The 1,153,433-nt window shown below is 38.6% G+C and overlaps 3 protein-coding genes across 8 annotated transcripts in view; 1 reads left to right on the top strand and 2 right to left on the bottom strand.

Moving 5' to 3' along the window:
- ARHGAP15 (Rho GTPase activating protein 15) overlaps positions 1-12,991 on the bottom strand; it is a 341,933-nt gene extending 328,942 nt beyond the window's left edge. For 2 of the 3 annotated variants that reach the window (XM_076343118.1, XM_076343121.1), the window contains exons 1-2: positions 12,908-12,991; positions 12,686-12,746 (exon numbers count right to left, since the gene is read on the bottom strand). The gene's annotated coding sequence lies outside the window, so the exon portion shown is untranslated. Of the gene's footprint in view, positions 1-12,685; positions 12,849-12,907 lie in introns of those variants that run through there. The other variant, XM_076343120.1, reaches the window with a different exon arrangement.
- A 14,763-nt stretch (positions 12,992-27,754) lies between these two features.
- On the bottom strand, positions 27,755-87,160 carry KYNU (kynureninase). Of its 2 annotated transcripts, none has more exons than XM_076340807.1 (14): positions 87,143-87,160; positions 82,090-82,279; positions 76,505-76,625; positions 69,595-69,677; positions 63,785-63,846; positions 62,601-62,672; positions 61,123-61,197; positions 59,635-59,781; positions 53,460-53,558; positions 52,603-52,676; positions 34,836-34,888; positions 33,243-33,328; positions 29,629-29,859; positions 27,755-28,092 (listed from the first exon to the last, which is right to left on the bottom strand). In XM_076340807.1, exons 1-14 carry the CDS (start codon positions 87,149-87,151, stop codon positions 27,940-27,942), a joined length of 1,455 nt encoding a protein of 484 aa, XP_076196922.1. In that variant the 5' UTR covers positions 87,152-87,160; the 3' UTR covers positions 27,755-27,939. The 2 variants fall into 2 exon arrangements, with proteins under 2 accessions (XP_076196922.1, XP_076196921.1); XM_076340806.1 differs by lacking the exon at positions 87,143-87,160 and adding an exon at positions 86,975-87,084.
- A 254,443-nt stretch (positions 87,161-341,603) lies between these two features.
- Positions 341,604-1,121,736, top strand: LRP1B (LDL receptor related protein 1B). Of its 3 annotated transcripts, none has more exons than XM_076343117.1 (90): positions 341,604-341,648; positions 635,964-636,101; positions 730,262-730,381; positions 731,752-731,880; positions 744,288-744,545; positions 765,932-766,094; positions 808,365-808,587; positions 811,535-811,706; positions 813,688-813,831; positions 815,261-815,497; positions 822,277-822,457; positions 825,343-825,562; positions 828,267-828,456; positions 835,978-836,100; positions 837,732-837,872; positions 842,058-842,183; positions 844,076-844,192; positions 849,087-849,167; positions 850,486-850,653; positions 852,534-852,716; positions 860,257-860,457; positions 862,842-863,087; positions 871,560-871,757; positions 873,401-873,605; positions 877,259-877,423; positions 878,568-878,812; positions 889,100-889,231; positions 890,460-890,687; positions 894,111-894,285; positions 894,594-894,688; positions 902,293-902,442; positions 915,156-915,296; positions 917,459-917,584; positions 918,964-919,095; positions 925,111-925,245; positions 925,654-925,783; positions 930,817-930,943; positions 931,098-931,249; positions 931,541-931,665; positions 934,732-935,103; positions 951,217-951,406; positions 952,826-953,030; positions 965,103-965,295; positions 965,766-965,891; positions 973,176-973,304; positions 976,024-976,143; positions 977,191-977,304; positions 977,506-977,655; positions 981,568-981,690; positions 983,464-983,583; positions 985,896-986,024; positions 987,013-987,135; positions 992,141-992,281; positions 993,425-993,612; positions 995,061-995,244; positions 997,287-997,372; positions 1,000,934-1,001,056; positions 1,004,780-1,004,961; positions 1,008,335-1,008,534; positions 1,020,255-1,020,443; positions 1,021,259-1,021,407; positions 1,024,560-1,024,653; positions 1,026,286-1,026,402; positions 1,026,569-1,026,688; positions 1,029,563-1,029,682; positions 1,037,506-1,037,622; positions 1,044,969-1,045,075; positions 1,045,734-1,045,863; positions 1,046,904-1,047,010; positions 1,048,332-1,048,464; positions 1,051,770-1,051,892; positions 1,052,440-1,052,562; positions 1,052,822-1,052,959; positions 1,053,458-1,053,592; positions 1,054,628-1,054,747; positions 1,056,988-1,057,229; positions 1,063,207-1,063,430; positions 1,063,698-1,063,804; positions 1,067,112-1,067,228; positions 1,069,626-1,069,799; positions 1,070,355-1,070,480; positions 1,079,058-1,079,222; positions 1,089,425-1,089,586; positions 1,094,002-1,094,176; positions 1,094,780-1,094,884; positions 1,110,442-1,110,518; positions 1,112,677-1,112,767; positions 1,116,776-1,116,920; positions 1,117,943-1,118,041; positions 1,120,902-1,121,736. In XM_076343117.1, exons 3-90 carry the CDS (start codon positions 730,285-730,287, stop codon positions 1,121,040-1,121,042), a joined length of 13,431 nt encoding a protein of 4,476 aa, XP_076199232.1. In that variant the 5' UTR covers positions 341,604-341,648; positions 635,964-636,101; positions 730,262-730,284; the 3' UTR covers positions 1,121,043-1,121,736. The 3 variants fall into 3 exon arrangements, with proteins under 3 accessions (XP_076199232.1, XP_076199231.1, XP_076199230.1); XM_076343116.1 differs by lacking the exon at positions 341,604-341,648 and adding an exon at positions 521,893-521,978; XM_076343115.1 differs by lacking the exon at positions 341,604-341,648 and adding an exon at positions 1,120,421-1,120,470 and having other exon boundaries at positions 636,059-636,101; positions 1,120,902-1,120,957.
- The last annotated feature ends 31,697 nt before the right edge of the window (positions 1,121,737-1,153,433 follow it).

The raw sequence follows: 1,153,433 nt of genomic DNA, 5'->3' as shown, positions 1-1,153,433 counted from the left end.
AGTGAGTATTACAGAGGTGAAAAACAGAAAGGTTATTGCGGATGCAAATCCGTACACAGAGGAAAGCCATCCCGTTTCTGAGAATCGGGCCCAGGTTAAAAAAGCAACACAGCAAATTGCAGAGATCAGATCTCGGGCTTCCTCACAAAGTGCTGGGTCTTGGTAAAACTATTTTCAATAACATTTTTTGTAACATTTCTTTTAAAAACAATGTTTTCACAAAATCTTGATGTTTGATAACAGTGGAAATATTTAAATTAGTTCTAATTTCCCTTTGACGGGAAAAAATACTTTTCTGCCCTTTCTCTTCAAAAAGAGAAAGGCGATGATAAAGGAAACAAAGTAACATTGTTAATTTCCCAATGAAAAACAAAACAAAGCAAAAACCCCCTTCCTTTTGCTATTTATAATTTCCGTGAAAAAAGGAAAAATATACTTTTTAGCTTTTTGCAAAAATTAAGGAGGTGAATTGTTCATCTCACTGCCATTCTTATGTCTTTGGTAGCTGAATTATGGTTTCTGTCTCACAATGACAGCCAGTAAGTATTCCCCTCCTACAGCAGCTCATGGGGCTAGAGGAAGTTTCATATTGCATTAATCAGGTTTTTAATCCATTTTGACACGTTGCTTTGTCCAGAAATTGATCATATAATGAGCAGACTGACCGATATTACCCAAGAACTTTATTTCATAATTTTTGGTACAGTATCGGTAAAGTTAATATAGAGGTTTTCTACAAAGCAAAGCAAAGTGTTAGTTCTTCAAGAAACAAGAGGATAGCGGTATTTCTAGATTTTGGCTTGATCTATGCTTATGTTTCCCACAGCTACGTCCAGTGACAGAATGCAAATGTTAATTCATTAGCAACTGGTACCAAGTAGTAGTTGTAGCAAGTACTTTTGTCCAAGAAAGGAAAAAAAATATATCTGTGATTAATATAATTTGTTGCATTTGTTTTTCAAGATTATGAGATTAAAAACGTTGTATATAATTTTCAGTATTTATCAAAATAAGCTTTTAATTTCCAGCTTCGCTCCTTATGATATATCTACCACTATCAAGTCAGAAGTATAATGAACATGAAAGTGCTCAACATAGTAATGTGAAAACACTGCAAAATCAAAGTGCATCTTGTTACATTCACTAACTCTATTCTTCTTCTGAAGAGCATACTGTACATGAAGAGCATCCATTGAAACCTAATGCAACAATATTACAAAAGAGCAAAAATCAGCACGAGGTTCACCATTACACTAGACCTGTGAGCCTGAAAAACAGTAAAAATGGAAGAGGAAGTAAGAGTTGACAAATGAAAAAAGCTAATGCCACACACGTGGTGAGTCAGAGCATTCTTGTAAAGGAGAAAACATATTGCTATGTCTGTGAAAGAAGTGTTTAAAATCAACACACCTACGTGAATATTTCTGCTGTTGGATTTTGCTCTTAGCCTTTGCTACACCGTTTGTTATCTCTGCTGAAGTACAGCTCAGGGGCAGTAAATGCTTAAGCACACAACTGATGGAAATAAAGGGGGACAGGTGAAAAAACTATAGGTAAAGAGAGGGCATAACAAGTAAACTGCCACATAGCTTTTTTCAATTATTCTTATCTGCGCTGTACTCTTTCTTTATTTTTTTTCAACCACCCCCACCACACCGCTCTCACAGCTAACACGTCGCACATCTGCGCTCAGGGCACGGACACAAACAGCAAAGGCTGCTGAGGGATACGGTGTCCTGGGCTGGTGCCCAGAAGAGTCCTAAAGCCAGTTTATCTGAGTACTAGAAAAACAGAAAAATCCATTGTAATGAAAATACAAAGCAGATGTAACATTCCTATGCCTTTTCCTTTGCAGAAAGGTTTCATCCAGCCTGGAATAATTTGTACATAGGAAGTAGCATTAATTTCAACCATCAGTCATATCTCTAGTCAAAGTAGGAGATCAGAACTGACACTACATCACCATTGCCTGGGTCTTTACTCCAGTTTTATTCTTTTATATCAGATAGACAATAAAACAGAATTTTGTGCCGAGTTCAGTCTGCTGTAAAATGTTAAATGTCCTAAACTCAACAGCACGTTTTCCCTTATCAACCAAACTTGCAATCTAATCAGAAAACATCAGTGAGTTTGTTGATACGTCATAAGACCTACAAAAGCCATGCTCATCAGCATTGATCATCATACCCTCTTTTAATTTTTTTACCTGTTGCAGCCATATTAGACTTTCGGTGGTGTCTCTCAGAACAGACAACACACTGAGCAAGGATCATGGAGGTCATTTTACCTCATGGGTCTAAAGGCTGGCTTTGCAGTCACTCTTTTCTAGTCCAGTACTTGAGGACTTTCTGCAGATAAAAGCAGAAATGGCCCACAGAGTTCTTCAGGCAACTCTAATTTATAGGTACAGTTACCCATGCCTCTCCTGTGGTCAAAGAGAAGAGTAAAACATCTTTTCTGGTTTGTTTGTAGCAATATCTCACTGCCCAGCATTTATTTGTTACCACATGTGGAATACACTGTCCAGCGCATTACTCACAATTTTATTTATGCTCTGAGGTATATACCTCATATATATATGAGGTATATACCCATCCAGTCTCTATGAAGGATGCACCTAAAGGCAAATTTCTTGACACAACTTGGCCCAAATCATAGCAGACTTCCTGGGCAGTAGTGTAATACAAGAAGTAAAGAATTTTCAAGCATCATTGTTAAACAGCTCTTCGGCTACAAAATCTTTTATCCTTGAGATTTTAACTTGATCCTTGATATGATGACCATTTCAACCTTTTGGGTTTATTCTCTTATATCAAGATAGGGTTATATTTTACAATAACTCTTGGTTAATAACTACATAATTCTTGTGATTGAAATCTCATAGCTCAATATCCAGTAGGAACAAAGTATGTTATCATTTAAAATAATTTCTTCCTAGCTTGTGCAATACAGGACATCCAGTTCCAGACAGGTCTAAAAGGCCTGATCCTGATCTTAGGTTTGCAGTGAACCCACTGAAGTTAATGGAGTTACAGCAATGCAAAAGTAACATTAAGCACACTCGAGGAGGAAAGCCAAAGCATTGTTTGCATTACGGAGCCAGGTATGGAAATATACTTTATAACAGATTGCAAAAGGGAGGGACACAGACTTGCACCATTATACAGCAGTAACTATGTTGTTTAATTTTGGGACTAAAAACATACTCTAAGGTTGTTTTGATGACTGAGTTCCTAAGAATTAAAGTGTTAAAATGCAGTACTTCATTTCTCATTCCCGATAGTTACCACACATATTAAGAATATGTGATTCTCCACTTACAGTACCTCACAGACCTGCATGGGTGTGGAGTCTACACCCTACAATAACTTACAGACTGTTACAGTCTGATGCTTCAGTGATTTCCTGCCCATTGACTGCAGCATTAAAAATATGAGTGGCTTATTGCTATAAAGATTGACTGTTGCTTTTTTCTATTTTTTCAACTAGTGATAGCACCTTACACAATAAAAACTTAAAAGGATAAAATAAAATTATAGAAGGCTGATATTGAGTCCCACTTTCTAGTAGATGGCAGCAAAATATCTTAACCAAATGTACAGTTTCAGTGGAAATATTGTTAATCTTTACAAATCGTTGCTTAATTTGTCTCAAGGATTGGATGAAGAGAGATGTGAAGACCGAAAATTCAAATAGCTGTGCTAGACTGGCAGTGGCTATCAATGAGGATTTAAGCAGGGAGCTAAGGTCCTCCTTTGTGTCATTCTGAAATTTTGTAGAAGATGATAGCTGAAAGCCCCAGGGTCTGCTTCCCGCTCTACGTAGACCCTTAAAAATAGCAGGATCAGATGTCGAAGAAAAACAGGGATCTGGAAAAGCTACTGGTACCCTATAGGGCAGAGATGTGTTATCTCCGGAAATGTTTTCCTAGCTGGATAGAAATGGCTTGAGAATTAGAAAGAGAAGAGAATGGGAGGCAGTTACTATTTCAAAGTCGTGCGGATACAATGACAAACTCTTCGCATCCATATTTGATGGATTTACAGATTCCTCTCTAAACCTGTAAGCCTTCATGACTTGCTATCTACAGGACTTCCCTGCACAAATGAAAGCTTGCTAGGAAATACCGCTAGGATATTATTGGAAACAACAAAAACACATGCAATAGGGTAAAAGAGTTTCTTCAAGTCAGCAAGTGACTGCATATGGTCATGTCTCTTCTTGCATCACTTAGTTTCTTAATTATATTACATGTGAAGGTCTCAGGAAAGGTAACAGTTGTTTCAAAAGTTCGTCTGTCCCAATATATCATATGGGATAGCATAATGGAGTCTATTTTCACCACTCTTATGTCAATTTAATATCTCAGTTTCAAGTGGAACTTTGTGTACAGTTTGGCCTGCATATGTTCTGGGAACAGTCGTCCATAGTAGAATTTCAGTTGAATATGTAAAAGAACATGCCTGGGAAAAATTGCTACTTCTAGGTCTTCCTGCTGGCAGCGTGTTTCATTTCTTTCTGGAGTGCATCTGATCTGCGACACCTGCCTCCGTTTTCCATGCTGTGCAAGCTAGACTACAATCCTTCAAATGATGAATATTGGTCATATATACACAGTGTTAGAAAACCAAACTATGAGTATCGTCCGATATGTAACACTTCTAACGCATCCTACAACACTGAAGAGCAGAATGAGTATGGTTTAGTCATTAGACCAATGACAGCAAGTAGTTCCCAGCATCATAAAAGTTCATAACAATTTAATTGATTTAACACCAAATAAGACCTGAGAAGTGCTAGAGAAGGTCAGACCTCTAAACTCATTTTACATCTGCAGATGATAGTTGTCGTACAGTAACTTTTTAGTTTAAAGCTGTCTAATTCTGAATAAAAAGAATCCAATGTTTTCTCTAGGAAGATCACATAAGAATCACAAATTTTCTCCGGTGCTTGAAAGAAATCTGTTCCTATAGCCTAAATGTTCAGAAAAGTGTTGTTACTTTTAATGTTGCCAGATCTGAAGTGATGAGATACTATGGGAAAGGTTATTCTTGCAGTATTTACAGATACAAGCAGAAGCAGAAGTGACAGAAATTTCAAAGTAAGGCTGTTTGAAATACTTCCAGCTCAATTTTGCAGAACTTCTCCTCACAGAGATTCAGATATTCATCCAAACTTTCCATGCTTACCTGAACTAGACATGTGGTGATGGTAATTTTGGAACAACCCAAACTCTATAGAGAAGTGGAAGAGTTAGTACCGCAAGACGAACTGATGTATTAGAAAAATATTTTCTAAATGCCTGAAGGCTTGCTGCAAATAGCCAAAGAAACAAACATCCTATAAGTTCTAAATTTCACAGCTTTGCCAACAGAAATTTCGGTTTCAATTTGACAGCGGCTGTATAAACAAGCTATCACAAGGCCAGCTCGGGTAAGACGTTACAGCACATTTGTGACCTGCACCACATTCATGTACGTGCACGTGCTCCACTGGTTGATCCACAGTGGAGGAAGCACCTGATGTTCATCACTGAGTAAGACAATATACAAGTTTTATCCCACTCTACCTCTAAATCAGTTATGCACTACTGAACACTTGGAGCAGTTGTAAGTCATGCCTCAGTTTGCCTCCTGGTCCTCAGTTCCTGCAGCAGCAGCAGCCCCTTCACTAGAAAAAAATGCCTTCTTGAGCTCTGTTAAGCCTTTGGTGAAGCAGTGGCAGTTGTTTTCACCTCTTAGAGTCCCTCAACTTAGTAGTTTAAATGCACATTTACCATGTCTTAATCCATTTTGCAGTTCCATATACCCATCATCCTACAGAAGACATGTCTGTCAAACTGAGGTACTGAGATAGTTGAATAGGAAAGGCTTTAAAGCTTCTCAGACTTCAAAAACAAATTAAAAAATAAACTCATAATAAAACTTTTTCTTTCTGACACTACCTGCCTCAAGAGTGTCTACAACAAGAGGCTTGTCCCTTATTCGGACAGCAAGACCCCCTCCCTCCCACTCCCCGGGATAATGTTCGATTCCCTGTGCTGTGCACATGAAACTGTCCCTCCTACCCTCTCTCAATCTTCCTCCATACATATCTGCAGCAGTTTTTGTGCTGTGATCCTGCAGCTGCTCCCTTACTTCTTCTCACTGCTCCCACTTCCCATCTGAGGGGGGAAAAAAAAAAAGCTCCAGACACTTTTAATCTGTTCCCACACTCCATCTCCATTTTCCTTTGCAGAGCTCCCGGTGCTGCTCTTGTAAGAGACGCTGCTGTGAAACACAGCAGAGCCGGCACCTACAATTTTAGGAGAAAACTTTTAAGCTACAGCAGGAACTCAAAGGGGAAATTCTTTGCGGCTTGCATCGAGCAAGCCCCTCTTCTGCATTTCGTGGGGCCCCCTGTTTGCTTTCTTCACCAGCTGCCTCTGCCGTGGCCCAGAGCGGAGCAGAAGGCGGCAGGCGTGCCTGCCCCACCGCGCTGCTCTTCAGCACCACGTGGCAAAGCAGGGAGAAGACAAAAGCATTTGTTTTATGTGATAGTGTCTGATATCATATTGTGTAGCTAAGATGTCTACTTTCAGCAAAGTGGAAATACCAAGGGTGTTGTGTCAAAAATAAAATTTCTTTAATTATGCAAGAAGTTTGAGCATAAGCTCTGTTAATTATATCTACAATTTTTACTGCAAATGTACATTGTTTTGTGAGGGACCAATGAAAACTTTATTTCACTAAGGTGGTTCAAGATGACTCCAGAAACCTTGTATGCATGCTTTCCGCAGGCCAGGGGACCAGAGCCCACCTGCACCACTAGTCCCACCACAGATGTGCTGCAGTTCGCAGAAGCAGTCAGAGTCAGCAGCAACGACAGCAGGAGTGCGACGGTGCCAGATCCGCGTGCGAACACCAACAGTCATAGTGTGAGAAGACTGGCCGCCATTCATCTGCCCCCAACGTTGTTAAGAGCAAAAATACTAAACAAGTATTACATCTGCTGTCAGCTGTGGCTTTATTAGGCAGCGTGGTAACATGCGGAGCTGATAGACTCCTCAAATCCCTTGTCAGCTGAAATTGCTGTACTCAGCTCAAGTGAGCCCTTGCAGTCCTACGCACCTGAGTTAAAATGTCCTTACAGTGCATCAACATTATTCCCTAAACATCTGCACCCTTATGCATGATACAAGTCTGGTAAGAAATTTCTGGATTTAACTTCTTTCATTCTTTTCTTTTATACAATTTTTGCTCCGTATCTTAATAGATTCCCTCTCTTCACTCACTCACACTCCAGGAAAGATTTTATAAAGAGCCTCAAACTTTAGATGAAAATTAAAACTAGAAAACAAATTTTCCAATTAAAATCTCTGCAGCAATTCTGAACATCTCAGACCTATACAACTCCATATTACTGAATCCAGAGCCAGTGCTAGACTGTCCAAAGGAAATCCAAGAATGGTTTGAAGAGACGAGATTCTCTAAGCATCTGCTAAAACTGGGGGCATGCGTTGCCTTTACCAGGGCCTAGGGATTAATGAATGAGGAGGAACTGAGATGCTTTTACTTGCTCTGTTTCCTCTTCCTTTGCTACTCCAAGAAGAGTGGATGGATTAGTGCCATCTCCTAGTTCAAAAATCATCACAAGAATTTGATTACTCATTACTACTGGTTACTATATTTTGCTTTTTTCGCTAATAAAGTAACCAAGCATGCAATGTACTGACGATAATAGAAACATTAATCTTTCTAGATCAAGCCTCAGCACTACTCAGCGCGAAGTACAAAAGGCAGCATGTGTCAGAGCAGCTTGGCCAGTTGGAAAGTCTGATGTAACATCTTCCTACTGGAAGATGTTGACTCATTTGTGGCAAAACCATTAGCGAGAAATGCATTTTGCCTGAGGAAGCCCAGGGAGGCTTCTGTTGGGTCCATTCCCCCACCGTGGACTGCTCAGTTCTTCCAACTCCACTGTCCCAAGCAGACATCTGGCTGGCCCAGCAGCAGGTGTCTCCTGAACCACAGCTGCAGCAGAAACACCAGAAAAGCTGAGAGCATCCTGACACCCAACAGATTGGTGATGAACCCACCGGCCATGGAAGTGACTCTCGTGGAGGCAGAACTCCAGAGCTTCAACTGTCTTCACAAAATATCTGTGTCATTTCCCTCCTCACCCACAAAGAAAGAGAGTTTAGTAACATCCTGAGCAGCAGAGAAGAAAAGTACAGGTGCTATGCCCTATGCCTTGCCTAGGAGGAGCTTCGGTATCTGGTTCAGATAGGTGCTTCGGTATCTGATTCAGCACCAAATACAGTGGTGGCTTTGCTCAGGGTGTGGCAGGAAAAGAAATAAGAAACAAAGAGCAAGCACATACTTAAAGCACGTCTCTTCAGCTCTAAGCCACATTCACTTCTGGTTTTTCTTCATTCTTTTCTTCCTCTCCCTTATCATGTTGCAGTTGTGCTGAAAACTGATGGATGTCTTGGAGAAGGAATCAGAAGTAATTTTAAGTTCATTTGTTCGAGGACTGCACCTGTTTAGTGCACCAGGCACAGACTTTGGAAGAAATATTCATGAAAAACCACAGTACAAACCCACAATACCCGGCTTAACTACAAGTGAATGATTTAATGTCTGTCAATCTCAAATGGCAGGAAGTGTAGCATTGTGTCTTAAACAACCTTAAACCACTAACCATAGCAATATCAAATTTGCTTAGTTAATTTATTGAAGAAATGCTTCAGTGGGTATCTGTGCACTGTCCGAGTTAGTATTTTACTACGTAACTTGCACATACCTCCAGAAGTTTAGAAGCTAATTTGGAGAATACCAATATCAGTTAAATAACCCTCTGATATCTTTCCTACTTAATTCCCAGAACAGTTCTTTCTCATGCTAAGGCGAATGCAAATACAGAGAAATGAAGCAAAAAAGGCCAAAATTTCAAGCATGTATGAATTTGGGGTTCTTAGTTTCTGGCAAACAGGACTCACTTTTACACATGCCAGACCTCAACACTTCCAGGTGACTTCAGCATGAGCCAATAATGCACTGAAAATCTGCTCCAGCATGACCTGGCTGCGTCCACAGACTGAGCTCTAACATGACTTAGATTTGCCTCATGGTCAGTTTGCAACACCTAAATATCCGTGCCCAGAAAACTAATGCCTGCTTTTCTCATCCAGACAGCTACCTTAAAAAAAATCGAATAACATTTTCTTTTGCTCCTATTTCAGCCAGCCTGGAAGTTTGCACCCCAAGATGCTTCAAGTTGTAATAAAGATGATGGGAGTCCACAGGCTCGGATCAGAGGTCTGTCAGCCCACACAGATAGGAGGTCTCACTCTTAAAATGAAAACAGATCTGCATTGAGGAAGTCCCTGTGCATGAGGAGCTAGCAGGGTTTGTTTTGTAGTGAGTCTCCAAAACAACCTTTTTATAGTATTTCTCAAAGCAGGGAAGACTGACAGAGGCATGTCGAGTGCATGAAGGCACAGTCGTACCATCCAGCACAGCAAAAGAACAACCACCTCTGTCCTTCAGTTGTCGATGAAGAGAGTTGTCAGGGAAATTAAGATTCATTGAGACCTCTGGTTGAAGCAGACCAATCTTCTGAGAAGGTTTCAGAAGCAGGTAACACCAATGCTTCCTGACCTAGACCAAGCTCACGGGTTCCCAAATGCACACCCAACAGGGTGGTGTGCCATTGTGAGCAAGCTGAAGGCAGCAGGGCCTTCAGCCTACTCTGAGACTAAGAGGACATTACAGCAGTAAGTTTGATGGTGACAAAAGCTGTTGGAAGCCACCACAGGATGGAAAAAGGGGCAGTTTTGTGAAGGTTGTGTAGCCAGGTAAAGAAATCTGCTGTTGTGCTCTGAATGGCACTTGAATTATCATGGAAGATACATGGTCAACAGCTGGGCCAAAATTTTATCCCATCTGTTTCCTTCAGGACTAATGTTATCAACAAATGAAACCAGGAAAACAATCAAAACATCTTCATATAGATGGTATCCACCAGTACCAGGTCCTGTCTTTGTAGCACTGAGAAATAGGTTTGATGCATCCAGGTAGGAGTCTTACTTAGAAGAAAAGTGAAACGTAGAGACTTTAGCTAGAGCTCAAGTGATGCTTTGTTTTGTCTTTAAAAGAGATCAGCCCAAACAACACCTACATATACAGGATTAGGATACATTCGGTACAACTGCCATGCTTCAGGTTTCTAATTAAGAACACACCTAAACACTAAACAGAGTTCTCCAACATCAAGAGAAAGTTTTTAGCAGCATGCAGGCTTTAACAACCCTAAATGGTTAGCAGCTCGCACTGATTGAGCTGACACAGCACAGCAGCATCTAAAAAAAAGTCAAGAAAAACAGGCAAGTATCAGAATTACACACTGTGAGCCTCAAAAAATTCAGAAGACGCTGCCTATAACCCACTAAGTTCCATGTGACTCAATAGAAACAGGCCATAATACAGCAGTTCCGACTGCTAAAAGTCTGCAAGACGGCTTAGCAGAGAACCAAGCTGAAGTCTCTAAGCAGCACAGCAAAAGCCGTCCTCCCTACAGCACTAGTGATCACAATGGGTGCTCCATCCCACTTGCATGGGATACTATTTTTTAGAGCCTGGCCTGAAGTTCATCACTGCAAAGAAGTAATAACTGCTGGGACCAGAAATAGATAGAGAAATCCAAACCAGAGCTGTGTACAGCTATTTCAATCAAGCTAGCACCACACCAGAGGCTGTGGTGTTGTGCCACCCAAACATCAGGATTAGAACTGAAATGTGTCTCTGTCACCATCTTAATTTCTGGTTCCTGCCTCACTCCAGCTGGGGAGGAACATGCCCGAGACCGTGGTCTGATACAGATCTCTCCTCTGCTGCCCTGGCAATCCCAGCCCCGGTGAGAGGGACTACCGAGGGGGGCCACACACTCATGCTTGGTCGGAAGAAGATGGAGTATCTCTTCCAAGCTAGGGTATCTCTTGTATCAAAGCAAAAGGAAGTTTCTACAATAAATGCTGCCAAAAAGGCAAAATTTTTTTGTAATTCAATAATAGTGTACAGCAGGAGCTTTAAAATACAGAGAGTGCTTCAGCTGTTCACTCTATTTGGAAAAGAAAATGAACAAATGTGTATTACAGATGTAATTGGATTGAGGGGTAAAGTGAACAAGAGATGCTGCTTTTAAATGAATTTCCTTTGGACACAAAGAGGTAAGTTGCAGGGAAGGGAGAAAATAAAGAAAAATAACTCTGAGAATTCAAACTACCAAATCTCACAGCTCTGCGGAAAATGCATTTCAAATGACTCTAAGACATTACAGCAGTAACATAAAAACCACTACAAACACAACCCAGGAAGAGAACATGTTCTTTTTATACAATTTCCCTGTCTGTGCTGATTTGTGTATGCAGGCAGGACAGCTTTTTTTCTCCAAAAAGTACAGAAAATTTGAAATGTAATCTTACAACACTACGCTAAAATCTGTCTCCAATTAGTATGCACAATTTCAAAATGAGCTTCAAGCCACATGTGATATCTTTCAACTCTGACCCATATTTCCAAAAGAAAAACAAGTTGCTTCTTAAGGTAAGGTTATCAGTTACAAACATGAGTACATGTCACAAAGTTTACAGCAAACTACACGTTACCAGGAAAACAAATCTTCACCATAGAACAAATCTTGCTAATTCTGGCTCTCCTTTCTGTGGCCCATAATCAAAGCATTATATTGTGTGATTTGAACATCTTCCTAAATTACTATTTCCCTGCAAGTCTCTGAAGGCCAGAAAGCAGTATTTGCCCACTGACGGCAATGCAAAGCAATCTTTTCTGATAGAAAGCTTCGAGTGAGATGGGGACTCGGGACACACAACCTTTTTCTGCCCAACACGGAAGCAGAGGAGGAATTAGTCTGGATCTAAACAGCCTCATGCAGGAAACATGCTACCATGACATCTCCATTGAACAGCCCCATGAGGAACAGCATTGAGAGTGCCCATAGACAAACCAAGGATATTTTTTGTACAGTGTCCCCCATGCATCCCCATGTCCTCTTCCTATTAGCACCACTGATGAATAATAGAGTGGTACCAAACTTTTTGATACGGAGCAGGGCAAGAGATCCCTCTATCGATCTTTTCAGTCTGTAGTGATACCGAGTATCAACTAGGTACCTACCCTTACCACTCACTAACTCTTACAGTAGACACTACTACTAATCACCTCCCTCGTGGTCACTAGCAGGGAAGCCAGTTAGTCAAACAGGGCTAAATTGCACCCGGCAAAAGCAAATGCTAGGAAACGGGATCTAATCCCATTTCCCAGCCAGTGCCACCAGCCTTTTCTACCTTTTGGGGACAACTAGCTAGTACCGGCAGGGATAAGAGAAGTGATTAGTGGTTTGGGATACTAGAGAGGGTCAGATATAGTTGCCTCTTGCATAGGATGCAACAGATTTGCTAGATTCTGAATACTAAATTTGCTTTTAAAACATCGTTTTACATCCGTACCCTCTACGTTGCTGTTCATTGCTTTCAAATTCACAAACACCAACAGAAACAAAATAATTGTGTAATTAACATAATCCGTATTGAACACATACAAAATACATGCAGTTATGATTATTTTAAAAAAACTTTAGCAACAGGTTTCCTAAACTGCATTAAGATGAATTTAAGGCTCCTTACCTACAGCCTCACAGACGACGTCGTCTCATCTCAGACTGCCATCAACCAGCAACAGTTTTAACTATTTCAAAAAACGGAAAACATCTAGGTCACATGTCTATAGACAGCATTTGGGTTAATCTCCCACAGCTCATAAAGATAGAAAGAAAGCAGGAAAAAAAGTAAAATAAAACCACTTCCTGCAACAGCAGAAGCGAACCATCTCACCAGTGAGCAACTTACACCCAGGTTTAGTGCAAAACTCTTCTGGACTGGATAAAAAGCAAAATTTTAAAGTATGAAAGCAGCTCCTCTGTTAAAATTGCAACAAACAGGGAGGGTTAGTTTTTGCAGAAAGTAAACATGAGGTTTAAAAGGAAATGCTGAAAGGAATTACGATTCTAAGCCTCAAGACAACTTCCCTTTTCTTACCTTCAGTGAAACCCTTTGAATACTGAAATAAATAGCTTGCAACAAATCTGCTTTGCTATTTTGAAATGTAGCTTTAGTAAACGTGCCACTTACCATACTGTTACTTTAGATTTATAAAATAACAAATTCTAGCCAATCAGAGAGTTTGCTACTAAAAAAAAAAAATGACTTGTACTATTGCTTGGTGAAGGTCACCCAGATAAACACTTCTGTTTCTTTGATTTTCTGGTTTACTACTTCTCCATGAAGCAGCCCTGGAGAAGCACAGGCACACACAGCTGCTGCCCCACTTCATTTCCCGCAGCATCTCACACCATAACGGTCCCCCTCAGGCAGGGGGAACCCAAAGAACCAGCAGATTCAGACGCAGATCTGCATCTTCAGGGGTCTAGAAAAACCCCTTCCTTGCATATGCCTTCACCAACGTCTTCCCCCATAGCCTTTTTTCAGCAAGGAACGATGGTATCTTTCTAGTATTTCTAGCTCGACTTACAAAATGAGGGCTCATCTCCCCGGTACAGTGGGGGTTCCCTTGCAGGGCAGGGTGGTTGTGATGTGTGTACGAGGACCATCACGGTGCTGGTCAGGCTGCAGAGCCCTCTGTTGATGCTTTGGCAGAATAGGGGGATCTTTTTTGATTATCTCCCACAATAAAACAAAGAGCTGCCATATAACCTGAGAAAATCAAGGCCATCCTGAAGTTTAAGGATTTGTCCCAACAGTGAAGTAAAATGAAACCTGTTGACAGGGGGTGCCAGTGGAGTTCCTCAAGAAGATGTGCTCCATCTGTGCAGATGTCCAGCAAGAAATTCACTGGGTGCCCTAAAGGAGGATCCTGCAGAACACCCCATGGAGAAAGGGCAGAGACAGTTAGGAAACAAGGGCTGGGGCTGAGGCTAGAGTGGAGCTTAGGAAGACCTAGAAAGGGATCGTGACAAATTTTACAAGGCTGCAAAGGAAAGACTGATTTGCAGGCAGATCATTTCCTATTGTAGCAAAAAAAAGATGCAAGAAAGTTCCTGTAGAGAACAGCCTTAGTACATCATGCATTTACTGAAGCACATGGGGAAGCAAGACCTTCAGGGACTCAAGGAGAATACCAGAAAGAAAAAGGGGGAACATAGCACCGCTGAAGGAATGGCAGAACTATTAGGCTACAGAGTGACCCTTACATTATTATTATTGATTTTGTAGTAACTTCTACAACCTCCATTTCATGGCCAAAGATCCAATTATGCTAAAGGCCATACAACGCCAGAACCAAGACCGTCCTTGTTCCCAAACGCTTACTACGTATGCCAAGATGTAACACACACGTACAGACAGGAGAAGGAATTGAACAGCACGACAGCTGGTCTTCACCGTTCTAAGCTAAAATATCCTTTTTTTGTAGGCACTGCATTTTAGGGATGTATTTTAAAGGTGGACTTTTGGAACAAAAAAAGTGGACGTTTTGTATGAATGGTGTGAGGAGGTGAGAAAGCAATACTGTGCTTTTCTGCAAACTAACAACTGCTAGTGCTTAAAGAACCTGCAGGAGCACTAATTAATTGCTAGCTCTTTTAAAAACAGTATATGTTTCAACTAATTTTGTCATATGGAATAAATTTTAATTGAAAAATCTATTGTAGCCATGTAGATCTTAATAAAAATAAAAGATAAAAAAATAAAAATCTCAAATAAAATCATCAAAAGCATTTTTACAATTACAACATATTTGTGAACAGTGCGGAAAACAGAACTTCATCACTAAAATGTGAAGAAACCATCAGCGAACCTGTAAAATACCGCAGCAGGACTTGCCTGTGTTACCTTGTCCAAAACCTAGATTACCGGGGACGTGACATTTTCATGAAAATATCTTTCTCTGTACACCTAACATTTCAAGTCAAGTTGCAAATTCCGTCTCATTTCCTTTGCATCCCTTTGACAGTGTATCAGTAGTGACAAAATTCTATAAAAGGATGGCAGCTTTGCATACTGCTTACACTTATGCAGCACGAGCTTCCTGTGTGATCTCTGAAAGGCTGAAAATACTTCAGATGTGCAAAAAAACCAGTTTAGCAAAATCCAAGAGTTCATATAATCTAAGTAAAACTAAACAGGAAAAAGAAACTGCATAGGCATTACCTGGAGCAGATTGCTGCTCGATAGGTTGGTCTTTGCGTGTTTGCTGTGCAAGTTAAAGATGGAGTGTCATTTCTGAAGCTCAGATTTCTTGTCCCTATTTCAGTGACTCATGGCGTCATTGCTTATGAGACATGTCATCAAGTTGGTGAACATCCAGATTTCCACATCTCATAACTGAGAGCTCAGAGCGTTAAGGCTAAACCAGCAGTTTTAAAAATCACTATTGACTGAGGATGCTGAATGCCCAGCAGCTGTTACCAACTCAGTTCTAATAAATTCAAGAAGTATCATAAGTTTCATCAGCTGCTTGAACAGTGATTCCAAGACTTGTTCTGGACCAGCAGTCTCCTGAGGGGGAAAGAAAACTTGACTTTTTTTCTTTTCGCTTCGTTCAGCCTTTACTCTCTGTTGGAGTGACTGACAGGCAGCCCATAGTCTGGCTTGTATAGCAGGCACCCGGTGGCAAATCTAATTCAGCAGGTAAATCAAGCCGTAACAGACAATGCAAACCTGGATACCATGCAGGCACAAGCCTGGAAGAACAACTGGGCATGCAATGGCTGGTTCCAGAAGAAAATAATTTTTTATTAATGAAAATGGATAAAGTTCCAAAACTTTGCTATTCACTGGGAAAAACCCTAGGAAAGTAGTAGACTATGTGATAATGAAGTAATAATGTATTATCCCACATTCTTCACCAGAGGAATGATATTTTTTCATATTGGTAGCAGGTTTTAAAATATTTAAATTAAAAAGGAGAACAAAGAATTATGTCTGTATGGACAGTAATTCATATTCTTGCTCCTAGCAACTGTTTGCTCAGAGAGCTGATGTCCATTCAGTAGCCATTTTTTTTTTTTGCTATAAGGACCTTGAATATTTAATCCCAGTAAAAACATTTCTAGGAGCACATTCTTATGTATCGAGAAGGCCATGCACATGGCCATGTAACAGCTCCAATAGTTTATAGTCCAAGTTAACAGCAGTCTCTAATATTACCTGCTTGGGCAATAAATGTTTATTATGCAGGAGCTTGTATGTAGATGTCAATGTAATTATACAGTAATGGTTAAATTCACACAACCCTCTCAACCATAACATGCATTATAAACATTCTGGTATCATCTTCCAAAACCTTTTACTCTGAGCTGATTTTTCCCCTAAACAATCAATTTTACTTACCGCAGCCTTAAAAACACAAAAGATATTAAAAAAAAAAAGTCACAGGTGGTAGAAAATAGATCTTTAGAGATTCTCCAGCAGTTTAATGTCGGCTATATGGAAGGAACATATGCGCTTGAGGTCTAAAACCCACAATACTCAAATTTTAGGAGACGAATGATCTTGCATTAAAACATCTCTTAATAGCTGAGCGGCTGAAGTTTTGATAACAGATATACTTTACAAAGCAGCAGAGAAGTTTAGGACAGAATTCTCTGGACATTTACTTTCTAATAGAGATTTTTTGCCTTATAATGAGGTTTGGATTTAGAAATATTCATAGCTAAGGAAATAACATATTTCTTTATTTTTACACTCATCATTTTTCAAGCCTACTTAATGTAATTTTTTGCTGTTTAAAAAAAAAATATTAGGACACTGAAGTTAATGAAAACTACTAGGTAAGAAAGTTCTATATAAATCCAAACTGATCCTTTTCTCTTTCTTTCCCAGGTGTTTTAGGGATCTTGACACTTATTTTAAAGGCCAGCCTTGCCTAGGGCTATTTTTAATAACTTAGAAAAGCCACTCCGACCCATTGTATAGCTATACTGTACTAAAAAGAGACAAAAACACAGCATATGTTGATGCATTATGTAAAGACTTTCCTTGACAGCATTTAGTTACATGCAAGCTTTAAATGCAGTGTAAATGCATTTTCTGGAGTGTTAGGCCTCCGAGTGCTAAAAGTGTTACAATACCAAACTGCCAAAAAGGTGGTTTTACATCACACAATAACGGACCTTAAAAAGACAAATGAGTCATGCACTTTGGGTGACAATATCTTAATCTATGCACCCTTGATCAAGTCCGAGTTACAAAGTGGCGCTAGCAAAACCCTCTTCGAAGCCCTTCTCTTCTCCCTCCTGTTCACCACTGGCTTCAGGTGTGACCCAAACTCTCCACGCCAATAGCTTGTTGACTGGAGATGTTCCAAAAACTGTCAATGTTTTCACAGTAAAGGAAGTATGAAGTGGATGTCCTTGATATAAACTCCAGCCAGTGTTGTTTCTACCTCTATTAAAAAAGCTTCAGCTACATGGTGAACAACAGTGGGGAAAGTATCAAGCCCTGTAAAATCCCACGCTGGGGACGAATGCAGAAGAAAGCTGAGATGTTCTGGTACATTCTCTTCTTTTGCTTCAGCCTTTGAGGAAGGAGAGGCTCATTTCTGCAGCATCAAATTCCACATTCACAAAAAGATAAACGTAAGCATACAGCAATGGCAAGGCATTCATAAAAATAACGTGGCCCCCATCAAATCTAGTGGAAATAAGAATTGCTGAAGTCATTGCTTGTCTCTTCCTAATACAGCTTTTATCCGTGTGGTAGGCTCTGCTCTCGCTCTGCTCCCTCCCACGCTGCCATCACTGAGTGAGTCAGAACTGCCCGGGCAGTTGTGCCAGAAGAAAGAAGTCAAAAACAAGAGAAAGTCAGATGCAGGCAGTAAAAGTCCTCTGCAGAGAGATGATTGTCCTTTCTCATGTCCAGAAGCTTTCAGGGGAGACCATGCTGCCTGAAATGGACTGGGAAACAAAAAATTGAATCAGTTTATCAAAGACTTGAAGCAGTTATTCGAATTAAATAATTCAGTATGTCAGTTCCAATCGCTTCCTATGATTGTATTTGCCCATGTAATACAAGGATACTTCTAGTTTTTATACATGGCTGTACTCAGTTGCCCTTTTCCCCAGCTCCCTCCTCCTGACAGGCAATTGCTATTGTACATCTTCATATGATCCGGGAGATGTCAGGAAATCTTACTGGTTATTGGTATCGGGGTATTGGTATACGGGGGTATCCAGGTTTGGGGGGGGAGAGGGGGGGAACGCACCACCAGTGCAACTAATAGCCACCAGGCCGAGTATTAGATATGTTGGCTGTTTGCACTTCTTGGAAGACTTCTTCACAGCAACCATCTACAGAAAATAAGGAGTTCTTTACTCAGACCACTCCAACACATCCACACAAATACATTTAATTTCAGTTTGCTTCAAGCAGGCAAAAATAGAAACCTGATAGCTCTCATTCTATAGCTTTTGAGACTGTTCCAGTTTTTCAGTTCCTTCTAATCTCTATAGTTTGTGGTCTCTGAAGTCATATACTTCCTTTTCCCTTGTTTCTCAGGACCACTCTGTCCTCCCTTTTTCTCTGGTTCATGCTTGTAATCTTGCTTTTATGAGCCCCTTTTTATTCTGTATCTGCCAAACTTAATAAGGACTGTCCTAAAGCACGTACACAGCACTGTGGTATTCTCATGCTGTAGTTACTTATGTAGGTTATCGATACCAGGTGCCTAGTGCCATGTTTTACAGCATCTCCACTCTTGTCTGATGTTGGGGTGGGGGGGTGTTTAGCAAAAATATTACAATGCTGATTTCTTATCAGCCAGAATTACGCTTTCTAAGCAGTGAAAAGCATTCATCCAGATCCATTATTTCTATTAGTCCAGACAAGCTCTGCAATAGGACAAAGTGTACCGTCAGCAGTTCAAAAGGCATGTAGTATTTAGGGTTAGGGAATATTTTTAGGTTTTTAAGAGTATTTTGGATTTAGGAAAGAGGGACTGAGGGAGTTTAAGACGTTAGGTGTGGCACTGCAGGTAGCAGCCCCCACTCCTTGGTCACGCACGTGGACAGGAGTGTCAGTAGAACCGCACCTCTCCTGCAGCCTCTGTGTGTTTATAAAGGCTCAATTAATTATAGTCCACCTCCCCACCCGTGTTATCAGTTCACCTTCATGTCAAGCTTCAGTTGTCATGACCCTTCTAGTTCTTCTGAGAAAAAAAGCATTGAAAGTCAGGCCTGTTGGGAAAAATATTCTCCACGAGACTTTTTAATCCCGGTTTATTCTTCCCTTGGAACAGGGTCTGCAAAACCAACTCGCACTCATTACTCATTTCTTCACAGAGCCAAGAGGGTTTTTTGATAACCTTTAACAGCGACAGTGCGATGGAGGCACCAGCCCTTCTCCCCTTGTGCACAAGCTTGCAAATCTAAAATAGGACCTTAATGAAAAAAATTTAAACATTATAACTCTGCAGTGTATGTCATTATGATATACTGAATGCAAAGCAGCTGTTTCTAACAGACTTGGCATATAACAGGGGTAACGTAATTTTACACAAATCATTATGTTCATTATATTAAATTAATAGATTAATATTAGTCAGCGATATTTTTTAAGACCATCTTACCCACAGATCCCTTTATCCTTATATTCTAAGGGCGGGGTTTTTTTCTCCTTAATATTCTGTGCAGAGAGGACATAAATGCCCAGATCACTAGGAGCATAAGCCCCTAAATTCATGGCTGTCGAGCCTTTTCCAATATAAGCATCTGAAGGAAAGGTACTTAAGGGAAATAGAAAATGACATCATTTTTCTCCTGATCTTTTGAAGAGTGAATTATTTTTTTCCCGTCCTACAGGAATGGATTCTGGACTAATTTTTCCTACTAAAGGCTTTAAAGTCTAAAATTCATCAAACATCTTGTCCTCAGAGACAATGTCATCCAAGTTCAAAGGATCTATAGCCCTGCAAAACTGATGTCTTATTTCAGAGCTAATGCCTTTGGTTTCATTGAATGTTTGATTTCATCAAATTAAACCACTTCTTACACTTTCTATAAATGTGAAAAAAAATAGAAGACAGAACCAAACCTTTTGGTTCTCTGAAGAAGAGCACACATATACACACGTATAGATGTACATATATAACGTATACATTCATTTGGTATGTTTTTCTGTCTAAGATTTTTCCAAGATAGATTTAGTGTAGATTATGGGTTTTTTCAGATGTTTTTTGAAGAGCCTTTGAATTGAAAATAGTAGTCTTTCAAGACATTTGTTTTAATGAACATCATTATAATTAAGAGCATGCTTTTCATAACTAAAAATAAAAAGGATTTTTTTTCAAGTAAAGTCAGGGTCTGATTACTGATGGAGGAACTTCAAGATCTTATTTTTGCTAAGCATTTCAATATTCATTCAGAAAAATGTCAACATAACAGACTTTAGCATGTAATTTTGGTGATTCATACTTTTTCTTGTATTTTATCACTTCAGTTTTAATATCCAGTTAAGGCAAGAAAGCTTGAATAAAGTAAGAATGCTAATGAAAATGAAGCAGTCATATGCTACGTCCATACTTCCACAGAATATAAGATCTTCCAAAAATTGACCCATAGCATTATCCTTCATCCATATCTGATACAGAGCATTAGTCATAGATTTATTAGTTAAATTTGAGAAGTTGAGAGTAATTTCTTTCCAGAATTCAGTGTACTTGGCACTTCTGCTTTCGTCCAGAAGGAGTTTACCTTATTTAACTCAAGTTCATTCAGCAACAGATGAAACTTCGATGCTATAAAGAGGTTTATAAATTCATTAAATTAATCTGCCACTGAACTATGTTCAAACTAGAAGTCATAAACAATGATAACAAATGGAATTTTCACATCAGTTTAAAAGTTCCACTATTTTTTAGTATACCACTATACACATTGTATGTCATTATCTTAATAAACCATTTTTGTACAACTGTACATTAAACAGGATATGATCTAGGAAAGCAGGAAGCATAATCAACCATTAGATTCTAGAAACCAAGCGTGAGGTCGCGAAACGCACTTTAGCACGACTTCATAATCAGTAAAACTGAAATACCTGACACCAGGATGGTGAACCGTAGAAATCAAGTTGTGTCCTGAGGTTTCCTGCTGGGTGGAGGGGAGGTCAGGCACCCCGAAGGCAGGCTGCACTGCCAGCGAAGGGAGCTAGGCTTTCCGCTACCCTTGCACTGAGCAGAGTCACCCTAAATTGGTTGAGTCACCATCCCTGGAGGTATTTAAAAGACGCGTAGATGAGGCGCTTAGGGACATGGTTTGGTGGGTGGTGGTGTTGGGTTGACGGTTGGACTCGATGATCTTAGAGGTCTTTTCCAACCTCAATGATTCTATGATTCTATGATTCTATGATTCTAAATTCAGCAGTGAAAAATGTCTTTAAACTTTTTGCCAGTTCCTGCTGGGCTCAATGGCTCTGGCACGCTTGGCAGCACACCTCTCCAGGCTGAAGCTCGCGTGGCACCTGCCCGTCCTCCCCCACCATAGCTCTACACAATTGCAGCTGTTGGTTAGCATCTATTTATAAAAATGGAAAAAAACATGGAATTCCCTTAGGCTGACGATGGTGTAATATGCAGAGACCATCCTCCCAGGGTTGTGCTCCCACCAGTCAGCTCTTCTTAGTAAGGCTGATGACTCCACCACATACTTTTCTACCAGAATAACTCTCATTGCTCTACTTGCTGCTGGGTTTTATCCAGTTGGGGTGTGCTAGAGAGGTTTTCTTAACACTTGCTTTGACTGGGCTGCTCGGGAAACCAAAGCACTGCTTTGGTCCTAGATCATGAAGAGTGAACCCTTTAATCCCCCATTCTAGCGGGTGAAACCTTTTCTAAGCTGATGTGCCAAAGAACTTTTAAGATAGCCTATTGTAAAGGCTATTAACCATTATATTTACCCCTCACTCTTAGATTCTACATTTTATAGTTGTCACATCAAAACCGTTTTTACAGTCTCAGTGATACAGAAAGTCAGCTGTGGAATCAGGAAAAATAACCCTTTCAGAGGCAATGAGGAGAACTCAGAGGCAGGTGAATCTGGACTTTCACTCACAGACAATTTCTCTAAGGGGAACTTTACCATATTTTTCTCTGTAGGAAGCAGCAGTACAGGAAAGTCTAGGAGCACCCTTAAAAAGAAACATCCACTCATTTGCAAATTACCCAGTTGCAAGGTGTTGTTCTGTCTAAGAAGGTAAGAATTGGCAGAATCTGTTGCCTCTTGACCACGCTGGTTTAAATTCGATAGTGCACACAAGAGCATCTGAGCTCTTTGCATAAAGTTTCACCCAAGACATTAAAAACTGCTTCTATGTCCTATCTAAAGGATGAATATTCCTGAAAATTTCCTTTCACCTCCTAGGTGGAAATTCAAATAAAACACTCGTTAAAAAGAAACACAGTGTCAATGTGCATGAGGTATGTCAGACATACCTCACTGCTAAAATAGAAAATAGATTACAGGCCTGTTTCTGTTGAGATTCATTAATGATATTTTAATAGCTCCCAGTTCTTCATATCTTGTGCTCAAGTATCAGCGTGAACTTTGCAGACATCCTGCAGACAGCCTTGCGACAACCACCTCACATAATTCTCTCTCCCAGACGGTAAACCGAGGCACCAGGAAAATTTGCAAAGTAGCAAAGTTGCAAGTTGGACCCACGAGGCTCGAGTCGTACTCTGTTACTGCAAACACATGGTAACACCTATCCCACTAAAGCCAGTCTCTCCTCTGTGTTGCAATAGGTGAGACCATGAGCTGTGTTGCAATCTATATGGGTATCTACATAATCTATACTCCACCGGGAGGGTGGCATCCCAGAAGGCATAATTCCTTTCAAGCTGCAGTGGTATCTCTAGTGCTCAGATGCTTTTTTTTCATTCAGAATGTGCTTTGTTATGAAGAATTGGAAAAGTTTCTATATATATCTTCATATTTATACCTGGCACTGTGATGATAAGACTGCCATTTGCTTTTATTTCAAATGAAGGGTTTTCCGTGCTGCTTGCCCCCATGCTTATTTCAGAAGCCTGTGTAAATCTTGCCCCACATGGGAGTCATTTTAAACGTATTAAATAATGATTTTTCTATGTCTCTCCCACTTTGATGTAGCCTCCTAGGAGAAAGAGCTATCCTGGATATACGGCTTGGTGATGTTTTAACAATTTGATGATCTCTTCAAAATCCTTCAATAAAAAGTAGGTTTAAAAAAAAAAAAGAACTTCTGCACTTAGCTCAGTTGGTAAGAGGCCCTGTCCCCCACAAATTATAATGTAGCAACTTTTTGAACATATACTTTAAATTCACAATTCGTTTCTTATTTTTAAAGCTATTTTTTTATCATTTGATTAATTGCCTAAAACTGTACACAAAGATAAAGGGAACTTTGAAATTCATACCTTGGAGTATTAACATGTACTCAGGACTAGATGTAAATGTCAGAGAGAAAAAAGATCTAATGAACTCTTTATTGGTGAAATACTGTATTGCAGCTGCCTAGAATTTTAAATGGTTTGTAGCTAGCTCCAAAGCAAAATAACTACAGAAGTTTACTTACAGCATGGACTCTCATTCAGCATTTCTAATGTCTTCTTCCAGGGTAGATGGAAGCCGTTTGTTTTGCTAGAAGTTGCAGCTACTTAATTTTTTTGAAGTTTAGTGGATCCTCTTAACGTTAGCAAAATGTCCAGGAAAAAAAAAAAAAGAAAAAAAAGTGCAACTGCAGAAGTATTTTTCTGTCTAGAAAATTACACGACCATAAGTTTTCTTTTTCCCTGATGTCTTCTCTGCCATAATAATGGCTTCAGGATTTAAATCCTTTGCTGCTATTGTGACTTCAAAGCCTTAAAACTGCAATTGAATGAAGTAGTTCATCTGTCATTATTCAAATATGAAGCAATTATGATGAAATAAAGATAGAATTCCATTGAGAAATACCCCAATCAATTCTCACTTATATTTAACTAGAAACATAAAATGATGCTTGGAAGAGTAAGTTTAGGTAATAAAAACTTGGAATATAAAAAGTATGAATTACTGATCTATAACTTATTCATTTCTGAATAAGCTTTCTAAATATATTTCACAAATATTGACAGAAGTTTAAGCTTGCAATGCAAAACTGTCTCTTAGCTGGTTGTAAAGAATGACTAGCTTTTCAGAAACATACTGTCATCAGTTTGGGTGCCCAGAGGTTCAGATGGGAACCTGCTGAGATTTTTAAGGGTATCTGAGCAGGTCAGCTCCCTCTGAAACACGTTAGATCATGACATGTTAATTGCATCTGGAACGAGTGGGGTTTATAAGTGAGTATATGAAATAACACACCTACCTCGGCCATGTCTTCATTATCTTGTTGTCACTGCCTTGGTGTTTACACATCCTGTAAAGCCTTTCTGTGGATTTAGCCTTAGATGCTTATTTTCACCTTTCTGAACACAACCAAGGCCCGTCCCTATCCCTGGGGCTAGAATTTCATGGGGAATTCCCACCTGTACCCAGTTGTATTTGGGAACATGACCATCACACAATGTAACATAGGTTAAAAAGTTAATTATTTTGTTTTATTATCTTCCATCCTTTCTTTCTCCTTTCATCTTTCTTGCTTAATTTACCCATATATAATACTCTGCTGATGAAACGAAAGCAAGGTGGATTCTGCAGTAGTCAGACCAAGGACTCCCAACATTTTGTATCTTAAGTTCTTCAAATGGGTCATGTCCTTCCCGTTCTCAATCATGCAACAAGCTCAGATGAGAAAATAACTATATGTCATACCTTTTTCTTCACTCATAGTGTACTGGTTTTTTGGAAAACAAAAACATCCTTTTCTGCTTATGAAAGAGGACTTTGCCTCCTCTTTAGTCTTCCCATGGCAAAACAGGGTAAAAAATGCACAAATGAATCCTGTAGTATTTTTCCCTCATGTTTTCAACAGTTGCAGTGAGTTTAAGAGATCTGTACAGTATTAAATTGTTTTGTGCTGAGAAAGATCACATACAACCAGGGATCTACATATTCACGTTTATCTTCCTTCATTTTATAGGCATTTTATCACTCTACCTGGGTATCAATTTTCTGTCATTTACAGACACTGATGTCTTGCAGTTTAATTTGAAAAATGTAATTTCTTCAGACAATCCAAGAACTAAATGTTATCACAGTTAGAAAGCAGTAGTACTTAATACTGAATTTTAAATCAGAGATGTAACAAGCAAGAAGCATTCAGGGTATATACAATTAATTATTTCACACATAATTATTCCTGATATTACTCTAACTGTGATAACTTAGAGCATTTGAAAAAGCAGACTGTAATATTCTTTTTTTGTTGTTGCACAGAAGCTCTTTCACTTGATATTCTCTCGTTAAATAATATGTAAAATACTGACACCTAATGTTAACTTTCAGTATTATTCATTTTGCAAAACTTTTACTACAAGTGGGGAAAGACCATGAGAAGCTGGTGCTTATGCTGTAATTTTGTTTCAGTAAAATGCAATCTAGCCTTCCCTCACTTTTTGGAAATAATTTTCTGAATTTATATATATGCCTATAAAAGCAAGGAGCTTTCATGTTTATCTTCACAGCTCATAGGTAAAAAAGAGAGAGTAATTCAGAAAAGTTGAAATAAGTGAGTTTTGACGCACTGAATTTAATCAAATCCATCAAATAGAACACAAATTCTTATTTATAAAGTCACTATTTGTACCCGTAACCTGAAGTACCTGAACTGTTACTAAAAGACAAAATACTATTAAACATTTATTAATAATCTGTTCTCTTTCAAAACCCGGACTGTATAGATTCAGTAAGTACTTTAGCTACCCTACTTGGTTCACTGTCCTCAATCAGAGACACAGGGAATTGCTTTCACAGTTCATTAATTCAATGCAGATGCCAAACTGCGACCTCAAAATTCACCATTTATCTCCCTGTAACTTCCAAGACAGCTAGTCCAAACCTGACGTCTAGGTGCTATTTCGAAAGAGATTTTGAGGTTCTTTCTGTTCCTGGGTTTGTCACACAACCAAGGTCCAGCTGATATCAAAATAAGGTATATTATACTGTGACCTAGTGTCATATCTGGATTTCTATTAAGCTTGCCCAGCTTTATATGGAAGACATAAGTGACTGTTAGCCAGAGCTGTACAGCAGCACAAGTGCTTCAAAGGCACTGGCAGTGAATTAAACCCCTTTTCAACACTGTGGACCGTCACAGTTTTATATCCAGTGCTTTTTTCATCAACAGTCACTTTCTGGAAAATGGTCCTTTTCTAAGACCATGTCACCTGACAGATGAAAGTAGCTGTGCTGCAGATGCAAGTATGAAAATAAAACCACAGCCACTGAAATACAGATACCTGGTCTGCAATACAATGATACGGTCTCAGCTGAATTAAAGAGCGATGACGTCAATGTAATCAAAACCTCTTGAGCAAGCCAGAGCTTTCCAACTGATTAAGACTCCTGTGCTATTCTTTATAACAATATTCTAGTTTAAGAAGCTGTTCTTACTCTTCACAGGTGCTAAAAATACCAACAAATGCTTTATTTGCAGCTCTTTCAGCTTTCCCCTACACATTACGACCAATCAAATAGGTATTACCGCAGCAGGGATTTAAAACTACCCATTTTAGAGCACGGGTAGACACTGCGAAGTCCCTTGGGTTTCCATGTGCAGCAGGAGATGCTCAAAGAGCATGAAAATTTCAACCAGCAAAAATGCCCTTGAGCCAAAATGGAGTAGTCTTCACTTCTCCCCCCAAGTCCTCTCTCACCCTTGAAGTGGAATAAAAAGGACAACCAAAAGTGATTTTCTAAGTGTTTCATACCAAAAAATCAGACACATTGAGTATCATCAGAGAGAAAGTTTCAGTGGGTTCTTGAAAAAGGGTATGCACTTAATAGCTACAGGCTTAGAAGCTTAGTTGCCATTTATGCCAAGGTGTTATTTATGTCTTAAAACCACTCCCGGTAAAGTGTTGGTTAAATGTAAGCAGTTTTTCTTCATTGCTTTTAGCTGTCTAGTGCAAATCTCTGTAAAAATTTAGGCCACACTGTAAGTTAACAATGAGATATTTTGCTGCTGCTTGAACAGTTCAGAGTTCATTTTGCCTAATCTGAAATAAGCCTTGTTAAAACTGCAGTAAGTGCTCATACAGCCCTTCACACTGGCTTACACGAATTTAAAATTGTTCTCAGCTTTCTCAAGCGTATCATCTCCAAGATGACTACCTAGAAAGAGAAAGAGTAAATGTTTTGTTTTAACCAACTGTGTCACACCAAAGAAGGTATCTGCAATGTAAATTCATTTTTCAATTAAATCATTAATTAAACTAGATTTTCAAAATGTTGGGCCCTTTGAAAAGTCCAGTATGCAGCAGTTAACAGTTTTTAAACAACTAATTGTTCAACTTTTACTTTTCAAGTATACCATGTACTTTAAATAGAATTGATAATTTAAAAATGTAAATTGGACTGTATCTTTTAACTGTTGGTGATTTGTCTATTTTCCACTTTTTATTAAGCATCATTTTTATAATAAAGGAGGGATTTTTTTTTCATTCCTGTTCTAGTTGATAGTAATTCTTCCGTGCTTCTCAAAGCTAATGTAATAAAACTACATAAAATGTTTAAGAAAAGCCCCATTAAAATATACAAAGCATACTAATTCACGAAGTCAAAGTCAAAGCAGAGTGGAAATATGAGCTTTAATAAAACTATGTCTGTTGTAAATAACTATTCAAGCACAGTCATTTTTTTGCAAATTGCATGGGATATAGCTCAGTCTACTCGAAGCAAAGAATCGCTCAGTGGGATAAATGCATCTTAGTCAGAAATAGATTAAAAGATACAGCTGAACCATCAATAAGAACCAGATAGCGCACTATTGTTTGCTGTTTGTTTTGAAGATGTAATTGCAGATCCCAGGATTTCAAGAAATCTGTGCACATCATGGAAAGAATTGTAAAGAGGAACTGGGGCAACGCGAAGAGCATTCGGTTCTCGCATGTCACACTGCAAAAGAGAAAGGGAACGCTTAGTAAATTCAGGTCACTTCATATTTATCTGTCAGACTATATTTTTAAATGTCATCCTTGTCTTCAAGGAATAATGACTGGACTGACAAGGAGACACACATAAAAACTTTGGGACCCCCAAGAAACTACTGTGAGGAGCATTATTGCGACGGACATAGCAAGAAAAGTGGTGTGTTGCGTAAAAAGGATGCAAGGCTCAAGATGGGCAGGACTCTAGCAGTGCCATTGAGGGGCTCCAAACCAGTTGTGTAGCCCCATAATTCACCGTAGTGCCTATAGCCACCCATAGTTGAAGAGGCACACAGGTGACAAAAAAGTTACCACAAAAGAGCAACACGCCAATATGATAGTGTCTTGTACTGCAGGTACAAGTAATGTTGCAGGGGCTTGCAGTATTTTTCTTCCCCCCCCTCGATGAATTTGAACATTTTGCTGAACAGAACAATCTCTCATATTTGACGCATATTACTGCATCGCGAAGACAAGCCAACAGCGTAAGGCCCCGTGCCCTCTTAAAAGCAGCAGTTCCTGGAATTCCCTGGCAGCACCAAAACAGCAGCATATTTAGCCTAGAAGAGTTGCCCTTTGGGGACACAAGTCACCAGCAGAAATAAAACTCATATATCATTTATATGGCATTACACTATCAGCCTCACCTCCCAGCACTGCTAAATCACCAAATGTATAGCCTTAAATTTAGCTTTTATTCATTTTGAGCAGTGCTCACCGGTAACCGCGCCATTACATGGCACTGCCGTTCAGTGGCCTCTTTTTCTGAGTGCTAAAACACATCTCTAAGGGAATGATAGCTTTTTAACTTCTCCGCCTCGATGCCTCGTAAAGAGCAAGGGTTTGGCCATTTGCAGATCAGGAAAGGGATTGCTGGAGGTTCAGAGCTCCTTGTCATCGTTGGGCTGTAGGTGTGCGAGTTGTGGCGTTGAGGATGGTGAGCACCCCTTGGGCTCTGCTGACTGCCAGCACCCTGGGGTGGCACAGACCTCCTCTTTGTGGTCTCTGGCCTCACGCCTGGACCCACGGCAGGGGACCTGGACAAACACACTGAACAGAGGAGACCTGTGCAGGCAGTACATTGCACAGGACAGCTCTCACATACTCTTATCTGTGTTTTTCCAGTGATCTGCTTTTTTTTCTTTTTTTTTCTCCTGTCTTTCCTGTGCAGACCATCAGCTTCAGATCTGTAATGCCTCCCCCATCATAATGCACCCATAAAGCAGCTCTAACCTCAGTCGTGACTCCTGGGTGCTACTCACAGAACTACTGGAAATAAATCAATAAAGGACAATATACAGACTAACAAATAATTTATAAAATAACTCTACTTATTTGATTATTTGCACAACTAAAGTTTGAAGATGCTATGTAAGCAATTTTCATCATTCCCAATCTTTTTTGCCCTTACACAAGATTATATTTGAAAAAAGCAAAATTATTACTTTGGTATGGTATATGTTCACAAAACAATGTGTAAGAGAATGAATTTTGATTTACTCACAGCTACTCCTCTCTTCTCCAGCTCTCTAAACACAGATTTGATTGGAAGGGAAAAAGATAGCGTGAGCTGGCATCCTCTTTCCTCAATCTGAGGTGGCGTGATTATTTTTATAAAGGGCTTCTCTGGATTTGTTTTATCCTCATTGTAGTAATGCTTTATCAGGTATTCCAAGTAACCGGTGAGTAGAACAGATTTCCTTCTCAATGCTTTCATTGTAGTTTGACCAAAAACCTATAATGATTTTAAATCATTAGAATGATAATGCGCTGCTATAGAAAATAAAAAGGAAGTAAAGATGACTAAGGCTATTTCTGAGCTTTTTAATAACTTAAATTGGTTTGGTAATACAGGGACCAAACTCTGTCGTTCTTACTGTGCTAGGTAGCAGATTTCTCTATACATATTATCATTGGAATCAAGTGGTAATAGCAGATAGACATTATAGATAATGTCTTTAGATAATGAAAGACATTTCTGTCTACTGTTAAAGTTTTACACACATCTATATCTGCACAAATGAATTTGCACACAAAAAGAGTTTGCTAAGAGAGCATTCTTTTGCATATCTGAAGAGGATCCGTAAATTCTCTATACATTCAACAGGGCTGCATTAAACTCAAAATCACATACAAGTTTTTACTTGTGTGTACCTCAAGTAACAAAAGCCAAGGGTCAAGACTGAAACATCACGACTGAACTACAAATTCTTGTCTTTGAAAATACAAAATTTGTACTAACATATTGACTTTACCATTTTAAGTCCTGTACAGGCTCTGTCTCTGCTAGTCCGCAAGAAAAAATATTTGCTTGATTCTGACTTAAGAGCTCTATGCTCTTACACAGCTACAAGGACTGGTGAGCTGCAGAAACCCAAAACGTCGTGAGACATGCAAAAGGGATTGCTTAAAAATGGCTGTATTACTTTGCCACGCGAACCAGAACAAACGATGTGGCAGAAGAGTTTGGGAGCAGGCGAAGGTACGACAGCTTCTGCTTGTGCTCTGGAAAGGCTCAGTTGCAAGGAACAATTGAAAATGTGACCCCAGAAACAATTCACCCCTGCCTTTCCCAAAACCCCCCTTTTTTTCCTTCCCATGCAAGTAGCTTCAGGGAAAGATGACAAGATAGAGACATGCAAGTACCCGACAGTCGCTTCAAATCAGATTCTGGCACATAAATGCCATATAGCTGCTTATGGACAATTATGCCTCCGCTGACTGCAGCTGCAAAATCAGAGGCAAAGCGGAGGTCCTGCGTGAAAATCCATGATCTTCACTCTCAAGAAATCACTGCTCCACACTGAAGGAGTAACACTTTTAAGATTACTTATATCATAACCTGGAAGAGTGTATAAAGAGGTAACTGAGAAATCCTACTCCAAATACAAGGTCTGGTTTCCAGCAGCATCTGGAAATCACTCTTTTGTAGAATATCCCAAGTATTACTCCATGATGCTATCACAACCACTAGGTGCTGCACAAAACCAGAAGCCCCTACATGTTTTCTGTGAAACAAAACATGGCTGCTGTAAGAGAGACTTTGCATGAAGACAGTGCAGCCACGGAAATGAATGTGACAGGGACCAGAGCCATCAGCAGTCAGGACTTGCACAGGTCAATAAAACTCTAGAGGTGCTTCCCTCACCACGCAGGCAGGCAGAACGTACACACGACTATTCAGCACATTACTGGAGGTAAAATGGAGACCTGCTTCCTATTCCTCTGGGCTTTGCAGCAGCATGAGGGATGGATCTCCTTAGGCTGCATGCAAAAATTTGTTTGCTCAGGCTTTGCGCAAGGAATATTTGGCCTCCTGGGTGAAATTTTTTGAAAAAGATCTTTTAAATGTGGCTGTAGAGCGCTCCCCTTTTTTCCATAAAAGGGAGCAGCTACTGCCATAACAGTCACTTTAAGCATTATTGAGGAATAACATCCATTAACACTTGCAGTTTTCATTGTTTCCATTGGAAACACTGCCTTCTGCTTAATGTGTCCCAGTGAAGGTGGCATGCAATTTCACTAGCCATCTCTTGCCAGACATGAAAACTATTTTGTTTCCCACTGTATTAGAGCAATTAGCATTGGGAAATCCTGGCTGTGCCAAAAGGTAATGCAGGCACGGAAAGGGGAGGCGATGGAAACTGCTCAGCCCTCATTGTTTGAGGCTCCCTGCAGTGGGCTAAATGACATCAACCCACACAAACTGGAGCACTGACAATCTGGGTCATAGCAGAATAGCTTTCTGCTTATCTCGAAGGTCACATAAAGTTTAAAAAAATATATTGGATGTTTAAGGACTAACAAAATAAATTGTCAGGCAGAACAAGAAGCATCGCTGTGCCCTTTGCAGTCCTTCAACATTGCATGTAAGCTGGAGAGAGCACAACCGGCAATTTTCTGACTTTGCTTAAGATACTGTTTTTTCAATAAATAAAGAAGAGGGACATACAGTGTATGGGCATTGCTCTTTGTTCCAGCATCAGCTTTGCCGTGACGTTAGCATTAATGGAATGCTAGCAGAAAGAAATTTCTCCCATTTATGCTGACGGCAAAACCCTGCTAACCAAGGCAGGCTTGAAAAGTAGCTTAGGAAAAATTTTAATACAGTAGCATGTGTAGCATATAGTAGGGAAATCTATGTAAAACCATCCTTTTTAGCCCCGAAGACCTAGAGTTCTGCCTTTCAGGGGTGAACCATCCTTAAGAGAAATGCTGCTACGTCTCAATATGAAACGTGGCGCCATACAAGGTGTTTGGAGGACAGCTGCATGCCTTCAGACAGGGCTCAGTTGTGCTCTCCAAAGTGGACCAGAGGGCTTTCAGCACACAGGTCACCCTTTCCTGGCCAGGAAGGGATTAGCTCTGTATGGCAGGCCTGCCCTTTCCAGAGCCGCGATCTCAGTGATTCATATAGAGATGGATCAGAGATGGGGCTCTCCTCCTTTGGCCACCAAAGAACTAATGAAAAGATGAAACAAAACCCATTCTGGAGCTATACCACACTCATGAATTCCCCTTTTAGGAAGCATTCACAGACAGCTTCTGTCTTTTCTGTTTGTAATAAAAGGGACTACAGTGGAGGATAAGTTCCTTGAGCCAGCGGTTCAATTTAGATTCCAGGACACCAAGTGGCCACATCCATTTTCTTTCATAAAGGAGCTAAGTCTGTTTTGCCCAGGGAAATATATGTAGAAGCAACTCTGGATGCAACTTTTTAGAGTTACATGATTCCTTCCTGGGGAGATCTCTAACGGCATCCTTTGCACGAGTGGCACTGAGGCAAGCCCTGAATATCTCGGTGGGAAAAGCTGCTGTTTGTACTGAGCCCCTAAAAGCCGGGACAAACACAGTGCTAGTGGTCAGGCTTGGAGGTGCAAACCTCAAGTGTGCTGGGCCCAACAGCAAAGTTTGTGAGAACAGTGAAGGGATGAGTATATTTAATAACGGCCTTGGTCTCTCAGGGTTGTGGGGTTATTTTGTTTGTTTTTTATCCCCCCCCCCTTTGCTTTTTAGCTATTCTGCAAATTTTTTGAGGGAGACAGCAATAATACGCGTAACATTCATTTAACATTTTTATACTCTTAAATTCAGGCTCAAAGTAAAGCAATTACTTACCTCTAAACTAGCTTGCAGAGCACAGACCAGTAAAATTGGAGGATTCGATAACCGAAATCCATTAATTCCTTCACTTAGTTGTAATTCTGGAAAATGAATAACTTATATTAGTGTTTTTGATTTCTTCCTTTTAATGGATTGGACCTTATCTTGAAGTCCGTCCTCACGCAATAAAATATTTCACTAATGTGGCCTGTAGGAATCAGTCATTAAAAGGAAATAGTAATCTATTCACAGCTAACACTTTTAACTTTGAGAGAAGCCCAATTTTATCCCGTGGAAGACTTCATTAGCGGCTTCATGGGAACTAGAGGACTGCAATTAATTTGTTTAAATAGTGTGTGTTAAAACCACCTTTACACTTGAATCTCTTTTAACACTGGCACAAAACAGAGAAATTCCAAGTCAGCAGAGGCACGCTTGTGTGGAGCTGCGGTGCTGTCACGGGCAGGGAATCACTTTCCTTAACTTTATTAAACTGACGAGACGTGGGAGACTGCATATGCAGCTAAGTGTAGCTTCAGGCCACGTAAAGAAGTCGCATAGACTTTAGGCTGTGAAATTTCACAAAATCTATTTAATAAATCTATAAAGCCTCACTGTAAGTTCTGTGCCACTGTTTATATTTCATGCTCCAGAGCAAGAGGATGCTACGGAGGAAATGCTTTTCACGCACAGCAGACTGGTTAATTTTATAACAATCGTTGCCCAACTTCTCCCCTACAAACTGCCCATGGAAATGAATAAACTATGTTTTTCTTCTTCTAACAGTATTTCAAGGCAATTTGTGTCTCCTGCTGGTTTTCCAGAGCGCCACTCTCTTACATTTGGTCAGAAAACAAAGAGCAGACTGAGGCTATTAGAGAGGTGTTCTCCAGCCAAAGTCACATCAACAGGCGCTGCCACAGAAAATTAAAAATATATTAAAAACAAAACCCCCAATCAAACCAAAAAGCTCCTTTCTCCTCCTGATCCCTCAGGATATTCTCTCTGCCGTACTTTAAAATGGAGCTGAACAGTCTAGCTGTCAGATTTGGAAAGGAGTCCTCGTTTCACATTGGGACAATAAATACTTAGCTATTTCAGAGCAGGTTTGGTTTTGTCTTATAACCCATCCTTCGCTAGTGCAAGGAATTTGGAGATGCTGAAACACTAGTGGTATTTCATGACTTATGTCAGATTGCCTTACCTTTATTTATATAATTTCTCATTAATTCTAGTGGAACTAATCCTAAAGTAAGATATTACTCAAATGAACGATAGCAGATCCTCGCTCCTCAGAGACTTATGAGTTTAATTCACTGAGATACTTTGAAAGTTTCATCCATATTCTATATCTGCATTTTGAAGGTATTTCAGCAAAGTCTCTAGAAGCAGACAGTCAGACCCATATGCCCACCGACCAAATTTATTCCCACATTTATTCTGTTAACTCCATTGCATTACATATTTGGGATGAGTTTAGCTTAATACCTTTAACATAAGTGAGGAAATGCAAAGTTCTCTCCCTTCTACTCAAACTACTATAGAAGTGAAGCTGGATATATATAAATACATCAAATATGGTAAAATTAAAAGTGTAAAAGTACATACTGTTTTCCATGAGGAATCGTGTTTTGAAGTCATGACCCCACCAGCCGATTAACCTAAGATTTTGCAAAGAAAGTAAATTAGTAGCAATCTTGGTATAAAACCTTTTAATTTAGATCTGAGAGTTAAGAGATATATAGGTAAGATCAAGAAATATATGCATTTCTAATATTACATTGTATTTCTAACAATGACATAAAAATGCAATAAATTCTATAAATAGCTAGCACTAAAAACGTAATATTATTATTTGGGAATTTCTCTTTAACTACTAATGATAAAATGTACCACATCTTTCAATTAACTATTGACTTCTAACAATATCCATTTTGTCTGAATTCGTTTCACAAAACGAAAAATAGAACAGAAATATTTCCACTGTTTTGTTCCAAGGCATTAAATTCACACAAACCCTTAAACCTAGTTTAATGGATATTGAAAGCTAAAAGGTGTTATAAAATCTGACTTAGTTTCACCAAGAAAAGGAGTTAGTGGTGGACAGCAGACAGACAAGAGGACCTCAGAAGAAGGATTGTGTGGGCATTGCCTTTTGCTTACTGTGAAACAGCAGTGTGAATTCTGAGTAAACTTTTCTTCTCCTGCACTGAACTTATTCAAAAATCTTTCTTTAAAATAAAAACCAAACCAGTTTAACCCAAAAATCATTTTTTTAAGATCATCTCCAGTAAAAAAATAATTAAAGATCAGTTACTTTGAAAAGAATTTATCCAAGCTTGTTCATTAAGATGGCACTACATTATTAACTCATATTTGCTGAAAAATATGCTCAAGGACATAGCTATAAACAGCTTTCCACAGCAGCTGGATGCACTGGATCACCTAGCGCCCAAGGCACTGCAGATAAGGTCAATATCGCAAAACCAAGGGTAGTCTCTCCCCGCCTCCTTTGGGTTCTCTACTTCTTAACTCAGTACGTGGTAATATCGGTGACTAATAATGTCAGTGCTACTTGAAATTTCTCATGTATCAATGCAATTACATTATTAGGAAGTCACCACCACAGGCTCCTCCCTGAGCTTCTAAGGTCTCCAGGACTGGACATATTGGACACCATTTCTTCCAAGGTTTTGCTCAGTTTTCTCTATGCCAGGTAACAAAGTTGTTAGGAGTGAAGCCTGGCAAGTGTTCAAAATTTGTAGCAGTAAAAAAATTTATAAGTAAAACTCATGGTAGATCAGCCTTCCTGGAGGTGAACAAGGAAAAAGAAAGTCATCGCCCCTCTCTAAAGCAGGAGCACTTCTTTGCAGTATGCTTAAAAGAGCTTAGCTCTGCAGAATTAAGACCACATTTGAGTTAAAAACTTGTTATATGAATACTGCATAGTGTAAAATAAAGTACTTCGTATTTCTGTATAACAACATAGGTTTTATGTTTACTTCTATGAAAGGCTCTGAGCTGCATCCAAACATAGTGTATACAGAAAAAGCATGTTTTCTTCTTTATTGCTGTGTGATGTTTTTATTATTCTGACCCATGAAAATCAATAGTGCAATATGCATTCATTTCAAATGAGAAATTACATTGCCAAAATTAATATACCCCAAATAAAGTATAATGCAGCTTCTGCCCAAGTGACTCACTCACTGATGCTTTGATATGAGATATTCCAGGTATTTAATATGAACTTTATAATACATGTATAGAGAACGTTTTACTATAAACCCTGAGTATTATATATCACTACAATGTACTACTAACGTCAATGGCACACACATTCCATGAATTCCAAAAGTTTTAAACAGAAAAAAAAATCCATGGGAAATATAACATTTGGACTATTACTCTGTAGCAAGGAGAAAACAATACAATGTTCTATTTGGATCTCATCCTAAAGTCAAAGACAAAATAAACATCAACCAGAATATTACCCAGATTAGGGCCTGATGAAAAGCACTCTGGTTGCATTTTGAATGCTCAAAACTTGCTAACTCTGAAGCTGGCTTAAAACCAGATCTCTGCTGCAGCACCACATTTGCAACTTGGAAACTGAAATTTCAGAACTTTTCCAAAATGACAGAATGAAGGATTTTTTTAAAGACAGTTTTAGCTGTCTTGCCCTTTCCTACCGTAACTTTGACAATTTGCTTTTTCTTTTTTTTTCTTTTTTTTTCTTTTTTTTTTCTTTTTGGCTGTTCTAGAACTTCAGAGGTGTCACTACAGGATGTGCACTTTGAGGCAGCTCTGGTCCTACACTCTCATTGATCTAATGGTCCATATGGATGTCACATTATTTGACATTTAAGTTGACAGGCTTCAAAGCGTGGAAATTAACAAAATCTTTACAAATCAGCAATTTGCTCTTTGCAATTTTCTGTGAAAATTTTGAAATGAAAGTTGCCACTGCTATGCCAAATTTCAACCTGTTATGATGGGAAATAGCTAAGGTGTTAAACCCCAAACATAAGGCTTTATAAATGCTCGCTAAAAATAATAGGCAATAAAACTGCACATTAAGATACTGCAGTAAAATTTCTTACTAGAGTTGTTACTCTGCATGCAAAATTAGTATTTTGAAATGCAGTCACCATTTTGATTATTCCTGTTTCAAAAACAAAGGCACCAAGATCTAAATTGATTTGGAATTCCAAACCATAATCTTTGCAAAATGCATAATGTGGAGGGCTCTGAAAAGCCTCATGTGATGTGCTTGTGTTTAAAAATGCCTTAAAGTTGTTAGTAACAGGACTCGAGAGTTATATCCTTTTCATTGCCGAAAAAACCCGTTTTGTGAAGCGTGTTAAAAAGCAGCATGTCTGGGGAGAAGAGGGTCTAATTTTGCAAACGTTCCACTATAAACCTTTGAGAATAATGTTTTACTGGTCACTGCCCTTTACATGTAAATGTATCCAAACCCAGCACTTGTCTTGTTTTAACAGAGCACTGATCGAAATGGTTGTCCCAGCGATGGCCAGCTTGCGCTGCGTGCCCAGATGGCATCCTGCTGCCAGCCCCAGGTACCCGCAGCCTCCCGAGGCTGCTCAGCACAGGTGCTCCTGGAGCACCTCCACCGCTAACATCTCTCCATCCAGCAGCAAAAGCGTACGTGAAACCCATTGCAATCGTGCCAAAGAGGAGAGTAAATTAGTGCCGAATCAGCTGCGGGTTTTTCTGTGAGGTGTGCATGTTCTTACAAACCCAACTTCTGTAACAAAATAACTTTTAAAATAGACAACGCATTGTTCTATTTTATGCCTCAAATAAAACCCGTGTCCTCATGGTTTGATAACACTGAGACTTTCCCAGGGAATTCTGCAGCTTTCCACTCTACGCACAGAACTATTTTTTAAATGTGCCACATCAAATTTAAAGCAAACTCTTACTAGCTCAATTTCATGAAACAAGTAGGCATATAATGAAATATTGCTGAAAGGTTTTCAAATTCCTTATTTTTACCCCAAAATGTTCTCTTATTTTACAAATCAATGAACAAAGATTTGCTGGGTTGGAAAACGACTCCAGAAAGAAACAGTATCCTCTCATTTAGTCATACTCTCTTTAAGCGCATTTACACCAGGGAACAATCCCTTCAATAAGTATTTTTATTTAGCCCATTTTCCTCCTTCATATCTTTCTGCGTTAGACTGAAACGCTGGTTGTTCATAACTTGAGCCGTACCGTTTGTAGTTGCATTAATGATGCAAGAGCGTGGGATATAATGATCATGATGTATGTGCAGTGTAAACATCAAAGAAGATCCAGTTAAAGAACACAGAAAAAATACAAAAAAAATTCCTTTGACCTTTGCTTCGAAGTTACAGGATGATCATGCTACTCATTTATAATTTACAGCCTGAAGCAACACGGGGTCTCATTTCCCTTCTCGACAAGAAAAAAAAAAGAAAAAAACCCTCTTGAATAGTGATACAGAAAAGAGAGAAATACTATTAATGTGGCCCAACTTTTACAATCCAGGGCAATACACTGGAAGTATCCTGTCGTTATATTGTGTGAGAAATCATTTTACATCCGTGAGGAAGCATGTTGAAAAGCTACAACAGGAATGCAGTGTGAAATTAGTGATGCTTTATATTACACTTGTCAGCTTCACAGGGCATGGAACAGTTTGTCTTCTCTCCGTTATCAGGTCACAATGCTATCTAGAAATTTCATATTCATTACTTAGATTATATCTATATTAGGAGGATATACCAGAAAAGCACGGTATGTTTATGAAACCATGGATTAAGCTAAATCACAAACAAGCAGTTTTGGGGTGGACTGTGTCCACAAAGCAGCTGATGTAGCTGCTGGCTGCCAGCTGAGCTCTTCATTCACACATTGCTTTATTTTTGCAAAAACTTCCGGGAGTTGGCAAAGATTTGTTTGACTTTTCATGCTACTGTTCCAGCTGTGAGTAAGAATCGACTCTGAGGAGTTAATGAGACATCTCCCTGCTCCCAAAGTTTATTACACAGAACTGAGGCAGATAATACGCTATGTCTGCAAAGGCAACCTCATGCAGGAGAAGGAATGAAAGGGCCAACAATGATCATTAAGTTCAGTTTCTTGCAGTCCTATATGTCTATGACACAACTGGTTGGTTGAAGAGCACATCTATAGCACATCCATTCCCTGTGCTTATGTCCCACGACACCTTTAAGACCTGTAACAGACAACCAAGAGGTACAGTACAGTGTGACGCAGGCTTAGAGAATAGAGGTTAACTCTGTCTCCAATATCACTCCATTAGCAGGAAATATGTTAAATAAGCAACCCATGAGGTCTTAGGAATTAGACTTCAAAAGAATACAGAAAGCCTGGAGGCTGGAGCCAGCCTGAAGCTAGCAACAAACTACATCTGACCTCAGTCATGGTGATTTGACCGTGTTTGATGATCATCCTGCTGCCTAGGAGAATGTGGTGGTACCACATCACTAACGCCGTATCCAGAGTCCAGCTCTGCCCAGCTTTCATGTTTCAAAAGATAGGTTAAAAAAAAAAAACAAACAGATGGTACAGTCAGCTCCCAAAGACCGAAAGTATTCCTTAACATGCCTTACATCCATCTGGGAATCTCCAGCTCAACTGGAAGTTTAGTTCCTGACCTTGAAGTACATTTCTCCAGTGTCCTGGGCTCCATGTAGCACAATACAGATAGAAAAAGTAGCCAGGACTCAGGTCCTGAGCAGGAGCATCTCCTAATGCTGCTGCACTCAGACAAAAGTCAATCCCAGAAGCTAAACTCATATAAACAGTTGTATCACCCCCTCAAAGCCACCTTATTCTCACCCAGATTTACAAACAGCTCTCCACAAACTCTGAGCACAGACATGATCCCCGGGCTCAACAGCTGGGGCACAGTCTCTGCATTCTACTCTGCATTAATTTTATTGCAGTTTTCTAATTACAATTTTTTTATATGTTTTAATTTAATTTTTATTGCATTAATTTTATTGCAAGCCCACGATCACGATTGTGCTTCTTTGGATTCCATGCCAAAATTCAGAATAAAGAGCAAGAATGACACCACCACCACCCCACCCACCCCCAAGAAAACAGAAACAACTGTTCATTGCTTTACATAGCATATTTTTGGCTCACTGATTAGAGCGTGAGAAGGAGTTTCAATTTTCTTTGCTATCACAGAGTTGTCTGATCATGGATGAGTCAATTAGTCTTTCCATGCCTCAAGCCCTCATCTCTAGAAATGTTGCTCAGTACTGCCCTAACTCTCTGGTGAGGGTGAGAATATATTTGTTAAAATGTTTTCTCATACTTAGTAATGAGGCCCATGTAAGAATGGAGAAAAAGATTTCCTTGAAGTATCTTGTAGTGGATTTTTTGAAATACAGATAGGGAAAGGGGATTTGGAGGTAATGGCTGATGCCACTGTTTTCTTTTTTCCCCTCCTCTCAGCCTTTCCCCAAATTATCCTGTCAGGCTCAAAAGTTGTTTCCAGTGTCAGGTTTTTGTTGAGTTCAGAATTTAATATTTTTCTTGATCCGTGTCACCTAACTGGCTCCTACATCAAGAAAAAAAATAAATAAAAAAATCAATATTTCTATTGCTTAAGTCCACACAGTGTTTTACAGCTGTGCTGAAACAAAACTGAAGCCCAAGTGGATGGACAATGTTATTCCACTGCAACTCCGTCCTCTCCGCGCTAGGCACCACAGCAAGCTCCTGCTCTGACCCAGGGCTCCCCTGCTGACAGCTTGCTGGAAGGGAGAAAAATAATTCAAACAATATTTGGTGTGGTGATGAGGGGTCTGTTTAATCAAAACAAAGAATAATTGAAAATTTTCATCACCAAAATGCAGAATTCAAAGATTTAACCCTCCTGTGTAGGTGAAATTCTTCATATACTGTGAAGCTGTCAGTTATGGAGTGTATTTCATAGTGTGTGTATATATATATATATATGGGCTAGGATTTGCATGGGGGATTAAGGGAGTTAACAGCTAACCCCTGTTAGACTCTAGCAATATTTGGAAACCTAACTCTCACTGTCTCCTTCAGAAAACCTTGCCAAGATTGCCAGAAGCTATATTTAAAGCCTTTTTTTTTTTTTCCCCTCCCTTGTATCTATTTAGATATCCTTTATCCCAAATGGTAAGATTGGATTTCTTTCATTATTCTCTTCTGTGCAATGTCTGTTGTTACTTTTAAGTAGGATCTGTTGTGAGAATTTGAAAAGCTTTTGAAGCCCAGGTAATTATTACCCTCAGACTTCTGTAGTTTTGGACTTGCACGTACTCTGATGCTTTCCTTACCCTTTTCAACTCATTACAAATGTTTCCTAATTATTAAGCATATGTGACTTGTGAGCAATGCCATGCATTATTAATGGACCAGTCTCTTAGAACTCAGTGGAAAAAAAAATCAAAACTCCTTATGAAAAGTTGCTACTGTGAAAGTAGTAACTTTTCATATTTAATATCAATGAGGCTTTACTTTGTCAAAAGACCAAAGTAATATGATTGTATTAGAGGCTAATAGCATGACATTTTTCTTCTGTTAAGTAGCTTGCATTTTCAGTACCATCTAAAGGGAGACAATTTTTCTCCTCTATTTTGAGGCTTGTCTTGGTTAAAGAATAGCTACATTCGCTTTCTGCCTAGCAGCAAATTTTAACAGCAAAGACCAGAGTCCTGAAAAAGTTTCGTAGTCTAAACAATGACACTTACTTAACTGTGCAACTGTGATGGGTGAAATTAAGAAATCTCCGGATTTGAGTAACCATCCTTTTTCCAAAAGTAGCTGGGCAGCTCTCGGCTCCCTGAGCTTCGGCCGTTCTCTGAGGTAGGGAATTTAGTGCAACTGTTGCCACAATTAGAGAGACTGTTGGGTGAAAATCTAGGCTGTTTGGTCAATCAAGTGCGAGGTGATTTACAGCTGATAGGTGTTTGAAGACAGAGGGTACACACGCTCTTCTTGAATTGATTTTTTCCTTGTTAGTCTTTTAGACTCAACACAAGTGGGAATACAGCAATTTCAACATGTCCCTCCGTATTACCCCTCCAGGTCAAAACAAAAGGAGATTGAGTTCACTTTTGTAGCAGGAAACAAGTTGCTGTGATCAGGGCATGAGAAAGAGAAATGGCTGCAATGCTGCGAATCCAATCAGGGCCCCTTGGAGCCGCACAGAGCTCTCTGCCAAACCTCTAAGGCGTTTGCGATGAGGGATGATAATTTCATTCGCGATGATCAGGCAAAAGAAAGGTATGATCAAGCGGCAGACAAAATTGGAGCTTAAATTAAATCCCAGGAAAAGATCTCACAAAAAACAACCCCTCTAAGGCTAATGAAGTTGAATTAAAAACTGTTAAATCAGCTTACGAACAACTATTATCACAAAGTGCTCATATATCACTTCCACTAGCCAAATATCAGATATATGAAAACGGGAAATACAGCCAACAGTATGTTAGCACATTTAGTAAAGGGAAATCAAATATTCTACCTAACACCAGAAATTAAAAATCAAGCAGGGAGCCAATTTACTCATAGAGATATTAATAAAGTTCTCAGTGATTTTTATAAAGTATTGAATAGTTCCCAGTTATATTATGGTGATAAAAAAAAGCTTATTACATTCTTTAAGAATTCAGTAATTTTTTCTAGGCTGTTTCAAATAGATTAAATTAAACAAGAAGCAAAAGCAACAGTCCCTCCTAGAGATACTTTTAAATGTGAATTCTGACTTAAAGGAGACTTGGATGAACTATACAGTCTCCTCAATCCCTTGAATGAACTTTTGAGGGGATGATATCTAGATAGATTTCTAAATAATACATGTATCTGACTGAACTATAACATAAAAATTTTAAGATGTGGGAAATTGCACTTCCTCAGGTCTTTGTTGTTTTTGAATACAGAAATCACAATATTAAAGCAAGACCTTTATCATACCAGAATCCTTATTAGCTAAAATGTAAGAGTTATCACCTCTGCTCTTTGCCTGAAACAAGAAGCAATCCACATTAGATGAGTTGTGGGGGTTTTTTTAAAGTCAGTGGCTAGAACTAATTGAATTCAAAGTTTTAAGTGGCAGCTGAGTTGCCACAGAATCCAACAGTTGTGTTACAAAACATTTACTAACACCAAGGGATACCCAAGGAGAAAAGAACTCAAATGGAGTTTATTGAGCTGAAGACATGAAATCATTAAGGGAGAACAGAAATGGGGATCTTTCAGAGTTATTTTAAAAAGTACCTCCTCAAAAAGTTGAAATTTCATCCACCACTACAGAACACGAGAGAAATGTGACTTAGGGACCTTTCTTTACAGGGCTGTAGTTGCCCTAAATTTCAGTAGCATATAAACTACCAGTATTTTGGGCCCTAAAGTATGTTTGACACGACGTCCAGTGTTTGACACGACGTCCAGTGTATGTATGTCAAATGTCTGACACGAGGTCCAACACTGGTTTCAGGAGCCCCACGAGCTCTTCTCACTGCAGAAGCAGGGGAGAAGCCATCGGATAAGGACACTTACATGGGCTCATTCTTGTCTCCCAAACTGACTGCATCTGCAACACTGACCACCAACGCACACTGACCAAATCTCTCTGCACTTGCTTACAGTGGGTTGCTAGAAAGCCAAGTCAGAAAACTGTCAATGAAAACAGAGGGATGCTGAAAAACTAATTAAGTTAGGAAATTATTAGATTTTTGCTCAATAAAGTGTACACAGCTAAAGAAATTAATAAAGAATTCTTCACTTTGAGGCGCTGTTTTTCATGCTGTGGGACAGAAAGAACCTACAAGTTTCTCAAAACAGTTGCACTGGTGTGATTAGGTCCCTGATTTGATGCCATGCCACCTGAGAAACTAGGAGAAGGAAGGGGAAGAGAGAGGGATACAGTGTCACTCCCAGCATCTCACTGGAAACTGCTCTTCAGACACTTGGGTGAGCCCTACATTGCTGTAGCTGCCCTATAGTTTCCACACAGTAGAAGGCAGCAAGAGGCAACTGCCAGCAAGCACTGCCAAAGACTTCAATGACAAATGAGGAGTAGTGACTGTGATAGTAAGAATTTACCATCAGAGACAAGCAGCTGTGAAAATAAATATTTCACAAATGGAAAGTAAGAGGAAAGATAGCTTAAAGCAAGTGGGCAAGAAGAAACAATATATGTCATGAAGGTCTCTAAGAAGCTCCTGACTCAAAGATGGGGGGAGATGGGCAAGAAGTAAAGGACAGCAGGCTGTGGACTTGCCAAGAAAGGAGCTGGCGTGGGGGCAAAAGAAATGATCTAGCTCGCCCACAACAACAGTGAAAATAAAATAGATTTGACTAAGGGAGCCCAAGGAAAAAGAAAAATATGAAGATGTATGCTCTGGTGAGACCATCTTCTCCTGGCTGAGCACTGAAGAGATGAAGGTTCAGCCAGGAGAAAGAGGGGGTATGAGGACCAGAAACCCCATAAACAAGTGGAAACAAATAAGCACAAGTTGTACACCAAACAAAAAAGAAATCCCACACACAATCCCCTGTGTGTGTGCACCAGAATACCAACTTTGCAAGAAATAAAGAGGCTGAATCATTTCCTTAACCTGGGCAACGACCTTCCAATTACCTTTAAAAATGCTTATGGTTTGAATCAGGTGCCAGCTGTGATATGAATCTCAATGTGAGCTGTATACGTGATCCCAGAGCTGCGGCTAAAGCCAGCGAGGTATTCAGCCAGGACAGGGACACCTGCAGTGCAGGAGACCCCATCTGAACCGGTAACTGACAATTACACGAATATACTCCAGGGACCATAAATGGAAAAAAAAAAAGGGATTGTATTAATGGCACAAAAGCATAATGGCTATTGCTGGTACTTTCAGCTTAGAGCAATTTCGAGGCATACCATGATCTCGAAGCACATTCAGTAGGGAAAAATTAGAAACAATTCCCCACTGTGGGCTAATGAACTAATACAAAAGCATGAGCAAATCTCAGTTTTAAAGGACATGTGTAGACTACAGCTTTAATTGAGAATCTTAGGAGGAAAGCTTCATAGAAAGTACCAAAAGTGGGAATCTGAAGTAGAAAAAGTGAAAGATGATCAAATACTGAAAGTGAGTCAACATCTAGTAGGAAATCCCAAATGCAAAATTGCATTAGTTCCAGCACATTTCTGCACAGAGATAAGCGAGCTCTTAGTGGAAACGGCAGATTTACTTGACGGTTTTTGTTGAAAATTAACTTTTTCCTCCCTAAGAGAGAAAGGTTCTGTGAGGTGGATACAGAAACGTACAGACTGAGATAAGCATAGGAGGGGGGATAATGTCTCTGTGACCAGTTAAAAAGACAGGCAAAGAAGGGTTTGTGTCCATCTTGTTAAAGGTGTGTGACACCAGCTTGAGTGTTGCATCTCTGGAAGTTCATTCAGCCTTCTCTTACTGGGAAAAAATCAAGACACAGCAAAGTGCTTTCAAGACTACCTGTCTCAAAGTGGAGAACTGAGGCACAAAGAGCAGGCAGCTAACAACACATGTCTTTTGAAGTGGGGGAAGGAAAAAAAAAAAAGAAAAAAAAAATCACAGCAACCATACACTCTGAGGAGAGCCCCAGGATCTCTTCCTTGCTAGTTAACAGGGATGCAAGAGTTGCCCCCAGGTTACATTCACCTTTCCATCAAGCTAAGCCTGTTGGGTTCCTTTCATGTATTGAAGCAATTGTGTCTAACACCATCTGATGGGAAAAGCTAGAGGCGGCAGATGGGAAACCGCATCTGCAAGGAACGCAGCCACCTCTCTCTCGTTTCCAAGGCTGGGAGTGGGAAAGGGCCATGGCAGAGCAGACTAAGTGGTGTATGTCCCATCAGCACGGTTCAGAAGGAGAGATGCATGAGAAATTTGAATCTGCTTAGATCTAACATGTAAACTTGTTTAGTAGTTTAGTGAGTGATTACTGAAGAATGAATACCGTCAAAGGCCTATTGCAAGAATTTGACCAGCCTCAGCCTTAAAATAAAAATTATTAAAAAAAAAAAGGCTGTGACAAACATCATGCTTTAAATGACATTTCTTCATATTGTTAGTGGAGTTTTGGACAAAAGAAAGAGCAAGTTATAGAATCATAGAATAGTTTGGGTTGGAAGGGACCTCTAAAGGTCATCTAGTCCAACCCCCCTGCCGTGGGCAGGGACATCTTCAACTAGATCAGGTTGCTCAGAGCCCCGTCCAACCTGACCTGGAATGTTTCCAGGGGTGGGGCATCCACCACCTCTCTGGGCAACATATGCCAGTGTTTCACCACCCTCAGCGTAACAAATTTCTTCCTCATATCTAGTCTATATCTACCATATTGGTTGTTGTCAGGCAAAGATTTAAATATACATAAAATCTCCAAATCTGCACCCAAGATATCTGCAGATGTCTGCAGCGAAACACACCTATGGTATAAATACTATTTTGGAGAAGATATGACTCACAGAAGCTAAGTGCTTGTGTTTACTTGTTTATCTCCACTTATCCCAGCATTTTGATGCCTTGATAACAGGCATGAAATGCAGGAATCAGTCCCGCACCATTCTTTTTAAAAACACTACTGTATATATTTGAGAAATTTGACAGGAACCATGTCTCTGATTTTCCACATGCTCCATTTTAAGGTTTGAGTTTTCAAAACAAAGAGTAAGTGTCTAAGTAGCGTGAGAATACACACAGGCAATGAAAAAAACACATTACTTTCACGCTCACTCCAACTATCCTATAGGTGACGTAGACTTGATATACAGCACATTTACTCGTACATAAGTCCCATGAGCTTACAAGGAGGTATACAGCTCCTCTCTCAAACACTTTAAAATCTGACCAGGACACAGATGACAAAACATAGGGGAAGACCTTCAGGGAGGAAAGAATGAGAAGATTATTTATAATGAGAAAAGAAGCAAGATTGCTTGAATATACAGCTTAATTACAAGGGAGGATTTGAAGGAAGATAGAGAGAAAATGCTTGACAGAGAACAAGACGACAGTCGTGGGAGCCACATAAAAGGATGTACAGAGCTGAAGAAATGAGAATGGGAATAGATGATGTGAATGCACATTAATCTCTCTCTTTTTTCCTCCCAGAGACTCACTCCAAAGTTAAAAAATGCTCTTAGTTATTTGCCATTCAGTTGGTGAATCGGAGAACACACCCCTGCAGGCCCATCATAGGTCTAGATTGGCCTAATAAATCACTTGTCCCAAGACAATGCAATTAAGCCTAATTAACCAATACCTTTATTCCTAAACAGGCTTTTCCCAAGGGAGGTTTTAATTTTTGGTTTCTAAATTAGCTCAGGGAACTAAATTGTTCTCATCTCCTTGGCAAAGAAACAGTTCATTTCTGCCTTAGTATGGGATACTTTATGCACTCGGGGGACATATGTTGCGCTCCACGAATAGTTTATCCATACATTAGTCCACAATTTGAGTCCACTAGGACCAGTGACAAACCCTTCTGCAAACAGCAGCGCGTACACTTCCATCTGTGACCACTGACTTTCCACGTTGCTGCGTTCAACACAGCTCCCTGGAAGTCTCTACATTGCTTCTCCAGATCCTCTCCTTGGCGAGGACAGGGCGCTCTGTTATGCTAAAAGTTTCAGTAGTGCTGAGATACTCAGAGCTGATAGACTCCAAGGGTCAGTGAGAGTTGGACCATTTTAGCCTATTATCCCTAGAAGCATTTTAAACAAGAGCAGCTTTAGTTCTTTCCAATACAGTAGATATAAAACACCCTTCCCAATCTTTTTATGGCTGTCCTTTGCTCCCAACTCACATTGTTCCAAAGCTGCGTTATCTTCAGCAGTTTCACAGAAGCTTCAGGTATTTAGTTTGGGGATTATGCGGCTCTAATTCAAAAAGGAACAATGCAGTATCTCCTCATAGATCAAGAAAATATCTAAAGAAAAACTCAGCCAGTAGCTCAGGAGCTACCAACCTGGACGGGGTTGAGTAACCTCTTGCAAAACAAAGTTACTGGGCAGAGAGGGTTTGCACTGGAGCAGTGTGGGGACCCAGAGCACCTGGGAAAATGGGAAGAGGGAGATGTATGAAACTGGAATTGTGTGTTTTTGTTTATCTCGTGCCAGGGTAAAAGTTCACATACCAAAAAGCTGTGCAGGTCTCTAGAATGGAGTAGCAGGAAGCCATTTGTGCTCTGGCATTTTCACTGGAATCAAGAGGCTAAAAAGGAAAGTGATCTAAGAGAAAGGGTTGATATCTCACCTCTGTCTATGAAGAAATTGTCTGAAGATACCTTGCGTTTCTCAAAGCTAGAACGAAAGGGTTACTTTTTTGTTTCTTGTTCTTTGACACTTTTTTTTTTATCCTATAGTAAAAGCCGACACGCTCTTTGGACATCAGCTGCTTTCTGCACATACAGCATTTCTTCACATCACACAAACTTTTTATTTTTAAACTCTACCTGCTGCTAGTCTTTGCTAAAGTTAAGTCTTGATAAATCCATTCATTTTAAACACTAGACTGTGTACAATTTTCATTTAATCCTCTGCCAAGGCTTATTATTATTATTCTGGCTGCTTTACATACATTTATTTCCCTTTCATCTTTTTTAAGTTGTGCCTTACTTTTTCTTACAGGGATTTGACTAGTACTTTTTTTTCTTCTCCTATCTCAGGACTCCGCGAGTTTGTCCCCTCCCGTCCCTTATGCCAGCTGACAGCAGAGCTGAACTTGCTGCACATCTACAGCAGCTACTCTGCTGTGAACCCCTGACTTCTCCTGTACCTTCTTTCCCAGGTGCTCACAAACATTCACATTTCGTTACAGCTAACTTGCTTGGTAGATTTTAGTCATCCTTCTTTTTATAAATGGAGAAATTGAGAAACAGGGGAAGGGGGGGGAGGGAGGGGAATGAAACTTTTCTGGAGTCCAAAAAGCTAGTCAAGCAAAATTTCAGTATTAGTAGGTCACCTTAGTGCTCTCTGTGTCTTGGAAAACTCCCCTACGCAACGTAACTGCATTTATGTGGAAACTTGGTGGCACAGGATCAGCCTGCACTGACCAAACAGTTTCAGTAGCGTTTCATAGCTCTGCTCTGTCCAGGTCTTTTTTTATTTGAAACCTTTCCATAGAGAAATCACTCTAACACAATTAGCTAAGAATATATTGCATTATGATATATAGAGCAGGTATTAAAAAAGCTATTCAAGTATTAAGAGACTCCAAAGGAGGTGAGATCATGAGAGTATAAGGATATATTGGACCCATATATGTCAGACTGATTCAGTTTTACTGTTCTAGGAAGAAAGATAGAGGACTAGCAAAGGACTACCCAACATACTTGGGTCCAGGTATTAATTAGGATGGCTACAACGTGTAACTTTTGGACCCATGGCCCTTGCAGTGAATTAGAGAACTATGCCTAGCTAAGCCAGGGAGTGCAGGATGGTATTTGCAGTGACACAAAACAAAGGGACATATGAGTCTGTATCGTCCATAGCTTCATCTTCCAACCATCAGACCTAAGGATCAAACTTTGTTCTTGGGTATAAAACCTTTTCCAAGTTGGTGAATTACCAAATTTCAAAATTTTTATGGGAAGCTTGCACAACCATAAAGAAGTGGGATTGGTGTTGCCTTTTGTCTGCTGGGATGTGACATCGTATTACTGAATAACACCAGTTTTGGGTTGCGTAGGTTTGCTGTTAGGCTGCCACAACCCCCGTCTTCAGACTCCAAGCAGAAAGCAGTTTCGGCATGGTGCTAGCTGCTGGTGGTAAGGCTACTGAATAAATTCATAACTCTTTCTCAAGTTGCATTTTAAAAGAAAGCACCAGCAAATAAGTGTTTTGTTGTCCAGGGAGCAAGCTTTGGATAGAGCAGCACCCGTGGGGAGCAGCTGGAGGGGAACCCAGTTTCTGAAACTGTGCATAGCTACAATGCAAGCGCCTATTTGCTTACACTGCTCTTGTTAGCAAGACTCTGGGCACAGACAAAAGCATACTAGTGGAATTAAGGGAAGTTAAAACAAAATACCGAATGCCTTTGGCGATGGGCAGTAGCTGGGCTTGGGGGTTTAAAATTCAAATTTTGGATTGAGCTGTTTAATTTTCAGTAAGCACCCAAGTCCTTTTTGCCCCACCCTCAGTCAGTAACAGGCAAAGGCACCTGGCAAGCGTTCTGGGTCTGCCTCTCTGAATTATGGTCAGGGCATACATTTTTATATTAAAATACAATACATTATTTCGATATAAAAATAACTACCTAGTCAATAGCTTGCAGAAAATATGAAGGATGAGACAAATTAAAGAAATCTATATAGGTGGGTAAAGCGACTTGCATAATATTGGCCATGAGTTAAAAACAGTATTTCAGACAATTTAAATGACAAAAGGATATCAGCTGGATTGGAATTTAATTACCCGCTTACACGTGGGCTGAGATGCAAAGAAACAGTGTTTGGTGCTTCTGTTTTTGAATGAAGTTGTCTGGCCACTGGGTGTCATCCTTGATTCAGATGACAGCCAAAGACTTTTTAGATACAGCATAAAACCTGTAACTTCCAGAGCAGTTAAATTCCACTCTATTTGATTGTACAACATACAGCAAATTGCTCTGCATTTAAATCAGCTATAAAATTGAATACTTTGACATAGACAAATTCTCCTTTGTCTCACTGCCTTATTTGGAGACCTGAAATGGCTGGTTAATGTGGAAAAGAAAGAAAAGTAATGCAACTGGGGCATATTAACTACAAACAGTTTGATGAGTGATTATCAAGTCTCAGGAAATATGAAATAACTATGATTAAATAATGCAAAGGGTCTATGCAGGAAGTTTGGAATAACATCCTTAATTGGGTCGCAGGCTGAAAAAAACTATTTCATATAGGCAACTGTATTTAAGATATTCAGTATCCAGATTCAGTACACAAGGTAATGACTATGTATGAGGAAACTGGTTCAGGAAAAACTAATTTAAGCTCTTACCTACAATACCAAGCTAGTACCCTCACAGAAGTTTCAAAATTTCATCAAGGGGGAAAAAAGACTCAAAGTCCTTGAGGTTTTATTCATTCCTCCTATGGCTATTCTGTGATTTCTAGCTGGCCCACATTTTTTTTTTCACTGCTCAGCATCTTCCCAGCTCCCCACAACCAGGGTCCAGAGGTCTCGCCATGAGATCAATACCTGCACCTGGCTAATGGGGAAGCAGAAAGAAAAAAAAAAAACAAACAAAAAACTTTCCAGAAGAAATATCCAGATATTTGGAATATTTTGCCAGCGTTCACATGTGAGGATCAAATCAGCTCACAACAGGTCATATGTCATCCTAATGAGTTTTCTGTTATAGGTGACTAAGAAGAACTTATCAGCGTTATTTTGTTATCTCCTGGGAGTCTAGACAGTCTGAAACCAGCACATAGTGCGGCAAAGCTGTTTATTATAATATTATTTCTCTCTGAAACCTGATTTAGTTTGCCTTCTTCAAGCTAAAATAGAAGTAAGTGCCAGCAATTTCTCCAAGCATTATAGCCAGAAAGAAATGTTTACATTTGTCAGTGCATTAAAAGTATTAATCCTAGTGTTCTTAATATACATATATAGAGTACAGTCATATAACATTTTAAATAAGAGGTTTTTTTTAATGCAGCTAACCTCAGTTGATAGCACAGCTTTTCATGGATTATACAGTCTTTGAGAATACAGATCTCTATGTAATGCTTCCTAGCTTTACCAGTGGATATAATTTTAATGAAAACATGCCAGTATTAAAGAGCTATTAGACACAGAGCTGAAATTGACTTTGATTTTGTTCACCAACCAAAGACTTCAATGATTTAAAAAAATCCATTTTTAAAGGAAGATGTTAAATATTCTCTTTACATTAAACAGTCTCATAGGCATGATTTAGGTTACTTGTTTTTAATATTATAACCATTCTCTTTTATGATTATATTTAGTTTAGAACTGATAGCAGACTTCAAGGAGGAAATGCATTTAAGATGTGAGCATGTACATTAACCATTTCAAAAATTACTAAAATTAACATAAACCAACTCATCTGAAGTAAGAAAGTCAGATAAGCAAATGATCTAAACTTGTACTCCCCTTTTCATTGATCAATAAGTCAGTAACAAATATTAGCCCAATGAGGTTTTTTTGAAGCAGGGAATTTCTTCTGCATCTGTATATATATATATATACACATACATATATACATAGATACACATGTCCATAGTCTATGACTAGGAATCTATACACTTTCTCACTTTCAGATCTCAGCTCAAAGGGAAGATATTCTCCCATTTAAACTTCACAGCACCTTTTATTTTGGTATACAACTATACTTACGCTGGTTTAATACTCTGGGAATGCTTCTCATGAATGTAGGCACCAGCGAGGCCTCCTGCTCCAGAATTTAAATACTGCAAAGAATAAATCAACATGTACACATCGTGCTCATTATCTGTAAATGAGGAATCTGTAATCTGTAAATTCCTTCCCTCACCCCGCTCTATAAAACAGACCAATTTTAACATTTCTAGTGGTTTCTAACTGGAGATCTTAACATTTGTCTCAAAGTGCTGATGTAGGTAAAAGCAGATATTATTTTTTTCAGATTAGTTCTAAAAATATCTTTCTTGGCTTACATATGATATTTGAAGTCTAACAGACAAAAGGCTAGAAAATTGAAGTACGGCTGAAACAGTCCCATGTCATAATACATATAGCAAAGTCATCAAACAATTCATCTGACTATATCTGTTGATTCTTAATCTCAAGAGAAGTCAAAGGAACTAAAGATACCTTGTTCTATGATCTGAAAGTTTAGGCAAGAATATTCTCTTATTTAGGGACCACTTAAGAAAATCCTATAGCGGCAAGACCTTCTCGGTGTAGGAAATAAGAGAAGAGCCTCTGATCCTATGACCGCAGAGCAGAGTGTGCTTCAGAGCAGATGTTTAACCACCACTAGCATCCATCTCACATCCACGTTACCTTGCAGGTCATTGCCACTATTATCTTTTGGAACCTCTCATAACAAAGCCACCGCTACAGTCAGTGTCCATCTCCTCGTTGTGGCTGGTTCAAAGATTCAGCCAAGTCTTGATCAACAGTTCAGGTACAGTTCTTCATCCGACCTGTTTGCTGACCCATCATATAAGTGACATTGTGGAAAATAGTCTCAAACAATGAATCTACTTTACCTTGTAGGAGCACCAGCAGGCAAAATCTACTCCCCAGTCATGCAAATGAAGCTCTACATTCCCAACAGCATGAGCCAGGTCAAATCCAACAAAGCAACCCTGCAGGAAGGAGATAATTAATACACTACTTATCAAGATAATCATCACTATAAAATTTATTTATTTTGAAAAAAACATCTTTAGAGCTTTACTTCCTCTCTATATAGGCATGCTATCAAGCCCCATCTGTTTTGAGTTATTATGAGAAAAATTTTCTATACCATAGATACATGTAGAAATCATGAATTGTTTTGTGGGCTTGTCTTCAAGGATGCTTGGATATGGTTTAGATTCCTAAGTTTTTTTCTTATGCAGTAAAGTGGAAGCACTTGAAATAAGTATTCAGAACGAATGCATAATTTCAAACTGTTGTATGGCATGACAGGCTCTAGGCAGAGACAAAATAGTAATGTACATAATGATGCCAGTCACTCATGAACAGTTACGTTCCACTATATACTTATACTCAAGGTCTCCCTGATATTTAAACCATGAGGATCTTGCTCTTTGGGAATTCAAATGGGTGAGATAGCAGCCTATGTAACACATTGATCTTCAAGGACTTTTGTACTTGTTCTTAAAAAGTTAGAAAAGCATTCTGTCATTTCTCTGTGAAAAGTGTTGTATTTGTCATAACCACAATTTGCAGAGGGCAGTGGGGGGAAAAATAAAAAAGCCTATAAGGACCACAGATGCAGAGATCAAAAAGTAGCAGTTTTACACACAAAATAACCACTGGATGGCAGCATTTTTAAACAAAAAGTTCTTCCAAGCTTTGCTACCTATTTAAGTGCAGAGAAATAAAACTGCCTTTTGTGCCTGGACTACAAATTAAATGCTGTTTTGCATTTTGCTTTTAAAATACAAACAGTCTGCTTGCAAGCAGCATGGTAGGAGTAAAAGCGAGAGCACAGGCTTCAGAAAAACCAACGTCCAATAATAAAACAAAGGAATTTTTTTTTAAGAATCTCTTGCTGTTTCTTGCACGAGGGAGCCTTAGTTAAATTATTTAAATGGTACTTTGGTATATTTAATCTTCTGTATAAACTAGATAACAATTTGAATGAAGCAGCATTTTAAGAAGATGTGACACACTAATTCTAATGGAGGCATTAGTGAAGTTATCAGCTTGAGAAGTCGCTCCCAAAACGATGGGAAGAAAAGTTACTGCTGTAGCATTTGCACGATCTGAACATTTGCTCTTAAACAGAGCAGAAGCTCCAATAAACAGTCTAGCCTTCACACCCTTGGCGGCTTGTCTTCACAGGGACACTCACAGAAGTGAGTTAAGACAAGTCAACTGATGGTGAAGCTAACGCAGAGAAGCTGAAGCACACTGAGTGCCCATGGGTACACTCTCATTCAGAGATAAAATGGCCTTGGTTCAGAGAAATAAGCTACAGCAAACTAAAGCAAATCTGCTATTGAACAAGAAGGTTTTCATAGAGTTTTAAGGCACTAATTTCAAAACTTCAGTTGACTGTATTTAAACATTTACAGGTAATCCTTCGTACATACGTCCCACACAAACTTTTTTGAAGAACTGCTATGAGAGATTCACCGGTTGCAGCGGAAACCGGGACTAACACAATATGCTGAGAGTCTTGCAGAACGTATGTGTCTGGCAGTACATTAACAAAATTAAAACAAACAAACAAAAAAAACAGTAGTTGCTCATAAAAAAAAAGGCCTATAAGAAATTTAATCTTATGGTAAGTCTTGTGTTAAAATCAGTTGTCCTTTCCCTGTCGGTAAGTGATAAACTCTATAAAAAAATATGTTCAAGCACAAGATGACAAATTACAAAGTGACAGTAGATGGGAGGTAGGACAAGACTCCTTAGGACACCAGTAGGTCGGATGCCCTCGCAGTCACGGTGGTATAATGAAGCCCCATAGCCATATCAATACTTGTAACCTCAACATGCACAAACTTCCTTGGCTGCTGACACTGGCTGGAGTAGATCGGCTTGCACCCACACCGTGGGCTTGCAGCCCACGAACAGGACAGCCACTGACATGCCACCTGTGGGTCATCTTCCTGAACTGCTTTAACTGCTCCCCAATGCTTTGAAATTGGTTGGTAAATCCTACTGTGCACTATTTAACTTACTAATGAGGCACAGCCTGGAAATCTGGGTTCCGTGCTGGCAGGTTTCCTGCATCATCTCAGAAAGACCCACTCGTACTATTTTGTTCAAGTCCTCATCTGCAAGATGGGTGGTGCTGGTTTGCTTTCCGGGGGAGGCGTCTGGCACTCGAGTCGCACAAACAGCAAATGTTTAGCCACACAGATTGCATGAGAAAAAGTAAAACAAACTGAAACAGCTCTCCCTGCACAAGCCACGCAGAACAAGGACTGCGTGGGAACGTCGCTTCCCCAGACTAGGGGGAAAACAGAGCTCTCCATCTGCTCTGGGCGAGGAAGAGGACGTGCTCTCCCCTGCCTCTTCCGTTTTATCTAAAAGTCATTTCTGCAAAGTGTCTGAGTAGCTGCTGATAACCAGCAGGTAACAACTCAGCATGGACAATGACATTTGGAGAGAGGGAGAGAAATGACAGCTTCACACCAGCAAAGCTGGGACATTTAGAAAGAGAGACAGGAAAAGAAATGAAGATGAAGGATCTTAAAGCTCTTCCTACTGGGACTCAAGAGATTAAAATACTTTACATATGGTACAGAGTCAGTGGAAAGTACAATATAACTTATGAAATGAAAATTGTATTTGAAAGCTAGAGTCTCCTAAAAGTCAGCCATTTCTTTGCTTGTAGAAGAATAAAACGACTCAACCCCCTCCATCCTCTAGAGCAAGCTCAAAAGTATGAAACAAGGAAAACTGTTACATCCTCTTCAGCCTGCTGATGAGTCTCTTGCACAATACATAGTAATTTTGATTTATCTGAGAGACCTAAGATGGAAAAATAGCCTGAGGTAATTTTTCAAGCTTAATTTAGTTCATTTAATATTTAATGACTTAATGAAGCTGTCTATGTGCAGAGCTTTCACTCTGGGAGAATTCTTAACGTACATAGAGGACTTAGGAAATTGGCTTAAAAAATGTAAAAGGAAATCAGTAACTTAATCCATAAATGATTGACCTCAAGAATCCTAGGACACTTTCCAGACTTCCTGAGCTTGCAGCTCAAATCTCTAGCCAAGCCCTGATAGAGCACAACACTGCAGGATTTTATTTCAATTGTACATTAAAAGAATTATTAAGGCCATCTGTGTAGGACTTTTCTCTCTGCTACACTGGCCGACAAGTGATTTTTTTTTTCCTCCTTCTCTCAAATGACACTTCCACCTTGTATTTTCCCCTTCTGACTTTCTTGCTTGTCAGCTCTCCCCAACCTATTTTCTGTTCAGGAGCATGGGATCATTCACTACCCTTCATCACCAGGAAAGGGAGTCTGGCATTTTTGCTATGAACATGACTTCTCTTTTAATATACATTTTAAAGGACTTCCAGCCTTCCTGTGATAATATGTCATGTATAAGACAATCGTTCTAACCACTGCTGGTTTCACCAGGTCCAGAAGCTCTTGAAGGGGATATGGTCTTTAAGTCCACACACTTACTGTCCTGAAAGCTTGTCAGCCTGCGGACAGGGACTGGTTGGACGCCACCAAACAGAAATTAAGCCCATACACATTACATAGATGCTAATGACTCTGGTTCAGCAGTTGTTTTTTTGTTCTCCTCTAACCCAGTGGCAGGTCCTAATATCAGCTCTGACCTGGGAAAGAGGAGAGGAGCCAATTGCTTTTGAAGGTGCAACATTTTGGGCTTTTTGGTAACCAGAAGCCCCGAGACTAAGAGAAGCAGCAGAATACAGGACTACCTCTTACCAATATTAAGACAGCAAACTCTTCACGAATCACTGATTTCTTAGCTGTTCAGGTAAATATTTGCCATATTCAGATGTTTAAGTGTGGTGTAATAGTATGTTTATACAACACCACTATGTAACATATAAACATCACTTCACCCAGGGGGCAGAATCCATAAGGACATTGAGCTGAGTGTATCTGACAGTAGGGAAATAAAAACAGGTCTGACTCGTGCTTTTCAAGCCTTATGGGTACTCAAGCAGGTCTTCAGGCTGAATTACTTTTTCTTTTTACATACACTAATGACATTTTAGGTCATGAATCTACCTGGATCCCAGTCCTACTCGTTCTAACCACAAAGAGGCTGGTAATTACATTTTTTTTCTCCCCCCTTTTGAAAAATCTCTGGAAGAAGGGATTCACTTCTACATTATGGCATTTCTAACAGACATGCAGGTGGAAATGGACCTTTGACATCTATCTGGGCCTGCTGGAGTACTGAAATGCTGTCAGAAATTGCTCTCCTCTTCAGCAACATGATACAGTCTCTGTATAAAGTGTGCAATGTTTTTGTGTATATCCATGTGGAAGCACACCCCCCCCAAGTTAATATTATTATTTGGACTGCTTTATAGAAATTTTAAGCTCTCTCCACCAAGTCCTGGTTATCTCCTCGGATAATATAAACATCAAATCCATTTTAACTCCATATAATAAACTATCAGCGACTACTTTTCCCCAGAACACAGGTTCTCAGCCACTTTGGGGTAGTTTATAGCTTTCAGTGAAACTGCATCGCTTCCACTCATCCAAGCATGTGTCCCATAGTCCAGAGAGCATCTTTAGAGAGGCGGTAAAGTGATAGGCTTTTCCCAGGTCATTCGTATTTACAGTAGAGAAGAAAGATTTCTCTCTCAGATACCTTTCAGACACATCACACAGCGGATTTCAGGGAAGAAGCACTGTAGGCACGTAGGCATTGGCGGCTGAACGAAAGCTTTGCTGCCACCAGGAGTGAAAGCGAGCAGAGCAGTGGGTGGTATCATCTTATTGATAACCCATCTTCCTTTTCAAACATTTCAGCATAGCCTTTTGATTATTTGTGGTCAGCAAAGTACTGGAAGACCCTCAAGGAAGGCACCATAGCTTTTAGAGCTACATGGAGCTAATATACAGACCCGTTTCCCCCTTCAGCTGACTCCCCCATTTCTTTCTTCCTTGGTTTTCTGCATCCATGTCAAAAGTCGGTCTTGTTTTGTACTGTGTTCGGGACCGATTTTGTCGCCAGGTGCTGCTCTGTGAGAACATTCCCTTTTTATATCCCACGGGCCCTGCACTAGCTCTCACACCTGCTGTGCTCTCCCAGGGGAGACTTTACCATCACTTTCCAGCAGCATAACTTACTCCCTGACCTCCGGAAAGATTTCCACTGCCAAACCTACAGCAACAGAAGATGTATAGCCTGATGTGAGCCAGGAACCTCTCCAGAGAGTTAAAACACCAAATGTGAATAGTTAGCTGGTTTGCCAAAATCCAGTGATACTAAATAAGTTTATCTTTGAGTGGTTTAATCTTATGAGAGATAAGGTACAACCAGTAAAAGACTGCCCCTACGGAAAGTCTGGTGACCTCCTGTTGATAAGAAGACTTAATTAAAAACTATTTTCTCCTGGATTCCTGAGGCAATTGAGATGGTTAAAGAGGTTTTACAGCTACGTCCACAGAGCACACCACCTGCAAGCTCCGAAGGCTGAGTCATCACTAAAATACAGTCCTCTTGTGACACTGATGTGCTCCACGTTGTGCCTGTCTCTGAAAAACTGATCAGCTGAGTTTGAACACTGCTGGCTCCATGGGCAACTTGCCTCTCTGCTCACTGGGAGCAAAAACTCCCACAGCTTGGCTGCGGGAAAGGAGGAAAACCACACAAGTCCGCCAAAAAGCAAAAATCTAATGCAAACTAACTTCTAAAGAGAGATTAGAGCTGTGATTACATCCTCCTCTTTCTCCACTGAACCTCTTGAAATTTTATCCTTCAGGAAAAGCCCTGTAGAAGTTAATAGTCATGAATTACCTCTCCACATAGTTTAAGTCACACCTGCAAGATTGCTCTCGCAGGGCTATTTCTTCATGCAGCACACAACCCCCAAAGGATCTCGGCACAGAGTGCTTTTACTTTTTATCAGAGCCCCACAGGTTTCCACATGTGCTCTGTTTTGTTCCACAAAAAGTAGAAATTTAAAATATTTGACAAGGAAAATGGATCTAAAATCAGTGTTAAAAGGACAGGTCTGGACCAATCCTACCTTTTCTTGGCCAGCCTTTGTTATTCTAGGGATGTCAAACAGCTGTCCTGTGTAGTACTGCACCCCACTGAACAGAATGACAGCAATAGAGTCCCCTTCCTTCTCAATTACAGCAAGGATATCTTCAGTCCTCAAGGTCTCCTCCCCCTAAAACAAAGTTAAAACACACATTTTACATCAACTCTGGCAGTAATGAAACTGTCATTTCTTATTTCATAATCTATATTTTACCATGAGCTGTGCTGCTTGCATAAGGAGATCAAAAGTAAATCCTAAGCATGGTAATGATATACAAAGGTAGTGCTATGAAGTAGCCTATGAGTAAGTTACCTCAAAAAAAAAAAAAATCATTAGCAAACTTATCTTGAAGGTGCCAGTTATAAAAAGTCTATTCACTTCATATTCTAGCATACTTCATACTCTTTAATATTTCAGACAGTTTTAATTTACAGTAAAAAACATCCTGGTGAAAACAGCATATATAATGATTTTTATGTGGCATCTGAAATTTGTGACACCCACAAGACTTGAAAGTTATCTATCAGTTTCACTCTGTACTTTTCTGATAAACTTCATATCCCGCAGGAAGCTATTATAAACCTGCCATATTTATATTTCAAAAACAGTAAGTCTCACATCATCAAAAGTACAAAAATACCCAAACCTTGGGTCATTAAATATAGAGGAATTTCAACCAAAAAAAACCCTCATTCTTGATTCTTTGTAGGAAAATTACTGCCTCATCCTCCTCCCGTCTTCCTAGCAAGGGATCATGTAAAACATACTACCACCTAGGGATCAATTAGACAGTGAAAACCTAGAATTAAATTAGACTTGTTACTGAAAAGAGCTTGGGCAAGATTGTTGAATTGCAAGTAACTGTTATTATCTCAACAATCTTTGCAAATCTATCAAGCGCTCAGGAGTGGGCTCTTTACTCACAAGATGACTCAGATTTCAGAAGCAAAAGGTCACCATCAGTTTATAGTTAGGTGGCAAAGTTCTTAATAGCACAAAAATGAAGCAAGGCAGTCTTTCAAATTAATCTGAATTGCATATTACTCAAAGCAGACCTTTCCCTTTGTGCTGATACACCGACTGCTGCTGTTCATGTTATGGCAATCTTTTACCTTAGGACGTTAAAAGGACATTGGGGTTTCTCAATGAGCTACCATATTTTGCAGTTCTCTCAGGATGCTGTCAGGTTTTGCAAACAGGAAAAATAGGGGAAATAACTTTTTTTGGTTTTTGTTCTATAAGGAAAATGCACTAGTTGAACCAGACAATTATAAAATGGGTTCTAATACCAAAAACTATACACAGAAACAGAATACACGATTGATAAACTTCACCTAAAAGTATTAGTAGAAATCGATTATAACTTCTGCAGGCAGACACTAGAATATTTGAGAATGTATGAAAACTCTCCTATGAAATACACTTCTGCCCTTAGCAATAGCAAGCAGAATTGACATATTTCTCACCAACCTTCCGCGGCTGCATCATGAGCATGCATTTCTCCACATCAAGTCCGTGAAGTCGAAGTTGGGACTCAACAGCATACTGGAAGAGATTTCCATGCAGAACATGTTAGCGTAATTACATGATAAAACAACTAAAAGAAAAACACGTCAGAACTTCAGAAAAGGGATTCAGATGCCTGCCTTTCACTAAAATTAACACTTGAAAGCCTAATTCAACTCCATTGAAAACTTTCTAGATTTCCTTTGGTTTGAAAAAGATCAGAATTTAATTCACATCAGACAGCAAGGATAAAATCAAAGCCTAAATCCTACAGGATAGGGTCACGGAGCAGAATGAGGGTGGAAATGTGGTGGAGGATGTGTTTTACCAGATTCCAGCAAGCAAAGCCTTCATGGATAACAGCCACGGAGAAGACTGAACATCGCCTCTCCAGGGGCCCTGGGTACCCACTTTGCTTGGTAGCACGTGCTAAATCCCAGGCTGTCACATATGCACTGCTGTCAACACAAACGAGGTTTGGCCAGCACATACATGCTGTCCCATGCTATTCTCACATCTTAGATTTGCTGCACAGCTGGGAGGAAATGAGAGCTCTAAACTCTCAGGCTATTTTGAAAATCCTACCCACTGATTTTATCAATAAATAATGGTTCTGGAGATAGCATAAAAGTCATCGAAAAATACTATAAAATTGTTTAAAATTACATGAGGGGAACTGAAGTGACAGCAGTTGCACAGGTTATTACTGAAGTGCTGTAGAAATTTAAGAAGATGGAGTCCAAATGTACAAGTGCGCCTGGAACAAAGGTGGGATTAGTATGAACATTAATTACAATAAAGGCAATTTGAGGTTTATACACATCTGTGCCACCCTCTTCATTACAAATAAACCTGTTAGTAGCTTGAGTCATTTTTATCGGACCTTAGAGATCAAATTTGTTATCAATTTCCATGAGTTTACGGAGCTGATGATAAAGTAGCAGTGGGCCACAAACCCAAAGATTAATTTGCTCTAAGCTGTGATGCATGGGCTATTGTCTTCTATTTTATAGCAGACAAATTATGTTTGAACTAGTAATCTAAAGTGCTAAGAACAAACATTTCCATCTCTGTCTGGGGATATATAAGTGTTAATGTTGTGAGTTTGTATTGATTTGGTTTCATAAAGTAAAACAGCAACAAGAATTAATAAAAAATTTACAACTTCAGTTGATTTAGGCCAGTAGTTTGCTCAATATCTTTAAAAAGACTAATAAATCAATGTACCCATTCAATCTTTTCCTTTTGTAACATTTTTTATTTGAACAAAAGGAATAAAGCTATGATCTGTAAAAAATGCTGAGCTCAAAAGCTTCTGACAGATTTTTTTATTGTAATGTTACTTGGACAAGATGAGCTAATAAATATTCAAATCAAGCTAGTGATATTCTTTGGAAAAATATGATTAATAATACAAATATGGTGAAATATTAATTTCTTACATGGTCAGAGGGAAAGGCTCTGGCTTCTAGAAGAATTTTATAGCGTCTTGGAGTAGGCTTAAAGAAAGATAGCTGTTAAGAACAAAAAAACAAAAAGACATGTTGAAATGTATCTAAGCAGAGATGATAGAGATGCTCCCAGTATATAACTTAATAATGACTGCTTTGCTTTCATGCAGACTACAGAGAATCCCCCAGAAATTACAAATATTTCTTTGTCCATATAACATTTATCAAAGTAGGAAAGCATTATAATACTGTATTTCATATATCCATAACAAAGGCCACAAAAATCCAGCAGTGAAAACTTGCACTTACAGGAATTGATGGCAAAGCTTTGACTGTGGCCAGGGAAGCCGGGATTTCACCCAGCTCCATCTCACAAGCAAAAGCAGCAGCTGAAGAGTAGCAAACAGTGCAAAGGAATTGCATTTCCATTCCTGCCCTAAAACGTTCGTTATTAAATCAACCCCTCCTCTGAAACAAGCCTTCTCCAAAGACCTCATCTCAGCAGCTTTAGGTGAATGGCCTTTCCTTCTCAGCTCCTTGCGTGGAGGCAAGCTGGGCTTGTCACCATGCTGAGAGGACTAGGAAAAGATTTACAAGCCCTCCTGTTCATGCTAGCAGTGGCTACACAGAGCTCAACATGGGCTGCGTACCCGAGCAGTTTGGCATGAGTCTGGCTGCGTCGCACCTAATTGGCTTGTACTTAGCCCCATCCTTCCCCGCTTCAGGTTTCTTAATTTAACAAGGGTCAGAGACATGTTACAGAGGAGCGGATCCAAGTGACAAATCTTTTTGTGTGAACCACACAAATGAAGCTTCGCGTCTTCATTCAGTTGAACCAAATCTTTGGAAATACTAGAGAACCAGAGACAGGCTGTATGCAATAAGGTCTCCTCTCTGAGGACTGACATGCAGCACATGTGAGAACAGCTCAAACTTCCCCTACAAAGTCCTCGAAAATATTTCTCTGTCCAGCTTTTCTGCTTGATATTAAGTGGAGCCAGGTCTTGCACAAGCCAAAGCATCATTCAAGATACAGCTCCCAAGACTTCAGAAAAGTTAGGCTATCATTCAGTGCTGTCTCCGTGAGGTCCTCAGAAAACACTTTGCTTACATTCACAAAGAAAGGGAAAAAATATTTGTTGACACAACATCAAATAAACATCCTAAAGACATACCATTTGGAGATGCAAGTTAACAGTCAGCCCATTCATTAAGGCTACTTCATGTCTTTGGGCCCCTGAAATAATAATAATAATAAAAAAAGCTGGTTAGGGGTTTTCTTTATAATTTCAGAGAAATCTAGTACAGTGCTGAGGAAGCAAAAGTATGTTTTCAGTCAATGTCTCTCTGAAGACTGGAAAGTAAACAAGTGTTTGAGGTGTCACCACAGTGAAGTAAAAAGATTTCTTGTCTGACTCACTACACCACACTGGCAGGAATATATTTATTTTTTCAGGTCAGCCACAGAAAACCAAAAACAATGAAGTATTTCCATTTCCTGGCAAACCACCAGTGGATTTATTATCGTTAATACTTCAGACAAAAATCAGGTCAGAAGACTACATGCAAAGCAAGACTTGCAGGGTTATTTTTGTCATAAGTGTATATGTAAAGCAAGTCAGAAAACTTATTGAGATAATCATCTATTGTAAGTAGTTACTGTAATGTCAAGCTAAATCTCATGCCTAATAAAAAAAACAAACAAAATTGGCCTATTGAATATAACAGACCATTATTAATGTAGCAACTTTGCAAGAAGAAGTCATACCCGCATAGCTCCCCAGAGGCTAATTACAGATGCTTTTTGGCTATAGCTAATCCTGGGCAGAGCTAATGGAGTAACAACTAATTGTTATTACAAAGTACCTAGTAAATTCTCCAACCCTTATCAAAACTGGTGAAAGGTTTTAGGCAGGACAAGGGACTGTGTGTTGGGCAGGGCACCACTGAGATATAGAGAAAATCTATTCCTGCTTCTTTCCATTTTGCCTGATGTCTGTTGTTGAAAAACAGTAATTCACCCTTGACACAAATCAGTGCTTTGAGAGTCATCTTCAGCTGGAAGATAGGCTCATGCGCCTTGCCCTAGTCATCACCCCTGAAGTAGAGTTGGCCAAAGGTGGAAAGAGGTTGCAGACAGGGAGGGATGAAGACAAGTATAAGCAGGCAGGGAGGGCAACAGCCACCCTTGAGATCGATAAAGAAAGGAAAACATGATGTTGGGGTACAGTGGGTAAGGGGAGCCACAAGAAACAGAGAGGCGAATCCTGGCTTTCTCCTGTCCTTGCCTTGGAGGGCACACAAGGTCCCAACCAACATAGGGGAAAGACAGCAAGAGCGCTGAGGCACTCCCACCATATCCCACAGAGTTTAGGTTCATGGAGTTACTTTGCCAGCCGAGGAAAAAGACATAACCATGGGTTGAACTCAATACAAGCAAATATAGCCAAAGAACATGGAAATCTATAATTAGGAAGGGTTTATTCATAAATCATTGCCAAGCAGACCTCAGCTTCTGCCACCACAGGAAAAGCCAAGAACCATTCTGATTGAGGTATTCAAGGGCCTTTCTTTGTATAGCTGAAATCTCCAAGCATTGGACAGAAAGATTTGTCAATAGTTGTCAGTGACTCTGGAGGACCCATCCAGGGGATGAACCAGGAGGAAAAAGAGATGTCATGAATAAGTTCCCTCCTTCAGACACCAGGAACATCATCAAGTTTGTGGGAAGAAATATAAGTAGACCTAGTTCTTCATAGGGAAAAATAAGCTCTTTTCCTCACTTAAACGCCTCTCCTTTGCTTTCTTTTCTTCCCTCTGATAACATTGCATCTGCAGGCTCCATGCTGCTGGAAGAGGTCACCTTGTAGCTGTCCTATTGCAGATACAGAATAGAGCTAGAGAGAGTGATTGCAGCTCAAAACAGTATTATTTGCAGTCTTAATATTTCTATGGAACTCTTGAGGCTGAAAAAAGGGATAGCATCAAGAAATGGTATTGTTCTTATTTCTCCCTCTGCTCCTTCCATGAAATCTGGCTTTCACAGCAAATTCTGCATGAGCAATCCTCTGCCTGCTGTACTGTTTCCGTATAAAACAAATGGTTAATCTGTAGATCACTTTTAGCTGCATGCTAGCATCCCAAATTAAATATGACACTACATTTGTCATGTAAGTCTTGGTCTTCCGTAAATTTTATATTTATTAAAAGCTTTCCATTATTGAATTTCATGCCCACAAAACAAACCTCATCCGAGTCATTGGAAAACTGTTATCCTTTATAACCTGCCCTGCATTTCAGAAAACAACCTTTCTATGATCCAATTAACCTATTACAATATTCAAAGACCCAGCACACAGGAGACAAAATTATGTTTGCTTTCTTTATTTCCTAACTTTATACCATATCTCCAAGACAGGCTAAAACCTGTATGTTCTGCTTGATAAATCTCCTCTTTAATAAAAGGAAGCAGCATTTACAAAGTACAACTTCAGAGACAATTATGATTGCGTTAGGCAGACACTGCCATCCTTCTCCTCTCTGACTGCAGCGGGGAGCCTGATCCTCACCAGAGTAAGTAAAAAACATTTTGTAAAATGATTGAAAAAAGGCTAACGGGCCCCAATTCTGAAAACAGTTTGGTAATTTCAAATAATCCTTATCACTCAAAGTCACTACGAATCTGCTAAGCATTCAGTCTTCCCTCAACAGAGACCTGCCTGAGCACGTTGTACAGCAGCAGACATACAGTTAATCTTGTTCCATCAGAAGGTGATCCTGCCAAGGTTGTAATGTTTTAATAAAGTCTGGTAGGAGAAGCCAAGATTACCGTCACCACGTTATGCCACTCGGCGTGAGCATAGAAAAAAAGCTTTGGCCTCCACTGACCTTGACTCTGCATTTCACAATGTATTTACTACTGTAACTCTCATTGAACAAGAAAATGTGACTGCATTTAATAAGCAAGGTGTTATAGCACCATAAACCATTAAACGGACAAAGATACTTTACAGTCTTTAGTCCATTCCTGAGTAAGTCTCACCAAATAATTTTTACTTACTACTACTACTTAAAGTGAGAAATGGCAATTCCTCCTGCTCCGTAACATATTAAATATTGAATAAAAAACAGGTAAAATTCTGTTTATGTTCTTACATTAAATTCACTAAAAAAGGAAATTCAGAATTCACTCAACGCATACATACTCATTATTACACCTTGCTGGAAAACAGTACTTAATCGTAAATACCACATTGGAAGAGAGCATTTTAACATGAAGTTTTCCCTGTGTTTATTCTCTTAGCCTTTTCACTATTGCCTACAATTTTAAAAATCAGATTTTATTATGATGTATCCATTATTTGGGAAATATTAATTCATCTGCATTCTAAGAATCACTCACCTAGGTCCTGAAAAAAGCTATGAGGATATTGTATAAATAAAATCCTGCTGGCACGTGAATCTGACGGCCAGATTTAAACCCAAAACACATTTTATAATTCAATTAAGCAAAGTCCAAAAAATCCGGAGAACAAAATCCAAACTGATAATGCTGACGTGCCCTTTAGTGCTGAGGAAAACAAGACTATGAAACCCTTCCCAACAAAGAATTTTGAAAACAAAAGTAGGTTAATGGTAAAGGGACCTCAGTCATCATAATTTTTTTATAGAAAACTTTAAAATATACGTTTAAAATGAACAAAGTTGTAATAAGTTCAGTGTAGTCTGGCCATTGCGATAAAAAAAAGCACCAGTGTCATATAGAGTTTGGAAGAGAAAAGAAAAATAGAGAGACTGATAAGAAATTAGATGAAGTTTAAGAAAATCTCTCATTTCCCTCTCCTTACACCCAGAATACTTTTAGTTAAACAAATACTGTAATACACACTGAGCTGACAGCCTCTACAGGACAGATGGTTAAGGGAAAAAAAAGTCCCAGCCTGACTCCCTGCTCTCCGCAGCGACTCTTAACATAAAGCTGAGGCCAAACTGATCCCGGCGCCGGCACTGGCAGGAGGTCAGTGCTCAGCCTGCCCCGACACCCTGCGGGGAGTTCACGGGGGCCCACGTCCTGCAAATGGAGCAGTGGCAAACATTCACAGAAGGTGGTGCAGAGGAGGAGGATAATTCAGGTGCTTCAAGCTGCCCTTTGGGAGACCTTGGCGCTCTCTCCTGGTTATGCGAAGAGCATCAATGGTCTACCTTGTTACTTTACTAATTGAAGTGCCTGAAAGTATGTAGTGTGACTACCCTCCCATTCTCATAAGGTGTAAGATAAATTCTCCACCCTCCAGTTAATTAAGTTCAAGGTTTCCAATTTAAAAGCCCTTACTATGCATCGGGCTAGTTGTGTGACCGGTCACATTTCCCCACCTGCCCACAGCTTCCCAGTTATACCCTACCAGAACGAGAACATCCACTGGCCAGGAAAGATCGGTCCAACTATAGAAATCCCTAAATCAGCTGCGTTCAGCATTTCAACATCCTCCACCCCTTTATATTCTCACATTTTTATGTTCTATGATAGTTAACGGATGAATGTACCGAGCTTGCCCTTGAACGTAATGAAAGCAATAAAAGTAATTTCTTAACCTCCTGAGCAATTCTAGGTACTACGGCAGCAACTTCCAAAACCAGAACAACCAATCTGCATTTTGGTTTTTATTTCATTCTGCAGATGGGATCGCTCCGCACAGCCCAGTGATGCCCGGTCTAGCCATGCTCACCTTTATGTTATCTTCGTGCTTACGTCATGGATAGACCAACTATAACAATATTTTCTTATATTTGCTTTGCTCCAATAATAATGTCCAGTGGTTTAGCTATTTGGAAACTTCATGAAGAAATCAGGAAGTGACTTTATTTATAAATATATAAATAAACCTGCCATGGAACATTCCTTAATGTCTCTGTTTCCAGTTGTTCAGACCCCATTTGCTTCTGTTGAAGGAGAAAAACCATAACTTTCTCATTGAACACTTGTCTATAGTTGGAGGAGAAATTACAAGACAATATCTAGCGTACAGTAGGTCAACTTAACTGTAATATTTTTCCTTAGTGAAGGCACAAATGAACACATGATAATTCAGTTCAGACAGTCAGTATTGACAGTTGCCTTCAACAGCAAAAATTGAAATACCGGCCAAATCTCACTAAAATCTACTAACCTAGCCTTGACAATGGCTGTAAGGGTTGGAGAGAAAAGGGGTCTGTGAGAAACCCTGCCAAGATCATTTCTCTTCCCCCTTCTGACAGCAGCAGCTCTGAAGGAAATCCCAGTGAAAGATTATTTCAGCAACTACACACAGGTTAAAGTAAGAGGTGATAGAGGAAATTTGCATTCAGACTCAGACGACTGCTTTCACGGCTGGCAAACTCACCAGGAGAAGTCTCCAGGGCTCCTCCTCAATCTCTAGAATAACCAGATGCATTTACTGCCAAGGTCCTGCAGCACTGCAGACTCCTCAAGGGGTACAGCAGGGTAATGGGAACTTACAAATAGCATGTCCTGCCCCAATTATCTGCTTCATTGACATAAGCAGTTCTCAAATACGAGGCTGGATTTAGTGGCGGGGAAAGGAGGAAAAGCAGAAAATGTCTGGATAGAAATCATTTTTCAAAGGGGAAAGTTCATTGGTTTACTTCTAGGAGAGAGACTGAGAATCTGTAATGCCAAGTGCCCTTTAAAAGGGCTTCACGTGTTAGACCAAGTGGTTTATGATGCTCCAAGAAACCTTTTGCTACAATTAGTTTCATGATATGCATTATGCTCATATATTATCGCATACATTCATCTCTTAAATCACTTGCAGCCTTAAAATAAAGTGTTAGTCCATGCACAAGGCAGTCAGAAAAAATCTACTTTAAAACAAATGAATTCAAGGAACAAATTCTGGTTACAGAGTTTCGGGACTTTCAGTCTTAAAAGAAACCAAATTTGTTTTCATTTCTAGAGAAAGATTTTTTCCTTGCAGTTCATACCTACCAACCAGCTCAGCCATCAGGTCCAGGATGCACTCATCTGCCAAAGCCCACGGGCGCTGACCATTGAAATGGCCATGAACGCCTCTGAAAAAAGAAAAAAAAAAAAAAAAAAAAAAAGGCAAATGATGAAAACATATGCTGTTCCCTTCAGATCAGTCCTAAGAAACGTACCTGATTTGGAGATCCCACATTTGGAGGAGGAGCAGACTCACCTAAGATGAGCACGGCACTTTTATCATACCATTAAAGCTCGTAGCAAATGCAATTCATTTGTTGGTTTCTTACAGGTTTTCAATTGCTTGAAAACTATTTATTTTGGCCCTCAAAATTCCTCTAGAAATCCCTCAAATTACAGATGATGGCTTTTTCACAAGCCCTCTGGAAGTGGCTGCATGGATGCAAGAAGCCTCCGGGAACAGGCACGCCGGGAAAGGGCATGGCGGTGCCCTGTGCAGGATGGCACCCCGCTAACCCCAGCTCACATAAACTACACAGAGAGCAGAGATCACCCTGCAGAGTTACTCCATCGGCATTTCTAGCTGAACATTGTATGGTGCAGAGGATGGTAGACTTGAATACTGCCTTGCTCCCAGACAGAAATATTTCTTGTCAGAAACAATTTCTATCCTCCTGAATCTCGTGTCTGAACTCACCCTTCTGCATAAACCGGCAGGTACTTAATGTATATGCAGGGAAGCACCTGCCCAAACTGAGCTGCTTGCTGATTTTTATTGCTTCTCTTCTCCCTGCCAAATTGTTCTAGATCTAAGTGTGCATAAAGCTTTTTGGTTTGACAGAGGGCATTTAGAAACTTTATTTTGCAAACTGTTCCTGTCTACAGTGGATCATACAGGCACCTTAAACCTGAATGCATCACTACTCTGAAGTGACAGATATGTACATGCAGTTCTGGATTAAGTGCTCTGAACTAATTTTTGCTTCAAATGTGACAGAGAAGTAAACTTCTAAAGGTAGCCATCGTGCATATATAAATAAAAGGTTGCAAAGTTTCTTAAACACGCACGATGTAGTGTACAGATTTAAATGCAAATGAAGGCAGATTGAGAAAAGTAATAACGGTGCTAATCCAGGGGAACATTGCTCTGGGCTTCCATCTCACACCGGATGATTTTCATATTTGCTGAGCACCACGGGGTACTTGTAGAGTCGGAAATGCCAGGCTGCATGCTGCTGAGGCAAACCAAGTATAAAGCTGTTTCAAAACAGGGACAAAACCAGTAGAAAACTGGGTAGAGAGCAAAAAAAGCCCTAAAAGCTGTGATGAAAGAAAGGGGGGGGGGGGGGGGGGAGAGAACAAGTAATAAAGCTTTTAAAGAGGAACAGGCACACAATGTTCACTCAAAATCATGAGAAGACGTCTGGCAGATTAAGACATGAGAAAGGAGGGCATATGAGACACTACCGGCTAGTCCCCCATGCTTAAGGCTATTTAAAAGATTGGTTTTCCCTATCCACCTCCTACTTTCCCTTCTCGAATAGAATTTTGTTCCGTCTCCCACACAAATTACCTGGATGCTTTACAGTCAGACCCTTTCTGATTGACTTGGGTCTAATTCTCGCCTCCTAAGCATATTTCCAAAAGAACCACAGTCCTAAAGAAGAACTGCTGCAAAAAGCACAGTTTGTATTAACTATTTCATGCCTCTTATCCTTGCAAAATACCGTTTGCTTTTGGACTAGTTTAGGTCAACAGCTGAAGGAGGGCACAGGTACTACTGAACATCTCTTACAGATAAAATAACCTCCCTACATTCAAAAAGTCCAACCCCACACAGACAAGAAGAAGGACCCCGATCCCTAATTCGGGTAAGGTCACAGTACACTAGCTGACCACTTTTCTCCATTTTAGAATTTCTCTCTGATGAGACCTTGATAGCAGAAAGCGGGCAGCGTGAAATAGCACTCATTTACAAGAATGTTTCATAGATGAGGAATAAAGGCAGTAGGTGGGTAGGGGAGAAAATGCAGTAAGGGGCAGGATTAGTGCTAAAAGTTCCTCCCTTCTATCAGACCGTAATGCATCTGCTTTCCCTGAAGACAGCGGTATGTGTTTCACAAACAGCAAGACATTTACTGCTAATTTCCCTTCTTATTCTTAGCTGTAATATAGTGATCAAGGGACTTTGAGGCAATACAGACTGTTAAAATAAAAAAACCCCAAAGATTTTCAGTGGCTCCCAGCCTGAGGGGACCTGTATTTCTGAAAGAGGAGAGCGAACATAATAAGATGGGAAAAAAGAAGCCCTAACTACCTATGGGATTCTCTTTCATTAGCTTTCTCTGATTTTATAGCCATTAGTGTCCTTCTAATGGGAATTTACCGATGAAAGCTCTCTCTACCAGCACACAGGACTAACAAAATTTCAGAATAAATTTCCAAGTTATCATGAAAACAGATATGAGATTTTGGGCGTGAGAATATTTTATTATGAGAAGAAAACATGGAAATTTAAGTATATTGAAAAAGGGAGAGCCAGCATTAATTATTATTCATATTATTATTATTATTAAGGCACAGCTTACAGCTTGCCTCGCTCTTGATGGCCAACATAAATGCCAAGAGACAAAAATTATTGCAGCTAAAATGGTAGTTAAAGGCATATTCTTGGCCCCTTTTTTTATTTTAATCACATGAAACTCTGTAGCCTTTGCTGATGGCACAATACATCCTATTACACTTAGGTTGTAAAATTCTATGCTCTGCCTCAGAGAATTTATACCTCTGTATATTATGCCACGCCTCTCTCAGCTCTGGTAGGCACTGGGGGTAATAATCTTTAAGGACACAACTGCAGTGCTTCTGGCATTCCCCTCAGACACAGATAGCCTATGTCTCATTTTGTTTCCTCTGCACCTTAGGTAGCAAGAGAGAGATTTAAATCAAGGTACCCAGATTAATGGATACAAAACGTGGCCCATCAAATCATAAAGCATCATACAAACAGAATTATTTCTTAAACTACTGTGAGAGTTCCTCATTGTGCAAATTAATTTTTAGTCGGTTACCATTTTATTTTCAATTTGGCAAGAAATCACAATGCCACATTTTATTCGCTGAGGTCTGGTTGATTTAAAGCTCACTAGGGGAGCTAGAAACACATTTCTGATATGATCCCAGGGTTTCAAAGGAGGTAGCAAAAGGGATTTAAATTAATTGCCAGCTTCAGGAATCTTCTGCACTCATCCAAATCTTGTTCAAGTGGAAATTTCCTTCTTGCTTCTTTGCCAAAAATGATGCAAGGTATTTAATGAGCCAATACAGACTTTGAAGTTTGACGATGGTTTCAAGCAAAGAAATAGCCAAAAGAAAGGAAGACATATCCAAAGAAAAAGAACTGTGTGGAGCAGTAGATTGAAGGCAAAACTAAAAAACCCAGGGCATTAAACCAGGCATTTACAGCTCTAACATACAACCTGCTGAAAGGTACAATGCAGAGATGATTCCCGCCGAATGGCAGGAGAAGTGGGTTTGTCAAACAGAACATGACCAAGCCCCGCCAAGCTGCACTCCCGCTTGCTGGGCTGTTCTATCTTGCAGGATTAGTTCAGCACATAGAACCAAAGATACTTTTTGACTCACTGAAAACAGTCCTTTGCTACCGCAGGTGCTATATTATAAAGCCCTCCACAGACTTGGATTTTTTTGTCTACTATACTCATGTCAGAAGCCTGTTGCCAGACTACTTCAATGCTTAGAAGTATATATACATATTTAGTTTATAGCCTAAATTTATTAATTCCTAGTTTATATTTACTGTGCCAGCATGTCATTTCACGTAAGTGGCTCCTTTCTTACCCTGTGTTTGCCCCTTGATACATTCACAGAGAACAATCATTTTTCCTTTCAGTCTTCATTTTCCTCAACTAAACGTCTCTAATCCTCAAGACTTCCTCAGCAGGTTCTCCAGCTCCCCAATCACCCTACCAGCCCTTCACAAGAGCATAACAACTGACTAGAGTAGACTCCCTTCTGTTTTAATAGTTCCACTTTAATGAGTTACTCGGATGTGAGAGACATTGCCCGCTGCAGAGAGTATGTTCGCATGCAATAATGGTTCTATAAAATCCATTAATTGCTTAAACAGTTGTGGGGGGGGGAAGGGAAAACAAGACACTGCAAAGCACCTATTGGCCTTTATCCAACCAAACAAGTCACTTGAACCTTGGTCTTTTAGATTTCAAAAAACTGGATTACTGGCTACTCTAGGCTAAGCACAGAAGAGAAGTCTTCATCCCTTTTTGCCCCTCATTCAATAAATCTTGGATTTAGCCGAAATCAAAACAGAAGGAAAGATGAAGTCTCAAAGGCTCTATTTTAATCCATACTAAGAATGCCGGTGGCTTGAATTTGTAATCTTTATACATTAGCATAAAAAAGAGGACTAAGGAACGTGGAAAGAAAGAATACAAAAACAGAACAGGTACGTGGGAGGCAGAGGTAAGAGAAGAAAGCTATAACCCACCATTTAAAGGTGGGGGGGAGGAGAAAAAAGGGACAGTGACACTATAAGAGGGAACACAACAAGAAAGAAATGCATGAAAAGGCCTCTTTCTCTCCAGGCCTTACTCTAATGAGTTGCCATCACCATGCAGACCCAAAGCTATGAGCTTCCCTGCCCTTGACAACAGCTACCAGGTAATCTTCCTTTTCACTACTGCCATCAGCTGTAAGCAGTGAAAACCATTTAAATAGACAAGCATAGTAGCTATTTGAGATGAGTCCCAAGACACAACAAACAGAAAATGCGATAAACCAATTAATAAGAGAGCCAGAATCTATATCATTGCCAACTTGAAGGATGTACCTAATTTGCATGCCATTTCTTAGATTCTCACTACTTATTTAAGCCACAGACACTAAATTCCACACTGCCAACACACAAGCCATGAACAGGCTTCGGCTGGTAACAGCTACTACCTTAGACTGGATTTTGCTAAGCTATCCTTGGTGACTGGAGTAAAAGCATCTATTTGTGCATTTCCAGCCACCTATTCCTTCACCTTCCAACATACCCAGCACCCAATACCGCCCATCAGCTTCTTTAAGCATAAACTGCTCCGTTCAAATTTAGCTTGACCTCACCCTGACTTTCTCAGTTGCCTTAGGTGCATCTGCAACTAGCAGGATTTTGTTGTGGGGTTTTTGTTGGGTTTAGTTTGTGTTTGGTTTTGTTGGGTTTTTTTGGTTTTTGTTTTTTTAAACTTTCTGATTTATTCTGGGTAAGGTGTTTGGGGCCAAGCTGTGTTTTTGGCAAACAGCCTTCTAGATTTGCTCCCTCTCTCTTCCGATGGCTTGAAATCCTGTTCAGCCATATTTCCCCCCTTAGATACAGCTACTAAAGGTACTTTTGATTTTCTGGAGAAACATGCTGCCTACCCTTTTCTTTCAGATTTTTATAATCATCAAGAAAAAAGTATCCTTCACTGTAGCAAAGACAAACATAAGACTGGAAGTGAACCAATGAAAAGGTACAGCGAAGGAGCTGAAATATGTTTGCACTCCCAGTGCATCACTAACAGATAAGAGTGCTATCTGACTTTTACCTTTTGAAAGAGCTCAGCTGTTTCCCTGATAAAGTGCGATAATCATACAGAAATGGACAGGGTTGCAATTTTTTCAAATGACTGGAGAAACTGCAGTGTTGTGCTGAATGAATAACCAGAAGGAACAAGCACTTTACAAAATTCACATTCATTCCCATTCATTCTCAATCTTCTTCTCACTTATAAGTAAGTAATAAATAAGAAACAGTAAACCATTTTTATTAACCCACAGCATTCATATATTAACAAGTGAAACAGCAGCTACAGAGTTTTCACATTTACATTGTGAAGCCTCCGTCTACAGCGTTTCTACTGAAACAAGGTTGCCCAGTTAGCAGAATTAGCTTTTCCTCTTCTGCCTCCCCATATTTCCTCTACTCTCTCACTACGAAATCACATCTGTTCCACTCATATCCCACACCCTATAAAATTGTCCGTCTCTTTTCCAGCTCACTCACTCATCTGGATGTTATTTTCCTTTCCCACCTTCAGCTCCCTGGTTTTTACTGATCTTTTTCCTTACTCCTCCCTGATCCAGGTGCTCAGGCAGGTGCTGGACATCTCAAAGCACAGACTCTCCATGGAAACAAAGTAGAATATATAAAAAAAAGCTTCCCCCCCCCATATATGTAAAAGTTTCCCATCTGTTACGATGACAATGCCCCTTTTCCTGCAATGCTGAAATGTGTCCCTCTTTTGTCCTCCTGTCCCTCCTACATCAGCTCCGTTCAGCAGAGCTCATTACGATCCACCCTCAGCTCCTCACTGAGATGCTCCTGAGAAGACAGGAATCCTTCTTTCTAAAAAAAATGAACTTGTCAGGCAGAGACCTGGTTTAAAAGAGGAGCCAAAAACCTGCCAGCACTGGCAGCAGCACCACCTGCGCTCAGTGCTATTTCGAGGGGAACTGCCCGCTGCAAGGCCTGCAGGGTGAATCACACGCAGTTAAAAATACTAATTAGAAAATCACAGGGCCTGAAACTGAATCATGTTCACCAGCAAGCAGCAGTAACCAAATGAGTTTGTGTGTCTTGTGTATAAACACACATAGCAATTGGATGGGGATGGTTAAACCTTGCAGGTCCTCCAGATGAGCCAAAGCAGAGCCACTGTGCGCAGCACGGGTTATCACAGCTGGAAATTTCTCCTTGCCTGTTTTACTGCTTATACTTTTAAAGGAGATTTAAATAGTGCTAGGGAAACACTGGACATGTTTTACTCCTGGGCTGTAGTGGTTTTAACACACTACTCTTCTATTCAAGCGTTTTCAAGGCAGATCCCGAAACAAAACGAAGCGTTCATCTGAAGCATGGGTTAGCATCTTGCATACCCTGCCGTGTACTCACGTTCGAGCCCACTTGTCCAGTTCTTCATCCAAGTAAGTTTTAACTTTTCTTGGCTGGAGCCCGAGAGAATTCCCAGCAAAGTATACGCAGCTCTCCTCTCCGTTCACCAGGCTCAGATCAGCTGCGGAGGGAAACCACAGAAACAACACACACGTGGCAGTGAGCACAGGAGGGACAGCACACACACACACACACACACACACACACACACACGTGTGCCACCACCCAGAGCTCTGCCCGTTCTGGAGCTTCCTTGGACACCGTGGTCCCCACGTGCGAATGGAAGTGCCGTATCCTGACCTTCCTCCCAGGACACCACGCAGGTGACCCTGCAAAGGGATCTAAGGAGGAGGACAGCCAGGCAATTTGCAAGCAGTTATTCCCTTCGTCCTCCTGCAATTTTTGGCTGAGTCCATCTATACCTGTTCTGCAGCTAATATGAGTTTCAGGCAGCATTAAATCCCCAGGTCTCTGGGGCTGTGTGGGGAAGCAGCCACTGGCACCAATTTTGTCAGGTCTGTAACCAACGGTGAGTGAAGAGGAAGCATTTTCCTGACCAGGCTATCCACTTTTCTTCCATCGTCAATATATTCCTACTCCGAGTCATGAAGCTACTTGAATTGTGCATTTAATAAAAATTAAGACTAGGTAAATCTGTGTCTTTCATGCAAGTTCTCCGTGCATGATTAAATTACTATTTAGAAAAATGTAGTCATTGCACAGCATATTTTAAAGCAGTCTCAAAAGTTCTTGTCTTGTCAGCATATATTGTGGGCTGCACTTCATGTCATCATCATCTGAGGAGGAGGAAATCTATGTTGACAAATCCTTTCAATGATTAGGAGAAAAGCAAGGCGGTAGAATTTTATAAATAATAGCTCTAGTGAGGTTCTGAACAATCTAATTACCCCGTGTCATCATCTATCAATCCAAACATTGCCTTTTTCTATTATTTCTCATGTTAGAGATTCTTGGAGGGACAAGTGATGGTGACCTTCTAGAAGTAGTAAGTAATTTGCATTCATCTATACAAATACTTACAATACCCCAAAAGCTAACATTACACGTACTCTTGGTGAATACAGTCAATATACCACAGGAAAAAAAAGATCACATGAATGAATATGTTAAGATACATGCTAGAAACGAATGATAAGATTGCATTTCTGTCTGTGAAAATTTTATGTCAGGGCTGTAGAAAGATAGATTAGATGCCTGGAAAAGGTCTCTTACTACCTTTTGCACTACCAATTACCAACTTCATTGAACTTCACCAGAAACACATTTTTCAGAAGTATAGACAACTTGGGTAATTTCTTAATTAAAGCTTTACAAGCTTTTAAAAAGCATAAGTCAGAGAGCAATTTCAGCCTAATCTGTTTTACAGATACTATGTCTGTTTTTCATCTCTATTCTAATATGAATGAAAACAGAGAGGCATAAATATTATCCATGCTCCTAAATTGGTTCTATTAACAGTTCTTTTGCTATCAAGAAACACAATACTACTGTCTCACTGGGAATAGAGAGAAGGCTCTTTGCTCAAGAATTTGGAGCTCAATCTCACTAATACTCTTTATACTCGAATCAAGCATTAAAACAGGTAAGGAATTATAAGCAAGTTAGCTTCTCTTGCACCACAGTCCTTTCTAAATAAAAACGCCTCTTGGGTCACTGTTGGAGAGAGATGGCATTACCACTTTAACAAAGTGTGGTTTTCTACTTTTACGCCTGTTACTTTGCATATTCTTTTTTTTTGGCACGTGATCAACTCTGTATTGGGCTGTACTCTTCTCCTTTTCACAAAAAGCTGTTCACTTTCCCCTCTCTGACATCATTAAGAGACTCATTTTTGACCACTGCTGCTTCCCAAACTAGGCTTGTTTTTTGCAGCATCTTTGTCATTTCACGACTTCTCCTGACCAGCACACCATTGCGCTCCAACGTTTCCCTCGGACACTGTGATATTCTTTACAGTAACACGTTTGTTTTCTTAAGACTAGCACTTGTCTTTCCCCAAATTACTCTACCTTCATTTCTCACAGCACTGGCCCTTTTTTATTTCTGGGGGAGTTGCGGTTGACATGCAATATATATTGAAGTATTCAAATAGGAAATAAGCACAATTTATGAAGTAAAGGCTGGTGCAAAAGAAACAGGAGATAATTATTGAAATGTGTCCTTAGAGTAGCCTGAATAAAAAAAAAATACATGAACAATAATTTACATTAAGATTAATTAGATACAGTATAAATTATTCTCACACCCACTCAGATTCATGCAAACTAGTCAGATGTAATAACTTACACTATTTTGTATACTAAATATATTCATTCATCTACATTAAAGATGTATTTCTATACCTTTTAAACCTCAAAGAAAAAGCAAGTTTATTTTCGGAAATATTCAGTCCAAACAAAAGGGAAAAATACAATGTCTTTATTAACCAGAAAGGAAGGACTAAATCTGTTTATGCATTACCGGAGTCCTATCCCTTTTGAAGGACAAAAGATCACCTCTTTCACACCTTCCTATACCCCCCTTACAAGCCCTCCAAACAAAGAGCCAGATTTGTAAGATTAACCACTACCTTTAACCATCTCTTCAGGGAAATATAGCTCAACGCCTTCACTCTGGGACATCTTTTTATTCCCAAGAAACCCAAATGATGCTCTGTTCCTTTACAAGATGACAGAGCACAAGCCATAGCCTTAATCAGACTGGTGATTTGGCACCCAACTTCCAACTGCAATCCAGTCATTCCTATCTCCCCCCCAGTGCACGAAAAAGCGTTAAAGAGACTTTGTTGTCATCTTGGAGAAAGGCGAGGAGATCCAAACATTTCTCTAAATCTTCTGCTGTCATCTTTTCCTATTTGCTCACCTGAGACTTGTCCCTCATGCTTGCACATAAAAACTCGAAGATTTGCCAGGGAGTTAGTCTGTTAGTGGTTTCCACTTGATCAATATAACAAATAAACAGCTGTGACAGTTTATAAGTTGATAGCTAAACTAAACTATTATGACTTTCTAAGTATTTTTATGTACGTAATCTTATAATTGTCTCCTATGGATGTTCTCATCTGCTTCTTGTAAAGCTTCATTTTAAAATCTCATTGTAATGTTTTATGTAAATATATAAAGCGTATTTGATGGCGAATATCTGTAATGACATTTATCTTCAGAAGCATGTTATCTAGGATCCGCTCCCGTGCTCAGATAAATGTCATGGGAGATCTGCCTCTATCGTATAGACTCACAATGTAAATATATATATATATTTACATCCCTGCTGTTTTTCAGCAGGGAAGCTGTTCCCAATGACAGCTGAAGCACGGAAAAAGAGAGATGGGAAAAAGAGGAGGAAAAAGCTCCTCAATTTGGGAACACAAGAATGATGGATTCTCTGTGCTGTTCAACTGGTACTACTATGTAGGCTGCTTATCTTCGCTAAAACATATACATACACAGTCTCAGGACTAAATATTATAGTAACTGGGGAAAAAAAACCACAGCAGCAGTCTTTGGGTTTAAATATTATGGTAATTGATAAACAAACAATAATGAAGCTTGGAAGGGAAGCAATGAAAACTGTCACAGGGGTATCAAAACTTCTACGTACTTCTCGGAAGAGTCTTTAATCTGAAGCTGCTGAGACACTACACTGAAAAGTTTTCATATTCTTGAAAGACGTTTTACATGCTGCATTCAAAGACACGGCTGCAAGTTCAGGTGCCCTAGTTGAGCTGGATTTCCACAGCGCAGCCAGATTAAGGGCAGCAGTGCAACGGCCACGTGAGCTGCCTTCCAGCATCTTTCCAGCTTCGGAGGGACATTTTGCAGTGGCACGGCGGCAGCTGAAGCATCTTTGAGTACAGAATATCATACCCAAACAAACAGATGGGGTTTAGGAAACCCTCTGAAGCAACCAGAGGGAAAAAGGAAAAAATGACTTTTTGGCAGACAGGCTGAGAACACCTCCTCCGTGCGGAGGAAGCACCTAGTTTAAATATTTATAAAGTGTCCAGTTCTGCTCTGAATAATATAAATAGCAAAACTCAAGGATTTAAATGTGGGGAAAGATAAGCCAATACCACCTGTACATAGAGAACCAAGGTTTATCATCCTCCTGTCCTTAGGACAGGAGCAAACTGCATTCCCAACATTCATCATCTCTAGGCAGAAAGATACTGAAGACAAAGATAGTTTCAAAAGACATCCAGGAATTCAGACAACTGATACCATTTTCTGTCACAGATCTTTACTTGACATAATCTGGTGAATGTATCTGTAATTTCTCATGTACCATCAGTATTGTTCCTTTCAGAAAAAAAAAAAATCTGCAGAAAGTTGTGTCTGCATTTATTAGAAAATGAAAATATTTTGCAAGAAATTTCCATGATATTTTTTCCTTCAATTTTTAATAGATTCTTTCTGCCAAGGCAGAAAAGGAGGAGAATGACTATGCCTATGTATGCTCACCATCTAAGGAAATAATACGCCATTTCTTCAGCTTCCAGCATGCAATGACCAGGGCCCGCAGAGCAGGGACAGCTTTTGCTCCCCATCTATTTGTGAGCTGAAAATAAACCCAGACAGGACTTGGGAAGCAGGAGAAGAGCCCAGGACCATGCTGCCTGCATAGGTGCGTGCTCCCACCAGGTTTCCCTGCATGATTTTGGCCAGACACAGCAGCAGTGGTGCGTACAAAAAACAACTCGTGGAAATGTTTTGTACTTTCGCTAGGCTAGGAGTGCTAACTTGAAGCAAATGTTTCCCTCTCAGCTTGCCAACCCTCCTGCATACCCCTCCTGCCTCCCTGCCTGCACACCAGGTCCTCTCTTAATAAAGCAATCAAAATTACCCCTGCTCCCATGCCCCGGCATGCCACAGGCTCCTTGAAACAACCTACAGACCAGGAATGAAGGAGAAATATTTGGAGAACCATTTTGCACGGCTACATTGAAGCCATATGCAGTTACCTATTTGTAGGCAATTCATGAGGAAAGTAGGAAAGATCTTCAAATAAAAGGTTTCATTATGAATTATTTGCTCAGATCAATTATTTTTTCTAAGGCACAGTCTTCCATTTGGCCTCAGGAAGAAAATCATCTCCACTACTAACAATAAGGCATAAATGTTAATATATGTACCATCTCTTTCATTAACTAAAATAATTGTAACTAGATAGATAATACCAAACTATATTATACCAAGGAAGCAACTACTCCGAACTATTGTAAGCTACATTGCCGTTTGAAACCATTAGACAAAAATGCTTCTGCCTATAATTTTCAATCAGTCACTATATTGTTCAAAGCAGCTGACTGACAGCATAAGCACCATGTAAGTACTGTATCCTCGCATTTTATTCAGGATGGGAATGAGAGCATAAAGCTTTTGGTGCTAGAATAAGTTGATGGATTAATTTAGCAACATCAGGGACATACTGTGCTCAGATATGACTGCAATTGCTCAATTATCTCATAAGTGACAATGATTTCCAAAGATTTGTGATAAACACAGGCAGAAGATGTGAAGCCCCACCCTTTCCCCCTGCTCCCCCACTGTAATTATAATTCTCACTTGGAGGCAGATCCTTGACTTTTGGGATACAGAAACATTCACGAAGATGCTTTAGCTCATCTTCTTCATCTAAGTGAAAAGCAAGTTTCTTGTCTGCAGGACTGCATCCTAGCCGCAAGGCAGTTTGCTCTAAAATGGTTGCTGGTAACACAGGAGAAGATGGATCCATTTTCAGGTCATTCAATTCCACCTTAAAATGAGAAATGCCACAGTTTAGCTTCTGCAGTATGCATATTTACAAGTGGCTGATAAGCAGCCAGTAAAGGTGCATCATTCAAGACCCAAACTTCCTTGATGGAAAGCTTTTTTAAAAAGTGACATATTTGAATAGAATGGTAAAACTGATCAATTCAAGTATTTCCAAGGCAACATATTGCTGTAACCCCAAAGGCTTTTTTTATTCTCTCTATAGATATGACACTCTTCCCTTTTTAAGCTGTATCAGCAGCTTCTAAGTTCTCCCACCAGACCGATAGCAGTTACAAACACTGAAGCGTCATTCACAATTTTGAGATCTCGAAACCAGAGGCAGCATTATTGTTTCTGCAGTCTGTGCTCAGCTGTACTGAAGTTGTTTCCAGGCTGTGCAACGTTCAGCCTCTTTTAGTTTTTCTTCCTTAAAAATAGGAGGGGGCGTTTGTGTACAGCCGTGCTCACGTACAAGGGCAGAGCAGGCAGGATACAGATGGCGGAAAAAGGCATCGTTAGAAACGTAGCTTTCAAGACCAGGACTTTGAATTAATATTTCCTTCTAGCTATGCCAAATATCCTGGTGGTTTAACTCCATTTGTCCTGGGAAAGGAGAGAAGCCCAAGTCAAACTGCAAACATGGCAGACCATAGTTTCTATATCCAAACGTGTGTCTGCAAAATTTACAAGCTCAATGATCCTTATAAGAAGAATAGTTCTGTAACTGTAATGCTCAGAGACACCATTGTGGTCAAGATTGCATCTGTGCACTTGGCTTTACAGATCTATTGGCAAAGAAAATTGATGACACGTACTCTGTACTTTAGGGCAAAACTTCACCAGTATTGCCTGCTGCGTTCTGTTGCAGAAGGCAGTCAAGAGGCTTACTGAGGTACTTAGTGGTTTCCCCGGTTTAGGGAACTGTATAGTTAGACCACACAATATTCACTGCCTTTTTAAACATCCCCAAGAGTTTTGGTGCCACAGAAAAACTCTAGGGGATAGGCAGAAATAGGACAAGATTAGCACACAACAGGACAAGATTAGCACACAACATGCAGCATAGAGCCACCAGACAATATAGCTTTTTCCCCTCTGTGTGAGAAAGAAAACTCTTTAAAGTACATATCTTCCATAAGTACCAGCTCTCTTTTCTTAAAACCAATAGAATATTACAGACAGTTATCTAGAAACAAGCTGTGGAGAGAACAACAGATGATTATATGGGTTGTAGCCAGCTGAGCGTTACATGCATTGTTACTTAACCTAGCTCGGGTTTGTGTGGAAGAGGGGTTCTGAAAGTCAGTGTGATGGTGTGTTCCAAGTTACAGATATTTTTTAAAATTAAATCCCTTATGACACATTTGTCTTTATTCTTTTTGGTACCAATACATAAATGCAGATTAAGGTTTTTTATCAAATTTTTATGCCAATCCCTGAAGACCATCTAGAAGAGCTTCATCAACACATATGGGAAGGACAACAGTTGGTATTTAAATATAAATCCCCAAATAGCACAGCCTCATTAGTGCCAATTAATGTAAACCTGTTTATACTCTAGCCAAATGGCCAGCATGACACTAGTTACCTGGTTTAATTTGCTATCATTTAGTTTATGATGAAAACATTTTCTTTTTCCCCTCCAGACTTGGTATCTTACACAGTAGAATTTTTTCCTCTCCCATCAGCACGTAGAGTTAAAAAAAAAAATATGCCAGTAGAACTTTTTAATACAGCAGTTTTCATTTAGCTAATGTTCACCCTCTCCTGGGAGGTATTGGAGATACCCTATTTTTGTGCTGTCTCCACACAGGTTGTTCACACCTCCTCATTGTCGCCAAATTTATCACTCCCACTCATTCATCTTAATCGCCCCTTAGCTGGTAAAAAGGAAAATAAAATGGCAAAAATGGTTGAAAAAAAAAGATATTTGAACATCTTGGTTCTCAGAGTGCTTTTCAAGGCTTCTAGGAGGTGGAGGGCCACACCTAGACAAGTAGTTGGGTGTGATGCTAAAGTGGCTGAGCTCGCTAGAATCAATACAGCCAACCAGCCACCTCCGGAAGAGTTGCCACCCCGCTGAAAGCCCCAGGAGAGAAGTGACCAGGCTCCCTATTCCCCAGGGAACCACTTCTCAGTTCCTCCTCAGCTGAACAGCAAGTCCAAGACCCTGCCTCTGCCAGCTCCCCTGCTGCAGTATTGCTAACAACATGTGTGCCCTTCTGCAGGTCAGAAGAGTACTGACCTTCTGAACCTCATTTGGCAGTCGTCAGGGAGGATGGTTTAGAGATCTTTATTTCCTCCAGTAGGTGTTGTGAAACACCTAGAAAAGCAAGCTAGGTTCACAGACACTATGGCCGTCACTAATACAGGCACCTCGTTACAACCTAAAGACACTGTAAGGTAACTTAAGTTTCACTTCTGTAAATTGCAAATTTTAAGAACCCATGGGCTTAATCAGTAAATCGGGGTTTATTTTCAAGCAATATTGGGATCAGCACTTGGAAAGTAAAACTACATTTTGTTTCCAAAGGCTTATTTCTTTGATTTACAACACTAGCATGGGTTTCCTGGTCCCATAGGCGTTATCAAAGCATGTCCAGTACATACTCACATAATCAAGATATAATCCTTTATTTCTAATAACGAGTATTTAATGCAGATTATGGAAACAATCCTTGGAGAAGGGGCTGGAAATCAGGTATCCCTGACTGTCTCCTTCCAGATAAAAGGACCACATAGTAGTCTGTGTAGTCTTTTCTACACAGTCAATCTCCTTCCCACTCAAGTTAATGCCTGGATTTTTTTTTGCTCCCCAGTGACATAGCTCCTAAAGTAAGGGAAGGAGCCTTTTAATCTCTCTAAGCAGATGACTCACTTGAGTTAGGGATATTTGTTCAGTGATGCGCAGCTCCCCCGATCCCTAGGAGGGGGACCGTGCAGCATTGGTATTGCTGTCACCTATGTCCTCTCCTGGATACAGCCTATGAAGAAGGTTTGGGAGTCTCCAGCGTTTATCTCCTGGGGCCCACACAGGCAATGCCAGCTAATTCTCTTGCAATTCATGATCAGGAGATAGATGATAAGGGTGTTTGAAAGACAGTTTGGTTTTATACACCAGATGCCTCTCATCTGGTCTGTGGATTCTCTGCTTTACACCATGTGAACGCAGCGCAGCATCCTCCTATTTGTCTTACGAGTCACCATTTTTCAGTAAGGACACACAGTTATTACAGGGGATTAATGGCTATCATATTCCAGGTCATCCGCTGACCTGTCTCGCAAGCATAGATGGGTTTTGTTTCCATTTGAGGCCTGACCCCAAACCCACTGAAGTCAATAGGTGTCTCTATTACAGACGAAGATTTCTGGATCAGGTTTTTGGTTCCCTGTCATTGCTGTAGCTTGCTGCATCTGATCAATGACTTTCGTTTATTATGATTCTTATTTATATTAAATTTTGACAGCAAATATAATATTAAATACAAAGATCGAGAAGCTAAAAATGATTAAGTGCTCAGAGGTATCTGATTTAATACAAACATTATGAAATAAGATAAAACTACTAAAATAAAATCAATCAAAATCCTATTGAGGAATGAAATCCCAGAGATCCAATTCTGAGACCAGAATAAGAAAGTACTTTTGTCCTTCAAATGGAAATTAGGCTTCATAGAGAGGGAATCCCAGAATTGCTTGGGTTTTTTCTTTTTTTTTTCCTCCCCCCCCCCCCCCCCCCGACTGGCATTATTGCATTTATAATTGTTGCAGAATAGAGTTCCATGCAATTATTTTACAATAATTCATGAGTCATTTGTTATTTTCTACATGTAAATACATTTGTATGAGAACAGCACACCTTTATTCCATCCAATTATTTTCATTTAACTGAAAACTATATTCTGTATCCTCTTCAAATTAAAATTCAGACCCATCAGTGCAAAATGTAATTCCCACCTTGATAAATGTGGTTCCTTATCAGGATTTTTTTCATACAACTTCAAGCCAAAATAATCAACATTATAAGAGAAACAACTTGCCTCCACCACCTACTCTGGAAAAAGCATTCTGGTGTTTGGTGTTTTCTTCTCCCTTTCCTTGAAACTTCCTTACACTGTTTGACTTAATAGGTATAGATGACATGAAGTCAGCTTTTTTTTTTTCCCCCGCTCTTTCTTTGCTCTTTTGACTATTCCACAGAATTTGCCTCTACTGCATACTGATTCAATGTAAGGAACTCACCAATGACTGTTGGCAATCTTTCATTTTCAAAAAGAGCATATGCAACTTAAATTAAGAAAACAGTCAGTATTACATATTTTATCAGCACAGATATCAGCCCTGCTACTTCATCTCCCATTTTAAAACTATAAAAGACAATGGATGAGAATTAGTCAGACACAAGTGACGCGGATGTCTGGGTGATTATTTCTGTTTTGTCCTTTATGCATAATTTACTGACTAAATAGAAAAAAATTGTGTGAATATTAGCAAGGCATCTTATCAAACTTACACAGAAAGGTCCATTAGGCTTAATTATAAGAATGATAATTTGTCCTATTCTTACATCCACTTACAATATTTTTATAGATCTACCCTCTGTCTATAATTGTATCTTGATGTCTTTATTAAAAAACTGTGAAGTCCCCTCACCCCCCTTAAACATTTTCTTTAAATATTCCAAGATGTTACTCACAGTCTTTCTACCCAGCACAGTGCTGACAGGCATGCAATGAATCCCTATTTAAAAAGCTGTATCAATATCCTCAGAGAATGAGAGTTTATCATGGAAATAGCATGTCCTGCACTTTCTTCCCTCCAATAGCTGTTTACCAGGTTGCTAAATGCAGATCAGCCCACGGACCTTTGACATTTTCAGGTTAGCATCCAAATGAACTCTTTGGAAGGAAAACTGGGGGTGTACACATGTATAAGTGCACAAGTTTGCAGTATAGGTCCATGCTGTCAAAATACACCCACTGAAAGCACCAATAGCACCGTGAATTGAAGTTGTTTTAAAAACAAACGAAGAAAAACTACAGAAACGCACAATGCGTAAGGGCTGATTCTCCTTCCCATCTTTACACGAAGAAAATTGCTTTTGTGAATACCATTTTGCAGAAGGAAGTTCCTAAAAAAGCACACCCCAAAGCAACGCACATTCTAGATTACTTCAGGTTAAACACACTTCAGTGAATTTGTTTAAATTACGGAACTGCGGAGAAAGAAAAATCTAAATATTCATAACACACCCAACAACAGATACACAGCAGCAAACACAACTGTATAATTAAATAAGTTACACAGCACAGTGTCACAGCTACAGCAAGGGAATGTGACAGAGAGGAATTATAATAAACCCAGTTGCTTAGAGTAATTTAGGCACATATTGACCTTCATGTCAAGAAGTGTTTTGGTGTTAAAAGTAATTTTACGCATAAAACTCATCTTTTCCCCTCCACAGTGAAACCACATTACCCTGCGGTTGGCAGCCGTTCCTGAGAGAGGATGATGAAATTCTTGTGCAAATACTCAGTGCTGCATGAAGAAACAGCCACAGTCACGTGCTTGCTCCTCCAGACTCTGACCTGCACAGCGACCAAGCACATGACCTCCGAGAGTTAACCAAAAAACAAGTGTATTTTTTTTTTCTCCTTTGTCACCGTGGCAAAATTTAAAGCTCTGATTAAATTAAGAAGGTACCTTTCTCCCATACAGGCACAAGAATACACACACACATATATAATGAAAATGGTTTTAAACCAAACTTTTTCGCTTCAGTGAAGGAGCGGATCGATAGCGTAACAGCTAGAAGTCAACAATGTTCGCAGCCACGTGGCAGAGGGAGTGGTGGGAATTTACACAGAACATGGATTTGCCAGGGTAGAAGACAGAAGAAGAATTAGAGGTGAAACTAAAGAATAGAGTTGATATCTTTCTTTACTCTCTATAAACATTATCTCAAACCAGCCACGTGTTAGCCCAATCCCCTCCATTCAAGCTTGAATGACACCCGTTCCTACACATAGCTAGAACGTAGTCATCTGGAGGCAACAAAAATAGCTTCTCTCTATCCAGCCTCTGAAGTTTCGGGGGGGGGGGGGGGAGGACCCACACAAAAAAACCACCAAACAGTGAGGAGAGATATAGAGGCAAAGGGGTCAGAGCTGTGGACTAACAATGTAATTTAGAGCTACAACTCCATCCTGGTGTTCTGCACGCACAGACCCCTGCAGTAATGCTTGTTTACTATCTGGATTTCCATTTTCAGTAAGCACCAATATATTTGACGCTCTTGAACTGTAACATTTCATCTTCTTTGCTAGAAGAACAAAAACCACCACACAAAGCACTTAATATTGACCCAAAATAAAGGTAACCTCCATCCAGCAGTTCTTGTAGTATCCTTACCCTGTTTTGCACTCTCAAATGATTTTTTGGACTTCCCACTAACTTGTCTTGTTTATTCCACCAGCAAGACTGCTGCTCAAGAAACTTTGTACCACCAGGAATTTGGGCGAAGAGAGAGAAGCAGGAGGTTGAGCTGGGATCCAATGTCAAACTCACCCTAAAAGGGTGTTTCTTGTTTGGTTGGCCATTTAGGTCAAAACAAGCTGAAATACACTGCAACTTTTCAGTTTGCCCTTGGAAATAAAACTATAGAAACAGTAGAGTGAAAATTTCCCACTGCATTTTCCTTTAAAAAAGCGTCTTGAGTTTTACCCTTGATTGTCAATGGTTGCAGGAAAACAGCTGTGCTGGCAAAGGCCATATGTTCGTAGACTTTCATGAGAGTAGGAATATTGACCCCTTCTTCCCAGCTGTTCTTCTCAACTCTTCAGATGGAATGAAAAGAAAAACAAAGACAAAAACTTTTGCCCTTAAATTCAAGGCTCAAAAAAATCAGCAAGCGTATCTCCTTGGTACCTTTTTTAGCTGCAGAACTAATCTAATGATCTGTATTTCTTTTTTCTTGTGATGTTGTGAAGTAACCAGAGGGCAGGAAAAGAAGAAGGAGTCACTGCAAGCCACAGTGAGACCAACGTGCAAGGTAGTGAGGCTACACAAGACGGCCAAAGTCCCAGCAGGCACTGGCTGATGTGGCAGAGAGAAGGTAAAAGATGCAACGGAGGGCAGCCCTGCCGTCACCCTCTCAAAGGGGCTGTTAGGAGAGCGATAGGAAGGCAGCGACATTTGACAGACAGTTTAGAGAAGGAAAAAGAAAAAAAAAAAAAGAAAAAAAAAGGATTTGCAGCTTTGTTGGAAGATGAGCTCTGTGTGTCTGTAACTGAGGGTTGTATGGGGTACATGGGGCGGAGAAAGAATTAAGGGGTGGACAGGCAGACACATTTCTCATACCTACAGCTTCCCCGACTCGTTCAGAGGTGCTTAACCACCTTAAGCCATGCGCTGCCAGACACATCCATGAGCATGTTGATACCGCTTCGTCTCATCCTTCGCCCTAACCATTTGTGATACCCGTCTGCCATCCGTCACTGCCAGCCCCAGGTTCACCAGAGCACGTTCAAGCCCTTGTCATGGGAGCCCTGTCCCTTGACTGAAAGCAACTATGTGAGCTTTTCCACAGGAACACCAATAAAACTTGTAATAAATTAATTTGACAAAACATAGGCCTTCTTCTCAAGACATGCGACAACAACAAATGAGCAAGGGTGCCCTGAAGCACACCCACCCCATGCCAGATGGGATGCCAGGACACTTGGTCCATCAGGTCATGAAAGCTTGCCTTGGCACTGCTAGCCCAGGGTGCTCTTGCTGTCAAGAGGGTAAAATGATCCAGCAAACAAAGAAGGATTTTCTTTAACAGAAAAAGGCAGGTCTTACCCGGGATGAGATGGCCCGGAAAACCCTCGGGCAGGAAAACACTGTGGCTTCTACAGTCTGAAAAGGAGCAGCAAGGCAATGATGTGTCCGAGCAGCACACACTGCACCTGCAGCACAGGGCTCTGCTCAGTGCACAGATACTTAGAAAAACTAAGGTTGTCTGTATTTGTAAGGCAAGCCCCACAGCTATTTTTTAAAGCATGCCATCTGCACCTTATAACGGCACGATGCATTTCACCTCAGGCCTAACAGCAGTGAGTTGGTAAACAACAGCATAAAACCTTTGGTCTTCTTTCTGCTGAGCTTGCTACACCAAATTTCTTACCACTTTTGTTTTCTCTCCACCCCATCAACACTGCTGCTCACCTGAAAAGCTCATCTTTTATCTCAGGCCACATTTAAACCCTACTTGATCAGGATGCCCTACACCTGCTCTCACTTTCCTTGTTCTCCTCCCTCCCAGACCCTGGAGAGTTATATTTTGTTTCTGAAGTGATTTGAAGGGAACACGCATATTTGGCGTATTTGCAGCAGTGGATCACTCTGGACATGTGATTCTGACTTTTGGTCAAGACTGAAAAAACCCTCACTCAGTCCATTTAGCTTTACCTTCTAGAGAGTTAACTCTCTATACCTACAATCAAAGGTTGTGGGTTTGGTGTTTTTTTTATTTATGGAGCAGTTATTAGTAGCTCCTGCTAAATTATTGGCTGCCTTTTGGGCGGCCACAGTGAGCTCCTGCAATTTTCTTGCTTGTCTGAAGCATTTTTCCCTATTTTCTTTTCAGTTGGACTGTTAGGCACACCTCCTTAAATATATACGGATTTTACCCTGTTATGTGACCTGCTCCTAATATTGTTTTTCTTCAGGCTCTGCATCAGTTATCGTTTTCATTTCTTTCTGAGTCTTTAAGCATAGTATTTGTCCTTTAAAATCTATTCTTTTTTTTTGTTCCGTAGAGACTCTACCTTAAGAAAGAATAGAAATAAGAAATTATTTACTTTTTTGCAGTAACATTTAGGGAGAAATATTCCACTACTGCACTAATAGTAATACCCCCCATTAAGGGGAGGGTCCATAAAGGAATCAGGGTCAAGTGATTTCTATGTAAAGAAAAACAAGAACAGTAATTCCCCCCCGGCTTTGATAACTCCGTGGTAGCTGCAACAGCAAGAGAACATATTTTGAATAGATGAAACTTCCTTGTATCTCTCCAAGGTAGCTGCTACTAATAAAAGATGACTGTACTTCTGATGCCCTCACCCGCATTTCCAGGCTGAATGCACATACGCATATGTTTTAAAAGCCTCTTGCTAAAAGGAATGGTTTATCACTGTTGTTTATCTTAATGTTTTGCAAAGGATAAGAGCTGCTTTTTTTTTTTTTCCCCCCTCTGGTCAAATATTTGGTCTTAATGTTTGCTTTGGACAGCGAGGACATTTGCAAGCCGTTTTTACCAAAGGCAGGGACAGGAAGGGGGATGTGTCCGTCCCCTCCCGAGGGAGCAGTAGTATGACAGCCAAGGGGGCATTTGAGAGACTGAAAGCAAAGTGGGGGACCTGGCACCCACTTTTCTCATGGCAGCTGCTTGCTATGTTTTACATAACCTTCTTAAAAATAAATGTGAGTGCTTTGGGGATGGATTCACAGCAAATCTCCCAACTACTCTTTCTCCAAGGTCCTCTCAAAGTCAGGTAAAGGTGTTTGTGTAGCAGATATAGCCTCTTTCTATATAGCCACTGTTTCATCTGCAGGTCCTCACCCACCAATCGACCAGCTGCGTGTCCGGACTCTCACAGTACAGGACAATTGCCAACTTCTTCATCTACTTGTAGCACATTTCCTGCCCGCGTTCAAAGAGCTTCTGAGAAAGGGGAAATCGGAAATCAGCTACAGGCCAGAAGCATGGGGTAATAATAACAAGACCTTATTGAGAGGCTCCCCACAACACCAGAGCTTTCTTTTTTTCTTAAATATTTGTACACCGTGTCTTTTATGATGCACTTCATACCATCGCAGGCTGACATAGCTGAGGACATTAACTGAACCGAGGTAGACAAACGATCCCGGTGCATTTTCCCTCCTTCCCCTGCCCCTTGTTTGCAGCTCCATAAAAGTGAATGCACTTCACACTTTCATTTTTATTTTTAAGCTCTTGCAGCAGTTACCATCTGGAGCAAGACTCAGGGAGGGAAGAAGGAAGAAAAGACAGGTCAGAAAATAAGCTGAGCTTGTACTACATGTGTGTTGTATAAAAAAAAAAAAAAAAAAAGAAGAAAAAAAGAGTGCCACACACAGCATAGTACTGATTAATGAGAAGCACCACACACATCCAGACCCTCCAAGAGCTGAAATTGCAAAGACAGGCTATGCCTGATTTAAATAGAGTGCTACTGTTCTGGATGGCCTGCAAGCAGCAGAGGAAGCAATAGTACATAAAGGATCGTGACAGGCAGCAAAGTGGTGTGTGATACCTGGGGGAGGCCACCATAAAAAGCCAGCAGTGGCTTAGGAAGGGGATATATTCATACATGATAAGAAACTCATTCTGCAGCTTTCTATGAGAGGGGGTTTAACAGCACACATTCAAATAGTGGTAGATCATTTCAGCAAAGTTGAAATTCCTGAAAAATACTTTAATGCCAAATAACACAAGAAAACCAACAAGCTCCTGCACTGAGACCACTGGGGCATGGCATCGCTCTTGGAGGGGACAGAGGTGAGGAGGAAACCTTGCCCTTTATTCATAAGCTCAGCAGCTTCTGCAGGAATGACAGATAAGTACCAAACTCTTTCTAGAAGAACAAATACAGGTTCTTGTGCCACTCAGAGCAGCCTTTTGATATCCATACATTCACTCCTTCCCTCCCCGTCCCCAAATTTGGACTCTCAGCCCTCCCTGACCTAAGATTTTATCTTTGATTAACTTATAAACTGATTATGCAGCAAACCGGCCAAGGTCTTAAACGAAGCTTTGCCAATACCCAACTTCCTACCGATATTTATAATCCTCAAATAACCCTTTGCCTGAACCCCTGGTTGCAGGCGGTGACTCAGCAGTCGCAGGGCTCCTATTAGTATTCTCGGAGCATTTCCAGAGCATTTTAAACTGACTGTCTCACTTGTGCTGTGATCAGACCTATCAGTCTGTGGTGAATTGCTCTGAGGAAGGTTACAGGTCTCCATAGGGACTGCACATGATCTTTGAAAAGTGCATTTCCCTCTACCAAGTTATAAATGCTCAGGAGAGTTGCTAAAGATCACTCAAAATATATTATTGAATACTTTGATGCCCTACTCTCATTCTGTGTTATCATATACTTAAAGTATATTAAAAGGTTCCCTAAATACCAAGTGCATTTGCGTAGAATAGATTTGTGTTTTCCAAAGCCAGAAGAAAACAGCTTTGTATTGTTACAGGATATGTAACACTTTTTCTGCAATTCTGCAGAATGGATTATAAGCGTTTGACAGTGCTTCCCCCCCCCCCCCCCTTTTTTTTTCCCCAGCTCCATTGACTGTTGTGATAGACTTTAGTTAACTTCTTTGAACTGTTTTTTTTTCCTTGCTAACAGTCTGCAGTCAAAATGAAAAATAAGAACCTTCTGGATCCTGTCTTGATAAGGTCAGATTGTAGAATTTTTCTTTCCAGCAATTTAGCCAGGCTCTTTCCTTCCAGAATACATTTACTCAGTAATAAACATCTCCAGACAGCTGGGCTGTACAGACTGGAAACAATTAAGCCAAAATTGGGGAAAGCAGCACATGAATAAGTATTCCACTTTAATGAAATTAGACTGAAAAATTCAGGAGCAAAGGAAGTAAAAGCATTTTCAAATTGTATTAATTAGATGTATTTGTAAAAATCTGTGCTTATGCAAGTACTTTATGCATTTTTTAATATCAAACTATGCAGAAAATATGCTGGGTAATCACAAGCCTTTGGTGCTGTAATGCTGCGATCAAGCACCAGGCACACACCAAAATTTTGGGTACATAATTTAATGTCTAGTAAGAAAAACAAAGAAGTTTAATCAATTTTCTTTAAGCTATATAAAAGAAAGCCTGCCAAGCTACAGGTTAAAAGGGTTTGTCTTACTAAAGTAGAATAAGGTTAAAACCCAGCTTATTCCAGAAATGAGTTAACAACTTATGCTATGAAGAAGCCTCATCTCTCAATTAGGTAAGCAATTAAGTAAATATGTTTAGCTGTCCCAGCTTCTTAGAGATCCAAGTAAAATCCCTCTAAAACAACCCAGAGTTTTTCTATCCTCCTGAACATTTCACCAGGTCCTAAATTTTATAGTTTTCTAATTTTTGCATAAATGCATTTACCACTTAGACATCACACACTTAATTGCAAATCCATCACCTGTTTACTTGCAGTAAGAGAACAAGAAGCGCCTGTGCCATTATTTTTAATTAGGTTATCCTCCTACACCTCCTCTGTCCAACATCTTCAAATAGTTTATACATAAATTCTAAAATAATTTAGAATTGAATAATTACACATCATGTTTGTTACATCTCTTGGTGTGCTTTTCTCAAGAGACTCAAAACTAGTACAAAACTAAACTTGGTTTTATAAAGCACTATTTCAATTTGGAAAGTTCACAGCATTTTCAAGAGGAATTAATGAACGTTGCTAATAGCTGGATCCAAGTTATAAGGCATTAGGAGGACACAATAATGAGGAAAGGCAATATATAACCTTTAGATGGGACAATTAGAGATCAATTATTAGAGCCAGAGAAGAGCATTCGAAAGCAGCTTCTTCATTAATCAAAGATTATCTCAAATTAGAATGTTTAATTATTTGCCAAGGTTCTTTGTATATTCTTTTGTAAAAAAAAAAAAAAAAAAAAAAAGCCAGGGGCTTTTGGAAAACTGCTAGCTTTTTGAATATTTCATTTTAACGTGGTTTTAAAGCTAACATACCAAATATTTTAAAGAACACTTAACACAGTGAAAGTAACATAACTCAGAAAATTACATCGAAGATGCCACAGCTGCTGGTTTTTAATATACTAAGTCTGGTGGGTATTGTTAACTATTTGGATGTCTGGCTACATGGAAAAAATATTTTAATAGAAATGGCAAGAAAGGAAAAGGTGTGAATATCTTATGCTCTGTAATGATTTGGGGCAGGATCCTAGGATCTGATGTTAGATTTAGATCAAACTTGTAGGCATCTGAGTTTTAGGTTCCCAAACCAGTGAGCATATCCAAAATCTAGAGTGGGAGGCAGCATCATGAGCAGGCACAGAAAGAGTGATTAGACCAGCTGGTGGGTAGAAAATGCTGGGCACCAGCATCTGCTCCCCTGCCACCGGACAGAGAGCACCATCTCCCGTGTCAGAGGCAGTCCTCCAAATGCAAGCTGCAAAACATGCTGGAGGTTGGTTCAGCATTACCTTTCCTGGGCTAGTAGCCATCACTGACCGAATCACCATGTATGTTTGTATATTCTGACAGTTTAGATGATAGCTGGGAGGATATACACACGGATTGCAGGAAAGGCCTTTTGCAAACAGGAATTTTTGACAAACACAGGGGGAGGAGCGCTTTGCTGAGACCCCTTTGCAGTTTAGGCAGGTGCAAAGTACATGGCTCAGGAGGAACGATAACTCCTACCCATCCTTATAAGAGCTGAAGTGCTTGGGCAAGTCCCCTCTAAAACGACCCTAAAAGCTACTACCTTTAGGGAGCACATCTTCAGCCGTGACAGCATGGACAGGAGCAGGAGCGGCCGAGCTGTCCTTGCGAAGGCATCGTGGTCATCCCAGAGCACAGTCCTCACGCTGTTAGGGAAATGCCATCTGCCGGTTGCTCACGATGTAAAGTCTGTTCAACCTGTGCATGGCACGCTCGCCATCTATCTCCTATGAGGGAGATAAATGCTTGGAGGGCACCACACGAGCTGTCCACAGGGCTGTGGGCACCTGAGTACCTGCTCATGGATCTTCTTGGGAAGTGTGTCCCAGTGCAGTGCCTGGGCAGTTATTCTTCAGTGACAGCCAGACACAGATATAGATGTAGTCTGGGGAACCAAGCTGTTCCCATTATGAGATACCTTTCTTACACAATTACATTTTTTCTCATGGCCAATCTTTTATTCAAGCCACAATGAAACTCTTTGATGTCTTTATTCTTCAGTAAGGTGTATCCTGAAAGTGGATACAGACTTCTTCTCATATGTGACCTTCTCTCCTTGCAAGGCCCCGTACTTTGACGGCTAGGTCGGGATGACCCCAGGCATGTTCAGAGTCATTTGGACTAGACTTTTGCACATCTTACAACCACAAACCTTTCTGGTATAACTCTGCTTTTAACAGAAATGTCTCCTGAGTAATAACAAACCCTGAGATATTCTGATTAAAACCTGTCACTCTGTGAGAAAGTATACTAGCAGCCTGAGACAAGCAAATGGCTCTCAGTCTCTTGTCTTTCACCAAGTCTCTCCCCTACTGTTCAATAGTTTACCTGCTGTTATAATGATTTGTCAAACGTGCACACTTTGATGCAGCGATCTACTTAGTCACCACTAAAGAACATGGCAGCGAGACCTGTGACACATGACAACTCCTGCTGCTGTAGTATACCTTGTGTAGCATACATACTGCAAGGGGTGAATTCAGGGGAGGCAGAAGGGCTTCCTTCCCACAGAGTGCTTAGCATGAGTTCAGAGAGAAGTTCCTCCGCAGATGGCTATAAGAGAAGGCCGTATAGGGGATACCGGGGTGATCCTCACTGATAAAAGGAGGAGATATAAACGCAAAGGAAGATGAAGTCAAGGACGTAGGAAAATCCACACAATCATTTTCAATGGTCTAGAACTTGTCTTTATGGAAACCAGAGCTTAGGGTCCCGCGACATCTGTTGGCAGTGTCACCAGAACAAAGCAAAATGTTTGACCCTTCCCACACCAAATTGTGATGGGTGAGGGGTGCCAAGTGTGCCATCACCCTTTTATTCCATTGTTACCTTTTTTCCCCACTTTGAATTCTTGACATTCTGCTAAATATAAGGCAAAATGATGGATAGCTAGTTATGCTGTGTGCTGTTTGCTGCAATTAAAGTCAATTCTTGAAACTACTTGGTCTGTTTTTTCTTAGACTCCAGGGAAAGAATTATTTTCACACTTCCCACAGTTTTCTTAAATGCTTTAATTCTTACTGGTGTAAGAACGTAACAAAATGAGGTGATATTTAGAATTACTCAAATGTTCAGCTAATAATAGTATGACATAATTACTATATAGACTTTATCAGAGAGACTGTAGCCAAAATAGCTGCCTATGGGAATATCATGCAAACATATGTGAACATTCAACATAATAAGTAGAATATAATACAGTTGTTCCCACATTATTCCTATTTTCTGCGGCAGGAAAAGCATCCAGGTCTGAGGAAACGGGACTGTGGCCATGGAGTGTCTTACACCTTATTGATTCCTGGCTGCTTTCTCTGCCCTTTGAATCAGCCGCTAATTGCCTTGGTGAGAGCAGATTTCAGGATGCTCAAGGTCATTGCCACTCAACCCAACTATGCCAGACTCTACTCCATTTGCTAATTATTAATGCCTCTTCGCAGCATAAGTCACACACACACCATGGTGCCCTGCACTTCACTCGCCGTTCCATAAAGCTTTATAGGCAAGATGCATCTCTCAGGTTGAAGAAAGGAGCTACAAGGTTGCAGTTCCACAATCACTTTAAGTTGGTGCAAGGCTTGGCTACTGCTGACAGGTTTGATCTCTCTCTGTCTAAACTGTCTGTTAATGCTCACCCCCTTTTTTGCTAGCACTAGCATTTCTGTAACCAAATCATGAGCTGCAGCTATATATATTGAATTGCTGGATTAATTTTCAGCCATATATCTGCAGGGGTGCTAGTACTCACGTGGAGAAAATAACAAGAATAAATAGCTGCTCCAAAGTAGGGTCGTCCAGACTTCAGTTGTCTACGGCATTGCAGCCTAAATCAACCAGTACACCGCCTAAGGGGGTGGCTGCTGCGTTATGCATCTCCATTTCTTGAATGCACAGAGTTTAGCATACGCTAAGGCATACGTAAATATCTGGCCCAATAAAGACCAAGTAAATCACAGTAGGATGTCCACATATTTGAAAACTGTTAAAGAAACAGCTTCATTTTTTCAAGGAGTAAATTCATGTGGTTTTAGACTAGGGAAGCAAAAGCCCAGGCTCCTTCACGGGTCGGTTCAGGGCTGTGGCAACTCATTGGGAGGAGTGCCAAGTGATGGGCCAAATTTAAGGCACACACTGTCCTTAGTGTTTTCTACAGGCAAACTCTGTTGTTTCTTTCTCAGCGTGCTGGATCTTACTCAAAAAAAAATTAACTCTCACATATAACGTAGGAAGAACTTAAAATTATTCTAAATACTTACGGATGAAACACTTGGTGGGTTAAATATATCCTCAATGGAAAAAACATTGGTATAAATTGAATTATGCAGCAATCTTTCTGAAACCTGAAACAGTTTCTGATAGTAGATATCACTCAGTTCCCTGCTACAGACTTACTAATTTGTGGCAGAAGAGGCACCTCTTAAAGCTGCCCATTGACTTCAGCCAGAATTTGAGCCAAAACAGTGAGATTCAGTTGCAAGTTTTTTGTTGTTATATCACTGTGGGAGAAATGGCTTGTCCCCCATTTTAGGAAAGCACGTGATTTACTTGTAAATTACAAAAAAAGTACACCAATTCTACCATCTCTTGGCATGAAAATTTCTTGTTGATTCAAAGAAAACACTAGAAATATTTTACATAAAACTACTGTGCTAAAGCTAGAGTTTATAACACTGAGAACTTTTGTGAAGAGTCATTAAAGGGAGGAAATTACTTTTATGATACAAAAGGAAAAATAGGTTTTAAAAATGTTTTGCAAAAAAATTAAATGCAGAGGTTTGGGGTTTTTTTAAATAAAGCTATTTCTCTTTAAGATATACAAGTATAAAAAAATAAATATGTTGTTTCTTCTGGCTCATTTTAATTCATACCAAACCAATGTTATCTGTATAGAAATGCAGGTTGTTTCTTCAGAAAGCAGAATCATTTATAGCAATGTAATAAATCAAATAGAATTATTATAACAAACAATTCAGGGTAAAGCAGAAATGCAAGCATTGTGGCTATGCTGCTCTACCACAGAGGTAGCTCTCAACCTGTTTAATTATTTCCATTCTCTGCACCACAGAAATGTGTGAGAGAGGGCAAGAGAGCCAGGAGAGAGCTGGTACTCGTGTGCCAGCACCGGCTTTCGCTTATCGGCGCTGAATGGAAGTAAGCGCCCTGCTTTGACTTCACAAAGTTATTCTTTAAGGTTATTCACACACTTAAAATAAAACACCCACTTAAGTGTGGCTAGATGAAAGCCAGAGGTCCCCCCAGCAACAACCCTTCCCTGTTCTGCCGGTGGAAAGTTTGTATTTCTGATTCAGCAAAGCACTTAAGCATGCAGGTTGATTCATGTAAGTCCCTGTAAATCCACATAAATATACACACTTTACAGTCAAGTACGTGCACAATTGCTTTGCTGGAACTAGACCTGTATCGACAAGGGAGCTTCTTGCCATTCTGTTAATCCTGGTCTATCGTATGTGAATCCTTCAGTGCTGAAACGGTGTCCAAGACAGAGAGCAGGAAGGGAATTTGCAGACGTTTGGGCTTCTGAGGCCATTTTAATGAAGCAAAGGCATAATGTGCTTCCTACTGGCGTAGGCTGAAGAAGTTTACGCCAGCCAGAGATTTTGAGAGACAGAGCCCATAAAAATTATGTTACCTGACAGTGGCACAGGCTGCATATTTCTGGTAGAAAGCGAGTTTCACTTGACCTTGGAGGAAAAAGTTCCCAATGATTTAGAACCAAGGGCTCATCCGCTTATATGCTTCCACTGGTTTTGTCTGTGAGCTCTCCTCCATCTTTCTCCCATACAACGTTGAAAAAATAAGGCCATGACTTCACAGTCAGTTGCAAAACTAAGTTTAAGATAAACTTTTTGCAGCAGGGTGCATCTTTTCATTATGGATGTTCAGAGCGTGATATAAAAGGATCCCGACACCTCCCTGCGACCGCTATGAGCTTTTGCCCAAAAAAAAAAAAAAAAAAAAGAAAAAAAGATAATGATTGCATTAATACAGGTGCTGGAGCTCTGGTCAACATTTCAAGTTGCCCCCATCTGTTAAACATATTAACCCACCTTTGAAAATAAAGTACCTGCCTGGAGCAATTCTCAATGCATTTCCCATTAAAAAAATCCCAGTTCAGCTACTTGAAAATTGGTTGCATACGTGAGGAGGTATTTCTACAGTATGCCAGGCTTAACCCCAAAATGTCCCCAGTTATTCCTCCACACTCTCTACACTTTCAGGCAATTACAAATGCCTGAAAACAGGATTTATTAGAGAAGTGCTTGATCACAGCTTTACAAAAGACAACACGATAATTTTGATGTCTCAGGAGTTGATTGGAAAAACACCTCACTGAAGGTTATCACAAATTTTTATTAGTCAATACCTAATTTTGTCCTGCATCACACATAAAATATTACTATTTTAAAGCCTCTCAGAGCAGTGCTAAGAGGCAGTACCTGCCAGGTAAGGGCCAGTCCTCCCAGCCAAGCTCTTAGCTTCACTGAAGGGTTTTTTCTACAGTTCCTGTAGTGCAAAAGGTCTATAAATACCACCAATAAAACCTCTCACATGTCTTCCCAGTACAAGTCTTAGGGATTTCACTGCTGGAGTAGTACCCTTCCTCCCCCAGAAGGTTATCTTTATAGAAAGAAAAAAAAAAAGAATACGTACAACTAAAAAACCTCAGTGCCACAGCAAGCACTACTCGTGAGATCAGTCAGAAACTACTGAGAGCTACGGCAATATCATTCGTGATTGTGCTGGGGGTGAAGTGGCTGCTCAGCACACAGCATAGCAGAGGTGCAAAGCCAGGTTTCCTTCTCCTGCAGAAGATATTGCCCTGCGGAGGGGGTGGTTCCCATCAGGAATCAGCAGTGACCCCATGCACAAAGCAATTGCAACACGGGGTCCGTGGGAAAATGAGTCCTGAATAAAAATGTTAGTGATAATTAAGGAAATGTAAGAATTCTGGGAGAATATTTATGGCGGCAACAGCCACACGTATGTGCAGAAAAATGGAAATTTTTATTTCAAAATCAGTGCTTTAACACCAAGTCTCAGTAATAAAGGGTGTTCGGTTTTAAAAGTCTGATATCAGACGCTGGACTAATTAACAGCGTGTTGTGAAAAATCACATTCTCTACTCCACTTTTTGCTCTGACTTTCGAAGGACAAATGTGATTAGCAGAGAACACATCCACCTGCATAAGAACATTTTCTAATTATTCATGTGGCTATAAATGACTGCTGGCAGCTCATAACACGATGAAAACTGAAGATGAACAGTACATGCCATTGGGAACATAGTGCAAAACCTTCCCCATTTCCCTTGAAATGAGAATTTTGGCCTTGCTATGGCAAAGAAATAAAATTGCACACACAGTTTTATAACTGGCTTAAGATCCTCTCTTGTCTTGGCCATATGCTTCTAGCACCTCTCGTGTGCCAACACCAATAATCATGTGGTTGAGAAATTATTTTCTTTCTTATCCATTTTTGGGGGTTTTAAAATCTGTCTTAACATTCAGCCATATCAGCTCCTGATCCAGCTCACTATAAGGTCACTCAAAAGTAGGACTGCTGGCTTATGTGGGAGATGCCTAGATGTTTTGCACAGACAGAAGAGGGGATGAAGGGATGATATATTCAATGCTAACATGTACTTGGACCTGTTCAAACTAGTTGCAAACTTGCAGCCTGATTCATCCTCATCTGAGGTAGCATTGTTGTCCATATTACACGAAGACCTGTGCGATCTTTCATGTTGTGTTTGTGACTATTAACCGCAGTGCAAACACCACACAATATAATAAAACAAATAGGTTCTGTCTGAAAATGGGAGAGGCAAACTTGTTAGATAAGATGAAAGTCTCTGCATTTCACTCAGAAACACGCTTTACAGCTTAGTCATAAATACCTAAAAATCTTGTTTTCTAATAGAAATGTGATACAAGTTAATATATTTCATTTCTGGGTGGCACATATAGCACTAGAAAATCCAATGTGTCCCCATGGCAAACCTACGGCTGGAAGATGCAATGTTAGTTTTTCGATACAGCTTACCTATAGGAACCAAGTTCAATCTAGCCCCAGCTGAGAGCTAACTCAGTCATAGTGAGTCATAGTTTATTGCAGCAGCCCACAAAATAAATTATACCATACTAGTATTGCTGTTAAATTATGGTATATAGTTTTGAGGTAGCAATGCTAAATAAATATTTATGAATTTCTTAGTGTACTGATCTTGAATAGTGGTTATTTCGCAATTTGTTTTGTCCAATAAGCAGATTAATTTGCAGATGGAAATATTAAATGTTTTTTCTATTATTTCTGTTTTCATAGAAGAATATCCTTATTGTCCTATGCTATGTCACAATAATTATGCTATACTAAGATAGCTTTAACAATTCAGTAGCCATTTAGGAAAAAAAAATGCCAAAAATGTATGCAGCTATTAAAGTAACATTAAGTGCTGTAATAATCATTTTTGGTTGGGGCACACACATTATAAATAAATTCAAATGCCATATTAACCTTAAATTAAAAAACAGAAAAATTGCAGTCAGCAAGAAAATTAGATGTCTTACCAAACTTTGTATTGCAACTTTTAAATTCCCTGAGAAGATTTTACTGGAAGTGATACTTAACCTTTACACGTCATGATCTTGGAATGGCAAGGTCTACACTTCTATGGCTAGGCCAATTATCTTCAATTAAGCAGTAAATGTGCAAGGCTTGCTCAGTGCCAGTATAAATTCCCCAGCTTTATACTATACCTTCAGAAATACACTAAGAGTTAAAAAACAGAATCACCTTCCAGCAACATTTTAATGAAACACACACCTTTATGTAACTTCACCATTTAATACCTTTCATTTAGATAAGGTTTTACAGCAGCCTTAAAGAATATAACTGCCTGGCTACCCTAATTTGAAATAGAAAGCGTATTGCCCTAGTGCCTTACAGGGGTGTCTTAACTATCCACCATGTATGTTTCTTCTGGACAATGACCATATAAAAGATTAACATGTTGAGTGTGTTCATTGTAAAACATGAAATTTATTGGAGCAGTTCATTTTTTTTTAAATTTGCTATAAAAGATGACAATCACCTACCCTGCAGGAACAATGGTAATATATCTGCAACATAGCTTACTCACGTGGTTCTTTTGGTTTTGGTATCAAAAAGGTATATGAAATACACCTGAGACACATGCTGAGATTTTTTTTCAAGATGCATCAAAAATATTTATTTTTTCTCAGAAGTAACATATTCTACTGAAATGCTTTTATTAGACAAAAGGCATTCATTACAAAGGTATAAAAGAGTGGCCGTACGGACTGGTCTGGCACTACCAGGGCACAACAGAAAAGATCCAAATGTGTAGAGGCAAAGTGAGATGCAGTGCAGTCCCTGATTTTCACTGAGTGTGTATGGGCCACTTACATCACATTTTGCTTTATAACACAATCCCAGTGTGCACAGAAGTTTTAGGATTCACAGAAAGGTTGTTATGCATTCCTTGACCCAAAAAAATGTAAGAGAATTTTTAGTGTGTAGGGAGAGAAAGCAATACAGGAAAAATAAACCACAAACGATTTTACAAAATGCAGCGTGGCATTTACTACCATCTGATGTGCCTTTTAAGCACACTTACTCACTTATTCCTCCAATATGTGTTTCCCAAAGTGAGTCTTGCAAATAATAGTGAAATAAAAGATCACAGTAACCATGTCCTTTCCTTACTAACTGGTGAGACCAATCACATTTTATATCACTTTTTATGCATAGCCACTTCTTTTTACAAATGCATTTCTTTACAAAATTGCACGACCAGATCGGTCCTGCTATATTAATATCACATTCACCAGGGTTCACCTGGGTGATGCTTTCCAGCCCAAAGACACCAAGCTAAATTACCAAAGTGTTTGAGAGGAGAAGGCTCTGAGGCAGGACAGGGCACAACAGCACAGAGGACACCAAGGACCCTCAGAGAAGCACAAAGAAGCTATTTGCTAGTAAAAGACAAATATCTCCAACAAGGAGGTTGAGGATATCCTTGATGCAAAGAGAGAAAAAGGAGAAGCAAAGCCCTGGGCAGGCCCAGCCTCCAAGAAATATCATCAACTGGTGACAGGAGGCAGAGAAGAAATGCAAAACCATGCTGCAGAGGGCAACCCATGGGTGCAGCTTACCTCTGGGATTCAGTTGGTCACGCTCAGAGAAAAACTCAGCTTTCTAAATTCACATTTCCAATGCAATGGGCGAGTCTCACCAAAAGCGTGCTGAGAACTCTGATCTGCTAAACTTGCAGGAGCCAAGGTTAAAATATGCAAAATATTTAATGCTACTTCTGCATCTAAGTCCTCTGCTGTTGCACGCATTGTTTTCTGCATTTTGCATTGCTATCTGTGTGTGAAATAAGTGCGTGTTGACTGGCACCAAGAAATCTGGGGTTAATCACTCAAAACAGGCAGAAAGGACTCCAAAGCACCAGTCAGCTGGGCAAGGGATAGCACAGATTGCTGGATGGAGCCGCTAGCCACATTTCCCTGTCCTCCAACTTACTGGCACAAGGGAACTCACTGGGCTTAACATTAACAAAAAAAAGAAAACAATAGTACCAGCTGCCAGGCAGCCTCAGAGAAAGTACGTCATTATTTACTGCAGCGAAAAAATATTCAGCTTGTCCTTAACTATTTTCAAAGGTTTTAGGATTCATTCTTTAAAATTTGTTAAATAAAGCTGCTAGGTTGTAAATCTTTGCTGTTCTGTTTAAAATAAAAACCTTTGCTGACATTACATATATTTTGCTAAAGGTTCCAAAGCAAATATGCATATTTTACATCTAGTATATTCGTATAGATGTATTATGATCATCCCACAGAATCAGGTTTTAAAATGACCTTAAAAGAGCCTGTGTTTCTTAATTGGATTTTCCAGATCCCAGAAACTCTTGTTTTTCCTCTGAGTCAGAATTCCGTCAGCAAAGTAATATTCAAAAGATGCTGTCGGACCCCTCACTTTCAGTTGTCTCCTTGGTTTCTACGGGGATAAGTGCTGTAATTCATACGCAAAGATACGCAGGTCATTCATAGCCAGAGAGATGTATATATTATGATGCAGCCTTCCCAGCGGACATTTTTCATGGTGGATAATTGAAAAAGGAAGGGCTAACGTCTATGCAACAGCTTTAATACATGTACGGTAACTCTCCTCCCACCTCCACTTCTCACTGGTTCAGATAGCGCACCTGCGAGACTGGTCTCCTCAGTGGAAACTTTTTGTAGAGTTTCAAAAGCAGCTATTGAACACGTCTAATAACCACACTCCTCTCAGCGTCTTTGAATCCTTCCAACAAATAGCTTTGCCTGGCTCTCAGTAGAGATAAAAAGGATTCAACTAAAAATCTATGATGTCTCACGCCTTCTCTTTCCTGTTACCCTCTCTGTCTGTGGGCTTTAAAAATGAAGTCAGTGCTGTAGCACAGGGGTGATTCTGTGATAGAAACGCGGTCCTTAACTTCTGAATGAAGGAAACGGAGGCGCTTCCTTTAGCATAGTTTAAGATCAATCACAATAGCTAAAAAAGAAACCGTTTCTCAGGTTTGCCCTTGTCTGGCTCTAGCCAAATGAATTTGACAGTAAATTTTCGTTAACTTTATAATGAGACTAAAGAAACAAACATGCAATATCCACATATTTAATCAGAGCCTAATATGTATTCTAACCGATACATCAGTTGGACATAGGGGAGTAACTATACCGTTAATGCAGCCTTTATTTTGTAGATGGTATTTCCTGATGGTGAGTTATTTTGCAATACAGCGCTTTTATTCCCGTGTCACTGCTAATTATGATAACATTTCTTATTAGCTAAATAAACTATCAGAAATATGCCTTTTTGATGTCTTTGTTGAAAGCCCAATCATAATGTCAGCGAGTCCATCAGGACGTGGTTGGAGGCTTCCATACCACCTTTCTCTTTGAAAAATTATCATTTGTAGTGTGGGCATTTCTATACAGTACATGTTACGTAGACCACATTTCCCTTGTACCTGGCCACCACATATAACATAGCCTACAGCTGATTGTCATCTGCAAGTCACAGTGACAGCACTGCTTCACCAGTGTTGTGATAATTTAAAGTGTTGTGAGCTGATATCTTACATGCTTAGGGAAGTGATCATGCCCCTGTACTCGGCCCTGATGAGGCCGCACCTCGAATACTGTGTTCAGTTTTGGGCCCCTCACTACAAGAAGGACGTTGAGGTGCTGGAGCGTGTCCAGAGAAGGGCAACGAGGCTGGTGAGGGGTCTGGAGAACAAGTCTTATGAGGCGCGGCTGAGGGAACTGGGGTTGTTCAGCCTAGAGAAAAGGAGGCTGAGGGGAGACCTCATCGCTCTCTACAACTCCCTGAAAGGAGGTTGTAGCGAGGGGGGTGTTGGTCTCTTCTCCCAAATAACAAGCGATAGGACGAGAGGAAATGGCCTCAAGTTGTGCCAGGGGAGGTTCAGATTGGACATGAGGAAAAATGTCTTTACTGAAAGAGTGGTTAAACATTGGAACAGGCTGCCCAGGGAAGTGGTTGAGTCCCCATCCCTGGAGGTATTTAAAAGACGAGTAGATGAGGCGCTTAGGGACATGGTTTAGGACATGGTGGTGTTGGGTCGACGGTTGGACTCGATGATCTTAGAGGTCTTTTCCAACCTCAATGATTCTATGATTCTATGATTCTGCTCCCTTTCTTAAGCCAGCATTAACGCTCATCTGTTTCCAAGACGAGCTGATGTGAGGAATTATAAAACCAAGCGAGAAGAGCAGCTGGCTCAGCTTGCCGCGGTGCAGCAGCCACAGGCCTGGAGCAAACAAAATGCCTTGAGCCTGCACCCTCTTACATACCTCTAGCACAGACAGCTGCTTTGTTGGGTATACGACTCTTCAAGAAAACGGTGGTAAAAAAGACAAAAACCCTGACAATTTTGTCTAATTTAATGTTCTTCCCAGAGCAGAACCTGAGCATGCACAGAAAAGCCATAGATCTCAACATCACCTTGCTACCTCCCTCCCAAGACTGAGCGTATCCTGAACAGGAGGAATACAAAAGCAGAAAGCTGAAAAATCAGACATAAGAGTACTTCTAAGGAAATAATATCACCACCACTTGAGATGTCGTAATTAAGAAAAATTCTCAGATTTGAAATTTTATCAAGTATTCAGATTAAGAAAGAGAGGCATAAGCTCTGAAACATTAACTGTTTTTCTAATGTAGGTTGCATTTCAAATCAGAAAATAAACTCGTGGCTGTGCTTAGAAGAGTCTTCATAAAAGTGTAAACCCCATTTCTGTAAAGGGTGACAAAAAGGACTGTTGAGAGACCGAGCAGACCCAACATGTTGCTGTGCCCATGACCAGAAGGGGACTGTCACAACCCATGTAAGCACTCTGGCCACTGACCCTACACCCGCAGCAACACCTAGGTGAGCTATTATAGGACAGATATGCAAAAGAACGAAGATAAACTTGCACAGACAGTTACACACTTGGCATTTCTTAATTCTGAAGTGTTTAACTTCACAATTAAAATACTACTTAGCCAATAGAGTTCTTTTGTATGTAATATATGCTTTATGAATATATATGGAGGTGCTGTACTAAAATCAATGCAAACATCTCAAAAATACTTTAATTATTTTTTTTTTAATTAAATGAAGCCAGTGGATCTGCTAATTTCTATGTGTAAATCTATTCATTTCAATTTAATGATCCCTCTTGGTTATTTTTTTCTTTGTCCTGCTTTGGTCAGGCTCATGACTGATTCCAAACTGTGAAGCCAGTCCTTGCAAAGTGCCTATGGTGTGATGTACCGAGCCAATGTGTTTAAGAACTTTAACATTAATAAGCATTTGAAGTCTTTCACATATATCAAAGACAATTAAATTAGGATTATTTTCAGCAACTTGAGAACTAATTTTTATTTCTGTGTATCTATTTCTCTTTCAAGATGAGATTTCTTATAGAATACCTCCAAGTGTAACAGTTTTTTCTAGGAAATTGCCATTGATAATATTTATAAATTTCAAGGACATTTTAGAATCGTCAGCATGAGGCCGCCAGTATTATGTCACTCAAATTGAAGTCCTCTTTGACAACACAGCATTTTCCCCCAATATTACTGACAGATGTCTCAAGAGCAAGTCACCTGTTACATTCAGTGGTCTGTAGCTGACACTTCTCTTATTTTATATGCTGGAACATTACTCCACAATAATTTAAAATCATTTTTCTCTTCAATGGCTTTGAAACAGATAAAGCCATTTGTAACACAAGACAGACAATTTTTACACTGTGGCAGTACATCACATATCCCACATTTTTCTCTTCTGCAAGGGTTTCACTCACAGTGGGAACAAGACACCTATTTAATATCATCCAGGGCAAAACTCACAAATTTTTGTGTTCAATTTACCAAGAAAAGCAATGAGCTTCTAAACATTTAAAGTAAAGGCACCCCACGTGGCTCTGTATCTTGCTGAACAGTTTGCCAATTCAAAGGGATGTCAGGAAGAAGCAACATTTAACTACCTGTGATACACATTGATTTTATGAAAGATTAAGTTTTGCCAAATTGCAAGAAGAAAAAATTAGGCTTCAGAAATTTGCTTGATATAAGGGAATGAATGGTGGAGGCTCATTAATCAAAGTCTATAAGGACTTTATTCATAGCCTTACCTGTTAGTTATAAAGGAAAACAATGATATTTTAAAACATTTAGAACATTTAAGGTACCTGCAGGAATTGCCTTTGTTAGAAACTATGTTCATACTTAAGCTCCGCTAATAAGATGAAAAGTGCTGATATCAGTTTGAGGAAAATATAAAAAGAGTAATTTGGGCAAAGATGTGCTTGCAAGAATGAATAGTTAATGAAAGCATCTGAGAGTAGTTATTTGGAGCTTTTCCTGGGCTAGATCTATTGATACAACAGCATCTCAACATACCAGACCCCATTAAAAAGTTGTGAAAGTGAAAAAAGGCAAAGAGCTGATGTTCATCTTGTTTGCTGTCTTCAATGACTTGACATAGACGACTGTTTGGGTTTGAGTACATGGGGTGCAAACCAATTCTTCAGATTTTGCACAGCAAACCTATTAATTTTGGTAATTAATCAATGAAATGCATGCAGTTAAGTCTCTCTGTCTCAGCTGAACTAATCTTGACAGTGAACCCAACATTTTTGGGAGAATGTCAGGTTTTGTGGTTAAAGATTAATTCTAGTCTAAGTCTTAATGTACCAAAATGTTACTTGGAAAGCATTTGAAAAAGGTCATTCCCAGCTACAAAAGGATTCAGGGAGAAAAAAATTCCAGAAGCGAATACACAACATTGATAATTAGGTTATTGGAGAATTGAATTAACCAAAGTTTCTGTAATGGAAGCTTTATCCTGAACTTTGATGCATACTATCTAAAATTATCTTCACATTAAATAAATAAATACATAAATGAACACAGAGTTTTTATGAATGTTCAACCAAATAGAAAATATACGCTTTTCCAGTTTACATAATCCTTATTTTTCAGCTGCACAGTCCTATTCCTTTTAAATTTTACTTTAAAACTTCCTCTTTCTCTGCAAGATTATTCTGCACTGCATTTGGTGAGGACATCCACAAAGCATATTTTTTTAAAAAATAAATAATATCCTCTATTTCACTGCTTTTGTTCTGGTGAATTTGCATAGGTACCGTTAACAAAATTATGACTTTTTTTGGAAAGACCTTGATGTAGAACCACTGAATTATCTTTACTGTACTGTAACACACCTCTACAACAGTATTCAGTAAAAGCAATCAGGCCATATTTTTCCACCCATGCGTATGTAAATCGAAAATAAATCATTTGAAGCCAGCAGGCGTGACCCACTGAGAACAGGTTCCCGGCTGTTAAGTGTGGGCTTAGTCAGGAACAATTTGTTGGATTCTGCGGTTTACGCTAAATGCAAGTAAAGAGCAGATTTATCTTTGCTCCTGGTTTATAGAACATGCCTGGAATTTGGGGGTTTGTAACACACGTTATCACTTTGTTCTTCCCTGAATGTATACAGTGTTAATTGCTGTAAGCAGAAGGCGTTGTGATCCCACTCAAACTCTGGTTCAGACCCAGATACTCACTGACATCCTACTGTCACCTAAACATCCTTCTCTTTACACTTCTCACACACAATAGAGGCAATTTCCTGACAAACTGCAGAGCCAGGGAGAGAAATAACGTATCCCCTATCTTACCATTCTTTTGGATTCATTTCTTCAGGGTTTAAGCTAAAATTCCCAACACTGAGCGGCTTCAAATACCTGACCCGTTTTTCCACTGCCTTAATCCCACCGCCAGCCTCAGAGCTGCTCTTTGCAGGCTGTCCTGTGAATCGGCAGGGCTCAGAGAAAAGCCACAAGACATCATGCCACAGGGTTGAAGGACAGCATCAAAAAACATTTCTTGACGTCTTATTTATCTGTTAAATATGCTAAGCACAGTCTATCTGATACAACCTGGCTCGCCTTGTGGCTATTCTGAACATAGCATTTTATATGTCTGAGAAGAGACAAGTAAGACTGTCTGGGCTGGGCAAGGGTTGAGTTTATAGAGTTTCCCCACGCAGTGACAGATGAATTCTCGTACAGACCGAGTGCATGCAAACATCAAAATCAAATTTAATTTCTTCTCTATCTAATAAGACAGAGCATACTGTATTCTTCAAGCAATCAGTATTATCTATTCAGGCACTGATATTTCTGATCTCCTAAACTCTGTTAGCTTGGCCTTTGGAAGATCTTTCTCTGTGATGAGACAGTGGATATAATGTGGTCAAATGAACGGTTGTATCAGTTCACATACACAACTGCCGATATCTAAGCATTGATACTAGGAAAACAGATCCCTTCTGGTCTGCATCCCAAAGTCTGGGGAGAAGGTAGCGGTCTGTTAAATAAAGGAACATCAAATTAGAGGGAACAGGCTCTGCTTTCCCAGCTCTAAATTTACTAAAATTTATCTAAAATTACTCAGTACAAAAAAACATGCAATATCAAATCCCACATGTAAAAGGATTCTCCCCAGAACCTGCTGAACCACTGGTTAGTAGAGTTACAGACTGAATTAAACTAAGGCATGATTTTTTTCCTTAGTATGGAACTTTCTGGGGAATAAAACACAACAGTTGTTTCAAAAACATATCTTCCAAAACTAATATTTCCTTTGAATAAAGCAGATGCATTAAAGGACCAAGGCCTTATTCACTCTAAGCATTTAAATTACTTAATGGAATGTAAAACAGAAGCAAAAAGTTAAACTGATGGTTATCGGCAGTCCTGAGCTGCCATGGGCTTAATCGGGTACTTTCTGGACAACATTCATCAGTCAAACCCAACTTCCAGAGCTCCACACCTGAATAGCTGATGGTAAAGTCAATGGCCAGTGTTGTGTTGAGATCTAACAGTCCCTTTTTACCATCTGCCCAGTGTAATTACAACCGATAGAACTCAGTCTGCCTTTGTGCTCCCTGTGCTGGATTCTGGTCTCCGCAGATCACCCTTAAGTGTATGGAACCATTTCACCAGACCTCGTGCAGAGCCAGGGCTTGAGTCTCGCTTCTAGAACCATCAGCCTTTTCTTTTACTAGTCTGGCTTAGTTTAAAAGCCACTTAATTAGGGTCTAGTGTCTGCCTTTATAAACAGATATTAGTATATGTTTGGGTTTTATTATTAAAGAGTTATATCTTCCAGTAAAAAATAATAACTTTAATAGGTTTCTTTATATGATTAATTCTATTTTTAAACAGACATAGCAGCAGCAAGCAATAGTGAGAGTTCAGATCTTCCCGAGTCCTGGAATCAGGAATCATTCAAGCAAGTAAACTCAAAACAGCTGCAGTAATTGGCTGAAATTGCCACTTTTAATGACACAAATTATATCAGAGTGATGTTTAATGAAAGCTACAATTCCCAGCTTCTATACGCAAAATTTAAAACATTCTCCTAAATTGTGTTGACCTCTCTTGTTTAATACCCTGCTAATCTTTGAAAATTGGAAACAAATGCTTCAATTAAGAGACAATTAATTGACAATTAATTCAACAATAAACAGATGGCCAGAAAGAGCATCCTGCTATTAAATGAATCAAATGTGAGAGGGAGCATTTGACCTTTCTTATGTAAAGCTCCCCCCCCCGCCCCTGAAAAAAAAAACTTTTCTTAAAAAAAAAAGAAAGTGTGTGGATTTTTTTATGTCATACTGTGCAGAGCTATAACTTTGAAAAATGAAAATAAAAAGCTTATTTACATCAGTATTTTGGTCTAGGGGATAGGAAATGTGAATTAGGATAGGAATAAAGAGAAATAGCATGTACAAGTGCAAGAGGATTTACAATAGCTCATGCACCCCAAGGCCTAATAGAAGAAAATAAAGCCGCCATTATCATCAAAACTGCAGATGATCTCATAAAGGGCTTCTCTACACAGGGAGGTCAGCGCAGAACAAGCTCTGTTATGAATTTAAAGTGCAGTTGCAACTTTGCCTGGCTCCCCACGCAGGCACGATGGCTGCTTTTCCATGGTTACGACGGACGAGGCGCGTTAAGAGGCTTGGGCTAGAAGTGCCCTCTCTGATCCCTGTGCATTAACCAAAACTGGAGTAAAGCACTGAAAGCTCAAAGCAAAGGTCAAGCATGTACCTTCTGCGGCGTGTAGCCAGGGAGATTATCGATTTGCATCGTGTCATCCCCTTCTCAGCTGTTCTGCAGGTAGGAAAGGGGCAGTTTGGCACTCCGGGAGGGAAAAGACTCTTTACATTCATCTTTCCACTGCTTCCCCAATAACATCCACGTGCAGACTAGCCTAAGGGTTCATTATTATATCTTAGTACATGTCTAATCATTTTGCAGCTGGTGTGAAGAGAATACGACTAAACCCCTGAATTCCTGAAGCCCATGGCACAACTCCCTCAGCCAAGCCAGGACTTCACTCTACATATTTCAAAAGGTCACAGCCAGATTCTTAATGACATTGGGGATATTTTCAGATAACTTCAGAAAATGGTCCTTCTTCAGCTCTTTGCTTCTTTGAGAAGATAAGTAAAATTCTAATTTTTCTCAGAGAAACGTCATATGTGTAAATATAAATTTATGCTGATTTTGTAATGCAGTGCATAGAACAGAGAAGATGCTCATCCCATGCAAAAAGAATTATGCTTATGGGACACTAAGAAATTAATTTTATTATCAAAAAAATTATTTTGTCTCAACTAAATTACAAAAGGTAAATCAATGAAAAAAAGATAGACTTGACCAAGGTGAGAGTTTCTGGCAAAGAACCTGACCTATAGATAAACCAATGTTACTGTTCTCCAAATTTTTATTTAACCTATATGAAAAAATTAACATGATTAATGATTGAGACATATAAATAAAACATTTCAGTCATCCTACACATAGCACTGCAGGAGCTCTTACTGCGTTTCATTTGTTAGTATATTTTATGCAGTCTGGTTATGACTTCATTGGTAATTTATACTGCATAAATGTCCTGGTTTTGGCTGGGATAGAGTTAATTTTCTTCCTAGTAGCTGGTACAGTGTTGTGATTTGGATTTAGCATGAGAATAATGTTGATAACACACTGATGTTTTAGTTGTTGCTGAGCAGTGTTTATACTAAGTCAAGGACTTTTCAGCTTCCCATGCTCTGCCAGCGAGGAGGTGCACAAGAAGCTGGGAGGGGGCACGGCCAGGACAGCTGACCCCAACTGGCCCAAGGGATATTCCATACCGTGGGATGTCATGCTCAGTACATAAACTGGGGGGAGTTGGTCGAGGGGCAGTGACCGCTGCTCGGGAACTGGCTGGGCATCAGTCGGTGAGTAATTGCATTGTGCATCACTTATTTTCCCTTCCTTTTCTGTCCTATTAAACTGTCGTTATCTCAACCCACAAATCTTACTTCCCCCCCCCCCCCCCCGATTCTCTCCCCCATCCCACTGGTGGGGGGCAGTGAGCGAACAGCTCTGTGGTGTTCAGCGGCCCGCCAGGTTAAACCACGACAATAAGCCTTGGCACCTTGTGCAGCAGAAGCCGTAAACCTGGCTTTCTAGGGCTTTGCCAAAGGCAAAGCAAGCAGGTTAATCATTGCTTGTACCTGGAGCTGCCTGAGTTTTGTTAATATTCATCAGATACTCCTGCCCTTTCTTTCAATGTATGTCTCTTAATCCCACCATGAGAACAACCTAATCCAAAAGCCAGAGCAGCAAGACCATTAAGCAAATTCATGAATATTTTCCTCATAATACTCATCTTTCCTCTGTCAACATAATAGTTATGTTTTTTCCTTTAATATTAATAATACATTTGTACTTGAAAAAAAGTTTTCTTAAGTATTCCAGAAGTTAAACAACCAAATGAAATTTACTTTATAAAATCAGATGCACTGTGACTTGTGCTTGGACACAACGTCTTCTCCTGGAAAGTACCTCCTGAACTTGCAAACTTTTATTTAGAGTCTCACATGGTTTAGACAAGAAATATGTAGACAGAAATAATTAAACTGGGTTTCTCCAGGTAGTTCCTGGAAAGTGGAAGACATCAGTAGAGCTGGAAATACACTTGAACAACATCAGGGCAAATATGTTTGTATCTGTCAGAGATCTGGGAACTCCAAGTGCGTAATAACACAAGTACAATTTAGGACAGGTCAGACAAAAGCTTTATTAACTATGATCGTCGTAAGAGAATATTCGGACAGCATCTCCCCCTCTGCTGCCCTGGTCTCTCCCAAGTGAATGCAGAGACCTAGCCTATATACTGTTTCAGGGGAAAAAAAAAGAAAGAGGTGAGAAAAAACTAATCATTTCAATGTTAACAGAGCCAGACTCCTTCAGTAGCTTGCTAACTGCCACAATTCTAAAAAGGAACTTGACAGTAAATAATGTGACAATATGGAGAGATGGCTCTTGGTGGGGTCTACAGGAGTGGCACAGTCAGTATTATCTTAGCTCAGAATTGGGGAGTTGGAAACAATCACAGCTTTTAGTTGAAAGGAATGTTCTTTTAGTTAGGATAAACTTCTTAGCCAGACCTCTCAAATCTTAAATATTAATGATTTTACCACCACACATCTTTGATTTCTGTTCAGTTTCCTCCTGCTCAAACTTAGGACTTGAGACTGGGAAATAATAATCACAAATTGTAAATAAATTTATTATGTTCAGAGCCATAGAGGAATAATTTTTTTCTGTCTTACAAAGACTTTTTTACACTTGAATAGTGAAGATTTGATTACCTAAGTCATTATCTCAGTTGTTTTCATTTTCAAGAAAAGAGGTCTCATTACTGATTACTGAATTATCTTGCCTATTGCCAAATCTATCCATAGGTGTTTCATCAAACTTCCTGTGTTAGTGAACTCTACAAACTGCTTTAAAATTGTAACATTGGTTCCAATTTCATTCTTTAATTAAACTTTAAGAGTCCCCTAACAGTTTTGTGCCTGTCTCTTCACTTGGAATATCTCAATCAATTCCTGGTCGGCATGGTGCACAGTGCTGAGTCTGCACATTCATTAGCAGGTGCTTGGGCAGGGGGGGGGAGCAGGTAGAAAAAAAGATACAGAATATGATTCAGGAAAATGTGCTGAGTTTGTCTTCACAACTCATTAGAATTTTAAAATATTTTTAATTGTTCTCCAATATGAAAGATGTAACAGGAAAAAAATATTTTTTAAAAAGAGTCAATTTGGATTAAGACCTTGACATAATTTATTTTTAAACTTGAAATAAGGGAAAAAGTATAGTTTTACTTTTTTCAATTTTCAGTTTTCTATTTCGAAATGCCTTTTCAAACATTATATTGTAACAAAGGAGTCTAAAAAGTAAAACACAAACAACAAGCAAACAAACAAAAACAAACAACCCCCCAAACATCAAAAGCATGAAAGTAAAAATTTTAGTTTAATATGAAGTAAGTTTTCTTGGAAAATCTGCTATTTTTAATTTTCATACCAATAAGAGATTAGGAAAAAATTATAGATCAGCAAGAAAGAACAACTTCCACTCATAGTCCAGCTGTATAATGTGAATTTTAGGTAAACATTGTTTTTTCAAAAAAAAAAAAAAAATCCCATTTCTGAAGTTCATGAAAAGAACTTTTGTTCTGAGTGCTATTATTTTGTCTAATATTGCTAAGATTAAGATGTCCTTTGATTTTCTGAAAATTATACGTCAATGGTTTCATTCCTGTAGTAATCAAGATACTTAGGAAAAAAAAGGGGGTTTAAAAATTCTGGCATGGAACTAATAAGTGTCTGGCAAAGCAGCTATCATAATCATTAATATAACTTATATTTGTAAGTATTCATTATTATATTAGTATAATATAGTATTAGAATAATCCAGGGATATTCCAAATGACCAGAAGAAATCTGGACAAAAACCATCTTGTCAATATTTTAACAGAGTGCACAAGAGCATCTGTGTAATTATATTCCTTAGCCTTCGGTTCCAGGCTCAATCTATTTGTCTAATGATACCAAAATTGAGGGTTTAACTAATACAATACACCATCACTCTCTAACAACCGTTACGGTGAACAAATTGATGAGTGCTCCTCAACACTACACTGAGATCAAATAGTTAGATACGTTAGACATTTAAACTGGCATATTCAAGTACGGTTGATTTCCTTTGTCAGTGAAGGTATTTGAAATAATAAAATACATAAATAAGGGTGTGTTTACTATTCCATCATTAACAATATCTAAAGGTGACTTATCTTATTTCACTATAGCTATTTGAAGAAGTCGTATGAAGCCGGTACAATCCAGGGATCGGACATGGGACCAGAGATCTAAAGAGACCCATGCTCAGTGATGGGTTGTGTTCAGTTTTGCAAACTAAAAAAAAGAAACAAATTAACACTTTTTCTAGTCTTTTGCCCTCATTTTCCTTTGTTGCTACTGGAACACAGGCTTAACCTTTTTTTTTTGTAGCCCTTCATCAAGTCTTGGCAGCATATTTCCAGCTCCAAGGCAGGATACGGGTTAGCAGAATATTATAGAATCATAGAATAGTTTGGGTTGGAAGGGACTTCTAAAGGTCATCTAGTCCAACCCCCCTGCCCTGGGCAGGGACATCTTCAACTACATCAGGTTGCTCACAGCCCCCTCCAACCTGACCTGGAATGGTTCCAGGGATGGGGCATCCACCACCTCTCTGGGCAACCTGGGCCAGTGCCTCACCACCCTCAGCGTAAAAAATTTCTTCCTTCTATCTAGTCTAAATCTACCCCCCTTTAGTTTCAAGCCATTCCCCCTTGGCCTGTTGCAACAGGCCCTGCTGAAAAGTTTGCCACCATCTTTTTTAGAAGCCCCCTTGCAGTACTGATAGGCTGCAAGAAGGTCTCCCCGAAGCCTTCTCTTCTCCAGGCTGAACAACCCCAACTCTCTCAGCCTTTCTTCACAGCAGAGGTGTCCCATCCCCCTGACCATTTTCGTGGCCCTCCTCTGGATTAGCTGTGTCATCTTCACTTGAGACCAAAAAACCATTCAGTCAGCTAATGAAAGATACAGTAGACCTGGCAGTTTATTATAAATCCTGTGCACTCAAAAGCAAGTACGCTCCTGCAGCTCTCTGATCTGCAGTCAGGCATTTCAGGGATGTGTGGAGGATGATGTTCCCTTTAGATCCAACTCTGTCCTTTGCTAATCTCCTGTCAGCCAAATTCTCCTTGCTCTTCTCCATTTTGCACTGTGTTTCATTTTAGAAATCCTTAATTAGACACCGAGGCAGGTTACAAAGGCATGACATCACTGATGAGTCAGCATTTCAGCTAACAATTGCTAAAGTTTTTTGATTTCTTTTTTTTTTTTTTTTTTTTTTTTTAAGTCCCAAACTCAAGAAGTGTCTGGCTCTGCAGCTCACTTTCTGGGTCTTTGAAATGCAAATAAGTTAAGTCCAGTAGACTGAAACTCAATCTGAATTACTCAGGTATGTCAGAACAAGAAAGGCTTTGCAAGCGCAATGCCCTATTTAACAAACATTTTTAAAAAGATCACGGTGGAAAGTGTGGAGCTTGTCACCTGAAAGTCTTTAAAAACTGGTCTGCCTAATCACAGTTACCAGACCTTTCTGAGCAAGATTTTGAACATACAGGTATAAAAGTGACCTTAGCTAAAGTATGTAGTTTGCATCCAGTTCACCAGAGACCCTCTTACTGGTTTTATATATAGTGTGGTGTAAGTGTGGTGGTGCAAAGGGTGATGAGCTCAACAAGTTAAGGGTCAAATCCTCAAAAACAGCTTTATTCAGCCATGATTTCTGCAATTCACATTATGCGTCAGCGGTGCGCATGAAAAGTGACCTGAGTCCCAGTTAAGTCCCACTTCTACGAGGAGAGGTGAGCAAACGTATGAGAATCCCCTTGACTTGATGCTTCTCTGACAGACTGCTTCCTTCCATGCAATAATTAGTAGGAGTTAATTCAACATAAGAATTTGCTCCTATAAGATTTTTTAGAAGCATGAGCCTTCAAAGCCCACACCAACCAGAAATATCCTACGCAGTCATTAATTGTATGGTTCACCAGATAAAATTTTATACAAAAATATCGACGTGGACACTCATTCCCAGACACCCGGCATCTGATATCCTCCTTTTCCAGAGTTTTAAATACACCAGTGGAATACCTTTATTTGCCATGTTGTTGCCTTGTTCCCTCACAGATATGGGGCCACCTTCCCTTTTCCTGGCTGCTGCTGCTCATTCTCCCTCTCCGACTCTCATACTCAGCGCAATGCCTTAAGCCTTCATGAAAATTGTCAGCTACATCAGTCTACAAATAAAACACGTCACAAGACAGACACCTTTCCTTTGGTGAACAGAATAAAGGAGTAGAAAAGATGCACTGGCAACTGCTTATAATCTACTCGCCTTTTACAAGGCAAATAGCCCAGATTATGCTATGAAGGTTTTTCAGAACAGACATTAAGGTTAATCTCAAGTTGAATGCTTTGTAATATGACTGTAAAACTCTGTTAGTTTTCTAACCCACTGAATACTTCTGGAGAGTCAGGGTGTACAACATGGTGGCTGCTGCCATCAGGGCTCGGAAGCTGCTTGGCAGAGCTCTGGATGACAGCCACCTATCTGCCCTCCTGCTCCTCCTGGGGAATGCTACCTGGGTGAAGAGTCGCTTACCTTTCAAACAGAGCCCTTCTGTATTTCCACGTGGATTCACTCAGGAGCTCTAGTAAGAACTGCCTAAAGGAGAACAGAGGCAATTACAAGCCCTACAGCGGCTCCTTCCAGAGCTGAGTTGGCATTGCCCACCAGGCTCTTCTACCTTGCATCCCACAGATCAGTAGAGGCTGCTGGGTACCACCTAGTTTCCCACCTAATTATACCCACCTGGGTTCTCTAAACACAAGAGTTTTCCTATTAACACAGCCAGGAGCCCATTTTCAGATGACGAGAGCAACTCCTTGCTTTATGCTGAGGTGAACTCTTAGGTCAGCGTTTTGCTGCTACAATACACAGATGAGCTCAGCAAAGGTCTTTGAGAAAACAGACCTTCTTAGACCTAATTTCAACCACCAGTGAGCAGTTTGTGTCATCATTCTTTCTCACCAGTCAATGCCTGTGAGCTCAACCATTTCACCTCACCCAGTAAGCTACTTTAGATCAGTGCTGACAAGAATATAAATAACTTTTTTATTTCACCCCATTGCTGTTCCTCCTCCTCCAACAGATTCAGAGATCGAGCATCTCGCAGGAATAGCAGACAGAAATTCATCCCTTTGTTTGAGTCTGAACACATCTGCACCATCTCACTTGCATGATGATTGCTTCACTCATGATCCCACCACTGCATCTTCAGCGTTATTTGGCAATTTATAAACATAGCTCAGAAACTAATGGATGTATGCTGTATGGCTGCCTGTTTACCCCCAGCTTCTGTTTGGCATCTCCCATATACGTGAAGAAAAAAAAACCACAACAAAACAAATGATAGGAATAATGAAAGACTATACCATGAGATACCTGCTCAGAATAGAGTGATTAATTCAAATTAGCATAGGGACTTTAGTGGGCCACAAGGACATAATGATTAATGTGAAAAATACTTCATGCTAGAATAACAAAGTAGACTTAATCAGTCCCATATATTACTGCAATTAGAGCAAAAAAAACGTAGACTGTGCAATATTTCCATGGATGCTAAGCTAAAGGTACATCTATATCAGTCTTTACTGTGCATGTCTTTAGCCCAAAACCTTACCCCCAGCGCTCCCTAGCTCTTCCCAGCGGGGCCCCTGCCATACCGAACCCCCCATGCCTCATCCCTGCGCCTGCTCCAGCCCTGCAGACACAAGCCAGTGTCCCCTCCCTCCAGCAAGTTTCACTTGGCTCAGTCACGCCTTCTTAAAGGAATGTAAAACAACTGCAGAGAACGTGCAAACAAACAGGACCTGCCACATACGTGTTCTGGAAGAGCTTATTCCTGTGTGGGAAGTGCTAGAGTGCGCAAAAGAACTTTTATATCTGTGTAAGGGTAACACCTTGGGATGATGCCAGCAGTGCCAAAGAAGGAGAATTCCACACCCCTGGTTAATCTGACTATGAAAACTTTGTGCAGGCCAAAATTAAATTTTATTATCGTTGTTCATTGCTTACAGAGCGTGCCTGTGCATAACACTGAAATGGGATGAAGAATGTCCTGCTTCCATTGCTTGGACTGATAAACAACTGAAATAGTAGTCTGCATGTGTGCATTTTCTGCTATACCCTTCAGGTGTTGAGCAGGAGTACCGCGACCTGAGGTCTGAGGCTCCTTGGTGTCCACAAAATGAACAAATACTCCATGAAAACTTCTACCTGCCCTGTATCTGGAAAAACTCTGATTTAAATTACCATGTGCAATCAGGCTTTTTTACCATGCATTTTTAATGAATGGGAAATGTCCTGACTAAAACCTAGAAATTTATATTAATAAGGATCAATCAGTAAATAAAAGCATTCAAATGAAATGTTGTCCCCCATGGCCAAAGACAATACCTTTTATTTACCTTAGCATAGTGGAGTCACTGAACTGATAAATAAATAACAACAGCTAGCACAGAGACTACTGTCGATGTTATGTGCCGAAAGAAACAACACACTACCTTTGCCAGGAACAAATACAAAAACAATACCTTGCATAGTATGGTTTACAAAGTAAAATTTAACTATCCTCTGAAGTAATTAGCAAGTGCATGAAACATGTAAACAGAAAAAGGGACATCTCCTGTTTCTGCATCTCAGACTGTCAGCCACAGATCGGGAGTGTGAACCTGTTTGACAGTGACAAGGCAGCAGCAGAAAGAGTGGCACCGCTCGGTTGGCAGGATTTCATAAAACCACAGCTCTTTCAGAAGGCCAAATTAGCTGTTCTTTTTCTGCTTTCTGCCCCTCCTAAAATAGGCTGTCTGCGTCCAAATAGAGACATAGGGACACAAGACAGCTGGGCTGTCAGGGATCCTGTTAACCTAGATCTGTCAAGGTGAACATGTGAAAGACATCAATTTTCCGTAGACTGGTTGGAGGAGGAAAATGTTGTGCTGTCCGTACTAAGCTGCTGCCATCGGGGAGTAAGTGAGCTTTCGGCAACACTCGATGGTGTTTGAATACATAACATACTCCAAACTTTTATGCATGGTGTGAGGATGCAGCCAGTAGGTGTCCACATGGGGGGGCTGCTGCTAAGACAAGACATGGGAAAAAATCATGGCTTTGTTCATTATCATAGAATCATCAGAGAATAGTTTGGGTTGGAAGGGACCTCTAAAGGTCATCTGGTCCAACCCCCCTGCCCTGGGCAGGGACATCTTCAACTACATCAGGTTGCTCACAGCCCCGTCCAGCCTGACCTGGAATGTTTCCAGGGATGGGGCATCCACCACCTCTCTGGGCAACCTGGGCCAGTGCTTCACCACCCTCAGCGTAAAAAATTTCTTCCTTCTATCTAGTCTAAATCTACCCCCCTTTAGTTTCAAGCCATCCCCCCTTGGCCTGTCGCAACAGGCCCTGCTCAAAAGTTTGCCGCCATCTTTTTTAGAAGCCCCCTTGAAGTACTGATAGGCTGCAAGAAGGTCTCCCCAAAGCCTTCTCTTCTCTAGGCTGAACAACCCCAACTCTCTCAGCCTTTCTTCAGAGCAGAGGTGTTCCATCCCCCTGATCATTTTCATGACCCTCCTCTGGACCCGCTCCAACAGGTCCGTGTCTTCCTTACGCTGAGGGCTCCAGAGCTGGACGCAGTACTCCAGGGGGGGTCTCCCCAGAGCAGAGTAGAGGGGCAGAATCAGCTCCCTCGACCTGGAGGTGATTATGTGGAGGGAAGAGCCAGGGTTGTTTTATACTTCACAGGTTTTCTTTACCTGTGGCCCAGGCAACCACCTTGATAGCATCAGACTTCCTGAACCAAAAAGTTAGCAATCCCAGCAGCATTGACTCATTTTTTAATCGTTCTGCGGCAGAAATTACTTTAAGGCTGTGTACTATAGGTGCTGGTGTCCTTTGGGGTGAAATGTTAAAATGGGGAATCATGTCTGTTCCATCTGGGCATTTAAGAGCTGGCAGCGTTTTGGTTACAGGCTGGAGTTCACCACAGTCTTCCTGGCTTCTCCCAGAGATATTACTTCAAATTCTGACAATATTTTCTAAGGGATATCATTGAAGTTAAAGTTTTGCATGTTTTCCTAAGATTCATGCACAGACAGAAGCACAGCTGTACATGCACCACTGTAGAAAAGATAAGAATTTTACTAAAATAAGAATTAAAGAACATCAAATGAAGAAAAGGCTACACTGGTAAGTGGTACCCTGACAGCATGCTCAGCAGATATCTTTTCCAGATAAACCTAGTCAATACTAGGATGAGTTAAGAGAATACTTAGAGAAAGCAATAGGTGTTTTCAAAATGGATGGGCCATTAACAGCAGATAATTGAATCCTTGTGGTTAAGAAGTGCCATCGAATTCAATAGGAGCTGCACATATGTCTGAAGCCAACACATGCTTTTGACAGACACCAGATAAGGTGATGGGGGAGCAGCACAAATTTGAGCAACAGAAAGAAAAAGCATTAGTTTACAATAAAATTTGAAAATACAAGTTGAGGCTCAAATATTTTTAACACGGCCAAACTTTTCCCAATGTAATGAAAAGCTTGGGTGGAAATACGTGATCACTCCCTTTGGTGTTGCTTCATAAATAGACAAAGTCTTCCTTCCCTCAGGTCTGGTCTGGGGAAAAACAAAGCACTGGGCTGTTTCCCCAGAGGTCTGAGATGAGGGAGTTTTAGTTAGATGGGTCTGCCATAAAATTTCCTTTGCTGTTTACCACTTATGTTGAGGAATATATATATACACACACACACACACTTACAAAGAGTTTGGGTTCAAATTCAGTATCCTTTGGGTCACTTAACTTCGCTCCCATAAAAGGAGCAAGAAAACTGCTCCTACATCAAGATATTCCTGCTTGTTCAAGAGTTTTGACATCCTCCAAACCAATAAATGAGATCTGTCAAGGGTTTTATACAGCTTAATAATCTCCCATAGGGAAATGAGAGAATTCACATGATAACCTGACTAAAGTGGTTGCTGGAACACACACCTCAGGCACACGCTGGCAGATAGATGAAGATCACCTTCCAGCTGTATTCAAATCCAGCCAGTGTTATAGGTCCATTTTTGCTGCCCTGAAATCATCCTATTGCATGTGAGCAAACTCCAGAAAAAGTCTCGATGGTATCTAAAGGCAGTAATTATCTATCTAGCTGTAGTGCACCGGTAAAGTGATGCGTCACATTCAACACAGAGCTTATACCAGCTTCTCATTGATTTATAGGAAAACATTCAATCTGGTGGGTGCATGTTTGTGCCTGTAAGGTCATAACAGTAGATTAAGTCAAAAGCAAGTTTTCATGGACTTCTTTCATGTTGTGAGGCTTGACTTCCCTAATACTGAGGTCCCAGAGCTGACCTGAACTCTTTGACTACTTCTCTTTGACCTTACCCCATCTGTTAGCTCTTTGCTACGTTGCCAAATGTGCATTAACATCTTCTTATCCTGTTTTTTTTTTCCTTTGGCTTCAGCTGCCATATATTTGATTATCTCCCTACCTAAGTAAAAATGACACTCCAAATATTCCTGTTGCCTCTGCTTTTGCTTTGGGATTAATTATGCCGTTTTCATCTTTAATTTGGATTATGGCTGTACATTTGCAAAAATGCTTTGCTGGGAATGCATGCAGTATATATTGCCAGGAACGGTTCTCAAAATATGCCTACTGAAGAAGCTCCCATGCCAGAAAAAAAAAATGCAAAGTTCAAAAGAGTTGCACAGAACTTACAAGACTTTTTCCTAATTAAAACTTTATTATTTGTATTAAGCATTTGAAATAGGAGGTGAATTTACGCAGCCTCAGAATATTATTTTCCTATAAATTTTGTCAATCTGCAAAGGTATTTCTTTGCTATTTCCCAATATTTCTCCAGTATTTCTACATATCTTTATAGGCCTCTTGATTATAGCTGTAAAATACAAATTAGCTCACAATTCTTTTGAAGACAGTGTTAGGACTAAATCTATAATGCACTTCCCAATACATTTGAAAAAGACAGAAGTGAGGATTTCCAAAACATAATGCATACTAATGACTGTGCTATGTGATACTTCACAGACATTTTTCCCGAAATAAAAATGATTAATTTAGTCAAACCTTGGATTTTGAATCTGTAATCACTGATAGGCGGATGTTCCCCTGATATAAAATGACATTGTTCCACTGACATTGATGCAGAACAAACAAAAGGCTTTCTATCTCTTATCTTTGGTTGTGCTCGAACCATTCTGGTTTAAATAACTGCTTTCAAGAGCTAAAATAATCATAGACTGAAGCTGATTTTCAGTAGATTTTTTTGATGAATCAGAAACTTGGTATTTTTTGCCAATTCCACTGGTTACATATACGGGCCAGAAGAGGGGGAGTCTCCGTTGTACAAACTATCCCAGCAACCTTACAACTAAATATTTTGAGGCAATGCAAGAATGATGTATTGGTCTCCCAAAGGTGACTTACAGTCATACTTTTGTTTACAGATTATTCCTCTATAGTCTTTAGATATTGTTTTATCACTGGTACTGTTCTCTAAAATTGAAGATGGTCTATTTTATCACTTGAGAGATGTTGAATATTGAATTGCAACCTGCATGATTCTGCTTTGTGAGCAGCCTACCACCACCAAAAACTCTCTTTAGCTTGATAAATATCTGTGGAAGGCTCCATTTTTATCGGGAATTAAATAGACAATGAGGAACATGACCACTTGAAAATAATTTGTGTCTCCCCCCCAGCTTCCACTTAGTCTTAGTCTTTTCCTAAGAAATATTTAGCTATTGTGAAAAATGCTCGCAGAAATTCTGCACATTTAAAAAAAAAAAAATTCACAGATTTTTATCCTTGCAGCTGACAAGGAAGAAATTACTTTGAGTCATTATGTTTTGGAGAACTGGGGATACCTTGTGCAAGTGTAATGGTGCCAGTGATGCTGCTGATCCTTTTGGGAGCAGTGACCTTTACGAAGAGCAGCAGCATACAGCACCTGCCTTCCCCACCCAAAAGCACTAATCTGCAAAGACAGAAGAGAGCTGCACAGAGTCCATAAGCACCGGGGACTAGTTGCTAAGAAGGTAGCCCATGCATTATGAAAATCCAGTGCACAGAGCGCCGGGCAGCTCTCTGGCAGGCAATGTCACCAAGAGCTATGCCCTTCCAGTACAAAGTATATATATTTTTTTTTTTTTCAGTCCGTCAGAATTTGTGCTTGTGCTCTGAGAATTCATCAGCCAGCTATAAAGGCATAACAATAGCTGGTCAAGGACAGAGCATACAATGCCTTTTCACAAGGGGCAAAGGCAATCAAGAGATTTCACACATATTTGTGCTGCCTGAGAAACATCTTTAATGTGTGGAGACACAGACAAGGGTAAGAGCAAGAAAGATAAATTATCTTGCTCCTAGCTACGGTCAGCCTGTGGATAGAAGCAGATTGACACAGCTGAGTACAAGCACCACGAGCCAGAGACTGTAAATACCTGTTAGAGTGCAAGCTGGGCTGAGCAAGGAAAAATGCCTATCTCCTTCTTCCTAACACTTCTGCTCATCTTTATCTGTCTCTCCTGGTAATTTTATCATCCTTCTCAGAGAGCAGAGAGGGGATGGAAAGGGTAAGTGGCATTTCTAACCATGACCCTGGCTATTAAGGGTGAGGTATTTAAACCTGTAAGATAAATTTAAGAGTCATCAACCCCCGGAGACGAGCTCTTAGATTAGCAGCTCTAAAAACTCTTCAGGAATTACAGCTAAAGCAACTCATACAAAGCCTCCCAGTAATCCCATTTTTGCACATTTGGAAAAATGGATTGATGAGACTGAGAAATATTCAGTCCTTCTGAAACCTCATAGCTTAAGTGGCTACTGCTGCAGACCAGCTAATTACACTACCGGGTGCAGATCCTACAGAAAGATTTAGACCTGAGAAGAAATACGTAAGAAAATATTGAAAATTTCTTTGAAATATTCCTACCTGTCCTCTTCCTAAATCCTTCGGCATTCTGCATATGTTGTAAAACTGCTTCTGCTTTGTGACGGCTGAGACTTTTATAGGGAATACTACATACTGGGACATCATCTCATTTGCTGGATTCAGGTCTGGCACTGCACCCATCATTCCTGAGAAGATTAAGATACCAGGAATTGGCCAGATACAGCCAAGAAGATAAGGGCCAACCTTTAGGTTTCATTGTATCCTTAGCATGCCAGTGTAGCATAAGCCTCTATTTTGGATCTGACCTAGGATGTAGCCCACCATGCTGCTTTCGGAGGATGGTCCCTGCAGATGTCACCCCTTTATAGAGCACAGATAACTTTAGCATTGCCTTGCGGGAACCCAGAACTAACAAAAGGTCACTATCAAGCTGATAGTGCCGCTGTGCCCTGGCATACCTGAGGATCTGTCTTTCCTCATCATTTAAACTACAGAGCAGGACACCTTTTTACTCCCTTCCAAACTGTGTGTGCATGTTTCCCTTCATGGAAACTAGGTCAGGGGAAGGAAAGTTGCCGAGTTCCTGAACCTTCTCCTACCATTTGCAGGACACAACTAGGGCATGGAAACCTGGAAGCATTTCCGCTAATTTTTGTGTAACTAGAGGTAGGTACAGCTATAGCTATACCTAACCTAATTAGGGACTGTGCCTGTGAACATCCCAGAGAATCACTCAGGAAAGAGCCTCAGCTCCACAAGAAGACGTGGGTCCAGAGCTTACTATACATGTGTGTAATGGATAGGAAAAGTGGGAGTCTTGCTGTAAGAGTTGCCGGTCACTTTGTCTTCTTGCATACATGCACTGGAAAAGACACAGGAGAGCTCTTTGTACCAGGAAACTGATATCCTGAAATCCTGACTGTGTCCAAGAACAGCACAGTGATCTTCTGGACACATGACCATATGGCAGGTCGTATGTGGCAGGTGAAGGTCCCAAGAGAGGAGTTTCCACCTTCAGAATATTACTGCTAATCACTTTCCTCCAGATTGCGACAGGCAAAATGCACAGGACCCCATCAGACTCATACAGAGGTCTATAAAAGAACTAACATGTTCTGTACGTAGCAAATTTAGTACAATATTGAAATATGAATAAAAAAAGAATACATTGGAATAATATTATCAATGTATTTTGAAATACAGCAGTAATACTGTTTGATGGTCTCCAATTGAATATTCTTGTTTTGTTTCACTTCAACTTTTGCATTTTGTTTTTTTCCACTTTGATTTGGAAATTATTTCATCTACAAAGAATTTACCACAAAACAGATAAAAAAATGTTGCTCATGAGTCAAAAGCAAACACTTTGCATTTAACATGGAAACACAACTCCTTAGAACAGCATGAATCCCTGATCAAAAGAGAAACTTCATTGTTTTTCAAAATCAAATATTAGTGATTACTGTAAGGAACACTGTAAATATCATCTACATGAGTGCTCAAGGAGCCCATTGAACTCAGGATCTATTCACAAAAGCAACTATGCTAATAACCATAAATTAGACTAGAGTTTACTGAATGTTAAGATTGCTGAATATTAAACAAGAAACTTGTAAATTCCAACACAGCTGATCACCCTCTGGATGAGCCGGTGAATAAAATCATCCCTGAAGTGTTCAAATTCATGTACTCTTGAATCACATTTTTCATCTCTGATTGAAAAGCAGAATGACTCTATGTTATCTTAGTTTTATCTCCATGGAGAGCTAAAGACAGCTACTGTCATCTTGTATGCCAGGTCTGTCCCACTTGGGACATCTTGCATTGGGAGCCTAAGAGTATTGCAGTTTTTAAGTAGTCTTCTCAAAAGCAAGATACAAGCTCTGAAAAATTCTTACCAAAAGAGGAAGTAAGAAAATCATTCCTTAAGTTGCAAGTCAGATAGAAAGGCACACTTCTTTGCCGTTTCATTTCCAGAGAGAAGAAAAACAAAAATGATAGTCACATGCAACAGTTCATGATTAAAAACAAAATTAAACCAAAACATCACAAATAACGTCTGCTTGCTGCAGTTAAAACCTAAGGCACAGAACTGACTGCCTTCTAGGCAGTTCTCATTGTCTGCTAGAATCCATATGCTTGCTTAGATACTGTGTTGATAACTGCTTAAGAAATGCTGATAGACATATACAGTTGAAATATTACTGGCCAACTGTAAAATAACAACAAAAACACTTTACTTATGAAAACAGATAAGATAATGAAAATAATTTTTTAAAATACATATATATAGTATATATAGTTTTCATTATTACAATGAAGTGTGACCTGGAGTCAAGGCCCATAAATGAGATAAAAGAGAAATCGTGTGGTATCTGAAAACCGATCACCCCACCCTTCCTCTTCTTTTGTGTTCTCTGTAAAAAGAAGAGCCCCAACAATCATGTTAAAGTTTTGAGTGAAATATTGCATCAACTTGGGTGTAATTCCCCAATAACCAGAGCCTTCAGGAGTTTCCCCAGTCCCCAGGGACAGAGTTCAGCACAGCTGGAGGAGGGTCATAAGGTGGCTTTTGTTTGCGTGATGCCCCAAAGTGCCTGTGCCTTACCAAGCTAGCATCCTAACACAGAGCAGGCTTCATGGAACTGAATGAGCCCATAAGCAAAAGATTTGACCAGTGAGATCTTCATTTTTATGCTGGAGGAAGTGTCAAAAACAACGCCTTTACTATTAAAAATTAATTGTCTTAAGCGGTATATGACATTAAAATGTAAATTTAAAGCTCAACCTTTTAAGGTGCTGAACTGTATGGCTTTAATCCACGGAGGCGTTAATGCACATACTTTAACTTTGTACATGTGAAGTCTTATTGATGTAAGCACTTCACTAAAAGGGGCCAGATTACAAAGCCTCTTTGAGGATCTAGCCCTCAACAGTGAAAAAAAGTAGTTTAGGCCAAAGACATCAGAGTGGGCTAGAGCCCATATGTGTTATTTGCATTTTGAATGAAAGCATTTTAATAATTTAATCACTTTTGAAAACCATTGTACAGAGACGATCCCCAGTCATTTTGAGGAAATAAGTCCTCTTAAATTCTAATACTTACCCTTCCGCTTATTCACAAAATAGCTTTAAGAAATATCTTGCCATGTCTCAGCCTTTCCATCTCTACAATACTTACCTCAAAGGGCTATTGTGCATGTCATTAAATAATGCTGGTAAAGCACTCTGAAGATCTGCACTGGTATATATATTCTAAGAGAAATCATTATTGTAGTGTTAGTACCATATGAAGTTTGATACAAATCCATGAACTATACCATTGGTTACAATTCTTTAAACACAATCTCCAGCATAAAGACATTAAGTGTAAGGAATAGTTGACTACTTTAGAACATAGTTCTGTAAAACCTTTATTCTTATAGCTATATTATATTCAAATGTCAGAATACATCCAAACCCCTATTTTTATTTTAAGCTTGGCTGATTTATTGATGGCTGTGCTTAATTTTTAAAACGTTTTCTCCTTTAGAAATTAGTCTTCTGTCAACCTTTCTAATGTACAAAGTCTGGAGTCACAGCGTTCATCTTAAGCAGCTTAGCATTAATGTTTAATTCTGCAGTCTTTACCCTGGCTGTGCAGAACAGTTTGATAGTTTATGCGCTTTTGCAATCAGTAGCAAACACATATTCTTGTATTCTCAACTGTACTGATAGTAAGTTACCACTCTCTCCCACTCTATTTTCCTTGGTTTTTTCCCCTGTAATTTCTACCTGGGTTAATACCCATATAATTTGTCATTAACAGGGAATTTCGAAAGCCAGCAATGGAAATGCTGAAGTACACAGGCACAGGCTCTCTGGCCCCTCTTTGGATGCTGGAGTTCACGAGATGCTTTTGAATCAGGTTGTCCAAGCACCTGTGGACATGGTTTTTTATCAGTCCACATGGTGGACTGATATTTCTGTATCAGAACTAGTGTGGCCAGCAGGCGTAGGGAAGTGATCGTGCCCCTGTACTCGGCACTGGTGAGGCCGCACCTCGAATACTGTGTTCAGTTTTGGGCCCCTCACTACAAGAAGGACGTTGAGGTGCTGGAGCGTGTCCAGAGAAGGGCAACGAGGCTGGTGAGGGGTCTGGAGAACAAGTCTGATGAGGAGCGGCTGAGGGAACTGGGGTTGTTTAGCCTGGAGAAAAGGAGGCTGAGGGGAGACCTCATCGCTCTCTACAACTACCTGAAAGGAGGTTGTAGCGAGGTGGGTGTCCGTCTCTTCTCCCAAGTAACCAGCGATAGGACGAGAGGAAATGGCCTCAAGTTGCACCAGGGGAGGTTTAGATTGGATGTAAGGAAAAATGTCTTTACTGAAAGAGTGGTGAAACATTGGAAGAGGCTTCCCAGGGAAGTGGTGGAGTCCCCATCCCTGGACGTATTTAAAAGACGAGTAGATGAGGCACTTAGGGACATGGTTTAGTGGGCATGGTGGTGTTGGGTCAATGGTTGGACTCGATGATCTTAGAGGTCTTTTCCAACCTCAATGATTCTATGATTCTATGGTCTGCTTATTTGCTTCTGTGGGTCATCCCTTTGCCACCAAGGGCTTTAGATACATCCGTTCTTAGTGTTATGAGTAGCTCCTTTCCCACAGAGCAGACCTTCACACAAGTATTATTCTTGTTTTAACAAGCAGAAACAATATCTTAACCCTCTCTCACACTTCATATAGGACAAAATAAAACATGGGGTGCCTCACGCACTGACCCATGATCCCTAGGGGAGTTTAAGTTAGCTTAAATACACTTCTTCCTTTTTCATATCCTCTGTCTACATTTATACATTATACACATAGATTTCTTATACACCCCAAGTTTTTCTCTCTACTAGAGTCCACACAAAAGCAAAACCCTTTTTACTCTAAAAGAGTTTCGAGCCTGCTACTCTGAAGTATATGGAGATTGGGTAGCTCCTGATTCAACAAAGTATATGATTAACATTAGCCCATGCTTATCGTCTATTAAACCTAATAGAACTAGGCATTTGTTTAATGTTAATTATACACATATGTGTTTTATGGATTGGGGCCTGGATTACTTATCTGATTACAATTAGGCCTGTGATTGCACATTCACTGAGCTGAGACTACTCAGCAACGAGCCTGACTGCTTGCCTGCTCCCCACCTACCCTCATTTTGAGTAACAGAAGTTGCTACATCTGCAGTGCTGAGGGGTTTCTATTAGCCTTGTGGTAATGATGGATTCTGTTCTTTTTACACATTCAACTACAAAAATAAAAATACCATTACTCCTTTTCTCAGTGCCTTGGGACCACGTACAGGTCATGGCTCAATGAGAGAATTAGCAAACTATCCCAAAACACAAAGCTTTTACATCTTTAGTACATGAATATACACATACATTACTTTTATCCAGAGAAGCTGTAAACAAGATGCACTCTTCTAACCTCACTCAAAACTGTCCAACTAAAACCAAGAGAATAAATGCTCCAGGGAAAAAGAAGAGGTAGAGCAACCTTTAGCAGAGCAACAAGGAGATCTCACCATTTCCACTGTAAAAGCAGAAACTTCAGGGGAGAAGCTCCTGCGCTGCAAAACACTAACAGGCTTAGAGCTTAGCGTGACTGCAGCAATTTAACAGTTGACCTTGTGGAGTCAAAAATGACTGTCAGCTGGAAACAATATTAATTATAGTGGTACAAGAATGATGCATTTAAAAATAATTTTATAGAGGGTAATGATTATAAAGTTTTTTAAATAGTTCATTTCTTTATGCAAAGTGTCTTCTCTAGACAAACACATTAAGAAAAGCTGATATCCTCATCGGAATCATCTTGTGGTTAAGGTAACAGATTGGGAGTCATTTCCGAGGTTTATGTCCTTTTCGTGTCTTATCTTTGAGAGACAAATTGTGAACCAGTTATTCTCGCTGATGAGTAGTACTCGCACTAGTTGTCCCATACAAAATAATGATACAGCTCGTGCAGACAGTCATCCATCACTGCAAAAAAGACATTCTCAATGTAACCTTTAGATTGCATGAGATGTTCAGGGAAGTTACTATCTCCTCCTGCATTTAGCACAAAGTGTGTCAAAGTATCTGCAATACAGGTAAAGACAGTCTCAACTGTAGCCAAACAATATCTTTCAGAATATGTAAGTAAAGGTTATTACAAGCGAAATATTAAATTCTCAATATTTTCCACTGTAAAATCATTATAGTCCACATCCCTACATCTATTTGAGGCCTCAAGAACAAATTTGAGGCTGAAGCTGTAAAAGAAAAGGAACAGTTAAATACTCATTCATGTATAAAAGCTTGGTTTGTTTTTTTCATAAATGACAATCATTCAAACTATCAATCATCTGGAGAGGAAGAATCAGCAGGCAATCTAATTCAAGGAATTAGATTGTAATGCCTGATGTAGATCTACCAGTTAATTTAAATAATGAGTCACCTGGTAGGCAATCAAATCTAGGTCAGGACATTTAGCAGGCTGAAAATAATGACTCTAACAGCAACAGAGCTAACAGAACAATCCAGATAATAATGACAGCACAGAATGACAGTCCTAACATAATCAGACAGCGTGCACAAACTGTAAATAGACAGAGTAAAGAGAATGAACTTGCGTAGGGAGGCAAAACATACTCTCCAATGAAACTATTATAGAAGAATTATGTTTGGTTAAAAGGAAGCATAGTGACAATCACAGTGAGGACATACAATATTTATGTGCTCTTACTGCAGCTACGATATCTGTGAAAGCATTCTTTTCCAGCTTTTTTTTTTTTTATTTTGTATGTAAAGCAAATATAGTAAAATTTGATCACTGTTGCTTTTAGGAAGTGAGGCAGAAAGGCAAAACTTTTCCTAGTGTCTTTTCCTGACTTTTGCTTGCATTGATTGATGATCTGGATTTTAGAAATTGCTTCTTGGTTCAAGAAAATAGGACTAGCAAGGGAAAAGAAAGTAAACGTTCAAATGCAGCTCCCCTTGCAGTCCTCTTTGCCTCGGTGTGCAAATGGATAGGTATATTAGAAACACAGCTAATATGGGCAGGCACCAGAGCCAGGGAATTTCAAGCCTGCATCCCCTGCAACCCCCCTCACTAAATTGATGCCATGGAGCCTCGCACCCTGTGCTCTCTGAGCGACCCAGGGTCTGTAACCAAACACAGACACTTCTGCTCCTTAAGCGTACAAGCAGACGATTTGTTTAAGTAGAAAACACTAGATGTCAGCAGTCCTCCTCGCTCTCCGAAGTGTGCTCGCCACTCAAGAGCACAGTGCTCAGTTTTAAGCTAACCCAGCTGTTCCTGGCGGGGGGCACAGTTACCATTTTATGGGGGTTTTCTGTCTCCACATAGTCCTACCTGTGTTTGCCTGCCACAAGGTGTTTTCTTCTTGTGTTTGATATCAGTCTTGTTCATTTGCAGAAGCAGAGCACAACTCGTTCCGTTGGTGTGTCAGGATGCTGGGGTCTGAAAATGCTCTTACATATAGTCCACTGGGTAAAGCGCCTCACCTATACTGAGGGGAGGCCAGCGATACCTTCTTTCCTTCCTTCCCCAGTGGTCTTGTCCAGCATTTTGAAATGCTTTTTTATTTTTTTTTTTTATTAAGAACAGCTTTGGCTTACCAACAGCATTACTAAGTTATTTGGATAAAATGTGGAATGGCAACAGATTTACCTATTGAGATGCATTTTATAATCCATTACCCGTATGACGCTCCAGGCAACTGGCGCACTGTTGGCTTGTTACTAATGCTGGTCTGTTGAGTTTATTCAGCTTAAACTAATAGGGAAGCATATAGGAAATGACTACCAAATAAATATTCTTCAACTTTGGCATCTCATTATGCCTTCAACTTTGGCATCTCATTATGTCTTACAATGAATGATGGCACTTCTTTTCATAACCCCAGGTAGCTAGCTGATGTTGAAAGCCCATTTTTTCCTCTGTGAGCTGTCTTTTTAGTTTATAATTACAATTTCAGTTTTAAAAGCATTGCTGAGTTACATCCACAGATTTAAGAAAGGATAGGACTTTGTAGCTCAGCTTCATGTTTTCAAACATGTCAGCAACTTCTCTGCTTCTTCAAGAGAATCTCTGGGAGCTCTGGTGATTCCTCACATCATGCTTTTTTTCTTTGAAAAGTCAAAAGAGAATGATCAGACTTTATTCTTACTTACGTGAGTACGAATTATATTTGTCTATGGACTGGATCTACTGTGGTGATAAAGCAGTATCTGGTACTTCATCAGGTTTCAGTAATACAAAATGGGTGACACAGAGCCCAAACTGGATTTTGTAGACGTAAAAAATTCATCTTCTAAGACAATCTTAATCATTGACTTAAGAGTTAGACATAATATTTCAATTCTGTTTACCTTTTCACTTCATTTTCACACACAAAAAAACAGTGAAAGCTGTTTCTAAAGCATTCAGTATCAAAAGAGCAATAGTTCTGCATTCCTGCAGCAGCACGAGTTGAATCACATCTGGATCATAATATCCATGACCAAGGGGGCCTGACACAGTGCTCAGGGCAATGGATGCTGAATGAAAAGATCCCAGCTATTCCTCCAGTTCTGCTAATGATTTCTGTCTTTCCTTGCTGAAATCATTGTATATTTTTGTGCTAATTCCTCTCTCACCCTCCATTTATATCGCAGATTTCTTTTAGGACTTCTGAGCTCTACTGCAATGCAAGTGCTAATAGGAACAAGAGGTTGCAGAGCCGTATTACTCCATCCTCCCTACTCTGCGCTCAAGTCAGCTATTCACAGTATTACAAACTCAGATGTCTTTGTTGTTGTTGTTATTTATTCTATTTTATGTTAATCAGCTTTATGTGTCCTCAAAGTTAACAAGAACTTCCTAATATATCAGAGAAGTAAAATCCACAACCCACTTCGCAGAGTGGGTTGTGGAGTGTTTTGAGGTCCACTTAAATGAAGGGAGCCTTGTAAATGAGAAATGGTAACCAAAGAGCAGGCTGAACATTTTAGAATACACAAGAAAGCACCAGCCTGTACGGGCAAGATGGAAATCACAACCTTATACCTAGTCTCTGTATTTAATTTATATGATTCTTGTTTCACAAATATTGGAGCCTGTCACAGCTAGAATGTTTTTCACAACTTGGGAGTAGCACATTTAAGTTGTAAGTAGTAAAAACATTTGGCTAGCTGGCCTGCTAAAATGATAATCCTTGAAATAGTAATTTTCCTCTTTTTACTTATATTTTACAGTTTATAGGTGCCTGAAATAATAATGCCATATGTAATTCTCTTTCTAGCCAAGCTTACTTAAAATGCTCGTTCAAAAGTAATAAGCGCAATATTTTTTCTAATCAGGTCCCCTTGGAATGAAATCATGGAAAAAAATGTTCCTGCCAGTTCATGCTGATTACCTGTGTGTCTCATTATTCTAAACCCTATCTGACAGCTGCACAGTCATAACTGCCTTTCAACAAGAACTACCACTGAGTCTTTTAAAAATAATTTTATTTCAATTTCTAGCTGGTTCTAGCTTAAACAGCACATATAATTGCCTAATAAGCAGTTCATAAGAAGAACATAATTTCAAAGTAAAATGTTGGACCTATCCAGTCTTTGACAGTAACAGAAATTAGAGATGCCTTTTAAGTTCTCCAGTGCAAGTTATTCTGCAACAGAGGAATCAGCAACCTGGAAACTAGTTAGAATACTGATTATACTTTCAAAGTATGCACAGAATTTAGAAAAAAAATTAAAAATTATTGTTAATATTAAGCAACTACTGAACTTAAAAGGTAAAATCTATTAACTGTTTCAGAAGTAGTAGTAGGCTCTAAAATAATAAAAATCCCAACAGGTTTGGTATGTGGACAGGGAAAACTTTCCACACCATTGGAAATTGCTGTTATTTTGTTACCACATACAATATCTGTACAAATGTACAATGTACCATATGCAGGGCCTAATTTTGTCTGATCTCCTGGGTAACAAAGGCCACAGCACCTAATCCAGGTATTTTTCCTCTTAGCTCAATTATGTGTGCCTGACGAACTCCCAGTGTCAAAAAGCCGCATTACCTTGAGGAGTCCCAGGAGATGATGGACTGGACAAAGTCGTGTTAAGTCCTTGAGGTTCTTTGGGAAATTTACTAAGGACTCATTGCAGGTTGACTTCCGTCACCAGTGTCAGAATATCTCACCTCCGTTGCTTTGTCCATATGTGTGTCTGAGTCTGTGCATACATAATGGATCCCTCCGGTCACCTGCGAGCCCGGGTCTGGCCAAGGAAAGCCAGGCTGCCGGGGAAGTCAGGCAGGGAGGATGACAGGAGGCCCAGAGTCCTTCAACGTGGAGCTGGGACGTAGCTGTAGAATATTTTGGAGTTAATCATATCCAAACAAGGCATGGTCACAGATCTAAAATCCTAATTCACCATGTTACAGGTGACAGAATAAGTCCCTCGCTCACCTTCTGGACTTTCGTCATGTCTTGATTCCTCAACTCATTAAATGTTAAAGCCCAAAGCCTGAAACAGAGATAATAGCTAAGGAAGCTGTCCCCTACTTTTCCTTTTTTTAATGGCAGAGGTGCTGACTAGTCTAGATAATGTGTTTCCTGCCACTGTGAATCACTCTAAGATGAATAAAAATTTTTGGCAAGTACCAAGAGAATCAAAAGTGGCTGGCAGATCAGGTAAACTACCAACCTGGGCATTTATTTAACATCCGGGAGCATTTTCTGTATCTGGAAGACAGTAAAGCCAGTTACTACAGGAGATATGCTCTAGGAAGGTAGTAGAATCAGTTGAGATTTTTAATGGGAATGCTTTTCTGTTGAAAAAATATTCAGTTCTGGAAATCGATACCTTTTGTCAGAATGTCTTGTCTCTGATGAAATTGTGCAAATAAAAAAGAAAGAAAAGAATTAAAACCCAGTGATTTTCATAAGGTCAAATGCACTGAAATGCCTCCATCCGTTATTTTAAATAACTTTTTCTTTTTTTATTATACTATTACAAATTGGATGACCATGATGTAAAAAATTCTAAGACTTCTATATTCTGCTTTTACCTGAATCAAATGGGAGACTCTTGGCCTCATTTTAAAAGAAAATACTGTGTTATTAAGATGTCGCAACTCTTTCATGAGATTACGTTCAGTAAAAAAAAAATCAAGAAACTGTAGCTGTATAGAACAAATATCATACAAAGTGAAATAAAATTGCAGAATCAAAAGATAGAAGACATTAGTTAATACAGGAAATACTTCTGAAGAAGAAGCAATTTCCTCCTCCCATCAGCTCAAGATAAAGCTGTGTTTTTACTCCCAGAAAATAAGAAAATAATTTTGTCTATGAGCATGAAGATTTAAAACAACCTAATAAACTAAAATTGTAAACTATAAAGTCATAAATCAAATGTAAGCAATATTTCAGATGTGATCAAATAATAATCCATTTTCTGCTATAGATCTGTCTGTAGCTATGCCTGTGAAATACACCTTTTCCCACAATTTTGTGCAAGTATCGTATATTCAGTTCCTCAACAAAATTCTTATTAGTTAAAGCATTAATCACTGGTTAATTGTAATTACTTAGCCTGTGGAAAATTTGGGAATGGAATTAGACTGTGACTACAAGTCAAACAAAGTTTGCTTTTACTATTGATTTAAACATTTTTGAGACAGATGTTCAATATGGTTTGCTTAACATTTTTTTTTTTGGTAATGCTTGGCCAACGTGCTGAGAAATAATTGAACTCCGTCTTTACACAAATCTTTGTATCACATGTAAGTTACCTTGCAATCATCAATGTTCTTAATAATAGAGGACAACACATATATTGCTTTCCCAATATACCTGCACAAAATTACAAACCAAGATATTTTTGAGCTTCTATATATTTTGTTGTTCAATTGCATGTACCTGACAATGTTAAAAATTATTTAAAGCCTGCAGTATACACTTTGACGTCTTCTTTAAACACTTTTAAACTTTTTCAGTGTCACAGTCCAATGCCCTTTTCTTAGTCTCACAAAATTTTAATTATGCTCAGAAGGCCAGATCCTCAACAGGCTTTCAGTGTTGCAAAGCACCGAGGATGGGGATCTGTCTACACCTGACACTGGATTTTGGCTGAGATAGAGTTAATTTTCCTCCTGGTAGCTGTGCTGTGTTTTGGATTTAGCATGAGAATAATGTTGATAACACACTGATGTTTTAGTTGTTGCTAAGCAGTGTTTATACTAAGTCAAAGACTCTTCAGCTTCCCATGCTCTACCGACTGAGAAGGCTGGGGGTGCACAAGAAGCTGGGAGGGGGCACAGCCAGGACAGCTGCCCCCAACTGCCCAAAGGGACATTCCATACCATGGGACGTCGTGCTCAGTGTATAAACTGGGGGAGTTGGCCGGGGAGTTGTTATTATTACAATATTATTTCAAGTATTAAACTGTTCTTATCTCAACCCACGAGTTTTCTTACTTTTGGTCTTCCAATTCTCTCCCCCATCCCACTGGGGCGTTAGGGTGAGCGAGTGACTGTGTTAGGTGCTTAGTGGCCGACTGGGGTTAAACCATAACATTCAGTCATTCAGGGCAAGACTCTGAAAGTTAAGATCAAGGGCTTAATTCATCCATCATTGAAGTCAACGTCTTTCTTTTTTTCTTCTTTTTTTTCATCACCTTTAGTATTGATGACTTCAGCTATGTGAAAATAATATTCAATTTTTCACTGAATTTGTTGGAAACTGGATGAGGTTACTTTCAGAGCTAGTCAAACCCCTTCCCCTCTGTCCTTTCATCTATGCCACAGAGCCCCTCTACAACTTGGGGCTCCCAAAGCTTCCTCTACCTCTGGTAGATAATCTGCAATACAAGAAGTTCATGAGCACCTGAAGAAATGAATTTGTGTCTTGCAAGGCGTTGGCTTTTTAACTGAATTACATCAGTGGTTCACCTCTTTCTGTGTCTGAGTCTGCAGGGGAACGGACATCAGGCTGCCTTACTCACAGACACAAAGGTGCAAGTCACCAGGGAATGCAGGTGGGAAGAAATTTTGACTGAATGGTGGAGATGGTGTCTAATAAGGTGTTTCACTATGTCTTTCTTGCTTATCCACCTGCCTACTTCACAAAACCTGTGGGAAGTACTTATTACCCTCGAGGTTCAATGCCTCTGTTGAAACTGGATGAAATCAGCCCAGTGGTCTAAAAGTCTATCCACTTGGAAAAACAAAGCAGCAAATAAGAACTTCAGAATAACTGTTCCTGTAAACGATATCTCCCCAGTTTGAGAGCTTGAGATTGGTGATGCAGACGTATATTTACTAAATGTATCACAATTAAAGCTGGCAAAAATGATGCACACCTTCCAGGGGAAATTGTAATTCCAAAAATGTTACCTGACTTTTAAACTTAAAAGAAAACTGAAATGTACTACTTTTTAATAGTGAGAAGTTTGAGATATTGATTCTTCCATTTTCTCTTTTGTTCTTTCTTTTTTCTCTTTTTTTCTTTTTTAAAATAGATGTATAAAAGTGGAGGGAAATGAAATTGGGGAAAGGAGACACTGAAAAAGGAGAATTAAATCACTGATAAAAAGACTTCAGCCATAATGGTAAAATTTTGCCAAAAAATATTTTTTTGCAAAACTTTAAAATGGCAGCAAAGAAAACCTTCCCTGTAATATCATAATGTAATGATATATCAATATTTATCTTTACAGCAAATAAGTAATTCACTAGTATTTAAAGGTACTATGGAAATTTTTCATGGGCTTCTGAACCAACCACACATTACCACTTCTAGTGGTAGATTATTTCACTTTCCTAAATTCTATTTTTCTAAACTTAAGTCTGAATAATAGCAGTGTTATTTTCTCTTCCATTCAGATTCCAAATATAAAGTTAATGAACTTTTATTATGACATATTACTTATTCATGCAGTTTGAATCTCTTGTAAAATACTTACTTTAAAAAAAAAATCTGAAAATATTCCCAAATGGGGGGGAAACATATTTATTTGGAATAATTTGTTTTATGTTAAATTCAATACTGAATTGATGCTGCTTCTTCAGTTCCCACCATGACTGACCGTAACGTGACTCATCTAAGATAGCTATTTCTATTATTATGCAGCAAAAAGGTAGGAGGTATTATTTTTCTCAAACACTTTTAGCTAACTTTTTCCTCATTTCCAGTGAAGGCTAAGGTAATAATTTATTGCTTAGCAGAAAATTACAAGACTTCCACAGTGACTCATCTATGTTGGTTGGGTTGTATGTGGAAGCAGACGTATAGCTCATCTTTTCCCCACTCTTTTTAACCTGTTTTATTCTTGGGTTTAAGATTTGGATACTTTTTGAATAACAAGATGGGTAAGAAAATGAAAACATTTTGACACCTTGTGATTCTTAAGCTCTTCAGCTCTAAATTGCTACAGCAAGAGCAGGCACACAAACCAGGCTGATTTCCTGGCTTCACCCTCGACCCCAGCTTCTCCAGAAACCTGTGCCGGCCATCACGCTCAAGCCATATTTTTATGCCTTACACCAAAGAACCAGCATTTACAGCCACACCACAAGGCTGCATGCTTTTCCTTCTCTTTCATCTTTCTTTTTTAACTGAGGTGATACAATAAAACCCATTAATAAGGATGCAAAGTCCTTCTGATACTCACAGAATTCCCCATATTACCCCAATCCACAAGAAGGGGCTTGGATGCAAGTTGTGGGCCAAATTTCATCAAGCCAGGTGGGTCTTTTTATGGGAAGATGCACTCTTGTCATGAATAATGCATCAATAAATAAAAATGTATTGCCTTTCTCAGAACTCTTTCCTACAAAGGAGCGTAGTAGTCATGAGTGTGTTCTTACTTACAGACATTTTTACATACACAAACGAAGACAACGATTCAAAGTAAAAACTTGAAGAGAGGATGAATACAGAGCAGCAGAAGTCAAGAGTTACAGTATAAACTATAATGGACAATATCAGCAAAATATTGCATTGGCCTCTGCATTTGGTCATGATTTAATTAATCCAGTTCAAATCCTTTTGTAAAAGAAATAACTAGGAAGATAATTTTAATGAGTTTTAAATTGCATGTTATACTTCACACTGTCTCTAAATTTAAATATTGGTAATAATGCCTCCACCGAAATATTTTCTTCTATTATGATTTCAATAACTACAGTGTATGTAAGCCAAGATATGCCTCAGTGGAAGAAAAGAAACTTTGGATAATATATCATTAACCTTAGGCCATATTTTAATCTTCATTTCTAAAGGTTTCCCTTTCTGTACAGTTTGTTCATTACACATTGCCCGCTTACAACAAGCAAATTCAGCAAACATTATTTATCAGAGTTCCTTTGTAGGCTAACGGCTGCCTGGGTTTCCTGTTGTGTTGTGGAGGACAAACCAAGGAGGCAGATTCAACCGAAAATAAATGGTCGATGCCCAGGTTTGCACTCTATTTCTTTAAACATAGTGGAAATGTCCTTAAAAGCTGCAAGGAGACATAGTAAAGCGTCCCAAGAGGAGACTAATTCATGCTCTGACCTTTTATACCCGTTTGGTTATAGCACATATTCAGTTACCCAATTAAAAAAAGAGATCTGAAGAAAACAAGTATAATCCACAGCAGTATCATCTTGATGCCTCTGAGTCTTGAACTGAATTATGCCTGCCTTACAGGCTACAATGAGGTCCTCAAAAACTAATAATCCAAGGACAATAATATTTTTTGAGAAAATATTCTAAACAGAATTAAACTTTTTTGATCAGGAGCTCTTTTCGAGAAACTATCAAATTTTTCTGTTATGTAATATCTGAATTTTCTGCCCACTCCTTACTTTCCTGTCTTCATAAACCTGGAAAAAAAAAATATGTCCTCATTTGAAAGAAGGAGGAGAGTCTTTACATCAAAGGGTAAACAATGCATTTCTAGCTTGGTAAATGAGGTCGTTGTGTTATTACTCCATTCTGCGTGTTTCTTTCTTTCCCTGGATACTGAACTCTGAAACTAAATCATCTGCACTTCCTTTTCTGAGGAACTGAAAAGGTAACTCTTGTGCACATCATAATGTTTTTAATAACCACAAGGGTTTAAATTTTGTAGTTTGTAGGTAAATGTAGCACTTTCTTTTAGTTAAAAAATATATTGTTCTTTTTCTAGTATTTCAGTGTGTTATTTAATTGCATTGTACATTCCATTTCTAAGCTGTGTGAAAGTTGCAAAGCCACATGAATCATAATAAAATTTAATGAGTTTTTCATATGATACCCAAGGGAATATTGTCATAAACTTTGGCTACATACTAAGAATAATATTTTCAAAAATATCTACTTATTTTGGTTTATTTGGTCATTGTATGATTACTATAGATGCTGGATCTGTGGAGGACATCCACTGGTCTTATTTAAAATTGTGTTCGTCAATTTTCAGTATCCAAACTCCTATAACAGGCTTTTTTCTTGGCATCGCTGATGTCAACCAGACTTCTATTGATGAGTCAATGGTACCACACTCAAGTCTGTAAATTCATGTGACATTAGGAAAGTTTAAGTTTAATCAATACCATCAATCATCAATACCATGTAAGAACAGAAAGAGTTTTCAAGGAGTTTTTATCCAACAAGATTTTGTTGCAAAAGAGACACAAAATCATCTCCATTGCATCCAAGACTGATGCTAATCCACGTTCAATAAGATACCTTACTTGAGTAAGAATTACTCATGCTACTAAAAGAAGTTGGAAGGAGTGGCAGTAATATTTGTTACAATTGTACAATTACTTTCATAAGTGAGAAATCATTGATCAGTTTTATTTTTAAAAGAAATTATTACATTTTTTCCAAAATTCCATCGTTAGTCTTTTTAAAGAATGGTTGAAGACTGAATAGAATTACAATATTCTTCTGTAGGGAAGAGAAAGATTAGATTACACTTCATATTTTACGTGAAGAAAATTGTGGCTATTTTGGCCATAAATATAGCCTGTAAAGAAAAAAAAAGTACTGAATTTGGATTGCCAGTGCAATGCTATTATGCCAGAGTAATATAACATCCACACGGATATCATAGGTGCTTTCAAAAAAGTACAGATATGTAACACTCTGTAGGTGAAATGTTCTCTCTTAATACATATCCTGCATAACAATTCCACTATAATAAATGGTGGGTGATTTCTTATTATTGATTTTACTATCCCAGACAGTTGGCAGTCAGCATACATTTATACAGGACAAACTACAAATCCCAGTAGTCATAAGTACACTGCCTCCGCTTTTTTTTTCATATAGTTGGTACAACAGTAAACACAGAGAATAATACTCCTTAGTGCTTAGCAATTTATTTTATTGTCCTTCATATTATAGACAATCTTTTGGTGTGAAAGCCCTTAAGAGAAACAAAATCAATAGGATACTATGAAACTGTAATAGGAGTCTACAGAAATCACTCTGAGAACCATCAGATATAATAGAAAGTGATAATGTCTCCATAGGGCTTTTCTTTCTAGGGCAAAGCATCGAATAATTATAAAAAAGGTAAAAAGCTTGTTTGCTTTTTCCTAGTAGGTTGTCTTATATTCTACAAGGGCTGATGGAGAAAAGGTGTCACTGTAGCTCTGAACATATCCTTGAAGTGTAAATGCAGAGGAAAAGCTCAGCCCTCAGAGGAGGAGTTTCTCCCTGAAGGACTCACAGGAGATGACTCTCCCAGAGCATCCACCAAGCTTCAGAAGGGTAAATGATATAAAAAAAGATGGGAAAGACTGGAATGTTGGGGGCTTTATTTCTCCAGGTAGAGATCACTGAGTGCTACACTTCCAAAGCAATTTCTGAGATACTATGCTGCATCAAGCCCTTTTAGAGAATAAACAGATGATACAGCTCCTTCATAGAGCCACCAGTGCTTCTCTATTTATCCCTTGGAAGGAAATCCCAGAGCAAAACAGTTTAGCTTTCTGCACAACTTTCTTTGAAGGGTTGTTTTTTTTTTTTATCAGACTGCCCAGTTCTATCACAGTTTGCGAGCTGTAGCTGTGAAAGGTTCCTTCCCATAATAGCACATCCTCATGAGCTGGTGACTCACAAAATAGATAATAGTAACAACACTAGGAGCACCACAAAGTTATTCTTATTTAATTTCTATGTTTAGTGATACTCTCAAAACCTTTCAAGAAGTTTGAGTGATGACAGCAGCATAGGCCCTGATCCAAACTTACCTACAGTCAGTAAGAACCTAGACTTTGATTTATTTAATCCTGATTTAGCTAGATAATAAAGCCAGTGTTGAATTTTAAGTATACAAATAGTTCTACTAAATCTGATGAGCTTAAAATTATATATACAAATCCTTTTCTAGATGGGCGTATATTTTAATATATAAAACACGGATATAACTTCTCCAATAAGCTTCCTTTTCACAACTAATAAATTCACAATGGGAAGACTCAGAATGAATACTTCAAAATTATATTCAAAGATAAGTAAAAGCTTCAATGATCTGCTGGGTTAGAGACTGGAATATTCCCTGTCAACTGTCATACTTCTGAAACCTGTAACCACAGGCTCTTCTTCATACGGTTTAACTTCTGGTATCTCATGGAGGCAGTTTGAATCACTATCTGCAGATACCTGTCTTTCCTTTATAGCCTATTCAAGATCCTAGCTTTGGACAGCTAAAATACCTAAGTTAAATGCCTAAAGAATCTGAAATATGTGGTGAACATATCCTCAGTCAACAACAAAAGATCGTGTCAAACCCTACAATCTTCCAAGTTCACACAAATTTATTGAACTGAATGGAGTTAAGACCCATTTGCACTGCGTATGTATTTGGTTCTGTATTAATCCTTAAATCATTTGTGTAGCTATACGTAACAGTGGAAATAATTTTTTTCTTAGCAATGTAACCTTCTTTTTGCTAAACACCTAAAACAATCCAGACCGAGGGCTGAACTCATTCATAGCAATGGTAATACTGAGCACATTAGTGTTCTATTTTCCCTCAATATCCCATCCACAGAAACACCACTCAGCCCATATATTCATCAGAGTGTTTTAGTGTACCTTTTAAATTTTCATCATTCTCTTTGCTCCATTAATAGAACTATCTGCATGAAAGAAAGAATGAATTGTCTTCTAACTGGTCTATTACAAGGTACATTAATGAATATAGGGGAACTTTATTAGTACTTTTATGGTGTACCCGTTCACTTCAGATTGTCATTGGTGTTATTGTTATAACGGGTTGCTTCACAGACATCTTAAAGTGCTGCTAGGTACAACAAACAACGTATTAAAAAACAACTTTTACACTTGTATTGTTCTTTTTCCTTGTAAAATAAGTATTTTCTGAGCAACATTTACCACCAGTCATTTGATGGCATCTTAAATGTATTTGCCAAGCTAGGCGCTTCAGGTTCCATATGACTTTGTCCCTGCAAAGTGACTTTTTTTTTTTAAAGCAAAAAACAGTTGTAAAATAAATTTTGAAGAGCAGAGTATTAACTTAATGTTTTATCACATTAACTAAACAACGTCCTGTAAAAAAACTTTACTATAAAATACTGCATTAAAGTTAATGCAAGATTGAGTATTATACATGGGCATATTCACTGCAACTTAGATCCTCATGAGGAGTAAGCTTCCACGGACACATTTGAGAAGTTGGCTGGACTAAACATGGGGAAAATTAAACCTTACATTAAGGAGGAAAATGATCTTCCAACACATGGGTCATACACAACCTTTTTTCATTTTTTTTTTTTTTAAGGCTGGCCATCACCATTGAATACTGGAAATAAAAAGGCAAATTAAAACGCCTTGTTACTTGTTACTGTTGTTATCCACAGATCAGCAAAGGTTACGGGCCACCATGGGATGGGCTGGGTGTAAATGTCATATACACGATATAAAACGTGTTAGTTCCATAGCAATTTCTCACACTGTCCCAAAGCCGCAGCAGCATGGTTACTTTTCTTAAAAATATCTTTAGCCATTTCCTGTTAGGGAGAGTAAATTATTTATGCTTCAGAAAAGTATTACATAGAAGGAAAATGTTACAAAACCACAATACTTACTTTGCAAATATAAAGAGAAATTTATTGTTGCTCACGTGACTGTTCTGTATATTTCAATGCTATAAATACCATATATATCTAAATTATACATACATGTATGTGCTACATACTGGATAAGGTTGCACTCCTTTCATAAACAGTCCAAAATAACGAGAACTGAAGTCAAAACCTTAAAATAAACTGATACTAAAGAGGGATAGTTTAAAGAGAGTTTTATATATATATAAAACAATGTATTATTCACATTTCACATATGTGAAATTTCTATAATTGAAAATGGCACAGTATCACTTTTCAAAGACTTAAGTTACATTTTTCATTGCCAAAGCAAGCTGAATTTTTTTTTTTTTTTAATAAATCACCATCTAAAAGTCTAAATAGTTTGTCCTCCTCTTCATTTCTGGAAGAAATACGGAAAGACTCCTCTATTGAAAAGTAAGATAAAAAGCCTTTTGCAAGATTATGCCTTGCTCTTTATCTGGTTTAAGACAAAGGATTACAAGTGGGGGCAGGAAGATCTGGAGTCACCTTGTTCAGTGGGACCTAACAGTGACAGTGATGGGACTGTGATAAATATTTACAAATGTGCATGGTACAGATATCTTTGACATGATCTAATTTCACGCCATATTCATAATCTGTTCATTCATAATCATTTATCGACTTGTGTTTTTTTTATGAAGTACTATTTGTCAAAAAGGTTTGAAGAAAATTTAATCTGGTGAAAGGGTTTAAACATCTCAAAAGAATGCAATGAGGTTGAAGTTAACATTAATGTTTATATTCATGAAAATCATTATCGTCTGAGCATTTTTATACTGCTTTTTTTCTCCAAGTTGATAACATAGGCTGACGTACCATGATGCATTTTTTATTAAGTGTTTGATTATTCAGTTTGATTTCCTGAAGGCTTTAGTGTCTAATTTACTGAGGAGGGAGAAGATCAGCTTCAACTTTGTGCAGAAAAACGAGAATGACACATTTTATGCAGACCTGTTATGGTGTGGCATGATTATATGAGGCCAATCTTCGGGAGGCTATAGAAATAATCTCAGTTCATGATAAGCGCCAGTGTGGCAGAGCATATTAGGTTACTAGGAATATTTAAAAAGGAATCAAAACTTTACGTAAAATCCTCAAAATTTAAGAAGTAGGAAAGAAGATATACTGCCAGCAGATTTAACTCCCATTTTGGTGTTGATTTTGCAACGTCTACATTGCAAAGACTAAAATGTTGCACAGCTGTAATTATGTAATTTTTCATTCCAGAGCTCAGCACTATTCTACTGACATTTTCCAATCTAGACAGAGAACTATTAACTAGTCCAATTTTACAACAGGTGAAAATGACCCCAACTAACCCTTCGCTGATGCTAAGTTTAAAATTTGAAAAGAAAAAGAAAGCAAGATTTCCCACCATCTCGATGTTTATAAAGACATAATCTAGTTTTAAGTGCTGTGTCTAATATTTTGCACTCTATTGCAATATATAGCATGGTAGGTTGAATATAGTTTACATGTTGCTTAACATCATATTAAAATCTATATGCAAAAAATATTAGGATGGAGGGCATAACTGCCATTGAAAGATTCCTCTAGAAGTTAAGAGAAAAGTTGTACGCAAGGGAACAGCAGTATCAAACCTTTGGGTTCTTTGGCTAAATCTTGACTAATGTTCAGGAATGAGGCTATTCGCTATCAGAAATGCGGAGATATCTTCCACTCAATTTATTTTGTATCGTTCACAGCTTGGGTAAAATCCAGTTTATCCAATTTTGTGTTTGAGGCTGGTAGCACATATATTGGAGGAGATGCAGCTAACTGCAGTGTCATTTCTCATTTACATTTTTTTTTTAATATCGTATACTTGTTTTGATAGATATACTTCTGTTGTCATTAGAGGTGCTTAGAGCATCAAAGTGAAATGTACATTTCAAGAAGTATATGTGTAAAAATAATTAATATGATGTTGCTTAAAGAAAACATATATGTTGCTTAAACAAAAGAAAACATATATGTATTCCAGTGGAAAGGCTTCATGGGGTTTTGAGTTAGACAAACCTATGTGGAAAGTAGCCAGAAATGGAGGTAAATTACATCAACATAGATTTATCCCTGTATTTAGTTCAATGTTTTATAATACTAATACAAATACTCAGACAGGTTATTTTAAAACACAAAGCACAGCAAACACGAACAGTGAGTTAGAAAGACTCAACCAATTTTTTTTCAGTTATTAAGCCTCTGACATTCATAAATCACCAGGAAGGCTGACCAAATATTCTGAAGCCCGTCCAATTTATCATTGCACTGATAGGTTACACTTTCTAAACTTGCTTGTTCATTCTGGTCATTATACTAATTTGAAATGGCAAGATAAATGCTTATATTGATTTCATCAAGACAGTATTTTTTGCCATTAGAAGCACTGTTTAATTTTTTTCCTCCTCAGGTTTAGGCACCAGCTCAGGAAAGCATCTGTGCATAGAGTTAAACATGTACTTACTTTACTGTGAGTTTAAGCATCTACTGAAAGAATGAAAGCATTTAAATAATGCACTTACACATGCCTTCTCCACAGAAACCTCAATATCAGCATTTTTATAGAAAGCTATTGATTGCAGCTGGCCTCGCTGTCACCCGCAGCTCCTGGCTCCCCAGCTCTGGTGGAGCAGCCCACTCCCTGCTCCCAGCCCCAGTCCACCCTCCCCGGAGTCATGTTCCCCCTTGCCTCCTGAAAATACACATAACTGATTAAAAATATATTTCATTAGCTTCAGTGCCTTTATGTTGCGGGCTGAGTCTAAGATGCACTTGTAAAACTGAAGATGTATTTTACAAAACAGAAAAATAATTGGAAAAATCCTAAACCTTATGTCAACGAAATGAACAGAATTGGTTGCTTTTGTGAAATCCACTGGTTTGTTGCATTTCACAAAAACAGCAGACCCCCTCCCCCAGGTTTAATGGATCGCATATGCCTGAAGCTATACATTAGAATAAATGATGCTCCAAATGTTCTTTGTCCTAATTATACAGCTGTTTAAAGAATATATGGCATTCATAGGGATGCAACTTGTCAAAAGTTAGAAATGATGCCTCTTGGCAGGCCAGCACACTTAGATGACATGTCAATGTACAGCATACACCCACCTAAACATTGCCATAAATAGCAGAGGGAAAGGGGAAAACTTTGCTATTTACCAAGGGGTAAAGTTAATTTAAATAATATTCTTGATTCTTGCTGCTGCCTGTGGTTCTTTCCAAGCTCTACAATTTTATTTTTTTTTTCTTTTACGCTGTTCCTCTGGGATTCACAGAGCTAACTGCTCTTAAAAAAATTTCTCAGAGAATTTTCTCATATAAAGTGCTAAGGAAAAGGACTGCTCCAAGAGTTCACCACTGAATTGGTGATAGTCCTCATTTTGATGCATATCTCTCTGCTTTCCCTGACTGAACTCTTGAGTCAACAAAGCCATCACCATAATCATAGGGGATTGAGTGCACCCTCAGTAAGTTTGCAGACGACACCAAGTTGGGCGGGAGTGTTGATCTGCTCGAGGGTAGGAAGGCTCTGCAGAGGGACCTGGACAGGCTGGATCGATGGGCCCAGGCCAACTGGATGAGGTTCAACAAGGCCAAGTGCCGGGTCCTGCACTTCGGCCACAACAACCCCATGCAGCGCTACAGGCTTGGGGAAGAGTGGCTGGAAAGCTGCCTGGTGGAAAAGGACCTGGGGGTGCTGGTTGACAGCCGGCTGAACATGAGCCGGCAGTGTGCCCAGGCGGCCAAGAAGGCCAATGGCATCCTGGCCTGTATCAGAAATAGTGTGGCCAGCAGGCGTAGGGAAGTGATCGTGCCCCTGTACTCGGCACTGGTGAGGCCGCACCTCAAATACTGTGTTCAGTTTTGGGCCCCTCACTACAAGAAGGACGTTGAGGTGCTGGAGCGTGTCCAGAGAAGGGCAACGAGGCTGGTGAGGGGTCTGGAGAACAAGTGTTATGAGGAGCGGCTGAGGGAACTGGGGTTGTTTAGCCTGGAGAAAAGGAGGCTGAGGGGAGACCTCATCGCTCTCTACAACCACCTGAAAGGAGGTTGTAGGGAGGGGGGTGTCGGTCTCTTCTCCCAAGTAACAAGCAATAGGACAAGAGGAAATGGCCTCAAGTTGCTCCAGGGGAGGTTTAGATTGGACGTGAGGAAAAATGTCTTTACTGAAAGAGTGGTTAAACATTGGAACAGGCTGCCCAGGGAAGTGGTGGAGTCCCCATCCCTGGAGGTATTTAAAAGACGTGTAGATGAGGCACTTAGGGACATGGTTTAGTGGGCATGGTGGTGTTGGGTCGATGGTTGGACTCAATGATCTTAGAGGTCTTTTCCAACCTCAATGATTCTATGATTCTATGATTCTATATCTTTGCATTAAAGTCTCTTCACAGTTTTTTGCATAGTTGACTATCACTCCTGTCATTAAAATATTAAGGATGAATGCTCAGCATGCATCCAGTAATGTTTCCAAGAGCCCTATTGCCTTCCATTAGTAACGAGCAGATTGGAGCAAGTCTGTCTCTAAGCCTTTGAAGAAGGAACTATAGGAAATCATGTCATAATAGCGTTTAAAATTGTTTATTTACAACACAGTAGCACCCAGGACTATGAGCCAAGAACCTGATTTCCATTGTGCTAGGCGTTATACTGACACAAAATTAAAGGATAATTTTCCTATACAGAACTTTTAAGGTGGTTGAAATAGATTGGAATGTCTTTAAACACTACTTAAGCTTAAGCATTTTTCTGTCAGCTGATGGCTCGTTAGTCATTCTGCTTTCCTAGGAAAATTCTTAAGCAAAAGCTTAATTTTAACATATTTGACTTGATTGGACTTAAGCTTGTACTTAATTACTTGAATCAGATCCTATTAAATAGCTCTACAAATATTGATAAACTGTGTAATCTTTCTATGCAAGAAGCGTGATCAGGGAAAATACACCAACAAATGAGAGTCAACATTACAGTGAAACAAATACATTGGCTGTCCAGGTATCAGCTCTAAACAGTGGTCCATCTAAAAGAGTCAGTATTTGAAAGACAGCGTCACTTATTAAGTAAAGAGTCAGTCCAAATACGTTAATCTCAAAGGATTACAACCAGTACAAATGGAAACAAACTTTATAGCTCTTTTCTAAATTAAACAATTAACTCTAATATTCACATCCTCAGAGACGTTTCAGTTGAGCTAGCATGTCTAATTTATAATCAACGATTAACAGAAGATGCAACTAATTTGTCTTTGTTATTTGATTTTGCCACAGTCAAATTTACTCAGTAAAATGGATTGAAACAATGTTCTAAAGACTGGTAAGCATTGAATTAGAAATCCGGTATGTGGCTTTTTTGTAGACTAGCATTAAATAGGTGTAATACAGGAAGATATCTCTTGCATTAAGTAGTTTTAACAAATTAATTTTTACCATGAGCTTAATAAAGTCTGTTAAGTAGACCCAACATCTCTGTAAAGTTAAACGGAGACTGAATATTTAATTATTTTAATTCTCTGATAAATTTGAACTTGAGAAAGTAACGGCCCTACAAATCTTAAAATATATTTTCAGCCCTGCGTGTCATTAAGCATTACTCTAGTGATTTTACTACATTCAAGAGGTTACAAAGTCAAGCCCAGCCACCCCTGATTGAATGAGAATTGCACATTAGTTTAAGAAAAATAGTTTTCCAGAGGTTAAAGTACCAGTCCAGGGAAGCCAAGACACATTTGCAGGAATATTTAGAATGGTGATTAGGCAGTAGAACTAACAAAGATGGGCAGCCTTAAGAATGACAAAATACATTGCGCTGAAGTCAGTTGCAGTCGTTCTTATAGTAAAGGACATGAAATTTTAGTAGTTTACGTATGAAGAACTATCACTTTCGTAGTCATCTTCTATGCTAAATATAGAGATGGAAACATTGAAAGAGGAGGTAGCTGCAGCAGAACTACACTGTTAGCCACAGCACGGCTGTGTGTACCCTCTCAGCTCGCCCAATTCCCACCGATACACAGTCTCTGCAGGCAAACAGCAGTCTGCTCCCAGTTCTTTTTTGGGTTTAAGAGCTTTTTTTACACAGACTTACTCTGATGCACATCAGTAAGTCACGCTTTCACAGAAGCCTCTCATGCCTGCAACACCATAGCTTTGCACTCAGTTTAAGCTGGTGCTGCCATTGAAAGACTCTGTCCTTCATCCCCCAGCCTTTGGCACCCGATTTGTGACACCCATCCCCAAGGGGTCTGCTGAGCTGGGTCAGCAAATACCTGTATGGTCACAAAGCAGGAAGGTGCAGGGATTGGAGAAATATCGGGAGGCAGAGGTAAAGATGCAACTAAACCTTCGGATAGCAGTATCTGATTATTCAACTACAGCTCAAGTTTTTGAACAATCTGATTTCTGAGCAGCACCACTGAAGTCAGTAATAATTGAGACTGTGATAGTTCCTAGAAAGAGCTTTGGGAAAAAAAAAAAGGAAAAAAGAAGTCTTAACAAGGATCATGAATGAACAGAAAAGTGACTTTGCTATTGAGAGGAAAAAAAGTATTCCTTTCATGGGAAATAGCCTGTGCAAGGATGTAGTTGTAGAGGGGCAGATGAACAGGACACCAAAGAGAAGAAATGTTGGGATATGTTGGGATACGCATATATACTGCGTACATATACATTTGCATATTTACATGTGGCAGGAGGACAAGGAGGACAATGTTGCTAATAGAGGATTTAATTCACTGCACAGAACTAAAAATTAAATGTCCAATACAATAACTCAAATATTTTTACTGTGGAGCATGCTAATCACAAAGAATTATTTATTCAGTTCATTGGCTCCAGGTATTAGTTCCACCTTCAGACCAGTTGGTACATTGCTTTTCTCATGCAGCTTTCTCACTTTTGTGGAGGAAATATGCCACAACCTGACATTTTCCTGCAAGATTTTTTTCGAAATGATTTGAACTGAAATCATCTATAGTTTATGGGTACAACAGGCCTCTTAGCAAAATCAGTATATATATATCTTTTAATTTTCCATATAATCCAATAAGGACGTAAGATGACTCAACCGCAGTTATTATGTCTAACCTCTTCAAGTAATTATTTTACTAAGGAAAAAACCAAAAATATTTCTGAAAGTGCTCTCTCCAGAGGATGGTTCTGCACTGGACATAGAAGGGCAGATACTAATCAGCGGCAGTAAAATAAAAAGGACAAAAAGCAACTACAGTCAGTACGCTGAGAAGTCATCCCTGTTAAAATCAATACTGTGATTAATGCTGAAACACAGGAGATCAGAATCCATCATGCAATATTTTTCCTGTCTGTACTGTTATTTTTATTGCTTTAACTTTGCCATGCTGATCTGCTTTACTTCTGAATAATTGCTGGAAACCAGCTCCAACCCTTCCGTGAGAAACAAAGGGAGGCTGAGGTTCATGCTTAGCTGAGAAGAAAGAGAATGGGAAGGAAAAACAAAGTGAAAGCAAACCTGTGCTATTTTTTATTTCTCAGATGAACTTTGTAGCATAAACTAAACCATACAACCTGGCAGAAAATTCCTGCTGAAACTGCTGCAAAATCTCTCAAGGTTTTCTGAGAGAAGTTAGTCACTCTCTGCCGCAGACACCATCGCTCTGGTGACCCTGGACCTCCCTGGTGAAGGGCTGGCGGTCGCAGTATTTCTGCCCCTTCCCTTGCGCTGTTCTTTTCTGGATTCATTTTCCAGTGCAAGAAGAACCATGTCCTCAATTTCTGTCTCCTGAAAAGCAAACACTGCAAAGTAACCATGGCACATTGATACACAATGTTAAAAGAGGATCAGGTTCATATAATTAAGAAGTATCTGTTCAGGATATTTCAGTCTTACTTTTTGTTTTTTATTTAAAGTCTTTGATTGTTGCAATAAAGAATGACCTTGATACATAATAATGTGTTGGTAGTTTAACAGATGAGTTGCAATGTGGGGTAGACTGATTTACAGAAAGGGATAAAATTATATCTGCTTGGATTCTTGAAATAAAATAACTAGCCACGTATGCGCAAAATTTGGCTGGTGACATACCAATATTTACTGTGTGGAAACATATGACTGAGCACATTGTGAAATAACACAAATAACTTTTTCTACCAATAAAGCTACAGTTTAGAAAGTAGTCATTAATGCCAGCTATTCCCCACCTACCTACAGTGCCTTAGCATGCCCCGGCATACCTTGACAGAACTGCGCTGGGGAGCAGGCTGGTGAGTACCAGCAACTTCATAAAGAAGGAAAACTAACATTGCAGCTTCTTAGAGAGTATTAACTTCAGAAATCCTGCCCCATACAGATAAACCTGTTACTCTAAAGAGAGTAACAAGGAGTAACGTCCATTATCTATGAAAAAAAAATGCCATAACAGGGTTCTTTTCTACTCAAAAACTATGCACAAGCAATTCCACTAACATCTACAGAATTACACTGATATTAGGTGAATAGAATAAATGAAATAGCATATCATATTTTTAAAAAAAGGAAAAGAACAGAAAAAAACAAGTCATTCCCATGCTTTCTGCTTGGTTGGGCTCTCTGGAAACAGATCTATTTATAAAGAATTAGAAGCAGACCCCAGAAACATGGTAGTGTAATGCATTGTGCCCTTCATATTGTCCCTCTTCCACAACAGTAGCCCATAACATTATTGGTTTCTAAACAATTAAAGTAATTTGCATTTGCCTTACAACTGACATGGGCTGAACGTGTTTTTAAAACCCTTACTGACCTTTTGGTCTCATAACACTAATATATAAAAACTGCAGAAGAGTTGTAATTTTATATTTCACAATTTTGCTAAATTATAACAATAAATGATTTAGCATTAATTATAGTCATATTGCACAGCAAAGGTACATATATTTTATACACCTAGCAGATTTTATTAGACAGCTATATTGGGCTTTGCTTTTCATCATCTTGTGCAAGTTTTTACATCAAAGATTTTAGTTTGACACTTGCTTTTTTTTTTCCATTCTGTTTTATAATATTATTGATGTATAATTTAATGATGGAAGATTTTGAATGTGTTTGTTGATAAATAGACGAGAAGCTTTGTTCTCCATAGGATCATTGCTTTTTATCTTTTCTTCATTGAATTGTCAAGACTGCATACTTAATCACAGCTAGATGTTGGGCCTCATCTTGAACGCCATAAAGTCAACGAGAGTTTTGCAACTGATTTTTATTGGAATGGGACTGAGCACGCTATTGGTAATGTGCAACTTATAAATGCCATTTGCACACATATCAATTTTATTAACTCCCTTAGTATGGAATTTTCAGAATGTAATAGTTTGGCAGGCATTACTTTAGATTTATAGTGCTCCAAGATGACACTATTAAGCCACATTCACACCTCTGAAAATTGCTATAGCAACAGACTAGGACCAGTTCTTCCTCCACACTGGTGGGTGAGAATCATCTCAACTGAAGCTTCTGCTGCCACGTTTCGCAGGGTGTCACTTAGGGAAAAGGTGGCTACATGAGATATATTCACCAGTATATACGCACACAAATAAATACAGATGCAAACAGTACGAGCAGATGGTCACAAACTCTAAGGTAAACCAGAGATAATATGGGAAGGCATGGGATGTGTGGGACTGTCTGATTTCTAACTGAACTGCTATGGTGGAGTTCCCCTCTTTGGGAAGATGCCTTCTGAATCTTTTGTCTTCTACAGACCTGAAAACCTGAGACAAAAACTGGAAAGATGGTTTGAGCATTTCCTAAAATATCAGTAATTCCTACAAAAAGAGAGAAGGTGACTGACCAGCGTGGCTCTCAGTGCTGACTCCAAAACTCTGCACAAACCACAGTTGACCTTGCCAGAGCCCCCTTTCTGCCAAAGCAGGGGAAATATCCACCCTCTACATCCCTGTGAGGTTCCTGAGAGCAAAAGCAGTGAAATCATCAGGTTTCTGGGCACCCTCCAAGTCACTGACCATTGCACAGAGCACGCAGAAGGGCTGAACAGACAAGGAAAGATGAAGTCAGGCTTCAGTGAGGACGCTGCTAGAGAGAGACCTCATGCCTGAAACCCACCGCCCCCCCCCCCGTCACCTTCATGGAAGAAGAGGGGTAATCCAGGTAGAGACAGAGCCAAGTCACCACGCTGATTTCTCTGGGAGAAGAAATGGAGATTCTCCCTTCATCTGAGAGAACAGCTAACCAAAGAAAATCAGGAGGAAAGGCAATCTCCTGTTGCTATTTCCTACACTTTGAGGTTAGCCTTTATCCTGGCTGTGAAACTAGTGTCTTAAAATGTGAAATATTAAGGGACCACTATTTGTTTATAAGGATACTTTTAACCATATCTTCATACTTTTAACTAAATCTTTACATTTCTATTTGCCTGGGGAACAAAACGCGGCTCTGACTCCAATGACATGTTGGGTTATTGTACTTTCAAACAGTATTTCAGAATTAGTGTACGGGTCCATCTCCTCTGTAACTGTAACACATGGTAGAACCTGACTCACTTTTTTTGGCAATGGTGACACTCCTGACTAACGCTGAATCATGCTGGCGATGCTATTTAATAATTTTCTAGCAGAAGAGCTACAAGCAGTACTTTCACAAAACTATGAACTAAGATTAATTTTCTACAAAAAAATTAAACTCATTATATACTTGTGAGTTTGAGATGTTCTCTAAAGAGTTACTTAATTCTGAATTAATGCCTTCTAAAGCATTTCTGAACAATTGCTTTTTGATAAGATTATAGAGATATAGGTAGTTAGCAGATAATCTTTTGAAATAAAGAGATTTAAAAGCCAGAGGAGTAATCTTCTCAGTGCCTGGAGATGGAGTGTAACCATTGCAAAAATCTCTTCACTTTGTTCTTTAAAAGATGATAAAAAGAATAAAACTGAGGATCAAACTGATGCAAGGCAGAGATGCTGGCAGAAAGCAGAATAAGGAGGCTGTGGCTACTTCACAGGCCCAGCATTGGTGGGCAGCAAAGCAGTAGGAGCGTCCCTCTTCCACAAGAGCTGGTTGGAGGGCAAACACCTGATTGCTTCAAACCAGATGCTTGAACACGGGTGGTCTGCATTCCCTCTGTTTTCAAACCACTGGGCAACAGATTCTCTCTTTCTGCAGTAATATTAATTAGAAAATACTCCAGCAGAAGACTCTTGTCCTTCAAGACATACTGAGACAAGAGCTGACAGGGGCATAAATCATATCATCTTAAATCAGCTGTGCTGAATCTGGCCCAAAGCTTTTATCATTCATTGTGCTTAAAGGTTTTTACTAAAATGTCAAACCATTGCCATGGCCACTGCCATCGGCTATGTCACTGTTCTGGCTCCGGTGTATTCTCTGACTAGTCACTGTGTCGTGAGCACAGGATGATACCAGCAGACACTTCTTGAAGAGGACTTGAGAGGAAGAAGAAAAAAGTAAAAAATTATTTAACAATTAGCAAGTGAAACGGTATTGTCCTTGCAAAATACCTACTGCATCAAACCTGAGATGCAGCTGTTTCATCCCTACTTCACCGCATGTCTGTTTATGTCTACGCATAATTTGAGTTCTCCTCTATGCACTCATCCGCTGATATGTGGCTATGAATGAATTTTGAAAAGGGGGCTTAGCTCACCAGCTATGGAATTTATTTTCCTTCTTTTTGTTAAACTGAGCACTTTGTTATAGAGAATGCAGTCACTATGCAACTTAGATATACTTACATCTTCCTGAAAAATACATCACGTATTGATAATATGATATAATTAGTTCTTATTTGTTGACAGGTCACTAGTCATCCTGGAGAAGTAAAAGGCCCCACATTAGGAAAAAAAAGAAAAAAAAATAGTGAAGTTTAAAGACAGGGAAGCTACTTTTGAGGAGTGTTTAAAAGAACTGAAAGAGTCAATGGGCAAAAATAGGAGTCTACCAACATTTTTTCTACGGAAATAATTTTAAAATGCTTGCCATTTGGGGCAATACTCTCCATGCCAGTGGTAAATAATATACACACTTTCAGCTCCTGCCAGCTCGGTTCTGCCTACCCACCTTCAACTTGCTTTGAGTTCCCCATGGATCAAGGTCTGGAGTATTATATGCCAGCTGCATAAACTGCATATTATAATCTGAGAAAATTCTGTCAGTACTTTTTCTCATTTACCATTTTCTTTTCTTCTCAGAGAGGTTGTTCAGATATGCTTTCCCCAAGTTTCCCCACTATTTTAGCTAGTCTCTTAAATCTTCTCTTTCCTCCAGACTGATCTGTGACAAAGCTCTTTCCTCTGACAAAGACATTCCAAGGATTACTAAACTGCAAATCACTATTGAAAAGAAACTGAGGTATTTCACACATAAAATTCGAAGTGAGCCAAACATGATTTGTCTTTAAGAAGCTACAAAACAACAGTCTTAAGATAGACACAGAAAACATTCAGCAAAACGTGCAATCATTCATTTAGAGCAAAGGGAAATCACGATGCAGGTTACAAAGACTGGATATTTGCACTTGTGTTTTCCCAGGCTGTATTGTTTGGTGTTATTCATTTCACGTCTAAACTTAGGTCCCAACTCTTTAATGTGTAGACAGGCTTGTAAAAATAGGTGTTAAATGCTACTGTCTTTATAAAAAGACCTCTACAAAAACAATATAAGTGCAACATTTATTTATATTTTCTGGTTTTCTTCTAATATAGATCAGCTGATTATCTCTCAACAAACAGATTGCTTATTCAAAGGAAGGCTGAATCTATGCTATACTATTTCGCTCTAAAACGAGAACCAGTTTCCCGATTTCTTTTAATCTATCTGTAAACTGTGAAGTCTGCCATCAAGTAGCTACAAATTAGTTGTGGGTGTTATAACCTGTCAGTCATAGAATATTATTTAAATTAGTAGTTTTCTTAGACAGTGATTTTCTCCCAGATATCAAGTTATTTCCTACCTAAAAAGGATACAATAACTTCAGACACCTATATGAAAAAGCCACATGAAGCTCATGGAACTTGTAGATTTGTTCCCATGTATAGTTTTGTGACATTCTTAAATTCCATATAAAGTCTTCTTTATACGAGTTATTAAAACTTCAGGACTACAGTTACAGATTTTCTAGTAGAGAGGGAAAAAAAAATATGTAAAGCACTCTAATCAATTCTCTTCAACATGTGGACTATAATCCTCTGTTACAGGCATAAGAAATTCCCTGCTGGGTGAGACCCTTAGTCCATCTAGTCCAGATGGGAGTGCCTGCATAACTTGCCATGATCCGTGGTCTTCTCCAACATCCACATTTCTTGGATTAGGGATATTACTGCAGACATCTCTGCCTGATCCCTTCCTTCAGTATATTTTCATGGACTTGTTATCCATGGATTTGTCTAATTCCTTTTTGAGTGGGCTGATGCTGTCTGTCTCCACAACCTCCTGAGACAGTCATTTCCAGAACTTCACTTCCACAGTGGAAAAAAAAAAGTACTTTTCTCTTGTATGTTTTGAGCAGATTTCCTTCTAGTTGCAATGAGTTTCAGAACCAAGAAGAGTTTGATATTAAAATGCTCCTGTGGTCTATCCAAAGCCCAGACCTCAGAGAGCACAGGACAACTCACTTCTCTCCTTTCCCATAGGAACGCGACCGTGCCTGCAAAATTCACTGTCCTGTGTTCGCAAGCATAGAGGCTCTTCCAGTCTTTTCAGCACTACCGCATCACAGCTTACTGAATCCACAGATCTCCGCTTTCAGTTAGTCACTCCACTTCATTTACCTTCAGCCATAGGGCAAAAAGTCTCCCTGTTGCATAGTCTACCCTTACTCCTTGCACGGACATCAATGGCAGCGGTGAGCCTGAATGCATGGCAGAAACCCGTGAAGCCACGCGTGGTGCAGATCAGAGGTTGGCACTTTGCCCTTGCTCAGATGCCAGCTGGGAGAATGGGACCCCTTAGCGGGGAAGCGCCACAAAAGCAAAGGAAAACACAATTTCTGCAAATAAACAGTTCCCAGAAAATGCTGATGCCGTGACATGCTGTGTCAATAAGCTTAATTTAACCATTAAAATTAATTTAAGAATGACCATTGCAAATGTAGGAAGTAAAGACATTTCTTTAAGAACACTGATTTAGGTTAAATACCCTTCTCATGTGGTTTATTAACAACACATGGCAAGTCCCATTAACTAGTACACATAAATGTCTATAATGCTGTAAGGAATGAAATGGGCTAAGAGAAAAAAGAAATGGTAGGATTTGTTTAGCTTGTTTTTGCAAACTAATTCCTTAAGCCTGTTTCAACTTTTTCTTTGAAGTGGAATTTAGAAAGATGCCACTTGGAGGCACTCTTATACTATTCTCACTTGAAGTTTCTTATAAGCATTTCATGCAGGGAAACAGTAATTTTTTTTTAATTTCTTTCTTTCTCCTAATAATCATCTAGAAACGGGTAATTAACAATGGTTTGGGTAGTTAAACTTTGACATTACTTGTATTTATTACCTTGTAATTTTGTCCGAGGTAAACAGTCCCCTATACTTTCAATAAAACTGACTTAATTCCCTTGTGTAACGGATGATAAAACATTGTCTGTGATGCAATACTGTTTCAAAGAAGTGGTTAGAAAGGATTGCAAACTGACACAAATTAACTTGAAAACTACGTGGGGTTTTATCACTTCAGATTTGAAATTAAACACCCAGTTTATAATTATATTCTATATATGTTAAATTATATATAATTATCTTTAAGAAGCAGAGAAAAGTATTTCTGTTTTATAGGCACATATAATCTCTCCGTTTTGATTGCATGTTAGATATGGAACTTTGGAATACATTTCATTGTATTTGGAGCAGTATATTTCTTACACAGATGCAAAACTCAAATAATTATTCTCAGCCTAAGCAGCGAAGACATTTTGCAAAGCATTTGTGCACCATAACAGTACTTTTAAATTTTATACACGTGTTTGTTAATTTTCCGTAGTTCACCAAAGAAAATTAATCAGGTTAAAAGAAAGCTTGCCCATCGCTTGGAATGCAGCACATTGCAAACCTGTGAAAGACTATAAAGAAAAAAAAAATAGGACTTGGATCACAGTGTTGTCCTCAGTAAAGGGTACATAAAGGGAACTGGTCTACTAATGGGGTGAAACAAAATCATGACTCAGAAAATCACGACTCGGAAAAATCACAGATTGGGTCCTTTTCACTCTAACCCAGGGCTGTACCACCCATGCTCCCATACCACCTCACACCTCCGCAGTGGGTCAACCGACCAAGGTTTGTAAAGGAATGATGCAGGATCCTGTTTCCCGCTCATCCTGCTGAGGATGTGCCATCAACAGCAGCACAGGACCTGCACTGAGGTGCTGCTGGAAAATCCTTTCCCAAACTGCACAGAGAGGAGAGCTCAGCCTCCTGCACGAGCACAGCTTTATGGCATCTCAGCATCAAGCAAACAGCAATATTACAAGCAAGTTCCTAGCAAGATCTTCGCATTTCAAATTACTGTCTCACAGCTAAATTGTGCCGTTCAAAACACTTTTGAACAACACATGTAATTCAGAGAGATGTACCTCAGTTTCATCTTTCCAAAGAAAACCTTGCATATGCTCTAGATATATATCAGGAATTCCTCAGAGTGGAGGAGATTAGCGCAAACTATATTTGAGCACAGCGTAAGTCTAAATACTGAGTGGTGAGAGATAATACCTGCCTAGGGAGCCATAAGGACAAAAGTGTACTTAAGGAGAATGATGGGTTTCAGCAATGTCATAAAGAAGGCAGCAAGTGGAAGCCACCTCACTAGGAGGAAAGGAAGGAGCTGAAAGCCAGAGAAGTTGTGTGCCACGAGAAGAGCAAAGGGAAATGGATATTAACCCTTTGGAAGTCTTCTAGCTCTGCTTGCACTTTACTTTTTAGAGTCTATAAACTTTCCCTCGCAGCATGCACCGATCATGCTTTTCTGCCAGTGTTGTTTTCTTTTCCTGACACAGGAGCAGCCCTAAAGGGCCAGAGCAACAGTGCCAGACCCCGTGTCCCATCTCCAACAGCAAGCAAAAGCCAAAGCCTGTCCCTGCCCATCCCACCACCAGCGGCTCAGCACCCACCAGATGTGCTTTCCAAATAGTAAGTTACCCACAGGAGATTTTTCTTCAATGAGTGTGTCTAGCTTCTACCTGAACAGAAAGTCTCTTTACTATGCCTTTTTATTTTCTTCTCTCTGCTAAAGACATCTAAGCTGAACACGTACAGCATATGGAAGTAATATTGACTGCGAAAAAGCAATGGAGACAGAGTACAAATTTTCCCAACACCCTGTGGCAGGAGTTTCAGAGCTTACCCCCACACTTCATAGCTTGTTTGTTTTGAACCTGCCACCTCCTACTCATCCCTCTCTTTAACCACTTGAAATACTTTTTTTTTTTGCCCTTTCCCCCTTCCCTTGTTATTTATTTACTGTTTCTTTTTCACTTTATCCCTACTCTTTCCTTCTTGTTCTTCTCCCCGCCTTTATTTTTCCCTCCAGTTTCTACAGTTCTCTCTCATGTCAGGCACGTATTACTGGCATAAAAATATTCTTGCAAAATTAAGCAGGGATTGGAAAGCCACATACCCTAAGAGGCAGGATTTATTATAGGTCATTCTGTTCAGAGAAGTCTTCTGGCACTATTCATAATGCAGAATTGCATTGAGTCAATAACTAAATATGTTTTTTTCAGTGAACTGAAGGAGGTGGTTTGCCACATCTTCACCCTGCCTCTCCACTAAAGACTTTCTACACACACACACAAAAAAAAAGACCTAAACAGAACATCACCTAAGCCAAGCATTTATTACATGAAAGTCAAGTTTCCTGAGAACAAAGTAATGGAGGCAGCACAAAGGATCTGATGTTTGTTAGACTTAACGAACTATGCATACTTCATTATAAGATGTTATTCCACCACTCACATCAGTTCAGTTAAACACGGCTTTCTAAACAGCCCTCCATTAAGGATGGTCTGGAGTCAAAAACTCAGCGGTAGTGGGATCGTGCAGCCATCAGACCCTGGCATTAAGGACTCGCAAACATCCTTTCTTAGCCCTGCCGTTATTTCATGGTAGAGCAGTAGGCGCCTCCATGGCGTCAGCATAAGAGGACACACACCCCACACAAAAGAGGTCAGCTCCAACTGGTCAACCTCTCTGCCTGATGATGTTAGAGCACAGAAAAGGCTTTTCTTCAAGTTAAAAGTTTTTTTTAGCTAATCCTTCATCCACCCTCAGGTCACCAAATGATTTATGCTTCTGATTTTACACCCAAACTTGTCCCTGATGCTAATTTGACAAGCCAACTGGTGAATCCTTAAAACACTTTCCTGTTAAAGTGACTAGACAGAGTTGAAACTGTGCATTAGGGCGTCAATCACAGAAACCATCTGTTCTAACAGGGTTTTTTGTGCTTTCCAAATTCAAGCTTTCTGAATGAGATGCTGACTGTTTTATAAAATACTGACAAGAATCAGTATACAAGAAATTACCTATTCAGCATGTCTTAGAGATGATAATTGACAGTAGTCAGTTAACTAGTAAAGATGTTTTGAATGATTAACATTAGGGAGGATGAGTTATAGAGTGTCTCATTAATTCTGTATTAAATTAACCTTCCTAACACTTACAGTTTCAGACTTGCTTTGCAAAACATCGTATACAAAGCCTTAAGTGCAAGTCATTGTCTCCCATGGCTAGTCACAACTGCCATAAAATAAATCTGGGATCTGGATGAGCTTTGTCGTCTTTCTTCAAGACAATATCTTAAAGTAATTTTATTTTTGGTCATGAATGACTCAACTCTATCACCATCATCTTTTCATTTATCAGACTAATCTTTCAAAATTAAAGAAGACTGATTCAGAGTAGATATGAGGAAAACCTTTTTCCCTAGGAGGGCAGTCAAGCAGGGGAGCAGCTTGCCCAGATATGTTGCACCATCTCCAGCCTCAGAGATTTGCAGGACTGAACGGATCAAGCCCTGAGCAAGTGGGTGAGACCTCAGAGCTGACTCCGCTGGAGCAGGAGGTCTGACCAGAGACCTCCCGGGGCCCCTTCCCACCTAAATTACTCTGCAACCCTTGGATCCCAGAATAGTCCACTTATACCCAATATTGCACCATTAAAATTTACAGACATTAGGCTGACCCTGCCTTGTCTCAGATACCCCAACGCTTCCCAATCCTTGGCAAGTTTAAGGCAGAGTCATTATATGGTTTCAATTCCCACTAAGCTAACTACAGCCTTGATCTCTGCTCTGTCCCCTTCAGCAGAGCTGATGGTGACCTACCACACCAGGCTTTTCTAGAGAGATAAAAGTATTGCTTTCCTAGAATTTCTTCCTTCCATACACTCTACAGATTTTAGTTGATAGAATGCCATGTGGAGAAATACAAATATTTTGGATACAGTTATTTCCAAATTTTGTACCCTTCAGTAGCTATGTGGCATTGCCATCCCAGACCTCTCCCAGGAAACTGTAACCAGTCTCTTTTTGGATATCTGCAGGTGGTTGGGGAGACACTTTCCTATTCTGAGGACACAATTTATATAGAGAGAACAAAATAATACTGAGAATTCAAAAAGGAAAGAACATTGAAACATGAGGCCCCTGTTAATCTACAATAAAATTAGTCTTCAGTTTATTTTGAAAGTAGCAGGTACGAACTTTCTTCACACCGTATTTCCTATAGGTCGTTATCAAGACTTTTAATACATATATATCCTCTCGGATATATTCCTTTTATCCTTCATGATACCAGAACCTCTACAAACAATACAGTGTTCACCTGTTGTGCCTTCTGCAGCTGCATACCAATTCCTGCCCAACACACCGCACAAAAAAATACACGAGGGCCAAAGTGATTCTAAGAGAAAGCAGCAAATAAACTTTAGGGAAGAAATGCCCACACAGAGCGGGAAGAACCTCTCCATTAAGGTCTTGCTTTTATGTGTTGATATACAAAACAAGAAAATGGGGGAGTGAACAAGACACTACAATTTATTTTTCTACATTAAAAAAGACTGAGATATTTTTATATACGTTACAGCACAGCATTCCTTTCTATCAGCAGCCTGTGAAGCTCACGATGCCCTAGGTGTTCTCGGAAGGGCTGCTGAACAGACTGTGGTGATAGAACAGACCTCCGCTCCGTGAAATCCTGCTGACAGCTAGGAGCTGAATGCTGCAGTTTCTTGTACCCTTAAGATAACACAATTGCTTGGATGCAGCAACATCTTATGCAGTTTATGAGGTAGTGATCAATCTCTGATTGACAATTCTAATTAGCAGCTCTCTTATGTGCAACATTATGGCACTTTATAGCAACTTTCTGCTGCCTATTAAATCTCAGCAGCCATCTTATATGAAATAGAGTACTTTATAGATCATTTGATACCCAGCGCTGTCAATTATGTTTGTTTATACTGAAAGGCTTTATTGGTATTGCAACATGGGTTTTTTTGACATAAAAATTCATGTCCATAATACCTAGTGATATCTTCCAAGACCTCAGCATTTCTTCTCTGAAGAGCTGCTGGCATTTGAGGCTGGCCCAGGAGGACTATTGTGTCCTATTATTACTGTTTCCAGAACACAGTGTATTTCAGGTATAAGCTTTTGTACATTTAGACATGAATCCCCCCCCCCCCCCCCCCCCCGGAGGTGATTCATAATGGAATACAGTAATCATAAGAAAATGACATCTGTTTAAAAATATGGTTCTCTGTTACAGTCACGATGACATATCACATTTTGCTTGCTTGAAAACACGCTAGAAAATGGTGTTCATTTGAGATGTGTTATGAAATGTCTAAACAGATTTTTCATGGAATAACATCTTTCCCAAAAAACCCACCACAAACTAGACAATAATTACACAGCAGGGTCATACCTTAGCATCCCCATTAGAATCTGTAACTAGTAGATCAAGGTCCATCAGAAATACAGAAAATAAGCTTGTCTTTTAGTCATAGAGTTTCTCACCTGTATTGAATATGAGTTTGTTTCAGGTTTTTTTTTTTCTCCCTGATATTTCTTTTGGAAAACTAGGCTTTCCATCATATAGAAGGTGATAAATTACTGAGAAAAAACAGTATCTTTTCTTGTCATATGTGTGGATTGTACCAGAGATCTGTTTTCCCTGGTGTTCTTGGAGGAAAAGACAGCATATAAAATAAAGTTTTCCTCCCTCCTCCCCAGAAATCCCAGAACAGCGATTTGAGCTTAAATGTTACCTTAAGCATACTTTAAATTAACCACTGAACACTTCCAAAACTAAATTTAAAGATGAATGATCAGCAAAAATTTTGTAACACCACCAAAAAAGAAAAAATGATTGTAAAGTACAGATAAGGAGGTCGATGATATATGCACTTGAAGTACTAGATATCAGCAGACAGAATGCAAAGCACAGCAGGGCAGTTACAACTCAGTGTGATTCATCTTTTAAACAAGGCTTTTCTAATTTTATGAAGTATTTGTCATATCAAATGCATCCTAGTTCCATGAAAAATTTCTTTGATTTCCATCCCTTAGAATTTTGATGTACAGTACGGCGTTGCCTTCATATAAAGATTAATGCTGGAATTATAACTAAACCGCTCAATATTGAGGACTATTGATGATGTAAGTGGCACCCTGAAAGTTGAATTCCCTCACTTCACAGTAACTTTGCAGTATCAGACAAGACTAGAAGCTGTACAGGGAGGACACCCTCTATTTTATTCAGAAGGGAGAGGGCCTGAGGCTGCATTGATTTCAAACTTATTTTGCAAGTTACCTTTTAAAAAAATATTATAAATCTTCCCTGTAACTCAAGAATTTTTTTTTGTCCTTGGGAAATGAGTCAGGAGGCTATATATATCTCTAATACACAGGCACACATCCATATAAAAATGTTATTGGAGAGGAAAGATTGTATTGCATTGCATTAATAAAAGTAAAGAAAAATTCAAATAGGATCTTCAGCATAACCAGTCTCTCCTAGTCATATTGACTGTGCAGGGGTTAAACCATCCAAGACACCCTTTGGCTTTCCCTGCCTTCCTGCCAGGTCACCCTCCTCCTGCGGCCCGGGCACCTCCTGCTTTCTGGCTCAGGGATTTTTCCTTCAGCTGCCAGCCCTGATCACTATTTGCGCTGCCAGGTACTCTGCATATCCTCTGCTAACAAGGCATTTCTTCTGCTCTGTTGAAAAACTTTGTCTCTTGCTGTTTTGGAGGGCTTCATTCCCTCCCAGCCCTTCCTTTTCACCCTCGTCCCGCTCTTCTCCTGCCAAAACGCACCTTCCTTGAACCACTCTTTCTCCAATTCACTTCCATAACACTGTGGGGTCATATAGGGCAATTCCTGTGCAAGCCATCTAAATAACCCTGGTCCCCAAACGTCAGAGAGGACCTCTCTGGGATGGTATGTTTTAGCTTTAAATTGAGTCTTTGCATGACATGAAACAATTTGTGTTAAACATTTTTACACAACCTATTAAAGAATGAGACACCTTGTTCAAATTTATACAGGACCCTCTCTCCTATGCATTTAAAAAAAAAAACTAGCTAAATTTGCTTGGTGTGTTAAATAGCAATAATCAGAAGTGGCAAAGAACAATAACGCCAAATACCATTTGTACTTGGAGAGAGGGAGGACTCAGCGTCACCCATCGTGAAATCTTTGTTAAATTTGGCGTCACTAACAGTGCCATAGACAAGGATAAATCTTCCCTCTCATCCGCATTCAAGCGCGGTTTGGTTCTGTGCTCTATGTTCTGCACCTCTGCTATTCTCTACTGATTTTTGGTAGAGCGCTGCATAAAATATGCAACACAGACCTGCGGTGCAAACTGGAGAATGTAAGTTTATTCCTGCTTTGATGAAGGGAAAATACACTTCTCTCATCTATTCCCCTTGGACCGCATAGGCAGGAAAACGGAGTTCCATGGTATGCCTCTGGAAAGGAGAGTGCTGTTAGCCCAAATAACTCAATCCTGTAATAAAGTAAAACCATTAAAAAAAAATCACAGTTCTAATAGTTGACTAGAACTGTGCGACATTCCCTATGTAGCAGAAATACCTCTACAATTTATGGTGTTGAACTCGTGGAGTTAGAGTTTACATTTTAGCTGTATAATATAGCTCAGATCTCATCTAAGAATCAAATTTAATAAAAATCTATTGGAAAGTCTTAGGTGTATTTTAAACAACATCCACTGTTTTTTATCCAGTATCTTGAGATCTATATCCAAAACAACTTCAATAATGTAGCATGTAAGCAACACTCATGCTGCGGTCCTTTTACTTTCTTATAACTACCTTTTTTTTGTATGTATATACACACCCCATGAATCAACTTTTGTGGTATATCTTAATATTTTTCAACTTCTGCTTTTCATTTTCTTTCTATTTTGTTTGGGTAGTTACTCAAAATAAAAGCATTTACATATAATGAACTGTTAAATATAAAACAATAATTTTGCATTTTAACATTAATTTTATCTCAGATACTTTTATCTCAGATACTTTATGCCACTTTATAAAAGTTGAAGCTACTAAATTTTAATTTAAAAACTTAATTTATATTGAATTTTAGAGCTAGTCTTATTTAAAATAGACTTTCTGTACAGTAGACTGTCATTTGAAATGACCTATAAAATGTATAGATAAAGCACCTGTGTCCCCTTGTACCAGGTCGATCTACTGACAAGCCCTCAAAAATTGGCTTACAAGGAAATTATTTCAAAATGCTTTTTTATTTTTCTTTATCATTGTATAGATAGGAAATAGGTTAACAAAAATTTAATTTGCCCAAGATTATCTAGATTATTATCTAGGAACGCAGAGGTAAAGACGGGGATCAAATATGCACCTTCCAGCTCTTCTAACACCGATGCCTTCCCAACAGACCATGTTATCTCCTAAATCATACCACTTTAAAAAAATACCCAGAAGATAAATAGCAGACAGGTCAGACTGCAGCCCCGCCTGCTACTTTCCCTAGTTAGAAATGCAAACAAGAATTGACCTGTACCACTTCTCCTGATCTCAAACCAGTTAGCGTGCATCTCCTCCAGAAGCCTGGCCAAGGAAACGCGAGTCAATGACCGTGGATAAAAGCTTTTCCGATAAACTCTCAATTCATTAAATCAAATGGAGACTTTAAGTTGATGAAGATTATAATAAATTATTTCTTAATCCTGCTGTATCAATCTATCATACATGGTAGTACAACCCAACGAACAGTAACACTAAAAGCTTTATGAAAGTCATCTCGTCTTCGTTCAGAGCTCAGTGGTGGCTGGGGGCGGGAAAGAAGTTGCAGTGGAGGATGTAGAGGAGCAATGGGTCACAACTTCTGCACAAGTGGGAAGGAGGACCTCACGTCAGCATTGCGCTGGGAAAAGTGACACTCACAGACCAACATCAGCACTTGCAGTGGCTTGCACGCCTTTAGCGCTTGCCACAAGCTTCCCCCATACTCTTCCCCGCTGCCTGGGCAGGTTTCCAAGCCCTGTGCTTGAAAAGGGCAGCCCAGTGGCAATATCGAAATACGCAGTAGGTAGACTGGCTAGTCCAGTTAGTCTAGGAGTACAACAAAGCCAAGTGAAGAATATCAGATTCACATTGTGGTACAGAGGTTGACAGTGCCATAGATAGGACCAATCCGTTCTGATTGCTTTGAGGAACAGGACATTTCCTCAAATTTAGGGAATATTTACAGTTGTTAGCTTATACTATTATTAGTAACAAGACTGCGAAGCACAGAGCCCCATTAGTCTGCTGCGGACGTGCTAGTTATTTTGAACTCTGCCAGCTTATGATTTCCATATTAATTTTGGAAATTGCAGTACCATTAGTTAACTCTTTTTTGAGCATGCTAACAGATTTTTTTTTAAACAACAAAGTAGCAGCTGTTTTCAAAGCTCTTGGTATTAGTAAAAAGAGGAAGCAGTAACTCTAAAAGAGCCTTTATTTTTAAATAAAAACAACCTGATCAAAGAAACGTACCTTGAAAACATTCAGATATGGGCTGTATTCACTGACTAGCTCAGAACCTGGCTATTTTATTACTGTTATAGATTTCTGCCTGATGTATTTCTCACTGGTATTTCTGGATTCAGGACCTTACCTTAACATCCACTGGTAAAATGCAGTGTTGATTTTGATCCATTAGACTGGATCCTCATTATCTGAGACCGTTTGTGTACTTCACTACCACAAAGGAAAGAGTGGTAATGCCTCCAAGGAAGTGCCTGAAATGGGATGGCAGGAGGGGTTACGTGGATGGCCCTGACCAAGCGCCTCAGGCTGTGCAACCTTCTCCTTTCTTCCTTTGGTTGGAAACGCTAACGTGCTCATCAGGATGGTGGTCCCTCAGGGCCCTTACACCCTATTGACTTTCAGTAACTTATGGGAACTTCCCAATGGTTTGTATTTAAGCACATATGGTTTTACATTAAGACAATGACATCATTACAAACCCCCCTTCCTTTCACACTGAATGTTAGGTGCTTAGAAAGACCAAATGAGTTTTCCTACGATCCTGCAATTCCTGGGGAGTTTGGTCCAATGAGTACTCAGATCTTTATTTTATAGTCTGTGCTTCACAGGTCAGCTGAGGTCTCTACCCATCATATCTGCTCTGAGCAGCAACATGTGAGAGGTCTAAAAAAAAAAAAGAACCAAGACATGTTTGACTAAGTTGCATGTCACCGCAGACATTTTCTATGCACCACAGCACACTCACAAATGGCAAATCTGATGGGAATACCACATGAAAGGGCGTTGTCATAAGTCTGAGTGCAGTATTGAAGACTCAAGACTTCAGATCAAAATCCAAAGTTTTGAAGTTCTCCTTGTGATAGTGTTTTATACTTACACAGCCATACAAGCAACTCAAAACATTTTATATTTCTTAGAGAAATAAATCTTGCAACATCCCTGTGAGTAGAGATGTAGTACAGTCATTTTACAGATGAGAAAACTTAAGCACAGAGGAAGGTACATGACTACCAAATTGACATTTACTTTCAATATCTAAAATGCACTCTTAGGCATCTAAATGATGGCTTAAGTATTCACATTCAGAAACGAGCATCTCACTCCAATTCAAAAACAAGAGTTGTCAAATATAAAATAAATAAATACTAAAAATAAACTAGCCAACACCTTAAGTTAATTAAAAGACTTATAAATAGACAACATCTACCTGGTAAATTTTCAAACAGCAACCCTAGGGGGAAAGCAGAGGTCTAGATATTAATAGCAGTTCTTTTACCACTGGACCTAGTATTACTGTAAACAGAAGGAATCATTTTTGGCTTAAGAGTGTGTGGTTGGAATGTTTATTTATCACCTTGGTAAATGAAAAAATTAAATTCACAAATAGAAGCACAGTAGGACAGTTAGCAACTACTATTGCCAAAAGTTGGTCCATCTCAATAGAAGAAAAAATATGTCTTTTCTAGCTAAACAGTTTTTGTAATTTTCTATAGCAGGACATTCTTCAAGAAATTTTTCTATGTGAGGCAGGTTTGTGTTTTCCCCAAACCGTCAACCCAGGGCATGAATTTCATTTCAATTTTTTGTGCCTTTAGAGTTTGGTCATGCCACCTTCACCCACCTGCCACTTCCCAAATCTCTTTTCTTCTCCGTGTGCACAGGAGATGGCCCAGACAATACAGAAATCATTCAAATCACTTCACATCTCCAGCACCCGCTCTTCTGCACACACGTTGGATCTGCTATGGCTTGCACTGCTTCTATCCCCTGAAATAAATTTTAATCAGATACTTTGTACCCAGTTGTACTCTTGTCTGAAACCATCCAAAGTGCTGTTGTTGCTACGGAAACCACTTCCCGTTATCCTCACACTCGGCTCTGCTGCCTCCTTCCCTCCGTCTCCTCTCCCCTTCCCTCTCCCCATTTTTCCGTAGCTCCAAGGGGCAACTCTGGCACCGCATTATGAGCGCTGAGCCATTTACACACACACACACACACCCCGGAGTGCAAACTCACTTGAAACACCTAAGTTACCGCAACCAGAATTTGTGCTATTTAAAATATGACTGTCCTTGCACAGGCCCATTATGTTTAATTAGTCCCTATGCAGCAAGAGACAAGCCGATCCCAATGGGCTGCAAGAGTGAGGAGGAGCCCTAACCCACTGTGAAAAAAAGGCAAAAACTCAGCTCTAGGCTCTTCTTGCAGGAGCTGGAAGAAGAAATACATGGAAGAGAGCAGAGATGGGCTGGATATGCAAGTGCTTGAGTATGTTTTTTCCTAAGCATTAAAGTTCCAGACCCCTTCACTCTCCTCTGCAGATCATTCCCCTCTATGCCAGCCCCACTGCAGGAAGAGTTGTTTACCTCTTTCAGAGAAATAATGCCCCCCCGAGCCATTTGACTGCAGAACTGATTTCTGACCCTTTGCTGCCTTCCAGTCTCCTAATGTTTAAATTATGCAGCTGACAAGCAGACCACAAAAGCAGCTCACATTTAGGGTTATGTTCTCAAAGCTGTGAGCAGCGCATGCAGAACGCAGCTCCATCACCACAAGCGCATGGAAAAAAGAGTGGGGAATTCAGCTTTCGCCGTGTCCCTCCTGTATGTCCAGACCCAGAAGGCACAAATGTAAAGCCAAGCTGTTAACTGAAAAAGGTGCGGGGGAAGCACAGTAAGGAAAGAAAGTCAACAAAATTAGAGTGCTTTCTTCGATAGGAGTTGATAAGACAGCATTTGAATAAAACCTCAAGTTTTATTTTGTAGATTTTTGAGGGAGAAGGGAATACATTCAACATACACAACTTGCCAATGACAGGGCCCCTTTAACTATCCATTGTGCTTGTCAGTAAGGTAGTTTTGACACATTTCGGCTTTTTCGACACTCATTACTCTTTCCCCCCCTTGCTTTTGCTTTTTATCACATTCACCTTTGTATGGTGGGATGTAGAAGAGACAAAAGGCAGAATTCAGAACTAAAGAGCAAGTAACCTCTAATATTAGAGAGGCTTCTCTGCACTTTTCCTTTTCCAAACTAAGCCTCGGTGCCATTAGTGTTGAGTGTAAGGATCCTGCTGGGTCTGTTGAGGTTGTCCTATTGACTTTCTCTGGATGAATAAGTTCCTGTCAAGAGCACCACTAAATATCCACTTTAGAAAAGCACTTTTAGCCATAAAGAGCACATTTTCCCTTCCTTCCTAGAGTCAGAGCCAGCGCTGCAAAGCAAAATGAAAATGCAGTCTTTGGAGACAGATATAATTATAAGTAAATACTTCATAGGCATTAATTAGCAACATTTTTTCACCTGTGTTTTGTATAGGGAGTCAAACATCCCTCAACAGAATTTGCTGGTGCTCCTATACTTGCTACTACCACTTTACAAGTAATGATTACACCGAACACTTGTACTGCACCAAGATTTAGATGCTTGAATAATATGAATCTAAATTCTTTAGTTGCAGATTTTTTTCTAGTCAAAAGAAGATAAGATACTGATTCAGAATCAACTGCATGGCAGCTTCTTAGTGTTTCTTTGTAGTCAGGAACCCAAGCAGGGATAGACTCATCACACAAAACATCCACAAAGTTCCAGAATGTTTGAGACTTCAGTTAATTACTTGAAAACAATCATTGAGAGAAATGAAGCAATGGCTCATCTGCATTCAGCATCAGTGCCATAAGAGGAAGGTTAGAGAAAAAACCCTACAGAAATAGGACAGCAGAAGAGATGAAAAATAAAGGTCACTATTGGTCTTGACACTTCTAGAAACAGCAGAGCAAATGCTCACTGAGAACACAAGCCACTAGGTCTCCATTTGCCAGCAAAGAGAACAGCCAATTACTTGGGGCTGTTTATGTCCAAGGCTATGCATTTTTTAATCGAAGGCTACTGCTCTCGCTGACATAGACAATGCATTACTGATATTGTACAGTAAAGAGCCTTAAAGAATGTCTTAAATTATTTTTCATATAATAAATTTAAGAATTCTTGACTCACTTGTCAGAGTTCAGCCCTTTTCTTTAGACACAAGCCATGAAAGATGTCTGCTCCCTTGCTTTGCTGAGATGATGTTCAGATTTAGGGCTCCTACACCAATGCAAATCATGCATATATTGCTAAATATTTACAAAGGTTTTATTCTGGTGAATATTATCATCAATAAACCTACATGTTATAGAAAGTTTAGAGGCAGGTGGAAAAGAAACATTGATGTATTCATCTGAAAAATAAAGTTAATGCTAGAAAGACTGGAATTATTTTGCAGAAGTCTTGAAACGCGTGCCACCAGTGTGTCCCTATGGCAGCTATAGGAAGTGCCGGCTGTGAAGGCAGACTAGTGGAAAAACAACACGACTCAGCATCATGGCTATCTTCTGACATACAGTTTATTGCTATCATGTCCTCAAAGGGGTCCTTAACATCAAGTGGCAGAACCTGTATTTTCATTCCTAAATGCCTTCAGGTTTGCTTAGCCTGGGGCTTGTGAATGCCTAGTTCACCTCATCCCTTAGCTGGGCAGAGGGGAACATCCTTATGGCTGTCTTAAGATTTTCATCTGAGATGTAGAGTTCACTGTTTGAACATATGAATATGCAGTTAGAAGTCAGAAGCTGTCAGAAAATCATGCAGCTATTCACTGGAACAAACAAGAGAGGAGAAATGTCTTAATATCAGAGCTGTCTTGACATTTCCCAGCATAACTGGATCTGGCTGTGGTCCGCAAGAAATCAATTCAGAGAAGCCACAAATATCAGCTAATGCCTTGATTCATAAACTTTTATCCATGCCGGTATGAAAGTCCTATTAAAGTAAATAGGACTATCGTGTCTCATACTCAGGTTGCAGGACCAGAGTGGGTGAGAAGTCAAGCTGTTTGAAAGCTCCCTGGGGGCAAGGGCAGGGGTGTCGTTTGGAAACCAGCCCTAAACTTTTTCCTTCATACAGATTCACGTTGTCCTCATTTTACCTACCCTGGACAGTCTGAACTTAATGAGATTGCTTAGTGCCTTAGTTTTGGTAAAGAGTACATAAATATTGATCGCTACTGGAAAGGTTCCAAAAACCTTTTAAAGTGACACTTTTGTTTTGCACTAATTAATTATTATTCACATATTTTGGAAAGAAGAGTTCTTGGTTCCACTTACTTGACAAACGCTTTTATTGAGTATTGTGAATAAAAAGCTTTTATGGGACTAGGGAAGTCATTGAAAGATTTTTGTTTTAAGGACTACAGTTCACTCCTTTAGATCTGTTATTTTTGACAAGAGGGAAGAGAGGTTAGAATAGTGTACAGCATAAATAATTTTCAACTAATTTCAAATAATGACCTAAAACTTCAGGGTCAAGTCTTTATGGGTTTATTAATCTCTTGACTGCAACTGACTTACGGTTTCATTGTGGGGAATTGTTTTTAAAGAAAATGAGGGGGTTTTCTTTTTTGAAAAATGTTGTTGGTTTTAGCTATTTTCTCAGATTTTCACCGATGTGTGTCTTGATTATGATTTTCCTGAATTCATGGTATGCTTCTGAAGAGGGGGTCTCGAGGGCTATTTAGTTGGTGACAGGATGTTAACACTAATTGGGGCTACACTGGGAATTATTGTTACAGGTATTATTACAATGGAAATAGAAATAGCCAAGAGGACAGACACTTATTTAGTGGACAGATACATTAAATGTAACTGTGCTTGCCATAATTAATATTTCAGAAACGTGTGCAAGTAAATTGGCAGTAAAGAGCCAGAATTGCAGTTTGGATTTCCAAGTCTTTGCTCCAAAACTAAGCAAGGTCAGGGATGGGATTAATTTCTTCCATGCAGGTTACAGTCTCAGTGGTTTGTTTTTTTTTTAAAAAAAACTGTATGACCATTAAAAAAATATGACTGGTGCATGAGAAGAAAGTGGAAGAGTATTGTTTATTCCCCCGACTGATAAAAACCAAGACCCATTGGAACTTTCTCCAAGGTTATTGGATGAGGTACGGGGTACTGCATTTCCAGGTACTAGGAACTATTTAAGTGATGGCCCCACGACCCAGAAGTGAGGCATGCAAGTATATAGGTTTCCCATTACACACATGTCATTGCTCAATTAAAAACACAACAGTAAGAGAGCTCTCAAAGTCCTGACCCAAGATGGGAGTAACATCAAATCTAGGGGAGGTTCCCTCAGGAAAACATCATCTTTGGTATCTAATTCCTTCTCTAAAGCACTGCATAGGGTAGTTCAACTTCAGCTCTAAGCTTTTTTTTTTATTTTTCAAACAATTCTTTATCAGCAATCGTACAAGCATGGACTGCAGAACCTTACAGCATTGTGTTAAACATGTAACATCTAATCATGAAGATAGTAGTTCTGTGTACTAATAAAAGATACTACACTTTAAGAGATAAAGCCTATTGAAATATACTTTGTCAGAAAGACATCTGATTTTCTATCAGGTGCCCTAAACTCACCTGTTTAGTAAAGAGCAGCGGTGGCTGAGAACAACAGCAAAGCTCCAATTTAGAGACAGAGCTGAATCCCACAGCCCTTGCAAGAGCAGGAGCCCGTCTGAAAAGGGACTGACCACGCTAAAGCAAAAACTGCTGCTCTGCAAGGAGCGACTCAGCAGGGGAAAAGGCAAAGTCTCCCCCTCTGCTCTGAAGCTAGACCTGAGAAGCTTTGCACACAGAGCTCCAGCTCTTCTAACGTCTCTTCTTATGCTACCAGACTCATGAACACATAAAAGTAATTCCCATTTAGGAGAAAAGCATTAATAACTGCTTTATGTACATAGTGGAGGAATTTTTCTTTTCTTAAATGTGCAGAGAAGTTAAGCCATCTATATTCTGAAGTTATCCTTTACACATTTTTAGAAACACACACTTGTGTGACTGCTGGAGCTACCATGTGGTTGGCTGAACTGGCCTGGATGTCTCCACACCGCTTCTTTCTTGCAATGTGGAAGGAACCGGCTGAACAAAACCCCCTACCTCCTGTAGGCAGACTTTGCAGCTGATTAGTCAGCCACACGCTTAAGTCTATTAATATATAGCTCTATTGCCATGGCAGCAGGTTAAAGTTAGAAGTAACTAGATTTGAATAATTTAAATATGCTAAAAATACCAACTTCTAGGCTTAAGTGGTTCTATTTGTCACTACTTTGTCATCCGTAATGACAATTGCCACCTATGTTAGAAAGTCTCCTTAGAAAACTCAGTCACTGCACGCAGTTCTCCTGTCTATGTATTGTACTCCAAGAATCTATGTCATGGTTCCACTTGCAGACACCGAACCCAATAGTTTTGTTTCTCAAATATAGTGAATACATGCAGTTTGATTTCTATCATAAACCAATAACCAGATATTGGAAGAAGGTTGAATAGGTTTAGTTTGATTCATTATGGCCCAGCCAAGTCGGCCTCCAGACAAATCTGAGTACAATTTCATGTTTCTCTTTTCCTACATGCTTACAACTACACAAAGACCACACAAAAAAAATTCATAAATTTAGATTCTAAAAAGTGATTTTGCAATGCAAACACGATAAGAACCTTCAAAAGATGCAGAGAATGCCAAACTATATTGTCCTATCATCTCAAAATAGTGACCGTGCTTGGAAAAAAGCAACAAATCACACTGGGTTTCAGAAAGGTGGTAGAAAAGGTAGTTCCCCTACATCAGTTTGCCAAAGAGCAAACCCAATGTAAGCTAATTTTTTTTGCTGTTCCCAAGAACTCTTGACTGAGTGCTCCAGAACCTCCAAATTAATCCAGTGCCAATCCTAATCAATATAAACCACTCACCTAAGTAAAATCATTCAGGTGCATTAGTGTTTCCAGGACCGCCTGTTTGACAGCAATGGGAAAGAAACATGGCTCACAGTTAACAAAAAAAGTTCAAAAATAATTTCTATCTGTATGTGTATTTTAGCACAGACCCAGTATTCAAGATCTTCTTGGCTTGACATACCCATTTCTTAATTAAAAAACTAACGGGGAACATTAAACATCTCCCCATTCCCTCTTTCAATATGCAAATTATAGATACAAGCCTACTGGTAGCAGCCTACTGAAAGATGTGGCTGTATGCCATGCAGGTGCAAGAAAAAGATAATTTTAACATCAAGTGATTACAACTACAAATTTACCTATCAGTAACCCAGTTGGGAAGCTAGTCTAATGGACACTGGATTGAGGACTTTGAAAGAAGTAAAGAGAAAGCAATGTACTGCATAATACAGAAGAATATATGGTTAGCTCTATAATTTAATATACCTTGGGAATGGACAATATTTTTCACCTTCTAGGGGATGAAGTAACTGCTTTTTTCTTATTTCTGTGCCAAATCTATAGAGATTGAAACACTTTTATTTGCAATTTACAAGTGATTCCCCCTCCCCATCCATCTGGTCCAACTCTTCCCTGCTGGTCAGACCATAAAGCTATGGATAGACATAACCGCATTTATTTCAGCTGTAAGAACAAATCCAACTCTTGCACAGTGATTTCCTCCCCGTATGCCAGTAGAGTTAGCTATGTGTTACTTGGAGCACGTTCTCTCTCAGTCCATACACATGAAGGTGGCCTTGCAGAGGGATGAGGAAGAGCTTTTGTGCACAAACACACATGGGGAAATTGCTTTCATCTTCAGCACCTTCTCTTCAGAGAGACCCCGAAGGTGGTAACAGCCCAGTATGACCAAAGGGAAAGATGTGACTCAGTCCCCATTTCCATGGCTCCATGGTCACTCCCAAGAAGCAATATGACAAGCCATGCAATGCAGCCTGTGACATGCTGCCTCAAAGGAGGCTCTCCTCCTCCCTACATCTTGTGCAGCTCAGTGCACATGGGGAAGCAAATGTTTTGTTGATTTTGTTTTTCTGGAGGGAGAGAAAGGAATGAGGCAGCATTATGGCTTTGATGGAGCAGAGACACCCTCAGCCAAGGGCCAGTATGGCTGCAGACGTCTCTACACATTTCTCCCAGACTCCCGGGGACAGAGCACCCCTGTTTTGGTGGGGTGACAGAAAGGACTGAATGGTCCATGATGAAATAACTTCTTTGCTTCTGCCACGCTGCCTGCAGTGCCGTCGTCGGTGGGAGACAGCTGAACTGTGGTCCTGGCAGGCCAAGACCCTCCTTGGGCATGACAAAAGCAGGGCAGCTCATTCCCAGAGGTGGAACAAAAAGTACTGAATTTTCCTAAAATAGTGTAGCTGCGCACAACAGGAACAGGAGGCTAATTGGCAAATAAGGCTGCAGCAAGGAGCTTCTGGGAGGGATTTTAAAGAGGAAGAGAAGAGCCAGGTAAGCTTACAGAACAAGTTGATACTGATAGCTGCGTGAAATGCAGATACAGGGAACCAGAAATGTTTTAAATTTGAGCTGTTGTTGCAACTGTGGATTTCCAGCACTGCTTCATTTGCTGCCCCCACTAGATTGCCACTCTAAATTTCTGTTAGATTATGCTGTGCTGGGAGATCCTTCTCCTGGGATCATTAAGCATCTCTCAATTTAGTTTTCCAATAAAAATCTGAAAGTTACAATTTAGTAGGACAGCTGCAGTTATTGAAATAGCTCTGGCTCTGCTGGCTGAGGGCTCCGAGGTGGGGAAGGAAGGGGAGAGGAACAGGCACAGTGCAGAGGAGCTGGTTGGGGGTGGACATAGGAAAGGCATGGGAAGGACAGGGAGGCTTCACATCAGCAGAAACAGCCAGGAGAAGAGAAGGTGATGTATGTCAGCAGAGACTTTATTTCATTGTGTTCCTATTTCATACTTTAATGAATTAAGAAATCTTGTTCAGACCCAGGCCAAGACTGAAAGTTCACCACCCTGTTCCATCTCGCTGTTTGACCTGTTCACGGTCCTCCCCACACACGCTGGGTATTACCCGCATGTAATCAACAGCTTGAGTATCTTATAAAAAGAAGCAAAACCAAGACATCTACTCAAAATTATATAGCATAGCACCACACTGCACAGGCTGCCATGCTTGCTGAACTCATAGGACAGCTTTTCATACTTTGTATATGCTGAGCCATGTTAAGTACCTGTGTCAATTGTGTTTATGCAGCCAGTTTGAACATCTGAAATGATGTGTCTGTATTTATATCAATGGATAGGTATGACTAAACTGCAGATGGACTTGCCCATCAAAATAGTCTTGAATGACACTGTTAGTGCTATCAGCTTCCACACTTTGAATTGGCACCCCTAGGTCTTTTGGCTTCATCTAATCACAGAAGCAAGAAAATGAAGGAATGAGAATAAGAATTGTTGGCTGAAAATCTGAAGGCAGATGTAAACACTCATAAAACAATTATGTTCATAATTTCAAATGAACAGAAAAAGGAAAATGTACATTAAAAAAGAAATATCAGCAAATTTGGAGGAATAGTTAAGATAGTCCCTGGGGTTAAAAAAACCGAAAACATTCTAAAAGTACAGGACAGCTGGTAGGTAAAGGATAGCCTATTAAGGGGACAATATCAAATAATCCTGATACAGGGAAAATGGAAGAAATAGAGACTCAAGACCTCTTTAACAATCCAGATAATCAAGAGGAATTGTATTTAAAGTAGAATTGTGCTGAAAGTGGACATATAATTAAGGACAAGTGTAAAAGAATAGCACAAGTATGTAGGCATAGCACTGAAAAGGCAGAGGCACGAAGCAAGTTATAACCAGCTATTAATGTAAATGAAAACAAAAAAAAAGTTCTATAAGTGTGTCATCCATAACAGAAGATAAAGAACCGTCAAGTTCACTTATATTAGTCAAACAAATAACAGCAAGTGTAGAAAAGCTCAAGTACCCAAAGCCCGCCTTTCTTCAGTTTTCGCTAAGGTTAATTACAGACAGATACTTGAACAATTAATTTTAACTGGGAGATAAAAGCATAGGACAGGAATATGAAATATTCTTCAACCTGTCCTTTTAAGTTAGACGCAGTCAAATTTTAGGGACAAATGAAATACACTCTCAAGTACTCAAGGAATTAACTTAAGCCATCTAAGAACCATTAGCAATTATCTTTGAGAACTCAGAGGACAGGGAAATCCTGGGGGACCGGGGAAGGGCAAACAGAGCACCGACTCTTGAAAAAGAAGACAGAAGGAAGGTCCAAAGATTTAAAAATCAGTCAACCTTGCTTTTATACTTGGAAGTGTATTAGAACAGTGCTTAAAATGATGAGACAAATGCGAACATAGACTATATGAATTTCTTGAGAACAAATTAACCCAGTCACCAAAAAGAGGTGTTCCTGACACTGATGAGCACATGGAAAGTTGCAGGCATGCTCCGGTAAGGGTTTTGATAGCTAGATTAGCTCTCATAAGTTTCAGAAGTAAACTCAGGAAATACGGTCTAAATGAAATTATTCTGAAGTGTATAGACAGTTGGTTAAAAATAGCACTTAAAGCCTTTGATCATCCAATAAAATGGGAAGATGCTTCCAGGGGCCTTTCATGGGAGGCCTTTCCTGGACTTCGTTCTGTTTTGTATTTTGATCTGGGGTGGTGGAATTGACTGCACTTCTTCATAGGTCTGAGAGATCACGCGTTCTTTAGCAAGAGGTGCATGTTTTCAGATACAGTTGTTTGTGTGGTCCCAAAGTACTAAACAAATAATAGAGTAGCATTTTGCTACAGGACTGGGAACAGTTATTTTACATTGAAGACATTTCTGTAAAGGTTGCCTTGCATGAAATGCTGTATGTAGTTACTGTACTCAGCAAGTCTAAGGTTACCTCCTGCTTCTGAAAGAAATGCGGTAGCAGAGCCAAGCACTCAACTGACAGTGCTGAAGACAGATAAGGAGATGAGGATTTATCAGCCGAGATAAGGGGCTTTGGCTTCCTCATTAGTTACAGTCACTGTGGTTGAGCAACTGCATAGCCTCCTTATCCAGACCGGGAGGGGCAAAGCTAGCTACAAATTGCTGTGAGTGCTGTGTTTATCATCAGCTCCAATTCCCTTCCAGTCTAAGTTGTATTTATGCCTCATTCACAGGAAAAAATTAATAGTCATAACAAAGAAACAGCCATTCTGCAGCAGTTTGATCCAAACCCTATTTCAGACTTTGGGAATGCAAGAAGCTTATAGTCCCCACCAGAACTGAACAAGCAGTGCAACACTACACATACAGGAATATCTTTTCTTGAGAATCAGCCAACCGTAAGGACAAGTTAGCCCAGTTGAGAAGCAGGCCATGTCATCTAGGTGGTGTGCTCATCCAGTAAAGCAATATTGCTCCGGGTACTCAAAGCACATACTGCTCAAGACTACAGAAGTCAGAAAATATTTTATGCTTTTTGTTGGATTTCCATTACCATCTCCTGTACAAACAGGTAAGGAACATGCTTTCCCTCATGAAATTAAGGTGCCTCTTCAAAATCTTAAACAAGTTTGAAAGAAAGTCACAAGTAACAGAAGACCAACCAGTCACAGTAACTGTAAAAAGTACAGCAGACAAGCAAACTCTGTGGTATTGGTCTTTCTGTAAAAGGAAATAAAACACTGATTAACTTTGAATGGCTCAGCATTAGATATGATCTACAGAAAATTTTCCCTGCAACTCTGTAGTGTTAAAAACAGACTGTACACCTCTTCCTCCTTCCAAGGGGCTCACAGATACTTTTATGCATAATATGGCTTGACCCAAAAGAATATTAATTCAAGGAATACATGCCTTGACAGCAGAACTGAAAATAAAACTAAGCATGATACAGTAAATTTAAATTGTTGATATGACAGTCGCATATTAATCAAGACGATGTTGCTGAGGTTTTGAATATTGAGCTAAATTAGATTCATAGAGGGACGTGAAGAACAGTGTGAAAGCAGTTCTTCTTCACTTGTTCTCTTCCACATGCTTTGACTCTAAGCCCGAGGACTAGGAGTGAAGCAACAAACAACCAAAAAAAGAAGAATGGATAAGATTAAGGCTATTACTTTTCTACCTGCAGACTTCTCAGCAAGCCAATGGGAATATGAGCACATGATATTTAGAAAGAGAACAGCAAGGGAAAGATTGGGCTTGTGCTTCTTTGCTTCTCTGAAAGTATTTTCTGCAAGTTCTTTTCTTCATGTGGAATTAAGGTTGGTCTTCCCAAGTTTGGCTGAATTATGAGGATATTTTGCATGAATGCTCTTGTCTTTAAAAGATTGGTGGGTCGAGATGTTAAACTTTAACAAGCTGTATTTTCTAGAAACTCACTGGACTTCTGTCTCAACAGAAAAACAATGAAGTTATTTCCCTAAAATGCTCTATTTTTGTCTCATCAGCATTACTCTCTGCACCAGTGATTTGGTCACTACAGGATCTTTCAACCTTAATGAGACCAGACTTCTAATGTAAAACATTAGCAGAGTTCTCCCCCACTTCACAAATATTGCAACTCTAATACTAAGCAGCAAGACAGGTCACCATCCTTTTTTGTCCAAGTAAAGTGTTTCAAAGCCATGTCCCCCAGGCATTGTATACACAGACACACATGCACAGATCCCACCGTGCACTGAGACTTGAAACTACAATACAGCATTAAAAGGTATATTTTTCCTTCAAAGTCCATTTATAACTCCCACCAACACTTACGGGAGCTGTGCAAACCCATTAAGAAAGAGATGAATATACTCTCCTCCTGAGCATAGCCTTGAATTACAAGCAAAGAAGAGGTACAGAGGTCCGACACCTAAAAGAAAACCCTGAAAAATCTGTATTTCTAATGGAGATGCATCTGCTTCTCTCACTCCAGCAGTGCTACGGTACAGTGTGCTATGCTCACCTCCGCTGCCGTCATTATGCAGATATACTCTCTATGGTAAAAGTTAAGAAGTGCTAATGATATTTAAAATCCATTTCCAAATCAGCCCTTTCTGCATATCCCTCCCCATCTGTATCTGTTTACTTGGCTGAAAAAAAAAGTCTGCAGTACTCTGATATTTTTCTGTAGAAAAGTCACGTAGACATTTATTCAAGGACCAGAGATCTTCAGCAGGTTTCCAAGCTACTTTGGTATTTGTCATTTCCAAAGTGTTTTCTTGCTTTCCATTATAAACAATAGTCATAATGAAACATACTTTGGAAAACAGGAAAATAAAAATCAGCTAACAGCTACTTATTCCCCCCATCCACCTGCCCAGGAGGCAGACAGGAGCTCTCACTAGTAGCTTTTCATAGACTCAAAGCTGTTCTTAAAAGCACTTTGTGGTGGCCTTTCTCGCCTCCAAAACTACAGATCTTTCATCAAGGCCAGGTTTTGATCCTCCTCAAACAGACTTTTAAAGTCCAGTGATGTCAAACGCCTTATGAAGCCCTAGTGTGGGCACTCAGTGGGATCGGCGGTTTGTCCTTCACAGGTAATATGGGAAGAAACACTTTGAAGTTACTTTATGCAAAAGGAGCGTATGATTACATTGGAGTTCATATGTGTGAGAAATTAATTTATCAAAACCAGCCCCCCATTTGTCTTTAAGGGTGTAACGAACTAATTCCTACCACTGCCGCCTCCTGCACAATTTCATTGCATAGACTGGAACAAGCATAGATTGAAGCAAACTCAGAATTAATTGTAATTTTTCTACTTAAGGAAAAGTTATTCCCTGGACTAGCTTTAGAGAAATCCCAGTTCTTTTCCACCTGTGTTACTTACCCACTGACCTGTTCATGTTGTTTTGTCTCTGTACCTTATTTCTTTACTTGTAAGATGAGAGTAATAATTTCCAACTTGAGTACTGCCAGATCAATTTGCCTTAAAAACAGCTGTATATGCATAACTGCGTAATAATTTCCAAAATGCTAAAGACAACCTGGTGCCAATCTCCTGTTGCTCATCAGTGAAGCTAACCACTGTACTACTGACAATCTTCCCTTGCCCCCCCTAATCTGGACTAACAACTAGCCCCTAAGAAATTCCTAGCACACAGTGAAGTGTTGAAAATAAAGGAGTTACTGTCATTTACAGGTAACTTCTGAAATTAATCCACTGCACAAGGCATGTTCACTTACAGGTAGAAGGTCATTTAAAACACACCAGGTGGTGATGGTGCTCATGCAGTAACCAGAGATTTGTGCCAGTCAAATGACTCCAGGGAGCTCTTCGTTGTACAGCTGCCGTGAGGATGGCTGGTGGCTGTTTCTGCCCTTGTGAAATATAGATTCTTGAGGTTCATCCGAGATGTCCGGACAGGGGCTGCCCAGAAATCCTTCACTTGTTCTGCACCATACACAAATCAACCCCTCAGCCCATGCTCACTGCCACTGAGGAGTGTCTGACCTACTGCTTGCCTGTTTTAAAATTGATTTTTACATCTTGGCAAGTTTAAAAGCCCCAACAGTACAGGATTTATTACACATTTACACCACAGATGCATTGGACACACTGCACGTGACTCACCACGCATCATCTGTTCAGAAACTCAGAGAAAGAAATGCAACAGCTTCACCTTGCTGCAAATACATCCCAAGTACCCTCCTGTCAGCAGCACTGACCTGCCTGAATTTCTGCAGCCCCTACTAGTCTGATGAGTCTGCCTTGCTCTTGCCACCAACAGATGCAGCAGCTGCAGTGCTGGTTCATGATAGTTTTAGATTTCATTCTAAATTAGCCCACTGTACTCAACTGCTAAAGGAAGAAGTGTTATCAGAAGTGACTAGACACAGCAAGCTGAATATAGACAGGTGTTCTTTTCCACTGAAAAAAGTCTTCAAAAAAAATGCCATGCCTGGGGTCTCAAGCTTTCTCATCAGAATTCAACACAACAGCAACACCTCTAGGTAGAACAAACACTGCACAGGAAAACAAGCCGTGGTGAAGAAACAAGTGAAGCAAGGCATTTTAAACACTCTACTTAATTCACTCTCCCTTTTTCCTCAAGTGTACTTGCCTTTCACCACTGCCCCCCACTCACCCTAGAGTAGCTCCTGCCCTATGGCTCTTCCTGAGCGCGTTAAGCCATGCCTGCGTACAGCCGTGCGTGTCAGGGCACGCAGTTCTCATGTTGTATTTGTTGGCTCGCAACATCACAACAAATAGCTTTTTTAGGGGACGGTGGAAAAAGGTGAAGGGTGCCGGAGCCTCAGGGAATCATTCGCAATTATTGCAAAGGAGAAATGAAGAGTTTACTGAAACAAATCCCAGTAACAACATCAGACTGCAAACTAGCCTGTTTGCAACTCTGCTTGGGCTGATGAGCTAGAAGAGTCTGTACATAACATTAGGAGAGAGCAGGACTCAGCTTTCTAGCCAGCTCTTTTGCTATGTAGTTCAACTTTTTGATTATTCCTGGTGGTTTAAGGATGAACTTTGTTCTAAACTATTAATCTATGGCAATGGGCTAAGCAGGTGATCCTTTGAATGGAAAATTGATTACACAGCAAAGTTTGGTGCAGAACTGAAATCATATGGATATTAAAGGCTCTTAAGCAAGGAAAAATGATTAGTCATTGAAAGTTCTAACGAAGTTCTGATTCAAAATAAAAGGTCAATGTTTTTTAAAAATATAATTTCAGCTTCATTGAAATATTGTTTTGACATGTATTTGAGCATTTGGGGGGTTTTTTAGAGGTTTAAAAAACAGAAAGGGAAAGTTAGAAGTCAAAAGCTTTTTCAAACACATTTTAATTAAAGCACTGAAAATATAGCTTTCCTACCTTTTGTTAAGTTTTGCTTCATAGGAATTACGAAACAACTATATTCAAACATGCAGGCTGTCAAATCTGCACATCGTCAAAGATTCCATGGAGAAACCTCCACACAACTGTTTTTAATCGCTTTATTGGCTTTTACTGTATTTGAAGGTTTTGGGTTTTTTTTAATTGAGCCCTACTCCCCAGCAGCATTCCAGGCCAATGCTGAGGTGTATGTGCCTGTACTCAGGCGGGCCACGCTTCTGCTCTGACCTGTTATCTCAGATAATTCCATTTTTCCAGGCTCACTCAGACACCTCTCCTCTGTTACACCTCAAGTAGTTACCTTAACTAAATCTGGCATTGCTGCCTGTCAGACTCCCCTGACAACAGCCATTAGCACACTTCAGTGAAACACTGCCCTGAATATATGGAGTTTCCCTCCTGATCAGAGGTGCACAAGAAAACTTAATTTTGTATCAGGTGCGAAACCCACTCCACTTAGTGGCTGAACAAAAGGAGCTCAGTTTTCATCCATCCTATGTCTCACCTGGCCACTTCTACCAGTGAAACGCAAAAACCTGCCATCTAAGAAGAGAAACTGTCTGTACCTACTGCGAACTTGCTTTGCTTACATGTAATCATCCAGCAGAGCCAGCTTCGCACACTCAACGTCGTTTAATTCATAAGGCTCTCTGGTGGAGCTCAAAGGCAAAGTAGCGTAACAGAGGAGGTGGGGAGAAAGTGAAAAACAGGGAAGAAAGAGTAAGAACAAATGTTGCTGGATATAATCTGGAAAAAGGACAAGACAGTAAAAGGACTTCTCTCAGATACCCATTCAATAAACATAACTATTCCAACATGCAAACAACACATAATAGCAAATATTTGTGTCTTAATGTTATTTAAGAGAGATTCACATTGTCCAATGCAGAGGGAACAACAGTTAAGCTCATGATGAACAGATTTCAATGCTTTTGCTCAAAATAAGAAAACAATATGTACAAGCACATTCACACTCTGGAAGACGGGAGAAAGTTAACAACACAGTAAGGCAACTTCCTGACCTAAGGGCCAGAAGTTCAATGTGTTTCATTTACTACAGGTAGCAGAGACCAGCAATGTCATCCAAAATACAATCTTACTTCTGATAGGGGTTTGACACACTAAAGGTATTTAATATTTGTCATTAAATTCATTATCTCTGTGGAAGCCAGCTAGGCAACTGTAACCATTAGTAACTTTTGAGAATTACTGCATACCACAGAATAAGTGTATTTTTCATTAGGGAACACAAAGAAAGGGAAACTAAACAAATTCTGCAACCTACCAGCAGCTAAAAAGAAAACAGCCTCCAAAACTCTTCATTAAGAGGGACAGAGGAAGAAAAAAGCAAGAGTGGGATACACCCACTGGTCTTTGCAGGAAAATGAGCAAAATAGGTTCATTTGTGTACAGGCACTGAAGAGTGAGCAACAGCATCTTTTGAAGGAGGCAAACAGAGCTCCCATTTTGTTTGAGAAGGTCTCATATGACCAACAATAATAACAGGTTAAATGGCTGCATCTAAGAACACTTTCCATTTGAATAAATGTACTCTCAGTGTCAACATCTCAGAGGACCAGCAGGTTCAAGTGGTACTGAAATGCATCTCAGATGAACTGAGCATAATGAACTTGGCTAATGGTTTGGTAAGTGTTTGAAATTGTGCTCATTGTTATTGTTAAGCTCGGATGCAAGAAGAGCAATCAAACTGCTTTGTCTGGGAGAATCTGGGAGCAAGTGGCACCAAGGCACTTAATGAATGCTGGTAAAACATCTTTCCCAAGCAGCTCTGAAAATCCACATGTATGCAAGAAGTCCATTTGAGGTTTTTTGCCTTGAAAAGGGAGTCTAGGAGTTAAGGTGTCATGAATTCTATTATTTGTATTAAAAAACCTGAAACAGCATCTAGGTGAATGAGGAGAACATGTCCACCACACAACACAGCTTCCAGACTTGATGCTTAGGGCTTCGGAGAAGCAGAGACCACACACCTTTTTACAGACAAATAGGGCTGCCGAGAAGATTACTTGTTTCTGCAGCTTCAGAGACACCCTGCCTAACAGCTGTCAGTGGAGGTGAAAATGCTTTCTGGGGATGAGAAATCACTTCTGTGCAAGTGCTTTTCCTCCTATTGCTGCCACCCCAACGCAAGACATGTGGCCCCCTGAATGCTGGCTTTGGGAAACACAACCTGAAGAGAACACTTTCCACATTTACTTTTTCACCTGAGCTCACCAAATTGTGACTAATGACTCCAATACAACACTGCAGATCTAAGCCATGAACAAAATGAGAAGACCCTCGCTTTACTTGCCTAGCCAATATATTTCAGACTCCTGCATAATCAGTGCTATACCCAGCTGTTGCCCAGGAGCCCTCTCAGAAAGGCTATACATTTCTGAAGGCTCCTCCACAACCACCAGTTAAAATGGGAAGTTTCAAACCGAGAAATCATCAGTGTGGAATTTATGAATTTTTTTAAAAGCATATTTACCTCCTACCATTAAACAGCTAATATCTTGGTAAAAATAGGCTCAAATTATGGCCAACAGCGTTCTTAAGCTTTCAGGAACCTTGCAAAAGTCAAGGGGAAGAAACACTTAGTAAAAGGAGAAGAAGGTAAGAAGTCACTTTTACATTCTCCCTCACATATGGGGAAAAAATATTATATACCTAAATCACTGGCACACACACCTATATACTTAGTTGCATTTCTTACTCACAGATCTCAAAGCCACAATGGAGCAGGGAGAGTCACTCACACTTTCTAAAAGATAATAGATTCTCCTATATAGCTTGGAATGAGAAATTTTCATATTGTATTGTGTGATTAGTACCATCAGTAAACATTATGCACTGCTTCTTTACTGAGATAATACCTGCCAGATTTTGTTATTGACCTTCCATTGAAGCCTCAGTACTAAGCTGTCAAAAAACTGTTTGTTTTTTGTACCACACAAGTTAAAGGGTCATCATCCGCCAAACAATACTGTGACAAGAAGTGCTTAAAGAAACAAAAGGAATATGAGTTTTGCACTCTAACATGAATCTAATTTTTACCTAGCAATAAATAGGAATCTTACAAGTTAGTCTACTATTGCCTATGATTTCCTGAAAGTAATTTGAGACAAATATACGCTGCAATTCAATCACATACGGAGCCTGGGCGCCTCACATTAGAAGTTCTTTGACAACATTACTTCAGGTCTTGCTCTGGGATGTATGACATTAACACAGCTCACGATGTGAAAAAACTTTTAGCTTTTCATGCCATTTCACACATATGTAGATTGCCGTGTCACGTTATACCTTGTGTATTCTCTCATTCGGAGGTTACGAGACATAAACATTCCCTGTGGCTAAGTTCTTGTAATTAAATACAGTGCTGAAGAAGAAACTAATTAAAAAATGTTGTGATGATAGCTGCATAATACTTAATAACCTTCATAGTGGAACAGCTGTGCAGAAAATACTAGATTTGTTAACATTTTAGGAGTGTTATATTAATACCATGTTTACATGACTGCAGGCACTAAGGACCAGGGGAGACAAGCATTAGCTTGAGTGGCTTTTGGGCTAATCACAGGGGCTAGGTGTCACCTAACCTGCCCCCAGGACCTGGGCACAGGGGAACACTGTTCTGCAGCACTGTCTTCTGTAAGTGCAGATACCACTGCTGAGGCATCATTTTAAATGCACGTATACCCTTATGGTAAACTCAGGCTTGGACACCTTGGTGCAAAAGTTACAGAAAAACAGGTATCCAGGCAAAAATCTGCTTACCATCTCCCAGTGAGGAGCTTCACTTTCACGATAAGAGTGTTTTGGGGCTGCATGTGTACTCGTTCCCCTTTGCTCTATAGGGGACCTCAATACAAAGTTTGGGATTTCTGGGTTCCACTCTGGGGCCAGGAACTGAGGTAGAGGATACAGCATATATAGTGACCATTTTCTTACTCAAACTAGCTCACACGCCCCAGACTTAGATATTTTCTTTTGTACCAAATCATCACCCCCCTACAGTTACTGGGACTCCGCAGCTCACTGAAGTCATGAATGGTCTCATAATAAAAATTACTCTTTTCCATGCCTCAACAGCACAATAAGTTTTCACAAACCACAGAAGTCACAAACAGATCACTGTAAGGGACAGATTGCAACCAAATATTTCAACTTCATATGCACATGGAAAAAAGGAGACAAAGCAAAATCAATAGCAATATGCTTGCTAATATATGTCTTAGCCACAGGCTGCATCATGGAATGCAATATACATAAGGTAAACGTTTTCAGTGCAACACAGTTCAATAAAATGATAGATATTCTAAAAATAAAGTGTCCCCAAAGAAACAGAGAACGTAATATCTGCCCTAAAAAAAGAAAATCTTTGTAGTCTCAGCAATCAGTACACAATGATATATGCCTTCAAGGCTAACTTTGTAACAAAAAGGCCTTTTTGAATACAAGTAAAATTTCTCCTATATTGCAGTCCAGGCACCCCAGAGCCACTCACTAGAAGGTGGCGATCAGTAATGCTTCCATGGAGATGTACTTCTGGAGGGGGGCTGCATTAGCCAGAAAGCTCAGTAACCTCCCATGGCCACAAGCCACAGGGAGGAGAGGGTAGATCTGCACAGAGTCCTACGGGCTCCGGCGTAGTGGCAATGAGTTTTCAAAGTGAAATAACATCTTCCTCATAGCACAATATCTTCCAAGAGTAAACAGTGTGAGTGTAAAGTAAAAATTAACACTTTAAAAAGTGAAATTTCCATTTCCAAGAACTTTGAAAGGTCCTTGTTCCTCCTGCACTTCTCACCTCTCATCACTGTCACCATGGGACTAATTTCATACAACATTGCCAAGGTTTCATCTGATTGCTGTACGGAAAGAAAATGCAAATCAGTCCTCACTGTCTGTTTGGCAATCATCTGATTTTTAAAGCAATCCCCTAGTGCATGTGATTTGTAGGGGAGAATTTGAATTTGACAGCCGTGTCTCACAATATTGCACATAAATTTAAAACATGTCATGGACTTCTCAAAGTCTTTGAAACATTTAGCTGGACTTGTTGCATCAGAAGAGACCAACTCCTTATCAACTATCTTCCTATCCAAAACTGATCATCTTCATTTTTCCAGCCAATTGGCAAGGAAATTGGGAGGATGACAGAGGAAGCACAGCTTTTTTTAATTTTAATTTTATTGTTTATACAGAGGAGCCTCAAAACATTCAATTGTAGTCCAGTTAAATGCAGGTGCTAAGGATTTGGTCTAATTGCTCTCTTTTTCATCTTGCCAGGTTATTTGCTTTAATCCTATCACCACAGTGACTTCCACAAGCTAATTATACCTTGCAGAACCAAGTAAAAAAACTAAAACAGAACATGGCCAAGGTTTCTTGAACACTGTCTTAAGTCATTAATAAAAATGAAAAATCATTTAGGAAAACAATAGTTCTCCAGCAAAAATAGAGAAAGCTGATTCTTCATGTGACTATTTTGCAAGAATAAGTATTTTTGTGACTGCAAGATTTTTGTTGCAAAAGAATGTATTCTTGGATGGCAAAAGTTTCTTGAACCTTGAATGACTGAGTACCATTCTTCATTATGTTAATTTAAGCAGTAAAAGGGTTTCCTGACTGACACTAATTGATGGTTCCTCCTGGGGCTCAGTTGACATGAGTTTGTCTCTATAAGCCTGCACTGTTAATCAGCTCCTTACCCAGTCTGAAAAACGTTTGCAGCTGAAGTGTCAGTGGGGGTTACAGACAGACAACATTGAATCTGAGTGAGGGTACCTTTGAGCACTCTAGTTGTGGTATTTCATTAAACTGATATTTTCCTAATCCCACTCTAAAGTAGAAAGATAGTGTCTGGGATTTATTTACTGCTGGAATTATTTTGTTGTTGTTGTTTTGTAAGCATTTCATTTAGATGTTAAGTGTTTCCTTTTATCTATTGCAAATCAGTAGGCTTAGATAACTAGGTGTTAAATACTGCTTGAAAATATATGGAATTAGCCAAGATATCAAGCCATCCTATTCCTCAAGGAAAGAGTCATCCTTTTGATTGCTACACCCACAGTATTCCTGTAGTGATACCATATTTAGGAAATACAAGGAAAAAATTGTGTTATGTTATAATGATTGGACAAATATCCTTTCTCCCCCTACAGAACCAGCTTTGAATATTTTTTGAAGTTTCTGTCAACTATTAAAGTACACCAGTATTGAATTACCCCAACAACTCTGCCCCTTGGTCTAAGATCTTTGGATTTTGATTTAGAAAGTCCTTTTAAAAAACAATGCTTACTGTCCAAATTGAGCTATAGCCATAGTCCCTTCTCCTATACCAGCTGCCAGTACTATTTCTAACTTCTCTTTTTTAGCACATCTTTTACTTGCATCAGTTTTCTGATCTCTCAAGAAATCCTGTGTACTCACAATATAAGCCATTACCTAGTAATAATAATGGTACAGTTATTATAAACATCCAAGATGGGTGATAAATCTGAAAATCTGAATTCCTATCTGTCATGCATATAAAGAGGTGACTTCATAGCATTGTTTCTCAATAGAAAGTAGGGTAAGTGTCAAGGTACCACTTTGTATTTTATTTACTTTGCTGATTATAGTCTTTGGTCGCTAACAGTATCAGAAAACTGGTTAAAAACAGTTTTAAAGAGTAAAAAGGGTGATTTATGAAGCATAACCAATTATTTTACTGCCCACTGCAGATGGCAGGGATGCTTGCAGAAATAGGAACTGCTGAGCAATGGCTCTGTAGGTGGCTTACACAGAGGCAGAGAGCCCACTCTACATGTTAGAAGGAATCTTTCTTTTCAGAGTTTAATTCTCAAAAGATGTTTGGGAAGATAAAGCAAACCAGCTATAAATAACCTTAAATTTCAGTTATGCAGAGCTAGTCCACAAGATATTTTGGGGATGCAACTTTTCCTCTTGCCTTAAGTCATTGGCCAGGCTCCCAGCTTTTGGGCCTCGGGTACAGTACCGCTCTCCTGCAGCCCCAACAAAAGCAATCCCGCTCTACTGATCTACATTCATAATGCTGATGTAAAGAGCATTTTACTAACCCATCACGCTGACTTCACTGCTCCTCTCTATACATCCCTCTACTCAGTACCCTCCCTAAAAGCATCAAACAAGTTGTTTACTTTCATAGCCCTTAGCAAAATAACGTCTGCTCTAACGTCCCTCCTGCCATATCAAGAACTTGGTCTTTCCCCATTCACTCCAAAACATTGGCTTTCATCGTTCAGGTTTTTTAAACAATCATCTTCGTGCTATCTTTTACTCTTGGGAGGAACACTTTAGAAATACCTGTAAAGGTACTTCATTATTTCCCTTCACAACTCTTCATAATTCATCTGCTGTGAAGCACTTTGGAACAGTAACTAGATTTTGGAGGGGGTTTAGCCCTGTGTTTGTACAGTGCTTGCTATAAGGTCATAGAAGCTACAGACAAGTTGATAATAATGGTAATATTTGGTAGGTTCACAAAAATGCTGAACTACCTCCAATTTTATAATAGCTACCTGAGTGGGAAACACACAGCAGTAAACATGGCTAAATCCATTTTTATAGACATGTATATAAATTATTGGGATAAACTCATCAAAAGCACAGCAGGTTAACTGGTATACCAAGTGAAAAAAATCTGATGCTGTCCTAAAAACAACAATACAAGCGTGGCCTTTAAATTGTTAAATTATTTGGACAGGGAAAATTATGTACATAAAGATAATTATTCAGTACACATCCTATGCTTATTTCAGTTCAAGTTTTTGTTTCCTAAGAAGTCAAAGCCTGTGGGTTGTTTTGAATTTACTAGTCATAATAGGCTGACCCAATTTAAACGAGCTCCAGAAGCATTTTTCACATCATCCATTTAACATCTTTTTCTTTTTGATGGCTGCATTGTTTAGCTGGTCATATGTCAAAAGGTACCAGGACATTTTCTTAAAGTCACACCAAGGAAAAGAAAGAAAAAAAAAGATTTTAAGATGGGCTCATGAAAACTTTCAATCATATACTGTTCCACAATACATAAATCATACAATTGTTCAGATACCAGCACTCAGTGTATGATGGTGTACATCCGTTAGGCAAGCAGCTATCAAAGCCATTTCATATTTCTTCCATTCTGCTATATTTGCCTGCTTGATACTCTGCCCAGTGTTGTTTCTCTCTCCTCTTGCATGAAATGCAATGTATGCAATACATAGATATGGTTCGCTGTTACATCAACTCAATTTTGTGAATGTTGAACAACAAACCACTGAGACATAATAAGTATTAACTGCTCTTAAGTACAAGAACAGTGGTTATAAAGCAAATTCTAGACTGGATGGTGAAAGAGTCCTGTACTTTAGCAAGTTATAGTCATATAGTGAAAGCTGCCATTGTAAGGTTCAGGCCCAAGTTATCTATGCTTCTTACTTACAATCCCCCAACATATTTTACTACTAACATAAACAAGAATTTTTCCCTCCAAAGCATTCTCTGGCATACTCTGCTATCTCCGAGATGCTGAATACCGCAATAACACTAGCCAACACTCACTGTATTTTAGTTATTAAATGCATTGATAGGCTCCAGCATAAACACCTCGAGTAGCTCAGTAGATGACTGGTCCAGCCTTACAGAGTTGCACCGTGGCTTTATAGCAGCTGAAACTGACATATAAAAATCATTTAATCTAAAAATTTTGTAGCAAGCAGAAATGCCTGCAGCAACTGAGAACGTGTTATAGCTGAAAACAAAGCTCTACAGTCAACCCTGACAAATTCCTCAATAAAATGTTTTTTTTATAAGTAGATTACGTAAATTATTTATGGCTCTAGAAGAATGGCTGTGTGGCATGTTTGCCAGCAATTAGCTCAGGAATTGAAGAATGTTTTCTGAAGCCCCTTAGGAAGATCAAAGCTCAAGCATTTTCCCCTACTACCCTGATGCTGTTGAGTGTAAATGGCTATACACCAGTCACTGGCAACTGCTTCTTCCACTCCCATGTTTGCGATACCAGCTCCTGAATCATCCTCACACTGAGGAGGACGTCTTACAAGTCCTACAGCTACACACTGGCCTCAGATGTTTTGTTCCTTGATATCAAAATACTTGAACACTCCAAAATTTACGTGTTTCTACCTTAACGAGGCTTGGATAAAGGAAGACACACTTCTTCAAAGTCCAAACAAAAAAAAGGCTTAGAAGGATGCAGATGGGGAATACAGCAAGTCTAATTTAATACAGTTACTCCAAGGTTAAGCATAAGAGACATTTTCTGTTCTGAATCTTGCAGCCAAGCTTTAGACTCATATTTAATCTAAGTAGGCAGAAGACTAGTTTTAATCCACATCCATATCCCCAGGATTATTTTCACAGGCACAAATTTTTTGTTGGGGGGTATCACCCTCAGCCAGATTTGCTGTTTGCTTGGGAATTCCCTCACACCTCATCTGTACTACCCTTGGACTTGTTCAGAAAGGTATTTTTCCTTCCAAACTTCACTTGTTTGGAAATATAAATTTTACTTTGGCAGCCCATTATTTTTTATATTTAAGTGGCTGGAAAACTGGAAACCCATTGAACCATAAAATGCTCTCTCACCTGTTAAAGCCATGCACAAACCTAAGTGCTGAATGTTTCCAGTCAGCCAGGGACATAGTACATATTTATGTGCAAACAGACAATCATGCTTTAGAAATCTATAAATTTTAATCCTGTTTATATAATTAATAATTCTTGATTAATCACTTTGGGGAAAAAAGGCTGATGCATAGCCCTTGCCTTTGGATATTACCGAAGAATTTAATTGTTGTAAGAAACCTAGCATGTCTAACAAAGTTCATGGCGGTAAGATATCAAGAGTTTTGACTGAAAAGTAGTGTTTGCTAATTTACATGCCATCAGCCACACTAGCAGGCTCTGGGAATCTTTTTATGCTAATAGCATTTGGGGCAGACCAGAATGGGATTCTAGAAAAAAATTGCGTATACAGGCCATAATCTAGTAACTGTCTGTAGTAAACTCATCAAGAATAAAACTACAGAGGTGAAGATCAACAAGAAATCCTTAAGGAAACTCTGGAGTGTTATTAGGATATTTTATACAAACCAAAAAGCCCTGACTTCATGCATTTGCGTATTCATATCAGAGGTATCACTCAGTAGTACAGCCTTCAAGCCTGTATACAAGCTATCCATTCTTGATACAGAGTGGATTTCAGTAGGAAATTGAGCTCATTTCCAAAGACTCATGTTATCAAAACCAGAAAAATTGGTGACTCAGACTTTGAGCAAGCCATTTCACCATGTAGCTCTAACACTAAATGTATGCTTTATTAAGCCTAAGAAAGTGTGTACATTTCCGTTGGCTAATAGCTAGTTACAGATCTACATTGCTTTTCTAGACATACTAGTTTCTGCTAGAAGAGTTAGTTTATCAACTGGCTGGTCTAATTAATTTCCTCTTTCTGCTCAGGTACAGTAGTTGTCACAACTCAGTAATTAGGCATATGCAAGCAGACTTGGTATAAGTCGGCATTTTCTGAATCACAAAGAGTTGGTTTGATTATCAAAACTTTCTCAAGACGAACACTTAACGCTGATATCCAAGTTACTAGTCAAACATCCAGGCTTGGTTCACTGAGCATACTAGTGGCATGTAACTGTAGCCTTGTGGGGGCATTTCAAGCCTATCTTGACATAATCAATAAGCTATTCTCCGCAGAGAACAAGCAGAGTATTGGAAATAAGCATCTGTGTCACCAAGTCAGGTCCATGCTTTCTTTTCCATTTGCGGTGCTGCATACTTTTTTTACAAGGACTTATTGCCCCTGAAGTTATGCTAACAAGAGGCAAATAAACCCTTACCAATCAGCTCATGTTACCAGCGTACTCAGAGAGAACTTTATTCTTCTAAAAAGGTCATGATTGTGTTAGTCAGAGACCGATTAAAAAAGTCAAGGATTGGTTTTCCCTGTGCGGTTTCACAGGTACTCACTCAGGTTGTCCCTGTATCTCTTCTGCAAATTCCCCTCACTGTATTTTCTTACAGTCAAACTAGATAATACCGCTCCTGATAAACTGTTTGACCCTTCAGAGGTAACACCTATCTTCTTGTGGACCTTTCTAGGAAACTAATCTTTTGGGGGTGTCAATTATACTGAGGAGGAACTCTTATCTGTTTTGCACACACACACACACACACACCCCATGGTTTTATCTGCATTTACACACAGGTAAGGGAATGTGCAATACTTCAATAGACATTGCATAGTTTCTGGTTGAAAAGGAATACCTTAAATTTAAAAACCCACAGAGAAAAGAAACTGAGAGCTAACAGTAAGGGCTGCGCACTAAGCTCTCCGTACACAATTACTGTGAAGTGTTGTGGGACAAAAGAGCATCCTTGCTGTCCTGGTTTCAGCTAAACCACAACATTTGCAAAACACTGCTTTCAAACTGTCTCACCACATGACATTATTCTATTGCAGCTTTTAAAATATAAGGAGCAACTCTTAACCCCATGTATTTTTGTCTTTTTCTTACACTTTTGAAAGTGACAGCCGCAACCAATTGTCTTTTCTGATAACATTAGGAGTTGTTCATATAAAATGCTGCCAAGGAAGACTCATTACTTTATGGATTTTTTTTTTTTTTTTTTAAGAGGCCCTTAAGTCTAAGAAATAGGAGGACTACTCCAAATGCACTAATAAAAGAAACAAAACAGATCAAGGAGTTAAATTCTATCTGGGAGGTGAGTCTTTTCAGCAAGAGTAGCTTATGAATCTTTCAAGTTTAGACCAATGTGGATAGTTATTAAGTCTAGGAAAAAAACCAGACACATGGCATAGAAGAACGTATTTCCGATCATGCCAGTTCATGGCTGTGCATGCTAGTCCAACTCTTCCCACCACATGCATTCAGTGCTTTCCTTATTCTGGGTTGCTACATAGTCAGCAAGACTGACAAGATAAATCAGTCAAAAAACAATCCCACAAAAAACAGGTGATATTTCTTTGTATTGGTGACCTAAGCTAGCCTAGAGCAGGTACAAGAGAAGAAAATGGAAAATGGGGGGGGAGTGCAGTGAATTTTTGACCCTTTTGGTAGACGCACTGGCTGAGGTTAACCCCAGCTCCTCAAGAAGCCACATCCTGGTAAAAAACAGTACAATCATTTTGCAAAGTGGACATGAATAAAGAGGCATTTTTTTGTTGTTAGTCAGTTGAAAACGAAGACAGGAAGAATCACCTCTTGCAACCTATAAGTTCACAGGATGGTATTTTGAAACCAGCACTGAATAATACATATTTGGACACTGAGCAAAATTTGGCTTACATCAGCAATCATTCCTGCCATTACACTGGCAGGAATCTCACTTATTAAAACACTACCACTTTTTTGCACTCCTGGAAAACAGATTAACATCTTGGTTAAAAATTCTTGGGGTTACAATTCTTCTATCTAAAAAAGAGCCCGCACAGCCTTTTAATACATGGATTAAAAACAAGCCTAAAGAAACAGAGAAACTGCTTCACAAAACACCAGGCTCACCATTGCCATGGGAGGAGACCTTGGATGCTCTGTTTAAGCCTAGAGTTGATTACTTCTTACAAAAAAGGTGTTTGCACTGGGGAAAACTACTTTGCTTTAATATCAATGTGCTGTTGGTCATCTCTACAATACTGTGCTGTGTCTACAGTGCCTCCAATAAATACAATAAAAAGTAGTAATGCACTGCCATGCTACACCATGACCTCAGAAACGTAACAAGTGGGGGCAAAAGCACCATAATCTTAGAAATGGGGAAAGCAATGCAAGAAGGGGGGGGAGGAACTCTACTTTAAGCATGTCAAGGCAATGAAAGGAAATTATAAAGAGAAAAAAATCAATGTGGATTTAAAAAAATTGCAAGGAGTTACTATTAGGGACACCTAGGCTGGATGAAGAAAGGTAGAATTTAGGTGGCTGGTTTTAGCCCCCCTAAGGTGCTCTATATCTGGAAAGATATTGAAGAGTCAGAGGAGTTGAAATTAATCAATTGACTTTTAGTCACAAGCAGCCACTGCAATGATGCTACAAGAGAGAGACATACGACCTGACTCTCTTAATCAAAGCTGGAGAAGTTACTCCTCATGCTGGGGAAGATTACATACACTCTCCCTCAATCTACCCAGCCTGTTTTCCCACTTATTTAGTTTATGCTGTATTTGCGTGTGTATTTACAGGGTGATATTTTCATGGTGCTAAGCCACAAACATTGTAGGGAAGAGTTTCTGTCTGTTCATAAACAGCATGCCATAACTAAATAGGTGTCAAGGTTGCAATTGGACTGTCAATAGATGACACTGAATTGTGATAATAGAGGCAGAATTGCATAAAGGAAGTTCTCCTCACTCTTAAATTAGATTATTTCACCTTTGTCTTATCCAAGGTTTTCTTCTTTACAAAAAAGGAAAAGAAAGCCTCAGAGTTCTGACTCATCTGACAAGTGATGAGGAAAATATGAATATGTTGGACTGTGGAAAAGACGGCTTGTAACTCTGGCTCTGTCCCAAAAATCTGTACGATCTGGAGCAGCCTCTGTTTCCTTTTGTGCTTTTAGGGAGCTGACTCCCCTCGCACGTGTCCTAGACCAAGCAGCCATTCTCCGGCTCTAAATAAAGTATACAACAAAACTTCAAACTCCAAGTCTGTAAATACAGTGCTTGGCAATGCGAGTTATCCCACATCATTATATTTAAAATGAAAAAATATCAAGAACAACATCCCAGGGAGAGTATGAAAAATAGTGGCACCTATCCTAAAAAGACAAGAAACCTCTCAGAATACCATCCTTGCTGATATTTTTAACTTCACAGCATAAAACTTCTGTACTTTTAACAGATTTTTTTTTCTTAAGTGATCAGAATCAGACATTGGTTCTGCCAGTAACAGCCACAGTAAAATATAACTTTCTGAAAAATAAGGAAAGCTTATAATATTTCTGGGGTTTTTTTAGTGTGCCCTTGGAAAACATCACTCAGAAAATATGAAACAGCACGAGCATAATTACTATGTTGCTCAGCCTCGTTTGAGCCAGGTGTCTACATGAAGGGAACAGATCTTCAAAAACAGTTAATACCTCACAGCTTCACTAGATGAAGGTATTAGTATCTCTGAAAACCTGGTCTCCTCCATCTCCAAATAATCATCCAAATAATAGTTTAACTATTATTGCGTTTAAAAAGAAACTAATACAAATAATGTATGCAGTCACAAGCTACTGTGACTAGTATTAGAAGACCTACTACTGTGACCAGGAACATCCTGGAGATGCTCCATGAAGAGAAACTCTCCATTTCTTCTTCACCACTGCCCCGGGTGGAGTGTCACAGCTTACGAGAACCAGGCAGTGAACTTGGAAGAAATCCCGTGCCAAATGTTCTAAAATGCAGCAGGTCTTTCTAAGTGAGGGACCTGTAACTAAATGAACCAGCAAGAAAGAAAACTAGAAACATTCACATTTCCGTTGGCAAGTTCTTGCCCATACACTAAGAAATAAATTTGGAACTATTTAAAGGATAAAAACACCTTTTTTTTTTTTTTAAGGATTAATCAGGAATTTCAAAGGGCTCTTAAAGGGTTTAAGCATTGTTCCCGCACCACAGGGAAACCAATAATTAGCTTTTCTCAGCCAATATGTACTTTTGAGCACTGGAAAATGATGAAGTATGTTCCATATACCTACCTCCACAGAGGAGGCAAAGTTTATCCTTATCACTGTGAACCAAGTCCAAGTTCAGCTAGCCAGCCTGCAAGTGGCTATAGATTTCCGCTAATGTTAAGAAAGGTATAAACATTCATTTTGGGGGAGTTTACTGTAAGATATAGAGATCAACTAAGCAATTCTTAAACTTGTATACTTTGTGGAACAATTCATTCATTCAAACTGCCCTTATTACATTAATCTAGCTAAGCCAAGTTTTAGAACAAAGAAGCAGCCATAAACTCTTTCTCTGCTAAAAAAAATCATGACAGAGTATGTAGGTGTACATTTTGAAAGCTTGCTTTTTTTTTTTTTAAAGTATCTTTAAAGGTAGCATCAGGCTCAGTGGGAGGTAACACAAAACATCAGTGAAGCAGCATCTGCAGAGGTTTGCTTGGGCAAGTTCATCATTGCTTGGCAAACTAAGCACTTTCCTCAGGAAAATTTTTGACCTTTGGAGTTTTTGATTTAGACATAGTTAGTTGATGCAGCTTCTTCATAAGTCTCTTTTTCTTAAAAGCACCTCTGGCAAAAAGTAGACGGTAAAAGCAGAGCAGAGCCAAGTAACCAAGGATCTACATGCAGCTGATGCCTGCGTGCAACAGCCCACTGAGTCCCAGCTGCACCCCCAGGAGCCAAGGACAGGACAAAGGTGAACACAGCCTTGACTGTAACGTCCTTGGACAGGCACAATTTGGAGGAGGGCCTGCCTTACAGCAAGGGCAAAAACCACCAGGAGAGCTGTACTGCCAGCTTTCCTAAGTTAAAACAAAGTCTGTGCAGCTTTTCCAGGGGAGTCCCACTGTCCCCAACCCAGCCACACGCATGTACCTGCCTCGCTGCCGGCCCCAGGCTTGCTCTCATCCCTCCTCCCAGCAACCTCCTCCATGTGTGCTCCCTTGCTCTTAAATGCTCTTCCTTGCAATTAGACATGTAATTCCTCCCACCTGTACTACGGGGCAGCCTGGCTCACCTTCTGAAGGCCTGTAACATTAATATATGCTACGCTGCAAAAAGGTGGTGTCTATCTCAGGCTGCCACTGCTTGCACACTGAGTACAGGCTGGAAAGACGAGACAGACCAGATGAAAGCCCTAAATATTTTCAATCATGAGTATCAAGCAATGAATAGAGTCTTGGATCGATTCTAAGAATAAAGCTCATGGGAAAAGAAACCAAATACTGGGAATTTCTTAACGGTGTTACATAAGTTGTGTAAATCCATCTAGGTGAAGAAGATGAGCTTTCTAACTTGGACATTTACGGAGCCGGGGTAGGTATGCAGACACCAGCAACCCATTGGTAGAGGAGACCTGGTTACCGGAGAGCAGTAAGTGGATTTATCCCAGCGGCCACGTTGTGGTGTCCATCCAATGCACTGAGAATTCACCCAGACCGCATAGCTCCTGGCTGTTTGCCATGCAACCTCTGAGTCTGTGTAGTTTTGAAAACAGTATCCAGATAGTAGGGGAAACCACAGTGCTGCAAGTAGCGCATTAGAGGAACTCGGGCTCCTAACGGTGAAGGTCCTCAGGGCCATCCCGGCTGCCGTCTGTCACGGCAGCACCTCATGGGGATTTGGAGGAGCAACCTGTCACCTCCATGCTCATCAGGGGCAATTTTGAAGGCAGCTGCAAGTCACCAATGCTATTTACACTGTGAAATCCTGGGATGTCCGCTGTGCTCTTGGAGATGAAATAGGAGTTTGCTTTCTGCCAATGAGAGCATCTTGCAGGTCATAGTCACGGGAAGTCCTCTCTCCTGGCCGCTGCCTCTAGTGACAGAGAGCCCGAACCTCTACTGAGGGACTGGGTACCCCACCGACCGACTCAGAGCCCATCGGGTCCGTTTCTGGACACCTGGCTCTGCAGAGCAGAACTACATAGACTAGGTTGGGCAAAGAGCAGAGGGAAGACCAGAAAGGAAAAGCATTTATGTGGCTTAGCTGAGTGTGAATACCACAGACGTTGAACCTAAATATCAATATAACCTATTTCCTTCCAAGAATGTATTTCTGGGCCACTGACTGATCCGTTAATCCTCTTTTTTATTCTCCTCCCTTCAGTAAAACTCCCAAGTTATTACAGGTGATGTCCAGGGACACAATATTCATGGTTCCACTGTAGTATGTTTTACTGCTCCCAATAAAATTTGTACAAAGTTTACAGACTGAACTTGAATTGTGCCCTTACTGGAAGCAGCTTGAACTCCTTGGTTCTGCATTTTCATCCCGTAAGATTAAGATTATCCTCAGAACTATCTGAATGATAAATGAACCCCTTGCATCATTTCTCTTCCTTCTCCTTTTCATAATTTCCCTCTTATTTTTCTTTCTCTATGTCCCAAGCCTTGCTTTTTATAACTTTCAAAGTTCAGCATATGCATATACCTCAGTATGGGCCTATCTTGAATTGCTAATATCATATGCTATATGTGCTTTCCATCTTGCTGGAGTGAATTAAGTAAAAGAACAGAATGCATTTTTCTGAGATGTCATGTAACATAAGATATGCAAATTGTCTCTGATTGGGAAGAAGAGATTATTTTTCCTGTCAAATACATATGCTTTATGTACACTGCTTGTTAGAACAATGTTCAACAAACATTCGATTTTTAAAGGCTAGAATATTCCGAAAATGAGTTTTGCATGTGAAATTTTTATCTATAAGAAGAAAAATGAAAGTACTAGACACTGTATTCTGTTATCAGGACTAAACACGGGTAACAAGAAGGGTCTGAGCGAAAGCGAGGAATGGAGACTGCCAAGTTTGTCCATACAATGTTGGTTTTGTCCTTTTTTTTTCTTGACCTGCGTGGTGGGGCAGGGGGGGAGGGAAAATGTACAGCAGTGGTGCCAGCCCTGGTGCCAGCGCTAAGAGGAGGGAGGGACGGTTGTCGGGACGTGGTGGCTCTGTGCAAGCTCTGTGATATCCATAGGATTTAGCCAATCTGTTCCTGCAGATGTCAGTTTTACGCATGATTTACCTGGCTTGACGCAGCTCCTGCTCCCGCGCCAGCACTGCCAACTTGCAGGTTGGAAAGACGCAGTGCCCCGCAGCCGCTGTACTCCCAGGGCTGCGCAGAGCATCTATTCAGCCCTCTGCTGCCCCAGAAAAGGGAGGATAAGGCCTCTGTGATTTTGGTCTGCTTTGTTTTAGGGTTTTTCCTGAGCTTTTCTATATAGCTCTGAATATTTGCAGCAGAATTTTTGTCTTTTTTTTTTTCTTTTTCTTTTCTTTTTCCAGATGGGCTTCTACTAAAGATTACAAGTAAACAAAGGAAAACAGACACAAAAATGCTTTTTGAGCCAGACACTGGTACACCACATACACTTGTCATCCCTCCATGAAGTATTGGCTATTAAAGATGTAATATTTCCACTATATCTCAATTGCAGTATAACAAGACTGATTCTGAGTGAGTGTATGCAGCTGACCTTCTGTGAGCATTTTCAATACACTTCAAAATATCATATTATTTACCAGTTGTGGGAAAGTGCTCTTTAGTAAGGAGTACAAAGCAATCACAGTGGCTTTGGAGATTTTAAAGATTTCCTAAGGAGCCACTAGTGTCTGTAAGATGCCCTTGGGGCTTCTGTTTTGCACTGTGATTGTGCAGTGTTTTATTTCTGTCATAAAATGCATACAAAGGGAAAAGAAAAGAAGTAATCTTCTACAGCTGGAAACCAAATTACAGGACTCTCTTATAATAAGGAGAGATTTTCCCTAAAGTGACACAGTGGGACATTAAGGCTTTGAATTTGATCCTACCTAAATGAACAGGGAAAAATTCCATTGACTTTAGTAGTAGAGGATCAAACTCCAAAGGAGCTATTTAAAATGTTATGTAGGTGATTTATGAGTGTGGTTTTATATATGTTCATTAAGGGTCTTTTAATTCCCCCTCCCTTCTGGAAATACTGTGGAAATATCAAAATCTGTGATTACAGCTGCGTGGTGATATGGCAATAGTGTCTCTATAACCAGCATTTCTGTTGAGGTGCTCAGGTGGGCTTTATATTAACATGGGTTCACAAATAAGGATTTGTTATCCTTACTGTTGGCAATTCTCAGTACACAATAAAGTAATTGTCACTACACACATTCATGCAATCAGCAAATAAAATACTACACCTCAGCGCCAACAGTGATCCAAGCATTATCGGGAATTTGAGTTCCAATTTCCTACCTAAGCTACCTTTTAGCAGTACTTCCAGAAAAGAAAGAACAAAAATATTGAGAAAGTAGAGTTTCTGAGAAGGACTCTCTGGCATCTTAAATCCTCTAAGTCTCTTTGGAGAAAAAACTGTATGCATTGGTAAATTTAATGCTACATGCACTATACTATATTGGTGTGACTCGCATTTAGGAAATTCGGCTTCCGTGGCCAATTTTACACAAGTCGGTATTTCCTATTTTGCCACTCCACAGATACTACATGGAACCCCTAGAACTGAGCTCAGATTGAGAGGAAATAGGAATTTTACAATGATTTACAAGTTGAAATTTAGTATAGTTTAGTACTATAGTATAGTATAGAAAATTAGTATAGTTTAGTATAATGCAATGAGAAAGTAGTTGCAATCCACCTAACTTTACCATTTTTGCCTGCGCTAAGCCGTGAAGTTGCTTGCGAGCCAACTGCCTCTGGGTTATACTTAGAAGTATATTGGAGGGAAGGAATTACAGCTCATGAGGTCCAGTATCTTGGTCTCATTCCAGTCAACCTGGTATCCTGAAAGGACTTGGATTTGGCTTCATGCTTCTTTATCAGTAGGATAGTTAATGAATCACCAAAGTAGAGTTCAGCTCCTTGGATTATTTTGGAAAGCCACAACTGTTTCGTTGTAAGGCCTGATCCTGCGACTGCTTGTGTCCGTCATCCCATTCACTACAACAGGCTTTAGAAAATATTTACTAGAGAGTCAGAAAGTGATATGAGAGCAATCATACATTTAGGTGCTAACTGTTGAAAGAAGAAATGAGCTAAAACTGAGCTAATGGCTTGCCTTGAGAGATTCTTATACAATAAGATCATCCTTAAATAAAAAACATCAAGAATAAGTCTTCCCATTTGTGATAGTCGCTCAAGTCAGCAGAGTAGCTTTGCTTTTCGCACAGAAAGTACATTTAGTTTACATACATAGGGTATAAAATTTCAATATGGGATAAACCAGGCAGCTTCAGGACAACCACCAATGAAGCTAACTAAACTTTGAAAGAAAAATAATACATAAGCCTTTTAAAAGTAGTCTCTTGAACATCCAGAGAGGATAATGATTTTGTAATTCACTTTCTTAACAAAATCCTTGCAAATACTTACATTCCTGTAAGCTCAGAAGTGCCGCTTTCATTCAGGCAAGGAATTCCAGACTGCCCAAACCTGAGCTGAGCCCTCCCAAACCATAAGCATTTCAGTAAAACCCAGTAAGATCCCTAACAAAAGTAGCTGCAGTTGCTGTTTGTTTGACTCCTGGCAATTGCTTTATGACTCGCCTTCGCTTTCTGTTGTTGCCTTTACGCAGCTGTGTGCGCATCACTGCCAGTCTGGTGCTGGGCTCTCAGGTTTTTCTCTCTCCTACTTGCCAGTATTTTAGCTCAGTGCTTTGAATCACCATTTATGAGATCCTGTGTTATTTTAAAAAGAAACTAAAGGCTGTGGCTGCACACAGGCTAATGCGTTGTGATGCTTTGCTGCTCCCAGGTGGGAGGTCTTGTCTGCTCTGCCTTTCCCACCCCTGTGGTCCCTCATCTCTCCTGCCAGCTCTGCCCTTTCTGGGCTTGTCTGTGAACCCAGTCATCTGCATCGCCTAGCAGGAACATATCTTTTTGCTGGGTGCATTTTCCACCAGCTTATGTAGTTGAATTATCTCACAGAGGGGTCTGATGGGCAGCAAAGCTGGTGCAAAATACACAGTTGGAGCATGTAACAGGGAGCACGGGATGGGAAGAGTGGGGTCTCCCTTTTCCAGTGGCAATAAGCTTTTACGTCAGCTCACTGCCTCGTGGAAATGCACCCGCAGGCATCTAATTGGTGCTGTAATATCTTTTAGCCTACTCCTCTCTAAAGAAGTGTTTTGTGAGGGTCGAAAACAGCCAGCACAAGAGAGCAGGCTAAAATTGATGCACTTCGGCTAAAGCTGCCAAGAGGGAAAAGCAGCACATCCCAAGCACAGCCACTCAGGGCTGCGTTCAGCAAGAGCCCCCTGTTTGATATCATTAATGTCACAGACTCTTCTGCAGATACCTCAGCTGGATTCCTCGGGGAACGCAGCAAAAGCTCACATTATTATTTTCGTTAAAACCACAGACTGAGGCTAGAATGACACATCTTCCTAAAGAGAGCTGTGGCTACGGCACTTCCCCAAAATGCGGAAGACACATCCCGGTCCTGATGGCGTTCAATCATTTTAATCACCTGCACGGCAGCATGTAGCCTGGCCTCCACTTGGCTGTTACAGCTCCGTGTCCTAGTTTAGTCCTGAACGTGAATCTCTGCTTCAGGGGAATGATTGTACAGTTTCCATGAAACTCTACTGCATAAATAGCTGGTCTTTGAGTCAAGGACTACACTCCAAGGTCCATTGCTCCTTAGCATCCAAACCACAAGCCCACAAAAGCTTCTTTCATGTTTTTTATCCTTCTCCCAGTATACTTTGAAGTACTTTATGCAGAGTGAGGCAGCCTGAGAAAGAGAGACGATAGGTGCCTTCAGCCTGCATAGTCTGTAGGCTGGTAGCTGGTACGCGCTGCCCAAAAAGGCAGGTTCAGGTCTTGCCAAGCAAAGTTGGGAATTCAGCATGCTGCTTTCACCTCAGGCAAGTGCTCTCCGTGATAAGCAACAAATAAGAGGGGATATATAACCACCTACTCTGAAAGAAAACAGAGACTGTAGTCATATTTTATGTGACACTCGGTTTTCCAGGGAGCATTGATGGCAATGCAAGGGCGTGATGGGCACGAGGGAAGTTATGGCTCAGCTGAGATTAAAGAACTTTCTGCAGCCAGTCCTGGTGTAAAAGGAGAAAGGGCAAAGGCTGTAAAGGTCATACATTGCCACATGGTATTCTGGGGCAAACATCTTGCTGAAATGGCTGCAGCAATTTCTGGAAAGCTATTGCGTTCAGGTACTTTATTAACAACTCCAGCTTTGATTGCCTGATATGTTTTCTGTTCAGTAATTTGAAGCTGTAAATCACTGTTTAAGCCCCTAAAAATGAAGTGATCGTTAAGTAATTAAGCGTATAGTACCCTCAGTGATATCTGATCCTTTGAGACATTGGAAGAGTAACTTTCTTACACCACGTAACATCTCTTTAACTACCTCTGTGGAGACTGCAGAGAAGGAGTTGACTTTTTTTTTAAGCAGACCTTAGATTCAGAATTCCAGCAGTGCAAACTGGGAATGCTATGTTCACGAGAAGCATGATGGCCTGAAATCCAAATAGCTTTTACCTAGATTTTTTTTTTTTTAAGAACACAAGCAGTATCAGTGGAAGTTTGCTGAATTGGGTCACTGACTTTAACCAGAAATGCTCAAAAAGCAGTCTTTTGAATACATGTGGCATAGAAGTAGGAAGAGTAATCAATCAGTCAATAAGATTGGCCTGGACTAAGCAATAGGTTAACCTTTCTGAAAAGGCATTATTTCAGTTTGAGATCTGACTTCTCATCAGAGCAGACCAGGGTCTGTTTCCAAACAAGCATTCCGATCTAAGTTAGATACCATTAAGACCTAAATAAAAAAAAAAATTTAGACTCAGAACAGAATTTAAAACTCAAAACAGAATCAAAACTAAGAGTTTAGATATCTAAAGTCCCTAAGAGTAATCTAGAAAACTTTCACATTGTGTGGGGCATTACTAGCTATTAGGAAATGCTAAACACATAACTGTATTGGAAGTCTCAGTCCTCTCTGGAGATTAAATGCCAGGCTGAATCAGGTTGGAAAAAAGGCACTCCCGTTCCCTCCAGGCTCCACAGTCTGCAATACATTCCCAAGGGTTTAAATCAAAAGTTTAAAAAGTTTAACTTTGAAAAGTCTCAACTTCAGTGCAGAAGCCTAGCATAAGTACCATGACTCAATTCCATGCTCCAGGTAAGCAGATAAAACATGTATTTTTCACCTCAGAGAACATTACAGATAGGCAGTACTTGCACAGCTGTGGGGTCACTGTACAGTGAAGGATGCAGGAGTTCAGGAGTCAGAAACAATTAGCAAGATGGGATATAAAACTCAAGCTGAGGCGGATAGTCTGCTCGCCAAGGAGCAGGAAACCTGGGTTCAAGTCCATGCTTAGACAGTAGTTTGCGCATTGTTCTTCATTATGATAATTGGATGCAGAAAGATAATAATGTTGGGGGTTGGAGCACAGGACTCGTCTCTGCGGAGTCTTTCAGCCTCTGAACATCCCTTCAGGTCATGCGTCACCTTGCTAACTATGGAAATCTGGATTTGGAGCAAGAGGGTGCTTTGACCCAGATCAGCCTACAGGTTCATTTCTAGATTGGAGTTTCAGACATAAGGCACGTCTGAGACACAAACTTCATCTTCTGGAATGTCTTCTACAGCTAAGGATGGGGTCATCCCCATCCCCTGGCCAGTGGGTCCCACACTGGATCCGGAAGACAACTGGTGCTCAGTAGGTCACAGCAGGCCCAGCTCAAAGGGGTCTTGGTGGGTGGCTCACCTGGGGTCGGTCACAGAGTAGTGCTATAGCCCCTTTCCTGATAAGCCAAATTTATTCCCTGGCACATGCAAACTTTTTATATTGCATTTCAGTCTACAAGTTAAAAAAAAAGAGGGGTGAGGGATTTTGATCTGGAAATGACATAAATGTATGGGTTTTTTTTTTCTTTTTTTTGTTTTTTACTTTAGGATGCCTTATTTAAATATATGGTGCTTGCTATCTTTTTTGAAAGGGAAGAGTTTCTGAACTCAGCTGTGCAGCTTTGAAGATTTATCAGAAAACTGAAGATTTAGCTGGAAGCTTGTTTTCGGCTGTCCTTCAAAATTTTTAGTAAGGTTCAATTTCATGTATTCATAACAATTTTATTTGTTTCCTATTGAGTGACAGGCTAGAGAGAAAAACATCTTTGAAGAACTGGGGTTTTTATTGGATATGAATGTAGGCTATTTTTTTTCTTTGGCTTCCTTAGGTAGAGCCTAAAATTCAGACCATTTTAAGGCAAATTTCTAATGGTAGCAGGATAAGATTGCGAGAGAATAACTATTCTTGAGGTAATTTCTGTTATCAATGACACAGATTTTTCCAGCAGAAAATGTACCTCTACTGCGTGCTGCAATTCTTGTGACAGATCTTGGAGCTGCACAAGTCAAAGGCACAGTTTTCAATACATTGAACATGGATGGTACAGTACTAGACCCTCATTAGGAAAGAACATTTTAAAAATAATTATCTAATGTTGCAAAAAGTAAAAAATAATGGAAATGTAGTTATGTTTTCCATATCTCGTATTGAATCAATCTCTCGTCTTGTTAGGCAAGGAAAAAAAAAATGCACCTGTCTTTCATAAGGTGAAATACTTCATCAGGAACAATTCTCCTGGCTTTTTGGAATTGGCATGGAAGTTTTTTATGCAATGTGTTGCTTGATTTAATTTCTGGCATGATAATCTCTCTCTCTTGGTGGGTTTTCAGCTGTTTGAGAAGAAGAAAGATGATGGATTTGATCTAAGTGAGAAAATCTTCCTCAATGAAGCAAATTGGCAATTTCATCTAATTCCAACTAGAATGAATGAACACCACAGAGATGATAAGTAAAAACAAACAAACAAACAAAAAAAACCCGTTTCAATGGCATTTAAGTCTTGCATTAACTTTCACTGGGAAATAAAATACTTTACTGAAAAAAAAATTAGGATCACCAGACAGCTTCATGCCCAGACTAGGGAGGAAATACTTAGAAAACTTTCAATTAGACTGAACCTTTAAGCTTATCCCTGCATATAACTGGGCTCTGGACATACAGATGTTCAAGTCCTCCTCATTTATGGCTGAAACAATGAAATAAATTTTCTTAGAGCACAGCTCCACTAACAGCATAGAGGAACTTTAAAATCTACCTGTGAGCCTGTTTTATATTCCTTTTAGTTTCTCCTTGAACCTCTGGCTCCTTCTCCTCCTTTCCACTACAGATTTTATCCATGGTTTTCTCTGCACCTCAAGTCTGCAGGTCTGGGGTAGAAATTTGTATTTCTTACAAGCCTTAGTAGATCTGCAGCCATTAATATGTGTATAAAACTTTTGTAACTTAAGAGATACTTTGCTTTTCATCTTTGTCATTGGCACAGAAGGATAAATAGACAAGCCCAAAAAATACACAGTTGTCTAATTAAATATTAAATCAACCTTTGGGCAAGCTTTGGCTGAAGTGGCTTAACTGACTGAAATGTATGGACATTGAAAATTCTGTACAAAAATTACAAATATGTAAAATAGGGAGGCAGTATAAATGTTGGTTTTGTCTGTTAGGATGTACAGCATAGAATAGCAAGTTTTTCTTTTTACCCCCTTTCATTTAGCAGCAAGATTGCTGCAGCTTATTATGCCTCATTATGTGTTTAGCAAAACCAGCAAACAAGTTCAGCAACTGAATAACTAAAGAGGATCACACACATGTGAAACTGTGCAGGAGGAGTCAGAAGTACCGAATTGCAAGCTAAAAATCTTCGCGGGACAAAGCAGCTCTCAGTAAAGTTCGCCTGTGATCCTTGATCACGCAGACACAGCGACCATCTGAGTGAGAGAACTGCTATTCAGTAGGGTAATGGTTTGAGTAATTATGGTAAGAGTTGCCTAGATCTTATGCACGTTCTGCTAAATAAATTTGTGTCGCGACAGATGTGCCTCTTGTGAAGCTGAGAGGGCTGCTTCAGCACAGGGCTGGGAGAGTGGCACCTTGGTAGCCTCAGTGGTTCTCTTCTGCTTCAATAAACTTCTTGAAGATGCGAAAAAATCTACTGAAAACAAGGAATGAGAGGATAAGAGGAGGACTTCTAAGAGCAGCCATCTCTCCTCCCTTCGTAGTGGAAGTGATCCAAGATCTCTGTTCTGTCTTCCACCGGTGATGCAAGTGCTGCCCATCCACCCGTACTCATATCCTGTGAGTGCCTGTAGGGGATTTTTGTTTTCCTTCAAGCCATCCCTTATACAAAGAACAATTTCTCCCTTTTTACATTTTCAGCGGTTTCATAGATAATTTTAAACTTCAGTGTTTCACTCTTTCAAAGACAATATTTAGACATAATGTCTGTGGAAAATACTTTCCAGACAAATACCAACAAGGACAGGCAAGAAATAATAAGGATCAGTAGGTTGAATTTTGCTCTAAACTGATCTTTGTTCTATGTTGAATAAAACTTTAGCCAAAATCAAATGCCAAATTCATTTCTTCCTTCCTCAGCTCCATTATCTGTACAACTGGAATATCAGTCTGCAACTGATGGTTACAGTCTCTTTTCTAGACTCTTAGGAAATCTTCCAATGTAAATATTAAAAATGTTTGAACAGTACCAATCTATAAAAGTTGATGGAAAGTCTTACTGGCTAAGCTGGCTCTGCTCCTTAATGGCACCCCTAAGTGCTATCCATCATTCAGCAGGATAGGCTGAAATATCAAACATCCCCACACGTCAGAGGCTGAGGTCACTTCTGGAGTGTCCTGTCTCCCCCTGCACTGTACTGAGACAGTATGCGATGCTTCAGGTATCATGCAACGGTTTGATACGTGCTCCTTTAGACCCTTCTAGCCTTTCTGCTGCACAGGACCTTTCTGAACCGTGAAGAGCTTGCGACCTACATCACCCCCGTTCCTCAAAAGATATGACATTAGTGCTCCCTCTATTATGACCCTCAGCATTAAATGAAATCTCAGTGCCCAGACACAACATATCTCTACAGCTTTGGAGGAAGAGACCAGCCAGGGGCCCATGTGGCTTTTCCATGAGGTAAGAATGAAATCCGAAACTGCAGACTGGGGCACTGCTGGGGCAGCCATAGTGCCACAGACACTGGGCAGGATTGTCCCTGGCCTACTGCACCTTGATTTGTCCATTCTGTCAGGTATTTTTCCTTCACATGTACAGCATGATTACTAAGGAGTCCTGCCAGTGAATACCTGCCCAATCCTTCTCCTTGGCATTCCCATCACCAGCAAGAGCACAAGCCACGTGCAGAGCAGTTGCCACTTGAGGAGTCCACGCTGCAGCAGCTCAGGTGGTGCTAATGCATGCATTCAGTATGGTGGCCAGCATCTTCTCTGCCAGAGGAAGCCATCCTAGACCACATCTGCACCAGGCTTTGGTGGATGAGAGCCTACAATCAGCAATGCGCCACGGCAGCTGGTGTGCAGGTGGGCTGTCATGGAGCATCTGGCATGGAGATAACTGCTTAACCCATCCCTTGCCTTGTCAGGTGCAGAGGCCACACTCCTTCCTGAACTCCAGTCTGCTCTGGCTTGCTGGAGATATCCAAGGCTGATGTGTCTGGTGCGGCAGGAGCAGGCCGTGAGCGGTGTTACCCAGGCAGTAGCACAAAAAAGGGAGCAGGCTGTCGGCATTCAACAGCTGGATCTGGCAGCGGTGTTCAGGCACTTGCTGGGGCCTTTTCAGAAGATTTCTTGGGAGCTTGTGTGGCTGGCAAAGATGAATCTGGTAAGCCTTAGATTTCCCATGGTAGTTTCTGGCAGGCTTAAGGCATTTCATATTTTAGGAGAATTCAACATGTACATCTACTGGCATGCCCTCGTGTCGGTTCCAGAGGTGTTCCTTTCCACTGAAAAGTGTGAATAATCTATGCCGACGCCATGGATGACCTCACAAGTCAGATAGGTAGTTCATCTTAATGGTGTTAAAATTCTGTGGTTGTGTAGGAACTGCAGAGGATACTTATTTACCTTAGGAAAACCAGTGTATTAATGCACTTTTAAAATGTAAAGCACAGTTTCCACTAAGAAGCCACAATGAATCTGTAGAGAATCTGTTAAAATTGATTATTGCATTATTGTCCAATTATTGCACTGAAAAAGTGCAGCTGTTCCCTCCAATTTCTATGTGATAAAAGCTCCCCAAGTTTTCAGAAAGTAGGCAGGAATTTCCCTTACTGTATCTTCATTTTCAATGTATCGTGATCCTACAATGTTATGTTGAGTGGAAGGTGGAAGATGCTTTTTCTTTTATCTGTAATACTTTCTAAATTCTCTAGGACTGCTGTGTCTCATCTTGCATAACACAGCAGATGGGAGAGAGAACAGAGTGGAGCAGAATCCAGTAACATCCTTTGGATGGTTGGACGGGCAGATTGCAGGAAACTGTGTTGATGGTACCTGCCAAGTCACCAATCAGTCTGAATCAATTAATTGTCAAACTGGCACACCAATCCTAGCAGGAAGCTCCGTGTCTCATTCTGGTTGGTCTTCTTTGTTTTTCTATTTTTATGAATCCAATGTCACATTTATTCAAAAAAAAGCTTCATTCTTTTGTATGAAGGTTCATCTTTTTGTTTACTGACACTTTGAGTATCCATACTTCTTATAACTCTGTAGACAATGCATCAAAGTCAGCACAGCCTGATTTTGCTACTGTTTAATGTTTTCTGGATAACAAATTGTTTTCAGAAAGTGAAAATATTATTCAAGGGAAGATATGTTTAAGATATCAGAAGTTAAAGCATCAGTGACAATACTGGAAAAGAAAATATGTTTTATTTCTTCATTAGCAACATCCTCTAACCACTACACTTAAAAATTTTATTTTCTATTTTTGCATGTGTCTTTCTCCAGCAGTAATATTACTGTTGGCTTCACATAAATGACCTTGTTTATGTCTTCATATTTATTCATAGCACCAAGCTATGATATCGTATACAAATGTAATATACACATGACTAACAGCATTTAAATTAAATACGGTCTGTAACAGAGGCAGCTCTTTCCTTGGGGATAGTGAGGTCCATCCCCACCAACCTTATTCCTGCTGGTAAAAACTTTCTGAGCCTTATTTCCTCCAGGGCAGAGGACATGCCAGCCCCACGCTGGCACTGAGGCAGTAGGCACACACAGAGCAGGAGATGCCCCGTGCAGCCCTCGTGGGCATCCCCACCACCTAGGAAGCATTACAGCTGCCCTTTATCTATATATTATTTTATTTTGGTTTGTTTTCACACCAGATCTAGCTCTGCCTTATCTCCCTGCCTGCCCAAATGCCTGTAAAGATACGAGGCTCCAACCCCAGCAAGAGCAACGTTTCACAACACAGTGGGAGCACCCCATGTCCTCATACCCGCTGTCACAAAATCTGGGGTAACATTGATTAAAGCTGCTGTGATATGGACAGAAGCTGCCTGCCTGGCTGCACCAGCACTCACAAATCCACCATGTCCCCACTAGTTTTCGGGTAAAATGTAATGCTCTTCATAAGTGGGTTGGGAGCTGCAATGTGATCTCTATGCAAAGAACTGCTCTTCAATGGACTCACTTGGCAAAAAAGTTTATTTCTCACAAGTGTAACTTCCTTTAAGATGTTTTTTTGTCAGTGTGTGGAAGACACGATACGCTTGTAGACATGCGGGCCTGGCCTGTAGGAAGCAGGTGTTCCCTTCCACTCCCGCGTTGCCATCAACGGTGTCAAGACATATGTCATTGTGCATGGAAAGGTAGTCTGAGCTGGAGCAAAACTGCATATGTAACTAGATAAGTTTGTATCAAATGAGAAAGAGTTGCAAATGTTTCAGAAAAGAAATGAATGTTAAATACTGCAGCCTGTGCAGCATCTAGGAGAATCTCATAACCTAAGATGGTCCCACAGGTTCAACACTGGGTGACAAGGTCCAGATACATCCCTCAAGTGATGAAGGACTCTGGGTCCTGCCAGGCATAGACCTTCACTATTAATACCACATCTTTATAGCAGATTTGACCTGGTGTCTCCATTTCTCTCAAAGTAACCGGTGCAGACGACATGGATTTTGTGTCAGTGCTATGACAGTGAAGGAAGACAAATATTGGATGTTCCAGCATCCAACGATAATGATGAGCACGGTGTCTGCTCATACAAAGTTAACCCATCAAAAAATTCCTGAACACATTTGAATCCGCCAAGTGGGTTCAGACCAGGCTAGTGCTCTGTATCATGTGGCCACAGTGGCTCCAACCTGGTAGCAGAAGCCCTGCCAGATGATGACTGAGCGGGGATCTTGGGTAGCCTGTGGTCTGTCATATCCATGGTCTCAGCCTTCTCCTAGACTGCAAACATTACTCCCATTCATGTCAGAATGGAACTGCACTGGGGCAATATTCACCCTGGATCTAGCAAGCCCAAGCACTAGGGAGATCAAATGGCCAAAAAAGCAAGAATAAGAGCTGAGATGATTTTCAGAAATACAGGTCCTCTGAAGACCAAAGGATAAATGCACAAGTGCACATCTGTCATGGGGGTGAAATCCCTGTCTGCACACACAACTGGAGAATCTGAGTGCACAACTTTTCCCAGAGCCAAATACTCACATGCCCAAACATAGAATTGCATATGAAATCTTAGTAATTTTTAATGTGTTTTAATCAAGCCCTTAAGGTTTATTTGGATATTCGCCACTCTTTTCCCACATCAGTGCATTATTCAATAATAAGTTAAACCTATTAAAAAGTTGCTTTGTGTTGGCTGAAGGATAGAGTTTGAATTGCTGTACAAAGGATTTTTCCACTGATGAACCTAGTGTATGGTAACTCTCACTCTACACTTGTCCAATTAATTTTGCTTCTAAACTTGAAAAAAAAAACCTTGTATCAGGATAGTTCCTGTTCTACTTCAATGTGATTTTGATTACATTATACTACAGAAGTAGCACTGGCCTTCCTTCAAGTCTAGGTGAGAAGCTAATTGGTTTCAAACTGTTTTAAATATGCTGAAGTTATAGTTGTCAATTATTTTTCTGGAACAATAATAATTTCTCAGGTTGAACTTTGCTCTGTTAAAGAGCTTTAAAAGCTAAAATAATTAAATAACTGACATTATTTTCCTTGTTTTCTCTGCTTTCACATTTAGAATCCTTTGGTTTCTGACCTCCAGATCCTGTTAATTTTGATCAGCTTTCATTCTGAATTTAAAGTGTGCTGTGTTCTCTTCTTTTAAATTAGTATTGTGTTAATATATTTTACATTGCTTAAAGTTACTTCAGGAACTGGTGCTGCAGGAGACGTGGCAATATCATTTAATAAGCTTGCTGTTCATGCTTACTTTTAATGTCTTTTTACTCATCTAATCAATAATTTTAAAGCAGCATTGCACCATCTTTGTAGCCATCTCTCATCTAACCGATTACGAATTCTTTTTAATAGATATTCAGGGCTAATGTGCTGTTATAAAATTTAACTATAGAAATGCAATAGTGCTGAATGCACACAGAATTGCCTTCAAAATTTCAGTTGAGAGTTACACAAATTATTATCCAGTTTCCAAAAGATAAATGCTTCTACAAACATTGCATTAGATGTGTGTTTGTCGCAACACCACATTCAAAACGCATGTCTGGTTACTCACAGATACAGCATTCTTTTAGTATTCTCTGGGTAATACATTGTTGTCACAGAACATTTATCACTTTTGATACATAATTATCTGTAAAACAGGGATTACGATTTTGTTGGGTAAGGCCCAGCCGTACGTGAAATCAGAACAAGGGTCATTATCTTTAATGCCTTTTTATCTCTTCGGATGTTGGAACAATTACCGTTTGGAAAGAAGGAGGACAGGGAGTGAGAATGGGCATATTCCAAGGTGTTTGAGACATCTGTTTGCCTGGATCAGCATGCAAGAGAAAAAGGAAAATCAAGAGATTCAACCAAAACGTAGCAGCTAATCCTCCTCAAAGGCACATAGCAAAACCCATTGCAAGGAATGGAGCATGTGCTGGAGACGGATAGGATGCTGATGGAGCAGAGTGACTGGATTTCCTGATGGAGGAAGGAGGATTTCCTTGGCTGTGTATGGCCACAGCTATTTTTTCAGTTTTAGCACTGTTTTCAAAAGTGATTTAGGGTTTAACCAATTGAAATGAATAGATTTGGTATTGACGCCTGGGGGAGTTAGCTTTAGTTTTGGAGGGTTTTTACATGAAAAGCCAATATATATTTTATGAGTATTAGGAATATAGGATTCACCTTTCCAGATCACATTAATCTAGTGCAAGATCTGTCTATCAACAGTGGCCAATACTGATGTCTGATACCGCCCAGATAGTTCTTGGGTATGTCTATAGCAACTGCTCACCCTGACCCCGAGCAGCCAGATACCTTCTCTCCTGGTGTGTGGGGTTTTATGACCCTCATATATTTCTATTCTCTCAGTGTAACTGAAGACATTTTATTGGGGTATTTTTGTTTTATTTCAAATATTTTTTCTAATCTTCTTTGTTGAATCTTACTACGCTTCCCTATTAATAGCTGCAAGGCTGAGCTGGTGTCACTGCAGCTCAGTATGTTTACCTAAAAGGATGCGTTAAAAAAGATGCTTCCAAAGCCAGACGTACTCCTCTGAAAAGCTGGAGCACAGACATCTGATCCTGCTCCCATTGACATCGGGGGACTGCTGCTGGTGACGTACGTGGGAAGAAGAGGAGATCCTGCAGGTGTAGATTTTTACTGCTTTATACTAGGTGCCATGAAGTCGTGATCAAAGCCTGAGTAGTCTGAGGTGTGTGTAGCGCTTGCGAGCAAGATCTGAGCGCCTGCTGGAGCCTCTCTGAGACAGCGGGCTGACGCATGGTGGGCACAGATGAGGAGAGGGTTTGCAGCAGCTCCAAATATCCTTTAAAGAACTGTGCTTCTCCTACCCGCTCGCATTTGGTACGGCATGTTCGTCTTCCCACTTACCTGCTAGTTAAAGAGAACTGAAGCAGCAAGGGGACCCCCTCCTCTGCCCCCAGGAGCAGGCTTTCTGGAGCACACGGAGGGAAAACTTCATTTTCTTGTCCTCTGGTGACTTTATCCATGCAAAGAGAGTCCTGCAGAGTGTCATGAAGCCAGGATAAATGTTATGAAAATGGACTAGGTGATCACTGTAGGTCCCTTCCAACTGAAAATATTCTATTCTATTCTATTCTATTCTATTCTATTCTATTCTATTCTATTCTAATTCCCAAACACCCCCAAAAGAACAATCTGACAAAAGGTACCTGTTAACATAAGGTGTGCTGCACTTGGGGGCTGGGGGAAGATTGGTTTGGAATAGCTTTTTTTCTGTTCAGTCGAAAATGTACTTAGTGACTTCAGAGATCAGGCTGCAAGACCCAGAAAACAATTCTTTCTCCAGCCTGAGAGTACGAACCACAGCAGCAGGCTCTGCTTGTTCATTCTGCCAACGTGTCCCTGGCCCGACGAGGAGAGGCCACGTATTGAGAAGTGCAAGTAATTCGCTTTCCACACCAATTCATTTTTTGGCTCCTTCACTAAGATTAATTCTTCTCCTTTGTATTTAATAACACCTTTAACTAGCACAACAAAAACAGCTTTATGAATATCGGCAAACAAATCTCCAGCCAGGTTGCCAGCTACTGTGGTGGGTTTGCAGGAGAGACATCTGTCCGATGGCAACTTGACCAAGACCACCAGCAGAGCAGCAGTCACAGTCCCACATGCCGACTTCAAGCTGGTAACCTCCAAGGACTAAATGAAAAGTTGAGATTTTCTCAGTTCTGTTACCAGTGCTCTGAAATTTCCTGTCTGTTTCTAAAAAATGCTCTTTATTTTGCACTTGGCATAAGAAATGCCCCAGAATGCAGCACAAAGCTTTAAAAGCAAAATAGCCTGCTCTTCTTTCCACGGAGTCTATGCACAGGCTTTTCTCCCAGGACGCATTTTCATTATCCAAAAGATACTCAGACAAATTTCAGCCCCTGTCATAGTCACAGCCTGAGTAAAATTTAAATTTAAATTTATCTGAATAAAATAAAATCCCAGCTAAGTATATCCTGAAACTGGAACCTAGGGCTGAAGTGTTCTGATCCAAGGGATCAGAACACGAACGCACTCCTAAGTCCAAAACCACAATGGACCTATTCCTCAGTTAAGGCATAATTGCATTCACACAAGAAAAGCTATTTTTTTAAAAACTTTGGCTTTTGATGGCAGGAATCTTAGATCTAATTTCTACAATTTGAGGCTGAGCAGCTATGAAACATATGTTGAGACATGCAGAATGGAGTATCTGACCCTCCACTCCAGCACTTCTCAGCCTCCTGCTCCCTAGCATCCTTTTCTGAGCCCTCGGGTCCCAGTTTGTGCACAAAGTGCCAGCTTTTCCCTCCTTTCCGTGCCAGCCCCAAGCTCATGTCTGCTCTAAATACGGTTTTGGCAATGGTTTAAGCGTTTGGTTGAAGCGCGTGTGTGTTTTAACTGGTACGCTTTTTCTGCACAATTCCTTTACAGGAACACGCCAGACTGATTTGAAAGTGCCTGATACAGGAATGGCTTATTTGCCTTTCCACCCAGGAACTGAGATGCTCTTAAAAAGCACAGTTACTCTGGAATAACCGGATCTACGCCAATACAGGTGAAATGGTGCAACCTCCTGGCGCTCGCAATGATTTTCTCCAGTTCGCAGCATCGCTCCTTGCCACGACAACTCAATCTCTGCTTCTGTCACGTTTAGCATCTCTCAGTCCCCATGGCAGGGTCTCAGGGCAGGGTGGACAGAGCCCACCAATCCTCTGTTCTAATCTCCAGGTCTTTTTAAAAGAAAAATGTAATCAATAGTCCGACTTTGAACTTCCAGCATGCCCTGAAGCTGGCTGAGCATATTCTTCCATTTTCAGTTTCTAATACGCCTGTGTTTGTCCTTGTTGTACAAGTAGTTCTTGGCTAGACATAACTGTCAACTTTGCTGGAGACACAGTGTAAATATTTTGCACTTGTACAGCAGTGTACTTACTGAAGGAAATTGTGATGCATATCAGTCTGTGCCGGGTTAACAGAAAAAGCAAGTTTTCTCATCTCTTTGGAGCAGCTCAATCTGTAGTGTGGTGCATGATTTAGCAGCATTTGTGATGTTTCCCTGATTAATTCTTAAACAGGTCTCCTAGCAACAAACGAAGGGAGACCACAAGTACTTTGCCATAGGAGAAACATCTTTGTATTTTCGCGTGGTGTCAAGTATTAGGATTCTTACTTTCGCATTTATGAATGTGCAGAGAGGTCTCTGACATACAGTCACTTCTCCACATATATATTCCTGAGATAAGGCACTGCGTTAGGAAAGCTTCTGTAGGCACAATAGAAATAAGAAAAGTAAGTAATTTCTTAAAATTCTAGTAATGGGGTTTGAATTTCACAGTAATTACTTGGTTAAAACATATCTTAGAGGTTGCCAGGTTCAATTTTAGAGATTTTTAGGATACGTTCTGTACCCTTCTAGGTAATTCGCAGATGAAAAGCGTAAGAACAGTAAGGCGAGAGTCTTTTTTTTTATATTTCCACACACAGAACTACTGTATTTGCAATTAATTTCCACTGTTAAAGAAACTACATGTAAATATACGTTTGAGCTCCTGCCTGATACGATCAGAAAATTTGATATTAGAATGTGACCCTTATATGTTTTTTATATGTGAAACTGAAATAAGATCACAGTAGAATAAACGCACCATTTCCATTATTTCTTTCTACCTTCCAGCCTATAAAAGCACATTACTTTAAAAATTAGGCACAGTGCCTACGAAAGAAAGCGTCATTAGCAAAAAAGCAGCATGTTTCCACTGAAACCCAAAGTATCAGAAGAAGTCATCTGTGATTTGAACTAAAATTGTACCAAAAGGCTGCAGCACTTGTACATCCTTCTGGAAAAATAAAGGTGAAGCCTCAATGGCAGATTTGTCTTTGCACTCAAGGAAACCTCCCATTGGGCATGCTAGGAGGACAAAGCTGGTATTTTCCTAAGGGCAGTAAGACAACTAGTTAACCCAGGGAAAAGACAGTTGGATAATTGTAAGCTGTTAAATCCTTAATTAAAGGACAGTACAAAGGAATCTCAGCAGACACACATGCAAGGTATTTGTCCTCTCCCCAGTTCTAATAAAATTGTTGTTTCGATGGATTTATTAATTGACTTCAGGATTAGATGCTTTCCTTAGATGTGTCTTCATGATCTGGAAGTAAAATTAACGTAACACCAGAATGCAAATTCCAAAGTGAAAAAGGAGTGGAAGTGCTAAAGAATTGAGAAACAAGGAAGAGTGCTTAGTTGAGGGGCTAGACCTCTTTAGGAAGTGACATCTAACAAAACAGATCTGTTTTCCTATAAATGATATCTGGGGAAGCAGGACTTTATGTGAAATTAATCCCAACTTTAAAGTGAATATTCTGTGTATATGGACTATTGCTTGTGTAAAGATTTGCAAGATTGAGCTCTCAGTATACATTCCTGGGTCATTACCTTTAAATCAAGTTTTGAAAGCTAAATATTGAGTTGCTTTCCTTTCTGAAGACCCCATGGTGAGTATTTGCACAAGTAGGAAGGTGGGATGGGCAGATGGGCAGAGAGGCGGGTTTGGGTTCCCCTGTGCCGGGGAGTGGGGACTGCAATCCCCCAGCACACGTGCTGGGCTGCCGCTCCATCCTGCACCCAGAGCTCGGCACTGCTTCCAGCTCAGCTTGTCCTCTGCTTAGCTGTCTCCTAGGGCAGGTGCATTCAAAAGTACGAAGCCTCAGCTCCCCTATATCCAATTCTCAGCTCTCTGCTCCTCTGCACTGCGAGCAAGCAGTTCTCTACGCTGAGAAACAGCTTGACAATTTGAAGAAGTGTATAAGACTATCCATCATTAATATGAAGCCTTAAAAGTATGTTTAATTTTGTTGTCTTCGGGAAACCAGCAGACTAAAATTCCAGCTGCTCAAAATATGTCAGCGTTAACTGCAACTGCAGGGCTTTGAGAGCAAATCGTAGAAGCCATGTTGATTTATACATCTGCCTGCTTCTGCGGTGCAAAGTTGGGTCTCTCTTTGCCTTTTATCATTGGTTCATTATTGGTGCATCCCACCAAGCTTGTTTGATTTTTATTCTCAAGTTTTGGGTAGTTCAAAAGGCAGGGCCAGTGCCTGAAGAAGCTGCTGTCTTCAGAGAGGTTGAACTGTATCAGCACAACCCAGTTACAATTTTCTTTTCTCGTGCTAGTAGGATACCCCTCCAAAGAAACTTCGGAGCAGCTTTTACAGCCAAGCCCGCCTTACAAGATTAACATCCCACTTCTCTCACAGAAAGGTATTTCAGAAGATAAAGGGTAACGTGGTTTCCATATCCTTTCAGCATATGGCATCGATTAATCCATCTTCTAACTCAAAATGTTAATATTTTATAAGAATGAGAGAACATTCACTTATTTTATTCCCCTTCCCACAGTCATACACTTAAAAAATGTTTCCTAACTTATCTTAATTCATATCTCCTATTTCATAATTGCCATTTTACTATACATTCTGTCCCTGTCATAGCTTAGTTGTGTTTTTTGAAATTTAATCAAATAATAATTAAATTCTGAGGGTAACACCTCTGGTTATCTCTTCATAATTAAACTTTACTTTTTTCTTTAGAAATATTTGAAAGGAAAAGGCAATTGCTTGTAAGAATGCATGCCTATCATTTGTGTGTGAGTTTGACAACTGAAGTGACTTTGGCAGGGAATTCAGAGGAGATACACTTAATGCATTCAGATACTGGCTTTTTGGAATTTTTCCTTTTTCATTTGGGATTGGTTAGCTAGTTTCAAGAAGTCCCAAATACATGCCAAACACAAAACCCAAGAGGTTTGTAAGCCATCTATCTCAAACATTGTTTTTGCTGAGCAGGGTAGGCAATACAAATTGTTCTCTTTTTTGCCCTCCCTCACAGGCAGACTAGATTATGCTACTGTTTAACGTAACTCAAAATTCTTTCCTAGATGTGTTCAAGGAGGATCTATCAATATTTGCATAATGGGGCATTGGATTTTCCCTGAAAACCTAGGGCAAAATCCAAATCTCACTTTGCTGAAAAGGAGTGAGATAGAATTAGAGTGCTATTAATACAGTGAGAGCCGTGCCCAGGCTACCATTCTGCTTAGGCAACAATCTTTCTTCGCTCGAGGCAAAGGTTACTTGGCATCTGGGATTCACAAAGGAAAAAAAAAATGCACAGCATAACCCTTTCAATATTTCAGAGTTTACACTGACAAAACTGTTCTTAACATTTTATTGGACTATCTCCTCACTAGACGGCTTGAAGGTGTTTTCCTGAAAATAAATAATGGTCAAGAAGATCTAAAATAATAGCTTTTTATTCTACGGTTATTTACAGCCCCATGATTAAGTCATGAAACTGCAGAATACGCAAGGCGGTGATTATAACATTGTCAGTGTCAAGCAAGGCGTCTGACAAGAGTTAGCTGGGCAAGTACATCCCCAGCTGTGACAGATGTGGCAGCGAGTAGAAAGAACATAGTTTTAGTCTAACAGCAACGGAAAGCGAGATTTGAAAGGTGCTGTCAGAGATGAAGAGGGAAAATGATTATGATGATAGAGAAAGTGATGCAAGTTTCGCCAAAGCTGAACTTACAGCAGGGCAAAGAGAGGGAACAGTAAATAATAATCAGTGCAGATGTTACAGGCAGAATGATGTGTTTGTTCTTGGTTACGTGGAATAATTCTGCAAGTAAAATGGGCTGTTAAGTATTGCACATCAATGTTTCTTACCTTATTAGATTACAAGGTTTTACAGCATTCTCTCAGAACCTGACAACAGTTCAGAGTCCCTCTCCTTACACAAACCTTGACAACTATACAACATTTTAAATTTAATTACTTTAGCTGAAACTGTTCCTTGCACAAAGGTTGTTTTCAAATTAATTAATCTGCTTCCTCCATATGTCACAATTCTCTTTTGTATCCTTCGTGATCTTTCAGACATGAACAAAACTCATCCAAGATCCATATGCCTATATATTTGCTGTTGTTCCGCATTTGTACCTGATTTTTTTTATTTAAACTTTCATTGAAAAGCTACTTTTAAAAATAATAAAAAGCTTTTCAGAATGTCATCTAATCATAATATGCATTTTTTCATTATGTGAGAACCGTTATCCCCGATATGAACACTAATCTCATTCATATAACAACTACCTAAGGAAGCTACTGGGCATTTGGCCTTTTAATGCAATCCAAGAGGCTGGAATAACTTAAGCCCACAGATAACCAGCAGGAACTCTGCAGATCACTGTCTAGTTGTCCACAGAGCATACAGCTAACTGCTAATATTCTAGAGCAGTTAGCACCTAATCTAATTAGTTTCCTTGGGGGGAAAAAAAAAAAATAGAGAACAGTATCTCCCTGGGTTTATAATGTCTAGTTTTTAATCCTATAATTAGCATTGCAGTGGCTTATCCTGGTAGCATGAGATATTCAAAGTTATCGGCTTTGCTACCCAAATTAGAACCCTTAGCCCCTCCCTGTTCAAACTATCTCAAAATAATTATAATAATAGTAATTTTCATAAAAAAGGACAGGAATCTCGCAGCTGTTATGTGTCCTCGTACAGTATGTTTGCTGACAAAAATGAGCACCTCGTTATTTTACAGTGGTTCTCAGAGGCTGGGCTGGCAGAGGACATTCCTCACATTTTTCAGTACAAAATCACAGTAAAAGTGCTCTGGGTCTCGGAAAGCTCTGGGCGTTCCCCAGATCAAGAGATCAGGGAAGGGTTGGTGTGACCCAGGGAATGGGGATTGCTTGAACCACTGCTGCTCCCAGCTGCAATAGTCTCAGCCATTCCCATTCTGGGAAGGTTTGGAGGTCACTGGACCAGCAAAATCTTCACTGATAATAGTCACAAGCATTAGAAAACTATGAATAGTTTCTGCCCAACCCTTTACAATCATGAGTTTTGTTATCAGAAAGCTGAAAGAAAATGGATTATTTTTCTCCACCTTAATTTTGTTACTCCTTAGGATAAAAAACAAAACAAAACAAACATCCATTGCCTAAATATCGACCTCTGATCTAGAGCCTTATGGAAATTTTCCATAGTTTAAACTTTGAAAAATAAAAAAAAGAAAGTCTGGTAACCTCGACAGTTAACTGCGATGGCTATCATCATTGGTCTGCCACAAGCCAAGAAATCTTAAATGTTCTGCTGATCTTGTGCCTTCCGTGCCATCAATTTCCTTTCTTTTTAGATCGACTGCTCTTGACTGCAAAGCTGCATTTTGCTTCACCTAGATTTGTTAATGTAATGGTGAAAGTCTGGGAGTCAGCTCAAGTTCAAAAGACTCTAGTCTTTAGGAGAAGTTGGCGAGGTGGATAGAAGGGAGCTCTTGTTGTGACAACTTTGTTGGGGGTCAATACATGAAGTTTGGATTTTTCTGGATCCTGCTTAATCTTTTTCAGATTTTGCCAGAACAGCGGAGCTCCATCTTCAGGGGATGCACTAGAGTATGGAAGGAGCAGAGTATATATTAACAGTAACATATCAGGTCATGAGTTCTGTTACATTGGTAGGAATCCATTGATAAAAAAATTATTAATTTGATAGATTATAACAACATAGTAAGTGCTATATAAAAAGGAAAAAAATATAGTCAATTTACTTTTACTCCAAGGGTTTTTTTTTTGCTTTTCTTCTTTCTTTTTCCTTCTTTTTTTTTGCCATATTAAAGACAGATAGAGAAAAGTTCATAGTTTTCACTTCAGATTTTACCATGTAATTCTGAGTACACCTTAAACCATGAAGGATGAGGCGTGGAATACCAAGAATTGTCCACGCTGCAGAAAAAAGGAGAAGTTACTAGCATAGTTTTGTCCACAGCTCTTCTTTATAAACAACAGCAAACAGGGAAGAGTTTGGGAAAATGAGAAGACGATGGTTTATTACTGGCAAAAGCTCCAAATCTGGGGAGCCTGGCACAAGACTCAAAATGTGACAATTTAAATATATGAAATATCAGAGGATTAGGAACACTATTCTGAATGTCTTATTGAAACACACTATACAATCATCTGCCACAAAATTGGAGCCATTTAATTTTAAGGCAATTTTAAAATCAAAGTGAACACATCTCTCACTCAAAGTGAATGAGACTTGGCAGGTCCTTTACAGACGAGAAGAGTTAAGTCCTGGTGCAGACTGCAAAGTTCTGGTTCACAGAGGCAGAAACTACAGAAGGGAAAAAAAATCCTTAACAACATCTATGACTGAGGGGAGAAACATGCCCCTGAAAATCAGAAGGGAAATCAGAAGAGTCATTGGTGTGGGACTTTTTATCTCCAGATCGAAGGGTTTGGAGCAATACAGGCTGTTTATGTAAGAAAAACATCTTTAGAGCAGGGAGAAGAAAAAAAGATAACAAGCACATGAGAGTATTTGCTCTAAGAAGTCAATGAAAAATAAGTATTCGTTACTAGAGAAGAAACATTGGCACAGTTCAGAAAACAGCCAATGAGCAACAGAGGAAAAGGCAGGCAGCACAACAAATTTGGAGTGTGATCCCAAGAAATGAGTTTAATAATCTTAAACTCATGTGTGATTGAATGGGTTTGTAACTCAGTTTGGACCACCAGTGTGAATGAGACAAATAACTCGATACACAGAAGAAAAACAGGCTAAACTCTGCAAAAGTGCCTAGCGATCAAATCTATTAAGTTATTCAAGTGACTAAACATGTACAGAAGTATCACAGTGGATTTTTCAAAAGCACCTAGATATTTCCACATACCCTTGGCCCCAACTCAAGTTCTCAAAATGACCCAGGGTCAAATTTGTGAAGTTACTCAACAGCCTAAAATATATACATAAATACTAATGGGACCTACATAATTGCTTAACTAATTCAATTGCCTGACTTCTGTTAAAAATTTCAGTTAATATATTCCACTGGGCTTTGAAAAGAAATTGTAAATGCTGAGAATTTATTCATTAAGCGTTCATCTTCATAATCTGGTGTGTAAGAAGAACAATGTTAAACGCTCTTTGCTGACATCAGAGGTATCTTTTGACCACCAAAATTCAAGCAGTCTGAAGTTATCTTCTCTACTCTAAACTGTTCACTATGACTTCATAAAACATGGCAAGGCAATTTTGCTATTATTTCTCCTAGCATAAAATTTGAGTTTTATCTTCAGATGTATCAATATGATTTTGGCTCCATCTGCACTTGCTAAGTAAAATTAATTGGAATCACATTTACCATGATCAAACTAAAATTAGATAAGATTGTTAAACTGGAGACATTTTTTTTTCTGTTTTAGATAAAGTTAAAACAGAGATTTTTCCTGTTCTTTCCTGTCTGTGGAATTTTTTCTATTCACTCTTAAACCCAAAGAAATAGAAGGAATTCAGCATAATACTCTGCTTTTTCTTTTCTCTATTACCAGTTAAAAACACTATCCATGCAGTCCTTTTCATTTTAAAACCCCAATAGGAGAATTATAGACTCTTCTATTTCTTAAAAAGGCTACCATTTTGAAAATATACAGGGAAAATGATTAATAAAAAAATGGAGCACTGGCACTGATTGAACATGAGTGTATATTCTCAACCACTAAGTCGGTCTGTGTAAGATGTGCTTTATGCTCAGAACATTGTGCACATTCACAATAAGAAAATTAGTTTAAAACTATCCAAGAACTTCTGAACTGCAGACTAAGTTCCATCATCCTCTACAGAAAGGGAGAGCAATTGTCATCCACTTGCTGCCAATACAATCCAGGAAAAGAATGATTTGCCCTCTCTCCTTTATGTACATAGAAATGGCATGCAATTTTAATTTGTTTCTTGGTGAAGATCCTGAGGCTGTTTTCCTATATTACCTCTAACTGTTTGTTTTGTGTCCACTGACAAGACAGGAAGAGGAATAAAAATTGAGTATGAAAACCTTAAAAATATGTCAACATTTAATCTGGAGATCATCTCTGCCCAGAGTGCTGTTACCTAACCCTTGATATCCTACATTAAATTACACTTCTGATGGTTCTCTCTAACCTTGAGTTAAAGGTCCGTCTCCACCCCTCCTCCTTTTAAGCAAATTTTTCAGGCTGAACTCTTAAGATAACAATATTATTTTCCACTTAGATTTTTAGAAGGCATTCACTTTCCAAAATACTTTCAACTAGTAGAACATGGCAAAGGATGTCAAAGGCATCTTTCATTTCTGAAAAGAACACAAGCTTTCATCACTAACTTGTCAATGCAATTAGCCATATTCTTGATCTGACGCATTTCTCTAAAGCACTACCTTTCTGTTTATTGTCAAGGACCACATATCTATGACAAACCTTTCAAAATGAGTGAAAAGGTTAAAAACATCTCCTCTGAGTTTGTGTTCAAATGTTCGGCACATTCTCAAACATCCTCCTCCCCAACTGATTTTCTGAGGTCATGTTTTTCATTCTTACTCTGGTGCTGTGGTTGCTATGCCTTTAGACATTGTGATACCATATGAGAAAACCCTAAATAACAGCGTATTGTGAGTGCTGGCTTAGTAACTAACAAAATGAGGGCTTTGCTGAACCACACAAAAGATCCATGTTTCCTTACATTTAACAAACTGCTGAAAGACCTGTAATTTAGATAGCAGGAACTAAGAAGTTCTGTGCTCTGAGTAGGGAAGAGATAAAGGGCTATAAGGCAGAGGAAGGGAAAAGATAAAGAGCATCACTGCAAGATCCATTTTTGATACTATCAATCCCTTTTAGCCATCTCTTTTAGCCAAAAGGTTTGTTTACACATCCTGGGTTTTTATTCCAAATGTCAGAGACAGGAATGATATGAAAAACATAGATTAGGAAGCAATTGCCCAAATGCAATGTCCTCTGAGGTGGAGAAAAGAGTTGCTTTATGAAGCTTTGGACAGAGATAACATGATAGTCCTTTCATACTCCAGATTGCAAGCCAGCTGACTACAACAATACTGCTAAAACCCAGGATCTCCCTAAGTCCCTACTTGCATTAATCAGCAGTTGCTGCCTATACTACGCCAACCACACTAGTTCCTGGAGTTCCCTTCAATGGAGGAAAGGGAAATTTGTTTCTGTCTGTCTTGGCAGACTGTGTCAAGGAGAGCCTTGACCTTCAGGCCAACGGAGGTGGGTAACTTCACTCCCATGGTTTGCAGAGCCATTGCTGCTTGGAGCAGACTGGCCAGGTCTAAACTGTAGAGCACTTGGTTTGCATTCTCATGTGTTGCATATGTCTCCTGTGGCTAAGAAGGGATCATGGGAAGAAAGTAGGATGCACACAACATGGACTGTCCAGAGAGCACGGCCTTGGAGCAAAGTGGGAAACAAGCCAGTGCAGAGTTGGATCCTTTTTGGAGGAGGGCAAATAAGTATTTGCATAAGCCTTCCATATTGCCAAAACCACCTTTACTCCCTGGGCCAGTGTAAAACTGGGTCTGGTATATGGGATCATTATTTATGCAACGAAATGGGTGCTTGCTTCTTGATGTGCACTATTTTATGCTACTTCAAAGTAAAAAAAAAGCTTTTAAAAATTGGTGGGACTTTTTGGAGAAAGCATTAAAAATGATACTTTGCATAGCTATATGACGTATTTTAAATGCATGCAAACACCAACCAGTTCTTTATAGCATTGTCTCAGTACTAGATTTTGCAGCAACCCTGTCTGCAGAGTCCTACTCATTTGGGAACACCAAACAGTACTGATTGCTTCTCTTTTAGAGGTGCTGCTTGGCAACATTTTGTTATGAATGGCTTTCACCGAGCTTCAAAAAGAGTCCATGTGTTATCGGAGGACTTAGTGTCTATGATCCTTGGTCACTGTGGGGAATGATTAAAGTAACCAAAATGGTTGTATTCGTATGGCAAATTTAGCCAAGGCATGTCCATACAAGCACAGCTACCAGGTTTTATTGTGTCCAAGTCAGTACTTGAGCTCACTGTGTGCATGTCCACACAGTTCAAGAAATAGCCTCAGCTCCAGAAGACATCATAGGAGCAAAGCAGCATGCATGCAGGGTGGGCAATCAAGACCCCAGGGCTTCACAGTGAATTAGGAAGCAAACAACTTCTAAGCGATGGCTTGAATGAAAATTAAGACTTTGGACTGGATTGTCAGGAGGTGGGTAATTCAGCTGCTCTCTATGTTCTTGCATGGAGGGACTAAGGGCAGCTCTGAGAGTTGTCTCAGTTTGGGCTGTGCCCTGAACTCCTAACGTTTCTAGCTGCAATGCAATGATTGACTGTGTAAGTTATATCAGTCCAGCTCAGTGCAAAGGTGAGCTGAGCAGTTTAAACCGTGCTACAGCAGTCATTTAAACTAAACTGGATTGAATTAGAAACAGCTCTTTACGGTCGTACCACCTACAGCTGAGGAGAGCTTTAAAAAGCTGTCCTTGACACCTCTTAGCTTTTAGTTATTCTTATCTCCTTGTTTCTTTATGACTCTGTCATTCAATCCACTGGCCAAGCTGCATCTTGCTCAGAAACAACTCAGGCCAATTCCCTGGTTTTCAAGAAAAAAACATCATAGCTAAAGAACACAGAGTGGCTGAGGGCAGGACCAGGGGACTTGGCAGCAAGGGAGGAGCAGGACCTCGAAAGAGTGGTAGTACGGCTGGACGTAACTGCAGCTGCTCTTCTCCCTCCTGTCCCTCTGTATGGGCAGGTGAGGTCTGAGCCTGCTTCGGGGTTGAAAAATGCCATCTCTTTGGTCAAAGACAGACAGAGTAGCTCCTGGAGAGGGATAGCAGCTGCGAATTGTCTGGTGTTATGGTGAAAATTATTAACAGCTCTCTTGGTAACAATTATAAGAATTAGACTGACACTTTTCCTTCTAACTTTTGGCTGTTCTCTCGCTTTTTTATGAGCTAAGCATCACACAATCATCTTTTCTTTAAGAAACATCGACAACATTGTGGGTCTACCTGAAATAAACTTAATAATGTTCTGCATATATTCTGCCCCAAATTTAGTTTCGGAGTTCTGCCTTAAATCTGTCTATAACCCCATATACCCTTAATTGGATTTTCATGAATCATAAATTCTTTCAAAATATTTCACTGCAAATCACACACAACCCCTTATTATCACTGTGGTGGATTATAGAAGGACTTCATCTGCTGGTCTCCGTAACTGTGCGCTCACAGGAGCCAGGCTACTGTCTGTGGGTCGGGCTGGATGGAGTCTATACTGCTGGTCGCATCCGGTGCACGTATATGCTTCACCACCTTGATGACCTACTCAGATTTACTCTGCAGTAATAATATACAAAAAAAACCCCAACATGTAATTTTGCTTCCACACAGTACCATGTATGTATCAAGTTTGATCTGGTCTTCCCTCATCTTGGGCTAGCTTGGGTTGAAGAGCGCTGTGTTTGGCACAGATATAACAGGGGAGCAGGGCTGGTGTGGTGCCCGTGTTCACGCTGTTCTTGCTCAAGCAACAGCACAGTGCCAGTGCAGCACAGATCAGAGCCAGACTTGATGCTCCCAGCGCACCCTCACACTGAAATGTTCAAGAATCCGGAGTGGGATCAGTGAAAGCAATACTCAGATAACCTTTTTAATCAGGTGTTCCTCTCCAGCTTTCAAAGCCTGAATGGGAGAATATGTAGAAGCAGCACAGGAGACACAACCCAATGTGTGCATATAATTAAAAAAACAGTAGCAGCATAATTAAAATGATAACAGAGGCAGAAAGGTAACCAATCTTCAAAGGTGATTTGAGAAAGCACCAAGGTGAAATGGGATTTTTGCCATTAACTTAACCAGGGCTGGGCTTTCCCTATAAATTTAACACCTTCCTAGGTGTCCGCCTTAATTTTTGTACTTATTAGGAGCTACACAGGTGAAAATCAAGTAGATTATTTTCATTGTGTCATACTTTCAAAAAATTGCAATAGAAAGTTGTCCCCTAGAAAAATAATATGTTAATTTTAGAGCATAAGATTTATTTGATAGCTCAGTGCACTATTTCAGCCTTTCCTTTTACATGAAATAATATGTATGCAGCACGGTGATACAGAATGATATTATAAAAAACATTTCACAAAGTTCAATTGCACATAATGGTTTATATTGCCTATGCATATGTGCATACACAGTGTAAGTTTTATTTCAGGGAAAAAAAAAAGTGGAAATTTGCAGTATTCGTTACACTTATCAGACTAGGACACTGTGAAAAGGTTTCTTTTGAAAGATGTTTCTATGTGACCAAAAGCAGTTAATAGTAGTTTCTTGCTGAAGACCTCAAGCTATCTTTCTATAAAAGACTGGTACAGTAAAGTCCTGTATATCTATTTCTGCTACGGTCTATGAAAATCCAGTTGCACCACTGCAGAAGGAGTTGTACTTGTGCAATCGGTTTTGTTTAGAAGGGCTATGCTATGCGTCTTGTCTGTGTTTTCACAACAATCCGCTACTGCTTAATAACAATCCATAATGTTCTAAAAATAATAAGCTTAGGTGGTCTGGAAAAATAGAAAATGGAAATACTGTCACATTTTATCCAGAGGGAATTGATACATTTTGTTTTGCTCTATTCCCTAAAGGGTAGAGCAGATGTACAGGTGCTAGGCTAGAAATTGTTATAATTACAAAACCTGTATTCGGTTCCTTGGAGAGCTTTAAAATTTTCAACATACAGTAGAAACTCGAGCTTTGAAGACAAAAAAATCCATATGAGCGAAGAACAATAGAGTACAGGATGATTTCCTGAATTATTTACTGCAGCAAGTCGATCATTAAAAAATACAGCACAACAAACAAAACTCAGAAGAAGCACTGTAAATCTAAATGATATCAAAAACCAAATTGCTGGCCCACAAAGGGTTTATATATATATATTTATATATATAGACACACACAACTTTTGTTTTACATTTTCTGCACCTACAGAGTGGTTATACAAGAATCTATACAGACTGACATCACTCTTCTCCTCACGCTATCTCTGTTGTCTGTGAATTGCAGCTATTTGTTTTCTGTGAGGGGAAAAGTCTGTATTATTACTAACATAGGAAAATGAGTTGAATTCTGTATGTCCCTATGCAGCTGCAAAAAAAAAAATGCTTACTCTTTATTTGCAAAAGGTCTATCATTGATGATGGCAATAAAAGAGAAAAGATGTTCAGGTCCTTGCTTAAAATTGTGTTGTGCTGTTGGGTACCACACCGTTCTCTTAAGTCCAAGAATCCTCTGGTTTCTCGGGCAGCTCCAAAACTTACTGACATCAGTATGAGGCTCATAGCCTTTCATCAGTACTGCTGGGACACTCACATGTTCCTTCTAAATCAAGATATATAATTTATGGATATCTTCTGGAGACTAGAACATTTTATGTAGATCTGTCCCAATTATTTGACAATCTGCATTGTTCAAATTTCATCCCTTCCTCATATCATTTGAAATTCATATGGAAATTGAAATGCACTGTAAGATGGTTTCAAATTTCTCCTGGGAGTTTGGCAAAAGTGGAGTTTCCTTGTGTTTAGCATTTTAACCCCCTGTTGTATTTACCTGCAGCCACTTTGCTACAGGGAAAAGCAGCAGCCGTCTCAGGGACGAACGGGAGAAGCTTAACATATTTGGTGCCTAGAGCATTTGGTGACTGGCATAGCACCAAATTATTAATACTGTGATAACAGCTTTAAATCAGGTCCTGTGATGTACATCCTTTTCCTTTTAACCGCTGAGTGTTTTTCTGCTAGTCACTGTCACAGCTCTTATTTAACCTCTTATGTTGAAGAGATTGTGCTTGGGTAGTAAGAGTGAGGCGGGGGAAAGAAGGCGTTAGCAATGTCGAAGGAGGAGGATGAGGGCAGAAGGCTCAAGGCAGTGGCTCAGACCGATTAACTGAGCCCAGGGCAGCCATCATGATGCCCTGTGAGAAGACATGAACCCGTGCACTAGTACCCCCACACAGAATGAAGCAGGAACTGTGACTTTTCTATTTTTTCGTTTTGATTTCTAGTCTGTTTGCAGATCATGCATTATGTGCTACTCCTTACTTAGCATGGTTTACAAATAACAGCCTAATCCCAGTCATTACTAAAATTATTTGATAAATAATCTGTTATACTAGCAAAACTTCAGTCTCATTGAAAACATGAAAGCTATTATACAATGGATTTTCAACAGTCTCACTGGAGCTCACTCTGATAAAATCTATAAGGAAATCACTTCCTGCATTGCTGTTCCCATTACACAGCTTTTTAGACAATAGGCTCACTATTGCTAAATAGAAAAGTTTTACTGCTTTTCCTCTGTATAAGAGTGACTTTATTCTTTGCTGGTTTTCGCACAAAACAAGCCCAAACACCAACAAATAAAGAAGTTATCATTTAGCGATTGCTGTCACTTCTGAGGGACCCTACAGAGTAGGAACTTTCCATTCAGTCTCTGCAACTGAAGAGGAAAAAGTGTTTGCTCTTCTGTTCACCCTAAAGACAGCATCGTGTTCAAATGGACTTCACAAGCTCAGCTCCACTAGCAGACACACAAGGAATGCAATGTCACGGTTATTTTTGTGTGTGTTTTGAGTGGGTATAGGTATTTCTGTTATGGAAATGTACCTTTCAAATCTTCAGGATTTGTATTCTCTAATACAGAATAGCATGAATTTAAGAGTATTGTCTGCTTCCTGAGATGCCCCGACTCGAGAAACAAAGCAGGAACCTATCTTTTAGACTTTTACATACAAAACATACAAAATGGGAAACTGAAAATCTCTGTAAGTAGCATCATTCTGTGAGCTTTATAGGTTTCTTAAGTATGTAGTAAATTGTGTTAGCATGGCTGATAAACAGAAGCATTTAAAAGAAGAGTATTTCAGTTTTTTAAAAAAAAAAACAAACAAACCAAACAACTGAAAAATAACCCTCAGAGAATATGCTGGCACTTACATTTCTCACAATTAAGCTCCAAGCAAGAGATTTTTCTCTACTTTGAAGGAAACTTCTGTAGCAACCTTTCCAAGTTTTGCAAAAACAGAAAAAGCTGTAGTAGAATTGCATCACATTGTGTTTCATCTGGCATAGCTCTTCAATCTCTTCAGTAATTTCTGGAGCCACAAAATGTCTTCATGTAACATAGCAACAGTTTCAGCAACTGTGCAGATTTAGAAACATCAAAAACATTGTAGTTTGGTCTAAATGACATGGATCCCTTCCCTATTCTATATATTGTGTAATGTGTAGATATGGTATTTACAAATAGCTGTCTCCCCTCCCAGAGCAAAAGAGAAGAATAATAGAACAATATGAACGGATACTACATCTGATGACTGAAATCCCTACAAGGCATCTAAGACATCTTGGAAAGGAAAAAGCTCCTGAATTAAGGGGAAGATACCTCATTTCTTTCTGAATACTTAGTAGCAACACATTAATGATCAAAATAACCAGATTGCAATAAATAAAATGGAAAGGTATCCTGGTTTCGGCTGGGATAGAGTTAATTTCCTTCGTAGTAGCTGGTACAGTGCTGTGGTTTGGATTTAGCATGAGAATAATGTTGATAACACACTGATGTTTTAGTTGTTGCTGAGCAGTGCTTACACTAGTCAAGGACTTTTCAGCTTCCCATGCTCTGCCGACTGAGAAGGCTGGAGGTGCACAAGAAGCTGGGAGGGGGCACAGCCAGGACAGCTGACCCAAACTGGCCAAAGGGACATTCCATACCATGGGACGTCATGCTCAGTATATAAACTGGGGGGAGTTGGCCGGGGGAGGGGTGACCGCTGCTCGGGAACTGTCTGGGCATTGGTTGGCAGGTGGTGAGCAATTGCATTGAGCATCACTTACTTTGTGCATTCTTTTATCATTATTTTTATTATTTTCCCTTCCTTTTCCGTCCTATTAAACTGTCTTTATCTCAACCCACGAATCTTACTTTTTTTTTCCCCCGATTGTCTCCCCCATCCCACTGGTGGGGGGCAGTGAGCGAAGGGCTGTGTGGTGTTTAGCTGCCTGCCGGGTTAAACCACAACAGCCCTTTTGGTGCCCAACGTGGGGCACAAAGGGTTGAGATAACGACAGATCTGACCAGAGCGTGTCAAGGCAAATTTGTTATAAGCATTCATCATATTGGTTTAATAGTCGTTGGTCACAATGTTGATTAATTTACTCCAAAGTTGTCGTGTTTGCTCTCAAAGTTGTGTTATGTAACATCTTACTTGCTGTGTATGTTCCCTGTTGTGCTGTTTATCACCTCTGCGAGCTGGATCACGGATATCATTTCGCTGCACTGTGTAACACTGCTCGTTTATGATATTATAAAATTATTGGTCGTGAGACTAATTTTTGTATTTGTATTTTCATATTTGTACTCAACATCTGACGTCATCTCCATACCTCGGGAGCCACCTTTTGGAAACTATTAATAATTACACGTTTTACCTTTTCTCCTCAGGGAACCAATCTATGGGGAAGATGGGGGTGACACTTTCCCCAACTCCTTCACCTTCCCTTTCTCCTTCACGCTAGTTACAACAGCTCTTGAGAATTTTGAATATCCTTGTGATGTTCAAACCAGCATGGTCCTATTGCTATGTCTCCTGAATGTGGTTCAGGTCTTGTTTAAGGTTAAACAATTATTTAAGAATACCACCCAGAGATCAGCCCGGCAACAGGCACTGTGGCTACCCAAACCGCAGCGACAGGCACTGCAGCTACGCAAATCCCAGCAACAGGCACTGCGGCTGAACTGGAGAACCAACCCGTGCCGGTATCAGTTGCCCCTATACACAAGAAGAAATACAAAAGAAAATCAACTCGTTTAGTAAGGGATGAAGATGAACCAGGGCCATCACCAGAACAGGAGGAGAAAAAGGCAGAACCCATAAATGAGATGGTAACCACCTGATCCTTATCCCTGAGTGAGCTGCGAGATATGCAAAAGGATTTCAGTCATTGTCCAGGTGAGCACGTTGTCACCTGGCTGCTCCGATGGTGGGATAATGGGGCCAGTAGCGTGGAATTAGAGGGTAAGGAAGCCAAGCAGCTGGGATCCCTTTCCAGGGAAGAGGGCATTGACAAAGTGATTGGAAAAGGGGCACAAGCCCTCAGCCTCTGGAGGTGAGTCCTGTCAGGCGTGAAGGAAAGGTATCCCTTCAAGGAAGAGGTTATATGTCTCCCAGGCAAGCGGACCACCGTGGAGAGAGGTATCCAGTACCTGAGGGAATTAGCCATACTGGAGGTGATTTATGATGACCTAGACAACAAGCAGCTCTCCAAAGATCCAGATGAAGTCAGGTGCACATGACCTATGTGGCAGAAGTTTGTACGGAGCGCACCACCACCATATGCCAACTCATTGGCAGTAATGACCTGGAAACACGGAGAGGAACAAATGGTGGATGAATTGTCTGGCCAACTCCTGCAATATGAAGAAAGTCTCTCTTCCTCCCTATGGGCCTGCATCTCGTCTGTGGACAAACTGCTGGACGTGTTAGCCAAGAAACTGTCCCAGATTTTACTTCCGATCTTAATGAAGAGACTTCTGACTCTCATTTACAAGAAGTGAGTAACGGATACTATGACCAGGACTAGAGGGGCCCTGCCTCCAGCCAGGGGGAGGAAAGGGACAACCGGGTTTACCGGACTTTATGCTGGGGAAGACAGTCTGGGTTATTCCTGCCTCGGGCAAAGGCAAACCCATCCGTGGGATTGCTTTTGGTCAAGGACCTGGGTGCACTTGGTGGGTGATGTGGGAGGATGGGGAAGTCGGATGTGTACTTCAAGGGGATTTGATTTTGGGTGAGAATAACCAATGAATTAAATTGTATGATGTTAATTGTTATTTAATACTGTATATCATCACTTCTATGGTGGCTATGTGCCATATCAACACTATTACAGTAAAAATCACCTAGATTAATGAAGAATTAACTTTGATGAAACCAAGCAAAGTGCAGCAATGATTGGACCAAAACTGGCTTCAGCATGCAACAATCCAACACCACACACCATCTCTCCTGCCCTGAAGGACTGTTATGACAGATGGAGCCCAAAGTCATGGAGTAAACAAACTCAATGAACATGTTATAGGGATGGCCCATAGACTAAGGGAATGATATCTGTGTGTATATATCAAAAGACAGGAAAAGCGGTGGTGATTAATTGGGATGTATTGGGAAGTGGGGGACCTGGGCATGACGTAGATGGTATAGAATAAGGAGTGGATACTGTCCTGGTTTCAGCTGGGATAGAGTTAATTCCCTTCCTAGAGGCTGGTACAGTGCTGTGGTTTGGATTTAGCATGAGAATAATGTTGATAACACACTGATGTTTTAGCTGTTGCTAAGCAGTGCTTACCCTAGTCAAGGACTTTTCAGCTTCTCATGCCCTGCCAGCGGGAGACTGGGAGGAGGCACAGCCAGGACAGCTGACCCAAACTGGCCAAAGGGACATTCCATACCATGTGACGTCATGCTCAGTGTATAAACTGGGGGGAGTTGGCCGGGGGGCAGTGACCACTGCTTGGGATCTGGCTGGGCATCCGTCAGTGGATGGTGAGAAATTGCATTGAGCATCACTTACTTTGTGTATTCTTTTATCATTATTATTATTATTATTATTATTATTATTTTCCCTTCCTTTCCTGTCCTATTAAACTGTCTTTATCTCAACCCATGAATCTTACTTTTTTTTCCACCAATGGTCTCCCCCATCCCACTGGTGGGGGGAGTGAGCAAAGGGCTGTGTGGTGTTTAGCTACCTGCCAGGTTAAACCACAACAAAATGCTAGAATGAAGAAAGATCTATTGCTTACAGAATGTGTGTTTTCTCATGCAATTCACTAACTTTCAAAATAGCTTTCAAATAGATACTGAGTGTACACCGTTTTGTTACCAACAGGGTATGGACAAACTGATGGAGTTCAGAGAACATTGTGAAAAGTGCCAGAGCCTGGGACGTACTGATTCATGAGCAGTAGCTTACATGTAGAGTGCAGTTTAATCACATTAAATAACCACTTAATAAGGCTTTAAGTATACTTGCAAGGTTACATATTTAAATAAGGAAATGTGTAGGATTAACTTGCTAAGGGGTTGGTTAGTTGTTTTGTTCTTTCTCTTAAGCTATATTACAGTGTAGTTTATTTCCCAAAAAGGAACACTGGAAGTTGTTTAAGATTTTTTTTTAAACTATATTGAATAAAAACCTAGAAATTTATAGTTTCCCAGAAAACCTAGAAAACACAGTTCTTCCACCAGTCAACACGAAATGGCCTCCACGGTCTGGTAGGTCTTTGCCAGTGTATACATGTATTCTTATTATACTGTAGTTTGGTAAAGGATGCTATTGTGAACTATCTATCTTTAATGTGTGGAGCAGTGGCACCTGATGGTCGGTGAGGGGTGCTGAGTGCTGTAGTTGCACTTATGTGTATGTAAACACTTATGTGTGTGTGCATATAAAATATATGGGGGGGAATATAACTTGAACATGCTATACTCTATGCTTGAACATGCTATACAAACTCTACTGTGAAAGGAAACTTCTTTCTCACCATCTCTCTCTGTTGTGCTCCAAAATTATGACTGCAGAGAGTTTGTCTTCCTAGCAGAAACTCCGCAATCAGACCAGGGGAAAGGAGCAGCTACATAGTGGAATGGGCCCCTCAGTGGGATGATGCATTAAACGTCTCTTGATCACACTGAGACAAAATCAAGACTTCTAGAATATGAAGTGAAGACCACGCTGGTCTGAAAACACTGAAGAATGTTATTAAAACACAAAAATGCCTCCTGTGGTTGAGTTTACTGACCTGAAATTTAGAATGAGCATCTTTGCATTCAGGTGTGTCATAGTTTAACCTCAGCCGGCAGCTAAGCCCCACACAGCTGCTCTCTCACTCCCCCCTGGTGGGATGGGGGAGAGAATCAGAAGAGTAAAAGTGAGAAAACTCATGGGTTGAGATACGGACAGCTTAATAAGTAAAGCAAAAGCTGCGCACGCAAGCAAAGCAAAACAAGGAATCCATTCACCCCTTCCCATCGTCAGGCAGGTGTTCAGCCATCTCCAGGAAAGCAGGGCTCCGTCACGCGTAACGGTGACTTGGGAAGACAAACGCCATCGCTCCGAACGTCCCCGCTTCCTCCTTCTTCCCCCAGCTTTATGTGCTGAGCATGACATCATATGGTGTGGAATATCCCTTTGGTCAGTTGGGGTCAGCTGTCCCGCCTGTGTCCCCTCCCAGCTTCTTGTGCTCCCCCAGCCTGCTCGCTGGTGGGGTGGGGTGAGAAGCAGAAAAGGCCTTGACTGTGTGTCAGCACTGCTCAGCAGTAACGAAAACATCCCTGTGTTATCAACACTGTTTCCAGCACAAATCCAAAATATAGCCCCATATTAGCTACTATGAAGAAAATTAACTCTAGCCCAGCCAAAACCAGCACAAGGTGCATTCAACATACAAATAGCCATGCATGTCTAGGTAAGACACTGCACAGAGATGCCCTCAAGCTCTACTCCTGCCCAAGAGATGAGTGCCGTCTTTGCCTGCGTGCTGAGCCGAGACACGCCTCATAACCCTGCACTGTGAATTGAGCTGATGTACACCTGGCCAATGGGGAGCAAAAGCAGAGGGAGCTGGTACACCCCACAAACCAGTCTCTGACAATAAGCATGGAGCACTGCGCTGCTGTTTTTACACAGCCTCCCTCTCTGTCTGGAGCAGAGCTGCAGCTAATATGAAAGGTACAGGTTTCACATTTCAGCAGCTGTTGAGATGTTCAGAACATGAGCTGCTGAATCAAAGATCTCATTTCCCTTCTCATACAGTACATCCTAGCAAATAATTGTGAACTCAAAGATGGATATGAACATTACAAGAGTTACATACTAAAAATTCACTAGTGGTGCCTGACTTCATCTTTAGCAAATAGCACATTGTAAAAGTAGGAGAAAGTGTAATCTAAATAATCTCATTTAAAAACAAATGTATGACATTAGGGGAAATCTTGTCCTTAATGAAGTCTGTTAGGTCTTGCAATTAATCTCATTATAACCAGGATTTCATGCAAATAGTTGCTAGCAATATTAACACTGATAGTAACGTTTGCCACAGCTGGAGGTCATGAGAACTTAAGGGCATTTTCCAGCCCTCTTCTCCGAGCACCACTTGCACAAGGAGTAATTATCCAGAGTGAAAGCTGATGGATTGTTCTGATATCAGTGAAGCCTTCATGTCTTTTCACCAGATGTAAAGTGTAATCAGAATTTTACAGAAGTACTTCTGAATGTCATTTTTACAGTTTTCTTGGCAGCTTTTTAGAATCCATTTCCTGTCATACATGGAGGTACAGAGGCAGAATTGTGAAAATGCTGCATTTCTTCTCCTCCTTTTTCTTAAGCAGGGGAAAGCTAATGACAAGAAATAGAGGATCGAATCAATATCAGATGCGTAACACTGTGGGAACTTCGGTAGCCCTGTAATCTGGCTGTGGTTTTTTCCACAGTCTGATAGTGCCAGGTTGCCTATTATCTCATCTTTTGTTTTGTAATTAAAACATCTTTAGTCAGAAGTATAACTGTATTGCTATGCTTACTAACTGAAAATTTCAGAACATCAGCATCCCTTGCCAAACGCCTCATGCACGCTGCGCCTAGCACCTGGAATGTGTGGTTTACAGCAGTTTCCTATACTGCAAAGAGGAAATATTTGGATTGCAATTTGGGACTCGTAATGGCAAAGCAGAGCTGATACCGGAGTGTGGTGGTGTGCTGCTGTGCCAATGGCAACAGCAGATCAGAGCAGGGGAAGAGCTCAGCAGAAGATTGCCCAATAATTTTTATACAAAATCTAGCTACCTGGCCAAACCACAGAGAAGCCTGTGGCCAGTCACCAACTTACTATCATTACTGGACCCTTAATTAAAGTCTACTACTTCTGATTGCTGATATTGCACAGTTAATTTAGTACTGGTAGATCAACTGTATAGACTGTTGTCATGGACATTTGTGAGTCCACAGTGCCAGGTCATAAAAAGACTGGCAGCATGTAGCAATATTGAGAATCTTACACCTGTAAAGCTGTCAAATGGTAGATAATGTAGAATCGTAGAATCATAGAATAGTTTGGGTTGGAAGGGACCTTTTAAAGGTCATCTAGTCCAACCCCCCTGCCGTGGGCAGGGACATCTTCAACTAGATCAGGTTGCTCACAGCCCCCTCCAACCTGACCTGGAATGTTGCCAGGGATGGGGCATCCACCACCTCTCTGGGCAACCTGGGCCAGTGCTTCACCACCCTCAGCATAAACAATTTCTTCCTTCTATCTAGTCTGAATCTACCCCTCTTTAGTTTCAAGCCATTCCCCCTTGTCCTGTTGCAATAGACCCTGCTCAAAAGCTTGCCGCCATTTTTTTATAAGCCCCCTTGAAGTACTGACAGGCTGCAAGAAGGTCTCCCCAAAGCCTTCTCTTCTCCAGGCTGAACAACCCCAACTCTCTCAGCCTTTCTTCATAGCAGAGGTGTTCCTTCCCCCTGATGATTTTCGTGGCCCTCCTCTGGACTCGTTCCAACAGGTCCGTGTCTTTCTTATGCTGAGGGCTCCAGAGCTGGACGCAGGACTCCAGGTGGGGTCTCCCCAGAGCAGAGAAGAGGGGCAGAATCCCCTCCCTCGACCTGCTGGCCACGCTGCTTCTGATGCAGCCCAGGGTACGATTGGCCTTCTGGGCTGGGAGCGCCCATTGCTGGCTCCTGTCCAGCTTTTCTTCCACCAGTCCCCCCAAGTCCTTCTGGGCAGGGCTGCTCTCAATCCCTTCATCCCCCAGCCTGGATTGATAGCGGGGGTTGCCCCGACCCAGGTGCAGGACCTTGCACTTGGCCTTGTTAAACCTCATGAGGTTCACACGGGCCCACTTCTCCAGCTTGTCCAGGTCCCTCTGGATGGCATCCCGTCCCTCTGGCGTGTCGACCGCACCACTCAGCTTGGTGTCAGCTGCAAACTTGCTGAGGGTGCACTCGATCCCACTGTCTATGTCACTGATGAAGATACTAAACAGTACCGGTCCCAATATGGACCCCTGCGGGACGCCACTCGTCACCAATCTCCATCTAGACATTGAGCCATTGACCACTACACTCTGGATGTGACCATCTAACCAATTCCTCACCCACCGGACAGTCCACCCATCAAATCCATATCTCTCCTTTAGTTTAGAGAGAAGGATGCTGTGGGGGACTGTGTCAAAGGCCTTACAGAGGTCCAGATAGACGACATCTGTAGCCCTTCCCATGTCCACTGATGTAGTCACTCCATCATAGAAGGCCCCTAGGTTAGTCAGGCAGGACTAGCCCTTGGTGAAGCCATGCTGGCTGTCTCGAATGCCCTCCCTGTCCTCCATGTGCCTTAGCATAGCTTCCAGGAGGATCTGTTCCCTGATCTTCCCAGGCACAGAGGTGACACTGACTGGCCTGTAGTTCCCTGGGTCTTCCTTTTTTCCCTTTTTAAAAATGCGGGTTATGTTTCCCCTTTTCCAGTCAGTGGGAACTTCACCGCACTGCCACAACTTCTCAAATACGATGGATAGTGGCTTAGCAACCTCATCCGCCAGCTCCTTCAGGACCCATGGATGGATCTCATGGGGTCCCATGGACTTGTGCACCTTCAGGTGCCTTTGATGGTCTCGAACCTGATCTTCTCCCACAGTGGGCGGCTCGTCATTCTCCCAGTCCCTGCCTTTGCCTTCTGCGGCTTGGGCGGTGAGGCTGGAGCACTTGCCGGTGAAGACCGAGACAAAAAAGTCATTGAGTACCTCCGCCTTCTCTGTATCCCAGGTAACCAGGTCTCCCGTTTTGTTCCGGAGAGGGCCCACATTTTCCCTCGCCTTCCTTTTATCCCTGACGTACCTATAGAATCTTTTCTTGTTGCCCTTGACGTCCCTGGCCAGATTTAATTCTATCAGGGCTTTAGCTTTCCTAACCTGATCCCTGGCTGCTTGGACAATTTCTCTGTATTCCTCCCAGGCTACCTGTCCTTGCTTCCACCCTCTGTAGGCTTCCTTGTTGTGTTTGAGTTTGTCATCCATGCAGGCCTCCTGGCGTTGTTGCCTGACTTCCTCTTTGTTGGGATGCATCGCTCCTGAGCTTGGAGGAGGTGATCCTTGACTATTACCCAGCTTTCTTGGGCCCCTCTTCCCTCCAGGGCTTTGTCCCATGGCACTCTGCCAAGCAGATCCCTGAAGAGGCCAAAGTCTGCTCTCCTGAAGTCCAGGGTAGTGAGCTTGCTGTGCGCCCTCCTCGGTGCCCTAAGGATCTTGAACTCCAGCATTTTGTGGTCACTGCAGCTCAGGCTTCCCTTGAGCTTCACGTTCCCCACCAGCCCCTCCTTGTTGGTGCGAACAAGGTCCAGCATAGCACCTCTCCTTGTTGGCTCCTCTGCCACTTGGAGAAGGAAGTTATCATCGACGCATTCCAGGAACCTCCCAGATTGCTTATGGCCTGCCGTGTTGTCCCTCCAACAGATACATATTCATTGTCTTACAAAACAGATAAAGAGAAAGTTTTATCAATAGGAAAGTGTTGTGCCTGCATGACTGCTCCAAACTGAAAGGAAAATCCATATTGGCAAGCTCTTTATCAATTTAAGGCTTTTTATCTGGAATCAGTAAGGTTATTTTTGCTTCTCAGACTTCCTTCTGAGTCCTGTTCTGGGAGATTCAGCTTAGTCTTTGCTTCTCTTCTCTGTTTTGCTTCTTGGTGAGCATTTGTACGTTGTGAAATAGGCTTTTTTCCTTTAGAATCATAGAATCATAGAATCATTAAGGTTGAGAAAAGACCTCTAAGATCATCGAGTCCAACCATCAACCCAACACCACCATGCCCACTAAACCATGTCCCTAAGTGCTGCATCTACACATCTTTTAAATACTTCCAGGGATGGGGACTCAACCACTTCCCTGGGCAGCCTCTTCCAATGTTTAACCACTCTTTCAGTAAAGACGTTTTTCCTCACGTCCAATCTAAACCTCCCCTGGCACAACTTGAGGCCATTTCCTCTCGTCCTATCGCTGGTTACTTGGGAGAAGAGACCGACACCCACCTCGCTACAACCTCCTTTCAGGGAGTTGTAGAGAGCGATGAGGTCTCCCCTCAGCCTCCTTTTCTCCAGGCTAAACAACCCCAGTTCCCTCAGCCGCTCCTCATAAGACTTGTGCTCCAGACCCCTCACCAGCCTCGTTGCCCTTCTCTGGACACGCTCCAGCACCTCAATGTCCTTCTTGTAGTGAGGGGCCCAAAACTGAACACAGTATTCGAGGTGCGGCCTCACCAGGGCCGAGTACAGGGGCATGATCACTTCCCTACTCCTGCTGGCCACACTATTTCTGATACAGGCCAGGATGCCATTGGCCTTCTTTAGACTGGACACATGTGACAGCTGGGGATTGTTTCAGGAAATCTGAATGCATAGTGAGGGGACAAAACTTTAAAGCTCTTATCATTCTTAGTGTTGTACAAAAAGTTATATTGTAGCCCCCATTTCTGAAAGATCAAGGGAGAAAGTGTTGCCCAAAGAACAAAAAGTGAGGCAGATGATGCAACACGTCATGACCAGCTACTGAAGGTACCTCTGGAAACATTTTGGTGAAATAAGGCCAGGAAAGTTTTATTTGTTTTTTACTTTGATGACATGACTTCAGTAGCCAGGACATATTTGAAACTATGTTTGGTTTTCATCTTGTTAGGACTGAAATCAATGGGATGGTGACTGACTGCAGGAGCTCTCCTCCCATGAGGTCTTTTACACAAGAGCAAAAAAATTGTCATATTATGCATCACATGAGTAAAACCAGGAACAATGCAACTCAGCATATCGACATATTTGTTGGTTAGGAACAGTCCAAACAGTTTGCCTTCGGTGTGGTTAATTAGCCCAGTAAGGGCTTGCAAAGTTAGAGACTAAATGATGCTCTGCAGTTTTTGCTCAATCATCTGCATGATGTGGTTGCACTGGGATATTATGCTTGAGCCTGGAAACAAGTGCAGTCTAAAACAGCTGTCTGCCTGTGCATCCTATACATAATGCAAGCTCCATGAGCTCTTTTACATGACTACTCACTTCTGAGTCTGCTAAATTGCCCTTCCTGTTCCTTCTCTCATCGTTATGGTCCTATTTTAAGACAGATTTGCCATTCCCTGAACCTTTTTATTTACCCTGTTTGGTTTTTCTCTCAAAGGCTTGGCAGCTTTCCACAGATAAGGTTGCTATTGAAGATACAGTATTTCAGTGCCAATGTAGTCAGAAAGAAATTTAACTAATTATTATCCAAATATTAGTATCCATGCCAACAGTGATAATGTTGCTTTTTTGACAAATGAGAATGCGTTTTCTAAATCTGCTTTCAGATTTTCTTCAGGGGGGTGAGATATTTTCCAATACGCTATGCCTGTGTACCAGACTGCTCCACTGGTGGTATGTGGCTGATAGGTAAACAGCGAATGTGAGCATGAACAAGAAAGGTTAATAATTGAGCATAAATTACCGCAAGTTATATTTAACCTGGGAGATGTTATAATCCCTGACGCAAAGGACGTAAGACATAGGGGTCTTGTACCAGCTGACAATCAAGACATGCAGTGCTGTTACCAGCACTATAAGAAGGTTTATTTCTATTCCTGTAATTTCAAGTAGGTCTTAATTAGAATGTAAGTATCTCTTCTGTTTGCTCTCTGCACAGCTGTGAATTTCATCGAGCTCTGATGTAGTTCTTATGCATTTAAAGAAAGAGCTCCTAAAACAGCAAAGTAAGAGCTGGGCTCTCTCCAGAAATACAGCAAAAACAACTTCTCTAGGCATCACGTGTCTCCGACGCTGCTTCTTATGGCTTTGTGTGACACAGAGCACAATAACCTTCTCCCACACACCCAAAAGGAAGGATGTTTTGTTTTAAAGGAAACTTTTAACTTTTCTTTGCCATCCCCAAGATGCCTAAATAACGTAGTCAAGTCATCCAACCTTGAAGCCAACTTATCCACCCTTGATTTTTCCAGACCATACACCAATATGAAAAGAAATACTGTCTCAAAGTCAGTAGGTTTATGTATGCATTCAGGAAGATTTAAGTCTGTGTCAAACACAAGTACGTGCTTTCAGGTTTAGCTGAGTACAATCAAAACGCTTGTCAGATATAAGTTTTCAATTAGATTTATTTTTTTCCATGCTACTTCTACAGTAACATTTATATAACCTATGAGAACTGGTAATATCATTCTCCTTGTGGCACATTTACACTTCAACAAGCTCCTGTGTCCATAAATGCACCCGGAGACAGAGTACACCAGTTGCCACCATTCCACTGCCAAGAGCCAAAACAGAAGAAAAAGGGCAAAGCTGTTAGCATATTTTTTTCAACAAACTAAAGAAAAAGAGTCAGTCAAGAGAGCAAAATGATTGCCACTCTATGGCAATCTCTATGGAGAGATAAGATTGCAGCTGCAGAATGCAAAAGAATTTCATTGACCTGTTGTTGGTTTGAAAAGATAAAAGGCTTTCTCTAGAAGTGCTTTAAAAATGCATATATGCACCCACGCATACACACACACACATGCAAGGTTAATAGAAAGCTAAAAAAGATCAGCTGCAAGCAGTGGGTAGAAGTCATACCACACCATTATCTCTTCATGTGACCGTGGATGCAATATAATTGGTCTCATTGCTTGTCAAGGAGTTTCTGAATGTCTGGAAAAAGAAGAGAAATCCCTGTTAATTAAAGCCGAGAATGGGAGAAATGAATCAGTAAGAAATAAAGGGAGGGAGGTAATCAATGAGGAAGGAGGATCCTGCTGGTAGGATGCAATTAGACTTCAAGGAAAAGGACACAGTGCTATTGATCATATGATAGCTCCCTGGCTATCGTGAAATATTTTGCTCCACTCGCTGTGAGGACACCAAAGTGGTAATTGCGTCAATCTTGCAGTCAAAGTTTTAAAACAAGAGAAAGTTGACACAGATAGTTGTATTGAATGAAAATTTAAAAAAAACCAAACCACCAAGTATTGAGAATCACAGCATCTTTCCATTAGATATTGGGAAAGAGAGAAAAATGGAATAACAAACCTATTGCACTGATGACAATTTGGCCTCAATAATTAACTCTGATACACAGAAATAAAAGCTGAATTGTCTAGGATGAGCTTACATAACAAAGCCTGGCAGAACTGTGGACAAAAGTTTCTCCTTAGCAAGCTTGATTGTAGCAGGAAGTGGTTTTGATTAAAAGTAAAAGAATGAGTAAATATGTAAAATAAAGAAAATCTGATAAGGAGTAGAAAAGCACATGAGATGGAACCACAAGACTCTAGCTGAGGTGGATGTGTCCCTTGGTGGCTGCTGTGGGTGGAGATCCTTTGAAATGGGTGTGCCATGGAGTGAGGGATGGACCACTGTGAACGTCTAGGTGAAATGTTTTCGACCCAAATCTCATCCTATTGTGTGAGTTCACATTTTAATATTGAATTTTATTCTGGCTCTGGCAGGTGGTCAGGACACCGCTGTGGTAATGCCTATCAAATTCATATTAGATGGGGTGGTCTCAAGGGCTCATAACTAATTGTCAGCTTAGTTGTTTATTAACAATTAATCCAAGCCCTATATTTTTTATAGAGAATTGGATTAATCTGGCTTTCAACTTCCATCAGCCCAGTATGCCTTCTGGATTATTCTTCACATAGGCTCTGGATTTTTTTTTTTTTTTTTTTTTTTTAATTTATTTCAAATCCTTCAACACCATATGACAAAAGCCCCCAAAAGACAAACCATCAGGGGCACAGACTGGACTGGGGCAGGATATCACAGGACAAATAGAAAGAAGAAGCTGTAAATTCCGAATATGCTGACTACCTTCCTTACCTTCACCACTGGGGCTCTCAGGATATATTGCTGCCATTGAGGAAGTCACCTCTGAAACCGAAATGGAGAAATGGCAAGTTCTGTGTTCTTCAGGCAAGATGTTTTCTCAGAGGCGTTTATTTGTTTTCCTTTCTAGCAGGGAAGCCACAGCAGTTCATTCTGCTTTCCTTCTTCTTGAAATTAATGTTGTGAGCAAATGAAAAAAGTCACACCTAAAATAATTCCCCATCTGTAAAAATGGGGATAATAACGTCTTCTTCACAGGCGTGTTGTACATCCCAATTAACGGTTTGGCACTCCCTGAGTCATCATCTCTCTCTCTGTGTGGCTTGCTCAGCCCTCGGCTCCCTCCCCGTGCATTTGCACAGGAGCTGAACCTCCGCAACATCTTAGATGCCTTGATTTTCTTTAAAACAAGTGGCCTAAAGCTCATAGCTTCCCCTCCAAATTTCTAGTCTCTAACTTGTAGATCTTGAGTTTTACTCTGATACAGACTTCAGAAGAATGCAGTAAAATATAATACATGTTGGATGATCATTTAAGAGACTTTTTGTAATAATATGCTCTAAAAAATGTACAGCCTTTGGGTTCTGCTAGGTAATATCCCAGGACTGGCGAAGTGGGAGGAGATGCAACCCTCACTCCTGGAGCTGAAGGACCCGCACCCAGCCGATGTCCTACATACTGTGCTGTCTGCAGCATTGCATTTATAACATAGTCACCTTTCATGCAACTTTATGGAAATTATTTGAAACAATTTTTTTTCTTTTCCTTCTACTTCCTCTAAGATTCAAGCTGATGTGAATTTGGATATGGGTTGGGTTTTTTTTTCAGGTTAGGTTCTTCCTTTCCTGCATGAAATGTGACATCTCTTGACAGCTGGGTGATAATTCTTTGACAGGAAGGTTTTTGTTGTGGGGGGTTGGTGGGAATCAAATCTGGCAACCATGAAACATTTAACAAATTTGCTTTGGTCTCTCTGAGGAGCTTGTGCTGAACAAATTTTATAAAAAGCAGCTAGATTTGTGTTGTACTTTGCAACACAAAAATAATATCATAACATCTTAGTGAGCACTACTATTGTGCAATGGAAGTGCATATGGCCAAAAGATACTTAATGAAAAGAAGTTTTAAAGACACTAAATCTAGATTTAAAAAACTTTGTTTCTTACAGCACTCATCTCCTCGAAGAAGAACGCTTTCCTAACAAAATTTTAATGTTAAAATATTCTCCATCATCAAGGGTTAGATGATGAGCTGCAGTTCAGGCTGAAGACAATTGTTTTTCTTTAAAAATTAGTGGGAGAGGGCATTATTTCTCCCTACTTCACATTGCAGCCTTTCCAGGGCCCCCACGCTGCAGGACAGGAGTGCTGCCTTCCCTGTCCGCACTTTCTGCCCACCGCTGGAAATGGCACCTCGTGCAAGAAGGTAGAGATACAGGTTCCCTATTTTATAAACAGCCTTCTTATTGAGGGATACCAGCTCTGCCATCCTTCACTGGTGTAAATCACAACTCAATACGCAGAGATGCTTTGGTGTAAAGCCAGCCTAAGGAAGGGAAGAATTAGGCCCCTGTCTCTGAGGAGTTCCTGGTAACATGCGCTTTTGCCTGTGGTGATGGTTTACTTTTGAGGTCACCTTTCTACAAAATGTTCTTTCAACAACTTTATGCTGCCTTCCAAGTATTTGGAATATATTTGCAGCAGTTCAGGGGAGTCAGGACTCTGAAAAAACAAGTGAGATACCCATACCGTCTCTAAACATCAGTTTAAATAGTCTTTTCTCTGCCCAACTGCATATGTACATGCACTTTAAACAGGATATATTTATCACTAAACCTATACATTGCTCAAAATTAAACATTAGACCCAGTTTCATAATACACAGTGAAAAAGTGAGCAATGTGAGTGGTAGCGGCATAAGGACACTTCACGCCAGCCTGCCTTCCCCTTCCAGAGGGTCCCAGTGCTGTGCGGAGACCCAGCTGCAGCCCTCCTGCGCAGCAGCTGCCCTCCCACCGACCGCCGCTCCCGCCAGCGTTTCCTAATTGCTGCCGCCAGTGCCTCTTTGCTGCGGGGTTTCTCCTCCTAACAAATGTGAGCGCCTCGGTGAATGTCAGCCCAACCCTGTCGGGATGAAAATCCTCAACAAAAAGATGATAATTACAGACTCATTAGGCAAACCTATGGCGAAAGTGCTGTGACCAAATGTTCAGTGCTTACAGTGCCATAAATTTTCCTAAATGGTAAAGCAGTGTTTTAAGCAGGCTCACACTTATTCTGGATCAGGGTCATTAGAAGAAGGATTCTCTCCTGCTTTAACTCACGTGGCAGAAACAGAGGTTGTATATTTTAGGGTTGCTTAATTTTTACTTTTAAGAGATGGTCTCAAGCCAAAAGCCTGGATTTGAACTCAAGCTTTGAACCAAGGTTTGCGCTATCAAAGCATCCCTCTAACAGGCAAGAGCAGTGGAGCATGGGAAATGTTTCTTCTGGATTTGAATGTCAAACTCCCAGCTGAAAGATCTGGATCCTTGATTTTTGGTCCACTAACGACATACAGTATCTGTACACAGAACAACAATTTTGTGTTGCAGCTCTTTTGTATTTGAGGAGCATAGATTGTTTTGTAAAGAAAGAGAAGCCTAGTATATTCACAGCAGCAATTAATATTAAACATACTGTATATATAATTGATGGTGATGATGACTGAGTAAATTAAATCTGGGTTTTATTTTTCATGGAGAGGTTTGTGTGTTTCATACAAAATTGATTAGTTGCTTTGCCTTGACTTTATCGCACCGTATTGAACTCACTGGCACTAAACCCGCTGCACCTGTGTCTTTGTGGGAATGAGTAATGCAACCTCCATGAAGTGTCATATGAAGAAAATAGCAATCTGGACAGAGAAACAGAGTTATTGATGTCTGTCTTGTAGTAAGCTAAAATGATGCCCGCTGCACCCTCCACTGGGTCCTCCAATACTGGAGCTTGTTGGACATCGCTCAGATATTTTCTTGAAGGAACATCCAAATGGAAATATCGGCCTCCTACAAGAAACTGTAGGTAATAAAAAAAGAATTAGTCTTTGGGTACAATTCTACTGATTAATAGTAGAAATAGTGAAAATATTTTTTATAATAGTCCATGGGGTTGCTAAGGCTGACACAAGTGTACCCGAATGTTAAATTTGGTCAATTTTTTCCTGTGTACTGCAGTTTTTTGTCAGCTGTATCAGGAGTTACTGTTTAGCTCTGGTCACCAGAGGGACAGGCAAAACAAGCTGAGCAATAATAGAGACATTTGTGCAATTTCAACCACTCTTGCGTTTGCTTTTTGAGTGACAAGTGGCAGGAAGCCAACTTTTAAGCTAGTGTTTGGAAAGAAGGGATGAGTTCATTGTACTCCTGTTCAAAGCATGCCCACGGGTAACCGAGAGGAACAATTTACCAGTGCTGAAAGGCTGAGAGGGGACATGATCTCCTTTCTGAATACAGCATAGACCTTAACACTGGGAAGGAAGAAGAGCTGCTTAACTTAAAGACAATCTTGGCATAAGAGTAAAACAAAAAGAATAAAATGTTCATTAATAAATGGAACTGGAAATTGGAAGGTTTTTAACCATTACAGGAGTAAAGTTATGGAAACGTCTTTAGATTTAGGTCCACGTATCAGGAGAATCTCATTCCCAGAGATGACCCCGCAGTGTTTATCTGAGTTTTTTCATTCCTCTCTTGAAAAAGAAAATGAAAAAATGACTCATACAAATGCTCTATTGACATGGTGTCAGTCCCACGAGCCTGCTGCATTCTGCAGAGAACTAACTATAGCACTGCATTTATCCACCTGGATTTTACTGTTAAATTTGCACATTTGCTCTCTCTTTTTTTTTTCTTTACTTATATTCCTGTATGCAATATCTTTCAAAGTTTAAATAAATTACTATTCAAAAGGCAACATTACAATTCTATACTCTCAGGTTCTTCACTGAAACTCAGTACCACAATGTAGTTTCTAAAAGTGAAAGCATTTGCCTTTTTGTAAAATATTTTAATATAGAAAGGCTTTTGAAGGAGAAGGAACTTGAAAGACTCTGTAATGTTCTATTATTATCTAGTCCATAAAAAGGGTACCACAGTAGCTTACCTTGCTAATAGTGCATATGACTACATAATTTTTTGGACTTTAGGACATACGGGGGGAATGAATTAAACTATCAGTCATTTCACAAAATGGTTCTAGGGAAAGATTAAGCTTCACCTGTGAATTTCCCTGAAGTACAGTCATTTGTGTGCATACATGAAGCAAAATGCACTTTTACAATAATGGGTCATTATTTAGAACTGTTTTCCCCTAAATAAATACTCAGCAAATGGACATTTTTGCACCTTTGCTGTTTTTTCTGTTTGAAGGATTATCTTAGTTACTCTTCTTCATACCCTCTGAATTATTACTTGACTGAAGGACCTGGGAGCTTGTCTAGGTATGTCAGCTGGGGATGTTAAAAAGGAGTTCAGTGTCTTGCCACTGCATTGCTGTCACTACGAAGCTTTCTGGGTCTGCTTCAGTGAGCACACAAGCCCAGAGCAGGATCTGCCCCCCGCTCCCAGTGGGTGCTGCGGGATTCATTAGAGCTGTACCCCTCTAGCTGCTGGGCATCTCTGGGGGCTAGAGGAATACAAGGGGGATGGACCGCAGAGAGGGGTAGTAGTCTCAGCCCTCCCATATATTGCCACTATATTCCCCTCTACCTCTGTCAACAAACATATCTCTTACATACTTGAATCGCTGGGGATTTTTTCATTAATGAACCACCTTTAAAAAAAAACTAGACTCACACACATACACATATATATACTGATATTAATCAGGCAAGATATTGCATATGCTCCGAGCCATGGAAACTTCTTAGTCTCCAAAGACAGTTACAGAAGTTGTAATCATTATTAAAGAAAAACAAAACAAAACAAAACAAAAAAACCAAGAAGAACCTCAAACTGTCAAACCTTCAGAAAGAAGTTTATGAAGATTTCTGGAGGTCTTTGAAAGGCAATGGGGAGCAGTGCTTCTGCAGCGTGCCCATCAGAGGAAACCCACAGCACGCGATGCTCCAACGGGCAGGTTACTCTGCGGCATGCTCACATGGCAGTGAATGGCACCCAGGAACAATAGCCGGCTACATAAACCATTATTCCACTGAATTTCAACTACCCTTTTGCTTTGAAACAAAGACCATAAATATATGTTTAGAAACCTTTTCTGTTGCCTTTTCTCAGAAGGTTGTAGCACAATCTGGATGGATTCTCTAGTATACAAGACTGAAAGAAGGCAGAGCTTTGCAGAGCTTTGGGCCCCTCACTACAAGAAGGACGTTGAGGTGCTGGAGCGTGTCCAGAGAAGGGCAACGAGGCTGGTGAGGGGTCTGGAGCACAAGTCTTATGAGGAGCAGCTGAGGGAACTGGGGTTGTTTAGCCTGGAGAAAAGGAGGCTGAGGGGAGACCTCATCGCTCTCTACAACTCCCTGAAAGGAGGTTGTAGCGAGGGGGGTGTCGGTCTCTTCTCCCAAGTAACAAGCGATAGGACGAGAGGAAATGGCCTCAAGTTGCGCCAGGGGAGGTTTAGATTGGACGTGAGGAAAAATGTCTTTACTGAAAGAGTGGTGAAACATTGGAAGAGGCTGCCCAGGGAAGTGGTGGAGTCCCCATCCCTGGAGGTATTTAAAAGACAAGTAGATGAGGCACTTAGGGACATGGTTTAGTGGGCATGGTGGTGTTGGGTTGACGGTTGGACTCGATGATCTTAGAGGTCTTTTCCAACCTCAATGATTCTATGATTCTATGATTCTAATGCAGGCAGGTGCGCATAGTGCTTCATCTTGGGGCTCAGTGGGAGGCAGGGGAGTCATAGAACAAATTGGGAAAAAAAATCACCCCTTTTCAATCCTCTTACCATGCCTTAAGTCTATTTTAAGAAAACTGCACACTGCCAGAAATCAAGGCATGAGAAACATGTTTCCTTATTTTTGTAGCACAGTTATCCTATGAGTACTGTCTGATGCACATCCTACACTTATTTTTTCATATTTTGCACCTTTTTAATTGAAAAATATTTCTTCTATCATTGTCTTTTAGAATGCTGTTCACTTTTTCTGCCATTGTAAGGTTATTGAAATTTAGAGGAGGAAAAGCAGTAAGCATGAGATCTTGGGGTGAGTGGGTGAACCATGGAAAGAGCCTGTAACAAGGTATTACAACAGGAATAAGCATCAGACAGGTGTATCATCCCTGAGAAGTCAGTGAAAGCAGAGAAATACCAGGACAAATTAGGTTCTCTAAATTAAAATGTAGAGAAACTCTGACTAAGCATCTTGAATGTCTCATGAAATAAGATTGCTCTTGCTTGTGTCAACAGAAGCCCTTCAAAAACAAGCGCCTGTCTTGTGCTGGTACAATGATATATCTATTCCTCCGTTACTAACTTCTACATTTTTGCATTGTATCTCTGTCAAACATTGAATGCAGCATCTTTACTCATTACCTTATAAATCTACTGTAGCAACCTAGAAGTCATAAAATTGCCAATGTGTATTTATGGAGTAGGTATATTTTATCAGGACTTTTTCTTCCATATCTTTTAGTGGTAGTAGACTGATACCTATTGAAATTCAGAAACATTTTGTATAAATAGATGTTTATTTTGTTGTTATTTAAATATATGAGACTGTACTATATGTGTGGCTCCTGATACTTACATGCAAATTTCTTTTAAAAAGATGACTAAGCCAATTTAAACTGCATGTAAAGAAAACATTTCTTTACCGAGACTTGAATGTCAAATTTCAGCCAGAGAGAATTTTAATACAGAACCCTTAGACTTACAAACCCCTCAAAAACAATATTTATAATGGAAATTTTGACAGCACCTTCAGTACAGCGGTGAAAATAACACCACCATAATGAAAAAGAAATGATGATAAACAGAATGTATTATAAAGTAGGGTCTAACAAATTCATAGCCATTACTTTTGTCAGCAAGCTGGCGACAGGCAGTGAAATACAAAACAAGCCTTAGCTTTTAAATAAGAACAACCTGAACAACAAAAGGGCTTCTGTAAAATAGATTAAGAAAATATAATACCATCCTTACTGCATAAAGTACTATTTTCATTAGAAACCATAATTCACAAATTAACACTAAGAGCACTTAGAACTGAAGAGGTGAAAAATGTGGCTATCTGTCATTTTGGTAACATATTTTCTTCACAAAGACATTCTTATTACATTTCCCAGGCAGGTTTGTTAATGCCTTTTGTTTAAATATTCATATGTGGGCTTTTGAGTCTGATTCCTGTGAAGAGAGACCGAGCCTGGGAGCTCCTGCTGAAGCTGCTCAGAGATGCAACCCATGGCACAATGGGGTGACAGCCACGGGTGGATATACTGCCCTCCTTCCCACAGGTCCCGGTGGCTGCCCCACGTCAGAACATACATACATACATACATACATACATACATACAACAGGCGACTCGGGAGGCTGGCCCATACTAGAATTTGCAAAACAAATACCGGGAATGATCCTCTTCCCATATTTTCTAACCACATTTCTACATTACAGCTTCCAAAGACAGCAGCAGGGGACTGGTTCCAGCAGTGGTATATTGTGGAGCCAGGGAAGATGATCTTCCCTTGCCTAATATGACACCAAAGTGACATCTCCATATGGAGGCAAGACGGAAACACTCCCATGGAAACAAACATAGCTTTTCATCGATTTTTTTTTGGCATGAATACAATTATTAGCCTACACAATGAGCCTGCCTGTGTAATAATATGTTAAACATGGTATCAGCCATTCTTCTATTGGTGGAAAAACCTATATTCAGTGAATACGTACATCTACAATAGAATTTAGATTTTCTAAAAATGTAAAAGGTAAAAGATATAACCCAGACACTACTTGGTTTCCATATTTAATCTGTCTAATGTAATGCAGTATTTAAAAAATAAAATGTAAGACAAAAATTTCAGAACAATGACCTACCTCTCTACTTGGCATGTTCTACGTAATTCAGATACTCCTGAGTTTGCAGTGTATTTCATTTTCCATTCAAGACAAATATCAAGATTAAACCACTAGAAATATATATTATTTCAGCGCTCTCATAATTTCACTGCAAAGGATTGCCATTTGTTGGCTAATGTGAACTGAGTTCTTTAAAGCAAAGAAATCAGTAACATCCTATATAATTTCGAAATTATCTTTGCAAGAAATGTGGTTCCTTACATGAGCATGCTCAGATACACAGAGATGTCTATTCACGCATATCTATTACTGTCCTCCATTCAACACCCCTTTCGAGAGGCCAAGGTGTAATTTATCTGCTTTGTACAGAAGATGTCTTGCTTTTTAAAGGTTACTATGAACAGAGAAACTGTCCCTACCTCTTTGCTAGTTTAGCCTTGTGTCTCTCTGAGTATCACTCCTTTCAGGATCCAACCCAGCAGGCATTCTTTCCATACCCAGCACAGTCACATAACTCGTGGGGAGCTACTTATCGTGTCGCCTCACTTCCTAATGGGCATATGAGGATGACAATTACATGATAAAAACTATAATAATAAAATTACTTTATCCTGTGCATTACATGATTTTTCACAGTGTAAAAGATTAAACTAGATGGCAGGTTGTTTTCTTCTGCATCTCTCAAAACTGGGCCTTAAGTCTTGCCTGAGGTCTTGGAATACTTTACATCCATAAAGAGTGATAAAGACTAATGGTTAATTAAATCTTGGTTTTCTGCTAGAAAGGATCCTATTTCATGTTCTTTACTTGGAAAATCCTTTGCATGGGTATCCTGTGCACACTAGTTCATTAGAAAATGGGATGCATAGCATAAGGTGAGAAATTTTATCACCCATTATTTTTACTTTGAAGAATAACATTCACTCTTCACTTGAGGGCAGTCTATCTTGTATCTCAATTTCTAGAATGCCTCTCTAGTGTGTTGCCAATATAAATAGTAACCAGAGAAGCCATCTTTAATCCCTCTATTAATTTGCTCCCAAGGAGTGTCCTCTTTGCACTCACAACTATGTCCTTCAGATTATCTGAATTTCATGCACGCTCCATACTATGTGGAATATCTATGGACTTGAACCCCAGCCTAGAAGTCATTGTAACCTTGGCAAGGTGCTTCTAGCACTTCAAAGTGCTGCATCATCTGTCCTATCCGTGTATTTAAATAAAATCACCTGCATTTCTATTTTTGGCCAAGACGTGACAGCACAGAGGATGAGTCCAGTGATGCTGGGCCAAGGTCATGTCCAGAATCCTGGGGACCACAGCTAGGCAGGGGAGAGCGATCAGCACCTGCCCCTCGGGTTCAGCCCCTCTGACTGCTTGCACAGAGACGGTGCCTCCTCCTCTGCTCATGACACCGGGACTAGGTTGGGCCAAGTGGCAACCTCTGCAGTGATCTTAAAACAAACCAGATGATACGCAGCAAAAACTGGGCCTCTAAATGTCGTTTTACATGCTAAACCACTCAGCAGCTGACAAATGCATCATCCATTCATTAGGGTGTACCTGGGAAAAAATAAGCTCTTCTCATTTTGGTTGCTGACAATTTCCTTTGGCATTAACCACATTAGCCACACATTATGTCCCGTCACTAATTTTCTATTAACACGTAACAATTTCTGGCCTCAGACGACCTAACCTGGATACATGCTTCATTTGAATAAAAAGCTTTCTTCTCTGTGAGCACTGTGGACAATACCGTCATGCTGTCATTTCATCAGTTTCTAGCTCTTCTCTAGGTAAAATCTTGCAGATATTTTCTGCTCAGCTTGTCTAGTATGCATAAGTATTATAAATATCAAAACAGCTAGAAATTAACCCAGGTTCTCTTCATCATGAATTTCAGCTTCTGCACTACTCTCCTATTTGGCATTATCAATACACGCTTGCCTCGAGCAGAATGCTGTTGTTAATCCTCTGTCTTGCTCATATTACTCCTCCTGCTTCCTCCGCCGTGTCAAACACAAACTTCTTGTCTCCTCCTCCAAAGTCATGTTGTATCCCCACCTCTGACCAGATCATACTGCTAAACTCCATTTTTAAAACGTTCATTTTTCAAGTTGGCACTTTCATGCTTTCTCCCGTACTATCACTCCCTCTTTGCAGGCGCTCCCCATAAACATAAGAAAAAATAACTACTCCTCCTCCTGAATGTCCCTCAAACCTCTCTTTTCTTGAAATGACTGTTTTTCATTGGCTGTGGGCACACTGAGATGTACTACATACCATGTTAATCAATATTACCTCATTGCTTTCTCATATTCGCCCATTCTTTTTTATTTATTTCTACATTCTTGCCTGCCTTACTCTGAGATTAGAAAATCATCTTTTAGTCCTGCATGTTCACCTTATTTAGAAAGCTGCCCACCCCTATGATGAGGCCGCATAGGCAATATAGTGACACTAAAAATAAAGAGTTATAGGGATATAAAGATGCCTGTGCATCGGAAGCATTCTCCTAGAGGGAGCAGAGTGGAAATTTACTGGTCAACATTAAATCTCAACTGTTCTTTGATTTTAAAAAGATGGTGCACCCAGACTTGGATGGAGACATACTGGTGAGCAGCATGCGGTTTCTCCTGAAGTACAGAGATATCCTTTGAGTTATAGCCATGCCTTGGCTCATTTTTTACAGGAGAAAAGTATAGATCCTGGATAGGATTTACCTCTAGGTAAATATGCCTGTCAATCTCCGTGAGACCAGCATTGCGCAGTCTGCCCCCAACAAGGGGTCGTACTTTAGTGCTTATTTCTGGAAGCAGACAAGGAAGCAAATTCTGACAATGCTTTTTTTTTTCCTCTTCTTCAGGACAGATGTTTCCTGGTTCAGTACTACATATAATGTAGCATATGTACTTGAATATGCAGGAACAAGTAATACAAGACTCCCCACCTTTTACCAGTCACTGCAAACATTATGATGAAAAATTGTAGTTGTTTTCTCATCTTCCACTGTTCTTCATAATAACTAGCATAGGAGAGGTATGACAGGAGACACAGGATGCATCACTGTATTACTTTTTAGAGACAAAACAAAAGATACCACCTCTTTTTTCTCTTAAGGACAAAAAAGTGGTAAGCTCCACTTTTTTTAATAGCAGTATTTTTTAATACTGCTTTACATGTACGGATGATGGAATGCCAAAGAAAATCATGCAAACAAAACCTTCATCAGCCTGTCCTGGAGGCCAGCCAGAGACCAGATAATTTGGACAAGACCACGATGGGCCGGATGAATGAATGGGAATGAGGTACTGATTCCAGGCTTTGTAAAACTGCTGTTTTACAAACAGCAGTTTGTCCCTTTCTAAAATGTGCTTAATTTTTTTTTTTTTCCCAGAGTAAAAACAAAGCCCAACATTTTTGCCTAGTTCATTTGAAAAGAAATTCTTGAGGAGACGAAGGAGAGAAACCATGTTTTGCTGTAATGGTGCTATCCAATTCAGTCATAATCTTATGGCACAAAATGTACACCACTTAAGAATCTGCTTTTTAAGAGCTGCCAGGATTTTCAACCTCTTCTCAAAATACATGAAAGACCTCTTAAATGTATTGCCTTAGCACGTTGCAAATCTATTCATTTAGTAGTTGTATCAGATATATTTCTTTGTCAGCTACCCATTTAAGAAGGGATCATCTTAAAAGGCACTGACATAAATTGTTGTGCAGAAGATCGATTAGTTTAAAAGGTTTTTCCTTTTAACAGATCAGATAGCTATTATATCTCACCATTTGGTATATGGAATTTTCATTGAACAATTTCAGTATTTAATCACTTCTTTAAACACATATTCATTTTAAATGATTTCACCCAGATTCCATGATCATGAGTTACCCAAATGAGTTTTCCACTTGTGTGTTGTATTGAATGGATGTGACCAAATGGCCAGGAAATTCTTCCGAAGAAACCAGTTTAATTAGCTAGAAGAGGCTTTTGGTGCAAAGGTAGGCATTATTCAGCTGAGGCAAGTAAAAGCAGCTTTTACGAGGTAGGTCATAAACTATCAAAATTTTGCTAAGAATTAGGGAGCATACAGGTGAGCATTACACATCTCTAACAGTCATGGCAGGGACAATTCATTGGATCCCACCCTTCCCAGTGTAAATAATTGAATTAATTCCAACAGGTGTGTAAAGGAGTGCACATGAACTGTTGCTATTTACTGTTCTGAAAAATCACACTTTTTGACAGATATGTAATTGCTATTGTTTTTTGAAATTAGTTCATAAGAAAGATGCTGAAAACAGCAATCTGGTAAATAACTGTAATTGAATTCTAAGGGCAAAATTCTGCCAATCATTATTCCCATTGGGTAACATGTTTCTCTGCAATTAGTCTATTGATTTTGTTGAGATTACTGTTGAGGTTCACATTAGATACCACACAAGTAAATGACAGAGCAGAACTTCACCTTAGCACTGAAACGTGGCAAGGATGTTTCCTTACTCGGGGTCTTTCTGGCTTGTTTAGGCTGATGGACTCCATCCACTGGGCCACCAGTGTTTATTCTGTAACAGAAATTAGACATGTCGGATGGGGTAGTGCTGAGCATCTGTGTCAGTCATTTTGTTTCCTTCCCATCTGGAGAGAGCCCGGCAGCTAAAGTGAGAGTCCTTCTCACATCCAGCGGCCATGATTCATTTCTTCTCTGGAAGAAGAGCCTACGATGGCCACACAATCATCTTGCTTTAATACCATCTTGGATGCTGTAAATAGTGTATAACAGAAGCATAAAGTTTCAGTAATAGACTTCGGTTACGTGGTTTCTTCTGTATGAATCCCAACAATTTATTTTTTTTCCTTGACCTGATAAAAAGATGTTTGACAGCTCCACAAACTTCAGACTCACTGAGAATTAAATAAACTAACTGCAGTAGAACTATGATCTTATCAGCCTCCCACACATTTACTTTTGTGTTGTACTCATTTATATTGCATGCCTAATTAATCGGGGGACTTGACAATTACAAAACTAAACTACCAATAGATTTTCTTATGTTCTTCAAGCTTTGGAAAAAGAAACAGAATCAAAAAGGAAGGATTATGGATCAGAAACTTGCTGGAAGTGGTACAACCACAATCCCTCATATTTAGAAATCATTCAGCTATCTTTTCAAGCCCGCCAATGACTTTTCAGGTTAAGTCTCACAGCAAACCCAGATTTATACCACTGCTGAGGGATTTTTTTATTATTTATAGTTTGTTTTCTTGTGAAATACACATATAGAGAAAAAAGCATTTCCATCTTTATTCCTTTTTTTAGCATACTTCCATAATCTCAACAGGAACAAGAAGATGTCACATTTCAGATGAGTTTATACAGATTCATAGAGTTTTGGAGGTAAGAATATCTCCATATGAATGGCATTTCAAAACCGAATTCAAACATTATGCTGTAATTCCCTCTGAAGATTGTCTTTCACGTACTACACATTGAATAATAACCTGAAAGGACTCCATGTTTCTAAAACTAAACTGTTTTTTCTTATTGTGATAACTATTTACAGAGAAGCTGCGCACTCCGCATACAATACACTGACTTTCTGATTCCCCCTGAACCTCTTTTCTCTGCTAATCTATGCTCTTGCTTAAGCTCCTTGTTTTCTGATACAAATTCCATTTAATGTTTGCTGTTTGTATTTCACACAAATGTCTGCCGGGGACAGAAGTTGTGTAACTCAATTCATTTTCTAAAGCCACTGACCTCCCAAGTGACAGAAGGGACATTTGTGCCTAAAATTATTAGTTTCTTCACTGTTTAAAATTCATTTTTGTATCTCTAACCTTTTTCAGGTTGCATCATTATCTGCATACAATTGTGTTTGTACCAAATCCATCTGGAGAATAAGAAGGAACCGGACTCCTTTCATGATTTTCTCTCTGTTTTCTGGACTCTCAGCCCAGCCCTTCAGAAGTCAGCAGATGTCCTGCATAGGAGACCTCTTTAAGAATCAAAGAAATTTGTTATTATATTCCTAAATTATATTCTGTTCTCTTCACAGTTAGAATGACACTAACTGTAGCTTGAACTACGAGGGAAGTAGACGTCCTCCAAGCACAGAGGTTCTGCGAGAGCTCCTGGACCCCATAGGCATGCATGCCGAAAGAGGCATCTTGAAAGATGCTGTCAAGTGGCTCCATGACTCCAGAAGATCAATATGTCAGAACTCACCAAGAGCAAATACATTTGTTCTGCATAGGTCAGACAGTCTGTCTGCTGAAACTGATAATGAATAGTCATTTCTGTTTGCTCTTTGTTCAGTGATAGTGATGAATTCAAAACCAGCCTACCCACAAAACTATCTGGTTTTCAATAGCTTCAATAGACATATTTTGCCTTTCCTTGCAGGTTTCCAGCTTCCCTCCTGCTGGATTTTACTAGAATCGGTAGAAGTTTACACTTCAGTTGTGTTTCAAGTTGATCCTTGGAGGCAACCGAGGAGGGAAGTTTGTTGTTTCTAAGTCTTGCTTGCTCTCCAGGAGTACCTGAAATTGGTGCGTACTTTCAGTAGGCTCAGCAATAGGTTACTGCTCTCTCACATTGAGAACTGCATGGTGTATTCAATAAACCCCACACCTTACATTGCCCTATTGCCACACCGTTGGGTAGACTCTACTCTTGTGCATCTACTTCAGGCAAACATGCGTTCAGATAAGCAGTATATATTACACTCGGATTTTTCTGGGTAGCCTCAATTTTCTCACTAGTTTCAGAATATTTTTATTATACATCGCTACTACTTGGCCATATTTCTTCACTTTGCTTCTGGGATTATATTGTTTCTTGCTCTCCAGTACAGCTGGAATTAAATGATTTGAGAATAAGCAATTGCAAATACTGTCTCCAAATATCTAACAACCTTTTTTTCTACATTGTACTTATTACCTATGTCATTTATTACATTGTTTTTGTCAGTCATTACATATTTTTTTTGCCTTTCATGTTACTTTATGGAACGTATATACTTGACGTGAGTATCTGTCAGTGTGTCTAGCTCTTCACCGAATATTCTAGCCATGACCACAGAAACCAATTTGTTGAAATATTTGCCAAACATTCCCTTTCTGGTTTTCTCTTGAAGTACCACTTACAAAAAATTAGAAAGAACTGAAAGCAATCTATCAGGAAAATGGACCAAATGTACTTGGACAAAAAACCCCCATGATTGGAGACACTTGTATCAGACTGTTGGGGCTTTAGTTATGTACCCGGGCAGACTACATGCCCTAATAAAGCAGACAAAGCAGTGAGATTTTGAATTCATTCATTCAGGTAGCAATTTTTATTGGCATGTGCAATGAGTTATGTGGTATTTCTTATGTACTAATGGTGAACAGCACTTTCATGTATATAAACAAGGTACTTTTGCAAAAAAAACTCATGACACACTGGGATTTGAGAATACAGCATTAGAGTTTCACCTCTAACCACAGTAAACCTACATTGTAAGAAACTTTTCCAAAATGCGCATTAGTAGTATGTTCTATATCCTCTCTCTGCACAAGCCAAAAGTAGGTAATAGTTCCCAATCACATAGAAGGAAGAATCTCTTGAATAATCAAAGGAGATTTGTGACTACTTAGTATTTCAGAGTTGTTTCTAACCTGGGGAGAGCACTAAGAGCCTCTCAGGTAAAGGTGGCATACTGTAATATACGGGCAAGATAAAGATTCATACCTGTTTTTAAATATATAGAAGAACTGCAGATAAAATAAGAATTCAAACATTTCATGTATTATGCTTGAGGGCATTCAAGCTCCTAACCAGTAGGTATAACGAGAAACTTCCCATTTAGCTATTATATTGTTGTGCTGTACAGGGTTTTTCTACCTTTCTCTGAAGCATCTGGTATGAGTTATTGTCAAAACCCTACTTTGAGCACCGCTTTGGCTTAACATAATAATTTCTATGCTCCTGAAACTGGGACATTCTAATTATCTTTCAACATTACAGTACCATGCTATTAAAACCACTTTAATCTATAATAACAACAGAAAAGAATCATAAGCCAAAAGACTGTTTACAAATTGACACAAATGACCTAATCTTTGCGAAGCGCCATAGTGGAAAAAGTGTGAAAAATGTACTTCACAGAAGCATCCTTGGCAGAAGAAGTGAATTCAGTGAAAAGGTTTAATACATTTTAACGAAAGCCTGAATTGGATGACAGAGCTATAAGAAGTGTATCTTGTACCAAAAGAGTGGCCAGAAAAGATCTCGGAAGATATAGGACATATCTGCTATGTTACTGAACTCAGTTTAAAATAGCAAATATAATAAACAGACAAATGGCAAGAAAATGCCTAAACACAACAAACTAACCTCTGCAAGATTCTTCATGGCTTTATCCCCTTCTATATGAGCTGTGATTTGAATGCATATCAATATTCTTCTAGCAGTTGTATGGGTCCATTAGCCAAATGCTATTCTTCATAACAAAACCATTATAAATATATGGTCTCAAAGTGCTTTTGGCCTGAGTCCAGCACATCCCATATTTCAGCAAGCCCATTTCAATATAGGGAAAAGAGAAAGGAAAAAGGAAATCTTTTTTGAGCATGTCATATCTCCAAATCTAATAATGTGTAGTGGGACAGATCGGGCAGGTTGCTGTATTGTCCAGAAGTTATAAGTTAAACCTGGGAAAGACTGTTTAATGAAGTATGAGTGCTACCTGGCTTCAGCACAATATGAAACCCATGATGTTAACCTCAATACTGCTGTCTCAACAGCATTTAATTTTCTCTATGGAAAGAGAAGTGAGATTTGCAATTCCATACTCAAAGAAGAAATGCCCTGTAATGTTGCAAACTAGAAGACGACAAGTAGAAATAATTATTTTATAAAGTCTTATCAATAATATTACAATTTTATTTTTATTTTATTTAAAAGACATGAGAAAAATTATTATCACATCACCCTGAAGTAAACTACGCTTACAATTGTGCTTAAAGCAAAGCCAACACAGTTCACCAGTACTCTGTCTCTGAGAATTGATCTTTCTTAGCAAAATAAAGGGGAGGGCTGTCTCAGGCAGCATCTGTTATGGCACAAGCATCACTTAAGTGCTGGAAGGAGAAAACTTAATGTGGGTAAAGCAAAAGGTCAAGGCCACATTTTCTTGACTATCACTTCCCAGATTTATTGTTATGCCCTGGTGCAGATTCCTTAATTTTTACTTTGTCTCAACTTCGACATCTATAAACTAGGCATAATTTGCCTTAGCTGCCTTGTGTATCTGTTCAGTCTAATTCATTGGCACTGAGTATCCACGGAGATGAGTACTATCAGCAGAAGCCTTCTCTGCCTAGCTGATATTGTTTTGTCACTCACTATTGAATTTTTTTCTCATTGCCATAGGAATCACACAGAGTCGAGCTGTTGAGCAAGTCTCAGAAGCTGATCTGCAAGACAGCGTGAGCTTCTGCAAAAAGCGAGCAGCAGCTGACCACTTCTGGTGGCCTAACGACAGCAAGACTGTTGGGTATGAAAACCCTCTGCTAGTTTAAAAGAAATCTGACAATCAGATCCAGGCGAGGGAAAATATTTATTTTCACATGTTAGCTAACATATGTTAACATTCTAGCATAAGCAGAATGTAATTTTAATTGTGGACTTGTTAAAGTAAAATATATTTATATGGGGTTTATTTGTTTTTTTCTTAGAACACAAGGTATAATGTGAAATTAAGTAATTCCAGTAATGTTAATAGGATCATGAACAATCAGCTGATCAACAGTTGGGGTTTTCCCCACCCCAAGGGTGTCAGATGTAATATGGATTAAGGCAGAACAGTGCTAGCAAGATACAAAGGTTCTTGACAACATATAGACACCATGTAATATAACGATAAACAGATGCAAACAAACAATTAAAAATATGAGGAGATTAAAAATCAGGTATCCCTGCACTTAGTGTCACAAAAATAAGACTTCTAAAAATGGAGAACTTCTTGGAAAGTGCTTGTCTTTCGAATTGCTTGAAAACTCCCTAATTCCTTTTCTCTTTCCGTAGCCCCTATGTTTGTTCCCCCTCCCCCCAAGAAAGCCGAAAAAAGACCAATACAGGTACAAAAAAAAACCCACAAAAACAAATAGCACAGACAAAAACATTAGCTGAGGGACTGAAATTTATCTTATATAGTTGGAGCAAAGCACAAATTCCGTGATTCAGTACAGTAACAAAAGGTAGGTATCAGCGAGGCATTAGCTAGCTCCATCCAAGACAAAGACACTTTAGCCAGAGGTCTCAGAATAATGAGAGATTCCACAAAAGCAATCACTGGAAGTAAACAAATATTTGAGCCTGTAGTAAAAGGGGCTTTGCATACATGTGTGACAAGAAATCCAATGAATAAGCAAATTACATATAAACACTGCAAAAGCCCTCAGCCCTGCAGAAGAAGTTCTGAAGCAATTTGTGGTTGCAAAAAACATTTAGAGAGCAGGAGAGATTCGGGGCCAAGTCACCTTTCCCTGTCCCAGTTTGAAAGGCAGTTTGACACCGAGAAAATAAGGCTCATAGGGGGTTAATCACACCCAGAGGCTACAGGTCAGCTGTCAGCCTGACCACGGGTCAACACTATGGCAAAACAAAGCCGCATAAGCCCTATCTGGAGTGTCAACGCAGCAAGAAATTCCCTAACGTGGTCCCTCCTCTGGACCAGGCATTATGGTACTGGGCTTTACGCAATGTAGACCTGTCGTTTGCAAAGCTGCCTTCCAGCAAAAATAAAAATCGGGTGTGCTGGCACAAGGGCTCCAAACTGCCAAACACCAAATCCCCACCACGTGCTGAGAGAAAGGGTCAGGGCTTCAGGTAAAAGGCTATTTTGACTGTCTGAACCATCAGGTTAGGGTTATCTTAGCAAGGCACTAACATATGAGGGAGCTAGGAAAAGAATATCTATTCATTTCAGTTCACGACTTTGCAATTTTTAATTTGGTTGTAAATTTTTGTCATCAATAGCATATTCCCTAATTTTTCCACTGTCTGAACTTGTCAGACAGCTCTGAACCAAAGCCAGACCACATGTACTGTCTTAATGAAAAAGATGAAATAAGAAGGTTCTATTTCAATTAAACCAAATAAGAAAGCTCTGTTGCAAGTAAAATGAATCCACAAACAAAACCTAAGCAAGCTGAATGCATTCTTAACAGTTCTGAGAATCATATATTTTAAAGAAAAGGGTACAATTTTCAAAAACATTTTAATCCTATTAAAAAAAAATACAGTACTTTGGGGTTCAAGTCCCATGCTTCATTGTGGTATTAGGTACATCGGGAAATTGTATTCACGACTGTAAATTCAGCTACGGTGACTCAGCCGTGTTGCACCAAATGAGTGGGCCTTTACGCCAGCTGAAGATAAGGCTCAGTTCAAGAGACATTTATTTTTTCCTTTAGAAACTCATGAAAACTTGATACTTAGATTGAGACACTCATCTTGAGAAACAGTTCTTTCTCTTCATATCTGCAAAAGTTATTTGGGTAGTGCGTACTTGCTGGTCCTTGATATTAGTGGCCACAATACTTCCATTGTACGGTTGTTATTAAACATAACACAGCTGTCTGACCTCTGAATCACCACTAGAAGCCACCATGAACAATTTATATGCCAATCTTGATTCCCAGAAAAGGCTCAGGCACAATTTTTTTGTAGCCTCTCCTTTTAAAATGTCCAGACATGCTTTGTATCAAAATAAAAAGCAATATACTTGTGAAGTACTTACCATCGATTATAAATACCTGTTGCAAAATTAAGTTGTGGAAGGTTCTTTTATGCCCAGAAACTTTAAAGAATTGCCAAAAGCTGAAATCTGTCAGATATTTTAAGCAGGTTTATAACAGAATACCGTATCTTTGGCTTTAGCATATCATGAGTATAAAGCTAAACTGACAGAATTAAAGCTATTCATACTGGAAAAACCCACAGTGTAGTTATCAGACTCCAGGACTAATATGCATAATGAAAGAAGTCTTATGATCAGAAGGGAATTAAAGAAAAAAGTTTGAGGAAAAACTCATTAAAGGACTTATCCTCAATGTTGATATGTTATTAGCACATGTGGGTGCTATGCACTTTTCCAGACCAAAGCCTAAAAGCATTAGGTGCTTCAAATGCCTTTTGTGATCAGATAAGGGTACTCTGTATTTCACTGTTGTGTATGAACCATTTGCTTTATGCAGGATTTTGATAGTGGGAAGTGTTATGAATTATTTTTAATAATTAGCCTTATTTTTTAAGCCTTTAAAATTGCTCTTGTACCATTTGCAAAGGGGTTTGTCTTTTTTTGGTATTTCTCCTCCTGTCCACCTACCAAACCACTTTTAATCCATTTATTCTAAAGAACAATGTCATAATACCTTCTGTTTATATGAACAAGCATGGTTCTCTTAAGCATCTTGAGTTCTTGTACAGACTCCACATCTTATTCACCAAGTACCAGGAGAAGTGAGATGGGCATTGATGCACGTACATTAGGTATTACACACCACTTGCAGGATCCCTTTCAAATTAGGGGACCGTGAGACGGTCCCCATGGGCCCATGCTTTGAGACAGCACTGCATATGAGCATGAGAATAAAGTAGTTAGAAGAGCCAAAATGCCACTGTGCTCTGCATATTTTATGTGGTTTAATTGTATTATATTGATTTGAGTCCATTATAGCCTGGTTTGTTACTCTAATAAATTATATTGTTCTTTGAAACAATGATGGCTTAAGATTGAAATATTATATTAAATCTTATATCTGACTGGCATGCTTCAAATTTGATATTTACCACTGGCTATGGAAAAAATAATCTCTGAAAGGTTTTCACTCTTTGAACAAAATCTCAATAAGAACCTAGAAGTTTAAAAATGATCCTCAAGCATTGGTTAGAGTGGGAGGAGAAGAGCAGAGGGAAAAGCCATTTTTCAGGCTGAGATTTACAAACAGGACATGCAAGCAAAAGAAAAGGAATAACTTCTCATTTAGGTCTGAGGAACAGAAAAGATTTAGCTTTTAAATCCCAAATAAAGCTTTATTATAATAACTGATCTCCAATGCTAATGCCCTTTTGAATATATCTTAAGTTGGGGCTTTGGAAGAGTTAATTAGTGAAAGAAAAACAACTTTCCAAAAACATATCTGTATTAAATGTATCATTTATTATTGATTGTATGCTTGATGTGGCATTTCATATGAAATCTGAAGCTAGAAGAATTTGCATAAGACAGCATATAAAGAAGAAAGATTTTTATGACTGGGCTTAATTTTTATTAAAAGCACAACCAAAAGTGAACATTTTCAAAGTAAAAACCAAGACAAGACTGAGAAATTTTTTTTTTAAAAAAAAACCTGCTAGGCAACATACATTCCACATATTCTATGTGTTTTCTGGAAGTACAAAGTTTTTTTAGGTGAAGTAAAAGGGAAATGGGGTATTGCTGGAATGGAAAAAAGTGTAAACAGGAGCTCAGAGTAGATTAAAAAAAGAAATTTAGTTACATCATATGTACTGATACCATGTGTTAAATAATGAAGGTGAGTCATCACCATGAGTACCTCATCTTTTAAACCCCATGGGACTCCTCTGATGAGCAGCAGCATAGTCACTACAGGTAGATGCATGTTGAGAGGCAAAGTGCTGCATTGCACTAATTTGCTTTGTCAGAAATTCCCACCGTAGCACTGAGATGATATCCTTGTGGGATTTAGCTCCTGGGATGCAGCAAGCCTGGTGACGGGACCTTGAAGAAGTAGGTGTTCAGTGGCAGAAGTGGAAGCTGTTACTGAATAAGGAAAGCATCTCTCTACAGCCCAGACAAATGATTGAACACTACCCTCAGACATGCAGAATTTTAAACTTTATGTAAACTTATTCACAAAAATGAACTTCATTTAAAATACTCATACACCTCTTTTTAAAATACCATGAAAAGGTGTAACTAACAGAAACTGAATTTTTGTAGTTGTGTTCAAAGCTGTTCATATTTTGGTGCTTAGTTTGAAAATATATATGTAATCTACTTCATTGGTTACTTATCTTACCTTCTGATAAGTCTGACAAATACACGTATGACCTGACAGCAGGTGTAAAAGCAACTCTACATGCTATCTCGGAGTTGGACAGAGTGGGACTGGATGACTTGCTCCAAGCGCCTCCGCTTTGAACTGAAGCAGGACTGAAGCCGAGGAAGTCCGACGTCCTGCGTTACGCAGACAAGAGGAGCTGATGTCCGTAGTCCCTCCCGGTCCCTCTCCCCAGCTAAGTTTGCAGACAACCCGGGGTTTGGTGGGTTGTGCCATTGCTGGAGTTACCGCTGGGACTGACATTACAGAATTGGTCATTCATCATGTTTTGACACTGGGGCTATTTCAGAAAGTACTGCTTTGGCACATTCCGGAATAATTCTATCGAAGTTGGTGCTGCGCACTGCTTCAGAGGGAGGTCATGCAGACAATAATAATGCATCACATTTTTTTCTCTATTGTAACGCTACCTATGTCTTATATATGTCTCTTGTTTTTCGTCTGTAACCTTCCGGTGGTGCGTGCCAGGGCTGTTTGCCTTCAGAGAGAGCCTGCATGCAGATATCAGTCAAAGAGCCGAGAAAAGTGGAGAACAATACAGATAAAAACAAGAAACAGAAAAAAGCATTTGGAAAAAAGTAGGATTCTTATACAAAATAATATATGTTAAATATATTCAAAAGGATTCATAAGAAAACTCAATGATGTGACTTGCATGAATCTCGAACTTACAGAACAATATGCAAACTACCATTATGTGTTCAAAACAACATATTATGTTTCATTTATAAAGGCATATTTCACAGTCACAGGAATAGACACTACAAAATGATCTGATTTACACAAAGTAGAATATACACAAACCAAATTATAAATATAAACCAGAATATTTTAAATGCAATCAAAAGGCCTATCTGTATACCTTTCGTACAAATAGCAAAATTGTGTTTCCAGTAGGCACAAGATTGGCTCATAATGGCCTAATCCCACCAATGCTCCTTACCTTGGCATGGTCTGACATCAGCCTTATGAATAATTCTGTGGTGTCAGAAAAGATGCAGCTGTTAAAATGGTAAGCCAGGCCTGATCATTAGATTAGCCTGAAAACAGTGACTTAAAAAATGGGACTTCTCACAACTGACTTCTGATGTTAAACCTTTAGGATCACAGAGATATCTTTCTCAAGCTTCTCTCCACCAAAATGTAAAATTAGGATTTCTTCTTTTTTCTTTCTCATTCTCCTCCCTTTTGAAAAGCTCAATTTTCATCACTAACCGTCGCTCATAAGGGAGATTTAAGGGGAATATCAACCGAGACAAGATTAACAATAAACAGGCAAGAATCAGCAACATGGAGTTTGCAAGAGATCTCTTCATTTACTGAGTACTGTCTTAAGGAGACACAAACTATTCAGTACCACACAAATAACAATATTATATCTTTCCATATTAGTACAAAGTGAACTTCAAGCTTAAGAAACTGTATCCATCTAGTTATATTGTGCCCTGTTCACAAAGTTTATTTACGTGACAACCAAGCCAGCAGAATCGAGACGATTTCAGTCCTCGCATGTACGCAGTACCACAGTTTGAACAGTCAGTGTGCATCACAGACAAACAGAACACCTTAAAACACAGTTAATTATATCTACTGCTGCGTGCTTCAGGTGATACAAAAACATAAATCTGTTCATTAGGAAAGGCATTAGGACTTTGACCTACTGGCAGTTTACACTGAAAATAAAGGATCAAACAGCCCTCTAAACATTTAAAGATCGGGTTTTCTCATGTCAGGTAAGAGCAACATTAAAATTATTCTAAACATTCTATGATTCTAAAAGTGCTGTCATTGTTTGTATTTGTATCTTTTTATAATGATGATGAAAACAGGACATGAAAATAGTTCCAGAAAAAAACCCTAAGAAATATCCTCATGCATTCTATTATTACAGCAGTAGATTACATAATGAACATTTCATCATTACTGTCCTTGATTTCTTATAAGCAAAGCACTCCTAGGAGTTAAACTGCACACAAAAACCTAACGAATGTACTTGCTTTCACTGCACTGGCAGGAATGCTTTAAGACTTTGTAAAGGATTTTTTTACCCTACAGAGTTATGGTTGAACATACCCCACTGCAACATAAAGTGACGTTTTAACATTTTAACCACAACCAAAATACTCCGTTTCTGACATGGGAGCCACACAAAACCTCCCTGAAAAACACAGAGTAGCAGCTGATAATTAGGATAATTCTTTGTTTTAGGCACTAGTAGCTCCGAAAGAGGAGTTGCAAAGGTACAGGCATTAATGACCGTGGCAGGCAGAACTGGGAGCAGGAGGAAAGGTAATGTCTGAGGATGAGGAAGGAGGAGGCGATGCAGAAGCGCAGACAAGAACCGACCCTCCTCCGATATGCATGCTCCTCCGTCACCCTACAGACAAAAGGAGAAACATTTTGTTTTAATATAAGAAAATTGCCAAAAAAATTCCACATAGAGAAAATATGACAATCTGTTTGAGACCCCAGTGAAACTGAGCATGATTTAGTTTCCCAATTAGAAAATGTAGGAAGTCAGAAATATGACTATACCTAGAGAAAGCCATGAAGTTTGAAACTATACAGTTAAGACCAACAAAACAATGTCTGTACTACATCTCAATCATTAACTGAAAAACAATCTCATCCTTAAAAAGGCTGTTTAACATCTTTGTCGCCGACATGGACAGTGGGATGGAGTGCGCCCTCAGAAAGTTTGCCGACGACACCAAGCTGTGTGGTGCAGTCGACACACTGGAGGGATGGGATGCCATCCAGAGGGACCTTGACAGGCTTGAGAGGTGGGCCCGTGCGAACCTCATGAAGTTCAACAAGGCCAAGTGCAAGGTCCTGCACATATGGGTCGGTGCAATCCGAAACACAAATACAGGCTGGGCAGAAAATGGATTGAGAGCAGCCCTGAGGAGAACTTGGAGATGTTGCTTGACAAGAAGCTCAACATGACCCAGCAATGTGCGCTCACAGCCCAGAAAGCCAACCGTATCCTGGGCTGCATCCAAAGCAGCGTGACCAGCAGGTCAAGGGAGGTGATTCTCTCCCTCTACTCTGCTCTCATGAGACCCCATGTGGAGTACTGCGTTCAGCTCTGGGGCCCCCAACATAAGAAGGACATGGACATCTTGGAGCAGGTCCAAGATGGGCCTCCAGAAGAGGGCCGCAAAGATGATCAGAGGGCAGGAACACCTCTCCTATGAAGACAAGCTGAGAGAGTTGAGCTTGTTCAGCCTGGAGAAGAGAAGGCTCCGGGGAGACCTTACGGCAGCCTTCCAGTACCTGAAGGGGGCCTACAAGAAAGCTGGAGAGGGACTTTTTAGCAGGGCCTGTAGTGACAGGACAAGGGGTAATGGCTTTAAACTGAAAGAGGGTAGATTTAGATTAGATACAAGGAAGAAATTCTTCACTATGAGGGTGGTGAGGCCCTGGAACAGGATGCCCAGAGAAGTTGTGGATGTCCTATCCCTGGAAATGTTCAATGCCAGGTTGGACGGGGCTTTGAGGAACCTGGTCTAGTGGAAGGTGTCCCTGCCCATGGCAGGAGGGTTGGAACTAGATGATCTTTAAGATCCCTTCCAACCCAAACTATGATTCCATGATTCTATGATTCCATGATCCCATGATTCTATGATTCTATGATTCTTTGATTCTTTGATTCTATGATTCCCCTTTTCTGGTGTCAGGAAGCAATCTGCCTAACTTGTTATCTGGCTCCACCAATTCCAACTGACTGTAATAGACAGCCAAAGGTGTGCCTGCACCCATCTGTTCCCAACACTTTTAAGACCCTATGTAAATGAAAGGTGTTCACTTTTTTTTTTTACCATTTCAGTGCAAAATTTGAGGACAGTTATCCTCAGACAAAGGGGAGGTGAAATTCAAATCTGTTCTCATGTTTTAAGACTTACAATATACTCCTAGGTATCAACTGTGGGATCATATCTGCTAGGTGGCCACCCTAAAGCACATTACACAATAAATGTTCAGCATAGCAGTGATGATACTTGGCAAGGATCAGATTTCCAGCTCAAGTTACACGTTCCAGAGCTTGTTAGAACCATATAAAACTAAATCAAACAAAACTGATTCAAGTATTATGTAAAAAACCTCCTAAATACTAAAAACTTTCCAAAAATACTAAAAAATGTACTATGTAAAATTTTCCTCTAAAACAAGGGTGATACCATTTTTTGTCTGTCCTTACCTACAAGGATAACCCAAAGCAAGCCCCAGATTTTCACTTTTGAAAATCAGCCCATATCTTGAAGGGATATGAGGAAAATGTTAATTAATACTTAGAAAGACAGGAAGTCCCTTTAGGTAACTTCTCTTTCTTCCCAATAGCTATTAAGAAAGGCAAAGGAAAATTTTTGGAACATAAAGGATACAAAACTCCATCACTTACACTACAATTTTCCTTGGAACAAAATGACAGCCTTATGTTTGATAAGCACAAGAAGCTTCAATTTCTATGTGGTGTAATTCTTTTCAACTCTCATGTCAAACAAACAAAAAAGAGGAATTCTGGCATAAAATCCTCCAGTAATTTACTGTAACACTTTTAACTTATTCAAGAGGTACCAGGTAGAGAACCAGTGACTGGGTAATGTTCAAGGATCACCTCCTCCAAGCTCAGGAGCGATGCATCCCAACAAAGAGGAAGTCAGGCAACAACGCCAGGAGGCCTGCATGGATGAACAAAGAGCTCCTGGACAAACTCAAACACAAAAAGGAAGCCTACAGAGGGTGGAAGCGAGGACAGGTAGCCTGGGAGGAATACAGAGAAACTGTCTGAGCAGCCAGGGATCAGGTTAGGAAAGCTAAAGCCCTGATAGAATTAAATCTGGCCAGGGACATCAAGGGCAACAAGAAAAGATTCTATAGGTACGTCAGGGATAAAAGGAAGGCGAGGGAAAATGTGGGCCCTCTCCGGAACGAAACGGGAGACCTGGTTACCCAGGACACGGAGAAGGCAGAGGTACTCAATGACTTTTTTGTCTCGGTCTTCACTGGCAAGTGCTTGAGACTCACCGCCCAAGCCGCAGAAGGCAAAGGCAGGGACTGAGAGAATGACGAGCCGCCCACTGTGGGAGAAGATCAGGTTCGAGACCATCAAAGGCACCTGAAGGTGCACAAGTCCATGGGACCCCATGAGATCCACCCGCGGGTCCTGAAGGAACTGACGGATGAAGTTGCTAAGCCACTATCCATCGTATTTGAGAAGTCGTGGCAGTGCGGTGAAGTTCCCACTGACTGGAAAAGGGGAAACATAACCCCCATTTTTAAAAAGGGAAAAAAGGAAGACCCAGGGAACTACAGGCCAGTCAGTCTCACCTCTGTGCCTGGGAAGGTCATGGAACAGATCCTCCTGGAAGCTATGCTAAGGCACATGGAGGACAGGGAGGGCATTCGAGACAGCCAGCATGGCTTCACCAAGGGCAAGGCCTGCCTGACCAACCTAGGGGCCTTCTATGATGGAGTGACTACATCAGTGGACATGGGAAGGGCTACAGGTGTCATCTATCTGGACCTCTGTAAGGCCTTTGACACAGTCCCCCACAACACCCTTCTCTCTAAACTAAAGGAGAGGTATGGATTTGATGGGTGGACTGTCTGGTGGGTGAGGAATTGGTTAGATGGTCACATCCAGAGTGTAGTGGTCAATGGCTCAATGTCCAGATGGAGATTGGTGACGAGTGGCGTCCCACAGGGATCCGTATTGGGACCGGTACTGTTCAATATCTTCATCAGTGACACAGACAGTGGGATCGAGTGCACCCTCAGCAAGTTTGCAGATGACACCAAGCTGAGTGGTGCGGTCGACACGCCAGAGGGACGGGATGCCATCCAGAGGGACCTGGACAAGCTGGAGAAGTGGGCCCGTGTGAACCTCATGAGGTTTAACAAGGCCAAGTGCAAGGTCCTGCACCTGGGTCGGGGCAACCCCCGCTATCAATCCAGGCTGGGGGATGAAGGGATGGAGAGCAGCCCTGCCCAGAAGGACTTGGGGGGACTGGTGGAGGAAAAGCTCCTGAAAAGAATCGTACCCTGGGCTGCATCCAAAGCAGTGTGGCCAGCAGGTCAAGGGAGGGGATTCTGCCCCTCTACTCTGCTCTGGGGAGACCCCACCTGGAGAACTGCGTCCAGCTCTGGAGCCCTCAGCATAAGAAAGACACGGACCTGTTGGAGCGGGTCCAGAGGAGGGCCACGAAAATGATCAGGGGGATGGAACACCTCTGCTGAGAAGAAAGGCTGAGAGAGTTGGGGTTGTTCAGCCTAGAGAAGAGAAGGCTTTGGGGAGACCTTCTTGCAGCCTATCAGTACTTCAAGGGGGCTTCTAAAAAAGATGGTGGCAAACTTTTGAGCAGGGCCTGTTGTGACAGGCCAAGGGGGAATGGCTTGAAACTAAAGGGGGGTAGATTTAGACTAGATAGAAGGAAGAACTTTTTTATGCTGAGGGTGGTGAAACCCTGGCCCAGGTTGCCCAGAGAGGTGGTGGATGCCCCATCCCTGGCAACATTCCAGGTGAGGTTGGAGGGGGCTGTGAGCAACCTGATCTAGTTGAAGATGGCCTGCCCACGGCAGGGGGGTGTCGTGGATGGAGTGAGACTGCACTTCACTCATAAGAGAGAAGGAACAATACTTTATTGATAGAAAACAGTGAGTTAAAGCGTGAATTAACAAAGTTCAATGGTAAATGTGACAGTGAACAAGATTCAATGGTGTCCTGGTTTCGGCAGGGATAGAGTTAATTTCCTTTCTAGTAGCTGGTACGGTGTTTTGGATTTCGGATGAGAATAAAGTTGATAACGCACCGATGTTTTAGTTGTTGCTAGGTAATGCTTACACTAGCCAAGGACTTTTCAGCTTCCCATGCTCTACCGACTGAGAAGGCTGGAGGTGCACAAGAAGCTGGGAGGGGGCACAGCCAAACAGGCCAAAGGGACATTCCATACCATGGGACGTCATGCTCAGTACATAAACTGGGGAAAGCTGGCCGGGGGGGCCGCTGCTCGGGGACTGGCTGGGCATCGGTCAGCGGGTGGTGAGCAATTGCATTGTGCATCACTTGTTTTGTGTATTATTATTATTATTATTATCATATTATTATTATCATTTTATTTCAATTATTAAACTGTTTTTATCTCAACCCACGAGTTTTTCTAACTTGTGCTCTTCCAATTCTCTCCCCCATCCCACCGGGTGGGGGGGAGTGAGCGAGCGGCTGCGTGGTGCTTAGTTGCCGACTGAAATTAAACCACGACAAATGGCAAGGTACACTTGATTCTTTACTGCATAGAGGACAGGGTCAGACAAAACTGTCAGGGAGACCCTCCCGTTGAGCCGTGAGGTTCAGAAAGGACCCCCTTGCTTTCTTAACTCCTTCTCAGAGAGGAGTCTAGGTGTGGCTGGATCCAATCCTAGTCCCAGACTTGGTCAACGATTTATGTCTAAAGGACTATATATGCGCAATCAATCCTTTATATCACTTAGCTAAGATTTCAAAGTTTAGCATGCTATGAGTCACTTACCGAGTATCTGTTGCAACAAGGAATCTCTCAACCTCGAGGAGTAACCTTGAGAGGCGTCCCTACTCAAGGGGAGATCCCGCCGTGCAGCCCGCTGCTGTGCAGGAGAGCTCAACGGGCTCTTGGGCTGCTCTCTATTTATAGGGGTAAGACGATTGACTTATAGTCATATTTACATACTGATAACTGTGGTTAGGCGGCCGCATTTCTCACAATAACCAAGGGCTATTGTGTTGTTATCTGGCTCCCGAATCCACTTCGTGAATGGACAAAGTATCACCAGCAGCATCCATTAATGACTGCCCCTGGTAGTTATCACTTAAGCAGGGTTACAGGAGATAAAGGTCAGGTTGGGCGGGGGAGCACAGCGTCACAGGGGGTTGGACTAGATGACCTTTAGATGTCCCTTCCAACCCAAACTATTCTATGATTCTATGATTCTATGACTTTGCTGAAACTGGAAGAAGTGAGTACATATATTGCATAGTAATGCAAGAACTTCATTTGGATAAAATTCAAAAACTTTGATTAAGCAATGCTGTATACAAGAAGGAATTTTTACAGTTAGATTTGCTGGCTCACACATTTGCCCAGAGTTACCATAAAGTACCAGCAAAATTGCATCTGTAGCCTGGAATTACCCTGTTTTACCCATGATATTATACTCACAAAATTAGAGTACAGTTTAAGATTTCTTGTCCTTACACTAATTGAACTGACACAGCCTATTAAAATGCATACAGTCTAATAACAGTATTTCAATGGACGGGAAATACATTTGCTTGTTTTTCTTAAAAGACAAGAAAGGGGAAAAAGATATTTTTGGGTTGGCTATGCATCTATTCCCTACCCATAATAAGGTTGTTATCAACCAGAAAAGCCTATTAAGCTAGAAAATGAATACTGAAAGCTTTCTAATTAAACACTTTCCACTTACATGACACTGAAAGAATAGAGTGGGAGATGGTGGTACTGATACTGTATTAGTCATTGTATCACTCATATCATGATGTTGTAATCAGCTTTCGGGATAGTCTATATGAATAGCCCAGGTGCTCAAGCTGTGCTACAATTTGTAATTGGAAATATCTTTGGATAATAGGTGTCTCATGGGTTGTGTTCTCTTACTGTCATATTTTTTAATGTTATGTGACTTATAATTGAGGTTTTTATTAACTGTCACAGAATTGTTTTTTAAAACTTTGAGTCTGATCCTGACAAGCTGCTCTGTGCAGATTTGTCCCGGGCTTGAGTGGAGTATCTCCATGGAAATGGTACGGTATGAGTCCTGTCCCTCTGAAGCAGCTGGCAGGATTAGGGCTGCAAGCTTTTTATTCTTTGGGGGGATATCATATTCATATCTATCCACAAAGATCCCCACAATGGGATGTATACCCTGATACTGGTATTAAGTTATTCTAATAGCGACAAAGCTAAACCAACAGCAGCATTCGCCTTCTTCAGATGGATATCTTATATCACTTCTCACCAAAATTTTATGTAGCAGAGGACGCCATGAGTTACAAAGATTTCATCACATTGAAAGAGTAATGCAATATTCCAAAATGTTACTAACAAGAAGGATAACTTTTGCCACACCTGCCAACAAATTCATGATTCTACATATCTGCTTTGTTTAAAATGTAGTAATGACTTTTGTCATTAGGAGACTTCCAAGAAAGGGGGAGGATTTGGTGGCCAGCCTGATTTGAAAGACACTTGAGAAATGCAGAAATTAAATTTGGTCTGAGTGGAAGGTTAAAAATCATATCATCTCATCTACATGAAAACTGCTGGTATGTTGTGGATTCAAAACAGAGTCACAGTGAAATCCATAATATTTCAATTTACATAATTTATTTCCTTCATATTTTTAATTAGGCATTTCCACAGATCTGCCACATACTTTTCATGCACTTTACCAAGACACAGGACAAGTCTATACAACAAATAATCTTGATCGAAGCACAAAAATCATGATTAGCTTTAATGTTCTCAAGTTTAAACTGTTTCTAATATATATTCTTCTATGTAGTGTAGTCAAAAGTTTTTAAATTATGCAATAAATAGGGTACTACAGGTATACCGGTAATGGCATGGATGTGAGAGCACTTGATGCAGTACCTTCACAGAGGTGAAGCAGATTAAAAAGATGGATATAAATATAAATCTATATTGACTATATGTAACTATATAGTCAATCTATTAAATATATTAATTACAGTTCATTTTAAAGGGCTTAACGCTTTGTGAGAGAGCATCCCTATCACAGAAGCGCATGGCAGCCTGCACGCAGGAGACCAACCCTCCTGCAGCACAGTGGCCTGCAAGGAGAGGATGATTTAGAGAAGTTCCCGTTTATTGAAGTTCTTCCAAATCCCTTTCTGGGGATGTTTGTTCTTCAGTTTTAGGAACATGACTCTACTCGGTGGCTGTTTATTCTCTTGGCTTTTCCCCATGGCCAGTGGTAATTCTCCAAGTACACATAGCAAGGATGAACAATAGTAGGGGCTCCTTTTTGGACACAGAAGAAGAAGAAGTGGAATTGGCTGTGGTAATATTGGATTATGGTGATTGTTGAAATATTTTTGAGATTTTAGACAGTGGTTTGTTTTTGACCCAGAAGGAACAGTGGCTCTCTAGAAGTGTTGCCCTGCAGAGAAGGCTGTTTGTGTTACCAGCCTTCCTTGGCTGATTAACTGCAGGGTGATAAGTAAAACTGCAGTCCAGGTTTTAATTGCAGGCTCCTTTGGAGGAGATGACTGCGGACTGTTGAATACAAGCCTCATGGCTTCCTCACCTGGTTTTGCTGGCCTGGCTCCTTTGTTTCACTCCCCTCTCTGTTTGGTTACAAACAGCCATTTCCTCTCGTCCTATCGCTAGTTACTTGGGAGAAGAGACCAACACCCACCTCGCTACAACCTCCTTTCAGGGAGTTGTAGAGAGCGATGAGGTCTCCCCTCAGCCTCCTTTTCTGCAGGCTAAACAACCCCAGTTCCCTCAGCCGCTCCTCATAAGATTCTCCTGTGAATCAATCTACAAGATGGGAACCAAAATATGTTGTGGTGGCCAAAAAATTTAGATTTATAGAATCATAGAATCATAGAATCATTAAGGTTGGAAGAGACCTCTAAGATCATCGAGTCCAACCATCGACCCAACACCACCACCCACTAAACCATGTCCCTAAGTGCCTCATCTACACGTCTTTTAAATACCTCCAGGGATGGGGACTCAACCACTTCCCTGGGCAGCCTCTTCCAATGTTTCACCACTCTTTCAGTAAAGACATTTTTCCTCACGTCCAATCTAAACCTCCCCTGGCGCAACTTGAGGCCATTTCCTCTCGTCCTACCGCTGGTTACTTGGGAGAAGAGACCAACACCCACCTCGCTACAACCTCCTTTCAGGGAGTTGTAGAGAGAGATGAGGTCTCCCCTCAGCCTCCTTTTCTCCAGGCTAAACAGCCCCAGTTCCCTCAGCCGCTCCTCATCAGACTTGTTCTCCAGACCCCTCACCAGCCTCGTTGCCCTTCTCTGGACATGCTCCAGCACCTCAATGTCCTTCTTGTAGTGAGGGGCCCAAAACTGAACACAGTATTCGAGGTGCGGCCTCACCAGTGCCGAGTACAGGGGCACGATCACTTCCCTACTCCTGCTGGCCACACTAGTTCTGATACAGGCCAGGATGCCATTGGCCTTCTTGGCCGCCTGGGCACACTGCCGGCTCATGTTCAGCCAGCTGTCGACCAACACCCCCAGGTCCTTTTCCGACAAGCAGCTTTCCAGCCACTCTTCCCCAAGCCTGTAGCGCTGCATGGGGTTGTTGTGGCCGAAGTGCAGGACCCGGCACTTGGCCTTGTTGAATCTCATCCAGTTGGCCTCGGCCCATCGATCCAGCCTGTCCAGGTCCCTCTGCAGAGCCTTCCTACCCTCGAGCAGATCAACACTCCCGCCCAACTTGGTGTCGTCTGCAAACTTACTGAGGGTGCACTCGATCCCCTCATCCAGATCATTGATAAAGATATTGAACAAGACCGGCCCCAAAACTGAGCCCTGGGGAACACCGCTCGTGACCGGCCGCCAGCTGGATTGAACTCCATTCACCACAACTCTCTGGGCCCGGCCGTCCAGCCAGTTTTTGACCCAGCACAGAGTACACCTGTCTAAGCCGTGAGCCGCCGGCTTCTCTAGGAGAATGCTGTGGGAGACGGTGTCAAAGGCTTTACTGAAGTCCCGATAGACCACATCCACAGCCTTTCTCTCATCCACTAGGCAGGTCAACTGGTCATAGAAGGAGATCAGGTTGGTCAAGCAGGAATTTACAATTTAAATTGTAAATGTGCAAGGAAAGCACCAGTTCAGTTCTTTAATTGTTGGTAAAATATAGAAACATAAATTGTTTCCCTTAGGTGCAAATTCTGCAGTGTTTGACAGAGCAAAATGTTCCTTCCCTGGGAGTTTGGGAACTTAGTTAACCATGCAACCATGTGGTCATTTTTTCTAATTAATGGGAAAACATTTGCATTTGCAGATCTATCAGCTTCTGCGAGACCAGAAACGGCCCACAGTGGTTTTACACGGTGCACATAGATGTGCCGGTGGAGCACAGGACACACTGGTCAATGCAGAACAGTGCTGGAGGCCCTGGACCTCCTCGCGCTGATTGTGGATCAGTGCCACATCTTAGGTACAGGCACTCTTGAGATGCATTGCACTCCTGTCATCTGGAGAATATAAAGGTGTTACACACATGTGCACTGCTCATCTGTTTGGCATACCGAAGAGCTTGGCAACCCTACAGCTCACTGCTCACACCAGTAGAGTGCCGGGCTGGGCAGTGGCATCTCACCAAAACTCACTAACTGCAGCAGCAGAACGTGGGTCTTTAGTGGTAATGAAACTTCGTGGTAAATCAACAGACTTGAAGATGAGCTGAAAGAACAACTGATAGACTAGAAGGGTGGTAGAAGGACAAAGAGGGCGGTGCATTTCAAGAGTGGGTTTTGACTTCAAAGAAGCATTAGTGAACAGAAGCTGTAGTCTCAGAAATTGAAGAGGAAGATTTTGTGCAGTGTAGAAGGTTGAAATACCCTGTATAGGCAGCAGACAAGAGCAGCCCTATGAACAGTTACAACACCTGGTCATCCTTAAAAATCATAAATGAGGACAAGCCGGTAGAAGAGGTGGTATGAATTTGATAAAAAAGTTACATGTACTGTTATAATATAATGGGGCTTCCTGTGCACTTCCTAAGCACTTCCTATGTACTTCCTATGCCCTCTGTTCTCAGTAGATGTTTCCCAACATCTTTGACCCATGAGAGCCTCAACTTACTGTGTAACGGTAGTGGAAACATTTTGTTCTGACAGAGACAGATATCAGAAACTTGACTTAATTCTTCACATTTAAAAAAAAATAAAAATCAAGCACGTAGATGAGCCTCCTTGAACCTGCATAAATTAGAGCTGGCCTATTCTTTTGTGCTTTGTTCCCAATTGCTGTTACTTTCTTCTACAGACAAGATTTTATTTTGGAAGTCACAAGTTCTTAGTTAAAACAGGTTTAACTATTTAGCATCAGATTCACCCACCTACATAAAACTCTCCAACTGTTGAAGTTGTTAAAGGGACACTGTCAATTTTAAAACTGCACGTCTGTTTAAAAATCTTTTACCTTCTGTTGTTAGGAGTGAGCCCTAAGGTTGTATACTTGAAAGGCATTAGAGAGAAAATATCTCCTTTGACAGTATTTTGGGTGTCATTCATTTCACTGGTTTTCTTCCTAACTTGCCTAGGCCAGATCCTGCAACGACATGCACTGATGTGGGACTCAGGCTGCAGCAGAACTGCTCTAGCTTTAAATAGATTTTTTTTTTTTCCTATGTGAGTGCCTGTCGAGGTGATACTCTTCTGTTAGTTCAAATACAGTATAAACTAGAATGCAAACTTTCAATAGTGTCAGTTGAAAAGTTGTGCAAGAGGCAAAGAGTGAACTTCAATATTGCACCCTTTGCTTGACGCTGCATCCCCTCTGAGTCCCTATGGCTTGAACCCTGCCCTTGATCAACAACTCCACGTCTTCTGATACTTACCAAGAATTAACTCTTCCACTAGAACTGTGGGAGTTAGTTACATTAGCTATTAGAAAGGCAGACATCTAACAAGACTGACGAGGCAGTGTTTGAGAAGGTTATATGACAGTGAGAGAGGTCAGCAAAAATCCATGAGTTGTTGGAGGCGGTGAGACACAGGCTGCAGGATGAGAAGGTGGACGGGGTGGAGAGGGACGGGAGCGTGGGAGAGGAGATTTCGGTGGATTCAGGGATGTGGAAGAAATAAGGAGAGAAAAGTAAAGGTGAATGAAGAAGTAAGAAGATTTAAGGACAGGTGAGATAAGGCAAAGGGAGACTAATACTGTGAAGGAGCAAGGGAGAGGTTTTATGGAAAAAGGTATGAAAAGCTGTTATTAAAGACATTATTATATTTCATACACAGAAGGAGGCTTAGCCTGAAGTGGCATGAGGTAGCAATGGTTTTTTATGGCATTTCCAAGCTTCTAAGTGTTTGATTTTGCTAACTTAACATTCTTTTAATGTATTTTTTATATGTAATATAGAGATGTGGGATGTTTTATTTTTTGTGAATGTAATGTATAATTCTGAATGACTCGGCTCTTAATCAATTTCCTCTTCGTAGTTCAGTTTAGAGGACTTAAGTGGGGCTGTACAATATAAGTGAACTTCCTGTCCTTTACCTGCAAAGGCATGGGAGATTTTGGTAAATATAGCTTTCATACGGCTTTATCTCTGGCAGAATAACTGGAAAGAAGTGGTGCGAAACACTGAGGAGATGCTGGCAGGCAGTCAAGGAACACCCCACACCACCGATGCCACAGGCTTCCCAGGCAGCACAGCAAGAAGCAGCTACTGGAGAAGTCAAAATAGCTTTAAATAGATTTTTTTTTCTATAGGATAAACTCTCTCAATGGCTCGTCTCCATATTTTTGCATACTGATGCGTGCTAAAGGGCAGAGAAAGTTTTGTCGCTGCCTTGAGAAGTAGAACTGGCTCCCAATGCATTTTAGATGTTGTGTAAATTACCTACATAAACCTGTGTTGTCCTCATGTGATCCTTCGAAAGTTTCTAAATAAGCAAATCAATGTGTCTCAGCAGTTGCATTTTTGGAATGAAGTCTAAGTGGGCGCACATCATTGTGCTCCTAATCTGTAAGAGAAGGTAGGATGTGTATTCAGAAAAAGGGGAAAAAGGAGCATTTGGTTATTTTCTTGTTTTTCTAGGATGTTCTGTCTTTCTACAATTTCATATTTTTAAGCACTGTAAATTGTAATAACAAAGAATAATGTCCTCTTCCACTTCCTAATTTTGACTAAAGAAGATATGAGTAAATTAATATTGACTCTGATAGACAGATGGATATAATGGCTATTTAGAGGGACAAGAGAGGAGAATAGACATAAATACATAGTCACAATCACAGTTCAGCATTTGTCAGTAAAACTGCCTGAATAAATGCAAGCATTTAATGGCACTCCTGAGTAGAATTACTTTCTCTGTACAAATACCTGAAGAATAGGGATATCAGCTACCTGATATTTCTCTTCAGGACCATAGCAAGGGATACTCATTCTGATTTCACTGTCCCAGTCTACAAAATACTAGAATTTTTATCAATATCACATTTTTTTCTGAAAGACCTGATTTTAAAGGTGAACTATGCATACTAGAAATGCAGGGAAAAGGAAGGCTTAGTGTCTATGTGAAGAACTTTTTCTCGTATTCTGGCATAAGCATATTAACAAATTTTCTGAATAAAGGAAAGAAGTTCTGTACTAGATGACATTCATTTTTCCAAAAGATATAACTGCTTTACTTAATGCCTGATCTAAAGCCCTGTGAAATTTTACTCACCTCATTGTACTCCCATCTTCTCTGTGGAAAACAGATTTGGTCAAACAGTTAACGATTAATTAAGTAAATTAAGTACTTTGGCCCCAACTTCTTTCCACTAAGACATGAGTAATAATAATGATATCAGTGCGTGGCATATGTGCAATGAAGTCAGCATTTGACATAAAGCTTCTAAAGAAAATTTCAGTGAAGTATGTACCATTAATGATGATAAAACTAAGAGAACAGGCTTAAAAATTGCATTCTCTAACTTAGCAGATCTGATCCTGATGATCACCTGGAGTCTGTCAGATATATGTTTGACTCCAAAACATATGTGCCTCACAGTTGCTGGAAGGCAATAAAAAAATGTTTAATGGCCTTTTTTCATAGTATATTTTCATAGGGACTTCAATGAGAATGAGGCAAGTTTATGGGGATGGGGAAGTTAAGGAGTTATTGTCACTTAAACATGCTATAGTTTTAGTGCAAAGGGAAAACAGAATCAAGCAGGAAAAAATCCACAGAAGTCTCCAAGCACAACATACTGGAGTGACAGACATTTCAGATGAAAGAGAGAGAAAGAGATGGAGAAAAATATTTTCTGAGCTATAATATGAATGAGAAATATTCTAAAAGGTCCAGAGAGAGTTGGAAAGAATTGTGTTGCTTTTGGTTTTGCCATTTTCACTCCAAGTAAGATCTGTGTATTTGTAAATTAAAATAGATTAAGTTAATTTGAACATTTTTCCCTGTTGTAGCTTTATGATGTTAGCTGCTTTACTGGTGAAAAACCTGAACCTGCTCTGGAGGTTTGCTTAAGAGCTGTTAGTGTATACAGTAATTTACAGCTACTCAAAAATATGCATTGAGTTACTAATTGATTGCTAATGTTGATGCGCTTGATTGAATGTCAAGTTATGTATAACATTTATTGAAAATAATTTTGTTTTTTTCCTCTCTCTGCAACTACAGTCATTAAATCGAGACAGATACGCAGGGTAGTTATATCTATCTCCTCAGTCCTGAATCCACCAGCTAAGACCTTTTCAGACTATACAATCAGGATATCCTAAAATGTGTTACTAAGAATAAGCAAAATGTAATATTCTTGTGCCCTCTTTTCCCCCACTATTTCTCACAAAGGCATGAGAAATGTCGATAGCACCCAGTGCCAGAGGAACTATTCCGAGATTTCAAATTATATTCAATTTAATAAAAGCATAATGAAAAGTCAACAAAATTATGAATCTAGCATGACCATTTCATATTCATTGTCCTTTTGTTTTTCTTCTTGGATTTTAAGTGAAAATAGAACAAATGTGCTCAGCATTTAATTCAAAGACCCAATGTGCCGGTGGGGATTAATGAAAGGTGTCTAAGGTGTCTGTGATAGGTCTTTCTGCAGTAAAAAACCCCAGCAAATAGTACAGCTTTTGATTTTTTAAACTTCCATTGACCTGTCTTCAAGCTGCTTCATTACCTGTATAAGCAGGTTTAACCTACTGTGCTTTGAAATCAGCTGGGACATTAACTGTGATACTTCTCCTTCCTCTGCGAGCTGCTCAAAGTCCCCACGGTGTTTTAAACTGGGAGTTACAGGTGCTGAATTACCTATGCGAGATGAAAGAGCAATAGGTCTGAACTCCGTCAGCCGCTCCGGCGGCAGTGAGAATGGCACCCTGGGGAAAAAAGCAAGCCTGAGAAGCAATGGCACTGCGGATGTCACTGTGTGCTACCAGCAGCGCCGTTCGCAACAGGATGTTGCATGATTTTTTTCCGGGGTTTGTATGTGCTTCAGGACACTCAAAATGATCAACTGAGCAAAAAATCTTTCTAATCCCAAAAGAAATTGCAGCTATTAATGCATATATATTGACTCAACAGTTGGAAAGCTAGCTGAGGATCAAAACATCTGAAAGTTTACTTTCTCTCTAACTGGCAGAGGGGAAAAAATGATATTTTCGGACATTTTAGAAGAGTATTTGTTTCAGTTATTGAGCATTGAAATAGCACTACTACCCGTCTAATAAAACGGGTTGTTTGAAAAAGGCTGGACTTTGTGCTCCCTGGCATGCTGAAAGGCAGGGAAGATTGGAGAGGAGATAGGAGGGACCCAGTACTTGTGACAAAGTTGATACAGAAACACCAACAGCGTTGTCTGCATTCAAGACTTTAGAAATACTTCTGTGTTGGATGAGGGTACTTTTTAATCTAGAAGGAGGCAAAAGTACAAGCAAAATTTGACAGTGTTTATAATAGCTTTTTCGTTTCCTCTCCAAAGACGGGCTAGACAGAAGAGAACGACTCATAAGAAAATGGACATTAGCTGGACATGAGCCGGCAATGTGCGCTCCCAGCCCAGAAGGCCAATCGTATCCTGGGCTGCATCCAAAGCAGCGTGGCCAGCAGGTCGAGCGAGGGGATTCTGCCCCTCTACTCTGCTCTGGGGAGACCCCACCTGGAGTCCTGTGTCCAGCTCTGGAGACCTCAGCATAAGAAAGACACGGACCTGTTGGAGCGGGTCCAGAGGAGGGCCATGAAAATGATCAGGGGGATGGAACACCTCTGCTATGGAGAAAGGCTGAGAGAGTTGGGGTTGTTCAGCCTGGAGAAGAGAAGGCTTTGGGGAGACCTTCTTGCAGCCTATCAATAGTTAAAGGGGGCTTATAAGAAAGATGGGGACAGACTTCTGAGCAGGGCCTGTTGCGACAGGCCAAGGGGGAATGGCTTGAAACTAAAGGGGGGTAGATTTAGACTAGATAGAAGGAAGAAATTTTTTACACTGAGGGTGGTGAAACACTGGCCCAGGTTGCCCAGAGAGGTGGTGGATGCCCCATCTCTGGCAACATTCCAGGTCAGGTTGGAGGGGGCTGTGAGCAACCTGATCTAGTTGAAGATGTCCCTGCCCATGGCAGGGGGGTTGGACTAGATAACCTTTAGAGGTCCCTTCCAACCCAAACTAGTCTATGATTCTATGAAAAACAAGTTAGGAGGAAGAAGAACGGATTTGATCAAAGTGCCATAAAAAGTGCCCTATCTTGGAGGAGATGTGGAATGACCTAACCAATACTTTTGTTTTAAAGATTTACTGAAAAAATTGCTTTTCAAAAGCATTACTATTACTAAGCAAAACCCAAAATATTTCTTAAAGTCTATGACATGAAGATATTAATATATCTTCCGGGGACTTTTTTTAATGTCCCTCCTGAGACAGCATCAGGATTGGCGCACGTATTCCCACAGTAACTTTACACTTTTACCTGCTGAAGGCTGTGCCACTTGTGCTACGCAGATCCCTCCATGGCACTGCAACGCCACAGCAACTCCACAGGGTAAATGTTGAAGAGGTCTTGCAACACCAATCTGCTTCCCGGAAGACCTCCCAAAGGAAAAGCCAAACTATCCTGTGGAGCCCAATTCAAGATTTTCCATGAGTTTAAAATGTGTTTTATTTAAAGGATAAGTAATACACAATTGTATCATAAAAGAGAAACTTCACAGAAATAGGAGCCATGTATGTAATTTATTCTTTTTTAAAAAATTGCAATATTTTAGATGGATATTTTCAATGAAACATTTTACCAGTTATTCTTGCAGTATTTTGCTGTCTAAACAGCCTATACTGTACTGTCATCCTATTCATTTTTCAGCTTTCAACAGCAAAGACATGCAAATATCAAAATAGCGGCACATCCAAATTAGCTCATATAATCATGAGTAGAGCAGAGTAAATAATTTAATAGGAACTATGTATCTGGAAAACCTAGCTTTATTTTTTCCTGTTAAGAGTACAATTGAAAGACGTTCGGAATTTACATGAATTAATTCACATTCTGGTTTTCTGTGGAGAATTTTTAGCTTGCAGTCTCATCTTGAATACTTCTTCATTAGGTTTTAATAATCCATGTCTGGAAAGAAGGCTCAGGGCTCAGTGCTGCTACATGGGAACTGGGAGAACAGCATCACATCTGGGAGGGATTTGGCTTTAATTTCTCTGTGCCTCTAATATCCACCTGAAAGTTGATGAGAATATCACAGTCTTTTTCAGAAGCACAAAGGAAGCCTCTTCCCTTGCAAAACAAGGGAGATCCTATGAAAGTGACTGTCTATGCTTCATATTCTTGGGTACCGCCTAATGGCACCAACTTGGTTAACGATGGATGTAACTAACTTACAGAGCGCTCCGGAGTTTGGTTACCATGATTCTGAGATGAAGTTTATGTCCTTAATAACTGAACTTTTCAGTGTATATAGAAAGTGACCAAAAATAACTGCAGTAACCTACTGAAAATAAATAGGGCAGATATTCACAGACTTTATATAGCAATATTTATTCCGATCTAATCACAATAACCCATGACCATCACCTCATTATAGTGGTCGTTGTGATTAATCCGTCTTTTTCCTAAAATTGCAACTGATTTACTAGCAGCTGAATAACTTTAAGATAGTTTGTATTAGTTTGCTACTGCAGACATATTATTATTCCCATAGAGAATAGCTTCTAACTAAACAGGAGAAGCATACCAGACTCTTTCTGTGGGTTTGATGGTACATCCACCGTATAAACTATCTGCAGACAATGCAAAATGCCTTCATTTTATAGATTCTTTCCCCAGCATCCTGAATGAAATGCATATCACTAACCTATTAAGTACAAATCGCTTAAAGATGTAAATTTTTTATGACTTGCTAAATGTTAATGTATGACTTGTAAAATGTTAAAGTAGTAAATAGATTCTTTGAGCTCATACACACTGAATTTCATTTTGTAGCCCTAAGCATTTAAGGTAACAGTCACAGGGTATTAGTCAGAGAGATTTCCATAATCCTCATTGACTTTAATTTATTATTGTTTAAAAAAAAAAAAAAAAGATAATTAAGAGTTAATGTCAGTAGAATAGAAAAATAGGCCATTGTCAAATGATAATGGTCTTCCACTAATAGGAGACTGTTGAGACATTCACTGAGAATAAATGTTATGAAATATGAAACCCATGATACAATACCACAATGTGTAATTATAGCTATTTTATGTCAGCTGTTCTGAATGACTCTAGAAGACATTATCAAAATCTGATTAATGTTTCCACATTTGATACTTCTTGATTTATTGATATAATAACCAGCTGAAAAGGACTCCTCACAGACCCAATTTATTTAAAGTTTGCCATAGAAGTTCATATACACCCTGCTTTCCATCTGCTAGAATATTTCCTATCTTTAGAATAATATACATATATAAATGAAAGCCACCAAGTGGAATTTGTTCTGGCTGAAAATATCAGAGGCTGATATGGTTATTTGTTGAGAAGGGAGCAAACCAGTTTCTAGAGAATATTGATGAATGGTCTCCAGATACACAGCAAAGAGCTAAATTCAGAGGTGTGAAATTAATGTGACTGCACCTCTGAAAACCAGCCATGAATTTGATCCAAAATGATATATTATGAATATGTGGAGATAGCAAAGGTGTCCAGGGCCTTGGAACAAATACTGTAGTAAATCACGAAGATCCTAGCATTAAAAAAAAAAGGAAATACAGTTGCTCTTTGTACCCCTTTGCTTAGCTATTTCAAAGTTATCTAGATATTTAGTATCAAATTCTGATTCTGTTGTTCATGGAATATTTTAATTTTCAGGGACTGTTTAGGAATTGGTTCTTGCTATCAGTACAGGTTTTCCCTTCAGGTCCCAAGCGAGTAGATACGCTAAATACTTTCATCTTCTAGAATAAAGATCGTTCTGTTTCAATTTTAATAACGTTTTGAGATCTAATCCAAACGTGATTCATTTAAATAAAAATCAATAGGTTTAGCAGCTTCTTTTGAATCATTTAGAGCAACATTTTTTCATTGGCTCTTCATCAGGGGTCAAATCCTGACCTGATTTATGCTCTGATTTACACTGCAACCCATTGACTTTAGAGGATTTGCACATTGTGTAAATTAGCACAGATTTGACTCCAGGGATCTATCGTAAGTGGCATAAATTAAGAACAAGGAAATTCTGCTCTCTGTTAAAACCCCATAAAGGTCAATACAGAATTGAGAACAAGATACAGCCCCAAGTCTCTCAGTTAAAATGTATTAAAAGGTTTCATGAAGCCCCTTTATCCTCCCTACCACAATCTGCCCTCATTCTCCTGTCCCGCCATGTCTCATTTCACACCTACCATGCCGGTACGCTGAGAATAATGAGAGTCAGATTTTGCCCCCCAGAGAAGCATATTTCGCATACTGTGTTGACTTCTAAATTGGATGATAGCACCTGGCATCAGCTTAAGTAAAGGTGACTGTGGCTGAAACAATCTTTTTAATCGGCTGCGATCCCACAGGCTGAAACTTCCGTCTGAGGAAGGGATTTATGCAATTGCTAATCTGAGCATTTCATTACAAGTATTAATATTTGAGGACATCTGAGACTTTTTCTGCAAAACAACTGCATAAAAAATTCAGCAGTACCAAAGAGCCTTATTTCTTCTGGTTTTTTTTGCAGAGAGGCTCCCTTCTGGCAAGAGCACCTTCTCTCTCCTGTACCATACAACATATAGGGAAACAGGTATTTGTGGCCAGTGCCTAAAAAATGTTGTCCTCTCTCTGGGTAATCAATCACTTCCCCTTGGTCACCAGGATAGTCAGGGCAGATTGCCCGCTGCCGTTTGTGCTGACAGGGGCATTTTGGCAGAAGGAGGAAAGACACGGAAGAAGGTGAGATGTCCTTTTGAACTGCGCAGCACATAACCAAAATGAAAGCTGTGGAGAGCTGTATTGGAATTATTTAGGTTTTTCTTAACAAGCATCAACGCTGTTTCCTTGTAAGACGTTGTGTCTCTTTTACAAAGATCACCAACGGCCAAAGCAATGCTCAGCTGTAGCTTATCTGCTATGTTTATGAGAAAGACTGGCTAAAAGAATCACTTTGCAGTTTTGATACACAGTCATCTCACGTGGCCTGACTTATCACCGTGCCCTAAGTTTATGCGCCCTGTGAAAATAAATCCTGCTAGAACATTTCACATGAAGCTGTAGGTTGTGCATTAGCTTCTTGTAAGATAAGCAATACCTTTCTTTCTGAGTATGGAAGCAGTGACTGAGGTGTATATCATGAGATCCCATCAATGGAATTAATGGGATACAGAAAATATTTTGGCCAGTGTAATCTACGATTCATGTAAAACAAGAACTAGGGGACCAGACATCAAATCTGAAATTAAAATTCAATTTACTCTCAAGGCTGCACGAACCAGACTTTCTGATGTGTGAACAAGCACAGCAAATAGTCATGATGGACTGGGCTCTTTAATGTATTGTGGACAGAGTTAATCATAGTGAGGTGAGGATTTTTGTGCATTTGATGAATTCAGAGAGTGATGAATTCTGAGAGTGATGAATTCTTTTAGGTTTGCTAAGGAGAACTTTTTTTGCAACGTTGAGAGAAGCACAGGGCTTATTACTCACATAATAAGTGATGCAAATTAATGCAAATATTTTGTGTGGGCCATAATAGAGAGAATTTTACCTTTAAAGAATAAGATAAATTCCCTTTTAATCCCAGACACGCAGCTATGCGTAAGCATCCAAAGCACTCAGTATATTGACAAGTTCACAAATGCAAGACTCCACAACAGTCCACGTAGTTCTCAAAAGCTATCTCCAGTCCTCCAAGGAATGAAGTTCAATTTTCAAATGGAATTGAGAATTTTTGTCCCTTCCTGATTCACGCTTAACACTTCACACTGCCTGGCTTTGCAGGAATTAGCCTTCAAAAATTATTTCAGAGGGTGCAGAGATCCATTGCAGCTGTGGTTTCTGGCATTTGATACGTCAAGTACCTGGTTCTTCTGCAAACAGTAGTCAACAGTAAGAATTGCAAACATCTTGCTGTAACACTTGAGTAGTGGATCTATGAAAACTGCATATTACATCTACATGTATACCAAATGCATTTATAATGAGTATTGTCATTGCAGTGAATAGCGAAACAATGAACTGTGATTAACCTCTTCTTGTGAAGTGCTGCCATTAATTTTGGCATTTACTATGGAAATACTTTCAAAATTTTACAGGAGATTTGAATAATTTTATCGATATTTTCATGGGCTTTTTTGATTACTGAGAAATTAATTATCTGAACATTTTAAAGTCATGAATATACAAGCGATGAGGAAATGTGACAATATATATCAAAATGTTCTATCTTCTTCATTAAAATCGTCTTTAAGGCACAGGACATAGGGAATTAAAAAGCTGATCTAGCTAAACTATTTATAACTATCTGATACTCTTTCAATCACTTTAGTTAACATTAGGCTATTTTGACAAAGACATAAAATAAAATCCTCATCACACTTAAATTCACTGACTTCAAAAGCGTCAAGATTTCAACTATATTCTGATATTTTTAAGGAATAAAAATGGAGTGAAGGATAAATTAATTAATCCAAGTTCAGCTATTCAATTATACAAATACTTGTCTAGTTTCAGAGAGTTTCCCAAGCTTTTCATGTGGGTTCATTTTCTGAGGTGAAACTCGGCTCAACCAGAGTGGCCTTTAGAGGTCCCCCACATAGGTGAATTAGACACTCGTAAAAATTGGCCGGTGGATGAATGGGGTAAGGGTCGCGGCTCACATGTTTACAGAAGTCTGACAACATTTCTTACCTGCACTTACAGATGGAATTAGGGTAAGAAGCTGTTTGCTTCTAATTTGGATCACCGTGAATTTCTAGAAGTTTATGCCTTATTGATGCATTTCAGAAAAAAAAAAACAAGAGTAAAAATAATCTTATCTAGAGTATAATTCAAACAAGATAGGAGATTCCAGTGTCAAAGAAGTATTTATGACAATACATAGCATTTTATTCAATTAAGGAAAATGTGGATTTGTTACTAGCACTTATAATTTATTCATACAAAGTAAAGGTCCTTTTGGCCTCATGAGTTCAAACGTATGTATGTCAGATGTTTCAGATGGAGGAATGAGCCCTCTATCCTCCTGAGACAAAACATTAAAAAAAGACACTAAATAGATCGACTGGGAAGTAAAGAATCAAAAGCAATGAGCACATCTCTACAGAACAAACAAAAATCATGAAGTCATGCAAGAAGTTGTCTGAACCGATTGCCAAGACATTTTACAGTCAACTCATGCTCTTCAGAGACCCGGTGACCACTGTAGATGAACTGGAGGCATGGAAGGGACAAAGAGCTGACAGTGGCAGTGATGGGCCACCGGCCACAGTGCTACTGAGTAGGGGAAGGAGAGAGAGACAGGCTCGACCAGGCTTTCAGAGACTCCAGCTTTCAGAGCAGTTCTGCCTCCAGGTTGATAACTCAGAGCAGATCACCCAGGGTAGTGGAAACAGCAGAGTGGGAGCATTCAGTTCATCCTCATAGATTAATCTCATTTGAGTGTGAGGGTCAGATTAAATTTCTAGATAAATTAAATGATAATTTAATAGATCAGATAGTTAGGAAGAAGCAACTCCTGACTTTGTCCTAAAAGCCACTGAGTAATAGGAAGACTAGCTGTAGGTGCTAGCAACTTTATTGAATTAATAAATCATCCTAAATTTTATACTGTCGTTTTCAAATTAATATATGACATAAGGAAAACTATAGAGAGCTGAGAAAACATTTAAAAAGTTGCTAAAAGGGGAAGTCAAAGGGGTGAAATATTTGCAGTAGGCAAAAAACCCACCTTGTTTTTGACTTAAGGCAACCTCTCAGCAAAAATATCTTTAGAAAGGTCAAGAAAAAACAATAATCATGGGGCTTAGTTAAAGCACACTGCACATGAGATAATTCGAAAGAATAATACATCCTTAAAAAAAAGTCAAATCCAAATAAAGGAAATAGAAAACAATATGAGCTCTGACAATTTAAATTGAAAGCACAGTCGGGCAAACCTGAGCAAAATGAATGCCTTCTGCAAGGAGCAGTGAAAGGATTTCACAGTGCTGAGTAACGGAGCAATAAAATAGCTAAGGAAATTATAGGTGTAGAAGTGTTATGGAAAGTCAGTACTCAAAGTCAGAAAAGCAAACAAAATGCCAGGACGTGTTAGGGAAGGCACGGAAAGTGAAACAGCAAAGTCATACAGCATTGTGCCACTGCACAAATCCATGGTACACGCACATCCTGAACAAAGAGTGTAAAGGCATAGCAGAATGGAAGAGTTCAAAGAGGATGACTAGAGATTTTTTGAAAAATGGCATGGCTGCTGTATGAAGACCAACAAAATGGAACGGCACCTGTGGTCTGGCCAAAAATTCCTTTTTTTCCTCTTCTTCTACTCATGTCAAAGGATAGCAGTACAAAGTGTTGGCATTGTTATTTAACATTTTTTTGTTTGTGCGATGCCAAACCATTGATAACATATAAAGCAGAGGTGGTACGTGGGAATTTTCAATATTTTATACCATAGCTTGAACAGAATTTAAATAGTCAATTTGTCTGATTCATGATTTAAGGAGCCCTTACATTATCAGTTGGCCTCTGTGGTCTGAATTTATGTTTTTTCATACTTGCACCTCACTAGTAAACAGTAAGATGTAGGTTTCCAACTTCTCTGTCCTGGTCACTTTGAGATTAGATTCCCACAAAGTGCTCCTCATGCAAATGCACCTTCAGTCTACTTGGTAATCGATTGAGTTGCAGAAGGCACACGTGCTCCTAAGTGATACCAGTGTTTTATGAGTTTTTCTAATGGCTTCTGGCTTGAATCTGGGGTGGAATTTTGTCATCTATTAATTCCTGGATGCCACATGATCTGCCTCTGGGAAAGGCTGCATCTCCTCCTGAGCAGTATCTTCTTGAGAATAGTAACCCCTTCAAAAGTCATTTTAAGTGGTCACATTCGAATAAGGACTTTCTAATAATTCCCATGTTTATGAACATTTAATGTCCCCAGATATTATTCTTCACAGGTAACAGAAAGCATGGTCTAACACTGATCCCCTTGATCAGTTTATATTTGCCAAAGTAAGTAATGTTGTTAGCAGAAAGATATTTCAGTGATGTTTCATTCTATCCTTAATTTGCAAACCAGGATAGTGGTGCCTAATGTAAATTAAATTGCAGGTTACCCTGAGAAGAAGGTAAACGACTAATAGATTGAACATTTTATTTAACATCATCTATTCACTGAAAGAATAAACTTTTTAAAGATAAACTCTAACCTGTCCTTTGATTACACATCCCTAGGTTCCTGTCACACATTAATGAGAGTTACGGGAGTCAAACCTGGACCGTATTTGACCCTCATACATAATATCGATGCACAGTGATTTCCTGTCATTTCCAACACGTAAGAGAAAAAGCTGAATTTCAGTCTACCAGATACTTAATTTGAACAAGCAAAAAATTAGTAAACCCATCACTTTCTGAACAACATTAGGTAATCAAATGAGAAACAGAAATGGTATAATTTAGTCAGAGGGGGCAACACTTTGCAAGCCACAAGTTCTCTCTTTTAATAGCTTTTATAAGGCTTCACTTTAATTTTGTTTCCAAAAAGCAATAAAGCAGAAGTTGTTTTCACAAAGCAGACAGAAAATTGATTCACTAAAAGTTGATAATTTTCCAAGGGTAGTTCAGAATTTCTAAACTCTTGCATATTTAATAGTAGTTTTGTTTTTATTTTAAATAAAAATCTCAATAAATAGATTCATGGTTAACTTGCTTATGATTTACATATTGATATGTGTTATAGTTTCTGGTACAATTATCCACTCTATTCGTCTGTTTGCTCATATTTAAAAGTCAGACTTGGAACATTTTTGTCCTTTTTTACATCAATTGCTCTTTTTGCTCACCTCAAGTAAACTACTGTATAGCTGAAAATAAGAATCTGAATATAATAGCATATTGCAAGCAATTTACTGCTTGTACTGCTCATTTCAACTTTTTTTCAGTTCTTTGATAGGAATGCAATTTGCATTTTCTTATTAATACTGATAAGAAGCTGGACATTACAGTTATTGGAAACACAAGTCAATTTAGTTTGCCCTTCAAACAAAATACTCCTTTGTTACGAGATTTGGCAGCTCTGCGTTAAAAGATTGATAGGTCTGAATGCTGAATTCTTTGTAACTGAAAGGTTACCAGCAAAGACTATTTATACTAAAGCTGAGACAGAATCTGTTGCTACCTGAAGGAAAAAAAAAAAAAATTATGAACGTGTGTGTATTTTAATTCTAAGTATTTCTGAAACAAGTGTGAATTTTAACCATTGCACTCAGCGTACAAGAGAGTGTCATCCCAAAGGAGTTATTAGAGAGATGCTGAAACAGAAAATACAAATGAATGAGCTACAAGAACACACAAAATTTGTTTAAGGGAAGGGGATTTTTTTATGTGGTTCAGATTATAGGTTTTTTATAGCCAACATCACATAATTTTATAGATAATGAAACTAATGCCAAGCAGATAATAGGCTGTTCCGCTCAGAATGTTTGTTTTTTAGAAAAATTTAAAGTATAGTGGTTCCACTTCTCTTGCCAGGAAACTGGATATTTTATTTGATAAATTTTGACAGAAAAGGACACTTTTTTTTTCCATAGGAAGGCTTTCTTCTCAGTCCTTATCTAAGGACATAACTTGATTCAGAAGTAATATTCACTTAGGCTTCTTAATGTGGGTTTTTTTAAATTGAAACCTTAAAAAATAATATTTTTGTGTCTAAAAAAAGGGCTGAGAGGGAAGAAGGAACAACAAAAGATATCACAAGAGAGAATGAGAGAAAACTGGAGCTGACCATAAAAATATTTTTTCTTTGTCCTCTCTTTTTATTTTCATTATTATTAATTCTTCCACCTTAAACTTAGGTTCCTGAAATATTGGAAGAAATATTTTCCTCAGAATAGATGTCTCTCTGCTCTTTCAAAACAACCCTCTGCTGCCCCATTCTCACGGCATGCTTTCCCTCTGGAAAAAAACCGTACCCATTTTAGGTTGGTTGGTTGTTGGGTTTTTTTCTTCATACAAAGCATGAGTAATACAAGCAGTGGTCCAAGCCCATTTCCAGTAATAACACCACGAGCTTCACTGCTGAGTTTTTAGGGTTCGTATTTTGCAAGACTGTATGCATGAGTTGTTTTCCTCTCAGCTGGAAGTATCACTCAGTGTAAGAGTCAGGTGTGACAACTGAATGACTCGGGCTTTGCACTTGCTTACAACTTATGAGTGGGTCATTTATTAGAGTTTAGCCTGGGCTGTACATCACCATATGAAGAATGCCTTTATTGATAAAGATATTCTTTTTATTTAGATGCATGCCCCTGGCGAATGACAAAACAAAAAGAAGAGATGGCACATAGTTCCTTTGGTGCTTAAAATAGAGTTTGCTTCTGACTTTATAGAAACACATCAGGGCTTGGGGATCATATGACACCTATTTGATTTATATAAACTAGCTCCACTGTTTGCCTTTGTAAGTTGTATTAGACTTCAAGGACAGTTTTCATGTTGGAATGACAGAATGGCAGGATTCAAGTAAACAGAACAGTCAGGTTTTTTTATTTTGTTCTCCTATTTAATATAATTGCTAGGTTTTTTTCTCAGAGTGACCCTGAAAGTCACCCCAGTGGTAATGAAGTTGAGCTGCATAAACAAAGCTGTCTGACTTGAAAAAAGAAAAAATTAAGGTTCTAGTTTTTCACAGCTAAGGAGCCCTTCACAGACGGATGATTTGTTTTTAAATTTACCATCTCCAACTGAATATATGCCTTTATCACAAAAAGCACTACTGTTTTCTTTATTAGTAGTTATAGAAGAGAGAAATATGTCTTGAGGTACCATGTTTAGTTAACTTAAGACCTATACGCTCTCTAATTTCACCACTCCCCCTCATCCTCCAAAGCCAGGCAAGTCAGGGCTGGTCCTGTTCATTGACCAGTGTAGTGAAGCTCCCACTCCCTCTGCTGATGAGACTTAAAGGAGGTGTTAGGAGGATTTGAATCTACCAGGCTGTAATATCCAACACCTATGAGGAACATTAATTGCTTTTTATGTACATATGTTGGACACAGTAGGATTTACGTAGTTTGCCTGCTTTCTAATATGTGCTCCATTGACCTAACAATGCTGGGCATAAGGTTTATGCAGAATGATGGTGTTGGGAAGGTGGCTATATTCTTGCTAGGGTATTGTCACTGCTCCTTTTTAATTCTGCTTTTTATGAAAGAATATGAAGGGATCACCTAAGTCATTCCCTATCTATGATCACAAGGCATGGGAGTGAGAAAATATGCAGCTCAGCTCAGGCACTTAGCGAGTCTCCATGGGATAATCCTTTTGTAATGGGAGACAGTTCAGAGTTCCCACATAAGGAACCCTTGCGTTCACTCCAGAGAAGACCTTAAATAGGAACTGTCATCCCTCTATTCAGCACGTTTGCAACACCTTCACTCTCTGAAGTTGCTGCCCTCAATGCGCTCCCAGACCGTCTTAAAACATTAAAGCATTTTCATACAGATAAATCCATCATCTCTGAGTGTCGCGGATAGAGTGAGGCTGCACTTCACTCATAGGAGAGAAGCAATGATACACTTTATTGATAGAAAACAGTGAGTTAAAGTGTGAGTTAACAAAGTTCAATGGTAAATGCGACAGTGATTTAACAAGATTCGATGGCAAGGTACACTTGATTCTTTACTGCATAGAGGACAGGGTCAGACAAAACTGTCAGGGAGACCCTCCCGTTGAGCCGTGAGGTTCAGAAAGGACCCCCTTGCTTTCTTAACTCCTTCTCAGAGAGGAGTCTAGGTGTGGCTGGATCCAATCCTAGTCCCAGGCTTGGTCAACAGTTTATGTCTAAAGGATTATATATGCGCAATCAATCCTTTATATCACTTAGCTAAGATTTCAAAGTTTAGCATGCTATGAGTCACTTACCGAGTATCTGTTGCAACAAGGAATCTCTCAACCTCGAGGAGTAACCTTGAGAGGCGTCCCTACTCAAGGGGAGATCCTGGTGTGCAGCTCGCTGCTGTGCAGGAGAGCTCAACGGACCCTGGGCTCTCCACTATTTATAGAGTAAGATGATTGACTTATTGCATATCAGCAGGTCATTTGGGTCACTGCTCCAGGCAGCCCTTGGCTACTGTGTTGCCCTCCATTCCCAAAGTCCAGCATAAGCTGGATGCAGCCATCATGACCCTCACTGGTGGTCATCGCTTACGCAGAGCAGGGGGAGCACACCGCCACACTGCGGAACTGAGCATGTGGTCAAGATGCGAACATTTGTAGGATATGCCCTATTAGATCTGTAGGATGTAAATGGTATAGGCTACTCATTACACCCAATTTCTCTAACTTTGGAAAGAAGGACTGTGCCTCCTCCCCGCTTTGTCACTGTTGTCTCTTTACAACACTTCTGAACTATTCCTTATCTATTCTGTCATTCTCATATCTGAAATGTTAACAAACAGAAAGTTTGATGCTCTTCATACTGAAGCCAAGGGATGCTTCGCTGAGACCATAAAAATCAGCAATAGGTGAATTCAGCCAATTATTTGTAGATTTTTTTTGACTTGACTCTCTCCTAGCATTAAGTTTTCATTAAGTTTTCTTAATTGAAAGCAGCCAAGCTTAAGTAACAGAGCCAGTTTGCTTTGGGATGACTTTTCCAAATTCTGACAGTAGGTGCAACACATGCTGTCTCTTCAACACAACACCATATCCACCAGTTACTTCTGCGCTAAGTTTCATCCAGTAATGATTTTTTTCCAATATCAATCAGAACCATAAAGCAGAATGGATAGCTAGAAGTAAGAGTCAAGATTTTGATTGACAAGGAATAGCAAACAATATTTCCAGCTCAATAAATGTCAGTGAGCTTTTGATGAGCAAGATAAACTATAATAATCTCCAGAGTAGAATATAGTACAAGAAGAGTAAAAAAAAATCTAAAAAATTTAATTTAGGTGAAAGAAGTAAACCCAGCTATTTGAAAAGTTGTGATTGTTTCTGCAAAATGTGGTTCACAATTCCATATTAACAGATGTATTAGGGAAAAGGAAAGGTAAAAAGCTTGTTTTCATTAGTTCTGTAGCTATAATGAAGTGACCTAAAATAAAGGCAATAATAACAAATAAAGGCAATAATAATAAACTAAATGTAAAGAAAAAAAAGTTTAGTTTTGTATTCCCAAAATTAATGTTCACTGCTTATACAAAAACTATTAAAAGGGTAAGTTTAACCACCATATATAATATGTCTAATATTATACCTGGTCTAAATATATGGATAATTAAATACGTAATAGGAATCTTTAAGGATCGTTCTCAAAAACTAGAAAGACAAAAACAAAATAGAGGAAACAATAGAAAACATTTCCAAACCGTGCATGAAAACTCTCTTTCTGTTTGTTTGGTGCAGTTGACTAAGTTTACAGGTGGATATATTTGTGATCTCTGGACATTCATTTCCATTGTGAATATATTATACATCTGCAAAACTTGTTAGAGTTGAGTATTGTCATGTATATAATTTTTCTTCCCTTTTGGGGCAGGGGAGAGGGGAAACATAGAGCACTGATTTCTTGTGCTTAGAAGTCATCATGTCGTCTTCTCGTTAATCAGGGATATGCCCAGTCCTAGATGATTACAGATTTTGTAGTCCATCCTTATATTTTCAGTCTCTAGAGATCTTTTCAGGGAGCATGGCAAATCGGCAGTCAATACTCGGACTTAGGTAAACCTAGATTAATAAACAGGATATCTCTTTGCTTTCAGAAACCTGTCATGCTGCACCATAACTTGCTTCAATAACCCAGCAAAAAAAATAGAACCACTTCAAAATTTTAAAGCGATTCTAAATCTTGAACTTCTACACGATTTCCTAAATTTATTTAGTAAACCCTTGATTTAAGTAGTGGATTCACACCTTATTCTCAGCTGAACAACTGTTTATATTTTTCCCCAACATGCCGTAACAGATTGCAGACAGGAAAGTTTTGGAGAATTTTCTGTGCCTACAAGGAGGTAGGAAGTAAGCTGTGCTTGACTGAGAACTAGGTTTTGATGTATAGTACCTTGTATAGATGTTTTGGGGGTAAGAATACATTATTTATTTCCTGATACAATATTTTTGCACAGTGCAAACAATACTATGATTTATCTGCCTGGTCAAAGTCTAGTGGACATAAAAATCTATAATGAAACAATGTCAATTAGGCTTCTAATGACATACTATTATTTTGGTAGATTCAGGATTGTCATGGATCTGGATCAAGGCTTAAAAGGGTGTTTTGGAGGGTTTTTTGTGTCAAATATTTCATTTTCTGTAACAAAATGTCAATACTTAGGAAGGAAATTTTTCTGGGAGACACAGATTACAGCTATTTAGGAAGCTGAAGACCTTCTGAATTGTGAATATCCTCCTAAAATCTCAGTAGCCGTATATGATCTTGACCCACATAAGTTGATAACGTGCTATAGAGTCACATTGGCGGCTTCTTTGCAGCCTCATTTGGTGCGTTGCTTTGGTCTGGGCCTTGTTTGTAATTAATCCTATCAACATCTGTGTGAAACAAAAGTGCATTAAAGACTTTGTCAAAAAATAGACTACAAAAGAGAAGATCTTCAACATTGCTAAGTGTTCTTTGATTTCTAGTGTCTCCATTTTGGGAGGGGGGGAGGGATAGGTGCTCATCAGAGACATCTAAAACTTGTTCAGAGATGAAAAAATTACTATAATCAGCCTCTAGTCATAATCAGTTTCAGTGAGTAAGTATTCAGCTAATCTAAAAATTGGTCTCAAGAGTGTCTCTAGCTGCATGTTCAAATGGGACCCAGAATAAGTGAGCACCCTTGGGACTCTGGGTGCCCTGCCTGGCCAGGGCTGGCCATGGAGGCTTCGGTAGCACTCTAGAGCAATCTGCTCTAGTCCAGCCTCCTTCTGCATCAAACCCTCCACCTCAATTCAGATCTATTTACATCAGAACCAACTGCTCCATTGTGGAGATCTGCTCCTGGTCATCACTGCAGGCTAATGCAGATACAGCCACTAGTCACATGCATAAATCTGGGGGGGTGTGGGTGTGGGGGGGGTGTGTGTTGCATTTACAATTGGGGTTCTGTGCCCAGCACCAGGTATGTATCCTGTTCCTTTTTGTTTGGAGAGAATAGGACGAACTAGATGGTCTTTTCCTCTGACCAGATCATAAGAGATCTGATAGTCTGACAAATGCCTGATATATTTTTTCCCCCACTTGTGGAAATGTTACAGTTTTAACATACATTTCTTACTAACCAAATTACCATATTCGGCCTCTTATCTATTCACTGTCATCAACTTAACTCAAAATAAAACAAAGACATCTAACAATTAGAATTCGGTGTCTGGGAACGATGTTGCTTTGACTGAGTGCCCTGGAAATGGCATTGTCATTTTGCCACAAATAATAGCAACAATTTGTTCAGTGACACTGAAAGGCCACCCAAACTCTCTTACCTCTCACAACATTGATTTGATGGGATTCATCTCAAAGAGAGAGAAAGTAATTTTAGCTATGAAACTCTTGCCTTTTCCCTTTCTGCAAGGCTGGCCACCAGTGACTATTCGGTGTAAACACCTCTCCATCTTAACACAGGCTGTGAGCATCAGCGGAGCGCATGGCGGATCAACCGGGATGGGGTACTGACAGTCTCCTCTCAGCAACAGAGGTGACCAGATTTAAACAAGACCTCAAGTGAATTGTACCTATATAGGATTGAACATGGATATCCATTTTGGCTGCTACTAATTTACATTAAGGAAAGAAAAAAGAAAAAAAAAAAAGACAGTTGTTGGGGTAACCAGAGTTTTGCCTTTCTTCTTTTAAGTCATTCAAGTTGAAATCACCTAAAGCCTTTCTCTTAGCTATCAGTTTGACAGGTTTCTTACATTTTAGGACATAGTCCATTGTAAACAAAAAGATGCAGACATCTGTTACAAGATTAAATACTCCTTATCCTGTTACCTGTTACCTATCCCTTCAATTATTACCTGCCTGCCCAGTTCCCTCACAAGTGTCTCATACTTGCACTTTTCCCCTTACATACTGAATGGCAACCCTGTATTGATCTGGCAAAAAACCTCTCCTAATTTAAATCCCCTTCAAGCCTTTCCTCTGTTGTGACAACTTTGGGAAATCATCCAAAAAATGGAAAATTGTTTGGATGAGGAGAGGCATGAAAAAGTATATCTTTAAAGACAAAAAGTGTATGTAAGCCCCATGTTCCTCCTCTTTTCCAAACTTATGCTGGTGAGCTGGCAGCAGAACTGCCTCATTTTCAGAAGCCAGTTAGCCAAACCGGAGGGGAGGAGTTCTCTGGCCCCATTCATTGGGAAAAAAGAAGAAACGGCTATGTGGAGAATATCGCTTCCACAGACTTTCTGCCCAGAGCCAGCAGTTCCCGCGCTGCAGTGCTGTGGCTGTGCTGCAGCACGCACCCACTCCCGGCCAGATGTTGCAACATCTGCAGCTCACCGCTGAGCGACGAGCCGCGGCGGGCACAGGGAGCAGAGTTCAGCTCATCATCCGCCCTCCTCTTCCCAGTAGCCATTCCCCGACTCCTGTCAGTCAAAAAGGGCAAGCCAAAAGGGACATCCAGCCAGAGAGCCCTGAATGAGGCCAGCACGGCTACTGACAGCGCTACACCACCGATCCTCGGGAGCTGAATGCAATATGGTGCATCAATTGGACCAAATTAATCATTTCACAGATGCCTTTAATGTCATCATTCAATCAATTTGGAGTTTGCTTACATTTTTAATGACTCCTAAGTAATTGACAAAGTTATCTGGGGACGAAGGTTCATGTAAATAACACGGTGCACGTAGCCCGCTGATGGGGGTGGAAAGCTTCTCCTTTTCTGGAGTCTCTCACCATCTGGAGATCTGAGAAAATAAAGCTTTTTTGTTGTGGTACTGTGCTGTAAAAGTTATTTGGGTTCCACTGAAAATAAATCAAGGTGGGGTTTTACCTTCTTTTGCCTCCTTCATTCTCCATCCCAGAAGATGCTGGAGGCACAGTCTTCTTAACGGAAATGTTTCGGTTCCCTTGATCATAACATGCTTCTCTTGCTTTGCATGTTGTTGTCCTTAACTGGACCATTAAGTGCTAATATATTTTTCTTTTGTTATTGCTTTTTACCACAGTGACTCAAGGAAGAGTCAGATTCCAGAGGAATTATTTTAAATCTGACTTTAGAGGACCTTGGAAAGGAGTCTGAATTTGAAATACATCATTCTGCCATCTTAGAAACACATTTCAGTACTCCCTGTTTGAAGATATCATAAACGGCATATATGATCTTTTATTCATAATTTACTGTTGCAGCTGATACAGTTAGATTTAAATGTGTTTTTTCTTCATAGATAAATGCATACTTTAAATGGCTTTGAACCTTTTTTAAGTATGAATGTATCATACAATATGTCGTGAGAACTGGTTAATTAGACCTGTTTTTTTTCGTTTGGAAGTTTTCCTTTCATGTGCACACTAACCTGTGAATTATGTTTACTTTCCAGCATCAGTGATACCAAAAACTAAAAAGCTATTCACAAGATTAGTGACCAGAAGTTGTTGGTGGGGGTTTTTTTGTTGATTTTTTTTTTTTCCATTGGCTTGGCTACCATTTTTGATACATTAAAGAGAGAAATTTGTGGTCATGCATATCAAAGAAATTCAACAGAACAGCTAGACTCATGCTGTCACGTGTATTTGATCGTCCACATTTATTTGATTTTTGGTCTGCATTATGCAGGAAGTAAGATTTTACAGATTGGCAAAGTTGCAATCAGTGTGACGCAGGGCTGAGCTGGTCAGCTCGGTGGCTGGCAGCGGGTGGCCACAGCAGCGCGGGATAAGTGCTTGCTGCTCCCTGAATTCATTGGTTTTCATGCGCTTCTCCATCCCCATCTGTGCACTCCTGCGACAGCTTCTGGTGCTCAGTGGAACCCATGATACGGTCTGAGCTAAATTGCTGACTCTAACTACAGCCACATTAATGTAGACTGACACTAAGTTATTATGATAACTGTTATCCTTAAAATCTATGAAACTGAGGGAAAATTATGAGTTGTGAAAGCAGTTACATACATGAATAAGACAATTCATTTGATCAATCCCAATTTTAATGCTATTGACTGTATATTCCTTTGGAACAAGAAAATCCATATATTGATAGTCGTCATCTCCAAAACCCACCATACTGAATTAGTGTTAATTCACATTTCATTATAATATTATTTTTACCTATCATCTAGAGCCTGTTATGTAACAAAGCCTACAGTGTACAACAGAGAAAGAGTGCCAGGAAATTAAATCAGAAAAACTTACAAAATACATTATCTATATTAAATCTGTGATTCTGCAGATATTTAAATTCAGCCTAAAATTGATCCACAATATTCCAGAAGGAAGAAGATTGCATTTTGGTCATAAAAGTACCCAGACTGGTCTATTCTGTATTATCATGCCAGCTCTTATCTTCCCCTCCTTGCAGGTGGCAGGGATGGTAGTAGATGTACACTTTCCATATCTTCCCGAGTACCTTTCAAAAGCGGAAGTGCGTTAACCAAAATGATAAGGGATTTCATACATTCTCAGTACTTATGTATTTTGAATAATAATTATATACCATTAAAAACTGAAAGTCTTTGGGGCTTTTCTCAGTGTATAGCCAGACAAACTCCCATTCCTATCCACCGAGCCCATGAACTAGTAGTTGCAATTTCTTACCTTTGACGTATGGATCTTAGAAAGGTCAATTATAATTTCAGTTTTAAAAAAGTTTCTATCTTCTTCTGTGTATAGTGATCGCTATAGCTCAAAGTTACCAATTGTACCTAAAATTAGCTCTCAAAAGTTTCCAAAATTTTGAAAAATATGACCTTACATACCTTGATTTTCTGGGAGTATATCAGCTATGTGTCATTTCACCCCTGGTAAAACTGGGGCGGACACAAGCAGTCCCCAATCTCCTCCTGTCTTCCTTGCTTTAGGAAAAAGCTTGATGGAATTTCTGAGAGCGTGAGTTAGAGAGGTGGGTGTTGAACTCAGGTGCTGTGCACCAGCCTGAGTTCTTACCTGGGAGAGAGTGGGGTCCCTCCCCTCCATATCCTGCTTTTATTTGTGTGGTCAGTTGTACAAATTAATTGTGCAATTGTGCTCTTGAACTCTCCTTTTCATGATGAAGTTGTGTGTTGGAAACCAAGTTCAGTGAATGCATTAGTGGATATTCTGGTGCGTTCATGCACCAAGCACCAGCCCTCAGCAGGGATTTCACGGGCTGCCCCAACCTTGCAGGGACAGGCATGTGGCAACTCCGGCTACCCGGCTGCAGAGAAGGAGGCTGCAAGGACATTTACAAAGAAATGTCTCCTTCTTCTGTTTTCCCAAATACAGCTAAATATTCTTGTCTTGCTCAAATTATCTTGAAAATTAATCATTCACAATGGTTTTGTTTTGTACAATACTGTTCTCTCAAACCGCCGCTGCATGCACACACAGGCACACACACACATCCACTGCAAGATTTTTGCTGAGAACCCCACCAGCTAAAGAGCATTAGAGCCACCGCTGCTGTGCACATAATCAAACACGTCTGAGTTATAGCAGTTTAACAGATTACACTTATTAGCTGAGTGACTGCGGCTGACTTTGTACATAGTTTGGGCTTTTTTTTACAATGACAAGCATAACACGTTAGCTTAAACCTCTGTGGAGGTGATTTAAGTAAGGTCTACTGCTTTATGACTTCAGCTTTGAAAGTGCCTTTCTGTGGTCTTGGTCAAATAATTTAATTTTACCCCATGATGTCTCAACTACTTTCCTCTAAAACAGGGAGAACACTTGCTTGACATGAAGGACCATAAAGTAATTAAAGCTGTTTTGTTAGCTGTTTATTTAAAACGCTAAAAGGAGATCAGTATGGTGATTTCTGTGAGCAGATCTTGATTTGCATGAGCAGATATTTGAGAATATGAGTAAAGTGTTAATGCTCCTTCCTAACTAATAAATACCTGCAGAACACTAAACAAAAAAAGTCCTACAATTCACTGAACATAGGAGTATTCAAGGCCTGAAATTCCCTTCAGTTTATTCAGGCAATTACTGCCAAAATTTTTTTTTTAAAAAGGTATAAAAGCTTCATCATGATGGAGTCAATGCAGTTACCAGCCAGGACAACCTAAAAACTACTCAATAATGGTACTTTGGGTCCAATTTGAAAAGTAGCCCAAAACAGGAAGTAATTTCCTCATCCCGTAAAACATTTTCAGATTACAAAGGTCCTATTCTGAGGTGAGGTATTACCAAGAGGTTTTTAGAAGTTTCCACCGTAAAGCAAAATTATAAAACCTCATTTTTGGAGGCATTCACCTGAGGTGTGCCCAAGCCAAGTTCAGCTCTCCTCCTGTCTGGTTCAGGGACTTCAGCCTGGGGCTCCTCCTGGAGACTGGTGCCTGCCAGCCTATTACGTATTCCCGTGCTGTCCTTCTCCTGGCTGAGTCCACTTTTTACAGATAAATAAATAGTTTTTGAACAAGTAGAGGTGTAAGGGTAAGGAAAGGAGGCTGACAAACTACTTCATTCAAAACAATGACATGATCCTTTTCCCAGGTGGGGACCATAACAAATTGTTCAGAAAGTCTTTATCACAGTGGTTCCTCTTTGTATAAATGCTATTTTGGAATAGGAAAAAGAATGAGACTATACCCTGACAGGGATACATGCTCATATGGTATTTGGGGAAGGATGGGTTCAAGTCTCCAGTTTGCATCAGATAAAAACGGACACTTATTGCTAGAGGTAGGTTTCTTTCTATATTACCCGAATCAGAATTTTCACCCTCAATTTGTAAAACATTTGAGGCAAAAGTTTTCTCAAAACTGGTACTTTTCCACGAAACACTTCACTTTACTACAGTGAGTAAGAATTTCCTGATTAAAACATTCTGATTTAAAAAAAAAAAAAAAATTCTTGTCTGACTATACTGTAATTTTTTCCTTCCAGCAGTAATGCTGTTAGTGGAATTTGGTGCATGCTGGAGTCAAGGTTAGAGGACCATTGCCAATATGTAAAATAAACCATTTAAGTATAAAGTCTGCTATACACTGAGGTCATGGCGGACTGACTTGACTTATTTTCACTGCAGAGAAACAACAAACTGTTACTTTTCCCACCTTCTGCTCAGTCAGCCATCTCAGCTCCTATTGATTTCAACAGAGATTCACTTGCTTTAACGTTTGGTTTGTAAGTTATACATTTTGCATTTGACCTATTACCAAGATATATTTTTACCCATTTTCTCCATTTCTATCCATGCATTTTAATCCAAACAAAATTTTAAAAAGGAATAGAGCATCTAATTATAAAAAAAATCCTTCTTTTTGAAAGCCAAATTAGAAAATATACAACTTTTAAAATGTTCATAAAGACCCATCATTTTCCTTGTCATATTAATCTTTTCTGTATCACAATCAGAAATAGAAAGAAAATAATTACCCTTGTGTGCTGGTTTTGGCTGGGATAGAGTTAATTTTCTTCCCAGTAGCTGGTATGGGGCTGTGGTTTGGATTTGTGCTGGAAACAGCATTGATAACACAGGGATGTTTTCGTTACTGCTGAGCAGTGCTGACACACAGTCAAGGCCTTTTCTGCCTCTCACCCCACCCCACCAGCGAGCAGGCTGGGGGGGCAGCCAAGAAGCTGGGAGGGGACACAGCCGGGACAGCTGACCCCAACTGACCACAGGGATATCCCACACCATATGACGTCATGCTCAGCACATAAAGCTGGGGGAAGAAGGAGGAAGGGGGGGACATTCAGAGTGATGGCATTTGTTTTCCCAAGTCACCGTTACGTGTGATGGAGCCCTGCTTTCCTGGAGATGGCTGAACACCTGCCTGATGATGGGAAGGAGTGAGTGAATTCTTTGTTTTGCTTTGCTTGCATGTGCAGCTTTTGCTTTACTTATTAAGCTGTCCTTACCTCAACCCACGAGTTTTCTCACTTTTACTCTTTGGATTATCTCTCCCATCCCACCAGGGAGGAGTCAGCAAGCGGCTGGGTGGTGCTCAGTTGCCAGATGGGGTTAAACTACGACACCTTGCCTTCATAGCTGAGCAGCATCTTCACAGAATGGGGTAAGCTTCTAATTTTCCTCTTCCACTTATAGCTTGACTGAGGAAATTATTCAGTTTGACTGTGGACAAGATCTAAAAATGATGCAGTGTGACTTAGGTGAAATTGAAGCATCTAAGTCAAAGGTTTTGCTCAAAATGTCCTTCTGGCTGCTAGGTACCTCCCTGGGCATGTAGGGTTTGGCCTCCTCTACTGCCCACAGCTTCTTTCCTCTCGGCAGGGTGGTGCCTACTTCACCCGTCAGGCTGATCAGGACTCAGAAATCAGCCTTCTTTTCCCTAAATCTCTTGAGGAATTCGATCTAATAGCTGTTCACAGATCACAGCCAACAAACATGTGAAGAGTACAGATGAAGTCACTTTATTTTTAAAACTTGGCCCTCGAGAGTATGATTGGTAGTAGCGCTTATGTGTTATATATGCTAGCTATTTCTTACAGCGTTTGCCCAAGAAATGGAGAATATGTATTTAATTTCACCTTCTGCCAGGGAAAGTTCAAGCCCACATTTCCAGCCCCACAGTATAGTGCCTTAACCATTGCACCACAAACCATGGGTGGGTTTCTGATCTGAGGACCAGAGGTATTTTCCAGAGACAGTTTAATCTAACAGCAGAGAGTTCAGTTGCTTCCGACTGGGAAGGGAGCTGCACTCCAGGCATCTGTACAAATGATCAAACCAGTTGGCTGTTTCACAGGCACTGGACGTGCCTGCTGGCCCTTCCTAAAACACACCATGAACCTCGGTCGGTCTGTGAGGGGATGGTCAGAAGTACCTCTTCCAGGCTGAGGGTATCAGACCGACAATTCACCCACCACTGCTGTCGCCTCGCCAGCAGACAGCTAAGCCTGGATGTGGGCAGGATGGGAAAGCCTTCTCCGTGCTCAGTGTTTGCTACCACTGGGCAACTCATTGCCCTTACCAGGCTCTCCTCTTAGAGACTTTCCACGTGATGTGTTCGCCATCCCAAAGATGTTTCATGCAAAACAAGTAGCCCTCAATAAACTGCATTTGTTGAAACGCTTCTCTCTGGGTTTTTTTTTCCTTAGTTATTTAAATAGTGCATTACTATAGCAACTAGTGCCTCACTATCTTTAATGTATTAAACTTCATTACACCATATGAGGCAAGGGAATATTATTATTTTACTTTACAAAGGTGGGAGCGAGATATAGATACTAAATGGGTGTTTACATAGAAAAGCTAAGTTAGGATTTCAGCAAAGGTGGCATACCCAGGTTAACTCTAATTTAGCAGTCACTGGTAACAAGAGAAGGAAAGACAAACAATCTAGTGTGGACTAGTAACTGGGAGCCCAAAACTCCCAGCTCGCACTGAAACCCACGCCGTCATCTGCCCCCTGCTCCCCTGCTATGGGTTCACGTGTCGAACAGACGAAAGCCAGGGGAAACTCGCATTCGTGCACATTGCGCAGCCACATTTTATTTTGCCTGGATGATCAGGGGGCCCAGTATGATGGGCATGAGCTTTCCTCTCATGAGTCATAATACAATATTTCGATCCTTACATTTCTGCATATAGGAACCCAGTTGTGGACAAAGCTGAAGCATCACTCAGCAAAGAGCCGTAGCCCCCCGTGCCATGCTCCATCCCACGCCTGGGTCAATACTGTATCAAGCAGGCAAGCACTATACCACACAGCGTTTTGTGTGTGTGTGTATCGCGTATCATACAGTACTATACAATTTAAGACGTGTCACTTCTTGAAGTCAACAGTATTTAACTGAGAAAGCACATGAATTGATAGCACTTTATTAGCATTGCTGGCACATCGCTCCCGTAAAGCAGAGTGGCAAACGAGGTCGCTCCCTCATGTGAGGAAATGCAGTGTATTATTTCAATACTCATTTTGATCTTTAATTTATTTGCTTCATTTAAAAAAAAATCACTGACAGATATGTTGATTCAGAACGTCTGCTAACACTAGTGCTCTGAGGCTTATCAAAGAACGACATGTTTGAAAAGTAAGCTACATTTTGAAAAAGAAAGAAAAATCAGAAGTCAGATATAACACAAGGGTATTTTTTCTTAAAATCTTGTGTGAAAATTACCCTCAAAGTTTTAACAGCAGCTGTTGCTGCAAATAGATTTTAGATTTTTTTTTTACTTTTCCAATTAAGATGTTAGAAGAACTAAGTTCAGACCTAGATTTAACTTAACCAATGAGTCAATAATTATAAAATACTGCATATGATCAGGGGATCTAGGACTAACATGAGTAGAAGTTGGCCACTCATACAGACAGCTAATATATACGGGCTTGAGACACAGTCTGCAGAAGTCACCTGAAGTCTCCTTACGGACTTTAGCAAGCTGCAAACAAAAATATTGAATAGAATATTGCGAAGCCTGACTGTGTCCTGCACCAGAATTTGCATGGAAAACTGTTCTTTACTATGAAATCATCTTCTGGAGTCTCAGATTATGGTTTTTAAATGCTCTGCTGCTAGTCGTGATGGTTACAAAGATGAGCTTGAAAATGTTAGCTGAAAGTAATACGCTACAAGAACATATCCCTGAGTTTTCAAAGTCTGAAATAGTGTTTGTGAAAAGTAGGAATGCAGCGTTCATCTGAAAGGCTTGTTAAATCCCAGACCCTGGGGTAACAGCAGGCAGAGAATTGAATGTGTGGGGACCTAAAGAAGCGGCGAATTCCAAATCAATATAAAAATATATAACACAATTGTTACTGTAACTGAATGTTGTTCTTTTCTTTTCCATTCAAACTCCACTTCCCCTTCGGCCATATTCCTGTTATTATTAGACTAAGAAGCAGAGATTTCATTAATTTCACTACCCCAGTAACTAGTCTATAACCTGAACTGCTGCCCCATAGAGGATCAAAACTGGTGTTTAAAAATAGATGCATATTACTAGGTTTATGAAAAAAAGATTATTAACTGCAAAGGAAAAAACATATAAGTAATGAGGGAGAGTCAATGCTGATACGAGGAAAAGCCTCAGGATGTGCCTTGCCTTGCAGCACGCCGTAACACACCGTCAGCGACACTCTCTCTTTCTAAGGATGCCTGCGTGTGCTTCCCAGAGAGACAAAAACCTCCTTTCACAGGCAGCAAATCCTCTGCTGATTGTAAGGACCTAGGACGGAGGGGATTGCTGTGAGGTGGAGAAACGCAGGGGAGTGTTCCCACAGCCCAGCTGGGAGGTGAAACAGATAAACCGCTTGTACTGTTTCTCCTGAGGGAAAAACTCAACACTAGAGAGCGGTTATGTGAAAAGACCTTAATGCTCTTACGAAGACTGGGAATAATCTTGTGAGATGTCTGGGGGCACCAGAGAGGAGCCCTGCTTGGAGAACAGGCTCCTGAGGTTGCAAAAATTGTTTCAGCTTTCTTTTTGTCATTTTAAAGGGTATAAGCTGAGGGGGTCTTGTTGGTATGTTTGGGGATTTTTTTGAGTTTTTCACAGGATTTTTTTGCATTTTTAAGACATTCAGAAGTTGTCTTGAAAATATAAATGGGATTAAAAAAAACCCCAATCTGATTGGCAGCGTGGTACAGCACAAGCAGAACCTAAGGAGCCGCCATCCTTCTCGTGCCTTTATTCACCTTATGATACGACCCAGCAAACACCGAGTGCCTGACACTCCTCTCACGCTCCTCTTCCTCTTCCTCCGCTCTGCTCTGGCCCTTTGAAATAGTCCGTTTACCTCTGTGCGCTGCCTGAGTACTCCTTGTCCACTATATCCATCTTTTCTTGCTTGATATGGTGTGATGTGAACTCTCATAGTCGCTGGCTTAAAAGCCCCGCTTTCAGGAATCATGTGAAAAGCTTTTATTTTAAAATGAAGAAAGCGAGCAAAACTTTTTTTTTTACCATCACAGCTATAGATAAGAGCATAGAATATGTGAAAGTAACCAGCTTAGTGGTGCTGGAGATGTCTACTTTGGATGGAGTATAAAATCCATCTTCAAATATTTCAAGGCACATTTTATAACAGACATTTGATTACTGAAATAATAGTAAAAGCAAAAACAATGGAATAATCTTTTTTTTTTTTTTTAAATCAGGTTCTCTCTTCAATCTGTAACAATATTCCAGTTAATGACTTGACCTATTACATAGTTCTGTTATATGCTAATATAGTCCCATTTCAAAAGTGCTTTCCAAGATTATTCTATCAATTATTCTTATTAAAGTCTTCTGATGGTCCTGCGGGGTGGATTATGCAAATTCAAGGTATATTGTTATCATGCCTCCCTAACCCTTTAAAACACGGCTCGTGTAGATGCTACATTTTGAGCATTATTACACCAACATGTTGCTTTTTCGTATTAGCAAACCCTTTCGCTGTCAAAGGAAAGTAATGCCATGGTTAGCTGTACATTGAGCAAACTAATGGATCTGAAAGAAATTGCAATGTGGTAAATAATCTTCTGTCTACTATAATTAAGGATGTAGTGGAGAAGAGGAAGATTACTTATCTGCTAGCATGAAAGGAAAAGGCCGTGAATGAAAATAAATTACGTGCAGCCCTCTCCAGCAAAGAGGACTGCCCCTTGGTGCTCACTCTGGGAGATTTATGCATTTCTGCCGACGTTCCTGCACTTGCCCCCTCTCCGGCATGGAGCAGGTAGCTGCTCCGGCAGCTCCGGACTCACTCCGGGTGTGAGTCCCGCAGGGCTGGCAGGAGGATGGAGGGGAAACCTGCAATCCGACGGCTGCTCCTGCTCCTTTTCCCTCTACAGCAGGAAAAGGTAACGCCAACGTCATCGTGGCACCAGCCTCCTCATGCTGCACCAGCAACCTAACACCTCATTACATGACATTAGCAAATTATTCTCCGTTCAGATGTTGCAAGTACTGACATGACGTTTCTTTGGCTGATGTGACCGGGTGTACACCTATGTATATATCATGTCATATTGAACCATGGTAACTAAAAGCTCCTGAAAACTAGGAAACCTTTAAATTATTCAATAGCAAGTAGTGTTTAACTACAACATTAACTATCCTCCTCCTCCCTGCCCTGCCCTTTAGAAGTGTTTATAGGATGTTCGTTCCCCAGCTCCCTGCTCTCAGCACACATTAGGTTTGACAGCAAAACCAGGAGATAGATGGAGAATAATTTCACCTGGGGATGATTTCACATGAGATTATTTGCAAGGAATGTAGCATGATGTATTTTGGAGAGTATTGAATGACCCATCTACCTGTGTGCAAGCCAAAGAGACTGTATCGATACAGTGCCAAGACCAAACAAAAGCAAACATTGCATCTCGTCGCCTCTTTATTTGTGTGTTTCCTCCCATCTGCAAAGATAAGGTCCTGGCTACCTCCAGTGAGAGAGACAGGGCTAGACAGTAAAAAGCTGGGAAGAATAATTTTTGGAACAGAAGACCCGAATTCCATGAAATGAGAAATTATTCATATTCATAGGGGTTCAGGGACCCTGTGCAATGTTGCTAATACTTTGGATGCAGAAAAGATGAAAATCACTTTTATTATGTGTCAGGAGATGTTGTAATCTCACTATGGACCTTGGCATGGTCAAAAAAACAGGAATTTTCTTCTCTCTAGCACTTGCAAGAAAGACACAAGGACACCTCAGAAGGGATAACAAGGTTACACAAAGAGTTTTTTTTCTAAAACTCCAGTATGTGGCTGGCTAATTCCACGAAGTGTGAGCATCTTATGAAGTTGTCACTATACGTTTGATAGTGGATGCTCTTAATATCTATACAAACCCTTTTTCTTTAGAATCCCAACATTGGGATTCTAAACATTGAGTTCCAGAGGTTAATAGTGTGAGAAGAAGGTGGGAGAGAAGAGGTATAATTTTATGTTTTCTTACATGTTTGAAAGGAGAGAGCTTTCAGTTTTATTGAATGTTTTATCCCTCTTACATTAGGAAAGTTTATATGATCTCAGAGTTTACCTCCTGGTAAGTAATATACAGCACTTAGTATTTTATTTACTGCTTCTTTTTCTATCATTTCTGCACAAGTTAAACCACCTTGTTATTTTCTATCTATGCACATATGAAACCAAAATTATCTAAGGATTTCTCTTTTTTTACAGTTTGCATCTTTGGTCAGTATATCCCTTTATTAGTGTTACACATTCTATGAAATAACCAAAATTGAAGACATAATTACAGGTGAGGCTGTATCACTGAGATGATTTGTTGATACTATAACCTCTCCAGTAGTAAAAAACGCAGCAGAAAGATATCCTAGTATTTTGTTTGCCTTTCATGCTACCATTATGGCCAGATATAGTATTATACATTCCACTACACAACTCAAAAAATCTGAGAGAACGGATTAAAAGAGATATGTTTACTTTTACCAGCCACTGTAATGCTTTTAAGAGGTACTTTCTGGTTAAAAGGTGCAGGCTTAGTGGTTCTTTTCGTTCTTTTGCAATCATAGCATCACCTAAGCTGATAAGCATCCTGGCTCTCACAGACCTTAGGAGTAGAAACACTGGCTCATAATCATTCTGAAAGCTCCTGGAGCAATCCAGAGGCCAAACTATATTACTCTGCATCGGTGCAATATTGCTTCAGAGGAGAACCTAAAGAAATGTAGTAATTTGAATGGATGGGAGTTCAGATGGAGGCTTTCACTGAATCTATTTTATCCAGAAAATCCAGGTGTGTAAACTGTAAGTTGTGACTCCGTGAGCCAGTCTAGGGAACAAACAACCTCTTTAATTGCAAAGGATTAATTCCAGCTTGGTTTTCTCAACATTGCCTCTTCCTTTTCTCCTTACAGGTTTCCAGATGTCCTATAGAGTGCCCCCCTCATCGCTGCTTTCTGGAAGAGCAGCGCAACATTAAGAAAAATGAGGTGCAAATCCTTTTTCTGCCTCCAACTTCCCACGTTAGCTTGGCCAAGCTGGTCAAGATTTGAATCTCTTTTCTGACTTAAGGCTGTGCCAATACGTTTTTCTGTAAAGCATTGGCTGCATGAGGACCCATAAGCTGTGTGTACACACACACACACACACACACACACACTCTCTCAGGTCCTCTGGTCATGCAGAAGCTACATAAATATCCCAGAAAGTTTCCCAGAAGGTGAGCTCTTACTTTACTGGAAGTACCAAACTAGAGTTTTTTGCTGTTATTTTTCTGCTCAGTCTAATTTCTAATTTTGTTTACTTTCTTGATATGACCACTGACATCTGAGGAGAAGAGATTGCTGACTGCAAATATATCTTTCTTTGGCAGAGTCATCCCAGTAATTTGTGCTGACCGTATGAACATCTAGGTAGTTAATACAGCAAGGGAAGGTTTTCTTTTTTCAAAGGGGGAAAAAAAGCTCTCTCTACATGGTGTTGGGTGAAAATATGGGATCTCCTTGAACAATTCAGTTAGGAAGAAATTTTGAGTTCAAAAGAAAAATGCTTCTTTTCAGTTACTCCAGTGTAGATTTGAAATTACTTTATTGAAGCAAGTGAATTTATTTTTGTGTTACCTTGGGCTAAATGCTCAGAATTTGGCCACACTGCACCAGTATGCATTTTTCCCTACTAAGAAGGCAGGATAGCGTAACTTATTTTTTAATGGTGAAGAAGGAGGCATTAGCACCGTATTTGAAGTGGAATTTTAGCTCCTGTGTCACACAGCTGCCAGGGAAATGTCACATATGAGCAAAGGACTGCAGCCTGCCTACCCCAGGCAGTAATTACTTTCCTGGCTTGTAGTAGTTTGCTTGTCGTGTATTTCATTTAAAAGAAGGTCTTTTGCATATAAATTTGGAAATATATATGTATTACATATACATACACATATGCATGTGTATATATTCTGGTAATGAGAAAAAGCAGTGTAGGAAATAAGCAGTATAAGTGGCATCCCTCTAGAAGATATCCTGAAATCTCTGCTTAATAGACAGGAAAAAGAAGAGAGGAAGGGGGAGAGAGAGAAGGATGGAGCTGATGGTAGATTAAAAACCCTATTGTCCTAACAGTCAACTTTGAAAAAGTTCAAAGAAACATAAAGCCCTTATAGAGAGAGATTTAAAGAGAAAGGGAATAAAAATGATCATTCTAAAATTGCTAACATATTCACTTGTGGCTCTATTACTCCGGCAAGACACCCACAGCATCCCTTTATGCCAAATGGAGTAGCGCACATGCATCAGCAGACTGACAAGACAAACTAACAACATTTTATGTAGGGAGCTATATTTGACATCACTCAGTGCAGTCTTTTGTAATTCTATAAAACTACAGTTGTGGTTTTTCAAAACCACCGTTACCAAACCTATTTTCTCCATTTGCACATACTCATCCTGTCCAAGAAAGTACTAAAAATATGTGCAACGATTGTGGGTCCCTTTTTCCTTACTTCTAAATTTAACATTGTTCTACCAATAGAATCCCGTAGTTTTGGTCCTGTCCTGAAATTCAGACTTACATTAATTTAATGTTACTATTAATGGACGACATCTATAAGGTCCATGTAGCAAGACCTTGCATAAATTTAAAATATGCAATAAAATTGAATCCATGCTAATGAAGTAATAATTTGCTAACATTTTCAGGTTCTCTTAATGAGCAGAATCATGACTGTATATCGCTATTGCGATATTATTTCATCTTATTCCTTTACACAAATCTGAACTACATGAGTCAAGATGAGATTGCATCAGAAATGGGATGGAAGGAGCAGCAGCAGCTCTTTTTCTGCAGCATAATCTCTTACAATATATTCTTGCTGATAACTTTGGGGGGTGGGGGTGTTCTTTTTGTGCCGATGCACACAGTTTAAGCTCTCACCTTGAAGTTAATTTTATACTGCAGTAGGCAGAGCAGCCATTACGTAGGAGCAGAATGAAATGCAGAGAAACTGGTTTCACATGCAAACACACGGGACCTGTGAGTGCTCCTGAGTGCTGCTACTATGCAAAGGTCTGTCTTGCCGAGACGGTGAGGGAGGATGGCTCAGCAGGAGGACGCTCCTCGACGACCTGCGGAAATGAAAATACATCTTGCTAACCAGCCACAAGTCACTTAAGTCTAGAATTAAAAATGGTGAGAAATAGCAGAACCCAAAGCTCTAGGTATTAGGAACTTGGACTAAAAGTTGAATGCCTTGGAAGTATGAACCAAAAAAACCAATGCACTGAGCAGGGATGCGCTCTGATCTGCAACAAGAAATACCAATGACAGAGGTGAGCCTAAAATAGCATTGCTGTCCTGAGCTCAGCTGCCCAAGCTGAGGCTGAGACCACAGTACCTATGTTGCCTGGAATGAAGCCTAGAGGCATCTTGTAAAGGTAGCTGCCCATTGCTGCCCTTCCAGGTAGGGCTTTCTTCTTTTATAACCCAGCTGGATGATGAGGTACTGCTGACCCATACACAATGTAAGAGTTTCTGTCCAGAAGACCCATTTCTAGACCCCCCCTAAGGAGATGTGAACTCCTCTTCCCTTGTGGCAGAGGGTGCCTGGCTGGAGGGACACCCTCTGCGTCTCCTATTTCAACTTGCCAGAGGATCAGAAGTGGGGAAGAACATGATTTTCTGAGTTTAACATTTAGGGCTCTCGGTTGGTAGAAAGGAGCTCTGGTTCCATGTCTTGCTCCCATACATCTTGTTCTTCATACTGTAAATAGTTATCAGATATACATGGAAATAACTCTGATTAACAGAGCACTGTCAGAGATGACTGGGAAGAACACAACCATGAGAGAAAAAAACCCCAAACCTAAAGACGGCACTTTGAGATGCCTGAGAGGCTTGTTTTCTTCACCAATACTTGGGTACTGCAATGTAAGTCTATTACTTCTGCATGAAGGGGATAACTGATACCTGAGCACATTCTGCAGCACAGACTAAACTGGATAAAATTGTGAGGAATTCAGATTTGAACTAACAGTATTTTTTTCCCCCTCCTCTCAATATTCTGTTTGTGAGGACAGGGAGGTGCTTAGGGGAGGAGAGAGACAGGGCTGTGGTGACTCCCGTTTTTCACCTGGCATTTCTCAGGTGAGAGACAGGTGCTGGGAATTAACCAGAACTCCTGTGCTGAGGTTGCAATTTTTCTTCAAATAAAGCTGCTTTTGCCAATATGCTCCTAATTCACGTTTACCCTGACCACAACGCCGTTTTAGATCTAGTAATTCTTGACTCATCAGGTCCAAAGAAACCTACCAAGCTAGTTTTGACATATATACAGATACACCCCAATACTGGGGTGTGGATTAAAGCCTTATTTGCAGGTTCGAAACTTTGTAGAAGCTGTGAATGGGATGTTCTTGGCATTTCTGGTGGGCAGAGTAGAAACGAGCATTTATGTATAGGTGCTTCCTGACTGTGTTCCCCCACCCACAGCCTTTTACATAGTTTATTGCTTTTACTGGTATGGGAGTGGAGCAATACTATGCTGGGTTGCTGCCAAGCTGAGGATGCTATTAAAACTGCATTTTAAGGTTTACATTTTGAGTGCTCTTTTACGCAACTTTAGATTTTGGCTGAAATGTTGTAATGTTGGAGAAAGGTCTAAAAATAATACTTTATAATTGCAATGTATAAATCTTACATAATGCTGCCCTTCAGCTGAGACAGGTACATTTGCTATGGGAAACTGAAGCCCTTGGTGCTTCTGGCTACAGCAGAGCTTCAAATGGTGCGGAAAAAAAAGAAAAAGCCTTGTTCTTTCCTGTAGACTTGTTTGTTATTACTGTCAGTATTCATGTCTGTTACTAGTGGCATCTCAAGACCTGAAGAAGCTGCTAACCATGGCACAAACACGGAGTACATGAATTTACACAAGGACATGGCAGACAGGACTGAGTAAGACGGCAACAAATCTGTTAGGGCTGCAGTCTTTTTTCTCTAGGCTTGAGTAAGGGTTGATCTAAGTGAGTAATGGGGACAAGGCCAGGGCAGTGATAGGAAAGTATGAAAATAGGTGTCAAGGCGAAGAGGCTGAAGGAAGTTGGCAGGATCCTTCAGTAGTAGGACAGGTTCAACAGAAATTTTGCACGCCTGAGCTATAAGCAATCAGTGCAAAGCATTTAGCAAGCAGCAGGCTCAAATTTGGGACTCCGGATTTCCTTTTTCTCATCTTTCTGTTCATACCTTACATTAATTTCTCTGAAATTTAAAATATGGTGGAAGTAAGGGAATTATAAGTTAACTAATAATCATTAGACCCACACTAAATAAGTTTTGTCTGTAAGAAGCACAAAAATAAACCAAGTATATCTCTGAATATAAAAGAAATTTCAAAACGGAGCTATTATTTAAGCTGTCTTTAGACTTTAAGCAGAAACAAGACTTTTCCTGTTTAATTTGGGTGAGGTGTGAGATCAATTTTTACTCTTCTGGATCCACTTTTTAGCATACTTTATTCTTTTGTTTGGTAAAGAAAAAACATAATTGCCATAGCTATGGCTATATTTTTGCAATTTAAGGATCAGAACATGCAAATTCTATCTTGAAATTATTGCACATTTTAATCTGCTCAACTAAGGCCTTCAGTATATGATTGTACAGGTGTGTACTGACTTCCTAACAAGGTCCAAAATACAAATCCCTCTCAGTAAGCTCGTTTTTATTCAGCAAAGAAGTAAAACTAATAATTAAAAGAATTTTTTTCTCACCATCATTAGGTGGGAAAGGATAGAATACTGGGCAAGAATAAGACACCTGCTTATTACATTGTAAGATATTTTCATACTCCCCTGTTGAGCACGTTATGACTAATGGCTTTTGAAAAATTTCTCCAGCCTTATTCAAGGAAAAATTGTTGTCTTCATCAGCAAAGGCAAAAGAAATGTTTTTCTCTTTTTCCCGTTGCCCAGATCTTATATTTCTGTGGTTGCTATAGAAAGCTATTACTGGAACTCATATCTAATAAGTTTTCTTCTCCATCACCAAATAACTCGCTAATACCCAGTATTCCTAGGTGTTTGGTTTAGATATTGTTCTCCACGATCTCTTTTTTTCTTTTTTTAACCTGTAAAAGGGTCAAGGTTTTCTTTTCTCTCCAGACACATTCTAAGTTCAAAATTTCTGAATTTAATGTAATTCCTCATTTGTCAAGCAACAGCCAATATATACAGCAAACCACTCTTACTTGTTTTGCTTTTGCTCTGTTGTGAAGATAGTGTTTCAGATGGACGCTGAATGTTCATGGTTCCTGCTTTAGCTGACAAGGACAGCTTTCGTTGTCTGACATTTTCAGGTGGACTGATTTCTGCAGGGTGGCAAGTCTTTGCATCTTTCTTCCATAGTAGCAGGGATGCTGTTAGCCTCTGCTGGGCCAGCAGGAGCCTGGATGGGAATGGGAAGTGGGGTGGGCAGGAAGAGTTTAAAGAAAAAAAGAAAAAAAGTGGCAAAGCACGGAACTAATGTTTTTTCCATTTTCAGACAAAATAGCCATGGCAGCAGCCTTGCTTCTGAAAAGCAGATGTAACGTGGGTGACAGGAAAAGGGTGATCTTAAAAGTCTTGAAAGTATTTCTTGCAAAACATGCGGCACCCATTTGTATGGGTGACTGGTAAAGACGGAGTTTTGCCTAGGGCAGCAGAGCCCCTCCAGTCTGACCGTGTGAAGGGATTATTCAGGAAAGCTGCTTTTCAGTCAGTGGCAGGTACGTGCAGCAGATGATGCATCGCTTGACGATGCATCATTTATGCTATTGTCCTATGAGGGTTATGAATTCCAAAATGTAAAAAGCACTGTATGACACGCATCTACTTCTTTCCACTCTCTTTAGTGAAATACAGGAGTAAAGAGGTACCAAAACCAGAAATGTTAGCTGAATTATACCCCATCACAAAAGTTTATATATCAAACAAAAAAGATTCATACTTTTAATTATGCAGAGTGAAATGCAATAGTAAACTCAAAGACTTTTTTTTATCTTAATGCTTAAGCTAGATATAAAAAGGATGCATAAATAAATGATAAATTGTTGATTACTTTGAAAGCTTATTAGAAATTTGTGCACTGTGTTGCTGACAGTGAGCGTCCTGAATTGGCCTAATGGATGCAACTTAATGTAGAAAACACGACGACAGCATGTATCTTCACCTGATAGCAAGATGGGGGATTGGGTTGGGGTTCAAAGTACTAAAGTGATTTTGTCCACATGAAAATAAAGCCATTACATAATCCATTACAACAAGTTTGTGAGATTTCTAACAGAGAAACAGTGAGGGGAAAAAATAACTCTAAATTCAGCCATTAAATCTGGCCTGGACTTGAAGTACACATACAAAAAATATGACCTTGATTTCCCTGTGTTGAGTATTTCAGTGTAGCATAGATCTATGTTTAGCTAGTTCCCCGCTCCCTGCCTTCATTTCTACCAAACATTGCATTTGTACAGATGCATGCTCACACTTCACCATATGTACACGCATTCCACAGCATCTTTTAAGGTGCCTGAAATTGGTATAGCAAGTGGCAGAGCATGGGTTTAATGGTCTGACTTCAAAATTATACCTATTCTTCATGCACTGTGCATTCACCCACTTCAAAAAGGGAGCTTAATCAGTCCTTTTCTTCAGGTTGTCATCATGTCTTCTTCAATCTGTCCTGGTGTTCTTGCTCAGGTGCTGGCATTTATAGGCTCCTGGCAAGCTCACAAATCCTGTCTCTACCACCCAGCGGGATGAGCATTGTCTTCAACAGCTGAGGGCAAGGCAGGCAGGCAACAGCACGGTCCTTCTTTCTGCAACCTGTGGACAGTTCAGGTGTTACTGAGAGTTAACACACCAAGGAGTGGGATGTGAAGCTGGCGTCTGAATCTCTGATTGCTTTTACAGCTCGCTCTGCTGTTTGATTAGAAAGTCAGGGTTAGTCACTCCCCTTGGGAAACCCCACTCCCCTCCAAGGAAATTGCTGTGCTGTGGAAGTCTACATGAATATTGGATTGTGATGCACTTCTGGGGATATAGATATTTGGTAAAGTGGAAAAGGCTTTTGTACATTGCATGGAAAAGCCAGAAGAACATATTACCACAGCCCTTTCCCTTCACAGCTGTTTTATAGAGCCATGAAGGCACCGAAATCAGGTGCTCTTTGAAAAAGCGCAGACAAATGGAGAATATTTGATCCAGTGATGCATACTTTTCACTAGATTAATTTCATGCTGTTTAGACCTCTCCTGGAGGAACTGGTAAACAAGTGGGGCAACCAAAGGCAATGCCTGACAATTTTAGCACAAAGCCAGCATCCAGTGGAAGAGCAGGACCTTGCTCCATAGGTATTGCCCCATCTGCATTCCCCCTTGAATGACCTTACCGCTGGCAGTCCGGCTCCATCTGTGCTACAGCCTTAGCGGGTTGCGTGTTTCCTATCAGCGCTCTGCAAAATTAGGAAGGCAGTTTTACTTCTGTCTTGAATTGCCATAATTAAGATGCTTTTTGCATCTGATGCCTCTCTGCATGCCAAACACAGATCACAGATCACGTTTCCTGGATCGTCCCCCCCGCTTCTTCCCATGCCATCCACCACCCACCTCTGCTTGCGCTGGCTGCCTTCTGACTGCGCAGGGAAGGGCAACGTATGCTCCATAATCAGGAGTATCTCCCCTCCAAAATTTGGGATGGACGGGTGGCCAGCCGCAGTATGACAGGTGACAGACATAACGCAGCTCATGCATAGGACCTAAGGGTAGGGAGAACAACGCACGCCATAATCTCCGAGGTCTGGGTATGCTCCTGGTGGGTTCTGATGCTGGGCCAGACCTGCTGCCCCAGCTCCTTGGCTGCTCCATGCGCTCACTCCCCCGGGGAAAACGTGGTGGGGCTGCATCTTTAGGAAACTCAGATGAGCCCCAAAGCTGGGGGTTTCATCTTGTGCTGCCCACCTCCTTGGAGAGGGGCAAACGCTTCTTCCTGAGGTGGTAATGAGGAACGCGGGTCCCAGGAAGTGGGATCACGGTGCCGAATGCCAGGGCTGACATCCCGCAGCCCTGGGAAGGAGGCCAGTGCATCTCTTGAATCTGAATTTAAGGCTCTAGGCTGCCAGGATTTTGTTAAAGAGATCTCATTGTCTATGCGCCGGACCAGATCTTGCACTTTGAGCGTATCACTCAAGCTGCTGACAACAGGGTTCAGCGAGCTGAACCCGCAGCATCAAACTCTGCCTGGTATGCAAAGTCTGAGCTCAGGCAGCAGGCTGGGCTTTAAAGGAAGGAAATCTCATATTTATTCATGATTTAATTAAGAGAGATCAGGCTTTTCAGCCTGTTTTGAATATACATGAAAACAAATATATAGATAAGGCTATCGTTCCTCATATCAGCCCTGTGCTTCTGAACAAAACGTAGCAGTTCCAAATATTCTTGATAGAGTGATTTAATCCATCGCTGGGGTCAGACCCTTCTTTTCCCGTATAGGGATTTAGACCATGGTACTACAGGTTTGAATCCTGAACACCAAACAAAAGACACTGAATTTTATTCAAGCCTTGTTTGAACACAAACCTCTCTGTGCTCTGGGTTTTATTCATTAAAATAAAGCACACAAAATAACTCTCACCTACTATTATTAATCATAAGGATTTGCTCAGGAAAACAAATATACTTGGGCTTTCAGAACAAATCAGTTCAGAGAAAGGCAATATTTTGGCTGCCATGGCAGCCCAGAAGAGGGTAAAAACAAACATCTTTGCTGCTGTTAGTTTGCAGCTGATTCCGAGATGGACTGTTGGTGATGTGTGATGCTATTTTTAAACAGCAATTGTTTAATCACTTCTGTTCCCCTGGGCTGAGCCTAGAAATGATGCCTCCAGAGCACTTTGTCTACAAGCAGGTAGAAATAATTTGATCACATCCTTTATGGCTGCAGAGGAGATGGAGCTGTATGAAGCATCGGCAACAGGTTTCACAAAGAATCTAAATATTGAGCAGAAGTGAGAGTGTGTTGATCATGACATCTAAGTGGCGTAATGTCACCAAGTGAACTGCTACGAAACATATCATCATCTCCAACAGAAAAGGGAATAGCTCGCTCAAAACTGTGTATTTTTTTTCTGGCTTTCTTTTTTTTGCTGCAGTTAACTCTTGGGGCTCATGTACCCACTTTACATGAAAGGCACAGATTATTCTGAAGGACATACGTAATTGTATGTAAGCATTTCAAGTGTGGGTATTTCTGAAATTGTTTATTGGACTTGCTGTTTGTTTGTAATAGTTGACAGCTCTATTGAGAACTTCTACCAGGGAAAGCATAATTACATACAGATGGACGTGCCAGGAAGACAGTGTGACAGTGTCTCACCAAGAAGATCTGCACTGTAGCCTCCTCGCAATTCTTTAAAAAAAAAAGTGTTTCTATATCTGGACTTTTACAGCATACCTGGATCTTACTTGTAATACAGAAACAATTCCTATTATTAATGTTAGAAGCAGTGACTCTTGCAGAAAAGCATTCATTTCAGCAAACTGGAGATAATTCCTCAGTCAAACTGTGATGTAACTCTGTGTAAATCAGCAGCATTATGCAAGCGAGAAACTTGACCTAATAGATAGAGCAAACACTTAAACCACCAGCACATAGAGTAATAGCCCGGCTTCACAGATGTCAATGGGAATTTTACTATTGACTTCCATAGGGCCAGGATCTCACCCATATCTGCATAGATGATTAATAGCTCCCCTGCCTTTCAATATCCTCTCTGGCTAACAATAAATTATCTCTGCCAGTGATTACTTTTAAGATGTAGCTCATAAAAATGCTTGTGAAAAGCAAATAGTTTTGCCTTTGGGACAGACTATATTAAAGTAAGTGTTGGATATTTTTGAAATCTTCCCCAGATGGATTGCTATAGGGCACTACAAAATCTTCCTGCCTTCATTTCAAATAATCCCAGCCGCTTGTCCTGCTACAGCATTATCCTTGTAGATTTTTTTCAGAAAGAAGGAATTAAGCTTTCTATCAAAGTGCATTTAATATGAGTGTTTGTTAAATGGTTTTTGCCTCCTTCCTTGTTTATGGGTTTGCAGAGATACTTTTGTTTACTTTGAGAAAAGACATAAATAGAGTCCCTGGCGTCTGGTTTCTTTTTTTTTTGCATACACATGTACCCCTAAGAAATAGTGCTCAGTACAAGATGATGTGGGGAATCTGTTATTGTAATTTTATTTTTATTGTCTTAAAGTATTGGCCAAGTGCAGCTTCAGGATGTACGTTGCTAGAAAGACAAAGCCTTACTGTTAAAAAGTAAATAAGCTCTGATTTTGAAAGCTGCAGGACCCCTTCATTCAATAATCTTCCTGTGGGTCACCGGCTATTTAACACCTCTTTCTGTCAGATAAGTCATTCCCATTTCTGCCTCTCCTTCCCTTTTTTCTTGACTTGAATAAGCTTTTAAGATCAGCTGGAGAAGGCTTCCACCAGGGCCACTATTCCCAAGTGGTCCAGCTGCCAGCGAGTTTCTCTTTACTGTTCATTTCTTGGATTACCCTTTCTGTCTTTTCTTGCTCCCTGTATCATTTACTCACTCTTCAATCTCCTGCATTCTTATTCAGAGGAAGGGCACTGAGTTACTGGTGTACACAAGGTTTCTGCATGTATTAAGATAGACAAAGTGTAAACCGCAATGTAAGTGATGTCTTCTTGGCTTGTATGTGATATTGCAGAAATACTCAGTCTCCTTGCGGACTCCAGGAGTGACTTCCACTTTCTCCACTAAGAAAATAATAATTTACTGCTACCTTTTGTTTCTTATCTGTTAGTTATTTATCCATGAAAGAACGTTCTCTCTCATCCTGCTGCAGTTTTCTTTTAAGACTTCTTTGACAGTAATCCCCGAAAGCCCTTTGAAAATGAACACGCAGATGTTGAACTATGTCCCTCTTGCATGGAGAAGAGCAGCTGAGCCCCATTTTTTCTACATGCGGAGAGAAGAGTTGTCATGTCGTCAAGGAAAAAGGGCTGGAGAACAACAGGTCCTGTCGTGGTTTAACCTTAGTCGGCAACTGAGCACCACCCAGCCACTTGCTCACTCGCTCCCCAGTGGGATGGGGGAGAGAATTGGAAGAGTAAAAGTGAGAAAACTCATGGGTTAAGATAAAAACAGTTTAATAATTGAAATAAAATACTACTAATAATAATAATAGTAAGAAGAAGAACATACAAAGCAAGTGATGCACAATGCAATTGCTCACCACCCGCTGACCGATGCCCAGCCAGTCCCCGAGCAGCAGCCCCCCCGGCCAGCTTTCCCCAGTTTATGTACTGAGCATGACGTCCCATGGTATGGAATGTCCCTTTGGCCAGTTTGGGTCAGCTGTCCTGGCTGTGCCCCCTCCCAGCTTCTTGTGCACCTCCAGCCTTCTCAGTCGGCAGAGCATGGGAAGCTGAAAAGTCCTTGACTAGTGTAAGCACTGCTCAGCAACAACTAAAACATCAGTGTGTTATCAACATTATTCTCATCCTAAATCCAAAACACAGCACTGTACCAGCTACTAGGAAGAAAATTAACTCTATTCCAGCTGAAACCAGGAGAGGGCCATATTCATATCCTCATGATTAGACCTGGAAGTGAAGTGTCAGTATCTCAGGCCAGGTCCCTCACAGCCACAGACATACACGTATGTTTTGATATCACCTGCCCTCTTTTGCTGCTGTTCCAGTGTTGAACAGAAGTTTTGAAGCCCTTGAAGTTATTTTGCACACCTAACTGGTATTGGATCATTGGATATTACCTAATATTGAGTGCCCTTTTATTTCTGTATGAGCGCACAGCCTGCTGCTGCTTTCTCATTAGACGGCCGTGTAGCGCACAGCCATGAAAGAGCTTCTCAGGTTATTGAAGTGAGTACCCATATGACAAGGGATCAGTTTATCCTAAAGGTCTTCCATGTCTCTACTCTTCTCCTTTTCTTCCAGTACCACTGCCTGTATCCTCATCCCAGGTAAAGAACACGGCAGAATTTGTACTGCCTGGAGGAGAAGGATACCCATCCTTTAGAGGAGGGAGGGAGAGGGCAAGAGGAGCAAATCAGCATTTTGAATTATAATCATATTTTTCAAGAGGTATCTATCTAAAGCCCTAAGCAGTGATTGCAAAACTATTACCAATGAAGACCTACCTAGCAACTTGCTTAAGGAACCTTCTTCCAGATCTACTCAGCGTACACTGCAGAGCTTGAGAAGGAAAACAGGCTTCTGAGTGTCCCACCAGATCAGCCATGTCCAAGTGAGCAAAAGTCCTCCCTGCGTGGGAAGGCTAGCAGCAAAGGAGTTGGACTTCAAACCCAGGAGAGTCAGTCATTCTATGGGAGGAGACACTCTGCAGTTTTAGGACAGGGAATAAATTTAATGTACAGGGCCATGCTATTCTCATTTGTGCGCTCACACAGATAGCACATCTACCTGCTTCTGCTATAAGGAAGAAGAGTTATATAAAGATGAATGTGATCTTTGTTTAGAAGTTGAATTTGAATTCAACACCTTGTTGTTCACTCAGCATCATTCACTGTATTTTCTCGTTTCTAGCTCTCTTTCTCCTCCATGTAGCAATTTCTGAGTTTCATTGTTATTCCATCTACTGACATGAAAGAGTAAATGCTGTGATTCCCTAACAGCATTAGCCGAATAAGCCTGGGGGAGTTAACCCCTCAGAGAGTTTCTGTTCCATTGTGCAGCACGTTGTAACATGTTTTGCAACGACTGCACCTCTTGAACATTTTTTTTTATATCACAGTTGAATTTTTTTTCCCCAGTATTCTCCTTTGCCCCTTCTGCCACCTTCCTTCTTCATGCTCCAGAAGCGCATTTATGCAGACATAAGATGCTCCAAAGGTAGGTAGGTAGGTATTTCACAAGGTGTTTGACACCCCCAAGGTCATATGTGTGAAGTTTTGTTAGCTACCAAGCGCAATGTTTACTCTAACATCAACCAGCAGATAAAAGGACAATCTATTTTAATGTCCTGCCAAAGATAAGTGGAAGGCAGTTATAAAAAGAGAGAAAATTAACATAACTTTAAAATTCCTACTTTTTAAATATGCATAATTAACTCGTTTTTTTCTTGTCTAACATAATATATGAATTTATGTGCATTCTCTTATTTTGAGAACTGTATCATTGCAAGTTACGATATCCTTTTGCAGTTTCTATTCCTATAAACCTTGAATTCTTTGTTAATTCTGTTGGAAAAGTAACTATTCTGCTTTTTAAAATACACTATAACTATGAGGGAAGATAATTGATCAATTTAAATGGCCATACTTAAATAAGTTATATTTAGAATTAACTGAAGCCTTAACACCCCCCCCCCCCCCAAAATGTAATGTAAAGAGTGATTGGCATTAGTTATGTCAACCACTGTAATTTTCCTTTGTGAGCTATATCTTGACTGGGGGGGGAAGCTGTTTGTTTTTAAGGCTTTAGGCTCCTTTTCCCCAAGATTGAAAGATTTTTGGTTTTATGCCTAGTTTAAAACAATTATTTGAGCAGTAGCCTATGGGGGGCACTCAAGTACTGCAAACAGATCCTACTCCTCCCAAACCAGTCAGATTATGCTGCGGTGGAATGGGGCAGACCCTGGGGCACATTTTCACATTACCTTTTATATAGAGAAACAAAGTGAGTAAAATAAACTAAAACATTTTTTGTCGCAGCCTTACTATTCCCCAATGAAAGACAAAGTGATATTAAAAGGTGCATTTAAATGACATTCAGAGCCTGATTATGCTAAAAGCATAAAAGCATCACGTAGACTGTGGAGCTTGTCTGCATTTTTTAAATTCTAAACAAGGTACCTTGTACATTATGTTTCAATGGTAGATACAATTATTATTCGCCTACTGAGTTTTTGGGATTGTTTTAAACTTTAGTGACAGTCACACGCTCTGTTCTTGATTTTATGGAGTGAAACAATTATTTATTCAAATTACTTTTGATTTTCTTTTTTTTTTTTTTTTTTGCCTACTGTTGTAGTCGTGGCTGTTTGCCACAGCAGTCATTTGGACTGCTACCGTAAAGCCTTTATCTGATGGCAAAAACCTGGTACCAGATGTTCCTTTATTTGATCTGTTTTATGATTAATCAGATTTAGCCCAAAACCAGAATGAAAATCCTGTGACGGCACCTGGCTGCCATCACACACTAATTTGCCTTGAAGTCGGGGGGGAAGGCTCATTTAATCTTGGAAATGCTGTGGTGCAGATCCGTAAGTTTTCATTCCGATAGATTTTGGAGGAAGATACTGTAAAAGTGAATATAATAGCTATCGGCAGGATAATTTTCCAAACATCTCAAACTGGTAAATACTACTAATTTCTCCTAAAGGAAATGTTAAAGGAAGTTTGGATAGTAAACAGTTACGCACACAAGCTCTCGTGCCTGGCCAGGCGGCACTGATGCCGCTGCGATGCAATAGGGCTGGGACGGAGGCTGGTACGACGCACCAGTAGCCATAGGGCTAAACCCCGGCTAAGTACTAAAATGCAGCTTCTCTGTAGAATAAGAAGTTGTGCCAGAAGGAAAGTGTTTGCACAGGCTTCTTCAGTAATGCATGTGGCCAACACTTATCGAGAAGGGGCTATTTTATGAGTTGATAACACTGATGAATCAAGCAATGTGGAGGTATGTTTGGGATGGAAAGGGAGCACTTCCCTTGGGAAAAGCACCTATAATATAATCCCATGAAATCAGGAAATGTGAAGTGATATCACTGCTTTGCTCCAAACCGAGATATTTTTTGCATGTGGAGCCGATATACAACAGATAGTGGCAACTTTACTTTTTTTATAATAAATATTTATTATAATTGATTTTATTGTCATAAGCAGAAGTGATTTACGTATTTCCAGGGCATGTTAGATAACCACGAGCTTCCCCGGTTTGTCAGTACAGGCACACCTACTTGTGTAGTATACCATCTTTTTCTTCATGATATGCTGCATGAGTGTGACTACATGATTGATATATGTCATGACGGGATCCATTTACAATACTTATTAAGTGGCACAAATTCTCTCCGATTTCAGTACCACCAGATGTAAGTCTTAAAAAAAGACTTTTTTTTTTAAATATTACTTCTAGTTTCTGTGCTTCTGGCAAATATATGCTCCTGGAGAGCAGCAGAATATGGAAACGTAAGAGAAGATTGTGGAAATGGATAATGACTTCTGTTGAATGACATTATGCATCAGGTATTATTATTATTTTAATAATTCACTATCACTGAGAAAGATCCCACTAGGTTATTCCTGATGCTGTGTTTAGGAAATAAAAGAGCTGTACACTTTACTTCACAACAGTTATGTGATGAAATTGAAAATTTCATAAATTAGTTGCATGGAGGTCTAACAAAAATAAGATCAGTTCTCTCCTTAGGCAATTTTCCTGTAGATTTCTGAATAGGTCCTGCGTGAACGTTTTAAACTATGAAATTAATCCAAAGTTCCTATTGGTAGGACTGGTTACCTCTGCCACCCCTTGGTAGCACTGTAGAGGTACTTAGGTGTCCAAAACTCAATCATTTCAGTAACTGGACCTTCAGGACTAATGATGTAGAATATTTACATTTGTGTTTAACTTTAAGCACGTGCTCACAGGTATTTGTGAGATGAACTCAAGGTGTCCACTGTCTTGGAAAATCACATTTTATTAAACAAAGGTAATTTTATTATGGTACTCGGAGCTACAGAGTATATCTATTTTGGGATAAACTGGAGAAAGTTTAAACCAGTTTAAACTGGTTAATATGCCACATGGTCTTGACACAAATTTTACCATGGGAGTTTGAAACAGATCTAACCAGATATTTTTCTCTCTTTTTTCTGCTTTTCATATGTTTTTCTCAGCATCGGCCATAAACATTATTTTTTTGGACACGGAGTTTCTACTCCATTTATTGGGAATAAATTTGATCTCTCCCTGCACATTGGTGCAGCACCTCTGAGTGCAGCAGGGTGCCAGGTAAGAAAGTTGGCCTGTTTTATATAAGCAACTTAATTCATTGGGTAATAAAATAATTTGAAAGTTTCTTTTGAAAGAATTTTTTTTTCCCCTCAAAATTGTCCTTTAAACAGACTTCAAAAGGTGATGAGTTCTTTTCTGTTCTAATAACTTTTATGAGCTTATTTTTATGATAAACAAACATTGCAATCAGCATTAAGATCTCCCATTTACGTCTTCGCTAAAGCATATCCAGTTAACTGCAAAACGTCACTCGTCCCAGGCAGACGCCTGGGTACCATAAGCTGGCGTTTAGCTGCCTTGTCTTCAGCAGACTTGCATCAGCTCAGTGCATTTCCCCTGAACTGGCGTGCGGTCCAGTACCACCTCTCAAGCATTTGCAAGCAAAATGATAAAACGGAATTTCTTTATGCTAGTCGGAAGAGGGAGATTAGGAATAGCTCAAGATCGTGGTTTCCGGGCTTAGGACTTTGGGTTTTTCTTGCCCCATTTATCGTTGCACTTGTGAGGCAGGTCTTCACACTGATCCATTTTCATGTGTTTTTTAATACCTCCCAATTTATGTATTAAAGCCGTGCCAAAACATCTCGAATGCCAGGCAGCAATTTCCATCCATGGCACTTGGTATGCAAATATACACATTACAGCTCACACATGAAGAACTTTTCCAGCAGCTGTTGAAGATGCACGTTCAGAAAGTCTTTAATAACGAAACCACTTTTGCACCGCAGTAATGAAAAATTCCTTTAGGGATGTTTTCTCCAGTAGGGACAGCTCGTAATGCAAAACCCTCAATTCAGATGGGGTGGGTTTTTTTGTTCTTTTTTTAATCTTTCGTCTTTCTTCCCTTCTCGCTCCCCTCAAATACTTTCTTCCTTCTTTCTGCTCCTGTGTCAGCTGCTGCCTGGCAACTTTTCTCTATCTGGTGGGACAGGGCAGGGCACCCGACCGCCTTCAGACTAGCTGCCAGCACCATCCCCTAGCAACCCGGCCAGGCGCCCGCGATGCTCTCCAAAGAGCCGCACACATCGCCAGCAACCTTCGGACCTACCGCCCCTCATCCGCAGCATCCCTTAACTCACCCCCTGTCACATCGGGCAGTGGGGGAATCGTTGATGCGACCATCCCTACCTACCTATGCACCTATTCGAAGGCCATGGCTGATATACAATAAGTAACGCCATAGCCCAATTTTTAGTGATGCAATCGAGGTGGTTTCATAGTGACTAATGTCAGAACTACCTTTGGCTGATAATTAATATTCCTGTGTTGCGAGTCCAGCGAGGATGAATGATTAGTTCTACTTGGTTTAATTTATCTCAATAAGAGATTTCATAATATTCTATAGCTTGATGAATTCATTTATTTAACCTGTCAGTGTTAATAACTGATTAGGAGGAAGAAGTTATAAAGCACCGTAGGAGCAAACAGATCTCTAGCAGCATTTTTAACTTTGAATTTTCTGTCCAGCAGTACTTCACTCTAGTCTCCTATATAATTAACTTTTTTTGGCTGTAGCAAGGAAAAGACATTTCTACAGGCTCGATTCCTTTTTGTCTCTCTCGTCTGTATCCGCTCTTAGTTCAACTCCCCGGTGCTTCTGGTTCTGTTCTTTCAAATGGGAGTGGCTGGAGGCTTCAATAAGTATTTGACAAACCAATCTGGTTCCTGATCTGTGTATCTGCCACCAGTCCTGCGTCCCGATGTTCACCCACCACGCAGAAATCTGAACAAAGTCGCGTGCATACAAACAACGGCAGGGAGGCTGGAAGCGCAGAAACTGTATCCAGCTAAAATCTCCACTTCCTTTTTTTTCCCTCGGGTCTGAGGTATAGGAAAAGCATGTTATACAGCAGGTGATTGCTCACAGCGTTTGAATTATAATATACGTACACATACTGGCTTGGATTCTCTTCTCTGGTCCTTCAGCAAACATTTTTAGGTTTATTCATAGAAGATACACATTAAAACTTTCATACAGCTCTTGGTGCTGCCTTTTTTTGAGGTGGAAAGGAGATATGAGAACGCCGGTTAATCGTACACATTTCTACTGTATTGTTGGACTCGTCCCATCCCACCATATAGAGACGTCCCATCGTCCCATCACTTCGTAGCGAGTGATGTTTAATGGAAACAATGCTGAGGAGAATGATTTATCAAAGGTCAACTTCTATTTGTTCAACAGCCTGTATTTTAAACCCAGGCTCCTATGATAATTATCGCCTCATAGTGCTATCTTAAAGCAAGCTACATTTTTAGGCAGTAATTTGACAAATGATTACTTACAGGTAATTGCATTTTTAGTCATAAAAATGCATTTTTAGTCTGACTGTGTACTCCATATCGACACTTTATGTCCTATAAACAAGGAGGCCATTGACTTTTATTAGAAATATTATTTAAATATTTTAATAAGTTTATGTGCATATGTGATCTGCAGTATTGAACGCAAGATCAATTAATTCTTCAAAGACTCTCATAAATGTTAATGTTTAAAATGGGCAGTAAATTGCACCGTATCATTAAGGGAAATTATTCAAGAAGAGTAGTGAGGACTGTTGTTAACTAAGTATGGAATAAGACCGAAAAGGAGCAAATTAGAAATAAAGCATCAGACGGTTGAGAAGAAGGATTTTAGTCGAGGTGTTTCTGTGAGAAGGCACGAAAGGGCAGCACGCCAATTAACAGATAACGTTTGGGGGGAAAGCGTGACCACTTGTAACCTTGCAGACCTGGAGACTTTTGCAGAAGATGAAAGAAGTCAGGATGAAAGAAGACTATTCTGTAAAGAGAGTTCCGTATCCCGAGAATACAGGGACAGCATGTTCACTTGCAAATATGTGTTTCTTTATACCATGTGACCATCCTGGCATGTGGGAAATGTCACTGATTTAAGCAGGAGTTCCTCGCAACTTGGAATTCCATGGTTTTCCTTCACCCATTTTGCCATTTGGCTCCAGCATCTACATCTATTCATATTTGAAATGTAAAAGGTTGCTCAGATAAAACCATAATTAATGCGTAAGAGCCATACAGGTGGCTCTGGTGGTTTACAGAAGGACGCAAAGCAATCTCATCTGTAAATGCGGTGGAATAATGTTTCAGTGTGACATTCAGCATGACTTCATTTTGGTTATAAAAGCAACTGATTTCCAAGACCATGGACACTGCCAGTTTTTTTCACCTTAATTCAGATCTGCTCGTTTCTGTATTAGCAAAGGTTTTCTGCACTGGGATCTATAATTCTGCTCAGTTATGGCTGTATTGTCTGATACTAATTGTCTGTAGGGGAATTACATAGGCTTTGAAGACAGTAGATAAATGCAGAATTTGATCCAACGGGATTTTTCCCCTCAGCCGTAAATTATTTGCAGTGATAAAGCCACCAGCAACCCCCTGCGAGTCCTGCCAGGCCCCGACCTCAGAGGAGTCCCTGGGACCAGGACTGGGCTTTTCGGTTCTCGGGCAGGAACAACCCTATCACAGGGCCCTTCCCCCATTTCAACAGAAATAATTAAATATTTCCTATTTCTCCTGGGTTGTGTATTATTCAGCATCGCCTGGTCTTTCTGCCCCTGGAAGCCTCTTGGCTGTACCGCTTCATGTAAAAGGTATTTAGGTTCTGTGTTGGGGAATATAAACATGAGGTTGAAAGGACTGAGGCTTTACCCTTGAAAATGTAAAGGTCTCAGCAGTCAATTTTAGCACCTTGCCATCTTTGGAGAAAACTAGTATCTGAGGACGATGTAAAAGCTTTATCACCCTTCATCTGTTAAAGGGCCTGGTTTTTAAAAAAAAATTGTGAAAATGCGATGAGCAAACCATATTTGTGTTACGTGACAATTTCAGGGTAATACGCTCACGGAAAGTAAAAGTTACGACCCAGCCGCACAAAGCGGGGAACAAATGCTAAACGTGAGCTCGCTGCCTGCCTCGGCGTACCTCAAGAAGCATCGATAACCGGAGCCAAGTTTGCGAGAGCTGCTTTGGATGTCAACGTCTCGCTTACAGACAGAAGAAGTACGTAGCCTTCTCACGGCACTTTTCATCCCTGCAGCTTTAATAAGGCACGAGGGTTTGTGGTTTTTTTTTTAATCCCTTTTTTTCTTTTTGCTGACTCACCCACCGTGCCACCCAAGCCTTCCTGAGGTTTGTCTTTGTGAATTTAGAAAAAAAAATGCCTCAAATCTTACGAAAAAGAAGAAAAAAAAGAAAAAAAAAAACCCAACCAAGCAAGGCGGGGGAGAGAGGGACGAGAGGCGCTTCCCGCCCGCCGCCGCCGCGGCTCCCGCCTTCCCCCGCGCGCGCGGCGCGGCTTCGCGCCTGGCGCTCCGCGGGCGCGGTGCGGGGGCGGGCCGGCGGCGCGGCGCGGCGCGGCGCGGGGCGGGGCGGGGCGGGGGGCGGAGCGCGGCGCTGCCGGCCGCCGGCGCCCCGCGCTGCCCGCTCGCTGCGTGAGGCGAGCCCAGCCGCGCTCCGCGTTGAAAAGTGACGGCGCGGCGGGCGGCTCCCGCAGAGGCTCCGCGCGCACGGCGGCGCTGCCGCTCCGCTCCGCACCCGCGGCCGGCCGGCCGGCAGGCAGGCTGGCAGGCTCCTTCCGCGGCGCGGTCGCCGCGATGTCCGCGCTCCTCCTGGCCCTGGCGGCGCTCTGGGGATTACCGCCCGTCGCCGAGGCGCTGGCAGCGGGAACCCGCGGAGGTAAGGCGCGTCCGCGGCGGAACGCGGAGCGGTGCGCCGCCGCTCGCCCCTTGCGCGCCGCCCGCTGAACTTTCCGCCGGTGCCGGCTTCTCCCCGGGAAGTTTTGCGGCGCCTTGCGCGCCTCCCCGCCCCTCCGCGCTGCGTGGGGCGAGCGCCGGGCGGGCGCGGCCGCGGAGCGCTCCCTGCAAACTTGGGAGCCGGGAGCGCCGTGCTGGGCTGCGGCTCTCGGCGGAGCGAGAACTGGGCGAGCCCTACAGCGGCGACAAGTAAATGGGGGGGGGGGAGGGATGTCGTGTGTGTGTCCCCTCAGTGATCCGGCTTGAACGCACCGGCTCTGAATTGCCGCTTCGCTGTAAGAAAGCAACGCGGGCGTTAATTGCGGGGACCAGTCCTCCCCGGCAGCGGAAAGCCCTGCCGCGGGCGCGGTACCGGCCGGGGGGCTCCCCGAGCAAGCCCCGGGGCTGGGCGGCGATGTACCGCAGAAACGGCGAATGCCCTCCGCTTTCCCGAGTATTTCAGAAGTTCCTTCCTTTAATTTTGCTAAGTTGCCACCCACTTAAGAGCTGAACTTGTATTTAGGCAGCGGGTAGCTGCTGAGCTCGGTAGAGCCGGTGAGGGAGAGGGAGCTCCGGACCTCTTAGCCGAGGTGTGGAAAATTTCAGAAGTTGCAACTCTTTTCTTCTCAGAAGTCGTCCCTGGTCAAAGAGGGTAGCGGTCCTCCTGCCGGAGTTAGTCTCAGGGTTTCTTGTCGCGTTTTGTACTGTCACCAGACCTCTCTTATTTTCCTGGGAGATGTTTGAATGGAATATTTCCGAAGTACAGACTAAGTCCCCCTTCTGTTCTGCTCAGGTGCAGGAATGGCAGCGTGCTGCCATTTACTCAGGTTTTCTTACCGCTGTAGAAAACGCTGCTAATCAGAAAATAGTGTGTCGGCTTGTTTGTAGCCCTTTAGCTTCAAAACTGCGTGGTCTCATGAATGAGACTGCTCTGAATGTTGTACCCAGCCTGCGAGGATTTAGCTAGATTTCGGTGGAAATGTAACTCTATAAAGCATCGAATTCTTACTGTTAGACATCTGGCTCCTCTCCATCGCGTACACACTACCTACTAAATTGCTTACTAACTGCTTACAACTCATTTGGGTGAGTGCGGATGCCTCTGGGTAGTCAGTCTGGGGTATAGATTCCTGCTTCAGTCGAACTACCAAAACTCTCCGGTCCCTTTCCCACCTAGCTGTCAAAATTACATAGGTGATTCATGCTGTAGAAATGAGAAATTACTACCTATGAAAGAGAAAAGTATTGCTGCAGCATCACAAACTTGCATGTTTAAAACACTGCATCATAAGGTACAAGGATATTGCAAAGAAACGAGGGTAGTATTCAATATAATGGCACCTGAACAGCCAGATAGGAAAGGTTCTTAGAAAATCTTTCAGTTTTATGAAGGGTACATATGCTTTTACTTTGATGCACTATCACAACCACAAATCTTCACGTTTGTTTGATGGAAAATATTTCAAGAACTTTCCATGATATTCGCAAAATGGTCAGATTACACTTCAGCAGCTGTAGCGTGCATCTGATCTTATGAATAAAGATCAAACTTTCAAACATTTTGTGGAATTGTTCTGGAAACTGATTTGTCACTCTGTCTGCCTTGATGGAGATAAGCAGGTGCCAATTATTCATTAATATTAATTTCTGATGTTTAAATTTTGCTTCATTTTCCCTTTGTTTTTTCACAGTTACCTTGCTCTGATTTAGTGTTTCACAAAAAAATGTGCTGTCAGCTTACATTAAAATCAATCCCATCTTAAAAGGCAACATCCTTGTAAATCATACCAGCCCAAAAAGTGGGATAAATCAAATTTACTTAGAATCAACTAACTCATCATATCATAATGTCATGTCTTATCAAAACCGAGTGGAGTACAAATTAGGACTTAAAAGACATTTTGTTTAAAAAATGTCAAGTGGTCGCAACCTAAAAGGGATTCAGGATGAGGCATCCAGAAACAGAATTACATTTGCACATCAGATAAACTTTATGATACGCTGCAAAAATTATTGACCATACCAAGCTGATTTTCCTTTACAGGAGGAAATTCTGAGTCACTGGAGCATGCTAAGCTTAATGTATGTGAAAAGGTACTGAAATTTGGAATGCACTGAGGCTCGCCATTGGTAATAAGAGAATTGGGAAAATGTCATGGGTTGTGTTAATAGCAGTGTTGTGGTAGCCATGGTAATATAAAATATTAGTGAGGTGCTGTAGGGAGAGGTAACACCTTGTTTTTAGACCAGTGGATAACATCAGGAAAAAACAAGGGGGGGGGGGGGAACCCCACCGAAGTTTGAATTATCCAACCTTTTCCCTGGGTTTGAAATACAATGAAATTCTTCCAGTCTATCAGGTCTGTCCTCAACCAGGTTACAACTCCTCTAATTTTTTTAGTGTGTATATGTATATAAGAAAATATAAAAAAACATAAACTTGGGAAGAGAAAATGATATGGAAATGGGGAGCTGGAAATGAGATGGAAAAAGGAAATGAGGAGAAGGGAACCCAGCCGGGAGGGTGATAGGATAAGGGAGAAGCCCTGCAGTTGAGGTTGTGCTATTTAAGCCATGAAGAGGTATGATTTCCTTTGCTTATGCTTCAGTTGGTCTCTTCCTGAGGAAGCTCATGGACCCAGATTCCCTTGCAGTTACCCTGTGAAGGAGTTGCAACAAACGAATTTCAGAAGCCTGAGAAAAACCTTGCTAACAGTTTACGAAGCTGCGAAGACTACATTTGTTACCTGCTCTCCCTAAAGACGTGCAGGGGAGCTTCACAGGTCCCATCTCCACATCCTGAGTGCTTGAGCTGAAGGTGCTCTGCAGCTCTGGTGGGCACATGTCCTTTCCACAGCTCTCTCCAGCCTTGGAGCTTCACCTTGGCTTCATGCCTAGGCTCCTACACCCTTTTTTTGTCATACTTGTTTGGTTTTTGTGTCTCTGCTGCTGTGGAATGGCATTATGTGAATCCACTGTACTAATTGGCATGATTACCTAGAGGTTGTCCAAATTACATAGATGCCCCAGGTAACAGGAGCTTGATTTGTATAATCTTCACAAATGTGTGGTGGTGTCAGTGAAAAGTGTATCCACAGTAGTACTGAGTGCATTGCTCGTTATTAATTGACTTTGTCTGTAGTGAAGATGTTGGTTTGTTTGTGTTGGGTTTTGGTGGTGGATCACTTCTGTCAGCAGCGCTGAAGTGATGTCTTGCTACGGACTCTTTCACGTGCGGATTTAGTGTTTCGGATCTGTTGTTCAGGTGCTGGTGTGATGAAACAGCTCATCGGCAAAGTCTTGCAAGAGGTCCTCCTGAAAAGGTAGACTTTATACTGAATGGGAAAATGTTGTCAGATAACTTAAAACTCAAGTTCCCTGAGCGATGGCGTATCACACATTCAATTTTTTTTTTTGTAATTCTTAAGCTGTTTTAAAGAAGGGAAGACAAATTTTCATTAGCATTACTCCTCTGGAGTCACAAACACTTCCAAAACTACTGTCTTTATTCCATTTAGCAGGGAATTTATTGTTTTCACAGTGTCCTTTGACCATATTTAAGTGAAGGCTGGAAACAAATTACTTTGAAATGGAATTTTCAGGTTTAAGGTTCAGCTGATGTGAGTTCGGATTACTCACCCCGGTAGCAGAAACACAAACCAGGTGAAATAAATCTGTCTCCTTGTGATGACTGCTGATGGCCTTCATTCCCTGGTAAGGTGTCACAGCAGGCAACAGTGAGTACATCAGGAGGCTTTACAACTAGCTCGTTATTAGTAGCTTGATGTTTGAAACCGGGTGTACCAAGCACTGCTGTACTTCACCAGACTGAGCTCCAGCTTGGCCATCTGTTGGAAAGTATTCTCAAAAAAAAAAAAGCTGTTTCTGTGCTGTACTACAGAGGTGTATGTACTTATCCTTAAGTTTGTTATGTCTTGAACCTAGATAATAAGTATTAGTATCTTACATGCAAAAGAGATGCTTCCAAGGTCACAGTGACATTGCCATTTATTTATTTATTCCAAAGAACAATATTACTTAAGAACTTACATATCATTGGAGGGGGCAAATTTACAGAGGAGGGTGAAAATATATTGAGGAATTTAGGACAGTAGCTAGAAGGATGTGTGATAAGAGGTAATTAAAGACAGAGATTGTGGGAGATGTCCACAAGTGCAATGTCAGTGACTGGTTTTATAGGCAGTCAGTGATGTATGTATGTCCTCAGTTGAGTATGTGATTGCATGACCAAAACCCTGACACTTCTGGAGACTGAACAAACTGTGTGTGATTTTCTGTGGACTGACATGCATGTTCGTTCTTACCTGGATTGTTATTTTAAGTTCGGTGGGTTTGAGAGCTTTAGTATGATAAAAGGAAAAGCAGTAGTAAACGCAAACTATTTAAAAGGGTAAAATACATTTTAAAATTCAAAAGTAGGTGTTAGATGTGAAAAGACCTATATGCAAACTTGATTTGTAGCAAACCTTTTACTAATTTATCGTAGAGTTTCTGCTGATACTCCTGCAGGTTGAAGTAGCTGTCCTCCAAAGGCTTAGAGAAAAGCTCTTACTTCACACAGTGGCTCTTTTGAAGTGTTATGTCACTGCCTCTATGTAAATTTGAGCGTATGTCATACCTTTAAGGTTCATATGGACCCCAGTCTTTCTCCATTTAAAAAAAGTGGCAAAACTCACGTGGACTTCAGTCTGTAGCTTGGAAATGCGTGTTCCTCTAGTGCCTTGTTACAGGTCCTTTTATCTGTTGTTTGCAGGTGAAGAAAATAGGTTTCTCTTTATCGTGCTGACTCTAAAGGACGTATGTAATTTTAATTTGTGAATTTAGAATTATGGTTATGTGTAGAAATGCTAGTAATTTAGATAGCAGAACATTGTTACAGTAGCATATTTTGAATCCCAGCACGCTGTTGCTTTTTCCTAGTTTTTATGTATTAATCTGTTATTTAATAGTCTTGTTCCTTCAAATGCAATTAAAAAAAATTTTGCTTAGAGAACTCATTTTAATTGCACTTACCCAAAACATTCTTAATGATGAACAGTGAAGATGAAAATACCAGAACTTGGCTGTTTTTATGCAAGTCATGCAGACTATCGAGTCTGTATTTAGTGTGAGTTTGGGCTAAGTACAGACATTACAGAACTAGGTCCTAAATTTGTAAGTGCAATTAGGAACTAATTGGATTTTTTTTAATATAATTACTCAAATAATGACTGTGCACCTTCTGTCCAACCCACTAGTTTGTTTTTTAATTAAACAAGTTGATTTTTTTTGCCCTTAAATTTTGTCTGTTGAAAAGATGAAAATATTTGTAAATGTAGTTATATTTCAGTTAGCAAGTCAGTTGTTGACCATAATGCAAAAAATTCCCAAGATGTATCAAAACTTCCTAGTACTGTAAAGCAGAATCTTCCTTTTTAGGTAGTTGGTAAAGTGAAATAACCAGGACTTGTTACTGTAAAATCGGCCGCCCAACCCAGCTGTGATCCTGCTGACAGGGCACCTTTGCTTTGTGTGTACAAGGATGCTCCAGAGCCTCTGCAGGCTGGGGAAGGGCCGTTTCCCATGGGTGCTGGGCGTGTACGAGCAGGATTGGACCTTGGTAATGGAATTCCAATAAAACTCAGTCAGTGCCTTTTAATTTGATTTAATGGGAGCTGGGAAGGATCATTAGAGAGACAAACACATGCTTTTGCCAGTAATATGTTCACTGTATTATTAATTTGATTTAATTTGTAAGATCCTCATAGGAATAAGATCTTTCTATGTACATGGAAAGTGTTACATGGGTCTATTATATTTTGTTATTATATATGTCATTGCTTCCCAAGCAGTATGTAAACACAGAATTGGAACTGGGCTCTACGTATGGTGTTTATGAACCTTACCAATCTGAGGATAGAATTGGGTGCTAGAAAGAAGGTTGTATGTCTCTTTAGCAACCACATTTTTATTGACCATTTTGTAGTAAATTGCAATTGTGTATTAATAACAAAACACTGCCATATGTAAGTGTACTACTAAGTAATAGGGCTTTTTAAAGATGATTTAATGCCAGTCTGGAAGCGAGGTACACTTTGAGATTTTTATTTCTGTTCAGTTAGAAATACAGTGTAATTCTCTGAGGTGGAAAATAGAGATTATGGTATTACGAGTTCTAGATACGGTACGTTGAATCCTGAAATGTGCTTTGAACACCTGCCGGATGTTCCCAAACATCTCGCATGCTGCTTCCTGCTGAATGATGTGGCCTTCCAGAGGAGCCAAACTGTTGAAACTCAGTTTCGCTTCAGAAATAAGAATGTACCTATTTCCTTTTCTTGATAATATCGATGTATTTTGGACTATCTATTGCCTTATTGTCAGTAGGACATCCCTTGGTAACTTTTGTGTGCGACGCTATTGAATGACTTGCGCTTCGAGTGTAATAAGATAAGTGCTGTAAGATAAATGTTAAGCTTTGAGAATAAGAAGAACATGTATAATTCCTTAAGGCTTTCACCGCCATGGAGCTCTCTTTTTAATAGCAGTTCATAAGCTTCGCTATTGTTTTTCCTCGAATGAACAAAGAAAACTTGGAGAATGAAAAGGTGCAGTTTTGTTTTTCAGTGATATATTGGATGGGGAATAGACCATGTGCAAGACAAATGCTGATGCAATGCTTTGCAAATGCGGTATTTTTCATGTGAGGTGTTCTGTCAAGGAGAAAGACTGTTCTGTTAGCACGTACACACACTCCCACAGAACAAAAAGATACCCATCCATCTTTTCTATAATTGTTTTATGATTTTAATTTACCTACCTGCAAACTAGCAAAAATACTCTTGTCAAAGATTTTTAAAATGCAATTCTGATATTGTCAAACAGTTTGTGCTGCTACTTATACTGTTCTCGGAGGCCATGATATGGTGGAGAGCACTTGGGTTTCCACCTGTAGGTCCCTTAACATCAGACAAGTATTTTTCCTCAAACATAGTTCTTCTGAATAATTTCTAAGGCACTGGAAGTACCACAGTGCTGCCGTTTCTGATACATCCTTGTTCAAATGTACTTTTTTTGGAGAAATGCTGTAGTGTTGTGTAGTCATAAAAATACAAATTAAAAAAAGTTACACTAATGCAAGAAGATCATGAAAAATCACAGTAATTTTCTACATGATAGATAGGTTTCCCCAAAACACCTGCATCTCTGCTTGCAAATACTGTGAAGATAAAAGAGGAGAGAGCAATGTAAGATCATAGCTAACTGGATGCTCTTTTGCATATGCAAACACACACTGATTTACTCAAAGTATATTGGTATTTGTGTAAAACTGTGTGCTTATGAAATGAAAGTATGTAATTTGCCAATGAAAAACTTTATTCTCTGGAGAAGAACAGTTTTTATTTATGTTTTACTGTGCTAACAAATAGGTTACAGACCGGAGTTGATACCATTGAAGTCAATGGATTCTTTGTTTTGTCCTTGGTGGTTATATGGTTAGGCTGCATAACTGTAAGGGAACTTTGGACCACTTTATTAAAATTAAGTCTTAATTAGAAGACAGTTAATTAAATTGTAGTCTGTATTGTCCTATGGCTTTTATGCAAGAAATAGATATTTCTTGCAATATTTTTATTCCAAACTTTGATTCAGTTTTGCCTGGGTTCCTTACGTTGAACCCAGTTTTATATTTTCCACATTTAATTTAAAAATATATGGATCAAAGTCTTGATTGCTTTTCGTTTCTTGGTTTGTAATAATCCTCTAGAAGATGAGTTATTACATGAATTATTTCTTTTTAATAAATGATGAATTGATGATTTCTCATTGAAAAAAAAATCAATTTTTGTCAAGAGACCACCTTCTCATGAGGTCAGAAAACCAGAGGAAATTCAAGACAGCTCAATATGCTAAGACGTATATGGTCTACTACTTGGAAGTCATTAGGTTAGTTAAACCTAGTTCTGTGTAATACAGATGAATCTGCTATTTTGGTTAGATGAAGCACTGCACTTCTCATTGTGGAAAATTTGTCTTGCTTTCGGTGGGTTTTGGTCCAGTTCGAAAATGCTGATCTGGAAGGAATATGAAGGTGGTACCTTCTCGTGCAGCACGTTGGTTCCCTATGAATCTTTGCAGACTTATCCAGGGATGGGCACACTTGACTTTCTTTTGAGACCTATTTTAAAATAGCTATTTTTCCAGCAGTATTTCATAAAGCATAGCTAGGGATGGGTCAAGCCTGTGCGTTCTCCAGTACTGATACTCATGTACCGCCTGGAGGGAAGCTGGCCTGACATCCAAGTTAATCAGAAACACTTAGTTTAAAATATGCTTATTTTGCGTAACTGTACTGAAGTTGTTTTTTGAGGGATGTTTGCAGGCAGTGGGAGTTAAGGACTGGAAGCAAGGAAAGAAGACTGCCAAAGTGAACTTGTTCTTCTTGGGTCCCGTGCTCTAAGCCAAGTGGTTTATTCTTCTATTCCGATTACAGAAGGAACGGTGAACAGCGAATGGTTTCTTCATAGTAGTGTCTTATTATAGTAGTCTTAGGCAAAACATTTGATGCTGCAATATTAAATCATATACAAGGGAGATGAAGTCAGTCAAGACTACAAGTGTGAAAACTAAGGCACTAGCCCATTCCCATACCTACAGCTTGTTGGGTTAAATTGCTTTTATGCTTTTGATAGAAACAAAGCAAGGCTACATCGGAGCAAGAAGGTATTTTGCAGGCATTGTCTTGGAGGCTAACCTGAGCTGCAGCAGTTAACAGTATAGGGCTGCTATAAGCCACTTCTATGAGAATGTATTGCACGTATATAGATGTGTATATAAAACCTTGGATATACAGGGAGAGCCATGAAAGGTAATATTGCGAAGTATAGCAGAGCCAGGAGCGCCAGGGGTTTTTAAGGAGACGAAATCTTATGCCTTGACCCAAGTGGCCCATTATCGCATTTCTTCAAATTGGAACAAGCTATTTGGGTCAGCGTGTATGTACAGACCCATCTGAATGAATTCCTTGGCTTGCACTTGCTACGTTACATTTCTTTCTCCGGGTTTCGAATGGCTGTGACTTGAACAGAGTTGACAGTACACAATATTACCCATTTACTGTGTAGATTATACTCCTCTGGAGAATTGGTGTCAGCTAATCTGCCACTTCCAAGTTTTCAGAGACCTGCGAACTGCATCTCCAGTAATATCACAGGAGAGTGTCAGATCTAGGTTTCTGTAATTTTCTTATTTATTTCCCTCAGATTTCTAGGTATGTATGTCCAGGTCTCCAGCCTTTGCCACTTACTTTGTCCTGTGAATAGTTTCCTTTCTGTGTAGAATTTCTATCTGTCAATACCCAATTTTGGCCACACTTAGGGTGGTAAGAAGTTTGAAGCAGATGGTTGTCAACAGATGATGATGGAATTCTGAAATACTGCTCAAATGCAAACTGCGAGGCTCAGTATTTAAAGCACATTTGAGCGTATAAAACCTGCTTACATTTCTAATGTCGTTACTACCTTTGCTCTGGAATATTCTTGGTACAATTCATAGGTTTCTGTGATAAAAAAATTGTTTCTTTTGCTGTAAACAGCAGAATTCCCCTAACCAATTAGTGGTATTTGGTAATGAATAAAACACTATGAACCCTGTTATGATTTTATGTCAGTTAGAATCGTTAAATGCTCCTCAGTGAAACTGCGCTGTTTTACATTAATTGGGGGCCTGTCTCCTCACAATAGCATCACTCTGTGTCAAAAGTGCCTTGCAAGAAGCTGTAATACGACTAACTCGCAGTGATTGCCTGTGATTGCCATTCTGCTGTTGACTGGTGCTCTGAAGACGACCAGTGAAAGACTTCAAAATTCAGGAGAGCTTAATATGTGGCTGTGAATCTTAGGAGCATAACTAAAAGCTTTTGCATAAAACAAGTGCTAAAGAGCTAGTAGGTATGGCACAACTTCGATTCCGCATCGCGTTTGCAAATCTAACAACTCAATGTAATTTAAGTGCATTATAAAAGGCTGTTTATGTGTCTGTGGAAAGCATGATGCAAATATGCAAATTTGAGAGTGGTTTCTACAAGTTTATGTATCTTAATGAAAAATGTCAGAGCGTAATAGATCAACAGTCTGTTTAGCCCCGCAGTAGCCAGTTTTTTCTAAAGATAGCACAGCGTGTCCTTGGTGGTCCTAGGAGTAAATTAACACTGCGGAGAGCTTTCTCTTGAAGCCAGCTAATGACTCTTTCTCTGATTTTTTTGGGGAGGAAATACCTGTGTTGAGAATGGCCATCTTGAAGTGGTCACCACTGCCTGATCGTGCATACATACAAGTCATTTCCCCTTACTAGTTTTAAAAAAATCCCTTTACGTGTCATTCCGTTTGCTATCCTGTTTTGTGTTGAGTGGAAGAGTTGCCCCACCTAAGTGGAAATGTTTGAATATTTGTATTTCATGTATACTTGAGAAGTGTATGCTGGCCATGGGCTTTGTGTTCATACCATGGGCAAGCGGAGTGGTAATTCTGCTTGTTCCCTTCTGATTTCACATTGGCACCTTGAGCAGGAGATCTCTTTCCCGCCTCCCCCCCCCCCCCCCCCCCCCCCCCCCATCAAATTTACAAAATCTCATGCATGGGAAAACCTCTTACAGCTTCAGGTGACCAGGTGCTGCAGAGCTTATCGGAGAGTAACAGCTTTTGACAATACAGGTGCCTGTTGAACGCTGCTTTCATTTGGGATCGCAGCCTCAGGGCAACAAACAGACTAGAAGTGGATAATGGAAACAAAGAAAGGCAGGGAGGGTTACTGGCTAAATTACAGGATTATTTTATTTGGTAGGGAGCAAGAAAGGCCATGTCCAGTATTTAAAAAAAAAAAAAACAAACAAACCAAACAAAAAAACCCCCACAAAACCAAAACCAAACCAACAAACAAACAAAAAAAAACCCCAAACCAAACCGAAAAACCAAAAAACACAAGGAAACCAGCAGCTTCCACAGTACTTCTGAACCAAAAAGAGCTTGTATTTCTGAACAGGTGAGGAGATACGCAGCAACATTTGGCATGTTCAGGTATTGTCGTTTATAAGCCATGGGGAAATCAAGCTTCCTTCTTTCTTTCCTGAAAGTACAGGAGCCTCCTTGAAGCACTTGCTTTTGGGAATGAATGTATTGGTGAAGAATTCATGGATGATCCAGATCTAATTTTTATACAAATGCATGGTAACATGCTGTGGGACTTCAGGCTTGCATGAGTGTATTTTACGTTCACCTGCCTTATTCTAGACTTAAAAGAATTACTTTTTTTTTTTGCAACTGATAAATAACTGAAGGTTTAAAGCAGCTCATCCCAATAGAAATTGCTACCGCTGTAAAGCAAAAAGAAAGTCAGCAGTAATGCAGTGATGTTTTAATACCACAAAGTAATCCTGCCATTCTTCAGTAATAAAGTTGCATGGGTTACAGTTAGCTTTCTTGTCAGCATCTTTCTATTGACACCTTTCTGTCAAAAAGATGAAGTGAAGAGTAAAATCTAACTCTGTTTTCTCTGTTAAATGTATTCTGCAAAGCTTTTGTGAAATACAAAGCGTATGGACTTTGCAGACAGTGTTTGCATTTGGGACTTGTGGGGAAATTTATGTGAACTTTGTGCTGTGGAAATCATTGCCCTTTAAAGCAACTGGTTATATTAAAAATAAGCACATCCCTCAAAACTGTATTTTGTAGAGTAGTCTAATCTTTAGAGCTCTTTTGTTTTTTAGGGGCAGCAGTGTATAATTATTGGTATAAACTGAGTTTTCAAAATTGGCCACTTTGAATGCATAGATAGACCTACCGTTTTTTTTTTTTCTGAGAAATCTGTTAGTGTTTAAAACCAACAGACAAAAACCAAACCCTGGCAAACTAAGCCAGAGCACTTTGCAGTTGTGGGCTGAAACTGTCTAATAACATAGTCCAAAAGCTCATTAATATTGATCTTCTTAATTCTCTCAATAACCTGAGCACTGTTTCTAATTACAAGAGGAATAAAAAGCAGACTAATATGTTCTTAGATGTCAAAGTCTGATGGACCACAAAACATCCAAAAAGATAGCCTTCAAAAGCAGTAAGTAGGAGGTATGCGTATGAATTTCATTAGCCGGTAACAATATGCGTACCCATACTTGGGGGAAAAACACCACTTAAAATACGTACTTTCTCCTAGACCAGTGGGGCTTATATACTTCCCAAGGTTAGACCTTCTGCCTCCCCTTTGCAGGCTTTTCTGCGGAAGTGGCTGGGGCAAGCTTTGGCAAAACTGTTGAATTAAATATAATTTTTAAAGGAAAGTACCTGAACAGTTGGGACTGGGTAAAGCACTGCAGGAAAGATTGGAGTTGGGCTTCAGCTGTGCCCATGCTGCTGGTGGAGCAGGGTTGCTCATGGGCATGTTCAAGTTTATTGCATGAGCGAGGCAGGCATCAGGAATGGGGCTAGTTCTTTGAGCGAAGATGAGTATGCATTTAAATGCGTGCTCCTTAAGAAAAAAAGAAGCATTTGTATTTTTCGGGGCAGTGATAAGGGTTAGAGTGGGGAAGAAAGTGTATCTCCTTTTTTCCTTCCCTCTTTGCCCTTAGTAACCCTTTGATTGCCAGATAATCTGATCTGAGAGCCAGAAATGCCTTTTGTGCTGGAGGTGGCGGTGCTGGTGATGCTGTGCCTGGAGCGTGGGGTCACGGATGCACCTCTGTGACCTGCTCGTCTGGGCTGTATCCTGGCTTGTGCCTGGAGGAGGGTGCCTACTCCTCAGACCTCTTTCCCTGCCAGGGCCAGGCAACTGACTTTGATTTATGTTGGCTTTGAACCAAATAATGAGTAAAACAGGGAGGGGAAGCCTGAGCAGACCTTGGGCATGGCAGTATTGCCCTTGGGGCTGAGGTTGCTGCTCTTTCCGCGCTCTCATCGGGTGGGTGATGCTAAAGCTTCAGATCACTCTTAAATTTCAGTGGCAGAGGTTTGGAGAGGACTGGCTAGTACCAGCCTGGGGAGGAGCTGGTACCAGCCTGGGGAGGACAACTGTGTCCCAGAAAAGGCAAAGATATTGCTGAAGAAGGAAAACCCAAGGGATTTCCTTCCCTGAGCGTTTGCAGCTGGGCTCTGCCCCGTACAGAGGAACAAAAGGAAAGGCTCCATCAATCTCCCTCTTATTAAATTGGCACGGCTAATATATTCTGCTAAAATGTGTTCATCATGCTGTTTAAAAGAACCAGGTTAGAAATCTACTGACAATAAATGAAGATTTATTGGTTTTGGTGTCATTGGGGCACCTAATACAGGTCTGGAATACTAACTGGAATTTGTGAAAGGGGGGAAAAAAAAGTCCCGGTGCCATTTAATTAACTATGTGGCCAATATTTCTCCCTTTTTATTGAAAAATCTGTAAGTTGCAACTGGCTTCAAGCACACGCTTGTACAACTCTGCCAAGAGTTAGCAAATAAACACATTAAAATACAGAAAGGCTTGTACAGCTCCACGTGTACCAGATAAAATCATACCTTGAACTGTGGGGATGGTTTGTTGTAACAAACCAGAATATAATAATTGCATTTTGTAATTAAAAGGAAGTGATTAGAAGAATTTTATAAGCATAGCAGGAATATCTCTTGGTAAGTGTGTCTGTGTGGGATAACTAAGAGATCAGTGCAAATGTGAGCAGTGCTTTCTTTTTAACTTAAAACATAGTGGTAGGTCGATGTAAATAACCTATTTTATGCAAGTAACACTGCACAGGCAGTGTTTTATTACTTGTTCTCTGTATTATATTGTTATTCTAAGTGACACTGCAAGCTTTGATCAAAATACAGGACATGCAAGTCTTAAAATTTCTACAAGAGTTTGAATCAAGTTTGGGGACTAATGCCCTAGAAGATTTAATGGGGAAAAAAAACCCCAAAAACAAAAACGAGAGTGTATTGTCTCTTTGGAGAGCTGATTTAAGTAAACTTTGACATAATTTGTCCAAGCAATCTTCAGAGAAAGAACAGTATGAATTGTGAGTCCTAACTCTCTGGGATGTCCCAGAAGTTTAAACTGGAAGTTTCTGTGCTTTGATGGTAGTGGTGCCTCTCCTGACTCCTGTCCTGGGCTCGGGGCTTCCCTTGTGAGTGCTGCCCCATGGTGCCGCTGCAGCTCCCCGACCCTTACGGAGACTGCACCCGCTGTTTGGGGAACTACTAGTGTAAAAGGAAAAATTCTGGATTTGTCACTCAAGGTCAAAGCACTGGCATCAAATGAATAGTTCAGTTTTTAGCTTAAAATGCCGCAGACAGCATTTTATGGACACAGAATACGTAAAGCTCAGCTTCTCTGTAAGATCTACCAAAAGGGAAAAAATCCAAACCTGTCTGGTGACACATTAACGCCATGTCAAGCGACCATGTTTTGGGGAGATGGAGACTAAGTTTGGTATAGTTTAGAAGACAACTAAAAGAAATCTAAAACTACTGAATTAACTTTATTGCATCTCTTGCAGCCACTGGAGCTCTTGCAGTCCCTCTGGTCAGGCTTCCAGTGGTAGCTCTCAGGTTGAAAGGTTAACGACTCATTTACTAAGCGGTGCAGTTTTCTTTCATTTTTCATTTACAGTATCTCTACTCCTTTAAAAACTGAAAGGCTCTTCCAAAATGTATTGTACTTATGCGTTATTGCTGTCAATTAAAGTTATTAAATCATAGATCCTTAGAAGTGAAATCCAAATATGCATTAATATATTCAGTCTCTGCATAGCCACTCTGTTATAGAAGTGACAAGTAACGTATCGAGGCACTCTGGACGTTGGCATATGTTTCTTTCAGAGGATTGAAATGTTCATTTGAATATTCATTTTGTGGGGTTTCTGGGGGAAGGACAGACACAGAAGGAAGAGCTTTAAGAATGGCAGAGTAGGGGAGCGGAGCAGATCCAGCTGCAGTATTGGCTGTGGGTTGTGAGTTGCTGGGGCAGGAGCTCGGTGCGAGAGCCGGAGAAAATGAGGGTGGGCAGATGAGATGGTGATGCCTTGTATGTAGGGGTAATAAAAGATAAGAAAAGAGCCGCATCCTGAGCCCTGGTTAGAGGGGTGATGAGGAGGAAAGGGGAATTGCCAATAACTTGCAAATGATAGGCCTAAAAGACTGAAATACTGGTGGTGGTTTCAGGGAATGGAAGACGACGGGGGCAAAAGCCAAATTTTTCACAGCCGTTTGATACGCTATTTGTGTTCGTGCTCCTCTGTGAATTCCTTAAATTAGCAATTTCACTTTTCTGCAAGTCTACTGTACTTTGACTCTTAACTGAATTAAGTTCCATTATAAATGACATCTTTCCAACAGGCGGAATACAGGTTAGCGCTCCCAAGAGGGGTGCTTTAATGAGGTTGTTGCTATGACAGCTCAGCTTCAGGTGGCACATGTGCCACTTCGAAATACCCTCTCTCCCCTCAAATATTACAGCAACTTCTGTGAGTGCATTTGTAAAACTTCCCTTTTGGTGGAATTTATGACCAGCGCTTTGTATTTCTATTCTCCCAATAATGTAGCTGAGGTTTTGACAGTCTGCGCTGTTTATTTCTGCTTTTATTTCTGAAATGTTAATAACAATGCATGGTTTGACAAGTTAAAGAAACAACAAGGTGTTAACTCTGATTTCAAAGGATGCTCTAAGGATTGAGTCAAAAGATTTATAGAAAGAACAGGCGCATACACTACAGTGTTTACAGTGGAAATGTATGGGGCCTGTGTTTCTTAAATTCACATTAGAGAACTTCTCAATGGATGCAAATTGTTTATTATATACTATGGCAACTGGTAGGAATATAAGTGTTCCCATTACGATGCAGCCATGTGGGTGGGTGCAATGATTTGCCTCTTCAGAGGAGCTGGCTGTGGTCTACAGCTGTGCTACGTATAATGTCTGTCGATATCCCAAAGATGTTAAATCATGCAGTTATATTTTTCAGAAAGACTTTCAGTGTGAGTCTAAGAAGTTAATAGATGCAAATGCTGGTGTAGATGCCAGCAGTCAGGGGCTGCTTTTGTTGCCGCGGGGCAAAAGGTGTCAGCCATCGCGATGCCTGGACAGGCACTGAGGTTGTATTTGCTTTACCACTGCTGCCTGCCCGAGTCACGTAGGCTCATGGGTAGGAGAGAAAGAAGCCTGTCCTCTCGGAAACCAATTCACCCCATCCCTGCCTTTTTCCACTGGCTCTGTTCTTGTCTAATACCAACTTCTGCACGGTTAAATGTGGGTAAGGTAGTTCCAAGCCCAAGGCTCTGAACTTCGATGTGGTCCAGAATAACGTTGATACTAGCATTTAAAAAAAAAAAAGGTAGCAAAAGTCTGAACCACTATTTAGCAGTGTTATTCCATGAAAATGTTGGGTCAGCCTTTAGGAAGGATGGTGGCAGAGGAAGCAGTCAGTATTGTGAATATTTCTCTGTTGTTCCTCGCCTATGAAGTAGCGAAATGTCATGTTTAAACTCAAATGAGCAGCTCTAAAATGTATTTCTGCTGCCTCGGTGTTTTCCAGTTGCTTTGTAGACATGAGTAACTTCATTGTTCAGTATCTTCTTCCTTCCAAGCTTTGAAAGTGAGTTTTTTAAATGTATGACTGACATACAGAAAGGAGTCATACTCAAATCTGACGTGACCTATATCAATATGGCCTTAAACATTGGCGTGGATGAAAAGGCTTATTCCCTTTCCATAGGTGTTCAGTTTTCTTGTCTGCTTAGCTGTGAATTATTGCAGTCACTTCTAATCTGACACGCGCCTCTACCCACCAGTGGGTGCTCTGCCACCTCACTACATGTTGGAAACGAACTTCTTTATCACTACTCATCTCAGTGAAATTAAACCCAGGGAGATGCTTAGGAGCTATGCATTCAACCCCAGAAAGCTTTGCCTTTTTGAAGTTAATTGGCTTAAAAGATTTTTTGTTTGCTGCTGCTGTAGAAACAGTGCACTATAAAGATCTGGATTTTTTTTTTTGAGTATTTTATTGTAAGCTAAAATACCTTGGTACTGAAGAGTAAAAAGGCTGGCTATATAAATCAATGCTTCATTGTATTTATTATGCTATTTACTAGGCCTCCAAGTATACTAAATTTTTATAAATGCAAAATCAGTCAGCTGTATCCAAATTGGTTCAAAAGATGCTGATGAGAACATCTAAGGTTTTTGCAGGTTCTGATAATACTGTTTGCCGCAAGTGTGCTTGTCCCAGTTTCTTTCTGTGACAGAACTGAAAGTGCAATTTCTGTATGATCTTAATATCTGGTAAATAGGTTCAAATATTCCACACATTATATTCTTTTTCCTGTTCTCTGTTTGGCTTGCTTGTCCGTTAGTGCCACTTATTCCCTGATCATAACTTTGTCCTCTTTGGAAAGAAGGTGAGATGGGGATTAGCAGGTGTGTCCATCCCCCCCCCCCCCCAAAAAAAAAAAAACCCCAACAGGAAAAGCAAACCCAGCACCCAGGATGCACTGACAAAAGGAGACCAGATGCAGAGTGAAAGGCACATGGTACGGATTCTGGCTTCTCCCTACAAAGATTGCTAGAAGAACAGAAAACACGCTGTGATTTATTCTCGTGGCAAAAAACTGCAAGTGGAACAAGAAGTACAGAAATCTCAATATGTTGTTGCTAATACAATTTACATTTAGAACAGTGTGTCCTCCTTTGCCATTACGGTCTGTTTAAACATAGCTAAATTAAACTAGTCTATAGGCAGAGCTTCTTGAACTGCAGTCAGAACTTTCGCTAAATGAACATCTAACACTTAATTTAATGGTAATTATACAGCTTCTAAAAAAAAAAAATTTTCACATGTATTATATTTGTTCAGTAGTTATCTCCGTGTATAATAAAATAAAATTATTATGCGCTCTCAAAAGTTGTAAATTGTATCATTTTTACACAGACCAGAAAATGACCTGCACTTAAAGATACGTTTATCTTTTTTTATATATATATGGTGGATTTTAAATCGAACAGTTCCAGACATAATTTTCCTAATACTGGTTAATCCATCTTTAATTAAAATGTTAATTGCTAATCCAGATATTACACATAGAAAAATCAGCCTACAGTAAACTGTGCCTTATTTGCACAAGGACGAAAAATGTGCAATTACATGGCAGTCTGCTCTTTGGAATTGCAATGTAGTCATCTTTCATCTGTGATAACCAACTAAAAACATATTGTTGAGTTATTGTACTAATTGTTTACCCCCCAAAAAAAGGAAGGGGGGGAAAGCTAATTTAGTGCTAGTTTAAAAATTCCAACTTGGGTCAAAGTAGGGCCTGAAATACTCTTTTAGGGGAATTGTTGCACAGAATGGGTTATGCTAGTGCTGCTGCAGCTGAAGTTGCCTCTGACGATTCCTCGGCTAGAAAAGACTGCTGAAATCACGTCCCCTACGCAGCCCAGAACAAAACTCCCTCTGTGTCTGAGCAATGTACTTCAGAAGTCAGACCCAGTCAATCTTGTTTTCCAGCCAAGGGTTATAGAAGGTAAAGTTAGCTAGATGAAGGTTGTGGTTGTCATTTAAAGTGCGTTAAGACTGCTAACTTGCTTTGCAGGGCTGCGGTGAGGAAGACTCACTTTTGCTTTCCATTGTTGAGATACAGTCTGTGTGCAGCTCACTTTACTGTTTTCTTTTTTTTTAAATTATCTTTTCTTAATACTCTGTACAGAGAGTTAAGCAAGTGGAGTTACAGCATTTCACACTTAGCGAGTAATAATCCTGTGACTACCTGTGCAAAGTCACACATGTAACTGCGGCCGGTAAGTCTTTGGGGGGCTTGAATTAAATGATCTTGTTAGAGAAGATAATTACAGTCCTAGTGGCTGAAAACTTGTTATTTATGTAAAATATTAGGAAATACTTGATTGCTGAATGGAATGACATACAGTGCTTTGTGCCTCTGAAATCAGTTCATTCAGATCTCTTGGTTTGTACATATCTCTTTCATCTGTCATTAATGTCATTGTTAGGGACAATACAACTTAAACATTTTCATGCAACTTTTTCGGAGGAGTCATGTTCAAATAAAACTCTTCAAATCACACAAGATTTTTCAGTTACAGCCATATATTAAATGAGGAAAATAGACTTGCCTATAGAGTGCCATCTGTTGATTTTTCATTTAATTAGAAAATAATTTTCATAAATCTGTCTCACTTTTATACAAAGTGTATACTAATAGGCTTTTAAAAATATCCTCACTTTTTTCCTAAAATCTGAAAGGAAAAACATTCTCCCAAAATGCATGTAAAATATTAACTACCACTAAATAGTATTTAACAAAAATCATGTCTCAATTCCAGAAATCTTAACGATCTGTTCCTATTTGGTTTTTTTTCTGAATACCATTGGAAAGGCTTGAGCTTTCGGGTTTCGGATGTGCTTTTTTTCATATTTTTTTAACCTGTTCATTTTTTCATCAAAGGAGGTCACCTCTTCACCTTTCTTTTAATCTTTCCTCCCTTTCATTCCCCTTATTCCAATGTTCTTTCCAACTTGTGAAAGTCACTTAATCTCTGTTTGAAACTGTACCTGATTTGCTCCAGCAGCACAGCTTCCCTTAGCAAGTTCATCCAAATGGATAAAGAGGAAGATGCCTTTGACATTTCTGCTGTACCAGGAGGATGCAGCCGCTCCTTGCTAAGAGCTACAAAAGAGAGGTTATTTTAGGAATGGTATGGATTTGTATGTATCGCTTTGGCTTGGTTTACAGCCACTCTGTCTTTGAGACGTGTTTGAATATCTGCTATTGATGCATGAATAATACTGCTATTTATAACTTGTTTTCAGGCAAGAAAACTGGCCACTGCCACCAGGAGAGGCAGTCTGCCTGCCTGCATGGAAATTGCCTTTGTTTCGGTTCCTTACGAGGCCAGAATAAATCTAAAAAAAGTCTGAGCTCCACCACTTTTTCAAGGTGAGCTGTGTTACTCGGCCAGGCAGAGCGCTCTCCAGAATAGTTTATACCAGCTGACCCATCCAAGCAAGCCCAAAGCCAAGCTCTTGGGGGAGCTCTCGTCTTTCCCTTTGCCGAGTCGTTAAACCATCTCTAGTAATAAATATGAAGTTGTGCTATCTGGTGAAAGCGTGCCATCCTGCCGCCTGGTATCCTTATTTCCGCAACCAGCTTGAAAACCAGTCGTCTTCCCCGTGGTTTCCTAATGTCTGGTCTACTTAAGGCAGGTGGGTAGCTGGGGCTCTGGGGCAAGTTCACTTGTGCCTCAATTGTATTATTTCCTTTTCTTCTTAGCCAGACAGAGCGGATTAAGAATTATTTCCTTTTCTTCTTGTGTTGTAGGCTAGGACTAACAAAAATCTAAAGACAAATCTGCTATTACAGCAATTGTCTTTGAGAGAATGGGGTGAGTGATAAGGTTCAGGATTGGTGAGGGTGTAGAAACTAATAGACATGTAAAACTGATCTTCAGAAGATATTCCCAAAGTCATTATTCAGTGAATAGTCTTATAAATGAGGGGTTATGTAACAATTGCATTCTCAAGAATAATACATTTTTCACTTAATTGCCTTTGCAAGCTGATTTTTCTTGAACCTGCAAAATTGAGTTCTTTCCTAAGTGGAGGATCAGTTACAAAAAATTATGAAATGCATATTAGATGTATGTTGAGTCAGGGGTTATCTGGTGTAGGAAAAGGGATGGGTTTAGGAAGAGTGCATGCAGATAAATCAAAGTTTCTCTTCAGAAGAGATCAGGACACCCACTCCATGAGCCTGAGGAACTGCCAGGCTTCAAATGCCACCTCTTAACTGGTGATGAAGTGGGAAGGGGGATGCAAAGGTGAGCCGACTGGGAAACAGTTTGAGTAGGTGTTTAAAAAAACCACAAACCAACAGAGGCTTTTGTTAGCATGATAAAAGGGAAGGGAGGTCTGACTCAGGTGCTTTTAGTGGATAAAGTGACCAGAAGAGTCCTTAAGTCTTGAAGCAAAAAAAAAAGATTAAGGTGAGGTAGGTAGTTCAGTAGAAGAAAAGGACAAATGAAAGTAGGAGATGTTGCTAATTTCTCGAACGTTTTCTTTTTCCTTCCTTGTTCTACATAAGCAGATTCACTCTGGGTCTGTAAAGCTCTCGCATTTATCTTGTAATAACCGTCCCCAGAGCTTCAACCTTTTTACTAAACTACCTTTAAAAAAAGCTCTAAGTGAAAGTTTAACAACCCCTCTCCTCCAATAAAGATTGTTCAATAAAATCATAACTGTGTATTTCTTGGCCCGAATCCATGTATCTCATTCTGCATAGATGCAGGGCAAAACCTGCTGAAAGACTAGGAGGACATTCATCAGATTTACTCTATTTGTTTTTTCTTTGCTTATTTTATTTCTGCCTACCCTCCCATGCTTTTCCTTTATAGGCTTCTGGTGCAGCAGAAGTTTCTGAGACAGCATTGGTGACTCTGGTGTATGAGGCCTATCTTCACATCTTCGTGCCATACACATTTTAAACCAACTTTAAAAAGGATCCCTTTCTAATACAACACCCGCAGTTTCATGATTGGAAAGCTCTGTGTGAACAAAACCCCATTACTTATTTACTGTTGTGCAGTTGCTCCTGGACCAGTCTGCTGTCAGACTGGGTTGATGGGTCTGCTCTCCTAGCCCAATGTGGGTCTCCTCTCCTAGCCCAATGTGGGTGTCTTTGTGGTTAGCTGTTTATTTCACATTATAGCCTTTAAAATCCTCCTAGCTTTGTATTTAATATGCTATGCTTGTCATCAATTTTAGAATTTTCTTTGCAAAGTAAGCACAACCCTTCTTTTGCTCAGGCAACACCTTAAGACCTAAAACTGAGTGCAGTTGTAGAAAATAATATAGGAAAAAAGTCTCCCTTTAAAAATACATCTAATAACTGTGTTTGTATTTCTTCAGTGGTATAGCAATAACTTCTAAGTGCCTTCCCACTGTGGTGATTTCTAGTTCACTTTCAAAAATCCAGCTTATTGAAAATGTCACTATTAATAGCCTTCTTCTGGTACAATAAAAGATAATTCAATAGGATATCCCAGTTAAGCAGGGTACCTTGTTTACATTGGGTTTCTGCCCAGCAGCTGCTTATGCTAAAGTTCTACAATAATATGGGAATTGATCAAGGTGTAACCATGGGGACAATTTTGTGTGGATATTCACCCCCTGCAACTGTAGTCACCATAATGTGACCTGTAAAGACGAATTACATAATTCATCTGCAATTTGGTATGATCATAGATAATAAGCTACCAATTTCTTGACTGCCTTGGGGATATGATAATGCTGTTGCTGATGCTTCCCAGAAGAGTTGAAGAAAATGTAAAACCAGTATTTATTGAACTAGGACTCCATTTTTCTTAAAGGTGTGTCCATAGGGTGTGAAATCAGGTTCCAAATATGTATATGTATACAGCAACATAACCATGTTTCTAGGTGCAAATTCCATGATAACTTGTGCATGTTTTCTGAGTTAAAGGTGCAGGGAAAAACAACTGGTCAGTATTAGGCTGAACTCTTCCTCAGGCTTGGGGAAGAGTGGCTGGAAAGCTGCCTGGCGGAAAAGGACCTGGGGGTGTTGGTTGACAGCCGGCTGAACATGAGCCGGCAGTGTGCCCAGGCGGCCAAGAAGGCCAATGGCATCCTGGCCTGTATCAGAAATAGTGTGGCCAGCAGGAGTAGGGAAGTGATCGTGCCCCTGTACTCGGCACTGGTGAGGCCGCACCTCGAATACTGTGTTCAGTTTTGGGCCCCTCACTACAAGAAGGACGTCGAGGTGCTGGAGCGTGTCCAGAGAAGGGCAACGAGGCTGGTGAGGGGTCTGGAGAACAAGTGTTATGAGGAGCGGCTGAGGGAACTGGGGTTGTTCAGCCTGGAGAAAAGGAGGCTGAGGGGAGACCTCATCGCTCTCTACAACTCCCTGAAAGGAGGTTGTAGCGAGGTGGGTGTTGGTCTCTTCTCCCAAGTAACAAGCGATAGGACGAGGAAATGGCCTCAAGTTGCGGCAGGGGAGGTTTAGATTGGACATGAGGAAAAATGTCTTTACTGAAAGAGTGGTGAAACATTGGAACAGGCTGCCCAGGGAAGTGGTGGAGTCCCCATCCCTGGAGGTATTTAAAAGACGAGTAGATGAGGCACTTAGGGACATGGTTTAGTGGGTGGTGGTGTTGGGTCGACGGTTGGACTCGATGATCTTAGAGGTCTTTTCCAACCTCAATGATTCTATGATTCTTCTATTCTATGATTAGTGAGAATAAAGTCATTAAATGGGATTTTTCCTATTTATTTTTAGCTTGTAAGATAATTGCCTCATTATGGGTGGTAGATTCTGATTTTATTATATCCATGTTTATCAGAACTGCGCACAGTTCCCGGAAAGCTGTAACAAGTCACAAAAACCCTTTGGATGCTCAGAAATGGCTATTAAGAAAGGAATAGTTCAAATATGCGAAGATGGGATATCTAGCGAAACAGTCATTTTGGGGGGGGGGGGGGGCAAGGGTCATTACCTTGTTATGTTAAATTAATAGTACTGTTTCAGTTAACTTGGGCATACATTTAGAGCTCATTAAGACACCCATGGGAATATATGAATGTTTGTTTTAATTGCATTATTTAATTTGATTGTTTAAATTGCTTTTCTATTTTTATATGCAACCATTTTTTAGTTGAAAACACTTTCTGATTTGGATTTGTATGTGTGCTTGTTGTGTATGCTCACTACTTTGGTTTTCCTCCAAAGATCTTTTCTTTCTCCTCAGAAAAATAGTGAGAATTAATGTGTTGGCAAAATCCAGCTATGACTTCAGAGAGAGTTGTGAATAATGAATGCAGGATCTTTCTCTTTCACTGCAATGGCAGTAAAACATTAGCCAGCTTTTTATTAAAAATGCTGCATTTGTAATTATTCCCCAGAAAAGAACAATTCAAGTGCAGAAAACTCTTAGACCCTGATCTGCCAATATATTCTGTGCGAGTGGGCAGATGGGGCCTGATTTAATGTAAACAGTTTTGCACTGGTTCAAACAGCTCTATGTACATGCTGCTGGATCCGGGTTTAAATATTCCTGGAGAAGAAACAGAGTTAGCTTTCAGCCAGGGCTAGTTAAAAGATAAACACGGGAGGGGATGACATGGGGAAAGCTTTCCGACTGTACGTTTCCTTAGTCTTACAGCGTGAGGTTGTGCAATCCTTGATGCTGTTCTATGTCAGTCTATAACACACATTTATCAGACGTGGCTAATAATTGTTTAAACGTGATTCTGGCAAAACCGGGCAAGAGTTTGGTTTGCGCAGCCTAAGGGAATCCTCCTAAACCATCTTCTTGAAGTCGATGGCAGCTTTGTCATTGACTTAAAGATTAAAGGGTTCAGTAAGGTAAACTTACTTAAATCAGTGATGTAGCTCTGATTTAAACCAACAAGCAGAAAATGTTGATTTAAATGATTGATTTTAATCTTACTGTGAATTTATAGTATTACTGTTTTCTTAGAGACAAATGACTTGACTGGTGTATCAGTTTAAATATACTGATTTGTGACCAAAGAGAAATTTAGCGGATATTTCTTGGCCAAACAGTGAAACACCCCTCTCTTCCCAGTTACATGGGTCTTTTCCTGACCAGGCCTATCTTCAACCTTAATGCTTCATAAATTTTTAGCTCCTGTTTGAAATGTGAATGTGTGAGATTTAATTCGGTGTCTATTAATTCTCAAGCCATGTATTATTTTTTATATGCCTTTATTCTGAAACTGGATATGACTTAGCTCTGATTCCATGCACTTTATTCGCCATTTGGAGTGGATTTTTGTGGACACTAGAGGGAGCACATACTGTTTCAGGAACTTAAAATTTTAGTCCCGTCAAACCAGGATGATCTAATCAGGCAATGATATATATGTATGATATTAGTAGTCAAGTTTTTATATCTCGGGTCACTTGTCAAGGGGAAAACATGCAAAAGATAAAGGACTTTTTTTTTTTTTTTTTTAAAAAACCCTCTATGAAAAAAAAAGTATTTATCACTTTTCTAGGATGCAAGAGTGGCACCTTGTGTTCTCCAGCATAGTTTAGAATGCAAATCGGGCACAAAGTGGCAAGGCAATATAGGCAGATTTCAGGCATATACTGTTTTCAGTCAATACTGCTGCATGATTGGATGTGAGAGGGAGGTACTGGCAACATCTGCCTGCCCTTCTGCCAAGCTGTTCCCACAGGGCTCAGTGTTTTCCTTGCCTCATCACAGGAAACCCCACAAAACCCATAGCATCCAGGTAATACAAATGTGAATTGGAAGATTTTTTTCATGAAATTCCTAAAATACATAGGTAAATAAAAAGAGAAATTAAAGAAAAGGGAAGTAGTGCAATGCTCTTCACACTTCATCCTCCTTTCTGTATTAAGGAAATCTATTGTCTGACTAAAATGAGATTGCTATGATCTAAAATATCTTTTGGGCAGGGGCATGAGGTCGTTGATATTGCATTAAATTGTTCAAGATGAATGAAGTTAGTGTTTGGTGATGAAACAATAGAAATATTTCATGTTTTCTGATACATAGTAAGGGTTGGAGCACTGGTAGTAATTTTTTGTCTGTTTTTTCTTCTCTGGCCTTTTAATCAGTTTTAACTTTGAGTTCCAATGACTCTAGGTTGGTTTCAGTAATGTTACATATGTTCCAGGGGAAACGTGTTGGTTATAATAAGAATATTTCGTCTCAGATGTAATTTTATTGGCTTGCGTTAAAATGCACTGATTTTTTGGCTGAAATATTTGGGCTTCGGGGTAGATCCATTTGTTCTGGTTAGAGTGCATTGGAGTCAGTAGAGCTCTTGTGTTTCAGCAAATACATTTCCATTTAAAAGCAACTGTAACATTTGAAAAGATTAAATGGACATTAATTGGTCAGGCATCGTATTTTCAAACATGCCATTTTTTCCAACATGTAAAACATTATGACAATTGAAAGAATGCTTTCTAATCTTACTCTATTAATCTTATTTTTAGTGTACATAATTGTAAATCTATTGTGTAATGCAGTGTTTGCCTTGCTAAAATGTGTGTTTATATTAGTGATTTCTGTCTTAACTCAGAGGTAATAAGGTTGGCTGACTAATGCCTATTTAATTTCTCTTACCTCTGCAATGTAATTGAGGTGAGATGTAAACGCAATGTCTTTAACCTATCATCAAACAAGAGCCTTCAAGTTTCTGGTCTGAAGCAGTGCTATCAACATCATCTGTGATAGCAGGTAATCAGTTGCACCTATTGATTTGACACGGATTTCCATCACTTCTGCCAAGTGTGCCATAACCCCTCCAAAGCCTCTGCTAGTCTAAAGTTATTGTTTTCTCTTCTGTGCCTCCTTTTCTGCATTTAAAATGGGGATACTTTCCTATCTTCCATGGCGAAGAATAAATAGTAATGTTTTAAAAGCATTGTAAAGTTCTGGAGTCTTCTGGCACTGTCAGAGTCCGGAACTTTGTCATTAGTACACAGAGTGAAGTTCACCGGTGCCAGTACTGGAAACCAATACCCCTTGCATAAGATGCTACCACCTTTGAACCAGAATCAAGATCTAATATTGAAGCTCAAACCAAGGACTGTATGGCTTTTTTCCCAACAAATTTCTCTTCCTTGTGTACAGTTATTATGCAAACTCTTTGCTGTGGTCCTCAGCACATATATATATATATATATTTAAAAATATATATAGACCCATATTTTCCCTTCCCATGTTGAAATCCATGGAAAAGACTTTGACAGAGGAAATCTGCAGTTGTTTTGTGGGGAGTCTCTGTTGTCCCAGTTCCCCAGTTCCCCATTGTCCTACCCTGCCCTTTTTTCTCCTTGTAATTCTCCACCAGTCATCTCCCATCGGGAAAAGTTGCTCTTGCTCCCTTCTCCATGAGTAGTCACTAGCTCAGACTTTTGACAAGTCTCTGCCAGAGATGAAAAAGCTTCAGAAATTATGGGTATGATAATTCTGGACTAGCTTTGGCCAAGTTTGTTTGTCCATGTCAGCAGATGGAGCTCCAATGGACCTCAGCTGTGTTGCCAATGCTGAAATTGCCTCACTGGCTGGGCAGCGCAGTTGTTGCTCAATGCCTAGCGGTCTGGTCCTGGGTTCATAAATAAAATGCATTATTTGAGGGTGTTTTTTGTGTTGTTCTCTTCCACAGTGGATGTGATCAGCTATAACACAGATGGAGCAAGCAGGCTATGGTGGAAATAACTTACAAAGCCGTTACTTCTGTAAAAGAAATATACCTGTGATGTAGCTGTAGACTGCTGTGGTCTGTGCTGTTTGGCCACGTTGGGGAGGGCGGAGCAGCCCTCCTCTTGCTCCCTTCCTTCTGCCAAGTACCCTTCCCCCCTGATAAATCTGTGCTCAGAGTACGAGGAGAATAACATGAGATTCAAAGATTGCTTAAAATGTTCATCATTAAGCCAACCACAACACTTTTACGAAAGTATGTGTCTAATATTAAGATTGAATACCTGTGAATAAGATGTGCAGCACATACATGTTATGGACATGTTGTTTTACAGATGTATGTCTGTCTTGTGAACTTAACTATTTTTTCCACATTTGGCTGCTCAGCTATCCCTAAATCTCATGCAAGAGTTAGGTTAATACTCAAATTCTGTTACGGCTGCCTTTAATGCATATAAGTGTAAGAATTTTTTTCAAGTATTGAAAGAGTCTAGCTACATGCAGAAGTCCTATCAACTCTAATGGTTGCTACTCAAAGTTAAACAAAGGCAAATATGCTTTTATGTGTTTAAATCCAACTAGTATGGCTATCAACAAGCTAATGACTTACAAAACCAAAAGCAATTCTGCTACACTTAATATTCTGCAACTGCAAGCCAATGTATAATATACATTAATCAATTTGTCATAAATGAACCCCTATTTTGTATACAAGCAAATAAAATAGACATGCCACAACATATTTTATTCATAAACCAATATGTAACAAACAAATGGGCATAGATTTAATCTCTCCCTTTTTAAATAAAATATGCTTACATCAATCTGCTTGTTATACAAATTTATATAACCTGTGTGAATCAATATGTGATATATGTAACCTATTTTTAACTCTGAAATGTTTGGTACTTCATAATTACCTCAATTTAATGAAAAGTTCCTGGTTTTAAGACAGTCCTAGAAGCAACTCAGATTTTAATTAAAAATTTTACCTTGGTTTTAAAAAGGTCATTTTAGCCAAGGGGAGATAATGTCCTTTTATAGTAGCACATCTTACTTCTGTTCCTAATTGATGTTATTTGCTGGCTGCTGAAGAATAATTCATGCTGCTGTTAAGGGGGGGGGAGGGTTTCAGTAGTGTTGTTGCAATTTGTTTAGAATAATGTTTTTTCAGTGTCGCAGTGTTCATACTTTTTCTTTGTCCTAGTAGGTAAGTAGTGTTTAAAAAAGAAATGCATAATAATGTTCTTAATTGGTGGAAAAATGTGATATTTTACTAATGAAGTAAAAGTGACTGTGAGGATGTGTTTACTGATGAGACAGCAGTGTGTGCTGTGGTCCACTGGAAAATTTAGATGTTGAAGCATGTACCTGCACTTTTAGCTTCTAACCCAGTCCTGGCATTTATCTCATGTCTTTTCATTTTAGTTGGGAAAGTATACTGTCTGTGATGTTCACTGCGGAGTATTTGCTCCAGCACTGTTGAATGTACGATTACAGAAGATGACTGCTAGGTACTTTTAAAAAAACTGCAGATTAACACTAAAAAAAGGACAAAAAAAAAAAAAAAAAAAAAAAAAACAGTTCAAGGGGAATATGTAAAGCACAAGCTGAGCATCATTCAAAAATCAAAATAGCCAGTCTTTAAATCCAACAAAGTTTTTTCCTGAAAAAATGTCTCCTCTGAGGCAAAATTCTTTAGAAGACTAAAAACAAAGGGGATATGTGATGGGAGGCAAATCAAACCAAGGGGAAGACAAATAATAGATTGACAAAGCAATCAAGGGAACAGTAAGCAAAATGAGAAAAATAAGGGGTATATTTTGACATCTTGACCTTAAGAAAATCTCTTTGTAGTCATCCTAGTGTCTGTAAGAGTGGTCCTGCAGCCATGGTGTGGTGCCTGTTTAACTCAAGGGAGACCCAGGGTTGGAGTAACAAGAACTTTCAAGACAAAAGCTGAACCTGCTGATACACATCTCCACTAGCAGGATCATAGCCGACAAGGACAAAAAGGAGAACTTCTTGAGATGTTATTTTTCCTTTTCCATGTGCATGGTAATGTGATGCCCAGCCCAAAATCACTGAGGAATCATAGTATCATAGAATAGTTTGGGTTGGAAGGGACCTCTAAAGGTCATCTAGTCCAACCCCCCTGCCCTGGGCAGGGACATCTTCAACTACATCAGGTTGCTCAGAGCCCCGTCCAACCTGACCTTGAATGTTGCCAGGGATGGGGCATTCACCACCTCTCTGGGCAACCTGTGCCAGGGTTTCACCACCCTCAGTGTAAAAAATTTCTTCCTTCTATCTAGTCTACATCTAACCCCCTTTAGTTTCAAGCCATTCCCCCTTGTCCTGTCGCAACAGGCCCTGCTAAAAAGTTTGCTGCCATTTTTTACATAGGCCCCCTTGAAGTACTGATAGGCTGCAAGAAGGTCTCCCCGAAGCCTTCTCTTCTCTAGGCTGAACAACCCCAACTCTCTCAGCCTTTCTTCATAGCAGAGGTGTTCCATCCCCCTGACCATTTTTGTGACCCTCCTCTGGACCTGCTCCAACAGGTCCGTGTCTTTCTTATGCTGAGGGCTCCAGAGCTGGACGCAGTTCTCCAGGTGGGGTCTCCCCAGAGCAGAGGAGAGGGGCAGAATCCCCTCGCTCGACCTGCTGGCCACGCTGCTTTGGATGCAGCCCAGGATACGATTGGCCTTCTGGGCTGCGAGCGCACATTGCTGGCTCCTGTCCAGCTTTTCATCCACCAGTCCCCCCAAGTCCTTCTGGGCAGGGCTGCTCTCCATCCCTTCATCCCCCAGCCTGGATTGATACTGGGGGTTGCCCCAACCCAGGTGCAGGACCTTGCACTTGGCCTTGTTAAACCTCATGAGGTTCACATGGGCCCACTTCTCCAGCTTGTCCAGGTCCCTCTGGATGGCATCCCGTCCCTCTGGTGTGTCGACCGCACCACTCAGCTTGGTGTCATCTGCAAACTTGCTGAGGGTGCACTCGATCCACTGTCTGTGTCACTGATGAAGATATTAAACAGTACCGGTCCCAATACGGACCCCTGCGGGACGCCACTCGTCACCAGTCTCCATCTGGACATTGAGCCGTTGACCACTACCCTCTGGATGCGACCATCTAACCAATTCCTCACCCACCGGAGAGTCCACCCATCAAATCCATACCTCTCCTTTAGTTTAGAGAGAAGGATGCTGTGGGGGACCGTGTCAAAGGCCTTACAGAGGTCCAGATAGATGACACCTGTAGCCCTTCCCATGTCCACTGATGTAGTCACTCCATCATAGAAGGCCCCTAGGTTGGTCAGGCAGGCCTTGCCCTTGGTGAAGCCATGCTGGCTGTCTCGAATGCCCTCCCTGTCCTCCATGTGCCTTAGCATAGCTTCCAGGAGGATCCGCTCCATGATCTTCCCAGGCACAGAGGTGAGACTGACTGGCCTGTAGTTCCCCAGGTCTTCATTTTTCCCTTTTTATAAATGGGGCTTATATTTCCCCTTTTCCAGTCAGTGGGAACTTCACCGGACTACCATGACTTCTCAAATACGATGGATAGTGGCTTAGCAACTTCATCCGTCAGTTCCTTCAGGACCCGTGGATGGATCTCATCGGGTCCCATGGACTTGTGCACCTTCAGGTGCCTTAGATGGTCTCGAACCTGATGTTCTCCCACAGTGGGCGGCTCTTCATTCTCCCAGTCCCCGCCTTTGCCTTCTGCAGCTTGGGCGGTGAGGCTGGAGCACTTGCCGGTGAAGACTGAGGCAAAAAAGTCATTGAGTACCTCTGCCTTCTCCATATCCCGGGTGACCAGGTCTCCCGTTTCGTTCTGGAGAGGGCCCACATTTTCCCTCGTCTTCCTTTTATCCCTGACGTACCTATAGAATCTTTTCTTGTTGCCCTTGACGTCCCTGGCCAGATTTAATTCTATCAGGGCTTTAGCTTTCCTAACCTGATCCCTGGCTGCTTGGACAATTTCTCTGTATTCCTCGCAGGCTACCTGTCCTTGCTTCCACCCTCTGTAGGCTTCCTTGTTGTGTTTGAGTTTGTCCAGGAGCTCCTTGTTCATCCATGCAGGCCTCCTGGTGTTTTTGCCGGACTTCCTCTTTGTTGGGATGCATCGCTCCTGAGCTTGGAGGAGGTGATCCTTGACTATTACCCAGCTTTCTTGGGCCCCTCTTCCCGCCAGGGCTTTGTCCCATGGCACTCTGCCAAGCAGATCCCTGAAGAGGCCAAAGTCTGCTCTCCTGCAGTCCAGGGTAGTGAGCTTGCTGTGCCCTAAGGATCTTGAACTCCAGCATTTTGTGGTCACTGCAGCCCAGGCTGCCCTTGAGCTTCATGTTCCCCACCAGCCCCTCCTTGTTGGTGCGAACAAGGTCCAGCATAGCACCTCTCCTCGTTGGCTCCTCTGCCACTTGGAGAAGGAAGTTATCATTGACACATTCCAGGAACCTCCCAGATTGCTTATGCCCTGCCGTGTTGTCCTTCCAACGGATATCGGCGTGGTTGAAGTCCCCCATGAGGACCAGGTCTTGTGAGCTTGTGAATATAATTCAAGAAGCTCATGCATATCGCTGAATTTATTTAATTTGACTCCATCATTGCTTCATTACGAATAACCCTTGTGTTTAAGCCACTTCTTGGTCCTAAAATGATAAAAAGTAATTTCTTTTTGTATTTCTTGAAGAAATTAGGTGACTACTTATCTGTTATTTTCATAAAGCTGTAATTGCAAGGATTGGGCACTACAGTGACAGATGTACCTATAACTGTTAAATTTTCAAAAGATAAATTTGCTAAAGAAGAGCTCAGACACCTTTTGTTAAGGGACTTACAATATAAGAGACAGATTTACAAATACTTGCTGTCGGCTTGCCCTGAGAATCAAGGATCCTGCTGAACACTAAGAATTATTGAAAATCAATGAATTCTTAGTATGCAGAAGGTCAGATGTGTTTCTAAAATACAGAGATGTACAATTAAAGTATTATAGTGCATATGTGCCTTGTTTAAAAGATCTCTTTATGACAGATTGTTATTCCTCTCAATCTATCAACTAGTTAATTTTAAATCCTAAGGAAACACATATCCATATGTATGTTACTCTGGGAAGTTGTTGTGTTGCTTTGAGCATAATAGTGCATATTTTTAATGTTTGTGCTTCTGTTTTCCTGTCAAATGGCTTTCAGAGCCATTGTTATCTTTTATGCGAATTACAAAGTTATCCCCTTTTCTGTTCTATAGGACATCTCATGGAGTTTTACGTTTTAACCTTTTTTTTTTCTTTCTTCTTTTTCCCCCTCTAGATAGTATAGTGCTCTGTCTTTACAGCCCAAGGCAGCCTGACTATTTCTGCATTAATCTAGATTACTTGATTTACTACCTGATGCACTTGATCTAGAGCCTGGATTTTCAGAAATCTACTCTAAAGGTTAGCATATGAATTCATGCTTAGGTACCAGAATAAGTAATTTGATCATCAAAATCGCAAAGTTCCCTGCACTTCCCACAAAGTCAGACAAGAGCTGCTCATTATTCAGGGGGATTAAATTTAGCAGGCTGGGGGGGTTCTGGTTTTAAAATCTTGGTCTAGGTTCTCACTTTTGCCAGGCCAATGGTGTTAGGCAGTCTGTCTGTTTGCCTGTCTCAGAAGGTACCTGCAGTATCGGATGATGTTGCAGTGTTTGATCACGAATTTTCAATGTATTGTGGAACCAACTGCTGGCACTATGTACTAGAAATCCTGCAGAGTCTGTTCTTACTTTATGTTGGCAGTATTAACAGTCATTCTACCACTGCATGTCAACATTCCTCAAATTATCTTAAGATAAGTTCTGAATAATCAGTGTAATAATCAGTAAAAAGCTCATTTAAAAAAAAAGTATTAATTGAGCTAAGGGCTTTCCCAGTCTCCCTCAAAGATAGCGGTAGAGCAGAGAGGGTTTATCCCAAAGCTGGTGTCTCCACAGTGTGGTTGGTAACCTGTGCCTGGTCTCATTAAAAAAAACCCGAACAAAACAATCAAACAAAACCCTGACAAAAGGCAATAAGCATGTGTTAATCCCCCTATATGTAATGAGCATGTTTATCTGAAAAATGAAGTTCAGCAGTTTGAACACTGCCCCTGAGCAGTTAGGGGTTGGGTAGAGAGGAGTAGCGTTTCTACCCAGTGGGTGGGAGAAGACTTTCTCTGTTTTTGGCGGTACGCAGCAAATGAATTGCAGCAAGGGACACTCCAACTAGAGAGAACAAAATTTCACCATGAGAGGATGTTTAGTGGCGGTACTGGTGCCCAGAGGGGCTGTGATATCTCCATCCTTAGAAATATTCAATAGTATACTTGACAAGCTCCAGTGCAAGCTGATCTAACTCTGAATTTAATTCTGCTTTGAGCAAGGGAGTTGGACAAGGACCTTCAGAGGTCTGTTTCAACTTACAGCAGTGTATGATTTCCAAAACAGGAGGGTCCAAACAGTATTACAGTCTTAGAAGATTTTGAACCACCTTCCTGGTTAAGTACTTAAAAAATAAAAGGTACGTTTGTCAGCCACTGAGAAATGCAGGGGCTGTGAAAGAAGCCTTTAAAACTTACCTGAAAATTGCACCAAAATAGTAGGCTCCTTGAAGAGGTATTCCCATAGTTGAGGCCAAATATACACGTATTTCCAGTTAGCTTAAATCATGGTTTATTTCAAAAAGATTTGTGAAAGCTATGGTATTTGAGCAAACCATTATTGTTAGATAGCACAAAATAGCAAAAGTTCAAGAAGGAGCCACTATGTAAATTTGCAAAGGAAATTCTCAGAATATAAAAGGCCTTTCTTTAGAAAAGCTGTTTTGTCTGTGAAAGTGTTTCTAACCAGTGCAGCAACTGCTACTGGACATACGTAGGGTGGCTGATAATACAGTGATGGCATTGTAATGTAATGTCAACCTCAGAGGTGGGTTTTCACTGAAAACCAACTTTTGGATTGCAAAATTGGTTTAAGATACACATGATGAGCAGCTTGATAAAGTGGAGAAAGACAGGTTTTGCTTTGCACAGTGACGTTGCTCATACTTGGACATTTTACAAAGAACTCTGAGCCTTGCCGACACAAAGCAGCTGGAAAAAAAGACTGGCAGGAAAGGTTCAGCTTCAGAAAGTTAGCTTCAGCCTGGGCTAGTCAAAAGTGGTGTTGATCCTCAGGTAAAGGTAGCCTTGACTTTGACTTGTCAAGACTATGAATGGGAAGTGGAGGACATGGATGTGCTGGCTGTGTATTGAAGGCTGTATAGCAATGTTTATCTCATTGCAGTTGGACAAGTGTGTAATAGTTGAGCCAACGCAATGGAAGTGTTATTTGGACGAGGCACCTAGAGCTTTTCACCCTTAAGGGGCCTTCTGAGTGGAAGATAGAGGTCTTTTGACTAATACTAACTTGTGTTGGAAAACCATCCTTCAGTGTAAAGTGCAAACAGCCACTGAACGTATTCAGAAACTCTGCAATGATTTGAAAGTCAGTGTTGGATTTAGTGGAGCAGAGCCAGTCTCAGAGGCCTCCCCCACACCAGCGGTCATTCTTTTATGTGTTTGTCTTGCTCTGTGAGGCGCAAACTTTTTGGGGAGAAACCTTTTGAAGTGGTAGTATGGTGTTCATGGAGCTAGCTGGGACAAAAAACATCTCGCTGTTCATACTGCAGACCACACGTGTCAACAAATTGGTAAAATATCACATCTAGAAGTTAGCCATAAGCAGAGCTGAGAGGCATCAGGACTCTAGATTGACTTTGAGGACTGAAATCGGCATAGGATGTTGTGGTGAGAAGTAGAAATCACTGTACAGATGCACTGAAGAGACTATGATAAGCCAAGTTACTCATGGGTTACTTCCTACTTCAGTTATCAAAGACGCAAACACGGTGGGACAGAGGTAGCCTGTGAGGAGGTAAGAGTCCTAGTGAAACCAGAACTGAAGTCAAGTCTGACAGACGCTGAGCTTTTGCAGTGGCTAGGAGTGATGAAGATTAAGAGAAGCGTGAATTATGGTAGTTTAACACAGCAATGAGGCCAACAGCCATGGGGGGGGGGGGTCTAATAGGTGCCCTGACCAGGTGCAAATGACTCGTTACAAAGGTTACTGACAAATCCTGCCTGTTCAGGAGGAAATCTGTTTTATGGGTGAAGGACAAGGCTGTGTTGGTTACTATAGCAGTAATCAGAAATTGGTCAAAAAATGTGTCTTGGAGCTGTACAAGTACACCCAGTCTATATTGCCGGCAGAGCAAATTGCAGGAGTAACATTGAAAAATACAGAAAAAGCGAACTGTATATCGAGAAGGCAGGAGTAGAAGGGGAAATTAAAGGGGGTCTCCAATGTTCTGGTTGGACCAGTGGTATTAATTAACTTGAAGTTTAATGGGGGGAAAATAAAAAGAGAAATTTGAGAATAAAACCAAACTGTTCTGAAGTAGTGCTTGGCAGGGTCAACAAATTGCTGTAAGATACTCAAAAGCTGATAGATGACAATTCTGCTTAGTTGCAGGGGCTGCTTTAGGGACCACAAGGCTTGGGAGGAGGAAATGCTTCCCTGGGAATGGACAGTAATGTGGAAAAATGTCTGTAAACGATAACACTCCTCCCAGGGCAAGAGGCTAGCGAAAGGGGCAAATTTTAATAAATGTTTCTCTGAAAGTCTGTAGAGGTTAAGAAGTATCAGCTTTATGTTATTCTGGAATAGTCTGGCTTTAGCAGTGACCTTGTTTTGACTTCTTGCTTTCTTCTTATTTTATGTTAAAAATTAGTTGGAAATTAATTTATCTCATAATTAATATGACTAATTACAGAATTTATCTGTTTGAAAGTGTTTGTTCTCTTGTTTAGACATCCCTATCATAGTTTATTATTCTAATAGCCATGGAAAAATATTAAAATATAGCCAGTAAAAATACATCTTGGTAACGTCTCCAGTAATCCAAAATAATTGTATAAAACTGTGCTGTTTATTGAGTGATGGCCTTACCCCACCCATATGGAAACTACCGTTCCTCTGGTTTCCTCATTTTGGACCTGTAATCTCCTATGAACAGGTTTTATTTTCTTTTTGGCTGTGAATGCAATACCGAAGTTCAGAAGAATGCCACTTTTCATTAAATTGGTGTGTTCATCTAAAAGATTAAAGAAGTTCAGGTTTTAAGTTTTTGACAGCACTTTGGGTCAATTCCTGTTTTTAGCTAAATTGGTTCAGTCTTCCCAAGCTACACTAATACAAATTCCTGCACATATAATAAAGCTTTGTGAAGCATAACATGTCTACGGACTTTTCTATAAATGTAGCAAGGAAAATCAGACAAGATGGGAACATCAAGGAGAAAAATCCTAGCGAGGCAGTCAAATTGCAATAACGATAAGAAAAGTAAAGGCTGTGTATATTAATTGCTGGAGTAGCACAGTATCCTTTTTGAAGGTGTAGAGGAGAAGTGTGAAGGGTAAGAGTGACTCAGCTGAGACATTATAAATCGCAAACTTCAGGCATTCAGTTTCTTTTCAGATTCTGACATAGACACTAATCCAACCAAACTGCTGTTCATTCAATATTCATCCATGAAAAGCCATTTTGTTCTTGAGTCCGCTTCAAAGAAAGCGTTCCCAGTACTGAGATCAGCCTTTGGAAGTTGAAAATTTTGGGTGAACAGGTGAGTTTTGAGAGGTGGTAAAATAAGAGAAGAATGAATAAATGTCAACCCCAAATGTAACTGAAGCGGTTTCCATAGGAACAGATGTGTGGCTCCTGTGCATGACATATTTAGCGATTTGATTGCATGTTTGTTCTGACCCTACAATTGAAAAAGGCCGTTCAAGAATTCTAGCATTTGAGGATCCTAACAAGGGATTGTTATGCTAATGGTTCCTGAAATATCCCTAAACTCCTATGTTAAAGTTCATAGCCGTAAATGGCTCACAGAGAATCTGAAGCATAAATCATTAAATGACTGAGTTCTGCTTTACCCTTTGCAAAGTACTCTACTGACTGTTAGTAAAAAAAAAAAAAAAAAAAAAAAGTGCATGGAAATGTTCTTTAATGTATGTCATGGTGATCTTGAGAGCCGAAGTAGAAGTAACATTGAGCAGTAACCTTTATCCAGTAAGTACCGTGTTTGCGTAGGTTGCCATAAAAGCCCTTCTGGGGGTCTGCAGCCTCTCCTGACTCTGATACTCCTCTCCTTACTGCACTATACATTTAAAAAAAAAAAAAAAAAAAAAAAATAGTGTCCCAAGGCAAAAGCTACATTTGTAGAGATGTGTAACTCCGCAGAGACCTTTGGAAATATAACTGATTACAGATAACTTGTTGATTAGTGTGAAATATTTCAAGTGTCCAACTTAGCTGTTTAGGCTGAGCTTCGTAGAGCTTGCAAAATGAGTCGAGTCTACGTGAAACTTTCTAATCTGTATAAATTTTAGCCTTTACTGATCTGAACACATAGAAATGTGAAAAGCTTTCCATGCTAACTCACGTGGCTTAGCACTTTTTTTTTTTTTTTGATGTGCAGATAGATTCAAAGTCACAACCTGAGCAGTGGCCCCTCTGTTGTGGCACTGTGCCCCAGCAGGTGTTGGGGACACTTAATCTCCTCGAAGGCACCGTGTCATGATTTACTCGCTGTGACATTCTCTTCTTTCTGCTGTAGTTATAAGGGGTATCTAAATTGGAACATAAATTGTCTCTAGTTAATTATTCCATTAAATGAGCAATGTGGACTGCTAAGCATTATTATTCCCATTTTACAATTGAAGAAACGAGGTTAGCGATGTCTTAATGATATGGATGTGAGTATTTAGTTGCATATCTGGACTCTCATGAGTATCATAAATAAGACCAAAATCTGGCGTGTTTCAACTGTTCCGGTCATTGAAAACAGACTGATAATGAAGATAAATTTGTGCATATGCTGTACTTGTTCTGAATGTACAATTGCTACTCATCTCTGCAAGAATCAAATGCAAGGTCTGATCTCTGGCTACTGAACGCTCCAGGATAATTAGCAAGCCCAAAACTTTAATCCCAAAATGGGATATAGTCATACTGCTGATCTCTTTGTTGTAGGAAACTCAGGTGCTCTAACAGAGCTCTCTACATTTAGATCCTCTCTTTCGTCTGGCACATGATTTTTCTAGAGATAAGGATACACATTACAATCTGGTGGTATTTTTTCAAGGATTTTTATATGATTTTTTTTAACTGAAAAAAAAATGGTTTGTTTTGTTGCAGATCACTTCTTTTAGCAAGATGTACGTTACCTTTCAGTAACGTACTGAGTGGGAGTACGTGACCTGACTGGGCGCTTGTAAGGATTTCCTTACATTCCCAGACATTTTCTTGTTAAGACTTGACAATATATGGGTTTTAGAACTTACTGCAGTTAATCAGAGATGTCTGAATGGAGCATCAAGGACACTTAGCTCTCAGGTGGGTCTGTGACTGCTCTTGGAGTGCCTGAGTTGTGAAAGAAATGGATTTCACCGGCTTTAACTTTCATGAGAAGACTTAATAAAATACTTTTATTTTGGCTCATCAAATCACCTTGCAGTGCAAAATCAGAATGTAAATTACCGGTGCAAAATGAGACTGGTGTCAGCATTTTTTTTCCTCTGGTATGCAATGTTTTTCCAGATCCAAATTTTCTTTTAGGCATGCCAGGCTTAGGTGGCATGGCATTGCTGAAATACTTACATGGTGTGTGCTTATCGTTTCCTTCTCTAGTACGGATGGAGGAATTGGCATAGAGCTTTTAGGCACACATACGCTTCAGTGTTGTAATTAGATAGTTGAGGGTTTCTTCTTTGTGACCTACCACCACCGCTGGGGCACTTGGAGGACCTCGTAGGCAAATGTGAACGTTGTTGATTTGCAGAGCGCCGAGTTCCTCTGTCACATGTATTTGTGAGATCCTGCGGGGAGCTGAGGAAATCTGTTTCAAATACACTGTGCCCTGCAGAGAGAGCTTTCATGTAGGCACTCGCTGCAGATCTCGGAGAAAACGCTGAACTTTTAAGTGCTCACCAGTGTGTGTCTCATCCAGCCCAAGGGAAATAATTGGAAAGTGTTTATAAAATACAGCCTTGCCGTCAGCATTCAGGAGGGGATGGGAGAAAATGGGATCCCGTGTCGTGGCAACCGTAGTCGTTATTGTAATAAAACAACTAAAGAAAGAGGATTTGTCATAACTAGAGAGAAGATCGTGAGCTGCCACGTCTGCAGGCTTGTTGAATGAATGAGGAATATTTTTATTTCATATTTTATTATCACTATGCCAATCCTTTAAAAACATTCCTGAAGAAGAGTGGCTCACCATTAGGAAGACTTACAACTTTCCTGCAGCCGGTTTAGTATAAATGTAGGATGTTTATTTCACATTATTGAAATGCTTGTCGTTCCACCGTCAAATCAGACACACCATGTATACATCTGCCTATTAACATATGACTTACAAAATGGCATGTAAAAATGTGATTATTTTTAATAGTGAGGGTCACATTTGGTTACAAAAATCTGTCATTACTTTGTGACCAGCATAAGATGTGTTTGCTTCAGGGCAGTTGTGTTGTGTGGGGCTGATACAAATGAAAGCTCTCATTTAACTGTTATTTCCAGGCACTGAATAAAGATGTAAGCTCTAACTTTCAGCCTGGAAAGCAGAAGCAGGTAGCTAGAGGGTGCAGGGTTTGACCTATGCCGTTTTGTGGGGTGGGGTGTTAGTGCCGGCGGTAGTGTGAATCTTACACTTCAGATGTGAGAGCCAAGACAATTTCTACAGAGTCCCCGTGAATCCTGCTTCTTCCTTCAGTTCCCCATGTGTAAATTAGGGGTAGCTCAAGGAAGCTGCAGGGTTTCACCGATGCAAAATGAGTACTTCTTTCCCTGAAATCTTTAGAGTTCACAACTTTACTAAAATTTTTCATTTAGCAATATTCACTTCTCTTCATATCCCCAAAATAGAAACGATCACAGTCTGGTGCCCTTAGACCAGCTCTGCTGACCGTGCGCAGAGTGGTTATGTTAATCGCCGTGGGAAGGATGCATTTCACGAGAGAACAGAAAACATTTTTTTTCTTGCCATTTTTAGAAAGCCTTTAAAGAAAGACTTCTTCCTTTCAGGTGCTTGTACTGTGTAATCTTGGATATCGTTGAATAGAAGATGGATCCAAAGAGGGATGCTGGGTGATACCGAGTAGCTGTACCCTCTGAACAACTGGGAGGCTTCTGTATCTGAAATGTGCAGATCCCCACCCTGCCAGCTAAGTCTGTGCTGAAAGCACGATTTCTAATGCAAAGTAAAGCAAACTCAGGGGGAAAAAAAAAGTTACACGGGTTTCTACTTTTGTCTTTGCATCATGTTTTTAGACTAAATAAGACAGCTATGATTAAGCATATGCAGATGAATGGTGGGATTTTATTCTTTGGGTATTTGCTTCATCTACAGCATCTATGACCCAAGCAAAAAAATGCTTGACAAGAAGAACATCCAAATGTACTAATGCTGTCTCCCACATACTGAGTTTAGAGGCCAGTTTGGTTAAACCCCATTACTAAAACAGCAGTGGCCTAAGGCAAAGCAAATTAGATGGAAAGAAGCAATTTCTAAATAAATATTTTTCACAGCCTCACGCATTTGGAGTTTGGTATACCGACCAAAATGTTTTTTCCAAGGAAGCTGAACCTCCTCTCACCCATGGGACAGTAGACAGAGGAGGGCGTCATGGCTGGTTCAGATGACATGAAGCATCTTTGGATTTGCAAGGGCCACAGAGGCCCTCTTGCTCCTTCCTCAGATCTGTTTGCTTCGCTGTCAAGCTTTGTGTGAATAATGTTTGAAAGTATTGACATTGAGAGCAAGGGTTGTGAAAAGGCAGCGTTTTACAAACTCAAGAAGAAATATCTTACTATTTAATCATACCCTCAAAATCACAGATCCAAAAGTGTTTATGTTTTTTTTCTTCTTTGCATACAATTATGATAAAACAGAATTTCTCCACAAGGTATTGTATGAAATTCTGGAAAAGGAGGCAAACGGGATTGTTTTGTGGCTCTATCAAAGTGTTTAAAGAACACAAATTTGACTTTCTGGGTATTATCAGTCAAATGCTTATTTTGGAGTTTCTGCTATCATCCAAGTCTAGGTTTGAAGGTGAAATCAGAAGGTCAAGACTTCACAGACATGTCTCTCCATGGACCTCTGCTGTGCATATGGGTTTTTTGATGCAAAGATAGATGGCTGGATTTTGAAAACTATTTAGTACATAGCAACTGCGAATGATCTCACAGTGAAGATTTTTAAAGCCCCAAACGGGCACGGAGCAGCCATACCCTTTAGCAACTTTAGAAAAGTTCATTAAGCAAAGGGGAACAACTCCGCTCAGATAACCTGCTACCCTGGGTAGGTGCCTGGCTGTCAGCTAATGTGTTTTTTAATGTCGTGGCCAGAATAACACTTTGGAAGTTAGTGAGACTCTGCTTTGAGCATATTTGAAATTACAAGCGTATGATCACTGTAAACATTTACCCGTGTCAGAAAGAAAAATCCACCTTCTTCAAAGAGAGACCAGGTCACAGAGTAAAAATAAACACACCTTCTTTTCTCTGACATCTCTTACAGGTGCATTGTCATGGTGCTACTCTTTATCCAACTTCACATTCAGTTAAAAGGAATCTATTTTAATGGTTTCGTTATATTTTGTTCTTAATTTTTTTAGAATGGCTTTTAGACCATTTATACTTTTGTTACTTCTTCAGTCTCTTGGTGAATGCAGTAACAATATTTTTTAAATTAATAACGTGGCATTAAGTTGGCCTAGTATAAACCAATGCCAAATTACTTATTGTCCTTTTGTGCAAAGTACTGCATATTCCCAGAGGCTTGGTTTGTGCATGTCTAAAAAAAAAAAAGGGGGGGGGGATGTTATGCTACAGTATCAACTGATATTTGGCTTTAAAGTGTGTTCTTTTTGTCTCAAATGAAATACCTTTCCTTTTGTACTGCAAAAGGATGATGATCTCTTCCTGCAGTCCCTTCCCATAAAACTGGAATGTAAAACTTGCTACCAGCTAACATACAAAGCAGCTGGTACTGAACAGAAAAGGCACAAAAGATTGACCAGAATTCAAACTACCACAAAATGAAATGGAAAGTAATCTCCTATCAGAAGCAACTCAGAAGTATAGTTCCCTTTGAACAGTGAAAGCTAGCATTTAAATTACATAACGGACCTGAACAGAACCACAGAGCGTAAGAGGGAAATATGTAACACTTAGGTCAGCTGAGCTCCTCTGAGCTTTTGTTGTCTAAAAGGAAAGGCAATGGCAGATGAATGCGCTCAAAAACTAAAAATAGTAATGCTTTCTGGTATTTAATACCTTTCACTGGAAGACCTCCAGTTTTTTTTCTTTAAATAATAATTATGCATTGCAACTAATTTTAATATCCCGTTAAGGGAGGCTTGATTATGTCCCTTCATAAGTACTAGAAACAGGGTTCTGTCCTCATTTTTCCCAGGTTAGAAATATGGCGAATGATAAATCTAGGAATAAAATCAAGGTGTCATAAGCAGAGCGATTGAACGTTTTCACTCTGGTATGTCAAAACAGGAGAAATTAATTTTCGTTCCCTTTAAGTTCAAACACCACAACTATCACAGGCTGTCTGATCTTAGATTTATCTTGTCATTACCCAAAAGGGCTGTTTCCCATCCTGGTAGGGAAGTGCTTGCAGCGGGCTGCTCTTCTGCCCTTTCCTGCCTGGGGGGTGGTCTTCATTTTGCAGAAGCTATATAATAGGCAAAAGGAAATTAGAGCAAAATGAATTAGAAGTGAGGAAACTATGCATTTTTTCACCTGTGATTTTTAACAGGTGAATTTAATGGCAGATCAGTAGTGCTGGCTAGGGTCAGCTTTACTTTCCCACTGACTGGAAAAGGGGAAGCATAACCCCCATTTTTAAAAAGGGAAAAAAGGAAGACCTGGGGAACTACAGGCCAGTCAGTCTCACCTCTGTGCCTGGGAAGATCATGGAGCGGATCCTCCTGGAAGCTATGCTAAGGCACATGGAGGACAGGGAGGGCATTCGAGACAGCCAGCATGGCTTCACCAAGGGCAAGGCCTGCCTGACTAACCTAGGGGCCTTCTATGATGGAGTGACTACAGCAGTGGACATGGGAAGGGCTACAGATGTCGTCTATCTGGACCTCTGTAAGGCCTTTGACACGGTCCCCCACCACATCCTTCTCTCTAAACTAAAGGAGAGGTATGGATTTGATGGGTGGACTGTCCGGTGGGTGAGGAATTGGTTAGATGGTCACATCCAGAGGGTAGTGGTCAACGGCTCAATGTCCAGATGGAGATTGGTGACAAGTGGTGTCCCGCAGGGGTCCTTATTGGGACCGGTACTGTTTAGTATCTTCATCAGTGACATAGACAGTGGGATCGAGTGCACCCTCAGCAAGTTTGCAGCTGACACCAAGCTGAGTGGTGCGGTCGACACGCCAGAGGGACGGGATGCCATCCAGAGGGACCTGGACAAGCTGGAGAAGTGGGCCCGTGTGAACCTCATGAGGTTTAACAAGGCCAAGTGCAAGGTCCTGCACCTGGGTCGGGGCAACCCCCGCTATCAATCCAGGCTGGGGGATGAAGGGATGGAGAGCAGCCCTGCCCAGAAGGACTTGGGGGGACTGGTGGATGAAAAGCTGGACATGAGCCAGCAATGTGCGCTCCCAGCCCAGAAGGCCAATCGTATCCTGGGCTGCATCCAAAGCAGCGTGGCCAGCAGGTTGAGGGAGGGGATTCTGCCCCTCTACTCTGCTCTGGGGAGACCCCCCCTGGAGAACTGCGTCCAGCTCTGGAGCCCTCAGCATAAGAAAGACACAGACCTGTTGGAGCGGGTCCAGAGGAGGGTCACAAAAATGGTCAGGGGGATGGAACACCTCTGCTATGAAGAAAGGCTGAGAGAGTTGGGGTTGTTCAGCCTAGAGAAGAGAAGGCTTCGGGGAGACCTTCTTGCAGCCTATCAGTACTTCAAGGGGGCTTCCAAAAAAGATGGCAGCAAACTTTTTAGCAGGGCCTGTTGCGACAGGCCAAGGGGGAATGGCTTGAAACTAAAGGGGGTTAGATGTAGACTAGATAGAAGGAAGAAATTTTTTACACTGAGGGTGGTGAAACCCTGGCCCAGGTTGCCCAGAGAGGTGGTGGATGCCCTATCCCTGGCAACATTCCAGGTGAGGTTGGAGGGGGCTGTGAGCAACCTGATGTAGTTGAAGATGTCCCTGCCCAGGGCAGGGGGGTTGGACTAGATGACCTTTAGAGGTCCCTTCCAACCCAAGCTATTTTATGATTCTGTTATTCTAAGGTAGTATGTGCAGTTCTCGACATGGTCTTCTACAGCATCTCGACCGTGACCATTAATACCCTTTGATTCCGGTAGTGTATCAGTTTGAAGCAAAAAATGCCAATCATGCAGTCTTGTGCACTGATGTATGAGCAGATCAATAATAATGGAATTTAGCCATCAAAGCATGTGACAAGGTAGTGTATCAACATTAATTAACCTTTAAAAATATGTGTGAAAAAAGTAATATTGTTCCCGTTTCAGAGCTTGTGATAACTGGAATATACGAAGATAAGCATGGCTGGGTTTTTCAAAAATTGCAAGGGTCTTATTGAAGATGAAGGAAGGGCAGGCCTTCAAATCCTGGGGTGCAATTTTTTATGTAAGTCATCACTAGAAGATATCAAATTATCACTAAAGGCATCTAGCTTTCCCACCCTCACCTAACACAACAGTTACAGTGGAGTAGCACAAGTCGTAGATGGATGCAGAACCAGAGCTTTGGCTTTCCCGTGTTTGATGCAAGACCAGATCTTAGCTAGTGGGCTGTACTTAAGGCAATGCATTTCAAAGGAGGTTTTGCTGCTAACGAGGGGGAGGTTTAGGTTAATTTATATACATGTTAACAGTGTGGATTTATGCTGGTGTCCAGTGTGAAGACACGGTGACATAAATCCTGAAATACGAGCTTTGCATTCCCCATTACAATGGATTTTTTTAAATTGTGGGTGTGGGTGCAACTCCATACACTGGTGGCAGCATCTCCTCTGGAACTGTGTGAACTCCTTGCTTTTTTCCTAGTATATAAAATAATATGTCCTTGTGACATATTATAGGCTCTTTCATTAGATTTAATTTCTTCTCTTGTTTATTTTATTGGACTGACTTAAGAAAAATACGATACCATGCTTGTCACTGCCTTAGGGGTTTTTTTTCTATAGAAATATTATCTTTTTGAGGATTCCGAGAATTCTGAGGAAAAAAAATATTGATTTCTCTATGTCAAAAGGCTCTTCTGTATCTCATAAATATTCTTTTTGTCAAGATTTAATAATTCGTTGTCCAAGCCAGTGCTTAAGTGGAATAGATTTATGTTAATACAAACTTTCTTTGGTATTAAGATGATCAATTTTTCAAGCAAGGAAAAAAGGGAAGGTGTCAGGAGCAACAAATGATCGTATGTGCTGTGGTTTACTTGTAACCTCAGGTTCAAATCAGATGATTTTGAGGAAGAGTTCCTTGGGTAGATGTTAAAATACATACAGGGAAGGAGGTACTTCTTGCATAGCTATCTGTAGGGGAAATACTGATGCTCATCAAAGTCAACAGGTGTTGAATCAAAATGTTTGCAAGACGGTATTCCACACTCGTCTTGGATAGCATCCGGGAACATGAAAATTAGAGTCAATATTCAGATTTCAATTAAGCCTGAAGAACCCTATCCAGTGAGCTTAAAAAGCAGTAGGACAGTTTTGCATGTTGTTCGCTGGGCTCTTAGCCAGGCTGCAGCCACGCACCCGCAACACAGGGAGAAGCTTTCCGTGGCCCTGAATAGGAGTCCCCGTAACGAGGCAAAAGCATCCCTTCTCCTTACTAGAGGTAAGAGTAATTAGATTTTAAAGTACTTCATGTATCAATGAAACCACAGTGGTTCCAGTTAGAGTAGATGAAAATGAGACAAGATACTCAGTTTTGTTAAGTGTGATAAAAACCAGTTTGGGACTGAGGAGTTAAAGATGACTGTGTTACAGTATTCATGTTTTTGGGCTGTTTGTGCCTACTGAAGAAAAGCACTTGATAAATGATGACTATATGCATATTACAGCTGAGATGAGCCCTACAACTTGTATAGGATCACCTGTGATCGAAAAAGTGTGTGTGTGTGGGGGAAGCTGGGTCTGTTGCCTGCTGTCACTGACCTGCTTTATTAATGTGTTTTTTCTTATGGGCATTCTCTCTAAATGTAGGCTGAGTTTTGTTGCTGACTTTCTAACCATGAGGAATACAATTTAGAAATAAATTAGTTCTTAATTTAATTACCTGGGCTTTGTTTTTAATTATATGCTTCTACTAATTGAACACCAAAGTATGTAAAATTGAGAATGGAAAAACAAACTTGCAGGATATTTTTCTTTGTGGTTCTGGTGAGTTGTCATGTTATGAAATCATACCTCGTTCGTGAACTGATTTGGAAGAGTAAACTAGAATGTAGATATTTTGTTACATGTGTATAGATGTTTTGTATTCTAATACGACGCAAAGTTTGACTTGCTGCTTGGCAAAAATAAGAGAGTTGTATTTCTTTCTGCAGCAAACTTTCAGACCAATGAGCCTTCTGGCAGGATGATCACAGCTGAGTTTCAGCGATGGCTGTACAGATTGCCAGATTATATTGTATATAATTAGCATATGTTGTTCAAAATTCTTCTTGGTTATACCAGTGAGAAGCCAGAAGTACTCTCCTGAGATCAATGCATTTTCTCTGCTATTTACACTGCTGAAATCACAGTTTAGCTCATTGTGTGTTTTTATAATAAGTTGTACACAACTGTGAATACATATTTGATTATAATAGAAATGTGATTAAATTTCAGCTTTGTTCACTTCACCTGCTTTTGCTCACTGTCTCTCTACTGAGATTTATTCCATCGTTCAAAACTCTTCAACTGCTTCACATAGCTGCCAGAAAAATGAAAACGGCAAACAACAAACAAACAAAATCCCTTCTGCCAAGACCTTGATTCCTTTTCCTCCTACAAACATGGGTTTCATCTCTGCCACTGTGGCAAATTTATACATCAGCTATTTCCGTTCTCTGTAACGACAGAAATAGAGGCTCGCAGCCAAAATATAGGACAAATAGGTCTTCAAATGCTAACTTTAAAATAGTGGTCTTTTTATGTAGCGGATAAATATAATTTCCTGTATTTCATGCACAGTGGCTTGTTTTCTAAGAGGAAAATTTAAAATTATTCTGATAATTTTAACATCATTGCAATCTCTCAAAAGAGGCTTTCTGTAGCGTACGTGGCGGTACTGGAGCGCCTTATCGATGTGCACATGGGCTGCCCAGCGTGAGTCTCAGCTTTGTCATTTATGAGGACTTCTGCAATCCCAAACACCAAGTAGCTCTAAAATGGTAAATAAAACTTTGCCGGTATTATTGTCCTGTCTTTATACGTGAGAGGCAAGCTCTTGGGATAAATCAGCACTGTTGCTTTAATGCCTGTCGACATAAGCCAAAGTTCTCGTGCTGCAGTTTTTCCTTTAGTATTGTGTCCAGTTTTGTGAAGTAAGCCTGTGTTTATTATCGTGTTCTCTCCCTGTTTGAAGCAGAAAAATACAAGATATCTTTTCTGAAAAAGAAGGCCAGATATACGGTCATGGAACTTGCTTCTCTGTAGTGCCCTGAATTTGCATGACATAGTTTTCCTTTTTGTTGGAAACAATGTGGTAGCCACTGACTGGATCAATAAAAATTGATTTTTGAATAGTGAGTAGAAGCAAACAATTGCATAAAAGGGGAAATAATCTTATGCTGAGAGCAATTGGATAATACACATTTTACGAGTAACTAATGGGTCCGTAGAGATAAAAAATAAAGCAGAGCATTTATGACCTGGGGAAAAAAAAAGTTAAATGCGGTTTTAATTCTGATTTGTGATATTTTTATGACTGATATAGAACAAAGTATCTAATTTTATTCTAAGCAGGGTGGTTTGTTTTTTTTTTTTTTCATCTTTGCTGGCTTATTTCTGTTTAGTTGTGAGAGAAGTGTGCTAAGTAGCCCCAGAAGGGCTTTCAAAGGATAGATTGCTATTGCTTTCAGTTGTACAAAAAGGTTAATTATGGAGGTTGGGAAAATGTTGCTGCTTTAATGATAAGGGACTACTATACAGAAATGACTAACTGAGCTAGTTTTCACGGTCATCTTAATTTTAAAATAAATGACAAAACATCAGGCTCCTTGATCATTCTGAGCATTAAAAATGAAAGGTCTGACATGCATGAGAAATACCTAATGGCCAGAAAATCTGGGATAGGTAACAGAGGAGGAGATCAACCAAAAAATAATTCATTAGAATTTCTATGTAACACAGTCTTTCTAAAAACTAATTTAAAAAAATGTACAAAACCAAAGTTGTAGAATTTTTGCCAGAATTTATAGACTGTTAAATAAAACAGAATTTGTAATAAATTAAACTGTAATTTAAACCCCTGTTTTTTATGCTTCTCTTCATGGATCTTATTCTGCAATTCAAATCAATTAAGTACTGCAGGATTTCAAAGGGGAACAGAATTTGGATTTTATTGTTGACATACTAAAGTTGATGTATTATCACCATTTTTGCTTCAGTGCTGGTCCTGTAATACAAGTTTTCAAATAGAAAATATGTATTTCCCCCCATTTTTGCACTAAGTGACTGAAAAAGGAAAAGGTTTATTCAAGGTTTGTGCAACATTTCTTTGCCAGGAATATGAAGACCTGTAAATTACAGTGTTAACTAGAAAATACAAGAAAGACCGTACCTGCCAAATTAAAGAACGATTGCTTAAGAGCATCATCCTTGAAAAGTGTTGAAACCAATGGTGGGCAAACCTCCATAGGTACCAGAAATTCACATTCTGCTTAAGTAAATGTTTTTATATGAATTCATTGAGTCCAATGAAAATTGCTCCAGGCTAGCGAACCTCTAAGAGATCTCGCAGTAACCAGCTGTCTTCTGAGATTGTCTCAGCTGGGTGCCCGCGAGGATCACCTCTGTGAGCAGCACTAAATAGGGGTTGTTGGGATCCAGGGCTGTTTGGTGTTAGGAATGGTTGGTGCTCTGCTGCCGAGCCAGTCCTGGCAGAATTTCACATCAGAGGGGAATCCTCTAGGGCTTAGATGCAATTTATTTTTTAATACCTTCTGTATCTGTTACCTTATGGCTTTTCACTACTGTCATTAAGTCATTTGTTAGACTCTGAGTTATGTTTGAGGACCAAGATAATGCAGCCCAGGCTACAAGGAGTTTGAGTTTTGCACGTTCCACTCTGTCTTTAGAGTTGCAGGAATTTGCATTGAATTTTGAAGGCAGGCATGTTTTAGTCCTATTCCACCCTACGCTTTACTGACTTGAATGAATTGAAGAGCATCCTCCATCTGCCTACCATGCAAACAGAGTATCTGTAGGAAGTGACCGAGCAACAGTTTCATCAGTATTCCCAAGGTACTTCATTTGGTTTTAATTCTTCAAAATCCAATACCCCAGTATTTAAAAAATTTATAATCCTAGCCTGATGCTGTTGCAATCAATGAAAGAATATATTCAAGTAATGCAGAACTGCTAATACAGTAGAAATTAACAAAGGTAGATGTTTGGAAGTTACCGCGTTAATTTATAATTCATAAAATTAATGAGTTTTGTATAAAAGTTAATATCTAGAGATACTTAGAATGAAAACAGTTATTAGAAACATTATTAACATTGAAATGAAGAAACGTTTTGCTTTTCGTATTCATTTTTTGCACTTGTCTTTTGCAGTTTCGAAACATGTTTGTCTTCCAAATTGTGACGATTCAGAAAAAATACTTGTGGAAGTTTAGTAGTATTGGGACGGTGGTGAAATATGGGATCTCAGCAAAGCATTATCTATGTGAATTATTAATATTTGCATGTTTTACTTCTGTTTGTTCCTTTATTTGTTCTTTAATATAAGTGAGAAAGTATTTTTCCAGTGTTTGAGAACAGGACTGGCCCTCACTTGGGGTGTGTCTGTGGTAGGTTTTAGTTCAGGTCAGCAGTGGCACTTGCCCCGTGGCATCACACTGCTTCCCAGTGCAGGCACAGACTGAGCTTTAAACTATAGCAGATATCAGGAGGTTGTAGCTATTTCTCAAAATTGCATGTGTATTAAAAAAAAAAAGATACGTTTGTGAGGTTTTGCGCTTCTGTGGTTCCTTTTCCTGTCTTGTTGGTAAGAGTTACAAGACTTATTCCCCAAATTATGTAGAACATTGGCTACCATAATCTACAATTAAAGAGCAAAACTGTTGCTCGTTCCAGAGAGTCATTGCTGAGATCTTGGCAGAGACAAAATGTTGAGATGATGTGGAGTGAAAGAAAATACTGCTGGTGAAATAATGTAGGAAAGTTGGTCATAGAAGCTGATGCTCGTTGTGATGAGAGCAGGAGCTGTAGCTGCAGGAAGGGACTGGTTGGTGGATAGAAAGGGCATTGCAAACTAAGGCAACTGAAAGCAAGCCAAAGACCTGGAGGAGGAAAGCATTTAGTAGGAAAACACTGTGCTGAGCAATGGTTTGAGTAGCTTGTGAGTTTGTAGTTTATCCAAGAGAATCTTGGATGCTGAGAGCAATAAAAAATACAAAGCATCGAAAATTAGAATTGCGGATATTGAGAGTCTAGAAAATTATGGGGATGAAAAAGACTGAAAGGAGGAAAAGGATGGGGAGGAAAAGCGGTTTGATGTGACTGTGTTTGCAGTGAATAGATCAAGCCATTGGTGACGACTCCCCAGTGCTTGAGGTTTGCTTGGGGGAGTAAATACAGATTACCTCTCCACTCCAGAGGTCTCTTGGGCATTAGAGACCCCCGGCTCAGGCTGGCACTTAGCTCCTTTCTGGTAGACTGCATTTCACTTAATTTGTAAATTTTTGCACATGTAAAAATGTAGTGTATATATAGTAAATATATAAATGCAGTTTGTCTTTTATTGAAATACCTTCCCCAATAAATCTAAAATATAAGCAATTGGCTTTGTTTATTCTGAAACGTGGTTTTGTTATGACAAATAGCTCCATTTGCTTTTGTTTCACATAAATACGGGAAATAAATATTTTTATTTACTGTAGTTACTCCTGACTAGCATATGTTAGTTTGCAGCATAAGCAGCATATATAGATTTAAGAGTTAACCAGGACTTAAGTGTAATTCCTTCTGAGCATTTAGCTATTAACTTCATGCAAGTAAAACCATTGAGTTGCTTATTTAATGACTTACTTGTTTATATGGAAAATCAATTAGCACAGCCCCTGTGGTTTCCTTACCTTTTCTCTTCAAGGATTCTCACCAGGAGAGGTACTGACACAGCATGCTTTTGGCACCCACGGAGTCCCGCGGTTCGCAGGGGGGCTCCTGTGGTGCAGGGACATGCCAAGTCAGTGCATCAGAGCAGGGTAGGAGCCGGGGAGTGAGACTTCAGGGCCTTTAAACTTGCTCTTAAGGCTAGCATTAATGAATACCGGCCTCAGGTATCGATGAGGAAGATAATGTTAATGGAAAGGGAAACATCATTATTTTATTCGAATAATTGGTGGCTCAAAAAGGCTCAGTTCCAGCCTGTGCTGTATGAGCACTTGCAACTGTTTTTTATGTCAGTTTTTTTTTTTCCTTTTGTTAAGAGATGGATGTCCTCTAGGACACAAAGTCATGTATATGCCGGGGAGGAATGCGCTAGAATAGCACTGTGTACACGTGGGGATGGAGGTGAGAGGCGCTGGGCACATCTCTCTCATTTGCTGCCAGTTCAGCTGGTTCTGAGCCGTGGTGGTTGCAGGTCTGGGTCTCTATGGAGCAGGAGCAGCCAAGAGCCAGTGCTTCCAAGCTGTTTGCTGGGCGTTTCTGTCACTGCTTTGAAGCAGGCATATATCCTCTCAGGAGTCTCTCTTGAAGCCTCCAGCACTTTTACGCTGGTGACTATGCCTAAATTGGCCCAGATTTACAAAGGGGTCCGTATATCCTTGTTACACCGATATAAATCAGTCTTTTTTTTCATGGAAAGTCAATTGTATTCCCATTTATCTACCTATCAATGGTTATTGATAGGAACCCTTCCAGTCTGGGAAAGCACAAGGCAAAAAGCAGGTGGTGGTGAAACCCCACACCTTTCTTCTGCTGTTCAGATGCCGAATCGGCACCAGCATGCACCAAGGTAGCATCAGAGCGTGGGTCTGTTGACAGCAACACGTGCTTGTAGCTACCGAATCCCAAATTAAAACCAAATGGCAATGACAACACGGGACGTGCTATTAAGAACATTATTTTGAGACATCAGGAGTGACAGAAGGGTTGGGTGAATAAAACACAGCCAAAGCACCTGCAAGGGCAGCCTTCATCTGGCACAACGAGCCCTCTTGGCCGTGTCACTCTATTTTCAGTAGACATTCAACAATACTTGACTTTTAATTACAGATTTCCCTAAACAATCACTGCAAATAATAAAGGAAACTTTGGAAATAAACCAGCAGTGCCTGATCTTCTAAATTCTTCTCTATTTTAATCATTGGTATCATGGAGCTTCCTAAAGACCAGGATATATTTTTGTGGTTCTATTTAGCTCATTTGGAGTCTAAATCTTTAATTTTTTTATTGTAGAAATGGAGAGAGAACATTTATTTTTAAGAAGGCAGCTGTTGAAACATGCTGCTTTAGATAGTTTCTAATAAGTTTGTCGACTTAGAAGGAAATTGAAAAATAAGGAATATTTTAACCTGGTTGGAAATACTACCCCTCCAAGTGAATATTGATTTATTTAAATAATTCTGTTCAATTTTGAAACTAAAAAATTTAAAAGGCAAAGAGATTATTATTCATAGAAAGGATGTCATGAGTGATTTCACAGTTTATTAACCCATGCTGCTCAGCAGAGGAAAGGCGGAGGAAATATCAGGTCCCTGCTGAATAGAGTTTGATCATTGTGTTGGGTGTTGATGAACTGAAACAGTGACATTCAGCAAACAGGTTTTAAGGCTTTTGTGGCAGATATGAAATGGAGAGTAAATATTCCTAGTGGACTGTATAAGCTTATACCATCAGCGTCTCCAATTGCCTCAGTCAATCATAACCCCCCCTGAGATAGTGCTAGAATTGGCCTTGTGTTACGCAGGCTCATTGACTTTTATTGTGTGATGTATTTCATCCTCTGCAGGAAGAAGACAGTGGGGCAAACATAATCTTTGCATTCAACTTGTTCTTAATTGCAAGGAAGGGAGTTCGTTGGAAAGGAAATCAGGACAGCCACTTGCTCTTGGTAGAGGAGGAGGTGCTCTGACTATTTTAGGAGACATCATCAGCCTGAAATTCCATTAATTAATTATATTTTTACAATACTCCACACATACTTTCAGGTGTTAAATCTTTGCCCAGGGTGTCAACAATCATTTTTTTTTTACTTCTCTCAATTTTCACCTCTACAGCTCCATAAGAGCCTGACACGTACAAAAGGCAGCCAGACTGAGACTTTATTCTGCCATCTGCCCCTGGTGGGAGTATGTGCACAGTACCATTAAAGTGAAGGTATTTCAGCACAGGAGCAGTGCTCTGCTTGGACACAGCTGGAAAAACTGGAGCTTAAAAATATTTCAGAACAGCAACTGTAAAGCTGGTGACTCACTGCAAAAAGTGCTGACAGTATCTTGCTATGCATGTATTTTTAGCATGCACAGTAATACATGTATAAAATACGGTTTAAAATATAGAGTATTGGATTGCCATTAAAAGAAAGTGCCATAATTACGGAGCACAGAATTTCTCTAGGAAAAATTCAGGTTCTCAGAAGTCCTAGAAGACAAATTAAATAGGTTACATCTCTAGTTCTTGTTTAAGCTGTGAAGATCCTGGTGTTGGAGATGGCTGTAAAAAGGTGAAAAAATGAGACATTTTGAATGTACTTGAAAGGGGGAGATTGGAATAAGTGCTCAGATTCAGAATGGAATGGTCATTTTGAGTGCAAGACTGAAGGAAGCTGATGGGCTGCGGTAAAAAAGGAAGCCCTTTTTTAAGTGCTCTGTAAGAAGATACTTTCTTTGTGGTGTTTATTACAGAAAAGAGAGGTTATGCACATAAATGAGTATGTTTTACAATGAAAATACCCAACTCTGTGTTATCAGCCTCTATGCCAAACAGGAGAGAGAGACCTGCGAGGCCTGCTGGCAAAAGGATAACACATTTCCATTTAATGGCAATTAAATGATGTCCCGTGTAAGAACTTGGGTGCAGTTGGCCAAGAAAAGTAGTAGTAGTAAAAGATTATTTATCATTAAAGGCCATAAATCACTGTGGTCAGACCTCTTTAGTGGGGAATAGTGCCTCAGTTGGTTGGGTGTCATCCCTGGTGAGCAATAATTGAGTAATGGCATTCCTGTTAGGGCAAATTGAACCCAAGGAGAATTTTGTAGATGTTCCCAGTTAATTAAGATATTACCAATTCAGCAAAAATAATAAAAACATTAAAAAATGGAATGAATGTAGATACAATTAGCATGTTTTAATGGATTCGTTCTTTGATCATTTATCTCCTGGTCAGCATTACTTTTAAATACAACAGAAATGGAAGAGATTTGGAGTGTAACTGGAATAAGTGTGGTTGTGAACTTCTCTAGGAGTGGTGCAGTGCTAATGCTCTTGATCACTGCTCACACCTACATGCTGACACTTTTAACTGAAAGCACTTGCAATTAAAAAATGAATCCAGGTGTCTGTTGGTGTTGAGGAAGAGAGAGATATGTTATATTTTCAAAATATCTGTAAACTTTAATATGACACATCTGGCAGCAGGTGAAAAGACTTGCTACTTGAATTGTAGGAAGAAAATCTTATTTACATTATCTCTCTTACCTTTCAGATGCTTTTAGAAAGGCTGAAATATATAGCTCAAAGGAAAAATATTCTGCCTGAAGCTAGGGAAAAAAAAATCAAGCCTGTTCCTCTTTCATCTTGCTACAATTAGAATACAACTGTAAACCGTGTATTTTAAAAATTGTTTATGAACTCACAGATCTGAACTGAATAACCATCTGTAAAATTTTAAAAATTAAAATCCCTTTAGGAAATAGTGACCTTGCAGAGCTTAAATTGCTTATAAAATTCTGAAGGCTGAATTAGTTAGGAGTAGCAATGAACTAGATAAAAAATAAGTAAAAAAAAAAAAAAAAAGTACAAGCTGTTCCTCTCTGTCTATCCAAAGGGCTTGAAGCAAAACCTGACTTCTCGCTGAACTTCGTATACTATTTCTTCCAGTTTGCTGCTTATCGTATTTATGATCAGACCCCAGCAGCTTTAGCAAACGGCTCGCGCAATAGCTCAGCTTGGAGTGATGAACTAAGTATCTCTGCAACTGCGATCGATGCTGTCAGCGGGATGGACTGGCACGTGCTGGTGGGGAAGCATGAATGTAAACCGGCACTTACACAGCAGCAGCATTTCTTGCAAACAGTAGGTCGAAGCCAGGTTACAGAAGTGGATCCATCCTGTTGAGCCCTGGAGAGGTGCTTGTGTTGGGCTGATTGGTGTTTAGTCGTTTTCTGTATAGCATTCAAGTCTAGATAAAAGGGGGGATGGTGAATGCCAAGTCTTGCAAACTCAGCTGAGCTAAGGTAATGTTATGCCTACTCATCTGCGTGTTGCAGACCCTACGCTGTTAGTAGTAATAGGGTTGTTGTCTTATCTCACATGGTGGTGGTCTGCTGCAGTGAGAAAGGTCTTGCTCTACTCTTTCTTCTCTACCTTTGTGTCAAAGGTGATGCTCCTGAGGAAATTTTTGGTGGCAGTAAAAAAGGTCCCAGCGGCCTCTGATTGTCAAACATTGCAGACATTTTATTAAATGGTAAATAAAAGATGTTATGGAAGGAAAGCCATAAAGAGAGAGATCTTGGCCAAAATACCATGCTGCAAAATGGTCTATAAATTAACATGCTAGTTAACTCGAACACCAGCAGAAGCAAAGCAGCTTATATTGGCCATTATGGGGCACTTAGGGGTTTTTACAGCAGGCTGAACTTTCTGCCAGTTAATTTTTATGTTGTTTTTAAACTTGATCATCTTCACTACTGTTGTCCAAATGGCATTAATTTTAAGAACTGTCAATCAAAGCTGATTATTAGTATGCAGGGGTTGTGGTATGCTGCGTGTAAAGCAGAATTCATTGAAGGCTGAAATGCTTTAGTCCATTTTGCTTGTGTACAGGATGGAGATCAAATATGACAGTGGCTGTTAACAAAATGATGAGGAATCTCACAAAGCGCACAGTGTATTTTAAATAGTACTTTGGAGTTTTAAAATTCCATTATTTGATGTTTAACCATAAAAAAAAAAGTACTTCCTAAAGACTAGGTAGCAGTGACATGATGTAGTCAGCTTTTAAGAGTTTTTCTTTCAGATACAAACCAGCAGTAGCCAAATTAAGAGTTTAAATCTGAAATGGACAGAATTGTTGTTTCAGTGGTGCAAAAATAACAAATACCTGTAAGAATGATCATTACTGTAAATAGGGAATAAAATGCTCTGCAGAAAACCCCAAGTATAGAATTATTCTACTAGTTGAAAACTTTTACTTGCTTTGTCAGAGATCTGATAAATGGCTAAGCCATGTTGGTTACAAGTTAGTTCTGCTGACTTTCTGCTCTTTGTTATAGGCAGTGTCAGATTTGTACCTAAAACAGAGCAAGAAACAGTAAAAAAACTCTGATATAACCAGAACAAAATCTCAATAGTGTACAAAATGTCACTTAGGAAGCGCTTTGATGTTTGTGGAAACAGGGTATTAGCTTTATTTGTCAGTTCTTTCCATTTGCATTTCTGTGCTCTTTGCTTCCTGAGGAAATCTTTTTCCATTTAATTAGAAAGAAAAGCTAAGATACGTACTTGTTAACAGGCTTAATTTGCAGTGCTATGCCAAAGGTTCTTCACAAGTCTTTGTAGGGAGTGTGGGAAGACAGAGTTTCATGTTGTTCCTAGTAAGCCCAAACGATAATGGTTATTGCTGCTTTCGTACCACTGTCTCCATTATATCTGCTGTTGAGTTCCACACTTTTTTGCTCTTAATCAAATTTTAAAAATACCCTATCTCACCTGCCTCACCACCTCATGCACCCGCAGGTGTGTATGTAACAACAGCAATTCTAGGTGTTGTTAAGCCTGTGGCTTTCAAAATCTCGTAACTTTTGTCAGGTACATGTATTATCAAAATTCGGGATATCATCTCATGAAAACAAAGGTTTTCAAAATTTTCTAAAATTCTAGGTTCACTTAGGATTATGGGCATCTCTTGCCTTTGTTGATTTTTTAGAACCATGTAAAAAACAAGAAGGGTGAAATATTATGACATTAATTTCTCTTGTACACAGAAATATGGACAATATGAATGTCCTAATTCGCAGTTTTACAAACTTTCCTTTGTGTGTGGACTTTCTATACCAAGTCACACCATGTTTGCAGCATGATTTTTCATGCAAAGTAACTTTTTGACAGTTCACATGTCCTGTTAAAAGGTACTCACTCTCTCTCTTTTATACAGATAGGTTGCTTACCAGTATTTTGCAAATGATGGTAAAAAAAAACCCATCCGTCCATCAAGAAGGATTAGGGAAGCTAGAGATTAACAATGACAGAGACAAAATTACATTCTCCTTTAAAAAAAAGTATTTGTGTACCAAATTGAGTCCTGGGCTTCAATCAGCTTGTCGATTAGTACTCCAAAAAATACCAAATCATTGACTGATGTAGTATGTTAATATCCATGGAGAAATTGCCATATTGCAATATTCGTGCAGAATGTCTCAGCCTGAGAAAGCTGCGCCGTGTAATTCACAATATTCCACCTAATGAAGGACTAACTCTCGAAAAACCCACAATCTCCACTATCACAAGCCTGATGGCCAGCAGTAGTTACTCGTAATGCCGAACACTTGTTGCCAAGCACATTCGTTACTTTAAACTAATCACCATACTAAAACAACAGCAGTGTAATCCCAAAAGGTAACTTCCAAATCGTACAGGTTTCCAAGTGCCGGCAAAACGCAGCTGGGAATTTACTCACTTCGGGTGTTCTGTAATAGCAGAAGATGACTGAATTGTCAGAATGGAAACATTTAGGAGCAATAATTTGATTTCAACAAAATGGTGATGGAATTGAGACAAAATTGATTGTTTTCTGCCAGCTTGCTCACAGATTTCCTTGCTGATGAGCAGAAGAGCTGCTGGCTACTGGGAGCCCGGGCAGTCCCCCAGCATCACCCTTGCTTTCTCTGGCTGCGTTCTCCTCCGTGGAAGTGCTCAGGGGAGGGAATAATTCTTGAGATTTAGACAACAGGGTGATTAAATACCATAGTTTGTCGTCCAGCAAAAATTAATGACTTGCCAACCTGTCTGTGAGTTTTCCTAAAACGTCTGTAATTGCCACACTGAAGGTTTGCAAAACAGCCCCTTACAAGTTTAAGGACGCAGCCTGCGGGTGGTTCGCTATAGCAGCATCCAGCCCGGCTCCTCTGTTCAGCACTTCTAGGTAGAATTAGTGTGCAGATGTAAATGAAGATTAATGCATTTCTATTTTGTGTAATCCCTGGAATTTTCAACACAGTGGATACATGGCCTATTTAGACTATATGTATAAGCTTGGAAGCAATTTAACTCTTTAATTACACATTTTATGTAATAGCAAGTTACTAGAGTATACGTAAGTAATTTACGTGTTGGACAGTATATTACCCTCATCCTCTCTTCTTTTTCATTCCCTTCTTAAAAGCAGCATCTGCAAGTAACTTCGTTATAGGAAAAGTCCTCATGTTTTCCAGGATTTGTTGCAAGCTGAAATTTCACTATTTGATTTCATTCCTTTAGTTGGTTGCCGTCTCTTCATACTCTTAAAGCAGTAATGTATACTGTAGTGCTTGAGACTTATTTCATAGCAGTCCACTGTACTCACGTTCCCACTGAAATTCCTTGTGTTTGGTGCTGCTAAGGGGTCTCTGCCCCTGGAAACAGCTGCAAGACAGGGGGCCTGGATTTTCAGATCTTTAAATCACCAGGTAATGGTTTGCATTTTAAAGCACAATGTGCATTTATAGTACTGTTGACATGGTAAAGAACTTACCATCCACACTGAATGCCCTGGAGTATGTTAAATGAGAAAAACTAGTAAGCGTTAAGAACTGTAAAAAAATTAAAACTCATTGTATCCCAAATAAATGGTATAATTAATTCTATTTAACTTCACTCCACTGCTGAAAGCTACTCCAAAAGCAGCTTTTATAGATACTAGGAGTGGAATAGTTGAATTTATTTCTATAGTCACCCTTGGACTGTGCACTGAAGCAGTTCAGGCTCACATTTTGGAGACCTGCGATTTGGGCTCGATCCTTGGTCCTCCGCCTGTGCAGCAGCTCGAGTTCAATATCTCTCCGTCTAAACCTGAACACCTGCCAACTTTCACAATTTCACAAGCAAAGACTGGGAGTTGAGCTCCATGATTGCAGGTTTTTTTCCTCAGTTGATTTTGAATAAAAACCTGTTAATTGTAGGTGCAATTGGCAGAAGGCTGTGCAAGGAGGTGTTAGTTAAATTTGCAGAGACCTGCAATGCTCGATTCAGTCCTCTTGGGTTGCCTCAGCAAGACTTTAGGAAAGATGCTTGCACGTTGTTAACACGCTGGTAGCTACAGAGAGAGGTTTAGGAGGCTATTTCGCAGCCTGGAGGAGTTGTCATGTGTTCCGCACAAAAAGCTAATGTAGCCGCCTTTTAGAAATAACAGCTGGAAATCACACTGCAGCAGGTAGGACAAGCTATACTTGAACTGGTTTTGCAATGCCCAAGGGAAAATAAACAGAGCATCTATGCTGAGACCTGGGGCTACAGCTCCAGGAAAGAGGAATACAGGGCTCGAGTCATGGGATGTCAAACTGCACGGGGAGAAGCAGAAATGCCAAGCGGACACCCGTGTCCCAGTCCACCGAGGACTCTGCAGAGAAGCCACCAAATAACCTTCACTGCGTCCACTCACCACCATCTCTGCTGATTCAGTTAGGCTGTGTGAAGTTATCGCATGTTGGGACGCTGTTTCAGAGGGAAATCCTGGAAAGTTTTCCTATTTGATAATTTTTTAAAAATGTTTCTGGATTTCAATTTGAAATTATTCTTGTTACGTGGTTTATGTTGCATTTACAGGATGATATAACACAATAAGGACAGCCCTGATTTAAAATAAATTATTTGGACCCGCTTATGGGTTTTTTTTAGAATGTTCATTTATGCACACTTTGAAAATTTAGGGCTTGTCCAGAATTGGAACAAAAATAAGACTTCAAGTATCTAGGTTATGTAGGGTATTAGTTATGTGTTTCATCTCTGATTTGGCTAAAATTATACTATCCTGAATCCAAATGATACCATGCCCCCCCCCACCCCAAACCAAGCAAGTTAATAAAACACTGTCATTATTATATATTTGTAACATTGACCTGAATATGCTATGTAAATTGAGGTTTTTTGATCAAGAAGAAGAAAAATCATTGGTCATGTCTGACTTACATCTACACTCACTGTAGCATTTAGAGCTTGGACTGAATTACTACTTAATTGAAAAACCAAAAGTAGAAGAGATTGTACATCTAACAACATTTCAGAACCTTCCTATATTTGAAGGAAGAATCAATTGTCTGCTTTATCAGGCCGTGTAGGGTTTTAATTCCTACTGTGCTTTCAACCTGTACTGTCACAAATTAGTCATGATTTATATGTGAATATTATATATTGACATGAGGAGTCAATAATAGTGGCAATATATCCTATTATGTATGACATGTATGCACTATACATATAAAACACATAAAATGCATGCGTATGTATACAAATGCACAGTTACAATAGTGTATACATAAGGACATACCGAATCCAGTCCATCTGGAAAAGGATGACCTTCTGCAGTACCAAATGAATTACAAATTCTTTTCTAGCCACTACAAGTGTATAGATCATATTCTTTGAGCACCCATAAAAGTCATAGTTACTGTAAACTTGAGAAATTTGAGCTCAGTTTCTCTTTTGCTGTCACGGGAGAGAAAAAATCCTTCTTATTAGAAGGACAAGACGTACTACTGGATCGTACCTTGACAATTGACCTTTTCCTGGCTTTAATAGCTCTAGGAAGGGTATCCTTGAAAACAAGCGGGTGTTTACATTTGCCATTTGAATGGGGGCGCATTGCATGTTTTACTTGGCCTCTTTGAGTAACATGGGTGAAAATTGCCCTTTGACATATTTATCCTATACGTTTCTCCTGTGCTGAGGAGCAGCCTGAAATTTCTCATGCTGCTTTTGTTTTACTAAACTCTTCAGTTTCATAAAAATAGATACTGAGTATCTTGAGGGAACAGATTCGTGCAGTATTGCTTGTTGTAATATTGCATTGGTGCATTAAGTGGAAAAAAGGCATTATTGCAACTTTTCACTAAGGAAGGACAAAATATATCCTTCCTTATTCATTAGACCCTTTCAGGCTGTGACCGTTCTGTCACAGCTGAGATGACAGGAGGCCATCCTTCACAGCGATGAACATGTCAGCCCGTCCTCTGCTCAGCTGTCACCGTATCATTATGTATATGGCAGAGGAAAAAAAAAAAGAAGAGAGCAATTTGATTGAAACATGGATTTGTGCAGACATAAGGATCCTGGCTCAACAGATGTGATCCTTACATTTGAAAGAGGAATGGTTTGCACAGCTGCCTCTTATTACTCAGGTGTTGGGTGGGAAGGGTTCTGTTTCTTCAGCTTTCCTGCACAGAACACTTGCTTTCTGATGACATTCACTATTTGGTCACCCACAAAACAAGCTCCTTTTTTTTTAATAAGACCACAGCCTTGTCTTACAGTGTTTGTAATAACAGATACAGCTCCTAGTCCTAACCTTCACAAATTGAAGTAGGAATACCTAGTAAAGACTTTACTGAGTAGCTTGTTGCCTGTCTGCGCCTTTAGAAAGCAAAGTTTTAAGTCATTAATGGTTGGAGGAAGAGTTGGTCTCTAGGGGGAATGCTGCTGTACGTCGCTGTGCTGGAGCGGAATGTATAGCTTGCAGCAGGAGCAAACGGCTGAATCTTAAGAATCTTTTAATAAGCACAGCTCAGATCATACAAATTTTATTTTTTGTGTAAATAATACAAAGCAGTAATACAAATACCTTAAATTAAAATCACTATTGTAGTTAGAAATCTATATTGTTCTTAAAATTCGCTACATACTACTTTGACCCAGACTATTTATGTAGCTTCTTAGCTTATTAACTATATAGCTGTCTAGAGGGAATAAAAACATCGCATGCAGATTTCACAACTGCCTGGTGTCAGAAGAAGTGACATTGAAAGCAGTTATATTTGAAGTGTGTTTTAGGATGGATTTTTGATGCAGCAAAATCATAGATTGAATATACTGTCATTAAGTTATTTGAAAACACGATAATAATGTGACAGAAAAAATAAATGTGAAAATGGTGGCCTGTGTAGAAAATAAACTGTTGAAGGGAAGTAAATCAGATGTAATGCGTGTGATGACCGTATCAAAGCGTTTCACATTGTGATATATGAAGAGGAAGCAATATCTAGAGGAAGGGCAGAGGAAAGGAAGAACTGGAAGGATTTTAGAAAATACTTCTAATTCTGACTTTATGCTTTTAGACTAGGCTGATTAAGGAAAAACAAAACCAAATCCAAATTCACAACTCCTGAAATTCACATAATGCTTTTAGTTTGTTTTGGGGTTCACTAGTGATAAGAAAGCTTGCTAGAGGATCCAAGGGCTACCTGAGAAGAAGAAAAAAATGTGATTCAATGTCCTGGCCTAAACTTGATCTCATTTACTCCAGTTACTGCAACTAATTTAAGCCTTACTTACTGCAGAGGTGCTACCCTGATCTACAGAGTCAGGAGGGAAATGTGAACTCCAGTATCAGTCATCTGTACGGCGCTTTTTGTTGAGGCCATGAAAAAAACCCATACTCAGTACTTTTTTAACTTACATAATGTGTTCCGGTCCCAATTGCTCTATCTATCTATTAACCTATATAAGTCTATACTGGGAAAAAGAGTGCAGATCTAAGATGTCATTTGCTATTTCAGTCTGTCCTTGAAACTTCAAATAAATCAGACAGAATAAGACCACCCTGATTTCCATCAGCACTACACATAGTGGTGTTTCACAGGGGGTAAGTAGCAGGGCTCTCACTGCAGTAACTCAGTGTAGCTGCTACATATTTACAGGGGTTTTTTTTATTATTTTCAGATTAAAATGTAGCGTCAGTGATAATGCACTTCCTTGTAACTGCACTCTAGGCAATAACACATCTTTTGAAGTATGATCGGTGCTGTATGCAAAGTTCCTTTTTTTTTTAGAAATAAAAATGCTGAATATTTTTAACTATGACATGCTTTTAAAATACTACCCTCCACTGTCACTAGACTTTAGTAAGGGCAAACATCACACAATAAAATAAAAGGTCATTTATGACAAGAATGTAAATATATGGTAAATCCTTAGCAAAGATATGCCTTGAAGTTTGTTGGGAGAGTTCATTGCAGCCTAGCTTTCATAAGGGTAGAGTATCTTAAGCTATTTGTTTATCAACAAATATTATTCTTCATAAATGTCATACTATGTCTCAGTCTTTCTTCCCTGTTTGCTTTGTCTGCAAAAACACACAATGTCTGTGGCTTCTTTAAGCTGATCCTCTGCAATCCCTAGCATAAGGGCAGCTTGCCCAGCTAACTTTTGGTGTTTTTTTTTTTTTGTTTTTTTTAATTACTACTATTTTTTACAGGAGCACTGTTTCACTCAGTGAGCCAATATGAGCTACATTTGGAAAAAAAAAGAAAAACTAGATAACTTCCACTGATGTTTAGAGGCTTTGCTAGCAGAGCTGTACCACTGTAATTGCTGCTGACAAGACTCCGCAGTGTAAAGCTGGCCCAGCACAGGAGCAAGGACACAGGAACTGCACAGCTTCATTGTAAAGCCCTGAAAACTTGCCGATAGGTCCCTCCCACCCACTGGTCTCAGGTACTCAGTCGTACCCCAGGGAATAATTACATGGATTGGCAATTAATGGGACGAAACCAGATTCAGCTGCACTATTCCAGATTTAAGAATTCCTGCCATTAGCTTAAAATGATACATTTCCTCAAAGGCTTGGAAATTCATCTGAGCCTGAGCTAAACCAGAGATGGGACTAAGAAAAGCATAAACCAAAAGTAAGAAAAGCCTTTGCCTAAATCTGGCCATTCAAAGATGTACTTTGTTTTTGATTTCATTCACTTCCTATGTGCCCCGATAGAGGACTTTGTTTTCTCTGTGCATATTAATAACATCATGCGGGGAGACTAATAAGATGCGGTGAATGTTTGAGGGAGCAGGTGGTGTTACTCTTTTAATTCATTTCTACAGCAATTACTGTTTTTCTGTATTTTTGGTTCTATTCTAAGACCTTTTCTTTAGAAGCACTTACATCCAGGTCTCATTTTTTACTTTTCTGCCGTTCTCTTTAAATAATTGAGGTGTTTATTTAAGGACAAGTAAGAGGTGCTGGGAGGGGCAAGGCATCATGTTTGAACTGTAGGCTCCAAATTGAAAAGACTTTTAAAGTTGGGTGTTATTAAGAGCGCATTTAATCAGGGAAAGTGACAAACAGTTTGTTGTAAGACACATAAATACTAGTGGGAAACTAATTTCAGTGGCATAAAAAACAATCAACTCTTGCATATAAAGTGAATGGAAAAAAGGTACCTCTGCACGTTATTGCTCCTGCTGCGTATCACATTCATTTACAGCAATTACTCTCTTCTCTTGACCAAAACAGCCTTTTTTTATCCACAGAGTAAAGCAAGGGCAGAAAAATATTCAGAAAACACAGTAATATGCAAAACCAGCCACGGGATTTTCCTTTTTTCCTTTTTAGTTGGTCATATTTAATAATCATAGACTGTCTTGTTGCTTAAGAGCCTGACCTTCTCTGTTAGCAAAGCTCGCACCTAAAAATCCTGCAAAGTTTCAATTTCTAAATGTCACAAAATATCAGATGGGTGCAGAAGACAAGAAGCAAGTCAATAAGTGTTTGTATTCTTCTCTTGATGCTCTTTTGTATTTCATTTTATATGGAAAAAAATTAACCCGAAGTTTAATCTCTCCTCCAAATAAAAGAACGAGAGCAGAGCCTGGGGTAACAGTCAGTTAAAATATTGATTACAGTGCATAGCAATTTACCAAAAAATAAATAAATAAACCCAAAATGCCTTCAAACTATTGAGGAGAAAGCATACTGTTTCCTATGGTGGGAAGAAGTATAATTAAAAAGCTATCAACAGTCTGGGATTGTCAAAAGTACTTTGTCACCTGAAGCACATTCCTTGTAATTATCTTTTGGGCTTTAAGCTAGATCACCATTAACCTCCAAAGAAGAAGGGTTACTATGCTTTCTGGTGTGAGAAATTGTATCATCATGTAAATTAAACCCTGTTAGGTAGTCAAATTGGATTTGGGAAACGATTGAGTATTAAACCTAGTCATGTATATTATCAAATGACACAAAGCATGAAATGCTAAGAGGGAAAGAAACAGAAAATTATCTTTTTCCTTCCTTAAAAACGTCAACATTCTGCTACAAAAAATACTTTTTTTTGGTGAAGGTAAAAACAAGAAAAGGAAGTAATATGTATATACATTTTGATTACAGATTTTTTTTTTTTTTTTTTTTTTTTAGTTTCCAGAGAATAGAAAATGAGACAACCCAGTGCTAGCTGATAATAATGTAGCAGTACTTGAAATCACACTTATCTATTACTCAGGATCTCACACCCTGACACATAATTACCAGGGCTGATAGGCAATGGCTCCTCCTTCCATATGAATCCAGTTACCCAAATTTCCTGCTGATGCATCTGCAGCAATAGTGGCTGGATGGAAGACAACTTTCTTCATCTCTGCAACTTAATCTAACTGGTATTATGGAACACATGAAAAAGTTTTAACCAAATGCTGAAAAATTAGTAATATTCTTTAGAACATAGAAGGTATTATTTAGGAAAAAAATGACTGAATTTTCTTTTTACTGTAGTTAGTATATGCCTGAAGAATTCGTGTTTTGAATGCAAGGAGAATAAATGCCTTTCAAGTATAGATTTTTTTTCTTGTTAGCTTTTCTAGTTGTGCTCACAAAGGTGCAGTATTTCAACAACCAGCATAAATTAAAGGGTGGTTTCATTCTGCTTGATAACAAGTTAGTAATTGGCAGTGCTAGAGGTGAGGCTGCAGAGAAGCCAAGTCTGCAGATAGGTTTAATGATTGCGTGTTCCTGCACGTGTTTTGGATGGGCCAAGTTGAGGTGTATTATCAAAATTTCAGGATTTCAAAATTGCTTGCGGTTGTTTGTTTGTTGTCCTGTTTCATGCCTTCCCCTGTGTCTGCTGCCTGCTTGCTGAAATACCATAAGCTCTTCCAGATATCTCAAGCTCATAGCAAGTGTCTCTGTGTACCAAACCCAAATGCGGCGATACGAGCTCAGGGTGTCCATCAGACCTCCCAGATCACCTTTGTGAGCGGCCATGCTCCGCTCTGCGGCCAATGTGATGTTTGCGCCCAACGCGGTGTGTTCAACGAGCGCTGTTCAGCTGTGGTTAACAAGGCTCCGGCTTTTGCAAAAAATGGTGTGCGGAAAGGAGAATGCTGAACTTCAGGTAATGGCGAGTGAAGAGCGGATAATATATTTTTCTCAGAAACAGGAGTGAAACCCGGAGCTTTGCAAATTGCTAACATGCAGTTCCGTCGTTAAGGACCACACGCTTCTTTGTAGTTGCTAAATGAAAAATAATGTGCTAACAATCTCCAAAGCTTTCCGAAAGTTTAAATAATTTTTTTTTTTTTTATTTTGAAGAGGTTTTTGGGTTTTTTTTTAATTTTTCTGCCAAATTACAGCATGTTGACAATGGGCTGTATCCAGCATTTATAGTCTTTCTGCTTTCAACTTGTGGAAAGCGGATAATTGAAGTGGTGTGCACAATAAATGAGAACATCCATTGGTTCCATATAAACCTTTTAAAAGCCTCGGAATGGAAAGTAAGGCAGGCTAATATGAATTGCAAAAGGACACAATTAATTTGTACATGAAAGAAGATTTTTAGTATGCCATTAGCCTCTGTAACAGCCAAAAATAAAAAGGCAATCATGTCTAACCTTGCCAAAAGTATGACAAACTGCTTGTCATGAAAAAGTTTTGTATTTTAAGCAAATGCATGATGTTTTTACAAAAATTATTCTGTTAACTCTTACTTGCTGCCAATGAAATTAGGTTTAAAAAACAATATTAAAAGGCAGGATCATTTCAGAGTAGTCAAAAAAAATCAAGAGCATCTGCTAAAGCAAGTGGAAGCGCTGTTCGTCTTTGGAAGACTTTTGAATTGTCAGCAAACCAATTCTGTCGCGTTTCCTCTGTGTCCCTACTCCTTTTCATATGCCTTATTAATGGAAGCATCAGTTAAAAAAAGTCATGAGGCAATTGTGAATCTCTGTTCTACATCCCATATCTTTAAGAAGCTGATTTTTCCCATCTTTGTTTTTTAAATGGAAGTTTCTTCTCTTTTATTCCCTTTTCTTCTCCCTATTACTTAATCTTTTCCAGCATATATTATACAGCACATATTCTATTTTTAGAAAAAGTATGTAAATTTAAGAAATTATTAGGCAGTTTTATTTCTAGATATAGCTAGGCAAGGTCGTAAACTGCTCTTGAAGATTCCTGCTAACAATGAAAGTTAAATTACGCTACAGATATTAAAAAGACAAGATTGTGTGACTGATAAATTATTTTCTGCATACCGTGAAAAATGCATCATGGGATTTCAGTAGCCTGATTTAATCAATAACTCTGTAATTCCTAGTCAATTATATCTTACTTTTATCCATCGTTACAAGGGTGCAATAATTATTAGTCCTCTATGAAAGTATCTGACATCATTAAATAATACAGATAGAATAGGAGCACTCCTATGAAACAACAGGGAACTGGTGGCTTCTCAGTGATTGTGAGCAACCATCATTTATGTTAATAACACCTAAAATACCACGGTAGCCAGAAGAGAGATCCCTGCATCTTACAGCAATAACAGGGATTACAAATTGTATCTACTGGAAATAAGGTGAGGGATATTTGCTGGAAAAAAATGTATTTCTCAAATACTGCACGGCTTGCAATGTTTAGAATGTATTTATTTGAAAAAAAATCATTATGATAATTTATGGTGCAATAAACTCTGGTACGAGTGGATTTTATAAGTCTTTCTTGTGTGCCTACTAAGGAGGAGTCTTATTGATTATCAGTCTGATTTTTTCATCAGTGCAGCTCATTTGTAACTCCATTCAAAATCATTTGGTAGAAGGAGAAGGGACAGTTTCTCAGTGCCTATGGCAATCGAGACAGTTTATCTCCAGACAGAAATCTCCTCTCTGAGTCACAGTGCTCCGGTGGCAGCTCAGTAGCTTCTGTGCAAAGTCCTGGCCGATCCGAATCCGGTTCCCTCCTTGCTATTTGCTCACCTTCATACTCTTCCTATGCAAAGGTTTTTATATTTCTTTTGATATCTGTTTGGTTGTATGTGTCTGCACAAATGACTTCTTAAAAAGATCCAGTTGTGTCTCTTTGTGTTGGGTAGATTTATGATTGCCTGTGATAGCACTTTAGTCTGGCATATTTTGCCATATACATATATATATTTAGATTAATCATATTAATTGTGTCCTGGGTTTCCCTCTTTCTCTTTTCTTCTTTGATGCTGTAAGTCTGTAGGAAACAGGACTGATGAGAAACTTGTAGTCAGTGCATCTTGTGTAGCAGAGAATCTGTTTCTCACCGTTACACCCAGGTTTTTCTTCTTCCTCTGTGATACCTCTTTGCCACTTCTGACAAATTTCTCCACTCCACCGTGTTTTATTTCTCTCATTTTTCCTTCCTTCTCTGGATAAATGCTGCCTTCTTCAGCCTGTCATATTTTTTCCGGTTGTGTACCACCCAAGGCTGTGCTCGGCCCCGGGCAATATTTCTTCTATCCTGCTATCCACTACGGTCCATTCTCGTCACAGCCATGGCACAGATTTTGCATTTCAGCTTTGCAGTAACTCACATTTTCTGCCACTTTTCCAGCTGTGGAAAATACCCCTCTTGATGAGCCAGCCGTTGCTATAAAGCAAATAATGACAATTACAACCCCATTAAGGATTCCTTCTATACATTAGCTATCTATAGTGTTAACCCCAGGACGGGATTGAATGGCGGGTACAAAGATCTACAACCTGATCTAATGTTGAAGTCAGCCCTTGTGTGGGCAGGGGGTTGGGCCTCCTGAGGTCCTTACAACCTAAATTATTGTATGGTTCTAAATACAGCCTTTTTTCCAAAGAATTCTTTAAAGAGATGTGTAAGACTCCCTAAGGATGCGTGAAGCATCTCTTCTTCTTCCCCATCTGGATTTCTGCGCTTCATTTTGTCTCCCAAAGAATCCACACTTGAAAGCACAGCCAAAGTATTAGGCTTCTTTCCAAAAGAGTTAAAGAAATATCAAGTTTCAGTTGGTCTTAGATTTCTTGATTTCTTTTTTTTCCTCCCTGCTTTATGTCCTGAGACAGGGCAAATTAATAATGACGGCTCCCATACAGAAAACTGGGAATTATATACAAAATGATAATAATAATCCTGGATTTTACTTGAATGATTCCCTCCAGGTCACTTCAATTTTCTTGACTTATTTATTTAGGAAAAAAAAAAAATTGGTGAAGGATTGCACCATTTGCACTATAACTTTTGAGAAGAAATGTGGCATGGCGAAGAGTCAGACTCACCCTGGCGTAATTTGATCAGTTTCGGTGAAGTTACACCAGGGACTAATTTGGCACTAGAAGTTGGTAATCATGTACCACAGATGTTACAGTATTTGAAGGCAATGGTCCATAGTAGCAGAAGGAACAATATTATGCCCCAAAGGACCTATCAAATGAATGAGATGGTAGAGAGGTTTTTTACACAAACACTGAATCGATACTGGTTGCAAGATCCAAGTAAGCCTAAGAAAATGAAACTTTACTTGATCTTAACATTTTAGATTAAACCTGCTGATGTCTGTTCTAGAGCGACTGGAGGGCGTTTTAATACCATCCCCTAACTGCCTATATAGGAACGGACAATTCATTATGGAAATGGCATTTCGATTTCTTTACCAATAGTCTTAAAAATTTTGAAGTAATGTCTTCATGTATAGTTCAAAATCTTGCTAAATTTTTGTCTTAATAGAAATGCTTAATGTAAGTTCTTAAAATATTTTCAAATATTTATTGTAAGCAAACGTATGTGAAAATCTACAGACATTTATGTATTTTGAAAACCAGTTACATAGTTTATCATCTGGAGGATAGAGGTCAGAGACATATTAGAAGTAGAACAATTACGATTTGTACTCTGTGATCAAATATCAGAAGCATTAACCAGCCACAGCATTACAGTCATAATATTAGAATAAAAATGACAGTTACTCTTGTAAAAGGCTAATGAGGTTGTATGTTTATATAGCTCTTCTGTAGTTTAAAGTTGGAGGCAGACCTGCACATACCGATTCATTTCTCCCACTCAAAAAAAGAGACTTCCCAAATCTCTCGTACGCCTCAAGGTAAACATTAAGTCCTCTGTTATAATCCAGCCAAACTCTAAATCACTGGTGGCTCATTCCCAGCAAACCAGCTAGTTAAAACAGGCAGCTCAATAGCTCAGTCCTTTTGGGTTTCCTTCACCAGGCAAGTCATAAGAGACAAAGTTGATGAACCTCAACAGAAGCTTTGGTTTCCTTACTACTTCTTTAATTGGCAGTGGAAAGAACTTCCCAGGCAGCTTGAAGTATCGGGTAGAGTCCATGTAGTTCTCCTGGTGACTGAATAACAAGGTGCTCTATATTCTGAGAAAATGTCTTCCTGCATTTTCTCATTTCTTAGCAGTTTGGGGATTTTTTGCTGGTTTGTTTGTTTCTTCAGAATTGCTTCTGAAAGGTCACGTGAGTGAAATTCTGCTCGTCTTGGCATCAGCTGCAGAATTCTCTGTTGTTGCTGGTTTGCTATGCATGGATTTTATTTAGATTAAAAGGCAAAGTTCATTCAAGGCTTAGGCAGTTTAGCATAATTAATTGTACAATACAAATAATTTAATTAAATTTAAACATTGCTGAGTTAAAGTCCTCAGAAACCACATTTACCCTTTTTATACTGCCAGACATATGCTCTCTGTCTTCACTGGAGATGATTTTTTTCAGCGTACTCAGCGCAAGGAAGTGTCACGGAATAGGAACAGTCCAAAAAAACCCCAAAGCCCAGTGAGGGCCCCTTGCACTTCTAAGAAGGGGGTCGAATGTTCTTACTGTAAGACAAGTGATTCCCCTTAGCTGTTGGATGGCCGTCGCATTGAAAAGGCTGAAATGATCCATGTCTCTCTCTGCCCCTTCAATCCCTCTCCTGGAAAGGTTGCCCTTGCCCCGTATAGCAATGTATATTGTAATACTGCATTGCGTTTCGCACGCCCGTCCTACAGAAAACGGATTGAATGTGTCTGTCAGCCCCATTGCGGTCTCCAGACAACTATGATTTCTTCATTACTCTTCTCATGATTGGATGTCAATTAGTGACTTAAAAATAAAGTCTTCATCAAGTTAGCAATCCCTTGGGCTCATGAGTCTCCCAATACCTCAACCATTTTATCTAATTTATTATACAGATGGAAATGAAGTACTGCTGTCAGATTGCACTGGGGAGATGGAGCAAATGAGCTCCTGTGTGCTGTGAGGTCTCGGAGACCCAACCTCCATCCAGAGTGACCACGGTGCGTCCTCCGAGAGGCTCGTCCTTAAACCAGCTCACTCCTTTTGGCTCCGTGACTGTTTTCACCTACATAATATGAATGCTTCTAGATATGCCTAGCACTGCATATTTCTGCCTTTTTGCTACTCAAGAAAAAGGTTAAGAATGAAAATACCTGCTAGCTAAGGTCTTTTCAACTGATTTTTCAAGATAGAGTCCAGCTGAAAGATTTTGTATTGACAGCTGGTGAAACGTTCATGGAAATGACATCTGCCCATTAAAAATATCCCTCTTACTTTTCCTTGTCCTCAGGGATTTCAAGACTGCAAATCATTTTCATGCGAGATGTAACCTTAGATCAAGTTATGTAAAAATATATCACTTCCATCAAGTGAAATAATCACAGTATGATACAGGAATATTAAACAACTGCCTTCCCGCATGGTATGCACAGGAATCCTCTAAGTGTCTTCGATTGTTATTTCGTATTGTGACACCTGTAATTGTGTATAGCAATCTAGATTTAAAAATCCTGACAAGGCTGCAATGGGTTCCACAGCATACATAAATCCATCACAGCGTACGAGATAGATTTTAAATTGATGGTACCACACCAAGCACTGAAATAAAAGCACTAGTAGCACTTATCCTTGTAGACTAATAGCTGCAAATGATTTTATGAATCATTAGTTCAGATCCTATAGTCCTACCCTTTTTAAACCATTTCTAGATTAATGCTTTTTTGTCTGTGATAGGATGTTAATAGTCGTCTGAAAAGCATGCAGTTTCTAGCGGTGTGTCACAGCAACATTTTAGTGATGGAAGGGTGTTTGTAGTATTGCAATAACTGATTAATTGCTCTGATTTGGGTAGCCGGTGCTTTTTCACAAGACCATCTCCCGAGAGCTACTATCCTGTGAACAGGTCTGACTTCTGAGCACAGATTACCTGCTACTGAGTGGTTACGCTTGGATGATAACATGGAACAAAAACCCCTCAGATTTTATGCCCCAAAAGTGCTCCCTTAAACAGCAATCCAGCAGGAACCAGCAAACGGTGTTTCAGCGTTCCCCTGATTTTGCTTTGGGTTATGTCGGTAGAGCAGCGAGCAAACTCGAGCATCAGTTGTTGCGTAGTCTGTTGTTGCTCCTTTCCCTCCCTACCTTCAAGGCAACATGGACAGCTTACGGCAAACACAGCGCCAGCAGAACTGGATTTTGGCTGTAGCTGATGGGTGGGAGCTGGGGAGGGGTGGGACACAGGGACGGGTGTCGCTGCAGCAGAAGGTCCCCACGTTTTGCTCTTGCGCCCTCTCTGAAATGGAGTCTTCCCTTTCTGATCACATTCAGGACTTTCTGTACGTGCCACAGCAAAGAAGTGCTGAGAGGTGTTTTCTTCTTCAGCGAGTAAATAAGACCATGAATTCTCAGGTTTGTGGAGGAAGCGCCATCTCAGGCCTCTGCTCTGAAGTCTGCAAAAAAGATCCCATTATATGAAGGTGGATATTTTTTCTGTACAGTAACTGTGCATTTAATCAGTCATTTTCTTGTTCAATTCAGTTAGGTTTTTTTCAGTATTTCTCTAAACACTATGTGGTAAATGTCATCGGCGGTTTGCAGTGGTTAGCTGTGTAGCTCTTGTTAGCAAGAGCTGTACCGTATTGATGAATCCTGATCCTGCTTTAAGTATTTAGCTGCTTTTTTCTACCTATTCATCTCTCAAAATGTGGTGAAATGTGCTTGCTCCGAGTAGTTTTTTCCACAATTAGTGTTTACTCCTGATGACATTGACATGATCCCTACATGATGCGTAGGGATGTGCTTTAAGGATAAAGTCAGCACAAGGAGGGCTTTGCATTCGGATGCCGGAGGTTCACTGCCCAGCTTTGGAAACTGGGTGCATTTCCTTCCAGGGTGTTGCAAAACAAAAGGTGACAATTTAGAACATCAATGTTTATCACACTTGTACTTTACTTCTTCCTGCAGCTGAAGAGGATAGCTGGGTATCTTCCAGTACTCCTTCCACCCTCCATATGAATGTCCTTTCCTTGATGAGCGGCTGTGCCCTGGCAATGACTGTCCTGGCCGGAGCTGTATGGGTTTATCTGCCTCCCATTATCAGGGACAGTGACCACAGGCCTTTAACTTAAGGACTATGGAAAGGCCATGCATCCTACTGCATGCCTATGGCTGTGTGTAAGCTTGATAATCACAACAGTTTCAAATACAGCTCCGTAAGAGTAATTAATAGTTACATAGAATGAGTAAAACTATATAAGTGATTATTTTAAAGTAAATGAGTCTCAGCTTCTACCTTTTGGCTTAATAGGTGTTTAATATTAATGATACTAAAAAGGTGAAATAGAATTGGGTAGAAAAATAAAACCCGATGTGTCTGTTCCTACTCAGGCAGGCAGAACAACGCTCGTATTTTCCACCTCCCTGTCATCCTCCCAAGAGAAGCTGGGGCGACTGGCCTTTGGAGGAACCTCTCTACTCTCCATTAAGTATACAGAGCCAAGGAGATTAGGCTCTTCATCTTACGTATTTAGACAATGATGGTATGATCTCACGTCTTTAACACGATGGCAGAAAAAAATCTATGGATTCGTTGTTACTTAATCGGCTTGCTTTATTGTGCCGTTGAATCCAGGAGGATCAGAGGTTAGTAATAACAATGTGATATAGGGACATGGAGTGCTGGAGGGCTGACACTTGAAAGGGATGCACTTTCTGTAATAAGTTCTTGGAAACTGTTGTAGTTTTAATGTTGTTACTGCTGCATTTAATTTGCTTCTCCTTCTACAGTGGGTAGCAAATGATGTTGAATGTATTTTCTTCTGTATCCCAGATGAGAGACTGACATCCATCTATACCTAATTTGAAGTGAAAGTTAGAACCATAACTTTTTTTTCCCTTTTCTTCTACTCTGTTCTAAATTCATAGGCTATAGTATCTGGTTTACAGTACTAAAAATAATAGAAGTCTGTGCATTTTCCTGATGTCTGTAAATAAAACATGCAGGCATGCCTACATTTTTAAGTCGCAGCATATAACGTTATCATATATTAATAGGTGCAAAAGTCAGATTCTGCTATCGACATGTTAACACTTAACTTTTTAGGTAGATGGATAGATAATTTCATATTTAGATCATGTTACCAGAGACATTATTCAATCACTGCACCGCAGACACACAGGCTGACATTGATAGCTACTGAACGTGCTGCGGAGGCTACAGGAGAGTTATCGCTATCATTATGTGCCTCCGCATTTTTTAAATAAGCTGAAGGAATAAAAGAGGGAAGAAATGCAAGAACAAGATTTCTAGAGGATGGCTGTGTAAACCCAGGAAGACGGGTGGGTGTTATATCTGGCACACACGCTCATGTAGGAGGCTCCTTCAGAGCAATGTGACCCACATTTTTGCTGGAGGAGAGGAGAACGGCACAAAGTCAATGTTGCTTCCCCTCTTCCTGAGGTTTTTTGTGTTTTCTTTTTCCCATTCAAGGTTAATCACTGAGGGAATCTCATGCTATATAAATTAGAATAACCCATCAACTTCAGTAGTGCTACTGGGATTTCCACCAGCTGAGGATCAGTCCTCAAGCCCTTCCAGAGGTTAGCAGGGGGCATCACATACCTGAGTCAGCCTTCTCTGTCTAGTTGCCTTAATCAATTCCTGAACGCTGTGCTCAAACATATCATGATATTCATCAATTCCCCTCTCCAAATAAGCAAGAAAAATTCCAGGAAGGTTTTTCTGTCATTACTGATGTTCATAATGTAGTGAGATTGATGGATTGCACTAAAATCCTTGCTGTGGCAATGGTGCATTTTGAAATGCGTTGGAAAAGAAAACGGCTTTAGTGCAGAGGTATGCAAGAATATTTAAAGGTGTTTTGGTGAAATGTGCTGGATTTAGAAGGGATATGGGAATATTAGGAAGAAGTGTAAGATTAAAGAAATGTGTAAATCATGAGATCAAAACTTGTTACTGAGCTTTAAAAAGATTGCATTTTTGCAAATGCATCCCTTTTTTAGTTTATTTTTTTTTAATTTGTAATGAAAAATGTAGTGTGTTGTGGACGGTCTTTGAGAAAACCTTAGTGCTTCTCTAACATGCAAAAGCTTTTACAGGAGGTAGTTAAAGGGCTTGTCAGTAAATTTAAAAAATGGGATTGCTTAGAAGTACTTATAGTGAACATCATACATGCAGACATTTTTGTAGAAGGAAAATTAGTTTTCATGTATAATTTGTATCTAAAAATGAGAAGGAAACAAAGCACAGGATCAAAGTAAATGACCTTTTAGGTCCTGGAGTGTGTTGGTGGCAAATGTAACATTTGCCAATATTATTTGGCTCCATATATTAATTAACATGTTTGTGGAAAATGTGCATGTAACCATAAAAAAAAAAATCCACAAATGACCACTACACAACTGTCCAGTTTGCCTTTATCACTAAAAGCAGGAGAATTTCTTATACAGTAGAGAAAAATCATGTCTTTACAAAGGTAGAAGGCACAGATACTAAATCCCAGCAAACATCTGTCCCAAAACGAACCTGCCACTTTCATCCGAGAAACAGCATTTCACCTTGAAAACTATTTCTTGATCTTGAGCATTTGACGCTCAGTCCAGCTGTCTTGTATGGTCAACAAGATCAAACTATCAGGGACTCCCACGTAAAAGGTCACACAAGGATATCAAGTCTGCTTTAGCCAAATCTGAACAATCACAGCAAATCAAACTCTGAATCCTATATCGAAAACTTTAATTTCTGCCTCCAAGACCATATCTGCTCTATCCTGTTTTTTCCAAGAATGTATCAAGCTTCCTCTCAAATCAATTTGCCTATACCCGCTTCTCTGGGAGGTCTGCAAATTGTCAGAAATCTCCTAAATTCCAGTCTAAATTTATTCATGAACAATTTATAGCCCCTCAGTCTTGTATGAGTATCAGCCTTTAAAGTTAAATAATTCTTCTCCCTCCTTGCTGTTTACTTCCAAATGTACCCATAAAGAATAATTGTATCCCCTCTCAGACTTCATTTTGCTAGGCTAAACAGACCAAGCTCTTTTTAATTTCCTCCTCCTTAATCATCCTACCAGGACTTAGCTGTACTTTTTCAAACCAAGGTATGTGGAATTGTTCACAGTATTCTGCATTGCATCCTGCTAATGCTTTGTGTGCCAGTCTTGTCTCTGCTTAAAGCTTGCCTTCATGAGTTATCTGTTACTAAATTCTGCAAATAAGAGAATGTACTTGCAAGTTAATTTCAAAAAACTTATTTCTTATCGGAGTCAGGAGTTAGCCGTTTGATGGCAACGCCTGTTACTGCCTAATTGCTTGGGTTGGACTCAAGCCTTTGCATTCAAACATGCAAAAGCTTCTGAGAACCCTGATTTCTCTAACTAGTTTTATTGTTACAGGTTCAAGAAAGAGGCATCTTCACTGTAGAGATACAATTTTTAGGTTGAATCGTAACTGCTCTAAAGCCATCCTAAGCAGGCTTCCACTTGGTATAAACAGAATAAAAGCTCACGTGCTGTCCTCCCTAATTTCATCAACCGTGGCATAGGAGAAGTTCTTCAGCATGTGCTAAGATCCGTAAACTTCCAGTTTCACCTACGTGTTGCTCATTTTGCAGTTGAGGCTCCTTTTGACACTTCACCTGGTTCATCAAATTAATTTAAACACAATTTTTCACTAATTGGGTGATTAGCCAACATCCACTGTAGTCCTTCTTTTGTCCTCTGGGATTTTCGCCCAGTGCAAGGAAACTCATCATTTATGTTGTTGCAGATTGTATAAATATTTGCGAATGTGTAATAAAATCTCGGATGTCAAGTACAGTGCGTAATATCAGAAATGCGAAAAACCAGACTCATAAATCTCCTTCATTTTGTGATCATTAGGTGACCTGCCAGCCAGCCAGACGGCCATTCAGTGATCTTATAATTTTCTGTCTGCTCCTGAAAGACCAAACGGATAAGAGGCGAGTCTGTCTAGCAGCAGTGTGGACTCCGTTCCCAGGTCTGCCTGCCGTGACCTGCCCAACCTCTCCGTCACCGTAGCTATACAGTTGGTAAATTACAGTTATCTGTCCCCTGGCAGGGACTGGGGACCTTGGTTATTAAGAATTATAAAGAGCAGAGAAATATTATAGGCAGTCAGTAGGAGAGCTGAGATGATAACTCATGGTCTCTTCACCTGGACCTCGGTGCTCTTTGTGCCGAAGTCGAGGGTATTGTGGCGAGTGGCTTTTGGAGCAAACGCGTGGCATTTTGTCTGTTTCTGCAGAAGTACATTGCAGAGCTACAAAATTCATGACACTCCCCCAAGACAGGTCTATATATAACTGTCTTCAGACTTCCAGCCCTGTGCTTTAACCTCTGGCCATGCATCTTCTCAGGACTCCGTTCTGGCGGAGATGACGGTTCGAATGAGTGACCTCTGGGATAAAAGAGTGAGTTGGTACCTCCTCTGTGCCAGGTCGGGCTCGGTGGCAGGGAGGCGTGATTGACTGCCTGCCCCTGTGTGCGGGGCTGGAGGGGATGTTGGAGCACAGGGTGGGAGCGAACCTGGCTGTGGACAGCCACAAGGTCACCTGTGGGATGGTGACAGTAGGTGGCTGAGTAAAGAGGCAGTACAGAGACACAGCATCATCCTGCCGAATGAGTGAGACAATTCTTCTTTTTCTTTGTTAGAGGTGGGCAGAGTTTTTGGTAAGTGAAGCACTCCTTTGTATTCACGCTCCTACAGATAGAAAAAACTTGTGAAATTGTATTTAGTTTTTCAAAGGCTAAATGTTGCTTTGTCAGAAGTAAAGTCTAAGCCCATAGCATTTCATATTGGACCATTACATTTCAACTAATGTCAATGCAGTATTGTACCAGTGAGCGGCCACAGAGAATTGTGCTCCCGAACCATCCACTGTTGAGAGCAGAGACATTTCCAACATGAAATCAGTGTTCCCCTTCTACCTGGCTTGGACACCAGTGGCCACTTCTGTGTCTTCCCCCGTCCTCTGCTGTGCCCAGCAGTTCTGCTCTTGAGATATTCCCTGTGGTCTTAATGATGTGCTGCTGGAGAGGCTGCGGATGTCCATGGATGTCAATATGGTTTTCCCACCTCTCATCAAACTGCATGTTGGACTTCTTCCCCAGGATTTGTGAGAAGTTACCTGTGCAGGGGTATGTGCTTTTCCATAATATGCAGAAAACTTGACATTTGAAGACATTAGATGTCATTCCATTTGCTATAAATGCAGATTGGAAGGGTGTTAGAAAAACATGCAGGGGATTAGGTGTTGGTTGAGCAAAGGCAGTTAGAAAGTTCCCTGTAAGAACACATACATGAAGGTGAGATATGCCAGAGATGGAAATCACTTTCTTCCAAACTAGCCCAAGAGGCTACCCAACTTGATTCACTTGATGGGTGGTTCTGTTTTCTGCAGTACGTGTGACATCTTTATGTGTGCAGGATAAGAGAATGGCTATTATAGGTAAAAATTATGTTACTTATTTAAAAACAGTAAAATGTAGATTTCCATCCCCCCTGCCCCTGATGATAATTGCAGTCCCTTGGAAAAGGCAAGCTGGAGTCAACTCCCCCCAGATGCGTGTAGATGATTGCGTGATTTATATGTCTGAAGGCTGCATTGTGGAACTACGATTGGAAAAAATCTACAGCATAACGCATATACGCGTTAAATGCCAAAGCCTTCAGTCTGAAAGCAGCCTTTGGAAATACTTTTTTGAAAGACCATATTGATAGGCTGAGTTCTAAGCACAGTTACACTGATTATACGGAAGTATAGCCTCCTTTGGCCTGAAATGCGCCACTATTAGAGGGATTTTTAGTCAGGTGTTATGCGAATCTCAAAGAAGGACAACCAATATACTGGAGCAGTTAGGTTTTCTTTTCTATTATTAGTGGCAACTTTCTCCTGAATATTGAAAGAAGTGTGCATTTTCCACTGAAAACCTCATGGATAAAAGACATCAGATAGCAGGGCCTGGTGTATCTAGAAGAAGACGTCCCAACAGCAGAGAAAAATGGGGTCACCAAATACTGACTATTCATCTTTAAGGGGTTCTCGTACTACTCGTATGCTGTCATTGTCTCTCTTTTGCCACCACCTGTGTCTTTGGTTATATATAATTGCCCGCAAGTCTTACTCAATTTTTCTTAAAGCAATTTTCCACTTTTTTCTGGGTTGCTCTGTAGAGCTCCTGCCACAGTTAGACCTTCACACTCAGGTCCTTTCCTCACCGTGCCTCTGGTGTGGTATTTACAGCATCCTCAGTAACAGCCATGCATTTGCATGCTGTAGATGCTGACTGTGGCACCGATCATCATCATTTTGCTGTCATGGTGTGCGGCTTTAACCTTTTGTTGTACCCATCTGTTGTCTCTGCCTCACCTTATGCTTTGGTTATGAAATAGTTGTTGTGGGGATTGTCTGTCTGGGATCACTGTTTGTACAGCATTTAGCATACTCCAGTCCTAATCCCAAATCAGAGCTTTTAATTGTTGCTGCAATACAAATACAGTGACAAGGTCAGGCCAGCTGTTATAAAAATTAAAGCTACCTTTTGATTGTCTTCCTGTATGCCAGTGCCCTTCACTTAGAGAGAGAAACACTATTTATATGCCCTCAGTTGCCCTCCATGTACCTCCGGTGCTTCAGCACTGTGGGCTTTTACCCCATTTAACCTAATCCCATTTAGGTTATTCCTGTAGTTTATTTCTGGTACCATACATTGTGCAACGACGTTGGGAGCATGGCTGAGATGCGGGGTGGTTCCTGCATGGCTCAGGAGACTCCTCGGGTACTGCTTTGGGGTCCTTGTCCTAACTCTTCCACACCTTTTAGAAGCCCCATGGAGATGTCGTGGACAGGCACAGCTGTGATGATGGATAGTCCTCATGCCAGCGATCATGGGTAAAGGATTCCTTTCCCTTTGTGCATCTGTGAGTGCTTAGCGAGTGTTTTCCCCTGGGTTTTGAAGCATACTTTGCAGGCTACCATAATTTAAAAGGTTAGGTGAAATGGCTGGTGAATTGTAAACTGATAGCATTGTCTCATGTAATTTCTTTATGCTTGTTAATGAGCCTTCATCTCCTTCCGTTCATATTAGGGGGGTAAAACAGTAGTGGAAGTTGAGATACATAGAAAGGCTTTGACAAAAGCCAGTCTTCCATGAAATAGAATCTCAACTTTAAGGAAAAAATGACCCACTAATAAATTACATTCCAAAATGTGTCTTCAAATAAAGCATGAAGACTGATTTACATAAAAACATGTCTGGGAGCCCTTAAGCTCTTGTTGTTCTGCAGCAAGCCAGGATCTCTTTCAGAAAGACAAACAAGAAGTGTCCCTGCTTGCAATCTTAGCGTAGAAAACTGATCATTTTCCTATGTCCCCTGTTCTGATGAAATTGTTTTCCTAAGCTTAGTCTGCTGACAGACCAATGCAGAGGATGATTGGGAATACCGGAGTCCAGATATACTGTATATCATCCCCCCAGTACTGTAGAAAATCCTGTGCACCTTTTGACATGTGTGGTCACTGGTGGGGACCACACTTGCAGGTTTGAGCCCTTAGAGAAAAGAACAGGAGCCTTTTTTCCCCAGAGGAATATCGTAGACAGCAGAAGTAAGTAATGATGCTAGCTAATGCCAGTCGTGATTAGGGTTTGTAGGAGAATACCCTTCTCCTTTGTGCTGCAAAGGACTCTGCCTGCCTGATGTGTTTTCTCTCAGCGTGTGCCCGGGTTTGAGCACACAGGTTAGCTCTGGGGGAGCTCATCAGGCTTCCTACGGGCAGAATAGTTGATTTTTAGAAAAACATTGGTTTTGAGGATCTACAGGCAGTTCTGCTGAAGAGCAGCCTAGTACACAGCATTACAGATGCGATGAAAGGTCGTCGTGTCCCACTTTCAGAGGGGCTCTTGTTGGGCTCTGCGTTGAGCAGGATTTCTCCCCATGGATTCTGTAATGTGTAAATGGCACTGATTCCCTCAAAGCTCTGCTCCTAGCCAGCTTTCCATCAAGTGTGTATTTGTTGATTAGCCTCATTCTCTAGAAGACAGCAGTTACAGAAATACTGCAGACCCATAACGTATGTTAGTTACGGAAAGATTAAGTAAAGAAATCAACAAAAAGAAGTTATTTCCTTTATTTTTCTTCATGGTTGTGCTTTTTGGGGGTAAGATGCTTTCAGAGAGAGGAAGGACAGCAGTTTAAGGTGGGAAATTCAGATGAAACCTCAAATGAATTAGTATTCAGTCTTGGTATCAGGGATTTTTTAATCCTTCCTTAGCCTCGCATCTCCCCAAAACAGTCTTACGAGAAAAGCAGACTGGGAAAAAAGGAGCTTATAACAGCAACTTACAGGTTTTCTCGAAGGTTAATTAATTGCAATTAATTGTGAAGTACCGTAGCAATGAACAGTAGCTTTGAATTTGATAATGAAAACCAAAAAAGAAAAAAAAGAAAGAAACAAGGAAAAACCCATATGGAACAATCCTGAGCTTGCAGATGTGTGTTCCCCCCCCCTTCTCGGTAGGTTCAGTTTGCAAACCTAACTCAGACAATTTACAAATATAATTACAGCGGAGAATTAATTTAGGGGCTGTGCGGCGTGGTGGAAAGAACAAAATGTTTTCATTAGGAAAGTTGAGACTGGCAATTCTGTGAAGGACTTGGTGAGCGAGACTGTACCTGTGTGCTTCACAAAAAAAGGGTGGTTTTAGATAACTTTGTCCCCTGATTTTGGGTCATTTCTATTTAGATTAAAATAGATATTGAATCAGTAGTAAAAAGAATGGAAGGCTCTTTTTTTTGCCTTCAGTTGCTCTAGGGGAAGAGTCTTCTCAGAAAATGAGCTGGCTGATTCCCTAGAAGGGTGTGTGTCGTGGAGTACAGAAACAGGACTGGGATAGTCACTGGGAAGGACTGGGGTCGCCGTTTCCATCTTCTCTTTCTCTTTCCAGTTCAGTGCTCTGAAGAGACTGTTGTTCATTAGCATTAAGGTAGCTCCAAGAAGCTCCAACCAAAACTGTTGTGGGCGAATGTTAGGAGACGGTTTCTAACCCAGGCAGCTCACCAGCATACAAGGTAGGGGATGGAGATGGTAGAAGATGAAGTGATTTGTTCAAGGCCAATGTCAGTGACAGAATTAAAACCAAACCCAGAACCCACGACCTTCGTATTGGTGTGCTGTTCCCTCTCTCATCTCTCTCTCTGCCTCTTGCCTACCATGATCGCAATGTTTGAGCCGGTGGTTCAGCTGAAAGCCCCTACCTGGTAGCTTGAAAACGCATGGCCAGGAGCGCCGTGTTGCTGTCACACCTCCGGGGATGCTGCAGAGCCCGCGGTGAGCAGGCTCTGGCACTGATGAGTCGCAGGAATTCACGGCACAGCCTCCCCACTTACCTTGGCCCGAAACAAGAGTCTCACCGTGCAGGGGAATTAATTTCGCTTGCTTTCTCATCTGCTGAACTAATAGGGTCAGATCAGTGGGGAAAGCAAAAATGACTTTCAAGTTTCCCAGCTCCCTAAGAAGGCTGCTCTCTGTGTATGATGTGGTTACAGCTCCCAAACTGTATTTATTTACTGATGTATTTATTTTACAGCCATAGCTCTGAGTGCACAGAGCAGGCTTACACAACAAAAAAGTTTACAGAAAGAGATACTTACCTAGAAAACCTAAAGCTAAAATAACAGGGTGCAGGTACACTTGGAGATATGGGAGATATAGCTGGTAATGTTTGTTCATAACCGACTCATCCTGTCATAATAAAGGATCCCTTGAGCCATCTCAAAGTCTTATTTCAAAATTTATTATACTGTTTAGCATATACAAGGTTAAGAAAATCAGCACCACAGCCAGATGGCTGGGGAATTGTATCATCCTGTTGCTCTCTTCCCTACTGCCAATAAATTTGGTGGCCAAGGCAGGGCACCAGATGCAAGATGCTGCCAACGCGGCCAGCTGTGGGAGCGAGCGCCCGGAGCTCTCCCAGTCTGCTGCCAGTCTCTGGGGACTGCCTCTGTGGTTTGGCTGGATAGTCTCGATCACATACGAAGTTACTGCTGCAAGAGAAGAGTGCAGCAGGGATGGGATCAGAGGAGTTGGCACTTTATCCACCCATTAAAGAGGAGAAATACCACCAGTGCCACAAGGTTGTTATGAAATTAATTAGATAAAGAAGAAAAGTTATATTCAATTAAATCATGCCCTTTTTCTCTTCTAGACAATGTGACACTGAGGCTATGCTTCACACTTTATAGATTTATATAGAAATTGGTGCTAATAGTTCAATTTTGTGTAATTATCGTGCTAGTAACATTGAAAATGAAGAATCTGGGTAGAGGGAGGAGGAGACAATACTTCTATAAATAGTTAATATCCAGAGGAGGTAGATGGGGTAAAAATATATTTAGGGATTAAACTGTCAGCAAGGAACCTCTGCGATCTAATTCCAGCTCCAACCTGGAGTTTCTGTCCATCATGAGATGTCAGTAAAGCTCTCTGGGTTTAGGTTATTTATTTTTTTTTTTTAAATCTTTTACATGAAGATAATACCTTGCTATCTCACTGGGGCTTTGCGACAATTCATGTCTGTATAATGCTTTGAAGCAGAGCTTGTAAAGTGCTAAGTATTATTAAGATGAGATGAGGAGAATCTCTTGTTTCAAACATCAAGTTCTTCAGGGATGGGGAAGGAGGCAGTGATCTATTATCCATAATACTTCTCTTCAGACTAAGTTTGATCAGCCTTAGTGTGATTCAACAAAACCCTGTTCAACTGTGGACAAATGGACATCTCTATTATAAGTGATGAAATGGAAAGCTGTATAAAGGGAGAAATCGCCTGACACTGTCTTTGATCATAATCTATCTGTGCCTCAAAGGAGAACATAATAATACAAACATATTTGCAGGAGAAAGCCAAAAATAACTCATACTGTTGTTCTGCCTGCATAAAGCCATCAGGAATGTGCACAGTTAGTTGTTGTTGTCAGCGTTGCGCGGTGTTGCCGTGCCAGGTAAGAGGCTGACAAGTAGCTCACTATCGGGGCCGTGTTCTGGTGATGTGGTCCCTCTTTGCGAAATTTGTAAAGCACTTCGGCATCTTTCAAAAAGGAAATGAAGAATTATGATAAACTGTCACTCGGTAATGATAAACACCCGCTAGACGGTCTCTGGGTTAATTTTAAAAAATAAAGTCATGTTTTCAGGCAAAAGCTTATTGCAGAGAAAAAGACAGGACAGAAGTGGCTGTGGGGGCAGATGGCAGCAGGATGGATGTAGGTAAGTTTTAAGCAGTAGCATGGATTCTCATCAAGTCTTTGAGGAAGAACAGGAGGGAGTAATTTTGTATGTAAAAATGCTCTTATCTGTCAATAACCGTGTTATGAAGCAGCCGAGAGACACACTCTAACATTCAGAGGCTATGCTTTGCTCTTTCAGCAATTCGAGCTTTCTGGACGTTGTTTCAAGGTCACACATCGCTGTCGCCCCTGTTGTCAATCAAATAAGCAGCATCTGGCTCACTCCTCCTCACTCTTTCTGCCTGATACTCCATTCTGCATCTCCGTGCACAGGGTCAGCCTTTGCAGCCTTAATGCCTTTTACTTAAAGGATGCCTTTTACTTAAAGGATACGGTGGTTCAAAAAATAAATAAGACTTTAAATTCTTCTGATCTGCAAATCTTTGAGTATTATGCTTTCCTTTTTAGAAAGAGTTTCCTTTAAATAAAAGACTGGGGAATAAATGCAGATTCCTAAACTAGCTGTTATTAATTTGTTTTCCTTGTGGAGCTGCAGCACCTTTCTGTGAGACATGACACTTGATGAATATTGACATGGAAATAATGACTGCCCATTGCTACAGTGCCACTTGTGTTACCTGTTGGAACCAATGCCTTCATTACTTAGTAAAAGTAAACTAATAAAATCTATTATATCCATTTGCAAGGTGACCTATAAATTGTACCATAAATTCTTATCTTAAATAATCGTCTACTTCAAAGAATGAGTGTGCTGATGGGAATAGAGTTTTTAGAGTATTGGTACTCCCCGAAGGACATATTTCAACTAATTTTCAATAATAATTGATCATGACATACTGGTTCGAGAAGATTAACAAGAATATAACAAGTGTAATACTCCCAGAATTACAAGCTTTGGGTGAACATGGCATGACATGTTGGCATCTTTTGCCACTTTTATCTGCTGTGGCCACTACTTGGGATGGGGACGAATAATGGACAAGTGTTTGTTCTCTGTCCTTTCCTGCTGTGTGTCTCTTTCTTCCCAAAGACATTTTTCTATGTCACTAATGATGGACTCATGTACGTGTTCACTTGTGAATGTCTACTATATCTATGGGAATATATATAGGAAATATATATGGGAAATACTAGTAGGAGCATCTTTATTTGCATTTTTACCTTTAAAGGTTTCATCTACTCTCTTCAGAACCATCCATCTCTGTGAGAGATGACATTTTTATATTTCCTACCAGCATAGTATTCCAGGACTGTCCTAATTGCGTGCATCACGTTTTGCCATGCAGCCTGTGAGCCCCTCTTTGCTCACTAAGTAATCCTTTCAGGACAGCTAGGATGCTCCTTGTTGTTGATGTATTGTTTTTTCAATATGCACTTTGGAAATTTCAACATACTAGAAGGTAAAATTGCATACTGCAGAAGCTCTTAAAAGTCAGATTTTGCCAACCACAGACTTGTCAAAGGCAAGTATATAAGGCTAATGAAAGAAGAGTAATGGTATCTCGAATCTCACAGTACTTTGTATTAATTGCTCGCAAATGCTGACTGCTGGCAACTGTTCCATAGGCAAAGCATAATGGACGTGAGAGGCCAAACTTGCATTCCTGCAATGTAGCAATTTTTTATAATGCAGTCAAAATAATTGCAGAGGACATTTAAGTGTCTCTGTCTGCCCGGCATAGTTTGGGAGGTCTGCAGGAAGAGCAGCCTTCATCTGAGGGTAAGAGAGGAGGAGCAGGGGAGCCGTAGCAGTTACTCTGCAGGTGTCCTTTGGTGGTCTTGACAACGAGCAACGGGCTGCTTGCAACTGGAGAAGTGTCTGGTTCTGCACGAGGTCAAAGGCTTCGTTTTCTCCTAGTCCTCACCTCGCAGCGGGTATTTTTCAGACCCGTGCATGGGCATGCCACCACCGCACCAGGCATCTCTCTCGTTTGGTACCTGGCGGTCATTAACACCTATGTGTGCAGGTTTTGAGAGTGTGAATTCCCTTGTCGGCACATGGTAGGGTGAAAAAGCGTTAAATTCTTGGGAAGGTTTTAGTATTTGAAATCCCGAGCTGCCAGAGGTCAGGTGAAGGAGAAGAAGATAGACTGATGCTTCTTGCCAGACGGACAGACTAAGGAAAACCAGGTCCAGCTGTTACAGTATTGGCTTGCTATTTTGAGACTTAAAACTGAGCATTCACGCTTATTTTCATACAATGACTTAGAATAGTTCCAATGGGTAAAACAAATATAGTCCGTGTTATACATTTTTTGGGGGAGTAAGAGGGTTCATATTAAGAACATTTTTATTCCATTAAAATGAAAGCCCATCTTACATTTATACAAACACAAGGTCATACAAACGATACATTATCAAATCTACAAAACAATAAACAACAAATGCTTTTGATTTGATAGTAATAATAAAATAATTGTATAAAATGTAAATACAACTTACCTAGCATGTTACGTGCACTTAAATTAGCTCTTACCACATTTTCAGATGCACTCTGCAGAGATGCAGGATACAGAAAAAAACCGTCCAATATCCCAGCCCTTCCGTTGGCTGTTAAAGTAATTTGTCTCAATTTACCAGCATAGTCATAGGTGATACTCACACAAAATATATTAGTTCAAAACCCGGAGCAGACAAATGGAGTTAAAATTCTAGACTTTACCTACTCAAAATATATTGTCTGTCTTTTTCAGAAGAAAAAGTAAACGATATATGAAAGACAGGGAAGCATTGCTTATCTAGTCTGATAGATTAAAAAATGTTGAGAGACGAGGGGAGGAAAGGCATGCCTAGCACAGGGAGTCTGTGAGAGCAAATTTGGCTTCATTTGCCTCCTTTTTGTAAGATAGTTTCCAAGTTTTCGATAGTCTTCATTAAACTGAGGTGTTTTATCTTGCTTTGTACATCACGGCCTACTTTTATTCTTTCTTGCTCTTTCATTTTACTCTGAAACATATGTTCTCCTACCTATAAAAACACAGTAAATATGCAGAAATGGAAAGCATAGGATGGCACATTATAATGTGTCTCTTTTGCCTTCCTGACTTTTTCCCAGCTCAAAATGTTTTACCGTTTTGTCAGTAGAGGCAAGTTTGCAAGTTTTTTGCATGTGAAGCCTCAGGAGTTTTTAAGAGCTGCTAATGGACAAGTTAAAAATAAACCAGCAACCATTAAGACTTTGGGGAGTATTCTGTTTATGAAACATGTTTCCAGCCTTTCCCTTTATTCACTGGGAAGCGTTAGGACATTGCGCATGTGTGTGTTCCAAAAAGTTGGTATTTACTTGTAGCCCTGTGCTGTGGAAACAATAATGAATGAGCAGTCATAGCTTCTAATTAAATAGACGTGGGGAAAAGTATCAGGAACAATGAGGTTTTAAGAAACAAAACTCCATTTTCCTGCACGTGTCGTTAGCAATGGAAAATAAAGGAGAAATGCATAATTACAATACATTACATTAAAACCTTACTTCTCCCTTAGGTGTCAGCTCCCCGTAACTGGGTGGGTTAGTTACTAAAATGACTCACCGTGTTTTTGGTGTGCCAGCAGTGGGAGGCTGAGGTAGTCACCATGGACCCACTGCGAGTTGTTGGGGGATCGGCTGCAGTGTCCCCAGCACAGCTCAGTGAAAGTTTTCCAGTTTGACAGGCGACTGGTTTGGCTGAAGCCGATCCCCCTTTGACAAATGTCTTCTGCTGCCAAATTGCTCTTGTGCAATGTGAGCGTTTAATAACACTGCACCAAGACTTTGGGAAGATGTACAGGCTTGGAGGGTGCTTGTGCAGTATTGCTCGTGGCCGGCTTTCACCCATAAAAATCACTCTGTTAACATCGGAAGAAGCATCTGTGTTAATCAGCTCATGCTCATCTTTATGAACAAGCTTGATGTAGCTGCAGGCTCAAGATTTAAGGCAAAGTTTCAATCAAAATACACACTACGGTCATTTTTGTGGCCAGATCTGCACCCTGTGCTGTGACAGAGTAGCTGTCTCTACCTGTGGCATGGAGCATTCATAAAAGACCTTAAAAGCGTCCTGCAGACCAAGGCAGACTGAATTGTGGCTCCTGCAGAGCTAGCTAAAAGATGGATCGAGGCAGTCTTGTGCTTTTCACCGTGCCCTGTGTACTCAGACCATCGCCCTTAAACAAGCTGGGTGGGCTCCAGGCTTCCTTGAACTTTTAAGTGTCCCCATAAATAACAGAAGCCTATTATAACAATTGGTTTTTTAAACATTGGAGATTTGGTTTTTTCTCCAAAAACACTTAAAGGTTTCCTTAAAAGTTGCTAGAAAATGTATGTAAAGTTATTTTTGCTTATACTAACAGTAAATAAGGTCATACACAAATTAACTTTGAAAAGATCTGAGCATTCCTAGAATGCTTCATGTTATTTTACCTAAAATACATACACGAAACCAAGAGTAAATGTTCCTTTCTTTTGTATTTAGACAGAAACCAGGTAAGTTTCCACATTAGGCAGCAAAGATTATAATTCTAGCAGAGTGATGGAGATAAGCTCATTCAACCCGACTAAAATGTGGTCATTTTCAGTAACTTTTCTTATTCTACATGAAGAAAATTACATTGAAGTCTCAAAAAATTAAGCGAAATTACAGTTGCATAATGAAGCTAAGCTCTTTATGGCTGGGAATAGAGGAGCAAGAATTTAGAGTTTAGTAAATTCATAGTGGCTCCAAAATGTTATGACAGAAAGAGGGCAATGCAGATACAATAACAGAACTTTCCATCCTATGACTTCATGCTTCCTATGAGCAGATTGCAAGTTCTGGCACAATCTGTAGCAGAAAACATATCTATTTTTCATTTTGCAGTTATCAGAAAGATCAGCGGTTCCTATTCTTGTAGGTTTTGCTGGGAGAAATTGGCTAAGTTGTTCAGAAACTAATCCCTAAGTGTTTTTATAAAATCGTGTCCGCATACATGCAACCTAGTCGTGGTAGCCCTTTGCTAGGTGAGCAGCTTCATCCGGATTCACAGTGACAGGATTACCTTCCCCACCAAGAAGGACCAGCAAAGTGTAGCTCAGAGCATTTCCATGGCTCACCCCAAGTTCCTTCACAAGTCCTGGACTCCTCTCCGCCTCTGCTGTCTAATTCACCTGCCTCCTACATGTGCTGCAGCTTAATCCAGCTGCAGACTGAAATCCCGTGCAGTGAGACTCATGCAGTCATTTCATCCCTTCTGGTTCAAAATTGGGCTGGAAGGCATAAATATAGAGAATAATGTTAACGGTTCTTTTTCTGAACAACAGGATATACCTAAGTTTGATTCTGGCAAAGAGTTGTGGGCTGTGAGGTACAATTCGCCACGTTCATTTATTTGTTTCAGTTTGCCTATGCATAATCTTATCAAAGTGATTTTTTTCCCCCTGTAAGGCTGTTGTATGAATGGGAGTTTCAAAGTCAGCAGTACAGAAAGTCAAACATGACTTGGTGTACGCCAAGTCATCTATAAGCAGTAGCTCTTTCACACACAGAGGAGAAAATGAAAACAAATGAAAACATCCTTCAAAGATGGTGTTTATTCTGCATCAGGATCACTGGCTGTGTGATGCAAGGGATGATTTCTGAGAGATATTCACAGAGAACAGCGACAGCTTTGATACCGAACGTACACGGGCTACGGCGATTTTAACACCGCAAGTGTGAAGGAAGCCATGTACTTGGATTGATCTGTGGTTTTTTTAAATTAAGGATTCATTATAGTAATAAGCAAAACAGATGCACGGGAGAAGGTGTCCTGTAATGAATGTAGAAGGCTCTGTTATAGATAACTTAGCAGCGCATTTGAAATGCTCTTTGGCTTTCCCTTTGTGGATGCTCAGCTGCTTAACGTCAGGCATTTTTATACTCACAAAACAAAGCGAGCTCTTCTGTAGTGCCTATTGCCTTGGTGTTTGAGACATGCAGCGTGACAGAAGGTTTCATATTTCTTACTTTTGTCTTAGCCCATTCCTAGATGAACCGTGGTTATCACAACTTGGGGACCGCTCTGATTTGCATCGAGTACCATCAGTCCCCTCTGCGTCTGGCGAGTGGGCACCAGCCACTCCATCCATCTCCATCCTTTTTTCTACAAGCTCTGCAGCGATCAGACAGCAGCTCCCGTATCCTCCCTCCAAGCAGAGAGAACAATGGGTTGCCATAAGCATAAAGAGCACAGATGGTTTAGTTCTTAACATCTCGAGAACTTTTATTTTTAATTTCATTTGGGCTAATGACAGAAAAGACAATTAATCTTTCTTCATGAAAAGAGTTCCCCTAAATAACTGCAGTACAGATAAAGTTCAGGACAAGTAGGAAGAGGAAATCTGCTTCACCTCTTTCGGGCCAAAAAGCATGCATATTTGTGCTGAACACAACTGCAGTATTTTTTCATGTGCCCAGGCCTCTAGATGGACTTAAGCTGTGGGAAAGTGGCGGGGTTTTTATTATTGCAAGGCACAGAGCATGCAGCCTCTAGTAAGCAGGCGATACCATCTTCAGTTATGTATCACCCATCCCTGGACCGAAATACTGAAGTGCAGCGTTGCCGATAGTCATTTATCTTTTGCTTCCTTCTTTGTGCAGGTTCAAGCAGTATTTACGGCTTCCCTAAAACAAGGTGCTCGTAGGAAATCTAAACCTCTGCCATGTTTTCTGCAGAGCATAAAACAATATCCGCAACAAACTTCTTCAGTGTTACCTGCCTGAAAGCCTGGAAACAAGTTGGCCCCGGGGCTAACAATACAATCTCTCACCGTTCCTCCTGCGTGAAAATTTCTCTGTATCTCTTCCTTCTGACTGGTCTGTGGCAGAGCTGCTCTCAAGGATTGCTTTTTCAGGTTAATTTTCGGCTCATGTCAGCTGGCGGCTTCATAAGAAACAGCATAGGCGTTCAAGGAACGAAGACTTAACCCCAAACAGGCAGGTAACCAGAGAAAAACAGGAGAAGACAGGACGAGATGATATTCCTCACCCAAAGCATTCAATCATGCTACGTCCGACAGTCCTTTTCCTAATCTGCCCTGTCCTAAAGCCAGTGCCCCGTGTCCTGGCACGCAGGGACCTGCGGAGCCTTCCGCTCCCGCCCCTGCTGCGGGGTGGCTGTGGTACCAACCTCTCTGTTGCCCATCAAAACTAAGTGATATTTAAGCACATCAGAGAGAAAAAGTGGGAATGCTGTTACAAATATGAATGCCAAATATGATGAGGTATTTAAGAAATATGTTACTTGCGAGTGGAAGGCGGCGCAGCCCTGCATGACGCAGATAAGAACTGGTACTAGTGCCGAGCCCAACTCGCAGTCTGTGACTTGTGAAAAAGTTTTGTCTAATGGGGAAAAAAGCTGAAGCAATCAGTGCTGCAGAGTGCTGACTGGAAGAATAAACATTAAAGAGAGAAAGCAGACCAGAAGGCAAAAGCAATCAGATTTGTAAAAGAGAGCAGGTTCTGATTTTATCTTATGGAAATAAATGCAATAAAAGCTTTCTAACTGGAGTTATATAGAGTTGCAAATTTTTTCATGCAATAGTAGAAAAATTGATGCCGGTGGTTGTTTTAATATTTTATGGAAATGCTTCAGCAAATAAATTGAAGTGTTTTTTATTTGCAAACAGAAGGTAAATGGGAGAACTGAAGCTTTTTGCTAAATATATTTTTTCTATTAGATGACTTCACCCTATGGTTGGGTAGCTTTTGCAAATAGGTTTTAGATACCATTTAAACATCACGAGCCAAGCCATCTCTGAACATCCAGGACTGAAAGCCTTAGGGGCTAGAAGTGCTCGCCTCCATTTTACCGCAGCGCTGGACTTTGTAGCCACGAGAACCCATACCAGTGGTTCACAAGAAGAGCAGTGCCGGACGGGTCAGGTATTTTGCATTTTGGTATTCAGTGTCCTGAAGTCACGTTGGCACCCCGGTGATTTCAGAGCCTCTCTGAGCACACCGAGCGTGGACCATCAATCTGACCTAATGGCCAGCATTCAGATCCTGTCTCGATGTCGCTAATGTAAAGCCTGTAGTATAATAAAACTGATGTCGAAACTGCAGCACATACAGACATATATGGCTTTTCCTTTGAGAAGTAAGGGAGCCAGCACAATGCATTAAAGCAGTCGTTTCCTTTTATCTGGTAGGGGGGAAAACAAATAACCCAACTAAAAATAGTGAGGGCATTTTGCCCTATGATCTCTCTTCATCCTATGGATCAATATGTCCTGAGCTTGCATGCCGTACATAAATAGCTTTCATGGGTGAGATGACCTTGCTATGGAATAGATGGATCTTTAATCAACAGACCTGTGGTACAGTAGTGCGAGTAGGGTGGAGGCTAATGGAGTTTATAAATAACTGAATTGACTTCAATTCAAACCAAGATAAATCAGAAAATATTTCCCCAAAAGCTCAAGACGTAACGGTCATGGAGACGTCTTAGTGCCATGGGAAAACCTTGTTTATAGTAGCAGCACGTTACCAAAACCTGGCAGTTCTTCTATTCAGTGACTATTGGGTTTTTGGAGGGGGGGCATAAAAATATGCCCTCCTTTCCTAATTTACCTCTGACAGGTGGAAAGCGGAGGGGCAGGAGGAGTGCACAGCACGCAGAGATTGTCATGAAATAAGAAACTTAGGGCTGGCTGTGAAACGAGTCATCGCACTAAATACCTTTGTTATTTTAATGTGCAAGGAAGGTTTGCACCATTTTTATCCCTAAAATTAGTAATAATTGAGGACATCTCTTTCCTTTTGGAAAGTCGTGGTTCTTTCATCAGTAAAGTGCTGGGCACGGTGTCCCAGATGAGTCATCAGAAGAACACTGAGACTTACCTGCATGATTTTGTACTTTGGTCACTTGGTCGTATGCTAGGAGAATTGTATTTATTTTTAAAGGTAGGAAAAAATTATTTATTTTGAGAATTTGTTACTAAAATGCAGGCTAGGCCCTAAATTAACAGAAAGAATAACCATTAATTTATTTTATTTATACTGTTTCCTTGTCATTTTTCTTTCTTCGTAATTAGGAAATAATTTTCTTCAGTAACATAATTCAAGAAGTTCACAGGAACTGTAAAGTTCTCTGTTTAAGAAACACAGAGGGCAGACAGGATCGGCGTGCTTGTGCACATGTGCAACGTGTGAGGGTGCATATGGGGTATCTGCAGGAAAAAAACCCTTCATGCATTTTCCTTCCTCTCTGCAAGACTGCACCAAGTTAATGCAGCCAGCAGCGAGGCAAGTAAAAAGCATTTGAAGCGGGGAAAACCTGAGTGTAATAAATACAAAAACTCTGCAGCAAGTAATGTCAGACATGTTCAGTTCTAAATTACATCTGGAGTATGCCGGGACTGCTTTGTGAGGAAGTATAACTGGTTGAAAGAGAATAATATACTTCACACATTGACACTGCACCAAAGTGTGTTACAGAAATGGTCCAAGAGTCCACAATTACGTTGATACTCCAGCATTCAGCACTGTGTTGAATTTTTGTGATTTCAATGCTGTTGGCGAGTCACAGACTCTTTGCGATTCTCAGTGCATGAGCCAGCCTGCCTGGGGAAAGGGGGATCGGTAATTAACCCAGACCATTAGGACAGCCCAATTCAGTTCAGTCTGATGGGTGTTCTCTCACACTTGATTTATTTAACTTCTGCCTTGATTAATACCAAGTTTTATTAAAACTTGAACTTACAATTTTCATACCGGTTTTAAACAAAGTTCAAGTAAAAGATGTAAAGAATTAGAATTAGGTGAAATCCTTCATGTCCTGATTTGATTTCTGCCAACAGGAGAGTTGCAAAGGAGAAGAAACATCCATGGAAGTACAGAATGCAAATTGCTCAGCACGCAGCGAGTCCTGACACAAGCTGGGTGTTAATTTATTTAAAGCTCATGATATTGTAATGAATTCAGGGTTTGCTTGGCTTTGAGGGTGAAATTGTGCATAGATCAGGTAGCAGCAGGATATAACGTTCAACTGGTTAGTCTGGCCTCTGCTATTATGGATAAAGCCCATGCTGCTTCCTCCTTCACCCTTTGAAAGCAGCGGCACAGCTCCTCGGGAGTAGGATCAAATCCTTGTAAAACTGTGCCCTGGAAGGAAGGAAAGAAGGAAGTCCATTACATAAGTGAAATAACATCCTTTCAATGTTGGGCATACCATGTCTTTTCATAGACTCATAGCACCATAGAACAGTTTGGGTTGGAAGGGACCTCTAAAGGTCATCTAGTCCAACCCCCCTGCCGTGGGCAGGGACATCTTCAACTAGATCAGGTTGCTCACAGCCCCCTCCAACCTGACCTGGAATGTTGCCAGGGATGGGGCATCCACCACCTCTCTGGGCAACCTGGGCCAGTGCTTCACCACCCTCAGTGTAAAAAATTTCTTCCTTCTATCTAGTCTAAATCTACCCCCCTTTAATTTAAAGCCATTCCCCCTTGTCCTGTCGCAACAGGCCCTGCTAAAAAGTTTGCTGCCATCTTTTTTGGAAGCCCCCTTGAAGTACTGAGAGGCTGCAAGAAGGTCTCCCCAAAGCCTTCTCTTCTCTAGGCTGAACAACCCCAACTCTCTCAGCCTTTCTTCAGAGCAGAGGTGTTCCATCCCCCTGACCATTTTCGTGGCCCTCCTCTGGACCCGCTCCAACAGGTCCGTGTCTTTCTTATGCTGAGGGCTCCAGAGCTGGACGCAGTTCTCCAGGGGGGGTCTCCCCAGAGCAGAGTAGAGGGGCAGAATCCCCTCCTTCGACCTGCTGGCCATGCTGCTTTGGATGCAGCCCAGGATACGATTGGCCTTCTGGGCTGGGAGCGCCCATTGCTGGCTCCTGTCCAGCTTTTCCTCCACCAGTCCCCCCAAGTCCTTCTCAGCAGGGCTGCTCTCCAACCCTTCATCCCCCAGCCTGGATTGATAGCGGGGGTTGCCCCGACCCAGGTGCAGGACCTTGCACTTGGCCTTGTTAAACCTCATGAGGTTCACACGGGCCCACTTCTCCAGCTTGTCCAGGTCCCTCTGGATGGCATCCCGTCCCTCTGGCGTGTCACCTGCACCACTCAGCTTGGTGTCATCTGCAAACTTGCTGAGGGTGCACTCGATCCCACTGTCTATGTCACTGATGAAGATATTGAACAGTACCGGTCCCAATACGGACCCCTGTGGGACACCACTCGTCACCAATCTCCATCTGGACATTGAGCCGTTGACCACTACCCTCTGGATGTGACCATCTAACCAATTCCTCACCCACCGGACAGTCCACCCATCAAATCCCTACCTCTCCTTTAGTTTAGAGAGAAGGATGCTGTGGGGGACCGTGTCAAAGGCCTTACAGAGGTCCAGATAGACGACATCTGTAGCCCTTCCCGTGTCCACTGATGTAGTCACTCCATCATAGAAGGCCCCTAGGTTAGTCAGGCAGGCCTTGCCCTTGGTGAAGCCATGCTGGCTGTCTCGAATGCCCTCCCTGTCCTCCATGTGCCTTAGCATAGCTTCCAGGAGGATCCGCTCCATGATCTTCCCAGGCACAGAGGTGAGACTGACTGGCCTGTAGTTCCCCAGGTCTTCCTTTTTTCCCTTTTTAAAAATGGGGCTTATGTTTCCCCTTTTCCAGTCAGTGGGAACTTCACCGCACTGCCACGACTTCTCAGATACGATGGATAGTGGCTTAGCAACTTCATCTGCCAGTTCCTTCAGGACCCACGGATGGATCTCATCAGGTCCCATGGACTTGTGCACCTTCAGGTGCCTTAGATGGTCTTGAACCTGATCTTCTCCCACAGTGGGCGGCTCTTTATTCTCCCAGTCCCCGCCTTTGCCTTCTGCGGCTTGGGCGGTGAGGCTGGAGCACTTTTCATTCAGATGAATCGCAAACTTGGAGGAGGAAAGGCTGAGCCATTTAAATTTTATAGTCATATAAATTATAGATAGAAATCACTTCTGGAATAGGGTGAATTACAATTGTCATGTTCAAACCAACCATTCAAATGGCAGCTGATGGTTAAGTTTTGCGAGATGGTGATCACTGGTAATAGTCGCTAGTAATAATTTTATTGAAATTTCAACAATGTCCAGAGACTTCAGTTGAGCTCAGAGCCACCGTGGAAGTCTTTGCACAAACACCCGACAAGAGACCTTCACAGCGTTTTATAGTGGGAGATAAGAGTTGTTATTATTCTTATTTTAGAGATTTAGAGAGATCGAGCAATTTGGGAAGTGGCTCCTGGGAAGTCTAAGGCAGAGCATTGCACTGCTGTTAGTAAGCAAAGAAGAAATCCAGTCGATACTTTGTTGGCTGCAATTTAACTATTGTCCTTTTATAAGCTGTGCCTTTTCTGCTGTTGCTTTTTGGAAATATTTGGTGTTACAGTTCAACTAATGGAAAACTCCTGTTTAAGTCCTTTGGCAATTTTTTTCTCGTGGTTGCAAAGTTCCATATATATTAGCCCATAACCACTGTTCAAAGACAACTTTCTCTTACTTAATATGCCTGTATTATGGCTTTTGTTCTAGTGTTATCTTTGAGTTCAGTACATGAATTTTGAAATTTTCCACCCCAAGTCCATATAAGCAGAACAGGAGAGTAATAAATACAACGTTAAATTATGCATGGCACAATAGCGTGTTAACCACTTTCATGTTCACCAAGTAAAATGGAGAAAAGCAATTTGTGTCTAAACAAGGGCAGCATTTTTACGTTGTGGAGGTCACTGGAACACATTGTACTCATTAGATACACAGCAACCTCGGTAAGAAGTTGAATCCTAGATAAGCACAAGCAAACCTCTAATGGATAGACTGAATATATCAGCTGATTTGTAAAATGTAAATGTTTTATGAGTAAGAGGGTTTTAAAGCTGATTTTGATTAATGAAATGCAATCTACTTATTCCTTCAGCAGTCAGCCTACAAGCATCTAACCAACTAATTAGTCTGTTTAGGTAAAGTATTAAATCTGCCCTTTGTTTAAAAATAGGAAAAAGAAAAACAACTCAGACCTGCTCTGGAAGGTAGGTGCAGTAAGGAAAAAACTTCAGTGGTGTGAATGACCTAATGAGAAAAGTACAATAATTGCATAAAACTTTTCAAGGCTTTGCAGTTCTAAACATAATGACTATTTCAATCTCATAAGTGAAATTATTAAGTGGAAAAAAGGCGGGGGAAACAAAAATTGCATCTTTATATTTTGCAGACTTTCGCAGACTAAGGCAAAGATAGTTTTGTGAGATCAGGTGAGGTCACAAATCTTACAGTCAGTTTAGTGGTCATTAAGAGGGACAATTTCTGAAAGTCTAAGGAGTCTTTTCTCATTTATTATTTTAATTCACATCCATGCCCCACATGCCGTAGTGCGATCAAGTATGAGTGTTGCAAACTATGGCATTTGTGAATTGGATTCCTTAGATAGTGTGCTGGAGAAGACGCTTCCAACGAGAACTTGCTGAAAGCCATTGACACAGATGTTATCCGTGTGGTACCACTGGTTTTGATGTTCATAATATTCGCAGTGGGAAGCATTAAAGTGGATTTGGCAGATTTTGTTTGTTCCGGTTTTACCATTCTTCCTAGTTTTGTATTATCTTGGCTATCCCATTAAAACAAGAAGACTACTTCCAAACATGTTCAGTTCCAGCATATTCCTCTCACAGGGATACAGTCACAAGACTGAAAACTGCAGGCGATTAACACCAATGCCTGAATCAACCACCCATTCTGGGGTTATATTGTTTACATGCCTTGATTAATAAAAAAACAGTCCGAGGCAGAAGGGTAACACCATACCTTCGTCCTATACCAATGTCCATCAAATATGGCGACTGGAGAGCAAAGACACTTTAAAAGGCAGTGAGATGACACCTTTGCAGGGATAAGAGAAGGGAGAGTGGCAGAGACAGTCTGGAGAAGACAAATGGAGGCTCATCTCATTCCCAAGAACTCTTTAGCTTTCTGAAATAATATACTGGTTGGGCTGTTCCATTGCAATTCATGACACTGTCCTCTCAACCCGAGCTTGTAATGAAGCCTGAGATTAGATGAGGCCAAATATGTGCATATTGCTGTTAATGTGATCATTCCCCAACACTCAAACAACGCTGGAGCTGTTAAAACACTTCAGAAAGATTGTATTTCATCTCATACATGTTTGGCCACTGATGATAAGTAATCGTTCTCCTACTTCACTGAAGTGAAGTCTTTGCGTAATTCTTCTTTTACATTTATTTACTTACCATACTGACAGCTGCTAGGGAGAGATGGTAATTTTCACAAGACATGATCTGGAGTGATAGCAATATTTTACTAAACCCCAGTGAAATCATGCCTTCCTGACTAACTCAAGTCTTTGGGTACAGCTTGAACAAATGTAAAAGCTCTGGTTTGTCTTTAGTCCGGTAAGGTCGTATGTCTGAGCGACAGCTCCACTGCTGCAGAAGGAAGGTTCAGTCCTTCATCAGTGGCAGAGACTTTGTCGAGAAATTTCTCTGATTCCATTTCACATCATCTCAAAAATAATCTTGGTTTTTTTCAAGAGTATCTGTTTTCTTTGTTAATATTTCCTTTCTTTCAGATATATTTCAGATACATCTCTTTTATTCTGCCTTCCCATTTCCCGTTAGTTCTCACAATAACATGCGTTGATTGTTCTTTACTGGTAGTGCCAAGATCACCCTGGCAGTACATCAGCTATTTCCCTTAGGAAATGCATTACTTCTTCTTGGAAGAGAGGAAAGTAGGAAAAAAATACTATACTTCCATTATATTTCTAAAATAATCTAAATTATCTGCTTCAGTACACGTGTAGACAGTACAGCAGAACAGTCAGAGTCAAACCTGTTTTCTCTTGTTTCAGAAATTTTCCATTACTGCACATCTTGATCATTCTGTAAGTGAAGAAGCTTCTGCAAAAAATGTCACACAAAATCCCTCTATTTCTCCATTTTGTGCAATGGGAAAGATTTGATACATAAACACCATTTCATCCTGAAACTATACTAATCCACATATTATTAATTTCAGTGTTTCCTCAATCCTACTTAGGATGACTTTGGTAAAGATCCTCTGGCTGTTATTCAACACGCTTATCCTGCTAATATTTGCATGATTATCCCATTCTCTCTCTTTTGGATGAGAATTAGGATTTATTCTTCCACTACTCTGGAACCTTCTCACCCTTTCAGATATCCCAGGGGGATCTTCCATAATTCAGTTACTGTTACTCTGCAGCTCTGGCTGTGAAAGCTCAGGCAAAGCTGCTTAGCAAATAAGTGAGCTCACTTTAGAAAAAAAATTCTGGATTCACCAGGCTTTTATGTTTGACATATCCATACTACATGTCATTTTACTGGGGTCTCCAATTCTTTCGCTTCCTCGTAGCGTCTGCATCAGCAAAAATGGGTTGTCAACCAAAAAGTGACATAAGCTATGTATCTTGCCCTTTGCTTTCTATCGACATATTTGTAAAGTCTTTTAGCGCATTTCTGTTTTATTTCCCCTGAGATGCTTTTAGCACTTACCCTGTTTAATACCCTCTGAGCATTCAGAACACAACAACTTTACATCAGAAAAGGTTTATGACTAAGCCCAAGAAGTGAAATGTTGCCATCTTTCCACAGCGGAGTGGCAAATCCTCGGACCAGGACAATGCCTGGAAGTCATTAGTGGGGATGGAAGGGGACAACTGCTGCTTTTGTTCCGAGCTTTCTGGCACAATGATATTATAAAGCCTCTGACCATTGCCCCAACAACCTACAGCATTTTGGCACTCTTTATGTTCAAACAGTGCAACTGATGCTGCCCATAGAAGCAGTATCCTCCTCTGCAGATGCAGAAGTAAAGGAATCCCAAGAATATCCATGGAAACACAGAACAATTAAGGTCCATATGAAAATTGAATCCTAGCCAGCGCGCCTCGGTTGGTGGAGAGCCCATCTGAAACATGGGGATGAAAAAGCACTAAAAGGCCATAGTTAGTTCATGTTGCTGGTTCATCACTAAAATTACTAAACACGTTCATCATCGGGATACATTTATTTTAAAAAATGGACAAATGCTTTTTGCTGCGACGCCATTAGACCATTTACAAAAGTCAAAATGGTTGTACATTCTGTTAATGTGTTACTGGAATAAAATCACGCTGCACATTTAGCGCTGGATTATGTGGAGAGCAGCCAATACTTGTAGCATTGATTACAAGGTCTATGCCTAAGTAGTTCTTTTCCTGATTTATGAGCAATGCATTATCATTCATTGAGTGACAGAGTAAGCTACTAGATTTGTTAATTGGACAGTAAACCACACTTTCATCCTCATGTTATAGCATTTTTCATTAAAAAAGAGACATATCTAACATTTAATGGAAGGCTTAAATAAATAAGTGGATACAGAAGTGTTGAATATGGACCCTTTGCTTGTTTCAGCAGAAAGGAGTAGTGTACAGTGTATTTTTTAATTAGTCTGGCAAAACGTAATTAAAGGGTTGTAAACTCTGTGAGGAAGTTAACCAGCCTTGTAATAAATACCAATGTATAGGTACAGTAGGTCAGCTAGTATTAAGTAAAGAGGTAACCTGCATAGAAACTCATTTTTAGCACGGAGACGATATAAATAAGTTATCATCATGAAAAATACAGCTGACCTTGCAGATTCAAAGGCAGCAGATTGCAATGTTTTCACAAGTTCACGTAGTTTTTTATCTCCTAGCAACTGTATGTCATTTACATATTTTACCACATTGAACATCTTAAAGAGATTTTCTGATGACTGTTGTCAGAAAAAAGTCATTGTAGTGTAGTTCCTGGAAGACTGTTGGTTTTTATAACTGTGCTTAATGTCTTTATGGGAGGCTCTGAAGCTACATAAAAGATTTTGGTGTAGGAATTTGGTATTACAAACACTTTCAGTTATTTCGTGGTGTTTACACAAACACTGCAGTCTGAATTCAAGAACTGGCGCGGCTCCTGCTGACATTAGTCTGAGATGCACCTGTATAAAGTATACATATATATATAAAGTGTATATATATCTCTAGATATATGTACATTTTTTATATATATATATAAAGTGTATATATATAAAAAAAGTATAAGAATTTTCTTCATTAGGGTTTTTCTTAACTAGTTTATCAGCAGAGTTCTGCTCATTAATTATCTTATGGCTACTGCAATAGCAGGGCTTCAGTTAACACATAGGGCTCCCAGCAATGGCAAGGGAAGGAGGCTAGAGCCGTGGTCTGACACACGTAGTAGTGTTTCTGTCTGAAAGGTTAGACATGAATTAGGCTGTACATTTTTGTTTGTGTAGGAGATCTTTCGTTCTTGTACCACTGATGGTAATAGATGGTGAAATTTCAGAAGACCATGTAAAAAGCTTGTTCTTTTCCACGCTGATGCCAGGAAAATACTGGATATAGATGCAGACTTCATCCACAATACGTGAGGAGAACTGAAAGTTTGTTGCTGTATCGTCCGTCCAGTCTTCTCTTTCCTGTAGCTGAGAAGCAGAAAGAGTCCTTACAGGACTTGAGCTGCTGTAGTGAAATAAGGGCAGGATAGACCCTCTCTCGCTGTAGCATATGGAAAATCATTGGAGCTCATTTAAGCCTCATCACCTGAGCCCATGAAATCCCAAGCACTCTGCTCAGTTAGAGATAAATCTGACAAGAGCTGAACTCGATGGCTAAAAATCTCATTCGCTCACAGAGAGAAATGTTAGGGAATTTAAAAGCAGATCTTGCATTTGCAGAAGTTTCTCCGATGACTGAGGGATGTACCTGTCGAACGAAGTGAACAGGAGAGTAAAGATGCCAATAGCAAAGCTGGTATCAGGCCGGCATCGCTTGCAGAGAGCCAGGGAAACAACTCGGGATTCAGCTTCACAGAACAAAATGCAGGCGTTTAAACACCAAGCTCTGGCTTTTCCCTGTGATACGCACTAGCAAGCTGTGCCATCCCGCTGGAAGTTACCCCAGGTCGATCTGCTGGCACAGTCTATCCAGAATCACTTCTTATGTGATCTGTAACTTAACAGTGAGCCTAAGACATGAGTATTGTACCTGTCCCTGCCCTTAGGAGTTTAGCTGTGGTTGCTATAAATCGCTCTTGGGTCCCACCGATTTTCTATCTATGTAATCGACAGTGTGCTCGTTTCTCTATCCCAGCAATTTTTCGTAATCAATTATAGCACCCCAGTCAGAGCAGTTGCTTTGTGAAATTTGTGAGATGACACAGACCTCATGCAAGCTGTACAAAATTACCAATTATGGAACTACACAATCTTTTCTAGGATGCCATAAAGTGCCGTTATTTACCCTAGAAAGAGAATGTCTAAACAGATCAGTTTCTCATCAGATGCCATTGCTCAGGGATCTGAAAATTATGGAAACGCCTGAGTTTAAATCACCCGTATGCCTGAAACAGCATAAGAAATTAGTTTCGTGAGCTTTTTTTATGTTTTTCTAGCTTACAGCTAAATCACGTATTATGGTGAATCATTAACTACTGACTTTTATAGCTAATCCTTATATAGCCCATTTTTGGCTTCGATGAGATTTTTGAAATACAAGATTTTATAGACTTCAAATATGCATCAGACAATGCAATTATCTGTTTTCAACATGTCTCCAAGTTTAGTCCTTCTCTGGAGGAAATATATAGAGAGGCTGACTTTTATTTATAGTGTGCTTTGTTCACTACTTTGATTCCTTCTACAGCCTCACCTTCATGGGGAGTGATTTTCCCATCATTTGAGAGAGATGCACAATTCAATTCCTGCTACACATAAAATCCCCACCGATTTGCTGCACAGACCAAAATAGCCTAAATCTGCAATACCAAGCACTCTGCATTCACTCCCTGTCACCAGGGAGGGGACAAATCAGTTCAAACTGATTTCTGTCAGGATAAGATTGGAGGGACATATCTGTTTGCTTGCTACATTTCAATTGAGAACAGGTCAGGCCTTTAAACTCGAATGCAAGTTCTCCTGTAATTTCTTTGTACGGAAACACAGATAATCAAATCTTTTTCTTGCCAGAGACAATGTAATTTTATGCTTTGATTTATTCTGAAGCATTCGATTTGTAGTTCTCCCTAGTCCCGAAGAGTCCTGTTGGAATTGAATAAAGCAGTGGATAACATCCCAATGAGAGTTTTCTAGAGGGAAATAAAATAAATAAAGGAAACTCTGCGAGAAAGAGATCCTTGATGAAACCTGGGGCTCGTGGGTGTTTTAGCACATGTAACTCTTGGTGACAGTGACAAAATACAGATAAAACTGAGGATGTAAATAGGCAAGTATGTGGGTTTAACTCCATATGTGTATAAACTCAAACTATGGAGAGATGCAGGAGCCTCAGTTGGGTCCACGTGAGGTCCACGGGGTGTGGGATCTCCTTATGCTGCCAGCAGAAAATGCCTGGCATGGCTAAAGGTTGAGGACTGGGTCTCCTGCTGAGAGCTGTTCTTTTGCATAGCATACTGAAACGGTTAGTAAAATAAAATAGGAAAGGAGTAAGGGAGAGCGGGAGTGAGACTGACGGTGCAGGTGTCATCTTCATCCCTGGGCGTGGGGAGCAAGGGCAGCTGGGGAGCCACCTGGTCTCGTGCTCCCAGAGCTCAGATTGCGCTGGGACCTGTCTGAGCTGCAGGAGACACTTGATAAAATAAGGAAAATAACGATAAGGTGCTTTGGGGAAAGAGGTTCATGCTAAAAATGGACAACATACTGGCCTTGCAGCAGGGCAGGGCAGGGCAGCAATGAGGCAGGGAGCGAAAGCTGGCAGGGCCACTGGTACTTTGCGAGATACAGACATCAGAGAGTCCAAGGGGATTTTATCCAAATCCTGCTTAAATTTCTCTTTTGAATCTACCTTCCAAATAGAAGAGTAAAAGGACCAATAAAAGTATGCTGAAAAATATAGCTGTGTTTTTGATTGCTCCCTTCTCAAGAACCTCTCAGCATTACTCACAACTCAGTTCATTCTCTTCATTATATTTAGAAACGCTTCACAATATTTTATTTTTTAACAAAAATGAAAAGACCACTTGGCAGTTCAGACAGGTATACATTAATATTGAATGAATTGAATTAGATTGACAAATTGAGATGTTTTGGTTAAACTTCAGCTATCTGAAACAATGGCAAAAATCAAACTCTATGTAAACTTTATTGACCTGGAAACTTCACAAGTAGCTCTGCTTTCAGCTGAGTTTCTGGGGTTCACGTCTAGGGTTGTTCAGGATTAATCTAAGTCTGTATGTAGATGATGATACCTTTGTACCTCCTTCTCTGTGCCAGCACCACTACGGGCTCCTGTGCGGTAGTCAGGTAACCAAGGAATCGATCTGTTTGAATCCATCAAAAAAAAGGAGAGGATTTCAGCTGCTGGATGCAGCTGGTTGCAGAGGACGGGGGTTTGGAGCTGGAGGCAGGGCAGGATCGCTGCAGCAGCTGCAGGGATCCAAGTTGGTGTGGGATGAAGGTTAAACTGTGTCCTCGGACTGGGAATGGGATGGAGGGCAGAGGAGTTGGGTGGGAGGTGCTGGGTTCACATCACTTGTGGTATGTGATGGTAAAGAGATGCCAACTCACCTGGGCCAGTTCTCAAAAAGGTAATAAACGGGCCCAGAAAAGAGAAAAAGAAATATTGACTCATGCCGAAGCTGAGGTTTTAATCTTTTTGAGGTGGTGGATGTAAAACTAATAAAAAAGGAGAGTTTTGAGCTTAATTTAAAGATAAGCCTCATCATACGCGCTTGTCTTGCCTCGTAAAGGTAAGGCAGGCAATTCATTCTCATATGCAGATGCACCAGCAAGGCTGGGAGTATTATGCAGTAGACGGTGGGTAATGATGCTTTAAGGGAGAGAATATAACGTTTTTGAATTTTTCACAGCTCTCCTTTTTGTTCTTTGTGGATAGGAAAACAATTAGACCTATAAAGCTCTCTGATGAGGCACTAGGATGGGCAGCGACGTATCAAATGCCTTTTCTCACGGGGAGGTTAAAGCATTGTGGGTAAACTTTTAAATAAAGAGAAGATTTATTCACAGTAGTTGGGTGCCTTTCTTCCAAACTGAAGACATCCAGTTCCCCCTTCCCCTGTGGCCTCTGAGGGTGTGCGTCCGCAGGGGCGAGCGTGGGGAGCGCGTTCCCGCTGGCTTTGGATGCCTCACAAGTCTTTCTGTGTGTGCCTTAATAGCCTTCCGAGGGAACTGAAGTCTCATTTTGTGCGACTGTGAATTTAAATCCAGGTCACAGAGATGTTAAATAGCAAATGACACATTTACTGTGCCACCCAGCTGCCTTCTGTAATGCAGCAGGAATGCTTTCTGAGCAGGGACAGTATGCCAATATTAACTTACATACAGGTTGTTTTGTTGTGGATGCTGATGTTAAAAAATGAGGAAAAAAAAGAAAGGGATGCTGCTCACATTTATTCCCTTTGCACCTTCTCTCCTGAAGTGCTAATGCTCTTTCCTGACTGAAGAATTCCTAAAACATTAGTTCTTTTCTGTTCAGACCTTTACATTTATGTTTATTATACCAAAAAAACGATTCTGGTTTCCAGGTCACCAGAAATCACAATGATACTGTTAATATGCTATTCTAACTCCTGTGCTTAGTTAAAAACCTGAATTACCTCTTTGGTTTATGATAATGTCTGTAATATTCTCCTTTTGTAAAGGCACATACTTTATTTCTCAGGGAGGAAAGTGGTTTGTTGGCGGCTGCTGCATTATTGCAGCCTTACGAGCAAATAATGAAGTTGGACACCTGCATTCTGTACAAAAAGGCTTTTATCAGGCAGATGGAGAATGTGCTCCAGGGCATCAGAAAGGCTCATCACAAGACAGAGAAGATGGGGATATTGGGGTATTCGCTACACAGATGTCCTTTCTGAAATAGTATTGCAAAATACATACCCAAACAGCAGCTAAATTGACTTTTGACCAATAGATGGAGGCAAAAAATGTTTTTCTTCATTAACCTCTCTGGTTCATTCCCACTGAGCAGGTCAATTTACCTGCAATTCCCTCTCTGGTAGTGAGTTTTTTCAAAGCAGGTGGGTTTCTCTCCCCCCCCCCCTCCCAATAAATACTATCAGATGAGGGATTTAGCTCTGCTGAGTGCTTTCTCAAGCTCCACAGTTTGTTTTCACTGAGTTCCTGATGCTGTCCTGATGCTGTGGAACAGCTTTTCAGGTTGAGGACTTCAGTTTAGCTTCATTTTTTTTAACCTCATAAACTCATAACTTGCTGAACTTCAAGCGTGTCAGTTGCCATCTTGCTAAACATCAGGAAATTTTCTTTGCAAACCCCAGGACCCAAAGCATATGTCTCCTCAAGACGGGGAAACCCTTCAGCCCCTGGGTCCTGCAGCTGACCTCCAGAATGCTTTGGAGTACACCAGGGTCACCATCACCCACCCCAGTGGCATGCCCAAACCTCTTAACTTTGGGCTTAGGAGGTGAATAGAAAGCCATAATGACCTGGTACGGGCTGCTGGAGCAAAGAGCACCTGACTTCAGCTTCAATCTTGTTAAGCATGTCTGTTTTATAGCACCACATATTTGCTATGAATTTCTCAGGTGTTTATTCCTAAATATGGAACAACTCGGCCACTGAATCTGAGAACATGCTTTATGGCTCAAGGCATTTCCATCGGCTGCAGTGGTGTATTTCATATGGGCAGCTGAAAGCACAGATGTGTATATGTATATGGGTGCGTGCATGTGTATGTGTATTTATTTGTGAAATTTTAGCTAAATGTTTAATGTGGCAGGGGTGAAGGTAGAAAATGTATGAGATGCTAATCCAGCAGTATCATGTGAGAACTGGCTGGACGGCCGGGCCCAGACGGTTGTGGTGAATGGAGTTCAATCCAGTTGGCGGCCGGTCACGAGCGGTGTTCCCCAGGGCTCAGTGTTGGGGACGGTCTTGTTCAGTATCTTTATCAGTGATCTGGATGAGGGGATCGAGTGCACCCTTAGTCAGTTTGCAGACGACACCAAGTTGGGCGGGAGTGTTGATCTGCTCGAGGGTAGGAAGGCTCTGCAGAGGGACCTGGACAGGCTGGATCGATGGGCCCAGGCCAATTGTATGAGGTTCAACAAGGCCAAGTGCCGGGTCCTGCACTTCGGCCACAACAACCCCATGCAGCGCTACAGGCTTGGGGAAGAGTGGCTGGAAAGCTGCCTGTCGGAAAAGGACCTGGGGGTGTTGGTCGACAGCCGGCTGACCATGAGCCGGCAGTGTGCCCAGGCGGCCAAGAAGGCCAATGGCATCCTGGCCTGTATCAGAAATAGCGTGGCCAGCAGGCGTAGGGAAGTGATCGTGCCCCTTTACTCGGCCCTGGTGAGGCCGCACCTCGAATACTGTGTTCAGTTTTGGGCCCCTCACTACAAGAAGGACGTCGAGGTGCTGGAGCGTGTCCAGAGAAGGGCAACGAGGCTGGTGAGGGGTCTGGAGAACAAGTGTTATGAGGAGCGGCTGAGGGAACTGGGGTTGTTTAGCCTGGAGAAAAGGAGGCTGAGGGGAGACCTCATCACTCTCTACAACTACCTGAAAGGAGGTTGTAGCGAGGTGGGTGTTGGTCTCTTCTCCCAAGTAACAAGCGATAGGACGAGAGGAAACGGCCTCAAGTTGCTCCAGGGGAGGTTCAGATTGGATGTGAGGAAAAATGTCTTTACTGAAAGAGTGGTTAAACATTGGAACAGGCTGCCCAGGGAAGTGGTTGAGTCCCCATCCCTGGAGGTATTTAAAAGACGTGTAGATGAGGCGCTTAGGGACATGTTTTAGTGGGCATGGTGGTGTTGGGTCGACGGTTGGACTCGATGATCTTAGAGGTCTCTTCCAACCTTAATAATTCTATGATTCTATGATTCTATAAGTGTAGCTTCACAGGCTGGGCTGGAGAAGTACTCCCAAGTACACCTGGGAGAAGTACTAGCTGTAGCCTCAGTGTAGAGAGTTTTCTTCCAAAGATCTTTTTGTTGTACACTTCTGCTATATTTCCCTCAATTAGGGAAATGTGAACAATAATTAGGCTTTGCTTCAGGTTTTTTCTCTGCCCATTTGCCAGTGTTTTTAATTTAAAAGTCAATCTTGTATTGCAACTTGCCCTCTTCTGAATCTCTCTGCCTTCTAGGACTGAGTTACCCCAATATCTAAGTTAGAAGTTTCTTCTTCCAGACACCAGGTGCATGGATTAACCTCTTTCTTCTTTCTTATGTGCTCTAATTGCCACATTTTTGAAACACGCATTTATTCCTGAATCCTTATTAAGCTCTGACACTGTTGTCTTATAAATCTAATGTAGATAAATGTGTGCTAAGAAAAAAAAAAAACACAAAAAACCCCCCCAAACCCAGTAGTGTTCTGCCATCTGTTGATTATGTTTTGATATGCTGTAGTGAATCAGTACATATTTCTGATCCATGAATCTAAATGTAATTTCAGTTTAGCTCTGATTTCCTCAAACCATGAACTACTGTGTTTAATTTATAAATTGCTTCTTATATATTCCGCTCATGGCTGGTGAATGTAATTAACATTTTCTTGCAAAAAACCTGTACCTATAAATATCAAGGACACGACACACATTATTAATTAAAAAAATGATGGGGGTTGTTGGTTTTGCAAACATATAAATAGCTTTCCAAAAATGTGTAATATATGCTCACATCCCCTTTCTAATAAGTATAAATATATTTATTTTATGTTCATTAGGAAGGGGATGTGAGAATACCATAGCAGTATTTGAGTATCGCAGTAGGATCAAATGAACGAGACCTGGAATCACTGCTTCAGGACTAAACACCCTTTCCCATGCATACAGCTGATACCGGTCCTGAAGGAGGTGTGGAAGAAGTTTGCATTACAATATAATTTCTCTCCTAGGATCGAGGCAGTCTGACATCTATACCCTTGCACTATTATTTACTTCTCCTTTGCAAACAAATACTCCATTACCCTTGAAATAATGTTTCTGTTTGGTGCCATTAGAAATAGTCTTTAAACCGAAAGTTAATGAGTTAGTTAAGAATTTGTTGGGAGTTTTGAATCTTCTGAACGACAGTAAAGTGTAAATCCTCAGCATTGGTCTGTCTCAAACAAACCATCAGAAGATGGACTTTGATTAAAACCATACAAGCCAGAGTTTGAATTCCAGTGCAATCTTCTGTCTGTTCACAGGTTGGAAAATAAACCAACTCACTTCAATAAATTCGAGAAAGTGAAGCCAGAAATAATCAGTGCAAAATGGGTTATAATCTGGACCCTTTGTGTGAATTTGTGAAAAACTTTCTGTGACTGTGGTGCAAGCCAGCTGTTGGCGCTGCTCCTCTTTTCTAGCTGCTCCTGGTTTCTTTGGTTTTTTTAGGATTGTCTTCTTGCCCTTTTTTCCAAGACTTCGATCCCAGTCTCTGTAGGAATTCCCTGGGCAGCTGACATGGGAAGTTTACCTCTTACTGCTCATCTTTTGGTAATTAAACAAACACACAAGATTTAAACACAGAGACAAAATTTTGAAAACTTACATACAAAGAAGTGACAAAAACCCTTTAAATACAACTGTGTTTTTAATTACCCACTTACTATTGATCTTCTCAGGCTTTGGCGGTGGTGCAGCAGCAGCAGCAGCAGCAGCAGCTCTTCTGCCAGCTGAGGATGTAAGTCTGGGAGGATGAAGCGGTTTCAAGTGTCTGACTCTTGCTCCTGGGGCTGCATTTTCCTCTTTTCTCCCTGGCGAGGAGTTCTGATAGATTTTCTTCTTTTCTTGGCTAGATGGCAGATCCTTGAGACCTTTATTTTCTGGCGTGGACAAACAAGGCTTTTCTTCAATATGAAATATTCATAGAATAAAACACTTACAAAGATGTTAAAGGACAAATAGCATTTAGTCCCGCTCCCAACCCTTCCACCAATTCATTTAACCCCATAAAGGTGAAATTCTGCTGGGAGCTAACATAGAGCTGTGATTCAGAAATAAGGTAATGAGCTTCAAAACGGGTTGGAGTAAGCATGCTGAGTATGAAGTTGCTCATAATTTAGCCCTGAGTACATAGAGGGTTTATTTAAAAATACGTTGTACTGCAGGTAAACATGACAGGCTGGGCTTGAGCAATGCAAAGTTTTAGCTCGTTTTCTAATGTACTCTGCACCCAATTTTCTGCATGTTGTTCTGCCAAACTATATTTGGCCATGAACAAGCACAGATCAACTGGGGATTCGATTAGGACAAGAAAATTAATTTTTACTGGGATTTAGGGTTTATTTGAACCTACTAAAGAGAGCGTAGCCCTATATTTCACCTTGATTAAAGGGAAAAAAAAAAGTCTGGTATTATACAATTACACCAAAAGTGACATTATGATTTATTGTGTCAAACCTTTCCTTCTTCTTACAGCACCACAAAGGTCAGTGACAAAACAAGTCTGCTGCATAAGATCGAGAAAGAAACTGGTAGTGTGAATAAAAGCCAGGAATGTCATTTTTAATTTTCAATGTCCCTGCTTTTGTGGCAGGGAGCCAGACCGTAACATTTCACTTGCTTTTAAAAAAATCATATGCAATGCTTTTTTCAAAGGAGTCCAGTTGAGCTCCCTGGAGAATTGGGGTCAGGGTAGAAGTGTAGTTAAGGGGATATCAGAAAAAATATTTGCAAACTTTTTTTTTATGACATAACCTGCTCTGATGGGATTCCTAGTGATTAATTTTTTTATGCAGTTTTATGGCATAAGGGGGAAAGAGGTTGCTTAGAAAAACTTGCAGTGGCACGTGTTGGCATTGCCCTATTATGTCATGGAAATTGTTTCTAATTCTTCCAACTTGTGCAATTAGAAAGCAGAAAGAACACCAGCCACCTGAGCTGATGAATTTTGTAAATCAATTTTATTTATAAATTATACATTTATATTATTTATAAATTAACAGTATAAATAGCAGAGGAAATAAACAGCAAACATCCAGAGGTCCAAGATATTTGTGCATGCAGTGTATGTTGTTGAGTTTCTTCTGAAGTGAATTGCTTAGTTGTTAAGACTATTAGTAGTATGATTTTAATACAATCTTAGTGACACTTTACAAAGAATTACAGAAGACTCTTGATAATTAAATAAGTAACTCACTTTTATTACTTTTGTCCACCTCTAGCGTAAATATGATTATCTTTAATGTGAAGATGCCGTCTTTGGGAAGGAGAGCAGCTCAATTCTCATGCCTCTTTCTTCTAATCTTCCAAAGTGTTTTGTAAAGTGGCATCTTTACATGTCGGACATTGGAGTGCAGTAAGCACATACGCAAAAGATCACTAAGGTTCATAGTGATTTTTCAGCTGACTGCAGTGATCTTTGATGTGGTTGGCAATATTTAACTAAGTTTTCAAATGCTGTTGCTCGTGCAGGTTAGGTTCAGAAGCTGCAATGCAGAAAGGCTGAAACTAGTCAAATAAACTGATTATTCTATAAAAACAAGCAATCAGCAAAGCGCTAGAAAATCCCATTTTGGCAAGAAGACGCTCCAGCTTTGTTCTTCTGGTGTTCTGATGTTATGAAGAGCCCTCAACAGAGCTATAAATTTGTGTTACATGAATGTTTATCTCATGCCCTCTATGCATGCAGTGTATAATTTGGAACACTACCCATGCGATTTTCTTGCACATTCGTTGCTTCGCCTCTCCTGGTCTCTTTTTACAGGAGGTCTCCATTTCATACAGGCTTAGGTGATCCAGATAAATTAAAACAAGCGTCTCTGCAAACAGTGTTATTTCAGTTTATGTGACATATTCCACGTTACCGCAGATTGCCTGTGGAGCAGAAATCTGTTACTCACAGTAACGAGTTCCTGTGTCCAAGACTTTAATCTTTTTTTTTAAAATTGATTTAAACCACGGTAAAAATGGTTTATGAGGTTTACAAAGTCTTTTCACTAGTTTAGCTAGATTAATTTAAAATCATGCTAAGTCAAATAACAACCTGGGGTAAATAAGTGCTTATTCTTTTCCTATCTTTATCTTTCATGTTTCTTGTTCTTATAATCTCTTATGACTATGTATATTACAGGACACGTTTTGGTATCATTTAACAACAGGAACTTTCAAGCTCTTTCCCTGGCAGCTGTGGGAGATGGCCAGGTTTTTGAAAGAAGATATTTGCAGCTTGCTGTTGTAAAAACAGTACTTATTATAGTACCTAAAGATTGTGGAAACTAATCACATGCCCAGTCAGCTAAATGGCTAGGAAACACCTCAGTCTTTGAAACCCAAAACACAGTGCTCTAAATTTTGTTCTTATTTTGGTAACTGGGTGTAACTGGATTGACTTCAGTAATGCCATGTTTGGGAATGAAAATAGGCTGGCTCCATAATAACGTTGCTGCAAAACTCCATGATCTGTGGACGGAAACTTGATATACAAAGTTCACATTTCTGGGGATATTTGCACATTTATTTTATCAAGTCAGTGCATGTGTGATGGGAAGAATGTGGCTGTGGTACAGATAATTACTGAATCGCTCATACAGTGAAAATAAACGGAGGGATACAAAATCATTGTCAATTGAACCTAGCCAAATTCTAGTTAAGCATATTAAAAAGAGGTAATTTTGGAAGGAATCTTAACTTCAGGTAGTTGCATATAGTGGTATCAGTGCTGAAGAGAGCTGACCACACCACGCTCTGCTCAGAGAAGAGGCTTTCATTTAGCTTGGTCAGAAGTGCCAAGGATGGGGTCTGCCCCTCAGCAGCACGCGAATCCAGCCTGCAGTGCTGCCGTGATGCCTGCCAGCTGGGTTCACATTGCAGGGGATACCTGAGAGGTGCTTCATGGGTTTGAGATAGGTACTGTACAGTATGTGAGAACGGTGGAGTGAAAGTAGGCAGTAGCATGGATTATGTAGGGAAAGTGTGGGAAAATTGTCATGGAAGGCTGAATAGGTAAGCTTGGTAATCCTGCATTACATTAATTGTGTGGTACAGGTGAGTGGGATGGATTAACACCCCTGTCTTAGCATCTCTGTCTTCTTTCCGAGCTTCTGAAACCAGACTGTGATGCTCCTAGCAAAAATGAATAGATGCTCCTAGCAAAAATGAATACAATGGTATTACCCAAACACTCCTCCTGGATTCAAACACTGTTCAGGTTAATATTGAGGGAAAAGAAGTTCAGAAAGATTCAGTGAAAAGAGTAGACTCTTTTCCAGAAAAAAACTTTTCAAAACTTCTTAAGTAGTGACTCAACTCCAGGCTCTTTTGGTGGGATTCAATATGAGACTAACTTTTCAATGTCAGTACCTCGCGACGTGTCTCATCTGCTGTGCCAGTGGAGACCCGATGGATAAAGCCAATGAACCCTGGGGAGTGGCTGGGCTCTGGCTCCCCATCGTGTTGCTCTGCAAATTCCTCAGCCTGGACGCACTGGATCTCCAGTGGAGATGGGGTTTTAGGCATCTGGCTCATATACAGGCATATGCATACTGGCATGGAGATTTAATCTCCTTGTCCTGCAGCTTTCTTGCCATGACCTCAGACAGTCATGCTATTTTTGAGCTTATAAACTTTTAACTCCATCTTAATGAAGTTGAGCTAGTAGAAGGTCCCATATAAATAATTTAATAATATGTCTGAATGAAATGACCGCTATCTAACTAGTAGAAATAACAGAAGTGATTAAATTAAATTCAATATACACATTAGCCACTGAACTACATAGCCATAAAAGAAAGAAGAGTGTGGTCTAAAGAGTTGTCTCTTTTCCTCCCACAGCTTTATAATTATATCTTCAGGGAAATGCCACAGCTCAGCATTTAACGATCTGCCATCAGAGACATTTATAAGGAGATTTTCAGGGAAGGAGAGAGTTGACGGTATTTTTTTCACAAAAAAAGCAGTCATTGAATAGTCTGGCAATCGTCTGCTGAGAGGAGCATTGATCTATATATTTACATATCATGTGAAGTTAATAATTCTAAGTTTTTCCCCCAAGAAAATCCACAACAAGGTCATGATCTCCCAGGACATGTTTGGAAAATAGAGCATAAATCTTGGACAATGTCAGTCTGTCACTGCCCTGCAGCAGATTTGTATGGTTTGAAAGAGCACAGCTGGTCAATTCAGTGACTCTGAATGTTTTCCACGAGGGATGGCTCCGGCAAAACCCAGTCCCTTTGCAACGCTAAACCACAGGGTATACTGGAAAAGGGGGAGACATTTGCAATGTAGGAAATAGTGGAATGAAGTATTCATGCAGAATTAACAGATGGCACAGAGTAAACAAATGGAAAAATTAGCAAAATACTTTTCCTATTGCCAGACTGCCACTCAAATTGAAATATCCTTTGTAGCTGTCACTGTTATGTATATGCAGATATTACTGTTACTTTTGAAGTAAAAACTAAAAGTCTGGATGAAGACTAATCTGTCTTCATGCTCAGCATGAGTAATTTCCAGCTCAAATGCATATGTAATTTCCCAAATGGACAAGAAAAAGTCCAGGTTGTGGCTGTCAAGTGTTTATTAGACATTTCAAAACACGGCTTGCGTAACTGCTTATCTCTCTGAGCAGATTAGATTGTCCAAACAGATCCTGAGATGCAGAAAAAGATCATGTACCCTGAAGAAGAAGACAAACTTAAACAGGTCTGTGAGTGCATTTATTTGACTGACTGAAACACTCAATAAGAGTTGAAGAAGTCTCTTTAATTAAGTTACATGCGCTCCTAATCTAGTGAGACAGGGATTTCTGAGATGGTATTGTCAGATTCCAAGTGAGGTGGTAACAACATCTGCTACTGTTATAGTGACCGTTTATCACTTGCATTTATCCCAGCATAGGCGGTCAAATAGGTAAATCACAATCATTTCTACTTACAGCAAAAATCAAAATACTTTATTACGTTTTATCCACTTTTAAAGTGGTAGCTCCTACTGACGTCATTCATGGACTTGAACCTCGCAGAGTAGCACTGCCATATGTGTGAGAACGACAAAAGCTTTTTTCTTCTGGGCATCCTCTGCTGCAGCCCGTGAACAGGAGAGCCCGTCATAACTGCTGGGATTTTGCAAAGCAGGAAATAACCAAAAAAGCTGGTTTAATTTCAAGCTCCATTAGACACAGTGTTTGCCAAATGGAAGAAGACCAAATTGGTTGGAAATCTTGTCCTGAGACCTCTATGTTGGTATTAAAAATCAGAAAGAGTAGGTAGTAATAAACAGAAATCACATAATGCATCATCTGAATAATTTACTTTGAAATCACTTTGAGTCTTTTAATGTTTGGGTTTTTTTCTCATAGAAGTGTAATTACTCTGGGAATACTGATTACAGAACTGTAGTATCAACCTGGGTTTTCCAGTACCAGGTTGTTGAGATCAGTATTTGAATGACTTAAAGGTAATTAGACTACACACACACACACACACACACACACACACTATACACACACACATAAACTTTCTTTCCTTTACTTTTTTTAATCTTTCTTTAAAATGTTGACTATGATTTGAACAGTGTAATTAGAGGAAGAAAACAGTATAATTAATAAAGAGTAAAGCTGATTTTAATCCAATCTATTACTTTTACCATGATGATTAGTTTGAGTGGCAAGATTTATTCCTCACTCTGCATACAGAAGTGCTTGTTTTCATGCAGAACTTTTCCCCCAGGAAGCTCTATGTTCAGGTCCCATCAGATGTACTGCCGTTGCGATGTTGATGTGCTATTCTTCTGCAAATGTTGCGTTATCACAGATGCCGGGGGTGGTGGGCCCCTGCCCATGAACCGAGAGCCAGGTCCTGTTGAGTAGGTTGAATGATAGGTTTTACAATTTCACATTTACGTTTCAACGGTGAAGTCATACTCTAGTTTTAAGGCCAGAAGACGTCACCAGAGTACCCTAAAGCAACATCCCGGAAAACGTAGGCCACAGAAAGTCATTGCTCATTTTGCGTCCAGCTCAAGTATTTGTAGGAGAAGTTCAGTAATTAATGTGAGAAATACCTCACCGACTCTAATAAGAAGTGGGTCAGGCCTCTGCTCTGATGTATCGGTTCAATTGATTCAGCAGCCAGAATGATTGATACGAAGGTATTCGAACCCGGTCCTGCAATTTGGGCTGATAGTCATTAGCTGCGCGCGCGGGCCCTGGCGTGTCATTTGTAGGCCTGCCAAGCTCGGGAGTAGCTGTCGGGCATCTGAACTGTACGGCTCTATTCTCCATTTTTAAAATTTTCCCCTCAAGAGCTATTACCAGAGTTGCCAGGAGAAAGTAGTGTGAAAATAGGGACCCTTGAAAGTTGAGAGCGACGCAGGATCTGAAGTCACATCCCCGTGAGGGAGAGGGGGCTCGGGCTGGAGGTGCTGCCACAGGTAAGGCACAAGAGACAAGCAGGAGAATTAAATCAATTCGATGGAACTGATTTAAGCTGAATCAAATTTAAAATGGGTATGTATTTGTGTGCTTGTTTGTTAGGAAAGATGGAATCAGTTCTCAAAGCCACCCTTGGGGGCTGCGCCTGCTGCCCACGTGCAGTGTTGATATGCAGTGCTGCAGCAGGCTTCTGCGTCCCGGAGTGCTGGAAAGTGAATGTCAGCTCATTTAATCTTTGTCAGCGTGGTCCTCCCTCACTTCATCCTCTGAAAAGAAAGTTTAAAAGGATGCATTTAAAGAAATGTTTTCAAGATTTGCTCAAGGAAGTGTGCTTCTCGGCATCTCCTGGCTTTAGTTTAACCCGTTCCTCTCCAGGCAAGTGATTTCAGAGTCACCTCCAACGCCAGAGCTGGAGTATTTCGTTCTTATTGAAGCTTGTAATACAGTGATTGCTCTGTGACTCAGGAGGGAAATAGCTGTGTGTGTGCTGGGCACTGTTTAAAAAGTCAGTGTTTACCAGGAGGTAGGAAAGCCTAGGGCTTGCTGTAGTTGGAGCCAGACCCATCCTTGTCTCTCACTCAAATTTTGTATATATATGTTTGTGTGCATGTATGTGTGTGTATATATAGGTATGACAGTATATCTATCTATCTATCTATCTATCTATCTATCTATCTATATCTACATATACATCAGGGTTGGTAAGGAAAGAAATTGATATGGTCTCATATAAAGAACTTTAAATATTTTCACATCCGAGTTTAGCATGAAACAAGTGATTCTCAACAATTTAGTGCTTAAATTTTTTAAGATCTGACTGGTTGTTTTGAGAATGTGCTGAATATATTGGCGCGTTCATGTTCGTCGAATCCTTTGGATGTTCTTTGTCGCTGTGGGAGGACAGGAGACTTTTACAGCCAGGGAAGAGCAGCTCGTATAGTCTTTCCTGCAGAAGCCTCCTCTCCCATACCAGAAATTTCTACTTCCCAGGGAGCGGAAGACGGCACACACTGCTCGGCTTTATTGCAAGGCACTGCACCAGCTGAAGAAATGGATCCACTCATTCAGGACAAGTAAGCAAATTCAGCTGGCTGATGAAAGGAAGCCTAGACAACGGTGTTCAAACACTCGCTCCCATTTCCTCCCCTCCCTCCCCCCCCAGATGTCTGGTTTCAGTTTTAAAACATAATAACATTTCATTAAGGAGCCATAGCAACCCTTCACTAATTTGTGAAGAGTACATCGTGAGCTACATTCTGTACTTATCAGCATTTGAGCACTTTAGATCTTGCTTCATCTCATTAGTGGATGTTTATGGGACCTGAGGGTTTCAGCACTCTCTGACTCATTAGTCAGCCTGTGGTGGTGCAGGCTATATACCACAGGAAACGATTTCCCCAGCCTTTAAATGCTCGCACAACCTTCAACAGAAGTTCAGTCGGAAATGTTTTCTCACATTAAACAGTCAGTCAGAAAGGAATGTGCAAAGGTGTGTTGTTTTTCTTTAAAAAACACCACTTAGTATAACACCGTGTATATGAAAGTCATACTGTGCTTGGTTGCAGACAGCTGCACCACCGAAGAGATGTAATTTCAAAGGGCTGGATATTTAAATTGCTGGCTCTGGAAAATTTAGCCACGGGATGGCATTTACAGGAAACAGCAAATCAGAAGAATGTGTCGTGGTGGAAGTTGCTTGGTGTTAACATCAGAAAGAGTAGGAATCCTGTTTTCCCACTTATTTGCTGGAACGAAGCCTTTTTTCCCCCAAATGCTGCACTTAACTTAGATTCATGCATGATCTAATTTGTATGAATATAAATGTTCTTTTTCCTCTACTAAATTTATTAAGCAGTACACCATTTAGTAAACTGTCAGTAGCATCTGTTGGAGAAAGGCAAATAAAATACTGATGCAGGAGGAACTAGTTTGTCCAGATTACCGGCATGTAGTTTCATGTACTGTGAAAAAATTCCCTGGGTGCATAATTTAACAGGAAATAATCCACCAATCTGCTTTTTGTGGCTTTGTTTCCAATACTGCTTTTCTTCCCCATCATGATGTACAGTTTTCTCTGAAATGCACTAACAAATAGGAAAAACAAATACAAGTGTGAATTAATAGTGTGATGTAAATGACGGAGCAGGAAATGGCATCTTAAATTTGTTTACAATATGCTGCAAGTCAAAGCATAGGAAACTGCTTTATTAATAAGCAGTTGATAGTCATGTTAATTAGGAAATCACAGAAAAAAATGGGCCGCTTGCGTGATAATTACCTTATTAACACTGCATAGACTGTATCCATTCTTTCAAGAATTAATGTGGAAGTCAGATTCACATGTTGTGCTTTTGCAAAGATACTGGGGATTTGCTTCGTTATAGGTGGAGCTCTGGTACTGTAATTGGGAGAAGATAACTGGTAAGGGCCTTAAAAATCTCTGCCAAAATGAAAACGTGATGAAGATCAGTATCAGATCTTATCTGAATAAATATTTCTGAATTTTACAGTTGCTACATGGCAAACTGTGCTCATGGAATAATAACTTTCGAAATTGGAAATCTCTAGCCTCACTCATCAAGTATACCTACACAAGCATTGCATGAGTTTACTACCAATCTTTTATGCATGAGTCACTGTGCACATTGTGGTTTTGATGGGAACTGAAAAACTGAGGGCTCATTGAGGGGACTTGGATTTGAAAGAAAAAAGGCAATATTTTATTTCAATAGGGTGAAGTACAGATAGAAGCAACACCAATGCTCTTCTTTCATGCCAACGATGTGGCTGAACAGTGTGTAGAACAACAAGCTATTAAGTTCTAGCACATTGTCCTCCGAGAGCCTCGTGCTGCTGAAGTTGTCAGAGGACACAGCAGCTCGGCCACAAAACCTGCTCATGTGAGGCAGAGGCTGTCAGGGATGCTGCAGGAGGACGTGCTGCAGCTCCAGCATCGGGGCAGGGCGCCGGGGCAGCACCAGCACTCACTGCACCTGCGGCTTTCCCCTCGCTTGTGTGAATCCGAATTAATTTGCAGGCGCTGGATGGTTTACAAGAGGGTGAGACCGCTGCACTTTAGTCCACGTTATACCGTTTTCAGCAATTAGTTCAAGATGATGCTGGTAGTTGTGATGTGAGGACCCTGCTACTTGAAAACAGCCCAGCTCAGTACCTGTGCGCCCGCTGGAGTGGCTGTGCTTAAGAACCAGACAGTACTTGAGAACATCTTCAAGCTCTAGTGCTTGTTCCATTTTATCCGTATTTCTTGATTCGTTTCTTCAGCTGCAGAAGTTTCTGTACTTACATGAAGGGAAAAAGCTGTGTTCAGAGCTGTCTGGCAGCACAGCTGTCCAAGCTTGTTTTCTTTTTAATGTTACTTGAAGCAAAGTGCTTGCTTTTCTGCTGTGCAGAACCGATGCCTCTCTAGCAGGATGGCAGCATCTGCACACACCTCGGCTCGTGCCGTTGCTGTATCATACTTGTAGAAGTATCCAGGCAGTGGGCTTCAGAACAGTTTGAGAGATCCATGAGGAACCTTCTCAAATGGAAGCTGAAGGCTGGAGCCCTCTGGCAGGATTTGGGATAAATGTGATTTTTTTGTGGTCAAGCTTGATAGGAACAATTGTAGCTCTGCCTGGAAGTAAAGCATCCTCTTCCCATGGTGGGCTTGCAGCTTGATGGAGGGTCATGAGGCAAATGAGTTGAAGAAATAATGAGGGAAAGGGCTGACAGGTTAGGGAAGGTTTTGGATACTGCTTTATCTTTAGACTTTTGCCCTGGGTTGCCACAGATTGTCCTGTAGCATTTTCTTCCAGAACAGGACAATTCTGTCACTCTGACTTGATGGCCTGACATAAGTCTTGTTTAGGTGATCAGCCTTGAAGAACCAAGGGAAGGTGCTCTTCTCTGAAGCGTTTAGGGGCAAGAGCATTTGCTGCAAGAGCATGGAGGACTTCAAGGGACTAAATATGAAATGCTGTCTTAAGCTTGTGCGTCTCGTTAAGGTTCTTTCTCCGGGTCCTGGTGACATAGTCCTGGCTGTTTGTCAGGTATTTTCAGTAGTCCAGGACAAGTTAGTAGAGTTACTTCAGCTCTTTGCTTTCTGTAACTTCTGGAGGACAAGAGGGCATCAAGGCCCTGGAATTGCTGCTTTTAAAGGCTGTTTTGAGGACTTTTCTTTGGCCAATACCCTGTGTGAGTGGAGTGTTTAGTCCTGGGCAGCAGCCACTGATTTTTGCTCTTCATGTTGATAAGTTGTGTCACCTGATGACTCAACAGGGATCGTCTCTCTTTATCTGTGCTGGCTTCCTTCTCTCCTCAAAATAATACTTGTCTTCCCCACCGTCCTTTTCCTGTGTTGCTCTTCTTGCTCTGTTCCTGGTGGGTACCCTCTGGAGTTCAGGACAGCTCTGCAGTGCTCTCCAGGGGCCAAGGAGATATTGCGAACAGATGCCTGGAGGATTATAGCAGGAATGTGCAGGATGTGCTCCAGATCTGTCATGCTGGTGGCTGCTGGGAGGACAGGGCCTGTCCTGTCACCTTGAGGTGTCCAAGTGGGAGAAGCCAATGGGCCATGCTGGGCCATGCTGGTAGTCAGCACTATCTCCCCTCCACAGAGAATCCTGCTGCTGGACTTCTGCTAGGAAAGATTCATAACTCCTTCAAAAATACTAATCAAAAAAAACCTTTGTAGGTAAATTTGCCACAGGTTTCCACAATAAAAGCATGACTTCTTATCTAAAATCAAATTTAAATGTGCTTTTGCAATGTCTGCCTTCTTCTGAAGCATTTGTCCTTGGCCATGGTCCATTCAATGTAGCATCCTGGCTGTGGCCTCAGATTTGATTAAGCAGATTACTTATGTCTTCTTTACTATATAGTGATAGATCTGGACCACAGCTCAGCAGACTGAAGTGTTTTATTAAAGTCAGAGACATGTAAAAATGTACTGCTGAACTGCCGTAGACAAAGTTCTTTGGTGAACTGGAAAATGAAGAAGAAGGAGTTGCCGCAGGGGTCTGATTCACCACTCCACTATGATTCAGTTGAAATTACTGGAGTCACAGAGATGTCAGGCTGGGGTGGCACGGTGCTGAAACTCATCCCGTGTCTTGCACTTAGAAACACAGGCTCTGCATTTTCCAGTTGCTTTATGATTTTACCACATCAATGCTGAGCAAAGGGAACGGGCGCAGATCTCATTTCCTGTTGTTATCAATAACAGTGACAGTTCATAACTCCCTGGTGAGTTAGATAATATTTTTGTTCATTTTTTACTTTTATATAAATGAAGAAAAAGAACTAGCAATAAATACATGGTAGTCAAGAGCATCCTGATGCTCACCACATGCAAAATTTATACAGTGATCGCAGTAGTAAAAATAAGTGAATATTCCAGTTTAAATCCACTCTTTACTTTGGTCCGGCTCACCTACATGGCAAAAAATACTTCTCCTAGCTATGAGATAGATAGCACTTTTTATAAAGATACGAGGAAAACCAGTAATTGTTCCAGTCAACGATGACATTTGTCATATCCTGTTTAGTGAACTCAATCTCTTTACTGGGTCAAAGTGGTGTTTGTGAAGCCCTTGATGTCTGACACATTGATTTGTCCATGTCAAAAGCAGAAATACCTAGCATTTACCAAAGAATAAAGTTTCCCAGCAGGTATCCAAGCTGGAGGTCCTTCTGGGCCACATGGTGAGAGTTTCTTTAGCTGCAACCTAGAGGACTCATGGAGGGGGATAGGGGAGGCTGCATTTTGGCCTCATCCTGCCACATCCATCCCAGGAACTGGGAACTGCTACCAGGTTCCTGCGTCTAAGCATAGCCTTAGAGATTACGTCTCCTTCTTTCAGCATCAGCTCCTGTAGTCCCTTACTTACGGAGAACAATTGTTTATATAAGGTGCTGTCTCTCAGGTTAAAAGAAAAAGCTAATATATAAATGTTGTGATTTTGATTTAATAACACAACTGACACATTTGCTGTTTAATAGCCTATTCCACGCTGAACAAAGTCCCCAGACTCATCATGCGCTGTTTATCTAAAGTAATAGCAAAATACATTATTTTCTGTTTTAAAGGTCTATAAAGCAGATATTAGCTGATTTTAAAATACATGTACTTCATGCTGTTGAGTAACGAAATCATAGTCTTCCCAGTTCTGTTCGATTGCAATTCTACAGAACAATTTTTCTTTTGCTCAGATAATTTTTTTTCCTGTGAATGTTTAATCTGGGAATGGGATTTGACTTCTTTCACCGTTTAGGGCACTAGTACAAGTCATGCTGTGCAATGTACATTTTACATGCTATTCAGCTTTCACAAAAAGCTAATGAACATGAGCATTTGGGATTCATTGGAAATGGTCTACTTAATGTGATGCTTCTGTAGCAGATATAGTACTTTCCAAAAGTTACTGCTTCTCCAGTCCTTGCAGCTATTCCTATCATATACACGGGGGAACACTGGCAAGGACATGTAGTACACTAGCTTTTTTAGTGCCAAAATGACTCTAATAGATCTTAATTCTTATTTATTCTTTGCACTAACTTCCAACAGAAAGACAAGCTCCAACTTCTGACTTGTGGCAGCATCTTCATTAAGACGTTAGTGAGGAATTTGGAGAACTTCAGTGTTTGGGACGCTTCTTAATAGACATTTCTGAGTATTTCCATGTCAACAGGAATCTAACGTGATCTTACTCTTTCTGAAGCCTACGATGATTTTCTTATTAAATGCACTGGCTCAGCATTGGCTGGTAATAAAGGAAGAGGGCGATTGTCCTTAATACTAAACCTTTCAGCCCAGATCATTGTAAAAGTGGTGTTAGTGTGATTAAGAAGAACCAGGCCAAGACTATTTAACTGCTTAATCTTAGAAATGAGATAGCACAGATTGCAGTGCAAATGCCCGGGCTGCACAATCAGCACAAGACGTGCTTTTTTAAAAATATGTATGTGAAATTGTCTTGTCTGTCCATGAAAAACACTGGATGAATGTGTTTGTCCCACCTCTGCTGCAAAGGCAGCAAGAATGAGGGCAGTCCTGCCATCATGCCATTCAGAGAGAGACCCAACCATCCTCCGCTGGGAAGTTTTCTGGGTCCCTCTCAGAGGGGATTTGGGGGACAAAGGTATAACTCAGCAATTATATAGCTACTATGCTTTATGAAGGGAGCAGACCACAGCTGTTCCTCTGCCCTCTTGAACCCATCATTTGTGGAACCAGTTCAGTTTTACGTTGGAGGCTTCATTCACCCAGTCCCAATTTCCATCCACTTCAGATACCAAAGCTGTGTGCTGCCAGGTCCCTAATGAATGCCTTGTTCTTTAATGTCTCAATCTTGATAATTCCTCTCTGAAGTTAGGGAAAGCATAGAAATTTTAATTGTGGCATTAAAAGCCACCTAGATCCTTGTACTGAAATCCAAAGGTACCTGTGAGATTTCTAAAAAATCTCGTATCGGTAAATCTGACAGGGAACTGAATCTGCATCCTTTTCATTACAGACCATTGCTGTAATGACTCAAGCATCTTTCCTCCTCAGGGACAGCATATTTACCGTGCTATCCATTAGGGAGACAATTGCTCCTGGAAGATACGCCAAAATACCACTTTTTTGATGTGTGAATGTTCACAGTCACCTGTATAAATAGCAGTGGGCTGCTAGAGAAAACTGTATTGATGCTTTTGCCTCTGCTTCTGGGATTTAGTTTATTTGCCTTTCGTGATCAGTGAGAATTTTGTAGAACTGCTTCCCCAGAACAATGCTTGTAAGGAGCAGGGGGACAGTGGGCAAGCGCTGCGGTCCTGGGGGGCCGAGCTGTCAGTTGGAGCTGATATCTGTCTGAAACTGTGAGCTTAATTTAAAAAATCTTCAGTGTCTGCAACAGGTTTTATTTCTAGACCTGTACTTTGAGACGGAAGAGGGGCAGGGATCTGAGAAGAGTTACCTGTTATTGTTGCCTCGTGCACTGCTGCACCAAAGCAGCAATAGATGCCAATAGGTTTCTGGTAGATAATTCAATGGTAACTTTCTCCTGAGCACTGCAGCGTGGGAGCCTTTGAAAGAAAGAGGTTAAGAGACAAGTAAGTAGGACTGGAGTGCTATTATTACAGCTGTTTTTCATTACTTCTAATACATGTCATCCTCTTTTATTAGGAGCTGACTGTTGAACCAGGAAAACTGATGCCACAGTATAAAAATGATGCATAGGCAAGGAAGTATCATTGATAAGTGATCTGAATGGTACTGACCTTTCAGAAAAATTGAATAAAAATATACATGCCTCGAGACTTTCAAAAGTAAAAGATCACCTGTATCCTCTCATTGTGCACAGAGAGCACGAGTACTTCTAGCAGTGACAAGGAAAACAAAGCTGCCGTGATCCCCACCTTAACCTCCCAGCCATTGGAGCTAGTACATCAGGCATTGTGTATCGCTAAAATCACAGCTCTCACCACACCAGGGAGCTGAAAAGAGAACTGAGAATACCAGAGATGTCAAATTTGAGTGAATGCTCCCCCAATCCCACTTGTACAACTGTTAAACTCTCAGTACGCTATTCAAATATCAATTAACTAATGTTTGCTATTGTGTGTGATTTAACCATATATTCAGGGTTTCTTTGTTCACTTAGCAGCAATAAGATGTCATTGCAAGATCTACTGAGAGACTAAGGGGGAAAGTCAATTTTTAAGTGCAGCCTTGTGAGCTTTCAGTGATTTCCTATAAATTTGTACTGGCGCTCTCCCAAATTCACACTCTCATCTTTCTGGTTCTCCATACCCATAGGCACCCATCCTTCCTGTTTCACATATGAGAACACAGCGTTTGTCTTACACATTAAGTTTTCATATCTTAGATTTTGGAAATACTTTGTTTTATCTACCAGTCTGTTTATATACATTTGATGTGAAACTCGCCTACTTTCTTTTTCATCTCCATAAACCAGGTCTGCGCGTCCTGTTCTGCAGAGGCTGTTACTCTCAGCCTTCCAGGACTCTGAACAGGGAGTTTTTGGCTGAGATGTCTTTTTGTAAGCTTCTGCTTGGCTGCAGCAAAGAAGTCTGGGGAAAAGACATTAGCCAGCTAATAGCAGCTTGCTACATCTCAGCTTTCTGGTACCTTAGGAACGAATTCTGTTTAAACTAGAATTTGCAGCAGTGGAGGCATCCTTGATCAGGTGAATATAGCCTGAATAGAGGAGGTTTTAGTCATATGCATCCCGTTCTCTAATGTACCCTAAACATGTATCTACAGAAAGAAAATGTATGCGATGAGGCTGGGGATGAGTACAAGAAAGCTTCTTAAACTTCTTTGTGTGGACAATATGTAAGTAGTGTATACATGCATATATAGATCCATCTATATACACTTAGATAAGCTTTCCATTCAGGAATATAGCTAGGGAGATAGGTCAAATATGACCCTTTAAACCCTCCATTTGAAGACAACTGAATGCTTTCTGCCTGCGTGTTGGCACAGGGATACCTGCGCATCTATTCGCAGGAGGCTCGGAGGAGCCTGTGGCTGGCTGAATGCTGGTGTGGGGCTCCCTGAGGCATGGGAGATGACTGCTGGTGGAGAAAAATAATTTACACAGGAAATGGCATTCTTCAAGAGACATACAGAAATAACAAAATAATAAATAAAGATGTCTAAATCATCCAAACATGGATTTTCTTCTTCTAACAGAATCATAGAAACATAGAATCGTTTAGGTTGGAAAAGACCTTTAAGATCATCAAGTCCAACCGTTAACCTAGCACTGCCAAGTCCACCACTAAACCATGTCCCTAAGCACCACATCTACACGTCTTTTAAATACCTCCAGGGATGGTGACTCAACCGCTTCCCTGGGAAGCCTGTTCCAATGCTTGACAACCCTTTCAGTGAATAAATTTTTCCTAATATCCAATCTAAACCTCTAAACCTAAATGGCACAACTTGAGGTCATTTCCTCCTGTCCTATCGCTTGTTACGTGGGAGAGGAGACCAACACCCACCTCGCTACAACCTCCTTTCAGGTAGTGGTAGAGAGCGATGAGGTCTCCCCTCAGCCTCCTTTTCTCCAGGCTAAACAACCCCAGTTCCCTCAGCCGCTCCTCATAAGACTTGTTCTCCAGACCCCTCACCAGCCTCGTTGCCCTTCTCTGGACACGCTCCAGCACCTCAACGTCCTTCTTGTAGTGAGGGGCCCAAAACTGAACACAGTATTCGAGGTGCGGCCTCACCAGGGCCAAGTACAGGGGCACGACCACTTCCCTACTCCTGCTGGCCACACTATTTCTGATACAGGCCAGGATGCCATTGGCCTTCTTGGCCGCCTGGGCACACTGCCGGCTCATGTTCAGCCGGCTGTCGACCAACACCCCCAGGTCCTTCTCTGCTGGGCAGCTTTCCAGCCACTCTTCCCCAAGCCTGTAGCGCTGCATGGGGTTGTTGTGGCCGAAGTGCAGGACCCGGCACTTGGCCTTGTTGAACCTCATCCAGTTGGCCTGGGCCCATCGATCCAGCCTGTCCAGGTCCCTCTGCAGAGCCTTCCTACCCTCGAGCAGATCAACGCTCCCGCCCAGCTTGGTGTTGTCTGCAAACTTACTGAGGGTGCACTCAATCCCCTCATCCAGATCATTGATAAAGATACTGAACAAGACCGTCCCCAACACTGAGCCCTGGGGAACACCGCTCGTGACCGGCCGCCAACTGGATGCAACTCCATTCACCACAACTCTCTGGGCCCGGCCATCCAGCCAGTTTTTGACCCAGCGCAGAGTACACCTGTCTAAGCCGTGAGCCGCCGGCTTCTCTAGGAGAATGCTGTGGGAGACGGTGTCAAAGGCCTTGCTGAAGTCCAGGTAGACCACATCCACAGCCTTTCCCTCATCCACTAGGCGGGTCACCTGGTCATAGAAGGAGGTCAGGTTGGTCAAGCAGGACCTGCCTTTCATAAACCCATGCTGAATGGGCCTGATCACTGGTTGTCCTGTACGTGCTGCGTGATGGCACTCAAGATGATCTGCTCCATAACCTTCCCCGGCACCGAGGTCAGGCTGACAGGCCTGTAGTTCCCCGGATCCTCCTTCTGGCCCTTCTTGTAGATGGGCGTCACATTTGCTAATCTCCAGTCAACTGGGACCTTGCCGGTTAGCCAGGACTAATGCTCAGTACCACTGGAGAACTTAAGAAGAGCCGATTTCCAGAGAACGCGCAAAGTAGCATACTGCCAGGTAACTCGGAGCTGCTTAGTTTCCCCTTGCTGTTTTGTTCATTTCTTTTTTGCACACATGTTCCAAACAAATATTGAGAAACTGCGAACAAGGAGAGAAAGAAATAGCCCCAATATCACTTCTGAATTTGGCTATGCTATGGGCTTTGTGTTATGCTGATAAAAAAATCAACCAACTGAAGCATTAAAAGATGGATTTTCTTTTAAATGAATTGGGTTGGATTTAGCTTGATGTTCCACATCACAGAACTGCCAATCTTTCTTCTGTGAACCTGGAAGCTGTCAGTCATATGGAAGTGAAGGCCAGATGTATGTAAAGGTGGTGGAAGTTTTTCCTTTTGACCTTCAGCAGTTGTCCTCTGGGTAGCACAGAACAAAACTGCTGAGGTCTTGGGGGTGGCCAAGGTCTTTGTCTTTGCTGGGATCTCTAAAATTGGGAAAAGAACCCTATTTTAGGGACCTGTCTTTCCCTAAGTGGGGAAAAAAGCTCGCAAGGAGACTGGGAGGTTAAGGGGAGCAGGTAAGAGGTAGGGAATGGAAGGAGAGCCAAGAGGACTGCCGTCAGCTAAGGCTTGACTGTAGCATTGTCTTGGCTCATTGGAGATGGTATGTGAGTCTTGGCCGAGGAACGTCTGGAGATTGCATTGGAAATCTGACTTGACATTTTGGCCTGCTGTGTACAGGCCATTCTGTCATTTTCTTGGGGAAAAAAATTCCTTCACTTCCAGATTGCTAGTGAAAAAAACCCCAACATTTTTTTTCCTACTCAAATGCTCCCTATCAGGATGTCGGGTTGGTGAAAATTACCTGGCAGAAGAGGTCTGGTGTAATGACATTTTTTAAGGCATTGGCTCCTTAATAAAGTGGAATTAAAAGCTGATTTAGGGAATCGTCTCCTAAAGAAGCAGCAGCAGAAGGTATTGACACCTACATGTGATATAGAACGATCCCTTCCCCAGCTTCTCGTACAGAGGAGGTCTGAGAGCAATTGCCTTACTCCAAGGTGTGAATGCAGGTGTTTCAACAGCGTGCTAAAAAATGTATAGAGAGAAATGGCAAAAACCAATTGTTTTTCTGGACAGGGGTGTTATTTTCAGGAACAGAAAAGTAAGTCAAAATATACCAGTTCTGCTGGTAAACAGGAGACTATGTGGTAGTTGTGACTATTGCTCCAAGGCAGTACAGGGTCTGACCATCAAGGTTCTCACCTCTCCTCCTGAGTAAGCCACACAAAAATGGAGCCTGTTAATTTACTTTAGAGATTGTAGTGTAAATTGAAGGTAGAAATCCAAGCCTTTAGGCCAAGTTTTTTAATGTTCAGGTTCAATTTAAATTGTTGCTTAAACTATCCACCGAAATAGTGTTATGTGAGTAATGAGCAAATTAATAGCTCACCATGTTGTGCAGAAATGTCAGCCCCTAGAAGTGTCACTGCTATCTCTTTACTAGCTTAACTTTTCTTTTTTAGACCAATAATTTTGTCTCCATTGAGAATGTGCTGTCTTTGCTGCTGAATAATGGAACAATATTTGAAAGAAGGCTAGAATTTCAGAATTTTGAAGACAGCTTAATTGACATTAATTGACACTTCACATACATAAATACTTTTTTTCACCAAGGTGGCCTTCAGCCTGCTGGAGGCAGGGGAGAGGTTTGTATTCCATCTCCTACTGCCACAGCTCCCAGATGGAACAGAAGATCCTGTAGGTTTTGATGCTTCAGCCATCCTCGGGTTCTGAAGCACCCAGAGGCGTGACTGGCACCTTGTGGAGAGACCCACTGTTGGCCGTCAGCCACGTCTGGGGCTGCATCAAGAGCAGGCAGCTTGCAGCTGTGGCCTTTATTCAGGGAGCTCACAGACTGCATCTTCCCCGAGGTGACAAGGGTCCACCCATTTGTTACACACCGGCAATATCTTTTGTGCTTTAGCCATTCTCATACAGCCCCTTTAAAAATAATGACTGGGACGTGGGAGCACCGATCTGGTGGCATCCATGAGTAATGCAGCACTTAGTGCTTTAAGTCAGTCAAGCGGCGCTCATACGGCCCCGTGGACGCGTGCGCGATGTTATGTGCCACTGTTCCTGCTGCTCCCGTGGAAGTAATTAGATCACCCAAAGGGCACATTGCTGGGTGTGTTGACTGCGCCACTTGAAGAAGTAGCAAGACATCTTATTCTCCTTTAAGCCATAGTAATACATGTTACAGCTTGTGCTTCTCTGTTACGCACTGCGCTCCGGGATGAAACAGTTGGCTTTGGTTTGCTGTAGGAACCCAGTTGTGGAGCTGGAACGAACTGGTGAGGGATGAGAGCGTGGATCATGTCTTCAGTTTCTGTAGAAATCCATTTTAACTCCATTGCAAAAGATGTACTGGAATCTGGTAACTCAGCAAGGAGTTCAACGCTGTTACAAAGTGCGCAGCATTATAAAAAAGCAAATGGATAATGAAAATACTGTATTGCATTGCATTATACCTACCCAAAAAAATGCAAAATGAGGCATGATTTTCCATTTAAAATTAGTTGCCCCCCAGTTAGCATACATTTTTGTTTGGCTGGGTAATTAGATGGCTATTTCATCTTGTTAGAGCAAGTGCGAACAAATTCATCACATTATTTTCAAAATGCTTTGCTTTCTTAAAAGTAATTGAAAAGCTGGGACCAGAAAACCACCATCAATACCCATATTTATCTAATTTAAAGTTTTATAGAAACTTTTCAGGAGGGGAAATACATATTAAGATGACTTTTTGATGCTGATGAAAGTAAAACTGGAGTTCTCTTTTGTATGTTTTTTTAAGCTAAACCTCTTTGTTATACTGCAAGAAGTATTTGAAGGTTACTATGAGGTAAACACAAATGGTTGGTAACGCCTTTTTCACTTGTTTTATCCTAATTAAAATCCAGAATGTTGTTTACTACATAATATTTATTTAACTGAGGTTTGCAAACCCCAAGTAACAATTTACTTTTATTGTTTCAGCAGTTCAGCTTAGTTTCATTTTGATCACAGAAGAGCTACCACGTAAACAGTTCATCTGCATACCATAGATTATTTTTTTTTTTACTGGTGGGAATTTTTCCTGCTGGATTAACTCTTTCAATAGCGACTTTGACATTAGTGTAATTACACCTCATATATAACCTATTACATCAGTAGGAGGAAAAAATTAAGAGAAACAGCCATTAATTTTGTTAATTCAAATTGTGTTTGCTCGCAAGAAGACAGGCTATTATTTCTTCTTACAAAAGCCATAATGAGAAATTTTCTGAGCTGATTGTTCGGATCAAGCAAAGGGCAATGTGCATTTGATTAAAGTCCACCTGAAGCCTTGAGCCCAGGCTTGTCGAATGGGAAAGCAAACTCGGTTTTGAAATCCTAGAAGAGTTAGGTAGACCCTGGGCTGATGTCAGTTGGGATTTTTTATCAGAAGAAAAAATTTATAGGGCTAGATTGGCTGGAAAGGTTAAAGCTAAGTGAGAAGAAAAAACCCAAACCCAAGAAGATCTCTTGTGAGGACTTCATGCCTTGAAAAGCACTGTTCGTAAGACCCAGATAAAATCTTGTGTTTCCTAGGGTAAATGCCACTTAGTTTTTGTAACTTCACTTTATATTCACTTTCTAGATATTATTTCCCTTCTCCATTGTTAGTACCTCTGTTCCCCCCCACCCCCAGCACCAGGAAAATAACAAGCAATGTGAAATTTGTAAAAATATCAGTCAGTCTGATGCCCCTTACCTGATTATATCCATGATCTCCCTGGGTGGACATGCCATTTCACAGGATCAGTAAGGTAGCAGCAGCAGCCTGCGAGCTCCGGCAGTGTGTTCATAAATCCCACTTCTCCGGTGAGCTATATGATCTCGCTCACCTGGTGAGCTGATCAATGGCAGGATTGGACTGTGTGCTGTATATGTTTTCTAAAGAAAAAAAAAAAAAGAAAGGCTTTGGAAGCAAGCTAAAGTATCAGACAGAGAACTGGTAGGATTGCTCTCTCTTGGGTTAGAAACTTTCCCATCTATGAAAAGACTACGGGGACGGTCCACAGTTTGGGCTTGGTAGCTTAAAAGGACTTGACTTTGCCGTTCAGTACAGAAGAAGTGGGTCAGTAGAAAAAGCAGCTACTGTAGCATCTACTTCACCAGAGAGTACTTTGGATTTTTTTTTTGCGCTGGTTCTAGTACGTGCAGCCTGCGCAGCGGATCTGCATTGGAGCTCTGATGGTGGGGCAGGGTTTTGCAAGGATGCACACGAGCCCTGTTAGAGGCGAATCAGGAACTTCACCATATTTTCTCTGATAACACCTGTTATTAGATCCTGTAGCATTGCAAAGGCTCAGGATTGAGCTACTGTTTCAAAAGGAGCGATGGAAATGCTTCCTCTGAGGGACTCCCTTTGCAAAAAGAGATGGGAGTGGAGAAGGGCTCAGCTCGGAGGACTTGCTTTGCGCTAGTAGTTACACAACGCGATACATCCTGTTTTCTGGCTAGTCTGTATCCTGGTGGAAAGGTATATTCTTTTCAACTTGACCTGCCTGTGACCATGATATTTTGCTTGCATTGATTGTTTTTTTTTTTAGCTGATACTCTATTTGGTGTTTTTACCAACATAAAAATACTTGTGAAGCCAGCTGGATTCTTCTCATACTTCCAGCTATTTCAGCATAAACAATTTTGTGTCCATGAAAGGCAGTTTTGGAAATATTAATTAAAAAATTGAAAATGTCAGGTTTCCTGAAAATGTCTCTGGCCTGATAACCAAAAAAGAGGAAGGACACAAACTGCTGTGCCTAGTTGTGATTTCAACATAGGGCCTTGTCTCAAAGCTGTTACAGCATTTGTTACTGATTTGGATATTTCCTTGTACGCTAACAGAAAAGATGAGAATATGTGTAACTAAATCGTCTTTAATTTCTACCCTATGAGTTTAGTCATTAGTATTCATTGCTCTAGAGTGTTTTTCCAGGGTTTTTTTGCAAAGGCCAGTTAGTGTGTGAGAAATGTTGAGTGTTTTTGTAGCTTGATATGTGAAATACAAGCAGTTTACTCGGATGCACTGGACCATGGAGCATGTTTTATTCTCCAGTTAGGTGTCTGCTCCCATGCCTAGTGAAGTCAATGAAAGAACTTCTATTGATCTGACAGACTTTATTATTAGGATGAGATTATTATCAGGAGGTAGATGAGTGAAAAAATTTAGTAATTATTTTTGCATAAACATGATTATAAATTTAAAATTCATGTCCTAATGATATTCTATTCATATTCTGGGATATTAATTTTAAATTCCCTGCTTCAGTTATTAATCTTGCCTGAAACAAATTTGCTAGAATATTGAAACCCAGGGAACACAAAGGGACAAGAATGGAGTCAAAAGAAATTCTTTTAACAATTTGGATATTTCTAAAATGGTTACTGTTCTGGTACTTACTTAGCACTAGCTTTTTTCTTTCTAAGTTTTTGTTTTGCCTTGTTTTTAAACTTGCTGGTTGATTAGTAAGTGAAGGCAATGGGAGTTTTTCCATTAACTTCATTGAACTGTGAAACAGGCACCGCATGTCATTGCGTACATCAACCCATCAGTTTAGTCTTAGAGGCTTATTTTTTTGAATGAAACAAAATAATAACTCTGCAGGGCAGCTGATCACCTTATTATTTTCCATAAATCTACATTACTGTCACACACAAGAACTGCCTCTCTGCCAGAGAAGAGGTTCGATTAAAAGGCTGCCAGAACAAACGTACCTGCCCTGCCTCCCAAAGTCAGACACATTTGGTTCCAACAAAATACAAGAGCAGGTTTCTCAGATGAAGGTCCTCCTCTTGAAATGTCTTGCCACCATTTTTACAGAGTTTGCTTGAGGAATAAACAGCTGAAGTGCCTTTTTACTGCCCCGATGGATCCTAACTCACTTTTTCTCTATCTAGAAAGAGATCGTATCATCAGAGGATAGAGCTTTTCACTACAGACGATAATGTAGTTTTGCTTTGCCAACTATTTACAAAAAAACTGTCTAAATGTGTTGCCTCTTGTTTAGTGTAGAAGTTTCCTAGTCCCTCATTACAAGATATCTTAATCCTAGATGGGATCATGGTAGATGATAATCCAAAAAATATAAAAAGTAAGTTACTTTTTTCAGGAGCCACCTCTAAATAGGGAGGATTTGTTCAGGTGCCCTGTGCTTCCAACAAGGGTCCATTTCTAATGCGTTTCTGTCAAAATAAACAAACAGAACATCTAAATCAGAAATTCTCCTTAAGTGTTCCCCATATTAGTGATGGGGGGATTATGCTTAAAGAATCTTGTACATTGTAATTAGTTACTGGCAGTATAATAAAACTGTATTGAAGCCACATCTTTAAAAGCTTGTATTTAAAAAGAATTTCAACTTTCTATTTAATTGTGTATATGAGAGTTAATTTTTGCACCTTAAGTCAAAACTTAGATTACTGATCCAGGATCTGATTTTTTTAAGTATTTCTTATTACTTCTACTTGTTAATAAGTTGGCTTTTCCAGGGTTACAGACATCAGTCACCTCTTTCAGTAGCCTTTTGTTTCTTATGTGCAATATCTAAGGGCAGCATAAATGCTCACTGGAATCTCACATTTAGTCTATCACTCTGGTGTATTTAGTAGGCTTTTCAATACTTAATTCTATTTTGTTGTCTTACAGCAACAAAGTCATCTGTAATCTACTTTTTCCACACTAAGAGGTCTCATGCTTTTCTGATTCTGTAGCTCTTGAGCTATGTGCATAGACTTTTTCTGCTAACATTTCTGTGATGCTGTTCGTGACCAGCTTCACTTGGATGTAGCGTTATTATTCTCTTACCATTTCTTCTGATGTTAGTTTATTATTGATTCAAGTTTGCTCATTTTTCAAGTTGTTGGTGACATTGTAGATGTAGTTTAGTTTCCTTCTGATACAATTACTTGTACTTATAATACTTTCCTGACTTTTAGTGTATTTTCTGGGAGTAGAGCCATCACCTTTTTCCTGTGTGCTAGAAGGTGTGGTTAGTAGGGAAATTAGTCACATGCTGCTGTACCCTCCAGGTCATCAAATAAAGCTGCTGTTTAATAAGAAAATCTGCCTTTGCGGATTCATAGCAGATTTGTATCAGTACAGAGCTCATTCTGCACCCATTATTGGTGCAAGTGTCTGAGTACAAAAAACGACAGGGGTTGGGAGTGATTGTGTAACTGAAATACAAAGAAAAACTTCAGGTAGATTAAAAAAAAAATCATACTTGCACCAGATGCATCTAGAATTAGGGTATTTAAAGGGAACGTATTCTGTAATGTCCTACCTTAAGGAAAACTTAAGGAAATCCTTCTGCAGCAATGCGCATCAGCATACAACAGAGTTTAACGTCAAGAGATGCCAGTAATTGTAACATTACCTCCGTGGCGTGACAGGCAATTTAAAGCTAAGCCCACATCTTGATGGTCTTTGCATGTGAGCTTCCCCTCCCTGGGTGCCTTGGGGAATGATGATGTGGGATATCCCAGCCTCTTCCCTGAAGCACTCTCCCTCTTGGGAGTAATGAAGCACAGGGAGGCACAGGGAGGTGCACAGACCTTTCGGCCCCCCTGCCCACCCTAACGCACCTCCTGCACCAGCAATTTCCTATGCGGAGTGTGTAAGAATTCCTGTGTACAGTGTAAGAATGATTTTGCACTAATCAAAATACAGTACCTAAGGAAGCCTTTGAGAGGTGGGGTTTCTGGCAGTGAGGTCAGCTTCAAGCCTTCCAGAACGCCTGTGGACACAGCAGGTATTTTACAACATTTGCCAGCTATCTCATCTACAAAGCTACAGCAGAATTGGAGAGACAGTTTGGGGAAAATCAGTTTGGTCCCAACAAGCCAATTTAAAATAATTTTAAGGGTAAAAAGCAGCGAAGAGCCTGCGTTGATCCTGTTGTAAAAGGCATATATGTCATATCTGCCACGAGCTTTGCTAAGTTTTCATTTCTCTGAACTTTTGGAAGTGATTGTTATTACGGATAAGGTAAAAGAGCAGCAAAGCTCCTCTCAAGCAATATGTAGATATTTTTTGTCCCAGCAAATGACTAACTATACGGGGATTTCTTTGATGACATGAAAGATTTATTTAAAACTGCTTTGTCCTTTGGTAGCTCATCTAAAGAAAATGACACTGGTAGAGGTATACTGCGTTTGAAGTCTTTTTTTTGCCTCCTAAAGTGCCATTGCAGAGTGTGGGCATGAAGCTGTAGTGCTGCGATGTGATGTATGTGCTGGACCTCAGTTACAGGTAAAGCAGAGGAGATGGTAGCAACTGGGGTGTAGTCGAGGAGTAAGTACTCCATGTTCTTGACTATTTTTTGCACCTTCCTAAAATAATGCAGGAAATGGGACAATATTATTTCAGAGTAACAGCACATGGCAAACCTGCAGGAGTGAGTATGCTAGGGTGTCTTTGGAGGATGATCCCCTTTACCCCTCTCTCTACAAGAGGTCTTTGTGGAAAGTAAGAGTTCTGTGTGAGCTTTGCCTCCATCCGTAATCTCGTCTCCTGCCCTGGGGTTTCTCTGCCAGCGAGCTGCAACTCTGCCAACTATTAGAAAAACAAAAGCTCCTTCCAGTTCACTTCACCCAGAAATAGCCTGCTGTCTAAATTCCTTCCTAGCCCAGCTTTCTCCTCTCTAGCTTAACATCCCCCCCCGAGTTCTGTGGGGAGGGTCCTAAACCTGCAAGGTATTTTTTCCTGCAGGTCTGGCCTCGAGCGCCCTGCGGGCTGGCCTTCAGGATGCTGTGCCACGGCCTCCTTTCAAGGCATAGGGCACAGAGGCTGCTGCAGAGAGAGGTCAGAGCGCTTCGTGGCAAGAGATCCAAGGGAAATACACTCTCAAAGACAAAATCTTGCAAAGGCTATCAAGGAAACGGATATGTAATATCTCAATTCTATTTTAAAGTTGCCAGACAATAAAATAACACTGAATCCTTGGCCTGATAATCACATTCCAACCAGAAGGAGACAGAGGAAAAATACTTTATTTCTCAGGAAAAAGTCTGATTATGCTGATTGTACGCTGACATCCAGAAATCCTCAAAGAGCAGCCAATAGACACTAGAGGGCAAAATGTTAGATTGCCCATTTAGTTTACAGATAGCTGGATTTAAAACAAATAGTTATATGAAATTTTACATGCTGATGTATGAACAATGTAATGTACTGACAGGCTTCCCAAAGTGTATTCTGCAACAAATAATTTGTATTATCTTTGTGTTGTCGGCAGAACGGGGTGTCCATATCACGTGTCACTCCTGGATCTGGCTCAGTGAAATAGATGCAAGAGTTTTCTTTGGTCAGGCCCAAATTACTGGTGTAATCACTATTATCTGCCTAAATGAGAGTTTGCATAGCAGCTAACAGATTATTGATTGATAGGAAAAATAGATGAATTGCTGAAAGTTACTTGCAAGTTTGAAACATTATTTTATTTCAAGCTCCTCTGATCAGAAACAGAGCTTTTAGGGGATTTTTTTAATGCATTTTCAAATACACCTTAAAGTCTTTCCCATTGAGTTTTAGCAACTAAATACATTAGTTCCACCAGAACAGAATATATCTACCAGATATGCTGAACCCCTGAGCTCCCCTCCCTCGTACATCACTGGGAAACATTGTGTTGGAAACTTGGAGATCACGTATGACACTATTCCAGCTACCTACATCAAAATTTCTTGATAGCTTTACAGACTTGGCTTACTTTGCAAATCCTGGAAGTACATTTCAATCAAGCTTGAATTTGAGTTAAAAATAAAAATATTTCATCCAAGAAATTGGATTTTTCAATTTATTATAACTTTAAAAAAGATTCAAGCTAGTGTGGATGACCCAATATAGTATGACTATGATGTTTTAAAAATCATCAAAGCAATTCTTTCTTATCGTGTGAATTTGCTTGCAAGTTTGACCTTACTTGTGACATTTTCTACATGTACTGCAGTGCTTTAGCCACATGATTTCCAGTAATCTTTCATGGCTATAGCTCTGCTTAGGAAGTCAGATGGATAGTAGCATTTCAGTGATGTCACTTTTCTTTATATCAACTTAATCTGAAAATTAAATACATTGAAATTGCAGGGAAATTGAGGATGAAGCTGCAGTAGACAAAATGGTGTTCCTGTCTTCATCTGTGAAATTCAGGAAATGGTAAATGATAGTTCTTATTTGTGTAACCTTAGTGTTGTTGTAAGGAAACAATTACTGTATGTGCTCTACATGTTACCACTCTGGCATTTCCTAGACTGATAAATCAAAATAAGGCTTTTATCCACATTCAGGTGAGACTCGGAAGAACAGATGACTGAACTTACTAAGACTGTGAATCAAGTTAGAAGGGGCTGTGATTCCACCAACACACAGAGAAGTGGTTTCAGAGGTTTCTAGGAAAGATTAATACTTGTTGATCAAAGCTCCAAAAACAAAGTAGAAAAAATAATTTCTTCTTTTTTGCAAGTGTTGTGACTCCTCGTCCTAAAATTATTGTTCTTATGCTCCAGTCATTGTGTAGGACCCCAACGCTAGTGGTGAAAGTCCTCCGCTAATCAAGGATCTTGCTTTTCAAAGCCATAATAAAGAATAGTAAGGAGCGTGGCATCAGAAATTCAGATTAACACAGCCTTGATCATCTCCTCAGATACTCCTCTCTTTTCCTCTGTGTTACTGGCACCAAGATACAAAAAATACCAGTCTTTTTATAAAAGTCAGATGCAAAGTACAGTGATTAAGTGCTGAATTTTATGACTTGGGAAGCTTAAAACCATGAGCTCTAGCAAGCAATCTACTCTCCATACAGTATTTTATACTTGCCAGTTTTACTTAATGCATGGTTTTGGTCTTCTGAATAGTTTTAAGTGTTATAATTACAACTCTGCTGGGTGCATTGTGCTTAAGGCCACAGTCCTTGAGCCATGGTACCTATGAACCTGATGTTTGCAGAGGTTTTTGACCCCATTAGCTGGGCAAACCTGAGTGCATTTGAGTCACAGCCGTGCTTTGGGGAAATCTTGATCTTATTCCATTATAATTAAGGAAATCCAGGCCACAGTGGTTCAACGTGGAGTGTTTTATGCTCGCTCAAGTAGCATTACAGGGGCCTGTTGAAGAGGTGTGTTAAAATCTCCAGGATTGTAATCTGTGACTTTGATTGCCAAGCAAAACTCTGAGACAGTTATTCGATGTCTTGAATGTTGTGTTTTTCCACTTGTAAAGACTATATTGTCAAGCAGGATAATTTACACTTCTGCAAAAACAAGTTCTGTAAATATAGTTTGTATATAATATCTATTTAATATATCAAACCTTCCTATACTGCATTTTCTTGGCAGTGTTGCTGGTGCGGCAAGGACAGGCCAGCCATGACTCTGCGGGCAGCTTGTGTATCGTGACCAGGAGCACGCGTTGGGTGCTGGTCACACAGGCAGGGGGGACAGTCCACATCACGAGCTGGAATTTTACTCTTTGGATCTTTGTGCAGCAAGAGAAGAGTGGAATTTTGCATCATTTGCATGTCTCAAAGGACAGGATTGAAATTCCCACTAGAACAAGGTCAGAATGATAAAAGCGACATGAAAGAGGGTCTTTTTAGAAGGATGTCATTGAAAAACTTGGGCTTTAGAAGGAAAAAATGTCTCAGAGAGTTGGTAATGGGATACGGATTATGTTTCCTATAGGTCACTGTCTCTATTCCTATATAGATCAGTAGTAGTGGCTGAACATCATAACTAGCTAATAGCTGAGTTAGGCAGGCGATGTGAATGTACTGACTGTTTCGGTCTATTTTCTTGTGTGATTATTCACATCTCAAAAATGCCATCTTGACTCTGAGTAACTGCTGTCCCCATTAGCACTGTAAACAAGGAGGTCAGGGACCGAACTGGAACAAAGGCTGAGCTATTGCCTCTTCTCAGACTAGCTTGAGCCTGGAAGCACACAGGGAAGATACAGTCACTCTGTAGTGAGATTTCCATCTGCAAGAGACTTTTCTTAAAGGGCTAAAATGTCCAGCTATATTTATACCCTGGCATAAGGACTGATTAGAAATTAAAATAATGTGATTAATATTTATTTTATTTATATATTTATATAAATATATTATATTTATTTATTTTGAGTAGCTCAAACTCACACAGAGACAACAGGCAAGGTAACTTTTTACCTAAGACAGAAAAATTGCGATACTGTTTTGAAGATAGTTTTCTGCCTCAGTCTTGTAAGTAGCCTTTAAAAATTGTAATTGTGTTTACATTTCTAATTTTATACATTTCTAATCCCATACATTTCTAATCCCATGCATTTCAGTGAACATTATGCACTGAAATACGTTTAATCCCATTTTCTCCTCCCGAAACAGAATCTCTGCTTCAGGGCCCAATGTTTCCCTGATGGAGAATTGACCGACACTTTTTAAAGTGAGAACATCAAAAAACCACCATGAATCTTCCAGTCTCTAAAACTGTATTTTATTAGAACACAAACCTAATAATCTAGAAAAACGTAAACTCTGGTTTGCTGGATGGCACAAATTGCATGTTAAAAAAAAAAAAAAAAAAAAAATTGGAGGGAACACCATCCCATTTATTTCCAGCCCAGTGACATTTGTAGCCCTCCAGGTTGCTCCAACAGCACATAGTGAGTAAAAGGAATGAGTAGGAAGTAATGAGCACCTCCTTTCTGCCTCCCAGTTGCACCCTATTACTGAAACACGGAACAAATGCTGCTTATCCACTTAGCTCCGAGCAAGCAAATTAAATGTTTCTACCACCCGTCCTCAATGGTAATATTATTTATCTCACAGGGATACTGATGAAGACATTGAACACTGCAAAGGACTAACTGTTAGGTCTTTAAAAAGTACCTGAGTGCTGTACAGCTCAGCACGGTGGTAGCAAAGCACCCCACCATCTTTTAGTATCCACAGTCCCAGGGAAATGCTTGCCGTCCTTATCGATTGCCGGAGGAGAGTTAAGTGCTGGAAACGGAGTCGGCGGCGCTCCCGCCTGCAGCAAGGGGCTGCGCTGCTCTCTTGGCCGAGGAATAAATTGGTACATGAAGGCAAAGGTGTCAGCAGGACCCTGCCGCTTTGCAGATGTTATACAGTTAAACAGGGCTTGGGGACTGAGTGCAGGGATCCCCACCTTGCTTAGTAATAAACTTGGTGATCACAATTAGCATTTTGTCTTTTTTATGGCAGATAGCACTTCTTTTCTCTGCTGTTATCTCTATAGATTCCAGAAGTGCTCTGAAAAGGCATGTCAGGTCTACCTCTGGAGACAAGAAAATCCATTTTTTTAATGTATGTAGCTATTTCTGATCGTTTCTGTACCTGCACAGCTGTAGATATTTTGGGCAGTTTCATGTGGGAAATAAAACGTGGTTTTAGGATTTGTTTGGATCCGTTTGTGGATTTCGTTCACAGCTGATGTGGTGATGGACGAAGCCGAGGGGGATGTGGGACAGGGGAGATCTTCCTGGATCATGGCATGACCACATAATCTCTTTTATTAATTAATCAAACTCCATTTTAAGCCGATTGTGTTTATGGTGTACTTTTGTCTCTGCTGTCCTTCCTGGGAGGCTGTCCAAGGAGATGGTGTCTTATAAGGAGCTGTCAACTTCTTAACCTTTGCTATGCCTAGACAAAATATATAGTAACTTACTCCTTGGCAATGTCATCCTTAAACTTGAATACTTGTTTCCTCCTGATGTCTACTCCTTTTTCTCTCTATCCCATCCAGCCTTACCTCGGTGTTTAAAGATATAGGACATAAACCTGATTTTTTGGTAAATAAAATTAGTAATATATCGGACCTATTTTTTTAAAAAAGGAAACCTCAGGTAAGAAGTGTAATATCAACATAAAGTCTAATTTTTATGTCATGTTATTTTGGAGTGATTCAGTATATGTGTCTGCAATGTGACTAGAAGGTTGATAAAGTAATTACCGTTTTTATGAATCTTGGAGTTATTATTCCCTTAGTACAAGCCCTTGTAACTTGTCAGCTTCAGGGGGAACATTCATCACTTTTTTTTTATGGTGACATGGTATGAAAATGGCTTATGCAAGAAAATTCAGCTTACATGTTCTAATAACTGCTTTCAATTTGTTCTTCCCATCAGCACCATTAATATGCAAATACGATACAAAATTATGATGCCACATTATAGACCTATTCACTATATTCTACTTTGTATGTGATGTTAGCTATTCTTCTAGAAAAATACAAAGTATACGGAAAAAAATAATGTTGACCCTATTCATTGTTCACCATAACCATGACAAAAGAAAGGCAGAAAAGAAAAAATGAATATTGGAAGTAGACCTCTGGGTCAGCCACTGGCAGGCATCCTTTTTAAGACAGCTGAAATGTATCAATAATGTCCCTGGAAAGCATTAGTTTATTATATATTGGTTTTCTATTACATGAGTCACAGGATCATATTGACGCTCATATTTATGATTTTGTCCGATTTGCTCTGCTGGACTATTTTGCAATATATTTAGATAAAATTATTTTTAAAAATAATATTCCTGTTTGGCTGCAGCAGTAATACATAAATAGGATGTTATGATACTTGTATTTATTTGTAAACTTTAACTTCTCAGTAAGTGTGAAACTTTTAAAGTATTCAGATAAATGCTAATTTAGAATCCATCTTTCATTAGTTAAAAGAAATTTCAAGAAAACTCTACAGGATATGCACAGAATGAGTGCAGCCAGCACAGAATTAGTGTGTGTAAAAAAAGAGAAAAAATACAAAAAGAAGAAAACAGTGTTTCCAACTGCTAATTTGAGCTGTCCATCCCTGGTCTCTATGAATCCACAGATTGTGGTGTAAAAATAATTTGTTGGAAATATCAATAGGCAGTAAGAAAAAGCGATGTCAAAAACAATACTGGAAAACCAGTCTTTAACCAGGGGTTCTAGCAACCTGCTGCTCTTTAAATTTTCACAACCACGATACCCCATCCTGATGATGTGTAACTTTGACATGTTACTTGAAAATGTTTTTCTTGGGGTAAGAAAAACAATGCAAGAAAGGCAGTGCATTAGGTAATACTACAGGAAAGTTGCGTGAACTTAGAATCAATTTTATTTTAAAACCATATATGAATATCATTTCCAGTTCTGTTTGTTTTGTTCTTTAATAGCCCCCCTGGCAGGTGAGCCTGAACATATCTATCGTTTTCTTCTAAGCCTCATCTGATGGCAGTGATGATAACTTTATAAACTCCATCACTGGATCCTCCCTGCGAGAGGGAGAGACACTAATGTGAGATTTATGAAGTATTTAAGTACTCGGTCTAGAACTGAGCTCCAACAACCACCCTTCATCTGCTGATTTTTTGGCTAAAGATTCCCCAGACATCGAAAGATCTGCAGAAGGTCCTCTGTCTTCTTGAAAGAGGTACCTGGCTCACCGTGGATATAAGCCTCCTCCAGCATTTATAAAACACGCGGGTACTGGGATCACACCATTATAAAACACACGGGTATAGGGATCGTGCCAGCAACTTGTGTATTTGCCCTTTCTCCTTCCAGGAAGCCCCGAGGGCTGCTCCTGGCCGGGGTGAGGGAGCAGGGCCAGGAGGCACTGAGTATTCTCAGCAAAACGCTGCAAAAAGTAGTGATTTCCTCTAGCAGTCCGTAATCTAGAAACACGTACCATTGCAACAGAGCAAGCTAGTTTGATTTTTTTATTTCATGTGTATTTATGTTCTATCATACAGGTTTTAAAAGACCACAGATAAAGTTACATAGCATCCTGCAGGATTTCAATTTTTTTTAAGGTGGTAAAAGTTCAGGTCAGGTGTGATTAAAGAGAAGAAGAGTTCAGGTCAGCTGTGATTAATCAGTTGCCTCCTTGTTGGACTTGGTGGAAAACACCTGGACCCTGTAAGGATTCAGGAGGCAAGGATGGAAAAGGAAAAGCAGCAGCTTTTATGGTGCTGTAAGAGAAAGCAGCTTCTGGGGTTTAATGCGGGAAGAATGAATAATTGGAAATACAGAGCAGTGCAGAATGAGCAGGGTAAGTGGTAGAAGCTTAAAGGTATTTAGATAAAATACACAGTTTTGGGGGTGAAAGCGGAGAGCCATCTTAACTAAGGGTGGCTTAGGGTCTGGAAGAAGAGTGTTGTTTTTATGCTTAGTGAGGGTGAGGCTGATAAGGGTCTGGGAAGTGAAATGGGAAAGGACACTTCTTTGCAGAAGCCTTGAGGCAGTGATTAAACTGAAAGAATAGCAAATTTAGTGAAGATAAGAAAGGTGAGACAGGGGATATTGTCCCTGGGGTAGGTCTGCAGCATTCATGCCCTAGGACCAAAAACCAAGGGGGCTCCAGTGATCTCAGGTGTGAGAGCTGTTCTGAGAATTTAATGCACTGATACTGCCCACGTTATAAATTATTCTTGAAAATAGGTCTCAGGTTGAACTTGGGGGAAGAGCAAAGATTATTTTCAGTGTTCAGGAAAAGTAACTTGTTGTTCAGGTCTATTGGTAGGAGAAATTTGCTATTTGCTTATTCGGGGTCCAGGGTAGAGAAAATGGATGTAGGGGGTGAGATGGGGTGGGGATTCAAGGGGATGGTTTATTTTTGTGGAAGACCTGTGCAAACAAGTTTAAATACAAAACAGAGAAATATTCAAGTTATGTATTATTAGCCATAGTTGAACTGTGACTTCTGAGTGCTGTACAAAAGCAATGGCACAACAGCACTGTAACAACTGGAGACACCTAAGTATGCAAAAGGAAAAAGGAAAAAAAACCTGCCTAGGTGTCACTGGGGAAACTTGGACTAGAGCTGGTGTTGACCCTGGCTTCTCTAAGTGGATAAACAGGGGATCAGGCCCATTCAGCATGGGTTTATGAAAGGCAGGTCCTGCTTGACCAACTTGATCTCCTTCTATGACCAGGTGACCCGCCTAGTGGATGAGGGAAAGGCTGTGGATGTGGTCTGCCTGGACTTCAGTAAGGCCTTTGACACCGTCTCCCACAGCATTCTCCTGGAGAAGCTGGCAGCTCACGGCTTAGACAGGTGGACTCTGCGCTGGGTCAAAAACTGGCTGGACGGCCGGGCCCAGAGAGTTGTGGTGAATGGAGTTCAATCCAGTTGGCGGCCGGTCACGAGCGGTGTTCCCCAGGGCTCAGTTTTGGGGCCGGTCTTGTTCAGTATCTTTATCAGTGATCTGGATGAGGGGATCGAGTGCACCCTCAGTAAGTTTGCAGACGACACCAAGTTGGGTGGGAGTGTTGATCTGCTCGAGGGTAGGAAGGCTCTGCAGAGGGACCTGGACAGGCTGGATCAATGGGCCCAGGCCAATTGTATGAGGTTCAACAAGGCCAAGTGCCGGGTCCTGCACTTTGGCCACAACAACCCCATGCAGCGCTACAGGCTTGGGGAAGAGTGGCTGGAAAGCTGCCTGTCGGAAAAGGACCTGGGGGTGCTGGTCGACAGCCGGCTGACCATGAGCCGGCAGTGTGCCCAGGCGGCCAAGAAGGCCAATGGCATCCTGGCCTGTATCAGAAATAGTGTGGCCAGCAGGAGTAGGGGAGTGATCGTGCCCCTGTACTCGGCCCTGGTGAGGCCGCACCTCGAATACTGTGTTCAGTTTTGGGCCCCTCACTACAAGAAGGACGTTGAGGTGCTGGAGCGTGTCCAGAGAAGGGCAACGAGGCTGGTGAGGGGTCTGGAGAACAAGTCTTATGAGGAGCGGCTGAGGGAACTGGGGTTGTTTAGCCTGGAGAAAAGGAGGCTGAGGGGAGACCTCATCGCTCTCTACAACTCCCTGAAAGGAGGTTGTAGCGAGGTGGGTGTCGGTCTCTTCTCCCAAGTAACAAGCGATAGGATGAGAGGAAATGGCCTTAAGTTGCACCAGGGGAGGTTTAGATTGGATGTGAGGAAAAATGTCTTTACTGAAAGAGTGGTGAAACATTGGAAGAGGCTGCCCAGGGAAGTGGTTGAGTCCCCATCCCTGGAGGTATTTAAAAGATGAGTAGATGAGGTGCTTAGGGACATGGTTTAGTGGGTGGTGGTGTTGGGTCGATGGTTGGACTCGATGATCTTAGAGGTCTTTTCCAACCTCAATGATTCTATGATTCTGTGATTCTATAAGTGGCTTACAAAGCCTTGCAGACGTGATTAGGTTTGCAACCTCAGAAATGCTTCTGGATAGTTTCTTTGAAGTTGGCTGTTAAAGCACGGTGGATTTTGTATGACATGGAACCGGCTCTGAAGTTTACTTGTGTATTGATAAGGCTCGTTATGAAAAAAAATACTGTCTTTCTATTGTTTGGAACAAACCGTATCAAACATACGTAACTCTTAGAGCAACTTGGATTGAAAAATACCCGTGTACATTGTTCTGCTGTGTCAGAGTGCTTTTGCCAAGCCGGACTGTATCCCTGGTCAAAGCAGAGGAGAATCATTTAGGTTCTTGGATATAAATGGTTAGAGAAATGGGATTGACTGTCTACTTGAAAGTGATTTGTGTGTCTGGGTCCTATCAATTCTCTGTTTCCTGAGGCTTGATGCAGCCACTTTGAAAAGCAAAGACAACGTATTTCTTAGCTTCAGGCACAGTACACTGTATCCATACACCTAGATAATAACTATACAAATTTCCAGCAAAGATCTCGCTCATATTTCCTTTTATTTTGGAGAAGAGGGAAAGGTGGAAGGCAAAGAGGATGTTCACGTAGCATCATTTAGTTAATCTGGAACATACATGGGGCCTGATCCTGAATTTGGTTAGATAAGGGTAAATCATGTTGGCTCCCATGGCTGAATATTTTGATTGACAGGTGAACTGCTTTAATTTCCCTGTACTTCTGTATATATCCGTGCATACTGAGTCTATCTGTTGTTTAATATTTTTTTCCAAGGTCAAACTTAAAATTGCCTCAGCTACTTACTCCATTAAATTAAAATAAATGTTTCTGGCAATGTCAGCAAAACGTATCAGTCTAATCAGCATCACACAGTGGATCCCTTCTTAATATGAATTGAGAAGCACTATCTGGTGTTTGCGGCTGACTGGCAGCTGCAGTGCTACTGTGCAATTTAAAATCCCAGGGTTACGTCTCAGGATATTGTAGTGTTCCCTCGAGTCCCAGAACAGTCTAAATTGCTCTTCTCTTTTTCTACCTGTGCTATTCAGCACTGAGCCTTGTAGGCCGGGGCTAATAAAAAATACGTTTGCCCAAGGGAGGTGAGGTTTGTATCGAGCACTTCCTTCCGTTTTGTCGTGGTTTAACCACAGCCGGCAACTAAGCCCCACCCAGCCGCTCGCTCACTCACTCCCCCCCCCCCCCCGGTGGGATGGGGGAGAGAATCAGAAGAGTAAAAGTGAGAAAACTCGTGGGTTGAGATAAAGACAGTTTAATAGGCAAAGCAAAAACCGTGCACGCAAGCAAAGCAAAACAAGGAATTCACTCACTCCTTCCCATCAGCAGGCAGGTGTTCAGCCATCTCCAGGAAAGCAGGGCTCCATCACGCGTAACGGTGACTTGGGAAGACAAACGCCATCACTCCAAACGTCCCCCCCTTCCTCCTTCTTCCCCCAGCTTTATGTGCTGAGCATGACGTCATATGGTGTGGGATATCCCTGTGGTCAGTTGGGGTCAGCTGTCCCGGCTGTGTCACCTCCCAACATCTTGTGCTCTCCCCCCCCCGAGCCTGCTCGCTGGTGGGGTGGGGTGAGAAGCAGAAAAGGCCTTGACTGTGTGTCAGCACTGCTCAGCAGTAACGAAAACATCCCTGTGTTATCAACGCTGTTTCCAGCACAAATGCAAAACACAGCCCCATACTATGAAGAAAATTAACTCTATCCCAGCCAAAACCAGCACATTTTTAAAGAAGTTCAGCTGATTGATATATATATATGTATTTAAACAGATGTAATGAGGGTATTCCTTCACCAAAATAGCTGAAAACTTCTAAGATGTTTTAATTTTGTGCACTGTTGCCAAAGAAACATCCTTCAAATGTAGTCATATCTTTATGTATTTGAAAAATGGAAGTTTATCAAACTTTCAAAACCTAGTTTTCAGTAAATGGAAGCATAAATATTATTTAAATTTTAGGGAAAAAACCTAACCTTTTCCACATACGTTAATTTGAAGTAAGCTGATTTTTAGGCCACTTCTGACCTTGCTTATCTGTTGCAATTAATGGGAGTGATGTACCCGAGAAAGCCAAGGTGGAGCATTAGAAGTGGGAAAGGATCACTCCAATTTGTGCAAAACAGTTGTTGTAAAGGATGTGATAAGCACCTTAGAGATATCTAGAGATTATTGTGAGTCTCCAAGAGAAGGCCCATGTCTCCAATTAGCTGTTAATTAAAACCCTGATTATCTGGCCTGTATCCAGTGGCATTTACAAGCAGAATGGTAACATGATGCATGTGTGATTCTGTTATGTTAGAAAACTTTAACTAGGTTTCCCACCAGCCGTTGTCACATAGTTAAACTGCTAAAACCATTTTTTTAAATTTATTTTCTAAAAGACAGTTATGAAAAGGCCAGGTGAAATATGTTTCAAAAAAACAATCTGAATGGACGAAATGGTCCTCAGATCGTTGTGCCAACGTAATAGTTTTTCCTTTGTCTCTGCCTCTCTTGGAGTTGTTTCTTCCTTGCATGTAGCTCACGTTTGAGCCTGGTAAGAGCCTATTAGCAAGTGAGAAATATCAAGGTTTCGAATGCCGAATATCGAGACTTCAGCTGCAGAGTTAATGTAACAAGAGGCTGGCAACGGGGGGTAATCCGGACCTCCCCATACGTTGGACTTTATGGTAACGCTGTGTTTAAAAATTCTGTATCCCACCTCAAAACCTTTGTCCCTTGGTTGCGGAGTTAATGTGAAAGCTGCTTTAATGCAGCTTGTATAATTCATTGAGCTTTTCTCCTTTCAGCAGCTGCCAGCACCTTTCATTGTCTAGTCCTTGGGGAATAGAACGTAGCGTGAGGGACGGTGTTCCCGTTTGCTGATTGCAGCAGTCCTGATGTTACTACATAATCTGGATGTTGTTCTGAAGTTTTACCTGTTGCACGCGGTTCACCATGATCATAAGCTATAGGAGACAGGTCAGCGGCGTACTGCCATAATGCGTGGGAGATCATTTGCTTACAAAATTTGTTTCCCGAGGGCTTAATTGTAAAAGATAGTGACTTTTAGTAAGGAGCAGAATAATTTCATAGAATCATAGACTCAGTGGTGACTTATCACCAGCTATTTTTAAGCCTGGGTAACTTGTTGGTATTTTCAACTTAAGTTTTCTTACATAAGAACTACGATGAGTGAAAGATAGGGGGGAAAAAAAAAAGGACATGATGTCTGTGCCGTATTTATTGAACTTTATTTCATTACAGTTAGCTACTGCTAGTGTTTTATTCAATTTAATGTCTGAAAGGACTAATCAAGTATCTTTTTGCAAAAAGTCCATAAGTGCCATGCCCAAGTGTTTTGTTCTCTTCCATCTTTAACAAAAGATGATTTTCTTTGATGATTAGTTCGTGTTGGTTTCTCAAGATAGATTTCACAGGTTTATTAAACTTTTCCATTAACTTTTCTCAGGGAGATTTGAGCATCCTCCTGGAAAGATGACAAAGAGGTGTAATTGGAAAACAAGTTAGACTTTTCAAGGTAATTGTTGGGCTGTTTTTATTGTTGTTCAGTAATTGTTCAATGCAGAATTGTCTGAGCTCTCCTACAAGTGGAGGCCTGAGCCCAGTCCTAACAGATGGTCTGTGGTCCGACGGGCTCCGTGGTGCAAATGCTCTCTCTTGTCTAGAGAAGCTTGTGTTAACCAGCCGTGTGGTGACGTGGTTTCAGAGGAAGAGTGTGGAGTCCCTAGCCAAAAGCCCTAGTTTGGTTGTTCCCCTGGGAGATGGAAATTTTGGGTGAAGTGTCTTCCTTAGCTGAGGAGTTTGAGATGTATGTCAACTGCTGACATACACACTCTAACCATTTGACTGCTATAGAAATGGCCCTCCAGCATGGTTTGAAAGGAAAACAGTAAGACATTTCTTGTTATTTATCTAATGGATGTTGATGCCATCCTCGAGGAGAAGGCTTCAGTCTCTGGCTCTTGTGCGGATGGAGGCACATACCAATGTATTAAATCAGAAGTACCTGCTCCAGAAGGAGCAAGACTTCAAGCCCATATGGGTAGCATTTCATTAACTTTAATCCTAGGTCAGTCTTTCTACAGTGTGCATCCTTTGGAGCCACCAGCACTGAAGTTGTTCAGGCGTCCCTGTATGCTATACAGAGACCCTCTCCCTTAGCTGGGGATTTCTGCCTCCGCTGCTCTGGACCCATGCTCTTGTGGCATGCCTGATAGCAGAGACCGAGAGTGCATAATGCAGCACCTCCTGGCTCTGGGCACGGCGTTGTAACCTGTTCAGCATGTTTTTGTTTCTCTACAAGAGTGTGAGCAGTGCTGGCAGCACGAATCAGAAGTTAATACACGGGACTGAATGTGAGTGCGTTTGCCCTGCTCACGTCCTTGGTTTCATAAAGCCTGTAACAAATAGTCTGAGTGGCCAGATCTCTTTTGTCTGGCCCCCCCCTCCTTTTGTTGACTGATTTCTCTAACATTCAAGTACTGTTAATCCTGTTAGTCTTAGTTTGGAAAGCATAAGGCATTTACTTTTCATCTGTTCTCCCTTTTTTAACTTAAAAAAACCCCAACAACCCTACTAAAATGAGATAAGAAAGTCAATTTGCTTTTTCACCTAGCTGTAATGATAAAGTGCCATCCTGTTAATGAAGACAGCAGTGATGTCAGGAGCTCGGTAAGTGTACACGGTGAGGGATGGATCCATTTGCTCTGTTCACCGTGCTTTTCTCAGGCACGTTCTAATGCACCTGTTACAAATAAACCCACTGGAAGCAGGACGCTGCTGTTCTTGCACTGAAAGCTGGCAAGTGTTAATGTCATCTTGAGCAAAGCTTTGTGTTTATTTTTTGTTTATTTTGTGCAAATCTTATGAAAGTTTTATAAAAATAACAACTTTGTGGTTCTTTTGTATGTAATTTTGCTAAGGGGAAGATCCCAACCCCTTTGAAGTTGGTGGCAAAATGCCATTGACTCATTCAGCCTTTAAATCTTCCACGTATCAACAAGACCGTACAAGTAAATAACCTTTTTCCGTGACTTTGACTAAACCTCACTACACACATACAGGTTTTGCAGAACGTTAAAACCAGGCAAAATGCAGGACGTGTACTATTTATATGTTGAAGAATTCCAGTTTTCTTCAAAGCCAGATCTTCTGCAGTGTCATACAATTACTTTCACCTGCGGATATGCTTTTACTTTCAGGACTTGCCTTAAATGTGTTTAAAAGATAGGAAGGAATTTCTACCAGGAGATAGCATGAAAGATCAAATATTTTCCCTGTCTTCATTTTCTTTATCTCTTTAGAAGACTTAGAGACATCAGCAGGTAATTTGGGGTCTACATTTTTGAGGAACTTCAGCCCCTAGCTGTTCCCATTACCAAACCAAGCCTTCAGAAAAACGTGGTCACTTCATAAGGATGTCTAACAAGAGCTGTCTTCTTTTGAAAAAAAAGCTGTTCATCCTTAGCTTCTATTTAAATAAAAATTGAAATAACCTAAAAAGAGGAAAAGCAAAAAGGGAATCATATTCAGCAAACATGGAATATATATGATAAGGGAAGTAGCCCCTCTGGTAGGATTATAAAAGAGAAAGGAAAACATGTTTTTGCCTGGCTTCGTCCTTGTGCGCTCGAGTAATTAAAAAGGGGTGGCAGGCTTGGGTTCAGCAAATGGGAGGAATGTGTGCTAGCAGCACTGAGGAGGTTTAATCCTATTTTTAGAGTTCATAAAAGTCCTTTCCTGAGTCTAGCTTGAGAAAACATTACAGGATCCCTTCGGTGGCTCATGACAAATAGCTGCAATCGCAAACAGGTCGCTGGTTGTTTAAAAACAAGACATGAAGTTTGGGGCAAAAATAGCAAGTACTGGATTCTGAAAGTTGAATTTGGAGGAAAGTGAGTTTTTTCACTCTGAATGTGTTCTTACGCTGAATTTATCACATACCACATTCCTCCTCTTCATCCTCCCCTTCATCTTTTCTCTCAATGATGCTAAACAAAACACCATCAGTGTTTCTTAGAACTAAAAATGTTTGCTACCACTCTAGCATTTTACTTAAACAAGAAATGTGGTTTAGTTTCCTTAGATGGAGGACTTGTTTCCTTGCATATGGCTCCTTAAATTTTCCTGTATTATCAAAAAACTATTAAAAAATAAGTAGGCCTTTTAAAAAGACAATCTAGCTTTTCATAGCTCTATTCCCCAAATTCATACTCTTTGCTCAGCAGGTCCCAGCCTTGTGTTGATGGCATCCATCACTGCTTGGCACTGGTAACCCCGACTGCCTGGCTGCCTTCGCAGCCAAGGGACTGGTCAAATGGTTCTGCAAGTCCTGGGCTGTGTAACTCCGTGTAAATTCGGAAAAGCAGGATAATAAACAGATTTAATTCTGTTTCTGTTTGTTTGAGCTTCACTTGTGTCCTTGTTATTTTCTCACATTGCTTTGCATAGTATCTGCCGTGTAAAATGTAGTCAATAAAGACATTAAATTCACTTATATTCACTGTGGATATTAAACGTGTAAGTTTGAACCTGGTGGGAGCAAGAGCGAGTGAGGTTGAACTGTTCTTTCTGAAACGGCAATGCTCAAAATTTTTGGAAGGCTTAAGGAAGAGTATTTTGTCTTACATTTCTCCAGCTGAGATTAATAGCATTGTCAGCGCATGAGATGATGGGAAGCTGAAATACACACAGGAAAATGCATGGCAAGAAATACAAAGGCTCACTGATTCACTCTGAAGGGCCAAATCCTGTTCCTTTGAGTATGTCACTGGCGGTGCGTGGTGGAGATTCAAGGCCAGCTGGTCATGGTTATGTCATACTGCAGTTGGACTAGATGATTGTTGTAGGTCCCTTCCAACTGAACTATTCTATGTCACCTACCCTCAGCTATAATATAAATGTGTGTATATACATAAATATAAGAACTTCCTCAGTAATTCCTAGTGGAAAATCCGTAACTTCTGTGGAAGGAAAACAGATGTATAACTGGGTCCCTGTGCCTGAGTCATCTGCCGGGGCACCGAGGAAGGGGGGAGCCGCTTCTGGAGCTGAGTAGCAGGTACCTTCCACTTTACTGAGGGGGTTTCAGGTGGGTTTGAAGCTATCTGCTGGTTTCATTTGTAACCCTACTTCTAAATCTGGTGCCTCCATTTCTTATACTGAATGGTTCCCCCTTCTAATTACTGGTCTGCTAGCATGTATATGCATCATTGCTTACGTTATAAACCTGAAGGACATCACTACTAAGTGGGAAAACGTGTTGCTCTTAGATTTGGTTTTTTTCCCCCTCTAATATGGGTACAAATTCTTCATGTTGACTTTTCAGCATACACTGGGAATAAAGAACAAAAAAAAGATCTTATTGTAAGGGGAGAAATATTAATAACAGTGAAATAAAACATCAAAATTTGTTATTTGGTGTTTGCTCTGAGTGTTTTTAAGGTTGTCAGCTGGCAGGGGGTGTTCAGCCTGAACAGATGTCCCTTTTCTCAACTGGAGGCCGAAAGCAGAGGGATGAACTGGATTTTTCTTTGCTCATATTTCTCCTGAGAGAGAAAGTGATGTGAAACTTAGTTTCTACATTACCAGAGAGAAAACAGCTGTTTCTGCGAGCTTCAGCTACACATTTCCAGTCTTCCTTCTGCTTAGCACTGCATCTAAGCCTTGCTGCCAGCGAATGCCAGCAGTTGGTACAGTGCGTGGTACGTGCAGAAGGACACAGCAGAAGGTGGGGAGAGCCAGCATTTGTGGGTGCCTTATAGCCTCAATACAGGGAATTAGATTTATCTGTGTAACTAATGGATTTTGTAAGTTGAACTTACACTTGAGGTAATGCTCATCTCAAAGTCTCCAGCAAGTATGTGTAAGAGGGTTCGGGTTTTTAATAATATGTGCAACTAATTTGCATCTCTTACTCAGAGGACTAAGCAGGCATAAGATACAGTACAAACATTTCCTATACTCTTGGAAATGGAAGTTGTCAAAGATCTCTTGGAACAAAGGAGAAGAGGATAGCTATGTTTTATTATTTCTAAGTAGCCTATGTTTGTATTTTATTTGTCATTTTAGGAGGTGAAGGGATGAATCTGTGGAAAAATGCACATTATTGTGAAGAAGTCCCAGTTATAGTCTCCTGTTTTTCTGCAGTAGGAGAGATGGATGTGAGCTTAGTCTCCTGGTTTTATTTGCCCTGGTGAATTCCAGTCGTGATTCATTCTCACTAATGAGATCAAAGCACAGAGTTTCCCTTGCACTAACACACTACCTCAAAGACATTAATTGCTTCTCCAAAATATATGTATGTTGGCAAACCCACAGAACTTAGTTTTGTTTTTGCAGGTGCTTAACCAACCTTTGAGCTTGAAAAAAATATTATTTCTTTTATTGCACTTTATGCCAAACGAATCGATGAGAGATTACTCTCCAACTTAACTGATGTGAAAGCAAGCCCTGGCAGGGAGCAGCTCTCGCCGAGCGTAGCCAAAGGTCAATCCCGGGCTGGGTGCGGGAGCTGGTGTAGGACATGCTGATAGAGATAAGGGTGATGAACGTTTATGTTCTAGCCTGAGAAATTGATAGGGCAGTAGAACCGATAGGATAGTAGTGTAATGCCTTTCTAAATGGGCTTAAATAGGATTGGCGCTGAAAAGGTGTTGGCAAATTATGGCGTATTCACTTCTACCTTTGTGAAATGTATTCCATTATTCTAAATTGGTTTTGACTGTTACCGTGAATCAAACAGGTTGACCTATAGGAAAATTATTTTCCTTAACTTAAACAGGTCAGATTGTGGACAATGTTATGCTTAAAATATTAAAAAAAAATAAAAATGGTAGGCTGGTCCAGTTGTTTCATAATGCAAGTTAAATTCCAGCAGATGTGTATTGCAGGTGTAGATGATCAACACTTCATGACAAGCCTGTGTCTAATTTTCCTCTAATTTCCTTGATTGCTTATGAGTTAATTGTGTGTGTAGTGATAGAAAGACTTCAGAATGCTGCTTCATCAGTTAATTAAGAATAAATCAACACATTTTAAAAGGTGGTAAAATAGTTTTAGACTTTTATTTATGTTTTGTTGAGTGGTAACTGCTTTTTAAAATTTCTTTTTCTTCTTCTGAACTCAGTGCTCTGCAAACCTGATGTGTAATTGGCGATTGGCTACTGAATTGGAAGTAAACTGATTAAACAACTGTTAGCATGCTAATTAAAATAGACTTTTATATTTCTGAATCTCTCAAACACCTTTGCACTGCTTGTATAAAGAATATTGAGACTGAGTGATGCTTTGGTTTTAGTTCACTAAGGAGTTTACGCAAGTATAAATATAATTGCACCTCTTTTTGCCAATTGATTTTATTACAGTGCTTAATGGTTTGTTGAATAGTTTATAGGATAATGAATGTCATTTCCTTGTATTGTACTATAAATAACTTGGCAAATTTTTAATTAGGATAATCATGGTAGCTTTCTCTACTGCTGTAATCAAGCTTTGCTTTTTGCATCCAAGAACTAATGTACATCTATATCAAGTTAGACCGATTATGTTTTTCTAAAGAGTACAAGTTTTTGTTGATTGTATGTTTGGGGTTTTTTTTAATAGCACTTTCCTTATTGAATCTTGGCTCTGCTTCTGTTGAAATGATAATTAGCTCCATTGGATGAGTTTTAATTACTTTAATATGCTGATTAGAAAAATGCAGAGGAGAGAAGTTTTGTTGCATGAAAGATTTTGGAGTTTGGCTTTCTGTAGCGTTTGAAGAAAATCAGGCATTTCCTTGTTTAGTGTATAAAGAAATTTTAAAAAACACCAGTAAAGTTAAATGCTTACTTTGGTTTCAGTTGTAATCTTAAAGCTTATTAAGTTTTAAAAATTAAAAATACAGAAAAAGAGAAGCAATTCAAGCAAAAGTTTGAAAGTGCTCCAAGTACCACATGGAGCCATCTCCTGTTTGGGGGAACCTGATGTGCAAGACCCTATCTCCGGCACAGCTCAGAGGTGCCCAAGGGTCCCCAGCTCCTAAGGGCTGGCAGGACGGCATGCCGTGCCCACAGACCCACCCGATGCTGTTATCTGACTTTGGAAAGCATTTCCATGGCCACAGCACCGTATATTGTGAGGGAATAGTTTCCATTTGCTTCTCTGGCCACCTCCACTTTATTTGTTTATTGCCTGTATAATGTTTACTCCTTATGTGGTTAATTAGTGTATGACTGGTCTTTACAAAAAAGGTTAGGTACCAAGGTAGTGCCATGGATCTTACACTGACAAAAGAGTCACCCAAATGGGGGTTTTGACCAAGTAAATACTACAAATTTATGCAGACGCTTCACTTCATTTTTGTGTGGAATCACACACTGTCAGTTCAGTGAGATTCTTCTTTATGGCCAGGATTTCACTAGTGCAGCACAGGGCAGATCGGAACCATGCCGCTATGTAGGCAGGTGGATGAAGCCTTGAAGTCGGTGGGAAGCAATGCTCAGCTGCAGTCGAGGGTTTCAGTTGATATCTCAATTTCAGTTACTTTCTTCTGCTTTCATAGTTTGGAGATCAACCTGAAGAGGGCAAAAGTGCTCGGGGCTTCTTCAGTGCCTTGAAAAAATTACATTTATATCCTCAGCTAAGATTGTCAAGAGCTGAAAGCCTTGGAAAGCTGTGTTGTGATCAAGAGTGAAATATTGTCCTGCGTTTGATGACTTGTTATCTTCTGGAGCTCTTCTGGAGGGATGATCTAATGAGTTGCACATGAGACAGCAGGACAGTTACTTGCAGTTACTGTTAAATCCCCCCTGCCCCGTGCGCCACTCGTGCTGCTGTACCTTAAGCACGTTCTTTCTGGAGTGTTTCAGAAGTTGCTGGTGGGAATTTTTTCAATTAAGTAGACTTAATGAGAAAAAAGCCTGTTTGTCAAAAAGTGGAACATCTTGCATGTATGTGGAAAGCATACCACTTCTAGTGAAACTTTTAATTAAGAAGAGGGTCCTTGGGTTCATGACGGAATTCTTGACGAGAAAAATATTCTAACTCTAATTTTGCTCTTTTGAGCAAGAAGCAGTTTTCTACCACCTACAACTTCATAAAACATTCATGAAGTTTCTGTCTTACCACATACTGTATTGTAAGTGATGATAGATTACAGAAAGGCCAACTCTTCTCCACAGAAACCAGGAACTTGGACAGATTCAAATTTACGGTTTCCTCTGTTACTTGTGTAAAAGTAACAGAGGGACCTAGTTTATATTAAGGGCTGCCTGTTTTCATGCTTCTGCTATAGCTGACAATATAAATACCCATTTCGTTGCTAAGATTTGGAAGTTGTTAATGTGGCTTTCGCTGCATTGCGGAAGGTTTCTTCAGCTCTGCGGCCACAACACAGCTAACATGCAGACCTCTAGCTGCTTGCTCGCTGCAGTTTTGCAATTATGTCATCAAATACAAATCTAAACATATGGTCATTTCTATGAAATATGGAGCCTGAGAAAACTGGAGAGAGCAATGACGAGTCGGGGAAAAAAATCCAGTGGAAATACAGAGTTAAATGTCAATGTCTGCATTGTGCCTAGTTAATATTTCACAGGAACGCCATCAACTTGTTATAGAGCCCAAAGGATTTATACATTTTTCTGACAGATGATCATGATTCCCATCAGTACACTTAATGCCAACATCTGTAGGGTTCCACCTAATTTGGGAAACAAATATATTCTGTCCTCATCAAAAAAGAATACTTTGTATGTTCCAGGAAATGCTTATTACTTTAGGGTCATTGCAATTTAGTGGAGGACAGAGATTTTTAAAGGGGTACGGCACGGTAACATTATGCTTTCCTTTTGGCTGCTGTTTTTAAATGCAAGTTGGCTGATGCCAGCTTCTGCTCTTTGTAATGCAGTGAAAAAATGCTATTGATAATAGCTCTGAGTAAACACATTAAATTAAAGTGTAAACATGCTCATTAGTACAGACTATGGAAAGTTATAGTCATATAACTTTATACATATGACATATACAGTCATACCATCTGTGTTTTATGGATCAAGAATGTTGAGAATGTATTATATATAACAGCTTTATATCCCATTCGTAACGTTCTTTAAGCGCCACTGTAATTTTATTTATTTATTTTATGCCTTTATTTGGTCTTTCCCTTTAGGGGAAGTCTCTCAAAATCTAGCTTTTCTAACCTTCTTTACATTAAATGATGGCCAGTTTAGATACTAATGCAGAAAGACATCTGTATAAACATTCCTTTTTCCTGTGCCTCTTCTAACATCTTCATAGATGGTGAAGATATTCCCATCAGCCTTTGTTTTGTTCTGCTAAATAAATAAATTTCACTTGATCTCTTCTCTTTGTGATCTTCATTCCCCAGGTCACATTCCAGCAAGCTGGATTTCTTAATTATTTATGTCAGTGTACTAATACTCAAGGAAAAGTTATACTTCATGTCGTGCATGAATTGGTTTTGTGTATACAAATATAGTTGTATGATCCCAATGTAGCATTACTGCAAGTAGAAATAGAGCTCAGTGCTCTTACGTCCTTCTGTGGAAAGTACACTAGAAAACTGAGGGAAGACATGTCTGTCTGGGTTAATGATATAGTTGCATGCCTAGAGGAGGTAAAGCATCACCAAAAATTCTGAAAAAATGATAACAGAATTTCTCATGAACTATTTGAAAAATAATAGAAAGTGCAGAAAGTGGGAGATGTTAGCTTGTGTCCAGTCAGACAGAAGAAATGCAACTTGAGTTTATTCAAAGAGGTCGTTACTTTTGGAACACTCATAAAATGACTTTCCTATAGTCTGTGTAGTTCTGCAGATTTTTCTGTTATTCATCACTTCGAAGTTACGTAAAGTAACTATCTAGGTTAAGTTCAGTGTTGCTGAATTTTAATTTATGCAGTGCTTAAAGCAGTTACCTTCAGGGTTGGGGGAAAAATAGGAATTTTTCATGAAGTGGTCTCTTTTATGTTGGTGGTGTTTGACCAAACGGTGATTAGAAAAACTTAGAAGGATTTTTACCTGCCACAGGATGCTAGTTGGGATATTTTTTAAATAAAATGTTTGCTTTTGAATGATAAATGTACTACTGTGTACTGAAATGTCAGCTTTGAGTTTGTCTCGGTCCTGTGTTCTTTCGACAAGACGAGGAAGCACGACAGTGTCTATCAGTGAATCTGATCAGAATAAAAATGAACTTGTAAGCCAATAAAGTGAGTCTAAACCACTTTATTAGAAGCAGCATTGAGTTAAACAGGAACGATACTGCATTTGGTTTTGAATGATGAATAGGACTTCAGTTTCAAAGGTTATTTTCTCTTAGTGTAGCACTGATAAAAGGTTCCTTCTGACTCACCTGATTCCTCTGTGGATTTTAGATGTGCAGAGGTCCAGTTTTGAAGTGTATAAAAGACGCTTCACACAAGCTAGTAACTCCTTGGGCTGCTCTTTGTTTTGCCTTCATCCTGATAATTTTTAATATTTTTTTAGTTGTCTCTCGTCATCTCTTTCTTGTCTGTCTTATCTCCAACATCATTTCATCTCATTTTTGCTTCCGTAACAACAGTCCCATGGTACTGTTGGCCTTTTCCCTCTTCAAATGAGAGAGACTTCTTTCCTCCCGGCGGCTTTTCTGGGGTGTCATTAAGTAATGTCACGTGGTAGAAATGAGAGGGGAGATGGCGTCCAGTGACATGTTTGGGCCAGTGCAGAAAACCATGAGGACCAAACATCGTCTTTGTTGTCCTTGCTGAGGTCAGGCACAGTAGGGGAGTGGAACCATGAAAAGTAGTTCTCATGCAAGTGTCCAATAAAAGCCTTAAAGACCTGATTTTTCTGGGGTAAAATCAGTGAAGTTTGGGAGAGTTCTGTGGAAACATGGATTTGTAACTGTCGTGGTTTAATTTCAGTCGGCAACTAAGCACCACGCAGCCGCTCGCTCACTCCCCTCCACCCGGTGGGATGGGGGAGAGAATTGGAAGAGCACAAGTTAGAAAAACTCGTGGGTTGAGATAAAAACAGTTTAATAATTGAAATAAAATGATAATAATAATATGATAATAATAATAATACACAAAACAAGTGATGCACAGTACAATTGCTCACCACCCACCGACCAATGCCCAGCCAGTCCCCGAGCAGCGGCCCCCTCGGCCAGCTTTCCCCAGTTTCTGTACTGAGCATGACGTCCCATGGTATGGAATGTCCCTTTGGCCAGTTTGGCTGTGCCCCCTGCCAGCTTCTTGTGCACCCCCAGCCTTCTCAGTCGGTAGAGCATGGGAAGCTGAAAAGTCCTTGGCTGGTGTAAGCATTACCTAGCAACAACTAAAACATTAGTGCGTTATCAACTTTATTCTCATCCGAAATCCAAAACACCGTACCAGCTACTAGAAAGGAAATTAACTCTATCCCTCCCGAAACCAGGACAGTAACTTGTTCATCTTTGTAAAGCATGAGAGAGTTTACTTTTCCTCCTAGAGCTCACAAATACACAAGTATTTCTGCTGCGGAAGGTAAAATCCATTTGGAACGGCAGATAAATCTCCATGGGAGATTAAACCAGTCACACGTCTGCCAAAAGAGGGAAACTATGGACCCAGCTTTACCTCCTCGCTCCTCAGACTGCATTGTATCGTGCCACTTTTAGCTAAAATGGGTTCACAGCATGATATTTCTGATTGAACAAAGGCAAGGGAAAGTGCTGCCCGAGGTCTGGGCTGGGGTAAAGTGCTGCTCTGACGTGGATCTCCATCAACACGGCGGGAGATGGAAAGAGGAAAAAGTGATCCGACTGGCAGAAGTAAGCCAATAGCCAAGACGGTTTAAAAATTACTTCTTTTGTGAAGCATGACATAGATAGTTTGCATGTTTATGCCTCAGTCCGTGGGGATGACGGGAACGGTGTGCAGAGATCTGAACAGAGCCTTGAACCTTAAGCTACTCAGGCCATGAGATGTAGCTGAGCTGGCGCGTCCTCAGGAGGCTTCACGCTGCTCCCTCCAGTGACTGCTTAAAACACATTAGTGTTGCTGGCTGGAGATTTTGGGAAAGTCATGACCACCTATATTTGACTTACCATCTTCTCTGTCATATTCTAATAATAATGATAAAAAAGTCCTCGGTCCATTTAGCAAAGCAGTGAACAAAATATTGTGTGACTAGGGCATCTTATCCTATTTTTATTCTGAGTTCTGTCTTGGGCTTCAAAACTGTGAATGTTTTGATCAACTGTTTGCAATATTACAATGTCATCATCTTTCTATTTCCTCCAAAAGCCAGTTTCCAAAATACTTTCAAGTATCCAGTCATTTTAATGTGTGTCTCAAGGGATCTTCAAAATAACTTTATACAGGTGGTGTGAGTTTAAAAAATGTCTTCCCGTGTGTATTCAGCTGCATTCATCACCTTAGGTCTTCTTCAATATTCATGTCTTTTACCTGGAATACTATTTTTGTCCTCAGTGGTAACGTGATTTTCTTCAAAATGAAACATATGGTTTATTTTTCTTGTCAAATTGCCCTTAAAATCTCTTGGATTTTTTCTGGTATTTGTATCTTCCAGGATTTGAGCACTTCTTGTTGCTTAAGCTTTCTTTATATTTATGATAGTGATCATTACTAGGTAGCAAATAACAAAAAAAAGTATTTTCTATGTGCAGATGCACAAAGCAGCTTTCAAAACATCCTGTGTGTGTTGCTGGATCTTACCTAATGTTTCCTCCTACCCCGTCATAAATTACTTTAGTCTCACAATGCGGTCTTTGGAAATATATCTGAAGCCATTGCTGCTTTTTTTTTTCTTTAATGCCACTGCAAAAGATGAATCTAAAAAGAAATGTTTTAAAAATGTGTCCTTGAAACATAGAGTGGGATTGGATGGGGAAAAAAAATGTCCTGTATTTTTATCGGTCAAGTAGAAGGTAAATGATGAAAATTTATTAATTTATTAATTCCTAAGCCTCAGTTTACTTAGACTTGGTTCAATCAATATCAGTCTTCTGGTATCTGAACTTGTTTGCTTATAGTTTAAAGAAACTCGTTGCAAGGTGATAATTGTTCTTTATACTAATCAGCCCACAACAGCTTCATGAGAAATATATTTGAATAACTTAAAATAGTCACTGGAACAAAAGTCAAAAGCAGTGTGAGGGAAAGCATGGACTTCTCTTAAGATGAGAAGATTAATTTCTCTGCTGATCTCATAGTTCAGGTAGATGAAAGGCATGGCTGAGGTGGCACGGGAGGAGCTCCTTCCAGCCATGATGGTCTGTAAGTGCACTCAATGGTGAAGTCGCCCAATGTGCTTAATACCAGTTTGACACAACTTCACGGGCTGATTTAATTGCAGTCCACAAGCGATGGTGTAGTAGTATATCCAATTCAATTAAGGAACGAGGTTTTTGCCACACTTCTTAAGTGGAAGAAAATACACAGGTCTTTGGAGCTATCTTAGGAATTAGCATTAGTTACCGGTGCTTGAACACATTTCAGTGAGCCGTATCTATATTTTTTAATCTTTTTTTTAAATAAAAAAGAATGGGTGCCACCATTCTGCTACAGGTGTGCTTTCTGTGAAATGGCACTTTAAATCTACTTGAGCATCATTATTGATGAGACTCAAGCAGTTTAGATCTTAATTGATATTAATAGGAATAACCCTCAGTGACGTGAACTTGGCAAGCCAGGAATTGCAGCTGTTCTCAGCAGTAGTGACAGTAACAAAGATAATTAATTGGTTTTCCCTGGGAGATATATTTAGATTGTACAATCTAAATATTCCATTCCCTGAGCCCTAATTCAGGCTTGTATTTGTTCTACAAATACGGTAAGTGAAACTAAAGTTAATATTTTTTGACTGTCACACAATAATATGAGCTATTACAATTATTTTTAAGAGATAATATTTTAAATATTTGTTACACAAGCCTTCAAGCGGTGACATAAATGGTTAATACTGTACATGATTTTATTAGCATAAAATAAGTACTAATCTGATTTTTTTGGGGGGTGGAGGGGAGGAAGAAGCTTTTGTAAGAGTTGGTTTATAAGAGCCAGTACTTCGACTGGCCCCAGCAGTAGTGTACAAAGGGTGTCATATTGAATATAGCAGAGCATGTGTTCCTGCCAGAGTTCTTGACAAAAAATATTCTTGAGTGAGCACAGCTTCATTTGCTAAGAACTCACAGGATTTAATAATCCTCCTGGATTATCAAAGAATACGTCAAGGTTCAGTCTTGAAGTGTTGACGTGCACAAGGATCTGTTAGTGGCACTATAAAATGATAAGACCCATCATGCAAGAGACCTCTGCTTGGGTTACTGATTGCCAGGCTTTAAATTCTTTACGTTTTGCTGAAAACATTGTTCTGACTGGGAAGGAATCTTCACGGGTACTTCCCCCAGAGATAACCCCCAAATTGCAATGACCGTTGAAGTGCTCAGGACCGTGCACACCGCGGCACCTGGGAGGGAGTGAGACACCAAAGCTGCGCTGCAGCAAACGCCTCCTGCATCCCCTTCTTCGTGGGTGTTATATTGTAAGTGGGCTGCGCGCCTGGGGAGTATTTACTTCTGATCCTGGTTCTTGAAGCTATAACAGATACACCCACAAGAGTGTGTATTCATATGCTTTAAGTGTGTGGTTTTTATTAACACTTATTTTAATAAGGGTTGTAAAACTCATGCATTTAAATGCTGTTCTATAAAGCGACATCGTTCTGAGTGAGGGTTTCTTTCACCAGTTATTTATTTCCACAGTATGAAGCCGCTAGTGTAGGTATAATTTTGACTACGCCAATAGCATCCACCCTCAAAATGCAACATGCACGGCATGCTCTATTGCTTGTTACAATAGTAATTTCCTATTACAGGTTTAAAATCTGTGTATCTTAAAAAACGGATAGCAGTCCCTGGGTGGGAGTTGCCGCCATCTGTGCTGGGCTGGTGATAGAGGCAGTGGTGTGGGCTCTTACTGAGGCAAAGCAGGTGCCCTCCAGCAGCTCCGCAAACACCTCCCTTCATAGTCAACATATGAGGCTTTATTTCCCCCTAAACTAATATGGCACTAAACCACCAAACTAAACATTTACCTTTGTGATGTAAATATTTCCTAAGCTGAGCTTCTATCAAATCGTGCATTTAGTTGCGCTGCTCGGTGAGAGATACAGACTTTGCAGCAGGAAAATCTGTCGTTTATGAATGGGATAAAGCTCTTTCTTGACTTGGATCTTAAATGAAATCTAAATTATACATCATGCCTTGCATACAGCAAAAGTAATAGGTATAATGAAAAAATGATTGCATGTGATCAGTAGGAGTAGCGATTTGAATGTTTTGTCCTGTATCTTTCCTTCAGCCTACTGCCCAGAAAAACTAATTTGTTAGTGTATTGAAAGAAGTTACTTGAGTTCAGCAACTGAGATAGTTCAAAACCCCATTTCTCTGGATCTCCCTGTGTTATTTTGACCATTATATGGCTGGAATATCGGTTGCTTAGGATGCGTATTAAAAATATTGCACAATCTAGGTTGGCATTCAGGTCTGCATCTTTTCAACAACAGTGGATTTGAGAGGTAAAGCTGCTTTTGATGGTGTCCTAAAATACAGTGGACTGCTCTTAATGAATCACCAGCTGGGGGAAACTTAGAAATATGGTGCCATAAATAAAAATATATATAAGCAGTAAAACATATTGTTATCACTGTGATCATAGGTCAGGCCAAACCAGCTCTTTCTGGAGCGTGTGTATGTACGCATATGTTTCCAAGGAATCATAAGGATTGCGTTTGCTTCAGTGATTTAGCCCAGTCGCTGAGGTTCTGTAGAGCAGCTGCAAAGAATAGCGCGGCACCAAAGAAACAGCCTTCTCAATAATTCCCTGACTCAAAATCACTCGCAAGTAAAATTGTTCTGCGGCGGAGCTCCAAAGCCGCGTCTGTCTTCTGGGGTAGAATTGGCTGGTCGTATGGTTCTGCATCTCTTTCTTTCCTGCTGCTAGAATATAATTAAAGTTGCTAAAAATACATACTTCCTAATACTGTGTTTTCTGTGTAGGCATCTGCTATTATTCTGTTCTCAAGGGAGGAGATGGTATAAGGATGAATGCTACTTAACTCTATTAAGTGGTCTGTACTACATAGAAAGATGAGACCTCCTTATGTATGGCCTGATCCAAAGTCCCCTGAAGTCTTTATTGTTGTGGTTTAACGTCAGCCAGCAACTAAGCCCCACCCAGCCGCTCACTCACTCCCCCCCAGTGGGATGGGGGAGAGAATCGGAAGAGTAAAAGTGAGAAAACTCGTGGGTTGAGATAAAGACAGTTTAATAGGCAAAGCAAAAGCCGCACATGCAAGCAAAGCAAAACAAGGCATTCATTCACTACTTCCCATCAGCAGGCAGGTGTTCAGCCATCTCCAGGAAAGCAGGGCTCCATCACGCGTAACGGTGACTTGGGAAGACAAACGCCATCGCTCTGAACGTCCCCCCCTTCCTCCTTCTTCCCCCAGCTTTATGTGCTGAGCATGATGTCATATGGTGTGGAATATCCCTTTGGCCAGTTTGGGTCAGCTGCCCTGGCTGTGCCCCCTCCCAGCTTCTTGTGCACCCCCAGCCTTCTCAGTCGGCAGAGCATGGGAAGCTGAAAAGTCCCTGACTAGTGTAAGCACTGCTTAGCAACAACTAAAACATCAGTGTGTTATCAACATTGTTCTCACCTTAAATCCAAAACACAGCACTGTACCAGCTACTAGGAAGGAAATTAACTCTATCCCTGCCGAAACCAGGACAATTATTTAAAAAAAAAAAAAAAAAAAAAAAAAAAAAATCAGAGGAACTGTCTGGCTTTGTTAGTTTTACAGAAGCATTTTTACCCATCAGATGAGAGGAGACTTCTGAACTGTGAACTACCAGTTTCATGATAGCCTGTGAGAATTCACGTTTTTAGTGCTAAGGAAATTAGTAGAACAAATGGGGGGCATAATTACTGCGCTTTTAGAATACTGACATCATACCTAATTATGGTTTAATCTACAGAACATACTGATTGTTTAATAAGTCCCAGCAGAGGTAGTTCAAGCATATGTTTTCACATCACCCGGAGGTAGCTGGGAACGGCTGTGGTAACACTGTCAAGAAAGTGACAGTTTACAAGATTTTACGTATTTTACAGTATACGGCGTGGCTCACCTTCGATATGCATGAAATCACTTAAAGGTAAGCAGTAATAAGCATCTAGAGCCAAAGTAGCTCAATGTAAAGAGAGTCTTTGCTCCCCTTTATGTGTAGTAAAACCAAGGCATAATTTTCTTAGCACAATCTCAGCAGCTAGCAAAGCTGGTAATAAAATCCTCAGCACCCCTCCTGCTGAAGTGAGATCTGGTTATTGCTAACAAAGGTTAAACATCGATCATCCTTTTGACCTGCTAAAATGATGATATCTGCAGGTTTTATCCTGAGCTTACCACCTGAGGATGTCTTTTCTTGGTTTTTATTTAAAGCTGGCCAATTTTTCCTGAATATGAAGCTCTCGGTTTCCTCTCCTGTCTCCTCAGCCATCACTTGAATTTTAATTATTGCTCCCCACATGTGGAAAGTCTTAAAAGTAACTTAAAGATTTTTGGATGGAAGAGAGTGGGGACAAAGAGGAGCCTGAGTATGTGTTTGTGATGGTTGTCCTCCAGCCGCTTTTGATGTAAGGTGGGACCTTCCTCTGTGAAAGCTGTGGTATGTCATATTTACTCAGGTGCCCACTGAGTCCTTACTCAGCATATCAGGCTTATGAGCCTGATTTCCGTGACTGCAGTGGAACTTTTGAAGGGTTAGGGTTACCTTGGCCACCCTTCAATCCTCAGATACCGGGACAGTTTGAAGAAAGCAGTTATGTTAAAAATGAAATTATTTTGTCCTTGGTTTTCTTGGTACAGCTAAAAATTTCAGCACGTGTGTGGAATCATACATACCATCATATCGATTCTGTTCTTGATGCTGTCTTTAGTTTTCTAATCGACTGTTTCCATCCTCTTGACCATCCTATGCGACACATAGCCTTAGGGACTGCAGGGATCTGAAAAAGCAATAGCCGATGTCAGCCTTCCCACAGGAACACTGCCTTTGAATTAAATGTTACCTCCATAAGGACGTGGGGCTTTTTTTGTTTGTCAACTGACTGTTTGGCAATAAACTTTTTTAATTCTCTCTAAAAAGTTGCTTGATAACATTGTATCAAACATTGTCTCTATTTCCCCTTACATCTATTTTCATATCTGTCTTTCTACAGTATTTTTTAAAAATACAAGTTAACATTTATGAAGGATTATAGAATTTTACCGTAATAAGCCAGAGGAATAACTGTCTAAATTTACAGTTCTTTGGTGCTGGCTGGTCTTTGAATATTTAAATACTTATTTTGTGTATATGATTTTTTTTAAAAGATGTTAATGTTTCAAAACATTTAATAAATACATTTTTATGATGATTTTTTAAATAACATTAAATAATTCAGCGTGATAGTACTTGCTTTTCCTTGCATGATGAACCGACGATAATCCTAGAATGCAGCCTAAGACAAGAGCTCCTTCCTGCAAGAAAGCTCTCATCAGAGATGGGTCATTCCTAGCTTGCTTTAAAAATAAAAGTTTTTGTTACCGGTCTGTACTTGAGGCCTGTGATGGTCTTCTCATCCTTTTATCAACTCAACTCTTCTCCCTAGTGTCAAAGCTTTGACTGTTTCCTTCTTGTTTCCAAGGAGCAAATGGACATACGTGCTCATTAATCCTGCGTGTCGTTACTCAAGGCTCACATAAGTCACCCAATGCTATTCCTGCTGTCCTGTGTGGGATAATAAATCCAAGCAGGGGTAGTTTCCAAACTTGTTTGTAGGTAGCTGGGTGACACTGTGCTGTTCTAGGTGCAATATCATATATATTGGCTATATTTTTACAAAGCAGAAAGGTGCTCCAGATGTGAAGTCCATTTGTTGTTTTGGTGTGATCCTTTGTAACATTGCTGTTTCAGACAGAATACAAGCTGCCCTTGTAAATGCCATTTAAAATTTTCCAGTAGTAACTTTTTACTAAACATTACATCTTCCTACCTCTAAATAATATGTTTGTCTACTCAGATATTCACATTCAAGGCATGCTGACAGCAGCAGCTAAAATCACAATACATTGTTCTCTAGTGGTGTGAAAATTATTATTCAATGAATACATTTCTAAATTACACCTTAAATTATCAGTCTTGGATCAAGCTATCAAAAAAGTCAGATCTGAACTGCAGAAGATCACAATTTTAACTACTTTCCCGACTGTTAAATTGCAATTAAGCCTGTATTAGGTGACCCTTTGGTGTGCCGTTGACTTAATTCTTGCAATTTAACTTAGAACTGTTGATTGGAGTTATTTAAAATAATGGATATGACTTCAGTAGGGCCCGGCATAAATATGGAGCCATTTGTAGGATTGGAGTCAAATTTAAAATGATTTATATGAAAAACAGATTTTGTTGTTGTTGTTGTTGCAAGTTGCTAATGTTACTACCACATTTTTAATATTTCTTCTGAGCTTTTTTGGTACTAAAGTTATGCAGCATCCAATTCGAATGGAATACTTAACCCTGGTAATAAAGCTCTCCTTTTAGCTGTTTATGTAGACTGTATTTAGACAGGAATTTTAGCTTGGTTTTCTGCTAGTTCTTTCATCCTTTTAGTCATTGAGTTTAGTGTAAGGATATTTTATAGTCTTTAACCCTATTTCCCTGTAGATTAATTATTCCAATAAAAAATGAACATGTATTAAACATATGTAGTTGCTTACGGTAGCAGATTTGGCTCTTTCATTTCATATAAATCTCTTGTTGCACAAAACAAAACCTTCGTATTTAAGACTTCTCTGGTCATAAAAATTGACTTATGTAATAGGCTTCCATCTGCTATCGAAACCTGTTCATCATCATTTCATGTCATTTTAAGTGGGATCATTCTGAGATATGTTAAGTGACGGCAGACTTGCCGCTCCGGACTACGAGAGTGTGGTAGGACAGGGCTTCCTTCCTAGCTGCAAAAATATCTTTGTTTATTGTCTTCTGATAAGGTTTTCTCCAAAAGTTTGGTTCTCACTTCTCCTGCCTTGCCATCTTCCGTGTCGTTAATGTGCTATATTCGTGTACTTAAATTGTGTGCAAGTCGCAAGTTCTCCCATACATCTCCCCCAGCCCGTTACATTAATCGCTGTGGGATAAAAACCAACTTTGCTATCCATCAAACTCAGCCACTATCTCCATGACACTGATCATGGTTAGCAGAGCAGTTAGTATTAAATGATTGGCAATGGAACGACAAAAGAGTGGGTAGAGAAGATGGATAGGCTCGTGTTACTGTGCTTAAGTGTGAGCTGTAAGCAGCAGTCAGAGCTGGGTAAATATTATCTGATTGCTGTAATGACAGCTAGGCTGCCCGTTACGGCAAATGTTCTCTCTGTAAGAGTAGCTGAGTACTGGAATAGATGAGCTAAGGAGGACAGAAATTTCACTGCAGGATTTAAGAACTGCATTGATAACTGTGCGCTAGATAGGCCTTAGGAAACGACACCGTGCTTTACATTGTAGGAGCTGGACTGGGTAACTTCATGAGGTCGCTGCTAGTCCTGTGTGTTTTGAGGGTCTCTGAAGTTGCTGATGACTCCCAGTTGTTCCTGAAGCACACGGGTGGGAGGGAAGGGAGAAAGGCCCCCTGAATCCAAGAGAAGTAATAGAGTATATGAGCTCTTGGGATTTTTCTTGAACAAACCATTTAGTTGCTGGAAGACTATACAATTTCAGGATTAAACTATCTGGTACAATATTGAAAACGTAATTTTTGGCAAAAGGAACAAAATTAGTCCTTGAGTCCTAAAACAAAGCGAACGAGCAAATCAACCACCAATGATAACAAAGCCTCAACATTCTTCTCCAGGGAAATAAAAGAGAAGGCAAAGAAGGCGGTTCGGTTCAGTCCAGAGACTATATAGTTCCTTTCATACTGCTTTAGGTTTTTTTTCATCCTTTAAGATAACTTGCTGGTTATAGTTCTTTTTTCTGTTTTTCAAGCATAACTTTGTTTTCCCATTGTACGGTCATCTGAATTACCTACATCTTACCTGGCTGTATCTTTCCTTCATGAAGTTACCTACACTTTAAAAGAAGACTTAAAACTTTACTTTTATTCAAAGTGATGATAAGCACAGCAGAATTTTTTTATTCCCACAATGTTCCTGATATCTTCAAATATTGCAGCAGTTTAGCATGTGCTTTTCCTTCCTTGCCTGGGCAGATGTCATTCTATTAGAGTTTGAAAAATTCAAAGGAAATGGTTTTGTTATGTTTTACATGGTAGTAAAACTACTGAATTAAAACAATGACATCATTGATTACCCTTTGATACATGAAATTTATCTAAATTAATTATCTTCCAATATTTGCTAAAAACATTAGCATGTGAAAATTCACAATGATAGAACATCTGCTCAACAGAAGACTTATCAAAGGTATTGTAATAAGCTATGTAATGAGTGTTTTCAGCTTTCAAAAGAGAAAATAGTGTGTATGGCATTTATTTAAATAATTTGTCTCAAGTCGGGATTTCCATCCTACTTTAAGAACAAGAAGCAATTTTGCCGTGAAAACGTTACAATTAAATTTGGAAGCTTTACAACTACGAAGTTAAAAGTGTAACTTGGAAATATCTAAGTTAAAACAGCTAACACGGATAGTAGATGAAAAAGATTCATTTGAAGTCCTGCTTAGAGGCACAGTAAGTGGCACACTGCGTTGAACTGGGTTTGAAATTGGCTCAGGGCGACTTGTTCTCAGTCCCAATCCTTCTGCTCATTTCTTCTGCTTTTCAGGAGTTTGTGTGTCAGACCTTTTTGAGATTTGATCCTGGGAGTAGCTGAAAGCCTTAGTCTTTTCTCCATTGAGCTTCCTGAAGAAGCAGCAAGCATGTATGTGTACAAAAACTGTATTATGCAACTCTTCTCTCCTAGAATTTCTTTTGCATGTGAAAGTTTGTGTTGCTTATCAAGGTATATACTTGGGACTAGGAAGCGCATAGTGTCCTCATACAGGAGCTCTTGGGTGTCCTGTGAAGGTTTCTGCCAAGATCCTCACAATTCCTTATAAAGACTAATTTTTTATTTATTTATTTAAGTCTTCTGTTGCAACCATTTCCTCCTGATGAGGAGGCTTACATCAGAGCAAATGAAATGATAATATGATGAACACATTATGATAATAGAGACCAAGGTGGAGAGGCTCAGAGGTTTTCACTTTCTGTATAAATGGTTTCTTCAAAGACATTTTGTTCTGTGACATGGGAAAGAGAGAAGACTTGTTTCAGTGGAAACCTTTGAGGGTTTTGAAGGTTTGTGAACCTTTCCACAAATGAGAGCATTTTTGCTCATGTTCACCCTGGCACTGTCTAGGTGTCAGCAGCTGAAAGGGCACGTTGTTGACTCTGTTATGGGGCTTGTCATTCTTCATACATAGAGGGATAAGTGATGGTCACTTTGACCCTGCAACCTGACATTAACATTCAGTCCAAGTCTGGCTGTTTGGAAGGAAGGACAACTTCACCCTGGGGAGCCTGTTTGCATGTTTCCTGCAGTTTTCAAGGAGGTAAAAGATAATTGTGAAGAACTGGTTCGTAGTGAGCTTGCTGGGACTTCAACTTCCTTTCTGTATAGGGCTGCTTGGAGTAGGGATTGGCAAATGACAAGATTACAGATAACGTTTTTTCTATTAGTATCTCTCTATTGTATTAAAGAAGGCATCTGGCTATTCTGTAGTATTTTTGTGTCATTAGAGAACATCACTATCATGTCATTTCGTAGTTTGCTGAGATACGTATTATTGTATGACCTTTTGCTGATTAGATTAAAATTGTCTCAGGAATATTTGGGTCTTTCTCATTATCTGAATATTTCTTAGATTTCTCTGTCCATAAAATGTGCCAAATTAAGGCTGAATAATAACCTTCTCTGGTTCAAATCCACAGGAGGGGACTCAGGGTCAACCCCCTTAATGGAAATACGTTTTTGTCAAAGGAAGATCAAAAATGAGAGGAACAAGGCTACCCCTAGACTTACCACCTGCCCACCTCCAAAAATACTTCAGGATTTGTATGAAACAGTGGATGTTTCTAGTCTTGTTAACACTGATCTCTAACAATATTTGCTCAGCCTGATCCATAAGTTATAGGAGCACTGAGCAAGTCTGAAAAATATGAAGAATTATTGTAGCTGTGTGATGTAAATAAAGAATTGGAGCATGAATATTTATGGACTAGGTTATGGGCTGAGAAGTAGGATGAGTGATGTCAATCAAAAGACTGACCAGACTCTAAACAAAGATGTCTGTGACCTTGTTGGGGGGAAGATGTGCAGACTGAGAAAAGCTTGCATGCGGCATTTAAAGGTATGTAGCATAAACTGAACATATGGTGCTTTTAGCGACTGGTACCTGTGCATGTCCTTTGCCTATGGATAAAGCAATTAGTTGATTATTAAGTGCTGAGTAAGTGATAACTAATATGCCAGGAACTGAATAAATACAAATAAAACATACATTTTCCTGTTTAGGAGTGCTGTATACATATGAACATACCCACAGCTGGTTAAGCTCCTTTGCACCGCGGCAGCACAGATCAGGGTCTGGAAGATCTTGAGAGAGATTTTTGGATCCTGTGAATAAAACTTTACTCTCTGACTTTGAACACAGCATTGTATTGACCTGAGTAGGACAGAAATAAATGATAACATTATTTATACTCTGAATGTAAAACTCTGTTTACTGTTTTGCAGGACGCATTCCAAGGATTTTGTCTGTAGTTTCGTGCGGCCAAAATGTAAATGTTTTACTGTCTGTTGGGCTCTAAAAATGTAGATTCAACTCAAAAGGTATAAAAGGTTGGACAAGTATTATATAAAAGTCTGAAAAATCATAAGTAGGAAGTGCTGTGCACGCTCTTTCTTCCCATCTCCCTTTCAGTTACAGTAATTTAGGTTTTAGCATATGATGAATTCTGTCATAAATTACTACTGGAATATACTTTTCAACTTTTGAGTAAATTTTGCAGAAATTAATCTGCAAACCCTTCCATGTTTCAGTGAGAGATCAAAGAAAATCCCAAATGGAAAACATGCTTTTGAGAGGGGGAAAAAAAAAGTTCTGAGTTCTTAAGCTCTTGTAATGAAGATAACTTAATTAAAATCAAAGCAAAACTAATTAAGAACTTAAAAGTGCAAGTTTTTGGTTGCATAATATCCCTGAAACATCGCGGGATGGGTTTATTATAATTGGTAGAAGTTCCTGGTCATGTGGACAGGTGATGCAGTCACCACTGGATCTGAATGAAAATGTACAGTTGGATTACAGTTTTCTGACCACTCTTACTGGCCTTTCCGTTCTTAGTTTTCCTGTTCTTTTGCTTCTGAAAAAATTGCTATTTTGGCAGGCAATGCCCCTTCTTTCCTGGGAGTTTTGTCTGGGTACGCAGTTGGGGACAAACCAGCTGAGCACTTGTATGCGTTTACCTTTTTTATTCATGGTTTTCATGGTTCTTTCCTTGATCTTGCCATTCCCAAATTGAAAAGGAAAGGTTTACACACACATCCCCCTAGTCTATGTGCACCTTTTCTTGTCCTTTTCCTTTCTTGAAAAAGGAGAGGAAATGGAAAAGTTCAAAGTTTTTTGTTTCCCTTGAACCATGGTAAAAATATCTTTTATTTTTTAATGAGTGCAAAATTTAATGAAATTGAATTAATGAAACATCCTTACTTCAAGTTAATCTTAAGCTATTTTTATAAAAGCCTTTAAAAATTATGTTATGATGATCTTTTATCCCTAAACATCCATTCATATAGTACTGTATCATACCATTCAAAAGCTTCTGTTCGAGTGTGGTTTTTGGATTAGTTTGCACGTGTGGTTTTTATGAATATTTAGTGAAAGCCTAATGAGCAGACTCCCTGCTATAACAGATCAAGACTTTATTAGGCTGAGTTTTGTTCACTTTGAAGACTGTTGCCATATGGGAGATTTGTTTTTTCGGGCTCTCAGGTGCTCTTAGCAGATGGAGATTGAAGTGCTCTGAAGACAGCGCACCAAGCGACTGCCATCTAAGCAGTGTGGTGGGGTCACCCAGACCATAGCAGGATCCTGGCAGATCCGCAGAGCGCCCAAGCAGTGGGCTTCTGAAAGTGGAGGCGGTGCTGACGCCTGCAGAGAAAAACAATTCTAGGAACCCACAGCTTCTCTGTGCGTCTGGTTCCTCGACGAAGGCAGATATTAATTGGATTCATAGCGAATAAGTTACATTCTCATGATAGAACTGCAGAAGCACTCGATCACATAAATGTTATCTCCTGTATGGTTCTTTTCAAGTTGACCTGCTTTTCATAATGGCGTTCCCTCAAATAAGAAGGATCCGGATACCTTTGACCTCTGCCAGTCAATGTGATCACGGACAGGGATCTTTATCCCTCATCATTTAGGAGCCGAATGCATGTTTACAGAGGCAACTGACTTATTAAACTAGGAGCATTCCTGTTGTAGGCAGGCCACTGTCTTGTGTGCTGGTTTTTTTGTTTGTTAGTTTGCCTTTTTTCCCCCCTTGTCTATTAACAGCATAACGGAATTTTGGTTTTCCAAGTTTAGTGTAATTGCATAAATTATAACTGTAATGACTTTTCTAATGGAGATTTTGAGCTTTGTCCTCCTAAAAATATGTCCGTCTTTAAAAAAAACCAACACATTTTTGGCTCTAGAAACATTGACTTTAAGGCACCGGCTTTTTTTTTTTTTTTTTTTTAAAACTTTCCTTCTAAGAGGCATTGCCAGGTGTTTGCAACATAGGATAGGAGTACTATCCTTAGGGAGGCAGAGCTTTCATTTACCCATAGAGAGATGATTTCTAACCATCTGTTCTGTATCTCAAAGAACTGGTATGTTAAAAATGTGAATTTTCTCATCTGCTGGGAGCCTGCCTGTGCAGCACGCATAATACAGAAGGAAACAGCGTGCGGAGACGTGTCACTGACAAGAACTGTTTTCTTCACTTCTAAGGCCATCCTAGATGACCATTTTTTAGGAAGTGTTTTTTTTTTTTTTAAAAAGCCCACTAATTAGTGCATGTTTATGATTAACTGGTCCAATTAATTTTGTAAAGATAGCAGCTGGAAATAAAGATAATTCTATAGATATGCAAAAGAAAACAGTTTGAAAAAGCAGTTCCAGAGCCAATAAAACCCTGAGCTAATATTAAGCTGCTTTATTCTAAACAAGGTCTATTTTTCAGTGTTTTATAAGTTAGTGTTTTTTTCACTCTGCTAGTTTTTTCTCAAGGTAGAGAATAGAGAAAGCTTCGATCTCCGTAATTTCTGTACTGTTGAATAACATACAAGCAAGAGTTTAATTGTATGGAAATAGCGAAATTATTTCAATTTTAAAAAATGTAGAAAACAGACCTTTTTTCCAGTCACGTGCTCAAAACTGAGCTATGTATGAAGTAGCTTTTTAAAACTTGTTTGTGTCCAGTTAGGCTTTTTTTGTAAACTGTGCCCAAAATAAGAGAAAATGGAAGATTTATTTGTGTAGACATATGTGACCATCTGCAGCTTTAGAAAAACCTGGTGCAGTAAGAGGCAAGGGATAATCACCCAACAACAGTGCTTACTGACTGCTGTATCAGTGTTCCTCCTCCTCCTCCAAAAAAAAAAAAAGCTTGATGTCTTATTTCCCATCCCCAACCTACCAGTTTTTTGTGTCAGATTCTCATTACCCTTGAGCATGGTGGTAGGATACTTCCCTGTTCCGTACAGCTCCTCGTTTGAATGCCATTTACTCAGGCATTTCTGGTGTTATTCAGAGGTTTCCGGCGGATTCCTGTTCATTACGGCTGGCAGTAGCACTGTTTGGATGCGTTTCGACTGGCAGTTGGCATTGAGTAGTGAAAAGGGATTTTATTACAGATAAAGGTATAAAACATAAGGGAATGTTGCAGAGGAGAAAGGTCTTCAAATTAATGATAGTGTGGCTTTACTGGTTGTCTTTCTCTCTGCCTTGAATTTTACATTTCCAAGGGAGCGATGTTAAGGACTACGTAGAACGGGGATCTGTTCCTTTCGTACCGGCTTCCTCCCTTACTGCTGGGGTTTCGTCGGTGACAGCCACAGGACGTAGGGACAGGGTTTAATACAGACATTGCACCGAAAAGCTACAAAAGAGCAGTTCTGCACATTTCACAGTGATTTCATTGGCATCACTCTAAGGTTTATTTACAAACTAGACTGAAATTCTTCATCGGCTTCAAATGTGATTTTCTTAACACGGGGCTCTGCTTGCTGCAGTATATAATTAGACTCGGAGTATTACATTTTGGCATAAATGACAGCATTGATTACTCCTTTCACCCAATTATTGACAGGACTTAGAAAAAGAAATCTTGTTTCTTTCCTATCAGTATTTTGCATGTAGGTAATTGAATAGGTTCATGTAGAACCAGTCACTTGTGTAAACTTGACTGTATAAGTGTTTTCACAACTTTACATTTTTGTATTTATTCTTTAATGGTTTTTTCACTTAACTGTCAGTTCTGAAATCTATAACAAATAACATTTAGAAAAATCTAATTTGAAATAATTTGATCTTATGAATCTTAATTCATGAAGTTAGCCATTTCAACTATTTTTTGCTCTGAGAAATAATTGTTGTTGAGTGGTATAAATAAGTGGACATGGTAGATAACTGGTTTTGTGCTAGTTTTAATATTCCCAAGTCTGTTACAAACAGACATGTTAGACAGAAAATGACAGTTCACACTGTAGTACAAGGTTTCCATAAAGAAACAGAAATTTATTGTGGCTTTCAAGAATATTATAAAAACAAATATGAAACAGTTCTTCATACAGGTTTTGCTCATACTACTGCATATCTTTAAAATGCTGAAGCTTGCCAGACTCCCTCCCTCTTTCTGACTTCCAAGATGGTTTTTCAAGAAGCGCTATCAAGGCAGGACCTTCAGTCATCTCTCTGAAAGATTAAGAAAAACACTTCCATGTGCATGTAAACTTACACTTTTAATTATACAGTCACTCATTGCTTACAAAGATAACTTAAATGACTGAGCGCTCTTTGCTGTTGTAGTAAATGCAAGGAATTAAAATACAACAGCAATGCTTTGATTCCTACGCAGTTAGAGAAGCCGTGTTGTAGCTAGGTTAAGCAATATGAAACATATCTACATAATAGTTGCAACTTTGACTCATTTGAAGCTGTAGCCATCAGTAGCTTTAGAGGCTGACCTTGAAAACGAGGTGTGCGCATATGAAATGATAGGTTAATTTTAACAAAGTGTTCCCATTGTTATTTCCTAGAGTAACAATACATAAATGTCCCAAAAACCGTGCAGTAAGAGTTTTCCTTTGAAGCTCAGAGTCAGCTTTACAAGCATGTTTAGAAACACATCTTACAGTGATTAGACAACACAATATATACGTAGTGTCTGCAGAATAGCTATTTTGCTCAGGCGGCCAGCTGAGTTGTTCTGAGGAACAGTGGTTTTTGTGTTATCATGCTAATTGCTAGTTGACATATCAGACTAAGAAATGAATATTGTAACGCTTGTTGAAAAGTCGAAGCACTTAATCACAAGCTGCAGCAACGAAAGTCTTCCAAGAGAGCAACTCGGTTCAGCAGGCACTGGAGCTAGCGGTGTACACAGGGCACCGACTTACAGCGTGCTAATAGCGATAAGAAAAAAAGTAACAATATCCGCTGGCTTTTGGTATGAACTAAACCGATGGATAGATCTACAAGTGGAATTGGGGTTAATTCTCTCCTTATTTATACCCGGTTTTATATCTTGTAACAGTATTGACTCCGGTGAAGTTATTTCTCACTTGTATCAATATAAGAATAATCAAGGAACCTTTTCCCAGCCATCTGCAATGTAACCTTGTGGAAGGCACTACTGTAATTTGTATATTGATAAAATGAATATACTAGATTGCACAGAGGCTTTGTGAGCTTTAATTAATGTTAGAATAGTTTTACATTAATTAATGATGGAATAGTCTTGAGTTAATTAACTCTAGATCTCAAGGACGTCAGACTTTGGTGGTGGAAGCCAGCAGATAGTTTGGGTGTGCCAGGCTTCCAAAATTGCCCTCTTTTTAAGGCCATTGTTTTCAAGGTGCCCAAGGATTTAGATTGAATAACTAAATCCTTTGTTTGCAACTTTGTCACATGAAATGTAAAATAGTTTTTATATAAAACTGAGATAGGATTTGGTCATTAACATATGTACCTAAAGAAATAGTAAAAAATATATATGTTTATTTAAAAAGACTTTTGACTGCTTACAAAAATACATCCTTGAAAATTTGATTACTTGAAACAACAATTTGAAAATATTTTCTGGGGCAGAAGAGGAGAATGGGGTACCTCCCTGCTGATAATATGAAATTAAAGCTTGTTGATTTTTATCGAGTGAACAAATTTACTTCATGGCAAAATAGAGAAGAATAGAATTTCTTAAAATTCTATTTCATAGAGGTAGTTTATGCTAATGCTGTTCATGTCTCGTTGGAATGGTTATGGAATGCTCCCACGGAAACACTGCAGTGGATGTTAGGGCTCTGCAGCCTAAGGGCGGGCATTAGATATCTCATTAAATTATTACTTCACATTGTTTCTATTGTTTGCTTTGATTTCTGATTTCAGAATCACTTTATTTTCACTTTTCATTTTCATTGTGCCACTTTATTTTCCTTCGTTTTTAATCATTGCATTCATAACATTCTCGTTTTCAGAAGAACATCAGTTATGTGACGTAGGAGAGTTTCTGTGTCATGATCGCGTGACTTGTGTCTCCCAGCACTGGCTGTGTGATGGAGAGCCTGATTGTCCTGATGATTCAGATGAGTCTTTAGACACATGTAAGTAAAGAAGGAGCCACTCTTATTTTATCTTCCTTTTAACGGTAACGTTTATAGTTGCACTAAGTATACAATTGAAAGGACGGGTTCATTTTTTTTTTTATAAATCCTGAATAAATCTTCATATCAAGGGGAACAGGTCACATTCACTGTGTAGGTGAGAGACAAAAGAAATGGAAGAGATGGAAGGTGTTTTGTTCATGTGCCACTTTGTAATGAACACTGTCGCCAGAGCATATGTTCCCTATGCTCTCGCTGAGCTGTAGATGAGCTGTAGAGGGCAGAGGCAAAGTCAGACACAGGAAAAATGTATTCCTCTAAAACAGGGGGAGGTGGGGTGGAAATGAACAGTGCAAAATGTTTTCAATAAAAGTATGAAAAGCGTGCAAACATCAAAGGGAGGAATGAAAGAAGATGTAAAAACTATGAGGGGGAAAGAAGCAAAGAAAGGAAAATGAGAGAAAGCTTTAATAAACCATGTTTAATTATAGTAAAAGACCTTGTTTTTTTTAATGTGGCTAAGAGCTTCTGAAGACCGGAGTAGCAACCTTACAGACTTTTTTCTTATCAGCCTTGTAGACTACTGATGAGGTGATATTAAATCTTTATGTTCCCTTGTTTCCTGCGTTCTGAGGAAAATGAGGGAATTTCCTGATTTTATCCCCAGGATAATCACTTAATGTAAGTGAAGAACCATGTATTTTGTATTAAAGCAATACTGACAATCAGGAAGGCTAGAAATGTGGTTTGCTGCTAAAAGAAAATAATACATCAGACATCAGACAGTATTTAGCAGTCTGATCTTTAAAATGAGGGACAGAAATTCAAGATGTCTGGAAACTATTTCTGTCTGGGCAAACATTGCACTGATGATTGCAACCTTCCTGCTCCAGCGTTTGTTCTCTGGAATAGATAGGAAAATTGCCTCCGGGGCTGTGGTGAGGGTGCTCTGATTAACCGCCTCTGAAACACTTTGGGATTCTGAAAAACAAAAAACTGTAGTTGGAAGCATCAGGTACAGTTAAGATTTTAGTACTGCACTGATGATTGATTACTGTGTCCTCTAATATAATATTTTCAAGCATAGTGTTAGTATCTGCAGTGAAAAGTTTTTCGGCTAACTAATGAATATTGTGATAAGAGCACAAAAACAGTACACACACAGTTTTTAATTCGCCGCCTGATACTTAGCACGTAGTTCCAAATCCAACAGCTTGCTGGATGCCTAGATATTTTCCTCTCAAGAACTTTGCACGTTTATTGTACTGGACCATATGATCTGTGTTCAGTAATGCCAGTCAAAAGTCATGGCACATTAAAAACATAACTTTTGAAGTTTGTTGATGGCTTGAAGAAAGGGGGATGGGGTGGAAAAGCAAGCCTAGACTCTTCCTGATATCAGCCGGCCTGCTCCTCTTGGAAATACCTTCCCCTTTGCAAATGCTAACAGTTTCTGTAGGATGCATTACTTAGGCTGTCCTAAGTCAAAGGTAGCAGCTAGCATCATTGCTTTTCTGGTTGTAGAGCAGGAAGATGTTTGAATCCTTATGCGCCTACAGTTTTTGTAGCCCTTGGCTGACGAGCTGCTGGTTAATGAGGTGCCTGGGCAACACTTGACTGTAGGGGCTGAGACGGTAATCATGTCAGGTCTGGTGCCCTGTCTCATCCTTTCAGTTCAACTCAGCCCAGGCCTCTGCGTGAAAACCAAGTGACAGAGCTGGGACGCTGGGTGAAACTTTCTTGCATACTTGCTCACAATTATGTTTTGGTCTTGATGGTTCTGTATTTGTTTAGTCAGCGTAATTTAATGTCAAATGTAGTATTTCTTGAAATATGTGTAAGTACTCTAGCTTCATCAAGTAAGTTGTTTCTCATTAGAGATGATTTTAACGTCCCTGAATTTTCGTGCTGATGCTTTGCATCACGGTATCTGTAAGAAGTTATAAACTATCTTAAAAATATTCTTATGAAATATTTGAGGACTGTGTAGTGTTAATGCCAGGGACACAGGACCTTCCAGTTTTAGTGCACCAAGTCATGTGTCTGTTTGTTTATAGACGAACGCAACCTCTGTTTGTCAGCTCTTTGCTGACTTACGTAGGATGAATTATTTGGTGTAGCCTGACAGATATTGCTAGTTGTTCCTATAGCCATAAACAAATGGAGTTTGATTGATTTTCTGTGGATTTGTGCCTAGTAATAGGGGTTTTCTGGGTTCCAATAAGGTGCAAGCATTTATCAAAGCTTCTCCTGCAAGTGGAAGTTCTTAACTTCTCTCCCGTGGGGATTTCAAGGTGTCTAAAAGGAGAGAAATTCTCATGCTGCAGCTTTTCCCATGGTGAGAATATGAAAAGTCTTATTAGTCTTATCACTCAACCATCTATTTGCAGAAAACTTCTAGGAATTAAATATCTTTGTGGCCTCTCTCCTGGTGGCATTTTAACCAGGTTTTGCAATAGAACCTGAAAGTTATTTGGCTGTACAAACACATATAATATGACTGTATCAACTGATTTCCTCAGGAATCCACCTGAAATCATACAATCTAGTCCCTTTATTAGCGTAAGTAAAGAGATCTAGGGTTGGACAGAAAGGAGAAAAAGGTGGCATTCTCAGTTATCGTTGAAGTCAGTCTCTGCATTAGCAAAGGTTGGGGCAGGGCTTTATGCAGGCATAGCTTCCATGGGCTTTCGACGAGTGTGATGGAGGTGTCCTGTCACTGCCTGTGCTCTTCTGAGTCGACAGACAGCTTCCATCACCAGTCTGTTCCCCTTCTACTTCCCATCTTCCACTAAATGGTCTCACAAATAGCTTTGTAAAACCAGAAATGAATTCCTGTGGCACCTATACTTGTGTTTTCTTCTGTTTCTTAGCAGCTGTAATTCTTTCTGCTCTCAGTGGAGCTGCTGCTTTTTATAGTACCAAAGAACGCGGTTCAGTAATTTGTAATGAATAATTAAGTGAACAGATTTTGTTGCTTTTCTGTTAGTGAGTTGTTTGTGAGAAAATTGATTTTAAAAAATTGTATTAATAAAACTCCTGACCAAGTAATTTCTACCCTTTCTTGGGTGGTAAGTCTTTAGGTTGTCCATAAGGTTTTTCCAAGTAGTCAGGATTCAAAAATCAATTTACTTAACCTAATCGGATGATGCTAGGTTCTTCAGTAGGCTAAATCAGCAAGCTCACTTGAAATCAATAGAACTCTATCAGACACCCCAGAATCTGGCCAGACATGTTTGACTTTTACAGATAGCTGTTGGTCTGGAGGTTGATGCAAAAGTTTAGAGGACTTCCTTACTGTAAAAAGAAAAATAAATAAAAAAAAAAAAAAATTGCTGTCTGTAGACTCCTCTGCCGGACTATTTTGGTGGGACAATTACAAAAGTCAAATATACTGTTAAAATGCATAAAGTTTTAAAAATCAAAAATAGTGACAACCTTTTGTGTCATCTAGTGTCTGTTCACTATTGCCTGCTTTAGGCACTCAGTAGTTGGAAACGCCTGTTTAATACTGTTTTTCTTGGGTGTATGTTTTGTTTTGGTATTTTTGCTAATTTTACCATTCTTGCCAGTAGTATTGGTCTTGAGCTGTAAGAATTTGCCTATCTCAGCAACTTTTATAGCGGCTTAAGTAGGGAAGGTCATTGACTGTATCTTAAAGATCCAGTTTAAAACATTGTCATTTTGGGGTACCAGTGTGTGTTGCGTTCCACAGTTGTACCTCTGAATAACATATTCATCTCTAAATAAGCCATGCGGTTGCCTAAGGAATATCAATGGCTTCTGAAATCTAGACATTTGATTTGATGTACTACTACCTGGTTTCCTCCTCAACCTCCTACTAACAGGGTTGAGATGTGAAAGGTATATTGGCAAATGACTCCATCCATTTAGTACTTGAGGATTTTTTTTGTGTTTGCAGCTTCAGGATTTGTCTGGCTTGCATATTGTTTTCTAATCTCCGTTCACAAGCTCCTCTCTGTCAGAACGCATTGTGCTAAGGCAAGGTGAAACAAAGGAGCAGGAAAAGAAATCGCTTATCTTCTGTAGCTTCTTTCTGGAACTGTACACGTTGATTGGGTTTTGTAATGCTTGGTGCAGCAGCAGTTCCAGCAAGGGCTGGTTTATTGTCTCTTAGCTGTGAAGTAGAGGAAGATGCTGTAACACTGCCTGATACTTGCCCTGTGAAGAGAGACTTGAGGTCTGGTACAAGTATACTCTGAGATCTTTTAATATCATTCTGTGGCATGCTGCAAGCAGCTGTGCTTTGCTATGGCACAGTTGCCCATTAGAACCATCTGTGACCCTAAGTATTGCTTGAATATCATGAATATCTTATGAGAGGGAAAAAAACACAGTACAATATGAAATATCCTACTACCAAGACATGAAAGTACTTGACACTCAGTTATTTTAGCAGCATCAAAATTCTGAAAACTATTCACTCTGCACTGCCAGACTGCAACTCTGTCTCTCGTATTGTCCGCAACTGCACTTTCTTTGTTATCCTGGCATTGTTGTTTCTGTATTTGAGCTTTCTTAAATGGTATCTAAATAACTGTTTGAATACATGCCACCCACACAACTTATTTGTAGCTGACTGGTCCTGAATTGAAAGAACCCCAGTTTCCATTAACAAATCATCAAATTTGAATGGTCCCTGTCTCTAGAAGTTTGAGTAGATGTAGCCTTATCATAACATATTGAAGTTCTCTCTGATAATAATCTTTCTCTGGGATTTTGAGAGAATATCATCTTCTATAATCATGATTAAACTGAAGTTGGAGGAGTAAGAGAAAAGCAGCAACCAGAAATACCTTGTTTTAAAGCTTGAGTCTCACTTTGTTTGCTAAAATAGCTTCTTTCTTTCTCTGGATGATAATTATGTGAGACTAGTTTCACAAGCTTAAAAATTGTTAATTGGGTACCTCAGTTGTAGTTCTTTTACCAGCAAAGGATAAGATAATTGGATGCCATGTTGCTCCTGTGGTATGAAACAATAAAGATAAAATTTCCTAAAGCTCCTAATTCTTTTATGAGTAGATTCATTGAAATTCAATAGAAGCCAGGTTCCCAAACCGCTCTTAAGTAGCTTTGGAAAATCCCAGATCAATAAATAACTTGCATACATTGAAGATGAGCAGCCGTGAGGCTACTGAAGGTAAATGAAGAAAACACTGGACAAGGGAAAAATGTGGTCTTGTGTTTTCACTCTTTATAATTTTGCTGTATGTAGTTACTGTTGAGCAAGGAATCTGCTACATGAAATAGCTGCTTACACCTATTCTTCAGCAAGAGACTTGACTGTGTTACTGGTCATATTAATTTAAACTGCTTTGAGGTGATGAATGTATACTCACTTTTTCTCTCTGAATGAGGATCATTCAGTAGTGTAAAACTTAACTTCTAAAGCTCTTGCAGGAAATGAACCACAGCAAAATGACAATTGTCAACAAATTTTATGAAACTGCTGCTAATTTACATAAAATTAAGTTAAATGCTTAATGCAGCAATACAATATTGCCATGCTTTTATGTTAGCTGGTGAAAAGAATAGCTTCTGACGGAACAAGGTGAATGTTTTGAAGTAGGATTAACTTTCCCGATACCATTTTTACAGATCTGAAAGAAAACACACTTCCCACTGAGGGTCTCCTTGCAGTTTGCCCTGGCAAAGATACTGTGGTTGGTAACCACTGGTAAAGAAAAGATGTATAAAGATGTATTTATTATGGCTGGCGTTTTTGCCGTCTTACTTTCTGGCATATAGCCTCTCAGGTCTGCTGTGCTTGATTCCGTTCAGATAATTTGCCATTGTCTGCCCCCTTTACCCCATGGTGAATATCTGCGTGACTGCTGCCTGGGATTCAGCTTCTGACCTCTGCTTTCTCCTTACTCCATCGTTTGGGAAAATTGCCGTGCTCGGCCCCTCCAGGAAAGGTCGTTTTGCTGGTGTGATGGGATTACTGATGTTCTGGTAGTTAACGGAATATTAGAGCAAACAGTCTGGAAAGGATGAATGTTGATGGTGCTCATACCCTCTAAGCCTTTTGGAAAGGTTATAGAGAAACACCCCATTGAGACAAATCCTGCATTGCAGTTGGTCTGGAGGCGTTCAAGTTGTTCCACTGTGGTGTTTGGGACCGGTGTTGATGAGGCCCAGTCGCCTTCCTGAGGGGCTTCGTACTTTGGGGATGTTCCTACATGTCTCATCACTAACTCTGCTCCTTTTCCCTCTGGGCCACCCCATCTTTGGGTGCAGGGGAGCACTCGTCTTGGGCCAGGAAATAACCTTTATGTTTTTGCACTTACTTTCTGTCACAGCCAGCATATAAGCAATGGTATCAAGGCCTTAGAGAACATTTAGAGGCAATTCCTTTTTATAATTTCCCAATGGACAGTAATACTACCTCTGAGACATAAGCACGTTCTCAAATTACTGGAATATGTGCGTTATCCTTTTCTGAATAAAACTAGTTCATTCATTTTATGCGAGTGACTTTGAATACTTGGTGTGATTAAACATATGGCTGTGGCCCCTGATATATGGAGCTTCTTCCTAATATCATTTGGACTTGTACCAGCTGTGCGTGTCTGGGTGTTGGCAGCCAGGGCTGTGGGGGCCTCTGTGAGGAGAGGCCGGGGCTGCCCCATGCTGGACACAGCCGGTTCCAGCCGGTTCCACGACAGCCCAGGGCAGGGCACAGCTGGGTCAGTCAGAGACACTGGTGGCACCTCTGGGAAAGTATATTTAAGAAAGGGCAAAGCGCTGCCCGGCAGTGAGGAGTGAGGAAAGAAACAGCCCTGTGAACACCCAGATCAGAGGAGGAGGAGGAGGGGGTGGAGGTGCTGCAGGCACCGGAGCTGAGATTCCCCTGCAGCCCGTGGGGAGACCACGGAGGAGCAGGTGGATATTTCCTGAAGAAACTGTTTCTCATGGAGAGGAGCCCTTGCTGGAGCAGGTTCTCCTGACAGGGACTGCAGTCAGGCTCTGAATTAAATTAGTCTTCCCAAACTCGAGTGTGTTTTGCCTGTGATGCTAACTGGTGAGTCATCTCCTTGTCTTTATCTCGACCGATGAGCTTTGCCATCTTGTTTTCTCCCCCATGCTGTTGAGGAGGGGGAGTGAGTGAGCAGCTGGGTGGGCATCTGGCAACTGGCCACAGTCAGCCCACCACAGGACTATCTCTATCTGATCCCACTATTATATGGGCTGTGTCTATACAGCTATACAGATCTAAACTTGCAGCGAATGAAAGCCAAGCAAATGTGGTTGCGTAACACTCTGCTGGTATAGCGCTGAACACGAGCTGATGGGTCCCACCAGAAGGGTATGGCTTTTGCTTGGAGCTGCATTGCATTCTGCCATCTGAAGTATAGAATGGCTAAGCTAGTTTTTTTTTTTAAATAATAAAGGGTGGCTCTGTGTCCATGATAACTATGGGAACTGGAGTAGGATAGGAAGATCAGATCCACAAGACAGAATGTTTGAAAGGATAGATAACAAAGTGCTTGAGGAATGCCGTGGTACACTGAACACCTATTGTATGTATCATATACACTGTCAGCCAGGTAACGCTGCAGGAGCTAAAATTTACACCATACTGAACACAAGGAGCTTGCAAGAGCAATGTGTAAGTCTGTCCAACTGGTATCGGAAGTATAGTGAGTCTCGTTCCTGGTGACTTGTCGGGCACTGCTGCCTTATCTGTAAAGGATTAGCAGCAGGGCTTTGGCTTCCAGCAGCATTCATTTTGTAGGGGGCTGCAATTTCAGTTTTGTGAATAAAAAATATTTTTTCTTAAATGGTCATTTTGAAAGCGACATGCTACAGTCAGGTAAATATTGGAATTTGGCAAGGAATAGAACTACTTGCTTCTGCTCATTTTTTTTTTTAATAATTTTAAAGATTAAAAGCATGCAATAACTCTTTTTTTTAATGGTTTATTTTCTATTCTGTGTAGTCATTTCTACTCTGGTTTCCAGTCTGAATGTGCTTTAACATTGTCCTTTACATAGTCCATACACCCAATCCTGTTTCAGCCAAATGTAATTGCCTTAAAAGGTAGTTGAAGACTTTGCAATAGATTTTGATTATCACTCTGAAGTTAGTGTAAGTGTTATATATGCAGATATTTAAACCATTATTTACAACTTACCAATATAAACAGTTACATTAACTTTTATTATAGGCCAATATGTTTTTGTAAGGTTAGCTAGTTTCTGGTTTACTAGTAATCATAGAATCATTAAGGTTGGAAGAGACCTCTAAGATCATCGAGTCCAACTGTCGACCCAACACCACCATGCCCGCTAAACCATGTCCCTAAGCGCCTCATCTACACGTCTTTTAAATACCTCCAGGGATGGTGACTCAACCACTTCCCTGGGCAGCCTGTTCCAATGTTTAACCACTCTTTCAGTAAAGACATTTTTCCTCATGTCCAGATGATTCACACCTTGCAAATGTGGTGCACAAGAAGTTTAAGAAAGAAGAATTCCTTTGTTTTTTAAATACTTTGAGCTCATAATATGAAATGGTCTTTAGACACGATTTTCCCTTGTACTCAGGAAAGTGCTAGAGTTTATGTGACCATCTGAGTACATAAAATGCAGCATTAGATTTCTCTTTGCCTTTCCACATGGGGCAAATTTTTCAAAATGTTTATCTTTGAATTTGGGGGGTGGAGTGGTGGTGTCAAAATCACAGACTCTCCAGTTTATGTGAAAGATGAGAACTACACAGGAATCACGGTGTTGTTATTGCACAGAAACTCAGCATCCCTGGCAAGAGGTCCAGGTTCAAATAGGTATAATTTCTGTAGCTCTCTGACTGCATATTTTCTTTTGGAATAAAGTATGCAACAAGAAGTTCAGGACTGAAGGACTTAAAGGTCATTGTATCTCTCAGTGACATGGTCATTAGAAATACTACCTTTTTTTTTTTTTTTTGTCTACGGCTTATTATCTTGTGCATGGTTTTCCAAAAGTGGTTCACAGGGAATTCAATTAAATGATTGCCGACAAAATGAGCCTCTTTCTAAGGTCTGTGGAAACATGTAGGTATAATACAGGGCCAGGATAGAGCCTTTGAAGGATGATGCCCAGTACCTAAAACTCTGAAACAGCTCATTTATGGATTAATTGCTTGCTAAAATTGCACTTCCTACACAGAAGCAGATCTAATGGGATATATACTCATAAGACAAGAAAATGAAAAGATCAATCTTTCGAAAAACCTATAAAAGTAATTCATACTTTGACCAAGACTTTGTTTTCAAGTTTTTAACCCAAAGCAATTTTATTTTCATAGCTAAGCTATAAATTGCACCCAAAAAAAGTGCACATGTGGAGAGAGAGAAGAGATCGAAAGACTTGACACAGTTTCTCTTTCATGAGGTTGTGCTGGCTGTTAAGCCTAACCTAATAATTTTTTTTTTTCAGTGTTGACCTTCTTGACAGTATTTGGCCACAAATAAGACACATGTTTCAGTGTTAATCACAGTTTGGGCGTGGGCCGTCTTTCAGGTACAGATGCAGTCCTTTGGTTTCACAGGAGGGATGTGTCTCCTGCAATGTCAATGCAGGAGACCCCAATGAGGAGCTAAACAATAGCACTGTGGTTGAAAGAAACTGCACCAGTGACTCTCTGAGATACACTGGGGCAAAAAATGCCTGTCTGCCTGAAAAAGTGGGGCAGTAACTGATCATATAGGCAAGTGATGAAGCGGAGAGATGTGAGATTGCAGTGTGGTTTTTTGTTTGGTTTTTTTAGAAGCTCTTTATTCAGTTTGATATGTAGTTTATTTAGTTTTATGTGTACTGATTTGAACTTTTTTCCATGACATTTTTGTCCCTATTTCCATGCACATTTATTGGGAATCCATTTAATTTGCATTCTCTTTTACAACTTAACAACTTTATTACTTGCTTTCTTTTCTCCTCTTTCCTTTCATATTTATGTCCTTGCAACTCTTTCAGGGCCTTCTGTACTTGAGTTATCCTTTCACTCAGCTCTGCATTTTCCCACAATTTTTTTGTTTAGCCCTAATCCTCACTGTTGCTTTATTCACTATTTTCCCACTTTCCCTCTTTCCTCGCTTTTTTCTAGTTCTGCTGACAAAACTACTAAAATCACTATGAAAACTATTTTTCATCCTCCGTGTTCCTTGATTTTTCGTCTGTCATCACCCTAAACAGATTCCCTTTCCCCTCTCATAGGTCTCATCCTTTTCACTGATGTCCTAATTCTTATTCCTTCATTTTCTGTCTCAGTTTTTATCTTCCCGTTAACAGTCCTTTGTCTCTTGCTGTCTTGTCATGCTACTGCTGTTCAATAGTCAGCATCAGGAAAAGGGAATATTTTGGGAAATGAGGAATGCACCTTAAGCAGGATAATTCAGCCAAATATCAAGATGATTGTGAGAGTGTTGATTGTTAGGCTGTCATTGCACTCTCCACCAGGAGTAGCTTTGGTAAAAGGGAGGTAGAGAAATTACAGTATCGCAGCATTGTCTATTGATTAGGCATTGATAAAATTTAAAAACATATTTAGAAAAAAATGCAAGTACATAGCATCATCAAAAGCCGTTTTGGCTTTGCTGGTATTAAAAGGTAATTTTTGATAATGCAGGGATTTATAAATTACAGCAATCTTATGTATGAAATTTATTATTGAAAGATTTTTATCTGAGGTGATGCTACTTCACTGTGGGCCCCAATTGCACCGACACTCATTACAAATGTTTATAATTATAATGATACATCTGGCCTGTAGATCCTGTACTGGGAAAAACGTATTTAAATAGTGGGCTAGATGGTATTCTTTATTTGTCACTTAAAAAGTGCTAAAGTGTAATAACCATTTTTCTTCTCAAAATTACTGATGAAAACAAGTCTCATTAGCAAGCAGATGGCTTTCTGGAAGAAAAGTAAAATTGCTCTTTTTGAAAATAGGGCTGTGATTTAAAATAAGAATTTAGATGTGTTATTAGCGATAAAATGCACAGTAGTTTTAGTCAGCAAAGAGGGCACTTTGCTATGGACAAAGAAATAATGCAAGTCAAAAACCTCTGCTCACAAAGAATAATGTGTAACTATGACAAAGGAGTGTAACTCACTGTAGCCAGCAGTTTGCATTCAACTGTGCTACATTTTAGCCTTTTAATAAAGCAGAAAAGGAAATGATGGAAAAGATTTAATTTTCAAAAGTATCCTTCAGGATTTAGTTCCTTATGTTAACTTACATATGTACAGATCTCATCCAGAAAGTCCCTGTTTTAGCAGCTCTTACTCATGTCCCAGTACTTCTGGGTGAAAGTTAACTGTGCCAAGTGAAACATTTTAAAGCCTGCATTGCTTAACGCTTTCATCTTACATTATTGAAAGATGCATCAACATCCACGTGCATCTGCTTTATAGGACTGTGAGCTGTGCCCTCAGAAGTAGGTCTGAAACCTTATGTGAAACTTGGATATGCCCAACATGAAATAATTTCGATTTGGTTCTACTCATGAGAATAGGCATTTATAGGATTGGACCCAAGTTTGCATATATGTTTCCTCACGGAGAATGCCAAATTAATTTTTACTGTCTGACATTTATAACTTCATTAAAGGCACAGCTTCTTAGAAGGTACAGCTGTTAATGGTGTATTTGCAATAAAATTAGTTACTCCAAAGTAAAGATGTAGCAAGCTTATTTTATATTATTTAAGTGTTGAAACAAAATCTAGGTGGAAAAAATATAATTTTTTTTTTCATCTTATAATAAAATTACCTCTAAAGTGTTTCTTCTCTTTGCTCCACTTCTTAAACATTCATAAGTATGCTAAGGCTACAAAGAGCATCTCTTGCTGCCTTTATGCTCAGGCTATAGAGAATATTGAGATGGCATTTTCTAACTCATTCTGACTCTTTCTGCTCTACTTCAATACTGGGCTATTTGATATTTTAGGTAATTTTTTTAAACTATTTAATCTAAAGTTGTCTAAGGTAGATCTCTTGTTGCAAGAGGTAATTTAGTTTACAAGTGTGCTCCGTAACCTAAAGCCAATGGTAAGTTCAAGTACAAAAACCAGGTCCAAATAATGGATAATATAAATAATAGATATCTGCACTACTATTAAGAGAGACGATATATAGTATAATACCTGTTCAGCACAATAATAAAACAAAGATACATTATTCTTACTGAAATCTATCTTCTCTGACTATATTTTCAGTAAAATAAATAGCACCTGTTGTTGTCTTGCCTTTCACTGAATTTGTCTCCAACCTCCTCACCCCCTTCAATCCAAAGTGTTGCTGGTGGCCACAGCTCTGCTTTCAGTCCCTGGGAAGTCACGTGCAGAACACACAGTGAACTGGGACCGCAGGGGCAGCGTGTGCTTTGTCCAGCGTATAAAAGTAATAAGGGAACCTACTCAGACATTGGAGTTTCCATAATAACAAATGCTTTGTTTCATTGATTTGTAATTCCCTGTTCAAAATCAGACAATTCAGTTTAATAGCAGACTTATTTTCACAGTTGGGTTTTTATTCAGTAACACAGTAGTAAGTTCTCTATCCGAGATAGAGAATAGTCTTCTCCCTCTCCACCTTACCCAAAGCTGGGTTTTTAGTTTTTTATTTATTTCTGTGACCTGCATGCAGATGTAAGTGTACTGAAGGCTGACAGTTTTACTCATTAGGCTCCTATAACACCAAATCTCATTTCACTTTGGCTGCACTGGAGATGTCTCTGAGGTCAGCCAGGTCAAAGCTGCAGTTGCTGCAAGTAACTATATAATTTCTTTCCTGCTAACAATCCTGGGGATTTGAATGCGTCTGATAAATAAGGTCAGTTGAATTGAACTGTTTTTGTATTTATAAAATTACTTAATTTGCCTCATTCTTGTCTTCCTTTGCAGTGACTTTGGCCTGGCCTTCCACCCTAGTCACTTCTTGATATGCAGTGGATTTCATGCGTATCCTGACTATGTGACTTTGTAGTAGTAGTAGGAAATTACAAGAAGGTCATTAAAGTGTGAAATTAAATTCTTAAAGATGAAACATATAAAATAGCTAAAACATCACCCCAAAAACAAACAGTGCAATTGATCCTACTTAATTACATGCTTAATAATTTTATACCAATGTAAAGCACATTGACGATGTACTAATCCATTTCATATTCACTGCCACCACAGATTTCCTCCTTCTTATTTGCTTTGAATCTCATCATTATCATGCACATAAACCTAGTATTCTTAGAATTCTTATAGTATTATTTCCATATAAAATGAGGAAAAGTCTAATATATGAATACTAAACAGCTCATTAACATGGTTTGTAATATATCTATTCATGATAAAAGCAGCTGAGAAATGCTGATATAAAATAGTACTTCAGTCCCAGAGTATATCTAAGATTAGAAGACTCATGCCTCGGATAATAAATACTTCAGGGAAAACAGGAAATCTTAAATACAAATAACATCAAATAAAGAGCTTTGTATGCTTAATTAAACACATTAACAGATGCATTTATTTCAGTTAAATAATTAATATATTACTAGTACTGGCAGGAAGAAATTTTTTGTGATTAAAAAAACCCAAAAGCTGAAAAGCTTTTAATTTCAGGAGGAAAAATGCTGCCTTTAAAAGACATTAAGGATGTTTTTACCTGGGACTGGCACAAAGATTTTAAATTATCAAATTACACAGCAAGCAAAATGCATGGAAGAAGAGCTTAATCTACCATGTCAAGAACCCTGATCTTTAAATTTGCTTTATATGGGCAAACCACTGTCTCCAGCCTAAGAAACAGGAGTGGCTTTGAAACAGTTTCGGTGATGAACGGTTCCTTCTGTACCCATGTGTGTTAAGGTTTGATCCTCGACGTTACTGTCTCTGGCCTTTTAGCTGTGCTTTCTGTGTCCAGGCCACAGGAACAGGCTGTTGTGAATTACCTGTCCAAAACTGTCCGTAGGTTGCGTGACAGAGAAAAATTGTGCATTCACAGCGAGCGTTTGTTAGAGGCTGGAGCTGAAATTTAGGAAGAGGTACTGCAGGATTAAATTATGTATTTGGGGTTTAAATTATCATCAATTTATATTTTGGTATAGATTTAGCTATGTGCTTTTCTCCCTTTCTGCAAGCTTTTTGTACTGACGTAAACCAGAGTCTTTTGCTACTGTTTAGTGCCATAACAATTCAGCTTAAGTTTCATATTCAACCCCAGGATTCTAACCTATGAAGAAGCACTACTGACAGCTTTATAAAGGAGTCAGGTGTGGTCCTTAACCTTTGCTCAGTTACCAAATTATACAAAATATAATTACAATCAAGATATAACAGTGTTTTCTCATCTGAAATGTCAATAAATAAATATCCCACAAATTATTTGCATTAGAAATGCATCTGGTATTGTTGACAGAAAATGTCATGCAATACACTTTCTACACTTCTGAATATTGAGCCCCAAATTGGAAAACTCCCACTGATTTTTTTTTTTTTTTTTAATTTTTATTTAAATGAACGAGAATTTCTCCTGCAGTTTTCAGCTTGGTTTATCAGGGATGAGTCACCAAAGCAGGAAAATTGGTAGATCACTCAGAGGGAGAGTGAATTCATGTATAGGCAAGGTAAAATGCATACCTGTGCAGACAATCAGTACAAGGACCATTCATAATGTCCCTTTTTGCTTGTGAAGGAGAGAGCACAATCCTGGTGCTGGGCTTGGGCATAGGGCTGCCATCCAAGTGTCCCTTTCATTGTTCGTGAGCATTGTTCACAATAACGGTACAGATAAGCAAGAATATTAAAAGAAGCCGTTTCATAGCACTATTCTTTAGTCTGCCACAGAGAAGGATGCTGGAAGAAGGGACTTGGCTGATTTACTGTTTCTGTGAAGTATGGTGATATTTGGTTCAAGTACGTATATGGATTTAAATGTTTTATTTACCATTCTTTTGTATTTCCCTAGAAGTACTGGAGAAATGTGAAATAGATAAATGTTTCTTAATAAGCTAGAACAAGGTTAACTTTGACTAAGCTAAGCTTCAAGAAAAAGAGGTTTGGTGGTTGGCTGTTTTTAAGCTGATGATAGGTTGAAATGACGCATATAATATTCCTTGACCGCTAAGACCTAGTCTCTTTGTTTTTTGGCTTGCTGCTGTCAGGAACAGTACCTAGAAAGATGAGAGCACGCAGTAGTTATACAGCCAGCATCTATAATGCAGCCACAGCTTAGTAATGTAGGAAGCACAGCTAATGCCGGAGCAATGATCTGCTGCAGCTGGCCATTTGAAAAGCCTGAGAGGGATAAATGGCTGAGGAAGAGCCCTTGGCCTGGCGAGGGGAAGCTGTAGATGGAGGAGCAACAGGATCTAATCAGTTGCCAAGTCTTCCAGCAGCCTACACAGGTCAATGCAAACCGTGCAACCTTTACACCTCAACCCAGATTACGAACGGCTGCTGCCAAACAGTGACACATGCAGTCTCGCACTTGTGATTCACCTGCCCCAACCCAGTCTGCCAGACACTTAGTCACAGACTGTTGTTGAGAGCTTTTCAGCTCCTTTTCTAACAGTCAGATGGTTTTATCTTGTGGTCCTGTCTGTAGTATACAATTCTTTTTGAAATGAATTAGTTTTCAAAGTAATTGGAATACTTTGTTCTAATTGGGAGTGATCCAAGCCTGGGAAGGAAGAGAAAATTGCAGTGATCCAGACATCTCAGTTGCTTTTCTGTGGTAAATCATAAAACCATAAATCATGGTACGTTTATTCTGTTTTTCCATGACTCAGCTGTATTTGTGGCCACATTTTAATTGCCAGCAGGCTTACAATTTTGAATGCATAAAAAATACGGTGAGATTCTTTAAGAGAATTTTACTTTTTTCAATCTGATTTTTGTTTGACAGTAAATAGCTGAAAAACTTCATGCACAGTCAAGGGGAATGTTCCTTTTCCAGTGTGGAGAAGAATGCTGAGAGATGTATAAAATTGCAACTGAGGAGTCAATCGTGTAGAAAAAGCAGTGATGCAGCACCCATAATTACCTGAAACTTCAATTTTTTAATCCAGTTTGGACTCCTTGCATGTATGACCCTCATTGGAAGGGGTTGGTAACTTACTAAAAAAACTCCTAGTGCTTGGAAAATCAGTGTGAAAAGTTACTCAAAGCAGAAGGAGGTGTTGGGTTTAAGGTGCTTCTATATGGCTGTCTCTGCTGGGGAGCTCTGTTTTGTGATCGAGCTCTGTTTATGTTTTTCTGGCTGTGCAGGGGAGCACTACATTAGACGTACTTTTATTTAAAATTGAATGTAGAGATTTCTTTCTATTCTCAGAGCAGTGCAAAAGAACCTTCTCATAAATATGTGTGTGTATGTTTCTGTAACAATCCTACTTTTAACTGTGTATAGCATGTAAGGAGCTCCATACTTGTAAATGCACAGGTAAGTGCACGGATTCAGTTTAAGCCTGAAAGCAGATCTTGTGCTACTCTGGTGTAATACTGGGCTGAGACTGAATCCCGTCTCTCAGCAAGCGCATCTTACTCTCTTGATTAAAGCTATATATGTACGTGAACCACCTGTAGCACTGCAGGTTGGTAGAGTAGTACTAACCTGGTATTACTCTAGTATGGCACTGTATGTACTTTCAAAGGCTGAGATCAGAGGGTTTGCCTGCGGTAACCTGTTTCAGTGCACAGGGTAGGCAGGACTCCTTCTCAGGCACAGGCTTATTAGTGCTACAATTTAATGATACTGGGATGTTCTTTGAAGGGATTTTGTCTTATACCAAATATATGCATCAAATTGACAGTAAGATCTCTTTTAGCAACTGAAATTGCCAGAATAAAAAATACATGCAAAAACCTTAACCATTATCAGCATGGAAACATGCCAAGTACCAAAGCTAATTCCTACCACCATGTGATGGCCTTGGTAAACATATTACACTGTGTGCCTACTTTACTGTCACTTACTTATAATGACAGATTCATTTCAGCAAGATGTTTTTAGCTTGTTAAAACTGCATTAGTTAGTCTGCAGCTAGCAGTAATATTTAGACAGTGATCCATGCCCGCCCCAATAAACTGCTCACGAGGCAGTGATCTTTGGTGTAGGCCTCTGTGCATGGTTGTGCTGAGCTCATTAAGATGTCTTAGCCTCGTAGAAGGTATCAGCTATATTAAGTATGGAGTTCTGGCAATAAAAACAAATGCAGCATGGCATGGAAATACATTAACATCCCCTGGTTCACTGTAGCATCGTGTTTTCAGGGAAACAAACAAAGGCGATACAATAAACTGAGCTGGCATCAGCCCAGTTACTCTCGGCGAACTGTAATGGCTTTCACAGGGTTCAGGGTTGGGTCTTCTGCATCATTAATATTCCTCTAAAGGCATGCAGGATCTTTGTTGTTGAAATAAGGAGTGAATAAAATAAAAATTAGAAATCCCTGAAGGCTGTACAGGACCTTATGCTGGTGTATTTCTGAGAGATGTTTAACAAAATAAAAAGCTTGGAAGCAGTGTAAATGTTTCTTCTGGTAGCTGTTAGGGCCTCCTCCAGCCACCCACAGCACAGCCTGTCACTGATGCCACTGAAGTCCTTACTGTGTTGCCACTCACTACTTGTTACTATTGACTATGCAGACCCTGAATCAAAATCAGTCTCTTCTGCATGTCTGCTTTGCTCAGTGCCTAAGCCCCGAGTGCTCGGTGTGGCTCACTAATAAACTGTACAACAGCAGTCATACATGGCCAAAACATCTCAGAATAACAGTTCTTTGCCTCATATTTTGCCAGACAAATGTAATGGTGTATGGACAAATCAGGAGGAGTGTGGCTTGTGCAAACTAATGATTTCACATTAATCTATGTGGCACCCTCCGTTGCCACCTAGATAGCGGATTTCATCCTTCACAGCAGCTTTGGCAATCACTGGCTGCTTTTTAGCTGGTCTTGGAAAAGATTTTACATATATGTAGAGTCTGCTTTGTCTACAGAGCTCAAGTGCTCAACTCGATGTTTTTGAAGTTTGTAAATCCTCTACTGGTAACTGTTTTTTTCTCCCCTCTCCCCCCCATCTCCTCCTCCTCCTCCAGAGGGGCTTTTGCAAGGCTGTTTCAGCAAGGATGGTATGAGGCTGACGGTGAAGTGCAGCTAATTCTGGCATCTTGTAAATATCAAAACAACACATTTTGTTTTTACACTATGCGCTAAGGTCAAAATTGCCTTTCTATTTGAATAGATAAGCATTTCATCTTTGTTAATATCTACAACTTAGAAGCTGAAGGAAGAAAACAGAATTTTTAATACTGAAATGTTGATGTTTCAGCTTACTCTTCTGAGGAAATCTTCTAACTACAAATATAAGGTGACAGTATAGCATTCTGGTGTATGCCAGCTTGTTTTGAGTGCAATGGATGGAGGGATGTATGCTGCTTTCTGGCCATGGTATTGTAAAAGGACTGGCCAGTGCTTTTCTTGGAGGTGTTCTTAGCTCTGTGCTTACTCTTGTTTCAGGATTGTTCTCTCCAAACTGTCTATTGAGATTGGAGTCTAATATCCGTTGGACACTTCTGAACAGTAGCTTTTTCATATTGCTGACTCAGTTGTCATTATTCCCCCAGTATCATTGTATCTTACTTACTTATGTGTGCATCTATTTAGATCTCATACTCCCTCAGGGCATACAAGATCACTAATCTAAGTCCTCAGTTTTAGCTCACTACTTTCTTATTCTTGCAGTTTGATGTGCAGTATAAATATCATCATTGCTTGAGCACTAATGTACAATTTAAAAACAATAAATACCCCATTTGCTGAAGGCTAATAGTCTATTCATTTTGTGCTGTAATACCACCTGTTACTTCTGTGAAGAATTTGTCTTCTGAGGAGGGGATTCTGTGATCTTTGCTATGCCGTGTAAACTCTTGCAAAGTGATGTAATTTCAGTTCTTTCATCTCTTTTTTGGCAAATGCCAGACACAGCCTCAACTGTCTGCCTTTTCGTGGATTTAGCCTGATTGCCAGGGTGCCTCTGCATGTAACCACTCACCCCAGGGTGATGCTTTGAGTGGTGGAAACATGGTAAAACCTGACTCCGGCTCTGGAGGAATTGGTGCTAGTGCTGCCTGGACCCCCGCTCAAATGGAGGTTATCTTAAGATGGAGGGTAACTATCCCTTGGTTATATCCTCAGGGATAAGGCTGGTGGTGCACAGTCTTTGCCTTATACTCAGCATAGCTTAGTATTATTAGTTATTTTACCTCCAATGTGTTAATCAGTGCTGTCCATCCATGTGAATTGTAGTCCTTATATTTGGCATTTTTTTGTTTATATTTATTTGTTTGTTTATTACTTAAGGGCTAATTCACTCATGAGGAGTGTGGTTCCTCATTTCAGTCTTCAATTACCTTGAATCTCTTCTATATTTCTACTTTCTTTTTGTACCCTGTAACACAGGAGAAATATAGCTCACTATTTTTTCATATCTAAGTGGAATGCAGTGATCCTTGAGTTTCATAGTTTGTTTTTCTAATGTGAGTCAACTGGAAACTTTTTGCTGTTCTAACAGAATTTTCACCCCATATTTTGAGAGACCGTATAGCCTGTAATGGGCTCTGTTTCAGCCATGTAATTAAAAAAAGTTATACAGTTACAGATGTCATTCTTTAATCACTCAGCCAGGAAGGGTCTGAAGAAAGGTTGGTTAGGTGCAGCCATAAAAATGTGACCAGTATATTGCAATATTAGCTTTGGCATAAAATAACCACCACTTTCACACTCTTCCCAGAGACTTTTAAATACACAGATTCTCAGATGCCAAGGCCACTCTGAGAAGTTCCAGGAACTGTGAGAGAATAAAAGATGTTTTAGCCCCATCTTTAATAAGGATTTTCAGCTTCAGTCTGTGAAGCATGTTGTAACATGAGTAGAAAATAAGAAACGTAAATAGGAGCAATAAAATAACCTTTGCTTGATTTTAAAATGCAAAGCGGCACATAAAGAATATATGTCTATCTAGAAGGGAAATTTTTAAGAGAAAAATATATGATATTTTATTATTTCCAGGATTGTCTCTGTTCAATAGTGAGGAAAAAAAAGGGGGTTCCCCCCCCCTTTTTTTTTTAAACAGTAAGGTGTAATAAAGAATATCATCAGCTCTTGTGGTGAGTAGTGGTATAATCAGTTTATCAGCCTATCAGCACTTGATAAATATCTGTTGGAGAAGATCTACATATATGAAAAGAATCTCGTATTAAATAAAAAACATAGCTATATAACCTCTGGAGTTCTGTCTGTTAATAGATGTCACAGATATCACATGGTAGATGTAGCTAAAAGACAAAGCATTTTAACTTCTTTTAAAGGTGATAATTCAGATAAAGGTTGACATATATATATACACACTCACACAGTGCACTGTCATACATACATAAAAAAAATATCTCTTGTAGTGATAGGTTATTCTGAAGAAGGTTTATAATGATACCACAAGTGAAGTGCATAGTGAATGTTGTGGGTAGAGAAACAAAAGGTGCTTTGAAGGGTGTGTTAGCATAGTTCTAATAGAACACCAACAAGAAAGCATCGTGTGAAACCTGTGATGTTGCTGTATTGGGGGAGTTAGAGAAGCTGAGCTACCACTGAGGTTAAACCAGTTTCTGAGCTTGAATCAGCAGACTAACAGCTTTGAGAACAGCTGTATCTCCTGATGACCAGTTATTTTGCAAGTAAGTCACAATTGCTTAATTATTTGAACAAATTCAGTATTTGGGGATTTTAAAAAACATTATATTTGATTGCCTGTACCCATAGCCTGAGTCAGCAGCATAACTATCAAGAGAGCACTGAAGTCTATGAACTAAGACAAGGAAAAACAGCAGTGAAAACGTGCACATGGCTAGACAAATGGGGACTGTTTCCATTCCTTGCACAGGGTCCTTGTACAAATGTACCTTGCTCCTACACTGTCGCTGTAAGCAGTACTACTCTTTAAGGCTTCTTCTCCCCCCCCCCCCCCCCCCCCCCCGAAAATTTAATAAATGGAATCATTAAAACAGTTGGCCAGTGTTTTTCCAGTAAGTATTTTTATTTCACACTTCAAATTAAAAGGTTACAGTGATACTTACCTTATAAAATGGCCTATAAAACAGTATTCAAAATGTTCTGAACACACATAGGACAAGAACAAAGGGTATTGAATGTCAGAAGTAGTGGGCAGAAGTAGAGCCTACAGTGACTTCATATTTGGCAAGTATCTATTTCATCTATATTTGCTTATAGGTTTACATAAACATGTTGGGTTTCTTTCTCTGGATTTCAAATCTGTTGATTCTGGATCAGCAGTTTGTTAGATGATGGCTTTGCAACAACGGCCAGGCTTCTGTCATGTTGATGACAGAATGATATGATAATTAAACTATTGATCCTGCTAGGAATTCAGTCACAATTTAGTGGATTTTATTCACTAATATTCCAGTCAACATATTTCTTTCTCTCTTGTAGTCATTATGTACTTCAAGATTCATGTGACAGTTTTGGGGATGCGGGGTTGTTAAAACTGTCAGCTAAGAACCACTAATTTAATGAGATGGTTGGAAAACAGTTGCAGTTTGTAACAGGTAAGAAGTAAATTAATCTGCCTACTGACTTGGACAACTCCTTACTCTCTGTATCAGGCAAAAGGTGCCTCACAACATGAGGTGACCTACCTGATATATTGTGCAAAATACATCGAAAGAGTTGAAAAAACTTTTTTATTTCATGGTACGCGATTGGTTAACATGGTATAGAGGATGAGTATAAGGCCCATTAAATGATAATGATTAATGATAATGATTTCATGATAACGATTATTACTGGTGCACATAAATTGCTAATGAACCAGGAGGCACACTCTTAAGCTTCCGTAAGCTTTTTAGAAAGTCTTTTATTTACAAGGTAGCAAATACAGATGCATGCATGTCTTTCACTGATTATGGCAGCATAAAATTATTAAAAGAAACTGTTGCAATATTTGTGGTGGCCTGCAGGCAAACTGTTTCAAAAAGATGCGAGACTCATGCCATAGTGATTTGCCAAAAGAGAAGAATGTGAAGATGAGTGCTCATTTTGAAACCTACACAAGAAAAGCATGTCATGGATTTGAGCTTAGGCATGGAAAGGGAAGAGGAGACCAAAGCTGTGATGGTGTCCCTTTAATCTGACTGCGGGAGCCTCTGTGTTTGTGTGAGCATTAGGAGTGTTAGAGCAGTGTTGTGCAGAGCGTATTGAATTGTCTTATTGGTGCGGTTGTATATTGATCTTAATTTCCTTTTACATAGGACAGCAAAGGACTTCTTTCCTCAGCATACCAAACTGAGACAGTAGTGTACTTACACATGTGTTTCTCAGGTAGACAGAATCTATAAAAACATATTTCAGAAAGCAAGCAAGACAATTGTAGTTATTTATGGCATTGCTCAGTGATCATAAAAACATTGCGCTTTCTTTAAAGTCTTTTCTAAAACCGTAGATATTTTCAGTGTAAAATACAGGTTTGCTGTTTTTTACTTTTTTAATTGCATTGTTCACACTAAACCTCTTAAGTGCCCTTTTCAGCTTTCTTCAGTAAAGTATCACAAATAAAGTTGAAGACTTAATCTACAAATCCCTTTGTGGTGTCCTATAATAAAAAGATGAGCAGAAGGTAGTTAAAGCTATTTATCACAGCGTACTTGGCAAGTCTAGGAGTTGTTAAGTTAGATAAATTGGCAACTACCTGTTCTCCATTCTTTATCGTATAAGACAGAACTAAAACCAAATGAAGCATAGAGCCTTCTTGCTTTAGGAAGATACTGGTGGTTACTACTGTATTTTTTATTTATTAAACTCAGAAACTGTTAAAGAGAACTTGGGACAGTATGCCTTTGCTTCTGTTAAAAATTATCTTCTGTATAGTATCTTTATTTAACAAGTATAATTTGCCTTTCAAAGTGATTTTCTTTTTTTTTTTAACGATGTCTGTCAGGAAATTATTACGTACACCTGGTCATTTCAACCACTTACAGTGCATGCTAAATACACTCAATAAGCATTTCATTTAGCATTAATGGGATAATTATTGTATGTGAAATACTGATTTATGATAAAAGACACATTTACTAGGATCTGACATTTGTTCAATTCATTACTCCTGTTAGATAGCAATTAAACTTTACAAGGTTATTTTAAATTGATCGGTACAGAATTTTTGTAACAATAGTTACTATAATACATGTGCAGTGATACATCATCTACAGCTACAGTGCCATGTTAACCAAACATTAATTTTAACTCATGTCTAGACAGTCAGCTGCTAATTATAGCTACTCATTGTTTACAACATGTTGTAGCATAGAAGGCAGAGTATTGTTAGAAGGTATAATGGGTATTTTGTCCAAGAATGGTTTTGAACTAAATTCTGTTGAAACCACTGACATGGTGCTTTTGGATCTCTTAATTATGTAGCAAATTGCACACAAAAGCTATGTAGTAGAATGGAAAATCCATCAGAAACTTTGTTTCTCTGAACAACTGTGCAGATGGACATAAAGCCTGCTGGTTTTCGTGAAAGGCACTTTTAGCACCTCCAGCTTTAGTTGCCTGTTTCCTTAATCTCCCGTACTTTTTGGAAGAGCCTTGGGGAGTTACTGTTTCATTCTAAAATGCCTATTAAATAATGTATAAAGACCCTGTCCATCCCATGAAAAGTCAGAGAAAGTGAATGCTGAATTTCATTTTAAGAGTAAGGGTGTGTTAGACAAGAAGCTGACCTTCGTGTCGATCACTGCCTTTGAACAGTGAAAGTTCTCAGCATTCCCGTAGAGAAGAGTAATACTGCACTGGGAGAGGGATATTAAACTCAGACAAGGGAGGCAAATGAGCAATTGTGTGGCTTGTATGGGACACCCAAGCTGCCTCTACAGCTTCTGCCAAGATTTGATGTCGGCAAGCTCCCTGCGGCTGTTGAACATCTCGAAGGGAATGGGCAGCTTCGGGCTCCCTATCGCCACTGACTGCCCTGGCAAATTCTTGCTCTTCCAACCAATGGTGACAACAGTTGGTCCTGAGTAGCTGGGGAGCCAAACACTAAAACTCTTTCACTTTTGGCTTGTTGCTTGCTATTTCTTTTCTTTCATGTGCTTAGTAACTGTTGAGATTCCACTGCTGCATAGTTGTTTGGGTTTTTTTTTTATTTCTTTTTTTATTCTCCAAAAAATAAAAGGGAGGTATAAAAAGAACAGGATGCTGAAATGGGAGGATACTCCAGAGACTAGAAAACAGTAAAAAGGGACCTGGCTTTGGGAGGGAGTTGAAAGAAAAAATCTTCAGTCTAGCATTAAGTTAGGGCTGTGAATTCAGAAAACTGATATTCCCAAGCCTTTTATGTCTGTTTCCTACCAAAGATGCCTTCCTTCTACCAAGACAATTGCTCTTTATTAGCAAGAAAAAGCACAAGCAGGATTTGCAGTATTTGGCTGAGGAACCAAAAGTACATATTTGCGGGAAATAGTGTGGATAACCTTTAGTTAGCTGGCAGCTCTGGTATCTAAAGGAAATCACTTTTACATACAGATTTTTAAGTTGGTATTATACTGATTAGTAGCAATGGTATGAGGCTACAAATTCTTGAAAACTTCTGGAAAATAGTTAGGAAAATAATACCAGGTACTTAACCATAAGTGGCAGGGTTTTTTGTAATACTGTGTTTTGATTTAAAAAGGGGAAACAAAACCAACCTTTTTTTTGGCAATAAATTGGAGGAAGATGCTCATGCATCAGCCCTAAGTATGGAGAGAAGAACAGCAAAGTGCAGCATGTGTTTGTGAGAAGTGGGTCTGGTAGAGCATCTTTGTGTAAAGCGCCCAAACTAATTCTGTATGTGAAAAGGGAGGACTGGGAAGGAGAGTGGTTGTCATCAGAAAACTTGGATTTTGAGGTCAATTCCTTTGATCACAATGCATGTTCAGTTGTCCTATTAGAATCATTTAACAAAATATATGGGGCTGGATTCTTACATGGAGTACGAACTCTTTACGATTACTGGGGCTGACCCTTCATATTGCTGTGGCTTTTTAGTAACATTTGCCATAACACTTGGTTGTAATTTTGTTGTAATCGTGATGATATCTAATAGATTAAGATACAAAAGCAAACCACAAAAAGGTAAAAGTGCATTTAACTCTGTGCACTGTACTTGCAATGATACTTACAGAGCAAATATTTACAAATTCTAAGCATTTGAAGGGGGTTTTTTAAGTGATCATTTTCTTGAAAGACTGTATATCCATGGTTTAGTGTGCTGTGGTATGCTAACATTCTTATATTATTAGAAGTTATTTGTCTTCTAAAATCTCCCAGGATTAAAAAAAAAAAAAAATCTTTTGTCAAAGTCAGATAGTTTCTCACAACTTTATGTATTAGAAAATTCCATCTTTTCCAGCCCTTGGAAATTGGAAAAAAATTCTTGTAGAGAAGAACTCTAATCTCTTGCTCTGATTTATGTAACATATAAATTGTATCCATTATTTTTAAACTTCCAATTAAATAGATTCTCACTCATTGTTACACTGTTCCAAGGAGGAAAAAATTGAAAACTTACGGAAAAAGAATAAAACCTTTTTTTCAAAGAGAGACTTCTTACTGCTTTCAGAATTGGCAAGTTGAATTTTATGTAACAGCCAGTGACTGAAACATCAGTTCAAGAATTAAAACTCCTCTGTAGTTTTGAAATGTGTTATCAACTTCCCCATCACTTCTGGTTTAATGCTCTTGTGATTCCAGAAAGAAATTAAAATAAAAATTTATCACAAGAAGAACACTGTAACTAATTTTATTTTTGTTTTTCTCTCTGATGCAAACAGACAACCTAAATCACTTGTGTTGATACCCCCCCTCCCCCTTGTCAGCTTTTTATTTTTTGTCCTTTTTTTAATGTTTAATGCAGAAAAATGCTTAATGTCACTTGAAAGTAAAAAGGCAGAACACTTTGGATACAGCAAGATGAAACATCTCAGGTTTTTCGAGTTTCTGGGCGGCCTGCCCCCCTTGAACTTGTGCATCAGATTCTACCTGGTTTTAACTTCAGGCTGTGTTTTTCCTTTTTTTCCAAATAATTTTTTTTTTTGTCTGAAACTCCTTTCAGCTATCAAAATAGAACTTGTTCTCATCATTATTTTTATCCCAGCAATATAATGCTCAGAAGACCAAGTATTTGTAGGGTTTGTGCTGCTTAAGATTGGAAATAGGTGCCTGCTCTATGCCACAAAACCTAAAAATGAGTGTGTATATGGTCAGTATCCTGAGCCCATGTGCTATTACGGGAGTAGATATTCTTAATATAAAGCCAAAACTCATTATGAGCAGGTTTGATAAACTAAAATGAAAAAATGGAGCTGAGAAACCAGAGTAAAAAAGGACAGGTATGTGCTTTTGGATTTTTTTCAGGTTTTTCAGTACCTTGAGTAACTCTACACATACAGCGTGTTTCAGTGGAATTAAAAGCAGCATTTCCTCCCTTATCTTCATATTTTTAGCTTTCAAATTTTAGCTCATATGTCTGCATAACTTTCTAACATAATATAATAGGATGAATTTTTGTAGCTATAGCATATTTGATTGCATAGGTACTTTTGGAATAATTAGACTCTTTAAGCAATTAAAAAAATGAAGTGTTAGTTAAATTTAAAAAAAGCATAATTCTGATTTTCTATTAGTTAATTCATTTGTTTAAGTGGAGAGAAATAAAATGCCCCAAAGTATGTCTTTTACAGAGGATTACTCCCACAGTGTTATTTAAATTTGCTTGTATGTATCCTACTGAAATTGCCTGTATTCTTTCTTTCTCTATTCCTGTTCATATGTAAAAAATCTTATTAGCACATCAGTAATTTGCAACCTAAATTCCCTTGAGGGATTGTATTTTTCCTGCACTTTTTATGCAGATCTCCCAGGTTTCGGTGTTTGAAGTACAACGAAGAAACCTCAGGTTCGCAAAAGAAATTCTCCTGTATCATCAAGGCACTCATTCTTTTTATATTGAAGAAATGCAAAGGCTAATGTAATTGAAAGGAAAGTTATTGCAAAAATTGCTTTCTCTCACAAACTGGCATCCTAGCTCCAGAAGTAATGCCAGATTGAAATGGGAAAAGCAAAGTTTTGCTTGCAGCACTAGGCCATAATGGGTCATAGGATCTAAGTGTTTTTACAGGTTTGCATTCTGTAACTTTACCTTCACATTTTTAGCACTCTTTCTTAGGCTGTGTTAATAAGTTCCTTATCTCTCTGGTTATAAAAGGGGAGCAGTGGGGAGAGCATTACCTCCAGAGAAGAGCTGTTTGCCTTTTCTCCTACCAGAATTATAACTTGAGCTGTTCCTCTGCTTCTAGTAGAGACTGTCCTACCTTCTGAGGCAAGGCACTTGCCCAAATATCCAGGATCCACTTTTTATGTTGTGTACAGGTTAATAATTGAAACTGGCAGTGAAATTCTCTGACTATTTCATGCTTGGCACGCTGTGCTTCACAATGTGCATCCATACCACAGACTCCTCGTGTACAGCTTGGTGTTTGGTGGAGTACGCTGTGGTTGAGCAGAGCATTTACATGGTCATTTTCCTGTCTGCTTGGGCTGCCAGACACGGGAACAGTTAAAGGCTACATCCATAGAGTTAAGACAGATGCCTGTCACTTAAGTGTAAGTCCAGGCTTTAGATCTTCAACAAGCAGCTCAGCTGCCACTCAAACTGGCAGTTTCCACCAGCCTCTTACGCCTTCCAAGGAATCGTGCTCTGCTATGCAGAGTGTGCATGACGGATTGGGTTATGTAGGAAATCCTGGTGGCAGCTGTAGATTAAGTATTTGGCATTTATTGGAGTGGGACTGCAAGTGAGGCAGTCGTCATTAGCTGAATGTCCTGACTGGCTGGTTCTGGAATGTGATTTTTTTGACTCAAAATGCTCTTTTGATGCTCACCCAATGAATATTATATATATAAAATGCAGCAGTGCCAGCAGGCAGAATGAGATTGCCTGCTGCACCTTGCTCAGAGATGCTGTGTAGGGCGGCGTATGGAGGAGGGGAAACAGGAGATGCACGTTTAGACCCTTCTAATGTGGTCTGGGACAGTTTTTGAAAGACGAGTTATTGTGGAGGTGTGGTGTTAGGGCACTGAATTGTGAATGAAAGCAGTAACATGCTTTCATCTTAATCCCACAAAGGTAAAGGACTATATTTCATATCTGCTTTTTTGTGTTTTAATTAAACTTATGGAAAGATGAAAAATACAAGATCTTATTAATCATAAATGGCCTTTCACCTGCTTCAGCACCTCAGTTCACTTCCTGGTATTCTTCTTTTAGGCTATGACAGACTTACCTTAGTTTAAGTTAAAAGATGCTATCTCTTGATCCTGCCTTCCCCTTCATGCTGCCCTGCCAGGGTAAGCAGATGAGAGTGGACCAAAGGGAGATTTGAAATTCAGTTTCCCGAGCACAGCTTGGGCAGCCAAGCTGCTGCTTGGGCTGGCGAGGCAGAGCCCCGTGGAGGCTGCTGTGCCGCTGCAGACGCAGACAGCATCTTTGCTGGGGGCTCTTACTGATGGTCACCATTTCCCAGCAGCTGCCATGCCTGCAGCCACTGAGACTGAAAGCCCGACTCCAGCTCTTCTAATGACTGTGGGTGACACAATTTGGTTGTGGGGTGTAGGGGTAAAAAGAAGGATCCTTGGTGGTTTGGTAAAAAACGGCTTTTCTTTATGTAATATGGGAACAAAAAAGTTAGGTTGTAAACTGCAAGCTTAATTGTAGTGTTAATAAAAATGTTAAGAGTCGTACTACACTTCTTAATAGTGTAGTACATCATAGGGTCTCTATAGTAAAATATCTTTGTTAAAATTGATAATTAGGTTATCGCTTTTTGTAACTATATGAGGGCTAATGGAGCAGGAATGTGGTTTATGGAGGAATTCCTTTTACAGAATTGCTTTCAAAAAATTTTCAAGTAGAATAGTGCTCAACTATGTTTTTTTCAGTTCAGGAAATCTGTTTCAGTGGGAATTGTACTAGATTCAGACAAAATTTACTATTCCAATGCAACTAACGTCTTTCATTTTTAAAGTGATAGTTTGAATGCTTTGTCTGTAGGATAACTATACTCTTAGTGGCTTTGCTATACTCATATCACTTACAGTTATCATTTAGTAAAAGGGAAAGGACATTGATTTAAAACAAGAAAATCCTGTCTGGGAGTAGATCGTATAGTTTGTTCCAAAACAATAACGTCTAGTGACTTTATTCAAGATGGTAGTTTTTCCAAAACAAACTGGTCCTTTTTATGTATTACTGTTGCTTGAAGGTTGTGGAGAAGAAAACAAAAGTAGCTTTAAAGTTACCCACCAAAATAGAAAGGGCACACAATAATTTCCTTTAACCAATGGGACCTGAACATAGACACTGTTGTGCAAAAGAAATTATAAACTCCTGCAGAAACAAGTTTCAACAGTCCATCTGGTGTATAAAATCAAAAAAGCTTACCCTCAAGTGAAGAACAGGACGGAGATAAAGTATAGCAGGTTCCACTCCCTGTTCTTTCTTAGCTGCTGTCCACAGAGGCCTGGGAAAGCTTTAATGCTACTTGCAAATACTGGCTGCTAAAAGGCAAAGTAAACCAGGGAAAGCTGTGGAATAGCAGTAGGAGGGCTGAGGCTGCTTTCAAATACAGAGATTTGGTACGCTGCACATTAGGAACAGCCATCCTGATGTTGTAACGTATTCAGAATTTGTGATTCACTGGGGAGGAAGACCTCGGAGACAGTGGTGGAAATATGGAGAAGGGGGTGAAATCTTAAGTGATTTTGTTTTTTCCAGAAAAAAACTTATGTTTGCCCCTTTGCACTGGAGACGGGGAAGGGAGAGTGGAGTGTGCTGCGTTAGTGAAGGCTAGCAACATGCTGATTTGCTCACAAGCCTTCCCAAGCTGGTGCCAGTTGGCAAACGGGGCTTGTGTTCAAGCATCAGTCAAGAGATTATGGGATAAAATTGTTTTGCAAACAGTGCCTCTCCATGTGATTTTAATGATAAGTCTACAACATCTGGCTGTGGTTTTGGAATCAGAACTCATACATTTGCATGCCCATGTCCCTCCAGAAATGATTACGCTCTTGGAGGGTGAACAGTGGACTCTGTATAAACACTACATCCATGGTTCGTAATATCACCTCTTTTGATTGTTTCTTAGCAGCCCAGAACAGATATTTTGAAATCGCTTAGGAACATGTTAATTTTAAAAGAGTTGGCTGGAAATTTATCTATTTAATTGTGCCTGAGGTTGGTTATTTTGTTCTTGTTGTTCTCGCAACTCCTTCATAATTTTCTTACTGTTGTTTCAACCAGTTCTGTTCCAGCAGAACATGGGGCACTGCAGCCTTTTCTGTGCGAACCCGAGATGCCAAGGACCATGCTATATAGAGCTGACCTCAAACGTGGACACAGAATTTTGCATCTGGTATATACTGAGCTTCAAAACTACCAGTTCGGATGGAATTGAGATGTTTCTGTCAAAAAGACTTGGAATATACATTCTCGTTTTCATGTTGAACTAGTAATGAAATCTGAATACATTTAGGTGGTTTTTTTTTGTTACATTTTGGAGGTGATTTCATTATCTCAGTGTCACCATTAAGGATAATAACTGGAAGATGGGAGTAGAAGTAGTTGTAATTGTCCAATAATCGACAGAGACAGAAAAAAGGAAGCAAATACAGAAACAGAATACCCTAATGTTTTAGAACCTAAGTAAACAGCAGTGTTATTGAATGCACTGAAGGAAATCACTGAAATTTACATGTAGAGTGGGTGCATGTAGTATTTTATTTAGAGGATATTTTTAAAAATATTTGCAAAAATGTTAAACTTTTTAATTTGATGCGGTGGTTAAATGAGTAAGATATGCAGGATCTGCCTTAGGCAATTGATTGGAGATACGTTTATACTTACCAACTAAATGCTTTTATATGAACTCTGTTTAACTTTCAGTTACGGTTCTGAGATGCAGGTTCCATGTTTCCACAGAAAAACTGAATGCTATTGCTGATACCTAAGGAAATGCAGGGAAATGCTCTTCTTTGCGCTGGAGTGTTGTTATCAATAGCACATTAGTTTGTGTGGGAACGTAGCACGGGATATCAGAGCCTGCGGCTGCTTATCTCTGCTGCTGTCCCATCCTGTCCCTCCTCTTCTTGCCAGAACACTGGCTGTGCACCCACCGATTATTTTCAACTCATCCCAATGCCCAACAAACTGCCCCATGAGCAAATTTACCTGCTGAAATGGGAGTATTTCTTTTTTTCTTTTTTTAAATGGATATTTACCTATGGGGCTTGCAAGTCAACTGATTCCGTGGAAGATCTGGGAAGTGCCGGTGTCTTGGAGGAAGGGAGGTTGTACAACCTTGAGGCCAGAGCAACAGAGGGAGAAGGAGATGGGCAGCGGGAGGCTGCCCTCCTCCTGGCAGCACTGAGCCACGTCCTGTGAAAAAGCAGGCTCTGACCCTCTTAAACTCCATGTTCACACTGTGGGAACAGAAACCACAAACTGGTTTCGTTTCCTTTATCCTGGGAGTGAAAGAGGTGGGAGTGTGAATGGAGAAAGATTTGTGATTTCTGCAGGTGAGCCAGCTCCTACCAATGTGCCCACCAGACTGCCGTGGTGGGCACAGCACCGTGAACACAGCTATTCTGCTCCATGCGTGATCTGAGTTGATAGGTCTCTGCACGGTGATCCACTTTGTGTGGCTTTACCAGCAGAGTCTTTGGTAGCTCAGAACTGCTTGCAGAGGATTGCACTTTTGGAAAGAGGCTGGAGACTCTGTGTGGGTGGAATGGTTCAGCTTGGGATGGCTGTTGTGCAGTGGTGGGTTTTGTTTGTTTGTTGGGTTTTTTCTTTTGAAATTGCACTTTTCCCTGTTCCGAGTTTGGATCCGAAATAGCCTTTATTGCAACTTCTTTTTGCAGTGACAGAAAATCAGAAACAGATAAAACACAATGATACAGTAAAAGTAATCCCCATCGATAGATGGAGCACTAATAGACATAGAACACTCCTGTAATGACTGTGTCACTGTATGCAATGTGAAATACATTTCTTGTCCAATGCAGTGTTAACTTAACTTTATTGTTAGTGGGCAGTTCCTAAAAGTCTGTGCTCAGTTTGTTTCCCTTTGGAATTCGAAAGCTGGAGGTGTTCTTCTTTAGAAGTGTAATGGCTGACAGTTCTGCGGTGATGGCTCAATACACCTCCAGCTGCACCACAAATTGTCACCAGGAATGAAGAAAGAGAATAAAGTGGACTCACTGAGGGAGGCAACAAAAGCAACAAACTCATCCATACAATGTGCCTTCATTTCAGTGTCAACCATGTGTTCAGAAAATAACTGACTTTGAGTCACGGTCAAATCAACACTTGTAAAAGGAAGAGGAAGAGATGGATCGTATAGTAATTATCCTGGGGAAAAAAGTGTAACAGTTCTGGTAACAGGGCTAGAAGTGACTAATGGTTTCTTTATGAGCAGTCCTAAACTAAGTCTTTCAAGAGCATGCCAATGTATAGGAGATCCAGAATAAAAATACATCATTTAAAAGGCATTTCTTGTAACAGCCCATCTTGCATCAAAGATAACTTCTGAATTTTTGTCTGTATCAGACCAATGAATCGTTCCTTATTTACTGTATCACCTCATTTTCCTTTTGTTTATGGTAGCACATACAGATTTTTTTTTTTTAAATATTCTGTAGATTATTCATTTAAACCTCCAACATGAATGCCATATCCCAGATTTGACAGGAAGTTTGCAGCTCGCAGTTCTGTGATTTTTACTAAGTCAAACTACCAAGCATAAAGGACTACATAGTGTGATACACGATGAGCGTGTTATTTATGGTTGGCTTTCTACCACTGCCGTCACTCATTGCTTCAGCTGTAAGAAACAACCGTTGCAGGCCTGTGAGGTTTGATGAGTGCCCTGAGAACAGAAGCTGCAATGGATGCGTTTTGCAGTTTTCTGTCGCTGAAGTCAATGGTGAAGAGTTCATTGATTCCAGTGGACTGGGGTCAATTAGTCTTCAATTAGAACATGACCTTCCTACTCTCTCTCTAATCAGCATTTCCCTATTACATGACTGCTGCTTGGCACTGTCCTAGGTCCAATCTGAGTAATTTTTGTTTCTGTAGATCTACATTACTGCTTTTAGATTGAAGTAAAGTAAATTGAAGTAAATTTCTTCCTTTGCTTTATGCCTGTACCAATGTGAATCTTTTCCTTAATGCAACCCATTAGTTGTCTTTCTCTCTCATCCATTATTTTATTTTTTTAATTTAGAAGCTATAGATTTGCTTCATTAGTCTTTCAGTTTTCGTATAGATCCTATAGTAATTCTTTAAAAAAAAAGAAAAAAGATCTTATAAAATGTACACAGGCAAATACACCAGTTGTTAATCACATGAATTTTATTTATTACCTTTTAAGAAACAGAACGGCACATTTCCATAAACTCTTTAAATATGCTAGTTAATTGGTATGTGATCTTTCCTAAATGTGCCAGATTGCTTCAGCCTGAGTACCATTCAGTGTTGTAAATTTTCTTTTCTGACTTTTAATCGTTAGTGGTTATTCCCCTGATGATCTTATTAGCCTTGAGTACAAACACTTCATATATCCCACTGAATAACTAAAAGTCTGTGGAACTCCTTAAATATGCATGGATATCCGAAGATAGTTTTAGTCTTTTTTTTTTAATTCACAGGAAGTAAAATGAAGCGACGCTGTCACTATATAACATCATCTTCACTAATTCTACTGTTAGAAGGCTGAAGACTGTCATATTTTGTAGGGATAGGCAATGTCTCTCATTTGATTGATATAGATGGAAAATATAAGCAAGCATTGTACATGCAAGCTATCTGAAAAAGCTCTATATCTTATTTGTGTGTTGCATTTTTTTTCCCCCAAATTATATTAACTAGTCCAGTAAAAGATACTGCATTTCTGTACAAATTTTGTCTCTTTCAAGTCTTTAGACTGTAACACATGTTGTACCTTTTCAGTGCTGTTTTAGCAAGGGCTGAGTGTGGTCCAAGGACACTTTTTCTTTATTGATCTATGATGACAGATAACAATATGTAACTATGTATTATATGAAAGTGACAAATTAGAATGTACAAGTGTTAACTTTGATGGTGATACTTCTATATAAAGACTGTTACTTGAAAACTGAGGTGACTAGCTGAAGTTCTGATAGCACTTTTCTATATTTTTTCTGTTTACTCTCGAATGTTCCTCACTTCTGTCTTTTTCTGTAGTCTGTATGTGAAAATGGTTTCATCTGCTTTAGTGATCTTTCTTTGCAGGTTTTTAATCCCGGTATCCTAGACTCTGCATTTACAGGGACTCTGTGAATTGCTAGTGTCATGAGGGTAATTACAAATGTTACCTCTCCTTAGAGTTTGAGAGGAAAGTTGAAATTTCTTTGGCATTTATGTCTTTTTTTCTTTACTGGAGTTAGGATTGTATTACAATGTGCTTATAAACTCCAGAACAGCTGCTGACTCTGACTGCTTGCGTCAGCCTATACAGATTGAATGATTTTCTGGCTTTGGTTTTGTGTTGTTGATGGTGGTGGGGTTTTTCGTCTTTTTTTTTTTTTTTTTTTGGTTGTCTTTTTTGTGTGGAGTGGTTTGTGTTTTTTGGTTTTGGGTTTTTTTTGTGTTTTGTTTTGTTTTGTTTTTTTCTAGATTCCCCCCACACACCTGGTTAGAGACCCTGATGTTCTAGTTCACAAGTAAGGGTAAAGTTGGCTTCAACATAACTAAGTACAGTGGCAAATATTCTGGTCACAGGCAAGATTATTTGGAGTTTACATTATCAGGGCAAACATTGTTTTGTTTTTTATTGCTCTATAACAGAGCAAAAAAATCACTATATCTATGACCAATTTGAACCAGTCTGCTTCTAATGGGACATGGGGCAGAACGGAGGAGCTGGGACCTGAGATAAGAAGATAGCAGGAGGGATTTTATTAAAAGTTTTAAGTGTAAGGTCACATCAGGGAAGGTGCAGTTTCTTGAGCTGTTTGGTTTAGCTGCCAACTAGTTGCTTTTTCTCTAGGTTTCTGAGGATTTCTAGGCACTGAAGTCTCCCAGCATACTTCAAAGTTTTATAAACACTTATTATCCTTGCTTTTTTCAGATGATACACTGAGGCACAAAGGTGTTATGTGGTTTCTCCAGTGAAAATGAGAACAGTGGAACATTGGAATCCTGTTTTTTAGCACTAAATATATGTATTGTGTGTGTGTGTCTATATATATAGTGCTTACATATATATATGTAGTGCTAAAAATCTATATTTTTTATATATTATTTTTTCCCAACTGTCTTGTTCTGTTGGTGATAGGTTTAAGTTGAATCTTTTTCTTTTTTCAACCTACTTAAAACTTAGCCTTTCCTCAAATATTGCCAAATACTATGAAACATTTGTCGCTGTCCTAATTCTGGCTCATAAGCCCTGCTAAAAATTCCTCCTTCAATTGACAGCTTTCTTTGCCAGATTATAATATTCCCAACTGATTAGTTATCTTAACCGCAGGGTTTTTTCTGAAAAGTACAATTAGCAGAATTTGTTTCAAGCCACTACTAGCAGTTTGCTGTAGAATGTAATTTCTTTAATGTTTTCTGAGCAATGAATGTTATTTATGTATTTTTGAAAAATCTGTTGCTAAGAGTATATTTTCATCCTTTTCCTTTCTTTCCTCCTCCCGCAATGCCAAGAAATAAAAATTACAGTCGTGAGTAAATCCGGAACTAAGAACAGCCCTGGCATTTAACTGTGTGGGATTCTGGATATGCAGCAGTGGTTATTGTTAATATATAACTATTTACGAAAATAACGCCACGTAGAGAGGTAGCTGGGAGGAGAGGGGGAAAGCAGGAGGGTTAGGAGCTTTCAGGAGTGCAGAGTTGGGGATTTCTGTACCTCTGAGCAGGGTGTGCACTGCTGGGCTGATTTAGGAGGGGTTTCACCTCATAGCTGGAACTAGGGAGAGTCAGAAATGAAGGTCGTGCCCTTTGCGAGCATGGCCATTTCATTTTCATTCATTAGCAAATTCAGAGACTGTAAGCTATAAAGCAGAAAGCAGTTGTATTATACCTCTTTATTTATCAGCACTGATTGAAAAGGCAGACAGCAATCTTCATGTAGCTTTTATAGAACTTTATAAAGATAACCCTATAATATAACCTTCACTTCTAATACGGCAGCTGACGTTTGCCGAATGTCTGCTGAAGTGTGATTAAATTCTTGGAAAAAAAAGAAAAGTTACTGCAAGGAGCTGTTAAAAAACATTAGAAATAAATGCTGAAGACTGGATGTGTCTGGTTTCCGTCGTGGGCACAACAGTGTGGTGGGAGGTAACGCAGCGGATCTAAGCAGAAGAGGGAGGATGCAAGAAGACAATAGAGCTAGTCCCAAATTTCACACTTTCATGGTCTGGCTGTTTTGCAAGGGTTTTTTGGAAGTTGAACAAAAATTTGAAGAAGTGATATTAAAAAAAAAAAAAAACTTCTCAATGTGCAATAAATACATCCATATGTTTATAAATTGAAGCCATGGACTACTGTGGTAAGAAAGATGTGGATAGGCTTTCTGTTGCTCCGAATTAGGAAGGCATAAACTCTGTCTACCACTGTTTATACTTAATTGTTCTGACTTCATATTTCATTCAGTGAGAAGGCTGAAATGCTCCACAGGTACTTTGGAAAATGCCATAGATTGCTCTTTTAGCTGCATAGAAAATCTCGATTTTTTAAATATAACTGTGGTAAATAGCTGCTAATAAAATTAAAGGATCTGAATCTACTATTACTGTAAACTTTCCATTTTACAAATCTCTTCCACAGATTCGTTGAATTTAAAGGTATTGCAATAGACATTAAACAAGAAGCTGGACTGAGTATTTACAAGACATAGGTAGGATTTTCATAGAATAGGGAAATGTTGGTTGTGCACATTAAACCATTAATGATTGTTTTCACATTTATCAATTAGTGGAAGGCAATGTAGCTGTTTAAACTCAGGATTATTTGATGAATGGTTATTTTCAAACTGAAGTCATAGGAGATTGCAGCCTGCTTCTCTCTTTGTTTCTTTCTTTTCTTCCTTTTTGTTTGCTTTTAAAAAGAAAGAAAAGACTAAAGAGATTTACATTGACCAGAGTTTAATTTGTATTGACATTTATATCTTACCTCTGAGGTTTAGAAAAAAATGGAATCAAATTAGGTCAGACACATACAAATGAGAAGATACTGCTTAGAGCTGCGTGAGCACTGAAACGCCTAAATCCACTTTAAACAAAAGTGAGCTGGAAACTCAACCCAGCATGTGAGACATTGTCTGGGGGGCTGCAGAAATCTGTTTTTGTTTTACTGAGTATTTCTTGAAGGCATGAAACTCTTGAGTTGGAGGGAAAGAATTCAGAATACCAAATTTATTTTGATAATAATCTCATCAACAGTATTTGTATGGGAGAAAAATATCAGTCTGTCTGCCATCCTATAGATGATAAAGAACATACAAACTGAACTAGTTTGCAATAGTAATGCTGCAGGTCTTGGTTATCCCATAGTTTAGCACAGCGTGTTATCACAGGCATTTTATATTACAAAATAAACTTGGCTTTAGAGGATTATAACTTGTATATAGGACAAACATACCGTATAAGTCATGAGACCATACACTGAATTGTTTTCCTGTTCTAAATTATGAATGATTTTTCTTCTCTAAGCAACTATTCACATTTTATGAAAAATTAATCATACTGATTGGTTGTTATTGTGATACCTTTTGTAATGTTGCCTTATTTGGTGTTTTGAACAGACTTTCATGAAACAAATTTTAAGGGAAAAGCAAGATGAATTCTCACTACTTTTTTTGTTTTGTTTTGTTTGGTAAAGTAGATGCATAAATATCCCAATATTTCCTTCACTATCACCCTACTGTCTACCAATTTGTGGTGTCTGTTCAGTGTTCTCAAAAGCTTTTTTATAAACTTGCTTTGTGATTGTGCATTGTGCATTGAGTACAGAAGCATTTTTTTCCACAATGTATGCTTAAAGTGGACCAAAGGGAGTATCAGTTGAATTTTCAGTGATAGGGAGAAATATCTGAACTCAGCTTTCTGTTAACTATAAATTTCTACCCAGAGTCTTTTATTCCCAATAACTTTGTGTTCATATAAAGTGGGGATAAATGCTTTACTATTTATATGTTAATACTTACATGATACTTGGTGTTAAATAACAAAAGCTGTATCTTACATACTCTATCACAATGATGTTGCTGATCACGTAATTATTACTGTTATTTTTGATCAGCCAGCTATTGCAGTGATGCTGCATGGAGCAGGGAAGTAATCTCTAGCCAAAGAAGTGTAAGGCCTTAGTCAAAGGAGATACTGTTGAAATCACCCTGTACATCCTGTCAATGAAATGGATACTCTGAACGTTAGCTGCTGACCCTGATGGCTGATGATATTTTAAAATCACTAATAAAAAGCTGGTTGTGATGATAGGAGTTCTTGGCCAATGGGGAATTACCTGACCCTTTTAAGGCAAACTGCACTGCCTCCATATATCAGCTATCTGTAAAATGCACTGCTGGAAAATTAGAAAGTTATGTATGTTGTCGTGGAGATTTTTGTGAGATGAAAGGGGTGCTTAAAGAAATCTATTTAAATACCTTGGGTTTCTGTAATAGGATGTAGCTTGAATCAAATTCCTTACACTTCAGTATTAATGACCCTAAAAGTATAATGACTTTTTTTAATGAACATTTATATCAATATAATTGAGAGCTTACTCAAAACTGCACAGCTGTGCAGTTTCCTGCACAACCAGGATGTAAAGCATCATAATGTGTGAGCATTCGTCCTGTCCCTTCTCTCTCTGATGTTTGAGCATAATAAAATGTGGCAGTATGACAGATACCTTTTGGGAGCACTTAGCACTTAAAATGGACTCTCTGTATTGCAATACTAAATTGTGGAGTTACTAGCATAAAACACCCCAAAGAGATTTACATTTAAATTTTAACAGAACGAGGGAGATAATGTCACAACGATGCAACAAAATGGGAAAGCAAAACCCAATATACATCAGCTCCTTATTTCAGTCTCCAGTTAGTCGGGTAGTTAGGAACTTAATTTTGAGTCACACCTTGCCAAGAAATAAACACATTAAATTGTTCCTCTGAAGCTCTTCAGCCTCATGGATAAACCCTCTCCAATGACAGCATGGACCAGGGTGAGGGGTGGGACAGGTCTGGTTGCTCACTGCAGCAATAGTCCCTGTCTCGCAAAGCTCCTCCTCCTCTCCTCTCCTCTCCTCTCCTCTCCTCTCCTCTCCTCTCCTCTCCTCTCCTCTCCTCTCCTCTCCTCTCCTCTCCTCTCCTCTCCTCTCCTCTCCTCTCCTCTCCTCTCCTCTCCTCTCCTCTCCTCTCCTCTCCTCTCCTCTCCTCTCCTCTCCTCTCCTCTCCTCTCCTCTCCTCTCCTCTCCTCTCCTCTCCTCTCCTCTCCTCTCCTCTCCTCTCCTCTCCTCTCCTCTCCTCTCCTCTCCTCTCCTCTCCTCTCCTCTCCTCTCCTCTCCTCTCCTCTCCTCTCCTCTCCTCTCCTCTCCTCTCCTCTCCTCTCCTCTCCTCTCCTCTCCTCTCCTCTCCTCTCCTCCTCCTCCTCTCCTCTTCCTCTCCTCTCCTCCTCCTCCTCCTCCTCCTCCTCCTCCTCCTCTCCTCTTCCTCTCCTCTCCTCTCCTCTCCTCTCCTCTCCTCTCCCTCATTGTTTAGAATCTTTACTTTTTGTAGTTTTCCATTATTCATTTTAAGACCTTTTTTTTTTTAAATCTGTGGTGGTATATTTTTTTTCCTCTCTCCCTTTTACTTACACTTTTTCACTTATGGCCTTCACACAATCTGTCTCTCTTGTTCTCTCTCCCAGAATGTTATTTCTTCAGGTTTTAGGAATAATCTAAGTGCAGCCTGGCTTCCTTGATACTGTGGATGTATTAAGTGTAAAAGTGGTGTATAAACAACTGGTTCTTGAGAATATGGGGTATATATCTTGAGAATATCTGATTTTTCCTCTGGTCCGTAGAACCACAGTGGATTAAGTCAACACCTAATAGTGAATGGAGTGATAGTGATTTTTCTGCAGCCCGTCATTGCGACATGGAATAAATATTCAGAAATATCAGTGGAACTTTTTTTTGAGTTAACTTCTGCTGAGATGGTTAACTCCATGAGCGGGGTGGGGGGTTTGATCTCAGAAGTGTGCTTTGTGAGGATGGGTCTTCTCTTTATTCTTAGACAACTTATGTGTTAGTCAAACTTGTGCAGATAAATTCTGCTTTAGCAAAAAAAGCATGGCTTTCCTGCACTTGAAAAATCAACTTTTCCATTGCCTGAATCTGTGGGTTTTGCCAAAGTCTAGTTAATTCACTTAGAAAACTTTCTAGGTAGCTTGTGATTTATGAATGGACTGAATTGTACTTTTAATATAAGGGCTTTTTTAATACTGAGAAAATAAAACACACATTTAAAAAGGGACTAGCCTGTAATAAATTTTCTGTGACTTACATAAAATGTATTTGTCTTAATAATAGCATTGATTTTTATAGCGCTTATAACTACAAAAATAATTAAGAGCATGTCACTGAACTAAAGAGGGGCGTTTCCTATTCACTTGAGAGTCAATTCAAATTACAAATGGAGTAAGGAAAAAGTGCCCTAAAAACTGATGTGTACATATTCGTACCACAGTGAACAGATAGCAATTAGTGATAAGTGATTTGCCTCAAAGTTGCTTTGAATAACACATGACACAAAGCTCAATACATAGCAAATAAGCTTAGACTCACTGGAGAGAAGACAGAGAAGTTAATCTTCCCTCCAGGGCAATAATGTTCCAGGTGATATGTTTACAATGGATTTTGTCACATTGTGTTTTAATGCTCCCAAACAATGGGTTTCCACTTCTTTTTTTCCTTAGGAGATTCTTTCACAAATGATCTATTTAGCAAGGCTTAACCTTCCCTTGGAAGCTTGTGTCTTTTCCTTCCAAATTAATTAATAGCATCAATTAGGATTGATTAGTAAGGTCAAACTTGGTATTGCACTGGAAAGATACGTACCCAGAGAAGGTCATGGCATGAGCATACAGTATTGACTCATTACACTGTCTTAGTGGAGCATGAGAATTAAAAGCAATTGCTGCATCTGGAGACAACTAAACCACACATTACACAGAAAATGTGTGAAAAAGCCAGTAACTGACCCAGAATTCAGTCCATCTGAACTGGAGACTCAAAGAGTGGTCTCTTGACAACTGTTTATTGATGAAATAAATAATTTTCTAATTGATAGTTGAAGAACATTGCAATGGCTGTAATGAAGTCTCAGCTATTTTGCTTCTACCAATATGTACAACTAACTAAAGTTATTCGCTGATTATAGATGTTTTTTATATTGTTCCGTCAAATTTACCACCCTTAGTGATGACAAGTTTGAAATCTTTTAGAGATTCATATAGATGTCTAAACTTATACTGTATTTTACTGAGCAACCTGTGCCAATTATATTTTATGGCAGAGAATTATTTCATATACACTTTTTTTTAATTGATCGGTTTTGAATAGATTGTGTTTTATACTCTTCAGCTATTTCTGATTCTTGGTTTTGGTTTTGATTATTTGGTTTGCTTCCTGAGAATTACATAGTACAATTTGACATTACCCAGCAGAAATATGTTTGAAGGCAGATTTTTTTTTCCCCCTGCATTCTAGTTTGGCAGAAGTAGGAATACTGCATGTCTGTATTTCCCTGAATATGTCTGTCTTCCTGATGAATATCTTTTCTGGCTGAACTGGAAAACTTGAGACCAGACATTCTGTCGTGTTGTCACAGCCAGTGCTTTGGTTAGACTGGAAAAAAACAGGTCTGCCCTTGAACCACAGTGTGTCAACAGATCAGCTCTTGTGCTCCACAGTTAGCCCAAACAAATACGATAGACTGAAGATGACGTATGTAGGTGTGTATGTATTTCTGTCTAGGTAATCCAGGACAGAAATGTGTGAGTCTTAATGACATGGTAAAAATAAAAATAGCTGGAGCCTTAAAGGATTATCTTCTGCCAAGTCTCCTCAGAAGCAACTTTTATTCACCACATTATTTATATGACTGATTTCATTGATGTATTTCTTTCATAGAGAGGAAGACAGGGTGGTGGAGACTCTTGGCAAGTCAATTAAAATGTTGTGGGAAATATGGGTGACTCTGGTGTGTACCCTTAAATTACTGGCTGCCTCCCAGGGGGGCAGAGGCTTCCCTGTCCTCCGCCGGCACAGCACTGGCTCAGCAGTCAGCCCTGTGTTTTCCAATCATCAGCCTGCTTTATCGATCCACCTGAAATCAATGGGGAAGTGCTGTGCAAAAAAATTAATGGCAAGGTTAAGTCTTCACACCGAATGGCAAATGTGAAAGAAACTTAAAAAAGGCGGAAAACCAGAGTTTGGCTTTATTCCAGTATACATCTTATAGGTCTTACAGGAAACTGAAGTAGTCACTTATGCAGCCGGCGCCAGCTCATTTGCAAATCAGCATGGCAGGTTTGAGCAACTTATAAGCCCCTCCACGCCCTTCAGAGTCTACCAAGGGTATTTCCTGAATGCCAGATATGGACTGCCTCATTAAAACAGAAATTACTTGCGTTGATTTTGATGATGTTGGGCTTCATTTCAAAAGCTTGAGATGTTGCTCTAGTGTGGAAGTTGAATAAAAGGACTTCAAAATTAAAAAATAAAATCTCTGTAAAACCCCGGAGTAAGCTGGCAATCAGAAAAGTACTGGCACCTTTCCATGATCTGTAGTCTTACTGGAATAAATGCAAATCATCTTTGGGCTGAAAGTTGCATATGTGAAAGCTTTTAATTTTGTTAAAGTGAATTACCTACAATTATCTTGTTGTTAATATGTAGAAGTAGACTACTAAAAGACATTGAATATTCACAGTAATTTACCATTAATCAAGGAAAAAAAAAACCTCAAAAGACAGGTTAAAATCACATTACTGCAAAAACAGCTTACGTCTTACATTAGTAATTTGCTGTGTAAAATTCAAAACAGAAATAACAGCAGTGTGTGAGACTGTTTATGACGAGGTTTGTATGCAGGTGTTTCTTACAGCAATAAGAGGTCAGATAGGTACTATGCAAGCGAACGTAAAAGCAAAAGAAATAGTTGTCACAAAATGTCCGTGATCCAACAGGCGTATATGAAAATTTGTTTTGCTAAGAGTTGTACCCCCTCGCGGGGCTGCTCATTGTTTCCAAGGGGTGTGCAGTCAATCTTTCAGCAAGTTGATATCAAGTGGTGCTGTGGCGAGAAGAGGGGCCAAGCATCCATATTCCCTCATTTTGGTGCCTTTCTTCCAAAGAAGAGGAGAACAAACATGAATCACTGTTGGGCACATTAGAGCGAGCACGGATTGTACTTCTCTGCATGGTCACACAAAAGCAAAGGAGTGGTATGTCTTTAGCATGCGTATCATGTACCATGGCCATGTATCGTGGCCACACTGATCTTTCACTATGGGTTTGGTTCACACGTCATTTTTATTTACATTTCCTCCTTCCTTTAACAGTGGATAGTCTGGACTTGGTCCATACTCTGCCTGGAGCTGCCTACTGGGAGCAATGTGGTGCTGGTGCTTAAAATGTTGTGTTTGTTGTACTGTGTATAATCAGGTTAACCTTGTTTTTTGAGCTATAATAATTACACAGAAGGGTGAAATTTTGCAAGGAAGGGTGACTTTATTCTAATGAGCACACTTCTGTAAATATTCTCATTCTGTTTATTCTCATTCTTGTGATTTATTAACAAACAAGACAAAGAGCAACCTTAGTAACTCCTACAGCTAAAATTACAGCAGACATATTGTTTCCTTGAAAAGCCAAAACTTCAAATTTTCTATGTTTTCAAACTGCGGAAACCTTTCCAATGGATGTCTTGAAGATACTCTTATCTTTACCTGCCTCTTTACATCTCTGTTACTACAAATGATGGTTGATACTTACCATAACAGTAATCCCTTGGGAGTTACTTAGTGAACCCAAATGTGCTTAAGGTTTGTCATGTGCTGAAATAGTTTTTTTTGAATCAGGTTGCAAGTGAGAAAGAGGTGCAAATTCTTTTAAGTCTGGTAAGCAAATTTAAACAACATGATGATTATAGTACCGCTGCAAGAATGTGAGTGCATATCATTAGGGGGAAGGTGTTCCAAAAGCACCTCAGCACTGAAGACTTAACCGCTTGCATCATTAAAGAGCGAAGGTGCAGGCTCCGAAATCATTCTGGTGCTCCTATAGGCATTGCTGTATAAGCTGCTGTAACTTTAGATAGCCCCCCAAACATTTTTCTCAACTTCATGTGTTGCTGTGAAGCTTTGATCTTTGTACAAAGCTGACAAGTGATGAGAAGGTTTCTGGAGTCATGGTCTATTACTGTATAGTTTATCTTGTCACGTTAGCAGCAAAAGAACAAAATACTCAGTCAGATGGATTTTGCAGGTAGGATTTGGTTACTGCAGCAAATGCTGTTCTGTGATTTCGCCTTTGCAGTTTCTCAAGTCCTTCAGTGTTTCTCGTTGTAGTGTTTTAAAAACAATAGCAGAAACATGGTTTTTTAATCTGATAATGTGCAGGAATGTTTCATAAATTATATAGGAATGTCAGTGATATATGAATGTGTATGCTAAACTGATGGAAGATCTAATATGCTACATGTTAGCCTATAACATTATTCAGTTCTTATTTTTAGAGTTTCAGATTAGGTAATCACTTAAAATAGTACTTCAAAACTGATTTTAAAATAGTCATTAAGATAACTTATGTTTTTACTCACTATCAGTATATGGGAGCTGCCATGTACCATACCCTAAAATAGATGGGATTTCAGAGGCTGGCCTACTGCTCTTTCATCTGAAGTCATTAATAAATTTTCTTGTCGAGCTCAGTTAGGTCAATGCTGAGAGTTTATAAAAAATCCTTAGGTTTTACTGTGTAACTAAAGGTAGACCACTGAAAAATTAATTGATGGCAACTCTTTGGAAAGTGTTTTATCACTGTTACATGCCGCTGAATTAGGGAGGGGCAATATATACTAATTCACATACAGGCAAACATAGAGGTTACATCCTGAGCACATTTATCAAAAAAGAGTGGTAATGGAAAGCTTCTTGTCAGCTCAACAACATGCTCAAATTTCTGCTCTTTCACAGCTTTGTGTTATCTTTTCTGTCCATCAAAATGAAATATTTTGAGGCTTGAGGATTTTATTTAATCAAGTAAGCTCATCCAGATTAGTTTAATTTAGTTGAAAAGCTCTGTCAAGACACGAGTCCATGTGATCTCACTGTTTTTAACCAGGAAGGGAGAATCTAGATGAAAACAAAACCTGCAACTCCAAAGCCTTGCTAATCCTTCTCTTAAAGATCAGAACAGAAACCTAAATGTTTCTCTCTGCGGTCACTGAAAGATGTGAAGCCAGATAACATACTTCACAGTCAAAGGAGCAGAAGCTTTTTGGTTATTTATGCTTATTTTCCTTTTGCTTTCACCCTTCCAGGTGTAATTTTTTCCCCCAGCTTAGCATATTTCTCCTTCTAAAAATACACTTAGAATATACGGGTTACTTTTACCACAGCATGGCCTAGGAAAATTCAAAGGGACATAATTAATCGGAATGCTTGGAAACAGCATGCTCCCCGACCACAGTAAAATTAAAGATAATAATTTTATCCTAATTTGTTTCAACTGTTTTAAAAGATGAAGTTGATTGTGACAGCAGCTGGACCTTGAACTTTTGTCCTTAAGACATTTTTGAGGATTTATTGTGGAAAATGTAGGAATGAAAATATAAATCAGTTATGTAGTTTAGTCTCAGGGAAATATATACGTCAAGACTGAAAGCATTCATGGGTATTGCACTTTATATTCTGACCGCTTTATTGGCAAGCATTGACTTGTGTTGCTTATACAGCTGACCATTCTAAACAAACACACAGATCTAAACTACTTTAAACAACTTTACAATTATTTTATTATTTATTGTGCCACATGGATGTTTCATTTAAAATTTATGTTTCAATTAGGCTTTATATTTAGATGGAGGAGAGGCCACGCTTGCACAGTGAAATTTTGTTGTAGGTTTTAAAATGGATTAGTGCGGTAGTGTCCATTTTATGCTAGCATGAAATGTTTAGGAGTGTCACTGCTGTGCATCAAGTTGACTGGTTTTGAAGCGTTTTCATCTTCTGTTCACAAATGCAGTTAATATTGAACTACTTATTACATTCTATTGGACTCTAAGATGTTTATGTGAATCAGTTCTTCCATTTTTTGTACTGTTACTAAAAGTATTCCATGTTTTTAAGAGCAGTCTTCCAGGAAAGAAGTCCAGTCAAACTCCCCATTTTCAGAATGCCTGGAATAATTCCTCAAATATTGCTCTAAATGAGGTATATCATAGTAGGATAGATTTCCCCTTCCCTCAAATACTGTTGTCTCTCTCTTTTACCATCCCATCTTTAGTGCCACAATTACCTGATTTAAGGTATGGCGATATGTTGGGTTTTTTTTCTTTCTTTTCACCTTTCTTTTTGTTTTTGTTCTTTATTGTTGATGCTGATAAAATTGTATCATTTTGTCCAACTTGGAACAGTTACTGTCTTCAAAGCACTGCACCTGCAGGTTCATTTTATTGAAAGGCATTTTTAGATGTAGACTGTAAAACTTCACAATTCTTTTGTTAGATTTTTATAAGGAATACTGTTAAAAAGAAAAAAAAAAAAAAAACAACAGCGTAAGAAAAGGAGCACAGGAAGAGTTTTTTTTCATAGGCTCTATCCTGCTCTAAAAGACTGACCTGTATTAAAAGTAGAAAGACATTACATTACATTTTAGATCTTGTAGTCTGCTTATCACAACTATTTTGTTAACAAAATTTGATAGCTTGCAGCAAATGGCAAGGAAATCTTTTGAAATGTTTAAAACGGAGAGTACTTTAAGTATCAGGAGTGCAGTCCCTGATCACATAGGAATGTCTTCAGTATGGGAACATTTTTGTGTGGTGTAAGTCCAATTCCTACACCATTCTTACCAAACCTAATGGGAATACAATGGAATTTCATGTGGGATTATGGTGATTTATACCAATTCTTTACCACAGTGGGTCTTCAGCCTTCAGTAACATCTACACTGGCTAAGTAAAGGGCTGCAGGTAAGCTTATACCACTCCTTTTTGGTCTGATTTAACTTTAACTTTTTGCAGTTCTAAGCAATGTCAGAAATTTTGAGTGATGTGATGTCCATGAGCCATGAACTGTTTCTACCATGCTAATGGTGACTGAGTGAGTTCTTAAAGTCGAGCTCTTAAAACTGACCTTTAAATTGGGAACCAGCTAGTACAAGAAAACGTGGCCCTAGGGTGACCTGCTACCGAGACTATGGAACTTCAGCTGTCATAACTATATTTATAGTTATTGGTAACTTAATATAGGAAATGATTCACCTATTAAATCTATTAAGTCATTTCTTTGTGAGCTAGCAAAGTTGTTGGCAGTAAAAATTGTCTGTTCCCTTTCCTCAGTAACGTAAGTAAAAAGGAGTTTGCCAAAAACCCAATTTCTTTCTCCATCCTTTGTCAGCATTTTTCTCTGAAGCCTTTTTGCCTTCCTGAAGCAGATCTTTCCATAGAACCCTGAGCCCTTCAAGGGAGGAGCCTGTCCCCCTCTCTGATCCTTACAGGCTTAGGTAGTTTAGGACTTTCTTTGGTGCATTTTGCTACACCACACGTATCTTCAGGATTTTTATAGTTTTGTAGACCCTTCTTTTTGTATTCCTTGAGGTTTGCCTAGCTTTCCTTTAGGAAACCTGTACGACATGTAGATACTGGTTTTGTATGACTGGTTTCCTGACTTTGGCCATGACTCTGCCAAATGGCTTCAGAAATGGTGTTTGTTGTGTCAGCAAGTATCCTACCTCAGTTCACCACAGATGCTGCCTTTATTGCCAGGAAGAGAGCCATGCTATTAATGAGTACCCACGTGCCCACCTTTCAGAGCCAACCAGGACACAGCCTTTACTCTGCAGCTCCATAAGCTCCACATAAATTCACCAGACAGAAGCATTTATTCAGAGCCGGACTCCGCTCTGATTCCTTGGGATCAAAAGCCCCTTCTCAAAGCAAAGATTGGCCTACACAGGACCATTTCTACCTTATCTGTTGTTCCCAGTGCTGAGTTTGTTTCCTACCTTTTGAATAAAGCTCTGGGACGTAATGATTCAATGTAGCTGCAGAGGAGGCTGACTGCATCCTTTCACAGAACAATAGCTCTCATCTCTGTTCATTAAAGAAAAGGGCTTGCTGAAAAGAAGGATCATAAAATAAAAAGCTTACACCTAGTACTCTTTGCCAGTGTTCTTCCTGAGGCAGCTAAGCATCAGCAAAGGAGAGCTTGCAGCGAGAAAAAAATTGCTGGGTATCTCAATTGTTTTTAGCTGCACTTTGTCTTCTGGCCATAGGCAGAAAGATGATGGTTTGTTGGGTGTTTTGTGGCCTCCTGTGATGGACCATCTTCCCCTACTGTTATCCCCATGAGGAGCTGCCCTTGTCCATGAGATCCACCCCACTGCTGTGCGATTCTGGCTTGATGCGTTAGGTAGACTTATCCTGCTGTCCTTAATTAAATAGTTGCTGAGGACCAGCCTCCAGTTGCTTATTTGTGGGTGCTGCTTGTTGTCAGCTGCAGTGAGATGGAAGGTACAGAACAGGTTACTGTTTTCCTTACTCTCCCTAACTCCTCCAGGGTAAAATCTAATTAAAGGACTAAGGGGTCGTTGTCCCTTCATCACCTGATCTGTGACGTGTTCAGGAAGGGTTTGGGATATGCCACCAAATAAACATACTGCCATGGTACCTGCATAACACTTCTTAAAGCTGCACAATTATGAGTAAATAGGAAGGCTTTCTGTATAGATAAGATATTTTTGGTAAGGTGTATATTATGACCTGTTAAGTAACAACTATTGCTGGTAGGTGAGAATTTCAGTTATGGACATGGTTATTGACTAAGGCACAATAATGGGCTCTGGCAGAAACGAGTGAACCTCCCACTCACATTTCATTATACCAAATTGAAATTAGGAGAGACATTATATAATTACCAACCCAAATCCAGGGTTAGGAAAATGTCTACCTTTCTGTTCATGCCTGTGAAGCAGGTTTTTGTAAACATGAACTCTAAGTATTACTGATGATTAACAAGAAGTCTTAGTTGGGGTATGCACGTATGAGGTGTCTTTCTGACAATGGCTGACAAGCAGTAGAGGGCTGCAGGGTGAAGGAGGGATCTGTACATTTAACTTCATGCCAGGGTGCTTAATCTTTGGGTTAAGGGCTTAAAGTTCAGGCCAGGCCCCTTCCGAGGCTGACTGATCTCACTTGGCAGTGGCTTTTCCTGCTGTTTTCTCCCTTCTGCAGAGCACAGGACATGCAGAAGGTCTTCTGATTTGCTACTTTATCCACAGAGACCTGCTGGTGAAGGGGTCAGGGGAGCTCAGAGATGTCAGAGAGCTACTGCTTGCTTGCTACTCCTGTCTGCATTTTACTCTTGATGAGTGGGTGTGCAAGACTCCATAAAATAGTTTGTATATGCAAATGAACAAACAAGTAAATTATCAAGAACTATCAGTTTGGGGAGGAAAAAAAGTGAAGTGTCTTATCTTTTCTGGAGACATATGCTATGACCAGATAAGCAGTTCATCTTCCCAGGTATGTTCCATTAAGTATATTATCCAATCAACTAGGATATATAAGACATATTGCAACTCTGATCTCTTCAGGCAAGTAGTATTCAATTATACTTACCATTTTAAAAAGAGAAATATCCTGAGCATTTAGAGTGCTTGCATTTTTGGCACTCGGTCTTGTTATGTGAAGGCTAATAAAGTACATTCCAACTAAGAAGGCATAGGACAGGCAGATGAAATATTGAAAAAACAATATTATATAAGTCCTGAAGTGGAAATGTTCACCATCCCTCAAAATGGTTTCCTGACATCTTATCTAATGTTTTGAAATTAGGTCAAGGATGGAGAGCGAGAGAGAATTGCTATCCATTTCTATGCCTACAGTGTATGTTTTGTGTATATAGTTATAATTAAAATAGACATGCTGCTGAATACTTTGTTTGCAAGTGCCCTTTCTGTTTTAAAAGTGCATTCAATGATGTACTTTGTTTTGTTATGTAATTTGCTTTTTAGATTGAATACTGTTCAGACAGACCAATTTTCCTGTTACTCTTCTAAGCAAATATTAGAGATGTCAGGAGTCTGTCTGTCCCATCTCCTGCAAGCTCTCTTGAAGGGATGTCTACTCTACCACATAAGATGTAGCAAATCAGCAGATAAGTTCAGTCACAGGCAGGTTCATAATTTGGTAGGAGACTACCTCTTCTATTGGTTTGACTTGAAAAGAATCTAACATAGTATCTTTGGAGGTTTATGGGAAAAACTCTGCTTCATATCTGTTACTGGAAGAACTTGCAGCAGGGGTTACAGTTGAGGTTGTTTACTGCCTTCCCATATCAAACCCTATTTTCAGTTGTTTATTTTCTGCTAAGCTTTAAATATATTGGCAGAAATTTCAATGTCAGTTATATGAGCTAAGCTAAATACTAGGATATTTTAGTCTACAAAATATGTCCAGTATTTAAGAGAAAGAGAGATTAAGGGAAAATAGGTTGTTTGGCTGAATATTACATATAAATGGTACAGCCTTTCACTGAGATGCTCTAAAGACTCAATGAAGCAAGGAAGCATTTCCCAAATTCTTTTATCCCTCCATTCCTCTCCAAAGTAACCCATGATCTTCTTCATTCAAACTGCAATTAAAAAATGTTGTTGAGAGTATACATATTCTATTCTTGCTCCTGCCCATGAAATACACCAGTATCTTTATTCCTCATATCCATATTTGGCCAAGGTATAAACGTCTAAAAATTCATGCATATTTACTAGATATTTTCTTACATTTTAGCATCTCCTTTCTTTAAAGGTCCTTTGCTTTTTGCACAGAGCATGTTCCATACACCCATGCAAATTATTACGCATGCAACATTATTTCCCCCCCCTTCCTTTTTTATGTTCCCCATCATTCCACCAGCACCAAGCAGATGTCATCTCTGGACTGAAAAGAACGAGCCAACCTTGCACTCCTTGTTTCTCCTTTTGCAAGTAGGTGCAGCACAAAAGGTGAGGCTGCTTGTGGCCAAAGAGATTCTCCCATATGTCCCTTCCTCTAAAGCCTTCCTTTTGCTCCTTTCTGGTGATCTGAGCCAAGGAAAGTAGTTGTTTCCTGGTTCAGTAGCAGAGATGTGAGATCCAGTGCAGGCAAAGGAATGGTGAGAAATAGAAGCATAGTCTTACGTGTCATCCCAGGGAAGGTCACCTGGTAGAACGGGATTCTTCATCAGAATTCATATGCATTAATCTGCTTATTAGATAAGCAGATTCTGCCTATGGATATTTAGTCTTCACATACGCCTTTCAGTGTGACTAGTCAGAGCTGAAACCTTGCAAAAGTTAACAAATCTTTAATTAGCCCTATTGATCTGGAAGTGAGCAATTAACAATATATAAAAAGTTAATTGCACAAGAATTTCAATGTTTGCAAGCACAGAGAGAAACTGAGATCTGTGGATGTGCTCCAGAGGATGTGTTTGACCAATTTTATTGTTATATACTCTTGAAATACCTGGCATAATAAATTTAGTTCTTCTGTAAATGGATATTAAGGTAAGTAGACAAGTTAGTAAAGATATGTACTTATTAATGGAAAGAAATGTATGTACTTGAGCTGGAATTGGAAGCTGACATCAGAGGAGTGATATTCCCCTCCCTACACCTCTCCGTACACCAATGTTGTTTTCTACTCTATTTATATTGTTCTCAGAGCAGTTCTAACCTAATCAAGTAGAATACATCTTTTTTTTGTGTTTTTGTTTTTGTTTTTGTTTTTGTTTTTTTTTTTTACCCCCTGGCTAGAGCACAAGGCTTTTGTAAATTAAGGATTTTGGAGACTGGCTTTTTCCCTCACTTACAGTTTTTCAATACAAAACCAAAATGAAAGAAAAACCCTAATGTGGTAAATAGGGCTTATTACTTAGCGACATTGCCTTCTATTTCCAACCTCAGGTGCCCAGTGGGTCCATACGCTTACCTCGCTAGCTAACTTTGCAATGAACTATTCATCTCTTTCAAAGAGAAATGGCTTTTCAGAAGATAAGCAGTTAAGACAGCATTAATAAAAACCTCTGTTGCAACACTTACCTTCTGGTGGCCACTTGGGAAATGCTGCCTTTTACATTGCTTCTTTCCTGTATTACGCAGGAAAGAAAAGTATTTGTCTGGTTGTCCCCATAGCTCGTGCAGTCTAAATCAGGCCAGTCACAGATACTTAGGTCATGCTACATGTTTCCTCCTGAATTCCAATTTTTAGAAAAGTTCAAGACTCCCAGCGGATCAAATTAATTGGGGAGTGAACTCTGAATCAGTTTCTTGACCTTCCTTCTCCCTTAGCCTTTGTTTCTTTTGTCCTCACTGAATAAATAGTTTGCAGCAATCCAAATGTCAGGAATTTCAATAGCCAGTTTATAAATAAGGACCCTACACAACAAAAAAATGCTACACAAAGATTATTTCACTTTTTGTGGTAGTATGTTAGACCAAGAAAAGTGGCATTCATGTTAAAATCTCTAATCTCCCTCTGAATGAGTTTTAGTGGAAGAGTCTGTTACATTACTTATGATGTGGCTGCTGTTATTCAAACACGAGAACTGCTGAAGGAGCAGTAGGATTATTTGAAGTAGACAGATCTGAACTGGTTCTGTCACAAAGCCAAAATCTTTAATTAAACTTTCAAAACTAGATTTCATTCTTTGTTCACAGAATAATAGCTGTAATAATGGTTCTGTAAGGTGGAAACATTATGGAAAAATAAAATAACTTTTCTTTTAATTTTTTCTCCCTACATTTCTATTGTATCTTCACCATAAATATAGTAGAATAAATACTGTATTGTATTGTTTGCCGTATGGCTTTACTGACCAGAAAACATTTTCAGATGAACTATATATAACGTCTCCTGCCTAAGCAGCAATTCTTATATTTGGTAAGCAATTCCCAGTACCAAATTAAAAGTCCAATTATTAATAAGATACTCAAATTTGACAGAGTTCACACTTTCTGCTAAAATCCATGTATTCAACAGTTTGGTACATTGTAGTGTGTAAGGGATACTACTGTCAGGAAGAGTAAGCCAGAAATAGCTAATAACGGGCATCCAATACAAGCTTGCAGCTGAAGGAAACCATACCCTGTGCTGTGAGACTTGGTTACTCTATCAAGAATATGTGCCTGTCACTATCTCAGCTAATTACCATGGTTGCAACTGAAGAAGCGGCGATTTTGCAAATAATAATATCCCTTGATCGCCTGCAGTACAGGTCTGGGGTTATCTTCTACTGCCTGCGTAAAACCTCAGTATAATTGGTTGTGACTAAGTTGTCCCATAACAAAAATTTGAAATGATTTTTCATGTTGGCATTTCAGATGCATATCATGCATGCCAAATTTTCAAGCATTAGTTTAAAAATTGTCTGAAGATAGCTTATAGGATCGCTAATGCAGCTGAATGGCATTATTAGAAATTTCATGGAAGATAAAAAAATATCTGGGCCTAATGATTATTTAACCAGAAGTACGTTAATGCTTTTTATTATTGTCATGGTTTAACCCCAGTCGGCAACCAAGCACCACACAGCTGCTCGCTCACCCTCTCCCCAACCCCCCGCAGTGGGTTGCGGGAGAGAATCAGAAGGGCAAAAGTAAGAAAACTTGTGCGTTGAGATAAGAAAAGTTTAATGGTTGAAATAAAATGATAGTAATAATAATAAATTGTAATGAAAAGGAAAACAACAAAACAAGAGAGAGAGACAAAACCCAGGAAAAACAAGTGATGCAACTGCTCACCACCCACTGACCCATGCCCAGCCAGTCCCCGAGCAGCGATCGCTGCCCCCCAGCCAACTCCCCCCAGTTTATGTACTGAGCATGACGTCACATGGTATGGAATATCCCTTGGGCCAGTTGGGGTCAGCTGTCCTGGCTGTGTCCCCTCCCAGCTTCTTGTGCACCTCCTCGCTGGCAGAGCATGGGAAGCTGAAAAGTCCTTGACTTAGTATAAACACTGCTTAGCAACAACTAAAACATCAGTGTGTTATCAACATTATTCTCATACTAAATCCAAAACACAGCACTGTACCAGCTACTAGGAGGAAAATTAACTCTATCCCAGCCGAAACCAGGCCAATTGTTCATCAATAATTATTCTTCATCATCAAAGTAGTTCGTAAGATTAAATTTTACATAGAATGTAGTATGCTAAACTATAGAGACTTCTTTTTTGGTTGATCATAGAATTGAGGAAATATTCACAGGTACCTCTGTAGAAGATTTGCTGAGCTATGTTGTTATTTACTGTCACTTTCAACCTAAATCTCTAGGCTTTGAGTTTAAGGAAAAGGGGGTATGACCTCGCACACCAAATACTTTTCTTCATTTCCATATTGCCTTAGCTAAATATCATCAAAGTGTGCCATCAGCCTACCACTCAGTATTTTAAGGTCATGGAGGAAAATAAAGCAGGGTATGGTTTTCATTTCACCAGATGCTGCTTCCTCCAGAAAGAAGGTGCTGCTGTTGATAGGTGATACCATGCTTCTGTGCCAAGCAAACCAGCCTGTAGTACCTTCTTAGGTGTGAAAATGGTGATCAGTTCAAAGTGGCCGTTCCCTACAAGTTTCTGCCGCTATTCAGAATGCGAGTATTTGCCTAATTAAAGGTAATGATAATGAGGATGTGTTACTGCTCAATATTTTAAAAATAAAGTCATAGTAGGGATAGTTTCATGATGATCACCACTACCAGCATTTCCGTCATCTTAATGAAATCACCTTTTCAAGGACTGTTGCTCATTTTCATATTTATATCTTACAGACTTGTGAGATGAAGGGATCGATATTGTAGTTTCTTGCTCTATATAACTTCATACCAACAGCTTTCTCTTTCAGTTTTATTGCATAAAAATCAGGTGAATCTAATCCAGAATAAATACATTTAATAGAAAAGGAAGAAAAAGGCAGAGAAGTCAAAAGTGTAACATGCAAAGGCATTTACTGTATGTGGATTTTGCATAGTTGCTTAACAAGTGGAGGCTCTTTAACTTTCTGATTAGGTTTCTCAGGTTCATGAAATATATGCTGGTTTAAGAAGTAATGAAGAACATTGAGGAACAAAATTTGTTTTCTCCTTTCCTCTTTCAACAGCAGTTTTAATGATATATAAAATCAGCAAGCCTTTAGAAAATCTTTTTTTCTTTTTAGAGAAATAGAAAATCTTAACCTAAAGAATTCTGTGGAAATATTGCCTGGGGATATCAAATTTATTCCGCATTTTAATGAAATCACAAATGAGTCAATTTAAAACTAGTATACCATAAACTATGCTTCCTTCCTACATCTGTTCATAAACATAGAAGGATGTATACCTAGGGGAAACTTGGTTCCTCTTACATCCAAGGAGGAGAAAATCTAACTAGGAATACATATTTTTCCACATTCCCTGTGGGTAAACATCACAGAAGAAAACCTAGTTAAGTTTCATTTCTAAGACACAGAGCTTCTTGTCAATCATTGTTGTTAATAAGGTTTGATGGAGTCAGAAGTGTGTCACTGCATATCCGTGTAGTGTTGCAATTTGCATCGAGTCAGTCAAGCGTTAACTCCTGCCTAACAAACTATACAAACAATAATATCAAAACATAAGACTAAAAAAAGTCTTATTTACTAACAGCTTGTTTTGCACAAAGTTTCCTGGATTCTGTAGGAATGGAAGATATATTTTGACCACTGTTAACTTTTTTTTTTGGTGACTCTTTGAGTACTGTTATTTTTACATTTCTCCTAAACTAACCATCCATATGACTTCAGAGAAGTAGAACTTACGGCAAGAACTGCAAGTTTTTCATTCAGGTTAAGCAATTGCACCGGTAACTCTGTCAATTTAAGTGGAACTGTAGGTGTACTTAGTAGACACATACGGTATTACGTGTGCTCAAAATAGAAATATTCTTTGAAAAATGTTACATTCTCATTGATTCAAAACTGTTACTTCATTGTATTATTAGGGGATTTCCTGGCTTTTTGTGCAGCACAGGTCAGCATAGCATGTAGTGTATGGACTTCATATGCTCAAATTACATAATGGTGCTTCATGAACCCAGCCACAAATACAATACACAATGGGGTTTACATTGCAGTAGCTATCTTGAGTAATTCTTCAATTGGGTAATCAATCTTGAGCAATCCTGAGTAATTCTTGAATCCATTTTTGTTCCTGAAATGCTCGAAGGAGAATAATTGTCTGAAGCATAGAATTAAGATTCAGACTTAAGAGTATGAAGGTGGACTTTAGTGCTTACTGCATTAATTGTGGAAGTCTCTTTTCTCTAAAAGTATACGTGGACTTAATTGACCTATGAAGATACTGCTACATTTCTCGTTGCCATAAGTAGCAGTAGAGAAATTAAGAGATCTGCTATCTGAAGTGCTGATCCACCATCGTCTAAATAGGATCTCCAGAAGGTGTTTTACAAATATTACCATTGTAGTGGGAATGCTGCAGTGCTACATAGTCTCCTTAATTCCTGTAAATGAATATCTTCTTAGCATCTCTTAATTTCTGTACTGAATCAGTTAGAAATGGTCACAATATTTTAACAGCTTATCTTCTTCTAATGTGACACTTCTGTTTGAGGTGAAAGTTATGCTCTCCTCCATCTCTAATTAATTGTGCCAGCAGCCATAACATTTTATTACGTGATTCATACAGCTTTTATTTGGCATGAAATAGAAGTGAGCTAGCTTTGGGGTATGAGCTGTTCCAAGAGCAGAGCCTTTTATTTAATTCTCTTTAACATCACCTTAGAAGATATTTAAAGATTCCTTTTAGTCTTGCTCAGGTATTTTTAGGGACCTTGGTTGTTGTTCTCTTCAGAAGTTGTTAGCTGACAGTTCAAAGATCAGCCATCCTGGTGATGCCCCTTTCCTTCTGCATACACTGTGCATCTCCAACCCTGCACTATGGTTTTGCCAGCTGGTAGCTGATCTCTGCTCACCACAGCATGATGACAGGGCCTGCCAAAAGAGGATAAAAGTAAGCTTAATCCGTAAACCAGCCAGTTGTCATTCACCGTTTTGCTTTTCTGAGCTCTAGGTACATTAATGTGTTGCAGTGACATCGGTTGTGGTCAAAATGCTTATCAAGGAAAATAAACAGTCGAAAGAGAATAGCAGAACAGGCTCTGTAGATCAGCTCCTTTCTCTCTAGCTTTCGTACAGGGTATTGATTCAAACCACAGTGTCATAGTGGATATACCTCTGCCAGGGCATCAAGGGAAAGGATACGTTCCAATTACAGAGAAAGAACTTCAGGTTACAGTCTGCTTTCTCTGTAGTGGCAGTAGAGTTGTCATTAGTCATACATTATTGCACGACACCTTAAAAACCAATATGTTTTAATTACAATTCAGATCACTGTGTTTTGTAATAATCTCATAGCTAAGATACCTCTATCCAAGATCAGAATAAATTTAGTAGAATGTTTTCCATGGTAGCAGCCTTTAACTCATCAAGACAGCTATATTAGATAAACAGGGTGAAGACTTTTTGGTTCTAGTGGTTGATTAGCAAAGGCTGGATCTATTTGGTTTAAACATAATATGAAGCAAGATGAAGGGGAGAAAAAAGAATATTTTATGATGGAATCATTTGACATAGCTTCCTTAAATCTCTGCCTTCTACCTAACGTCACCTTAGTTCAATATTAAAAAATTAAAAAGGTTCAGAGAATAGATGGCATTAGGTCACTGTAGTTGCTGAAACAAATGGACAAAAGTGGAATAGCAATCCAGCATTTCAACATCTAGTAAAGCTGAGATGTTATTTCTGGTTCATGGCAGGACAATATAAACAATCAGGCAAAACCTGGGAATCTGGGTTGGCAGTTTTAAGAACTCACCTATCCTATCCATGCGCTTCTGTAGCAACCAAAGGGAAAGATTAATCTTCGGCTCCTGTGACATTGACATCTATATACAAAAAATAATTTCATTGGAGAATAGTTACTCTTCACCCCTGTGGCCATTACGTGAATATTAAACATAAGATCAAAATGCTATAACCATGTTCTTGCTTCTGATTCAAAACACGCTATCAGGAGTGATTTGCTGTTAATATCAGAGAGCCTCTGGGTGACAACTGCCTCTCAGAAACCAGCCTTCATAAAATGGCATTCAAATGCTGTCTGATTTGCTAATGCGTAATTCTCCAGGGCTTTCTATACAATAACCTCAGATACTAAGTACAGTTTTGTCTTCCCAGACAAAAGGGCTTTGGGAGGTTCTGTGCTTGAAGTTAGTTTTATTCGTGTTTTGTAACTTACTGATACAATTCTTCAGAGCAAATTCATTAGACATTTTTCATTTTTAAGATCTATTGGTTTACCAAGAACCAACTTCAGAAAAAACCAAACGGTTCAAAGTATTAAAAACCGGGTGGGGATGGAAGAACAAGTCTGGTAAATGTACTTTGAATTATAGTAACACTTGCAAACTTAAGAGCTTGGAGCCAAGCATGATTTAACTTGTGCGTATACAATCGGTTTCTGATTCTTTTCTTTCTAGAAAATTATGTAAGAAACCCCAAACCAAAATACAGACATCTCGGGAATCTCTGTCCTTCAGCAGATTCCAAAAGGTCAAAACTGTCATTCTGATGTTTATGGGGTACCATTCAAAAGTGTAAGCCGGATCTTGTGCCTGTTTTCCTCTCTTCTGTGCATTTTCTCTTAAAGGTTGGTACTTATTGGGAGAATTAAGACTAACAGGATAACATCACATCAATGTCAGTGTCTTTGGTGGAGGGCAGCAAATCTCTTTTTCTAGTCCAAACTAATTATCTCTCTAACACACACACACGAATACATGAAGTAAAGTGTGTCTTACAAGTTGCCTATCTATTTCGCTTCAGGTTTTGCAGAGCCAAGAGGGTGAGCGGCAAACGCATTTAACCATTTAACCGTTAAATGTTCAACCATATTCCAGTGAGGATTATGTTGTGGAATGGACTGTAGAAATAGAGGGAAATTACAACATTCACTGTCAGTACAGAATATCTCATACTTTGCTTTCTTCTGTGTGCTTCCCTATCTGTATAGCTTTGAATATAGCAAAACTATTAACTCCTGAGAGAAGAGTTTATAACATTGAACAGGAAGAAGAATATTTTACAAGCACGGCAATGATTTAAGTATTTTGTAGGCGATTTCCTTGCTTTTAAGCAAAACTGGTGGTAATACACGTTGCAGTTTCTCAAATGTGTGTGTGCTTTCAGGTTTATGCAGAAATTCGTAAGTGCTTTGCTGAATGGGGGTCAGTGGCCTGTGCTGAGTAGAGATGGACTTGGGCACATCCTTAAATGTAAGCACACATTTATGTGCTTTGCTGATTTGCCCTAAATACACTACATCGCTAAATATTACTTATTATTAAGGAAAGATTGCTAGGATAATGAAGCGTAAATAGTGCCTTTCCCAAGGGTATAATGCCCTTTATAAGATCTTTTAATGCATCTGTGTAAAGATATATAGCTTTTTGCTTATTACAGTACACTTACCTTTGTCTCTGACTTGAATGGAACATGTGCCATGCAGTATATTTACACAGAGGTAAAATGAGGGAGAAAGTCTTGTCAAGAAATACCGTAGATTGTTAAATGAACAAAAAATGACTGCTAAAGTTTGTGGTCTGTATAGAGGAATGTGTAAACTCAAAAAAATTAAGTTATTCCATGTCACAAAGTATGATTTCTTATTCCAGATGAAATATTAATTGGTAGAAAAATCCCACACTAACCATCAGCTTACAAGAAGATCAAAGATATGTGAAATAGTTATAATGAAATGTTGAAGAATATTTTCAAAAACCTTCAGTTCGGTTGGCAATCAGATTTGGTCACAGCCTTACACTGAATTATCTTTTCATACTATTATTTTCTCATTTCTAAAAAGAAGGTTTCTAACCACTATAGAAGTGAGGTTCTTGGAACTGCCTTTGACAGAAACAAAGGTAAAAAAAATAGCTAATTCTAAGGTAGAGAATCAGCTTATTAAACTGATTATAAAGCTTGGCCTCAAGAGCAGAGACTGGGCACATGACAGAGATTTCCCTTGAAGTCTTGAGTACCTATATGAGAGCTATTTTGAGATAAATCACCATGTCCAGTGTTCTAGAACTTTTCCATGTCCAGTTGTGATGTGCAGTCAGCTTTATTGGGCTGATGTTTTACCAATAGTATGAGCAAAGCTTGTCCGCTGTTCCTCTGTCCTCTGTGCCTCCTGGCACCATGAGCAGCAGAGATGCTCTCTGTTCTCTTCCTGCAGCTGCTTTATGATTTATCTGAAATTCGGAAATATCTTGGCCTTAAAGGTTTGTGGATTCTGCCCACTTCTTTCTCCTGCCTGTGCCTTCAGAGTAAAGCCACTTGGTTAGTCCTTTTCTATTCCATTGTAGAAAGTCTTCTAACTATGGGTTTTCATAGAAACAAAATTCCAAAGGATTTAAATCAACTGAGACCAAACTGTCTATGAAACTGCTCTGTCAAATCAGCTCCTGAGCTTTACCATCCTCACTTGCTACTTCTTGACCCTTTTAAGAACATGAGTGGAGGAGAGGTTGCTCTCTGGTGCATCCTCCCCTAACACCCTCCAGCTAGGAGGAACCGTAGAGACTGGGAGCACCGGTATCGGTTTTGCACCCAGATACCAGGACAGCTGAGCTGTGTATCCTAACCCTAAGATCACGCCTCACTTCACATTCTTATTTCTTAGTGAAAGAAGTTCATGACTGAACTTAGTACTTCTCTCCAGAGTGTGATCTCTCATTTTTCTCTAGCTATCAAAATGGAAAAACTGGTTTGTTTTGCAGTTACCTTGGAATGCCATTATTTTTGTTATGAAATGATTTTATAGCTAAATGTATTAATATTTTAGCTCAACCTTGACCTCCTTTTGTAAAGCAAGGAAAAACAGAAGACTAGAGTTAAATAATCCTTTTACTTCTAAAAAACCCCTCTGTTATCTCTATCCTGGCTTAGTTCTCTTGCTATCACAATATATGCATATGTACATATAACTATAGATAAAAATATATGAATAAATTGTACTAACCTGTGCATGGAGAATAAAAATGAACCCAAATTTCTGTACTGTTTGCTGTATTGAACCTGCCATTTTGTTTTGGAATAGAACGAAAGTTCCAACCACGGGTGCGCAAAGGCAGGATCTAGCATCTCATACCTGATGAGAAACAGGTATGGTAGGCTGTTACCAGTATTAGCTTGCTTAATTTGTTCAACAACATTTTTGTTTACTAATACTTGCACATGTTTAAGGTCAGCCTGTTCTCCTCAAAGCAAACGTTCTGAAATGCTTTTGTTGTAAAACTGAAACCAAGATTTGGGCCTCCATTTTTGTCTCCTTCCTTTTCCTCAGTATGAAATATCTCTGTATTTGCTTTTGCTGAGTATCAAGGCCTTTTGTGATTATATACATGGGCAGATGACCTGCAGTCTTTTGTCACAAAATAATGTAACTTACTGGTTTATCAAGAGGAATTTTTTTTTTTATTCTAAGTAATAATTAAATTATATGTAATTAATGTTTTAGTAAGAACACATTATATTTCTCACTGACAATTGGAAATAAGATTATTTTCTAATTGTACCTAGTAAAATCATTTTGCTATAATATCCTTTAGTTTTCAAAACAGAACTTGATTACTTCCTCTGGAGAAAGGAAAGAGGAAGAAGCGTAATCTTTCTTGATTTATTTTGATTAAAAAAGCCAACTCATTTTCATTTATATTCATGTACATCTAGGTCCACCTTAAGCAAAATAGCTTAAAATAGTCCTCCATACATATATTAGGATACTTTTCTATACTATATTTGTTTTCAAATGTGCTTCACATTTAGTGTGTTACGTGTTAGACTACATACATGAAAATCTTGAAGAAGTATATCATTAAAGCAATTTGCGAAGGATGGCTAAAAGATTCCTATGGTCCTGTGAAGTATGATCAGCTCTAACAATATTCTCGGCAGTACTTGGGCTGTGAGTGAAGCCAGCATAATGCTAGCACTAGTATGGTGGGACACTTAGGGGTATGCAAGTCAAAATTATTTGTTGATACATTTTACTAGTGAAAAATACAGAACTAGAATTTCAGTGAAATATGAACTTAAGAGACAGATAATAAATATACGTGTCAATATAGACAAACTTTATTTATATACTGGATCTGGAAATTATTTCTAACAGAAAATTAACCTTTTTTCTAGCTAGATTTGAAAGGACAAATGAGAGGACACTGGCTTGCAGTGGAGCACATCCAGAGGTTGGACCCTTGTCACCTCTGTGTTATGCCTACAATTGCACTTACCTATTGCAGCTTCTTTGTTTATTTTTCAGCAATTCCTGACTAAACAGCAGTTACCTTCAGTGCAGGACAGCAAGGGGTGTACAGGGAAAGAAAGAACATTTTATACTCCTTGTGTATTCTATGGATTTGTGCTTTTATTTCACTTGACAGGAAGAAGCACAGAAAACAGCCAGCATTAGATTTTGGTTTGGTTATTTTCTTTTTAAATGTCCTGAGACACTAACATTGTTCAGGCTGCGAGATTCAGATTTCAAACACTCTTATTTCAGGTGTCATTGCTTATCATTATGATAAAAAGACATTGCAACTGAGAGATAGTCGTCCGTGTATATTTTCAGACCCTCTTTCCAGTGGATATTTTCAAACACAAGATCCTGTTGAATTTGAAGTACACGGAGGTTGATTGATGCTGTAATTGATTTAAAGCTGATTTCTCTTAGAACTGTCACTGGAAGACCGGAGGTGATAACACAGCTTTCATGATGAACACTGCATATGGTTAACTGATAAGAAAGTTGGAGAGGAAATACTATATTTAAAAACCTTCAGGATGGAAGGAAGGGAAGAGGGAAGGAAGGAAAAAGCTCTGACAGTGTTAACGTTTCTGCTGGATCCAAACCAGCACGGAGTCCTGCATCAGGGCCAAAAGGATGCATGCAAATCGCAGAACTGGAACCCAGATCAAAGCAAAGCAAAAGAAGTTTTCAAAACAGCAGCACTTTTTAAAGAAAAAATGCATATATAAAAAAACCAACAACATAGTGGTAAATTATTATAAGACTTGGATACTCCTCAAAATACTGTGACAAATTCCTCTAATGTTACTGTCTAATTTACCTTCTGCAGTCAGTTTAGCCCAGCTGACTTGAAACTCTGACGTACAGATTTATATATACTTGAATGTGATTTTGCATTTTAAAAGGCATATTATTTTAGACTTTGCTTTCTAGTTTTGATAGCTCTTTAGGTACCTGAAAATGGCACTTTTCTCTAATTTTTTAATTCTCATGGTTTTGGAAGTTGCTCAAGTTCATTCATACCTTGAAAACAGCTTGAAAAATTCTTACCAGTCTGTTCCTGCAATGTTTATGATACCCAAAATGGGAAAACGCAGTAAAACTGGCAGGTACTCTTAGAAATCTTAAGCTGATACATCATGCTATGATTTAAGTGCAAAAATCATAATAGTAAACAATTCATAAACTGTAATTTGTTAATTTAATTTTATGATCTTTATGTGGAAGATGAACAACCCTCCCAAGATTTGTGCCTTGATTCACATACGTGTCTTAAAAACTGGGATTTTAGTTATGGCATCTCTCTCCGAAGTGCAGTTGGACATATGTAGTACCAGCAGGGGCTATTCTGCCTTCAAGGTTTTAATTCTTTATAGGTCTGCCAACACTTTGGAACCCATATATAGAAATACATGAGGTAAGCAAATGTTACTTATAGCATTTAATATGTGTGAGTTTTTTTATTACTTTTTAAAATGGTGATATCTCTTGAATCTTCTTTGGTTATAAAATGAAAGAACAGTGACAAGTCTATTTTATGCAAATGTAGGTAATGATCCATTAACCCATGGTGTCAAAGCTATTTTCACATTCATCATTTGGTGACCTTCTAATATGGGGAAAATAAATACAATTCCAGCCTATTCTGTTGCACTAATTCATTTTCTAACAGTATAATAAGCTTGTAGTAAAACAATCAAATTTTGAACTGTAGGTGAGGAATGAGGAGCTTAGTGTTGGACACACAACACCCCCCCAATTAAAAAAAAAAAAGAACAAACTTTCAAAGTTAAGTGTTTTACTTTTGGTTTTTGCACTTGGATGTCAGAGTGTAAAGAGCAACAGTGAATAACAATTAATTGTAACAGTGATAAGAGAAAAGCTGTTGTAAGCAAAGTACATAGTATTAACAGACAATGAAATCAGGGTCTCTTTTTTTAACATTTTTTCTACCCATATGCGTATCTTCAGAATACTTGTGACTGGAAAAGGTACCTGCATCTTCTGTTTTATCCATATGGTCCCATAGTAACAGATGCCTGAAATGGCTTCGGAAAGGTGTGACTCATACTATCTGCTGGATTTTTCCTGGCATTTTTTCCCTTGATTTGTCAAAATATTGCACAAAAGAATGTTCATTTATAGGATTACAGACTAAAACCTAGATTTAGAAATGCTGTCATAAATGCCTACATGCAGTCTAGCTGCCTTTCCTGCCAAGGACTGTTTGTTAATGCTTAAATTAGCCATCTGATGGACTGGTGCCTTGTTGTTCACAAATGTCAACTGCTCATGAAAGAAATAACAGGTTTTTTCCATCAATTCACAGAATAACATTCTGATTGAGCTCATAAACCCACTAATTGCTGGCTAAAATTTGCATGTACTTTCTTTTGCATTGATAGTTCTCCATTGTAGGTTAAATGGCAGCACATAGAGCTGCCACCAAGACTGCAAGTAGGAGTCTTCAAACTTTGTCTCTTTGAAAGAAAAAGTGGCTGAGACAAGAAAGCAGAAAACTTGATCTCAGTCTTGTTTCTGGTTATAATTGTATATAATCATTAGGTAAAGAAGTAAAATTACAGGCTTTTCCTCTATACAGGGTTTATTCAGATAAAAGGCATATTAATTTTCTATGTTTTTCTTCCACTGAAGTGTACTTAGTGTTTAAGATGATTCATTTCTTTTTTGTCTTCTCCATCTCCTTTTTCTTCTGTCCCCTCCAGCTCTGAATTCCCCAAAATCCAGAACCTGTAGCAAAGTACAAATGAATTAAAAAAACAAACAAACAAAACCCCAAAAAGTAACTGTTTCTAATTTGAGAAGCAGTATTTAAGAAACTTCATCTTTTAAAAACATTTTTCTTGAGTTGTCAAAAAAACCCAAAATCAAACTGTGACGTGTTTCCTGTAATGCTATTTAATTTCTAAAATCACCTTACCAAAATAGCTATTTAATTTGTACTTTTCAGCAATTTTAAACTAGTCCTCTACTGTAGTCTTAGGAACTGTTCCTTAGAACACATTTTACTTCTGACATATAACTACCCCTTGACGCTCAGATGTCCTCAGTCTGATTGAAAATGTGGTTTTTTACAGCACTGTACCAAACTATTCTGAGAACCAGTTAAATCAGTTTGGGTAGCTACAAATATCTGGAATTCCCATAGCTCAGTAGCATTTTATTTGACTATATGTAAGCAAACGGAGATATTTTCAAAGAAATAGAGGCTTTAGTGGACAGGCTGAGAACACAAGAGTGCCCAGATGGAATATTGTCACCATTGGTGTGTTTGTATCAAGCATGAAGATAGGGTTTGCCTATGTTGATCTCCAATGGCAGAGCCTCTAGAGATGTTCTTTAAATCTCTGCCTCCTCTCGACTGTCCCAGAAAGGCTAGTCAGCATATTCAAAACAGAATGTTCTTAATATTAGTTTAATAGTTTCATATATCCAAACTTTCAAATAATCAGAACGTGGTGAGAATGTACGCCTGAAAAAGAGGCAGCTGATTGAGGTGGAAGTGCTTGAGGGGACAGAGTCACCTTGGAGTTAGGAAATGACGGCGATCCTTTGAGACTTTGCCTTGTTTGCAGTGGGATTATGTTTCCCAGAGCACACTCTCACAAGGGAGGTAAAAGGGAAATTTTTCTTCAATAGCTACCCTCTTGAACATTTTTATGTTTCCAAAATTTGCAGCTAAGACGACAAATCCTCTTTCTGATTCTCCCTCTCATAGCACCATCCCTAGGTTTGGTTTTGTCCTGTTCTATTTACAACATGAACAGGTCACCAGAAAAGGGGAAACGACCAAGTGTGGCTGTTCCCAAGGTGCATAATGTACCTGGAACAGGCTGTGAGGATTATTGCAATACAGTATGTTATTTGAGAAAGAAGATCCCGCCGCCCCCCCCCCCCCCCCCCCCCCGCCCCTAACCGACAGTGAAGGAACATTTAAAACAGTTATTTTAGTTACCCAAACTGAACTTGACCAAGACGGACCATACTTTTTTAAAAAGGGTAGGGGACTGGTTAGGCAAAGTCAGCAGTTAACCATTCCATTTTATTTCATGCATGTTATCTGCATGTGGGATGGTAAAGTATCTTGCTTTCAGAATGTGAGTGTATGTGAGCCAGCATTTGAAAATGAAGATGAGGGCGCAAAGAGATCTGGTATTCACAGGAGGAACTTCAAACCTCGTGTCTGGCACGCGCTACTTACTTTTAATAGCTTGTGCTCTGAAAATCTGTTAAAAACTCCTTATGCTAGTTAAAACCAGGCAATAATCAGTCCACAAGTAACTGTTTGCTTTGGACCACAATGGAATATGCAGTTTCCACATGACTAGCCTCAACCTGATGAAAATGTTCAAATATAGCCAATGTGAACACAGTAGGGTAACAGCTAAGGGTTGGCAATATAAACTATTCATCTGATATGAACAGCGTACAAAATGGCTGTATCAAAACATAACCGATTCGAGAGTTTTGCAGCATATTTAAGCTTTTTTTTCTTAAGCCATATCGATTCCCTAAGCTTGTTAAAGTTGTAACTGATCATAATTAGCAGTAAGCTTCTAGGCTACTGTTGTAACAATAGAGTACTTTATTTCTAAAAGGCTACAGGACTTTGTATATAAATTATATGTAGGATTAGGGTAAGTAGGCTTCGTTAACTTAAGCTACACCAATGTTTCTAAGAAATGCCTTATACCTTTTTTGTTTTTATATGGATTCGATAAGAGGTTCCCAAGGCTTTCTTGAATAAGTAATTTTCTCCTTTTTTCTCCCTCTTTCCTTGCCTGTATTTCTTTGTAGCTAAAAATCAATTGACTAGATGACTCCTTTTGTTTCATTTTTTGTTGTTGGGGTTTTTTGTGTGTGTGTGTGTGTGTGTGTCCCTGCCCTACTTTCTAATCCTCTTAAATGACATAATTTATTTTTTTTTTAATTATATGAGAGAGTAGTGTGGTCTAGACATGGCTTCAACTGGCATTTTGGTTGGGAGGAAAGGTTGAGTTTTTTAAAAATTTAGTAAGTATTTGTCTGTGGTTTGGTATCACACAAAAAATAGCTAGTCATCTCCATGTTGGCTTGTGAAAATCGTCCTGCTTCTGCTACAGGACATCACTTTCACTTTATTTAGATGAGCTGCTATGCTCCAGCAAAGTACTCTGTAAAGAAACTAGCCATTTCATTGTGCATTAAGAATTAACAGAACAACTAGTTAACATGGGGTTTCTATGGAGAATCTTGATATTGTGATCTTCTGTTATGCATTATTTATGTATATTTGTTATAGTGGTGAGTGAAATGGGTAAGTGTTTGGCACTTTAACACTGCATAGAGCACAGTAACGTAGAAAAGAATTCATGTGTGTTGAAACTGCTTCTGTGCCGCATATTCACTTAAATGAATGAGCTTCCACAGCTCATTGTCATTGTTATATAGGGTGAATGAAAGGGTAGGAGACATGCACAATTTTCCTTTTTTATTGACTACAGAACATTTATTAGAAAATAAACAGAGTTCTGTTACTTTGAGAGACATATCAGGGAGACTTTCGAGTCACCTTACATTTCTTTGAGATTTTCCGAGGCAGAGTTGAAAAACAAGTACAAGTTTCAAAGATGATTGTATCAGTGCAGAGCATTATTTGATGTGGTTGAAGGTTATTGTACACTTTTGCTGCTGTTTTCAGTGAACTGCCAATAAAGTAAATAATAAAAAAATTAGGCACAGATTAGCAGTAACTAAGAATATGGTTACTTTTAGTGGTGAAGTTAGAAAGGCAGCGAACAGAAACTGCTCCTATGGGTATTGTGTACTCTGGTTTACTAGTATTGCTGCTTCAAAAGCTTTGTAAAGAGAAAAAGGAAATCTGCTGACCACTATGTAGTTGAATGTCATAAGCAAGTGATATTCCATATCTTGAAAAGTTAGCTGATAAAAGAAAGATTGTAATTATGTCACTGATATTAACATTTTAGGGAAAAACAGTTAAATAATTTGCACTGATTTGAAATACTGTATTGTTTGTAGACAATGATCTACCTCTCAGAAAGAAGTATTTTTGAAAAATTTGTATTAAAAGAGATACATGAATAGTAAAGCAGTTAAACTAATTTTCTAGGTAATGTTTTTGACCAGAGTATGAACTTTTCTCAAGGTCTAAAAGTTTTATTAGTTCCCATCTGTATCCCTGCTGTCTTCAGTTACAGCAGGTTTACATAAGCTCCTCATTTTGTTTTGATAGTGTCAAAACTTTTCATGTTGACATCTGCAACATTTCGTTTTTGCTTCATAATTTTGATTCATTTATCTAGATATATAAACGATGCTAAATCTATATTGTAACAACATCTATTTTTTTAATAAGATACATGGGTGCTTATTTTACATAACACAGTGCAGTATAATATCCAGAAGTAGAAGGAAAATGAAATGACATTTCATTTGTTTCAGAACTTCCAATGTAATTCATGTTTTATAGGGATGTCAATTTTTATTTCACTGCGATCTTTATTTTTAAATATGTAAATTGTGTGTGTTTGTGTATGAATATATGAATACATTAATATATATATATGAATATAGATATGCAAACATAGTTTAAGAAATTTTAGGAACAATTTCCTTTGGGATGTTTTTAATCAATAGCTTTCTGTTACTCTCTGCTCTGCAATGATTTTTGGCAATGTCCGACGCTGTGTTCTTCAGTCAATTAGCTACATTGCTCTTTAAAAGCCTCTTCTCAATCACTAGCTCACTGGCTAGAGCACATCACCACGATACTGAATGGTGGTAGAAGCAGGGCCCGGAGATGTAGCTCTTCTTTCCACCCACACTGTAGAGCCAGGTTTACTTTTTCCCTCTCTTTAGCTCAGTGACTATGTAGGTAATCCATATAAAATGTGATAGCAGAAACAGATGGAGTTGCGTAATACCCGACAGCATAACAGTTGGGAACCCTCTGAGGAGGTGTGAAATAGGGATTACAGTCTCCTCAGCTGGAGGAGGATATGGACCGGGATCTCCCCTGGGGAATGTTTTGTCAGCAGGGTAGGTCGTAGTAGGCAGGGGGGCACCTTTTTTTTCTCTTTTTCCTGAAATAATCAGAGCTCATCTACATGATGAGCCCGACAAGTGAAAGAGCTGAATGTAGTCTTGCCCTGATGGGTCTTGACCATAAACCTGAACATTTTCAGAACTCATTTTTGTGCCTGCTCTGTAAGAGGAGCTCTGGGTACCCATAAGCGCTAGAAAGTTAGATGAAAGCTCTTAATGTTTATGGATTTAGATGCCTAAGGCTTCTTGAAAATGTATTCTAGAGTTTTATACCAAAAATGTCAAATTAAAGTTACTTCAGCAATGGCTTTTTTGTTGTTTGTATAGAACTGTTCTTTGTAATAACTAAAATAACTCATCTGGGGAAGGTACAGATGCTAGACAGAAGGATAATGTTGTGCCAATATTTAAAAAGAGTAAATGCAACGGTCCTGGTGATTGCTGGCCTCTTAGCCTGATATTGATCTGGAGGAAAATAATGCAGTGGTTATTACAAGGCTTGCTTTATAAAAATTTAAGGAAGGTAATGTAATTAATGCCTAACAGTGCTGGCTGAGGGAAAATAGATCCTACCAAGCTACCTTGATACTGATTTTGATGAGATTACAAGCTTAATTGATAACACAAAGATGTTGACATTAGTCATATGCCTTGGAAAAAATATCTGTAGCACATGATACCTTAAGAAGAACAGCAAAACAACACAGTGCAGTAGGTTAAAAATAAGCAACTGGTATATTTTAAAACAATTTTGGCATCACTGAGTAGGTATGTTTTGAGGTTCTTTTTTCTGTACTATTTAACACTTTACCACACGTAATAAATATAACATGAGTATTCATAAAATTTTCAGATTACACAGGGGTTGGGGATGCGTTTAATGATCATAGTAACAGATTGGATTCAGAGTGGCTGGAATTTCTTGTGTGCAGGCAAGCAGCACACGAAAAAGCCCATGCCTTTAATAAAGTCACACTTTCAGAAAGGAAGATCCTACCGAGGAAGTCATTACTCTTGCAGGCTGTTCTTTTGATGAAAATGAATTAAATATGAGTTCTTAGTGCTATGTATGTGTACACAAGGTGTATCAGGTAGGAATGGAAAAATGGTACCTCTGAATTTTGTTCGTTTAGAAACACTCAAAGAAAGTCACCTACCTCTGTCCGCAGTTCAAGGCATGTGTTGAGAATTTAAACAATATTCATAAAAGATGAAAAGTCTATATGCTTTCCCTGTAATGGAAAACTGGAAGAAACTAAAAGATCTTAATTTGTCCAAATTGTAGAAGTGAAAGTTAAAGTCTGACTTTGTTTTTGGATGGGGAACAGTAATTTGATAGATAATTGGAGGGGAAGGGGTACTTTCCTGTCAAACAAATAATAATTGCTAAAGGCTGAAACCATAGGTGTACGGTTTTGGCTGAATTTCTAAATAGTGGAAAACTCAAAACATTTTTTAGCCATAGTTACAGAGCGACTGAGCTGTCTCACTGCAGTGATCCTTTTCATTTTACACTGAAGGGCTATCATCATTATGGTGATAGTGGTGTGTTTGTGAGGCCAGCTGAGCCACTGTCCAGCAAAACATTCCAAAGTTACGGAACCTGGAGCTTTGCTCGGTGAGGGCATCAAAACTTGTTCCAGCACAAAATTCCAAACACTGTTGTATGGGTAAATGTGCAACTCTGTCTTATAACATTTCTTATAGTCTTAATAGTAATGGAATGGAAATTGCTGATAGCTAAAGACATATAAAAAAATTCCATGCACAAATTCAAGAGCCAGGTAAATGCTGGCTATGCGAGGACTGTCTGTAAGAGCAGGGAAAACCTCTGTCAAGCTAAGGAAACCAGCAATTGCCAAGAAAGAGCAATATATACCTTACTGGTATATATTATTTTGAGAAGCTTCAAGACAGAAATGACAGTAAGTGGAATTTTGGAAGATGAGAAAGAACAGAAGATAGACAGAACAAGCCCCATACCCGAGTTATGCAAGACAAATTCCCAATTTTATTTTTAGCAAGATAGAACAGTCGTAGAGATTAGAGCAATATGCTATAAATGAAGTGATGACAAAGCATATGTTGTTAAAAACTGAGGAAGGATAATTAAATAGGACAGAGAAGGCTGAAATTTTGTCAGCATTCCATAACGCAAATGAAAAGAAGCCATTACAGTTGATCTTCCTTGAGGAAGTGGTCTACGTTTATTCATTTCTTAAGTAAAAAAAAGAGATTAAATGCTTCAATAAAAAATGCTGAATTTTTAACTTCAATTTATTGTAAATATCCTGATAGAACTAGATTTAGAGTTCTACAACTAGAAGAGATGAAATGGAGAATGATTATCAAAGAATTATTATTATTATTATTATTATTATTATTATTATTATTATTTTATTGTGTTAAGTTTTGGTGTAGAATTAAGAGAGGTCCTTTTCAGGAAAGGGAAGAAGTAGCAGTTGATCATGTAGAGAGAAGAGGAGAAACTGGCATTAGGAAAGTAAGTGCTAATTTTGAATATAGAATTGACTTAGAATTTCTATGCCAAATTCATTGTTGTTTTAAGGGCTTAATTCACTAAAATATGTCTCTGAAAGGATCCTAGACAATGTTCTAAGTCTAGTTTTTCAGCACACTTAAAATTGCTTTTCTTTGCTGCTGCTACCTTTGTGAACACATAAAAATGAATAGAGTTCACTCACTGTTCATATGCTTAAATACTAAGTGCTATAAATCTGTTTTCAGGTATGTGCCCCTATGTGTAGTGTGCATCCTCAAGGTAGTAATGCTTTTGATATATATTTTTTTTAATTATCTTATTGTTTAGTGTGCATTACTCTATCAAGCTAGATAAATTCTGATTGTCTTGAGAGTAGACAGGATAATAAACCAGCAACATTAGTAAACCCCAGACTACAGTTTCGGGTAAGCCTGAAGCAAGTATGTTTAAATGTTCCTAAATACCCACATGCTTAACATAGCGATAATATATTTCATTTTTACAGACCTATGTACTTTTGGTGCATGACCTGGTTTTGGGGTGAGGGGGAAATTGCTGAAAATAATCTAAGGCAAGCTTTTCCTTGTGCTATGCTTAGAAGTATGAGAAATGCTCTAAATCTTTCATTTGGAAACTTCTGAGTTTCCAAATCTTCTGTCTTAATAGAAGATTCTATCGAACATCTGAAACACCAAGGACCTCCTCATAACTGAGCCTCAGGCTCAATTAACTCCGTCTCTTACTGGTATTGAACAAATATCTTGTTGAAAGCAAAAGTATTTTTCAATTTGCCGCCATTCTTACTAAAAGAGATTAAAAAAAGTACGGAAAGTTCCTGGTGATATCCTATGGTCCCTATATTAATCTGTTTTTTCTGTCCCTGTGGTGTAATTCATCATCAATATGAGTGAAACATGAACACTTACTCATCCTGCCTGGGCCTGGGATCCCTGTAATCCCCTGACCCAGGCTGGCTAGCTGAACAAAAGGAAGCCTTAATTAAATTATTGCATAAATTCCCGTTGGAGAAGGTGAATAAAATTCACTAGATGTAGGATATCCAGCTCTAAGCAGATGTGAAAGGAAATCTGGAAGCCTAGTGAACTGCCAGAGAAATCCCAAATCTAAGCTATTGAAATGTGATGCTTCGTGAGATGATTATTTTTGAAAGAATTGCATCCCCTTTTGAAGCATTCTTGTTTTTTCTCAACCTAGCTAGTGTCTGGGAGGTTTGTTTGGGTTTGATTAAATACGTTGTACTTATGACTGACAGTCTAGTTGGTGCAGAAGAGGGGAGCATCTAGGTTTGCTGCCTCATTGCTGTGCAGTGTACAGACTCGTCAGAAGAGGAGCAGAGAAACACACCTGTTTCTCTGATATGACAAGGTGCTGGAGAACAGCAAATATTATACGTAGAGCTTGTTGGCTTTGTGAAGCCAGCAGGGATCTGTCAGTTTGATATTTTGGGTGAAAAGGGGAAGGGGAAGAAGGACTCCCCAAAATACTGTCTTAGTAAGAACTAACATCTAAAATGACTGTGTTTGAGTGCCCTGAATCAGGTGCTGGTTGAGATGGAGAGCAGAACCTTGAGCATGCTCTGTGATGGGCTGTACGCTCCTCCCAAATACCATCTTACACACACGTACAGTTCCTGAAACCAAGGAGTGCAAGTATAAGTTTGAAACAAGACATTTCAACCTGCCAGTACTGGGTAACCGCTCTGGACACTTTTTACTTTTCTCAGTTTAGTACAACTGTAGATTTTGAAGTACTAAAACTGCTAAGATTGAGTATTGCCACAGCCTTGCAAGGCTTTAATTGCTTGCCTGCATTTATGGCTTTCTGTCCAACAATAACTGTTTAGTGAACGGATTTAGGATGTTATTGTTAACTGTGGTACCCCATGGCTTGTCATGAGCTTCGATGGAAGAGTCATCTCTTCCGTTTCAGGATGGAACTCTATAGCTCAAACTCAAATTGCTGTCCGAGTCTGAACCCCAGCCCACAAAAACATACCAAAGATGACATGCACAAGGACCAACAGTGTTACATCATATTTAGCTGTTGTATTATACTTAGCTGCCTGACAGCTGGGATGTTCCTTAACAAGATGCAGTCTGGTAATAACAGTAACAGTACAAAACCTGTCATGATACCTTAACAATAGCTTGTTCTTTCAGTTCTGCTATGCTCTCTTAATGCCATTGCACAAGTAGCAGAGACAATTACTCATTGACCAATTCAGTTACTTTTATGTAGTCGGACATGTTGCTAATGCTAATCAATTAGGATCTCCTTGTACTACTGGGAGGTCTTTATTTATCTATGGCATTGAAAGCATTTTAAATCTCTTTAGAAAAATATCTTTCTAGAGAGAAGTTAGTAATTATCTAAAAAGAGGAGGAAACCTCCCACTTTCTCCTCTTTAGTAAGGACTTTTTGTCAGGGAAGTAAGGTTTTATGGAAGTATAGGCTCTTGTTTTACACTGAACGATAATAATAATGATGATAAAAAATAGAGTGAATCAGGCTATTTGCATATGGTTCCTCTAGCAGCAGTGTTTCTGTTGTCTCCTATGCTGTCACTTAAAATCTGTTCCATCTGTACAGTGAGCCATGTTGGGAGCTGATCTCTCTGCAGACTACTCAGTTTTTTGATCAGTAGGGTTAGCTTTTTGCACGTTCAAGCTTTCTAAGCAGGCTTGGATTGTGCAAGTGCTGGTGTTGGCACACTGGAGGAGGACAGCCAAGCCTGGGTTACAGTACAAGATCAGGAGCAGGTATTTTAAACTGCCATGGGACTGTAATCCTGGTGTATTGTCTGACTGATGTGTGTCTTGAATGGGAGGAATTTAGCAATTTGCTGGGTAAGTTGTTGTTTTAGAGAAAAATACTGGCTAATACCGTCCCATGGCTCAGGCAGAATCTCTTTCTGTTGATTTCAGTCCTTGACCTTTGCCATTAAGTTGTCTTTCACTTTTTGCAGTACAGCAAATTTTTAGCAGATTTTCAGCTCTCAGTTAGCTAATAGTTCTGCATGAGTAGGTTCACGCTGGTTTAAATGTTGTCTCACTGCTGACCTTGTGCAGGGTGTTCTCAACCCTCCCTTTGCATAGGTACAAATTTTTGAGAGCAGGGCAAGGAAAACATTCCTTCTGTGTCATCATGTAAAATGGAGTTTAAATAACTTTTTTGGAAAACTATGAGAATGCAAAATCAAACACTAAAAAAAGAAGGAAGGAGAGAAAATGTTTGCTATTGGGAAATAGTTTTATAATGAACTCTTGCCTCCTAACTATTTCAACTAGATAGGATAGCTCTTATCCAATAATAAATAAAATAGTAGCTAAATCAAAGTTCAGTTGGGTCAGGTATACACTAATAACAAACAAGGTTAAGGATTCAGAAGCACAGTCCAGAAGCATAAAAGCAGCTAAGCTGGTGATGCCAAGAGTCCAACCAATTCAATAAAGTCTTTTGGAAAGTGGCCACTAGGGAAACATAAAAGATACAGGACAAACGGAGACTGCCCAACCTTGGGATACCTCACAGGTTTTAACTGATGACTTAAGGAGAAAAGAAAGGCACTTCTTAGCTGGAATTTGTATCCGTGCCATCATAACTGATAGGCCACGACAGACTCTGCCCCGACCTGTTTTTGAACCCACTGACTTTCATCAAATCCTACAATCTCATTTTGTGTCTATACCAACTTACTTGTTTTATGTAGATACTAATAACATACTAATTGCTGTAATACTGCACCTACTAGTAATACTTCAAGGGAAGTGAGTATCATCTGTCACATGTAGGTTGTCATTAGTCCTAAAAAGGAAAAGAAATGGAGCGAAATACTGTATTTTCTTGTAATGTGTTGATTTTGCTTTGGGGGATGGTATTTCTTAAGAGGCATGGAGGAGTTTTTATCTGTGTTTACACAGGCACAGAGCTATGCATTTCTGCTGGAGAGAGCTAAGGTCAACCAAACTAATATACCTCAGTGTTTAACAACACTTCATTCTGCTGAAAGGGACACCGAGATTCCTCTTACCTTGAAGACCCTCCCCACAATTTCTGATCTGGGTTAGACTCAGTCCTGTTGTTGAAGATACAAAATGCTGAAAATGGAGGCCACCAGAGATTTTGGAATAAAGGCACAGAGGTACATTAAAGGACAGTTAAGGACAGATTAATAGTACTACAGAATGGGAATATCTGAACAGTTTTATTTGCTCTTTTTTTTTTTTTTTTTAAAGCCGTAGTGACTAAGGTGATAATTCCTTTTAAGCAGAAAACTAAGACAATTGTCTCTGACTGAGCTGATACTGTAAGAATCTATGTACAAACCTGGAATTTTTGATGATTGTGGCTATTTATTTATATGAAGGAGGGGGGAAAAAGGTTCCCTTAGCAATTTTTTTAATCTGGATTTTTACTAAGCTCACATTATGAAAATGACTTGCCTCTGAAGAATGGTTCTATATAAATTTAGCCTTCATGATTAAATTTAGCAATAGAGTGAAGCAGAATTTTAACTCATTTAGAAAATCTCAATCCATCTCTTAATCAAGTTTCCATAATCAACTTAAATGGGAGGGAAGAAAATTAAGGAAATTCAATATTTAACAGTTAAAATGTGACACTCTGCAGACCCCAAGACACTAGGAAGAAGAAAGTCCTGCTAGGCTCTCCTTTAAGGAACATTTTCCATTGTTGTCTAGCAGCTAATTTTGAAAGTTTATTTTCACCAGTGGAGTAGTACTGTGTTTTGAATAGCAAAATTTGATGTTTTCTTTTATTACTGCTAGAAAACTTACTCAATTTAAGCTAAAAGAGATCTTTTGATACATAGTCTTTCTCAAATAAGTTCCCAGCAGTGAGAAATTACAGATTGGTGTCAAATGGTATTCTCTGTCACTGAACTATGTTCTAAAACAGCAGCTCTCATGACACAAAGCTGTCTGGAATGGTACTATGTAGTGCCTCAAAGACAGTGCGTATTCTTGAGTTGTTCCTGGACAGATGTGAAGTGGGGGAATTAATAAGCTACACTGCTCTTGAAAAGATGTATTTTTTCTCTCCCCCCCTCCCCCCCATTTTTCCCCATATAAGTTCTGCAATAAAGCCAAAAAATGAGATTTGGTATTAATAATGTTTCTAAGCTTCTGAATGATTAATATTTAGAAGATGATTTAGTACGAATAAGGTTATTCAGTTCTTCTGATTATAAGACTTCATAGTGATAATAAACTCAAGGTTAAATAACACTTATATAGCACCTTTCAGTGGGGGAGTTCAAATGTTATACACACATAATTAATTACGCTTTAGAAGATTACTATTCTAAGCATGTAAGTAATATTAAGGAAAAGCAAAAGTTAGCAAAACCAGTATTTTGTCCTGAGTTCACATTGTGAGCTGGGAAGCCAGAGATGGGGGCAGAACCAAGCAATCCTGAGTTTCAGGCCCTCTCTTAATCACTGGACACAAATACTTTATTAAAACCAAAACAAATTAAGCTGCATTAAAAACAGAGCAATAACTAACTCTGCACTCAAACTGCTGTTCTGTTAACTTCAATTAGCTAAATGGGGGGGAGGAGTGAGTAAATGTGAGTAAAACTTTGGGGGAGGCAGATTTTTTTATCAGAATGTCACTTCAGTGGCACTGTGTTGAGGTATGTGTGATGGGTACAAAGAGACTAAGCAGCAAAGCACATTTAAGTGCCAACAAAAGGTGAGGTTACCACTCAAATAGAAAAGGGTGGCTGTCGAGGAGACTGACAACTTGCTGCAACTTTGCTGTTCCAGTACATGAACAGGTCTCTTTGTTTGGCTCAGGTTTCCCTGCTGCCTTTGCAGTCAGCCAGCCTTTAAATGTGAACAAAGAGGTAGGGTTTGGGGTAGTTTTATTTTATTTTATTTTATTTTATTTTATTTAGAGCTTTATTAGGATTAATAAAGGATTTAATAGGATTTTAATTAGTCAAAATAGAAAAAAATCTAGATGTACAGTTCACAGCATGGATGCTCCTTCCCAAAAGCAAAAATAAATCTGAATTATAAAATATTTTGAATTACTTCTTTTAGTAGATGTAGAACCTTTTGATTTGAATGTACACATTTTTTTTGTTACAAGAGGTGGAGGGGAGAAGGGGCAGGCATGGAAGACATTTGTCACTTGGAAGAAGAGATATGGCACTGCCCAAAATAATGGAGAATCAAGTCCCACTAAAGGTGTTTTTACAAGAGTCAATGCCACAAAATGTTGCCTTTTACCGTTTTCCCCCAGAACAAGCTGTGAGGTGAGAAGTCAGCCAGTGCCCACTCAGTCCCGTGACGGGGATCTGGGAATCCATCAGGCTGAGGGTTTTACACCTCTGAGCTATGGGAACCCCCTGCTCACATCTTCATGAATACTTGATCTCAAGTGTATCCCTGCCAGCGGAAAACCAAGGAATACGGCATGCACATGCACACTGTCACGTCAGGGTGTATTTACTGCTGGAGTCAGGGAGCTCGTCTGTTCTGGCCCTCACCTCCCTTGTGTCTCCAGGGTGAGGGGAGGTTTTCTGCACTCCTTAGTTAGCTGAGAAGCAGAACACATTCAGCTCTGGCAATTCAAAATGAGTGCAAATTAAGGTAAATTAGAAAATCATGAACTATTTAATACTCCTATTTCCACATTATTTATTCAGAAGAAATTTCTATTAACAGTGCATTGGACTCACAAAGCAATTAACTCCATCCCTTTCACAGATCCCTCTACAGATACACTGACATGCTCTGCAGAACAAAGGATTTGATCTTTTGGGACTAAGATGCTGGGTTTTGGTTTGTTTGTTTTTTTCTTTTCATTTGCTTACCACTGTGTTAACGTGTGAGGGAGAATGATTAGTTACATTGCTGCATTCTGTGAAGACGTACAAGGTCAGGAAGATGTATCTAGATCTACATCCGCTTCAGAAATACATTCCATTGCTAATATTCACATCATCCAAAACGGTTGTCTCTTCTTCCTTCAAGTCTGCTTTGCCCTTGTCTCCCTGAGAAATAATGGCTGAGTACACAGCTTCCGATTTCTACATTTAGTTTGGTGCCTGACGGGAGATACAAAACACAGATAATGGTTCCTCTCAAAGAGGACAAGTATTGTTAGATAAACTATCAAGTCTTTCATTGACAGAAAGATGCATTCTTTCTCAGTTCTGTGGGGTTCAGGAGTCAGTTCTGGGATGGTGGATGCCTTTATGCGAGATGGTTTGTTTTCTACATAGCTCTAATAAATACTGTAATGCTGAAGTAAATGCAGACTTTAATTATTCTAAAACATAATTTATACATTAGTTTCCATAGCAACTTGTCATTGCTGTGGCATGGTTGGAGCTAGTGACATTTGTGAGTGTAGAAAGCCAATTTATGCAATGATTTACAATGTAGCATTTGATTTCTCAAGTAAATATTGTTGTTGTTGGTTATGGCCAGCTGCATTTATATTGAAATTGTTATATATTCCATAGGTATAAACTAGATGGGAAAATAAGTTAATGGGGTCACTGTATTTTAAGCATTAAGAACTGTAATTGAAATCTGTTTCTGCAGAAGGCTGTATTTTCAAAAATATACTACTTCGACACATGGGACTATTGTTTCTTCAGGGCTCGCTCCACTGTTAAATAAAGATTTAAGTGTTTAGCTCTGAAGGAATCATCACTTTCAACCAGGGACAATTCACTGTGCCAATAAAAAGGTTGTGTACCATTTGGAAAGAACAAGAAAATAATGTTCTTGACTCTAATTAGTTTTCTTGATATATAAGGTAGTATATTTCTCAGAAGGATATAAATGATACTAACACTTTTATTTTGACATAATAAGCCTTCTAAAGAATTACTGAGTTTAAATGAAAAATACATACAGTACTTGCAACCCTGTTTTCCACTGTTATGTTTGCAACTATTGTTGCATGTATCTGTACGTGGAGGAAACTCTCATGGATTAAACCATGAGCTCTTGCTGCTGCAAACTTCTTACTTTTTTAATAGGCATCTTTAACAGATTATGGAAATCTACAGCAGTAGAACATCTTGGAGAAGAGCTAATTCATCCCAGAATGGGTTTGCTGGTGTGTAAGAGAAATTACGCGCAAATCTTGTCTTGACTACAGAATCTGATAGCTGCAAAACCACAGTTTACCCAAGAATGGTTTGACAAAGAGACCACAGTTGGTGCAGATAAAGTTAGCATGCCAAATACCCGTGACTTGATGCAGATTTATCTGTGATTCGTTGACATTGTTGTGAATATAACTTGAGTTTCTCTATACTGATCTCAAAGTCAGGGTACCATATGGTAACGAGTTGAAGACTTCAAAGATGTAAAGGTTTCTTTTGGTAACAGGTTCACTAGATTATCTGATAGTATGTGGGATAAAAACTGGATATAATGGAACAGTAGTTTCATATATGATTTTTTTTTTTATAATAATGTCAGGTTTTAGAATGTAGGTGACTAGTTACTCAGTTTGAGGAGGAAGTACAGAACAAAGAATAGAGGCACATGTTTCTTACAAATATTTAAGCTAAGATTATACAAACCAAGGAGGAGGGGAGTATTGCTACTGTGCTGGTACCCTGGTGAAAAGGCCTCTATGGAGTTAACAGTATTCTGACAGTAATACAGACAGCAATACCTACATGCACAGTTAAAGGATTTTGTGTGGTCCCACAGGTGCCTTCACCATTGTGTAGCTACAGGCCTTGCGTTTGCAATTCTCCAGCCTGCCTTTTGCTTTCAGCTGTGTAACCTCTTGCGTAGCTGCTGCAGCTGTGTTTTCCAGGCCCCTGTGGCAGTGATGCACCTTTCTGTTGTTAGTGGTTTCGTGCCATTGCCCCCGTGCAAACCTGTGGTGGGTTCTCATGGGAAGCAACTGCTGCTGGGGTGAGAATCGCCCTGCTCCCCCACTCCTTTCACAACTGTTTCCTACCCCTTATTTTCTGCTTTCTGTTTTTCATTAGTGGAAGACAAAACTTTGCACATAATGAAGCAGATAGCAGTCATTTAGGTGTCTGATAAGTGTCACCCAGTAATACATGTGCACAAAAGTGTAGTCACTAATCACAACACCATAGTTGCACCTGATCAAGCACTCTCCAGTCGGCACTAACAGCATCAGAAATAGTAACTACTGTTTGGGAGTTTGAGCCAGGTCCAGTGAAAAGTGTCTCAAACTGAGGGAGAGCGTAGCAAAAAGTCAGTGCTGGCATCACAACCTGCTGCATTGCAGAAGCCTGTCTCAGCATCCTCTCTGCAACAGCTTAATGCTTAAACCAGCTCATCAGTAAATTACTACCTGAATTACAGAGCATAAATATTGCAATTGTAACCGTGCCTGGTTCACAAACAGGCGTTGCATTGTAAAGGGACAGGGTGGGAAGTGGGGATGGAGGAGAGCAGATTATCAGAAAACATCAGTTCTCCGCTCCTGCCTGCCTGAGAAATGGTCATTGTCCGTTGCGTCTATTGTTTTCATTCTCCTTTTCATTCTCGTTTGATGACGGAGAAATAAGAAATAGATTTGTTCCTAGGAGGTCAGTCCGAACGCTGATGGAGAAATGGATTGAGATTGTGTTTTGGAGGAAATTTTCTAAGGCATTTGAATGTGTCTTACGTTTTGCATTCTTCCCTCTCCTCCACCCTCCCCGGTTGCCAGAAACAACTGGCCAATGGAAATTACAGAGAGAGTGCTGGACTTCCACCAGCTACAAATTCATTTGTATTTTTATATTTACCCGTTCTGTGTGTTTCCAGCTCCTGATGGAGATAGTAAAAGGTTGAGCATAACGTTACAAAAATCTGCCCTGAAAATGAATTGGGGTTGGGAGGGGTAAAATGTATTAATAAAATTGGAAAACAATAAAAAGTCACATCAGTGACTTTATTTTAGTAAAGTTTCTTAAAAAATTTATTTCCTACAAAAGATGTACACATAACATACATACATATATCTATTGCAACTATTGCAATACTAAAAAGATTGTAAAAACTAACTTGAAAAAGGCAGAGTATGGAAGACTACTGAAGACGGGCTATATCTTGAAGACGGTGTGGAAACAGCAATTTTGCTGTTTTACTATAATGTCTCAGTTGTTTTATCTGTAAAATGAGGATAATAGGATGTCTGTTGGGTGGACTGATCAGAATACAGTCACGTAGACAAATTGCAATAGTTCAGGAAGTTACTGCTTGTCAAATGAGCAGCAAAAATGTATGAATAGTCCATCCTATTTCAAAGTAAAATGTGATAGCTTAACCCATGTGCATTATACTTGGGTAATGGAGTGTATTTTACATACACACACATATTCACACACACACAGAGTTAATGACTGTGGCTTGACAGATAAACTATAATTTAACTGTCATCACGTGAATGTGACCAATGATTCATGTGCAGAACGGTAACACCCCTCACCAGCTTTGTAATTCATGTTTTCTAAATACACAGACATACGCCATATGCGGATGTTCTTGTGCCAGAGGAGAATGTTTAGGCTAGAGTACAAAGACACCGTTGCTAGTTAGTAGGTTTATGCACATGGGTTTTTTCAATGTTAGTAATGCTGTTGTTGCAATTGCAGCCATTTATCTAAGTGACTAAAGTGTTTTCACTGTGGCTGTTTGCTTGAGATGTTTTGCTCCTTCACTCTGCTTTTGTTAATGGTGAACCTAAAGGAATCCAAATATTTTGCTAGTATTCTGTCAATACTGAAAAAATATCTTGGTAAACTGCTGCAATGTACTTTTCCATACAGTAAATTCAGATCTGTGGGCCAAAATTTTGGGTGGCATGTATTTGAAGCACTAGGAGAAAAATTGCCTTTTTCCAAACTAAAGAAAAGGTCATGATTCCATCAGTAGCTTACCTCTGTGTGTGATCCCATCCGCCCTCATTCAGCGGCTAGCTGAAGGTGGAGGCTCTTGAAACTTCCTGGACAATTCTCTTTTTAATAGGAAGGTGTACCAGGCTTTGCTTTTCTGTGCATCCAAAACCCACCTTAGCTAGAGAAATTAGGGATAAACTCTCATCTAAGCTTGGCAGATCTAGGACACTTTTATTAACTTAGTGCTTGAGGCACAAGAACTCGTGGTGTTCCTGCCGACCCACTCAGCTAAAATGGCTTAGTGGTCAGAGCACTCTTTCTGTTCCCTTTTCTTTCTGAAGGATTCACATCCATGCCTGCCCCACAGGCTATGGATTAGGGGATTCAGGTTTGTTTCAGTCTTAGCTTCCAATTAAAAGATGTCTAATCTGTAGCCAATGTTTCCCTGTGCCTCCTTGTTCCATGTGCATGTGTTCAGAAGATCCTTTGGGAGCATCACATTTTATACGATGGAGAGACTGAAGTGCTTAATTCTTGGTTGTGGATTCTACAGTGGTGTTAGATCTAAGATTTGTTAGAAGGAAAAGGAAACTAAGGAAAAAAACTGAAGCAGTGGTTAAGCATAAGAACTAAGTGCTTTAATGAAAGAGTAACAGCCAGCATGAGCTGACTCTAAGGGAATTGTCTCCTCTTCATCTCACTATCAGCAGGGAGGAGGACAATGAGAATTTCCTCTCTAGTTTCTCATCATTTTACATCCACAGTTGCAATGTTTTTCTTCACTTCAGGCTTGGATTCTGAATTGTTTAGATTTGGACTTCTTACACTCTGAATGAGATTTTCATTTCTGTGAACTGTATTGACATCAGTTTCCATTACTATACAATTCTGCTATATACTTTGTCCCCATTTCTGTATAAGCAATGTGTTCTTCAATTAATACCTGAAGGGATTATCAAAAGCATCCGTTTGGTGACTGAAAGACTTCTATATTTTAGACTTATTTCTAGAAATTAATGAAATACAGCATGTGAAATGCTGCACTATATAACACTCAGGGATCACTGGACGCCATACAGAGGTTTGTAAAATATCTCTATTTCAGTTAATTATAGTGTTGTGAGTCTACACACAGTTATCTGAAAAAAGATTTAAAACAATGAAAGGATTTTAGTTTAGCAAAGTATTTATTGCGCTGTGATCAATAAGATGAAAAGAATTTTAATGCATGTTTAGATTTCCATTGAAAAATTGGTGCAGCTTTGAAATGCATGCACAACAGAAATTAGTAGGTCTTCATTCTTTTACATGATAGGTATACACATTAAAAACATATGTAGTCATGAAAATCTTACCAGTTTTCACCACATGTATCTTTATACTGCCATGCTTTGGTGGTTGCTGCATCATTTATTCACTACGAAAAGTGGCATATATAATTATAGGGGAAGGCACAATTACAAATTGCATGCAATTACATCCAAACAAGTAAACAAAATAAAACTACATTCAGCAAGCTAAGGAATAGCTGAAAGCCTTTTAATGGAGATGCCAAAGATGAGCTTTTGCAGCTCTACAATTTGCCAGTCAAATTGTTGTCACTTAGGAGAACTTCCCCACAGAAGCTCAGAGTAGAGCAAATGATTGGCAAATTGTCTTTCTAAATTATTATATATTGTTCTGATTGGTTTTCCCCTATTATTCTTTGACAAGATCTTAATATTTTCAAAGTTGAAAACTTGCGTATTTTTCTTCAAAAACTGAACTTTCCCATTCTGCATGTCTCATGAAGTGAGACACATTCACTGTGTGAGGCGTATCTCAGGAAATAAGTAATATTTTGAAGGTGTGTTTGTAATAAAAAAGCTTTATGAGTTTTTAAAAAGATGGCACAAAAGAGGATAAATACTGTGTCTATATTGTTCAGAAGTTTATCACTGAAATAAGTTCTATCTTCTGGATCTAAATCAATGGGAGAAGTAAACAAAGCTGCAAAGATAAGGTCATGTTCTCAGGTATAGACAGATCCTAGTCTAAAGAAATTGAATTTTGGTTGTAAACGACTGCTGAGAATTTCTTTGTTGTCTTGTAACTACAGCTGCAGTATAATTAATGCTGGTTAGGACTGCAGGATATACAGATCAAATGGATGTTTTCTCTTACCTTTTCTACCGTGATATGCAACTGCCTTTCACATAGAGCTACAACAGCCCTAACAGAATATGTGATGCTTTCTTGTGAAAAGCGACAGATTCCCCCACAGGGCACTTTTTGGTTTATCATTTTTTGAAAGATTAAAAGTTACTGAGAGGTTTGGATAAAAGGGAGAGCTGGCATAGGGGTTCTTCCATATCTCTTTAACAAAGAAGAAGAATAAAAAAAAAAGTTCTTCAGCCTCTCCAGACACAGTCAGACTATCTTATGATATCATGGAATGTGTTCTGCAGCTGCATCCTCTTAGCAAATAATCCTCCCTCTCCACCAGCAGCATACTTCAAGGTAGTTGGCTGAAATTTTCTTAGCAAATAATTATTTGACCAATTAAAGCTGTTAGCCTGCAGAGTAATAAACTGTAACAGATTTTTAATTCCTGTGAAATCCTGCATTTTAACAAATGGAGGGAAGATAAAGAGCATTTTGAAGTTGTTGAACAAATAATTTCTTTTGAAAACACTGAAAAGATGCAAAACTTCTTCTTTCTGCAAACACTTCTGGAAACCAAATACTATTCAGATTGATGCTTAAGGTAAAGAACCAGTAAAATGAGAGGTGAATACTGACGTATAAAATTTATAGAGTTTCTTTTAGACAGGGTTTTTGAATCCTTTTTTAGTTTATTCACCCAGAATCATATAGTAAAAGATTATCTCTAGAAGTCAAGACCTACGTATAAGGGCCTACCCTGTTCTGTGAATAATTTTCCATTTAACTCTTACTATGTTCAAGCTACTTTAAAATATTATTCAGTTAAATGATACATCAAATAGAACCTACGTATGTCATATTTCTCCTGTACCTGTGTAACAAATAACCAAGCAATTTATCATAACAGTCTGTGTTCAAGCTATGGAGCATGTCACCAACTCACTGCTTTGTCAACTCAGAAGAAACCAGCAATGGAGTTTCTTTGAGATGGAACATCTTTAAGAGGACCTTGTAATTGGGTAGTAATAATCTCATACCTGAAATATTTTCCTTTATGACATTTAAGCTGAGTGGGTGAGCTACTGCAATGACTTGGATTAAAAATGCTATTGGAAGCCAAGAGAAAAAATTTAAGAAGCAACCAGGAACTATGGGGAGAAAATCTGCTTGCTTATATATTAAAGAATAAAGCAGAAAACTAATAAATGTAGGTGGAAAAAACCATCAAATCTAAGAGTAGGTGACCAAAGCAGGAAAATCTGAAAAATAAATAAGGTAGTGGGCAAAGGAGTATTAGCAAAAGCAGCAGGAGCTGAAGACTAAAGCCAAAGTATTTTAAGTGCAAGAGTGGAAAAAGTAGCTGAAAGCACAGCATTTATCAGACTGAAACAATGGCACATTTGCACCATCATGTTCTGAAGTAATTTGCCTGTAGGACAGAAAAATATCTTGTTTTGAAATCAGATGGAAATTAAAATGCAGCATTGTCTCCCAGGTTCTTGTTTTAGGTGAGTTTTTTGACAGCTACCAATGTCAGAAAAAGCTTCCTATCTTAGTGTCTGTAATTTGGGGTAAGAAAAATAAATGAGAAGGAAGACTTTGGTGAATCTTGTGTCAGTGTGTACATGGATATAGATTGGAGTTATCTATTACTTTCTGGATAGTCTTCAGAGAAGTTGCTTAGATTTCAGTAGTATAAACTTAATTTAAACTAAAGATGGTTAAAAATTTAAATGTATGAGAGAGTACAGATTTAAAATCAACATGCACTTTAAAATACCATCAAAAAAATCTCACCTTGCTGCTTTTACTCAGTGTCACATTAAACAATTGAGCTTAAAATTTTAAGAAATGAAAAAAATTGTTTTATTTTTGATTTCTGCATAACTTGCTGATGCCTCAAATTGGAAGTGTTCACCAAATTATCCCCAGAGACCATCCAGCTTAGTCCCAGCATTGGTTCTCCCAGGCTTCGAATTTTCACACTTCTAAAATACTCTGCAGCATTTGCTCTGACCTCAAAGTGTCCCGCCTCTGAAATTGTGAAGAACAGTGTCACATGTCACGTGCACAAGTTCAGTTATGGTTTTAGCTCATCCAATGTGGTACTGATGTGATTCCTCCCTAAATGCCCCATCGTCTCCATCCTTATGCTGGTGTTAGCTCGCACTGGATCTAACACATCTTGCTGTGGTTAGGACAAGAATTCATCTTTACAAATTTTGTTTTCCCTGTATTAGTTTTCTGCCCACTTTGCTCAATGGAGACAGCAATGATTCTGCCTTACTACCAGGCTGTCTCTATATTAATGTTTTAGTTCAGCTTGGGGATGTGCGCTTCTTAAGTGAATAAAGGAGATCATCTAGTCCTCTGAACAAACTTCACTGATTAAATATTAGCAATTTTTCAAGATTAGTTCTTTCTATTCTGGCAAATTTGTATCCTTCTCATGTGTGTTTGTTTAAATAGTGACCGTGTTGAAATGGAGTGAATTTTCTTTGTTCCTCAAGTTAATGGTATTTTGTGATTATCGTATGTAAAAGGTTTTACAAAATTTAGGAGTAAGGAATGGAAGCAGGGAGGCAAGGAGGATAGATTTTTTTTTTTCTTTCATTTCCTCTTGTTAATCTGAATAGTAGCATACAGAATCTTTCTTCAGTCTCAAACTCAAGGTTAATGTTCGACTGCTTAACCCTGTTGTGGAACTACAGAATGAACAACAAAGAGCACAGGGAAGTTTGAAAGCCAATTCATCCAGCAGTACAATCTTTCTTTCACCCAGTCAGTACTCAGAGGCTGCAGCTTTAATTAGAACTGCAAGTAACCTTGATTTGATCTTTAGTTTCAGTAAAAATGTCATTATATATCAGCAATTAGACCGAAGCAAATATTGCAAAGAGTTATTTGCCAGTCCAAGTTGCAAGAAAATCCATAAATTATTTTTCTATTCCTGGGGCCTTTTATATTCTCCTTGCAACATTAATAAAAACATACTTCTATTCACAAAATTGTGCAAAGGAAATGATACATATACATCTGTGAAATTATGTTCATAGCTGGCTTGCTTGAAGAGAGATCAAAGCAGGGAAGGAATGTCACTGAAATTCAGAAACCAATTGTATAGCATCACAAGATACATAAATAGTCAAATGGCTAGTAAGAAACTTATTCTGGCAAGTGTATTGCATAAATGATTCATCTGATTTTGAATAATGACTAAATATGATCATTCCTATCAGGTAAAGGGTTCTATATCTCTTGGATGCTTTGTTCATGGGAAATAGTCCCCCTATTGTCAATCAATTCTTCCTACCTGAAAAGCAGCCATAATGAACCTTTATTCTAATGGGGTAGGTCATCTTTATCTGCATCTATTTTATAGCCCTGTAAGTGCCTTGATTTCTGTGAACTTACTCTTGATTTATGTAGCTATCAATAATAAAAAAAACCCCAACAAACTAATATAGCCACACAATCTCCATGTAATTATATAGATGTTAGCTATATTAGCCTCTTAGCATCATACTTGAAAGTCTGGAATAAAGAACATCAGCTGCCTTACAGAAAGGTTAGAGAATATTAATAGCTCCAAATAGAAGAAAAATTTCAATTATGAGTCTAATAAACAAATTGCTCAAAAATGTATGGTGCATGCACTTAGTATGTAGACAATTCTGCATGATCTTGCGTGCATTTTTGGTTTTCCTGTACATTTGATTACTCAGCATACCCTTGAGACCCCGATCTGATGTTTTTCAAATTAAAGCCTCATTGGTTATGTTACATGGATCTAAATATATATTTCAGAAGAATGAGAGGGACATCTCAATATTGACATCTCTTCCTGGAATTCAGGGACTGGAATGAAAATCATCTTGAAATCTTGATCTGAACCTTGTTTGAAGACTTTATTTAAATCAAACTTTCACATTTTTCCATTAATATTTCCTGATGATGTGTATAAATATATGCGTTTCTGGGGAACTACAGGGTCCCATAGTACAGTAAACTTTTTTTATTTGAAGCAAATGGTGACTGTGAAGATCATAATTGTATTAAACAACATGAATAGTTCTTATTTCATGTATGACGATATGTTCCATAAAGGTTATGGCAGAGTACCTGTTAGTTGCACTTACATACTATATAATTAGTAGCAATATTTAATTTAAAGGCAACTGAGCTGTGTTTCTGCTAGTGTTCAGTTCTCGTCTGTGTGTTCCACATGTGTATGTGAATGACTTGTCTGGTAATAATGTACGTTGCTTCAAACTGGGAATTTGTCATTTTAGAATGTTTTTACGTAGTTCTGAATAAATAGAATAATTAACGAGACCATCACACAGGTTGTGTGTGCAGGATTCCTAGCCTGGACTCTACTTTTGGATGGCCATCCAGTCTGTCACCCTGTATTACACCTGAGCTCATATGTGAAAGTGTTTATTTGGTGTGAATAATCAGTGTCATACCTAATACCTGTCGTCTGCTCTTCTTAATGTAGCGGTATTACTGAGAACTGCAAGTGAACCTTCATGCTTTTGCATTTTAGTGAAATAATTTCGTGTCTCGGAAATGGTGTTATTGACAAGTACATTATCGTCTAGTTTGTGAAACCCTCGATACTTGCATCAGGCCTGCATCAGATTCTTGTGCAGTTTTTTTCTATATTTTGTTGCTCTGTCTTCTACTTGCTACCACTATGGCTTTTTTGGATGTTTCATCTGATTTTTGTTTTTATCATTGTTTTTCCCAGCTAGTGACTTTTGTCATTTGATTACATTATCTGCTTGCTCAGATTAAAGGTTTTGTTTACTACCAAATACCCAGATCAGGTGTGTCTATACAAAAGGATGAAAAAAATCAGTTACAAATACATGAGGAGTAGCTTCTGCTGAGTGACTTAGTAACAGTTTTCAGAACAGATTTCTCTGACTAAAAGTTGGTAGCACTTCATTAAAGGGTCAGCAACATAAAAGCAGCTGTTGCTCTTGAAAACATATCCACTGTTAGATGTACCAAACCCAGTGCTCCCAAAGCTTTTTTCTGTTATAAATGTAATTAATGTTCTTCATCCTTCCCGTTCTTGCTGTTCGTCATCCTCTTAAAATGATTCCACATATCTTATTTTGTATCTTTTTACTGACATTTGCCTTTTTCTTTTTGAGGTCTGTCACTGTAAAATGGTGTTTTCGCATGCTTTCTGTACACCTCATCTAATGCAGAAAGACAAAAACCCATGATGGGTATACTTCTCTATTCACTCTGTGCTCACCCTGACGCTCTGTGTCAGTTCTTCTGACATAAATTCAGATAATGTAACAAATAAGCAAAATATCCCATCTATCTACCTACCTCCCTACCAGTCTGCCCACCTATTTATCTGCCTACATACCAGAAAGGACAAGATTCATTTCATGTCCTGAAGACCAATGCGACATCCTGGCATCACTGCCACCTTGTAGTTTGCAAGGATTAACATTTCATAGGGGATGGAGAGAGATTTTGACAAAATTAAGATAATGAACTCAATCAGAATCAAATCTCGTAGTTCTGGGAGAATTTGGGAGAATTTTGACTTACTAAAAAGTTTGATAAAATGCACCTTATCTAGAGAGTTGATTTGTGGTTTTTTAGTTTATTTTTATTTATCTTTGTTGTTTGTTTGTTTGTTGGTGAGAGTATAGGTTGTAGATTGGTGAGGGGTAAGTATTTTTTCCCCTTTGCCTTTTCTTTTAAGTTTGTTTTTGTCTTAAGCAGCAAAACAGGGTGAAAGCCTGATTGTTATGCTGGCCTAAAGAATAAATGTCAGTGAGCTCATGTGCACTGAGGGACTTGTTCTCCTGAGATTATATCTCTGTTCAACAGCTCACTGAAGCTCTACAAAAGACCGATTACAGTCAGATCTGACAATCATTTGAATCTCTGTGCATGTCAACAACTGTCCTTAGATCAAGGGTGATGGAGAGATCTCTAGCTGTATGGAAACAGATGTCAAGTCACTCAAGCAGTCTTCCCAGTTGTTGAACATAGATAAGTTGTAAATCACTTTAGGTCAAGGGAAAAAACACTTGCGAGAAGGCACAGGGAGAGCTAGGTGAAAAAGCGAGATAACAGCTGGAAAAGCAGCTTGTAAAAGCTTCAATTCCTTCAAAGCATCAATAACTATAAAAGCATTTGGATTTTCTACTTTAATTAATGCAGCTGCTTGTGACAATGCAGCCTTCAAACAAGCGGTCTGGCTTTAGAAATTTTCATTTAAGGGATTGAACTAGTGGTTACAGAATTGCCACCAGAAAAAAAAGATACGGGTTTGAAGGATGGCATGCTTGGCTGAATAGGAGACACTTACAAGAATCAAAAGTGATAATCCATTTCTATAACATGCAGTGCGCTGTTGCGTTCCAGGATGAACATGATCAAACTTTGCCATGCTCAAGGGAAGTCTGAGGTTGCACTGACTTCCCAGCATCACCACAGTACTGGATTTTGGTCCTATCAAGTTCCTGTAAAATAAAACAGAACAGTTGTCATAGTGCCTGCAAAATTGCATACAGGAGGGAGAAGGGGTTTAATTACCTACAGCTTTCTACTGGGAAGCTCTTAGAAGACATAACGAGAATTAAGGTATTTGGTTGCCAGCTCTGTGAGTGCATACATGTGACTGTGCCTCTAACTTTCAAACAGTCTTTGGTACGGAGAACTATTCTTCCATAAAACCTGGAGGGAGATAGCAGGAAAAAAAAAATGGTTTAAGTAATTTTCAAAACTTGGAAGAAAAAAAAAACCAACCCCTTTCTTTATGAGGCAGTCTTGCCAAGTTCAGTGCAGGCATAAAATCAATTTCTCCCCATTGAAAACTGCTTTTCATTTCACTGAATTGTAACGTGTGCATGACGGGCCAGGGGGTGGAGTTGTCTGTCAAGGCTGAAATAACTCTTGCTGCATCACTTGTTCTTGGTCTAAAAGTTGCCTACCTGATGACACTACCCACAGTTCATATGAGAAGTGATGGGAGGTAGCAGAAGGTTCCAAGCCCTTATGAAAATTGATTATTTTTTTTCTTCAGTTCACGTGCATGCTGTATTTAAAATAGATTGTAAAGTAGCCTGTTAAAAGAGGATGATTTCCTGCGAATGAAGGTAAATATGGTTATAAACCAGGAAAGACTTGCAGTGTAAAAAAACAGAACCAAAGGATGAATGTGGCAATAACAACCAAGTCTCTTTCTGTAAGTATTTGTCCGTCTATGGCATGTGTCCAGCACCAACCAGATGGTATCTGAAATGCTGAACAATTTAAGCTACAGGCTGAAGAAGTCTCAGCTTGCCCATTAAAAACAAAGCAAAACAAAATTATTTTACTTACTGATCTTACTGATGTTGTCTAAGAGCTACAGTAATGGACAGCGCAGACACTTGGAGTATAGTCTCAAAAATATGAACTGGTGCAAGACAGAGTTCCGTTGTTAAGAGTTATGTGGTTATGTTGGAATATATGGACTTCGTTGGTGAACGGGAGGTGCTGAATGTTGAAACAGACACGCTGCATGGACAGTATCAGTTTTAATTAAATGTTACTGAGAAAGTTATGATACCAGAGAGCACAGAATAATCCAGTGGCTAGAGTATTCATCAAAGATGTTGAAAATTCAAGTGCACGTGTTTCTTCTGCTCCAGCTGAGAAATCTCACTAGATTACAACATTTTGGGGATCATTTTCAGAAAACAAAACCAGTTTTCTTCTTCCTATTCCATTTCTATTCAGAAAGGAAAAAGTAAGTTGTAGCAAAACAGCTAATGAAGATTAGCAATAGAAAATCTAGGAAAATTCTCAATAAAAAAAGACAAAAAAAAGCGTAAACCTCTATAAATGATGAAAGGGGTCATTCAAAAGTCTGCCTGTGTTTTGTTACAAAAATCTTCTTTGCTTTTACTGAGATCTGTTGGGAAATCTACTTCTCTAGAAGATGAGAGAAAGTTGGTAAAATGTACAGTCTCCCTGGAATTGCTATGGCACAGGGACTAACTGAAGCTGATGAAAACAAAGATGCAAAAGTATTCAGAAAAATGAAATCTGGTGGTAATTGGAGTTTTAGAAGTGAGATGAAATGGCAAGTCTGAAGGAAAAAAAAAGACTATTAATAGTGTGTGGTTGGTGGACTAAGACGACTGAGATGCCATTCTGAATACACATCAAGAGAAAAAGAAGGTATTTAGTTAACATTTAGATTTCTTTCTTCAGATATAAAAGGACACTAATTGTATAATTTGCAGTTTGTGTTCAGAAAGGGAAGAGATTTGCTGTGAACTAAAAGTCATGCTATGAAATAGCCGTGCAGTACCGAAATTGGCAGTTCTGCACAATAGGCCAAGCGTGAATTCCATTACCTCTATGGCACGGTCACTCTGAAAGCAAAGCTCGCTGTACACTACCCAAAAACCTTGTAAAAGTCAAACTGTGTAACAGGAAAGAGGATGTTCAGTACAGCAATTAGTCATCAAATACTGTAATGCCTCTGAAAAAGAAGCTGAATGATGAACAAAATGCTGTACCTGTCTTGAAATCCACTTAAACCAGTTAAAATCCTGGCAGTGGAAGTACGGAATTTCAGTAGTCTGGTAAACTGATTTTGTGGATGTAAAATTTAAACTTTGAATAATTAATTGAGAACAAATGATTTTTGGAAACTCAGAATGTCTCAGACTTTATCTAAAAAATAGGTTTCTGCTTTTAGGCACCTAAGTCGATGGACTTCTTTGTTCAGAAACCATGGCAATTTCTCTAAGAGCTTAACTGGGAACTAAGGAAGTTAACTTAGACCTCTGACTGAAAATCTTTCAGGTATTAGTTGTTTGTCTGCACACCAGTAAATATACCAGGGAAACAATGTGAGTACTGACAAGGTTTTGGAACTTTTATGGAGCTCTACAAATCTTCCTCTTGTTTATCTTTCTACATATAATTGTGCCTCCATGGCAGTGAATAAAGTATCTAGCTATCTATTTGTAGACATACAAATACATTTACTGAATATATAGAGAGAGATATAAGATCTTATTTTTTCAACTCATTTAAATTAAGGAAGAAGCTATTTTCTTACTCATCGATCAAAGCCTTTCAGCAAACATTGTAGGTCTTTAAGAAAAGAAGTGCACAAAATTGTTATAGCAAACGTAGATCTTGAGGGTTTTTGTTGTTTGTCGTCCCCCCCCCCCCCCATTTGCTGCATGCATCTGTTACGTAATTTATGTCTCTGATCCTGGCTTATACTTCCAATGTTACTTTAACTATGCAGATATGTTTGTACTAATACCATTTCATTTTATTTTATCTTTAATATCTATACTTACTGATGAATTCTGTAGCTACTCTCTAGGCAGTGTGAGGGGGAGAAACTTTTTGAACTAATACATACATGAGCCTGGAGCAAGGAGCCTCACAACTGTTGTTTTATGAAAGTAAATGGGAAAAGCACTTCTGTTTAACTGTAAAGTAAAGCCCTTGAAATTTATTTGGATACTGGTTCATAGGCCGGGAGGTTTACTTGTTACTGTTCTTCTGATAAAAAAGAATTACCTTGAAGCAAACCTGATACACGCAAAGTTGAAGAATAAGATTCCAAAGAACAGATCTGAAAATTAGGCGATATATTTGTAAGGAAAGATGGGGCCAATATTTTTACATTGTGATTTCAGCTTCAATACCTTTCTTTTAATGTGTAAAGTAAATGCACCGGGGTAAAACCAGTGACTGTCGGAGAAAGGAAAGTGAACAGCAGAAAATGAGTCAGGACTAAAGCAGCACTTGAAAGTGGTCTTTTTTTTTAAATAAAAACTTGAAAAACAAAGACCACCAGGAGGCAGAGGTAACAAAAGGTGGGAGAAAGGTCCCCCAAACAGCACACTGAATTTTTTTTTTGCCATAAAAGCATCCACAGAACAATAGGAGAGAGAAAGGGAAACATCAAGTATTTGTTGTAGTTAAGAGGTCCAGAGGCTGAGACCATTCTTCATGGTGTGGTCTTCTCTTTTTTAGTCATCTCTAGCATGGGAAAAAGCAAAAAGCTTCTGTGAGAAAGAGCAAGAATAAAAGTTACATTTAAAATACTTTCCTCCAACTCCATTGTTTACTTACACTCTTTAGAATTGAGACGTCTAGGTCAAAGATCAGGAAAAAAGAAATTTCCTACATTCTTTTAAAACTGAAGTAAATTTCAATAGCACAAGAAGGAAACATCATTTTTGAAACCGCAAAATGGGGATAAAAAGTCATCCCAGCTACTGATCTTCTTAACTGATCTTGGATTTAGAAGGGCATCAAAAAATTCTCATGCAAAATGGGCAAATCAACTGCCACAAATTGACAGTAAAACAAACACTGTTGGTTTTGGTCTCTTTTTTTAGTCAGAGAACAAATGTAGGTTTTGCTAGGGAGAGGTTCTGACCTTTTTTCTTTTTTTACGCAAGAATAACAAGGCAAAAATGGGTAGTTTGGCACAACATTGGATCCCTACAGGCTTTGTACTAAAATATTATGCACGTTCAAACAACGTACTGCTGCGGAGTGTTTGTACAGCAAATGGACAGCTCTCAAAAAGAAGACTGTGGTAATGTACTTACCTCCATCTTTTTCCAGTAAAACACCAAAAAAGACAATACAAATTCTTCAGTCCATTAACGGCTCCCATCCTTCTTAACCTGGAATTCAGTTCTTTGGCTAGGAAATAAAAAACAATATTCAGTTTCCTCTTTGCCTTAGGGCTATAAGAACCAGCATTCATATACTTGCAGCACTGAAAGCCCAGGTTGATCCCAGCTGGAGTTAATGATGAAGGTAAATTAATTTAAATTAATTTAAAGTTTGTTTGTGGCAGCTGAGCTAGCATCTCTACCATGACGTTTCAGTGTGCTGAAGCAAACACCTCTGTTTTGAGGTTGAGTTTCTACATAGTGCCAGTTGGAGGCGAAAATGGATGTCACTTGCTGAGCTTAGCAGACCTGTCCAATCTCAATATTGAATTTAGTTGTCCAAATTTCACCTAATTTCACTCCATATGCCTTACATGCTCTGGATCTAGACCCAGAACTTTTGAAGGTGTGGGAGGTAGTGAACAGACACAAAGTTAGATGTTTGCAAAATGTTTTTAAAGCAAAATATCTGTGGACAGCATTGATTGCTTTACTTTGGAAGGAAATAAGAGACGTTGAGGTGTAACAAACTGAACATTAAAAAAAGATTTGTTTATAGATCTGTACAAGAACTTTAAATTGTTTGTTAAATATAGATCCAGTGTTAAATAATGGTTTTTCTATATTGAATTTTCCTGTAACTGTTGAGTCACAATGTATCAGGACAAGACAGTAAAAAAGTTCTAGACAGAAACTCCACTTTTATTTTAAGTAGCAAAATAAAGAGAGAGCAAAATAAAGAGAGTAGCATGTTCTAAAGTTTGGAATATTATATGTAAAACCAGCATAATGCACATCTTGTTTATAAACCATTTTGATACTTTCTTGGTTTTGATGTTTGAAAACATTACAACTATTTATCTGAATACATTTTTAAATCTTGATTCTTGACAGTTAAAGCCCAATATTGGGGCAAATGGTCTTAACAACTGTCGTAAGTTCAGCTCAGCACACTCTGTTGTGATTAACTGGAAATCTCTTCACTACTAGTCCTATTGTGAAAGAGATGAAATACTTTCAATAAACTGTTTTTATGACTGTTAAAAATACAAGCATATCTTCATTTCTCTCTTCAACACACTAATTTTACCTAATTAATCACCATAAACTTCTAGTACAGATACATAAAACCTTTCTAAAAATAGTATGCACAGATGGTAAGACAAATTGTGTTCTGTGTTCATTTTTCTATGTAATTTTTTACCATTTCATATAGATTTATGTAGAACAGGTTTGATTTTATTTCATAATTTCATAACAAGAAGTTAGTTTGACTTTTTTTTCATTCTGAATAGATTGTAAACCTAGGATTTTAATAATGGCTTGGATCCATTGAAATATATTGTTATATAAAACAATTTTTTTTTCCCATTTTGAAGTATTTTTTCTCATTTTCTCATTTTTTAAAGACTTTTCCATGACACACACACCTCTGCTAGACCTTGATGAGTACCAATAAAGGTTGGATTATTTAGTAAGCACTGTCTCAAACTCCCCTTGATGGAAGTGATTTTCCTAGTCACAAATGATTAATCTTGTGGCTTAACAACACTGCTTAGCGGCTTAGTGACCATGAAATGGCTTAGCGACCATGAAATGATAGAATTCTCGGTGAAGTAAGGAGGGGGACCAGCAAAACCACAACCATGGACTTCCGGAGGACAGACTTTGGCCTGTTCAGGACGCTGGTTGAGAGAGTCCCTTGGGAGACGGTCCTGAAGGGCAAAGGGGTCCAGGAAGGCTGGACGTTCTTCAGGAAGGAAGTCTTAAAGGCGCAGGAGCAGGCTGTCCCCATGTGCCATAAGAGGAACGGGCGGGGAAGACGACTGGCCTGGCTGAACAGGGAGCTCTTGCTGGGATTCATGAAAAAAAGGAGAGTTTACCGCTTGTGGAAGAAGGGGCACGCGACTCAAGAAGAGTACAGGGATCTCGTTAGGTCGTGCAGAGAGGAAATGAGAAAGGCAAAAGCCCAGCTAGAACGCAATCTGGCTGCTGTCGTTAGAGACAACAAAAAAAGTTTTTACAAATATATTAATGACTAGAAGAGAGCCAAGGAGAATCTCCATCCTTTATTGGATGCGGGGGGGAACATTGTCACCGAGGATGAGGAAAAGGCTGAGGTACTTAATGCCTTCTTTGCCTCAGTCTTTAACAGGCAGACCAGTTATCCTCAGGGTATTCAGCCCCCCGAGCTGGAAGACAGGGACGGCGAGCAGGATGAACCCCCCATAATCCAAGAGGAAGCAGTTAAACGACCTGCTACGCCACCTGGACGCTCACAAGTCTATGAGGCCAGATGGATCCACCCGAGAGTGCTGAGGGAGCTGGCGGAGGTGCTCGCCAAGCCGCTCTCCATCATTTATCAGCAGTCCTGGTTAATGGGGGAGGTCCCGGACGACTGGAGGCTTGCCAATGTGATGCCCATCTACAAGAAGGGCCGGAAGGAGGATCCGGGGAACTACAGGCCTGTCAGCCTGACCTCGGTGCCGGGGAAGATTATGGAGCGGCTCATCTTGAGGGCGCTCACAAGGCATGAGTGGGACAACCAGGGAATCAGGCCCAGCCAGCACAGGTTCATGAAAGGCAGGTCCTGCTTGACCAACCTGATCTCCTTCTATGACCAGGTGACCCGCCTAGTGGATGAGGGAAAGGCTGTGGATGTGGTCTACCTGGACTTCAGTAAGGCCTTTGACACTGTCTCCCACAGCATTCTCCTAGAGAAGCTGGCGGCTCACGGCTTAGACAGGTGTACTCTGCGCTGGGTCAAAAACTGGCTGGATGGCCGGGCCCAGAGAGTTGTGGTGAATGGAGTTCAATCCAGTTGGCGGCCGGTCACGAGCGGTGTTCCCCAGGGCTCAGTACTGGGGCCAGTCTTGTTCAATATCTTTATCGATGATCTGGATGAGGGGATCGAGTGCACCCTCAGTAAGTTTGCAGACGACACCAAGTTGGGCGGGAGTGTTGATCTGCTCGAGGGCAGGAAGGCTCTGCAGAGGGACCTGGACAGGCTGGATCGATGGGCTGAGGCCAATTGTATGAGGTTCAACAAGGCCAGGTGCCGGGTCCTGCACCTGAGTCACAACAACCCCATGCAGTGCTACAGGCTTGGGGAAGAGTGGCTGGAAAGCTGCCCGGTGGAAAAGGACCTGGGGGTGTTGGTCGACAGCCGGCTGACCATGAGCCGGCAGTGTGCCCAGGCGGCCAAGAAGGCCAATGGCATCCTGGCCTGTATCAGAAATAGTGTGGCCAGCAGGAGTAGGGAAGTGATCGTGCCCCTGTACTCGGCACTGGTGAGGCCGCACCTCGAATACTGTGTTCAGTTTTGGGCCCCTCACTACAAGAAGAATGTTGAGGTGCTGGAGTGTGTCCAGAGAAGGGCAACGAGGCTGGTGAGGGGTCTGGAGAACAAGTCTTATGAGGAGCGGCTGAGGGAACTGGGGTTGTTTAGCCTGGAGAAAAGGAGGCTGAGGGGAGACCTCTACAACTCTCTACAACTACCTGAAAGGAGGTTGTAGCGAGGTGAGTGTCGGTCTCTTCTCCCAAGTAACAAGCGATAGGACGAGAGGAAATGGCCTCAAGTTGCGGCAGGGGAGGTTTAGATTGGATGTCAGGAAAAATGTCTTTACTGAAAGAGTGGTGAAACATTGGAACAGGCTTCCCAGGGAAGTGGTGGAGTCCCCATCCCTGGAGGTATTTAAAAGACGCGTAGATGAGGTGCTTAGGGACATGTTTTAGTGGGCATGGTGGTGTTGGGTTGACGGTTGGACTCGATGATCTTAGAGGTCTTTTCTCAACCTTAATGATTCTATGGTTCTATGATTCTATGATTCTACTTTACTGAAGAGAGAAAAGAAAGAAGATTGAGAAGATCACAGAATCATAGAATAGTTTGGGTTGTGAAGGGACCTTTAAAGGTCATCTAGTCCAACCCCCACCCCTGCAATAAGCAGAGACATCTTTAACTGGATCAGGTTGCTCAGGGCCCTGTCCAACCTGACCTTGAATGTTTCCAGGGATAGGGCATCTACCATTATGAAGTACAAAACCCAACTACTTCTCTTTCCTCGTTTAAGCTCCTTCTTGGGAGTAGGTGGTTTTCTTCTCTCTCTACAATACCTCCTCACAGCATGCCTTGCCAGGTAGGAAAGCCTCAAGCAAGTAGCACCTGAGACTTGCACGAGTTGCTCTTACATTGTAGTGATCATTCACATTGAGGCATAGCAGGTTTTGGTCAGATTTTTCACATTGCATCTGTATCATTTCCTCAGTTTTATGGCATTCTTGCTTTTAGAAGTAATGCTGCCAGATGTGGTAAAAGATGAAAAGCTGAACATGTTTTGGGTTCTTGTCTTCCAGTGTTCAGTAAGTAGTAGCATTCAGGTATTACCATTCACTTCCCTTTGCCTCTACCAAAGTCCCTATGCTTCTGGACTCCCTTTGCTCCTGAGTCCTCTGAAGTGTTCAGCTCTTCTAGGACATTGTGGAAATCTTAAAATACATTATAAGCAATGAAAAGTGTAAATGTTCCATTCAGAAGAACTGTGTTATTGGCTGATGAGGGAGAAAAAGTCTCTGTAGCTCTCCTCGGGGACCAGAACTCAGCAGGCAAATAGGTTTTTTTCCCTACTGTTTTCCCTCTGTATTTCACATGAAATTGTTCTGGCTTCTTCAGACTGACCAGACTTTAATGCCCCTGTCCCCTTCTCTTGGTGAGGATTCTGTTACAAGCCAGGCACAGCCTCCTGGAAATTCCAGCGTGCTGGACTATTGTTTTAGTGGTAAACTACCAATTTTTGTTTCAAACAACATCATTATACAGAATTACACTGAAACTGGCATTTTAAAACATTGCTTCGAATAAACCATGAGCACTTCAGCTCTTTGCAATCTTGCCTGTGCTCCAGCAGAAGCCTCCAGGAGTTGCTGAGCAGGTGGGTAAGGATCATGTCTCTAGGTGTTTGTATTCAATCACAGCTGAGGTGGCCTGGCCTTGAGTTCAGCAAAATCTTGTTTCAAAGGGAATGGAGCTGAATGAGCTGGAACGTTCCCATAAATTTCATTAGTACATGTCCAATAATGTGGGAAGATCTGGCTTGAAAGCGCTAGAGCGTGTTAGCTTGTTCACTAAGACTTACTGCATTTCTGTCTAATGTGGGTTCTTTGGCTGCTTTCACCGTGCTGTTATCTGAAGGCACTTTGGGGTTTGTATCATGAAAAAGATTCAGCCAAGGCTGAATCGTGTTAAATAATGCCTCTTTAGAATTATTCTAGGAGTACAAAAATGGGGAGGGAAGGTTACTTTATTTTGTAGCTGGTAAACATATGAAACTAATTTTCTCTCTGAATTGTAGTACCTATCACACTGCAAAGCCTTTTAGAAGTCTCTGAGAACTACTAATTTAACATTTCCTGTAAGTAATACAGGATTTTTTACCAACTGTTCTAATTTTTTGTCCGTGTGAGTTTTGGTTCACCTGTATTTGTTTCTCAGGAAGTAAGGACGTGGGTATGTTGTGAGAGATGGAAACTTTGATATACACTACAACATATGTTACTTTTTGTTTGAAATTAAAGACATTCCAGGTCAGTTTATAGTTATAGGCCAATACTGAATCGAATATGAAGCCCTGTAATTTTTACCTTTTTGACATAGTGTATACTCCAACAAACCTGATTAAATCTTTTATAATGTTAAATTTTGTACTTAGAACAATTAAAATTGGTTCTCATCATTTCAGTGCGTGACTGCATAAGAAGAAACAAGTCACACAATTTATTTTAATTAGATGTAATTTACATTTATGTGTCTGTGTACAAAATAAAAATGAATAACTTCATGATTGCAAACTACCTAGCTTAGTTTAAACATGCATGAGGTGTATTTCTAAGTTACTGCAGTAAAGCTAAATTAAACATATAAAATAATCTTTAAAATGAATAAGTAATGTAGATTTAATAAGATTTAAAAAAAAAAAAACAAACAGCTCAAATACTAAGAAAATGTTGGCCCTCTAAGCTAAATTTTCATGTGGTTATAGAAGACAGTTACACATTTTAATGGTAAATTTCTACCCCAAAATCATAAATAAAACATGCATGTTGATACTAACATCATCTACTAAAAAGTCTTAACATACTGCAAATGAGATGGAAACTTCATTTTTTGCTGTTTAAAATAAGAAGTTAAGGTATCAGTGTATGTTCTAGTCCTTTCTTGTTTTTAAAACACTTGTGTCTTATGTTATAAATCTCACCAAACCCTGTGAAATTTCACCTTATTTGGGACTTGAGAACTATTTCTGGGTTTGAATTCCAGTTCTACTGATGCAAACATGAACTTAGTAAATTCTGTCTCAATCCATAGACATTTCTGAGGTTGTGTGTGGGTGCATAAATGTCCGTACAATGTGGGCCATAAAAGGATTTCCATCAAAATTTCCAGAGCTTGTTACAGATATGATCAAGTAAATAACGCCTACTATTCCCTTATTTTAATAGAATTTCTGCAGTCTAGTGAAGAGTTGAGCTGGAATATGGTAGAATAGAATATATATAGATGGATGATGTGTGTAAATATAGTGAAACACATTTTTATGATGCCTAATAGAGCTAGTATGCTGCAGAGATTCAGATGTCATATTCTGTGTTGTATCCAGACGTTTGTCCTGGTTTTGGCTGAGATAGAGTTAATTTTCCTTCTAGTAGCTGGTACAGTGCTGTGTTTTGGATTTAGCATAAGAATAATGTGATAACACACTGATGTTTTAGTTGTTGCTAAGCAGTGTTTATACTAAGTCAAGGACTTTTCAGCTTCCCATACTCTGGGAAGTAGTGTCATAAACCATCATGCTGTCATGGTTTAACCTCAGCCGGCAACTGAGCACCACCCAGCCGCTCACTCACTCTCCCCACCCTGGTGGGATGGGGGAGAGAATTGGAAAAGTAAAAAGTGAGAAAACTCATGGGTTGAGATAAGAACAGTTTAATAATTGAAATAATAATAATAATAATAATAATAATAATAATAATAATAATAATAATAATAATAGAAGAAGAATATACAAAGCAAGTGATGCACAATGCAATTGCTCGCCACCTGCCGACCGATGCCCAGCCAGTCCCCGAGCAGCGGCCCCCCCGGCCAGCTTTCCCCAGTTTCTGTACTGAGCATGACGTCCCATGGTATGGAATGTCCCTTTGGCCAGTTTGGGTCAGCTGTCCCGGCTGTGCCCCCTCCCAGCTTCTTGTGCACCTCCAGCCTTCTCAGTCGGCAAAGCATGGGAAGCTGAAAAGTCCTTGACTAGTGTAAGCACTGCTCAGCAACAACTAAAACATCAGTGTGTTATCAACATGCTAAATCCAAAACACAGCACTGTACCAGCTACTAGGAAGGAAATTAACTCTATTCCAGCTAAAACCAGGACACATGCTCAGTATATAAACTGGGGGGAGTTGGCCAGTGGGCAGTGATTGCTGTTCGGGGACTGACTGGACGTCAGTTGGTGGGTGGTGAGCGGTTGCATCACTCGGGTTTTTTTTTTTTCTTCCCTGTTTTTTTTTTTTTTTTCCTCTCTTTCTCTTTCTTGTTGTTTTGCTTTCCATTACTATTATTATTATTATTTTCTTTTTCTTTTTATTCTTATTTTTATTATTTTTATTATATTATTTCAAGTATTAAACTGTTCTTAACTCATGAGTTTTCTTACTTTCGCTTTTCTGATTCTCTCTGGCATCCCACTGCGGGGGGAGGGTGAGTGAGCAGCTGTGTGGTTTTTGGTTGCCAACTGAGTCAAACCGCAACATGTTCTATTACACCACTATATTGTTCTATAAAGAACATCTACATGCATTTTTCCACTGACATTTATACACTTTGGATATATAAATATCTATAACATAAGTGTTGATGCATTACAATGTTGCTGGTATTAGGTACTCTAATTGTGTAAGTAATTAACACTTCTTTTGTTCACCTCATTATCATTTTTCTCAAACCGAGACTCTATTAGCAGCCCATTCTGTATTGCGCATAGACATCAAGTCATTACAACAGTTGACACAAGACAGCCTTGAGATGTGTGACACTAATTAAGTAAAAATCTCCAAATTAAAAATAGGTTCCTTATAACTAATGAGGAATGACCATCTACCTGAGACAATATTCATTTTTTACTTCATTGACCATAAAGTATTGTTTTACTGTGTTGTAGTAAATCACCAAAAAATTCCATTAACAAAGCTTTTCTGTCTCTGCAAATACAAAGAATTATTAATTATTTTTGCTTCCTGAAAACTGAGAGCATTTTTTTTCTCTTCTTCCTACAGTCTTCATTGACAAATGTTTGCGAATCCAGTCTCCAAAAATAACCAAGGAATGTAAATTTGCAATGGTTTTGCTTATGTATAGGTACATACAAGGATCTTCCTTTATATTCTGATATATCCTACATGCAAGAGCTTAGTAAAACTGTTTTAGCTTTTCAATTTTTAGGGACTGTGGCAAAGAACATAAATTCTCTATCTCTTGTTGTCTATATAGTAAGTTTTACTGCACAAGTTGAAGCTGCGGTCGTGCAAGTATATAAAAATACTGAAGCTCGTTGATGTGTAACTATATTATTCGGGGCAGTTGTGATGGATGATTATGATGGTGAGAATTGTTTTATTGTTGTTTTTAATCAAACACCACTGGCACACTGAATTTTGCAAGGCAAAAGATAAACTTGATTTTTAAGAAAAGTTTATGATACATATGTCCTCTTGTGGGTTCTTCATTCTTCTTGCTTCCAAACACCAACCTGTTTTCTCTACAGATAGATATCTTTATTAGTATTTTCTGACTGCAAAGAGGGGTTTTTTGATAGTTTGTGTGAGATAATGCATTTTCTTCCATACTATATAATTTTGCACGGTTACATTTTTTCATTTCTTACAAATTCAAATGAAAAGTTTAAGGATGAAATTTAGTAATATTTAAGAAAAATCAGAGGTTTAAAAACTATGTGAGACCCATTTCCAATATTTATATTTACAACTCCGGGATATTATAGAATGGGGAATGGGAAAGTGTGATTTACTGTATTAACACACTCGTAGGTCATATATGCTCTTTTTAAGGCACTATATATATGTGTGTACACATGCATGTATTTATAGAGTCCATAAAAAAAGGATAGTTGTTAAGTCTAGGACAATGAAAGTCAGATAATATGTACAGAAAAGATGAGATGCCATCATCTAGTGAAGCAGTGACAGAATAGAAGGTTTTTATTTAAGCAATAGGCAAAAATTAAGATATTTACCTTAACTTTAGTAAAGACAAGAATTTTTTAATGTGTTTTATAGGGATGGAAATGTCTTAGAAATGTGTGATATGCAAAGTACACTCTGTTGCCATATTGCATAAAGATGCAGCCTTGTTGATATCAATAGAGACATTTTCACTGACATCTGAAAAAATGCAAGCGCAAATCAAAAAATCACATTAAAACATATTTCTCTTTTGGACTTCAGGTCCTTGTCGATTCCTCTATAAAGTACAGTTATGTATCTGCATTACCCTTTCCCCCAAACTAATTTTCATTCTGATACAGTGTGGCAGTCTTTAAGCTCTATATATTTATTAATTGATTTATTACAGTAATCTTCTGACACAGTGTATGAACTCTGGAAAGAATACTGGAACACTCCAGGTGACTTCAGTCTCATTTCCTCTCCCCTTCTCTTTGCCTCTGCCATCGTTTGTTCTTTGCTTTTTTTCTGTAACTAGAGAGGCTGCAGAAAAGTTAAGGCAGGTAAGGTTTGGTGTTCCCTTTGTGGCCATTGATTTCTCGGATCACCCTTAACCTTGTTTTAAAAAAATAAAAAGTTAAAAAAACCAATCACATTGTCATGCTATTCAATCCAGAAATGGTTAAATTTAGAGCTGTTCAATGAAAAATTACTCCAGTCTTGCAGAGCTATTATATTAGATGGGTTTTGGCTGAGGAGGTGGTCTTTTCTCCCTTTGGCTGGGTGAATTTTCTGTTTGAGGTAATTTCTGGATGCAAAATGTCCAACTGCATTTAGCAGTCTACGTGGATTTTGCTGTAATGAGCTGATTTTACTATTATCAGTCTAATTACCTCCATGGCGTTTACAGCTTTAGTAGGTAGATTTATGTTAGGCAAAACCCACTTGTAGTTCAGGTCCTGAGTCTGGTGGCTGCTCTCGGCCTGATCACCGAAGAGCTGTATTCTGACTCCAGCCCCGTCCCAGCCCATGTGTGCCCAGAGGGATTTCTGGATAACGATCCAAAGCTGAGCTGTTTCAGAAAGATTTCCTCTACCTCTTTTTTCCTCTTTGTCACAGCCTTTGTGCAACCTTCAACATAGTTTTTCTACTTCTCTCCAGTGGCTATCAGCTACATTACACTAAAAAAAGGTGAGTCCTGTGGCTCTGTTAATTATTTACATCTGTGTAGCCACGATGAGCAAGTGTCTGACACACAGAAACCAGCGATCAGGAAAAAGATAACCAAAGGGAAAGTGTTTGCTGGAGAGCCATCTCAAATAGAGCTCCTGACAGTCATTAGAATGGCGGTATGCAAACAATGTTCATGTTTTTAAACAAAAAAGAAGTATTTAAACAATTAAATTTATTGTATAATATTAGATTTAGACTGCCTGCTGTTTGCTTTTCTCTAGTACTTACAAAAACACACAGACAAAGAGGAAAAGGCAAGCAACTCTAGATCATCATAAACTCAATATCCATATGCTGTTTTGCACCTGTGATTTCATTTGTATGTGATACTAGTGCCAATGCTAAAAGCCTGTCACAGGAGTATAGAAATTGGAGTTTTATGTGCCGCTACGAGGCTTGTTAAGCTTTACAGATAGACAGCCTGTTGAACTGTTTTGTCTAGAGTAACACACAAAATTGGAAACCATCCTTTGGAAGTGAATTTCAATGGTGTGGGGTTTTTTTATTATGAGTTCTTGACTGACTAAATCATATATCAGCATTCTAAGCACAGGCTAAGATCAATGCAAATCCTTGATTGGATTTGGAAAACTTTGGCTTGGATAGTTGTGCTTCTCCTCCCTGTACAAAGCACAAAGAGCCAAAGCCTGTTCTTGAAAAGGGAGGTAGATACCAGGGGGCTGATTGTGTCCACACTCCTCCGTTTATAAAGAGAGAGGAGAGAGGAGGCACTTGGCGCTAGACGCGCAGGGACTGTGAATCAGCACAGATCACTGATTTTCAAACTGTGATGACTCAAAGCCATCTTTTGATTTCCAAAGTTCTGCATTTTCTCTTTTGTTTCTGTTTGTTTCAGTATTGCTTTCTACAGTCTTTAGCTCATCTCTTATGTTTGGTCATAAGTTATGAGGGCGTACTATAAGTATACTCCTTCATTTGCACACTCACAAACCTACTGGCTGCCGCTGGTTTTATTCTTTCCTGTGAAATACTATTTTGGAGACAATATGCTGTGTCTGTGAGGTCGGAGATTACAGCTATTGTTCTGCTGCAAAGAGCACAATACTTTGCCTGCTTTCCTCTTCTTTTCAGTTGTCCGCATCCTACCATGTTTATTATTCTCCTTCTTTCAGGGACAGCTGAATACCTGATTTAATTGAAGGTGACTTCAAACTTATATTCATTATCAGTTTATGTGGTTGAATAAAGCATATGGATAAATGTAGCAATGAATAAGGGGTTACTTACGATACATAAATCCTTATTAAATATGAAATCCTTTCTTTGCATATATATAAGATACCAAAGAGTAAAGATTTTAAGTAATTTCCATAAATTTCTCCCAGTGTTTCAAAGTCGTGATACTGAAAGTGTGCATCTAGTCTGTGTGAAAAATTACTTTTTAAAGCAATTATGATACCATGGGATACCATGTATGTTTAGTTTACACTTTACACATTAACCTGTAACTACAGAAATTAATACGTAGTATTCAACCTCTTGGAAGTTTTCAAACATTTAACATAAAAAGAATTGATCATGGAAGTATAGTCTCCTTTCCCCATTAATCTCTGATTTTCCCACAAAAGCAGCCTCTTCTAATGGCCATAATTTAGCCCTAAATATCTTTAAGGTACAGTATGTCTTGTCTTGGCAGGGTCAGCGTCAGATATTTTATGTTACTTTGGCTGCATGTGGCAGGTTGTTTCTTGTTGCCAAGAGCTATGTTAAAGACTAAATATTAAGTTCTTTAATCAATTCTGCAATCTTAAATATTCTATACTGCACTGAGTCCACAGCAGAAACAGGGTACTAGCAATGCTATGGAGGCGAGTTAACAGGGAGAAACAGACCTCACAATCTTATATGTGTGTTTGACAAGCCACATACTGTATTGTACCATAGTGGAGTATTTTCATTTAAGCCCATATTTATCCAGAGAGATCCTAAAACTTGTGTGGATTATTCTTTCTTAAACTTTGGGCTATTTTGGCTTAATTACAGTCATTAATCAACTTCATCTGATAATACCACAGAGAAGACCTGGGTAGTGCTATACCAAAACTTCTCTAGAGGAATGTGTGCTGCAGTCAGAACTGTAAAATAAATCTTTTGACAACTCTGTTATTTGCATCAAAATTACTAATTTTGTCTTCGGGTCAGATTCTATCCACTGCTGTGTTGGTGTTTTTGTACCTGGAAAGGTACAAAATAACTTTTCCAGGATTCCCACCTACCTGTTGAATTCAAAGTCCATTGAACCAGTGGAATAAGGTTTTATTCAGGATAACTGCTCACTGGTGAGAAGGTTGACTCCATAAAGACACTTAGGAGAGCAACATGGATCTGTAAGTCGCTGATGTACCACACAAATGGGAATTTTGAAGGCATCCCACAGTTTGGTATAATTGTTTCTTGTGGCTGAGGACAGCCCAGGATTAGAGCTGCTAGAAAATTGGATGCAGTGATGTAAAAGGGATGGACCACATTTAGTTGCATAGTCTCTTATTTAAAAGTGCAAGCTACTGCCTAACTACTTGCCTGAAATGTTGAAAGAAAAAACACTTTGTAAAAACTTCGCTGAGAAAAACAAAGGTGAAAAAATAAACTCAGAAGTAGCAGCTTTGAGCTGCTATGAGCATTTCTAAATGAATTTGCAAGAAGTGTGTGTGGGTGTTTTACTGTAATTTAATAACTTTTTGTGGACCTTGAATTTGTGCTGGGCACTGTAGCATGTCTCCTTTGTCTGGCTATTTCCACAATCATTGCAAATATCTTTTATTCATATTTTGTAACTTCTCAGTAAACTTAGCAGACAAAGTTGTACCTTAATTTACATTAAATTAAGGGGAGCGTTTCTAGACGAAGGAAACATAAATAATGAAATAATATTAATCCATATTTTTTGCTAATAAACACTTATATATTGCTTATGATAACAAAAACTAGTGGAAATAATCAGCTTGTAGATTCTCAGTTGCATTCTCTAGTTAGAAATGTAGTATGACATGAGCCTGAAGCGAGACAGGTACAGTTTTGGTTAAGCACAAATTCAAGACAGATACCATGTCAAAAGTGCATGGTGAAATGTCTCTGCTAATTCTGACAGCGGCCTTTAATACTTTCTCATGATGCTTCTTTAGCGGGAAACCAGAGGTTGTGTTTGATTGATCCCATCATCTCCTGCTGGAGGATATCACGAGGACTCTCTTACCTCTTCTCAACCCCCACTGAAGTAAGGGCACTTTCACTGAAGGGACTTCAGCTAGATTCACTGTACACTGCACAGGTATTGCCAAAGCATGGTGCAGTTTTCTTCCGTGCTTTCTCACATGCTGGGAAAGTGCAGTGAACCTTGACACAGTGTGACCAAATCAGAAATGGCCATCCCAGTCAATTCAACAGCCAAAGAAATCTGGATCTGAAATGAATCGCTCTCCTGTTTTCAGCCCCTCTGCTCCTGGGCCCAGCCTGCCTTCTGGAGGATTTGGGGAAAGAAGCAGTAATCTGTCCACCTGGGCCTGCCTGCCCATCCCAGGGCTGCGTCTAACCTTGGTACCCTCACCAGGCCTGATCCTGACCCCCACCCATGGATGGACACCGTGGCTCATCCCTACGGAGGTGCCCAATACCCCAGGCTGGGGCTGCCCCAGCCACCTGCCAGTTGGGGTGGGACGGCCCTGGCTGCCAGCCCCGGGGGGATCCCCCATGGCCCTGGCTCAACTTTCTGCAGCTCAGCTTTTCTACCATTTCTCATTTAGCCATCTGTTAAGAGACAGTTACACCAAGGAGACGGATATTCTGCTTCCTGAGCCAGTCTCTTGAGCTGCACAGCGCTGCATGAGCAACGCTGCTTCCATCCTCTTCGCCCTGCAAGCAGTGTCCTGGTACGAGTGTTTGAAACATCGAGATGGTCTATTACCATAATTGCAGCCGGTAGTTTTGACTATTTTTCCACCAACTGGCAAGGCTAGGAATTACTGTGTCTTTTGAAGGGAAGAAAAGACACCATCTGTCTTTTATATTCTTAGCGTTCTTGCACTGATGTAAAATACACTGAGATTATTTTGAAGAAGGACACTTTTAAATTCTTTTTCCCAAAGTTCACTTGATAACGCTGCCAGAAGTGGCTGTCTGTTAAAGGAAGAGGGAAGAGGAGTAAACAAGATAAAAAGCTACTCATCTTTATTTACATTAGACATTTCAGAAAGCGCAGCAGCTGGGTAGGATTCAGTGGGAAAAGCATGTGCTGCTTCAAAGGCATCGCAACATGCAGCTCTGTTTAGCTTAATTTTTTTATTCAATGAAGGTGGTAGGAGTTGTGAGTAGGGAGACCTTGGGACATGCTGTCTTGTTCCGCTGACGCTGTTGGATGATTGAGACCTGTTACCTTTTAGAGTCATTTTGCAGACAAAATAAGTCACAAGTCTTCTATGAAACAGGCTTTTTTGGACTGAAGTTCATCTTCATTTGTAAGTCAAGTTGACTTCCAAAGCATCATGCTAGTAAGGAAACAGAAAGTGCATTTGAATTTATCTTAATCACATGAGTAAGTTAATTGCTTCTAATCTTAATCTTTCTGTTTTCACAAGTGGTGCACAAAATTTCTCTTGAAAACAAAATAATTGGAGTAATACTTCTTGGAGCATATTTCAATTTCCCCTTATATGCAGTTCCCAATCAAAGAAACCTAATTTAGGAAGCTCCCTCACTAGTATTTTAAGTTAGATAATATATTTGAAATTGCAGGATGTTTGTGTCCTGAAGGAATCTTGTATTTTAAAAGCTAGAAGCATCAAATCAAAATTAAATCCCAAAATCTTTAGACAGGAACATATCAGACTAGTCCTATTGAGATTTTAAATGTTAATTAAGAGATTAATTCTTTTCACTCATTAAATTTAGAAGATAAATATATATGCTTATATATTTTTGGTCACAGATCTCAGTTTTCTTTTGATAAGGTATGAATGCTGAAAGCCCTCTAGCAAGCTTGGGTTTATATGTCAGTAATGCATGTACCATGGTTTACATGCTTCACAGATCTAAGTTTTTTTAATGAATGTTCTCTATTTTAGAAGAAAAGATCATTTTTACTCCTCACAGTCTATTCACAGTTTCTCTAATGCAATGAATAAGCAAGCTATAAATGGCAAATCAGAAAATTAGTTTGGTTTTGTTAAATGTTAGGTGCCTTCAAGTCCTGATGCAACTGAAATGGGAATCAAATTAAACCTTTCGGTTTTATATGACCTACCTGACACTGAGCGCTTGGCTATCCTAAGCTGCTTTATTTACGTTCTTCTTAAGAGTTAAACCAGCCCTGGAGGAATGCTGGGCACTGCCAGAGGTTGTAGGTACTGTAGTGAGCTTTATGTGCGCATGTGCATGGGATGCTTCATGGGATGAAGTGTCCTACTCCAGTTAACAAAAAAAAAAAAAAAAAAAAGAGTAAAAAGCCCGAAGCCCGAGCGAAAATCCCCCAACCCCCCGCCCAGTGGCCATGCTGCCCACGAAGGGCATGGAGCCGCGTTGCCCCCACCTCTTGTTTTCTTGCATGGCGCAGGGGTCTCTGGCAGCACCAGGAGGTCACACCTCTCTGATTCTTATTACTGTGGTCTTCAAGTCCTAATATCGAGGATAAATTTTAATCATCTCTCGACTTTCTGTTGTTAATTTCCTCCTATATTTTACTGGAAAATATGGGGAAGAATGTATTCTTTGTGAAGTGTTTTAAAACCTCTACATTTGCTACGCACTTATTTAACCTAGAGCATAGTAAGAATAGTTGTTTCTTTTCTTTGAGTTCAGAAAGTATTTAGACACCTTATTCTTAGCTTAGGAATGCAGTTTTCGTGAAAAACTGTGTGTAGCGTATGGCCGTAACAAAAATACAGGGTTTTATTCATCCCGGAAGCACAGAAATTGTTTGAGACAGAGTGCATTCATCCCCATATACCTTGGATCAAGGATGTAATTGGTGTCACTCCATCGGTGCAAGGTGTGAAGCTGGACAGGTCGGAGGAGGGAAGCAGGTCGCTGTACATCATGCCTTCCTGCGCAGTGGATGTGCGCGTTTTAGGGGTGCGTGCTCTGCTTGGGGAAGGGGAGCACCTGCCCTGTGCCGATGGGAGTTGTGTAAAAGAATACAGGCAAAAGCATTGTAAACCACTGAAAATTGGCATTTGTTGTGCCCAGTCTAAATGGTGGATGGCTTCCTGACATGTAGCACAGCAGTGTGAATTTTTAATTTAATTTTTCTAATTGGGACAAGTTTTTTAATTTAGGATTTTTATTTAATGGGCTGTGCTAAGAGCTATCTGTATTTGTTATAGAAATCATGAATTCCCCCCCAGAGCTCTCCTTTGCTTTCTCCTGCTGACTTCAAGAGACCAGATCTGCCAAAGCTGAGATTTTCCCACATAAGGGAGCTTTCAGCTACTGCCTGTGATTTCTGTCCTTCGTCTTGGAGTTAGTGCCTCGAAGAAGGTGAAAGCACAGTGCATCCTAGGGTTTATTTCCCTTGAGGACTGTTACAAGCTGTCAGAGTTTAGCACAGGCTCAGGGCTCCAACACATGCAATCAAGGAGCTTTAAGTTGTTTCCTGAAAAATTTCCACACCTTCAGTCTCTGTGTAGCTAATCATATACTGTGTATAAATTATGAGTCATCCTCTAAATGAGCTAAACCCTTCAGACCTCTAAATGTTCTTTGCAGTGTGTTAAAAATCTCAAAGTCTTTATCATGTGAAATTATGTTTGGGTTTTTTTTTTAACCAGTCAGAACCCTCTCTAAGAGATAACCAAAAGAGGTCGTCAAAAATCCCTGAACTTCCTCAGAAATCCCTGTACTTGACACTTCAGGGATAAGGGGACACAGTGATTGCAGCCGGGATGGTATCCCAAAGGGAGCAATCACAGCATCCTTATCCTCCCTACCATCCTGTACTGCGCAGTTTCAGAGGCAGACTCGTGGGCTGGAGGAACGGTTTCTCTGATCTAATGCAGCCATAAATATGTAACGTTTATATGTAATTTCATAAATATCTAAAATTATCTATATAGCACAACAATGAATGTAAATACTGGTTCCTGTTACTCTTGATATGACTCATGATATGATATTCATAAGGCAATTGAAAATTTTATGATAGTTTTTAATGTTTGCAAAGCTTAATTTTAGCATCTGTAAAACACCCGTATTTTGGGAAATAATCCTCTCTGGCCCATTGATTTCCTTTCAATTGCACTAATCATTTCTTGATGATTTTAATTCTCCTAAACACAGCAATGATAATGCACTAAAAATCTGCAAAATGGACTAATACATGGAGTGTTGCCCTTAGCTTTAAAATGGAAATGCAATGTAGAACTTTCTTTGTGTTGTTGTAGATATAAAAATATGTATAAGAAATTTTCTGTGTATTTTTTAGGTCCTGAGGAAGCAGATTTCAAGTGCACCCCGAATTATGTTAGCTGCATCGGTACAAACAAATGCATTCACTTGTCCCAGCTCTGCAATGGTGTTTATGACTGTTCTGATGGGTATGACGAAGGAGTACATTGCCGGGGTAAGTAAATTTGCTGAGGAAAAAATGCTTTAACTTGAAGTCTTCTGCTACATTTTTTTTTTAGTTCAAAGAAAACCAGAACTTTCTTATTCTTGGGAATACGTATAAAACAAAAGTGGATTGATAGAGGCATATTTCAATGTATGTTTCAAGTTAATTTTAAAATACTTTGTGTTAAGCAAATGCAAGTAAAAAGCCCATACAGGTTTTCAGACTTTTTCTTTAATGATTACTAACCTTGTATGATGGAAATAGTTATACCAAAAGAAGGATAAGGAAGCCCTTTCTTAGGGAGTAAACGTTGGGCAGCGCACTGTTTGCCAGAATATTTTTTTCCTTATAACTTTTGTGTAAACAAAAAACTGAAAGAAAAACACTGAAAAATACATCAGATTTGCTATGAGCATTATTTTGCGTTGAGGACTTGCTTTTGGGGGGGATTTTATTCTAATAATCTACTGTTTAGGAGCGTTGTTACCAAATTCTGGCAATGAGAAATCTTTAGAAATCGGTGGAGGTCAACTTTTTTAATATCTCAGCTCAACTACTCAGAAGACTTATTAAGGTCTGCCTTGGGGATAGTTATAAGGCTGCTGTATGAAGCCCAAGTCTCGGATAGCATGAGTCATTAACATGTCAGTTATTCTCAATCAGTAGACTTTACTGCTAGGCAAATGATTGTTGATGATCCTCAACAGATTTCGTGTTCAAAACCCGAAAGTCAGGAATAGGTCCTGGGACTTCTGCTACAATCCAGTGTGACAATATACAGTGAAAGATACAATTAATTGTATAGCTCAGAAAGTTAAATTAGAATTTAAAAGTTCATGTGGACAGATTTCCAGAATTGTCATAGTAAAATCTAAGTCTGCACCAAAAATAAGCCATTAAAAAAAAAAATTAAGAAGACAAAGAAAGCCACCTGGAATTAATCAATGTAATACTGCTGACTTCACAAAACTACAAATAGTTATTTTTATATAACCAGGTGAGGATACAGGCTGCCATAAAATACGTGACAATTCTTATTCACAGTGATAGGAATAATTTCTTTTCTTGAAGGCTCTACTTTTGTATAGTCCTTGTTCAATGAGCGTTACACAAAATCAAAATTTGTGTCAGCATATTGATTTTGTTCCCAGCATCCGAAAAACCCCAAAAGTTAAACTGGCCAAAGCAGTACTTGGCCCATACTGAAGCTTTTTGAAGTTGCAGATGAGTGTTTTTTGGAGAACAGTATTGATCCATTAAGCACGGTTTAAATGTGTAGTCCTCAATAATTCATATATTTCTATAAATTACTCTGGATTAAATGGCAGAGAATTAAAAACTTCCAGTGCTGAATAATTACTGTATTATAACTCCATTGTATTTTTATTGTATTTTAACTCTTTAAATTAGGAGATTAATGGAATCAGAATAAATAAATAGACTAAAAGTAAAATCCTATGTTAGTGTATATTAAATACGTTTGTTTTTCATATGTGGCGTTTTGTGTAGGTAGCCTGTACCTTGGAATGTGATAGCACATAAAATACCTAATCTTTATTCATGCCCTTTTAATTTATGCTCAAAATTATGTTGATTCCCACTCCATTTGTTATTATCATATATGAATATGAAAACTTCCCAATGGTAAAATTAATGTCTGCTCTAATAAATTACCATAGAATTTAGTAAAATATACTAAACAAACGTTTGGTCTAAACCACACAGAACACATAGATAATGAAGTTCTTTTATATTATATTTTCTTAAGAATTTAAAGTTGTCTCCCAGTATCTCACCTAGTAAATGGTTAACAACCCGTTAATACTGATTTTTGTAGCAATTACGTATTTTGACTTGCTTATTAGAGGCAGTTCTTGACATTGTTAGCGGACACATTTCTATCAACAAAGCCAAAGAATATAGAAAACAATAACTTTACATTATGATCATGTAGTTTGATACTAACAACTGCCACTAATGTGTCATTGTGATACACTCCTATGTATTAGATATTTGGGATGAATCCAGTATAATTGTAATTATTCTGCCTATATATCTGTGTATCAGAACAATGCATGGGTAACTGTTGAGTCATTCTGTTGTACTTTCTAAGCCCTGAATATACAAGTCATATGTTTAGATCATCTGTGTGGCCAAAAGCTGCAAAGTTGCGTCAGAAACCTATCCATATAGTTAGCTTTTTCTTGATATTAGTAACAAAAATGGCATTCTAAGTATGTTCCTCTTTAATTAACATCGTTCATATGAAATTTTTGATTGATCAGGAAGATAATAGCAGTTTTAAATACTTAATTGCAAACAACTCAGTTGGTCACAGAGCTGGCTGTTAAAATAATCTATTGCTAGCAACACTGATAGTGCTGTGTAAATAAGTCATGGTCTACGCACCAGGAAAATAAGTTATGATATGAAGTATGGGGTGTGTGACCATGGCAAAGACCGTTTCAGCATACAGGTCACAACTCCACAGCGGTGAAAGCTTCCAATAATGCTTAAGAACTAATGGAGTATAAGCATTCAATAACTGGAACTATTCTAATTTCTTTCTCTAAATTTAACATTCTTATGTTAATCCATTATATTATGATCCGTGAGAGATATATTCAGGCCTGCACCTTTCCCTGGCAAGTAAAAATATGATCGTATCTGCAGTGTGAAATGGTAATGTATGTGAAATTTCAAGGAAATCATAGTAAATACAATGACATTCCTGTCTCATCATCTTTTATTTCAGGCACATATGCATTTTTGCTGGTGATTATAATGCATAAATTCAGGAGCAGTTGTGGCAATATGAAATAAAAAATGTTTTATTATGTATGGCTGTTTCACATTATGTGTTTCAATGTCCTTCAGAGGAGGGGTGCGTAGTTCACTGAAACTGAAACTCACAGCATATAATAGTGATAAGACATCTGTATTTGGTCATTTTGGATTCTTTGCTATTTTTTGACTGAAGAATGCTTTAGAGAAGCTGAATAAGCAAGGGATCAAAGTATATTCTAACCCCTCCTATAAAGCGTAGGTTGGGGCTGGGGCTGTTCCGCTTTCTGAGATTCATCAGATAATTTCACCACAGTCCAGTCCTGCTGAATGGGGGAGTTAGCGCCCATCAGCTATTTGGAGGCTTGATAAGGCTCAGATAAAATTTACCAATGCCAAAACTAGACCCAACCTTGAGTAGTTCTGGTAGAAGACTGATCCGGAGCTGCTCTGGACAGTTAAGCTTCTTTCTTTAACACCGTTCTTCAGGTTTCTTTTGGGAACCAGGTCTTTATTTCAGTTGCATTTTCAGCCACTTTTAAAGCTCAGCCATGCGATGAGCTGAGAAGTCTTCTGCCACAGGGGAGTCGCTGAATTATTGCAAGCTGAACTATTTAGTTCTAAGTCTTTCCCTTCCACGGTTCATACCAGTCCTATATCGGCGAGCACTCGATGAGCTCGTGGGGAGCATCACCGGTATGGGACTGGGACTGGCTGTGGTCAGTTAAAGCATGTGTCATGTGGCTACAGCTTGCTCCAGCCTCTGATTTTGTGGTCTTTTGAAGGTTAAAATACGTCTTTTTTTTTTTTTCCTGAAGGTTTTAGGAACAGCTTAGACAAGTATCTGTCACGGATTAGGTGGAGTAACCTGAGCTTGAGTAGGTAAAGGATTAGATATATCCTTAAGATAATTTCTAGAGAATTACAGTCAAATTCCCATGAATCTTAGAAAAGGTTTTTTGTAGGGCTGCAGAAGTGATCTGCACAGTTTTATAAATCAGTACTTCTTTTATATACATATATATATATATATGTGGCAAAAAATTGAAGGTGATATGCCAAAGTTAGTTCTTGGTTTGTCTCTGAGTTAGAGCTATAGAAAACTAGAATTTTTACAGAATGTAGAAATGTCCTTTTTCACTTAACTAACTTAAGGGATAAGTTATTATTAATAGCTGCAGGAGTAGTTATGCGAAAATACTGGATATTCCAGTCAGAAAATACTAAATGAATACTGAAAAAAATGCTAGCGCAAATACTCTGCATATCTTTGGCTTATGCCGATTTATCATAAAATGGAACATTTTTGGAACAATTACCGAGAAGCAAAACTGACACAGAATTAAAAGAGGCCCAGGTAAGAGCCCTGTGAAGGCACCAATTACACGCTGATGCTCTGACTTTAAAGTTGAAGTATATTTTGCATTATACTGCGATATCCATTGCATTTCTATGGACTGTGCTGTATTATGCAGTGGGAATACTGCAGCAAGTTTATCCATCCTAGCTGACAAGACAAAATAATAACATTAATAGTCTGCCTGTACTCTTCTCCAATGGGCACATTAAGGATAGAGTACATTGGGTTCTCATTAAATAGTCTTCTGTCACAGCCTTGACATGGATTATGCTCTGTACTTCTTTGGTTTGAGGATAGACAACCCAATGCTTTGGGAAGGGGAAAGCAGGAATGCTGTAGGGATTCCCTGGAAGTCTGTACTCGCACTAAACCCCTGAAGTGCAAAGGAGCGAGCAGGTTTTTGAGGACACTTTCTCTCATTCCAGTCACCGCTATTATCAGTAGTATCCGGCCAGCATCCCGTCTCTATGACATGCAGGAGACGCTGGACCGGGGCTCAGGGGAGCTTGGGACGTTGCTCTTCCTGGCTCTGAATCACAGCAGCTCCCCATTGAGGTCAGAGTTGCGTGAAAAATGTGACTGTATCTTTTCCCATCTGAAATACTGATTATTCAGATTGCTTATACCATCTCATATTGAAATTAATATAATAGCAAGACTGCAACGTCCATTAAATCTCCTTGCTATTTGGCGAGTCACCATACAGAAGGTAATTGCCTGCATGTCTACCTGTCTGCCTACCTAGCAACGTTGACAAGATGAGCCTGGGTATACAGGAGAATCTGCATTACCTTCGGAATACTAAATATCTGAGGAAAGTAACCTCAAATTCTTGTTTGATATATTAACTAGATGCAACCCAAGGTTAATTAAGACTAAGAAAATCGAGGAGAGATCACAGAGGTGACTTGAGATACTTTTTTTTTAAATTAAAACTGAAAGTTTTACTGAACTTAACAGATCTTATAGAAACCTGCCAAGTCTTCGGATTATTTCGATCTTTGTGAACCATGATCTGAGCCATAATCTTGTCAATAAGATATATAAAGGCAAACTCTGGATCATTTAGTATTAAAAAACTGCAAAACACACATACAGAAGACTTGGCCAAATAGTTGTAGGTTTGTAGCAGCCTGTAATCAGAGTATTATTTTTCTGTTTAGGCTTTTTGAATGAATTGTTATCATAAGACGAAGATAAATGCTGCTATTACTGAATCATGTTTTTGTTCTGGCACTTCTACAGATGGAACACTGGGAAATTTTAAGTAGTGTTTACCAGAGGGGAAAATACAAATTTCAGAATTACATGGAAACTTCAGGCCTTTCAAGAATGAGGCAAAATTATAAAACTGAAAGTTATGGAGCTACATTTACATCCTAGTCTTAACTTTTTTTTTTCCTTTATTTTTTGTTTTTCTTTCTTTCTCATGGAGTCATGTAACAAGGTAACAAAGGAAATCTAAAATAGTGTAGAATTATAAATGTTCCCACCTTTTTCACATGAAACTGTTCCTGGAAATAGTGCATACCTGCAGAAGAAATCCCTGTAAACTCATTTAGTTTATTCTGACAAGCTTTAAATCAGTGATCCGTTAAGACTGTGATGTACAAAGTGTCACATCAGGTTACGGAAACCTTGAACCCCCAGGAAATCTCACAGTGCTCCTGACGTACCAGTGGGGCTGCTGAAACTATCAGGTAACACTGAAAATCATTCCCTCTGCAACTGCTCTGCGTTCTGCATCAAGGTTTTTACTTGTGGTTATAAGACAGAAAAGAGAAAAAAGTGCAGGCACTAAAATAAGAGGATCATAGGTATTTTTGCTTTGGAACAGAACTGCTAATAAATAAGTACATTTGTCTGGGCGAAGGCTTATTTTGCCTTTTTTGGTTTTATTATATCTCCATCTCATTTCACCATCCAAATATTCAATTTCTTGTATATTACTCTCTTTCCCATCTTTTTGCCTTAATAGAGCACAATGTGGCTCATTGAAATTAGCCAAGGTCATTTAGTCTGTTCTGCTGTCAAGACAAAGAAGTCATGGACTTGGTGATTTAATAACTTTCTATCACAAAATCCTACTGCAGTGAAGCAAATTAAAGGTGGCTGGCAGGGGGATAGAGCAGTGGAAGACGTTTGAGTGATGTGATTTCATCCCATCTTTTATGGGCTGCTGCTAAAGAGATTTTTTAGGCCAGAATGCACAAGCGAACACCATTGTTAAGGTATCAGGATTGTCTATGTGGCAAATTAAGTGTAGAATTTAAATGTTTGATCACAGATGATAATAATATATGATAACAGATCATTATGTGGTACATAGTTTGTATAGAGTGTTGTGACCCTGTCTGCTGAAGGAGCGATGTATGTCTTGTCTGCTCCCAATCAGTATTTCCATTTCAATTTGCAGTATTCATTTTCCTGAGAGAAAACGTCGGATAATGTGCCTTACTGGCAAAATCAAGTGTTGGTCAGTTATGGCCTCCCTGAATACTAATACTGATTAGTTTTCCTATTTAGCGCAAGTGTTTTTAAATACATATACTTTCTTCAAGGTCATGGAAGCCATGTTTACTGTGGGAAATGCAGTGTTGAATGGTTGCACCATGGAGTTCTTTTTAATCTTCTTTATGAGATAGAAGTTTAAAGATGATAACTCCAGTATTTCACTTTTTCTATCATTCTGTTGCCTAATAAAATGCACAAAGTGTAGTAGACATACTAATATGTCATAATGTAAACAAGATCATGGTAGTTAAGAGGGCCAGTTAGTCGTGATGATAGTTAACTGGCTCCTGTTCAGGGCTACACAAACCTACTGAAAACAGCTACAGTCAGTGTCATAGGGGGATGCGATAGAATGCTCTGAGAAAGCTTTGTTCTACTTTCCAGGGATTTAGGTTAAATGGTATTTGTTGCCTGCTGTTGTTTTTGCCTGCTGTTACTGTTTTGAGGCTGCCCTCTATTGAGAAAAGAAAACAAACATTTAAGCTCATACTATGAGCATCCCCTTTTCAGTTTTATTCAACAATTTTTATTATCTTCCTGTTGATTAGTGTGTATAGTTACCTGATTATTTTTCCCTGTTACAGCTAATAAAACTCTTTAAGGAATTAATGCAAGAAATGTAAGCTGATTTTTGTACAAATAAATTTCAAAGTACTTTTATGAAGGTAAATATTCTGGGCATAATCTCTGTAGCAGGAGTTCTAGATATATTCACATGGCAAAAAAACTGAAACTCATAAACTCACCCCACAAGCAGGAATTGTAGCTGCTGCCTGGCTCCCATTAGCTCACATCACAGAGTATATCTTAACTGTATTTTCGATATACAGGCATCGGAGACAGCTTTTCAGTGAGGAGAAACTAGGGCCTGACACCAAATGCTTACGAAACACTCGTAACCTTGAGGCGTAGGGACAATGATAGCACAAGGTTTATCTTCAGCTGTTGTCACCAATATTTGGGGTGCGGGGGACAGCTTAGATTTACTGAAATCTTATTTAGGAGTAATGCTTTTTTCAGTTTCCTTTTGAGCAATTTTACTTTTTCAGAGTATACAGGAACTTTGAAATTAGACCTATAGGGTAAGAATTAAATCAGTATTTCTTATATTAACTAATAGTAAAATTTTATCTGATGAGGAAAAATGCATCTGAGGCATTAGTCCATCAATAAAACACGATTATTAAATTTCCATGGCCTCTTATTCCAGTGAGATTATTTGCATATTCATTGCTCATACCAACAGATTTTTAAAATAATTGGGCAACCTGGTGTTTGAAGTGAAAAAGCAAATTAAGTGAAAGGCACATGTGCTGAAAAACATGGTTTTGGTTGTCCTAAAGCTATTCGTAAAGTTGACGTAAATTTATCGAATTGAAGATGGAAAAGAAGAAAGAAAAGAGCTAATTCTGGGGCTAGCATCACATAATTTGTCAGAAGTGCAGTTGTCAGTTTTCTGCCCCAGGAGTCCTCAGCCAAGCTAAATTACGAGACTCGGTCACTCCCTGCCTGAGGGGATTTGTCTTCCCAGCTCCTTATCTTCCCAAGGTGAATAAAGAAACGAGCAAACTACAACTTGTTCTGAGTGGGGGGTGCTTTTGCCCCTCATGGCCCTCTTCTCTGTGGAACAAACAGTTAAACATTTATTAGAGCGAATACTTGAAGCTCCAGGAGTGTTCATTGTAATTCTCACGGCAAAGAGTCAATTCTGGTCTCTCACTTGTTCCCATCTCAACAATTATTTGTGTATTGTTAACTGAAGTGGGTAAATTCTGGGAGTTGTGGTAGGTGTAGTCCCACCCGGAATACATATGCCTCTACACCTGCCTGGCCATGTATATACGGCATACACTGTATTCTGCCTTTTCACACAATACAATTTATAGCTGAAAAAAAGAGAACTCGTAAATTTTTCTTCTAGGCAAGGACTTTAATTTCTTACCGCATCCCACTTCTGCATTTTGCAATTTTAAGCTCATGAAACTGTATAATCAAAAGGTCTAAGTCATTTTCAAGTCATGTAATATAGTTTAAAAATTAAAAGTTACCATCATTTCTTAGACTATGATAAACAAGTCAAGAATGTCACCAGCCATCTTAAGTGACATTGATAACATTCAGTGGTGTGAAGAAGTTCGCTTTGACACTTTGAGAAATAACTCTTGGTCTTCCACTCAGAAGCAAGAACATGCACAGAGCATACAAAAACTGATTTACTGAATTCGTTATATCCTCTCTGGAAGACTTCAGTCATCTTTTCTCCACAAAAATCTGTGACAAGAAAGCGTAACTTAGTCCTTTAACTCACAGGAGTAACACCTATAATTTGAGTTATCTGTGAAATGTACAGATTAAAATACTCTGAGATGAAATGGAAAGAGTTAAAAATTGTGGGAGAAAGAAAAGGAAAAGAAGTGGTACCATGGGAAAGTACAGACAGTAAATGGCAAGTAAGAAGAATCACTGGAAGCAATCAAGTAGGAACAAAAACCAGGAAAATACAGAGACCAGTCAATAAAAAGGTTCAGTATAGTCCTTTATATGAGGGCTAGTAAAGCAGACCTATTTTAGGTCAGTGCTCTCTGTTTGGAAATACGTGTGTCAAGGAGTAGGAATGTGTTCATGTAAGAAAACAAGAGTTTGCCAGGAGACTCCGTAATCTAAGAATATTTTCTCTTTTGTGAAAATGGTTTTATTGAAAGCATCATCGCTGTGCATGCAACAGTATGAGTCTGTATGGCTCATCATCATTTCTTCGTGGTAGTTACACCCTCAGCCCTTTGTGTCTCTGATTGCTGGTACTGGTCCTTTAGAACATCACAGATTTTGCCATAGTTGCTCCACATACCACTTGTCTTACCAGTATGCAAGGTAGTACACAACATGTGTTTTAAATGGTCAAAAGTTATGATTTGTCATCATGTTCTTACAGATTTTGAATTGAAGAAACTGCACACTTCCATACTACATACTGCAAACATCCATTCCCTGAAATTTGGAGAGCCAAAAAGCACCTGAAACTGTGAAGTTCAGAAAATTTGCAGATGATATAAAATGATACTGATATATGCTTCAGTACTGTTCACTGAATAAATGTAATAGAATTGTAATGCATGTGATATACATATAATCTATATTGTGGGCATATAGCAGAATAAACAGATTAATAGTTTGTACTAATATTGTTTTTTTAAACCCAACACATTATGCCATGGAAATATAGACCTAATTTACTGTTCTCTATGCAGATAATATCCTCTCAAGTTAAGTTCATTAACAACTTCTTCAAGCGTGAAGACACTTGTTAAAAAAAAATTAAAATAAGCAGTGTGCAAGAATAAAAAAAAAAATAGGATGAAACCTGAATCCTACTGGAATTAATGGCAACGTTCCCATTATTTTAGGCTTCTGAACTGAGCCTATCCAAACCAAAAAATGTGCTTAATTTTTTTGAATCACTTGTATTCAGGTGCTGTTTAAGCATTTACATATGCAAAAGGATTTGTTTTGTTGGGTTTTTTCTAAGAAACTCTAGGAAAATGCTACATCTGGAGAAGGATGAACCATATTTAACGTTCAGGATGTGACCATGATCCACTCTGTGCAAAACAATAATATTTTGTAGCATGCAGCTGTTTAATAAGGCTGCTATAGTTGTATTGGCTGCTTTCTGAGCATCTCTTTTTAACTGGGGGATATCGTGGTAGAACATATACTACGAAATCAAACTTTCTGAGACTATATTTAGCATCTTTCTAAAATAATTTCTGTCTATCCAGTTATTCTTAAAATCCACTTACATGCAGCAAAGTATTAAAAATGCTGTTTGGAAGATAAGATATCTTATACGTGGGATGGCTTAATGGAACAATGGACCATTGTCAGCCTTCCCATTTTCTCAAAGGAAGTGATGACCACTAAGATTAAGAAAGAGGAGGAATTAGCAGCAGACCACATTATGGTTCCAAAAATAGGTTTATCCGATGCACAGTGACACATTTCTGACCCCTTCATGATGCAGCTTGGTTTCCACACGTGTGTGAGGTTCCATAAGAGCTAATGTCACGTTCCTAGAGCCAGATCAGACAGAGAGAAAATGTCTGTGTTTTAAAATAAAAGACTCATTTATAGCAATTTAAGCCCCAAACACATCTCTTCGGCCTTCTATAGAAGGTCAGAATCCTTGCTCATTAAGAACTGTATATGGTCTTTTAAACAAATGCACTTTTTAATTACCAGCAGGCAATTCAGCAGAATTTGTTGCTGTCTAAGGTTTATTTTCTAATGGTCTTGCATATTTGGCAGCCTCTTTCAAAATTATGCATCAAATGTAGGACCTGCCACTTGTTTAACTGACTTTTTCCCTCATTTAATGATGTGCATCTCCTAGAATTTTAGCAGAAGTGAATCCAGCTACATATGGGAAAGGCAGCTCTTTGTATCAGTTACGTACACTTGTAACACAACCATAAAGGTGACGGGGTCCCAGCCAAAGCCTGCTGACCCCCAGAGGATCTTTCTGGAGTAGGGACACTGGAGCTGTGACCTATGTACTTTTCTCAAATGGGATATATAAGAGAGAAAATGTCCTCTGCTGAAGGACAGGAGCTGTTAGTTGCTCTGCCCCCTCTTTCCAGGAATCTGGAATGCACTCCGCCTATTCAGAAACTATTCCTTGCAGGGTTTTTTTTCCCCCTGCTTTTAGGGTAAAGCCCTGGTACTTGAAGGAACAATCTTAATCTGTCTATTAATTTTAAACATGATAATAAGGTACCGCCATGGCATGCTGCCTCGGTGTTATTCTAAGATGATTTCAGCAACTGTCCCAAAATAATAGCTCATGCTCTGGACTGGTTGTGTCATCATTTTCATCATCGTTTGCTTAGTTGCATTCCTTGTTATTGACTCTTAAAATTTATTTATTAGAAACAAACATCTTCATTTAATAAGCATTCAGATCTTGATTTACTTGCTAAACAAAATTCTTGAACAAAAACAAAAATAATGTGAAGTCACATTTTATGTTCTATCTTAAAATATTTATGATAGAACAGTTCCATCTGGGATCAAGGCAGAAAGTGACATAGACTTACAGATTTGTGCTGGTTTTGGCTGGAATAGAGTTAATTTTCTTCATAGTAGCTGCTTTAAAAAAAGAGAATAGTTCACAATTCTGAAGTAGCAAAACATTTAGTTGTCTTTTTGCAGATTTGACCTTTTTTCCTTCATCAGAAGACAATGAAGTGATAGAAGAATGGTATGAAACATTTTTGTGCAGGTAATTTTTAGGTGTAAGAGTTGATTTCTACAGGAAAGCCATGAATATAGTTTTAAATTCTCAAACTAATGGCACGCAGTGGCATCAGGAGGATAAAACAGGACGGGAATAAGTTCTGTTCTGCAAATTGTTCCATAAAATGTGTACAGTTAGATAAAACCAAAACTGTTCTGACATCCAGAGTACTCACATTTAAGGTACATTGTAATTAAAAATACTTTTGCGAAGTGCAACTGTTCTGCTTTCTGCCGTGAGCTGACACTAATATTTTACGTTAAAAAATAATCAGAGAATTACTCAGAAATCTAAGTGGACACAGTGCGGGGCCCAGCCTTCTGCTTTCTGGTAAACTTGAATGTCCTATGATGTATAAAAAAGTAAAGTGCTATACTAGCCCTTCAGGAAAACCTGGGCTTGCTTCCTGCCCTTAACATGGGAGCTGGATGTTTTGATTTTTAGAGAAGGGAAGAAAACACAAGCGCAAACCACATCTCATGTTGGTTATAATGTCTGATATTAGAGGAAAGGATAAAACACAGTGATCTTCAAACTGTAATTTCCCCCTCTTGAGCTTAATGGAAAAATGCTTTAAACAGCAACATACCTTTTAGTGACATGTTGTGGATTATTGTTCAGATGAAGTAAAAAGGGGATCACGGGTGCTTCCTCTCTTACTGAAGAGGTTACTCGTTTCTACATATGTGTCCTATTTGGCTTTACAAAGGAGAACTGGATGAAAGACAAAAAAATGCCCTTACATGATCCCCAGAGAAAATCAGGCTTTCCACTATTTGAAAACTTTTTGTTTTGAAGTCCACCAATATGCGCCAAGTTTCTTTGATACTGTCTTGAAACTGTTGTAAAGACATGAATCATTCCAGTGCTAAAACTATTAAATTTGCGGGATGTAAGAACTAACAAACATTTCCTGTTAAATGCAGAAATTTGCAATCTTATGATTGACATACCTTAAAAAGTCCATACATTACATTTAACAAAAAATCGTTCTGCCAGTCCAGGAAGCTTTTCCCTCCTGATGCCAAAGGGGTCTATAGCTGGGAGGAGGCATTTGCAAAATGCCTCAGATTTTTAAGACTCATCGCAAAGTCAGAAAGAAGCCTTGCTGCATACCTAAGGATATTCATAATACATATGATGCATACCTAAGGATGTACATAAATCATATGCAAGTTCCCAGCATGCAGCAGGAGAGAGAAGCTGGGTCTAATGTAAATTCACATAGAGCTGCCCAGCAATGGGGCAGTTTTGAACCCCAGCTCTACAGACGTCCGTGTCCACCCCAACATGCTTATGAAAGGAACTGTAGTGCTTTCAAAGTATTTAGCCTTCCAGTATGTGCGTAAGAAAAGTCAGTCTGTTGGTCTTAATAAAGCCGCTGTCAGTGCTCACCAAAGGATCCAGGAAGCTCTCTTCAATATATGGACTGTAAATGAAAGTAGAAATTGCTGTTGGCTCGCGTTAGCACGAGTTACAATCATCTTCCAAGTAAAAAGTAATGTGAATGAAATACAATTCTTGTTAACGGATACATCTGCAAGCCTTTGCTTCTGACTTCAGCTGTGAATGTGCTTCTGACATCTTTCTTTTCCCCCTAATGAAGGCACAGCTGTGCATTTAGGGACTTGACAAAGAGTGTGATTAGGAGTTCTAGACTTCCAAAATAATTTATCTGCCTTCAAAAAGAGTTGTTATTAGCAACTAATTCTTGGTGAGATTTATTATTGTCTCATGTTAGGGGCATTTTTGGTGGTAGAAGCATGGAAAAGCTGTAGCCGTTCAGTATGCATCTTCCAGAATTTATATGGTGTTTCAATTTGCTTTTGAGGTCCGAATAAACAAGTCAGAGAGTCCATAACACCTGAAAACATTTAGTTCAAACAGAAATTACCGGGGTTTTCTTTGTTTTGTTTTGGGTTTTTTTTTTATCATTTCTTGTTCATTGCCACAAGTTTTACGGCTTTTGGATTGCCATTACTGCCTCCTGTGGGACACATTTTTGGGGCTAGCTGGATGATTGCTGCAAGTGAGAAATCTAAACAAGAGAACAAGAGCAGCTTTTAACTATGGTCGTTCTCTCCCAGCTTGTACACATACCAGCTGGAGTTTTCTCATAGTCATACCCTCTTCCTGAACATGGGAAAAGGTGAATAGGCAGCCACAGACCTACGCACTTTCCCTTACCGGCTCTCATCCTTGGTAGTGGTGTTTGCCTAATGGGGAGGTGGACTCTACTCATCCATCCCATGCTGATTATGTGCAGAGAAGTTACTGTGCTGCAATCTCCTTTACCTGTAATACATGTTCTATCCTGAATTCCTGTTCAAGACCTTGCCTCCCTGTGTGAAAGGATTATTAACGTAGACGAGAAGTCTCTTTGGGCTATGTAAAATATGTCAGAGATTTCCAAGGAGCTGACAATGCTGATGTTCAGCACTGTGAGTTCTGCTGGCAAGTAGCTTGGAGATGTTGATTGCAGTGCTAAACATACATCAAGAATGTATTTCATGCTTTAGGTGTAACAGAGACTGTTTTCTATTTTAAACTGACCTGCGCTATAGAAAATCCACTTTTAATTTTAAAAAGCTACTAATCATTGCCTCTCACTCTGGGAAGTCCTGTCGTATCGGAAAGTGTGACCATAACTAAAGCTTGCATATTTGTAATTCCAGTATTTGGGAAACTATAATCAGAACAAACTTTAGCATTAGTAGTAAGTTGATGATTAGGGTTTTATAGATTCTACTGCGATTATACTATATGTATTTCTAAAGACCTGATCGTTTACGGACTTAGTGCAAGTAGATGCTGGGATTCAGCTGTCGGTCTGAGGCATAGCCTGAGTACTTACTCAGTTTTTACTTAGATCAGGTGAGCTACCAGTGAGCAAGACTCTTACATAGGTAGTTTTGGCACAATAAGTGGTTTTCATGAGCATAGCCAATACGGACATTTTTTATTTGCGGCATTTTGCTGCTAACTTTGCAGAGGAAGGTACTTGCATCTGAATGTTAAAAATGACATTTTTTTGGGGAAAAAAATGTGTGTGGGAAAACTAACATAATTCATTTTGTTCTTTCTTAATAGACATTAGCCAACAATTTAGGGAGTTTTTAATAAACACTAATCTGAGTGGTTTTAACTTTTGCTGTATACAGAAGACTAAAATATTTGTAAATTAAAAAGTCAAAGGTGAATTTTTAAAACAATTTTATATTAGCTTTTTAGTAAAACATCACAGAAACTCTGCCCTTTTAAATATGAAGAATATAGGCTTTGGCGTTTTTCTTTGCATGCTGATGCATTTTAAGAAGAGAGTTGCAGAAACGTCCGATAAATCCACACTGTATATAGAGATGTTTACTTCAGAGAAAGATCAGACAATATATTATAGCATTAGAATCCAGAATTTTGGAAAAATAGATTTTATTCATTGTGATAAAGATTTAAAATAATCACTGGAAATTAAGATCTCACAAAACATGAAGTATTTTAAGAATTTGAAGATTCCCTGCGTTTGGATCAGAGGTGCCTTGTCTCTGTGATATTGTCATAGTAACTTTTCTGGGCAACTTGCAAAACACAGTTAGTTGATGAACTTGGGAAAACAAAACAGTTGATCAAGTACATTCTGGCTGTGGAGGGAGTGGAGGTGGTGCTGAGATGCAGGAGACCTGTGCGTCCAGGCTGGAAAACGCCCGAGGGAGAAGGAGGGCACTGTGCTACCTGAAATCACAGAGTTCAAATGGGGAATCTTCTTCCCGGTGCATCGTTATTCTTCCTGGGGTGTCCTCCCCTTGTTTGCTCTGAGCAGACCGTTCAGTGGGCAGGAAATAATGACTGATGCCGATATATGACTATGACTGGTATAAACCTTTGAAAGCACATCTAATATTACCTGGAATAAATAGCCATGCCATTGTAAAGAAGCTTACTAATTGTTTTTATCTCAATCCATATATGCTATTTTTAGAGAGATGTGTGTCACCAGCTGCGCTGTAATTTTCTTTTAGAATATAGTGCTAAAATTTCTCTAGTCTCCTCAGAGAGTCATCTAAAGATGGATGTTTTCAGAGAAAAAAGAGATACATAATCCAAAACACTGTAGGATAAAGCTTTTATTACTGTTTTGACGTTAATTAGAATATTCATTCATATTTTGTGTCAAAAAGGTTTTAAAAAATAAAGTTTGTGTTAAAAATTGCAGATACTTAACATCTTTAAGAAAATCAAGAGATGTATTGATGTTCTGGAAAGACACGAAAAGGTCTAATTAGTCTGTATGAAATGGAGTCCTTGGCACATTAGGCAATTGCCTCTCATACTGGCCATTGTATTTGCTGTCATTCGTTATTTCCCTTCCTGGTGCCCTGCATAGCTGGTTTGTCAAGGATTGGAAGTTTTGTGTCGCAGAGAAAACTCTGACTTGATACAGGGAATCTGGTCTGTGGCTTGAACTCCTGGGTACTAGGGTAATAATTATTACCTTATAATAATTATAACTAGTCACTCCAGAGACAATTATCACACGCTTAAGTATGCATATAAGGGAAAACCAGTTGGTTGGTACATGAAGTCAGGATCGATGAGCCTGTAGGGTACTATAGTATGAAATACAAACAACGTGACTGCTATATTCAGAACACTCAACAGGCCCTCCTAATGAAAAAATATACTAACAAGAGTAGAGAAAATGTTGCCTGCTGTGCCTCAATTAAAAAACAAAATAGTTTCTATGAAATTTGATTGATTTGCAAACTAAAAGAAAGTTCAAGGGGGAAAACATAGCACAGACTCCAAAAAATTGCTAACAGCGCTTAGCATTTAAGTAAGAAGAATCACAAATTTAGAGATTTCAAAGGAATAGTTTAAAGGTTTGCTTTTTCTCCGTCCTTTACCAGTTTGTGTAATAAGAATCAATGGCTATTTGCCTTTTAAGTTCCCGTAATCTCTTCATGGAGTGAAAATTTCAGAATATGTTACCCTCGTACAGTCAAATGCTTTGTGGATTTATATTGATGATGATCTGTAGCCTATTTGCAGCGGTGATGTGTGCTCCTTTTAATCCATCCATCTTTCAACAGTGACAAAAAATGGCTGTTCTCTTTTTAGACATAAAGTTAACTTCAAAAAGGAGATGTCAGTAAGTAAAAGAAAGTGATTCTCATCTTTTAATATCACCACAAACCCATTTTTTATTGATAGGTGCCAAAAAAGGTTGCAATCATTTTGCACTGCTTTTAAAGCGGTGATAGCTTTACTTTGAGCGCATTAGATCTGCACTGGTGACTTAAAGAAGGCAGCAAGTACCACATGGTTGTTGTTACTCGGAGAGAAAATGATGAAGTTCGTAAGTACAAGAGTTAGGTATTTTAATCATTGACAGGAATGATTAAATCTATTAATCATTTTGTTGTCCTTTGACTAATGTTCTATTGTTGGGCTTGATTTGCCAATGCATTCATTTGTCGCTTGTTATTTTGTCACTGAATTATAATTTCATTATTCTCTGACCTTGTTTGTCCTTCGCTCCTGCAATTGCAATGTGAGGGTGGTTGAAACCATTCGGATAAAATAAAAACCAATCCAAAGTTCTGTTTTTCAATGAAACTGCATGGAGCATAAATCTTAGTTAGGTTCACCTGATTGTCTGCTGTGGCTGCAGCCATGACTGCTGGCAAAGGACCAAACACAATGAGACAGTCCAACCTGGAGAACTACCCGGGCAGGCCAGGAGCATGGTGAACTAGACAGCTCCGAAATGTCTGATGGTCCATCATAAATTCTCATAAACTGCAGTCTGGGGACTGTTGAAATTCTATTTTGAATTGTTTTAGAACTAATAAGCCAGATACTTTGTATATATGTATATTTTTATATTTCTGTTATTGCTTCAGTAGTTACTTACAGCAAAATGAATTGGCTTTTGTTTAACTGCAAAATATGTGCAACACCTTTCCTCTTATAATTTGGTGCTATAGATAGAAAGTACAAGACTACTTTCATTGTAGAGTATTCCATGCACTAAAAAACTAATATAGTAGAGTAGTTATTCATGGGGGGAGGTGAACATTTTTATGCCCTAGTTTCCAGTGTGTAGGGAAAAGCTGATGTAACATCTTGAAAACAAGAATTCGGAGCACTCCAAAATGTTTGAATTCTAATCTTCCCCAGAGTTCAAGGTTACTCTGGCGTATTGATATAATTTTCACCCACTATTCGTATTTTACACTAGCATGGAGCCAGAAGTACTGGAAAGTCTGCCTCAGAGGACTACATCTTAGGTTGCAAATTAAATTTCCTAAGCATTTGTATATTAGCATGTGTATCTAAAACCAGACCAAACTAATCAATCTTTCTACCTGTAACTACTATTATGATAATAATAATTAATAAGATAACGGATCTCAAATTTGAGTGATAAACTTTCCTTTGGGATAATGGGACTGTGTAGAAAAAAAGATACAACAAAACCCTTCACTTCTGAGGGATTTTGTATCATTTAAATTGGCATCACATGAGAGATTAGGAAACAAGAGAGACTGTCCTTCCCTGCTCTGATAGCCTCCAAGATAACACTTTTTTATGATTACAGAATTCACCTGTTCACCAAGGTTAATAGCTGTTTGAAACAGTGGCTTCTCTTTGGTTTGTATCCTGTACTGCAGCAGGCATGTTAATAAATGGTTCTGTCTAATAGCTCTGTCTGGGCTTAAAGGCTTAAACAGAAGAGTCCGTCCCCAACTGAAACAGCGAGCTTGTGCCTTTCTTATATTGCGTGCTGGTGTTCTCACTGGCGATCAGGGCACTGACTCCATGCCTTAAAATCTCCCACAGCTCCTCACCTTAGATTTGGATTCAGCTCTAAGCCTGTCATGGAGGATGGTTATTATTGTTGCTAGTTAACTGCCTTCCCCATCTGTGCATCAATTGAGGGGATATCCTCCCAAACGAAAACAAATCTGGCAGCTGCCTGGAAATTTCAAGCAGCTGTGCCCTATATAGGTATGGTTTTATGTGTGCTACTGCTGAGAGATCTGCAGAATTCACCACCACTGAGACTATTGCCCTGCTCACAGTGAATTGGGAATGTGATCTGTTAAAGAGAAAATTAACAGCACAATGAAAGAAGAATGTTTGCTTTTAACAGCTCTTCTTTTATCTTCTTTTCAGAGCTTGTTTGTGCTTTATCTCCTTCATGTTATGGCAGAAGTTATGAATGTTGATAAGCCAATGCAGATCCTTAAGTACTTAGTCTAGGAACTGTTTACCTATTCACACAGTGGAAGCTTGAGTCAGATTCAGTCCATTTTACCCAATTTATTTTATAAAAGCTGCCTGTAGAGTGTTTTGTGTAGCACGGAGGGCAATTTGGATTGAACAGGGTCATGCGTGTTCCAGTTTTAGCCTACATGTAACTTGCATCAATGTCCTTGGCTGTAGAAAGGGCAACAAAATGCATGTATTCCTAAATGGCAACGGGCTAAAGGTGAAAATGCAGTACACTGGGTAGGTGAGTAAAAACAGAGAAGAATGGCCGTGCCAAAGGCCTCGGGAATAAATGTCACAAAATGAGTGATTTAGATCGCTTGAAGAATCACCGTCAAAAGTATTAGCGAATGTGGTTTTAATATGATGTTGTAAAAGTGCGACTTAACAAAGTTCGATGGCAAGGTTCACTCGATTAATTACTGCATGGAAGAAACATACAAAGGAAAATTGAGTTACACTCGAGTTAGAATGATTCACAGAGAGACCGGAGACACAAAGTGTAAGAAAGACCCTCCCGTTGAGTCACGAAGTTCAGAGTGGACCCCCTTGCTTTCTGAACTCCTTCTCAGAGAGGAGTCTAGATGTGGCTGGGTCCAAGCCTAGTCTCAGACTTGGTCAATGGTTTACGTCTAAGGGCTTGTATATGCAAGGTTTCATTAGCATCCATTCAGCATGCAATCAACGTTACCAAGACAAAATCAAAGAAGTTACCAGACTACAAGGTTATGCGCGATACCGGTCGCTTACCAAAGATCTGCCGTTGGTAAAAGGTCTCTCTGCCTCGAGGAGCAACCGTGAGAGGTGTCCCAGCTCAAGGGGAGATCACCACCATGCAGCCACGCTGCCTAGCAGGGAGAAGCTGCCAGGAAGAAGGCTCACCTCGGCTGTCCTATTTATGGGATAAAGTGGTTGGCTCGTAGTCAAATTACATGCGATGGAAAAGGTATGGGTGAGGCTCCTTGTACCCACAACTTCCTTTGTTCCTTGATAAATGAGTCTTGGAAAAGCCACCCGCTATTCACGTGTTAATTGGGTGATGGGTGTTCCAAGTTCCTATGCATCGATGCTCACTGTGTCACTCTGCTCCTTTGTGGGCTTTCAGAGAACAGGCTGGAACGAGGGGAGTTCACGCCTGGCTACGGCTCAGGGCTTCACCCCTTCCGCAACCTGCACCAAACCACCGCTGGTTTGGTCAGGGGTCGAGCGCACCCATCACAATAACTAAGTGATGGGCCTGGCAGTGCTCCTCCTGCCTCACAAGTACTCTGCATGTGTCGAAACCAGAACTAGGCCTCCATGTCTCAGGTTGGGAAAGCACTGGGTTCTTCCGGTATTTTATTCCAAAGTGCAGGTGTGCTGCGTTCATTATCTTGACTATATTTTTTCTGTGAGGTCTATATAGACTTAACTTAAATTAGATGCTGTATTTTATTTTATTCTGAGTTATCACTATTAGAAGGACTAGGGCTGCTGTAATAAATTCCTTGCCTTGCATCCCAGATATGGATGCATTTCAGTTTGAGGATGACTCTTAGATAGCTTGCAATAACTTTTAATCCTTTTGCATGGAAGTTTATTACTGTTCAGCACTGCCTTGCATATTTTTCTTATGTGTTAATACAAGTGCTTGGCACTTTGAAGCAAAATAGAGGAATAAAAGCATAATCTCCCACACCAAAGAGCTGTGGTATGAAGTGGTTATAAGAAACAGTTACGAAATCCTAATGTCCTGCCCATACTTTTGATTTCTGGGAGGCTGATACATTGCTCCTGTGCCCAGCTGGAGGATTTGTGCAGCATGGAAGCTGCTGTTCTCCTGGCAGCCCTTGGCATGCGTGGGAGGCGGGAAGGCTCAGCATGCAGGTCTCTGAGGTTGCTGCACCTTTCCCTCAATGGTGTCTCAACGTCAGTGTCTGCTCGGTCCTCATGCTTTTTCCCAAAACACTTTTAAATCTTCTGCACGGAAATCAAATAGAAAATAAATTACTTGCATTATGTTGGGTTTAGTTGTTTTCTGACTTAGTCTAATGCACAGGATTATTCTCGCCAAAACAAATTACACATTAGAAGCAGTACAACAAAGGTATGTACTGTTTCAATGGAAATAAGTTGGTATCGGCAAAAGTGCGTAAATATGAGAGAAGTCCAACTGTGCATGTTAAGAAGACAATAAATGAAAGTAGGCTGTTTTTACACAATTTTTAAATAAAATCGTTGTTCATTACGGCACTGTCTGTGCTTTCGTCCCTTCTTCTGTGTTCTCCCCCTCTTCCTTGGTATTGACTTCTGGAAGTCAATAGTATTCTACAGAAGAGGGATTTGTAATTTGTGATTACAATTCACATGCTTCCCTAAGAACACTGCACCCTGCTAGAGTTATGCTGCCCTGGCCTAGAGGTGGAAGCAGACTTTCTTGACCTTGCACCCCATTGAGCTGAGTAATGAAGGTAGTGGAGAGCCGCCAAGGCATCAAAAGCAGCCACCATCCACTCTGCTGTCAGATTTCCTGATTTTTTTATTCCTTTTTTATCGCAATACTCAAATATAATCAAGTGTATTGTTGTAAATACCAGCATGTTATTGCCATGGATAAGTTGTGCTGAAAAATCTGTATTTCATGGAGTCTAAATTGTGCTGAATATCCAGAGTTATTCACTAGCTGCTTCTACTGTTCCTGCTGTTTTTTTATGTACTTCAGGGAAGTCATTTATGATGCTTGAGTCACCAAAGTTTAAGGTGACATGACAACCTGTAAAAGCATTTCAGTCTCCCAGAGACACTTACGTGCCATAAGAAAAGCAGTTAAACAACTGAGAATCTTGATGTTGATTTTGTCAATCTTCCTTACTGTCTACTTTCAAAAAAGGATTCGCAATTCAATATTTCACACTGACTAACCCCTCTTTGCCTCTGAATGACCAACATAATTGTGCAGTTCGCTCTGGCGCAGTGAAACCAGCGGGCAGCCACTGTCTGTCCTGCGCAGGAGTGTTAACCTTGTGAGTGACTTCTGTAGCACGAAGGCAAGAACAAATGGGGAATGTGCTGCTCTAATATTCCATACTGCACAAAATTAGAATCTATTTTAATGATGTTCCATTTTTCTTGTGTCCACCTCAACACTTACTCATATCAGATGTACTTTCTTTAAGGACAAGCTGCAGGGTCTTTTCTGTTGCCAATTCTAACAGTTTTTTCTACAAAGCTGGAACCCTAGAAGGAAAATGAAAACTGTTTCACTACTGGTTTTCCTCCTACATGGGAAGACTTGCAATCTACTACTCATGCTAAGGGAAACTCGTGGGAGCAAGGGCACAGGATAAACTACACTATCAAGAGCATTCATTGGAGTATGCCTGTCTTCTTGAAGAGAGAACTATTTCATTACTAGGGCATATATGCTGGGTTCATTTTAAAAAAAAAAGAGGTTTTTCCAGTCCATGATCTCTAGTCTCAAACTGGACGTGATGCCGGGCGTTACTTTCACACTTCCAGGCAGTGCCGACTGGGTGCTAACCGTCCAGCAATTCTGATTTGAAGTTTATTGGCCATCCTGCCAAAACATGGTGAATAATACGTTTCTTCACGGTGAAAAATACATTGTAATACATTATGTTTTAAGTTTTCCGGTTGGTTACAAAGCAGCTTTGTGTACTTAAATCACAAGCAAATGCCAGTCTCTCTCCTAGCCATGCATTTGCTCTATGCATTCTTGTCATGTTCAGAAGTGACTTGCTTTAACCAGGTCGGGTATGCATGTGTGTGGAAATACATGCAACGACCTATAAATGGAGCTAGTTTTAACTGGAGGTTGTAGTCATTTCCACAGCACTACCCAGCACCACTTAGGCATGTACACTGCCCCGAAATAGATGACTACTTCCCTGCTAGCTTTAACACGTAATTTTTATTGTCAGTTAGATCCAAGTCCGCATAACAGACTCCTGATATTCCCCTCAATCTCTTCAACCATTGAATTCCAAAGTGGATTTGACTAAACAGAGCCCATTTATATATACTCTCATGTAGTCCTGTCTGCATCATAGATAAGACAGTCTGCCCTGTCCTCTTTATCTCTAACATCGTCTTCATTGCACTTCTTAACGCTTGAAGCATACTTCAGTGCTATAGTCACTGTGCTATAGTCACTGTGACTGTATGTGGTCACCGTCACTTCTTTTACTATAATCACTATTCTATTGCTATTAGTCTTTTAATATCTCCTTTACCTCCTGGGAAAGTTCCACTTTCTAAGTTTTCTTTTTATTTTCTAACCCCTTACCTCAGTGTCCTAACACCTCGAGTGTTTCTTTTGACCTCTCCCAAATACATACGTAGGATGGGTCGGTTCCTTTGTCCAGTGTATCACCTATGCAATTACTGCTTCTTCAATCAGTCCCATCACAAGTACTTCACCTCTCCTTGTTGTTTGTAGTGGTACTCTTTGCTAAGTATCTTAAAAAAATGTATGTCTCTCGCAGTGTGTTCAAACTAGCACTGAAATTGCCTGAGTTGTTATGTTTTCTAGTGAATGTCCCCAACTTAAATAACCCCAAACCTGTTTTGTTTACTTTCTCTTCTGTCTTTTAAGTGGGTCTTCCTCTTCTCTTACCACAGTTCAAGTTCTTCTGCCTCTTTCCTGATGCATTCTAATGTTTGTTAGTTCAGAAGCTTCCAGACTATAATCCACTGAAGGTTAATTAATATACATCTCCATTTAATCATCTTCGGAGTCTTCCTTCTTCTTAGATCATTCCCAGTAGTCTCTCATTAGAAACCACCAGTTTCTCTTCTTACTCTGTAAACTTGAAAAAGTTGTGAAAACAGCAGAATTCTTCCTTTAAGCTGCCCTTTTCACTTCAAGGCAATTTCTAAACCTTTTGCCTTTGTCTCCTCTACTCCAGTTTCTAAAATTGCCAATGATTATAAGCAGACCTCCAGTCATAGGTGAGACTTGCTGCGTGATAGCATAAACGTGGCATTGAGAGTCTTCTCATGTTTCCTGTCTTTCCTCCAGGTCCTATCCATTGGTCTCTCTGCAAACAGCTTTTCCTTCTAATTAAAACTGAGTTGAGTGAGGGGATGTATACAGATAATCATCAGAAAAGTTCCTGGCAACTGTGTGTTTCTTCTGTTCTTGTCATACACATGCCAAGAGGACACATCATGTTAGTTTGTTGTGATAAACGTAAACGGAAGGACACATACACGTAGATGCATACAGGTAAATCGCTCCTCAGGTCTTAAGCCTCAAGACTATCGCAGTCAGTGTGATATCTGCTGGCTTATGTGAGCACCCATTTTCTGTAGTTTCTCATATCCTAGATCTGCTCAAATAAGTTCCAGTCTTTCTGTTGGGTAATCAGATGGACCTGAAAAAAAGGCTTTGACTGTCTGCTGGGGGGTGTGTTGCGTCACACAAACATCTTCAGTCTAAAAAAGGTACTGAGTTATTGCTAAACTGTTATCTCTTGAGTTGGGGGTAGGGGACCAGATATGGTGCTTACTTTCCCACTTGAAATACGTTACATTTTCAAACCTGGCACAAAATTTTAAAAGTAGAAGTTATTTTTGCTAATGGTCTTATGTGTGTGTATAAAGGCATGTGCAATGATGCCTTGGTTAATAACCACCACTTGGGAGGCTTTTTTACTGTTACTCCAAATCAACTTTTTTATGTGAGAAAAATGTTTTAAACTTTTTTCTCACAGATTTGTCTTGTCCCATATGTTCCAATACTATTTCATTCTTCTCGGTTTTCTCCTGATATATTTAGGGTTTTTTTGATCAGCTTTGTTTCATGTTCCAGAATTTTTCTTGTCCATGATAATCAATTTCTGACACTGGAAGCTGATAAGAGCCAACGGTAGCAGTAAATTCATTTAAGGGAGGCAGCAAATATGTATTTAATGCAAATGTTAATATTAAAAATCAGATTAAGTGATTTTTGGAAGCCTTTGTGGAACCAAGGCTGAGACACCTACAAAAATCTCCATTTAAATTCTATTTTCATTCCTGTTAGCATGTAATAAATACCACACATGACAGTAAGGAAACTGACTGAACAAGAACAACAACAACAACAAAAATACCGCAGAGAAATTTTCTATTTTAGCATCTCAGTTTTGGGGTTGTGTGTGGGGTTTGTTTTGGTTTTTGGGGGGTTTTGTCTTTTTTTATTTCCCTATATGCCATTTACAGGTATATTTTTAAATTTATAAATTTAGTTCATTTCCACAGCTTTAACAGATGTTACACTTTTGACAAGTATTCCCCAGCCAAAAGTCTGTGCATTTTAGTTATTTTAATGTCATTTAACTGATTAAAGATACAAAGGAAAATAATACAGACATCTCCTTTGAATCAATAGATTAAAAAATCATTCTGTCTTCCCATGCTCCTGCTTCTTTCCTTTCCTTAGGTTTTACAGTTCAGCCATGTATTGATTAAAAGAAATTATATACAGGAAGACTCCAAGGGATAAAAATTAAATCTGTAACGGTCTAAATGATTCTTAATTTTTGTCAGAATTTAAATTCAAATTCTTGGCAACTTTGAATGAGTGTAATTAAATTGATTTCAGTGAGATTATTTGAATTGTAATTGTCAGAACTAGCTTCTGAACCTAACCACACAAGCCTTTCTTAGATGAGTTCTCCAGTGAAATGCAATCAAATATACAAACTTGTGTCCTTGTTCATGCAAAGAGAGATAGATAGACAGCCTTTACCACATGTTCTACAGTATGAAAGATAGTAGCTCTAACTACTTGGAAAATAAATGTATAAATGTTTCAGACTGACAGCAGAGGCTCTGAGCACCTGTAATTTTAGTTGAAAGAAATGGACTTATGTGTTGTTCTCTCTGAACGGATTTCTGGAGTTTTATTACATGGTCAAATGTACTGTAATATTCAGTTGATTGTATTTGCCATTCTTCTTTAAATTCTTGATAGAATTCCAGACGTAGGTAGAGTACTTGTAGCAAATTTAAGTTTACGATGAAGGAAAAATACCTTTTTTCCTAAAGCACATCTGCATTTAATATAAAAGGAGACAGCAAGTTCCAGAATATGGAAGGTATTAAGATAATGTTATTTATTTACTAATTGTATAGTCTGGAGACATCAACAGTGCAAAAGGTCCCGTTAATATTCTGATGGTACTTTTTGAGTACCTCAGAAAGGTTTCTGCTTTATGTTAGAATGGATTCAACACTCAGTTTTTCCTCCCCACAAAACACAGGAAAATGGTGATACCCTAAAATACTCAAATGCCTGAATTAATCATTCTCACCGGTATTGTCATTGGCTAGAACGAGATTATGGTCAGACCATAGTTTCAAAAGACAGCTAAAAAGGTGTCAGACAATATTGTTATTTCCATTTTATAGATAAGGAGGAAAACCAAAAGGGTTTAAGTGACTTATCAGGAAGTCTGTTGCCTCACCAGGAAATAAAATGAAATTTCAAAGCATCTAAAAGATGTGGTTATAGGTCCTCTCCGTATTTTTATGGCGCTATAAAAGTAGTGTATTTGCTGACTTTCTTTTCAATGGGTGCCAATGAAACTGATCACTGGGTTAATTCTAAATACAGTTTTGCTGACTCGCCCGAACTATGCTGTCATATATTATTATAACAATTTATACATGCTGACGGTGTTATACTCTTGAGGGTGAAGTTTCAAAAATGCATTATTATTTATACTAACGTGTTAAGTGACAAGAAAATTCACTAAATATAAAAGCACGCTTGAAAATTACTCAGAGCTTTCACTGCCTGAGTGACCAGCTAGTGAGATTTTATGTATCGTTTCAGGGCCAGTTAGAGAACTTGTCTTCATAAATCTCTTTAGCATCTAGCCAGGTGATAAAATTCATGTCAAACATGACTATGCTGTTTATCATTTTATGTGCAAGTTTGTACACATTCCCACTCCTTCCACTACTATTAGATCTAAGTAGACAAATATGATATATATATCCTGTGAAAAATTGCTGATCAATATATCTTCCAGTGCTTGAAAATAAAGATTTCAGGTTAGCAAATTGATGGAACTCCACCGATCTTTGGGAAGAAGAAATCTTCATTGTTGGGTAGATTGTGAATTTCCCATGAGAACATACTTGATTAACATTAACATTAACATGAGATAATACTGAGAGATTATCAGTATGTTTTTTCCTAGACCGTAAAGTATGAATTAGTATAAAGCATTGCCAAGAAGTTTCTGTCAAAGTATGTTCTCCTGTTATTACAAAAGATTCCCTGAACACTCTAGAAACAATATGGGGACTTGTAATTACAGAGAAAAATAGAAGAAAATATTTATTAAGGACTGGGGGGGGGACGACGACACACACTTTCCCGACCTCCCCTTTCCAAGGTAAATAAGAATTTTCCACTTCTTGACAAGTGGTACCGAATATCAAAATTTTGTGGCTTGCTTCCAAATGAAAAAAATGAGCACTACACAACCAGAGCTTTATGCTCTTTGTGTAATGAGTATATTTTACACTACATGTGTTGGTCTTCGAAACAAAGAAGCCAAAAGCAGCCCACATGGGCAATTGCCTCTCATTGGAGAACTTAAACCAGAGATCTCAGGAGATCACTCTTTCTCTGTTATTGATTCTAGTTAGAGAAATCAAGATGGGCAGAAAACTTCCTAATTAATTGTCAGAGCTTCCTCAAAGATTCTCTATCCAAAAAGCAACACAATAGCATTTTCTTTTAAGACTAAAAGCTTGCTCATGTAAAAAAATAAATCTTTATCAGTTAAATCTTTAAATGTTTAACAGTGCCATCTGGTGACCTTTGCCATAACAACAGCAGTGTATTTCAGAGCATCTTTCTTTTGAGGATCTGAAAGGACTGCACAAACAACGGCGTATTACCAATTGAAAACCCTACTTAGGGAAAACCTGAGGCATTTGTTATTTCTATTTGTCTTCCTTTACTCTACAGCTTCCAAAACTGAGATAAGCTGGTTCATAAACTCATATTTTCTTCCTAATGATAACACAAGTGAAATAATACCTATGTAATATTTATAGCTATAAAGCTACCTGTAGAAAGACATATGCGGTTATTGCTGGGTAACCAGACATCAACACAATTAATAGTCCCTTATTGAAAGATTCTTATGAACTATGGTAGAATTGCAGGCAGCGTCTAAAGACGAATCACTGAAATCACCGATGAGGACCCCGTATCCAGTGATGCACCTTAACTCTGACAGTTTCCCTTCTTTTCTTATCCAAACTGATATTTTTAATATTTTGGTTTATTGTAAAACTCTTAAACTTTCAATGCCATTTCCCCCTCAGTGTCAAGGTAGAGGTAATGTATATTCTTAATCCTTGCCTCTTTTGTGCATTAAAATCTTAAACATTGCAGGACAGGGACTCTCTAAATGTGAGTTGTGGGAATCTCACTATTGATCTCTGGAGACTACTAGCAGCAAAACAAGCTGTTAGACATATATTCTTTTTAATTTAAAAATTAAATTTGCATTTGAATTTAGATTTTGAAAATGGTTTAGGAAAAGCAGAAACTAAAAATGCCATTGAATGTTGTTCTTCCTTCATGGTTACAAAATTAGTGCAAGAATACTCCTCCCTTCAGAAGAGGAAAGAAGAAAATTAAGTAGTTTAAGTGGTTTAGAGAGTTGTCCTCAAGCATCTACTAAACATGACATAAGGAAGCTGTTCATTGACTGCGGAGATGGTGGGAATACCTTTCTCAACGAACATGGAACACCTGCTAAGCTCTGAGACTTTCAGTACTCATTTGCACGCAGCATGCTTTGACATATAGAATAGATACAGGTAAATGAACAGAAATCGAAAACCGACAAACAGCTTAAAAGTGATATACATGTCTTCTACCTCATAAAGATGCACTTGTCAGTTTGCTGTTAACCTAATTAGAGGAAAAGTGAAAAATTGAAAACCAGACCCATGCAATGGGAGACCTTGCACTGCATGCAGCCTGTTTTTTCACATCTCTTTTAGTGACAATGCTTCTTCATTTTCTTATTTCAATGGACTCGTCACTAAGTAATTATTGCCTATCCTGCTCACTCCATCCATCAGTTCTTTGTCACACATTATTCAAAACTAAACTTTGACATTTTATTTCCCTTCTGAATTTCAGATTTAATGTGGTGTTCAGGTCTAGAGATTGTGGGAGTGTGTTTGTTTGCATAGTACACTTGGCTGCTGTCTTGCAAAATACATTGTGTGAAAACGTTACGTTCCTGCGCGTGAAGAGAAATGCTGCATATTACTGAGTTTTGTAAAGTTCTAAAGCTTTGTAGGGAATATATCTACTGGGTTGATTTGAATTTAAAAAAAAAAAAAAGTACTTTTTTTCTGGAAAACAAAGGTTGGTAACAGACTAGGACTTGGTGGATGTTTTTGGTGATTTTTTAATTGAAATTTCAGGTTTTACTGAACCATATGAAAGTGATGGTGAATTTTAATCACATTTTCAGAACATATTATCCTGAGATGCACAGAATTTTGGGGGAAGGGCCCTTGCTTTAACTGAAAAGTCTGTGCTTAAATCATTTCATCAGGAAGCAAGAGACACTGTTTCAAACTGTCTGCTTGGGTCAACATGAACTTCTCCCTGCCTCGCTTAACACAGTTTACTAGGTCATCATGCTGCAAGGTATTTTGTGTGGGCAGCTCTCAACCTCTGTTGAGAGCTGATTTCTCATTAAATTACTGAGATAACCTTTAGTGAAAAAATGGAGCCTAGTTGTCTATTTCTGGAGGATGAGTACTGAGTTCTAGAGTAATTATCTTTTTATCTTTTTGTTAAAATATATGTTTAACTTCTTAAAGTGGAACATCCTAACCAAGATTTTTCCTGAGAAGACGTAATTTCAAGTCAGGCAAGTGGGATCTCTGTTTCAGTCTCCCACAAACTGAGTATTGATGAGACTAGTTAGGGAATGACAGGCAGCTTCTTCCTGTCTGTTTTGATAATAAATGTCTACATTTGTCCTTAAGTTTCAGTGGCTAACTTTATTAAAAGTGCCCAAGACAGAAATAAAATACTTTGTAGAACTGGGGAGAAATTAGTGAAGAGCAACAAGTTTTATTGAACAAGGATGATGGAGTAACCTTTTTATTAGGAATAATGGAGCAAGCTAAGACTTCATCCTCAAAAATGGTTGTCCATGTTGGAATATTTTAGGGGTCTATAAAAGCATGAGTGATATGGATAGGAATTGTTGTTCAGTATCTCTTCTATAACAAAAATTACGGGGCATCAGACAAAACCGATGGGTGGCAGGTTGCAGAACAATCAGTAGAAGGTATTTCTTCAACACACTGGATAAGAAGCCTATGAAATTCTTCACCAAAGAATGTTGTAAATGTGCGAGTTTACATGGGTGCAAGGGCAAACTGAATACATGTATGGAAGAAAAATCCACTGAGGGTTATTGAATATATAGCAAATATAGCTTCATTAGGAAATCACTGACTGAATATATTTAGAGTCTGAGAGACTACTAAGGGGGAAGTATCACATACATGCCCTGTTCTTACTCTTTCCTGGGCATCAGAGGTGGTCATTGTTAGTAACTGAGCTGGATCCACCACTGGCCAAATGCCTTATTAATTCTGAATTACAAAATGTATGGGGGAAAGGTGGTTCTGCCAAAACTAAATAAATCAATATTTGTGAATATACATTTTTGGCTGATCCAAACATTTTTTTTAATTCCTGTTTTTCAGTTTGCTCAAGGGATTTGGTGAAGGAAATAGAATTAAAATTATATAGTCACAGGTGCCTCATTTAAACTTATATACAGTCTTATTGGTTCCACATCCAGATGTGTATTCATGAATAAATAAGACATATTGATCACAAGAAAGATAGATAATTTGATATGTATTTCCTTTTAAGAGTGGTCAGATCTAGGCCTTATTCCAACTACTAGATTTCTATTTGATTTGGGTTTTTTTCTCTTTGGTATCATCCTTATTTTATCCTTGGATTAGCAATAAATCTAATTTCTAGAAAAAAATAGAGTATACTCTACCATATATCATTTCTAAACCTCAAAGTGAAAGATCTCTCATCTTTGAAACTCTCAAACCCATGCAGCGGAGACAGAGTTTGATGCATACCAGTAGGAGCAATTATCTGTGTCCCAGAGGATCCTTCAGTTTGTGCTAATGCTGATACCTTGTTTTGTACACAGGTCATGAATGCTCTAATGACCACAATTCATGTTGGCATTTAGAGACCAGGAGAGCACACTGTGCCCCCCCTTGCTTTACAAGACTAACTGACACAAACAATCAGGGCAAAATCACAGGATATATGAAGTTGCTTTTATCATGTCAGCACAACTAACAATGCAACAATTAAATGTGTGTAAGCATTTCCATTATAAATACAATGCTTGGCATTTAAGGTCTCAGCTGCTAAAAATCCCAGTAGATAAAATACAGTTTTCTAGCTTGTTTAAAAAAATTAAAATAAAAATCAACATCTATTAAAATAAAGTACTTCATGTTCGTCAAACTTTCTTTTAAATGGGATAATGAAAAATTTTAAATGGGATAATGAAAAATTTTAAATGTGCTAGGCCACCTGATCAATGATTTTAAATGGTGACACGGCTTTACATTGTGCAGTAGGTTACATTCAAACATAAAGGCACACCTAGGGAATCAGTTCGTTCAGCTTAAGCCAGGAAGGAGTAGCAATGTACATTGCACATTGTTTTGCCTGCAGAGTTGCTCTGCAAGGGTGAAGGGTGCAAGGGGCGGGATCCTCCCGGTGTGCCTTTCAAGGGCCACTCCGCTGCCACGTTGGCGGCAGGCTCATTTTGCACACAAGCATGTAACCTCCTTAACGGGAGTGCTTGGGAAATGAACGGGAGTGCTTGGGAAATGTGGTTCAGAACCAGCTGAGGTGAGCGCGTGCCTGCATGGGTATGTCCAATCCCACCTGGGCAGCGGCACAGCTATCGCTGGTTGTCTCGTCATTCTGGTTCCTGTTCGGGGAAGCTCTTAAGACATGTCTCAAACATGATGCATGGTAGTAGTTTTATGCGTCGATTTATGCCTTGCTCTCTTCTCTTTTCCGTATTTCCTGCAATTACAGTGTTATTTACAAAATTAGTGCTGAACTTGATAGTTGTTTTAAATCTTCTCATTGTAATATTGTGTATTTTATCCCGAACTAGAGCAGTGGGACCATAATTTTAGCAATTATAGATTCTTCCTTCTTATTCAGTCAGGCAGGAGCCCATCTTTGCTGAGTTAATTGCTGAGTGGATTACATGGAACAAGTTAGAAAACAGCACATATGAATGAGGTATATGAGCTGGTCATCATAAAGTGTGTTTTCCAGGCAGTAACATTTATGTAAATGTGCTTGCCCGATCTGAGCTTTGGAAAACTTTGATAAAGTATAATGCAAAACACTAATTGGTGAATGTATCAAGAGTAGAACCAGGAGGGACTTCAGTGGATAAAGGTGTTGATGACAGATAGGTCTTCTGAGGCGAGATGGTGACTGAAGGGGCGTCTTCAGACAATGCAGTTTTCTTTTCTGCATTTTATTTCTAAAGAGAACAATGCAGTGAGATGCTGAAGTTTGCTAATGACGTTAAACAGTTGGGAGAAGTCAGTTCAAAGGAAATGATAATGTTCTAAATTACACAGCGAGATTAAGGGAATACACAGAGATGTAATCAAGATACAGGAGAAAATTAATTCTGAAAATAAAACAATAGTCAAGCTATAGCAAGGGTGTAAAGTCATCCTGTAAATATCTACATTCTGTAGCATCAAATTTGTGAGCTTGAGTGATCAGTTGGCTTCTTTCTTCTTCCCCACACTCCTTTGGAAACATAACTGTCTTAAATATTTTAAATACTGAGACAGAGAGGCCAAAGATTGAGACCTTGCAACTGCTTCTGCAGCTCTGAGAGGTTTGCTCTAAAATGTTCCTTTGAGCCAAGAGCGTTTGCTACTTTGCTCTTTTGAGCTATTGCTGAAGTGATTCAGCCTCAGCTCGAGTATCAACCCCAGCTCGAGTATCAACCCCAGCTTAGGTATCAACCGCACTGATGGAGATGACAGTGCAGGAACTGAGTCATCAGTGCTAAGGAAACTAAATAAAAATAAAAGCTCTACGTCAAAGCACGAACTAGGAAGGAACTGAGATCACAGACAATTTTTTTTTTTTTTTTTAGCTATTTATTTATCCCTATGGATGACTGTGGGAATTCTAGAATAGGATTTTTAAAGCATTAGGAAAAATGGTAGGAATGCACAGTTTATACTACTAAGTTAGTTTTGTTCCCTTTTATTTATTTTGCTTTTGATCATGAAAGATCTTTACCAGATACTACATAATTATTGTCAGATATGTTAATTTTTTATTTTACGGAAATTCAGATATCAGATTAAAACAAATTCCACTAAAATACTGTGCCTGTTGCTTTGTCTAAATTGCAATGAAAAAATAATTACTATTTTTGCAGTGTAGATTTGCACATATGAGGTTGCCTCTTTATTACAGTTACGCAAGCGTGGATTTTTAGACCACTTTATTAAATGCAAAACTCTGTATCATTTTCTGTGTACACACTGTATACATTCTGTAAGCTGTCGGGGAATCCATACACCATTAAGAGAGAGGATCAAGGACTAAACCTAAGTGTCTGATAGTTTTTACATGCTGTAGGATCCCCAGTCTTGAGCTGTTACTCCACATAGGCAGAAGTCTCCCACAGATCCTTTGTCAGGCACGCCCGCCCTGTGCAAGGGCTGTAATTTGTATTGGAGATACGTTGTTATTACAGGAATCATTTACCGTAAGGACTTGAAGTGCTTCATCTCTGTTGATCTGTAGCTAGTCTCCCTGAGATACTAATGTCCCTTCATCCACAGATTAGAGTGTGTAGCTCATTTATTTGATGAAATACTTTTATATTTGTGATACTACATGATTTATGTAAGATTAAACATCCCCATTTAAATATATACATGCTATTTTTTTTCCTAAGAAGGAATGAACCTAAAAAAATTGAATACCAGGTGCTGGTACAAGCTGTTTGAATGACTTGAACGTATATGCCCTGGCTGGCTTCCGATTTTGGCAGATAAAGAATGAAGATTTCTTGCATTGGTAGTCCTTCTTGCTCCACCCTGAAAAAGGCAAAGCATGTAAAATGAAGGAAGCCACACCTAAATATGTCACAACATCAAGAAAGTTAAGTGGGAGCAAATTTTCCTGTATATCTTTTCCCCACATGTTCATTTTTTTTGTAAATATTAAAATATGTGAAATATTTTGTTCTGTGGTATTCCTTGGAACATTTAACAAAAATACTGGTCTGTTGTGACTGCACCTATTACATGTCATTGTTCCATCAATTTTTTGTCACAATACATGACGCACATGCATCATAGATCACACAATTGATATATGCTCCCATTCATCTGATGCACCACGTAAATCACTTCAGATAGTGATATAATATTTTAAAGAATTGACAGAACCAGTTCAGCTAGAATTGTTTTTCTTTTCTATCGCTGAGATGATTGGGTGGAAATAAAGAATGGAAAGGTTCTTGGTAGGTCAGAATTTTATGGGTCTTAAGACAAGAAAAAGGTGCAAGTAATCAGTGACCTTGCACATAATTGACCTTGACATTAAAATCATTGTACGTAGATAATCTATCAATAGAAGCAATACAGAAAGACATGTTCATAGTGCTGGAACAGAGAAACTGTGCTTAACCTGAAACTTCTCACAACAAACAAAATAAGAATCAAATACATTGCATTCTAGAGAGCATTGTATGACTAAGTTGAACAGTACGCATTACCAGTCTGAAGATATCTGGGATATCCTATGAAATACCCAGCCAAACCTTTGAACAGACATTGAATAAGAAAGCTTCAGACAGCTCTTCCCTCTAACTCTGAATGCAGAAATTTTCCAGGCTAATGATTTGACCTTTATGTTGTGTAAGAGAAGCACATAATTTTTCAGGAGTGCACAATATAAATGAAATGTGATCTCCTTTACAAAGTAGTATTTAGTCACCAGAACTCTCTTGAGAGCATTCCTATATTAAATACATATTATAGACCAGATACAGCTAAACTTTGGAGGTGGATGTGGATGTGGTTAAGCATTTTGTTTCCTTTATGCCAATGGAATATACAACATCTGAGCTTAATGCTTTCAACAGTTAGGACTTTACCCACTGAATTAGATGTGCATTGCAAGTGCTCACTGGCTTCCAATTCTAACAGGGTCCACTATGTCCTCCAAGGGAAAAAAATGTATTGTGTTTGCTAGTAAGAAATTTCCATCAGCTTTATTTTTTATTAATTTTTCATTTCTCCTTTTATTTACCTTTCAAATATACTACCCCTTTGCCTATTTTATTTTAAGATCCTAGCCTTTTTTAATTGACCTTTTCATCATGTTTGGATTTGGCAGGTGAGATACTACTGCTCATCATCCTAGTAGCGCTGGGAATTTCAGTGCATTCAGCCGTTGCTGTATATTTCTTAAAATTATCAAATATGGCCTGTTTGGAAGAAAAAATTGGGAATGTATAACCTTGCTGAATAACTCATGACAACAGTTGTAATAAACACTATGTATTACTAAGCACATATAAAACACGCGAAGATGAGCTTTCCTAGCATTAGGAATCTATACAACTCTTACAGCTTCTCTACCTACATTCTCAGCTGGCCCTATACAGAATACTTTGACGTGGCCCAGGATCTCAGCAGAGTTTCCTAACCTGCGCAGGAGCCGCACCGCCCTGCCTGCACACCACATGGGAGGGAAGCGGCTCGTGACCGGGTCAGAGAACAGCATTGATTCCCAATGCAAGTTTATAACAGGTGTTCAACTGGGTGAGATTTATGAGACGATAATCAGATCTTAGCTAAAAGATGTAGTTCGGTTGACTTCATCTTTCACTTATGGAGGTCTACGTAAGCTGTCTTAACTGTGCAGTTTTAAAAACTTTCACTACTGTTGTGCATTACTCCATTGACTATTATGATTCTGACAATAGCTTTGTATATTTTTATGGCAGATTTTGTTATAAAGCCAAAACTGCAAATTTTAAAATACAGATATTTTCAGGACCCATAATATATATTTTAACTTAACCAAGAAAGCAGTAAATTGACAACATTTTCCTTTTTTTTTTAGAGAGCGGAGTCCTTAACACTCTGTATCTCAGTGTCTGGCCACAGAGAGTTCTACAGTGTCTACATTTTCATTTATTGGGAGGAAGTTCTCACTCACGGCTTACGTTCACAGTGTAGGTTAGCTTTCTGCAGAATTGTTCACACATCTTTCATACATTTCAAAGGTTTTAACATGCAACAGAAAATAACCTATTGCCTAATATAACAAACAAACTGATGAGGCAGGTCATGCACTGTCACCACCATTAGCCTTTTGAATACGGCCAGGTTCAAAGGCCATGACTTTAAATTACAACAGGCCTTGGCTTGCTCTGCAAGCAATCTCTCCCTCTCCTTTGGATCCACTTCCAGTTGCCAACACCTTCCTTTTACGTGGTGTGGGAATAACGATTGAACTTTCTATCGTGTCTAGGATGTTAATGAATAAGAATCCTTTAAAATGATGTTGAACCTGTTGAGATTTTTAACTTTGCAGAAATTCAAGCAGAGCAATTTAGGTGCTTGAGAGCCATGGTTAATTAGAAGTTTCCCTGCCTGACCTAAGTGCATCAAACTGTGGGAATGCTGATATAAACAAGTTACTGTATAACCCAGAAAGGTTATTTAAATTGTTGGTCAGGAAATAAAACAAATGTAAGAAATTATGCAGATAAGTTAATAATACAAGAAGCATTGATACTGATTAAGGTATATAAAAATAAATAACATATATTAACATGCATACATATATATATTAACATATATATACATAAACTCATATACACAATAAAAATTAGACACCGTAATACATCAGTAAGTATAGGTAAGAAGTATTTGGATACATTCAATTATTAAGATCAACATGTAATGCCTGCTCCCTTGGAGTGTATCCTGAGTGAAGTTTGGGTTGTTTTTTTTTTTAATTGGGTAGAAACTTACAAAATGGCCCGAGGCTCAGTTATACCTTTGATAAATGACCAAACAGCATGGAAAGTTTCTGCCTTCTTTACTAAACGCTCAAGCAGAGCCTCATAGAAATATTTCTTTCATTTCTTTCCAATTTCAGTTTTTGGCTGGATCAGTTAAGTTTGTCTTTACTGAACAGTGCAAGTGCTATCCCAAACTGGAAAGTGTCTTAAAAATGGACTTGCCCATTTGAAGGGAAGCGCCACCTTCTTGTGATTTCTTCTATCTCACTACTTACTAAGGCTTCTACTTCAGGTTTGCACCAGTGTTTCCTTCTTTACCATTTTCTGCCAGTTAAAACATTCACCAGGCAATGATAGGTACGGCATTTCCCCTCAGATCCACAAGAACTTTAGCAGCTAATATTCCCCCAGGCTGTCTCAGTGTGTCTGATCTGATAACTACTAAGTTTCAGCAAATATCTACTATTCCTGTACATAATTGCATTACTAACTTTATTACTACTTTGCAGTAAGCAAAGTAGAACAGAGGTCCAGAGGTAAACACCACTTACAGACTGGTGCCTCCAAGCTGTGTTGCCTCTTTTGCTCGGAACAGGAAAGTGACTTTCAAATAATGTTTGTTTTATGTTTGTTATTGGTCTGCAGTACAACTGGACTTCTTAATAGTTGTGGTGCATTGGGTTTTATGGCCATTCTCGTCACAACTTTTTTACTCGGGACATAGTTAAATCGTCCCTACAATTCAAGAAATATGTAGGTGCAGAAAAGGGATTAGTCACATTCCTGGTAGTAATATTGACCAGTAGCTAGTATACCCGATTCAGCCATGAGTTTGAGACGTTCACTGGCCACTGGCTGTCAGTACCTGGGAAGATAAACCAGAGGAAAGATGACTGCACATATCTTGTTGGTAGTATATTTCCCTAAGCATTTGCTTCTGGCAATTTTCAGAAACAGGACACTGAGCTGATGGATTTTGTGACTGAGCCAATATGCTATTACATATATCTCCCTGAGCTACTTTCCTCATTTTTTTCCACTACTTTTTGTTTTTCTTGTTTTACAAACTGATCATATTTGTTCAGGAATGTCATGGAGCAGATGAGAACCCTCTGTCCCATGGACATCTTAGACATCAGGATGTATTGGGACTATTGCAAACAGCTTGCTTTCCCTGCCCTGGTAGATGCTTCCTCTCCTGGTTATCACTGCAAGTTCCATGACAAATTTCACAGGAGCCCTAAAACGAGTCATTTCTGGTTTATCCTAGAAACAATTAATCTGTTATGCCAAGAAGGCAAGTCTCCCAAGGTCCTCTATCAGCTTGGATAGAGTTTCTTATTTATATCTCCTTTTAGCTTTCAACTGTGCCTTACCCATGACAAACGGCTGGAACGGAACTTTGTAAAAAGGCCAGACGCTAAACTGGGATAACTGAGTCACGTTAGTGGTAGAAGTTCTAAATTCTTTAGCACTTTTGCTGCAAATAGGTTTGGGCTTTGTTTCTGTCAATATTCCAAATACTGCGAAATAAGCACTCTGCAGTCTTTCCAATCCTCTCAGGTGCTTAAGTCCTCACTGCAGTTCTTTTCTGTTAAGAATTTGCAAGTTTCCTTTAACTTCTCTACCCTTTTACCATGAAAAATATTTTTGTCAGTAGTAATTGCATTACTAGTCACTTCGTCCGGATTTGTCTTACCATTGCGAGACAAATGGACTTCATAATCTGTCTAGACGGTCTGGTTGTTACTTTAACAGATGTTTGATCTCCAGAAGCAAGGCATCCCTCAGCTGTTTTCTAGAAACCTTTCAGACACTGCTTTAATTCATTTTTATGTATCCAGCCCTTGTTTTAAATCATATTTTTCATTTTCTGAGACATCAATGAGCTATGAAAGTACCTACACTGTTTGTTCCATCATGGATGGAACCAATGGATGGAACCATGGATGGAACCAGGAGGACCAATTCCTAGCTACTTCCCTTGGAAACTGAATTCCGTATGTAACATTTACATTGCAGCTTTCTCATTAAGCAGTTAACCAAATTCAGGCTCTCGGAGTTTGTTTCAGGTAGGAAGAAAAAAATGATGCTGTTAAGCGATTTTTTTTTTTTTTTTAAACAATCCTCTTTAGTCAGAAAGAATATTGAAAGCTCTTTTCCCTCGGCCAGGAACTGCAACACAAATGATGTCTCCGGCTCTCCGACATTCAGCCCAGGAGCTTTCCTTCTTAGCTTTTTTTATTTTTAAGGACAGAGCTTCCAGAACCAATTTGGCTGTGCCCCAGGCTTATTTGCAGCTTTTTTCCTCTGCTTCACTGGTCTTTCTACTTCTCTCTCATTAATAGAAAAACGGTCACAAAATAATACTCAGTGAAACTCCTGTTCCCAAATGTCCTGTGGATATCCTATCAAGCTGAATAGTGACGAAGGAAGTCTCAAATTGTTTCAGCTACCTGATTCCACAAAGGAGCTTACCAGCTTCTTACCAGTATCTTTAATGAATTCACATAGACAGCTAATTCTAAGACCTATCATCCACTCAAGAAGCAGAACATAGCAAGCTTATAATCAAAGCACCTCACTTTTGGATTATTGAGTATTTAACTCCACTATAAATAGGCTGCAGACAAAGAATTGTTCAAAGAAATTAGAGAATGATTTAAAAGAAGAGAGAGTTATTTTGGAATGCTGAGAAGCCAAAAGAATTGTTGAGCTTCATTCTTAATATATATTTACCACAGATTTTTTTCCCTCTAATTTTAGCTATAGAAATGGGGGGGGGGAAGCTTGTCTTAAAAAAAGACTTTTTCTGAGGCTTCCTTTCATAACACTGTTTATTCTCCAGAAGCATTTCACTGTTTTTCCTTTGTTGTGTTAGTATATCTTTTTATTGCTGGGTATTTTTCCCCTATGAAAAAAATGTATGCCTCCACATTTCTTTAACAGGAGCTGTGTACATGAATATTTTTCTAATTCTTTTGATAAGTGAATAGTTTTGCACAATTGCAGTTACCTAGCAATATTCCTAACATGTTCTGTTAGTAGATAAATATTTTTTTTAGTAGTATTAGAATGAGTTTAGTATTGTGGAGTTTGGAAAGAAGGATAGTCTCCAGGCAGCTATGTTTTACACTGCTATAGTTGTGGTGTTTTAATAATTAAATATGAGTTAATTAAGTATGGGTTAAATCCATTCATTGATAGTTCTTACTTTCCAAGATGAAAGCTCTCTGAACTTATATACGTGCATATTTTCTAACCTAGACATGCCTGCATATCCATACCTTTATTTCTCTATTATTTTCCTTCGTTTCTGGACGGACTAAAGGCTTGTGAAAATGTTAAAAACAGGAAGAATAATGTCTGAAACAGAGAGGCGCATGTTTTATTCATGTAGAGAGGTGTTTAGGTCCTGGAACAAAACTATTAAATATTCTATACATTCTTAGCAGAAGATGCTTGCTTTCATTCCTTGTCAGTTCGCTACCTTTTTCTGTTCTTAACATAGTTCCATGTTCCTCCCTACTGATCCCAGCTCTGGTTACTTGCATATTGAGATTTTCCCCTTTTACTTTTATTCAGACTCCAGATATGAGACTGGTGTTTGACTCTCTCGCCCCTGAGGCTGGAAGAGTACCAGAACAGAAACAACCCTCAGTGAATGCAATGATGTATCTATTTGATATCTTACTCTCCAATGACATTGCAGAAAGATTGCAAACCACTCTTACACACATGATTTTATTAGTTCAAATGAACGTGGTTTTTGGTATATTGAAACGTCTAGTGGTTTTAGTGACAAGAATGCTTATAGGAACTTAGATTTTAAAATAATATTGCCAAAAATTTTGCTTTAGATGCAAAAATTTAATATTCGCATCAGAAAATAATTATAGTTATTGCAGCCATCCAAATACATGACAGAAACATAATACGTGATCTATGGTTTCAGACAATTATTTCGGCCTGTAAGTGCTGAATAACAAATGCCCCAGGGGATCCCTTACAAAACTAGAAACTACAGACCAAGAATTATTTATGGAAATAGTTCACAGGGTATTTCCAAAGGTAATAATAAAAATATTTGCAAAAAAATGGCAATCTTCTTATGAGTAAAAATTGGATCTTAAATCATCTAGTAAATTGTTAATTCATTATCCATCTCTGCTTGGAAGTTCAAGTAAGTGTAATTGGTTGGTCCCTAATGAGATGCGGTGAAGATTCACCTTTTCCCTGTTGAGTTGATAAAAATCAAATTAGAAGAACCTCTGAATATGTCTGTCAGTGTTGTGTATGCAGATAGGCTAATTTCAGCTAGGCTCGGGAAAGGTCTCTAAGGGCGGCAGGAGAGGAAAAGAAGGTTGGGAGCATGAGGAGGTGCTAAATTGGTGGCAGTGTTCTTGTCTTTTTCTATTTTGATAGAAATGCAAATTGGATACTTACTATCTGAATTAATGGCTGGTCTCCAAACAAAGTGCCATTGGTGTGTGCTATCCAGTTTTCCAAAGTGTCAGTAAGAAAAACAAAACAAAACAAAACTAGATGTAATCATTTGTGGAATTGGGAACACAAAAGTGCATTTCTACAGAAAAATAAAATGCAACATGAGATGGGAGCTATAGTCCAAAGTCATGTGTAAGAATTCAGTTTTATATTGGGGCATACTTTTCCTTAGGTTGCTGTGCTTTGAGCCAGGGCAAATTATCTGCGTGCTGTGGTATAGAAAAAAAAAAAACAACAACCAACAACTAGGATTTGAAATGCCTCAGATAAATTTGCTTTCTTATTGCATTTGTATGATTTTCATTGTAACAAAATAGTGCTGTTTTAATTATTTGTAAAACCCTAAACTTTAATGGCCTCATGTCATTAATATTTTGCACAGTCTGCCTCACAAGTGGTATTCAATAGGGGACTGTTACCTGTATGGTTTCTTTACCTTCTTTCATTGCTTTCCTTGTCTTTCGCTCTTCTAGCTCGTGTTTCAATGGCTGTTACAGCCACAGTGACCACATAGTCTTTAGCGATACTTTCCTATTTCAAGTTTGTACAGTAAACACATCTTTATTTCAAACGGGGACTAAAATAAGATATTCATGTAACCCAACAAAAGTAAGATACACATTTCTAAAAAGGCCTTGCTGAAATGTATGGTATTCAGGTTGCGTTATGTCAGTTTAATCCCACAGACTGAAGTGAGGAGCAAGGGCTGGCCATGGCTTTAAAACGTCTTAAAAAAAAGACATTCACAGAATCCAACAGGTGTGATTAATGACTTGTGGTGAACCAAGAGGTGAAGTCTTTCTGCTGTTTGATCTACTTGCTGATTACACAGAGCTGCCCTCCATGCCCTGGCCATCTACTGATAGCCTGGGGTTACCTTCCCACCGACCTGCCCATCTGCTGCCCGTTCACTGCTGCCTGCCGCCTATCAGCTATCCTTGCACCTGCTGGAAATTCACCTCGATGGTGTATCAGATTCAACCACCTTTTTAAATGTCCTGGTTTTGGAACAGGGAGTAGTGGCTTCCTGCACCTTGAGCCGCATTGAAAGTAGAGTCAACGGGAGCAGCGTGTCTCCTCTTCTTTCCCCCGGCTATCGCTGTCTTCAGCAAATTTTCAAAATACTGGTAGCAATAATAATAAAAACCATCTCTGCAGTTTTAATGTGATGATTTAAGTTTTAGTGCAAACAGCATGTCCTAGCGCAGATTCTCTGGTCTAAACACCCAGACACAGCATTTCAAGGGTGTGTACAAATCTCACTCCAGAGGTTTAGATTTTGTTTGCGATGGGAGGTGCCAGATGGAAGAAATTAAAAGACCTCTTATGTCACAGTCAAGAATCAGACTGTTCCCTATGGAAGGCTTCTGCCCCAAATGCTGCCTGCTTGTGTATCTCAACACACCTGGTGAACACCTGATGAGGAGAGCTCTGGCAGATCCTCTTGTTCAATCAGAGGATTGAACAATGCCAGGTTGTTATGAGCACATTCAGCTAAAAATCTGAGTGTTGCATACAATTGCATAAGCTATTTTTGTTACAGATCTATAAGCTGTACTTAACAATTCCTTTTTCAAAAGACATTTTGAAGCATTGAGCAACAAACAATGAGGACCTTGATTTCCTTAGTGTTTCATGGAAATGTTTTGTTTTGGAGATGTATGTGGAAAGGCTTAGTTTTGTATTAAAAAATATAAATGACATGTAGAAGACTGACATGTACAATGGAGTCTAAATTAACTTCATTCAAGAGGCACAGCATCAAAATATAAAGCCTAAAACCAAATTCTTTTTTTTTTTTTTGTATTTTGGTATAAATCCAAAGAATTCATCTTGATTTATATTAATGCAAATTAATAGAATTTGACCCGAAGTCACTGTCTTATTACAGTATTTGTTATTTTGTCCTTGATAAATGTATTAGAAGATATTTATCACTATGAAAGCTCTACTATAATTAGTGTCAAATCCAAGTAAATAAAAGATTATAGTTAACTGACAATAACGAGATTTATTTAGTTTGCTGTGGCCTTAAATTAAAGCTGTATTAGCTACATGGCCTTGTAGAAACACAGCAATCAGACACAGCAATCAGATCCGCTGCATCTGAGAAAGATCACAGTCTACCTCACACATCCCTTTTCCCAAATACATAAAAAACAGTCCTCAGAGAATAAAATAATTGGATATGTATGTATGGAGCATTTGTCACTAAATTTTATTCTTTAACACAAATAGTTGTCTGCTGAACGTAAGAACAGGGAGAACAAACGATTGTATTCCCTACTATAGCTTCTCCTAAAACAAGCTCTTTTTCTTACATGTTTGTTGAATGTAGAAATTACTATCAATTCCTACTGCTTTGTGCAATTAGGTTAACTATGCTTTTGGCTAGAAAAATGAGTTATACTTAGGAGTTTGTTAACACGTTCAATTCAAACTGGATACATATTCAGTGGATCAAAATCCCATTGCAAGTAAGGTTGGTGGGCTGGTTTTTCTTTGCACTTCATGTTTCTTAGCATCTTTTCATAAAGTTGTCTGCTATTGCATTATTTATTGTAGCATCAAAACTGATGGAAATTGAGGCTTCAGAAGCTTTTAGGGAGAAATGTATGGTATTCTCCCCAAGTATTGCAAGTCAGAGTAGGTCAAATCCTGCACAACAGTAGTTGTAACTTCCACTGAAAGCAACTGGCAGGGCAAAGGGGAACTTTGGTGAATTTTAAGGGTGTGCTGCCAAGGCTTTTCAAAGGAGCTCTAGTAGAGTAAAGCCATCTGGATGAGGTGATCTTAAATAAGAAAGGGAAACAGCTCTTTCTCTTCTGGTAAAGTCAGCAAAGGTCCACTTTTTTTCCCTACATTCAAGAGAAATCCATTCATCCTACCAACCAGTGAACAGAAAAATATCCCTCCAGTCTTTCCATCTTTAACTGCTAACAGTCTAATAAAAGTCAGATGGAGAATCCCTCTTATTCAGAATTTCCGTTCATTTTTGTAAAACTTCTACCTAACTGTGATAATGTATTTTTGCAAGATGACTGTGCAGTTTTAATAGTCAGTATGTAAGATACCAGTTTTTAAATTAGTAGTGAAAGTATTCAGCTATGTCCGATTTTACCCTGTGACTGCAAGATCCACTGACTATAACCTTTTTCTTCTTTGTTAGAACCAATCATATATTGATATCTTTATTTCCTATTTTACTTTGGCAGGAAGGCATTTTCATCAGCTACTTTAAAGGGTACTAATAGTAGAGTCAAACTCATTTTCATCAACCTATGGGATCTTGGAAACATTGCTCAATAGTTCATCCAATAATAGTTCATCCATATGAAAAATGAATCTTGACCCTGCTCTGTATCAGAGATATTAGATACTTAATGCTTGCATTGTGTAACTGAGAGCTACAGATGGGAACATTATTTCCTCACTCCTATAACCTCCAATTAGATGTTCAGATACAACCCTTTCAGCTTCAAGAGATACCAGACTACTGTCCATCTGTCAAGGCAGAGATTTATTTAACTACAAATGTGTAAGATCTGAGCAACCAAATCATAATTACCCAAATGACTTCCCTATCAATTAGCCATTCTTTTGATCAGCTGGCTGCTGCAGACTTGGGTGATCAGTGCTTCTCTCCCTGCAGCAGCCTTTCTACTGCAGTGCAGACAAACCCAAAGACCCTGCCTTGATCTTCTTCACATACAAACCTTTGTGCCTCATTGGATGCATGGGATGATCTCTTTCAGCTACTTGATTGCTAACTTTGTTTGCTAATTTTGCTAAATATATGCTCATACATAAGCTGTAGCAGTCTGATTGCTAAATTCAAACAAAACAAAAAGCTTATTATCCCATTCCTTGATTAACATACTAATGGACGTAAGCAGCACCTTGACTGTTTCCCTGTTTCTCTTTTTTCTATGAGCTTTTTCAGCCACAGTTTCCATGGCTAAGATGTAAGCCTGTGCTTCAGTTAGACAAAGATTCAGGCCTACGTTCAGCGTCTACATAACATCTCTCTTGGGAATAAAATTCACTCTTTCTTGATTCAGTTCAGCAAGATTCTGCTGATCTGCATTCTGATATCTGGCATGCAATGAGGCTGACATCTGTAATTGTCCTGTGTGCAGCAGAGGGAGATTTATGTTGGATTTTAGTTGTTTATGAAATATCAGAGATGCATGTAATTGGAGAAGGGAAATTTGGTTGGGCGGTGTCATTAGTATGTATGTAATATTTTGTTATAGGGAGTTTGTTACTCCGCTGTTTAGTGATGAACGCATGAGATGTCTTTCCTTAATGTGGTTTTGGATGCTCAGGATTGATCAGAAATTGTCAGCTCTGAGGGGAGCTGCTGCATTATGAAAAGCTCCTTGGAGATGAAAGATACTGTTTCTTATGGATGGCAATGCTGAAGCTAGATGGCCACCAAGACATGTTTTTGGATATTATCACAGCTAAGTTTAGGAGGTGATGGTACTTTGTCTTAATACATCAGCATTCTAACAAGACCTCACCACATGAAACAACAATGTTCACAGCACACTATAAATCATTCTTAGCAGTACAATAAGTTTTCGCAGGGCATCCTGATGGGTGTCAGATCTCAGCAGAATACTTCATATATCTGAGAGAGAAAGACTTGACTACCAGACTTCTTCTTCTCTGTTTATGTGAAGTGATAAATGAAATGTAATATCATTTTTTACCAGCTTATGTCACACAGAATTCATGTACTGAGTTTCCGTTTAAAGGCCTAGAATTTGCATTTTAATTGTAAACAATATTTGTACTTTGTAGTAATTTCTAAGTCTTTTTTTCCTTGAAAAATATTGATAATAATCTGTCAACACAATTACCTTTTTTCTTTTAATTGGGTTTGGATTTGTGGAATACAACATAAGAGAGAGATAAGAATTAACAGTTTGAAATAGGGAAAATCGGAACCATTTACTAAGAAGATTTTGTTAAAAGGGAGCTGGTAAATGGATAATGGTCTATCACAAACAAGAAGCGATTGTAACTCTTCTATGAAAGAGAATCTATGGGAGAAATTATGAACAGTTGAAAGGATTTTGGCATAATTCCCACTGATTTTCATGATAGCAAAGTTAATTCTTAACATTCCATTTTCAAACACTTTACAAATATTAATCGAGCTTCACAACATCCTGCTGGAGTATCTGCAAGTTAATAGCTTGCGTGAGCGGATATTGCAAGACTGCAGTTAAATCTCTGACATTCCTGATCTCATCTTGGACTCGGAAACAGACTTTCCCCTTCACAGCTTGTATCTTCCTCAGAAGCACAGAGCCATTACCCTTCTACAAACTTTTCCTCACCTGTGTAGTTCGTTCAGTTTGATTTGCAGTTAATCTTTCCGCTCTGCTTCTCATGCTCATCGTAGGCATGGCGAGCTACTAGAGGCAATTGTGTAAGGTCTGTACAATTCTGAAACTTGACAGTTGTAATGGAACCACAACCAACTGTCACTCTTTAATAGCACCAGGTCTATTACTACAATTGCAGCAGAGCCTGTTCATAAAACAAGCTGATTTTCTTTATATACTCATAGTTAATACTGAGATATATGTCCTGTCAGTTGAAATACAGCTAATATTTTTAATGCTTCTTAGGTTTTTATCATGCCACAACAGTCTACAAGCAGAGACATATAGATCCCTGAACAAAGACAGCCATCAGAGACATCAAATCCATGTTTGCCTTTTGGTATAGACGAGAAATAACTGATTCCAAGCCATTCAGGCTGAAGGAAATTGTATTCACTTTAACACCTCAAGATATTTGTAAAAAACAGTTGAAAAACAGCTGCAGGCTATTCAAGAAGTTTGATGACGGGCAAAGTCCTAGAGGCGGCTATAAACTGCAGTTAGACAAAGAGACTGGGGGCACCACGTTGATCCTGTCTTTCCGTTCATGCTACAGAAATAAAAATGAGATGGAGGGGAAGAGGCAGGAAAACTGGATGCCTGCATATTGCAGTAGATAGGAAAACACCTGGGATAGGTATTGTAGGAGGATGTGGGGCTAAGACTCTGAAAACCAGAGAGAGGAATATAAGATGTGAATCAAAGCACTGTAGGAGGATTGGAGGGATTAAAGGCAGGAGTCAGCGAGGAGAGCTACTGGTGTTGAATTCTCAAAGTAAGGCAAGAATGCAGCATGCTCCTGGAAAGGCAGAAATGCAGGGTTCAACTGTTAGAAACAGTGCAAAGACCAAGAAAGTAGTGAGTCAGAAAGTGAAAAGATCCTTATTCACCAAGGACCAAGAGAAAAAGAGTTGTTTCATAAGCATAAATTGTATTAAAAAATGGAATCGTATCTTGCGTCTTCATCCACCCCCCCAAAAAATACCAGGTTGCTGTAATCTTCCCTGAAACCCACAAGTGTGCCTTTCCCCTTCCTGTGCTAACCCAAACTTTCCTTCCAGACCTACGTCTGCTGCCATCCTTCCCCCCACAGTCTGCATTTCCCCACATCTGCCCTCCAGCTCCCTGCCTGCCTCCTCGCAGTGCTCCCCAAATCCCGACTTCTCCCCTCGCCGTTCACCCCGCTGGGCAGCCCAGTGTGCTGTACCTCCTCCGTGCTGTCCTTGTGTTCATCGGCAAGGCAGAGGATGCGAGGTGGTTGCCAAGCTCGCTGGGACAAACCAGGAAGGGAGTTTTTCCACAGCTTCCCCATTAGCGGAGGCAGGGAAATAAGTTTCTCGCCTGCCAAGCTATTGATTTTCACAAATCTTGTCAGGATTTAATACCTTTGAAACGCCCAACCTCCAGTTTGGTTGAAGTAGGCCAACAGCTTCACAGATTGTAAATTGACTGTTCAAGTGGAAAAACACTTGAAAAATGTAGCTATGTTTTGAAGAGGAATGCTCTTCTTTTTTTAACATTATTCTTAAATTCTTCATGTTTGTGAGTGCATAACTGCACATACAATGTGTTCCTTTCAGGTTGAATTCCCACTCTGAATTATACATGAACAAAAATGAATGTCCGATGGCTTTGCTGTGAAAAGATGTCACGTCAAGTCCCAGCATTTCTCTTGCATATTTTTATATATGCCTTCTGATTTTGAAGATCGTGAGACACACAACATTTGCTCTGATAGCTGTATTATTACAAAGGACAAGAGCATCTCTGCGGGACTCAGGGACAGGAGGTTGACCTGAACACATAGATGCAGACAGAGCTGACTTTACATCCAATAGAGATCAGTGCAAGATATACAGCATATTTTTAGATAAACCTATGTGTATGTATATGTATATATGAATATACATTAGTTCAGTACCACATAAAAGCCTGCCCAGCTGAACAGCGCAACTGGAGCAGATAAGCAAATTGAAGTCTTCATAGACTTTCTGTCTATTGACAGATTATTTTTAAATCACCCCCTGTATTCCCACAGTGCAGTTTAGTTTCACGGATACTTGCTGCACCTGCTAACAGACACAGAGGAGCTGGATGCCGGTTGTTTTGCTGCTCCTCCTCTTATGCACCACACATAATTATCTGTGTGGCTCCCGCATCCTTTATCAGTGCTGCTGCTGCTTTCTCCTACGTGTCAGTGCCACCTGGTCCCATGGCGAGGTGGTAGACAGTAACAGCCTGCCTAAGAGAAAAGGCAGAAGAGAGAAGGTGAATGTGAAAAAATGTGAAAAAAAAGCATAAGCAAGATAGTCATGCATATATTCAGAGTCTTTGGAGCATATTTGCATTACAGCCCAAAAGGATAGTAGAACCACTTCCTCTCCTCTGTCGCTACTTACTTCTCATGCCGTTTCTCCCATGTCTTTCAAACCTGCTAAGAAGGACAGGGAACAAGGTCACTTCTTCCTTGGCCAAGAGAAAAGCTGATGCACAGAACTTCTGGTTGGCTCTCGCCTGCAGACAGAATACTCTAAATCTGCAATGCATGCACTTTCCCTAGGGATGGGAAACTTAACAACTGTTTTGCATTTGCAAACTATAATACAAGGCTTTAGCGAGTTACACTGAATGTGACGATTCCAGAGCCCTGAATTATGCAAAGGAGTCTCAAGTCTACATTCAGATCTATGTGTAAATGGAATTATACACTGAATTATTGCTGCCTACCTGTTTCCTAACAGAATCACAATGAAAAAAAAAAACAAACCTGTGCTGGAGTACTGCTCCTTTGTCTCAGAAAACATTTTAAAACCTATTACTTTAAGTAGTCATTCCCATTCAGCTATTGCAGAAAACGGATGGGCCTGGGGTTCCCGGCTGAAGGTATTATTCCCTTGGGTGTAGATGTTGATACTGTACTCTTTATTTTGTTTGTACTAGAAGAAAATAGCCTCCAGCATCCAGATCAATTCTAAATTGTAAATATGCAGAAGAAAAATATTAAATTCTGAGTAATTGTTGTACACAAAAATGTAAACCTCATGCTAATAATATCCTTGGGACTCTTCTGATCAGAGAGGCTCAGAGTGGTAATGGCTTCAGCAAAGGTTTGGGTTGTTTCTTTACTTTTGAAGAGCATTATGGTAGTATTCACACAGGACCAAAGCTGAGCAGGAAACTGGAGACTTACGGTGACAATACTACTCTGTGAAGTTTTAGGATGTTTGTATTTCAAGTATCCTTGATGCTTTTCTGTTATGTTACCAAAAAAAAAAGTACTACTGAAAGGCATATTGGTTTTTAAATGTATGGAAATGGATTTTTACTTTCACTGAAGACAGCACAGGTAGCATTTGCTGCGCTTGAGCATCCTGGAATAAGCAATAGAAGAGGCTTTTTTCTCAACTCCGTGGTCCTGCAGTTCATATTACTGTCTTCTATTGGTACACAACATGGTTTTGTTTATTAAGAATCAAGTGACATAGCTGTTATTTTCCTACTAATTGCAACCCACAGCTATTTATGTATTTATGTTTATGTCCTTTTTGGCTTTTATTCAGTCTTTCTAAGAACAACCTTAATTATTCCTATAAGGAGGTAAACATAAATAGCAGTTTGCAAATACAAAACACATACCTATGGTAATCATTGTCATTCTGTTTTAATCTTTAGTACTGTGAATTTCCACCAGCACAGTCTGTAGTGCTATTGCTTTGAATTAGGTCTGTATTACTTTCCAGATTATTAGCAAAAATAGTGTTAGATTAGGCCCACTGAGCTCTTGCTGGGATGGGGGAGAGAATCAGAAGAGTAAATGTGAGAAAACTCGTGGGTTGAGATAAGAACAGTTTAATAATTGAAATAAAGTAAAATAGTAATAGTATTAATAATAATAATAATATAATAATAATAATAATAATAAAAGAATATACAAAGCAAGTGATGCACAGTGCAATTGCTCGCCACCTGCCGACCGATGCCCAGCCAGTCCCCGAGCAGCGGCCCCCCCGGCCAGCTTTCCCCAGTTTGTGTACTGAGCATGACGTCCCATGGTATGGAATGTCCCTTTGGCCAGTTTGGGTCAGCTGTCCTGGCTGTGCCCCCTCCCAGCTTCTTGTGCACCTCCAGCCTTCTCAGTCGGTAGAGCATGGGAAGCTGAAAAGTCCTTGACTAGTGTAAGCACTGCTCAGCAACAACTAAAACATCAGTGTGTTATCAACATTATTCTTGTACTAAATCCCAAACACAGCACTGTACCAGCTACTAGGGAGAAAATTAACTCTATTCCAGCCGAAACCAGGACATACATAGTATGAATCTGAGGTTGGTTTGGTTAAGAAACCAAAGTTAGGATAATTTTAGTTATCAGTTAGGCTGGGTGATAAGATATTTTAAGGAATAGTGGCAACACAGTTCGGGATAGCATGTTTGTTAGAATACAGATTGCAGCTTGCTGATGACTTTTTCAGATCATCAATAAAATATTGCACTTTCTCTCTGCTTCTCTGTCATACAAATACAAGTTATCTTGGTCTTTATAAGCCACCTGGGAGAATTGCTTTTGGATGAAAGAATTAAAATATACCTCATTTGTTAAAGTTTATAAGCCACAGTGCTCTTGTTAGAAAACATACTACCGTGCCATGGTAGTTATATAGCCCTGTGCAGAAAGAACTATGTTTTGAAATCAGGCTGTAAACTTGCACAGAGAGCGGGAGTGGTAACCATTTGTCATTCATGTGTCATTCTGTTGTCTTCCCCATTGTTTGAATTCAGCCTAAATTCTTCCGGTACATACATTGCAAGGGCACATTAGGGAATTGCATGCACTAACTTGGCCTACTAGTGCAAATTATTTGGCGCAGACTAACTATTTTCAAATATAAATTGTGACATCTGAAGCTCATTTAATCAATGTAAGAATTGTAATAGAAGAATAAGAGAAAGACGTATTTATTGATAAAACTAGAGAAGCCTTCCATGCTCGTGATTCTCTGAAAAGTCCTGTGCAAATGATTCAGTGATTTTAGGATTTTTTTTTTTCCCAAATAAGTCGATGTACTTATGAATAAATGCATTTCTTAAGTTGAAAATTTCAGAAGCATTTTAATAGCATGTTCACATATTGCAAGTATCCATTTTTGCTGAATGAAGTATTACTCGCTTTTTTTTTTTAAGCTGATATGGTTGGCTTCTTTTAATCTAGCTACATCTGTTACTTTTTCTAAATAAGCCTTTTCTCCCCTAAGAATCCAGCAGAACTTCTTCCAAGCCTTCTATTCTCAGGTGTAACTTCAGAAGTGCAGAAATAATAGCTTTAATACTTGGCCTTTATTGGCTAATTCAATAGCTTTATGTACTGTCACTGAGAAAGGTAAATGTAAGGGGGATTATAAGGCAAAGGGAAAAACTTCTTCTTGTAATTCTGACCCCAAAAGAACTTCTCTGCAAAGGTCCATCTGGCCAAGGATCTGGCCTCTGCCAGGAGCCAGGAGTCAGTGCTTGGGAAAAATATAAGAAATAAGGCTGGTGGAGAGACTAGGTGTACACACCCTCTGTTTTGGGAAGATTAGCATCTTCCAGAGTCACGTTGCACCTGCATCACCCTTTTCTGCCTGGTTTCATGAATGTCTTTCATCCATTTTGAAGTGTTTTATACTTTTTCCTCCATAACAGTATGACAGTATAATCTTGTCTATTAGCTATTATATAGCTATAGAATAGTTATATTAGCTATTAGCTCCTAATAATACAATCAGTGATTATAACAAGGACAGGCATAGAGGAGATCTGTATTAAATGTCTTAGACTTCTTCACAGCTGAAGAATCTACAACCTCCATCAGACTTAATGTGTTAAGACGTGAGACCACTCAACCTGACAGATGGATTTTGATGAGTGAGGTCAAGCCTCGTGCTCTGCACTGGTGTCATCCCTGAGGTCGGGGAGGATTTGTGGAAGGCCCCAGAGGGGTTGGCAGCAGCTCGCTGTGAGCCATAGCGAAAATCCTCTTCCTCCATTTGCCTTATCGTTACTTGGTGTCACTTGTGAAGGAGTGGATAGCAACCCTCAGAAGGATTGCTATCATGACTTATTACTGCTGTCTAATTCAGGGACTGACACAGGGTAGATCTGACTCTTTCCAATAAAGTAAGCAAGAGCTGACAGCTGTTTTGACAAGCAGTCACAGATTTTGCTATGTTCTTTGAGATTCTTAGCAATAATGAAAGTCTTCCTATGATTAGCTATAGTTTATCATACGGAAAAGTACATAGTTTATTAATTTTAATTTTCCACTTACTCCTGAAGGCTGTAAATTTCAGCTTATTTAGTGGCACACATCTGTAGTGTATAATAGATAGCGATATAAGTTCACTGGGGTTGCATTAAAAAAAATCCTTCGGGAATGAATGGTGGTTATTATCAGTGACTGAATTCTATTACGATTTCAAAAATAAAAGTGTAATTTAACAAAATAATGATGTACTAATAAATGCCAATGTATCCACGTTAGTTCCTTTCTTCAACAAGCGCAGTTACTCTCACTGAGTGCTGTTTATGACATCTCCGTAATGTAAAAGGTTTACGATGAGGTCAGCGAAATTCATCCATCGAATTCAAGTCTTATTAAAACAACATTCTGAAACACCCAAGTTTTATTATTGGTTGTCAAAACCATTTTTCTCTGACTTCAGATAAGGTAGTTTATTGAATTAAATGGTCTAAGTCGGTTTTGAAAACATCTCTTTCCTTTATGGTGCTGTAATGCTTATAATTTTTTTTTTTTTTCAAATTGCACATAAAATATCTTTCTTTTGAAATACAAAGATAATTCAAAGATCAGAATATTCTAAGGAGAAGTAAATCTCCCTTTCACCCTACAACTCATTTTTTTCCTCAACTGCTGTCAAATCTGTCAGCCACTCATGTGAGTAATGTAATCCTGGATTTGGAATATGCTGGTGGTTGGACATATGTACAGCACCCGTGGGAGTCCTGCTACTGCTCTGAACCCAAGAGTTCATTGTCTCTTTCTGGTCTTTGTTATTTTACTTTCCTTTAAGGTGGTGTGAGATGATGCTGGTATTGAATAAGCATGAGCTTTTCAAAGAGTCAATGTTTTATTTTTACCCACTAGAAACTTATGCAATCAGAGCTATGACAGTGGCTGCAAAATGAGAGTGATTGTGACAATTATAGCAATACAGATATGGCCCTCTTCACTGAATTCTTGTGTGCATAAGAAGCCTCGTATCAATAAGGAAAAATATAGTTCTAACACCTGTGCATACATTCTAAGGACAAATCGACAGACTGGGAGGATTTTCCAAATCGCGTGATACACAAAGTTAGAGTAAAAATCACATAGGAACAGACTTCGGAGGGAAAATTCACAAAATGTTTTGATTTTAGTTAGATCAAGCCAAAGAGCATCCATCATTAACTGCTAGTAAAAACTGTGCGTTATATTTTCTTGTGAATTATGTAGGGGAAGGAAACTGTAAGTTGATACTGTACATTAAAACAGATCTGTAAGGCTTTTAATTTATGATTATATGTATACTGATCTAAGAAATTTCAAGTAGCTATCTTTCCTAAGTGAACCACAACTTTGATCTTTATAGGTTGGAAAAGTCTGGCTTTTTTGAGGTTGTCTTTCATATTCCAAATGAGTTCAAAAGGTGTCTTTTTTCTTATAAGTAGTAGGTGCTGTGCTTTGAAACTCCAGATGTATACTGAGCAACAGAGATGGCTATATATTAATGTTCGCATTTTTTATTAGTTGAAGCTTGATGGAATTTCAGAGTGCCAAAATAAAAATGGAGAATTAATATGCATAGAAGTTGTAAATTCAGTTAGCTGGTATTATCAAATAGGCACACGCAGTAAAACTCCAGTATGAATTTCGATTTAGTATATCTGCCAAAGAGTCGGACAAAATGCAAAATGAATATTCAATTAAAAAATTAAATTGATCGAATACTCATTTTTTCGTCCAGTGATCTACTAGAACAGTACAGAGGTAAATATTTATTCACTGGAACACTCGAAGTGGTAATGACCAGTTTTGAACAAGTAGGGTGTGATGCTGTAGTTCTCCCTACTAATTGCTATTAAGCATAAACCAGTTTCTAGGTTTTGATCTAAGGGTGGAGAATTTTTGACTATTATATTATGGGCACATTGCTACTGAGCAGTCTATTTCTCATTTATAAAGCACTCTTAACAATTACTATGATCAACTCACAGAGTTATTTATCAATGAATCTAAGAAATTAGAGATGAAATATTTATGTTATATGTTCTGGTCATCCCTCTTTTAGTTCAGAATTACTCCCTGTAGTATAATTTTGATGAACCTTCCACCATTTCTCTTTGAAAATGAAGTAACCATTAATGATATATTTAAAAGAACCACTTTTCCTTTAGACTGTAAAATATGGGCAGGAAGTTTAGCAGCTGGGAAAGAGAACTTGCTGGAGTGGTTTCACTCTAAAGCCTGATTTCTTCAGCCCGCTGCTTATCATAGGCCAAAGAAAAAAACAAGATGATATATACATTTCTATAATCTTTAGCAAGGTGGGTTTTGGTTTTTTTTAAATACAAGAGAAGACCTTCCTAAAGAGTGTCATTAGACAGTCCTCTTCCAGTACAATGAAATGAAATTGAAATGCGGTACATGTGCTCATTTGTCCCAACTTTAGATAGTCTCATTACTCAGAATAAATAAGTACCCTTTTCTTTGTTGTTGTTATTTCTTTTTATGTCGCAATGTTTTTTTGTGTGAATGGGAAGAAAGAAGAAAAGAGGGAAATTATGCACCTTGTCTCCTTTCTTACTAGGTTTTCTTCTGGTTGTGTTTCTTCCTGTTTTAGTCATTCATCTTTAGTCCCAACCATTTGGGACTTTGGCCAAAGTTTTCAGTTTCCAGGGTCCAAACACCAAACTAGAAAGGAACTTTTAATGTAAATAATGTTTCAAAAAATGTAAGTAGGAAGAGGATAAGAAATTATGTTTTCTCACTGGATGTAAGCTACTAATTAAGTTGTATCAGAGGTCTAGGCAAGCGGAAGGGCAATTTTAAAGTCTAGCTCTATTCCATGTAGCACTGTCAAGCATGATCCAAAAGCGATCTGAAAGTAATTTTCTTTATCGCTAAGCCACTAGAATATTTCTATTTCATTAACATCATCTTTGTTAATTAACACTTTAATACTTCAATTTTTGGTAGATCCAATATAGAAACATAGAATAGTTTGGGATGGAAGAGACTTCTAAAGGTCATCTAGTCCAACCCCCCTGCCGTGGGCAGGGACATCTGATCAAGTAGATCAGGTTGCTCAGAGCCCCCTCCAACCTGACCTTGAATGTTTCCAGGGATGGGGCATCCACCACCTCTCTGGACAACTTGTGCCAGGGTTTCACCACCCTCAGTGTAAAAAATTTCTTCCTTCTATCTAGTCTAAATCTACCCCCCCTTTAGTTTAAAATCATTCCCCCTTGTCCTGTTGCAACAGGCCCTACTCAAAAGTTTGTCCCTATCTTTCTTATAGGAGTCCTTTAAGTACTGATAGGCTGCAATAAGGTCTCCTGTTTCGTTGCGGAGAGGGCCCACATTTTCCCTCGTCTTCCTTTTATCTCCAGCGTACCTATAGAAGCTTTTCTTGTTGCCCTTGACATCCCTGGCCAGATTTAATTCTGTCAGGGCTTTAGTTTTCCTAACCTGATCCCTGGCTGCTCAGACAATTTCTCTGTATTCCTCCCAGGCTACCTGTCCTTGCTTCCACCCTCTGTAGGCTTCCTTGTTGTGTTTGAGTTTGTCCAGGAGCTCCTTGTTCATCCATGCAGGCCTCCTGGTGTTTTTGCCGGACTTCCTCTTTGTTGGGATGCATCGCTCCTGAGCTTGGAGGAGGTCATCCTTGACTATTACCCAGCTTTCTTGGGCCCCTCTTCCCTCCAGGGCTTTGTCCCCTGGCACTCTGCCAAGCAGATCCCTGAAGAGGCCAAAGTCTGCTCTCCTGAAGTCCAGGGTAGTGAGCTTGCTGTGCGCCCTCCTCGGTGCCCTAAGGATCTTGAACTCCAGCATTTTGTGGTCACTGCAGCCCAGGCTGCCCTTGAGCTTCATGTTCCCCACCAGCCCCTCCTTGTTGGTGAGAACAAGGTCCTCATGCATCATCAGATAGTACCAACTTAAAAAGAGGGTTTGTTCTGAAATCCAAGTTCGTAAAAGTGGAATCTGATTACATGTTAAATCTGCCCCCTACCTGCATTCAATACAGTCAAGAAAGAATACCTGCTGCTTTTTTTAATAGAGGTACATCTCTACTATTTTTTCAGTGCGAGCCAGTAAGAGAAATTGAGCTATTCATGCATCACCAAGAAAATGGGTAAATTGCAGTTATAGGGAATTCTGCCCTCAGTTACTGGCAAAAAATAAGAATTTGTATAAAAAGGTTATATTTATGTTGGGTAGCCACAGGGTAGCACACATTACACCTTTTAAAATATTTACAGAATTAATTTTTGAAAGTGTTCATTGGTGTCCAACTACAAACTAAAATTTAGAGAAATGTAGGTAACAAGTTATAATATTATTTTGTAGGTTCCTACACTAACCACCACAGTACCTGAGACCTTAATATGAGGACCTTAAACTATGTGACCAGCATATCTCACATTTTATTAATTTTTGAATCTCACACCAAAATACCATCTCATAACAAAAGACAGTTGTCTTATTAGAAGATAATTATTCTAGTGACACTAGCAGGGAATACACTTTACCACAAGGAAAAATATAAGCAAAACATTTTATAGTAAAAAGAGTTCTAACATGATGTAGTAGTGTTTTAAAGAATATATCTGTGGGGGGTTTTAAGCTCAAATACTAGTTAAACACAGGGCTGTACAATGAAGCTATCAAAATCAAATATCAAATAAAAAAATAAAATTATCATTAATGGCATTTAGTGATTTATCCTTCTTGGTTTGGAATCCACTGACAAAGAGCACCCTGTGTAGATAGCAGCTTTTGCTGGTAAAAGCCAGGTCTCAGCACCCATCTCGGCTTGCCTGTGCTTCAGCTGGTTGTACCTCATTTTAGCAATTGTGCAGTGAGCAAGCAAATATTGCCTGACCTGGCTTAGCTTTAAAGTACCCTATTATTATTGAGGCTTTTCTGTATATAATTTGGACTAGTGGACTTCTATTCTATAAACAAGAATTGGACTAACAATAAATTTTTTGTTCCATGTATATGGTGTGGTCCCTTTTGCTTAGAACAAGACTTTGAGCGTGACCTTGCAAACCCTTACGTCTGATTCCTGCAGGCAAGTCGACGGCACATCCTGATCTGCTCTCTCGAGGACTGCCGGTAGAACTAATGTGTGGGCATAATGTTAGCAACTGCGCAGTAGACAACATTTTGATTTACTGCTCTTAAATCCTACAAACTAATTTCCAAATCCTTCAAATTGTAGAAACCAAATTAAACAATCTGGGAATATATTTCCGTTTTATTCTCCTCCAATTTTCTATAGTGTTTCTATAGACTAGTGTCTATAGTGTTTCTATATAGTCTCTTTTAGACTTGAAAGGAACTGTTTTCTGTCTTCCCTGGATCAAAACATACATTTTGAATAACTTTGAAATAATAAATGTGGTCAACATAGGGCTACCTGCTGCTTCTTGGGTAGGGCAAGTATTTTTATTTGTTCCAGGGTGTTTCACGTATGAAGTGTGAAATATCAATGTTCATATTTGAAGAAATCTTACTCTGCATAAGAGGCACCTAATCAAAACTAAGCGAGTTGTTAGAAAAACAGGGCATGAGTCTAGGCTAGAGCCAATTGCATAAATGAAGAAACAATGAAATGGGCAGAAAAACATAAAATTAGGATAAGAACCTTAGAACAGTAGCTAGGCAGTAAAAGACTTGGCATTCAGCGTGCCTGAAATACACAGGGAAAAAACAATAACAGCTTGCAACGAGGAGCATAACAGTTCTCATCAAGATGAGTGACAATCGTCACCAAGATACAGAAAAGAGCCGCTCTGCAGGAATTGCAGGTTTTAGTTTAATTTGCATTGTGCAACTTCTGTAGCTTTGCAGGTGAGCTCAGCACCAGCTCCTGTCTGTGCCAATTTTCTGCTCTCTCAAGGTTTTCCTTTTGCATAGCTCCCAAAGGAACAAAGCTGTCGTACAGAGCATTTCTACTGTCCCAAACCTGAAAAATCCTAAGAATGGAGATTCCTTTGAGGATTCTCAATGTTCTTTATGGTATGCTGGTGTCATCAAGAGGCCCTTGGGCAAGTATTGGTACACCGTAGGGTACACAGCCATTACATGTATATATAAAATGCGTCCTTTGCCAGCTACATTTTTTTTCTGACTATTCAAGTTGTCCTTTCTATCCTCCAAATCTCCTTTCCTCCCAGTCCTAATCCACCTCTACCTCAACCTCTTATTTCCATGCATTTTCTGTAGGCTTGTCCAGCTTCTCATTTTTTTAGTGTTCTAACAATATTCCAACTGACACCTGCAGCTAGATGGTGGATGCCATTTTTCCATTCCAGCCACAAAGGGTAGGGTGTTCTGATAGAGAACAAAAAACATATTGCAATCTTAATCTTAACCTCATAATGTAATATTGAAATTACAGCTGTTTTGGAAAATACATGAGCTGTCTGCCTTGCCTCATGAGACAGTTTACAATGCAGAACCTTCAAAACCTCTGGTGTTACAGTAAAAGCTCAGGAGCCTGCAGACTTCCTAACAGAGGGAAGCTGCTGGCTGTGAAATCATACTTTTTATACTTCTGATTTAAAAGCTCAATTGTACAGAGTTGTAGAGAAGTAGATTTATACCAGTAATAAACACTGATTTAAGAGTAAATTTGCACGGTCAGTGGCTGAAGAGTCACTGAAACAGTAGTTTTCACACTAGAACTCAAGTTGTGTACTAGATCTCCCCCGAGAACAGTCTCTTTCTTCTTTTCTAGTCCTGTGCCAGGACCACTATTGTACCTTCAACAATAATAATTATTCTGTGGTATTGGATAGCTCTTCTGATGTGATATTAGATAGATTTCAATAAATGATGTTTAAGCAAGCAAAGAATGATCTAAACATGTTTAAGCAAGCAAAGGACGATTGAGGGCCCAATATGCCGACCAGAACCATCCCACAGGGAAGTCTGCTGCCGCCTCCCTGGGGCCCAGGTCAGAGACGTTACTAGGAAACTCCCTGGTCTGGTACGGCCTTCTGACTACCACCCGCTCTTGGTTATACAGGCTGGCAGTGATGAGGTTGCAGAGAGAAGTCCTGCAGCGATCAAAAGGGACTTCAGGGCACTGGGGCGACTGGTTGAAGGATCAGGAGCACAGGTAGTGTTTTCCTCAATCCCTACAGTGGCAGGGAAGAATACTGAAAGGAACAGGAAAACACACCTGATCAACACGTGGCTCAGGGGCTGGTGCCATCAGAGGAATTTTGGCTTTTTTGATCATGGGGAGGTTTGCACGGCACCGGGGCTGCCAGTGACAGATGGAGTTCAGCTGTCTCACAGGGGGAAAAGGACCCTTGCTCATGAATTGGCGGGGCTCATTGAGAGGGCTTTAAACTAGGTTCAAAGGGGGAAGGGGATAAAACCAGGCTCACTAGAGATGAGCCTAGGAGTAGCATGCCAATGCTGGGGGCGAAATTGATAGCCCACCTCAAGTACACCTACACCAATGCACACAGCATGGGTGGCAAACAGGAGGAGCTGGAAGCCATTGTGCAGCGGGAGAGATATGACTTAGTCGCCATCACAGAAACATGGTGGGGTGACTCTCACGATTGGAGTGCTGCAAAGGATGGCTATAGACTCTTCAGAAGGGACAGGCGAGGAAGGAGAGGAGGTGGGGTGGCCCTGTATGTTAGGGAGTGTTTCAATTGTCCAGAGCTCAACAATTGTGATGATGATGCGGTCGAGTGTTTATGGGTAAGGATGAGGGGGAAGGCCAACAAGGCAGATATCCTGCTGGGAGTCTGTTATAGACCACCCAACCAGGATGAAGGGGTGGATGAAGAGTTCTACAAGCGGCTGGCAGAAGTCTCTCAATCGCTAGCCCTTGTCCTCGTACGGGACTTCAACTTCCCGGACGTCTGCTGGAAATACAACATGGCAGAGAGGAAACAGTCTAGGAGGTTCCTGGAGTGTGTGGAAGACAACTTCCTGACACAGCTGGTAAGTGAGCCTACCAGGGGAGGTGCCTCGCTCGACCTGCTGTTTACAAACAGAGAAGGACTGGTGGGAGATGTGGTGGTCGGAGGCCGTCTTAGGCTTAGCGACCATGAAATGGTAGAATTCTCAATTCTCGGTGAAGTAAGGAGGGGGGCCAGCAAAACCGCAACCATGGACTTCCGGAGGGCAGACTTTGGCCTGTTCAGGACGTTGGTTGAGAGAGTCCCTTGGGAGACGGTCCTGAAGGGCAAAGGGGTCCAGGAAGACTGGACGTTCTTCAGGAAGGAAGTCTTAAAGGCGCAGGAGCAGGCTGTCCCCGTACGCTGTAAGAAGAACGGGTGGGGAAGACGACCATCCTGGCTGAACGGGGAGCTCTTGCTGGGATTCATGAAAAAAAGGAGAGTTTACCGCTTGTGGAAGAAGGGGCAGGCGACTCAAGAAGAGTACAGGGATCTCGTTAGGTCGTGCAGAGAGGAAATGAGAAAGGCAAAAGCCCAGCTAGAACGCAATCTGGCTGCTGTCGTTAGAGACAACAAAAAAAGTTTTTACAAATATATTAATGACTAGAAGAGAGCCAAGGAGAATCTCCATCCTTTATTGGATGCAGTGGGGAACATTGTCACCGAGGATGAGGAAAAGGCTGAGGCACTTAATGCCTTCTTTGCCTCAGTCTTTAACAGGCAGACCAGTTATCCTCAGGGTATTCAGCCCCCTGAGCTGGAAGACAGGGACGGCGAGCAGGATGAACCCCCCGTAACCCAAGAGGAAGCAGTTAAACGACCTGCTACGCCACCTGGATGCTCACAAATCTATGGGGCCAGATAGGATCGACCCGAGAGCGCTGAGGGAGCTGGCGGAGGAGCTCGACAAGCCGCTCTCCATCATTTATCAGCAGTCCTGGTTAATGGGGGAGGTCCCGGATGACTGGAGGCTTGCCAATGTGACGCCCATCTACAAGAAGGGCCATAAGGAGGATCCGGGGAACTACAGGCCTGTCAGCCTGACCTCGGTGCCGGGGAAGATTATGGAGCGGTTCATCTTGAGGGCGCTCACAAGGCATGTGCGGGACAACCAGGGGATCAGGCCCAGCCAGCACAGTTTCAGGAAAGGCAGGTCCTGCTTGACCAACCTGATCTCCTTCTATGACCAGGTGACCCACCTAGTGGATGAGGGAAAGGCTGTGGATGTGGTCTACCTGGACTTCAGCAAGGCCTTTGACACTGTCTCCCACAGCATTCTCCTAGAGAAGCTGGTGGCTCACGGCTTAGACAGGTGTACTCTGCGCTGGGTCAAAAACTGGCTGGACAGCTGGGCCCAGAGAGTTGTGGTGAATGGAGTTCAATCCAGTTGGCGGCCGGTCACGAGCGGTGTTCCCCAGGGCTCAGTTTTGGGGCTGGTCTTGTTCAATATCTTTATCAATGATCTGGACGAGGGGATCGAGTGCACCCTCAGTAAGTTTGCAGATGACACCAAGTTGGGTGGGAGTGTTGATCTGCTCGAGGGTAGGAAGGCTCTGCAGAGGGACCTGGACAGGCTGGATCGATGGGCCCAGGCCAATTGTATGAGATTCAACAAGGCCAAGTGCCGGGTCCTGCACTTCGGCCACAACAACCCCATGCAGCGCGACAGGCTTGGGGAAGAGTGGCTGGAAAGCTGCCTGTCGGAAAAGGACCTGGGGGTGTTGGTCGACAGCCGGCTGACCATGAGCCGGCAGTGTGCCCAGGCGGCCAAGAAGGCCAATGGCATCCTGGCCTGTATCAGAAATAGTGTGGCCAGCAGGAGTAGGGAAGTGATCGTGCCCCTGTACAACCTCCCCTGAAAGGAGGTTGTAGCGAGGTGGGTGTCGGTCTCTTTTCCCGAGTAACTAGCGATGGGAACTGGCCTCAAGTTGTGCCAGGGGAGGTTTAGATTGGACATGAGGAAAAATTTCTTCCCCGAAAGGGTTGTCAAGCATTGGAACAGGCTGCCCAGGGAAGTGGTAGAGTCCCCATCCCTGGAGGTATTTAAAAGACGTGTAGATGAGGTGCTTAGGGACATGGTTTAGTGGGCATGGTGGTGTTGGGTTGACGGTTGGACTCGATGATCTTAGAGGTCTTTTCCAACCTTAATGATTCTATGATTCTAAAGAAAGCTTTGGAAGATCAAAAAGTGTGAAAGGTGGTGAGCACATGAACCAACATACATGCACAGATTGTTATATATGCAGGGTGTGATTTTAATTTTAACAGGACAGTTTCTGAATACATGGCCATAGGCAGATACACAGAGGTTAAACAGCTCTGATGGGGTAAGATGCTATCGCTCTCTACCAGCTGGCTTTGCTCCGAAGCAGATGAGCCGCGCTCACGCATTTGATTGACTCCACAGAGAGCAATAACAAATAAGTCAAATAATGATAGCCATCTATTAATTTCTGTACTAGCTATTTGCTCTGCGAATGTGCCTCCACACTCCAAAGAATTTGGAGTTCTCCTTCTGCAGAGTCTTACATATTTAACTGGAGGGCAGTTGGTCAATATTGGTCTTAGTTTGACTTTAATAAGCGAGCTGGACAAAGATACTCAATTTACTTGGAAGTTTTCTCTGATTTAGAAGCTCTTTTTACCAGATGCAGACATATTCTCCATCTTTAAAAAGCATATTCAAACCTAGATATCAGAACTTACATTATTTCTGCAAATACTGTTGTTCTTCACATTGATTTTCTGTATAATTTTTTCCTTCTTTTCTTTGCTATGCACACAAAATTGTATGTGTATTGTTTGCAGCATGATTCAGATGTAAGAGAAGAAAAAATCTTAAAAAGTTAAAAGATATGGTTATGTGAAGAGAGTTTCTTAGAGATACCCAGTACTCATAAAGATTTTTACCAGAGATTATATGTAATTTTTTAAAAGAAATTTTAATCTTGCAACCTGATAGTATATGTTACCCCCTCCACCCCATAGTTAAGGAATAAGTTCTTGCAAATAGTTTAGAGTTGGCAATTAAATATTGAAGCATAGCATGGAAGAGGTGAGGGGTTTTGGTTTTTTTCTTCAAGGATGAAATATGGATCATGGTAGTTCTGCTATCAAAGTGTTGGATGTAAGTAACAGGTGTCTGCACCTTACCCATGCCCCGGTACCATAACCCCCTTTTTAAACATTTTAGCACCAAAGACTCAGGGATTCAATCTAATCATACCATTTTAATATAAAACATTGCTTTTATCAAGAAGAAATGTTGCGACAGGACAAGGGGGAATGGCTGTAACTAAAGCGGGGTAGATTTAGACTAGATAGAAGGAAGAAATTTTTTACGCTGAGGGTGGTGAAGCACTGGCCCAGGTTGTCCAGAGAGGTGGTGGATGCCCCATCCCTGGAAACATTCCAGGTCAGGTTGGACGGGGCTCTGAGCAACCTGCTCTAGTTGAAGATGTCCCTGCCCATGGCAGGGGTGTTGGACTAGATGGCCTTTAGAGGTCCCTTCCAACCCAATCTATTCTATGATGCTATGAGTCTATGAAATATCCATAAAGTAATATCCAACATTCAATAGATGAAACAGTGACTCTCACGGAACTGTAGGACTCTATCAGTTAGCCTGGTAATTCATGATCTGAGGGCTGCTGTTCATTTGGATGCCCTGGAGACATAAGAGTATATTTTAGAAGTATCACCATTTACACAGAAGCAAAGATTTTGAAATAGATGAAAATTGGGTTGGAGCAGAAAAAAAATTATATCGATTATTGCCCACAAAAATTTATCATGAAAAAGCAGAGGATGTTAAAGGAAAGGGCGTGCACACGAACAGCAGAACATAATTCATGATACTGAAAAGAACAGTAGAGCATAAAACCACTTTCTTCCACGTTTTTCTATTCTGAGTCCATCATTCAGGAAGCCTCCAGGCCTTTCCAGCTCTTTGTGTGCTTTCTGTCTAAGATCTTACTACGTCTGATGTCATTCATTCTTGTTTGTTATCTCTACTTGCTTAGCTTTTTATAGCTCTTCAGTGGTGTTTTCCACTCAGTCTCTCATTCTGTTGTAATATCTCATTTTGTTATTTCTTGGTCTTACTTAAGTGGATTTTGTTTATGTAACCCTTTTGTGGAATTCTTTACCACATTAATTCTTCTTTGGTTTAGTTCAAATCAAAACTAAAAGTAGATTAATTCTGTAATTATTACAGCCCTTATTTGTTTGACATTTTTTGGTACTGTTTGCTTTGGGATGCACAAAACACTGAGTTGTAGATTTGTCAAGTGCAGCAAGTTTAAAAAAGATTTATGAAAAAGCATGATAGAAATTCTTTAAAAACTGAGAAGATATGGTAGCCAAAAAGACTCGACAATAAAAGACACACAGAAAGTAAAAATAACAAGAAGACCTAGAAGTTATTTTAGTAACTACAAAGCACTGAAGGTTAAAAGAAAAAAAAATATTTACTGGAAGACAAAATTATGAAAGAAAGAATTACTGAATTACAAAGCCCCAGAGAGAGAAGATAGAAACTGGCCACAGATTTTTTTTATTACAGTGGAGGTGGGAAAGAAAAGAAGAAAGCTGTTTAACTAATTAGAATTAGAAAGTTGTCTGGACAAATTTTTTCTTTTTTTTTTTTCCCTTTCTTTTTTTGGTGCAGCAGTCTAAGAAATAACTAACTCTTCTGGTCCCCCTAGTGTTCAGAGTGCGTGAGGATGGAGAGGATACAACAGGGCGGATGAAACTTGAAGTAGTTGTGCAGTTGAAGAAGAGCAGGATGTCAAAAGACAAGACAGAAGATGTTCAGAGCTAGAAAAAAGTATCGCAGAGGGAAGTGAGTGGGAGATGTATTGGCAAGAGAAAAAGACTCTGAGATTTGAGACAGAACTTTCCTTGGTGACATTGAAAACACTCTGTTAGGCATTTGGAAGTAATTCGCTATATTGATTCTGTGCTCAGTGTGGAAATGATTATCGTGTTTGTGCACCAGCTACTAAACATGCTAAGCTGTTTTATCAGCATCTTTTAGTTTTAATACTCTGAACGATAGCCTTTTGCCACTGTAGTCCCATGCAGAGAAAGGAATTCTAATCCCCCCTTGTACCTGATTTGCTTTTATTAATACATTTCCTCTCTGACTGACAGGCTCCATTAATTAAATTATGAAATCCACATTAACCCCAGGCTCTGTGTTCTGTGTCATTTCTTGTCAGGGTCAAGGGAAACTAGCCGAAATTATGCCATTGGCTTTTTTTTTTTCCTTTTTCCCTTTGCAGATCTTATTATTTAAAGTAAGGATTGAACTGTATGTCTCATCTGTTCTGAAATACTTTGATGGTTCATTACAAACAGCTTTAAACAGATCAAAATGCAGATTTATTAATACTCGCTGTAGAATTAGGAATACTGGCCAGTTTGAGAAGAGCCTATGGATATCCACACGTGTTTGTTTCCTGCAGAAGAGGTACTGCGTTCTCTTTCTTGTGCACAATAAAACCAATATGGCTGTGAAGAGCTTCTGCAGCATTAGTCAGCCAATTTTGCAGCCTTTTCTATTCATGAGGCAGGGAAAAAAAAAAAGCATCTAACTTCTAAATTCTCTAAATGAGGTCTACCTCCCTTTCATTGAAAGAAAATAGAAAGCTTGTTGCCTGGTAGAGCTCAGCTGGGGCCTGTTACCTGAGAGTGATTAGGGGAACATGCTTTCTGCCCACTCTTTTCTCAGTCAGGGAGCACTTCTCTCCTTTGGAAAAAAAGATGGGACAAAGCTATTGTTGCTGACCAGCATTTTTCAATCAGGTCATCTTCTCTCCTTTTAGAAATCTAAAGAAGAATATTGCAGCTGCTGCCAGTTGTTCTTGAAGGGTTTTTGAATGTCATTTCATTAAAGAAAGAAAAAGATTTTATCTAGGGAAATAGCCATTCTTATAAGAGATGGGAGATCATGAAAATACATCAGCTTTTTATTTTTCAGCTGTAATTGTCTCTTAACTTGGGATTTTTGGTGTTCTACTATTCATTTTTTTCCAGTTTTCGGTTGCTTTTCCACAGATTTGTATCAATATCCACCTTTTATATTTGCTGTCTCCATCTTTGAAGAATGAAATTAAATAATTTCATCTTAAATTAAATTAAATCAGTTAAATATGGAATTAGTTGGTAAATGTAGCTAATAAATACTTGCTTATCAATGTACACAGTACATGTCTGTGCAATTGTGGAAAACACAAGCAAAGGTGAAGCGATTGCCAAAAGTCTGGGAGACATCAGTATCTTAAATATGGACTTAATAAATTTCTGGATTTTTTTTTTTCAGTTTTGAATCATGTTTTGGGTATAAATAGCCATATTTTTATAGTCCATATGGTCCAATAGTCCATTATATTACTCTGGTGACCTGCCTGACACAGCAATACTTGGACTGCTGTGCCTCCTGTCTCACTCTTTCAACGAAAACAGCAATATTGAGTTCAGTATAGCCCTTCCCATATGATTATGCCTCCTTTGATTAATTTACTTTGCGCATGCTCTTTATGAGTTAAGTCAGTCATTTGCTGTTTCTGGGAGTCCTGCTTTCTGACACCAAGCACTAATGTGTTAGTGCCACTGAGAAGAAATTTTTTATGTGAGCTGTTTTATATAGAAAGTTGATAGTGAGTTCCTTCAATTTTTCAGAAACATTTTCAAGAGTGACTATAAATTTTTCATATGTAAAAGATAAAATACGCAGCAGACAACCACCCTGTAACAAATGGTACCATCTGAAAATGTGAAGTTATGATTGTCATATTTTAAAGTGCATGATTTTATGCTGAGTTGGAGGCTGCACAAATCACGTGGATGCAGATGCATGTGTGCTCCATATCTCAGGTTGCTCACGGAAAGCGGTGACACTTTGCTCTGAAAGCTCCTTTAAGTCATCCTCCTGTTACATTGCAATGGCTGTGGGAAGTTGTAATATACTGCAGCTGCAGCTACCTGGGTGGAGCACAGGAGCATTCAGGTTTTTTTAATAGCAAGCAGTCTCCTATGCTAGAGATACATTCTGCTAATGAAAAAACCAGGGCATTTGCATACTCACTATTTTGTAAACAGTCTTTCTTCTCCTGACTTTACCAATGTGCCTAATGCTACATAGACTTTGTGACCTTCCTGTGCTGCCTTCTTGATGTTTGACAATGCAGATCCGAGTTCATCAGACTGCCTGAATTGTGGAGCAGCAGTAGCAAAAGAGCAACTCGACGCAGCGGTATCAGCCTCATTAGCAGCAATAATGGGCTTTTAGTGCAGTCTTGATTCTCGTATGATTTTAATGGCACAGCTTTCTCTGTCATTTTTTTGAACGGAGAAAGCATGAAGTCAGAGAACTTTTGTAGCCAATAAAATTTGGAGGGTTGCAGATACACATATCTTATTCTCAAGGTGTAGTTCTCTGTTCTGAAGAGCAGACCATTGTCAATAAAAAAGTGTTTGATGGGAGATTTTCATTAGGAAACTCTGAATTTGAAATATTCAGGTCAGGAAGAGCATACTGTGATAGTCAGCATTTGGTTTGAACTTCTGAACGTTGGAAGGGTTTTTGGAGGTACTGCTTGAAAGAAAGTAAATCTCTGATCCTGTATGGTCTCTCAATTTATTAAAACCCTGAATGAACTAATAAAGGCACTTCAGAGAGCATTATACATTGTAAAAAGTCAGTACAAATAATACTGGTCCCTTAAAAGTTCTCCATACAAATTTTTGGAAATAGTTTTGGATGTATTTGTATTTTTTTGATAGTTAAACCTGGTAGGCAGCTGGGGTTTGCAGAACAATTGGATTTCTTACTGGTTGACACGTTGCTGGATTTTGCTGATATAATTTTAATTGGGAGTCTTGTTAGTAGTCCTTACATGAGAGTATAATCCCAGTTTTGTTCTCATTTGTATTGAAATAAAGATCTGGTTTTGCCTTTAAGAGATGAAGTCTGAATTTTGGCACAGCTCTGCTTGATACTGTGCCTCATTCTCACTAGGAAATCGACTTTCCTTTCCATTTTATCCTCACTCCAAGGAGCCAATATTATTCTAATGATTAGCAATTTGTTTAAATGTATGAGAGTGAATCCTAGAGGCCAACCGAGGTCTCCTCCCTTACCAACCGAGGGGGTCAGAATAGCACAGTAACAAATGGGATGTAATTCTTCACAATCCCAGTTTCCGTGCCTGTGTAGCTATCGTGCAACTCGCTAAGCTTATTAGAGACAAGAAGAGCTCTACAAAGAGAGAAGAACCGTAGGAATATGTGCCTCTTCACTAAAAATGGTGGGAGTCCAAGCCTTACATGTCCTTTCCCTTCATCAGTCTACTGAAGGATAGGTAAAGTGGTAGTCTGTTCCTGTGTATATTTTGGGACAGAGAGTAACTAACAACATCACATCGCCAGGTATATAAAGCACATAAACTGTCGCAATCTAACTTCAGAGAGCACAGACATAATTTTAATGCTGTAGCATATCAGCAGAGTATAAAGATACATTCATTTGCTCAATCAGTGGGATGTTCCTCCCTTCATCACTACAGTGCTTGGGTCCCCTCAGAACAATCCATACATTTTATTTTTATACCAACCATGCCAAAACCAAAGAACTTGATTATCTCTAATTTTAATCACCTTTAACATCAGACTCAAGAGGATATGTATGAATCCTGCTTCAATCTTAGGTTGTGAAATTATTCTTTTTTTGCAAAAGGTAGCCATTATTAAACTTCACTAAACTTAAATCAGTGTAGAACAAAACACCTGCTAGGTTTGACATTTTTAATAAATGTTCCCATTATCTCAAAAAAAAAGAACTTTCTGTTGGGGGGATTTCTAGGAGGATCATAATTGTGTTTTATTAATACAGCAAATTGTGTTTGAAGGAAAGCTAGAATTTCTGTTTCTTCAGTATTTTCTTCAAGCTTCTTTATAAAATGTAAATTTTCCTTGGTTGCACTAAAAGCTATTAAAAAATTGTATTTCCCTCCCTGCAAAAGGCGTAGGGGGTGGGATATGCTGATACTACTTAATTTACACAACTTCTTTCTTATTAATTTAACAATTCAGGGTTGTTTTTTTCCCCATGTTTTATAGTAATGGTTGTGTACGCGAAATGAGTCCGAAGCATTATATTAAAACCGTGGAAATATTTCTTATACCAATAGCTAACATCCTGCAGCTCATTTGCATCCTGTAGCTGAATCACCTACTGCAGAGACAAGTAGAGCAAATGGAAGTGAAATAAAATATAAAAGAAAATAAGCTATTCATTACAGTTGACAATATGACCTAAAATAAGCATCTCGTCTAGGTCCCACAACATCCTTTATGTCACCTGAATAATAATTATTATTTTCTATGTAAATGTTCCGTAGGATTTTACTTTTTTACTGATAGCCAGATATGATACCCCAAAATCTGAATTAAGTCTGGAGCCTCAGCTGTCCTAAGAAATTTACAAGTCAGTGCAGCAACGTATGGTCTTTGTACTGCAAAGCCTGTTTTCAGGAGATACTGCGATAAAGTCTTGTGATAGGGTCAAGACTTTAAAAAATGTTTCTAAGCTGGCTTCAGATTACCTCACTAGTATGCTGATATTTGTGCTCCTGGGCTAAAAGAAAGTCTCAGAAGCTGGGACCTGTCACAGCCGCATTTTTCTGGGCAGGTTTTGGTGTTGTCATGAGCTGCCATGCTCTGCACAGCCGATGAGCTGCGTTAGAGATGAGTATTGCCTGTGCCAAAATAACCAGCCCAGGCTGAGCACAGTCAGCCTCCAGGGAATTTTCAGAAGGATTTGTTCTAGTCTGCTTTCCCTGTCTCCCGCGTTTCGGTTGGTGCATGAACGGCTTGGGGGAAGGCAGGCGACTGGTGAGAAATCATTTCTACACTGATCATCCATAGACATATGTGCGTAAGGATACGTGCAAATAGTTCTATGTATTGTTGACCTGTAAAATGTACATACAGGGGAAAGCCTATGCATGAGTGGATGTGCTAACATCAGTTTATTACCTGCTTCATGTGAGGCTACATGGGAAATGGTTACGTTTTTGCTTCTTTTATTAAATGATATTTTTAGTTGGAATATTTGCTTTCTTCGCCTTGTAAATTTCTTTCTTATGGAATAGCATTGTGGTGTACAACACTGGTTTCTTGCTCTTTGATTTCCAGATTCCTTTTTTTTTTATCAAGAAAACACTGCTTTGTAGATGTATTTCACATTCCCATAATAATGAGATTTTTCAAGCAAGCCCCGTGCATAACTGCATGTACTTAAAAATATTCTCCAAACTAAAAAACTTCATGTAAAATAGGAAAAGGAAGACATGAAATAAATGTGCAAATAGTAGTAGCACTCTAAATATGGCTTATACACTCATGCTGCTCTTGCTGCAACTTGTGACATCTTTCATAGCAGTGTCACCTTTAGGAGGCTATTTTTGGCAATGATGTTTCAGCATGGGATTTTAAGGGTAATGGTGGGTATTGGATATATTCTCAAGAGTTCACCTTCACATTCCCTCAAATTTTTCTAGCCATATTAAAAAAGTGAGCAGTATATATTGCTGAATAGATATGCACACTTGTTTTATTCGTTCTCATAAAACCAGATTCAGTAAAAACTTCGCCAATATTATGGTGTATTTTTCGACAGGATTCAAAGCCATTACTTTCTTTGGATAAACAGCAGTTAGTACAAATCTTAAATATGCATGTAGGAAAATTCAGGCTCTATAACATTTGTCACTTGCAGAACAGCTAAAGCAACAGAGATGCACAGCCTGAGCTAGAAAAACGTTAATGTAAACCTTTATACCCAGAGAGTTTGGAATTAGTCACCTTTCACTTTCTTTAGCCATGAATAGGCAGAAGAGGAGACATTTATGAAACTTAACTGACTCTTAGTTTTTCTTCTTTCTTCAGAGTATGAAACTGTTATATGTTTTAGCAGGTTCTTAAGGGCTTGCTGCATATGAGCTCTGCAAACTCTGCTAGCAAAGGCTTTGACGTTTTCATGGCTTGTAGAGAAGTCAGTCATTACAGAGAGGCTGCTAAATTATGGAAGCAATTTCTATCTTCCAGTTCTTTGCAACTATCACTTCCTATAAACTTTGAGGACATTTGAGGAAAAAGTATTGGTGTACTTGGTTGGCTGAGTGGCTCTCTGAGATACTTGCAGCCTTTCATTTCTAGGCTGTTCATGGATTTCTTATGTTGGCCTGCATCCTTTTTGGCCATGCCAGTGGGTAGGCTGATCTCCAGCTCACTTTACAGCCAGTTCTAGGAGGCTGCAGAGAAAAGAAACCTTCTTTTGCTTTTCCTCATGCCGAATCCATTCTGAGGATTCCTTACAGAGCTCTACTTCTGTCATGGCAGTGCTCTCTGTGCACAGCCTCCAGTCATGGAGCAGATAAAAAAGGCGGAGACAGAAAGAATTTTTAAAAAGAAGAGGCAAATACTGTGACTTTCTGCTTTGCTGCTTCCTTGGTATCTTCCCTGTCAGAATTTGACTTAGTAAATAACTCTTTGAATCTATATTTAGAATGGGAAGTATTTTAGCGAGAAATAAGACTCAGCACAACCAAATCTATTTAAATGCAGCATAATTGAAATGTCAACATGGTCATGAAATGCCTCAAGGTGTTTCTTCAGTGAAGGCTGGATATGACACAAAATAGATGTCTGAATACTGTGGGACAGAATAAAGCCTTTGTGTACTCCTCAAATGTAATCTCGCACTCACCTTACTGAATGTTTGAAAATGCTTGGCTGAAGCCTGACTGCTGCTGTGGTCCTTGCTCTTCCCTTCTTCCAGGGAATCTGACAGTTCAGAGAAAGTTTGATCTTGGAGGAGAGAGAAGTTCAACAGCTCTCCATGCTCACAAGCGGGGAGCCTTTCCTGCAGGGACAGCCGGCATTTGCTTGGAGCTCCTGCCCTGCTTTGCAGTACAGATCTTATACCTTCTCAGCGAGTGCTAGCGGCCACACTTCACTCAGGAAATATATTGGGAATCTTGTTTTTCTCAAAGTGATGGTTGATTCTTCATTCAACTGCTGATGGAGTGGCTTAAAAGAAGACAGCACCGTTTTACACAAGCTGCTATCCTCCCTTTTTGGGAAGGGCCAGTAGTCCACTAAGAACGGAGAGTAGAAAGTACCATTGAAGTGTCTTTTCATCTTTCATATTCTTGAAAATTAAACAGTTCTTGTGCATTACTTTTTTTTTTAGGAAAGTCCTCTAGTTGGTGACCTGTAACCTTGAAGTGTGCTGCCCTACTGGCCTTCCAGTGGAAATAAAACCTCCCTGATAAATGGTAGTCACAAGCAAAAGTGGTGCCCTTGCCGTTCCCCAGCCTCCTGGATGGTGCAGGAGGATGGGCCATGGTCATGGGGCCTATTGTGGTTATAATTATACTACGTTTCATTTGTATGTGTATCCTAGCCAGCACTCTGACTCTAGATTTCAGTCTGCCTGTGCGACACATCTTTTTTTAGCAGTTGATAGGCAGAGAAGACTAATCCATCCGACTCTTGCTTTATGAGGCAATACAGGTTTTTTTAAAGAGGTTAAGTTCAGCTAGATCTTTACAGCAAACTGTGATTTCAGAAGGAAAATGAACTTGACAACTGTTTTAACAACTTGAATGTTTATGTATGTCTTTGGTTAATGCCTAAAGTCAATATTTGTTAAGTCTGATTGATAAAAATATGTGCCTTTCATCAAGGTCAAATTAATTTGTGGAAATTTGCTTTTGCTTACCAAGCTGCTTTTGCACAGAATCCCTGTCAGACTTTGCTAAAACTATGCAGGCATTTTCTCATTTAAATTATGATTATCTTCACTGTGAACTTCCCTGTGAACACTACCTCATTTGAATGTGTCTTTTTTAAAGGATGCCTCAAGATTGGATTCCAGTTCAGTCAGGTGATGAATTACCTGACTTGACCTAATTCATTAATTTTAATGGTATTTGAAGTCTTCATTTTATTCAGGGCTCCTCTGATAGACCTATCTTATAGATATCTTTATAATAATGTCCATTCATCAGCTACTTAACGGACATAACTTGAAACTGGTTGTGACTGCTAAGATGCACGCTGTCTACTTGTTTGGGTTGTGTTCTGGCTTAGGTTTGCAATGGACGTTGCACGTTACATCAGGCAAATGTAAAGCTGACTTTGCATTGGACAGTAAGGCTTGGAAAGGAGTTCTGAAACTGTGTGTGTTAAATATGTATGGATGAATTTATGTATATTAAAACATTCATATAATTAAACTGTGTTTAAACTGATGTTTTCACACAGTACAACCACACCATATGTTGTACCATAGTTCTTAATTTACACTATGTAGTGTACTAAAGGACTAAGTAAATGGCATAATTTTGTAACTGAGGTGATCAGAGTATAGCTTTATGGTATACAGAGATGGAGGATTTTTTTCCTGGTATTTTAAGTATTATTACAAATATAAAAGCCGTGCTATGCAATAACAAAGTTAATTCTGGAAAGAAAAAAAAACAACCAAACAATCCTCTGTTGCTATCTTCTTAATGCAGATTCATCTTGAGATCTACTGTATTCTCCTAATGTTGGTGTCTGTTATCAGTTGGTTCCTACCGTATGTTTCTGAAAATGGTACATGCCTGGATTATAAGATACAACTTGTATGTGTTTGTATGTAACTAACTGTGGGGAAAAACAGGAAGGAAGGATCGGTTTAGGGAAGGGAAACATGACAACGCTGAAAAAGCAAGTTAGCACCAGAATTGGAGTAGGAAACCAGCAATTTTTTTGTTGCCAACCACAGAACAAATTTTCTCATATTAAAAGAAAGACACATACAACAAATAGTAATGCTACACCAAAGAAATCATCAAAGCTGCTTATGAACTGAAGTTTAACCACTGAAGGCTGCTGGAGTTGCCTTCTCCTTTTGAGTTTGGTTAAAGTTATGGAGAGATGTGTGGAAGGACTGTGAAAGAGCTGCTGCAGGAGATGGTAGTTACTGCCTCCTCATTGCTCTGAAATGTTGCTGTCAACTACACACAGAAAAATTCTGATTAAGTTCATGAAAACTCTGTGCATTTGCAATGCTTCAGATCACGGCAGGATGGAACCATTTGGTGGTAACCTGCCTTGAGGGGAGCCGGTGTCCATAGCTGCTAGAGGGAGGCTGGCAGCAGGTACGGTTGGAGGTAAGGATGTTCACTCACAGTAGTCACTAAAGCATAAAACAAAAAAATACATTATAGACTTAATGTATATTAAATAGCTTCAATAAATAGTACAGTTGTAGTCAGGTAAGTGAGGAGCTTTCAATAATGAATTTTCTATTCTGACTTGCCCTACAACCTCATTAACAGGAACGAGAAAGGAAAAGTGCTGCAAAGTAATACCTTTTTGCCTTCTGAAACCTCTCTTCTTTTAAATGTGATAGTAGAATTATTTTTCAGTTGTGTAAGTATTGCATATTATTTTTTTAGTTGGAGAGACTGTGTCTGTTAGAGGCAGTTGGAAAGAAAAGCCTTTTGTTTCTAGTGTCCTTTGTTCTGTATGCTGAGCTGAGGACAGTTAAACAGTTTGGGAGAAGTAGAAAATGGTGCTTTTTGGAGAACTATAGAGCGTGTTCAGAATTGAGAACTTCTGGTGGAGCACTAGGGAGACAGAAAATGGGGAGCATGCAGCAAAATTAAAAACTTGGGAGATATCAAAAAGAGGGCAAGACTTGCTCACTGCAAGGACTAGACCCAGACACCTGGAAGCAAAAGAAAAAACCTCCCTTAAACAGAAATGTCAGAATTTGTTCAACCCAAATGCCATTGCAAGTTGACGGGGCTGTGTAAAGAACCCTGAATAAACACGCACTTTGTTTTCCTGTTTCAGCAGACCTTATTTTTCCTTTATTTGTAGAGATGGCAGCTAAATTAATCACTTAAATTCAGATTTAGATGCACAAATTAAATGTTTTCCTGAGATATGGTGCATAGCTATAACTCCCATTGAGTCAATTCCTTCTAGCAGCTGGAGTTAAAAAATGCTCAGTGCTTCTGAAATTCAACTGCTTAATTTAGGAACTAGCTCAAATGAAGGACTTGGTTAGAAAAGAATAATTATTTTCTTAAAAAAATTCAAACCCCTCAGGCCTGTAAGTGTTGTTTTGTATCTTGTTTGGCAGCTAACAGAATGTTGCTGAAAACAAGCAATAGCTGACTCTGTATTGGAAGTTGTGTTTATAAGATTTTAGACTCCATCTCCAATCCTGGGCTGAAAACAAGGCCTGTCTATTGAAACACATGCAGAAAAAGAGAGGTCAAGGTAATGTTCTTAAAGATCAATATAGAAAGATAATATATAATAAGTAACATGTTATGTATAATATGTTATATATGTTATCTAAAATTATAATTGTCCTATAATATTGTATTATCTTGTTATATAATGTAAATCTATGAATATAATCAAACCATAAAAAATCAGTTACCGGTATGTCTTCAGCAGCTGCCATGGGTACATGAAGGAAAATTTGACCCTCAGCCAAAAGAAACTGTGAGCAAACGAATCCAGGAGACGCAAAGGTGCAGCACAAATAATGAGTTCAAGGAGCAGAGTTGAAACTCAAACTGCTTAAGAATCAATCTTCTACTCAGAAGCAGTATCATAGAGTTAGGTTGCCTAGAAATAATAAACATCACTTTATCCAAAGAAATTTGTGTGTCTTCTGGGCTTCTTTGCTAAGAAAGAAGGAAAGCACAGAAATGCTGCTTTGCTGTTGACATAGACCATCCTCTTCAGTTACCTGGCAGCAACGAGGGACCGATCTGTTCTAATACTTGCTTTGTAGTATCAAGGTAGCCCAGCGCTTTGGAACAGGAAAAAAAAAAAGATTAGTTTGTGCTGATAGGCTTTACAAAATAAAGCAAGGCTTTTTCTAAATTTGAATAGAATTATTATATCCTGGTTGTTAGAAAAAGTGAAGGTGAACTGTACACACTTAAATTTAGCTGCTGCTGAAAATGCTTTCCCAATTTAATTTTCAATTTCTGTTTTCTTCATGAATTTAATTATACTGCAGCTATTTTAAATCATTCCCTCTTTAATTGCCTTTTTATTTTCACAGTAATCATCTATTCAGATTTTCTACTGTACAGATTGTACTGAAATTCATGTACTTAATGGCTTTTATTAAAAGTCACTAAATAAATAAAGGAGATTTTTTTTTTTTTGCTCAGCTACTCCAGTCTCATCTTTAACTTCGGGTATGCCTAAGCTTTTCCCCTAGGCTTGGTAACAGGGAATAGCAAGAAGATAATTAAGAGCCATGTATCAAGTTTCTTTCACTGATGTTTTATAAATACATTTGTGCGTGTCTCTTCACATGAGTGCATAAGGGCGTAGCTATCACCAATATGTAAACAGTATAATTTTCCAGGCACAAGCCCAGTAGTAATAATACAAATATACTGTCGGCAAGATGTTTGTTTCCTGTTATTATTTTAACATTACATTTCAAGGAAGAAAAGGTGAATCTATAACTGTGACTTTCTTGTAATTGCTGTTCAAACTCCTAGCATGATCGAATTTTCTAGAAATGATGGGAGTACTTATCTCTGTGGAGAAAAAGTCTCTTTGAAGTCTGAGCATCCTCTAAGAAGTTCCGCTACTAAGTCAAGCAAAAAGGACATCTAATCCCAACTAAAGATGTTCCACAGTTGTAAAAGGCTTCCTGCCTTCAGAGAGCTCTTCCACTAAAAGATTTTTGTTACTCTTGACGATGATAAAAGCTGCTATAGATTTCTTTGACTGCATAACTAGTAACCTACCAACAAACAAACATGGTTCCAGAGAAAGGTTTGCTTCTTGTTCTTTGATCTAGTGAAGACTACAGAAAATAAATTAATGAGACATTTTGTCCAATTTCAAAACCATGTTTTATGAGGGCAAAACACAACTCTTTATGAAAGTCTTCAAATGACATGCAAAATTTACTGCATGCTGAAAACAGTCTCCTGTAAGAAGTGTTTACAGAGAAGTGAATCTGTTCTTCATTTTTCCAAGCGATGAGGTCTTTATCTTCTGATGGGTAACTTCGGATGATATTACTAAATAGGAGAACCCTGTAACTTAGATCTTAAAAAAATACTGCTACCTATATATTATACGGTATTTGTTCTGTATTTCATATATAGGCTATAATTAGGATGTATACATAATTAACAGTATTTTAACAATATTTTTACATTAAAAAATTGTTACAAATAGTTAACTATATATGTTACAAATATTAACTATATTAACTATAAATGTAACTTTTACTTACATACAATATAGAGATAACTGTATTGCAATAATATTAATGTTATACTGAATAATTTTATTTGAGTAATCTAACCTTGCAAAAATCCATTCTCATGATGCTGAGATGCATAAAATAGCTACAAACATGAACTAAGGCGATGCATTTATTTATTAACTTCCTAATTTGGATGTAGGTGGCTCTGCTTACCGAGTCCTACATAGCTGGAGCATAATAGTTCTTTAAGGAGAAATTAATCAGGTTCTCTGCCAAACTTGGAATGAGCCAAGAGCAGCCAGAGTTACATCCATCTCCTGTGTTTCTATTTGAAGAAGTTGTGAAAAGCTACACTGAGAGATACTAGAATTTTGCAATACTTTGTGGAGAGAATATATCGAAATAGTGTTAGAGAGAAGCGGCGATCCCCACCAACCCTGTGCAATATTCATTGTCTTAAGCCAAGCACTTGGCACGGTTGGACTGTTCTCTAAAAAAATCAGAAGCTTTAGAAAAGGAAACTGGAGGGAAAAAAAAGCAGATGCTTTTTTTCCTCCCTTTTGCTTTTTTTCTCCCTCCAGAAGGCAGGGAAGAACCAGGTTAACTTCTAATGTGCCAGAATGTAGTAGCCAAATGTTGAAGTAATACATGAAGCCCTTGTGTAAATACCATGGCAATTCCTCATTTATTCTCAGTAGCTAGAAATAAGGCTGATCTTTGTAGTACAGTTTAACCTCTAAAGCACATCACCTGAGTCGCTTATTTTCAGTGTTATCCTTTGCAGCTGTGCCTCTAATAATCTCAGGCTCTGGCATGCTGAAATTGGCATTGAGACTTATTACATCATGTTTTATTAACTTACTTATCAGCCTTTTCTGCTTACACCCTGGAGAATGAAGCTAAAGGGGCCGGATACGAGGATGATACTTATTTACACTGTCCCCACTAATAAAATGTGTCAATGACATCTCCTGTGAAAAACTGCATTTTTCTTTTCCTATACGTGCAAAGGTACATACAGCTACATAAAAATACAACCGTTACCTAACCATAAAAACTACACATGGCTGAAAAGATTCATCACTGGAGTACACTACCTACCGGTTGTTTGATTTATAGGATGGGCTAAGGGAAGGGTTTTATTTTGGGCTCTAGAGGCTTGAAGTGCTTTGAAAAAAAGTCCTGAAACAACAGCTGGGGAACTCACAATGAAAAATAACAAATGTCGTTGTCCTATGGAAAATATTCAGTAAAAATCAAGCTTTCCTAGGTATTATTTGTGCCTATGACAATAGCATCTATGGGCAATAATGATGCACAGTTTTGAGCAGCAGAGCTCCTGGACTGGGTCGCTCACTGACTTACAACTAAATGAAGCAATGAATGAAAAGCAATTCTTGTGCTTCTGTTGCTTTCAAACTCAGCAACACTGAATCAGTTACACACTGGCAAAGGCTAAAGTCTCATTAGTTGGGTAAAATGTAAGACAAGCAAGGAGGAAAGATGAGCCATGGTGAAATGGCAGGAAATGTTACCATACTTCACAGTGTTACTGCTGATCGTGTTTTCAGCTGGTGCTCTAAGTATATTTAGTTCTTCCAGAAAACTTACCGCGAAACAATCCTAACTGGATGCAAGGTGAGATGACGACAACACACCAAACATACAACTGTACGTCTCCTCCCAGGCATCAGGAGAGTAGGTTTGAATCACAGTGATTTGCTAGGCTTTGGGATTCGAAGGTTCATGTTTCCTAGCTTCTCTGAACGTCTGCATTTCTGCACGCTAGCATACATGTATGAGGCAAGACTCAGATTTGTAACACTCTGATAAGTGAGCTGTTAAGAAAACCACTTGCAACAGTATTTTGAGAATTGGCAATTGTGAGTCTTTCCAGACACCGGCAGTAATATACAACTCTAAGTGGAATTTGTCATGAATTGTGCACCTCCAATGGGGCAAACACGCTCCAGAAGCCAACTTGCAATCCAACCCTGCTTGCTGCAGAGAAAAATTTAAACGTTCAGTCTCTTTAGCTGGCAGACACTGTAAATGCTGCTTGTGAAAAAATGTATCACTTATTCCAGCCCCTGCCACAGTTCAGAAGTATATATGTCTGTCTCCCAGGAAAAAAACTAACAATTGAATAAGAATTTTATTTCTCCAGTACAATTTTTCCTTGCTACCAGTTTTTAATTCTCTTCTAGCTTAAAGTCCTTTCTCTTATGCTTCACTGGGTTTAGTTGTGCACATAAAAAAAGTTCAGTTACTGAATCGCACATTTGGTTCTCTGGGATCTGTTGTTATTCAATCCATTTATGTAATTGATTCCAAGTCCTTGGCTGAGTTTCCAGGAAGGCACTGCCTCGTAAGCCTGAGGTTTCTGCTTGGCAATTTTTTGAGGATTTTATCTGTCAAGTGAAGTTGTATTCATGAAGAGAAGCAATTTCTGAGGTACTAGTTCCATGAAGAGGCATGAAATTGGACGTTGGAAAAAGCTATTATAGGTGTCTTTTATGATTTCAAAATGATTTAATTATGTTTTTCCACATAACTGAGAACTGAGCAGAGTAAATAAAAATGCTAGCTTTTTTTTTTCCAGTATCAGGAAAAGCAAAGTAATAATCTTTTGGCCTCTCTGGAATGTTTTAAAACTCCCACACCCTTCCCAACTCTATTGCACCATTATATCTGCAGCACTAGTTGAGGGAACAGAACAAAGACGGAGGCTAAACTTGGCATTTATCTCTGCAAACTGTCATTCCAGAAGAGGACCAAGACATCTTGGTGTGCCCCATAGGGGAACACGGCATTGCAACTGCCAGGCTGTATCTGCTTGAGGCACAAAGGAGATTATCAACTGAACTTACTGGGCCATTGGACTGGACACTTGGCCTATATCAGTATATTAAAATACACAAATTCCTTGCTTTACATTGTCAGATGGCCCAGGGGCTTCTACACATGACAGCTCCACAGAGCACTTGTGACCGTGCACAACACTCCCCAACATTATTAAAGCTTGTGTGAAATGTCCTTTGGATCCTGCTTTGCTCATGTAAGAGTCAAGTCTGGCAACACTGCCATCCCATTTTCTTGCAGTAGCAAATTAAAGTGCCAATAGCCCTCTACTCCTTGCATGCACCTTCTCCCAAATCTGGGACTCTTAGTGAGAAGGGAGCGCTTGCAAATACCACCATTTCACAGCAGTCTGTGTTCTGTAACAGTCTCACTGATTTTAATAGAGGCTCGACATTTTAAAATACTTTGATTCTGATTCATAATATAATGGAAGGCTAAGCAGCAATTTACTGTGAAGACAGAACCGAGATGTAGGAGCCAGGAGCAGAATATCTCCTCTTATCCAGACGGATTTAGTGCATGATAAACGTGAACTGGACATGAACGTTTGTGATACCTGACCCCAGAGCTCTTGGGCTCCACTGTTCAAACATACATGTAAGCAGAATAACTTGGGATATTATCAATCCTGAACAATGGTATTTTTTGCATTTCTGAATTATCTTTGAGAAACAACTCTGCTGAGGTTATTTCTAACCTATGCTACTGACTTGCAGGACATCTCATTTCCACAAAGTTTATTTACTAATGAAACTTGGTCACTTAGAAGCCAGTACACTGTAGTTAGATAATTGGAAAAGTAATTCTTCTTAAAATGTATTGCTTAATGGATATTTAATTCTTTTTTCTTAAGCTGAGTACCCAACGGAACAAGCAAACTAAGCGCCCCACAGCATAAATGTATAACACAGTCTTCAAGACACATCCTTGTTATCCATATAGATTATGCTTTTGTAAATTGTGTCCCTCTAAAGTAATACATGAACTAGTCTACCACTGTCTGCCTGCATCTCACCACAGGCGATAAAAAAGTGATCAGTGATGGCTGAAAGACTAAAACGATGCTGAGGAGTATCAGGCAATTAACTTTGCCTGATTTGGGGGGGAATTGATAGGCATTCATGACCATTAGTGATGTTGTTTCTATAATGTGGGCAAAGGTGAGCCAATCGAAACCTAAGAAGATTTGTGTGACTTACAGTGACCTCGCATGTGGCTCCCAAGTTGTAGAAAACAAAAATATAACTTTCTTTGAACTTGCTGAGTGGTTGAAATGTTAACGCCTGTAGAGATGGTGTAAGGTCCAAGCCTAGCAGCACTAGGACAGAAAGAAACTTTCCACTGATTTCATTAGATATAGATAGCAGTACTGAAACTTGCAGTATTAAGGATTTCAGCGGAAGCATTTTGCACAAGAAAATTGACTGAGGTTGGTTAACTGAGAACTCTTGTGATGATCTGGGTCTGTGGCTGTAGCACGTAGTATCAGTTGCTGTTATTTAAGTATGGGAGAGGGATTCCTGCTTTCTCGTGTCTTCCCTTGGTCACTGGATCTAAATCAGTCTTGGACCAGTGCAAGTGCTGCTGTTTGCACCGAGTTTTTCAGAGGTACTGCAGAGGTCACTTCTTTCTGAGACATGTGGAGGCGTTGCTGTGTGGCTGCTGCTTTGGGTTCACAAAGCAGGGAGAAAGGTTACTGGCATGGAGTGCCTTTCATAATTCCATTGTAATTAAAACATCAGTTAAAACCCTTCAGAGTCATATTCTGGTCTATTTTATGATACAACTCTGATTAGTGTAAAATGGCAACAGATTAATTTGGCAACAATGTTGTCAGTCATGAGTCTTCATTGATGAGATGTTAGAAAGTTTTAGTTTAGAGCCTTAATAAAAAGATTTTCATTCTATTCTGTGGCTTCTCAGTCAATATTTCAAAACATAAATATTTACCTCAAATTTATAGGAAACTCTTAATAGAATTGCTTTCTGGACTATAAAAAGTTTTAAGAAATGTAGTATGATTTTGGTACTTAAATACATTTTAACAAAGGAGATTTTTCTTAACTCATATGTTATATGATGCTATACAATAAATTCATATGAACTTTGTATTGCTTAATGTAGATGGACTTTAATACAATTGGTTTTGAATTAGAAGATCTTCATGAGGAAATTAGATGTTTTAAGAGAGACATTGGACAGTGATGATGACATACTGTGAGCTGGCTTCCCATTAAATAGAGCTGGAAAATATGTATAAAACTACAGTAACAGTCACACTTCTACTTAGAAGTCCTTATTATCCAATGGCTAGATGAGCTAAGTGGAATCGTATACAGGAGTGTGCATCACTGGTAAACTTACACTAATTATGTAGTGGGTAACTATTACAACAGAACACTGTGGGGCTTCAATTATTAATTAATGTTTCCAGAGCACTCTGAGACTCACGCAGTAGTTTTTAGTTGGAGGTTGTTGTATTAAAAAACTGCTTAAAATTATTATTTCTGAGATGACTTCTTAAAATGCATTCAGTAGATGTTTGAAGTTACTGACACGTAAGTATGTGTGCACATATGTATATATTTTTACAAACAAAAAAACCCAAAGTATAAAGCATTATTAAAAAATGAATGCTGCAAAGATTCAACAGGGGTATGTTTGAGCACATTAAAAAATATCAGCAGCAGAATGTGAAATAAGGCTGAGTATATAGACATGAGAGTGAACAGGGTCATTGAAATACTTTGATGGCCAAAGTAAGTGATATTTAAGAAGCTAAAGTGGAAGATGTTGTTTCATCAGAGACAAAGCTTATGTATTACCTTTTCTAAAATTTATAACTTTTTCAGACAGAAGTCTCTGTAAGTTAGTTTGTTTGACCTCACACCAAAGCACATGAGGAGCACTTGTACAGCCCATTACGATGTCCAGACCTTCCAATTGCTTTCAGTTTTAAAAAATAACCAATGCAAGGGCTATATGAGTATGCCCTATCAGTCCTCTCAGTGTGTTATTTCTCCTCCACAACCGCTTGCTACTTTTCACATCCAAAGGTTAACTGTACAGAGTCTTACAAAAGCACTTGTACAATAGCATAGAACAGCGTCATGTGGGAGTTTACATTTGAGTGTCTGTCAATTATGAAATTTAAATCCCTTTGTTCCTTCATTTGGTGCATATATCATGCATTTCCTATTCCCTAGTGTGTGACTTTGCTTTTTGTTGAATTAAGATACAAGAACTGGCTCTATTTATTGCCTAAGTAGATAGCTGACTAGTGCAAAAGTCTCAAAGGTGACATGCTGTATGCTTTGCCTGAAGAAATGGAGATTTACTGTGCAAGGATGAACAGCCTCCTGTGTCCTGCCAACTCTGTGCAGCTGCCACTGCTACAGGGAAGTTAGGGGTTAGAAGAGACGTGGGAGAGGGAGGCGATAGCAGCTTCCGCAGGGAGCAATCACTGCCCGATCTGCCTTCCCACCACCATCTTGCCTGCAGGAGAAGGGAGAGGATGAGAAAGCTCTTCCCCACCTCTCCATCTTGACCTTATTCTCTTCCCATTGCCACCTGCCCTCTGCAGATGGTATTTAATTATGCCCCTTCCTTGTTGTACGTTTCAGGCTGCTGCAGGATGAAGTGATGGTAGCAGGTCTTTGCAAGGAAGGGACAGCCTGTAGGATCTGCAGATTCCGTGAGGTTGGCAGGGACCCCTGGAGACCATCCAGCTGACGAGTTCTCTGCTGAAAGTGGGGTCACCTAGATCAAGTTGCCCAGCACCATGTCCAGTCAGGATTTGAATATCATCAAGGATGGAGGCTCCACAACCTCTCTGGGCAACCTGTTCCTGTGTTCAACCACCCTCACAGTTAAAAAGTGTTTTCTTATGTTCAGATGGAATTCCCAGAAAGACTTTTGGTGGGAGGGGTATAGGGTTCATACCTCTGGATTGTGAATAATTAAAGACAGGCCTTAGTGAAAGGACAACCTAGGAGAAGGGGACCTGCCTCATCAGGGACAGACTCCTCAACCGTATTTAGATTTCCAGAGGTCCCCTTGAGAAGTTTCCTAATATCCCATACCTCCCGAAAACATTACTGAACTTTTTTCACACCAGAGCCTGCTCTGCCCCTGCCACCAAGTTACATTTTTTTTCTCTCCAAGCATTCCTCAGGCACTGAAATGCAATTTACTTATAAGGCTGAGAGATCATGAGCTAACTCTGTAAATGCATTTTATATGACTAGGTCCAGACTACTAAGAAGCCCAGGTGGTCTGCTCTTGTTGACTGCCGGTTTTCTCTGTAGTTTATCCATTCTGCCAGTCTTTGTCACCATTCACAAACTTTGTTAGTCACTGCTTTCACTTCTGGATTACTAATCAACATGGTCAGTATTGTCAGGCTTCATACCTCATTAGACACAGTTAATTTAATGATGATTCTCTGTAACTCAGTCAACCTGCTTCAGTATGTATTCAATGCTGTTAAAATACCTAACATCATTGTAAACTGATTTATATAAGCTTAAACAAACGTGTGTGTTCTTCTCATATGAAGGATGTCTATTCTTTTAAATCTACATCTTGTATCCAGATTAATAACCAGATAAATGACTCTCTTCTCTTTAGTCATGAAATCACTTCCACAGTTTAAACTTTCCCATGTGAACTTCTCTTCAGCTTATGCTTATGCTTCTGTATGGCAGTAAAAGTATAACTAAAACAGCAAAAGGTCAAAATAATGAGCCATCTCCACTGGTGAGGCTAATATTTTACTACATGCCTACTACCTGCTGATCTCATCTTTTCAAGTGTTTTGTGATGCTATGGTTGAAGAACACCACATAAAACAAATTGTTTTGAAGCTCAGTCAAATATTGTAGGTCAAGATATAGGCAGGAAGAAATTTCAATAGTACATCCTTGAAAAATAAATTTATCCACGAACATGGTAGGGAGATACTGTTAGGTAATGTTTTGGAGATGGATATACTCACATCTGAAAAGGAGTGCTGACTGGGGTATGGATTTGGAGGATTTGATTTGCTTATTTACGCTTTGTTCTTCCTGCAACATTCCTTCTTCTTTCTGACTTCATTAGGTTGGAAACGGGAAAAAAAAATGGAAAAAAATCTGTCTTTTTTAAAATAATATCTTGTTAATCACAACCAGCCAGAACTTACTCAGCAAGATGTGCGCATTTTCACTGAACAATAAACACAGTAAGACACTTCTGGTTTTGAGCAGACTGACAAGTGCATTAAACAAGATGTGTAATTTTCCTGTAATCACAAAATAGACAAATACATTGTAATGTCTATTTAAAAGAATAGATTAAGTTGTTCAGCAGCTGACTGCCAACACAGAGACAGTGATGTGTAGAAAGATCCAATAGAGGGTTGAGATACATCAGGTAGAATTTATGAAGTACAATCCGTGTGCCACTGTGCTCAGAAGTGCTTACCTTGAGCGGACACCTTCCCTATTTCAGGTAAAACTTTCTGCATCAGTTGCTGTTATGGACCAAGGTTTCCCAATGTGGAGACACCTGCTGATGGGGATGAACTCTGATACAGTATAGTTAAGACAACTTTTTCGTATGAATGATAACTAATATAACAAAAGCTGGTGCTCAGCTTTTACATGACAGCTTTGTCCTTACAGTGCTTGCTTAGGAGGTGGGACCCAGGATTACCCAGCTGTGCCTTCAGCCTCAGGGGTATTGACACCTCACACCCCATCAGCTGTTCCCCCATAGGATGCACCAGTCACTATGTCTTACACAATGATGTAGGGTGTTCTCATGTTGAATCAATACTGTTAGGAAAAAGGGCGTTTTTTGGGCTCAGAGAATGCACATTAGAGTATGACTCTCTTGCCTGATGATTCTAGTAATGGCAAAGGGTGGAAATACAGCAATCTGTTAAAATGTTTTATCCAGTAACTATTTTAAGGAAGAAGATTCAGGAGCAGCCTGGTACCCAGGACAAAGCACCATTCTCAAGCATCATTTCTCTGCTTATGTCCTGGATATATTACTGTAACACCCTAGCCTTAGAAAAAGATTCTGCACTCTGGAGTTTAAGCAAATGGAGTTACCTACTAGCAGTCCAGGCTTAGGCATCTAAGCTCTGTGAAGGAAAAGGATTGCAGTTATACCCAGGACTTACAATTTGCTTTAACTTGCTCTAGGCAGTTCAGGGTGCAGGGTTTTTCAGTTGTCATTCCGGGTTATTGCTGCCCTGTCTGTGCATTATACAGAAATCCTGTACTGCCTAATGGATCTCTGGAGCTAGGCAGCTGGAGGCTGGCTTGCACACCCCAACTGTAAATGTCTCAGTCTTTAACGCATCTAACTTTTAGCTAAGTTTTCTGAATAGGTGGTTTATTTTAGCAACTAGTAAAAAACCACTTTAGTTCTGTGTTTTCCCAAGCCTCCTAACCGCGAGTCAGGAAGCAGCAGTGGCTCGGCTGGTGCCCGGACGCAGAGGCTGCAGCTTGACCTGGGCCGGCCATGGGAAATGCCAGATAGGTGGAGGAAATGTTCATCTAAGCACTTGTCTAAGGGCAAACAGGAATCTTTTTTCTAGCCTAAGGTGTTGTTCCCCTTCTCTCCCCCCCCCGTTTGAGTGTAATGGGTCACATATCTGCCGTATATTGCATGTTTTTTTGAAATTTGTCTCCTCCTGCTTCTCTGCTGAACTTTGACTGAGGTCACCCATAGTGGGAGTATGAGGCTATGAATCTGATCTCTGATTTCCATATCTCTTTTTCAGTGGTATATCTACCATAACAGAGTTATGGGCCGAGGTGTGTGACAAAGATCATTACATTCTTGTCAATTTTTTTTACGGTACGATAGTCAAAACTAATAAAATGACCAACAAATGTGAGATAAAAACATCCTGCATTATTTCAATCCAGCAATTGAATTCTATCAATCAAGCTACCCTTTTCTGTCAGAGAAGCAAACCGTAGAGCTTTATATTGCGCATATAACATCAACAATAACAAACAAAAAACTTAGGGTAGATTACATTAAAGAGTCTAATCTGTAAAAGAATTGTACTTCAAAAACTTGGAAAATGAACTAGCAAAGAAAAAGGCGGCTTACAGCATATGTGTGATAAGAATAGTCTAGACATCAGTGTATGAATAGTGAATCACAAAAACTGAATGAATAACAGTGATAAGATCAAGTAAATTCATGAAACAAAGCTGCCAAAAAGAATTCAAATATTTAAGAGAAATAAGAATATGTATGGAGTACAATTAGAAGACTAGTTCAGTAACAAGCTCCCCTACGTTTTCCTTTGGGTATGTTACAGAGACAAAGAAAAAAGGATTTTTCTTAGTTCCATAATGAAAAATGATGTTTTAGCGTAAGATAGTGTGTTGCTTGAGGAATATAGTAGTAGATGGAACCTCCTGGGTCATGAATGCAGTTTCTGGTATTTCAGGGGCCTTTCCATATGCTGTCTTTCGTGAATCTGTCATGATCCATGTCAAAAGCATTTACTTATTTTCTGCCCCTGCTGTTCCCATTCAAAGAGGAGTTCCAGAACCTGATTACAGTAATAGCTAAGAACGTTCTCATTTTCAGCCAGAATTTATTAATGGGCAATTTGTACCCATTTGTACTTCTGCCAATAACCCTTTAGCTTGTTACTTCTTTCCCTGCTGTTGATTCTCTGATACATTCATAGACAGGAGTCATAATTCCTCTTCATTTTCATCTCCTGGCACTAATCAGCACAAAAACTTGCAGTCTCCCCTCAGATTGCAGCTCTCTGTTCCCCTCCTAATCCTTGAGGTTCTCTGATCCTGCTCAAATCTTAGTTTATCCTCCAGATATCCATCAGGGTGGGCACAGCTACAAACAGCTGCCTCCTAGAAGAAAAGGACTCAAGAGCATCCTGGGCCTTGATATCAACACTTTCTCTGTGGGAAATACTTATCCCAATGCTCTCAGTGATGCATTTCCCATTTTTGCAGTCAACATTGCCCTGGTAGCTCATAGTCATTCTCTGATGAACTATTTGACAAGGATCCTTTGTTGTTTCAAATTGTGAAGTCCGAAACTGACAGCTGAAGCTCCGCTATTCCCTAGTCATATTATCTTGCACTTCAAACTAGTAAACTTCAGCCAATGACTTTTATTTACTCCCGCTCTGTATCATTGATGATTATCAACATTATGTAATCAGTAAATTTTAATTTACAGAGTACTGTAAAGTTGTCTATACTCTCCAGCATATATTGTCATTACAAAAAGAGCAGTACAGGATTTATATATTACAGATGTACTTACGAAACATAATTGGGAACCCACTACAGCCAAAAGGCCTTATTATCACCCAAGTGGCTCAGAAATAAAGGCATCTAAATGCATTTCACTAGGTGGGAATCTAGTCCTCTTTCATCCTCTCAGGAAAGGCAAAGCTAACTGAGGTATCTATTTTCATAAATCCAGTCTACTGCTTGACAATCCCCAAGAGCCAAAAACGTTTCCAGTATTAAGAAACTGCAAGCTGAACTGCTTTTCTTGTTAACAGAAACATCCAAAACATCTAAGCTTGAGAACCTGGTGTGAACCTATTGTGAACCTCATGTCAGCTCAGGAGGAACTGACAAAAGGATAGATCAATTGGTTAATCCTTTCATTAAAAAGCCATTCAAGAGATGATAGTTCCTTATATCATTCATCTTGGATGAACTATGATAAGCAGTTTATTTCCTTGAACACAGAAGGAATAAATGAAGCCAGGATTTTATTACTATGAAGTCCTGTGGGAGCAGTTTGTCCAAGAAGCTTACAGCTCCTCTGAGTCATTGTCAAAGGTATATCACTTTAGGGGAGATGATATCAGCAGCATCTTTGCCTGATTGACTGCTCTCCTATGGGACTAGATACCTGGGAGTTAGAGGAATATGAAAGTCAGGAAGCATAAGATTGACATGGGTGTCTTTGAGAAAGCAGGGTGGCTTTTGTGGTGGAGCTGGAGCACAACTTTAGAGATGCTCGTTCATGGGGATGTAGGGAAGAAGAAAATGCTGCCCTTCATGTCTCCTGTGGAAGAAAGAAAACACTGAACAAAATTACTTAAATCAGAGCTGGATGAATTGTCAGTACTCCCTGGGCTTGGAGCAAATAGATCATCCTAAAGGCACTCACAACTACTTCTGCTACTCTGTGTTTCTGCAAATCTCATGCCTTGCTCTGCAGCTCCAGGTCTTGAATTGTGGGTCTCCTTGCGAGCTATAAAGCTCTGTCCTTTTGCTTTCCCTCAGTGCAGCTTCTTCCTTTAAATCTTGCAGCAGAAATACCATGCTTTGACAAATTCAGAGGTTTCTGGAGCTGTGATAAAAGTGGAAAGTTCAGTGATGCTCATTCTTCACTGCCTATGTACTTTGTAAACCAATTCACATTGAGAAAGGGAGACCAAAGTGGGTGCAGAATTTTACTCTGATCCAAAAGCAAGGTAGGAAAGAACAAGAAATGAGGGTCCCTGGCTTTTACCTCTTCAAATTTCCTATCTGGAGCATTAAAAATATCACTGTTCACTGCTTCATGATTTTTCTTTGCCTCCTTACCTCTTCCCAAGAAGCCTGTTACAAATCTAACCAAACCATAAATGTATACACTGTCTTCCATAGCATGTCCTTCAATACTTCAAACATTTCCAGAGGCAAGCAAACTCCATTTTCTTCCAAAGGTTTTCAGGATCAGTTACTTAAAATGAAGAAAACAGAAGAACTAGTAAAATAGAAGTTATATTTGCTTACCCTTGAAGTTGTTGTATTTTTTGCTCTTCCGCTTGTGGATTCCCCTGGCAGGTTTAGCAGATCAGCAATAGAGCAAAAATGTTCTGGGGCACGAAGGTGTCTCTCACACAGGCAATAAGAAAGCTCTTCACTGGAGCTGTGGATGGAGGCAAATTACTGTTGTAATAATCTGATGGATAATTTAGTGGGGGGGAAATGTTAGTTTGAAGTCAGAAACATATGGCGGTCAACAGTGCTTCTTAAACAGATTTGTGGGAAAGTCTGGTGCGTTTGAAGAATTCCCGTCTGGCTGCCTGGCCAGCCGTCTCCCTCCAGGGAAACTGGTAAAAGTAGTTTTAGTGTAAAACTTGAGGCAAATGATAGGTTGCTTCTTTTCCTAGCTGGCTAAAATGAGAGCAGATACTTTGTTTTTCTCACTGCTCCAGTTTTAACTGTCTCAAACCCTTATTGGCAGTGGACCGTGAAACTTCTTTTGAGAGAACAAATTTGAAATGAATTCATTAATTGATCAATAGGATCAGACGGTATTCAGGATGAAGTGAATGTAAGGACTTGCGTAAGAGAAGGAAGTATAAGTAGAATACCTTCTCAGAGAGGCCCTTTCTAAAAGTGTAGCAGATGGGATGAGGACACCAATGAAGTTGTGAGAGACAGCGTGAAAAATAAAAAAGTGCGGAAAGAATGAGGGTTGAGATGTGTGACAGGAAATATTTTTGGCAGAAATGGTCTATCCACAGCACTTCAGTTATACTTACTGTAAGGCAAATGCAACTGTTTTGTTATTAAAAGCCACCCACATGATACTGCAGTGATTTAAAATCAATGAAATGCAGCAGGTTTTGTAAAAAATATGAGCAGATAGACTGTTTTTATTAATTTTCCCTTAATGGGTCTCACTTGCCAATTTATTGTTGCTGTTCTCCAGCAGCCTTTACTGGCTGTGTGCAGGTCCCACTATGCTGGTTTAAGCTGCTGGCTGTCTGCATCCATTATGGAAAGAGTGCAAACAAGCTAAGTCCCGTTTGTGAGTCAAATAGTTATCATCTGGTAAAAGCTCCTGGCTGTATAGCATCAGACAAATATTTGACGAAGAAAATTATAGGTTGTAAAGGATGGTTGATCCATGTTTGCTTAGAAAATGAAATGTATATGTCGATTTTGTTCAGATAGAAATATTAAATAAACAGATACCACCTAATCAGCCTTGGTTCCAGCTCCACACCTTGGCGTGCAGTCCCATTTTATGTTACCTTTAGGGAAGTTTCCTGGTTTGCATTCTGCATGGGACTTGTTCTTGGAAAGGCATAATTTAAGGACTGGACTAGGGACAAGAAACCGACAAAGCAAGCTATGGCCAAAAAAGGTATTATTTTCCTATTCATAAGGGCACAAAAGGCAGAGAAATAACCCACAAACCATGTGGAAAGTGGGCAGATTTAGACAGCGGATGGTTTATCAGCGTCTAGTTAGTCTGCAGATTGTGTGGATTACAGAATTCTAGGGAATGCCCTGCGATAATTGTGTGAAACCTCTATGGTTTTAGAATAGTTGCATTATAGTAAGTAGTAACTTTGGGTGCCGGCCACATCCACTTTTCTCCCAAAATTTCGGCTTTGTTTTGACACCCGCAGACGTTCCAGAGTTGAAGCCCCAGGACTCAGATGCTGATGCAGACTCTTCTTCATACTTATTTTCATTCTGCTCCCAAGTAGAACTTGATGAATAATGATCAGACGGATTAAAACTGCCCACATAATGGACTACAGTTTTCTCTTTTTCTTTAGGACGTACCCAGTTACTTAAAGTCAACCCTGTAACAGAACCTTTCTCTGTCTATTCACAGGTTATTTTCTGATCCATCTGCATATAGATTTGAAAACTATCTTCAGATCAACTCCTTAAGCTGTTTTCCTCAATCCTTTTCTTGTTTTCTTGGAGGGAAAACTGTTGTTGCTCATTAAAATACTATTTTTTTGATCAGCAAAATTATTGATACACATCATACAGCTTGGGCCTGGGAAGCATTTGAGGTTTTTTGGTTTGTTTTCATTCTGTTTCTTGCTGGAAATCATTACAACGTATATTTCTACAATATTTCTTCTGGTTGTTAGCATCATGCCTTGTGCTGATGGTATGTATTCAAGCAATAGATTCTATGACAGACTTCAGTAGTAATGACATATATTATGGCCACTGTTTATCCAACATTACTTGTCCAACGTTAAATTATTGAGCCAGAATGTATTACCATTGATTGCTGTGAAGGTTATATGTGTATCAGTAAATCAAAACAAGCTTTAAAAAGATAGAAAATCCATTGATACGAGAAGTAGGAAAGACATAGAAGTTGACACCTTTCTCATAACCTTGGTTGTTTTTTATAACTATAATCTAACTGTTTGAGCTTTGGTGTTTTTTTTTTTTTCCAAATCACTGCTTTGACTGAAAATGACTGATGTGTGAAAAATGGAAGCAGAGCAACAGTACACCTCGATAATACACTTGTGAGCAGCTTTTGATAGAAATAAAATGCTGATTTCTATTTATTAACTTGCTGAAATGCAATATTCAAAGCAAGCCTTTTGCAATGTATTATGTGTCATATTTCCAAAACCAGCTAATGTAAATGGTGGAGGTGTTTCCTTCCTGAGACGTGCGCTTACATATATATAAAAGTTTCTAAAGTTTGCAATTTAGGAATAATAAAAATACTTAGTAACATTTTGCTGTAAATAATATTATTACAGAATTGCTACCCAAATGCCAACAGATGAATTGCCAGTACAAATGTGCCGTTACCAGGAATGGCACCAGGTGTTACTGTGGAGATGGATATGAAACAAGCAGTGATGGAAGAAGCTGCACAGGTAAACAAGAAATACACTGTAACATTAACACCAGGTTTTCGAACGGTTCCCTGATGGCTGTCAGAGGCGGAGAGCCGGCGGTGGGCTGCCAGCTCTGGCCGACGGCAGGCTGGCCAGCACGGCCGCTTCCTCGCCCATCTTCAAAGGTGTTCGTCAGGAATGAGCGTGGGCTTGTGGGGCAGGCGGGGGGAAAGAGTCCCCCTCCGAAACGAGTCGGGGCCTCCCTGCTGATTCTTTGGTGCTTCCGTGCCCGTGCCCCAGCGGTAGCTATTCTGAAGTTACTGGGAGGAAAGCATCCTCAGCCAGCCTGGAGGAGGTGGGGAGTGTTTCCCACTGCTCAGACAAGCTTACAGCTCATTTGTGCGAGCTGCTCTCCAGACCTCACTACCAGGAGACCCTGTAAAACTTGTAACGTTTCGCCTTGTGCCCATAAAGTCACACCTAGATTACAATTTGATAAATGAACACTCCCAGATCATACAACTTAGCTGGGATGTTATTTCAGCGTAATTAATTGTAGACTGAAATTGGTGTTCTTTTCCATTTTTTAAATATATGACTTCTTAATTCTCTATCCAGGTATTTGTTTCTTGTTTGATTTTTTCTCTTTTTATCAGCAGATTGGAGTTCTGTTGCCTTATGTATGTGCTCTTTACCAATCATTCCTCTCTCCAAGTAATAGTGCTAAGCCAGATTCTTCATAAATACAATTTATTATAAGTTCTTTTGCTCTATGGTTGTCATGTTTTGTGATTGAAAATATATCTGAGGAAATAATTTCAACAGCAGTTTTTTAAAATGTCAATTTATTACGTAAACCCTCAACCATTGTTAAATAGCATACCTTGATTTTATGGTATTATGCCTATATACCCTAGTTGAGGAAATTGTTCTTTATTAGAGAAATATATAGTCTTTGATGTAGTGGATGATGGTTTAATGTAGAAGTTGTGACAGTTCATTTAAGGAACTATAAGACGTTGCCAGCATAAATAGGTTAAGAAGGATAATCAGTTATTTCCGCTCTTGAAATGTTGCTTCATTCATCGACCCTGATAATTCGTGGTCTCTGGTACTAACAAGAACCCAAATGTCTCCCTGCCATGATGTAGATATTGAATACTACTTCAACAAATGAAGGTTTCATCTTTCAAAATTAATAGCTATTAAACTTGAAAACTCCTGGCCTTCTGTTTGGTTACTGGCGTAATTTGAACAGCCAACATCTGTGATAAGGACATGGCTTGAGAAGGGAGAAAACATAATGTATCATACCATAATGACTTAAACTTTTCTCTTAGAATTCTGATTTTTTGTTTAATTTCTTTTTTTCCTAATCCTTAAACAAGATCTCGTTAATGTCCCTTTAGATTTGAATGAATGTAATATGTATGGAAGCTGTAGCCAGACATGTATAAATACAGATGGATCATACAGTTGCAGCTGTGTGGAGGGTTATGTACTTCAGCCTGATGACAAATCCTGCAAGGCCAAAAATGGTAAGTTTTAACATCTTTTTACTTTAATGAAAATATTTTGTGTTTTGGTCCTATCTAGAGGATACACATGAAAAGAAAGACAGAGACGAACACAGAAGAGATGGACTTTCCTTCACCCTACTACAAAGAGCCACACAACAATCCTAGAAAAACTTTTCACATATTACAACAATACTCCAAGGGAAATATTAGAAGTTATTATATGGTTATTATTAACTAAAGTGAAATACTCAATTCAGCCAAGATTAGAACAGTTCCCAGTTTCCCTGTTCATAAATAAATCAAAGATTTTCCTCACACAAACAAAATAGGCTGTTTACTCTGGGAAGACAACGGAGATATTGAGAAGACAGAGGAAATGATCGTGAGGTAATTGTACCCTTAGGATAAAAAAAAGACATGAGATTGCTTTGTCCTTGAAATATCCCAAGAGGTGAATTTCGTGATATACATAATCATGCTAGGCTTTTTGTTGCTTAGTGCATCTTTTCATTAGTAATAGTGAATTGGGTATTTGAGGAAATTAGTGAATTGTGTTTAATGAAGCAATATTGTACACAGTATTTTCTTACTCAGCATATTGAATTAACAGTGCTTTTGTATTAAAAAAACCTAAAAAGCTTCCTAAGCATTATTCAACATCCACGATGATTCAACACCCAAGTATAAAGCCATGTTTGTTACATATTTTTTGAGTTTTCCTTTTTGTAGTTATTTTGACATCAGAAAATAGGAAGGTCTACTGTTTTTTTGAGGCTTCCTCACATAAAGAGCATTGCTAAATATGTTCTGAGCACCAGTAAGAGTTACAGTTTTTTACTGCTTGTACCAAGTCTTGTATTGATCCACACAACATAGCTGAGCAGTTTTTTAAAAATCCACAGCAAAGTATTGTGAGATAAGAAGGTCCATACGAAGTAAAAATATTTTAAAATTCTTCCTCCACTATATGAAAATCAATAACGCAATTCCAGATCAGGAAATCCTCATGATGCCAGTACTGGGCTTGAGATGAGCCTTTGAGTTTTCCTTCTTAGGTCCAGCAGACTGTGTAACAACTGAGCATTGTAGTGAGCTGTCAGTATCTTGGTGGTCTTGATGAAATGAATAAGTTTAACAGAGAAGAACTACTCCTCTGTCTTTCTTAATACTTCATCATGTTTATTTCAGGGTAGTTTCCATCTTTTCAGTTATTTTCAGAAGGGGATCACTAGTCATTAGTGAGAGAAGTCACTGCAGGACAGTACAAATCAAGATCATGCTGCTGTGAAGAAATAAGTGTTGCTCATTACATTGGTTTTGTTTGTAAACACAACTTTTCCTTGAATTAATGCTGGATTAAATTATCAATATGATGAATATTTGGGTCAAATACTTCATAGGGCACTGAGGTCCAAAAGATGCCTGGCACAGCAATGAAGGTGTTTTTATCACAGAGCTCTGCAAGAGCTGCAGTGACTTGTAATAGCTTATGTTGCTTCACTGGGCCCGACTTACAGTGTGGAAAATAGTGAAGTTTCCACGTACCAGCAGGTCGCTTTCCTACACCCTTACCGTTACATTCATAGCTTCACTGACCATACAAGCTGCTTTTCACAAGTTTCTGCCCTGGAGGATCGCCTCGCAGAGGCCATCAACTCCAGTGCCGGTGCATCCCACAGCGGAGCGGCGGATCGTGGCGTACAGGGGGGTTTCCTGGGCCGGGGAACCCACAGGGGAGCGCAGAGACCCGCCGGGAGCCGGCAGCTCTCACCAGGGCGGCTGACGAGGCGTGGGCGGGGCCAGGAGTAACGGCTGCCACCCCCCACTCCCGCTAAAGGCAGCCCCAGGGAGCGCTGGCCACCAGGAGCGCTGCCAACAGGGCGGGAAAGCAGGGCGTGGCATGTCAGCTAGGGCGTGGCGCGGCAGTTTGCGCAGAAGGGCGCGCAGGGAGGGCGCCTCTTCGAAGGAGAGGCATTCCACAGGCCGAGTGGGGGACTCGGCGTGCACATAACCCAGCAACTGGGCAGAGGCCAAGGGCACTCATCCTACCCGACCCTCAAGGCAGAATGGTGGGCACTCGTCTGAGGGTAAAGGCTCCAGCCGGGGGCTCTGCACCACCTACCCCAGCGATGGCCGATGCCTCCACGTGACGGAACTGCTGAAGGGAGAGGCTGCAGTGCAGACCTCAGGCTGCAGGGAGCGCCTAGACCTCTCTCCTGGGGTAGGGACAGGCAGCAGACCTGCCTGCAAAAGGCGTGCCCAGGTCGAGGACCTCCTGCAGCAGGTGGCTGAGCTGCAGGAGGCAGTGAGAAGACTGTGTAACATCAGGGAGGCAGAGAAGGAGAGAGATAGCTGGTTCCAAGCGCAGTCTGCAGCAGACCCGCAGCCCATGGCCAAACAGCCAAAAACTCCCCCACCGGCACGTGCAGAAGGGAGCAGGGGGGCCAATAATACAGAAGAATGGACCAGCAGGAGGAAGAGACTTCCCCCGAAGCCTGAGGTGCCCTTGCAGAACCGCTTCACCGCTCTGCAGGCCCAAGAGGAAAGTCCTGTCACACCAGGAGAAGCGCTGGAGCTGAGTAACGCAGCCCGATCTGCCCCCCGTATAACAACCAGCGCCACTAAGAAAAGGCAACGGGTGATAGTAGTAGGCGACTCTCTTCTGAGAGGTACGGAGGCACCCATTTGCCGACCAGATGCACTCTCTAGACAGGTGTGCTGCTTACCGGGGGTTCACATCAGGGATGTCACCGAGAGGCTACCAAGCCTCATACAGCCCACTGACTATTATTCGCTGCTGCTGTTTCACGTGGGCACCAGTGACACAGCCAGGAGCAGCCTGAGGACTATCAAGAAGGACTACAGAGCCCTGGGAGCGGCAGTAAGGGACTTGGGAGCGCAGGTAGTTTTCTCATCAATCCTGCTGGTCAAAGGGAAGGGGTTTGAAAGGGCCAGTTGAATCTGGGGAGTCAACAAATGGTTACGGGACTGGTGCCACAGCCAGGGGTTCGGCTACTTACACCATGGAACTCGCTTTGAGAAACCTGGTCTACTGGGGGCTGATGGGGTCCATCTGTCAGAGAAGGGGAAGAGCATCTTCGGTCATAGGCTTGCCAAGCTGGTGAAGAGGGCTTTAAACTAGAGATGGCGGGGGAGGGAAACCTCAATCCATCCCACTCCTACCAGTTTCATGCCAGGGCCAGCAAGAGATGCCCAGAGCCTGGAGAAGGAACACAGGTCAGCAGGAGAGCGCCTGAAGAGCAGCACAAAGGAACTCCAGCCAGTAAGACAGCTTCTTCGGGGGCCCAACTTCAATGCCTCCATGCAAACGCACGTAGCATGGGGAATGAACAAGAGGAGTCAGAGACATGTGCACGCCTGCAGGGCTACGACCTTATTGGCATCAGGGAGATGTGGTGGGACGGCTCCTATGATTGGAGTGTTGGGATGGAGGGATACAGGCTCTTTAGGAAGGGCAGGCAGGGAGATGAGGAGGGGGTGTCGCCCTCTATGTCAATGACCAGCTGGAGTGCATGGAGCTCCGCCTGGGGATGGATGAGGAGCCAACCAAGAGCTTATGGGTCAGGATTAAAGGGAAGGCAGGGACAGGTGACATTATGGTGGGGGTCTGCTACAGGCCACCTGACCAGGAAGACCAAGTGGATGAGGCCCTCTATAGACAGATAGGAGCAGCCTCACGCTCACAAGCCCTGGTCTGTCGGAGTTTCCCCTTGTTCAGTGTCGATGGCGGAGCGGGAGTTGCGATTCCGGAGTAATGACGGATCCCAATATGAGTATGGTCATTCGCCTTTATTCATGCATATAACAGGGTTTATATAGTTATCTACTATAGGCACGCGCTTCATAACAACCTATGGTTGGTTAATTACAGCTGTACACGCGCTCAATTATAAGCTATGATTGGGTTAAAGTTACTGTCCACGCGCTTATTGCTTCTACTCGATTGGCGGTTGACAGCAGGACATGTTAGCCGCTTACTTCACCTCCTTATACATACAGTTTCGTTACAGTTGTTTACCCGGCCCATTGTTCTTTGTTCTGTCCGGGAAAGTCCCGGTGGTCATCCTGCTGTGTTAGCATGTATTAGTTACTTTTTGATACATGGGTTGCTCAGCGATACCAGATCGTGGCCTTGCTGAATCAGCCATTCCTCCACACTGGTCCTCATGGGGGACTTCAACCACGCCGATATCTGTTGGAGGGACAACACGGCAGGGCATAAGCAGTCTGGGAGGTTCCTGGAATGCATCGATGATAACTTCCTTCTCCAAGTGGCAGAGGAGCCAACGAGGAGAGGTGCTATGCTGGACCTTGTTCTCACCAACAAGGAGGGGCTGGTGGGGAACGTGAAGCTCAAGGGCAGCCTGGGCTGCAGTGACCACGAAATGGTGGAGTTCAAGATCCTTAGGGCACCAAGGAGGAGGGCACACAGCAAGCTCGCTACCCTGGACTTCAGGAGAGCAGACTTTGGCCTCTTCAGGGATCTGCTTGGCAGAGTGCCATGGGACAAAGCCCTGGAGGGAAGAGGGGCCCAAGAAAGCTGGGTAATAGTCAAGGATGACCTCCTCCAAGCTGAGGAGTGATGCATCCCAACAAAGAGGAAGTCAGGCAAAAACGCCAGGAGGCCTGCATGGATGAACAAGGAGCTCCTGGACAAACTCAAACACAAAAAGGAAGCCTACAGAGGGTGGAAGCGAGGACAGGTAGCCTGGGAGGAATACAGAGAAATTGTCTGAGCAGCCAGGGATCAGGTAGGGAAAGCTAAAGCCCTGATAGAATTAAATCTGGCCAGGGACGTCAAGGGCAACAAGAAAAGCTTCTATGGGTACGTTGGGGATAAAAGGAAGACGAGGGAAAATGTGGGCCCTCTCCAGAACAAAACAGGAGACCTGGTTACCTGGGACATGGAGAAGGCGGAGGTACGCAATGACTTTTTTGCCTCAGTCCTCACCGGCAAGTGCTTGAGCCTCACCGCCCAAGCTGCAGAAGGCAAAGGTGGGGACTGGGAGAATGAAGAGCCGCCCACTGTGGGAGAAGATCAGGTTTGAGACCATCTAAGGCACCTGAAGGTGCACAAGTCCATGGGATCCGATGAGATCCATCCGCAGGTCCTGAAGGAACTGACGGATGAGGTTGCTAAGCCACTATCCATCGTATTTGAGAAGTCGTGGCAGTGCGGTGAAGTTCCCACTGACTGGAAAAGGGGAAGCATAACCCCCATTTTTAAAAAGGGAAAAAAGGAAGACCTGGGGAACTACAGGCCAGTCAGTCTCACCTCTGTGCCTGGGAAGATCATGGAACAGATCCTCCTGGAAGCTCTGCTAAGGCACATGGAGGACAGGGAGGGCATTCGAGACAGCCAGCATGGCTTCACCAAGGGCAAGGCCTGCCTGACCAACCTAGGGGCCTTCTATGATGGAGTGACTACATCAGTGGGCACGGGAAGGGCTACAGATGTCGTCTATCTGGACCTCTGTAAGGCCTTTGATACGGTCCCCCACAACATTCTTCTCTCTAAACTAAAGGAGAGGTATGGATTTGATGGGTGGACTGTCCGGTGGGTGAGGAATTGGTTAGATGTTCACATCCAGAGGGTAGTGGTCAACGGCTCAATGTCCAGATGGAGGTTGATGATGAGTGGCGTCCCGCAGGGGTCCTTATTGGGACTGGTACAGTTTAATATCTTCATCAGTGACATAGACAGTGGGATCGAGTGCACCCTCAGCAAGTTTGCAGATGACACCAAGCTGAGTGGTGCGGTCGACACGCCAGAGGGACGGGATGCCATCCAGAGGGACCTGGACAAGCTGGAGAAGTGGGCCCGTGTGAACCTCATGAGGTTTAACAAGGCCAAGTGCAAGGTCCTGCACCTGGGTCGGGGCAACCCCCGCTATCAATCCAGGCTGGGGGATGAAGGGATGGAGAGCAGCCCTGCTGAGAAGGACTTGGGGGGACTGGTGGATGAAAAGCTGGACAGGAGCCAACAATGTGTGCTCGCAGCCCAGAAGGCCAATCGTATCCTGGGCTGCATCCAAAGCAGCGTGGCCAGCAGGTTGAGCGAGGGGATTCTGCCCCTCTACTCTGCTCTGGGGAGACCCCACCTGGAGTCCTGCGTCCAGCTCTGGAGCCCTCAGCATAAGAAAGACACAGACCTGTTGGAGCAGGTCCAGAAGAGGGTCACAAAAATGATCAGGGGGATCATTTTTGATCCTCTGCTATGAAGAAAGGCTGAGAGAGTTGGGGTTGTTCAGCCTAGAGAAGAGAAGGCTTTGGGGAGACCTTCTTGCAGCCTATCAGTACTTCAAGGGGGCTTATAAGAAAGACGGGGACAGACTTTTGAGCAGGGCCTGTTGCGACAGGCCAAGGGGGAATGGCTTTAAACGAAAAGAGGGTAGATTTAGACTAGATAGAAGGAAGAACTTTTTTATGCTGAGGGTGGTGAAGCACTGGCGCAGGTTGCCCAGAGAGGTGGTGGATGCCCCATCCCTGGCAACATTCCAGGTCAGGTTGGAGGGGGCTGTGAGCAACCTGATGTAGTTGAAGATGTTCCTGCCCAGGGCAGGGGGGTTGGACTAGATGACCTTTAGAGGTCCCTTCCAACCCAAACTATTCTATGATTCTTTGATTCTAAGGTTCAAGCAGGGACAAAAGCAAGGTGTGGCTCTGCACAAATAGACTGGTGAAAAGTATTTAAAATGTGTAATGAATCACAATTCAAAAATGAGTCCATGTCATCTCGTTGCTCAGGGGGAGAGGTATTACCCTGGTATGTATAAGTAGGACTATTACTTCCAAGACATATGAAGTAATCCTGCTACTTATTTAATGCTGGGAAGTCTTCAGCTGGGATATGACATCCAGTGAGGGGCTTCACACAAGGCAGCTGTGGATCAGTAGAACAGAATACAGGGAAAAAAGGGTCTAAGGAAAAAAATGAGCACTTAGAAAAATTATCAACTTTTCTTTCCTTAAAAAGCCTAAAGAAAGTAAGGTTGGAAAGAGCAAGCTATCTGCTTTGTCTACATTTGACAAAAGTAGTTGTCAAATAGATAAAGAAAATGAGCTAAGCAATATTCTGCTCTGTGTGTAAAAGCTATGAAAGATAAGAAGCAGCGGTAGAGGTTTAGGTTAGGTTAGTAGGCATTATGTAGAACTTTCAATGTTAATAACAGCAGATCTGCTAAGAATACGAATTGCCGTGCACGTTGAGATCCTAGATACGGGACAATACGCAACACCAAACTATTAGCCCTTTGCCACATCTTAGCTGTCTCTGTAAATTGAGTGGGAGGTTTCTGAATATCTACTAGTAGAGAAGTGGGGGACATGGTGGAGGCCCCAGTTACCGAAGATGCCGAGGGGGTGATACGTCTTCGTGAGCACAGGTCTGGAGGAGCCCTGCCCCGGTGCGGGGAACGGGTGTGATGGCCACTGGAAATCACCTACAGCTCTTGCACAGCCTCGGATCCCATCCCCGCACAACCATCTTTCCGCATGTGGCGTGGTACAATTAGCCAAGAAGTTCACAGAAACTACTTTTTTACTACCCTTCAGACAGCCAAATGCTTGGCTGTGAAGGTGGTAAGGTTTAGCCCTCATTAAATTCTGCATTTTCTTCCTCAGCTCTTTTAAGTAACTTTGGAGCTGGAAACTCTTAGCTGCACAGTTCCTTTGGGAAGGATGTTAAAATAGGTATCAAAACAGCTGGGGGCACACCGTGTTTTTTTCCAGACTTTTTAACCACACTTTCTTTTATGAATAAAGAAGCGGTTAATGACTTCTTCCGAGGTGAAAATGAAACAAAATATAGCCTTGCTGAACAGAGTTTTAGAACGTCTTTGTTTACCAAGTTTGTATGCCTATATTGCAAGGCCTGCATTTGATGAAAAGAATATTTAAGGAAACAAAATGACAGAGTTGGAAATCTTTAGCTGAGGAAAGAAACCTCATCTGTCTTCCAAAAGTTCCTGGTATGTTTTATATCTGCATAGCCCATATAGAGAGAAATGCCATGTGGTAAGAAACATTTGTCATGTACATTTGAACATTTGTTCATTTCACAACACAGTTTTCTTGTAAAATCTCACAGAACTAAGTTTTGAGGTTTTAGAAATAAAGCAGCCCGTTTGTGGACCGTATTGTGGACAAACATTGAAAATTAATTTCAAAATAAAATTGGACTGCATTTCATTCAACACTACTAAATATTTTTCAGACTTTTATACAATACATGTATTGCTAAGAGCAAAGTACTTATAATTTACAATGCATACCTCAGGAGGAGGGTTTTTAAGCTGCTTGTAACACTGAATTCTGGTTTTTATCCTTTTCATATCATTGTACTAAATAAAAAAAAATTGCTTCCATTTCTGAAGCTTTTCTTCTGGAGGAGAAGTAGGACTGTTGGCAGAGCAAAACGCCTTAGTTTCTGATTTGTTGTGACATCACTTATTGATCTGTATTTTAGAGAAGATCAGGGAGGGGGGAAATGCAAGTCTTTCATCTTTTCCACTACTCTATCTTAAACATAATTCAAAGGAAGATGCTTTCATTTTAGTCAAGAGGGATGAATCATAAAACTTTCCTGGATTAGAGAGCTATTCACTTCTTATCTTTCCTATAAAATTAAGAGGGGGGGGGGGGGAACCCAACAAACCCTCCTGAAAAAATAACACACAAGGTGTCCAGTTATTTGAAAAGCTGCTGTCAGCTCACTGTAACTCATCCTAGATCTGTCCACTAAACCTTTAAGCATTGTAGATTCTGTTCTTGTGAAACAGACAAGCAGTTTTTGTGAGGGAGAAGGCATGATTTTTTTTTCATCTTCTTTTCTGTTTTTCATCTGCATTATACAATACAGTAAGATGCTTTAAATTTTTTTTGTATTTTTTGTAGGAACATGTAATATTTTTTGTATTGTTTTATCATTAAAATAATTTTACTTTTTTTTAATAAGTAGTTATGAAATCAGCCTTTGTCTGAGCAACACTGAAATAAGCAGGTTACCTACCCTACTGTGAAAAAACATGATTAACTGATTCAATCCATTGAATTATTTCATATATGGGCTCCTTGAAAAATATAATTTCAAGCTCAGTAATCTAGTTTCTGGATAAGTTCTGCCAGAATGCAGATGTATTTTTAATGTTTAATAGTGCCTGCTGAGCAGAGCCTCTTAGCAGTGCCACGAGTCCTTACGATTCCTTTGTCTGCAGCCAGGTTTGATTACAACTGTTGCTCAGGAGGTTTGACGCTAATTCTTCTTCAGAATTCCCTTATGTCTTAGACATTAATACTAAAATACAACCTTTCTCCGGAGTTTAGTGAGGTTTTAAAGCCTCGTTACAGTTTTCAATAGGTCAGTTCAAAACAGTGCAAGAAAGGATACGGTTCTCTATTGCAGCCTCGGACAACTGAAGAGCCGTGCTGGCTTTGTAACTGCAAACAGCTTCTGTGTAGCTGCCTCCTCTTGAAGGCTTTATAGATTGCAGAGAGTGGAAATATCTTACTTAACACAAAGTATAAGAGCAAAAATAATAATAATAAAGGATTTTTCACACTGCTGCTGGTTGGGAAAGGAGTGATTGAATGCAGAATTAGGCAGTGGTCTTATTTTGTGGGAAGGGAGAAGCTGAGCCCAGAGCTGTTAGATGGAAAAAGAATCCCAAAACTTAGCAGGATGCAGATGGAAACACACCTTTTGTACCAGCCTGGAAACTCTGAGGGGTAAGTGGGTGATAGAGACAGAAGCTGTTAAGTCTGGCTCTCTTCTTCTAATGGGTAGCACCAGTTTGTAAGAAAGGGGGGAAGAGAGATTTACATACAGCAGCCGCCTGTTGACTGCAAATGGACCTACCTGGCAGTTTTCAAATAAAATTGCTTACTAAGAACCCAACTGCCTTCTCTTTTGGAGAAAGCAAGACTAGGGAGCTTCACTTGTGGCTTACACCACAAGCGGTTGTTTCACAAATAAGTTCAATCCCTTCAGTTGTTAGCTATCTTCCAAAATGTTAAAAAAATTCTTATGCATGGATATGACTGATGTATTGATGGAAGTGAATTTGAGGCAGATGAGGACAGTCAGTAAGTTCGGGAAGTAATGTTACAGAAGTGTGGTTCTGCAGATGTCAGTGTGGGATTTCCTGGGGAGGGAAAAAGTATGTTGCAAGGTAGATTATACATTATGGAATGAGAAACAATAGGAAAAGAGTAAATGAAATCCACTTTAGAAAGAATACGTGCTGATCCATTATAGCAAAGAACTGTTTTACATAACAAAAAAAAAAGTCAGCAAGAGAGATGTTTAAATAAAAGCAGGTAGTACCAAATAACAGAATTTAACGCCTACTTCTGTGGATTTGAGTGAGACCACTGAGCACCATATTCACTGAAGCATTTTTTTCTGTTTAGTCAGACTTGCTGATGAAGTATTATTTGTCAAATCCTTTTATTTATGCATTTTTTTCTCCATTTAGGACAGCTGGAGTTGCTTAGTAAAATTGTGAAAACTTTATTAAGTAGAATGTTGATTGAAAGTACTACGTTTCAATACAACATTTAAACATTGATTTATTCCTTTGAATACAAGCAGATTACATTGGAGTGAGAGCTCTTGACTTGGCAACACAAATATTTTTCACATGTGCTTACAACTGCAATGTGAGTTTCTATGTTTTAGGGTAATTTTTGTAAATAGAACATCCAAAAGTTTGCCCACTTGACAACATTATTTAATTTAACAAATGAACGGGACAAATAGACATGTTGTAGTGGTGTTGACCACGTTGCAAAGGACAACTTTCCATTCAGTGATTCACATGAACATACCACATTGCAACATTAGACACCGCTGTTATTCTAGCTAAACCTGGAGGAATTTTTAGGGTCACCGTATCGTCCTCTCCCAGGGGATCTTCTCATAAGGTCCCACATCAGCTCAGTCTCGGTTGGAGCAGGACTCTGAATGCTGAACAACATCTAGTAGGAAGGGGATTTTTCAGGAGGCAGTTTCTCTATCCTCTATCTTAAACACATACTGATGTTTTTTTCCAGCCAATTCACATAATATTTTATGTCAACAGCAGTTCTTCATTATAAATTGAAGCAAAGCAATGTTACCCTACTGTTTGTAATGAAGGAGTTCTTCCCAGGAAAAAAAGAGAAACTGCTGGCATATGGTTTTGATATAGATGTCCCCCTGACAGTTCTGGATTAACTGGGATCTTATTCCAGTTTAGAGCACTAATCTAGATCTAGAACAAGATGTCACTCAATTCAGCAGTGGAACCACGTATAAAGGACTCCTCATCATACAGACACTAATACTCATTTGCAGATGACTAAGTCAGATGCATAATTTCAAACCAGCCCTGGGTATTCGAGACAGTAATGCAATCAAAGATACACCTAAAGCAAGAACAGCTGCTTTTGTGCCCAGTAGCACTCATCATAATGCTAAAAATATTTTGTCCCAATGAGAATTGTTTGTTCCTCTGTGTGTATAACTTAACTTTTTAAAGTTTTAACTTGAACTGGAACATTTTGCATTTTAAGGTACATATTCTTCACTATTGGGGTATTACTATTATTATTATTATTATTATTATTATTATTATTATTATTATTATTATGTTTCCTTCATTATTCACACGTTGCTCAAGTATTTTTATAAATTACTAGCAGGATTTCTAGGCAAAGTGATTCAGGTGAATGTGACAACACTTTAAGTTGTATATTATATCTTAATATAAATTGCTTCTTCATATTTTTTGTTTGTTTGTTTATTGTGATGTTAATGGTAACACAATGGAAACTCTGCATTCTCTGTTCCCTTTTTGCTGTGAGAAAACTCCATTGCATGACGCTTTCTCCTTTATAATGCACGGTACTAGGCCCATCATCTGTATGATGTAGCCAGGTTTCATTGCATTGCGGTTTTTGGTAGGTTGGTTTTGGGGTTTTTTAGGAACATCCACTCCTAGGTTTTGGCTTACTTTACAGACTCTAATATGAAACGTACCTTAGTATTTAATAAGTTCTGCAGATTTTCCTGGCCTTCATTCTTTTAGAAGTGCCAGTAATCTGGATAAAAATAATTTGCATAGCTTGTATTTCATTTTATGACTTAGGCATGAAAAATGTTGCAATAATGATACTTGGAATTAAACAGAAGCTGTGGGGCTAGGGTAATTAATTTTCTTTAATGATGTGAACCATTAGAACAGCAGGATAAAATAGACTAGTAATTTGGAATATGTGATAGTTATAAAAATAAAAACAAAACCAATTTATTATATCTCTTAAAACATACAGGTAAGAACATTAAAAACTACATTAAAACTGAACAGATAAATATGGTATACGCAGTCTGTTAACCCTTTAAATTCTCTTTACTTTGTTTTTAGAGCCTGCTGATAGACCTCCTCTTCTTCTGACTGCAAGCTCTGAAACAATTGAGGTATTATATCTTAATGGAAGCAAAGTGTTTGCCCGAACTCCTGTAAAAGGATCTGCAATTTTGACACTAGACTATAGCTACAAAGAGGACACAATTTGTTGGATTGAATCAAGGGATCTTTCAAGTCAGCTGAAGTGTACCAAGATAACAAAAGCCGGGAAGCTAACAGATGACTGGATAATAAACATTGCTCAGTATCTTCACAGTAAGTATTTGACAGTGTTTTAGCAAAACAGTGGTGTCTGTCTTGACGAACTGTTGCAGGAGCCTTCAGAAGTATTTTGGGGCTTGCTGTTGAAAATAGTCATAACACATTAAATATTGCGACTCATACTGAAGCACTTTTATGTTTCTCACTCCTATATATACATATATACTCAGTATGAGTTGCAATATTTATATCTATGAGAAGTTTGTAAAGATGTACATTTTTATAGACGAAATATAATGTGTGGAACTTACGAAAACGGTAGTGCAACAGAAGAAGAAGTGTAAAATGCTTCCTTTTCTCTGGCAAAGTAGTGCTACGTAAAGCTTGAAAATTATTCTTTGCTACTGGGACAATATTAACAATGAATTAGAGACACATGCTTATCACATTTACTGTCAACTGTCATAGGTATGTTTGTTCTTGAAAATAACAAAATATTTCCTGACTTACTGGAAATAAATTGCTGCCCTTTTTTGCCATTAAGAAAAAAAAATTAAAAATACCTAAACTCATCATACTGAATTAGTCTTTGGCATTACAGCATTATTTCTCAATCAGCTTTTCAATTTGTGGAACGCTGTTATCTTCTGAAGGAGGTGTTCATCCACTTACATATTCTCATGTGAACAGACTGCAAAATAGCACGCAGTCAAAAAAAAATGCAATTTTCTTCATCTTTCACAGAAGAGATGTCCACAGATCAGCTTATAAACCACAGCACTGAAGAGTGCAATGGTGGTGTTAATAACAGGCTTCTAAAAACTCAAGATTGGAACCTAAGATTGGACCTAAGATTTTGAAAAATCCTTTTAAGGAGAGATGGGCATCAAATAATAGCTTTGAATGCATCTCAAACTCTGAGCATCCAGTTCAGGAATATTCAAATCACAAATTTGATTATAACTCTTAGAGATGCATGTCAAAGTGATAAATTCTTCACAGAGATTGTGCTTTAGAACTAATAAGATATTTGTTGTAAGATGTAGTCATTTCTGCAGAGTAAGGGATTTTTTTTTAACTTGTTTTCCTAATTATGTATTTACTAGAATAGAAAATTAAATTTGAAAATTTAAATAGGGTTTGAATTTGAAAATAGGGTTTGGGTTTTGGTTTTTTTGTTCACCACTCATTGTGATGCTTCTACTTTTAGAGGACTCTCTTATCCTAGATGTAAAGTATAGTTGTAGGGTTTTTTTTTCCTTCTTCCCATTTTATTCAGGGTTTTTTTTAATGTTGTATTTCAGAGGGCTTTTCATACTTCAGATATCTAAGAGCCCTAAAAATCTTGGTGGTAGTATTTGATTGTGCTTTTTTAATTCACTCTGTATTGATATTTTATTTTCTGTTCCTTTTATTAAGTACAAGCAAATTAACTGCAGTCCTTAGCAGAATTTGTTTTGTATCGAACTGTACATGTGTCTGTTCTGTCATTTATCTTCAGAGTGGACCTTAACACCATGCTTTGTAGTTCTCCACCAGTTCTCTCCCACATTCTTCTCCCTCTGTTCTCTGCATGTGAAGAGAATTGCTAATTTCTGCGGTGTTCAGATCTGCATTAGTGCATCTGTTTGCAAAATTAAGGCTGTATGATGGGTTTGAAATGAATACAGTGCCTGGAATTAATGAGCTAATAATTTTTCACAGTGCTAGTACACATCAGCCTGTGGTCTCTAATATTCTTCTGAAACTTTGCTGTTCAGTCTTGTTTAAATGAAGAATAGAAAGTCCCATGGACATGAATCGACTGCAGAGAATCGTTCCAAATTCTTGTTTAATTTTGATTTGGAAAATAGTGGTGGGAGACTTAGAGAAACATTGCTTGGATTCAGGTTTGGAGCTCTGACTGACAAAATCTAGCAGATTTAGCTGCGGTGGTGTTTTTTCCCAGGCACACACATCCACAGACGCTCTTCTTGGGTTGCTGCAGTGGAGCAGCGTCAATCCCCATGGTTTGGGCATTCTCAGAGGGACAAGTAGTGTGAAAGCTGTTTTTGTCCCGCTCGTGCTCACAGCTCTGCAGTGAACAGTGTCAACAGACTGGTTCACTGGGGCATCTGAGGCACGAGACAGCACGGACAACATGCTGCTCCTTATGGGAATAATAACTTCCAAAGGTTGAATCAGAACTCATCTGTTGCAGATTTGTTGGTTTTGTTTTTTTTTCCCCAGTACTCAATGCAGAAATTATCCACCTGATTAATATCTTCTCCTTCAGACATATATCTTGGAGTTATGTCTGCAAGGACATGGCAGGGGTCTGGCGTTACTGTATCTATTATATATGCCTGCACACATGTATAGGTCATTTTGTGGCTACTGCAAAATTGAGTTTTCATTTGAAATTCTTCCTTTTCTTCCCTCCACCTTCTGTTACCCATCAGGTGACTTCTGCTATTTATCTTCATTATATAGTACTACAACTGATGAGGCAAATTAATTCATTTTAATTCTTTGTCAAGAATTTCAGCCTGAGCATTTTCAAGTGCAATTGCATTCTCTGGCAGCTCAAGCCAAATAAATGGTCATGCCTGTGCAGTTATTCACATAAAAATGGAAGGTCTGTTCTTCATAGGAGACTCTTTTTGTGTGTTTGTGTGTAATAGGAAAGAGGATATTCCTAGAAGTATTAAAAAAAAAAAAAAGAAAAAGTGTTCTTAGTAGTGTTTGTGGAATTTTGATTTTTTTTTAATCCCAGTCTTCTAATCTGTTCTTTTTGTTAGTGGAAGAAAACATGTTATCTGCATATGACACAAAAAGTGGTAGAAAAGTCAGTTATACAAAGTGATAGGGACTGCTTGAAGTGGGCTTATTCAAAGTGTTTGTTTTAGTGAAGGCAAGTGAGTCTCATAGTTAGGAACAAAGATCATATTTTAAGACAAAAGACTACATTTAGGAAAGCAGGGACTATGAAAATGACTTCTTTTTCATGATAGGTCATATAGTACCAGCTTTAGGTAGTGACCATACTATTTGGATTCACAGAAGAAAATAAGTAACAGTCCTTTAGCATCTAGCATTCTCCCTCAAAAGACAGTCCAATATGAATTCATTTTGGTACGTATGTGGCCCAGGTGGATACAACCAGATTCCTTTGAAGAGAGCAGTGTTAACTTGGTCTGCATCTCTACCTTATTCTGCATAAGGGTAAAGAAGGCGGAGAGGCTGATCCTGCACTCGGGTGTCGCTTGCTGCGGGAGAACGGGGTGCAACTCCAGTGATGGCATTCCTTGTGCTTAGTTATTAAGCTAGTTTCAGGCTTGTAAGATTTATTTTATCATGGATAGGTTTTGTTAGATAGGTTTATCCTTTTAAATAAGGATAGGTTTCTGTAGGCATGGTAATGTCAGCACAGGCATTCTTGTCTTAGCCAAGGCCAGGCATTGGCATGTTGTTTCATCATTGTCTTTTTAAGACCTAGAAGATTTTTGGAAGAGAAGCTGGAAAATTTCCTCTTGGAAAGATTTATGCAGACAGTGTTGGAGCCAAATAGGCTTTCAGGGAAGATTCTCATGTAAGGCAGGCTTGTGCAACCACTGCCCATAATAAAAGGCATGCTTCTTCACACTTTACACTAGCTCACAGTCCACTTCCAGTTAGTAGAGCAAGACTTCCAGGAACAATCATTTATGTAAAGTGCTACCTCTAGGACCAAACTAGCAAAAATTCTTTTTAATGGCACAAAGGTGGAAAATCTCTCATAATTTTCTGCCCTTCCCAAGCCATGATGTGCAATCTTATACTAATGCTTTTGTGTGTTGGAGTGGGGGGCCAGCAAAAGCAGCATCTTCTGGATAACGGAATCTCCTTCTTCCCCATTTTAACAGGCATTTTGTGTCTCCATCATCACAAGTACCAAGTACCTTACACGCTCTCCAAACAAGCATCAGGCAGCACGGCCTTGGTTTTAGCTACTATTCTTCTGCAGAATATAACAAAATCTCTTCTGGGATGATGCTTCAGAGCATGGTATTTTCTGCTTGGCTGATTCAGGTTTTCTTGGTATCCAGTTATCACAGTACACCAGTACAAATCCTGCAATGCTTGTGTTTAGCTTTGCCACCTTGTGGTGTTTTATACCTCCAGACAGTCGATCCTACCTCGCCTTGGAAGGCACACAGACTTTTCTGTTGGCAGATGTGCTTGTACAGGACCGATCTGGATGAAAAGAAACATCTTGCTTCTTCTGTACTAACTCAGTTTTAATCTAGCTGCCTTCTCCAGCCTGCCCTACCGCAGCACAGGGGAAGAGTCGCTCCAAGGTTGGAAACAGGTGATGGGCATGGAGGGACGGTAGTCTCCGGTGGGGAGAAGTATTTGTCTCTCTGCTTGTGGAACCCAGCACCTTCTCCTTGCCCTCACAAGCACAAGCCAAAGCTGACTTTTTGGCTCACCCACTTTTTGGATGTGGTTGCTGTGAAGACCATCAGACAGGGAGCCCAGAGGATTTGACCAGGATCCAACAGTGTTTGGTTCCATTCCTGTTTTCTTCCATGGTTTTGGTCCCCCTAATTGCCTCCCCCCCCCCCCAACCTAAAACACTTCCTAGTAGTGATTAACCACAACTACTAGTGCTGTGTTCAGAATAGCTACAATAATTTCGCTTGGCATTATGAGGCTCAATCGTTGAAGGAACACTGAGCACTAGGGATGGGGCTTCTGTCAGCAACCTTCCTGTGAAGTGCCTGTGAATATTCATGAGAAATCAAAGCAAAGTTTGGCTTACTCGGGAGGAGAACAACTGTGAAGATCTGGGGAGAGGTGTTTATTCCTACATAAAGTCTGCCCCAAGTTTGTCTCCAGACAGGCGTTATAAGCTGTCATATAGTTGTAGAACGTGATTTTTCTTTTTCTTCTGTGATAGACAGCCTATGCTTACAGGCCTCCTAGAAGATGAATAGAAATGAGAAGGCTTCATGTCAAAGGTCATTTACACCTCAAATGGCACTTTAGCAGTGTTCAGAGTGTCTGATACAGTATTGGGAGCCAGAATGGGATGTGAGAAGAGTATCCTAAAGAAATATCACAGCATACTTGTCCTGTATATGGCACCCACTTGGCACTCCTAGAGCCCTGGCTGATCTTGCATTGCAGTTCTTGTATTTCTGGGAAGACTGGACAAATGCTGTTTTTGGGTTAGTGACCTTTCTTACTTTGTCCAAAGGTTTTTGTTTGTTTTTTTTAATAGTGTCAATATCTCATTTTAAGTGCTCTAGACAGAGCCAACGTTAAATATACAACACTAGGATACTTTTCTCATGAATTTCATGTTTATTCAGCTTGAATTTCCCATCTCCTTTTACTGCCCAGTCAGTCAGTCTCCTGAGGTCCTGCAGTTCTTCAAATGTGACCCTCCTCTTTACTATTCTGGAAACCTTATTTTTATTATTGGACTTTATCACCTTGTTATTCATGTCTTCTTCCAGGTGAGTTGTGAATGTTATCTCACACAGGTTCCAGCACAGACCACTGCTGTGGAACTTGGTGATGCTTAACGTGGAACCAGGTTTGGCCCCCATCTTAGGTAGTTACATGGGTCCATCACTGTCATATGTGTAAGACTATATCTTTCCTGAGTCTTCCCTCATGTCTTCCTGAATGTCTTTTGGGATTTTTATATGCTTCCATGTTCACATTTTCTTTTAATTTCCATGTGCTTTTACCTATTCCCCTTCAGAGCAGTCACAAGTCCGGATCTTTAGTTGGATGTCCATACTCCATGGCCTGATATGGGAAATGTTTTCTTTGCATCATCTTTCCATCTGTTCATACATTCATTCCTTATTCTGGTGTACCTGGACTTACAGAACTTTTGATCCAGTATTTGGTACAGCCTTGATGAGGTGCTTTCCTGGTGCAGTATGGACTTTTATTTAGTGCAGGAAACAATGCTATCTGATAATTGTCCTTTTATGTACAGTTTTTCTGCTCCCTGAAATGACAAGACTCCTTTGGAGACTCAGGCCTGTACAGAAACTTCCTTTTATCAGTATGCTCCTATCTTTAGCTCCTAGCTAGTCTTTTCTGATTATTGGTTATACATAGCCTTTTTGATGATCATCAGGTTTACTGGAAGAATAAGGGTAGTTCACATCTTTTCATTCGACCTTTCTGTTCCGACAAGCATGATCAGTTGGATATCATCCTTTAACCACGCTGGGTATTGCAAATCCATTATCTCTTTTTATGAATAGTATTCATATATTCGGGTGTGTATCTCAATGCTTGATGGTGTTAAGATATAAGCTGTATATCAGACATCCTAAGAGGGCCTTGCATATATTAGGAGCTTCTAAATGTTAGCTGTGAAAGTTCTGTCTGCTTTCGGTGCATCTTTTGGATACAGTCCATTCAATTTGACTTGAGGATTGTGCTACCGGCTTGACTAGTGTCCCTGTAACCTTGCATTATGCTGTTTTGAGGCACAAGTTTCCATGGCAGATGCTCTGAATTGGTGGCATTTCCCTCCAAAGTTAGGTTACCTGTACTTAATCCTTTTTGACACAGGAGCTATTTATTAACTGCTTGTTAATTACCAAGTGGAATTTTCAGTCATTCAAAGATATAATACTACTATTTCTTCAAGCTTTGTTACTTATCCAGCTTCCACAATTGATCTTTCATTGACATCAGTCAAACCCTCCTTCTGTTCTTACCATAGCTGGCGTGCTGTCTGTTTTCTTTTTATATGCTTTTCAGTAGTCATGCCCTGGATGGACAGTTAATTCTCAGACTGAGTACAGAAAATAAAATGTCTTATCTCAATGGCATTTCTTAGTGCAAATTTGTGATTGCTTCTGCCCCCTCTAAATTCCTAGGCTCTGCCTGGGACAGTCTCCTGAATGCTGTCTCTGCAAAGCCTACGTCACTTCATGTCCTTATTGTCAGTGCTGCATTGTCAGATTCCCTTTTCCCCGATTTGTCAGCTTCCTAGCTGACCATTTTTGGACTTCCATCTTAATTAGCTTCATTATTGTCCTAACAGTGGTACATGACTGTATCTTTTGTGTGTCTTCCTTACATCCCAGCTCCTCCTTGATAGAAAAGCTCTTGCACCAGGGAGGCAATCCAAGAGCAAGCAGGCTAACTCCCACAGTAGCAAGGGATTCTGTAAATAAAAAATGGACACTTTGTCATAGTATCAGTAAACAGGTACATTTATCTTTAACAGGCATAATGCTGAAGGATTCTTCCTCTCTATTAAATTGAATTATTATACTGCCTGTAAACCAGTAACATTTGTATTTTGTTAACAAGGTTTTGAAGATCGAATGAAATAATTGTGAGGGCTGTAAAAATCTAATGTGTAGATAACTAGGTTGCCGCAAATATAAAATGCACAGTTTTGTAGTGAATATTTTACAAATGCTTTTGTATCCCCAGATACAAGAATAATGAAATGTCAGTAAAAAAAAAAAACACTCTTCTCTGAAATGTGGAATTAAATAATACATGTTTTATGAGATTAGACACACATTTTCCCATAAGCTTTTGACATCCATATGTACCATGTTGGCTTCGTTTTGGTTTTTACTTGGTAGTCACTGGAACTGTTCTTTGTAATATGATTTTCACAAAAACTGAACTTATTCAGCTTCTGTAAATTCAGTGTGGACTTCAATAATGAGCAAATGTCCAGGGAGATGCAGACATTTGCATAGCACAGCCTTCTCAGAGATCAGGAAAGATGCTCCCTCATTCCTCCGATTCCAGTGCTGGTTGAGTACTTTCTTTGCTGTCTGCTGAAACCAGAAAGTCCTTTCTTTTTTGTAACATGCTGCAAATGAAACAAGGACAGAATGGTGTTGCCTTTTACAACCAAAACTTGTACCCCCTTCTGATCCTATGCAGGATCTAAGCAACTGTCTAGCTACAGTAATTGTTAAAAGTCCTCTACTCTTTATGCTACAGCTTTCAGGCTCTTGAGATGTCCTTGGTATTCACAGAAGCTTGTCTTCTGCCTTTCTTCTAAGGGAGGAGATGTATATAGGAGATATATAGGAGACATATAGTTGTAACTTTCCCATTTCAGTAACGTTGGTTATGAACTTGAGGCTTCAGGTGCACGCTCTTAGAAACCATCTTCAATGGCAATAAAATATCTGATTAATAATTTAGTATTAGATACCGTCAACTAATTATATATGCATCAACTTTTTCATTTTCTGCTGGTACTTTATTATTTTATTTATAGATTTCACATTTTTTATGATAAAGCTAGTGGTTTTCTTCCTAAGTGGAGATATTTCTTTGTAAATTCATGTCATATACAATGCTAATCAAGTTTGCTTCAATTAGACTAATTGACAGCAAATTTGTCACTTACTTCCAGATATTAATTTATTAATGCAAATATTTCATTCAGACTTCATCCAAAAAAACTCACTAAAGTAAACTGAAGAAGTCAAGAAACCTTTCTTTTTACATAATGTACTTCAGATCATGTCATTAAAATTAGTTCTTCTGCCTCCTAAAGACTTTTCTCTGAGTCACAGATCATAGAAGGCAAGTTGCACCAACATTGCAATAAAATTAAAAAAGAATAGTCTGTGGCTTCCTCAAAACTACTTTTGTCTTTATAGGAAAGAAGGGGACATAAGAAAATCTATAAACCCAAAATACTCTTTTTTTACATCCAACATCATAACTGGTATCATATTTTGATACTAAAATATGGTACCCGTTATGAAGCACTTGATCAATTACAGACCAAAGTCCGTCCTAGGTAGAGATTTATCCAGTAGCTAAAATCATAAGGAAACAGTATGTTTTCAGCAAAGAGCCTGAGAAGTTTTAGGAATGCACTGTGCTGTATCTGCTATATACAGAACTGAGTCTAGAGGACATCAATGAAGTGACCGGTAGTGAATTGGCACAACCCCTGTTAGTTAGGGACTTAATCACATGTACTATGACTTTGCCCTTCTATATCAGATGCATAGTAATAGAAAAACTCTGCCTGCTGTATGTTTTTGGGGAAGCAGCAGGAAGAAAAAAAATCTGTTTACATATCTTATGCAATGAAAAGAGTATTAGAATAAAACCACAAGTACTACGAGTTGTGATCTAGCTGGTGGCCTCTACTAATTGTTGTGTTTTGCAACTCATGTTTTGATCTAATGCTTTGTATTGCTACAGGGAAAAGGGTAAGTAAAGATCATGCTTTTCATAAATGAATAAGAAATTGCATTAATCCAAGTAAAGCTGAAATCAGAAGCTATGTATTTGATAAAATAAAAAACAGTTGCAGCATCTTTGTCACTGCTTTTTAAGAAATTATATAAGCTATATCACTTTGGGCTCTGGGCTAGTCTGCTTTCAGTACTCACTCTAGCCTGGGTGTTTCTGTGCTGTACTGTAGTCTATGGCGGAGACACGCCAAAGAGTTTGTATGGGTCAGAACAAAATAACGGGCTTGCTCTTTACTTAGTACTTTATCAGGAGCTCTTACAGAAAGTAGAATTGCATGTTTGCAAAAGTTGATAAAACTGTGATTATTATTTGCACTGTTGTGGACATGGCGAATTAAAACCACCATCTGATTTGGGGGTTTAATATATGATTTCTTTTTTCAGTTTTTAACTTCTTTGAATGGCAGAAGCAGTGACTAGCGCAAAAATATTCTCTCCAGTTCATAGAAACATTTTTGTCTTCTCAGTCCACAAAACTAACATTGTGGGTTTCTACTTAATATGCAAGAAATTTGATTTAAAACTTTCGTTTGATTTCAGCTTTGGAGTAGAACCTGAAATGCTGAAAACCTTATGGATCATGTCAGTTTTATGAAATAAATAAAATGGAAGAACAAATCCTATCCTTCTCACTGTTTGTCAGTTAGGTTGAATAAAATAAAATCTTGGGTTGGCTTTACAATTTTTAATGGTGGTTTTAGTGAAGCACTTATTCTGAAATTGAAAAATTACATGTAACGAATCTTTTAAGTGGAGTAAATCACTTTTGCTAAAGCCAGGCTTAAGCTTTATAAATTTCTTAGTTTTGGAAAAAAAGCGTTTTGGTCATTGTAAGTAATTAAATGAGAAGAGAAGGACAGAATATGCAAAAGGGTTTGTCTGTTTGCGCAAAGCTGAAGCCCTGCATTTTATCAACATGTCACAGAACAGCTGCAGTTTGATGTGTTGGGTTAGGCATTCACCATGACAGTTCTCGAGCTGATGATAAAGTTTGGATAGTCTTTGCATGTGTAATTGCGTAAAATCTCTGTCACACTTTATAAGCAAAAATAATAAGCTGATTGAGGAGTGTGGGGGGATACTTGCCACAATTTGCATTTCCAGAGACTCGCTCTTTTTGGTATTTTTGGACTTGCTTGCATGTCATATGTTGCTGTTTTACTTTATATGATTCCATCTTTTAATATGGGGGAGTATTTTTATATTTACATATAAGGAGATAAGTATAATGCGTTTAAAAAGATCAATGCTGTTTCTCTTCTAGTTATGAATATACTGAAACCATGCATTTTAATTTTAAAACTCTTTGGAGGATATATTGGTTAGTTATTGAGTCATTCAACTGGTTGCAAAATTCAGATTCGTTTTAAATAGTTGTAACCACTGCATTCCCTTCAGAAACGAAGCCATTGGGAAAAGGCAACTCATGTAAGATGAAGTAGTGGAAAAACATATTTTATAACAGTTTGTGAATGCACTGTAATCCACGTTCTGTATCTTCCAAAATAGTTGGTCACAGTTTGAGTTTTTGGCATTTTTCCTTTTGCAAACATATGCTTGGACAGACAATTATTCTTTCATAAAGTAGACTGAGAAAAAAAATATTTGAAGATAGCTGCTCCGAAAAGAATTGAAATACACTTCTGCATGAACTCTCAAATTGTCTGGAGAGCCTCGTGCAAGGCAGAGCCGACTGCTGGCTGGAAGGATGCTGGGTAAGGTGAAGGCAGACCCTGGGCAGCAGCTGGTGCCGTGCTCCTGCTCCGCTCTTCAACACAGAGAGCATTAACACCGTGTATCTTGCTGCCTGTGGGATCACTCACCGCGCAAGTAATTTAACATTAGGGTGGGCAAAAAATATTACTACAAGGAAGACAAGAGCATACGTTGTAGAGGGGACCTGGAGGAGGGATGCAATGCATATTTATGTCTCTCCTCTGTATTTCTTTGCAAGTGTTGGGACAAATTCTTTTTACTGTTTACATGAAAGGAGGAGTGATTTAGGAAGAAAGGCAATATGCTGGTAGTCAGGAGACCACTGTTTTTCCCGAGACTTACAGGATGACATTTAGCAAGTAATCTTGTCTTTTCCCCTCTAAATGTAAAATGAGAATAACAGTATTTCCATATGGCATAGGGATGCTGTGAGGTTTAAAAACTAAAATGCTAAAATGATAGGGGATACACAAGGTAGAAGGAGTTAGCACAAAGTACACAAGACTTCTGTAGTTGAGAAGAGGTGGGATTATGGCCTCATATCTTTCTAAAGTGGCTAGTTTTGGAAAGGGCTGGAAGCTTTCTGAAAGCAAAGTTCAAGTTCTGCAAATATAAGAGCATTGAGTTTGAGCCATATTACTGGAAGCAACAGCTGAGTGGTTTATGAGACTTTTTAATGGAACCTGTAGTGGTACTCCATTTTAAAATAATGCTGAGGTAGACCAATACCTGGATCCCATCACTATAGTGATGATGATCGAAATAAATAAGCAAAAAAAACCCCAGTGTCCTGATGCCTGGTTGAAAATGGATAGAAAAATAATTAATGCATAGCTCTAAACCCATGTTTTATTTTTATTTCTTGCATTACTGGAAATAAGTTAGCAAGAAAAAATAACTTTTTTTTTTTTTAAGCGCATCAACGATGCCTGTATTTTAAGTCTGGGCAGTTGTCTGCTTTGTTGGTCAGGTCACATACAATAAATAACAGTCTTCTCCTCAAAGGTTACTGTTTTGATATTGAAAAGATGTAATAAATGGATGAAAAAAAGAAGAGGACAGATAGGAAGAAAGGGAGGATAAGGCGATGATTACATGAGTGTGCATTTGTTATAGCCAGTTGGCATTTCATAGACAGGAAGGGTTTTATTTGTTTGTTTTGCTCAAACTATAATGTGAGGCAAGTGACATTAGTGGGTGCTGTACAGTGGTTTTGAGTGTTTTGCAGAAGTACAGGCGTGCTGATGGCATCAGGTGGTGACAGTGATTCCTCTGTTAGAGGGAGGGAAAAAGATGAAGAAAACAGCTTAATGTCCTTTAATATAAGAAGCAATTTCTTTTTCTTAGCAACCCTAAAAAAAGAGGCTATCTCGTCTAGTAAGGTACATGATATGGTTTTGTTTCAGAGGTATTATGTGGAACAATGAGGTATATATTTGCTAACTGTGTAGGTTATATTTTTTATAACTAAAGATATTTTAAAATTTTCTAGTATTCTCTAAGTCGTAATTCTCAAGCTGGATTTAAATTAGACTCTGTATGCAGATTTTAATTATATTATAAACAAGTTCTGTAATAAAATCTATTTTAGCAAATAATTTTTTTGGAAAGTGTAATGTGTTCTCCTTTTCCCCTAATATATTTGAGATGAAGATAAAGACTTTTGTGCCCGATATGAATATATCTGTAGATCAGAATGAAATACTCCATGGTCAGTATTACCTTCTGATTAAAATTGAATGTAATAATGCCCTTTGGGGAAAAGAAACAGATTGATTTATAGATCATGTCATGTACTGCATATTCATATTGTCTAGACCATATATTGCTAATAGCAACTCTAGTGGGCTCAAAATAAAATTATCCTACAACATTATGACCTGCATTTTACCTGCAAGAAACTACAGCATGCTCCAGATCCTGTGAACCAGTGTTGTCTGACCAATGTTACCTTCTACAAAAAATGTGCAATATAAGTTTCCTGTGTTCCCTATGTCTTTCTTTAAGAGCTGATGAAGATAATTTACTTCTACATTATCTCCCCAAAAGCATTCCTTAAAGCACCATTGCCTGCCTCTGGTATTAAACTGTTCAAACTTTCTCTGGAAGTCATCTTCCTTAAACACTTTGTATTGCAAAAGTAACTCCATATTTTATTGATGTATCTTTAAAATTGTAATAATCTACTGCTTAGCGTCTTTATGGGAAAATGTTTAAGTGACCTTATTTTTGTGTGATGATGGTTTATGAAGTTCATAATATGTGCGGCAGGCAGTCCTAGGAAGGTGGAAGGTTGTAGACTTTTGCCTTTGATGGAAGGTGGTGAAACGAGGCAAGTGATACAGCCTAATGTAGCCATGTCGTTTTCCCCGCAGTAGTTCTCTTAGTCCACATGCTTGATGGGATGCCTATTGCAGCTGAAATATGCTTTAATTTTAACTGTGGATGACTTAACTGCTTTGAAGGAAATAACTGGGTTTGATTTACAGTCTCAGCAGATTTATAAGGAGCTTTTGAATGTGCAGTTAAAAAAAAAAGAGTCTGTTATAGCTATGTACCTCTATAAATCTGTCTTTATTGTTCAGCATGTATGCAGGCTACTGGGACCCCACTACAAGTTTATAATCACTGGGCAATGTGTTTGAAACTCAGTAATGCAGAAATTAGAAGCGTTATGGTTTTCGACTATTCTTACTTGTTTCTGACATGAGATTGATGTCAGAAAATTCACTTCTAAAAAATCAAAATACTCAGGTTTAAAAGATAGGGCCATTCATAAGGCCCTTATTTCATTGTTTCACACTTTTTCCTTGCTTGTTTAATCTGTTGGCAACACAGCCAACCCTGTGACTCAAGACCCAGTAACAGAAGATTTCACTCATTTTACTCATTCCAGAAACTTGATGCATTGTGTGGTAGAATCATTCTATAACACGAGTAAAAGAAGAAATATGTTGTTAAAAAATTTAGGACCAGATTTTGCTACCCTGCTTTAAAATTCCTGGCAAAGGCACAGACCCAAGCATGCCTGGGGTCCGCTGTCGTCACATTTCGTCTGAATGTTCTGTAAACAGAGGGATTTGTTAGAAGTGGAAGATGTGATTTTTTGTTGTTATTGTTCTGTAGATCCCTGCGTTCCCAATGGGAGGAAGAAGTTTATTATTAAACCTGCATTTCTCTCTCAGTACCTACTCAATGTTCAGCCTCAGCCAATGTACTATAGCATGTCTGTCTTAATAATACTCTGTTGCCGGACTTCCGTCTGTAGTAACATGCCTCATAGCGGCCTAAGAAACTAAGCCATAAAAAACCTGAAAATGTCGAGCTTCTGTAGAAATAGAAGTGTACAACAGGACTCTTGCAAGGCAAGATGTAGGTAGAACAGGGCCACCGGGTGGGCTAATACTATATTTTGAGCTGAGCGGCAAACTTACATAGCTATCTGCTGTACTGCTTTAGAGGCCCCAAAACTGGCTTGTATGACCGTATCTTATCTCATATATTAATTCATAGATGTGAGGACTGACAGGGATCTTGTAGGCCAGACTGTGTCACGGTCTTCATGGAGTCCTTTGAAAGTTACGGAACTGCTGATTTTAGAAACTCCTAAATTGTGTGAAGTTTCAGGTGTTGGATCTTCTCTTCTTGATAAGTGGGCTCCACCCAGTAGAAGGATAAAAGTCTGATTTTGAACAGAAAGAGGAATGCCCATACAGAATAAGTGCCTAAACGTGTTCTCGTCTGTACCTAGTTGGAAGCTGAACGATTGAATCTCTGAGTGACTGGATAGACTACGTCTCTGAGAGACTAGGTGTCTTCGTGTGCTATCAGAATGCTTTCACTAAGTATTCATAATATTTAGATTAGGCTCATATTTTTGACAACTCTTCAGCTTGGGGAAACTGCTATTGTCTAAATGTTCACATTTATAGTTTTTTAAAGCAGTATCTTCTAATATCCTGTAGGGTTGGAAGAATACAAACTGTATTTTCAACAGTAACCCAATTTATTGAAATTTAAATTACGTTACTCAGCAAACGAGGAAAAGCTTTCTTTTCTTTTGAGGAACTTGAAGTCTGGATGCTTTAAAGTGCTTATTTAAATTTAGTATGTTTTAGGTTTTGCATTATACTCTTTACAAACAGTATCTGAGAAGGCTGATTTAATTCAAAGGAATTAAATATTTGAGGATGAGTCATTTGGAAAAGATAGATGGATATTTTTCATTTGATTTTTCATTTTTAAACATATGCAATAATCACTCAGAACATGGCTATTAAAAGTTTAGACACCAGTGTGTCTAACTTATTGAATGGTGACACTTTTAATAAAAATCATATTTTGTAAATGGCATTGCAGACATAATTACGGGAAATTGCTGTCAGTAGAAGGGGCACAGAAAAATCTATGCCAGCTTAACTTCCCCAAGCACAGTGTCAGTATAAGGTTATCTGGGCTGCTAATTAGGAACATTACTCTCAGAAGAGAGGCACAGCAAAGGCAGTGCTTCTGCAAGATTTCACAGCCTGTCATTTAAGCGTGTTTAGCTACTATTTACCTGGTCTCACCACTACTGGCTATTTTAGAAAAAGAAAGGCTTGCTACTGTTTGTCTTCGTGTTCGAAACTTGTCTTTTTACTCAGGTGCAGGCAAAAAGCCTATCCCCAAGCTGCTTGCTCTTCTTCTTTGGAATAAAATGTGTTGGTTCCTTTGCAAATACGTAATTTTATCTCTTTTTTTTAAAATAGATAGTAAATTAAGCTAAACAGGTCTGTCCATGCCTGGCACTTTTATCATTTACCTATCTTACACAATTCACAAAGCCTCACCTGCTAAAATCTCAGCTTTCAGTCAAAAAATTAAAGCAACTTTCTAGTAGTGGAGAAGTAAAATACATATATGTGGAAAAAATACACCCTGAAGATTGAGAAAACATAGGGAAAGGCAAAATGTCTCAAATACGTTGTCCCATTTTTACTTATTTTTCATGTTATCTCATTTTTCGTGGTTTTGGCTTCCAGATTAATCTTTTTTTTTAACCTTTGTTTCTGTCTCACCGCTTTTGGCTCAGCAGGAAGCAGGAGATGCTTCCTTAGTCAAAATACAGTGAAGCAAACTCTTATTTACTCCAGTCTGGTTTATGAAAGCGAGCCCCAGAGGCAAACAGGTTGTAGAGTAAGCGGGTGTGAACATGCCTAGGAGATCTGCAGATCTGTTGTCCTGGCCTTTGGGGAAAGAGGGACCAGAAGGTGACTCCTCCTGGCACAAGGCACTTGAGCAGTACCACCCTTGCTCTCCTATATTGCATGACCGTTAGGGACTATACTGACATCTTCCATGTGTTAGGATGCTCATTACAGAAATGTTAAGCTCCTGAAAGTTTTATTACAGCGATCCTCTCTTGCTTCTCCGAAGCGTTTATTCCCCTAGCATATGGCCAACCGTCCAAACAACTGTTGCACAATCCTCAGAACTACCCTGCTCGTATAATAGAATAAATTAAACAAGTGACTCTTAGCAGACCTGACTACCTGTGACAATGCTCAGCTGCTCTCCGCAAAGTAGAAAGATTTCCATAAAATAAACATTTGATGTTTCGGTGCAGTAGGAGTAGCAAACACTTCCCTCCCCGCAACTGCGGTTTCGAGGCTGCAATCAAGGGGAGTCAGGGTACCTGCCCACCCATGCTCTGTTATTGAAGATACAACCACCTCTTTTTAAACCACTTCCCCTTCTCTCATCTCCCCCAGGCAAGCCCAGAATACTTTCTGTGTGGAAGTCTGGATGTTATGTTCCTTCAGAAGAGATGTAAATGGCTTATGGAAGAAAAATTAGTACCTTTTTTTTTTTTTAGCTTTTTGGGTAAATCAAAATAATTCTTCCTTTAAGATCAACTTTTGCAAAAGAAAAAAAAAAATTGTGACAAAAATACAGATTACTTTTAAGCATTTTCAAATATATACATTAATTTTGGGAAAATGCAAGCAAGAAATCAATACTGAATTGCTATATATATATATATATTTAAAAAAAAGGTCCAAAACCATGCCCAAAGACAAAGAATGAATCACGGTTCTAGTTTCCCATAGTAACTGTCAATGAAATTGTTGCACCTTGAGTCTTGAGTAGATTTCCAAGTTCCTTTAGGCAGTCCTCATTGCAGTCATGTTCAGAGCAAGGAAAATGTTAAGTATATAAGGTAGTAGAAGTTAAGTTCTTTCCCTTAAAATAGAGAGAGGTTGTCTCTCTCTTTCGTTATTAACCAGAAGCATATGGAGAGTGCACTGAGCATTTTTAATTTAAATTCTATTTCATCCAAAATCATTCCCCAGTCCACTCAGAAGTTTCTAAAAAAGACTCCAACTACTATGAGTTCCAGCGAGTAGTTTGCTTAGATCATTTCTCACATTAAAAACAAAGGATGCTTTTACTGGAGTGTATCAGTGGAGAAAGCTTACTAATTTTTCTGTTTCTAGTCTTCCTTCAACATCTGGAAAAAATGGAATCTGTTAACATAATATTGATTTTAATAGGCAGTACATGTGCTGAATCCTCGATTACAACAGTAGTATAAATACAAGAATATGGCACTGCTTTTCCCTCTCTTCTGTTAACTGAAGTCTTCTTGTGCACGTCTTGATTTGAAATTGAAATAAATGTAGTAATGCATACAGTACAAGATATATGTTTGAAAATTAAAGTGAAAGAAGACAGTCATTCAGTGTGGCTCTGATTTTCATGAACTATATTTTGGCCATAAGACATATATTTCCAGTACCCTTTGAAGATTTAGCCACCCTCATATAAATTGCTATTTTCTCTAAAGGTATAATAATATTTGTGTGTTTAAAAAAATAGACAAAGCCTACTTCTCGCCACACTTTTGCTAGTGCCCGTGGTTTACATAGTGTCATCAACTAGAGTAGAATTTAGACTGTATGATTTCTCAGCTATCCTTTATGAAGTCCTTAAGAGGAAATCCTAGTTTTTATTGAGGATGTATAAAGGAAGGATGGTCACATTGGGCAGAAGTGCTCCAAGGAAACTGTTATTAATATAGGAAAAACCATCAAAAATATATACAAGATTGCTCAGAATAAACATGTTTGTTTTCAAGGGGAGGCATTTATTTTTAGAGACTTCGGAAACTGTGTGAATGAAAGAAAAAAAGATTAATTACTTTAAAGATGTGAGTGGACTAGACATCTGTACATACTGGGTTTTAATATATGAATCCATAAATAGGCATGAAATGAATTCAGTAACTTCTTGAGTACAAGAAGTAACTTCTTGAGTACAAGAAGTTACATATATTTCAAAAGTTCCCAGTGCAACCAAAACCTTATCTCTATGGTATACAGTGCATTCAACTTCTGTGATAGCTGGAGAGCCGTTCAAAGCAGCTTAATGCATAGCTGCTGGCGAAACCATAGAGATTAAAAGTTTGATTCATAAAAACGTTATCTGCTAGCTAAGTGGATTTTTCATATAGAATATAAATTTATGGGGGAGTGGACTTGGACGATTATAAACTTATTCTCTTGTGAGAGACTGGATGTGTCCAATTCACTGCAAAGCACGTGGTACAAAGACGACTGTTAAATGCAAATGCTACTGTCTGTTGAATGTCCAGGTTAATTACTAGATTACAGTGATGTACTGCCCCAGAAGGTCTATTTTTGAGAGAAGTGTTCTTTCCATAGTGGGAGCTCGCTCCTCCATTTCATGCAGTAGACTTCCGAAGAAAAATGTGAATTAATGTGCCTCTTTTTCTGGAAATGATGTGATTAAGTCTTTAAGCATAGCATGCTTTGCAATGAACAGCTTTACAAGGAATGCAGCTGTGATGAGCCAAAGTCTCTCAAATAGCCTGTGCTGCTGGTACCTCCATGCCCTTCCCAAAGACAACCTGCTGGGGAAGGGAAATCGGGTAAATTGGTGTTAAGAGTTGCCAATGCTTTTTGAAGCCTTTGCACAAAGGTTATGGGGTGAAACTGCTCCTGCATGCCTCACTTTTCCTGGATTGCTCAGCAACCTCAGTTCTAACTATTTGATGCAAATGGTTCTCCCTAATATGACCTTCAATTAATTATCCTTGTTTTCCATATAAAAAACCTGTTTAGTGCTATTTCTTGTGGTATGTTAAAGAATAACTAAGGAAAAAATACAGCCAACATTTTATAAATATGAGTATTGTTGTGTTAACAGATCTAATAATCTGTGTGTGACATGCCTTTTGGATATATATTGCATATATGTAAAAATAGGTACTTTTCCCACACGTTAAGAAGAAAACAGTACCCTCCTCCAGTGGGCTGCTGCTTAAGCTTGTTCCTTTTCGTCCACTTCCCAATGTATAGCAATCTTCCAGAGCTCTCATTGCAGGAATTTAATTACTAGTTTTATTTCTACAAATATTTAAAATTGAATCCCTTTTGTAACTTTCACTCTTTACAAATACTGTTTTCAGAATTGCTTCTATTACATGGAAGCCTATGTTCAATTTTCAAAAGTCTCACTGAATCGGTGAGCCATAAACCTTTAATTCCATGAATCCAACTTCTGGAAGTAGCAAGCAGACACATTGAAAATGCTTCAACTATTGCCGATTTCCAGAGGGACAGAGTTTTTCTGATATTTTTAAAAGCATGTCCTCTATTTTGTTTGGACGAGGGAAAAAAATTGCTTTTGCTCCCTATTGTCTAAAATATATCAGTGCTCGCGTATGCCTCATAGTGCACCTGACATTGGCCTCCTCTGGAGGTTGGATACTGGACTAAATGGAGCATTTCTTTATTCTGGCTCAGCATATCTTTGTAATAGGAGCTATCAGAAGGGAAGAGGCATAATATACGCTTTGAATTAAAAGGAAAATGAATAGCAGAAGGGGAGAAATCTGAGATAGAAGAGACAGCAGTGAACTGTGTAATGGGATGGCTGAGATGGAATACAGCTGGAAGCTATTCCTGATATTTTATTGAGTAAATCTTGTTTATGTTACCTGCACTTTGAAGGACAACACATGAGTCTTCACATCTATTTTAAGTATTTAGCAAATGCATGACTCATAAGCCCTCAGTTATTGTCAAAAACTTGATGACTACAATTTCTTTCTGAATAAAGTTTACTTTACATTCTCCAATGCAGCATGTATGTGATGGCAGCAACAGGTTCTTTTTGGAGTGGGGAAAAAAACCCTAAAAATTCAACTTGTGAAGGATGATAGAAATAGAGAAAACTGAAAATAACAACAACAGAAAAAAGCTGCTGTGTGAAATGATATTTTATTACATCTGGCTTCTGTCATCATGAAAGAATTGCAACTTACGTTAGCAGTGTTTTGAAACCATTTTAATATAATGAATATACACTTTTAAAATAAAAAAGTCATTAATATTTAACATTGAAAATATTTAACAGGAAATACTGTTACTGAGTTCTTCATTTAAGAATAACTCATTCAGTCTCACAGGGTGGTATCAATAGAGTACTGTCAACAAGAAGAGGAAGTAAAGAAATCTCAGTTACGTTTTTTGCGCTTCTTTATACTTTTGCTTACTGTAACAGTAAGACTATGTATGGACAGGTAGATGGACTTGTAAGAAAAATGCAGGATTTAGAAGACATTTACAAAAAGTGGTTCCAGGATCCCACAAGAAAAAGAACTGACTGTTTTAAAACACTTGTGTTAGGCAGTTGTGAAGCTACCCTAGTGTCCCGAGAAGGGAAACTCCCGGCATCATTGTTAAGAAACTTCTCTATATAAGTCTTGCGCAGACAGTTACGTTGATGCTACTTATTGTGGCAGTTGAATCAGAAATCTGGCAGCATCCAGATTTCTCAGAACTACAAAAAAAAAAGTAATTGAAATGAAAATGAACGCATGCACACACGTCTGCTATTACATACAGTGGTTTTAGACATGCATATCTACACACAGCTTTTTTGAATTTCTGTGAAGTATTTATTATCTGGTTTTAGTCCCCTTTAAACTTAACTAATAAACTCTTACAAGCTTTATCAGTGTAGCATCCCCACACTGTAACAGACATCCTAGAACACTAACTTCAGAACTCGAGTGGCTTCAGAGGCTGCCTTCCCACTGCAATCTGCTACCCTCAGCGTTTCGGACCCCTGTTTCACAGGTGCACCATCATTCAGTGATGTTGCTTCTGAATATACCATAAAAAAATTCACAATGGCAAAATTTAAAATATTTAAGAAAACTACAAACAAATGTGTATCTTTCATGCCTTTGAAGTTGCAGTCAGACTTTTGTACTTAAAAAAGGAAAAATTCTCTCCAACCAATGTGTACTGAGAATTGGATTCCTTATTATATACCATATAATACATGTAAAAACATCTTGAGCTCTTTAACTGAGTAGAGCATCTGCTTGGTGAAACAGCTAGCAGTGCAGTTATTTGTATTACAATTGCACTTCTGAGCTTTTTTTCCTTTCTTTTTTTTTGGCAGATGTACAGCAAATAGCAATCGACTGGATCACTGGAAATTTTTACTTTGTGGATCACGTCAGTGACAGGATCTTCGTTTGCAACCAGAATGGATCAGTGTGCATTACCCTCATCGAGCTGGATCTTAATAACCCTAAGGCCATAGCTGTTGATCCAACATCAGGGTAAGATTATTTATCTGCATTAGGATTTATTTTATATGAGTATGTGGAAAAGGAACTTTTGAGGGGTTTATATACTGTATCACCTCAGTTGCAGGAATATTGGAAATGGCTTTACCAAGTTTAATTACATAAAAGAGTGGAAGAATTTTTACTCTGCTTTAGAGGGTCAGCTATAATGGTAAAATTACATTGTATTTGCTTTATCTCTTCCCTAGATACATTCAGCGTCACTTTTAAGCCTTGCTTAAAATACGGGGTGCTTAAAGTCTTCTGTTCTATAACAGCCACCAGCTGGGAAAAGTTTTCAAGGGAATGATGAAGTAAAAGCATAACTAAATAGGAATAGGAATAGGATCAAGTTAATTTAAAAACTAAATTTTGGTGAGGGTTTTAGAACAGGGATTTTGTCTTGCTTTTATTAGTCTGTAAGTAGTAGCCTGGTGGAATATGTCCTAAACTGCCATAAGCCCCTGCTCAATAAATACAAAAATATTTACTGTAGAACAGCTTGTCATCCATATGTGGACTTTTGTCACTCTTTATTTAAAGCCTGGTTGAATATTAAGATGCAGTATCACAATGACTTTAATTCTGACAAGAACAGCTTGCATGTAAAGTTTACGAAGAAGTTTTATAATGTAATTCTTGAATATAGCTGTATTTCTATCTGCAGCAGATGGTAAGCTTGGCTTGATCTGACTGCAGAGTTGTTTTAAAAGAAAAATAAAAATTCATGTATAAATTGATTTTCTGCAAGTTCTGATCTGAAAGAACTTGAAGCTTTCAAATTTGCCAACAGCAGCCTTTTTTCTATACGTTTGCTTGTATATCCTTTGTGGGATTTACTAGATGAGTCCAAAGCTTGTCATTAGCTAATCTTATCTGTCAGGGATGTAAGAACTGTATCCAGCCCTTTGATTCTGTGAGGAGGGGTGTAATGGAAAAAGAGACTGTTTTTCCTTCATTTGTTATCTGTTAGCTACAATCCATTCTTATTCAGATAGGTGACTTTTTCAGTGCCATATACGAGAGTAATAGTGTCTATTTTAGTGTAGATGTAAGTGCTGGCTTGTAGGAAAACCAGAAGTCATTATGATATTTCACAGTGTGATTCTTCATATAGCAATACCAATTTATTTCATGATGGGTGGAAAATTTTCTTAGACTACATTTTGCATTTCAGCAGTTATTTCTTTACTGTTTTTATTGGCAGTTTTATTAATTATGTGACATATGTTGTCCTGTTAATTGGATATCTAACATACGTTTTAACTGATAAGCTCCAACTTATATATTGGTTCTGCTTGTTTGTGACTGGGTTTTGGTACAGAATGCAAACAGGTAATCCAAAAGCATTCTGGCTACTTAAAAATGTTTTGTTCCTTTTTTTTTTGGTCTTTCTTGCTTTCTTTTTACTCTTTCACGCTGATAGTAGTTGAGACAAATTTCTGTGTTGAAGTATTAGTATGATATTGCTGTCTAGGTAACTTGATGGTTTTATTTTATTTAAAGAATCACAAAAACATCCATACTAAAAAGATGTTGCAAGTTGAACACTGAGTGAGTGAGTTGCATAAAAGTGTGTGTGCAATAGCTTCTTAAGGTTTGTACGCTGTAAGCATATGATTATAAATCACATTTTTGGGGTTTGTTTTGGTATTTAAATATGAACCCCAGGCTGTTCTGGGAGGTTTTATCTCCTGTAAGAATTACAAATTAAGGTATTAAATGTAATTGCATTGTAAAGTATTTGCTCCTGTAACATGTATTGCTGTCATAGTATGTTCATTGGCACCAGCGTTCTTCTACAAGCTGAAGGTACACTCTCAGAGAGAAAACCATTTCCTACGCTAAGGAATTCAGAGCTTGATCACAAGCCTTTATGTCTGTGATAAACCTCCTGTAGTAGTACAGGGTCAAGCCCTGCTATTCTTACATGTTCACGTCTGTGCTGTTATGCATTTAGTTGTTTCGTGAACCAGAAATCCTGCATTTATCAATAGAAGAACTAAAGCACCAGTGGAAAATTTCTTCATTCCAAATGGTTCCCCTCGTTGCACTCAAGAATGTATTTTGAGTGTGATTAATTTTACATCTCTGTGCCTGTGAGTTTTGTTAGGTGTTTAGTGGTGATGGCTTTATATATAATTCCGTGAGCTTACAATGGAACTTGAGCTACTAAGCTTATTTCATACCATACAATGAATGAAAGAACTTATTTTATTTTTCTAAAACTGAACTTTAAATTGAGAGAAGAAAGATTCTGCTATTCAAAAACCTCTTGAACAAGCATGTTTGTTATGTTTCTAAGCTAAGCTTGTTACTTTGGTTTAGGATTTCAGCATTTTTATCAATCTGAACTGTGTTTCATTTTTTGGTTATTCCAGAATACGCCTAATGGAAGCCCACTTAAAAAATTCAGGGAAAAAATCAAACCCCCTCCCCCCCAAACAACTAATTAATAATTTACCTAGTTAGAGGTTTTGCAGTACTGATACTCATCTGCTACGTCAACTAATTTTCACTTAAGAGTAGCACAGTGTAAGTATCGGACCTGTGTTAGGGAGGCCATTACCAGAGGGAACGGCTGTGTCTCTGCTGATCACTGTGAGTATTTCAGATTCCAGACCTGTCAGTGAAGCATATATTGAAGAACCCGCTAGGACAATGCTAGTAGGAAATAAAGTGGCAATCAGAAACAGAGAGGGAGAATAAATTGTTTTGCAATAATATATTCTCTATCAAATGTCTTTGAAGTAAGATGTTTGGCTCCTTATGTCTGCAGTTCATAGTTTTGATAAATTTTAATATGGGACTTCTTTTCTTCAGTGGTCAAGAGACAGAAGCTGTTACTCCTACTGGTCCTTGAAATTGGTGTAAAATTGATGATGGTGCTGAGGACTGTCACATGAAACAAATGTGCGCTGAGTTAGAATGATTTTATCTCCAGCTAAGGCCTTCAGTGGAGGTCTGCTGTACTCGTGGGGAATGACTTCTTTTTAAAGGATTCCAGCTACTGTGGCAATCAGCTTGCATATTCATGAGACTCTGATCACCGTACATATATGATAGGGAAGGTGATACATTTAAAACTCACAAGAGGATAGATCAGCCTTAGGTTCTTTTCCAGCTCTGCCACCCACCATTTAAATGTCTATAGACAAAGCTTTTTTTTTTTTTATGTCTCAGTATCTCCTTCTATTTAATAGGGAGCATAAAATGCATGTTGTTTAAGTTTTCTGATATTTGGATGCATTCAGGAACATTAGGAATTAATACTGTAGAATGCATTGCTAACTGTGTACATCTACATATTTATACTGTAAATTACCTCCTGTGTTCAAGGTAAATTGTTGCCTTCCACTGCACCACAATGGCAGCGGAGAATGTATAGCAACATTTTACAAAGGAAAAATGCACTGGAGTAGGGACATACTGCACTTCCCTCCCACCATGAGCACTTGCAATATTCAGTCCTGATTGTACTGCTTAGACATCTACCATACACGGAGTAATATAAATATCACTGTCTTAATTTCTCCTCGGACCCATTTTCCGGTTTCTTTGGGAATGCCAGGAAATAGGGAAAAGCAGGAATAGCAGATAGGGCTCAGGGCTACTCCTGGTTCCAGTAATGTGTGACTTGTAATGATGGCTCTGATGCTGTTTGGGATGCCGATCATAATTTTCTACTATATTTCATAGGCTTATGGAAAAAGATGAATTTTGAGGAGAACGTTTGAAATACAGAGGGTATTGATCTAGCACCCACTTACAAAACTGTTCCAAACATAAGGAGATGTGTGGAGAAAGGGTGCGTAGGGTGAGATTACAAAGAGGATGTCCAGAGCAAAGCTGGCGTGTGGGAAGATGCGCAGGGCAGAGTGTAGAGAAGTACTGGGAGTGAGGAAACGGGTTAGACGTCTCCTGCCTGAATCACTATAAAGGCAAGGCATACTGGAGGGGGAGAAGAGGAGGAGGGAGAGAAGAATTGGAGAGGATGCCCAATTACAGGCTGAAGTCATTGAAACTTGTAACTACCATTTAAAAGTTGTATTAGTAACAATAGGGAGAAAAGACTTACTGCTAAAGAGATTTGTAAAAGGAGCAAGCTCACGCTTTAATACTGCAACAGTGTGTGTCATGTAAATATTTTAATAAATCTTTTAATCGGCTTTTCCTTCTGCTATGTTGTGGAAATAAAAAAACCCACAAGCTCTGCTTATTTCTTTCACACAACATTTGTAAATGCATACAGGAAGAGATTGTGATATGATGATGTTAGAAGAACAACATCTATTAATGCGTTATGGTGTTATGTACCATTTCTCCGTAATAACATTACCAAGACATAAGTCAGGAAAAAAAAACAACAGCAACTGCACAACAGCAAAAAAAACATTGTTCTGTTGCATTTTAAGTCTGTAATAGGAATCAGTTGATACATTTCTGATCTACAAAGGTGAACAAGGGAAACAAGGGAAGATTAATAGCTTAAGTTTTCCCCTTCCTCATCTCAGAAATTTGTTCTGAGGAAAAAATATAAAAATATTATTCCATTAACTTCCTCTTCAATCCTAAGGATTCTAAGCACAGATTTTTCTGTGGCTAAAATCAAAGCCGCGGTATGAAAATAATAATAATAATAATAATAATAATAATAATAATAATAATAATAATAATAATAATAATAATAATAATAATAAAACCATAATTATATTGTTGAAACACAGTAGGGAAATTTGCCTCAGTCTAAAATTTCAGAAAATAGGAGAAAGCAAGGGGTAAGATAACATTTTAAAATGCAGCCTTCTGTATAAGGAGAGAGTCAAGCAGCATCTTTAAAATACCATATTTGAGAGAAGATCTAGAAAAATCATCAGAAACAGTTGTTTCTGCCTTTTAAAGTTTTTCTTTTTACTTGTAAATTTTTTCTACTTCTGAAATAATACTGGTAGGTGTAAGAGGGAGAAGTTGGAGGTTGGTCATATGTGAACCCTATTATCATCCAAAGTGATTAGCTGCTGTTGCGTATATTCTTACTCAAGCTGTGTATGATTATCCTTCTGGGATGTTTGCATTTGTCAGAAAGACTGAAATGTTATGTAAGGTCCACTGAGCAGTTCACACTAAAAAGACAAGGGAATGGGAAAGGTTTTACACAACATTGAACCAAAAGTTTCCCTTGCTAGAGTGCTATGTACAGGAGATAGTGCCTGGGGTATGGAAAAGCCATGCCAGAGGATGGAAAACAACCCTTAAGAGGTCAAAGAGATTTTCTTTTCTTTTTCTTTTTTTTTTCCCCATGAAGATATAAATAGAATGAGTTTTGGGCTGGCAATTTGTTGTGGTTTAACTCCAACTGGCAACTAAGCCCCACACAGCTGCTCACTCACTCCCCCCTGGTGGGATGGGGGAGAGAATCAGAAGAGTAAAAGTGAGAAAACTCGTGGGTTGAGATAAAGACAGTTTAACAGGTAAAGCAAAAGCCACACACACAAGCAAAGCAAAACAAGGAATTCACTCACTCCTTCCCATCAGCAGGCAGGTGTTCAGCCATCTCCAGGAAAGCAGGGCTCCATCACGTGTAACGGTGACTTGGGAAGACAAACGCCATCACTCCAAACGTCCCCCCCCTTCCTCCTTCTTCCCCCAGCTTTACATGCTGAGCATGACGTCATATGGTGTGGGATATCCCTTGGGTCAGTTGGGGTCAGCTGTCCCGGCTGTGTCCCCTCCCAACTTCTTATGCCCCCCCAGCCTTCTCGCTGGTGGGGTGGGGTGAGAAGCAGAAAAGGCCTTGACTGTGTGTCAGCACTGCTCAGCAATAATGAAAACATCCCTGTGTTATCAACACTGTTTCCAGCACAAATCCCAAACACAGCCCCGTACTAGCTACTGGGAAGAAAATTAACTCTAGCCCAGCCCAAACCAGCACACAATTCAACCTGTTTGGCAGCATGGGAAGACTTGTAAGCCAGTAAGAGCTATCCTACTTGGTGGGACCTTAGAAAAAAACTAGGAGAACCTTTTACGTGGGTAAAGTCTTTGAAGGAGCATCTGACTAGACAGAGCCTGAGGCCAACCCTGAAATCCTGTATTACAAAGCCTGCAATAGCCAGAAAAGAGCAAGGAGGTGGAGAGAGACCTTTCCGAATCAACTTTACTGAAAGTAATTTCATTTTTTCTTCTTTTCTGTACCTATATCTTTCAAAAAAAACAGATCATAAATGCACTATCTTTTAGACATGATTAATAGAGTTTGCATTTACCTTTTATTTGTCTTGAGTTAAGCATAATAGAAAGTAAATGGATGGGTAACAAAACACACCTACAGAGTAAAGCGGGGTCCTGGGCTGCACCAGGAGGCACTTCAGCTTCACCACAGATCCCCTCCCCATTCAAAGGGTGAGAGAGCGGGTGCCGCTCTGGGACCTGGCAAGGAGGAAAGCCGGCACCCGGGGTGCTGGGTGGCACTGCCGGCACTTTGGCGTGTAGCAACACACTGGGCTGTGCACTGCAAGATTTTGGACCTTAGTGAGAGTATTAAAAGTATCTTTATTTTAATCCCCTACTTTTTTCTTTTTTCTCTCTCTCTTTTTTTTTTTTTAATTAGAAATTATTTGATTTGAATCATTTCTCCTGTTTAGCCTGTCCGGGCTGAGGAGGGGCATGGCCTTTTGCTTCTTGCCTGTTCTTAGACAGTAGCTGGAGATGACGTGATGCCCGAGGAGTTGCTCGGGTAGGCAGAGAGAAAGCAAAACGTCTTCAGCCTGACCTGGCAGAATGCCCTGACAGTGCAATGAACGTCAATTGGATTTTGAGTGATTTCTCAGATAAGGAAAAGAGAGAGAAAGTAGAGGAATTTGTTATTGATGAGGAGATCAGTTTCTTACAGGGGAGGAAGAGAGTAGAAATTCAAAAAGCAGGGGAGGTCAAACCAGTATATATTTTTCTTTATTTGCTCCTTGTTATTTAGACAGGAGAGTCTTTCAGGATAAAAATAAAACATCTACACTTATTGTCTGCTGCCTTTTTTATTCTCTTTTTACTCTCATCTCTGAGCTTTTATAGCAGTCACAAGGCTTGGGAGAGATCTCTGAGTCTTAAACCTTTTTTTTTCCCTCTCAGATTAGTCACCATTTTCTGCTGATCAAAGAGGAGTGTTATAATCATTAAAGCTCACTTTTAAACAGCTAAATCATTAGTATTTTAATAACATGCCATTATTAAAAGAGCTCGGTTCCTTTTCTTGTCACAAAGCAGTTTCAAAGTGCTGTAAGATACATATAAGACACACTAACTTCTAGATAGTTTTAAAGGTGACCTGAAAAGAATCTTCATTAAAAAAACCACAAAAAAAAAACCCAAAATTTTGCAATAACTAACCATAATATGCAAGTTTTCATTAGAATTCAGATTTTGTTGCTCATCTTCCCCTTCCACAACCTTTTTCAGGCTGTGAACAGTTGGAAACAGTATGATAGTGGAGCCAAAACAACTGAGAGGAGAAAAGATACTTAATGAGACAAAAAAAAATCGTTTAAAATTATGTTTACCTTTATTGTCATCTATTTGGCTCCAATGCTTGTTAAACATTTAGGAAAAAAGATTTTTTTGGTCTGATCTCAGGTTTTCAGGAAGCAGCTTCCAGTTCTGTGCTATTCCATCCTTTAATTTTAATTGTTGCTAACTAACCTGAGGCGTAAAACTCTGTCACCTTTACATTTCCCCCTGGACCTAATCACCTTTGAAACTTTGTTTTTTGTGCAGCAGTACAGATCTGCTCACTAGGGAACCTTGCTGCTGCTGCTGCTGCTGCTCTTAATAACAAAAAGGGTAACAAACTAGGGGTAACTTCATCTGCTCTCTTTCCCAAAATTACATGGTATGAGTTTGCATGCATGTTCACACAGAAAATAGAAGAAATGATGTTTTTTCTTCAATAAACTAAAAAAAAAAAATTGGATTTATGAACGTAGAAAGATACAAGCTTGTATGAAAAAATCAGCTAATACAGCTGAAAAGTATTCACAGTCACTGACAAACCTGAAGGAATCAAAATATCAAGCACATTACATAACTGCATTAAAAGGGAACGCATTAACAACACCAGGTTATAGATTTGGATCAAAGTGACTACGATAATCAAGACAATAAAAATAGAATAAGCTTGAACAGGTTTGGTACGTGCATGTTTTCAAGTAATTATGTGAGTGCATTTGCTATTGTGCATACCTTTTTATTAATCAAATATTACTGAAATTAATAATTGATGACTACAATTAATATCCAATCTTCTGTACATACTTGAAGATGTACTGTACTCGGTACCCAAAACAAGTTGCATTCAAAGGAAAAACAGGTACTAATAGCAATGGTAATCTGTGAGCGATAAAGAATATATTTTTCCAGTGATCATAAAACTTTGTGAAAGAGTAGGCAAAGTGAACACTGGCAGTGTTATTAGAATAGCTTGCTGATGTTCTGAGCGATGGTATTATTTAATAATCAGTACTACTGTCTGCAGAATAAAAAGTTTACTAGTGTAATGCTGATGAAGCATCCATTGCAGCATGAACGTAAGTAAGCTTTTTTCTTATGCAGAATGTGCCCGGTAATGGATTTCATAGCTGTGTCGCTACTAGTAGGAACAATATTTGAGTAGTGTCGATAATTACGGAAAAAATTCAGTGGGGATACAAAAACATCGATGAAATAACAAAATAGCTGTAGTTTGTAGAAAATTGCAAAACAAAATAGCTTGTAAGTCAGTAAAACTTCTTTCACTTATCAAAAGTTGCCTTTCAGCTAGTTGGTCCAGAGGACCTTGAATGCAGCATGACACCTCCCTCACTTGGGTCAGGTTCTCCTGAACCCACCTGAAGAACTCAGACGTCATCTGACTACAGCATCTTCATTACCCAAACCTGCTTTTTTATGGGGTGTCCCTGGTGCTTTTGGTTACTAACCATTTGAACCGTCTCAACAAACCAATCTGAACACATGAACAGCAACGACACTAATAAAACTCCGTGAGTTTGATTCCTTGGGGCAATTCACGGCTGGTGCAACACGTGCCCTCTCACTTCTGTTTTAAACTGTCTCTGTGTAATTAGTGTAGTTACTCTTATGCCTGTCCTCAGCTCCCTGTCCTTCAGTCCTTAGCCAATTAAGCTTCTGATCAAAACGCTCATCTTTTACTGAAATTACTATGAATCTATGAATTAGAATTTGTTATTTGTGAAGGAGATGGAAAATGGCATGTTATTCTGCCTAGTATGGAAATCTTGAAGTACCTTTTTTTTTTTTTTTTAAATAACTGAAATGTCCAGGCAAAAGCTAACTGATTTAAATCACCCTATCAATGATTTTCTTCAAGATGAAAGCAATTAAGCTAGAGAGAATTGAGGCCACTTTGTTTCTGAATGAGAATATAAATGGGAGTTTAAGGCTCTATAATGCATGTACATTATGTTCATGTCTATCTGAATTCTCCTTTTATTTTTTTTTATTACCTGATTGTCTTATTATCTAACCAGCTTCTCTAAGGTCATTTATGTTGAAGACAGGTTCTGATATGAGTTAGAGCACTGCATGAGTGGAAGCACAGAAAAATATCTTAAAAAATAACTGTTTAGGACCCATCTTTTTTTAAGTTGTACTTGCCTTATCATGGACTTAGAGAGCATGTGTGTATATGTGTATTATATATTGAGAGAGAGAGAGACTTTAAAGTTTTTTTCTATAAAATGAACAAAATTAAATTAATCCAAAGAGTTCATATGTTTAACACAGTTACTATACTATGTTATAAAGTTCCCCAAATCTTTTTTTCGAGTGATGACCACACATTTCTTGTGTTGTTTTTACACCAGTCTTTGAACTGTAGCAGTACAAAATTGTGTAAACCACAGGTTTTCCAATAAGCTCTTGTCATGCCATTCATTTCCTTCCTCACTGACAATAAATCGCCACCTGTATATATGCAAGATTTGAAGTATAAAAACATTGGCATTAGTCTTCTTCTGGATTAACCAGAAGCACCAAAAATTGCAAAAATGATGAAACCCACTCAGTTAATTCATCAGCAATGCAATGATATCATCCTGATAGAAACTGCTGCTCCCTTGGGGCTGCTTACATGGATAGTTAGTTTTTCGTATTGTTTTTCCCGATTTTGTTTTCCTGAGGTTTCTCGTACGTCAGTGCCCTCATTGTTATGCTCAGCAGTGTGAACGTGCCTTGCTGGAGCTCAGCTGAAATGTGACCCCTTTTGGTGGAAGATACAGAAAAGTCAGAGGAAATCTGGAGATAATAGTAAGAAATAAAAGATGTAAAAAACCATGGCCTGTGCAAAACTTGCAGGAACTGTGGTAGTCTAATCTGGAAAAGAGAAGGTTGAGAAAATCCATAACTATTTGCTATAAAAGACTGGTTAAATAGAAAGCTTGTTTATTATTCTCCTTGTTAAACAAAGGACAGGAAAAAAAATCATTTTAATTAGCAGAGACTTCGATAGATAAAAGAAAAATTTAGAAGGCTGAGGAGATGTTAGCATATGATTCATGTAAAAATTGTAATCTGCATCATTAGGGACCCTTAGGACTATGTCTGTCTGGCAGGCATATTCTAGCTTGATGTTACCCTTCCTCAGTACGGGAGGCTGTAAGTGTCTATAAGCTCATAATGTCAAAGAATGGGATACTAGAAGAATAAATGTGAATAAATGTATTTACTAACATTTCAGTGTTGCTATTTAAAAAGTGTAGGTGAAACATTACCAAAGTAACGATTTGTCTTGCTTCCCCACTTGAAGGGGTTGGAGAGATTTTAAGCATAAAGGGTCAAAAATTAAATTTTAGGTTTTTTTTTTTCTCCTTTTCTTTTAGAGGTGGTAGGATTTACTGCAAATGAAACTGAAAAATGGGTGTAAAAGGATTCTGATACCAAAATTAAAAATGTACAATGGAACATCTGTAAAAGTTCCTGTCCATGAGCAGCATCCTTGCCTTTTAAAAATTGCCTTGATTTTAACAGAGACTGCAATTGAATTCTAAGTTTAAAAGTCATCTGGAGTACTGCATCCAGCTCTGGAGCCCTCAGCACAAGAAAGACACGGACCTGTTGGAGCGGGTCCAGAGGAGGGCCACGAAAATGGTCAGGGGGATGGAACACCTCTGCTATGAAGAAAGGCTGAGAGAGTTGGGGTTGTTCAGCCTGGAGAAGAGAAGGCTCCGGGGAGACCTTCTTGCAGCCTATCAGTACTTCAAGGGGGCCTATAAGAAAGATGGGGACAGACTTTTGAGCAGGGCCTGTTGCGACAGGCCAAGGGGGGATGGCTTGAAACTAAAGGGGGGTAGATTTAGACTAGACAGAAGGAAGAAATTTTTTACGCTGAGGGTGGTGAAGCACTGGCGCAGGTTGCCCAGAGAGGTGGTGGATGCCCCATCCCTGGCAACATTCCAGGTCAGGCTGGACGGGGCTGTGAGCAACCTGATCTAGTTGAAGATGTCCCTGCCCAGGGCAGGGGGGTTGGACTAGATGACCTTTAGAGGTCCCTTCCAACCCAAACTATTCTATGATTCTGTGATTCTATATTTAGTTTTGCATCCATAAAGCAGTATGAGCAGCTTTCTCCTATTGTGGTTCAGAAGGCTAATTATTGCGTTGGGTAGAAGGGTATGGATATTGTGGGTGATGAGCAGCTTTTCTTTAAAGTTGAGTCCTTCCAAGTTACTGACAAATTTTCTCTTTCTCCTGTTTGATTACATAGTTGTTAAATAAGTTGCTTAAAGGGCCTTCACCTATCGTAATACACAATTATGTCAACCTTGCATTGGAAGGAGAATCAATTACTGCTTTACCATACTGAAAAATATAGCAAAATAAGTGAAAGCGGGGGAGCACTTGCCTTCTTTATTTTTCAAAATGAACGTGCTCTAGTGCTAGAAGCTTTTTTTTGGCTTTAAATTGCTCATTACCAGGTACCTTGAGCTAGTTAATTAATTTTTCAGAGATATGATAACACATGCGCGCGCGCACACACACACATATGCACACACAAAAAATTTGGTCCAAGTTTACAGTTGGCCTCAGGCTTAGTGTTTCTAAGCTACAGAATTTATGAGTTTGGACAGTGTCCAGTCTGGCACTTGAAAGCATGTTTACCTTGAATCAATTGGTAATTAGCTCACTAAAGATGCAAACTTTTAGCATAGACAAGCCTAGAAGAAGGCCATGAAGAAAAAAGTGGTCTCATTGACTCTGCTTCAGCTTGATTTAGATCATCTTTATTCATTAGGATTTGACAGCAAATCTACAAACCCCAAAACCAAAATACTGAGGGATTTAAATTTAACAGATTTTAATGAGAACATTATATTAATAGTAGGATATTTGAAACTCATTGCCTTTTCTACCTGCTGAAAAATAACCACTTATAATCTTACAGTTTTGTAAGTTTTACAAATGTACACTTTCACTTATAGACTTCTTCAGACGCAAAAATTGTACAGCACCACCTCTTGGCTGGTCTTATCCAGCAGAATGATAATATATGGTACTTTCTGCTGGCACGGCTCATTTGTCTGAGCGTAAGGAGAGGAGAATAAGCAAACTGCTTTTCCAACAGGGATTACACTGAATTCAACAGAAAACCAGACCTCTAACCAAAATATTTAAATTGGAACAGAAATTGGTTGACTACACCAAGCCAAGCTCTTGTTTGTATTCCTGAGTGTTTGACATGGTTTACTGATGTGAAAGTGTTACAACTTCTGAAAGTTCAAGGATTTTTTTGTTTGGTTGGTTTTTTATGTATTAGGCCCCCTGTTAAAGTACTGTTTTGTTATTTGTCATGTAGACAGTTTTCTGAACATAGTAATATTTTAGTATATCATAATACTTCACTATATGCAGCTCACATTTCAAAAATTTATATATATTCTAACATTTTCAAAAGTGAAATCTCAATATTGGCACTTGAACGCATATTTAAACATTCAGTATACTGGCAGCTTTATTTTGAAAGGTTTGAATGCCTACAGGTCATACCCAATTCAGTTAACAGCTGAGACTGTTCAGAATTGTGTAAGTAAGTTAGGCTGCTTATATAGTATGTGTGTGTCTGTGTATGATGTGCACGTAAAATACACATGCACAGATATTCACTTCTCTTACCACAGCTGGCTTGCACATTACAGACCACAGTAACGCTCAGGTGTAATGAAGCTTTCCTCATTTGTTATCTCCATTTGGTAGGAAGGACATGAATGCGGTAGGGATAGTATGAAGAGTTCTTTCTTGGGAAAGAAAACTGAATTCTAATTAGGATTTTGTCCAAGATTTTAGGAGAGGATTCATGTCTGTTGCTGGTGAATTATTTTCACCAGATGTTCTACAAAACACTACTGCTTATGTATTTTATATTATTTGAATAGCCGACATGAGCCACCTGTGTCCTTGGTATGCAGAAGTTTTGACTGTGTTCAACTCTCTGCGATTTGGAATAAGGTTTTGAAAATATAATGTCTCAGTGTCAAAGGCAAAATCAGGCTGTGCAATATCAGGCTTAACATATTTTAAGTTGAGCAGTCATAATTAGTGGGTAGCTTTGAAATTCTGGGTTTAAGTTCAATGGGAGATTACTTCATTTAAGCTTGGGAGGATTTTGTGAAGAAGAATTCATTAATATATGGGAAGCAGCAGGAGACAGTGGTGCGAACGCTGATAAAGTGCCTGTTCAGAAATGAACAGCTTTGTATTCAGAGCAGGATTTGAACAAAAGGCATTTCTGTCATAGGGCACGAGGCTGTACATAATGTAAGAAAGCAATAGTCACTCTTCAGGGCATGAGGCAGGGTGTTTTGAAATAATAATAAGCACGGATATAATCAAAGAATTTCCATTGATTGAAATTATCCCATGGTCATACCATGGGATAATTTAAGACAACACAGGAATTGTAATACTTGCTAACATTTGAGTGCTTGAATTTGCGCTTTTAACATTTTTGATGCAAGTTTGTATTTTGTTCCTACTTATCTCACAGTGTAGAGATAAGTTACATAAACCCACAGCGGCTCTACCTTTTCCTGTTTATATGGAAAAAGACTAGAGATTAGAGTTAGAGGGGTCACCTATTTCATCACCTTGTTTGAAGGCAGAACAAACTAGCCTGCAACATTCCTCAAGGAGGTTTGTCTAACAGTTTCATAATAGTCAGAGAAGAGATTCCATGAATCTATACGTTCCTTGCCTCTTACAACTTAAGGTTATTGCCTTTAATTATGCTGCGAGGTGACATGAAGAACAGTTTATTTCCCTCCTCTCATAGTGACTTTTTAGATACTTCAGCACAACTAACAGACCTTCTTTTAATCTAGACTAAGAAAACTCACTTCTTGCAATATTTTTCCATATATTCCCCACCACCAGCACCTCCTTCATCCAAACTTCTGATTATTTAGTGGCTGCGCTTTGTATAGTCTCCGTTTGGTCTCCGTTTTCCCAGGAAGCTAAGGGAAGTAGGAAAGTTTGTTTCCTATTGTAAACACTTCTGTATAATACTTGCTGTTTTTCTGGAGATCTCCCTTAGCACTGTGATACGGCTGACTTGGGGCTAGATTCTGGGTTAGGTGTTACCTTGGTAAAAATGATTGAGTCATTCTGATTTCCCTCTTCCAGTTACATTTTTCTGCTCTTACTTGTTCTTTCCGCACTCTTCCAGCTGTCACTCCCTCAACTGAGGGAAGTCAACAGAGGACAGTTTGTGTTGCCACACTCTAAACCGGATTCTAAAAGAATCCAAGATAAACAAAAAACAGTTTTAAAACAGTGCTTGAACATGGTCACAGCAGGAGGCAACTTAGCAAAGCAGAGTGGGCAAGCATCTGCCAGAGAAGATGCAATGGACTCAGTGTGGGAGTAAGATCAGCTCAAGGTGTATCTGCTACTGTCAGGAAAAGACTAATAAAGCTGGGACCTTTATGTTTGCTTTGAGATCCTCCCACACCTTAGATCCTTTCCTGAAGACCTATTGCTGAGCCAGGTGCTCCCTATCTTGTACCTTTGTAGATGATTGACTAATCAATGAGGGAAGGGGAGGAAAAGGGAGGGGAGTGGAAGGTGGGATTTTGCACAGGGGTGAGCCATTAGGTTGGTTCAGCTTCTGTTGAAATCAAAGTGAACATACAGCTTTTCCTATGCATCCTTACTCAATTATATCCTATTTCAGTTGGAACAGTATGATGTCTAATTCTCTTCCCCATATTGCTTGTCATGCCTTAAGTTTCGGTGCTGTTTTTCAAAGCAAGATGTGTTCTATATGCTGTTATCCATTGTTCATTATTCTGAAAGATAGTTTTCTTCTGCCCAGCAGAACTTCAGAAAATTATTTCTACAGTCTTTCCACTTCCATTTACTTAAGTAACATTGGAAGATACAGAGAGGCACAGCTGCCAGAGTGTGGGGAGTGCGAACTCCTGCTTGTCATCACCTTAATGTTACACTACTTACAGGAGAGTGAAGTTGGCAGCGGTTGCCGATCAGCATCATAGTGTGTGAGCTGGCTTTTGACCATTCTATAAAAAGGAAAAAAATAAACACATACAGGATAATACTGTTTTTAGTAGGAGTACAGATGCTGAGAGATACAATGCAAAAGCTTTTTGACAAGAGATTTATTACTGTGAATATCCACACACAAACCATGAGACTGGATAAGGATATTCATATCTTTCATCTAATGTACTCTTTAGAGATATGGCTGTATTATCTGTTTCCCTGTTGCCAGTTAGTAGCAGGAAATACTTGACTAAATTCTGTTAATAGTTTTCGGAAACATTAGCTTCAGAAATATTTCCATTTAGTCTGTAGCTAGTTAATCAAGCCCATATTCATCTGTCCATACGAGCTATAAAGTTCTGCAATGAACATCTAATTGTAATTAACATCATTGACCAGTTACAAGGCGTAAGCAGTAACGTATCCACGAGTGAGTGCTCTGTGCTTGCTGACAATACAAGTTACACCAGATGGGGCCCTTGGTGCCTCCTGTGCCCCACGGCGCTTTCTGTGCTGCCTATGTCAGATGGTGCTTTTGCTTTCTGAGAGATCATTATTACAAAATGTTTTGGGTTTTTTAATTGTCCAAAGACCAACTAGCTATATCACCTTGAAGGCATCAGCTTTAACAGATGAAGGCAGCAGGTGATACTGCATATGAAATACTTCAATGCAAGGTTTTGCTTGCATTCTAGGATAGCAAGAATGTAATTAAAAATGGCAACACCAAAGTGACCGTGTACTCACTGCAGGCACTAACAGGCAAGCTCCAGTCATTTCTCACAATGTACTGCTCTTAAATATGGTCTTTTTCTTAATTTCATTGTAAAATATGGACAATCATTAACATCACTTTAAATATGGGGTGAATACATGTATTCAGTTTAAGACATATTGTTTAGCCCTAACAAACTCATTAGTTAATAGGGTTGCAGGAGAATGTAAGACCTGAAGTCAGGGGCTAAAGTACCACAGCTGTATTCAAATCTCTGACGTCAAGGCAGTGGTCTTGTGGGGCAAACGTTGTCATGGAGGCCATGAACACATCTTGTGGACAAAACAGTGTTGTGTTTTGGCTGCCTGAATTTATACATATATCACAGCCCAATAAGCAGCATGCATTCTGCCCCATTTTTGCAGCAATAGGCCTGACCTTTAGGCTCGTGCAATGTAGAGCTCTGAGTTCCACAAGGTCTAGGCACCCTTAGCGCAAGCAAGGTCAAACTGGGATTTCAGTAAGCTGACAGATTTCTTTCTTCCTCATTAGAGAAATGCAATACTGATGTGTATATTGACACTTCTTTTCCTTTTGCCTCAGCTGGCTCCAACATCAGCTAGTTAAAAAATTGCACACAAACAAGTTTGGGCACTTGCATTCAAGTAAATGTATGGATAAAGGGGCTGTAGTACTGACTGTAATGCATAATAAGCTACATAAAGCAAAACAGAGAAACAGCTGCAGTCAAAATCTCCAGAAAATTCTGCTGTCAGCTTCTGCAACCGATTGAGAACATTGCAGAATAAACATTCCTGGATTTTAATGTTCCGAGTAGCAAAACTAAACAAATACAACATAGATTATCCTCTAATATATTAAATGGCAAATGTTATCTTGCAGAAAGTTTGGGTATCCTACAGAGAAGGATTGGAATCCTAGGCAGAAATACAAACGTACTTGCTTACACATACAAAAGATAGTACACCTGTGCAGCTGTCCCCTGAAGATAATGATATAAGCATATGACAAACAACATGTAAATATCTGGCAATTAACATACCTAGAGTCATAGGTGGTGGTGGTCGAACAAATCTGAAGTCAAGTTACTGGAGCTGAGCCACAGATATCTGACAGCATAAAACTCCCAAAATGACTCCAAAAATATAAATATGGTACAACTACAAGTCTATTCTCAGTGCCTGATCTGTGGGTTTTGTGTTTGTTGCACTGGCTTTCAACCAGCGATCTGCAGAAATTTTTGGATTGCATCTGAGGGTTTGTAAAAGGTGAATGAGAAAAGCAAGCTCATACATAGGCTATTGTACCATACGTAGATGGGATTTCGTAAGACAGCTGCCTTAAAGGTCCAGTTTTCCACTGGGAGAAAAAAAAAAAATTGCACCTACAAATAAAACCCTGGCGGTATTACTGTTAGTATCCTTCTTAATAATAACCTCTCCCCACAATTCTCTTTGTATTAGATCTCATTTTAATAATTCCTAGGCCTAGAATAGCATACAGTTTGATTGCAGTTTGTATAACTCCTTTCTATTTATCATTCACACATTTAAATGCACCTCAAAGGATCAACTGAATAAATACAATGCAGATTACCACTTAATATATTAAATGCCAAATACTGTCTTGCCAAAAGCCAAATAAGCTATCTATTTCTGTTTTGGCTTACCTCAATATTAGCACGTACTGGGGCTTGATGATGGGTACTTTATTCTATCATGTTATTTCTTTGCAGAGATGTTTCAGGGGAAAAGAGACTGTAAAAAAGATGTGAACTTCACAACTACGGAGGCTTCCATAGTGATCAAGTTTAAATGTATGTTTTTTAGCATCTCTAGGCCATTGCTTCTTCAGTTTTGAAACGTCACTTTGGAAAGCTCCAATTCCTTTCTCTTACCATGTATTCTAGAAAATAAAGTACAATTTAGTGCTTAAAATGAGTGTGGACAGATGTGGAAAAGACAATATGAAATGCCAGGTCGTAGAGAGTGCAATAAAAGTAATTGGAGATCAGACAAGCAGATACAAGTGAAAATGCAAAAGGAGCAAATCAGGTGAGATGGAACAAAAGTATGTGAGGAGGATGCAGAGAACCTTATTTGGAGAAGAAAATAAGGAGAACAGTCAATGGAAAGAAGGAAGAAAGTGAAGAAAGCTTCAGGATGAAGACTAATACTAGGAAGTTGCAGATGGAGATGACATGGGTAGGTATTAGGAAAAAGAAAAGACGTGATCCCACACGTTCATAAAAATTAATGCAATTTGTGGATTGTTCCCAGGGCACAGGTTTTGTTTTGATTTACAGTTTTTAAGATGAGTTGTCCGCAGTTCGAACCCAGACTGTCTGCTGTAGAGAATCCTGCTCTCAGGATGGCCAGTCAGCCGCCTCCCAGGGTGTACAATTTCATTTCTCTGTGCTTTCTTTACTTGGATTTTACTTGTTATCAGTAAAGTACCACTGTAAAATCAGATAATGAAGTCTTACAGGCCTCTTAGAATAAAAAAAAATATGACAGCTAGTAATAACAAGGGGCACCTGGGCTGTATTTTCTCCTCAGCGTGTGGTGGGTTTGAGAGCTCCTATTAACAGTTTGCCATGGATGAGAAATGTAATTACCCATTTTCTATCTGCTGAAAGAGAATATGGTAGATAGAAAAGCTATGACAGTAGCTTTCGTACGTTTATGAAGTTGTAAGTTCTGTCTTAATGTCATGTAAGTAATTATGTGCAGTTATAAAATGTGCATGTATTAAATAATCCTTGGTAACATTTTCAGTCTTCCAAGCAGCTAGAAAGCAACTATGTACCTATGTAAACAACATAGGTTGTTTTCCTAGATATAGTCACACAGTCAGCCTATATGTTCCTAAATGCGTGTCTATCCGAACACCCAAAGGAAAATGAAGGGAATATATTTCTGTGGTGGGAAAATATCTTCTCCAGTGCTGTGACACAAATCTCTATTTGTTAATCGTCTGGTTGAACTGCATATCAACTTAAGTAACCTACTTTTGTTTAGGTAAAGAGAAAATAAGAGCAATGAATGGGCCACTTCATGTCAAACAATTTAAAAAACTGTAGAAGCTTCCATTTTCCCTTACCCTTGGATGGGACCCAAGGCTTTCTTCACGAGCCAAATCCTAGCTTTTTCACATCTGGTGTCCTGCTGGTATTTTATTTTGCTGTTGTGATACTGCAGAGAAATAGAGCTCCTAATTTGCAATTTGAAATCCACAGGTGTTGATAGGAAGCTTTTGCCACTGCAATGTAGTATAGATTTCTACAAATTGTAAGAAAACCTCAAGATGAAGATTACAGAGACTTCCTTCTCTAAATAGAGATCTTACGGGTTTTGGAGATGATACTGTATTTCAGTGTTAAGAGTAACGTCTGTCACTGTCAGTGCCAAATGTCTGGGGAAAGATGTTTCTGTTTGGGCTAGGAAAGATTGGGGAGAAAAGAAAGTATACATAACATTTTTCAGTCACTACTTGTTTGCAGCCAAAATGAATAAAACGAGAGCTGCTCAAGCACTTTTTCTAACAATAAAATGCTTTACCTCACTCCTGGAACCGGTACCGTCATGGAATAGATTTTTTCTGGGAAGCTGCAAGCAGGGTAATGCCAGCCACTGTGAATTATGGAAGAGAAGGAAAGGTAAATTAGCTCTTATGGTGTTCAGCAGCCTCTTTAGCCTGGGTAGTACTGGCACTTAGTCTAGCTCTAATGGCATTATGTATACATCACTGAACTCAGTCTGATAGTTTCCATATTTTGTTTACCTCTCTGTGAAAGTAAATAGTATCATTTTAAACCCAGTACCGTCAAGTCCAATCTATTAAAGTGCTAAACAGACTAGCGCTGTGGATGTTAGAGCTAACCCTCAAGCTTCAAGGGATATTGATGGACCGTATTTTCTGCTTCCTCCATTTCCCTAATCTAATTGTCAGGCAAACTGTACTTAAAATTTCAGATTCTCTGTAGGATTAGGTGTTCTTGGAAGCTACTTTGACAGGAATTATGCTATAAAACCAGGGAAAAAAGGTAAGATGCTAAGGTTTTATCTGGCAGGTGGCTCTTACTAACCGTTCTGATTTCCTGCAGATACATATTTTATCTTGGCTGTGGCTACGAATTATTTTCCTAAGTAGGAAGTCTCATGAAACTTTAGACATTAGTGCATAGCCCTATCACTTCAATCCCTTACAGCAAAAAGTAGACTTAAAGAAACCTGGAAAATTCCCTGTGGAGAACCCTTCCTGTGTTGCTGCTGGGTCTAGACATGGCTTAGAAGGTTGTTCCAGTGTTGGTTTATGTGATTTTGTTACTCCTGTTTTCTGTTTCTAACACCATTCCCCAAATAAGATATGTAAAGCAAAGGTCAGACTGCAATTCTGTTAGCACCAGGGGTGTTTTGCAGTGCGCTTGTCAGAGGTCATTGACTGACCATGCCTTAGCCTCTCTAGGTGAAATTCTCTATGTAACATGCATATTTGCATATATGGTACAGTTTAAAGAAAAAATTCATACACGGAATTTGTTATAAGATTGAAGTCTTCTTTAATTGTCTTTTAAATCATAAGATCGGTGACATTTACCTTTCAGCGTGTCATTTTATTTTTCATTTTGTACTTCAAGCCAGTATTCCCCAAACTCAGTGCTGCTTAAAAATGCTTAATGAAATAAAAATAGTTATTTTCCATCAGTGCATTTATAGCTACAGTCATGATAGATTAAAGAAAAAAAAATTAAACAGGTTTGTGACAGAAATGAAGAAATATTCCTAATCATTATATGCATTTTAAAATTCATTGTGTGTTTAAAATACAGTGAATTTATCTATACGCAACATGAGTTGTCGCAGAAACGAGTGATTTAGATCACTTAAAGCATCACCATCAAAGGTATTAGCGAATGTGGTTTTAATATGATGTAAAAGAGCGACTTAACAAAGTTCGATGGCAAGGTTCACTCGATTAATTACTGCATGGAAGAAACATACAAAGGAAAATTGAGTTACACTCGAGTTAGAATGATTCACAGAGAGACCGGAGACACAAAGTGTAAGAAAGACCCTCCCGTTGAGTCACGAAGTTCAGAGTGGACCCCCTTGCTTTCTGAACTCCTTCTCAGAGAGGAGTCTAGATGTGGCTGGGTCCAAGCCTAGTCTCAGACTTGGTCAATGGTTTACGTCTAAGGGCTTGTATATGCAAGGTTTCATTAGCATCCATTCAGCATGCAATCAACGTTACCAAGACAAAATCAAAGAAGTTACCAGACTACAAGGTTATGCGCGATACCGGTCGCTTACCAAAGATCTGCCGTTGGTAAAAGGTCTCTCTGCCTCGAGGAGCAACCGTGAGAGGTGTCCCAGCTCAAGGGGAGATCACCGCCATGCAGCGACGCTGCCTAGCAGGGAGAAGCTGCCAGGAAGAAGGCTCACCTCGGCTGTCCTATTTATGGGATAAAGTGGTTGGCTCGTAGTCAAATTACATGCGATGGAAAAGGTATGGGTGAGGCTCCTTGTACCCACAACTTCCTTTGTTCCTTGATAAATGAGTCTTGGAAAAGCCACCCGCTATTCACGTGTTAATTGGGTGATGGGTGTTCCAAGTTCCTATGCATCGATGCTCACTGTGTCACTCTGCTCCTTTGTGGGCTTTCAGGGAACAGGCTGGAACGAGGGGAGTTCACGCCTGGCTACGGCTCAGGGCTTCACCCCTTCCGCAACCTGCACCAAACCACCGCTGGTTTGGTCAGGGGTCGAGCGCACCCATCACATGAGTTCTTTTCAAGAATATGCAATTACTCTATATTGAATGCCAAACTCAAAATCTCAAAAACAAGCTGGAAGAATTGAGCCTTTTCTCTCCCAAATAGAGACAGCTGAGACTGCTTAACCTTCATGGCTTTCAGTCAAGGGGCAGTGCTTTAAAACAGTGAGGTGACTTACTTGGGTAAGGATAAGCATCTAGTTAAGGAACTAACTCAGTGTTAGTATGAAAGAATAGGTGGATAGAGAGACCTGGAAAGAGGCAGGAATTTTGGCTAAATTAAAAATAGAGTGGGTCTCATTTTACACTGGGAGTAGATATAAAGAAAGAATATAAAAAACGTCCATGATTTTGAAAAGAAGCCTCGGGTAGGTGGTATAATCTTAGCCTTTAACTTAAACCTGTAAGTGTTCAATGCTCATGGGGAAGCTGTGGTACACCTGAATATTTATTGTAGCCAGTGATGTAAAAATTGATTGGTGGGAGAACCCACAGAGACTATGTGCATCTCTTTGTTTCATCAAGTGCGTGTCCTTGAAAACTGAACTATGAATGCAGCATGCAAAAAGCAACTGGATCTCAGCAAAAATTAATCTAAGGACCTGTGAGTATAAGGCAGTTCAGTTGCAAAATCTTAGTCCCTGAAGTGAATCCTCTGAACAGAAATATGTCTGGGAAACTTGTCAGAGAAACAGGGGAAAACAAAGAACATAGGTGCACTGTGTTGATAAAATTAAGCATCTTGTCTTAATTATAGCAGCTGCTCTTGTGGCTATGCAGTATTGCCTGTGACAGAGGTCTAAAACCTTTACCAAAAAGGTAGAGAAAATCTTAATGAAACCTTACCAAAACTGATTTGTTGCCAAGTTTTGTAGCTGTGTGTCCAGGAGAAGGCAGAACTGAGCACTTAGTTTGTGTTTATAAATTTTTGGTGTGTGTCACAGCCATGTAGAGTCCTCCTCTTCTTCTGCAGCACATTAAATTAATTTTGCATGAGCCAAATTATACAATTTTGAGGTTTTATACTCAATAGATTTATAAATTATTTTACAGCAATGCAGGGCTTGGGAAGTGAAAGCAAATATTTGCTGTACCTAGCAAACAAGGTAATGTGAATACATCTCAGTCACTCGATGATGTATTTAAGCTCTAGGCATGCTGCCTGATTGGTGTTTAGCAAAGACCCAACTATAAACAGATGGGTAAAGCACAGGTATAAGAGCTAAAAAAATGCTGAGGGTTTTTTTCCTGTTTTAATACTTGTCAATTGTGTAAGCTCACTGCTCTACACCTCAACCTCACCACCTCTAAAAATACCTTACTTTTGCTGAGCGCTTTGAGAAGGATGAAAATTAATGAGCATTTGTTATGAATGACTGATTAGCGACAGTATTTTTATTAGGAAAACTTGAAAAGAGGCTTAATAAATATCATCCTTTTCAGTCCTTTTACCCTGTGATTTTCTTAGCTTTCTTGGATCACTGATTTCATTATGAGACATTAGAGAATGAATTCTAAAACCAGCAGCTAATAGAACACGTGTATTCTGCTCTTATTGCTTCCATTTCTGTACTTCAAACAGAATGCGTTCCCATTCAAATTGAAACGAAGATTAATGAATATCTCGCTAATGTCCAGTGACCTGTTGTGAGCATTGAACAGCTTTTATGTCTAATTATTTTTTTCTATAAATAGCTAATGTTTTCATAAATATGTGGTGGCAGTGTGCAGTCTTAAAAATACTGAGCATTGATTTGAAACAGCTTATCTCCTCCTGAATATCAGAATAGTTGGATATCCTTAACAGATTAGGGAAACACAAAATATGTCAAACAGCGCTGCCCTGAGCTGCTTCCTTCAGTTTAGGCTATACGTAAGTATGACTTAATGAAGAGTATTTCGGAATAAAGAATAACATGATAGGATTGCTAGCATCAAAATGGGTTGGACTGTTTTTGTTTATTTGGGGTTTTTTGGTTACTTTTTAGCTTTATGAAGTGCTTCCAGAGCACTTTCTGTGAAATGGATGAGAAAATACAAAATACGATTTCATGACTTCTTCAGACACGTGATTCTAAAGAAGGAAGCCTCTGTACTTTGATACGTTTTGGTTGTCAGCATTACAGGATGCGTAATTCAGCAGCGTAAGCATATGTAAAGAAAGTCTAATGATTTTTATGTTTTAGTGTTTCAAAAGTAGAGCTGCTGGGGAAAACTTTTTCTGTCCTGCAAAAGATTTTTGTGTTCTATATTGAGGTGAACCTGGGAACTTTCAAAGTTACTGTGAAAAAGGAAACATCTTGGGAAAGCCATGGCCACAGGAGATACCTGAACCTGGACGTACCAGGCGTTATACAAGTATCTCCACGCCTCCAATACACCAGACAAGTTTTTAGCCACCAGATATTCTCTTATTGAAGCTTTTTATCAATGTATAAATAAATAATTTTCATCAGAGCAGAGATGAGAATTTTTTTGTCTCTCATGCTTGCTTTTATTGCTTTTGTTCTGTATGTTCAATTAGTAATAGAAAGCACAAATGCTTCAAAAGGAAGTGTTGGGACAGGTTCTCTGACATTGAAATAGGTACACACAGATTTGAAAAACCCATCTAGTCAGCAACAGATTTAACCCAGCCAGTGGGGTATCTGTTACACCCTGCTGCCCTTTTAACAGAAAATTTCATGCGATGCCAAAAATCACTGCTTGATAAAACATTCAACCAAAATTCCTAATGGGGAAAAATGTAACCAATAAACAAAAGAAATGCTCTGCCTTCCCTCATCTACGCTTCCTTTTGATTTAATTTTTCCTCACCTTTGGAATTGTCCTTGGATTTTTCAACTATTATGTGCATACTGAGGTGAGTGCTCCCTTTTCCAAGACATTTAATAGCATGATGCTCAGATGGTCATTTATTTCCTGTTTACAGCTGTCTGATACTTGCAGATTAGATGTTCCAGCCTGGACTTTGAGTGGCAGAGTTTCAAGAGCATGTTTTGAACATACTCTGACATATTTAATTGAGTTCAGCGCATAGGACAGCCTCAATTAATAGTTTAACTAAAAAAAAAAAAGAAAACAATAACAGAAAGGATGGAGTTTTGCATTATAATTGAATAGTGCTACTGTGAATCCTAGTTCAAAGTGCTTCACTCCCTCTAGTTGCTGTGCAGAGACTTGGAGTTCATAACGTGTGTTGTGAATTCTTGTTTGAATCTGACTTCCCAGGGATGAAGACGGGATTTCAAAGATGTTTAGACATGGGAAGAAAGCAATCAGGATTTTCAAAGGCATCTGCACAACTAATTCCCAGTGGTTTATCCTTTAAATTGCCAGTGGTTTCATTGGGATTTGAGCACCATACGATCTGCTGTGCTGCTTGTCACCCCTGCTCTCTCTCCATTATGCTTTGACAAGTAAGCACGTCCCTTGTCAGGTATCATCAAGAAGCAGGCTAGATCAAGCAATTACTGGTTGCTGAACGCAGGAACACCTTTAAAGAATATAAAGTAGTATCTTTACCGCTCTTCTCTTTTTTCCTTTTTTCTTTTTTATTTTGTATAAAAAGTGGAAAGACCAGGAACACATCATTTAATAAGGTAAGAAAGGAGATAACTGTTCTGCAGCCCGTGGTGTCTTGTACGTCCCAACCCAAGCTATCTTCCACCTTGTCATAGAGAGCAGCAAGGAATTTGAGTGATTAAAATAGTGCTGGAGATTGTAAGATTATTCACTGGGGTTATGTCAGAGGAAGACAATTATGTTGAAGCAAAATGGGGGGAAAAAAAGCCTCAAGTTAATCTGTGCTCCCTTCACCTCAGGCTGATTAGAGTAAATTAACTGCTATTGCAATTAATATGCAAAGTAGATATTAATTATTTTTCTGACGGCAAATAAAATAATGTACAAATATAACAAAAAATAGTCTTGAAATATATTTTAATTATGCCTGTAGACTATTGCTTTCATTTTGGCTGGCAAGCAAGCAAGCAAACAGCCCGCTGCCCCCCCCTCTCCAAAACCCACAAGACTGTATTCTGATCCACTCTCCACTCATGTCAGCGTGTATCAATTTTGTTTTAAAAGAAAGAAGTTAAACCTTCCTGACACGTAGGCACACCATGATATGCTTTCAGACTTGAAGGGTTGCCTACCATAAAGGGAATCTTCTCCTCAGACTGTATCAGTTGCTTTAACAAAAGATACCTCCACTGATAAATCTTGGTCTGGTGCGTGTAGCTCCCTTCCCTGCCCAGTGTTAGAAGAAGAGGGGTTCACCTCCTTTTCTGCTGTCACCACAGCACATGTGATACAATGTACTCAGCATTATTATTGGCTTTTATATTGTTTCTTCTTTTCCTAAAATTAAATGATTTGTTAATTACTAAAATGAATGAGTTAATTAGCTCTAAAATGCAACTGTATTCATCACCATGTGCCCAGTGGCCTGGAGGCTGAGGGGAGCAATGCTACTTGGAGCAGGGGAGGAGTGAGTTAGTGACCACTTACGCAGGTTGGGCATATAAAAACCTGTGAGACTAGGTGCAGTGCATCATAAATATGCTGGAATCCCATTTTTCTTGTATTTTCAATGCCATGAGCTATAACTGTCACTTCTTTGAGTGTGAAAATTGTCTTAGAATTGGTATTAAAATTTGTGAGGTAGCTTGGAGAGCTCAGCTATCAATGCATCAGTTCATGCTGGCATAATCTAATTATTTTGCACATGAGTATAATACTAGGCCAGAAAAGTATTTTTTATTTTATTTTTCTGCAATTCTTTCTTCATTTTTTCCAGTTTAGTCATTTTCAGAAATTGTCTTCCTGTCTAATTCTACATATTGTAGGTTGGTATTTGAAAGAATTATTACAGAAAAGGTGTATGCAGGTATCACTAGGGTGTACTGGTTTCCCCCTCCCATCCAAACCTGCTACCTCTTTCTCCTCGCTGTGCTCAGGAGTCAGTGCTGCTAATAGATCTCTACATTTTCTGTGTTTTAGAAGAGTAATCGGGAAGTAGATTTGTGCGCTTGCTTCGAAATTGCTTGTGAAATTTCTTACTTGAGTTGCTAATCCAGGAACTGGATCATTGCAGATTACAAAGTGAAATGTGGGGTGAGGAGGTCCGGCATGGCCCCGGTCCTCAGAAACGTGCACAGCCTGGTGCAGACCCACTCAGGTGGGTGATTTTTAACCTGCGGCTGCGTGTCAGAGCTGCTCTGCAGGTGGAGGTTTCCTTCCCTGGGGCAGGTCCTCTCTTCCCCACGAGGCCGCCTGGGTGTGGGCGGGCGCCGGACCCGTGAGTGGGCTAGGGCAGGAGGGGAAGGGAAGTAGTAAAGTGGCCTTTACTTTTCTGTGTTATTAATCCAGTAATGGTTTGTGACTTTATGGAGTCCTTTCCGTGCTGAATGTGCTGTCATGCCGTGCTTTTCCCCCTGGAGAACAAGCAGGTGTGGAGCAGGAGTCACAATCTCGTAGCTGAAGGTGTCTGCCAGGTAGAGACATACAGATAGATAGACATAGATACAAACTTGCTCAGTATTTCCCTGAAATAGTCGTTGTTGTTGTTGTTGTTACATAATTTGGTAAAATTTTCCCATGGCTGGTTGTTTTGTGGGTTCTTTAGGGGACAGAGGGAAAACTGGGGGTTTTTTGGTTTTGTTTCAGCTAAATCCCTTCAATCGTTTCTGTAAACAAGGATAGTACATAATTTTGTGCTAATAAATTTTACTAACATCTTAAAAAAAAAAAAAATAAAAAAGGTGTGTTTGGAGCAGAATTGGATGCTATGCCTCTGGACTGGCTGACAGCCTCTTTAATCCCGTGATTCCCAGGTTGCTTTCTGCAGTCTCCTGTTTAATTCATTACTTATGTTCAAAATTCTGTAACAAGTACAGCAAGTGTATTACAGATATGGCTTTTCTATAAAGTACTTTGTCATGCCAGCACAGATTTTCACTGTTCTTGAAATGAGACAAGCTTCATGTGGAAAATAGCGGCAGATGATTCAATAAATAAGGATTAGAATCATCCACTCAAATGAAATGGGAAATTTCAAGCCAATAACTCAAATAAATAAATATAAGCAAAATTTCAGACATGTTTCGGGTCTTTCAAATTTCAGACATGCCATGCACTCATGGCGATTAACAGCTTCCAAAAAATCTCAAACCAAATTCATTAATTCTGAGTACTAACAGTTTCTCAAGCAAAATTTAGAAGAACAGAGGTAACATTTGTAATCCTTAAGAAAGGTGAGAGAACACAGGATTAGAAGTTGCCTATGAATACTACGTGAAGAAAAGCCACCAATTTGCTTTGCTGATATTTTAAAATCACGATATGTATTTATTAGCAACATCGTAGGTCGTATGGTTTTGGTTGAGAATATTTTTGCAAAATATATTTTGGAGTAACCACTAACACTGTATATTTCAAGACTATTTAAGCTGGAAGTACTCTTACAGCCATTTGTAAAACATTGGAATATTTGCAAATGTGTTTGAATAAATGGGAGATAGGAAAGACCACTAAAAGATGTAAAATAGGTTAATCCTTGTTTTTCATGAAGAGTAATAATTCTTTATCAGGTTTGAAACTATTCTAAGAATACGATTTGATTGTCCACATGCTCTTCATTGAACAGCTATGAACACCAACAAAAATATTAAAAATAAAAAAAAAAAGAGTTGACTGTCAGGTTCTATGCCTGTGGTTTGTAGTATTGGATCTTCATCAGTATTGTACTAAGAAAAATCAGATTTTGTTTTCTTCCAGAGGGGAAATTGCCTTATTAAGCTTCTCATATTTTCAGTTGATTATCTGAGTGAATGAAATTTAACTCTGACTAGTTGGCATAAATACCAGTTCTGTGATAAGGTGTAATTTTGAATAAGGATATTTTACTTATAAATAAAGTCTATAGAAATGGAGGATACTAAATGTTTGTCACTTTTCCTATGAAATAATAAGAATTCTGCAGGACTGGAAGCCATTATACCCTTCCAACAGTAAAGTAGACACCATAGGTTGGCCTTTACAAATACATGAGTGAAATGTGAATATTCTGATCTTTGTCTACGAAATCATTGCTCACACATAAAGAGCGAAAAGCAGTTCCCTCCATACGTCCTGTTCATGTAAGGGGTTGGTAGGGAATGAGCCTTGCCCTGGAGTCACTCAGTAACTCCTATGAGAATATAGTTCATCTAATCGGTACCACTGTGCTAGTTTTCTCAATATGAGACTCAACAAATATTAATCAAGAATCAATTAATCTCCACTGAAAATTGTGAGGGAAGACAAGAATGTAAGCTGTTGAAAACAAACTATATGTGACTGTAGACTCTCGGGGAAAAAATATTTGTTATGGTTACTGTCATAGGCAATAAAGTTGTTTTTAATGAGAGGATAACGCAGCTTTCAGAAGTTGTATGTTTAGCTATTGCCATGAATTCGAAAGTATCAAAAAGCCTTAGGACCAAAAAATAACCTCTAAAAAATAACCTTTTATCATAGCTTGGCTGAGCAGGAGAAAAGTGACAATACTGCAAATTCCAAGCAGCTGCATCAACTGCTGAGTTATGCCTTAAATTTATGATTATGTGGTGGTAAGTGTTAGTGAAACAGAAAGAAAGATGTGGAAATATGCCTAAATTCCTCCCTAGATGTACTGTAACTGCTTACTTTCTGATCTCCTGAGAGATCAGAAGAGAGACTGACACACCTTTGTGTCAATGCTCAGCTGGGGGAAGCTATGCTCAGCTTGGTAAGAGGCATGAACGTGTTTTGGAAGTACTCCCAAGAAACAAAGGGCTATTTGGTTGGACCATAGTGTGGGGCTGCAAGAAGCATTTATTCCCTCTTGTTTTCCTGTTCTGGTGATCTCACTGGGAACAGCTCTGACCTGTTCCTGCCTCAGTATCTGAGCTTCTGTTTGTCATATCTACCTCTCAGTACAAAAAAGTAGACAACAGAATGACTCCATATGCAACATTCTTTAACACAAAATGTTTTAAATCTTATTCCATATCTTGTCACGTGCCATAAAATATCGGAGTAACAAAACTGTTCCATCCTTTCGCTAATGTAGGTGCATGAATGCACCATGTGTGATAGCGTGTTTCAATGCCCCAGATCAATTAAAACCACTTTGAGCATCAAAACACACAGTCTCCGTTAATTAGTCCCATCAGTATCTGCTTATTATTAGATACCACCATGTATAGATACTTTTTTGTCCTTCTATTTTTCATAGCATTCAGCAAAACTTTGAGGTAAAGCTTATGAAAACATTTGCTAACCAGAGCAGCAGGCATGAACATTTTTTGGATTATTATTATTATTTGTATAAGCTCTCTGCCACAGTGGAAGTATAACAAGTGATGTCACTGGTCACTGGTGGGCTCTCAGTTACGGCAACCTTTGGAAGTCAAAGTTGAAATCCTTCTGTTGTTTCTATATTTGCGTTTCAAATCAGTATTCATTGGCTTTATATCCTCCATATATACACCAGTCAGTTTTCTAGCCGTTTCATATTAGTTCAAGTGATTAGGCACTAATTAGCAATAGTATTATGAATAATTCTGCCTTCCCGCTAGGACTAGCTGCTGCAAATTAAAGGTTAAGAGATCAAGAATAGAGTAACAACAGCAAAAACTCTAGAGCCTTCTCCATGGTGGAATACAACCAATTTCGTTGTCACTTAACCAAAATTGAGTTCTGTTTCATAATGCCTTAAGAAAAAATATCACGAAGATTTAAAGTCTTTGATCTCAGCAGAGATAAAAGAATGCAAATAGAATACTTCCAATCTAATTTCAAATATTATGACTCCGTATAAATGATGCCTTGCTTTTTCCTTCTATTAACTTTATAATTCATTTTCTATGATCTTTGTTTCAGACTGGACTATGTTTTTGGGTTTGTTTGGGTTTTTTAATTTAACTTGCAAGTTCAATTTTGGGGAGAGAATGACTTGTTTAATTGGCAGTTAATAGGGAAGCAGAACTGCCTGTTTTTTCTTTACTTGCTGTCAAATGCCAAGGTGAGGCATGGCATCAAATAATTTGGTTGTTGCTGACATTAAATAATGCTCCAGCTAGGAATCTGTAGTGGGGAGATTTCGGGCTCTGCAGACCTGCATAAAGATGTGCTGTTAACAAGCCTGGCGTAGACCAGCAGTGTCCGAACCAATCTCTCCAGCAGAAGGTATTTGATCAGAAACTCAGGCTGTAGGGCAAGTTCTAATATTTACTTCAAAATTTATTACTTTACAAAAAACATTAAAGAAAGGAGATTTCTAAACAGGAACATGGAAGTGTCGGATGAGAATCTTGGTTTTATTTCATCTTGAACAGCTGTTACAGTTTGGGTAGATACTTTTTTTTTTTTTCCTTGGTGAGCCCTGAGTACCTCCTCATTGCTGTTCACAACTGGAATTGTCAGTTAGAGTGTAGTAATTCCCTAACCTGCAAAGTTTACTGTTTCATCCCAAAGGAAAGCTGCATGTTGAGATAAAGATCAGCTCTGTCCATTGCTGTCAAATACAGGCTGTCTATTTTCTGTTCTACACTGCGCTAAATAGCCATATGCGCCATTTAAACTAGCTTAAGGATTCAAGCAGTGTTTGCTTGCGTAGATCAAATATGAAAAGTATTTGCTTCCCTTTGGCAATAAGGTGAAACTATTAGCACATGTAAAGATTGCTTTAAAGTATATTTTTAATATAAACTAAAACTTTATATATATATATTTAAAATACAAACTTAAAGTGTATTGTTTGTCAAATTAGTTATTCTACAGTATAGCCTCTGTCTTCATCCAAAATCGTCTTCAGCTTTGATGTCACTGATTGTATTTAATGATTTATATTTAAGCCAAGAGCTCTGAGAACGGGGTATTGAAGAACATACTAGCACTAGTCCCATAGCATAGCATCCTAGATGTGACTTTTCGTAACTGTACCAAAATGACAGGCTTAGATGAGTAAGTAAGAATAAAAAAAGCGTACAGCAGTAGTTCCCACAGCAAACCTGTCAGCTTCCAGCAGTGTACAGTATTGTGATTTTCAGAGTTAGAAACATCGTTGCATTTAATAGCCACTGATACAATCTTCTTCCATGAATTTGTTGGAAAGAAGAAAATCCCCATCCTTGCTGTTGACTGCTAATTCATCGTGACTTTAAATCATCAGTTTTCAAAACTGGGGTCTGAAGCATTTGGGATCTAAAGAGTACACCTCTAAATATAATCCTAGCCTTTCTTCAGGTCTGCCTGTGAAGGAGGAGCCCTGAGAGTTCTAAAGCTTGCAAACAGTGGATTTTTGCTTAATTTAATATCATCCTATATAATGATGATTATTGTAGCATTTTCTGTATGAGATGGATGAGACAGGTTCTCAAATGCCAACTATTACTGACATTTAATCTGGTATAGGTCATAAAATACCAAGGCAGAAGAACTGTCATAATTTATTTTTCACATTAATAATAAATTTTAAATAAATTAATATTGCAAAAATGCTGCCTCTTTCATTCTCTGTAACACTAAATAGAAAAAGTTGGTTGACAAATCACAAATTTGAAGACAAAGCATTCTTAGTTTAAAGTAGGTATCTATTGTGATAGATGTAGGTGATGTAGAAAACATGATTTGAAATCTCTGACAAACTGGATGGGTAAATTTTTTGCATTTCATTGTGCCAAACAGCCCATATAACTAATGTTTCTCAAACTGGGTTGAAAGGGCCATGTCTCAAATTCTGGGAAAGAAGAGCCACTGAAGGAGTGGGATTGTGTTTGGGAAATAACAGCCTCCTGTGTCTAGACAGTCATTTTTAAAAAGCGAGTTACTGCTAGTGCTGTCCTGATTTGCTCCGTAGCTGAACTTAGCTCTAGGACAAAAGTTTAACCTGCCAAGCTCCAGACTGCTTTCCTGTTAGCCTGAGTTTCATCAGGCTGCAAGTCAGACACACTTTTCAGGGGTCTTCTGTTTTCTATTTTTTCCCTACAAGTACTGAAAAATTAATGAAAACTTTCTCCCTCCCCCCCCCCCCCCAAAAAAAAAAATTCTATTTTTAAAAAGTCATTTTAAAAATAGTCTCTTTTCAACTAAAGGAAAAGGTTGTTTATTAAGTGGAAGAAAAAATAGGGTCTGACTACGTATAATAATATATTATGAAAATTAAATAGCTTCAGGAAAAGTAGTGTTTCTTTTTTCTGTGAAAGAGCTTCAGTACAATACTAATTAAATCTTTGAAAATAAGTCTTTGAATGTGTGTATTCTGCTGTGTACTTGGGTTCATGTAAGTAGTAGAAAAGATCAAGTGGCACCATTTTGTTGCTCCAGAAATCATTCAAAGGAGAATAATAAAAAATATTACATCAAAAATACATATCTCTAGTTGAGTTTGAATGATAGCATATATGTGAGATCCTGAGTTTCCAATGAAGAAACAGAATTTCAATTTTCTGTGGCAAAATTATTTCACTGCATCTTGTGTATCTGATAAAACATACAGCAGTTGAAATTAACCATCTAATCCTCAGAAATAATTACTCAGGATAATGCAAGAACTATATTCATCATCATGTTCTCTCCAGGCTCAGACTTACAGATTGAAGGATATCTAACAGCAGCGTGTGCATGACTTGGATGTAAACACACGTTTTATAAATACATAAAAGTCTGTTTGTGAAATAGTTTTGGTTTTATATAGACTATTTTTAAAATATTATAAAGACTTCTTGGTACTCTTTGGCTGTCACGTTAAAAGTCTACTTAAGTGGTGATACAAAACCATGTTACATGACAGTTTGAGTGTCTTTAAAAAATGAATTTTCTCAGTGGATCAACACAGCAATTTGGCACAGCTGGTTTGTGATAAACTGGGAAGAATCAGTGTTTCTTTATTCTTATTCTGATGAGCTTGTAGTAACACATGGGCAGATACACATACAGTCTGAAAGGACTCTACTTCTAGATTTCTGCATCCGATTTAAATCGGAATCCATACATTTTCAGATGAATGGCAATAACTGGACAAATTAAATACTAATGTTCAGGGCCCTTTGAATCCATGAATACGTCTGCAGTGTGTCTTTCAATTAAAAATAAGTCATTAAAACGTTGCATATATTTATGAAAAAAAAGTGACATAAAAGGTAAAATTGGATTGCCTTCCTATAATTTTATATTGGGAATAAATTTTCAAAATTCAAACAACATCCTTTTGTTCAGAAGAAAGAGAAATACAATGAAAATGCACCATTGCTGCATAAAATTACTCAAGGTAATTACATGGCTTTAATGAAAGGATATTGAATTGTCTTTAGACAGAAAGCAGATTAAGCAAGTATAAATTTGATATATGCTAAGGGATGCAGGTTTTCAAGAGTACGTCTCATAGCTTTAATCTTGTCGATGGGGGGAAAAAACCCAGACTTCACTATTATGACAAGAATAAGTGTAAGACAAACTTTCTTTTCATTTTTATCCTCTAGCAAAACCTATGAATTGAATTTTCATTTCTGTGGGTGTTTGTCTTTGGTGTTATATTCCAGGCGTGCATTTTTTTAGCATGTACAGAAACTCACACCTATTCATAAGTGGAGCAAGAAAGACAATATGGTACGGTTGATATGGGTTTGCTACGTATTTACTCTGAGTGTGAAGAAGTATAACTTGTGAGAGAAAATTGAAACCGTGGAAAGACATCATAAGATACAAAGTTAGCTGTACATCTTACTATCATATACTATTCCTGCTGCACCCAGAGGTGGTAGGTAGGTGCACTGGAGTGCCTTTTGCAGTTACCTCCCTGCAGAGAAAGCATATTTGGGTGGAAAAGGGAGGGGACAAAACTCTTTAAGGGTCATTATGACCTTTAAAAAAACTTTATTTTATGTATGTTTGGTTGCCATCCCTAAGACCAAAGAAAGCGAAGGCTTTTATCCCCTCAAAAGTGAAAAGGATCAAACTCAAAATTCTACACTGGATTTTGTTTTGGTAAGATAAAACAATAGTAGAACACAGTCACAGCAATGTAACAAATCACAGTCCTGAATTATCATGTTACATTCCCTTTATAACATCTCTGAAAATGCATATTTTTATATGTCAAAGGAAATTATATTGGGGGGGGAGTCCTGTTGATGGCAAGCCAATTTGGCTTTATACTAGGCGTATTTCTACAGATGGACAGTTTTAGTAGGGAAAAAAAAAAAAACAGTTTCAGGATTTTTCTCCTTTCCCCCATGTTGTGCTGCTCTGTTCAATAAGAACTCCACAGATTATGACAATTTGTAGCTACTTTAGCAGTGAACCGGATTTGCTCTTTATTTAATCCGTCCCCAAATTCACAGCTATTTTACCCTGTTTGCTGCTCAGATTGCCATCCCTGTTACTGCAAATAAGAAAACCTTTGTTTGAACTGGTGATTTCCATGTAAAGAGAAAGGTACTTTATTACAAATGTCCCCCCTAAGGCACTTGGGTTGAGCTTTTGCTGATTTTGCCCATGTTCTGTTGTGCAACAAGCAGTGATTTGAGCTTGGCTCTGTGGTGAGAATGAGTTGTCTAACTGTTTGTTTGTTTGTTTTACTTTTCCTGCATGGCACTAATCTTCAGCTCTCTAATGAGAAGAAACCACTATTATTTTACTCTTATGCACTCATTGCCAGGATTCCAAAATATTAGGAACATTTGGAACAAATGTCCTCCTTCACATTGCAGAAATCACAGAGGAGCTTTAATAGAATTTCTCTCCTATGTAGCCCAAAAAACATCGATCCAATATTTCCTTCCAAAACCAGTTACAAAAATTAAGGCACGCTGCTGGAGAGCCTGCTGGTTTCTAACCCCCCTAAAATAGCATGGATTTGCAAGGAGAAATTATCCTCAAGGTGATGGGTGCTGCATTGCGCTAGAAAGAAGCTGGGGGGAGGAGGAACCCACATGCCCAAGTCCAATGGGTTTTACGTTCCTGCCCTGGGGAAAAATTTGCCTTTCCCCAAACCTGGCAATTGTTTTAAATGTGGGTGTGTTAGTAAGTAGTACTCTTCAAGTACCTAAGATTTGTCTGGTACGCTAAGGGTCATGGCTTCTTTACTACCAAAAATGGGCTAAATCTGAGTGTGGCTGATTTCTTTTGCTTTAGATGCAGATGAAAAAGAATACTGAACAGAGTATTAAACATCAACAGAGGGGAAAATATTCCTGGACCATGCTGTAAAGCATTCTAGTAATCAAATGCAATGTAAATTAAATCAAATCACATTTGTTTTGATTAAATTCAGTAGAAATCAGATACAGGACTGCATGGCAGTCCCCTTCTGAGACTCCAGTAAGTAGATCCGTAAGTAGTAAGTTGATCCTGATACCATAAGCTTTAATTTACAAGCAGAAATTTACAAGTTTACAAACATCCCACAGATGTTTTCACACAGTCTTTTTAATTAGGTGTTTTGATCACCTTCTCTGAAGAAGGTTCCCTGTTCACCACAGTCCTCATAATTTTAGTTATCCTACAGTGTATCTTTCTGTGTTTACAATTTGTCCTACAATGTATCTGGCTGGTGCCGCTCAATGCCAACCGTCTTCTCATTAGGTTCTAAACAGATTAAATTTCACCCCATTTCTGTTACTCCAGAGTTTTTTTCCCCCACTGTAATCCCTTTTCTAAATTAGAAAAAAGACTCCAACTTCTTGTCGCTCATTCACTTTCCCAAGACTAACGGAGTATCTTTAGTAGCTTTCTGTCTTGAGAACGATCCTTTCAGTGTAATTTCTGGAAATTAAATACTGCTCTTTCTACTCTTAGCTCCTGTTGAGGTATGCTATTGACTATTTTACTATAATCTAGATAGGTCTGGTCCAGGGCAGTAACTTTGTCTAAGAAAGCAGCCTTCTTTCTATATATACTATATTAGTTTACCTCTGATAGATTTGCATTGCAGTTGACTCTTCCCCGTGAACTGCCAAGCTCTCTGTCATTCTTCCCTTCAAAATCTGCCCCAGCAATTCCCACCTTCTTGAGATTAAGCTAGTGGACCTGTAATTACTTCAGAAGAACATCCTTACTGGTTCTTCAGCTTAAGTAGAAGGTGCTGTCCTTTAAATGCATGTGTATTTGTAATCTTTATACTTCTCCTACCAAGTAGTGCTTATGCTAACACATCTTTATCTCTGATAAGAGAAGACCAGGGAAAGAGAGAAACAGATGGAGAGGGAAAAGATGGTATTTTCCCTGGCATTGCCATTTGACTGCTACGTGGCAGCTGGGATGGTTTGGGTCTCGTTGGCAGTAGCCTTAAAATATGAGCTTTAGGTAACTCTATAGGATACCATGTCTTCCCTCCTGCAGAGCAAGGAAGGTGTGTAATTTGGATGCACGTGTGATTAAAGTGTTTTGGTACCTGAGTCCATTTAGCCTCCACTCTTGCATTTGGTCTTAAACCATGCCATACTATCAGATGTGTGATGGTGTATCTTCTGCACCTCTGTCCTGTTTGGGCATGCCTGAAACTGTTTTGCTTCTTCTCATAAGAGATTGAGGTTACTGTACAATAACACATTCCTCTTCTGTAGGTCCACTGAAGGAGCACTTGAGGTTTAAAAGATAAGCTGGGAATGAAAGGAGCAATAAGAGGTGGGAATAGGCTGGCTTGTGAGTTATACAGGTAACAGTTTAGAGTCTGAGGCCTGGAGGCTGAATAGATGAGCTTCTGGAGATGGTGACAAATGTACCTCTTCCCTATTACAAAGAGTAATGAGAGACTGAGGAGGGAAATAAAGAATAAAAAACAATAATAGTGGCACATGAACACACGTAACTGTGAAGCACAGTTGTATGTGTCAGGAAAAAATTGAAAACTACTTCATCATACCTTATATTATTGTTCCATACATGGGTGGTGGGGTTTTTGCCAAGGAGTTGCAGAATTGTGAAATTTTGCCCCCCAAACATCTGATTGTGCTACACAGTATTTGGCTTCTTAGGTGCATCAGAAATTAAGAGTTTTCAGTCATCCAAATGCCCAAATGTAGCTTTACAAGGAAACATATTTCTTTCTTGGCTAATTAAATAGGTGGATTATGAATGCGGTGACTGGAAGCTTGGAAAACAAAAGGAAGTGGCAAGAGAGAAGCTGCTGGACAAAACCAATGGTGATAAGGGGGGCATATAAAGTTGGCAGCTGAACTAAGATAGCAATTATCTGGGTCTGAAAGGAAGTTTCTATCGAGGACAGATGTCTTCTGTCAGGAAAGAACAGCAGGCCTTTTGAGGGCCTCCTTATGTGTTCTCGGGGCCTGATAATGAAGGAAAGATGAATCTGTGACCACTGGTATGAGAACAGGGACTGGGAAGTTCACTTTTATCTCATGATGGCATTCTTCTCCTCTGGAATTAGTTTTATTTAGTAACATGACTTTATTGCTATTTGCAGTCGGTGGGTTTGTCAGTTGAGGATATTTTAAAATGTTATAGAGATTCCGTTGCTCAGATGTGGAGGGAATATTCCCTGTGTTTTCCTAGTTGAAACCAAACTCTTGTTGGAAAAACTCCAACCGTAACTTTTTAAGACTAAGTTGTTGAGTTGTGAAATGGGTTGTATTTCACAGACTGAAGAAAGTCAGCTAAACCCTGGGAAATCAGCGGAGGGAGGAGGATGTATGTAATAGCTGGTGAGAGGATGACTGTAAATCAGCAGTGTAATAGAGCTGTGAAAATAGGAAATGTCACCCAGTGATGGCTGAATCTCCAGCTGTTGCAGGGAAGTTACAGTGCCATTGTACAGACACCAGTGAACTCCTCTCTGGAGCAGCGAGCGCATCCAGTGCTGACCATGCTTGTTCAATAACGTGACCTAAAATTAGAATAACTGCACAGAAGGGCAACATAAAGAGCCTGTTTTATGAGATGAGAAAGATTGACTTCCTTTACCTAGCAGCTCAAGATAAGCAGAGAGCGAAAGAATTTGATTGCCATCTAGAAATACCTTTGGAGGGGAAGACAGGTGAAAAAAACAGTTTAAGCCAAATAAGTGTGCTGCAGAAATCAGTAGGTATAATTTAGCCTTGAAGATGCCATCATTAGTTATTAGATGTAGATTCCTAACTGTTGGAACAACAATGAAACCATTCTGGAGAACTTCTGGATGGAACGTTGGGTCAAAACAACTAAGTACTTTTATGAGTTTAAGAAGTTTGAAAAAAGAGTAGTACAGGATGCCTGCAAAGCACCTGGACTTGATGAAGAAGATGGCCCTTTTTGTTCTTGATTAACAATGGGCAGAACATGGGGTTTGTACAGTTTCAAAGAGCTAGGAGAATATTCAGAATTTCTATGCATGAAGAAGTCTGTAGCTTTCAAAAGATAACGTGCCTTAATAAAATTCAATTTAGTGCCAAAATTTTTACTGTTTTATAGCAGCCTCAATTAGCATCACTGGTAGTCTCAGGAAATAAAGGCTGTAATGCACATAGCTCGCCCTGTCCCTGTTAGAGGTGGTCCCTTAAGGTCAGTACTAATCCATAGTGCTTGGGCTGTACAGGGAAATGCACGTGGTCAGTATTCCTGCTGCAGTTGCTCTGTGAATCGGTAAAAGATTTCACCACCCCCTGCTGAAAATGGATAAGCAAATCCAGCACCATTTGTCAGCAGGAAAATTAGTCTTGAGCTGAAATAAATACTACTACAGTGCATCCTTGAGAACTCCCAAGGCAAAGGAAATACAGTGTAATTGTGGGTCAGCTTCGTGTGTTATAAATGCAATTCCGATTTAAACCTCATTCTAAAAATCTGCATTAGTCTTTAAATACAGAATTGCATTTCAAGATTACATGGTAAAGCATTTAATTTTCTTAATTTAATTTTCTGTACACTTTGATCATACGGCAGCAGTTAGGCAACTACTTTCTCGCTCTGTCTTTTGCCTCTACATTAAAAGATAAAGTTTTATTATCGTCAGTCTCCAGGAGAAGAGTAATTATTTTTAAAATGAAAAGTATGTCATTTACACATGAAGTCATGCTAGCTTCCTTAGCACAGATGATGTTAATATAAAACAGATATTTAGAAAACAAAGAAATGACCTCCCATCCCTGAAAGCTGGAGAAGCATCTTAAATGAGATGCTCTTTACTGGTTCCATTTGACGTACAAACGTTTTATTTCTTGTCTGATCTGAAGAGAGAATATAATTGTAAAAGGCAAATAATTGTTAGTTCTGACTTGTGTATTACTCTGTGATATCGCGTAGAAATGTTAAGTCTTGTATAAGAATACTGTGCACTAAGCAATCGAGTAAAGAGTCAGTCTGAAGTCAAGCTCCAGGTCTCTGTAGTTGCTGCGTGTATGTATGCGTTTATATGTACACACGGGGGGGTGCCTGATCACAGCGCAACCCATTTGGTTCTATGATTGCAAAATGAGCTTTAGTTTGACTTTTTGAATCCTGAGATACAAAGTTCCATTAAATAACCTGAATCAAATCCTCAGAAGTACAGATCATAGACTAGAGTACATGTAACATATTTTCAACTTACTTTAAATGTAATAGGTGTTGGCCTTGTTATTGCTCATGAAATACATATATGCACATATATATATATATATATAAAAAAGTGTATACACATATATACACACACAATTCTTTGGCTGTTTTCCTTCCAAATTAAACATTTGCTTTGCAGACATAATTTTTACTTTGCACATCATCTGTAGTATGCACATTTTGATTTATATGGGCCTGAATGTTAAGTATGTGTGTTTTAAAATGTTCTTAAAGTACAGCTGGGATACAGAATTACAATGAAGGACAAGACAGGAATTCAAAATGATTTTGATAAATAGAAATTTCTGTCAGGAATGAAGTTATCCCTCAGGAATGTTATAGGTAAACTTTATTCTGCCGTATGGCCTGGTGATGGACTATATGACCTTTCAAATTCTCCTCAAGCCCCATTTTACGATTCGGTGATGAATTCATTTTGTCATTTGGCAACTGCTGTACGTATACTATAGATAATTCTACTGCCTTCAATACTTTTAATGATTTTTTAGTTTACACATTTTGCACATGAAACACTTCAACTACATTTAAAATGTATTCTTATTTATTTGAAGATGGTAATAATAAAGGATATGGGTCTCATTTGGCTATTTAGCAAACATGTATTCTTTCCAGCCTAAAACATACTACAGTGCTGAATTTCTATGAGAGGTTACAAGGCTATAAATTACTACGCTTTAACATAAAGATATCTCAAGGTTTATATGCTGTTGATCCAATGTTATTCTCATTAGTGGCAATAACTAGGAGATAATTCACTTCATTTGGAAAATGAAATCCTGATTCTCAAAGTAGTTTTAGTAACATTCAGTCTGGAATCAGATTATTCTTTATAGCATGTTAAAGTCATGGCAAGGTGGTCTTCAGATTGCAAGTGTAATTTAGTCTAACAAATAGGTAATCTTGTTAAAATATTGTCAGGTTAATCAGAATTGATTTGTCTGTACTAAACCCAGTGCATGCTAATCAAGTATCGGGTTAGGAAGCTTTAGTAGCAATTTTAAGTCTTTGGTAGTTTCCCTTTATTCTTGGATGGAATGACTCGTTGGACTTGTGGAAACATTTTAAAGCCTGAACATCCTTCCAAGGCTGGATACAAATGCACTATAGACTAAAGCATCTTCTTTAGAAATATATTTTCAAAAACCTGACAGTGTGGATCGCTCTATTTGTTATACCTTATATGCAATGAATTGTTCTCCAAACCATGTAAGTGCTTTGTGGTTTTTCCACTCTTTGTTATTTGTAACTATCTTGCCATTTTTTATAAATAATAGTTGAAGAGATATTTAAGATTGTAATGTAGTCTCTGTACATATGAGTACCATCCATTTAAATGACAAGTATTACATGGTGCATCTGTGGTGTAAGGAAATGCGTTTGGAACCTCTGTACGTTCCGTTTGAAAGAAAATTCTGGGTAATTGTGAATTTGTTAGAAGATACGGTGAATTTTTTTGGTAATTATATGATTATCATTATGGGTTATATGGGTTATTGATAGATGAACCCCCTGAAATGATGAAGAACAAAAACTTGCTTTGCACAGAGCCACCAGGAGCTTTGTACTCTGCTCACACCCTTTGAAACTTAAAACATCTTATTTTCTTTCAACAGAAAGCTTTTCTTTACAGACTACGGGAATGCTGCCAAAGTTGAGAGATGTGACATGGATGGAATGAACAGGACATGGATTGTAGACTCTAAAATTGAACAGCCAACTGCTCTTGCACTAGACCTCGTTAATAAATACGTGTACTGGGTTGACATATACCTGGACAGTGTGGAAGTTGTTGACTATCAAGGAGGAAAGAGGCATACAATAATTAAAGGCAGACAAGTAGGTATTTATTTGCAAATTAGTAAAAAGTAACGATATCAATAAAATAAATGTACATAATGCTAACAGTTACAGTAATTTCAGATTTTTTTTTTCTCTTTTTACTTCAAATGCGTTAGACAGTAAAAGATCTATCTGCATGTTTTGTTTTATTTGCAATTTAGCCTGTTTTGCAACCTATGGACAAACTTCCATGCAGCGTCTCATTAACAATGCACCATCTAAGTCACACTCCCCATTGTAAAAGACTTCAGCAGGGAAAATATGGGGCAATGGAAAGATACCAGGGGGTAAATTATTAATGCCAAGAAGATCTCCTTGGCAATTCAGGAAGGAGAGACTACAAGGCACAAGAATGTGAAAGAGAAGAACCGCAAAAGCTATTCACCTCTTAAGACCAATCTGGATGCCCTTAAATCATATTTTGTTCATGGCAATGATGCTTTTCCCAGTTGATCCAGATGTTCAGAGTCATAAATACAAATGCTGAGACTGTATGAGTCTTTGAGCAGGAGTATATCAGTCCGTAATTGTTGCTTCAGCTTGGAGAGCAGGGTAGTAGGTAGCAGGGAAAGGAACTTAAGTTGTGAGGCTTATGTAAATCAAGGGAAAATTAGCAAAGACAAACTGTTCCTGGTTGCTACTTGGGCTCCCAGAGCTGGTGTGGGTACCATGACTACATCTGCTTCTGCCTGAGGTTAAACAGAGTGTGTAAAAATGTGCAGACAGAATAAACATTTTACCTGTTCTGCTGTCATTCTTTGCTTGCTTCCAAGTAATCACTGTTTACCAAGAGACAACTGGTTAGTGTAACTACCATTTAAAAATAGGCAGAAAATGTGACAAAAAACAGTCTAGGTCACCTGGCTAAATAGCAAACACCTTCCTATTTTCTACCAAATTACTCCCAGTCTTTAGCCAGTTGTTCTAGAATAAAAGATCTTGAAATTTTTTTTTTTTTTTCCCCAGGTAACATTTTGGAATAGGGCCTTAAAAAAAGAAAGCCATTTTCAGAAGCAACTAACATACTTTTACAGGCTTGTAACTGAGTTGTACTGGTGTCATAGGAGAGATGCTTGTTCTTTCTCTTCTTTCTGCAATTTAGATGCAAAAGAGGATTCTTTATCAAGTTCAGAGGGTTTCTTTCTTCTCTAAACTAGCTAAGAAAGGAGAAGGATGTCTGTTTCTTTCAATATGGGTGAAGGGTATTAAAAAGTTTGGCCTTTCGGTTGGTCACTGCTATCACAAAAGGAGAAGCATATTGGTTGTCTCTCCACTCAAATGAAAAATTGGTGATGTCACTACATCTTGTGCTTGCATTTGCCAGGATTTAGAATGGCGGTTACTCCAAGTTACTCCTCATTAGTCCAAGGAAAGAGCAGACCAGAAAACTATTCTCAAGTAATTTTAGGGATTAAAGTCTATTTCATGAGTACAAGCATATCAAAAGACATACTTTCCAAATGGTACGGGCTTTTATGATTGATGGTCTGCGTGGCTTTCAAAGGACTATTCTTTGTAGCAAGCAACATTTCCATTCATGCATAAGATAGCTGGAAAGCTTCAGGAGAAGTAAAAACCAACAAATGCATAAATTAAATACAAATAATTAAGTCATAATACATAAAATGTATTGTAAAAAGAATCACATAGTTTTAATAGTGTAAATATAGAAAAGCTCTCATGGGAGTTAAATAATAAAGCTTTAAGCTGAGAGCAAATGGAAATAGGGAAGAAAGGATGATAATGCAGAGGAGAAGTCAACAATTTGGTACAGATACATCATTATTTTCAAGGCTGTTTTGTTTTCCATCTTACTATAATTGGATTGAATTTCTATTGGGTCTTAATTAAACACTTCCATTGATCTCAATTTTTTTTTTTTTTCCTGGGTAAGGTCAGAATACAATAGCAAGACTTGGCCAACTCGGGGGTAATTTACAGAAAGGACTGAAATATTTGATGCGCGACAGGGGTATTTCATTTGTTTTGGGTTTTTTGTGATGTGTGTCTGAATTTGTGAGTAAATGAGCTAAGTAAATGCATTGTGTTGAACAATTTATTGATGAAACTAATAAGATATTCAGCCTATGAATATCTGAATGTCTGCCAACAAGTTCTCTTTAATTTGCTCAGCTTTCAAAATTGTCCATGAAATATTTTACATTTTTTTAAATCTATAAATCAAGCACAACCACTAGATTATCGAACACTTCATGTTCGACTTGTGATTGGCTAACTAACATTAGGTAATCTTTAATCAATGTATCACAAACACATCACAGATTAATACAATTTTAGAATTCACTTTTTGAGAAACAAGCAGTACTGTGTGACCACAACCATATTCAAAGACACCAACACAAAAGGAACACAAGCATAGCTGAAGGAATTTGTTTATTTATTCATTTATTTACTTAAGAAAATATTCAGTGGGTATATCTTGCACTACTTGCCTTGCTTTGATGATAACATAATAAAAAAATACATCAATTCAACCTATAAACTGTTTTAAATATCTATATTTGCTATATATATTAGTTAATGTTAGTTAATATTAGTTAATTTATCTTAGTTACTATTAATTAATACTAGTTAATACTAAAATAAGCTGTTGCACTTAAAGTATGTAGGAGCTTTTAATTTAAAACACAAACTGGGAAATTCAGAGGATAAATGAATTTGGATTGCTAAATATTTTTAATTTTCTGCCTTTCTTGTACAAAGCTTTTCAAATTGTAAACTTCGGACTGCAAGAATGTGAACTATACTTGTAGTGTAGTTTGTGTTTATTACTTACAAATATTTGTCGACGTATTCAGAAATCCTTTTGTACAGTTTAGCACGTACAATTCACAGTAATGTTTGATGTTTACAAATAATAGATGTACCTAAAATATTCAGCTAAAATAATGATTTTATTTTTTTTTTTTTTTTTCTTTTCCAGATTAGGCATCTTTGTGGTTTGGCAGTATTTGAAAGCTATTTATATACAGTCAATTCAGATAACCTCAACATTTTACGAGTAAACAGGTATAATGGCACTGATGTTCAGTCTCTTGCTAGACTTGACAATGCTAAAGAGATCCATGTATACCAGAAAAGAACTCAAACAGCAGGTAAGATCAAAATTCCTCTTTCTAGGAAACGTAAAACCAGATATTAGGTGGATGTGTGGTTAAAAAGGTTCTTCCAGAAAAATATATCAGAAGATTCAGTGAAAGTTTGTCACTGCAGCAAAACTCTCCGTTGCTTCTTCATCTGCCCGGTTTTCCTGCGTCTCTAAGCTCCTAACACAACTGCTTCCTGAGCGTTCAGCTCGGACAGCTGCCAAGGGCCACTGGTCTGCAAGCTTTCTGGCTCCACACGCTTAACGCTTTCAGAATTTAACACCTTCCTAGTTGTTAGATGTCCAATACCGTCCACACATGGCTCTCGGACCTCAGAGATTCCTGGTTTCTCTGGGCCTGCTTTTCAGACAGACTACGAACCTCAAGAGAGCCCCCGTCTTCGGGGTGGCCAGAAAAGCATGGAGATGTGGGCAGCTAGCCTGCCTAACTGCCAGCACAGCAACTGGTGAGATAGGAAATTGCTGTTAAGTTTTCCTTGGTTTGTATAAATATCATCTTTGCCTTTTGTGAAAGAAATCTTCATTTTTGTCTAGAATGAAAAACTCTTTATAATCTCAGAGTTTTTGGTAAAATAGCAATTTCTGAGGTCCATAGTCCTGTATGACTCTAATCATGGCTCGGATCGCATACTTTCTGCATTCTGAGCAGCAGTGCGATTTGTGGGAGCTTTGTGCAAAGATAGCAAGATCCAAAATGTTTACAGTGATACTTCACGAGAATTTTTTGATATGACTGATAGCAATAAATCCTTGCCATGCTTGCTTGGACAGAAAAGCAAACGCATCAATTCTGGTGATCAATGTCAATGTTATTAAACAGACTGACTGCTTTTAGAGAAGTTTCTGAAGTGGTAACAAACTCTAAATTGATGTAGACTGGGTGAGCTAATTTTCACCCTATAGCTGAGGGCGTTGATTTGCAGATGTCGGTGGCCGAAGGAGGTTGCAAAGACTCTCTCCTTGCTATAGGCCCTCCTCTTGTACCCCTGAGGGAGTCAGAGAGGTTGGGTAGAGGAGAGACGTGAGCACAGTGTAATCTTTTATTGCATCCTGTGATTACTCTGGTCCTCTTGCCCTTTGCTCACTCTGCTACTTCTTTTGTTTTGAATGGACGTGTTTGTTGCTTGTCAAGATTCGCTGTAAAGGCTGTCTCAGCTTGGTAGAGTTTCTGTATGCCTTTAACAATATCGACCTTAAACCACTTGATTACTTTTTTTAAAAACAACTCAAAAGCTTGAGGGAAAGGAGAGAGACGAGAAAAACATTTTTTGAGCTAAAATACTGTTGTACTGGCCTGTTGTAAGCCAGCTTAGTAAATGTAGGATAGCAAGATAGATTTTGTTTTCTCATTGGATTTACCTTAAAGAGTTTAAAAAAATTTATTTGATATATTAGTCTGCTAATTTAGAACCGTGCATTTGAAAATATGGAGTCAAGGGAAAGGAATTCTTTGGCTTCTTCAGCTGGATTTATGTCCCAACTGTACAAATATGGAAAAATGCTACAAGGCTCGTTCTGTTCTTTAGTTTCTGCACAGGCATCTGCCTCAGAAAGGTGCTGTCTAATGGAGTTGAATGAATAGCAAACTGCGTTGGCGTTGGGTTCACTCTGTTCTCAAAAAGCCAACCAACGAACCAAATAAACCAAAGCACCAAATAAAAATGGGGAAGGGTGTCAGCCACCCCAGGGGAGTGCTGCCTGGCAAACGCTGTGCAGAAGCTTATTCAAAAAGGGGTGATGGCATACAACACTGTAGGGTATGGCTTAATAGCCACAAGATGGCCCTTGGGATTACTTGTCTGCTTTGGGTATCACCTTAAAAAAACCACTTCTTTTGTAGTTATATTCTGGGGACAAATTTACTGTGACACAAATTCCCTTTTTTTCCTGCCTAAACTTTCTACATGCTGGTGCATATAATTATCTTGCTTTAAATGGATTTCAATCGTGCTGTTTTTCACTCGCCGTAGTCCGAAGCCATGCATGTGAAGTGGACCCATATGGAATGCCGGGGGGATGTTCACACATCTGTCTGCTCAGCAGCAACTACAAAGCACGGACTTGTCGCTGCAGGACTGGCTTCATCTTGGGAAGTGATGGCAGGTCATGCAAAAGTACGTTATTTAAATCAAAGAGTCTGCCAGCTGCTAATATTTCAGGGTATAGTTCTGGGTGTTATTTAACGTGCTTATCAATAACAATAGAAATCACATGGGCCGTTTTTGGGTAAAATTTGTTTGCAACACATACCTGACACTTTGTTCATATACTCCTTTCATTCCCTTAAAATGATGTGATTTGGCTTAGTTCATACAAGGGACAAATTAAACCTGGGACGCTGTTTAAAGAATTCTAAAAATTATCACGGGTTTTAAGTTAATCAGTCTTACTCTTTCTTTATATACTATGTATTCTCACAGCACATAGGTACTGAAATGCTGTTAAATAGTTTGTCACACCTAATTTCTACCCATACAATCAACTTGTAACTCAGAAGCAGACCATTCGTGTGAATAAGTCAAGCAAGGTTTTTCTCATACTTTGTGAAAGCAAGTTTGATTTCTATAACTATGGTTATACCTAACATCAGGTATACACAATCTGTTGGTCACCTACAGCCAACAGGACAGTCCTGAAAATTTTGGGGAATACCTAATTTTGCCTGGTTTCTCAATCAAATGGCATTGATTTAGTTCAGATGAAAGGCATGCAATTAGATACTTCGATGGATGCTGGTAGATGGATATATTTGACCTCAGTCAAACCTCATATGGTTTTCACTAACAATTCCAACAGAAAACCCTGAGAGGCATTAGGAAAAGTATATATCTTTGAAAATTTTAAGAGGTATATAGATAGTACTAAGGATCTAAGGATATCTATGAGTATCTTTAAGGAAAGAAAATCACCTTACTAAGCTTCAGTTATTTGCAATTAACCTACTTGATTAAATTGTAAAAATCTCCTCAGAAAGAGGAAATATTGGTGTCCATGTTTTGTATCTCGGTATGAAAGAACAGCGTGTGTTGATTTGTTGTATTCCTTCCCATTTGAAGGACATTCACTGTAATCTTTCGTCTTGTTTGTTTCTGAGAAACTACAGGTGAAAAAAATAGCGTCTTGTATTTGCTGGAGTTTATGGTCTTGTTAGATTTAATGATTACTTCAGTCGTGGTTTACGTTACCCTGATAGATCCTAATGAATTGTAAAATTAAATGCCTACAAAGCTATAGATGTCCATTTCACAGTAGATGCAAAGTTATTCTGTGATCTAGCATTGCTTTTCAGTGTGAACTTTTACAGAAAAAAATAATTAGATGTAAGCAGCTCACTGAAGTAATTTGTATTTTAATTAAGGTAATGTAATTAGCTAGATTTCTTGAGTTTAGATACCTTCAGAATATATGAAAGTTTAATTTTTGGTGTTGAATAACGCTCCTGCTCCCCCACTAATTGTGCCAGTTAATTAAACAGTGACATTATGCACTGTAAAGAAGATTAGGGAGCATCAGTTGTTTATGTTTGTAATCTTTCTTTTGCAGGACCAAAGAACGAATTGTTTCTTTTTTATGGGAAGGGACGCCCGGGAATAATACGGGGAATGGACCTGAATACCAAAGTGTCTGATGAATACATGATCCCTATAGAAAACCTGGTCAATCCTCGCGCTCTGGACTTCCATGCCGAAACCAATTACATTTACTTTGCTGATACTACCAGTTTCTTAATTGGACGACAGAAAATTGATGGCACAGAGCGAGAAACAATCCTCAAAGATGGTAGGCAATGCTAACTGATAGTGACATTCAGAGAATCTCACTAAGGAGAAGCTGAACTGACGTTTACAGATAATTTAAAGCTTTATTTAAGTCTCCCACGGAAAACTAGACCTTGAACAGAGTTGGAGATATTTCTTTTTTTACAACTTCCTGTTTATTTTTCTTGAGTGCAGCAATTTAAAGGTTGGTTAAGTTGCTCTGCTGTGAATTCTTACTTTGTCCATTTAAGCTTATACCTGCCAGTGAGTAGCTCCTACATCTCCACTGTATTCTTTCAGAAGTTAGATACGATGGATCCATAATGTAGTTCTTCGTAATCATTCGCTGAGCCATCCCGTGTCCTTGTGGACTTTATAAGATTTCTTCACTCCAACCTGTATCATAGTGTGGATTCTGGAGCTTATTCAAGTAGTTTGGCAGAGTGAGACTTCCTGTGGTGCTTGCAAACTCATTAGAAAAAAAAGTATTGTCTTTCCTGATGCGTTTTCCTTTGTATATGTGGAAGCAACAGGGAGACCTAAACATTTTTTTAGAACCTTAATTAAGATGTTTGTACCACTTATTATAGCAATGAGAAAATACCAGCAGTTCTCTAGTTTCCACCTATCCCACCACAGTTCACAGAATCTCCCTGGTCTAGAATCATATCTCGTCATACTGAATGCTGTTTCAGTGATAAAACCACCAGTTTGTCAACCCATATTTCTTTTTCTTTTATGGACCCCTTTTTAAGAAAGACTGCTTCAGCAGGAGGTAACAACTGCCTCGGTTGAAATCCATTCTACAGTAATTACTTTCTAGTACTCAAGAAAATGAGCAGTATGAATATTCATCTTGCCTTTCGGAGAGCTTAATATCTTTACTTGTAAATTGAAGGTTGAGACAGTGAAAGTAACTAAAATACCATTGTTTTAGCACAGGGATTTTAATTCCCTCTCATTCATAACCCATGTTTTAATGCACCCTTCTCAGAGAAGTTATCTCCAGTTTGCAGTGATATGGTGCTGTTTTGGTATAAGGTCTCTCCACAGACCTCAGAGTCTGCACAAAGATCCCTTTAGCAGTAGTTGCAAGGAATAGATGGCTTTTTACACTATATTCGTGATTTCTTAATAAAAGGCAGCTGTCTGAGTAAATAATGAATACTCAGCTGTCAATCCGGTAATTCTTCATTTCACTGCGAATATGGAAATGGGTAATATACATCACAACTTCCATTGCTGACTTTCTTTTACTAAACACCACACGTTTCATTTTACAACAAAGTAATCCAAGTGTGGAGTAGAGGAAGGAGCGGACAGTATGTAGATTTAAATATGATAAGGCAGCACCAAGGAGCACCTTTGCTGAAAGGTGTCAAACAGGTTGAGGTTACTCTAATCAAACATGCGAACATGAATAAACTTTGTATACCAAACCAGCAAATTGAAGAGACTCTTTTAAATAATGTTTAACTGGAATTTCTACTCTTTATAAGTACAACATAGCAAAACCACCAATGCAATACCAAAAGAGTTATGGATTATCCAGTGATATATTATTAGTGGTCCTAATACTTAAAAAGACCAACAAAATGTCACTGTCATTCTCCTCTCACTCCTTCCCCAGGAGCTTACATTGTTAGTTAGAACTTGGTGTAGTTTCATAACTTTAAAATATGCTTAAAGAACACTTGTTAATGTATTTTTCATGATTCAAAACATTAATATGGCCTCCAGCCATACCACCTCAGCTTTTATTCTTGTCAGCTCTCAAGAACTCAGCAGGGACAGATTAAATCGTTCCATGGTGGAAGGCTACTAGAGAAAATCAGGTGTGTCAGGAGGTGGTTTAATACTTGCTCTGAAGAGCATGCTGCTAAGGAACTCTATCTGTGGTAGGTGTCACTTCTGAGATTAGAAGTTGTCATTTTTTGTGACCATCAGGTTTTGCAAGAACAGATACGCTAGCTCAAACAACACTGAGACTCAAATAATTACAGTTTGCCTACATGAGAGCCTGATCCTACAAGCTGTTGACTGGGAATTGAGAATGCTGAGCACCTAACACTGCTGGAGTTTGATATAGTTTCAGCTGTGATTTCTTATTCTTCACTTTGGGAAACAAACTGCTGCGTAATATTGGTAACTATTTGACAGCCCGCAGCACGGCCTACCCTAGAGTCGGCAGCACACCTGCAATAGTAGTGTGCTCTCACCAGCAACAGAAATTGCTATCATTAAGGTTTCAAACTTGCATCTGAAATTAGTTTTTTAAATTAAAAAATGGAACAAACCAGACATTTTTAAAGGGATTTAAATATTGTTCAGTTGAAGTAACATAAACACAAACTCTGGGATTTTTTTACTTGTCTTTGTCCCCCTTTTGTTGTTTGGGGTTGCTGTGAGCCTTAAGGTGTTATATTATTCACTTGTAAATATTAGCAAAGATGGTCAAGGGCTACCTTTTTGCTTAAACAAGGTCAAAGTAAGTCTGTAAAGATCTTTGGAAGCTGTTTAGCTGGTTGGTATATAGAATTATTATTTTTTTCGCCAGTTTTCATGTTAATCTAGTATTTTAGGCACTATTAGTGTACATGATCTAACTGACATTGATGAGCTAGGCCATTCTGTACCAAATTACACACTGTGCTTATAATCTCTTGCATATTTAAAATCAATGTGGCAAATTGTTGCCTCTAGAAATATGAGTTTTTTAAAGTCTTGTATCTATAGTCAGTATATTTGGAGCCCACATACTACTGTTGATTGTAAAATTCTGGTAGTATTTCCGGAATTAGAAATGTTAATTTTTCAATTAGCAAGTGAACAATGATCAAAATGGTATATTTTATTCACCTTATCCTTTTTATGTTGAAAGAGCTTCACTGCAGAAAGCCTGGCTTACTGTAGTCAAATCAATTTTGTTTAACCAGAATGGCAGAATGGCCATTATTTTGTTCCTGTTTACTACTTGATGTGAAGCCCACCTAAAAAGTAAGGAATGTATTTAAAGCTTTTAGATAGTTAAATAAAAGTGAACTTTTAAACTGTAACTTCACAAAAAGAATGTAAACTGTCTTTATAGGCTTGTGCTGTAGAATTCTCCTTTATTTTAAAATTTTCTGATATATTTAGTATCTAATTACTGTGAGTTTTTTTAACTTACATTGTATTTGGTCGAGAAATATGGATGCTCCAAAATTACAGTAGAAGGCATAGTAGCTCAGATATAGTAGCTATTATATGAAACTGAAGAGACTTTGAGCAATATGCTTGTAAATTTTAGGAGGTATCTAGTATTCTAACCTAATATTTAGCTTTGCTGTTGATACTAATACAGTCCATATTTGGACTGTTTTGTCTCCCAAAGAAGAAAAAAAACACCAACATTTTTATTAAAAAGCTGATCTTATTAGTATAAAAACTGTGTTTAACCCAAAATGTCTAGGTCAGACAGGATAAAAACAAAATGAGTTTTGAACAAATCGCTGCTTGTCCTCAAGCTTGATTTTAGTCATGTCAGTGTTTCCTTGAGTTGAGCAAAATCTGCTGGGACCCCTCTGAGCCCTAAAGGACTTTTCTTTAACTCCTGAAGCTCATCTTTGTTGCCTGTTCTGTTCAGCAGCCTTTCTCTGTGAGCCTTGGGCTCCCAGGTCCTTGGTGAGATGCTCTCTTCTTTTCCCTACCATACTTTGCACTTCTCTCTTCTCAGCACACTTGATCACTCCAAGACCAAAGGCCACTCTCCCACTTTCGGAGAGTTCCAGCTCTCTGACATTGCCTTTTTAAAAGAATGTAGCAAAGGCACTGAGAGACGGCAAGTAAAACTGACAGTGTCCATGAGCCTGGGAAACCTGGGTGAGCTGCTGGCACTATCTCACCCGCTCTGACTGATCCACGGCTGTTTTGTCCTTTGACTGGATGATTCTTGTCAGACTAGGTGGTTGCTGGGTTAGGTGTGTCATCATACTGTTGTTTCACATCCTCCGTCTGGAGAGTGAATTTTGACACCATTGCTTCCTTCAAGCTTTTTAGATCAGAAGGAAAAATAGTTCCCCAAAAGTAGAGTGATGTTTAGGTGTATCAGAAATACAGATAAAAATGTTAAACACATTTTGGAAAACACCTGAGCATATGCCACTTTTTTTTTTTTCCATAACTTTCTCATATTGTGTCTCACAGGATGTAGTGCCATCTCTACACCCGTGACTAATTTACTAAATTTAAGTCTAGTTTCTTATGTGAACAAGGTTTACTTGGTACTTCAGTGGGTACCTTTGTCTCTCTGCAATATCCTTTGGACCTTCAGAATGATTTCAACTTAAATCGATATATAGGGCAGAGGTCCAACTATAATTAAAACCCTAAAATTTTGTAAAAATAGGGAGAGGAGATACCAAGGACTGATGATTTGCAAGTTCATTCTTATTTTATTGATTTCTGCAGCTGGGCATAGCAACATGGACACAAATTGTGAAATGGAATTATAATGGAAGAGAAGAAAAAATTTCATTATTCTTCTGCTAAGTAGTCAAAAAGCAAAGGAACACATGAATGCAGAGGTAGTCAGGCTTCAGTTGTTCCCATGTTCAAAGAACTACACATTTAAAAACGGCCGCTGGAGATCTTTCTTACCCTTAATTCCTGTTACTATTCAGGTCACTGCGGGCGGTAGATTGTACTTTGCAGTTCAAGGGTTAAAGAAAAAAACCCAACAAACGAAATCTAGCAAGTGTGAAATATATCACAGTTTAAACACTCATGAAGATGTATGTATATAAATTTAACATAATCAATATGCATGGGATAGGATGATTACACACTTGGAATTATAGACAGCATTAAAGCTAGAAAGAACATCTAGTTTGAATCCTGAACTACTCTAGACCCCATTAACTTCTTCAACACAAGTAAACTCATTTCTCAATTACTTCCATATATAATTCTATGTTATTGACAAGAATTTCTTTCATGTTAAAAAAATCTCATTTGTATATTTATGTTTATTCATCTGTGCTGTTTGTCCACTGCCATTGTACTCAGACAGAGGATACTGATGAGGGAAAAAAGCAGTTTTAAAAATATTATGTGGCTCTCATGCTATGACTTTGAGGAGCCACCAGCTTCTTTTAATTTTCTACTTTTAAACATTGAAAGCATACTGACTGAGGTATCTCTCTTAATAAGGGGATCCTTGTTATTTTTAAATTTTAGTATACAGTGCAAGTTTATATCCTAATCTTAATGTACTTCAACATTATATTTAAATGCATTTTGCTTTTTTTAAAAAAAGGAAATAGTTACAAAATTAACAAAAAAACCATTTTGCAACGACAAGGTATTTGAAAACCTTATAGCTCTGCTAACTTGATAGGGAATATGGTGGTATTACAATCACTAAAAACATTGTTCAACAAAAATGCTGTGAAGTAATTTATCATGTTCCAGTGCTATTGAGATTGTAACGGCACCGTTTATAGATGCTGTTATTGCATCCAAGTGTATAAAAAGCCCAGTATTTCACTTATTGGGTAAAACTGTCATATTTTATCTTAGTGTATTGTTGATGACATACCATGTTATCTATGGGTTATAGTAAGCAGAAAGTTTTCTGTACTGCACTAAACAAGTTATGTAGAGTGTGACTTAGTAAAAGAGCTTTGCATTCCTGTCCATCACAAAGAATTTTACTGGTTTCTTGTAGGGAATTAGATTATTAGAGCCATAGTCGGTAAAGATGTTTGGGGTCTAAAAAGTATTATAGGTGAACAGTTTATCCCAAGGAAAAGAAATCTGATAGGTTGCAAAAAATTCGTAGGTATGCCGAAGTGATGAATGTTAGCAAGTAAGACATTTCCCTTCGTACTTACTGATTGTATTATGGGGAGGCATCTTGGTGGAGAAATCTGAGGGAAGGTTTAGACGATGGCAACACTGCGCCACTGCACGACGCTGTTGCGGTAAAAATGACTCTGATAACGACTTGAAATGTCCCAAACCAGCACTTCAGGAGTTCATGTGAAGTTGGTTGCCTGGAAAGCTGGCAGTTAAATTACATATGTCTGGCAGCACAGTTCAAGCAGTAAACAGTTGTCTTCAGTTTAGCAGATTTTCACATGCGTATGTGGTGTAAGCGGGATTTCAGTAGGATCAGTGATTTTGTCACATCAGCATTTCTTAAAAAATGGTAATGCATGATTTTTTTATGTACACTGTGATAAAAATCTCTTTGGATCTTGTTTGTTCTGAGAAAATCTTTCAAAAAAAAACTCCAACGTTGATCAGAAAGTGACGTCAACACTGGTGAGAAAGAATGAATCTGATGAAAGCTTGGGTCTAGATGGAATTACTGGTGTAAATGTGAACAGAAAAAGCAATTTACATTCCTTTTTTCAAGTCTTGATGATTCCTGTCATGAAATTGTACTGTAGGATTGTACATCCAAGTATGACAAACAAGTAATACAATCCATATTATCACTTGACGTGAGTGATACTGCTATTTAGGGTTAAAATTAGGAAGGGTTTTGTTAAATAGTGATTTGCCCAGGGCCAGCTATCACTGACATAGGAAGGCTTATGGTTTAATACACAAGTTTTATGACCAGTCTTTGTCTTTTGTAGAGTGTTTTCAGCAAAGACTTATTCTGACAGACACAGCAAATACAATTCAGATTCAAGGAAATAATCTAATTTAGCTATATGGACCATATATTGTGCATTGTTTATACTAATGGATAATGTTAGAACATAAACATATAATATTAATCTCTTATTACTGTCTTCTCTCTCTCAACAGATCTTGATAATGTAGAAGGCATAGCAGTGGATTGGATTGGAAATAACCTTTATTGGACAAATGATGGTCACAGGAAAACGATTGCTGTAGCCAGACTGGAAAAAGCTGCTCAGAGTAGAAAAACTTTGTTGGAGGGAGACATGTCCCACCCTAGAGGAATTGTTGTTGATCCTGTCAATGGGTATGAAGTAGACTGATTTATGTTGTTTAATGCATGTCTTTATAGTATAAATACGGGATTGAATTTTGCTTAGGATGGGGTTTGTAGAGTCATGTAGTAGTCTGTAATTCTACAGTAGTCTATAATATCTGTAATTCCTGTCCTGCATTCTTGCCTGAAGCCTTCAGAAGAATGCGTATGCCTAGACACCGTTGAACCTACGTCAAGTTAATTTGAATGTGATTCACCTTTTTCTCAAACAAATTGAGTGTATCAGACCTCTATGTATTTTTAATACTAAGTGAACTTTATAATACTCTCCTTTATTTCTCTCTTTGTAAGTCTCAGTTTCTGAAGATAATTATAATCATGTCCTTGTACACATTGGTTTACAAAACTAAATGAGACAGGTACTTTTCATTACTTACTAGCATAATGAATTGTGATATGCTGCATAATAAAAAGAACATTATATTAGTGTGGTATAGTTGTGGTTTACCTAAAAATTCACTGTTACATTTATTCAGGGAATTATCACTGGAGAATGGTGTAGGCAGGTAATTCTAGTGTGGCTGGATTGATTGCTGTTTTCCTAGTACTAGAATGTATTTACACTATCAGGTTTTCACTTTTGAGCTTGTCCTTTGAGGAATGGAAGTGACTGTTGAAAGGCTACAATTAATTAAGGTCGGATAGCAAGGATGTAAAATCAGACCACAAACCATAACCATACCTACAATTACTTTGTTAAATTTTCCAGCTCAGTAAATGCATGGCACAGGAAATAGTGTATGAAGATGTATTGTCTGAAAAGGGCTATTATATAAAACACTTTTCTAATAAAATAGCGTGCTTTTCATGATTATACTTCTCATGGAAGCTTTTCCTGAGGGATAGCATTTATTATGGCATTTTAATTATGTTTAGAAAATATTAGTCTTGATTTAACCAATGTAGAAGCATTAACTGCATTTTGAGATACAATTAAAGCACATTAATGTAAATGACTGTTTCTGTAAGCATGTTTTAGCTTACGACATGATAACTAGAGTAAGTACAGACAAAAAGTTAATGGAGAAAAGCTCAGTAATTGCTGTTGAGCAGTCATGTAAATATTTGTAAAACATATTTTGTCTTCCAACAAAATAAACACCATACTGACCTGCATCTCCGCCTGAGCTTCAGGGCATACGCAGGTTTTATAATTCTGTGATTAAACCTAGTGTTGTTTGAGTCTAACATGCAGTGAAGTTTATAAGCCTCATGGATCAAAAATTGGTTGATGTTCTTAGTATATATTTACAAAAAGATTAAAAGAACCCAAAACAACCTTCTGGTGGGTGAGTTGGAAGAGACAGAGGAGAAACAAAAAAGGTACATTTGCATATCTGTAAACCTGTGTAATGATGGTGCAATTGTTTTCTTTATCTTTTTCAGTTTCTTATATAAAACATTGATCAAATTATGCTTATATATAAAAGTGTTATTGAATAAAATTTTTGACTTGTAGATTTGGCATCATTTACACAGATTTTATAACAAAACTGTTTTTCACTTCAGTGTTTCGTTCCTTTCTAAATTCCGAATTTAAGTTCCACAACTTTATTCTTCAAAGTACAGACAGGTTAAGTGGGTTAGGATCACACAAGTTATTTCAGAAACATAAATCTGGTGAAATCAAAGGTGAGGCACATAAATACCAATTAAATCATGACAACTTTAACAAGTAGGATCTATTTAAGAACCGTTTTTCCTCTATTTAATGCTCAATAATTGAAATCCTAGATTTGACTTTAAAAGTAAACGTCTGCTATCTAGTAAATGTTTTCAGCATATTGATGTCACTGTACATCATATGATCTGAAATGCTATTTAGACGCTTTATAGATTACATACAGGCTTCTATGTGTTTCTTTCCATGAACCTGTTTTTCCTTTGGGGAAAAAAAAAGTAAGAGAAAAGAGAAAAGTGGTGTTTCTTAGCATATTTGCTACCCTCTGCTTTTGTATAAGTTCAGGTTGTGTATTTTAAATTGCTGAAATCAGAGTTGTCACCAGCAAATTCTGTAATAAAATATGATAATCAGATTAATTCAATAAGGAAGAAAAAAAAAGAAATATAGGGTGTGTTCTCTAGTGTCCAGTAGAGAATGGCTCATAGAACTCATCTGAGCTAATACTTTTAGATGACTTAACTACAATGCTTGCTTAATTTTTCCAAAGTAGCATAGGTACTTATTTTTCAGAGTTGTTTTGGTTACCTATATTGCTGTGCTGTAACCATAAAACTATGCTAAAATTTTCAATTAATTTTATAGCTATCTATCTTTCTAAACATTTTTGTGAGGGACAGAGTGCTCATAATAGTTTTTTGAGTAACTTAGCTGCTTTCATGTGGGATGTGAAGTTCGCAGAATGTCAAGGTTATCCTGTAGCTATTAAACTAGAGTGCAGTTAATTGTGTTGCAGCTTTTTTGATAGTATTAAGCATCATAACAAGCAGATTTGCATCATAAAGGCAAATTAGTCTTGGCCAAAAAAAAAAAAACCAGTAAAAGTTTGAATTTGTGACAAAGTCAATAAAATTGCTGGTTTAAAAAAATAATCATAATTCTGGTGTGATTAAATAAGGACTTAAACAATTCTTTCACTTCTCATGTCCGTTAGTCCGTTGGGTATTCATGTAATTCATTCCAATATGACCAAAACACCATAAGTGGCATTTCAGCAGCAACCAGTACGCAGGGAATGTAAATATAGTTGTAGAAATAGCAGTGGAAAGAAACGTGCAAAAGTCAAAATCGCTCTGGCTTGTGGATATACTGTTGCAAACTTCTGCTAAAAGTCTACAATATAATTCACATGATTAAAATGGTATCTGAATGTTCATTTTTTTTAATTTCATAGCTGGATGTATTGGACAGACTGGGAAGAAGATGAAATAGATGACAGTGTGGGAAGAATTGAGAAGGCATGGATGGATGGCTACAGCCGGCAGATTTTTGTAACATCAAAGATGCTATGGCCAAATGGTTTAACTCTGGACTACCACGCCAATGTATTATACTGGTGTGACGCCTATTATGATCACATTGAAAGGATATTTTTGAATGGAACTGAGAGAAAGGTAAAAGAAAAATACTGCTGTTTTGCCACAGGCATGCTCTTTCTTTGGGTTTTATTGTGTTATATTAAAAATACTTTTCAAGCTTTTTAAAGTCTGCATAACCCTGTGGCACGTCCAGTGTCATCTCTGTTGAAACAAGCAATGTTGGCAGTTTCTTGTAGGGGAGTATAGTACAGCTTAAAATTTTCATCTTTAGAAAGTGACATAAAAGTTGGTTTGTGTTTTTTTTTTTATTCTTCTCATATGACAATGAGTTACATTTTGGTTGAGCCACGAAGCTACAAAGAGCTTTTCAGTAGCAAAAAAAACTTCTTTTGGCTCTGCCAGAGAGAGGCTTTCATTTAACTTCACTGGATATCCTACTTTCGATGAACCTCAGCGCCCCATTTGAGCGTTTGTGGGAATATGCAAAGGGGCAGCACCCAACAAGTGCAGTGAAAGATGGAGAGATTGTTTTAGTTGTTACTAATGGCTATACTAGCTAGATACAAGTCTGTATAGAAGTTCTGTGTTGTTTTGTAGAAGTAACAAGAACAGAAATGGAAAACAGTTAAAGCTTAGAGTGGAGTTTGATAATTCAGGGAAGGTTTAGCATCTGCTTCATGAAATTAGTACCCTGACAACTGAAACTTCATCGTTAATTGAGAATGGCGGGCATTAAGTCCTTCTGTGGGAGGATTTTGTCACAAAATGTACGTCTTGTGACTTCTCATTTATCCTTCACTCATGATTCCCTCTGTATGATGGCCTCGATAGGACCAATACGCAGATCTCTACTACTGAAAGTAGTAACTGTAGACAGGGTCCTCCCTGGAACTCATCCCTGTACAAGCTCATATTGCTTTAATATTGCTTTTAAAATCCTTTCTATTGAGTGATCGGTTGTTAAGCCTGTACTAATGCTATAGTGTTGCAGTTGGTCATAATGGCTAGGTTGGCATTTACATTTAGCGCTTCTACTTTTGCTCCAAATGTGTTATGGCCCTGTAATGGAGGGGGGAGGAGGGTAAGCACATTGGCAGAAAGACGTTTTTGAATTAGAGATCCTTGTCTACCAGCGATGCTAGACTTCCTGAAAAGTTCCTGGACAGAACAGGTCTAGGAAGGTTAAATGCAGCTGCCGTGGGTTACACGTGGATCGCTAGTGAGAACTGCTGGTTTTGTTGGTTTTGCCTCCCACCAGAACTGGTGAATAATAAGAAGCACCTGAATTTACAGGTTTTATTTTGAAGTGTGTCACAGAATGGTGCTGGTTTTTTCAAAAGTGTTTTTCTATAATCCTGTGATTTAAATAAACTGCATAACCATTTGAATGACATTTATGTAGCCAAAAATAACTAGAAGATACTTGCTTTTGATGCTGAATAATTTGTTCTTTATTATAGGATACTTTGGTCAAAATGTAACTGGGTCAATGGCATCTTTAATTCTGTGTCAGTATAATGAAGATTTTAGGGGGTGGGCAAGTCCTACTAAAATTCCACCAGTAGGTGGTGGATGATTGGCTGATGGATTAATTTTGATCAAAAGCAGTTCACTGAGGTGAGGAGTTCTCACCAAAAGAATTCCTAGCCCAAAGAGAAAATTCGAAGGGCAAAAGGGGATGATGTTTGTCACCTCATAGTAGTTGTATTTTAGTGGGCTTTGTCTCCTTGGTCTCTTGGGTTTGTGTCTCTAAATAGAGACAAGGTAGGGCATCTGATGAACTGCTTCCTTCTTTCTAGAGGCAAGATAGAAATACATTGTTGGGCATTAGTTCAAGCAAGGACCCCAGCCAGCAGAAGGCTGGAACTTAGTCATTCCAGACTGCAGCTGATATGATGAAGTATAAAGGCAAGGCTCCCAAAAGCAGATGACTGAGAGTTCTGCAGTTTTCTATGTCTTTTTAAAGTAAATCATTCTAATTACTGTAATGTACTTGATGGCAAGTTTAGACTCTCTTTAAAATATTCTTTTCATGCTATAGGGATTGAAAATTTTTTTAAACTGTTCCTCTTTCTCAGACAGCTCTTGTGTAGTGGTAGTTGCGGTCCTGAAACTGGAGCTATAGCAAATGACACTGTTTTAGAACATTTCTGCGGCCAATAAAATAAAGACAAGATTTGGGGTGTAATTTGTAGTTTTATGTATGAGTTAATAAACCAGAAGTAGAAGGTGCATGGAAGAAAGTTTGTCTTACTTTGGGAACAAACTGTGGCATGGTTTTTTGTTTGGTTTTTTTTAAGTTATCACAACCCAAACTAGAGAGGAAGTTCACAGAAATGAATAAGCAATCTCTCCACTTACTTCACACTTCAACAAAAATAAGCAACTCATACACACTATTCTTTGCTTTAAAAGAAGCAGATATTTGACATACTTGGCAGATTACTCAAAGTTATGTAAACAACCATGCTTCCTTGCTAGGGAAGAAGGTAGATATTTACTGAACATAATGGTTGCATGGTTACCTATGTTCCTCTGCGTTATCTGACAGGGGACACTTAAAATGAGTTTATACGAAGTCTTGAAGTTAGATATTGATGCTGGCGCATAGAACGGCTTTACACTCTATTTGATTTTATTGCATTAAGTCATTATGTTTGGGCACAGTGCTTATCTCCGTTTTCCTATTTCCCGTTTTATGTTCTCTGCAGTGTATGCTAAGAAAAATTAATAATTATTTGAACCTTGCTAATGCTTATCTACCACTAATTAATTGCAGGTAGTCTACAATGGAAAAGATTTGAATCATCCTTTTGGACTCTCGCATCATGGAAATTATATATACTGGACAGATTATATGAATGGGTCAATTTTCCAGTTGGATCTGGTTACAAGGAATGTGACACTGTTAAGAAGTGAGAGACCACCTTTGTTTGGGCTCCAGATTTATGATCCACGTAAACAGCAAGGTATTTATAACATACGATCTCTCCAAAGGTCTGTTATAAAAGGTTATTCTCCCTTACAGTCTCCTAGTATTTTGCGGTGACTAGATGAACAACAACAGAAAAAAGAATATGACTCATGGCATGAGAAAGATGTTTCAATCCATTGATGTTGAAATTGATCATCTCCTACTTACTAGGAAGTGAATCATGGTATTATACCTGTCTGAATTTCTTCTGTGTATTTACACTGCCTTTATTGCCATTTTTCTTGTGTGTCAAAGAGATACTGTGAAAGTATAAAACAGAATAGATAATATATACACATTGGCTCATAAACATAAAACATATTATTGCATTTACCTTTTCTTAAATAAGATCATAGATCCTGTCTGTCTTTTCCTTTTTGTAATTTTCTCCCCCATCTTGGTACATCAGCACCGCAGGACTTAATCTCCTGAAAGGACATGGTGCTGTTACACAGAATCAGAGTAAGTGGCCTTTGAGAGTAGTGGAAAAATCCATGATTGTTGTTACCTATATCAGTAGAGAAATGTGATAAAGGCCATAGGTTTGCACGCATGGAGTTTAGAAAATGCGATTGCTACTCTACAGGTAAACTTACAAATGTATTTTACTGAAGAAAACTTTGGAATCCATTTACTGCATGCAGTGTTCACATGAGCTGTTGAATGTTTGCTCTCTTTAATGGAAACAGTTCTGGTTAATGTCTGCTACCAAACATGAAACTGGACAGCAGGAATTAGTATAAATAGAATACCGTTTAAAAGATGACCGTATTAAATATTAATGTCTACAGATCTCATTAATCTCTATAGATCATAATTTTTGACATGTAGAAGTGGAACATTTCCAGTTCAACAGTTCCTATAGAAAAACAGAGACACGAAAGGTGTTGGCAGTTCTGCTACATTTGATTCTGTACATGAACCAAAAAAGTAACAAAATGTAAATTTCACCATTTATCCAAATGCTACTTAGTACAGATAGAACGTTAAAATGTGTTGGTTAAAACCGGGTTTTTTTGGTTTGTGGGTTGTTTTTTTTTAAGTTTGCAGGACCTATTATGAGTACTTTGTCCCTGAGCATAAAGCCCAATTTTATTTTCACAGTACCATCACCTTCAGATCTGGATGTGGGTACGGTGTCTTGTTCATGTCTATTCTTAGCACTTGGAAGATTTGACTGTATCTCTGTCATTTGTAGTCAATGAATGGCTTAGAGAGCAACTGATAGAACTAGTGCAGGGTGGATAAAATCAAAACATTAGAAAAAGCGTTTAGCACTCAGATACACGGGAAATATTTAGCCTTTGTATTTGTTATAGGCATATATCTATATGCCAAATGTGTATATATACATTTCTGTGTGTGTATACAAAAATGATACATGTATATATGACAAGTATAGTGAATATTTTCCCTATATATACTGGCTAAATATTTTGCATAGGTTTATTTCAGAGGTTTTATATACCATACATACTACATAGGTTTTTTTATTGTTTTTCTTCTGTCTAGTCTTACCGGGTTTTTTTCTGTTCAGCAAAAAAACAACTGGTGATTTACCAAGGGAAGAAGCAGTTTAGTTTTCAAAATGGTGCTAAAATATAAAATGGGAAGTGCATATGTGTATAGGCAAAATACTTGGCATGTAATAACTGCATGTATAGGGTTGTTTAATTTTATGTTTCATTTTAAAATTTACTGTATTTGAAGACTTAGATATGTAGTTAATATTCTTTGGAGAAGACAAAGACTTCTCTATCTAAAAATACGTCTTCCAGTTTGTTTTTCCTTGGGAAAACCACTTTTTACAATGTCTCACTTAACCATCTGAGGCCCTACTGAAAAGCTTAGTGATTTTCTTTACAGCAGGTTAATATGAAGTTTTCCCTTTCCTGCTGAATTATATTTTTAGATGTCCAGATAGGCTTTCTTAGGGAAAGCCATTGCAATTAATACTTGATTACAGAGTGCTGAGGTCCAGCCAGCCAACTGGTAATTGGTTTTATGAGTATGGAGGCAATGCTGAAAGTTTCTCCTTTCTGATATTATAACATCTAAATTTTCAATACCTAAACCAAACTGTAGTATGTCAAGGTCATTGTAACAGTGCGCCTCTTATCACAGATGCTTTTCAGGGACTCTCACTTCCAAAGTCATGTAAATACATAGTGTGTTTGGGGTGTTTTGTTGGGTTTGACCTTTTTTTTTGAGGCAAAATCTGCCCCCAAATCTACCCTCACGTTGGCCAAATTTCAGAATACTTGAGCTGTGTCTGCTAAGAGAGGATGTTGTGATTGCTTTAAATACTTAGTACTTCTGCTGCTTTATTCAGTACTCAGAAAGTTGTTTTATTTTTAGAAAAAATGGAAATTTAAAAATGAATGCAATTGCTATTAGCTTCTAAATAAGCTAACACCAGAGACAGAAGACTAAAATATTCTCTCTTAGACATTTTTAGCTGAATGAGCTTAAATCTTGAGAAGGAGAATTTGGCTTATTAATGCATTCTTTGTTTGAAATTGCAATTGGAATTTTGTAAGTGAACTGCAGCCTTTAGGATCTTCCCTTTTTATCATGCTCAGTGAGGTAGATCTTGCATTGTTCCTAAAGGAGCACAAGCATTTATTTTAAAGAAAGCGAAGCTAATTTTTTTCTTTTTTCTTTTTTTTTTGGGGGGGGGGGTGTGCTTCTTCTAAAAGAGCAAGATCGAGGCTGAATCATGTGGTACAGAGAAGACCATAGTAGTTTATTTTATGGTATGAGTTATATTTTATAGCTTATGCACACGTACCTTATAAAATATTTGCATCTGATATTTTAAGGTTACTGTTTTGATGCTGCTGTTATTGTCACTGTCTGCACAACCAGAAACCATGAGAATTTATTTTGGCGTAGTTGAACTGAGACTGGCATTTTTATTAGGAGACCTTTTACAGGATACTTGACTGTGCCAATCCTGCTTTGCTTAGTACTATGGGTAGCGACATTAAGCTTCTTTTGGTATCTCCTTAAGAAGAGGTGCTTTTCACTGTCTTTGTATCTCAAGAGGCATGATCCTTTTGCAGAGGAATGTTGTTTTTTTTTTTTCTTGCTTTCAGAGATTAGAATTCATCTTACTTTCTTAGGTGTAGTCTTTGGGTCTGTATGTGTCAGGAATACCTTAAAAAATGGGGAGGTGGTGGGAAGCATAGTAATCATAGGAGTTGGATTTACAGTCAGCATATGAAATTGCCAAGGCCTGCGGGTATTTCCACTGCTCTGAAAGGGGAGATTGCTATTCATATATAAGTAATTCTTGTGTAAGTCCATTTACAGCAGTTAAAATAACGTCTTTTGAAATCAGTTGATATTTTAACTCCTCAGATTGCAAAGAAGAGCTGCTTGAGCCCCAGGCTGCTGCTCTTCATCTGTGTAGTATGATCCTAAAAGTAGGCTTACACAACTTTAGCAGTACGTGAGGTTAGGTTTATGGGAAGGTACAAACATAAATGAATACTCATGAAAACATAGAAGTACAATAATTTCTAAGCAGCAATAAATACTTCACAGTATCTTTTAAATGACACGATTAAACAAATGCATATGGTTTCCATAATTTTTTTTTTTTTGAGAATGATGACTGAGAAGCAACTACCTTGTTGTTATAGCTCTGGCCTAATTTTTAGCAAATTAAAATGGAATGAGCCTAATTCAATCATCTGCAAGTGGCAGGGCAGCACCTGTTTTAAAAGCTAGCAAAAATATGAAAACTATATTAATAGCTTTGAAAGTAGTTCTAAAATTTTGGGAATATTTTAAGAACACCCATATAAAATAGCTGTTCTGAACAGCAGTCAAGGAAATTTGATTTCATAAATACTTGGTAGCTAAATAAGTTCCACAGCTTACTCACTAAAGAGACTTAACCTTTTTGTTATACTGCATTTCAGGAGACATTTTAGCCTAGGAGTGTCTTCAGCAAGACTGACAGGATTGAAGGTCTCTTTGCACCTTCAGGTTCAAGGCTTCCTTAAAGCTCCCTTTATAAACCAATTTATCTAGGATCTTGTTGCTTTAACTCTTGGTACTTGGTATTTTCCTTGTTTTCATCCTCTCTTTTATCACTTACTTAGCAAGTAACCTACTCTACTGTAGGTTGTCATCCCAATTATGAGGTTTAGTAGGAACGTTTCATCTTCAAGACAGACCAGTTGGCGTTGATCTAGTGTTTTACTTTTGATTTTATTTATTTTAGGCTTGCATTGGGCTTCAGAATCATCATGGGTTTTCAAAGTGTTTTCTATATTATTAAATAGTCTTTTATTCTATAGCCTATCCTTTTTTTAGTGATCTGACAAACTCATGTATATTCTTTAATTAAATAATTGCAAATCTCCTTGACTTGTGCTTTATAATTTTGGATTCACTGTTGAAGACTGTATTGTGGTTTGTTTGTTTTGGCAGCTTCTGATTTCTTAAATCTTTGTGTTAACTGGCATTCTTTGATTTGAATAATCATAGAATCATAGAATAGTTTGGGTTGGAAAGGACCTCTAAAGGTCATCTGGTCCAACCACCCTGCCCTGGGCAGGGACATCTTCAACTAGATCAGGTTGCTCAGAGCCCCGTCCAGCCTGACCTGGAATGTTGCCAGGGATGGGGCATCCACCACCTCTCTGGGCAACCTGCGCCAGTGCTTCACCACCCTCAGTGTAAACAATTTCTTCCTTCTGTCTAGTCTAAATCTACCCCCCTTTAGTTTAAAGCCATTCCCCCTTGTCCTGTCGCAACAGGCCCTGCTCAAAAGTCTGTCCCCATCTTTCTTACAGGTCCCCTTGAAGTACTGATAGGCTGCAAGAAGGTCTCCCCAAAGCCTTCTCTTCTCTAGGCTGAACAATCCCAACTCTCAGCCTTTCTTCAGAGCAGAGGTGTTCCATCCCCCTGATCATTTTCGTGGCCCTCCTCTGGACCCGCTCCAACAGGTCCATGTCTTTCTTATGCTGAGGGCTCCAGAGCTGGACGCAGTACTCCAGGTGGGGTCTCCCCAGAGCAGCGTAGAGGGGCAGAATCCCCTCCCTCGACCTGCTGGCCACGCTGCTTTGGATGCAGCCCAGGATACAATTGGCCTTCTGGGCTGCGAGCGCACATTGCTGGCTCCTGTCCAACTTTTCCTCCACCAGTCCCCCCAAGTCCTTCTCAGCAGGGCTGCTCTCCATCCCTTCATCGCCCAGCCTGGATTGATAGCGGGGGTTTCCCCGACCCAGGTGCAGGACCTTGCACTTGGCCTTGTTAAACCTCATGAGGTTCACACGGGCCCACTTCTCCAGCTTGTCCAGGTCCCTCTGGACAGCATCCCGTCCCTCTGGCGTGTTGACCGCACCACTCAGCTTGGTGTCATCTGCAAACTTGCTGAGGGTGCACTTGATCCACTGTCTGTGTCACTGATGAAGATATTAAACAGTACGGGTCCCAATAAGGACCCCTGTGGGACGCCACTCGTCACCAGTCTCCATCTGGACATTGAGCCATTGACCACTACCCTCTGGATGTGACCATCTAATCAATTCCTCACCCACCGGACAGTCCACCCATCAAATCCACACCTCTCTAGTTTAGAGAGAAGGATGCTGTGGGGGACCATGTCAAAGGCCTTACAGAGGTCCAGATAGACGACACCTGTAGCCCTTCCCATGTCCACTGATGTAGTCACTCCATCATAGAAGGCCCCTAGGTTAGTCAGGCAGGACTTGCCCTTGGTGAAGCCATGCTGGCTGTCTCGAATGCCCTCCCTGTCCTCCATGTGCCTTAGCATAGCTTCCAGGAGGATCTGTTCCATGATCTTCCCAGGCACAGAGGTGACACTGACTGGCCTGTAGTTCCCCGGGTCTTCCTTTTTTCCCTTTTTAAAAATGGGGGTTATGTTTCCCCTTTTCCAGTCAGTGGGAACTTCACCGCACTGCCACGACTTCTCAAATACGATGGATAGTGGCTTAGCAACTTCATCCGCCAGCTCCTTCAGGACCCGCGGATGGATCTCATGGGGTCCCATGGACTTGTGCACCTTCAGGTGCCTTAGATGGTCTCGAACCTGATGTTCTCCCACAGTGGGCGGCTCTTCATTCTCCCGGTCCCCGCCTTTGCCTTCTGCAGCTTGGGCAGTGAGGCTCGAGCACTTGTCAGTGAAGACCGAGGCAAAAAAGTCATTGAGGACCTCAATGAAAGTACAAGTACCACAGTGGCTTCCCACAGCATTCTGTGTTAATTATTTTTAACAAATTTATCTGAAAGTTCAGTGGGGTTTTAATGGACTGTAGAACACATTTGCTTCTAAGAAGTGATGTATGGTGGGTCAGAAAAAAGTCTGGGAATAGATTATTATGAAACGCTCGAGGACTGTATTGCAAGACATATTGAGGTACATCTTAAAACTTGAAAATTTTAAGTTATTTGCTGGTTATCTGATGTTCATTTCATAATTTGAAAAAGTTTCCCTGCACATGGAGGTATGGCTCTGACAGGACAGTTTAATATGCATGTGGGTAGCTACCTCTATGAGAACTTAATATTATATTTTCTATGAAAAGAGAAGTGATAGTGCTTTGAGGAGACGGAATTGCATGGAGTCTGTTTTAACCCAGGAAGTTGATGAATGCTTTGTACACCTAAAAAGGAGGAGCAGAGGAAGGAACACCTGCTTTTTACTAGGACAGGAAGATGAAAAAAAGTAGTTTTAATTTAAAGTTTCAGCAGACGTGAAGTTTTATAGCTTGATGTTAACAGAGCTTTGACCATGAGAAGTTGAATGCCCTCAGCAGTGCATATCTAAGCAATTGGGTGATGACCAAAGTGACACAAACAGAAATTGTAACATTTGCTTCAGTGGGCTTTGGTTTTATGTCTGCTGGCCTAAGAAGTGAGGTATTGAGGATGCAGCAGTCCTTGGTAGATGATTAAAACACCTGACAGCTGTCAGTACCTTCATGTTAACAGCGTACAGCTTTTGGGAAGAAACAATAACACAGAAAAAGAAGGCAGAGAAATAGCAGATGTGTGCAGAAGAGTAGTGGAATATTCACCTTATATTCTGTCTGCCGTAGATCTCATTCTACTTTTAATTTGTGTTTCCTTTCTCTTTTTTCTTAGTCTGCATTTGTAGTCACGTTGTTTTAACATGTGCAGATGCCAATATACTTCAGAACATTCCTTTATATACTGTTTAATTTCTTAAAACTACTTTGTGCACGTAGCTGCCTCATATTAAATATTTTGTAGTATTTGCTTCTCATAAAAAAGGGAGATAGAATGTTGTGAGCTGATGGTGTAGTTGTTTTTTTTTATTCTTACAGGTTATTGCAACCTGTAACTAAAATTTTTTAAATATTGTAACCTGTAGTAAGCAAACTATGAGAATAATGTGTCCCTAAAATGAGAGGACAATAATTGTAAAAAATTCTTCATGTGCTTTCTAAAAAAAAAAAATTCTTCTAGTTCTACCATGGCTGTTAGTTTTAAAGTTGCTTTTTCTTTATTTTCACAGGTGATAACGCATGTCGTGTTAATAATGGAGGCTGCAGCACTCTTTGTTTAGCCATTCCTGGAGGCAGAGTTTGTGCCTGTGCTGATAATCAGCTTTTGGAAGAAAACAGTACAACCTGCATGAGTAAGAGTTTTGTTTGTTTTTTTTTTTTAAAGGATATCTGAGTTGATACTACTGTTAAGGGATCAAGTCAAATCTGAAAATAAAACAAGAAAGTGCAATCTCCTAGAGGCTTTTTGCAAAGACAAAGAAATATTCCTTGAATAAAGATTCTAATTGAAGACAGTTTATTAAATATAATAAAGATTTTTCAAAAAAGACAAAATATTAAGTACACAATATTTGAGGATAAAATGCATTGGAAAATATTTCAGAATGTCTGAAATGATAAAGCACTTAAATATTTCACTGACCTCTTTTGAAGACTATCAGAAATACGAGAAATTAATCTATATAATTATTGTATTATATTAAATCTGTATAAACTGGTTTCAGATTATTATATGGACTATGTATCTTAAATTGAAATCTGGCATAGAAAATGTTCATGCTGAAACTGTTCATAAAACATGTCAAACAGACATATTTATATATGATAGATTCTGACACAGACTATGCAAATTTCGCTGTCTTTTTTTGCATCTCTTCCTTGGATATCTTCATTGAAATGACAATTTAAAAAATTGTGTTAATAATAAAATGGGGGATCTTCAATTAAAAATAATAACTCATCAGATAATACAGGTATCTTTTAAAATGTTTAGACCTGATATTTGTCACTTACTCAAAATTAGCTTTTTTCTTTTTTTTTGTTTTTAATCTCATTGATCTATTTCTTGAAGTGTAGTGTGTAACACTTTATGTAGGTCTCCAGCAATAAGGCTAGTAGAGATGAGTAAAGCGTAAGGATTATTTCATAACATGATGAACACTATTGAGCTTGCAATTACCTTGAATTTGACCCGAATGCATGGCTGGCAGAGCCATCACTGTTGCTAAAGAAAACTATTTTTCTTTTTAGCAGAAAATACTGGAGGGTGGACTTCTCACTGGTAAGATGGAATGTAAGCATTAGGAAGAGAGGTTGGACACTTTCAGATCTGAATGAAGCAGGTTTCCTGCTTTTACCCCAACACACTTCATTGCCCGGCTCTTTCCAAGGACTTTGGTGTTCCTCATAGGGTCAGAGAGTGATGTGTGGTATTTACACATTAAGCATTCTGAACCTTATGTTGAGATATGTGTCTGTCTGGATTTATCAACAAGCTTGTAGCGTGCTGCGTAATTCTACCTCAGTAGAATTTTATCCTTTCTTCTTTGCCGAGTCTGTACCAGTGCATAATGCAGGTGTTGGAGTTGTTGTTTGGATACAAGAATCAGCTCTTCAGTAATCATTTTCTAGCGCTTTAACATGCACCAGAATTTGGTCTGTGTCTGTAAGAATATTTTCTTTTCACTGTTGATGAGTCATCGCAATATTTTAAACTGATATATTTACACTATCATCTAAGCACCAATTTAAAAAACAGTTTGAGTGCCATTCTGTTCTGAGTTCTTCCATTTATTAAAAATATATTACCTCAACCATACACTCAGATATGCATGCTGCTACAGGCTTCAGGTGGAATTACCTCAAATACGCAAAGTTTACTAAAAAATATTCTGAAGAGTGATAACAAGAATGTAGATGTAGTATTGTATTCTGTATGTATCAAGCTGATAAAATAGATGTGCTTCTTGGATATTTTTCCTAGTTAAACATGGAGAAGTGCTACCACAGTTGTGCAAAGCTGAACAGTTTCAGTGTAACAATAAGCGCTGTATCCAGGATCGCTGGCGCTGTGATGGGGATGATGACTGTCTGGATGGCAGTGATGAGCATTCTGAAATTTGCTGTATGTATGCTTTTACATTTTAACCCACAATTCATACTGTATTTTAAAGTCTGAGGGGAGCCAAACAAAAGCGATAATCCTTAAATCATTCATGTAAATCTTTCATTTTCTTCTTTTCCTGCATATAATAATAGTAGTCCTTTCAAATGACACTCGTGTACTCATTTCATAGCATAGTACAAAAGCAGTCGTCTTTTGTTTTTGACATTGTCATTTCTGATTCTTTAAATGTTGATATTTTTTTCTTTGTTTCCCACAATTGCACTTTTTTATATGGGTCGCGGGATAATTCAGGTTGGAAGAGGCCTCGGAATATCTCTAGTCCAACCTTCGCAAAGCAGGGCCAGCCTCACCTCAGCCTCTAGGAAGGTGATGGAGCAATTAGTCCTGGAAACCGTTTCCAAAGACATGAAGGACAAGAAAGTAATTGGGAGTAGTCAGCATGGATTTATGAAAGGGAAGTCGTGCTTAGCCAACCTCATAGCCTTCTACAGTGATGTGACTAGCTTGGTGGATGAGGGAAAAGCAGTGGATATTGTTTACCTCAACTTTAGTAAGGCTTTTGACGCTGTCTGCCATAACATCCTCATAAACCAGCTGACAAAGGAAGTGTTAGGTAAGTGGACAGTGAGATGGATTGGAAACTTTCTGAATGGCCAGGTCTTGGGGCTTGTGATCAGTGGCACAATGTTCAGCTGGAGCTAAGTCACTAGCAGGGTACCCCAGGGGTTAATGCTGGGGCCAGTAACCTCTTCATTAATGACTTGGACAGAGTGCACACTCGGCAAGTTTGCAGATGATATGAAGCTGGGAAGAGTGGCTCATGCACCAGATGAGTGTGCTGCCGTTCAGAGGAACCTTGACAGGCTGGAGAATTGGACAGAGAGGAATATGGTGAAATTCAGCAAGGAGAAATGTATCTGGGGAGGAGTAACTCCAGGCATCAGTATGTGCTGGGGGCCACCCAGCTACAAAGCAGCTTTGCAGACAAGGACCTTGGAGTCCTGGTGGGCAACAGACTGACCATTAGCCAGCAATGCACCTCATGACAAAGCAAGCCAGGAGCATCCTGGGCTGCTTTAGGAAGAGCGTCACCAGCAGGTTGAGGGAGGTGATCCTTCCGCTCTATTCAGCCCTGATGAGGTCGTATCTGGAGGACTGTGTCCAGTTCTGAGCTCCCCAGTACGAAAAAGAGGGGGACTTGCTGGGTTGAGTCCAGGAAAGGACCACTAAGATGGCACATCTGTCCCAGAAGTTGGGAGAGCTGGGATTGTTCAGTCTGGGGGGAAGGGAGGTCTCGGGAGGGATCTTACCGATGTGTATAAATACTTGATGAGAGAAGATGGAATGAAGAAGAGGGAGCCAGGCTCTTAGTAGTGCCCACTAGCAGGCCAAGAGGTAATGGACACAAATTGAAAAGCATGACATATTATCTGAACACAGGAAAACATGTTTTTTTTTACTGTGAGGATAGTCAAACACTGGAATAGATTGCTCAGAGAGGTTGTGGAGTTTCTGTCTGTGGAGATAACTTGAAATTTATATGGACATGGTCCTGGGAAACCTGCTCTAGTTGGCCCTGCTTGAGCAGGGGATGAGACTAGGTGACCTCAACAGGTTCCTTCCAACCTTAAACATTCCTGTGATTCTGTAATGTATTTCTTAAAAAAAACCAACAAAACAAACAAACCCCAAAAAACAAAACAGAAACAAACAAAAAAAACCCACAAACAAAAAAACCCCAACCCCCACACACACTTCCAGTTTTAAATTAGACATACTTTGTCTTTAAAAATACGGTTTTTCTAGAGCTGTATTTTTTTGCTGTAGAGGAGTCCCAATGTTGAAATGAAAAATAATAGAAAACATGCCAATTATGTATCTGTGTCATTCCTGGACGATACTTAGGTAGCCTGCTATAAAGTTAGGGTTGCAGCAGTGAAAATTCCTTTCCTTACTTGGTTTGTCACAATGCTATTTCTATCATTAGATCATTTCTCTAAACCAAATCTCCTTTACTGAAATGAAAATATGTTTTGGGGGGGGGTTGCTATCAGTTGTAGACATGAAGAACTGATACACTCTTCTACTGTGCGGCATTGTTCTATGTGCCTGAAAACTCTTATCATAGTCTCTCATTCTTATCTCTTTGAGACAAAGCAGCTCTAATCTGTTCTTTTTTTCCAGTGGATTATGGGGTTTTTTAGATTTCATTGCTCTTTCTGAACTTTGCCAACTGATCCTTGGGGTTGGATGTCCAAAACTGGATGTATGTACTTCCGCTGAGGCCTTTGTGAAGCTGGTTAGGCTGAGAGAATGTGTTTGTGAGGGTTGATAGTCCTGGTTATACATCCTTGGGTAAATCTTCCCTGCTTTGCACTGGCCTGATGTTGCTGATACGTACTGAGCTTGTGATCCTCTATAATGCATAGGTCGTCTTCTGTATGGCTGTTACATAGACAGTTTGGGTTTTTTCCTGCATTTATGTATTTTGATAGCTCCATGTAGTAGTCATGATTGATTTCAGTCCTAATTCTTTTCAAAACGTTTCTCCAGTTCTGAATTGTAGTGCTTACTCACATCTTACTTTAATACCAGGGATTCTTACACTTAAGTAAGGAGCTCAACTAATGAAGACAGTGAGAAAGAAAATCTTTTGGCATTTAAATTAGTGTAATTTAGACCAATTCATTGATCCAAGCTTGTAATTCTCAGAGGATTTATGCAGATATAAATGAAAACATAATCTGGTCCCAAATCTGTATGTGATATATAGTTTAAGTGGCCAGTATGATAACAGTAATCTCTTTTCAGCAGTTGCTATAGTAACTTCAACAGTTCTTTTTGACTTAGTCTGAAATATTTGCAGTTATGAATATAATACACACATGTTAATAAATATATAAGCAAAAACTTAACTACCATTTAAAACAATATCTGTCTAGCATTGAGCTCAGATTTTTAAAAAAAAGGTTTTCAAGTTTTAATTTTATTACATGGATGATACCAGTTTTGTTCTCCAGTCACATTGCAAACTAGGTTGCCTCATAAGTATTATGAGACTTGGAATACCTTTCTGCTCAGATTATTAATTAATCTTTACTTCCACTGTTCTTGCACCCTCCACACAAAACACTCATGAAGGGTTCATGTGCTATTGCTATAACACTCGCTCTGTGTTGTTTTCGATAGGAAGAATAGGTAGAAAGGTCAAAGATAAAAGCTACTGAAATGTCAAGGATAAGCCTGCAAGACGTCCTTTCATTTTAAATACCGTTTGTTTCCAGGTGGATGTTAAACATTAAAAAAGAGACTGTGGATGGCTGAGTAGGTGGAAAATAGCTTCAGATTATTTTTAACCCAGCATCTGAACTGTGTATAGTTTACTGCTCTTGGGTAGATCGAGATTAGGAAGATCTGCTGAAAATAGATCTTGTTATTAGCGTGAAAGAAGCAGATCATATATACTTACTACAGCTGCAAGAGCAGGCCAATAGTATTTACATAATTTCTGTGCTTTCAGACTTCATCCTTCCTATGGTATTTGGTAGCTAGCAAAAACATGTTTGTGAGATCCCTTATTCACTCTTGAATGCCAGATATTTTTGTCAGTTTTACAGTGTTGCATATTTCACTTTTTGACACCTACAATTACATGGTAAGTAAACAGCAGATCTGTATGCAGCCATTGACAGTAATGTGCGTCACTTTAGAAGCGTTTTATAACCTGCCCAAATCCCTACTCACTGTGCTATAATATTGTGGATATGCACTTAGCAACTTGCGTCAGTTCCCTTTGGTGTTTTCTTTCGTTTATACGTGCTTTGGTTTGCAAACCTCATCGCGTTGCTAAAATGTGATCGAGGAGATTTTTCTTTAAGGAAATAGCAACATTGTAAAATGCGGCTATCTTTTATGGCTTAGTAGTTAATAGAAGAGGATCTCCATATTGACACTAGGTTGATAGGAGACTCTTTACTATGTATTGTTTAATTTATGATTGAAGTACTGAAATATTTTTTAATTGACTGGTTTGCTGAACAATTTTTATGTCATGATGATTATATATATATACACATACAGGATACTAACTGCATCACCAGGGAATACCATTTAATGTATTATTTTCAGCTGTTTTTCTCCGATTATTTTCTTAGGAAAAAAACCTCTTTTTTTTCTCCCCAGTCAATCATAGTTGTCCTGATGATCAGTTTAAGTGCCAAAATAATCGCTGCATTCCCAAGAGGTGGCTTTGTGATGGAGCTAATGATTGTGGTAATAATGAAGATGAATCAAATAAAGCCTGTGCAGGTAAAGATTTTACTTGGCTCTGCATACAAGTTCACTAACTCCAGTTCCATAAACAGTTCAGGATTGCTCTGAACTGAACTGAACCAGTCTGCTACTAGTAATCTGATTATTGCCGTTCTAAATTAATTCAGATTTTGATGCTACTAAGGCTGGAATACAAATTATATTTTACTTAATCCTTATGCTTGACTGTGCTTTCCAAAGTAATTCAGCACTTAATCTATCCATATGGGTTGACTGTCTAAGCACTGCTTAGGTACAGACTTGTCCCTGCTAAATCTTTCTTGGCAGTTAGACTTTTGTTTCTTAAGATGCTGTGATGAGTGCCAGGTCACTAGTAAATTTTATTTTATGCTGACAAAAGCATAATTAGTTATTCAGTTTCCCCTTGGTAGCTGGAAATTGTTTTCATTTGTAAGTTATTAACTCTGTAGTGGATTTTTAAGGAAATACCAAGATGAAGATTGTTTACTTATTCCACTGCAATAAATCATGGCGTTCCAAATCTGTCCTTTGCTTGTATGGAAGTGATGTTTAGTGCCTGTCGGTAGAGTACGCTAAACAATCATTAAATATCTGGTATACAGAATATCGGCCATCAATAAGCTGATGACTATTTTAAACTGAAATGCAGTGATAGACAGCATACATTGTATATTAAAATATTCCTTGAACTCATTTTCCTTGATTTAAATTTTCATACGTGTAATAACCTGTGCTGGTTGTTACTTGTGCGGTTTGGCTAAAAGCAGTCTAGCACAAATGCAGACCTATAGTGTCCATATCGCCTCTACAGTATTATTGTGGATTGTAATACATCTTGATATCCTTTGCTATTCAACTGTTTGCTTGTAGGATAGAGTCTGATTTGAAGACCGTATTTTGCATCCCTGTGTCAGTTGGCTGTGGGTTGAATTTTGTAGTCTTGTTTTCCCTTTTGTTCCTGCAGTGGCAAACGCTGTTCATGTTTAAAAAAATACTTTTTTGAAATATTTTAAACTTCTTTTCTTCTACTGTATTTTGGGCTATTTCTATGAAGAAAAAGGAAAATGGTAATTGAGAATAGCAAATGAAGAAATATTCTTTTGATTATTGGGGTTTCTGATGTATCAGTCATTTTTTTTAAAGTGTGGAATCACATATAGATGAACTCTAAAAGCCTAAATTTGGAATCAAAATCTGTGTCGCTATCGCTGTCATTGTAGTTATGGGTTCACATTTTGAATAAACAAAATTATAAGTAATGTCAGTTTTATAAGTTAGATTTTTATTCAAGTTTTACTGTTCATCAGCTTTCAAAGTAATTTCTTGTAGTTACATAGCATGGTTTCTTTTAGTGATCTTTATTTCTTCAGAAGAAAGACGTACATCGTTTCCTTTAATGGATCATTACAGTTGCATATTTGCAAAGGCAAAGATTCTAAGAACAGTGAGACCAGGCACATCACACGCGTGGTATATTACCATTTTTCTGTGTAAATATGAATCTCACTAGATCTTTGTTTATGTTATGAAACACAATTTGTTAATATTCCAATTTTAAGTTAGACATTTTTATGCCCTGATTTTTGTTTACTTCAACTGTAGCGCTAATGTTACTTTATCAAACATTAATGCTCTTCTACCACCTAGTTTTGTATAATTACATATAAAACTTCATGTTCTCGTATGTTGAAGAAACCACTAGGAATTCTACATAACAGAGGTAGAACACAGTCCTGCAGATGACCTCAATTTTCTCTGAAATCAAAGGAGGTGAATGATCAGGTAAAATGTGCGGCAGGCCAGGAGATGCCCTCCAGACTTGCAACTTCTCCATACAGACATGCACCAAGAGACCTAACAGATTTAGTCCATTTCCCTTGCATTTTTGGAGTGTTTTGTCTTGACAGCAAGAACGTGTCAGGTTGACCAATTTTCGTGTGGAAATGGACGCTGTATTCCGACATCATGGCTATGTGACAGGGAGGATGACTGCGGAGATGAAACCGATGAAATGACATCCTGTGGTATGTAAATTTTCTTTTGGGGGAAAAAAGTACAATTACTCTATAAAAGGTTAAACATATAAGGACCTCTTTTCACGTGAACCAACGGATAGAAAAGGTATGAGGGGCCTTTTTGTTTTTATATGAACTGATAATCTTTCTGAAATGGCAAATATAATTTATGTGGCTAATAAATAAACCCAAAGCAAAGGCTGCATTTTCTATTAATGAGTTTTTAACTACAATACCAAATATGCAGATCAGTCAATGCTTTTCTAATTTACAGCCCATTATCAAATACTGACACCCTCAAAATTTGGTGTTTATCTCAGCCGCATACCTCTTCACATGGGCCCCCTCAGCATATGCTAGAAGTCAATAAAATCAGGCTGTTTCAAGTCTGAACAGAAGGATATTTTGATGTTGTATTTTGCAGAAAAAATCAGTCTTTCTCGGTTATATCATGAGAGAGTAGCAGCAGCTCTGCTGACTGCTGCTTTACTGAGATACTGCAAAGAGAGGTGCACTCTCTCTAATCAGCTGCTTCCAAACAATTAAGGTTTTTTGTAAGTCAGCATGACTGCCTTCATCTGTTTGGCAGGTTACAGGTAACTGCTGTGAGTCTGAGAGCAAAAGGGTCAATGAGCTGTCTGCAAAATATTGTATCAGGTTGTTCCCTGTTTACAAGGTAATATCTGTGATATTATTTGACTTACTAATATGAATTAGTAAGTGTGTCGCAATATAATAGAATATGTTTCTGAAATGACTTTTCAAGAGTTTTCAAGAAAGAATGCTGCCTGATTATTTTAGTAGTGTCAAACATGAAGTGCCAGGTTGTGCACAAAAAAATTAAAATCTGAAGTGTACTTGTTAGGATACTTAGTAATTAGACCTGTATTCTTCTCAGTTATAGCTGATGTTCTAACTTGATTCGCTGTTATAAAAATATATTCTTTCTTAATCAAAATCAAGCTATGAAAGCAATGTAGTTGATAAAACATTACTTTTTTTTTTTGCTGTTTTGAAACTTCTTACTGCTGTAAACCTTTTCAGTAGAGTTGTTAGAGTTCTATTACTGATAGCAGTTTTTCTGCAAAAATCTCAATACCTGTGAAGGACTTGCAGTGGAGAGCAAGAGAAAAATACAAAGTAAATGCATAAATGAAAGTCATGGGCTGATGCCATGATGCCCTGTGTTCCATAAACATAAATCCCCAGGACCTCAATCGCCAGCGAATCTATGGAAGGCAACATGTCGGATCCACTCAGTAAATTCTGTTCATCCATAATCCCTTAAGTTAGTTTAATTTTGAATTATTCGTGACTGGCAACCAGCTAATACCCATTAGTTGAGTTTACATTGTTACTTTTTAAGTCCCTACGTAATTATCAGCATCTCCTCCTTCTATAGCTACATTCAAGATTTCTCAGGATTTTTACGAGTAAATAGTTGTTACGTTTCCTGGAATATTCACCTGCTTTCTCTTGTCTTATTTCTTACTGCTTTCTTCCTCTTTCTTCTTTTAATAGTGATATAAACCAGTAAAAAAGAATGCTAATTTTATATTGAGAGTAATTGATATCTGATCAGTTACTTCAAAATAGATTTAATAAAATCTAAGCCATAATAAAATCATTATGTGAGTGAAAATGAGAATATTATTAAGGTAGTTTTCTAACTGCCATGCTTCAAATCAGGTAAGTTCTGTTGTGTCCAGAGGTAGAATAGGTGATCCCAGTGGACTCACTGTATTTTGCAGTCTCTGAAATTATAACATTCTGTGTCACGGTACAGCATGGCACTTGGTGCTAGAATAGTTCATCTGGCTAGCTGTACCTTGTGTTCTTAGACACCTTATAAGTATACAGATGTTAATGTCATCTTTTTTCATTTCTTCCCATGTGTTTTGTATGGTATCCTGTCAGCTGCTCTGGAATATTTCTTCAGATCATTTAATCAGCATTTATTTCACCTGCCCTTTTTCAGTTTGGCCAAACTTTACATAGGTTTCATGTTTTAGAATCTTGTTTGTTTATTCTCGAGCACTGTGGTTGTGCATACGTGTCAAATATTTCATTTTTCATTCTGCCTTATAACTTGATGGCTAATGGGCACACTAATGGCGTTTATTTAGCTATTCTATTTATTGGTATATATTTTTTTTTCTACGAAGCAGTTTAAAATTCTTCTTGTAATTGCAAGTTTTTGTATTAAAAATAAAATCATGGTTTGCTTTTTGTTATCATTACAAATCATTGATTTTTAACTGCACCAGTCTCCAGCTATGAATAACTTTTGGCTCCTATTGATTCAAGAACTTAAGCATACACATATTGGTGTATAGCTGGGGTGAGCAGGACTGGAAGGATGATGCAGTATCATAATGCATACACTTTTTCTTAAGATACAACCAGATTTACTAAGAAGCAGGATATTTCCAAAGACGATTTGAAAAGAGACTCTCCTTATTTTTCTACTGCTTTCCTAAAGGAAACAAGACTTGTGGTTATTTTTTGTGTCCATCTGTTTATCGGTTCGTTATCATACCACTTGGACTCAATAACAGAAGGGTAACAGAAGTATCAGAGAACCGGAGCTTGTACAAGACTGCTGAATAGCAGAGAGAAATGAGATTGGTGTCCACGCTGTGGAGAGACTTCACTGTGAGCTCAAGAGGCACCTTTCTCGTTTTGTCTGTCTGCAGAGCAATCAGCGCAGGCAGGGCTGTGAATCAGCTACAGCATGCGCATCTCTGCTGCAAAACAGGGAAAGGAAAGGAGTACTGGGGAGACCGTAGGCACAATAAGGGCAAGTATTGCACCTAGGATGCGAGAGGGAGCTGTGGATGATGGTGGAAGCTGGGGCTATGAGAAGCAAACACTGGAGATACTGCAAAACATCCTTGGAAAGACTGTGGTGGGCTGAGAATCATGAGATGGGGGGTGGTGGTGGTGAGGGTAATCACAATTCATTTTAGTTAGCTTCTGTTTCTTTATACAGGTCTTGGCTAGACAGATGAGCATAAAGAAAATAAAGTCGTGAAGACATTCATGTATTGAAAGGGGGAAAATTACATTTAATATATGTGTTAAATTTGTGGAAAAATTATTGACCAGCTAAAAAGCGAAACAAAAAATTGCTTTCAGCTTTGCTTGAAGAACATAAGGCGTATATTGTAGCTAAGTACCATCATAGTTGCACATCTCCATTATTTTTCTTGGAACAGATTTTTGTTGTCACTGTAATGTGTTCCCCCAAGGAAAACAGCTTTTTTTATTTAACAACAAAAAAAAACTTTCTAGGAGTAATTGACAGTGTTGTCATCAATGTTAACTTTTCTTCCCACCCTTTTCTGTGTTGAAGCAGAATAATCACTTCAGTCTTACGACGTTCTTGGTGATCTCTACATTTTAGTATTTGATGCAGCTGGTTTGGTTTGGTGCTTCATGCATGACTTCTTTTAAGCCAAAACTTTCCCTGAGTTTCTGGTTTAAAAAAAAAAAAAAAAGAAGCTTTCAAATTGACTTTAAACATTTTCTAGACCAAAGACGGCAAGAGAGAGCAAACCCAAGTCAGAAATTCATTGACTTCAATGACTATTTCAATTCTTGTCCTAGGGAAATTTCACGTTTACATGGCATGTTTTAAAAGTTTAGAAAAACTCTTCAGTTCTAATTACATGGCCTAATTCTCAAAATCTTTGTGAAGTTTAGCTTTGTCGTCTCAGTTGTAACAACACTAGAACAACCCAATGTAGTTAGAGCAACCTAATGAGGAATACACTTGGAGAGTTGTTATAATCTTGGGCGGTTTTGGTGTGGCTGACAGGACTATGCACCATTTTGGATGTTTCTGTTGCATTTAGGATGTACCATGTAGGAACTTTCAACCTGAAATCCTTCAGTGAAGGACAAACGTGCCTTTAAGTAGCAGGTCAGGCAGATTGTTCACATTGTCATCTTGGTTTGCATTAGGTATCAGTTACTGAGAGGTGTCTTATTCTCTTGATGGTCTGTATAGAGAATTTAGGCTGCAAAAAAAAAAGCAATCCAAAAGCAATAAGGATGCTTTTGAATCAAGTAAGACTTTCAGATTGTTTCCTACGAATTGCCAGATTTTGTAAAGTAGATCTTGTATTTTCCAAACTGAATGAGTACAAGCACCGTTTAACATGTCAACAGTATGAATGCACGCACCTAGCAATGTCACTGGTTTTAGAAGAAAAAGAAGTCTGAAAAAATTCAAGTTGTTCTATGCAAAACATATCAGACAACTATAAAAAAAATCTCTGTGTGTAATATAGATGAGTCTCTAGTTTATGAATGATATTGTCTCAGTTTTCTACTACTTTTACTGGAATGCTTGGAGGAAATGATTGTAAATACTGACTTTTTAATTTTGGGTTTTATTATGTCAGTGTACAGTAACTTTATTTCTTGACTGTTTTTTTGCTTGGTAAGCAACCTTCTCATTTTATAGTCTTCCGTTTCCTGTCTTTTACTGGCAGTATTACCGCAATTGGGGAACTTTTTTTAATATAAATAAAAACATTGAAAATATGGTTTGTATCAGTCATCAAGCTATAATTAATCGTAAATGTTAGCATGCTCAGTGGCAAAGACAGCCCTGGTCTGATGGGAATATAGGCCCATGTCATATGACACAGAATAATGCATTTCAGTGGTCCATGTCAAGGAAGGATAGGGTTTGGACTTGTATTTACAGTTAAAAGCCTTTTTATCCTCTCTTTTTGGTGTCTCACCTTTTTCTCCTTTCCAGATTAAGTACCTGGCAGGTGCAAATGTTTGATACAATACACTTGTGTAATTTATGCGTATAGGAGGGTGGAAGAATATTACTGAAGAGGATATACATTAAATAGTTTTTATTTCTTTTTGAACGCTTTCACAGAATTCCCAACGTGTGAGCCACTAACTCAATTTATATGCAAAAATGGAAGATGCATTAGCAGCAAATGGCTCTGTGATTCAGGCAAGTATCAAGTGTTCCATATCTGAAGTGAATATGGTAGACATTACATAAATATTTCTTTGATACTCACTCTTTTTTTCTGAGACTGATATTGCCAGTTTGGCTGGTAAGTGGTCAGAGAATAAATACAATATTTTTAAATTACTGACCTGACCTAGAAAGCAGCAAAATTGGAGCTTCATATAAGGGATGATGCAGTGGATATAGTAATAGTTACAAATAGTATATTCTGTAGAATGAACTGTGATGTAATTTTTCATTATTTATTAAAAAAAAAAAAGCTAAGCTATCGCATATGAAAGTATTTTTTACTTTTAGAAAACAAAATAATTCCAGTGACCAAAATACCTAATTTTTCATTCATTGTGGGCAAGTTCAATTTAATAAATAGTATCTCTCAGGAGGGAAGGCCAGGAAGACTTTACAACGTAGTTATTTCTTTTGTCTGAAAGAACACATTTTTGAATGACAGCTGTTCAAATGAATCTTTCCTCAGAGCTTGTGATGTGGGAGTGGTATCATGCCCATCCTAATAACATTGGGTTGGTTCTTCATCCACCACAGCATTTGATATTGCTATAATTTTATGAGGCTGACAGGAATTCATAGTTGTAAATGGACCGATTCCCCAAATTATCACAGTGTGCTTACTGAAATTCTGTGCAAGGAGTCCCTTTAGTGTTTACCTAACACGTTTATCTTTTCCTTCCCTTGGTGATCACATTCAAATGATGGGAATTGCCTTAAGATTGTTGTAATGACTACAACATTAGAGTAATGAGAAACTACATTCCACCCTTATTTATCTGCTGCCGTCTTTTTCCACCTTGCACTATTGCAAGTGCATGGAAACAACGTTTGTAATACTATTGAAAAGAAATTCTGACATCAGGTTTTCATTTTGGTTCCTATGAAGCTCTTTGTGCGTGTACTTACCTGTCTAAGTTAACTTAATGAATCACTGAGAATGAAGTAAAACGACTGTGTTTGGAAGCCTGTGTAGTTACACGACTGAAGAAATGAAGAAAATCTACAGCCTTCTCATGCTTGCTGGTGTCTGTGATTGAATAACTGTGAATAAGTGCAAGGGGTTAGACTATCCAAAATGACAGAGAGTCAAGTGCTGTTGGTAAATTAGAGTTAAGGAATTACTTGCATTAGAAATAATTTTACCATATGCCTGCGGGCAGTAAACATGCTATTTTATTTACTGCACGTTATTTTTCTCTTGCCTCTTTGGAAATATCTTTTTCTCCTCGCATCTTTTATTCAGATTTTTTTACCTTTTAAAATAATAAAAAAAAATTAATATTTGCAGATGACGACTGTGGCGATGGAAGTGATGAACTAGGCTGTGTTCACTCGTGTTCTGCTGATCAGTTCAGATGTTCTAATGGTAGATGTATCCCAAGTCACTGGGTGTGTGATGGTGACAATGACTGTGGAGATTTCAGTGATGAAACCAAAACAAACTGCAGCAAGGAAGGTTAGCTGGTTTTTTCTTCCCACACTTTAATACTTATAAACACAGAGAATACTTTATTATAAATACAGAGGACACGTCTTCAGTCAGTGGAAAAAAAGAAAATGCTTTTAACCCTGGTAAAGATTGGAATGGAAAATATGTCAGGTATAATATGATAATACAGAAGTGTATCATAGAAGAAGAATGCATTTGGAAACAAAATGGGTATTATACTGAGATAAGTTTTGTAGTTTTACTTTACTGAATTATGCTAAATGTGATGCTTGTCCTTTTACAGAGATGCATGCTGCCTAGATAGAGAGACAGTAAGCAGCATTCCTTAAGTTGCCATTTATATTTTCTGGGGGTTTTAGGCAGTAACACTCTCATTTTTGTGTGATCCAAGTTTTTTGTTGGTGTTTTTTTTTTTTTTCCCCAATAGTGTTACTGAAGCATAAAAATGTTTTAACAAACTACAGTCCCATTTAAATGCAATACATTGTATTTGTTTGGGTGGGGAGAGAAGGGGAGGATGCTTGTAGAAAAGGATAAAGAATTATCAGATAAGAAGGAGGGAATATTTTTCTCTCATATTTTTCTCATCGTGATTTTTCCACAACAAAGTAACTGTACACGATTTTATTGGTTCTTTTTCATGAGTTTATATTCTACATCTAGCTGCAGACCTCAAACAAATAGATGAATTAGCAGAATGCTGCGCATGAGTGAAGTCCTTAATTTTTATATATTCACAAAATTTATTATTATTATTTATCTGTATCAAAATAATTGGTCTGGAACTAAACTGCTCACTTCCCCCCCCGTTCACATCCATCTCAGAGCTTAAAGTCCCACTCTACCATTTTATACAATACCATATTATGTTGGGATTTGCACCACTGCCTCTGAAATAGCACTTTTACACAGTTGCTGTCAGTTCATACATCTTCTGGTCCTGCTCTGCTACATGATGTGCACTTGTCCAACAACTTGTCTTTGTTTTATTTACAATAGAATGCAAGAATGCAGATTATTTAGGAAAAAAACCAAAGCAACTTTTAATGAAATAAACCGTATATTTATAGACAGTGCTATAAGAATTTATTCAGATAATGCTTTTTGGTACAAACAGGAATGTATAAGCTTATCATTACTTTAAAGTACATTATTGTCATTTGTATGTTATGAAATACTAGAAATACAGTGGTAATAGTTTGGGAGAAAGAAGGCAAGGATAAAATTGAAAAGGCCATAATCTAGAAAATACTTAAGAGAATTAAGTATGTGATGAATAGTTAAAATCACATAGTTATTGTGTTTTGAAACATTCAAGACTGATTCCATAGCTGCACTGAACTGAATTTTATTGCTGTGGAATTCAGAAAGGCTACAACTAGTCTGCCAGTGCTGTAATAGCACAAGGCAGGCAGGTGTCGGGGCCAGAACTCTTGTGGCAGTTACAGCAGAGGTGTGACCTTTCATGTTTTGTGAACTAGGAGATGGACCTTGGTGGAAAAAAGAGGAGAATGAAGAAGGAGGAGGGAATGTAGCTTGAGGGTGAGAGGCAGGGCTTACGAAGCACCAGGAAAACTGCATCAGCCTTGGCCCTCCTTACATCTCCAAATTCATTCTTGTCCAACAGCTGTGCAAAAAAAATAAATTGGTATTTACCTTGAGCCTGTGGTGGAAGGGGGAGTGAAGGGAGCGAGCAGGATAAGAAAGAGCTTGTCTGAAGCTTGTGTTGGAGTGATGAGTTAGAAAGGAATAGTGGGTTTTGAGTCTTATACCTGGGGACTCTGCTTTTGGCTTTGGTTAGGAAGGGGGATTCTAAGTCATTGTAGACTTGGCATGGAAAAAACTCACATGAGCAAGTTCTTCACTGTAATTCTTATTTTTCTAAGAAACTCCCTCTCCTGGAAGATGCAATGGGAAGGAATTTCAGTGCAGTCCTGATGGGAACTGTGTTCCTGAGTTGTGGCGCTGTGATGGAGAAAAGGACTGTGAAGATGGTAGTGATGAAAAAGGCTGTAATGGAACTATACGACTATGTGATGAAAAAACAAAGTTCTCCTGCAAGAGTACAGGTATATGCTTGCAGATATGTTTTGGTCTCATTTACTCATTGTGTGTGTCTGTCTGTGTGTTTGTGTGATTTGATCACATATCTACTATTTGAATACTGCTTTTAATGTTTAATACTACTGAGGTGATGTTACTTGTTGTACTCATACCAGGAGAAGAATATTAATATATTTCCCCTAACCTGTTTTCTCATTTACAATATAAAATATTATATTTACAATATAAAATGGATGGGTTTTGAAATTACTTAAAGCTGAAACTGTTCTATATGACAGTACATCAAACCAAATACTTAAATGTCGCACTTAATAGTACTTCAAAGTCCAGGTATTTTCTTCTGTTTTCCATCTTTGGCCCTAGAAGGAAGTTGATTGAAATAGTATAAAGTAATTAGCTAGAAGACTTCTAAGAATTAGGACTACAGCACTGGAAATTCAAACCGTAATAGTGGAAGAAAAATACATTCTTTGAGAATGTTTAAAATCAAATTCTGCTAAGTATACTTCATCAAAAAATGTGAAAAGAATGAGACAGTCTTTACATGAGGATATTTTGCAAAATAACACTTAGATGGAACATTTTCTTAAGGGACAGTCCAGTTAAGGAAGAAATTAATATATGTCAGCATTGTATTAATCTTTTTACAAATTCTTTCAAAGGTTAATGAAATATTGGGGGTAAAATATGTTCTAAAAGCAAAACTTAATTCTGGATATAACAAGTAGTAATATTGTTGCCATTAGGCAACTATAATTATTACAGGAAAGGAGAACCCACTCTAATGCCTCTGTTATAGCTAAGCATGATAAATGTTGCAGTCTAGTTACGTCAGTTCTGTCCAAAAGTATTTGTGAACATGTGTGGATACAGTGAGATACTTTATTCAAATCTACAGTGTGAACAGCATTCATTTTTAATAAGTGAACTGCTTTAGGATGTCTTAGAAATGCTTGGAGGTTTGCTGCTACTTGGATTTTATAGTGTCATGGTTTAACCCCAACTGGCAACTAAGCCCCACCCAGCCGCTCACTCACTCCCCCCCGGTGGGATGGGGGAGAGAATCGGAAGGGTAAAAGTGAGAAAACTCGTGGGTTGAGATAAAGACAGTTTAATAGGCAAAGCAAAAGCCACGCACACAAGCAAAGCAAAACAAGGCATTCATTCACTCCTTCCCATCGGCAGGCAGGTGTTCAGCCATCTCCAGGAAAGCAGGGCTCCATCACGCCTAATGGTGACTTGGGAAGACAAATGCCATCACTCTGAATGCTCCCCCCTTCCTCCTTCTTCCCCCAGCTTTATGTGCTAGGCATGACATCATATGGTGTGGGATATCCCTTGGGTCAGTTGGGGTCAGCTGTCCCGGCTGTGTCCCCTCCCAGCTTCTTGTGCCCCCCCCAGCCTGCTCGCTGGTGGGGTGGGGTGAGAAGCAGAAAAGGCCTTGACTGTGTGTCAGCACTGCTCAGCAGTAATGAAAACATCCCTGTGTTATCAACACTGTTTCCAGCACAAATGCAAAACACAGCCCCATACTATGAAGAAAATGAACTCTATCCCAGCCAAAACCAGGACATATAGAAATCATAATGTCCAGATTAAAAAATATGGAATACTGAATTTTGTCTAAACATACATTTCGTTTTGTGTTCTTACAGTTTCAATAAAGATGTATGGAACAAGTAGCTGTTAAATGAAATAGCTTCAATAGGTAAAAAGGTATAATTCACTTTTAATAGAATGGTCTGTTCCCTGAAATAGACTGATAGAAACCCTGACACAGGAAATACACTTCTTCCGGATACTGTCTTTTTCCTAGTGCTTAAATGGGGAAAAGGTCTCAAACTATGATGCCTCACTATACGCTTAGCTATGTTTACAGTTGTGCACAAGGAAGGCAATAGCTCAGTCAGTTTACAGGATGAAGGATGAATATGACTTCTTCAGCTGCCGCATATAAATACGGCAAAAAAACTATTTTCATCAAACGTTGGCTAAATTCAAGGGTATGTGGCTTTGATTTAGAGGAAAATGCAATCATGCTTGTTGGTTGTGTGGAAACATCACTTTAGGTATCAGTTGTGACAGTTTCATCCATAATTTTTTTTCTTTCACTATTTTCCTTCCATCAGTCCTGGAAGGAGCAAAACTGCTGTTCTGGAGGAGGCATGTTGGTAATGCATTGGAACAGAAAACAGCAGAAGCAAATTTTTGTTTAGCTACTTTTCAGTTTAATTCCATATGGCAGGACAAATGACTAGTAATGGTTTTATGAGAAATAGTTTCTCAGGTTCCAGAATAAACGTGATTTTCTCTGTGGATTATTCTAAAGAAAGAATACTGTCTAGCTTCCCCATTTATGAGAAATGTTCAGATGGGAGGAATTGGCTAATTCTTCCCTTACAGATTCCTAGGTGGTGGCATCTGATTTCCTAATACAGAATATGATGGGTCTGGGTAGGAACGTGTGTATGGGGGGAGGTGAAACAGCCAATACGTTTTGAGGGAAATTACAGTTGGTGAGAACAGTAATAGTGAAATGTTACTGCCCACTTTTTTGCTTACTTCTTTTTTTGTTTTATGGCTGTAAATAGTAGCTGCAGGGTCTTTCCTTACTGTAGTTTTTGTTGGCTCTGGTTAATCTGTCGCAATGCCACAGACACGCGTGTCATGTTACAATTACAGCATTTGTCAGCCTTCAGCCAAACATGATTTTTCTGCTTAGAGTAATGGTGGTCTCAAGAACCCATCACATCCAGCCCCTTTTCTGATATGCACTTAAGAATATCCAATAGAGGCTATATAGATAGCCTTTTAGTAATTTGCCTCTAACAGTTGAACATTTTTTCCTAATAAGTCATCTGAATCTTTGCTGCAAGCCTAGTTGATTGTGTTCATCTTTTCACTGGTATAAAAATCTTTTGAATATTGAAGGACTTCTGTCATATGTCTCCTTAACCATATTTTTGGCTGAATAAACAAATTATTTTTTTTTTCCCCTCACATGTCTTCTATTTTTATTTTATATTTTTAAAACTTTAGTATTTTTGTTGGCCTCACTGGAACTGTCCGACCTGTGCAGCTCTTGAGCTGCGGTATCCAAAGTCAGCCAAAATGCTGCAGGGCACTTGAGTTAACAGATTTCAGAATGACATTTCTAATTTTTTCAAGAACATCACACGGTTGTGTTTGGTGATGTGTGATGAAAAATATACTAGAGTTTGCGCAGCAGTAGGATATGAGATGCAATAACTACCTGATTGAGATTGACTACTGTTGGACTGCTTCTAGCCAGTTATTTTCTGCTTTTAAATTAGATTAGACTTCTTTTAAATTAGACTAGACTAAATTAGATTTGACTAAGATCCAACTTCCTGTTTTAAATTCTGATTCTGTCCTCCAAAAATTATTACAGGCATGTACTTCAACTCAGTTTTATGAATTACATAAATCTATCCTTTTTATTCCATTTCCTACTTTGCAGTTAGTAGTACTGGACCAAGAGCAGAATCTGTGCAATCTCACTTAAAAAGTCATCTAATTACTCTAATGATGATAATCAAGTACTTCAGTGAAGACAAATGCAAGAGCGCCATGAATACGTCAGTTTAGTAAGCAGTAGATCTGAACTCTATTGTATATTTGTCATACTTGCTGCTTTTTATATTTCTTTCAAGAAGCGGTTAATTTTGTATTTTACTATTTTTAATGCTACCCTGTGGGCTATTATTTTGTACTTCTTTTTTCTCACATGTTAATAATATACTAGAGAAAAAAAAAAAAAAGATGAGGGAAGAAGTAGGATTTCTTTGGAATGGAAAATAAGGACTGTACAAAGAGAGGAAATAAAGTCAAGGGGTGGTTGTTGCAGTGATACTGGAAGAGGAGGGCAGCAGCAATAGTACCGTCTGGATGGGGAGTGTAAGTCAAGATACAAGTATGTGACAAGTAGAGAAGAATGAAGAGAAGTTGATACTGAGGAAGGCAGGGAAGAAAGGGTTTTTGAGAGAGAAAGTGATGAGGAAATTGGTAGGGCTGCCCTACAGATTAAGTGAGGGCTGATGAGGAGGGAAGAGTTACTGTGGAGCGATATGGCATGAGAGGAGTTTTGGAAGAGGAGAAGATTTAGTAAGAGCATAAGAATAGGAAGCATGGAGGAGTTCAAAGGGTGGATGGAAAGGGTATCGGTCATAAGGTGGGCTTACCAGCATTGCTTCCACTTGTTCCCTGCCTGCTCCGTCTCATTAGAGCTGCACGTCTTGTGCAACTACTTTAATAACCTTTTTGAACATACTGATGGTTCAGAATGATGAAATTTCTAACTGGAGGGGTGGATTCAGTTGACATTAAAAATATAAATATAAATAAAAAGAAACCACCACCACAGCAAGTAAGCTAGAAAGTGATATATGTTGTTCCAATACTGTTTTGATCCTCAGTTCATATTATCATTGTTTTCTGTGGTAACAGCTGTCGTCTTTAGGCCCTGAAATTTTTTCTTCTGTCTCATCCAGGAGACATTTATAAACATCTGCTTTCTACTAAAAGCTTTTAAATACCAGAAATGATCATGTTCTTGAACCAAAGTACTTCAGTCTAAGTCTCAGGTTTGTTCTACAAGACCAGAAAGATCATTGACCATCACAACATTTTGTTAAATACTTCAGATTAGAGCATTCTTTCATTTTGATAGGAATGAGATTGAGTCCATTCTATAGGTTAGGAAGGCATTACAGCTTTAGGCAGTAAGAAGTAACTGTAAGAGGAAACTGAATGCAATTAACACTCCACCAAAGTAGTTTTCCTACAGTTGAATATATAATCAGTCAAAAAAAATCTCCTGGGCTCAGTATCCCAACAAAGACTGAACAGTATAGAAAAAGTTAATTCTGTTGTACTTGCTAGTATTTGTAGGAAATAGAAAATGTTGGAGAAGCATTTGGATCCGGCTTTCCCACATACTTGTTGCTTCAGAACTTCTGATTCACTACTTTACACGTACTTCTTCTGTGTTACACAAAAGAGCTATGCAAAAGAACAGATATATTCATTGAGTTAATTAATTTGTGATGGAATTTTACTAGAAAGGTTCCTGGAAACCAAAAACGTGAATTTCAATAAGAGGCAATAAAGCAAAAATACTTCAGTGAATTTTAAGTCATGATTTCAAGACAGTCGTAATACTTCATTAAGTCCATCTCTTTGCAATTTTGGCAAAGATTAATTCCTTGTAAGTATATTCCACTTAAGAACATGTCATAGCTATCATAGTGGAAGGCGAATCTTTTATTATAAAATATATCTTCATTAATGTAAGAGAAAGGCAGGAAAACTGATTTGCTCTCTAAACACTTGTATGTATAAAAGATTAAAAAACAGATTAGGAGCTCTACTGGAAGCAACGTCAATTTACTCTGGGATCTGGTTAGTTTGCTTGACGTCGTTTTTCATTAGCTTTCATTCTACTGCTATGTTATAATAATGTATAAAATCAATGGTCATTTCAGGTTAACGATGAATACGAACACTTTTTTGAAACACTTGTGATTGCATGTAAGGATAAACTGCATACATACGCTTACAACTTTGTTTTCTTGTGTCTGTGCAATTCTGTCTTTTCAGTCTAGGATATTTGGGACTTTGACCGTTATAGAAAATGGTGAAAGCTTTTCATTCTAATTGACACCACTCCCTGTTTAAGTTTTCCAGGTGATTTTACACTGGTAAATTTATGTTCTGTTGTTTGAAACTACACTCACTGTAGTATGATCCTGAATTTCACTTCTTGCTTTTCTTCAACAAAAGTGAAAGCGGTCTCACATTTGCCTCATGAGATGCTACAGAAACATTTTTTTTTTCATTGTTCTTGTTTCACTGTATTTTATCCCATTGTCATTCTGTGAGGACGATGGCACCCTTCCCGTTAAAAGAAGACTAAAATATCAAACGAAAAGCATTACGCTAATCTTAAACAAATATTTCCTTTAAAGGAAACTGTATTATGGCAAACAGTAGAGTTACAGTTAGGGACTGTTGCTACATTGTGTGGAATCTATTTTGAGGTGGTTTTATATTGAACCATGTCATGGGCAATACAGAGTAAAAGACAGCCTGTAGTGAATTTGGCACTGATGTGTATTAAAGAACCAAGGAGATTAGAGTTGATTATTTCACATGTTCACTCGCTTACTTCACCCCCCCAAAGTCATAATCAGTCTCAATTTACTATTGGGAAGATTGCTGCTAAACTGGGAAGGTTGGGCAGAAAGTAGTGTCAGTTCATGGTGTGCAACAGTTTGCAGTTACCAGTCTCGGGCGTAACCAGCCAGTCCCTGGGCATCCACGAGCATTGCTGTCAATGGATCCACACGTTTCCTGGATCTTCCTTCCCATTCCAGCCTGATTTTCTCTACCTAAATAGTTTCTATGCAGAAACACAGTGCAAGATCAGCTTCCTAACCTGTGGTTCTACCTGTTAGAATCATAGAGTAGAATCATGGAATCATTTAGGTTGGAAAAGACCTTTAAGATCATCGAGTCCAACCGTAAACCTAACACTGCCAAGTCCACCACTAAACCATGTCCCTAAGCGCCACATCTACATGCCTTTTAAATGCCTCCAGGGATGACGACTCATCAGAGACGTTGTCTCTTTATTACTTGGAGAATAAAGTATATGCCACTTGTGTTCAGTCCAGGTGTTATCAAAATTTACAGCTAGCCCCTAGTAGTTGTAGCTAGCAAGTCACAAGTTTATGCTTGAGAGCTGAAGAATAGTTTGGGACAGGAGCACACACTCATGCACACCTGTTAAGTGGTAGCATTCACAATCTTGGCTGGTTTTCACCTATTAAAATCCCTGGCTTGGGTGATTCTAATTTAATATCTGCATGTTTTTTAAAGATCATAACCCCTTTCTCAATCAAGAGACTGTCTTGCACCTCTAAACATTGATGGTCAGCACAAAAGTGGAATTTTTTTTTCCCTTTTTGAGGAGTGAAAGAAATTATCTGAAGCCTGGTTTGATAAAACTGAAATCATGTAACAAATTTCATCTGCTGTAGTTATTTTGTCTAAAAGCTGATCATTTATCTGACGTAATCTGGGAATGTATTGTGTATACTTCCTAGAAGGATTTTTGTTTCTCAAAGCCATGCTAATAGAAAGTCATATATTGAAACATTGCTCCTATGGAAGGCTGTTGGAGTAGAAGATAAAGGAAGAAAGATGAAGAAAAGCAGAAATTAAAAACAAAAATTAAAACATTTTAGTATAATTTGATATATTTAACAGATTATGAGGACGTGTCCTGCCTGTATGCAGTTCTGTTCAGCACAGAAATAATTAGGATTGATGTTGTTTGGAAAATTAGACTGTCAACACTGATGCGGATTATGCTTCAGAGTATAAGTACAAGTTGGTTTCTTTCTGTTCACCTAAGAGGAAAGTACTACTAATAGAAAAGCATAATTAAAAAAATATCTCTGTAATGTTACTGAAGTTTGCTTCCAGTCTGATTTCCTGTGTTTATTGTCTCTTTTCTCCAAGGGAGATGCATTAGCAAAGCGTGGCTATGTGATGGCGATATTGATTGTGAGGATCAGTCTGATGAGGATAATTGCGAGGGCTATATGTGTGGACCACCAAAATACCCTTGTGCTAATGATACCTCCATCTGCCTACAGCCTGAGAAGCTCTGCAATGGGAGAAGAGATTGTCCTGATGGATCTGATGAAGGCGATCTTTGTGGTACTTTTTAGACACATTTTCCTGATTATTCTTGATATTGTCTGTCACAATACTTACTGTTGAAAAAGCAGTTCTCATGTTAATCTTACTGAAATTTTATCAGTGGCCTATGTGAGGATTTTTATGTAATCTAAATCATACTGGTTTTGTGCTTCAAGTATTAGTTTTCTTCCAATAAGAGAAAACATAGTTCCTTAGGCAAGTCTTTCATTTCCTAACCCCTTAAAATACTCCTGGAGGTAAACAATTTAAAAGGCTCTGGTATATATGAAAGGATTTAAGCTAATTTGCAGTTCTCTCAAACTGTAGAAGCTTGAGTTGATAGAATCCTATCAGTAGCTGTGTAGGAGTTCATAAAGAAATGCATTGGGATGACTAGGAGGAGTTAACATGTCTCCCTGATGGTGGTGTTGGAAAGGGTTTCATGGCATGTCAGACAATGTGGGTTATCTCAGCAAAATTGTATTCAGTAAGAAAAGCACAAAAATAATTTGATAAATCTGACAGAAGTATAACAAATAACCTAATTGAATTATTATAAAATATATGCAAAGATAAAATGAATAGATTTTAAAAGAATCTGTAGCAGTGGTATTGTACTATAGCAATGGTTTAGAGATAAGAAGCGAAACATGGTTTGTAGGAAAAAATTAGGTAATTTTATAATTCTTTTTTATTATATCAACAATTTGCCTCTCCCCACTGACCTTGCTTTGCAAAAAATGTTTTACAATCATCTCCAGTGTTTTGTTACAATGCATTTGGAGATGTTTACAAGCATTTTCACCCTCTAGGATCTATCTCTACTAGGAGAGCCTGCACTGGGCTGTGCTGAGTCACCTGAATTGCTTAGCGTAGGAGGCAGAGTTCACTGGCCGGGGAACAGCTGCCACGGGATATGGCAGAGAGATCTTTACGCTGTCCTGCTCTGTTGGTCTGCAGACTGGACTGTGAGAGGATATCTTAAATTCAGTGTTCCTCTGGAATATGTTAAGATTACGTTGTAGACCTAAATCCTCTGAGAGCTACGTATGAATCCCACGCTGTCTAGACTCCAGGTGAAAAAAATTACAGCATTAAGGTCATTTATATTCTTTCTATGCTATTTCTGTGTTTGGACAATTATCTTCCTACTAGTAGTAGCCCATTATGACACCTATATCCTGTTGGATACTGTGTAGGGCCAAGCTTGGTTTTTAACAGTTGTTACAACTTTTAGACGGTGTGTTATTAGTCAACAAGTATTTCAGCAGTTGTTAATTACTTAGTTTTAAAACATACCTAAGCATAAACTGAAGGACAAATATGGGATGAGGAGCAACACATTTGCATGTTAAAGGAGCTTGATCCTTTTTTGTCATGATAAAAAACCCCCACAAATCTGAACAAGGACTGTTGCAAGAAGGGCTTTTTTTTTTTTTTTTTTAAGTGGGAAGGAAATAATTCTCCTGTAGAAAACTGTTGTGTTTTACACATCTTATCACAAGTGAGCAAGGCTTTCAGAGACTTGTTAGAATCAAACAAAATAACTAAAAGACGCAAATAGATTAAAAATAAAAGTGAAACCTAGTTTCCAGTGTAACAATGGACCAGTTTGGCCCTCCCGTTGATTCCCTGGATTTCAGTAGTACTGTGAGGTAAGGAGTAGTTCTGTGCTTTTTTCCTTCAGAAGTCACAGAATTTCTCACAGACACAATTATCCTGCTTTTAATTCAGATGCTTTCAAGGTTTCACAAATCACCTTCAATCCATTTAGCAGAGCTTTACAAATAATCAGTTATCTGCAGAATATAGTGTGAGAGCACTGACACAGAGAATGCAGAAGTAGTATTCTCTAGTAGCTGTTATTGGAAAAGGAGGAGAAAGAAGTCCTGATTTTTAAATCTTATTTATACGTGTTTCTTTGACAAGTTGCTTGGGATATAGATACATAGGACTAAGAGTTGGAGCCTTCTCCCCGCAAGCTCAAGTGGCTGGAGGCAAGGAAAGTATTTGGGAAAGTATGCTTATTTCTTTGTACGTCAGCTTTTGGTCACCATTGAAGGCGGTTGACCCATAATGGTCTTTGGACTGACTCTGTATGGACACTCTTTAATTCTTAAGTGAATGAAATAATATGCATGAAGGTTTGTAAAAATGTATATACGTTGTACATCTGCCATTCTAAAATCCTGAAAGATTGCCGTAAAGCTGCCATGCTGAATACTTGCAAATTATCTAATTTTAAAAATAAATATAGAAAGCTGTTTAACAAATGTAAAATCCAGTTTGCGCTTCTTAGGGGCCTTTTCTGTGTTTTAGTTGACCTGGTGACTTTAAGAATATTCAGTATAACTGACAGCCCTTGTGGCCCTTAATGTTTTTTTTTTTCCATGTTATTTCAGATGAATGTTCACTTAACAATGGTGGATGTAGCCATCAATGTTCCGTGGTTCCTGGAGGAAGAATTGTATGTTCCTGCCCTGCAGGATTCAGTCTTAGTATAGACAACAAAACTTGTGAGATTATGGATTACTGTACCAAGCACCTTAAGTGTAGTCAAGTATGTGAACAGCATAAAAATACTGTCAAGTGCTCATGTTATGAAGGCTGGAAGCTTAGTAAGGATGGAGAAAATTGCGTTAGTACTGGTAAGTTGAAATTCAGTGTATTTTCAATATTCCAGTCGTTAATAGCTGTTATGTCCATTTAGTGAGAGGTTATTTCCTTTTTTTAAATAAGAAATACAGGCTTGGATTATCCAAATGTGGGGCTGATAGCAATCTGAAGAACTCATTAAAGCTGTCCCTTTTCTTTAATGCAGGATGAAGGGGTATCGCAATATTAGTTCATTGCTTATAAGACCTTCTAAGAGTGTTAATACCAAATAATTTCTAAGTAATTTGAAGTTTTACACAGTTTTTCATGTATATTGAATATGCAGGGGATATATATATGTAAGTGTGTGTGTGTATATATAGAATATGGGGGATTTACTATGTATTTTGAAAAAATGGATCAATCTATGACATCATGATATTGATCAGTATTAGTTGAAGGTTCAGAAGTTTAATTTTGAACGTGCACGCACACACACATAGTCAATTATCTGCTGCCTGTTAGTGTTCACACTTTAAGCTATTTTTTCACCTACGACATTCTGGTTCTTGCTTTTTGACATCAGTAAGCCCGTTCAGCTCACTAATCAAGAAGGAAACCACCCTAAGCCAAAACGGGAGAGGGGAATGCATTCCCCTCATTGTTCACTATTGACATGTACTGAAGCATGATTTAGAAACTATGTTAGGGGTGTCTTTTTCAAGTGCAGTGTGAGTATGTGTGTGAAATACAAACACGTATGTGCAATATAAACTGTCATCACATCTTTACCCCCCTGTAGGGAGTTTAAAATAGCATTGATTGTCTAGATTTTCAAAATTTCAGTTTAGGATTCTTTGATACTTTTATTCCTTATTATCTTTATTCTTTGATAGTACCTTACCATTTCTGAGTAGAAATATCTCCCAAACCGTCTATCATTTATTTGGGTATTTCATAATTCAATAGATATCATGATTAAGATATTCCTGATTTATTCCAGATACTCAGCATTTCCTCAGATGAATCACATGAAAAAATACTGAATCAGTAAGCTAGAAATAAAAGCCCAACTTTCCAATTGCTAGTCACCTGAAATAATTTAGTAGCTAGCAGCCAACTTAATGGTCCATATTTCAGAAAAGGCAAATTCTAATCCTTCTGCTTTGACAATGTTTGAGCTAATTAACAAAACATTTTAGAACCTTGTTACAGTAGTAACGAAGCCCATAATTTACTTATGGCCAAAATATCTATTGCATGTGATAAAAATAATGTTTCTCTTTGCCAAAACAAATTAAAATTTAGTTTTATGTCATGGATGTTCTCGTAAATTACACGTCTTGCCTTTGAGCTATTTTTTAAATTCATTAAGAATGTGGTTTACATTCATCAGGCCAGAATAACTGTTATTACAATTTCCAGAATTATCTCCAAATTAAATCTTTGTGTCTCCATAATTGTTACTATCATACGTAAATGGGACTCCAGTATGAGATCAGGAACATATGTTGTTCAGATGTTACTGAGCTATGCTGATAGACTCTCAAATCATGCTTCACTGGCATATTACTGTGGCTCTGTATATGTGAACTTTATTGCTGTTAAAATTCTTATTTTATGACACTGCTTTAGTCTTAGTCTCATTGACTTTTAATCAATCCGATTTGTTTTATTATGGACATTTCCAATAATTCAAAAAGTGCATTCTTACTGGATTACAGAAATGAAAGGATTAAAAGCGTTTAAGACAGTAACTTGGTGGAGGAAAGCTTGAAACAAACTTTAAATTAAAGCAAATAGAAATGACCAGTATTTGGAAGGTAAGGGAAAAAACCGCAAAGTGAAATACACTCACTTGTGCTGAAAAGAAAAGTGAGACCATGGTTTTGCAGTTTTTCTTAAGCCCATGAGATATTTCTGCTTAATGTTTACTGATGTTGGTGAGAATCTGAAGTTACAAATTGCTTTTTCACAGATTTTCTCAAAGAATGTAATATTAAATATATGATCTGAGACCGGTGATGTCAGCTGGTATAAAGAAAAATGATACCTTTCTTTACAAACCGTAAAGATACTATCCTAATGTCATCAAAGCTGCAATAAAATTATTCCATGTTAAATATGACATATGCTTTTATAGTCACTAATAATCTTGGCCCCTTTCAGTTTATTTCATTTGAAAGGCATGATAAATACTCTGAAGGACAGATCCTCTGATACTGTAGTTGTTGACTGTGTGAAGAGCATTTTAGTAAAGTGAGCACAATTTTGGTCTCATTTGTGAATCTGTTAGCCTCAAAATGTCCATACCATTTATGTCTCTGTGCATGAGATCTTAAATGAACATAAAATAAATTTTAAAAGGTTTCATACAGTACTATTACAAGTAGAGTTCAGTGATCTTGCGAAGATAAACAGTCCCCCAAATGCCAAACTACTTCTTCAATAATACCAGTTGGTATAAAGTAATTCTTAGAATACCCATAGTGATTTAAAATGCCTTTAACCGGGAGTAGATGTGTATTATATTAAAGCAGTAACTAATAATCCTTTTTCCAGGAGAAAAAAATTACTCAGAGGAAAATTATTACCTTGCCCTCAGCTGCATTTTTTTGCTATCTAAAATAGCACTTTCCTATATACAGTCAAACATTTCACTAGCACACAGCAATAACATGTAAAGTTAGTATGCGGCATTTCACTTTTTCAAAATATTGTAAAAACGTTTACTTGAGTGTCCATCAGAAATCTAATGGGAATATGAATGCTGAAAATGCAGTAATGTATATGATTTTTTTTTTTTAACGGCATATCAGAATCAAATAGTGTTTGTCAGAGGAATCTAATGAGTTACCAGAGAAATATAATGAGTTACGGAATAATAATTATATAGAAATAAATTGCTTGAATTGAGCAGTTCTTTTCTTTTTAGTTTCTCTTTCAATGTCTTTCTCTTAGTTTCCCCTGTTTTTCCTTATTTCTGCTTATGTTCTCTTCATTTTTGAGGATTTTAAGTGTTGTGTTTTTTCTCCTTCAGAGTTTCTTCACTTTCCATATCTCTTGTTTTCATCTAGTTTGCTTTTTGCTGTTCTGGCATGTGTACTGTTACATTACTGACTTCCCAAAGACTAAATGTTTTATTCACATTTGAATTTGTATTGATTGAACTAAAAGTATGCTACAGAGCTCCATTATTCAGATAGAAAGTCAATATAAATTACATGTTTTCATACTTTTCTTCCTAGTTTCTCTTGGAACATATTACAAAATAAGTTGTGCTGATATATTGCATTTGCACTCTTATAGATGATAATAAGCATACAGAAAAAAAACTGTTCTTGAAAGATATTTAAATTTCATGTTTATGTTCAGCCTTTCAGAATTTGGCGTAATAAAAGTTAGATGAACTCAGAAACACTTAGCTTATTATAGATGTAGTTAAAAAATGACTGTCAACCTTTTCAAAGCTGTGGGAACTCTGTTATATTACTATAGAGAGAGATATATATATTTGGAAAAGAGGGTGATGTGTCTGTACGTTTGATCTGTTTTAGCTGGGTTTAAATTCAATTTTGTTATAATTTCCAGAGAGCTTTCAATACTGAAATGGGGGGGGGGGGGGTGCGGCGGGAAGGATGGTCCAACCCTCTCTGAGCAAAGTCAAAGTTTTTTTTCGGACTCTTTACAAAGTTATCATTTTCCTTTGAGGTAAATTTCATAAAAGCACAGTGTAGGTTGCTCGCTGTGCTACTGTTGTTACAGTAAGCTTCAGTTAGCATTTTTTCCAAGAAAGAATTTTAAATTAAAACCACTGGAAAAGGTGAAGCATTATTCTTTCTATACAGCCTTTTCTGAGTGTGTTGTTTAGGCAGTTTTCTTCTATCAGAATTTTTTCTTACAACTGTTAATGCAGTTCATGCTTTATGTTTGTATCATATATTTTATACACTTACCTATATGATAAAAAAGCTTGGTGCAGTCATGAAATCAGAAGGTACAGAAATGTATGATTTTCCTCTAATAAATTATCAATTACTTTTCTTTAAAAACAGCTTTAAAGAATGGAATCAATAATCATTACATTGAATTGAGTTAAGGTGAGATTTTATGAAAATACTCTTAAGCAATTGGTAAAATAAAAAGTACTTGCTCTCAATTTCCAGAAGAGGAATCAAGTGGGAAAACAACATCAAATTTTTGTTTTATACAGTGATGGAAGCATAACCTTAAATAAAATTGATTCGATCCAGGCTGAAAATTCTAATTCACTATAATATAGCTCATTTTATACAGTCATTGAATGATAAGGTTGGAAGGAAGATCAAAGGCTATCTAATACTGCTGCTGTTTATCTGCTTTCAAAGACCTTCAAGACACCTTCAGTGGTGAACTCCAAGTTTCCCAGGGGTGAGATGTTTCAGAGCCTCACTCTCCTTAAGATTTTTTTTCCTAGTCTTTCTGAGTCTTCCTGCTCCAGTTTAAGCCTTTAATCCTTGGCCTACTTGTTATTTATACAGCAAAACCAAGATTTTTCCCATTTTCAATTCATCAGCCTTTTATGTCTTTGGAGAATTTTATGTGCTTCCACTCATCATCTTATTCCATTGGTTTTTAAATTAAGCAATTCCAGTTTGTTCATGCTTTCCTTGCAGGCCATACTTTCTAGACCTTTTACAACACTTGCTGATTTCCTCTTGCATTCCTGTAGTTGATTCACATTCTTTAAGAGCCGTGCTCAGAACAGGGTACAGTATTGTAGACTGTCTTCACCAAAGCTTAGGAGGAGGAAGTGGCAGGGTCATGTCATATTTATTTCAAGTACAAACCTTGAGTTGACCTTATTTACAGTGCCATGCCACTGTTGATCTAATTTTCTAGATTCTTTCCTACAGATCTGGTATCCCATCAGTTATATACTCAATTTTATGTAGCTTATTATCCTTGAAATGTGGTATTTACTACACATACAATAAGGGGGGGGGGGTGTGAGGCAGTAATAAGTAAAACTCTAGACTACTCCAGTGTCTTGGGTTTGTGTGGCAAGATTTTGGTAGCGGGGGGATACAGGGGTGGTTTCTGTGAGAAGCTGCTAGAAGCTTCCCCTGTGTCAGATAGAGCCAATGCCAGCCGGCTCCAAGATGGACCCGCCGCTGGCCAAGGCCGAGCCCATCAGCAATGGTGGCAGCGCCTCTGCGATAATGTATTTAAGAAGCGGAAAAAAAAAAAACCTGTGCAACTGCAGCCGGAGAGAGGAGTGAGAATATGAGAGAAACGACTGCAGACACCAAGGTCAGTGAAGAAGGAAGGGGAGAAGGTGCTCCAGGCACCAGAGCAGAGATTCCCCTGCAGCCCGTGGTGAAGACCATGGTGAGGCAGGCTGTCCCCCTGCAGCCCATGGAGGTCCACGGTGGAGCAGATATCCACCTGCAGCCCATGGAGGACCCCACGCCGGAGCACATGGGTGCCCGAAGGAGGCTGTGACCCCGTGGGAAGCCCACGCTGGAGCAGGCTCCTGGCAGGACCTGTGGACCCATGGAGAGAGGAGCCCACGCTGGAGCAGGTTTGCTGGCAGGACTTGTGACCCTGTGGAAGGGACCCACGCTGGAGCAGTTTGTGAAGAACTGCAGCCCATGGGAAGGACTCACGTTGGAGAAGTTCCTGGAGGACTGTCTCCCATGGGAGGGACCCCACGCTGGAGCAGGGGAAGAGTGTGAGGAGTCCTCCCCTGAGGAGGAAGGAGCGGCAGAGACAACGTGTGATGAACTGACCCCAACCCCCATTCCCTGTCCCCCTGCGCCGCTCAGGGGGAGGAGGTAGAGAAAATTGGGAGTGAAGTTAAGCCTGGGAAGAAGGGAGGGGTGGGGGGAAGGTGTTTTAAGGTTTGGTTTTATTTCTCATGATCCTACTCTGATTTGATTGGTAATAAATCATAGAATCATAGAATCATTGAGGTTGGAAAAGACCTCTAAGATCATCGAGTCCAACCATTGACCCAACACCACTACCCACTAAACCATGTCCCTAAGTGCCTCATCTACACGTCTTTTAAATACTTCCAGGGATGGGGACTCCACCACTTCCCTGGGCAGCCTGTTCCAATGTTTCACCACTCTTTCAGTAAAGACATTTTTCCTCACGTCCAATCTAAACCTCCTCTGGCGCAACTTGAGGCCATTTCCTCTTGTTCTATCGCTTGTTACTTGGGAGAAGAGACCAACACCCCCCTCGCTACAACCTCCTTTCAGGTAGTTGTAGAGTGCGATGAAGTCTCCCCTCAGCCTCCTTTTCTCCAGGCTAAACAGTCCCAGTTCCCTCAGCCGCTCCTCATAACACTTGTTCTCCAGACCCCTCACCAGCCTCGTTGCCCTTCTCTGGACACGCTCCAGCACCTCAACGTCCTTCTTGTAGTGAGGGGCCCAAAGCTGAACACAGTATTCGAGGTGCAGCCTCACCAGTGCCGAGTACAGGGGCACGATCACTTCCCTACTCCTGCTGGCCACACTATTTCTGATTAAGTTAATTTCCCCAAGTCGAGTCTGTTTTGCCTGTGACAATAATTGGTGAGTGATCTCTCCCTGTCCTTATCTTGACCCACGAGCCTTTCATTATATTTCTCTCCACTGTCCAGCTGACGAGGGGAGTGACAGAGCGGCTTTGGTGGGCACCTGGCGTCCAGCCGGGTCATCCCACCACATCCAGTCATCCAGGCTACAGTGATTGATTGCTACATTATGTAAAGCAGCGTGGTGGCTGGACTCTGGCTCACAACTCACCATCCAGGCAATAATTACTGCTATCCATTTGGCTGTGTTTAAATAGCCTTATCATAGAGGAACCTATATAAAACTAGTTTCTGTCTGCTTTCTGAATTCTTTCCAGAGAAATTTTGCACTGCAATGCAGTGCCTCGTTTGTCGCAATATCAATCATCCTTTTGTTTTGTGTAGTATCACGTCTATGACTTGACTGTATGTCAGCCACAATAACCAAGGATCTGAATTTACATCTTTGCATTGTTACGGGAAGGGTAAGAAAGAGGGGGGAAAAAAGCATGTGACCTGCTCATTTAAACCAAAATGTCCAAATAAACAAAATGGTGTTACTTTGCCTACACATATTTTCCTACCCATTTCTCATTGTTGATTTACAATCTTAAGTACTGTACCTTAAATTTGTCAAGATCCCATTGAACTCTAATCCTTTTCATCAGTGTACTTGATAAATTGCACCGTAGGTTATGTAGCTTAAGCTAGACTTCCTCTACTTTGAATGAAAAAAACCCCATCCAACATAGCACAGATTTATTAGGTTTCTTTTTCTCCATTGTGGTGTTAATTACTGAGAAACATAAAAGGAGCTACTGGTGATGTCCATCATATGTGTTCTTATGCACTGGAGTTGCCTAATAAGCAGTGTCAGTAGTCTGTGGTGTCCTGCATAGTAGCTACCAATTTATCAGAAATTAGGAAGTGCCATTAAAGTGTTTCTCAGGTTCAGATAACTGGTACTTGTGAAATAGCTACTAATTCAGTGATCCTGTTCTTCATTAAATTATTTAACTACTGCAGAGCTTTGAAAAATTGCCTTTGCAGAAAGTCGTTAATTGCTTTAACAAATAGGAGGATCATATGGAAAGTCCAAGCCAGATTATGAACAAGTAGTTCAAGAGCAGAAAAGGATTGGTGTGAAAAACTTACTTTATTAAAGTGGATATACCAAGTTGATTCAACAGTTTACAGAATCCAATTTTTGTCTTTCTTGTTTGTTTTATTAACACAGCTACTTGTTTGAAAAACTTTTCCTAATCTAAAATATGTAAGAACTATAATAAAAAAAACAATTTTATTGTATAGTTGACCTATGCAGAGAGCGTTTACAGATATTTCTGTATAATTTGATATAAGCTCACAGGCACAAATAATCTAGCATTAATTGAATAACAAAGGAAGGAGAACTTTAGTGGCGGTTGGATTTGTTATGGGGTGTATCAATAAGCATATAAAATGTTCATTTTCTTGCTTGGTAGTTTGGGCTGAGGGGTTTTTTTAAGCACTTCAATTGAAAACACAAGTTACATTATATATATTCAAAAGGTACATTATATATATTTTAGTAAATTGTTTCAACTAACTGGCATTTGAAACAACGTATAATTTAATGGATTAATTTTTCTGAAACTTTTGAGAAGACAGATTTCAATTTTGATAACATGCAATTTTTAAACCTCTAATTATGGACTCCTTGTGGTAAAGCTACAAAACACGGTTCGATAGTTGAGTTTGATATTCCCGAATTTAATGTTTAATATCTCTAGTTGTGATCAAAGATAATGCTAGAAGGGAGAAGTGAGAAGTCTGTGGGACTAAAAATGTATTTGAAAGATTTATCAGAAGATGAATTGTTTTAATCATTTGTTTCTCCTGATAAAGTATTCTGTTCTTCTTATTCCACTTGTCATTTATATCAATATGTAACAGTATCTTCTTTATTATTCTTTTGAAATATATAATCTTCTGCTTCCAGATCCATTTGAGGCTTTCATAATTTTTTCTATTCGACACGAGATCAGAAAAATTGATCTTCACAAACGTGACTACAGCCTCTTAGTTCCTGGTTTAAGAAATACAATAGCACTTGATTTTCATTTCAGTCAGAGTTTACTGTACTGGACAGATGTGGTAGAGGACAAAATTTACAGAGGCAAGCTCTCTGATACTGGAGGTATGAATTTAATCTTTAATTTCTTAACAGTAAGAACAACTGCAGTTACAGGGTGTTAGACCTGATAAATTGTAACTGAGCTACCATTCACAGAAACAGAATTTATGATGGCATTCTGCCTTTAAAAAGTTGTATATCTAGATTGTACTTGATGTAGAGCTAGAAAAATACTTTTTGTTATAAAAGTTTCCTCTTGCAATAGGCTATAGGAGGAAGAAAATGGCAAACGCAAAGGGCTGATATTTCTTCCTGTTCCAATGAGTGCAATATTGATTTTTTTCATTTTTTCTAATTTACCTTCACCTTATTAAAAAAGTATAAGAATTTATCAGACACCTGATAAATTATCTGCTCTCACTAGGTGAAAGGTTTGGCTTCATAATTTTATAGCATTCAGAAAGACTTGTTCTTTGCCCTGATGACATAATTATGGCCTATAACTCAATATAATCTCATAATATATACAAAGGTGTTTTTACAAAATGTTCTCTGTTGAAGTGTATATTCAGGTGCTTTCATTCCTGCATGAGCTAACAGGCATAAGTATGTTTAACTTGCTTTTGAAAAAGTTCATGTATGCATTCGTGTGTACGTTCTCCGACACGTTTGTTTTTTGGTTTGGGGTTGGTTTTTTTTCTTCTCCATAGTAGATGGTATTTGTGGGTATTTTTATATCCACAGATCCAGACCAGGAAGGAAATATCCTAGACTGCTAAGTATGTAAAGACAGCCAAAGACTTGCTACTTTTCATTAATGATTGTGGTGTTTGTATAAAACCAGTAAGGTAGTCTGTTGTCGTCACGCTGTATTATAATCATACTATACCAAAACCCAAGTGATTTCTGCGCTCTATTTAAAAAAAAAATTAAAAATTACTCCCTCAGTCTTGCAGCTGTCAAGAACTGACTTGCATCTGCAAAAAGCACTGTGCCTTCCTGGAAGTCCTGAGGGCTAACAGAGTGCTTCTGTAGTTGCAGTTTGTGTGAAAAATTTTGAGACCCTCCAGAGGAAGTATTTGGTAGGGAAGAGCTGTTAGTAGACAGTGACAGCATGAATTGTGCATGTGAATTCGAAGGAACAAAGTAAGGCTATTTATTGTAGAGCTTTTCAAAATGTGTAGTCCAAACAGAGTTCTCCCTGCCATTTCTGTCTTCATCACAATGTTTGTTTTCTCTTTTTCTGATTGAGAAAGAACTGAAATAGAGCTGCATGAGTTTTGTCTAGTATGTCTAGTCACCGGGAGGTGAAGCATGAGCACATCCTTCATAGATGCTGCAAAAGAGGTCCCTGGTAATAGGGCACATGCACGTCTCCTGTGTTACTCTGCATGTGATCTCTGACCTTTACTGAATGTTTCAGAGCTTTACTTTCTAAAGCATCAGAGAACTAAAAATTTCTATTACTGTGGAATGAAGTTTATTTGTATATTGCCAAAAGTGTGCTTATTTACAGCAGTCTATCGCATTTGTAAAGAAAAAATGTCACGTGGAACAAAGTGTTATCATCCATCAGATTAATCAAGAATTCAATCCAAGAGCATGTGATAGACTGGTATGTCCGTGTTCACTATATCAGACTCTATAGTAGTTCTTTAAGAGTCTCTCTCTCTTTCCCCCCACCCCCCTTTCTTTTTTTTTTTAAGGTGTTAGTGCCATTGAGGTGGTAGTACAACATGGCCTGGCCACACCTGAAGGTCTTACTGTAGACTGGATTGCAGGAAACATATACTGGATAGACAGCAATTTGGACCAAATTGAAGTAGCAAAACTAGATGGTACTTTGAGAACAACGTTAATAGCAGGAGCTATGGAACATCCAAGGGCTATTGCTTTGGATCCCAGATACGGGTAATTAGAAAAAGTTTACTTTTTCATGTTGCAAAGTATTTTAAAGATAGAAGTTTAAATGTGAGATTATTTGATTTCCTTTTTTGCTGTGAGTTATAGTTCCTGATTTGTCTTTAATACTTCTTGAAAGTATATTTTGAGTGAAATCCGTTATTAGCATGTTTTGCCCCAATGCAAAGGGTTAAGAAAAGGTAAGTCGGGAGATACAGGGGTCTATTTGTTGGCAAATTACTTCCCTTGCTATGTGATTGTTTAATTTAATTTTTTAATATGGATGATAGTAACTGAAGCCTTTGGTCTAACCTTCCTGTGTGGTTAATGGACAGATTTAGGTATTGCAAGGTGATTCGTCTCACTTAGAGACTTATTTTTTGGTGGGACTATAAAAGTATAGCTTAGATGTTACTGGAAGACTAAAAGTTGAGTGAGGTGTAAATCCCACCTTTTGTGTTTGGTTCTCCATCTTTAAAGTGGAGATAATGCTTGCCAACTTCTATCAGTATTTTTCTATCTATTCATAAGGGATATTCTATAAACTGGAATATTATTAACCATAGGCAACTGAGTGTAGCAGATTCAGCCTACTACCACAAAGATGTATTTTATGTAATGCCTGTCATAATTAAATGTTTCCAATAAATATTAGAATGTTTTCATAATATCAAACAAAATACTAAAACAGGCCAAAATTGGGTGTTTAAAAAAAAGTGTGCTTAAATTAAAATATTGCCTGATTTTGGTAATATGCTAACACAATAAAAACTGTTTTCCCATAAAGTGTAATTTTAGCAATCATCAAACATATAAATGTATTTCACAATTCCATTTTAAAATCTTCACAGTAAAAAGAAACACTAACTTAGGATATTTTTGCATCCTTTTAAAATTAGCCTCATTTTTTTTGGCAGAGCAAAAATGACCCATACACACCATTTATATTAAAATTTAAGTCAATAGACTTAAGTAGTGGAAGGGAAGTAAAACCGTTCATGGAACCCTTAACTCCCTGTTGAGCTAGGTGTCGGTTCTGATTCTTTATTGAAATTCAGTCTACTACTACAAAAACTTTACGATTCTTGGAGTTAGAGCAGTGTTTTGAGGCTATATGAAATTACACTCTCATTACAGAAACCTCATTACCCCATATTGTGTGTAGCTGGATCCTCTTAGGGTGACCAGAAGGTAATGGTCAATAGCTACAGCCCCTTCTCATAATAATTATTCTTTCAGAGAGGAAAAAAAAAAACAAAAACAAAAAAAACACTGCAAATTAAATGTGGCCAAAGATAACATAAATTACAATGAGTTTGCAGAATCATCATATTTAATTTTCTTTAGGAACCCGCTATGATCTATCACGTGTCTTCACTGAATATTTATTTCAGAAACACTGCTGTGGACGTAAAAATAAAAGTAGATAAAGGTCCCGGATTCCGGGACCTCAGGTCCCTCTGGGACCTAAAATTCCGAATTAGGAAGTACATGCTTTAATGATTAAGGACCCTGCCCTCTCAATTCAGATGCTAGAAAGCTTATTTACAGAGTGCATCACTTATCTATAGAGGTCTTTAAAAAGAGGCATCCTGCTGGCAGAAGAATTGGCAGATAAGTTGTTCAAATTAAATGGTTGGGAGGAAAAATAAATAATCAAATCACCAATCTTCCTGAAACTGAAGGCTTAATCTGCCTTTTGAAAAGGTAGAAGTAATTGAATGCTATGCTTTGTTAAAAGTGAGGAAAGAGTAAAATCTTTGAACGCAGATGGGAACAGCTCTTCAATCTTTTCACAAATAAATACGAATAAACAAACACTGATGTTTCAAAGTAGATGGTTGTGTTAGGATTGCACAAATCCTGTATCCCAATGGAGGCGAGGCTGCCATAGCCCCATGCCTTTGATTCCGACCTGCAGTGAGGCTGAGCACATATTCCCAGTCCACACACACACAGATGCACATACACAACATACATAAATTTATATACATACGCACATGACCGGTCACAAAGGTCTACACAGGCAGAAACTCTCAGCACTGAGACAAACAGCACCAATGGTCTCATCCTGTTAACCTCTCTGGCTGTTAAGGATGAAGGTCTTTTAGTGGGAAACATATATGTATGTGTAATGTGGATTCCTCCGGTAGCTGGGTATAGACAGTCCGTCTACCCGTCGGCTGGCCCTGGGATCGCTCGGCTGCCCAGCTGCTGGCTCCGGGACGTGTGAGGCCCCGAGGCTGCAGCCCCACACCAGTTGCTGGTGAGGACCCATCACACACACGGCCGTAGCTGGGCGTAGGCCCCCAGTCCCACCCAGTAGCTGGCCCTGGATCCCCGCTGTCCCCCGCTGCCACACACACACACGTGAGCGTCTCTCAGTCAGGCCCCAGACCTCACTGAGGTTCTCTCTGCCAGTTAGCCTGGCCCCCCTGCTCCTTGGAGTAGCCAACTCCCCCAAGTGCCTCGCTCCCAGAGACGCACGCATACATCTGGCTGCCATCCATTTAACCCACTCACCAGTCGGGCTTCACCTTCGCCAGCGATCGCACACTGACAGGCACGCCCTCGCTCGCTCCAGTTGCCGGCACCCCAGACGTACAGGCCCTGTGAGCTGTCGTCCGGCTCCGGCCGCTGGCACGCAGCTGTCTGTACACGCAGCGTGGACACGGAGCAGGGACCCTCACCCAGGGAGAGAGTTAGAAATGGAGTTTGGTGGGCAGACAGGCCTTTTTATACCCTTATCCCTTATTATTTAAATGTAGCGCCTACTACTGTTCGCAGGCACTAAATGGAGAGGCCTTACTAGAATATATGTTCAGGACTGAAGTTGTCTGATGTTACTTGTCAAAAGTTTCGTTACAATTAGCTCTTTACAACTAATTAGAAGTTTTCATATCAAAGGTATTCTTTTCCTTTAACAAATTAAAAAAAAATTGTGTGTTGTTGAAAACTTGGTAAGCTAAGAACAGTTAGAGTGTATTTTTGGCCTTTTGGTGACACTGCTTCTGTTACTTAACAAGAAAGTTCTTTGGTTATACAGGTGAAAGCTCTCCTCATTGGAAAAAAATCAGAGATAGTACATAACTGAGAGAGCCTACCATACAACAGATCTTTTCAGTTTTCTTAGCAAGACTAATCTGCATAAAATTCGTTAGTGACATACCAAAATCTAGGGCTCTTCATTGGAACACTCTTATTAATAAATGGAAATCTCTAATTTATCATGTTCCTTAATACCTGCCACCTCTTCGCTTTCTTCCCTCCCCATCCTCCTCATCTGTGCATTGCTTTCAAAGTCTCTCATTATAATTTTCTTTAATGAGCTGGGTTTCTAATTATAGAAGGAAGACAAGACAAGCTGTTACTTGTATTAATGGACATGAAAAAGGGAACGCTATTAAACTTCTAGTTTTTAAAAAACTTCTTGAGTTTCATGATTGCTCTAACACTAATAATGAAATATTACTTCCATGTTACCCTATTACTTGAAGAAATTTATATAGTTGCCCATATTCATCTATGTTTATTCCTTTCATTTAAAACATGTGAGCGTTTTAACTTTTTTCCCAACTATTGTCATATTGAACCATTTGAAATTATTCTGCATGCCTTAATGTTTTCTTCTATCTCTTTTCTCTTCCTTTTCCTCTCACCAGAATTCTGTTTTGGACAGACTGGGATGCAAATTTTCCTCGCATTGAATCCGCTTCCATGAGCGGAGCGGAAAGAAAGATCATCTATAAAGATATGGATACTGGAGCCTGGCCTAATGGCCTTACCGTAGATCACTTTGAAAAAAGAATAGTATGGACAGATGCCAGGTAAAGTGATAACAGTATTTTTAGTATCTGTTTATAAATCCTTATTCTTGCATACAAAAATATGAACTACATTGTAAGTGGAATGTAGTTATGTACATTAGGTACATAAAGAGTCTTCTGTGCAAATGTACAGTATGTGCTTGCCTTTAATTGCATTACTGTTCTACATAGTTTCTGCATGGTCTTCATGGTCTGTACCAGCAGACCTTAATGGCCCTTACCAGGCTTCTCAGGGACCTCCTTCCACACGTCCTGCCCATGGTCCCAGGAGCCTATTTCAGCCCAGCCCTGGAGCTCGGCCCCTGCCTGCCTGACACCACTGAATATACAAAGCAAGTGACGCACGATGCAATCGCTCACCACCCACCGACTGATGCCCAGACAGTTCCCGAGCAGCGGTCACCCCTCCCCTGGCCAACTCCCCCCAGTTTATATACTGAGCATGATGTCATATGGTATGGAATGTCCCTTTGACCAGTTTGGGTCAGCTGTCCTGGCTGTGCCCCCTCCCAGCCTCTTGCTGGCAGGGCATGGGAAGCTGAAAAGTCCTTGACTAGTGTAAGCACTGCTTAGCAACAGCTAAAACATCAGTGTGTTATCAGCATTATTCTCATCCTAAATCCAAACCACAGCACTGTACCAGCTACTAGGAAGGAAATTAACTCTATCCCAGCCGAAACCAGGACACATGCTCACCTCTCTCGAGGGTGGTGGGATGTGGCCCTGGACAGTGAAGCCTCTGCCCTGCCAGCTGTGGTATCACCCACGGCTCCTGGCTCCCTGTGCTTTAGAGAGCAGTCGCCCATTTGTCCTCCTTGACACTTACACATGGAAGACCCAAGCTATTTCATTATTTTTTCCATAAGTTCCTCTGAACGGAAACTGATTTTCCCGCTGTATTTTCACAGCGTGGAGGTAAATTTGAATTTAAAAACAGTATACAAGCAAACCAGTATTTCATATCCCTAGTTAAATTAGTAATGTGAACTAAATCATCTCTGAAGTTAATGACTGCGCTGTAAACATTCTTTGGTCTTACCAGTATGTAAGAGTAACGTTTTTATACATTTTGCACCGATGTCATAATGGTTGTGTGATTTTTATTTTATTTTTATGTAATCTTAAATTTGGCGTTATCTTGTAGATCGGATGCCATTTATTCTGCCTTATATGATGGAACCGGCAGGATAGAGATTATACGGGGTCATGAATATCTTTCTCACCCTTTTGCTGTTTCTTTGTATGGGAGTGAAGTATATTGGACAGATTGGCGGACCAATACACTTGCAAAAGCCAATAAATGGACTGGCCAAAATGTCAGTGTAATACAAAAAACAAGTGCTCAGCCTTTTGATCTTCAGATATATCATCCAAGTCGTCAACCACAAGGTGACTATTTATAGAATAATTAATTATTATTCCTAGGGGGGGGGGAAGTATTATTTTTATATACAAATATCTGTATATGAATTTGTCTTGAACTGACAATTCTTAACTAAATGTCGTATTCAGCACTAGTGTTCCTTGGGTGGTAATAGAATCTTTATTCGAACCAGAAGCTTCATGGGATCAGTGTTTGTGAATATTGCCCATTTGGACTCTTGTTCTTGATCTGTTACAAATATAGTGCAGAACCACATTTATTTAAAAGGCTTCCAGCTCATTTTGTTAAGTGGAGTAACTAGTCTGACAGAAGTAAACATAACAACATTAGCTGTCTTTCTCTTGCTTCTCTCCAGAGGAAGATGAACTTTGCTGTGAAATAAACTGTGTATACAATTGTTAGTTGTAAATATTCACTTTGTGCTATAATTTGCCTTAATTTACTCATTCACTTGTCTGTCTCTATTTTCTTCTCAGTCTTCTTGTTCACTCTTAGGACTGCATAATTTAGATTCCACCGCTGCAGACCACTACTTTTCTACCTAAATAGCCTCAATTGGGTGTTGTCTATAAACTGACGCTTTTCCAAAGCGTATCCTAGTCACCTAACAGCTCTTATTTTAAAATAACATTTGCAGTTTTCAATTTCAAATTAATACAGTATGTCTTTCATGGGAGAATGAACTTAACCTGCTGGAGGCATGAGTTTGGAGTTTAAAACTTCAAGAAGCATCAAAACGTATTTTTGGTGTGGATAACAATCAAAACTGAAAGGAAGTTCACAGTATATGCATTAATTAAATAATGGGAAATTCTTTAATCATTTCTTGATACATTAGTTTGTAACTTTAATGTCCGATTTTCATCTGTTTGAAGCTTACCTCTTCATGTGTATATATTTCCATTCCAATTTTATATCAGCTTTTATAGTATAACATCTATTTATACCAGAGCACTGCTATATAATTATGGTAAGGGCATAGGCTTTGTCGTTAGATAGATAGTCCAAGAGTAGTTGTGTATTTAGTAATCTTCAGCTACTATAACTTAAGATAAAACTGTATGAATCTGGAAGATGAAAACTGACTAGATTTTATCTATCTGGTTTAATTAAATAGAATGTTTAATTCCTAATGAAAAATGCAGGAACCTGCTAAAACTTAGCTCCTTGAGACAGATTTACATAGGTAAATGTTGCATAGGTAAAAAGGCTAATGATTTAATTTCAGCTGAAGCTTCAAATGGTTTTATCACTGAATAGTGAATCTCTCATTCAGATGGTAAATATTTAGTCAAGAAATTTAAGTTATTGGCTTCAGTGGCCATACACGTGAAGGTTCATGAGGACCAAGAAAGAAATCACAGAGTAGCCCATTAGTTGCACATCTAGTATTTTTCTAGAGTATAACTGTATTTATTACTTCTCTGAGTATTATGAGGATTACAAATACAGATACTTTATTTAACTGGTGTAAATATACTTTCCACTCTAATTTTTCTGGCTTCAGTTATGGCAATATATAGACTGTACCTAAGCATGTTGCTAATAACATAAGCAATAATTAAATCCAAATCAATTATAGAGGGACTTGGCACATTTTTCTGCGTTTTCATCCTGATACCTACCTGTTGGTAGCACTATCTGCTACTCGTCCAAACACATCTTCCTGCCTTCCCTCATACTTCCTTTTTTCCCCAACTGCTGTCAAGTTGAGGATAGGTGAATCCAAGATACTTAGTACGGTGCTGACAACTGGCAATATTATTCTTCTTCCTAACAGTTATCTCTACTTCTAACATCATAAAAAAGAGAATTTTAATTGGGCTTTATAGTTCCTCCTTCTCTGACTTTTCAAACATTGAGCTTTTCAAAGTCCCTGTATCCCTGACTTGGGAATCATAAATGTTAATGCAAATACTTGGAAAGTGTTGTTACATAGTCATTTACTAGGAGTCTTTGGACTTCTGAATCAGATGCTTGACTTTATTCCATGTGAAATAATGTGGATGAGGTGGTTAGCTGAAGTAGTAATGAAAGGATGTGATAGGATGCTGAGCAGGAGAAAATGGTCACGATTAAACTTCCTCAGTTATTTTGTTGGAAGGATACTTGCAGATCAGTTCTCTCAGTGGATGCCCATGTAAAATGAAAAACTAAATAAGGTGATATTTTTCGATACAACTGTAGCTACGTTGATGTTTAAAATAAATTTAAAGTTACAAACCCAAATATAGGACAGGAAGACATTATAATATTGCTGATAATTTCAAAACCCATTCTTGGAAAGAGATACATTAGAGTATTGATCAAAAAGAGAACAGAGCTCAGAACCTCTCAACCGCAGCTGAAATGCCAGCTTTCTCAAGATAGTCCAACTCTTCAATGTAGCTTTGTTATACACGTGTAGCAAATCTTTTATTAGTTGTATCAGCCATCAGAGGGAAGAATTAAGTCTCTGTAGGCTTTTTTTATATTTTTATATCAATAACTCACAGGTTATTTGTAAACAACAAAACAGATCATCCAGAACAGAACAAGTCATGATTAATGAATGAGGTGACTTGCCCTCTTACTGATTTTATACATATGTTTAAGTTTACTCCAGCAACTATTCTTCTGCAGGGGTCTTATTGTCTCCTATCTCCCATAAGCTGTTCATTCTTTCCTAGCAACTTCACCGTCTCTAATTCTCCATCACCTGTCTTTGACTTTCTGTAGGTTATTTAGTGTAAATGGGCTTAAGGATACCTATTACCTACGGTGTGAATAATACGTGTTTTATAGATATCACATCTATAGTAATGCATAGTTAATATGTGAATAAATACTTAAACAAATACATTTTACACATATGTACTTCACATATGCAAATGCATATGTACATTTTCCCCTTATTTTTATAGGTTTGAGTTCAACGTTACATTCTGACATGCTTGAGGTGCCACCAGGTGCATTATCTATTAGTAAATTAAGTTCTGTTGTTACAGGATACATCTTCTAGCTATAGAAGCTCTTGGGATGTGCCCTGGAAAATACCGATGCTGACAAAAGAATTGAATATGTGTTTTTATTGTGAGATATAACAAAGGACAGTGACTTAATTTGTATGTAAATATAGGAAAGTAAAAAATACTACTGGAGGATGACCACCAATTAGTCATAGAACGTTCCATGATCTCTGGATAAAATTCAACTCTTTTGCCAAAAAGTTGACGGTAGTAGAAACTACTTTAAAACTCGTATCACGTATACTTGATTTTTTTAGTATTGAGAAATGATACTTTGTTTCTCTTCTCACCCAGGGTTTGTAGTGCTCGGTAAGCTATTCAGACTTTTATGTTAGTAGGTTCTGAGCAATCTTTATTTGAAAACATTAAATCCTGACACTTTTGTATGGCTCTGTAAATGTCTTAGAACCCAGTTCTGCATTAGTTATACCTAGAAGACTATGGATATAGCTCTAATGTAAATGAGTACCAGCAAGTAAAATTCTCCCTGCGCACTAGTTGTCAAAAGATTTGAAGAATGCTCTCTAATAGCATGCATTGAAAAAAGGAGAGCAATGAATACAACTCACTGTTAGTTCGTGATTCTAAGCATGATGACAACTGTGATAAGGACTGGCAGTGAACAGCTCCTAATCTACCTTGCAATGTGTGACATATGCTGCCAGGATACATTTTTTTGATGGTTTTATTTTAAAATAATAATGAACTTGCATTAAAGAAGAATGTTACTGTTTTCAGTGGATGTGAAGTTCCTTGGGCTTTATTACTTTTTGAAATAAGTAAATAAGAATTTACTTTTTAGGCCAGGGTACTGTTCTAACAAAGCTGCCCGACTTCTGGACAAAAGAGTATGTATGCCCAGGATCTTAAAATACGGGTGGAGTAAATATGCATCTCTGCACACCCCTTTCAAGTAATGGTTTTTGCTATTTTTTATAATTAGTCACTTCCCAAACTTTGGGATTTGAGGAACTGTGTTCTTTATTTGGTGTTTTCACAGTAGCAGTAGGGTTCCCATTAGCCATTTCTTGCTGTCAGAAAAAAACCAACTATTTTCTGTTTGGACTGGAGCCAGGCAACGTCTTTAGAGAGAGACTATAGCCTAGGGAGACATCCGTCAGTATTCCATAGCCATAGATACCTTGGCCTCAAGGCAAGGTATAAGCCGTAGACGAGTTTTCAGCAGTTATTTGCCAGAATCAAGAAGTTCAAATACCAAGTTGTGTAATTGCAGCTTTTATTTTATGATGTCGAAAACACGAGGTTCCGATTTATGATTGGCCTTCTGGGTTTGCTCTAAGCTATTCTCTTTCAATGGAAGCAATTTCTTTCTACATATCTCCAGTACCTAGCTTTATCGGAGCTCGAGAAAAACGGTGATACTATGCGATTACTTCTTAATTTTTCTTTTGAATTTGTAGCAATTTTGCAATAAATGAAACAAGATAGCATGCAGTTTAGAATCCCGAGATAAAATTAACAGTAGATTTACACTGCAAAATGTCAGTATAAAAACAGCACTGAAGGACAAACATTTTGTATTCTCAGCTCCCTAGGTATACATCTGGGTCACCTGTGTAGTTGAAAGGTTATTAGCTTTTAAAATACTTCATGCAACTTATTTTGACTGAAATAAAGTAGAGCAGAGCTAAATAAATTCCTGTAGCCCAAAGCAACTTTATTTCAGTTAATCTAGGACAGATGCTAATTTAAGGTAGTGAAGTTACAGCAAGATGTTTGTACGGATGATAGGTTCATCTGTTAGTAAACCGCAGGGGATTGTGGAAGGCTTCATGATCTAATGCAGAATGATGTCACATCTCAGGAATATCAGTTTGAGACCTACTCATCTTTACAGAACCAAAGCTGTGTGTCAGGAATGCTATTAACATAGCAAACACAGGTTTTCTGGGAAGAATATTTTCTCAACTACCATTATATTTTAAAAATCTACTTGCTGCAAAGAACAAGGTCTTCCGTTTTAGGCACAAGAAGTGGTACTTGTACCATGAGGTGTACTACGGAGGACAGCGATGAGAGGAGTAAATATAGTGCATTGGAAAGATCACAACTTGCCTAACACATTCCCCAGTTTTTTTGCATTTCTCAAGGGTAGTACTTTGAATTTAAAAGAAAAACATGCCCATGACATTCTTTTTCTTTTTGCAGATTGAATTTTTATAGCCTAAAAATCAGGACAAGCAGTATAATTACTGCTGAATATAAAGTATATTGGTACCACCAGGCTCTTTTGTAATTAAAACGTGAAAAACATTTAACTTCATAGCACTGTTTTGTTACAGTATTCTGTTAAGGCCTGGATTGCTGTTTAAAATAAATAACTTTTTACAGAAATGTAGCTTAAGATGCACATGAACAAAGTTTTGGCTATTTTATTTTGGAGGGATTTTAAAAATTTTATTAGTTTGAGATTTTATCATAACCTTTTTGTGTACATTCTTTTTATTTCAAAACCAGCAGGAAGATTGGTATATGTATCATGCAAAATATATACAATCTTTCTGAACTTTAAATTGGATTCCTTTGTGCCTTGTGAAAGTTCCATTTTTGTTTTAGGAATTATAAAAGCAGTCTTTCTTACCTTTGTCTTAACTCAGCATCCCGTCTTTGACAATGGCTGATCAGTGCCTACAGGAAAGTATGCGCCTGGGGAAGAGAACAGCCATGCTCCTCCCGTGTAGCCTGTCAGCTTCCAGTAACCTGCAACTCGGTGATTTTTGAACCTCAGATGGTATCTGTGCTTCAAAGGCTTTAAAGCCTTTGACTGATTCCTCTTGCATGAACTTTTCAAGCTGACTTTTGAACTTACACAAACTCTTGATGTCTACAACTTTTTGAGCAGATGGCTCTGGTGCGTAACTACGCACTGTGTGAGAGAGGACCTCATCTTGCTTGTTTTGACCCTAATACTTGATAATTCTGTTCAGCGTGTCCTAGCTCTTGTAATGAGAGGGGTATTGGACAGCCATTTCATAAGTATAAATATAATCTGTTGCTTCAGAAAAGGATCTTTTAGGTATGGATGCTATTTCAGTGCTCATCCTCGTGTATGTAACTTGAGGTTGTTTTTTTCCTTGTATATTAGTAGATATGTATTGAATTTTATCAGAAGTTTTATTTCTCAGTCACTCTGTCACGTAACTCATGTAGCTTTTCACACTTGGATTTAATTTAATGCTTTGTTACCGCTTTTTTCTTACTTACTCTAACAGTAAATTTCTGATTTTTTTTTTAAAGTTTTCTATAAAGCATAGCACCTGCTCCTAAAAGGTACTATTGGCTTTGGCCTTTCCACGTGGTAATACCTTAGCATTACAACATTTGTTATTCTTTTACATCTGCATTTCTTATCTGCCTAGTATGTCAGTATGCTTTTTTAAGGTCAGTCATTCCAGGCAGTCCCTTCTTAGCTTTGGACTTATACCATTAATTACATTTTTCTCTGTTTGTTTTTTTGCAGTACCCTTTCATCTCAAACTGTACACTGGGGGGGGGGGGTGTGAAACAGAGACATTCATTAACAAGAGCTCCAGAATTACCATAAAGCTATCATACCGTATACAATACAGTATCATGAAGAATTGCGCTAACTTTGAGCTAATAATATTCTTGTTTATTTTGTTTCATGGTGAATATGTAAATTTTTGTTAGATGGTATACTGACTAATTCTTCAAGTGAATGATTAAAAACTGAAGCAGAAATAGTGAATATAGGAAATAAATATGTGTTTTAGAACTAATGCATTCTCTGATGAGTCCTAAGTTGCAAATTCCAAAGATTAATGCTAAAATAATCAGATATAATCGGATACAGCAGAAGGATCTTTGGCCCTATGAAAAGCAATACTACAGAAAGTATTGACAGTGAGCAGAGGATTAGATCTATAACTGGTTTTAAATATGAGTGGGAATAGATTGCCAGAAATTTAAAAGTATCCTTTTGGTGTTACTGTAGTGCATATATTTGAAGGTGTAGGCAGAACTTAATCATGTCGCGCACCATTAAAGTGTAAGATTAAAATTTTGCCAAGCTAAAATCTGATGCCAAGCAGGGACAGGTTCAATATGAAGTTAATATGGACGATAAGTTGGTCCATAGTGAATGCACATTCAGAGGTTGTCAGAGTAACTGTTAATTTGTCAACTGGTGATAGAATGAGGGTTTTTTTAAGGGTTACTGGTCAAGAAAAATAAACTTTTTGTTTAAATAATGTTTTAGAGAGCAGTCAAGAAGAAATATGATGACAGAGAGTGACATATGTATATCTGTGCACAGTACTGTAAGAGAAATAGATTGACAAGAAACCAGCAGTGGAACTCAATTAAATAATGCAAAAGGCTGGCCAGTTGGTGAAAATGCCAGTTGTGTGGATTGCCGTGATCAAAAGGAAAATAGATTGGTGGAAATGATTAGGAAAGGAATAAAGAACCACAGATAGTGAACTGTGATGCTGTATAAATCCATATCACTCCCATATCTTGGATGCTGTATACGGATCATATAAAACATACTGAGAAGGCTTGACAGGCTGATCAGGAGTATAGGAAAGGTTTTTGTATGAGGACAGGTAAGCTGATGCTTCTTGAAATACAGCTTATAGTCAGGCTTCTAGACAGATGGCAGTCTGTGAAATCATAAATGGCATGGCGAAGGTGGATGAGGAATGGTTATGTGGTTACTCACAATAGAAATAGAAGGAAGTATTAAAACTAGCACAAGGAAATAAAAGAGCCAAATTTTTGAGAGTCAAAGCAATAGCATACCTATTTGCCTTCAAGAGAATTAGTTTTTATTAGAAAGTAAAGAACGGGCTTAGCTGTTATTCAGTGAAAGCGGCTTAGCTGTTATTCAGTGAAAGCAGTATGAATATGAAAGGAATATATACATATGTACTGGTATAAGTAATTTTTAGATCATGGTAGTTTACTCCTCCAATTGTGCATGCACATGGAAACAAATACGTCTGCTTTATAACACTTCTTTTTCCACCAATTTTGTATTCCATGATATATGAAGGGAACTGTGATGTGGGCAGATAGTACACAAATTGTAGTGTCTCCTCTTTGTTGATGCTCGTAGCACACTTTAACCACAACTCTTTCTTTAACGTGACCATTAACCAGCACACCTTTTATTTTTTCTTCTGTATGTTCTATTTGAATTCCATACTCAAATAGCAACTTTGGTAGAGAAAAACGTAATGCACTACTTGCACAGAAGACAAGATGGGAATTATTATTCTTAGGCCCTAAGTAGATCCTTGCCACGGCGGTTGTATGCATATAAAGAGGTTGAGGTTCCACTGAAATTACTGTTTTATATTGGCAAATAAATTAAAGGAAATGCTGTTTTACAGAATGTATGACTAAATTTTAAATCTTGCAGCAGCAGTGTTAAGAATGCCAAAAAATGCAGGTTGAACCACTAGATCAAGGATCCTGAGATCCCTTACGACCTAAATGATTCTATGATCTCCTTCACAATATTGTCAAAACCCTAAATTATGTTTCATTTTTGATGTGAAGTTCATAGGGATAGATGACTTATATTTACTAATATTAATAGTCCATTAATAATTGATTCTTATCCTGAAGGGCTCCTGGAACCTTCTTAACTTCAGTCTCTTTTCCTCAGCTCCACATTTTTTATCTTCCACACGAAGTTGTGACCTTATTAAAAGAGATCACCCCAGATTTTTTCACATTGTTACTACAGTCACAAGGAAAGTGATGATATTAATTAAACATTTCTCTATTGTAATTTTGGGGAAAGCCAGAATCAAAAATAGTCATTGAATAAGGATAATAAGGTATTTACAGTCCATTAGCAGTCAAAGAAGATACTAATTCATTAACCAGGAATAAATATTTTTAAGCTTATTGGCCCAGCTGACTTTTTGTCAGAGGTTTAGAAGAGCTGACCGGGAGGATATGGGATGCTTCTTTTCAATAAACCTTGGGATAGCAGGAGAAACTGCAAAGGCTGGGAGAGTGCTGAGTGGCCTCCAGTGCTGCCAGTGTTTGAAAGGGACAAATGGGATGACTTTACAGAAAACTGTAAAAGCCTGTGATTTTTTGATAGAATGACGGAAGATGTTGGATAGAATTTCATTAACCTGTTTATCCAAGGTTTTGAAAGTTTCATTCTTCCTGTAGTACCGGTCAGACAAGTAAGTAGTTAAAGGATTCAGGAGTTGGTGGATAAATTTAAGGAAGCACGCATTGGTGAAAAAGAAATGGTTCAATGAAGCAAACCTTCAGTTTGTCTTCAAATTTTAGTGCTTGAGTTTGAGCTAAATTTATTTCGCGAAGAAATTCATACATCAGATTTCTCTAGTTATCTAATTACTTATATTGCAGGCTAGCACAGCGTTGGAGGAATATATTATAAACTAATTGATTTTGTTAATTATAAGTTTGTCTTTATGAGTCAGTCATTCCCACTTCCCTTTTCATCACTGTTAATTTTCTAAGGTTTTTTAGTAAATGGAAAATTCAACGTTACTTTCTGTTTATGCTTGGAATGCCTCTTCAGGAGTGCTCTGGAACTGTGTGTGTATAATAATGAATGAAGATAATAAGAATAGTTTCCAGGTTTTGTAAGACTAAGAAGTTTTCTCCGGTCAGCTTTTCTTTCTGCTCTTTAAAGCAATTTTAGCACATCTTGTTCAATCCGTGAACTGTAAGAAGCTACTTGAAAAAAGCTGCACTTAGGAGAGGTTTTCCTTTGAGAAAAGTAGAAATACTTTGGCATGTTTTTTTCAAATTATCTTTGCGTGTTAGATTTCCAACTAATATTCTAGTAGGTAGATCAAATTGAGAGGGAACATTGACTTTGCCAAAATTCATTGTATAATCTAAGCTTTGACTCTTCACAAAGTGAAATTTGTTGTTCAGGTCCTCATCATATTAACATTTCTTTATGCCGCATGTCCTGGTTAGGAGTGTACAATTCTTCACATTTAAATGTTATAAATAGACTGCAAAATTAATATCTCACTGGGAAAATTTTATCCAGTGGCTTCATGAAGTTACAATGATAAATTTTGTGGCTGTACTAACAAAAAAAAAAATGCTTGGACAAGAGTTGACTATTAGCCTAGAAAAAGTGATTAGAGTACAAGCTCAGTGAATCAATGAGGCCAGGTTTGTCTTCAAACAGAATTTTCACCACTTTCTCACCAGTGTAGCTTATGCTAGTTTGACAAACCTCAGTTCCAAAAGGTGTTTTTATATTTCGTGTATTTCATTATTCAATTTTAGCTTCCAATCCATGCGCTGCTAATGAGGGCAGAGGTCCATGTTCTCACATGTGTCTGATCAATCACAACAGAAGTGCTGCATGTGCCTGTCCACATCTGATGAAACTGTCTTTAGACAAGAAAACATGTTACGGTAAGTTTTCCTCCCAAAGCCTGACAATTGTATTGATTTTAGAATTTTGAACTATACAAATTAAAATACATAATCTTAAAAACAATCTCTACAGTGCATCTTAAAGATATATGTTAAAGGGACATCTACTTTTTGGGAACTGATAACTTATTCTAATATATGAGGTGTGTGGAGCTTTGATATTTATTACCACAGCCATTTTTTCTGTTGCTTATGCGTATGGTATGTTAGTAAAACTTATCTCTGCAAAACAGAAAGATTTATACTGTGAAGTGCGTCATCAGAAAATGATGAGTCGGGTACACTGAATAACAACAAGGTACTTAATAGCTTAAATCTCTACCTGTTCTTCTAAAGTTGTCTTAGGTTCATTTTCAAGGATTAAGAAAATGAAATGAAGAGCAAGTATTAGACATGCAGCCTTGCAGGGGAGTTTTATAAAAAATGACAATGAACACTTTTAAGCTATAAAAGCCCTCAAAATGTCAAATAATGGTGTCTATTATCTGTAAAACCTTGTACTACATTACTCTTTTCAGTGTTGATTAATAATGTTTAGGAAATACAAAAAAAATATTTTGTCGTATCAAGGATATTGCAGGGAAAAAAAGTTACCTCTACTGTTCATTCACAGACATTTGCTCCAATAATTTAGATTTTTGAGATTAAAAAAATAGAGTTCTGTTTTGCCTTGAATGTATCACCTGTTTTCATTAGTGGATGTCTAAATGAGAACAATCAATGTGTTCTTTTATCTTCCACCTGTTTGCCTTTCACTACTTACACGTTGTGGAATTCCTCCTGAGTTTTGTTGTTTGCAAAACTTCCCTGTTACAGTGATACTCTGTTCCCCCGAGATACCAAATGTTAATATCTGTTATGATGTGCAAATGAAACAGTATTTTTTTTGATTGGGATAAGTGGGGTGAAGTTTTTTAAACATCATTTAACCTTTTTTCCTTAGACTTGCACAAGGCCATATTGATTTAGTGGTGTAGTAACTTCTTCTCCAGTGTCCAGAATTAATGCATTTTTCCTGTGATTTTTATGCTCTGTAACATACTTCATTTCTCAAGTATCACTAGGCTGCAGGTTTTCTGGAGATACTAAATCATTTCCTATAAACTTTATTTACACATTTGTAAAGTGATCTCAAATAAATGACTTTGACGTCTGTTACCAGTGTTGTGAAGAGGATGAGGAGTAATGTTTTCCTTTTTTCTTACAGAAAGGAAGAAATTTCTTCTTTATGCAAGGCGTTCAGAAATAAGAGGGGTGGACATAGAAAACCCGTACTTCAACTTCATCACAGCCTTCACTGTTCCTGACATTGATGATGTGACAGTCATAGATTTTGATGCTGTTGAGGAACGCTTATACTGGACTGATGTGAAAACACAGACCATCAAGCGTGCCTTCATTAATGGCACTGGCTTAGAAACCATTATTTCAAGAGGTAAATAGCATAACATTGAAGTAAAAATAATTAATTATAGGTAAATGTGTGTTAAAAGTATGCTAAAGTATGAGTGTGCAAGTTCTTGTTAGGTATACCTTTCACTGGTATTGGATAATTGATCTAAACAATAAGAAAGCACAATTTTGTTCATTTTATTGATTCATAATTCATTTTTATTTATATAAATTGAGATATAATTGTAACATTGCTTTATACAAGATTGAAATGTGTAGTAAACAATGGAAGTAGTGTCTTCTGGGGAAGGTAGAAAGAATAAAGATGAAAATCAGAAAAATAACAGCATCCTGACATAGCTTTGCATTGAAGAATTTCATGTGGATTTTCTATGTCCTTTGGCTATCTGTGCTGACCTAGCGAAGAAATTAGCTCCATCAGAGCTATTTTTAATTTCCAGTCCATGTAGATCTTTCGGCTTTGGCACCATCGGCGAGATACACGATATGGTAGCTTGGTAATTTTGGTGATACTGCTGTTATGCATTTACCTGTTGCCGTCTTGCAACATGTGTCATGTTCAAACTGATTGCCATCAGGCTGTTTGCAGTACTTGAATGCCATGAGGAAATGGAGTCTTTTGATTCTGTGTCTTTGAATCCTGTGTACGTTTGTTCTGTTGTTGCTGCTTCAGTTACTTAAAATACTGCAATTCAGGATTTCCTTTTTATTGAGCTTTTTCATTACAGGTAGGTTACTTACAGCAATAAAAGGAAACTTAAAATATTGCAAGTGGAAAATCATGACTGGCAGTTTTTTTCTGCAGCTAACACCTTCATTGTTCCAACACTTTTGCTCTGTACTTTGAGTACAGAAACTTAATGGATTGTAAAGTCTATACCCAATTGCTTCAACCCTATGTCAGTAGCTCCGGTATTAAAGTTTAATATATTAAAGATACTGTTTGTTGTCCTTGCTAGTGGTGTGTGTGTGTGTGTTTGTTTGCAACCACTGTCAGTTCCTCTCCTGGCAGCACATAGTGTTCTTCTATTTTGTAATATAACTACCTGCTTGAAAATAGGAAACGTATCTGACAGGGACTATCTGGAGGCAAATTTTGCAAACTCTGGTTCCTCAACTGTTAAATGTATGTTTGAAGGGGAAGAGGAGAAAAGAAATAAATCACTTCTGTAAGATCAGACCTTTTTCGATTTTGAGAACAAATTAAAAAAAAATGAAAGTACTTCGTTAGTTGATTATTTGGGGACTTCAGAAAATTACAGCTCTGCCTCTGGTGTCGCTTTAGAAGAAATTTGTTCTGTATTAGCATATTTTGGGAAATCATTGGACAAATATGGCAATATCCTCACTTGACTATGTAGATTGATGAATTCGTTTATTTTGTGTGGGTATCTTTATTTTTCTCCTGCTATCTCAGAGACGACTTTATTAACAATTGGAGATGTTTTTCAGTACCAGTAACGAGAACAAGGTTTAGAGTGCCTCTTAGAGCTCTTCTTTACCTCAGGAATTGAGGTGCCCAAAAGAGAAAGAATTGTTGGTTTTTTTAAATGGTAGTAGAACAAAAACATTGTTTACTACATAAAATATATAGTGAAAAATCACAAAACTTGTCAAGAAACTTAATGAAACTTAAAGAAACATACTATGTGTGAATGTTTCTGTTTATCAGCATTCTTTCACATTCTTTTTATTATGGTAGCTTCTGTGGTGGAGTTTTTTTGGTATTTTTTTGTGCCAGATGTAACTTATTATATATAAAATTTGCAAAATTATGATGTTCTTGGCACATCAAATATTGTAAAGACTACTTAATATGTGTAAATGATCTCATTTCCTTAGTTATATTTTTATACTTCTTATAAGAACATAAGAAGCTTTGTAAGCACATACTAGTGGGATTCTCTTTGCATGAAGTCTTATGCCAATGTCACAAAGATGTCAAAGTCATACTTTAATCTTTTTAAGAGTATGAAATGCTTGTTTTCTAGTTCCTCCAACCAAAAAAAAAAAAAACCAAAAAGGCAGGGAATCAGTTTAAAATGGGTCGGGGCTATGTATTCAATGTTCTTTGTTGCATTCTCTAAAGTTGGCAAACTTCCTAATGCCCCATCGCCGTTTGACCTTATGTATATGCAAGTCAGTGCACAGCCACATCCATGTTAGTTTGTCAATGACAGTAATTCTGTCAGTGGAAGTAACCACATTACGTTGACAAAGTGATAATGTATAAACTACGAACTATATTAAATCACCCTTGGCCTCTTTCCTCGTCTACAAAGATGCTGGCCAGTATGAACCATTGCTATGCCAAGGCAGAGCAGCATGTTGGTATCTAGATCTTGAGCAGCATTTAAGGCAGATATTAACATACATTAACTTTTTTTTTAATCAATATCTTGATAAGGAAGACTATCACATACAACGACACTTGCGAAGCTACCAAATTAATCATATCTTACTCATGTTTTGCTGCCGCAGATAATACTGGTGGTGTGGGTTAACCCCAGAAGGCAGCTAAGGACCCACACAGCTGCTCGCTCACTCCCTACAGTGGGATAGGGAAGAGAATCAGAAGGGTAAAAGTGAGAAAACTCATGGGTTGAGATAAAGACAGTTTAATAGGAAAAGCAAAAGCTGCATGCACAAGCAAAGTAAAATAAAGAATTCATTCACTTTTCGCATTGGCTGACAGATGTTTAGCCATTTCCAGGAAAGCAGGGGAGTAAGTTGGAGTCTTCAAAGTCTTCAGAAATAAAACCAAAAAACTTCTTCAGTGATGTAGCTACTTACCTACTTACGTGCTATAGAACTATGGTATAGACCAGTGGTTTTAATTCAGATATTCTGCAGTGAGCCTTCCTGGTGCTAAAGAAGGAAAAGTAGGCTTCTAAACTTCAGCATAGTTTTGTTTTAGAAAGCCACTTAATGTTCTATATGTAAAGTATGTCACAACTAAAGAAATATGAACCTTCCTCTTATGTCATGAGTAATATTTATGTTTATTAAATATGATTATTGAACTTCCTAGTGGAGGCTAACTCATTCTACATCATCATCTCTTAAAAAAAACCCACAACAAACCACACTTTTTAATAGTGCACTGAGTAATAAATGCTTTCTTAAGTAGAAAAATACACTGCAAAAATTCAGCAGTGATTGTTATTTTTGGACAATAGGTTTTATGCTAATTTTTAAAGAAGTATTTATGGAGGATTTCTCAAATCTTCACTGCAATTTCCATGTTCTTATTACAAGTGTATTACAAGAAGAAAAATAATGATGATTAATTCTTGGCAACTAGTTTATAAATACATCTGAATAGAAAATTGCACAATATTGTTAACAAACTGTAGAAGAAATTGTGGGGTTTTTTTTCTCCAAGACTGATAATCCAGAAAGAAAATCAAAAGAACAAAAGAACAACTGCTTTCACTTTTTGCAGATATTCAGAGTATCAGAGGTCTTGCAGTGGATTGGATATCACGTAATTTGTATTGGATTAGCTCAGAATTTGATGAAACACAAATTAATGTGGCACACTTAGACGGTTCCTTGAAAACCTCAATCATCCATGGAATTGATAAACCCCAGTGTCTTGCAGTTCACCCAGTAAAAGGGTAAGATATCTGTAGTTTTAATAAATAAACTATGGTAAAGCTCATCAGAAGATTTCTTCTTTGTTCAGAGTTTGAGTTTGTTCATTCTGTTTTCTTTCAAACTTAAAGTAAATGCATGCGTTTGAAAGATTTTGCTGAGAATTTCTTAACGGAGTACTGCTTCCCTAGCAAAGCGTACTGTTGATTAAATCATGTAATCATTAGTTGTATATTTTGCCTGCTTCTAAACTTATGAATGTTTTCACTACTGATGCATTAAAAATACTGTATGCACAAAGCAACATTATAAATCTGTTCATTTTCTTCAGTAAGCTCTACTGGACGGATGGTAACACAATTAACATGGCAAACATGGATGGCAGCAACAGCAAAATACTCTTTCAGAATCAAAAAGATCCTGTTGGTAAATACCTTTTTTCCTGTTTCTTTTTTATTTGATAGTGCTTTATTATGGACATTATCTTGAAATGCTATTTTAAGTATACCATGATGTTTTTCATATACTACATAACAGTGATAAGAACAGGCATAAAGACATGAAAAACACGGATATACTTTTGTGTTTCACAATTTAAGATATTTTTGGCCTATTCTAAGTGAAATCTACTGTAGTGGGTTAAGTATAGTATTATTAACTTCTAGGATTACAGTAGTTGCGTAGTCTGAAGGTGAAGGAGAACCCATCTGTATCTCTCAATCATTAGATCATGGGTAAAAAAAAATAGAGAACAGAATTTTAATAAGTTATGGATATATGTGAGAGGATACTTTGACTGGAAATGTAGACCCTTCCTCACCCGTATCCCAACTGCATGATCAAATGATAATTTGGCTCTTAACTTTTCACATACAGAAAAGAGCAACAGTTGAAGCATACGTTTCATATAATGACTTAACCTCAGTTTTAGTATTTTAAAATTAATATAGTTGCTCATAAATTATGGCACTTTCTGAAAAAAAAATTCTCTCTATATATGTATTATTTATTTATTTTTGGTTCAAGTCTCGTCCTTTTTGTAATTTCAGTTTTTAGAGAGTTAAAGTGGTTACGTCAATTGCTGTTGCCTTGTTAATGGCCCATGAATAAAGTGATTACATTTTAAAGCATTTATGGGTTTTCGTAACTGAATGCATTAAGCAAGCAGAAGCAAAAATGAATTAGTTAAATAATTCAATAACTTTGACATTAGAGCAAGACGACATGCATTTTAGACCCTAAATTCAAAGAATTTTGTAGAAATTATTTGGTAACTGTTTTATTGTTGATTTTATTTTCTATCTGTCCACCTGAAGAGACAGTTTTCTATTTATCTGGAGAAAAAAGCATGGTAAACCCACTAATTTTAAGGTGAAGCATAAACACGTTTAATAATATTACGACAATATTAAGAAGTAAGGCTGTGTGCAACATTTTGCACTGAATATCCTGTGATCATAGGTCACAAGGTCCTAAATTGCAGTCCTTATGGTTTCTGTCATTGAGTTTGTTCTGAGTAGCAGTAAAGCCACTGAACCAAATACGTGGTAGAACGGTAAGTACTCCTTTTTTTTTTTCCCCTGTAAGTATATCAGTACTGTCAAAGGCTGCATGTGCAAATCCATGTGGGTTTTGTGAAGTTTTTCTTCATGGACATGTACAGTCTCACTGGTATCAGATGGAGTATTCATGCAGTTAAACATTCCTGTAAGCCTTGTAGGAATGAGGATTGTGACATAAGTTTTTTACTTGACCACAGAACTGCGAGACAATTTGTTTTCTTTCTGTACTACTGGATTAATTTTTAACACCTTTGAGATCTGGTAAGAATTACTTGAAAAATGTTATATTCCAGATTGAAGGTTCTTATTGCATAATAATGAGACCTATTGGATAATAGAGAGACCATAGAGATTTAATTGTTTTTCCCTTCTTCTTGGCAGTCTGAAAGTGTGCTAAATCACTAAGTATGTAAAGTGTAGAATATGTAGTATGTAGAGTGTAGATATATGTATGTATGTAAAGGGAAAATAAAGCTTGCACTGTCTATTGCTGAAAGACTTTTATTGGTAGACATCTTGGCCCAGTTTTATTGTCAAGATGGACATGAAAACAGATTCTGTTGCATGTCTGAGGGAAAATGATCAGATACGCTATAGGTCACACAAGTATTAAATTTCCGGTATCAAACTCTAAATTCAAATATAAGCAAAATGTCTGTTTTAATGGTTTAAATTATTCTTACCATTAGCATAAGAAATTCCCATGCGAAGAACAAGAAAACACCGCTGAAGAGCCAGAGAGTACCAGTCTTAAAATCTTAATTTAATATTTCATTTCTAGCTGAGAAACTGTCTTTCTCTATAAGTTAAACTCTAGTTCATGCAGTGCTATTTTTGAGTATTTGGGGAGCAAAGTGAATGATCTAATAAGTAAGTTCACAGGTGGATTATTGAAGACGACAAATATATGGCTTACTAGAGTTGGCTGTCCTGCTAATTTATAGGGTTTTTAGTTTTCTTAATTTTAGACATAATTTCAGAATTTGAAGAATGAGGGAAAGTTTTCCAATCTGTGACCTGAAGTATGCTGATGGATTTTTTTCTCAATTTGAGTACTATCAAAAGATGATGATTTAAATTAAAATATTTTGTATTAACACCAAGAGTATGTAGTGTGGAGATTTTGGAAACTGGTAATCTTAGGACGACAGATTTTGTCTCTTATTTTTGTCTTAACTAGTACATACTAGATATGACTTGCTAGTCCATTCTGCAGTTCTAAAAGGCTCAAATGCTGACACGTATAGATCGGTTGAAAAAGGAACTAGTCACTGGAGTTCCATTAAATTGCATTAATAGGGATTCAGAATTAGTGCTTAATTTGGCTTTTATACTTTGTGAGGCAGATTATTTGATCATTGGTGTCTTGAACTTATTTTCAGTTAAGCAGTTGTTTGTTATAAAACTCTAAAAATATAAACCATGCATCCATTGGATTTTTTTTTTAAGGAAATGGCTATTATTAAATGATAGAGTATTGTATTCTTAGTAAGTTTTGAAATAGCTTGGATAAATAACCTTTAAAAACATACTGGATCACTCTCTCAGCTATGTTCAAGGGACTCCATAATTATAGGTTGCGGGCAGGGGTGTTGTTTGGGTTTCGTTTTTGGGGGGTTTTGTGTTTTTTAAAAAAATAGAGTTCAATTCTTTCTTCTAAACAAACTTGGAGTTTCTGGTTTGCTCATGATTACACTACAGCCCTATTTGCTGTTTTAGCTCTTGTTTCGTTTTCTTGGCTGACTCTCTACTTGAATATCCCTTGCTAATTTGTTCTTTCTTTTGAGTATATAGCATAGTCTGCAAACAAAATTGTTGCAGACGTGAACCAAAAATATTCTTGGGACTGGCTCTTGAAATTTTATCTTAAATTTATTTTGTTTGTTTAAAAAAAAGTTCTTTCTTAAGTATGTGTGTGCATTTAGCAAAGAAATAGACCTAAGGATTTCCTAATTTTAAGCACTGTTTTTTCACCTGAAATGTAATCAGCCATAAACAGTTAAAAAACCTTTCTTAAGTCACATTTCTTAAGGAAATGTGGACAAAAAGTTCCAAATATTGTTCCTGTAATTCATCTAAGCTGTAATAGCCGTGTCCAACATTTAATTGATGTCGGTAGTATGAATGAATCCCATTATTAATGTTCTTGGATCACATTGTGTCCTTAAGCTTCCACCGCTTTTTAGAGAACATTTCCACTGGTAAAAATAAAGTTAGAGGAACATACATCATTTACACAGTAAGTATACGAAAAACGCTATCAAGAGTCATTTCCTTGAACTTCAGTGATGCACCAAATTAAAATATCAAACGATTTTCTGGTAGTGGAAGCTAAGATCTCATTACATATATGGCTTTAAGATAGTTTTTGGAACCTTGGTGTATGAATTGCTGGAATAACCTTTGTGATATAGTATCACAAAGTATACTACTGTGTGATAGTATATTTCTGGAAATTTGAGTGAGGAAATTGGAAAATGCGTGTGAAAACAGTTGTCACGACAACAGTGACAGCCTAAGTCATGTTTTTTTTTTTTTTTTTAAACACAATAGAATTCTCTGAGACCAATATTTTAAAATCCTCTGGAGCACTGGTCCAAACTCATCATAGACAAATACATGGTGTTAATTAGAATAATATTTTTCTCAGAAATCTAGGGCAAGTGCAAAATGGCAGGTATCACTAGAAAAGGAAACACAAGAAACTGAAATAACTAAGGCAGTTTTAAATTATCAGACAGAAGATCGTTCAGTATTTTTGATGGACACAGTACCTTTTTGAAACCTCTTCTGGTGTGGTGGAAGAACATAGATGAACTATAGAATAAGATTATTAGACATAAGGGTTTGAAAACATTGGGGACGTGATTTATCATATTATAAACAAGCACAGGATTACTTGTAATATGTTTTATTTTAGCATTTTGAATAGCCTTACTTTGGTCAAAAGAGTCTTTTAATATGTATGTGGAATATACCTGAAATAGAATTCCATCATAATCTTACCAAAACAACAGAACATTCATTTTATCAATGTGCACTTTTATCGGGTATTTGAAACCCTTCAGCAGTTTTGGCTGAAAAACTGTTTTTAAAAAAACTAGAAACAGCAGTTGTGTCTACTCAGGTTTTTTTGTTGGAGAAATAATTTTTAATGCATGTGTTGGGCAAAAAATAACTTGAAAGATGTGATGGATCATCTGAATATTTCAGTGTAGTTCTTTCCCGTTCTAGAATATGTTCTAGTTTCTGAGTAGAGCAGTGGTTCATGTATTTTGTTTAGCTACGCTCTTTCTCCTTCATCTGTTGTGCCACAGTGGAGAATCTGGGGTGATCTAAAGAGGTCCCTTCCAATCAAAATGATTCTGTGATCTGCCATCTATATTTAAATCATTGGTTAACAAATTTTTGAAACCCGAGTTGTTGATTTGGGGTGGGGGGGGATGGGTGGGAAGTGAAAAACCAAAACCAGACTCCCTCCCTCTCCAAAAGGAGAACACTGACCTATGTTAAGTTCTGAATACCAAAAGACACTGAAAAAACTGACAAACTGTAGAAGAAGGTAAAGAAAACATTACTACTTAATTTCACAAAAGACAAAAGTGATAGCGTCACCTGAAGAGAACATTTGGTCTCCTGAAACGCTCACCCATTTCAATACCAGTGGTCCATCCTTCAGGAACCCAGCTCATTGAAAATGTCCTAAGCAGAAAGTATGTGGAAAAAAGTTGTCAAGAAAACACATTTTCATTTTTATTTTCACGTGACATCTAGTCTATATTGACTGAAATTCTGAATGCAGGATTTGTTTCTGACATGCGATGTAGCAGCAAGCAGCACATTCCCAGGGTATACAAAGTCTTTCCTAGATTCCATCCAACTGCAATTCAGGAAGCTAGGATTAGAAGAGGTTGCTTTAAGATCACTGCGAAAAAAAGAAATGACACTATACCTCTCTGGACACAATTTTTAATCTTTTATTTCACTGTTTTTTAATAATAGGCCTATATTTTAACTAACACATAAAATTTGGAAGATACCTTTCATAATATTAGATTATTTTTATCTTTCTTATTTGGGAGGAGGATACCACCTGTGTAATTATTTCTCTGACTTATATTTTAATTTTGGAAAACTTTCAACCTACCAAGGCCTGGCCTGCAGTCTGTTCACTTGCATCTTCATATCCTGTGGGAAGGAGGAATTGGAGATGGCTTTGGTTTATAAGTTGTACCAATAAGGTCTATGTGTACATGTTAGAGCAGGTCACAGTTCTTTCAGTGTATTTTCGTTTACACCCTTTACTCAGAATAGTTCTATGAGCTCACCCTGATGAATACTAGCAGTTCTCATCTAGCTGATGACTCTGGGCTCTTTGAAGTACTCTCAGAGTCTGATGCTTTGTCTTCAATGGATGGGCCTGTCTTCTTTTCCTTTCAGTTTTCTGAAGACCAAAACATGCAGTATTAATATGAAACGGGTACTTCTTGGTAGTCGGTGAATGACCAGTGCTTTCCATTCAGTGTTCCAGTGAGCACGCAGTGTTGCCATCTGGTAGCTGCTTACGCAGTCAGTAGATATTTCTTTTCTACAATCCACATGTTCAGGTTGACTTTGGCAGCTGGGACATAAGGTGCAAGCCAGTCACCCACACTAGAACGCATCACAAATGTCTGTGATGCTTATGGCTAGTAAGTCAGACATTTTCATTAGTGAAAACAGGACAATTCCTGAAAAAATCTAAATAAACATGCTCTGCCTACATTAGAAATTATATGTTTACACAAGGGTTGGTAATAGGTGGAATAACACAACAGGAAAATACTTTGGGAAGAAAAATGTGGTAGACTTGGGTAGAAGGAGATGGGAATGTTATTTCTGTCAGTTGCTGCTGTGTAATTGGAATACCCATGTGTAGAAACACTAGTTTAATATCTCAAGAAGTAGAAAACCTGACAAGATAACATTGTAATTGCTGTGTAGATTGCTTTCACAGCAACGCCATAAATAGATCTGTCTAGGTGAAATCTGTAAGCAGCTGACTGGTAGCAGTCAGGAGTTACAGGGAATAGCAAATGCTATCCATCTCAGAGTAAGGAAACCTTTATACTTGTGTATTACCTCTGTTACCCATAGCAAGGTTCATCCATATTCCCAGGAAAGTTTCCCGTGCTAGACCTAAGTACTGCAAGTGCTTCTTGTCTCCAAGGTCTGTGGCACTGTCTTTTTGCTTTGAGCAGTGCTTGTACAAGCATGAAAACACGTATGTGCAGAGGGATACTGCAAGATCAATCTCTCCTGAAGCACCTATTCAGTATCCTTATCCTCTCTCGAGCTTGGTGGTTGTTTTTCTTCTGGGTGATACACCTGCAGAGAGGGGGAAAAAATATCAGTAACTGTAAAGGAACTGGAAAGCTGTTTTTGAAAAACTTAGAAAGCGAACACCTTTTGGCCCACTATGTCAAATGTGCGTAAAGAAGTAGTGGTATGATGCCAGCTGTAAGTTCTGCAGCGCATGGCACTGCTTTCTCCTGTCAGGATTTTGAAAATAGATCTGGCTTTCCACAGAGAAGCAGTTCACAGGACGGAAGAAGAGTACTGCACATCTAGAGGTTGACCTATGGAGTGAAATACAGTATTTTTTGGCAACTTGCTGCTGGATACCTAACATGAGTTCTGGGAAAAGTCTACTACCAAAGCAAATTATTATGACATGTATTGTCACCACGCCAAGCGTATTTCACTGTGGAAAATCTCCTGCTACAATTACTTGAACATTTTTGAAGGATTATAGAATTCTGAAATACATTATCTCTTAGTTCTTTGCTCTTACTTACAGAAAATTGTATGCTCTGTTTGTTTAGTAGGTTATTTTGCACAGTTCTCTTGCTTCTAACTCCAAAGAACTGATCATGAGGTCAGTTCACTGTGAAGCGAGATTAAAATTATACTAGTTCTCAATAAATTTATAGTATTTAGGTTTTGGTATTTCAGCATTCTAAGCAGAGGGCTGTGCATGTAGGGAGAGAACAGACTTTTTAAAGTTCTGAATCACAAAAAGTACCTTGTTTTCTAAATCTTTATGTATTCATAATTTTAGAATATAAATGATGGCTTCTGGTTCACATTTACTAGTAGTTAATGCTTAGGACCTCAGTTCATTCAAGTAATTGTTCATTGCCAGATAATGCTCTTTCATCGATCAGTCACTGATTTCTGTAGGTGTTGGGAGAAATAAAAGGCAGAAATCTTTTAAAAAGCATGTTTTTTTTTCACTATAAATGGCCAAGTTGTAGGTTTTCTCAATTTATTTATTTTTTTTCAAGTTTGAGTGGATGAGTGGGTAGATAACATAATTGCGTGTGTGTATGTATATATATTAAATAGAATTTTATTATGAAAACAGCTTAACACTAAATGTATATTATCTAGTCAAGCCACAGTTAAGGTTGTATACGTTAATTACAGGTTTATCGATAGATTACGGGGAGAACAAACTTTACTGGATCAGTTCAGGAAATGGAACCATAAATAGATGCAACTTGGATGGTGGTAATCTTGAAATAATAGAGTCAATGAAAGAAGACTTAACAAAAGCCACAGCTTTAACCATTATGGGTAAGTCCAATGGTAATAACTTAGTTTTTAAATGATTGGAAGCTAATTAATAATGAGATATCAAAACCTTGGAGAAGCTACTGTTGTTTTAATGTAAGTAATATGTACAGTACATTCACTAGGGAGACTTTTGTTTGTGAAAAAAGTTTTTATGTTTCATTGAACAGACAGTTTACAATCTGTATTACAAGTATATGTTTCTAAATATAGTCTTGCATGTATACACACAGGATGAAGGTAACAGACTGATGGCTTATATTTACTATAGTTACTTGTAAAGCATGTTGGAAGGAGGTGTGTTCTGCTCTTTATTACAGAGAATTATCTATGACTTGTTTCTTCTGCCGCTCACTTCTTTCTACTATCTTAGTTCAGAATATCCCTAGTTTGTTGGACTGGCTTGCACTTTGTGAAGACTTCTTTGGGTTATGAATTGATGATTGATGATTTGGATAAATTGATGATTTGGATTTTCAGATGTCTGCTAATAGTCTGTGTTTTAAATTTGTTGAAAAAAAAAAAAGTTGTTCTGTTTGTCATACTTTGCACATTAGAAATATTTAGAATGTTTAAAAACATCTAAATTACAAAAAAAAATCAAAAGAATGGTAACATAAGGAAAAATTCCTAAAAAATTCAAGAAGTCTTTAAGTTGCAGGTTGCTTGGAATTGACTGTTTCTCATATGCATCTTCAGCTCTTGGCCCTTGCTGGAGCTAGGATACAGTGTTTAAGAAATTCCAGCCTGACTCAGAACTAGTGTTTTATACTATTCTGGAGATAACATTAGAGCTTTCCACACTTCCTCCAAATGCTTTGCTGACCTCTGTTCTGGTGCAATTAAAAATTATTTATATTTATCTTGGATGTTCCAAAAAAAAGTTCAGTTGATAAGTAGACTTTTGTTGGGATAGCTGACTCATCAAGTATTTTATTTGATTGATTCATGACGTAATGTACATATAGTTGGTGTGCTTGTGAAAGTTATGCTAAATGAACTCCAAAGACTTTATGCACATGGTGTAAATTAAGTCATATTTTAAAGTATTAACTGCTAAAATAGTTTTATTATACACATATTTGGCTAGTATTGAACTCTAAATGCTGTCAAAATCTGTTGGAGAGGGAATGCTTTTATATATGCATTCATAAACAAAAGCAAGTTTTGTGTCAGAAGGAGTCAGGAATGTTAATAGAGAAAAATTTTCTTTCGTTGATTTGATTGTGACTAGAAATAGAATGAATAGATGACCTTTACTTCAGGGAGCTATTGGAAGTCTTTAATACGAGCTGTCGTAAAGGGTATTTGTTCATACTGTCACTGAGATGTCTGTGGTATGAAGTTTTCATCTGTAATTCACAGAAGCTACAACAGTGATGATCCATCTGGGATACAGAATAACGAGCTTATCGCTATCATTTAAAGAAGAGTGTTTCACGCCTGTTTGCATGAAAGTAGTTGAATTTTTGCAGGTGTGGAGATGCAAGAATTTCTGCTGCGTAGTTTTTAAACATACATATATCTCTCTCTAATATTCCTAGTTTGGGAAGCTGTGTTTTTATGGATGATGACAATTCTTCCTACTCAAAATCGGTAAACAAAACTTACAATGTGTTTGGGTTTTTCTCTTTGTTTTGCTTTTGGGTTTTGTCTTTGTTTTGGAGCCATAGTTGTGATAAACTGCAATATGACATTGCAGTATGACTCCGTATATAAATCTGTTGGAGAAAAGTGCAGACAAACACAGTTTTATAAACAGTACTGTATATGCTGATTGAAAAACATGAAAAGTTTCTGTATTCATTTCTCCTGTATGTTTTTATATTGTGGAACATACTGTAGCAACATAAATGCCGCCTATTTTCCTGAAGTGCTGGTGGCTTTATATCAGCTTCTTATAGTCAGGCTTTCGTGCATGTAAAATGGATCAGAACAGAAAATTCAATGCAATACAAAGCAAGATAAGAGATCTGTAATTGATAAATGATCATAACTAAATGATATGTAAATAAATAAGAATGAATAATTTGTTCTAATGTAAGATTTAACGTGATAGTGTGTGAAAATTTAGTACCCCTGTTGGTCTGTTTGCCTACAAGTTTAATAGGAAGTTTTAGCAAGTGAATCACAGTAATTACAATGGTTTATTGCATCATTTTTGGTCCATTTCGTAAATTTTCTTGACTGCTTTTATCTAAAAACACGATAAACACATAAAACCCAACATGAGCTGGGTTGTTTCTTTGCTGTGTATATACTAAGCTAACTTTTTTTACCATTTGAATTAATCAGTGACTGAAAAGAAGAGAGATATGACATCTGTGCCCAAAATCTTAACTGTTTTGTGGCATTTAGGTTGCACTCAGTGCTATAGAGTCCTGTAGGCTTTTGCTGTCTTTTGCATTTTTCTGTCTTTTGCATTTAGTGTCTCCCCAGGTGAAAACAGTATTTTGGACAGCTTTATATTTTTTGTTTCTTTATTTTAAGTATATGATCACGTTGTATTGTTGGGTTATGTTTTCACTGGGGCAGAAAGAGGAGATAGAGTTGGGTATTTTGTGACTGCCTTTGTACAGTGGTCTCACCAGGTCATACATTGGTCAGTCGTTGTTGATCATCAGAACTTTTATTGGTCTGAAGAGCTAAAACAAGGAAATGGTGGAGGGAACCTCAGAGGATTGAGGGGATAGGGTAATGTGATCTGAGATAGCCCTGGTTCCCATGCTCCCCTCCCCCCTGCCAAGGGTAGGTGCACTGGGGGAGAAAGGATTGTCAGAAAAATTGCTGGATTTCTAATAAATTTACTACACTGGTGATCTCTTCCAGCACCTCACTCTTTCTTGGCTCGGAAAATTTTTTTAGCTGTTTGTCAAGCATCTCCTTACTAGCATCTTTCCCAGCTATCAGAATCTCCTTGTCAGACAGCAGGAGCTCCCAGAGACACCTGAGGATAATCCATTAGTGTGCATGTAGAGCTAGTGTCTTCCATTCTTTGTCTGGACAGCCTTTTGCACAGAAAACTGACAGATCTCCTGACAGTTTCCAGGGTTTTTTGCTGTATCTTACAGTTTACTTTTCAGAAGATATTTCAGAACGATAAAAAACTAATGACTGACAGAGGCTTGGCCCAAGACTGACTTCTTTCTTGCTTTGGTAATCTCTGTGCTGTTCTGATATTTCTGTGTTATTTTGATCTTTGATTCTGTTAATTGCAAAATGGGAAGAGAAATGAGAAGCAGTTAGGCACTCCATGGTTATGTACTGTGATATGAACTCAATAAATAATGCTAGCTAAGTCAGTAAAGTTTTGGGGTTTTTTTTAATATAGCTTATGGAGTAGTTCAGAGCTTCACCAGGCAATGACGACTGCCACTCCCCTTTAGTACTACTCCTCAGTCTCCTCATTGTTTGTACTTAATTGCTTTCAATCCCTCTATTTTAGTATTTCAGTTTAGTCGTCGTAAACTGTTTGGAAATTACCACTAGTGTTTCAAATGTTTAGTCCTTTCCAGGCTCTGTTTAACATTTTCCTACTATTATATCCTCTAGTGGGAGCATGTAGAAGGTAATGATAAGACATGAAAAAACTAATGTTAGCAAACAAGTTGGTGCCAAAGTGACTCTCAGGTTTATCCTTGAGGGAAATGGACACAAGTTATATAATTCAAATCTTTCTGTATTTTGGTTCTTTCATTTATTGGTTTTCTACTCAGTAGTGTCAGTCATCTTTCTTTTTCCATATGCTGAGCTCCAAAATTCCTAGTCTTTTGGTGTCTGCTTTTTCTACATCTCTTTGAGCATGATATAGATGGGATGAAAATTATATTCCATTTGGAAGTAAAGTATTTGAATATATACAAAATTACTATTTTTTCTATGCCTACAAAAATTTTTTTTTTGCTCTTGCCATTCTGTATTACAAAGACGTTGCGATAAATCCATGATGAAGTCACGTTTGCTTTTCTACTCTTCCCACTTTTTCTTCAAATACACATTCACTGTATGAAATACACATTTCACTGTGTGAAATGTCAGTGCATGCAACATCAGTCATTTTTAGTTAATTTACCATTCAAAAATGCGTGTGAATGCTTTGTTTAGTACTTCCCACTCTTTACTGACTTGCATTTGGTCAACGGTAATTTTCTTCAGCTACTATGTTAACTGCTCATTTTATTTTGTTCAAAAACCTCTGAAGTTTCTTCTGGTCTTTTAGAAGCTTATTTAATTCACAGCACCCTATGGCCCACATAATTTTCAACACCTACTACTGACACCATTTACAAGTTGATAACAAATATATCCACTGTTTTGGAAGCTCAGGATGTTCCATGTGAGAGAATCTCTGATTTTCTTATACAGTACAGCGATACTCTTTTCAACATTAAGAAAATGCTTCCTATACTTGTGTTAAGGATTGAGTTTAGTGTATCATTTTCAGTATCTGATTTTAGCAGTTTTCCTGGTAGCCAGTGTCTGAGTGTAATCAAATTATATAGATGTATTTGGCATTCTGCATGAAGTCTCATTTGCTGCCTTCCAAGTTACTTAATGAAAATGGTTCCCTGACTGTAACTGAAGCTGGTTGGAAATTTATCTTTGTGGTGAGAACTATATGTATTTCTGAATTGGTGAGCAGAGTCATTATACTACAAGATTTGGGTTACAAAGGAACTTGCAGCAATATCTGATGTATTTCCAAACTGGTGTATTCTTTCTTGAATGATATATGGCTCTGAATCATAAACTGAGCATTGCTAGAAAAGTATTGATTAGTTACTGTAAGTTTGTCACTGAGAAGAAAAAGATATTGGAGGCTTCTGTCAGCAGTTTTGGTGGAGGTATTTGACTGGATTTTGTATCGGGTCCTCCCAGAAATACAGTTTACACAAAATCACAAAATTCAGCTCATTTCGCTACAAAATAAGAATATGATGTAGATTGTATAATGAGGATATAATTTGTTATGCATTGGTGATTTTTTTTTTAAATACTTGTGCTAGAAACCTCAAAGGAAATATTCCATGATGCTAAGTAGTAGCCTTTTTCTAGTCTTTGTTTACTAGTATAAAATAGAGTAGCCATGTAGTGAATGATTCTATGTATAAGTGCTATTTCTGTTCAAATTCATGTAAAAAAAGTCAATCAGCAATACAACAATATCAGGCACATATAATAGCTTTTCAATGGGAGTGCAGATATTAGAACAATGTCTTTTGAACACAAACTGTATATAACACAGCCATCAACGTGTATTATCAAACAATCAACATAGTAACAATTACAGTATTTCATCTTAGACAGAAAATGTGGGTTCATATTACCAAAATATATTCATGCTGCCATTTATTTTCATCATGTGATTAAATGATATATTGGTTATTTGGTTTTTGTTTTATCCTGAATAAAGTTTCAAAAATAACACCAGAATGCATTTCTACTAACTCAAATGGTGGGAGCTGTGACTTTGCTGGGTGTAATTGCAAAGTGAAAGGGGCTGCTTAGATCAGGAAACTTCAAATACATACACCTTAATTTTCCAAGTCATCAGTCTTCTAATAGCCGTAACACCATTCATTACATTAGCATTAATATATGAAATACATCTAGGCAATTTGCCCAGTTCTAAGTACAGTACATAGTTGTCTTCCATAAATACTCAAACAACCATTAATGAAAACTAATGGCCCATCAAAATTTGCATTCAGAGTACTGCTTGAAATCTCCAAAGGACTGTCCACAATGCTAGTGTAGCAATTTTTGGCATTTGAAATTGCTGTTTCCCAACATGTTGTTGCTCTTAATGCTAATTACCCAACAAAATGGATAAATACAACAATTTTAATGTATATTATAACCCAGTTTCAGCAACAAGATTGTAATTAGTGATCGAACAACACTCTTGTTAGCATAATCAAGCAAATAAATCATTTAACTTCAGTTTGATATTTAAAGGTTTCAAATAGTGTTATTTCTTCCCTAGCTTGTGAAAGCAAGTTGTATTTATGCTAAAATCAAGTGGTTTTGTAAAATCATCTAGTATATTTTAAAATTAATATAGAAATAGATTAATTAATCCTAATACTAGAAATCACAGATTAGTTATCTCCTGAGAGAATATATTAATAACGCAGAGAGAGAAAGACCAAAATTCTGCTTAGAATTATGGTAAGAAATAGCTGTATAACATGTTGGGGTGTTTTTGGTATGAGACTGTGTTGTGGTGTATATCGGTCACCAAGCAGTTTCTGAACAATTAAAACCCCTATTCTTTAGGTCTTAGGGCATAACTGGCCAGCTGTGACCAGTTCATCATCAGTTTTTTGGCAGGTAGTCATAAGAGTTTTGACTCTTATGTCAAGATGTCTGTACTTCAGAATTTGTGGGTTGTTTTGGGGGGGGGGTGTTTTGGTTTTTTGTTTGGTGTTTTGTTGGGTTTTTTTTTTTTTGTTAATATACCTGAAATGTCAGGATTTGTATGAGCTTCACCTTACTTAAATTTTCAGGTTGTCTTTGTCATTTAACTCCCCATACTGTGTCCATATCCCTTTCTAAAACTTGTAGTGCACCATATAAAGCCTCCATGTAGAAGAATAAATACTAGTTCAGTGAGATTTTGTAAGTTATATTTTTAATTAATTATTATTAATTAATTATTTTGTAAGTTATATTTTTAATTAAATGTTTATCCAGGTGTCACGTTAACAAGGATGGAAGAAGACAAAAGAATCATTATGAAGCGTATTTAGAGTATTCACTTGTGATTTGTCGTGATTTGTCTTTTTTAACAGTATAGGTGGCGTAGGAGACTACTCAGCCTCTGTGTTCACAGTCAGGTACCTCAAGGACTAGCAATGAGTTTATGCTGTGATGATTTCTGTTTCTTGTGTTGTGAAGGGAGGGGAGGGAGAACTCTGTGATCTGACATGTTTGACACCATTGATGGAAATTGTCTAGATACTGTTAACTGTATATCAAAGCAGCAATATCTGCATTTAGTAGCTCAGTAAGCAAAAGAGGCACATGGTGGAACATTCAGTCGGTGATGTAGAAATGCTTTGGCTCTATACTAATACTAAAAGGGAGAAAATAAACAATTTGTGGTGCAGATAATGATTGGTAATTGAACTTCTTGATTAAGCACATGCCATGCCTTCATCTCTCAGCAAAAGAATATGCAAAGTGGGTTATTTGGGGGTTTTTTTTGTTTCCTTTCCGTAAAGACAGGCAAGTCAGCAAAAAGCAGTTTTGGGAGGCTATCGAAACCATAGCCAAGCATGAGGTTTTGCACAGAATACTAAAGAAATGCCTGAAAGAGTTTGATCGCTTCTTTGAAGTAAATGATGCAAAACACCAAAACTGTATGTGTTTTGCTTCCTTCCTGTACTCCAGTCTTAAAAAAAATATATTTTATGGATGGGTTTGGATATGTAAAACAGTAAGTTCTAGTATACTATGCGCAAGACAGCAGTCATTACCAAAACTATTTAATGGGCCATTCTGATTCATGGTCAAATAGAGGATTTGAAGACTGAAATCGCTTCTTCACATACAATCATTTCATTGAAAAAGTTAGCCTAAATCTTTAGGATAGATAATTCATTATTGTGAGTCATAATCTCACAGAAAAAAAAAAAAAAAGAAAAAGAAGTCAAATTCCCATTATTTCCATTATGGATTATATCACATGGTCACTTTTATATTCTTATCTCACATCTGTCTTTTTGTTATAATATCCACCATCAAAATTGAGCACAGGAATTTCTTGTTCTAAGGACTGTCTGCTAAAAGAATCATCAGATGCAAGCTACTATTAATTTAACAGATTGATATCACAGGATGATCTTTTCACTCAGTCAATACTAGCACCTTTGGATACATAGGATGATAGATTTCCTTTAAATTTTGCACAGGTTTCACTGGAGAGGTCCATTTGAGTTTCCAAGTCTTCATATTCAGAATGTTTTCATTCTGTAGATTGTTGTCGCATCATGTACCTGTGAAGACTACTCAGTAAATGCTTTTTTCCCTTGATATTTTCAGAGTTTATTTTCTCTTGTGCAGTAACTTTTTACAGTTACTGCAATGGAAATTATTTTTCAGACCTGCAGCTTTCATCATGAAACACTCAACTGCCTGTCTCTATAAATTAGTTATTTAAATATTAAAACTGCAGCATAGGCAACAATTCATTTAACTGAAAAGAAAATGAACTAGAAATGAGGTTAATACACAATATTTGTTGGAAAGGCAGTGTTCCTGAAGCTTAAGTTTTTTCGATCTAGGGTTTTACTTTTGGTTCATCTACAGTAATAACTTTTCCTGTCTGAAATGAAAATATGGATGATGTTAAACTCATAATTATACAGATTTTCCCCATTTAATCATTTCATTTAAGATGTTTAAAAGATACATAACTATTTGGAGAAAAACAGGAAGTGTTCGTACTTTTTTCTTCATGTGGAACATGCGAGATCGTATTTCCCAGTCATTAATACTTTAAATGTAGTCATGAGTAAAACGTTAACTCACTGCAAAGCAGTAGTTTGTTAGTAACCTAAACATGAGGTACTGTCCGTATACTGCCATTTCCCTAGTTCCAGTTCAAAAATACACGTGACAAACTGAAGATAAAGTTGAATTCAAATTGCTGTTATAATTTCTTTTCCTTTTTCTGTTGTGTTCCCTTTCATGGTTAAATTTAACTTTCACACAAAAACTACGTTGTGTTGCCCTTGGGACTATTGGTCAAATCTAGGTCTGACGTAATGTGCTATCAAAATGTTAGCTAGTTCAGTTTGTTTAAAATAGTTACTTTTCCAAAAGGCTGAGAGCAGAGGGAAGTTGCTTGCACTTACTTTTGCTAACACTTACAGAGTGTTAGCCAGTCACTAAGGTGAATGACTTGACTAAGTCAAGAGAAACTGATAACCCACAATGAGTTGGAAGGAGGTCATCGTACTGTTTAAGTCTTGTGAAGGGAGTAAGGACTCAGGTAGGGTGTTCTGGCATTCAAAGCAAATGAGAAACAGACACTGTGAAATGTGTTATGAGCTGTGGAACTTGTCAACCTGGAACATTGAGGCCATCTCATCATACATCTGTGTGTACTCTAGAGACAGTGAGGACTAATGTGTTAAGGACTTGAAATCAGAAGATTGGCTATGGTTTCTGTGTCAGTCTTTGGCCGTTAGTTCACTGAAGTTTGAGTTTGATGTCAAAGCTGTTTAAAATGATATTCTGATGCCTTGGGAGGTAGAGCCTGCTTTTAATTTTTTTTCATGATTTCTTAGTTATGGATTGTAATTTGTTTTTAATGAAAAATGTGGTTTAGCATTGCAAGCAATTTTGTTCACTTGTGAAAATGAATTTCTTCCCTAGAGTAAAGTCAGTAGAATTTCCATATATAACTAGGCATTTTAATTTAGGGTTAAGTAGCCTCAAAACAGCAGTTGTTGCAGCAGAAGTGGAGCTGGTGAAGACTGCTTTCATGTCTACTGAATCTTATTAACAGAGTACCTTGAGCTTCTCTCTATAACCTTCTCTCCATAATACCTCCAGTGCAACACCCCAAATCTTTCATCCTAAGACCTCACCCCAGTTTCTCCCCTGCTTTTCTGCACAACAGATGTCCCTACTGCAAGCATTTGCAGAGCCTTCCCCATTCACAGTTCCACAATTTGCTATCACAATGCCCCATTTTCCTCAAGTATTCCTTAAATTTCCCTTTTTTTCTCTCCACTCCATTCCCCATCTTCTCTGTGTCAAAACAAAGCACAGGCTGTTGCCACTCTGGAGCGACACATGAAGTGATACGCTGGCCAGCACATGTGCTGCACGGCCATCTGGCTGCCAGCAAACTGAAGGGATTCAACCAGTCAATCATTCTGCTATTTTGCAGTATACTGGGGCTCAGTCAGACAAGATTTTGTACGGGGTGGCTTTTGGGTTTGTCAAGGAAGTATGGCATATGTGTGTTCTCCATTTCGCTTCAAAAAGAAATCTGTATTTTGACAAAGGTTGTGTTAGCTCTGTGCATTGATTTTTTCCTAAGGTTTTAAATAGTTGTCAAAAACTAGCAGAAGTATCTCATGCCTCTACTGTGAAAAGTAGAATACAGGACGTTGTTGTTCCCGTTATGCTTGATAGAAATAGCTGGCGGTGCTTTGCATTTGGATTGGTTTGTCTACAGCTAGAAACATCAGGAAGTTCTTCACTGAAATAATGCTTTTATGCCATGTCTGAAGGACGACATTAAGAGTTAGCATTGGCTAAGTGTTTTCTGTATGTTCGGTATGCTCTGTGTTTCAGTCTCACCCAGACAGGAAAGGACTGATTTGCTTTGCTTCCAGCAACCATTGAGATTGATGAATAATGGGAACAAGCTGGCTGAAATTAATTATGATAAAAATGAAAAAATTATAAGGGAAACAGCTGAAGGACTTGGCATTGGTTAGGTAAGGAGCTCTTCACTGTGAACATTCAGTCGCCATGAGTTAGCTGAGTCTTGTTTTGGAAGCAAGTTTAAGTTCTCAAGTGTTTAGTCTGTTAAAATTAGACAGTAAGCATCGTTACTACGTTTATTATTCTTTTGGATCTGACAAAAGTTTGCTTGCCTTTCAGAAATGCACTTTTGCAATTTCAGTCCATTCTTTAGTTTCCTCTAGACTGAACTGTCACCGTGTACCTCATGGAAGATATTTATGTAGAATATGTTAGTCTGCATCAAACAGATGATCCCACCTGGAGTGTGTAATGCTGGTACCTGCATATGTGAAATTTAAAGGTTGGGGGTTTTTCTCTCTTGGCACATGGCAAGTCACAAAAGCATGTCATGGCTGATCTCAGGACCCTGATTCTCAAGTTGTGATAGTCTCAGATGTGATATAAGGGTGAGCAGTCCTTGGGCACCCCCGATTTATGACACTTGACTGTAGTCCCTGACAGTATGGCCATTATGAGTAGCAGTGCCATACTACAGAGCTTCTCCATCGTCACCGCAGCGTCTTCATTGAAACACTGACAAGATGTAGCTGTTGTAGAAAGCAGTTCTATGATCCTGATGTCATCCTTCAGAGCTACAGTAAAGCTAATAACTGTGGCCTTTTATATGCATAGGGCTATAAAGAAATGCCAAGGGAGTGAAGGGCATTTCTAGCATTCTTCTGGTTTCCCCTCATTTTAACCTGTTCAATCTTCCAAGTCTTAGCAATAGCGAATACAAATTTTCTGAGAGCTGCTGTGAAGTTTTTCAAAAGTGTATATATAATACTCTTTTCTTCTGTTTGCATTATTTCTTCTTGCTGTGTTTCCTGATAGGTTGTCTTTGCTTTTTTCTTTTTACTTTGTGGTTGTTGTGACTTATTTTATATGCCCCATTTGTGCAATATCAAGTGATGGCATGAAACATGAAATATTCAAAACTTGGTAGGAATACCACCCCAAAAACGGTTTGTGGAAAAGTAGTAAAGATTGTTACCTTAAAGAAATTATAAACCACCGACACTGAGGCATCTCACTAGCTTTTGTTAGATGAATAAAAGACTAACAAGCTCTTTAACTGAAGAGGCTCTTTCATTAATTCCAGCAGGTAATGAGTCAAAGTCTCAAAATGACAACCTGATAACACTGATAAATATTGTGTATTTCTGAACAAAACTAAAGCAATCCCTAAAGTTGATATTTAAATTGTTATTGGGGCTTCAAAAATAGCATTTTCCTGAAGTAATGATAGTGAAATGAAGTAGAGAATATACATCTCATGTATACCTTTCAGTTTCTTGAAATTCCTTTTAAATTGCTTGTCTTCATACACTGTTGTTTAAGTTGTTATGAAGATTATGTTTACATTAATACTGACATTTGTATCCTAATTTCTTTTTTAATGAAAATTTACTTCCACAGTAACCAGTATGGCCACAGCAATGTGATCAAACTTAGTGTTTCTATCCTCATGTCACTTAGAATCCTGTCTGAATTTAAGTGAAATCTTTATGGCTAAAGTCACCTGAAATCCAACCTTTGAAAAATATGTTGCATATGCTGCAATTGTGCATCAAGTGAGAATTCACTGTCATAAATTTTTGACGAGTCCTTCATACTGTGATTCAAGTATTCTGCATGTGTGGATTGACAAGGATGGTTTGAAGTTTTACGCTAGTATGTGCGTAGCATGTCTCATTTTTTCTGTTATTTTAAAATCTTGTGTAAATTCTGATGAAAAAGTTACTATCAATTTAAGTTGGTAATTTCAATAATTTCTTTAAGACAGTAAGAAGATTCTTAATTATTTTTATGGTAATTGTCATACTTACTAATTTGAACACTCAAGTAATGAAAACCTGGAACCAGAGTTCCTGTCATCTCTATGTACATAATGAATGGATATAGCAAAGTCAGAGAACAAACCCTGTGTTGTTGTAGTATATGATCTATGAATAAGGTTTGGTAATTTTCAGTTATAAATTTGGCATAATTCAGTTTTTCCACTTAAAAATGTGTGAAAACCTATCACCTAAAGAGGAAAAACTAAATTTATAAATCCAAAATTTCTGTTTTTAAAATTAAAAAAACCCAACATTATTTATTCTTTGAGCAATTTTCCTTAAAACTGGTCTGAGATTTAACCTCAAAAGCTTTTTCCCACCCTAGGTTTCAAACATATATAATTTGATAGTGATCCTCTTAATTTTTAAAACTTGAAAATTTTACAGATAAAAAGCTTTGGTGGGCAGACCAGAACTTAGCTCAGATCGGTACCTGTAACAAAAAAGATGGAAGAAACCCAACTGTCCTACGAAACAAAACTTCAGGTGTTGTACATATGAAAGTGTATGATAAAGCAGCACAGCAAGGTATGTTAAGTTTTAAGCATGTTTAACCAACTTTTAGAATGCATAGTATCTTTTCCCATGTTATTCTCCAAACGTGGCTAGAACAAAATAATATGTATTTCATTGTAATTCAGTGATAAAATACTATAAAATATTTTATTATTGAATAAATTGCTGAATATAATAGGATAATTGATTTAGAATATCTGCCTGATATATTTTAATTTATCAGATGTTTTCTGAAGTTGAACCTCATCTCAAATTATTGAAATTTTAAGTAAGTAAAGTATTATGAGAGGATTCATTAATATTCTTAATTATCTATTTGTTTTAAGACAGCTTACTTCATCTACATTGACAGAAGTGACAGTATTTATACAGTAGTATAAATCAAAAGTGAGACAGCAGAAAAATGGGGGAATATTGCTAATACTGCCAAAACTTAGTTGGCAAAGTGGGAGCTAAGATAATATGAAAAAGTGTAATTTGGGGTCATGCACACAGTTTTATGAATTTGGAGATCAGAGATTAAGACATTTGGGAGACTCTTTAGAAAGGGATTATTTCTGATTCCAGCTACTTTCAAAGTGTTGATGGTTGCACTGAAAGTGATGAGGATGGGATCTACAGGAAACAAATTTAGTTTTGTGGAGAAGCTTCCAAAAGAACATAGGATGGAGCTAAGCTGTCTGATATCTGATGGACAAGTAGTCTATGCACAGAGTACATTAATTCAGCTCCATATCGAGCACTTCTGCGAACATTTGCCACTTTACCTAATCTAGGAAACACCAAAGGTGCTTTGCCAGTCTGGCCCTTAGTTTTAAATGTGTGAAACAGTAAGTAATAAAAATGTAGGCATTCAGTAATGTTTCTGTCATTTTAAAATGCTTGAACTCCCTACCATGGAGACGTACAGATAGCCCCATGAGTGCCCAAATGTTAGCAATATCTGGTGTCTGTGGCATTAATATGTGTCTTCCATTGTACAAAAGTCAAGAAAAGGAACAGTTCTGTCGTTTTGTACTACTGAACTTTAACCATAACGAGAGCCCTGAGGTTGTGTAGTGAAGTGTCACCTTGCTGATCTATATTTTGACAGAGCAATATCAAGGGTTTAGATATAAGAATTAAACACTGTAGATGGGATTCAGCTTTACACTTGCATTTTTTTTTTTTAAAGAATCTTTGCATATTTTGTATACGTCTTGCATTTCATTAAATCGAAGTGACATGAGATCAAATGTGATGTGAGGGCACTTACAGATTTCTCTGTATACAAATACAACCTTTGTCTGAGGATACCAGAGACTTTGAAACCTCACCTGTCTTTTCCATTTGTATGGTTGGATCGTTAGAAAACATCTATGACTTTAGATGAAGAAATGTTTTTTACTTCAAAATTAGGAATGCAAAAATAAATGTGATAAGTAGCGCTCTGATTCATATGGGCTTGGTAACTTGTAATCAACTAATTCCTTGAACGTCTTAGTAGACATAAATGTTTCTTCATGAAGCTTCAAATTTCTGAGATGTTTATTGTAGAAGCTTCAAATTTCTGAGATGCTTATTGTACTGTGTATAATGCTTATTATAAATCTTATTAAAAAGGGTTCATCTATTACTTAAAAGTAAATATTGTTTAAATTAAAAAGTAGGAGCATGGATCTGTGAGATCACATTGGAGCATATCTTAAATATACTAAACAAATGGTGGTTCATGAAGATATGCGGTTAATATAACATTTGATGACTCAATACAATATGATCAATGATTTGCTCGTGGTCTAGAATAAGATACACCTTCTAGACTAATGTCAGTGAGATTTCAGCATTGCTACTCACAAACTTAATGTAGTATTTTCAGTTTCATCATATACTTTTACTTTAAAATGGGCAGATTCTGCTTCAGAAAACTGAGTTATTTAAAAAATAAATATTCTAAAGAAAAAACCCACTATTCTAAGTACGCAGATAAAATGCTGTAAGAGTGAAGCATGGAAGAGTATATGAATAGTAGCATAGCCTCACATATTTTATGCATATCTCAATTTTTCAAAGAAGTTAACTGAACAAAAGTTGGTTTTGGTAATATTCATAAATTGATACCAACACTCATTTTTAGTCAGGATTGCGCTGTTCAAATTTTGTTTCCTCTTGTCTCTTCTCCTGTCATGTTATAGGTAGCAATTCCTGTCAGTTAAACAATGGTGGATGCTCCCAGCTTTGTTTACCAACGTCAGAAACCACCAGGACTTGTGTGTGTACAGTAGGCTACAACCTTCAAAAAAACCGCATGGCATGCAAAGGTAAAATGGCTTTCAATATTTATTTTAACTAACTTCAGTTTTATGGGAACACTGTAATGAGTAAATAAACTTTCTTTATTAATTTTAAGTTAAATAACCATACATAATATGCTTGATTAAAGGCAGTAACAGAGAAATGTCTATTGTGGTTAGGACAGAATTTCAATTTAGCTTTTAATTTCTTTATTTAGTTCTGTATAGCTTTTTGTGGAAACTCTGAGGAATATTTTTTAGGTTTTTTTTTTTTTTTAATGTAGGCAGAAAAGCAGACCATTTGAGCCATCGTTAACAGCAGCACATATTTGTTCAAGGTCATATACCTTAACTTTAAACTAAATTATAGGCTACAGTATCTGAAAGGTTGGGTATCTCATCTTATTGTATTGCCCTCAATATAAAGTAAGGCCTGATTTTTTTTTAATTTTAAATACTTGTTTAGCATTGCTCTTTTTATTTGCTAGCTAGATTTCTTCTTGCTTAGAAGAACATTTTGTAATTCTCTACCTGAAACTTTTTAGTCCACATTCTTAGGGTCTTCTACTAGATAGCTCTTTACAAAGAAACAAATTTTCAAAGAATTGATGTGAAGAAAAAGGAACTTTTTTGTGTATGGTAGTTAAAATTCTTCAAGAATGTGAGTTACGTATCGTCACACTGGGTAATTTCCCTTAAACTTAGAAGTGTTCTGATATATGAACAGATTAGGGCAACAAAGTATTTGTTCTAATTTTGGTTGTCAACAATTAGGTGTGATTCATCTCAACTGGGAATGACTGCATAACAAGACCCCTACACAGTAGAATTTCTTCCTACTTAATAGAAATAGACGCATCTGGAGTGTGATTAATCTAACACAAAAGTAGCCATTTAAAATGCATCAACTGCATTATTCACTAAAACTATGTATTTCTCTCTATTGTCTAAAGGAGGTGTGCGTGACTAAATGAGGTGAGATGAATCCCATGCCTCAAAAGACAATTTACAGTCTTGAGTCCCGCTTTCCACAAGTTCTTTAAAATTCTCTCTTGCTGAATATGTACAGAAAGTGTAGTAGTGCACTGAAAATATTCTTAAATTTCTCATAATTCAAAACCATGTTGTTCTTAAGTTTTAATTTTCATTACTGCTAATTACTTAATTCTAAGGTGATGCTTGAAATGGACGGTGATTCCCTTCTCTTTATAAGACTGCATTTATCATTTAACTAGAAATACACCATAATAATTCAAGCATGTTTTTTTCAAAGAGATGGAGTTATCATTCTGGAAAACTATGGAGCAGTATTGGAAAACTATGTCCAGTGGTTATTAATTCCTCAAGTCTTGTTAATTGGGAAAGTCTCCACTTTGCTCTCATTGGCTATTTTATTTTTACCACAGGTATTGAATCATTTCTTATGTATTCTGTTCATGAAGGAATTAGAGGAATTCCTCTTGATCCAAATGATAAAATGGATGCTTTAATGCCTATATCTGGAACTTCATTTGCTGTGGGCATAGACTTCCATGCAGGTAAATATTATGTATAGTTTATTGTATGTATGGCAAATGTTGTATACTATTCTTATAAATGAAATAAAACCCCAGTTTTCAAACCTTCTAAATAATTACAACTATATTTGAAGGAATTGGAAGTTGATTGTGTGTTACAGTGTTAACCTCTAGCTATTTATTATTTACAGTAAATAGAAAAATGCATTACGTATACGTAGATTGCACTAGCAACACTATCCGCTGTTTTCCAGTGGAGACATCACTGAGAACTTGAGTAGGAAACTGGTGGCTTTAGAGAAAGTGGTCATAAATCTGTAGGAAAGCAGGTTTCATTAGTTCATTTTTCAAGAAAAAAGCTTGTTCCTCTCATGACATTTTTTCCACTGGATTTTCTTAGTCCTATGTATTGTACCGAGCAGGTGGTTTCGACAGCTGAGGGGGACAGTTTTCTTTCCGTCCAGTAAAGCTCGGCCACTGCTCGTTGCAGTGTACAAGCCAACTCCATATCTGTTTCTTCCTTTTAGAAGCGAATGCTCCAACAGCCTGAAGAACAGGCATTTCTATCTTAATTACACTACGTACCTTTCCACTGCAGTGTATAAATAGGAGACAGTTTTTAGTTTAGATAGCCTCACAAATTCCCTATGAAATTAGGAGGTTTCTGTTTTGCATACATGTGAAAGAAGGTGGAAAGAAATTAATGATAACATCCTGAAAAGTAGTTGGGTACCTCTCCCACTGGTACTAAAAGGTGTCTGAATATCTTCAAAGGCATTAGGAATTTATGGTTAGTTTACAGACAATAAGAAATCTGTGACCAAGTAGTGACCTGAAAACATCTTGTACCTCCATATTTTTAACTCATTAGCTCTTTGACCAGCCTTCCTTCTAAACGGATTTTCTCATGAGCTGTTTTTGTTACCCATTGAGTATACAAACTAGCAGTTTAGAAATAAAATTTTAAGTTACCTGTGTTATGTACATATGGACATTGGCTTCCTGAAACATACAATTATTTTGTCATACTCCATTATTTTTCATTTTGAAATAAATTCTGCCTGGGAATTCAGCATTGAGAGATCCTAAGTTTTTGCTTAAGTATATGATAATATATGCCTTCATATTAAAACCAGACCTTTTTCTGCTTGTTCTGTTTGACTGCTTCATCACACAAATATCACCCATCTTTTGTTAACAGGTTAGGAGTTAAACTCATTAAAGTCTTTTCTTCTTTTGACCTGCCTTCTTCACTGATGCTCTTGCACCTCTACTCTGCCTAGTAAAACTCCGAGTTCACTTAACATTTTACAGTGCCCTCATAATTGTATATTTTCCTTTCAAATCGGTGACAGCTAATGTTCAGAGCTTTCATTATATCATAGGTATAGTTCAGTCACAGTCTACTGACACATAAAAATCACTTAAAAGCCAATGCCTTTATACACACACCTTAGATGGGAAAGACTATCATACAGCTGGTTTCATCTATTTCTGGAAAGATACAGAATGATAGAGAAGTGGTAGCTACGCATGTTCTTGACAGAGAGTACTAAGACAATGCAATTGGGTTTTCCAGGGAATATAGTTTTTATTATAGTATACTTACCCTAAAAAAATACCTTTTTTGAATTAAAATCATGCAAGCTTTACAAAATTATTATGTGTAATACAGAAATCTGAAATTTGACCTTTTCGTTCTAAAATACTGATACTAGGATTTTATTGGGGATTTTGCATCTTGTGTTTGTTTTGGGAATTTTTTTTTTTTAGCATAGTCTACTTATAGGATATGCTAGCTCCTACTTTAGAGAGCTTTGTTTGGACTTCACTAGTCAATATCAAATTAATATTTGGGAAGAATAAGATGCATGTACTAATATTTAGCTTTTTGGAAAAACGAGGTTTCAGGAAGGATGAAATTGAGTGAGGTTCGCCAGCTTGCATGATGATGAAGTACAACAATGCAGAGCGGTTCCATCAATGTTTTCATTAGTGCCAAAAAGCCTCCATAAAGGTGGAATAACAGTTCAAGTTGTTGATAGTTTTGAAAGAATACAGTGTTATTGCTGAGCCCCTTTCAGTTCTGCAGTAGTTCATCTCAGAAACAGCTTAAGATTTGCAAGATTTTGCCTCTGAAAAGTGAAGTCTTCCCAATCCCTCACTGAGTTTTGCTGAACTTAGTGGGAGCTGGGAACCCAGAGGTGTTCTGTCACATATTTTTCCCCACTTTTGTCTCCATTGTCCCCCTCTTACTCATGCTATCATTGTGCCTTCAGGCATTTGCATCTGTGATGTACGTACAGCTGTGTATAGGTGGGAGGAGAATAGATTTTACTCTCTTTGTTGAAATAAGCATTTTGAACATTTACAGACTAAGCTGACAAGGCCTGGCAAAAGGGGTAATATTCAGCAGATACTTTGTATGGTGAATTTTGAGTTACAGGATTTTTTTGGCAAACTACTAATGCATTAAATGGAATTAATTTTCAGTGTTTGCTGATAAGCTGCCTGTGGACTGTAGGAGTCAATGTGAGGCCATGGTTACTAATGCTCACCACTTAGCAAAATGCTTGTAGAAGCTGCGTAAAGTTGCAGACAGTTGTTTCCCATTTTGTGGCGACTGTCATTTCCAGGTAGTAATTCTCTTCAGATTCCAGCAATAGAAGAGATAAATAGATACTGAAGGCTCCAGGTTGAGTATAGGCCTTCTTTCCATCTGTCTTGAAGCCAGAACTGACTTCAGGAATCAGATGCTGAAGGGAGTTTTCGTCTCTATCATCTCTTATTTTTCAGGGTACTTGGGAAAATTAAACAGGGTTGTGCGATATTAATATTAATAGTGCTACCTGACAGAGACAGCATTGACACACAGATCTGTGACAAAGTCATCCACTTTTATAAGTGGACAGACAACAACAAAATAAAGGCCAGTTGCTTAATCTGGATTCCTATGAGCTTGTTCTGCACGGCATGGGTCTTCAGCGGTTGAGTCCTACTGAGAATGTTACGTTTTATTGAGATACGGAGAACTTTGATTATTAGCAGAAAGGAAGCCATAAAAATTGCTGTCTCCATGAAATGAGAGGGGTTTGTCATTTGGATCACACCATCTGTATCCAAGTGCAAACTGAAACTCAGCAAATGTTGTAGTATTATCTGTATTTGAAACCCACAGGGATCTTTATTAGTTTAATGAAAATTAATTCCACAGATCTTTTCACACTGTAGAGCACAAGTGTATAGTTTTTTTCTTTTCTTAAGCTGTCGTGAAGTACCTGAAAATCAAAAAATATTCTCCAACATAATGTATAGAACATAGTGACTGAAAAGTTTTGCATTGCTGTGAATAAATAACCTTTATCAGTACTTCAGAAAAAAATAAGTCTTTCTCTTTTTTGCCTTGGAGCATCTTTGAACAATTATATCAAAATGTCATAGTCAATGCATTTTACAGCTATGTTTAATGAAGATTTTATTCAGGATACAAAATGTAGGCAAATAAGGTGTAGGACTGTAGAAGAATATGAGAATTTTAAGGAAATTATGTGTTAGCTGATGTTTAATATCAGCGTACGGTTGGATAATTATTATCTTTGCATACTCAAGCTGTTAGCATTTACTTTTAAGGATACATTCTAGAAGCAGTGAACTGCATGTGCTTTGTGAACTTCCTCCAACACAGCAAATATTACTTGAGTTTCCTGATTAGTTCCAGTCCCAAAACTACTTCTATAATTTTTGTTTGTAGAACAGATTCACTCTGCTTAAAAATTCTGGTCATTTTACAGGAACACTACCAACTAAATAAAAATCCAATTCGACTGATGTTAAAATAATATTCCCTGTAATATTTGTCTTGAAAATGTGTTTTCCTTTATTATTGGGAAGTTTTTTTATATCTCTGAAGTTACATCTGCACATCTCTCTGATTTTGTATGTCCTCACCATCCTTTTTTGTACACGTACAGAACCATTAGTTGCTTTCTACCTGTTTATACTCAGGTCAGGGATAGTGTGTATTAAGGAAAAATGTTGATCATTAACAAAACAAAGCTGTGTCACAAAATACTGCATTTTACAGAAAATAAATTAGTAATTTAGATAGACTTTTAATGGTGGTTGTGTGTAATGATATATTTTAAACAGAAATATGATTTTTTTAATTGGTTTTATCTCTTTAACATGTGATTATCTGGAAGCAAATCCAGTAATTCAGTTGTTTGAATTTTTGGATTACTGAAAAATACTATTTTAAAAAATAGTCATTTAAGTCTTTAACATGGGAAAACAGCACTACAAACTCAGTTGTGTTATATACATTAAGTCATGGAAATGAAACCACAGAGATCTCTGTGTTCTTATAACTGAGTTTCTAAGCTGTTATGTGGATTGTTGCTCACGTGGCTGACTTAAATGGTCATAGTATGAATACAAAGTGGTTTAATTTATGGAGATGAATTAACCTGGAATATGAAATACAAAAATTTCACTTGTAGAATGTCTTATCCAGTTGGTAAACATAATAGATATAACTTTTTTATTATTAACTATGTACTTTCAGATAAGACTTTGTAGTAATTCTGTATATCTCATATTCCACTGAAGGGTATTTGGTATACACCTGCACACAGTCATAGATCAGTATCTTATTCGTGAATATACGTGCAGCTAGTATTAAGATCTGTGTAATTTTCGTACTCATTTGAAATAAGTAGCAAAATACATGGCTCCAGTATGTGATAATCAAACTATATGTCTGGGATACTTGAAGTCAGAGTTTGTCATTTGTTTTATTGTATGCCATTTCTTCCAAATACAGTTTGCTGAAATGAGAGGTGGTGTGGCTGGGGTTCTTGAGTATACCAAACTGGTTTGGTCTTGGAACTGAATTTTATCTGTGTAAATTTTGTTTCTTTTATTATTTTATATATATATGCATATATTTGTATATAGAAATATATTATATAAAAATATATATATGCACACACTCCTATGGAATTAAAAGGAGATATATAAAGTATGAAAAAATAAAGAAGGAAAAAATATTATTTATCTCTGAACAATGTCTTTCCCAGAGAAAATAGCTCACTTGGGAGGTCCCCAGCTGACGACTTTGAAACCAGAATGTGGGTTGCAGCATGGCTGTGCTGTTAACTCAGAGCTCTGTCAATGGAAATACAGAGAATTCTGCTTGAGGGATGTCATCACTTTGTTTGCCCCATCTCTTTATCAAGGGTACTTTGTGGCAACAGAGGGGAGTGCATGTCTGTGTGTTGGCCTCTCCAAATTCTGAGCCTGGCTGACAAGTTTAAATGGTCAGTGAAAATAGGTTTGTACTCTAAGACTACCTCGTGGTCCCTCTCTTCCGCCTTATGGACAGTCAGCTGCAGCAGAATTGCAGGGAAGACAGCTGAAATGCCTTAAAACACCAAAAAAGACTCTTAGTGAAAGCTTGCCAGGACATCTAAAATAAAAGATGAACTGCGGATAGAGTCAATTTTTTATTCTTTTATCAGTATATCACTCTCAAATGTCACACTTTTTTTTTTCTTTACTAGTTAGATTTTTTTTATACTGCCAAAATTAATCTGTATGATTACTGAAGGAAAAGACTGTATAGGCAGTTTTACACTGTAGTTTTTCAGACCTCTAAATATTTTGGAATGGGGATCAATAAACAAAACAAAATGTTTTCAAACAGGTATCCCATTAGGAACAAAAAACCCCAAAGCAAGGCAACATATTTTTTGTCTGATTTTTGACAGGGGTAGTGGCCTACATCTGTTGTCATGGCCCTATTGTGTTACATGTGCGGTACTAAACAACCAGTAGAAAACCTAGTATTCTGTTTTAATCTTTTTCAAAAAAAAAGAAAGGAAAAAGGAATTAAAGATGATAGTGTTGATACCATTCTTCTATTTACTCTGAGACATATTAATAAAGTTATAATTGGCAGTTTTTACAGTTACTGAGGTAGATACTTGGACTGAAGAAACTTAATTAATCCAAGAATCCTTGCCATGTATTTTATAGGAAATGATACAATCTATTGGACAGACATGGGTTTCAACAAAATTAGCAGATCTAAACGAGACCAAACATGGAAAGAAGACATTATCACAAATGGTTTGGGAAGAGTTGAAGGCATTGCAGTGGACTGGATAGCAGGTAGGTCTTAACCTTCTTTAGGAATTGTCATGATTTCTGACAATACACTCTTGCATCTTCAGCTCAAGACTAAATAACTTGGTTTGCTTTCAGCTGTTATTTCTAATATTCCAAATGCCTAGATATTTTTCTCTGAAGATACCACGACTGTTTTTTTTAGTTTTACTGAAAAAAATATTTAAATATCTTGGACACTATTTCTTAGATGGAGAGTCTCAATGGTGACAACCACGAATACAAGTTTATACTTTAAAACGGAAGGCTGAATAGGACTAGAAATTACAAATATAAGATACATGTAAGTTAAAAGACAGCAGTTTGTTTCTGGTCCTAACTTACACACTTAAGATTTAAACACTTTTCAAGTAGTCTTTTCTTTTTCCAGTAACTTCAAGGTATTTTTCCTAGGTAACATATATTGGACGGATCATGGCTTCAACTTAATTGAAGTTGCCAGGCTCAACGGCTCATTCCGATATGTAATTATATCCCAGGGTTTGGACCAGCCAAGATCTATTGCGGTACACCCAGAAAAAGGGTAACATGACCACGGCTACTTGCATTTCTTTTAAAGTTTGCATGCTCTTACATAAGTAAATAGAGGCCTTTGTTCTAATAGATAAACATTTAATAAACCCCAAAAGGATTGTATTGGAAACTACTGTGCTGTAACTAAGCACAGGTGGAAGGAAGTGTTATTCTTATCATACGCTGAGTTTTTTCATTGGTCTCTGTATACATGACATACTGTACTTTCTTTGCAAAACAGTTTTCATTTTCTAAGTCAATCATTTCAACTGAAATTTAGACATTGCTTGGAAGCATGCTTAAATCTGTTCTTAAGTTTCCAGCAAATCTAAGGAAGTCACATTAGCTAATGAAGACCTCAATGTCACGATGAAATCGTAGAACAGTGTAATCCTTGGTAGTTATAAATTCCAGTGTCATGTCACATCCCACTACAACAACAAAGAATATTGCCCAGGGTAGCTGAAAGCAATGTGAAATGAAGCGTGTGGTAAGAGAGAGTAAGGGTGTTCAAAAATGACAGCTGTATTCATCCAACTGTTTGTTGAGAGTAGGGACCACACTGCAGCATTAACAGAAATCGAGAACTTTCTGTCCCCTTCCAGCTCCAAAACTATTGTTAGCAGAGCTACAAGTAAAACAGAAGCAGTAAATTCTGCAAAGAATTCCCATCTTTTTTTCATGGGAATATGAAAGGTACTTTCTGAGGAAAAGGAATATATGCAAGACTCCATGCATTTAACTGGTACACTTACTCTGCTAATACAGAAGCTCTAAATGGTGTGTATCCAAAACCTTAAAGAAGTATTGGAGCAACCGCCTGCCCCCAAAACCAGACATGATGCTGTGTAGCTCATTTTCCCCAGATTCAATCAAATCAGTATCTTACTATTTTCAGGAAAGCCGTCTCTGTACTCAGAGGAATTTGCAGCCATAGTAATGAAGAATCCTGACTTCTCAGCGAGACCAGATTGATACCAGTGATGCAAAATGCCATTTGGATCTTTGCCATGATTTCCTTTATGAGAATTTAGACATAGTGATCTGTGTATTTTGCAGACTAGAGCATTGCAGCTGAATGTATTTAAGAATGAAGATGAAAGCAATAACGGGTTTTATTTTCTGCATAATGTAATAGCTTTTGTCACAAATCATTACAGCTGTGTTCATATAGCACCACTGGTTGCTTGGCAGTATCTGCTAACAGTTTAGGATTAATGCTGTTCTTCAGAGTAGGATCTTCTCCAGGTCCTACTCAGGATCTGACTGAATTAATTATTGTATTTTTTTCCTTAATGTACCAGAATAGCTGTGCTCTTCTGCTAGAAAAAAATAAAAAACCAAAAAAAACCCCCAAAAACCCCTTTTGAAGGTAAGTACACAGAAGCCTGATAAAATTCTTCTGACCAGAAGGGTAGAGCAAACTTCTTCAAAACAATACTTAATTCACAGTGTAATTTTCCTTAACATATATATAATGTATTTTCTGTACACATACGCAGATAGGTTTTCACCCCTTATTTACATCAAAGGAAAGGAAAAGCTCCCATGAAGTCTATGAGGACTAAGTGCAGCAGATGCAGTTTCTCTGGAGAATCCTTAGATATTAAAATAATATGAATTATATAAATAAAATCCATTATTTTCAATTGGAAATGGTAAAAAGTGAAAAAGCATAATCAACTTTTCTGCAGTATTTGGAGAGGGAAGGTGGGTTGTAGCTGAGATTCAGCATTTAACAATTGCTATAGGGAAGAGTAAATGCAGAACCCGTGACAGAATAATATGTAATACTGCTATTGATAGAAAAGTTGCTTTTTTACTAAACTGTGGATTTTTTTATTTTAATGACAATATTTTCACATGATGCTTTCTGACTCAACAGTTCATGGTTTTATTTTACCAAAATGATAAGTGTGCACATAGGCAGATGAAATAATAGCCAACAATATTAACAAGATTCTTTGGAAAGAAACAGTTCCTGCTTTTAAATTAATGGATATTTAGTGATGCCACTGAACCATCTTCTTAGGTCTTAAAATAGAATAGTCTAATGCCACCAAAAAGCAGATATTAATAAAATGTGATTAAAATATAATTTGGAAGAGTTTAAATTATTGCACTTGAACAAAAAACAATAAAGAAGATAAATGCTAAATGTACAAATGAATTCAGTTGCAAAACATTCCTTAGATGTTTTGCTCTTGTTGAGTTTTATAGTTAGTTTTTAGATGTGTTTAGAATGCTTAAGAAAACATAGGAGGATGAGAGGACCACAGATTAGTAATTGGTTTACATGTCGGGTAGAACAGTGTATCTTCTGTGAAAGCAGGTAAGCTTCGTCTCTCTTTTTTTCTAATACTGTGCCACAAAATGGTATCTTGAGATGTCCCCAATCAAAGTTTCTTCATGAGAAGGATAGCAATGTTTTGTTAGTGAAGTACATGTGTACCCTTCTGTGGGAAGATTAAGGCCTTTTTACCCTCTGCATTATTGTCACACCCTCTTTCCCTTTATGAGGCAAAACTTTCAAAGGTATTCTTCCCTCCCCTTGCCCTGACTTCACATTCTTCATTTTTCTTGAAGCTTGAGTTGACAGCTATAAGAATAGAGAGGAAAATAGCAGTTATTAGAACTCGTTGAATCTGCCAGTTATACCAAGATACGAAGCAGCCAGCATTCAGCTGGTTGGTAACATTATTTATTGTTACTAAGGAAAAAGTTAAGAACATGTAGTCCTACAAAGGAGTGTCTTTGTCCTTCATCAGGTATACTTATTCATTTAACATAAACTTGGCTAACTTTCTTTTCCCCCCGATTAAATAATAATTTTCTGATGAAGCTCAGAATTGTGATTGAAATATGGAGTTAAGCTAATACTGAAATAATTCTTAGACTTTGAAGATACTCCTTCAAAAACATTTTGGGAATTTCATTTGCGTTTAGGGTTGGTTTTTTTTTGGGGGGGGGGGAGTTTAAACTCTCATTTAATTTTTTCCAAAGAAGTTTTTCTGAAAGTTGATTCTAGGCCAGCATAAAATTTCTGCCACTTGCATCTCCGTGTCAGCTATGTAAATTATATATGGGATAGTTCCGAAATAAGTTGAGTCATAGTTATTTTAGCATTGCAGTATATACACCAAATGTGTCAGTAGCATGTTGCTACCTACAAAGGTCCAGGAAACAAGTAATTTAGAAGGTACTTCCCAGACCTTTTGGGAAGATATGGGAAGGTCAAGTTTTTCTATACTGGTTAATAGTTTATGTAAGTTTATATATCAATATATTTATAATAATTAATGCTCTAAGAGAGTATTAAGTAACTTGCCTTACATTTTTGGCAGGTATTCAAGATTTTCTTTGGAGGATTCTAGGTTCATTTAACCTGCTAATTATGGTTTTTAATTTTTTTTTTTCTCAGAGTAACTAGTCTAAGGAAAGAGCACGGAGCGTTTAATTCAAGTATATTGAATGCCTGCCTTTCTGTAGTCAACATTTAGTTGATATCTTGTGTTAAGAAAGTACCTCTGACTAGATGCCTGAAAGCAAGTTCAGTTCTGTTTAGAGGTGCTGTTAGTAATCTGGTTAAAGTTGTATTAAAATTAAGCAGTGCTTGCTGATATCCAGCTGGTTCATACTGTCTATTTTAAGATTTCTAAAACCTATTTTTAATTTAGCTAATGTAGCAGTTCAATTTCCTAATGTAGTATAACATTACATGTAGTATAAGTTTTTTAGTTAGTATTCATATTACTGTTTGCTATGTCAAGAAGTAGGAGAACAAATTCGTTTTTATTAAGTCAAAAAGCCCTACAATTAGAGCCGAAGTAAGGTGGACCTTGTTTCAGAAGCTAAATTTGTTGAGCTAATTATAGGATCCATATTTGTTCTCCCCTGTCCCATTTTTATCCCTCTTTATTTCATGTACCTGCAGTCATCCAATCAAATATAGCTAACCACAGATTGGTATAATGTTAGCACCAGATTCAGGGGTAGAACTGATTAGTAATGCAGAGAAAACTTTGTAATCTTTAAAAACAGACTAATACATACATTCCACACAGAGAAAAACAATGGGGTTTTATGTTCTGTTCACTTTGTGTACAGCATATTACTAAACAAAGTTTTAGTGTGTTCTTATGAATATTTGCTATGAAAATGCTTCTCTTCAGGCGATTAGTAATAGGCTAGACCACAATTATGTTATCTTAGAGATTTCTTGCTCAGAATATATATATATATATATTTGTGTGTGTGTGTTTATAATGTATTTTAACACAAATATTTATACATACATATATCTATTTGTAGACACATAGCCATTTACTGAAAGCTGTTCCATAGGTTACTGTTCAGTAAAGGAAGTGCTCTGTGTAGATTAGCTGGCCTCATTTTGCTGTACCTAAAGCAACAGATTGAGAAGTAGGAGGTCAAGGCAGAAGTTTGACCTAGCATCTTATCCCAAAATAGTGATGTTACTGTGCCGGTAAGTATACAGTAATATAAAATTAGATAAGTAAGATGCAGATTCTTCCCATGAGCGTTAGGGAGAATAGGAAAAATCTCTTCTTCCCAAATAAAATCCCTTTGCTCTACCATTTCCCACAGTGCTCTTCGCTGCTTCATATTTAAAACATTTTTTAAGTTAGACGTACATCTCTTGTATTATCATAACATTTGTTAGTAATTAGATGCGAGAGCTTCTTCTGTTCCAGTAATTTTTTTTTCTAATTTGCTTTTAGTTTTCCAAGCACAAAGCTGAATTCTTTAAGGAACAGAATTGTATATTTACTGATCGGATACAGTTTTAAGAATTACTTCATATATATCATTTGCAAAAAAACTCTCAACAAAGTGTTCTATGAAACAACTATTATGATACATTTAATCTCTTAAGATTATTTAGAGACATGAGCCTTATGTTTTTTAAATACCTATTTAATGGTAATGGTGCATTTTGTTTGCAATTGAAGTACAGTATTACATATTTTCAACTCTTATTTTGATGCTAAATTTTAATTGGTAATTTCTACAACATTTTAGGTATTTATTTTGGACAGAGTGGGGACAGACTCCTTGCATAGGCAAGGCACACTTAGATGGGTCTGAGAAGGTTGTGCTTGTGAGCCTGGGGATTGCGTGGCCTAATGGGATTTCCATCGACTATGAGGTTAGTTCCTCTGTCTTCCAGTATGTGTTAAAATGTACAGTATTTGTTATGTTTCATTAAAGCCAGCTGGTCTTCCACTTTGATGTAAACTTAATAATTCTTAATTAAATACTTGGACAAGACTGTTGATGTTTCCTTTAAAATTAATCTTTAGGAAAATAGATTATATTGGTGTGATGCTCGTACCGACAAGATAGAAAGAATTGACCTTGAGAGTGGAGGGAATCGGGAGATTGTGCTGTCAGGGAGCAATGTGGATATGTTTTCAGTCGCGGTGTTTGGAGCTTACATCTACTGGTCTGACAGGTAATTTATTTTTCATAAGTATTTGAGTCTCAAAATGTTATTTCAGTGCCAGGTGCTTCACCTTTGTAGGATTAGCCATTCCTTAGCAAGGTCACAGAATGGATTGCAGAAAGCTATGCAATTTCCAAAGAAAGGGCATTTCTGATGCTGAAAGCTAAAGCATATCAGTGTCATAGATGAGAACAGGTTTCTTCACCTTCTGTTAGGTGAACTCTCCACTGCCCTTCAGTCCTTTGTTTGGTGTGAATTAGTTGAGGATTGTTGATGAGACATCTTCAACTTTTTTGGCAGAGCACATGCAAATGGCTCTATTAGAAGAGGCCACAAGAATGAGGCCACGGATGCTGTGACCATGAGGACTGGCCTTGGAATAAACCTGAAGGAAGTGAAAGTCTTTAATAGAGCACGAGAGAAAGGTTGGCTGTTCTTAAGGATGCTATTAATTGTTTTAATATCACCTGCTACTTTTTATGTATATTAAAGCATACCAAAAGTTAAGTAATCACGTATTTTATCTCCACTTTTTACTCCTGAAGTATTTTTTTTTTAAGCTAAAATTAATGTACCAAAGAAAACATATAGTACAAATTCCACTAAAATTTTTCTGAGTGTTTTAAGGAGAAAATCTAAGATCAAACACTTCCTATCATTCCAGGTTTGGTGGTTTTTGGTTGGCTTTTTTTTTTAAAAAGAAAAAAAAAAATTTAGGAATGCAAGGGACCTTGAACTGTCCTTTAAAAAGCAGTAATCTCAGACAGTCTCAGATGTCTATTGGAAAGCAAACTAGAATTTTTTTCCACAGCGAGAAATTCCCAGCCTCTGTGTCTCAAATATTTATTTCCTGAAATTACTTGGTTTTGAGTCCTAGGTTTTTTTGTGTGGGAAGAGACCTTGTAAATAATCAGATTTCCTTTATATTCAATTTGTTTAGCGAATTCAAGAGACAAAAGTTATCATATACTCTCGGTGATCTACGGTATTGATGGTTAAATTTTATTCTCCACTACCCGACTAAGAATAATCTTGCTTTTAGCTATCTTTTTCCTCCTAAAATTCTGGTTTTGAAGAGACCTTGAAAAACTTGTTTCAGTGAGCAAAGGTGGTTACAAGTCTGCAAAAAATGATAATTTCCTCAGAACAAACTGCTACCAGGCAATCCAGAAAATAAACTTTCTATAAATTTATTTGAAAAGAGAGAAAGAAAATGTTACTGTAATACAAGATAAACTTTTAATACAAATATGTCTCTGGTGTTGGTGGCTCTCAAAAGTTGCTTTAATCACAGCATTACATACCCGAAGATCCTGTTTCTTTTATATACATCTTTCCTAAATAACTGCATTAAATATGACATGTAAAATAAATCTGCATTTTGAAAGAAAATATATTTAACAATCAATAAGAAAAACTGTCTTTTTGGTCTTTTTTCCCTGGGAATTTTAAATAGTTTTGAAAAAAATTACTTTGCAAACATATGCATACTAATTTTATGAATTTCTGCATGTAATTTCAGAGTACTGTGGGCATCATATTTTGTGGAAAAAAATAAAATCCACACAAAAATTTATCGTTTCTTTTAACTAGGCTAGAAATAGTTAATGTCTGCTTGCTTGGAAGGGCTGCTTTATATTATAGTCTTAGGAAAATAGAACAATTGGATAAAAAAAAATGCTTCTTTACATGTAATGATCTTTATTGATAGCTTTAAAGACTTGATCGCATTAAGAATAAGAGAAACGGTTACTGAGGCTAAAAATCTTTTGATGTTAGTTTGAAAAACATAACTGAATGATTTTTTTTAATACATTTTTCAAATTTTACTAGGGTACAAATGGTTAATGTCTTTGGGAGGGGCTGTCAGTGAGCCAGGAGGACAAAAGGGAAAAAACAGGTGAAAAATGTTTTTGGAATGTTTTTCTATATCACACTATTATATATATTTTTTTTAAGTTCATTGATCTAGAGGTAGTTAATGCTATCTAAAAAAAAAAAGTAATTAACTAGCTTCCTGACCTTCTATTATTAAAACAAACAAACAAAACCCCCAAACAAAACAGAAAAGAACCCCAAAAAACAAAACAACAACCTGTGCTGATTGTGATTAATGCTTTTTTTCAAACACCTGTTTTACCCTTTCTGATGAGCCAGTCCTGCAGTGCTATTCGCAAGCAGATTCCTATCCTTCAGTGCTATTTTACGTGTGTGCAAGGATATGTCCTAACTACACTAATTTCAGAATCGGCCATTTTAAAAGATATTTACAGCTGGTGAATTGTGGAAGCATTGAAGTTTCAAAGAGAGATTTTAGTAGCTTGAGTATCTTTTTCATATATTTTCCTTTCTCAACCTCTCATCCTTCCAAACAGATATTAACTTTTCTAGCCTAATAAAACTCTAAAAGAAGCTTTAAAGCAAACCAAATGTAAAAATGTAATTACATAACTATAGAGGAATATGTCTCGTGTAACTTTGCCTAGGAACACGAAATTCAACATTTCTAATTTGAAGAGCAAGTTAACTCTCATCCCCCATTATTTTTTCTTAAAAGTATCTTCAGGTTGAAATGTAGAAGTTAGAAAATACAATCAACAGTACTTTCAGACACTACATATTCCCCAACAATTACTATGGTTTTCTACCTGAAAACAGTCTATTTAAAATGTTTTCTTCTCCTTCACTATGTGGAAAATTTTCAGAAATGGGAAAATGACTATATTGAAAGAGCTGAGTTGTTACATGGAAAGTGCTGTCAGAAACAGAAACTAAATTATCTAAACTGTAATAGTAATTCATACATTGTCCAAAAAAGACAAAGGAAAATAGCTCCTAATTATTGACAATTACTGTAATTTTAAATATTGCTTGTAACAAGTGTAGTTTAAGTCATTGAAGTTACTAATTTGACAATGATTTCTTAATGGTATGCATTTGTCAGGGAGTAAGTTTTTGAAGTCAGGTTTTAATGGAAATTAGACCAAAACGTTAGGAAATGTCTTTATTAAAAACAGGGAACTGGATTGACACAGTTTTGTACCTGTCAATATATATGTTTTCATTTTGATAGAAATTGTCTAAAAGCAGTACTGTATTCTGGTGGTATCTAAATTTGACTTTTTGCCAGTAACAGGTGTTTTAAAAAAAAAAATTTTTTTTCAAAGCACTTGAAACAGTCTCTAAGTCTTCAGCTGATTATGGAGGAATAACCCATTTTGATGTTTTCTATTAATAAAATATATACTCTTGTGAATTAGAAAGGACATTAATTATATTTGCTGATTAATTGTATCCTTTAAAATTGTCTTTAGGTTGTGGTTAGTTACGTTCTTTACTATTTTGGCCTTTGTTTTACTTGTGAATATTGCAGAAACAGTTTTAAGAGAAGAATTCTTAGAATACATAAAATTACGTTTTGATTTGTTAGCTGTGTAATATTATAAAAGATAGATTTTTTTTTTTTTTTTTTTTTCCCCCTTCTTTTACAGGTACTAACGTTTGTGCCAAGAATAATGGTGGATGTCATCAACTTTGCCTTTATCGGGGAAATGCACAGAGAACATGTGCTTGTGCACATGGCTATCTTGCAGAAGATGGAATTACTTGCCTGAGACACGAAGGTTACCTGTTGTACTCAGGAAGGACAATATTAAAAAGTATACATCTTTCAGATGAAACCAACTTAAATTCACCAGTAAGGCCATATGAAAATCCAGATTACTTCAAAAATGTGATAGCTCTTGCTTTTGACTACAGTCTGAAAGGAAGAGGTACGAATCGCATATTCTTCAGTGACGCACACTTTGGAAATATACAAGTTATTAAAGACAACTGGGCTGGCAGAAAAGTGCTAATTGAAAGTAAGTAAAAAAATTATTTCCCAAAATACATATTTTATTTCAATAAACTTTATTAAGTGAAAAGTTGATAATCACTTGACTTTATAGAGTAAAAAATGTCAATAAAGTTTTACCATACTTATGTAACACAATTATTGTAATTTATCCCTATAGATACATTTAAACATTATCTTTAGAATTACAACTTCAAAATAATTTATTTCATAACAATCTTATGATGTGTGAAGCATATTACTAGAAAACAGAAGTGATAATGACGATGCTTAATTTGTATTACTGTGATTTTAAGGAGCTTTACCGTTGAAACAAAACCTCATTGTGTAATGCCTGGAAATGAAAGAAGTCCCCTTACCCCATGAACCTCTTGGTTGTTTATTTTTCTGTGTAGTGGGGGTGAAGTACTGTAAGATACCTCCACTGACATAGCCATTCCTCAGTATAAAATACTAGGACCCTGGTCAGTGTGTCCAGTTGACTCACCTTTCTTGTAGTGAGCCCAAGAAAAGTGACTTGTGCTCAGTGATAATCGCAGGCAAATTCCAACCTACAAAATTGTCTGCTTTTAGCAGGGGCTTACTCAGTAACTTTGCATGTTTACTATGCCTTCATTCACCACACTAGCAGGAGGACTTGTATGAAACTTGACATTTTTTTAGCCTCTGAATACTTGAAGCCTGACACTGCTATCAAGGAATTGACGCCGATATCATCGCCAAAGTCTTCAGGACAAGACAGAGAACCACAAAATATATTTTGCAGCTGAGGCCTCAGTAAAATCTCATGAGGATCTGGCACTGAAATCTTTATCAACAAAGTCTAACGTAACTTTCATACAAGGTGTATGTAAAAAGTTATCATGGTTTGCCATGGTAAAATTAGAATTCAAGGAAAATCTGAATGCGGATGTGTAAGAAATATATCTTTAATGCTAAACATCCAAAAATCCATGCTACAAAAGTCTAAATTCTAAAAAGTCTGCTGTCTTTCATTTCTGTTACAATTTAATTGTTCTAAAATATGCAATAAACCTCATTCACCTGTAGTCAGTTATCAGATGCATATATTTACTGCGTTTCTTTTCTTCCTTGTCATTTTTGAGTACTGTCTGGTTTTTTTGGAGGCTGCAGTTCATTTTGGTAACCGTTTTCCAAAATGTCTGAAGTGTTGTATAGTTTTTGCTCCTTATGTTGTGGATAATTCTCATCTGAATGTCGTACATTGTGTAGCCTATGGCATTGCTACATTTAGCTATTTGTTTGGGTCAAACAGTTTAATAACAAGACCAAAGAAAGCAATTAGGAAAAATGGAAGTACATTTGATGTGATCGCCCATTGCTGTTGGATATTAATGGAAATATTTTTAGAAAAGAAAGAAGTTAAACAGCTGCAAACTGACTAAATATTATTCTACAACTAACATTGCATAATTGTATCATTATGTCCCTCTGCCGTGTGGTTCTGGGAAGGTATTCGTGGTCATGAAAACTGTTGACACTAATGAATGGAAAAGCATTTTCCGAATATAATACAAGGCCATTTTTACTTTATGTGTGCATATTTTAGAGGAATTAATGATATCTGTATTAAGATATGGTAAAGACAAACTAAGCAATGTTGTCAGGATGTTCTCATTACTCCCAGGAAAGCATTAAAACCTAGGGCTTCAGAGTTGATGTCAGCTGTACAAGAGACACAAACAGCTCGCAGAAATGTGAAGTGGTGACATAAAAGCACTATTTTAACCCTGGTTTTGTAGGAAGATATTAAAAATATTACATGAAAAGCCACTGGAAATTTTTACGTTTAAGACAGACAAAGAGGAGAAAGAGATACTGGTGAAGCACCAATGCAGATACAAATTGTTTTTTTAAAAGAACAATAAAGTATTTCTCATTACTTTATAATAGGTTGTTGTATGAGAGCTAAAGATATTCCATAAAGCATAGTTGAGAATTATACTTTTAAGAAATTGTAGGAAGTGTTTCTACTTGTAATCTTAATATGCCCGATTTCATTTTTCATTAGCAGAGTCAGCACTCTGAATAATTGAATGTCAGATGAAATTTTCTATCCTTGCAAAAAATATACTCTTTATGCTTGGGATGCGTTTGTGAACAATGGTGTTTGTTTTCTAGAAACGCTTCAGTTGTTTTTTTTTCACTGTAAATGAGAAGGGATATCACATCCTAGTATATGTTAGTTTATTGTTCTCCTTCCTGTGTTTTAAATCCCTTTTCTTTTTGTTGAGTCATTCATTTTAAACTGGTATTTTTGTACTACATATCCTTCCTTTCCACAGTCTGCACATGATTTTCTCTCACTGTAAACAGGAAACAGTTCATGAGGCTGCTTGATATAGTGGAAATATTTGACCAACAGTGATACCTATAAAGGAAAAAGCAGTAGTAGGACGGGGACTAGTTGACACCAGTGATTCCATTCACTGGAAGACGTAAAAGTCTAAAATTTTCTGATTTCCATGTGAACTATATGTGATTACACAGAAATTATTAAATGGAATCCAGCTGAGAGATTTTAGTAGTAATGTTTCATTTCAGGATTAAAAAATAACATCTTTGGCATTCATTTTGCTATCTTTTTCCTCCAAAATTATTAGTACGCATCTGTAGCAAGCTTTACTTTATTAGGAAAAGATTCAAAACCACATTGGAAATACTTAATGTGGTTCTAACAATGCTACAACCCCTTTCTACCTCATTAAGTTGAAGTCTACAAATCATGCAAACCTTTACTCAGTATTTGACTCAGATAGTGAAAATAGAGTACGTTATATACAAGATACTATTGTCCCAGATTTTTAGTTCACTGAATGTAGATCTGCTCATAAAGAATCCATTAGCTGATGGATTTCTACCTCACTGAAATCAGATATGCCACTCAAATCTAACACATTATTCAACTTTTCTGCACACTAAAAACAGAGTTAAGATATATAAAGAGCCCTTTATTAAACAGGTTTCCAGTTCACTAAAAGAGATTTACAACTCTGGAAGCAACCCATTATCTAATATGTTTTTAGCTCACTGAGAACAGATTTACTACCCAGAAACAACCCATTATCTAACATGTTTCCAGTTCTCTGAAAACAGATTTACAACCCATACGCAAGCTATTATCTAACATAGTTCCGACTCAGTGAATATTGATTTAGAATTCATAAACAACCCATTATCTGACAAATTTTCACCTCACTGAACAGATTTGCAACTCATAAACAACCCATTAGCCAACACATTTTCGTCTCAGGGAAAGTAGATTTACAGCATATAAACAACTTTATCTAACTTGTTCCAGTTCACTGAAAACAGATTCAAAACTCACCGAGAACCCAGTACCTGATAGGGTTCGGTCTTCAGCAGGAAGAGACAATAACAACAACAAAAAACCAGTGTAGCATGTGCATAGTATGCCATACCCTAACACCTTTATTTTTTGTGCAGCATAGGTTTTTGGAATGGATTCCTTCTTGTCTCTGAATTCTTATGAATTCTACTGACAAAATGAGCATTATTTCCTTCGGTCAGTCAGTAGGGACTTTTTCTTTCATATTTTTATAAGTAACTTTATGGGGTTAACCTTTCTTGATTGCCAATTTTTAAAAATTTACCTTGTTCTTGGCTGCGATTTCCCACAAATATTCTTTTAGGTGATGAAGTATCTACTCATTCAGTATCGCTCATGATATTATTGCTATAGCATCATGTACAGTTCAGTCTGCAGACGTTTTTAAAATTCACTTATCGATGCAGCAATACCTATTTTAAATATGTTGTGACATGACTGCCATCTATATCATGTGTTTTGATCTCAGTCTTTCCTTCCAAAAAGAATGTAAGAGGTTGTATTTTATTGTCATTCTTGCTTTAAGTACACACTTTGAGAAGTATGACTATGAAGGAGTGAGTAGGTACTTCCTGTGTGGTCTCACCTACTTGCTAATTTCTTTTTAACTTTCCACTTTTTATTTGTAAAGGTCAGCCTTGCAGTTCACTTTACACAGGTTAGACTGCTTCTGCTTCTAACCTGTAGCCTAAGCTAGCTATACATATGTGTACTTTTGTGTCCTGTTGTGTTGTAAAAGCTTCATGAACCTGTTAAGGCAAAATGTTTGAGAACCTTGATGACGTTCCTATTTCTCATTGTCAATGGTGGTTCTTTGTAAAAGAAAACAGTCACAGGGATTCTATTTGGAAAATTCATGAGAGAGACACTCTCTCTCTCTCTCTCTCTCTCTCTCTCTCTCTCTCTCTCTCTTTTCTTCCAGAATCGTGCTGGGTTCACTCTGTAAAAAGGAGTAGTTTTTCATTTCACATAAGCTTTCTGGAGCTTTAGAGTGTGAGAACCAGTGCCTCGACAAGTTAAATCCTAACTTGGTATTCTAGACAAGATCCAGAGAGATTACATACACTTTGGAAGTTGTTTTTCATTTAATTTTAGCCCCCGATGGACTGTAGGCTTTGTAGAAAATTGAAAGAAGGCATTAAATACAAAAGGAGGTAGAAAAGGTAACATTTACATGGAAGTGACACTGAGTTTAAATCAATATATTGGGGTGGCCATCTCTGAATAACCTTTACAACTTCTGTTCAGCCTTATCAGAAGTAGACCTTCTGTTGCCGGTCTCTCTGGGAGAATCTGTTACTGAAAACCTAGGTTAAATTGAGGTAATGGAGCAGTATACAGAAAGAAAGAACAGAAATCAGTAGCAGTTAAAGGCACAGAGTTATGTAAGGAGGTATTTGGAAATCAAATTTTTGATTTTTGACCTGTTCAGAATTGCCACAGGTTATCAGTTTCGTTTGGAACAACAGGGTCCATTCTCCTCTCAGAGGGAGCCCAGGGGAGAAATTTACTCTTATTTTCTTTGTCGTTAATCATTTCTTTGTTGTTAATCACTTCTAGACAGAACACTATTATTTCAAACTTCTGAATCAGTTTCTGTAGTATTCAAACTGGAAGCCATTTCAAAGGCACTCTGATAAACATATATGAAGTACTATAAATCTTTATAGATCTAAGTAGACCTATCTTCCATCTGCAAGTAATTTTAAAGTAGATTGAAATGACTGAAAATGAAAATTTTTGAAGAGAAGCAAGCATCTATTTGATATATGAGATTTTTAATATTATATGCTTATCCCCTCTCATACCACATCTCATCTCACATTGACTGTTGTTTGTTTTGTCAACTGATGAATGGCAAGTTGACCTTCCTATGAAGAAAGGCTGAGAGAGTTGGGGTTGTTCAGCCTAGAGAAGAGAAGGCTTCGGGGAGACCTTCTTGCAGCCTGTCAGTACTTCAAGGGGGCTTCTAAAAAACTGGCAGCAAACTTTTGAGTAGGGCCTGTTGCGACAGGCCAAGGGGGAATGGCTTGAAACTAAAGAGGGGTAGATTCAGACTAGATAGAAGGAAGAAATTTGTTACGCTGAGGGTGGTGAAACCCTGGCCCAGGTTGCCCAGAGAGGTGGTGGATGCCCCATCCCTGGAAACATTCCAGGTGAGGTTGGAGGGGGCTGTGAGCAGCCTGATGTAGTTGAAGATGTCCCTGCCCAGGGCAGGGGGGTTGGACTAGATGACCTTTAGAGGTCCCGTCCAACCCAAACTATTCTATTCTATGATTCTATGACTTTATTTTTAATGATGTTATGATCTGAATAGAGATTTCTTCTACATGGAATTAAAGGTCTCAGTTTGACCCAGAGAAAGTCAGTGAAAGATAGTATATTATTCACAAAGTAGATTCTTTGTGGTTTTAATGGAGCAAACAACTAATGAGAACCTTAATTAAATTAAAATCATGAAGACCAGTATGCTAAACTTTTTGTTTCCTATTATGCATAAGATGATTACCACTGTGGATTGTCCCATTAAGCAAAAAATACATTATATTGGATGGGATAAACTAATGTTTTTTTTTCTTCCATAATATCCAAGATTAAACCCTAATCCGCAAACCATCTGCTAAACTTCTCTTCTTTACTTCGACATCCTTCCTTCTCTGCCTGACTAGAAGCAGAGTGCCAGAGGAGCGTCTGTTTTCCTTCTTCCTTCCCTGGTGAACATGACATTGTGGATCAGCAGCTCTGAAAAAGTCTAAAATTTCTATCAACCGAGAACAGAGAGAAGACCATCTTAAACCATCTGTGTGAGCTATCTTCCATCCCAGTAAAAATGCAAATTAAGATTAGCTTTAGACAGTGGATGACATGGTAGTTGATGACTGATTTGCAGTGGGAAACAAGAAGCTGCCTCATAGCATTTCTGGAGACTGCTTTTGGTTTTCCTAATTTGTTTCAAAGCTTATTTTTATGCAAGAAGGGCTTTTTTTTTTTAAACCAAGTCTCAGTTTCTAAGCTAATAGTGGAGAATCCTTTTTTTTATCATAGGTAGAAGTTTGAGGTAATATATTCATTAACCAAAGCCTGCCTCAGTATATCTGTAGAAAAACAGTGCAGCGTTCAAGTAGGTTTAATGTAGTGGTACAACACTAGAAAGAAGAGCCATGAAGAAGTTAGAAACTAAAGAAAAGAGAGGAGAGGAAAAAAAGGGGGAGGAAAGGCAAAAGAAAGCAAATGAGAAAGAGGGAAAAGTATTAAGATGAGATACTCTCAATGAGCTGTTTTTTTTCCTAACTGTGTAAACAATGGCACTGAGACATTTTGCCAATGTAACGTCTTTCACAGCACAAAAGTAAGCGTTATGTGAAAAAAAACCCGCTTCTTCTGGTTTGAACTTCAGGCGCTAGTGTCTACAGAAGGCAAAAATCTTTTCACTGCTAACATGAAGTGTCACATCCTGTGATGTATTGTGAGGCTTTTTACAGTCTGAATCTTTTAAAGGTGTTCCAATGTGTGCTACTATTCTTTCTAACTAAATGGGTCCAATTTAACTGTCTAAAAGGCATTTATGTTCCCATTTCTCTTAGCATTAAATTTGGTACATTGTATGAGGTCCCTTTAGTTTTGGAGCTTTCCTCTCCAGGAAAGAATTTTTTATTCTGTTAAAAATAAATACATTAATATTGTTGCTTTTCATTTCATAAATGAAATGGATTCATTATAATTGTATATGTTGGAATATAGGTCCAGTGATTTTCACTTTTTAAAGGAGGGAAAGTCAGAGGCTATTGTTAAGTCTAGGACATTTAAGTAGTAAAAACTAAAACTTACCATTACAACTGCTGCCTTGTGAGTGAAAACCAAAGTGTCTGGTTTATCACTATATTTTGTTTCTGGATGTGGCTGAATATTATGATTAATGGGTGAAGTTTATGAGCTGTTCAGTAAATAACTGTTACTATAGGTGGATGAAGTTTACTAACTTTATATTAAGCAGTTGTTATTCTAGAAAAATGTATTTCTGCACATTTCATGCTTTGTTTCGCTGTTCCTGGTTTGAAACTCCGAAATGTATTCATGACGGGAGCTGACATACACTGACCTTTCAGTTCAGTATGTCCCGAGCATTCCCAAGCTCAGTATTGAGGAAAGGTGCTTCTGCCTATTAAACTTGAGATTATTCACGAAAAATTAATATTGTTTGTGACTGCTTCAACTTTCCACGTGCCCTTAAATTTTTATTGATGTAAATATTTGCTGATGTAAATTTTTACATCAGCAGCTGTGGCTTAGTTGCATAAAATGCAAAACTATATTTGGTGAATTGTCAGGAAAAAGCTATACAGAGGAAAATCTCTTCACATTTCTCCTTTGTTTTCTTCTAAAGAGTAATGTGATCCAGCAACTATTAATAGGTTATTAGGCTATTCTGCCATTAATGTTTCTAATATCTCTATACTGTTTGGTTTTACTTCAACAATAACAAGAAAAATGTGTGATTACATGTATTCATTAGAAGACTTATTTAGTCTTAGGGTAGGCGCTCTAATGGTAATGGTAATTTTTATTGATTTAAAGGTGGTAAGGCTGAGTAGTAATTTTTTTTTTGAGTCTACTGTAAGGCATAAAAAGATAATGTGGGCTCTTGTAATTAGGAAAAACATTTCTTCCATGACAATTGTTCAGATTTTTTTAAGACTTAATGAAACACTTCCATCTCTCTATGTTAGCTTTCCATTCTAAAAGTCTTTCTGCTTTTAAAGCCTCTTTTACATGGATACTTTTGAATTTACGAGATTATAACACTTGCTAACTAGTAATGATATTTTGAACTATACTGGGAGGGTTACAGTTTACTGGGAGGGTTACAGTTTACAGTTATACAAAATACTATTGTTTTTCTCATTTGTTGAGTTCCCTATATTTCCTTAATTATATGATGTATCATTATTCCTTCGTTACACTGTTCCCCACTGACCCCAAGACACTCCTTAAACCTAATCAAGGAGTAAGTTACGTCTAGGATAGTAGAGGACAGAATATTGCAGATTTACATTTCTGTTGGTATGGTTTTCTTCAGTGAGCTGTCAGGGAACAGCTATGGAAGGGCTATATCCAGTGTTGGGGAAAAAAGATAACTGGAGGTAGATATAGATTTCCTCATAAAATTTGTTGGTTATTTTTTCCCTCATGATAAAAGTGCTAAATCATTCTTTGAAGAAATATTATGGTTCACAAGAATGTAGACATAGAATTAAATACGTAATTGTTGTATTTAGTAACATAAACCAGACTTGGTTTTTAAAAGCTGATTATCATGTCAAATTATGATGATACTATCTACTGTGGCTTGACTAGTGTGTTTTTTAAATGCTGTTAACCAGGAGCCAAAAAGAAACCCAGCATTTATGCATATATAAGCATAGTTCTGGAACAAGCTTACTGTTTTCAAAGTCACTTTTTTCCTCATTTTGAAGAGTTGATTACTTGTTCCATGTATATTCAGGTAAAAATGAACAAGAACTTAGTGGCGTTGTTTCTGTTCTCTCATTGTGAGTTTCTGAGCTCATCCGTTTGATCCAGAAGTAATCTGAACTATATACTGAAATGTAGAAAAACCACCAGTGCTGATAGGGGACCAAAAAAAAAAAAAAAAAAAAATCAAATAATCTAAAATTTGAAATGCTGCTATTAATTATCTCTTTCTTGGCATAAAACTTTTACAGAGCTCTGCCTGAATAACTGAATATGTTTGTAAGAGTGAATAACATTTCTGTCAGTCTTCATAATGAAATTAAAAACAAACAAACAAAATGTTCCAGAAACACTGTACAACTTGCTGATTGATCCTTTCAGGATCAGCTTTTCCTTCTGGTATATCTGTCCTGTTTACATCATCGACACTCCATAAGTTATAACCTCGTATTAGTGAGCGTGCAGGGATTCACCAAGTGTTGATAGGTCACCTGCTCTCAAAGGTCCAGCTTTGCCCAAAGGTGCAGACATGCCTCGTCTAGCTCCAAACTGGGCTTTACCAGTGTGGTACCACTAGTACATTGAAACAATATCTAATGCACTTCATTGCGCAGAAATATCATCCATCTATCATATACTATTCAGCTGGCTGGTTAGTTCATATAAGTATGATTAAAGTAATCAACTACAGGTTAGGATCATGGTCTTTTTCATGCCAAATGTTGATGTTTTCTACACTGAATAGTCTCATCAAGTGTTTTGTATAGACTTTCATAAGTTCACTGGTGAACTATAAATATCCTACTACTTAGGCATCTGCCTGTCTTTCCTTCACACTGAACTTAGTTCACAGATACAGTTTACATACAATGATTTATATATTTTCAATGACATAGACTAAAGCAATGTTGTAAATCCAGAAAGAGATTTACCTGCTGGTTTCTTTTTGCTGAATGTATTAGAAGTGTTTCTTGAGCAATTATCCAGTGTTTGTGTTTTCATTTTTATTTGCACATAGACTGAATTTTTAATTGCCATTAGGAAGACACCAAATGTTTTGGAAGATGTGAGATTTCAGTATTATGCTTTCTACAAAAACAAAAGTGTGTGTTTGGTTTTTTTTCTAGATTCTAAAATGATTTTATTTCCCTCTAGATTATTCCCTACAAATGTTCATTCTCTCCAGTACTGGCTACCGCAGTAAGTTTGAAGAAACAATAAGGTTACACCCATGGAGATGTTTATGGTGTCTTGACCTTAAGCTAGTTGTTCCCTTGAAGAACCCAAAGCCTTTGTTTATACTATCTTACTACATTTAATAATCTTTATTGTGTAATAGCATATAGCATGGTTTTATATTTTGGAGATACAGAAAAATGATACAGATGTTTGCTGATTTATGATACAATTTTAGCAAACTTTACTTGTGCTGTAAAATAAAATAATATTCTTAGGCTAAATAGGACAATGAAATAATTGGTTATTACAGTTCAGAGTTGTTTATGCCATATTTGATATTTAATATTTCTGTTAGAATATATGATGGCCCTTTTTACATGTGACTGACAGAAGCAATTAAGAAATTAAATCAGCCTCTAATTTTTGAGACAAATAGAACTCATCTTGCTTTTTTTTTTTATTACAACTTATTATTGTCCTAGAATTTTTGTTCAGCAGAAAGACTTTCTGCTTTATGGCTCCTTGAAGAGCAAAGTAGAAGGGTAGAGAATTATTTAAAGTTCTGATTGTGCAGTCAGTTAGATGTGTGAACTATAAACCCTTTTCTTCAGGTACTTTATGGCTTGTGAGGCATTCTTTTCACCTCAGATCAAATGGTGACCACCTGTTATCTATCACCACAAACTTACACAAACAGATTGACAGAAAGCAGTATCATCTCCTGTGACCAGTCTGGTATAACAATTGACAGGCTGTATTCTGAAAGGTAAATTGTGAAAGCCAATTCAGAGAATGAATAAAGATCAAGCGGGTGTTTAATGTTAAGTACTGAACATTAAAGCCTTCTCCAGGGTTCTGATATCGAAGTGCTGTTTATGCTCAATTTTATTACTTTGATGGCTTTTCAGTATTAAAAAAAAATTATGATGTTGACAGTTGTTCTTGCTTTACAACTTTGCTAAAGAAAAGGAGTTTGTAAGAATATGAAATTAAAGGAAAAAGGTAGTTGAACTGATGCAACTGGAAAAGTTTTGACTGTAAACTTTCTAGAGAATTTTAAAAGTAGAAGATAGGAGATAAAAATCTATGAAACTGAGAAATAGTATATACATAACCAGAAGTCAGTGGCAACAACTATTGGATAATATAAACTTTATAACTTCTTGTATTTTTATTTTGTGTTTGCAATAATGAGGGAGCTCTAATCTGAGTTTTTCAGTTATTGATTTGTTGCTTGTCTGTTCCCTGGGAAAGTCAGATGAAGATCAGCATGACAATATTTATAGGCTGCATCTCATCTGTGGGATGCAATCCATCTTCGTTAAGTTCAGTAAAAGTGATAGATAGCATTTGGCAACGTAATGATGTGATCACTCTACCATTGCCTTTGTAAATCATAAGCTGTTGCATTCTCTTGTGTAGATATTTAATCAGTTATACACCCCATTACTGATTTAATTCAGAATGTCAGTGGCAGGTGAATAATGTGAGTATTTGTATATTAATATCATATTGTATTAATGTTCCTTTCATTTAAGTATGCTATTCATGTGAAAATCATAAACTGTTGCTTCATGGCTAGAATAAATTTAATCAGTGCTGTAGGCATCTAATGCTATCAGTGTTTTAATTCAATATGTCAGTGAAACAAATGTGTTTCTTTTCATTTCCAGTTTCTTTATGCTTTACTAATTCAGAATATTATAGGATGCTGTGAAAATATGAAGCTGAGAGTAAACAAATTGCTAGTTTTCATCCTGTCAGTAGATTTGGGGACTGAATCCCCCAATTGTAGCACCAGATAGGATGAGTACATATTTCTGATATATTTTAATGTAACTGAATATCTAATGAGAAATCAACTTAAAAAAAAAAAGTGCTCTAGCATATTCCTTAAGGAAGTATGAAATAAGTAAATATAAAATAATGCAAACTGGTAATGATGTAACAGTAGAATGCAGTTGCTTTGGAGTCTTCTCCAGTGTCTTGTCTTTGGCAATATGAAGTCGCTAGAAGGTTTTAGTTTTAAGGAACCACCTGGAAGTGGCTAGACGACCATTTCTAGGTCCGTTTCTGTCCTCAGTTGGCACCTGCTTTATCATTGATAAAAGGATTTATATGAATTTTGGGATTCTTGGCTAACCTCTAAAAGAAAAAGTCTATTTTAACCTAGAAACAATATAAACTAACCAAAAATATTGTATTAGCACTGATAACTTATTATAATGAAGATTTGCCTGAGTAGTGTACTTCGTCCAGCTCATACTACATGCTACTAAGAACAAAGTTAGTTGCATTTTTCCATTATAAGAATTTATCTAGATCTTGGATCACTTTAGCACCTACTCTCTAGGTCTTATACCACTGACTTTTTTTCTTGTCTTACATCAAGGCAATTGAATTCCTCTGAATGATTTTTTTATTATTATTTATTTTTTTTAAGAAAGGCATATTTTTTTACTCTGAATTTTTGTGTTTGTGGTGTCTATGAAACCATCATCATCCACAGGCTGGGTTATTTTCAGATTTATTTTTTTTTCAGTCACAGTCTTAATCTTTGAAATTCCCATTAAGATAGGCATTTTTTGGTTTGTTTTTTTTATCTTAGCTTCTTTATTTTCTTTTAAAGTTGTTGCTGCTGTTCTCTTTTAAATAAAATGTTTTATCAATTGCTTTGTTTTAGTTCTGTTCCACTCAGAACATATGTATATATGGCAAGGTTTTACAAAACTCCACATTTTAGATAATTTATTAAAACAAGAAGAAGATGCATTTTTAATCTGTATGCTAAATGTTTCTTTGTCTCCATATATGGCATAACTTTCCATTACTTTGTTTTCTAAACATTTAGAAATTACCATTTTATAAATAGCAATGTTGAATTAAACCTTCTTCTGTCACCATTTACAGACCTTGATATGGAGTTGCAGTATGATGTGTTGGTCCAGTTTAAGAATGTGAAGCTATACTTTCATTCCTGTAGAAAAATGGAGTTCTTCTCTTAAGTATAGAAATTACAACTAAACTTACACGTCTTGTATTTGAAGAGCACTTTCATCATTCTAGTTGTTCTAGTTCATCACATCTAGCTGTGGCAGGAACAACATCTTTGCCTTTTGTCTACTACAGAAGAGTTTTAGGCTGTGTTCTATAAACAGTTTGCTTTCAAATTTCTTGACAGATTCAGACAAGAAACAAAGCTAAAATTGAAAGGAATTCAAGAGGTTACATGAGGGAAATTAATTTTTTTTTTTCCTAATAGTCATCTTTCAAATGAAGAGCATGATTTGCAGCAAATCTTAGTTAAATCCTCACCTCCTAAGGGCTATATCTTTAACCACAAGACAAAGACTTGATTTCATTTTTATAAAAACTTCCATAATGAAGATGAGGAAACACTTGACATTCACAGATATGAAAGGCAAAAATAGTGCAATAAATGGTCTGATGGTTTGTTCATTACAAATAAAGTGCAGAATTGGTCAGAAAATGTCAATACATCTTCTGTAATTTTTTAATAGAATCCCAGAATATCCAGAGTTGGAAGGGACCCATGAGGATCATCAAGACCAACTCCTGACTCCACACAGGGAACCTAAGAGTTAAACCATATATCTAAGAGCATTGTCCGAATTATATCTAAGAGCGTATTTAGTTTAGAGAACTGTAAGCAGTGGTAAATTGGGATTCAGCATATAATTTTAATGGAAATTAGTAGATTAAGTTAGAATTGTATTCCTGGCTCTTTATTTTAATATTTATCACACTTACTAAGTTTTCTTTTAATTTCACAGTTAGTGGAAGATTTGCAAGAAGTGACCAAGAAGTATATCAGAACCCGTATCTAAACTGTACAGATTTATGCCCCTGGGAGCGATCTCTGGGCCCAGAACAGGGAGCAGAGCGGTTCATGTGTTCAGTGCTTGGCCTGGTGCCTCTAGAATGATTTGGGCATTCCAGGTTTCCTTTAAAAATCCTATGTTGTGTTTCTCTGGCTCTGAGATATTATCATTATTTTTTAGGCTTTCTTCTGGCTCTTGCTGCCTAAAATTGTCTGCTGGCTGTATGTCAGTCCTAAGAGTGATATTTTGATGTTACGATTAAGGATATTTTTTGCATGTCCTGAAGCATGGTGGGAGAAAGTTAAGGTGTGTTTGAGGTGTAGAGATTTTAGTGGTTGGGAGGTCTCTGTAGGCAAAAGGAACAAAACCTGATGTGGTCTTGTTTATACTCCCAAAAGAGCATTTTTTCAGAAAGAGCAGCAAATTTTTGCCAGAAGAATACCTGGTTTACATCTCAACATTACATTACAACAATTAGTTGTTTCATTCCAGAAGGTTGCCCTGGTATAAAGTAACACGCATGTGGTGTGGGGGCTCAGGGGTGCAAGACCCGAGAATGAAGCAACTGACTTTCGCAGTTCATCGCATAAACAGACATACCCAGAAACGGCATAAACCAGAGTTGATAATAAGCCTGCGTTCAGGCATGTTCTAACTGGTTTTAAAATACTTCAGTAGGTGTTTGCACATCTCTGTCATGACGTTTGAAAGAACTGCTTATCTTTGATTTCAGTTGGTGATTTCTGAAACAAAAAATAAAACCTTCGCTATATCTCAATATGTTTTTGATGCTTAAAATTCAAAATAAACTAATAAGGCAATTAAATATTGCATTTAAAGAAAGAATACTTGTAACACATTCATCTTTTGAAAACCAGAATTCTTATCTAAAGAGTCATCTTTGCAATGGTCAGAAGATTTTTTTTTGTAATTTTCAAGTTGCCTTCAATGCCATTTTTTAAGTTAAACTCAGTCACTTTTTTGAGTTACTTCTAAGTGAACTGAACACATCTTTTTTCATAAATTCTCCTTCATAAGTAGGAAAACCCATTTTACATATATTTACCTCCATTTAAGGAGTGTCGCCTAATTTATTTTTCTATTCTTCTTTAAGACAAGTCATTGAAACTTCTCTACAGACATGTCATGAAAATGTAGTCAGATCTCCAAATGCTTTAGAAAGAGAAATGTAAAAAACTGATAAATAATTATTTGTCTCATAGTTTTGATTTATTTGCCTCAAAGTTTTGATTTAGTGTTGGCACTTTCAGTGTGATCAAACTTATTTTGGGAATTTCTGTTCCGTGTATATGAATTGCATGGTAAAAATTACATCTTCCAGCAAGCGGAATGTAAATTGTAATAACCAGCGTAATGTAATCCTTGTTATATTTCTAGATTTTTGCCCTCTGTAGCTCATTAATAAGCTGCATGAACCTTCTGGTCTAAAATTATTTGTTTCTAACAAAATAATAAGTGAAGTAATCAACGTACTTTTCTGTAGTAATTCAAAAATAATGGTAGGAAATAATTACTCCTATTTCTCACAGTCTGTCACTTTTATATATTGGAATCAGATACAATTTATCTTTTCTGGATGTTAAATATGTGCTTTAGCTGCTTATTAATATTTGCTTTTGTTTTAGCTCGCAGTTTCTTATGTAGAATGAAAGAATGTGGTATTGTGGCTTATTAAAACAATATATTGATGCTGAGACCTTCAGAGTTGGTCTTTTTTCAGTATTTTTCAGGTGTTTAAAAAAAGCCTATACAGTTAATAACAACAGGACACTTTGATCCTTATTAATGTAATGTGTATCTGTGTTAGAAAATACATTGAAAGATAATGTTAAATAATACAATTAGTGAAAACATGCCCAAGACTTGGCTTAAATGATGTTTGAAGTTGTGACTAAATTATTGCTGTCTTGAATAAATGCTTATTATTTCTAATGTATTATCTGGGGACACTGTAGTAAAAATACTAATTTAATGAGTGTTAGAATTGACAAATATAGTACAGGGATATTCATAGTGATCTTGCTCTCTATGGTTTTTCATTTAAATTTATGAAAAAATAATAAGACTTTGATTCCAGTAAAAAAAATAAACAGGTGAAACGGTAAAAGAATTGACAGAGTCAATAGGCTGAAATAGCTCCACTCAGTGATTCTGCAGGATCAACTTCGAGGAAAAAAAACCAAACATCTTGTTAGAAGGAGTTTTTATTTGCTCTGTCTGTAACCATATCTTCCAGATGTTGGGTCAGTGGAGGGACTTGCTTATCATAGAGCTTGGGACACTCTCTATTGGACCAGTTCAACCACATCCTCAATCACAAGACACACCGTTGACCAGAGACGTCGAGGAGCTTTCAACCGGGAAGCAGTAATAACAATGTCCGAAGATGATCATCCACACGTGTTAGCTCTAGACGAATGTCAAAAGTATGTATTATATCTTTCTTACCAGATTTTAATTTTTGCCTAATGTCAAGGATACAGCAGCATTTCTTTATTCACAGTCAACTAATACTGCTGAACCCTATGAAGGTTAAGTAGATTCCTTGATTTAGGAGACAAATGTTAGTATTAATTTTTTTAAAGCAATCGCAGAATTAAGAGACAACATTTTATATGTTTTTATGTTTCAGATCAAATAATCATTACATTTTCATGGGATGTTAAAAAGTTCAAGCTGGTTTTAAGAAAAGTGAGTTAAATGCAAATTATCAAGAGCGATCATTTTACTGATTTCTTTTGTCAGACGTTACTCTCATTGCTTAAATAAAAACAAAATTAATTTAAGCATTTACAGAATGGAATCTGAGTTTCTTGGGTGGCAAATTGATAGGCCCATGTGTTTATCACAGAGATCAGTGTTGTATAAATTTATATAACAAGAGATGAACATTTACGGTGCTTGCGGACAACATCCTAGAAAGAAGTTTAATTTAGTTCCCTTCCTGCCACTCTCAAGAAGATTGTGTTTCCTAGTACGATAATAGGAGGGTTTGTATTTCTACTTCAGCCTCTTGCTAATAAGTGTCTTAAATATTTGAGTTACTTCAGTCTTCTCTGTGAATTCTGGAAGAAAGGCAACCTGCTTTTTCTGCTTCTTGTAACTGTCTCCCCTTTGAGGAGGCGAGGCTACATTTCTGCCTTATTATGTTCTATTTTTCATTTGTGATAGCTGAACGTATGATGTTGCATGGGTAGTCAAGGAGGTTATTTCCATGTGTGACTTCATGTACAGTTTATGCAAATTAAGAGTTTATGCTGTATTGTAAAACACGATTTACCTAGGTATCATAAAAAACCCAACTAAATACTGATGGAGATTGCAGTGAGAGGATTGGCAGGTTCTGATCAGTGTATAAATTACATCCACAGCTCGTTCCATAACATTTTGTCCACCGCTGTTTAACAGTAGCAAGGGGCCGGTTGTGCTTCCTGTAGAGCATATTAAGGTCACTTGATTCCCCATTATCAACCTTCTGCATACCAGTTCTCATATGGGAAAAGCTGCAGATTAATTTCACTGTTAGAAATTACTAATACACACATTAGCAGAATTAAGTTTGTATTGTAATGATATATTAGTATAAAAACATGATCAGAATTCAACAGACCTGTGAAGAGAAAAAAATCTGTACTCGAATCCAAGTTAATGAACTAGGAAACTGCTATAATTTATAGGATGTTGGCTATCACATTTTCTTATTCACCATTGATTATCACAATTTCTTATTGATGCCATTCATAATTGTCTCTGAAGGCATATGTTTTTTCTGTTGCTCGTTTCTTAGAGAATTAAATTATAAAATGTATCTTATGGTTTTGTTTGTTATTTTGATTTTAATACAGCTTAATGTTTTGGACTAACTGGAATGAGCAGCTCCCAAGCATCATGAGATCTACCCTCTCAGGCAAAAACGCACAGGTTATCATTAGTACAGATATTCTGACACCAAATGGACTTACCATTGATCATAGGGCGGAGAAACTTTACTTTTCAGATGGCAGCTTGGGAAAAATTGAGAGGTGTGAATATGATGGATCACAAAGATATGTAAGTAAAACAAAAATCCCAAACATATTCCTTGTAGATCTGCTTGTTTGCATTTGTTAGCACCTTTAAAATGAAAATGTTACAGAAAGATCTTTAGTTGCCTAAGCTTCTCCTAATATTAGTTGTATATTAGATTTAAAACTGAAAACACTTCTGAACTAAAAGTAATGCTCTGTTTACTCAACACATTCCAGTTTCTGGATGTCCTTCTGGAGATGCGGACCCTTACCACAAAATCTGTTTGCATTGGTATTGAGCCTGAAGCATCACTGTCCTAAATGATCTGTATCAGCTTGAAAAAAATGTAGAACTAACTTCAGCAGAAGAGGTAGAGAAACGTTCTGCTTTACATAGGATGATTACACTTTTCCTTCCAAGTGCCAAATTTTTCTGAATGCACTAGAATTTCTTTTGTGTAATGCTTAAGTGTTACTCTACAAATCTTTATTTTTTTCTAACTATCCTTTTTCAGATATATTCAACCGCACTCCATTACTCTTTTATCATAATATATTTTGGTCCTTGAGTGCTCTATTAATTTCAGCTCAAGCAGACCTTTTGCTTGGAATATGCTGAAGGCAGTTGATCTGTGCTCACGATTTTGTGGCTTGTTTAGCTCTACATTTCTCATATTTCATGAAGTCTCCTTTCAGGGATTTTGTAGCTCCTAAACTGCATGATAAAATAAATGAAGGGCATGTTCTGGCTTATATTTTTCAATTCCCAGCTCTACAAGATAATGTTTGGTACATCAGCTCACTTTCATATCTATTAATGTAAAAAAAAATCCTTCATATACTATATAAAAGCTTTGAAATCTGCTTACATCTTAAATGAGAATTACATGTTTTTCTGAAATCTTATCCAGGAGATGTTATTCCATCATGGGATATATTCATCTACATTATTATAATTGCAAATGACAAACTCTTGTCTTGAAGTAAGGTTCATTGGTCAATTAAAAATGCCTATTTAAGAGACACATGCAACTTTTATTTCTTTCACGAGTAGGATCTTGTGGTAATACTTCATTGTGTTTGCCTGAAAGTTTATTGCAAATTGAGACACTTATTCTTAAGTTCCTGGAGCTTAAAGATGTACATAAATCCTTATATACGTGCCATTTTATTGCAGTGATTTGCTTTGCTTAAATACATTACCATCTCTATCTACTAAGTTATTTGTCTATGTCACTACTATTTTTGTCACATTTGTTAGGGAAAAGAGAAAAATATCTCATTTAGATCATCAGTAGTAAATAATTTTTAAAATAATTTCCTTTATCTTCTATGCTTTCTTCGGTTGTCTTCTTAGAAAATACCTCTTTCTAAATTGCATATTATTTTGTTCCTCTTCTAGTTCAACAGGGATTCTTAAATTATTTTCTTACGTTTTTTTCAGTTAGAATTATTTTTTTTTTCCTCTTCATTTTGGCTGCATTTCCACTTTCTGATGTATACATCTGTCTTGTACTGCTGTTTCTTTTCCATTTTGCTATCATGTTTAGTTTTACTTTCCTGATCCTGTTTTACTTAAGATTTTGAATATGCTGTCAGTTAAGTCCAAGGTAATTAGTAGGTTATGTGGAAACAGTTTAACTTTGTCTACACACAGGGTAGAACAAAATACGCATCACAAACATGAAATGGGAGACGATGCAACTTAGTTGCAGAAACCATTACTAAAATCCCACCTTTTTGCAGACCTCTGGCTTTCAGTTTGCATCAGCAAGACAAAACTGGTCATTCAATTTTCTCAGCCACTGAACACTGAAACTTCTAACTTTCCTAGTATATCGTCTGTTCGTTTGGCTTTCTGTCATTTTAACTCTCCTTCCCCATTACAGTAAACAAAAAAAGCTCCTGAAAGCAGTAAGCAGAGTCCAGCATGCTCTTCCGAAGTCTTTTTGGGAGCTCTAGGGCGTTACCTATACAAAGCTATACTACTATCGGTTGGCCTACACCAATACCTGTTTTGGGAGAATCGGCTAACTCTGTTGTCGAAAATACTGGTCTGAGTTCTCACATGCTATGAGCCTTGAAACAGAGTTGTGTGTGTTTCCTGGGTTCTGAAGGCACTTCTCCTGCACTAGTTAGATGGGGATTGTCGTACCAGAAAAAAAATCACCAGGCTGCTTCATTCAAATCTGCAGTTAAACTGTACTGGCCTCACTAGGAGTGCTTCAGCAGAGTTGCTCATCACCACATAGATGCATTCTTACTGATGCAAGAATGCCAGAATCCAACCATGAAATTGTATTATTGATCTGGTGAAATAATATTTCCAGGGCAGTTGTTTTTCTTCATTCATATGTCCAGCTTGATGAGATCTCTGGTTTCTGTAACATTAGGATAATACAAGTAATAATCATTCCGACATTCTGGTGATCTGAGATTCTTTAGGGTGTTTCTGAAATGTCCTGCCATCAGCCACCCCTCAAAAACAGTTTAACCAGCTTACCCTTTTCCTCGCTATCTCTGCTTCGTTGCTTTCTAGTTTCTGTTAGGTCAACAAAGGCAGAAATTGTCTAGTAGAACAAGAAATGCTAACGTAATGTAATGAATTTTCTTTCAGGGTAGCATCTTCTTTCTTCATTCCACTCACCACAATAATCTAGTCCAATGAACGAGTAGAAAATAATTTAGCAGTATTGAATTGACTATTTTAAGTGGATTGTAAGAGTTTATTGATTTTGTGTTAAGCTGATATTTTAATACTAGTATTTGGTTGCTGGAGTATTCTTTTAAGTTTGGAAAAATTTTGTTGTTGCTTTTGTTCCTTTTTATCACTTGGAAGATATGCAGGGTCTTTTTAAACAGTTCTTGTTCTGCTCTGTCAGATCTTCCTGTTTAAAACAAAAATGGCAATTGTTTTTTTCACAATCCCTTCCCCTTTTTCTTCTGTTTTTGCTCCTGTCCTTAGTTGGAGTTAATATTGTGGCCACAGCTGGTTTTAGCTGCTTAGTGTTTTAATTATAACATTTTGTTCATGAACGCAGAGACTGAGCCAACACCAAATAAAGCTGATTTTATGTTTTGGACTTATTTTCCAATAAATTGTGAGCTATTTTGATTTTTTCCTTTTCTTCTTCAGTGTTGAGTATTCTGTAACATTTTATGTGTCAAGAATCTAGAAATATAGTTAATGTCCTGTAAACAGAAGTCTAGTTATTTTCTAACATGCAGGTTGGAATGTTTTGGTCTCAGTTATGGTTTTGTGGGCCTCCAGGTGCGATTGTTAAAATCACTATGGTTTTAGAGGTGTCTCCAGTAATTATAACCTTCGTGTAATTGCAACGTTCCGGTAATTACAACTTTCAATATCTAGACTATATGTTTTTATTCTGTTGGAATTCTGTATTTAAGCAATTAAACAAGTTCTGAAGATGGTGTTCAACTTCTGTTATCCTCAGTAACATTTTATCAGATCTGTTCTTCAAACTACTAAATGCAGAAATGGAAGTTAAAGGTTTGGCTGTGCATTTATGAAAAACTTGACTTCATGATTGACATCTAAAATTACTTCTCAGACGTATCATTATATTTACTTGTGGTACAAGTAAGATTGAGACAGGAGAGCAATTTTGGTCAATTCTTGGAAGGTATTCATGATGACATCAACGTTATCTCAAGATGTGGCTGAATAACTCACTAAAGCAGGATAGGAGTGCGATTGGCCAAGGTAGCCAGATCAGAGATAAATCATGCAAAATACTAACAATTAGAAACGTAGAATGTCTAACCCCATTAAAATCAGAATGTGCTAAAAAGTCTTAGAAAAGATTCTCACTAAGATCTGAACATAAGCAGTTACAAAAAGGTGCAGGTCCTGAACGTTATCCTGAGTTGAAGAATCACATTGCTGTATTCTCTATATACTAATAAATAATCAGATGTGAAAACTAACCCGAAGGAAAATAATATTGACTAGAGGGTAGATATTTTAATAAGCTTGGATGGTTGTCTAGAAAAAAAATAAAATTGAGCCTACTCTTCATAGAGAAATTATTTCATCAGTTTCTACTGCTTCCTTGTGATTTTGTTAAACAGCACTAGAAGCAATAATAGTGGTGAAACAAGAAATGCTAGTAAAAATTTATATTGTTAGCACAACATGCACAGTTTACCACCTAGACATTTAAGTTCATCATGTTTTGCCTCTCCTATTCCCCCTATTATGATAGTTTATTGTTAGATTCCAGGCTTTTTAATCAATTCATTCTTTCTGTGTTTGAAAAGCAGCTAGAATGGTGTGGATAATCTTGGAAATTAATGGTACTAGAAGTGAAGTTGTGATGGATTTTTTTAATTTTCTTTGTTCAGCAGTATAAATATATTAGTTGTAGTGGGAATGTTCTGTTCTTGATTCTTTTCTTTTGCAAATGTGATCAAAAAGAATCTTTGTTTCTCAAGTTTACAAATGTCCATGTTTCCCATTAGCATTTGTCTGAAAAAGTCCAGAACAAATATGAAGAGTGAAATATCCCCCCTGCTTAATTAGTTGTTTTTCAAGGGTGTTCACTCCATTGACATTGATGAGTTGCTTTCTTTAAGTAGTTCTGTAAAGTAATGCTGAGATCGAAACTAATGAAAGTGATTCCCTAACCAATGGCAATAAAATCCTCTAATCCGTCTGAGCTAGGTAGCTGGTTGACACAGATCCAACACTGTTGGTTTGGGACTGTTTGCTGAAGTATTTTGACATCCAGTGTTGGTAGCCTGGTAGAAATTAACTGAAAGAAGGAATTAATGAAAAGATAAAAATAATCTCTAAGGCTATGGAGAATAAGATTATTTATAATACCTCAGGATCCCACAAAATTCTAGGAGGTTGAAATAAATGTAACATTAGATGAAGTTTGTCATTGTCATTTGTAATGCTGAAAATAAGTATTGTGTAATTATGCATGTAGTTGCAAAGAACCTGGTTAATATAGTCATAATTTACAGAGCTGCATACTTTCCATTTGAATGGCACTGAAAAGTACAGGCCTGTTATAAACAGTTGCTTAATATATCATTCACTTGAACTGCAGATCTAAGTAACAGCTGGAACACTGCAAATTTAGCATTGCGGTTTGGATTTCAGTGTCTTAAACATTCATTTCTAGCCTGGAGAAACAAAAATTAATTCTTGAAGAGGAAGCACTTCTGATTTCGTTGCATCTCACTTGGACAATTCTATGGAAACAGGATCTTACCGTTCTTGGTAAATGTGGTATTCTAGTATGTTCTTTGTATCCTTTGCTATGTGATTGGAATTCAAGTTATTATGAAGGTATTTTTGAAAGATACAATAAATGAAAAGAAAATCCATGCATTAAAGATATGACAATGATGAAAATACGGTCTTTATTCAGACAAAAAGCATGATTATTTTTAGTAGGCTATAGCAGTGATTGGCACCGTTCTTCCACAAAACCCAACTTAAAACTAGACTAGAAATTATTTTAATTTTTTTTGTGGCAACAGGAATGAGGAATTGGTAAACTCACAGGTGTTCTCTTCAGTACCAAATTTCTTTCTTCTTCTGTCTTTAATGCCCCCCCCAACCTCAAACCCCCCATCCCCCCCCGCCCCCCGCAATTGTTTTTTTTCTGGTTGACATAAGTTTTTTGTCCTAATAACACTACAGTGTTGGAAAGGCAGAATTTGGATACCTCAGATCAAGGCTGATAGATTTATTTATCCAGCAAGAGATAGCATTTTTGCTTTTTATTAAAGCAAAACATCAATAAGAAGCAAAACAAGGAATCTGATCTAAGTGTATCTTTTTTTAGGTGGTTAAATCAAATACATAGAAGTTATGACAGATTATTTTCTGGCAGTGCAACTGGTTTCCCTGTATCACAGTCTCATATTTTTTTTTCATAGATTCCTTGTTTATACTTTCATAACTGAATAATAAATATGGCGTACTATTGTATGTCTTCCATTTGAAAGAATGGAATACATTAGCTAATTTTAGATTAACATGTTCTGTATAAATCGGTTCTGTCAGTTTTCTGATATTCATCTAAAATGTTACTTATTTTTAGATTACTGATATTGCTTTATACTTGTGTAATGATTTTATTATGCAATTGACTTTAAATTGTCATTAATTTTAATCTTTTTAAGTGTAGTTTTCTATACTAGGTTTGTCATTCTGTTATAGACCTCTAAGTAGATTTGGGTATCTTTAGAAGAGTAAAGAGCCCTTAAAAACTTTTAAAAGCTTTATTAGATGGCACTGCCCATTTATTAAGCATTTTGAAAGAGAAGTATTATCATTAAGGCATTCATTAGAGTTAAAATGCTTAAAAGCAACTCACTTTAAGCTGACGCATTAACTTTATGCACTCATCTTTAAAAAAAAACCTGTCTTTCTATAAAAGTTAGCATTGTCATGGTAAGAATTGTTATGAGTCTAATTCTTACTGACAATTTAATAAGAGTTTTATATAAATCATTCAAATTATAGTATTCTGGCACAAATTCTTGTCTACCTAACATGTCTACCTGACTGGCTCCTCCCCTTTTTCAGTCAGTTTTTGTAGAGAAACTACTACACGTACCTCAAATTTAGAGCAGCTATATGTTAAAACAAAAGCTGTCTGGAGAACTTAAAAATCAGAACTTAAAAAAGAAAGGATCATAGTTAAAATTAAATTGCCCTGGTACTTGTGACACTCCTCCCCCAGCCCCCAGTCTCCTTATCTCTTTACAGGAAGCAGAGAAAATTTTTCATGCTTAGACAGGTGGACTCTGCGCTGGGTCAAAAACTGGCTGGACGGCCTGGCCCAGAGAGTTGTGGTGAATGGAGTTCAATCCAGTTGGCGGCCGGTCACGAGCGGTGTTCCCCAGGGCTCAGTGTTGGGGACGGCCTTGTTCAGTATCTTTATCAGTGATCTGGATGAGGGGATCGAGTGCACCCTCAGTAAGTTTGCAGACGACACCAAGTTGGGAGGGAGCGTTGATCTGCTTGAGGGTAGGAAGGCTCTGCAGAGGGACCTGGACAGGCTGGATCGATGGGCCCAGACCAATTGTATGAGATCCAACAAGGCCAAGTGCCAGGTCCTGCACTTTGGCCACAACAACCCCATGCAGCGCTACAGGCTTGGGGAAGAGTGGCTGGAAAGCTGCCCAGCAGAGAAGGACCTGGGGGTGTTGGTCGACAGCCGGCTGAACATGAGCCGGCAGTGTGCCCAGGCGGCCAAGAAGGCCAATGGCATCCTGGCCTGTATCAGAAATAGTGTGGCCAGCAGGAGTAGGGAAGTGATCGTGCCCCTGTACTCGGCACTGGTGAGGCCGCACCTCGAATACTGTGTTCAGTTTTGGGCCCCTCACTACAAGAAGGACGTTGAGGTGCTGGAGCGTGTCCAGAGAAGGGCAACGAAGCTGGTGAAGGGTCTGGAGAACAAGTGTTATGAGGAGCGGCTGAGGGAACTGGGGTTGTTTAGCCTGGAGAAGAGGAGGCTGAGGGGAGACCTCATCGCTCTCTACAACTCCCTGAAAGGAGGTTGTAGCGAGGTGGGTGTTGGTCTCTTCTCCCAAATAACAAGCGATAGGACGAGAGGACATGGCCTCAAGTTGCGCCAGGGGAAGTTTAGATTGGACGTGAGGAAAAATGTCTTTACTGGAAGAGTGGTTAAACATTGGAAGAGGCTGCCCAGGGAAGTGGTGGAGTCCCCATCCCTGGAGGTATTTAAAAGACGCGTAGATGAGGCGCTTAGGGACATGGTTTAGTGGGCATGGTGGTGTTGGGTTGACGGTTGGACTCGATGATCTTAGAGGTCTTTTCCAACCTTAATGATTCTATGATTCATCTGTTATTCAGAGCTCGAAGTACATGCTGTAACTGAATGTCTGTATCATTCAGTGTTAGAACACGTGATGTACTACTGGAGGTGTCTGACTTCGCTGGTTCAGGCGGAAGGGATGGTAGAGATGTCTTGTTCAGGTTTCCTTAATGTTTTAAAATTGTACATATGTTGTTGCCATTTTTGGTATCAATTTAGACTTATGATAAAATATGTCAAGACGGGATCTTTATATGATTGATTTTGTTTCATACTGTTAAAAACCCTGTTTAAAAATTTTACTGTAAAAAAAAAAAAATCTGTTCAGTTCAGATCTTTGTAATGCAGAATGGCAATGCATTGCTTTTTTCAATGTGTGCACATTCATTCAGTACCACGTTTCCCTCTTCTATGACCAAAACCAGTGCTGCTGACTATAATTATTCTTACTTTTATTCTGTGGCACAGGGTGCTTTTTTGGCAGTTTCTGTCCTCTGTAAAAAGGTCATAAGCATTTATACAGTACTGCAATAGTTTATGGGAGTGCATGAATGTGGGCTTTGTGAATTAAATTTCTGTGACATTGCGATCTGTATCGTGCTTGACTAAATTTGGTGGTTGAAGGTTGTACCTTCTAGTTCTCTTTACCTGTATATTGTCTGCACACGTTAAAAAGTTATTCCATGTATGGTACTCTGTGTAACATAGATGCTCAGTTTCTTATGGAACTGTGTCCTTTTTTCCTCTGACTCAGCATACACAGTGGCTCTCCGATTCCAGCATAGTTTATGCAACCTTAATTGAACAACAGGCAGCATATACTGCAGTTTTATGATTGCTGATTAGCTGGGCATTATGCTTGTGTTGCTATTGTGCTTCCAGATGGGATATGTAAAGAGGTTTTTGCCTGTATTCTCGTAAGTGGGAGCACTGCTTTGGGTCATTTGCTGCTACCCAGCCACCAGTTTATATAAAACTTGCTGTAAGTTCATTATCTTGGAGTTTTTACAGTTTGAAAACATGACTTTTCTTATGGTTGAATGGTGATTCTGCATTGGCTTTCTTCTCTGTGTTATGTATTTGGGTACGTGCATTCGCTGAAAGACTACAGCAGTCATCTTATGTCTTGATCCAAAGCTTACCAGATTGCTATCAATGTCAGAGGAATAAATCTGCAAAGTGCTTGTATTGGCTTCCATCATTATTTTTGTTAGAGACAAGCAATCAGCAAGAAAAAAGGAAGCAGGAAGTAGTGGGCAGACCCTTTTGTGCTTCTTACCCCTCCTTGGCCCATCAGATGGTGCCACCCAAGGAGGATTTCAGTAGGGTCACAGTGTAAGAACCTGAATTTTCGTTACATGATCCTGCTGGTGAATCTGCAGATACCTCTGTCCAGAGCTGCAGGCGCTGCTGGGAAAATGAACATGCAAGCTGTACAGAAGACGAGATTTAGAAACGTAGATGACTTACAACAGATTTGATACACAGCAAATTTTGGTGACACTGAATCCTCAGGACTTAAACATGATTTGGCAGGTAACCAAAGGATGAACAGACTTTTAAAAATGACTTTCATTTTCAGTTACTTCTGATCATCCAGGAGTGCTATCAAGATTAAAAATTTTAAAAAATTAAAAATTGTCAATCATTTTCAGTGTTATTCTATAAACAGAGTATGTTAAAAGAGCTGTAAAGTTGGCCAAAAGCTGCCAGAAATAGGAACTCTTTCTTTTGGATGCTAAAATAAAACCAATGTCCTTGGATAGTGCTGTGGCATAATAGAGGAGACCCTGGTGAATGAAATACTATGAGCATTAGTGAACAAATGTTCCTGGATGTTAGCTTTTGTGACCCTTTATTTGGATCTCAAATCTCCCAAGGCTGAACAATGATGAGCAGTTCTGTAATAAATTTACATTCCTTTGTTACAATTTGAGAGAAATTATGACAGTGCTACAGAACACAGAACGCTGAACAAAGTAGTGCCTTCCTTGGCATTGGTTGTGACAATAAAATCCTTCAAATTGGAACAGTTTCACATTATCATGGAGAACAAATACAGGGTTGCAAAAGCCGCATGGCCAGATTTCATACAGATCTTTCAGAAACATACATGATTGATTTTTATTTTTTTTCTGAAATGTGTCTGAATATGAATAGCATGGGCTTTTAAGAGTGTATTATGAAAAGTGTCTTACAGTAAATGTGTACAATTGCAGAAGAGGTCTTTTTGCCATTGGTACATTCCCATCTATCTTTTAATACTTTTAATTTTGAAAAAAGGTTGGTTAGAGAAAAGTTGTCCTCCTGGGACATTTATCACTGAAAAAAGTCTTCACTGGAAAAAAAGGATTTGCTGGTCAAACCTTCTTACAAATATGCAGACATATATAATATGTATAGTGGTGCAGAGTTTGTTATAATGATCTGATTAACACACAATTTTGACACCATATCTGTATAAGTGAATTTAAACATGGCTAGGAATGCTCCTGTGCACTGGAAAACAATTATTTGGGTTAGCAAATTGTTGAAATGTTCATGTCTCAACATTGCCTGTGCTAGCTAATGCTCTTTCCAGACAGTTCTTGGGAGTAGTTTGGAACTGAGTCAGTCCAAGGACATTCCCAAAGGCATTTTGCAAGCCACTGTTTTGGAGGCTGTTCACTGCCTGGCCCTGGGCAGGGAACTGGCAGAGGTGTGAACAAACTGCCACTGAAGCATTATTTGGTATTGAATACTGCAGAGTTAGGGCACCTTCTTAATCTCCAAGGCATAGCTGTAGTGGGAGAATTTTTTTTTTTTTTTGTATTCCATGAAATTAAATTTGGATGTCCTATATATTAGGTGAATTCTTTATATGATGAGAAAGACTTTTTTTATTATTATTATTTATCTTTTAATTAAATATGGGGTTGACCATTGCTACTTCTTTCTCATTCCATCACTTAAAAAAAAAAAATCGTACATAGCATCCACTTGCAAGTAGGCTAAACAGTGTACCAGTTGGCTCTGCATGCACAGTGCAGCCTATGTGCCTGTGTGCAGTCAGCATGAATAGCTCAAAGTCATTAGATGTGCTGTGTATATACAGATAATTATCCTCTATATTTCAAGTTGATTTCCATGAACTCACATTGTTATCAAAAGGTCCTTTGGGAAAGAGGACAGAAAAGGACAGAAAGCAGATGGAAAACCATGGTGACCTAAGTAGAGAGATAGGTTGAGCACTGATGATTATGAAAAAGGGTGATTTCTGTTGGGTTGTTAAAAGAAAGATATTCTTTTTCTGGTTTTATTCCAATTTCCCTATGAAAAGTAGCAGCTAGATACATAGATACAGGGTTTTTTTGACAGCCTGGATCAGAGTAACTGTTCCCACTTTATACATACACATAAGTTACTAATTTTCCTAGAGAAACATGGAAGAATACAATGCAACAAATATGTTCAGAATATTATTTTTTTCCATTATCTCTCAAAAATGCTAATGGAGAAATAATGAGCCCTTCCTATAATTCTGCTATTCAGCCAAAATTAAGTTTTCAACTAGTGAACTGATTAAAAATGTGTTACGTTCTTCAGAACAGAAACTGTACATGCTAAATTTTTAATTCTGATACATAGAAAAGAAGAACGTATATGAAAATACTTTACGGGAGCTGTGATTTAGACTGGGATTAAATTCATTGTATTTCTGCAGTTTTCATTCAAACCCTACCATATAGTGAACCGCAATCCATGTTTTCTTTCTAGGTTTTAAACTGATAATTAGTATGGTGACTGAGGAGATTTTTTTTTAATTGGAAAACACAAAACATTTATTGTCGTGGGTTGAAGTTTCTAATGCGATCGTAGTGGTGAATGCTGTTCAGTTCTGAAACATGCTTCTGGCTGTGATTCATAAAGACTCAGAATTTTTAGACTTTCAGCCATGCTACAGTGCCTCATTTTTCTCTGTTCTGTTCAGGCTATTAAGCAGTTAGTGTGTTGAGTAGGTATTTTTACAAGCACATTTAGATAAACTGTGATTTTTTTTTTTACTTAAGGAACAGATTCCTGGATTTCTGAAGTTTGGACGTATCAAGAAATAATCAGTTAACCCATGTAGCATCCTTTTTAACACATTTTAAGTGCTGTTATCTCATTTTTCCAGGTCCTGTAAGCATAGAAGAATTAAGTGTTTTGTCTAAAACTATAAAGTGATGTGAGTCACAGTTTGCACTTTTAAAACTTCTTATTCGAAGACAACATTCCTTCTCATGCTTCTCTTCTGTATTTATGTATTCTAGGTAATTGTCAAATCTGGACCAGGCACCTTTCTCAGCCTGGCCGTATATGATGATTATATCTTCTGGTCAGATGGAGTGAGGAGAGCTATTCTGCGTTCCAGTAAATATACAGGAGGAGATACAAAAGTTCTTCGTTCTGATATCCCACATCAGCCAATGGGCATTATTGCTGTTGCCAATGATACTAACAGTTGTAAGTTACAAAGCAAGAGACACTGTTTTGTTAATTCCAGTATCATTCATTTCAAGAATTTTACTTAGTTTTAACCAAGTTAAAACATTTCATGGTGTTTCATAAATTCTTTCTGTTGTAGGAACCATTAACAACAGATGGGATATAACCTCTTCCCCAAGTAAATAAATATTATTGAATGACCATTTTCTGCTGTGGACATTGTGCTCATTTGATAGCAGTTAAATCATTTCCTGTCAAATATCAGCAGTTTTGAATGTTGTGGGTTTTTTAAATTATTATATTCAAGGTAACTCTGTTTATCTTTAGTATGCTAGCATCTGAGGCATGCTGACATTTTCATCTGACTAATAAAACTTGAATCAATTGCCCATGAATCTGAGATATGGTGAACTTTGCTCCCTCAAAGACATTGGCCATTGAAGCAAATTTAATAAAACGGAGTCCATCTTTTATAATTTGTTTTTCAGGTGAGTTATCTCCTTGTGTACAAATGAATGGAGGTTGTCATGATTTATGCCTTCTGACTCCTGACGGACGAGTGAACTGTTCATGTCGAGGGGATAGAATACTGATAGATGATAACAGATGTGTGAGTAAGTAATACTAGCTGACATAGTGCTTTTCTATACTGTGATGCAGTTGGCTATCATAAACAAAGACAGTTGGCCCAAGCCATTAATTTTATTGCTTCTATATACTGTACAAATTGATCTGGCAATTCAGCACATACCAGGCTTTTAACTATTTTATGTCTTATAAGGCTTTTGGGGGGTAAAAAACATTAATACTTATACTCTCCTTAAATTCCAGTTTGGGTAGTTGTGTTCTACTGAACACTTCCTATTTGCAATTTGTTTCTGTTGAGTACAAATATTTTCATTTCATGTCCTTAGGCATATAAAATAAGTGTAACTTATTAACCAGCTGTTGTGTTTAATCACGTAGAATTGGTGTTTTAGTAATTCAGGAATGTATCACTTTAAGTTGGCAGACTCCTTGGAGACTGGTTTTCATAGAATCGTAGAATCATAGAATCATTAAGGTTGGAAAAGACCTCTAAGGTCATCGAGTCCAACCGTCAACCCAACACCACCATGCCCACTAAACCATGTCCCTAAGCGCCTCATCTACACGTCTTTTAAATACGTCCAGGGATGGGGACTCAACCACTTCCCTGGGAAGTCTGTTCCAATGTTTCACCACTCTTTCAGTAAAGACATTTTTCCTGACATCCAATCTAAACCTCCCCTGGAGCAACTTGAGGCCATGTCCTCTCGTCCTATCGCTAGTTACTTGGGAGAAGAGACCAACACCCACCTCGCTACAACCTCCTTTCAGGGAGTTGTAGAGAGCGATGAGGTCTCCCCTCAGCTTCCTTTTCTCCAGGCTAAACAACCCCAGTTCCCTCAGCCGCTCCTCATAACACTTGTTCTCCAGACCCTTCACCAGCTTCGTTGCCCTTCTCTGGACACGCTCCAGCACCTCGACGTCCTTCTTGTAGTGAGGGGCCCAAAACTGAACACAGTATTTGAGGTGCGGCCTCACCAGTGCCGAGTACAGGGGCACGATCACTTCCCTACTCCTGCTGGCCACACTATTTCTGATACAGGCCAGGATGCCATTGGCCTTCTTGGCCACCTGTTCGCACTGCCAGCTCATGTTCAGCCAGCTGTCGACCAGTACCCGCGGGTCCTTTTCTGCCAGGCAGCTTTCCAGCCACTCTTTCCCAAGGCTGTAGCGCTGCATGGGGTTGTTGTGGCCAAAGTGCAGGACCCAGCACTTGGCCTTGTTGAATCTCATCCAGTTGGCCTCGGCCCATCGATCCAGCCTGTCCAGGTCCCTCTGCAGAGCCTTCCCACCCTCGAGCAGATCAACACTCCCGCCCAACACTCCCACCCAACTTGGTGTCGTCTGCAAACTTACTGAGGGTGCACTCGATCCCCTCGTCCAGATCATTGATAAAGATATTGAACAAGACCAGCCCCAAAACTGAGCCCTGGGGAACACCGCTCGTGACCGGCCGCCAACTGGATTGAACTCCATTCACCACAACTCTCTGGGCCCGGCTGTCCAGCCAGTTTTTGACCCAGCGCAGAGTACACCTGTCTAAGCCGTGAGCTGCCAGCTTCTCGAGGAGAATGCTGTGGGAGACGGTGTCAAAGGCCTTGCTGAAGTCCAGGTAGACCACATCCACAGCCTTTCCCTCATCCACTAGGCGGGTCACCTGGTCATAGAAGGAGATCAGGTTGGTCAAGCAGGACCTGCCTTTCCTGAACCCGTGCTGGCTGGGCCTGATTCCCTGGTTGTCCCGCTCATGCCTTGTGAGCGCCCTCAAGATGAACCGCTCCATAATCTTCCCCGGCACCGAGGTCAGGCTGACAGGCCTGTAGTTCCCCGGATCCTCCTTCCGGCCCTTCTTGTAGATGGGCGTCACATTGGCAAGCCTCCAGTCGCCCGGGACCTCCCCCGTTAACCAGGACTGCTGATAAATGATGGAGAGTGGCTTGGCGAGCTCCTCCGCCAGCTCCCTCAGCACTCTTGGGTGGATCCTATCTGGCCCCATAGACTTGTGAGTATCCAGGTGGCGTAGCAGGTCGTTTAACTGCTTCCTCTTGGATTATGGGGGGTTCATCCTGCTCGCCGTCCCTGTCTTCCAGCTCAGGGGGCTGAATACCCTGAGGATAACTGGTCTGCCTGTTAAAGACTGAGGCAAAGAAGACATTAAGTACCTCAGCCTTTTCCTCATCCTCGGTGACAATGTTCCCCCCCGCATCCAATAAAGGATGGAGATTCTCCTTGGCTCATCATTTTTCGTAGTTCACAAGTGATTCAGAATATATGGTCATCCATTGCAGCTTTTTTAGATCACGCTGTCCCTATGCAGAATTGATGTTTATGAATATGGAAGTATATGCTGGTAATTTGGAAGGATGTGATACATATACACACTCTGCACTCTTCTGGCTTTTCTAATAATTTGGAGAAAATCTCTGTCACTTTGCTAATGCTGTGCCTTAGCAGGAATGAATTAACTGGAAAACTTTGTGCTGTTTCCCCTGGGATGACCCACATTCATAATGTGGAACATAACTTTGTGCTTCTTCCCTCAACAAGTGTAGCTGGCTGGATTTGGAATGAAGGGAAAGCTGGGGGGGAACCGTGTGGTTCCTTATGTCTTTGTTAATGTCACTGTGTTGTATCTCTTCTGTCACAGTTAGAGACCCCTTCCAAATTCCAGTGGTTTATCGGACCTTTATGTCTGTGGGGTAGAAATCCCAACTCTTAGATCAAGTTCTCCACTTCCATATCTGCCAAGTATGCCTGTTCTGCTGCTTCAGTTTCATAGCTTTGACCCACCTGCTTTCTCTAAATCAAATTTTTTGATCGTAACAGTAGAGAGGCACTATAAAATTCAAGAAAAATTATATTTAAGCTTTGTATATGATTTAGCAAGATTTACCATCCTGCTAGAAGCTTACACAGTTTTCCTGCTTCAGACTCTACTGTGGCAGTCTGTTGCTCCTGAACAGCCTAACAAGTGGCTTCTTTTCTACTGATAGTCACTTTTAAAATGCTAGTCTGTATATGCAGAGCCGTGTTGATGTGGGACATGAAGAGATATAGTCCTTCATTGACATACCTGTACGGGTTATTTTGCAAACCTACTCCTTTGCTACTAGAGGTTATTTTGGACATGCCACTGATATTTTTCGTGCTACAATGATATTAGGCTTTCCTGGTACACCTGAGTCAATAGTATTTTCATAACAGGAAAGAATACTGTTGTTTAATGATCAGTTGAAGAAGACCAAGAAGTGTGCTTCTGCTAAGGACAGTCTTATTCTCCCTCCCACCATATGCCTTTCATCAGCAGTAACAGCTGTGTAACTGAATGATGATTTAACTAACTTGCTTGACTGGGAATCAGGATTTTTTGGTTTTACACCTAGTTTTAGTTGGATCAGTGAGCAGAGCTCATTCAACTTGACACTGCAAGATCACTAGAGCCAGCTAAAGAGAACTAGTGAGAAAAGAAGACTGTGATGAGGGAAAGGGTAGAATTACACCTTTAAGTATTGGTGTGATTTTAAATTGGCTTAAGGCATCATTACGGCTAGACCCTCGTCCTTTAGAATCAGATTCTTAAGTTTGGCAGCTCAGCTACATAGCTTTGTGAGAAGCCTGTAATTAGTTTTATACCATACCAAGCTAATTGCTTGGTTATCGTATCTAAGATTTTAATCCTAAGATTTCTTTTGTCATGTTTATTTAGGATCCATAGCTTTGCCTCTTGCTTAGTTTCCTAAAATATTGCTAATAAATGAAACCAGAAACTGATTATGCAGATAATCAGTATAATCATACAGTAGCTACCAACATGTCCCAAACAAATACGTGAATTGCTACAGTTTTGTTCTGCGCTTTCACACACTTCAGAGTTCACCTTCCACCTTTACCTTTGGCTCACACATACATGTTGTTGTTAGTTGTAAACTAAGTCTTTACATAGTGCATTATAAGGTCACTGAGATTTCACAGAAAGACCTGTAATTAAATATATGGAAGTATGAGGGTTAAAACTCTTATCTTTCACAACAGAGAATATACTGCTGATCTAAAGTCAAGATGCAATTAAAGTAGTGTACAATTAACCTGTATTACATTTACGGCTCTTACTCAAAAACTGCTTTGTCTAGCTGTATAATTGAGAGACAATGAATTTTACAGATGAATTGCAGTGATAAAGATTTCAATTTAAACTATAACACTGTTTCAGAGTAGCAGACTTTTAATCCAGTAACAGAATCCAGAGATCAATTGAGATTGTATGGACAGGTATCTGATTGTTAATGGTTCAAAGGTATTAATTAAGACTTTACAAAAAGATATTTTCCACTAGAGCCAAATGTTTCTGCTTCCTGCAGATGGAATATTGCCACCAGCCTTATATAATCACCTTATTTCACCCTCCCACACTGTCAGGCTTTATTGATTTTGATCCTTCAAGACACCTCTTGGAGCCGGAAAATTTCCTTAAGTTCCATTGCCTACCAGTCTGCACTTGGTCTTGTGGGTCAGGTCTGTCACTTGCTGAGCTAGCATTCCCCCATCCCTTTACCCATGAGACAGAGTATGCTGAAGTACAGGAATTGCTAAAGACTTGGAATTAACTGCCATTGCCTTCTCTGAATCTGGCAAGGAATTTTTCCTTCATTGCGAGGCTGGCAAGAGCCTAATGGGTTTTTTTACTTCCTCGCAGCAGAGCAGAAACCTCATTGGCTGATAAAGAAGACAGGATCACATTGTAGCAGGTTAAAAGTTTTTCAATGCTTGGTTAAGGTATTTATATCATAAACGTTTCAGTTTCCTAGATTAATTAGAATCAGAGGAAATACAAAGAAGAGTTGGAATTCGTAGTGTCTGGAGCAGCATGGAGACAAATCTTTCACTGATCCTCAGTTTACCTTCATTAAATGTAATAGGCTTTATTTATTTCATGTAAAGATTTAAACTCATTGCATGAATGCAATAAAAGTCCTGGTTTGTTTGGAGGTGGGAGAGAAAGATGGCTGCTGGCATCCCAAAGAGGCTGAAAAAAAACCCAACCAAGATGAAAAACATAACTGCTTTTATGGTAGTAAGATACTACTTAGTAATAGTTATGGTTTTTAAATATCTATCATAATTACTGCTGAGATAGATAAAAGTATCTACATGCATCCATTGGGTCTGTCTAGGGCTATATCAGATGAGTTACTGAAGTTGAACCTTAATTAAAGCACTTTTTCTCACCTGTTTCTTTACCTTTTTGAGGCAGTGATCAGCAGTGGAAGTGAAAGAGGTTCAAGCAGATAAATTCATAGGTCTGATAATCTATTTTATAATAATGTATAGCATTTATATTTTTACAAAAGCATTTCAAATCTTAAAATCGCTATTAGGTAAAACAGTGTTTAAATCCTCATCTAGACCATGATATAAGATTCCATCTTCTAAATTATTTTGTAGAATGTTTGCAGGAAATGTTCGTCTGAGTTATTAGTTTAAAAAAAAAAAAAAAGAAAGACTTAGACATTAAACACTGGGGTTGACTAGCACAGGAAGGATGGAAAAAAGACAGACTTATAGTTTAGCTGTGAGATCAGAAGTTTCTTTTTTCGTAACACAGTTGAAAGGGATACTCAATTAAATTGCAAGTTAGCCATTCCAACTGATAAAAGGAATTAACTGCCCTTTCAAAGTGTAATTAGACTATATAACTTACTGCCAGTCAAGATTCTTGAGACAAAGCTTCAGTAAAATTCAAAGAGGGATTGGATGATTATATGGGTAATAAGACTACCCAGACTACTTGTTTTTAATCAAATAAACTGTTTTGAAAGGCATTAAAATGCTTTGTTTCTGAAAGTCAGGGTTTGAAGCAATATCTACAAGGGTTTTCAGTTAGACTTTAACTGAGGGCAGATTATACTGTATATATACAAATGTATACATACCTTTTGATTTTTTTTTGCCATCTTTCTCTAAAGATTGCAGTCTGAGATGCTGAACTAGGTGAACTACAAATGTAATTGAGAATGACTTTTCCTACAAATCTAAGTTCTGACAATGCCAAAAAATGGGGGAAAAAAGAGAGAAAAACAAATGCTGCGATAAACTTGATTAACATTTAAAGGATTGTTAAATCATATTCAAGATCAGATCTCACCTTGTCCAGAACCTGTAATTTCAGCCCTTCTTTTATATTTTTCTTCATGTTTGAATCAAATCAAGAAATGTTTTCAATTTATATTAGCTTGACTTTTGCATATAGCGGACATCAGTTCTTTCTGAATTTGTGCTGAAGTAATTATAATGGAAACAAGAAAAAGTCATAATAATTAGGTATCATTTCCCTATTCTTCCTCTTGAATTGTCCTATATACTTCTCCTTCCTCTCAAGTTTGATATTTTGTTTAGAACCATACACATGAAGTAAATGTACTATCACAAAGTTCATGACCAAATTGTTCTGTGTAAATTTTGTGATACTTTAACTGAACTAATAGAAAATCCATATGCAAGAGAAAGCAGGAGTCAAAATTTTAAATGTCCATCTTGTTCTCTTCTAAAATAATAGATAAAACATCCACTCTGAGGAGGCGAAAACACAAAAAATTTACATGTCTACAAATGATTTTTTGTGAATAAAAAGAAATAGGTGAAGTGCAAACAGCAGGTTTTCTTCATTGGGTGTTAGGCTATATCTTCAACGTTGGATGTAGTACATTGATGCTGGTACCTGTGTACACACTGAGCAGCTGCACAGTGCCACAAAACAGAGCTGAGAGTTCAAATTAACTGCTAGGTAATGGTAAGCGTTTACTTCTTGCTCTTGGATGTTCTATGTTGAAGAGGTTTTTTTAAACATCTGTTAAGAAACGGTTGCATACGAGCTGGGGGTTGTGGAGAGGCATGTGTGGGTAGAGGATAGCTGAGCACGGTAGTTACAACGTCATCATCTTATCAGAATCACTGCCTTTAAGTTGCTTCACTACATGTTCCTTCATGGATATTTGGCTATGTATTTTTCTTTTACAGACTCTTTCTTATCTTGGTTAGGAATTCACCCCAACATAAAATTTCTGAAAATTGTTTGCTATGTAGATATCAGTCCTCAATCCTGCATAATATCAACAAATTTACAGAGAAGTATAGCAGTCTTGCAGGCCACCACTCTGTAGAAGCTTTTAAGTTCTGATGCCGTGGTGGGGTTTTTTTGCACGCAGGTTTTAAAAAACTGTGTAGGAGATGTTTTAAATGCAGCCAACATTTTTCTCCTTTTCACTAAGTGTAAAAGCTATTCAAAATTATGTGTTAATATGTTTTATTTTTAGCTAAAAATTCTACTTGCAACATTTATTCTGAGTTTGAATGTGGAAATGGTGAATGCATTGATTATCAGCTGACTTGTGATGGCGTTGCTCATTGTAAGGACAAGTCTGATGAGAAACTTTTCTACTGCGGTAAGTATTTCCAGATGTTTCACCTTCACATTCTTATTTTAGTTACACATGCTTATATTGGTTCCTCTGTGACTTCTCTACTTATTCATACCAACTGCTTGCCAAGATGCACAAGAAGAAAATGCCAACTCGCACATTAAAAAAAACCCTGACATTATATGGATAGAATTACTTATACCTGAATATATTTTCCTCGCAAGCTTCATGTATTAGCTGACTTACATTTTAAAAAAGCACCTCAAATGTTCTCATATTTCTGTTTCTAAAGCAAAAATAAGGAAAACAACAGCTAGCTGCTTTCTTAAAGATGAAAAATGGAGTATTTTCAGCTTTAATTTAGCAATTTTGATTTAGTTTTCTGTATTTAATAAGATTTTCTCTGATTGTGAATAGAAAACACAAAAATAGAAGTATTATAAAATACACAAATGGCTGTGTAATAGAAATCTTTCCACTCAGTTTTCTGTTTAAGTTTATAATGTCATTATTCTTCCCACCAATCAGTCCGCATCTTGCAACAAGTTAGACACAAGGGTGTCTACTCTTTACTTTCATATTTTTCCCAAGGGATTCGATCTTTCTTTCTTTTTTTCCCCCCTAATAATCACTAACTGAATCAATTCCAGGTTTTTTGTGTCCAACTGAGTTTGCCTGCTGCAGCATCTAAAACACTACTGTTCAAATAATTTCCCTAAATCACTGGGTCACCTTACTGAATTCACGTATCCTGCATGTTAAGTGAAATCTCCTTCTTACCTGTGTGCCTGTAACTCTTGGCCTTTATCTTGTTCTGTATATTCATATCACCGCCTTGGTATCTCTTCTGTTTCCCATATGAACAATTTCATGTCATTTCAACCCCCCCCATTATGTTTATACCTGCCACCTCTATAGTGTTATGAAAATGTCTGCTTTAATTCCTGGAGTTCACCTCTGCCATTTTAATAGAATCATAGAATAGCTCAAGTTGGAAGGGACCTATAAGGATCATTGAGTCCAACTCCAAGGTTGATACTGTAATAATAGCCAAGGTTGATACTGGAAAAAAGAAATGGAATAGCTTTCTTCTTTTTTCTTTTTCCTTACAAAGATTAACACCAACCACCTGAGTATAGCAACTGATACTATGTAATTTTTTTTCTTCTTTCATCTTCAATTTGTGGCTGTTAGCTTTCAGACTTCTGTGTGATAATTGCTTTGATCATGTCATGTCATCAGATCATCTACACGTAGATAACTAAGGAGGTTGGTTCGTCTGAATCTGAAAAAAAAAGACAACACATCAGACAAGGGAATAAGAATCTGGACTATACAAAACACTTCTAGTTACCGGGGGGGAAAGGCCCTTGAATTACAAGTAACAGCTTCACATCACTGAAAAGTAAATGACTGATGTCTGTGAATTCCTTCTTAGGTTTCCTTACTAAGTATGTGTAGACATATTTGTATTCATGTATGTATCTTGCTTAGACATAAGAAGTAATTAAAAATAACCAAAAAAACAAAAAAAAACCCAAAACCGACACCACCACCAAAATAGCCAGTCAGCTATATTTTTGTATGTATTAAACCTCTTTCTCTCTACTATTAATTTTAGTCATTTATTTCATTCACAGTTCATGGAAGAAAGATTAAGATTTCATATAGTTTCTTTTACTTTGTTAGGAGAGGGGAGTAGGTTGAAGGAATAGAGAGAAAGTCATCTGGGAATAAATAAGAAAGTTGTAGCTGGTGAAGAATCTCAAAATACTCTTTCTTGTCATTCCAGAGAAGTTCTTGTATGTTAGTATAGGTTTGAGGTTTAGCGAGCTGCTAAAACTATTTTATACTTTATTATACAATATTGAAAAAATATAAATGCAAGATCCAGCAATTTGTCTTTCCATGGATTTGCCACATAATTTTGTGAAGGACATTATATTAATTTGTAGTGCGACATTTTGCCTGATTTAAATCAACCATACTGAACTTTTTGCTACACATTGGAAAAAGCAGGAAGAACTGTGATTCTGTCATGCACTAGGTCATATGCAGTATGTTGTTTTCTGAATCTGATAACGTACAGGATGCTGGACTCATTATTATTGATTAACTAACCCAATGAACATCATTTATATATTATTGTGGCATGAATTCTACAATGGCTAGGGCTTTAGTAAATAATTCCTGAATTTTCAAACATATCCACATATGTAAAATTCATACCTTCTTCAATAGTGTACCTACTTGAGCAGAACACCTGCAGTACTGGTATTCAGAAATCCAGAAACTTTTCTGCTAATGTTTTTTGTTGTTTTACTCTCCATTTATTCCTACTTTGGTTTAGGGCAAATTTGGTATGTTTCATTCTATATGATAGAATTACTGATGCTATATGCAAACATTGTCACATGCCTGACAAAAGTGTGTCTAAACAAATGCATTTAAAGCACATGGGCTTTTTATACCACAAGATAATGAAAATTGGGAATTAGGCTTTCCTTTTTCATTTTTTGTCATTCTTTCATTCTTTCTCATCGTGCTTTCGTTTCTTATTCTTTATCTGTTTTTCAGTCCAAGTTCTTCTGCTGGACAATAAATGAACAATTTCGGAAGTTTTTCCTGTAGCATTTTCATTCAAAAGGTTTTCCTGGAATGTTTGTCTGGTTTTAATGTAAGGCTACTTTTATTATATATCAAGTGTCTAAATGAAATTATGTGCTTGTACTTAACTTTCCAGAAAATAGAGGCTGTCGGAAGGGTTTCAAGCCATGTTCTAATCGTCGCTGTGTTTCAAGTAACAAAGTGTGTGATGGTGCAAATGACTGTGGTGACAACTCTGATGAATTTGACTGTAAAGGTAAATGACAGTTACTTCCAAGGTGATTTCAGAATATTGCTCTGTAAATACTTACTATGTAAACAGAAGTAGCTAGAAAATGCGTATAACTTTGCTGGAATTACAGGTGCTGGGATTTGTTTTGTTAGAATTAAAAAACAAGCAGATGCACACTGGTATGTTTGAGAGAGCATATGTTGGGATTGATACAAAGACCAATTTCGGTTTACACCTCCAGTCCTCTAGAAATAGAGTGGTTTTGGCTATGGAAAACTCAGAAAATACAGTTGCTGCTGCTTCTGTGAAGTAATAAATGAGAGAGTATCTTTACCACAGACGGAAAGGTTGAAAGATGGGTGATTTCTTCTCTGCATCTGCTGCACTGTTTCTTCTTTGAAGTAGCTAGTGTTCTATTTCTTTGCTTCTCAGATGTATGGCAATGTCTGTGTCCTTTGCAAAACTTAACAGAATTGTTCTCCTTTTTATATCAGATTTGTTTTTCTTTTTATGTCTTAAAACATGAATATTTGTATCTGTGTGTCAGCCAATGAATAAAGACTAGCTAGCAGACAACACAAATCCTTAGTTACAATTCAGAAAGATTGGAGGGGAAATTATTGCACAATGTATAGCTAAAATCTGTGTAGCTGTAGTAACTAGCATTTTTTTGAAAGCACTGCATGGTTTTTAATAATGTAGCTGCATATGAGTGGAGAGAAAAGCATATAGGCAAACCCCCCCAACTTGGTGTTACATGAAAGAAATCTGAGAGATTCATAGATGGTCCTGAAAGTGCTTCTTCATTCCTCACATGGTGATTATCTCAAATTGAGTTGAATTACCTAGAGAGAGACTTTTAGGTTCAAAAGATAAATTTAAAAATTAGAAACTTATGCTTTCAAGTTTATTAGATCTTATATTTCTACTGAATTTTTAGCTGTGGAAGGTACAGTGTGTTCTGAATGCCTCATCCTAACAGGTAGAAGGTTTAAACATAATACATATAATATGCATCTGAGGAGTCTGTTTAGTACATAAATTTACATCTTTTATAACCATATGTTACAGATTCAACGTGTGCTTCCACAGAATTCCATTGTGCAGATGGGATTTGCATTGGAAAATCAGCACAGTGCAACCAGATCATTGATTGTGCAGATGCTTCAGATGAAAAGAACTGTAGTAAGTTCGTGTTTGTCTGTGCTGCATCGTAGCATCTGTTCTGTGATTATTCCTTGTTATATAGCAGTTAATTCATAGTCATTACTAGTTAGAAACCAGCAGCTGCATGGCCTGCGCAAACTCAAGCTAAACCTGAAAACCAAACTATAAGGCTCTCAATCTGTATTAGGTGTGATATAGTAATGCAGTGTCTCTTTCCAGATAATACGAACTGTGCTTACTTCTATAAACTTGGAATAAAATCTTCAGGATTTATTAGCTGTAATTCGACTTCACTTTGTATACTGCCAGAATGGATATGTGATGGATCTAATGACTGTGGAGATTATACAGATGAACTGAAATGCCCAGGTAACTGTGAAAAAGAAAAAAAAGAAAAAAATGATTTACTTCTTTTGAAAAAGATATTCCTGTATTTCTGGTTCTTTTTTCTAACTGTGTTGCAAAATGTTTATTCAGTCAATATTGTTTTATTTAATACAGAGATTAATATAATGCTGAACGCAGTTTTTTTCACCAGTCTTTATTTTGTGTTTCATTAGATTATGCAAATTATTACAAATTACTAATGCATTTCTCTGAAGAAAACTGTAATGTCTGGCTTTCTATTTCCTCAGGGTTAGGTCTGTCATTAATCATTTTTATTTAAGTAAAACATCAGTCATTAAAATGTCAAGCTCATCAAGCTTCAGCACAATCACTTGGGAATTTTTATTAGCTACTACTTTAGTGGATGATATTTCTTTTCTTGTTAACTTTTTTAACTTTTTCTTTTATTTTGTTGAGCTACTTGGGGTAGGTTGCCAGGGTAGAATCCAGGGTTATTGCTTTTGTGATTGTTCTGGTCTTCAGCCAGTACAAAGAGATCATGGTACACGTGAGTCCCAGTCCTAGGGCTGAGATGGTACGCTTCCAGAAAAGGAAGAGGAATTTACAGCTGGAGATTCTGTAATTTTCTAGGTTTTCCCTGTCTTTTTCTCCTCTCCTATGGGAAAGACATTACACCCTTATGACATGTAGGAAAAAAAAAATCATAATCTTAGTGTCTTGGAAAATGAATCATATGAAAAACTTACTAAAATAGAGGTGAGCAAAGAACCAATAACAACAAGAACAACTGAGGTAAATATCTTATGTGGAAGAAGCAAGAAGCAAACTTACTTGACATTTTAAAGTCTTATTTTTGCGATTTCTCATCTGACAGTTTTTCGTGAGAAGGCAGAATACTAACACATTAGAAACATAGATTTTCAAGATATATGCGTATATAAATTTGAAGGAAAGCCTCTACTTCCGTGAGACTTTATGATGCAATTTTTATCAGAATGACCGGAGTAAGTGTTGATGAACTTCAGAAGTTAACATAAAGTTTTAAATGTTTAAATAGTTTTGCCCTCTGAGCCTATCTAGTAACAATGGAGAGAAAGATCCCTCATGCAGGAGTATAGTGCTTTTGTGCAAGTCTCTTCTGCAGCCCTGAGAAATGCTCATTATCTCATAATCACGGTTTTAGCATCTGCTTTCTATTATTTCACAGGTTATTTGGGTTACCCTAAATTCTGCAGTGTTGTACAAAATCAAATTCTTAATGATGAATGAGTATAAATATCTAGCTGTATTATGAATAAATATTTATTTTCTAATTTGTTTGGGGTTGTAAGATTTTTTTAGGGATTATACAGTCCTTAAGCCCGATCGTTGAGACATTTAATACCATATTTAATGTTATCCAATGAATTATTCACAATATTAAATTCTTACCTAATGAAGGACGGCGTTTATGTGTTTGCTCTTTTATTATTCAGAACCCCTCATTTATGTTTGAGAATATTAAGTACAATATGTAAACATACCTATAAATAAATAAGTGATAAACTGTATTTAGAATGAGAACACTTTAATGAACACAGGTTTATTGATACATGTTTGTAGGATTAGGCCCATTCTATGAAATTCTGATCAAACTGAAGACAGTGCACTAGCAAAACACCTGGGGATGTTAAGCCTGTATCTCCTCTCCTGTACCTTGAGCTTTTATACAAAAATCTATAGAATTAAAAATTAGTAGTGTTTTTTGCTCATAGTATTCCTATTACTATCATCTTCCAGAACCTCATTCATTCTTTTAATTTCTAGTCTACATGTATTCCACTTTATAGCTGTTCTTATGCTGAGAAGGACCTCGTAGTCCTTCAGTAATCATATCCTTACTCGTTACTTGCAATGGCAAGTAAGCCAAGGCATTTTAGAATGCCTGCTTTCAAGATAGGGATATCTGTTTGTGTCATCTTAGTCATCTCAACCTGCATCTCTCTTGAATATGCCAGACCAGTATCCAGTATATCAGATGAAGTCTTACTTTTGCCTTGTATCAGTGAAAATACATTTTAAATGTTTGTTTATGTTTGTTTTCATAATTGACTCATGCTAGATGGTAATTGTCTTCCTGTGACCAATACCTCTCTCTTTCTTCTAAGAATTATTATTTAGTAAAAATAAATATTCACTAATTAATAAAAGTTAATTAGTAAAAATAAAACCTTTGATTTTATATTACTAATTACCATCCAATTTTTGCTAGACTAGTGATTAACATCATCTGATTATTCCCATTTAATATTCTGTTTTTCTGTGTGATGAGCCCATTGTGTCACCAAAAGCTTCTGTTAGAATTCTTATATATTTTGTGCCAACTTTATTGATGAAAATATTAACAGGATCCAGAAGGAACTTAGAAGTTCAGCACTAACGTCAATCAACCTGACATTAAGAACTTTCATCCTCCCTATAAACCAGATGCATATTAAATTATACTTTTCATTCTAATCTCCATATTCTCCAGGTTATCTAATAATTCTTTAGAATTTGCTGTGTATAAAGCTTCATTGAGGTCAAAATAGCTTAGATTTACTGTATTTCTTTTGTCTATAGGGGTTTTTTTCCATAACAAAGAAGATTTTGAGGGCAGTGTGCTATAGCTTCAGTAAACTAATGTTGCATAAGTAAACTAATGTTGCATTTTATTCCATCGTCCATTTATTTGTATTACTTTATTCTGTCTTTCAAATGTGTGCCAAAAAAGTTCCATCATTTTAATGTGTGACTAATTGCCTGGATCATTCCTCCCTTTACTTGGAAACAATACCATTCCGATTCAACCTACATGTGATTTCGTTTGCCATTTCATTCAAAACTGACCAACTTTGGAACATTAAGTTTTTGAGTGCTGTTTCTATTATGAATATGATAATTCCCATTAACAGTCTTTATTCAGTGTCATTGTTCTTACAGAAAATTAAGACAAAAACTCATTTAGGGGTGGCTATACTTAGACAATCTTTAATATCTACCCAGTCATCATAGGCAACCCACTTCTTTCTTTATTCTTTTTTTCTATTCATACAGCTGTAGAAGCCATAGATATGATAACTTTAACTTTCTTTTAAGGGGGGTGGAGGGGTGGGAGGGAACAAAAACAGTGTTGATAGCCCCAGTACATTAAACGAGTAATAGAAACCTTAGCAGAGAGCTTCAGTGATCTCCAGTGCTTGGAACTAGTCTATATGGCCTGGGTTTTCCCAAGCAAAGACCTTGCTTGAGGTTTTGAAAATAACCTAGTCATTAGACTATTTGTACTTATATCATGAAACTAAATATATGGTATGTTTTCTTTCCCCATGTCTGTTTTCTAAGCATTCATAAGAGTAAAATCTTAAATGACTTTCACACTCTACAAAGAAAAAAGGCAAGGAAGAAGAACTTTTTCATTGGTGACAAAGTCTAAATTTCTGGCTCCAACATCAGTGGTATAACTCCAGTTAGTCAGTGCATGCATCAGATTTGTAGCTTATCCCAGTGAATGTGACAAAAATACTGCCACAATTAGGTTATCTTGTAGATGCTGGCAGATAGATCACAAGGGCAATTTCTTCAGCTGGTGTAAAACAACAAGCAATGTTGATCTACCTGAGCTCAAAACCTGTAAGCTGAACTACTTTCCTCTATAGGTCCTTTTAATTTAGATTGAAGCTGTGCTCTGATTCTTCTCTGAATAAATGAAGTATTTCAGCTCCCTAAACTACTTAGCTATCACTATTTTCTAATTTGTATGAACACAAATAATATAAATAGTATTTTTTTTTTGCATTTTTAGACATAAACACTTTGTTGTCCATTAGAATTCAGAAATTTAGCAGAAATGTATTAGGCTCCTAATCATACTAGTAGAGACCATTTTACATTACATTTTTTATTTTATCACAGTTCAAAACAAACCCACATGTGAAGAAAATTATTTTGGTTGTCCTAGTGGAAGATGTATTCTGACCACCTGGCTTTGTGATGGGCAGAAAGACTGTGAGGATGGAGTAGATGAATTGCACTGTGGTGAGAATTTTATCTTACTTGTATTTCTGTAATCAGTAATGCACTCTGAAAACAGAAAGAAGTGTGCATTTATATCTCAGAGATTGAATCTAGAGCCTATATAAAAAGGTCTCTAATACTACATTTTCATATTCAACTCTCTAATACTTCACGCTGCCAATATTTTAAACCCTATCTCATGCCAGAATGAAAGCCCTGTCAAAATTTTTTTTCTCCTAAAGATATATTTATATACAGACTTTCTATTGCTTTAATGTATAACAATTTCACTAATTCTTCATAATTCCTCATTAGGACAGTTTTATATATAATCAATTCGTATCAATGTTGTGTGACCCCAACAGGAAGTAACTGAAATAGATCTTTATGGCATAAAAATAGACATTTCTTTGCATCATAGGCCATACAGGTATAATTATTTAAAGTAACAACAAAAGTGGTGTGAATAAAATACAGCATAAACTGTGAACCAGGTTAAGGGTCCATTCTGTCTCAGATCTTTTAAGATTCTTAAACACTATCTAACTGAGGAGCAATGCAGGTTGGTTTTGCTCCGAGCAAGAGCTGGTCTTTTAACTTAAATTTGTATGGATTACCTGAACGGATTACTTCTATAATTACATTGTAGCAGAACAGCAAAAGCAGTATCAAATTTTCCTATTCCCCATTTAAATAAAACCTAAAATGTGTATGTTCCTTTTTTTTTTCTTTTGCTTTACCACTTAAGATGACTGAAAGTTATATGTTACTCTCTTCATGACCCAGTTTCTATCAACATGCTTCCATGTTTGGTTTGCAGTTTACATTGTATATATACATCTTACAACTTCAAAATTAGGGACTGCTGTGCACTATGAAAATCAGAAGGCTTTGTGTTGACTCAGTGTTTACATTTCCAGATTTTATTACATACATACTTATATGCAATATTGTAAAACCTATTAGCCGATTTTTGTGGGAGAGAGGGAAGGGCATTTAGTACTTTTTTTTTTCCTACTTATTGCTCTTACCCATTTTGAGGTAGTTGTTACAACACTCTACTTTTAAATTCAGCTTGTATTACCTAAAATTCTTTTTATTGTTAATATTAAAATTTGTTGTCATCAGTTAAAACAAAATAAATTTTATTCTTAAAGAAGTCTGGGAGGAGCGGATGGTTTGAAGTTTTCAGGAAAGGTCATAATAGTAGCACTTATTTAGAACAGTTGTGCAGAGACTGATTTTGAAATGCAGAAGCATGCCATTATTTTCAATGTATACAAAAGTGTAAATGGGACAACAGAATGCAAATACACAAGAATTTTTCTTGTGGGAGTAAAGAACATGAAATCTTTTAAAGGTGCAATTAAGTACTGCAATACCAAGAGGAAGGCTGTGTTGGAAAGTTTGAACTGGGCCGCCTCTGCCCTACTATCAAAATAAAGCAGTTCACTATAGTTATAACATCCATGTGAAATACACAAACCAGACATATTTTTGTGTTTGCCCTCATCCCACTAGAAAAATGTTTCAAAATATTAGAATGTAAGCATTTTGAATGTTTTACTATTTATTTATTTATTTAATAAATGTGTTGGTGAATGCAAACTCTTAGACAAACTGGTAACATCCTGAATACCAAGATTAGGATTATAACGTGTTTGAGTGTTTTAATACACTAAAATTGGGAAGACAGAAAGGAGCAGTGTGGAGGTTCCTAAACTATGCTAGAAAATACAGGGAACGCAGTGCTGTTGTGAACCTAACAAATGCAGTGGCTGGTGTCATTCCTAGATTCGTCTTGTTCATGGAATCAATTTGCTTGCTCTGCAAACAAATGCATCTCCAAGCAATGGACTTGTGATGGTGAGGATGACTGTGGAGATGGTTTAGATGAGAGTGATGCTATTTGTGGTAAGTAGAATAATTTTCTGTATTGTGTCACATCATACGTTCTGAAAGAGACCAAGTGATCTAAGAAGGTGGTAGAAAGGGAACAAGTACAGCATCTGCAAAGAGCATGTGCTTTAAGGATAGGGTATTAGAGGATATCCTCCCCCAGCCCGCTCCAACCAGCAGCTAGATACCTTTTAACGGGGACTATATGATTTGCGTGTAGTCTGTCAGTGAAGATATGAATGGCACACCAGCATGGGCAAAAGGAGAGCCAAACTTTTCTCCCATCCTTGAGGTAAAACCCCTGTATCGCTATTTGAGTTTTACATTTCAGTGGTAGGTGCTTGGAGACTCTAAAGTTGTTTATTTTTCCCCAGCTTTTTCTCCTGTTCCCTGTAAATTTTTGTATATACAGTCATAAGCATTATTGCATAATATTCCTCTCAAATTCCCAAACCCTTCAAATTGCATAAGGAATTGAAAATTTTGCTTTCATTCTGGGGCTCAGTTGACTGGAAATGTGTTAGTGAATTCTTTTCAGAAGAAAATCACATTGTGTCAAGTCATATTGTCACAATTTCACGATATTTTATACATTAGTTCCATCCTTATCTATGCTGTATTTTAAGATTTTCTTTTTAAAATGTGAACTTCTAACTCTTAAATATTTGTTCCTTTTCAAAAATCCTCTTGCTTAAAGCCCATTCAACAAAGAGTATTTTATTCCATATTTCATGTGTGATACCACAGTAAAAATATTGTTGATAACTTTACTGGAAGTATTAAGTAGACAGAGAGGAAATGTCTTCAGGTTATCTTCAGAGTTGTGGTTTGTTAAAGTAGTTTCTTAATCACACACAGATGTACAAATGCCAACAAATGAAAAGGGCAAAGGTGGAAATTATACTGTTCTAATATGGCGAAATATGAATGAATTACTACATTAACTTCAAGTTGACATCCATCTACAATACATTTTTTCATGGTATTCAGGTCATGCTGAGGACTGGGGAGTTGGAGGCAATGTCTGTTTGAAAGGGAAGATTTCTCCCTGCCTTTCTCCCCTAGGAAAAGGAGAAGACAAGCACCGCGTCTGGGACTACTATAGAACAATGTGAAACCCTAAGAAACATCAAGGCCTGAAGCTTAATAGGAAACTTAGAGCAGAAAATAGAAAACGGGAGGGGAAAACAAAAGGCCGGCAAATTGCAAAGTGTCACTACGACATACCTTTTTTTTTTTTTCTTTTAAGGTTGTTCAGAATTACTTCTTTTGATATCTTGACTTGCAATACATTTGTAGATCTCTTATTAGAAGAAAGCCCACCAATAAAATTGTAGGCCGTCTCTTGAAAAGGGAAAAATCCACACCAGTTATGAAGAGGGGAGAGTTAAGGCTGTATTTCTCCTTAGGAACAGGAGGCAGATCTGAATTGCAAGAAGAAAAGAGAAATCAAGATGACTTCAGATTTTTCAGTCTTACAACTTCAATATTTATTTAATATGAAGTTTAACTTCAGAAGTATCAAAAAATGGCAAATGAGTATAAGTAAACAAAAGTTGTCTCTCTTGCATAAATAGTAAAAAAATCAAATTTTAAAATTTGTTTTACTAGTTTATTAATTTCTAATTAAAATAAGCAGAAACTACACTATCTCCCTTTTAGTGAAGTATATTTTACTTATCTAAGAGAATACATTAAGTGATGGAACGTGGAAAAGTTTACTTCCAAACAGAGTAAAATTAATCTTAGGATATAATATTCTTATCTGGAGAAAAGCCTGTTAAAAAAAATAAATATTAGTCAAATAAGCAATATGTTGAGTTACTTGCGTTAGAACCATCAGACTTTTTCTTACTCCCACTACTGTTGTACTTGGTGCACATTGTTCTCTTCTACATGGGGCTGACTCATGCAAGTTTTGAATACCTTTAGCCTCCTGGCATAGATAATAGTGATGTGAGGATTACGTGGTTTACAAGATGACTTCCTTTGTTTGATCAGTCCAAACATGCAGTCAAATATAAAGACCAAAATTGGTTTGAAAAGTTGCTCTGTTGGATAGTTTTCATGAAGTATGGTAAATTAAATTTCCTTGCAGAAAATTAAGAGACTGAATAAATGGAAAGAATGGAAGAAATAGTAGATTGTCAAAATTTTACTGTACAATACAGTCTTAGCCAGTACGTTTATCATACCGTGCAGAACAAAATCTTCTTTCAGCTTTATTTTAAAATAAAACCCCCTTACCCCGTTATTACCCATTTAAAAAAAAAAAAAAAAAAAATCAGTTAAAACATGTTCAGCACTCACATGTAATGTTTTTTCAGGTTCAGTGACCTGCGCAGCAGATACGTTCAGTTGCTTAGGCTCCCATGCCTGTGTTCCCCAACACTGGCTTTGTGACGGTGAGAGAGACTGTCCTAACGGAAGTGATGAACTGTCGACAGCAGGCTGCGGTATGTTTGCATGTTAAAAATGTATAGTGTTTCTTTTCGTGGTACTTTTGCCTTTACAATATCCAGATACTGTTTATGTCTGTAGTCTTGTACCCTTATACTGTCAAGATTGTTCTAAAGATTGATGGACCACGTGTGAGCAGACACACCAGGATCCTTCAATGTTTTAATCAGCCTAACATCTTGAGGTTTTGTTAGTATATACTGAGGCACACCAGCTGAAGATCAGTATGTGTGTCACGTCATAGACATTCTACAGCATGTTTACTAATTAAAATTAGCACATTATTGACTATGCATTTTTATTCCTCTTCCTGAAGAAAATGCTGCTGCATGTCAGGGAGGTTGTGCATCAAAAAGGGAGATACAGTTCTGTCTCCAATTTATTCTGGCTAATTGTTCAGATCTTGACATCTCTTGCCCTGTAAACTGTTACTTCCATTCTTCTCAGATACGTTTCTATTAAAAGTGTCAGGAGTTCAGTAGTAGTTTCATTAGGGGTTTTGTTTTATTAATGGATATAAAAATGGTATAGGTTAAAAATATTGAAATATGTTCCCTCCACTGAATGCATATTCTATCACTTACCATTTCTAGGCTGAGTTATATTTTGACTATTTACAGATTTTAAAGAGCTTTTGTTCAGAAGCAGAGTAACATAGGAAGGACGTCCCTACTTCCCAAATGTTCTTTTCCTCAGAGACAGACCTTAGGTTAGTTGTAGACATCGTCTGCAACTTCTGAAGCCCTTCTGTCTGGGATTACATGAGATTTTAGCTATCCTTACTTCTTTAGCTATCTTTGTGGTGATGATTAGCTTTTTCTGCTATTGAATTGTGTGGTGCTTTTTGTATGACTCAAAAGTTATGGTTATTTCCATTGAATCCACTCAGACTAACTACTTCTCATTGCAGCTTTCTGTAAGAAAATTGCTGTATATCTTACTGTTCTCAGTTTCATTTATTTTTATGTACTGTATTTTCCTTAGCTCCTAATAACACCTGTGATGAGAATGCTTTCATGTGCCATAACAAAGTCTGCATTCCCAAACAGTTTGTATGTGACCATGATGACGACTGTGGAGATGGATCAGATGAATCTCTGGAATGTGGCAAGTATAACAAAAGTAGAGTAAACAGAAAAATTTCGGACTGTTAACTCTAAGGCCTTCTGCAAGGTCTGTTACTTTAAGTCACTATTGAAAAAGAAAGCTCTTTGCTTTTTAAAATTGTTTTAATGTTAACTTTTAAATTATGCATTAATGAATACAACTTGGTATTAACTTGGAGCTGGAGCTACAATGACAAATTATTTGCTATAGTTGTGACTTACAGTTGATTGCTAATAACATTTAACAGAATTTAAAAATGTACAGACTATAATTTCTTGTTCATTATGTTTATCTTTCTTATATATCTTTGTCTCCATACACGGTTTTCCTATCAAATAATGAAACATCTCTGTCATGATTATAGCTGCAGTTAAATGATATCAGCTAAAGCCATATGTGAATGTTTAATTTTCACCATTCATATGAATTTAGGGTTTCTTATATTACGTGAATGTCTGTACAGTATATCTAGGTGCCATACTCAGAAACATCCATCTATCTAAATAATATTTATGGAAAATACAGAGCAAATATTCTGTCCAAAAAGGCAAGTTATTGATTATCATGCCTGATTTTGTGCAGTTAAAGTCTATATTGCTTATTTACTCTATTAAATGTGCTCAAGAGATGAGGACCACAGCGGAAGATTAGCTAGCTGTGTATTTTAGGCATTTCTATTGTACGCACCACCTGAAGAGTGTATGTGCATAAATGATGCAAGCAGACATCCAAAGATTGTAAGAAAAAGCATGTTTGGTATTTGCATTTAGTAAAATTTTTCATCTAAAGTTTGAGTCAAACGTAATGGAACATTTTAGGAAAAGAATATAATGGAGCAAATAAGAACTTACTTGTTTGCTGGTCATATAAAGAACAGGTTTCATCAACATCACTTAGAACTGTATATGACATGGAAAAAAAATCTGTTCCTGTGATGAACTGGGCAGTCACGAAATTGTCCTTTTTCTCTCCATGCTCACCAGAAGTAGGCTGGTACTTAAGAGGCAACAGGCATTCCTGCCACGTCAACATAAGACAGGTCAGATCAGGAGAGCACCTTTGAAGCGAGTCTCCCACTCACCCCCACATACTGTGTTTTGGCTCACATGGACCCGTGTCGAAGCAAGTGAACTGGTAGGAGAAAAAGCACAAAAACCCTCTGAAGCTGAGCCAGCTAGTATACTTCAGCCAGTAGTGGGCATGAAGAAGAGAGCTAGCGTGAAGTAAAATCCTGAAATGCATCTAGTGTGGATATTGGGTTCTCCTTACCAGCTGTTTCATTCTACTGCTCCTCCCTTACTGCGCCACACCGCTTGTCAGCGTAGACTTCTAGATCCTTGAAGAAAGAAGGGAACAAACACACCTTTCCTAAGCAAACTCCGTTTGCTTTTCACTTATGTAAACTACATGGTGTTTTGAAAGGAGCAGTTTGCAACAGTAAGCTGTTGTAGGGAAAAACTGCTTAGTTCATGTAGTTCAAACCAAATCAGGATTGAAGCAGGTTATTGATTTATTAATGACAGATAACTCATTGGAAATCGGTGAACTATACATTCAATATCAATAGCAGAAATGCAATGGGTAAATCACACCTGTAAAATGTTGATATATCTTACGCATTTTTAAACACCGTTTTATAACTAGTCCCAACAAGTTCTGAACACACAGACACACACAGAGCAGAGTTAGGTGCACCTTCTGCCCCAGCCCGGGACACAGGGTTACAAGCACACATGCCCCCTAATCCACAGAGGGCTGTAGCTCTCCATGAGGTCGGATAGGCAACTCCACTTGGTGTACCCATCCTGCCAGGTTCGAAGCAGACGCTGTTACGCTCACGTTGCTATCTTAACAGCTGTGGTTATCCAGGCCATTTTGCCAAAAGGAGGCTGTGAGAGTGGACCGACACAATAATGAAACTGTAAACTATTTCCTCTGTTAGTAATGGTTTATGCGTGCCAGAACCCTTTACAGAAAGTGACCCATTATGGGTTTGTTCCTCTGTTTAGCACTGTATGATCAAGTTGAATGGTGGGGGGAGTAGGAGAACCTTTCTGATCAGATTTTACTTGGAAGCAGTCTTCAATTCCTAAATAAGTATTTAGAACTAAACAGTCACAAACTTCAAAAATAGGTGCATTTTTTTCTACATGCTTATAATTTCTTGCTGGTGTATTTCATTTGTTTTCTATAGCATCACATACATGGTCCCTTAAAATACCGACAAATAAATAGTGACGGTTTGACAGACTTTTGGAAAGAGGCAGGAGGAGGAAACAGCAACAGAAGCAGAGGATGTACAAACTCCTGATCTAATTGTAGCACAGACCTGCCTTCAGACACTGGCTCTATTTAATTTCTACTGAGTAAACTGAAATCTGCAGCAACATTTGTTACGTGTTGCACTGCTCCAATGCAATTTCTGTTAGCTAGTAATCAAATACACACCTTAGTGTGTCACTAGTATGGTGAACTTGTTATAGTGTAATTTTAGGAAAGGGTTACATTCTTTTATGAGAAAGGGAACTGCTCTCAGAGAGTAGGAATCAAATTCCAAAACAGACTTTTCAAGGTCTTGTCAGGATGTAAAAATAAACTGCCTAATTCACCAAGATTTTAAACATGCGATTTCTGATTTGACTGCAAACTAGGTAGCCTAAGCGTAGCTCTATTAATTTCTAGAGCTAGACCTTTGCATCTTGATATCCAAAAAAAATGATTCTCTTCAGCAGCCAGTCTGCTGAATGGGATGAAATTTGGTTTGAAATATATTCCTAAAAGCTGAATTAAGGGAATCTATTTAAAAATCTAGATTTTTTTTTTTTTCATCTGTATCATTTAAAGGTATATTTTCTTGTTTTTTCTAGAGTATTATTCAGATATAATGTAAAAATGGGACTGGTGATTGGAGTAACCAGTTTTTACTTGTATCAGACTTTGCATCTAAACAGATTTTTAAAAGTTCACAATTATTCTAATCCCGGAAAATTCCTTTGGTACAAGTTTTGATTCCATTGTATAATCCTGTCTTTTTTATGAATTCTTAATAATTAATTACTAGTACACAAAAAAAAACAGTAATTCAAGCTGGGGAGAGCATGAGAACAAAATACATTGTCCCTAAATTGCATCTCCTATTGCTGCTGTCAGACACAGAATACTGAGCTAGATGAGCCACTCTCTCATCCTGTAAGGTATTTCTTATGTTCCTGAACATTAAAAAAAAAAATTAGAAATTCTATTCAAGAATATGAAATTTCATCAAGAAGATTAAATACTTTGTTTATGTGGCTGATCAAAAGACAAATACAGGAATAGGAAGGAGTTTTTCGTTTCAGTTTCCAGTTTCTTTATGTCCTGCCATCCAGAGCAGAGGCAATATTAAGCAGATGCCCTTGTTCTGCATGTTTGTGATGACCTTTCTGATGATGACATACTTGTGAAATGCTGCAGACGTGAGGTAAAGCTGTTGGTCTGTGAAAACTGCACAGTCTCAGACAACCAAAATATTTCACCTTTTTTCCGTATCAAGCCAGCCTATCTTCTTTCAAGCATGATCTATGTAAAAAAGAGGAAAAAAAAAACCCAAACCTTCAGGAGACCACAGAATTATTTTAATTATTTTAATGTTTGTAATTGATGTAATAACATACTGCATTTTGAAAATAGTACATTAACACATTTCTAAATGACTACTAAAGATATACAAGAGGTTTAAAGCTCTTGATGGAGAGGGATATCTCATCCCAGACTGTCAAATGTTATGTCTTCATCTGCTATCAGAAAAAAAGCTATATTACATAGCAGGAAATACGATAATTTGAAAAAAAGAACAAATATTAACTTTAAACAAGTATTAACTTTCTACTTCTAGAGAGTAGAAAGTTATGAGTGCTCGTTTCAGATGTTCACAGCTTTAGTAGTCAAATCAAAGCTTCAGTAGTTATAATTTGGATTTATTTCTTGGAAGAATCAATTTTTGGAGCTTAAAATCTGCATTTTTTTTCAAGAGGAAAGAAGGTTAAACACAATTCAGTGTAATTTTTTTTTTAAATGTTGCAAAATCATTCTTTAAAATCAGAACGGGTATTGCTACGTAATTCTTACTTTATAACCATATTTACTTTATTTTTTTTTCTTGAGTTTTAAACTAAATCAAGGCTTGCTTTCAAGGCTCTTTTAAAAGACTACAGAGTATTTGAGGCAGAATTTATACACATAGAATACAGGAAAAGTTACGCTTTTCTTTCCCAAACAGGAACATAAGTTTTGTAGCAGTTGGTTTAGTGTACTGAATCCTACAAGTAAATATCCTACAAATAGAATGTGATTTTCCCTCTGGGAATTTTTCAACTTTCATGTTTCAAAATTGAATAGAAAGAACTAAATTTGTGCTGACTTTTCTAAATTTTTCTACTGCTTTGTTGGTTTTGAACTCTAGGTTAAACACTCCTAGGTGTTCTAAGAAGCAAATGCCTGTCTGTGGTTTCTTTACTTCACTATATATTATAATTTTCTGTTCAAAATCTACTTCAACTTTGAAAATGTGTATGTCTTATGTATATTGATTTTGTGGCCATCTTGGAAAATGCATGTTTAGTGTGGTTAAATTGTTTAGTGTTCTGTGTGTTTTAAAGGGAAAGCATACAGTAGAAAGCATATCACAAAAATATTTGTTGGGTATAGTAATTCCTAAAACGTCTGTTAGAAAGCTATTTCCTAATAATAGCGGAAAGTTAAATTACACCTGAAAGAAAATGTATTTATGATTGAGAGCTGCATAAATATGTTTTACATATGTGGGAATTGTTTCGTGACTATACTGTGCTGCATAAGAGACATTTGATTTCTCTCTTTGTTGGTAGGCACTCGCGTATAAGCATATAATGCTTTGTATCTCTTTACGGAACAAAAGATACTTTTACTTACATTGCCTTGTATATGCAAAATTTTATGTCGAAAGTATGAAGCAACATATGAAGTCATTGACTGCTGTATTTTCTAGGGTATCGTCACTGTCGTCCTGGAGAGTTCACTTGTGCTGATGGAAGATGCCTGTTAAATTCCCAGTGGCAATGTGACGGTGATTTTGACTGCCCAGACCATTCTGATGAAGCACCTATAAACATAAAATGCAAAAGTTCAGGTTCGTATTTACTTTTTTGAATAACGTGTGTGACCTTTCTTTTTGGAAAGCAATGGTTTAGGATTGTAGATAGGCAGATGTAAAACCTCGTAGCTTAAATCTCCAGTGCTTTCATGTTGATATTCCTTATGTCTTGCAAGGAGAATGTGTTGTCAGTCCTCAGCATCCAAAATCTCAGCTCACAAAGTTCAAGCCATCAGTTCCTATGGCATAAGATGGCTGCTAGTTCATTAATGCATGAATTCTGCTAGTACTAAAATAAGATTATATTAACATAATTATTGTCAAAGTTTATAGCTTGTCCTGAAAATGTTTAATAAATTTAATATACTCATCGCACAGAAGTAGATCGTACAAAAGAGGATGTTAGGTTGTTCTTCCTGTATTAAACTCTGGTCTATTTTTATTAGTAAATTACTGACCAAATCTGATTTGTTTTATTGGTATTTTCTACTGGCATAAGTTTGCTGAGGTCTGATTGGTTTTTGAGTGGAAAATGAATCCTGGTGTGTATATCATATCCTGTTCTGTGGCTTTTTGAAAGACCAATTCTTCTGTTTAGACCTTATGACTTTATTGTACAGTAGCCCAGTCCTTTATACCAATTTTGACGGAAATCACTCATTTGCTTTGAGGTAAGGCAACATACCTGCTTTAAATATAAGTGTTCTGATTCTGATTTGAAGAACCTGAATGTAGCTGAGCCAATGTATTCAAGCTTTGCCAAACAGGAAAAAAAAAACATGCATGCGTGTCCTCAGACAAGGAATGCGTCAGAATTCAGTCAGTCATGTCACTAAACACCTGAGCATCCAGAGGAGAGAAGCCATGCTTTTTAAGTTTTGCAAACTATAGAAATATATTTTGTGCAGAGATAATGTAGCAGATTCTCAATTAAATGAAAACAAATGTGTAGGAGGGAATAACAAGTTGAAGTATCCACACATTTTCCAGGAGAGGAATAAATGTTTAAAGACACTGAAATGTAAAAAGGTATTATAATACTATCAGTAAGAAATGAATATTCAATTTTTACACAATTGTTTCATCTCACATGCACACATTATGCAGCTGGTCCATGAGAAAATTCATTCCAAATACTAATAGACTACACAAAGTTGTGTTCTCTTTTTTGTTTTCCAGAGCAGTCATGTAACAGCTCTTTTTTTATGTGCAAAAATGGCAAGTGTATTCCTCAAAGGGATGTTTGTGATAACAAAGAAGATTGTAGTGATGGATCTGATGAGAAAAGCTGCCACATTAATGAATGCCTCAGTAAGAAAGTTAGTGGCTGTTCTCAAGATTGTCAGGATCTTCCTGTTGGATACAAGGTGAATAATTACAAAATGTGGTGTAATATAATGCAAATTCTTAATTCTTAACTGCTTCTTAACTACTGCGTGATTATAATAAAACTCTAGTGTGTTGGACTTCCCTGTAATGAAGTAGCTTACCTACCATAGTAAGAACATTCAAATTTTTATTTCCAGTAAGCAAACAATTGCCAATTGTATAAAAACCTGGTACGATACATACTTTAAACCTATGGAAAAGAACATACAATGCTTTAAATACAACAAATCATACTGATGTATACAGAGCACTGAAAATCAGTTGTGAAAAAGGAAAACGCATAGGAGTGAATAGCAGGAGTAAGAGTTTTCTACAAATTTTTTTCTAAGTCAAAGACATCTACAGAAATATTTAAACAAAGTATAATTGCCTCAGTTGCAGAATAAAACCGTTAGTTGTCTGCATGTGGTGGTGTTTTCTGAATCACCTGAATCTGCTTTTTGGCCTTGAGACGTAGAGAGGAATACTTCTTGGGTATTACGTAAACCCTAGCCACTGACTGCACTAGCCTGTAAATAGAAGCTGAGACTAGAAGAGAGATTTTTTTCAGGGTTTTAAGTCTGAAGTAACCCTAACTGCACCCCAAAATGTTTCATCTTTTTAGTAGAATATTGGCCCACTGAGAACTAAATAAAATCTGTCTGACATGGCTTCGCTCTAAAGGTATTCAAACCTCTGAAACCATGTCCTAGTCGGGAGGCCATAGACCAGAGAGCTGGAGACGAGGTTGGGTACAGCAAAAACCTTGTTGAGGTAGCATCATTGTGGAGAAAGCACGTCATGGGTCTCTGCAGAGAGTAATACAGAGAATACAGGAGGGAACATGACACAAAGTTTTCCATTGATGAAACTATGCCCCTGTTTCAAAACCACTCTACCCACTTGTATTTTGCATCACTCATATTGTATGTGATAAGCTTGCCACGGCGATCGTCAGACCCCAATAAAAATTAGCTTCAAGAATTCTCATTCACATTACTGTATTTGTTACACAGAATGATAGATGTTATCAATGCTTCAAGAAAAATTATTAAAAACTGTATATCTTTACCAAAAAGCACACGTGTACTTGAAAATAAAGAACTCCAAAGGGTCCATCCATCATTATTTTCATGGAAGAATCCTTTCCATATTTTTTAAAAGGTGTGTTTTACTTTTTCTTCAGTTAAAGAAGAAAGAGTAATTACTCATTCTACAGGGTTATTTGGGAGGGAATGGTACTTAGGGTCACACCAGCAATAGTTGAAAAGAAATGTAGGTATGTCTGCCTGTAAACAGTATAAATAGCAATGTAATTTAGATGTTACTTGAAAAACTGAGACTACATGAAAAATTTTAGATATATATATACATTCAGAAGAAAGTACATAAGGTAACAGAATCAATGAGTAATTCAAAATTGAATGTATTTGTTTTTCTTTCCCAGTGCAAATGCTGGCCTGGATTCCTGCTGAAGGATGATGGCAAAACATGTATAGATATTGATGAATGTTCATCTGGATTTCCCTGTAGCCAGCAATGCATCAATACATATGGAACCTACAAATGCTTGTGTGTAGACGGGTATGAAATACAGCCTGATAACCTAAACGGCTGCAAATCGCTTTCAGGTATCACTTTTTTTTTTTTAAAAAATCAACAGCTGTATCCAAAATAATTTATGGAATACCTTAGCCCCAAGGTCTGTGTTACCCTTTTATGCAAGATAAACAGAGTTACTTTGAAGCACACTACTTCAATAAACAATAGGAATGTGATTCAATGTTTGAATGGGATAAGTTCTATTTTTAGTATGTATTGTGCTCAAATCATTTGTTGTGAATAGTTACAGTGGATTATGAAAGTTTGAATTAGTAACTTATTAGAAAAAGTATTAGGAAAGTTAAGATACATCACTTAATTCTACTTCTGGATCACATGATAGTAATATGTTTATGATAAGCGTTTAAAAGACTTCTGCTGGTTTATTTCATCAACTTTAGAATATTAGAATGTACTTCAAACTTCCTGGTATGAAAAGGTGGGACAGGAAAGAATAGTAGAAATTGCAAAATCCATTATTCCTATAGCGTATGAAATCCACCAGTCTTATACGTAACACGCAATAAAGTTCAAGATACATAAGAACACTGGTTATTTCCTCACCCCTCTGTCTATGCCACTGATGTTATTTTTATGGGCTTCAGTGAGTAGGATTCGCTAGAACAGTGAAAGGAAGAGCAAAATGTCAACAGGAAAGAAAAAAAAAACATTACTGCGTTCTGCTGGATTTCCTTCGTAGTGCAGGCAACCTTCAGCTTGAGCAGACTCCTCTTTATTCCAGTCTTGCGAAAAGTTGTTTGTGTTTTGTTTTTAAATATCAAAAACTTCTATTTTCTTTCTAAATGACAAGGAGACTGGAACCTCTTTCTGCCTCGTATTCCTGTCTCAGGTGCTTCCCTGAGTAATCAGAGGATACACAGGAGAGGGCAGAAATGCAGTATCTTTTTTGCTTTACTCCTATCTCATGCTTTCCAAGCCACTCGTACATTTAGAAGCCATAGATCACTCAAATGAGAAGGGGAGCTGGAACACATCATAGTACAGTTTATTGGAGTTGTAATAGATCAAACAGCAAAAGTGATCATGACAAAGCTGTTTGTGGCAAGGATGGTTGTGCTGCGAGGAGTTGCCAACGTGTGAATGTTTGGCCTAACGCTGATTTCTTGCATAAATTGCCTTGAACATTTTACAACAGAGCAGAGCATTACAGCCGTTCTCCACAAACCACTAGCAGACAGTGCTGAGGATGATGCCGCGGATCATTTAAGAACTGAAGGATGTCTTGACTTGAACATAAAATGCAAGCAAGGTGGTACAATGTATTCAAGTACAAGAGCAGAGTAGGTTGGACAACACATTACATTCCAGAATGTATGAGCAGCAGATACAAGTCTTAAATACATTTTAAATTATAATTAGTGGTTTGTTTTTTTTATTTTAGCTGAGGTCTCTGTTAATAGAGCTAAAATAAAGACAGCTTTTTAAAATTTTTGTTTGTTTGTTTTTATTATTATGTATAACAGTGTCAGAGATGTTTCAAAGTAAGCGATGGCATGAATGAGTATCTGAAGGAATATTTTTTGCAAAAAACTAGAAAACCAGGGGTAAAAAACCCAAATCTGGCTTCAGTTCATAAGTAGAGAATCAAGGTTTGTCCAAATAGCTGTTTCTCTATGTCTCTACTGTTCAGAGTATTGAAATCTCAAAAAGAAATGGACAAAATGTGCTGGGTTTGCAACCGTAACAAATAATAGTCTTAGTGATAATTTGGAAGTGAATGTTGAAATTAAAACCAGTGTTATGAAATATATTTCAAATTTAACCTCTGACATTAAATTAGCATAAAATACAGTATGGTTCCCATATTACAAAGGCAAAAAAATTAAATTACATTGAAAGATATACTAATTGATTGCTTTGTTCATTTTTATACTGCATCATTGATCTTTCTTGGAACATTTGAATGTTTTAAATATTTCTTTCATCCATAACATTGATCAGAGCATGTAACATTTATTTTTCAAACCATCTGTATTTCAGCATTGTATTCCTGATTTTCCATAAATTAACGTAAAAGCTAGTCTAATATATTCTTTCTCCCGGGGTTTAGATGAGGAACCTTTCTTAATTCTGGCTGATCATCATGAAATAAGAAAAATTAGCACTGATGGATCCAACTACACTTTGTTGAAACAGGTATAATCATAGTACCATGCTCTAAGTTTAACTCAATACTTTTATTCTTTTCTAAAGTGTGGAACTGACAGAAACATCATCCTACAATTGGCATTGTATGCAACATAGAACAACTGCAGTATCTTCAGACTTTTTATAATATTTTAAATTGACTATTTTATCTGAATTTGACGTGATTAAAGCTCAGGCAGTTGTTTCGTCAGTCATTCTGATGTACTAAAAAAATTGTTATTTGTGATCGTCTTCCATCACAATATGTTTTGCGCAATTTATATATTTCAGTTTTCAAAAAAAAAAACCCAAAAAACTATTTGGCTGTGTATTATTTGGGCTACTTACTGTCATAATCCAAATCTATTTTTTTGATTTAGGCAGACAATTCCAAGATTTACAATATTACAATCCAAGAACATATATCTTTGACTAAATCTATTTTTTAAAATAATTACTCTAAATTATTATAATAGGAAAAAAAGCTTATTTGAAAAAAATTACAAAAATAGAAAGTCACCCAGTAAGTACAGAGCTGTCATTTTTAGCAGTTTCTGCTCTGCTTCTATGCTTCACCTAAGTGTAGTTACTTACCATAGATTAGAGTTCCAAAATACGTTTTAATAAGAACATCTATTTCCTTGAGTACGAATTAATGAATTGTGGAAAGACTAGAAAATCGGTTATTGCCAGTCAATAGCATTAGGCTTTTTGTGGCTTCTTGTGTCAGTAAGCTGTGCATCTTAATGTCACAAGAGAGGTGCTCAGGTCTTCACAACAGTAATTACAAAATTAACCATCTTGCATTAAACATTGACTTTATTTAAGCATAGCAAGCATTATGTTAAAGTCTGTCTGTTCTTCTGAAATCCTTCTGACTACCTCTCATTTACATCTCACTGCCTCTCTCCTCTTTTGCTGGTATATCTATTAATAGAAGCCTGTGGAAAGAGGGGAGCAACAGTAAATTTTCTTTATGGTTGGTGCTGACAGATTGGCTCAGAGCTTCATCAGTCTTGAATTTAATGGACTCCTCTTCAGTATGTTAGAGACCGTGTAGCTCCAGCCATTGAAGAGAATCTGTGTTTTCCATATCACGTTAATTCACTAGTCTAATAAACACCTCTGCCGTTGAACCTACTGGCCTTTGATCCCACAAATACGGCATTTTTAAAAGCATCCAGATTTGAAAGCAAAAGAAGGAGCTATACCAGCAGAACAGGTGGGCTGTCTTCCTCATAAGGACATCTTTTTGTCCTTGTAATGTTATGATGGATCAGCTCTTTCTTAGACATCTGCCAGATGAAGGCAAATACCAGAGCTGCTCTGGCAAAGGAGCAAAACCACCCTTCTCTGTGTATTTGATCTGTGCTTTGCCATTCTAACAGTTGTTCATAGAAACTCAGAGTAAAGGAGCTGAAAGTAGGAATTCATTCAGTCTTCTCTGAGTTGTTATGTGCCAGCTTTTTCCTCTTTTTTTTTTTTCCAAGTATACATAAATAGTACAACTGTTTGAATTGCGTCTCATGTATGTTCTTTGCCTTCCATTTTCTTCGCTCCTAGTCATCAAAATTCTTAGGGTTTCCATAGACAGAGTAGATAGAAAGAATCTTCCTCCTCATTATTTGTGATTTTTACCTGCATTTTTTTAATTGGGGCACCAAGGCAATAAAAATCACAGCCTAGGGTACCATGTGCTGTGTGTAACAGAAACAAACAAAACCACAGGTTTAAGGTGAGAGACTAATGCAGCTGATGCCATTTGAAAGCTTCCCTGTTCCTTCTAAAAGCAGATTACATGAGAAATAACAAAGAATTATGCTAGGAGGACTTAAAAGTGACATGTAGATCACGAAGAGGAGATGATGTCTGGATAGAGAACTCTACTGCAGATATACAGAAGTAATTTTACCTGCAGTTGATGTTCTGATAAGTATTGGAACTAAACTGACCCAAAATAAAACACTTGAAACCAAAGACTTGCAGGCAGTCAATTTTCTTTATCAGTCTGGATACATAAGAAACTTTTACAGTGTTGTAGAATATGTAGATATAAGGCTATTTTTTCACAAATTACTGACTTTGATTTCTAGAATGTTATAAAATTTTTATAGTCTTTTGTATTCATTCACCTAGTGTCTCCTTTGTTAAGAATTTGGGGTGAAGGTTTATCTGTAGGTGCATTTATACTAATAGAAGAAGAGACAAGAAAAGTGTTTTGCAGCACAGTTATGACTGACAGAAGTGCAGTTGGTTTTGTTAAAACACTGTGCATGGATATGTGATTTTTGAAAATGAGAATGGTCCTCCAACACTGTATTGTTTCAGGCTTTCTTTAATAATGGTTTGTGCAACCTAATCACTCCTTTCCTCTGCATTTTGATCAAAAGATAGATTTACAGTATTACAGTAGTTGGAAGATAAGTCATGTATCATTTTCTGTACAATTAAATATTGCTGTTCTTAGTTGTTTATTTTAGAGCTGGCTGGTCCAGCACATCCCCTCTACAACTAGGAATTACATTAAGGAGGCAAGTTGCTGATCCTACGCGAGAGTAGAATGTCATTAGGCTGATAACAGAATTGATTAACTGGTCTTGCAGTTTTAAAAGGAGTGCACACTGCATTCGTTCTTTTTACCACTGCTGCTCCATCTTTGATTGATAACAACATCTTTGTATATTAAGAATAATTGTGGCTTCACTACATATCAGAATGTTAAGCAGATTATGGGGCAAGGCTTTCCAATTCTCAGATAAGGAAATAAGAGCCATCATCTGAGTGCAATACCTCCCTTCCTTGTCTGCCATTTGGGCTGAAAAGCCGTTATTATGTGATTGCTCTTTCCAGCCTATAGGAGTACCTCAAATATGGTCACCACTCTTTCTTACAATGTATTGGCTTAGTAATTGGAGCCATAGGAGACTTCCAGATGCATGCTGGATCTATAACTTCCACACTTCGTGTATATACTAGCTCTGTGTGTGTGTGTGTGTGTGTATACACATATATATATGCACACAGTACCTATAACATAGCATCTAAGAATTTAAAACCTCATTATTCAGGAACTAAAATTAATGCTTTTTTGACCATCACAGTTTTGAATTCCTGATTAATTTATATTAATAATGAAATGTTTTCATTAAGTAAAGATAATAAATTTTATGCTAGTTCTGAGTTTATTGTTATAAAATGAATGTCATCTAGTTTGCCAAACTAATGCCAAAGGTAGTAAATAACAGAGAAATTGAGCAAAAGTTAAAATATTTACTGTTAAAGTTCATTTTAATAATAGGAAAGAAAAACACAGAAGCTTCATTTAGTTTCATACGTCATCTGCATTTTTGAAGTGAGATAGTTCTTTGTCACCATATTTATTTCTGTTACAATTTTTATCTTACTCTGTTTACAATTAACGTATGGGAAAATGAGAGAGGTACTTCAAAAATATGCGGTCAGTAAAATAAAGCATTTTGAATATCACATGCAATGTATTTTGCATTCTGAATGCTATCAAGCAGTTTGTATTCAAACATTTGAATAAATGGACTTTTCTTCTTTTTGTAGGGGCTGAACAATGTGATCGCAATAGACTTCGACTATAGAGAAGAGTTCATCTATTGGATTGATTCCAGCAGACCAAACGGCAGTCGCATAAACAGAATGTGTTTAAACGGAAGTGACATCAAGGTAATTGGGGATTAATAATGTCATTACTAGAATTATTTTTTTTGAGTGTTGTGGGAAATGCTCCTTCATGGTTTTAACCCAGATTGTGAGGTTTTGGTATGTGCATACAAACACAGCGTGAGCTAGCAAGTCCTAGTAGAATTTAATTGCATTTGTATCTTATTTGAAATAGGTAGGGACTAAGTGGACTATATTTATGAGCTAAATTCCTTATGACTTAATTGGCAGTTGACTGAATTGGCAGTTCAGTGAGGTTTACAGGACACCAAAGAAAAAAGAGGTATAATTAGGTGTAAGCTGTGTAAATATGCTGATGTATTATTTCTTCATATACAATTTCCCCTGGTCTTCAATTTGTTTTTGTCTCACCTCCACTACACTGGTAACGAAAATAACTCAATGTCTTTGCTGTGAATAATCCAGGGTAAAACTGCATTCCCATTTCTGCACAGTCTGTCTGTTTTGCCTCAGTAGTGGAATAAGTTCACAAAGCCACCATTAAGCACATTTGTTGACTTACCTGAACGTTTTTCCAGAATTTGTGGTAAGCAGTAAGGAATTCTTCTTTGCTTATTCTCTTATGTCTGACCTTCTTAAACAAGGAACAAATGAGCAGTAACATATCCTGTGAATTTTGTTCTCTCGTTGTACACCAGTATATTATGCAGAGAGAAGAGATTTCTGTTCTTCATTTGCAGCTTAGTACGTGGACTGACACATCCTCAGAGCACACTGACTTTAGTCTTTCTGAGGGTTAAGGTTTGAAACTCACTGGTATCAGCGAACCTTGTTTCCATCCTTCGCGTGGAAATAATTGTTCTTAGAACTTGAAAAAAAAATGTGGATGAGCATAAGTTATGGCACTCTGATTCCTTTGGGGTAAAACTAAAAATCCAGCAAGCCCTCAAAAGTTCTAGTGAGTCCCTGCAAAGATTCTTCCTGCAGAAAAAATAGGAGACAGGCAAGTGTGGGGTTCAAAATCCCTTAAATCCTTGAATCATATTTATTGCCTTTAAACGTTTTACATAGCATCCTATTCAGCTTCTTGTCCTTTCTGGATGCATCTGTATTTTGTTATTTTAGGGAATGTTTTCAGGACTGGGGATGACCCCAGACTTTTTCTTTCTAATCTTAACTATTTCAAGAAGAACAAAGACTTTTTTCCAGTCAAAAAGTTGTAATTGCCAGGTGGGGGAGTACAAAAGACTCCTATTGCTTTCTAAGGATGTAATACTAATTCCATTTTTTAAGGAAAGGTTTCAGAAATTTGAACAAACATTGGAAGAAAATTAGGTTGGGAGCAAGGAGGATATTTCTTTTTTCCTTCATTAGTATTTTGCAATTTAGGGAACGAGTGTCGTCTTGATGGAGATTTTACTCAAATAGGATGCCAAATTCAAAGCAAAAATTGTGAAAATAAATGCATTTAATTTTCATAAGAATATTTGTTTTTTTTCACAGAAAAACTTGGCCCAGGTTTGGCCTCTGAAAGCTAAAAGCGTGTGCAAAAATTATCAAGAATTGTATATTGTCGCTGTTTGATATTCTGTCAATAATCTTTTATCCAGTGCCAAATGATGTCTCTTTGACTTAGATTTTAATTAGGTTACCATAGCACATATTTAATATTTGATGTTACAAATAATTAGTTTCCCAGTAAACCTGTTTAAATATTTTAATTTTTGTTTTGTCATGAAAAAGAGGTTTTGTGGTTGACACCCTTTTCCCTTGAAGTATGAACTTCTTATTTTATTTCCTTCATACTTCTTGTTTTACTATTTACTATAAATAAATACACTATTAGTGTAAATGATAGTATTTGATATACTACCTAGGATTTCCCTTTTAGAAGATAGCATCTTTTCAGCATACCAGCTCTAGCTTTCTTGGCCTGGGAAACCTGATGGCATCTCATTTTTATTCTGCATCTGATCATGGAGGAGATATTTATACAATTGAAGCAACAACTTTTTCACATAAATGCGTACGAAAATTAACACAGTGTTTTATGTATAGTATTGTAGATTCGGATGAAATCTCTTATTGGAAAATGCTGTAGTAAGCTGGATTGTGTACATTAAATGTCCCACTGGTGATCTCAGCGACTGGAATAAGCGTAAAGTGACCCTCCAAAGGAAAAGTCATCAGAAAAGAGAGACTAATTACTTTGGTTAATGCTTCTAGATAGTGCAGCTAAACCACAATCTAAGTTTGCAGAGCTTGCCACTTCTATGTGAAATGTCCCATGTTACAGTGCAGCAGTTGCTGCAATTATGCATTTATAAAACAGTGAAGCTGGTAGTGCTAAGGTACTAGGAAAGAAAGTATTTTATTCATATTAAAAAATCAGTGCATGTCTGATTTAATTTTAAAGAGATTTTATAAGGTGATGAATAACGTAATAACCTGAAAGGATGCTTTTACATATTCATAACTATAAAATTGGTTTAAAGTATCTCACAGTGTCCCTTCTTATCTTGAAGGCTTTTCAGTATCTTCAAATGCTAAATAAAATTTAAAATAACACATTCAGTTATACATAATCAGGTTTATGTGTAAAGTTTATACTCTATTGCACGTGCTTTTAGTGGTGAAGATGACGATAAATTTGAATGTACACCACTGTAATAAACTCATTATTAGTACTTAAGAAATCTCAAATATCTTCAAGTATTGCGTGCTCTGATTTTTTTTTTCCTTAAGTTCTAGTTGCACAGACCTAATCAGGACCTAATCAGGTATAGAATAGGTCAGAATAGACCTTATCAGGAATAGAATTTTTAAGCCTAGAAGTTGGACTCTAATGATTGGGAATATTCAAACCTCACTCAACACTTAACATGAAGTACTCCCAGCCAAACACGACTGAGTCATACAATCATGATGAGATTTGTAATCATGTGTATCTAGAGGCATTTGTTCAAGTCTCAGAATTATGCAAGTCATCAAAAACCTTGAGAATCACACATCCCTGTCAGTAGAGCATAGGCTTTCCAGTAGGTCATTTTATTGCTTCTGTCTCTTTGTTTACTCCTTAATAATGTAGTCCTTTTCAAATTTAAGTAAGTCTTAGAAAGTTCCTCTTTCTTCTGCCATATGAATGTTGGAAATAAAAGCACAGTATTTACTTTCCAACTAGGTAATCTTTTTCTGTTTGCCTGAGTTGAGTGCCCTTCTGGTCTATCTGTCGTGATGACATATGGCACCACTGTGGTATTAAAATGAAGTATATGCTGATGTAGACTGGTGAGAGAACTGGTGAGCTAATAAGCAGACACATTTTGAGGGCAAGCTACGGGGAGAGAAGCCTCATCTCCATTCTGTTCTGTGAAAAATAAACAGAATAGTAAAAGGAAAAAAGTATTTTTTTTTTTTAATTAAGACAAAAGGAAAATCAGAAACTTAAGATGAAAAATGAAAGATACAAAATTCTTAAAATTTAGTGCATAATGCAGGGAAGTTGGAAATTTGATATTTACTACATCATGGTATTCTCCTTTTTCCCTTACTGTAAGGAAAGTGTCACGTTGTCTTAGTTACTTAAGAAGTGTCATTACTTCAGAAGTGTCATTGTTTAACAGGGAGTAATATGTATTTTTCGCATGTTGTGTGTCACTGTATCATATATCCAACCTCTCAATATTCTGGTATTATTAACTCCTGAATTGTTGTTCCTTTTCTCGGTATTTAGATGAATAACTTATGTATTTTTTGCTTTTCTAGGTAGTCCACAATACAGCTGTTCCCAATGCACTGGCTGTTGATTGGATTGGGAAGAACCTCTATTGGTCTGACACTGAAAAGAGAATTATTGAGGTGTCTAAACTCAATGGCTTATACCCTACCGTCCTTGTGAGCAAAAGAGTGAAGTTTCCTAGAGATCTGTCCTTAGATCCTCAAGCTGGGTATGAAGCAGCCATTTTGCAGTAATTAATATTTAGTCCTAATTTTATATTTAAATATGTTTAATAAAAACAGAAGATAGGAAATACTAACTAGTTTTTTATTACCTAACTTGCAGCTACACTGGATATCAGTAGTCTAAAATGCATTACCAATGCTTACTGTATCATCATTACATATAAAATTGGTATAATAGAAAGATGAATGCAGGTACTAAACCATGTTTTATTGTATTTACTACTCTGTAAATGTTTACTTTTGGTAGGAGGAAAAGCAGATACTTCAAAAAATATCCCTATCTTTTTTAAAAAAGTGTATTACTAAATAGCAAGAAGTTCATATTACATGGAACACAATTCTTACATTTTGTCTCATTTATTCACTGAAGTGAACTGTCTTGTTAGCACTCTTTTCTGTGTTTACTAGTTTCCAAAATAATTTAGGCCATTCAGCTACCCTATATTTGAAGACTTTTTTCTGATAGTTTTTGCATGTGAATCAAAGAGTGAAAATGTTTAATCCCGCATGATTTGAAGATAGCTTTTGCCTTTTTTACTCTATAAAATTAAAGTTTTGATTTTCACACAAGTCTAATAACTGGACTGATTAATTATTAGGATACAAGGGGGTTATTTTAGGAGACTTAGTTTCTAGCTTTAGTTCTCAGAAATTTGAAATGATCAATACGCTTGAAAAATTTATTGCAACAACAATGATAAGAAGTGAGAACTGCCCAGTTAGTTTAACTAGTTTGTTAAGTGGTACCTTTAATTGCTAATTTTATTAATTATTGCATGACTTATAATTTATTTATTAATATAAATCTGTGCTGGTATTCTGAATGCAGTTTTGAGCACCAACACTTTTTTTCATTTCTTTACTGGTGTGAAAGCTATAGGAACCATGGACCTTTTTTTTCACAGTCATATTATAATTCTGAAAGACTATAATTTTTCCCATAAAATTGTTGTCCCTGAGAAAATTAACCTACTACTATGAATTTTAAAAAGAAAGAAAGAAAAGAAATAATCTTTCCATTAACTAATTTATTTAATATTTGATTTTCACAGAATCACAGATTGGTTGAGGTTGGAATGGACCACTGAAGGTCATCTTGTCCAACCCCAAGAGATACAAGCCCTTTTTACTTTTTTCTGGTTTTGTTTTTGTTTTTTTAAATAGAAACTTTCTAGCCATTTCTATTTGATCAAAACCAAATCAGTGTTGGAGAGACTCAAACCATCTAACCATTTCATGCCAGCATCTAATTCAGATGATAGAAGAAGAAAGATTTTATATTCTTGAAACAGGAAGTGCATAAAAACATTGAGGTATTCCCTGTTTATGTGACAATATGTGTATTGCCACAGCCATTGGTCACTGGGTCTATATGGCTCAATATGCAGTTAATGCCTCATAATCGAGGCCTCTCAATTCACCAGTAAATCATCATCTATATTAAAACTATCCACTAAAACGTCAGTGTACATTTAATTGAAAGTCATTAAAACCTGGTGAATTTCTAACCAAATGGATTCTCTTAAATATTTATGCTGCATATAATCTTTAAGAAAAATAATACTTCTGAATAGTAATACTTAAATTATTATCTAGTCCCTGAATAAATAAAATATAGACTATGGAAAGTTTGCCCTATGTCTTTTCAGATCTGAATTCCATATGTAACGCTTTCTGGTTTGTGGAACATTAGGATACATCTGCGTAAATTGGATGAATAAAGCTATTGTAGTGTCTTATAACACTCATAGTATCATGGCAAATTAATGATTCTTTTCCATCTCTAAATCCTAAGGCTCAAGTAATCATCTCAAGCGTCAGTGACAGGAGAAAATTGTTGAGTTGATCTGGACTCTACCTAAACAAAGAAAAGCAGTGTATTTCCCAGCTTAAGAAATGTAACCTATCTACTTTACTATTTTTTAAGAGAAAAGCCATTTTCTACCAGTTCTTAGAACTAGCATTGAATTTTCTTGTAACTGTACCCTTTCTTTCCTGTAAAATTTGGCAGGGAGGACGAATACATTTGTTAAATGTAGTCAAGATACCAATAGATGGTATCACTCTGTGGTTGCCTGGACATCCAGGATATGTTCCCTGTGTATGCAAAAATCAACTCTACAAAGTTTGTGCAGAGTCCTAGTCTTCCAGGAAGGTTTAGATATACACAGGCATAATAAACTTATTGTGCTCCTGCTCAGTGCACAGTATGTGTACAGACTTAGCTTTCCAAGGCCAAGCTCTTTTTTTTTGTTTGTTTTAATAAATATATTTATTTGTTTGTTCGTTTATTTTAATAAGGAAAGCCGCTGGAAATAAAAACTGTGTTTGCATTTCAAATTCAGAGTTATTGTTTGAAATAGTATTAATTGTATCTTAGTTTTTTTCTCACAAATGAGAAATGCTAAATCAACTATATTGCTGATCCCATACAATAGTAATGGTATGTTTTCAAAGAAAAAGTTTTCTCTTGGAGTCGGGGAGAAAGTTCCCTTTCTCTACTGCTTACGTGGAGCAGGCGCAGTGCCAACATATTGCACCTGTGTTTTGTAGGATACCTGTAGCTGTTCTTAGGGCCACCATTTTCTCCTGCACACAAATAGTGGTGGCTATTAAGAGTGTGAGCTGCATCTGGCTTTTTGAGAGCCTCTCCAAAACCTGTAGAGTAAAAGCATATCAGCTTCCCAGCTGGAAAGATCAGTCCTGAGGTTCTAAGTAATGGCATACAGCAGTACCAACATCCATCCATGTGCCAAATAATAGGACTTTTTCTCTTATTTTGAAAAGCATGTGGCTAAATAGCATATTAAAGGGAAAATTGCTACTCAGCTTTCCAGCAGTCTTTCTCAGTGCTTTACCCATTTTTAAGTCCTTTATGTGAGAAACTCTTCTAATGTTTTGAAACTAGTACTTCTTGAAGTAATGTAATTTGCAGCATACTATTATTAACAACAAAACAAGGTTTTGTAATATGTGTTAAAAAAAAAAGTAACTGTAAAACAATAGTTCTCGTAAGTTTAGCAGTGATGCCATTTTTGCATGATATGAGATTCGCGAAGTTCAATCTGGGTGGTACTTCAAATTCTAAGGTATAAATACTAAGCAATTTAAATGCACTTTTTATGAGTCCATAATGAATTTGATGAAATCACATCTAATATGAGGACTCTGCTATTCAAACTCTTTACTTTTAGCACACTCATTTACAGACAGGTCTAGAAAAATCAGAAGATCTATCTGGAAAACGGAAACATTATGGAATAATTACTGATTGTTTTTGAGATCAACTAAATAAATTATTTACTGTTACTATTTTTGCATCTCTAAACAAAGTAGCTGTTGTATTTTGTTTTATAGATACTTGTACTGGATTGATTGCTGTGAGTATCCTCACATTGGACGTGTTGGTATGGATGGCTCCAGTCAAACGGTTGTCATAGAAACACAGATATCTAGACCTATGGCTCTTACAATAGATTATGTCAACCACAGACTTTATTGGGCTGATGAAAATCATATTGAATTTTCTGACATGGATGGATCTCATAGACATAAAGGTTGGTCAACAGCTTGCTTTGGTTTTTTACAATTTTTAAATTGAAGATGCTTTGCATGTTATGTATAATTATGTAAAAACTGTACTTCAAAACATTTTTGCAACCTTTATTGATATATTTTTCCTTTTAATCAATATTTTAAAACTTGCTTTTCAGAAGAAGCAGCCTTTTCTCTAGCCTGAGAAGGCCTGGAAATGCCCATTAGTCTGCTCAGCATGAGTCAATAAGGAGACCAGTGTTGTAAATGTAGTTTGGGGCTTTCCTGGTAGATGGGTAAAATAGTAACTTTTGAAATACTTATGTAATGAAGTAATCTTTATCCCTGTGTTCTGCGTCTCACCTGACAGATAATTATCATAGAATCATAGACTCATAGAATAGTTTGGGTTGGAAGGAACCTCTAAAGGTCATCTAGTCCAACCCCCTGCCGTGGGCAGGGACATCTTCAACTAAATCAGGTTGCTCAGAGCCCCGTCCAGCCTGACCTAGAATGTTTCCAGGGATGGGGCATCCACCACCTCTTCCACAAGCTTTTCCAAAACCTCAGAACTGCTGCTATCCTGGTAAAACTTCATGCATTTTATCTCATACTGGCTGCCTCCAGGTTTTCACCAAACCAGAGTTCATGAAATAAGTACTTTATTTTCAGATTGAAGCTTTGCTATGAAATAAAACAACCAAAAAAAAAGTTTTCTAGCCCTTGTATTTGTGAATAGTAAGTTATAAATAGATAATGAACAATTCAATGACAGTTATTTGAGATGGTAAATTGGAGGGACTACAGCAATAGCTATGAGAGCTGTAAACAGTCCCATTAATCTCAGCGTTAACTTCCATGCTTTTTGTAACGAACACGGGAGAGTCGTAACCTGCTCACCTAAGCAGTACTTGCCCAGACGTACCCCCAACTGCCAGCTGGATTCCTGCTGACAGTCTATTTTTCTGACACATGAAGCAAAGCTCCATACTCCTCTTGATGTTATTCCCTGTGCTGCTATCCTGCTATTTTGTTCTCGTACAATTATCCTCTTACTCTCCTTTCTGGATCTTTCAAAGGAAGGAAGTAAATAATAGCCACTGTGTCTCTCTCAGCCCTAACCTGACTGCAGTGGTCAAACCTTTCTCAATTTTCTCTTTTAACCTGAAAGTTTCAGAATTTTTCTTTCTCAGAAAATGTCCTCCTATCACTAAATTTCAGAAGATATCTGCAAAATTCCAGTCATGCTGTCTTTGGTGTTCATTGCCTCAGTCTCCAGTCTGTGGATTTCTCTGGCCCGAGTGGGTAAAATCAGCTTCGACCGTTTTTACATTCACAGAGTTAATGCGTTCCCCTGAGGATGTGCGAACCTAGAGAAGAAGGAAGCCACAGCTGCTACCAGTGAAGAGCAGTGTTTCATAAAACAAATTCTCTTTCTTGTTCAACAGAACACCACCGCTGCTAGTTTTGGACAGCTGAATGCGTTCATGACTGCTTAAGGAGCATGTCTGACTCTTTAGGTATCACAGTGAGAGTGTTAGAACTCAAGTATTACTGGACATTCTGTAGGCTTTCACGCCCGATAGTTTTACCATTTCTACTTGTGAATGAAAGTTTATAAAAATTTGGTACCAGTTAAACGTCTGAGGCGAGCTCCGTAAGTGACAGTGACTTTGCGTAAACCTGGTATCATACTGCTTTTGAAAATACAGATGATATATAAAACATTCAAGCAATAAGAAACTTTTGCTTTGGGAGAAAGATCCTGAGGTATTTAAATTATGTGGGAGGAAGATTTTCTGCTTAGCTAACGTTGTTTGTCAATTTTGGTTGTCAGGAGCTTCACTCAAAATATGATTATCAAACCAAAATCAAGTTGTAGAAAAGTTTCTGTGGATTTAACAAAGAAGTGATAGAATTCTTGGTGTCTGAAATGGATCAAACGTGCCTGTAGGTGCTCCAAAGGGTGCTTTGAGAATTTTGCAAATCTCCTACATAATGATCAATTTGTCTTTAATCAGAATCTTTTCCCTGCCTCCGCCCTTCTCCTGGAACAAACTACCAGATAAATTTTTCATGTCTTCATGTTTCAGCACAAGACTAGAAATATTTCTGGAAGATAAAATTTAACCACTGCAAATTAACTGTCTTAATAAGGGAAACTCAGGGAAGTTCAGTGGTTGGGGTTTAGAGGAGGTGAAACTGTGATCCCTTCTAGCTTTCTGATAGGAGAAACTGTAATCCATATTGATAAGCACTTAAATGAGAAAGACCAGTTTCATATCTTGTGATAACTATGTTTCTTGACATATTGTTCACATGGATTTCATGGCCCATTTTCCTTTGTCATTTTGAGATACTTTGTATTGTCAAAGTTCACGAAGGGATGGTTGAGTTTATTCTATCCTTTGTGTTTTCAAATGGAGAAGGATAAAGGCACAGATATGATGACCATAAAATACATACTCAGGGACCAGAAAAAAAGTCTAAATGCGAATCGTGTGAGTGATGCAATCTGAAGTGCTAGTTACCATAAGCTGAGTTTTTTTTTCACCTGTTTCTGTGACCTTTGAGGATAAGGCTAGCTTGCTGCGAGTTTTTTTCTGAAAATGTGTTTTCTGGATCTTAAATTACCTGTTACAAAACGTGTCAGAAAATGCCACGGAGATTTTACAAGACCCAGCAAATAAATGTCTTGTCAGAACGGGTGGATCTTATATCATAACGAGATATTATGGTATGAGATAGACTGCAGTGTTCTGTGCTCTGCACTAGGTACTTCTTGAGGACAAAAAGAATAATTTTAGGCTAATTATTGACATGCTGTATGTTAAACCAAGGAGTGTTTATTCCATGCAGTGGGAGTTTACATGTATTTATCTTAGATCTTAGCGTTAACACTTTTTGCAACAAGTATTTTTTTTTTTTTCTTTCTTTCTTAGGAATCTTAAAGATTTTTCAGGAAAAGAGAACATCTGCTGCTTTTCTCTTGTAAAGTTCTTCTGCATTTCAATAGAGAAATGGGCTTTTATAATTATCAAGAGACTCCTAGTAAGAACTTTGAAAACACGCTAACTAGGCCAGAAATCTCTCAGTACTTGGGAGCTCTTTGTGGCACTAGGGGCAGCAATGACCTTGCTTATCTGTTTGAAGTTTAATGCTTGATTATGTAAACTGTCTTTAGAGCTTAGCCAGTTTAGCACTGCAGCATTCACAAATGTTATGCACAGTAAATGATTAAGCAAGCATTGAAGCACTAATCTGGCTAAGCACTAAGCTGGTTTTCTGTGAGCTTTAAAAAAAAAACCACCATTTAAGAATTTGTCAGACTTAACAGCTGCTTTTGGTTCCCACTGCCCAGAGGAGATGCAAGGTTCGCAGTTCCCTAGGTATCTGGTTGCCTCATGCAGGTTTTCCTATCCTTCAGAGCTCTTAAAACCCAGAGGTGCCTACTATTTTCCCATTTCACTTTTTGAAGATGAGAATTTCAGTATAATGAAACTATAAAAGTGGAATCTGATAGTCCAGTTTAGGAAGTCCAGAAGTTTCTCTGAGCTATTAGTCCTTAACTGTGTCGAGTTCTTTGATGTTTTATACTGTATAAACAAAAGCTGAGCACTGCGTTGCTTCATCTTACAGGGGCATGAAAATTAAGCAATGAAAGAGTCTTGAACCTTAAATGAATTGACTATTCATAAATGACTTCTTTAGCTGTAATATAGGTAACAGAGAGAAACTTTCCTATAGTATCTCAATTTGAAAAAACCTTTTCTTCAGAATTGGCTTCTGTCTGAGTGTTTACAAACTTCAGAACTGGTGTACGTATATGCAAGTTTTAAAGTGTCAAGTATAAGGGTTTTGGGGATTATAACCTTTTTTCATTTTTAGCACCTGTAATTTCAAAAATTGCTAACTGTAGTGGCTTTGTAGGTAGAAAGTGAGTATTTGTGTCTAATTCTGAACTCTGCCACCAGAGTTTTATAAAAGAGTAAATCCAGTTATTTATGAAATTGTGCTAACGTAAAAGTAATCTAAGAGATTACAGAAACCAATTCCTTCCAGATTTATACTGCAGTTTTCATAGCTCAAAAATTAGAGATGTCTAAAAAGAGGGTTTCTCACAGCAGATGAGAAATAAACAGTAGTTCTGATATTGCAACAATTTTTTCCCAACTTTTGAGGAGTCTATAGAATTACTCATTATAGCCACATCTGATAGCACAAACTGATAATTGTTTCACCTCCACTACTGCATTCTAGATTCAGTTTTCATAATTGTTCAGATAAAATTCTCCAATTCATATGTCTTCCTAAATCTGATTATTTTATTTTATTGTATTCTATCTCTTTTAAAGGATAATATTCAGGAAAAATACACAGATTCACCTATATTAAAGGCAATTCACACAGTTACTTTACTGTAAGGTTCCACAGTCTCCAGTTTATGGAGCCCAGTTTATGAAGATTGACAACAGGTTGGTTTCTGTATCTTCCACTGTTCCTGTGATAATATGTCCAAATTTGATTAGATTATAAACTTCTGAAAATAATTTTTCTACTTGATCATTAAAAACTTGGCAGACATGCGCTGGTAAAGTCTATGAAGTTTCTGTATGAGCTGGACATGCTCCATCACAAATTTTAAGGGATGGGCATTACTTTCCATGCAGTCATTCCTGTCAGAAAGCAACCGGAACAGAGAACATAAAATACAGTTTTTCTTGTGTCACAGTGTCTTCCCGTGTTCGTATCAAAGCAATCAAAAATGGGAGGCAAGAGGCAGCCTCCTGTTTTCGATGAAGAAAGTTGCAGAGTGTTGAACAGCTCCTATAGTTGCGGTAGAAGACAAATGAGATAAATGAAAGGGGCTTAGCAGTTTATGTACTCACAGCTGGATGGTGGCAGGAGATCATCTGGGCAGGAGCATGGAGAGGCAAAGGTGAAGGAAGGAATAGCTTGGGGGGCAGAGTGGGGATGAATATTGAAACCAGCGGCAAGACGCAGGTCTAAGGTGTAGGGGCTGGTGGGCACGTAAATGGTCTCTATAAATTTGAAAATGAATTAAAGAATCTTTGAAACTCATTAGCATACTATGAGTAATCCTACTGGAATAGTGACTTGTATGTATTTGAGAATAACTTAGTCGCTGCTGTGACAGCCTGCTACTCTGTACTACTATGGGGTAACGGACATATAAACAACTACTCGCAGTGAAATTAAAAAGGCAATGAAACATTTTAAAGTGGGACAATAAAATATTTCAAGGCTAGACTTGATGAGCTGATCTTATAGGCAGATTTCTGAAAATTTATTCATCTCTTCTCATGGTATCATTATAAGTCATATGTAATTGTCAGCTTTAATACCACAGATACATTTGTGCCTTAAGATGTTTAGATTTAATTTTAAGTCCACATTTCCTGCTTCTTTTGTGATGGTAGTTTTGGGACCTTTAACAATTTTTGTGTGAGTTTATTATACTCGGATATTCTCAGGTTTGAATATTTCAATTACATTTTTTGACTGGCAAAATATCCTACCTCTTAATGCTAGGACTTGTATCTTCCATACTTACCCGGTATGGGTGATTGATGTATATATTACATTTGCAGACAGAAATATGTATGCATGCACATGTTGTTATTAAAAATAGCAGTAATATCATCCTAAAAGTGTATTCATTTTTTTTTTTCTGTGAAACATGGCTTCAATTAATTAATTAATTAATGTATGTAGTCTATGAATAATGTTTTTTTCTGTTCTTTGACAGGTTTGGTTTTTTAAACAAAGTGTCAATTTAATAAAAGTAATAGTGATTATAAAATGTCTCATCTTTAAAAAAATCAGTGTTTTAATGTAACATACTTAAATTTAATTACATCTGTCAAAATTACATGCTTTTTCACAAGCTTAATAGACATAATTTTATTGTAATTATTCATTATTAATTTCATTGTCTAAGCACTTCAAATTCTTTATCAAAAGGAGCAAGTATCAGGAGTAAGTACTATACAGAAATAAAAAATTACTGACTGTCTCTCGAAGGGGATACAAGTTGAATATAAAATGAGACAAAAATGGTTACGAGGGAGTTCAAATGAGAAAGAGGATGTATAGGCCAGTAATTTCAGCACAAGAGGGCATCAGCAATTTGCAAGTTTATTTGTTTTTGTGGGTATAATGGCTATTTTCTTATTAAGTGTTGTTCTTCCTTGATGCAGTTTGTCTTTGAAGGTTTCTTAATTCTTCCTGAGAGTTTATCACTGGTTCCATTTGGGTCAAGTTGTCAGTAGGCTTTTTATTTTTATTTTATTGCAGTTCAGGAAATTAAGAGTTCCAGAGAGTAGAATGCAAAATAATGTAGCCCGTTTTTTAAGGTTTTATCACCAATGTAAATTTTCTGTTATTAGGCGCCAAAATTCTTAAACAGAAACTGCTCTAATGCCACAGTGGGGGAAGAAGGTCATTTAAAATCTTGCTTAACAACAATGAATTACCTTTAGCTGTTACTTACCAGCAGGGGAACTCTATCTGGGTGCATTTTTGGGAGGAGCATGGCAGGGATCTTTCGCCCCTTCTCTTCTTGCAGGCTTTGCACAAGGGCATAGCAAGGTTGCAGTCCCTTCTTTTTGGAAAGGAAAGGGACAGATCTCTTTCTAGCTCACAAGTGAAGTCATCAACCAGCTTCAGCTTGAATGGGAGCCGAACGCCAAAGAAAATCTAACCTTGGTGGACATGGTAGTGTACGGATATTTTTGTAGTGTTTATTGGTTAGAAGAAGTCAGCATTTGTCCTTTTTAAGGACAAGTTTTCTTGGCACATGGATTTTTACCAGCTGACAATGAGACTTTGTTGTTGTTGTTGTTGTTCATTTTAGTATAGAGTATTTGCTTTTACCTTTGGAAATATTTGCGTTTCAATAAGAGCTGAGTAAGACTGGGCTTCACTTCTTCTGTATGGCTTCTTCAGTAAGCATATTTTGTAGTTAAGAAATCCTAGATGGCATGATTTTCACCGCTGAAATCAAATGAACATTTTTATGTTTAAGTAGAGGTACTCAGAAAATATGAGGGAAACAGAGTTCACACAAGAGAACAGTAGACATTTTTATCAGAGATATGACTTACAGCATATGAATTTATATTCTTGGATCAAAATTAGTACAAAATGCAGGAGAGAGAGAGACACGTACATTTGAAGCCTGTGCATGCTTCTCATATTTCTACATAATCATGTTCCCTCTTAAGGAGTTATGTGGCTCTTCTTCCCTTAAGTTCATGCAGCACTTTATCTCCCTTTAGTATGTTATCTATTGTCATTTTTATTTGTGTTCAAGTATCTAATAATTTTTATTTTCCACTGCTTCTGATCTGTTGCAAACCTCCCCTTCTTTCCCGTTTACTACACACCTGTATTTCTTCCTCCTATTTTCTGCAGCTTTCTGATAGGCCTGTGCAGTCCTTCTCTTTTCTGCCTTCTCTTTCTTATCACATTTCTCATCTTCTTGTTGTTTGGTCAAGCTCTGTTTGGGATTAGCATTCAGTGTAAGAGAATCCATGATTTATGTATAAAATGAAACCCCAGTAGAGAACTAGAGGTGGCAGTAGAAGGCCTGTTAGAAAAGGAGGGATTGCGAGGGACTAGCCCATCTCTGGAAGGAGGAGGCTGTGGTAGGAAAAGGAATCACAAAAGCAAATTTCGGGTGCAGTTTTTCCTCAGAAATTACTTAGGGTGGTGATTTTGCATTCCATGTTTTTTGTCTCTCATAATTGTTGAGTAAGTTGTTGAATATGCCCCCATAATGCATTTTATTACACAAATAAGAAGAGCAGGGTCTTGAAAATCAAAGTAAGTATCAGTTTGAATTAATAAGATTCTGTTGCTGGCACAAAGTAAAGCATTTTTTTACTCATATATGATGCATAGTGTATGTTGCAGTATATGAAAACTGGCGTATATGTTCTGAGATGTACTGTATTGTTAGATGTAAGAAACTTGAGTCACTGAAATAACTATTGGGGACTTAGTGGAAGCAGTCAGATGAGTAATACTGTTCGGGCAAGGATTTATGAAAGGGGCTAAAGGCACTTCTCGCCTCTTCCCTTACGCCATAGCAGCTGTCCAGTGTGCCCGTCCCTGATGATGGAGTCTGAGTCCTGTGGTGGTTGGGCAGTTATCCCTTTTCTGACTGAACTGCACTTGAGTTATAGTTGTTGAGATTTCTTCATCTGAGAGAAAGAAAAAGTAATATGCATGGGTTACAAGGGATTATTCAAGGATTTGATGCTCTAACAATGAAGGGACAAAAAGCACGTGTAGTAAGTGCTGGTCTAGTAAAATACGTACAGACTGCTAGAGCTGTCTCCAATAGATTGTTGGTCTGCAGGTGGGGTGTTTTTTTAGTTATTTTTGCTCAGTGTTTTGAGATATGGATCAGGCTTCAGCTTACTTCAACCCAATTTTGGAAGCTTTCATAGAGGCCATAGGGTGACATTGTTATGAGAAACCTTAAAAGAAAAAAAAAGTCTATTAAATACATCGGTAATTCTGGAAAGTAATTAATACTAAGTGAGTGCAATTCTCATAGCTCTGTGTTAAAATATATGACTATTTAAATTCTCCATTAATTTGCTGGTCGAGATCTGACCCCTATGTTGGTGTAACATAATTTTTGTGTTTAACAGAATATTTTACTTTCTTACAAATGGATCGTCAAGTAGACATCTTGATTAAATGTTTTCAAACAGGTGATGCAGGGGAAGCAGCGGTACTTATCAGTTATGACTAACTTGGCTTTACTTTGAATTTGCAGAAAGTAGTCCATTTTCACAGTGCTTGCCAAAGAAAGGAGAGCAATTAGTCTCACTTTCCTGTTTAAAACTGATTCAGACCATAATGTACGCTGTGAGGTTAGTAATTAGTATTGCAACTAATGTATGCCATTTATGAAGAGGTAGATCAGTAATGCAGCTAGGGTTCTCTTGAAGTTAAAGGGAAGACTGAAGAAAGAAAATGGGTGTTTCTTCTACTACAAACATTTATGATAAATCGATAGCTGTCATCACCTGAAATTTTGGAAAGCTTGAAACACTGATGTCCTCAAAGGCAAAGAATAAAGAGCATGAGAGACTATTTTACTGTTCCATCAGAAAATAAGATGTAAAAATTCCCTCACAGTTTTGTGTTCATTTTTTGGGGTCATTCACAGTTGATGTGAACTGTAGATTTTATAACCTATTACATGTCAACAGTTCTGATGTTCCATTGTTTATAATATACTAAAAGTTAAAGAAAAATAATATTCAGCTATGATGGAACTATTCCTCAAACAGTAAAGTAAATCAGAATTAGCTGCCGTTGAATGCCTGTTTTCAGAAACTTCCTGCAGTCTTTACAAATGTACCAACTGGAAGAAAATACATTGAGTTTTATGGTCAGCTTAGAATAATTTTTATAAGAAATACTTGCATCCATTGATACTATACTTATTTTCTGTGTGTTTTACTTTACATATATTTTTATTTACAATTACTTGTACTATTTTATTTAACATAGTCCATTCATTGCTTCCTTGATTGATTTTTTTTTTTTTAATAACTTTCTCCAACTTTCATAGTCACAGCAGAGTACCTATAGCTTTTATAGCCATAAATGATGGAAGCTCCTGAAAGAACTTTGTTCAAATTTGTGTTGAACATTACTTAATGATAAGTTGACTGTAACACAGAAGCCCATTAAAATTATAAAGTTACTCAAAGGTCATTCCAGAGAATGAACTGCTCTCTTTTTCTAGAGGTCAGAAACAGTGGCAGAACAAACGACAACTCTAATCTGCAAGTGTTTAAATAATTGCCTTTTTCAACTTTTGACCAATATGTGGCGATGATGGAAAATCCAATCTTTGGAAAAAGATACTCTGTTATAGTTCTTTTAAAGAACATAAAAAAGAGAATATAATGTTTGTTACATTGTGTTGTATATTGTGGTTTTGTTTTTAAGATAATTGGAAGATCTAAGCTTCTAAACCTGGTGCTTATAGAATTGGCTTTAAAAAAAAAAAATCAAAGAAAAATGTACTTGAGTCATCAGCTGTTTTCTGAAACGCAGCTCTCTAGCTGTAGTATTTAACATTTTATGCCAAACATTAAACTTAGCTTCCCTATTAATAAGGTGTGATGAGAGAATCCAGACAGTATGTGTTACTCCCTTGAATCTTTTTTAGTTAATGAATATAAAGTTTCATCTGGATTCTGATGTATGCATGATCCATTGAAGCTAGGATAAATTGTATGGCAACCCACAAACATACATAGAAACAAAAGTAAGCATTTACTCATACACCTGTACTCAGGATATGGTGTTTACTTGTAATTCCTGGATGGCCAAAAAGAGGGTGACTGCTAGATGTCTTTTTCATTGGTGGGGAACAATAAAAACAACCAAATCAAAATATTTTTCCTACGTAAATCCTCTTCGTGTGCATTAAGGCTTTTACATGCCCATTTATTCTGATTTTAATCTTAACTGTGATCAGAATAAGAGAAAACAAAGGGAAAAGCACATTTATTTTATTTAGAAAGACTGGAGTGGTATCTTTGACATCTTTAATTTGATGTCAAAAGTAGCAGCAAGGGTCATATAGTACTATACTATGTAAGGAACCATGCCAAAGTTGCCTATGTAATAAGTGCCAAAATTAAGATTTCTTTGCACTTGGACTAATTTCTTAAAAATGTTATGAAGCTCTTTAAAAGAATATCATACTGTTATTTCAGTATAATGGCTTTGGTATGTGTAAACATACAAGAAGGGAAAATAATTTCAGGTTAAAAATGGCAGACTCAGCTGCTCTGATCTGCCTTTTCAGCTCTATCAGTAATTAGTGATTCAGTGACAAAAGATTATAATTTACAAATTAACCATTGTGGTCAGATATTCTTCTGTGACATTTATGATGACAGCTATATACGTTAAAAGAAAGAAGAAAAGTGGAGTTCAGTTTATGTTTACGAAGAACAAATAGTTCGAGAATAAAGAGTATACAGTAGGATAAAGAACACTCCAAAGTGGTTTCTCCCTTTTGTCCTTCCATCCTTTTTAAAATGATGTTGGCTCATAATTTTCTGATATTGTAACAATGGGGTATTATCATCACTTTGTTTATTTTCTTAAATTGTGTGGTTGGTTATGCTAGGAATAAGCAATAAGCCCTCTTACTGCTATGTTTATTTTAATGCAAAACTTTTTTTCCCCCCGTCTCTCTTGTCAGTATATTTTGTGGAAATAAAGTGCTGTTATAATTGTCTTAAATAGCGTTAAACGCAGCGCATCTGGAGATGTATACTACCTTACGTTTTGGATGTTTTCTAATAACTTTTATTCCCCTAAAACAGCAAATGAATATTGGCCTTTTGTAAAGAGTAGGTTAAGTTATATTTATGTTATGTTCTACTTTAAAGCTTAACATGGCATTGGTTTAGAATCTGGAGGCGATTTTTGTTAACTGAAATTCTTTCATTTCCTTAACACTGATTGGGCCAACCAATTCTAAGCAAGCAGAGCTCGTACCCCATCCATCTTTATCGTAACTGGTAATAAAGAACCCTCTGGGCCTGACATATTGTCATGACAGTTATTCTCAAGACATTATATAGCAGTTGTATCTGTCAACCCATGCAGTATGGGATATTTTAACTGGCAGTCTTCCAAGAGCGAACATTAATCTTAACATCTCTTCTTACAGTCCCTAATCAAGATATTCCAGGGGTGATTGCACTAACGTTGTTTGAAGACTACATCTACTGGACAGATGGGAAAACCAAATCGCTCAGCCGTGCCCACAAAACCTCTGGATCAGACAGACTATCACTAATTAACTCATGGCATACCATAACAGACATCCAGGTGTATCATTCTTATAGGCAACCTGATGGTAATTATTCTGTCTGTGCTTTCCATACAGCACATTGATGTATTTCACTTAGTAGCCAGTTGCTGAGTTAATGGAAGCTCCTTTACCTGCAGTGATTTATTTTTATTTCTGTTTTGTTTCAAATAGTGGAAGTTTTCAAATTAGCATATTTAAACATAAATCTGTGATTAATGTTGTAAGTATATTTGGTATTAAATAAATGTGATGTAACTTGTTCAGTGGCGAGATACCAATTTGTGTGCTTAAAAATTAACCCAGCTACTGACTGGAAGTACAGAACTGCTAAGTTGCATTACAGTCAAAGTTACCAGTTATCAAGACAGGGACAGTGTATTATGAAAACATTTAACCTTATTATTTGAAAAGTAAGAGGGTGTTAATAATACAGAAGAATACTGTTATTTAGAAACTTGTTGGACTGAGGGAATGTCAGAGAATGTGGGCGTTATGATTGTGTCTGATCTCCTGATGTCCCCGTATTGGAATTGTAACTGAATACAATTTGGCACTTGACCTAGATAAGTTAAGTTTTTTGTCTCATTATAAAAAAAAAAAAAAACCCAAAACCCTTGTGCTTTTTTCTTCCTATCATTCTTTCAGTATTGAATCTACATCCATAGTAATAATTAATTTTTGAATACAACAGAGAATAGCTTAAAGGGAAAAGGAAAAGGTTGCCTCTTACGTGTTTTTGATTTGAGACGTTCCATTGTAAAAATAGTATGTGTAATACATTTTTATTCCCCTATAAAGCAGATACCCTGAAGTATACTGAAATAATAGGCTCTGATATTCTTTTCCTATTCTGTCCACAGTGTCTAAACATCTGTGTACACTAAACAACGGTGGTTGCAGTCATTTATGTCTTCTAGCCCCTGACAAGATGTATACTTGCGCCTGTCCCACTAACTTTTACCTTGCTGCGGATAACAAGACGTGCTTATCGAACTGCACTGCCAGTCAGGTAAGTGCATACGTATGGGGGAAGGGAGAGTGGGGATTATATTTTACTGTGTTTCCACCTGCTTTTAAATAATGAATGCTGGTGCCCATTAAATGTGGAAGCATCAGTCAAAGGAGCTGAAGACTAGGTAACTCATGGGTGCATTTAAAGTGTTTCATCTTCAAGGCTATTAGTTGAAAATAGACTTGCAAATGCCTTTTTTCCAGAGAATGAAGAACTTGTTCCCTTTCAAATGTGGATGTTTCTGCCAGTCACTAGAACAAATACAGCTACTAAACCCATAAAAATTGCTTTGAGAAAACATTTGTATAAAATATGAAACATAAAAATACAAAGCGTATATAACAATGATACAAAGTGTATATAACAATGATTTGGGAGTATTCCTGCATGAATGAACTCTACATTAATACAAGAAAACAAGCTCAGTCCAGTTAGCTAGGTAGGTAAACGTTAGGGTTACATTAAAAACAAACCAGTAGCTGAAATGGAAATGGTAGAATATGCAATTAATTAACAATTGCATCAATTAAAACGTTGAATTCTTTATGGGAGGTGGATTCCTTTGTACTTGAAATAAATATTTGGTGATTTTTTTTTTCTTAAAATGTAAGGTAGATTAAGTAGAACATACTGATTTCTTATATGAGAACCACTTTGATAAGTCTTTGGACTGTTCTACGCAGACAATTAGTTGGTTGATTGTAATAGTACATATGGCCTTTAAAATCTTTCTAGTAGTCCAGCTTTTCTAGTAGTCCACTTTTATTACATGTATGCTAATGACCTCTTACAACCTTCTACATCACAATGCATTTTGTCTGTACTCATTAAGGAATGGGGTTTGCTCTTAATTTTTATGGAACAGTGGTCATTTAATAAATGATGTACAGTTTCATTCAAGTAATGTTGTTATTTAAGAAACCTTCCCACTGTCTTCCTCTGTTCCCTTAAGGTAGTGTTTGGTGTGATTTTATGATGTTCATCATATCTTTTCTGTTTAGATTGTCTGCTTGTTACTTCCCATTAAGTGATGAACAAAAAGAAAGTGTAAAACACTTGTAAAATGAGGAATTTCTTACCTATTTTTCCCCCATATCTAGCTTCTCAGATTTGTTTGGTTAAAAAACCAGCACTTTTTTCTCTTTTCTTTTTTCTTTTTTTTTTAATTTTCTTTAAATGGCACTGGAAGCTTATTCCACAGTGAATTTGTATGCTAACAGTTGATTGAATGGCTCTATTCCTTTCTAAATAATTCATTGGTAGTCTGAATTGAAGAATAGCATCACATCTTGGATCCTCCAGGAGCAATATTTTATCACTTGTGGATTCCATAGGAGGGAGAGCAGGGTTAAATAGAAGAAGCTGCTTCAGACAGACAGTTACAAGTTGACATTGGTTATTGGTCATTTTCTTCCAATTTTGAAATCTGTTTACTGTTTGATAATTCGTCAATCTGATGGCATCAGATGCAGAGATCAGTGGCAAAAATATACTTTGCTACTTAAGATTTTCAGATGATGTTGTAAAATCATAGCTGTTCCTATGATGTAATTGCTCTTGACAACACACCCACTGTTAGCTATTTCTGATGAAAAGCAGTTGGGTGGCTGATACGCTGGTCTTGCACGTCTACAGACTTTCAGCTGTCTTTTGATGGCTGATCTGATGTGAGAAATTATTTAGTACAAAACACATCAGACTCAAAACACTCACACCAAAACTCAGGCCGTTGCAGGCCGTTCCAGGCACACCCGTATGACTCTGACTCCTGATTTTGCAAAGTGTCTGGCTCCCCAGTTTAGAAGGGAATGCAAGCATTTTCATGCAGAGCATAATAGCATCTAAGAGTTAGTACCCGTTTCCTGGAATTAAATTCATAATGTCATCTGAACAGCCTGAAGTCCCTTGTGGTAGGCAGAGCGAGACTAGCACTTTAAAACAATTAAGCAGCAGGAAGGCTATGCTACCAAGTAGAAAATACTAGGAATGAGAATTGTCTGAGTTTCTGTTTGTCTCTTACATTTGGAGGCCTTCTGCTGAGCTACTCTGAGGTGCATACCTTTGTGGAACAGTTTAACAGTGTAGAATAGCTGCCTTTCAAACCCAACCTGTTACACGGCATGTCCCTCAATGTGGTACAAGAATGATGTAGCTCCAACTATAGGTCCTACTACATTAATGGCCACGGAAGCCTAAATTTTCTTGGCAGAAAAGATAAAACTGAGCTAATGCATCAAATTTAATATAGCTTTTAAATACAGCTTTATTGAATAATCAATGATTTTAAAAATGTGAAGAAATGAAAAAATTATGCCTAGTCACAGAAAATAAAATGCCTTGGACTTCTAAACCTGTTGGTTTCCTTCCTTTCTGTGCTCATACAGAGACCGGGTAGGAAACAGAACATTTCTTAAAAGTTGCTGATAATCTGTCCAGAATTTTCTCCCTCGCATTAGCCACATAATGAACTCTGATTTTAGGTTTAGCCCTAGAAGATTGCATCAAGTAATCTACTTCTTGTTTTGCATTCCTCTTTCAGTCAGAACAAAGGTACAGTGTTGCCTGAGCTCAGAGTAAAGGCACTGCCAAGGTCTTACAAAGGATTTTTCTTTTCTGTACAAATATTTTATCCTTTTGAAAGGTTGGAAGGCCTAGCTTCTGGTTTCCTCATTTAATTCAAACCATATAAGCAGTACTGTATTCAAGTACAACACTGCACGTTAAGGCCCTCTTCTGTAACTGTGGGTGGTTTTTTTGTTTATCTGGAAAAATGATATCAAGTCTGCTTCAACAGCCCACAAAGAATGTTTAAGAATTGAAGTGCTTGTTTTGAATAAGATCTTAAAGAATCAAATCATAGAATGCAGCAAAATACGACGAGTGGTTTATATCAGGGGCACTATAAGTCAGCGTAGCAATGTCATTGGAACTACAATGATTTGTATCAGTGGAAGTCTCAGTGCAAAACATCTCCGAAAAAAGAGTACTTAAAATATAAGTTTTATAAAATTAACAGCCAGAGTTGATTAATGGAACAATGACTTAAGCAGTGGATCTAATTTTTCATAAACTGTACTATTTCTGTTTAAAAAATAAATAAATAAATATTCATCTCAAAGCTTTTCTTCCTTCTTTCCTTCCTTTTACAGTTCCGTTGCAAGACTGACAAATGTATTCCATTTTGGTGGAAATGTGACACTGTCGATGACTGTGGAGATGGCTCTGACGAGCCTGAGGAGTGCCGTAAGTGCATTCGGAATTTGGAACCCAGTTTTGTCATAGGGTCCAAATCAAATATAATGCTTTATAGATGTTAGGAAGAGGAGTTTTTGGAACGCTTTTGTTTTGCAACACTTTTTTTCTTTCCTTGGTCTCTGTCAAATTTACAAAGGGTGCAGGCTCTTGTTTGTCAGCCTCTAAAAGATTTTCATTAACTCATAGCTACTAAGGGTCTTTTAAGGTCTTTGGAAAATCATAAGAACATGTTTTTCATGTTTTAAACCTTTACTTGATCCCATTACATTTTGCTAAAGATTTTTATTTTAAAGCTATGTTCTGAGGCTGCTGATTTTTGTACATAAATACAAAATTCTGCCAGGTTTATTTGCTTTATTTTTGTATATAATAGAAATGTGAAATTCTAATCTCATTTGCTTATGTTTCATTGCAATTATCCAAGTTTAGCTACGCATTAGTGTTTAGTGCAATTTTCTGAACAACAACAATGTTCTCCATGTGATTCCTACTAAGATTCTGTGTATTTTTCACAATATGTTTTATATAAATATTTTCATTTTATAGTTTTATAAATATTGTCAAAGGAAAGTTTGGAGAGCTAAATCTCACCCCTCCAGTATGAACAATTTTATGCAATGAACATTTTTCATGCATCCTGTGTAACTTTGACACACTATCCTGAAGGTGGTGCAGATACAGCATATTTCTCGATAGCCTCCCATAGTCGAAATAGTAGATTACTGTAGTATTCCCCTGTTGAATTGTAGACAACTGGAAATCAATTATGATGCTTTCAGCATCCCAAAGGATTGTTGCTGTGATGGTAGCTGACTGCAAGTTCACTTCTTAGAAGAGTACCTTTCTAGTGTACTGGATTCATAAACAGTAACATCTGTTGATGAGGCTATTTTTCAGTCCCAGTCACTGACTACTTTAATACTATTATATTAATCTACATAAATCAAAAGATTCTTGCCTTCTTCCCTTAAGCTTATATACACAAAATGCTCTACTGTGTGTTCTACAATCTTCCAGTTAAGTAACAGTTAATTTGATTTTTTCCATTGAAATCTCTCACCCATATTTTTACAATTTTATAATTAGTTCTTTTTCTGCTGCAGAGGCCTTTGAAGCAAGCTTTAACCTATGTAATCATTCTACATAAGATTGCATTTTAAGCTACACTATGTTTATATAAAATATTACTATAGAGGTGCATAGTTGCTCATTCACTCAAATGGCAGTGGCTGTGAGAAGGAACAATGTTGAACCTTTCATGGGAAATAGAATTAGAGTGGGATAGTGAGTTTCTTAAGTGCAGACTTGAACTCAAGTGTTTAGATCCTAAATAGCAAGTCTCTGTTGAGCTAATAGTAAGCATCAACCTGTAGAAGGTTGCACTCTGTATCATTAGTAAGGTATAACTATAGTTATGCAAATTTAAAATCTCAGCCTTTGAAATTAACTTTGCAATAGTATGTGTACATTTTAGTTACTAATATCTACTCAGATTGAGATTATATAGGCAAATACAAAGGTTTGTAAGTTCTTTTGATTAGTCCGTAGAGGAAGAACAACAGTATTGATACTTTAACCATTCCTCTGACAGTATTCATAAGCAGTTTTCTTTTTTCTCAGCCGAATTCAGATGTCAGCCAGGACGTTTTCAGTGCGGAACTGGACTTTGTGCTCTTCCAGCCTTTATCTGTGATGGAGAGAACGACTGTGGGGACAATTCTGATGAACTGAACTGTGGTAGGTGATTATATACATTGCAGACTTCAGAAACGTGCTAACCTGATTTAAATGCCATGCTTTAAATTCTGTCAAGAAACTATAACTTTATTCTTTTACCTTTCTTTTTAAAAAAAAAAATCTTTTAATCTTTGTAACTTGATTTTTTTTTTCTTTTAACTTACAGACACACATGTGTGTCTGTCAGGTCAGTTCAAGTGCACAAAGAATCAGAAGTGTATTCCAATAAATCTGAGATGCAATGGACAGGATGACTGTGGTGATGAAGAAGATGAAAGAGACTGTCGTAAGTTATGTTTAGAGAATTTTGCTCTGACAACTGTAGCTGGTTTTAAACAAGGAACTGAATTAAAATATGTAAAATACTGTAAATGTCCTCTACATAAAATAATTTGAGGAACATGCAAACCAGTTAATTCACGGGGTTGATTGATGTACAGTACTTCATATACAAGAGAACAACCTAAACTGTTATTTAACAACTTTGGTTTTTTTAAAGTCATTGCAGGGAAGAGGGGTATGTAAACAATTAATTTCAAGCATTTAATTGGGTTTCTGACTTAGGCTGAAACATCCATTTTACTTTCAACCACCTCACAAATGACTCATCTTCTTGAGGCTTTCATCTGCCATGCCTTGCAGCAACACATTTCAATGGAAAAAGCTATTTTTCTGCGTCTTTTATTGGAAAAGATGTAGATTCCTAGCTCCTTCTACATCCTTTTTCTTTGATGGAGTTTTTTACCTTTTCTATTCCCTTTCCTCTGGGGACTTCTTCATTAATTTGCCTGTGTAACTTGATTTCCATTTACTCAGCTTTTAATACATCTTACTTTTCATAAATTAATTTTCACTCCATATTTCTTAGAAGTAGAGAAAATATTTTCAGATTTAGAATGGAAATGTGTTGAATAGCTTGTGGTTTTGATCATTTTGTAATTAAAATGACGGTGCTGTCCTGAAATACATCTCTGTCCTTCATTCAATTCATTATTCAGATCTACTGCTGATCTAAGGTGCTTATTCCTATTTTCTGAATTAGCTTTCTCAAGGTTTGCATATGCTGCATTTCTGCAAAGAACATGGCCTTCTCCAAGGGAAGGGTTGCTAAGGATACAAAGGCTTTGTTCATGGTCATGTTTAATGGCAGTCTTCCAAACAGCTCAGCAGAGCTGTAGCCTCTCACAGACAGTATTATATGTTGGTTTGCATGTTATGTTTCTTTAAAAACTGATTAAGTGGGGCCAAGTAAACTCCTGTGGAAGATAGGGGAGATTGCTTTTTTCATTATAAAGAACGGCACATGGTATATGGAAGGTTCCCAAAACCTTGAGGTGTAGCTGACAGAAATTAAATCAGAGCAGCGGAGTCTGCTGCACAGCAGTGCTCAGGGACTGTGGGAGGGATAGGGTCAGGATCAGCTGTGATGGAGTTGAGAACTTCCCAGGGATTAGTGGGGATAGGACCGTCTGCTGTGACATAAAGCAAGCTTTCGAATTGTCTGAAACTCAGCCATCAACCCACCTGCAAAGACACAGTGGGGAGTGGGGGAGGTTAATTATGTACACTTTTTATTTCTGTTCTATTACCTGGACTTTATTAGCTTCTCTCTTAAGAAAGTTAAATGTGCTAGTTTATATTTTAATAAAACCTCGCTTGTGGCTTCTGAAAACTCTTCAGTTGCCTTTGGGGAGATTACGATGAGGGGAGGTTTTAGATAGGTCTACCACAAAGTTCTTATTGACTTGGGCTCCTGTCACAAGACAGACAATAGATGAGATTATCTATTTCATTCTAATTTCACTGGACTAGAATTCATAAGATACAGACCTTTTTTTCAGCTCTACCACTGTTTCGTTTTATATATCAAGTGACATTGAAAAAGTCATATTTCATACTTAAGGCTTTCCATAAGTAAAATGGAGGTAATTATGCTGGTCTTCCTTGTAAAGCGCTTTGAAATCCCCTGGTGAGGTGTCCTAGCTGAGAATCAGCTTTTTTATAAGTATAGTTAGCAACATAGCCAAGTCTAAATGCTTTTTTTTATTCCAGCACTGTAAATTTATGTATGGAAACGTGACACTGAAAGAAATAATACACTAACTTTTAACAAACCTCAATTTTTTTCATCTTGCAAAACCTAAGAAACAAGAATGATAGTATCAAGGAGCAAATTGCTTTTCAACAGGGATAGGAGAGTTTGTTAAAGACCTTACGGAGTGGGACAAACTTTCATGTGGGAAAACATTATCCAAGAATAGATCATACTGTTTTCCACCTACGTTCAATTCAGTTTAGAACATTTTGGATGTTCTGATACATGTTTATCTCTAAAGAAATCCTTATGCATCTGATCACAAACAGCTTGCTCACAGTCCGGTCCAGATCTATGTCCTTTACTCATCTTGCCTCTATACTCTCACTTATAAGAGTTTAAGAAATAGTGAGATCTGGCATATATGCTTGTGAGGGAGTCGATCTAGAATCAGGTGAGTGCACTGAGGATCTTTTTTGTTGTCAAAAAAGACTGTTCTAGAGTTAAAGCAGTTAAGCTTTACTTAAAGCATCCTGAAAGAACAGGTTGAAGATTAGCTGCATCTTTGCATCTTTATCTTGCTGTAGGATTCATTCAAAAAATTGTTCTGCTAAACTGGAAAAGTGAAATAATTGTCGAACTTTTCTCACCATTTACCCATGGTCTCTTCTAACAGAGAGCACAGAATTTCACCAAAATTGTACATAATTTTGATTACCTTTTCAATCAAAGCATTGAGAGATGCCTTAGTCCTTCAAACTGACTTTCAGAATTGATAACTGGTGTTTTAGGAAGTTAGAAAAAAAAAAAATCTGACTGCTTTTTACTAAACTGGTTTGATTGTATCAATGTTAAGTCTATTTGTTGTTAAAAGAATATCACAATAGACACTTTGTTCATTAGATTCATTTGACCTTACTGATATATATAAAATAATATATAAAAAGAAGACAAAATTATAAACAATATAAACCTGAATGCTGTTTTCTTACAGATGTTATGTAAGTGATGCTAGAGATACCCAATTTCTGCATTTTGAATCCTTAATATTTTTTTTCTTTAAAACAAGTATTTTAAATATTAACAGAAATTTCTAGTTCTAATTTGGCATCCTTTTATTTAAAGCTGAAAACAGTTGTTCTCCAGACCATTTCCAGTGTAAAACAACAAAACATTGCATTTCTAAACTGTGGGTATGTGATGAAGACCCAGATTGTGCTGATGGATCAGATGAAGCTAACTGTGGTGAGTACGCTGGTGGTTTTGAATATATTACTGTAGCTTGATATTTTTGAAAAAAGTAGCAAAAGGAAATAATCATCCCACTTAATACGTCCTCTTTCAATGTATGATAATACCTATCTGATATGATAGCTGTATCTGGCTCATACAGTTCTTGTTGAATGGTAATCTTTATATGAATAGTCTATAAACTTCATATTATACTATTACTTTATTGGCAGGAGCTGTAAATGAATATCTCATTTGGAATACAGTGACATTCTTGATTTTTCTCACAGTATTATCCAGTTTCTGTCAATTTATTCTGCATGCTTTTTTGCTGCTGGAGTTCATACATAGTGAAAAATGTAATAATTTGCAAATCGTGTTTGTTAAGACTGGCTGTGCAGAAGGGTCCAGAGCAGATTCCAACTCGACATGACCAACTTTTGCTTCTCTCTGTGAGCTCCAGGGAGTCACGTGCCCTAACGCATCACTCCACAAACTTTGCATCCCCATAGGACTTCTCCAAGAACCCCTGATACTTATGAAACTTCTGTACTTAAATTTGATAGTTTGAGGAGGCAGATCCTCTACAGAGAGGATCAAGGATAGACTAGCACCATTACCAAACCAAGCCCTATTTTTTCTCAGATTTTACACAATATCCAAAACCACAGTGTTCTACCTCACTGAGGCAGATTTTTTTAGAACATAAGTAACTAGCTTTGAATCCAAGAATTTCTTTCATTGCTTTTTTGAAGATTCATTGTTGGATCACAAATACAACTCTACAGTTCTTAGCATGTTTCTCATTGACAGGACAGATGAATTGATTATATTTCTGCAGAAACAGTTAAAATTATTTTATTAAGACAATACTCATAGAAAGTTGAAAATCTAGGCAGCTTTCACATTAGTCTGTATGTGATATTTTATTATATACGCCTAGTATGCTATTCATTATCACTTGGGAAAAAACAGATCACACTGTTTAGTAATAGTAATAGCTGTTCTCAGTCATTGCTTGCATTGTTGGAAAGTACTGAGTCAACTCTTCTGTTGTAAATGAAAGAAAATAGTAAATATAAATATTCTACCTGGGAAATGAATTACAGATAATCAGAGACAGACTAAGTGGATCAGTATTGTTGGAAAATCACTGAATATGGATGTCAATGCGAGACGCGCACTCACCAAGTGCAGAAAAACTTGTGGAAATTTCAAGACAGGTCTATAAAGGAAAAGATGGAAAAATGTTCTGAGATGGAAGAGAACACAAAAAATAGTTGTACAGAACATTCAAAGCTCTCACCATTATTCATCCACCTGTCAATAAATGGTTTGATGAAACACATGAGTCTGGACAAGTGTATGCTACCTCTGGGACAACAAAGTAACAAAATTAGAGGCTGAAAACGTTGGAGCTGCTAAATATGCCTAGGAAATTGAACTATTCCTCAACACTGAAAATCCAAGACCATCGTTTGAATTGTCAAGAAGGGGAAAATCGTATCAACTGGAGAGAAGTTACAGTCCAAGAAATCATTTGGCTTGAAGAAACAGTGAATGCAAAGGAGATGAACCTTTGCCATAGAGATTAAATACTCCTCTGGGCTATTATAGAACTACCCCTGCACTGCTCACCTTCTGATACACTTCAAAGGTGCTTTCTCCTGCACTGTCCCCCATCACCTTGATCTCCAACATGCCGTTTCTTTCCAAGTTGGACAGCATTCTAAACTTCCAAACTGTGGATTCGTATTTTGAGTAACCCATGCGAGACCAACTAATATGGCACAAAGGGTCTTTTAAAATAATTCATCTAATAAAATCCTCAAGACATAAAGTTTAAAAGCAAAGAGGAAAAAAACCCAAAAGTAACACTGAACAGCAAAAATTGTATTAATAATGGGTACTTCACTGTGATTCATCATTTTAGCCAATAGAAAGAATAATGTTCAAATTACTCGAGCAATTAAATAGTATAGAGGTGCAATGCGTGCAATCCCAAGTTAAATAGTTTTTTTCAGTCACAACACAACTGGTTATGCTGGTTCCTATCTAAGATTCATCTCACTTTTTATTCTGTCTCTGGCAGTGACTGAAAGCTAGTATCTAGGAAAGAGTATGCGAGCAAAGCAGGCCTGTAATGAAACTTCCCTGGCATACTCTTCCCTGGGATACTCTTCCAGCCTCTAACAATTTGAGAATCAGAGATATTGTGAGTCAAATATGTCTCTCTATGCAATAATCCTTGATGGATTTCAGTCTCTTCTAACCTTTGTAAAGTTTTCACAACGTGCTGCAACAAGGAATTCCACAGCTTAATTACACACCTCCCTGAAAAAGTACCTCCATTTTTATTTTAAATCTGCTAGCTGCATATAATGCTCTTAGATTTTGTGTTGGAGGAGACAGAACAATTGATCCATATGCACGATCTCTGTGCCACACACGGTTATGTACACATAGAACAGCTAAGCCTTGACAAGAACAGGGTGGGTTTAATCACATTTTAAAGTTTTCCATAATTTTAGCATTCGAAATATGTTTAAATGACCTTATTATAGCAGTAGTTTTAACACCATTTGGTCTTCTGCGTTGTTGTTTGTTTTTTTTTTTAATTTAAAGATGGTTATTTTTATGAACACAGTTTGATAGAATTAAATTCTAAAGCTGCAAGCTGAGTATAATAAAGATCTGCATATGTTGATGCTAATACTAACTTGTTATCGTTATAGTTCATTTCTAAAATGCCTACAATGCAAAACTTGTATAAAGGGTAATCTCTTTTTTGCTTAAGTGCTGCATAGTCATATATATTTTGCTTAGTCAATATCTGCTACTGTGTGTTATTGGAGATATTCTATTGAGTAAATTTGTTAGAGGTAGTCTGAATGTATTTAGTCTTCTGTGGTTACTTTCAACTCAGACAATTGAAGTAGAATTAGGAAATGTATGTTTATTAATGAGTGCATGGTGTTTTTCAAAGAACAGTAGGTAGAGTTAATTCATGCTTTCTGTCCAGGCAATTAAAAGAAGCCATTAGATTATGGTAATCCTTGCTCACAACTTTAATACTTTACATCAAAAAAGGCCTTGTTTGAGTTAGAATCTGAAGAAAGCTGTGTGTGGCCTTGGAAAGTGATTATAATCTACTTTAAAGGTTATATGTATTTCAAGTCTTTATTAGCATAACGTGTCAACATTAGTATGACTGCTTTCTGCTTCCTCACTTTTTTTAATATTAATTTTATTTTTAGCCTAAAGAGTCAAAGTAGGTTTTTTTCTGATGATGAAGAATGTGTTCTTCAAGACATTTGAAGGATGCATTATATAAACTTAAACTTCCTTCAACAGGCTTATAATTTCCTGGATCCAGCATCAGTGACAGCCTGCCAAGCTCTAGAACAGCTAGCGATCAAAAGCGAGTTTCTTTTCATTTTGGATTTTATCACTCACAGGTGCACACACACACAAATGCACAAACATGCACATATATGGAATTAAAATCCCCAAACGGCAAGGTAGTGCAATTAGTGACAAAAGAGTATTTTAATTGTTAGAGATTGATGTTTGAATCAAAATGCTATTAGGGTGCATATGTAATATTTTGGGGTTTGGTTTGGTTTCCATTTAAGCCTTCATCCTATTTTCTTAATGGTCATTTAGAATAATTTCTAAACTAAAATCCTAGTTCGGTATGCACAGAAGACGAACCCTGACCAACCAGCAGCTACCTCAGGCGGTCGCACAAATTTCTGAGAAGGGGCCTTTGCCTGTTACAGTAGATCAATGAATCTCTTAATAATAATTTGAAGAGAGAAATATGAAAATTGAGTTATCGGTACTTCTTTGCCTTTGTACCATTCCTATCTGAACTTTCACATTTTAAGGTGGTCTCGTTTTAAGAAAAATGGAAAACAATTTAGTGTTGAAGACAGCAATGACAAAAAGTGTGTGGGCCCGTGTGTGCTTTTCAGGGTTCCACAATTCAAAAAAATAAGGTCTTGCACTATTTCCTTTGAGTTGAGTGAATCAGTCTTTCTCAAAGATCAGATATTTGTTACACAACTTTCCCAAATCTTCCTCTTTGTTATATCTTAGTTCTAGTATCCTAGTGTTTTCCTCAGCTCTCATTAATGTGAAGAAGGAAATATAAGACAAGCAAATCTGGTTTGTAAGACATTGTCAAGTGTAAGCTGCTACGAGAGATCAGTCAACCCAAAGGAAGAATAAAACTTTCAGATTTGTGAAATGAAGAAGAGAGAGCCTTACAAACATGCAAAATATTTTGTATAAAAAAATAATTAAATATTCCTTTTGTATTTGGTAAAACTAGAGTAAGAAGAGAAAGATTAATATTCAAGTGGTAATCATTCAGGGTACTCGGCCCCCCGAGCTGGAAGACAGAGATGGCGAGCAGGATGAACCCCCCGTAACCCAAGAGGAAGCAGTCAATGACCTGCTACACCACCTGGACGCTCACAAGTCTATGGGGCCGGATGGGATCCACCCGAGAGTGCTGAGGGAGCTGGCGGAGGAGCTCGCCAAGCCACTCTCCATCATTTATCAGCAGTCCTGGTCAACGGGGGAGGTCCCGGACGACTGGAGGCTTGCCAATGTGATGCCCATCTACAAGAAGGGCTGGAAGGAGGATCCGGGGAACTACAGGCCTGTCAGCCTGACCTCGGTGTCGGGGAAGATTATGGAGCGGTTCATCTTGAGGGCGCTCACAAGGCATGAGCGGGACAACCAGGCAATCAGGCCCAGCCAGCACGGGTTCAGGAAAGGCAGGTCCTGCCTTGACCAACCTGATCTCCTTCTATGACCAGGTGACCCGCCTAGTGGATGAGGGAAAGGCTGTGGATGTGGTCTACCTGGACTTCAGTAAAGCCTTTGACACCGTCTCCCACAGCATTCTCCTCGAGAAGCTGGCGGCTCACGGCTTAGACAGGTGGACTCTGCGCTGGGTCAAAAACTGGCTGGACGGCCGGGCCCAGAGAGTTGTGGTGAATGGAGTTCAATCCAGTTGGCGGCCGGTCATGAGCGGTGTTCCCCAGGGCTCAGTGTTGGGGCCGGTCTTGTTTAATATCTTTATCAATGATCTGGATGAGGGGATTGAGTGCACCCTCAGTAAGTCTGCAGACAACACCAAGTTGGGCGGGAGTGTTGATCTGCTCGAGGGTAGGAAGGCTCTGCAGAGGGACCTGGACAGGCTGGATCGATGGGCTGAGGCCAATTGTATGAGGTTCAACAAGGCCAAGTGCCGGGTCCTGCACTTTGGCCACAACAACCCCATGCAGCGCTACAGGCTTGGGGAAGAGTGGCTGGAAAGCTGCCTGGCGGAAAAGGACCTGGGGGTGCTGGTCGACAGCCGGCTGAACATGAGCCGGCAGTGTGCCCAGGCGGCCAAGAAGGCCAATGGCATCCTGGCCTGTATCAGAAATAGTGTGGCCAGCAGGAGTAGGGAAGTGATCGTGCCCCTGTACTCGGCACTGGTGAGGCCGCACCTCGAATACTGTGTTCAGTTTTGGGCCCCTCACTACAAGAAGGACGTTGAGGTGCTGGAGCGTGTCCAGAGAAGGGCAACGAGGCTGGTGAGGGGTCTGGAGAACAAGTCTTATGAGGAGCGGCTGAGGGAACGGGGGTTGTTCAGCCTGGAGAAGAGGAGGCTGAGGGGAGACCTCATCGCTCTCTACAACTCCCTGAAAGGAGGTTGTAGCGAGGTGGGTGTTGGTCTCTTCTCCCAAGTAACAAGCGATAGGACGAGAGGAAATGGCCTCAAGTTGCGCCAGGGGAGGTTTAGATTGGACATGAGGAAAAATGTCTTTACTGAAAGAGTGGTGAAACATTGGACCAGGCTGCCCAGGGAAGTGGTTGAGTCCCCATCCCTGGACGTCTTTAAAAGACATGTAGATGTGGCACTTAGGGACATGGTTTAGTGGGCATGGTGGTGTTGGGTTGACGGTTGGACTCGATGATCTTAGAGGTCTTTTCCAACCTCAGTGATTCTATGATTCTATGATTCTATTCTATAAGGTTAGACTACACTCGGATAAATTAAAAAAAATAAGTCCAGCCTCTCTTCACAGGTGTAAAGAGACAGTGCTAGAAAATGGATTTAGCATTCTTGAGAACTAGATAATTCTTTATGAAGAATAAGAAAAGATATATTGCATGTTCTCTTCATCCTAGCATGTAGCTGAAATGAAGGGATGTAATCTCTGGCTTCTGTGTATTACTGATTAGATCTTGGTATTTCTATTGAATGTGGAAGAATAAATAGAATATAATCTGTGGTTAGTCTTTAGGACTCATTTTGTGGGCAGGTACGTTAATGGGAGATTGTAGACTTTACTAGAAGTATTTAATAAATATAGGATGGATTTCTGGTTTGAAACTTGATCTTTTGCAAAGCTACAGAAACAAAATACGAGTGTCTTATTTGGGGGGGGGATATTTTTATGTTTTGTAATGTTAAATATTTTTTAAGTGCTTGCCAATGCAAGTATTTGAAATGTCATAGACTGTCATCTTGAGAAACATCGTAGGAAAAAGTATTTTGGGAGAAAACTACTTAAAATCACGATATTGGCAGAGAATAAGGAACAAATGCAAAAGGCAGTATTGTAATTACCAAATCTTTGAGTGTACACAACTGATCTACAACACCATTTACCTCCACCTTCTTTATATTCAAATGTAGTTTTGATTTATCACTGTAGTTCCAGAACCACACCTAAAACAAAGCACAAAAAGCAGCAGTTTGGGCCGTAGCATCAAATCTAATACCTCTAATTTGTGGTTCTTTCCATTTCACCGGCAGAGAAAGCAGGTTGATTTAAGCTAGTGTTTCAGTCCTCCTTCATTCTGTCAGTTACTAGAACTCATCGAGTTGTCATGCTAGCAGTATGAAGTCTGAATTGACATGCTATGAAATAGCCTAATGGAAATTTAAAAAATTTCTATTGAAATATCAACACAGTGACATGTAATTTTAAATATGTCATTGAGGCTTTTACAAAACAAACTTTTTTTTCCAAATAAAGTGTCACTGATAATGTTTTAATTTACTTCATTTCATCTCAGTCCTTAGAACCTGAAAGAATTACTCAAGAAATAAAAAATATAAATAAAACACAAAGGCAGCTCCTTCCTGCTGGAGGAGTTCAGGATGTTCATACATCTCCAGGAGGCTTTGCCTACAACACTACTCTGTAAACAGGAAAGCTCATTGAAAATTCACTGCGTGAAGAAAATTAATCTCAGTTTAGCATTATATGCATTATAATGTTTTACTTTGTATAAGTAGACTTCCAATCCAAGACATCGGAAGGTGAAAATGTAAATCAAAATGCAAAGTGTTCTGTCAGGTATGATTAAATTATTATGTGTAAAGATAACTTTTGAGAAATATATATTTTGTACATTTTCAAATAAATATTCTTGTGGTTTACTGTGATCTGATCTTTTGTAAAGCAATCTTACAGATAGATTCAAGGAAAAGTCAATGCAGTTTTTGAGATTCAGTGCAATAATACCCTCTCTTCAAACTAATTAACTTCTGAATTTCATATTTTTTACTTTAAATGACAGTGTATGCAGTCCATATTTTAATTTTATCATCAAATTTAGGAGCATCGCTCTTTTGGTATGAATGAATAAATAGAATCTTAAATAATGTGGTATGAGAAATTATTTCTGAAAGTAACATTTCGAGTATTATGGTTGCTCCTTCTTAAATGTATCTAGCAACATTGTCATGTCACTGTTTAGTAGCAGTCTTTCCCATTTTGACTCTTTGTCTGCAATGATGTAAATGATACTCATCTTAATTACAGATAAAAAAACTTGTGGGCCTCATGAATACCAGTGCAAAAACAACAACTGTATTCCAGATCATTGGAGATGTGACAGCCAAAACGATTGTGGTGATAATTCTGATGAAGAAAACTGTAGTAAGTAACTTTTACCTAAGTACATGTTATAAGGAGCGGAGTCAGTTTAGCAACGTGTAAGAGAAGACTTTTCAATTTTGATAAACTGCACGTGTATGTTTTTATACAACGCCATCTGATCCGTTGAAAATCAGTTGACCAGAATTGAAAGTGTCCTTTGCTGAAATTCTCCAATTTCATTCATTCTTATAAAGAGCTGCAATTCTGTGTCAGCTATGCAAAAATGCCTGACCTATGACTTCTTAATAATCTGATGAATTCAAAATAAGTATTACAATTAGTTTACCTTTGTCAATAAGTTACATATCGCATCTCTTACCTCTAGATAAGAATCATAAAAACTGCTCAGTGCTAAAGTGATAAACGTTTGTTAAGAATAAAGTTTGATCAAACGCTACGTGCCCATTACATTCATTATATTCCTGAGATGATTTGCCTTGCTTTGTATCGTGAGAAGTCAATTTCTATAGTACTTAATCACATTAAGAAGTAGATGTTGTTATTCGAAGTAGCTCAGTTAGCCTAGTTCTCTCCTACCCATGAGGAACCTGAATGCCTAATAAATCTCTGTAATACCACTTTCAGTGAGTTAATTTAGATCTGGTTCTCAGGAAGAAATGACAAATTCTTAATGGTTTTATTTCATAATTATTGTCTTTATAAAATATTTCAAGAGGGAAATTCCACAAATAGTTCTGAAGTACCTTCTCTTCGGTTGAAAATTTCTGTTCTTTTTTTCTTTTATACTTAGAAATCCAAGAAATTAATATCTTGTTGTGTAGATAATCTTGAATGCATATTCCTGATTGTATATCATGAATGTATATTTAGTATCTTCAAGGTAATAACCTAGAAAGCTTAATAAATTAGACATTCTAATGCTGAGTACGTGCTGTCTGCCGCTTTCTCCGGTTCGAGACATGGTGTCCGTAGGTACAGGATGTCGGAAGACTAGCTCATTCTGCTTGAAAGGTGTGCTGGTTTTGGCTGGGATAGAGTTGATTTTCTTTATAGTGGATTTGTCTGCCTTTTAATTACTATCTACATTTGAAAAATGTTTTGAGTTACTGCAAGCAATAGTGCTGTAGTTTTCATATGCAAATGTTTCATCTAAAGGGGAAAATGTCGTGTGGCTCAGCAGTCACCCAGAGCCGTTTATTGTTATATCCCAGGCAGGGTTTTGACACACAGAAGCTTTCTTAACTTTCTGGGAGATTTTACCTAGGAATTGATCATTAGTGCCAGTGGGATTTTTCCATTTTCATTTATATTATAAATACCAGTAAATTATTTTATGTTCTTTTATTCTCATGTAAAAATCAAATAAAGAGACAGTTTTGCTTTATTTATAATTTATTATTATTTTATTATTTATTATTTTTATTATTATTTATTAGTTAATATTTATTATTTATTTTGCTTTATTTATCATTGTTTAGATTAACAGTGTTAATCTACATGACTAAATAATCTTTTGAAAATTTGAAAATTTAAAAAAGCCCAACTTCCACAAAACATTATTGCTGTTTGCAAAATAAGTGTCAAGCACCTTATCTGAAATTTGCCATGTGTGAGGTGGGATTCATTTATCACACAGTGTTAATAATTTTCTTCCTTAAAGTTTAGATTATCATAATACAAAGTGATTTAAAAAAAAGCTCAAATAATGAGGGAGCAATCATCTGTTTTTTTTTAAATATTTATTAAGCTTGCCATCTTTGTGTTCACATCACTAATTAAGTTATATATTCAGTTCTTGGCTGTTCTCAAGACTTGCAGATAAAGAAATCTGTAGTTTATTGTAATGGATGGAATTAGTGAGTTGAGAGTACCCAGACACAGCCGGTGCATCAAACTAAAGGCCAGAGTGGTGAACTGTAGTTTCTGTCAGCTTTTTTTTTCATTTTCTTTTGCTTGCCAAATGCATACTTCACTTCTAACTGTTGAATCCTATCTTCTGCTGTTTAAATTAAATACAGTAGGCTTACACAGTTGTAAAATTCAAAATCTTGGAAGCATTGTGAAAATACATAATACTGTTCAGTTGTTCAAAATACCTGTATAAAGTTCTTTATAGGCTGTCAGGCCACTTATAGAATGAAGTGTAAGGAAACAAATATATACGAAATTAGAAATTCAAAAGCATTTGACAAAATATATTACATTGCACATTACAATAAGTTGTTCGTAGCATACATGAATATACAAAGGGCTTGTCAGGCAACGATATCAGAAAAGGAGTTGTTTCTCGAGAATGCAGAATGAATTCATTGAATTATAGAAATTCAGCCCAAGTATTTACGTTTCTCTATATAGTTTCTTCGCATGCACACACAGCATCTTGGTGAAGTTATCAGAAGTGAAACAGAATGCATGCTAAAAAATATCACGTATGGGTGTGAAAAATTATTAATGGTATAATGGAAATAGTTGTGCCCGTTATGACTTTGTTCTTTAACTGTATTTGTCTTGCAGTCTATTTTTCTTTAACTATATTTGGACCCTCCCAAATAAGTAAGAGTTATTAGGAAGGTTTATAGGTCCATAACTACTAAGTAGTTACTTACTACTAAGCAAAGTAGAATCCATTTTTAACTCTTCTGAGTTAATACCTTTTTGGAGGGGGAATTTGCTTTCAGAGTTTATTTGGATTTTTAAAACAAATTAGAGCAAAAATAGTATTTTCTCTTTCAGGGAACTTCAAAAAAGGAAAATTCCATAGTAATGACTATCTTATTTCTCTGAATAGAAGGCACCAGTAATGTTTTATTGAATATAATTTAAAGAAAATATAATACACTGTAAACATTGAAGCAAAGCAAATGTAATAATGCTGTAGAAAGACATGAATTCAATCAGTGTAAAAATATTATCGTTGCTAGAGAATCTTCTCAATGCTGTTTTGTTGCTCCTACAAGTTGTCAAGAAAACAAGTTAGCTAATTTTGTCCTGGGTTAAGTTTGTATCCCAAATGCAATGAGAACTAGCAATTATTTAATGTTTAAGTGAAAATGTTTTAAACCAGCATATTGAGAGAAACTAAGCTGGAATATCTCATAATGTCATCTTGAGTAAATTTTGAGTGGTCAGTGCTGTAAATTCACATTCTTTACATTGCTTAAGGCTCAGCTGACTTGGTGCAAGTCAGACAATGGCTAGTGTCAGTTTTCTAAAAGCATCTTGGTGTCAATACTAGCCAAAGGCGAGTATGCTACTTTAGTATGATAAAATGATGTGTACCAAAGGTTCCTTCTTTTATGTACACCTACCAGTCTTATGCCTTGATTAATAAAGAACAAGTGTCGTCTTTGTTTTGGTGAAATACAACACTAAGCAAAGTTATTGAAAATAAATAAGTAAAGAAAATCTGCATTTAATGCCACATTAAATATATGGAAAAAAACCACCTATGACCACTTTAATTATCTTGTGTTTACAGGCATTCATTCTGCAGGATGGTCCCTGTTACTGTTTTTAGCAGTATTGTAATGGAGAATTATAAGGAAGCGTGTTTTTGTTTTTTCCTCCTCTTCTGTTTTGTCATGTGTACTGTTTTTGCTGGGATCGATTTAATTTTCTTCATAGTAGCTCCTACGGTGCTGTGTTTTGGATTTGTGACCAAAACAGTGTTGGTGACACACTGATGTTTTAGTTGTTGCTGAACAGTGCTTGCACAGCTTCAAGGCCTTTTCTGTTTCTCATGCTGCCCCACCAGCGAGCAGGCTGGGGGTGCACAACAAGTTGGGAGGGGACGCAGCTGACCCCAACTGACCAAAGGGATACCCCATACCATATGACATCACACTCAGCAATAAAAAGCTGGGGAAAAGAAGGAGGAAGGAGGGATGTTCAGAGTTATCGCATTTGTCTTCCCAAGGCAGTTACACGTGATGAAGCCCTGCTTTCCTGGAAGCAGCTAAACACCAGCCTGCCGATGGGAAGTAGTGAATGAATTATTATTTTGCTTTGCTTGTGCACACAGCTTTTGCTTTACGTGTAAAACTGTCTTTATCTCAACCCACAAGTTTTCAAACTTTTACCCTTCTGAGTGGCTGTGTGTGGCTTAGCTGCCCTCCGGGTTTAATTCAGAACATCATGATAATACTGTTTCGCTGACGTTATGTGGATGCATCGTACTGGATACTCTGGCTTGGCTTATTGAAAGGTTTCAATTCCAACACAACCATCTAGTAGTAGATCTGATGAATACTCATTCATCACAAGAAAGTGTGGCCTAAGTATGTCCCCTAATTCCTCTAAATCTTTGTGATCTACTGCCAAATGCCGGTATGAATCAAGAGGTCAATGTATACTTCTAACTCATTTTGGTCGAGGTGCTCCTATCCCATGTTTGTATTGCTGTTACTTCTTTTTCTACATACAAGTTCCACCTTTCCTATTATACAAATTAGTTTCTCTAAAAGTTTGCTTTGTAACAGCTGTTGCAAGACGTAGAATTCTCACAAGGAGCAAACGTATTTATCCTGTACGAATACAGGTAAAAAGTACACTATAAGTTTGATCTTCATAACCTATTTTAAGAAAAAAAGTTACGTAGTTTTTTTTCCCCTCCGACTTGTATATCAGCACATCAGACTCCTAAAAAATCCTTTCAATTCATGACTTAGTGCAATATCTGTGCCTATTAAATGCAAAATTGAACCCCAAATATGAAATCATTTAAAATGTTTCTCATGAGATCCTTTATTGCTACCATTTAAGTTGATGACAAATGTCTGTTGGCTTTACAGATTATCTTCAGACTTTAAAAAGTGAAAGAAGTAGATCATCTTACGTGCTGTGTTTCAAATAAAATTCTTTCTAATAATTCAATTTTCTTGGGAAGGAGTTTCAGTGATTTTATAAAGGAGAAGCTGGAAGATGCTGTCCTTCATTGGTTATACAGAAGTCTATTAACACTTACTCCTTTCACTACCAATCTGAGCACTGATGGGAAAGTACTCTTCTGTGTTCATATGTAAATCAGAGAGATGTATTCCAGCAGCAGAAGAAATATTTCTTGCAAATAGAGAATTGAGAAGTTAGCTCATTGTGTACATTTTTCCAGAATCAAATCTCTGTTTATAAATAATTCATTAGCAGTATAGAAAATGTATTTGCTTATATTTTGCAAATCAATATAGAAACATGACAAATGTTTATTTGCATGTGAATTACTTTTTCCACAAATTATTTCATTTACATAATCTATCATATAGTGAACGTCATCTTTCTGGCCTGTTGACAGCAAAAAGAATCAAATGGCAGTGATTTGCTAACGTTTACACAATGAGCTTTTTCTTTGAAAAAAATTTGAAGTAGTATGTGTATAATCTAAGACTCCATATAAAAGCTAACCTTTGATTTGCTTAAATATAACATTGCTGGAGAACTGATGCAATTGCTGTAGATCTGCTTTTATTATGACTTTCTTACAACTTCAAAATGAAAAGTTGTGTCTACCTGAAAAATGAAATTTCTCTTAAAAACTTTCAAACAGGGTCATTTTGACTTTTTTTATGAAGTGAAGTAAAAAAAAAAAAAAAAGTAGCTAAAAGGTTCATTAAAACTATTCCTTTCATGAAACGCTTTTTGATTTTTATAAATCCAGAAAAAATAAGTTCAGCTTTACCTTAGATCTGCGCAACTCACATCTGGTATATTCTTACGCTGATATTTACCAAATTCTTCTCAATTGGAAGCCTCTAATTTTGTGTTTGCTTTCCTTGATCACTATGGTACGTTTTTCAAAAGCATTCATGCTTCCACCTTCCATAACTAGCTAAAGGACCATTTGGCATTACCAAATCCATTACTGTCCATTGCTGCTGTCTGCTCTCAGTCTCTCCTCTTGCTTTTTACTCTTTCTCCATTGATTTAGTCACTGTCATTTACCATTTGCCTGAACTCTTTTCCCATCTCTCTGTTGAAAAGGTCTTACTGATTAATCCTTATTCTTGATTTTACATTATTTACATAATGCAATATTTACTGTGACGGAAATCCCACAAATAATCCTTGTTTGGTTTTCATCCCTGCTTTCCCAAAGCTCTCTGGCAAAGTCTAAATTGCATATAAAGACTTGCTTAAATTCGGCTCAATCCCCACTACTTCTCTACCTTTGTTTAAACTAATGGTCCAAAGTCCGGACATTAACTTCATTTTTTCCAATGTCTTTTGTAACGGTCGTCATTTTCAGGAGGAAAGCATACAGTATTCTGCTGGGGGCATCTTCCACACTGGTCCCCTTGCCAGTGTTTTTGTGGCAGCTGTAGCGAAAACGCAGCTGTGCAGACAGTGAAGTAAATAGGCTGAAACAGCCAATCTCACCTTCTCAGGATTACTCCATCACTCCCTGCAGCCTGCTTCTCCTGTTTGCTTTGCCTGTACCTTGAATTAATTTTGTGTCTACTCTTCCTCTTTTGTGTCCACCTTTTATAATGACTTCAGTCCTCCCTGTGTTTTGTTTCTTCCCAAGGAGTAGAACAACATACCCATTTATCACAAAATATCCCACTTACCTTCCAACCTTTACTGTCTCCTATCCATCTGTAAGCTCATTAGATTCTTTTTCTCTGACATCTCCCTTCTGTTTCCCTAAAATTACTTGAAAATCCCATCCTTATCCTTACCTTTTTTTTCTCCTTTTCTGTGTCTTCTAACAAATTGGCAGTATTGGGTTTTTATGAAAGTATACTGTCCATTGACTTTTGCAACTCACTCATTCTCATTCTCTTAAATGTCTCTAACAATTTTGTCAGTATTTAAGCCAGTGGATTATTGTCATTCTTCCTCCCATACTTAATTTCTGGAAAATGGATTTTACTTGAAAATCCAAACCTTACCTCTTAGGCATTCCATTTACTATCTCAATACTGTTCCCCTGAATGCTTAGCACAGGGGAAGCTGACTGTTGACACACACACATATGTCAAAAGGTATGTGATAAATGGTATGCTATTGCGTGATGGAAAGTCAAAGATTTGGTTAGTTCCAATTACATTGGATATTAACAGGTGCAAAATGAATTTCTAGTCTGTGGTACATATCTCACAAAACCTGTAATAACATACCTGCATTGAAATAAATATTTATATATTCAGCATCACATAATTTTCCAAAGAAATTTAATAAAGCTGAAATGAAGGTATTTTCATTACTAGCTTACCATATGTAAATGAAATTTAGTTATAAAATGTTATGAAACAAAATCCTACAGAAAAAAATACCCAAGTTAGTGGTTTTGACTTTGTTATAGTCATTCATTGATTGATTGGGGGGTTTTATGTATAAAATATTTTATGGAAATGCTAATGAACCTAGGGTTGTTACTTTTCTTTATCCAGAGCCTCAAACGTGCACTTTGAAAGACTTCCTTTGTGCAAATGGAGACTGTGTTTCAGCAAGATTCTGGTGTGATGGAGACTATGACTGTGCAGATGGCTCAGATGAGGTAGGCTTCTTCCAGGAAAAATTTTTCTTTAGAAAACTAGTAGTTTTATACTGTTGGACAATGGATTCCCACATGTGAATATTTTAAAAAGCAGCAATGGGAATTCTACACATGAATCCATATATGCAAATATCTTTACTAAATTAAAGCTAAACCTATTGAAATAGTTATCCTAAAAAGAGAACATGCAAATAAAATCAAGTCATGTTTAACAACAGTCTACGTCTTTTTGTCCCAGCAATGGTCTGGACCTCTTCCCGTCCTGGAAATATTTTATGTCCTGGTTGGGGAACCACTCTTTCTACACACAGCAGTGGATTGGTTTGGTTTGTGAGGGTTTTTTTGAGAAAACACCATGTAGACTGTTTCTTGTGTAGCAGAAGCTCACTGGATATTTGCTTTGCTGTTCTGTTCTTTCCTGTCCCTTTTGTTCCTTCCCTTTTCCTGCCAGTGCTGGACCTCAGGTACTTCCCACCTACTTAAAGGGTGCAAGCCACCTTTCATGAATGATATCTACAAATATATTTTTTTTCACAAGGCATTACTGTATTTCATAGTGTGGAGAAGTATAGGCTGTAACTTCTCTGATCAGCTGTATACTTACCAAAGTTTATATTAAACTCTTGATCTCATATATATGTTGTTTTCATTGTACCAGAGATATTGTGAAACAGGCTGTTCAAGAGATCAGTTCCAGTGTTCCAATGGTCAGTGCATATCAGCCAAATGGAAATGTGATGGTCACGAAGACTGCAAACTTGGAGATGATGAGAAAAATTGTGAACCAGGTATTGTTTTAAAGAATGCTGAGAAATAAAATGAAGCAAGGAATAAATCAGAATGAACAAAGAGAAAATAAATCAATAAATCAAGATTCCTTGTGCATTAGGAGTAGGGAGGAGTGCAAAGAAATCTGAAATACTTTATCTTTTGAATGTGTATCATTGTGTCGTCCTACTCATGTTTTGAAATCCCCACTTACGTACAGATATGCGATATGAAGCTTGTTGGGGGGAATGGTATTTAATTTAATTATATTGAAATATAATTTGATAATGGATAGTCAGCTTATAAAATTCTGCTCTGAATAGAGCAGTAATTCTTGGCATGTTACTAAAGTGTCTCTGGGGATTTTTTGCTTTGTGGTGATCATTCAATATTTACTAGTCCTTATGCAAAGGTTTTCTCTAGCAAATTATTATTTTTGTTATTGTTTTATTTCCTTATTACTGTCTTGGAAAATGCAGTTGTTTATTTTTGCAGGAATTTTCCTAAGTTTTTTGTAAGCTTTGTCTAGATAGGTGCAACTGGTAGAAGCCTATGATAAAACTCCCCAATTTACAATGCGACAAAAATATCCACCTCTATTTTAAATAAAACTGATTAATATGTATTTATTTTAATTGTAATAACGTATGCTTTCTAAAACCATGGTTTCTTATAGATTAAGCTTATTTAATTAAAACACTTACATAACTTTAGCTAAACCCTAACCCCATTTTAAAGAATGCAATTTTTTTAATATACTCGTTCTATGAATATGTGTATGTGTGTAGTAACCATTGTTACCAAGCACAAGGAAAACACAAAAAGAAATTTCTCAGTGATAAAACACAAATATCCATCCGTTATCATTATACGTTTTACTTAGGATGCAACAATTTAGTTCTGTCAAATATTTCATTGTAGTTTATGAATGTTTGGAAAAGCTCTGGTCAGCTACAAGTACATGTTTGCTCACTATGTTAACCAGATGAAAACATTAAATTATAAAGCAACTTATTTATTAATTCTCTTTTTCTTAATGGTAAAATGTGTTTGTAACCAGCATCTCCAACCTGCTCTCCAAGTGAGTACGTGTGTGCAAGTGGAGGCTGTATTTCGGCATCTTTGAAATGTAATGGAGAGTATGACTGTGCTGATGGATCTGATGAGGTAGATGACAAATTGCTGTTGATTTTATTTTTTTCTACCATCTGACATGAAATTTGTTAACAGTTTTAGAACTGAAAATAATTAAAAGGGCAAATGGGGTTTTTTTGCATCCATTGAACACCGTCAGATAACTTAGCCCCATGATTTTGGTTCCCTGGTAGTTACGTTGCATTATGTTTCATAGAATCATTAAGATTGGAAAAGACCTCTAAGATCACCAAGTCCAACCATCAACCCAACACCACCATGCCCACTAAACCATGTCCCTAAGCGCCTCATCTACACGTCTTTTAAATACCTCCAGGGATGGGGACTCAACCACTTCCCTGGGCAGCCTGGTCCAATGTTTCACCACTCTTTCAGTAAAGACATTTTTCCTCATGTCCAATCTAAACCTCCCCTGGTGCAACTTGAGGCCGTTTCCTCTCGTCCTATCGCTTGTTACTTGGGAGAAGAGACCGACCCCCACCTCGCTACAACCTCCTTTCAGGTAGTTGTAGAGAGTGATGAGGTCTCCCCTCAGCTTCCTTTTCTCCAGGCTAAACAACCCCAGTTCCCTCAGCCGCTCCTCATAAGACTTGTTCTCCAAGTTTGTTTGCTCTGTGGCCACCTTTTGGAGTAGACAAATTTGTTTCCCCTAAGTCAAAACCTGAGTGTTGTTCTGGGGGAGTTTTCTTCAGGGACTGCTCCGTACAGGCAGCGTGGACAAGTTTGTGTCACATTTGGCTCCCTCTGTCCTCTAGATTCATCTAATACAATCCTAGCAGGCACCGCAGCCTCCATGGGCCTTCATGCCACGCTCTTCCTACACGTTGCACTGTTGGTATCTTTTTAAAAAATTACCACCTTCGTGAACAACTTCAAGAAAAAAGACCAAAAATAGTTGTTATTTCTCAGAGTCATAAAGGTGCCAGGTAGAGCCTGAAGGATGCCTGAGCCAAACGCTACACGGTGCAGATGAAGACAATCCACTCCGGAGGTTTCTAGGCCTGATCGATGTGGATATGAGCCAGCTTGCGCTAACTGGCCTCATGTCCAGGGTTGGTTCTCTTAGGGCAGTTGACTTCAGAAATGTGAATGTAGCCATTGTTTCCATTGCTAATACTAAGCAATATAAAGAAGTAATATCAGAACGTATATAATGTGTGGTTACAATTCCACTTGGACTTCAGTACATACATTGCACATTCCGTTGTCAGGTACAACTTTACTGTATTAAATACATAGGGCAATAAAAAACAGTAGTAGTAAATTTTGCTAGGTTTGTCTTTATTTGTTTTTCTCATTCATTAATACTTAGTTCGTATCTGTATTCACACAGATGGATTGTGTAACAGAATGTAAAGAAGATCAGTTTCGATGCAAAAATAAGGCCTACTGTATCCCTGTCAGATGGCTTTGTGATGGGATCCATGACTGTGTGGATGGCAGTGACGAAGAAAACTGTGACCAAGGCAAGAGACACTTTTCTTTAAAAGGCTTACTTCATTGGTTTTTGTATTAACACACCTTGTAAGTTAGTGGTACCCTGGCCATTCTGAGTGATGAAATGAAAGCTCTGTGACCTCTTTTGACAAAGACAATATAGCAGCTTCACAAGCGATTTACAGGATGAAGCAAAACTTACATGGTTTATAACTCACAGCTCATTGTTCCTTCTTTGTGTTTCCTTCCCCGAGGACCAAAAGGTTGTGTTATTACTGGAAGCATATTCTGTCTCATCAGAGAAATCAGTAATAAGTCCAGTTAATTTACAATTTTATAAATTACAAAGCCATGCAACATAAGGAAAAATTGCTAAACACGTAATCTTGAGACCCCAGTTTTCTATTTATTTCCATGGAGATGAAATGTTGCAACTAACCAGAACCCATAAAACCACATTTTGAATTCTCGCTCTCCTTAGAGAGCAGAACTATGCACGTAAGTTGATTCACATGAACCTAAACGCTATGCTCAGACTTTCATGCTTATGATTAAGCTTCCAAATACATTTTTGAGAAATGTATCTGTTGGTCTGTTCTCATAGTTGCTGCAAATTCACAAATCTTGTTCTAATGTCTTTTCAATTGAGCATTCACATATATTTACATACATATCTATATATACATACACACACAGATGTATGCAATTAAACATTATTAAACGAGTTCCCCATAGTATTCCTTCTGAGGGTAAGACCATGCAAGTCTTTATTTCTGATTTTTTTTTTTTAACTGAACGTTGCTTCGGCTACCAGGCAGTAGCAGTGTAACTCTGCATGAAATTCTTAGTAAGTGTAGTAACTCAATAATTGTGACAAACAGAACTTCCCACTCAAATTAAAGATTTTTTTTTTTTTTAAAGCAAAATTTCACTCAGCATTTTGTCAGCTTCTTGTTTTTTCCAGATTTTTCTTCTTGCCTTTTTTTTTTTAAAGTGATTAGTTCTGTCTGTTAGTCATCTACAATCACATGATATGTGTGTAACCTCAAAAGCATAATGCAGTACAAGAATAAGTAATAATAATCAGAGAGGAAGCAAGCAGTTGCGGAGTAAAATATCCTTCCCTTATTTTGTCGTAAGTCTATTAACCAACACTTACCACTAGGAAAAAAAAGAAGTTATATGGGATGGTTAAGTTTGAAAGAGAGACCAGAAAATGAAGAAAATGGGAAGAATGTTCCAGAGATGTTTAGATGCAAAGAGAAAAACATCATATTTGGTAGTGTTGAAGAATGAATTGCTTTGAGAAGACTGAGATCAACAAAGTTTTAAAAAGCGTCTGGTCCATTTTAAAACTGCTTTTAAAATATCTGGACTGTATCTCTTTAAAAACCAATGAAGTGTAAGTAAGTAGTAACGCGCTTATTTTATCTGAAGCCCACATTATTCTTTGGATAGCATAATGGAGCTTCTGTGAACTGCAAATTGCTTATAATGCAATAAGAAGCCTTTCGCCTAGTTGGTTATTGCTATAATACTTTGTATTTATGTCACAATTATGATTTCTGTTATAGAAATCTATTCTATAAAGGGTTTATGACAGGCAGAGCAATCACATGAAACAAATGACAGTTTATCTCACTGGTAACTAATTTTTTCCTCTTTGGAAATACAGCAAACACAAATGGAGTTTTATTCTACAGCATTCTAAAACAATCTCCGTAATATTTATCTGTAGCTCACTGTGCATATTTATAAACATAGCTCTTTTCAATCTTATTATACAACTAGAATGATGGTTCTATTGTGATTACACACACAATTATTTATATTCATGTCTTTCATCATGAAGAATACACAAATTGTATATATATTTCCTTGGATGACAATAAAGAATATTTCTGTTAATATTTATAAGTTATATTTGCAATGGGAGTGAATTATATTTGGTAACATAGTGTGAGAGTTCCCAACATCCTCTTACACGGTGGGTATTTCATGCAAATTAATTTTCTGGAAAAAAAAATTAAACCATTCTGAACCCTTCATAGCGAAAGAAAGCCTTCTGTTGATTTTAATGGGGTGTGAACAGGGCACTGAATGACTAAGTAAAAAGCCCCTGGAGCCTGATCTAACTATTAGGATGGGTGTAATGCATTGAGGTAAGCCACAGTGAGAGTTTTGGTGTCATCATATAAAATGTCACTGTTTCCTCCTCTGCAGGTACACAGCTTTATTTCTTTTATACTCTACTCCTCTCAGGAAACTGAGAATCCAGTTACCATAAAGATGTTTTATGTAGAAAATTAATTTCAAGAAGTTTCCATAACTTCGTTGATTGGTAGTGGTATAATTTAGATCTAATTTTGAAGCAAAATGCCTTCTTACTGCTACGCGTATTAAAACTGAATCCAGCTTGAACCAATTTTTAAAGCCTGAGCACTCCATCTTCAAACATTTTCTCTCACTCTCTGTTCCATTTTGTTAGATGATTCAGCATTCAATCAATACTAAAGTTACATGGAAGAATTTATTCTTATATATTTATTTGCTGCATCTGTGTTCAGCAAATATCCTAATGAGAAATTTCAGAAGTCACAAAAAGGAAGAGACTGTCAGAGGTCACCTAGTCTTACCTACTCTGTGCCTACATGGCTAGATCTTCCCTAATTACAGAGTTTATAGTTGATGGGGACATTGCAAGCCTGGCCAAGCCTATTACTCCTCAGGAGAAGAAAAAGATGCTACCTCATGGCTAAGGGACTGCAATCACTTTGTCTCTTCTGAACACGATGTGTGTCTCAGAGTGGGAGTAAGAATAGGTGGAGGATCAGACATTCATGTGGAACAAACCTGGACCGAAGTGGCCTTTCACAAATTTGACCGTATTTCTGTCTTCTGGTTTGTACCATTCTCTGACAGCACAAATTACTGATGTACCCAGCCAGGCCTTTTCTGAAAGGCAGCATCACCAAAGGAAGTTACAGACAGAAAGATAGTTTAAGCATCTCCTGGCTAAATGCAAGGGGAACATACCTAGCTGGTGAGTTGTCAGTGTCTTTCTTGGATAACTGTCCTTTCTAGTCAGGCCAAATAGGTAATTCTTAGCTAACAGTCATGAAAAGAGAAAGTGTACGATCAAAGAAGAGATTTTTAAATGCGTATTTCTCTCTGCTTCTCCAACCCTTTCATTTGGGGTTTGTTCATTTAGTTATGCTATGTGTGTCAGATAGTATGTGATAAGTGGTTGTACTGGTTTTATCAAGAACTGACGTTCTTTCTTTTGTCTTTCTGTTTTCCTGGGTTTTTTCCTGTCTTATTTTCATCCTCCCAGGGGGAAATATATGTAGAGCTGATGAATTTTTGTGCAACAATTCCCTCTGCAAACTACATTTTTGGGTTTGTGATGGCGAGGATGACTGTGGAGATAACTCTGATGAAGTTGCTGAAATGTGTGGTATGACATTACATTTTTCAGTGCTTTTCATGTAGTAAAGCAAGAAATGACACATAACATACATAAATATATAAGGACATATGCATCTAAGTTTTCTTTTTTTTACTTTTAGAAGATTAGCTTGAAATGTGGGATATAGTTTTCTGTTGTTATTGCTACTCATGTAATTTCAGATAAGATATTTGTGAGAAATTAATCTTTTTGTAGGAAATGCACAGATGGGAAAAAGTTACTTCTACATTGAAATATTGATTATCCTTAAATTTCCTACTTCCTTTGTTTTATTTCTGTCATATTTACTGATTCTCAAAAAGAAGTGTAATTACCCTTATCACACAAAATAATTTAATTCCCTAAATGAATAACTTATACTGTAAACATTGTTGAAGTGTTATTCCATTAGGTACCAGAAGTTAAAATCAAGTACCATTCATATGTCAAGTACAACTGTGTTCCCATGCCTGCTTATTGCTTTGATAAGGAGACACTAAAGAAGGTTCAAGAATACTAGCTGGGTAATAGCTGATTCTGTTTTTTTAATGTACAGTAAAGTTTCCATGCCCTCCAACAAGGCCGTACAGATGTAGAAACAACAGGGTTTGTCTGCGACCTGAGCAAATTTGCAATGAGGTTGATGACTGTGGTGATAACTCGGATGAAGATCACTGCGGTAGGTGATATTACCTTTCAAGGCATTCAGATCAAAGAAAACAACTTGAAGGCAAACTTTGTTACAGAGATCTGCTTGTCCTTCAGTAAAGCTTAACTGGAGGTTAGTAGATCAGAATTTGAAATTGAAAGAAATTTAAGCTTGAAATAATTTCCAGTTGCTTAATGCTTCATGGTCATTCCCATTTGTATGTGCTTAAAATAATCTAAGAATCTTAAATACTGATTTATTTTTCTCTTATTAATTTGTAATTATATAGATAAAATCACATATAAAGCAAGACCATGTAAAAAAGATGAGTTTGCTTGTAATGATAAGAAATGTATTCCAATGGAGCTACAGTGCGATTGGTTTGATGACTGTGGAGATGGTTCAGATGAGCAAGACTGCAAAATAAGTGAGTCTGGCTGACAAGATATGTTTTCATGATTGTAGCAGAAAAGAAATAACTGAGGCTTTGATCTATGCAAAACCTACTCAACAACACAGAAGTTTAATTAAAGTTAATTTTTTAGTTAAAAAAAGAATTCATTCTATTTGACATACCAGAAGAGGAAGGCAAATTTTATAGCAATTCAGGTTGTAATAGTTTTTAGAGTAGTTCTTGAGGGTTTTTTAAGTAGTTTAGCTATAAGTTGATTGCATTTTATCTCATATTTGCAACAAGATAAATTTTAGTATTAAACTCTTGATGTGAAATGAAGTATCTCAATTAAATACTGTGAATTTATATGCATATGTAGGTAAATACTGTAATGTCATATATTTGTTTAAAATTTACCTGATACTCTTTTAACAGAAAGATAAATTTGTTACTTGTTGTTATTTTAGATCTCATTTTTAACAGTTTAAAGAAACCTATCAGTGCTTTTTTAGACATTTTGTTTATGTTTAGGTGTCACTGAATACACATGTGAAGATAATGTGAATCCTTGTGGAGATGATGCATACTGTAATCAAACAAAAACATCCCTACTGTGTCAGTGTAAACCTGGATTTCAGAGAAACAAGAGGAATAGACAGTGTGAAGGTACAGATCTTTTCCATCATCCCTTCCTGTAAAGTATTAAAAGTCAACCACATAGTCAATTTTCTATGCTGGAGAAGGAGATACATACCACATACTTTTTTCTGCAGAGTAAAAACTGTTTCATAGCTATGGGATTAAGAAATCAAGAAAAGAAACTGAAAGGATTTGTAGGATGTAGATTTATCCATTCTACCTGGAGAGATTACCAAAGATTAACATTGGTTGTGAATGTCGAAAGGTTCAGGTCAGACCATTACATGATTTTATAATTTAAGGGGTAAATGGGTGATTTAAGGTCCAGTAGATTATTTAACTGAGCAGTTGGGATTGGTGTTCAAGCTGGTATATGTGAATATTTTGAGATGCCTAAAATAATGAAGATGCATAAGACTGAAAATTGAAATGAAAATAAACAGATTGAAAGTAAAATACCTTAGAAAATGTAGTCTTAATATATAAGATGCCACAGTGGTCAGAAAAAAAAGTCATAGTTGTTATAATGAAAGAGGTGATCAAAAAGATAGGATAAATCTACCTTCCCAAAGAATGTGTTGTAAATTCATTTTCTTACTGGTGAGCAGTACCTTACAGAAAAAGTGGAGATCACCTCAGTGGGACTATCAAAGTGAATAGATACTTGCGTGCAAACACTTCATTGTTTGGCTCTTAAGAAAAGGTATACACAGGAGGTTTTCCAGTAAGGGGTGATCATGTAGTTTTGACTGTAACAGAAGTAGGTATGTTGGAGATAACTGTAACAGACATTTTCATTCTCAAAGTTGATTTCAAGCTCTAATGATAATTGGTTAATATAAGAAGGATGGAGAAATAATACAAAATATCCTTCCGAGATATGTTGATTGCAGCAGAAATAACATTAGTGATAATTGCAGAAGGCTTCGTTTTACTGTTGCAAGATATACCAATGCTTACGAGGTCCTTTTGTTCATCTGAATTCTTCCATGATGTTCCGAACATGTTAAATAATAGTGTATTAAACTATAGGTATATAAATTACAATTCTTTTCCTCATAGATATCAATGAGTGTATGGTATTTGGTGCCTGCTCCCAACACTGCAGTAATATTAAGGGGTCATACAAATGTGCATGCGAGAAACATTATAAGGAGAGGAATAACAGTTGCATAGCAAAAGGTAAGGCTATAAAAATCAAAACAGATTGACAGTACTAAATCATTTGTTATGTACATGGTTGGTAACACTAATGTGTTGCATATACAATTTATTTTTAGATAATATTTCTTGAATAGTGCACAGAAATAATTCTCAACTCCACTCAGATTTACCTTTCATTTTGGTAAGCAGTAAATTCTTATCACTTCCATGTGAATGAACACACTTAATATGAAAGTCCATTTCCAACTCCAGCTTTCGCTATTTATAAAAAGATACACACAAATAAGAAAAACAGAGATTATATATTAGCAAGCATGTAAGCATTCTGGTGAAGCTTTAGAAGCTTGAGAGAAGAATCAACTCTTTCACAGAAACATGTTTTAGAACTTTAGGAATAAATTAAGTAGTATTTGGGGTTAATATGTTTTGCTTTGTCGTGTTGAGAAATGTAAGTCATTTAAGTGGAGTTTTTCGAAGTATAGTCACCTAAGAATATACTCCTCTCATAAATCAGCTGCCTAGATCATGGTCCAGTGAAGGTAAAGAAATATGCACACATAGATGTTATTTCTGTCTTTCGTAAGGCAGAGGTATTGCACAAAATGGAGGTAATAGTTAAGTCTGGGTATTATGTAACTTTTAAATCATTTTAGAAATGAAACAAGCAATAATCCAGCTGCCTGAGTAAAGTTAACATAATCTTTATGAATCTGTATCTGAATAACTGAAAGTATGATCCGAGCATCTCACCTGCAATTTAGTGAGATTTTGGTGTGAATTTGACTTAGACCTACACTTGGAGTCTTCAGTGCAGAACCAGTGTTGAAGTTAGAAGGTGTGGCTCCTTATATATCTCTGTGCATATCTGGTGCACAGCTATGAGCAGTACCCGATCTGAACCTTATGGCCAGTAAGCACATCTTGTGGACATACATCCTAGAACCATAACAGATTGTGTCATGTTAATTCCAGTTCTTCCTTCTTTGTAGCACACCAGTCAGTAATGTAGGTACACCAATGCTGGGTAGCTAGATGGTGATAGTCAGGTATCTTACATGCTTTGTTCACATTTTCTTGAAGCAAACTTATCATGGGAAGATCATATTAATGAGTCATTAGTAATTTCCTCTATATGTAATGTGGACTCTATCAGCATCGCTACCTATTACTGAAGAAGCAGTCAGATTGTGACATGGGAACAAACAAGGTTACTAATTGTGGATGGTGGCTTGTTATTCTAGAAACACAGACACAATTCTGAGGGCTTATAATTTAAAAATCTGGGAATCATTATCCTACATCTGAATTTTTCACAAGCTTCATTTCCATTGTAATACAGTTAATGGTTCCCTCTTTCCCTCATTGATACTTGCTTTAATGGAACTCCTCTTCTTACATTTAGCAGGAGTGAGGGAAGAAATGATTTTTGGTATTTCATACTCATAAGGAGGAAATGTATTGGACAGACATTGTTATAAGTTGATTCTCTATGGATAAATGTGATATAAATTAGAAATCTAAAATATTGCAAGTGCATTCTAATATATCCAGTAGATTTGAAACTTCCTCAAAACTTAATGAATAGATACCAGAGAGCATTTTCTTATGAATAACATATTTTACAACATCTGAATCAAGATGGTAACTAGGTACCCATAAATACCACCCATTCACAGGTATCCATAAATGTTAACTATCTGAAATGAGGAGGTATAAGGTACAACTGCATATGTTCTGTAGCAGCTTTGGTCCAGTTTGCTCATGTTACAGTCAGTTTCAAAAATTCCCTGCCTTCACTAAAGATAGGATCATTCCACTTCTAATTTCCAATTAAGCAATTTAAAATAATGCTTATTAGCAAATTTGTGTTCCTTTAATATATACATTTAGTACCCTCTAGACACAACATGCATATAAAAATATGTAGCGATTCATATGGGCTTAATGCATAATATCCCCTATTTTTGTATACTGCTTAAAGTGTTCAAATTCTTATATTACATATGCCTTAAAATATAGTCTTAGGTGTCACAATGCGAACGTGGAGAGCATTGGAGTAATATATACTGGTATCAGATTATGAAGAGTTGCATTTCTTGCCCAGAGTATGAGTGTTTTTGCAGTCATCAACAATCAGAAAACGATTTTAACTTAAGAAATTATATCAGATAAACACCAAAAAGCTACTTGAGTGAAAAACACTGATTTTGCATTAGTTGACGTTTACCTTATTTTTGTTTCATTATAATAACCCCTAGGCTCTGAAGATCAAGTTCTCTATGTTGCTAATGACACTGACATCCTGGGTTTTGCATATCCATTCAACTACAGTGATGTTCATCAGCAAATATCACATATTGAACATAATTCAAGGATAACTGGAATGGATGCATATTTTCAAGGGGACATGATTGTCTGGAGTACTCAATTTAATCCAGGAGGGATTTTCTACAGAAAACTTCACGACAGAGAGAGAAGGCAAAGTAACACTGGCTTGATAGTAAGTGATCAAAATCAAAGCTTACATGATACAAATTTCTTTCAAAATACTTTTCTATTCTGATTGTCTAGAATGTGCTGACTTAATAAATTAAAACTTCTATCTGATAATGATTTCATTCAAATGGTATGTATGCCTACTAATGCCTTTCCATTCAAGACTCTGACAGACTTGGTCGAGTCTCTAAGAGATCAAAACTATAGTATTTAAAAAAGTTTTCTACAGAGAAACAAGCAGTATGTTAGAGGCTTTGAAAGACTGTATACCATGAAGATTTTTTTGTTTTAAGAGAGAAGAGAGGATATAACAGACATATATAAGCAACACATGGTTTAAAGACAGGCATGAACTTCAAATACTTAGAAAACAGGGAATGTAGATAGGCCAAAGACAGCCCTGATTTCCATAATGACCAGGTAAACAGTAATATTAGCAAGCATATGACAAAGATTTAAAAATTAGAACAATAAGTATTTATTCCTTTATATGTTGAACTGCATAGTATCTTCTTTTGAATAAGCATAAATGTAATTTTGCACTTTACAACAGAAATGTGGATTTTTATAACCTAGGGTAATTTCAAGTGGTCTTTACTTGAAAATAAAATAAATGCAGATTGATACTCATTTTGCCTAATACATTTCTACAAAACTCTCAAGGAAGTGTTAGTGCTGAACTGAAGATAACAATGTGACCTTTACATTGGTGTTTCTATAATGCTGTAAATTTAGATTTTTGTTTTTTTTTACTTTTTATTAAATGTGATGGCCGAGGAGAGTTTTTAGTTTTTTCTTGGCCAGTAATAAATCAGGTTAGAAATAACACCTGTCTGGCTGTTTCCTTAAATTTAGGAGAGGTAACAGGGATGACCTTATATCACATGAATGCTTTTATATACCTGGTAGAATAAACAGCAGTAGCAACAGTAGACTAATCTTTCATCTATCATTCAACTCTTACACATCTAAAACCACTTCTAAGTACCTTTCATCCAACGATACTTCCTTTGCAAACCATTACATTCCTGACCTTTGATGCCAGCAGGGCAAAAAGCCTGGGGACGTAGACTCCAATGGACATGAAGATACCTTGTGTCTGTGATGGCATGTATATGGGAAGAGAGGTTAGAAACCAGCACCTCCATCTGCCCAAAGAAGAGGGTCTAGATTTTGTTGACAGAAAGTGTATGTAAAGTAGATCTAAAATAGAAAATTATCCCTAGCATTTCTAGTAGGTCATGTATGCTGTTTGAGTTTTGGGGAAGGATACTTTGAGAACCTGAGTGTGTATTCAAGATGTGGAGTAATTCTACTGTGGCATTTTCTCATTTAAATGTGGCAGGTACCTGTGCCTAAGAAATCCTGATAGACACATCTCTGTATCGAGTTCATTATTCGAAAATAACGAACTTGTAAAGTCTTGTAAACTTAAAGTGTTGGGGGGTTTTGTTGTTGTTTATTTATTTTATTTATTTTTAGTTAATATGCAGATGCCTTCTGCAAGGATAAGTGTAGTCTGCTGACCCACAACCTCTCTAATGGAGCTACACTTTCTTACAAGTCCATAAACCTGAACATAAGCTTCCTTGAGACTTCTTCATAGTCCAGGGGTTGAAACTTTCGTAGCTGATTTGCCATTGTCTCCCTGTTTAAACTAATAAAAATAAAAAGTTCTTAGAATTACTATTAATTTTCTGAAATGCTGAAATACTTTTTGCTTTTCATATCTCTGTTTCACCCTTATGCCAGAACACTTTCTAGTCACTTCCTCTTAATTCAGAATTATTGAAAAAAGTATGTTTGTCTTTATACACGATTTTCCCCGTAAATCTTTAGTGCAGGTAGGTGCTTGTGAAGATGCTTGATCCAAGCCATACAAAGCTTTTTTACAAATCTGTATGTGGAAAATGCACACGCTGTGTCTGAATATGTCTTGGACACATTTCATTTATATTTGTGAAGCATTACTTCTCATTGTGCTAAACTATTCAGAATATTTTCCCAGCATTATCTCATTAATACTCAAATATTATTGCCTTTATATATAACTGATCAGTAGGTTAATTGGTTTCGTAGTGTTGCTTTAATATTGTCACTTAAATTTGGTTTTGAAAAGCTTGAGAATTCCTTAATTTTAACACAAGTTTTTTAATGGATATGTTTTCAAAGGTTACATTATAACTTTTATATCTAGACTTTGATATGTAAATCAGGACAGTAAACTTGAACAAAGTCACCCGCGTTTCCAGGTAATTACATTAATGCAAAAATCCATCTCGACTGAAATTGCTCCATGGAATTAGCATATCAAGAGCCTTCCTCAGAGAATAGCTTTAAGTATCTCTTGTATTTTTCTGTGAAAAGGGATTTAAGCTTGGTACAAATTGAAGCATTAAAGGAAATAGTAAATATCAACTCTTCAGAGTTTATTGACAGATGCAGAAGAGGATTGTATTCCAGTTGAGTTAAGTCAGTGTAAGTGAATTGGTGATAACTGGTGCAGCTGTTTACTGGCATAATCCTTGGAGAGATGTATAAGTTATCTGAGGTGAATATTCAAGAAGAATATTCAAGAATGACTTGCCACTTCAACTCAAGTGCTGTTTTTCATGGAGGAGGACACAAAGCTGAATATTAAAATAATTGTACCATATAATAGGAAGAAAAACATAGGTTTTGTAATGTATCCAGTCAGTATATTAGCAGCTTGCTCCGGCCCCGCTGTTCTGAGAGTTTAACAAGGACCCTTAACCACTCTTGTGATATATCCACGTATATACTCCCAACGTTTGCCCTAGGGGCCAGTGAAATTCAGTGCATCACTGTGAATGGAAACAATTTCTAGACTGTTTTCTCTAAATAGCATTAATTTATGGTTTTACCTTAAAGCTATAGCTCTGTATGGATGAACTTTATGTACTTAGGAGACCCTCTCTTTCTGGCATCAGCTGGTTGGGATTTTTAAATGATCCTACTTACGTAATACAACTGGTGGTTTGATGAACCATTGCACCTACTGGGCTGCTCATCTGTCGAGGAAAACTTTCTGTTTCGGCGAGTAAAAGTCTAAAAGTTTTCTAGTATTATGGTTTCTCATTTATTTTTACTGTTCTAATAATATATCATTAGATAATGTATTATTTTTAATGAAGATATTTTAAGCAACAACAAGTCATTGGTTTACTTTATTTCACAGCAATGCCATACCAAAAACATCTGTAAAGTAAATAGGGAAAATACTGCTTCGCATGTGCTTATGATATAAATTAGATTTGTCATTTAGTCTTCCTGTGTTAAAATGCTAAGCATTGCAAGGTGATGGGCTTCTGCTGCATGCGTGACATGTTTTCTCCAGTCAAACTCAACTTTTGGGACTGAAAATTTTTCTGTGATCTACCATTATATCAAAATGGTTTCCAAATCCAAGCTCTTACTGCAGCTTCTTTTTTTTTTTCTTTGTTTTTCTTTGTTGTTGTTTTTTTTTTTTATTCTTTTCCTTTAAAACAGGTTTTATGATAGGCAGCTGTTCTGATCAAAAGTTGTCAAGCTGACATGGTCTGTAGTTGTGCAGAGACTACCATACTATAAAAGGCGATTAGGTTTCAAACCCCAATTTCTCTAGTAAGTTGTAGTACGTTATATTTAGCATCAAAGTGGGCTAAAATAACTGTAGACAACATTAATGTGATTTTGTTCTTGTATTTTCATCCTTATTCTATATGCAATATCATTCTTCAACATTAACATAATCCAAATAAGCTATTAGGTAAAAGCTCATTTACAGTAAGTAATTCTCCTGGACAGTATGAGAAGATGCATAAGACATCAGAAATATGATGTAGCTAGGCTGAAACTTACTGAACACAACTGAGAATTACATCAGCTAGTGTTTTTTATTCTCTTTTTTTAATTGCTTACACCAGATGGCTGCTTTCCATTTCTTCTGGTTATCTCCTTGTTCATTTGATCTTTAATATGCACCCCAGCATTACTGGAATTTCACTTCTCCTGTGTAGTTGAGAAGAATGAGAAAGGGTCAGTGTTCGTAAGCCACCCGACCTTGTTCCAGAATCTTTTTAGGATGTCCCTTTGTCTCATCTGCTTCTACTACCAGCTTTTTGGGAACCGTCTCTCACTCTGCATGGTAACTCCTATCATGTGTTTACCAGGTTCCAAAAAAAGCAGTCTTACTGTCAACGGTGGTTCTTGGACAGTCGAAAGAAAGGCAGGGGACTGTGCTGTCCATGATAGCTGCTCTCCTTTTAGAAGATTATTTCGTTCCAGCCTTGTAGGCCAGTGCCGTTAACCCTCGCAGTCTCCAAAGTAGTAACTGGAGATCTCCAGGTTTGACAGGCTTCTTGACACAGGTGCCTGAATATTACCCAGAATTAAAAGGAGTTTGGATTAAAAATACAGTGACGCTTATCTGCAAATCCCCACATTTTTGGGTATCTTGTCCTTTACATGAATGTTGCTTGGATAATGTAACAAAGAAAAAAAGAGGTTGTTGCATGCAAATGCTACATTTCTTGGGGGGGGGAAAAAAAGTTTATTTTCGTGGTATTTCTGGAAGCATATGCTGCCAGTATCATCATTTCATAACAAAGAATTATAATACATTATTTTGTTTAACTTTAAAAAAATGACTGTGACCCTGTTTTTAAAGAAATACTCTTTTGTAAATGCAGTGATTGATTTTCCTGCTTTAATATTCATCTAAATAGAAAGTCAGTGTTCTGTATATCTTTAGAACATGCATTCTATGACATTTTTGCAGAATTAAAGGTTTATGAACAATGAACTATCTAAATTCACCCTTGCAGTCCTATTGTTTCACCTAGAGAATGAAATGACCTTTATTTTATGATGAAAATAGTCTACAAATGTCTTGTGGTATTAGGGAACTCTGACACCTGAGGAAAACAAGTTATTTTAGGATTTTCTTTCCTGATTTTTAGTTAAGTAGCTTAGTAGCATTCCATTACTGCATTTGTCAAGGAATAGACATTTTTTCTTCATAATTTAACTTGATGCTATTATAGGTAAACAGGCAAACAATTGCATATGTATTTAGCTCATGCGGGTCTTGGATTTTTTTTTTAATATATGCTGCATTCATGTTAGAAGTAGTTGGGTAGTCCTATTTTATAGATTTTACTCCTCTCTGCAGGAATTCTAGTAAACTTTAGAGAAACTTGTTCATATATACCTCCTATTTGCAATATGAACTTCTATCCTTAGGACCATTTATTAGGATCTAGGCCTTACTGAAAACCGTGAAATCATGACAGAGATACTACAGTTTACAATTTTAAAGTTATAATCAGTCAAGCCTCTTTTCATGTGAAGCTGAATATTGCACTAACTCAAGTTTTAATCGGTGGTGGAACACAGGAACGGTTAACAGTAAGGGAAGAGAAACAGTTAAAAAATCTCCTTATAATTGCATACTAGCATTGGTCAGAATACAGAGGTAATTTTATGCAGTTTTCTAAATTCATCCTTGCCAGACTGCTGAGCAGCCATACCTCAGGAGCGTCTCAAGCACCATTTTCACCAAGGACTTTGGGATGGGACGACATACCATAGTTCTGCATGGAGTATAATAGCTGTATAATCTTATTTCTTCCTTTTCCTCTCCTTTTGAATTACACTATGTAACATTTATTTGCTTCAGTATCAATAGTTCAAGTAGTTCATGCCTAAGTGCCTTTTTCTTAATGTAGGTAGCCTTAGACTTGAGAAAACGGGTTTGAACCATTGACTTGTTCTTCTGCATTGAATAGAACTGTCAGCAGATCACTTAGAGCTTATCTCCTACAGGTGGAATTTATGCTTTCCAATGCAGTGTTTTTAAATATTTCCCCATGTTAAAGGTAAAAGTTACTTAACTGTAAAAAGATACATAAATCCGTGACTATGCAGCTGCTGTGAAAGATCGTTTCCGTAAATCTGACTTTAACATCTGTTCCTTTTAGTGTCCAGAATTCAAAAGACCTAGGGGCATTGCTGTTGACTGGGTTGCTGGAAATATTTACTGGACTGATCATTCCAGAATGCATTGGTTCAGCTACTATACAACCCATTGGACTAGTCTGAGATACTCCATCAATGTAGGTCAATTGAACGGACCTAACTGTACCAGACTCCTTACAAGCATGGCAGGAGAACCATATGCAATTGCTGTAAATCCTAAAAAGGGGTATGTATGTTTCAACATTACTCTGTTTTGGTAATTCAAACAAAAATGCAAAGTAGAGTAAGAGAAGTCAAATGATGACTACAAATGGCTAAACTTTGCCGAGTCACGTACTTAACTTTCCTGCTCAATTTACCTGTGTGTAAATCAGGATCAATTATCGCCCGTCTTTCAGGTAGGTTGAAAGGCTCATAATAATTTCATATCAGTGAAGTGTTTTGAGGTTCTGTATAGGCATCCAGCTTATTTTTATATGTTTAATACTTTTAGGATGATGTACTGGACAGTTATTGGGGATCGCTCTCACATAGAGGAGTCATCTATGGATGGTACTCTGAGGAGGATATTGGTTCAAAAGAATTTACAGAGACCTACAGGTATACAGCTTATCTATTTTTCCTAATTACATGGCACTTGCGAACTCAGTGTAGATTTGTTGGCTGAATTCCAGTTTCTGTTTGGGGAAAAAAAAAAAAAACAACCCCAAAACTTTTAAAAATATGTATTCTGGTTATTCATATGCAGTTACTAATCAAATTCTTAGTTCTGTTTTCAAATGATACATCTTAATATGATGTAAACTTTTGTAACAAAGCTTAACGTGATGATTTTACAAAGCAGTACCAAAGGACTATATATGATCAGTTAAAATATGATTTGTTCAATACCACTGAACAAGCAAAATCAATTAAGGGAACACCAGTTAGTGGTAAGACACATTTTTTAAGAATGCATATGAAATCTCACAGCCTATTCTAGCTACTTTCCTGAATACACTGCAAAATAGTATAAAACAGGGTTTAGGTATTCAAAGAAGCACCAACTTAATTATCTCAGTATTTTACAGAACTATTTTGAAGCTTGACAGTACATGTTGAGATCTTGTGAATTACCATTAAGACTCCATTGGCAGGATAAAAGTAATTTTTATGACAAAGGAAATGATAAATCCAGAATGAAATGTCTCTCTCTCAAATAGCAGCATCCTGTCTTGAAACCACAAATGATTTGTTCATGACCCGTTTTCTCGTGCAATATTCGATGTTTCTTCAGGCTTACAATGATAATTTGTTATTATTGCATTGCAAATTAGGGGTTGTCCAACTTTCGTACGCATATCTATTGAAACATAGGCTTCTTTCAAGAGGATGCTATCTGAATATCTAAGCGTCTCAGAAGCTGCCACTATCACAGCAACAAGTAATAATATTTTAACAGACTGTTAAGTCCCGTGCTAAGGTGGGCTTATAGTGTTGCATATGCAAATTACACTCATCCTTTAAAGAAACACTCTTTTTTATTGACGTGATTAGATTGAAATATAGCAACTTAAGAAATTACATGTGTGATAAGGAAAGCTTTGAGGAGAGGAAGCTGATGCTCCTTAGGTAAGTAAGAAGCACAATAGTAATAATGATGAAAAATACAGTCAGTAGTAAACTCAGTAAGAAGCTTCTGATTATTCAGACTGAAAGACAACAGAATATTACGTTTATCAGAGCTGTTACGTATTCTTTGCTGAACTTCTTATATAAAACATTGTGAACATATCAGATACACAGATCATTACATTTCATTCTAATTGCTGGAATTATGCATTTTTGTCTCTTATTATCAGTCTAGTTGATTGCCAAGGTTATGTCCTATGGAGCCAGTCACCACTTCTGTGGTCATTAAAGGGCATTTAACATCCCCCTCCCCCCCCCCCTTTTTTTTTGGCCATCAGTATTGGATTAGTGAATTTATTGAATTTTGTGGGTAGCAATGGTATCAAACTTATCTGAAAATGCAAATATTTACTTCTTCCCTGACAGAAGCAGAACTGCAAGAGCTTTTTTCATAAAATTTCCCTTGATATATTTTATATAGAAAGATTTCATATAAACATTTAACCAGACCTCTGTCTCCTTACAAGGATGCATAAAATGAAAATTAAGAAAATTAGCAGAATTACCAAAAATGAGCAGACTTTGCAAAGAGGGAATTTCACAAATGCCTTGCCACAGTATTGCATTTTCCTGTACCTACTGCCTGAAAACACTTTTATGGCATCCTTCTGTGTTTTTCTTCCTTTACTTCATGGTAGAAAGTAGATGTTAATGGAGTCTTTTAAATTTTTTGTCAGATATTTCACACAGATACATGTCTTTGTAGAGGGAATGCAAAGAAAGAGTTCAAGCCTTTAATATTTCCTCCCAAATGAGACTTTACGACTATTGTTTAGATGAAGTTTAAGTTTTTACTAAACATCTGTGTTCCACTGCTCTTAAATTTATTACTAAATATGCCTTTCCTATTTCAAGTAAGAGAGAGAGTTTGAGCATTTGGGCTTGACTTCACAGGTTTTACATAAAAATGACTATCACAGGAGTGCTACATGTATAAAGCAAAAAGAAGTACTTTTTTACATTGTGTTATCTCTGATACTGTGAAAGATATATTGAGTATGTCATTTATTTATTTTTTGATATTTAAATATTCTTACTAAAATGCAAAGAATAATTTAAAGCTGGAGAGTGGGGACTGCTTCTAAAATATTCCCCCTTACAGGTACCATGTATCACACAGAGTTGACACATTGTGATTATCTTTTACCAGAAATTATTCTCTTTAGCTGTATGCCTAAATACCAGTGTGTCTTTTAAAGAGGGGTTTTTTAATGGAGTTGCAAATGTAAACATACTTCACTGGCCTATGCGTCAGACTTCCTCCGCTTCCTCTCATCTATCTGTAGCTGATTAATTTATGACCTCAAGAGGAGAATTTTTGCTGTTATGTATAACTTCTTTTGATGTGTTTTTTCTGACTTACCTACTTACATAAATAGGAAGAAAAAGACTTTTTCCCATTCTTATTAAAAATACACTACAACTTCAAAAGCTCAGAATTAAATTATTTTATGGTTCAAATGTGTTTTCAGGCTGAAGCTTTTGACATGACCTAAAATGGCATATTAATCATTTAATCATCCTCTATGAAACATGGACTGCTTGATTTAACTATTTAGGTATTGCCCAGAGGCTGGGTAGTCACAATGTTATCTATCTTTTATTCTCATTTGTGCTCTCAGTCACTCTCTTGTGCTTTCTTTTCATATATATGTGAATATATAACATCTGTCAATATTGCTGTTTAAGTCTTGCAGCACTAATGTAATTAAATAATCTGATTTTTAATCCCATAATAATTACTGCATGTGAAGTATTGGTGATAAAAAATAGAACACACTTATAAACTTGTGGAAACAGCATAGGTTAGGAAGACTCTATGAAATCTGAATGCCTTGTTTTTTAACGTGTGGTCACACTGGTGCTACTGCTTAGAAATCTATTGACATAATAGATTTTTTTTGTTGGTAGAGCAAATTACAGGATTAGATTCTATATTTAATTCCCACCTGGTATATATCCCTACCTGCTGAGGATAATGGGTTTGAAAAGGTACTCACCTTGGAAGAATAAGTTAAAGAAAGTAAAAACCCACGGTTGCCTCAACCGGTTTTTAACTGGAAGGTTTAAGTGGAAGGTGTTGTATTTTATTCTCCTTGGTTTGCAGTCGTGTTTTTTCATTATCACCATATTTTGTGTTCAGAAGGATATGAATGATATAAAAATGTACAGATACATAAAAATATTAATTTTTTTCAGGTTTTATATACCTATTTGAACTTTATTTTCTTTGTAGGTCTCGTAGTTGATCAGTTCAGTCAGCGTTTGTTCTGGGCTGATTTTGAATTGTCTGTTATTGGCAGCATTCTTTTTGATGGTTCCGATTCAGTTGTGTCTGTAAGCACTAAACAAGGTATGGAGAGCTTTTATATAACATGATTTCTATTTTATTTTATTTGGCTGAAGTTTCACTATTCAGAGAAACAATGTAAGCAAAAAGCAGTGATTATTAAGCAATATTCATTGCTTTTGTTAGACTATACTTCAGATATTATCTAAACATAGATATTTAAGATAAGATAACTTTAGCTTTAAGATAATCTGGTAAAGTTACTTTAGGGGAACAAAGATTCAGTGATATGTGCAGATCTCCAAGTTTGTTATCTAATCATTAGCTTAGGTATTATCAAATAACACTGTGATTAATATTTGTGCTTGGCCTCACTTGGACTTACATAGCAACGGGAACACCTTGACTAGTTAGAAATTAGAGCTGTCTGCATTGCACAGGAATTGTACAGTTTATAGGACAGTTGACCTGAATTAGTTCTGGGAAAAATAATGGGTTTGGCTTTCAGGTCAGTAAGTAATCACAGAATTCTGCTAACAGAATGTGAATGAGGAAAGTTCTTTTCATAAGAAAAGAGATTCTGGTTAAGCAAACTTTGTTTTTATAGAATTGCATGTTGACTTTTTAACAATTTGATAATATATGTAACAATTTATGAAATTTGAGTAGGAAAGAGAGGAAACATTAAAAAAAATTAACAATTTGAAAGCAGGCTTTTTGGGAGGATTGCTTAGTGGGCAATTGCTGGTGGAGTTTCATCACGATGATATTACACCTAGTGCTACTGAGTGTTTTAACCAATGATCTGGAATTCACCAGGGGGTTCTGGAAGATACTAGGAAAAATCTCCCATAATCCAAATTGAGCAGGACCAGATTTAAATCATCTTATTCTGGTTCAATAGCATTTTATTTCACAACTTGGATCAACATACATGGAAGTAGTCATCTCAAGAACGATCACTTTGAGTGTAGGGATCTGACTACAACCTCCTGTAACACTGAACCACACCGTGCAGATGCCTGACCAGAGATTTTAAAGACAGTAACTCCTCCTCTTAACTTTGCTTGCACCTCCTTTGGTTATAGTATTTCACGGTGGCTAGTCTGTAGTCTATCGCAAAACATATACTTAGTGCTTGTGCTCAGTGCTTGTGGCTGGTACGAAGACTGTCAGTATCCTAGATTGTGTTTTAATGTGTCTCAATAGTCATTTGTATTTTAAGAATAAATGTGAGGTTATTCTTCTAGGGAAAAAAAAGACACAACAGTGCTACAGAATAGAAGGCATGTAGGTTGATGACTCTGAAAATATTTTATAGTATGGAAGGGCTATACTACGCTGTGCCAAACACAGCAAATCTGGGGTTTATAAAGGGGAAAGTGGAATGTAAAGACTTTGTTGCTTCCATACATAGCAGTTAATACTGAAATACAAGATCACTAAAGCAATGTCACCTTTTGTCTCCTGTTGACATTTGTAGTAACTATGGAAAAATTAGAGAAATAAGACCAAAAGAAAATTGGGGGAGTTTAGAAATTGCTTTCCAATGAGACTGAAAACTTCAACACATTTAATTAAACAAGCATAAAATAACAGATTAGAATTCATAAATATTTTTATTGAAATAAAATACTGAGTACCAAGTACTGACAGAATGGAAAAACAGTAGGAACAAATAAAGGCTGATAATTGAAACTAAATAAATACAAGTGAAATATAAAACCATTTTTACAGTAAATGGGGATAATAGTAGGAACAAGGTATCACAAGGAATGGTAGATTCTGTTTCTTTATGGCTTCAAATCAAGAAGAGATGCATCTCTGGCAAAGAAGTTTTAGTCAGAAGCTATTGCTTTTTTACATGGGTAAATGTGTGAAATTCTGCAGCCTGTTGTGCATAGGAAATCCAACTATGTGATCTAATTGGCACTCGTACCTCTTAAAAATGAGAAAGTTGTAAAGTCTTAACATTTTATTTTGCATTAATTTACTATGATTATGAATTAAAATAAGTGTAGTACAAAAGCTAGCATTTCAAATATGTTAAGAAGGAGCCGAAGAAATGTTTTGTCAGAATAGTTTCTTTTACGTACAGCAAAATAATCTGTTTCTTCCTTGCCACATACTTCTAGTTAAAGTGTTGTACCTAAGCATGTTCTAATTAGCTAGTTGTTACTGTAGGGTTTCCCTACTTTTCAATAATCAACCAGTTTCTGAGGCTGAATTGTGTGGAAAGCTAATACAAAGCTTGAGATTTTAGTTGTGTGTAGTATGGGAAGAGTTCCTTTTAAGAAGATTGCTTTTTTAAAGGCAATCTTTGTGGGTATAAAACAAGCTGTCTGAATAATAATGTCTTTAGGTAGTAATTGCAATAATGCAATTGAAGTTGTTATTAAAACAAAGTTGTTTATTATTTGAATATGAATATGTATTTGTATTTATTCATTTTTATTTAAGGTTTACTGCATCCACATAGAATTGACGTTTTTGAGGATTACATATATGGCGCAGGTCCTAAAAATGGTGCATTTAGAGTACACAAATTTGGCAGGAGCCTTGTAGAATATCTAAGTGTGGATGTTGATAAAGCAAAAAGTGCCTTGATTTTTCACCGCTACAAACAAATGGACTGTGAGTAAGCATAATTACTTTAAACTCAGTATTGAGCAAGTTCGCCTCAGGGGGGAAAAATAAAGTAACCAAGTTGTTTAAATATAAAACAGAACCTGATTGTACAAACTGAAAATAGTTTTAGTCATATTTCCTTATATAAGTTTGATTTAGATTTTTTGATGCATTTTCTCTCATTTGAAAGGACATTGGACAAATGCTTGCCTTGTGTACCCACACTGTAAATGAGGTATAAAAAAATTAGAAGAGAGCTGAACACAAATACCTCTAGCCACATTCAGATGAGGCTTTTTACTGCATATTACCAATACATTTTTTGTTAATGGAATAAATTCTATCCTGGTGTGAGTCTTGCACTGCCGTGAGTCTTGCACTGCTATTTGAGTGAGTGCATTCGCTGACTTCAGGCTGTTGATATCCTGGAAACTGGAAGTGTATCAGAATTTTTATATCTGATTATTTATTTTCTTTCCTAGTTCTAGAACACAGTGTAATTCTAAAATAAATAAATAAATAAATAAATCAGTATTTTTAATATTTTGTCTTTTTAAACAGTGCCTAATCCATGCTTGGACCTGACATGTGAATTCATTTGTTTACTCAACCCTTCTGGTGCAACATGTGCTTGTCCAGAAGGAAAATCATTGGTGAATGGAACATGCATTGATCAGAGCCTCTTAGGTAGGTATTGAAAACCGCATGAGAACCAGAAAATAAACTACCGGTCAGTTTTTGTCATTGCAAAAGGCTGACTGCCTGCGAGTTAAGAGTTTTGTGATGTTGTTCAATATAAATATTACTTATCTGAAATGGAAACGAAATATGAAGAAGCAAAACACCTGATTCAAAAAAAGTGTTTATATTCATCAAAATGAAAAATGAGCTTTCAGCTGAACTGATACAAGATGATGTTTAAAAGTGAATGTGTATATATATTCACCAAAAGAAGTTTGAAAAGCTCTGAAGCGTTTTGGATTCCAAATTAAACATTAACCATTCAGGAGGAAAAAATAACCTTAAAGACTATCAAGAAACACCTCTGCTTAGACTGCAGAAATAGTCAAAAGGCAGTAAGAGCAGCATAGAAAATAATAATGACTTTGAAGTAACAGGCAAAAAAGAAAGAAACAGCTGAAATATTTTTATCTAAAATTGTATCTTTCAGTAACATCTATAATGACTATAAGGTAAAAGAGCTACTAAGTTAATGCTATATTTTAGGGGGGAAAATATCTTCTTTTCCATAGAAGAATATTATTAAGTATTCTAAAATTATTCACACTCTAACTGAGGCCAAACCTAAGGTGGTCAGACTGCTGGAATGAATTCTTAGCCAGCTTGAATTTTAAAAGGTTCTGGAAATCATAGAATGGGATTTCTTATGTGTATGAGAAGTCAGAATGTATTAGGATGTTTTTCTAATGTTTAATTCCAGGCTCAGAAGTGTAAGTGATACATATTTTGGCGAGATCCTCAGTACTTAAAATGCTCAATTTAGCAATTAAATTAATTTACCTGAAATGTCATCATTCTGTGGAGAAAATCTCATTTATACTGCCTAGTCTTTAAATATTGAAATAACACAACTGTGTTTTAGTGGTTTATGATGTGGTATTAATAAAGCTATCCTGTCTAGCAGCATTTCTCTTTCTGTATCAAGAAATTTAAGAATAATTTAGAGAGTAAAACAATATTAGAAAACTTGTCCTAGATAACAACCCAGTCATGTTTTTTGCTTATGTAGGAGTACAGTGTATGCAATGCATTTACAGTACCAACTTTTATCTGTACTACACCATGCTGTAGCAAAAATACAGTAAATGAAAGCTTTATTACTGTACGCTCTTGGCTGAATACCTATCAATGTGTATTGATGTAATAGCTATATAACTATAAAGTAGTTTACAGCTGTTTTACAGCAATTTCCACTGTTAGGGGAGAAGTGATGTCACTGAAGTAGATGTAATAGAAAACAGTAGTATACCATACAGGGTTTCTAACTCTTGAGACAAATCAGTCTAAACACCCTTTGCCTTCAGAGAGCATCCACCCTCCCTGCCCCTCCAAGTGTCAGCTCTTTGTTCATCTGAGATGGATACTTGTCAAGATTTTCTGCTGATACGGTACCACCTAAAAATTATTTCAAATGGCCCATAGTTACTACTGAGGTGTTGAAGAAAAGACAAATGAAAGAATATTGTTTTTCACTGGTGATTGGTAGTAATTTGAACCCGTAACTTCAGTAATGCTACAGTTTTACTAGTGGGGCAAAGGATTATGCCATGGTAGAAGTTTTCAGGAAGGTATGTTTTTATTAGAGAAAGATCTGAAGAGGCTTTTAAATTATTTCACTGCTGGTTGTAATTTTTTATGGATAGACAGAGAATGCCTAGTGAAGCATTTTTAATATATTGATACTTTTCAGTATCTTCCCACAACTGCAATATCTGTTATGCCTTTTTAAAGGGCTGCTGAATAAGTGTTTCTTAGTTTTCTGATTACAATTATATTTCAAGTAATGTCTAGCATAGGTTTTTTTGTACATTTTTTTCTTGTATGTTATTTTTGTAACAGTAGATTGCAGGTTTTGTAGCCTCACAGATTATAAATTATGACTTGAAACTAGCCTCAGTGTCATAGCACACTAACAAGTGTATGTTTTTGCACTATTTTGACTTTTTAAAAAAAGTATGAAGTGGATGTTAAATGTTTGTCTCATGCTGACACTCCACTTAGGCTTCCAAGATCAGCAGAGGTTGCTGGAAAAATCAGAGTTGACCTCAAGATCGGCATCTTGAATTAATACAGGTTTGTAATTAATGGCTGGCTGACAACCCACTTGCCATTAATAGGTCACTAATAGCCTGCAAACAAAAGACAAGTCAAGTTCTAAACCAGGTTCTTTTCCTTTAGGAAGTTATACAGTATGGAATAAAAAAAATAGGAGCCATAGTCTTCCTTTCCTTTTCTGATGAAGAGCTAGAAAATGTATCTGAAATATTCCAAACTGCATACATTCAGCTTGTTTAAATCTAGCATTATATTGTCTTCGATGTCTCAGAACATTTTTGGCATAGTTATGGATGTCAGCAACCCAAAACAGCAATTCCTGCCTTACATGGCTGTCAAAACCTGTATATTGTAGAAGAGTGACCTGACATTAATCCAAAGAGAGGTTGTATAGTCATACTTTTTTGTTGGTCTGCAATGAAATCCTTATTCAAAGTCAGCTGAAATATTCCTGTTGATTTTGGTGGTCTTCCGGTTTGTCCGTAAAAGAATGAAATCCAGAAGATTTGAGAGACATGAGGATCTGTGAAACACTTTTTAACTGATGTCTTCATTTGATTTTTGTTACTGGTTTGATCACAATGCAATAGTTGTATAGTAGATAGGTTACAATGATTTACGTACATTATATTTTATGTGTTCAAAAATAGACTACCACTAATTTACAGATCTGAAAACTCAGCTTTTTAAATCTCTCTTAGTTGACATCATTCATGTAGCAATAGAAGTGAGGTGTACTAGTTGTTTTGTACTTGCACAGTAGCTATTTCAAGTCATGTAAGAAGTCTTTTAGTTTCACAAATTAGTAGTAATTGTGGATATCAAGAACTAGTATTCAAATTACAATAGTAAACAGTAGTATATTGAGCATTCATAATACTTTTTAGTGTCTTTAAGTGTTTTCGGTCTTTTAAAATGTAGTAAGGAAACGAGTAGTGGATTACCATGACTTGACAGAGTCAAAATGGGACAGCCATCTCCAGTTCCCATCCATCTTGAGTAGTGTCCACAGGACAGTCTGTGTTTGAAGATTCTGTTTTGACAATGCATATGTCTGTATCCTTGTGAAAAATCCTTTCTACCAAATAATTATTATTTTCAACATTATTATGCCATTCTTCATTTTGGTAGTTTTTGGCATGACTATTGTAAAGGTGCCTTGCACGCTTTGTACAATTTCTTATTAGTCAGTCTACCTTAAGGTTGGTGACTGGGAGGTAATCTCAGTCTTGCTCTGTTTCCTGTGATTGTATCCCAAAAACTGACTCAGATTCTTGTTCACTGGATTGTTGGGGTTTTTCTTTAACAAAAGAAAATTGAGCTGAGTCTTGAAATTCTGCATAATATTACTACTGGCTTCATCCATTGAGTTGTTTTTTCTTCATAAGTCCTACGTGAGGAATTCTAAATATTGAATCCTCAGTGGCTTTCTGTAAGACTGAATCCACATTGCTTCAGACAGCTGTTTCACCAGCATCTCACACAACTGATGAGAAACAGCTTTTGGGTTTGATTTGGCTTTTTCAAGCCGGAGTTATTGCAACATATGTGTGTTGTATCATTCAGAATGTTTTTATAACAAAATGAGTTCCTGTGTTTTCTTAGGTAAGCTTCCAGCTCATTTCTCCCTAGATGATTATGATTGACAGAGCACAGTTCTTTTGTGGTTTATTTATTTACTATAGCAGGCCTGACTTTTTCAGTTTGGAAGCTACCCTTTAGTTTTCAAATGGGTAGAGTAGCACTTCATTTTCCTAAAAGAGACCGCTGGATTTGCATCCATTAGGTTTCTTGTATCTAATTGTCTGTAGCACAATGAAGCTAAAAACATACCAAGAGGATGAAAACGCAGAGACTTGCACTGGAGGAAGACAGTGTGTACCGCAGCTGAATGAGCAAGAGTAATGAACGCTTCCAAGCGTTCCGTGTACTGGAGCTGCACGTTTATCACTTTCATTTTAAGAAGGGAATATTTGTGCTCTCTTGGCTGGGTGAAAAGTCTGAGAAAAACGATGAAGACTCGGGTCTGACATTGCTTCTGAACAGAGATGAAACATTTAATTTATCATGGTGTTTCCTTGAGCACATTTCTGTGGGGACTTGCCCACTGCACACATAGATTGCAGGCAGACCAAGTGCTTTGGCTGGGGATGTAGAGGTTAATCCCTATATACCTTCTTTTTCACCCACAAAGTCTGCCTCAGGGAGCTGTACTAGCAAAAGCTATGCCAGTTCAATCCATGCTATCTTCTTGGGGTTTGTCCTGCTTTCAGTCTTTTTAGATATCAGATAGAACAGGGGTCACGCAGAAATCTGCTTCTGGTTTGAAAAAAATCTTTTGTTTACAGCAGTATTTACTTCTGTAAATTGTAAATACTTCTGTATTTACAAAGGGGTTTCCATTGGGACTGGTATTTCCCAGAACAAAAGAAAACGGGTTACATTACAGTAGGTGTCAGTTTTTTCTCACTGTGCATCCTTTTCTTAGCCCTTCTCTTCCATTTCAAATTGTGAAGCAAACAGATTTTTAAAAGAAAAAAAATGTGAAGGGAAAACAAAGAGGAGGATCTGTCTTACAGCATTTGGACAAAATTTGGGGGTTACAACTTGTTCTGACAAATTTCAGCATATGGAAAGCTGGCAGATAGTAAGGCCCTCCTCTGGAGGGACGAGAAGATTTATACAACCTTACCATAACATTAGAACTCTGCACTCTGTCTTTAATAGGTACATTCAGCTCAGTGAAGGATGAGCTACACCTTTGTCTGAAGGATAGGCAAGAACAAATACCGTTCTGCCCCATGAGATGAGTATTTTCCACTGTGGGGAGGGAAATTGTTCTTGTCCCAAAGAATGTAGTTCATTAACCTTGTGCTCCATAGCGTCATCTCTCCATTTAACTGCCTAGTCCAGAAATCAGTGGATATTTCAAAGGGAAAAAAATAGCAAAAAGTAAGATGCATTTTTCTCAAGAAAGAAAGGGTTGTTATAGAAATGCCAATAAAGGATGTATGTGTATGTGATTGGGGGAGAGGGATGGAATATCAAAAAATTGAACAAGTGAAGGGAAAAATACCAGTGGAGTTCACAAAGCTTTGTTTTGCTGCTTTATCAGTGTTTCTTCTGTGTAAGATTTTCCTTTTACTTTCAGTTAAAGGAAAGAGTCAAAGATGGAGCAAATAAGCCATAAGTCCATTAATGTTTGTGTCAAAAAGTCATATCAGGAAGTAAAACATAAGAAAAACTGCAAATCAAAGTTATTTGATTCTTTATTAAAGATATATTAAGATTGAAATAGGCAAATCAAGGCAGCAGAAGACTAAATAACCAGGCTAGGAGAGAATGTATGAAATTACATGACCTGTAACCCTTTCCTTTCTTTCATGTTAGAGAGATCCAGTAGCTAGACTAGGAGGAGTATAACAAGTGAAATTATTTACTTCTGTCATATAGCTGAGAGGTCTTTGAGTCCAGGTTCCAGCAAGCTCAGACCAGTATTGAATTGACTCCAGGTTTAAACCTTTCTGATTTTTTTTTTTTTTTTTTAAACTTTGTTCCAATAGTGGGTACTTACTAGAGCTGTTCCTATCTCTTCTTTCAGAGGTCTTTATTCAGTAATTCAAATTAAGAATATTCAGCTTTTTGTAACAATTCTTCTGTGTTTCTCTCCTGTATTCTTTTTCTACCTGTCTTCTCCTACGGGACTGGGTTCTGCTCCTGTCTCCCACACAAAGGCATCTGATCCCCTTTTGTACTCGGTTGATGTGAATAAGCAAGAGTAATTTGATTCTTGTATTTACCTTCAGACAACAAAGCAGCAGCATTAAAACCCCTATATTGTTAAAGTCTAACATAGTATTTTAAAACTGGCTTATCCATTACATCTTTCGATGCTATTTCGTAGCTTATTGAAAGTCCAAAATTGTTGTAGTAACTTTTCTCTGTTTCACATTAGATTTATGTTGAAACTCTTGAATTTAAAATGTGTTATAGAGAACAAAATCAGTAGCAAATTTTAATAATTCTATGATGATACAAAGTATTACAACCTGTTATGTTTTTTCAGGAACCTTCTCAGTTGACCGTTGCATAAAGTTATAACATATACTGCATTTTAAAAGTATAAGACATGAGTGTCCCAATCTTTGAAAGCCAATTGAAATTAGAAAATCTTTACTGTGGGCAATTTTTTGGCTCAGTATATTTTCCTGTAAATATGAAGGCATGTATTCCTTGGTGTGGTTAGGGTAACTTTCAAGTTTGTAGTTCATGTTTTGTAGTTCATGTTTTATAGTTCTAAATATGTGTTTTGATACTCTGTTTTTCTCTTGAATTCATAGTCTGTCTTAATTTCCTTTTTTTTTCAAATTTTATATCAATTCTGTGGAATTGCTCTAGAAGATATATATATGACATATTTTTAATGTGCTATCAGAAAGGTTCATAAAAATGAGCACTTTTCTGTGCTCTTCAGTGTTGTTTATTCCATTTTTACCAAGTTCCACTCTATAAACTCATGACTAATGATAAGTAAAAGAGATAAGATAAGCAAAATAAAAATAGACCTTCCCTCCGATAAGATATGCTACATTGTCCATTTAAACAACTTCTATAATGAGTAACTGAAGAATGGTTCATGGAACATCAAAGGATTTAATGAACCACCCAAATAAATAAAACAGAGGCATCCTCAAATTCCCAAATACAAAGTAGCTTCGTTACAGCAGATGTATATATCCAGGGTGGATACCGAAAAATTAAGAGCATGTGGTATTTCATATTTTTATTGTAAACACCTGAAATAATGATGTGCCAGTCGGTCCCCCACAATAACTTTTAGATTTGTGGTCTAGTTTCAGCTTAGTTTGAGAGTCATGCAATTGCCTGAAAGATGATCAGTACCCAGAAGCTTTGTTTCAATAGGTTTGATCCCAGGTTACATGTCTGCACCATCTCAGCACTGGCCGTGAACGGAGGCAGCCAGACCCTGCCGAGGAGGGGCGTACATGGGCAGGAAAGAGAGACTTGGGTGCATCCAAAGAAAAGGCTGCTGCCTAAGCACGGTTATATTACTGAACTTTGCAGAGTCCGTGCTGGAGAGAACTATTCAGCTAGAGGATATCCGTCATTCCTAAATTCTGCACTTCCAATGCAATGTATTTCTTTAAACGTGAAAAAAAAGGAGTTGGCGTGCCTGTGTCACTCGATGTTAGACCTCAATAGGACAAATGGGAACCTTGACTCTTTTTCATTAGTTGTTTAAGTAAAACAGATTAATTCAGCAAAACATCTGCAGCTGGTGGATATATTACTGAAGAGTTCTCAGTGTGTGTGGTATCCCTCTTGTTAAAAGCCATGTAGGTTCAAATGCTGGATTAGTTAGGCAGCAGCCTGGCTTCACAGGATTTGTTTTGCTATGTGAGAAATGAAAGGTCTTACTGCTGACAGCATGCTTTGGGCTGGAAAGGTGCTTGTCTGTTTCTTTAGGATTACAATTATTTGGATGTTTGAGCATTGTATGCGTGCTAGTCTATAATTGATTTATGTTGGTGTCATTGAATGATTTTACATCTTGTTCACTGAAATTAATAGAGGTCTATTTTTCAAAGTATTTCCAAGACAGGCACAACTCTAATTGCAAAACAGCTTTATAGAAAGATTGAATCTGGCCTAATCAGAATTTGTGTCACCTCGTACCTCACCCCTAAGACAGTGGCACTACTGCTGTAAGGACTCGGTGAACGCAGAGCAGCAGGCAGTATCTCCTCTCAGTGATTTTACAGACTGAGCAGATGAGAAGAACAATAAATCACAAAATATGGCTTAGGAGTAACAAGTTAGTATGCAAACATCAATTTTTTATGAGGATTTAAAGGCTGAATGATTTTCTTTTAAATATTTTGGATAGGGTTTAGTTAAGAAGGTTGTTAGTTAATAGAGAGAGTGGAAGAGAGATCCAAAAAATCAAATAGAAAAAGGCTGAAGTCACCAGAAGATGACTGGGAAGTTTTCTGAGATCCCCCAGGTGAAACCAACTTTCATTTTTTCATTTCTTAAACTAACTAAGAATGATAGTTTCAAGCAAGAACCCATACTGTCATTACTAACTTACGTGCTAAGGAGGTCAACTTTCCTGTGGCATCATTTGGATGAAGCAAATCCAAATTTGGGGGCCAAGCACAGGCCCCCAGCTCGGTACGGTACAAGCCCACAGCCCTGCTGTACAGGCTAGTGCAGCCCCCACCGACGCTGCAGCTCTCAGTGAGGGCTTACGGTCTCCCAAGTGTGTATTTTTTTCTAGCACTGTGGACACAGAAGTGATAGTTTACTTGTCTCTATTTTGAAAAGTGGTTTTTTCCTCCTCATTGACAGGGATCTGTAGCTCTATTTAAGATGCAAGGTTCTGTTTTGCCAGTTACATGAAATGGGATTGTTGAAAACAACTCTGTGTGTGTGCTCTTGCTGCAGATGATGCCTGTAAATTAACCTGTGAAAATGGAGGAAAGTGCGTTATAAATGAGAAAGGGGATCCCCGATGTCACTGCTGGCCAAGTTACTCCGGTGAAAGGTGTGAAACTAACCATTGCTACAATTACTGCCAGAACGGAGGAACCTGTGGAGCCTCTCTCCTTGGTAAATATTTCTGAGCAGCTGTATCTTACTATTGTACCTGCCTTAATTTAAATGTTTGAATTTATTCCTTGTTTGTGATTTTTTTTTCTCTTTTTAACTTATTTGCTTTGTCCATACTTAAACTATGTGCGATATAGCAGTATATACCATCCATATACTTTATAATCAATAGTGCTTTTCATTCACTTATCTCACTGTTTTAACAGAATTAAGCTGCACCCCACAAAAGGAATCATGGAAATAAGTATTCAATATGAAGACGCACATGTTGAGGTGTAGAAATGGAAATGTAAAGCGTAAGGTCCAGTCAGACTACATCTGGAAGAACCCCACACATCTTGCTCTCTCTTTATCTCAGTTCTCCCTCTAAATTTTTAGGTGCATACACGGAGATACTTCCTTAAATTACAGAGTTGTGTGACCTCAATCTTTTACCTTTGTCTTACTGGAATTCACAAAGTAGGCATTTTACTCATCTAATTCTCAGGAAGACTTGGTTGATCAGAATTCAGATCCTTTGTTTTCCTGAAGGAAATTTGAAATCACATCTCTTATCTTCAGGGAGATTATCCTATGTGTCAAAATGCGGGTATTTGGCAGTCGATCTTTGCCCCTAACACACAGGCTGTTGTAGCTTGTATAATGCAATTAGTGCTTGGGCTAGAGAGGGAAAGTGTGATAAGAAGTACTCTAAAACTTAATAATTATGTGAGAAAGGAGAAGTTGAATTCTGTTTTCTGCTCCGAGGAATATTTAAATATTTGATTCAAAGTAGAATAGCTAGAGAAGAGTTTGCTGTCTCGTCTCTTTTCAGAAGCCTATCAGCTGCTGAAGATGGTGGGAATCATTTTTTCCTACGTGATGAAATGACCAACACCCTGGTCTCTGAAAGAAAAGTACAGTACCTGACTTTAGAAGAGGAGTTTGTGACTTTTGCACAAACAGAGCGAGCTCCCTGTAATGCAGAATTGTGTATCTTAATCTCTGTGACAGAGGAGGCTTAGATCTCAATGATTTCCTCAGCACTCCTTACTAATTAACTTTTGCTTCTATAGTTTAGTAATTTAGCTTCACTTACTATGCTGGCTTCTCTGGAGCCTCCTCTTATTTACTGAGACGTGGTGGCAAAAATCCAAGTGAATGCAAATCTATCAGTGTGTTGTGTGCCAAACAGAGGATTTTTCGGTTCTGAGTACTTGAGGGTTAATAATCTTGCTCATAGTTAACATCACTAATAATGACTAAATATTAGAAAATGAGAATACTTGAAGTTGATTAATTATACTTGAAACTGCTTCTAACACCTGATGGAACTACTGACACAAATGATAAACAGAGATTTTTCTCAATGTAGTGAGATCCATACATGTTTAGTGAGGACATGCAAGTGAACGAAAGTAAGTCACGGGTGATTTAAATGACGTGCAGAACTTCCTTGTCATCTGAAGAGAGGGTGTTTACCCCACATCTTTACACGTCTGGCATTTAATCGATACTTTTGTGGGGTTAAAAGGCTTCATAAAATTAATAACTCAGCTCCTAGAACTCAGCTCAGCTCTGAATCCTGCAGAGACCCCAGGGTTTTATTTAATCCTTTTCTTTTGGCAGTAGCCATAGGGCTCACTCACCTCCAGCAGCTCGTGTTTTCTTTACCAGGCAGGTAACACTTGCTGTGCTCACACAGCTATGCTATCGCCTGGATATTTATTTCCCCCCCCCCCTGCTAAATCCAGCCTCTGAAATCTCTCAGCCTTGCTGAAATGATTAGTGTAGTAGGTTTGGTCACCAGTGAGTAAAGAAGAGATATGAGCAGATTCTACAATATACTTCTCCTAAATTGTTAATTGTGGCCCCAGCTGCTACAGAGGGCCTGGAGATGCAGGCATTAGCCTTATTTCTGCTTGGTCTCAAACAGGATAATGTGCCTGCTCCAAAAATGCATCAGGAGAGCCAGCATGGATGTCACCACAGTCCACATTTCATTGTTCAATTGCCTGATTTTGGGGAATCTGGACCTTTAACTGCAACTGAAGTTTACTGTACCACACGTGGCCAAAGTGTGCCAAGCCTTTACGAGCCAAGACCAACACAGAGCTGGTTCTGATGACTCTTACTGGGCATACCTGCTAACAGGAATATTCTTCTGCTGTGCTGTGTCCACTTTCCCAGTTTCATCGAATTTTTAATAATCGTATTTCAAGTTAACCAGATTGCCTATCTGGCATTTCCAGTTCATGAGGGTGGCCGTGCCTTGAAGCCTGTGCCATAACTTTCATGTGCTGGACATGTGAAAAAATGACCATATACCTTTCTAAATCAAAGTGACTCCATCCAGCATTCCAGATAAAATTTTTGAATTGATCCGCATGTCATCTTCCTTGCATGCCTAGCCCCTGGACCCTGTAAATATTCTATTAAGAAGAAATCTCTATTTCTTATCAGACTGTATTTCTTATCTATATCAGGCCATAAATTGTGCGTTACTGGAACAAACTAGCATGTCAGTGAGATGTCCCCTTATCCTAGTTCAATCTAATTCATGATATACTAAAGCCATTATGTATCTTGCAGAGGGAAGCTAAACTGGACGCCCCAAAAGCATTGAAAACTGTAATTAAGTCAACAAAGCTTAATTCCTCAAGTGTTTTTGCAGCAACCGTTTCCTCTTTCCAGTCAAATATACCACTGTGCAAAGCATGTCATTCAGTCATTGCATCAGTGAGTGCACATTTAGCTTCAGGGGCTGCACACACCGTTCCCAATTTAGGCTGAGGGTGTGAAATCCAGACCAGAGCAGCGTTCACTCACTTCCTCTCCTTCAAGGCAGAGTTGATCTGCTTTGTCAGGTTCATATGAGAGTCATTAGTGTATATGTTACTTTATTCTTGCACGTGTAGGAATATAAAGGTTCTTTATTACCAGGAATTGCTCTGTTTTTCCTTAATGGTTGTAAAACTTAAGCATTATATTATGTCTAGATTTAAAATATTATGTCCTACCAGGTTGACCTGTCCGCTAGCAATAGGTACCTTGCACTTTTTTTTTTTTTTTTTTGGTAGAGAATCCTCTCGCACTTCTGGAAAACATAAAATTACTATTTTAAAATAAAGTCAGCTCAATGTCATCTTAATTCTACTGTGCTATTGCTATCCGTGCATACCACCTCCTGTACTACAATGCTCACGAGCACTTCCTCAAAAAGCAGCATCTGTACTTTTGATCCATTATACACTTGGCTCATCAATCTGTCCTGCTAAACTGATGCAATCAAATTGCACGTATTTTCCCAATTTTCTATTTTTTTAAAGTTTATTTTTGTTCAAAATGATGAAGCTTTTTCCTCTGGAAGTTGCAGAAGCCATATGTGTGCGAGTGCCAATCCAAATCCTATCCGCAAAATATAAATGACCTGTGATAATTTCAGCTTGCTTGACTCTCTCTTTCTTAGAAGCTCTGATTGCCCTTACCAATTCTCGCATATTATCCAACTCAAACAGCTTTAATGCAGTCGATCTAACGAGTGTCATTCTACACGCATGCCCTTTGGAAAGCTTAGGGACTGCCAGGAAATTTAGCCTCACAGGGAGATGAGCTTCTGCAGGGTCCCCGCTGCCGGGAGGCTTCCCTAGGAGTCAGGGAATTTCCTTACCGTTGGCTTCTGGCTCAAAAACCGAGGAAGAGATATCCTAAACCAAACCTTTCATCATATTCTGATATAAATAAAATGATGCAGCATATGAAATACTCTTCCAGTGAATGTGTGTGTTCTAGTGAATGTGTAAATCCGGTTCTCTTTCACCACCTAATATGTAATAGTAATGTGAGAACTAATTAAGTAAATTGCAGAGTATTACTCATTTTTTAAAACATGATTGTGCTAAATCTTTGCTGGATGTGTTAAGTTGTAGAACCTCATTATCTGCACACAAATGTTAATTTGTTAAACAAATCCCACTGGCAATTCAGGGATTATTCACTGTTGGTTTATTTACTGCTAAGCCTTTTGGCAAATTCCTGTGTGAACATTATATAGCTAGAGATTGGGGCCGCTTTAATTAAAATTTATAAGTTTATGACAGTCGTATTGAACTATAATAATTGAACAAAGAAAATGTCATCAGTTAATTAAAAGTACACATCTGAGATGTGTAATTAAAAGTTTGGGTATAATAATGAACACTTTCCAGTAAGCCAAATTAATGGGAATTTGGAAAAAAATTAAATGTTACCATAAAAATGCACTTCCTTTCTCTTTACAGTTTAAAGTAAAAATGTTGGAGCAATAATTCACTAAATGTCTTGAACACATTAACTAGATCTAACTAGTTCACAGAATTAGATAAATACATATTCGTACTATACTTACAGTAGGAAGAGTACGTCTAACCATGTAAAATTGTGATGTTTGTATCAAAATGAGTAAAAAATTATTGTCTCTCCACTAAATGAAAATTGATGAAATATTCTCCAAAAAAAATTATATATGAAGTAGACATTATTTTATATCCTATTTTATAAGCAGACAGGTTGATTTTGGGACACAGTGGTGCATACTGAAAACACTGTCAGGGAAGAACCTGTTTACTTTGCTAACGTCATATCAGTCCCAGTAGTCTCAAAAGGGGATTCTACATCATCTTGTCACCAGGACAGGGACTGTGGGAAGGGGAGAGGGGTGGTATTTAGCTGGATGTTGAGGCTGTCTGGTCTGGTGCACAGCTGATCTGAGGGTCCCAACAGAACTACCACAACCAGCCTTGGTAAGAGCAGCCTTTGAGACTACTGTAATATATTTAGAGATTGTTCTTTTCTCCCTTTCTTTCACAACATGGAGAGAATGTATATCTGTTGGGATTGATCCCAATCAGCTCGCCTACTAATTATGTACAGTAATACAGCTTCTCTCCATCGCTGTTGGTTCAGTAAAGCTAATTATGGTTCATCAGCCACACAGAAATGAATTATTGTGATTCCCACAGACTGCTGATAACTACTCCAGAAGACATGATAATACTTACAGCAGGCTGGTGTAGTGCCACATTGTTTTCTTTAATAGTGACAGCAAGTGAAATATGTAAATTAAATGTGCATTTTCACACATAACAACTTACAAACACACATTGCTGGTAGTGAATTTACCATTGTCTGGAAGAAATAAATAATCTATGTCTTAGTGCAGGCATTCATCTGGATGATCTCATTTTTCGAAATTTTTAGAAAGCTTACAAAAATACTGCTATTTCCCTAAAATATTTTTTTTTAAATTGCAAAATACTTTATGTGGTCATACAAAATACATAATATTTCTCTGTTGTTTAGGCAATAGCATGAATCAAAGGTGATCTCCTTAGAGTTCTGTTCATTACAAAATAAATGTAAATAGGAGTTTAAGAAATATGAGTAGATTCCCAAAAGAAATCACCTAGATATTACAGAGACAGTGCACTAAAATATTTATTAGCTATTTTTGAAGATGATTTGAAAAGTTATTTGCTATTATATAGCAAATTAAATTGGCAAACTAGGAGTAACTTGTCTCTGTCATCAAAACCTTGTTGAACATTGTAGGATTTTGATCCCTATCATCTTCTTATGGATTATTTTCTTTGTAAGAAAGAGGGAAACTGCATTTCATCTTCATGCCAAAAATGTCACACATTTTGTTCATGTCCTACTGCCAAAAATAACTTCATATGTCCTAGGCTCACCATAAAGTGTTCTCCTTTAATTTACTAAATTCTGTACAAAACATTTGAAAAAAAAATATGAGAATTTTATGTTTGTTTCAGGTTCTATCAGTTCTAGAATTAAGATAAAAAGTTCTGTAAATTATTATTCTTATTTTTTTGAGAGAGAGGCTACATAGAGAATCTTCAGAGAATAGTGACTTTCAAGTACATTGTTTCCCCAGAGAATTTTCATTATTATTTTTGTTACTTGTTTTATATGTCTTATGAGGCACCCTTTAATGCATTCTCTGCAATTCATTTCTTTAGAATTGTTATTTAGAATTATTTTAAATACAAAGTACTCTCATCAATACAGGACTACCTGCATTATGCTTCTACTTGCATATACACATAGCGAGAAACTCAGCGTATCCAAGAATTGGATTAGAGATAGTAAATAGCAAAGTGCATGCACTTTCTTTGTAAATCACTGAGAGTGGAGAAATCCTGGACAAAAAAAAGGTGTGCTTCTTGCTTTCTAGATATTATTACTGTGGTTTTGAAATTGGAACACTTACACATGCAATGCTGAGAATGTGCTGCCACCTTGTCCTCCCTGACACTTTGACAAACAACATTTTTCAACATAGGTAATAGAAACAGGAAATTTTTCTTGGGATTATTATGTTACGGAAGAGACTAAAGAAGAGGATAGTTGAAAGCTAGGATGCTAATCTGTAATAGGCAGAGGAAAAGAAGACAGTATTCGCAGACAGTAAATCCAGTTGAGGATTGCATTGAAGAAGGAAGAGCTCAAAACAGGGAAATTTTTTTTGTGTTTTCTTTCAGCAATTTTTTTTTTGCCATTTTTGCATAAAATACACCAAAAGATGGTTACCTGAATTTGAAGCAGTTAGCATTCCATAAACCACTTTCCTTATTAATATTTTTCTGTGCTGTAATGTGTTGTGAACGTTTCTGTGGTGGTGAAGGTTGGGAATTAAGAGACAATTTTACTTCTGTCTCTCTATAGCTCTAATCCTGAAACTTCACGACCAGTGTAAATGCTGAAGTTCTCTGTGCATGAGGTTACCATGCAATGTTTGTTAGTTAGGATATGTGACGTCTTGGTGAACGTGACTATTTCCTTTGCAAACATAAATCAATATTCTGATTCTATGATACAAAACCTTATGGCATTGTTTGTCATTGTTTAATACTGTGGTTTTGTTAAACTGTTCTTGGAACCATTTTGTATCAGAAATAATTTGTGAGAATAAGGCAGATTAAAATGTCATTATTAGTATTATTTTAGATGCCAACAGTCTGTGTATAAACAGGAAATGAACTATTAACGTTACTAAAAGTCATGTTAAATTGAGTGACAAAAATGGGGTTTAGGCTATACTGTATTAAATTTTCATGTAACTGTCAGCAGTTTGGCATATTTATCAGCCTACATTAGCAAAGAATAGAATAATCTTTTCTACAAACTAGGAAAATATCATTGCCCCATCATTTTAAAAAATAGAGGAGTATTAATAATAAAAACTGGTTTCAGACCTCCAGATCTATGTTCTATCACTATTTTATTTTAACATTTTTATTGAAACACTGATTCAGATGAAGGATTATGTGAAACCCCCTGGCTTAGGGGGAGCAATTTAAATACAGGTGTATACATGGGGAAAAACAAAAAGAGTCTGTGCTAACATTTGAGTTCAACATCTTTGATTTAATGTTTAGATCGCAGGGGATGGATATGAATAGCCAGGCTGATGCATATTAAACTAGTTGGAGCTATTTTTAAGTCAATGCTTTTGTTCCTGCTGTACTCATTAGAGGAAAAGACTAACTGATCTCATGGTCTTTAGGATGATTTGCAAAACACTTTAAATTAGCATAGCTTAAAATAGAAAAAGAGAAAAGAATTACATGAAGGGTTTCATGTAGGAAGAATAAGAAGTAAGTGAAGGAAAAAGAATAAATAAATCATTCTGCATGAATCGGAGAAAGTAGAAAAAATGAGGGCACTTGCATTGAAAAATTCTCCAACGAATATGATATTAAGTGATTACATAGTATCAAAATAAAGGCAGACCAGAAGAAAACTAGAATTGTGGGGTTTATGGACTATTTAGTTTAATCTACATTACTTTAATGAGACAGCCAACTGAATAGAGAAGGAAAAAAAAAGGTAAGAAGGGTTGCACATTTCAGAGTTTTAGATGCAGCTGTGGTAAAAGACATCAGGAGGCAAATGTGAAAGTGGTTGTGGATAACTACACCAGACATCGTGTTAAAATGAGGAAACGATGAATGACACAAAAGACAGCAAGGAAGGGACCTAGTCACAATGTGTCAGTAAATCAGGCAGCGGTAAGGATTTCCTGGTAGATCAGTATGAAGATGAGAGATAATTATTGTGGAAAAGTAACCCTTAAACGTTATTTCATTTGACTACTTAGGATTTTGGCTCTTCTGTACGTTTTAAACAAAGTCAGGCCCAAGTCAAGCATAGCTTCTTTTGTGTGCTCACTAACCCACCCCTCCATGAAGTAGGATTTTTTTATACGTAAGAAGTTTGTTTCTGCCCTATGGCGTTGTGTGAAGTTTTTCAAATGTAAATGCAGGGATAACTGGAGTTTCTCATCACTAATGTATTTCCCTGACTTTCTCTGATCTCTTTGGATTCCGCAGTCATATCATTACCTTGATTGGGATGTCAATAATAAAATCTAATAGGCTATTTTTCCTGTTTATGCCTGCAATTCCAGTCCAAAGGGCTTCTGCATCACACATACAGTACATTATGTAGTTAACTTGCTAATCTGATTGACTGTAACACTTCTTAACACGTAGCTCTATTCCATCACCGGCAAAGACTAGATATCAAGGAAATGCGTATTCATTTTACAGCAGCCCATTAGTTGCCTTCCTTCTCCAAATTTGCCATAAACAATTATATTGATGTTCCCATTCAAGACTAGACATTTCGGCTCTCCCATCTTAATTCTTAGAGTTTTACCATTTATGTAAAGCACATGTGTTACTGTTTTGGTTTTCTGTAGTCGACTTCTGAGGCATCCCTTTTTTTCTGCCTGATGCCTATTTACTCCTTGACTGTTGCTAGCCTATGCATGGTCCTTTACTCAGAGATACGGCATTTCTGTGACTTCACTGGAAGGGATGAGCCTTTGCCTGTCAGCTATCCCCTACTCTGCAGTGACCCAGTTAAGCTCTTGATTGTACTTGCCAGCAGGTTGGGTTCTTTATGATTTAAATGAAGACCATCCTGTCTGCCCCTTTATTTCCGAAGTGTCCTCAGGTCCTGATTAATCTTAATCTCTTTCCTTACCCATCTCGGAAGCCAGGAAGAAGAAAAGTGTTAAACTTGGTCTGTTTTCCCTAAGTTTAAGAAAACCCTAAAGGTTGAATGAAAGAAAAGGGAAGGAGGGTGGGGGGGGGAAATAATGTTTTGTAAGAGATAAACAAGAATGTGAATAGATTATTAGGAAGTGAGAAGGGAGATGGCTAGTTGGACACATCAGGTCATTTACTTGAAGAGAAGATTACAATGAGATATAAAAGCAAAGTCAGGAAACTGAAGAACATTTATGGGATCTAGAATTTTGTTTTAAAGAAGATAAGCCTTAAGAACAGTGTCAGGGAAAAGTGAAAGAGTTTAATAAAACAGTGGAATTGTGACAAAGCTATAAATCCTTTAAACATGAGATTTAGGTAAGGGGGAAAAAAAGGGAAAATTACAATAAGGAAGAATCATAGGAGGAAAACACATCAGGTTTTAAACACTATTTTAAAACCCTTTAAAAAGAAGCTATAGACTAGGAGTTCATTTTGTGCAAGTATTCATCCCTAGGTGTTCACTACTTTTCAGACATTGAATATTGGCTTTACAGACACCTTTGGTCTGATGCAAGACAGCAATTTTTATGTTACAGTATTTATTATATGAGAAGGATAGGATAACAAAACAGGCATGGCTATTTGTGTTTTAGTAAAAATTGTTATGTAAAGTTGGCTATTAGCGCATTAGTAAATATTTGTATATTCATGTGACTATATGTAAAGGTTTGTAGATTTGAGAATAACGGAGTGTATTCTGAAGAGGCATCGATGTTGATTATACAAACGTTTATCCTCTGCAACTGGGGGAATGCAGCCTGGCAGGATAATTTGAAGAGCTTAGTCGTATCTTAAATTCCTACTTAAGACCGTCTTTTAAAATAATTCCCGAATAAAGAGTCAATGACCATACATGTGCAAGTGTTAAATGCATAGATGCAGTTTTTGAGGTGTCCATATCTTACAGTGCTGACTTGCTTTTTAAAAAGTTCTGAATTCAAGCAAAGTTTGCAAAGGCCTGTTTTATTAGTGTCTAGCGAAACGTAGTTGGGCTTATACATTAAAACTTGCTACTGTTATGATAAATGTATCTGTCTTTAAAGTGCTGATTATTCTTTTAACGCTTATTTATTTTTATCATAAAACAGTTTTCTTTGTTTTGAATAGGGAGGCCTACCTGCAACTGTGCGCTGGGTTTTACAGGACCAAACTGCAATCAGACGGTCTGCGATCATTTTTGCCAAAATGGAGGAACCTGCAGTGTCACTGCTGGGAACCAACCCTTTTGCAACTGTTTGCCTGAGTATACAGGAGACAGATGTCAGTACTGTAAGTAATCTTCACAAACTCTTAAATCTGGATTTATACTACTCTTAAATCTGGATTTATAATAAAAGTTCTACAAATTGGAAGTTTGACATTATTTGAGTGATTTTTCTATGACATGCATTGGTAAACTTAGCTCCGAAATGATTCATACTGCTAAGGGAATGGAATCTGATGTGTTCAAGTGATCTTTGAACATATTTCCACAATATCCATCTACATAGGAGAAGAAAAGTTTTTTTAGGAATGATTTATTTTAGTATTTTCATGAATGAATACGTACAATGCCGCTGTACAAGACAGCTGACTTTATCAATAGAAATGAGATAACTGTGTTCAATTTTTCTACTTCAGCTTCTCATATTTGTTATCTTATGCTGGTGGAATACCAAAGCATAGCAAATTGACGTAGTTGGGTAAAGAATTTCTCTGGTATCCTTTATCTTCGCAGACCATCGCTTGTGTCTCCAACTGCTACTTTACCTTTTGTTTTTATTTCTAACCCCAGTAACCAGCATATCAAATTTTGAGTTTCACGCCTCTATATTCCTTCATCTTGCTCAGTCTAAGATCACCTTCAGTATGGTTTCTGCCCCCTCCTAGTATTGAAAATCAGGATTTCTAAATATTTCTCTTGTTTAATTCTCAGGACTTGGGTTCTATCCTCTGCATCTGAAGTTCTCCATGGTTTGCCTTTCCACTGACCCATCAGTCTCTTCTCATTGAGATACTGTTTTCCAAAGGTTTCCATGCCTTTAGAAAGGCTCTCCTCACTTTTTAGAACTTTCTCTAAATTTTTACTTCTTTTACAGAGGAGAGGGAAAAGAAGATTGTCAACCAATAGGCCTTGTGTTCTTGCTCCATTTATCTTTTTCTTTCCATGCTTTCTCTTAGCATAGATCACCGTTATCTGTTTTCCAGTGACTCAAGACATTTGAACATAGTCTTGAATTTCTTCTTTTGATCACTCATTTCAAAATTACAGTTTGTCTTCCTCATGTGTCTTCAACATGATGACTTACTAGCAACCCTAACCTAAACCTGATTTTTTTTGCTGAGATCAGAATTTCTTTTTTAATCTCCTTTTTTCTACTCCTGCTTTACTTTGACTATAACACTCTAAAATAGAGGACTGTCATAGTGCTTGTTATAGAATAGAACATTAACTGTGAAAGCCATCATCTCTTTTGTACGTAATTCAGTGAATTTGCTGAAGAAGGCTAGATTTAAACAAAATGGAAGGGAAATTAGCTGTTATAAAGGTCTGGTTTAGAATTGTCTACAAGATACAAAAAGTATTTAGTTTTAGTGAAAGGTCTGTCAAACAAGCAAAGGGTTAGTGTGTATCTGAAATAGGATTTGTACTGAAGTAAACTGAATGTATTTCCAGTTGGGAGACTGTGAAATAAATTGAAACCTTTGAATGGAAAACCAGCAGTAATTGTGATTCTCTCCTACTTGGTATTAAACAAACTGCATGGATCCACAAATAACTATCTGCAAATACAATTGGGTATTTGAAAACAGCATAGTACATAAATCATGCACAGACAGACACACAGATTAAGAAAAAATATTTACTTGAGGCTTACCCAAAACCAAACAAATTGTTTCTAGTTGAATGCTTCTGCAAACGTTCCCCCCCCCCCCCCCCCTTTTTAAGAATGAATTTAAATGTAAATTTAGGGGTACTTTTTAAACAGTGCTTATTATCAAATTTGGATTGTCTGCTGACACTTTGGAAAAATGCCACAGTACAGAGACTCAAACACATTATGAAATACAAAATAAAATTAAGCTTTTGTTTATTTAAACCTTAATACTTCTAGGAAAAAAAGAGTCTTACGATCTTTTAGAGTATTTTTTTTGTGGCAATAACAGTTCTATGAAATTGTACAGGTTTACAGTTAATGTGTATATAAATCACATCTATGATTTTTTGCTTTATTAATCACATTCACTTTATATGCATGTTGGAATATATTAATATAGCGTTATTGCAAAGATTGGTTGCCTCTAAGATATCTTTCTCAGTCTTTCTATGATGTGATTGAAACTAGTTCATACGCAAAGGATGATACATGAATGCGCATAGGTATTTTACTCATGCTCCCAGGCTGAAAATATTATTAGTGTTTTTTATGGCAGGGAGAAGACATTTACTTGCAGTATTGCCAGATTGCAAAGACCTTATTTTCCTCATACTTATCATCTCCAGTTACCCAATGCAGTTTCTCCTGTGATTAGTTCACATAAGGGCTAATAACCAAAATGTGTGCTCCGTGTCAAGGCACTGGCACTGCTGAAATAAATATAAGTGAATGAATTTACATAGAATTCTACTAACATTGTGCATGTTGTTATATGCACATGAGTTTGATGTATTTGAATATAACTCCCTATTTTAAATTCCTGAAATAAGACAGACTAGTTAAAGTTCATTTCTTGTATCATTTAAGGCCCAAACAACCTAAAAAAATAAAAAACGTTTCCACGCAGTTACAATCATTCAAAGTGGATACAGTGATCTCACAAGCTGTTACTTTCCCTGAAACTGAAATTCCTTTCTGTAGCGGGGCGGGGAAGAATTATTTTTGTGTCATTTCAGTCCAAATGCAGCGTACGCATTTTAGATACAGCAGAAGATTAAAGGTGTTTGTGACTACAATCAATGCTAAAAAACAACAATTGTTTTAGAGTATGAACTTCCTATTCCCAGGTTTTGGGGGCTTTTTTTGTCCTAATGTACATGGAAACATTTCCCCCTTGCAATGCTTTTTTCATAAAATGTCGCTCAATATTAGCTTTCAAACTACAGTACTTTTTGTTCAAAAAAGAGCCCTCCTGCTGCAAATTACCATTCTGTACCTTGAATTAGGGAACAGCAAACAATGAACTACTACATTTAGTGTCTTTTAAGCCTCTCTGGTTGCTCAGTAGTGATTCCAAAAGAAGATGAGTCTACAGCCTGCATAGGTAGGTGGAGACGTACAATGAATAATCGAACAGAAATAACTGCTCCAACAGTCATGCTTAGCAGAACTCTTCCAGCATGGTGAGTACCAATGGCGTGGCAGTCAGTACGTACTTCTCTGAGAGGGGGAAAAACTGAGCACAGAGAAGCATAAACAACATGTTTCCCCCTTTGAGATACCCTCACAAATCATCCATCCTGAATATGTTCAGTAAAATATATCCATTTTAGTAGTCTCCAGTTTGCCGCTTACAGCGTGCCCCCAGTCAAACGGCAGCTTGAGAGTTTACGCTCCCAGACTCAAGGCTGAGGTTGCCGTTTGGCCAAGGTTTCATTCTCTAGTGAACAGCTTGATAATGCCCTACTTCTAGCGGCTACTGACTCACCCTTAGCCATACCCTGAGCTTCAAAGGGCTTGAATTTTTTAGTTTTGTCGGAAAGGTAATATTTTATTAATATGGACCAGGTTAACTTTAAGCTAATACAGATGTATAGTTCAGAATTGACATATCTTATCTACCAATTACTTCATCTGTCCATCAGGAACACCACCAAAAGTGCAACACAACATGTTAACTACACAGCACTGGAGAAAGTATTAGAAACAGAGAGAAATAGAGACTTCGAATGATTCGGCCCCATTAAGGAGCTTAAATGACAACTTAAAAAAAAAAAAAAAACAACAAAAGAAAGTTGTCACTTCACTACCACATAAATAAAAATGAACTGAAGTGTTAAGATACCAGTATATTGTAGCTCTGGAAGCTTCTTCAGTTAGGCAACTTGGGTTTTTTAAGGGATATGAAAAAAATGAGGCAGTTACTGGCGTTTCTAAAGAGCTAAAGAATTCACTACTTGAAATCTCAGTCCTGCTGGCATTTAAGCAGTTAAATAAGATAATGGGATCTTGCACAGTCTATAAAGATAAGCATGTATGTAGTTTTTTGTAGAACTTATGTCTTTATATATTATTAGAACTTCATGAAATTTTAATATGTGGATAAATGAAAATAAAACTTAATTATTTCAAAATACTATTTCCATTTCAGTTTAGCATAATGCTGTTAATGGTATTGTGAATGTGTCAGAAGATTCTTATTCAGCCAATGTCCCATTAAATACATTAACATGGCTCTGCTTTTCTCATCAGTAGTCTTTATATTATGTGGGATGATGCCACAAATGGTTAGACATCTAGAAGGAGAAAAAAAAAACCTCTCTTATGAGTTTATCCTTCTATTTCATTTCTCAAGACTACGTCATTAATATATTATGTATCTGTTTATGGGATATTCTTGATTCTTGTAGTTGCCAGTGAGCCGCCAGCTTCATTCATCATTTTGTTTTTATTATAGTACCTTTTAAAACCTAGAAAAGTAAGGTATTACTTTTTCTATGATACTCCTTAATGTCTTTTAGTAATTAGCTTTCATGTTGCTTGCAGATGTTTGCCACCATTATTGCGTGAATTCTGAATCATGTGCTATTTCTGATGATGGAAGCGTAGAATGTGTCTGTCCAGTACGATTTGAAGGTCCAAAATGTGAAGTGGACAAGTGTATCAGATGTCATGGGGGGCACTGCATAATAAACAAGGACAGTAATGACATAGTATGCAAGTAAGTGTGTGTGTGGGGGGGTTATGGTCAAAATGATATATATCATAGCAATTATATTGCAGTATCTCTTACACAGTGGCTAGCCCCTGAACCAGTCACATCAGAACAGTTCCTTTGTGTGGCTCCTGCCCACACAAAACCCACTGGCTCCTGCCTTTTTAGACCAACTTTTAGAGCACTCCTCACTGGGGGAAGCATAATGTAGCAGGAGACTGAAGGGGTCTTCATTTGGAAAAACTGGAATATTTAATATTAACAGTCGAGTTTTACCACACTGTTGAAATTTGGTCTTTTTGCAGTATCTGTGACAGAGACATATTGTATACTAATGAAAGCATATGTAGTAGGATGTGCTGCTATATTGCCGAGTGATTATTTTGTACAATAATAGTTTATTTTCATAAAAGGAAAGATTGAAAATATTTTGTGTAAAAAGCTCACTGCCTGTGCTAGCTTTTCAAGGTGGAAACCTAGAATTCTTGCAATCGGTAGATCTTGTACATATTATAAAATCAGTATTTTAACATATAGATAATTATAAGGGAATTGACCAGATTTAATAAAATACTGATTGCTATTTGTGTTTTTTCTTAACTATGACAGTTGCACTAATGGAAAGATTGCCTCTACCTGTCAGTTATGTGATGGCTACTGTTACAACGGTGGTACATGTCAACTGGACCCAGAGACAAATATACCTGTCTGTCTGTGAGTATCCTGCCTTGTGTAGATAATTAAAATATCTGTGTGCCAGCAAATAATAAAATTATTATGCATGTGTCTGTATTTTTGATCTCTCTAGGATGTATAAAGTGCTGGTTGCAGTCGTAACTTACAGTGCTTTTTCTAGCTATTTTTGTAACCCGATACTTTGTCTACCTTTTTGCAATATGTGTATTGAAAGATATAAATAAGGTATGTATTGTGAATGCATATAGATACAAAGATATATCTTTTGAGACTTCTAATAATTTCAGGCCATATCTAAAGCCTATTAAGGCATTTGTTCCAGAATGGAATCAGGAGGTACAGGATGGTTGATCTCCCCTGCTTCTCAAAGGTGGATTGTCTTTTCTCCTATAAAGATGGTCAGAGGTGGGGGTGATACGCTCCTCCTGATGGATAGAGAATAGGAAGAGTAATGTTAGTGTTTATTTCCCTTATGGGTCTGAGGATATGCTCATGTATCTCATGTTTCTGCCCTAACCTTCACAGTGCCCACAGTAGCTTGGCTGTTCTGTGGTGAGATTGCTCTCTCCCTCCTGCACCATGGTTGAGAGAATAATTCAGGATGCTTTTCTTAAGCCTAGACATCAAATACCAAAGGAAATGTGATTCTGTAGTCTAGACGGTGAAGTACTGTCTTAAGAGGTAGAAAAGCCTACATTGTAGTCCTTTCTTGAGAGCTATGGTGTCTCTTCTTTTTCAGCTGCTAAATATAAAATACAGAAGTAGTCACTGTAGCAAGAAATTAATTTCTTTCCTGCTCTCAGTTACACTGAGCTACCTAGTCATACTCCGTGTTTTTTTTACTTTTGCCTAATAATCAATCCGATCTTTTCTGCACTGCTGAAAAGCTTCATTGTGGAATAGTCTTCCACTTCTCAGAACAACCTGGAGATCAGAGCATCCTCCAGGAACAGATGAGGTGTTGGAAGAGAGAATTGGACTCAAGTGTCTCATTTCCAGGGTGACATAAGTAAGTTGTTGTCCAAGGGGATCTGGCATTACAACTTTGTAAATACGGATACAGCCATCCCTTCATTTTGTTGATGTGTATGAGGTAGGTGATCTTAAAAGAGAGTGCCTGTTCTATTCAGACTCTCAAGGAAGTTACAAAGAGCAATGCCTAGATTTGGTAGTCTGACCAGCGTAAGAGACGGACCAACTGTTCCTCCCGGTGGGAGCTTGAGCAGTTCTGAATGTGCAAAGGGGCAAAACCGTAGTTGCTGCACTATTGAAAAGAAGTTGTCAATAGGTGTTTTCAGCTTTGGGGTTTGAGACAGTGGGATGCAGTTCTGCATGGTAGTCCTTATTCAGCTGAAAATGCTTTAAGTGCCTGTGTCTCTTTTTCATTATTATTTTGATCCAGCCCTTTTTACCTGTTATTTGTATCTCCTTAAATGTCTTTGGTTGAGGACTAGAGAGACTCGTAAATCTCAGCAAAAGGAGACTATCACAGCTATAGTATGTAAGGCCCAAATACAATAATTAAGTCTGGTGATTCATTTGCTTAAACACCTAGAATGGCTATTGTGGAAGCTTGTGATTCTTCCTTTCTTTTTCCTTATAAAACTGGCTTATTCTTTGTCAAATTCATATGGAACACCATAGCATCTCAAGGAAAACAAGTTTCATACATTAATTTGTGTATGGATTTACAATACATAAATGCTGCAGCATATGCCAACACTGCTAGCAATGCTAAGAACACAGTCATGAAGATTTTTAAGGCTGTTGCACTCTGGATCGATCAATACAAATGTATAGTACATTTGACAATAATACTTTGTTAAGAACATTAGATTCCTGAACCCATCAGTTAGTATGGGCCCATTGTTTTAAAACTGTTTGATCAACGCTGGTGAACAAACTTTCCAGTATAGTCAGATTGGACCTTCCATGAAAAACGGCGTACTAACTTTTTTTCTCTATGGGTGTGTGCCTGTGTATGTGCGTGTGTCTTGCCATCATTATATATAATGCGTTTAAAATCTGTTCAGCAAAAGGTAGAATATTTATATAGGTCTATTTTACTGAAATTCTGCAGATGCTCTGTGGGGTTTAAAAGTCAGCGCTGTGACCAGAAAGTGAACCCTTGTGATTACTACTGTCAGAATGAGGGAATTTGCACTTTAACTGCGTTTAATGAACCGAGATGCAAGTAGGTTTAACCTTCCACTTAATGCTGCACATTCTGTGACATCATTTCAGGCCACAGTTCATTGGTTCAAGTCATGCACATTCACATACATTTCACAATATATACTTAATCTGGGGGCTCGTTTCTATAATACACACTTACCCTTTGATAGTTGCACTGATGAGTATATTTAAACATACTTTTGAAGTATCTATATCGTTGGAGGAAGAAATAAAAAGCTTTATTTTTAATAAGTGAGTTGAAAATACTGGAAATGCCGCTTGGCTTTTATTGTTCATATTTTGAGATATTTTACCAAGTTAATCATACACAGCATAAAGTTTAGCAAACAGTGACATTGCACATGTTCTGTAGTCCAAAACTTACTTCCTATTTCTTATCTGTACGGGGAAAGGAACAGAAGAGCTATTTAGGTACCACTTCAGGAGTTAAGCTTGTATTCATAAGTCTCATTGTTAACTTTATAGAAATAATGCTGTAAAATAGAAACTGTTAAATAAAACTATGTGAGCTACATCATAACTTTGACTTCTTCTCTGATAAAAAAAAATTACAAAATACATTTGTATGCTGTATTTCTCTGAGGGATTTTGGGTCTATTTCTTAAAGAGAAAATTTTAATCCTCATGAGGGAAAGAAACAACCTTAGTCTTTGAAAATGCTGTAAGGCAGACATACACAGAGATATGAAATACCAGTCAGATGAACATAGCTTTACTCAACAATTGTGATGTAGAAGTCAGAATTGAAATCACGAGCCAAAGACCTAGACTTGGGATAAAATATGAAACTCCAACAGCTTTAATCTTATCTCATCTAAATGTATGGTTTATGAAAACATAAAATGCTGTGGGGATGTTCTGTGGTTGTCTGGTGGGGTAGCCATGACAGTGACTAGGTATGGCGAATAATCTTCTAATTTTTTTGAAAAATATGATTGCAATTCCTTTGTCAGTGTTCTCAAGCAATGAAACTCTATGACTTGAGCTATCATAAATCCATTGGAAAGTAGATTAGTCTTCTAACTACCACTTCTTAAACTTTGAAGAGCATGGAATGGGTCTGTTGATCAGCGTTTGTGTGGGACTTGGTTGCTTGGAACAGTTTGTATCTCCCTGCGTCGTACGTGAGTGCGTAATTCACTTCTTCACATTCAGAATAGAAGTATAGATAGAACTAGTCTTCCTATTGTCTCTTCAGACTGATTGTTGGGTTAGTATGGCCATCGCTGCCTGTGTCTAGGAATTGTTAAGACAATCTTCTAAATTGGTTCTTTTTTTACAAAGCCAAGGTGGCTTAGAGGAAAGGGAAAAGAAGCAAGTAGAAGTTGTTTAATGGAGTTGAAGACAGTTACAGTGATAGAGAGGAAGAAGTGTAACTCCATGTCTCGGTTCTCCTTGCCAACCTCAGTTCAAGCTCCAGTTGTTCCCAATATCTTATATTTTTCTGGCGCCAAATTAGTTCTTAACTGGAGCTTATTTATAATTTTACCAACCTGATACTGGCAAGTAAAAGACCTCAGGAAGGAATGAAGTAATCCCATGCTTCACGAGAGTCATTGTGTCAGTGGAGTCCCAAAGATTTTCTCTGTAAGTTCTGCTCTGTTGTTAGGGAAAATGGTTTATCCCTCCAACCTGCATGTCTGGCCACGCTATGTATGACATCTGTCTTTGGTCTCTGAGAGACACTTATCAAAGGGCTAACATTTTTCTTAACCAGTCTCCAATTCATGGGTGGGTGATTTTTAGAAGAAATAGGAAATGGCTGAGTTTATTGTTGTTCAGCAAGAACTCCTCTCTCTCTCTCACAGCCAAATCAGTTGAGAATGCAAACTTTGTACGTAAGTAAGCCCTTATTATCATTCCGTAAAGACAACAGAGAATAAGATTTATCTGTTCTAAAGGGCAATCCTAAAGCCATAATTACACAGAGGAACTATAAGCCTGTAGGAACATACTCTCCTTTTACCAACCTGTACTGTTAGGGTACATTTTTATTTTATCTTCCTATCTCAAGTTTTTTTTAAACCTGAATGCAGTAAATCTTATGTGCACATTGGAAGTAGAAGTTGTACTTTTCACCTAACCAGTTCAGGAATGAAGTAAGGCCTCACTGAGGCTGCATGTAAGCCATCAAAAAAGGAAGGTTTTGTGAAGTTGGTCTCCAGTTTCAATGAACGCTCTGTCAGGTTCTGAGAGATACAGAATATGCTGTGATATCTCTTTGGATATAAGGTCCTATGCAATCTAGATTATTAATTCTTAGCATTATTTTTAGGAGTATAAAGAACATTCTCCCCCCCCCCCCCCCGCCCCATTATTGTCCTCTTGCTCAATAACAAAGGTTGCGAGAGAATTTAATATCAGAATGTTAAAATTTGAGGTACTCGCCTTTTCTGAAGTATGTACCACTGAGGGTGTCTTTTAAAGAAGTATTATCTTACATATAGTTACTATCTTTTTAGTACTCACATACTAAATTTTTTAAGGATCTCTTTAGTTCTGCTCGCTAATGGGTTGGGATGTGTGTGACATCTATAACACTAGAAGCATATGAGATATGTCTGAATTGCTCCAGTAACTTCACAAACCCATTGAAAACAGAATGAACAGGAGATCAGATTCAGATGGGAAATAATCAAGGAATGCTTCTTCTATTTATTTCACAAACTGTCAGTTCCATCTGTTCTATCAGTCTGTCTTTTCTTTTAATAATTAACTTTATTTGCCTCTCTGTTTCCTTCTCACTAATTACCTAACTGCATATACATTCATGCAAGAGAAGCAAGGTTTAGGGAGAGATTATATGTTGTTATTATACCAGTGAAGACAGTTGGAAAAAGATTAAAACCTTCAAGTGCACAAGATGGTTATTGGTTGTTACATAGGCAGTGCTCTATCAGTTTCTTTAGTACAGAATATTTCCCTCTCTCACCTTTGTTTCTTTTATACCTTCACTGTAACTATAGGTTGCTATAATTCCATCTTTTTATTTGTATTGCTATTATTATTTGCATCTGTACGTAGGTGTGGTCTATTTATATTATTATTATTATTATTAGCATCTGCAAATAAATGTGATCAAATCATAATCCCCTTACACTAGACATTATAGAAATATAATGACGGATAGTTTCTGTTACAAGTTTACAATGAAAACCATTAGAAGGTATAAATCATATTGATCCTTAACCAAAGCCAACTAAATTTAAAGACTGTTTTAAAATGCTCTAATGAGCTTTTGCACAATGCTGCATGACTGTGGCTGACGACGTTAAGGTGAAACAAGTAAGATTATATTATCCTGGCTAATTAAGAGGATAGCAATTAATTCCTTCTTAGGTTACTTTCTGCATAGAGGTGTGTGCAATTCTTTGTATCTACGGTTCAGAGCCTCTGTTTCCTACGTGTCATCAGAAACAGAGAGAGAAATCCAGAGGACAATGTACAGCATTAAATCAGTTGCCTGTGGCTAGATGTGTTGACTGTTCAGAGGGCTTCAGGTTGTATGTGTTGTATTTCTACATTAGAACAAACATCATTTCTTCTATAATGAAGAATAAGTCCAGATAGTTTAATTGCTTGCAGTAAGCAGATGCAAGACTTTGAGAGCAAATTGGAGAAATCAGTGGTCTTTCAGATTAATTAAAAGGCACATACCATACAGGAGCTTGAAAGAAAGCATAACTTTAGTAGCCGAAGAAACTGAAAAGAGAAGTGTGGAGAAAGAATAAATTACTTCATTTCTAAACTGAGAATTTTGGCAGAATAATATGTTAAAGACAATAGTGAACAAATAGGGAGAGAACAAGTTGTGAAATTTCTTAAAAGTGAAAACAAGAAGCTTGAACTTGGAAGTGGAGACATGGATAAATAAAAAAAAATAAATCCTGCAGGAATGAAATAAACAAGAGAGATGTCCTTGCCAGCTTTATTTCCAGTAGGCTGGAGAGAGGCACTGTGTGTGTGTGTCTGTGGGTGTGGGTATGTACACGCACGTGTGCTCGTGTGTGCGTGTGTTTATGTCACAGAAATCGGAAAGAAAAGAGTGCATTCCTCTTGATGGAGGAACTTCCCTCCAGCTCATATTCCTGTGATGCTATACCTCCCTCTTGATATTTTTCATGTTGAGAAATACTCAAATATAAACAGTTTTTATGTAAGTATATGTATGACTTGTACAAATACTGTAAGTCCATGCAAGTTCATAAGGAAATGTAAAACTCATAACTATGGCAGACCTGTGTTCGAAAAAAGGTTAAGATACACCCATAGTCCAGTTGTGGACAAGAACGAGACTGCACCGTGCAATCCCCTGACTGGCATTTTCTGAAGGTTGAGTAGAAAAAGCTACTGCAGCCTAGAACAATTGCAGCATTGAGAAGAGTGCCCAAGAGTAGAAGCCAGCTGTAACCATGACAGGCAGTATAAGTCAGAGAACAGAAAATTTTATCAAGTATCTTGCAATAAATGTTTTCCATATGATTTCCTGGGGTATATTTAATGAGCTACCCAATTACAATTACAACTGGAATTTCACAGTATTATGCTAGTTCCTTCATACAATCATAGAATAGTTTGGGTTGGAAGGGACCTCTAAAGGTCATCTAGTCCAACCCCCCTGCCCTGGGCAGGGACATCTTCAACTACATCAGGTTGCTCAGAGCCCCGTCCAACCTGACCTTGAACGTTGCCAGGGATGGGGCATCCACCACCTCTCTGGGCAACCTGGGCCAGTGCTTCACCACCCTCAGCGTAACAAATTTCTTCCTTCTATCTAGTCTGAATCTACCCCTCTTTAGTTTCAAGCCATTCCCCCTTGGCCTGTCACAACAGGCCCTGCTCAAAAGTTTGCCACCATCTTTCTTATAGGCCCCCTTGAAGGTACTGATAGACTGCAAGAAGGTCTCCCCAAAGCCTTCTCTTCTCTAGGCTGAACAACCCCAACTCTCTCAGCCTTTCTTCTCAGCAGAGGTGTTCCATCCCCCTGATCATTTTCGTGGCCCTCCTCCGGACCCGCTCCAACAGGTCCGTGTCTTTCTTATGCTGAGGGCTCCAGAGCTGGACGCAGCACTCCAGGTGGGGTCTCCCCAGAGCAGAGTAGAGGGGCAGAATCCCCTCCCTCGACCTGCTGGCCACGCTGCTTTGGATGCAGCCCAGGATACGATTGGCCTTCTGGGCTGGGAGCGCACATTGCTGGCTCCTGTCCAGCTTTTCCTCCACCAGTCCCCCCAAGTCCTTCTGGGCAGGGCTGCTCTCCATCCCTTCATCCCCCAGCCTGGACTGATAGCGGGGGTTGCCCCGACCCAGGTGCAGGACCTTGCACTTGGCCTTGTTGAACCTCATGAGGTTCACACGTGCCCACTTCTCCAGCTTGTCCAGGTCCCTCTGGACAGCATCCCGTCCCTCTGGCATGTCGACCGCACCACTCAGCTTGGTGTCATCTGCAAACTTGCTGAGGGTGCACTCGATCCCACTGTCTATGTCACTGATGAAGATATTAAACAGTACGGGTCCCAATACGGACCCCTGCGGGACGCCACTCGTCACCAATCTCCATCTGGACGTTGAGCCGTTGACCACTACCCTCTGGATGCGACCATCTAACCAATTCCTCACCCACCGGACAGTCCACCCATCAAATCCATACGTCTCTAGTTTAGAGAGAAGTATGCTGTGGGGGACCGTGTCAAAGGCCTTACAGAGGTCCAGACAGACAACATCTGTAGCCCTTCCCATGTCCACTGATGTAGTCACTCCATCATAGAAGGCCACTAGGTTAGTCAGGCAGGACTTGCCCTTGGTGAAGCCATGCTGGCTGTTTCTAATCCCCTCCCTGTCCTCCATGTGCCTTAGCATAGCTTCCAGGAGGATCTGTTCCATGACCTTCCCAGGCACAGAGGTGAGACTGACTGGCCTGTAGTTCCCCAGGTCTTCCTTTTTTCCCTTTTTAAAAACGGGGCTTATGTTTCCCCTTTTCCAGTCAGTGGGAACTTCACCGCACTGCCACGACTTCTCAAATACGATGGATAGTGGCTTAGCAACTTCATCCGTCAGTTCCTTCAGGACCCGCGGGTGGATCTCATGGGGTCCCATGGACTTGTGCACCTTCAGGTGCCTTTGATGGTCTCGAACCTGATGTTCTCCCACAGTAGGCGGCTCTTCATTCTCCCAGTCCCCACCTTTGCCTTCTGCAGCTTGGGCAGTGAGGCTCGAGCACTTGTCAGTGAAGACCGAGGCAAAAAAGTCATTGAGTACCTCCACCTTCTCCTTGTCCCAGGTAACCAGGTCTCCCGTTTTGTTCTGGAGAGGGCCCACATTTTCCCTCGCCTTCCTTTTATCCCCGACGTACCTATAGAATCTTTTCTTGTTGCCCTTGACGTCCCTGGCCAGATTTAATTCTATCAGGGCTTTAGCTTTCCTAACCTGATCCCTGGCTACTCAGACAATTTCTCTGTATTCCTCCCAGGCTCCCTGTCCTCGCTTCCACCCTCTGTAGGCTTCCTTTTTGTGTTTGAGTTTGTCCAGGAGCTCCTTGTTCATCCATGCAGGCCTGCTGGCGTTTTTGCCTGACTTCCTCTTTGTTGGGATGCATCGCTCCTGAGCTTGGAGGAGGTGATCCTTGACTATTACCCAGCTTTCTTGGGCCCCTCTTCCCTCCAGGGCTTTGTCCCCTGGCACTCTGCCAAGCAGATCCCTGAAGAGGCCAAAGTCTGCTCTCCTGAAGTCCAGGGTAGCGAGCTTGCTGTGCGCCCTCCTCGGTGCCCTAAGGATCTTGAACTCCACCATTTCGTGGTCACTGCAGCCCAGGCTGCCCTTGAGCTTCACGTTCCCCACCAGCCCCTCCTTGTTGGTGAGAACAAGGTCCAGCATAGCACCTCTCCTCGTTGGCTCCTCTGCCACTTGGAGAAGGAAGTTATCATTGACGCATTCCAGGAACCTCCCAGATTGCTTATGCCCTGCCGTGTTGTCCCTCTAACGGATGTCGGCGTGGTTGAAGTCCCCCATGAGGACCAGGGCTTGTGCACGTGAGGCTGCTCCTATCAGTCTATAGAGGGCCTCATCCACTTGATCTTCCTGGTCAGGTGGCCTGTAGCAGACCCCCACCGTAATGTCACCTGTCCCTGCCTTCCCTTTAATCCTGACCCATAAGCTCTTGGTCAGCTCCTCATCCATCCCCAGGCAGAGCTCCATGCACTCCAGCTGGTCATTGACACAGAGGGCGACACCCCCTCCTCGTTCCCCCTGCCTGTCCTTCCTAAAGAGCTTGTATCCCTCCATCCCAACACTCCAACCATAGGAGCCATCCCACCACGTCTCCGTGATGCCAATAAGGTCGTAGCCCTGCAGGCGTGCGCACGTCTCTGACTCCTCTTGTTCATTCCCCACGCTACGTGCGTTTGCATGGAGGCATTTAAGTTGGGCCCCCGATGAAGCTGTCTTACTGGCTGGAGTTCCTTTGTGCTGCTCTTCAGGCGCTCTCCTGCTGACCTGTGCTCCTTCTCCAGGCTCTGGGCATCTCTTGCTGGCCCTGGCATCAAACTGGTAGGAGTGGGATGGATTGAAGTTCCCCTCCGCTGGCATCTTTGAAAGCTTTCTTTTTTAACTAAAAATACCTTTGTTATAAATGTCTTGAATTTGAACGTAATCAGCAGGTTATAACTTCATATTACAGAAGATCTTTCATTCAGTCTGTATCGCAAAGTAGTATTCGTTCAAGAATTCAATGCAAAGAGATGTTTGAAGAGTGGTTCTCAAAGGAAGAAATGACAAGACCTTGGAAAAGAGGAGTATGTATATTTTTTCATTGAACATTTACTAGCTAGGCTGTAATGCAGATATCCTTTGTCCATGAGTTTAAAAGTGTTCAGATAAAACTTGCATAGTAGCTGCTGCTGTACATCACTGCTTACTTTGCCTCTCTGAGAAGGAGAGACAAACGTGATTTGTCCAATACCTATTGATCCAGTCATTTCTCATTATTTTCCCATTTTTACCACCTCAATCTATTCTTTTTCTTTTGCTTTGTTGCTCAGTGTAATTTCAGCTACAGTACTAGTCATCTAGACATGCTTAATTTTTATATATTTACTCTATGTTAATAATATTAATACTTGTATAGCATATGGACTGTACACATACTGCTAATAGCGTGAAGTTTAATGACCCTCAATTACTTCTTTTTCTTACCTTGGGATGATAGAGGCTGAGTTGCATCTGAAGACTTGTTCCTTTGCAGTGAACACCATGCAGCAACTGTGAATGATGATTTGTATATAATAACGTCGTGCATAAATTAAATTCATGTTTAAAGTCACATTTTATTTTTTCATGTATGTTGTTACTAAATTTAAGATTCTTTGGTTTCCTCAAAACTAATTTTCTGCTGTTTTGCCTGCTTTTGGACTATGCAATTTTCCTATTCTTAATTTATTGAATTGCAAGGTAATCTGTATTTCATTTTCAAGTAACATTGTAGAGTTTCTATCCCTTAGCTTCTACATCAAATTCTTTCACTTTATTTTCCTTATAAAGATACCAAGTGATGCTTATTAGACAAAAGTACTAAAATGTGGTCTGTTCTTGTATAAAATATTAAGGAAAAATTATTATTTGAAAACAATTAAACCCTACAATATAGGAGAAGGTACAAGATGTGCTACTGATCAAAGTTGGGGTGGGTTTTTTGGTCTTCCATTGTTATGAAAGTTCTTTGTATCATTGAGGGTTTATCTGTGGGTATAACTCTATAGCATCAGCCCCCTGTATGAAGAAAGCATGCTTCCAAAAGTATTGCTAAATTTATTATAATAAATAGTTTAGTCATTTAGTTTAGTGCAAGGATTTTGTCATCCTATGTCATCCTACAGAGTTTGGGGGGAAAAGGGGATTATTTTGATTTCCGTCTTTCAATGTAATTTAATACAGATAGTAAATAACTGTAATCCAGATGTCCTCTTCTCTCGTCTTACACGTAGTTTTAATATTAATGATAAGACGTGTTCCTGTGGAATTTTAATGTAAATGTTCTTAAAATAGTGAAGCTGGATACTTTCATTAGGATGTTTTGCTACCCATTAGTATCTATGCCGTGACTAAAAAGAAAAGCAAAGTTAGAAAATTACTTTGTATAATGAAGAAATATCATTTATAGGTAAGAAACATGTTCAATTCCCCGTCCACCTCTGTTTTGTAATGACTGTTTCACAGATTCTGTTATACTTTCTAGACTAATCTTGCAATGCTGCTGTCATTTTTTTGATACACACTGGTGTATTGAGTTGGAAGGCAGTTGTCTACAAAAGCGCATTTAACTGCATATTATGCCTGCTATATTATATTTTTATGACAATGCCTGTGGCACAAAAAAAAAGGGAAAAAAAGAAACAAAAATGAAAAAAAAATTGCACACTGCCACCAAATTAGCCTTTTTACTAGTTTTTTTTTCTATTTGTTCAGACATTTCATAGTCTAATGGTTCCTTTTGGTCAAGTGCCCGTATAATTGAGTTTAGAGTGTTTCAGTGCACTGACCTGTAAGGGTTATACAAAAATAGAGGAGAGAGACATTTTCTCTCATGAATAGATTCTGTAACAGCAGCAGCATCAATCTCTGAAATGTAAATATCTTAATTCTAAATATTCCTCATTACAAGTGGGACACCTTTATAATTTCAGTTTAAAGTTTTTAAAACATCTCTCTTCTGTAATACTATTTCCTCAAAATAAATAATTCCTGTTGCGTAGGCATTCTGTGTCTCAGAATGTGTTTCCCAAGCAGTCATCTATTTCTAAATGTAGAACTAAATTGTAACAGAGAGAGCTGTAGCATAGTTTTATTAATGACCTTGGCAGCAGACCGTGTACAACCTTTATTTATTACATTCGCTTTCAGTTTTTATATTGGCATTCTCTATGGTATTGTTGCTCTTTGATCTGTTCACCGATTCTGTTGGGAACTGGAGATTTGCACCTTAAGATGTTCGCTGTAGCACCTTGCACCACTCAGCTGACTCCAACCTGTCCTTCACTGTCAAGCTCCCCATCTGTTTCCATCTGTATTTGTTTATGTGTAGCTCAGATTAGGCATTATCACTGTTCTTTCTCCACAGTTCTTGGTAATATGATCATCTTAAATGAAACCAGTGGCTTTATGTAGTTCTACTTGGTTAATGCCTTTTTGTTTGCCTGTACTGCAAATGTCCTATCTCTGACCGTACAACTATTGGCAATGCTACAGAACAAAAGCTCCTGGTACCAAATGATTTGGAAAGGTACAAAATACTGTGCATCAAACTGAGCCAGAAGTGAGTTCCCATGCTAGGTACTGAGCGGTCTGAATTTAAATGTCCTAATAGCAGAAAATGTTATTATTAAGAACAATTTCTGTCTACGGTATCTGAAGACAATTGAAACTGGTTAAGACCTGCTCATTTCCCATGTTCCTACATGAACAGTTGCCCATGTCCCAAGCCCATCGTTATTCACGTGCCTGCTCATGGCTAATTTTCTGTGTCAAATTCCCTTGCAGACAGCATACCTTTCCCCTGGGCTTTCTTTCTTTTTCTATTCTGTCTGCCCAAGACAAGTCTTTGCTAGCTTGCTGGACCGTAAAAGGGCAATCATTTTACCTCTGAGTATGGAAGGAAATGACTGCCATCCTGTCAGCTTCAGTCCCTTTGAAGTTTATTGGAGACAGCAAGCATTTGGAAAAAATGAAAATGAAGTGGCAACTAGCTATCATGTTTTTATGAGACTTTCATCAAATGCCTCAGAAGTGTTTCAATATTGCTGACTTTTACAATTAAAATGCCAAGATAGGTAAAGAACTGCTAATATTCTTACCTTAATTTGTTCTTCTGTTTACTACATATATATCTGTAGGATTTTTCTTTTCACCAGCTGTTGTGGTGTCGTATCTGCTGTAAGATTTTGAAGAGCATAATTGTACATTATACACTATTTTCTCATAAGCTTATATCTGCATGCTTCACAGTGATTCTTTTGCTAGTCTCACTATCTTATAGTCTTTAAGCTGTATTAAGACAGATTTTTAGTAATGATTCTGTTATACAGCGGAACTGTTTGAAACCTTCAATATAAGGATTTAGGTACATGCCAACAGTTTGGATCCCAGTAGAATATTCTAAGTATAAAGATTTATGGTGTTTCTCTACAAGAATGGAGATACTTATTTTGCAGCCGTATGTTGAATAGTGATCTTTTGAAAAAACAAGTTCCTTTCATAGTATCTTAGTAAGGTAGGCTGTCACTGTAATCATTTCCATTTGATATAATTGCTAAAAAGAGATCTGTAAAAAAATGGAACACATGCATCTTTTAAAAGATTAAAATCGTGTTCTGTGTGACTTAGAATGTGCTAAAGTGGTGGTAAGCAAGAGTGGAAATGTTGGTTGGGTTCAGTTTTAAAATATATCGTTGTGAACCATAATGTGTGTAATTAATTAATAATTGGGGGTTCCTTTGCAGTGAGAAAATTTAAGTGTGTATTTACCATGTTTATTTACGTAAACAAACTTATTTCAATAAACATGAACTAAATTATAATGCAATTTATCTATTGTGTGAAAATTTTTGAATCAACTATCAACTAATAAAACGTGTTTTTAAAGACCATCTGTGCCTTATCTCTGTAGAGTTTGAGTTAAGCACCTTCATAACATATCCTGCAACAAATGAAATTAGTTCCCCCAAAAAAAGTTCAAACTTAATATGAAACCCAGTAAAGAGATTTATCTTAATGTTGGATTGTGCTGGAATAGGCTTAAGAGCAAAGAGAGAAATTAGCCATTCTTCTGCATTGATCTGCAAAGACAAAAGAGAGTCAAAAGCATCACCACCAAAGCTGGCTAGGGCTCTCCTGGAAGAATTCCACAATTTTTGTCTGGCATGTTTTGTACCTTTCCAAACCTTTTTGTATTATAGAAAGGTGTCAGTTGTTAAGTACTGACACTTAACAGACGTTAAGTCCACCTCTAAACTCTGCAATTTATTAAATCCTTAGAAAGGCATCAGATAACAGTAATTCTTAGAACTGCGTGCAAGGTAACGCTCTATTGCATTTTCCTAAAGATAACCCACGTTGAAATTCATAAATAAATCAAAAATACTTAGAAAAAATATGATTCAGTGCACAATTTGCAACAGAGGCAGATGAAAAGTGGCTAGTTCCTGCCGTTTCCACAAGGAGAGTTTGAGGCTCTGTAGTAAAGTTAATCATATTTACAGCAGGATGAATAAGCAATTGAATTTCATTCAGGTATTTGTTTCCATTTTTGATGGATTTGCTGAGTCTGCATACATGGACTTTTGTGTTTGCTTGTATGCATGGAGAGCATTCTGAATCCAAATTGAAGAAATATTTGCATATTGTTATTCACACAAGGAAAATATAACAGAATAACTGTGTACTTATCCAGGCACCTGGCTCGTGAAGCCTATATTCTGAACATAAACAGTATTCAGGACCCTCTGAAGCCAGTAGATACTCCTGTCCCGTCAGGACAGCTCTATATGCTTTAACTCTCACACCTGCTTATGCACACACGTGTATATATTTCTGCAAATACATATCTAGTTATGTAGTTCAAAATTTAAAAAGATAAAGCCATTAAATTGTAGAATTTTCAGGAAAACGTTTACATCTGCTAGCAAAGAAAAGGGGAACTTCAGTTAATTTGTGAATATTAGTCAAAGATAGGTCTTAATTGTTCAAGTAAATTATTACGACCAGGTCTGTAAGAACTATTCTACAGTAAACTTTGCATTATCCAGAGCAATGGGGGACAGCAGAACTGTGGAAGGAGCCAATTGGTATGGATACTCTGGGTTACTGGATGCGTGTAGTAGTTCATGTCCAGTCAGGTATGCTTTGTGCAATACGGACGTGGCTGTTAGAGCTTCTAGATCAAAGCTGACCCTAAAACAATATGGTGCAAATAAAGTGCCTTAGCAAATAAGCCTTGCTGGACTAATTTGGCTATGTGTGGATCCGGCTCAAGTGTTCCTTCATTATTGCATTGTAGGTGGTAGTTGGTTTAATAGGATGTTAATATACCGTTGATTATGCCTGTTGTTTTATTATTCAAGAATTTTAGAAAAGGACTCTGGAATGAAGATTGCAGTGATAATAACAGAATTGGAGATACAAAGCTGTAGTTTTAAACTAAAAACATACTCAGAATGTTGTAAGTGCCACGGCAGAGTACTGCTGACTCCTTCCATGAAGCTTATTGTTTATTTTGTAGAATCACTGTTGTCATTTGTGTAGCTCTTGAGAAGATGCTGGTGGTCTCTTTTAGTAGGTTAGTGTGTTAATGGCTGACATCTATTAACTTTACCATCTTAATTGGATCCTTTTAGATGTTCAGCCAACTGGTCAGGCACACAGTGTGAGAGGCCAGCTCCCAAAAGCAGCAAGTCTGACAATATCAGTACAAGTAAGTACTTTAAATAACTGCTATCACTTGTCAAATTTGGCTCAGTTCAGAAATTTTAATGTGGTGATTTTTTAGAATGTGAGTTTGTGTCATGGAATGTGCTGGTTACCTGTATTTATTTATTTATTTTTTTAAAAAAAGCAAATGTAGATCTCTCTCAACTTTTTGATTGACATTCAGTGTTTCATGAGATGGTTTGGATGCAAGCCATATGCTATACGCTCACTGCTTCAAGGGCTAGCCTGCACTTTTCTTAAAGAAAGTGTATAAAGCGGCAAGTGCTCGGTGATATCACTGCTGTGCAGAGAACTAGTATGAGACCTCTGACCATTTAAGTCCTGCTGAAAGCATCAAAAATAGAGTTGTAAGTAGTTCATAACTTTTGCATTGGCTGTCTGCAGAGGTTTGAATTTTACCTACTGTGAAAATCATCCTGAAAGTAAGAATAGCTCCTGTTGTATTTTTTTTAAACATGTCTGTAAGCATAAAAGGATGGTATTGCTACACTATTGGCAGTTTAAACTGGACAAGGTTCCCCGCGGTGCATTGAGTATGCTGATGGTACCCTGCTGTATGCATTTAACCCAACTGGAGCAGTAAAATGTATCTCCCACTATTCAGGTCAGCTTGGTGCTTAGATGAAATCTTCCTAGCGATCCAGACAAGTGGAATAACACTTACAAGCTGGAAATGGGCAAAAAAGCAGCCAGAACCTAGTTCAGTATTTCACGTTGAGGGAATACCTGGTACGATTTGGGAAACGGGTGTTCATCTTGTGCCTGCTCCTAGGCCCCAGGCTGCACCATGGTCACTAGATGGCAATTCATGCCTGGTGGGCTGTTTTTCAGATTTTTTCCTTCAGTGTTTACCTGCCGAGACAAAATGAACTTTTTTTTTTCCTCCTAAGTAGAACTTCATCCAGTTATTTCTCAAATGTTACCTAAAAATAGCACTGTTGTAATGCCATATACATGCTGAATCTTCATAAGCTAAAGTGAACTTGGGATGCTTCAAGTTTTTATTCAGTAGTACTTCATTTCAGGCCTCTGACAACCTGACTTGGCTTTCAGTAAGCCTTAAAGGCAGAATTCAAGGCATCTTTTTCAATATTTTATTTAGACTGTGTTTAATGTAGAGCAGAGACTGCCAACAGATTTTTTTAATAAATCAATAAATGTAACCAATGAAACGACCAGCAATATTTTTGTTTTCCACCAGTTAAGGATTGTGGTATGCATGTCATATGAATATGAATGTCATTCATATGCATGTCATTCCACATTGGCTTTATACTGGAGTTGTGTAGTTTATAAGGGCCAGTTTTTTATAACATAAAATTATTTGTTGCATGTATATCTTTATTGCCAGATACTTACATTAAAGCTGAGAGATTCTTAGAAGGGTACAATTGCTGACCTTATTTTTGCAGGTAGTCTCATTTCAGTGAAGTTATCTGCCAAAATAATGTTAAGCCCATTTTGTTCTTCCCTGTTCCCTCCTTCCCTTTAACGTCGTTGTCTGATCTGTGCACTGTTTTTCTGCTACGTTAAGCATTACTGTAGTTTCCTTGATTGCCTATATCAACATAACAAAATTATTGGCTCTCAAGTACAATGCAGTAAAATGCAGGAATGCACCAACTATCTAGAAATGAATATTGCGTACTACTTTTCATTTTCCCACAAATAAAAGTAATAAATACATATAAATGCTAGTAATGGAATCCTTCAATCAGAGCCATGCCTACTGAATATTTTTAATTAATAATTGCGTGACTTAAATAAACTACTGAAGATGGTGGTGGCAGTTAAAGTCACTGGCCATGCCACTCCAATCCAAATTGTTCAGCGATTCCACACACCTTCATACAGTATCGCTGCAAACGAGGGCAGGGAATTAGTCCGAAGTATATTGGTATCCAGAAAGAGGAAATTCCTGATTTGTTGATAAAAGTACTTGTGTGTACACCATTATCTGTAATTATATTTTTTTTAATTGATCAACACTAAAATCTCAAATCAGTGAAGTTCATCACATGAAATTGCATTTGTTGGTGAGGGAAATTATCTTTTTAAATTAATTTAACTGTTTTACAACTGTGAAGAAATTATTAGATGTAACTGTGAGTATTCAATGATATTTCCTTTTCCTGTTTTAGGAAGCATTGCAATCATTGTTCCTCTTGTTTTACTGGTGACTTTGATCACTACTCTGGTAATTGGACTATTTCTTTGCAAAAGGAAACGAAGGTAAGTAATTTCATATTCACATATGAAGTAAAAAAGTAAATCTTTAAAGTATGTGCATCTTTTTGATATAAAAAATTCACTTTATATATGTTGAGCAGATATTAAAAAAAGACACAACAAACCACCCAAAACTTGTTTCTGGATGCAGTGAGTTAGTTACGTTTTGGTTCTTGCTGGAACAATCGTGTCTATTATTTATACTTATATTCCACATACACTAGGTAAGAAAACGTAGTTCTTATCCGGTTTGCTCAATCCTGCCAAGGCTGTACAAGTGTTAATAATTTTATCCAGAAACTTAGTGAACTTAGTAAATAGAATTAGTGTATTTCATTGGAACCACGTAATTAATATTGTTCATATCTATAAATAGTTTCAGATAGAGCCTGTGCAGAATTTCCAGTTTGTAGTTACAGTTCAATTTATTTACTTTGATTAGTTCTTTTCGATTTCGTATGTTATAGTGAAGATGTAAACAATGTTCAATTTTATATGTTATAGTGACGATGTAAACAATGTCTTGTCAACAATGACAAGAGTCCCAGCCTTGTCATCATTACTGTATTTCTTTAGTATCTTGCATAGAAAGCCAAATTCCAGCACTGAACAGTGAATCTTTTGTTCTCTTGAATTTAGCTGCCTTAGAGCTGACAATGAACTTAGGGAGTGCATTAGGCATTTTGACTTGGGCCATTTCTTCAAAGGCCATGTGGGATGGCAGGGGAAGCAAGAGTGTTTCTACTGTATGCAGACACCTGAGAGAGCTGCTTTCTCGTGTTCAGAGAAACAAGAAAGTGATGTTAGTGGCGATGCAGATTCAACAAGGAAAGGTTCCTAGTAGAATCATAGAATCATTAAGGTTGGAAGAGACCTCTAAGATCATCGAGTCCAACCGTCGACCCAACACCACCATGCCCACTAAACCATGTCCCTAAGCACCTCATCTACTCGTCTTTTAAATACTTCCAGGGATGGGGACTCAACCACTTCCCTGGGCAGCCTGTTCCAATGTTTCACCACTCTTTCAGTAAAGACATTTTTCCTCACATCCAATCTAAACCTCCCCTGGCGCAACTTGAAGCCAGTTCCTCTTGTCCTATCACTAGTTACTTGGGAGAAGAGACCGACACCCACCTCGCTACAACCTCCTTTCAGGGAGTTGTAGAGAGCGATGAGGTCTCCCCTCAGCCTCCTCTTCTCCAGACTAAACAGTCCCAGTTCCCTCAGCCGCTCCTCATAACACTTGTTCTCCAGACCCTTCACCAGCCTCGTTGCCCTTCTCTGGACACGCTCCAGCACCTCGACGTCCTTCCTGTAGTGAGGGGCCCAAAACTGAACACAGTATTTGAGGTGCTGCCTCACCAGTGCCAAGTACAGGGGCACGATCACTTCCCTACTCCTGCTGGCCACGCTATTTCTGATACAGGCCAGGATGCCATTGGCCTTCTTGGCCGCCTGGGCACACTGCCGGCTCATGGTCAGCCGGCTGTCGACCAACACCCCCAGGTCCTTTTCCGCCAGGCAGCTTTCCAGCCACTCTTCCCCAAGCCTGTAGCGCTGCATGGGGTTGTTGTGGCCGAAGTGCAGGACCCGGCACTTGGCCTTGTTGAACCTCATACAATTGGCCTGGGCCCATCGATCCAGCCTGTCCAGGTCCCTCTGCAGAGCCTTCGTACCCTCGAGCAGATCAACGCTCCCGCCCAACTTGGTGTCGTCTGCAAACTTACTGAGGGTGCACTCAATCCCCTCATCCAGATCATTGATAAAGATATTGAACAAGACTGGCCCCAAAACTGAGCCCTGGGGAACACCGCTCGTGACCAGCCGCCAACTGGATTTGACTCCATTCACCACAACTCTCTGGGCCCGGCCATCCAGCCAGTTTTTGACCCAGCGCAGAGTACACCTGTCTAAGCCGTGAGCCGCCAGCTTCTCGAGGAGAATGCTGTGGGAGACGGTGTCAAAGGCTTTACTGAAGTCCAGGTAGACCACATCCACAGCCTTTCCCTCATCCACTAGGCGGGTCACCTGGTCATAGAAGGAGATCAAGTTGGTCAAGCAGGACCTGCCTTTCCTGAACCCGTGCTGGCTGGGCCTGATTCCCTGGTTGTCCCGCACGTGCCTTGTGAGCGCCCTCAAGATGAACCGCTCCATAACCTTCCCCGGCACCGAGGTCAGGCTGACAGGCCTGTAGTTCCCCGGATCCTCCTTCCGGCCCTTCTTGTAGATGGGCGTCACATTGGCAAGCCTCCAGTCATCCGGGACCTCCCCCGTTAACCAGGACTGCTGATAAATGATGGAGAGTGGCCTGGCGAGCTCCTCCGCCAGCTCCCTCAGCACTCTCGGGTGGATCCCATCCGGCCCCATAGACTTGTGAGCATCCAGGTGGCGTAGCAGGTCATTAGTAATAAGGACATGGCCAACTAGGGAAGACCTGGAGTGCGAATCAGACAGGAAACCATTTACTTCAGGCCTATAGTTGGCCTGCTGGTTGGTCTTGAGCAGCTGTCTTCCTTTCTCCTGGGGCTTGTTACCCCACCTCTGAAACCAAGATAATGTCTTCTTTTGTAAAGTCCTTTAGAAATATGTGATGAATCTACTGTTTCTGCAAATGTGACCATTTATGAGACTATTTCAGTCCTCCAGACTAAAAGAATCTTTTAAGATACAATCATCTAGCATCATACATAGCATTTCCCTTGCAAACTCTGGTGCTAACTAGTAAGCATTAATTTTTAAATCCTTTTTGAAAAGCCAACAACATAAATACATTCCCTGACCATACTGTTAGTAACACTGACCCTGCCAGGCTCCATGGATGTCATTACGTGCTGCTGTACCTAAAACCCAAGCTTAGTGATAGCCAAATCCTGAAAACCAGTTGCTGGCCTGTAAATTGTTTAAGTTATTGTGAATAACTTGTTAAATAATAGATCTTCAATAGAGAAATAGAACTAACCTCAATAAAGAACTTTTTTTTCTTAAAATTATATTTGAAAATGTATTTTAGGGGGTTTTTAATCTCTTCAAAGAAGGCTGTCAAGTATTAAACTGGGTATAGATGTTCAACACTTGTACGCTACAGATAAGTGCTTATTTTAGGAAATATTTTTTCTATGCCATTTCTGAAATGTACAGATCCTTTAGTGTATTGGATTTCAGACACTGACTGCATCCTTCTCAACCAAACAAGAGGACTCGACTATTATCATCCTGACTGTGACCTCCCTATTATTCCCGTGTAATTCTAGAGAACATACTGCACTGGGAGAAATTACCCTCTTGAGGTTATTTCAATTGCTCAGATTAAAATCACCTCCTTAGCTAAAAGAAATGAATTCAGCAACTAAAACAATTCAACTCAATCACTTATCTTTACTGATATCCAAGTCAAGGTTAAAAATAAGACTCTGTCTTTTACTGAAGTTTGAAAAAATTCAAGTTGAACTTCAGCTTTCCAATAACCACTGGCAGGGAATACAAACTGGAACTATGAGAAGTTCATACATTTTTAATGCATCGTAATGAAACCATTTGCTTGTCCTCAGATTACAACTGACTTTGGGCAACTGGTTTCAAATGGAAGTGAAATGAATGAGCAAGGGAACATGACTCATGTTCGCTCCGTCTTCATTACTGCAGGGAATCTGCAATGAATTTGCAAGGCTTTCCTTGGGAAGTGAGGGAAATCTGGAAATAATAGGAGGAAGTCAGGGTTGTAGAGAACGAGTGAGCGCTTTATATGAATTCATACCGCTACAGCCAAACTGAGAAAAATGATAAAAAGCTACTTCCAGCTTATGTGAGATCTACACATAGACTCAGATTGCTACTTTGTTTGAAAAATGGAAGGATTTTCTGATTGTCTCTGCAGGAACCACTTTTTCATCCTGTTGGTCTTAATGATTAAAGAGAAATAAAATAAAATTTCTACTATTTTAGGATTAAGCATCCAAGAAATGAGTTGAAAAGTCACTACTTTCTTTTTTGTGTGTTTATGCATTATAGGACAAAAACTATCAGAAGACAACCCATTATAAATGGAGGAATCAATGTAGAAATTGGCAATCCATCATACAACATGTACGAGGTGGGCCATGATCACAGTGAAGGTGGTCTTTTAGCCTCAGATTTTACTGTAAATGCAGAAAAGGTAATTTTTTCTTTTTCTAGTGGCAAACCCATTACTTATTTTATATCTTACAAAGGTTTTGACTTTAAATCTAATTAATAGAAACATAAAACAATGACATTTATCTTTAGTTAATGAATATAAAGGCAAGTTAGAGTTCATTAGAATAAATGTCATATATATATTAACAGATGTTTTGCAGTCTGATGCTTGCTGATGGACGTTTTTCCTAGTGCCTGCATTTTACCAAAATAGAGTTAGAACTAAACTACGAAATGAGTTTTTTGTCATAGATACATCTGCCTTAAGTTGCCAAATCACAACCTATCTTTTTAGTCTAGTCGCAAATACTGAATGGAAATACATTATTGTGCAGTCTACTGTTTGAAGCGTGAAAGAGTGTATGCATACATATTAGACTAATTTATTTCATATATGAAAACTTCCAAAGGCATAAAGAATTCAGTCCTGGCTGGATAGATTAAATGTTTACACAAAGCTAGTAAGTATTATCATTTTCTTGTAAAGATGCTGTCACTTCTGCAGCACCACTCTTCAGTGATTGAACTCCCTGAGTGATGTGACATGGGATGAACGGGGTAATGCTGCGATATCTTTCCTAGAGCTCCGTAATCAGACATACACCAAAGGGCAGCCATCATTCTGTGGCATTTCTGACAAAGCAATAACCGGATTACCGTTAGCTCTAGGAATGTCATTGCTGAATCACATAGTCAGTGTGCTGAATACAAGCGGTAAGCTGAAAATGGAGTTACTTACTGGAGGAAGAGTAACTGAGCCAATGCTTGTTGTGAAGTCTGGCTCTAATCCTTAATGGAAAATGATTTTAAAATGCTGAATTTTATTCTCGTATTGAATGCAAGAATTTTTCATGCTGAAGAAGACCTGTAAGTAGATTTTTGAAATTGTAGATCACTCTAAAATAATGTTTTTAATCGGTGCACTGTTTATATAACAGTGTTGATAAGTACACGTGGAGAATGCTCTATTAGCACAGAAACTAAAATTTTCTGTTTATACAGGCCAGATACATAGGGGGAGGGCCCACTGCATTCAAGCTTCCCCACACAGCTCCATCAATCTACCTAAACTCTGACTTGAAAGGACCACTATCAACAGGGGTGAGAAATGATGATTCAAATCCATTTCATTCCACCACAGCCCCTTTCTAAAGAAAGTTTGTCATCATTTTTTGAATAGAGGCATTTTCTGTTTGTTTTTAATTTTGTTTTTCTTCTTTTAATGGCAAGAAGAATGACGGTAAATAAGACATTTTCTATTTGAAGTAAAGGGTTCCTCTCTGCATACAAAATTTTATCTGTACCCATCATTGTAACATGATCTAAAACTGCAAATGTATCTTTGCAAAGGAATGAAAACCAGTAAGCAATGTGTATTACACATTGTAATATAAATATAAGTATAAACTTATGTAATATTAGTATTACATAATGCTTGCTGTATTACTAATATTACAAATGTAATATTAGTATTACATAAGTTTAGCATAGCATTCACAGCCATGTATCTTGATATATTTGCAATTTATATGTAATTACATGCATTTAGTGAAGTTTATCTAACTGAAAGAAGTTCCCAAATAAATGAAAACAAGTCATTTTATTATAGAGGAATTTGATACACACTAAAATGAACAATTTCCTTTAATATTTGCAATGCATTTTTTGATTGTTCAGCTTTCAATCAATTTTTATCATAAAATAGTTACTTTTAAAACATCAGACTTTGACTACAATTTAGCATGATGTTTGAAAACATTGAAATCTGAAATATTAAAAAGGGAGATCAATATGGCATTCATTTTCATGTGCCTCAGTATATATATCCATCTTTTGTGCCATTTGCGTTCTTGCATGATTGCAGTATGTTGTATTTGGAAGTTTAAAAATTTGTATAGGGTATTGATATTTCTGATGGAGCACAAAACCGTGGATGGTGAAAGCTAGAATATATGCCCATCTCTAACATTAACTCTTGCTGTTATTCAAGTCACTCCAGTTACTTTCCGTACCTCACTGTACTGCATTATGCTATCAGTACCCACTCAAAGAGGTATCATGAGACAGACCCTACTACTATATATAATTTTAATAACTCCATAAGGCACTACATAGATGCCGTGTCTCTGTTCTGTTGTGGTTATCATCCTTAATAATGACTGTCAATGAAATAAAAAGTCCTGTCAATTGAAATAAAACTAAATTTCTCTTTTCCTAAATTTCTGATTATAATCATTACGACAAATGTAAAGACAAGAATAACTGAGAGTTTGCTCTCATAAATTACTACAGCAGTTGATTGCATATTTATGTTCCATTAATATAGAAGAGTAGCTGCTTCCTTCTTTCCTTCTTTCCTTCTTTCCTTCTTTCCTTCTTTCCTTCTTTCCTTCTTTCCTTCTTTCCTTCTTTCCTTCTTTCCTTCTTTCCTCTCTTTCCTTCTTTCCTCTCTTTCCTTCTTTCCTCTCTTTCCTTCTTTCCTCTCTTTCCTTCTCTCTTTCCTTCTCTCTTTCCTTCTCTCTTTCCTTCTCTCTTTCCTTCTCTCTTTCCTTCTCTCTTTCCTTCTCTCTTTCCTTCTCTCTTTCTTTCTTTCTATGTGACGCACCTTTTTCTGCCTCCATTCCAGGAAAGTGTGAAACACCAGGCAACCACTTTGTCATCTGTAATAAATGGAATAGGCAGCTTTTAACTAACTAAATGAGTGGCTGCCGTAGCTAGCCAGCCTGAGGAATATCTGAATCCTGGGCTCAGAAATGGTAATGATCGACAGGGAAGGGAAGAACTAAGATTCTAGACATCTTTCATTCCTTGTTACCCAGGGCGTACTCAGGATATTTGCAAGCCAAGAAAACCTGCCCACTTCTGTTTTGGGTAATTTAAAGTTTAGCCACATCCTACGTACACCAAACAAATTAATTTACCTATTTTATAGCTTACTGGTGTTCCGCTCAGTATTTGTGTAAGCAAAGCTGTGCTGTTTTGTTAGTTATAAGAAAGAGGAAGATTTTGACCACAGGGTACCCTTTCCAGTAATAACTGGAAAATAATAATAGGTAAAAAGCTGAACATCTAGTTGGATAGCAAAGGTCTTCTAGGAGACAATAAAGACACAAAGTATGAAGGAATTAGTGGAGACGTTTACATGATGATCCTTGGATAGTGCTTTCTCCTTAGCATGAGTGATAGGAGAGTATGTTTTCATCCATGTTATACATCCTTCTGTGCTGTCAGACTCAGGAGATTTCTCATATACTGAAGTGCTTTGCAGAATTAAAAATGGACTTGTCCTATACTGAAGTACCACTCATTTCAACAGATTTTTTCATTACAGTCCAAACTACCAAAATTGTTGAGAAAATACTTCTCAAGCTGTAACTACTATGATATTTTAACAGTTATGCTGGTTTATTATTAAAGTTTAATTTACATTACAAAAGTATTGAATTTTTGGTCAAATTATGTTGTATATTTGGGCCACAGAATTCGAAAACATGGTCAGCTATTGATGGGATGCTGATGTCTTAGAACAGGTAATATACGGAAACTGTTGGTTGCAGTTTTCTACTGTTAAACTTGTCACATGGTCTCACAGTGCACCTTCTCTATAAACTTCTTCATATCTATTCTGAAATCTTGCAGTGTAATAAGGTGGACAAGTCAACTTCAGAGACATTTTTCCAGGTTTTTGTTTTAATTTTTGTCATTGTTTTTATGGTTTTAATATCATAATATGCTGCATGTCATGTCATTGATTATTTTAATAGCATGTCTCATCATGAATTTAATTTTTAACTGAATAATTAACTCATTATCAGGTTTGCAGAAGTCCAGGTATCTATTAAATATGTCCAATTATATTTTATGTGTACTTGTTCTTGCTTTAACAAAACCATTTCCATTTCCATAAATGTTTATTTTGGTTTCATCCGACTGATCTAATATATGCTTCATTTCTCTGCAGCCAACAAATTACGCCAATCCAGTATATGCAAAGTTATACATGGATGGACAAAACTGTCGAAACTCCTTAGCAAGTGTTGATGAAAGAAGAGAACTCCTTCCAAAGAAAATAGATATTGGGATAAGGGAGACTGTGGCATAATCTGCTGTTACCTTTTATACTCTGTATAAATGTATAAAATATAAGGATTACTTTTCTATGTACCAACAGTATTATAATTGTTTTGGCATCAGCATTACCTCTGTTTTTTGTTTGGTTGATTGTTTTCTGGGTTTTTCTTTTGCTGATGACTTTTGACTGACCATTTGTAAGGTATTTTTATGAAAAAGAAACTGCACTACGGTACAATTTACAACAATGCTGCTGAAATAACACACCTTTAAATTTGTTAAAATTGCAAACAACATATTCGTTTGTAGCGTGAAAATGAGCAATCTATTTTCTATGAACTTTTTTGGTTCTACTTAATCAATGAAGATGGTATCTGCACTTTTTCATTATGTAGTCTGGAAGCTGTAGTACAGTGTGTAATTTTGTTTATTTTAAATGGTGAAAGAATGATTGAATGGTCTACTCTCTTCTTTGTGCCCGTTAGAATTTCTCTTCAGATCCTGATAAAGCTAGATAACTTTTCACAAACAAACATAACTTGCTTTTAAATTAGCTTTAGGTTGCCAAGAAGTAAACAAGACTATAGAAATGAAACATCTAATGATCTGCATGAACACAATGATTATGTTTCAGAAATTCAGTGACTGTACATGATATACTAAACATATATACCATGTAAACAAGCTTTGTATTTATTAAAACCTTATAGAACATAGTAACGATATATCTTGGAAGCTGAAACCTTACTTGCTGTGGGACAAAACATATGAACTCCAACAGTCCTGTAGGATAGTAGCCACCCTAGAGCACAAGAGGGCATTGCCTACACATGCATTATATGTTTATTCACTTAATCACATGCATTACTTACGGATTAATAATTCCCCAAGACATACCAAGCAGTAGGGAAAAAACCAAACCCCAAACCTTAAGCACACACAGATGATCACAGCATTCGGTTTTGACAATCAAAAAAGTCGTACCTGTTTAGAGATATTAAAGAATAAAAAACACAGCAGTTTCTTTAAATGAAGATAAACTGTGATATTGCGGAGGTAAAACATAACCAAATTGTATATTAGTGAAACCTTACCTCAGCCCGAGTTTCAATAGTCTGGGTTAAATATCACAATCCGATTATCGAAAGTGAAAAGCATCAGTATCAGTTTCCAGCACTTGCTCTGACCTGGTCTGCTTTCTGTTGTTGCTAAGAGGAAAAATCTGACTCACCTTTTTTAATTTTGATGGAAATAAAGAATACAATTTCTTTCAGGTTTGAACTGAATCGAAATATTTTATACATAACTTTAAAGGCACAAAAGACTTGTTCACACATATACTGTGGAGGACTCTTCCTTCCTCTGCTAGACATGACTGACTTTTAGCTATCATAATATATTAACCTAACAGATTAAATATGTTTGTGGTTGCTCTTTATTCCCTTTGTACAAGCATTACAAAAATAACTGCTGTTTTATAAAAGATTTTTGTTGTACTATTGTGCATGCATACTACCTATTTCTAAACTTTGCCATATTGGGGCCTTTATAAAACTCTTGATTTATGTAATACTAGTGCAATTTTGCTTGAACTATGTTATGCATATCATAAACTTTTTCAGGTTCTTGTTTAAGTACATTTTTTTAAATTGAACAGTATTTTTCATTTTGGTTATAATAGTCATTTTGCCTATGTTTCTACAATGAAGTGTTAAATACTTTATAAAAAAATTGTTGACTGATTTATTTAAATGAAAATCTACATACTTAATTCAGTGTGTTGACTAATTTTTAAATTTAACTTATAAAATGAAAACTAAAGAAGGACAAATTGAAGGGAAAGAACATTACTTTGTACAAATGGCTAAATTCCTTTTCTTAATGACAATTTTTACTTTTTATACAACTTCTATTTGAATGTTTTTGCAGCTCTGCACATGTTTGGATAACTTAGGTGTATAGCTGTATATTATGTCGATAGAATTTTTAAACTATTTTATTTTCTATAAAAATACTGTATTAAATAGTTTCATACCATACAGCTACGATTCCACAGGTTCTGCCTTTATTCCGCTGACATCATCAGAGATGGATTAGGCCCTCAATTTTTGCATAATTACAGTTGTCATGAGGCGTAAGTAGTTGGTCTTTTCAGAAACGTTACTATTTATTTTCTGGCAGAGAATCTCATATCTTTAATACTCAGGTAGAACTAACTTTTAACTAGTGGGCATACAAGTAACATGAGTTTGAGATCATGAACTCTTACATGGACCTGATGAAATTTATTTATTGTGCTGTCTCACGTTTCCTTTTAGTGAGACATTTTCATTTACTTTACACTTGCTTAAATATAAATTACTTTGTAAAAAATTAAATTTATTTATTTTCTTAGAAATACACACAGTTGATGTCAGTGGAGCTATTAGATACTGGATATTAGATGAGAATCTGGTCTTAAGTTTATAGGCAGAATTTTGATGGAGATATTGAGCTCTACCACTGCCATGCCTCAAAGATCTTTAAATTACACATCGGTGTAATAATCCCCAATGGATTTTTTTTTGCTTGTTTTTTACTTTACCAAGGTTCTCCATAGGAACTGTTTCTCACAATCCTTTAACAGCCTCAGAATCTCTAGGCTCTGTAGCTCTGCAAAACACTCAAGGAGCAGGAGGGTGAAAGATTGAGAACCTGATCAATAACCTATACGTGCATCCTGATAAATTCACTAAAATAATTTTGGGTAGGAAATTCTAAAAACTTTTACAAGGAACAACAAAAATTTTTAACTTTCTACATTTCCGCAGCCTTTTTGTTGTTATTAATGCCACAGATTCATGTGTGCTTTAAGCTGACATAAGCTTAGAAGAAAAAAATTTGGATAAATGTGCCTGTATCACTGATTAAAACATCTGTCTCTTCAGGGTATAGTTGCAAGGCTTTTTATGGTTGCTTTCCTGAAGATACTAATGGCATTTCATGTGAAATGCTAGTACTGTACTATTTCACTGAATTCATCAGGGTAAAATTTTTCTTCCACAGTACTAATAATTTTTCTTAGCAATGTGAAGCAGTTTGTGGGTTCCATAAATACCAGGTGTTAAAATTATTCAGGGAAATGGAACTTCTGATAAATCTAACCCTGAAATACACTGTTCATTTTCTTTTTACTCTTAGGCTAAGGAATGGTTCCCGGTTCCTGGGTGACCATGATACGGCTCTATGTCTCTTTTTACTTTCATTACCCACATTTTCATTCAACAGAAAAAAAAAATACATGTAAGCTTGAAGGGTGGCATGATGTGCTCCATCACAAACTAGGTTCTTAAATTCTTTGCTGAACGGAGAAGCTCTACGCAAAACATATTAAAAAAAAGCATTTGTGCCGAAGTTTATGTAATTGTGTCTAATGGATCTTTTTTTTTTCCCACAGAGGTTATACTAGTATATTTACATGTAACAACAGTGCAGTGGAGTCTCTGCCTTGTGATAGGCCTCTTGTTCTATGCAAGAGTTTGCATAAACACTAAATAATGACAACAAAAGTTCAAAACGACAAATTGAGATGGATGATGTTCTTGCTACTTTGATGAGTCATTCCCCACAACTAAGATTGCCATCATGAATACAGTCCTGTTGATAAACACACTAGGAAGTGCATTTGAGAATATTTATTTTGATGTGCATTTTTTAATTGGTCTTTCATTTCCAAGACAGTCACGGGGTTTGATGTTTGCAGAAGGGAAGCTCTGTGGTGGAATGCCTTTAAAACTTCTGCCTAAGTTTATTATCTATCAGTGAGATTGTGGAGAAGGTCCTAATATAAAAGTAATTATTTTATTTTTATCAAGCTCTTAGTGACCAGAATCAGTGCGGTCACATACGTAATAAAATTTTGTGTAAACACATTTCAGAAAATTTGTTTCACATAAAAGTGCATAATGTGTCAGAATAAAACCAAGTATCTTCACATGCATCCCCTTTTTTGGAGGATGAGAAGATTATCGGTAAAGGAAAGAAATGTCAGTGATAATAAAATGTCCTCAAGGTAATCAGCCTTAAAAATAAAGGCATTTTTCATGTGGAACAAGCAAACCAACAGTGAATCTTGTCTGTCTAGCCCTGGGCATCTCTGCAAAGATATTGAGGCATTTGGCATTTTTCAAGTCTTAGATGGGCAGAAGTATGGCTGACAGAGGGAATGATAATTTATCATCCTAGTTCTCTAATTTATTGTGCTTACCGCCTCCACATGTGTGAAATACAGATCTGTGAAAATAAGGGTTTCTAATTTAGTGCCCGCATTGTAAGATGACAAAAAGGAGCAAAGAAGCATAAAGCATCTTTTTGCTTCCTATGCCAGCTGCACATCACTTAGTACATGTTGTGACTCTCATGACCTCTGACAGCGGTCTTCAAAGTAGTACCTGAACAGAGGGAACCGTCTGCTGGCTTCAGGAGGGTGTTGAATGAGTTTTTCCTGGAAAGAAGATAATACTACTACTGCTACTACACCTAATAATGATCCATTTTTGTCCAAAAGAAAGAGTAATTTTTAAATATCAAGGCAAGTACATACACAGAATATGTATCGTATCAGAACTGATGTGTAGTTACTCTGAGTAAAAACTCATTTTCACAGGTGAGTAGAAGGGAAGGTCTGAAACTGCCATGGAAACTCAAGGGATATATTAATTTAGGATTACTGTTAAGCTCTTTTAAAGTGAATGTTCAACCTGGAGGAAAAAAAAGGTTTATGCAAGCTGGTCACTGAATTTTTCTGAATCTTAAATAAACAATTTTGAATGTTACAAGAGTTGGCACCTCAGAAGATTTCAGGAAAAAAAGCTGTGTAGTCAGTTTCTCACTTGTGTTTCATGTCGGTAATGCACAAGCAGCAACCTTGTGTCACCTAAGTGGGTGTTTGATGATTCGTTAGAGATAAAGAGAGTAAGATAAGCACATGTAGATTCACGGCAGCACTAGCTGAAGCGATGATCTGCTCAACAGATCAGTGTTCAGCCACCTGCATAGCTCAAGAGGTTGGGCAGGGATTGCACTTGAGCCTCGGGGAAGGGGTTTCCACCTGCATCGCCATGCCTGGATGTGCCGATGTCTAAATCTGGTGACCTGTGTGTGCGTGCCGCACACTGAGCTCTGTAACAGGCCCACACCTAATCAGGTCAGGAGCCTCAACAGCCTTGCTCTGTCCAAAGAGCAGGAGACAATGTCAAGATACAAAGTTTTAATCCCATTGATGACCGTAAGGTTTGGGCATCACCCACATGGCTAATAGGATATCCCAGCATAGGGGTGGTGGAGTCCTGGTCTATTAGAAAGGCAGGAATGAACCTTTGAAGAGCACATCGTTGCTGGGTGTGACAGCAGTCACATCTGATAGGAAAGCTGTAGCAGAGAGCATGTCAGATGGAGTTTTCTGTCTTCTGTCCCAGACCTCATGCCCTGCTGGTGGATGTTATCACACACTGCCTTTCTTTCACGGTGTTCAGAAAGTATAACCAAGTATCCGTACCTCTGACTGAGAGGTTACGGAGTGCGCTGGGCTTGTGTGTCAGACAAGCAAAATGTGTCAGCTCCCGTGATGGTTAAAGCAGCTGCTTGGAGCTCCATTCACACTTGTAACAGGTCTTACTCCAACCAGGAGGCTGCTATTCCCCTTCATTTAGGTGAGCAGCCTGTACCTTCCCCTGAGAAACATACAGATACGGATAAACTCCCTGATTTTCCTCTGGGGCACGTTGTCTCTATGTAATTCACAGCCCCATCCTTCTATTTTTTACTGCCGAGAAACAGGGTATGGAAAACAGTGTGACTTCATTTGAGAGTAAAAGAGAAGAAGGTTTACTCCCCTTTTCCTGTCATGAAATCTTAAAAAATACAGCGAAAGCTTAGACATGTTCTTATGGATAGTGTGCCTGCAGTGTTTGATTGTAGACATGCTTCCAGTGAGAGTGTACGTATAGGCAAAACATCTTAAAGAAGAGCAGTGCCAGGTAAGTGACCTTTCTTTCCAGAGGGGAGTTATGTTGTTGTTCAGATGCAATGAGTGTGTCCCGCACTGCGTTTTGCTGGAGCAAATCTCTCAAATGGTTTTCTGCCTGTGTATCTGAGGGGATCCCGATAATTTAATGGAGTTTTCCCTGAGATACCACAGTGATCACTGTTGCACGGTGTCTGACAGCAGCATGCTGATAACTCAGTTTAGGTGTCTTCTAAGGTTGGCAAATGGCATTACGTAGGTTGTAGGTGGCCCTTTTTACTGGGATACATGATTCCTGGTGACTCGCATGAGTCCTGAATTTCAAAGAGTAGTTCCCAATGTTGGCAAGTGTGAAGCACAGCGAACAGACCTTTGCTGGATTATACACTGCCACTGTGAGCTTACAACAGAAAAAAAAACCACCAAGATTTTTATCTGTTGATTCTGAAGCCCAGATCTTGTTAAGAACTTTGGTGTTAGTTGCGTAGCTGACATCCTTGCCCAGAACTTGCTGCTGTATAGTTAGCAAACCTCGTCTTCTGTGGGAGCTAGCTCCCATAGCCTACGGGAATTTGAGAAATACTGTGGAAGCCTTGAAAAAGGTTGGAGGGAGGAGCTCAATATCAGTTTGGGAGTTGCCCAACAGTAATTCTGCACACTTGGTGAACTATGATATGAAAATAAGTATTTTATAAATCAGGAACCTCAAACTCACAGAAGTAGAAGTATAGCAGCTAGAGTCACGTTATTATTTTGAGCTGATAGAGGTCCGTAACCAATTTTCTTTTTAAAAGGAAGAGGAGTCAATGCTTAAGTAATGTTCCCACATACTGGGAGCGGGTCTGCCACATCTTATAACAATATGTCGGAAGAGATGTCCTTAAGAATAGACTGGTGAGAGTGAGGTGGGATGGGAGGTCTGTCTTGTGTATTAGGTTAAGTTTGCCCTTCTTCAGGCATGTCTGTAGATCCTAACATCTCTCTCTTCTCCTCCTACCCCACCCAACAATGTAATGTGTGCATATCCTGCATTTGTAAGTGTGTATGTTCGTAAATGCTCTACTTTAAAAGTCTAATCGTATTTGCTGCTTTTCATAGTAGGAGGAGTGTAGGGTCCAGGTAGTTTCAAGGTGAACATGAGCCGGCAGTGTGCCCAGGCGGCCAAGAAGGCCAATGGCATCCTGGCCTGTATCAGAAATAGTGTGGCCAGCAGGAGTAGGGAAGTGATCGTGCCCCTGTACTCGGCCCTGGTGAGGCCGCACCTCAAATACTGTGTTCAGTTTTGGGCCCCTCACTACAAGAAGGACGTCGAGGTGCTGGAGCGTGTCCAGAGAAGGGCAACGAGGCTGGTGAGGGGTCTGGAGAACAAGTGTTATGAGGAGCGGCTGAGGGAACTGGGGTTGTTTAGCCTGGAGAAAAGGAGGCTGAGGGGAGACCTCATTGCTCTCTACAACTCCCTGAAAGGAGGTTGTAGGGAGGTGGGTGTCGGTCTCTTCTCCCAAGTAACAAGCAATAGGACGAGAGGAAATGGCCTCAAGTTGTGCCAGGGGAGGTTTAGATTGGATGTGAGGAAAAACTTCTTTACTGAAAGAGTGGTTAAACATTGGAACAGGCTGCCCTGTTGAGTCCCCATCCCTGGAGGTATTTAAAAGACGAGTAGTTGAGGCACTTAGGGACATGGTTTAGTGGGCATGGTGGTGTTGGGTCGACGGTTGGACTCAATGATCTTAGAGGTCTTTTCCAACCTTAATGTTTCTATGATTCTAAGGTGGCCAGTACCTCCACCACTGCTCAGAGCCCATTTGTTGAAATAGCATAAGGTACGCAAGTATGCAACGCTGCACTGCTGTCCTTACTGCAGGAGTCACAATATTCCAATTATAGATCCTTGATAGTCATTTGAACTACTTTTATGAAGTAAGACTACACCAGGACGCTTCATACAGCATAATCAGAGTCGCTGTGCAGTAAAAGCCATGCTGCATGTGAGCTCCCCAAGGCTGGTGTGCAGCCTGTGCTTCCTCAGGCTGGAGATCCCATGGTCTTTTGGTGGCCTTTCAACTGGCTGCGGTGAGCTGCAGCAGTTCAAAAAACCGTATCTACCCTGTAGGGTTTTGTAGTTCAATAGGCAGTCTGAAAATAGGTCTGTCATAAAAAGACAGTGACCTTCTTCAGTTTTTGTCTGTGTGTGCGTGATTGGGTTCATACGTTGTACTGCCCTGATGTGTCTTATCTCACACTTTGCAGAAGATGTTAAGCCTTTGTGAAAGATGTGTGGTGACTTTCTGCATGTATTTAGCTATTCTAATCATCTTGAAATTCCTGAATTCCTAGTAGTTCGTTGCCCTGAACAGTATTTTAATGTAAATTTTTCTACAATTGTAGCTTTAATTCATTTTTTTTAGTTTGTTTCCTAGCAGATATCTTTTTCCCCTATTCTTAATGAACATGAACAAAATAAAACATAATAAAATGGCTAATTTGAGATTGCTATTATATATACTACCAAAGTTGTGTCTGACAGTATTAGGTTGTCCTTTTTTCTGCTTAAAAATTAAAACATTAATGTAGCTTTCAGTGTTAGGTACTAAAACATCTTTATAAATATTTGAAAAGACACTGTTCAATGAACTGTGCAAGACAGGAGGTTGACCTCGCACAACTAATTAATTATCACAATCAGAGGAACTCCAGACAAAGTACCCTCTCCAGCACTTTGAAAGCTAATTAACATTCATGTCTCGTAAAGGTCACTTGACTTCCAATTATGATTAAATATGCAAGGTCACTGGGACGCAGCAAGTGGAAGAGCTGAAAGTAATCCCCTAGTACTGTGACGACAGTTAAAAGGTAATGTCATGCACTGAAGGATTGTGCAAGAAATACGGGTGACGCATCGTCATGTCCCACTGTGCCCTGTGAAGGACTGATGGGGACACCACCACCATCAATGTTTTTGGCCCCGCTTCTGTAGACCAGCAAAATGCTTAACGTTTTATTTCCCAAACTGAATCACACTGGACGGTTACAGTTGTCCATAGGCCTAATCAAAATACTGTCTACTCAGTTTTAAGAATATCTGTCAAACTATATGACTGCTCTCATCATGCATTTTACTATAGAATTAATAAGTGTCAAAGGATTGGACAGCATGTCTTGTCACTGAATAGCCCTAATTAATCACATCTGACTGGACCATAGTGCCCTTTGTTAAGGAATATCAAAATTGAACCGAACAATGTTACATTGCTTTTAAGGGACTACGATCAGTGGGGCAAATGCCTTTTTTCATACTAAGAAGTTCACACATCCATTAGCATTTGCATCTATTGCTGTAAGTATTTTAAAATGTGAAAAACATATTTCAATATTTGAAAATAACAAAAGATTTTTCTTCTCATATCTTACAAAATAGACTTTTTAAAAAATATATTTTTTGAAAAATGAATATTTTAATGAAGGAGTAAAATAATTTAGGGTAACAAGCACATTAACACTAAATGAAATAGCAAAGCATTAACCATAATGACAATGTAATCAAAAAGCAGCAATTATACTATCTGTTTAAATAGCCATATCCAGTAAATACAGTATGATAGCCTGAATCTTGTCACATATTACTGTATCGCATCCTATTTTTGTAGACATCGTTATTATCGGAACAACTGTTACAGTCTACCAAAGATAAAAATGTTGAGGTCAGTCACCCCACACTTGTTGTCACTCCAGCGTGGTTAATTGCTGTCACATCAGCCAGGAACAAGCAATAACCTGTGAACATTGAAACTCCGTTTAGATGCTGCATCAAGTGTGTTTATTTGTACAGCGTGATGTAAAATATGAAAGTTCACTGAAGAGGACACTTCACACTGAGATGTGCTCGGTGACTCTCCAAAGGGGAGGGAGTAGGAAACATTACCCTTCACTGGGACAAGGAGCAGTTAATTAGTCCATCAGGAAAGGAGGTGGCTCTTGACCTAATAAAGCAACAGTTGTGCCTCAGAGGAAGTGAAACGATGCGCTTCTTAATTAAGAACACCACCTACACAATCTTATAACAGCAAGTTTCAGAGAGCAAGATTAAATCTGGGACGAGCCTATGGGGGACTTGCAAAATATGCTTGGCTACATGAGCAAGTGTTGTGCATTGAGAAGGGACTGTCTCCAAAGGTGCCGGCTCAGAGGTCTGCAAAAGGACAAAGACTCCAGGAGGTGTGTGGAAGACTACATGCAAGTTAACTAAAATTAAAAAGGAAAAAGCGTGAGACTACGGTTTGGGGTTTTTTTCATTTGCAACTACATGGTCTATTTTGAATGTTGATATTATGAAGAGATACTTTTTTTTAGATTTTCCCTTAGCTGGCTGGAGCTTGGAGGGAGGTCAAGGTACAAGATAACAACTAGGCACTCCACACAGGAAGGTGTGGCAAAGCAGTAAATCAGGCAATTAATACCTCTTAACAGTTGCCTTGGCTTCACAGGGTACCCTTGAAAGGCTCCACAGAGCACCCAAATAAACCTCCACACATGAGCCCTGTGAAGAGACTCAACACACACATCAGGAGAGGATGAAGTCTCCTGCCCTCCACTGGCAATCCAGAAGGTTTCACCAGCAGACTGAAAAATACTGAGGAACACGCTTGAACCCTAAAGACCTCCAGGGACTTGTTACAACGATTTTGTGCAAGGATTACAATCAGAAATAATAGTGGCGTGCTACACAAGGGAGGCTGAGTTCAGAATTAGGTACCCCAGATTCTGCAGCTTACAGATGGAAAATGCTAACAGCATTCCAGTGCAGCAAGTGGGAACAGAGTTATACCCCAGTACTTGCTTATTTACTAATCAGTCTTGGCTAACTGGGTATTCTGTTTCAAGTTGCTCGGACTATTTAAACAAGAAAAGGAGTCTAGCCAGTAAATCACATTATATATTACATATATTAAAAGAATCAGATGGGATTCTTTTAATTCTTGTTTTAAGCTATTTCAGAGAGTATCTATGTTTATCCAAAGTCTGTAGGACTCAGTGACCAGCAGCATCTTATTTGTTAAATTATTTTCAACCCTTTCTGATTCATATTCCAAAGTACTCAAATGCCTTTGTATTTCTTTATATTTTCTCAGGGTTTTTTACTTCCTACTCTCTATGAAGCAGTTCACTTGCAGGTTGAAAAAAATCAGGGAAATTAACTGGATTTCCATGGATACAGATAATATGAAATAGAGTTCTTTGTACTGAACTGTTCTTTTTATTTGTACTTATTATATTTTTAGAGTTTGAATTGCAATTTAAAACTTGTGATGTTCCTGCAAGATTTGAATGACAGAAAAACAGAGTCATACTCATTACAGACGATAGAAACCCTGTAGACAGCACTGAGGGAGGGAACTATTTAATTAAGAATAACAAATACAGAATCACAGGGCTTGACAGGACCTTGGGGAGCCATCTTGCCCTCTCCATGTTTCCCAAACAGAAACAGCTGTAGCTAAGCCAGCCTCTATAGGCATTTCTCCAGCATTTTTGAAGAGTGAAAACGATGTCCTTAAGCAACCAATTCCAGCACTTGCTGTCCTTTTTCTTTTTTTTGGTCATGCATATGTCTCAATTTCCATTGCTGAAGTTTAAAGCTCCTTTATCATGGACAAACCATACATCTTTCTACAGCCTTTAAGTAAGTGAAGAGTTAAAATGAAGCGGAGAAGATGGCCCCATTGGGATGTGCACATCTCAGTCCTGCTCCACATCTCATGAGCACGGAAGAGCCTGCTGGAATAGCATCTCCAGCCAGACTATGGGTGGCAGCACGAGGACCAGCAGTGTCATGTTGTGACACTCTTTCACTGCAGCTCTGGACCATGCTTGCCGTCTGAAAATGTCCATGAGCGACATGGGACTCGTGGAGCCACTTTCCTTCCTGTCTCCTTCTTACTGCAGTCCAAATGAACACAGAACTCTAAATTGTCACTTCTTTGCTTATAAATCTTACCCTGTGAATGAAGACATGCACTGATCCCTTGTTGATGCTAGGTGCAATCTATAAGAAACTAATCTGCAAACTGAAGTGGCACTGCGAGCAAGTATCTTCATATTTCAGGAGAAAAAAATAAGGCTATATCCATATCTAAAAAAGGCAAGAGGTGATTTCTCTGCAAGCTGTTGGACATCAGAGAATCATGTAGACGGCATCTAATATAGCCAATGTATCTAATTTCATTATATCTATACCTATAAAAACAAGACTTGGTCCTACAAAGAATTCCTAATAATTTCTGCCAGAGAAACCTCTGAGCTTCGTTAGCTTGAAGGAAGGTCTCTGCTGACTCCCCTGCTCTGCCTTATTTCGCAGCAGCAGGCTGAATCTATTGAAGCATCAGGTCAGTAACTCAGGTAATGAATCAGTAATGCCAATAGTGCAACAAAACCCCTAAGTGTAATAAACTGAATTACTAATCCTATGAAATTTAAGAATATCTTGAACAGGGCTGCTGAAGGAAGGGCATAGCTAAGCTATGGGACTGGAATAGGTCATTGATAAAAAAAATACCTACGGTTTTGCAAACTTCTTACCACAAAGAACAGCTTAAGGGATCATTTGATCAGAGTCTACAGAGCCCTCCATGAAACAGGATAGAGTGTAGATGAGTCTGGAATCCATGGGATTAATTTAATTTAGTGTATTTTTGTTTAGTTCTGAGGTTTTGTTTTCAATCAGTGAGGATATTTACCACGCAGTCAAATTACCAAAGGTCATTGTTGCAATCTCCATCGCTGGAAATCTTTAAATCAAAACTAGATGGTTTTTTTGTAAACAGATAATGCTGTCATTCAGCCAAGATTTAATTCGAGTAGTTCTTATGTTATACAAGGGGTCAGTCTAGAAGTTCGTGACATTCAGGCCACGGGGACTACAATTCTGTGGTTGTTCATAAGTGGTTGAAAACTTCCTGAGAGGTGCAACATTTACCACAAAACCCACCCACCAAACGCCTGTAACATTCGTTTTCATGTTTTATTTCAAAACAGTACCATTTCATTTTCTAGGATAAAAATTACAGCGGTAAGCTGCAAGTCACGTATTTTACACATGTAACAGGCTGCTCTTAACGGGCACAACATTATTCAACCGTACTTTAAATGCAGAGCCACAGGTACGTGTGTGATTAAGTTGTCTGATGATACTCATAGCATCAGCAAGAAAGCAATGATATGCTCCATTTGTAGTTCCCGAGATGAGCGAGTCCATTAACAATTTAGCACTAAGGACTGACTGTAAGAAGTACTACTGCAGATCAGCTGGCTGCAGAAAACATTTGGGCAGTGAAACGAGGGGCACAGCTACTAAAGAAGGCAGGTATCCAAGTCCCACCTAGCTCCCACTACATGCACTTTGGTTCAAAATCCATAGGTTTCCCCTTCAGCTGCCACCTCCCCTCTGCTACAATTAAGCCAAAAGATGAAAAAAAAAAAAAAAAAAAAGGGAAAGAATAGTTAAAGCCCGGACCAACGCAGGCGTACTTTGGTACAGATTCACAGTCAGGGAAGGCTGAGGAAGCGCAATCCACGGTATTTACTGAGCACACTGGGGCTGCTGGTGGTAGAATATCAGCAAATACCCCAGGAGTTTGGTGCACCACTGAACTGTGCTTGGGGGTGCTATATTTAGGAATTGGCTGAATACTGTTAACCTTCAGGAAAAAAAAATAGCACATACTGTATTTGTACAATAAAAAAAAAAAATAGCATTTGTATTAATCCTCCTATACAACTGATAATGACTAATTTTCCAGTGGGTTCAGAGACTCAGGCCATAAGGCGGCTGGAAGAAAGACCTGTTTTCTTTAACAGGCAGAGGCTTTCTCTGGGATGATGGTTCAAATAGCTGGTGTCTTGTCATGTTCCCAGGTCTTCTAAGTGAGGTGTTTTGGGTTTTCTGTTGTTGGTCTTTTTGTGTTTGTTCCCCAACTCCCCCTCGGCGTTTAAGCACATTCACTCCCTGCTAAAAAGAGGATTTCAGAGATCAGAAAAGAAGGCAAAAGAAGTGAATGTGGGTATGCAGAGCAAACCCAGGAATGCCCTGACCACACATTTCCTTCATGAAGCGGGGAAAAATGCTTCTGTGTAAATGCTATAGTTGTACAAAGCGTTAGGTCTGTTCTGTATAATCGCAATGATCACACCCTTTTTCTCGCCAGCTGGTTTCGGGGTCCCTTAACTTGCACTCCAGTCCCCTCCTCTCCATCTTCATCCTCGCCACCAGTCTCGCTGTTTCCTGGCCCCGAGGAATTGAAATTCTGCCATTTCTCCTCCTCATGCCTCTTGCATTGGCTCCTGCTTCTACTTCGTGCTGGCCTCCTCTGGGGATCATACACACAAGCTACAAAGGACAGCTGGCTCGGCTGGCTCGCTTCTCTCATGAGGAACGGGCTGCCTATGTGTTTTGTGAAAAGACAGGTATTTGCTTCGAGGCAATCAGGGGTTCATGATAACCTTATAAAGTACTGGAGTTCCTGAAAAGCTGTATTTCTAAAGAATACATAGGGAAATGATAATTTCCTCCCAGAGCACAGGCTGGTCTTGGTGAGGAGCACTCCTATACATACACCAATGCCTTTATGATAATAAAGGCATCTTGCATTTTAGTTTTCATTGCTATGACTTCATAGAAATTGTTTGTTTCCGTCGAAAACATTGTCTGACCGAACCTACAGCAGCCTTGCAAAGCAAAGTGCTCCATTATCCTACCTTTTGTCCTGTAATTTCAGTTTTGAATGCTTAATTAAATGCTAATTAAAGCGTTCTCCATACCCATTCTGCATGTCAGTCGGGGGGAACCAGGCAGCGATCACCACGGAGATGGACCTGCTTTACCTGATACTGCTCGTGGTGCTGCTTAGCTTCATATTTGACTATCGAAATGCACGTCTGTAAGTATTTCTTGTGTCAGTATGAGATGTGGCGACACTCATCTTTTTAGGAATTTTTAGGAATTTAGGAATATTTGGGGCTATTGTGGAACAGAAACACGTGGATGACTTCTAAAGTCTAGGCACATGGACAAGAAACAAAATTTCTGGTTTTCATAGCCTGGTCCCACATAATTAAATTTCGAATAGGAAATGGATATGTACATAACCTGCTCTTTATGAGTACTCTGAATTCCAAGTTTGCCGGGAACTGAGCCATTATTATGATTTAAGTAACATGTATTCAGTGTACATAACACAGCTGTTCGTGGTGCTTTCCTTAGCCTATGGCAAAGAAAAATGCCACCCATAGGACTAAACAGCTTTGCTCATGAAATATTGCAAGTGCGGAATTTTAATCTAACCTACTTAACTATTTTATCAACATGCTTTGAGCTGATTAAATCGGTTTCTTTATGCTCTAAGATTTGAAATCCTGTCTCTGGATGTTTTGTGTGTGAGCTTGGAGTTCACCATTCAGTGTGTGTGAGAATGTACAGTGGAAATTAAAGACTGCTCAAAATTCTGTGTAGCAAACCTGCTTCTTAATGATAGATTTTTTTTTTTTAGCTTCACTGTGCAGCCAGGGCACATGAGATATTTTTTTTTTTTCCTGAACCAAGTTTACTGCTGAAGGTAGCAGTGTAGTTCACACTAAAGCATAAATCTGCAGTCTGAAACCCTTGTAAGAACACACAATATTGCTATTGAGAGTGCTCAAGTGAAAAAGATGAAAAATTGTGTATTTTAAAGTGCTTGTAAAACCCTGTTGCCCTATGGTTTGCTGATATGTACATGCATCTTGTTTACTTTCATTTTTCAACAACAACAATAATAATAATAATGCCACTGTAATGAACATTGTTTGGACACTGCTGATGGGCATCTGGATGTGAAATGATACTCACAGGCCAAAGGCCAAAAAGAGAGCAGGTCTCTATCACCCTGTCAGAGTGGCACCATCTTCTCCACAAAGCCCGGAGAAAAACTTTATTTTCTCATATACACCTTGGGATGCTCTGTGATTTAACGCTACGAGTAACAGTTTGGCCATTTTCTGGTCCCATGGGCTCTTTTGTACGCTAATGGAGCTTTTTGCTGTCCCATAATTAGTATTACCCAAAGGGGAGAGACTGGCAATACTCCACTTCCCAGAGCACAGGCTGGTCTTGGTGAGGAGCACTCCTATACATACACCAAAATTTCACAGAAAAGAATTTCAAACTGATTCACACTGTCTCTACTTTCCCATCTTCTTCATTCCAAATAGCTTTTGCTCATTAGAATATTTTGTACATTCAAAGTGCATTCAGAATAGTTTCACTAGGAAAACACGTTGATCTAAAGTGGATGCTTAGATTTAACCAGGACTACAATATATAGCGTATATGTGCTGGAAGAAGGAAAAATCTAGTTCTTGGGAGACAGAGGGAATTTAATTAACTTGAGTTACATCACTTACTGCCATATTCATGGATCCAAATTCAATTCTCTTTGACATATCTTTTAAAAAATCCATTGTTATGAAAGGTAAAGTGCAGCTTCATTACTAAAACTCATTTTGAGTTGCTGCTTTTCTCTGCTACTTTTAAGTTCAGTGCAGATTTCACAGGGAGGCCTGCTCGGTTCCTGAGCCTGGAGAGCTTGGGCTGTTAGCTGAAAGCAGCACGAGATCATTAAAAATGTGTCCCTCCCTTTCCACCCATCCTGGCCCCTCGCTCCTCCTGGCACAACCAGATGGTTTTTATCCTCTTTCAGCAATCCAGTTCCTATACAAATAATAATGTTTTTTATATATATTATCCATTCATGAGGGATAATTAGCTTTGTCGATGAGCCCCTGTATCCAGCAACTTCTCTTGGCTTTGCCATTAATCCTCTGACACCAGTATGAAGCTTGCATTGCATTGTGTTGCATTGTATTGCATTGCATTATATTAATTGTATGATATTAATTGTATTCTATTAATTATATTATATTTATTATATGATTTATATTATTTGCAGATCTCAGCTGATATTTTGAGTAGAATTCCTCTGATTTCATTTCCTACACCGTTTACCATGTAGATACACCTGGGAAACATGGTGTTGTCGCTTTAACAGAGAAAGAAAATGCATAACAAAAATTTTACCTTGCCACCTTACCCTTTTTCGTCTGGGCTGCATATGTCCTGCCCATGCAAATACTCTGTAAGTGTGGGACTCTCAATGAGTAACCTGAACTATGCTCACAAATCCTGGGCTAACAGTGTCACCGCTGGTTGTGGCATAGCAGATGATGGAGCAGTGAAAGGCACAAGCGGTGGCATTCTCACGTAGAGGGTTAATCATACTTAATGAATCCAACGAGGTGGAAAACAAAAATTCACCCACACCCACACCCACACCAGCTTTAGTTCTTCGTGGCCCTGGAAAATTGTTCAGTAAAACTGTTTGCTGAGGAATAAAGGCTGCCGGAGGCTGTTGTTAATAGCAGGGCATTGTGAAATGCATATAATGCTCCTCTTGCTTTTCTATTGTTCTTTCTTTGTCTATAAAAATAAGTTGGGGTAAGGCACTGTGCTATTGTGTATGTGTATCCTGACTGTCATACGGCACATCTCGCTGTTGCTGAGGGCGACGGCTGAAAGCTATGAACTACGAAAGCCAGGCGCTCTAAGAATGAGCCTCTGCGCTCCCAAAGTCATTTTTCAGCTCTAGCATGTTTTTTTCTCTGTCTAGAAACCAAAGGGAGCATTTGTGAAGTGGAAGAGGAAAAGCCAAACAACTGCAACAAAACGAGTGCCCGTTTCCAAACACTTTTACCCACTTTCGGAGGCCTGGCTCATCTCTGCTCCACGCACCAGCCACCTCCCAAACTCGCTCATGACCACATCCACCCACGTTGAGGCCTTGCTGTTGCAGGGCTGCGATGATAATTTATTTGCCTGTGCCCGTGCCCTCGCTGCTTCTGGTTGGGGGAAGGTAAGCTGAACAAACCTTCCTGTTTGGAGCAATAATACCTGTGACTCTAAGGTGTACTTACAGCAAATATCTCTTGTGCCAATTTAAAAGCCTCAGCCTTTGCGGTTTAATCAACTGCAAAAGCTGTTTATTGCTTTCTGTATATGAGTGTCTCAACGTCGTGCTTTAATTAACTGTGTCAGGCTTGGCTGTCATTCGACACAGGTTTTATTGGAATAAATTTTAAATCCGGTCTTTCATAACTGTCTTAAACACATCTGTACTGAACTCTTTTAAGTAATAATTAGTTTCCATCAGCTGTTTTTTATTCATTTCACATTTGCTCATGGGCAGCTTCATTAAAGCCCAGCACAGCTTTCTTACATGGCAACTTCTCCCACCTCCTCGGCTGGGGCGAGGAAGCTTTGGCCCAAACTTGTTCGCTCCTCTCCTGGGGAGCGCACCTGGAGCTGATCTGCATGAAAACAACCTTCTTCTGGGACTACTGCGGCTCACTAAAAGTCATCTCGTACCAGGGAGCCCTCCCCAGTGATTCCTACGGTGGTAGTACAACGTCAACTCTGGGTGCACCTGAGAGCTTGCAAGTTTTTGCAAGTCTGTCTTGGTCTTGCAGAGCCACTTACTCCTCCTCACCTTGCCTGGAGGTCCATAGTTGTGTCCTCTGCTCCTTTCTCTCTTCCCTCTGTGCATGACCGAGGTGTGGGTGCATTGCCCAAGCATGCAGGCTGCCGCAGCATCCTGAGCAAGCAGCAGGTTTTCCCTCCTGTCCACTTCAGGGCTCTGTGTGAGACCCAGCACTCCTCCCTCCCACCGGTATGTCCTCCTGGATGCACTTCGTCACACGAGATGTCATTTTTCTGGCTTTCCAGCCTGATTTGACCAACTGCTTACCCACCACCACAATATTTTATATTCCTCTTTATAAATGTCAGGTTAGAGCTTTCTGATTTTGCTGTTGTGGATCCTTGGGGAGTTTTTGGAAGGGAAAAGGATATATTTCTCTCTTGCTTTAGCCAGGGTTTTCAGAAGCAGCTAGTGAACTGGAGGTGACATACCTGAGCCGCTTCCCTCGCCCCCAACCTTGTCCTGAGGATGGGCGGTGCTCTCTGAGGAGCCCCCAAAGTGCTTTTGCTCTTCACAGTCCACGGCACAATCGCCTGGAGGGCTCCAGTCCCACCTCCCACACAGAGCAAGGCCGCTGATTTATCCCCTAATGAAGGTACTTTTATGCCTCCATTACCTCAGTGTTTGTTTTTCTTTATTTTCCCCTTCCCGATAGCATTTTAGACACTCACTGTATTTGTCAGCTAATGCAGCCCAGCTGTAAGTTAAGCAAGGTGGCCAATTTCCTCTTCACGACTCTTTGTTAAATATTTAAGAGCACTTAGATACTAGCCCGATCTTTCCCGTACATGCACTAGATCGCTCCCAAATACACGTTGTCTTCTGTAGTGCACAAACCCAAAACCTTCCCCTCCTGACATCTGAGCCACCAGCCCCACCACTGCCTGCTCTCGGGTAGGAAGGCGCTTCGCTGATGGGGTAGGAGGAAAACAAAGATCAAAAAAAGAAGGCACATTATGTCTGACCCAAAACTGCTGCAGATTCTGGGTTTTTGTGTTCGGTGGTGAGGCTGAGTCAACGCGCACACCTACAAATGTTCTCCAGGGCTTTTATCTCAGGTGAATTTATGGTTTACAGGTTCAAGCTCCCTTAACATTGCAGATCTCTAAATAGAAGATTGGAAATTATTGGAATAAATTTGCCTTCACGGGAGAGACCCAGATGGTAGGTTGTAAGGGGAATATTTAATGTGCAGAAATGTACATTCCTATGCACCGTGATACTTTCGCTTTTGTAATTGTACTTGAAGTTTTCCCATCACTTGTAAGTTCTTTCGGGAGATGCTATGACACTCATCTTTCTCTGTAAGGACATTTATTGATGAAGCTGATTTGAACTACCTTGAAAGTGTCATATTTAACATTTACTTATTGCTACTTTCTCGGGCCTTTGGGGAATGATCTATTTTAGTATTCCTACGATGTCTCCTGTGAACTTAGCTATTATTGCTCATAATAGGAAAAACAACAAAAAAAGATAAAAATCAGTCTTTCCTTTTTGTCTTTATTATTCTAGAAGTGACCAGAACCACACAGCTGGCTGCTGTTTATGCTGAGGAGCCATAATACCAGACTGCCCCTAAAAGCTTACCTAGAAAGATGGTTGAGAAGCTGTCAAAATGGCTCATTTAGTGAGGAGACGAACTACTTGTGGGAAAATCTTGCCGCTGAATGGTTTCCTGTAAAATCCTGTGTGTGGACTCCAGGGGGTACACATCCTAGAGTCGGGATCGGGCATATGTTGAGACAACACATTAATGCCAATGGGAGGGTAGGGATGATACATTTTATATCCTTTCTGAAAAACAAATTCTCTACCCTAGGTGCAGGCTACTATTAAGAAAGAAGAAATTCTTTTTCTTCTTCTTTTTATTTATGTAGGATGTCTGTCCCCTGTTCCAGTGAAAGCAGAGCAAAATTTGCAGGTACCATCCTTGTGGAGATGCACCTGGCACCGCTGCCAGCCATTGCATCACGCAGTCTTTGCTAGACAGGTGTGTACCGAGGAAAAGTAATAGCTCTGAGCACCGTCCTCTCTCTCACAGCTGAAATACATCGGGTTTGTGAGCTCTCCCTCCCTTGCCAGCATACATCATAGTTTCTTCTCCCACGCTTACACTTCACTAATGTTATCAATAATGTCCTCTTCCTTCCATATATTTCTTTTTTTCATTTCTTCTGCTGCATTCCTGGTATTTTATCAGCACTTTCTCCATATTCACCTCCCTCCACCCCTAGCTTCCTTCCCTGGCCCAAGCACACTGCAAAATCTTTATAACCAGCAGTTCCCCCACACATTCCCAAATGCATCTGGGACCTAAGGGTGCTAGGTGGCGTTGCCCTGGAGGGTGGCCCTTCCCCAGATGCTGCCTTTGCCCCGCTCCACCCCAGCCCTGTCTCAAGGGCAGCTGTCCCCAGCCCCGCCTTGCACCTACTGCAGGGACTGCGCAGGGGAAAAAGCTCAGCGAGGGATGGGACACCTTCTCCTCCTCCAGCCATGGCATCCCTTCACTTGTCCATGCTAGTCCCCATCCAATAGCAGGAAACTCTTAAAGGACAAAAGAGAAATGTCTCCATTGAAGAAAGGGCAGAGTTTGGTTGTTAATAGAAGCAGCTCATCTCTTCATCGGTTGGAAACTGCATGGAGAGATGTAGTGAGTCTTCTTGAAGATAAAGGTGGGGATGGGAAAAAAGCATTGCTTCTTTTCCATAAACTTGTGCCTATATCCCAGCTGCATGAGAAGGGGTTTGTCACACACATATCCTGGCAGTGGCCATTGGGGTACAGGCTGTGGTGCCGTCAAAGATGCACGTGTGCCGACTGTGTGATGCTTCAAAGCCACCTCTGCCTTCCTGCCCAGACTTTTACCTTCATTCCTGTCCGCCTTGCAACTCCTAGCCCAGGTGGAAAGAGCCAGCTGCAAGGCCAACGCTGAATGTTTTGATCTATTTTCAGCAACTTCTGTGTAAGATGTAAATGCCCTTTTGTTGTACAACGCAGTGTGTTAAGCAGCACCGAGCACTGCAAAAGCTCAAAATTCACCGTGATCTAATTCCTCCACGCCAAGCCTCGTTGCCCAACTTGGGCAAACCAAGCCATGGAGCGAGTTATTAATTTCTCAAAGCAGGAGCTGGTGGAGGGAGCCCAGAGCTCTCAGGAAACCATTTGCTGCTGTCTGGGGTTGAGCCCGTTTCTCCTCTTCCAGCAGCCGCTGCAGCACTGGCCCGCGCCTTGGCTCAGCCTCTCCCTGCTGCTGCTACACTGCTATTTTGGGGGGTGGTGGTGTGGTTATTTGATTTCTTTTTCTGCAGCAGCCCAGCTGGAGACGTAAGATAATATCCAAAATAATTAAGCACTGCTCACAATACAGCTCCTGCTCCGAGACATCTTCAAGGGGAAGTGTGCGAACAAGAGACCTGAGTGTCAGAAAGCTGACAGCCGAGGCGGACGCAAGAAGAATTATAGGCATTCGACAAACATTAAAAGGACAATAACACACTGGCTTATGGCTATTTATTTTTTATGAGCGACTTTGGCAGCATTTTGTTTGAAGTTTTGATGGCCATATGTTTTCTAGGGAGGCAGAGCGCTGTTTGTAAACTGTGCTATAATTGAAATAGAATTTTTATGAAATCTATGTGAAATATGATAACACATTAAAATACTCTCCTTTGGAGAGTTTCCTCATTGATTTTTGGTGCATTAAATCTGTTTACACATCAAAGGAAAATATTGCATTCTGCCTGTCTTCATTTCAGTCACACCCTTCCTTTTGTTTCCTGGAGACTACACATGGCAAAGCAAAATCCCCTCTGTTCAGAGCTCTTCCAGCACTCACACTTCTTTTAGTGAAATGATGCTTTACGCTATAATTGGCCTTCTTTCTCCCATCTGCTTAGCAAACCAGGAACTTTACAATGTCTTCTTCTTCCTTCATCTTTTTGGCGACTCAACTATGTTTATACACTGGGACCAATCCTGCCCTACTGAAAATATATGGGATTTGATGGCTGACTTCGCTAGGATCAGGATCAGGCTGCAGAGGTATCTGCTACGGACAAAATCTGTAGCTGGAGTACACACGGTCATGGCTCAGTTCACTTCAGAGGAGCTGTGCTGATTTATCTGAGCATCTGTCCCTGGGAAAGTTTTTTTGTTATGGCAGAAAACATTTTAAATTCAACCAGCATATTTTATCTCGGGCTTCTCAGATGTTGCTGTAAAGAACTGAGCTTTCTTTAATTTTTGTGTGTGAAAATGTCATTTTATATATATGTGTGTGTGTGTGTCAAACTATTTTGTATGCTATTGGAAAGTGTATGCAAAGAACAGAAATGGTGTGGGTGAAGGCAGAGCATTAGCTTATTTTTAGCCTGGCACTAAGGAAAGACTTGCGGAGTGAATCCATCTTAATGACCAAACTAAAACAGAAAGTATTCTTAGGACCGATAACTAGATCTGTGATGATAAACCTTCCCTTGCTTTACTCACAAACCTCCTTGTCAGAGCATCAGCGCCACGATAAGGCTGGTTGTATTATCCAGTCCAGGTTGTGCGTGTGTGGAGCTAGGACAAAGGTCTATTTCAGACACAAAGGAAATTATCTATATTGATGTTTTTCTCTGTCACTGCAGGGATAATAGCTAAATGCTATCACTAGCACCTGTTAGATTTGCCTCTGAGTTAAAGCTGATCTGTAGCCAAATCTTATATTCGTTTCTCCTCTGCTAGTTGCAAAATTGTCCTGTTTTTAATTCTCCTCCTTGCACTTGCCCAACTTTCATTTTCTTCTGTTTTCAGAACATAAAATGTGCAGTACTTGGTTAGACCCTGGGCCCACCAAAGCTGACCCTGCACCCTACCCACAGAGCCTCCCACCGCTTTCAGGCGTTCTCACTGGCAGAAGTCCACGGGGCAGCGGCAGGCACCTGTAGCTGTCTGCACTGCCCAAAGCATGGGATTGCATTGCCTTTATTGTCTTTGCTTCCATGGCTTGGCTACAAATGCTTTTATTGAGGACAAAAAATAACTAACTGCTTTTAAAATCCAGCAGAAGCATATACCATCATGGCCTTCTGGATTGACACACTCCATGCTGTCAGCAGGCTACTTGATATGTTTTCTCATTGCTTTTCCTTGCTGTGTTGTTGCTTTGGTTAATTTTTTAGGTGTAAAAAAAAATTGGTTAAGATGAAGAGCATCTGGTGAAGAGGTAACTGAGACCTCCTATGTATGGGACTACCTTCTCTGACTGAGATGGAGGCTCATCAGCTTCTGATGCTACAATGATGGCTCATAAGGACAGAATGTGAAATAAGTAAAACCATAACCATGTATTTAGAGGCAGCACTCAGATGCAGAGGTCACCTCTAAAATGGCTGTCCAGGCACTGAGAGAATAGTTCCCATTTTAAGTATATGGTATATTTGCAATGAGAATAATCTCTCAAAATGTTATGGACATTTACTGATGTGAAAGCTCCTTTAAGGAACAGCAAAGTTAACACAGACACTTGTTTAATTGATTTATTTATATAATAAATTAGTGTTCTAGAAAAAGCTTGTACGTTGGCAAGGTAAATTGATATTTATTTTCAACTCACTATGTCTTCAAAACCTAAATTTGAACCTAGTGCCCTCCACGAATACCATGGTGCACCAGCCCCAGCAGTTTTTTCTCCCTCTCTCCTCCTGCCCATGTGCATGGCAATGTGTCTGAGGTAAGAAAATTCACGATTTCGGGGTAAGAAAATTCAAGATTTCAGGGTGCCAAAGATTGTGAAATTTGCTGCAAAGCCTGATGGAGATTGTAGCAGCAGCAGCAGCCGACCACTGACGTTTCTACCCACAGGCTGCTGGCCCAAAGGGGGCAACTTGGCTGCACGCTGGTGGGGACAGATGCATGGGTGATTGTCCCACACCTTACAAAGAAAAGGTGAGGTCTGCTGTGCCCAGTTTACTGCTTGGAAGAGTGGAAATAGAAAGGGCGAGTGTATTTTAAAGCTAAGCCATAGCTTTCACTTAAATACAAGTTGTAACACAATGCCCAAGGAGGTACCTGAGTATGTGAAAGTTTGAGGAATTTATACCCCTAACTCTTATAGGCATTAAAAAAAAGAGAAATTTTAAATGATTTCTTGATCTGACAAAATAGGATCTCTTCCTCTGCCCTGTGCACTAACTGGGGGACCAACTCTGCCCATGCTTGTCTCTGTCTCCCAGGGCAGATGTGATGGGACCCCAAACCAGTTCAATCCGAGATGGGTCTGCCCTTGCCTTTTCCTGGTTGTGAGCGTCCAAGAAAGAGCAGAGTGCTTTAAATTAAAAAAAAAAAAAAGCCACAAAAAATCTGTTTTTTTCTAAAGTTCAAATTTGCCTAGTTACCTTCTAAACAAACAAAAAAAAACTTCAAAGAAAGGAGCTGAGACAGAACAACAGCAAAAAAAGGGTTTCTGAGCATCTCCTCCTCCCTCCCCTGCCATGCACTTGCAGGTCCCTGCTGGCTTGTGGGATTTGCTTTAGTTAATTTGGAGTTTCTGAGCTGCAGCAAACTCTGCAGTCCCCTTTCTTATCCCTGGGCAGGTTTATTTGCTCGTTTCCTCCGAGGCCAGGCTGTTGGCTCCCCATGCTTTACTGCAGCTTCTCTCCTGGAGCTACAGGCTCCCTGTCTGTACTTCTTCTCTTTCATGCCCCTCCGCCATGTGGTGTCTGGGGCAGGAGGCTCCAACGTGCCAGCCCTTGTGCTGCCTCCCTGCCTCTCTGCACGTAGGTCCACTCGCTCCGCTCCCTCCTTTATTGGCCTCCAAATAAAGTGGAAAAGAAACAAACCAAAACTGCAGCCCGTCAGAGTAGGTAGAACGAAATACAGTGAGTTAAAACTAACAAGGTGTTATAGACAAAAGGAAAAGAGATAAAAAAGAGATGATTGTTAAAAAAGGCAGGAGAAAGTAGTGGAAAGAAAGGGCAGAGAAAATCCGTAAAACAGAACAGAAAGGTAAGTTTAGAAGAAGTTGTGGTGCCCCAGCTGTTGTGAGACCAGGTAGACAGGCAGGTTGCGATGAGCGGGAAATCACAGTTTGTGTGTGCTGTGAGCAGAACTTTGAAACAGCTTACCATAGTGAAACAGCATGCACATTTTGTGTTAAAAATTAATAATAGTGCCTCCTCCTGTGACAAATTGTTAAGTAAAACATTAAGAATTGCTGGGGCTGAATATACAGAGTACCACTTCCCCCTTCCATATGTCAAACCCTATCAGTGCAGAGGAGCAGGCTGCAAACCCCGTGCCGTTAAATCACACAGCGCCCTCGGCATGGAGACGCCTGAGGAAAGCAGAGATCGTCATGGCACGGATACCCTCCGTGCCAAGCAGCGGTGCAAACTCCTCTCCTCTTTCTTCCACAAATTGTGATCATGCCCTGCAGAAATAAGAATAATCTGTATTTCCAATGTGGGAGGAGGTGGGGGAGCAGAGGTTGGAGGCTTTTCTTCTCTACAGATTGTGTGTGTGTGTGTGTATATACGCACATACAGATAGGTGTATGTGCAGATGCAAATATATATGTTATGCATATACATATTAAAAAAAATGTATAGATATGAGTCAGTACCTCGATTAACTGCATTAAATGTAAATTAGACTAGATATAAGGAAGAAATTGTTTACGCTGAGGGTGGTGAAGCACTGGCCCAGGTTGCCCAGAGAGGTGGTGGATGCCCCATCCCTGGAAACATTCAAGGTCAGGTTGGAGGTGGCTCTGAGCAACCTGATGTAGTTGAAGATGTCCCTGCCCAGGGCAGGGGGGTTGGACTAGATGACCTTTAGAGGTCCCTTCCAACCCAAACTGTTCTATGAGTCTATGATTCTATGAAGACAGACCTCCCATTTACAAAAAGTGATGCCTATTTTTTCAGGGTAGCCTCCATAGCACCGATTCCCAGTCAGGAGGAGATGCCAGCCCCGGGAAGGACTTGTACTACACCTTTTTATGGGGCCCCCAGTGGTGTCCAGCACACTGCCCTGGATGCTGTACCTGCCCGATGCTCACCTGGAAGCCAGGTAAACCCTTGGAGTGCCTTTCTGGGTATTGAACGTTGGCCATGTTAGATGCATAAAGTATTTTGTTCATGCTTAGGGTGAAAAAACTCACCTGATGGTGTTCTGGCACTGAGTGAAATCAGTGGGTCTGAGCCACAGATGTGTTGTACAGTGCTTCAGATACTACGGGGGGACTGCCATGGCATTAGAAATGTTCATTTTAAAGAATAACAACTTGCTTATCCAATTACAGCTGTTGTAGGGGTATTCCACTGCTTTTGGTTATATGCTTAAATTACCGTTAAGTCCCAGCACATGCGGGCAGGCGCGTGGGTGACCAGGGCAGGCGTTTGGGTGGGAACAGGAGCCCAACCTGTGGGTCAGTATGGACGTAGCCTACATCGAAGCAGGATCATTGCTGAGGACTAGGATGAACAGAAACCGGTGCATTTCCTGCAGGAAACTTGGCATCCATTAGTTTTGAAGTAGGGTTAGACTAAAGAGTCATATAACAAAAATAGCAACAGCATACAATTTAGGAAATAGTATTTCAAAACTGGATTAATTAGCTAGTCACATTGTGGATGAAAGTAAATATATGGCTGGTTAGTTTTGGCATAATACAAAGTAAATGTAGACACTAATAAATAGTTATCCATTTCTGCCAAAACTTTGATGTTAACTGTAGAATATGTGATATACTTGTTAAAATGAAATCTATAATACATGAGCTGTTTTTCTATTAATTAAACATATTTCACGAAGTATTTATTATGTTATCTCTCGATTTATAAAGAGAATAAAATGCAATAGCCGACCAAAATATTTCCATTTTTTAAGTAAAGATGGAAACACTGGTCTATCCTATGAATACATTGTCAAAATCATTTTTTTTAATACTTGTTCCTGTTTTGTTTCTAGGTATCATCTCTTAAGCTTTCATATCTTTCTAGAACTATGTTCAAAATAATATTTAGCATAGAGAAAAACACTAAATATTTCATGATATAATTAAATCTTATTAATGTAATTGTCTGTATAGTTTATATTAAAAATTTACAAGGACCCTTTTCCTTTTCATCAGAAGTTATAGTTTCTTATGAATTTCCATAAATGTTTTGAGCTTAATCCTCAGCTGTGGGAAACATCGGAAGTTTTCTCATGATTTGATTTGGATCTAAGTTGCTTTACTCATATTTTTCTTTTAGCCCAGCTAGAGACACTTTGTCATGGAATTAGTATGCATGTAATTAAGGTACAAAAGATTAAGTATTTGTTTTAGCTATTGTGGATCTAGACTCTGGCATTTAATGTTTTCTAAATTTTAGGATTCTATTTATTGTTTTTCTTGAGCAGACTTTTTTAAGGACTGGATACTTAATTTCTTATATTTCTGCACTGTGCTACGTGCAAGGCATGTACAGAACTATATACAATTTTAACTTTAAAACAAATCTCTCTACACAACCAACAATGTTTTATAACCTGAGCAATTCCACGCAATTCCATGTTACTGCTCACTTGTAACACCAAAGAAATTGTATGGTAGTCTATGGATACAGAGGAATAGCATGTAGTTACCATTCATCACAATGCATTGCTTTCCTTAGTAGTATTTTTGAAAACTTCCTTCTCTACCTCAAACCCCCTGCCCCAAATGTCCCTTCTGCTGCAGTCAGAATCAATATTTCAGTCCTTCCCTGAAGACTGACATTTCTATAGATACAGAAACTGCATACTCACTATTCCTTGTCTTAAAAAATTTCATATTGTTGGATTGAAAAAACCCATCACAATTCCCTTTAAGCAGCGTGAAAAGAATACGTTTCTGTCTTTCTCTAATTTCCAAGACCTTTTTAATGAAATTGAAATCCTTATGAAGTTGTCCTGAATCCATCAAATATTCATCCGAATGGCTCTGTTTATTGGCATCTCCACATTAGCATATTGGTCTGTTAAAATTCATGTAACCATCCATCTGCCTAGTGGCTTCACATCTAAGCAGACTTCTACTCAGCCGCTAGTACCATTAAAATCAGCTTTTTCACTTGAACTTGCTTTCATTTAAGCCACTGCTAACGTAGAAAGGAGCTCATTTAGCGATGTTTTTTCACCTTTTAGGTTAACTCTGAATGCATCATTAACAGAAAGATGTTGACTAATTTGGAGGGAGTTTAGAGAAAAGCTATAAAAATGGTTAGCGGGTCGGCAAAGCATGCACTGTGTGGAAAGATAAAGTGAGCTGTCTATGTCTAGACTGGCTGGAAAATCATGATTAGAAATTTTTAAAGGATATAAACATGGGTAGCGGAAGAATTCAGTGTGTTAAAACTATAACGAAGAGCTGACACAGCTTACGTGGGGACAAAGTAGAAAATCCCTCTTCAGAGGTTTGGGGTGGCCAGTTGGGGGTGGTCAGGACACCACAGTGCCAGGGGACAGACCAAAGGGTCTCAGGAGCTCTTGCTTAATGCATATGTGTGTGTTTTAGCAGTTAAACAAGGAAAAATGCCACCAAAAAGCAAGAGAAAAAGCATGAATACAAGAAGGAGAGAATCACCATTATTTGTGGCAACATTTTTTCTGGTAGGACGTATTAAGTGGTGGATGTCTGCCCTCTGAACCGCTGAGGGGGTTTAGCACACAGGGCTTTTGAAATCACAAAACAGTAATATGAAATAGGGAACAATCCCGCATTTCCAGAAATTTTTGACCCAATTCCCCACAGTGGGGCAGCTCTAATAATAACTGCCACCACTTGACAGCATTACTCAATCAGAGGGACTCTGGGTGGTCTGACATAGTAGCCACTTGCAATTTGTTGCCTATTTTATTTTGATTTGACTCACAGCTGTGCAAGTCGGGGACTCTGGATTTGCAATTTCAGTATCACTGTAGAGTGATGCACGACTTGACTTAATCTTGCATGTCATGCGGACTTTGGGTTACGTCCACTTTGCTTCATCTGGCCTTCATCCTCACAGAGAGCAGGTTATAAAGCAGGGCCAAAATTACATGGCAGAAACCCATACAGGAACTACTTTGCACAGTCACAAAATACTATTTAATTTGTGGATAGACTGCATGAACACTGGATGATGGAGTTTAAAAAAGAAATTAAGCTGGGAAGAATTCAAATGAAATATCTTCTTCAGAGAGTAAACTCATTTGTATTCCAAAACGCAATTATAAACTGGCCTCAGGAAACTCAGTACTCCTTCTGGTCAGCAGCACTGGCAATATCTTTAGACAAGATCATGGATAGGTTTAATTTCCAAGGAGGAAACTCACTGAGAAGAATGCAAAAACCACTGTAAAGGTAAACATTTTAAAAGCCAACTGCCAACCACCCTCGAAATATTAAACAAGCTTAGAAAATGTTACTGAGTTTGCCTACAAATTGTAATGTGCTTGGAGAGAAAAATGTTAGCTGACTGCATCACAGGATCAAGTGATTAGGAACTGAATGAGACCTGAAGACCATCTATTTCAGTAATCTGTCTCTGTCAGCGGTGAGACGCCTGAAAAAAACTAATGAAGCTCTTTCCCTAAACTCAGGACACAAAGGTACAAACTGCCATCCAGCCCACTAATATCTGAAACATAAATGTTTAAATTCCCTTCCAGCTTCTTTGGAGCTACTAATGATGTCTCTGGATAACTTGGATGTCCATAGGATTATCTACTCCCTTTGAAAATTCTTGTCCTGTGGCAAATGTAGTCTACAAGTAAAGCTATAATGTAGGGACCACTTCTGCAAAGGGATTAAGTTCTTGTTTGACTTCAAGCAGGGATGTATTTTAAACACTGCTGCTCGTTTGCTTATAACTAATTTTCTGTGTAAGCTTACGCAACCTAGACTGATGGGCAAAACTTCTAATAATCTTTATAAAAAAACCCCAAACAAACTCCAAAAACAGAGGAAAGAAGAAACTTTGTTGTGCTGTACTTACAGCGCTGGAAGTTGGACACGGCTCTCTCCTCGCTCCACAGGAGGGAGGAGTGGAGGAGAGGGGTGGCTTGCTGCCCTGACTACATCATGGATCAGGAGAGTAAATTATAGCAGTTACTTATAGCAGATGTTCATGCAACATATGCTGCCAGGATTAGTGTTTGGCTGTAGCTTTCCATCACCAATACATTACATGACAGAGGAAAGATGCTTGAGTCTGGCTTGACCTCAGTGTCCAGCCATCCCAAGCCAAAACCAGGCACCTTTGTTCAGGTGATATTTAAAAAGGAATAAAGGGAAGTAGCTTTGTCCACTCCAGCGGTTGTCTATGTGTCTGTCTGTCATTTATTGCTTTTTTTCTGGAACGACTGACCACTGTATTCCTAAGGAAAATTTCCATAATATAGTGGATTTTGCAACAAATCCACAATACACACTACTGTTCCAACGGGTATTGCAAGTGACATTTGATCCAAACACCAAAGCTTACCTTATTAAACAGCAGAAAGGAGCATATACTTTCAAGGGAGTGATGCGTGCAAGGTAGAAAGCATAATGTAATATCCTCTCCTGCAAGCTGGATTGACTCTGCTATGAGATGGCAACCCTGAGATTGTTTGTTGTGCTTAAAAAACTGGTGAAGCATGAGTTTAGCTTGAGGGAAATGCTGATGCAAAGGATACTCCAAGAGAAAACTGATGGGTCGAGAATGTAATTTATCTTGACCTTCCATCCTAATAGTTGCAATGCAAAAAAACCCCAACAAAACTAACCCCAACCACCTGAAAAACCTCCAAAAAGCCACCCACCAAAACAAAGCAGAACAAAAGTAAAAATGTAAGAGGAAAAGGAAAGACCTACTAAATGGCAGTAAGTAGCTCCTTGTGTTTTATATACTAACAGCAAAAATAGCAACATTTCAGAAGCAATTTTTTTATTGCGTTAAAAAGTTGTTGATGTTTTGTAGAAGTATTCTCATGAAAAATTCTCATGCTACATGTGGTCTTGATGAAAGCCAGGCTTTTCTTCTAATACCCTTTTTTTTTTTTTCCAAATTTTAATTTGGAAAAAATGTACTTTGTTGTCAAAACAGTCCGTAACATGGTCTGTCTATAAAAAACTTCAGTATTTTCTGGAAGATGGGTGGTAAATTGATATTTACCAAAAATTGCTGAAAATTAGGCTGTCTCCCTTCATTATACTAAAGTTCAGTGAAATCCAACAAACTATGCCAAAGGTAAAAAAATGTTATTTTGCTATTTAAAGCCTGAAGTATTATCACTCACAAAGGTGAGAAGATAAGACATGTTTATTCTTTCCAGTGCTTGTAGCTCTCTGCATTCAGCAACACATATCACCATAATTAGTTTTTATATAAAGTGCAATGTAAACGTGCTCTTGCAAGCAAATATAAGCACATGTGTTAAAATCTGCTTGACATTTCTTGGCTAGAAATCAACAGAAAAATACTGCAAACATTTGATCTCCACCTGTATAAGATCAGTCTGGAATCAAGTGAATCGCAAACCAGCATCGTCCATTTCAGCGCCTGATCCATTCCTATCCTTATCCCTGTCTCTTCTTTGCCTTTCAGATAACACGGCAATGAGCAATTTCGCAGCCCCAATTAGCGAATTTACTGACAGCTTGTGGTAAGAGGGGGAATACAAGCACTCTTCTCTTTCTCTTAACAGGCTTTTTAAACTTGACAGTGCTGGTATCTAAACACATCCTGCAGCTTCCCTGAGTGCTTCAGGAGTGAGACATTCAGTGCATACCTTTGTTTCACCTTTACATCCAAAGTGCTTTATAGGAGATCACGTCATCTATTGATACGTATCCAGGTATCTAACAGTAATAAGGCAGTTC

Source organism: Aptenodytes patagonicus, chromosome 6, assembly GCF_965638725.1.
Source record: "Aptenodytes patagonicus chromosome 6, bAptPat1.pri.cur, whole genome shotgun sequence".
Lineage (NCBI taxonomy): Eukaryota > Metazoa > Chordata > Aves > Sphenisciformes > Spheniscidae > Aptenodytes > Aptenodytes patagonicus.
The sequence above is the reverse complement of the archived record's forward strand: the minus strand, read 5'-3'. Positions and strand labels throughout refer to the sequence as shown.

Excerpts from the sequence above, each read along its gene's own strand:
- KYNU (XM_076340806.1), bottom strand. The coding sequence starts at position 87,007 with ATGCCTGTCAGCACTGTGCTGGGTAGAAAGACT. Across the intron at positions 82,280-86,974 it reads CTGTGCTGGGTAGAAAGACT|GTGGAATTGAATGACCTGAA; the intron begins GTGAGTAACATC and ends TCTCATTTTAAG. Across the intron at positions 34,889-52,602 it reads TCCCAGAGTATTAAACCAGC|GTTAATCGGCTGGTGGGGTC; the intron begins GTAAGTATAGTT and ends GCAAAATCTTAG.
- LRP1B (XM_076343117.1), top strand. The coding sequence starts at position 730,285 with ATGAATTGCCAGTACAAATGTGCCGTTACCAGGAATGGCACCAGGTGT. Across the intron at positions 965,892-973,175 it reads AGATGATAACAGATGTGTGA|CTAAAAATTCTACTTGCAAC; the intron begins GTAAGTAATACT and ends TTTTATTTTTAG. Across the intron at positions 1,118,042-1,120,901 it reads AAGGACCACTATCAACAGGG|CCAACAAATTACGCCAATCC; the intron begins GTGAGAAATGAT and ends ATTTCTCTGCAG.